General features: G+C 44.2%; 7 protein-coding genes, 2 long non-coding RNA genes and 2 pseudogenes across 24 annotated transcripts; 4 read left to right on the top strand and 7 right to left on the bottom strand.

The window, feature by feature from the left end:
* Window positions 1-38,236: 38,236 nt before the first annotated feature.
* Window positions 38,237-442,304, bottom strand: KSR2 (kinase suppressor of ras 2). The gene is made up of 19 exons (XM_033836923.2): window positions 435,633-442,304; window positions 358,768-358,908; window positions 354,827-354,977; window positions 287,802-288,315; window positions 205,195-205,379; window positions 145,094-145,163; window positions 142,053-142,136; window positions 124,765-124,830; window positions 121,776-121,902; window positions 111,124-111,292; window positions 102,269-102,310; window positions 101,549-101,621; window positions 98,485-98,533; window positions 96,295-96,662; window positions 52,110-52,206; window positions 50,964-51,097; window positions 46,221-46,352; window positions 39,627-39,756; window positions 38,237-38,392 (listed from the first exon to the last, which is right to left on the bottom strand). The coding sequence occupies exons 1-19, from the start codon at window positions 435,810-435,812 to the stop codon at window positions 38,255-38,257; spliced, it is 2,850 nt and encodes a 949-aa protein (XP_033692814.1). The 5' UTR covers window positions 435,813-442,304; the 3' UTR covers window positions 38,237-38,254.
* Window positions 442,305-444,429: 2,125 nt separating this feature from the next.
* LOC141276247 (uncharacterized) lies at window positions 444,430-468,094 on the bottom strand. Its single transcript, XR_012325512.1, has 4 exons — window positions 467,938-468,094; window positions 466,254-466,327; window positions 447,343-447,441; window positions 444,430-446,733 (listed from the first exon to the last, which is right to left on the bottom strand). It is a non-coding gene; the product is annotated as an uncharacterized lncRNA (long non-coding RNA).
* A 128-nt stretch (window positions 468,095-468,222) lies between these two features.
* Window positions 468,223-480,506, top strand: RFC5 (replication factor C subunit 5). Of its 2 annotated transcripts, XR_002179429.3 has the most exons (12): window positions 468,223-468,407; window positions 470,008-470,072; window positions 470,345-470,481; window positions 471,650-471,729; window positions 472,333-472,406; window positions 473,618-473,777; window positions 474,492-474,573; window positions 474,966-475,095; window positions 475,666-475,743; window positions 477,557-477,611; window positions 478,683-478,948; window positions 480,028-480,506. XR_002179429.3 is itself a non-coding variant. In XM_004310889.4 (11 exons), the coding sequence occupies exons 1-11, from the start codon at window positions 468,340-468,342 to the stop codon at window positions 478,777-478,779; spliced, it is 1,026 nt and encodes a 341-aa protein (XP_004310937.2). In that variant the 5' UTR covers window positions 468,223-468,339; the 3' UTR covers window positions 478,780-479,557. The 2 variants fall into 2 exon arrangements, 1 of the variants encoding a protein (XP_004310937.2); XM_004310889.4 differs by lacking the exon at window positions 480,028-480,506 and having other exon boundaries at window positions 478,683-479,557.
* On the bottom strand, window positions 480,391-499,343 carry WSB2 (WD repeat and SOCS box containing 2). 3 transcript variants are annotated; one of them, XM_019950229.3, is made up of 9 exons: window positions 499,227-499,343; window positions 493,085-493,253; window positions 487,625-487,869; window positions 487,337-487,468; window positions 484,283-484,383; window positions 482,961-483,133; window positions 482,147-482,257; window positions 481,927-482,034; window positions 480,391-481,314 (listed from the first exon to the last, which is right to left on the bottom strand). In XM_019950229.3, exons 1-9 carry the CDS (start codon window positions 499,237-499,239, stop codon window positions 481,152-481,154), a joined length of 1,215 nt encoding a protein of 404 aa, XP_019805788.1. In that variant the 5' UTR covers window positions 499,240-499,343; the 3' UTR covers window positions 480,391-481,151. The 3 variants fall into 3 exon arrangements, with proteins under 3 accessions (XP_019805788.1, XP_004310936.1, XP_019805789.1); XM_004310888.4 differs by lacking the exon at window positions 499,227-499,343 and having other exon boundaries at window positions 493,085-498,067; XM_019950230.3 differs by lacking the exons at window positions 487,625-487,869; window positions 493,085-493,253; window positions 499,227-499,343 and adding an exon at window positions 484,972-485,052 and having other exon boundaries at window positions 487,337-487,450.
* A 2,893-nt stretch (window positions 499,344-502,236) lies between these two features.
* On the bottom strand, window positions 502,237-539,704 carry VSIG10 (V-set and immunoglobulin domain containing 10). Of its 5 annotated transcripts, XR_012325176.1 has the most exons (10): window positions 538,776-539,694; window positions 531,452-531,733; window positions 519,905-520,207; window positions 517,963-518,223; window positions 511,087-511,380; window positions 508,178-508,288; window positions 507,848-507,863; window positions 506,123-506,334; window positions 505,032-505,199; window positions 502,237-502,798 (listed from the first exon to the last, which is right to left on the bottom strand). XR_012325176.1 is itself a non-coding variant. In XM_019950451.3 (9 exons), the coding sequence occupies exons 1-9, from the start codon at window positions 538,852-538,854 to the stop codon at window positions 505,144-505,146; spliced, it is 1,614 nt and encodes a 537-aa protein (XP_019806010.1). In that variant the 5' UTR covers window positions 538,855-539,694; the 3' UTR covers window positions 502,237-505,143. The 5 variants fall into 5 exon arrangements, 3 of the variants coding, with proteins under 3 accessions (XP_019806010.1, XP_019806012.1, XP_073646205.1); XM_019950451.3 differs by having other exon boundaries at window positions 502,237-505,199; XR_012325177.1 differs by lacking the exon at window positions 507,848-507,863 and having other exon boundaries at window positions 502,237-505,199; window positions 538,776-539,704.
* Window positions 534,043-534,425, top strand: LOC101324763 (small ribosomal subunit protein eS27-like; annotated as a pseudogene).
* A 7,365-nt stretch (window positions 539,705-547,069) lies between the features above and the next one.
* Window positions 547,070-554,169, bottom strand: LOC141276141 (uncharacterized). The gene is made up of 3 exons (XR_012325175.1): window positions 554,060-554,169; window positions 547,671-547,765; window positions 547,070-547,270 (listed from the first exon to the last, which is right to left on the bottom strand). It is a non-coding gene; the product is annotated as an uncharacterized lncRNA (long non-coding RNA).
* LOC101324474 (large ribosomal subunit protein eL38 pseudogene) lies at window positions 549,472-549,684 on the bottom strand (annotated as a pseudogene).
* A 13,383-nt stretch (window positions 554,170-567,552) lies between the features above and the next one.
* PEBP1 (phosphatidylethanolamine binding protein 1) lies at window positions 567,553-572,829 on the top strand. Its single transcript, XM_019950247.2, has 4 exons — window positions 567,553-567,798; window positions 568,958-569,067; window positions 569,785-569,885; window positions 571,815-572,829. The coding sequence occupies exons 1-4, from the start codon at window positions 567,664-567,666 to the stop codon at window positions 572,030-572,032; spliced, it is 564 nt and encodes a 187-aa protein (XP_019805806.1). The 5' UTR covers window positions 567,553-567,663; the 3' UTR covers window positions 572,033-572,829.
* An 11,365-nt stretch (window positions 572,830-584,194) lies between these two features.
* Window positions 584,195-773,127, bottom strand: TAOK3 (TAO kinase 3). Of its 6 annotated transcripts, none has more exons than XM_033836922.2 (23): window positions 772,855-773,127; window positions 770,876-770,950; window positions 679,465-679,568; window positions 674,854-674,917; window positions 668,538-668,757; window positions 659,599-659,670; window positions 659,104-659,205; window positions 655,298-655,343; window positions 654,294-654,390; window positions 651,777-651,890; window positions 650,501-650,592; window positions 639,409-639,502; window positions 638,305-638,386; window positions 631,399-631,566; window positions 628,671-628,877; window positions 617,116-617,250; window positions 608,112-608,348; window positions 606,288-606,416; window positions 602,445-602,648; window positions 594,961-595,200; window positions 592,968-593,180; window positions 586,591-586,773; window positions 584,195-585,575 (listed from the first exon to the last, which is right to left on the bottom strand). In XM_033836922.2, exons 5-23 carry the CDS (start codon window positions 668,655-668,657, stop codon window positions 585,414-585,416), a joined length of 2,697 nt encoding a protein of 898 aa, XP_033692813.1. In that variant the 5' UTR covers window positions 668,658-668,757; window positions 674,854-674,917; window positions 679,465-679,568; window positions 770,876-770,950; window positions 772,855-773,127; the 3' UTR covers window positions 584,195-585,413. The 6 variants fall into 6 exon arrangements, with proteins under 6 accessions (XP_033692813.1, XP_073646201.1, XP_019805801.1 ...); XM_073790100.1 differs by lacking the exon at window positions 770,876-770,950 and adding an exon at window positions 678,991-679,113; XM_019950242.3 differs by lacking the exon at window positions 770,876-770,950.
* Window positions 773,128-776,713: 3,586 nt separating this feature from the next.
* Window positions 776,714-929,591, top strand: SUDS3 (SDS3 homolog, SIN3A corepressor complex component). 4 transcript variants are annotated; one of them, XR_012325174.1, is made up of 16 exons: window positions 776,714-777,009; window positions 779,493-779,562; window positions 782,145-782,200; window positions 784,017-784,088; window positions 786,177-786,196; window positions 787,434-787,590; window positions 795,997-796,092; window positions 797,034-797,095; window positions 797,257-797,278; window positions 798,444-798,549; window positions 812,470-812,554; window positions 816,249-816,334; window positions 819,785-819,898; window positions 820,570-822,137; window positions 862,488-862,555; window positions 863,957-864,329. XR_012325174.1 is itself a non-coding variant. In XM_019950227.3 (14 exons), the coding sequence occupies exons 1-13, from the start codon at window positions 776,868-776,870 to the stop codon at window positions 862,531-862,533; spliced, it is 1,020 nt and encodes a 339-aa protein (XP_019805786.1). In that variant the 5' UTR covers window positions 776,714-776,867; the 3' UTR covers window positions 862,534-862,555; window positions 929,520-929,591. The 4 variants fall into 4 exon arrangements, 3 of the variants coding, with proteins under 3 accessions (XP_019805786.1, XP_019805785.1, XP_019805787.1); XM_019950227.3 differs by lacking the exons at window positions 819,785-819,898; window positions 820,570-822,137; window positions 863,957-864,329 and adding an exon at window positions 929,520-929,591; XM_019950226.3 differs by lacking the exons at window positions 819,785-819,898; window positions 820,570-822,137.
* Window positions 929,592-930,356: the final 765 nt, after the last annotated feature.

Below are 930,356 nucleotides of genomic sequence, written 5' to 3'. Positions count from 1 at the left end.
TGAGCGTACAAGCTTCCAGTCCTTGCGTCCGACCTTGACAACAAACGTAGGAGGGTACTAATGCAACTTCCCTTTTATAGCAAGGAAACCCAGTTGCAGACGTGCTCAGGGGCTAGTCTGAGGTTCCACAGCTGGTAAATCATAGAGCTAGAATTCAGACTCCAATCAGCTTGTCCCCTGACTCACTTGTCTATACTGCCATGTATGGTGGAAGGTCTTGTTTAACCGACCAAGAAGTCGAGGATGGGACAACAAGTGAAGCCAAGTCCAGGATCCCAGTGTGCTTGGGAAAAGCCAGCTGAGGCTTTTTCCTTGCCCAGCTTACTGCTAATTCCTTCCTCCTGGCACCCCACACATCTGGGAAGCTCCAGGAACCCTGTGCCAGTTCTCTGGGTATCACCATCAAAACGCAAATCCTACCTAACCTTCCTTTAGCCCATCACTCAGACCTTCCTTCCCATTTTGGCCTTTGGAGCCCTCCCGGCATTAAATCTTAATGCCCCCATAACCTCCTAGTTGGACCCCCTAACTTGAACGTACATTCCCCGCCACTGCTAGATGCCTCTGAACTTGAGTTCCTGAACTTGAGGTCTCCTTGGGGGTTCATAAGACACTCTGGTCGTGTTAGAAGTGTTATCGTTGTGTTTTTATTTGGAGGACATTACCATCAGCCTTTCCTGGATTTGCTGATAACTGTCTTATCACTAAGAATTGCCACGTGGTCCAGGGACTGTTCTGTGAGGACGGAAATGGGCTGAGCTATCCTGTTTTAATTACTGCACAATAGCAAGAAAAGGCCATGGGTGTGATACAGAAATGATCCTTTCCGTGTCTGGTGAAGGCCAAAGGCTGGAACGCCACGCTACACAGACAGGATTCAAAGCAGTGTGAGGAGAGAGTGAGGGAAAACCAAGTCCTCACGGGGCCCGTTGGGGCAGAGGCCGGGGGATCCCAGGGGACCCTCTGGGCCCTGCGTCATCTACTCACATTGCGAACAGAACTTCACTCCAGCCATCACGTACATGTTTGAATTTGAATTTGATTTGTTTTGAAAATCGGACGGTGTTCAACGTGTGGATTTGTTTTGGTTTTACAGGGATATAAGCATGAAGAAGTCATGTCCGCTTTTCTGCTGGTACACAGTTAAGCAGCATCATAATAGAAGTATTTTATGACAACACTGAGAGGGCGCATTTGTGAGAACATGTGCCCTTTAAAAGTGTTCCACGTTTGAGAGACACTGATCTATATGCCATCTTTTATTTTCAGTTTTCCCTTTCCATTTATTATTTTTACATTTTAATTTTATTTATTTTTTTATACAGCAGGTTCTTATTAGTCATCCATTTTATACACATCATTGTATACATGTCCATCCCAATCTCCCAGTTCATCCCATCACCACCATCCCCCCCCGCCGCTTTCCCCCCTTGGTGTCCATACGTTTGTTCTCTACTTCTGTGTATTTATTTATTTTTACTGAAGTATAGTTGACTTACAGTGATGTGCTAGTTTCAGGTGTGCAGCGAAGTGGTTCAGCCACATATATATATGAGACAGGCTGGGACCTGGGCCCCTCTGCTGCAGTGCTTGCACCTGGACACATCTCTCCTCCAGCAACAAACAGACAAGGAAACTATACGGGACTAAAAATAACTGTGTGCATGCGCAGTTGGGACAAATTCTGGACAAAAGATACAAAGAGACCAAAAAACCCAACTGCCACTTTTGAAGAGCCTGGAGCAAAAGCAGGGGGTCGGGAGCAAAAGCAGGGGGTCAGGAGCAAAAGCAGGGGCTGAGCATGCCCCCTGCACACAGCACCACCTAAGGGGTGGGCAAAACACCTAAGCCAGCCCTCCGTCCCGACCCCTGGACACACCTCTACCCTCACCCCATATAAGGAACAAGCTTGCCCCACCTCAGGGAGCTGACCAGGCAAGGGAACCTGTCGTTTGTTCTCGCTGCCCTCTGCTGCAGCAGGGGCCCCATAAAGCCTTGCCTGAATTTCTTGCCTGGCCTCTGATCAATTTCTACTGACTAAGGAGGCCAAGAACCCTGGTTGGTTATATTTATACACACACACAGATTCTTTTTCAGATTCTTTTCCATTGTAAGTTATTATGAGATACTGAACATAGTTCCCCGTACTATACAGCAGGTCCTTGTTGTTTATCTCTTCCATATATAGTCATGTGTATCTGTTAATTCCAAACTCCTGATTTATTCCTCCCCCTCACTTTCTACTTTGAGAACCATAAGCTTGTTTTCTATGTCTGTGAGTCTGTTTCTCTTTAGTTAATAAGTTCATTTGTATCCATTTTTTAGATTCCACATATAAGTGAAATCAGAGGATATTTGTCTTTCTCTGTGTGACTTAACTTCACTTAGTATAATAATCTCTAGGTCCATCCATGTCGCTGTAAATGACATTATTTCATTCTTTTTTATTATGTGCCATCATTTCACAGGCTACACCCACTGCTCAAAAATTGTTGCTCACTTGGAATTAATATCCCAAATACCTAGTGTGGCCCTGTACCGTGCCAGTCCTCATGGACAGGCCTTTCACTCCAGCCAAATAGGTCGATTTAATATTCTTCCACTAGTCTGCGCCAGTTTCCAGCCATGGCAGGTAGGGGTGGGGTGTGCCAATGGCTGAAACCAGCATGTAAAACACTGATCTGTACCTGATAGATGGTAACCGCTACGAATACCAGCATCATTGCTACCTCATGGGGCTGATGGAAGAGACATCCAGTGGTATAAAAACATCCTCTCCCGACATTCCTGTCTGTATCTTACAACCTGGTCAAGAGAATACAGGGAAATCGAGGTAAAGGTGTCAACCAGAGTGGAGAAACACCTGGGAAGGAGACATGGGAGCCTCCGTGATGCCGTGGGAAAGAACATTCTGGACGGGAGAACACAGTCTTGGGAGGAAGGTCCAGCTCTGCATGACCTTGGACAAGCTACCTAACCTCTCTGAGCGTCTGGCTCTCAACATACGAACAAGGACAAAGGATCATTCCAGGCTTGCTCACCGCACAGAGCAGGTGGGAGGTTGGCGAGGGCAGGGATGTGGAAGATGGCAGTGACAGTGAAAGGCTACCGTTATGATCGCTAGGGTGGCGGTGACATGGCAGAGCCAGAGGGATGCGCAGAAAGCCGGTGAGGGAGGGAGAGACAGAGAGAGACGGAGAAGGAGAGTACCTTCACTGCCTTGACCGTCTGTCCCCTCCCCAAGGCTAATGCAGGCACCGTCCGGAGGGATTTCACTCCCAGCTCCCGCCCTCAGCTGGGTTCAGCTCACACAGGCTCCCTGGGGCTGCCTCGCTGGCAGCTGAGGTCCCAGTCAGGAGGCTGGAGGGTCAGGTCACAGGCCCCTTGGAAGAGGAACCTGGTGGGGACGGAGCGTTGGCTGCCCGGAGGAGCGGGGATGCCCAAGGCTGGGCTGCGCTAAGCTCAGACCACACTGCGGTGTGGGGGTCTGGAGCTTAGCGCTGACCCTCAGTTCCTCAGAATATAATAGCGTCGCCTCTTCTTCTATCTTCCTGTGTGCATCTGGAGGGCCCCGAGTCCCCGATGCTGAGTAGGAAGGTCCTTTGGGGTCATTAGCTAATATGCAGGATCCAGTGGGCAGAAGAATGCACTTTGTTTCCTGAATCTGTGGGAATTGCTGGCCAATTGCACGATCGGCTTCCTAAAGACTGAATTTGTTTTCTCTGCTTTGGGGTTTGAGTCTTTCAAAATATTTGGTCTTTATTTGAGATCGTTTGTTTTTCTTTCCAAGCAGCGAATGTCTCTATATAAGGCATTGTTCCGGGGGAATCCTGGTGAGCATTTGCAAACGCATCTTTTTCCCTAGCGGAATTTTCTTGAATAATGAGCTCCACTTTGATTTAAACATTTTTTTTTAATAAGAAGTTTCCTCTTAATTGCAGAGTGATTTTGTAAAAGGTATTTGGCAGAGGGGGTGAGGGATGTGTTAACGTTACAGGCTCATTCATTGCTAATGAAGTGGAAGGGAAGTGGAACCAGGGGAGAAATAGGATAAAAAAAGAAAGTAATAGAATCAAAGGAGAAAAGAAATAGTCTAATGGATGTGTGTGGGCTTTGAATAAGCATCTTGTTACGAGGGTAAGCGCTTGAGCTGGAAGAGATACAGGGCGGAGGAGTCCGAGCTGGGATCTGGCCAGACACCAAGTCCTAGGACTTAAAGGCACTGCCCCCATCTCCCTCTGGGCCCAGGGCCTCAGTTGCCACATCTGTCAAATGGGATGGAGCCATCTTCCCAGGGCTGCTGCTGGAGGGGGGCATCCCAGGGAACAATGGATGAATGGGAAAGTGTGAGCTCTAGAGTACTGTGCACATGTAATGTGGGCTTGTTATCGGGGTCGGGGGTGGGTGTGGACTGAAGGGGCTTCCAGACTCTCTCTAGCTCTCCGAATCCAGAATTTGATGAAAATACACAGATACATACTCGTAGGTACAGACCCAGACACACCTGTGCACAGGGACAGATGCACACACACTCACAGATACACACGCACACCTCCACACCCCCGTATCCTCTCACACATTGGTTCTCACACGGCCACATATACTTCATTACACACCCTCACACGCCCATATACACACCATTCAGTACACACACCCTCACACGTGTATCTCCCCTCAACTCCTCACACACACACCCTCACACACACACATGCTCATGCACACGCCTTCATGTACACACACTTCCAAAACACATCCTCTCACACACTCACAAACCCTCATACATACCCTCACACACACGCCCTCACAGTCATGCCCCCCATTCTTGCACGTAGCTTCTCACAACCCCTCACACACACACAGACCCACACAACCCTCTCATGTATATACACCCCACACCCTCACAAATGGCCCCCCAACACCCCGATACACACCCTCACATCCACGTGTCCACCCACCACTTCCCGCGATCCTCCATACACAGCCACGCACGCACGTCCGCACGCACGTGCTCTTCAGTCAGACAGTCATTCCTGGCCTCCACGCCACCGCCCCTTCCCCGCCGAGGTCTGGTTGAAAGTGAGGCAGGAGCTCGATGGGCCCCAGGCGGAGCTCGTCCCCTGCGGACAGATACTCCCAGATGAACAGGGGGAGGAGCTGAGACCCGCCCAGATAAGAGAACACATGTTTCTCCTCGAGGCCAAGGAGACCTTGCCGACTACACGTGAGCAGAAAGGCTCCTCAGAGGTCAAAAGGGAGGGGCCGTCACCTCATAGTAAGTCATGTCAACCTACCCATAGGCCTCTTCGCCAGAATCCATCTTGGCTAAGAGATGTGCACGCATACAGAGATATACCTGAGATATACCAAATACGGACTCAGAACCAGGCAAAGCAAGATGATTGGCCAAAGGAAACCCGGAAGAAATGCCCCATAAAAGTGATTCAAACTACCATGAGGGTGCGACTCTCTCTGAGTCTGCCCGTGTGTCTATCCCCACATATTCTTTTTCCTCCTAATAAACACTTTGTTTCACTACTTTCTGTCTCTGTGGGAATTCTTTTCTGCAAAGCCAAAGGGCCAGGGCCTTGTCACTGGCCACTGGTCCAGTGGCCAGGAATCAGTGCTCTCATTGCAACTGCCCGACCTCAGTCTCTGGCCGGGAACCGAAACCCCGCTTCAAGCCCTGCAGACCGAGCCCACTCAGATCAAAAGTGGAGCAGATCCTCCATCCTCTCCCCTGCTGAGCTCACGCCTCACAGCCCCGCCACCAGGCCTCTGGCCCACGACACCCAGAAACTGCTCAAAACTTTCATCTTCTCAACTCCTCGGCCACGTCCCTCTTTTTGTCCTCTGTCCTTGGCATTTGATGACCCCCGACCATGAACTAGGGATCCTTTCTTACTCACAAACGCATCTTCAGACCCTGGCATGTAGTTGGAGTTCAAGAAATATTTGTTAACTATATGGATGGATGGATGGGTGGACGGATGGATGAAGGTATGGTACTTGGGGAAAGAGAGGGTCTGCTCAGACCCGGGCCTTGGGAGTGAGGCGTGGGGAGAGTATGGGGGGCCTGGCCCCTCTCGGTCCATTCCAGGGCCCTGCTCCCTCCTGAGCTGACTCTGCTTTGCCCAGTCCACACACACCCCATCTTTGCCTCCGCCTGACGGACCCAAAGTACTGATGACACCCAGGACCTGCCACTGGCAGCCATTTCGGGCTCACCCCCCGGGGCTCCCTGGTCCCTCTGGAGCCCTCAGGAAAGGCCCCAGATTCCGCAGGCACACGGCGCTCTATAAGCCGACCCTGCTTCCATCTACCAACTCTGCCATGTGCAGTTCCCAGCACTTGCCGTGTGCCAGGGACGGGGCTACTCGAATCACGTAGAAATCCTACCAACCATTCCAGAAGGGGGCCCCAAGGAGCACCTACAGCCTAGAGCTGACCAAGCAGAGGCTCTAGGAGGGAAGGAACTGGCCCAAGGCCAACACCTGGCAAGTGGCAGGGCTAGGATTTGAACCCAGGCCTCAAGATCGACGGCACCTTCCCCTGACTTCCCGCACTGGGTCTGGCGCCCCCTCCTGGGCTCCCCAACCCCTCTGCGCTTCTCCACTGGGGCAAGGCACCCTCCCGACTGCCCTCGTCTGTCCACTGCCTGCCTCGCCCCCCCGGACCAGGAGCTACTCAGGGGCAGCGTCGGGGGCAATTCTGGGGCCTTGTCCGGGTGTCCTTTGTCCGGCATCGCACGCACTCCCCAGCTGCTGACCTTTATTCCCGGAGAACTGCCTTCCGTAGGGAAGCTGGCTTGTTGGGGAAATGACGACACCCCTCGCCCCAGCTGGGGACCAGTGACTGGCTGACACGGGGGCCCCAAAGGCTCACCCCCTTACCTCAAGGTGGGATCCACTTCACGGTGCAACTCACGATAAAGAGCCTCCCACGGGATCAGCGGAGCCCCCAGGCTCGTTAAGCCCCTTCTGCTGCCCTCTCCTGCGTCCCTCCCTCTCCCTTTCTAGAAAGCACTCCCTCCACCTGTTAATCGTTGTAACCCCAGTGCCAAGACCAAGGCCAGGTGGACAGTGGGAGCTTCCCGTGCTACTGAAGGAACGAGCCATTTCTCCTGCCCTCCATGCCAAGGCTCTGTGCTGATCCCGTGGGCCTCCTCGGTCAGGCCGTGCAGAGAATCAGCTCTCGGCCAAGGGAAGAAGCGTGATCTATCATCATCCCCACTCGAATCCTTGTACCTTGACCAGTGCCTGGCCCAGAGTAGGAGCTTAATATTTGCTGAGTGAGTGAATCAATGAATGAATCAATGAATGACTGCCTCATCTTCTCTCTGCCCAGACGTCTGGTTTTGCCACCTTCAAGGTCACCTCAGCCCTCACCTGCCAGGTATCCTCACGGGCCATGGTCACACTGGCTGGCTTTTACCTCATACCAAAGTGCTTTGCCAGTTACCCGCACACCTCAGGGTTTCACTGAGGGACCACGGGCCCCCCCTCAAGGGCAAGGGAGCAGAGGGGAGCCTGCGCTGTGCTGGGTCAGACCCCCACCCTTGATTCACCCAGGACAGCTCTGCTCTGCGCTACTTCCATGAGGTTTTGTTTGGACAAAAGCGCTCTGTGGTTACAAAGACGAGGAAGCCCTTTGCTGTCTGGCATTTTCTAACTGCCCCGCCCCCTTGAGTGGGGCACATCCTCTCTCACGCGGACCCACTCAAGTTTTGTTTGTAGACGTTCTACTCACGTCCCCATCTAGACGGGAACTCCTTAAGGGCTCTAGCCGAGAGGTTGAAAGCTCAGGCTTTGGTGTCGGAAAGGCCTTGTGCAGGGAATTCCCTGGCGGTCCAGGAGTTAGGACCCGGCGCTTTCACTGGTGGGCCTGGGTTCAATCCCCGGTCGGGGAACTAAGATCCTGGAAGCTGCATGGCGCAGCCAGAAAAAAAGAAAAGAAAAGAAAAGAAAGGCCTTGGGCAGGTTATGAAGCCCCTCGTACCCTCAGTTTCTGTGGCTGTAAAATGGGGATGTGACAGGGCTACCATCAGACTGGGGCAAGAATTCCAAAAGATGAATCATGTCTATGCTAAGCCCTGTGCCTGGCTCACGGCAAATAAGTGGCACCTTCTAGTATTTATTAATGACCGGAGCAAGTGCCTTAGGCACACTTGGTAATTAATCGTCAGCATTATCACCATTTCCTTTGGAAAAGGAAGCTAAACCATGGATGTGTGTAAGGCTCATCCTGTCCTGGTGTGGCTATTTCCCAGAGACCTAAGAGGGCACGTCATTGTCGCGACTGGGCTCCAGTGAAAGTCACTAATTCCAGGTAGACACTGGGGACGTTCCAAGCGGCAGCTGCGTGGCTAAATGGGGCCCTTACGCCTTGCTGCAAAGGGACCAGAGGAGGACCCCAGTGTTCTTCTGCTTCCTAGGCATCTGGCTTTCTGCCACATCCAGGCTCACTGTGTACAGACAGCAAGGAAAGTTGGAAGAGACGATGATTTCTCATTTCCCAGATTTGCCGCTGTAACTGCAGCCGCTAACACGGCGCTGGGTACATAGTGGATGCTGCATAAATAGTGCGGGATGCGTGAAGGAATAAAGGAAGGAATGGATTTGAAACCTACCATGAAATTTCAGCACCTAGTATAGGTGTCTATCATCAATATATCTGAGTGAATGAATGAATTCTAGGGCCACTCTCACAGTCCCGGTGCTGAGCTCAGGTTCTACCTGGAGGAGGCCCGTGATAAATATTTATGGAGGAAATGAACTAGATCCAGTATTTCCCAGAAAGCAACTGAGCTTCAGCTGTGGTTGCCCCACCCCCTTCCCCACTCACCCCGGACCCACAGACAATGTTCCAGCCTGGCTTGGCCTCAGCTTGGTGGGAATGGGGTCTGAGAAACAGCAAGTTCAGCTCCCCGGGGTGCACAATAGGGGAGACCATGTAGCTGGCTCGCCAGGGAGCTCGTGGGTGCTGCCCTTAGGAAACATCCCCTACCTCCCCCAAGACGGACTGAGCTGGCAAAACAGCCTGCAACGACCCAGGGACACTGCCAAGGAGCCCCCGTCTACACAGCCGCGACATCAATACGACCACGCACGCAGACACAGATGGGGACATGTGACTGTGCCCCGCTGACCACAGGGCTCTCTGCCCACAACTCATCCTTCCTCCCAAGCCTACGTGCTGGAGCCCGTGTCCAGAACAGGCTCAGTGATTCACACAGGTGATCCTGCCCATCTCCTAAATGCACCCCACGTGGCACGAGCATGTGGACACGCACGCAGCATCGCTCTATCCCTCCAGGGCCCGCCATCCTGTCTCAAACACACGTTGCCTCCGCCCCAAGCCGCGGTTGCCACAGACCACTCAGTGGTCCCACCCAGAGATAACGCCATCTGTCACAAGGGACCCCTTTCATGGATAACAGAACACCTCTTAGCCAGGAACTGGGGCCCACAGTTCATAGCGTGGGCTCAGAGACAAGTCACACGTCACCACATTGCTTGCAGGTACTAGAGCTGTGCCTCTCTCTGACCTCCAGTCTGTGCCATGGGTAGGCAGCTGCCCCCTCCTTTGCCGCTACTGGGACTGACTCCCCACTGGGAACCAGGGGGTGGCTCAGACCCTGCAGAGCAGCGCGGCCTGCATGCTGGACGGGCATCCGTGGGTCCTAGACCAGGGCCCTGCTTGCCGCCAGCCGTGTTCCAGGCCATGTGGCACTCTGAAGCCAGAGGCTCCCCCCGAGCTCCGGCACTGGCTGCAGCAGGCTCCCCATGCTGGCTTCCTGCAGGGGTCTCGTGCCCGCCAACCAAACGGGGCCTCCCGGGAGCACGAGCGGGCAGTTTGGAGGAAGGTGGCCTTAGGTGCCCAGACGGGCCGGCACAGAGACCCAGTTTTTCCGGGGTGACGAGCAGAGCGCTGGGACCCTAAAGTCTCCGTCTGGGCCACCTGGCCCTTCGTTCACCTGTCAGGTCCCCTTCAGCCTTAGCCCGGGGGTGGCCCCTGCAGCTGCATGACCCGGGAGGAAGGACACCAGGCCGGCATTTGGTCCCCTGGGCTACCCGGCAGGTCAGACCGAGGCGAGAGAGCAAAGCCCGCGGCGAGCCCCCGCCCCACCACGGCCACGCCGGGCTCCCCAGGCCCGCCCGCCCGGGGAGCAGAGCCCCCGCCTGGGTACTCACCAGCTCTGGCGAGGCCTCCCCCTGGCGTGGTGGCAGGCGCCCCTCTCAGGCCGGGCTCCCCATCTGGAGAGGCCAGCGGCACTAATCAGCCGCCTGGCGTGGTGCGAGCCGCGTGGCTGGGCCTTAATTGACACCAGGTGGCCCCTCCCCAGGGGCAGGCTGGGAGGCTGAAGCCAGGGCAGGGGGGCTGCACCCAGGCCCGGCCGGTTCAGGCCTCCCCTGGAGAGACCGGGGCGGTCAGGCAGCCGCCGGCCACCCCTCCCCTCCTCTCGGGCCGGCCGCCTCCATTGCACACCCAGCCCCGCTCCCCTAGGCTCTGACCTCTCTTTCATTTCAGAGGCGGCAGCAGCAGTGACAGCGTCTGTCCAGGAGGAGGGTGGCTCAGGTTTCCCCCCAGCTGGCCGGGGGCAGCCGGGAGTGTGTGTGCTGGGTCTGCAGTGGCCAGGCTGGGTCCGCAGGATCCTGAGGAGGGTCACCCACTGTGCTCCCAAAGGACCCCCACCCCCCGAAACATTTTTATTGAACACTTAGTACGTGCCAGGCCCTGCACAGTGCCCTCGCGGTACCCTGTGAACTCTCTTGGGCCCTGAGAGATGGATATTTATTAACTCCACCTAGTAGGTGAGAAAACCGAGGCTCAGAGAAGCTAAGTTTCTTTCCTAAGATCACACAGCAGGAGAGACACCACGTCAGGGATTTTAACCACTCCCTGCAAAGTAAGGCATCATTTCTTAGACAGGGAAATTGAGGCTCAGGGACAGGCAGCCAGATCTCAAGGTCATACAGCAAAGTGTGCAATTCGGATTTGCCACCAGTCATATTGGGCCAGGCTGCCTGGAAAAACAAAGTCTGTGTTTATGCTGAAACATAAGCTTTCTCTCCTATACCGCATGCGTCCCTGCTTATATTAGGGCTCTGAGTTTGAGCCATAACTGGGGTTTAGGGGAAAGAACATTGGACATAGACTCAGAAGACCTGTGCTGAACTTGCTGTGTGACCTTGAGCAAGTTACTCTTCCTCTCCGGGCTTTGCTAAAGCTGCAGTGAACACCGAATGAGACGCCATGTTGAAAGGGCTTTGTGACTGGGACACACAAGGCAGGATTGGGGAGTGCTGAAGTGGTCCTTATTCTGCCTCAGTACCCCTTCTCACAGGCCCCCACCCCTGCCCTCTCCCCACACTGCCAGGGGCAGCAGGACCCAGCAGTTAAGAGCACACACAGTCTCTGCCAACTCACAGATGTGGGTTCAAACCCTGGCTCTTCCTCACCAACTGGGTGACCTTCAGAGGTCACTTCCCTGCTCCAGGGCTCAATTTCTCATCTCGAAGACGTGCTAAAGAGCACCGCCTCCCTGCCTGGGCTGAGTGACATTAAATGAGAAAACGCCCAGCACCTGCCTCTTTACTCAATAACATTCATTGAGCACCTACTATGTGTGTGTCATCGTGCTGGGCACATAATGGTGGACAAAATAGAGTCAGTCTGTGTCCTGGTGATGGACACAGACAGTAAATTAAAAAACAAATATATATGTAATTCCTTGTAGAACGTCCTCCAAAAATAGAAGTAGCTATTATCGTCCACGCACTTATTTAACAAAAGAAATTGAGCACCTACTATGTGCCACGTACTGTTACAGGCACTGAGCATATAGCAGTGAACAGTGCACACGGGTCCCTGTCCACATGGACCTGACAATTTCTAATAATTAACGATGACAATCTGTAGCAATAATAATTATTATAATACCATCCTCAGGCAGGACAGGTTCACTGCCCCCGACCACTGTGTGCCTCGGTTTCTTCACTGGTAGAATAACATGCCTGTCTTCTGGGTCTGCCCCTCAGGGAGCTCCAAGGTGGAGCATGCCATTCCAGAATGTTAGGTCTAATCCTCAGTGAGGCTCATGGGCTCATTTTGGTCTGACTTACGGGCACTCTGGCAGGGAGCTGATCCCCTTGGCCCAGGCCCAGATCCCACATGGGTTGGGAGAAGCTGAGCCCGTGACTCAGCCGGCCTGGCTTGTCAGGCTGGGAAGGAAGCAGGCAGCTGGCTAGGCTGTCAGCCATGGGGCCCTCCTGAGCCAGACATGGGACAGGTGCCTGGGGTACAGACTGGGGCCTCAAGATGACAAAGGAAGGGCTCTGAGGTCAGGTGACTGCACCCTAGCCCCTGGTGGTGAGAATATTCTAGTAAGAAGCAGTGAGGAATCACAGAGTGGGCTGCCTTGTGAGGGAATGAGCTCCCCGTCAGTCAAAGGATTCCAGCAGGATGCTGTAAAGGGGACTCCAGAAATGGGGAGAGTGTTCTTAAAAAGCTAGTTGATTTTTCCTCCTCCTCCAGGCCTAATGTTGGACATCACCTTCTCTTGGAAGCTTTTTCTGAGTCCCTCTTCCACCCTAGGCAGGTGCTTCCCCTGAGCTCCCCAGCCCTGGGGCTCACCCCTGCCCCAGCACTTACCACTCGGTGCCAGAATGACCTGTTCATTTGTCCAACTTGCCCATAAGACTGAGCTCCACCTCCTCTGTTCCATCCATACCATTAACCCCCCAGTACCCAAGCACAGAGCATGGCACACAGTAGGTGCTCAGCAAACGTTTCTTATATTAATAAAAGTACAGATCGCAATGATCATCTACAATGCCCTTTCTTACTTTGAGCATTTGAGCCTTTGACGATGAGGAGCCCTGCCATTTCATTCATTCTTCATCCAACAAATATTTCCTGAGCACCTACTATGTGCCAGGCACTGCTCTAGGTACTGGAGATAAAACGATGACCAAAATATCCCTGCCTTCATGGAGTCTACCATCTCGTGACTGTACCTTTAATTAGGTAATTTTCACAGGTGTTTCTATTAATAGCAATGACAGCCATTGCCATATACCAGGGTTTCTCAACCTCACCGCTATTGGATAATTCTTTGGGGTGGGGGTGACGGCTCTCCTGTGCACGGTTGGAGGTTTAGCAACATGTCTGGACTCCACCCATTAAACACCAATAGCAACCTCCCCACTCTAGATGTGATACCCCAAATGTTTCCAGACATCGCCAGATGCCCTGGGCGAGCAACATCACCCCGAGTTGCTAACCGCAGTCATATATTAAGCAGCTGCTATGGGACATGCACTTTGCATTCATTAATTTACTTCATCTCTAAAATAACTCCAGGAGGCAGGGGTAATTATTTTCATTTTACAGATGAGGAAACAGAAAAGGTTAGTTGCTTGCTTACGGCCCCAGGTCTGCGCACGCAGCCCTGGGTGTGCAGCTTTTCAGCGTCCCTGTGCAGAAGGCAGGGCTGGCGGACACTCAGAGCTTGGGTACTGGCTGCGGAGACCAGTCTCAGAGCAGCATGTTCCTCGTCTGGGCTCCCACAGGCATCTGCTGTCAGCCTGGAGCTGAATTCTCTTCTGGTTCCACCCTGCGGCCATTGGCAGAGCGCAGGGACTGACACCCAGGAGGCCTTCGAGAGCAGCAACAGCTGGGAGAAATACGCTGAGAGCCACAGAACTAATTATAAGTTTTCTAATAGCCACGTTAAAAAGGTGAAAAGAAACAGGTGAAATTAATTATAGTAATTATTTTGTTTAACTCAGTCTAGTCGAAAAGGATCATGTCAAGATGTAATCATGATACAAAATTATTAAGCAGATAGTTTACACTCTTTCTGGGTGTTTTTTGGAACATCTTAGAAATCCAGTGTGTATTTTACACATACATCTCCATTCAGACTCATCACATTTCAAGGGCTCAAATAACTAAACGTAGCCTGTGGCTTCTGTATTGGGCAACGCCATTCTGGGAAGTTTTGTTGATGGAGGGAATGAAGACAGGAGATGGATATTCTCAGCTCAGTGGGTAAGGCATCCCTGGGCCCACAGATCCTGTGGGCTGCCACATGGTACTGTTTTTCATTACTCATCTCTCTGTCCTCCAAGTTCATCCGTCTTTTGTCCTTGGAGCCCAGCCCCAGTGCCAGGCACTGGTAGGAGAAGTGGTGCGGTCTGGTGGCTTGGAGTCAGAGGCCTGGCGTAAATCCTGGCTTAACTACACAGCTGCATGACTCTGAGCCTCAGTTTCGTCATCTGTCTGGAAAGTGGGGGTGATGACAGTTTCACCTGGTGCAGCACTGCTCAGTGGAACTTTCTGCCATGATGGCCATGTGGGCACTAAGGTGGTAACCTCCACCCACACGTGGCTATCAAGCACGTGAAATGTGGCAGGTCCGATGTCGGAATTGATTTTCAAATTTTAATTTTAACTCAATTTAAATTTAAATAACCACACGTGGCTGGCGGCTAGGGTATCAGATAGCACAGCTTCCCAGCGTTATTGCGGGCATGAAGTCTAAGCTCCTGGCCTGGGGCAAGGCCTACACCGCCTGGTGCCTAGTTCACCAGGCTGGAGGGGCTGTAAAGATAGTGTGTGGAGGTCACTCTAGAGTATTCAGGGTACTGATGTGGGTGTGAGGAAACTGCCCCAAGGCTCAGGAAAGAAGCCTCTGAGGGGATTAGGGTGGGGCCATTTGAAGTGCAAATATCTTGATACAATTTACTGGGATGAGGAGGGCCCTTGAAAGCCTCAACCCTCAGAAGGAGCCTGCTCTTTCAGAGGTGCTGGAAGGCTGCAAACTCATTCCAGCAAAAGCCTTTCATCTTGAAAGTCAACCTTTGATGGGAAGATGAAAAGGAAAGTGAAGGGTAGATAGAACCAGGCAGACCACAGACTTGAGTTGGGGGCAGGGGGAGGTGGAGCCCACAGGATTGTCTAAACTGTGAGAAATGGGGATGAAGGGTGCCTGCTACTTTGAAATAGCATTGACCTTTCTCTGGGTGATCTATCATAAAACTGGTAATAGTAGCTATCAGTTATTGAGGGCTAACTATGTGCCTGGCCCAGTGTTAAATGGCTTAACCTGTATTATATCATTTAATCCTCACAATAACTCTATGGCACAGAGACTAGTATTGTCTCCATTATATGAATGGTGAAACCGAGGCTCAGAGAGGTTGAGCAACCTGCCCAAGGTCACACAGCAACAGAGCTAGGATTCCAACGCAAGTCTGGCTGACTGTGAAGCCCTTGCTCTTTTCTCCACTGTTCCCTCGATACTGTTCCCTTGTGCAACTCCCTTTATGTTTCCATAGCTTCTCAGTAATCTTACATCAATCTTGACATTAGTTTCATAAGGTCATGTCATACTGCCATTTGGTGATGATGAAAAAACTTGGCCACCAATAGGTTCAACAACGTATCTAATAAAATTTTAGTGTTAAGAACATTGTTGATGAAATTGATTCTGAAATTGGTTTATACAATGTTTTTACATTTAAAAATAAAGCCTATCATCTTTTCTCACTCAGATCTTTCTAATTTACTTAGAGGGTCACTGTCTTCATCCTCATGTCTCTGGATGTTTTGTAATGCCCCTCTGCAAGAAGAAATAACATTAAGACCTGACATCGTATCACGTAAATGATGAGCAGAGATCTGGGCTAGAGACCAGGTCTTCAGGTTTGTTTGGTTCGCAAGTAACAACAACAAAAAAAATTCTAACTGAGCTTTGGGGAGAAGAGGAGGAAGGGGGAAGAACTGATTAGAATACAGAGCACCTGGAGAAACCAAGGAGTCTGAGGAAATGCAAAAACCAAGTCTGCTCTGGGGATGTCAGCAGTAGAAATTCTTGAACCTTCTTTGAGTCACATAAGTAGTAGTATTAGCTCCTAATACTATTCAATTCCTCCCTGCAAGCCCCAGTTCAGAATTCTAAATTCCCAGGGAAGGACATCTGATTGGCCAAGTCTAGGTCAGGTGTCTATCCCTAAACCAATCAGCTATGCGTGTGCAGGGCCAAATCATACAGTCATGGAGCAGAAAGGACTGCTGGGATATATACATCCACATGGAGAAGAGAGGGTGGGCAGCCAGAAAAGAGAGGGACCCTTACCTTTGGCAAAGAACCTTCTTCCCAAACCCAATCCAATGTGGCTGGATGTCCTCTCACTGTCCCACTCCAAACAGACCTGTCTCCTCCTTCCCTAGAGAGTGCTGACAATTCTGTAATGCAGAAGTCAGCAAACAATTTCTGTAAAGGACCAGATAGTAAATATTTTTAGCCTCACAGACCATACAGTGTGTGTGTCTGTGTTCCAATAAAACATTATTTATGGACACTGAAATTTGAATTCCATATAATTTTCATGTCACAGAATCTTCTGATTTTTTCAGCCATTTAAAAATATAAGAATCATTCTTGTGGGCTGTGCAAAACTAGGTGGCTGGTCAGATGGGGTTTGGGGGCTGGAGGTTGCAGATCCCCTGCTGTAATGAAAGTAACATTAAGTCCTTTGATCTGAATTTTTACTTCAAGATAGAGAAAGCAGCAATGTTGCAAGTGAAAACTAAATCAGCCTTAAGAGGACTGAATTTAATATGTAATAAAACAATTGCAAATCTGGCCTCAGTGAGTGATGCTGGCCAATTCACCTCTTCCCCCAGTTCAATGTCTAGGGGACATCACTTAGCTATGTTTCACATCTGCCTCCGTGTCAAGGTGGTATGAGCAATTTCTTGTTTCTTGAAGAACTTCTAGCCATTATTCTTTAAGTGGGATCTGATTTTCCTTTAAAAAAAAAAATCTCATTGAGATTGGAAAATGTCACATAGAACACGGAATCCAGACTGCGCTGAACAAGAAAATCACAGACCTGCTCCCTACCCTCTCCCCCGAAGCCTTGCCCCATAGTCATGACGGCTGCTGGTGTGGAGTCGGATATATAAAAAAAAGACGAAGCAATCAAAAAATTGAAATCCTCAGAGGTCTGGTTAGAGGCATTGAAGCTTCGTTCTTTCTGGATGAAAAGTCTGAGGGGAAGGAGCCCAGTGCTAGAGGGGACCTCATGCCAGAGCTTCACTCTCCAGCCCGTGTTCTGGGAGTACCTCCTGACAGGGGGTGGGGTGGGGGGAGGTGCTGGGTCTGCAGCTTCCAGGTGAGGACATCACAGGTGGGCCACTGCTCAGCAGCCAGTCTTTCTTGTAGAGAATGAGCTCTTGGGTTCGTGGGCTAGAGAGAGCTGCTGCAAACCCCGAAGACACAGAGGTTCCAGTAATAACCTAACAACAATGGCAAGTATCAGCCTTTCTTGAATTACGAGCTAGCCTCCGTGCCAAATCATTCCACATATCATCTCCCTGGATGCGATTATCATCCCTATATGATGCCTGAGGAAACTGAGGCTCAGACAATGGCACAGGTGACTCTCTTAGTTTGGGTTCTCCCAGAAGCAGACCCGAAGGAGCCACACGCAACTCACTTATTAAAGATGTGATGGGTAAGGGGGTGGGTTGGGGAAAAGGCAGGCAAGGAGCCATTTCAGGCTAGGTTCCAGCCTCAGCCTGATCCTGCGGGGGACTCTGGAGTGTAAGGTACACCTTGGAGGTCATCTTCCTTCAAGGCAAGGGCTGCTTGGTTTGGTACTTCTGCACCAGTCAGTCAAGGCTAACAGCTGAAGTTGGAGAGATCTTATTTGGATTTTGCTTTGTTTTTGCACAAAACAAAATAAAAAGCCAAGACGATATATCAGTTTCCCTAATTTTTTTTTTCCTTTTCATCTGATGGTCTGGGAGACATGGATTCTGAAACTACATGGTCTGGAAGGGGTCCAAGAATATATTGCAAATTTTTCCCATGGCTGAGAGCAATGTCTCTCAAAGCATCCCATGGACTATGAATCCTCTAAGAAACAGTGAACAAAGGGTTCTGGGGCCAAATAAGTTGGGAAACCTACACACTCTAGCCCACTCTGGGAGAGTTTATGAGGTACATGAGCATATTAAAGGCTATGACAAGTCCTGCAGCAAAGAAACAACACCTAACTTAGTTTCATGCAGTGCTCCTTTGCTTTTTGACCACACTCAATAGCCTGCCATGAGCACATTTCAGGAAAACTCTGGGCACTGGCTGAAGCCACTGTTACGTGTCTAAGAATGCATTTACCCTCGTTTAGCTTGTTAGAGGCACTGTGCCTAGGAACAGGCTGATGGGAGATGGGAGATAAGGGTCTCAGTTTGGGCGAAGGTGAGGAGGACCCCAGGGGTCAGAAGGGATTGAGAGACCTTGTCCCTGCCGCTGGGGCAGCCGGGTGACCTCCTCTGTGGTTGTTTCTCACTCCCAGCCACTTTCCCTGCAGCCTGTGCACGGAGGTTAATGAGCTGTTCAGTTCCGTTGACTTGCAAGGCCTCCCTTACTCAGCTCAACACCTGCTCTGCCTGATTGATGGTGGCCCTGCGGCCACAGAGTACCACAAGCCAGAACCGGGGCAGTCAGTTAGTTCCAGGCCCCAGGGAAAACTCTGTCCCCTTCTCTTCTGCTTGAAATAGAAGAGGTGGGGATGGAAGTTTCTGGTCTGTCTCACACTTTCTTCCCACGTCAACACTATCCCAGGGCTAAATGGCAGATCTGGGCTTGAAATATCTAACGTTTATTGGTTGTTTATGTCAGGAAATGTGTTAAGTATTTTACTTGCTTTTAATCCTGATCACAGCTCTCGGAAGTGAGAGCAATTAGTATCCCAGTTTCACAGTTAAAGAATTTGAGGCTCTGACAGTTGACATCACTGTCTAGCCAGGTCACATAGCTGGTCTAAGTAACACAGCCCAGGACTGAAATTCAGACGCTATGGGAGACTTTCGCTTCTCAGAACCTCAGTTTCCCCCTCTGTAAAATGGGGCAGCTTGGACCACCCACCACATTGGATCGTGATGAGAGGGAAGAAATCATGCTCGTGAAGGTAGGTCAGCAAATTTAGAGCATTATATCCAGGTGATATTCTCTGAGACAGACGATGGCGGTGGGCTGGGGCCTGAGTCGCCTCCCAGCAGAGATGGGGCAACTCTGGGGCGCAGAAACTCAGAGTGCAGCTTGTTCTTTACTCACTAAGGCTGGCCCCACACCACAGCTGTACTAGTAACAAATACTAACACTAGCAACTAACATCCATAGCGCATTTACTAGAGGCGGGCACTGCTCCAAGTTAATCCACGTAAGCCTCATGACACTGGGAGCTCGGTGCTAGAGGGGCAATAATTACGCCTATTCTACAGATACGGAAATGAAGGCTCAGGGAAGCTAGGCGACTTGCCCAAGGCCACACAGCTTGCGTGTGGTAGAGTTAGAATTTGACTCCAGGTCCATCAACGTGCCCTTGCTCCTGGAGTGTGTGCTAGGAAGAACTTACTGGGACAGAGAGGGCCAGCTCTTCTATCTTCCTGCAGAACGGTCTCCAGGGAGGGAGCTGGGAATCTGAGTCAGAGTTACCCTGTAGTTTGTTTCCCCAGCTCTCAGTCCCTCCTGCTTTGAATGAGTTGAAGCGTCCCTGCCTCACTGGCTCGTTTTCCTGACGAGACGTGATCTTATTTCATAAGAGCACTTTGTAAAGTGGGCGTTGGTAATCCACGTGACTGAGGAGCCCCTCACGCTGTGTATGCGCCCAAGAGAGTGTGGGCTTTGGCTTTTCACCTTGGGTTGGGCCGGTTACTCCATCCCTCTGCAGCAGCTTCATCTGTCACATGGAATTGGGTGGTTGTGGGGATTAATGACAATGCTTAATACTTTCTGGGCCAGACACAGAGCAGGTGCTCAACGTGTAGAGTCATATTTGTGTGTGTGTGTATACAGTGTGTGCATACCTGTGTATGCACTTGTGCATGCCCACCATCTTCATCCCTAGGGAGAAAACACCGATGTCTGGCAAGATGGAAGAATACTCGACCAGGTTATGACAGTTTGCACTCCTGTTCAGCAAACATTCACTTTCCTCCCCCCTCCCACTCTGGGTGGAGTTTACAGCCTCTTCCTACTGAAAGGCTGGGTCACGTGACTTGCTTTGGCCACTGGAATGTTAGTGGATGTGGTTTGAGAAGATGCCTTGAAAGTGTTCAAGCAGCTTGTCTTAGCTCTTCTGTTCTGGTGACCTGCCATAGGAAGAGCATGCCCCAGGGAGCTTCTTCTTCAGCCTGCGCCCTGAAACAGGGAGACAGGTGGAGCAGACTTGATCTTGACCTGAAGCCTAAAAAGGACCCTTATTTAAGCCAGCGTAGGCCTGCAGACCCAGGAGCATGAGAATAAATGCTAGTTGTTGTCAGCCATGGAGTTTGGGGGAAAATTTGTTATGCAGCATTACTGTGTCAATAGCTGACTGAGACACTGGCTGATGTCGCATCTCAAGATTCCTTCTATACAACAGACAACAACAGAATTCAGACCTGTTTTGGCGGCAGTGTGATGCAGTGATTCTCAAATTCTTTATTGGCATAAATAATTCAGACATTGGATTCTCACTAAACATTGCACTAAACACAGGAAACAATAGGCTTGCCGGCTCAGAGGCTCACAACCTGTCCAAAAGCGCAAGTTAGAAATACCTTTTTGAGAAGTGTAGAAAACTTTATAAATGATTCTGTACAAATATACACAGTGGACCCGCCATCCAGCTGGCCTTCCTTTCTTGGATGGCATCTGAATCGACTGTTCTTTCCCAGCAATGAGACATTGGCAATGAGAGACAGACAGACAGAGACTAAGACAGACAAAGACAGAGAGATCAAGGAAAGGAAAGAAGCGGCCCCAAAAGGAAAACATGAAGCCAACTTCGTACATGAACTCATTCTGCGACAGTCAGAACAAACATGAAGAAATATGGGCCATCGGTCCATGTCAGTCTGTACAAGAGTTAGACTTTATATATATATATAATATATATATATATATATATGTATAATATTTATAGGTATATATACTTTGGGTATAGAAAAAGTAACAGCATAATTTACATAGAGAAAGCTTTTTTTTACAATTGAGAATTTTCCTAAGGTCAGTAACTTTGAGAGTAGTCAACCAGATGAATCATGCGGTAAGTGCGTGGAGTGGACCCCAGTGCAAGATCAAAGCCCAGGGAGATGGACATGAAAGGCTGAGGGTGGGACTTGACCGCCCAAGTGGGATGTTCTCAGCCTGGCCCAGCCATGGGCAAGGGCACTCACCTGGTGTGACCAGACTCATCTGGCCCCAGTGCACACCCTTGGCTTCTGTCTTGGGGCCTTGGAGGGTGCTGGTGTTGCCGGAGGCTCTCCAGCTCCCTAAGGCTGAGCCTCTGCCCTATGGATGCTAACCCCCACAGCAGCGGTGGGGGGGGGGTGCCCTTATGAGATGTGGGCATCCCTCCCCATGTCCACCAGGGCACCAACATCTAAGAAAATGGGTAACACCTACCATCTCTCTATTCCAGTCCTTCATCTTTTCAGGAACAACCCCCTGGAGGTGGAATTCCTGGGAAAGCTACAGTTGGGTCATGGAGAAGAGAAACCACATTTACTGAGCACCTACAGTGTGCCAGGTATTGTGGGATGCTACTGACATCCCTTACTTCATGTACACTCTCCAATACCCTTGACGGTTACGGATATACTAAGCGCTCGTGGGCTGCACGAAGCTAAGAAAATCCAAGGAATGCTTGGGGGAACCGCTGGCACTGAGAAATTGATGTTGAGGTCATTATTCACGATCGAGTGTGGCTTATGAAATACACGTTGAGTCACAATGAAGCAGGTGAACAAGCCCTGCTAATGTACAGCAACACACACACACACACACACACACACACACACACACACACACACCTGGGAGTCCTATGGTCGGCAAAGATACTAAGTTTCCCATCCTTCAAGCCCTGACACATATTTATAGCGACAATGGCACACACCATCCCACCAAGAGGGTTGATACATTTTCTCCACACTTTAGGCTGCATTGCAGACTTGGCCCATGGCCCACTATGACCTCTACATCTTCTTAAGCCACTTGGTAACAAACCAGTATTTTGCCCATCACACCTGTCATGTTTAGTTGGAGACCCTTAGAGCAGGGTCTTTCCATCAATAAATTTCCATGTTCATGCATATCCTTGACCTCAACAGTCCAGTGGCCTATGAACAGGGGGACATAAACTCTCCAGAAAAGAGGCCATGGTGAGACAGCCGAGGGAGGTTTTCTGGTGTGGCAAGACAGACATGTGGGCCTCAGAGAGCAGAGACACAGGTCGCAAGAGGAGGTAGAGGGAGAGTGAAGCAGAAGCAAAGACAGGGAGGAAAATGCCTTAAAGAGAAGGGCTGATGGCCAACCCATCTACAGAAGAGATATCCATGAGTCCTACCCAATGCAAGGGCACTAAGAAACAGAGACAGTGTGTGGAGGCAGGCAGCAACAGAGCCCGAGAGAGAGAGAGAGAGATGCAGACAGAGTCCGAGGCAGCCTAAGTACTGGCCTGATCCAGCAAGCACAAACCCACCTGAGACATCTTCTTTCCCAGGATAAGGCCAATAAGCTGGACCAGGCATGATGTTGGGGGAGAAGTCAAGGTCTCCACATCTGAGCCAGGGCACCTTCTGTTTGGGGGTGGAATTTCCCAGGGTCTTGCATCAGGGTTGGGGGAAATCAAGGGAGGGCAGAGCTAGTGCCCAGGGGCAGGCTTTCAATATATCATCACCTTGCCTCTGAGCCTGCACATGGGCTATTCCTTCCACTTGGCACACTGTTCCCTACCACTCACTCCCATTTGACTCAAATCTCAAGACAAGGTTCTGGAGTCCCCTCCTCTGAGAAACTTCTCCTGAGGGCACTTGTCGGGGATGGGTGGTCCTCTGGGGCTTCAGGACACCTGTCAGAACTTCTCTATCTCATCCACTGGACCCAGGCCCCCTGAAGGTAGGGGGCACTTTTCTTCCTCATTTTTTCCCAGAAGCACAGGAAGAACTGACTAAATATTTATTGGATGAGTATATGAGCTGAAGTCTTGGGGAATGAAGGGATACATGTTGCCTGAGCTCTGCTGGGGGTGTAGCAGGTGTGGTTGGGGACATGAGCTTTTTTTTTTTTTTAATAGATCTTTATTGGAGTGTAATTGCTTCACAATGCTGTGTTAGTTTCTGTTGCACAACAAAGCGAATCAGCCATACACGTGTCCCCATATCCCTTCCCTCTTGCGTCTCCCTCCCACCCTCCCTACCCCACCCCTCTAGGTGGACACAAAGCACCGAGCTCGAATGGATAAAGAAGATGTGGCACATATATACAATGGAATATTACTCAGCCATAAAAAGAAACGAAATTGAGCTATTTGTAATGAGGTGGATAGACCTAGAGTCTGTCATACAGAGTGAAGTAAGTCAGAAAGAGAAAGACAAATACCGTATGCTAACACATATTTATGGAATTTAAGAAAAAAAAATGTCATGAAGAACCTAGGGGTAAGATGGGAATAAAGACACAGACCTACTGGAGAATGGACTTGAGGACACGGGAAGGGGGAAGGGTGAGCTTTGACAAAGCGAGAGAGAGGCATGGACATATATACACTACCAAACGTAAGGTAGACAGCTAGTGGGAAGCAGCCGCATAGCACAGGGAGATCAGCTCGGTGCTTTGTGACCACCTAGAGGGGTGGGATAGGGAGGGTGGGAGGGAGATGTAAGAGGGAAGAGATATGGGGATATATGTATATGTATAACTGACTCACTTTGTTATAAAGCAGAAACTAACACACCATTGTAAAGCAATTATACCCCAATAAAGATGTTAAAAAAAACAACAAAAAACAAAGCACGGAGCTCACCTCCCTCTGCTCTGTGGCTGCTTCCCACCAGCTATCTGGTTTACATTCTGTAGTGTATATATGTCGATGCTGCCCTCACTTGCCCCAGCTTCCCCCTCCCCACTCACTCGTGTCCTCAAGTCCATTCTCTACGGCTACCTCTTTATTCCTGTCCTGCCCCTAGGTTCATTAGAACCTTTTTTTTTTTTATTAGATTCCATATATATGCGTTAGCATACGGTATTTGTTTCTCTCTTTCTGACTTCCTTCACTCTGTATGACAGACTCTAGGGGGGACGTGAGCTTTTAAAATATGGGGGAGACTTTCTTCGACTACTTCAGCTGCCCAGTGGGAGGCATTTTAGATCCACCAAAGGGCCACAAGGTAGGAGCTACAGTGGTTCTAGGGGACCATGATGTGGAAGCGATGCCCATGGAATATGGGAGCCCACGGGGATTTGGGGAGCCCATGGTGGGATAAAGCCTACCAACTGGATGACAGCTAGGGAAGGGGAGTCAGAGAAGCTTGGGTGACACTATGCCTGACACCATTCAGGCATCCAACCTCTGTGCTCCAAGGCCTGGGGCTTTATACCCTGGACGGCAAGGCCAGGATGTGTGCATGGAGGAAGGGAAACAACAATCTACGGCATTCCCTGGGGTGGGGGGGGGGCACCAGGGCCTCGGTGGAGGAAAGTCTGATGAGAAAGAGTAGGGAGGAACCGAGAAAAGCATTCAGGCATCTCACAGCTGTGCTCAGGCCTGGCCAAGGGCTCCCATGCTAGCCACACCCCCTCCCTTAATGGCCCAGCCGGGCCAGCACCCAGCTGGCTGCTGGGATTTGCAGGGGCGCTGAGGCGGCACTCCGTGGCAGGTGGGCGGGGGTGGGAGGTCCTTGGTGTGGCAGGACAAGTACATTAGGGCAGCCTGATGTCTACACCATAGCTACACAGCAGTTACGTGAACTTACACGAGTTTACATTCACCCATTTTATTAGTAGTAGTAGTAGCAACACAGATAGAAAATAAACAGAGAAAATGGCTACAATCTTGGAGGACCAATGCATTGCATTCATTGTCCGGGACGCACTTAAGCTGCCACTGCCCCAACCCGGGCAGGGCTCGGGGTGGGGGGAGAGGTTGACCCACCAGGGAACGGCGCCCCAGTCGACTCAGCATCCTTCTTGGAAGGTGCTGGACTGAGTGTCCCCAATTCCCAAAACAACTTTCCCAGCCCCAGTCCTTTGCGATGCCGGACTTCCTCATTCCCCCCATCCTGGGACTGCCGGAACCCCCAAGATCTGATTGTAGGGGTGAAGCAGCGGGACCTACAGAGCTCGTCCACACCCACTGCCTGCCTCCATCCCCAAATCAGCCACGCGGGATGGGACTGAACAGCCACCTCTTGTCCACACCGTCCGTTTTATTGCTTCGTCCCCACAAGAGACAGCTCTCATAACTCTCTTCTCCACACTTAACTAGGGATTGGAAGGAGGGTGGAGAGGCCCCCGGATATCTGGAGACTCTCCTTCCTGGGGAAGACAGAGGGGACTTCCCTGAGTAGCCCCTGAGAGCAGCTCTGGGGTTGCCTGATGCAAGTGGTAAGATTTCTGTTCAATAAGAGGCTTTACTTCAGTAAGAGGATGGAGCGGGCGACCGCAGAAGGAATGGGGGAGGATGTGGCAGGGAGAGCCAGGCACCGGGTGGGTGACCTGTGGCTCACTTCCTAGCCCATGAGCTGGGATTGTAGACCTTGCCTTGTCCATGCAGATGGTGACAGGCAAGTCAACTTCCTCCTCGCCTAGGCAGCCTTCCAACCATTGAAGATGCTAAATATTGCTTTAAAACCCACTTCCGTGCCACAGTTACTGAAGGAGGCCCCACCTTGAGTTTTCCTGTTTACCTCTGTCTGATTTCCTTTTTTCTTTCATGAAAGGTTGCAGATGGCAGGAGGCTGGATGTGGGTCCTAGTGATGTGGCTGGTGACAGTGTACTCAAGACCTCATGCCTTGGCTCAAACGAGCGAGAATCAGACGGTGACACTGTACCCCTTAAAAGCTCCCAGTGCTTTCCCGCTGCCCTTAGGAGACCTTTGAGATGCTCCTATTACCCGGCCCCAAGCCCAGTTCATCCACTGTCCACCCTGTCCATCCCCTCTGGCCTCCTGCCGTGCCTTAGCCTAGAATGGTGTTTTCACATGGGGGGGGGGGGCGGAGGGTGATTCTACCCCCCAGGGGACATTTGCAATGTCCGAGACATCTTTGGTTGTCACAACTCAGGGGTGGCAGGAAAGGGGGGTGCTACCAGCATCTAGTGGAGGGAGGCCAGGGGTGCTGCTCAACATGCAACAGTGCACAGGAAGCCCTGCCCTCAGCACAAATGATCTGGTCCCAAATATCAACAGTGCTGAGGCCGGGAGACCCTGACCTAGAACTGTCATCTCTTCCTCCTTCCCGTCCTTGAGATCTCATCTGAAATCTCACCTCCTAGGAAAGACCTTTGCCAACTGCTCCCTCCACGGTAGTCTCCCCTCCCCACATCTCATGTTACTGGTCCCCCATTCGGGGGCTCTGTGAGTGGTAATTTATAGATCGTTGTTGGCCAGATTCTTGTCTATCTGCTCCACTGGACTCTAAGCTTCAGAACGGGGAGACTTTGTTTCCCTCATCACTGAATGCCCAGGGTCTACAAATGTAGTAGATGCTCAATAAATAACCCACCGAATACATGGCGGATGAAGAAATAACCCCACAGAATTCTGAACTGACCCAGCCGTCGGCATCCGTCAAAAGCTCATCTCCCGGGCTTCCCTGGTGGCACAGTGGTTGAGAATCTGCCTGCTAATGCGGGGGACACGGGTTCGAGCCCTGGTCTGGGAGGATCCCACATGCCACGGAGCAACTGTGCCCGTGAGCCACAACTACTGAGCCTGCGTCTGGAGCCTGTGCTCCGCAACAAGAGAGGCCGCGATAGTGAGAGGCCCGCGCACCGCGATGAAGAGTGGCCCCCGCTTGCCACAACTAGAGAAAGCCCTCGCACAGAAACGAAGACTCAACACAGCCAGAAAAATAAATAAATAAACAAATGTGGGGTTTAAAAAAAAAGAAAAGAATTTAAAATTAATCAATACAATCATAAATAGCATGTAGGTCAAATAATAAAGCATAATTAAAATTAGAAAAATATTAAAAAAAAAAAAAGCTCATCTCCCACCTTGACCAGCCCATTGCTCACCACTTCAGAACAGGCTTCTCTGCCTCCTCCTGTCTGCCTGTGTTTTTTTTCCCTGCTATCCAGGCACCAGTCTTTCCAAAATTCTCACTCTAAGTGCTGGAGGTCAGGGTAATTTTAAACTAGAAGAACTAGCCAAGCTGGTCTTTTTTTCTTAAGTGGTGGAAAAGAAAAACTAAGATTTGTTTTTAATCATTAGACTTTCAAATCTAAAAAGGCAGGATGCAAATAGCATGTTGGCATAAACAATGGCCGCCCAGTCAGTGGAGGGAGGGAGCCGTTCTTCTGAGCTAATTTAAGCTAAATACATGGCGGTTATTTTTCATCTCTACTATTGTGTAACTTTCTCCTCTGTTCACGGTCCAGGGGAGATGTTATCTGGTAGGAGTCGGTGGTGGTGGAAGATAAAGGGAGGAAGGAAAGGAAGAGGTAGCAGATGGAAAGGACTCTCAGCCACCAAGCTGGTTATTAAAAGCCTTTCAAGAGCTCAGGAGTAGAGCTGGTGGTCCACTAGGACCCCAGGGAATCTTATCTGGGTGAAAACTCAATTTTGAGCCTTCCACACAGGGAAGAAACCAAAAAACAACTGGAATCAGGTTTCCTTTCCGCCCCTCTATAGGCAACATCCCGTATCTTCAGAGATGTCCAGATTGAACCACAGAAACTTTTACAAACTGCCTCAAGTGAAGAAACATCCCTCCCACTCACGTACACACTGTATTTCCTTAAGGTCCCCGGGCCTTCCAACCCCTGGTATGAGGCTGGGGGTGGCAGTCAGGCCTTGAGGGGAAGCTGTTCCCTGGAAGATAAATGATTTCTCTCCACGCAAACACATTACCACACAGGATCATACGCAAGGTGTTACAGACAGAATCTTTCTTTCGGAATTTTCCAAGTTGCCTGACTGATAATAAAGCTCTGTGGGGCCCTTCGACACCATCTACCAGTTACAGGTAAGACGTCAAATGATTAGGCTTCTGGAAGTTTCTGAGGCCTTAGTTCTAAATCTACCTCTGCCTCTAAGAAGGGACCTAGCTTGAAAGAGTTTACCTTCTTTTCTCTGGGCCTGAGTTCTTTCTCCTGTGAAAGGAGAGGCATGAGATCAGGCTGGCTACTCGCATCCACGTGAAGTGGCAAGGCATGCTGTGATTGATTAGCAATGTCTGCCAAGAGTAGAGGAGGGGCAGTGGTAGCAGAAATGTCACATATTTGTACTCCTTGGACTAGGTCATCCTTCTAGATCTTCTAAATATAGATCATTCTAGATCTTCACTGCAATGACCTGGCTGAAGATAAAAATTCAGGTCAAGACCTAGCTGGCCCCTATGAGGGTATGATGTCCTCTGTTAGTCTCTGAACCATGGTATGTTGGGGAAGTCACCGACACACAGCACGTTTGACCCCTCCATTGGAAGACACGATCAGCCCGAATTTTCCTTTGTGGTGTCCTTGTGCATGGAACCACACCGTCCTCCTGCACAGAACGGGGTCTTCCTTCAGCAGGCCTGGGTAGGGAATGTGAGGAGGCAGGGGCAAGGTTCAAGTTTTCTGGGGCTCAGGAGCAGCCTGTGGTCACCCCCCAGCCACATCTCTCTGCCTAATGCATCTTGTTCTGCTTCTAGGTTCATTACTCACAGTGCCAGCCTCCAGGGGAGGTGGGGCTGGACGGGGTCGATCTACCTGTCCTGGCTCCTAGCAGGTGGTGGGTAAATGCTGGGGGTCAGCTGTTCTCTTCTGTGGGCTGGCACCTGCTCTCAGAATACCGTGTAAGATGTTGAGTTGAATTCACAGAGGTTCATCTTGTTGGGGATTCAGAAACCAGCCTGGGGAAGCTTAGGAAGAGAGCAGCCTGCTGGTGGCCTTTTACAGGTTTAACTACACGGTAGTGTCTTCAAAGCTCTGGTAAGTCCTGCAATCGAGAATTAAGTTCAACCTTGTTCTGCCTAAGCATTTCCGATGCTTATTTGTCCCAGAACCCTTCCAATAATGCAACGTCCATCTAGTCTGCTATGGAATTAACGGTCTATGCAACACAATTGGTAAACTGTGTTGATCCGGGGTCAACCTGGATCAGGCAAGCTCCAGGCAAAGCCCATTTCCTCCAGTTTGGCCCTCAATAGAGGGACAGCAGCCATCTCACCCCATGACAAGAAATCCTTCATATTCTTGGTGTTAGGAAAAGGGGCAGTAGGATCCCAGCGGTCAGCGTTGGGACCGCTGAGAGGGAGGAGGACCCACTGGTGAGCCTCCTGGGACAGAGGCCCACAGTTAAATGTTAAGTACAGGAGAGGGAGAGGGCTCAGCTGACGGTACAGGCTGCTCGGTGCAGGGGTGCTGGAGGAACCCAGGAGTGGCTTTACCAACCCAGATGCCCATTTCCTGGAAACGGGCAGCTCCTGGCAGCCTGTCAGTCTGGGACCGTAAGTGGGAGCTTCCGTGCAAACTCCCACGAGGGTCCCCACCCTCCCCTGCATCTTCCCTCTCTCCTGGTTATGAGCTACAGATAACAGCACAGGTGTGGACTGTAACATCCCGATGGGCAGCTGGGCATATACCGCTCAAGATGGATGTGGGTTCCTGGGAACGAACAAGCCCAAAGAATCACATTTAAAATGTTGGCCCTACCACTTCACAGGCTGGTTTACGGCTCCTTCCCACAGTTTCTTCACCTGTGAAATGCGGATAATGGTACCTACTTCCCAGGACCGTCCAGTCATGGGGATTCAGTTGGCCTGGCACATAGTAAGTGCTCATTGAAGAGTGGCTGTTAGAGATGCATCATTGCTCCGCCTCCCAGGGCCTAGGTACCCTGGGCCACCTGTCCCAATGGGCCTCTTTGTGAGTCATGACCGTTGAATCTGGCAAATTCCTTTGGAGTGACATGGGAGCCACAACACAGGACCCGGTTGTGGGAATCCCATTACTGCCCAGCCCTGCCAGTGGAGCCCCTGGCTGCAGGGAAGGAAGTCTGACCCCCGTGCCAGGGCCTCGCTCTGACCCAGCAACCCTCCACCCCGGCATTCTGCAAACATTTATTGAGTACCTACTACGTGCCAGGCGCTACGCTCGGTGCTGGCGCGTAGGTAAACTGAGGAAGTCGGGGAGACTGAAGGTCTCCCACCAACCTTCTGCCCCAGCTGGTTAACAGGATGGGCATGGACAGTATGCTCTTGAGAGGGTGGTCAGTGACTGGAGAGAAATGAGGCCGCCGAGGCATGCCCTCGGGAGAGTCAGGAAGAACCTTCCAGACACGGGGTTCCCACATTCCCGGGCCCAGGCTGACATAGGCTGCATCTCAGCCCTCTCCGAGGTCAGGACTATTACCTACGGGTGGGGGCTGGGCTGGGGGGCGTAAGGTGGGGCTGGGGGCCAGGGAGAGCATCGCCCTGAGCCTGCTCAAAACCTTCCTCACTGCACAGGCAAAGCCGAAAGAGGACACAGGAAAAGCACGACTCACCGAGGTCTGTTCCTTTGCCGCTGAGTGAGAATATAAATAAAGGCAAGCATCGTGTCACCAGCCCTTTCAGACTCTGGGCTGAAGCGCATTCATTCATTCATTCAATGGACCGCCCACCCTCATCCATGGAGATGAAATCTGGGACTACTGGACCCCAGGGACGGAGGCGTGGGTCAGGGCGCATGTTTGACAAGAGCGGCAGCAATGGGCTGACCCTCAGAGCCCAGGGGTCTGGGGAATCTATCTCCCGGGGATCTGCCACGGAGGAACCAAGGTGACCAGCCAAGGCACAAGAGAAAGCTCCTTAGAGGATGTCAAGGGTTGAACTGAGCTCCCCGCTCCCACCAAAACAAAGGTACATTCAAATCCTAACCCACAGTACCTCAGAATGCCACCTTATCTGGAAATAGGGTCACTACAGGTGCACTGGTTAAGATAAAGTTGAACTTGAGTAGGATCGGCCCCTAACCCAATGTGACTGGGTGTCCTAATGAGAAGATGGCCGTGAGAAGACAGACAACGGAAGGAGAAGGCTGTGTGACGACAGAGGCAGAGACTGGAGAGATGCGTCCGCAAGCCAAGGAATGCCTGAGATTGCCAGAAACTTCCGGAAGTAAAGCAGCGGGCGGCCAGAAAAGACTCCCTTACCGGTGCCAGGGGGAACTTGGTCCTGCCAACACCCCGATTCTAGACTTCTAGGCTTCAGAAGCGTGAGAGCGTCCATTCCTCTTGCTTGTGGTACTTTGCTACAGCAGCCCTAGCTGACTAGTGCAGAGGGGGAGGGGGGCTTGAGGGCATGGGTGGCATATCTGAAGCCAGACCAGCCCTCAGGGGATTGCTGGGTCAAAAGAAGGCTGGCAAGGGGTGACGACAGGGAGGGCAAGCTTAGGGACTCAAGGCTGAGAACTAGCCAGCCAGGGATGGGAGTTTTGCCTCAAAAGCCCCTAAAATAAGTCTCTGAAATCCCAAGGGTCCTTGTTATGGACTGAACTGTGCACCTCCCCAGACCCCAGACCCACGCCATGCATACGTTGAAGCCCTAACCTCCGGTGTGGCTGTATTTGGAGATGGGCCCTTAAAGAGGTAATTAAGGTCAAATAAGGTCATAAGGGCAGGACCCTAATTCGATATCACTGGTGTCCTTATAAGAGACACACCGGGCATGTGTGCACCCAGAGGAAAGGCCACGTGAAGACACAGTGAGAGGCTGACTGTCTGCAAGCCAAGGAGAGAGGCCTCAGAAGGAACCAACCCTGACACCTTGATCTTGGACTCCCAGTCTCTAGAACTGGGAGTCAATTCATTTCTGTTGTTGAAGCCCCCCTGCGCCCCACCACCCGGCGCCCCGAGACTGTGGTGTTTCCTTACGGCAGCCTGAGCAGATTAGACTCTTTCAACCTCTGAGGCCCGAATTCCCTCCAGGTCCTGCACACCAAGGGGTCTCAACGTCAGCTCACGCCTCTCCCAGGACGGGGAGCTTTCTACCTTCCAAGGCAAGCCCTTAGAAAGTTCTTCCCCTTGGCCCCTGTAACTCCCTCCCCCTGGGTTCCTGTTCCTCCTCTGGGAACCATGTGCAAACTGGTTTTTTCTTCCTTCTGACAGTCGCCTAGATCAGAGGTTGGCAAAAGTCTTCGGTAGAGGGCAAGACTGTAAATATTCTCAGCTTGAAGGGCCACCCTGTCTCCGTTACAAGTAGCCAACTCTGTTGCAGCACAAATGAAACCAAGGCCCGTATGTAAATGAGTGGGTGTGGCTGTGAACCAACATTTGTTTATTGACATTGATATTTGAATTTCGTAGAGTTTTCACGTATCATGAGCTCTTCTGTTTTTTTCCCCAATTAAACACTGTAAAAACCACTTGGTGGGCTGGATGTAGCCCACGGGGCATAACGTGCCAACCCTAAGTTGAGATTTTTAAACATAGTGATCGGGCCTCAGTGTGTATCACTTGCTTCCTGTTCCTTAGACGATCAGTCACAGGCGAGGACAAGAACTGTGGGCGGTGACGAGTGGGACGGGGTGTGTGCACATGGGTTGGAAGGTGGAAAGGTGGCAGACCAGGGTTTCCCAGATACAGGAGTCTAGTCTCCAGAGATCAATCCAGGGCTTCTAATGACGCAGAATCCAAGGTAGAAATAAAGGAGGACTCCATGGCAAGACAAGGTTTTTCTTTTTGACCAGCAAAGGGAAAACGATGCTGAAACAATTAAGTGGAGACTTCGATTTCCAGTTCACTCTGGGGATGGTGACGTGTGGAGATGTCCCCACATAAGGTCCCCCTGCAAGGGGACGCCCCATTTTAAGAAAGACCTGTGACCAGGAAGAGCTGGTGGGAATTCAGTGTGCAAATCCACATGCCTTTGAAAGAAGGCAAGGTCAAGGCTCCCTAGTGAATCTCTACCCTGTGGACTGGTCCATCTGGGAAGCCTGTGTACCTAAGGGTTTGCTGAAAGCAGGGCGGAGACAGAGGCAACTCGCTGCTGGGTGCCGGGCACCTGCACACAGCTGTGATTTTGGACGTGTGCACACAATCTGTGCTGTGGATTCTACAGAATGAGCCAATGGTGGGCTGGCAACTATGGTGTAAATATACACACCACCTTTTTTTTCCCCTTGCAAAAGATGAATGAACATGACCTCCTCTCAGTGCTTCAGTGAATAAGGACTGAGGTCAGCAGGGAAAGCGGTGGCTTGGTTCCTTCTGGATCAAAATGTCTGCAAATAAAAGCTGGCTTCTTAACAATTCAGGGTGGTGCAGCTGGAGGGCGGTGCGGGGTGGGCTGGACTGGCTACAGCGGAGACTGAGGAAGGAGGGAACAAAGTAAAGACCTGGGAAAAGAGGGAGGCGGCAAGGCGAGAGCAGGTGACGTGGGACCCTGTTCTGCAGGCAGAGAAGCTCCAAAGGCGCAGGGGAAGCTGGGGTTTCTCCCTGGGTCCCTCAGGCTCCGCCCCTAACCTCAAGCTGGTGCTTGTGAACAAATGGAAAAATCAGCCTGTGGAGATGCTGCTGGGCCCTGCCAAAGGCTCTGGGTGGCCCTGTTAGTTGATTCTGGAAACAACGGAGGCAAGAGGGAGTGGGCTGCAGCTTCCGGGAGCTGACCTTGTCTGCTCATCCCCTTGCTTATTTGCCCCCCCCCCAACCCCGCACACACAGAGGTCCATGATAAAGACTGGGGTCCACGGACCCAAGAAGTCTGATAGGGCTAAAGAGATGTGAGACCCTCAGGAGGCCCCGGCTCAGGCCTGGGGCGGGTCCGCTGGGTGACCTGCCTTAACAGCGCAGCGGCCGCTGACAAGAGCTGCCCGCAGCGATAGCAAAGCAGCTGGGCCTTGTGCAAACACGTGTCAACGCCTCCAGACACGCAAATGATGGGCTGAGGGCCACAGTGACAGATGCCCCAGAAGAGGAATGTTTAGGAATGGCCCACATGGGGGCCTGGAGCCTCTGGTCCCAGGCAGGTGGGAGCATTGGGAAAATAACCAGGAAGGCCTTCTGGGGTTTCCCTCAGCCAGGGTCTCGGGAAGCATGACCGGTCTCATCATTTTTCCCAGTTTGGAAGCAGGCTTGGCCCCCCAGAGCGTGAACCAAAGTGGGGAAGATCCCCATATCCCTGGTTGGACGTTGAGCCTGAGCCCAGGCGGGTTTTTGAAGTCGGAGGTCCCCTCTCTTTGAGGGAGACGTCTAGATAAGGTGGCGACCAGAAGCAAGGCTGGGCAGTGCCCAAGAAGTACGGCGGGACTGTGGGCAGAGCCTGGGCCTCCTGCCTAACGCCCAGCTGTCCTGCTAGCGCCCTGCTGGGGGGCAGATTCCCTCGGATGCCTGGTCAGGTGAATGGGGTCCAGGGTTTGGGGAACGTAAGACATTCCCTTGTCAGGTAAGGAACGTAAGACGGAGGCCCTCCCCGTCATTCTGCACCTGACCTGCTCCCAGCGACCTCCGCGCAGAACACTGGACCCTGGTGTGGTTACAGCAAGAGCAGCTGGGCCAGGTGGGGAGTGAAGGTGAGGGATGGAAGGCAGGGGCGCTGAGCGTGCAGAGGCGTCGAACGGGGAGCCGCTCTGCGGTTCAGCACCAGCTGGAGCGGAAAATGCAGAACCCCGACAAAGAGCTGCCCTCCTCGCCTCCCCAGCTGGACTTTTTAAGGGTGAAGCAGCAGGAGCGCGGGAGGGGTCATTTGCAAACAAGATGCCGTGCACACGCCCTGTAACCCAACACACACACCGAACCCAACGACCCATCTCCATCATGGTGGTGGATAAACTTGCTGGTGTAAGTGCCAGGGCAGAGGGAGGGAAAAAGAATGTCCTAGAACCTCCCCCTCCCAGAACCCCAGTTCCCAAGGCTCAGACTTCAGGGGGCCGTCATGGATGAAGGTGAGCTGGAAGGAGCCCCCTGAAGTCATCTTGGCCAGGGAGCCACTGTGCTTTCCAAATGGAAGTGGGGGGCAGCGAGCAAGAAAGGGGACGAGGCTGTCACAGAACGGAGAGGGCAGCGGAAACGGGGAAGCGTAGCCCAGAGAGACCCAGAGCGCAGAAGACATGCACTTCGGAGCGATACGCAGAGGTGCCCAAACCTTGACAGGCTTGGGGTGGGGGGGCCTCCGAGAACAGATGTTTGCACGGGAACAGCTGAGCTTCCCGCCCAGATCTCGGCCCCGTAGCCTCCACTAAGCGCGCGCTCAGCTCTGCATTCCCATCCCGTCTTTCCAGAGAGCACAGCTGGAACCCACCACACAGACACCGAAACAGCTGATGGGCGCTCAGCCCCGGACCTGGGGCAGCCTGACTCCCGTCACGAAGGGCAATCGAGAGCGGACGGTGTCGCGCACGTAGACACACACGCACACACAGACCGGTCCTGTGAGCCTGCCCGCGTGGGACCCCTGCCCTAGCCTCCACGGCCCAGGGGCTCCACATGCAGCCCAAAGTTCTCTCGTCTACACTGTTCCCTGGGCCTCACTGACCAACTCCGCATCTCCCTGGCTGGTCCCATGAAGTCCTGGCTCGGGGTCCCTACCCCTGCCCGAGCGAAGGCGTGGGTCTGGGGTGCGGGGAAGCTGCCGGGCTCAGTCGTGCAGCGCTCCCAGGCCGGCCGGGGTCGGTACCCTCTGATGGTGAGCCTCTGGCCTCCTGAGCTGGCAGAGGGCAGAGCAGGGGAGGAGAGGTGGCTTGGGAGCTGAGGCAGCTGAGTGCTGTCCCTTTGTCCAGTGGTCACAGCCTGGAGCACGGAGAGAAGGGAGAGAGTGGCAAGAGGTCACATGGGTACGACAACGCCATCTTTTGTGAATTAGCGCCCTCTCGGAGGTCAGGTGGTCTGAGATGAGCTGTTCCCGCCCTCCACAAGAAAAGGCTACTATGCGCTGGGCTCCGTGCCAAGCAGCTCACATACCTGATCTCGTTTAAACCTGAGGATAGCCTGCAAGAAAGGCACATTGCACTGTTTTTACAGATGAGGCTCAGAGAGGTTAGGTGTTTTGCCCAAGGGTGCACAGCCAGGAGGCAGCAGGCTCTTCTCACTGGAGCATGTAGCTTCTGGACTAGGATGGTCACCCGGCTGTGAGCTGGGTTGAGGCCACGTGGAACCAGAACACCAGCCCGTGTGCCATGTGGAGTTGCCGAGAATGCTCAGTAAGGGATGGAGGTAAAGGAAGCGGAGGTGAGAAAAGACCCACACCATAGACTCCAGCTGTGGGTGGAGGCTTTGCTGACTACCGTTGAGCCAGGGTCTGGGCTGTCAGGGGCAGAACTTATGCCCACTCTCCCAGGATGGTTCTAGAAAGACAGGCAGTCTTTGCCTAGAAGGCAGCAGAATGGAGGGGTCAAGATCATGGATTTAGGGTCCAGACCCATCTGGGTTCCAATATTTGCTCTGCTCCTTACTAGCTGTGTGACCTGTGAATAGGCACTTAACCTCTCTGTGCCTCCTCTGGGGGTACCAGACTACCTCTTAGGGAGGCCCTGAGGGTTCAGTGAGATAATGCAGACAGAATGCCTGACACAGCACCTATCACACACGTGTCTAATGAGTGGTGCCCAGATGATGGAGGTCGTGCTGGTGGTCGTGGCGAGGAAAAAAACTGGAAGCGGGGACTTGAACAGACACTTATACACCAATGTTCACAGCAACACTATTCACAATAGCCAAAAGGTGCAAACAAACCAAGCCTCCGTCAACAGATTAATGAACAAACAAAACGTGGTATAGACTTACAACGGAATATCACTCAGCCGTAAAAAGGAACGATGGTCTAATAACATATGCTACACCGTGGATGAAGCTTGAAAACATGCTGAGTAAAAGAAGCCAAACACAAAAGGATAAATGTTGTACGCAGCCACTTATAGAGAGCAGGTAGAACAGGTAAATTCACACAGACAGAACGCAGATGAAAGCTTAGGGGTTAGGGAGAGGAGGGATTAACCATTATTTCCTTTCTCCTGAGTCTCTGAAATTCAGTGTAGATTTTATACTCAAAGCACATCTCAATCCAGACTCGCCCCCTTCAAGTGTTCAATAGCCCCATGTGGTATGTGGCTGTTTGGGGACAACACAGGCCCAAAGGGTGGTCCATGGACCAGCAGTGTCGGCATCACCTTGGAAATGCAAGATCTTGGGCCCCACCCCAGATGTACAGAATGAGAATCCGCATTTTAACAAAGTCCCTAGGTGATATGAATGCATATTAAATTTTGAGATGCACCGCTCTGGAACACAGGCTTGCCCCAGCCTTGCCTCCAGCTCACCACGTGTTAAGCCACACTGGGATTCTAGAAATGCCAGGTCCTCTGATGGAGCCATGGAGGGGCAAACCCAAGATCCCAGAGGCGAGTTTCGAGTTAGCGGCTCTCCTCCTGGGAACGTGCCAGCTGCAGCTGAGACCTCTTGGTTGGTCCCCTGGGCAAATTACAAAGCCCTAGACAGGACCCAGATCCTGGGCCTACCGTAGCCAAGCCCTCCCCCAATCCACTGCCGACCCAGGTGGTTTCTGAAAGGACCACAGCAGCAGAGTGACCATCTCAAAGCCGATGAGTGTGAGTGAGGAGTCTAGAGGGGCTGATGTTGTGGGGAGAGCAAACTCTAGACTAGGGAGCTGGGACCTGACCTGTGTCCCCAGCTTTGTCACCAACACCCCATGCAGATGTGGGTGAGTTGCTGAATGTCTCTGGGCCACGGTTTCTCCATGTGTAAAAGAAGGAGGCTGGATAAATCTGGAATGGCCAGGAAAGGCATCCATGCACTGATTCTAAATAACTGCTGATGAGTACCACTGAGTGATGGCAGATGCACTGTGATAGATTAGTCATGTCTGCCGTGGGTACAGGAATAGGACACAGACACCTTGCCCGTCTATAGTCCGTGAAATAGGTACACCCCAGGACTTTTCTACTTTGATGAATAGCTGACAGGTAGGGCTTGGTGGGTTCAGGGTACCACCTCATTGTGTGATGCTCAGACTTACTGGGGCATCAACCTTCATCAGGAGGAAACAGGCAATGAGGCAGCCATGGTAACCGCGGGGATCCAGGCCCTGTACGGCAGCCTCTAGGACCCAAATTGCAGAGGAGATTCCCCTGAACAGAAACACGGTGGGGAAGGGTAGTACGCTGGGGAGGGAGGTGGGTACATGGAAAGGAGACGGTTGGCAGAGGAGCTGGGGAGGGGAGCAAAAAGGTGACAAAGGCCAGAGGACAGGGCAGTGGGGAGAGATACTAAGGGGGAACACTTACTCTGCAGACTTCCAGAAATGTCCAGGGTGAGACAGGCGGCGGTTTCGCTTTGGCAGTCTCTCCAGCATGTCCATAAGCTTGGTAAAGGTAGGTCTCTCTTCTTGTTCAAAGGCCCAGCAGAAGAGAAGAATGTCCTAAAAGAAACCAAGATGGTGATTTAACATAACTAGTACCTTCTTGATTACTCCTTGACATCTCATTGGATTTGTCTGTTTGTCTACCCATTTGTTCCACCGCCAGATTCCTCCATCAACCATCCAACCATCCACCCACCCATCCATCTATCCACCCACCCATCCATCTATCTATTCATCTCAGTTCATGTATTTATCCTTCATCTATCATCCAGCCATGCACCACTCATCCGTTGCAACATCCGTCCTTTTACTCATCCACTTTCTGAGCCTATATAGCAAACTAGGTAAATCCTCTTAGAGAAGGGCTGGGATACATTGAAATCAATAATGCTCCCCAAGGAGTTTCTTGGCATTTTTCTCAAAAAGGAGGGAGAAAAGGGAATCCTGAAGCTTCTATCCACATCCTAATATTATAAGCGCCCTTAAAGTCACAGACAGGAAAATTACTCTTAGTAATTGTCTCACTTGAGAAAGGAAATCTAGAGACAGGTAATTCTTAAAAACATACCGGATAATTATGCCTTCCCTGACACATCTAACTTCTGATCAAAACAGGATTCTTCCTGATGTGTTTTAGAGGATGATTACTAATTTATACTCAGGCTGCTCTGTTTCCACATGTCTTGTTCTGAGTTGGATAATGCCTTAAAAATTTTATGGAGATCCAAATAAAATTAGAATCATTAATACCAGTGATATCTTTTTTTTTTTTTTTTTCGGTACGCGGGCCTCTCACTGTTGTGGCCTCTCCCGTTGCGGAGCACAGGCTCCGGACACGCAGGCTCAGCGGCCATGGCTCACAGGCCCAGCTGCTCTGCGGCATGTGGGATCCTCCCGGACTGGGGCACGAACCTGTGTCCCCTACATCGGCAGGTGGACTCTCAACCACTGCGCCACCAGGGAAGCCCCTACCAGTGGTATCTTAATGTATGTCTTTAAAAAATAACAGAAAAAGAGGGATTCACTGGTTCTACTAGGCTCAGCAATCCCTTGCTGGGAAAAACCTGGCCGAGTGTTACTGTGCCCTGATAGTAGGGACCTGAATTGCAGGCACAGTTCAAAAGCTTTGCCTTCTAAGCTCCACATGATCACCTGACGAGTCTGTGCGCAGGCTTTCTGTCACCCTCCAGGAAAGCGTTTGCAACCTTATTAACATGCAGGAAAAAGAAGGCCCAGAATTGTGTCTGCTTCTCCCCTCATCCCCCAGACCTGGCACTATCCCGGGACTTACCGAGATTTCTTTTCCCATGCCAATCTGGCTGAGGTTGGGTTTCATGCCTGTGCCCATTTGCCAGATTATTGCCTCTGCTGGTTGGGTCTTGAAAGGCCACTCTCTGGCATGGAGTTCATACCAGATTGTCCTGTTGGCAGACATTGTTAAAGGGTGTGATACGTCCCTCGCAACTCCGTGTCCCCTTACCAACACGCGCCCACCCAGTCAGCCTGCTGGCTGACCACTCTGGCCCCCTAGTTTCTGCCTCACAGGGCTGGTGTTCTGCTACCTAAGATGTACATAAAGCTTGGTCAATGTCTTAGAAGTCATGCTTATCCCAGGATATCTTCTCTGGTGCCTGAATTAAAATGAATCAAAAGCTAGAACCTGAACAGTCTAATATAATGCGGCTAGGATCTCTGACCCCATGCCTGTAATTTTAGGAAACTATTGTAAGGGGAATATAAGGGATACAGACAAAAACTCAATGACAAGGATCTTCTGTACACCATTATATAGAACACTGAAAAAAGTAGCAATAACACAATTGTTCAATAACAAGAATTGACACTCCCTAACACCATACACAAAAAAAACTCAAAATGGATTAAAGACCTAAATGTAAGGCCAGACACTATAAAACTCTTAGAGGAAAACATAGGCAGAACACTCTGACATAAATCACAGCAAGATCCTTTTTGACCCACCTGCTAGAGAAATGGAAATAAAAACAAAAATTAACAAATGGGACCTAAGGAAACTTAAAAGCTTTTGTACAACAAAGGAAACCATAAACAAGACAAAAAGGCAACCCTCAGAAGGGGAGAAAATATTTGCAAATGAAGCAACTGACAAAGGATTAATCTCCAAAATATACAAGCAGCTCACGCAGCTCAATAACTAAAAAACAAACAACCCAATCCTAAAATGGGCAGAAGACCTAAACAGACATTTCTCCAAAGAAGACATACAGACTGCCAACAAACACATGAAAGAATGCTCAACATCACTAATCATTAGAGAAATGCAAATCAAAACTACAATGAGGTATCATCTCACACCAGTCAGAATGGCCATCATCAAAAAATCTACAAACAATAACTGCTGGAGAAGAGTGTGGAGAAAAGGGAATCCTCCTGCACTGTTGGTGGGAATGCAAATTGATACAGCCACTATGGAGAACAGTATGGAGGTTCCTTAAAAAACTAAAAATAGAACTACCATACGACCCAGCAATCCTCCTACTGGGCATATACCCTGAGAAAACCGTAATTCAAAAAGATACATGTACCACAATGTTCACTGCAGCACTATTTACAATAGCCAGGACATGGAAGCAACCTAAGTGTCCATCGACAGATGAATGGATAAAGAAGATGTGGCACATCTACACAATGAAATATTACTCAGCCATAAAAAGGAATGAAAGTGAGTTACTTGTAGTGAGGTGGATGGACCTAGAGTCTGTCATACAGAGTGAAGTAAGTCAGAAAGAGAAAAACAAATACCGTATGCTAACACATATATATGGAATCTAGAAAAATTGTACTGATGAACCTAGTGGAGGGCAGGAATAAAGACGCTGATGAAGAGAATGGACTTGAGGTCATGGGGGGAGGGGCAGGCTGGGACGCAGTGAGAGAGCAGCATCGACATATACACACTACCAAATGTAAAACAGCAATGGGAAGCTGCTGCACAGCACAGGGAGATCAGCTCGGTGCTTTGTGACCACCTAGGGGGGTGGGATAGGGAGAGTGGGAGGAAGGCTCAAGCGGGAGGGGATATGGGGATATATGTACACATAAAGCTGATTCACTTTGTTGTACGGCAGAAACTAACATCACATTGTAAAGCAATTAGACTCCAATAAAGATTAAAAAAATAACTGGTTACATGTATTATGGTAAATCCATAAACTAAGATATTTATTATTATAACATTTCAAAGAAATTTTGCTGACATAAAAAATGCTCAAAATATAATTTTAAGTGAAAAAAGCAGGACACAAAACTGTATATAAGGTATGTTATGCTTTTTAAATACCACTATATATGTATGGACAGAAGAATAAGAGCAACACAGGAAAACGTTAACAAGGGCTCCCTCTCAGTGATAGAAAGGACAGAATTTTTTTCTATTATATTTGTGTGTTCTAAGAAGGAAACTTCCTTTGAAATAGTGGAAAGAAAAAAAAAACAATCTGAGGGTCAGACTGCCTTGGGTTCAAGTCCTGATTCTATTCTATGCTAGTAATATGTCACTGGGTAGGTTGCTTCCCTTCTGAATCCAGGTTTCCCTACTTGCCAAATGAGAATGATGATAAAACTGCAGTGGAAGAATGTTTATCTGGGAGGCTGAATGCCAGAACAACTCGATGCCGGAATTATTCTAGAGAGATCGACTATGTTATCGTCTGTTTCATAAATCACGACGTTGTAATGATGGAAGAAACGACTGCCTGCTGCAGTAAGCGGCACGTGGGGACAGATGGGCAGATGGGCTGGGCAGTGCCTAAGTGATGCTGGGAGGTGTGGGCGGCAGTGAAGACTATGGTGCATGTGTTGGGGTGTTCAGAGGATGCTGGGGTGTCACTGAGCTGTACAGTGGGGATAGGTCTCAACTCACTGAGAAGATTCCCCAACTCAGGGACTAACTGAAACCATCCTAAGAAATGATCTTTCTTCTAACCTAAGATAATTTATGTAAATTTGCTTTAAAGAACACAAAGCACTCAGTTACCCTTTTTACGGATAGAGGACTGTATCAAACCAGCTATTTCTAGGGTTCCGCCTCTCAGCATCTTCTCATCCCTCTGGGGTGAGGAGGGGTGGTGATGCTCAGGTGTTGGGATATTGAGTTAGGTGGTCAGGAAGTTCTCAAGTTACATGCGGGATGATTCTAGTTCTTTTCATCATAAACAATAACACTTATTGAGTTTTCACTCTGCGCTAGACACTAATCTTAGCCTTTTGTATTTACTATGATTATGGGGGAGGTGTATTAGCATGGCTTTTACTCTGATGTTCTGCTATCTGGGGCCTTGCTGACCCTGGCGGGACTGCCCCTCCCAGGGCTAGCCAATTCCTAGAGATAGTAAAGGACTGACCTGTAAGTGTGCTTTTCATATGCAAACTAAACAATCCAAAGTCCTCCACCATCCCTCCATCTCCTCTATCAGGCTCAGGGCCAATATTCCCCTTCCCTACTCAGGACAGCCCCCATACCCCAGAGCCCACTGAAATTAGTTAAGCTAGCCAATGCTAAGCCTGCTTACCCTGCCTCGCCCCTTCCTTCCCGAGAAAACCACAATAACGGCTCTTGCCCACATTTTCTTCCTGCTCCCTCTGCCTCCTGATTGACCCTGGTGTTTCCCCGTGTGGCCCTGCGTCGTATGATGTGCCCTCTCCTTCTGGGGACTGTGAATAACAAACTATCCAGTGGTAGTTGTTTCCTGATCTATTGGCCTCATCAAACCCGAATAATAATTAAACCCACATTTTAAACAAGAAGTGCTATTATCAGCTCCATTTTACAGCTGGGGAAACTGAGGCTCACAAAGGTTACATACCTTACCCAGGGTCATACAGCAAAATAAGAGGTATAGCCAGAGTTGAAGCCATCTGACTACAGAATTACACCACTGGCCATTATGCTATACTGAGAAACCTACACTCCATCCCATTTGAGGGTCCTTTGTAATTGGGGCAGTGAACTATTTGGGAGGGCAACCCTCTAGTTGATGGCTGGGGCCTAGTGAAGGAGGCACACACAGAGTGTAGGCACCACTCATGTGAAGGGGGGAAGGGAGCCTATCAGGAGCTTGGCCTTGTGCTGTGTGCCTTACAGGTGTTTTCTCATTCAATCCTTAGAACATCTCAATGGGCTTTATTATCTTTGATTTATGGCTGAGGGAAGTAGGGCTTTGAGTAGTGAAATGACTCTCAAGCCTGGGGGCTCTGCGGTTTAAAGCTCCAACCCTGGGGTCAGGATGTCCCAAGTTTGACTCCCAGCTCCACTGCTAATTACCATAAGGCAAGTCACTAAGCCACTCGGAACCTCAGTTTCCTCATCTGTCAATTGGGAACAATGGTACCTGCTTCAAAGTGTGCTTCTGAAGATGCCATGAGGCAGCACCCATCACAGACTTAACACGGTGCTCAATACACTTTTAAGGCCCATTTTTGTTCAAAGTTGTGCCCCAGCATGATGTTCCCAGGCAACAAGATGCAGCTAATTGGCAGGAAACCGGGAGCACCAGGCCCCTCGGAACTCAGCAGTGTCAGGAATAAAAGCCTCATTAAAACTTCCTTTCAAACCTAACTTTCAAGAGAAACGCGCTTGAAGGGGAAAAAAATTGCTAAAGATTAAAACTCCAGTGGAAAACCAATTACTTACTTTGGTACATTTTGTTAATTACATTCTTTTTTTCTTTTGCTAAACTGATAGTAAAATATACCAACTTAATTATTGCAATTTGGTTTCAGATAACAATATCTAACTAGATAAAGATTTGGGCATAAACTAATCAGGGCAAGTGACAGCCTCTTAAGGGGCCCAAGTGACAGATGGCGAGGATCCTGATGTGGCCGCAAACACTGCCCCCACCCCGATTTATAGAGAGCACGCAGCAGGGGTGCTTTTCCGGGGAAGATATTCTCTGTAACATCTCTTGGTGGCGCTAAATCTAACTGCACACATCTGCAAGCCTCCAGCTTTCCCAAACAGCTTTCCCAGCTTATCTCTGCCAGTCCATGTAACCGCCCCCGCGGTCGGTCGAGGTAAGGTGAGGATTAGCATGGCCATCTGAGGGACAGGTGCGCGGAAGCCTTCCTGCTGCACCTTCTCAGAGCGTCCGGATCTGCATCTCAGGGCTGTGCCCTGGACCCTCTCTTCCTCTGTACTTTCAAAGACACCTCATCCCCTCCCACGGCTGCAGTCACTCTCTTGGCCGCCAAGTCCTGAACTCTTCTTTCCCAAACTTAAAATGTGTGGCTTCAGCCGCCTTCTGGTTGCTCCCCTCGCTGTCTCCAAGGCAGCTCACACTCACTGTGTCCAAATCTGCTCTCTCTGCCTTTCTGGCGTGGCCCAACCCTGCCCCACCTCCAGGGTCTCTACTTTGGTGAATGACACTACTCTCTGCTTCAGGCAGATATCTGGCATCACCCACATTTAAACCAACAATCAAGCCCTATCACTTCCACCCGCAAAATGCTGCTTCTTATGTCCAATCCCAGCTTTCACACCCACTGGCACTGATTCAGCAGAGAATCTCAGCATCTCCCCCCTGGGTTGGTCAACTGGCCCCGATCTTGTCCTTCTCCTTTCCGTTTTCAACACAGTAGTGATTGTTCTAAAGCTCAGAGTGTGAGTGATTTAGTGATTTAGTGATTGTTCTAAAGCTCACTTTTAAAAGTCACTCTCCTGCTCAAGAACCATCAGTGGCTCCCTACTGCCCTGAAGATGAAAACTCCTTAACTCAGCCTCTAGGTCCCTGCAGAATGCCTTCTTTCCTCTCTAGTCCCTCATCTCACCACCCCAGGCTCATTTTTTCCTGATTCTCCATCCATCAGCTTCATCTTCTTCCCTCCACTCCTGCTCCCCACATATTCCTCCATTGTGGGCAATTTGTTCTTTTTCACCCTTGTTGCTTTTCATATGCTCCTTCTATCTGGAACACTTCACCTTACCCTCACCTGGACTACTTACACTCAATCTTTAACACAGGCTCAGGAGTCACCTCCTCCAGGAAGCTCTCTCTGATCTCCCAGGTTGGATTTAGTTCCTCCTTTCTTCCCACAGTCCTGTGTTTATCCCCAGCATAGCACTTATCACAGAATTTTGTAAAAAAAACCTGTTTCCTTGTCTGTCTTCCACCAGACAAGAGAGAATAGGGACCTATGGTGGTTTTAAAATGTCCACAAATTGTTTGATATTCCTTCCTGTAAAAAGTAGAGCTTAATTCCCCTCCCTGTGATTTGCTGACTTGCTTCTAACAAACAGAATACGGTAGAAGTGACGATGTACAATTCCTGCGACTAGGTCATAAAGGCAATGCAGCTTCTTGCCGCCGTGTTGTGAGGTCCCTCAAGCAGCCTTTGGAAAGGTCTGTGTGGTGAGGAACTGAGGCCTCCTGCCAACAGCCATGTGAGCAGGCCACCTTGGAAATGGATCCTCAGCCTGTCAAACCTTCAGATGAGACCGCAGCCCTGGCCAACATCTTGACTGCAGCCTAATGCAAGATCCTGAGCCAGTTCAGAACCAAGCCCAAATTCCTGGCCACAGAAACTTGAGATAATAAAGGTCGTTTTAAGCCACTAAGTTTTTGACAATTTGTTAAGGACAGGCACCCAGTAAATAGCTATTGCACGAATGAATGAATGAATCAGGTAACTTGCCATGGTCACACAACCAGTTAGAAACCAGGCACGAAGGTTTGCTAGGGTCTCTCTACTACAGCCCACTCAGATCCCCCCTAACTCACCCAGAAATCCAGCCACCTCTTCCTCCGCAGACAGATGCCCTGTCCCTTCCAGAAGCACTAAGGGAATGTTTTGGGAAGTGCCCCTCTGCCCAGGCTGGGGCTCTCAAAAGCCAGAGTGGGCCACCTACCCAAGCGCAAAGACGTCCGAGTGTTTGGAGAAGGGGAGCTTGTCTTCCTCTGTGTCGGGAGACAGCTGGCGGATGATCTCCGGGGCCAAGTGGCACAGCCAGCCGCTCTGGATACGCAGCTTGTCATCACGCCTGGAGAAGCAAAGCACAGAGTGAGCCCTGTTTCACAGCCCAGGGAGGACCAGTCCTCCATCACAGACCCCAAGTCCCTGGACCATCTCTGCTGGCTTTCTTGTGTTCCTCCCCCATCCCTAGCCCCCCATCAAGCACTGCCTGACCTTGTACTTGAGGCCAAGACTCAGTGGGAGGTGCAGGAAAGGCTGATCTGGAGAGAGACACCCAACACCCAAACAGTCATCGTGTCCCTTCGCCTCTGAGGCGCCCCCTTCTCCATCTTCATTTAACAAATACAGCCGATTCTTGTTATTCATGGCGCTTACGTTCTATAAAGTCTCAGCAAACACTGAATTAGTGAAAACTGAGTTTTTGCTCCTGGAGGAAATGTATATACACACACGCATGCACACATCTCAAAAAGATTATAATCTTAAATCCTAAAAACAATTCATCCTAGTCTATTTTATTTTACACAAGAGAAAACGAGGCTCAGAAGTATTACGTGATTTGCCCTGAGGCTGCCCCACTACCAGGGGGCAGAATTGCAAAACCCATCCAACTGGCCCCAGAGCTGGAGCTCCTTGCCCCGCACTGCACCATCCCTTCTCCATCCTCTGGTCATCGCTGATGAGAGCTGAAACAAAACTGCACAGCGTCCTCTCCTTGGACCTCAGCTGGGAACATGTGCATCAGTTGACTCAAGTTTTTCACCACCCTGTACATGGCCACGAATGACTGTGAATGTGCCGTGAGTATTGATTTGGGGGTTACAAATAAATTTTAGCGAGTAGGTGAATTTGCAGATATGGAATCCGCGAATAATGAGGACCGACTGTATTTATGAGCACCCGCTCTGCCTAGGCTCTGTTCTCTGCACTGGGACCACAGCAGTGAACAAGACTGACAAAGTCCCTGCCCTCCTGGAGCTTGTACTTTGGTAGGGGAAAGTGATGACAAATGAATTATCTAAATAGGAAAGATTAAAATAGGAGAATGTGTCAAAGATAAGAGGGAGCTGACTTTAGGTAAAATGTGAGCTAAGATTTTCAGATTTTCATGACATAAAGGATCCAGCCACGCGAGCAAGGAGAAGCGTATTCCAGGCAGGAGATCATGACCTAAAGGATCCAGCCATGCAAACAAGGAGAAGCGTATGCCAGGCAGAAGATCATGACATAAAGGATCCAGCCATGCGAACAAGGAGAAGCGTATTCCAGGCAGGAGATCATGACATAAAGGATCCAGCCATGCCAACAAAGAGAAGCGTATGCCAGGCAGAAGGTCATGACATAAAGGATCCAGCCATGCGAGCAAGGAGAAGAGTATTCCTAAGATTTTCATGACATAAAGGATCCAGCCATACAAACAAGGAGAAGAGTATTCCAGGCAGGAGAGAAGTTAGGACAAAGGCCCAAGGCAGGCCCTCTTTGGGGTGTTCTAGAAACCCCAAGAACATCAGTGTAGTGGGGACATATCATGCTACCCCACTGGCATGACCAGGCCCTGAGGGGTGGGGTGGAGTGGAACGCTGTTGCCAAAAGGGCAAACGTCCCTGTTCCCATCTCATCCAACAGCCCCTTCCGCCTCCTCCTGACTCACTGGGGCAGTGGAGGTTTGGAATTGTAGGGCTGGGCCAGGAAGGAGGGTGCTGGCCACTCGCTAACCATCATCCTGGGGCGGACGTGAGCATGTGCCTAGAGGGGGCTGGAAGCCAGGCCTGGCACAGACACCCTGGGGTGTCCTGTTCCCATGGTGATGGACCCATCGGTGACCAACCCAAATCATCTTCATTATGGTTATTATTATGATCAATAACAGCCTGTGGGCAACTGTCATGATACCACTGGCATCTCAAATGACACCTTTTCTGGACGATGGTAGAACAGCTGTAGGCAAGGCAATGCCGGGGACGGGCTCAGGGGAAGCTCTGGCATCTGTATGGATGTTCAGGACGTGCTCACTTTACTGCTACCCCCACCCCTGCCCCAGGCTCGGCTGAGCTCCCCTTTCTGGGCACCCAGCACTGTCAATGCCCCAAGGTCTAACTGAGGGAAGGGTAGGAAGGCAAGTAACTCCTGCTGAGTACCTCCTGTATGTCAGGCTGTCCACCCAACTTAATTCTTATGTGCCCACAATCAGGTGGATATCACCCCTGTTCTATGGGTCAGGAAATAGCCTCAAAGAGCTTAAGTGACCCTCCCAAAGCCATGAAGGTAACAAGGGAAAGAACTAACATCCGTTTGATTGCAAGTCTTTAAAACTCCAGCGACTAAACTCCTAACCACAATTCCACACGAATTCTATAGCACACCATTTGGGAGCAAAGTTCTGAACTAAGCCCTATTTTCCCTCCAACAGGGAAAAAAGCACAGGAAGCCACCAATGGCTACTCCTGGGTAGCCAGACGCTGTGGATCTCTGGTTGGGAGAGATTGCTGAGGGCTCCCTGGCCTCTTGCAACACCAACTGGGTTTGCGTTGACAGCCAGGCTGGGGCACGGTGGGGGCGGGGGCAGTGTGCTGTCTGGGCGACAAGGCCAGAAGCCACCTTGCCCTTGACTTGCACTCCCTTCCTGGTTGACACTGGGCCTTCATGAATGAGCTGAAGGTCATTCCTTTTCCCTTTGCTTTCTCGTCTCCCTGTGGCTTCAGAAAACCATGAATCTAAAGGGAAAAAATCAGGAATTTCCCTGGTGGCGCAGTGGTTAAGAATCCGCCTGCCAATGCAGGGGACACGGGTTCAAGCCCTGGTCCGGGAAGATCCCACATGCCGCGGAGCAGCTAAGCCCGCAAGCCACAACTACTGAACCCGCATGCCACAACTACTGAGCCCGCGTGCCACAACTACTGAAGCCCACACTCCTAGAGCCCGTGCTCCACAACAAGAGAAGCCACCACAATGAGAAGCCTGTGCACTGCAACAGAGTAAACCCCACTCGCCACAACTAGAGAAAGCCTGCATGCAGCAACAAAGACCCAACGCAGCCAAAAATAAATAAATAAATAAATTTTAATAAATAAATAAAGGGAAAAGATCAGAGGCCCTCTGGTTTTTGGGGGAGAAGCCACTGACAAGGAGAAAGCGTGTGGACCTGCCACCAGGAGGGAGGAATCTGATTTTTTTTTTTCTTAAGAGCCTTGAGCTAGGTTAAAGACAACGCCTGCTAAACCTCTTGTCTTGACACAAGTACTTGGGCTCATAGTGATGTCAACAACTGCTTCCTCTGTCGTTGGCCTGGGGCAATGGAAACAGGGAGGGAGCGATTCCCCAACCAGTAAACTGGAACCTAAGTGGGTTCTTGGCTTCTTGGGTTCTGACTTGATGACTCTCTCCATCTATCCACTGATCCGTTTGTTAATTTCCTGTCTACTTACTTTCTTATCTTAGGGACTAGATGTAGTTTTGGAGATGAATCTCTTTGGGTGGAGTAAACTCTAAAAAAAACCCTTAAGCTTCTGTTTGTTACTACAACACACAGGAACAGCTAGATCAGGCTCCACCGCATTTCAGAGGGTCTGACTGAGATTCAAGGTATTACAGAGCATGAACAAAATTCACTTTGTTGGGGGGCTCCTGGGTGTACCTCAAAGGGATCAGGGATTCTCCAAAGCAGCTGAAATGGAAGTACAATGAGAGAAACCAGGGCTTGGGGGGTGCTGCCTTTCTGGAGAGACGTACCATTTGTTGAAAGAGGCACGATTAGAGAGAACATGCTGGGTTTAAAGTGTGTGTGTGTGTGTGTGTGTGTGTGTGTGTGTGTGTGTGTGTGTCACACACTCCAAGTTAAAAGTCACAAAGGGCAGACCTTCTGAATTGGGATCAGGCTGCTTTTCACATGGTCAACTCAAGGTAGCTTGCTCCAGGGTGAGTGGTGGCTGAGAGTTTATTACTTAACAATAGTTAATGACCCTCCTGGGTGATACTGAGGAGGTATATGCAAATTAATGCTAATTACAACAACTCCACAGAAGCCACTGGCTTGGCCAGAAAGTTCGTTCGGGTTTGCCCATAAGATGGTACAGAAAAGCCCGAACGAACTTTTTGGCCAACCCAGTATTCTTTGTAGTGCTTGATGTGCTCCAGGCCTTGTGCTGGATGCTTGCTGTGTGTTGTCTTATTCTACCCTCGTAATGACCCTCTGAGGCAGGAATCATCACACCCACCATTTTTCTTGCAGGAAAGTGAAGGCACAGTTCGTAAGTGGCAGAGTCAAGTTGTGCCCCGGGTGGGTCTGACTTTCAATCCCTTGCTCTTAACTACACTCCTGCTGTGCTAAACCAACAGGATTCATAAGAACACTTTGAGCAACGGTGCTTGGGGGAGCCCAGCTTCCATGTGCGTGCTTGGAGTAAGGAGAGTGTCTTCCAGTGAAACTCAAGGGCAAGGGCGTTGCAGGATTGAAGCATGCTTTGTGCCCATTCAAAGGCGCCATTTCCAAGACAGGCCCCATGGGACTCAGAGTGTGACCCGGGCATCGCACTGCATCATGGGCTCAGCAGCCTAGCCGCGCAGCTAAGCGACCTCAGGTCCAGCATCACGTCTAGGTCACTGAAGCCATCTGGGCGACTTCTCATCCCCTGACCGTCATCTGTCAAGAACCCCTCTGGGACCTCCTACCACCTCTCACCTGCCAGCCTGCAGCACCCCGGAAATGCTGAAGAGCCCAAAGTCTGTGATCACCACTTTGCCGTTGTCGTAGAAGACGTTCTTGGACTTGAGGTCCTTGTGCAGGATTCCCTTGGCGTGGAGGTAGCCCATGCCCTGCAAGAAACAAGGGTACAGGGAGCTGCCAGAGGACACCCACGCGCTCACGGCCAGCCTGGCTCGGGGTCACGATTCACATGCCCTGCCCTTCCACTGAAACCGCACTGAACAGCTGCAGATCTGGGACCCAAATGCCAAGGTTTGCAGGTGGGGTGGAGAAGGCATGGTGAGTGGGAACAGGCAGGGTCCCCAAGACAGAAATCTGCCACCCCCCTCACATCATAGCAAAACCATCTCCATCTAAGCTCTTCTGCTTCCTGAAGAAGAAACGAAGGAAGGTCTCCCCAGAGGGAGAGGGGCGGGGACAAACCTGAAAAGAGGCCCCCAGAGTAAGGAATCCCATCGGCCATGTTCTCCACTTCCATTCTGCAAAATAACTTATCTGCAGGAGACTTGCTCCTTAGATCTACTTAACCCACACAACTGCAGAATTTCACTGTGCGCCTCAAGAGACATATCACAAGGCGATAATCAAGAACATGGAGAAGGGGCTGTGGGAGGTCAAGCTTAAGGGTGAAACGTCTAGATTTCTCTTTTTGCCTTAATGAGCAGTCACATTTTTATTTCTTTTTGCAGCTCAGTCCTGACACTTCCGATGGGAAATAAAAACCTGAAGACCATGGACTAATGAGGCACCCGCCAGAAAACACAGGATGTTCCTATTTGTTTTAATCCCAAACAACACCAATTTGATGCCTCCCCAGCAGCTGTGGAGAGAGATGGCTTACATTCATGGGAATTCAAGGCTTCAAGGGGTAAGGGAGTTTATCAATGAGAAGAGTCCCTCCCCCCCGCCCCGGGTCTCTGCACACACCCAATTATCATGATGATGGGGCACCAGATGGAAACCAAACATTAGTAGACCATCCCTCATGCTTGTATCTGGCCTGGTATCGTGCAAGTCAAGTTTAATCACTTTTAAGCCCAGACTGTTGATCTGAAGCCAGACCATGAGTCTCAGGAGGGGTCTTTCTGAGGTTCAGGGAGGAGGCCCCAGACCCTACGGTACCTTCACAATTTCTTGGGCAATCTGCCTCGTTTTGTTGACATCCAAGACGATCTTGGCATCCCTGACCACAGAATAGAGTGTCCGGCCCTTACAGAGGCTGGAAAGCAGAAGGACACAATTAATTGTGGGCAGTTGTTGCGATAAGCGCCACACACAACGGTTATTAAAAGTGACACATAGAGGGAATTCCCTAGCGGTCCAGTGCTTAGGACTCAGTGCTTTCACTGCCGGGACCCGCGTTCGATCCCTGGTTGGGGGAAAAGGATTCCGCAAGCCACGCGGCACACACACACAAAAGTGACACATAGAGAGTGGATGTGTGTGGACGTGCCACTATTATGCCTGTGAGATACTAAGCCACCACGGCCTTGCACTGGACCTCAGTTCTGGTTCTGGGAGCAACTCCTTTGGTGTTCTTTAGCATCTTTATCAGCTATCCCCAGCATCCAAGGACACGTGCAGAGTCTAGCCTAGCCCAGAAGCAGGCTTTGCCACGTACCGTCTAACACAGGCTCTCACAGGTAAAAATCTGCTTGTAAACTGATAACTTCTGGGGTCCTCAGACAGCACTCAGACGGCACTCTGCCGGCCCCTCGGCCCAGCTGCTCTCACTTGCCAGGATCCACTGGTGTGTGGGGAAAGTGATGAAAGACCAGCGAAGCGGTCGCTGATGTGTGCTAAGTACCATCAGTGAATAATGTATTCAAGCCTTTAGACAGGGGTGTGTAAACACCAGTAACACTCCCCCAAAGCAGATGCCTGTCTGGATAGAGGGTTTTCAAACTATTTTCAGCCTCACTGAGCTCATTTCGAGCACCAGTGGTTCAAGATGAATGACAAGATGAAAAAGGATGTTATACAGTGACAGTAACACCTCATTTAATTGCCAGTGTGTTTACCCATCCTTTTCCTCTGCAATGAGCCTGAATCCTGGCGCACACAGACCAGGAACTCGATAAACAGCCCGCAAATGAATGAGTGAATGAATCAACGAGTGAATGAATGAGTTCTAGATTCACCATAGCATTCCCCAGCCCCTAGCATCACGTCTGGTTCATCACATCCAATATTGGCTGAAAGAAGAAGGAATGACATTAGGAAAGTTCATTTTCCATCTATGTCTAAATGATGGCATGAATTTTTCTTTTAATCTGTGACTTGATTGCTAAAATATTCTTGGCTTTGTATTCATTCGTTTAGTAGTTACCGAGCTCTGCTGTGGGCTTGAATTAGCTGAAATTGTGTGGTTATAGCCAGAACTCAGGTAGCAGAGGGATCTGTTTGAATCCCAGCTCTGCTCTTTACTTACCATGTGTCGTTGTGTCTCTGGATGGGTTACTTAACCTCTCTGGGCCTCCGATTCCTCATCTATCAAAGGGAACTAATGATACCCACCCACAGAGTTAGTATGAGGACTGAATGAGAGAAGGAGCAGGTGGGGAGTGGAGCACACTGGTTAGAACAGGGGCCCAGAGTCAGACTGTCTTAGAACCGTGGTTTGTCAGTCAGTGGCTGTGTGACCCTGGGCAGGAGAGCTAACCTCTCTGAGCCTCAGTTTCATTATCTGTAAAACGAGGCCGACAGTTTTTGCTTTACAAGGTTTCTTAGGAGAATCACACGGAATCAGGCGTGTCAAGGTGTAGGCAACTCTCCATGCCCAACACAGCAAGTATTCGTGAAACTCTGGCTATTGTGAGAGGTGGTGACTGATCAATACAATGGTGAACATACACACACTTGTGTGCAAGTTATTAATTAGTTACGTACTTATACACACATCACATCCTTCTGTCCGTCTATCACCTATCCACGTATCCACTTACCCACCATGCTACCTATAATCATCCATGATCTTCAACTGAGATTCGTTTCTTCACCTGCTTGAGGTGAGATTCCCAGGGTAGCTGACTCACAGGGAGTCTGATTCGCCCGCCCGTCCAGGGTTGCCCAGTACGTCGGCGAGGGGCAGCCATGGTGACTCAGGGCCGTCCCCGCCTTGTTGTCTCAGGCACTGGGTTTGCTACTGCTGGAGGTGAGGTGGAGGGGGGCAGTGGGCTGCACGGCCAATTAGACCACAGTGATATTTAAGTATTAGGATGGCGGAGACGGTGGGTGGATTCCCTCCCCTGGAGACTCTGTTCTGAATAGCCACCTACACTCATGACAGGCCAGAGCCCAGAAGAAATATGTCCCCATTGCAGACGGCCAAGCCAACAGGCTCCAAGCCTCCCAGACTCTCAGTGTAACTGCATAGAAATTGCAGCCTCCAAACGTCCATCCCTGTCTCCTTTCCCTGCTCACATCCTCCTTTCCAGCCGCAGCTGCAAAGTCTTTGCTTCTCTCACTACCTTATGGCATCTGGAGCCCCTGCGCGCACACACACACACACACACACGCACGCACGCACGCACGCACACTGGCTGGTAAGATATCAACTGGTGCGACCACAGCTTGGCACTTTTACTTAAGTGAACTATACAAATAAGCCATAAGCAGCAATTCCTCTCCTAAGTATGTATCCAGAAGGCATGCACGCTCATGTTCACCTATAGACATGTACCAGAATGTACTAGAATATTCTAGAATGTTAATAGCAACCCATTCATAATAGCCCCAAACTGGAACCTACCCAAATGTTCACAGACAGAAAAATGGATAAATTATGATATATCCGTATAACAAAATATATTCATACTGGACTGTTAATAAGCAAATTACTGCTAACCGCAAAAGACATGAAGTTCTAAACCTAACGTTGAGCAAAAGCAGCCACACACACACTCAATGACTCCATTTATATAAAGTGCAAAAGCAGACAAAACTGGTCCACGTGTTAGAAGTCAGCACAGCAGTGACCCTGGTGGGTGGGGAGGATGGAGAGGGGGTGGGGGAGCTGGGGGCAGGTGATGCTCTGCGTTTTGATTTGGGCGTTGGTTATATGGATGTGCATTTAGTGGAAATTAATCAGGCTGTGCTCTTAGGATCTGAACACTTTGGCAGGTACGTTATCCTTCCAAGAACAATTTACTTAAAAAAAAAATCAGCGAGGAAAGGATGAACAATTAATCTAACAGCGTTAAGCTTTAAAATCGAAGCCAATATTGACAGCCCAGGTAACTATTTCTAAACGCTTCACACAGCCCCGAGGGGCAGCGTCTACAGGGGAATGAGGGGCTCCAGGCCTGGCTGTGCTGGCTCAGGTGTTTCTCAGAGGCTGAGCTGAAGGTGAGGGCTGAGCTCTAAGCAGGAGCAGGCATTAGGCAGGTGTCCGGGGTGCCCAAGGCTCCAATTGTCCAGGCAAGTCAGTCCAACTATCCACGGCAACTGCTCCGAGTTCGGGATTTCTGTGGCTAACACCAGTGCCCTAAAAGCTGCTTGTGCCTGGGTGGTGGGGGAGGGAAGCAAGGAGAGGATGAAGGATTACTGAGCACATGTGGGACCTTTCTCACATCCAGGCATCCTTCCCAGCATCCCTGCAGGGTCCACGTTATCACCCACCTCCTACAGGTGAGAATGTGGAGACCCAGAGGGGTGGAGGACCTGCTCACGGGCACACGGCCATGGTGCCAGCCTGTTCCTGATCTCTCATCTCATCCATGGTGTGGGTACCCTGTTATTGGACATGATTTGGGGGCCATGAAAGAGACACACAGCCAAGGGAACCCAAATCCCAACTCTACCATTTACTGCTTGTCGGGTGACCTCGGGAAGTGACTTCAACCTCAGCTTCCTCATCTGTAAAATGGGGACAACAGAAACAATACCAGCTAATGTGGACTGAGCCCTTTCTATGTGCCTGACACCAGCCTAAGCACAAGAGCCGCAAGAGGTGGGTGCTCTCGAGGTATTTCATTGATTCCAATGTGCATTTCCTCACATTGTAACTAACATCTCTGAAATCAGAATGTGTTTTGCATCCGATGACAGGTCACAGTTTCACGGGCACTACCCTTCTTTCTTCATAGTACATAAAAGAAACAGCGCATATTCTAATGGACGGCATCTTTGATTTAATCAAGCTCGGGATCAGTCCCATTCCTACAGATGAGGGAACTGAGGCTCAGAGAGGTTAACTAGAGCTGATGTGAACCCAGGCAGGCTGGCTCTAGAGTTCAGGCTCTTAACCCCCATCTTTTGTTTCTTAACAATTTTCTCAGACTCCAGCACATCACAGGCCCCCAGTGAATGGTAGCTACAACATCACTATTAACATCACCTATGGCAATGAAGATTAATGAGGTCCGCAGGCCTCAGTAGCAGAGTCAGTCTGGACGTCAAGAGAAGGTGTTTCAGGGGTTTAAGGATACATTTAGCACCTCTCTAGCTTCTGGGGCAGTAGGCCCAGGCACTAGTGTACACACAGTATCGCCCTCTGCAACAAAGATCATGTTTTTCCAAGAAGAGGAGCAAAACTGGGGATTTTCCACCTTATCTGCAGGTCAACATCTCTTCTGACCGTGGCCCCAGGCACCTCAAATGATGCTGTTTTTGACCCCATATCTCCGGTGACACAGTAAACCTATGGCCCAGATGGCAAGGCAAATGAAAGACGTTTGATGTAAACCAGCCTAAAAGAGGCTTGTCAGAAACAATGAGATAAAACCATCTAGAGGTTTCTCTCCAGGGGCCTCTGTCCAAACTGGCTCATTCTCCCAAAACAGCGGCTGGGAAAGAAACCTCGATGCCGTGGCGGCCGCTTCCTTTCTCTCCCGCAAACTCCTCAGCATCAAGGCCGGGGACCCAGGCCAGCGTGAATGGAACGGGAGCTGGGGGCCACGCCCTCTGAAGACCGACAGACCGGCTCTCAGCCCAGCTCTGCCCCCTGAGAGCCCACACGGCCCTGGGGACTAACTGTGCCTCTTCTGTGTCCATATCTGTAACTGTGGGTGTGGTCAACTCCATAACGGTCCCCCAAAGATATCCACACCCCAATCCACAGAAACAGTAAACATTTACATGGCAAAAGGGACTCTGCAGCTGTGATTAGATTAAGGTTCTAGAGGTGGAGGGATTACCCTGGATGACCAGGGTGGGCCCAACACGGCGTCACAAGGAGCCTTATAAAAGGGAGGCGAGAGCCACAGGAAGGTGGCGAGTGAATCGAGAGGCAGAAGAGAGGCAGAGGGAGATCTGGGTACGGAAGAGGCAGCTGAGGGATGTTATGTGAGAAAGAACCACCCGGTCTTTGCTGGCTGTGCAGACAGAGGAAGGGGCTGCGGGCCAAGGAAGGCAGGCAGCCTGTGGAAGCTGGAAGAGGCAAGGGGCGGATTCTCCCCTAGAGCCCCAAGAATGGAAGGCAGCTCTTCGAGGCCTTGATTTTAACCCTGTGAGACCCATTTTGGACTTCGGACCTCCAGAGCTGATAGATTTTTGTTGCTCCAAGCCACTGAGTGTGGTAGTCTGTCACCGCGGCAGTCAGGAGCTAAAGCGGGGCACTAAGTACTGCCGCAGAGTGGGGCATGAGGGTGAAATGGGGCCACAGAAGTACAGTGCTTGGCCCAGCACCTGGCCAGAACAGGTGCTCCTTGAACATGGATCATATCATGGTTAATAATATTCTAATATTATTATTTCTAGTAATATTCTAATACCATTTCTGATAATAATGTTCTCCTGCCTGGATGACCACACTGCCCCTCATGGCTGCTCTGGCTTCCCCAATCCATTCTCCAGCCAGCACTCCGAGCGGTGGCTTCAAAACGCAAAGGTGACCAAGTCACGCCCCAGTGCCCTCTGGATAGAGGCCCAACTCCTCCAGCGCCCAAAGGCCCTGCACAGTCTGGGCCCTGCAGACAGCTCCACCCCTTCACTCACAGAGCTCCAGCCACACCAGCCTACCTCAGGGCCTTTGCTCGGGTTGTCTCCTCAGCCAGCAACGCTCTCCCCATCTGTCCTCACAGGCCTCCCCAGCTAGGTCCCTATTCCCGTCAGACCCCGTGGCACCGTGCACTCCATCCTTGCAGCCCTTGTCATGGCTGTCATTGTACACGTGTCAGCTGGAGTCTTTGCTTAGAGGCTGTCTCTCCCTCCAGACGGTACACACCGCGAAGGCAGGGCCTAACCTATCTGGTTGCTGCTGTACTCCCAACACACACAAGCTTCTGAAGGAACGAATGGATGCAATGCTACAGCTGCTTCCCACGGCCAGGCCTCCTCTTCCAGGATTCCAGGGAGTGACAGTCCCATCAGACCATCGTGTATCACATCCAACCAAAGAAAAACAATTTCTCAGGGGCCTGTGTTTCCACCATTCTTGGCTTATTTGTTCGTGTGCTTTTTGGGGAGTTCTAAGGGTAACAATTGGCCTATTTGAGAAGGACGGGGTGTTGGGCTTTCGGGCAGGCTTGGTCTTACATTTCAATGTCCCTAGACAGGGCATGTAGGGTCTCCTCTGCCACACCTGCTCTACTTCCTGCATTGACACCATCTGCCTGGACCTCCTAGGCATTTAAGCACTGGAGCAATGGTTGACAAACTTGAGTGTGCATCAGAATCCCCTGGAAGGGCTCGTTAAAACAAAGATGGCTGTTCCCACCCCAGGAGATTCCGATTCTGGGAGTCTGGGGTGAGCCCTGAGAAAGTGCTTTTCTAGTAAGTTCCCAGGCAATGCTGATGTGGGTAGTCTGGGGACTCCACTTGGAGAACTGTCGTTCAAGCCAATCTTATTTTACTGAGACCCAGAGATCATGAAGTTCACAATCACTGTCCCTTTAGTGAGTGCCACGCAGGCCTGGTGGTGTTCCAGGTGTAGGAGATACAGAATGCAAGACAGGCCCATCTTCATGTGGGGCTGATCGGCCAGAGGAGAAGTCAGGTGATAAGCAAGCAGGTAAGCAAATCGATGAGATGCTCAGAGAGGCACAAGTGCTATGAAGACAATAAACAGATTTATCGGACAAAGTGTGGTGGGGCTGGGGGCCTCTTCAGTTAGGAGGCTCGGGGAAAGTTGCTCCAGAGAGGTAGCCGTGCTGCGAGAAAAGGAAGAAGGAAGCCAGCTGTGTGAAAACCTGGGGAAAAAGCGTTCCAGGCTAAGGGATCAGCCAGTGCAAAGGCCCTGGGGCAGAACCAATGCAGCATGCTTGATTGCACAGCCAAGGCCATATGGCTGGGCTCTAGAGAGCATCTCCCAGTGGCTGCCCTCCCCGAGTGCTGATCCGCCGAATCAAAGAAACAGGTGGGTGGCAACAGTCTCAGCTCTGCCTGATTTTAGGTCCCGAGGCAGCTGGCTTCAAAGTCAGCTGTTATTTTAAAAATACTCGGTTCTGTCAGAAGGGATTTACAACCCCTTGGCGGCTTCTCCTCCTCACTCACTTCTCAGCATCCCCAACCCCACAAAACTCGAAACCCACTTAATTCCCTTCCACTCTTTGCCCCTCCCTGGAGCAAATAAATCACATGCCAAGTGACAAGTTGCTGCTCCGTCCAGTTCCAGACGCAGGCAATCTCTAACTTCCAAGCCCTTTGTGGATCTAACACCGAGGATATGAAACCTTGGGACTCTGGGGCTTTATAATAAAAAAAAATGCCAGGTTAGCTTCCTATAAAAATGGGAACTGCCAGAAAGCAAGTGAGAAATGCCAGCTGTTTGCCACCTGCTTAACCTGCCGTATGTCCAGGAAATGAAGAGTTATAGAGTTCCATTAAATAAGGCGTTGGCCAGGGAAGGCTCGTTTCCCAGCCAGACAAGAAAGGTGGCCCTCCAGGCATCAGAATATGCAAAGCAGGAGCTAGCAGCACTTGACAGAAGGGCTTCAGGTTTTTTTGTTTTTTGTTTTTTCCAAATGCATCCCTGCAACGCTTGGAGAAGCGGGAGGGAAAAGGAAGCTTACAGTCTCGATCTCACTGGATTCTTCTGATTTTGCTAAATCCAGAGAGGCCAAGCGTTGAATGCTCTGGGACCTTCAAGGACTGAGATGGGGGTTCTGCCCATTTTAGGGGGTACCCCTGGCCCTGACTGGGACATTCTGCCCTCCCTGGTCTGTGCTTTATAAGAGAAGGAGCGTTTCAAGGGCACAGGCAGCCCGCCAGGGAGGTGTGGGCCTCCAGCTCACTGCAAGAACTGGCTGCTTCCTCTGCCTCTCATCACGCTCTGTGGTCCAGCCACCATCCAAGACCCGCTCTTCTTGACCTTGTCCTTGACCTTGTCCAGAGGCATTCCAGGACATGCTCCTCCCAAACTCCACAGCATCTCTTCTCAGCGTCTCCTAAGGGTCAGACTGTGCGTCTCGCTCAGAATCCCTCACACTGCAACCATTCCAAAACTACCTTAAGAGTTTTGCCAGATCCGCCAACTCATCATTTACCACTTGCTAACAGTTTTCTTTAGATGCACTGCCTCTGAAAAAGAAGTGTATTTTAGAAAGAAACTTTTATTGTTACCTTCTATCATTACCAGAAGGAAATCCAGAATTTCTAGCCCCATATAAATGTTAAAATACATACAACGAAAACAAACCCACTAAAAAACAATACTAAATCCTTGCTTGGCATCATGGTCTGACAAATGGTCAGAGCTTAAGGCCTCCTCTTTTTGTTTAAAAAAAAAAAAAAGTTTAGCAAGTAAGGGTGAGGAAGGTGTTAATACTAGCACTGAATGAAGAGTTTCTCATCTCACCAGAAGGATGGAGAGAGAATTGAAGAGGAAAATCATGCCCCCCACTCTGTGATTTGATGTTATTTGGGGCCAGTGGTACCTGTCCCACCTTCTGGGAAATCCAGACTCATTAATCTCCAGGCCTGCAAAGCTCCCCTCCTGCCAATTATGTATTAACAGGGACTACAGGTCAGATATGTGCAGGGACAAGACAAAAGGGTCATTTCCTTGGCGATGGAGCTGACATTCTCGTGGGGGAGACAGACTGTAAGCAAACAGAATAACTGCAGTTTATAACGAGGGCCATGGAGAAATGCACATGGGATTGGGCACACAGTGAGAGGATGGAGGTGGGTCCTCCATGAACAGGTAGTCAGGGTTGGCATCTCAGGAGGGGACAGGAGGGACTCCCTTCCCAACACTTCCTGTTGTTTCACGGCAAAGACTCTGGACTGATTTCTGGCAACATCTAACCAAACGCCCCTTATCTAATCTCTCCAAGAAGGGCAGGCATCGCCTTGTTTAAGGTGATGCCCATCTCCCAGAGGCCTCCCAGGGGACCAAGACAGAGCCAAGAGGTTCCCAAGCATCATCACATTGAATAAGTGGGTCTGGTTATTCCCATTGTACAGATGAGGAAACCAAGGCAATGAGTCAGCCTGGACAGGAGCATACACTTCAGAATCAGAATCACCGGAGCTAAAATGCTATCCCTTCCTGGCTGTGCGGTCTCGGGCAAGTTACCTGAAACCTTTGGAACTCATAGTGCTTTGTGAACTGTGAGGTGGGGTGATTCGGGCAGAGGGGTTGTTTATACGTGTGAGTATGTGTGTGATCTCTACGTGCAGGTTTCATACCTGCTACTTAGCACTGCCTGGAGTTGATGGCGCTCTCTCCACAAGACGCTGAACTGAGACCTTTTCACACCAGCCTTCCCAGGAGGGGAGGCTCTATGCTACAAATGAAAAAATGCACATGCAGGAAGGTTAAGTAACCTACCCAGGTCCCCACAGCCAGTAGATGACAGGGTCAGGACTTGAGTCCAGGTCTCGAATCACCTTTCCAGGATTTCATAAGATCCCTTGGGAAAGGATGGTTTAGCAAAGCAGGAACTGGCCAGACCCAGTTCAGAGGGCCTGACCTTGGAAACCCTTGTTTATCCACTGAGCTCACCCGCCTCCCTCCCTTCCCAACTCTAGGCCTCTCCTTCCACCCTTTCAATTCAGGGCCAGCTCTCGTTTGGCCTCATTGCCCCTTTGCTGCTTCTGTTTGGGAACCCCCAGCTGCTACCCACAGACAGGCAAGGCAGGCTGCAGAGGGCTAGACCATCGGAGGGGGTCTGGAGAACTCGTGGATGCACCTGTGCAAGCCCAGCGGGCAGTACACATGGGCCAGGCCCAGGGGAGGTGCTCAGGGAATGCTTCTAGAACGGGTGAATGGATGAACAAAGGACTGAGTGACTGCCACCACCTTCCTTCTTCCCATCGTCCGCAGGAGCTGGAAGGGCTGCGCTCAGTGCCGAGGCAGGTCTTTCCCTACTGGCTCAGCACATGAAACAGACCATACGCCAAACCAGGTCCAGTTAGCAATGATGCTTCCAGCCTTTCCCTGCACAAGGTTTCCTGTACAAGGTTCCCTGTGGCACAGAAAGACCAGACCGACCCGGGTCCTTCCCTCTGGGTCTGGATATCAAAACACATCAGTTCTTGTTGCCCCCTGACCAGAACACATTTTTTTTTTAAGCTAAACAGTCAACTGAATTACTGTTTTTGAAGCATATACATACACCACCTAATTTATATGCATTAAAATCCACGGAGAGGATAGACTCCAGGGTGTTAGCAGGGCCAGTCCCGGGTCATGGGATTAGAAGCTTTACAAAAAACTTTTTTCTCACTGCTTATCTCTCTTTCCTAATTTTTCTCCAACAAACACGTATTACTTTTGTAAAATGAGAAAGAAGGAAAAAAGCACCTTTGAGTCAGACGGAAATGAAACCAGACACATGTTCACTCTATAGACAGTTTGGAAAATATTGAAAGGGTGACTAACTAAAATGAGAAAGCAGAGTCGGAACCGAATTCCTCCTCCCAGTAGCCCCGTCTCGCTTGGAAGACCCTCTGGCTGTCACTCTCAGGGAGGGAAGCAGTTTTTTCCTCCTCTGTCTTCTGCACAGGGTTTAGAGCCTGGTCAGGGCACAAAGCCAGGGACTGGCCCTTACCCGAAAGTCCCAATGGAACTCTCTCACCTTGAAAAAATTCAATCCTGAACGAAGAAGATGGATTTGACTATTTGATATTTTAAAATGACTGTGGGGCTGGCAAAGGAGAAAGGACAGAGAGTAGAATGGTGGGTGTAACCCCACAAAACAGCTGTGTCCTTTCCACCTATTACAGAAGGGGGAGGGGAAGAGGGGAAGGAGGAGGAAGGGGGGAGAGGGAGGGGAGAAGTGTACCTTCCTAGGGGATACTGGGAATGTACCTGAGCCTGGAACCTACCAGGCCATGGTGTAAGAAAACATGTACAGAAGTTTCTAGAATTCAAGTTGTGGACTAGTGTTAGAAATCATTGGGTCCTCTTCCTTCATGGAAGAGATGGGGAAACCAAAACGCACAAAGGGGGATGGAATTTCCCAAGGTCACACTTCAACTGGCACAGCCTGGCTCAAACCCAGACCTGTCTGAGACTAAACCGTGGGTTCGCAGCCACAGAGCCACACTGCCTCCTAAGAATACGAAATACCATTCACTGAACCTTCCCACGAGCATTCTGCTAAAGGTTTTACACAAATGATCTTATTTAGTCGTACTCTTGACCTCAACCTTTTTCGGGAGGTACTGGTCCTATTTCGCAGATGGGAAAACTGAGACTCAGGCAGGTGAGGTCGTTTGCTAAGCTCATGCAGCTCAGCTCCATGAAGCAGAACGGGCATTCTACCCTCAGTCTATTGGACACCTGCATCTTGTTCTCAACCCCTAAGCTACTTGGCCCCTTTGGGAAATGGAAAGAACAGAGGCTGAAGGACGAGGAAACCAGCGTTTTCAAGCTCCCGAGACAAGCCTGCAGTTCATCTCATCCTCACGAGAGTCCCAGGGGCTGGGGCTGGCTTTTCATCTTCCCATTTTTCCAACAAGGAAGCAAAAGCCCAAGGGAATGAATGTCTGGCCCAGGGTCCTTCTGGCCAGAACGTGGAGGCAGAATCTGGGTCCCGTTTGCCCAAAGCTCCTGGCCTTTCCAGTGCCTCCCCCTTCTTCGAGAAGGCCTCTGGCGCTGGGCCACCGCAGGGCACACCCAACTAGCCCGCTGTCTGCACTGCTGTAGGTCAGGGTTGCAGGGAATTTCACAGAGTGTAGACATGCAGGCCTACTAGAGCCAAGCTCCTAAAACAGGGGCTGCAAACTACGGCCCGAGGGCCAAATCCAGGCCATTGCCTATTTCTGTAGAGCCCATGAGCTAAAAAAGTTAGAAGAAATCAAAGATCAGAGCAGAAAACTCAGAGACGAAGAAAGCAACAGAAAAGACAATGAAACTAAAAGCTGGTTCTTTGAAAAGATAAACAAAACTGATAAAGCTTTAGTCAGACTCATCAAGAAAGGGAGAGGGCCCAAATCCATAAAATTAGAAATGAAAAAGAAGTTACAATGGACAGCACAGAAATACAAAGGATCATAAGAGACTACTACAAGCAACTATATGCCAATAACATGGACAACCTAGAAGAAACGGACAAGTTCTTAGAAAGGTACAGTCTCTCAAGACTGAACCAGGAAGAAATAGAAAATACGAATAGACCAATTCCAAGTACTGAAATTGAATCTCTGATTAAAAAACTCCCAACAAACAAAAGCCCAGGACAAGATGGCTTCACAGGTGAATTTTACCAAACATTTAAAGAGTTAACACCTATCCTTCTGAAACTATTCCAAAAAACTGCATAGAAAGGAACACTTCCGAACTCAGTATATGAGGTCACCGACATCCTGATACCAAAACCAGACAAAGATACCACAAAAAAAGAAAATTACAGGCCAATATCACCAATGAACACAGACGCAAAAATCCTCAACAAAATACTAGCAAACCAAATGCAACAAAACATTGAAAGGATCACACGCCACGATCAAGTGGGGTTTATCCCCAGGGATGCAAGGATTCTTCAATATCCACAAATCAATCAATGTGATACACATTAACGGACTGAAGAATAAAAACCACATGATCATCTCAATAAAAGCGTTTGATAAAATCCAGCATCCATTTATGATAAAAACTCTTCAGAACGTGGGCATAGAGGGAACCTACCTCAACATAATAAAGGCCATATATGACAAACCCACAGCCAGTCTGAAACACCTTTAAATAAAAGTTTAAAAAGTTCATAAGAAGAATGATACCTTTGTGACCTTGGGAAAATTATAAGAAATTCAAATTTCTGTGAACTAGTGTTTCGTAGGCACACTGCCACACCCTGTTTCCATACTGTCTGTGGACGCTTTCGTGCCACGACGGAAGAGCTGAGTATGCGTGACAGAGACCAAAGAACATGGCTGAACATATTTCCTGTCTGGCCCACTGTGGAAAATGTTTGTTGGCCTTTGTTCTAAGAAACTGGGGTGGCTCAACACAAATTGGGCTGCTAGAACTAGGAGTTTGACCAATTTGAGCCATTCTCCTCTGCACTGAGAACTGGGCGTGGTCAAGGTCAAGTGGGTTTTCCATTCATTCACTCCCTTATTCGTTCATTCATTCATTCAACCATTCATCCATCCATACGGGCATGGAGCCGACACTCCCGGCCAGGCGTGGGGACGCGGAGCCTGGTGGGTGAGGCAGTGCCACAGATGCAGGGGCACAGCTCTCTGCTGCGAATTCGGTTGGGGTGATGTGGGAGAAGGCCAGAGATGTGGGACCAGCGCAAACGCAGGCCAGGAGCTTGTCTGCAAGCCTGAGTTCCACAACGGTGGAGACAGGATGCACCGCCAGCCGCCACCCCCGACGGGAAGGACGCTCCATCGTGGGCGGCCCCAAGCCCGACACGTCATCACCCCAACCCGGAAGCACTTGCCAAGTTCATGTCATACAATTTACACGTTTCTAAGTCTCCTGCCTCTTCCTCTCTGCCATTCCCTGCCTGAATCCCCACACCGCACCCTACCAGAGGCCTTCCCAGGCAGCCCCTGGGCATGAAATTAGCTGGACGGATGCTCACCCCAGTGAGGTAAATCCCAAATTGCTTTAGAATGCCTTCCTTGCAGACCACTGGCTTGGACCAGGCCACGAGGCGGATATTACCCCATCTGCTGCCACCAGAGGATCAGTGTAGCAAAGGACACATCTGTGCACACTGATATGTATGTGTGCATTGTTTCTACGGCAAGGACCTCTGCCTGTACGCATGTTTACATGCACATGAACACGGGTGTACACACGTGGGTGAATTCATGTGTGTACGTGTGCAAGAATGTAGTATTATGTGCGTATATTTATGTACGTGCATCCGTGTGTGTGTGCGCGTGGCTGTCTTTGCATTTATAGGCACACCTGTGTCTACCTATGGGTATGTTTTCTGTGGAAAGTAATGCAGGTAGTGTCATGCCAACTCCAGAACTGGCCACAGCCTCCCTCACCCCTTAAAAAGCACTCTGTGTTTTCATTTCTCCCAGTCTCTGAAATGGTCCAGTGAAAACGCTGTTTGTCTGAAAACTGGAGGCTCAGCTTGCCAGGGGCTGCGGGTAGATGGGGCTGGGAGTAGGCAGTGACTGTTAATGGGTACAGGGTTTCTTTCTGAGGTGATAAGATGTTCTCAAAACATATAATAACTTTGAATGGAATATAATCTATAAAACATTGAATCACTATGTTGTACACCTGAAACTAATAAAATACTGTAAATCAACTTCAATAAAAAATTAGATCTGCTGATAGTTGCACAATTTTGTAAATATACTAAAAACCATCGAACTGTGTGGATGAGTGAATTTTGTGATTTATATATAAAGTTGTTTAAAAAAGCAAAAGCTGGAAGTTCACAAAAATTCCCACTCACTTCATCCCACTGCATTTATAGAGGAACCTTGGTCTGGTAAACAGGAAAAAAATCTGATTTCTCAGCCTGGGAAGAAATTTCACAAGGGAAGGAATTTCTCCAACTTTATAGAATCCATGCCTCTGCCAGGCTGACAGCAAGGAACACTGTGTCTTTTGCACTTGAAGCTTTGTATCAACAGATAAATCTAGAACACCAGGGGGGTTAAGGCAGGCTGGATGGGCAGGATTCCTGGGATGAACGCTGGGAGGGAAATGAACTTGAACTACCATTTCATTACCCCAAGAGGAACAGAGAAGAATCCAGAGACAGGGGAGTGTGCTGGGAGGAATCATTCCGTTTAGAAGTAGAAACAGATACAGAGAGTGGAAAGGAGAGAACTCATCGGGCAAGTAGTAGTGCCCAGCAGTTAGGAGCTGAGAATTTGGAGTTGGGCAGAACTGGGCTCCAGACCCAGGCCTGGAACTCTTACATTATGAGCCTCTGGGCCAGCTGCTGAAGATAAATGCCGGCGGACGAGGCAAAATCTACCTTACAGGTCTAGGGGGATTAAATTAGAAAACTCTTGCATGGAAGAGACAATGTCCTGTGTTCACCAAATTCTGTTTCCTATTGCTCCCTCCCAGATGCTCCCCTGGAGACCACACTTCCCGGTCTCTTTGTGGTTATGCAGTACCATGGGACTGGTTCTGACCAATGGAAAGTGACCCCTAGCACTTCCTGGTTGGGGTAGTGAGAAGCCCATCGCCGAATCTGCAGCCTTGTGCCACGGTGACTGTGGAGGCCCTATGATGATAGGGTAGAGCCACAAGACTGGAGTTTCCTGGATCCCTGAGTAACTTCACGGAAGACAGCTCCCCTGGAGCACTGCGCCCAAACTATAGTAAACTCAATGAGCGAGAAACCTTGAGTAAGCCAAAGAGATCTCAGGGTTGTTTGTCACTGCAGCACAAGCCTATCCTATCCTGACTATAGTACCTGGTTAATAGGTAATTGGCAGAAGGGGAAGGTCTGCAGGTGTGGGGGTGTCCCAGCAGGTAGGATGGGTACCACCAGCCCCAAACAGCATTGAATCACATAGTAATGAAGTGAGTGAGGGTCTAAGAAAATGGAAATAGACAAACTAGTAAAATAAAAATAAGATACTCTGGCTGGGGCCACGCTTCTACAGCAACCATCACCAGGGAAACCAGTCTCTGCGATGGGAGCTGCATTTTCCTCTGTGCTGAAGAATTGTGGTTCTTTTCCAAATGGCCCACAGACACCTCCATTTGTATGTAACTGGGAAGCACGGTGGTTTTAAAGAGGTAATAAACAAGATGAAAACACAACCCTCAGAATGGGAGAAAATATTTGCAAATGAAGCAACTGACAAAGGATTAATCTCCAAAATTTACAAGCAGCTCATGCAGCTCAATATCAAACAAACAAACAACCCAACCCAAAGATGGGCAGAAGACCTAAACAGACATTTCTCCAAAGAAGTTATACAGATTGCCAACAAACACATGAAAGGATTCTCAACATCACTAATCATTAGAGAAATGCAAATCCAAACTATAATGAGGTATCACCTCACACCAGTCAGAATGGCCATCATCAAAAAATCTAGAAACAATAAATGCTGGAGAGGGTGTGGAGAAAAGGGAACCCTCTTGCACTGTTGGTGGGAATGTAAATTGATACAGCCACTATGGAGGACAGTATAGAGGTTCCTTCAAAAACTAAAAATAGAACTACCATATGACCCAGCAATCCCATTACTGGGCATCTACCCTGAGAAAACCATAATTCAAAAAGAGTCATGTACCAAAATGTTCATTGCAGCACTATTTACAATAGCCAGGACATGGAAGCAACCTAAGTGTCCATCGACAGATGGATAAAGAAGATGTGGCACATATATATACAATGGAATATTACTCAGCCATAAAAAGAAACGAAATTGAGTTATTTGTAGTGAGGTGGATGGACCTAAGAGTGTCATACAGAGTGAAGTAAATCAGAAAGAGAAAAACAAATACCATATGCTAACACACATATATGGAATCTAAAAAAAAAAAAAAAGTTCTTAAGAACCTACGAGCAGGACAGGAATAAAGACGCAGACGTAGAGAATGGACTTGAGGACACGGGGAGGGGGGAAGGGTAAACTGGGACAAAGTGAGAGAGTGGCATGGACATATATACACTACCAAATGTAAAATAGATAGCTAGTGGGAAGCAGCCGCATAGCACAGGGAGATCAGCTCAATGCTTTGTGACCATCTAGAGGGGTGGGATAGGGAGGGTGGGAGGGAGGGTGATGCAAGAGGGAAGGATATGGGGATATATGTATATGTATATGTATAGCTGATTCACTTTGTTATAAAGCAGAAGCTAACACGCCATGGTAAAGCAATTATACTCCAATAAAGATGTTAAAAAAAAAAGAAGCAAAGGCAAGTGGGAACCTAAGTTCAGTGAGATTCAATTTCACGTTTTTGTTAATGGCTTTCTCCTGCTTCCCACAGACAGAAAGCAAGTCAGCCAAGGGATGTGACCTAACCTCTCAATCATTTAAAAACAGAAAATGCCCCAAAAGCTTGTCACGTGACACTGTCGCATCTTCATGGGAAAGATGAAAACGCCATGTAATCCTATTACGAATATTTCCATTAGTCCCCAAGCCTTACCCTGGTAAGCTGTTTCAATTGAAAGTCCTGTCATTCCCCCAAATCAATTTAGAAGGTACAGGAACAAAATGTAAGTATGTGCCAATTTCTTGGAGATGGGCGAGAATCATCACTCAAGTTCATCTGGGTTCTTTTCCCCCCTTAAGCTCTTAACCCCAGGGCACCAAGAGAACCCTTCCCAATGTTCACCCAGGCAATCGTGCCCTCCAAGGCCTCCTTAAATCCCAGAGGCGCTCTAGTTTCTATCTACAAAGCTTTGAGGGCAAAGATGCAGAGATCTTGACAAGCGCAGGCCCAGCAACCTCGAACTCCAAGGTTCATGTGCTTTGGTTTGCTCTGGGGAGGTTTGCGGGAGGTGGTGCCCAGGCCTGAGGCCAGGACATATATAAGAGAAGTTAGGACCAGCCAGACCATTCACTCTACCTAGCTTAGGACCAGAATCTTGACTGCACGTCAGTCCCTATACTGTCCTCTGTGCTACGTCATTTCATGCACACTGCCTGAATGGGTATAGTTGGCCCCATTTTATACCGAGGAAACGGAGGTTCAGGGTTTAGCCCAAACCCTGGAGCCAGCATGTGGGGATGCTACTCCCTCCACCCAAGACCAGAACCCAGACCATTGTTTTCATGTCTTTGTCTTTTCCCATCAGATCACCCCAGCCTCCTGCTCAAACTGAGGTGTGCTTCTGTGGTTTACACCCAGGGAACCCCGGACAAGTAACAAAACTTCTTGGACAGAATAATGGACAAAGTTTGTGTCCCTGCTCCCCAATGTGTTAGGTTTCATATGTTGAAACCTAACCCCCAATGTGATAGTATTTGGAAGTGGGGCCTTTGGAAAGTGATTAGGTCATGAGGGTGGAGCCCTCATGAAAAGGATCAGTGCCCTTAATAAAAAGAGAACCACAACTCCCTCGCCTCCTCCATCATGTGAAGTTACAGTGATAAGATAGCCATCTATGAACCCAGAAGTGGGCACTCATCAGACACTGAATCTGCCAGAGCCTTGGTCTTGGACTTTTCAGCCTTCAGAACTGGGAAAAGTTAATGTCTGATGTTTATAAGCCACCTAGTCTGTGGTATTTTGCTACAGCAGCCTGAACAGACCAAGACAGAGCCTACTCTGTGAAATGGAGATGAATAATCATTCACTTCTCAGGGTGGCCTGAGCAGTCAATAATGAAGTAACACACTTGGCACAGTGCCTGGCACTCAGTAGAACTCAATCACTATCCGCTCCCATTATTATGATTACTCGTCCTTGAAGGTCAAGAGACGTCACACTTTGGTGCCCACTGTACACCCCCAGTACCAACCCAACTGAACTACTGGTACTTTTCCAAATGTGGCATCTTGTTTCTCCTACCTTCTTGTCTTTGCCTCTACTGTTCCCTCCGTCGAGAACATCCTTCCCCTATTTCTTCCAAATGTCTTATTCTTCAGGAAGCACCTCACCTCCCCTCTCCTTGAGTTCTCATCACACCCTTTGCACATCTGTTTCAACCCTTCCTACCTGGTATAACGATCGCTGAGTTTCTCATGTGTTGGATGGCTGGATGAATGGATGGACGAGTGGGTGAACGGATACATGAATTATTAAAGCCATTTTTGAACATTTTGATTGGGAACACAGGTTTTGAGCATCTACTACTGGGAAGGAACCTTCAGCGTTGACAACGCACGCCATCACATTGGGCCAACAGAACGTCATCTCTATCAAGATTAGGAGCTACATGCAAGGCTCTCAGATGAAATTTCACATATTATTTCAACCAGGGGGCTCAGAAGAACTAGACCATAGATTTTATTGGCTTTCCATGTTATATGTTAACACTCTTTTTGGCAGCCTGAAAATGACATTTCTTTCCCTAGCCAATATTGCCTCTTTTCCCACTTAGCAAACATTGATATACTTTTTTTTCATGAGTTGTCAGTTTCAGTTTGTGATTTTATTCTTTTTTGCTGTGTGCACATGAGGGTCTGTTCACTTCAGAGATGCAGAAATACCATCCTCTTGGTATCAGAACAGCCCTGTGTTGCCCACAAGCCTGACTGTCACTTCCTAGTGCAGCTTCAAAAACCACACACAGGAGGTGGGAGGAGGGAATCCAATCTGGGGGCTTTTCCAGGAGAGAAGCAGACCCTGGATCTTCTACTCCGAGGGTGGAGGCTGACAGAGACCCAAGAGAGAGCTCATGGGCTTCAGAGTAACACACAGTCTCAGGTGCTTCCTAGTTGAGTAACCCAGACATATTATTTAACCTTCCTGGGCCTCAGTTTCCTTACCTGCAAGATAAGGGTGATAAAACCGTCCTCCGGAGAGTCAAGGAAATGCTCAGGCGTGAATCCTGGCTCCACCACTGCTCGTTGCTTTATTTTTCTGAGCCTCAGTTTTTTCATCTGTAAGCTGGACTTAGCGAGCCTACAACCCTTTTCTGAAAATTCATTTCTTCTAATACTTCATAATACTTCTAAAGGGCTTACTGCTGTGCCTGGCTCACGGTGCGTGCTGAAATAATCACTACTGTTCCCCAGCAGTCCTCATGGGCGCTGTTCTAAGCCTGCAACAGGCTTCACCACCTTCACCCCTCCACATAACCCTGTGAGCTTGGTACTCTCATCACCCCCATTTTACAGCAGAGGAAACTGAGTCTCAGGGAGGGGAAGTGACTTCCTGATCTTGCTGGGGCACTAAGTGAGGGAGCCCGGACTGGAATGCAGGTCTAGATTCTCTGGAGAAGAAAAGGTGTGAGGATCCTCTTTTTGCTTTAACAGAACCTAAAAGGTTCCAGGGACATGCCTCATCAAACAAAAGGACCAGATCTTCAAGACATCTAAAGAAAGCCATGGCCGTTCATCTCACAAAAGATAAGGGGTTTGGACACTTGACCTCGTTTGGACACTTGACTCCAAATGTATTCTTACTAGGGTTGACCGAAGGGTTTTACTGTGATACTAGAATGGCAACATAGAGCTGACTGTCCAATTTGGACTGGATGGGGCAGGAGAGGGGGTGAGATGTGTTCCTTAGAGAGAGACCATTCTGAGAGCAAGTGAAGATTTCTGAGGTTGCGAGGCAGGAACCATGAAGGCCAGTGGATGTCCATCTGTCACCAGCACCTCCATCTGCCTTCAGACAATGAATGTGCTCTGGTTGGATTTCTTGAGTGGGTTAAACCTACCTCCCTGTGATCTTGTCTGAACTGCTGATTTGCTTAGCAAACACTTTCTCAATAAATAATGAATAAGTAAACTCCAGCCTGCCACTGATAAATTATCATGAGTTGGGAGTTAATGGGGTGTAACACAGGCAGCAATCAGCCCCGCAGGCCCCTCCCTACCACCAACCTTCGGAAAACGTGCTAAGCTACCTCAGAGTCTCCTAAATGGACGCCTTCCTCCCCCTCTCCCACCACCCAAGATCACCCTCTGACCATCTCTCCTCCTCCATTTATCACCAGGGTCTCAGCTTCCACGCTTCTCAGCATAGAGTTCCACAAAATCTGAACCGAAGGGAAGGAAACATGGAGGCAAAGGTGATTCTCCGTCTTTTAGCCTTGCTGCCTGGTTTTTCATTTGGGTGTCTGTTCTCTTTTCATATCTGGGAATACAGCCTACAGTTCCTTTCCACAGATGTGCAGCTACTGAAATTCCCGTCCGTGGATGCTTCTGTAGGCTCATTTGTTGTTGGCCCCGGCCCAGTGACACCAGAATGATGCTGACCACAGCCTCCCCGCTAGACCCTGCCGTCTTGAGCTGCTTCGAGGATTGGCTTTAATTACGACACACTGACCCCATCACATCCCTGAAGAATTTACTCATTCCCAGTAAATGGCAGTGCCTAAGAGAACAGCTCTCCACAACTATCTGCTGAATGGCTCAATGGCTAGATCATTAGAAGAGTAGGTAGCTGAGTGCCTGAATGGATAGGTGGGAGGATGGATGGATGGATGGATGGATGGATGGATGGATGGATGGATGGATGGATGGGTGGATGGATGGATGGATGGGTGGGTAGTTCAGAAGGCAGATGTTGTATGGATGAATGTATGGGAAAGGCAGGTGGGTAGATGTGGGATGGGTGGAAGGGTGGGTGGATAGGTCTATGAAGGGGGAGAGGGTATAAGGTGAATGGATAAATTGATGAGAAGATGGATACACAGATGAGGGTCATTCACTTCTAAGTGTTCAGCTTAGGCCAACCAGGTCCAGACAAGGTTGTAAATGACCCAACTGAGGATGAAATAGGTAATGTTATAATCATTTCACCAACAAGGAAACTGAAAGGTTAAAGGCCTGTCTAAGGTGACAGCAGAAGGACTTCCTGAATTCTTGGCCCCTTCCTCCTTCTGAGCTCTTCCCTTGCCACAGTCGGCACCTGACGGGAGGCCCATTGTCCTGGGCCCCAGTTTTTCATCTCTATACTCCATATCTGGGTGGTAAGATCAGCCCCAGGGGTGTGCCGGCATCAAGGCTGAAAGCAGGAGAGGAAGAAGGAGAGCAGGGAGGCCAGAGGGGCCAGAGGTCCTGCAGAAGGAAGGGCCGCAAGGCCAGCTGAGCCAGAGAAACAGTGGTTTATTAACAAGACAGAATAATAATCCACTGGGCTGCAGTGTGGCACCTCCAATTTTGAGAAACTGTCACAGGCAGCTCTTGTTGCTCAGAGAGAGATCAGATTCCAGTGACTGAGATGCTATGACAGTTCTCAATGGTCTACAAACGCTTCCAAACAAGTCCGCTGAGAATCCTTGATATGTCCCTCAAATCCCAACGGGCTGTGCTAATAACTGCGTTGGAGGGACTGGCCTCAGCTGGGAAAATGCTCAAGACTGTTGCGACTCCTTCCCTGCCTTTGAAAGTACTTGATCTGTTCCCTGCTTGGTGCTCCTCTGGGTCTTTTGAACACCTGGAAGAAACAGAATCCTCTTTTGAAGAGGACTCAGAGACAAACCTTTTGATTAAAGGCAAGAGCAGCTTCTCAGCCACAACACTCTGTTTTCATCAAAGAGAGAAGGTGACAAGGGGGCTCAGGAGAGGGGAGCTCTGCCTCTCGTTCGTCAGTCACAGCCTGAGGACGGTCACTTCCCCAGAGACCAGAGGGCATAAGCCCCAAGAAGGGGGTACTGATTGCAGGTCCCTTCAGTTGCCATCCCAACTTTAAACTCGGGTCACTGCTGCCTGCTAATTCAACTAGAAAGTCCTCTTTGCCAAGAAAGTACTTGTGTGTGCTTGCTTTGACAGTAGCAGACCTAAGTTCAAGTCCCAGCTCCACACTTACAAAAGTATCAACCTTATGTGGTAGTTGGGAAAAGTCGAAGTGCTTAGAACACTGCCAGACATACAGTCAGTGCTTCATAAACTATTACTATTGTTCTTATTATGTGATTTTAAATTATCCCACAATTCTCTAGTCCTGGTCACTTTATGAAGAGTTTTCAGTTCCGGCATTTCATATGCTCCTCCTAGCCACCCAGGGAAATATGTTATCCCCGATTTACAGATGAGAACACTGAGGCTCAGAGAGGTGACATGATTTGTCCAAGGTCACACAGTCAGCAAGTAATCAGGTTAGAACATTCACCCAGAACTCCTAACTTCAGATCTGAGGTTCTTTGTATTGCAGCATGGGACATGGGTTGTATTTCTGTTCACCTCCATTGGGTACCCATGGTGTAGGGCTAGTAGTAATAAAAACTGCAACAATAACAACAAATGCTAACACTTACATAGCACTCAGTGTGTGCCAGGTTCTGTTCTCAGTGTCTTACATGTATGAGCTCACTTAGTCCTCACAACAAACCCATGAGGTGGAGACTATTATTATCTCCATCGTACAGATGCAGAAACTTGAGGCTCAGAAAGGCTAAATCATGACAAATACAAAAGAAAAACCTGTGCTGGTAGATCTGCACCAAAATCTAATCACTCAGATCCGGACAACTGGTAAACTAAACATTTCTCCACAGGCTCCTTTGGTGACCATCAACTTGGTATTTTCTGATGATCTAGAAGGCCAGGCACTCGAAGATCCACAGAAGCTTGACTCTGACATGCAAGAACTTTCCTTTTCAGTTTAAAATTTCTACACGGGGAGAAATTCCCATAAATTTGACTCTGTTCCCAAGGGTGAGAGAAGTGGCTAGACTATGACACTGAGCTGGAGGGCCTTGGAGGACGGCCAGAAAGAACACTGCTGTAGGTTACATATGAAAGTTGTTAAGAGAGAAAATCCTAAGAGTTCTCATCACAAGGAAAAACATTTTTTTTTCTATTTCCTTAATTTTGTATCTATATGAGATGATGTTCACTAAACTTGCAGTACTCATCTCATGATGTAAGTCAAATCATCATGCAGTACACTTTAAATTTATACAGTGCTGCATGTCAATTATATCTCAATAAAACTGGAAGAAAAATAAGTAAGTAAAAAAATATTCAAACAAAGAATTAATTCAGTCTAAGATGACACAGGACAGGACAGCCTGGTGGAGTTAAGGCTAAGACTCTGGGCTCAGAAAGGTCAAGTTAGATCCTGACTCAGCCTCACACAAGTCACTTCATCCAAGTCCCAGTCCCACTTCATCCAAGTCCCTCATCTGTAAAACGGGGACAACAATTACATGAAGCAATGTCTGTAAAGTTCTTAGCACAGTACCCAGCGTGTAGTAGATGTTCAATAAATGTTCCCCTTAATAAATATTCACAGTGCCTTTTCACAACAATGATTCAACCAAGCAACCAATTTCCCTTATTTTTAAAAGGATGGTGGTGGCTGAGCATCACTGATACGTTTTGAAAACAATACAGTGCAGCGCCCAGAGAGAGTCTCCCCCGAGTAGATTCATTTCCGGCCTCAGCGACTCCACACAGCCATTCTGATGAATTTCAGCTCTTTCCTGCTGGGCTGTTCCTGGGAATGGATCTTCCAGCTGTGCCTCAGACCCCTCCAATCTCTGTCACCAGCATCACTGAAACAGTCCCATCATCCTTCTGGTTTGGAAGGTGAAGAGCTCCATTCCAACCTGAATCCTAGTCCTAACCTGGAAGGCACATGACAGGCACCTAGGATCACAGCTGGGGGTGTCACAGGTCACTGAGCAGGTGAATAGGGAAGTCTGCAAGCAGGTATAAATCCACAAGCCAACAAACTCTTCAGGCTGCAAGAATTCTGAGGGCCACGTCTCCAGCTGCATCTTGTGTGTCCTTTCAACACCTGCTGAAAGGACCTCTTGTTAAAACACCATCTGCCCCAGGTTTCCATGATAACACACTCTCCTGGTTTTTCTCTCTCTGGCCCTTACTTAGCAGTCTTTGCAGGAACCCTCTGTTCTCACTTTGGTTTTTTTCCCCCAGGGCCGCTGGTTCTCAAAGTGAGGTTCCCACACCTGCAGCATTGGCGTCACCTGGGAACATGTTAAAAATGCAATTTCTTAGGCCCCCATCCAAGAGCTATTGGATCCGAAGCTGAGGGTAGAGCCCAACAATCTGTGTCTGCATGAGCCCTCCAGGGGATTCTAATATGCAGTCAACTTTGATGAGCACTGCCTCGGGCCAGCTCCCCAGGCCCACGGCTCTTACTGTCTCACAGCACAGATGGCTCCCAGTTTTATATCTCTAGGCTAGAACTCATCTCTGAACAACGATTTATCTAAAAGTCTACTTAACATCGCCTCTTGAAAGATTCAGTGGCCCCTCAAACTCAACCCAACTCTTGATTTTGCTCTGCGAACCTGATGTGGTTCTGCAATCTCTTTCTCAGTGTATGTTGTCAGCAACTATGCAGCCTGGTATCCCCTCTCCTGCCCTCCCCACCCCACCACCATTTCCAGTCCTTCCCTCCTCTTTCCTTCCATTTGACACTGGAAGGCCAAACACGAACAGAACAACACAGCCCCTGGGCAGAGGGGATCTCTTGGTGCTTTGACATCCAGAGACTAGAAATAGTAAACACTAAATATAGTTTCTCTTTAAGGCAAATCTCTCCTTGGATTTCTGCAGTTCACCAAAAAAATCAGCGAGTGCCTGGTACCCTGCTTGGGTCTAGGGATATGGTCAGTCTCTGTCTGCCTCTCCTGTTCTTCCCTTCTGCCAAAACAAACTCTTATTTCACATTTGAAGATATATGCTCCCAGTGCATATATTAATATACCTATCCATCTTCCTCTTGCCAGTCATTATCAAGATTTATTTATCCCCCCAGCTCCCCATCGATTGAGGAAAGCAGTACTCCCAGTGGTCAATCAATTCTGATATACTCCATGACAAAGAGTCAATATCTATTTATTATTTGATGTATGGGCTTAATTATCTTAAACACGATCAGGCAGGGACAAAGCAGAAGTTGAGCAGTGCCCAAGCAACTCTAGCCAGGTAACCATCAAACCCTACCCCAGGGCCGGCGAGTTCCCAAAGTGGTGAAAACCCACTGATCTGACATCTCTCACTCTCTGCCCGTTCTGGCCACCTTGGAGTCTGCCACACAGGGAGGGAGGGAAAGGGACAAATACCAGGGCCAACTCAACAAGTCACAAGGCCAGCAAGTTTGGTGGCTTGGACAATGAATCTGACTAGGACGTGGGGCAACTGTTGCCCTCCGCGGGGGAGAGGACGCAGCAGTGGAGGGTTCTAAGAGGCCCACGAGGCATGGAGAAGGGAGACAGACTTAGGTATGTCTAAGGGAAAGAGGACAAGAAGACGGTTTAATCCGGACTTTGGTCTGAAACACACAGTCTTGGGTTTAAACCCTGCCTCTTCCTAGCTTTATAACCTTAGGCACTGTGCTTCCTCTCCCTGTTTCCTTGTCTATAAATGGCAGAGTTGCGTGGTGCCTACTTCAGAGGGTTGTTTAAATGATCTAGAAGACAGAAAAACCAGAATGCGCACGCAGGTCGATCAGATTGCAGGGAACCAGCTTTTAATTACAATTTCAGCTCCCTCCGTGAAGTTGCCCCTGTGCTCCTGAATCTTTGTTTAACCACCGCCTGCCAGAAGTGCAGAAGAAACCATCCCTCTGGTTTCGGGAGCTGCTGTTGCCCACATTTGCCTTCAAAACATGGGACTGCAGCTATTTTTAACTGGGGTAAATAAAGCTGTTGAAGATGCCTTCATCTCCAGAGGGCTGCCAGCGCACAGTTGCTTTCCCCTTAGGGAGTCGAGCCGAGGATCTTTTAGGACCTAGGGCATTAAAACCTGCGCTGGTTCCCACTGACGTCAGATTAGGATCAACACCGACTGTCCACACCCTTCTTAAATCGGGGAAGCACGTCAACAATCCTGAGACAAGCTCTCCTAAGAAAAGGGATCGCCCCAAAGCGGTCTTTCTAAATTGCAAACCGGACATTGTCACTCCTCTGGTTACAACTCTGGGTGGCTTCCTCCTGCCTTTAGGAGAAGAGTTCCGAGTCCTTAGCTTGGCTCTCGAGGTCCTTTAAGACCATCTCCAGCTTCCTGTCTCTTGTTATTCCCCCATATGGGTCCTACATGCCAGTTCCTGCCTCTTGCGTCCCATCGCGCCCCCATCCCCCTGGCCTTGCTGGCCCCTAACCTCCAGCCCTTTGCATGTGCTGGCCCCTCTACTGGGAATGCCAATACCTTCTTGTCCATCTGGCCAATTGGTTGGATAAGGGGGCCACTCTGGGGCCCCACAGCCAGCCCCCTGTGATCCTACGGCAGCCATTAGGACCCTTTGAGAATCACCCAGTTACTTGTCTGCCTGTAAGTGGCACGGCTGCAGAGGCCATGCCCACCTCTTTTCATTCCCAACATAAGGGCCAGGACGTTATACGTGATGAGCGTTGGAAGCAAATATCCCCAAACCATTCAGCCTCTTTATTGTATTTTTATCATCTACATCACCTTATTGGCATCTTTTTTCTTGTCATCACCACTAACTCTCCCACACCCTACAGCCACCCCATGACTGGTTTGTACTATATTTTACTTAAGTCCCACTCATTCCTCAGTGATTCTAAGTAAATGGTACCATCCATTGTTTGCTACCATACTTGCCTAGAGAAGCAGGCTGTGATAACACGTGCGAATGTAGTTTTGGAATCTGTTATTCATTCATTCAAAACGTATTTAAGGAGGACCTAATATTTTAGGGGCTGGGGACACAGAGGTGTGTCAAACAGCTGAGGTCCTGCGTTCCTGGGGCTTCTGTTCTAAGGTGTGGGGGAGGGGATGTAGGGAAAGGAGGCAAGCAGTAAAGAAACTGAGGAACAAAATATTATCTTGTGGTGAGAAGTGCCCTATGGAAAATAAAACACAGTGATGTCGTTAGGAGGGACCGGGGGCAGGGAAGCTGGGCGGCGGGAGCCTCTTTGGATTGGCTTCCTGACTCCAGGTGCTTCTGGTTGCTTCTACTGCCCTGCCTGCTTCTTCTCAGTCTCTTGTGCAGGGTGGCCCTTCCTGACCAGGCCACCCAGTGCTGGAGATGCTCCAGGCTCTGCCTTTGGATGACCCTCCAGGGTCACCTAGGGGAGAGAGGAGGATGACCTCAGCATCCACTGAAGCCCAGAGCTTCAATCACCACTTCTACACAGATGACTCACACGCGTTTATTTCCAGCCCCGACCTTTCATCTGAGCTTTAGACCAGTATATTCAGTCCCAACTTGATATCTCCTGGGCAGCTCAAAGCTTACAGAGGTTAAGCCACGTGGCCAAGGCACAAGCCTGGAGCAGAGCTAGGTCACAAACCAAAGAGGTCAAACCACAGCAATCAATTCATATCATCTGATATTATAATAAACATAAAACATCTCCTCTTTGTAGCACCAAGGCTTTGGCACCTGAAAATATACTACTTCTCCTAATTGCTGCTATCATTTTCATTATTGCTGGCATCATCACTGTTAGAATGTCATCATTATTACCACAGTGACCGGAAGATACAAGGTATCAAGCACCTCCAGTTACAGGAGGCATTAAGCTACAGCCTTTTCATACAAGATCTCCAATTCTTATCCCTACCTTGCAAAAGAGATCATTGTTATCCCCATTTTACAGATGAGAAAACTGAGGCAAACAGGAGTAACGACATTGGCAATAACAGACTCAAACCCAAACAGGTATTATCCATGCAGAAGTTATATAGTGAAAATAGCCGGCCACGAACAGGGTTGGAGGAGGAGTCTACCTTCAATGGGAGAAGGAGATCTACCCATAAATGTGTGCTTGTCACAGAACTGCTGGCTCTTCATCAAAAGCCACGTCGTTTTCTTCCCAGGGATACAGTGAGTCATTTCTCAGCCTCCCTTGCAGTCAGGTGTGGCCAAGGGACTGGGACAGCCTATGGCACATGAGTGGAATGATGTGCACCACTTCTCAGCTTGGCTCATGGAAACCTCCCATATGACCCTTCATGTTCTTCCTCTTCGCCCAACTAGAAGCAGAGGATTCTGAGCCCTGGGGACAACTCCAAAAGATGGGATTGGGTGTGAATCCCTCTACACACGGAGAACAGCCACATGCCATCCAGAAACACCCACCTTGAACTATTACATGAGCAAGAAATACACTTCTCTTGTGTTAAGCCACTTAATGTTTCAAGGCTTATTTGTTACAGCAGCTACTATTACCCTGACAAATACAGACTGTGAGTTGGCATATATACTCAGAAAACTGCCTGGAAGGATACAGAGCAAAATGTTAATGTGATTCTCTCTGGCTGGAGACATTCTGGGTGAATTTCACCTTCTTCTTTTTGCTGATCTGTATTTTCAACAACAAACGAGTTATCACTTGTGTAATAAGATGCAAAAGTCAAGGGATGACAGATGTCACACATGCGAGTGTAGAATCTTTGAGATTCGAGGAAAGTGGTGGCCAGTGGCATAATCTTCACCCATGCAAGTCCTCTGCTGGTCACATGATCATTTACCAACAGGCATGTACAATATACATGAAATGATGCTAATAACAATAATAATGATTTAGTACATTTATAGGCTTCCTTCACAAAAGTGCCGGGGCATTTTAAATTCCAGCACAATTGAAGACAGCCACAGACAAAAAAAACCTTTTCAGCTGTGCTTTATAAAAAGGGAAAGCAATTCAGCTTTTTGAACATAAAAGGAAGCCAATTCCACTAGATGACGGGGGCGGGGGGAGGAATCTTCATGTGCTCAGGCCTCCCAACTCTTGTATGATATATTTAGGACAGTCAAACTGGCCTGAAGAAAAAAAAAATCAGAAAGCCCACAAGTACAGAGTTACAGAAAACGTAAGTCGAGATCTCATTCAGGCACTGAGTTACCATCTTAGCAGAAGGCAGCGTCCTCCATTTGTCAAACATAGCAGCTTGGCACTATTATATTTGAAAACATGAAAAACAGGAACTGATTTGGAGTTGGAAATAAATAACCTATTACATAGCTCTTGATACTTACTGGATTTAAAATGCTGTGCAAATGAGGCCCTGTGGGATTTCAGTACTACCTCACCCCTGGGAGATGGGGACGTGTGCATGTGGGCAATACAGTCAAGATGACATGACTGCAGAATTGCGCGTGGACTCTGGGCACCCAGCAAGGGGGCTGATGACACGCACTAAGTGAGAAATAAAATCTTCCCGTCAGCAGTGGGGAAACGCTGTCCTTCCTTCTCTTTCCTGGGGTGCACAGCCCGAACCCCTCCATCGAGACCAGACGTTTATGTAACACTTCCTCCTAGTCCTGTCCCTGCAAAAGCATCTTGATGAAGTTCACCGTGTCCCCAAATGCAGAGGAATCATTCAGTATCTTTCCTGAAGCTCCACGCGGTAGAAACATCACGCTGACGGCCGGGACACCTCGGCCTGTGTCCTTCAAAGCTGGGCTTGGTCGATGGCCTCATGGCTCTCGACATGGGTTTCAACACATTTGATACAAGCAGCTGAGTGTCAAAGGAGGCAGCAGCCAGGCCACCAGGAAACGTCCAGAGCGGTGGGAGCAGCTCCTGTTCAAAATCTTTCACTAGCTTCCCCGGCATTAGGATAAACGGCAAGGCTTTAGCTGCACTTCTGAGGCCCCGCAGCTCCTTCCCTCCCCCAACCCTGCCATTACTCGCACTTGTTTCCTTGTGGTCAGACGTGCCCATCTCATTCCCACCATGAAACCCAGTCCACCTAAAACCGGGTTCCGCTGCCGAGTTTATGAGTCACCTCTGTACCCAAAACTTTATTCCTTTTCTCGTCCCGCCCCTGTTCCCCCTCAAGATTGAGGAGTATCGAAGAAAAGGGGGGATTGTAACCGAGCAGAACCCTATGGGGCCTTCCCGGGATAGACACCCCCTGCCATGTCCTCCCCTTGCCTCTAGTTTATAGAAAAATTTTAGCCTCCCAGGCCTTCCCTGGGTTTCAAAGAACAAATTTAATTAGAGAAGTGAGAAAATGCAGAAACAAAGGAAAACAGTCAAGCAAGACAAAACAATAATAGTTTAGCCATTAAGCAAAGTCAAGGACCTTTAGTTCCTCTTCAAGGGTTGTAGATAATATTCTGAGCCACATCCTCTGAGCTGTTTTGCAGATACTGAATCCCCCACCAGGTGGAAGAAGTTAACTACGTGCTGCCCACAAGCACGTAGACCCCAGACCACACCGGCTGGAGCCAGAAGATTGATGATGTTGACTCCCGATTACTCCACCACCAGCCAATCAGAAGAATGTCCACGAGCTGATCACATACCCCACACCCTCCTCCCTCACTCTGTCTTTAAAAACACTTCCCTGAGGGCCATTGGAGAGTTCAGGCTGTACTCCTTGCTGGACACCCTGCAGTGAATGCTGCACCTTCCTTCACCACAACCTGGTGTCAGTAGGTTGGCCTTACTGTGCGTAGGTGAGCAAACCCAAATTTGGTTCTGTAACAACCTCAGGGGCTTTGCGCCTGCTGTACTGCTGCTCAGACTGCTTTCTCTGCCTCTCTGCACAGCCATCTCCTCCTCGTCCTTAGGTCTCAGCTCAAATGTCACCCCCCCACCCTGGACAGCTCTTCCGAGCGCCTCTTCAAAGTCGCAAACCTGTGGCTCTGACCCCAGCCCTCCCACTGTTTCTGGCCTTCACAGCACTTAACAAAATGCTTTAATTATCTTAATGATCTGTTTAACTTGTTATTATCTGTCTCTTCTACTGGCACATGAAGTCCTTGTGTAAAATGTAGGAACTCTGTTCTGAGCATCCAGCCCCCAGCCTGGCTCTCAGGTCCAGTAAATGACCGTGGAAGGTACATTCGTGAACTGAAGCTAAGAGACGGCTCTAAGGCCCCTGCTGGTTCTCACACTGGGACATTCTAGGCCCTCTCTCACCTTGGACTCAGCTGCTCACCTCTCAGTGCCTCCTGGCAGAATCGCTGGGTGAGGGGGCAAGGAGGTTTTGAAGTATGCAGGAAACTCTAGGCAGTAGAAAAGTCCGCTCGCCCAGCACAGGAAGCAGGAACAGGTTTCTTTAAAGCAGGGGTCTGAGCTCCAGCATGCATCAGAGTCTCCTGGAGGGGCTTGGGCCCACCCCCAAGCCTCTGATTGGCAGGGAGGGGATAAGAATTTGCATTTCTAACAAGTTGCCAGGTGATGCTGGTTGGGGGTGGGGGTGGGGCACACTATGAAGCACAGATTTAAACAATTTGGGGAATTCTAGAAAATTATTTGGGGGGTGGGGACTTCTGGGCTATCCGACCTTTGTGAGTTGCTAATATTAATGAAATGAGTCTTACAGGGAAAGAGAATAACACAGCATGTGTTTGTACGAATGAGAGAAGGGGTGTGGGAGAGAGGACAAGAATGGGAGAGAGAAAGGAGAGAGCTGGGGTGTCATTTAGGGTGTACACGGAAGAGGTGGGTGTGTTGGCCCCATGGGAAATTACAGGGCATTTCAGAAGTACACAGAAAATCAAAGCTCCAAAAAAATGAAACTCAGTTTAATAAGAAAGTGGTTCTCAAACTGTGGTGTACCCAATCCTCTGGAACTTAATATGCTTCTGGACTTAAAAGTCAGAGGCCTTGGCTCGTTGGAGTGAGACGGGGCATGGCCTTGTATTGTTACCAAGTTCACCAGCTGATTTGGATATGATCAAAGGTGGCAAACTCCCCCGACCGGTTATTGCTTATGAGCTGAGCCCATCCCCCTCAACCCGGTGGCAAAGAAGGAACATGCTAGACTAATATTCAGATGTACATTTGCTCAACTCCAAGTTCTGCCAATTATTTGTTCTATGACCTGGGCAAGGGCTCCCTTGACCTCGCCAACCTCAGATCTCAGTCTTCCCACCTGTAAAATGGGCACAGTGATAACCGGGAGACCATCACTGTGCCGTGCTGAAGGCTGGTGGAATCTGTTGCTTTTGGGGGTTCTGCATTTATTAACATTAAATAAATGCCCCTCAATCAGTGAAACGGTTTCAACAATGAAGATCAGTTGTGCCTCCTTCAGTTGCAAGAAAAGGAAGCAGGTGACAGAACCACAGTCTCTGCCTGGCCCACAGCTCTCCGTGTCCTCCTGTCCTGAGGGAGGGCTGGTGCAGAAGCTGAGGAGGACAACGAGACATTGTGATAAACCTTTCTGGGCAGAATGAGGCAGTTTCTCCCTCCCTCGGCTTCCTCTACACTGGTGCAGACCCTCGTCCGCTGTTAAAATAACAACCACGATAGGGCGGTATCCATAACACAGCCTTTCCTGGGCTGGCCAAGGGCAGTGGGATGGGCTGGAGGAGAGGATGCTGGCGGCAGGTGAAGCCATCAGCTCTCTGATCACGTTGGGAAGTTAGGGTAGATAAATTGACATTTCGTTGAACTTTTGTTGCCTCTGCAGCTGACAAAATACTTCCCTTGGGCTGTCACCCTTCATTTTGGAAGTTTCCCAGTTTTTGCCCTCAAAGACACCAGATGTTGTCCCTGCTTGCTGCGTGGAGCATAAAATCCAGACCAAGCTTTTAGGTCCTACGACAGAGGGTCTCAGAGCGTCTCCTGACTGCCGATAGAGTCCCTGGGGAGGTTTTGTACTGAGGTCCCAGCCCCATCCAGGCTAATTAAATTAGAGATCCCAGGGCAATAGTTCTCACTGGGGCGACTTTGCCCCAGAGGACGTTGGCAATGTTTGAATACATCTGGGTTATCATAACTAGGGACTTGGTACTACCGGCATTTAGTGGGAAGGAGGCAGGGACGCTGCTAAACATCCCAGAGCACACGGGACAGACCCCATAAATGAATCATCCAGCCCCAAATGTCAGTGTCGAGGCTGAGAGACTGGGGTAGCTGTCGGTTGTTTTAAAACCCCCCCGCTCCCCAACCAGGCTGGAGAGCCCCCTCCCCTCCACAGTCTGGCTCCTGCCAGCTTCTTTACCCTCATTTTCTACCCTTTTGCCCTCAGCCACCGTGCTTTGCCACCACAGTCTTCCTTCTGGTTCTCAAACACTCCCTGCTTATTCCTACCCCAGGACCTTTGCATCTGCTGTTCCCTCTGCTGGGTATGCCCTGCCCCTGAGTCTGCACAGCTGGCTCCTAGCATCCAGGTCCCTGCCCAAATACCACTTCTTCAGAGAGGCTTCCTGGACCCCCCACACACCCCCGCAAAATAACCCCGACACCCAAGTCCCTCTGTAGCACATCTCTCCAGTTTGTTTCCCTCAACAGACTGGGACCTGCTTGAATTATCTCATTACCACTTTAGTACTAGTCTGTCTCTCCTACTAAAAATGGCAGCACTCTGTGAACCGGGTCCACGTCTGTCTTGCTCACCATCGTCCCCTAACGTTCAGCAAAATGCCTGGTGCTAAATATCTGTGGGATGGATGGATGGATGAACAAGCATTGGAGAAGGATGGGGTTTTCAAGTCAGAGAATGAGGTGTATTGACGATGGAGACCTGTGCTCCTGTCCTGGCTCCACTTTTCCTCTCCTGGTCTCAGTGTCCACATCTGTAACACAGCAGGGATGGGTTCAGTGGGATCAGTATCCCCCAGTGAAGCCCTCTCGGAGACGTCAATTTCAGGGATTTGCTTTGTCTTTGTCTCCATGGCCCCAAGCTAAGGTAGGTTGACCCCTACCCCTGTCACCAGATAAATAACGAATTACCTCCCACCGAGATCCCAATACTACGTAATTCTGTCTGGTCTGTTTTCCTTGGAAATTTTCCCCGCTTCCATTTCCCTTTGCACGAGCTGGACACATCTGACACCAATGCTGGGCACATAACAGTACTTCCTGGCAACACTCTCTAAGGCAGGGTTCCCAAATATTCGTCAAATTAGAATGGGCCGGGGAGCTTGGTTGAAAAGGCTTCACTTACAAATAGACTGGATGCACCAGACTGAGGGTATGTGGCAGACTGAAAAATGACTGCCAACGCTATCCAGCTACTAATTGCTAGAAACGGTGACAGTTACTTTATACGGCAAAAGGGACTTGGCATGTGTGATTAAGTCAAGCATCTTGAAATGGGAGATTGTCTTGGATTATCTGGGTGGATCCTACACGTAATCACAAGAGTCCTTATAAGAGGGAGATGTGATCCGTGATGCCAGAAGACACCATGCTGCTGGCTTTGAAGATGGAGGAAGGGGCCACAAGCCAAGAAATGCAAGGAAGGCAGCTCCAAAGGCTGGGAAAGGCAAGGACACAGATTCTCCTCTGTAGCCTCCAGAAAAAAAAGCAGGCTTGCCTTGATATTAGCCTAGTGAGACCCACTCCAGGCTTCGGACCTGCAGACCCGTAAGAGAATGAATGTGTGGCGTTTTAAGCCATCAAGTTTGTGGCAATTTGTCATGACAGCCCTAGGAAACTAATAGAGGTAGCACCCAGGAGCCTGCATTTTAGCGACCCACCTCCCTTTGCTGGCTCTGATGCAGCAAGTCCTGGTGGACCGTATTTTGGGAAGTGCAGCTCCAGAGCAGTTCCAGTCTGCTTCTGAAGCAGCCCAGTCTCAGAGAACCAAAGAAGGACCCTGCAACAAACATCTGCTTTTACCTGCTCATTTTACAGATGGGGAAACCGTGGTCTAAGAAACGCTGCAGCGGCGTCACCACACAGCCCCGCCTCGCACGGGGACGCGGCCTGAGGAGCAGGGGCGGGAACTCCGAGACTAGGGTGGCGCGAAAGCTCGAGAGAGGCTATACTCATCTGTGTTAGTCACTGCTGTGTTTCCTGAACATGCCTATAAAACATACTGAAGAAGGGTGCCTGAAATTTGCCGTGTGGAAGAAAGGCTCTTGGTGCTGCAGCCAGGAGTTAGTGCTGTGCCTCTGAGGTGGGAGAGCCAACTTCAGGACACTGGTCTACAAGAGACCTCCCAGCTCCACGTAATATCAAACGGCGAAAATCTCCCAGAGATCTCCATCTCAACACCAGCACCCAGCTTCACTCAACGACCAGCAAGCTACAGTGCTGGACATCCTATGCCAAACAACTAGCAAGACAGGAACACAACCCCACCCATTAGCAGAGAGGCTGCCCAAAATCATAATAAGTCCACAGACACCCCAAAACACACCACCAGACGTGGACCTGCCCACCAGAAAGACAAGATCCAGCCTCATCCACCAGAACACAGGCACTAGTCCCCTCCACCAGGAAGCCTACACAACCCACTGAACCAACCTTAGCCACTGGGGACAGACACCAAAAACAATGGGAACTACGAACCTGCAGCCTGCAAAAAGGAGACCCCAAACACAGTAAAATAAGCAAAATGAAAAGACAGAAAAACACACAGCAGATGAAGGAGCAAGGTAAAAACCCACCAGACCTAACAAATAAAGAGGAAATAGGCAGTCTACCTGAAAAAGAATTCAGAATAATGATAGTAAAGATAATCCAAAATCTTGGAAATAGAATAGAGAAAATGCAAGAAACATTTAACAAGGACCTAGAAGAACTAAAGAGGAAACAGCAACAATGAGCAACACAATAAATGACATTAAAAATACTCTAGAAGGGATCAATAGCAGAATAACTGAGGCAGAAGAATGCATAAGTGATCTGGAAGATAAAATAGTGGAAATAACTACTGCAGAGCAGAATAAAGAAGAAAGAATGAAAAGAACTGAGGACAGTCTCAGAGACCTCTGGGACAACATTAAACGCACCAACATTCGAATTATAGGGGTCCCAGAAGAAGAAGAGAAAAAGAAAGGGACTGAGAAAATATTTGAAGAGATTATAGTTGAAAACTTCCCTAATATGGGAAAGAAAATAGTTAATCAAGTCCAGGAAGCACAGAGTCCCATACAGGATAAATCCAAGGAGAAACATGCCAAGACACATATTAATCAAACTATCAAAAATTAAATACAAAGAAAACATACAAAAAGTAGCAAGGGAAAAACAACAAATAACACACAAGGGACTCCCCATAAGGTTAACAGCTGATCTTTCAGCAGAAACTCTGCAAGCCAGAAGGGAGTGGCAGGACATATTTAAAGTGATGACCGAGAAAAACCTACAACCAAGATTACTCTACCCAGCAAGGATCTCATTCAGATTTGATGGAGAAATTAAAACATTTACAGACAAGCAAAAGCTGAGAGAGTGCAGCACCACCAAACCAGCTTTACAACAAATGCTAAAGGAACTTCTCTAGGCAAGAAACACAAGAGAAGGAAAAGACCTACAATAACAAACCCAAAACAATTAAGAAAATGGTAATAGGAACATACATATTGATAACTACCTTAAATGTAAATGGATTAAATGCTCCCACCAAAAGACACAGACTGGCTGAATGGATACAAAAACAAGACCCGTATATATGCTGTCTACAAGAGACCCACTTCAGACCTAGGGACACATACAGACTGAAAGTGAGGGGATGGAAAAAGATATTCCATGCAAATGGAAATCGGCTTGGAGTAGCAATTTTCATATCAGACAAAATAGACTTTAGAATAAAGACTATTAGAAGAGACAAAGAAGGACACTACATAATGATCAAGGGATAAATTCAAGAAGAAGATATAACAATTGTAAATATTTATGCACCCAACATAGGAGCACCTCAGTACATAAGGCAAATACTAACAGCCATAAAAGGGGAAATCGACAGTAACACAATCATAGTAGGGGACTTTAACACCCACTTTCACCAATGGACAGATCATCCAAAATGAAAATAAATACGGAAACACAAGCTTTAAATGACACATTAAACAAGATGGACTTAATTGATATTTATAGGACATTCCATCCAAAAACAACAGAATACACATTTTTCTCAAGTGCTCATGGAACATTCTCCAGGATAGATCATATCTTGGGTCACAAATCAAGCCTTGGTAAATTTAAGAAAATTGAAATCGTATCAAGTATCTTTTCCAACCACAATGCTATGAGACAAGATATCAATTACACGAAAAGAGCTGTAAAAAATACAAACACATGGAGGCTAAACAATACACTACTTAATAACGAAGTGATCACTGAAGAAATCAAAGAAAAAATCAAAAAATACCTAGAAACAAATGACAATGGAGACACGACGACCCAAAACCTATGGGATGCAGCAAAAGCAGTTCTAAGAGGGAAGTTTATAGCAATATAATCCTACCTTAAGAAACAGGAAACATTTCAAATAAACAACCTAACCTTGCACCTAAAGCAGTTAGAGAAAGAAGAACAAAAAAAACCCAAATTTAGCAGAAGGAAAGAAATCATAAAGATCAGACCAGAAATAAATGAAAAAGAAATGAAGGAAACGATAGCAAAGAGCAATAAAACTAAAAGCTGGTTCTTTGAGAAAATAAACAAAATTGATAAACCATCAGCCAGACTCATCAAGAAAAAAAAGGTAGAAGACTCAAATCAATAGAATTAGAAATGAAAAAGGAGAAGTAACAACTGACACTGCAGAAATACAAAAGATCATGAGAGATTACTACAAGCAACTGTATGCCAATAAAATGGACAACCTGGAAGAAATGGACAAATTCTTAGAAATGCACAACCTGCCGAGACTGAACCAGGAAGAAATAGAAAATATGAACAGACCAATCACAAGCACTGAAATTGAAAATGTGATTAAAAATCTTCCAACAAACAAAAGCCCAGGACAAGATGGCTTCACAGGCGAATTCTATCAAACATTTAGAGAAGAGCTAACACCTATCCTTCTCAAACTCTTCCAAAATATAGCAGAGGGAGGAACATTCCCAAACTCGTTCTATGAGGCCACCATCACCCTGATACCAAAACCAGACAAAGATGTCACAAAGAAAGAAAACTACAGGCCAATATCACTGATGAACACAGATGCAAAAATCCTCAACAAAATACTAGCAAACAGAATCCAACAGCACATGAAAAGGATCATACACCATGATCAAGTGGGGTTTATTCCAGGAATGCAAGGATTCTTCAACATACGCAAATCAATCAACGTGATACACCATATTAACAAATTGAAGGAGAAAAACCATATGATCATCTCAATAGATGCAGAGAAAGCTTTCGACAAAATTCAACACCCATTTATGATAAAAACCCTGCAGAAGGTAGGCATAGAGGGAACTTTCCTGAACATAATAAAGACCATATATGACAAACCCACAGCCAACATCATCCTCAATGGTGAAAAACTGAAAGCATTTCCACTAAGATCAGGAAAAAGACAAGGTTGCCCACTCTCACCACTATTATTCAACATAGTTTTGCAAGTTCTAGCTACAGCAATCAGAGAAGAAAAAGAAATAAAAGGAATCCAAATCGCAAAAGAAGAAGTAAAGCTGTCACTGTTTGCAGATGACATGATACTATACATAGAGAATCCTAAAGATGCTACCAGAAAACTACTAGAGCTAATCAATGAATTTGGTAAAGTAGCAGGATACAAAATTAATGCACAGAAATCTCTGGCATTCTTATACACTAATGATGAAAAATCTGAAAGTGAAATCAAGAAAACACTCCCATTTACCACTGCAACAAAAAGAATAAAATACCTAGGAATAAACCTACCTAAGGAGACAAAAGACCTGTATGCAGAAAATTATAAGACACTGATGAAAGAAATTAAAGATGATACAAATAGATGGAGAGATATACCATGTTCTTGGATTGGAAGAATCAACATTGTGAAAATGACTCTACTACCCAAAGCAATCTATAGATTCAATGCAATCCCTATCAAACTACCACTGGCATTTTTTACATAACTAGAACAAAAATTTTCACAATTTGTATGGAAACACAAAAGACCCTGAATAGCCAAAGCAATCTTGAGAACAAAAAATGGAGCTGGAGGAATCAGGCTCCCTGACTTCAGACTATACTACAAAGCTACAGTAATCAAGACAGTACGGTACTGGCACAAAAACAGAAAGATAGATCAATGGAACAGGATAGAAAGCCCAGAGATAAACCCACGCACATATGGTCACCTTATCTTTGACTAAGGAGGCAAGAACATACACTGGAGAAAAGACAGCCTCTTCAATAAGTGGTGCTGGGAAAACTGGACAGGTATATATAAAAGTATGAAATTAGAATACTCCCTACCACCATACACAAAAATAAGCTGAAAATGGATTAAAGACCTAAATGTAAGGCCAGACACTATAAAACTCTTAGAGGAAAACATAGACAAAACACTCTGTGACATAAATCACAGGAAGATCCTTTTTGCCCCATCTCCTAGTGAAATGGAAATAAAAACAAAAATAAACAAATGGGACCTAATGAAACTTCAAAGCTTATGCACAGCAAAGGAAACCATAAACAAGATGAAAAGACAACCCTCAGAATGGGAGAAAATATTTGCAAATGAAGCAACTGACAAAGGATTAATCTCCAAAATTTACAAGCAGCTCATGCAGCTCAATAACAAAAAAACAAACAACCCAATCCAAAAATGGGCAGAAGACCTAAATAGACATTTCTCCAAAGAAGATATACAGATTGCCAACAAACACATGAAAGAATGCTCAACATCATTAATCATTAGAGAAATGCAAATCAAAACTGCAATGAGATATCATCTCACACTGGTCAGAATGGCCATCATCAAAAAATCTACAAACAATAAATGCTGGAGAGGGTTTGGAGAAAAGGGAACACTCTTGCACTGTTGGTGGGAATGTAAATTGATACAGCCACTGTGGAGAACAGTGTGGAGGTTTCTTAAATACTACAAATAGAACTACCATACAACCCAGCAATCCCACTACTGGGCATATACCCTGAGAAAACCATAATTCAAAAAGAGTCATGTACCAAAATGTTCATTGCAGCTCTATTTACAATAGCCAGGACATGGAAGCAACCTAAGTGTCCATCAACAGATGAATGGATAAAGAAGATGTGGCACATATATACAATGGAATATTACTCAGCCATAAAAAGAAACGAAATTGCGTTATTTGTAGTGAGGTGGATGGACCTGGAGTCTGTCATACAGAGTGAAGTAAGTCAGAAGGAGAAAAACAAATACCGTATGCTAACACATATATATGGAATCTAAGAAAAAGAAAATGTCATGAAGAGCCTAGGGGTAGGACGGGAATAAAGACACAGATGTACTAGAGCATGGACTTGAGGATATGGGGAGGGGGAAGGGTAAGCTGTGACGAAGTGAGAGAGTGGCATGGACATATATACACTACCAAACGTAGAGTGGATAGCTAGTGGGAAGCAGCCGCATGGCACAGGGAGATCAGCTAGGTGGTTTGTGACCACGTAAAGGGGTGGGACAGGGAGGGTGGGGCGGAGGGAGACGCAAGAGGGAAGAGATATGGGAACATATGTATATGTATAACCGATTCACTTTGTTGTAAAGCAGAAACTAACACACCATTGTAAAGCAATTATACTCCAATAAATATGTTAAAAAGAAAAAAAAAAAAAGAAACGCTGCAGCAAGGTAGAAGGATAAGAGATGCTTTCATTCAACTCTATCTTTATTGGCATTCAAATTCCATCTGGAGTTTTAAAAAATGAGCAATTGTGCCGACTGTCGATAGCTTTGCAATCATCTCATAATGACCCAATCGTGAAACGATTTAGCAATACTGCTGCTAATTGCATTTGTGGATCTAGCAATTGGGTAACTAGTTGGTTATTACTCATTCCCCAAGAGCCATACACATCGCATTACAAGGAAGCTAATCTTAGAAATACTTGTTAACTTCAACGATAATTACTAGGTAATTGGCTAGAACATGCCATTGTGAATTTATCCAGAATATGCCAGGTAATTATCTGGTCTTATGTTCCCTGTAAAATAAATCCAGGGTCCAGAAACTGTTCCAGTTGGTTGGCTATCATCCAACCATCAACCTCTGCCAACCAACTGCACGAATGCGAGTGATTAATCAAATTACTCAAATATTTGGTTTCAAACTGAATGTTCAGATAAGAAACCTGGGTGGCCAACAAGTGGACGTTGCTGAACGGGAGAGAGGAGGGCACTCAGCCGCTCTCTAAGATAAATATATAACGACACAATAATATGCAATAAATGTCACTTCTTTGGGGCTCATCTGGCTTCTTCAAACAAAATACCAAAACACTCCAGAGACCAATTATATGTCCCAAAGCTGCAGAGTCTTTATCATGGTGCCAGGAAAAGGCTGCGCTCTTTGTGAAATCTGCAGGCAGTTATGGTGCTTGGGGAGGGGGACTCAGAATTTTGTATGTAATAGAAGCGGGGCTGCCAACGCAGCTGGCTTGCAGGGGGAGCAACACATTTTCATAATGACCACTCTTTTTTCAAGGATGGCTGCTGACTGAATCCATCCATTTCCAATTAGCCAGCCCTTGGGAAAGAGGGGAGGGAGGCTTGGGTAACTGGGTTCCACTGATACCCCTGAAAAAGTCAGAGGCCGGGAGGTCCTTAGAGGGTCTAGGCAAAGGAGAAGAGATGATGGATTTCAAATTTCTAATTTGGGGATTTGAAAAAGAGGGGTCAGCAGGTCAGAAGGTGAGGGGCTGACCAGAGAGAAAGCTGGGTTAACAGACTGGTGGGAACAGTGGGCAGAAGGCCAGTGGTGGGGGAAAGACCACCTTCCAACCAGACTTGTGCACCTCCAGTAAAGGACCGTTGACAGCCTGCTAATATAGATGATACATACTAGAAAGGGGAAAGAAGAGGGAGCTAAGGGTCTTACATGCAGTGGTAGGTGGTAAGAATGGCTGCAGACTGTCTCTCTCCCTGCATCCACGTTCTTGCAACATGGCATTGCAAATGCTCCCATCCAAAGGCAGACTCTGTTCTCCATGCCTTGGATGGAGGTTGGCCACGTGACTTGGCCAATGCAACGCAGACAGAGATGTGAAAGGCACTTGTCCAACAGGGCTTGACCTCTTGTTGTCTTGCTGCATTTGGAACCCTGAGACTACCCATGGGAATGAGCCCAGGCTGGCCTGTTGCGGGGATGAGAGGCTGTGTGGAGAAGAGCCGAGGCACCCCAGCTGACAGTCTGCCAACAGCAGACACATGAGTGAATGTGTCTGAGACTGACCATCCCTCAGTCTGAACAGCCAGCGGACCACAGATACATCTAAGAGCCCAGCTACTGAGCCTGGCTCAGCCCAGAACTGTTTGCAGACTAGAAAGAAACTGTGACTTTGGGGTATTTGTTACTCAGCAAAAGCTTACTGATACACTCACCTAATCAGGACAGCTCAGCCCTTGAATATGATCTGGGCTGATTATTTGAGAGCCACTTCTGGTCCTGTGTAGAGTTGAGAACCGTCAATTTCTACCCTGGTTCAAGGAGGGTCGAAGGGCCATCCTTAGATCTCTAGTCCTTTGCAAGCACTTACCATTTGACACGTGAGTTCCAGTCAACCCACCAGCTGCATAATCAATGGTGACGGACAATAACACACCTTCTACCAATCACCCAGGTCTTACAAATGGACTCAAAAAGGCTTTGTATGGATCACAAGGGAGCAGATCAAAGACACAGCAGCTCTTCCCTGAGCCCACAGCTCCCACTATGGCACCTGCCCAAGTGTGAGGCTTGTGTATTTGGGATCTTATTGCTTGGGTTGAGAATAAGAATGAGAAGCCTCCTAATGGACACCTGGCATCACAGGACACACCAAGAACACTGCTGCTGTGGCCAGTCCTAATGCAACAGAGGAGCAAAGGCCAGAGTTTAAAAACACACCAAAGGATTGTTCCACAACTGTTCAACTGAAACCAAAGCTATTTTTTTTCAATGCCTACAGGTTAGAGAGAGCAAGTCCAAGAAAGTTCCTATCATGTGACATTTTCTTAATGTCAGTTCTCTGTTAACTACCCCTTTTGTGCAGCTATAGACCATGGATCCTGGATATTTAAAACAACCATGGTAGAGTTCGACAAAAGTGCTCTGCTATTTTAATGAAAGCCAGAGCAAGTCATCAGAATGTCAGTCCAGGGGTCAACAAACTAGGGTCTGCAGGCCAAACCCAGCCCATCGCCTGGTTGTGTTAATAATGTTTGATTGGCACACAGCCACGTACATCCATTAACATCTTGTCTGAGGCTGCTTTCACACTACAGTAGCAGAGCTGCGCAGTCACTAGAGAAACTGTATGGCCCGCAAAGCCAAAAATACTGTTGGGTCCTTTAGAGAGAAAGTTTGCTGACCCCTGATTTAGCCTAATCCGTTCAATTTACATTTGGAGAAAGTGAGTCTCAGAGACGCTGTTTCACAAATATGGAGCACAGGCGGGTTTAGAATCCGCCTTTCTGACTCCCCATGTGTTGCCCGCTCCAGGGCACCACTCTGCCAGAGTTCTAGCATTAATCGTATTTTCTGGACTCTCAAATCTTCAAACCATGTAAGTTGTGATTTGGTAAAGCCAGAGACTCTCTATTTACCAGAATGTTGAATTCACCAGAACCCGCATTTCTCAACGCTGCCGGAAGCAGGGCTTTGGGAACGAGCGTACGGGCGGGGAGCCCGGGTGGGACTGACCTGGTGATGATGGCCAGGCGGGGCGGGCTCATGCAGGCGCCCATGAAGAGCACCACGTTCTCGTGCCGTGTCTGCCTGTAGGCCATCACCTCCCGCTTGAAGGCCTTGAGCTGGTCTTCATTATCCCTCTCAGTGTCGATCAGCCGGATGGCCACCTCCCCGTGCCAGCGGCCATGGTACACCTGCCCGAAGCGGCCCTTCCCGATGAGCTCGCCGATCTCCAGCTGCTCAAAGGGGATGTCCCACTCCTGAAGGAAGATGCTGGTCTGGCTGGCCTTGCGCGGGAAGCTCCGGGCCGAGAGCAGGGACAGGTTCATCTCCTCAAAGTCATCCTCCGACTCCTCGGCCTCGTCGTGACCCTCCTCGTTCTGCGGCCAGAGGGGGACAGGGGTCAGTTCCCGCCACTGCCCCACCTGCCCGCCAGGTCCCATTGTGCCCCACTGTGTGTTTTCGGCTGGTGCACACGTGTCTCTCTATTTGCCCAGGTACCTCCTGCCTATCACTGTACTGCAATGAAGGAGCTGAAAGGGAGATCCTGGCAATCCATCCCTCTTGTGCTACAGGGAAACTGAGGCTCAGAGAGGGGAAATGCTAGGAGGACCACGTATTCCGGTTTCCCATGACATTACCCGTTTGGGCACTGAAAGTCTCACACTTGGAAAACTGGCAAACGGGGATGGTTGGTCCCTGTGGGAAGTGCCTAGCTCTGGTCAGGCAGCCAGGCTGAGCTAGGATTAAGATTCAGGCCTCTCAGATCCTAATATCTGACGCCCTCCTAGGCGACCATGATGTTTTGACTTGCCTGATTATTTATGTGGGAGTAAGGAAAATGACAGGCTGAAATATGGGTACACCATACACCTACATATAACATGACAACCCTCGACACGGAGGGCCTTCGCTTCCCCAGGGAATTTGGAATTGAGGAGGCAGAAACTGAGAGATGTCAGAGCTACTCAGCACAGGCCAGAGGCCGGGGGTTCCTGTGCAGCTGAGATACAAGAGGGAGAGGTTGACAGAATGAGCCTAACACTCAGACCAAATGAGCTGGAATCTGGCCGCTGTGTGACCTTGGGCAAGTCACTTCACTTCCCTGGGCCTTCTTTTCCTCATCATAAAGTGGGGCTAATGACATCTGCCCCTGGGGGTGGTATGAGGTTTTCAATAAGGTGAATATCTGTTGAGTTCTTTGCACAGACCTGACCGCCTGTAGGAAACATCCACTGGGATGGCTTATAAAATGCAGATTCCTAGGCCCCGCCCAGATTTTCTGAACCAGAATGTCATAAGGCCAGGGCCAGGACTCTTCATTTTTACCCTGCACACCCACATGACTCAGGCACACTTAGACATGACCACTGCAACAGTTAGACACTCAAGGCCCAGGGACCTACCTTCGCAGCCTGGTGTCTGGGGGCACCTGGGGCTGCAGGGTCCTGCCCCTTGGGTTCTTTGGCTGGAATGGGGGAGCAGCAGGTGCCTGAGCCGGGGGGATTTTCAGGGGCTTGGAGTCTGACAAGACAGCCGGAGAAGGTGGCCCCTTGGTTGGGTACAGGTCTCTCTGACCCCGAATCTGAGCAAGCTGTCTCCAACGGCACACTCAGGAGAAATTATCCAGGAAATACACCTTCCTTCACGGTCATTTTCCAACTACCACAATGGTTCCAGAAAAGGACATGATTTTCTCTGGAAACCCTGACTCCACTCCCTTCAGTTCAGGACAGACCAGCAGAGTCGAGGAGTCAGGGCTCTGGTTCTCACCCCGAAGACTTCATTTATTCCTCCAGGGGCTCTGGCAGGTGGGAAGAAGCCCCAGAACATTCTCAACACCCCGCCAAGCCAGTGTCCCTGAGGCTCCCGTCTCCTCCTACCACATGTTCTTCAGAAAGCAGCGGGGCACATCCCCCTTGGTACTCACCCAGCCCTGAGCTGAATTTTCAACTAAGAACGCAAGTCACTTGCCAACTTCTGCACAACTAGCTTTTCCGTGATGCACACCATATAATGGCCCATTAGGCTCAGTGTCGGGAGGGGCCCGCTCGTTAGTCGTCCCGGAGTTAGAACAGCCATCAAACAGGGCCACTGTACCCCCAGCCCGCCCCAAGCCCTCTGCGTCATCAAAGACATCAGTCGGCTTTGCCAAGTGGGTAGCCCCCGGAAAAAGTTGCTTCATTGCTCTCCGGTTCTCACCTCTGAGGTTGGCTCCACTTCAATTTGAAGTAATGGATTTCCTTCCAAGCTTTAGAGAAAGAAAAATAAACGTGACCCTCAGGTGAAAAGATGGGTCCATGCATTGACCTGATCCATGTAAGAAATGTCTTAAAGTGAGAAGTCCTCACCACCAAGCCTTTTTCTGCAAGTTCACTTCAATGCTTGTGTCTAGAATAATCCAAAACCTTGCCACCAAGGAGTGGTGTGCAAGGACATTGTCTTAAATAGATTTTCTGACCTGCTCAGGGCTCATTTTTCTTTGTTGGTTTCCACTAATCTAGCAGTTTCCTTATAAACTGGCCTAAATGCCATGGATGGCAGGATCCTTAGAGCTCTAGGTGTTCCCTAGGAGAGAATGAATCAGATCTCTACAGTTCTGAATCTTTTGGAAGGATCCTAGTGTTCATTTGGTTTTTTGCTCATTTATTCATTCATTCATTTGGTTAGAATTATGTGCCAGGAACAGTGCCAGACCTTTAGAGGGATACAGAGTTGAAACTGACACGGCTTCCTGACTTTAAGGAATATTTATATTACTACTGTTGTGCAGAAAGGCTACAGGTAACAAGGGTTGAAAGTTAGGTATGTATTGAATAAATGGAGGGTGTGGACATTCCCAGGAGAGAGGATTACTGGATATATTTGAGGGTTAGCAGTGTTTTGAGTTGCACCTTGCCAATCACGTTCAGAAGACACGTGCAGGGTGAGAATGGGGAGGAGGAAGCCAGACCGTACTGGCGTGGAAGACACAGGCGTGTGTGTGTGTGTGTGTGTGTGTGTGTGTGTGTGTGTGTGTGTGAGATTCATGCATATTCATGAGCTTGTGAGCTGCAGTTGTGTTCTGAGTACGGGAACAAGCTGGATACGGGTGCTGGGGGCACAATGTGAGTGTTAAGTGTCCACCGAGGACTGCGTGGGTATTATGGAATGTGCTCTGTGCAGGGGTTGTTCTGTGTGCGTGTGAGTTGGGTGTACATACTGGGTATGCTGGGGGAGGGGGTGTGCCATTCTTGACGGTGTAACTGGTGATGTATTGGGGATGTGTGGGCGTGTTGGAGCACATGGTATGTGATGGAGATGTGGGGCACCATATGTGTTAAAGGATTTTGGGGGAGTGGGTTTTTAGAGCAGAGGATGTGTTTACGGAGTGAGCTGGAACTGGTGGGAGGAAGGGATCACAATGGCCACCACACCCCCTTCCTACTTCCGCAGTGGAAGCTTAGCAGGTTCCCCCGACCCACCTCCTCATTTGAGGGGGACCTCCCCTATCTTGACCCTCAGACCTCACCCAGAAAGCTGCTGACCCTGCAGACAGAGTCAGTCCGCTTGCTGGAGGAGAAGTGGTGAGGGGGAGTCTGGAAGACTGTAAGAACTCAAAGAAGGAGAAAGAAGTAGCGTTTGCCATCCTATTAGCCAATAATTTACAGTACAGCTTGGGAAGGCGGAAACCACATCACAACAGCTGACATGCTGGAAACCTGATGCACTGGGGGGGATTTGGGTGGAACAAGGCAGCTGGAGTCCTTCCTCATGCCCAACAAAATGGACTGCTCGCCTCTGCTTGCATCAAGGCGTGATTACAGCAGCCGGGGCTACTTAATGATTTCCCTTCTGCAAAGCGTCAGTTCCCATCACTCCACGCACATTTAAGCAGATAGCAGGCACTTATGGACTCCGTTTTTCACCGGCACTCCCTGACTCTCAGTTAATAGCCTGGAGTTCATCTTGCACGAATTGTGGAATCGGTTCATGTGCAGCAGAGAAATGATCTGGAGCTAGATGTCAGCACAATATCCCTAGGCAAGTCGCTCCTGCTTTGATTTCAGACATGTACCATTTGGGTCTTTAACAAAGGCTATAACATGGGTCAGAAAGGATGGAGCAGCTAGGATAGTCAGAAGGAAAACCGAGTAGGCAAAAATGTGAGTTGGGAAAGAAGTCAAATCAGAATTAGGTCCCCAGCATGCCCCAGACTTGGGTCACAACCAAAGAAGTTAAGGAAGGTGATTTCACTAGACCACCTGGAAAGAGGGTCTGTATCTTAAGGATGCTAAAGACACCACACACAAAGATGTTTGTTGCAGAGTTGTTTACAACAGTGAGGTATAGGAAGATGTAAGATCCAGCGGTAGGGAAATGGTTAAGGAAATTATTCCGCATCGATATGATATCTTACATTCATTAAAATCAATGTGTATGAAGAGCCCAGAATAATATGAAAAAATGTGATGTTATAGCATTAAGGGATAAACAGAGCAGGATGGAAATTGCATATACTGTGGATCACAAGTATGTAAAATATGAATAGAGCACACTTCTAAGAGTGGTGCAATTATAAGTGATTATTTTTCCTTTCTTTTTTTATAGAATAGTCCAAATTTCGCAAAATTAGCTTATTTTATTTTTATAATGTTATAAACCAGGGATCAGCAAACTTGTTCTGCAAAGGGCCAGGTAGTAGATATTTTACACTTTGCAGGCCATATGGTCTCGGTTGCGACTACTCATCTCTGCTGTTGTAGTCTGAAAGCCTCCATAGACAGCACATTGTGAACAAATGGGCATGGCTGTGTTCCAATAAAACTTTATTTATAAAAATATGCTGAAAGCTGGATTTGTCCCATAGGCTGCAAGTTGCTGATCCCTGGTATAAACCTAAATTATCCTTTTTAAAAGGGGGATAATGATGTAGAATAATTGCCTTTTCATTAAGCTCCAGCTATTGCCTGGGGGAAGTGGTCTTTCTGATCATAGGAGGGTCTGGGGGTCTGAAGGAAGTGGTCTGGCCCCTGGAAATCACACTTGATCGGCAGGGCCAGGGACACAAGGCAGAAGTGACTCAAGGGGATGGGTACTGTCCCTCTCTTGGCCTGGGCTGTCACACTCTCTCTCTCTTAGCTTGAGTTATTCCCTTGTCTCTATGGCCCTCTCATACTTCTCCCCCACCTCCCACCCCATCATTTCCAGGAGAAGGAGGAAAGAAGACATGACCCTGAGCAAACTGAAGGGCCAGGGCAGGGGAAAACGTCTCTGTTCCACTTACATTGGATTCGAGGTCACTGGATGCAGGATGACCTGGGGCGCCCGGGTCGGCGTCTCTGGCACCGGCACCACATCTGAGAGTCAAAGATTAGACAGTAAGAAACCAAACTCGGGGTCCACAACCACCCCCAAAAGCCTGATTCCCAGGAGATGCCGGCAGCTGAGAACTCACCAGACCATGAGTCCCTGGGGCTGCACAATCCCCTCTCTCCCTTCCCCGGCCACTTGGATTTACCTGCCTAGGTGCACGAGTGGTCTAGATGACATCCTGAACAAAGTTCCCCACTGTCACCTGGGGGCTGCCGGAGGCCCTAAGCCTCTGGCCTGAAACACCCACTGGAACCTCCTCACTCCTGAGTCCCCTTTGGGATGATGAGGCTACTTGGTTTCATGTCTCCCAGTGCCCAATTCAAGCCCCTTTGACCATCTCTCCCCTGCCACGTGGTTCTAGACCCCTCCTCACCCTTGCCCATCCTTGCACTGCAGACCACCCACTCAGGCCTTCCTACTGTGCTCTGGGACCTCGTTGGTGCCACTGTGCCCTTGGACCCCGCACCCTTCCTCCTCCACCTCCATAGCCAGCCGCCAGCCTGTGGTCTGGGGATTCCACCCCATCCTCTCGGGGCTCCTTCACCCCGGCAACCTTCGCCTCCATCCCCTCCAGCAGCTGCCACGCCTCAGAGAGCTTGCTCGGGAGGAACTGAGCTCACATGAAACTCACCTGGGAAAATGAACTGCTGCCTGTATTTGTAGTAGTGGGACGCTTGCGAAAGAAAGAAAACATCACAGTGAGCGCTGCCCTGGGTGGGCCCTTCAGGTAACAAATGGGGCTCCTGCGGCCACCTGTGGTTCTCTGCCCGCCCCTGAGGTTTCCAGACTTCTGCAGACACCCCGAATTCCAAGGGACTGAGAACATGTGTAAAGAAGCCAGAAACATCCAAGCCAACCCTCCCACTGACACTCCCTGAAAACAGAGCACCCCAACTCAGACAGCCATCCTGAGCATCTCTGTTAAATGCGTAAATGTGTGAGGACACACAAATACAGAGAGAAAAGTCTCTAAAGCCATAATCTAACACAGTAATCTTCCCCTTCTGGCAGAGCGATGACAGTGGCTTAAAAAAAATCTTTTATGACCACAATAAGGTATCACCTCACAACTGTTAGGGTGTCTGTTATCAAAAAGACAAGAAATAACAAGTGTTGGTAAAGATGTAAAGGAAGGGAAACCCTTGTGCATTGTTGATGGGAATGTAAATTGGCAGAGCCGCTATAGAAAACAGTATGGGGGCTCCTAAAAGTATTAAGATTAGAACTACCATATGATCCAGTGATTCCACTTCTGGGTATATATCCGAAGGAAAAGACATCACTATCCCAAAGACATGGAAACAACCTAAGTCCCCATCAACAGACAAATGGATAAAGAATACACACACACACACACACACACACACACACACACACACACACACACATATATACACACAATTGAAAACTATTCAGCCATAATAAAGAATGAAATCTTGTCATTTGTGACAACATGGGTGGACCTAGAGGGTATTATGCTAAGTGAAATAAGTCAGAGAGAAAAAGACAAACAGTATGATCTCACTTACATGTAGAATCTATAAAAAAACAAACTCATGGAAACAGAGATCAGATCTGTGATTGCCAGAAGTGGGGAATGGGGATAGAATTGGGTGAAGGTGGTCAAAAGGTACAAATGTCTAGTTATAAGACAAATAAGTCCTGGGGATGTGATGTACAGCATGGCGACTGTAATTAACAATACTGTATCGTCTATTTGAAAGATGCTAAGAGAGTAGATCTTAAAAGTTCTCATCACAAGGAAAAACAATTGATAACTATGTGAGGTGATGGATGTTATTTTGCAACAGATACATATATCAAATCATTATATCCTTAAACTTATACAATGTTATATGTCAACTGTATCTCAATAAAACTGAAAAAGTCCTTTATGTGTTTCTTGTGTTTTTCCAATTTGCTGCATTGAGCATTGTATTAGTTTTCTTATGGCTGCTGTAATAACTTACCATAAACGGGATGGCTTAAAACAGTACAACCTTATCCTCTTCGAGTTCTGGAGGTCAGAATCTAAAAACAGTTGTAAGGGGCTAAATGAAGGTGTTGGCAGGACTGATTCTTTCTGGAGGCTCCAAAGGAGAATCACTCCTTGCCTTTTCCAGCTGTAGAGCCTGCCTGTATTTCTTGGATCACAGTCCCATCACCCCCATCTCTGCTTCCGTCCCGACATCGCCTTCTACTGGCTTTGACCTTCTCATCTCGCTCTCATAAGGATCCTCGTGATTGCATTTCGAGTCCACCCAGATAATCCAGGGTAATCTTTCCACCTCAAGATCCTTAATTTAGTAACAGCTGCAAAGGTCTTTTTATCCGTATAAAGTAACATATTCACAGAACCCAGGATTAGAGCGTGGTCCTCTCTGGGGGACCATTATTCTGCCTACGACAGGCATTAATTAATTTCCATATTTAGGGAAAAGTCATATAAAAGACACTTCCTCAAATTCTCTGCTCGTTCTCTTACAATTCAGTTTACTTCCAGTCTGTTCACTGGAGGCCGGTTGTTCTGGACATCCCCAAGGTTTCCAATGTTAGCACTATTCCAGTAGGGTGGAGGGCCTGGACCAGGGAGTACAAGCGGTGTCAGGGGTGGGGGACAGGTCACACAGAGTTTTATATCCTCAAGTAAAGGCAGTGAGCAGGGATGGGATCAGATATGAGTCTGAGTTGGTGAATATACTTCCGGAAACAGTTCTACTCATTCAGCGACAAGCTGGCTCACCAAGAATTAGTAGTGGTTCCAAGCCTGGAGTCTGGAAGCTGATCCTGTAGGGCTGAATTCTTGTTCTTCCTTCATTGCTTATAAAAGCTTCAGCAACTCTCTCCAAGTCTCAGCTTCCAGATGTGTAAAATGGGGATAATAAAAATCTCTCCTTCATAGGGCTGAGCTCATCATGACATGAAATAAGAGGGCATAGAACGTGCAGAATCAGGATCAGCTGCGATGCATAAGCCCATCTCCTTCTAAGCTCTCCTAACTAACAGACGAGAATGCTTTATAATTCATAGACAGTCAGATGGTTTCAAAGGGCGAAGTCATTAGCTGCCCCTGAGGGTGCAGTTGATTTATAAATTCCCCCTGGGATGGACAGCAAGTCCTGGCATCTCAGGATGCCAAGCACCTGGTTTGGTGCCGTGCACCCCGTGGGTAAGCTGCTCACGTTTGTTCAATTACTCAACTCTCTTTTAGCACAGCAATTCCCAAATACCTCAGCTAGCTGGAATTGAAATGGATGCTTTTTTTTTTTTTTTCGGTGCGCAGGCCTCTCACTGCTGTGGCCTCTCCCGTTGCGGAGCACAGGCTCCGGATGTGCAGGCTCAGCGGCCACGGCTCACGGGCCCAGCCGCTCCGCGGCATGTGGGATCCTCCCGGACCGGGACACGAACCCGTGTCCCCTGCATCGGCAGGTGGACTCTCAACCACTGAGCCACCAGGGAAGCCCATGGATGCATTTTTGATTCTGGAAGATGAAGTGCCTGGGCTGGGAAGCAACTCATTCAAGGTTACATGACAAAGCTTTAAAAGAAATCCAACCTCCATGATGTCAGGGACCTTTCTTCCATTAGATTACTTAGGTTTTTTCATTGCAGGCAGACACTTTGTTAGTCAACAAGGGGCTAAAATTAAAAGAAGAAAAACTACCTGGGATTGTCAAGAGACTTAGTTGATCTCTTCCCTCCCCAACTGGGACCGAGGATTCAGTGTCTGCAGAAGAGGTTAGCTGGCAGTTAAGTGTTCTTTTAAGGAGGCGGGGCTGGTGATGGAGAGAAGGCACCACTCTGAGACGGGACAGGTGTCAGGCAATGCGACACCTGGCAAAGGCCTCCACGCTCAGAGCCAACCCCCGCCTGGACCCCTTCAAGTGCCTGATAACAGCTCGGTCCTGACGGCCGAAAGGGAGAGAGTCTTGGCCAGAGGAGGAGGGAAAGGGCGCTGTGAGTCCTGCCTGTTCTTCTTGCTGATAACGGACACCAGCGAGAAGCAGGTCCTAGGGGCAGTAGATGAACCCGAGTGGCTCCTGGCTCTCTGGCGTCAAAGAGGACCCAGGAACTGGGAGGCTGCAGATGACCAGAGGTCAGAGAGACAAGCAGGCCACTTTGAAGGCTCTTCCACCCTGAAGCCCCCATTCCCTCCCTATGGGCTCCCCAGAGAGCAGCCTGAGTGGTCATCTGAAAGGAAGGATCTAGAAGGAAAGAAGAACGATCAAAATATCCCCTGCCTAAACCTTGCAACGGCCTCTCATTGTGTCTTAAATAAAATCTACATTCCTGCCAAGCCCTACAAGGCCCTGCCAGGCTCAGCCCTGCAGCTCTGAGTCTTGCTTGGTGCCTTGTTTATGGCACTCCAGCCACTGGGACATTTTTTCCCAGCTCTTTCCCGTGGCAGGGGCTTTGCATGTGTTCCCCTCTCTTTGCCTGGACAACTCCCCACCAGCCCTCTCTGGCCAGTCTTCAGAACTCAGCTGCCTCTGACCTTTCAACCTAAACTTGTTCTCTTCTTGAATTTGCTCATAGCACTGTTCTTTCCCTTCACAGCACTTATCACAACTTATAATCCTATTTTCATGTGGATGTTTGCTCGGCTAACACCTGTCTCTCCCACTAAGCTATAAACTCCATGAGAACAGAGACTGTGACAGGCAGAATGATGCCCTCTCCCCCACCCCCATCCCTAAGATGGCCATATCCTAGCCACTGGAACCCGTGAATATGTTACCTTACATGGCAAAAGGGACTTTGAAGATGTGAAGAAGTTAAGGATCTTGAGATGAGGAGATTATCCTGGATTCTCTGGGTGAACCCTAAACATAATCACAAGGGTCCTTACGAGAGGGAGGCAGGAGGATCCAAGTCAGAGAGAATCACAGGAGATGTGATACAGAGGCAGAGGCTGCAGTGATGAGAGGCCATGAGCAAAGGAATGCAGGCAGCCTCTAGAAGCCGGGAAAAGGCAAGGAAATGGATTCCTTCCTAGAACCTCCAGAAGAAACCAGCTCCTTGATTTTGAGTCCAGTGAAACTGATTTTGGACTTCTGACCTCCATAACCATAAGATACTAAATTTCTGCTGCTTTAAGCCTCTAAGCTCGTGGTGATTTGCTACAGCAGCAACGGCAAACTTTTACAGGGCATTTCTGGTTTGTGCCTTGCCCCCATACGTGGTGTCTTGTACAGTACCTGGTATGTAGTAGATGCTTAATAAATACCCGTTAAGGATATCGGAATGGATGAATGCAGTCTGAGGGCCAGAAGACAGTTTAAAGGAAAAAAAAAAAAAACAACTTGCAGCTCTGGGCAGTGCCTCAAGTCACTCATTCACTCACTCATTCAGCAAACACCTCATCAGTGCCTTGAGCAGTGGGCACTGTGATGGGCTTTGGGCGCAGAGGGGTGGATGAAGCAGATTAGTTTCCTAGTCTCATGGAGCTGATGTTCTGAGGCAGGAGACAGACACTAAACATGGCACTAGATTACGCCCAAGAAGGAAGGCATTTGAACACTCCAGCCTCTAAAACCCACACGATAGTCCCTTACAAAGCCCCTTCATGTACCTTCCCACATCAAATGTCACACAAGCCTGCAAGTTAGACCCACTTTACAGATGAGAAACTGAGATCTAAACGGGGCCAGTGCCATACTCAAGGCCACAGAGGTGGGAAGGGGCAAATCTGGGATCCAAATGTAGCCCTCTTGACTCCGTCCTACACTGTGCCATGCCCAACATAGCACCAGGCTTCTTAAGGGAGTGGCGGAAAACAAGGAGGTCCAGCCGACCAGCAGAGCACAATCGCAAATCCCACCAAGCCCGTGGGTGCCCTGAGGTTAGCAAATGAGCCAAATGACCATTAACCGCACAGCCTGTTTTAGAGAAAGAATATTCTAGATCAATCAATGCCAGGGACATTTTTATGCCTAGGCATTAGCTTGAATAGTCTTCAGAAAACTCAACATCTGGCAGGCAACCAGGGCCAAAGCTCCTTTTCCCATCAACAGAGGCTCACAGTCTAGAGTATAACAGGTGACCAGGGCCTCGTATGAACAGAACAGATGCCTGTCACCCTGGGGGAATTTTGCAAAAACTGCCTAAGACAGAGGGAAGGTCTGGCGGCCCTTCTGGAGGGGCCTATTTTGTTTTCCCTGTCGACATTGCATTTTATTGTTATTATTCAATTATAAAACGGGTGCATATTCCTTGCTCTTATATACATTACAGAAGTGCATAAAAGAAAATTCCTTTTCTTAGAACACCTGCCATGAAGTCTTGCAGACATCTGTGTACATATACAAACATATATATACACACACACATTTAAACATACATATACAAACATATAAAACCATGTTACAATAAATAGGATGTTATTGTACCCGTTGCTTTGCACATCACTTATTTTCCACTTAAAAGATATTGTGGGTATCTTTCCATGTCAGGATATTTACAAAGAGCTACTCCATTCTTTTTAAGGGTGGCTGAGTATTTGGTTATATAGATATATTAGCGTATTCAAACACTCCCCTCCTGATGGGCATTTGGGTTGAGTCCAAATTTTTTACTGTTGCTATGAAATCCTTACATACAGATCCCCATTGCCCTTTGCAAACATTTCTGTATATAAATTCTTAAAAGTGATTTTGCTGGTCCAAGGAATGTACATTTGAAACTTCGACAGTCAATGCTAAATTACCTAACCCCAAAGTTTAATTTGATTCTTACTCCCAATACCATGGTACATGGGGATTTCATCTTTATTTCCACAATTCTAGTTAGGCCCGGATTACTTACCACTGGTAGCCACAGTAATTTGCTATTCCCGTGTTTATCTAATAATAATGAAAATAGCTCACCTTTGTTGAGCTCTTTGACAAGACAGGTGCTCTGCTAAGCTCTGTACATATATGGTAACGCTTAGCCCTTCGAGGATTCTACAGAGTAGGTACTATTATTATCCCCGTTGTACAGACGAGGGAACAGAGGCACAGAGAGGCAAGCAGTTTGTTCAGCATCACACAGTTGTTAAGTGACGGAGCTGGGATTTGAACCCAAGCAGCCTGGCTCCAGAACCCACACTCTTAACTGCTGTTCTAAAGCGCCTTCCCCCAAAGGACCCCTTAGCCCACTCCCTAAAGAGGGTCAGGACAGTGTTGGGACCTGCCATGGAGTGGATGCAGATCCACTGGCAGGCGAGCACTGCAACTTGGCCAAGGCCCCTCCCTGGGGCTCTGACGGAAGGGACAAAGGAGCAGATGGAACAGTGACCACCCCTGGTGAGTCAGGTCTCTTGTTTAAAGATGCCGGCAGTCTTCTGGAGATGAAAAGAGCTGTGGTGCTTTGAGGCGTGGTTCTCCCTTAAGAGGTTCTTTCCCGCCCCTGCTACCCTCACCCATAAACAAGTAGCAAACAGTTACTGGGAAAATAGCCCTAAGTGTGTGTCTTGGGTGGCAGGTGGTACAGCTCTAGGAAAGGACCCAGCCCCTCCCTCCAGAAATTGGGGGGTCATGGGGTGTCAAAGGGCCTTTTTTCCATTCCCCTCCTTCCAGAGAAGTGGCAATGGCTCGGGGTGCTGGTGGGAACCCTCAGTCTACGGAAATGCTGGGCAATTGTTGCCTTGTTGACTCGGGGGCACTTACTGACTCCCGTTATGGTCCTTGCTGGCTGCCAGGTGAGTGGCCCTCACACCACAGGTATGAGGCTGCCTCGGGCTTGGACTTAACCAAAAAATTTCCATGATGCAAGTTTTAAAACACACTCTATCCCTTTGGACACAGCCCAGATCAAAGCAGTGTGGGCAGGTGACTTGATCAGCTTGTCCTCAGTGGGTGGTTGTATCTGGGCGTTGTCCAGATGTGGGGTTGGGTCTTCGTTCGTTTCCCAGATATTCTCTCACGGCTGGTTAGGCTTGCAGGTGTGACTTGTGGCTACAGACCTGGGATATTTTCCCCCTGCGTGAAGCTCGCTGGCTCAGGAGGAAATCAGCCCCTAGCCCAGCACTGTCTGGTGGAACTTTCTGCAATGGTGGGAAATGCTCTATACCTGTGCTGTCCAGTATGGCAGCCACTAACCACATGTGGCTTGCAAGCATTGAAATGTGGCTAGTGTGACTGAGGAATTAAAATTTTAATTATATTTAATTTTAATTCATTTAATTTTTTTTTAATTTACTTATTTTATTTATTTATTTTTGGCTGCAGTGGGTCTTCGTTGCTGCGTGCGGTCTTTCTCTAGTTGTGGTGAGCGGGGGCTACTCTTCGTTGCAGTGCGCGGCCTTCTCGTTGCAGTGGTTTCTCTTGTTGCGGAGCACAGGCTCTAGGCGCACAGGCTTCAGTAGTTGTGGCACGCAGGCTCAGTAGTTGTGGCTCACGGGCTCTAGAGCACAGGCTCAGTAGTTGTGGCTCGCAGGCTCTAGAGCACAGGCTCAGTAGTTGTGGCTCGCAGGCTCTAGAGCGCAGGCTCCATAGTTGTGGTGCACGGGCTTAGCTGCTCTGTGGCATGTGGGATCTTCCCGGACCAGGGCTCGAACCCGTGTCCCCTGCATTGGCAGGCGGATTCTTAACCACTGCGCCACCAGGGAAGCCCTAATTAGTTTAAATTTAAACAGCCATGCATGACTAGTGGGTACCATGTTGAACAACACAGACCTAGACTTTGCTCCCAACTGGCCAAGCCAGACCTCAGCCCGCCAGCCTCTGTCTTGACGTCAGCTATGATGCTGCCAATATGGCTGAACTGGAAATGTCCTTGGGGCCCTAGAACGGCAAGTGGGCTGGGCCGGGCCCCGGAAGGGGTAGGAAGACTCTTAGGTCTGGCCTGCCTAGGAGCAGAGAGAGAGCCCTTTCTTAAGTCCGAGAAGCCAAATCATCACATGACGGCCTCTCCACCATCTCACAGCCCAGCACATAGTCTCAGGTCAGCAGCCGAGTGCCCTGGAGTTTGTGAGCTGGAAGACCCTCTGGGTCCTCTCGTCCACCTATATCCTTTCAGAGATGAGAAAACTGAAGTCAGAGGTCACAGGTCAGGGACATGAGAGAGCTGGATACGGAATATCGGACGCCAGCCCGCTCATTCAGAGCCCTGTCCTGATGTCTGGGGTAGGACTCAGAATGCAGCCCTGTTGCCAGTTTCAACTGATTTAGCTCATAAGACAACGGCCAGCTCCAGAGCCAATGGCTCCCCCTGTGACTCAGACTTAGGTGGAGACTCTGGGTTGCTGTTTCCCAAAAGACTGAGTCTCTAAGAGTCCCTTTACCTCTCTGAGCCTCTGTTTCCTCATCTGTAAAATGGAGCTGATCGTACTTACGTTATGGCTACTCTAAAGATCAAATAAGGTAATATGTAGCAACTGCCCTGCATATGGTAAGGCTCAATCCATATGCTCCCACCTCATTGCCTTTACGCATGGACTAGTCCGGAAATGGCTCTGGCACGAACCCAGAGCGCCCCCCTGTAGCTTCCCAAGCATGGAGGTACCTGGCAGGTTGAGGTTCTTCTGCTGCCTTGTGCACTGCGGAGAAGGGTGTAGGGGAGAAGGCGGCGTGGCACTGGGAGGGAGCGGGGGCGCTGGCGAGGAGGGCGTGGAGGACGTTGTGGACGAGGGATTGCTGCTAGAGTCTGGCTGGTAAGGAACAGGGATGTGGTCCTGCAGGAAGAAAGTAGGGCAGGGGGCAGGGGCCGACAGAGAGGCAGAGACACAGCAGTGAGGGTGGGTTGCACAGGAAGAGACCCCACCCTAGCATCCACAGCATCTCTTCCGTTTTCCTCAACCACCAGATCCTTCCAAAGTCCCCCCACCTGCTTCATCATCCCCACCAGGTTGCATCCAGCTGCGGATGGGACAGCTTCTGGGGTCAAATTCCTGTCCACTGCTTGGAGCCCGGACTGAAAGGTTACCACATAATGAAAGCTATGTAGGCGACAGTCACGCTCCCTGCGCCTCTTTGATTTTGGAAAGTCCCACGCAGAGGTGCCCAGAGTGTTCTTCCCATCCTAACGCCTCGCATCCTGAGTGTTTATTAAAGAATCAACAGCCTGACAGCTCAAGAGAGAGTGTGAGAGCAAGCCTGCAGCAACTTCCCTCGCATCTCAGTTGGAACCAGCAATGCCTCTTCCGGCCCTTGAAACTGCTCTAAAGTCAAGAGGAAGATACAATCTGTGTGTGCACCCTCAGAACGGCGCTGGTCAGGGATTTTGAAATGAGATCATCCTGGATTTGGGCGTGGGGGGCATTAAATCCAATGTCAAGTGTCCTTATAAGAAACAGAAAAGGAAAGACACACAGAGGAAAAGGCGATTTGAAGACAGGGGTAGACAGGAGACTGATGCTTCTAGAAGCCAAGAAATGCCAAGGATTGCTGGAGCCACCGAAAGTAAGGAGAGAGGCATGGAATGGATTCTCCCTCAGAGTCTCCAGAAAGAACCAACCCTGCCGACACCTCCATCTCAGACTTCTGCACTCCAGACTGTGAGAGAACGTCTTTTGTCTTGGCTACTCAGTTTGTGGTAATTTGTCTTAGCTACCCAGCATCCCCAGCAAACTCTTACAAGCAGAAACCAGAGTGAGGCAAAGGCAGATTCAAAATCCCATGGCCACCTCTTCCCCCCGCATCCTGAACAAAATGCTTAACCTCGCCATTCCTCAGTTTTGCCCTCTGTAAAATGCGAATAACACTAGCAAACCTCAGCATCCCAGAAAAGGGGTTCCTGCCTCTCAGAGCCTGCAGAGCTAAGAGCTCTCAGGGGAACCTTAATCTGTTCACTCACAGGACATGGATCACTTGGTCCCTGCATTACTCAGAGGCCCACCGTTCAGCTTGGCTCCAGGTGCCCGAGGATGGTTTTGTGTGATCTGGTTATTAGTCAACAGGTGTGTTCACCTGCCAAACTCCAGAGCTGGTGTAGCAAACACCAACCAGCATATGAGGGTGGGGAGTGTGGGGTGGGGAACAGACATTCCCCATCTGGATGCCCAGTGGCATTCCGTGCTCAACCGGTGCTGTGCACGTCCCCCTCCCAGAGTCCACCCCACTCCCACGCGGTCACACTGCCTCCACAGCAGTGACTTCCCCTCTGGGAGCTTCAGTCTCTCCCTGTCCTTCATGTGGGCGAAGAACACCCACTGTGTGTGGATCTGTTGCGAAGTTTAACTAAGGTTATGTATGTACCTACGCCCTGAGCACTGCGCTAAGGCACTTTGCTATCAACAAACGGTAGCGATTATATTGATGACGGCGTTTACTCTTGCAATTAAGCTTATTATTTGAGATAACTGCAGATTTGCATGTAGTTGCAGGAAATAATAGAGGGATCCCATGCATTCTTACTTAGTTTTTTCCAAGGATAACATCTTGCAAAACTATGGTACAATATCATGACCCGGACACTGAATCGATACAGTCAAGATACAGAACAGTTCCATCCCCAGAAGGGGCCCTCGTGTTGCCCTTTTCTAACCACACCCACTGCCCCCTCTCTCCTCACCACCCCTCCCTCCCATCTTTTATCCCTGCCACCGCTACCCTATTCTCCATTGCTATAATTTTGTCATTTCAAGAATGTTCTATAAATTGAATCCTATAGTATGTAACCTTTTGGGATTGGCTTTTTCCACTCAGAACAGTTCTCTGGAGAGTCTTCCAAGTTATTGCATGCATCGATGGACTGTTCCTTTTTATTGCTGAGTGGTATTTCATGGTGTGGATGTACCACAGTTTATTTGATCAACCTTCCATTGAAGGACAGCTAGGTTGTTATCCTCTGTGGCTCTTGTGGATCAAACTCCTACAAACATTCCTTGGACAAAGTACTCCTGATTCCAGGCAAGGTCATGCTTTGGTTCATTCCAGCCACCTTCCACGCAAGACCCCCTTGGAGGTAATTCTGATCTGATTTTAGTAGAAAGGCATCAGGAAGCCAGCCTTCTCATTCTATCCTAATTTATCTAATGGTAACTAAATTTTAATGGCAATGGACATGTTAGTATAAGGAATAATATGACAGTGACATGTAGGCTAAGATTTATGTGGTTGGGCTGTGAAGGCCCCATACAGCCCAATGGGGCACAGGAGGTTTTTAAAGGAAGTTAGGGACTGTTCGTGTCAGTAGAGGGACAAGGGGAAATGAAGGTCAGGCATCTATCCATCCTATCAACACTCTTCTTTGAACTTCTACTCACAGATTGGCAAATTTCAAGATGTTTCCATAGATGCTCTGCAAAAAAGTCATTATATCAGTTAAAAAAAGTATAAAGGTTTGTACTAAAAACAGCATCCCATTAGGAGGAACTGGCATATAGACTGTGCTCCAACGACACAGCATGTTTAATGAAAACGTTGGTCCACGATGTACACATTCAGGCTTGACCTGGGCTTACGTCACTTGCTCTACTCTCATCCCTACAATGACTGCCTTAGTCGCATCAAATGGTCGGTCCACAGTTCCCAACGCAAACCAGGCTATTTCACATCTCCGAGGCTTGGGACATGTTGTTATTTCTACTTGGAATATCTGCCCCGCCTTGTCCAGTCTGCCTGCAAGATGCCTATTCTTTCTTCAAAGCCCAGCTCAGACCGGCCCTCCTCTGAGAAGTTCCCCTGACCTCCCACTCCACTAGGTCAGCACATTGCTCGCTCCTGGTTCCAGCCCTCCTGGTACTAGCGCTGCCTGGTACTAGCTCGCTCCTGGTACTAGCCCTGCCTGGTACTAGCTCGCTCCTGGTACTAGCATTGCCTGGTACTAGCTCGCTCCTGGTACTAGCGCTGCCTGGTACTAGCTTGCTCCTGGTACTAGCCCTGCCTGGTACTAGCTCGCTCCTGGTACTAGCGCTGCCTGGTACTAGCTCGCTCCTGGTACTAGCCCTGCCTGGTACTAGCTCGCTCCTGGTACTAGCATTGCCTGGTACTAGCTCGCTCCTGGTACTAGCGCTGCCTGGTACTAGCTCACTCCTGGTACTAGCCCTGCCTGGTACTAGCTCACTTCTGGTACTAGCCCTGCCTGGTACTAGCTCGCTCCTGGTACTAGCCCTGCCTGGTACTAGCTCGCTCCTGGTACTAGCCCTGCCTGGTACTAGCTCACTTCTGGTACTAGCCCTGCCTGGTACTAGCTCGCTCCTGGTACTAGCACTGCCTGGTACTAGCTCGCTCCTGGTACTAGCGCTGCCTGGTACTAGCTCGCTCCTGGTACTAGCATTGCCTGGTACTAGCTCGCTCCTGGTACTAGCGCTGCCTGGTACTAGCTCGCTCCTGGTACTAGCGCTGCCTGGTACTAGCTCGCTCCTGGTACTAGCGCTGCCTGGTACTAGCTCGCTCCTGGTACTAGCGCTGCCTGGTACTAGCTCGCTCCTGGTACTAGCCCTGCCTGGTACTAGCTCGCTCCTGGTACTAGCGCTGCCTGGTACTAGCTCGCTCCTGGTACTAGCCCTGCCTGGTACTAGCTCGCTCCTGGTACTAGCGCTGCCTGGTACTAGCTCGCTCCTGGTACTAGCGCTGCCTGGTACTAGCTCACTTCTGGTACTAGCCCTGCCTGGTACTAGCTCGCTCCTGGTACTAGCCCTGCCTGGTACTAGCTCGCTCCTGGTACTAGCCCTGCCTGGTACTAGCTCACTTCTGGTACTAGCCCTGCCTGGTACTAGCTCGCTCCTGGTACTAGCACTGCCTGGTACTAGCTCGCTCCTGGTACTAGCGCTGCCTGGTACTAGCTCGCTCCTGGTACTAGCACTGCCTGGTACTAGCTCGCTCCTGGTACTAGCGCTGCCTGGTACTAGCTCGCTCCTGGTACTAGCGCTGCCTGGTACTAGCTCGCTCCTGGTACTAGCGCTGCCTGGTACTAGCTCGCTCCTGGTACTAGCGCTGCCTGGTACTAGCTCGCTCCTGGTACTAGCCCTGCCTGGTACTAGCTCGCTCCTGGTACTAGCGCTGCCTGGTACTAGCTCGCTCCTGGTACTAGCCCTGCCTGGTACTAGCTCGCTCCTGGTACTAGCGCTGCCTGGTACTAGCTCGCTCCTGGTACTAGCGCTGCCTGGTACTAGCTCGCTTCTGGTACTAGCCCTGCCTGGTACTAGCTCGCTCCTGGTACTAGCCCTGCCTGGTACTAGCTCGCTCCTGGTACTAGCCCTGCCTGGTACTAGCTCGCTTCTGGTACTAGCCCTGCCTGGTACTAGCTCGCTCCTGGTACTAGCGCTGCCTGGTACTAGCTCGCTCCTGGTACTAGCGCTGCCTGGTACTAGCTCGCTCCTGGTACTAGCGTTGCCTGGTACTAGCTCGCTCCTGGTACTGACCCCAGCTTCCGTTGATAATTCAACACAGTCACTTCTCGGCTTACTTATCTGTCTCATCCTCGAGGCTAGAAGCTCCCTATTCTCAGAACTTACCAATATGCCAGGAACAGTGTGGTCCCTCGAAAAATGTGTGATAGAGGAAGGAACAAAGAAAGAAATGAAGAGAGGGAGGGAGAAGGAGAAGGAGAGAGGGAAGGAGGAAAAGGTTTATCTCCTCGTACGAGACAGTGTCTTATTCATCTTGGCATCTGCAGAACTTAGCACAGAAACAAAAACATAGGAGGTGGCTAATAAATGTGATATGAATCAATGAATGGAAAGGAAGGAGGGATGGAAGGAGAGATGAAGGGAGGGAGTGAAGCAGGAGCTGCTCTTACGAAGGAAACAGTTATGGCAGGAATTCAGTCTTTCTCACGTTTGAGGCTCAGGGCTGATGTGAATCAACAGCATCGGCAAAGAGAAAGCTGCATGTGGTGCCCACGTTGCCCAGCAGAACTGCTAAACAGGATGGGAAATTCCTTCCTCGGGCCAGACCCAGACCTGTGTCCCAATGGGAGCAGCGGCTGGAGGTTGTCTTCCAGCAGAGGGAAACTCAAACTCTACCAGATCATGAAGGGCAGGACTAATGGCATAATTCCTCTTTCTGAGTGCAGTTTAGATGTGGAAACATCCTTCAGAGACCATCCAGTCCCACCCCTTTGTGTTACAGATGGGGACGCCGAGACTCAGAGATGGGATGTGACTTGCTGGAGTCATACAGAGGGTTAGTGGCCCAGGTCCCCATCTCCAGCCCAGAAGCAGAAACAGAAGGTCGAACCAAGTAATAAGAAACTCGCATCTGACTCTGAGAATCAAACAGAAGCATGTTCACCTCCCAGGTTCCCCCTTCACCCAGCTGTGCACTGATTTGAACATGCCAATGATAGTAACTCTCTCTCCCGTGGTCCCCATCCTCCAACCCAACAGACTCTCCTAAACAGCCATCCTTGTCTTGTGACTGCCATAGCCCACTCCCAACCCAAGACCATAGGTCAGGGCATCGTGACAGCTGGTCAGTGACCTATGATGTGGAATAAACAGAGCAGGGCCAAGAGGAAGAACAGTGGAAAGCAGAGCAAAGGTGGAGCAGAGATGAGGTTCCAGGGAACAGAAGAGCCACGACAGGCCAGAAAACAAACGGGCTGAGGTTACAGGGAGTAGGAAGTCTACGGCCACAGAAGCAGTGATGGAGACAAAAGACGAGAGGAGAGGATGGGGAGACCGGTCAACAGTACCAGACCAGAGGGCACCCACAAATAGCAGCTGAGCCACCGTCATGATGGGGGGCCAGAACAGTGACCCATGGTCTTGCTGAGGGTCCAAGCAGCTGGCCTGAGCACAAGCCTGTCCTCCATGTCCAGTTTCAGGAGACCTAGCTCCTCAACTGTGATTCCCCTTTCTCTTCTTGCCCCGTGTCCATCCTTCCCATAGACAACTCCCTGTGCTGAGCTGGCCGAGGTGAGCCTGTTCCTTGCAACCAACTGTAAAGGAGAGCCAGCACACAGCCACTTCATAGCCTGAGAAAACCATCATTCAGAAAGAGTCATGTACCACAATGTTCATTGCAGCTCTATTTACAATAGCCCAGAGATGGAAACAACCTAAGTGTCCATCATCGGATGAATGGATAAAGAAGATGTGGCACATATATACAATGGAATGTTACTCAGCCATAAAGAGAAACGAAATTGAGCTATTTGTAATGAGGTGGATAGACCTGGAGTCTGTCATACAGAGTGAAGTAAGTCAGAAAGAGAAAGACAAATACCGTATGCTAACACATATATATGGAATCTAAGAAAAAGAAAATGTCATGAAGAACCTAGGGGTAAGACAGGAATAAAGACACAGACCTACTGGAGAACGGACTTGAGGATATGGGGAGGGGGAAGGGTAAGCTGTGACAAAGTGAGAGAGTGGCATGGACATATATACACTACCAAATGTAAGGTAGATAGCTAGTGGGAAGCAGCCGCATAGCACAGGGAGATCAGCTCGGTGCTTTGTGACCACCTAGAGGGGTGGGATATGGAGGGTGGGGCGGAGGGAGACGCAAGAGGGAAGAGATATGGGAACATATGTATATGTATAACTGATTCACTTTGTTATAAAGCAGAAACTAACACACCACTGTAAAGCAATTATACTCCAATAAAGATGCAAAAAAAAAAAAAAAAAAGCTTCCCTGCAGCGGGCAGATCTTCGGCTCCGGACACCACTGCAGGTGGGACCTCTGATGCCTTGGTGCGGAAGCACAAACACTGTAGACTGGTCCCCTCAGGAGCGGCAGATGCTGCTGCTGCTTCTCCTCCATCCTCCCCACCCTCCTCCTTCCTCTTCTTTCTTCTTCCTGTTCTTGCTTCTCCTCCCTCTTCCTCTTTCTCCTCTTCCCCCTCCTCCTCGTCTGTCTTCTTCATCACCAAGCTCTGCCATGGCCTGAGGATCCAGTGTTGGGACTAAACTCCTGACATATAACACACAGCATCAACTCCTCTCCACAACTCCAATACCATCTACTATTATAATGCCCACTTTACAGAGGGGAAAGCAAAGGCGGAAGGATCTTGCTCTGGTCACAGAGCATATGAAGAAACTGAGTTTCAAGCCCAGACCTTCTGACTCCAAAATGCACACTCAAATCATTTTGCTGGGTGAACAAGCTGGGCTCTTATGAACCTGGACTGACAGAGCTAGACAAGAGAAGACACAGAGAGCAATGAAAAGGAAATCTGCAGATCAAATTGGCTCAGAAATCTATTGCACTAACCACATCATCGCCTGACAGAAAGAATCTGCGTGAAGCCAGTGAGAAGAGAAAGAGGGGAAACAATAACCCAGCTCTCTGGTAGCTCCTGTCCACCTTCATGTCAAAGCCACTTTCTAAATAGAGGTTAATTTATTTCTCTTATCAAATGCTCCTGCTGGCAGACAAGCAGAACAATGTCACCGTCACCGATCCGTCTGTCCCATCTGACACCAAGAGGCTCGTTGCGTCTGTAAAGCCAGAGAGAAAGGTCTCGAGACGGCTCTGAGCCATTCGCCCCTCGAGAGGTCACAAAGGACGGGATGGTTATAGGTGTGCCCGGTTACTCCCCAGGAGCCTCACCATTCAAGCCCCTTAAGCACCCCAGCCCCAGCGGCAGGGAGACCTACATCTTTCACAAATAACAAAGGAAAAGCAGACTCAGCCGGACATTATTATTGGAAGCCCAAGATTTAAGCTGATAAAAATAACTAGAATCTCCTGTACGCTTACCATGTGCCAGGAACCTCTCTTAAGTGCTTTATGTTGATTATTTCATTTCATCCCCACAATAACTCTCTGGGGTTGGTGCTCTGTTTGCTTACCGGGGACATTTTCAAAAACGGTCACAAATTCCTTGGATTCTTCCCATTGACAAGTGAGATCACGCCTCCTCCCCTTAAATCTGAGTAGGCTTGTGACTGCTTCCATCGGTAGAGTGCAGCAGAACTGACACTGCCAGCCCTTGGCTAGAGACAAGCCAAGACAACGCATGGGCTTTTATATTGCTAGGTTATGAAAAAGCCTTTGCAGCTTCCAGCTTGTTTGCTAGGACAGTTGCTGTTCGAGCCCTGAGGTGCCATGTAAGAAGCCTGACTGCCCTGAAGCAGCCATATTGTGAGGAAGCCCAAGCCACAAGGCAAGACCACATGTAGTTGCTCCCGATGAGTCTCTGTTGAGCTCAGCCTTTGACTCATCCCAGCACCAGATATGTGAGTGGAGGAGCCTCTCGATCAGGGGTTGGCCAACTTTTTCTTGAAATGGCTAAACCATCCTGTGGTTTAGGCTCTGTGAGCCAAGCGGTCTTCGTTGTAACTACTCAATTCTGCCCTTGAAGCATGAAAGCAGCCATAGAAAATATGGGTGTGGCTTGTCCCAGTATAATTTATTTCCCAAAAACAGGCAGCGGGCTAGATTTGGCCTGTAAACCATAGTTTGCCAATCCCTGTTCTGGATGATTCCAGCCCCCAGCTGCGTGAGCTTTTCGCAGCTGGACATCATGAAGCAGAGACAAACCATCCCCACTGTACCCCTTTCCCAATCCCTGACCCTGATCCCCATGAGCATAATTAAAGAGCTGTTGGCGTCCATCACTAAGTTTGAGGTCGTTTGTTTATACAGCAGTGGGTAACTGGAACACGCCCATTTTACACACAGGAAAGCTGAGGCTCAGCGAGAGGTTCAGTTACTTGCCCGGAGTCTCAGAGTGAGTAAGTGGAGGCCCCAAGACTGGCTGCCAGGTCTGCCTGACTTCAGGGGCCAAGCTGCAGCATCAAGTCCTGAGACAATGCCACAAGGAGACAGATGGTGAATGACTGAGATCCAGTAGTAAGAACGGTGGGTGACAGCATGAGAGAGAAAGGACATATGGGCTTTGTTGGGGAGGTCTGGAAAGGGAGGTCGGAGATGGAGGAAGGGACCAAATTGTGCATGGCCTTGCAGGCTGCAGTGAGGAGTATGATTTGTTTCCTCCACGCAACAGAAAGCCACGGGATGGTTTTTAAGCAGGGGGTGGTGTGATTCAAATTACATTCATTAAGAATCACTCTGTCGTGGGGAGGGGGAAGGGGAGGCTGGGACGAAGTGAGAGTGGCATGGGCATATATACACCACCAAATGTAAAATAGATAGCTGGTGGGAAGCAGCTGCATAGCACAGGGAGATCAGCTCGGTGCTTTGGGACCACCTGGGGGGGGATTAGGGAGGATGGGAGGGCGATGCAAGAGGGAGGAGATATGGGGATATATGTATATGTATAGCTGATTCACTTTGTTATAAAGCAGAAACTAACACATCACTGTAAAGCAATTATACTCCAATAAAGATGTTAAAAAAAAAAGTAAGGAAAAAAAAAAGAATCATTCTGGCTGCTGTGTGGAGAGTGGATCGGGGAGGGAGGAAGGCCCTCTCCAGCCTTATGCAGAGAAGGGAGAGTATGCCTTGCCGGCGAGAGGTCACACGGCCACCATGACACTCATCTGGGTCCTGAACACAGGCTGGTGACTTCCCACACGCTTGGATTGACCCGCATTTTATCCACCTTCCAGACAGTGCACGGAGGCACCGTAGGGCTTGAGAAATCACCTGTTGGCTTATGTTACCTTTGCTCCTTCCGTGAGGTTGGAAGTGTCCCTGGGATCGCTTTGGTGCTCCTCCACCAACAGACCAAACAAAGGACATGGAAATCACACTGGAAGTTTCCAGGCCACATTGGCAAGAAAGAGGCACAGAGAAGCCCGCTGCTGACCACCGTCTGAGGACCAGCCTGAAGCCGACCAGGCTAGCTAGGGCTCGGAGCCTGTGGTCCCCACACAGATCCATCCACCCGGTCTCCAGCAGGAGCTCAGAAACAGACTCTTGTCCCTTGGTGGCTGGATTCAACAGATGCGTGAGAAAGCACAGAACCACCTGCGAAACTCATCCTGGCAGAGGATGAAACATCTCAGAGGAAAGAGGGCGGAGTCTGCACCACGAAGGACCCCCCTCTCAGGCTCTCCTCCCATCTCTACTGTGCCCCGTCAACACGCTCCTTCATTCTCATTGCCAGGTGCCCTCTCTCTAAATTAGGGAGATTTCTGGCACACTCACTCTGCACTGATGGCTGGATGCCCCCCAGACTTTTCTAGACACAAACCACACAGAATGAGGAGAGCCTAGGTGGGCTGGGAAGTAAGGGCAATGCTCCCAGGTCAATCTGCCGAGTCCTGTTCAAGAACCTTCCCCCCTCCTGCCCCTTGTCTGGCAGCGGCAGCCCCAGCACGCCCCTTCCCAACAGAACTCCAGTCTCACCTTGTTGATTTTGTTGGTTTTAGGGAGCGTCTGGCTGATGTGCAGGTCCGAATACCGGGGTGGCTTTCGTAGAGGGTTGTTGATGTCACACGGAACGGACTCTGTCCGGACTAACCTTGCTGGATCCGTAGGGGTAAAAACAGTGATGTGGGAATTTAAGTACCACTTTTGCTCTGTACTGTCACGTCAGGAGAGCAGAGCTCTGACCCCACCTCAAAGGCCCACCCCCAAGACTGGAAGGGATTCCCTAAAAATGATAGTCACCGTGTTATGTCATGATACTGGGACACTTTTCCCACTATCTGTATTCTCTGTGGTTTCTAAAATGTTTGTGTTGTCAATATATGGCTTTTGACGATTAAAAATTATTACAATGAAACTGAAGCTATCGGAGTTTTTTTCTCCAATACCACAATTGTTTCACATTGGCGTTCATTTCAGAATTAAACCTCCTTTGAAAGACAAGCGGCTCCTGATTTCTCAGGGGCTGTCATCAGTCAACAGGCTCATTGTGGCCATCTGTCCCTCCCACATCTAAGCTGGGTGTGAGGATCATCTTGGGTCGCCTGTGGGATTTCTCAGGCCCGAGCAGTCTGTAGCAGTCAAAATACATCTGTGCTAAACAAGGTCACCATGGATCCCTGAAGGAAAGTCTCAGCTTCCCAGCTTCCCCTTTGCATCATCCCTAAAGGCACAAAGCTGGGCACACAGGCGATGCTAAATGAATGTGTCCTGATCCAAACCACATCACCTGAGCCCCTCTCCCTGTTACTTACTATTTACAGGGACCGCCGGGAGGGGCAGAGCAAGAAGCTTGCATTCAAATGTGATGCCTGGTAATGTTACTTGTTAGCTGTTTTTTATTGTGGGGCTGGGGGTGTTCGTGGAAAAGTTAAAGCTTTGGACTGACCCAGGGGTTTAATTTCTCTCTTAAGCCTGGGCTGCCATCACCATGGAAACCAACTATATTTTCAACTTCCTACCAAAGGGGGGTGGGTAGAACAAGAAGCTGGTGGACCTCTGGAAAGTTCCGTTTGCTTCGTGTGTACAGGCACCTGCCACCTTTGAGTAAAGGGGGCATCCTGAAGGTGGGTGGGGGGGAGCCCTTCTTCCGATGTCAGTGTCTGAGAGTGGGTCGCTTCCCAGCAGGCTGGTCCTGGTCTCCATGCGGGAGTCGGGCTCCAGCAGAGACCACGGTGGAGGGGAGTCCGGCGGGAGGCGATTTCCTCGACAAAGTTGACCCAAGACAAGGGCTCAGGAGTGGTGAGAATTCAGGTTTAAAATAGCCTCACGGCGTGTATACAGTTGTTCAAGGAACAGATGGTTCTTAATTAAGGATATGAGGTGGGAAGGGGCAAGAGAAAGGAGGTGAAGACTTTTCCTTCTCTTACAATCTTCTCTCCTCGTGGAGGAAAGCGATGCAAAGATCATCGAAAACCGATGGCCCGTTGGCTCTGGAAGACGTGCCAGCACTTTTTGACAGCAATCTACCTCCTTCTTTAAGTTTCCCTTGGGTTCATTCAAGACCAGGGTAGAGTCCCCTGAGCCTACACTGACCCGAGGCCGGAAGGGCTGGGAGGGGTGGCGGAGGACGAGGATTAGCGAGTTGTGTTCCCCAAAGTTGGCACTAGGCCTCCATCCAACCTATAGGTGGGGGGTGGCAGGGAGGACGCCAGCAAGAATTTTAACAATTTTAACAAGTTGTTAACATTTAAAAATAAGTATACGGCACATAAAACTATTGGGGCTTTTCTTTGAAACATGAGAAACGGTACAATGCAGGTCCACACTGCTGGAGTGGCCATCCTCTCTGGACGGCGCCTGGCTCTCTCTCCACTGTGCACGGCCCCGCCTGGCCAGCGGCTCTCACTTAGGGTACCTGGCAGGCATCTGAGTTTGCAGCTTCTCCTCTAGAGCAGTGCTTCTTTAAAGCGTAGAGAAGTTGCCAGTAGAAGCTGTTTAAAATGCACGATCTGGAGTGAGGCCAGAAGTTGTGCATTTCTAATAAGCTCCCGGGCGATTCCCGTGCTGCTGCTGGCCCACGTACCACCGCTGCAAGAGCAAGCGTCTGCACTAATGATGTCCAGTAGAACTTTCTGCAATGATGAATGTGTTCTGTATCTGTACTCTCCAATATGGAGCCCCTGAAATGTGGCTGGTGTGACAGAGTAATTACGTTTTTATTTTTATTTCATTGTAATACATCTAAATTTAAATAGTCAGATATGGCTGGTAGCTACTGTATTGAACAGCACAGGCCTACAGGATCCTCCGGTGGATGAAGTGCAGTGTGGATAATGGAGTCTGGGAATAACTACCCCACAGGCCAAGAACTGGGGGAACTATTTTGAAAGCTGGAATGCGAGGCCTCCAACTGAATCCCTAGCAGACAGGGAAAAGCCTTTCCTTCTCATTAAACTGGTCTTGCTCTTGCCTGGTAGGAGGCTGGTAGTGGCTTCCCAGAGGTAGCAGCTGGCTCCCTGCCTAGACAGGTTGGCCCAGACACTCCCAGGGCCCCAGGAGATGGAACACAGATGGCCCAAACCAACAGGCCCGAGCAAGCCCCCTCCCTATGCCTACTTCTGCAGGGCCAAACGACCGAGTCTGAAGAGCACATAACGGAAAACACTCAGCTAGGACTCTTTTCAAGTGGGAAGGGAAAGGAATGGGATTGGGGGAAAGAGAGGAGAGTAAAAATTAGGAAAGAGGACACGAATGAGAGAAAAAGACTTAGGGAGGGGTCGATGAATCTGGGGGCTAAAGTATCAGAGAGACCAGAATGGGGACAAAGAATAGGGAGAACAGGCATGGGAAGTGGATTAAGGAGACAGATGTCAGGAGGAAGGGTGTCAGAGGGAAAGAAATGAGACAGGCAAGGATCAAGGGTCAAGGGGTATCCAGAGGTGAGCTGGATGGGACAGCTATCTCGGAAGGCCTGCAGGAGCCCCCCACCCCCAACCCCAGGGCAGAAAGTGTTAAATACTTACCTCCTCGCTGGATGATCAGGAGATGACAGGGTGGGGCTTCTTTGGTGCATTTGTTGTGGCACTTTAACCTGAGAGAGAGAAAGAGCGAGAAGGATGGATGGACGGATAGATGGGTGAATGGATGGATGTTTAGATGGACTGGTGGATGGATGGATGGATGGATGGGTAGATGGACTGGTGGATGGATGGATGGGTGGATGGATGGGTAGATGGATGGGTGGGTGGATGTATGGTTGGGTAGATGGATAGGTGGATGGGACACACCAATGGTTCAGAAAGCTCTGGGCGCTGTGGATACCAAGACATGAGACGAGATAGGGCAGCTACTGTAAAGGCATACCCTTGGAACCTAGGAACTTAACTCTGGAGAGAGTTTGCTGCCATCCCACACTCACGGGTCAGTCCTGGGTCGTCCAAGAGTTGGTAGCAACTGTCTCACCAACAGTGCCCACTTGGACTTCATGCTTTGAAAGACATTGTTATCTATCAGTCTATGTTTATCATCATCATCATTCAACCCTAATAATCATCACCAACTTACTTGAAGACTCATTTGCCAGGCATTGCACTAAACATTCTATAGATGCTATGCCATTAGATCTTTATAACACCGTCATGAAATAGGTATTATTATTCTTCCCATTTTACAGATGGAAAAACTGAGATTAACTGACTTGTCCTGGCAGAAACCCTGGGTCAGTGGTGCCAGAGGTGGCATCATTTTTTCTTAAAGGCTCATGCTATAGGAGACAGCCAACCAAGGCTTCCAATGAGGATGAGATCAGTAACAGGTATTAAGTTTTAGAGGTATTAAGTTTAAGAGTTTAGAGTCAAAATGTCTTCCTTTGAGACAAATCCAAGATGTCACCTTGCTCGTCCCCATACCGTTGTCAGACTTCAAAAGGGTACTGTGACCTTGCTCTATCCTTTTCTTTTGGAATTTTACATCTGCAGGGTGGATACACACTGCAGCAGGTGCTGTCAATGCTTCATGCATATCCTTTTGGATTTCCTTACTATTTCTGTGTGCACCAGCTTAACTTCCAATGGCCAACGTCTTTGCCAGAAGGCTCCCCTCAGCCTGCTTAGAGGTTTATTATCAAAGTACTCTACACAGAGAAGTGGGACCTTTAGATGTGTCCTCCACTCTCTTCCCCTCTAGGGATTTGACAGATATCTTTAATGGAATGGTTTGGACGCCCAGACATGGACTTGACATTGACTCAGTTAGTCTAGTTCAGTGGTTCTCAAAGTGGAGTCTCCAGACCAGCAGCAGAAGCACCAGGTGAGAACTTTCCAGAAATGCAACTCCCAGGGCTCCAGCCCAGATGTGATGGATCAGAGACTCTGGAGCTGAGATGCAGTGGCCTGCTGCACCAAGCCCTCCAGATGAGTCTGGCGGTAGGTGCTGAGGCACGAGAACCACTGGTGTAGTTGATGGCTTTGGAATGTCTGTGCACATTTCCCCAGTCTTCCTTGTGTTCAGTCTTTTATGGCCCTCACAGGGCCCTGAATTCCTCTATGATATGGAAAACTTAGATCTGGGGCTCCCAGGGGTGCAGGGGGGAAGCCAGGAGGGATGTGGGCAGCATGAAACAATCGCATAGTGAGAACGTTAGTCCATCTCAATTCTCCTTCACGCTGACTGCATCAGGGGGGTTTCTTGTGCTAAGACGTCTTTACGTCTCTCTGCCACGTGCTAACCCCAGATCTGGACATTTAGCAGTATCACAGGGAATTGAATACATTTATTTTTCCACTTGGATGTCTATTTATTTCTGGTCCCCTTATTTTAATGGCAAGTGATGCTGATTCTCCATTCATGATTATAAGATACATCTTCACCTGTAAATAAATTTGCTTTAAGTGAAAAAGGCTACAAATGGTCCATGAATAAATGTAGGGATGCTACATGAACAGGACAAAATCAAGACAGGGTGGTGAGTGAAGGGCTGAGTTAGGCTGGGAAAAGTTGGCTGAGACAATGTGGAATCTTCAAAAAAGAGGTGACAGCTCTTGGCACCCGAAGTCTAAGAGGGCTGGAAACATTAGGAGGTACCCTTGGTCACAAACGTCATGAAGACCACGTGACTCTGAAAAAAACAAGAGCTAACACTTATGCAGTGCTTCCAATGTACCAGGCAATGCTCTCAGTGCGTTACACGATTTACTTAATCCTTGTAACAGCCCTAAAAAGTAGGAACTTTTGTTATCCCCATTTTACAGAATAAGAAACTGAGGCTCAGCAAATTTGGATAACTTGCCCAAGGTCGACTAGTCAGAAAGAGGTCCCAAGTCCAGCTCTAGCTCTGTTAGATGCCTCCAAAGCCTCCATTCTTCTTGCTTTACATCTTGGGGGTGGAGGTGAGTAAAGGGGAAGGTTCCTGTGGTCTATAAGCAGCTGAGTCAAAATGTCCCTTTTTTTGAGCCTGTCACCTTGCTCTTCCCCCTACAGTTGCCTGACTTCACAAGGCAATAAAAATCCCACGTTACTGCAAACTGGCTTTGTCTTTTTCTTTTCTAAGGCCCCCAGACTCAGACCTATAGAGAAGGGAAGACCTGCTGAGTGTGAAATTAGCCTTTAATTCATTCTACATACACTTAAACTGGGTCTACTGGACCCCAGGTCCTGGGGACACAATGATCACCCAGATGCAGCCGCTATGTTTATGGGGAGGGTTAATAAACACATAAACAAGTATCAGATAATCGCCTGTGTGGTAAGATGGTGAACAAAATAATACAGGGAAATGGGATGGAGAGTGACAGGAGTGGGAGGGGGAAGGGCTCCAGTGGCACAAAGGTTGGGGGGCAAAATCAAGCCTCGTGGGTTCAGGGGTCAGAAGTTAAAGGCTGATGAGGCTGAAGTGAAGAGAACCAGAGTGAAGGGAAGACTTGAGGAAGGGGAGGTGGGCAGGACCCCGGGGCCCCAGCAAGGAGTCTGTATTTGATTCTACAAACACCAGGAAGCCTCTGGAGGAATTGGATGACTGTGACTCGGTCAGATGGACGTTTGGGAAGCCCTGGTTGGGGAGACTGCTGACGCCAAGTGACAGCTGAACCAAGAAGCGTGTGCACTCTTTCCTGTCTGAACTAGCTCAGTTCCGCCAGGAAGCTTCCAGAAAGAGACTGCTCCTTTCTGCCAGCCCCACCTAGGAGTCTCCTTGAACAATCCCAGCTGGAAGCTGACGAGCAGTGTGAAGCAGCCCGTTCCCAATTGTGGGCAGCACCGCAGAGTGAGGGCAAGCAGCTGAACGTCACCTTCGGACCACATCCGTATCAGGACAAGGCAGCCGAGACCACCAGTGACCTCAGCCGTCTCCTGCCTCCCCCTGGCCTTTTCCTCTCTGTCTCTCACAGTAAGGGAGCAGCCCTCCTGCACTCTGGCTGAAGGGTGGGCGATGGAACTCTCATCCTCCCAGCCAGGGCTTCAGAGGGCAGCGCCAGGCTCTGGAGCACAGCCACTGCCCTTGCAGACACCCCAAGAGAGCGCTCTCCGATGCCCGGACACAAACTTGGCACAGAGGTTCACATGTCTAGAACTAGAACTGGAACCCACACATCCAGGACCTGCTGATCCAGCCAGCAGGATTAGCTTAGAGCTGAAGTCACCCAGACCCTGGAGGGGAGGCGGTACAGGGACTGAGGCCAGACTTGTGCGTGTCCCACTTACAAAGAATCATTTTTCCAGCAGGAAACACGCATGATTCCACCCCAGTTAGACTTTTCCTTTTCACTGCCCATGAAAGAAAAGAGCTACTAGCACGCAATTTATCGGTAAACCACCTGCTTCAGAATCAGATTCCCAAGGCATACCCTCTCGGGTTCCGACTCAGGAAGTGCTGGGAATGTGAGTTTTCAGCAAGTGCACGCCACGGCTCAAGGACCACAGTAGAAGAAGGATACATTCTACTTCCCAGATGAGAGGTGTCTGGATGCCTAAACCTTCCAGAAGGCAGGGTCCTCCCCCCTCCACACCCCCACCAAAAAATAAATAAATAAATAAAAGGAAGTGGTATCAGGATAATATACAGAAGAAATCTGAGTTCAAAGCCTGACACCACTTCCTGGCTGTGAAAAGCTGGGGAAGTCACTGACCTGCTCTGAGCCTCAGTTTCCTCATCTGTAAAGTGGGGACAACCTAAATGTCTATCGACAGGCGAATGGATAAAGAAGATGTGGCACATATATACAATGGAATGTCACTCAGACATAAAAAAGTAACGAAATTGAGTTATTTGTAGTGAGGTGGATGGACCTAGAGTCTGTCATACGAGTGAAGTAAGTCAGAAAGAGAAAAAGAAATACCGTACGCTAACACATATAATATATGGAATCTAGAAAAATGGTACTGATGAACCTAGTGGTAGGGCAGGAATAAAGATGCAGACGTTGAGAATGGACTTGAGGTCACGGGGGGGAAGGGGAGGCTGGGACGTAGTGAGAGAGTGGCATGGCCATACATACACTACCAGGTGTAAAATGGATGGCTGGTGGGAAGCTGCTGCATAGCGTGAGAGATCAGCTTGGTGCTTTGTGACGACCTGGAGGGGTGGGATAGGGAGGGTGGGAGGGAGACACAAGAGGGAGGGGATATGGGGATATATGTGTGCATATAGCTGATTCACTTTGTTGTACGGCAGAAAGCAACACAACATTGTGAACCAATAAAGAGGTATAAAAAAAAAAGTGGGGGGCTTCCCTGGTGGCGCAGTGGTTGAGAGTCTGCCTGCCGATGCAGGGGACGTGGGTTCGTGCCCCGGTCCGGGAGGATCCCACATGCCATGGAGCGGCTGGGACTGTGGGCCATGGCCACTGGGCCTGCGCGTCCGGAGCCTGTGCTCCACAGCGGGAGAGGCCACGGCAGTGGGAGGCCCGCGTACCGCAAAAAAAAAAAAAAAAAAAAAAAGTGGGGACGATCATAGCATCTGTCTCATAGGGTGGCAGAGGAGATTAGTGATACGACAGAAGTAAGGTGCCCAGGACAAGCACTTGAAGTTGCAGGTACTCTCGTTTTTATTGTGGGAGTTGTCGCTTTTACTGCTAGTTGATGCAGTGTTCCACAAGCCCCTAAGACCCTCTGCTGGAGGACTTTCTCTGGCTGGGAATGTGGGCTGGCTGGACTGCCTGGAGCCCTGAAAGAACTCCGGGTGGGAACTGGTTGATGGACCGCCCAGTACCCTCTCCCTTGGGGTGTGTCGATGTGGGGCTGGACCCGAGGTGCCCATAGCCGTCACCCGCTCTTCCAGGACCCAGGACAGGCTGCCTTTCTTCCCCTCCCTGTCTCGCTCCCCTACTCCCCTGCTGGTGTGGCCCGGGATCACTTCTCAAAGAAACCATGTGCCCTCAAATCCCTGTCTCAAAGTCTGTAGAAACAGGGGAGCCCAACTAAGACACCACGATTATTAAAGGAGGTTCAGAACAGCGACGTGGTCTGTCCCAAAGTTCTCACACCAAAACCAAGTCCTCTGTTCCCTGTCCCTCGTGTGTCCCTTGAGCCCAGGAGTTTGGTCCTCCTTGCGCTCCGTTCCACATGGAGGAAAAGGGAGGGGTGGGCAGGACACAGCTGACCACCCTGGACAAACCTCCATACCAGACGTGGTCCAGAGGAGCACCATGAGTTGGGATGGTGGCTCTGATCAACTCCAGGCACCAGGGAAAGGTTGTATGTGGTTCCAGAAGTGGTGAAAAGCCTGGGCTTCGGAATTCAGCCAACCTGAGCTTGAATCTACCCTTTCCAGACTAAGGGGGCATCCGTCTGCTTTGTTAGGTTCCGGGTTCCTCACCTGCAAAACTGCCATGAGGATCCAGTGAGAAAATGCCTAAGTGGTGCGCACCTGGGCAGCAAATAAGTCAGCGTCCCTGCGGGCAGGGCTAAGGCACACTTGAGGGCACACGGGGAATGCCATGCGAGCCTCAGACAGCTTGGAAACTTGGAAAGGGTTTATTTAAAACTTTCATGGAAAAGAGCTTAGTTTTTTCAAATTCAAAGGCTAACAGGATAAGCTTCAGTTATCAAGAAAAGTTGCTTACGTGGGATATCTCATTCTCCAAAGGAGCTGCTGGCCGAATGAGACATCCTCTCTGTCTGAAAAGTAAATATGTGAATTTATCTTGGGGGCAGGATCTGGGTCTTCCTCATCTTTGCAGCAACCTTCCCTACCCCACCTTCAGTGCCTGGTCTGGTGGCTGGTGCATGATACATGCTGAACAGATATTGGAGAGGTGGAGGGAGAGAGGAGGAGAGAAAGAAAAAGGAAGGCAAGCCCAGCAGCAGGGAAAGCCCTTCGAATGTCCCTCGTGTGGGGCCCTTAATAGTCTCCATCAATTTTTTAAAACGATTTCTATTTCTTATAAATTGTATCCCTTGCAGAGTGTGAAGTGCAAACACGTCCCCTTCAGCATTCCCTTCCTTCTGCCCTCCTTCCTCCCCGACGGGGAGGTGGGGGACAGGGGTCTGACCACAGGCAAACTGGACTTCCATGGATCTTGCCCGGGAACCATGGGGACAAACGGCCCCTTTTATGAGCAGCTCTGCCATTTTCTTAATGGATTCGTCCTGGCCCCCCAGCAGCCCCATGGAGCAGACGCAAGCCCGGAGACCGGTGTGAGGCTGGAATCAAGAAGGGTGGCCTTCCCGGAGGAGAGGCCCCCAAGACTCTTGCTGGTGAACACAGTCACGTTCATTTCAAATGGTTCATGGGGGATTCTAACCAGTTTATGAAAAGTTTGCTCCAAGCAGCCCAAATCCCTGGTCCTTTCTCTCATCTCACACCAGCTCACGTTGCAACCCACCTGAGAAGGCACCGCCTTTCCTTCCGGAGTGCAAATGGGATGTTTTAAAAACCTGGCCCCCGATATCTAATTGAGGAAACGTTAAGCAAACACCAATTTGGGGCCAGGCGCTCTTACATAACCCTGTACAACTCTGAAGAACAATCCCGTGAGCAACGGATAATGCTGCACCCGTGCCCGTTTTACAGTCAAAAAGACTGAGGCTCAGGAAGCAGCCCAATCATACAGATAGTAAATGGCAGAGTCAGGATAACCATTCATTCACGCATGCAAAAAACATCATCACCTTCCTCCTCATGTCAGGTGCTGTGAGAGGCACTGGGGGTGTATAATAAAATAAGACAAGAATTCTTTCTTTAACAATCTTTCTTAGAATCATCTAGAAAGGAGTTTACTACCTAGATGGGTATATAAAGCTATCTCTTGTCCTTTCAAACATGAACATCTTTCCACTCGTCCCATCACCTCGAAGTTGCCTCCTAATAGGAACATACATATTGATAATTACCTTAAATGTAAATGGATTAAATGCTCCAACCAAAAGACATAGACTGGCTGAATGGATACAAAAACAAGACCCATATACACACTGTCTACAAGAGACAGTAAGGAAGGGTTTTAAACAGGGAGGTGAAGGCTGGATAAGCATCTTGGAAAGACCCCCCCCTCTGGCAGCAGATACAATCACAGGGTAGCAAGTTCCCCTCTCAGGTTATCCTTCCCGCTCCCTGCCTCTGTGCGCCTTTTCCCACAACACTGCACTAAGTGCTCCTTAAGCCTTCTTGCGAAATCACTAAACAAAATCATTACCCCCTTCAGACCTAGGGACACATACAGACTGAAAGTGAGGGGATGGAAAAACATATTCCATACAAATGGAAATCGAAAAACAGCTGGAGTAGCAATTCTCATATCAGACAAAATAGACTTTAAAATAAAGACTATTAGAAGAGACAAAGAAGGACACTACATAATGATCAAGGGATAAATCCAAGAAGAAGATATAACAATTGTAAATATTTATGCACCCAACATAGGAGCACATCAATACATAAGGCAAATACTAACAGCCATAAAAGGGGAAATCGACAGAAACACATTCATAATAGGGGACTTTTAACACCTCACTTTCACCAATGGACAGATCATCCAAAATGAAAATAAATACAGAAACACAAGCTTTAAATGACACATTAAACAAGATGAACTTAATTAATATTTATAGGACATTCCATCCAAAAACAACAGAATACACTTTCTTCTCAAGTGGTCATGGAATGTTCCCCAGGATAGATCATATCTTGGGTCACAAATCAAGCCTTGGTAAATTTAGGAAAATTGAAATCATATCAAGTATCTTTTCCAACCACAATGCTATGAGACTAGATATCAATTACAGGAAAAAAATCTGTAAAAAAATACAAACACATGGAGGCTAAACAATACACTACTTAATAACCAAGAGATTACTGAAGAAATCAAAGAGGAAATCAAAAAATACCTAGAAACAAATGACAATGAAAACATGATGACCCAAAACCTATGGATGCAGCAAAAGCAGTTCTAAGAGGGAAGTTTATAGCAATACAATCCTACCTTAAGAAATAAGAAACATCTCAAATAAACAATCTAACCTTACACCTAAAGCAATTAGAGAAAGAAGAACAAAAAAACCCCAAAGTTAGCAGAAGGAAAGAAATCATAAAGATCAGATCAGAAATAAATGAAAAAGAAATGAAGGAAACAATAGCAAAGAGCAATAAAACTAAAAGCTGGTTCTTTGAGAAGATAAACAAAATTGATAAACGATTAGCCAGACTCATAAAGAAAAAGAGGGAGAAGACTCAGATCAATAGAATTAGAAATGATAAAGGAGAAGTAACAACTGACACTGAAGAAATACAAAGGGTCATGAGAGATTACTACAAGCAACAGTATGCCACTAAAATGGACAACCTGGAAGAAGTGGACAAATTCTTAGAAATGCACAACCTTCCGAGACTGAACCAGGAAGAAATAGAAAATATAAACAGACCAATCACAAGCACTGAAATTGAAACTGTGATTAAAAATCTTCCAACAAACAAAAGCCCAGGACCAGATGGCTTCAGAGGTGAATTCTATCAAACATTTAGAGAAGAGCTAACACCTATCCTTCTCAAACTCTTCCAAAATATAGCAGAGGGAGGAACACTCTCAAACTCATTCTACGAGGCCACCATCACCCTGATACCAAAACCAGACAAAGATGTCACAAAGAAAGAAAACTACAGGCCAATATCACTGATGAACATAGATGCAAAAATCCTCAACAAAATACTAGCAAACAGAATCCAAGAGCACATGAAAAGGATCATACACCATGATCAAGTGGGGTTTATCCCAGGAATGCAAGGATTCTTCAATATATGCAAATCAATCAATGTGATACACCACATTAACAAATTGAAAAATAAAAATCATATAAAAAATTGCCTCCTAGAAATGACCCCATTTGGATTGAAACCAGGTTTCCAGAGTCTTGGGTTCGGAAGAACCACTTTCCCTCCAGAGGCTTCTTTTGAGATGTATTCCACCAGCTAGTATTTCCTGAGCACTTGCTATGTGTCAGGCATGGTGCCCGTCCTGGATGTATAAACAGTGAACAAAGCAGACACAGCCCTACCCTCAAATAGTTTAAAGTCTGGTCGGAGAGACACGCAGGTAAATAGACAAACACAATGTAGTATATTATATGGAATGATCATGAAGGGCGGGGTATGGTACTTGGAACTGAGGGGAGTCAGGGAGGGCTTCCTGGAGAAAGTGATAACTGAGCTGAGCCTGGGGAACTAGCAGAGTTGTGCAAGGAAGATCTAGGCTAAAGCACTAGGGTGCAAAGAATCCTCAGTGGGTGGGCATGTCTCCTGCTGATGGCTCAGAGAAGCTGGAGCTCCAGGCATAAGGAGGGAAGTGGTGAGGAGGGAGGAAGGAGAGGTAAACAAGGATAGTGCAGGGTCTCCTCGGGAGACTGGATTTTATCCTGAGAGCCAGGGGGAAGTAAGGAAGGGTTTTAAACAGGGAGGTGAAGGCTGGATAAGCATCTTGGAAAGACCCCCCTCTGGTAGCAGATACAATCACAGGGCAGCAAGTTCCCCTCTCAGGTTATCCTTCCCGCTCCCTGCCTCTGTGTGCCTTTTCCCACAACACTGCATTAAGTGCTCCTTAAGCCTTCTTGCAAAATCACTACAAAATCATTACCCCCTTCGCAGTGGGCTTGTCTGAATGAGTGCCCCAACCGAGCAGTTTTGACGCCCCTGGGGTCTCTCAGTTGAGCCCGTGCTTCTAGAAATGTCTCCATATGCCCTCAGTGAAGAATCTCAAAAAACACCCCTTCCCTCACTGCCGACAGCTCAGTGGGGTTGAGCTCTTTGGCCTACAACTGGGTTAGAAAGAAAAAGGCAACAGCAGAAATGAGCAAGGGAGATGGGGAGTATTAACATAGACATAAGACTGAACGCTCCAGCAACATAATGAAAAATAATCAGGAAAACCCCGGCACAGGTCTCTCCACAAGAGGATACTGTAAGGAAGCTGTAGATGTATTACCTGTTGGTGATGCCTTCCCCGACCCCCTCAGCTTCCCCGAGAGAGGACAGCATGACCACAGGGTCCGCTGGGTTCCCAGCACCTGGGGGTGTTCATCACAGAGACCCATTTGTCATCTTTCAATTCAAGAAGGGATGATGGGAGAGGGTAGCAGGCGGGGGAGGAAAAGACTGACAGCTCTGGTCCAGGGTCAGGTTGAGACCAGATGCCCATCTTCTGTTCTGCTTGTCTGGTTCAAGGAGAAGCAGAGCGGGGCTGGCAACTGTGTGGCTGGTCCTTTGCCCATGCAAAGTGGTTAAGGCTCTGGGACCTTGAATCAGAGGGATCAGTGGGTTTGAGGAGTGGATCCACCCGCTGTGAGACTCTGGGCCAACTATTTACTCCTGAAGGCCTCTGTTTTCTCATCTGTAAAATGGGGATAATAATAGACCCTACCTTCCCTGGTTGTTGTAAGAATTAAATGAGCTTGTGCATGTAAAGTACTTAGCAAAATGTCTGGCCCTCAGTAAGCCCTCAATACATGGGATCAGCATCGTCATCATCCTCATATCCAATCCCCACCTCAGCCTCAAGAGAATTATAATCCTCCCTCACGTACCCCTGTAACTGGACCCAACTATAATAGGTAAAAACGTATATAAGGGACCATTAATTCCCATGACGATTACTGCAAAAACTGAAGTGTTTCTATTAATGGAAAAATAAGTCTGGGCTTCAAGCTGGTGATCTCTGAGATGCATGCTCATAATTGTAGCCTGCCAATATCCTGCCCGTTGCACAAATTCCTGAAGCCTCCAGGAACTTCGCGGCAGCTGCAACACCAGCTCGTCATTTCCCCCGCTTTTCAAGAGCTGGGAAAATTAGGGCACCCAGTGGCTCAAACCAACCATGGCTTACTTCACGCTTTTACCTCCTTGTCACCTGTGGCTGAAGTCATTTTGCAAACACAGGAAAATTTCAGATAAAACATTGCATTTTGATGTAAGGACACGGGCTAGAAGGACACACAGGGCAAGAAGGCAACCAAAGAGTATGTGAAATCCAAGTGAATGTCAATAGTGCCAAGCTTGAGAAACCCTGATATAAACCCTTTAACATGTCTCCCAAGAAGTTGGCTGGTTCTGAAAATCCCCAAGGAAAAATGGAGAACAAGAACTACAGAAAAGTAGGAAATGGGCTAACTTCTCCAGAACTTTGACCTTGCTTAAACCCATAGAGGTGATTTGGTGAGTCTGTTTCTTTTCATACTTTGTATTAATAGAGAATCCACTTCTGCAATGAAATAAGTGCTGAACAACTTAAAGATTCTGATTTGAAGGAATCCCCAAATCACTAAGGTGACTGGGGCACTCACATGTCTTATCACATCAAATGCACTTACTAGCCTCATTTTACATCAGAGAGGTTTAGAAACTCTCCCAGAGTCACACAGCTAGGAAGTGGCAGAGCCAGGACCTGCTCTCTCTAGCTCCAGCGTCTGGATCTTGCTGTTGCTTTACTGTCCTAAGTTGAGTTCCCTAGAAGCAGATCCTGAGGCGGGTGATTTATGGAAGCAGTTCTCCAGGCTGTTCCTCAGCAGGATAGGAAATGGGGGAGAAGCTAAGCAAGGATGTGGCTGCAGGCGACTACAGTCTCAGCCTGATCCCACAGGGGACTCTGGAGTGTGAACTGTACCATAGAGTCTGTCTGCCTTGAGGCGAGGAAGCTGACCTTTTGCACACTGGCACCAGTTAGGCCCTGGCTCTGAGCCACGCGGGGGAGGAGCTGCAATCCCCCAATGCAAGCCTCCAGAGAAGGTCTCAGGTGTCAGCGTCAGCATCCCTAAGTGAGGTCACTGGCACTGTGAGCAGGACATCGAGACACACGTGGGTGAGCCAGGGCTTCGCTCAGCAGCCACTGATTTTATCACCTTGTCTTCAAAACACTCCTGTGAGTGCTCTGCGGTCCTAGAGGAAAACGAGTCTTAAACACATGCAAGGTATTCTGATACCCAAACCCTTACCGTCTCAGGCCCTGAGAGCAGGTGACTCAGAGAACATCAGACTCCGGGCTTCTGCCCTCCACTCCACCACCCAGAGGAAAGGCCATCCTGACACCACATTCTCCTCCCCGCACCAGGCCTCATCCTGGCTGGTCCAGCGTGACGAGAGCTCCAGAGCCCAAGCCTGCTTCCGCCGGACTGCGGCTGGATGCGTGGTGAGCGGTGCCCCCCTGCAGCCTGGAGCCTCGACAAGCATCAGCAGGAGGCCCAGCAGTAAGGCCAGTGCCACGGCTGCACAGCACAGATAGTCTCCTCTCGACCCCAGGCCCCGCCTGCAAAACATGCTCAAACCCTTCTTAGCCCTGACCCAAACCTTTGCCCGTGCTATTTCCTCAGCCCAGAACACTCATGCGTATGTGCAAATAGGAATTATCTGAGAGTTTGGGTAAAATGCAGATTTCTAAGCCCTATCCGTAGAGTCTGGGCCAGAGTCTGGGCTACTTCTCCATTGGTGGTTTCGGATGTCCCCTCCCTTCTACTCTCCAGCCTGTGCAGGAAAAAAAACAAAACAAAAAACCACCTTGGTTCAAACTCTTATCTTCTAGAACACAAGCCACCCAAATCACCACTGCTGCCAGTTTTCCTGCCAGAGATGCAGATAGAGGTGGAGAGGTTTCCAAGGAGACAGACCTCGGCTCTGCAGAAAGGTCCTTCTGTAGAAGGACTCTGAGAAGGGGGAAGGATGAAGATAAGGCATGACTGAACCGGGGAAATGCATCAGCATCTCACTGCAAAAGCAAACTTCAGCCAGCTGAATCCACCGCTATCAGACAGTAGTAGATTGTGCTGACAGCCGACCACTTAGAACTAAACTCCATTCCGTGCTCATGAACCTATTAGATGAAAATGCCTCATTTTAGATAACTGCAAATTGCTTTCTGAGCATAATTTCCTATTAGTTCATTAATCTCTCTATTCAGAATGCCGACAAGACAGCTGATGATAATTCTGGAGGAAGTGGGCATTGAACCAAAGCAGGAGGCAAAGGGTTAGCTATTTGGAAGTATCCTGGCTTCCGGGGTGGAGGGGTACCCCAAAATTAATTCATAACGCGAATTATAGCATTAGCTTTCATTTATTAAGCTCTTATAATGGGTCAGGTACCAGGCTAAGCATTTCCCCTTATTTATCTCAGTTGTTTTTTTTTTAAACAATCTAGTAAGGTAGATATTATTTTCTTCTTTCTATAGAGGAAGAAATTGAGCCTCAGAAGTGATTACACTGTTAGTGGCAGAGTCAGGATTCAAATATAGGTGTGTGTGTCTGACCTACAGCCTGGGTTCCTAATCATACCTTAGCATTTTGACTCAGCACATAAATATTTACTGGATGAATTTACTGGAGAAACCAGGATGAACAAGACTCATGTCTATAGAGTGAGGCCAAGGGATGTTAACAGCAGAAGAGACTGAAAAATAATCAGCAAAGATGGACCAACCTTCAGAAAAAAGAAATGTCAGGTTGGAAAATAAAACTGGATTTTGTCAAACTCCTGCTTTCATAGAGAGCGGTGGTTCTCAAATTGTGGTCCCAAGACCAGAAGCAACAGCATCACCTGGGAACTTGCTAGAGATGCAAATTCTGGGGACCCACCTCAGACCCGCTGAATTGGAGACTCCAGGGCATAGGTCCAGGAAGCTATGTTTTAATAAACCTTCCAGGGGATTTTGATACACACGCGAGTTTTGAGACCCATAATCTAGAAAAATAAGATCAGCTCCACAAGGGAATTTGGAGCTCACGAGAGTAGTGCTTCTAAACCTAATGTGCACAGGAATCACCAGGACAATCTTAAAATGCAGATTTGGGTGCGGCAGGTCTGGGGTGGGGCCTCAGCTCCCAGCTGATGCTGATGCTGCAGGACCAGGGTCCACACTTGGAGTAGCAATGGGTCTAAGCCAGGGCGTTTCTGGCAATAACACAACCAGAATTGCTCTAGGTTTAAAAAAAGGGGGGGCGGGCGAGAAAGAACCATTGCCTTTGGGATAGGTTCAGACCCAAGCCTCTGGAAATGCTTTAGGAAAACAGGAAATCACCCACATCACATACCACTTTTTTCCCAAAGTTCCCACTCAGGTATAAGACCTTCTCTGAGCACTTTAATGAAAATTGCAGCCCCTTCCCTGACTCTTCCTATCTCCCTTCTCTTCTTTGCTCTTCTCCTCAGCACGTGAGCATCATCGGAACAGATGACCTATTTTACTAATTTACTTTGTTTACTGTCTGGCCTTCCCCATCTCCATCTCTCACCAGCATGTAAGCTCCATGAGGGCAGGGATTTTGTCTGTTTCATTCACTGTTATTTCCTCTGTGCCTAAAACACTGCCCGGTGCATAGTACGTACTCAATAAACATTAGTCAAGTAAATGAACACACATTTCTGCCCATTTTTTCTAAGAAGCTCCCTCCCCACTCTCGGTGCTGCCCTCTGGAATTTCACCTGTTGCTGCTCTCATGCATGTACTTCAGTTTCACCAAAATTCATTTCTCTATAGGTGCGTCTTCCCCTAAACTCCTTGACAATGGGGTCCGTGTGTTACCCTTTTCTGTCCTTCATCCAACCCTTCCACTCAAAATTCTGCCAACCTTTGAAAACACATATAAACAGCCATCCATCCTCACTATAATTAATGCAAAAAACACAGAATTTCATTCATGGAAGAGTAAGGTCAAACTGCAGCTGGTGATATCAGTAATGCATGCTCCTAATTACATACTAGAGGGAGCGCTAAACTCCACTGCCATCATGCAAGTACAACGTCAAAGTTCCTGAAGCAACCCAGAACTCTGCAGCTGTTACAGACTCTGTTTTCACCTTCCGTGCAGTTTTTCTAAGGGCTGAGGCAAATTAGAAAGATCAGTTGTTCCTTCTAACCACGGCTTGGTTTGAATCCTGCCTCTTAGAGTTCCAGGAGCTATATCTGCACAAGGTGGAGTGAGGAGGACTTTTGATAAAACATTGTCATCTTGGGCAAGGACATTTCACCCGTTCCTTCCAACCGCCCTGTGGCAGGGGGTGCTAATATCACGCCCACTTTGCAGGTAAGGAAACTGAGCCCTGGGATGACAGTCCCCTGCTCAAGGTCACACAGAGAGTGGCAATGCAGGTGGGACTCCAGCTCAGTTCTGGCTGCCTTAAAGCCTCTGCTTCTGGGACCCGCCTCTCTCCCCCAGGTCCCCGTCCCTCCCCCAACCCTTGGCAGGGTCTGAGCCTCTGCTCATTACTTCTAGAACAGAGACAGCATGCGTGGACGCTATCTCATACTTCTGCCTCTAGCGCTGAAAATTAAAATGGCTCAGGCAGTATTCAGCCTTGCCGACTCCTGGCTGCACCCCTGTCACCTAATTACCTGACTTCAAAGCCTCCACTCGGCAGGTGTGAAGATGTGAAAGCTGCCGTTTCCCCTGAGAACACGGAGTGACTACACACAGATAAGACAGGCCCCAGAGCAGCTAGGGTACCTGGGAAATCAGACAGAACTTCGAGTTGGACCCGAGGGCTTGGATTAGTGTGTCTCAAAGTCAGAAAGACCAGGGGCCGCCGTCCTGAGTACTCACCTGAGAGCCGGGTCTGTAAAGGACCAAGGTGGGGATGTGGGCCTCCAAACACTAACGCTTGGTAGTTACCGCCCCCATCTCCTTCCCTTGTGCCACGGAGCTTAAGCCTCCTTTAGAGGCTGGAACTCATTCATCCCCCCCACAACTCCAGGAGGGAAGGGCACTCAGCCTCACCTTTTGACTGAGACATCCAGGCTGGGGGAAGAGTAAGAACTCCTTCATGGGGCAGGGATGTGGGGAGGCCTGAAGGAACCCAAATGAGTTCCCAGCCTGGACTGGACAAGGAAGAGGAAGTCTAGAGGAGAGAGAAGGGTTCCTACTTTTCAACTTAGTGGCTCCTGTAAGGCGATCAGAGGCACACTCATTTGTAACCCTTAGATACAGCTGAATGTTATTGACTATTTTACAGTAATTGGACCAAAGCAGGTATTTAATACAAGTTTACAGAAGGAAAGAGGAAGGCCAGACAGAAAGGCATTTGTGACCTTTGACAGAGGACAAAACCCTAAGCCTGGCACTGGGCTATGTCCTTTGGTGCTGATTTATTCAATGCTCACTGTCACATTGGGCAGGTGTGATGATTATTCCTTTCATGCAGATGAAAATGCAGAAATGTGGGGCAACTTGCCCAATGTCATTGAGCTAGACAGCCACTTCTTAGCTGTGTGACCTCAGGTTTATCCTTGCTGGGAGTCAGCTTTCACATCTGTAAAATGGGAAGACTCAGAACCACCGCCCCCCACCCCGAGAGGCACCACAAGAAGAAAAAATAAAGGGCAAAAGGCCTTTGCAAACTCTAACTCAGGGATCAGCAAACCGTGGCTGAGTGGCCAAAGCCAGCCACGGCATATTTTTGTACAAAAGCCTTTACTGGAATAAATAAATTTGTCACACTTATTTGTTTATATATTGTCTCTGGCTGCTCTTGAGCAACACAGCAGAGCTGAGTGGTCGTAACAGGGACCCACTGGCCCACAAAGCCTAAAATACTTACTATCTGGTCGACTAGAGAAAAAGTTTGCCAACCTCTGATATCAGATGCTATGAAAATGCAAGTTCCCACTGTGCCTCTGCAGACAGCACTATGCGTTTCCAGCATCGCCCTCAGCTCTGCTTCTTATTCATAAGCTCTCTCCTTGACCCTTTACCCATGTGCAGAGGTTGATTTAAGACCTATTTCTGAAAAAACAGAGAAGCAGCTCTCCTGAGAGCCAAGAAACCAAAATCCCATAAGCTATTTCAGAGCCCAGGATGGCTCCTGCCGACATCAGGCACCATGAAAAGGTGCTTCCAGGAACAGCCACTTACTTGCAGTTTTTACACTTGAGGCCAAAAAGCATCCCCTTCCCACAGACTGTGCATGTCTGAGACATCCAGTACTTCGTGGAAAACCTGTGGGAAAGAGACAGAAAGTGTTCAAGGCCAAGGTGATGGTGACTGACGGATCTCTAGAAGGATGACCACTGACAGGATAAGAACATGGGCCCTGGATTCCAGCCCCTCTTCTTCAGAGATAGGTGACTTAATCGAGTTGCTTAAACTTCAGTCTCTTTATCTGTAAAGTGGGAATAATAACAGTATTGACCTCATAGGTTGTTCAGAGGATTAAACAAGGTCATGCACAGTGCAAGGGCTTTACATAGTGCCTTGTAAACAGAAAGTGCTCACTGAATTGGGCTGTGACTGTATTGTTACCCAAACATTCAGTCATTCAGTCGTTCAACAAACATTGCCTGCCTGGAGGTCTACTATGTGCCAAGTTCAGACTGGAGACAGATGGATAGGGCTAGAACTGTCCTCAGAGAACCACAAAGCAAGGTGGGGCCCCCCGGCGGTCTATTCCCCATCACAGCTAGTTACATCGCCTGGGAAGCTTCAAGAAGGGGTGATCTCCCCAAAAGTGGAGACTGCAAACGTTAGTAGCAGAGAAGAGGGCCCTAAAGGGAAAGCCATTTTGGACATCAGCCCACCTTGCTCCCCAGCCACCACCACTTGCTGCAAACATAAGGCAGTGCAGAGGTTTCCGATATACAGCTAGGAACCAGTGGGAACAGAGATGCATTTGATTAACTTCTGGGGCCCCCTGCTGCCGCCAGGGTGCTTTCCTCTTCATGAGATACCAGGCAGCAGCAGGGCTGGCCCCAAGAAAAGTATTGAAGGTTGCCAGGTCAGAGTTAATTTTCGTTTTCAATTTTTGTCACCTTCCGCAGGAGTTGTAGCTAATCTCCACTGCCTCACAGTGTCAAAATGAAAATCAGAAGCGATTATGTAACTTGGTGCTTAAGAATTCTGAGGGCCAGCCTGCATCCCTCTGCTGTACCATCTTGCCTGATTTAGGTCAGTCACTCTTCCAACAGAATGATCTGCAGCCCAAAGCCTCCATAACTAAGCAAATAGTAATATTCTGAAGAGACACTCTTGTGGCCAGGAAAACTCCCTTTCCAGTTTTGGACTGGGGGTTGGTTAAGTCCCTTTCTGCCCCTTTAGCAGGATGAGCAAGTGTGGCAGGATCTACTTTGCAGGATTTGTCAGCTCTGGGGAATGGCAAACGGACTCGTGTTTCATCCACCAGCCAGCAGCACGGGAATCAAGAGTATGAGTGGCAGGTGGGAGTTCCTTCTCCTTTCCAGCCCTCTCCCATCCCTGGGATCAGCAATCCCTCTTCCAAGCTGTGGCTGAGGTGACTCTGAGGGCAGCGGATGGTATGGGATTTTAATTTCATTTTTTCACCAAGGCTGGGATGAGTCTAGGTCTTTCCATCTTGGCATGGAGCCCAGAGAGAAACACAGGGTGAGACTGGAGAGTAACAAGGCATCCCAAGTGCCAGCTCCTCTAAGAAGATGTTCCTGATGCCCAAGATCATCAGATCATTTTCCTCCTCTTGGCACCAGCATTTGAATCTGAGGTACCACCAGGTCTAACATTAGGGTGCTAGAGTCTAGGGTCATGGCTGAGCCATGGGTGTGGCCAATTGGGTGGAGCGAATCCAGGGGTGTGGCCAATCCAGGGATGGAGCTGAGCTAGGGGTGTGGCCAATCCAGAGGTGAAGCTGAGCCAGGGAGCAGCCTGTAAGCAAACAAAACAAGGCCCTTCTTTTTGATGCCTTTCCCTCTGCATCTCACCGCCTGACCACTGACGTGTCTATCGTGTATTTCTCACGACTTCCTCCACCGTTTTCTCATTTGAGTCTTAACAACTACCCTGTCAACATATTTCTTTCAAAAACTGTTGACGAGATGCCATTCCGGGAGAATGTGCTCATTCCTGCCTCACCCCGGGTTACGGTGACGTGTCTGCCCCTGGAATTGCCTCCCCCGCTTATAGCCCTGATCCCCACCACCACCGCACTGTCATCGTCTGTTAACTGTCTATCCCTCCACTAGACCTCAAGTTTCCCAAGGTTGAAAGCCTTACGTCGTGTTCAGTGCTGCAGCCCCGGTACAGATATTCTCTATAAATACTAGTGGAAAGAAACTATGAATGAGTGAACTCTCTGCTGGTCACAGAGGCCTCATGCAAAGAAAGCTCTCAGCAGAGGTGTCAAAAGAACACAAAATGCTGGGGTTAATTAGCTTGTAGATTCATCACTTAATCATTCAGGGACTCAGTTTCCCTATCTGTCAAATGGACATGACCACACTTGTGCTACTTACCCCACTGAGTTTGTGAACAGATTGTGAGGATAATGAGATAAAACGTGGAAAGTTAACTTCGTAGAAGGGATGACTTAGTAGATAGAAATCTTCCTCCTGAAAAGGGCAGGTGTACTCCTGGAGAGGTTGTCCCGGGTACCCAACAGGGCTGGAGCCCTGGACTAACCTATGCTTCAGCAGAAAGTGAGCATCTCTGACTTCAGCCTGCAATCTTGTCTTCTGGGTGGGGAGACCCAAAATTAGGACAAGCATTTGTCTTAATATTGATACCATTTACTGAGTGGTTATTATGTGCCAGGCCCTTTGCTTAGCACTTTAATATATTATCTCATTTAATCCTCATGACCACCCTATGAGTAGTCAGAAATATCTGATGAGAAAATTGAGTCTCAGAGAGGTTAAGTAACTTCCTCAGGGTTGCAAAGCGTTACTAGCTGGGATTGGAATACAGGTCAGTCTGACTCCAAAGCCCTGGCTTTTAACCAGTAGGTGTTAAGTTTACGAGCCAGGTGAATAAGAAGCAGACACCTCAGTCCCTTGCCACATTGAGGTTCAGCCTGGCAGAGGAGAGAAGAGCATGGTGATATCGGAGCTGGGGCAAAACAGCCTGCCAGCCTTTCCCCACGCTGGGGCCAGAGGCCCCAGCCCTCCCTGTGCTGGGAGGTGGGCCCCGGTGCAGCCAGGAATCCAGCCTACCTGTGCTTGATGGAGTTGCCGAGGTCTCTGCGAGGGATCTGTGGGGACCAGCGTGGCACTGACAGTGTGTCTGCAGGGAGAGAAGAGAGGAGGAGAAGGTCCTGTTACACAGAGAATCGGAAGTGGGGGGGGGCTCCCACCAAGCCCCAGAAGGAAGAGGGAGGCTCGCTGGCCTCAGGAAGGACACTGGCCACCATCACTTGCTAAACCAAAGCCAAATGGAAAGCTAGCTTAGCTTGTGTTACCTTAACTCACGCAAGGTCCCCCGGGTGGGGCAGTGCCTGGAAAAAACCAGCTGGGGGAAGAATAAAACTGAGCACGGCTCCCATCTACCAAGTGCTTACTGTGTGCCAGGCACGTGCCATGTGACTCACATGCCTGAGCTCGTTACGTCCTCAAAACAAGCAACCTTCCAGGTGAGGAAGCTGAGGCTTGGAGAGAGGAAGTCGTGTGCTCAAGATCATACACCTTGTAGATCCCACAGAAGCTGTGAATCCAGGCTTAAGGGACCTAGAACACGTGCCTGTGTATGCAAAGTTCTAACTTAGCAGATTCCAAATGCCAGTTGTACAAGTGTCACTCTCCTAATTTTTGTCACGCCCCTGTACAACCCATAAAATTATCTACTTAATATTTTAGGTTGACTTATTTGTTTGTTTAAACACATTTATTCTCAAAGCGACTCTATATGGAAAACCAATATCACTTTCTATATAAGTAACTATTTAAAATATGTCTAACTATGTACCACCTAAACTCATGCTGGAATAAGTGGATGGATTGATGAATGGATGATTGAGTGGGTAGGCGGATGGGTAGGTAGGTGGGTGGATGGGTGGGTGGACGGATGGATGGATGAATGTCTGGATAGGTGCATGGATGGACAGATGAGTCAGTAGATAGACAGATGGCGAGGTGGGTGGATGGATTGGTAGGTGGGTAGATGGATGGATGGATGAATGGTTGGATAGGTGGGCAGATGGACAGATGAGTTGCAAGGTGGACAGATGGGTAGGCGGATGGATGGATTGGTAGGTGGGTGGATGGATGGATGGATGGATGGACGGACAGCTAGATGAATGGATAAATTGATGGATTAATGGGAATGAGGAAGAAACAATAAATCACACAGACTTCAGGCTGGGTGCCTATGCCCATCTGGTCTTTTCTTTCATGCCTCAGGCTACATCCCAGCGACCCACACTATCACTCCACCACTGACTGAGTTCCAGGACTTCTTCCACAGCCTCTGGGCACCAGCCCCCACCTTCACTCCACTGCCTGGTTGCCCGCATCACCCTCCTTGCAGACCTCACAGGCCCCAGAGAGGTGTGAAACAACAGCAGAAATGGACCGGTGCGGCCTGTGAAACCTCCACCAGCTAGGGGAGAGGAGAAGGAAGTGGCTGACCCACACGCCAGCTCTCATTTCTCAGGCCAGATGGATGGAGCCAGATCCCTGTCCTCAGAGCTGCAAATGCACGCCTCATTTTTCACAGCAGTTGTTATGGAGTGGCGCGCTCACTGGGGAGCTGGGCATGCCTGCACCGATCAGGGAGCATTTAACCCTAACCCATTCACTCCTCTCTTCTGTCTAATGACACTGTCAACAGCCATCTGAAAGCTGTTTCCAGAAACCCCAATTCTGCCCTTGTAAAGCTGGGACCATTTCTGGAAGAGCTAATGATTTCCCAAGCCCCAAAGGCCAGAGAAAGAGGAAGACAGCATGATATATCACTCAGAATCAGAGCCAGTGGAATTTCCTCTAGTTTAACTAAAAACTAAATGTCATCAAGTCCAAGCCCATTTTATTACTTGTTTTGGCTTCTGAGTGAAGCAAAAAAGACAAGAAAGAAAGACAATTTTAAAAGAGAGAGAGAGAGAGAGCAGGGGATTGAAGTCAGATTTGTAAGGAAGGATGCTGCTACCTGCTAAGTCCTTAAGATGCTTTCTCCAGTGCCAGGGATGGGTAGAGGTGGAATGGCTATGCTGGAGAGGAAGGGTTAGCTCAGATACACAGCCTCCTCATGGGGAATCTGCAAAGTGAGGAGTGCCAAAGGGGTTTCATCTCATGGGATGTTAGTAGTGGCTGTCTAGGAAAGTGTGTTGAGAAGGATTCTGAGGCTCAAGAGGAAAGAGCATTGAGACTGATTAGTAACATCTGCCATGGGTGAAGAATAAGGCAGTACCAACAAGTCTCCATATTTTTGCCACTCCTACAAGGACAGGGACCACATCTTCATCTTTGCATCACTGTCTTATAGCACAGCAAGCACCTGGGACAAAGTAAGTACGTAACACATGTTTGCTGAATCTGAGATTCTTATAATAGAAACAGTGAATTTACTGAGCACTCAATATGTGGTAGGCATAATTCTGTGCCGTTTATACGCAGAAGCTTTGCCTCTATGCAGTCGGTGTTCTCATTATTCCCACTGCACAAAGGTAGACACAGAAGCTCAAAGAGGTACAGTGACTAGCTAAAGGTCACACAGCCGGGCACTGGTAGATCCTCAAGGAGTAACTCTGCAGTTGTTCCCGAGCCTTCCAAAAGCCCCTATATCAGCATCTTCAATCAGGGGCACTTTTGCCCGGGGGAACATTTGGCATTGTTTGGAGATACTGCCAAATAATTGGGGCGGTGATGTGGGGATGCTACTGGCATCTAATGTGTAGAGACCAGGGATGCTACTCAACATTCCACAAGACACATCCCCACGCCAAAGAACTAACTAGACCCGGGCTTCCCTGGTGGCGCAGTGGTTGAGAGTCCGCCTGCCGATGCAGGGGACGCGGGTTCGTGCCCCGGTCTGGGAAGATCCCACATGCCGCGGAGCGGCTGGGCCCGTGAGCCATGGCCGCTGAGCCTGCGCGTCCGGAGCCTGTGCTCCGCAACGGGAGAGGCCACAGCAGTGAGAGGCCCCCGCACTGCAAAAAAAAAAAAAAAAAGAACTAACTAGACCCAAATGGCAATAGTGCCAAGGCTGAGAAACCCTGATCGAGATGTTTTTCACTTCTCTAGCCATCTCCCCACCCCCTCCCTCTCCCCACAATCTTGAGATGGTACTTCTGAAGCTCAACTCAGTAGAGAACAAATCCTCTTTTATTATAAGCACATCTCACTGTTAGATTCATATCCTAGTTGTTCTCATTCTCAATTACAGCACCCTCTTGAAAAAGTAGATGTAATTAAGTTTGGTAGTTTGGTTTCATTTCCCAATATCTGGTTGAAGGAGCAAATTCCGTCAGTTACATTCATCGGCCGCGACAACATTAGTCTCCAGCAATAATAACCTCCACACGGCTTCGTCCCTGGGTGTGCAGATCTGTACTCTGAGATCTTCTCTTTACTTTCTCCGTTTGGATTTCCTTAAACTTGCCAATGCAAGCCTTAAAGCAAAGGAAAACTGTTTAAAGGGAAAATCTATGAAAATTCAGGCCTTATCACAACAGAGAAGGCAAACAGCACTTATAGCAATTAAACTGATATGGAAACTTCTGTTTAACAATCAAAGTGCCTATTAAGATGTCTCCATAGCTGAACAAAAGCTTCTTTTTACTCTAATTTTCTGATAACGAGACACGCAGACACGGAGTCAGAATTATGACTATCCCTGGTGCCTTTGGTTCCAGGGATAGAATAATAGACATTTCTTCCCAGATATTTTCATTCGCGGTGCATGGCAAGGGAGAGTGCTGGAGAGAAGGAGTGCTTTTCTTCCCTCCTTTAGGTCCCACTGTTGATGCCCTCTCAAAAGTGCCTCTGTATAACAGGAGGGGAGAGACCAGGAGGCTTGGTCTTTGACAGCTTGGTAGCCAGATAATCAAACGAAGCCACGATAGAAGAAACCAATATTAATAAAGCATCGTGGTAGGCTGAGCCATGATGAAATGAAAGATTCAGGCTCTGACCTGGTGAGTTTGAACTCAGGCTAACAGAGTCAGGCATGGGGAAAACTCTTGAAAACATTTAACACAGAGAATCACGTAAAAATGGGTGATGATAAAGCAAAGGAAAAGGAGGGAAACAAAGAGGAAGAAAGAAATAAGAATAATGGTATGAATTTTAAAAATGAGAAATGAGAAAAATAATAAATATGCTTCGTGTTGAGTGTTACCATGTGCCAAGCACTATTGCCAAATAAGCCCTTTACATATATTATCTCATTTTATCCATACACTGCATGTGTGTGCACATGTGATGTATCAACTGTTATCATCGGTGCCACAACACCAACAAGGAAATCGAGAAGTTATACCATTTGCCCAAGGTCACACAGCAAGTAAAGGCCAGGACTGGGTTTTTTAAATTCAGGTCACATAGCTGGGGCTCAATAAACGACAGCCAATTTCATCCCCATTTCACAGATGGGAAGACTGAGGCTTAGAAGCAATAAGCAACTGTCTATAGCTAAAAAGGGACTGAGTGGTGATCTGAACCTCAGAGAGGAACAAACTGGATGCTTCTAGTCCAGACTGCTCTCCGGATACACGGAGTTCAACCCATCCTGTATTGTCTGTGCCTCCCACCTCTGTCTGGGGAAAGCAAAGGAAACAATGAGAACCAGCCCTTTTAAACTCAGAAAAGGGCCTCAGAGGCTCAGAAAGCAATGTCACAGTATGTTGTTTATTCCTACTATCATTCATAGAGTTACTCAGTAAACATTTTGTTGAATATGCCTACCCGCCACCCCCAAAGATGTCCATCCTAATCCCTGGGCCCCATAAAATATATGACTTAACAGGCAAAAAGAGATTTTGCAGATGTGATTGAGTTAAGGATCTTGAAACGAGAGATTAGTCCGAATTAGCCAGGTAGGGCTGATGTAATCGTAACTGAAAGAGGGAGGCAGGAGGGTCAGAGTCAGAGAAGGAGATGTGATGTTCGCTGGCTCTGAGGATGGAAAGGGGCCAAGTGCCAAGGGATGCAGCAGCCTCTGGAAGCTAGAAAAGGCAAGAGAACAGAGTTTCCCCTGGAGCCTCCAGAAGGAAACAGCCCTGCAGACACCTGAACTTTAGCCCTGAGACTGTTTTTGGACTCCTGACCTCCAGAACTGTAAGATAATACATGTATTTTCTTGTAAGCCATTGAGTTTTGCTAATTTGTTACAGCAGCCGTAGGAAGCTGAGACGGCACTACTGTGTGCCAGGTACGGAACTGGGGGTGGGTATATGGCAAACAAGATAGTCAAGTTTTCTGAGCTTAGAGTCTACAGGGGGAGACATAACGTGACACATTCCATGAAGGAAATAAAACAGGACTTTGGGGTTTGTATTAAGGCAACGGGAACCATCTAGTGCATTGGAACAGAGGCAGGAGGCTGTGCGGGGTCTTACGCATTGAAGAGTTCCCTTTGGCAGCTGAGGGGAGAGCAGCCTGCCAGGCTATTACAGAAAGAGGACGGCCCCACCCCCACCCCCTCCTCTAACTCCCCACCTCCGCTGGGGTCCAAAACATCAGCCCTGACCCTTACAAGGCCATTCAGCTCCCAGGCCAGGTCTTTCTCACTTGAGCTGTCATGTCATGATCCCACCTGCAGCCCCCCATAAAAAAGCCATATCCCAGAGTACTCAGTCCACTGGCTGGTACAGGAGCAATGCACAGTCTGACTTCTTGTACGTATCCCAAGGGGGGATTCGCCTCTTGGAGCTGTTTCTTCCTTTAATCCAAACAACCCTACAAGGTTGTATCCCTAGTTTAGAGATAAGGAAAATGAGGATAATTAATTGTTCCGAGTCCTATTGCTAGTATTTGATGGACTTGAGAGTTGACCCCAGCTTCCTATAAAACTAAAGCCTTGCTTTTCACCCCCGCACCCTACGGCCTTCCTATGCTATGTCTCCCTCTGAGACAAGCGTAAAAATTATTGTTCAAATCACGCGGTCCTTGAGTTGGAAAGGACCACAAGAAACCGTCTATCGCAGTCTCTGAGTCTCTAAACTCTATTGGCTAGAAGAGGAGCTATCCCATCCTTAAATGTTTCCATGGAGATAAAGACCTCTGAGCACATAGTACTATTAATAATAACAGCTAACATTTACCGAGTACTTACTATTTGGCAGGACTCAGATTAAATGCTTTAGATGTATTATTTCATCTAATCTCCTAACTCCATTTTGGGCGGGAGAGCTGGGGTTTGAGTTAGGACAGTCCACCCCCAGAGCTCATCCTCAGAAATGCCGCAAATGAAATGGAAGGTCCAGCTGCCCTTCAACTTCTAGCCCAGGGACAGGAGAGACTGAGAACTTAACAGTGGTGCTGCCTTCAAATAAAGCAGCAAATTCTTTAGGCTCCAAGGTCCTGAAATTAATAAAACTTAGAGCATATTCAACTTTTCTTCTGCGGCCACAGGCCAGTCACCAGCTAAAATCCCACTGATTCATCCAAGGTGGCCACCAGTCCTTGACTAAAGCGGTTCACAGTATTATTCACATAGCGGGGAACAACTCTATTTGCTTTAATATCCAATTCAAATACATCAGATCTAAAAGTCTTTTAATCATGTGCTATCTCTAAAGGTTACAGCACCATGGTGCTTTGGGGCCAAATTGAGTTTCTTTGTGTAGATGGACATAATTTTCTCCCTGAGACAACTGCAACCCACTTCTCAAGATGCAAATTTCATCACCTGCGGGCTTGTGATCACTGTGAAGGTGTCTAGGGAACAACTCAGCACTGGTGAGTAGTAGATAAGAGTGAGCCTGGGTCGCAGGTCTTGGGGGAAGAAATAGGCAGAAGAGATGCTGGGGGTGAGCAAAGCCTGTGCTGCTCACTCTTGGTGGAAGAGACCCTTCAGAGGAGATGCTTAGGGATTCCCCATGGCACTTAGGCAAAGCAAAGGGCAATGGTGAAGTTACCTGCCTAGAAATAGGAAGACTGCAGGAATGGAGGTATCGGGGGTCAAACCAATTGGCATGTATGTGGGGTTCAAACCAGCTACAAGGCCTTGAGCACAGGCCTATTTTAAAGACAGAGCAGCAGACTTCATTTCTGAATGGGAAGGTTATCAAATTGCTCCATGGAGTGTGGGACTTTGAAGTGAGTAGACCTGTGTTCAAGCATCAGCTCAGCCACTTATTAGCTATGAGACCTTGGGCATTTTCACCTCTGTGAGTCTCAGTTTTTGTCTCCTGTAAAAAAGGGGCCATAATATCTCCCTCACAGAATTGTTAGCAGGATGAAGTGGGGTAATATAATTGGAACAGGGCTTAGCTGAGTGCCTGACATATTATTGTTATTCTTGCTTTTGTCATTGTCATCATCACTCTACCTCTAGGATTAACACACCAGTTAGAACCTGACAAAGCTCTCCACGGACTATGACTTAGAACAGAGGTTGGCAAACTATGACCCTCAGGCCAAATCTGGCCCATCACCTGCTTTCGTAAATAAAGTCTGATTGGCACACAGACACACCCACTTATTTACACACTGTCTGTGACTGCTTCTGCACTATAATAGCAGAGTTTGAGTAACTGACAGAAACATGTGGTCCACAAAGCCAGGTATAATTATTACCTGGTCCTTTATAGAAAAAGTGTGTCAACTCCTGATTAAGAGCTGTGTAACTCATTTCCTTGGTTGATTAGTGGAGAAATTTTTCCCTTTTTCTTTTTCCAGTTTTATTGAGGTGTAATTGACAAATAAAATTGTAAGATATTTAAAGTATACAATGTGATGGTTTGATATATGTATACATTATGAAAGGCTTTTTTCTTTGAAGCCAGAAGACTTGGGTTATAGACCCACTTTGGCCACTTACATGGTGGGAATTCTTGGACAAATGGCAGCTTCCAAGCCAAAGTGTGCATGACCACGTGGTGTCACCCCTCTGCTCGCCTAATCCTAGGTGTGTTGTTTCAATGTCCATTTTACAGAAGAGAAGAGCCAGGCAGAGTAGAACCATCAAGCGGTCCAGCCAAGGTTCTAACCTATCCCAGTCTCACCCCAAGTCTGTTTTCTTTCTAGCTCTCACCGTCTCCTGGTAGAATAATCTGTGATGAGGCAATGTCTCTGATTACATGCCACTGCTGAAATCCATGTCAGCTCATGAAGACAGAAGGAAAGGAAAATTAACTCTCTCCTCTCACTGCTTCTGCCTGGGCTAATTAATACGATTATCCAGTTGTCACTTTATCAAAGCAGAGAGAAGACCTGGAGGACACATAAGTTACCATAGGGGAGGTGGTGGTGCTGGTCATGGTCAAGGAGAACAGATGAAGTGCTCTCCTGGGAGTGGCTCCAGGTACAAGCCTACCTTGGTAGGACAGGTGAGCAGTGAGAGCACTGAGCAAATGGGAGCACAGAGAGGCTGGCATGTGAGGCAAGAGGCAGAAAAGTGCAGAGGATGTGAGGGGAAGACCTCACAGTGAGTCAGAATCAAAGTTCTCTTCCATCACCTGTTCCTCCTGGCCCAAGGCTCGGTTAAAATTTTTTTAAATGGTGAAACCAAACTGGAATTACCTTCAGGATCTAGTGAGAAAACTAGGGTGTATTGATTCTAACACGCTCCTTCAAAACCATGCTCCCCTTTTTAAAAAACCATCACCACCTCACGTCTGAATCCCGGCAGGTGACTGCTTAGCTGGGATTCCCTGAATTGCCCATAAATCACACATGTGAACAGTGATAACATCACGCCCTCTCCCAGTGAGACGTGTGAAGGGTGGAGTCATCAGCTGTGATTTACTTCAGCCCCCTCATAGGGCCTCAATTAAATTTCATTGCCAGTAAAGAAAGGGAAGATGGCTGCGGCATTTAATTACATTTTATAACGTGCCCACTGTTGAATTTATTGAAGTGTATCAGGGATTTTTAACCTCCTAACCAAACAATGGGACACCTGGGCGCCACATGAGCAATTATCTTCCTTGTGGGAATGATAGACGAAGAATCTAAAACGTTAACAGTAGTCTGGGTATATGTGCAGGCAGTGTGGCAGCAGCGGCGGGTGATGGGAGTGGATATGACAAGAGAAGTGAGGCAATGGGCCGCTAATTCCATGACACCACCCCATGGACTGGAGGTGGGGACTGGTACTAATTATGCATCTTCCCTAGATTCTAAAAACTAGACCTATTAGGAAATTCATCTCCCTTCCCTGTCCCTGTATCCCCTCAAATTTCCCCTTGATATAATTTTACTGCTACGGTCTAGAAAGAGGAGAGGGATCATCTTGAAATGTCAAAATCAGTTTATGTAATAAGATAATAGAATACAAAACAAATCTAGAAATCCAGAAGAATCTCATTAGGAAAATGGATCCACGTTGGTTTATTTGGGAAGCACGCAGGAAATAAATGATCAAGAAGGAAGTATGTGTGATGCTTCTGGAGTTAGAGTGGAGGCTGGCAGGTCCCTTCAATATAATCTTGAGGGCAAACTTGGTATATCCAAAATCATTATCTCCAGGACCTCTGTTATAGCATCACGTCTACTCAAGTGACCACGAAAAGTCAGATGAAGAGGAAGAATATGCTGATCCCAGGCCAAAGAGGAAGAAATGCCTGGTGCCTCTAAGAAAGCAGAAGGACAGCACTGAGGGCCAGTCCTGGGCTGAAAATTGCCATTGGCTGCACTGCTGTCCCCAGCCTTCCCCTGGTCACATTCACACTATGGATCTACTCACTTGCACCTCCCACCTTCAAAGATACTGTTCTCTCTTTCTAGAACAGTCTCCCGCACCCTTTCCCTACTTCTCTTAGCCTGACTCATGCCCACTCTTCCTCCAAGATCTAGCTCAGGCATGGCTCCTCCAGGAAGCCCTCTCTGAATGTACAGGGCAGACACCCCTGCCATGCTCCTCCCAGAGCATCCTGCGCTTACCTCTTTGGGTCACTTGCCTTGTTGCACAAGAGCCTCTGCGTACACATCTGATCTTTCCACCACCCAGTTGACCGTGAGCTCCTGCACAGTAGGAGATGCCGATTACTCATCTTTATGTGTTCAGTGTCTCATGCAGAGTTTGGCTTCCAGATGAGAGGTGAAGGGTTTTTCTTGCTAACTCCAGCAAAAAATAAGCCAGTAGCCTAACCCTCCAAATGGAGGCTTCACTTCTCCACAACCCTGCATGGCCTGGACCACTGAGGGGTCCCAGGAAGCCAGGCGCCCCACTCTGCCCTGGCCACACACCCATACCTCCAGCCCTGGCTCTCAGGCTCTGAGCAGGAGCTGGGACCTCAGCTGGGGCGGCTGACCAAACTAAGCCCATCTGCTCAAAAATGGAGCCCACCACTTCCTCGCCCAAACCTCTCCCCACGTGCCTGTCTGTTCAGGGCCCCACGGCTTCCTGAGCCACCGGGGTCAGGACCCCTGGAACATTCTCAGCTCCTCCTGACTCTTCCCATTGACAGAGTCCCTCTCGAGGGCAGATTTGCACTGTATGTCAACGTTCACATTCAGGCCCCTTAGCTACTGTGTCAGGGAGGTCTAGTATCAATCCCATTTTACAGATGAAGAAACTGAGGCTCTGAGAGCTTAAAACAGAGAAGCAAAATGATCAAAAGAATGGGGTTTGGAGTTAGAAAGACCAGGGTTATTGTCCTGGTTCTGCCCCCAAACTGGGCAAGGTACTTAACTTCTCTCAGCTGCAGCACAGTAATCGCGATAACAGCTAACACGTACCAGGCGTTGCCTAAGTCAGTGGTTCCCCAATTGTCAGCATACTGGAATCAACAGATGCCTGGGCCTCTCCCTTGCACTGTGATTTAACTCAGGGGTCAGCAAACTACACCCCCATGGGCCAAATCTGTTTTATAAATAAAGTTTTATTGACACAGCAACATCTGCATTGTCTACAGCTGCTTTTGTGCTATAAGGGCAGGGTTGAGGAGCCATGATGAAGACCTGATGGCCCATGAAGCCTAAAATGTTTACTATCTGGCTCTTTCATTAAAAGTTTGCTGATCCTCTATTTAATTATACTGGGGTATGGCCTGGCTTTGAACATTTCAAAAGGTTTTCAGGTCATACTCATGCGCAGACAAGTTTGGGCACCACTGGCCTAAGTGTTTCACCTGCATTAGCTCATTGATTCTCTGTAACATATCTGTTTCATTCCCTCCTGTATCCTCAGCAGCTAGCACAGGGATGGCACAAAGGGGCATCTCCACAAATGTTCACTGATGAACAAATGAGCGCACGAACGAATGAGTGAACAATCCACCCTGTGAGGTAGGTACTAATGATCCCATTTTGCAGATGGGAAAACTGAGGCTCAGAGGTCACCTAAGGAATGTGTCCTTCTGGGATTTTAACCTAAATCTCCTGGACTGCAGAGCCCCATTTGTGAGTACCGTGGTCTCTCTTCAGACATTCAGAAAGGAGAGACCACCAGCAGAGTTGGTGAGGGGGTCTTCCTGTGCACCCTCCCTGGGAGAGACGCCCTGAGCAAGAGGAGAGGCGGCCTGGAAACCCGAAGACGCTCGGGGGGGCCGCCCGCTAGCAATGCAGAGCCATCTCAGACCACACAGATACAGGACCTGTCTCCTTGGCCTGAAGGAAAATGCTAACTGGAAGAGGCTGGCTTACTGCCCCCAGCTCAGGCTTAAATGAGGACGAAACAAGAGTTGACAGAGGCCTCGCGCTGCCATCACCGCAAATGTTCCTGTGAAGGGAGGAAAACAGCCAGCCCTGTGCTCCATCAATTTCAACTGTAAATGCTCTCATGTTGAAATAGAACAACAGGAACGGCAGTATCAGGGACAGGCATGGGGCGGGGGAGGCAGGGGACATGCAGACCACAGGCTGGGATCTGCAAGTCGGGCTTGACACCTGGACCCCGAAATGGGCAATGTTTGTGGATGGCACGTTCCACAATCCAGGCAACCCAGGGGCCAGACCCCCTCTTTTGCTTAAGAGGCAGAGAGACAAGATGGAATTAATTACAGGCACAGATCTGAATCCCAGTCCTGATTTTGCCTTTGTGATGCCTGTGTCCTCTGCTCTTTGGACCCCTTCCTCTGTAAAAGGGGAGCGAGAGCACCCATCTTGCGGAGTTTCCCTAAGGAATCGGGCACTGGAACATGAAGCAAACGCCTGGTGCGCAGTAGCTGCGCCATAAAGGTGGCTTTCACCTCAAGCAACCCGGGCGCTTGTCTGCGCTTTCCTTAGTGGCCCTCCTCTCTGGCCTGAGAAGACAAAACCGGGGAGGAGGCTCTTTTGGGAACGAGGCCACGACCCCATGCAGAAGCAGTGGTGAGTTATGGGGAGAGCAGAACTGTCTAGGCCCCTCTGGTCATTTATTCCCCTCCTGTCACCCTGTTCTCTGAGCGTGTCCACAGCCCTTACTTGCCTGGATGTGATGGATGGGTCTTAAGTTGCTTGCACACTACATCATCAATTACTTACATATTTACTGCCTTGAACTAGGTTTATGGATCTTAAATCAGAGCTGTTCAGAGTCGCCTGAGCTGAAACTCTTCCCCAGTGGAAACGTGGCATTTTAAAAATTATGCTGCCACCCTGCAGTCAGTGTTCAGCAGAAGTTAACTGTCCTTAGAACAAAGGGCTGCTGAGAAGTTCCCCACGCAGCGTCATTCCATGGAATTTACTGCCTGAGCAGGCTCAGTGGGGACAGACCAGGTGAGCCTGCTGCGAGAGACCCCAGTCCGACTTTAAGAAATGCAAGACACCAGGCATTCTTGGGTCTGAACTTCGGGCAATAGATTTCCTCCCCCCTCTGTTCCCTGAGGCTCAAGTGATGTCCAAAGCTGTGTCACACTGTCTGTAGTTTGCAGACATGGTGGAGACAGCCTTGTGATGGAGCATATCCCAAGGTCAAGATGGGGCATCCATAGTCCAAAGCATCTCCAAGTGGGGCTGAGGGGGTGGAGGTGTGACTGGTCCTGGTCCTGATGTGGCAGCCCTGAAGGTGAGGCCGTGGAGACAGGGGACCTCTGCTACAACAGGGTCACAGTTTATCAGTGAGAAGTGTTGTCAGTATTGGGGGGTACAGAGAACCCCCATCCCAAGAACTTGGAGATAAGGAAGTTGACCCTCCAAGTGTGAAACTAGCCCAACCCCTACTGGATCAGAGGACAGAAGAACAACATTAACTTAAAACAGTGGTTCTCAAATCTCTGGAGACACTTTGGGAGGTCACAGCTCGGGGGATGGTGCTACTGGCATCTGCTGGGTGAAAACCAGGAATGCTGTTAAACGTCCTCCAAAGCACAGGTCAGCCCCCAGCACAAAGAATTAGACATCTCCAAATCTATAGTTTTATAGTTGACAATCCCTGTGCAAAGAGTCGGGAAGGGACCTAAATCCAGAGCCTGATGCAATCAGATTAAATATCAGATCGAAAGAGGAGCTTAGTCAACCATAAAAGGAGAGGCAAAGAGAGTCACGGGGCAGATGTTGGCTCGCCTCTCCCGGCCCATCCAGGGGACAGGGGTCTTTGGCACTGGAACCTATTCCTTCTTCTAGTAACAGCAGCCTGGTTTTCCATTGGGAAACAACCGTTCTGGCGTCTCAGTGCTAGAGGTTCAGGGCAGGCTGGACCTCCCGGTCCTGGGGCAGGGCGTTTGACTCAGGCATGGAGAGTCCAGAGTATTCCAACTCCTCGACCACTGTGACTGGTTCAGAGGCAGGCATGTGACCCAAGATGAGCCAATCAGAGTCCACGAAACACCCTGGAACCTTTTTTTCAAAGATACCCTCTGTTCCCTGGAGCAGCTAGGCTGGTGGGCTACACATCTGAGTGCCCAGGGGTGACCTGAGCATACCTGTGGGAAGGGCCTGCCTGAGAAGGAGGCCAACACACTAGAAAAGCAGAGTGGAGAGATGCAGAACAACCAAGGGCTGATATATTACTTGAGCCCCTGGAGCTTCTCTATTAAATCCTCATTTTTAAACATTTAAAGCAGTTTAAGTTGTTTCACTTACAAGCAGAAGAATGTTGCCCTTATACAAGGTCACAGAGACAGACCTTATAGCCGACTTCTGTTATCTCCAGTCGCTATAGCAACCCCTCTCCCAAACATGAGATGGTTAATCATCGTGAAGGTGGTGGGTGGTAACCCACCATTCACGGACCACATACTAGGCACTAGTACTGAACACTTTACAGGTGTTATCTCATTTAATCTGCCCAATGGTCCTATGACATCTTCATTATTATTATCTCAAAACCACAGAGAAGGAAAGTATAGTTCAGAGAGGTTGAATAACTTGTTTGAGGTCACACAGCTCGCCAGTGATGGGGCCAGGATCTATCCTTGGGCAGTTTGCCTGTACTTTCAGTTACCTTGCCCAGGGAGAGCAGGTTGTCCCAGCCCAAAGCCTTCAAACATTCCATATAGCAAACTCTCCTACTCTGTATTCCACATTCACCAGGAAAAGTCCTGATGAAACTGGCTTTCAGGAAGGGTGTACTGCAGAGAGGAAATGGGCAGATCGCATGGCCCTTGAGAAACGCAGTACCTGTGACAGTGAGTTCTCATTGTACATTATTAAACAGACATTTCAACTTTATACATCAGTCTCAAAAGTCTGGTTAATGTGAATCTGACTCTAAGATAATCCGTATTCTGTACTAGCAAAGCAAGACCCAGACCTCTGGATTCTGATGAATTCTCTTTTGCAGTGGTTCTCCAACTTGGGCATTCACAGCAGCATTATTTATAATATCCAAAAAGTGAAGACAACCCAAATGTTCATCAAGTGATGTATAGATAAACAAAATGTAGTCTATCCAAATAATGGAATATTTGGCCATGAAAAAGAATGAAGTATTATTCCTGCTACAACATGGATGAGTCTTGAAAGTATTATGCTAAGTAAAGGAAGCCGGATGCAAATGGCTACATATTGTATGATTTTATTTACATGAAATGTCCAGAGTAGGTAAATCCACAGAGACAGAAAGTGGATTAATGGTTGCCAGGGGCTGGGGGAGGAGTAACAGGGAGTGACAGCTAATAGGTGTGGGGTTTGGGGTGATGGAAATGTTCCGGAATTAGATAGTGGGGATGGTTGCACAACTCTATGAATATAGTACTAAAAACCACTGAATTGTTTTAAAAGAGTAAACTTGGAAGTATGTGAACTGTATCTCAATAAAGCTGCTCTTTATTTAAAAAGCTTGATGATTCTATATCAGAGTCATCTGATTCTATATCAGATTCTATATCAGAATCATCAGGAAAGCTTGTGAAACTGCATATTACTGGCCTCTGCTGCCGGGGAATCTAACTCAGTTAAATCTGGAACAGGACCTGAGAATCTGCACTTTTAACAAGTGCCCAGGTGATGTAATGCTGCTGGTCCAAGCGCCTTGCCCTGAGAACCACTGGGTGGTGTATGGCGCCCCCCACCTGCCATAAACTTAGGAGCAGCTCTGAAGAACAGCAGTACCCAGACATCACCCTGGGACCAAACCTCGTGCTAGGGCGCTTCCACTATTGGGTCTTCTACAAAGGACTTTACTTATAGAATTGCCAAGGGCCTTAGTCACTGTGTGTAATGGACCGAATGTTTGTGTCCCCCCCAAATTCACATGTTGAAATCCTCATCCTCAATGTGACGGTATTAGGAGGTGGGACCTTTGGGAGGTGATTAGATCATGAGGGTGAAGCCCCATGAATGGCATTAGGGTCCTTATAAAAGAGACCCTAGAAAGTTCCCTCGTCTTTCCTACAACGTGAGGATACAGCAAGAAGACGGGCATCTGTGAATCGGGAAGCCAGCCTCGCCAGAGGCCAAGTCTGCCAGCACTTTCATCTTGGGCTTCCCAGCCTCCAGAACTGTGAGGGTTAAATATGTGCTTGCTTAAGCCGCCCAACCTGTAGCATTTTTGTTAGAGCAGCCCAAATGGGCTAAGATGCTGTGGTAGGCCGAACAATGCCCCCTGCTCCAAAGATATCCACGTCCTAATGCCTGGAACCTGTGAATGTGACTTCATATGGCAAAAGGGACTTTGCAGATGGGATTAAATTAAGGATCCTGAGATGGGGAAGTTATCCTGGATTATCCAGGTGGGCCCTACATAGAATCACAAGGATCTTCATAAAAGGGAATCAAGAAAGTCACAGGAAGAAGGTGATGTGACCATGACAGGGGGAGCTGTGGGAGAAACTGTGATGTGAGGCAGACCACGAGCCAAGGAATGAGGACAACCTCTAGAAGGTAGAAGGGCAAGGAGACAGGTCTCCTTGGGGCCTCTAGAAGGAACCAGCCCTGCAGACACCTTTGTTTTAGCCCCGTAAGACTCATTTTGGGCTCTGACCTCCAGAACTGCAGGAGAATGTTTATGTGGCTTTGAGCCGCTGAACGTATAATTTGTTACAGCAGCAACAGGAAACTGATACAGCCATGTGCCTCCCAACCCTTCTTTCAAAAAAGAAGTGTAAATGGGCATTTATTAAGCTTCCATCCTGTGCTTGTCATTTTAGGTACAGGGTCCTAACAACAACCGGAAAGATCAGGACTGGAACGCATTTTACAGAAGAGAAAATTGCAGATCGGAGAAGTTCAGCAAATTACCAACACAGTTAATAAGGGAGGAGGGAGGAATTTCTTGCTACTTTCTTTATCAGAAATTTCCCATAGAGGAAAAATATCTGTTTATCCACCTAGCAGCCCGAAGTGATGAGGCTGGCATGGGAGCATCCGTGAATAAGATTCAACGTTCTATGAAAATCACAATCAAGGGAAATCCTGCCCCGGCTCTTTTTGGAATCAAGCAATCTGCCAAAGGCACAATTGCAGGCACCATCCAGAGAGACCCAAGGTGTGCCCTCACCTCCGATAGCCATTTAGCAGTGTTTTAGTTCATCTCACAAATTCTCTGGCCTCTCAGACTGACCCTAGGCCCTGAGGTCAGAGAGGCATCTCTGCCATGTAGTGACCTGGGCCTGCAGCTGCTTCGCTCGGCCTCTTATAAAATGAATTGCCGTCAGTCAGTGGTTCTCAAACTTCATGTGTCTGGCTCACCTGAACAGCCTGGTAAAATACTGGTTTCTGGGCCCCAGTTGCTGGGTCACTGAGTCTGGGGTAGAGGCCAAGAATGTGAGTTGCTAACAGGTTCCAGGTGATGCGGATGCTGCTGTTAAGTTCGGGGAATGCACATGGAGAAAGGCGCTCTGGATCAGGGTTTCCCGACCTCGGCATGATTGTTACTTGGGGCTGGATAATTCTTTGTGTTGGAGGTTGTCTGTGCATTATAGGACATAGAGCAGCATCCCTGGTTTTAACCTACTACATGCCAGCAGCACCCGGTTCCCCCAGCTGTGACACATAAAAACAACCCCAAACACTGTCAAGCGTCCCTGGGGAGTGGGTGGGGAAGGGACAGCACTGCCCCTGGTTGAGAATCGCTGCTCTAGGTCAAAGATACCAAAAACGTACAAGAAGAAGGGAACCACTGAGTGGGACTCCCAAACTTCTTGGGGCTCTTGACCATGGTCCCAACTATTTATCAATGGTGTGGGTTGAATGGTGAGCGTAGGGGTTGGGACAGGTTGCCCGAACCTGTGACTCCCGCGGACATCGCAAGGTCAGTCATGCAGCCACAGGTTCTTCCAGCCACATGGCTCACTGCCTTCTCAGAGTTTCCCCAAGTTCTCAGAGAAGCCACCTGTCAGGTACAGTGACTCAGCCCTGTCACTAAGGACAGAATGGCCACCGGACTAATCATTGAGCAGTGAGTCTGAGCCAGTGAAGGCACTCAGGGCCAATGTTCAAAGACGGTGTGATTGCAGATATCAAAGAGGAAAATAAATTCACAAATGGGCCCCAGGTTCCCAATTCTCCAACTCAGCAAGCCAAACCCTAAGGTGCAATTTTCTCAGATTTGCAAAAGCCACGTGGTTGACAGCCGGTGGGGAAAGGAAGAGGGGCTGAACCCGTGGCTGATGGATGGGTGTGGATGCAATCAGACGCGTTTTCAGAGCCTCTTTGCTCTGACACCTGCCCCCATTCTCCGTGGAGGTGGGCCCTGAATGCGTTCCTGGACCACACCCTCCGTCTCCTCTCCCCAGTGCCCCTATTCTTGTAGAAAGGAACACAAACTAATGATGGATTCCTTCAACGTGATCATCCTCACTTATGCACAAGACAAAGGCAGGATTGATGAACTCCGAGGAAGCACATTCATCGGCCTGATCTATTATGCCTTTCACCCTGGAGCAGGCAGCCAGCCTCCAAGCGCGTGTCAATATCTTAGCATTTGTCAATAGGACCTTGATTCTCTAAAGGCTGAAAGGGTTTTCATGGGTGAATGCTTAGAGCCAGCTCAGGGTTTTTGGAGCCTCATTAAAGCCTCCAGGTGACTCTTTTTGCATCTGCTAGCTTCTTTCATCCCTAGATATCACCCTTGAGTGAAGGCAGGCAAAAGACTTTCTCCATGCATGTAAGGAAGAAATGGAGATTAAAGGCAGGGGGGTTGCGGGGAGGGGACTCCTGTGTGCTGGAAAGACCAAGGTCCTGCTCCCTGAGTTTACATCTCAGCTTTGCCACTGGCCAAGTCCTCTAACCTCTCTGAGACTGTTTACCTACTTAACCTGCAAGATGAAAATTTAAAGAGGAACCCTGTGAGGTGGCCATCGGATTCAATAAGACTCTGGAGTCATGCTGCCTGGGTTGGCATCCTGGCGCTGCTACATGTTAGCTGTAAAACTTCGAGAAAGTTCTTGCTTAATCTCTTTGTGCGTCGTCGGTTCCTCAGAGGATTAATCAAGTGCTTAGAACCGTTCCCAGCACTTAGAAGGTGCTTAATTCATATTTAATTTAATATTTAATTAATATCCCTCCGCTTACTTCCACTCAGGGTGCTTCCAACAAGGCATGAGTAGTCTGTGGTCACTCATTCAGAATCAAAGATCTTGGGGGTGCCTGATGAACTAGCTTAAACAAGGTCCCCCCCAAATTCATGTCTACCTAGAACTTCAGAATGTGACCTGATTTGTTTTTCTCTTTTCCATTATGGTTTACCACAGGATACTGAACATGGTTCCCTGTGCTATACAGTAGGACCCTGTTGTTTATTCATTCTATATACACTAGTTTGCATCTGCTAACCCCTAACTCCCAATCCATCCCTCCTCCCCCGCCACCCCTCCACCTCCCCCAGGTCTGTTCTCTATATCTGTGGGTCTGTTTCTGTTTCCTAGATAACTTCATTTGTGAGAATGTGACCTTATTTGGAAATAGGGTCTCTGCAGATGTAATCAAGCGAAGATGAGGTCATAATGGGTTAGCGTGGGTCCTAATCTGACGGTTTATAAGAAGAGGGGGAAATGGACATAGAGACACACAGAGGAAGGAGGATGTGATGTCACACGCAGGGAGAAGGCCATGTGAAGACAGAGGCAGAGATTGGAGGGATGTGTCCACAAGCCAAGAATTGCTGGCAACCACCAAAAGCCAGGAAGAGGCAAGGAAGGATCCTCCCCTAAAGCCTTCAGAGAGAGCACGGCCCTGCAGATGAGCTGATTTCAGACTTCTAGCTCCAGAACTAGGAGAGAATAAATGTCTGTTGTTTAAGCCACCCAGTTTGTGGAACTTGGTTGAAGCATCCCTAGGAAACTAACACACTGAACATCAAGGGAAGCCTGTTTGTCCCTCCCTCTGCCTCCTGGCTCAAGACCAGTGACCACTGCAGTCCCCTCTCAGGAAGTGAGATACTAATTTCCACCTGACTTCCATCACCTGGTCGAGAAAGATCTAGAGCAGAGGTCAGCAAACTTTTTCAGTAAAGTATCAGATAGGAAATATTTGAGACTTTCAGCCCATACAGTTTCTGTCACAGCTACTCAGCTCTGCACTGTAACTCCGAAGCAGCCACAGGCAATGCATAAACAAATAGGCATGGCTCTTTTCCAATAATACTGTATTATGGACACTGAAATTAATTTCATATAGTGTTCACGAGTCCTTAAATATTATTATTCTTTTGCTTTGTTCACTTATTTAAAAATGTATAAGCACGTTCTTAGCTTGCGGGCAGCACAGAAACAGGCACCGGGTCAGTTTTTTTTTTTAACGAAGTGAAATTCACATAACATAAAATTAACCATTTTAACGTGTAAGATTCCGTGGAATTTAACATATTCACAGTGCTGTACAAACATCACCTCTGTCTAGTTCCAAACCATGTTCGTAACCTCCCCAAAGGAGGCTTATGAAGCAGCCACTCCCTGTCTTCTGCCCCCCCGCAGTCCCTGGCAACTACCTATCTGCTTTCTGTCTCTAAGGATTTGCCTAATTCTGGACATTTCATGTCAATGGACTCATACAATACGTGGCCTTTTGTGACTGCCCTCTCTCACTTAGCGTCATGTTTTCAAGTTCATCCACGCTGTTGCACGCATCAGCGCTTCATTCCTTTTTATGGCTGAACAATATTCCACTGTGTGGATAGACCACATCTGGTGTATCCATCCACCCACTGATGGGCATATGGGTGGTTTCCACCTTTTGATTATTGTGAATCCTGCTTCTGTGAACATCTGTGTACAAGTACTTGTTTGAAAACCTGTTTTCAGTTCTTCTGGGTATACATCTAGGAGTAGAATTACTGGGTTTTATGGTAATTCTGTGTTTAACTTTTTTGAGTAACTGCCAAGCTGCTTTCCACCGCGGCTGCACCATTTTGCTTTCAGTGGGCCAGATGAGACCGGTAGGTCATAGTTTGCCAACTCTATGAGTTAGACAAATGAAATATAGGGCCCTCTCAGTCTATTCAGAGCTTTCCTAATTTTTATAGAAACATGGATGCAGGAAATTGTTCATGAGAATTAATCCAATTAAATAAAGATTAAAACAACAAGAGCACATAGTCTAGGCAGCGGCTGGCATTCTGCCTTGTTATTGGAGAGACAACAGGAGGGTGGGCACTGTGGTGAGCTGGAGACCACGTACTGATTTCAAGCAGCGACCACCACTCAGCTCTAGTCTTTTGTGGCCAAACGGGAACGAAGGTCCAGTGCTGCTAGATTTTCTGGGTTTTCCATGAGAAACCAGAATTCAGATTTTTATGTGAAATTCCCCAATTTTTAAATGCTGACAATTAATTCAGGGGAAAGATGAATTCATTTGCATGAGCCAAGCAATCCATATTCAAGATGTCTAATCTCTTGTGTCTGCTTCTAAGATTGTTGGTGGCCTCTTCTAAAGAGGGGGACAAACGGGGTCCCTGGGATCTCAGTGGACTTTGGCCTCTGAGAGGAACTGCGTGTTCTGAGGTTCTCCCAAGAGTCTGCTGACAGACAGATATGTACGCCCTGAGTTTGGGTGAGTGCTAGTGTGACAAACGTGTTGACTGGGGTTGAAGAGCCTCTCTCCAAGCCAGCAGAGCTCCAACATCCATTAAAGTCCCTCTAGTGTTTCTGACAAGGACCCCAAACTTCATAAACTGTCACTCCATGGTGGGGGGCAGGGAGGGCGTTGCGGGGGCAGTGGTCCACTGGACTACATTACAGTGGACTTATTTCATGCCTCAGATGGAATCCAGAAATAAGCAAAAGGAACCAAAGAAAGAAAAAATGAGGCCAAAGTGAGGAAGGTTCATCCAAAAAAGGAAGACAGGCGCTTCCAAAATGTTATGGCAGTAAGTTGGGAGATTTGCAACAAAACTTTGCCCACTGGTGAGAGCGAAGGGCTGGGCGTCAGGCTGGGTTTTAAGGGATGCTCTGCTAACTAGGGTCAGTCACTTCACCTCTCTGTGTCTCAGTTTCTTCATCTGTTAGATGGAGATCCTGGTAAGCATTCTTCCTGCTTCTCTGACTTGCAAGTTCAAAGTGTTTGGGGTTCTAAGATATAATTCGGCTAGTCCCAATACTTATGACATGTACCACACTAACCCTAATAAATGCTCCATGAAAAAAAGCCAAGGATTCCATGCTCATTAAGGTTTGAAGAGTCACCATTACCAGTATCACAAGTTTCGAAAAGTGTTGTAGTAAGAGACCTTGTTTAACTTGTTATAACCTACATTTTCCAAACTTGCTTGACCTTGGTTCTTACCCTCCCTCCCCACATCATACCTATTAACATGCCACATAACTAGTCCTCAAGAAACACACAACGAACACCCAGGGGCGATGGAGTGACCCCCAGAGGCTAAGAGCCGGGGGTTAGCCTACAGCCCCTTGAAGCTTTTAAACAGCTTCCCACCTGCCCCATCCTGGCTTTGGTCTTCCACCCCCAGCTCCTGGCTCCCCTCTCCAGCTGTGACCCCCCACTCCAAAAGGAGAGGAAGGGTCACAGAGGCTCCCTTAAAGAAGGGTTGGACAGGAAAAGTCCTCCAACTCTACCCATTAATGAGAGTGACAGCAAGAGCTCTAATCTCAGCTGTCGCTTCCTAGTCGGGCACTTTGGGCAAGTTACTCCTCTCTGTTCCTGTTTCTTTGTTGCAAATCAGTAACATCCATACCTCATGGTGGTGGTCATAGCTCATGTAAGATGCTGGAATCCATGGGCAGCTCTGTAGGTGATGGGACCCCGTGCAGCCAGGCCCGTCCCTGAGCGGCACCTGCAGGCTGATTTGCGTTGTTTCTCTGTGCTTGATGGCAATGATCTTCAAGAACAAGGGACGGTCTGGTTCATCTCAGCCTCCCGGGTGCTGGCCCAGGACCCGTGTGGCTCACAGGGATTGCTACTGAAGACCTAGGTGCAGTAGATTAAGGTAGGGCTAGGCTAGTCTGCACACAGAGGAAACCCCTCTAATAGTAATTAACTGAAATGTATTCACTGTCCTAAGAGCTTGGTATACATGACTGCATTTGGTCTTTCCAAGGCCTATGGGAGAGGGGCAAGTATATGCCCCTTTTGCAGATAAGGAAACTGATGTCAGAGAGATGCACAGCTGATCGGCGGCAAAGCCAGCACTGAGCTCAGGGTGAGCAGCCTGAGAAAACTGCAAAGGGCCAGGTCTGCACCACCCTGGAGGGACCACTGCTCCCTCCTGGCATGGGGAGCTAGGAATCCTGGGATCTGCTTGCCTCGCCAAGTCCCCTAACCTCTCCCCCAGTAGGGAGATCTCCAAATAGGGATCAGGCAAAGCTCAGAGCTGCCTTGGGCTCATGCTCTATCACCCAAGTTGCATCAACAGAGCTCCTTGGAAAGGAAACTTCAAAGGAACAATGAGCTGGCTTGATGGGCAAGGGGTGATGATGTCAGGCACTCAGCTGACAGGAGATTAACCCGGGGGTTCTGTGGATCTGAGGCCAACAGACAGGTATGACAGGAGGGTGCAAGGTTTCTGACACCACTGGGGACCTTCTGGAGAGAGCAGGGCAGAGTCTAGGCGCAGTTGCTGCCACATGAGACTGGGTTGTCCCCAAGGTCACTGAGCATTAGTGATGGCTCCTGAGCAGGGACACCCAAGACACAGGAACCACTGCCACGCGGGGCCAGCTCGACTGTGCAAGCAGAGTGCCCCGCCCCCCAGGGAATGTTGTTTAAACTCTTTCAGCCTCAGTTTCTTCATCTGTGCAGTGGAGCTGAAAATAGTGCCAGCCTTCTGGGCTTGTTAAATGACAAATTGCCCATCAAGTGCCTAATGATGTCTAAGGCTCACCAGTATATTATTATAAGTTCAGCTGGACCACAAGCTCCTCAAAGCATAGCTGTGTCTTATGCAGCAGGTAGAAAAGTATCGGGCGTGTAGTAGCTGCTCAATTAAGAAAAACAATATCTGCCGGATGAAGGAATGAACAAACGAGGGACACCTCAGATCATTTCATCATGGCCTCCTGATTCAGATTTGTAAGGCATCATTATTACTTTTAAAACAAGGAGATCTCAGCTCAGAGAATAAAGAAACTCACTCAAGAATTCAGAGGCTTGCATTTGTGGTCTGATCCCAGAACTCTGCGGAAACAGCATCAGAGCAGCTACTCCGCTTGGTACAGAAAGGTCAGTGCTGGGGGCCCGTGAAAATGTTTTCATTTTCATTTCTTTATAAATTAGAAAAAAAAACGAATGTACGAATAATGAGTATATAATACTCAATCCAGCATGGGCTATAGTTGTCTTAGTGATGATGTAGTCACAAAACATGACTTTTAATTTTATTTTAATGGAGAAAGGGGCTCACGAAGGCAAAAGTGCCTCGGGGCACCCTGGACAGTATGGACCCCCGTGGGGACACACCCACGGGAAGCAGTGTGGAGCCATGAGCAGAGGCTACTTGGTGGAGCTAAGTGCTGTGAGGCCTGAGAATGGGCATGGGCTGTAGGGGGAGTAATAGCTCACGCTGGGGTTGCACGGGGAATTCTGGGAGGCCACCCTCAGCCAGGGAGCCTCCTTCCTAACTTCTGTCAACAGGAAGCAGGGCTTTCTCTCAACCTTCTTCCTTTACACGCTCCCCATGCCTCCCTACGGCCCTGTCTATCCCCCGGCTTATCTCACCTTGGTCCCAACCTCAGGCTGACACCTCTAGGCTTGGGGAAGAGGCATGTCATTTTGGAGCCAGGTGGCTTGTTGATTTCATGCACTGGGTCCAGAAGCAGCCACCCCTGGGTTCACATCCCAGCTCTGCCACTTTGTAAGTGAGAGATCTCAGACAGGTGACCTCATCTCTCTTGGTCTCAAGTTCCTCATCTTTAAAATGGGCATAAGAACCTTCCACAGGGTTGGCGTGAGAATAAGCAAGGTAGCAATCCATGTACAGTGCCTGGCATAGAATAAATGCTCAAGAAGTAATCTCTGCCCCCTCCACCTGACAGAATCTCTAAGCAGCAGAGTTCAACTAACTCAGAGGTCAGCAGACCGGCTAGATGGCCAAATCCAGCCCACTATTTATGGCTTCAATCTAAGAATGGTCTTTACATTTTTAAGTGATTAAAACAAATTTTTTTAAAGAACATTTTGTGACATGGGAAAATTATATGAAATCCAAACTTCAGGGTCCATAAACAAAATTTCATTGGAACGCAGCGGTACCCATTCCCATCTGTATGTCTCTGGCTGCTTCTGGACTACAGGGACAGAGTTGACTAGTTGTGACAGAGACCATACGGCAGCGTTTCTCTACTTCGGCACCGCTGACATTTGGGGCTGGATAAATCTTTGTGGTAAGGGCTGTCCTGTGCATTGTAGATACCCACGGCACTCCTTCCCCAGTAGATACCCACGGCACTCCTTCCCCAGTAGATACCCAGGACACTGCTTCCCCGGTAGATGCCCACGGCACTCCTTCCCCAACTGTGACCACCACAGTGTCTCCAGACACTGGGAATGCAAAATCAACCCCCAGTTGAAAACTACTGCCATATGGCCCACAAAATCTAAAATATTTACTATCGGGCCCTTTACGGGAAAAGTTTGCCAGAGCCTGAGCTAACCCAACTTCCCTGTTACATAAATGAAGAAACAGTCACGGGGCGGGGAATAGAGCTGCCTAGATCCACCCAGCTGGATAGTTTTCTTATTTTTATATTTTTCCGGAGTGTTCTTTCTACTGTATTATTAACCAGCCTCCTGGGTAGGAAAATTTTTAGCTTTTAGGGCGTATAAATCAGTACAAATTTCATAGCGTAATCTGGCAACATAATTCAATAGCTTTATAAATACGCACGCACTGTGACACAGAAATTATTCTTCTAAAAAATGCCACCTAAGGAAATAATCATGGTTGCACACAAAGCTCTGTAGCTATGTGATTGTTCTGAAATCGTAGAATTATTTAGAATGCCCCCAAATTAGAGAACAACCCAAATGTCATACAATAAGAGAATGCGTGAATAAAACACAGGACATAAGACACTATGCAGCCATTAAGGTTGATCCCAATTAGAAAAAACAGACACAGATATCCTAAATTTTCATATATCAATAAAAATATATGTGGGGGGGGAGAAAAACACTGAAGACATCTACATTTCACAGAATAAATAAGAACGCTAAGAAATAAGATTACTTCTGTAATAGACCATTATTGGTACTGTTTAAAAATCAAGTTCACGTTGTTAATTTTAATCTTTAAACGAACCTGAAATCATCGTTCGTTCCTCCCTCCCCTCCTCTTACCCTCAGCCCACGATGTAGGCTTGGAGTTGTGAAATGAAGCCCGTAGAAAGTATGAATCCTCGGGTGGGGAGGGGTGGCGGTCAAAGGAAGCTTGAGCAATTCTAACTTGATGCTGATTTACAAAAGAAAGCTCAGAAGGTCCCACAGGGTATGGCAAGACCAGGGTTAACATACGGTCTCTTTTAAAGTTTCCAAACTAGTCAAATCAAGGTGTGTCCCTGAGCATGATAGAAATTTGACAATAGTTGAAAAGACACATACGTGTATTCACTGCAGACTACCTGCTATCAGGAAGCAGGGTGACAAGTGGATGGGTCATGGCATGGCAGGCGCCAATAAAGCTTATGTTCATGGGAAGGAGATAGGGAAGGTGAGGGGACACCTGGGGGGCCCAGGAGCCATGATGTGGCCAAGAAAAAAGATGTGTGGAGCAGAAGTGATGGCAGAACCCAGTGCTCAAGCAGCAACTTGGAGCCTCTTCTAATGACTGCTTCAGAAACCCATGGTCTCCTGGAGAACCACAGATAATCCTAACCAGTGATCATTCAAAATCACATTTGTATTCAGCCTCAAAGAGGAAGGAAATTCAGACACATGCTACAACCTGGATGAGCCTTGAAGACCTTATGCTCAATGACATAAACGAGTCACAAAAGATCAAATCTTGTAGGATCCCACTGATACGAGGTACTTAGAGTAGTCAACATTATAGAGACAGAAAGTAGAATGGTGGTTGTCAGGCACTGGGCAGAGAGGAAATGGGAAGTTAGCATTTAATGGGTACAGAGTTTCTGTTTGGGAAGATGAACAAGTTCTGGAGATGGGTGACAGTAATGGTTGCCCAACAACGCAAATGTATTTAATGCCACAGAACTGTATGCTTAAAAACCATTAAAATGATAAATTTTATGTTACGTATATTTTACCACAATAAAAAAATGAAAAAAGAATTCCCTGGTGCTCCAGTGCTTAGGATTCTGTGCTTTCATTGCCGAGGGCAAGGGTTCAATCCCTGGTCTAAGATCGGGGAACTAAGATGCAGCAAGCCGTGCGGCGAGGCCAAAAATTAAAAAAAAAAAAAGAAAGAAAGAAAGAAAGGAAAAAAATCACACTTGAGTTTGACCTTGGAAGGAATGATGCAGCTCTTTTTGGCAGAAGGTTTCCTTTCTCTAGGGTCACTCAGGACAATATTTAAATGCCTTTGTACTCCCTGGAGAAAGCATCCAGTAACCTGCTAGAACAACTTATATTTTCTATTTTCTAAGACATATGAATGGGCAAGTCACAGAAGAAAAACCAATGCCCAACACATCTATCAAAAAATGTTTAACTTTACTAATAATTAAATAATCACATGTTAAAACAAAACCATTTTCACCTATCAAGCTGGACACCTTGATGAAGACCGATAGTATCCAGGGTTGGTGAAAGTATAGGAAATGACTCTCTCATGCTCTCTTATGAGACTGTAAATCAGTAGGAACTTATTGGAAAGAAATGTGTTGGAACCCATCAAAATTTGATATGCACACAACCTTTGACCAAACAATTCTACTTCTAGTAATATATCTTATAAAAATATGAGTTTATGAGACACACCTCACTGGCCTCCCCAGATTCTCCCAGCCTCACTGCTTCCTGGACGCTCACTCTGCCCCAGCTGCCACCCTGCAGATCCATCCCGTGGGGCCTGAGTGGTTTAGCCACCTGAGGCTGATCAAGAGCACCTCCAGAAGTCTCTGGAGCCCCCTCACTGGACTCGGAAGAAACACCATCCGATAAACAAGGTCCTACTGCATAGCACAGGGAACTATATTCAATACCCTGTGATAAACCATCATGGAAAAGAATATGAAAAAGAATGTGTGTATATACCAAATGTAAAATAAATAGCTAGTGGGAAGCAGCTGCATAGCACAGGGAGATCAGCTCAGTGCTTTGTGTCTTCCTAGAGGGGTGGGATAGGGAGGGTGGGAGGGAGACACAAGAGGGAGGAGATATGGGGATGTATGTATATGTATAGCTGATTCACTTTGTTATACAGCAGAAACTAACACACCACTGTAAAGCAATTATACTCCAATAAAGACGTTAAAAAAAAAAGAATGTGTGTGTGTGTATATATATATATATATTATATATATATATATATATATATATAAAACTGAATCACTTTGCTGTACAGTAAAAATTAACACAACATTGTAAATCAACTATACTTCAATAAAATAAATTAAAAGAAACACCATCCTGTGAGGCATGGGCTCTGGCCTCTGAGCAGCTGTCAAATGGGCTGAATGACACAATCTATAAGTGTGGGAGGGTTAACACACCATGGGGGGAACCACGACCGCGGGAAGACACACTGTGAGAAGCAGGCAGGCAGATCCATTTCCTCTCCTTTCCTCTCCTGAGTGGTCTGTTCTTAAGATGCAGTTTCTCTGCCCAGCCTGTCCTGGGACATCCCATGTGGAAGAGCAGATGCACCTGCTGAGTGATGTTGTGCCTCTTTGTGGCTCACAGTGGACCAGTGGCCAGGATGGCATTGCTTCTCCTTCTTCCCTTATTTCTCACTTTTGATGCCCTGGGATTGCACCTCCCAAATAAAGCAATAGCACTTAATCCTTGCCTCAGACTCTGTGCTGTGAGGCAGGTTAATACAACTAACAGTATGCTCAGAGAGCTGCATGCAAGTTGTTGTGGTAACAACAGTTCAATAAAATAACGGAGCAAATATAATAAAACAAAAACAGACTCATATAGAACAAACTAGTGATTATCAATGGGGAGAAGGATGGGGGAGGGGCAAGATAGGGGAAGGAGACGAAGAGGTACAAACTGCTAGGTATAAAATAAATACGGTACAAGGATGTAATGTACAGCACAGGGAATATAGCTAATATTTTTTAATAACTTTAAATAGGGTATAATCTATAAAAATATTGAATTCACTATGTTGTATACCCGAAACCAATATAACATTGTAAATCAACTGTACTTCAGTTTAAAAAATATGGGCACAAATAAATTAATTATACTGCATTCAAAGTATGAAATATTATATGTCTTTAATACCACAGACATATATGTAATGATATGAAAAGATGTCCTTGATATATTAAGTGAAAATACACAAGGTGTAGAATAACATAGTTAATAAATTTTTTAAATAAACACTACTATATGTATAGAAAAAAAATTCAGGAAGGATACACTCAGACTGGTTTAAGTGGACATATTCTGATGGTGGGATTTGACCTTTTTACGTGACGTACTTGTTTACTGTTTGAATTTGTTGCAATAGCATAAATTACTTTTTGTAATTAAAATAAAAAACTGTAAAAGTCTAGAGAAAACTTGTTCTAAGCATAAGACACCCAGAAGAAAGGACATGAATGGATAATTAAGAATTGACTGTAGTTGTTCAGTCTGTATAAAAAAAAATGCCCTGAAACTCTCTGGAATACATGTCCCTCGGTGGGCTGCTCAGAACTCTAGTTCATCATCTGATAAAATGTGAATTTATTATCACTATTAGGAGTAAATGATAGATCCCGTTGAAAAGGAACCTCACAGAAGATAAAAGGGAAGGCAATTGACATCTCCACGTGGAGAAAGGTCTCTCAATACCTTCCTGTCGTACTGTTGCACATTCGACTGTGGGAACTTGAGGAGAGGAAAATGAATCAATGTTACAGGACTGGCTTTTAATTTACACCCGTAAAATAATTTTGACAGTTGTTCATAAGTGTTTGACTAATGTTTATTCTGGAAATGTCACCACAGCCTCTGAAATTCACTTTGATATTCTCTGAGCATTATCTCTCTATTTATATGTGAGTGTGGAAACACTTGCTCTCTGTTTCCTGTCCTAATATCTTTTCTGACGTGCTAAGACTTGGCCTGAATTTGTTAGTAGTGGTTGCAGTTGAGATAAAATTTATCTTAAAAGAAAATCTATTTCATTTTTTTATCCTCTCACCCCAATATACAAACCGGGAACACACCCAACATACATATCAGGAACACCCAATATACACACCAGGAACACTCAGTATACACACCAGGAACATGCAATATACACACTGGGAACACCCTTGGCCTCTGGGGTGTTCCCCACTCCAGTGTACCTGCTACAGGAGCAAGAATCTTGGGGTAAAAGCAGAGGTGACCACCCACTCTGTCTTCCCCTGGTGAGACACACCTAGAGTGCTGAGAAAGCATGTTCCCTTCCCTCCAGTTACATGACCTGCTCAGGCATCATATTCCATTTTAGTCTAAAAGAACTCATTGTGCCTTAAAGACCTTAGAGAAGCTCAGGCACAGGGGTTAAATCCTGCACAATGACTCAAGGCTTTGAGAAGAGTAATATCTGCTAAGCAACATTAAATACTTTGCTGTTCTTTGCTACTTCCCTTTCCCTGCCCCATTATCTGCCCATCCCCAAGTCTTCAGTCTCCAGTAAAACATCAATTTACGACTATGTCCACCTTGGAACAAAGCAGACTGGAGAGACCAATGTGATGTGGAGAGGTGGTGACAAGCTCCTGTGAAACTTGGGGTGCTGTGTCATGAGGTCTCTCAAGGAGCCCTATAGAAAGATTCACATGGAGAGAAACTGAGACTGCCTGCCAAAAACCAGCACCAACTTGCCAGCTGTGTTAAATGCACCATCTTGGAAGTGGATCCTTCAGCCTCTGCTATGGTCTGAATCTGTCCCCCACCGAATTCATACGTTGAGATCCTAACTGCCAAAGGATGGTGGTTTAGTAGGTGGGGCCTTTGGGAGGTGCTTAAGCATGAGCCCTCATGAATGAGATAAGTGCCTTATAAAAGGAGGCTCCAGAGAGATTCCTAGCCCCTTCCACCATGTGAGGACACAGCAAGAAGGTGCCAACTATGAACCAGGAAGAGAGCCCTCACATGACTGCTGGCACCATGATCCTCACTTCCAGGCTATGAAACTGTGAGACTTAAATGTCTGTTGTTTATAAGCCATCCGGTCTGTGGCATTTTATTACAGCAGCTCCAGTGGACTTAGACTGTCTCGGTCAAGTCTTCAGATGAGACTGCAGCCCCAACATCGTGCTTGCACTCTCATGAAAGACCCTTATCCAAAACCACCCAGCTAAGCTGCTCCAAAATTCCTTACAGAACTGTGAGATAATAAAGGTATGTTGTTGTAACCCACTAAGTTTTGAGATAATTTGTCATGCAGCATATACATTTTTAAAGAGAAAGAACTTCAGTGCATAGTACAGTGCCTCAGAAATATTTAAATAAATATTTTAACAATGGTGAATCATTAAATGGGTGAATTTTGAAAAAAGAAAGGCATCAGAAAAAAATCAGAATAGGTAAATAACCCTCCAGTCACCATGCCCCATAAGGTAAATACATTTTCTTCATTCACACTGTATGAGGGCTTAATTTATTTCATGAGTGTTAAAGAACTGGGTAATTCCAGAAGGCTATAGAACTTGGGATGCTGGGATCCCATGCCATTTCTTTTTTATGAGGAAAAGGAATGGAAGGAAGTATCGTAGAGCTAATGGACACTGTTAGGCACCCCCCAGATACCCTCTCCACCCAGCAACTGCCCTTGGCTGAAGAAAGCAGCCTTGCCCAAAGCACGCCCCCTCCCTGAGGACAGCCCACTACTAAAGACTCGTCAGTGAAGGCATATAAAGACCTGAGCACTCTGTCCCTATTGAGAACATCTCTGCACCACCAGCCCAACTTGAGTGCCCTGTGAGGTTCGATGAGGTCTTTATTGAGACTGTATCACAGCCCAACTTCTCCTTCTGTCCAATTTTGCATCCTTTACACCCCCACAGCTGTAGATGCCAAGAGTGCTCCCCAAGAAACTTCCTACATGCTAATTTCCATCTCAGATTCTGCTTCCCAGGAAACCACCTGCAGCACATGGCAAATCAGGGAAATAAAGCTGGGCTCCGTGACTCACCTTCCTTCTATTTTTTTCTTCTTTCCCTCCTTCCTTTCCTTCATTATTCATTCATTCATTTATTCACACATGCATGCATGTAATAAGCATTGACTGAGAAACCTCCATGAAACAGGAACTGAGCTTATCAGGAAGCCCACTGATCTTATCAGTTTTACTAAGAGGTGTTTGCATATATTTTTCTTTGTATTCATTCTGTTTGGGGTTCAAGGCACTTCTTAAAGCTGTAGCTTGATGCCTTTTGTCATTTTTGGAAATTTCTCTATCATTATCACTTCAAATGTTGCTTTTATCTCTTTATCTCCTCGCCCTCTGAAATCCCAATTACAAGTATATTAGACCAGCTCAGCATATCCCATATGTCTCACATACATTCTTCTCAGTATTTTCTCTATCTTTATTTTCCCTTTGTGCTTAGGTCTTGGTATTTTCTTCTGACCCACCTTCCAGTTCACCAATTCTCTCTTCAATATGTCTAATTTGCAAACGTTTAAACCCATGTATTGAATTATTAATTTCAGTTATTATGTTTTTCAGTTCTGGAATGCCCATTTGATTTTTTATAGTTTCCAGATCTCTGCTAAAATTCTCCATCTTGTCATCGAATTTTTTATATATCTTTTTTTTTTTTTTTTTTTTTTTTTTTTTGCGGTACACGGGCCTCTCACTGTTGTGGCCTCTCCCGTTGTGGAGCACAGGCTCCGGACGCGCAGGCTCAGTGGCCATGGCTCACGGGCCTAGATGCTCCACGGCATGTGGGATCTTCCCGGACCAGGGCACAAACCCGTGTCCCCTGCATCGGCAGGTGGACTCTCAACTACTGTGCCACCAGGGAAGTCCTCTTATATATCTTAATCATAGTTACTTAAAGTTCATGTCTTACAATGAAATATAAGCAATAAAAAATAACAAACCACTACTAACTGCAACAATAGAAATGAATTTCAAAAACATTATGCTGAGTGTAAAAAGCCAAACACAAAAGAATACATACTATATGAATCTATTTACATGAAACTCTAGAAAATGTAAAATAATGTATAGTGACAGAGGGAATATAAGTGGTTGATGGGACTGGGAAGATGGAGGGATTAACTGCAAAGGCATACGAGAATTTTGGGGGGTGATGAAAATGTTCTGTCTCTTCACTGTGGTGGTGGTTACCCAGGTGTATACACTTGTCAAAATCCATCCAATACCAAATTTAGATGGGTGCAACTTATTATATACCTTGATAGTGTTGGTTTTAAAAAAACCTAAATTAGACCTACACTACTTGAGGAGACAGCTTCTAATTCTGGCAAATCCTGAATCACATGAATTAAGAAATTGAATCATGATAAAAATAAAAGATAAAGTCCATGTTTGACAACTCAAATAACTCCTCTGGGTCTGTCTTCTCCTTCTGGTTTTAAGTCATGTGGTTTTGCCTCCTAATATGCTTGGTAATTTTTTTTTTTTTACTGAATTCCTAAAACTGTGTCTGAAAATTGAGGTAATTTGAGATTCTGGATGATGTTATTTTTCTCCAAAAAAGACTGAAATTTTGCTTTTTGCAGGCAGTTAAGAGAGGGGCAAATCACATTAATCCAGCCAGGGACTCAGCAGATTTGAAGCTCAGCTTTATTTTTATAAGCACTGGTGTGTTTCTAGTTTCCCTTTCCTCCTAGAGTATAGCCCCTCAGGTCCCTACCGGACACATTGCTATTTACCAGGGTCCCCTCCTGTTTGTCTTGAGCTCCACTTTTTCTTCCTCAGCCCCAGGAGGTGAAGGAAGTTCTTAGCTTCTCAGTCTCTCGGCTGCCGTTTTGGAATTAACCAATACCATGAGTGGAAAAGTAGCGCTGAACTATGGCTCATTTCCCTGTGCCTCCCTTCTTTCTAGGAGCCCCACAGTGACCTGAGTACCTTACTGATGCCTTTAAACAGATTGTTAAAAATATCTTATCAAGCATTTCTAGTTATTCTTGCTGGAGGGTTGGTCCACAAAAGTACAGCTCACCATTGCTGGAAGCAGGAATTTCTTCAGAGCCCTGGGGAGTCCCAGATCCAAGGCCAGTTCCCTACCTTCCAGAAACTGACAACTTTCAATTTTCATTAATTACTACAAGGATGTCTGCTAGACGTCCAGGCTACCAAGCTGGTGCAGCTGCTGTCCCCAGCAACATCTTCTGTGTGCAACTGGCCGCATAGAACAGTTAACTTCCAGTTTTGAAAATGCTAATGCTAATGCGCATATGTACAGCATGTCAGAATGTCTTAAGCGAGTCCATTCCATCATCTTACTTGAGCCTCACACTTGATACTTTTTTTTTTTTTTTTTTTGCGGTACGGGGGCCTCTCACTGCTGTGGCCTCTCCCGTTGTGGAGCACAGGCTCCAGACGCGCAGGCTCAGCGGCCATGGCTCACGGGCCCAGCCGCTCCGCGCATGTGGGGTCTTCCCGGACCGGGGCACGAACCCGTGTCCCCTGCATTGGCAGGGACTCTCAACCACTGCGCCACCAGGGAAGCCCACTTGATACTTTTTTTAAACAGCTTGAGGTATAATTTACACATTGTAAAATTCACTCAATTTAAGTGTACAGTTCAGTGAGTTTTAGTAAATTTACAGAGTTGTGATCATCCTCACAACTCAATTTTAGAACATTTCCATCACCCCAGGAGACACCTTGTGCCCATTTGCAGTTACTTCCTGTTCCCATTCCCAGCCCCGGGCAACCACTAATGTACTCTCTGTCTCTATATATTTGCCTTTTCTGGATGTTTCATACAAATAAAACTGTATAGTATGTGGTCTTTTACGTCTGTCTTCTTTCATTTATCACAGTTGATCTTTAATGAAGGTATTGCTACTTTCACTTTACAAATGAGAAAGCTGAGGGTCAGAGAGCTTAAGAGACTTGCCCAGAGTTGATCAGCTGGTTAATGACAAGGGCACTGGGATTTGAACCCATATCTGAGAGCTCTTTCCCTCTACCAAACTGCCACCATCACACGCAAGCTGCCTTAAAGCCAGAGCTGGTCCTAACGGCCCCTAGATCCTGAGTGACGACCAGAGTGTCTGGCCCATCACGGGTGCTCAGTCATTATTTGTTGAACTGAAGTTACCTGATCCTTTTTAGTTCCTGCCCCTGTCCTTATTCTCTATCCCCAGGTACCATTTTGAGTGACCTCACACTGACTGTCATTAGTTGATATTTACCTTGGGATCACACATTTGTGTCATGGTGGACCAAAGGCAAACAAAGGGAAGAAAAACGGAGAAATTAAGGAAGTACACCCAGCACAACAGTTTGTGGATTCATGATTATTGAAGCTCATGCACTCCAGAGGCTCCCAGTGAACAGATATCTGTGCCCTGATAGAAATAAGTTAGGTTTGCCCCTAGCTCCATGATGGGATAGACAGAAAGATGGGCCCATTCTCTGGCTACATGGCTTAGGATGCCGGTGTCAGGTCAAGGAACCTCTCCGTGGTCCATCACCGATAACCAATGTGCGGGTATTTCCCATTCTTCTTTTTTTCCAGGCTGTTTCATTCCTAGTTCTCATAACTTAGACTTAGCAAGTTCTGGGAAAGTAGGGGGAGAACAAGATGCAGTCAGGTCGTACCTCACAGTCCCTATCCATGTATTCAAAACAGAACCTAAATATGTAGTGAGCCCCTACCAGCTGTAAATCTCTGCAGTAAGATTAGGAGGATATATAATCTAAGGCCCTACTTCCAAAGAATTTTATTACTGAGTTGGAAGGCAGTAGAGAAAAGAGTTAAGAGCACAGGATCTGGAATCAGATTCCAGGTTTGCGTCACAACTGCACACCTAACTAGCTGCACGCACTTAGGCAGGTTTTTCCTCTGTGTCTCACTGTCCTCATCTGTTAAGTGGGGATAATGATAGTATCTACCTCAAAAAGTTCTTAACAAGAATTTAAATTATATCAGCATGCAAAGGGGTTGGTACAGAGCAAAAATTCAGTTATTGCATCCACATATACTTGTATGTAAATAACACAGACATTCTCTTGTTAATAGTATCATACCAATGTCATTTTCCTGGTTTTGGTAATATAGTATAGCTATGCAAGGTAATGTCACTGGGAGAAGCTGAGGGAAGGGTACACAGGAACCCTATACTATTTCTGCATCTTCTCATGAGTCCAATGTTATTTCACAGTTAAAAAAAAAACTTAAAAAAATTCCAAAGCCAAATATAAAAATGATAATCATAACACAGACCTTCTGCCCAACAACCATCCTCTACCACCAGCCACACCTCCACGCTTTAGTGTCCATGATACTAATTTGCAAAGGGAGACAGATGAAGGGGCCAGAGACATTCCATGGATATCCTGGGGATGCATCTGCACACTCTATTCTATCAATTTAGGGAGCTAAGGGATAATCTCATTCAGCACTTGAAAATTACATAACTGTGTTGGCCTCAAAAGCAAGACGGCACCCGTTGCAAAACTCAAGCCCACCTTGATGGAAGCGTCTCAGACCATTTCCACCAATGACTCCCAATGCAACCATAGGCATGTCACCATAACTCTCAGCACTTCTGATTTTTAAAACAGAGGAGAGGATGGAAAAAAGCACCCGATCCTCTAAGAATCCAGGATTTGAGATATGAGTCGCTCAGGATTGAATCATCATTTCCTGCATCTTATTTTACATGCGTAATTCAAGAGCTCAGAGAGTCAACACTATCGAGATTCACAATTAGCCTTCACAGACTGCACCCAAAACAGCTGCAAAGCAAAAGAAAGATTCTCTTGCAGAGAGTCTCTTTGATAAGACAACGAAAATTATTTTACTCAACTGGCATCTCCTTCTCAATGAGCCTATTTGTGCAATTTGAGTGTTGTGCAATTTAGTTATCAACACTTCTTTTTTCCCTGTCCCCAGAAGACAAGGTCAAACAGGATTATACACATGTTCATACCTTCCACTGCCTTGAAGAAAGGCAGCATCGTGACTAACTCACACTGGTTGAAAAACGTTTGCTTGCATCTGCAGAAAACTTCCAGGTCCACTATACACCAAAAAACTAATTAAGTAGAATTTTCAGAACCATGAATTATTTATAAATGTTCTTTACTCCCCTTTTAGGAATAAGAGGAAATTGTCCCCCAAACCCAGTTTAAGTTGATATCCACTCAAGAAATATTTATTGAGCTTCTTCTATACTCTAAACATGGTGTTAAATGCCAGGACTACGACACAAGCTTTGAATATCGTCCTCCTGGAACACACAGTCAGGTCTGGGAGAAAGACAAGGAGCCAAACAATTACGAAGTACTGAGGTGGGCTAGAGCTCCAGTGGAGGAAGTGTAAGCTAGTGGGTCAAAGCACAGTTTTTAAGAAAAAGAGCTGACCTTAAAACCGGACTCGGCCAAGTGCTGGTCTGCGACTCTGGGCAGGCTACCCAACCTCTTTGAGCCTCATTTTCCTTTTCTTTAAACTTCATAATGCAAATCGGATAACGTGACCCGGTGTCTGGCATATGACAGACTCCCCATGGGCCCTCGGGGGTGAGTAAGCATATATACAATGATACCTAACATTTGCACATTTTTTAAATGCCTTTCTTTATTCCAGAAAGGATCTAATCATACATTATAGAAGGAAAAAAAGTATTTTGGATGAGCTAATAAAAAAAGCTCAGCAAGGGCTTCCCTGGTGGCGCAGTGGTTGAGAGTCCGCCTGCCGATGCAGGGGACGCGGGTTTGTGCCCCGGTCCGGGAAGACCCCACATGCTGCAGAGCGGCTGGGCCCGTGAGCCATGGCCGCTGAGCCTGCGCGTCCGGAGCCTGTGCTCCGCAACGGGAGAGGCCACAACAGTGAGAGGCCCGCGTACCGCAAAAAAAAAAAAAAAAAAGCTCAGCAAGAAGAAAATGAGAGTAGGAAACAAATGTAAAGCCTAGAAGGAGAATAGACATAACACTTAAGCTGACAATTGTGGGCAGCTGGCCAAGGATTTGATTTTAAGCTTCCTGGTAGCCAGCACAAAGAGGAAAACACAGTCACCTGACCATGTCACTGGTTCCAGAATATAAAAAACGAAACAAGAGAGCATGAGAATCACAACTCTTCCTGTAGAAATAGGTCCTCCACAGGATACTGGTTACCATAGCAACCAACATCCTCAACAAACCCCTCTTGGGACTATCCTAAAATGTTTCAATTAATGATGAGGAAATGTAAGAACCAAAATGTAGGTCAGTGAAAGGAAACCTGTGGGAAGTCAAAACGGTGCAGTCCTGGTACCATCCCAGAGACTTACTTGGCGTATCAAGAACTGCACATACAAAAAAAAAAAGAACTGCACATACTCTCCATAAGCTCTGCTTTTTGCAAAATAAGAAATAGCAGCCAGTCCTCTACGAGGGGGACTGTCTTCAGCCTCACTGAGTGTGCTACCATCTGCTTAATTGTTCAGCCCACTGGGCTCGCACAGAAGTGGGTGACAGGAGTGCTCATGGACAGGCCAGGGAGATAGTTTTGGGTTCCTCCCAGCACACCGAGGAAAAGCAAGGAAAACCCTTAAGTTCTAAGGAAGTGGTGCTACACATGCCTAATGTACTCCCATGAATAATGCCTTTCAGTATCTCCTTATGGAAATGCGAATCTACTGCAGAGTGAGGGTTGACGCATATTCTGGGTGCTCGGTTGTGTTCCAGGCTGGGAGAACAGCATGTGCAAAAGTCCTGGGGTTGGAGAGAATAGGGTGTTATGAGGGGCTGAAAGAAACCAGTATATCTGGAAGAGGAAGAGTGGAGAGATGAGGCAAAGAGAAAAAGAGAGGGCAGGAGAGGAGGGGTGGGGGAGGAAAAGAGAGGGAGTGTGTGTCTGTGTGTGTGTGTGTGTGTGTGTGTGTGTGTGTATGTGCGTGTGTAAATGGTGCAAAATGAAGCCAGAGAGGAAGGGGCCGGAGCACACAGCCTGGTGGCCACACTGAGGAGTCCTGCCTCTGACCTAAGAGCAATGGGGGTCGTGGAAGAATGAGGAGGAACTGACCAGACTTGCCTTCTGCACAGATCTCATGGGCTGCAGCAGGGTCATGGATTGGAAGAAGGGGAAGGGAGAGGAGGAGTTAGGAGGCTGTGGCTGTGGTAGTAATGGCTTCGACCCAGCAGCGAAACATGAATGGAAAGATGCAATCTGAGAACTAACTAGGAAGTGACAATAGGGAGGGACTGGGGACACAGATTTTGTGGGAGTTGTGGTCGCTAAATGGGTGAGGGAGAGAGGCCCTCATGGGCGGAACGGAGGGGTGTTAATGACAGCTGGACAAACCAGAGGTCGGGACTGTGCCTTCTGCAAAGAGCAGGGACCCTGCAGATAAAGGACGACGGTACTTTTTCCTGTTGGTACTGATTCACCAAAGACCTGAGAATTCGCAACCCAGGCCAATGGGCTCCAAGAAAATTAAAAACGCTCCCCAGGCTTACAAGAGACAGACGGTAGAACAAGGCTCTGAACAGTTTATTGAAAGAATGAATGAACGGCTGAATCTGGAGCTGCCATTTTAAAACTACAAGCCTGGATCATGGCCTGACCTATAACTATTTCTGTGTTTAAAAACATTTAGACTCTTTTGGTCAAAAAACAACTTCATGATTCTTCTGTGTGATTATTATTAATCTAGGTATTTTCTTCTCCATCAGAAAAAAAAAATCTTGACTTTTATCTATTTTTTTCATACCCTAATTATTCTTCTTCATCTATATTCCAATATGCTAAATAATATGATGATAAATCTAGCTAATCTTTTGTCAGTTCCTTTTCTAAGTGTTGATTAACACCCGGAATGCAAATGAAACCTCAGTGTTCTCTACATGCTCACAAACAAGATGAATCAAGTTCCTTGGGGGTAGAATGGGGGTAATTATCATTATTTATCAAATGAGATAATACACGAGAAAGCACTTTTAAGCCAAAAAGCGTTATACAGAATGCGAGCTGTTACCATGCGTTAAACAACAGTCCAAAGTTAAAAAAAAAATCACAAAAGCCCTCATAAAAAATGTATTTATTCCGATGGAAGGAGAAAGTTAGGTGTATAAGATGGAGCTTTGAAAGGCCCTCACAAAGCTGAGATTCCCTATAGAGTTTGGAAGCCCCTGAGTCTGCCAGGCGTTCAGTAGCCGCCCAACTCTCACTGGCCAACCAGGAAGCAGACAGTTGCCAGGCCAAGGCGAAAAGGAGGAGAAATTTCACTCCAAGCAGAAAGGGGCTAGAGGGAGATGCCCCCGGGATGGGATACGGTCCTACAGGAATTATCTCTCCCCCAGGCTGCTACTGAAATACACCAACTGAGTAGGACTTTCCATTTCAAGTCATACTTCCATTGTCACGTGAACTGGCCACAAGGAAGGTAGGACTTCGGGGCCGGCTTCCCTTAGAAGAGCCGCACCCAGCACTCAGAGCCCCAGAAATGATCCGCCTGCCCTGAGAACTCTGGAATCAGCTAGGCTTACCTCCAAGCTGATGGCATTTTTCTTGGCAAGGGGAACGTCAGTATTGAGATAAATCATATCCATCTTCCTGGAGAACTTGAGTCAGGCCCAGAAGCAGACCCCCTCTCTGGCCATCCTGAAGTTGGGGATGTGAGAGCAGTGAGACCAAGTTCCTTCGACAGAGGTGAGGGAGGCCCAGATACACTGACACTGGGCCGTGGATTTTCAAGGAGGCGATGCCACATAGTTGCGACGGATGCTGCCCGAAGCGTTATGGAAGCTGCCGTCCCAGCAAATGAAACACGCCATCGGCACTCAGAGAACAGCTGCCTGTGGAGGGTTAACCCATGGCCAGTCTCCCGGCGGGGTGGCCCTCTGGAAAAGCTAGAATCTGCTGCTAAAACTCTGGGGAGGACGGAAGCAGGTCTCCTGTTGCTTTCTCCTTACTGTCTCCCCATGGCCAGGGTTTTCTGCTGTTACAAACATGACCAAAAATAAGAGAATGTATTCAGAAAGAAGCAGATATATATATATATTTATATATATTTATATATTTTAAGTATAATGTATATTTATATAATATATATTATATATAAATATATAATAATATAATATGTATTTAAAATATATAATATTTTAAAGGGAGGATAGGGACTTCCCTGGTGGTCCAGTGGTAAAGAATCTGCCTTCCAATGCAGGGGACGCGGGTTTGATCCCTGGTCAGGGAACTAAGATCCCACATGCCTCGGGGCAACTAAGCCCACACGCCACAACTACTGAGCTCGCGCGCCTCTACTAGAGAGCACAAGTGCCACAAACTACAGAGCCCACGCGCCCTGGAGCCTGTGTGCCACAACTAGAGAGAGAAAACCTGCACGCCACAACTAGAGAGAAGCCCGTGAGCCTCAACAAAGACCCCGCGTGCCACAACTAAGACTTGACGCAGCCAAGCGGGGGGGGGGAGAAGGGAGGATAGGTGATTATGAAGAGATTAAAGGTGAGAGCAAACTAAAAGAGATGAATAACCTGCAAGTTCAAATGAGTTAGGATACCAATAAGCAGAAGACAGTAAAAGTTTTTGCCTTACGTGGTGAGAGAAAAGGAAGAAGACTGAAAGTAAAAAATGACTGTCAGTGAAGGAAGCAGAAATTTAAAAGATGGAGGGCAAGAGAGATCAAAGCTTAAGATAAATGGTTTAAATCCAAGAGATGATAAATTAAAAAATGTAAAAGTAAGTGATGGGTTTAAGGATTAGAGAAGGCATTAGTAACAGAAAAGGCCAAAAAATTATTGTTAAGAAATCTCTTTTAATCAACTTATTACTTTGGAATACTTTTTGATTTACAGAAGAGCTGCAAAGATAGTACGGAGAATTCCCATATACCTTTCATGCAGCTTCTTCCATACACACAGTACATCTGTCAAAACTAAGAAACTGATGTTGGTACGTTGCTCTTCAGTAAACACCAGACTTTATTTGGATTTCACTACGTTTTCCTCCAATGTCCTTTTTCTACTCTGGGATACCACAGCGCATTTAAGAGAGACTGTTTGTAAAAAGAAAATTAAAGCAAATTAAAAAAAAATTATCCAGATGTACATGAAAAAGGAAAAAGGAGGGATAGGAAGAAGTGAGAACCAGCGGAACAGAATAAAAAGTACAGGATGGTCCTGAGTGAATTTAGACGCCTGACCAATGACAAGGTGGCATGGCAGATCAGTGGGGCAAAAGAAAGCCTATTTGACAAATGGTGCTGGGAAGCTGGCTATCTACTTGGGGGAAAAAAAAAGAAATAGAAAAAGAAAGAAAGCTGCCCTTATACATCAATATCAATTCCAGGTGGGTAGGACAATGTGTTTATGACCTCAGGGCAGAAAGAATTTATTAAATAAGATTTTTTAAAAGCAAAAGCCATAAAGGAAAGAAATGATACATTTGACTACATTTATGTTAAAGACTTCTATTCATCAAAAGAGAAAATAAAGGCAGTGAGAAGGCACACCACAAATCAGAAGATATATGCCACACACACAACAGAGAATTAGAACCCAGAATATTTTTAGTCCCTAAAAATCAATAAGGAAAAAAAAAAAAGAAACAACTCAACAGAAGAAAGTGGGCAAAAGACACAGACATTTCACAGAGGAGGAGACGTGAGAGGCCAAAACACCTTTGAAAAGATCCTCAGCCACACCAGCAACTGGGGAAATATGACCGGAAATGAAGCCGAGACGCCATTTTATTCTCACCAGATGGGCAAAGTAGTTCAACAGTCTGGCCAAGTGAAAGCTGGCAAAAATAGGGAGAACCGGGAACCCCATGTGTTGCTGGTGAACATATAAATTGATGCAACCATTGTGGCCGCCAATCGTACATCTTCCAGCCCCGTGGTTCTCTCTCAGCCATGGGGTGATTTCGGCCCCCAGAGGATGTCTGGCAATGTCTGGAACGCTTTTGGTTTCTTAAATGTGTTTTTGGGGGAAGGGTACTATTGGCATCTCGGGGCGGGGGGAAGGTCAGGGATGCCGCTAAACATCCCACAATGCACAAGACAGTCCCCACCTTGAAGAATTACTCATCCCCAAGTGTCAGCAGTGCTGAAGTCGAGAAACTCGGATCTCATTAAGTTGAATGCTTCAAAGTAAAACAGAGGGAAAAAAAATCCCAGTGTCCGTCAACAGAGGAATGCATGCATTCATTGTGATCTAGTCATACAATGGAATATTACCGTATTTCACTGACCTTTAAGATGCCATTGAGTGTTAAGGTCATTAATTTATGAACCACTAAGATAGAAAGAGGCTGCCAATTATCTAGGACACAGTGCTTTCTTACACTTAAAATTCTTAAATTTAGTGTTATTTCAAAATCTCTTTTCGATTTATGTAGACATATCTTACCATATATCGTGCTGCCTGTCCTTAAGCCTTTCTGCATAGACAATATGTATAGACATTTTTTGCTTCAAAGCCAAGTCATGGTGTGATATTTTTGAAGACTTTTTCAACTCCAATGAAACTCAACTCATGTTAAGATCAACAAAGCAGAGGACCTCAGAAGTGACGACACTATGAAGAGCCACGTCTGTGTGCACTGGATGGGTGACGAATGACAACGACAGCCTGACCCTGCCAGGAGGACAGAGACCATGAGGTACCATAGATTGCAAATTACAGTCCACCTTCAGAGGTGCTGAACTGCAGAGAGACACGTGCATCTTAGAGTTGGTGAAACACAGGATGTGACAGCATGAAAATGAATGCAATTATTCACATAGATCTGAATGAATCTCAAAACCAGAATATTCAAGAAAAAAAAAGCTGCAGAGTATGTGAAGTTCAAAAACATGCAAAACTAAACTACGTATTGTTTAGGAACACGTACATGTGAGGTTTCCCACAAAGAAAAGCAAGACATGGTAAAACAAATCCAGGATGGCGTCATCCCTCGGGGGAACGGAAGGGGAATGCACGTAAAGGGCTTCCAGGAGCTTGAGATGCTCGAGTTCTTAAGTTCAAGTTCGGATTGCTGAGTAATTTTATCAGGGCTGGGACTTGGGTGAAGCAAGTAAGGCACTAGCCTGCAGGAAAAAATTTAAGGGTGTGGCCAAAACACTCAGGTATCAAGATAAATATATTTTGATGCAACATTTTTAAATGAGTTCAAAAAATCATGAGAAACAAAATATCAAACTTTTATATAAGTACTTATATGACCTTGCCTCACTTGCCACTCACTAATCCCAGCTCTGGTTTGAATAAAACTTTATTAACAAAAACAGGCAGCCAGCCCACAGGTCATAGTTTGCCCACCTGTTATTTTAAAATGTTGCATTAACATTTTATTATTATTCTTTAGAGTGTATATAGATTATAAACATACACATATCAGCACACACACATACCTATTATGTATAAATGCAAATACACCATTTTTCATTTGGGATATATATTTTTTAAATATTTCAGAGAAAGGAAAAAACAGTGAGAAGAACACCCAAAACAGCATTGGGTTGGGAGATCTCCCTGCAGCCACCATTTATCAGTCATTTTCAGTAAGATCAAGGGATGTTTCCTACCACGAACCCCAAACAGAGGGGTGGGGGGCTTCACTCCAGCCTGTCAGGATGAGTGGATAAAGAAGATGTGATATATATATATATATATATATATATATATAAAATACACACACACACACACACACACACACACACACTGGAGTATTACTCAGCTGCACAAAAGAATGAAATAATGCCATTTGCAGCAACATGGATGGACCTACAGATTGCCATACTAAGTGAAGTGAGTCAGAAAGAGAAAGACAAATATCATATGATATCACTTCTATGTGAAATCTAAAAAAAAAATGATACAAATGAACTTACTTACAAAACAGAAATAGACTCACAGACATAGAAAACAAACTTATGGTTACCAAAGGGGAAAGGGGAGGAGATAAATTAGGAATTTGGGATTAACTGATACTACTGTATATAAAATAGATAACCAAGGTCCTACTGTATAGCGCAGAGAACTATACTCAATATCTTTTAATAACATATAATGTAAAAGAATCTGAAAAAGAACAGATATATAATATGCATAAGTGAATCACTGCTGTACACCTGAAACTAACACAACATTGTAAATCAACTCTACTTCAATAAAAATTTTTTTAAAAAACGCCTCTGTCAGCCTGCCTGGCAGTCCTCTCGATCAGCCTTCCCCAATGGAGCAGAATTCTTCAGTACAGAAGGCACTTTGCCATCCATTCTTGAATTTAATCTTTATCATGCTGCTGTGGGGGAAGTAGCAGAATCTTCACTTTCCAATGGGGAAACTGAGTCTCAGAGAGGTTGACTAACCCAGCCAACACTGCACAGTGAGGAATGGCAGACCCCGACTCACACTGTGGGTTTCTAATCCATTCAACACCCATTCCATAGGCGCCAGCATCTGACTGGCGGGTGTCCTTTGTGATTTAAGAGGTGCCTTACCCAGTTTACCATTAAATCAGAAAGTGGGGCGACGACAGGATGCAAATGGGCTTCCGCTGAAGCTTTTTTGGCTGGGAAAATGGCTTAATCCAAAGAGCTTATTCCCATAGTGTTGCAGGCAGTATAGACCCTCGTGCCTGAGGTGGGCGGCAACAGCTGTGTCTAATTGGTTTCCACCCCCTCCTCCGCCAGGAGTCCCTGAGGGATGCACGTCCAGATTCTCTTGCGTGGCAAACAGCCGTCCAGGGAGCCAGCGGGGCAGCTTGCGAAGCAGCACTAACTCTTTATGGTCACTAGGAGGCCGTCTGCGAGGTGATCACTCGAACGCACTGACTGATGAGCAATTTCACAGCTGAGAAGAGCTCGTGTCATTTTCCCAAAAAGCACCCAGTTTACTCCCAGACTGATTATACAGTCACCGGGAGACTGACTCATGAGCATCGCGCTCGCAAACGTCAGGGCTGAAGATGTACCCCTTACGGACGCATGTTAGTGTCCTGGGGCTGCCGTAACGAAGTACCCCAAATTGGGTGGCTTAAAACAGCAGAGATATATTCTCTCACGGTTTTAAAGGCCGGAAACCTGAAATCAAGGTGTCGGCAGGGTCATGCGCCCTCTGTGGCTAAATGCAGCCCTTCCTTACCTCCTCCAGCTTCTGGTGGTGGTGGCCATCGATCTTGGGAGCTCCTTGGTTTGCAGCTGCATCCCTCCAATCTCTGCCTCCATGGTCACATGGCATTCTCCTTGTATGTTTCTGCCTTGGTGTCCAAACTTCCCTCTTCTTAGAAGGACACCGGTCATATTGGATGAAGGGCCCATCCTGCTCCAGTGTGACCTCATCTTAACTGATTATGTCTGCAATGACCCCCTTTCCAAATAAGAGCATATTCTGTACTGGGGTCTAGAACTGCAACATACCTTTGGGGGGGATCTCATTTCAACCCATAACAGATCCACCTGTCAGAGAGCGGAAGATGCCACTGAAGGGACGGGTAGAAACTGCACAGGTGAGTCAGTGCCTGAGGCTTAGAAGCTTCCCTCAGCACTGAAATTAAACCCCAGATACTAAACTAAAATCCCGGATCTGGCTCCAGCTCGCCTTGCCAGTCTCACCTCTTTTTCTCTGCCCTGCCTCGTCCACAGGCTCCTGGGTTCCTGAAACCTGTCCAACGCTTTCAGCCTGGGCTGTTCCTTCTGCCTTAAATGCATGTCCATCCCATTCGTCATCTGGCTAACCCTACTTAGCCTTCGAGTCTCAGCATAAACAGCCCTTGCTCACGAAAGTCTTCCTTGGTTCCCTGGCTTGACTAGGCATCCCTGCTCTGCCCCACCCCCATCATCATGCCTCTGGTTTAATTTGCATAGCATCCTGGACATCCACTCTACGGCTCTCATTACCACCGAAATTGGCTCATCTCTGTCTCCCCCGGCAGTCTGGATGTTCCGTGAAGATGGAGATCTTGAATGTCTATACATCTCCATATCTCTGGTACCCACACAGAGAGGAGGCACTCTGAAATATTTTTGGTTGGGTGGACAGATGGAGGAATGGCTCTTGAAGAGATCAACTCGAAAGTTATACTGTTGGAAAAGCCACAGCTCCTGAATATTTTCAAAGTTCCTTCCGACACGCCAGAGCTGGCTTTGTAGCATAAGGGAAAGCAGAAAAGCGCTCTGGACCTCAAGGTAAACCAAGTCCTGACCCCAAGTCCTTCCTCCCTCTTGGTAACCCTGAGAAAGTGCGTCACTTCCCTAGACCATGCTCTTCTTGTTTTTCAAAGTGAGAACATCAGGGTTGTTACAATGAATACCACACCCCCTGGCACCTTAGTGCTAAGTGCATTCTGGGGTTGGTGGGGGATGGGAGGGTCTTTTTAATTCATCACTGACATGTTGGCCTTGGGATGAGTGGACCCAATTAGGAATCAGGAGTTTGGGAAAACACTGTCTGTCCTAGAGCCTTGGGTTCCCACTCAAATCATCCTTTAAAGAAATTTCCAGGATAGCAGCTCCAAACTGAGTTTCAAAGATGTGTCTCAGAGGCCACCACTGAGGGCACTCGGGGATGGTACACAAAGCCCCTGATGGACATAACCCAGAACAACTGCCCTTTCAACCTGCTGATTCATATACGGGGGGTTTATAGAAGCTTCTTTTTGAAGAAGGGGTTTTATTGTTCAATAATATTAATAATCAACCTTTAAAACTCCAGTCTAGAGAAAGGATTCCTGACTTGAATTTTATAGACTGAAAACTTAATAAATGGGAGACTGCCTAGAGTTAGCCGTGTCTGTTTCTAAGTAAGGACACTGTGTAAAAAACAATCACCATCTATAATTACCCACCATTTCACTTTAAAAAGGACATTTAACACCAAAAAGTTTTGATGGATGTTATCTCAAACTAAAGGGCTGTTTATTAAGTTCACTAACATACTTCATGGAAACACAGTTTGTTTCTTGTCCTTTTTTTTTAATCTGGCTGGAAGCCAGTTGAAAACAGCCCCAGGTCCTAACCCTCCTCTGGGGGCTGGTCTCTGTGATATAATTCCAAGGGAGCTTGTTCAATACCCAGACTCTGGGCCCAGCCTCAGAGAATGGGATGGGAAAGAGGCTCAGAGGCAGCTGACCCACTAGCGCCAGCATTTAGGAACTGCAGGGTTTCCTCCTGCTTAAACCTTAGGTATGGGGTCAACAATTTGATTCTGAGACTTCTGCACAGCTCCTGACTTTGTAAGCCCTTCACAAGCACTGAATGAATGAATGACCCAGGAGGGGAAAAGCAGATATTTGAGGCCCTCTGGACAGCTGTCCAAGTCTCCTCATTGGCGCTGTCCCCATAGCCTGATCTGTCTGTCATCCGCCCCAGGACCCACAGTCCTGTCTGTATTTCACACCTGTCTGCCCACCCGCTTCCTCCACCTCTGCAAATGTGCATTCAGAGGCCTGTGCTGACGCCTCGGTGCCCACCTGGCGGAGATGCAGCAAGGGGATCAGATAATCTGGCAGTAATCAGTGTGTTAGCAAGCAGGAATGGCAGCGGTGAATCACGGCCCTGGCAGGACCCCAACACCTGTAAATCACGTGGGATGACACTGCAGACCAAAACTTGTCTTCTATTTATATCCAGAGCTTGAGATGAGAAGAGAAAGTTTGCAGCACCTACACTGCTGACATAGGTGTTCAGAAAATCCTACAAGAGCTTACCTGCACCTGTCTAGGATAGCTTCTGAACACGCTGGCCACTCCGGCTGGATCGGTGATTCTCGGCCTTGGCCGCACATTGCAATCACCCAGGGAGCATTAAAAAGCACTGATGCCTGGGCCTCACCCTCCAGCGGCTCTGATGTCACTGGACAGGGTTGCAGCCTGGGAATCAGAATTTTGAAAAGCCCCCTTCACCCAGGTGATTGGGATATACAGCCAAGGTTGGAACCACCGGGCTAGAAGTAGTTCCTTCTTATTTCACAGCCAGCTGGAAGTCGACGGTGAAGGGGAAAAGAAAGATTTCTGACACCCTCTGAAAGTAGGTATCTCAAGTCGACAGAAAAGGAAATAATACTCATCAAATAGGTTCATTCCCTTTTTCTGAATTAGTAATCGTTCATCCCCCTGGCTACTCAATGAGGAGAGAAACAAGTGAGAGCATGAATCACAGGTACCCAACCCATCGGTCAGTGGCTTTTTATAGGGGCAGTTGTTGCTCTTGCCTGCTCAGCATCTCTGTTCTGGGAGTTACATCATCCAGGTGTTCCTTGGAGATCTATTCCCCTTCATCGCAATCCAATTGGTTCAGTGGGGTTGATGCACTTAGATCTATAAAGATGGAAGCCCGAAGCAGCCAAGGGTCACCATGAAGGGAGAGCCTAACTGACAATGACACCCATAAGGAGGAAAGCAGGACTGTGAGATGGGAGAGAAAAAGAACATGGCTTGATGACACTGAGTTCCTGGATCCAGCCATTCCTGAAGCCCTTGTTTATGTCTAGATTTTTTTCAGTACCTAAACCAGAAAGTTCCCTTTTATTTGCTGAAGCTGGTATGTGGTGGGTCTCTGCACCAGAAAAAGCCCTGACAAATGCAGTCTTGGAGGTCTCTAAGCCAGGTACCCCTCTTTCGCCAATAACCCCCACTCCTTTGTCCAGGTTCTGTGGGATTTCCAAAAGGACGAGAAACTGGGTACCAAAGGGCTGCTGCCTCTGTCCAGATGCCTGGATCCCCCACACCATACATCTGAATTAAGTTTACATGTGAGCAGAGGCTGTATGGTCCTTGGTGCAAACCTCGATTTCATAGTCTGCCTCCCCATCCAATGCCCATGGAAACAGAATCCCAGACTGCTCAGAAAGGGTTGTGAAGGGGCAGTCACCTCAGTGTGGATGAGCTGGGCTGTGGGCATGGCAGCCCCTGACAGGAAATGGGGCCTTGGAGAAAAACATTGGTTTCTCATGGGGACCAAGTGGCCTCATTAAATAAGGTGAGTGGAGAAGCCTCACCAAAAACCACACTGCTTCAGCTCTGTGTGTGTGTGTGTGTGTGTGTGTGTGTGTGTAACATATATAACGTATATGTGTTATATATAGCGATACACACATTAGTAACATTGTATAAATAGTAATTGCTGATACTTATTGCCTGCTCACCATGTGCCTGGCCCTGTGCTTGCAGTTTACAGGCGTTCTCTCATTTAATCTCACAACTGTCCTATGAGGGAGACCCGACCGTTCTCCTAACTTTGCAGATGAGAAACAGCAGCTCAGAGACCTCACTCACCCGAGGCCTCCCAGCCAGTAGGAGGCAAAGCTGGGCTCTGAAACGCGGTCTTGTTTAGCTCTGAAGTCTGAGCCCAAGTCAGCCCACTGCCTGTTTTGTAAATAAAGCTTTATTGGGACACAGCCCTCCCTGCCCCTTCGGTTACCTAAGGCTGTGTTCACGACACTATTGAAGAGTTAGTCGTTGAGACTGTCGACTTGCAAAGCTGGAAGGAAATATTTGCTCTCTGGACCTTTACAGAAAAAGTAGCTGAGCCCTGGCCTAAGTATTCGCAGCGGCTGCTGTGGTTTCCAGGAAGTGCTGAGGCTAAAGGCGGCACGGAAATGCCGGGATTTCCCCAGGCCAGCAGGGATGGGGGGCTGTGACAGGTCCCCTGAGGCCTAGGAAGCAGCCTGTTCTTTGGAGAAGGAGGACGCTTCCCACTCAAAAGGAGTAACAGATAGGTAAAATGCCTGGGATGAAAATGAGAGTTATCAGAGCTACACCCTAGAGCAGGACAGCCTGTGTGGCACTTGAGTGACAGGAAAGGTCAGGAGGGGAGCCCGGGAGCACGGTCCTGATATGAGAAGAAGAGCAGACCCTACGTCTGTGAAAAGAAAAGAAGTAGCAAAGGACATGTCGTTTATGGCAGGTATGGGCACAAGGACCCTAACAGCCCACAAGGACTAATACACTCAGTATCACACTTTACATATCAGGAATTCAATCAGTAGTGATGGTTCCATTTAGGTATGGTGGGGGGTGGACTGATGTCCAGCAGAAACCAGGGAGGACCAAAGTTGACCGAAACCCCAACGCTGTATAATAGTATCGATGACCACAGCAACACAGCTGAGGCTTCCTAGGCAGCAGGCACGGTGCTCAGCATCCTCTTATTTCATCCTGATAACCGCTCCGCAAGAAAGGCCTATTAGGCCCATTTTGAGGATGGGGAAACTGAGGCTCAGAGGTGTGAGCTAATAAATGGCAGAAATGAGATTCAAACCCAGGTTTGTGTAACTCTCAATTCCGTGCCTGGCTAATGCCAGGATGCTACGGCTTCACCTTGAGAGTGGAGCTGAGTCTCCTCCTGGAACCGGGGGTTAGCCTTCCCTGGCAGGTTGTGTGCTTCCTGGAGACCCCCCAGGAGTGTCAGAGGGATAGAAAAGAAATTCCTTGCCAGGGATCACTGAGAAACACAGCCCAAGGGAGACACAAAAAGGAAAGTGCTGTCTGTACAACAGGGGAGACGTGGCCCCACTATCTTGGATCATGGACTAATCTAGCCAGGAAGATGCTCCTCAAAGCCCCTGAGGACAGGGACCCTCGTTAATCATTTTTACTCTAATGGACACTGATTGTCAGCTTCCCCAGCATTCATGTTCCATTTTTAGGCAAAATCCTCCATTTCTAAGCCCAAAAGTAAAGATCACAGGCCAGGGTTAAGCCAGTAAATTTCCATCCCATTTCCCTGGCCCTACCAGTTGGTTCAGAGGTGGCATGTGGCCACGCTGGTTGACTCAGTGAATCTCAGACTTAAACAATCTCATTCCTTTACTGTGGACCAGAAGAAGGAAGGGGCTGAGACTCCTAAGGCCATATCGCCACCACATGGAAAGCCTAAGGGTGAAGCCATACCTGGAGAAGAGCAGAGCTGAGAGATACGGAGTCCTGACATGAACTGAGCCCCTAGATCCAGCCAAGCCTGAAGCTCATGCAACCCCTGGACTTTTCAGCTCCATGTGCCAGTAAATGACCTTGACACTAAAAAAAAAGCTCAAGTTTGTTTACTGTCACTTGAAACCAAGACACATGTCCGTGCTACCACCATCGTACAGCGATAACGACCTGCTTATCTTCTGATTAACAAAATAGTTTTTGGCAGTTTTGCTTGGGAGCCTGCTTCTCTGGTCAGTTAAAGCAGGAAAGCCATCCGTAAAATCCCAAAGACTACATCGAAGTCTAGCCACTTCAGCTCCTGCCTCAGTGATGCCCAAACCAGCCAGCTCTACAGCTCTGGAGGGCAACACGCAGAATCCTCTCTCCTTTGCTCTCTAGATCCTGAGTAGCTGAAGGCCCACGATACTGGCCACAAAGTGAATGCTCAAAAATGGTACTGTCCGTTCAAAAACACTTATTTGTGCAGGAGGGGTTGTTACTAGGACAAAGGCACAATCAGACACAGGTCCTGATGACAGGGAACGGGATGCCCGTGCTGCCAGTGTGTACCTGACTGAGAATCAGGGCTCACTCCAAGAAGCACAGATGCCCCCCCCGGCTCCTAGCACCAACCACTTGCCAACCGATTTTTGCTGCCACAATTCCTGGTGGGAAAATCATAACAAAAGGTCTAAGGTTGCCCATTGCATGCTGAGCCCAAACTCTTTGTGCTAAGACAGGAATTCCAAAATATACGGGCCGATCGGAGAAGAGGGAGTTGATAAAAATCCAGCAGTAGGGGCTTCCCTGGTGGTGCAGTGGTTGAGAGTCTGCCTGCCAATGCAGGGGACATGGGTTCGAGCCCTGGTCTGGGAGGATCCCACATGCCATGGAGCAACTGGGCCCGTGAGCCACAATTAATGAGCCCGCGCGTCTGGAGCCTGTGCTCCACAACAAGAGAGGCCGCGACAGTGAGAGGCTCGCGCACCGCGATGAAGAGTGGCCCCTGCTTGGCACAACTAGAGAAAGCCCTTGCACAGAAATGAAGACCCAACACAGCCATAAATAAATAAATAAATTAATTAATTAATTAATCCAGCAGTAGCCTCACATAAAACATACATACCTACCTGCATGCACGCCCCCGACACACACACACACAGCACCAGTGCCCCCGTACACACAAAACACGTCATCTTTTAAATGAAGGCACTGTTTCCCTCCTCTCGGGCACTTTCAGTAGCACTTTCAGAAGCTTCAGTTTTGCAACCATCTTGATGTAACGGAGAGAACCATTAGTTAGGCCCCAGGAGACCTAGGTTCAAACCCCAGCTCTGTAATCCTGGGCAAGGCCCTTCCACTCTCTGGCCTCAGTTTCTCCATCTGTAAAATGAGAGCTTGCACTCAGTGATTTTTGAGGCACCTACCAGTTCCGACCTCCATGATTCTAGAGCAGAGGTCAAAAACTGGGAACCCCAAGACCAAATAAGGACCCACAAGCCCATGGGGTTATTTAAACTGGTTCACGCATCGTTGAAAGATTTTTCACTGGGTGCTTACATTTTAAAACTGGGAGCCTTCTCATAAACGTCACGGTCTCTGACTTCTTTTGAAAAAGTCAAAGATCTGGCAGCCCTGGGCCCACAAAGAGGGTCTGCACAAGGTAAAACACAGCACCACTTACACAGAAGTCCCGCCGAGACTGCACGGCCTGCGTCTAACCGTGAGAAGAGATCAGACAAACCCACAACGAGGGACATTCTGTAAAGTAGCTGGTCCCTGCTCTTCAGAAATATCAAAGTCACAAATGACAAGGGCTAAGGAACTGTTCCTTGACACAAGCCCTTGACACAACCGCTAAATGCAGTAGGTGACCCCATACTGAATCCTGCGCCAGAAAAAAAAAATGCTCTAAAGGATGCTATTGAGACAAATTGCTGAAATTGGAAGATGGTTAGATGACAGTCTTGATCAGATAAGTTTACTACATCTGGTAACTCTGTGTGGCTATATAAGAGAGTATACAACCTAGCCTCAAATGGTCCACCAAAAGGAGGGAGGGGGAGAGAGAGAGAGAGAGAGAGAGAGAGAGAGAGGGAGGGAGAAAGCAGGGTTGGGGGCGGGGGAACTGGAGAGAGGAAGCAAATGTAAACAAATGTTAAAAACTAGTGATTCTGAGTTTAAGGGGTACAGGAATCCTCTGTATTGTTTTTGCAACTTTTCTGTAAGTTTGAAACTATTTCCAAAAGAAGCTTTAAAAAAATGACATATAACCGAGTGATGCTCAAATGTTCACATGCAAAATCCCCTGGAGGACTGGTGAAAATAGAGAATCCTAGACACTCCCCAGGGCTTCTGATGCAGTGGGTCTAGAAGGAGGAAAGTAAGAATTTGCATTTCTCACGAGCTTTCAGGTGGTGCTGCTCTGGGACACACTTTGAGCACAACAACCTGGTACAACCTAGTTTAAATTGTGGAAGTGTCCACCAGAAGAAGCAGACACAGAAAGGGTTTTTAAAAAGCAGGATTGGGGGCTTCTCTGGTGGCGCAGTGGTGGAGAGTCCACCTGCCGATGCAGGGGACACGGGTTCGTGCCCCGGTCCGGGAAGATCCCACATGCCATGGAGCGGCTGGGCCTGTGAGCCATGGCCGCTGAGCCTGCGCGTCCGGAGCCTGTGCTCTGCAATGGGAGAGGCCACAACAGTGAGAGGCCCGCATACCGCAAAAAAAAAAAAAAAAAAAAAGCAGGATTGGGAGAGGGATGGTGCAAGGAACGAATGTTTCATTATGAAACTTTCTGTATCATTTCACTTGTTCCCAGGTGTATATATCTGAACGCCTGTAAAGCACCTACACCAGCACCTGCCTGGCAAGGGCAGAAGGTCAGTACGTGTTAGCAACCTGCTGGTTTCTAAATATAGCAAAGATGCCAGGTGACATGGGACACGGGTGCTTCTTGTGTCTCCTGGGTGAGGGCAGTAGGAGCAGGCCTTCTGCTGGCTCATTCTTGGGGAGAAAAGTCCTTCAGGTCACTCCAACAGGATATATGTTTTCCCCTTGGAATTGCCACCACTGAATCAGGTCAGACACAAATTTCTCAAAATCTCTCCTGATTCGGAGATGAGAATATGGTCCAGGCAGCCAATTTTTGTCAAGACACACACTCCTCCTACCCCTCTTCCGGGCGGAGGGAGGGTAATGAACCTTGGTCTCAAGGATCATTAAACCGCAATATATAATCACCCCCATCCTGAGTCTCTGTCCAACCCTCCCAGTGCCTGGTTCCTTGGGAGGCCACAGCTCGGCTTCATCAGTCTTTATTGCTACCTGCTGCTGCCACCCTAACAAATCAGGCTTCTGACTCAGCCTCAGGGCACAGGAGGCCGGGCCCTCAACTGAGGGTCAGCTACCTGTCGCTGTGTCTCCAGGACAAAGAACAGGAGTTGCTTGGAGAAGAGATGAGAAGAGGGCATGGTGAGCTGGGACGAGGCGAGGGCATGCTGTCTTTCAAACACCTGGTAAAGGACAGTATTTCATAAGATCGGGGCCTCGTATCAAACTCCAGCTGGTGCCACTGGGGCCAAGGTGGGGATGTCCGGGTGTCATCAGTCACTTGCTGGCTTTTGTAGCTGCTGCCCTGAAGTGCTCAACCTCCCACCCCCAGGCAGCTAATAAACTCCAGAACACTGCAGATGGCAAAAGTCCCCCATCATTCCTCATCTTCTACCAAAGATGTTCAGGATGACATCCTTTGGCCACGTTCTGCAGCTGCCTGGCGCCCACAGGAATGGCTACCACCTGGCACGGTGGGTCCCCGAAACATCAGCACCAGAGTCCGGCGGGGTCGCAGTTTGCCAGCCAACACGGGTGCTGATCGCTGAGCAGGCACAACGCTCTGGTGAACAAGAGGCATCCTTGGAGCAAGGCTGGCCCCCACCATACAATCCCCCAACTAAGCAAGGGTGCCAGAGAGAAACCTTGAACAAGTGAAGCTCCCTACTCTTGAGCAAGCAAGTTCCAGTGGAGACAGCGTGGCCATTTCACACCCCAGCACTGCAGACGGGCGGATTCAGAATGACTGCAAACTCCACCTCCTTCCTGGCCTGTGACCTCGGGCCAGTTACTTAAATCTCTCAGCCCCAGTTTCTTCATCTGTAAAATGGGGATCATAATAGTACCTACCTGATGGAGGACTGTGAAGCTTAAACAAAATAATAGAAGTAAATTGCCTCTCCTGAACTGATGATGCTTGGGGCATTGGCAACGCACAATAAGAGCCATGGCTATTATTACCATTATTTTCATCACTGTTACAAGCTATCCCATCACATAATGTACAGCAATAGCTCCCCGAGCTACCCTTTATTGAGATTCAGTGCTCTACGCTCTGGCCCCTGTGCTAGGAAATTTACATGATTTCCTCATTTTGTCCTCACTACATCCTTGCCGGGTAGAAACAGGCCCACAGGGTTCAGTGATGTGCCCAAAGATATGTCAGCCACCACTTAGTTGCTATAAACCCCAAATCACTTCTGCCAGCCAGTAATGAATGATGCTGTAGGTGGCATTTTTTTCATTCTGAAGAAGTCTCTTTATAGGGATCATAGAGGCTACCTAAGTCAGCTGGGATCAGAGATGCCCTCCAACGAGCCAAAGACACACAGCTTATTGGACCAAAAATGGTCCATGGGTGGAGGGCATCCAATCAGATACCACAGGGGTAACATGGCATGCATGAAGGCAGCATGGAATAAATAACTACAGCGAGGATGGAGAGGTAAGTCCGTGGTTCTCTACTTCTCTGGGAAACAGGTTCACTCCTGAGTCAGCATCTTCCACACTGAGCAGCAGAGTCTAATACCTTATGTTTCGTCCATAGCTAACCTTAGAGACAGATTCCTCAGAAGCCAGGGCTCCTTCTACCTCCCTCCCTCCCCCTGTTTGTCACCCCCAGACCAAGGAAGGAGGGTGAAGCCCCAAGGAGGTAAGTGCTTCTTGCAGCCCATCCGAGGTGGCTAGGCACCCCAAGGGTCCAAGACTCGGCCACTCTGCAGCTGGAATCTTCCCAGTGCTGACTCCAGGCATTACCATCAGGGGTAACGAGATGCAGGATCACCACCCTTCACAGCACAGCCAGAGCCAGAGCTGACTGTGACAAACGGGAGGACAGACCCAGACTGGCAGGGACACAGCCTCAGAGGCTCCCTTGGCTGGGTCATGGGAGGAAGGCTGGCACTGGGGCCCAGAGGCAGGAAGTTCTCCTCTGCAACTCAGAGCGACATGAGATCGGGACTGTAGGAAGCATGGGGGAGCCGGTGCCAGCAGCTGTGTTCTCCCAACAGCCCTGGCCTGGAGACTCCAAAATCAGCATTCTAAGTGAGTCAAAAGATCTGCCTAGGAAAAGCCACTTTGCATACTCACTGGGTAAGCCTTAGGGTTTCTAAGCTCTGGAATGGACCTGCGTGGAGTCTCTTATTGTACAGCTGGGGAAACTGAAACCCAGATAGAGACAGGAAGACGGGATGCATTTGGATTCAAAATCTACAACACGGGCAAGATCACTGACCTTTCGGAGCCTCAGTTTCCTGATCTGTAACACGGGAATGACGATGTCTGCCTCAGAGTGCAGTGAATCTTAACTGTCACAATGCAGCTGATGTGCTCAGCAGGGACAAAGGTCATACAGACAATCGGTGACAACACTGAGACTTCAGCAGAGAGAGTCTCATTTCCTGACCTGGAGCCTATTCCAACAGGCTGCCTCTGTTTCTATCATTTGTTAGGATCGAAGAAAAGGGGACTGGTCCATAGGGGTCCAGCTAATATTTGGGTTACACACTTGTTCCCCCACTGAGACTAAAGTGCTATCTTTCTCCTTCCTGGGAGAGCAGAGCATCCTCTCTGCATACAAGGACCAGGACTGTCCAAAGAGACAATGGTGCTTCTAGGGCATCTTAGTATCAGGAGCTGATTTTAATTCAGAACTTTGCTCCTGCTCACAGGCAAGCAGACAAGCCTCTCCTCTCAGATGCAGATGGGGCAGGCATGAAAAGTGGGGAGCTATGGCGAATCCTTACAAAACCCTGGCAGAAGCAGAGGTCTGAGAGTGCAAGTCTGTGGGTTGTGGTTTTGTTTTTTTTTCTTTTTTCCAGCAAGCTGGAAATGTTTCTACTCTGGCCAGAATTAAAGTGCAGGGCTATGGTCAAGCCCTCTGAGGTGGCCATGCTGACATTCACTCATGGGATGGCGATGCACGAAGACAGATGGCTGCTGGAAGCAGCCACCCAGCATCACGCCAAGGTAAATTCCAAGCACTCTTAGGGCCGTAAGGAAGTGGGGAGTGTGAACTGAAAGGCACTTAGCCACTGCCTCAAAATTAACCATAGAGCCAGAGGATGGAAACGCTACTAGGCTAAGGAGCCAATAAACATCAGAACAACAGCTATCATTTATCAGGCACTTACTCTGTGCCAACTACTGTGCAGACAACATGACAAATGTGAGCTGATCTAATCTTCACAACCATCTATGGCATGAAGCTATTGTTATCCCCATTTTACAGATGAAGGAAACTGAGGCTCAGAGAGGCTCTTGACTTGCTCGAGGTCCGCACAGTGCTCCAAAGTAACAGAACAGGGACTGGAACCCAGGCAGCTCCCTCCAGGGCCGTGACACCCTGCCCCACCCTGCTGTCATTACACATCGGATATGTCATCCCCTTTTTTCTCCTCCAGGCTCACCCCGCAGCCCTCTGACTGCCACGCAGGCCCACCCACCGTCATGGAGTGTTTCTCGTCTCTCTGACGGTGATTTCTCTTGACAAATTGATAAATTGGCCCCTTCTGGCGTCGACGTGTGTCATGAGTACTATTTTAGTTTGCTTGATTCAGGGCCTCTACCCTCTGGGCACTGAGATAAGCCAGGCTCTGGAACTCATCCTAACTGATGTCCACACAAGTCTCTTCTGGTACCAGACCCTCCACTGATGCCTGCAGTGGACTCATGAGACACGTCTGTGGCTTGTGAACTGAGTTCACGGTTCTGCCCCGGGCCAACCATCCAGCTGGGCTAAGGCAGAGGTTCTGAACCCAACAGTCTTGACACTGGACATTTGTGTTGGATGTCACGTGTGCAGTTTTCCAGGGAGAAAATTAATAGATTGCATCCAATTCTTAAAGGGCCCATGGCCTCCCTAAAAACAGTTTTAAAACCCTTACGTAAAGGTAAAGAATAGAACCCCACATTTAGAGAAAGGTATCCCACTGGATATTTGAGGAACTTGGTTATCAAATCAGGCATGATAGATAAGCTTGTATACTCTGGAGTGAGAAAGAATCAGATTCAAATCCTGACTCAACTACTCCATAGCTGTGCGACTTTAGGCAATTCTTTGATGTCCCGGGGCCTCAGTTTCCTCATCTATACAATGGGAATAATCCATCTGTACCACTGATTATTGCAAGAACTAAATGATATCACACATGTGGGTGAGTAGCACATACTGGTGCTCAGGAAACAACACGTATCATTTATCAGAGCATCAACATGCGGACACAGTCTGGCTGTATTAAGGGCAAGGGGTTATTTCCTACAAATTCTAGCACCCCTCCTCTTCCTGAGTTCCCAGGCAATAAAGTTTTTGTCTTGGCTGGCGGACTGGTTGGGCGTTTTTCAGGGGCTCCCCTCTGACCACATCTGTGCCTGTTCAGCAAAAGGGGCCTCTAGGCAGAGAAGATTAAACACCTTCTGAAACCTCAGCTCTAGATCACCAGAAAGTTCCATTTCCTCTCCCAGGAATAACCACTTTGCTGCAAAATTCATGGGAGCAGAATGTAAGCCACTCCAGGCCACGCTCAGCCCAGTTTGAACCCAAATCCGTCTTTGAGATGTAAAGGTTATGCGCATTGACCCGCGGTGGGGGAGAAAATTACAACATTGAATCAGAGATGCCTTATCCACAGTGGCCAGGAAAAAATCCTGTGACCGGACTGCTGAGAAGCAGAGGAGAGAAAAGGCTGATGTTTCCTTTAATGCCCTGCAGGCTTGCTTCCCGCTGTCATCCCTACACACCTGCAGGCCTAAAAAGACGAGGCACATGGAACCAATGACAACAGCCTCCCCTTCTCTCCGAAACCATCCCCAGGGGCATGAGTGGCGCAGGTGGAGGTGGCAGGCGGACCGTGGATGAGGCGTGTTCCGCGCGCATTTCCCAAGTATTCTCGCGGAAGAAAAAGAAGAGGGCGCGCCCCGGGTGGGTGCGGAGGGCAGCAGGTGCAGCTGCTGGGGACTTACTTGAGGAGAAGTTGGCCTCGGAGTGGACGGGAGGGGTGGAGGGCAGGAAGGGCGCGTGTCCCACGAAGAAGGAGCGGAGCGAGCGCTCGGACAGCAGGGGGGAGCGCTGCTGGGAGGGGATGTTCTCACAGCTGCCCACGCTGCTGTGGATCTTGAGGTTCAACGGCTTGCTTTTCTTCTTGGCTCTGAAAGGGAGACAGAAAAAGGAAGAGAGGGAAATGTATCCCTAGCACACACAGTGAGAGCGGAGGACCCAATCTCCTTAGCGTGGCACCCAGTAACCACGCCCCACCTCCATCTGGCCCTGCCACCCTCTCCGGCTCCCTCCCACTGGGCTCCAGCCACCTATTTTGTGCGGCTCCTCACCTCCAACCCTTGGCTTATGCTCTTCCCACGGCCTGGGAAACCCTCCCCTTCTTTGTCGGGTCAAGGCCCCATATGTTTTTTTACAACTCTGGTGTCCTCTCCTCCAGGAAGCCTTCCTTGACACCCCAGTCCATCCCAACCAGGGTTGAGCGTTCTTCCTACAGGAAGCCTTCCCTGATACTCCCCCTTTCCTCCTGGCTTGGGTTGGTGCTCCTCCTCCATCCTCCTAAAATATTCTCTATATATCTCTGTGGCTGCACTTTCCTATATTTTCCAAATTTGTTCTTTTAGGCTCTGTCTCCCAAGTGGACTGAGGGTCTTTGAGGCCAGTGACTCTGTATTGTTCGTTTCTCCGTCTTTGGCAACCAGCGCAGAGCCTGGCACACAGTAGGTGCTCACGAAATGTTAATTAAATGATCGATCTGGATGAAGACGGCCACTCATAACGCTGCATTTTAATTCTCCATCTTCCAGGCCTGTGAGCTCCTTGAGGGTCGGAACCCGTGGTTTTTGTTGCTGGAGCTCTCAGCCCCTAGCTCGGCCCCAGCTGAATAGAATGTACCTCTTGGGCTGGTTCTGAAACATTTCTCCCCTTCCCCAGGAGTTTAGGTGATCAGTTGAAGAGCGTCTGCTCCAAAATTAACCTCACCGCCTTCTCCCCAACCCCCAACTCCCCCAGTGCCCTGTTCAGGTGTGGCCAGGAGTTGGGCGCCCTCTTGTGGCCAAAGCAAACCTGCCTCGCAAATGTTCACAGATCCGGATGGAGGGCCCAGGAAGGGGTGTTCATTTAAGACTAGAGGCCTCCCACACAGGCAGCCTAAAAGTCACCCTCTCCAGGAGGTCTGCTGCCCCTCAGCTTTAAGGAGTTCAAGTGTGCCTGCAGAGTTGCCCCCCGCGGGGGTCTGCAGCAAGGCCCAGGAAGGCGCCTCCTGCTAGAGCAGCACGCGTGGCCGGCTCACCCCGAACCGTGGCTGCAGAAGAGCAGGCAGCGGGGGCGGCATTTCATTCCACACGAGCGTCCAGTGGTGGAGAGTCACAGAGGCGTCTACACAGAGGGAGTGCAGTGTAGGAGTTACGCTCGCAGGCTTTGGGGTCAGGGAGTCTGGAGCCTGGGTCCTGACTGTGACCTCAGGAAAGTGATCTCAGTGTGCCTCAGTGTTCTCACCTGGACGATGGGGGAAACCACAGCACCTACCCAAGAAGGATGGATGACGATTCTACGGGATCATGTGCTTGGCACGCGGCCCAGCAGAGAATGAGGGTTCAGGTGACCTGATGTTAACGTCACTATGACCAGGTTCAACTGGCTGTCTGTATAGCAGGGGCTTAACCTTGAAGAAGCCAAGCCATGTTTTTCACCTGAAACATCCAGCAGTTCCCTCAACCCACCACGACCCTTGGCAGATGAAGAGGATGCAGTCAACCCCTGCAGCAATAGGTACCATGATGATCTCCCAAACACAGATGGCAGCCTTGAGGCACGGGGCCACTAAGTGATGAGGCCAGATCCCTTATGCAAGAAGAACCAAGTCTATATGTAAAATAGATAACTAATAAGGACCTACTGTACAGCACAGGGAACTCTTCTCAATACTCCGTGATGACCTATATGGGAAAGGAATCTAAAAAAGAGTGGATGTATGTATATGTGTAACTGATTCACTTTGCTGTACAGCAGAAAATAACACAACATTGTAAATCAACTATACTCCAATAAAAATTTTTTAAATAAAATAAAATAAATAAAAAGAAGAAGGAAGTCTAACCCAGCACAGGTGTAATCGTAGCTCAATGCTGCTGCACTCATGGCCACAGATGGAGCAGAGAAGGGGTGTGTATAAATAAATGTTAGTTGGACAGATGGATGGATGGATGGATGGATGGATGGGTGGATAGAGGGGAAAGGGTGAAAAGTGGAAGGATGGAATGAATGAAGGACAGAGAGGATGAGAAGATGAAAGAATGGGAGGGCAAATGGATAGAATGAAAGAGAGAATGAGAAGATGGAAGGATGGGGAAGGGGAGGATGGATGGAAGGAAGAATGGATGGATGGATGGATGGAAGGGTGAAAAGGTCAAAGGATGAAAGGGTGATGGATGGATGGATGTAATGAAGGAGGAGGGGATGGTAGGATGGAAAGATGGATAGAAAGAAAGGAGGAAGAGAGGATAGGAAGAAGAGAAAGTGGGAGGATGAATGGCTATTTAATCAGAGAAAGCGGAAGGAAATTCTATATCACTTCCCACCCACCAAGGAAGTCTTTGCAGACAGGACGTAGGAATAACCTTTACCATCTGTGCTCATTACCCAGACATGCTTGGAGGGGAAAGCAGACACAACCGACTGTGTCTGATGACTGTGGCCGTGACTAAAATTTAGTGGCTATTTTTCAGTATATCCTGCAGATGCCGTTAAAAGGAACATCCTCTCCATGATCTTCACAGATATTAGATGTCTATTACATAAATGTATTTTTCTGGAAATGGGGCCAATTCTGGGGAAAGCAGCAACATGAAACGCTGGCACGGGCAGCTCCATCCTCTGGGGCTGTATCAGCACTGGGTGGACATGCCGCTTTCTGGACGGGCTCTCTGGCATGGCAGGCTGGACCACAAACTGTGCCTAGGAAAATGTGCTTGTTTTACCAGGGACAGCAAAGGCCTAGTCCAACGTTGGCATCTAGCAAAGTTCTTCCAACCTTCCTGATTTGCGTAGCATATTTGAACGAAAAGGATCCTGAGAATTGTCACCTCTTCACATTGGTTCATTACTTTCCATCTCCAGCCCACAGTTCTGGACCAAGCCACCTTCCTCCCTCACCTAAGCTACTGCTGCTGCTGCCTCTTAAAATCCTAATCCCACTTTTGTTTCCCTTTGCTCTGTTTTTTTTGTATTGAGGTAAAATTCACATAAGGTTAACCGTTTTAAAGTGAACAACTCAATAGCATTAAGTATTCACAATGCTCTGCAAACACTGCCTCCATTTAGCCCCCCGAGTATTTTCCTCATCCCAAAAGAAAACCCTCTACCCATGAAACCATTACTCTCCATCCCCCTTTGCTACAGCCCCTGGCAATCACTAATGTTTTCTGTCTCTAAGGATTTGCCTATTCCAGGTATTTCATATAAAAGGGATGAATCATCCGATACGTGACCTTTTGTGTCTGGCTTCTTTCACTTAGTGTCATGTTTTTGGGGTTCATCCCTGTTGTAGCGTGTATCAAAACATCATTCATTTTAATGGCTGAATAACACCATCTGACTTTTAATTCTTTACAATGTATTTTCTACCCAGCAGTTAAAGTGATGTTTAAAAATGGTACATTGTATCATGTCACCCTCAGCTTAAAAACTTCCAAAGGTTTTCCATTGTTCTCCCTTCCCATGGCTTACAAAAGCTTCATAGCGCCCTCAACACCCTCTCTCCAGCTTCTTTACCGTCACCTTGTCACCCTCTGACTCTGGTCATCTCCCTGGTCCTTGACCACACCAAGTTGTCATCCACCTCAGGGCCTTTGCACGTGCTGTCCCTCTGCCTGGGGCGCTATTCCCCATCCTGTTAGTGGAGACCTACTCACCTTTAGGTGAGACACTGTCCCCAATCCTCAGAACTAGTCAGATCTCTAGGCTACATGTGCTCCCAGCACTATGTGAATTCTGCATTTACTTATGTGGTTACTGAATGTCTGTCTCCCCCATGGCCTGTGCCCCCCACACACAAGGGAAGAATCTGTATCCCCAGCACCTAACACAAAGCAGGCATGCCACAGTGGCAAAGCCAAGATCAGATGCCGGGTCCACAGACTCCCAACCACGTCTATGTGCCCCAGCTCAGGCTAGGACCTGACATCCTCCATCTGGCAGGGGGGGCGGAGGGCGGGGAATTCTAAAGGACTGTGTCCCAGTTTCGATCTGTGAGTCAGGAGGACTGTTTATCAGCATCTTCCCAGTTAATTCTCAAATATGGGCTCCTTGAGGGCGGAGATGCATCTTATTTCTTTCGCCAGCCTCTGGCCACCTCTGTCTGGATCTGGCGGACAGCTCTGCACTCATAAGGCTCCTGGTCGATGCCCATTGGCCAGCTAGCCTCTCAGAGCCTTTATCACAAAGGTTGCCAAGGGAAGCCCCAGACTGATGCTTAGGCTTTGCACCGTTTCCTCTCCCCAAAGTCTGCTGGATTTTGAGCTAAGCCGAGCCGCTGGCTCACACGGCCCCTCAGCTTCCTCGAGTGTGGGGTTGCGTCCCCTTGCACTTGAAAGCCTTCACCAGCCAAACCCCTCAGCATATCATTAACAGGGTCTGGGGCATCTGGCCCTGCCGACTGGCAGGAAATGACAGGGCTGGGAACAGGCAGGCTCCTCGCAGGCACGGCAGGAGGACAGGCACAAACACACATTCTCACACACCACCCCGGGCAGCAAAGTGCTAATCCAGTAGCCATTTCCCCAAACAGGAAAAAAATGCCCGCTGGTCTAACCCGCAGCTGCGTGAGCGGCCCCTCCCCCTAACCCGCAGCTGCGTGAGCTGCCCCTCCCCCTCAAACTGGGCCATTTAAATCCTGTGCAGTTGGCCTGATCTGATTACCCAAGAGGAGACCTCCAGGAAAGACCCTTTTCAAAACCAAAGAATAACACCAGTTCTTGGGTGAGAGGGGGTAGAGGTGGGGGGAGTACTTAAGGACCCTCGGCTCAGGTGCTCGAGCCTGGGGAAGGAGGAGGTTTGGAAAAGCCTAACACTGGGAGGATGTTTATCGAGAATCCATTGTGGTCCTTGGCCACAGGCAACAACCCTCATTTCTGGCTCAAGCATGCCCAGAGCATGGCAAGAATCAACAGGGGCCCTGGCAAAGAAAGGAGCACTGATGAGTCAGTCAGACAACAGAGGCTGCATTTCCCCAGGTGTGGAGGAACAGGCAATGCTTTTAGATGAGACGCGGATGCCGTTTTTGTATTTTAGAAGTTGAAATTTGAAATATTGATTTTGTACACCAAGTCCATCATTTCATGCAGTTATTTCACAGTATACGGCCTTATGTAAAATACACTAAGAAGAATTAAAAGAAGAGGAAGAAAAGGTAAAGAAAGAAGGAGAAGAAAAAGAGGAAGAACAAAGGAGATGGAGGAAGAGACACTGGCTGAAAAAAAAATGTCAAGTAAATTCTAGTATAGGTCCCACCAGAGTGGCTAAAATAGAGTTGACAGCACCAGATGTTGGCAAAGGATACAGAGTAACCAGAATTCTCATAAAATTCTGGTGAGACTGTGAATGGGTACAACCATTTGGAAAAACAATTTGACAGTATCTACTGAAACTGAACATAGGCTCTGACCCAACAATTTCACCCCAGGGTATTATGTCCTTAATCAAAATGACCGCCCACGTCCACAGAATGACCTGTGTCAGAATATCCATGCCAATGTCATTCATATGGGCAAACACTGGGGGAAATCTCAATGTCCCTCAATAGTAGTATGGATAAATACATCACAGTATACGTGTTTACTTGACTACTGCACGACCATGAAAAAGAGGAAACTACTGCTATACTGCAATATGGCTGAGCCTCAAAGATACAGCGTTGGGCCAAAGGAGCCAGCCACAAAACAGTTCTCTGTTGTACGAGCCCATTATGATTCCATTTACATTGAGTTCAAGAACAGGCAAAACTAATCTATGGTGAGAGACCCCAGAAGAGTGATTTTCTTTGGGGAGGTTACTGACTGGAAGGGGAACCAAGAATCCTTCTGGGGGCTGGACATGTCCTCTGTTTTGACTGGGTGACGGTCACCTGGGTGGATTGATAAATAAAAATGCATCAAACTGTACACAAAAATTGTGCACTTTACTTCTGAATTAAACTTATGCCTTACAAAAAGTTTTTTAAAACAACAGTAAAAAAAACAAACAACCCGATTAAAAAATGAGATTAAAATTAAAAGATTTGGGCTTCCCTGGTGGCGCAGTGGTTGAGAGTCCGCCTGCCGATGCAGGGGACGCGGGTTCGTGCCCCGGTCCGGGAGGATCCCACATGCCACGGAGCGGCTGCGCCCGTGAGCCATGGCCGCTGAGCCTGCGCGTCTGGAGCCTGTGCTCCGCAACGGGAGAGGCCACAACAGTGAGAGGCCCGCGTACCGCAAAGAAAAAAAAAAAATTAAAAGATTTGAATTGACATTTCTCCAAAGAAGATATACAAATGACCAAAAAGCCCATAAAAAGACGTTCAGCATTACTAGTCATTAGGGAAATGCAAATCAAAACCACAATGAGATGCCACTTCACACCCACTAAGATGGCCATAACCAAGAAGTCAAAAAATAATAAGTGGTGGTGAGGATATGGAGAAACTGGAACTCTTTTCCATTGCTGGCGGGAACTGTGGAAAACAGTCTGATGGTTCATTCCTCAACAAGTTAAACATGGAATTACTATCTGACCCAGCAATTGTACTCCTAGACATATACCTAAAAGAACTGAGAACAGGTGTTCAAACAAAAACTGTACACAATGTTCACAGCAGCATTATTCACAATAATCAAAAGGTGGAAACAACTCCCATGCCCATCAAAAAGCGAATGGATACACCAATTGTGGTCTCTCCAGACAATGGAATATTATTCACTATTATGAAGTACTGATTCATGCTACAATGTAGATGAACCTCAAAAACATGAGCTAAGTGAAAAAAGCCACATGCAAAGGCCACATATGATGATTCCATTTATATGAAATACCCAGAATAGGCAAATCTATGGAGACAAAAAGCAGATTCGTGGTTGCCCAGGGCTGGGGGCAGAAGGGTGGATGGGAAATGACTGTTTAATGGGTCTGGGGTTTCCATCTGAGGTGATGGAAAAGTTTTAGAACTGGATAGTGGTGATAGTTGCACAAGATTATAAATGTACTTAATGCCATTGAATTGTACACTTTAAAATGGTAAATTTTATAGGATGGATAAACAACAAGGTCCTACTGTATAGTACAGGGAACTACATTCAATATCCTGTGATAAACCATAATGGAAAAGTATATGAAGAAGAATATATGTGTATAACTGAGTCATTTTGCTGTACAGCAAAAATTAAACACAACATTGTAAATCAACTATACTTCAATAAAATTTAAAATAAAAATAGTAAATTTTATGCTATGTGTATTTTATATAATTAGAAAAAATAATAGCAGTAAAAAATAATAGCGATACAGGAAGCATAATTCTCCCCCTTCCTAGCTGTGTGACCTTCATCAAGTCACTTAACCTCTCTGAGCATCAATGTCCTCACCTGTAAAAATGCCTAATAATGCCTCTACCTCACAGAGTTGTATGAAGATCCAATGAAATAATGGACTTCAATGCCTCACAGAGTCCCTGGCACCTGAGCTAGGGAGCTCTTCTCACATTTGTCCCTTGCCAAGAAATTTCTTTTCCTCTAGACACAGACTGAGGCTCCTTATAGGCAAAGTCTGTCCCATGTGGAAGTAGGTCAGGACTCAACATCAAGAGAAGATGGATAAGTATCCACAAAGAGGACCAAAGAATTCCTCTTTACCCTGGACTTCTTGCCTCGGGAGAAGCACATGAAGGTCTGAGGACCACACTGAACCATCTCTGGGGTGATTGACACCAGACGGGGGAGGCAGGAACCCTCCTGGAAGAAGGGCAGTTACAAAAGGATTTTCAAAGGCATCCAGAGAAAAGGCTCAGCGAGGAATGCTTGCTCAGGGCAGCCCTTTCCCTCCACTGTGTTCTTCCTAGGACCCCTCTAGGCTCTCACCATCAGTGCCTATTATATGCTAAGGGAATCCCTTGGCACCACTCATTAATTTTATCACTAAAAGAAGAGAAACACCCACTGCCTCTGACAGAGTAGTCACTAGGGAATGGACTTGAGACTGGTTACTTTATGAAATTCTTATTCTAGTGGTGTACTAATTTCCTCATTTGCTCTCTAGAATATTCTAGAACTAGAATAGAAGCCCCATCTCAATCTTGTTCACCAGTGTGAATGCCTGACACATGGTGCCCCCGAAATTATATTCTGGATGAATGCACAAGTGAATATTGTCACCAAGCCTCATGGGCAGTTCCGTTTTACAGATGAAGTAACTGAGTCCAGAGAGCACCAGGATTCAAACTCAATTTGCCCAAAGCCAGAGCCCAGATCCCCACAACTACATGTGACACCCTTCCAGTCCAGCACCAGGGAGGGGGTTTTCCCCAAAGCTCAGGATCCTGGACCCAGACATCTTCATCACGTACTAGAAGTCAGGGTTCAAGGGTTCTGGAAAGGAGACACATGTGGGCTCCTTCCTACCTCGGTCACACAGAGATCTGGACTGGGGAACAGATTCTTGCAAAAACCAAAGCAGAGTTTCCCCAAAGTATAAAACAGCACTGCTAAGGTGCCAGAGAAGAGATGCCGCCTGCCTCTGTCCCACCAAGCCCAGCTCCCAAGACACAGGATCTGGCTTGGGAGGAAGATGGTTCCCAGGTCATGGAATCTGGTTTGGGGGTAAATGTGGCTCTTAGGAGTGATCCAAGTAACCTCCAAGGGACCTCTGAAGTGTGCAGGCTGGTTTTCTGTGGATGAGGACAGCAGACGATACAATAATGTGCTCATCAAGGCCTGGCAGTCAAACAGTCCTGGATGGAGGTCCCACTCCCCCTGCGCTAGCTGTGTGGTCTTGGGCAAGTTGCTTCCCCATTCTGAGCCTTTCTCCTTGCTTTTCAAAGAGGGCTATCACCGAGGTGTGGAAAGGATCACACAAGATAAAAGGGATCTGTGAGGCGTGAGGCCCGGCACCATCCTCTTGGTATGAATCTGTATTGTTTCCAGTCAATTTCCTACTTCATGAAGGCACGTGACGTCAACTCTGTTTTCCTTGTCCCTTCTTACCTCGAATGAGCTCTACCTCAGCTCCTCCATGCCTTCACTCTCCTAGAACCCTATCATATCTTCTCTCTGGCACATCCTTAAAGGCTCGGCTCGAGGATGACCAGCTCTGAGCCCTCCAGAACCATCTGCCTCTATGTTGCCATCAACAGCTCAGCACGTGCATCTGTGTCATGCCCTGAGCACTCGCTGCAGTCCAGACACCAGCCTTGCACACACAGTAACTCACGTGATCCTCCCCACAGCCCTGTGGAGAAGGTTCTACGGTCATACCCATTTTACAGATGGGAAAACTGAAGCTCACAGAGATGATATGGCACTTGGTTGCAAATTCAGCACAGGCCACCCAAGCACACTCTAAGTGTAATGCACTGTGTTAGACACCACGGGGCATAAAAAGGAGCCCAACCTCTGTTCTCAGCAGCCCCACCTTGTGTATCATCACTTCTGCACCAGTACAGACCTGGCCAGGAGTGTGCTCCACACCTGCTTTATGGCTGGTCACCAAAGCACAGCAGGAATCTCAAATTCAGGTGTGACCCACCAGAAATTGTCTTTCACTGGAAGTAGGTCATCCAGGCGGCCTTGTACCCTGGCTGGGTGTGCAAAATGTAAGAAACCCTGAGTTATGCCTGGGGCATTGTTCTCCCTCTGTACTCTGGGAAGCTGCCTGCTGGTCTGAACTGGGCAGATCCAGCCAGATTCTTCTAGTCCAGAGGTTGACAAACTACGGGCCAACGGTGGGCCAAATCCAGCCCTCAGCCTGTTCTTGTAAATAAAGTTTTATTGGAACGCAGCCATGCCCATTCATTACACATTGTCTGTTAATTCTTTAGCTTGACAACTGCAGAGTTAGTTGCAGCACAGACTGTATGGCCCACAAAGGGGCCCTTTACCGAAAAAGTTTGCCAATCCCTGTTCTAGACTCCCTGCCCACAGATGTTAATCACACAAAAAAATAAAATTAAAAAATCCTGACAAGAACCAGAGTCTGCTTGGGATTTATTTTCCCTCAAGTGACAGCGTCTGTCTTGACCTTTGCATCTAAATAATGAACACTCTGCCTTCCTACTCCCTTCTCTCCCTGTGGCCCAGTCATGGTGGCCTGAATCATCCAGGGTCAGGCAGTGGCCACATCCCTGAGTGGTAAGACTAAAGCCCTTTGTCTAAATCTGTGTTGTTCTATACAGTAGCCATAGCCACACGTGGCTACAAATTTAAATTCAGTAAGATAAAATTCTAAATTCTGTTCATCAGTCTCAAATTGCCACAATTTAAATGCCCAGAAGTCACATGTGGCTGCTGGCTACCATGTTGGACACAGCAGATACAAGACATTTCCGTCATCACTGAAACTTCTTTTGGACTCTGCTGTTCTAAACAACCCTGTTCCCAGCGTTACAGGGTGAGGTGATCACTGTTCTGCTATCAGAGCATCTGCTCCATCTCATCTCTCTCTCCTCTCTGATATTCACCCTTCCTCTCCCAACAGTAAAATTAAGTGCTTCGCTGGAAGTAGCTGGAATAGACTGGAAATAGCTAAAACATGCATCACAGGGGGCTGGTCCATTAAATGGTATTAAACGGTAACTCCATTTGATGGAGCTGTGTAGGGATTTAAAAGAATTGGGATAGCGAGAACACCAACATTTATTATTAAGTGAAGGAAAAGGCAAAACAATGTAGACAATTAGGTGCAGATAATTACTGTTTGATTCCACTTATACGACATACCTAGAATAGCCAAATTCATAGAGTCAGAGAGTACAGTGGTCGATGCCAGGGGCCGGGAGGTGCGGGTGGGGTGGGGAGGGGGAATGGGGAGTTAGTGTTTAATGGGGACAGAGTTTCAGTTTTGGAAGGTGAAAAATTCGGGAGATGGATGTTGGTGAGAGCTGCACAGCAATGTGGACGTCCTTAGTGCCACTGAACTGTACAGTTAAATAGGGCTAGGACAGTATGTTTTATATTATGTGACTTTTACCACAATAAAGAAACATTAAAAAATAATAAATAAATAAACAATGTATACAGTATGACTTCATTTGTGTTTTTAAAAGATATATATGAGGGCTTCCCTGGTGGCATAGTAGTTAAGAATCCGTCTGCCAATGCAGGGGGCACAGGTTCAAGCCCTGGTCCGGGAAGATCCCACATGCCGCGGAGCAACTAAGCCTGTGCGCCACAACTACTGAGCCTGCGCTCTAGAGCCTGTGAGCCACAACTACTGAAGCCCGCGCACCTAGAGCCCGTGCTGCTCAACAAGAGAAGCAACCGCAATGAGAAGTCCGCGCACCGCAACGAAGAGTAGCCCCCGCTCGCCGCAACTAGAGAAAGCCCGCACGCAGCAACGAAGACCCAATGCAACCAAAAATAAATAAATAATTTTAATTTAAAAAAAGATATATATTAATGAAAAACATGAATCCAATAAATACTCCTAGAACAATGAGGTGCTGGACTCTAGCAATGAAGGAGGCAGACAAGAGCCACGCTTTCCCTGGGCTGGTACCCTGGTGAGGGTACAGACAAACAGATGAAACAATAAGGGAATACTGGTTAATAATAAGAGCTACATGGAGAATTAAAGTCAGAGGGTGTAGTGACTGGGTGGTCACGCCTCTCTGGGGACATGGCATCTAGGCTGAGACCTTCATGTCGAGGAGAAGCCAGACTTACAAAGATCTAGAGGGAGAGGGGCCCAGGCAGTGAGGGAAGGTCAAGGCCAGGGCAGGTCACCTCACAGTGAGGGAGGAGAAGACAGACAGTGGGGCCACTGTGAGGAGGGGGGTTTGATTGTGAGAGCGATGGGAACCTGCTGGAGAGGTTTAAGAAGGAAGGTGATGAACTCTGGTTCTGTTCTTAAGAGATCGCTCTGCCCAGTGAGTAGAGAATTGACCTGTGGTGGAAGCAAGAATGGGATGAGGGGATCCGGACAGGAGGCTGTTGGAGGCCCCCAGGCAAAAGACGGTGGCACCTTGGACCAAGGTCTCAGTCATGGAGGTGGAGGGAGAGGAGGTATTTGGGACTCAGCTCTCCCAGGACTTGCTGGCCAATTCAACGTGAGGAAGGCGAGAGGAAGAGATGGGAGATGCTTCCTAAGTCGGTGTGTCATACGGACCCCCAGTCTTAGATGGATACACTCACGTCTAAGGTTATAGGAGAGGCAGTTGGCAGCCTGGAATTTCCAGAGTAGGTACTTTGTTACTTTTAGACTTTCCTTTGCCTCTTGAACTTAGTAACAGGAGTATTCTTTTATAATAATAAAAGATAATCTTTAAATGACATACTGTATTTTTTGCTTGAATTTCTCTTCTTTGTTTTATTGAAATGAAAAAAAAATACTCTAGAAAACAGAGGTATGGTCATGGAATACTGTGCTCAATTGTTACTTAATATTTCAATGATGTTTCATTATTTTTTCAAATTTTAAATTGAAGATCAAATTTGAGATGGGTTTTTGTTTCCCAAATGGCTGGTACCAGTCAACTGGTAACTGGTATCTCAGATTTAGTTGACAGATATTAAAATGTGGTAGTTTATAGATTCCTAGAAATTAAACATAGATATGTTTAATTATACAATATTATGTTTTTATATAATATTAATTATATATAATATTATATAAATTGTTTGGATGGTATGTATTTGTATATTAAACATATATGTTTATACTCTTTATATTTTATATATGATATATAATTAAACATATATGTATACTTTTATATCTTTATATATTACATGATATATAACTAAACATATATGTATACTTTTGTATTTTTACATATTATATATAATTAAATGAATACATTATATATAAATATATATGTTATATACGAACATATGTATATATATAAATATGCACTTGAAAAACATAAAATGTCTTAAGCACAGATACATAGTATTTTTTTTTTAAGGTTAAACTTTGCTCAGTAACAGATCAGCTCTCAATATCCAACAGACTTTCTACTAAGACTTGATTTCAGGAAAGAGCAAACTGTCCTCATACACACATTCCCCTCCCATCAACTAAGACACGCTTCAGATCCAGGATGAGTACAGGAGACAAAAAAATGATCAGGAGAGGAAAGGAAAGATGTTCCGGTTGCAGAGGTCAGCAAACTTCCGGTGAACAGCCAGAGAGTACATATCTTTGGTTTCACAAGCCCTATGCTCTCTGTTGCAACTACTCAACTCTGCCCTTGTAGCGCAAGCTCAGTCACAGACAACAGGTGGATGAATGGGCAGGGCATGTTCCAATAAAGCTATCCATATAAATAGGCCCTGGGCCAAATGCGGGCCGCAGCTTGCCCACCCCTGTCCTAGTAGGGTCTGGACTTACCTGAAGGTAGGAAAATTGAAACAAACCAGCCCTTTGGTTTGTTTCACCCTTGAATCCCACTTTCCATCGCCTGGCTCACCCCAAGAGCTTGCCACCCTGCCACCTGGACTTTATTTGGTGTTTTTCCTTTCTTCATCCTGACCCCACCCCTCCTGGGTTTAGCTGGGTCTTGTCATAGATCCTAGACATTTCTTCAGGCTCCAGCCACAGCTTTGGAATACACATCTGTTTTTCTAATTATTTGATGAACGTGGACCTGTCCTATCCATTTGGAAGCACCAGAAGGACAGGGAGACAGGGATCGTGTCTGACTTGCTCTTTGTGGATCCCCAGGGCCCAGTACGGGGCCTGGCATATAGTAAGGGCTCAATTAATGAAATGAATGCCTGAAAGTCCAAGTGAGCCCACTGTCTCATCACCTGAATGTTCGGGGGCTCCTCCTGAAAGTGAGTCGGGGGCAGGGGTAGCCTTCCAGTGCACCCACTTTACCTTGATGCCAGGGGTGGGGGGGCACCAGACTGGCACCCACCCTATATATTTATTTCTAATCGGAGGCATTTGCTGCATGGGGTGGCTGTGGGAGTAGTTAGCCTGCAGGAAAGGTAAGAGCCCGAATCAGCCACCGGGTGGGGGGGGGCAGGGTTTGAGTTCCAGTACTTATGGGACTGCTGATGTCAGCACTAAGATTGGTCTCGCTGAGATGCTGCGGGTCAGACGCTGTGTTCCATACACATTATCTCATTGGACTTGGAACGATTATTACCCGCATTTTCCAATGAAGGTAACTGGGGTTCTCCACAGCTAATGTACCCAAGACACAACTCAATAAAGGCTCAGAGTGTGATCACAGATTTAACTGACTTCAAAGCCAATTCCTAATTGCTTTGTCAATTCCACTGTGGCTGATGGTGTATATTCCCGTTTTACAGTGGTGCCTGTGCAGACCTGGAGCTGTCCAAGTTGTTGATTTCAGGGCTGGCCAGGGACAACCAGTTTTACACTTGCAAACTGGGCATCTTGCTGGTCTCGGCCAGTTTCTGACCTGGACACGGACAACACTGCTTCTGCCCCACGGAATAATCCAGAAGCCCACGGCTCCCTCTCCGGCCTCCCCCACCCCATCTGAGCTCACCCAGACAGCCATCCTCAGTTCTGTCTTCCAGGCCTGATCTGCGCCAGCATCCAGGCCCACTGATTTTCCTGCATCCCTGTGATTAGGAACTAATCTTATATTTTTGTTCCCCAACCCATAAATCAGTTACAGACCAAATATTTACACAGGCCATCATTTCCGACCAAACCAAGGCTCATGACAGCGCTCATTATTAAAAAGGATGACTGATTTTAGGCAGAGATTTCACAGGCATGTGGCTGGATGTTTTCTTTCAGGTTTCCTTCCCCCTCCCCTGGCCTGAAGAAAAGACAATTTCCAAGATAAATTGGTACACAGGTCTGCTCTTGCTGTCTCCTTGGGGCCAGTAGGATGTGGGCAGGCTTCCATAAGCCCAAAAAGTAATGGCTGCTCTTGGCCTCTTCTCCCTTCTCTTGGTCTCCCCCTGGGCAGGGAATCATTTAACTAAACAGCCCCTAAAATCAGAAACCCTAAAGGAGACAGAGAGGGAAAGGGTCGGGAAGGGGAAACTCGGCAGCATCACTACCCCCAGTGGTGACACCCACCCTACTGGGGGTAGTGTGGCCTGTCCAGGGTGACCCCGAGGCGGGCCATGTGCTAAGTTGTTAATATTGCTGGGTGGGGAAGCAGGAGGCCAAGTTCCTGACCTGGCTCTGTCATTACTTTGCAAGTCACTATGGCCTTTGAGGCTGGTTCCCTTTCCTTTCAAAGCAGGGATTTGCTAAGTGGACTCTGTCCGTTTCCGGTCCAGGTATCTTGGCTCTCATCGTGAGAGCTGCCATTCATTAAGCCCTTACTATGAGCCTAGCCTAGTGCTAAGCACTTTATAGGTATTAGCTCATTTTAGTCTTTAAGATGGGCATCATCCACTCCAGATGAAGAAACAGAGGGTCAGAGAGGCTAAGCCACTCACCTGAGGTCACACAGCATGTAAGGGGCAGAGGCCAGTACTTGAAATTTGTTCTGTCTGACCTCAGTGCTCTTGTTCCTAAAATACACTGCAGCCTCCCTAAGACCTGAATTTGCTTGGGGCACGGAGGCATGTCGTCACATTGATTCTTAACACCCTGATATCTCCCAATGAAAGCACCTGGGGTCAGCGTCCTAAGCAAAGGCAGAATTGACAATTGTCTGCCCAGTGGTGAGCCAGCAAAGAGCTTTCTCTCTTCAAAGCGAGAGGGCAGCTGGAAATGTTTCTTCAGGGAAACCGTGAGTATTTTGCCTCATATGGAAGTCTTCAAAGAAGCTTCCTTTACCCCGGGAAAATTAATTGGGAGTGAATCTTTACAGATCTGCCTAAAAAGCACATATTTCAGTCTGGTGGTTCTATGAGATCCCCAGTGAAAGGCGTCCATCAGAGTCTGTGAGACAGACAGCAGCAGTGCCAGCTCTGAGGGCTTGGGAAGGATTCAGACGGTACAGGGGCCGGCTGGGTACTCGGGGCCAGCCGCTTAACCTCAGCAGGCTCTCAGCCTCTCCACTCGTAAAATGAGGGCTTAGAGCAGATCATCCTTAAAAGCTCATCCATCCTCACTGTGATGGTCTGTGATGCTGCCCTCTTTCCTCCAGACTTACGGCGTGACCTTGGGCGGGTCAGCATCTGTGAGTCTTCGAGCCTTCTTATTTATACTGTGGGATAACCTCTCCAGACCCCCTGTCTGCCCCTTGCTTCTGTGCGGGGCAAATGAGTCAGCGTGAGCACTGTGAAACCTCAGCGCTACGATCCCAGCGGTGCGGAATTTCCAAGAAGTCATGACTTTCCTATGGTGACTCTAAGAAGAAAGTCTGAAACATTTTCCGTGTGAGTTTGAACACTGTTGTCTGAAATCAACGTTTTGTTTTGCTTTTCATACCAAGGCCTTCCACCCGATTTCAACTTTTGCATCCAACAGTGACTTGTTATGATACAAAATGTGTCCATTGGGGATCAAATAATACAGAGGGCGGGCCCGCCAGGGATTGTAACTTAACGTGCTTGCCCACGGATTTCTTCCTGCTCAGCACAACTCAGGTATTTAATCTCAGTCAATGGCCTGTCTGGCTGCTTTGCAGTGGACATTTGATTGTGACCACCAAGCACTCACCATCCCCCCCCAACTTTTGGGGGCAATTCTCTCTCCTCCGTGCACAATCTCGTTGCGGGTGTCAGCTAGGGGATAGACGTTGCCCATCCCAAGTCACCAGGTGCCAAATCAGGTCCGTTGGAATCTCTCTAGGGAACGGGAATCTTGAACGGCATGACACATAATGGAAAAAATTTTTGAAGCTCGGTTGATCTACTGGTTCACCCCCAAAACAACCTTTCAAGTCATTCCTGCTATTCAGAGCCTCCAAGACACCCTGGATCCTGCTCCTTTCTGAGCCTTCCAGTGGATCCTGAGAACGACCCCAGAATCTTCCGTGTGGGTAGGTCCATTCTCTGCGTAAGTCAGCCAGGGTTGGCTTCCATTGTTTGCAATCCAAGACCCCTAGTGCATCCTTGAGAGAGACCACGAAAGCTGAGTTTCCATTTTTCACTATGTCAGACTCTGACTCCAGAGTTTCTCAAATCCTTTGGGCTGGGGCCCAGACATCTGTGTGTTAACAAGACTTCCAAAGCCACCTCCACACTCCTGAGAACCACTGCCTTGCCTGGTAATTCCACATCAAAGACAGTGGTCTGTACTGTTACTGGCAGGTGTGGCACAGGCTAACTCTCTGAAATAAAGGACCATTCACTTTGCTAGCATCTGCTCAGGCTCTCCAAGAACCAGACTTCAAGGCCTGAGAGTTTAGGCCAGGCCAGGGCTGGAGGAAAGCTATCACCAAAAGACACTCTCCAGGACAGCCATGGGGACACAACTGCAAAAAGCACACAGCCCATCTCTGCTGCAAGCGTTGAAGGCTAAGGCTTCACCAACTTCCCCATCAGAAAAGTCCAGTATTTATGTCAAACCTGAGGCAGAGCAGGGTCAGCCTTATTTAGTGGGTCCCCACTGGAGTAGGTACAGAGAGCAAAGCAGGAAATGTCTTAATAAGGGAGTGATTTAATAAAATACGATGCATCCACACTTCAGAATACTATGCAGTCATTAAAAAGAATGAGGTAGGACTTCCCTGGTGGCACAGTGGTTAAGAATCAGCCTGCCAATGCAGGGGACATGGGTTCGAGCCCTGGTCTGGGAAGAGCCCACATGCCACGGAGCAACTAAGCCTGTGCACCACAACTACTGACTGAGCCTGCGCTCTAGAGCCTGTGAGCCACAACTACTGAGCCCACGTGCCACAACTACTGAAACTCGTGAGCCTGGAGCCCGTGCTCCACAACAAGAGAAGCCACCGCAACTAGAGAAAGCCCGCGTGCAGCAATGAAGACCCAACACAGCCATAAATAAATAAATAAATAAAATGTATTAAAAAAAAAAAAAAAAGAATGAGGTAGCTCTATAGCCAGGATCAACAAACTTTTTCTACAAGGGCCAGATAGTAAATACTACAGACTTTGCACGCCAGGGTGACTCCATTGCAACTGCTCAACTCTGCCAATGAAGCACAAAAGCCGTTCTGGGCAACACATAAACACATGGGCAAGGCTGTGTCCCAATAAAACTTTATTTACAAAAACAAGCAGTGGGCCAGATTTGGCCCAGAGCCCTGGTTTGCCAACTCCTGTTCTCCACGAGCAGATGTGGAAAACTCCAAGACACACCTATTTATGAAGAAAACTAACTGCCCAGCAACATGTCTAGTGTGAGCTCATCCCTACAAATATAAATATATATAAACATAAATATGTATAGATACATTTGCATAATGTTTGAATATATTTACTATCTATTCCTGTGATGTATTTAAGGTCATAGAATAAGAACCGGAAGAAAGGAGTGGGAGTAACAGAGTTGGAGAAACTCCCACATTTGACTATGTATGTGAAGCTTTTCCCGTGAAAATGCTTACTGTGAATGTAATGTGTAATTTGGAAGGAGGGAGGGAAGAGAAGAAGGAAGTTCGGAGAGAGAAGGAGAGGGAGGGAAGAATGAAGGGGGAGAAGAAGAAAGGAAAAGAAATAAAGTAAAGGAGGAAGAAGGGAGACAGGGAAGGACAGAAAGAAAGCTGTGTTCCAATAAAACTTTCTTTACAAAACCAGGCAGTGGGCCAGATTCGGTCCACAGGTCATAGTTTTGTGACCTCTGGTCTAGGAGGGCAGAGTCATGACAGTTTTGTTCATCGCTACATCTACAGTGTCTAGAGAAAACCTTGGCACACAGTAGGAGCTCAAGAAATAGTATTTGGAAGAATGAATGAAACCCAGCCTCTCCCTATTAACCTAGAAAACTAACAAGTCAACTATTACCCTAAGCCCTTGACATGAGCAGATATAAAGGGAATTTGGCTGTGTGTTACTCATGTAAATGTCTTGAACTAACTGCTACCAGCATACAGGTTAATTAAATGGCAGAGATCTTAAAAAAAAAAAATTCAGTTCTTATTCTCACATTACCACATCAAAGGGGTCTCACTCTGTGGCACTGGGCTGGCTTAGAAAAAGAGAAACAGGACTATGGCTTCTGCTCCACATCTAGAGACCTGTTCTCCAGTTCCCGCCAGGCACAAAAGCTTGTCTGCAGTCACGCAGGTCCCCAGATCTTCAGGCAGATGTTTCCATCTCCAAGGAAACTGCATCTCTAAATGCCAGGCAGTGTTTTCCAACCACAGGCAAACAGATTCTGATTCGAAGGAAAATCTGCAAACCTTCTCTCAAAAATAGGAACAGGGCTTCAAGCAGGGGGCCGACATGGGATGACAATGCCACAAGGTGACTTTCAGAAGAATCAGGGCTGCATTTTTGAGGGGATGGGAGGAGAGATGGGAAGCTGTGCAAGTGGATTTTTAAAGTAGCAAGACAATTGCTGCACTTTCGGACACTCGGTTCTGCAGTGCCCTGGAATCAAGGGCGATTGGCGTCTCAACTGGCAGATTAGGGGAGCAATGTCAAGTACAGTCTTTAAGTCTTCGGGAAATGACTCAACCTGGTGTCTCACGGCTACAAAGAAAGATTGCAGCACTAGACACTGAGTCACTGGCCCTCACCTTAAGCCAAAGGCACCTGGGAAACTAAATAGGAGGCTCCCCTCTTCCTCCTGAATATGCAAACTCACCAGCCCATTGGGTTCTGCTGCCTTCAGTGTGACTGCAGCATCAAGATGAATTATGTATCGGAGAGGTTTGGCAGATTGACAGAGATAGACAGCTGCCCACCAAAGGCCGTGCTGGGTGCAAAGAGAGCCATCACATCAAGATGTTGCAAAAGGCCCCCTCCTGCCCCGTTTGCTTCGGTACAGAATCCCTAAGCTATATGGCTGTCTCCATCACTATCTACACAGTGTCCATCCCAGATCGCTTGTGGATGCAAAAGCAACCAGGAAGATAGCACATGTCATGAGCTAAGCCATGAGCTGCAAATTAAATTGAGGAGCAGGGCTAAAATTCAAGCTAATAAAAAGGGTTACCATCTCTTTGGGGGCCTCCCCATGCTCGGCACTGGGATAAACATTTCCCTTACATTACCTCCAATCTTCAGAGTCCATGTAGGAGACAGAGGACCGTGTCCCCATTTTATAGATGAGGAAACTGAGGCTCAGAGAATGGAAGCTGCTTGCCCAAGGGCCCACAGAGGTGGCACTCCACCCAGACCCTGCTGGCTGCAAGTCTGTGCTCCTTCACCTCTGCAAGGTGCTATTGCTACAACCAGGCTGGTCGGGGGCTCAAGAGAAGGAGAGATGATGAGTGTGGATCAAAAGAGAGTATGGAACAAAAAGACAAACAATCCAATTATAAAATGGACAAAAGACTTGATACCTGTTTCTCCAAAGAAGATCTACAAATGGCGGCAAACAAAAACATAAAAGGATGCTCAAACTGGTCATTAGCCAAATGCAAATTAAAACCACAATGAGATACCACTTCATACTCGCTAGGGTGGCTAAACATTTTTAAAAAGGAAAATAACAAGTGTTGGCAAGGATGCGGATGTGGAACCCTTGCACATTGCTGGTGGGAGTATAAAATGGCTCAGCTGCCATGGACGTTTGATGGTTCCTCAAAAAGTTAAACATAACATTACCACATGACCCAGCAACCCTACTCCTCGACATGTATCTAAAAGAATTAAAAATAGGTACTCAGGACCTCAGGAGACCCAGAAGACCTGGAGGTCTCTGTCACCAACTGGCCCCGTGATGGGTCACATCTGTTGTTCTCTCTGGGCCTCAGTTTCCTTGCCTGTTGTATAACACAGTGACACAAAAGGCTCTTGGAGATCCCGTCACTCAACAAGCTGAGGGTCTACGATGTGCAGGCACTGGGAATCTAATAGTAAGCTGCAGATCTGCTTGCCAAAACCTCTAAATCCAGCAGGAAATAACATAAACATCTAACTGCTGCAGAAGTGGGTGAGGGATGGGAGTGGGAGGGGCTCATTCCAACTCCAGAAATCAAGGAAAGTTTTATGGAAGATGGGGGATTTGGGCTGCATCCAACATGAACAATATTAGTAACTCACATTTATAGAGCAGGTACAATGGGCCAAGTGCTGTACCCTTTTACATGCATCTTTCAAAACTGAATCTTCATAACAAATCCATGAAGCTGAGACTGCCATGTACGCTGTGTGCTAGGTGCTGTGAGGTACCACCCAGATCTGCCTTCAGGAAGGACCTGCTGCCCCAGCTGCCCTTCAGGGATTGCCTCACCCAAGGTCACACCTCCCGGGGGCAGCCCTCATCCAATGACCCATCAAGGCCAAGTTGTAATGGTCTGGCCACGTGGGCCCACTGCAAGCCAACTCTAGTTGGACATTTCAGCCCCCAAGCTCCCGTGGGGTCATTGGGCTGAGGCTGTCACTTGGCCTCCATCATGACTCGGCTTCCCCCTCTGTCTGATCCTACATCTTCCCCCTCCCTCCCATAGGGATGGATACCCACAGCATTCCATAATAAACATTCACCATGCTAAACTCCATCTCAGAGCCTGCTTCCTGAGGAACCCAGCCCTCTACCCCATTTCAGAACAGAAGAGGCAACTGAGGCTCAGAGAGGTTATTTCACTTCCCTTAAGTCACACAGTTGGGAAATGGGAAAGTAGGGACTTGAACCTGGGTTGGCATAGCTCCTGAGCTCCTGTTTAGTTATCTACCCTTTGTGATCACCTCCCAGGGCAAACAGCAGCCGGGCAGGCAGAGGGGAGAAGGGTTGCTCTTGACAGGTTCCAAATTCCACAGCTCTGGCAAAGGAAAAGGGGCTTAGAGGCATGTGATGAGGGCAGAGATGGTCAAGTTGATTCTGATTAAGCCAAGAGTGGGGCTTGGTGGTGCCTGTGACACGCAAAGGACCTTTCCCCTGAGAAAGGGCCACAGGCAAGCAAGCACGAACGCCATGTGGCTTCTGACGAACTGCACTCAGTCCTGAATAATTCAGGGAAGAGGGATACCATTTACTATTTCTCAGCCTGCACTCAGGGGCTCTTTCAGCAAAGGAGACCAGCTGCGTCATAAAGTCCTGAGAACAACCACGGGTCCTGGCCTCAGGCAGGAGGGAAAGAACTCGACATCACCCACCTATTTCTTGTTTCGCTTCAAGGGAAAGTGTCTGTTGCGCAAATGAGATACTCAGCATAGTGGGATATGAAACAGTAGGGAGAAGAAGAATTAGACTGAGAAACGAAAGGGGAAAATGAACATGTTTCCTGGTGCTGGAGGCAGCCAGACGCCGGCTCTGCCATGTCCCAGCTGTCACTCCAAGGGCCCCACGTCTCCACGTCATCTCTACGGTGGGGACGGACGCGGCGCCTCTCCCAGGGCTGTCGTGACGATTAAATGAGGTGACGTGTGTAAAGAGCTTGGTATGTACCTGACACTTAAGGGATGCTTGGTAACTGTTTCACGTTTTCCCTAGCTATCATATTAACCATGGCCACTCCCTGGAGCCCTGTAGTATATTGCAAACAGACTGTTATCTCTATGAAATAACATTTAGTAAGGGCTTTCTACGTGCCAGGCACTGTCCCAAGAACTCAATGTGTATTCTTAATACATTTAATTCTTCCAAACACCCCTTGGTCGGTACTAGTACTATTGTCCCCATTTTACAGATAAGGAAGCAGAGGCCATATCCAGTCATAACGTCCATTCACTAGCTGAGCAAATACTTACTGAATGATAGGGCGGAATATATGAAGAGGCACCTGCCCTCAAGCTGCTGTTAATCTAGTTGAGGAGCCAAGATGGACTCCCACAAGAAGTTATACAGAAAAAAATGAAGAAAAATAAAGGGGAACACACAGTGTGCTCTAAACGCCAAGTCCCTGCTGTGGCCTTGCTTAAAGAAAAATATAGGAGATGCTGCAGAGTAAGAACCAACATAAAATGGGCCACCAATGGGCAATGAATGAGTCCCAATCCACGCTCTATGGAAGCCCAGAGGATGGGGCCAACTTTCTAGAACATTCCTGAACTGGAGGAAGAAGCTCATTTTCCAAAAGCCTAGACTTCCTCTTCCCCTCTCGACCTAGAGATTGCTTAGGTCACTGAAGATGAGTGGCTGCTTCTAAGGACCCCTGCCTCTCAAAGCCCAGGCCTTGAGAAGCAACCAACATGATAAGATAGTAGGTGTCTCTGCGAATTCCCAGGCCAAGCATAAATAGGTGGTTGATAAATCCTGGGTGGGTAAATGCCTTCCATCCACACTAGGGATACTCCTAGAATGCTTATCTCCCGTCAGACTCTATGCTAGATGCTTTCTATGTACAGTCTCATGGAACCCTCCTGACCCTAGAAAGCAGGTCCTGCAATTACCCCACTGATTAGTTGGGACACCTGAGACTTACAGGGGAGCGTCCTTTATTCAAGTCATCTATCCTGTGAGCAGTAAACTCAGGCTTCAAGAAGACCCTCTCTGAGTCCTATGCCCTTGAGCTAAACCACTCTGCTCTTGCCTCTTTAATAAATTACTTTCCTCCAATTTCATATTCCTTGGTCTACACTGGCTGGAGGGTCATCACTCAGCCCTTGAACTTTGTCTAAGGGAAGAAGGAGTGAAAGGGTTAACCAGGGGATCTACAAATGCATTGAGGACATGCAGAAATTGGAACTCTAGTGCACTGCTGGTGAGAACGGAAAATGGTAGCTGTTGTGGAAAACAATATGGCAGTTCCTCAAAAAAGTAAACAGAATTACCATATGGCTTCTAGGTATATATCCCAAATTCTACTTCTAGGTATACATCTCCCCCCCCCAAAATGGAAAGCAAGGTCTCAAATAGATCTTTGTTTACCCGTGTTCATACCAGCATTGTTCACAATAGCCAAAAGGTAGAAGCAACCCAAGTGACCATCAACAGACGAAAGGATAGACAAAATGTGGTCTATCCATACAACGGAATATTATTCGACCTTTAAAAGGAAGGAACTTTTGACCCACGCTACAACATGGATGAACCTTGAAGCCATTTAGTGAAGTAAGCCAGTCACAAAAGGACAAATACTGTATGATTCCATCTATATGAGGTACTTAGACAGAAAGTAGAATGGGAGTTTCCAGGGGCCAGAGGGAGGGGAGAATGGGGAGTTTAATGGAGACAGAGCTTCAGTTTGGGAAGATGGGAAAAGCTCTGGAGATGGACGGTAATGATGGCTGCAGAATAATGTTCAATTCATGCAACTGAATCGTATGCCTAAAAATGGTTAAAGTGACAAATTTGATGTTATATGTATTTTATCACAGTTTTTAAAAATTAGCAAGTGGATAACCCACCCAATGACGACAGCTGGGGAGGAGGGTCCTGTGGGGGAAGAGAGAGAAAGAGAGATGCTTGGAGAGGAAACTGCTTTTCTTCAAGAAGACCAAAGGGAGGACTGCCAAGGTTCGCCGCAGAGCCACGGTGCCATTTTCTGGGCAAAGGAAGCTGAGCTGTGGGAGTGAAAGTTCACAGCCAGCACCGCGAGAGAAGCCATCAGCCAGCTCAGCCCAGGCCCCTCTGCCTTCTCCACACTGTTACATACCTTCTCTAGCTGTGTGCTCTCCAGCTGCTCAGACCCAACTTCACTGGAGATTCAGGGCTCCCCAGGTACCAAAAGCAAATGCCAAGTTTATGACCACTGGCAAAGGAGCCATAAAACCCAGACCTGCTCAAGTATATCACAGCGCCACCTGCCGCCTGCCGCCTGCCACCTGCCACCTGCCGCCTTCCACCTGCCACCTGCCGCCTGGGGAGGCTGCTGGGCCCCAGGTTGGGTTTTGTGGGGATCCCACTCCACCCATGATCAACGCATTATCTGGATCATAAGAAAAGCAGTGGACAGTGAACCCTAAAGGAGAGTGGACTTCTTAGGAGCACAGCTTGTACAAACTCTCAGAAGTGATCACAGCAATAATCGTCCCGTTATTACCTGAGCTGCCCTGACAGCTAAGTTTCGCACCAGATGCCAAGAAAAAGGCAGATTTGGAGTCAGACAAGCTTGGAATTTGCTTCGCTGCACCTTGGGTTTCTCTTCTGTAGGAAGGGATGACCTGTATCCTAGCACTGTTGGAAGCAGTATCATGAAGGTTTTCGGGTTGTGGGCTCAGGACGCAGGATGGGATTCAGAGCCCAGCTCTGCAGCTGAGCAGCTGTGCTGTTTCAGCGAGCTTGCCTACTCACTCTTATCAAGGGACTGGACTGGGTTAGAGAGTGCCATTCCCGAAAGGATCCTTCTAGCTCCAATCCTCCCTAGTGAGTAGCTAGTATGGAACTAATGAGCCATTCCAGACATCCAAGGACATCCAGGACCTCCCTTTGCACATGCTGTTCCCTTAGCCCGAAATACTCTTTCTACAGAAATCCATACAGCTTGTTCCATCATTTCATTCAGTTCTGTGCTCAAGCGTGCCCTTGTTAGTAAGGCCGTCCCGTCCGCCTCATCTAAAACGGCAGACCCCCTCCCCACGCTCTCCCTCCCCTTATCTTGGCTTTCAGCTTCTTCACGACAGGGAACATCACCTGACGTTGTGCGTATTTACTGGTTTATGCACCTATTGTCTATCTTCCCCACCAAGCCACAGGGCCTTTGGACGTTCTGTTCTGCTCGTAACCGAGTACCTAAGATAGTGCCTGGCATGTGCTAGGCGTCCAACACGTGCCTGTGAACAAATCCATGTTATAGCTTTTATGTAAAATGTCAGTGATGATTACCCTTTTGCTGAGTATTTTCGGTGTATTATCTCATTTAATTCTCACAACAGCCCAATAAAGTAGGTATTATGATTCTCCCATTTTACAGATGGAGACAGAGTAGCTAAGTGACTCACCCAAGGCCATAGAGCTACAGGGTGGTGGAGGCAGGATCTGACGGCGGGACATCAGATCCCAGAGCCCACGAGCTGGACCATCTTCCTCGCTCCCTCCACTCACCTCCCAAGCTCCCCACCTACCACTTTGCCTCCCCAGCCATGGTCTGAACTAGCATCACGGCAGAGTGAGATCTTTCATGAAATGCAAATGATATGCAACCAACAGTAAGCACTAAATTGCCTTTCTTATTTATTTTTCCTGCACAGGACTGGCCTGGTTGTTATTAAAAAAATAAAATAAAATAAGTCACTGGAAAATAATGCTGCTGCTCTGATGCCTTGGAGCTATATGGAGATATATGAAGCCTGCCCGTGCTTTAATTGGCTTCCTGCCACTGGGTGCACTTAACTAGTTGAGGCCGCTATTAACTGCGCTGAAGAAAACATTTATTCACAAGAGAGCCACATAATGAGGGGAACTGTCAGTGAGGGGGCAAATGTCGGCATCTCTCAGATGAGGGAGAATGGCTCATTCGAACTGCTGAAATGTCCTCTTAACTCTCAACATCGGTGTCATCATGCAGGGCAACGCTGAATAAATGACTCTGGATGATAAAAAGGAACTTCTAGTTTATTTCCATTCACTTCTTCACATCGCTCCTTCCACCACTCCAGGACAAGCCCCCAGCATCTCTCTCCTGGTGATGGAGGAAAAAAACCCCTTAGTTGCACCCGATGTCCCCAATCCTCTCTTTGCATTATAGAAGAGAAAACTTATTAAAAGTTTAAATCTGGACATGCCACACCTTTGCTTAAAACTTCTTAGTGGCTTCCCAAAGTCATAAAATAAATATGAAATTCTTTACCATCACCTCTGTAGTGGGTTGAACGGTGCCCCCGCCCCCCAAAGATATATCCACTGGGACTTGTGAATGGTGCCTTCTTTGGGGAAAAAAGATCCTTGTACAAGTACATTTGGGATCCAAAGCTCAGATGAGGGGCAAGGGAGAGGGTGGGTGTCATGCCACTTTTCTCCTCCTCATTTGTACACAAACCTCACCTATACACTCATGATAAAGAGATGACTATGTATTTTGGTCCCCAAACTCAGAATAAAACCTATTTGTTAAAAGAAAAAAAGAAAGTCCTTGTAGGTACAATTAAGTTAGGGATCTTGAGATGAAATAATCTTGGATTATCCAGCTGGGCCCTAAATCCAACGACAGTATAAGAGAAAGGGAGAGGGAGATTTCACTAGAGGAGAAGACAGAAGAGAAGGCCATGTGAAGATGGAGGCGGGGCTGGAGTGATGCTACCACAAGCCAAGGAAAGCCAGAGCCACCAGGAGCCGGAGGAGGCGAGGAAGGGTCCTCCCCTAGAAGCCTTTGGAGAGCGCCTGGCCCTGCTGACTCCTTGCTCCGACTTCTGGCCTCCAGAACTGTGAGAGAATAGATTTCTATTGTTTGAAACCACCCAGCTTGCGGTAAATTGTTATGGCAGCCCCAGGAAGCTTACACAGCCCCCAAAGTCTCCATGGGATTCACCCCCACACTCTCTCTCTTCCCCCGCACTGCCCTTCTTCAGTCACTCAAATGAAACCTGCTATCATGCCCGCCCCAGGGCCTTTGCACATTGCTGTTGCCTCTGTCTGCCCCCCGTTAACTTCTTCTACACCTTCAGATAGCAATTCAATCATAACTCCCCTCAGGGAGGTTTTCCTGATGTCACTGGCCAAGAATGAGATCCCCGTTACAGACCCTCCCATCACCAAGCACCTCTCCTTAGTAGCCCCTGTTGGTTACCATTGCCAAGGTGTGGGATTGAATCACCTCCCTCATCAGAACTGAGAGCGAGTATCATGTCTGTCTTCTACTCCAATCCCCAGAGCTGTGCACACGGTGCCTGGTATACAATAGATCCCCAAATACTTGATTGAATGTTGAAGGGAGGAGTAACTCAGAGAACCTCAGAAACAGGTTCTACAGCCAGACATCAAATAGATGCATCAAATTAAAAAGAGAGGAAAAAAAAAGGTCTCTGGAGCGAGCCCGCAATTTAGCCTGGCTTGTTTTCCCAAAGCCACATCAAAGTTTTCAGAAACAACTTCCAGAGCCTTCGGATGGTGTCAAATCAGGACGTCTTGTCTTCCAGACTCCCCAGTGTGGGCAGAACTTTCCTCATTAAGCATCATTTTTGTCCATGCCTCAACCAAACTGGAATATTCCCAGAGACCAAGGCAAAGATCACTTGCAAAAGGAGAGAAATTCAGTGAAACTGCTGGAGCTGGTGACCAGCATACCACGGCGCTTTTAAAGCTCCTCTCTGGCTAATGGGTTGTTTAGCTTGGAGTGGGATCTCCCAGAGCTACATTATTACACATTCGGGGCCATTTTTCTCTATTCACAGCTGGATAATTGACTGGATGGAGGGAAGGCCAGTCAGTTCCCCCAAGGGGGATAAGGAGGAGCAAAAGTGAGAAAAGACAGTTTTCCAGCGACGGACTCGGTTCCTTATTCTCTCCGAACTCAAACTCATCAACCCAGAAACTAAAAGCCAACCCAGAAACGATGGGGGGAGGAAAGCCGGGATGGAGCAGGGGGCGGGGAGGGATAGGTAGATGGCCCAGGAGTGAAGCCTAGATTCCAATCACAAACTCAGGACCTGCCATGTGCCGAATCTTGGGCAAATTATTTAACCTCTTTTAGTCTCATTTCAGCTGTAGAGCAGGATTTAACTTGTTCATTCAATGAATACTTACGGGGTGCCAACAACGTGTTAGGCAGGGCTGGGACTAGGGCAAGTTGGCTGAGGTACCAGCGCCTGGGATTCAGGCACCGGCCCAGCCCCCAGAGTGAGCATCTCTGTAAACGTTGCTCCCTCGGCCCCACCTCACTCCACCCTGGCTCTGGTGCTAGGGGTCGGGGTCCACGGATGAACAACACCAGATCAGTGTGCTGTCATGAAGTCTAGGAGTTGGAGGGGAGAAAGCTTGTCTGCACTTCACGACACTCATCCTTTTGGCCACAACAAAAAACAGCAAAGAAATCGCATGCTGAAGTTCTTAAAAGGCAATTCCACCTCCCGCTGAAAAACCATTCGTGTGTCCCAGGCTAGGCTGGATTTATCAAACACACACAGCTACCCAGCAATCTTCCCAGAGCGCAGGATTAGAGGCCAAAGGAAATTAACACAAACAGACCCCATAAATATCAGTCTCTTCCAGACCTGCTCCGCTGGGGTGTCCGTCCTTCCAATCCCAACGGCGTGCACTCCAGCCGCATCGGGGTCTGGACTGGGAGCCCTGAAATTATCCCCGCTCCATGCGGTGTACATAAAACGGGGTGGAATCAGCTAGTCTCTTTACTTTGCAAAGAAACTGTAGAGAAAAAGGGCAAACAGTACTTGTCCACAACCGGGATGCATTAACATAAACAGAAGGCGTTTGGGCAACTTCTGGGTAAAAACTGAGTCTCATTTAGGGGTATTATTCGATCCGTGCACTGCTTCCTATGAGGTCCCGATAGAAGACCTGTAATCTTCGGGATTATCTGAACTCGGGAAGGACATTTTGTATTCACGGGTGAAGACGTTCATATTTATGCCTTTGTGGTGAATGGTTCCTGAGCTGCAGGTGCCCCTGAAAGATCTCTCACATCAATCGTTTTCATTGAGGGAAACGCGGCTTTCCCTCTAAGGTCCGTATCCCACCCACTGCCATCTCCAGCCAAGTGGACGAGTGGAAAAGCACGTTTCCTGTGTGGGAGGGGAAACTGGTACTGGGTGGAGCTGGAAGAATCCAGCTGCCACTGACCTCGGAGCTAACTTCTGCATCTCTTCAATAACCGAGCAGCAAAGCCAACCCTTGTAACCCAGACAGCTGGGGAGAGAAGGAATCGCTGAAGACCACTGAATCAGGCCCCTGGAAGGCCAAGAGGCAAGAGTGTCAAAGAACGTGGGCTCCCGTATCAGATGCCTGGGTCGAAATCCCCACTCTTTTTATCTGAAGGATGGGAATGATTCTGGCGTCTCTCTCATGGGGCCATTGTAAAGAGCACATGAGATAACGCATGGAAAGCCTCGGTGCCTCTAAATCCCTACCCGTGTTAGCTACTATCTGCGCAAGGCAGGTATTCTGACCACCTGTATTCATTTCCTTGGGCTGCTGTAACCAACTACCGCAAATTAGGTGGCTTCAAATGACAGGAATTTATTTTCTGGAGGCTGGAAGTCTAAAATCAAGGCGTTGGCAGGGCCACGCTCCCTCTGAAGGCTCTAGGGAAGAACCCTTCCTCACGTCTTCTGATGGCTCTTAGCACACCTTGGCATTCCCTGGCATGAAACTGCTCGCTCCAGTTTCTGTCTCTGTCTTCCCATGGTCTTCTCCTCTGTGTGACCCTGTGTCGCTGAGTGTTCTGCCCCCCTCTGATAAGGACACCAGCCACTGGATTTAGGGCCCACCCTAATCCAGAATGACCTCATCTTAACTTGATTCATCTGCAAAGACTCTTCTTCCCAATGAGGTCACATTCTGTGTTCCGGATGGACGTGATTTGGGGGAAAACACTATTCAACCCACTCACCGCTCATACTTTTCCTAATCCTGAAAATCACCAGGAAGAAGACCCTAGCACTTCCTTTTAGCAGACATCTTTCAGGATACCCACATCTCCCTCTGTGAAGACTCCTACCACCTTCAGCCATGATTGCAACACATGTCTCCGCCCCCTTGGCAACAGGTGATTTGATGAGAGAGGGCTCCTGATCTAGGATGGGCCAATCAGATTCTCTCTCCTGGGATTTTGGAGTTGGACCTAGTGCATCTGGTTGGTTAGCTGTAGATGCTGCACTACGAGGACATGTGAACTTGGGGTTGAGGCTGCCACTCTGAGTGCACAGAGAGCTGGGGAGGCTGACCTGCAAAGAGACAGGAGTTATACAGAGGGGCAGAGAGGCAGCAGCCACCTGGGGTCCCGACCCTAGCCCTCAGCCTCCTTGAGGCACCCTTATCATTCCAACAGATCTCACTGTGTGTGTGTGTGTGTGTGTGTGTGTGTGTGTGTGTGTGTGTGTGTGTGTGTGTGTGTGTGTATGTTCTTGAGATGGAGGGACTTCTGCTCCTTGCATCCTTTAGAGCTTTGATTGAGACAAAGTCTCTAAGCCATGACTCCCTTAGGGTCAAGAACTCTTCATCTCCAACCAAAGCCTTTCTTACTTGGGTCCAATTCTCTTGTTCTGGCCTCTCCAGTGGAAGTCATTGCATAGAATCTGCTGTGTTGAAAACACACACACACACCCCAAAAACAACCTCTTTCCAAATCCACAGACATGATCTGGACCACCTTCCTCTTCTGGGCCCAGGCTTCACAATGCCAGATCTTCCAATTTTTTGTCTACAGCTCTCCACAGCCGAAGTCAGCAAACTGTGGCCCTCTGGCCAAATCTGGCCCACCACCTGTTTTTGTAAATAAAGTTCTATTGGAGCACAGCCAAGTCCACTTACTGACGTATCATCTCTGACTGCTTTCGCGTGGTAAGTGCGGAGTTAACTGCAACAGAGGCTGTGTGGCCCACAAAGCCTAAAATATTTCCTATCTGGCCCTTTACAGAACAGGTTTGCTGACCTCTGTAATATAGCACCCTCAAGACACAATGGAAAAGGATCCTAAGCTGAGATGATTTTAATTAGAAGCTACTAACTCTACGTTTAAAGAGTAGGGCAAGGTCAGAGGAGCTCCTGTGTCTGGGCTTTTATTTAGTCACTTGTCCCACAAATATTCCTCGAGGGCCTCGTCTATGCTGGACGCTGGGCTAGATGCTGGGGCGTGACTGTGAAAGAGGACTGCCCAGCGCTGCCTTCAAGGGGCTTAGAGCTCATTCCGTAAAGGACGACTTCACTGCTGCTACGGAAAGTGCTACAGAAGGGTGGTCCTGGGTCCTCTCAGAGTGGATTAGAGGCACGTAGCCTAGGGAAGGGGACTGGGGAAGGTTCCCTGAGGGAGCTAAGACCAGACGGGGGAGCAGGAACTGGTCAGGCAAAGGACGTTCCCGGAGTGGGAGACGCATATGCGGTTCTCAATCTGCACTGAGAAATGTCGGCCGTGTCCACACTCTCCTGATTATACAATAGAGTCACCTGTGTACTGAGACACAATTAGGAGTCTGGAATCGAGGACACAGGACATAGAGCAATGTGGTTCAGGGACACCCTCTCCAGCTCTTCCATGTACAATGGCAGGTCCCCTGACAGGGCCCCAGGGGACACCGAGCAGAGGTCCCTAACCCAGTCCTATCCTGATACCTTCAGATCCCACAGCCCCAGCCTCAAGGTCGGCCTTGGCTTGATGGCGAGCAGCTGCGTGGGTCTTTTGCTGCCCGGTGACAGTTTCCATCTGCCTCATTCCCATCATTACCCGGAAAACACATTTGCAGCTAACTGCTCTTAGCCCTAATTGGTTCCTGATATATGGAGCCATAACAAAGCACTCAGAACCCTCCAGGCAAGGTTTGGGGCGGGAGGTGGGGCGGGCGGGGCGTTGCCCTCCTCTTTGGGAATTCTTGCTACAAAGTCTGAGAAGCCAGCGAAGTGAGAGGGCCCAGACTCTGGAAGCCACTGAGCTTGGAACTCATTCCCAACACCTCCTCCACTGCTCTGAGCCTCAGTGTATTCATCTGTAAAATAGGGCTGATGACGCCCACCCCACAGAGCCGTTAGGAGAGGGTGAGGAGGTAGGTGATTAGGATGTCCAAAATTCACCAAGTGCCTGCCATACTAAGACCATGAAGCTGAGTGTTTCGAACATATTCACTGGTTACAACTTCCAATCCTGTAAGCCACCTACGGTGATCAACCCCATTTCACAGATAGGGGAACTGAGGCCAGAAGAGGTGAAATCACTTGCCTAAGCCACCTGTCCCCTATCCATATACCCATCATGGACAGACATTCAGAAAGCATAATCTCTTCTAAGTAGCAGCCATTCCTCTTACAAAACAGATTTTAACATGGCCGAGTCACATGTGTGGAGACACAGAAAGCAGACTGACAGTTGCCTGGAACTAGGGTAGAAGCAGGAATTAACTGCAAGCAAATACAAGAAATCTTTGTGGTCTGATGGACGCAATCTAAAACTAGGGTATGGTGAAGTTTGCACAATTCTGTAAATTTACTAAAATGCATTCATTTTATTTAAAATGGATGAATTTTATGGTATGTAAATTAAACAAATGAACAAATATCATTATGTTTCCAAAAAAATGGCCTGATCAATGTGGCTATAAATGGCTATAAATATGGCTATAAATATAAAACATAAACTATCATAAATAGGAGGGTTAAAATAGAAATGGAAACATACATCCACACAAAAACTTGTACATAAATGTTCAGAGCAGCACTATTCATAATAGCCAAAAAGTAAAAACAACCCAAATGTCCATCAACTGAAGAAGGGATAAACAAAATGTGATCCATCCATACAACAGAATATTATTCAACCATAAAAAGGAATGAAGTATTGACACAGGCTACAACATGGACGAACCATGAAAACATTATGCTACGTGAAAGAAGCCAGACACAAAAGGCCACATAGTGTATGATTCCATCTATATGAAATTCCCAGAATAGGCAAATCTAGACACAGAAATAGATCAGTAGCTCTCAAGGGCTGGGGTGGGAAGGAGTGAGAAGTGACTGCTAATGGGCACAGACTTTCTTTTTAGGGTGACAAAAATGTCCTAAAATTAGATGATAATCATGGTTGTACAACTCTGTGATTACACTAAAAACCACGGAACTGTATCGTTTATATGGGTGAATTCTATGGTATGAGAATAAAGCTGTTAAAAAATTAAATTACACCCAATAAAGATGTTAAAAAAAAATTAAATTACATTAAATCAGTGGGTGAGTTATAGCCTTGGACAGCCAGGGTTCCAAGCTGAGCTGTGCGACGCTGGGCTGGTGTCTTGGCCTCTCTGAGCCTTGGTTTCATCATATATTAAAAATGGAGGTATGAATAACAACTGTACAGTTGCAGAGGGCGTGGGCAGGAAAAATATGAGGTTACTGCATGGAGAGCACTAAGCATCATGAGTCTGGTACAGACTCTGCCCGAGAGAAATACAGGAGCATGTAGGAAGGTGAGGACAGCAGAGAGCCACTCATCTATTCCAACTGAACCAGCATCAAGGAGTGGCCAACTGGGGAGGACGGGTAATAGGTTACAAATATTCCTTAATCCCCTTCCTAAGTCCTCCTGGATCAATAATCTCTGGCGGTATTTCCCCCAGGATGTTCCTCAGAACATTAATTCCAATAGATGTTAACAGGTATTATACGAAAAATGGGTCCCCAAAGCAAATTTGCTTGAGAACTTTGAAGTTTAAATAAAGTAAGATGGGCATCTTTACTGCAGGCCTTGTCAGGGCCTTTAATTCACATATTCGTGCACTGAGATATACAAGAATACAACACCTAGAATTTTCAAAACTAACCTGGCCACACACCATTTTCAAGAGCTTCTGGTGGTACTACAGTTTGGGGAAAGAAAAATAAAACTTTAGGAAACAGTCATCTATGACCTGAATTAGACCATTGTGAATCTACTGTTAGATGTTAAATCAGATGATGATCACTGAAAATTCAACCCAGGACTCCACATTCCATTCTTCCATTGACTCCAATGCCAGGCTCTCTGCCTTATTTCATGGGATCCTCTTGAGAAGAGGGAGTAAGGGGCTGGGATTTCCCCTGCTCTCTAGAAGAGAAGAGACTTGCCTCAGCTAACAAGCAGTCACACTAGACCTTGAATCCAGGCCAGACTGGCTGCAAGGCCACTGAGTTTAATCACCGTGCCTCGTCACTTACTAAACCATAGCGGCTAATACCTAGTGCAGTGGATGCTGTAATGTGCCACCCTGACCTCCCTTGAGGATTGAAGGACCCACGTCCCCAGCTAGCGAGTGTTGCCAATGGACAGCTCTCCACTATCACTCTCTCCAAGAATTGACCAAGGCTGAAGAAGACTGCCCAAGGTCAACCTCCTTCTTGGAGCAGACCACATCTAATGACCAATTACTCCAATGTGTAATCGTGCTGAAAGTCATTCCAGCATCCAACCTCCCTGCAGGGCCACCTCAGGCCTCTGCTGAGACTACATCACAGCCCAACTTCTCCCTCTTCCCAACTGTATGAGTCTCCTGTTGCTGCTGTAACAAATGACCATGATCTCAATGGCTTAAACCAACACAAATTTGTTAACCTACAGTTCTGACAGTCAGAAGTCTACAATAGGTCTTTCAGGGCTAATATCAAGGTGTCATTCTTTCTGGAGGTTCTAGGGCAAATCCATCCTTTGCCTTTTCCAGCCTCTAGAGGCTGCCTGCATTCCTTGACTTATGGCCCCTTCCTCCACTTTCAAGGTATGTCATTCCAACCTCCGCTTCTATTCTCACACCTCTGATTCTGATCCTCCTACCTCCCTCTAATAAGACCCCTGTCCTTATAATCTCCCCATCACAAGATGCTTAATTTAATCACATCTGAAAATCCTTTTTACCCTGTAGAGTAACATATTCACAAGTTCCAGGGATATGGACGTCTTTGAGGGGCCAGTACTCTGCCTCCCACACCCACCTCTCTTCCATCCATCTCTCCCCCAGATGTTGATCCCAAGAGCACTTCCTGATCAATGCCCTGCACCTTATTCTCCATCTCAGAGGCTGCTTCTCAGGAACTTGGCCTGTATATCAAACATGCTCTTTATGTTTTATCTACCCCAGTGACCCAGTGGGGAGAACACCATTTTCCCTTAAACTGCAAGAGGTCAAGTATCTTGCCTAAGGTCGTCAGGCTAATTGGTAGCAAGTCAACTTGACCTCAAGCATCTGTAGTGGGCTGAACTGCATCCCCTCAAAAGGTATGTCCAGGGCTTCCCTGGTGGCGCAGTGGTTGAGAGTCTGCCTGCCGACGCAGGGGACACGGGTTCGTGCCCCGGTCCGGGAAGATCCCACATGCCGCGGAGCGGCTGGGCCCGTGAGCCATGGCCGCTGAGCCTGTGCGTCCGGAGCCTGTGCTCCGCAACGGGAGAGGCCACAGCAGTGAGAGGCCCACGTACCACAAAAAAAAAAAAAAAAAAAAAGATATGTCCAGGTCCTAATGCTCAGTACCTGTGAACGTGACCTTATTTGGAAATAAGATTTTTGCAGATGTAATTACATTAAGGATTTCAAGATGAGATCATCATGGATTTAGGCTAGGCCCGAAATCCAATGACTAGTGTCTTTATAAGAGAAAGGAAAGGGAGATTTGAGACTCAGACACACAGAGTTGGGAAAGTCCTGTGAAGACGAGGTAGAGATTTGAATGATGTGTTTATAAACGAAGGAACATCAAGGATTGCCAGGAACCACCAAAAGCTAGGAGAGAGGCATGAACTGGATTCTCCTTCAGAGCCTCCAGAAGGAATCAACCCTGAAGTCATCTTGATTTCAGATCTCCAGTCTCCAAATCTGTGAGAGAATAAACTTCTGTTATTTAAGCCATGTATTTTGTGGTCATTTGGTACAGCAGCCCTGGGAGACTTACACACCTTGCAAATCCAGAAACGTTAGCTCTTAATCGCTATATGAGTTTTTCCCCTGAGAGAGAATCAGGTGATGGTGGTGGGCAGGAATGGAAGTGTGGGGAAGCAGGTGGTAAGTTAGAATATAGAAGGGACACTTGGGAGGGAAGGGGCCACACTTATTCACAATTTGATGGACTTCACATAGTGATGAGCATTGTGATTGCGTGACTGAAGAGTGTGATGGGGCTCAGAGGAGGGACACCAGCACAGCCTGGGGGAGTCAAAGAAGGCTTCCTGGAGGAGGTGACACCTGAGCTGAGCGTTAAAGAGTAAATGAGAGTTAGGCAGGGGAGGAAGGCAAGGAAGGGCATGAAGAAAGGAATAAGTGAAGAAACTACACAGAGTTGGGCGTTCCTGGAGTAGAGCACGGAAGGATGGGAGATGCAGATGGGCTATCCCCAAACTCCCAGCTAAGAGCAGCCAAATGAGATCATTCATTCAACCAACACTTACTGAGGCTCTACTGAGTGCCAGACACTAGGCTGGGGACATGGTGGTGAACACGACAGCTTCCCTTGGGAGTCCCAGTCTGACTCAGGATCTCTCAGCCTCAGCACTGTTGACATTTGGGGCTAGATAATTCTTTGTTGCGAGGGACTGCCCTGTGCTTTGTAGGATATCAAGCAGTATCACTAGCTGTACTTATCAGATGCCAATAGTGCCAAAATTGACTCCAGGCATTGCCCAAAGTCCCCTGAGAAGCAGAACCATCCGGACTGAGAACCACTGGCCTATGGGAGAGACAGATACCAGATGCACTTGATCATAAAGAGTCTAGTTCCACACCCAGTTCTTATCCTAAGAAAGAAGGTCACAGAATGAGATTGCTCTCAGCTCTCAAGAGGCTGGATCTGGATTGGACCTTTGGCATTTGAGATGTATTTGAAAAACTGTCTGCAAGGCAGTTGGAATACTGAATTGGAGCCTCGAATCCAAGGAGAGAAATGAGTGAATGAAACATAGCGAGGCCCGACAGGTAATGATGCCATTTGAATATGGCCTCTTGCTCCAAACCATCAAGCCATCGCTTCTGTTTTGTTTAAAGAAAAAAAAAGAAAGAGCAACAGAAAAACTGGCAGGTGGCATCTGAAGGCCCTGAGGGCATCTGGATTTCATTATCCACCTCTCATCTTTTATTTAACAAGCAGATGGGAAAGTTTCCGAGCATTTGCAGGAATAGAAATAATGGAACATTCAAGTGCCCTATGGAAAAATGTACATATTAGGGCTGGGCAGAAATCTGGGTCCTGGGGTGGATTATGGGGGAGCCAGGGGTGTTCACACCTCCCTGTACCCCAGGTGGCCTTGGATGCTGGGGCAGAAGGAACCTGATGTAGATGGAAGCAAGTGTTTTGTGGGATTTAAAAGCTCTGGAGTCCTGGGTTCAAATTTGGGTCTGACCCTGCAGGCTGTGGGAGCGGGGCTTTGGGGGTGTCAATCTTTGGGGGTCTCCGTTTCTTTATCTACACTCTGAGAATAATCATACCTGTGGTTGTAAGAATTAAAGGAGCTACATAAAGCTTTTTACTCAGGGCCTAATACATATCAGGGCTGAATAAATGGTGAGTACCATTATGCTGGCAAGTTTTTGTTTGTTTCGTTTTGTTTTGGCCTCGCCGCGTGGCTTGTGGGATCTTAGTTCCCCAACCAGAACTGAACCCAGGCCCTCAGCAGTGAAAGCGAGGAGTCCTAGTGAGCAGCAGGGAATTCCCTCTGCTTCGCGATTTTTAGCAAATGCAAGCTCTGTTCTCTGCCTACCTCCTGAGCACCAGGTCACGTCTCCTCACTCACCATGAGGCATTATCCATGCCAGACTTCTTTCCAGGAGCACACTGTTACTGTTCCTGCCTCAAGACCTTTGCACACGCTGTTCCCTCTGTGTAGAACAGAGGTCTAATGCCTACATTTCCACTTGGCTAATGTCTACATTTCCTTTAGAGCTTGTCTTGAATGTCACTTAATCAGAGATGCTTTCTCCATCCATGCCGTCAAAGTCAGATCCTCCTGGCCTCATCCCTCATCGTGCCGTTTATTTTCCTTCCTATCCCTTAACGTAATTTTATAATGTGTATAACTCTTTGGGCAATCATCTGCCTCTAAGTTCCAAGACTACTGCTGCCTCTAAGGTCCAAGAGTGCAGGGACATGAGGTGGCTGACAAGCTTACCATCAAATACATAAAATCATTTCAAAGTGTCCCAAGGGCTATGAAAAAAACACAGCGGGTGCTGAGACTGAGGTGAGTAGCGTGGTCAGGAAGGTCTCTCTGAGCAGCTGGAGCTGAGATCAGAAGGATTAGAAAGAGTCGGCCATGCAAAGAGTAGAGGTGGAAATGGGGACGGTGTTCCAGGGAGAGAGAAGACACGTGCAAAGGCCCTGAGGCAGGAAGTGCTTGCTGCTCCAGAAACTCAGGAAGAACAGTGTGGCTGGAACTCTGGAGAATGGCTTGGAGGAGGGCAGTCACGGCTGGGAAGCAGTGACAGTCAGCCAATGGAGATGGAGACTGGAATGGCCACACCAAGGGCGGATGGAGTCGAGATAGATTTTGGAGGTGGGATTGACAGGCCTTGCCAATGACCACTGGGTTGTTATTCTTCTTGTGAAGAGAGAAGTCTGGGATGTAGAGATCTGTGGACCATACAGATCAGAAACTTGGGACTTCAGCTTGGCCTCTTGATTCTTCCTGGCGGGATCTTCCTGAAAGTCTCCATGGTTCCCTCTATTTGTCATCGCCTTAAACTCCTGCAGAGATGCCCTTTTGCTGTCTCCCATAACACACAAATCAGTGGGCGATCCTGGGCTTAGGAGGAAGGTCTGAGGATGCCCTTGTGGCCAGGTGTATGCCACGAGGAGTTGGCCCAGTGGCATGGGGCCCGGGGAGACACCTTGACCCACACCCTCTCTCCGCCCCTCCCATGACCTTCCCTGCACGGATGAGGCAGAGCTGAGCTCAGGTCCCGCGTCCACTTGCATGCCAGCTGCCCACGTGTGAGGCCAGCCAGGGTCTGAGGCACCCAAGATCCAGGTGTGAATCACCCACATCAACCCTCCCAGGCCCAGGAAGGCTGCAGTGGGCCCGTGGCAGAGCCCCCAGTCACCTCCCGCACATTGCAGTGACCAGGCCTCTCCATTCTCAGCCTCTTCAGCAGGAGGTGGCAGGTGAGGTGGAAGCACAGGGTGCACCACACTCCCTTATTTTCCCAGCAGCGAAAGAGCTCATCTCCACTTACAACAAGATGCTCTCATGCTTCCTCTCAAGGAGACAGGCCCTCTGATGCCTCCGCCTTGGCGGGGTGATGGCAACTCTTCCCAAGAAGGGGTGAAGTCTGGGGACAGAGTCTCAGACACACCCAGGAACAGGCCAGGGGATCCACAGTGGGGACCCTCAGAAACATCACTGGCCGGAGGGGCTCTCTTCCCTGCCCAGCCACATGAACGTTCTTGCGGGCTCCCGCCTGGCCATCACTCCTTCCACCTGTAAAATGGGGCGGTGAGCTTCATCTCCACCTCCTAGAGAACTTACAGGAGCAAACAAGATGTGAGTAAGGGGCTTAACACAGCCCCTGGCGTGTGGGAAAGAATTCTGCCTCCGTGCTGCCTCTGGACTCAAGATTGCAATGTCAACTCCGGAACTTCCAGCCTGCTGGCCTGCTTTGTGGAATTTGGACTTTCCATCCCCCACAAGCCCATGAATCAATTCCTTCAATTCTAGATATAGATATGGGTAATATAGAGATATAGATATATACGATATTGATATAGATACAGGTATTGATATAGATATAGATGATACAGAGATGGCATTGATATAGATATATTGATACACAGAGGATATAGCTATAGATGATACTGATAGAAACAGAGACGATATAGAGATAGAGATATATACACACGTCCTATTGGTTCTGTTCTCTGGGAACCCTCACATACAGATTTTGTCACGTTGGCTATTATTCCTCCAAAAGACGGATAGCAAAGGAGTTGGGGACTAAAATTGGGGCAGGAGGAAAGGGGGACTGTCACTGTTTTACTCTATGCACTTGTGTGTAATTTGTTTGTTACACCAGCGCGGCTTACCTTTACCATTTCAAATAGGGGAAGGGGAGGGACGGGAAGGGACAGTAAGAGGAAAAGATGAGAGGACAGGGCAGGACGAGGAAAGGAAAACCGATCCAGCCTCCACAGCCACATCCTTGCCCTCTCTTCCCTCCTACTTTCTATCAGCCCTGATGAGCAAGTACCAGCGAAAGGGTTTCTACAGTGAGAGGTGAAATGGGGCTGCTCCTCAGGGGATGAGGCAAAAACACAAATTACTCCGAGAGGCTGACTCAATTTCAACTCCTTGGGCTCCCTGGAGGCCAGCAACCCACTGCTTCCAAGTCAGAATCAAATGAGTTCGGCACAGCATTCCTTGTGATGTTTGGGGGCTGGGGAGCGCAACTTATTCCCCAATATTTTACTCTATCCTTTTCTCATTCATCTAAGAGGCTAGAATGAAGAAGAGGAATTTTCTTTTCTGATTTGGGGGCAGGATCAGGGGAAGCAGTAGCTTTTGGTTATCAAAGCCGGGCTCGTTAAATATTCACCCAGATGCCTGTCACCATTCCAGGAGGATCATCGGATTTAAGGTTCAAATCTCATTGATCTATTATTCTTTTTGGAGCCGCAGGTGGAACTCTTTCATGCAGTTGCAAATTAGAAAACCGCGCCGTTCTTCGAAGGGAACTTTATGTAATCAGATGCAACTTTTTCTTCACCCGGACAGGTGCCCTCCTTTGCTGCATCTCACGAAGAAAGGCGAGAGGAGGAGCAGGGGAAAACCTGGAGCGCAGCCTGCACCCATTGGATCAGCTCAGAGGGGGAAAGACTCTGAGAGTCTTTCTGGGGAGAAGGAAGGCCAAGGAGGCGGGAAGAGTGTGGTGTGCAGCAAGGACAGAAAGAAATCAACACCCACAGAGATTCCCCCTCGTGCCTGGCATTTCAACCACACCGTCCCCTGTCATCATCTCTACAACAACCTTTGAAGCAGGAATTATGCTCCGAAAGGTTAAGTGACATGCCCAGGGTCACAAAGCTAGTAGAACTCACCCCAGGGATCTGAAGCCAGTTCGTCTGACCTCTAAGCCCCGTTCCCTGTAGCAGCGGCCTCCTAACTCACGTATGCATCAATATCTGATGGGTCCCTCTAGAGCAGTACTTCTCAACCAGGGACAGTGTTGCCCTCCAGCACAATTAGGCAATGTCAGGAGACATCTTTGGTTGTCACAACTTGGGGAGGGGGGTCCAACTGGCATCTAGTGGGTAATGGCCAGGGAAGCTATTAAACCCCCTCCAGTGTACAGGAAGGCCCCTTAACACAAAGAATTATCTAGCCCCGGATGTCCACAGTGTCAAGGCTGAGAGAGTCTGCACTATGTGGTGGGCATGTGCAATCACCCCCCAGCTCCTAGCTTTCGCCCTGGGAATCTAGAAATTCTACCCAGTGCTCTTATATTTTTGCCCAATGCCCGGGACAAAACTCATCTGGCAGTGAGCAGGTATGTGGGGAATTCTTACCTCTCTGCGTTGCCCCTGGATACATAAATTCTCATCTAAATTCATACCCATGCTCACAATTTCACAGTGGCAAGACAGGCATAACTTTCTCATCGGAGGGTACAGTCGAAGTTTCTCTCCACCGAGAGCAGGGAGAATCTGGGCTCTCTTGAAGTGAAGCACAGCCATAATCCACGTTAATGAAACCGCTAAGTCAGCCCACATGCTCGCACGACAGGGTGACGGCAGCTATCCCCCCTCGCGCAAACCAAATGCCACATTCAGGAGGAACTGAGGGATCCAGAGAGAGAAGTCAATTCCCCATTTCAGATGCCTGGGAACATGAGGGGTCCACAGGAGGATGGACAGGGAGTGCACAGAAGAATTTGGGAGGGAATACAGAAGAGAAAATTCACCTCTGTTGAGTGTGAACTAAGCCTAGTCACTGGGGCAGGCAAGGGACAGCCTCCTCTCATTTAATCTCCACAACAATTATTTGTAGAAGTCAATATTATTGCTGTCCCCGTTTTATAAATCAGAGATCATCAAACTTTTTCTGCAAAGGGCAAGATAGTAAACATTTTAGGCTTTGTAGACTGTAGGAACTACTGCAACTATTCAACTCTGCCATTTTGGCACAAAAGCAGCCACAGACAACACATAAGGAATGCACCCTTCTGTCCATCCATCCATCCATTCATTTATCCATCTACCCATCCAACCATCCTTCCATCCATCCAACCATCCACCCATCATCCATCCATCCATTAGTCTATCTATCCATCCATCTATCCATCCATGCAACAAGGATTCATTGACAACATACCATATATCAGACACTTTGGATATCAAGACAAATGAGTTTCTTCCAAGTCCTTCGCCAGGTAGCTCCAGCCACACTGGTCTTCAGAAAGTTCCTGGAACATGCAAGTGCTTTCCTTTCACAGGGCCTCTGAATATTGTCCAGGGCCTTTGTTCTCTCCCCCTACAATCCCCTCCACCATCCCCACCACCAGCTCTTTGCACGGCCACTCCTGTGATTCTTCTGATCTCAGCTTCTGCTACACAGGGAAGCCTTCCTACCCAACCTTTCATTCTCAATCTCAGCACGCTGTGTGTTTCTTTCACAGCACTTGGGATGCTTTGAAATGATTTTATTTACTTCACTGTAAATCAGGTTTCTGTCAGCCTCTCCTAGCATATAAATTCCACGGAGGTAGGGATCAAGTCTTTCTCGTTTGCCATTATATTCTCAGCATCTGGCACATAACAGATGCTCAACAAATAGTTATTGAACTGAATCAATAAGTATAAACCCAGGAAAGTTGACTCCAAAGTATGGCCTCCACCCATTACAGCAAGTACAGCCTAGACTGTGCCATCCAATATGGCAGCCACTGGCCACATGGGGCTAGTGAGCAACTAAAATGTAGGTAGTCTGAGTTGAGATGAGCTATAAGTATACAATACACACCAGATTTAGGAGACTTCATATGGAAAAAATAATGTAAACGACCTCAAGTTTTCAAACTGACTCTATGGTGAAATGGTGTTTGGGATTTACAGGGCAAAATGAAATAAATTATTTAAATCAATTTCATCCATTCATTTTTTTTTACCTTTTTTAAAAAAATATGCCTACTAAAGTTTTTAAAATTACATATGTGGTTTGCACTATATGTCTATTAAGTAACACTGGTTTAGAACCTCCCCAATTCTATTTCCAGACTTCTTACTAATTAGCTCTTTGATGTTGGTCCAGTCAACTAACCTCAACAGGTCTTGGTTTCTTTACACAACAATGAATATAAGAATTTCTGACCTACCAACCACATGGGTTGTGGTGTAGCTCAAATGAGATAATGGATATGAAAGTGCCTGGGAAAAATCTATACAAATGCAAGCTCTTCTGTAATGAGATTTTCTGACTCTGTTTCTAAATCCCCAAGTGTTTTTCTCCCTCTCTCCCTCCCTGGCTCCTGACTATGACTTAACTTCCTCCATCTTTTCCAAATTTGATCCTCATGGTCTGACTTCTGAAGTCAATATTGGTTCTTTCTCCCAAGTGACACAGCCCTTCCTGTCCAGCCCCAGGGACAGACTTTCAGAAGCTAAAGAGTTTGGCAAGACAAGCCCATCGTCAGACTCCTCAAATTCACCAAAGTTAATGTGTGGTCCACTTTCCCACGCTACTTTGGGTGATCTTTCAAGAATGACAGCGCCAAGGAAATCTAAAAAAGAGTGGATATGTGTATATGTATAACTGATTGAATTTGCTGCACAGCAGAAACTAACACAACATTGTAAAGCAACTGTAGTCCAATAAAAATTAACTTAAAAAAAAAGAATGATAGCACCAAGGAAAACTTGATTATTCAGACAACCTCCTCTTGTACTATAACAGGAAGCTGACAACTGTACTTTTGACAGAGCTCTATATAATTTAGGCTGACCAGGGCTGAGGTTTTAATTATTTTTTTAACATCTTTATTGGGATATAATTGCTTTGCAATGGTGTGTTAGTTTCTGCCTTATAACAAAGTGAATCAGTTATACATATACATATGTTCCCATATCTCTTCCCTCTTGCGTCTCCCTCCCTCCCACCCTCCCTATCCCATCCCTCTAGGTGGTCACAAAGCACCGAGCTGACATCCCTGTGCTATGCGGCTGCTTCCCACTAGCTATCTATGTTACGTTTGGTAGTGTATATATGTCCATGCCTCTTTCTCGCTTTGTCACAGCTCACCCTTCCCCCTCCCCATATCCTCAAGTCCGTTCTCCAGTAGGTCTGTGTCTTTATTCCTGTCTTACTCCTAGGTTCTTCATGACATTTTTTTTTCTTAAATTCCATATATATGTGTTAGCATACGGTATTTGTCTTTCTCTTTCTGACTTACTTCACTCTGTATGACAGACTCTAGGTCCATCCACCTCATTACAAATAGCTCAATTTCGTTTCTTTTTATGGCTGAGTAATATTCCATTGTATATATGTGCCACATCTTTATCCGTTCATCCGATGATGGGCACTTAGGTTGTTTCTATCTCCAGGCTATTGTAAATAGAGCTGCAATGAATATTTTGGTACATGACTCTTTTTGAATTATGGTTTTCTCAGGGTATATGCCCAGTAGTGGGATTGCTGGATCATATGGTAGTTCTATTTGTAGTTTTTAAAGGAACCTCCATACTGTTCTCCATAGTGGCTGTACCAATTCACATTCCCACCAGCAGTGCAGGAGTGTTCCCTTTTCTCCACACCCTCTCCAGCATTTATTGTTTGCAGATTTTTTGATGATGGCCATTCTGACTGGTGTGAGATGATATCTCATTGTAGTTTCGATTTGCATTTCTCTAATGATTAATGATGTTGAGCATTCTTTCATGTGTTTGTTGGCAGTCTGTATATCTTCTTTGGAGAAATGTCTATTTAGGTCTTCCGCCCATTTTTGGATTGGGTTGTTTGTTTTTTTGTTATTGAGCTGCATGAGCTGCTTGTAAATTTTGGAAATTAATCCTTTGTCAGTTGCTTCATTTGCAAATATTTTCTCCCATTCTGAGGGTTGTCTTTTCGTCTTGTTTATGGTTTCCTTTGCTGTGCAAAAGCTTTTAAGTTTCATTAGGTCCCATTTGTTTATTTTTGTTTTTATTTCCATTTCTCTAAGAGGTGTGTCAAAAAGGATCTTGCTGTGATTTATGTCATAGAGTGTTCTGCCTTTGTTTTCCTCTAAGAGTTTGATAATTTCTGGCCTTACATTTAGGTCTTTAATCCATTTTGAGTTTATTTTTGTGTATGGTGTTAGGGAGTGATCTAATCTCATACTTTTACATGTACGTGTCCAGTTTTCCCAGCACCACTTATTGAAGAGGCTGTCCTTTCTCCACTGTACATTCCTGCCTCCTTTATCAAAGATAAGGTGACCATATGTGCGTGGGTTTATCTCTGGGCTTTCTATCCTGTTCCATTGATCTATCTTTCTGTTTTTGTGCCAGTACCATAGTGTCTTGATTACTGTAGCTTTGTAGTATAGTCTGAAGTCAGGGAGCCTGATTCCTCCAGCTCCATTTTTCGTTCTCAAGATTGTTTTGGCTATTTGGGGTCTTTTGTGTTTCCATACAAATTGTGAAATTTTTTGTTCTAGTTCTGTGAAAAATGCCAGTGGTAGTTTGATAGGGATTACACTGAATCTGTAGATTGCTTTGGGTAGTAGAGTCATTTTCACAATGTTGATTCTTCCAATCCAAGAACATGGTATCTCTCCAACTATTTGTATCATCTTTCATTTCTTTCATCAGTGTCTTATAATTTTCTGCGTACAGGTCTTTTGTCTCCTTAGGTAGGTTTATTCCTAGATATTTTATTCTTTTTGTTGCAATGGTAAATGGGAGTGTTTTCTTGATTTCACTTTCAGATTTTTCATCATTAGTGTATAGGAATACAAGAGATTTCTGTGCATTAATTTTGTATCCTGCAACTTTACCAAATTCATTGATTAGCTCTAGTAGTTTTCTGGTAGCATCTTTAGGATTCTCTATGTATAGTATCATGCCATCTGCAAACAGTAACAGCTTTACTTCTTCTTTTCCTATTTGGATTCCTTTTATTTCCTTTTCTTCTCTGATTGCTGTGGCTAAAACTTCCAAAACTATATTGAATAAGAGTGGTGAGAGTGGGCAACCTTGTCTTTTTCCTGATCTTAGTGGAAATCCTTTCAGTTTTTCACCATTGAGGATGATGTTGGCTGTGGGCTTGTCATATATGGCCTTTATTATGTTGAGGAAAGTTCCCCCTATGCCTACTTTCTGCAGGATTTTTATCATAAATGGGTGTTGAATTTTGTCAAAAGCTTTCTCTGCATCTATTGAGATGATCATATGGTTTTTCTCCTTCAATTTGTTAGTATGGTTTGCGTATTGATTGATTTGCGTATATTGAAGAATCCTTGCATTCCTGGAATAAACCCCACTTGATCATGGTGTATGATCCTTTTAATGTGCTGTTGGATTCTGTTTTTTAATTATTTTTAAAATGTAGAAGACCTTGTAGGTTTAGTCTGCCTATCATCCATTTCCTCTGGTTCCCATAAATGTACAATCATTTCCCTATTGAGGGCCCATTCTTTCCCTGGTCTTCACCCACATGGTCTGTGCAGGGTAGACAGTGTGTGTGTACCTGTCTCAATCAGCTTATTCCATCCCACTGGACATAGCAATGGTTTCAAGGATGAGCACAAGACCCAGGTTGATCTATTAGGGGTCAATCCCAGGACTTTTGTGGGAACCTTTAAGAAAGAAGAGTTGATCTTTCCACTGGGGTTGTAAGTCTGCAACTACTTGAGACATGGAGTTGGGGGAAGCAAGCCTCCATGAGAAAGCAAAACTATCACGGAGAAAGGATCAAGACAAACAAAGTCCCTTCAACATTGTTTAGTCACCTAGATCCAACTATACCTGAAGCCAGAATCCCTCTGAACTTTGCAGTCACAAAAGCCAACGAGTGCATTTTGTAGGAGAAGCCAGTCTAAATTGAGATTTAATCATTTACAACCAAAAGAACCCGTCTAATGCAAAAAGAGGTCAAATATAGTGCATTTTTTTTTAATTTGCTTTTATGACTTTCAATTAATGTAGTAATTCCATGTGGGTTAACAGAGCGTTGTCTAGAGGTGCCACTAAGAATCTTTTACAACTAGATTATGAGTTAACCGCAAACAACTTCATCTAAAGCCACTGAGAATGCACAGATGAGAAGGGCACTTTCACTGGGACTGTTTCACTAAAACCCAATTGTTCACTGTCCATGGAAGGAAAGATACTGCTCAGCAAAAGTAAACTTTAGACAAGTCACTCCACTTGGAATAACTCAGAACTGGATTAATGGGGCTTTAAATTAATATGGCCTTCAGGGTTTATTTTTGTTACTTGAGAGAAATCTTCTGTTGCCACTGGGAAACCTTCACCTTTACCCTGAAATCACGGCCCCCCAAGGTCACCTTCTTGGCCAGCTCACAAGGTTGGTGAGTGGATGGCTCATGGGCAGATGGGGAAACTGACGGTCACACATACCTAGTCAGAAATAAATGTATGGACTTTGGAAGTCCAGCTCTGCCCTCCAAGCCAGGCTCTCTGCCATGAAGATTAATGAAGTGACAATTGCCAAAGGCCTGGAGGTGGAAAACAAGAAGAATCACCCAAACACCTAGGACTATTTTTAGCCTCTTCTGCAAGGGCTTGAGTACATATGCCAACAGCAGCCTGGCAAAGCATGGCCTTTCAGCTGTGTGGTCGTCTTTCCTGTGTCCCCTCCACCATATATAACTCTAACATGGAGACACTGACAAGGTCCAAGGTGATGTCATAGAGTCACCATCTCCCTAAAAAAGAGGACTTCCAACCTTTCGACCAACCACCCTGCAATGGACCCAGCAGGCTTTCTATTTTGGTGGACTTCAAAGAAAACATTTATTAAATGAGCTTGTAAGATTTTAAAATTAGTATGCAAAGTGGTGACCTGTAGTGTAACATCTGGACAGCAGACAAATTTTATCTGGCTCATATGAGGCTTAAGTTTGGAGGTGCTGGCAATGGGTTTTTTTTCAGATAGAGAAATTTCACATGAAAAATTCCATACTTCTGGCTTCTCTTGATAAACTGAAACAATGCAGGGCCTGCATTCTATGTGGCAACAATCAACTGGAGGCGAGGAATATAGATGGGGGCATGAGCTCTCCGGTTTGCCCCACTCCCCACCCTGCCCTACTGTGCTCCTTGAGCCTGAAGCAGAATGTCAGTTGCCATTTGTCATCTTACATCAGGCCCTTTTTGTCCGTTTGACTTTCCTGCCTGGCCCTATTATGTCCTGGAGTGTGCAAGCTCTGCAAAATGCCCATGAATTAACTGCATAGTAAATTGTTTTGGTAAAACCCAAGCAAGCGAGGAGGTGAAAGAAGACAAGGCTCCTAGGGTCCCTTGGAACTCAGAGAATACCAGGACTGTACGAGCTTTCTGAGGCCACGTTGGGGCGATGTGAGGGGAGGGGCGGGTGCTTCTCAAACCTTCAGTGTATCTTTCCACGTGTAAGAAGCTCCACCCGCATCCCACTTGGGGCCCCTCTCCAACCACCATCACTCCTTCCACAGAGAGAGGGTAACTCAGTAACTTGAAGTTTGGGGGAGGAACTGGGCTCATGTAGCCCCTCTCCTTCCTCATCCTCCTCCAGACTGGGAGTAGTCAGGACTGTACTTTAGATACACTATAGATGGGACTGTCCCCATCTGCATCTTTCTTCACGCTTATTTCTCAACTGACTCAGAGCTCAGGCAGGGAGTGGGGGAAGGAGCGCTAGCTACTGAGTGTTCCAGAGACCTTGACCATCATCTAGGCTGACAGTTCTTATCATTTTGAGGGTTCGTTACCCCTTTTGAGAATCTGTTGAAAGCTACACACCTGTTCACACCATAGCTGTACACATAACAACCTGGTGCTCACAGACCCCTGAAGCCCATTCATAGACTTCAGGTTGTTTTTAATCCCTGATTGGTTTCCGTCCCCAAAGAGGAGTTATTCAAAGTGAGATGAGGCAGAGATAAGACTGATAAAAGCCCCGACATCCTGATTGGCAGCCTCCTCGCTTGGCATTGAGATGCACCTATTCATTCAATGCAGCCCAATGCCAGGCGCTCCCCAGGCACGCGGTGATGAGCTCCACCGTGTGTCCAAACAAAGGACTCGAACACCAGTCCACTTATTACACAAATAAACATCCAAGCACATGGCATGCTAAACACTATGATGGAAAAAACGGGCACCATTTTTGACGAGGGAGTCTAACATATTTGAAGGTGGTGGAGCGAAGAAAGATTTCTCAGAGAAAATGACATTGGAGCCTAGACCTGAAATCTAAAGGATCAAGATAAATTAATTAAAGGTGGGGGAAGGAACACAGAATAGAGGCATCCAGACAGAGAGAAGAGCATGGGCAAAGTCCCTGGGGCAGGAGGGAAGGGAGAAGGGAATGAGATGGAACTGGAAAGAAAAGACATGTGTGTGTGTGTGTAGTACAGGTGACACGTAGGCGTGTCAAGTAGATAACCTCTTAAGACCCCATTCAGCCATCAGACACGCAATAAGTGTGGGGTGGGGGGTTACCTTAAGCTCTGACAGAGAGTTAAGAGGTTCATAACCTCAATCCCACATCCCAATTCTGAGAAAATTTCTCCAAAGGAAAGAAGTCATCCAAATCAAGGAGTTATATACACCAAGATGCTCGCAGCAGTTCTATATATAACATCAAAGCTCTGGAAATAATGGAAATCTCCAACTAAAAGAAGAATCGCTAAAGAACCATGGGCAGCAACATGATGTGATGTTATCTAAAAATGGAAATTCTAGTTGAAGTAGAAATTTGGGGACATGCTTATGAGAAATGAACAGCTATGTAAGAGTGTAGGGAAGAAACAGAGGGTAGGATATTTCCATACTTGTAAGGCACGTCTAGAAGGTTATACAGTCAGAATACTATTCATAGTAACAGTGTAATAGGATATCAAGGGGGATTTCTCCTATTATCCCGGAATCATGGTTAAGGCCCAAAGCTTAAAAGACATAAATAACTCCACTTTCTAAAGAGAACTGCTCACAAGCCGAAGTTGGGACCAGACTCCTTCCCACAAGGGTAAAAAAGAGGGGGCAGAGTCAGCCCCACACCCCAGCTATCACTGCCACCTCCTCCCCAGCGTACAGAAGAAGAGGGGTATGGGATGGGTTTGGGTCTTCGACCTTGTGAGGGTATAGGATTCACAGAGTGTGTGCATTCCTGTTCCCTAGAGGCGCTGGCACGAAAGGGAAACAGGCATCTCATTTCCTGGGTAGATATCTGCTGAAATATTGATGCCATACTCTAATGCCACCGTCCAAGCAGAGAAGGCTGGGACAGTTCTTGGAAGAGATGGACATGGGTACCTGGAGGTGGAGGATGTCTAGACCAGCAATGTCCAAAAGAACTTTCTGTGATAATGGAAATGTTCTATATATGTACTGTCCACTATGGCAGCCACCAGCCAAATATGGTTACTGAGCACTTGACATGTGACTGGTGTAACTGAGAAACTGAAAGTTTAATTTAACCTAATTTTAATTAAAATAATTACCACCTGTGGCTAGTGACTACCATATACAGGTCCAGATATTGCCATAGATGGGAGATCACTAGATATCTGAAACACCTTAAGGGGAAACCACAGTGGTGAGCCTGGGGAGGAAACTGGGATACTTCCTACTCCATCCCAGATCTCTGCCCCCTCAGAGAAGGTGAGAAGGGACCTCAGTGCTCCCGTGGCTCCAGGGGAATGAGCATGCAGGTTAGTGGATGAGTGGCATCTATCCACGTCCAGGTAGCCACCAGAGAAGGGGCCAAGGGTGGCGCCATTGATGGCGCCCATGGGATCCTCTGAGGAAGGTGGTTCTCAGTGACGGAAGAGGCTGTCAGGATGAACATGAGGACGGGTCGGGGGAAACCATGCTCCCATCTGTATGGGAACCACTCATAGCAGAAGACTCAGACCAAACCAGAGCATCACCAAGGAAGCCAACCCTGGTTTAAATTTTCCAACCAAAAGTGAATGAACCTGCCCAAGCTGTCATTAAGGATGAGAAAGGAGACATCAATCTACCTCAGTTACAGGAAAAATAAACTGCTTCCTTCATGTTTACACTTTGATGAGTTCAGATTTTTCAACAAACCCATTACAAAAGTGTCCAAGCGTTATATGCTCACGTAAGTTGTTTAAGCCTCACAATAACCCTATTAGGCAGCTCTCATCATCCCCGTTTTATGGAGGAAGAAACTGAGGCTTGGAAAGTTTAAGCGAATCACCCGTGATCCCACAGATAAGTGGCGGAGCTGGAATTTGCCCCCAGGTTGTCTTGTTCCAAAATTTTCTTTAATTTTGTTAAGTCATCTTTTGGACAATAAAATGATTATTTTTTAAAGATCAAAAAAAAATGCATGTAAAACTGATGAAATCCAAATAAGATCTGTGCTTGTGTCAGCAGTACTGTACCTATGTCAATGTCCTGGTTTTGACAATGTACTAAGGTTACGTAAGATACTATCAATGGGGGAAGCTGGGTGAAGGGTACACAGAAACTTCTGCACTACAACTTCTTGGGAGTCCTAAACCTTTTTATAATAAAAATTTATTTTTTAAAAAAGTTAAGATGGGGTTTTTTGGAAGTTATGCAAAAGGATGTTTATTGTATATTTTTGACATAGAAGTACTAGTCTATGCTTTAAGAAAGGAAATCATTTAAAGATAATGAAAATCCTAAATTTTTATTAGCTAAGTATTTTATTTTATAAATTTTTTAAAATATTTATTTATTTTGCTGAGCCGGGTCCCCGTTGCGGCACACGGGATACTCGCCACCACGCGTAGGATCTTCGTTGAGGCATGCGACCAGACCCCATGCACTGCAAGCCCAGAGTCCTAACCACTGGACCACCAGGGAAGTCCCTAGGTAAGTATTTTAGATTCAAGCTGTCTTTAAAGCCTGCTCTTACTGTTTATTTCAATGTACTCTTTAAAACATAATATGTTTGGGGGATAGGATTGAATGATATCTTTTAAACTATACCTGGAAATAAGCAGCAATGCCCCTCAGATATGGAGGAATCAGTACAGGTTCTGACTGATCATTTGCATATATAAAAATAGAACTTTTCCTAAATTGAGCTGCAATGGGCATTATAACCTTTCCATTTAGTCTGGAAGAATCATGAGTGGCTTTGCTGCTGGTACCTACACAACAAGCATCATCTCTCTGGATCATTAGCAAAAAATAGTCTTGCCCTTCCTCCTCCCTCTTCCTTGCATTTCTGGGCTGCTGGATACTCCATGAGCCATGTCAAACAGGAAGGGGGTCTGCAATGCCAGGACATAACCAGCACCATCAGCCCAGATACACAAGAACATGACAAGAATAAATAGGAGAATCAACAGAGATAAGAAACATTTTCGATCCTTTGTAGAGACAGCTGTTTGTGAGTGTTCAGCCCTGGCTTGATGAGTCATTCATTAGGAAAGAAACATGACCTTTTTCTATTGATTCCAGGAAAACTGGTAGGGGGAGGGCATGGATTTCAAGGAGTCAACAGAATCAAAGACAAGGGGAGGAATAAGTTGTAGCCACTCTGTTTAGATAGGATGTTTTTGGGGCAAGTGAGAACTAAGGGGTTGAGTGAAAAATAAGGAAACTGGTTAACAGGAATAAGGATGCTGGGTGCAGTCATGTAATGCTTTTTACTCCTGGCTAAGTCAATTTTCACACACACACACACACACACACACACACACACACACACAGAGGGAGAGAGAGAGAGAGGGAAGATGAAAAGAGAAAGAGACTGCAAAGAGGCACGAAAAAAGAAGAAAAACTTAACCTTTTTTTTTACCTCCCAACTGCCCTCACCCCAAGCCCAGTGAAAGAGGAGAAGTTAAGAGAACAAAAAACAGAAGAGATGGATGAGCAGAGAAAGGCCAAGGAGACTACAGTAATCAAGACAATGTGAGACTGGCATAAGAATAAAGCAGAATAAAGACCCTTGAAATAGACCCACATATACATGGCCCATTTATATGCAACAAAGGTGCCAGGTAATTCATGGGGAATGGGTGGTGTTTACAACAAATGGTGCTGGAACAACTAGATACACCATATGCAAAAATTAATGTGAGATGGATAATAAACCTGGACCATAAAAGCTAAAGCTGTAAACTTCTAAAAGAAAACAGGAGAATATGTCGGTGACTTTGGGATTTGCAAAGAGGTCGTAGGATATAAAAAGCACTGGGCATAAAACAAAAACTGTGATACCTGACTCTGTTAAAACTGAAAACTTTAGCTCTTTGAAAGACAAGTGTATGAAAGTGATAAGGGAGATCACAGATTGAGAGAAAATATCCATAATACATAATCTGATAAAGGGCCTACAATACAGTAATAAGAAGAGAAACAACTCAATTAAAAATAGGCAAAAGACTTGAACAGATAATTCACATGAAGAAAGAGTGAGAAATGACCAGGAAACGTCCAACATCTTGAGTCGTGAGGGAAATGCAAATCACTTAATTAATTACTGCAAAGTAAAACACAATAAGATCCCACTGCATACCTATTAGAAAGGATAAAATTAGAAGCCTGACAATATCAAGTGGTGACAAGGATGTAGAACAAGGTTTCTCAACCTCGGCATCATTAATACTTTGGGCTGGATAATTCTTTCCTGGGGAGGGGAGGGGTGAAGGGAGGGGCTGCTCCATGCATTACATGATGTTTATCAGCACCCCTGGTCTCTACCCAGGAGCTAGATGCTAGCAGCACCCTCCCCCCAAGTTGTGGCAACCCAAAATGTCTCCAGACATTGCCAAATGTCCACTGGGGGACAAAACTGCCCCACATTGAGAACCACTGATGCAGAGCCACTGACTTCGCATGCATTGTTGGTGGGCTGTGAAACGTACAGCCGCTCTGGAACACAGTTTGGCAGATCCTTATAAAGTGACATATATACATACACCACGACCTAGGAATTCTACTCATAGGTACTTACCCCAGAGAAATGAAAGCATACGTTGACAAAAAAACAAAACAAAACAAAACAAAAAAAACTCATACAGACCGTTCATAGCAGACTTATTCTCAACAGTCGCAAACTGGAAACACTCCAATGTCTATCAATGTGAGTATAGGGGGCTGAATTGTGTCCCCAAAAGGATATGCTGAAGTCCTAACCTCCAGGACCTATGAATGGGACCTTGTCTAGAAATAGGGTCTTGGCACATGTAATCAAGTTAAGGTAAGAGTGGGCCCTAACTCTAATGACCGCTGTCCTTATAAGAAGAGGAGAGGGTACACGGAGGGAACAAGGCCACGTATAGACAGAGGTAGAGATTGGAATGATGCAGCTACCAGCCCAGAAACGTCAGGGATTGCTAGGAGTCATCAGATGCTAGAAGAGACAAGGAAGGATTCTCTTCTAGATCCTTCAGAGGAAGTAAGGCTCAGTCGTCACCTTGACTTGGCCTTCTGACCTCCAGAACTGTGAGACAACAAATTTCCGTTGTTTTAAGCCACCCAGTTTATGTTACTTTGTTACGACAGGAAACAAATACAGTGAGAAGGGATAACCTGTGGTGTGGCCACACAATGAAACATTATTAACAGATGATAATGAAGTGATACAAAAGAATAAACTACTGACACACAGAACAACATAGGTTAATCTCGAAAGCATCACACTGGTGAAAAAAGCCAGACACGAAAGAGTGTATGTACAATGCATGATTCCATTTATGTGAAGTTTTGTGAGAGGTCTCAGCCATGTGATAAAAAGCAGAATGGTGGCTGCCTTGAAGGGAGGGAAAAATAATTGGAGAGCAGGACACAGGGGAACTTTTCAGAGTGGATGAGAAACATTCTAAATCTTGATTAGGGTGGTGGGTATCTGGGGATATACACTTATCAAAACTCACTGAACTTAAAATCTGTGTTTTTATTGTATGTAAATTAATGCTCTATTTTTAAAACTGGAAATAAAGAGGCTCATGAGAAGAGAAAAGAAAATTGGGACGCACGTGACTCTTTCACAATGATAAGGGGCAGAGAAGGAAAAGAGGGGGGAAAGCAAGGGGCTGTATCAGAAAAAGACCAACTGCAAACGCGCCAGCAACTCTGTCCCCACCTCCAACAAGTTTTGTCACTCTGTTACACCTGCGCTCGCCATGGATAAGTAAACTCACAAATTCTCCACTGGAGGCCAAGTGTGCAGAGCCGTTCACAGCAAATTGGCCCAGGCAGACATCCCAGCTGCTGTCCATTATAACCTGGAATGGAACATTAACTTCTGAGAGGCCCCTCTGGCTCCTAGAGAGACCCTAACCTCCCCACACTTTGGGAATATTCTTGAAAACCTAAATGGATAACTGAGAAAAACTCGGAACTCAGCGCTTGGTGGGCAACCTGTGAGGTCCCCCTGTGGCATGAAACACTCCAAGTGAGGCTAACGGCCCTGCAGCCCTCACCGCCCAGACAGCAGCGGGCTCTCCACGCGGCCATGCTGGGGACTTGGCCTGAGTGAGTCGCAGACACTTAAGGGCTCAGGCAGGAAGCAGTGCCTGAGGCCAAAGCCTTCCATGCTGCCCAACCCACAGCCAAGCCATGCCGGCGAGAGGCTAAAATCATTAACTTTGGCACCAGACAGCCCAGAGTCCAAGTGCCGAGATTGCTTCTTCCCTGGGCTCTTTACATCATTTCCTCACCTGAGAAATGGGGGAAATGTTAAGGTGCACGCAGTGGGGAAATAGCACTCAGGAAATGCTGGGTTCCCCTTGTGAAAGGCGGTTAGCAGCGCCCTAACGTTAGATTGTGAACTCTACGCGAATTGCATTCCTTGCTTATAAAAAAGTTCCCTGCTGGAGACTTCATTTGCCATGGCCTTGGCATTGGCCAGAACACCTCTGGGCCCACCGTTGGGTTTGGCCTCGTAGCTGCCCTTTGAGGAAGGTGACGCTGCTTTTGTCCCTCCCTAGAGTTCCCGGCTGCCTGAGTGACAGAGCTCCCCTCTCACGCAGGCCTATTGCAGAAGCTCTAGGAAAGGGTCCCCACGAATTCACACTTGGGACTGTGCTCGCCATGTGTGCGGGTTGACACACATTGCTTGAATGGAATAGGGTATTGGGAACATTCAGAATCTGAATTTCAGGCAAGGACAACTCTAAGAGGACCAGTAAAAGATGTAGAAAACAAACTAATGGTTACCAGAGGGTAAGGGGGGGAGGGTAAATTGGGAGGTTGGGACTGACATATACACACTGCTATATATAAAATAGATAACTAATAAGGACCTACTGCTTAGCACAGGGAACTCTACTCAATACTCTGTAATGGCCTATATGGGAAAAGAATCTAAAAAAGAGTGGATATATGTATACGTATAACTGATTCACTTTGCTGTACGCCTGAAACTAACATAATGTTGTAAATCAACTATACCCCAATAAAAATTAAACTAAAAAAGGAACAGTAAAGATTGTTTCCTCTGGCACTGCCAGCTGCTTCCACATTACCCTGCTGGCAGGAGCACAGCTGGAAACAATGGAACAGGTAACTTCGGCAGGGACAACGTCACTCACCTCCATCCCTGCCTTAAAGGAGCAAACTGGACAAGGGTCCTCCTTATGTAGCTTCTCTCGCATTCACTCTGTAATGGGAAGAGTAGGGAGGGGTGGCTTCCGATGTTGGGAAGCTGGGAAAATCACCCACCCACCCATCCATCCATCCATCCATCCATCCAACCATTCAGTCATTCCGCAAACACTTATTGAGCCTTTAACTCTGTACGCAGTGCTGTGTTAAGCAAAGAAGTGAAAGAGATGAATGAGACAGGGTCCCTCCTCTGAAAGAACTCACAGTCCAGGGTCTGGAAAAGGACAGAAACTTAAAACCTGCCGGAGAAAGAGTGACAGGCATGGACGTGGCAACTACAGAGGCAGCCTAGCATACATAAGGTCATGAATTCAGCCTCTGGGCCAGATGTGTATTATACTTGCCACTTCAGCTAAGGACAGGAGCCTTTATGCATTCTCTGAAAGGGCCAGAGAGCAAATATTTCAGGCTCTAGATACAACTACTCAACTATGCCATCGTAGTGTGAAAGGATGTGACACGTTCCAATAAAACTTTATTTACATAAACAGGTGGTGGGCCAGATCTGGCCCTCAGGTGGTAGTCTGGCAATACCTGATGGAGAAGATGCCATCCTAGGTAAATTGTATAATCTCCTATACTTCAGTTTCTTCAGTACAAAAGAGAGATGATAATAATATCTACTTCATGGGTGACAGAAGCTGATACATTGTGTAAAGCACTTAGCACAGTGCCCACGATACGGTATGGATGCAGTAAATGTTAGCTGTTTCTAGTATTATTATTATTATTATTATTATTACTATTATTATTATTCATTGCACTATAGTATGAATACAGAAGTACACAGGCAGAGACAGGAAGGAGTGGAGGGTCAGTTTGGTGTGCGGGAAACCATAGCCAATATTACCTGTTTGAGCCTCTCTAAATCTACCTGTCAGAACAAGAACAAACCCACCTAACTCCCCCACAGGGCTGAGTTGCTGTCCAAAAAGCTCTCTGAAAAAAAAAAAAAAAAGGCTCTCTGAAGACTGGAAATTTCTCTCGGGTCCTCACACACAGACTTTTGATGAAACGAGGGATTAAGAAAAGGAATCGGTGCCTTCCCTGAGGCAAGAACACGTTTCTTAGATTCTCCTCATCTTCACTGAAAACAAAACGCTTTCAGTCTCAGCATCTTGGAAGGTGACATCAAAGCCGGTGCCAAGAGATGACATCCCGACAGCTGGGTGTCCCTCCCCGGACACATTCCACGCCAACTTGGTGTTTAAAACCTGGGCTGGCGGGACGATATCCGCACACCTATGCCTGATTCAGCAGACAGACACCAAAAGGCATCTCTCTAACGTAGGAATCATGATCCCGAAACATGACCAGGGCTGAAAGGAAGGCCTCCGTGATGGCTTCCTGACAGGCGTTAAGCACCACTCCAGAAAATGAACCTCGCCTGCGCTTGGCTTCCAGAAGCCCAGCCATGGTGGAAGCGGGCCCCAGCTGGAGGCCTCGAGAGTTGTGAGTACTTTTATTCTTCCTCCATTAATTTGAGTTAATAAACACCTCCGGCCTGAGGAGAGCAAGGGGAGGCGGCTGGAGGGCTCACTTTTAGCAACCAGAGACCCCCGGCCATGTTCATTTTAAATTACAGAGTCCCCAGAGGGCAGAGGCCACCGGAGGAAGTGGGCGGCTCTAGCAGTGGGTCAGGGGCTCCCTTCCCAGCCATCAGCCACCAGGAGCAGATGGCAGGTCTCCCGTTGACTTCTGCTCAGCAGTGTCACCAGAGCCGCGCTCTCCTGCGTCCTGGAAGGGACGCCGCATACCTGAAAGAATTAATTAATGGAAAACAGGAAGAAAAGTGCTCACAGCAATTGGACTGAGGCCTCGAGGCCAAAACTCCTCTCAGCTAAAATGATTCAAGGCAGGTCATGCTCCTCTGCACTAAGAGGCCTTCCCGAGGCTCCCCACCGACTGCCTTGGGGAGGAACTTCAAACTCCCCAGCAGCTCCTGCCTCATCCTCCCTTCTCACCCCACACCACACACACGCAAGCACACTTACACGCACACACTTGCACACACACGCACGCACGCACTTACACACGCAGACCCACGTGCGCGCACACTTACATGCACACACATACGCGCGCGCGCACACACACACACATGCTAAAGTCTTGCTACACAACCATTTTCAGCTCCCCAGCCAGCCCTCGCTTCCAGGCCTTTCCACCTGCCATTCTGCCTACACATCTTTCCCCCTCTCTCTTCACCTGGCCAACTCCCACTCACTCTGCAGGTCTCATCTTAGGTCAGGAGCTGGCAAACTACAGCCCAAACGCCAAATCTGGCCCGCCACTTGTTTTTGTGAATAAAGTTTTAACGGAACACAGCCACCCCACTCGTTTGCATATCGTCTATGGCAGCTTTCACTTACAGCTGCAGAGCTGAGTGGATGCCAGAGAGACCACTGGCCTCAGAGGCTGATGTATTTACTACCTGACCCCTTATAGGAAAGTTTGCTGCCTCCTGCCTTGGATGATGGTTCCTCCAGGAAGCTGTCCCTGGTTCCCTCGAATGCTTTAGATGATCCTCACCTGGGCTCCCTCAGTCCCAGTATTACCTCCTTTGCTCCAGACCTTTCGCCACTGAGTTATGAGGTAGGTTTCTAGTCTGTCTCCTCTAAATCTTGAGCTCCTTGAAAGGAAGGCTGGGGTTTTTTTTGTTTATTTGTTTGTTTTCAACTCTGTTTCCCTAGCTTCTCACTCAGTCCCTGCACATCCTAAGCACTGAAAAATAAGTTTTTCTGAATGAAAGAATGAGCAAATGAGTGAGTGTTTGATGCAGGGCTGGAGAGCCCAATAATACCACTAAACAGCGTACAATTCAGGCTCTTGGCGACTAGGTCAGGACACTGCGCAGCAGCATTGTTTTCCTGCGATGAACAGAGAACAGAGGGAAAGCCCAAACATGAGCCCATCCAATGAACAAAGAGGCCCTAAAATATCTCCTGGGGAATAGCTCCCAGGGCAAACACAAGGGGAGAAGAGAGGAAAGTGTCATTAACAGTTGGGGATGGACTATTGCAAGTTGGGACCCGTACTCCAAATCCTACTGTCACTTCCAAGGTAGCCCCCAAGGCCCCCTTTATCCCACTCAGCACACACTGCCTTTTCAGTCTGCTAACTTATCATTCTTTTCTGCTCAGTTGTAAGTTCCTGGAAAGTAGGGATCATTTGCTCACCAGGGAATCCCTGTAGGACTTGGCACCATGTAGGCAAAAATGGATGACACATGAATAAATGAATGAATGAATCTCAAAACATCAAATCCTTCCATCCGGCATAAAGTAGTACAGAGTGGCAGATGGGGCCAGATTTTACTCTGGGGCGGACCCAGGACTGGCCCCTGAACACAGGGCACACAGAAGGGAACACAGATGTACCTTCTATAAGGACAGTCATGACTGTTTCGTGGCTACCTGACATCCGCATGCTGAGGCCACACACTTGGCTTTAAACAGCTTCTCCATCACGGCTTCCAGTTTGTAGATGCATTTCTGGGGTCTCAGCTGTGCCCAGCCTTGTTCCTGACCTCTGCCTTGGCTTTCAAAGTCCTCACTTACAAGCCTGCCTCAATGTGACCGTTCCAGCCCACGCTGATATCACTCCTGCATCCTGGCCCCTATTATCTTAAATCAAAGTGCTGGGCAGCTGCCCCCTATGACTCATGTTGCCATCTAGGAGCTAAACACAGTGGTGAAGTTGGCCCTGGAAGGAACGTTTCTGTCTCCCCATTTATCACAATAAAAGGTTCGTTTTCAAATTCTATCAAACAGGTCAGATAGCAAGATAGAGAATAGTGCCTCCTGTTTGTTTTTTCCAGAAATGACACCACCCTCTCGAGTGAATAGATCTGGGGCATTTAATTTGGCAACCAAGTGACATTCCCTCCCAGAAGGCTGGTGCCTGCCAGTGGCAGAGCAAAGAGAGGGAGTGGAGAAGCAAAAACGCAACATCATTACCACAAAGCAAGTTAAAAAGGACACGTAAGTTCTACTCAACAAATGAGGTCCGGCAGGCAACCTTGCAGTTTCCTGTATCTAAGATGGACTTTTATTCCTAGGCACCTCAATCCTGAGTCTAATTCTAATGCTTTTCCTGTTATCACGGTAATTATAATAACTATCATTATACATTCAAGAGGATGCATGAATGAATGAATGAAACTCAATCATCAGATCCGTGTGGCATACAGAGGTACAGAGTGTCGGGTGGGGCGTGATTTCACTCTGTGAACACACAGCACCCATACCAGTACCGCGCAAAATGTATCACTCCACCTGTGGCCAAGCAGCCCTCGGTCTGCATAAACAGTGGGCCTACGGGATGTCACTCCCAGATGATTTGGGGAAAGTGCATCTATGAGATAATCACAGCACCGCAAAACCACGGGGTGCCCTATAATAGTTGCTAAGAAATACATTTAACAGGTTAAGGGTAGCACTCTTCCTCTAGCTTTTTCTTACCTGTGTTTGTTTCATATTTGAAGTCACATCCCCCTCAAGAGTAGACGCATTTGCTCTAATAAATAAAATGAACAGCTTTGGGGAGGGATGGAAATGCATGAACATTAATTAATCGAACATTTCAGTTTCAATTGACTGACAGTGACTTTCCCAAGCTGTCGTGTTGAGAAGGATTCTGAAGTCATACCAGGGTCCATGAAAAACGCCTGCCTCTGGAACTGGAGGGGGAATGGCCAGCCTTACACATACACCAGATACGCCAACCCTACCTTTGGTCATTTGACCATAGTTGGATCAGGTCAAGTGGGTATTAAAATTTCTCCCCATTCTCTGTGTGCAGCCAACTCAATCAATCCCACAACGTGCCACTAAAATGTCACCTAATATGACTTATTTACTTGAGGTTTCCTTGGCACTGCTCCCTTCTGCGTGGGGAAAATGAATGTTCCTTTGTTCGAAAATGTAAAGTGATCGACTCTGTAAACTCTACTCTTTCTTTAGCACTTTTGACACTGACTAGGGGAACTTGTCTCCACGTTTATCTCTGTCCACCATGCTCGTCCCCGTGCCTGGTCCATGGAAGGGACCCAGTAAATATTTGTTGAATTCATCTTGCATTTGAACAAATTCTGTCCCATCCTTATCTCATCCCAAGAACTTTTAAAACTAATAAGGAGTACGGACAGATTTCTGGGGGAAATTCCAATGAGTTTATTCCACAGTAGGAGAGTCTCCTCCCTACCAAGAACCAAGCTCCGTGGCTTAGAGGGAAGCATGGAGATTAACCACCTGAGAGCCACAGGGAAGACTGTACCCCTCCTCAGCCTGTTATCCAAAATCTATATTCAACTCGCAGCACAACTTTCTACCTCCATGAACTTGTGAGTGTGCTTCACCCACACTGGGAAATTAAATCTAATCTTTTGTGGTGAGAATACAACTTCAAGATGGTCCCTTCCAATCCTTAGGCATCCTCGGAATCACCTACTCAAGCTCTGCCGTATCTGAGCACCACCTTATTTACTCACAGTTTCTTTACACTGACTTAGCCTCATCCTAAGCAACAACATCAAACGAGTCCTGGATCTGATGTGTCAGCCACACTTTTTTTCTAATAACATTAAAATATTAACAGAATTTAAAATGTTTCAAGTTGCCTCAGGTATCTCATTAAGTCATCTTGCCCAGATGAGTCCCAGAGCAGCCGAATCACGGCCCTGAAGTCTCGTTCCACAAGCACACAGACACAACAAGGTGGCGACCTTTCCCCTCTCCAGGACTCCAAGCACCAGGGATTCTAACTCGAGTCCTTCCTGGGCAGAAGTCAATGCTACCTGGGAAGCAGTATAGGGCACAGCAGTAAAGGGACAGGGATTTGGAGTCAGTGCTGTGTTTAAACTCTGGCTCCCACTTACAAGCTGTGGCCGTGAGCAATCTGTCTACCCTTTCTGAGCCTCAGTTTCTTTACCTGTAAAATGGGGATAATAAGAGTAGCCACTTCATAGGGGATGCTGTGGGAATTAAATAAGAAAATGCATTTTCTGGCACAGTGCCTGGGACACCACCGGCACCCAATAAATCACTGATGCTGTTATTATTACCAACATCCAGTCATTCAACAAGTGCACACAGTGTCTGCCATATTCTCACTAAGCACCCAGTCGTGAGCAAGACCAGCGGGGGCCACACAGCGCTAGGAGTGGGGCAAAGAGCATGTAGGGAAGAAGACAGATTAGAAAGAATTCTAAAGGGTGGTTGAAGCCCGGGTTAGGTAAGCCATGGGGAGCCATCTTGGGAGTGCTGGAAGCTTCTATGAGGGTGTAAGGAGCTGACAAAAGCCCTCCAACCCTGCCCAGAGCACAAGATCAGGGAAGGGTTCAGGAGGAAGCTGAGATACATAGTTAGATGGACATATTTTAGGTATGACAATTTTTTTTTTTTTTTTTTGCGGTACGCGGGCCTCTCACTGTTGTGGCCTCTCCCGTTGCGGAGCACAGGCTCCGGACGCACAGGCTCAGCGGCCATGGCTCACAGGCCCAGCCGCTCCGTGGCATGTGGGATCTTCCCAGACCGGGGCACAAACCCGTGTCCCCTGCATCGGCAGGCGGACTCTCAGCCACCGCGCCACTAGGGAAGCCCTAGGTATGACTATTTTTAATTGATAGAACCTGGCCTATTCCAGCCAGATAAGGATAATGACAAGGATAAAGAAAGACCAGGAAGGCAATAATACCAGCTCAACATAAGCACTGTCCCGGCAAGCTTGACTTCAGCTGCTGTTTCTGGGGGGCCTCTTGGGCAGTCCCTCTCCGAGAATCCCCAGTCTTGTCATCCATCTAAGACGAAGAAGTAGAGCAAGAGGACAGTGCTGCCTTACCACGTGCCCCCGCTGGCTCTGGAAACTTACCTGATGGTCAAGGGAAAAAGGCAAACAGGTGGCAGCACCAGCCTGATACGAAATTTGACTTGATGGACTCCAGAAAGACACTCCCCCCCAGGACCAAAATGTCTCCATCACCAATCTCAGTGCCTGAGTCTTCCCTTTATCCTTGAAAAGACTGCAATCTCAAGGAGATCCTACCTCCCCCGTTAAAATACAAATACTCTTGGCCCAGCAATTCTATTTCAAAGGATGTTTTGGAAAGAAATGCTTGCATGTAGGCACAAGGAAACAAGTATGAGAATTTTCATTGCAACACTGGTTGCAATACTAAAGGCTTAAAAGCAACCTAGATGTCCATCAACAGGGGAATCAGTAAATATGTAACTATGGTATATCTGTACAATGGAATATTATACAGCAGTTGAAAGCAAATAACACGGAGTTGTGTGTATATCAACATGGAGATCTCACAAACATGTTGAGTGAAGAAAAGCAAGAAACAATGATATAGACATATTTACATATTTACAGCTATGTAAAAAGTTTCAGTACACAGAATAATACGTACATACACACAGGAAGGACACACTCCGAAATGAATTTGTGGCTGCCTCTGAGAAGAGGTGGCAGGAATGAGGTTGAGTTTTCAGAGGGATCTTCAAGTTAATCTGTCAATATTCATTGTTATTGTTGGGGGGAAATGGCAATGCAAATAGAACAAAATGTTAATGTATGTTCATTCTGAGTAGTGGAAAGCTAAGTGTCCATTACATTAGTCACTGCATTTTTCTATATACTTTTTAATTTCTCAAAAAAATGACACCCCTAAGGGGATAACCCCTGAAGACTGTATTATATTGAGTTAAGAGTCTAGGCGCCAGGAAAGAAACAGCCTCTGTGCCTCTGTGACAGCCAACTGTGTCTGGCAGAGCCTGCCTGCCCACTGCTGCTAGAAAAAGATCAGGAGGTCTGAGGGTCAAGAGTTAGCATATCATAATAACACAGCGATGCCATTCATGATAGGAGCTAACACTTAACTTTGCACGAGGCATGGTGCTCAGCTCTTTACACACAGTATCTTATATGTGAAAAAAAGAACCTGCGTTCAGATAGAGATTCCACATCTTCCTATGCCAGAAAATAAGGCAACACTCAAAGAAAGATGAGAACACGTCTAAAGGATGCAGGAGTCAGTCTGACGGGGCTTCCACTGGTAGAGTCTGAGACAACTTGAGCAGCAAGATAAATAATGATATTACGTAAAGGATTATAACCTATTGAATGAGATAAGAATCCGTGAGAGTCCACTGATATAAATCAAGAAGGAGAAGGGAAAGCTCTTCCTTTCAAATGAGAAGAAATGATGGAATTAGAAAATGACCATTTGGAAACCATCCTATTAATAACTGATTCAGGCAAGAATCAGCAATGGATGCTAAAACAGTGGTGAAATTCTGAGGAGTAACAAACTATTTACATATTTTCAAAGTATCTCCCCACAAGACACTTATTCATTTTAATGGGCAAAATAATAACTCTGGCAGACACCACCTTCACCAAATGATCATAATTAGCAACACCAGGAATGGGTCATATCAACACGCATTTCCTGATGTGATGCACTGAGAACTCCATATGGCTTCTGTGGCATCCCTGCTAAACTGTATAACCTGAATCTAATCATAAGGAAACATCAGATAAACCCAAACTGAGAGATGGTCTACAAGATAAAGCAAAGAATTCTTTGTACTATTCTTGCAACCCTTCTGCAAGCCTGAAATAATTTCAAAAACATTGTTCTAAACAGACTTTAAAGGACCTTTAAAAGAGACTTTGCCCTCCCAAATATTTGAAGGCACAACCAACCCTGTCAATCTTTAAAATCTGGACAGGAGTAGAATAAGACTCACCAATGAGTCCCACTCCTCTGAACAAAAGCCATCCCTCTGCAAGAATAGTTATGTCGTGAAGAAATCCACATATCAGATAACTGAGCCAAAAGCTGTGATCAGAACGTGGTTGCTAAATATCCTACTTCACGCCTACAAAGTGTGGTTAGTCTGGTGAGTGCTTTCCTGGGGCCATAACGTTTATTCAGTCACCTGTGTGAGCTATTGAAGGGCACTGATCACCAAGCTAGACCCTTCCCCGCCAGGAATATCTGAACCTCCAGCTTCTCCGGGTCACAGTCAAGGACTTGTCTCTCCCACATAACGCAAGTAGCCAATCACCACATGTCCCAAAAAATTAAACACACAGAAATCCTAATAACAACGTCTTTAGTACACTGGTCAGGCTCCCGTCGGAGGTCCCCATCACCACTAGCCTCTGGCAAGGAATCAAGTACACCCCATCTTCACTAATGAGGTTTTGGATCACCCTCCAGCTCTGTAAGTGGCAATGGCAGGATGTGTCTTCGGATCCCAGCCCACTGCCGCCTTGATGTGCTCCCAGAGGGGAAGAGGGAAGACCAGAGGTGAGAAGAACCAGATGACAAATGGCGAGAAGCAGCAAAGGGCTCCTTTCCCGCCTCCAGGTTGACTACGATGCTAGTATACACACACAGTGATGTGTGTGGGTATATTCTGCAAATACACACACGACAGTGTACACTCATTGCACTAAACCATCGCCAATAGCTCTATAACTACTATAACCGTCTCCATTTTGAAGAAGAGGAAACTAATGCTCAGACAAGTTCCATCATTTTTCCAGGGAAATTTGGCCAGGAGGTAGCATGGCTGGGATGTGAACCCAGGTCTGTTTGGCGCTATTGCCTGCACACTTAACCTTTAGGTTATACTGCTTTTCTGTCACTGGGCTCTAAAGTGGCAAGGATCTCAGATGCACGGTACAGTCCTTTTAATTAGGGGGGTGGGGGGGGGGGGTGGAGCAGAAGATCCTCTGCTGCTTGGCTGCTTTCAACCCAGCTGCTAGGTTACAAACCGAGATGGTGACCTGGGCAGTGCCAAGAGCATCGATTGAATTCTCTGCCCCCTTCACTTTGTTCCCCCCATCCCCATCTGTAGGTTCTAACTGTCCCAAGCCAGCAAGCAAGCCCTCGTGCTCTCCTATTACACCTGATATCTATAATCTTTGGTCTCTGCACCATCTGCTTGGTGCAAGCTGCATCCACCATGGCACAGTAACAAGAGCTCTGGTGTCAGGCTAGGTTCCCATCCTGTCTCTGCTGCATACAAAGCTGCATGACACTGGGCAACCTCCCTGAACCTCAGTTTTCTCGTCTGTAAAATGGGGATAAAGATGACTACCTCTCCTCCGATTTACTTTGAGAAGCAATTACCCTAACACATGTGGAGTGCCAGGTCCTCCATACATGTATTCAATAATTATCAATTCTCTACCTCCTTGAACTTACAGTGATACTTTTCCCATGTATCCATGTGTTCTGGGTCCCAAGACCCATACCAACTGTAACTGGGTTACAGACTGTGGGCTGGTTGACTTATAAGACCTTATCAGTCACATGACATGTCCCACCCCATGGGAGGAAAAGAAAGCAATGCCCCGCTTAAAGCATGACATGAACTTCTCCTTTGTTCCAACCTAGAGCTTGGCTTATGGAAGGTCTGAGATCTAGCCGAAAGGTTTTCTAGTTCAGCTCACGGGAAGGGAAGAAACAGAGGAAAGCCATGGCAATGTGACCCCTCACAGCTGCCCTGTGCAGAAGCACTCAGACAGAGCCTGGGGCCGGAGGCAACAAATTTGTAAGTTTCTTCTCTATTTCCAAATCTATTTTTATGTTTGAGCTGACTTACATTATTAAGATTATGCCTTAACAATATGCCTGTCTTCTCAAACTAGAACTGAAGCTCCTTAAAAGCAGTGGGGGCTCCTGTCAGACCCTCTTTTCTATGCCTCACAGCGTTATTAATGGATTATTTCCCTGCAGGAAACCTACAAACAACCAAGGTTATTATCATGGATTCTGATATTTTTAAAATAGAGACAATGAGTAGCACTTATTTAGCCCCTGCTATGGGTCAGGCACTGTTTTAAGCACCTGACATACATTAACTCTTCCAACAACACTATGAACTAGGTACCATATGAGCCCCATTATACAGATGAGAAAACCAAAGCTCAGCGAGGGTAATCATCTTGCCTGGGGTCACACAGCCAGGAAGTGGTGAAGTCAGGATGCAAACCAGGCCCCTTGGCTCCAGAGCCCATGGTCCCTACTCACCCCATCCCCCAACACCACCGTGAACTTTGGGTTGGAAGGAACCCCAACTCTGGTACTTAACTAGTCTGAATGAGTTTGGAAGCGGCACATTCTTCCTTAAAGCCAATTTCCTTGACTGTAAAACGGAATGTTTGAGGATTAAATAAAACACACCACGTAAAGTGTCAGCATACAATAAGCAAAACAAACAAACAAAAAAACAAAAATAAGCAATACAATATGTGACAGCTATGATTTCCATTATTGTAATAATCATTCAATCGGCGAATCTTTTAACGGAGTAAAAATGTGTCCACACAGCCGTGTGTAGAAGTTAATGCGACTCTATCAATGACTGATTACCTCTATTCCTGTCTTAGTTCGGCTTCCCCCAAAATCAAGCCCTGAGAGAGATTCTAAGGTGGAAGCAGGATACTTGGGAGGTGGTCCCAGGAAGCATGATGAAGTGGAAAGGTGAGGCAGGGAAGGAAGGAAAGCCCACAGAAGGTGTGTTATTGGGGGGTGGGTCTGAACCACTGTGGGCAACTGGAGTGTGGCCCGTGAGGCCCCTCTAAGAGTACACATGTCAGAGTGGCCCCACTGAGGACATATTTACGCACGAACTCTTGTCCATATTGGGGGCATGGGCTGCCCTGCACTCAAGCAAAACATGCCCCACTGGCCCAAAGAAGCCCCCAGGCAGAGGCACAGGGGCCAGAGGCAGGACTTGGTGTGCACAGGGTCTGTCCACCAAAGCTGCACGTAACATCCAGCCCAGGGGGGATGCGCTAGGCCTCTCCTGCCCCAAGAAGTGGGCAGACACAGCCTCCTCTCATTGGAAGCAACAGTTCCTATGCAACTTGTTTCTAGTCACAAGGCTAGTCGGCAGTAAAGCTGGGACTCACCTGGGCTCCTTCTAAAACTGAGAGCTACCCAAAAGGAGTTGTTACAAGGGCTCCTAGGAAACTCTCAACTCCTTAAAAAGAAATAACAAGAGACAGAGGCAGGCACTGGGGAAGCAAAATGACTCTACATAGATCAGAACAAATCTCACCTATAATAAATTCAGTTATTCCTTGTAAATAACAAGAAACTCAAACAAAATACCTGTTCCCCAAACCACAACACACCTCACCATAATAAGTCGTAATAAAATCGGCACATTGTCCAGCTACATTTTCACTGTGGAACTTCAGATCTGCTCTGTCAGTAGGAGTGTAGCAATGGATGATTCACAGGTGGTGTTTTTATAAGCCTCTGGGGCAAAAACAGAGAGATGGTCCCACTGATACTTGGGAAGCCAAACTTATTCTAAATGAGTCTCCCTGGAGTCATCACAGGACTGCAGCTTGAGGGAAAGGGAGAGGTCTCCATGAGGGTAACAGCCTACTCTTGCTCCAGCCCTGGGGGAGAGGGCCTGTAATCTAGGCCAGAGGGCACAGGTCAAGGGTGAATGGGAAGATGCGGCTGTCAACAGAACTTTCTTATGCAAAGTAATGACAAGACTTAACCAAAAAACTGATACGCATAAATTTTACAGCAGATAATTATAAATTATGTTATATATAATAAACATGCTATATATTATTATATGAATTATAAAAGCCTTTGTTAAAGACCTCACTAATTCAAAATAAGAAATTCAATGGGAATTGCAGGTGTTTAAAAATGACAGGAATTGGGGGACATCCCTGGTGGTCCAGTGGTAAAGAATCTACTTTACAATGCATGGGACAGGTTTGATCCCTGGTCAGGGAACTAGGATCCCACATGCCTCGGGGCAACTAAGCCCACGTGCCACAACCTCTGAGCTCGCACACCTCAACTAGAGAGCCTGCGTGCCACAAACTACAGAGCCCGCACGCTCTGGAACCCACGCACCACAATTACAGGACCCATGCACCCTGGAGCCCAAGCACCACAACTAGAGAAGAGAAAACCCGCGTGCCACAACTAGAGAGAAGGTCACATGCTGCAACGAAAGATCCCGCATGCCTCAACGAAGATCCCACGTGCCACAACTAAGACCCAACGTGGCCAAAAGTAAATTAAATAAATAAATAGTAAATAAATCTTTTTTAAAATAAATAATTTTTTTAAATGACAGGATTTGGGACTTCTCTGGTGGTCAAGCGGTTGGGACTCCACGCCCCGGGTTCTATCCCTGTGCAGGGAACTGGATCCTGCATGCTGCAACTAAAACCTGCATGCCTAACACCTATCCTTCTCAAATTCCTCCAAAATATAGCAGAGGGAGGAACACTCCCAAACTCATTCTACGAGGCCACCATCACCCTGATACCAAAACCAGACAAAGATGTCACAGAAAAAGAAAACTACAGGCCAATATCCCTGATGAACATAGATGCAAAAATCCTCAACAAAATACTAGCAAACAGAATCCAACAGCACATGAAAAGGATCATACACCATGATCAAGTGGGGTTTATCCCAGGAATGCAAGGATTCTTCAATATACGCAAAACAATCAATGTGATAAACCATATTAACAAATTGAAGGAGAAAAACCATATGATCATCTCAATAGATGCAGAGAAAGCTTTTGACAAAATTCAACACCCATTTATGATAAAAACCCTCCAGAAAGTAGGGATAGAGGGAACTTACCTCAACATAATAAAGGCCATATAGGACAAGCCAACATCATCCTCAATGGTGAAAAACTGAAACCATTTCCACTAAGATCTGGAACAAGACCAGGTTGCCCACTCTCACCACTCTTATTCAACATAGTTTTGGAAGTTGTAGCCACAGCAATCAGAGAAGAAAAAGAAATAAAAGGAATCCAAATCAGAAAAGAAGAAGTGAAGTTGTCACTGTTTGCAGATGACATGATACTATACATAGAGAATCCTAAAGATGCTACCAGAAAACTACTAGAGCTAATCAACGAATCTGGTAAAGTAGCAGGATACAAAATTAATGCACAGAAATCTCTTGCATTCCTATACACTAACGATGAAACATCTGAAAGTGAAATTAAGAAAACACTCCCTGGTGGCGCAGTGGTTGAGAGTCCGCCTGCCGATGCAGGGGACACGAGTTCGTGCCCCGGTCTGGGAAGATCCCACATGCCGCGGAGCAGCTGGGCCCGTGAGCCATGGCTGCTGAGCCTGCACGTCCGGAGCCTGTGCTCCGCAACGGGAGAAGCCACAACAGCGAGAGGCCTGTGTACCGCAAAAAAAAAAAAAAAGAAAGAAAAAGAAAACACTCCCATTTACCACTGCAACAAAAAGAATAAAATATCTAGGAATAAACCTACCTAAGAAGACAAAAGACCTGTACGCAGAAAATTATAAGACACTGATGAAAGAAATTAAAGATGATACAAATAGTTGGAGATATACCATGTTCTTGAATTGGAAGAATCAACATTGTAAAAATGACTCTACTACACAAAGCAATCTACAGATTCAATGCAATCCCTATCAAACTATCAATGGCATTTCTCACAGAACTAGAACAAAAAAGCTCACAATTTGTATGGGAACACAAAAGACCCTGAATAGCCAAAGCAAGCTTGAGAAAGAAAAACGGAGCTGGAGGAATCAGGCTCCCTGACTTCAGACTATACTACAAAGCTACAGTAATCAAGACACTATGGTACTGCAACAAAAACAGAAATATAGGTCAATGGAACAGGATAGAAAGCCCAGAGATAAACCCACGCACATATGGTCACCTTATCTTTGATAAAGGAGGCAAAAATATAGATTGGAGAAAAGACAGCCTCTTCAGTAAGTGGTGCTGGGAAAACTGGACAGCTACATGTAAAAGAATGAAATTAGAACACTCCCTAACACCATACACAAAAATAAACTCAAAATGGATTAAAGCCCTAAATGTAAGGCCAGACATTATTAAACTCTTAGAGGAAAACACAGGCAGAACACTCCATGACATAAATCACAGCTAGATCCTTTTTGACCCACCTCCTAGAGAAATGGAAATAAAAACAAAAATAAACAAATGGGACCTAATGAAACTTAAAAGCTTTTGCACAGCAAAGGAAACCATAAACAAGGTGAAAAGACAACCCTCAGAATGGGAGCAAATATTTGCAAACGAAGAAACGGACAAAGGATTAATCTCCAAAATTTACAAGCAGCTCATGCAGCTCAATATCAAAAAAAACAAACAACCCAATCCAAAAATGGGCAGAAGACCTAAATAGACATTTCTCCAAAGAAGTTATACAGATTGCCAACAAACACATGAAAGGATTCTCAACATCACTAACCATTAGAGAAATGCAAATCAAAACCACAATGAGGCATCACCTCACGCAGGTCAGAATGGCCATCATCAAAAAATCTACAAACAATAAATGCTGGAGAGGGTGTGGAGAAAAGGGAACACTCTTGCACTGTTGGTGGGAATGTAAATTGATACACCCACAATGGAGAACAGTATGGAGGTTCCTTAAAAAACTAAAAATAGAACTACCATATGACCCAGCCATCCCACTGCTGGGCATATACCCTGAGAAAACCATAATTCGAAAAGAGTCATGTACCACAATGTTCACTGCAGCTCTATTTACAATAGCCAGGACATGGAAGCAACCTAAGTGTCCATCAACAGATGAATGGATAAAGAAGATGTGGCACATATATACAATGGAATATTAGTCAGCCATAAAAAGGAATGAAACTGAGATATTTGTAGTGAGGTGGATGGACCTAGAGTCTGTCATACAGAGTGAAGTCAGTCAGAAAGAGAAAAACAAATACTGTATGCTAACACATATATATGGAAACTAAAAAAAAAAAAATGGTCATGAAGAACCTAGGGGCAAGACAGGAAAAAAGACGCAGACCTAATAGAGAATGGACTTGAGGACACGGGGAGGGGGAAGGGTAAGCTGGGAGGAAGTGAGAGAGTGGCATGGACATATATACACTACCAAACGTAAAACAGATAGCTAGTGGGAAGTGGCCGCATAGCACAGGGAGATCAGCTCGGTGCTTTGTGACCACCTAGAGGGGTGGGATAGGGAGGGTGGGAGGGAGGGAGACACAAGAGGCAAGAGACATAGGGATATATGTATAACTGATTCACTTTGTTATAAAGCAGAAACTAACACACCATTGTAAAGCAATTATACTCCAGTAAAGATGTTAAAAAAAAAAAAAAAGAACCTGCATGCCTCAACTAAAAGTGCTGCAGCTAAGACCTAGAGCAGCCAAATAAATAAATTACAATTTTTTAATATAAAATAAAATAAATAAAAATGAAAGGATTTTTCAAGAGAAGCTGTGGGTGAAGGGTGAAGGGTGAACTCAACTTTTTCATCTTCCGAAAGTGCAACTGACCTTGGGTGGACTTTCTAGCTCTAATCCTTCGAATCTAAAGGGGCAATGTCAACTCTGTTAATAGACCACACTGCTCGTGGTAGAATTGCCTCTGATGGGTGAATTGTACATCGAATGGGAGTTCTTGGTATGAACTTGAAACTCCTGATAAGGAATCCACAGCCTTGGGGATCCTTGAGTAGCATGACATGACCCCTGCAGGGACCCTAGGAGCTATACTGATGGAGGTTTTACGAGAGCTCTTGTCCCCTAAGCCAGGATGGTTCCCACACCTGCTTAATGTGGACCTCACCACCTTGCACCTGAATGGCCACTTGAAGGTGAGGGCGAGGAAGAGCAGCCCCCGAGGACCCACAGAAGAGACGCCTGTTGCTGCCGTGCGTCAGTTAGATGCCAAGTGTGGTCAGTATTAATCTCATGTGTCTAAATGCTTAATTAGACCTAAAAGAACCCTGTGTACGAGCCCAGTAGAAGCCTTCCTATTTTAACAAATATGCTGTGATATAAAACCGATCACTCCTCTCTTGCCCTTATAAATATAGTAGAGTTTGTCGTAATAATTAGCACAATGATCTGTAGGTGTGTGTCAGTGTGTCTGAGTGTTTGCCCATAATTAGTTTTCTAAAGTAAATGAAAAGAGCCCCCTTGAATTCTTATTTACATAAGGAATCTGTGGGGGAAAGCCTATTCTCATACAAGCTACAAATGGCACCGATATCTCAGATACAGAAATGTGCATCCACTGCAATGAAGAGTCAAGAGTGAGGATCGAGTATGGGTTCCATCCAGCCCGTTCTCTTTGCTCCCAGGTCAGCTGAGGCTTTCACACTCTGCCCCAGAAAGCAGAGATATGAACCCAGGAATGTTCTAGATGAGCTTTGAGGAGACAGAAGAATTTGTAAAAGAGATAAGGTATGAAGGTCATAAAGGGAAGATTTATATTTATGCAGAACTAATAACGGCAAGTCACACTGGGAAAGCCATACAGTGTGGTTCCAATAACGAAGGAAGGGAAGTAGACATATTATAGATACACATACAAACACAACACATGTACACAAGGGCTTTTATCAATGTATTAAGAGCAGCTCTAGATGTTCTCTATGGCAAGGGGAAGGGGACTTTGAGCCTGGATGGCTTACATTTTATACTGCTTTTATTTTCAGAACAAAGCTTATCTGGGAGTCACTTCTGTAGTTAAAATTATAATTGGAAATTGTGTTTTAAAAGAATTTGCAAAAAAAGGGGGATTTACAGTAGGATTCCTTTTTAATACTGAGCTACTCTTATGCATTTAAAATGTGATTCAGTTCACAGAAATCCAGTGTACCCTTTCAGATGCTCTGACAAAAGACAGCAAGTCATTTGTGTGCTGGGTGGACAAATGGGGGAATCAAAAGACAGACAACTCATCACATACTTAAGAATTGTTAGGTTTTTCCTTTTTCCAACACAGTAACCGTGGAATCCCTGGACTGAAGGCCAAGAGGACCAGAATCCCTGAGATTGCTCCCTCAACTTTTCACATGGCTGAAATCAGCGCCAGCTTACCTATGTAAGTGTGTCCACAAAGCCAGAGGGAGAAGAGAGACGGGTAAGAACACTGGGGAGACTTAGTAACCCCTAATGCTTAGGCCTAAGTCTATCTATAGGATTATATCCACAGATCTATGTCAGTGTTTCCCAGCCTTTTTTCAATGACCCCTTAAAGAAGCTTTTTAGATATTTTTTTCCAATCGTGACCCCCAACTCCCAATGAAATTTTAATACCACAGATAAACTGGGTATCTATTTATGTATATGACTCTACGGAGATCTGCAAACTATTATATCAAGGTTTTTTTCCCCACCTCTCTCCCCTAAAAACCCATTTGTGCCCCGTTAGGGGTGATTTCACCCCTGTGAGAATGCATGTTATGTGTGTGTGTATAAAACAAAAGGTCCAGCATATACTTTCTACTTTCTTCATCATGTGTCCTGTGTCCTCAATTTCCACAACAGTCAGGTATTACTTTTACCAGGGGAAAAAATAGGATTTTTTCCCTCTGTGTGTGTATGCATGCACGTGTATATGTGTGCGTGTTTTGGTAGTGCCACAGGAGTAAGATCACACTCATAAATTCAAATGCAAAACAAAAGAAAAGAACAAAAAGAAAAGAAGAAAGTAAAAAGGACTTTGAGAATGCATACACAGCAGGAGAGACGGTTTTGGCCAATACCAATCACAACAGTTCTGATCCAGCTCAACGTACCTGGACTGCAAGGCTACCAGTGATGAGAGACATACTATAGCTCATACAGTCTCGTTTTCTTGCCCTGCTTTTTCTACAAATGCCCATGAGGTACTACTGGGGACAGGACTGAAAGCCGAGCAGACCATCTGTTGAAAAGCACTGTGGGTACACCTGAGAGTGCCAAGAATTACTGGTCTCAAACACAGTCTTCCTCCCACCCAGCACCCACCAGGGTACTGGTGCTGGAAAGCTCACAGGAACCAATGGTTTTGAAAGATTCAGTTCTGTTCAGAAAGACCTGTGACGTCGGAAACCCCACTTCATCCCATGGAGAGGAAATAAAAGTAGGCTTAAAATTGCCAAGTTGGCAACAAAGAACCATCCCCAGCAGGGCTACCAGGGAGAAGGAGAGAAGAAACCAGACACTAAGCATACAACCGAAACCAGAAATGAGCCGAGTAATTCTGCAAGTGCCTTTGGCTACATTCCACAGCGTAAAAGGCTGACTTCTCAAGCCTCCTCACCCACGCCCCAGTGGGGTTTATTCCCAAATCAAAGCTGTCCCGAGTGGGAAGAACCCCCAGAATGGAAAAAAGCACTATATACAGTTTGACCCTTGAACAACGTGGGTTCGAACTGCGTGGGTCCACTTATACATGGATTTTTTTTTCCAATAAGTCATACATGATCTGTGGTTGGAACTGCGGATATGGAAGGCCAACGATGGGACTTGAGATATGTGGATTTTGGTTTCCTTGGTGGGTCCTGGAACCAATCCCCTGTGGATACCGAGGGATGACTGTATATCTGACACAAGTTTCACAAAACAATATTAATACTTAGCCTCACTACATGCAATGCATTCCAATATAATCTAGTCTAGGATAGTCTATTTCATATTTTTTAATGCTGGTCACAGCCCACTAAAATAAGCTCCTTGAGAAAAGGGAACCCTTGTACACTGTTGGTGGGAATGTAAATTCATGCAGCCACTGTGGAAGTAATATGCAGGTTTCTCAAAAACCTAAAAATAAAACTATCATATCACCCAGCAATTCTACTCCTGGGTATATATCCAAAAAAACCAAAACCACTAATTCAAAAAGATACATGCACCCCAATGTTCACAGCAGCATTATCTACAACTGGCAGGATATGGAAGCAACCTAAGTGTCCATCAACAGGTGACTGGCTGAAGAAGATGTGGTACATATATCCAATGGAATGCTACTCAACCATAAAAAAGAACAAAATGTTGCCACGTGCAGCAAAATGGATGGACTTGGAGGGCATTATGCTAAGTGAAATAAGTCAGAGGAAAAACAAATACTGTATGATATCACTTACATGTGGAATGGAATGTAAAAAATACAACAAACTAGTGGATATAACAAAAAAGAAGCAGACTCACAGATATAGAAAACAAACTAGTGGTCACCAGTGGGGAGAGGGAAGGGGGAGGGGCAACATAGGGGTGGGGCAGTAAGAGGTACAAACTATTAGGTATAAAATAAACTACAAGGATATATTGTACAATATATGGGGCATATAGCCAATATCTTCTAATAACTATAAATGGAGTATAACCGTTAAGAATTGTGAATCATTATATTGCACACCTGTAACTTATATAATATTATACAACAACTATATTTCAATTTAAAAAAGAGACCAAAAAAATAAGCTCCTTGACACTGGTCTTGGCAATGATTTTTTTGGGTATGACACCAAAAGCACAAGGAAAAATAAATAAGTGGGACTATATCAAACTAAAAAGCTTCTGCATAGCAAAAGAAACAGTCAAAAGATGAAAAGGCAATCTACAGAATGGGAGAAAATACTTGCAAACCATATGTCTGATAAGGGGTTAATAACCAAAATACGTAAGGAACTCCTACAACTAACTCAATAGGAAAAAAAAAAAACGGATCCAATTAAAACATGGGCAAAAGGCCTGAATAAACATTTTTCCAAAGAAGATTTACAAATTTACAAAAGGCCAACATGTATATGAAAAGGTGTTCAGTATCACTAATTATCAGGGAAATACAAATCAAAACCACAATGAGATATCACCTCACACCTGTTGGAAAGGCTACCATGTAAAAGACAAGAGATAACAAGTGTAGGTGAGGATGTGGAGAAAAGGGAACCCTTGGTCACTGTTGCTAAGAATGTAAATTGGTGCAGCCACTGTAGAAAACAGTATGGAGTTTCCTCAGAAATTTAAAAATGGAACTACCATATGATCCAGCAATCCCACTTCTGGGTATATATCCAAAGAGGATGAAGTTATCATCTCAAAGGGATATCTGCACCCCCATGTTCATTGCAGCATTGTTCACAATAGCCAAGATAGGGGAGCAACCTAAATGCACATTGATGGATGAATGGATAAAGAAAACATGGCATACACACACACACACACACACACACACAATGGAACATTATTCAACCACAGAAAAGAAAACATCCTGCCATTTGCAACAACATGGATTGAACTTGAGAGCGTTATGCTAAGGGAAATAAGTCAGACAGAGAAAGACGAATACTGCATGGTCTCACTTATATGTGGAATCGAAAAACATTGAATTCATATAAACAGAGAGTAGAATGGTGGTTGCCAGGGACTAGGGGTGGGAAAAATGGGGAGATGCTGTTCAGAGGGTACAAACTCCCAGTTACAAGGATAGGTTCTGGGGAATCTAACGTACCATATGTTGACTGTTTAACAATATTATATTGTTAGCATTTGAAAGTTGCTAAGAGAGCAAATCTTAACTGTTCTCACCACAGAAAAAAGGTAATTATGCGAGGTAATGGATGTGCTAACTAACCTTACTGTGGTAATCATTTCGTAATACGTGTGTGTACTAAGTCATCACGCTGTACACCTTGAACTTACACAGTGTTATTTGTCAATTACATCTCAATAATGCTGGGGCAAAAAACAAACAGGCAAAGGGCAGCCTGTCTCACTTCGCCCCCAGCTTGTAGATTAAAAGATCGTGTGTCTGTCAAGCCAGGTTCTGCCTTCTGGTCAAATTCCACTTCACTCTGTGATCAACACAGCGATGAGTGAGGGAGATGCACAGTCTGGGGAAACCATGGCCAGCAGACCCCAAATGTCCCTCCCACCTTCCACAGCAGCAACCTGCGTTCCTAGCTTTCCTGCAACCCTCCCCACATCCTGAGGTCTCAGCAGCCAGTCTCTCTGGCTCTCACAAAATCATAAAAATAAGGACTCCCCTGGTGGCGCAGTGGTTAAGAATCCTCCTGCTAATGCAGGGGACATGGGTTCGAGCTCTGATCCAGGAAGATCCCACATGTCGCGGAGCAACTAAGCCTGTGTGCCACAACTACTGAGCCTGTGCTCTAGAGCCCACCAGCCACAGCTACTGAGCCCACGCACCACAACTACTGAAGCCTGAGTGCCTAGAGCCCGTGCTCCGCAGCTAGAGAAGCCACCGCAATGAGAAGCCCACGCACCACAACGAAGAGTAGCCCCCACTCACCGCAACTAGAGAAAACCTGTGCACAGCAACGAAGACCCAACGCAGCCAAAATAAGTAAGTAAAATATAAATAAATTTATATAAAAAACCCATAAAAATCAAGCCCAACTCCAATCAGAAAAGCATCAACCCTCTGTTAAGTCTCTGATACCCCAAATATGTCTGGTGAAGGGGTATGTTTCCAATACAGATTTCACACAGAAGCTTGAGTAACCTTCGTAAAATCAGCTCTGATCGTGTCTTCCACTTAAATCACTTTAAGGCCTTAGAAGGGAGAATCACTGCCTACAACAAGGCTTCTGCCAGGGCATACTACAGCCAGTGAGCCAAATGTAGCCAGGCACCTGTTTTTAAATAAAGTTTTATTGGAATATCGCCACGGCCGCTTATTCAGCTATTGTCTGTGGCTGCGTTTGCTACGATGGCAGAGATGACACAGACCACTTGATCTGCGGAGCCTAAAACATTAACTATCTGGCCCTTTACAGAAAAAGTGTGCCCATGCCTGGCTTTCCTGTCTCTTTTGTCATCATTGTTGTAAAATATATATAACATAAAATTACCATTTTAAACATTTTTAAGGGTACAATTCAGTGGCATTAAGTACATTCACATTGTTGTGCCACCATGGCCACCATCCATCTCCAGAACTTTTCCACTTCCCAAACTGAAACGCTACCCAGTAAACACTAACTCCTCGTTCCCCTCCTCCAGCCCCCGGCAACCTCTATTCTACTTTCTCTCTCTGTGAATTTGCCTATTCTAGGCACCGCACATCAGTTCAATCATACCATAGTTGTCCTTTCGTGTCTGGCTTAGTTCACTTAGCATAACGTTTTCAAGGTTCATCCATGTTGTAGCAGGTGTCAGGATTTCATTCCTTTTTATGGCTGAATAATATCTCATTGTACGGATGGACCACACTGTGTTCATCCCTTCATCTGCTGATGGACACTCGGGTTGTTTCACCTTTTGGCTGTTGTGAACAGTGCTGCCACCTGCCTAACCCAGGAGTCTCTTCTTGCATCACCTGCCTGCTCCCTTAGCCACAGAGGGCTTCCATCAGTTCCTCCAATGGGTCATGCTCCCTTCCTGAAACACCTCCCACCCCTTCCACCATCTTAATCCCTAATTAACCTTCAGTCCAAACAGTTCTTCTGGAAGCCACGCCAACCAAACCCTCCCCAGTCCCCCCACTCAGCTCCCTGCCAGTGCAAACTCAATCAGCTCCACAAGCTCTGACAGCATCCTGCACTTTCTCCTGATAGCCTGTAACACTGTTCATAAATACTGGACATAAGATTATAACACCTGGGGCTTCCCTGGTGGCGCAGCGGTTGAGAGTCCGCCTGCCGATGCAGGGGACACGGGTTCGTGCCCCAGTCCGGGAAGATCCCACATGCCGTGGAGTGGCTGGGCCTGTGGGTCTGGAGCCTGTGCGTCTGGAGCCTGTGCTCCGCAACGGGAGAGGCCACAACAGTGAGAGGCGCGCGTACCGCAAAAAAAAAAAAAAAAAAAAAGATTATAACACCTATGTGTGGTTACTGGATTAGTGTCAGTCTTCACGAGGCCAAGGACTATGTCTTTTTCCTTTCCATTGTACCCTGCCGACTAGCCCAGAGTCTAGAACACAACACATTTCATCAATTCTAAGATGCACACAGGATGTATCTTACGATCAACGTCTTAGATTCACCCGCATATGGTAGTGAGAGCTCATGAAACACCGGCTAAATCGTTGAAATGGAAATGCAGTGAACCGTTCCCCAGTGGTTGCCCCACCTCAGAGCTCCCAGAACCGGGGTCCACGCCTTTCACACACGACAGTTCCCAAATTTAGACTCTTCCCCGCATCTCCTCATAGGATTATCCATAACCATTTTATCTTCTATGCCTCAGATGCAATTTTGTTAAAGGTAAATATTTAAAACGTGCTACTCACTTCTGTGACCCTGTTTAGCATTTCTTCCATTTTTAATACACTGAGACCTCAAAAACCTGCAAGGGACCCCGGTCACACTCAGCCTCTGAGGGGCCCTGGAGGGAGCTGCCCCATTTCTCTCATTAGCCAGCATACAGCCACATATGCCGTGTCGCCCTCTGCTGGCAGCAAGTCCCACCTACGCCCCCCCCCCACCCCCACCCCCGCAAGTCAGAGCCAGGCACAACCCATGTCAACTTTCAGGATTTTTCTCCCCTGGGTGCCTGTGGCCCCACCTGCAGCTTCTGTGGGACGACCTTTGCTCTGACAGTCCACTCATCCGCTCCCTGAGCCCCCTCCCACCCCCAGCAGACCTGGGCATGTATCTCAGGTATAAACACAGAGCAAGTCCCAGGCACAGGGTCGGTCAGGGCAGCACCATCCAGCACCGCAGCCACGTGACACAGGCAGCCAGTCCACACTTGGAAGGTGGCCGGTACGAACTGAGCTGAGCTGCTGGTGTGAGATACCCTCCAGATTTCAAAGACTCAGTGTGGAGAAAAGAATGCAAAGTATTTCCGTAATAATACTTTACACTGATTCTACTGTGAAATGATCACGTTTTACTATATTGGGTTAAATGACATATCATGAAAGTTAATATCACTCGTTTCTTTTGACTCTTTTAAGGCAGCTACTAGAAACCGTAAGGTCGCATATGCAGCTGGCGTCCTATTTCTAGGGGCAGCACTAGGATAGACTCTGCAGGGACTGGCAAGTTTTCCTGTGAATGGCCAGACGGTAAAGATTGCGGCTTTTCGGGCCACCCTCAACTCGGCCGTTGTAGCAGGAAAGCATCCACAGACAAAGCAGAACGGAACGAATCCGGATGCGTTGCAATAAATTCAGATTTGGCTCCTGGGCTATAGTTTTCCGACCCCTACTTTACAGCATTAATAGTATTAAAAGGGGTCATTTCTGGGAAATTCTGGACCAGCCATTAGGGAAAATCCACCTTTCATTCAACTGGAGGAGGGAAATACAAATTGATTTGAAGCTTCCCAGACTGGGAGGCTCAGCTGCCCCCGGGAACCCACCAAATGCACTCACTTGGGCGTGTGGGCCTCGTCTACGCGGTGACCCAGCTGGAACTCGTGGGACTTGCTCCGATGCAGGGCCGTGAAACCCGGGATCAGGTGGATCAGCTTCCGGGAGGAGGGCGGCGGGGTCCCCGGGGGCTTCAGCTTGTTCTTCCTCCTCATGGGTGGCGTGCCGGGCGGGGTCACGGTGGTGACGATGTTGGGGGTGCGCGGCGGGGTGCGGACCGTGTGCCGCTGCCGGGGCGACGGAGGCAGGGACCGGTGGCCAGACTCCAGCGGCAGGGGCGGGCACAGGCCCGGGTAGGCGTCCACAGTGAGCCTGTCCACGTGGGTGTACACGGGGGGCCCCGGGCTGGGGCTGGCGTGACAGTAGTGCTGGACGCACTTGGACTGGACCCTGGGGCTCTGGGAGAGGTGGGTGCGGATCCACGGGGTCGGCTCCGGGGGGCACACGGGGTTGTTCTCCTTCCCCGTCTCCGTGGTGGGCCACTGGATGGTCCAGTCTTGTTTGGAAAGGTTGCCTCCTGAGTTGGGACAAAGGAGCAGAGACGACAGATGAGCCATGAGAAAGTGGGTGAATTACACTGTAGGCACATTACCGTAGACGCGCGTTACACCGTATACACCGTGCACCGTGCGTGTGCTGATTACAGCGTGCTCTGTACGCATATTTACATAAATTATGCACGGTATGGCTGTGTGCACATTTACATAAATTATGCACGATACGTTGTACGCATATTTACATAAATTCAACCACACCCACTTGGCCCCTCCAAAAAGAATGAAATCCTTTAGTTGACCGTCTCACCATAATCCCCATTCAACAGCCTTGCCCTCCACTGTCCAGGGTTGGGGAGCCCACAGCTCAAATGTCCAAGGAAAGAGCATGGCAGGTGTGGGGAGAGGCGAGGAGGCTGGTAGGGACAAAAGCATAGAGGTAGAAAGGAGATTTTCTTGTCTCACAACAGTTTATTAGAAAAAATGGAGCACTAAAAAAAAATCCTACTGCCTGAATGCAGCTGGAGGTGTTTTTCAGCCCTGATATAAGCTAAGTCAGAAAATAAAACTAAATCCTACAGTTCACTAACATTTTTCACTCATTTGCTGTATTAAGAGTGCAAATACGTATTTGGTCTACACATACAGACTCTCAGGCTACAACGTGCAGTCCTACATCCTCTACACTAAGAGACGTAAAAGCGTAAGGGTCGAATACTGAGACCAAACGTTCAGGCTCCAAAACCGTCTAAGTCAGGGCAGGCACTGTCCCGGGTCCCTTTTCCGGTGTCTTCTCGAAGGCAATATATGGTGACAATGGGAAAACTGGCTCAGGAGGCTGAAGGGACAGGTGAGGGCAGACCTCCAGGCCCATGTGGATTTTATACCAAGTTCAACAGGAAGCCATTGAGGGTTTTGATTTAAAGTTCCTTTCTCTAGTTAGCATCTATCACCATACAAAGATATCACGTTATTATTGACTATATTCCCCACGCTGTAACTAGACTTATCGTGGTGATCGTTTTGTAATATATAGAAATTTCAAATCACTATGCTGTATACCAGGAAGTAACAGAGTGGTGTAGGTCAATTATACTTCAAAAGACAAACAAACTTATAGAAAAAGAGATCAAATTTGTCATTACCAGAGATAGGGGTGTGGAGGAGGGGAACTGGATGAAGGCTGACGAGAGGTACAAACTTCCAATTATAACATAAATAAGTACTAGGGATGTGCTGTACCACATGATTAATATAACTAACACTGCCATTTGTTACACAGGGACGTGGTTAGGAGAGTAGATCCTAAGAGTTCTCATCACAAGGAAAAAACTAGTTCTTTTTCTTTTCTTTTGTATCTATATGAGATGATGGAGGTTCACTAAACCTACTGTGGTCATCACTTCATCATGTATGTAAGTCAAACCGTTATGCTGGACACCTTAAACATACACAGTGCTGTATGCCAATTATTTCTCAACAAAACGGGAAGATAGAGAGAGAGAGAGAGAGAGGTAATAGAGGATAGATAGACAAATAGATAATAGATGATAGATAGATAGAGGCTGCTGCTTGGACAAGGAGAACCCAGTTAAAGGGTATCACAGGGCTCCCGCTGAGAGAGGATGCTGGCTTCCACTTGGGTGGTGGCAACACAGATGGAGACAAGTCAGTAGGTATCAAGAGAGGACCACGGGGCTTCCCTGGTGGCACAGTGGTTAAGAATCCACCTGCCAATGCAGGGGACACGGGTTCGAGCCCTGGTCCGGGAAGATCCCACATGCCGCAGAGCAACGAAGCCCATGTGCCACACCTACTGATCCTGCGCGCTAGAGCCCACGAGCCATAACTGCTGAGACCGCGAGCCACAACTACTGAGCCTCTGCTCTAGAGCCCGTGCTCCACAACAAGAGAAGCCACCGCAATGAGAAGCCCGCGCACCACAAAGAAGAGTAACCCCCGCTCGCCGCAACTAGAGAAAGCCTGCACGCAGCAACAAAGACCCAACGCAGCCAAAAATAAATAAATAAATTTATTTATTTTTTAAAAGAGAGAGAGGACCACGTGGCAGGACCTGGCAGAAGGTGATCGAGTGGGCCCTCCCATCAGAGGCCAAGCTGAAATAAATCCCAACTCGTGGCCGACTGGCAATAACAATAATAATTACTATAAGGACCATGACAAGAGCTAATTTATAGAGCATTTGACAGTTTACAAAGTGCTTTCATGAACACTGACTCACTGCCCCTTTTTTAATTAAAAACAACTCATTTTGTTGTTACATATTCATTACAGAAAAATTAGGAAATTCGGATAAGGAAAAAGGCAATGTTGTTCTACAGCCGAGCCATCCTGCCTATTAACGCTCCGCTGTGGCGCCTGCCAGCTGGTTTGCTGTGCTTTTTTTTTTTTTTTTAAGAAACACCATAAGATCTTATTTAATGGTTTGTCATCTGTTTTCTTCATTTGTTATATTGGGACTGTTCCACATCTTACTTAATTTTCATAAATCTGTGTGCAAAGGGCCATTTTGATCTCTACTTTGTAGATGAGGAAATGTATGTGCAGAGATGAAGATGTTTCCAAGGTTGCAGCAGAGATGGGAGCTGGCCTCTGGGATTCAAACCCAGGATCTTGGCCAACTCAACAACGAGGGCACAGGGCCTCTAGGACAGTGGGACCTGCATTCACCGAAGACCCTGGACCGTCATAATCCGCACAATGGAAGCAGGAGCTGGAGCAAGGGCTACTTCTGGCAAGAGTCTCCCTTTTCCTTCCTCCCAGACTTTGCCAGAACATTCTACCCAAATCACCATCACTATGGTGTGTCGATTCTCAAATATTTGCACATACACATTAGCCCAGGGTCTAAGAGAGCCAGCTCTGGAGTCAGATGACTTGGCCCTAATTCTGGCTCTCCTACTTCCTGGCTGTGTGACCTTGGACACTCATCAAACTTCTCTGAGTCTTAGCTTTATCAGCAGTGAAACAGGAAAATAGTAGGCCTGCTACGGGGGAATATTATGAGGATCAAATGCAATAACACAAGCAGGGTGCTGAGCCCAGCACCTGGCACACAGCAGGCCTTCCATAAACGTTAGCTGATTGTACTGTAATTCTCAACACCATGGTGATGCGTTGCTACCTCCCGTTTAAAGCATATGCACCTGTGCTGAGAGCTGAACACGGCACCAGGTGACGTCACCTCCCTGTGTACCTCTCGGAAGGTGATGTTCAGAGAGGCTGAATAGCTCTGAGAGCTGGGGGCAGACAGAGAATCAAGCCCAGATCAGCTTGATTCACCCAGCAAGCTCTGGATTGATGTATTTGCTCAGGAAATACAAACACATTGGCAAATGAGCCTAAGTAAAACATGTGTAAGAAAGTAAATCTATTTTTTTAAGTTATCTTAATCACATACCACACTCCAAGGCCACAGGGAAGTACTTTGGGCATTATCGCTAGAGCTCATGCTCCCTTGAGTGAAGTGAAAAGAATATGGGACTGCGACTCAGAGAGATCCAGCTTAGAACTCTGGTTCCACTGCTGATCAGCTCTGTGATCTTGGGCCAGTTACTTGACCTCTCTGAGACTCTGGGGGTTTGTAAAATGAGAATGAATAATCATGGCTCCCTTGGAGGGTGCAGTGAGGATTAAACACATACATTCATTCATTCACCCAAGTATATTTCACAAATATTTGAACTCTTCTTGTATACCAGGCACTGTTCTAGGCACCGGGATACAGCAATGAACAAAAGAGACAAAAGTTCCTGTCCTCACAGAGCTCATGTTCTTGGTAAGGAAACAGAGAAGAAAAGGGGATGAACAAAAAAAGTAACATTATATTACTTATAAGATGTCATATATAATATAATGCCTATAATATGTCAGTGATAATAAATGCTAGGGAGGAAAAGAAAGCTGGACGTGGGCACCAAAAAGGAGTATTGGGGCTACTTCAATCAGAAAAGGATGCAGACGTGACAGTGGGCATTTGAGCAAATACCAGAGTGAAGCAAGCAGCGAGTTAATGAGACACAATGAGTCGAGCTGTCAGCACAGAGCCTGGACCACATGATGATGCAGACAAATGGGCGGGTGCTTGAGGATGAGTGAGACGTCTGTTCTGGATGCCTGGGACTCATCCAGCCTGCTCCCCAGGCAGTCGCTATACCAGCGCCTGGCGTCGGGCGTCTGTCTCCCCTGTCCTCGAGATGCTCACAGGCCAGTGGGAAGATCAACGATGAAATAAGCACTCACTGCAATTGCATTCCCAGGTATAGACCCAAAGGAATTGAAAGCAGCACTCAAATGTCTGTATGTGAATGTTCACAGCAATGCTAGTCACAACAGCCAAAAGGCAGAAACAACCCAAATGCCCATCGACTGACAAATGGATAAAGTAAAGGTGGTGCGTCCATACAACGGAATATGATTCCACCATCGAAAAGAATGAACTACTGATACAGGCTACAATTTGGATGAACCTCGAAACCACGATGTCAAGTGGAATCAGCCGAACATGAAACGTCCCATAATGTATGACTCCATTTATACGAAATGTCCAGAATAGGCAAATCGATAAAGACAGAAATCAGACTAGTGGGTGCCAGGGGCTGGGGTGGGGGAAGAAGGAACGGGGGCAACGGCTTAATGAGTACAGAGTTTCCTTTTCGGGTGATAGAAGTGTTTTGGAACTTGATAGAGGTGATGGTTGCACAACGTTGTGAACGCACTAAATGCTGTGGGATCGTTCACTTTTAAATGGTTAATTGTATGTTCTGTGAGTTTCTCCTTGCTTAAATAAATGTAAGTACTCACAGTATGGAACCAGGAATCCAATGTTAGAGAAAGTGCAGGTGAGTGAGAGCAGAGGGGAGGAGGCCAGCTTTCTGGGGAGGGATGGGGAAAGGCATCCCGGAGGAGCAGACACCTAAGCTCAGATCTTGAGGATGAAGGAGAACATCCTAGGAAAGGAGCAGAGTGGAGGGTGTAGGAGGAAGGATGAGGACAGAGGGAACAGCAGGGCCAAGGGCCAGGAGACGGCAGAACGTGGTGAGTCTGGACTGCAAGCAGTTCAGTGTGGCTGGAGATATTCCGAAGGAGGAAGAAATCCAAGCTGAGGCTGGAAAGAAGGGCAAAGGTGGACCGTCCAGGGATTTGCTCTGCTAAGTGGAAGGGGATGGTGACTGATCCCCTGCAGTGGCCTCCTGCAGAGCTCCTGGAAACCTGACACAGCCCAGGGCGCAAGGCCACCAAACCCAGTAATAAGCAAGGGGGAAGCTCTGGTCTACCATCATGCAGCTGTAAGCTCCAGGCCTGGACCCCAGCCCCACAATCATGCCCAAGGAGAGGCTGGCACTCCCACAACCATAAATGATGATAGCATGGAGGCCAAGTTCCTGCTTGGCCATACTGTTATATCCACAAGGCTTGGGCCCCAAACCCCTGCTTATGCCGAGGGAAGGGCTGGCTCTCCCAGTGGGAAAATGCTGAGAAGTGGGTTAGGGCTGGAGGCCAAGGTTCTTTCCATCACATCACTATTACACCCCAGCCCCTGCTCATACCAGTGGACATGCTGGCGCATCCCTGATCCTGTGGCTTACAAACCAGAGCCCAAGGGATGGAGTCCATTTGCCACGGGCTCCTGCAGGACGCAGGGTGCTGGCCCGGAATGCACGCACTGACTGCTCTCTCTGTCCCCTTGTGATTAAAGCTGTCCCAGAGGCCCTGGTGCAGGGCTGTGTGAGCATCCATTCTCGCTCAGTAGGACCCACTGTGCATAGGGGGCATGACCAGATGAGTGCTGTGGAAAGACGTGTCTGAAGCCAGCCCTCCAACTGCGCGAGTGCGAGGGGCACGGGCTGGGCGTGGGGCTGGGGGTGAAAGGAGAAAGGATCGTACAGGTCAACGGCAGCCGCAGGAGCCCAGCCTGAGGCTGCTGAAGGCACCTGCGTGGGAGATGACGGGGACCAGGAGTGGAGCTGTGGCAGCAGAGATGGAGACGAGTTGGGTGACTAGTATAAGAGGAGGAGGAACGAATAGCTGCCGTGTGCTGAGCACTTACTATGTTCCTGACGCTGCTGTTCCAAGTCATTTACTTGTATCAAGTTAATAGCCACACAGCAATCCTACAGAGCAGACAAAAATCACTCTATTTTATAGATGAGGAAACAACTCTCTGGCAAGAAAGAGAACTTTTAGGACTTCCCTGGTGGCGCAGTGGTTGAGCGTCCACCTGCCGATGCAGGGGACGTGGGTTCGTGCCCCGGTCCAGGAGGATCCCACATGCCACGGAGCGGTTGGGCCCGTGAGCCATGGCCTCTGAGCCTGCGCATCTGGAGCCTGTGCTCCGCAACGGGAGAGGCCACAGCAGTGAGACGTCCGCGTACCGCAAAAAAAAAAAAAAAAACAGAACTTTTAGATGCTGGCTGAAAATACCTCACTGGAGTCATTGGTAAAGCAAAAAAATAGTAACAATAATAATTATTATTAACACTAACAAGAGTTACTGTTTATTGAACACTTACTATGCACCAAAGAGTATTCTAAGTATTTTACATGCATCACTTCACATTATCCTCACAAGACCCTTTGGAGAAAATTCTGCTACTGTCTTCATGTTACAGTGGAGGAAACGGAGGATCATCTGAGAGACTGAGTGGCCCAAGGTCACACAGCTGATAAGTGGTACAATGGGGTTTCCAATACAGGTCTGTACCCCTCACCATCCCGATTTTTCTAGGAGCCTCCCAATGCTCTCAGGAAGTGGAGACACAGCCAGAAGGCCCTTGAAAGGCTGAACCATTTTACACAGACCTTTCGGATCAGCATTTAGGGCAATGCCATCTGACCCTTCAAAAAAAAGTCAAATATGATACTCACTATAGACACAATCCCTGAAAGAGTGAAACCTGAAATCCAGGATGAATTTTCAAGTTTCTGGTTTGTAGTACTTGCAAAAAGAAGCAAATAAGGACAAATGAAAAACACACCATTGCCAAAGCAATTCAACAGTGGCAAGAATCTTAATCTAAGACCGCATTAATGAGCTTGGCATCCGGCCAAACTGTGGGTCCCGCTGGGCACCGTCTCCAACCCTGGATGTCCCCAAGCTGGACCAAACAAATGCACTGACCCCAGTCTGTGCAGGTCATCTGGGAGATGGGCCAGGGCAGGGAGCTTGGGCTCTGACCCAGTAATGCTTCCTAGGTCCTGCCCTACGAGGCTTTTGCGATTTTATTATCCACCAGGAGATCTAGCCAGATTAACGTTTGGTCACGAACTTTAGGGTAGTTTTTCTGTTCTAACAAAGCTCCTTTTTATAAATAAAAAAAAATTGTATTGAGGTGAAATTCACATCAACCATTTTTAAGTGCAGAATTCAGTGACATTTAGTACATTAACAATGTTGTCTCTATCAATTCTAAAAAGTTTCCATCACTACCCCCCAAAAATCCCATACCTACTAAACAGTCACTCCCCACCTCACCCCCTTCTCTCAGCCTCTGGTAACCACTAATCTGTTCTCTGTCTCTGTGGATTTACCTACTCTGGATGTTTTGTACAAATGGAATCATACAATAAGTGATCTTTTGTAACTGGCTTCTCTCGCTTTGTATCATGTTTCCAAGGCTCATTCATGTTGTAGCCTGTATCAGAATCTCATTCCTCTTTATGGTTGAATAATATTCCATGATATGGGTAGAACACATTTTGTTTATCTATTCATGAGTTGATGGACATAAGGGTTGTTTCCACTTTTTGGCTATTGTGAGCAGCTCTGCTATGATAATTTGTATACGAGTATTTCTTTGAACAACTGTTTTCAATTCTTTGGGGTAGATACCTAGGAGTGGAATTGCTGGGTCACCTGGTAATTCTGTCTAACCTTCTGAGAAACCACCAAACTGTTTTCCACAGTGGCTGCACCATTTTATAGTCCCACCAACAATAAACTAGGGTCTGATTTCTCCCAATCTTAACCAACTCTTGTTATTTCTATTTATTTATTTATTATTAATATTATTATTGTCATCCTAATGAGTGTTTAACAAAGCACTTTTTTAATAGTACTATTTTTTAATTAATTTATTTGTATTCTGGGGGGGCACGCCCTGCAGCTTGCGGGATCTTAGTTCCCCAACCAGGGATCAAACTCGCAGCCTCAGCAGTGACAGCACGGAGTCTTAACCACTGGACTGCCAGGGAAGTCCCAGCAAAGCACCTTCAATCACGGCCATAGCTAACGTTCACTGAGTGCTTACTGTACACCCCACTGCTGCCCCGCCATCTCTCACCCTGATGCCTTATTTCGTTTATTTCTCACGACAACTCTGTGGGGTTGGTGAGGAAATTAAGGCTTTGGAAAATTAAAACACTAGCCCGAGGCCAAGCTCCAAACCCTGGTGTTCTGACCACAGATCACATTCTCTTGGCAGCTATACACAGCACATCTGAATTAATCCTCATAGCCATGCAGGGTGACATGTATCACCAGCCCCATTTTTCAGATGGAGAGACTGAGCCCCACAGAGCAGCAGGGACCTTCCCTAGGTCCACCCACGTAGAAGGTGCCAGGTCCATCCAACTCCAAACCCCATGTTCTTTTCCCTCCGCTGTATATTCTTTTACAATATTTAGTGTTTTAATTGTTAAGTACAATTAAAATTGTGACTGGGATGCAGCCAATCTCCAGAATAAAGAGAGCAACCACCACCATCTGTTGGACAGTTTAAACTGAAAGAAAGCCCTTCCTGGTTAGTAACACAGTTAGAATTGCATGGAGGAAACTGCAATAAAACACCCCCCAGAGTATCTGGCGGTGAGAATGTTTGATAGGGCAGCAAGCCCTGGAGGTATTGATGGGTTCTGACACTGTACACTGCAGTCTCCTTGGAACCGTGGCTCTGAACCCCGGTGACCGTCAGCATCACACGGCAGCTCTGAACAGCCTAATACGAACGGTGAGCAGAGTGGATGGCACAGTGCACTGGACTCCAGGATTCCTGGGTTCCAAGCTTCCCACAGAGCTGAGTGCCCGTCACCGTTCTCTGTTCATCACCTCCACCCTGCTACCCACTCTCTCTCCTCCCCTGCCTATTTCATTTTCCTCACATCCCTTACCACTCAGTGGAATTATTCTTTTATATCATCTGTTCTCATTATTCACCACCGTTATATTCTATAATATAAAGTCACTGCAAACACTGAATTAGCCAATATTGAACCATGGCTCCTAGTGGAAACACAAGGTTAGGTTCCTATGACCCTCTGGTGACATTTTCATCAACTGATCCCCACATAATCTTGTTTTATGAATATTTCTGTTTAAAGTCAGAATCTAATAAGTTATTTAATATCTATGTTGCTGATTCATTAACATTCAACTCATGGCCAACAGCACTGTCACTCCTGCCTGAAGGAATCTTACATAACACACGTATTTTCTGGAAAGGCACATCGCAGTCTGCTTGTGCCCAGAAGCACTGGATAGCACTTCAGCACTATGCTCAGGGGTCATTTTAAACAGAGAAATCACCCCCCAAAAACACAAAAAATGTGAAAAACTTGAAAAAAAAAAAAAAACACCTCCCTGACAGTATGAGAGCTGAAACAAGAAGACAGAGCATGAACCTCAGCTGAGAACATGAACACCAGGCGACTCAGACTTCTCCCCACTCCACAAATCCAAGTATTGATTTTAGGATTACGAATAAATTTTAGGGAGTAGGCAAATTCACGGAGATGAATACAGAATCCATGAAGGATTAAGACTGACTTATTTATCTGTTTGTTTATCGTCTGTCTTCCCCACTGGAATACAAGCTCTTAAGAAGACAGATGCCTGGGCTAGATTTCTCATCACTGCATCACCCAGCACCTCGCACAGTGCTTGGCAACAAATAAATGCAGATGTTTTTCCCCAGCACATATGTGTATCAAATCATCATATGGTATCATATGGTACATCTAAAACTGATACCATGTTATTTGTCAATTATATCTCGATAAAGCTGGGGGAAATTTTTTAAATAAATATAGACTGTTTTGTCTCAATGCATAAATTATACACTGCTTCAATAAATATTTGTGGACTGAATCAATTCTTCATAAATTCTAACTGCCATGACTGATAACCTTGTTTGTATCACCCATCCTGAATTCACCAAGCAGGGAGATGGGGAATACCTTAACACAGCTAAGATCCTATTCATGCCAAGGGCTGCCCCGCAAAGATAAAGTCTTGAGACATAAAGGCCTGGTGACCAAAGAAAAAGAGTAGGAAGATGGCCTTATCTTGATCCTGCCTCCTTCTGGCTCTGTGTCCTCTGAGTAATAGCTGTGTCTCTGCCCCGCCCCAGCGCCCTGCAGAAGGATGGACTGTCCCCTGGGCCTCTGAGGGACAAGGTGGAGGTGAGAAGGCAGGGGACCCATCGGGCTCAGACCAGTTCCCAGGGATGCAGCAGGAGAGAATCCACACAGGGACAAGCCACACTGGAGAAGGATGCTTTCTGAGATGCTTCTAATTCCAGAACTCTCTGTCACTCCATCACTCTGCCTCCCTTTGAGTGACAGGTGTTATATTAGTTCTATAACTTCTTGTGTTGGAAAATTCAAGAAAGCGGAAGGTGGCATTAGATGACCTTAGGTGCGGCAAGGCACCCTATTTTTATCTCCAGACAACTGACTGGTACAGCAGGTTTTCTTAATCCTCCTGCCTTTTCCCTCGCCGTGTGGAATTCAGTGGGACCCGCACCTGCCCTCATTTCTCTCCCAATTTCCCTCTGCGGGGAAATTGCTTGTGAAAGCTTTAGAGCCTGGTGTGGCAGGCAGTCAATCTGTTCAGGTTACCCACATAGACAGAAATGTGGATGCTTCCAGGAAAAAGATGTTGGGAAAACTTTTATTAACCCCTGTCGCCCCTCTTAACCGAGGCAGACACCTCCTTGGGCACCAGAGGGCTTTTCGGAGACCTCTGGCTTTAGCACCTCCTGTGATAACTCCTTGTCACAGAATGGCAGAACCCAACTGAGTTTGAATCCCGGCTCTACTAATTACAAGTTGTGTGACCTGGAGTCACGTGCTTAACCTCTCTGAACTGCGCTTTGTGTATCTCCAAAGGGAATGGTAAAAGCACCCACTCCGTAGGGTTGTTTTGAGAATTCATGAAAATAAAGCACTTTGCAAACAGTCTACCTGCCCTCGTTGTCATGACTGTTGCTCTCGTTGGTTAGCTGTAATTCTCTTTCATTCCCCAGGCAGCTATGTACGTTCATCTTTTAGATTAGACACCCACTATGTACAAGGCACTTGGATCCACAAAACCAGCGGCTTCTCCATCCACATAGAATTTATACCCTACAAACCAGATTGTGAAGACTTAGCATGAAAAAGAAGTTTAAAAAAACCTCATTAATAATTTTTATATTAACTACATGTTGAAAAGGTTACGTTTTTTGGACATACTGGGCTACATAAAATATATTGTTAAATTTAGTGTCATTCCTTAAACGTTAAACATAGAGTTACCATACGATCCAGGAATTCTACTCCTAGGTATATACCCGAAATAACTGAAAGCAGGGACTCAAACAGATACTTGCACACTGATGCTCATGGCAGCATTATTCACTATAACCAAAAGGTAGAAACAACTCAAGGGCCCATCAACAGACGAATGAATAAACAAAATGTGGTCCCTCCACCTAGAGTCTGTCATACAGAGTGAAGTGTGTCAGAAAAGAGAAAAACAAATACTGTATGCTAACACACATATATGGAATCTAAGGGAAAAAAAAAAAAAAGGTCATGAAGAACCTAGGGGTAGGACGGGAATAAAGACACAGACCTACTAGAGAATGGACTTGAGGATACGGGGAGGGGGAAGAGTAAGCTGTGACAAAGTGAGAGAGTGGCATGGACATATATATACTACCAGACGTAAAATAGATAGCTAGTGGGAAACAGCCGCATAGCACAGGGAGATCAGCTCGGTGCTTTGTGACCACCTAGAGGGGTGGGATAGGGAGGGTGGGAGGGAGGGAGACGCAAGAGAGAAGAGATATGGGAACATATGTATATGTATAACTGATTCACTTTGTTATAAAGCAGAAACTAACACACCATTGTAAAGCAATTATACTCCAATAAAGATGTTAAAAAAAAAAAGACAAATAAAATAACAAGCATTAGTGAGGATATGGAAAAAAAAAATGTGGTCCATCCACACAACTGAATATTATTCAACCATAAAAACAGATGAAATTGTAATACATGCTACAACATGGATGAACCTTGAAAACGAGCTAAGTGAAATAATCCATTCACAAAAGGACAAATATCATTGTGTTTCCACTTGTATGAGGTCCCTAGTCAACTTTATACAGACGGAAAGTAGAATGGTGGTTGCCAGGGGCTGGAGTTGTTTAATGGTTACAGAGCTTCAGTTTGGGATGATGAGAAAAAGTTCTAGGGAGGGATAGTGGTGATGATTATACAACATTGTGAAAGTACTTACTGCCCCTGAAACGTACACTTCAAACGGTTAACATGAGCAATTTGATGTTATGTATACTTTAACAGAATAAAAAATTAATGTCACCTGTTTCTTTTTTATTGTGACAACTAGAAGATTTTAAATTACATACATGGCTCGTATTATCTTCTCCTTATACATATCACGCCCATCACAGATCTAGAAGAGGAAGCAAGCATTAAATATGGACTCACACTTCAATTATTTAGTTAGAATAGAGAGAGCTGAGAGGGAGCTGGGAAGAGGCTCCCCTGAGCTGGGGGCTGGAGGATGAGCAGTGGTTAATTAGGCAAAGAAAGAGAGGCAGGTGCCTCAACCAGGACACGCATGTCCAAGGATGGGGTCCACTGGAGGAAATGAGAGGGGCCAGTGGGGCCAGAGTATAGAGGGTCCGGGGGGGAACTGAGGCGGGTGGTGGCAGGCTGGGACCTGCGGGCCAAGGTGGGAAGCTGAGGCTTTACCCAAAGGACGGTGCCCTCTGTGCTCTGACGGTACTGAGGACCACCCCTTAGGAGGACGCGAGCCCACTGCATTTGAGCTGAGGACCTGCCCGTATCTGCAGTTAGACCACCAACTCCTGGAGGACAGAGGCCACGTTCTGACACTTTCCATCTCCTCATACCATCTCAGGCCCTAGCACAACACTGGCACCAATAAATATTTGCTGGCTTGACCTGAAAGAAGCCAACCCAAATGGGTCCAGCCCCACAGCAGCTAACCTTTCCTGGCACCCAGGCTGCCACTGGAGCCCAAACACCACGTTGACGATGCTTCCAAAGAACATTTCCAAAAGGAGATGCTGCCGAGCCCAGAGGTAAAAAAAAAAATGAAAAATTAAAGAATATCCCTCCTGGGCTTCCCTGGTGGCGCAGTGGTTGAGAGTCCACCTGCCGATGCAGGGGACACGGGTTCGTGCCCTGGTCCGGGAGGATCCCACATGCCGCAGAGCGGCTGGTCCCGTGAGCCGTGGCCGCTGAGCCTGCGCGTCCGGAGCCTGTGCTCCGCAACGGGAGAGGCCACAACAGTGAGAGGCCCGCGTACAGAAAAAAAAAAAGAAAAAAGAAATATCCCTCCAGGTCTAAACAATAATTAAACCTTTTAAACTGATTTAAAAAATCAGAGACTGAGATGGAACTAAGAGTGTCTAGATATTAGCAATGCAGACACTCACGGCTACTCACCCCGAAGGGCAGTCTGATGCTGACAGACGAGGCACCGAGCTTGCGTCGTGCAGTGGCTTACTCATCCCACAAATATTTATTGAGCACTTATTATCCAGCAAGCACTTATGAGGTGTTAGAAGCCTTGGGCAGCTTCTTGCCAACTGTATCTGGACCATAACTCCTCTCACATCTGGAATAACTCCTTGTACGCTGCAGTCAGAACTTCTGTATATTGTACTATCAGGGGTTAATAAGGAAACTAGCATTTTTAAAGGACTTACTCTGTGCCCTGCAGCACGCTAAACATTTTGTCTGTATTTTTAATTTTCACAGATAGAAGCAATTATTCACAAGGTACAGATGAGATTTGCAGGGGGCAGGGAGGGTCTAAGTTTTACTTGTTCTAAAGCTATACTGTTATTAAGTGAAAAATGGCAAAATTTGAACTGAGAACTCCTCTTTCTTCCTCTCGTGGTGGAGGACGATAAGGAAGAAGTGGGAGAAGTTCATCTGAGCAAAAAAAAAAAGAAGCAGAAGAAGAATACTGAAAAAGGGTGGAGAATGGGAAGAGGACACTCAGTCCCCTGGGAGCATCCTCTGGGCAGTGTCAGCAATTAGGGAAGTAAAAGGAATAATGGCCCGAAATGCTAATGTATTTCTGAAAGAGAAACGACAAAGTAACACGCACTGTGGTTAAGGATAAAATGGTTTCACAAGTGACTGAACTCAATAAATATTTACTGAGCCCTACAGTATGCCAGTCATTGTGCTGAGAAATGTCCAATATACAAGGAAAAAATAATAGCAGTGGCAATGACCCCAGTCACACTTCACTGAGGGTCTACTGTGTGCCAGGCCCTGTTCTAAACACTTATATTACCGAATCTAATCTAATACAATGGTGCTACAAGGTAGATACCAGTATTTCCCCATTTTATAGATGAAGGACAAGGAGGATGTGGGCCCTGACCCCAAGGGTGCCCCAGTGGAGTAGGGGAGATAAGGAGCCCAGGTAAGCAGCTTTGACATCATGAAGCGGCTTTAGGCAAGACACCAGGTAGCATGAGAATGGCCGTCAGCTGAGAGTTTAGAACCTGGCTTCACCTCTCTGAACCTCTGTTTCCTCACCTGTAAAATGGGGACAGTATCGGGCTTCCCTGGTGGCACAGTGGTTGAGAGTCCGCCTGCCGATGCAGGGGACACGGGTTCGTACCCCGGTCCGGGAAGATCCCACATGCCGCGGAGGGGCTGGGCCCGTGAGCCATGGCCGCTGAGCCTGCGCGTCCGGAGCCTGTGCTCCGCAACGGGAGAGGCCACAACGGTGAGAGGCCCGCGTACCGCAAAAAAAAAAAAAAAAAAAAATGGGGACAGTATCACCTACCTCATAGGATTGTTTTGAGGGTCTAGTGAGTTGACATTTCTAAAATAACCGTGCCAGTTCTGGGTCTGGCCATGATGGAGAAAGCCCATCTTAGGAGCACTGATTACAGCCCCAAACTCTGGGAAAAATGCAAAAGACAAATAATTATCTCAGGATTAAAACAAATAAATAACAGCAGGTGAAAAGGGGAGGAAGGTAAAAATTTGAAGAATGACTAATAGGATGAGTTTCCTTCATCTCCTAGTTTTGCCTTGAAAGTGGGCAGAATCTAGCAACCATGCAGTGGGCATGGAGAATAAACATCCCAGAGGAGCCCATCTTTCTAGCCAAAGCATGGAGACATGGGGCCCTGTGAGCAGAAGAATGTGGGGAGAATCCTCTTTTTTTCTCTTTTTCCTCTCCCAGCCTTGCCCCCAGGTCACCCCAGCCATAAAACTGCTTCCATACGACACAGAAACAACACAGGTACCTAGGACCCCAAGAGAAAACCCATCCCTTTGGATAGAGGAACTGGGAATAGGGGCCAGTGTGATGTGGATAACGTGAGGGAGAATCCGTGGGGTGTTTTCTCTCTCTTTCCTCACCACTTCATCCCAAGGTCAGGATCAGTCATTCAGAACAATGCACCAGGGCAGCAGTCTAAACTCTGACAGAACGCCATCTTTTTGGCCAGAAGAACTGAAGAAAGAAGCCCCTGGGAGCCAGAGACCGGGGAAGATATCCCCAAAAGGAAAGAGCGGGAGAAGGGGCTTCCTAATTCAGTGTGTAATACACTGCACATGCTCAGGCCAACCCAAAGAAGCATCAGAAAAACTTAGAGAAATGATCTGGCATTGGACCCACAGAAAGCAAGACAAAACTGACAGCCTGAATCTAACCAGATGGATTGCTTAAGAATATTAAAACAAAACAAACAAACAATAATCAATATTCTCCAAAGGAGATTTAGAACGTCACAATATTCTAAATGTCCAGGAGATACTCCAAAACTACTTTAATGTTTATAGGCGTGATACATACAACAGCTATAATGTAAAGGACAGTGGAAACCCAGACAAGAGTAGACGCTTAATAAATGGTAACATTATACTTGCTCTAGTATACTCTGATATTTAAGAAAGGTAATAGCTTGTGGATAGCTTTTCTACAGGGAGAGACTTGTTGCAATCATACATGAGATTTCCAGATCTTCCTCAACATCAACCATGATGCCTACGTCTTTATACTAAGCACAACATGAAAACCTAGTCCCCGCCCTCTGAGTCCTTATAACCTAAGGCTGATTATAATGATATAATCAGAATTACGAAATCCAAAAAAAAATGAGTTGTAATTATATACATCAGCTCTCAGCTCAAACATCAAGCATCCTTCCCTGACCACCTTCTCTGGGTTGGTTCCCACCCTTGTTATTCTCCATCACTGCCTTGCCACTTAGCACATGTTTAAAATATGTGTTTATGTGTTCTTTTCATCATCGCTCTTCTCCCTATAGCCTGTGCAGATCAAACTGGTCTTGTTCAGCTCTGTAGCACCTCATAGATGCCTGGCACAGAGTGGACACCAAAACATTTGGGGATGAATGAATAAATGGACAAATGAGAGAAGTCAGTCAATTGGTCAATTGGTTGTTTAGTCAAAATGAAGCGCAAATATGGTTTAGGAACAGATAGGTAAGGAAACCATGCTGTTAGGCATAAGACGGAGATTTCGGATGAGCAAAACTACTGGACTTCACCAGAACAGACAAATGAGAGAGACTGTGATCTCCCCTGATCTTTATTAATAGACTAGACCACTATGTACTTGGGATCGATGGAATGATGATAAACTACTATAGAAGATTCTTGAAATACCTGTCTGCCCAATGATAAATGTTTGTTGTTCGTAATCACGTCTATGAAAGAAGCCATTTTAAAGAAGCAACATCCCAGTACTTCCCTAACGACAGATGTCAGACCATATCTATGGGATGGGAACTGGAAAGGAGAAATCTTGGGAAGAGATTGTGGATGGATGGCTATCTTTCTGCTGCCATGAGGCAGAAGAGGAATTAGATTTGTCCTAGATGGTTGCAGGGGTCGTTGCTAAAACCAATAGGAAGAAATGAAAGGAAAGCAGATTTGGCTTATTACAAGTCAAACACTAATAGTTACCAACAGCCTCCCTAAAAAAGGAAACGGTGACCTCATAAGGTCAACAACAACCTGTATCTAGAAGCTTTGAAGAAAATGCTGAATAACCAGAAATTTACAGATCGGGTTGTCCATGTGATGGGAGATTGGACTAGATCTGTGTTTCCCAGACTATGTGCCATAGAATATGAGTCCTAAAAGTAAACTTGAGAAAGACTGCATGCTATAGCCCTCCATTGGAGATTCACAAAGCACACTAGCATATTAAAGGTTCTGACAAGTCCTGCAGAGTAGAAACTCAGCATTTCTCAGACTCATTGATATGATACTATATGATCATGGAATCCAAATTACTTGTACCACACATGGGTGAAACTCATGGTCTATAAAACATGTTTCAAATAACCCGGACTAGACAATAACTCTATTCTTCTCAATAACTCTAGCCAATCTAGACAAGATTAGATGATAACTCTAATCTTGAACATTCTGATTCTCTTTCCATTAAAGGGAAAGAAGCATTGGAGGCTGGAAGCTCTAGGCCAGTGGATCTCAACTTGAACATGCCTGTGAATTCCCCATAGGCCTTGTTAAAACACTGAATATGGGGACTTCCCTGGTGGTGCAGTGGTTAAGAATTCGCCTGCCAATGCCGGGGACACATGTTTGATCCCTGGTCTGGGAAGATCCCACGTGCCATGGAGCAACTAAGCCCATGCACCACAAATACTGAGACTGCGCTCTAGAGACTGCGAGCCACAACTACTGAGCCCACGTGCTGCAACTACTGAAGCCCGTGCGCCGGGAGCCCATGCCCCACAACAAGAGAAGCCACAGCAATGAGAAGCCTGCGCACCGCAATGAAGAGTAGCCCCCACTCGCTGCAACTGGAGAGAGCCCACGTGCAGCAACGAAGACCCAACGCAGCCAAACATCAATCAATCAATAAAAAAATCAATTAAAAAAAAAAAACCACTGAATGTGGGGCCCACCCCCAAGGTTCTGATGCCTTGGACCTGGGACAGAGTCTGATATTTTGCATCTCCGACAAGCTCCCAGGTGGTGCTGATGCCACTGGTGCAGGACCACAGTTTGAAAACCACTTGTCTAGACTTCGAGATTAAGGCCTTTCTGTGTTCTGACCAACCTGGAGTCAGAGCGCTCCATACATCTCATTGTGAGTTAAGCTCCAACCCTTTGTAATTCTGACTTTTCCTTCTCATTCCATAAATGAGAGGTGGAAAGGGGAGAGAAAGAGGAATCTGATCGTTAATGATGCAAAACCCTCCCCTGCCAGTCGTGGGACCAGAGAAAACTCAGGTGGCATTATTAGAGGAGATATTACACCCAGCCCTGCTCAGACTTTTCAGGTTCTAATTCAATCACATACTTACTTTTTCCCCAGACCTCGTCTAGATGCTTCCACTCACACTGTCTCATTTATCCACTATGGCCACCTTGCCAGGCAACTGCCATGACTCTCTTTTTTACTGATGGTAAAACTGAAGTTCAGAGAGGTAAAGTGGGTTGGTCAAGGTCACACAGCAGAAAGAGGCAGAGCTGGTGTTTGGAGTTCTTTCTACATGATTCTCTTATTGCCACCTGGCAGGCCCTCCTCCTTCCTTTCCTCCAACCCCTACCTTTATATCAGGAATAGATTCTTGAGGGAAGCCCCCAGCCCAACTGATTCCTCCTGTAAGCAATTCCACCCAGTTCTACAAAGAGCTACTGTCAGGTACCTGGAGACACAGCAGTGAATGAGCCAGGTGAGGCGCCCATCCCCGCTGGGGTCAAGAGCAAAGTCACGCAGACAGACTATTGTCATAAAGTGTGCACCGCCTGTCCATACGCTGACACGGGGCCTGTCTGGCAGCTCAGACAGGGTTTCTGGGAGGAGGATTCCAAGCTGACTCTCAGAGGGGAGGTCGAGTTAGCTGGAGGAAGCCATGCTGTTCAAAGCAGAGCCCTAGGTCAACCCCTCGGCTGTCACCCCTGGACCTGCATCACTCCCACAACTCCCCAGCTCCATACACAGCACCGCCATCTGCTCAGGCATCTCTCCCTCCCTGCCCGCGGCAAGGCCATCCATGCTACCTCCGGGCACATCCTGAATCTGCCTGTTCTCTCCATCACCATGGCCACGGCCCAGCCTGAGGCACCGTCATCTCATGCCTGCATAGCTGCAGCAGCCTCCTGGTTGGTCTCCTTGCCTCCCCTCCAGCTCCTCTACAACCCACTCTCTGATGACAACTGATCTTTGCAATCATATAACCGAGCCTCGCTTCCCTACTGGAAACCTCAGTGGCTCCCTGTTACTCTTAGGATCTAAATCCCTTCCTGCGGCCTGCAAGCCTGCCCTCCCCATCCCCTCCCCCACCCCCCCGAAGCCCTCACACCTCCTGCCACTCGGTCTTCGCTCCAAACACACCAACTCACCTCAGGGCCTTTGCACTTGCTCTTCCCTATTTGGAAAGCTCTTCCCCCAGACCCTTCAAGGGCTGGCTCCTTGTCACGCAGGCCATCAGCTCACACGCCCCCCTCTTGGGGAGGCCCCTCCCCTCTCCTGCCAGTCGCTCCCTGATACGTCATAGTGGTATTTTCTTCACAGAGCTGAGTCATTCTCTGTTTGCCCGTTTGTTCATTTACTGTCTGTCTCCCCCAACTCCAACTGGAATGTAAGTTCTACAAAAGCAGGGACTTTTGTTTACCTTGTTTACTGTTCTCCCACCTTGAACTGAGCCTGGCACGTAATAGACCCCCAAATATTTACTGCATGAGTCAGTGAGTGAGTGAATGGCCAAGAAACCCCAAACCACTCAGTGTGACCAGAGCATTGAATCTGTGGAAATGAGGCTGAATGGTTTCATTCAAGGAATGACATGATCAGAGGTACCTTCTAGAAAGATCCCTCTGGCTGTTGGTGGAAAGGGGCAGGAGGTGAGATCATGTTGGAGACTGACATGGAAGTCCAAAAGAGACTAGGATGGCCGGGCTAGCGGTGGTTGTGGTGTGTGTGATACACGTGACACATACCAACTCCAGGGACATTTGGACAGAGTGAATGACTGACAAGACGTGGAAGAGGCTGAGGAGAGGAGGCCTCAAAGATCAAATCCCCAATCACAGTCCGTCTACCACACACCCAGATACGTGAATTGTGTAGCAACAGAAATCAGCATCTTGTTTGCCTAACTCAACTGTTCCGTTTATTTCAGAACCGGAAACGGCCCTTCCGTCTCTCTCTCTCTCTCTCTCTCTCTCTCTCTCTCTCTCCATACTTCTTTCCACTCCCAAAAGATAACTTGCACAGCTCAGTGCCCACAATTAAGCAACTGCTTTATAAACACAGGGAGCTTATAAAAGGGGAAGGACCAGCATTCTCTCAATAAGACACAAGGAGACTAGGATGTTCTGCACGGAGCTGGTTACACTCCATGCAACATCCCAGCAGCTCGCTTAACTTCTGGGTCCCAGTATCTGCAACTGCAGAACAGGGATCCTTGCATGGAGTAAACAGGACCCTACACGCAGAGGGTTCAGCACTGTGCCTAGCACAGAGCAAGCCCTCAACCAAGGGAGCTATTATGAGGAATCGCAGCCACTTAAACTGATTCAGCAGCCGCTCCCGGCCCCTCAGCCCCTGGCCCTCTGGCTCTGTCCCCGTGTCTGACTCACACTGCTCCCTTTCCACGTCTTGCCTGCTGGTTAGCTGCTGTTTCTCCAGAGCTGGAATATGTCATAATGTGATTGATGCACCCAATCGCAAAAATAACCAGTTATTTTGATGTCGGGTGCGTCATCCCTAAAAATAACCGGGTGTCTTGGAAGTGAAGGCGCCACGACGAACATTGGGTTGCATCAGGCACACGCGCGCTCACATCAGCGCGCACTCACATCAGTGCGCACACTCTCTCTCTCTCTCTCTCTCTCTCTCTCTCACACACACACACACACACACACACACACACACGAAAGTCACTTTAAATGGGATGGGAAAACACACCAACTTTAACCAAGGGGGAAAAGTCCTGTCCTCCTTTATCACTCTCCCGGTGAGTTGATGATGGTGACATTTTATTAGAGGACTCTTGTCAGGAGGCAACGCGGGTGGGGAACAGGGCGAGGCAGGCTGACTACAGTATCAGAGAATACTGCCAGGTAACAGTTTCCCCGGAGCTACAGCAAAGCCACTGACTTTGGCTCTCGCAACCTCCCTGGACTTCATTTGCCATGAGAGCATCCCTCATTCTAAGCCCGTGTCATGCTTCCCTCCTTTAGCAGAGAAATGGCCCCCAGGCATATCATCCCAACTTGCAACACAAAGAGACACCAACTCATCTTTCTTCAGCTACTGGAAATGCATCCCTTTCCACTGAAAGTGCCCGGGAAGCTAGGATGGGGAAGAAATTCACTCTTGACAGCCGTAACCCTTTGCTTCTTCCCTGTACATTTCAAGGGCTATAAGCACAAGGTTTTTTAAACCTCTAGACTTTCTTAGAAAAGAGATGAAGTCCAACTTGTCACTGGTGTCATTGTTCCAGGGACGTCACCCTCATCTCCTTGTGATACTCACTCTGGAAAACGATGCCAGCCTATCACAGCTCATTATACCAGGTGGAACGGGCTAGAACACCAGGGAAGCACAACGAGCTTTGGGTTATCAGTGCATGGAGATGTTCTGGGGGTGATCCAGAATCTTCACAGATGTCCCTGGCGCCCCAAGAACAACATCTGTCAACAAGGTGAAGGAAGGAGGTTACGCCAGCTCGCTGGGGCAAGCATGAGTGGGGGCCGGGGTCAGAAGCCTGCATTTGAATCCAAGCTCTGCCTCTTACTAGTTAGGCATTTGTGAGCAAGGGAGGTGTGAGCCTCAGTTTACCTGTCTGTAAACTGGGGAGAATAAGAGCTTCCAAGAAAGGTGGCAGATGAGGACTAAATGAGATAATGCAAGGAAATCACTCAGCACTACCCTGGGCATACAGTAAGCACTGCGTTATTGTCCTTGTCACCATCACCATCACTGTAATATTCATCACTTTTGATGAAGTGTGGAAGGGACGTAAACTGTCCTGTAAATTCATAGACCCACGCTACATTCCTGAGAGTGCCCAGTGAAGCTTGAGACCTGAAACAACACTGTTGCTCTAGGCAAAGAGCATGGCCCTCAGACTCAAACAGACCCAGGTTCAAATCCCAGCCCTGCCACCTACCAGGCACGTGTCCTTAATTCTCCCAAGCCTCAGTTTCCTTAGTCGTAAAATGGAGCCGATCACGCCTACTTCCCAGAGTAGGTGTGAGAATAAACAGGGTTTCTCATCACAGAACCAGGAACGTGGTAAGGTCCCACGAGAGGAGAGCTCCCTCTGCTTCCCTTTCACAAAGTGGCTTAAGGAAGATGAGAAACATCGTGACTCAACTGGACACCGCCCACGATCCCGCAGCGGCTGGGCATACAATGAGCCGAACCACGGCGGCCCCTGCTGTCCCAGAGCAGACCGCGGACAGTGAGGTCCCCGCACAAAATCATCCTACAAAGGCTGGACTATGCATAGACTCACCACATGACTCAGCAATCTCGCTCCTAAGCACATACCCCCAAAATGGAAAACAGGTGCCCAAACAACCCTTTGTACACAAACGTTCACAGCAGCGCCATTCACAGTAGCCAGAAGGTCAAAACAACCCAGGTGGATGGATAAACAAAATGGCCCTAGTCGTACAATAGAATATTATTCAGCCATGCTACAACGTGGATGAACCTCGAAAACATGATGCTGAGTGAAAGGAGCCAGATGCAAAAGGAAAATATGGAATGATGCCATTTGTATGAAATACCTAGAATCAGTAAACCCACAGAGACAGAAAGCAGATTGGTAGTTGCCAGGGGCTTTGGGAAGGAAGAAGTAAGAAGTGACTGCCTGATGGGTACGGGGCTTTAGTCGGGGTGATGAAAATGTTTTGGAACTGGATAGAGGTGATGGTTGCACAACATTGTGAATGTAACTAAATGCCACTGAATTGTTTGCTTTAAAATGGTTAATTTGATGTTATGTAAATTTCACCTCGATGGAAAAAAAAAAAAAAAGACTGAATCATGTATAATAGGCGTAAGTGTTTGAAGCACCAGGTGCTACAGGCAGCACTAGGGCAGTACACTATTGTTCACTGTGGCATGATTCAGGACAGCCCCAAAGTGGAAACAACCCACATGTCCATCAATGGTTGAGTGGATCAACAAAATGTGGTGTCCACACAATAGAATAACTATTCAGCCGTAAAAAGGAATGAAGTACTACAACTTGGATGAACCTGGAACACATTATGCAAAGTGAAAAAAGCCAGACACAAAAGGACAAGTGTTATGATTCCACTTATATGAAATACCTAGAACAGGCAAATTCATAGAGACAGAAAGCAGAATAGTAGATTAGCCAGGGGTCCGGAAAGAAAGGGGGATGGGGAGGGACAGCTTAACAGGTACAGAGTTGCTGTGTGGGTTGATGAAAAAGTTTTGGAAAGAGATGGTGATAGTTGTACAACATTGTGAATGTCATCAATGCCACTGAACTGTACACTTACAAATAGTTAAAGTGGTAATTTTACATTATGTCTATTTTGCCACAAGAAACAAATGCAAAAAAAGATCATAGATGATGAGCAGTCATTGGCTTTATTCTTCCTTAAAGCAAAATTCAGAGGATTAGCGTCAGGACTCAGGCAGATCGGTGTTTGCAGCTCCGCTGCAGCCACCTCCGAGCTGTGGGACCTTGGTCAAGACACTTGACATCTCTAACCCTTTCCTAATCTATAATAGGTAATCAGAGCTACCCTGATTTTCCATATATGATAGGTCCTCTTCTTCATCCTCCATGTACGTTCCCCCTGGAACATCAGAAGCCATCAATAAACGTTATTGAAATTGAATTTGAAAGAGCAAAGCTTCCTTCAAATTCTAGGTAAATCAAAAGGACCCATTCTTTTCATGCATTAAATATATATATATATATTTTAATCATGGCTTTTCTCTCTAGACAAATTAGACAAAGCTAGGTGCTATAATAAATAAATTAAAAGACGTTTAAAAAGAAAAAAACAGGACCCACAGCTGAGGGTTGTCGTGAACAGGGATGTAAACCACAGTGCCTGGCCTGAGTGCTGAATAAATAGTGATGAATGTTAAGAACTGGGGTGCCTAAGTGGCACCAAAACTCTTCTCCACCTCCCAGAACTGTACCTTGTTGAGAATAAAGACAGGTACCCAGAGTAGGGACAAGAGATCTGCCTCTGGGGTTAACTCCTGGGTTCTGTGAGACGTGGCCGGCTGGGTGCCTGCAAGATGACAGTGGAGATGATAATTCAATGACAATGGCTATACCAGAGACCTAGGAGAAACATCCAAAGGACACCTTCCATGTGGTATATATATACACACAATGGAATACTACTCAGCCATAAGAAAGAATGAAATAATGTCATTTGCAGCAACACGGATGGACCTAGAGATTATCATGCTAAATGAAGTAAGTCAGAAAGAGAAAGACACATATCATATGATATCCCTTACATGTGGAATCTAAAATATGACACAAATGAACTTATCTACAAAACAGAAACAGATTTACAGGCATAGAGAACAGACTTGTAGTAGCCAAGGGGGAGGGGAGTGGGGGAGGGATGGATTGGGAGTTTGGGATTAGCAGATGCAAACTATTATATATAGGATGGATAAACAACAAGGTCCTACTATATAGCATAGGGAACTATATTCAATATCCTGTGATAAACCATAACGAAAAAGAATATGAAAAATAATGTATATATATGTATAACTGAATCACTTTGCTATACAGCAGAAATTAACACAACATTATAAATCAACTATACTCGAAAAAATAAATTTTAAAAACAAAACAGGGCTTCCCTGGTGGCGCAGTGGTTGAGAGTCCGCCTGCCGATGCAGGGGACACGGGTTCCTGCCCCGGTCTGGGAGGATCCCACATGCCGCGGAGCGGCTGGGCCCATGAGCCATGGCCGCTGAGCCTGCGCGTCCGGAGCCTGTGCTCCGCAACGGGAGACACCACAACAGTGAGAGGCCCGCGTACCGCCAAAAAAAAAAAAAAAGGACATCTACCAAGCCTGGGTACCTGTGGGCATCAGCCGCTCTGAAGAGCCTCAGGCACTCCTGCGCCCGCAAGCACCACGGGTGATTAGACTGCTCTGGGGGTACCTGCACCTCCGGGCAGAGTTAGGAATGAAAAGGGGCGGCAGGAGCCGCAGTGGCCCTCTGGACATCTCAGATGGTCACAGGAACCAAGGACGAAAGTTGCTGTTATGGTGGCACTTCCTGGGGAGCAGGGAGCTCTGAGGATGGAGCGCCTATGAGTACTTCCTCACCTGCTCGCCCTGACTGCCAAAGCAGAAAAACCCAAGAGTCACAAAGGCCTGGGTGCTTGTCCTCCAGGGATCTGGGGAGGCCAAGCCCCGTTGGCCACTCAGTTGGAGAAAAGCAGATTCCAACGGGATAGAGAAGGGGGTGGGAAGGGCCAAGGGATGAGGCATGTCCATGGCAGCTGGTCTGGGATTCCTGAGTGGCCCCCAGGCTAAAGAATTTTACATGATCTGAGTTTCTCACCATGGAAACTTGTCTCCAAGAGAAGGATGACTGAGAAGGTAACAGAAGGGGTGTGTGATACGCTTGCAAAAGGGATGCTGAGCTGAGCTGCTTACTAGCCACTAATCTCAGGCAAGTTTCCAGCTGCCGCTGTAACAAATCACCACAAACCTAGCGGCTCGACGCAACACACATTTGCTATCTTAGAGTTCTGGACGTCGGAAGTCCAAAATGGGTCTTAGTGGACTATAATCAAGGTGTCGCTAGAGGGCATGCTGTTTCCTCACCTCTTCCACCTTCTCCACGCCGCCCGCTTTCCTTGGCTCCTGGCCCCTTCCTGCATCTTCAAAGCCAGCTGTGTAGCGTCTTCAAATCCCTCTCTCTGACTCTGACCCTCCTGCCTTCCTTTTTCTCTTATAAGGACCCCTGTGATTACATTGGGCCCACTGAATATTCCAGAATAATCTCCCCATCTCAAGATCCTTAATCACATCTGCAAAGTCCCTTTTGCTACGTAAGATGACATATTCACAGGTTCCGGAGATTAGGGCAAGAACACCTTTGGGGATCCACGGCAAACAAGTCCCTCCTCCTCTCTGAGCCTCAGTTTTCTCACCTGTGAAGTGGAACTGATGATGATGGTCATGATGATAATAATAGCACCAATGTCCCGGGTTTGTGTGAGGACGACAATAGGAATGCAATGATCTCTTAGCACAGCATCTGGGACAGAGCAGGTTGGGGGGTGGGGGTCAGTTGGGGACCATCCCCTTCCCTTTCCTACTCCCACTCTTTACCAGAAACTCCCAGGAGGCTTGTTGCGTCTTTGGAATCAGGGTTTGCCAAACTCTTTGTCCAAGGCTGAGGCTCAGGAGAAACTTACTCTGACAAGAGGGTATCGTTCTTCATATAAAAGTGAAAAATGAATCTTCACACCCCCTGATCTGGGAGTAATGGGATTTTTCAGGCAGGCTTCATTACAGTGTCTCAGTGCCACTGGACTGATAATTGCATTCTGAACTGGAATTGATAAAATGCCCATGCATTGTCATTACTGGAGGTTTACTTGATCTATTTGATGAATATTAATTCACAAAAAATATATTTCCATTCCTGAAGCAATTCTGGGCAAAATGATGCCTTTCTCCCCCCGCTTCTCCTACCAGCAACTGCCGAAGCAATGTACAGAGACAAATAAAAACAAGCCCTTGTCAGGGTGATTTATTGGGCATGAAAACAAAGAGAGAGAAGGATTTCAGCTTCTCCTCCATCAAACAACACCTGCGGGAAGGAACACAGTGTTCCTTTCCAGAGCCGGGAGCACATGGCGGACAGGTGGAGTCTGCAGGCCATGCAGGAGCGAGTTCGGACAACATACATCACCCTCCTGCCAAGGTATCTGCAAGAGGGACCAGGGCACCCACCGTCTACCCCCGCCCCACGCTGAGAAGCTTACATAAAAGAGTTAACATTTACTGAGCACTTACTACCCTGAGGGCTCTCTGGACATGTATTCATCCTTACTACCAATCTGTGAGATTGGGCCCATCAACTGTTCCCATTTTACAGATGAGCACACTGGGGCTCAGAGAGGACAAGGTTACACGTGTCCAAGGTCACCTGCTAGAAACTGGCAGAGGTGGGTCTGGAACCTAAGTCTGACTCCCAAAGACAATGCTCTTTCCACTCCACCAGGGAGTAGCAAACTGTAGCCCGAGGGCCGGCTACCTATTTTTGTAAATCTGATTTTATTGGAACACGGCCACATTTGTTGACAGATCGTTTAGGGCTGATTTCACCCTACAACGGCAGAGTTGTGTAGTGGCGACTGTGATCATACGGCCTTCAAAAGTCTAAAATATTTACTCTCTGGTCCTTTAAGAAGAAGTTTGCTGACTCCTGGTACTATACCCTTTGCCAGCAAGTTCACGGTCCATTTGGAGACCCTATACTGTGCGTTCAGTAAAGAGCAGCCAAAATAATCAGTATCATTATTGTTGTTTTCTTGTTACTGTTATTATCATTATGCTGCTTTTACCATCTTTACCTCCTTGAGAAAGACAAATCTTGCTATAACCACCCATCAAGGAACCAGACTTCAAGATAATAAATGCTGTGTTTCCCACAGTAAATCATGAGATTCTTCAACGTATTTAATAATAGCTTAAGTTTTTCAATGTTCCTGGGATCTTAATGAGAATTTAAATTGCAACTGCATCCTTCAACAGGCTCTTTTGAAAATGTAAGCTGCTCTTCTCCACAGCCCAGAACAATCCCGGGGATGTCCGAAGACACACAGTCGAAAAAGGTCAGTTATTTACTAAGACAGGCCATATGTGGGGATAGTCAAAGTAGGGGCATCTTCAGACATCTTGCCCCGCCAGCCACGGCCAACATAGCAGCATCCTTGGAAGCTGTAAAGAACTCCTGAACTCTAAGTAGGGGACCAATCATCCCGGTTTGCAAAGGACTGGGGTGATTTCCAGGGACAGGGGACTTTCCATGGTAAAATCAGGAAAGTCCTCGGCAAACCAGGATGACTTGATGATCCCTGCCCCCCAGATATTGGATAGTCACCCCATCGACAGCAGATGGGAGGCCCTGTCAAAGTCAACTACAGACCTCTTAATTCGAGGGACCTACTTGTTGAATTCAAACACCCCCACACACACCTTTTCATGCACCAGCCTGGCTGTGCTGAATTTGGACTCTGAATACTACCCTGGCCATCTTTGCACCATCTTGAGCCAAGACACACAGGTCTGGCCCTCCTCTGTCCCTTCCCTAGAGGCGGGGAAGAGGACAGGTGGAGAGTACAGTCGTTCAAGTGTGGACAAGTTACTCCCCGCCTCTCAGCCTCAGTGTCCTCCTCTGTACAACAAGGACAATCGAAACCCTTGCTTCATAGAACCAGTGTCAGGGCTACAATGACCAGAGGGTACAAGACAGAGCTCAACAAGCAATAACTCTCTTGAGCTATATACTTTTTTAAAAAGTCTCTGAACCTGAATTTTCACATGTTGATTCATTTGCATTTTAGACCCTGGCCGAGTGTGGTCCCTGGACCAGCGGCAGCAGCGTCGCTCAGGCGCTGGTTAGAAAATGCAGATTCTCACACGCATCCCAGACCTGCTGAAGCCTGATCTTCACTGTACTACACGCGCAGATGATTTATGTGCTTGTTACAGTGTGAGGAGCCGTGCTTTAAACGTCTGGCATTTCCTGACAGCTGAGACTCAGGAGGGATGAGGGTATAAACAGCACGGGGTGGGAGCGTGGGATTTGGGAGACGCTTGCTCTGGCCCTGGCTTTGCTGTTCACCTGCTATATATTCCAATCCCTGCTTCTAGCTGCCCAGACCCCACCCCAGACCTATTATATCAGCTCTGGGGGTGAGGCCCAGGCAGCCAGACTTTTAAAAGCTCCCCAGGATATGATTCTAACTGCAGCCTGGGGTGAGGCTCCCTGTTCCAGTCCAGACCAGATCCCAAAACTCCTCTAGGGCTCCGTTTCCCTCTCTCTCAGTTGACAGAGTCGCACTAAGGAATTTTTTTTTTAATTGAGGTGAAATTTACATAACATAAAATTAACCATTTTAATGTGTACATTTCAGTGGTATTTACAGTCACAATCCTGTGCAATGACCACGTGTATCTAAGTCCAAACATTTCTATCACTCTCAAAGGAGACCCTGTACCCCTTAAGCAGTCACTCCCCATTTCTCCCTGCCCTAGCCCCTGGCCACCACCAGTCTGCTTTCTGCCTCTATGTGTTTATCCTGGACACTTCACAGAAACGGAATCATACAACATGGGGCCTTTAGTGGCTGGCTTTTTTCAAGGTTCACCCATGCTGGAGCATGAATCAGAACCCCCTTCCTTTTAAAGCGCAATAACGCTCTAGTGCTCCATGAATTGAAAATCAAATTAATCCCTGCAGGAGCCAAAGACATCGGCTGGGTCTCCGGAACAGGCCTCTGACCTCCCAGGGTGGCCTGTCCCCGACCCGACATCTGTCACCCACCTTCCCCTGGCAGCCACTCCCCTGTCAGGATCCCTTACAGAGAGACCCAGGCAAAGAGGGCACATCACACAAACCTGTTCCACTCAGGCCCCTCAGACTCAGCCCAGCAGCCGTGACACTTCCTTGGTGCCACAGGGAAACTTCTAGGCCCTGATGAAACTTGACAGGGAGGGGGGCTATCAGTGACACGGCGTCATTCTCACCTGACACCCTGCTCCAGAAACAATGCGAGGAGGAAGTGAAGCAGCCGCACCCTGGGCCTCTCGGGAAATCCACGGCTGCATGGTATTTTAGAAACCCACCTCCAAATTCCACCTGACCGCCAGGGTGATCCCGCCACTCCCTGCACCACCTGAAAACCACGGAGGGCTTGAGGGTGGCATATGAGGAGGGAGAGAGGGAGAGAATATACAGAAGAAAACCCCCATCACTTTAGCACACCTCCCAGACTGTGCTTCAGCAAATAAAGCTGCTCCACAGTGGGTTACTGGGAGCCGTGGGAAAGAGAGACCAGATGCTCTAAGTTCAGCTCTCACTGAATATCACCTCCCCCTTTCGGAGATTCTCCAAGCAAGTCTGCAGATCCAAGGCCCTGAGAAGTCCTGCAAGAAAGGAAACTATGGTCATTTCATTTAATGCATCCGATCAAGGAAATATTCCTCTGTATACGCGGACCCTCACCTATAAATGCCTCTTAGAAGCCCCTACACATACAGAATCCTTTGTTCAACAAATGTTTATTGAGAACCTACTATGTGCCGGGCACCATTTGGGGACTGAGGATGTGGAAGTAGAAGAGTTATGATCCCTGCACCCAAAGAGCTTCCACTCTAGTAGGTGGAGACATAATCCATATGTAAATAAGTAAACAAAAATAACAACACCTGAAATCTACTCTCCCAGTGCCTGCCTTAAAGGTCTCCTCATTCAAACCTTTCCAGGCCCCTCCAGTCAGGGGTGACATCTTCCCCTCTGAGCTCCTATAATATTTACGGTCTGCACTATTCAGGAGGTAATTAGTTGTGCTCTGCCTGCACCAGCTCCCACATAATTATGTTGGAACTTTCGTAATCTCTCGGGTTGTCAACATTCCCTGTCTTATGTCTTGGTTTCTCAGCTGCACTGTAAACTCCACTGGGAAAGGAAAGGAATCGCTATGTTTTCCCCCTGCCCACGTTGATCCCCATTGTGTGAAGCCCTAACAAGTTACCTGGAGAACCCTGGATGGATTACAGTGAGTCCATATTACATATATGGTGCTCTCCTAGGACCACACATCTATCCAAGCAGAAGCAGGAAGGTGGAGCCCAGCAAGCCTTCCGGACGACTCTGATGGCACACGCAAGTTTGAGAACCACTAGCCCAGGGTCTCCACCATGGCTTCTTAGAGCCTGCGATTAAATCCCGGCTCCAACCTTTATTAGCTATGTGACCATGGGCAAGTTATTTAATCTCTCTAAACCTCAGTTTTCTCATCTCTCAAAGGGGAATAATAAGAGTAACGATCTCAGAGAGTTGCTGTGAGGATTAAGTGAGATTTTCATTGAAAGAGGCTTAACCCAGGGCCCACTCCCTGCTACATCTCACTGGCCAGCGTTCCGAAGAAAACAGAGTGTGTTTGTCTAATTGCATCTCATACTGGGGCTGTGCTCATCCCTCCAACCTCAAGCCCTACATGCTCTCCTCTCCCACCCACTCCAGTCCTGGTGAGCTCCTTACGGGATCTCCAAAATACCCAGTTCATCCCCATGCTGGCTGGCTGCACACGGAAAGCCCCCCCCCCCTCCTCCTGGGCCCACATCTGCATGTTTCCCAGCCTCCTTCACAGTTAGAGTTCTGGCCGATGAAACATGGATGGAAGCAAGGCAGACCACAAGACAGAGGAGGTCCATGAAAAACTACCTGCTCAATCCTCCCCCCACCAGCCCCCTGCCATCCACCTTCTGGGTGTCAATATCCAGGACAACTCCAGTAGCTCCACGTTGAAGATGGCGGAGCCCGGCTCCTGGGTTCCTGAGTGAACAGAGCCCCGGCCCCACCTCCCATCAAAAACAGCCATTTTGGACAATAACTGAGTTAGAAATAAACTTCTACTGCTGAGACTTTGAGGTTTACCTTCTATAATAACCAGCATTACCTTAACTAATACATCACCTTAGGGGTTTATACTTGCTGTTTCTTCTCCCTAGAAATTTCACCGAGGCCACTACTCCTTAAGGACAGACCACCAATGAGCTGCTGACCAACGGAACCTAACAAACCGATATGCTTTTGTACATCAAATAACAAAGGGCCCACAAAATTCACGAGCTATCACTCCATGAATCCTTACTGTACAGCATCTCTATCAAACCCCAGTTTAATATTAACTGAATCCTTTCTCAATTTTAAAGGTGATACCTGACTGGCAATTAAACCATCACACCTTAGCCCTCATCTTAACACTGCCAGCTAACGTGCAGAAGAAATGACAGACAGCTACTGCAATACGGAGATGGTTAAACCATGTTCAACCATCCTAGACCTTCACCTAGTCTTTGTTTTTTCTTTGTTTTGTTTTGTTTAAGGGGTATTATTTGGGGTTGCTTTTAGAAATGAAAAAAAAAACAGCCAAAGTTAATGAGCTTATCAGAACAAAGCTAAAAATAAATGAATCAATAACAATGATGTTGTGAAACAAAATAAAATTAAATCCTAATTAAAATGTGCTACGATGTTTTTAAAAAGAGTAGCAAACTCGAGAAACTGATATCTTCATAAAATCCACCAAAGAAAGGATTTTTTTCCTGCTCTCCGACCAGTGTGAGGTCTCAGCTCAAACCCTCTTATGGGAGGACATGTCCGGCTAATAGAAAGTTCTTTCTTTTACGGAGCCCAGATCTGGTCAAGGTGACTTCTGCCTTCCTGGCCCCTGCTCTGCCCTCTACACCCACACAGCACAGCCCCCTCTGCCCCGCGACAGCCCTGCTCATATGTGAGAACCAGGTGTGATGGTGTCCCTCCCAGCTTCTGCTTTCAGGATAAATAACTTTTCAGTGCCTTCAACCCTTCTGCAGGGGAAGCGACTTGGGGGGAGTGTTAACTTCAGCACGGTGCTACGCAAACTGTGGCCCCCAGACCGGCAGCTTCAGGATCACCTGGGAACTTGTTTTAAAATGCACGTTCCCGGGCCCTGCCCCAGACCCACAGGGTCAGAAATTCTGAGGGTGGAGCCCAGCAATCTGTGTTGTTATAAGCCTCCAGGGGATTCTGATGCATACTCAAGTTTGAAACGTACTGCTTCACATTAAGACCTTGGCAAGTTACTTTAACTTCTCTCTGCCTGAGTTTCCCCTCTCTCAAATGGGCATATTAGAAGTATCCACGTCACAGGGTGGTTGTGAGATATGGTATGTGATGGGGCTAACATGGTAAGCCTGGTAAGGACGTTGGTGAAAGGTGGTTCTAGTTACTGGTGCCGTCACTACTTATTTGCTGAGGTTTGGTAGCTACAGAGAGGACGAGTCCTAAATTGGGTTGAGGTCTTCATAGATTTGCCTGCTTAGAAAGGGAGCTGTTTGGAGATGCTGCAGGGAGCTGGAGCATCTCCTGGGCAGCATTTGCAAATTCACAGCCCTGCCTGGAGCTTAGGAAAGGGCACAGTTATGTGGCCCTCTTCTTCAATAAACCAGCTGACCGTGCTTAGTGAAAGTCCCTGCTGAGAGTCAGCCCCCTGAGCTTGGGATCTGGGAGCAGCAGAATTCTATTTGGAATACATTGGGTTAAAGTCTCCCATGCGGGACTTCCCTGGTGGGGAAGAATCTTCCCAGTGGTTAAGAATCCACCTTCTAATGCAGGGGACGAGGGTTCGATCCCTGGTTGGGGAACTAAGATCCCACATGCCACGGGGCAACTAAGCCCGCATGCTGAAACTACTGAGCCCATGCACCACAACTAGAGAGCCTGCATGCCGCAAACTACAGAGCCCACGTGCTCTGGAACCCGCACGCCACAACTAGAGAGAAGCCTGCATGCCGCAATGAAGAGCCCTCATGCCACAAGGAAAGATCCCACATGCTGCCATTGAGACCTGACGCAGCCAAAAATGAATAAATACATAAATAAATACATACATAAATAAATAAATATTTTAAAAATAATAATAATAATAAAGTCTCCAATGCAAGATGTTTCTTGTTCACGTTCACACACTACCCACCTCGGAGAGCTCCAGAGCTGCCTGGTCCAATAGGGTAGGCACCAGCCACATGTGGTTATTAAACCCTTGAAGTGTGGCTAGTTGAATTGAGATGGGCTCTAAGTGCAAAATATACACCAGCTCTCAAAGACTTAGCATAAAATAAAATTATGTAAAATGTCTCAATAATTTTTTTATTTTGATGACATATTGCAATAATTATATCTTGGATATGCAGGGTTAAATAAAACACATTAAAATTAGTTACCTGTCTACAGATTCAATGCAATCCTTATCAAAATTCCAATGTCATTTTTCACAGAAATAGAAAAAAATAATTCTAAAATTTGTATGGAACCACAAAAGACCCCAAAGAGCCAAAGCAATCTTGAGAAAGAACAAAGCTGGAAGTATCATGCTTACTGATTTCAAACCATATTACAAAGTTACAGTAATCAAAACAGTTTGGTACCACCATAAAAACAGACACATAGACCAATGGAACAGAACTGAGAACCCAGAAATAGACCCACACGTTGTCAATTAATATTTGACAACAGAGTCAAGAACAGTCAATGGGGAAAGCATAGTCCCTTCAATAAATGGTATTGGGAAAAATGATTAGTCACATGCAAAAGAATGAAATTGGCCCTGTATCTTACACTCACGAAAATTAACTCTAAATGTATTAGACTTAAATGTAAGACCTGACACCATAAAACTCCTAGAAGAAAACATAGGGAAAAAGCTCCTTGACATTGGTCTTGGCAATGATTTTTTGGATATGACACCAAAAGCACAAGAAACAAAAGCAAAAATAAACAAATGGGACTACATCAAACTAAAAAGCTTCTACACAGCAAAACAAGCAATCCACAAAATGAAAAAGTAATATACAGCTGGGGAGAAAATATCTGCAAACTATAAATCTGATAAGGAGTTAATATCCAAAATATATAAGGAACTCATACAATTCAATATGTGTATACACACCCACCCACCCACCCACACCCACACCCACACCCACACACACACACACACACACAGGATATTCAGCCATAGAAAGGAAGGAAATCCTGCCATTTGTGACAACACTGATGGACCTTAAGGCCATTTTGCTCAGTGAAGTAAGACAGAGAAAAACAAATACTGTATGATCTCATTTAATCTAAAAACACTGAATTCATAGAAAGAGAGAATAGAAGAGTGGTTGCCAGGGGCTGGAGGTGGGGGAAATGGGGAGACGTTGGTCAAAGGGTACAAACTTTCAGTTATAAGATGAATAAGTTTCAGGGATCTAATGTACAGTGTGGTGACCGTAGTTTACAATACTGTATTGTGTCCTTAAAAGCTGGTATGAGAGTAGAGCCATACTATTTCCCCATCACAACAACAATAACAAAAAGGTAATTACAGAGACTTCCCTGGTGGCACAGTGGTTAAGAATCCACCTGCCAATGCAGGGGACACAGGTTCAAGCCCTGGTCTGGGAAGATCCCACATGCCACAGAGCAACTAAGCCCATGCGCCACAACTACTGAGCCTGCGCTCGAGAGCCTGTGACCCACAACTACTGAGCCCGTGTGCCACAACTACTGAAGCCCACACACCTAGAGTCCGTGCTCTGGAACATGAGAAGTCACCGCAACAAGAAGTCCGTGCACTGAAACGAAGAATAGCCCCCGCTCGCCACAACTAGAGAAAGCCTACACACAGCAACGAAGACCCAATGCAGCCATAAATAAATAAATAAGCAAGTAAGTTTATTTTTTTTAAAAGTAATTAAAAAAAGGATGTGTTAACTAACCTGATGGTGGTAATCGCTGATTACCATACATGGTACCCAATCATCACATCATATACCTTAAACAAAGTTATATTTCAATTATATGTCAGTAAAGCTGGAAAAAATTAATGTTACCTGTTTCTTTTTTCTTTTCCAATGTGGCTACTAGAAAATTTAAGACTGCATTTGTGGCATGTTGTGAGGGTAGCCAAGCAGCCACAGGGCAAGGCCATGTGTAGGAGTTTCACTGAGGACCCCAGCTGAGGTTTTGGCCAATAGCTAGCATCAACTTCCAGACATGCGAGTGTGGGTCAGCTTTTAGATGATTCCAGCCACCAGCCATCATGGAGCACACACAAGTCATCTCCACTGTACCCTGTCCCAGTCCCTGACCCTAGGAATCCATTAACATAATAAAATGGTTGCTATTTAACATCATTAAGTTTGGGATGGTTTGTTACACAGCAGTGGTAACTATGACAACATTTTACAAGTATCTGTGAAGTGGCTTTGTCTTTTCTTGGTCATCATGGAACCACTGGAAGGTCATGATGGTTGAAGGGGAGAGTCCTGGACCATAGCTGGTGTAAGTCTTTGTTCTATTTATTAGTTTACACCTCTAGCAACCTGGGTGTTCCGTAAAGGTTAAGGTCTGTATCATGGTCATCCTTGTGTCCTCAATGCCCAGCACAGAAACTGGCCCAATGGAACAGCTGCCCTCACCAGGTGTTCACCAGGGGCTAGGCACGGAGCTGAGGGCTCTAGATGTGCAATTTTAGTTAATTCACACAGCAACCCTGTCGTGTAGGAATGGCCACCCACTTTGCAGATAAGGCAACAAGGTTAGGGAAGTAAAGTGAGTTTGCTTGAGGTTCATCAGCTCGTGAGGGCAGAGCAGAAATTCCACCCCAGGGCTGTGCAGGTGGGTCCCATAGCTTACACCCTGAACCATCACGCGCACAGCACAAGGAAGCCACCAGACAGATGGGCACGCTTATGTTTGGAATGGCTGGGCCACGGGGGAGAATGCCCTTTTGACAAATGTCACCAGCAGTCCCGGAACTCAGCTTTTAACCAACTGCTACTCATGAAAGTTTTGATAAGCCATTTCAAGACTGTTAGAGCCTCCCCGTGACAGTCTCTCTTCCTCTGGAAGAGAAAGTTTGCTGACAAAGAGAAATCCCTTAAGACCTACTGTCTGTTCACATCTGAATTTCTATGCTGTTCTAGCAAAACTTCATTAGGCTCTGAGTGTGGCAGAAGAGATAATGATCTGGTCTCTCCCTCCCTCCACGACCCTCTCCACATTCCCAACTGGAAACAGCAGAGGAAATTAGACGGCTCTAATCAATGACTCAATAATTAGAGAAAAGGGGGAAAGGTTGACACCACACTCATTCCAGATCATGGATACACGTTTCAGCCTGTGACGAGTTTGCTTCCCACAGCAGGCTCACCGCTCTTTAAAGAAAGGGCACCCCTTCCAGGATCTGAGCGATGGCCCTCATTATGAAGGACCCTCTCCCGATGCCTCACATTCGTGTGCCAACACTGGTGCTCCCCACGAGACCTGCGTTAGACCCCGGGGGCTAGGACAGTGGAGAAAGACTCCTCCCTGCAGAACCTGGGACTCACACGCCCAACCTCCTCTCCTCAAGATGCTCTTCCAAAGAGAAGGCGGAACAGAGTGGGGTTTAAGGATAACCTCTAGGGTCACATTGCTGGGGCCAAATTCCAATATCACCATTTGGCCTTGGGAAGATTCCCCATTGCCGCCCCCCCCAAACCTTTAATATCCCCACCTGGAAAACTGGAACCATAACAGAGGCCGTAGAATGCTTGGTGGCTCCAACCACTGACTCTGAGGGCTTGATCCTGGCTGTGTGGCCTGCGGCAAATTGCTTAACCTCTCTCTGCCTCAATGTCCTCATCTGTAAAGTGGGCAGAGTAAAAATACCTACCTCATCAGGTTGCTATGAGGATGAAGTGAGTTATGATACATAAACCACTCACAACAGAGGCTTCACACCCCACGTGCCGTAAAGGGTTGGCTCTTATTAGTGAGTTTATATTGTCATGGGGAGAATAAGGTGAACGAGTTCCCGGGAAAGGCTTAGCACAGGGAAGAGAAGCATTTGATAGATGTTCATGGGTGTCGTCGTATTATTGTGGTTATTGTTGCTTCTCAGTCAGCCTTTGATCCTACTGAAAATTTCCTGTGGCTGAAGGAAGGAAATGAATGCAGTCATTGACTGTGTGATTAGGCAAGTAATGTCCTCAGAGGTGGAGCTTGCAGTGCTCTTCTGGCACAGGATGCAAGGATGACAAAAAGCAGAGGGGGATGGAGAGGTCTGAAAGTCCTGCCCAAGGAGAAACGGCCGAAGGAACTGAAAATGTTTGGTCCAGAGAAGAGAAAACTGAAAAGAAGCATAAGATGTTATCTCCCAACAAGCAAAAGCTCATGAAATGTCACTTTCTATAGAGGTCTTCCCTGACCTCACCCCCAAAAAAGATCATCTCCACATTATAAGCTCTCATGGCTCCTTACGCCCCTCTCCTTCAGAGTGAGGCTCACCCCGGAGTTAAATCATTATTTACATACTTAGTTGTTGAATGTCTATCTTCCCCACCTAATCATGAACACTGTGAGATCAAGGACTGGGTAAGTCGCACTCACCACCACCATGGTCAAAATATTTTGCGGCAGGCCCCAGGGGAAATGAATGAAATGGGGAAAGAAGCAGCGGTCAGGAGGGAGAGAAGGAACGCGCCCTGAGAAGACTGGAGGGCAGAATTAAAACCAGAGAGTATAAGCTGTGCCAGGAGGCCAGTCTGAGATTGGTCAAGGGAGAAACAGGCAGAACAGCCAGCCGTGAAAGGAGGCCGACTTTTTTGGGGGCATGAGCTCCCTGTCACTAAAGGCATTCAAGGCAGGCAGGTGTTAAGTTGCATTCTTCCATTTGGTGAACTGTGGCATCTTCTACATGCAGGGCAGGTCCTAAGTTGTGTCCTAGGACCACAAGGGGATCAGAAGTTGCTAAGAGCGTCCTAGACATGTGAGGTCACCTCAGAGTGCAAGGAAAACGAAGCCATTCAAAGACAGTTTGGTAGTGATAGATATGTTCACTGTCTTAATTCGTGACATTGGTTTCCCGTGTGTATACATATGTCAAAACTCATCAAATTGTATACTTGAATCTGTGCAGTTTATTATATGTTGATTATACTCAGTGAAGTTCTTAAAATATACCATCTTTAAAAGAAATGGAATGAGAGTAGATGATACAAAGACCAGATGATACAAAGATGTTCAGGACACTAGTGTTAATAATAACAAAAACGGAAAGTACAACATAACCAAAAACCAGTGGTTATGCAAATTCACCATATCCACAGGAAGAAACTGGGTGTAGCTATTAGATGTGATATTTTCAAAAGTTAATTAATGACATGGCCAAAAAAGAAAATTGAGTGAAGGAAAAAGGGTATAAGACAATCTATACAATTTGATATTGTTTCTATTTTGTTTAAAATGCATAGAAAAAAAGGCCTGGGGATTATCATAATTAAAAGGTAATCCTGTGTTACTTGGGCAATTTTTAAGGCATTTTTAGGTGTTGAAAGGACCCACCATAAAATGTGACTATGAACAAGATTACGGATGATTTGGGTTTGCTTTTTTTATTCTCTTCTTTATTTTACAGAATTTTTGCAAATAAATATGATTTGGGTGTCAAAAAGAGAAATAAATATTACTTTAGAACAATAAATAAAGTGTACATAAGGTGTTCTCCCCACACCACTTCTGTGGGGAGGGAGAATCCAGAGACATGTTAATGTCCAGGTGACCTTGGCCCCCTTGGAAGACAGAGCCTCCTTTTAACCTTTGTGGGCAGGGGTTGGGGGATGTGCTCTCTAACGCACATGCCGATTGGATTAGGACCTGGTTCTGTTTTCCTCTAAGTAGATTATGATTTCTTGAACTTGCTCCAGTGGGTCCCGGAAATTCATCCCAGGACAGTCCTGCGGTTCATTTTCAGAGCTCACTGGAATATGTTTAAGCATGTAATAAATACATTTAAGCCTAATCGGATAAATCACTAAATCAGATCGTTATCTTGCAATTTGAAAACCAGACTCTGGCTCCAGATCCCAGGGGGAAGGAGGAATATGAAGAAATAGAAAGGCTTCTCCGCATCAGTAAGGTCACGTTCTTACCCGGGACCATCCAACACCAAAGGCAAAGACATGCACCACCACCCCGAACCCAGACATTCATCGGCCGCAGACTGGCCTCAAATTTGCAACAAAACTTGTCAGCAGACTGAAAAAGAAATATCTAGGTGGCCCTGCCATTTAAGGCCTTTCAAGGAACACGAGTGCTAGAGTTCCAAATGTGGTTCATCTGGTCTACCTCCCTCCTCAAAGCGAAAGGACTTTCAAGTGCTTAACCAAAACCACCAGAAGAGCCGACATCACCCTTTTCCAAGTCTGTAGATATATTATGGAGCTTTCGTTATGTCAAAGCCCTGTAAAGCTGAGGTTAAAAGGCAAGAACTTGAGAATCCCACAGGTCTAGGTCCAAATCCCAGCTCTTCCTCTGATCTGTAAGATCTTACAAAAGTGACTTCACCTCTCTGTTTCTCAAGTCTCTTCATCTATAAAATGGGGACAGTAAGAGCACCTACCTCATCACGCTGTTGGGAGGATTAAATGAGATAATGCGTATAAAGCACTTAGCACAATGCCTGGCACAGAGTAATTAATCCATGTTAAATACAGTTATCGTCTGAATTACTTTTATAGAACTTCCTACCTAATATGTTTTTTTATGTGGACATACAATTTTAAGCAGGGGAGCCACATGTTCTGATTTGGGATGATAAGAGATTAATCTGACTCCAAGTAGAGAAGACACTGGAGGGGAGCAAGTGTGAAAGCACGGAAACCAGATAGGAGGCTGCTGCGGTCACCCAGGCAAAAGACGAGGGCTGTAGTGGTGAGAAGTGGGAATATTTGAGATACATTCTGGGGACAGAATTAACATGACCTGGGGATGTACAGGCTGTGAGGAGTGAGGGTAGGGCTGAAATCAGGATGACTCCCAGGTTGCCAGCTTGAACAACTAGAGAGATGGTACTGCCACTTACAGGAAGGGCAATTTGAGAGGAAGATGAGCAAATTCAGTTTTAGGCACGTAGGAGCCAGAAACGTAGGAGTAAACCAGGAGAGTGTGCCCGCTTGGAAGCCAAGAGAAGAGAATGTTTCCAAAAGGAAGATGTGGCCAATGGTTGTATCTGCTACTGAGAGATTAAGTAAGAGGAGAGATGTGTCTGATATGTAATAGGTGGTCAGTTAACGCTTGTTAGATGGTTGAATGGATGGGTACACAGATGAGTACCTGGGCGCATGGATGGATGTGCATGTGGATAATTGATGGATGCATAGATGGAGAAATGAGTTCACGGATGGGTGCATGGATGAATGGCTACATAGATAAGTGACTGGGTACACGGATGGATGCATGGGTGCATGAATATGTGCCGGGTGCAGGACTGATGTGAACATGGACGATGGATGGGTACACAGAGAGATACATGGATGTATGCAAGGACGCATGGATGTACATGGATGAATGAACAGGTGCATGGGCAGATGGGTACCTTCATGGGAGCATGGATGTAGTGGCCCCAGCCACAGAGAACTCTGGTTACTTCCTTAAGTCGGAACTACTTTCCTTCAACATACAACCATTCCCTGTGCCTGAAGAACTCTTTTTTTAAAAAAATTTATTTAACTTTGGCTGCATTGTGTCTTTGTTGTTGCGTGCGGGCTTTCTCTAGTTGCGGTGCACAGGCTTCTCATTGCAGTGGCTTCTCTTGTCGCAGAGCACGGGCTCCAGGCGCACAGGCTTCAGTAGTTGTGACTCGCGGGCTCTAGAGCGCAGGCTCAGTAGTTGTGGCAAACGGGCTTAGTTGCTCCGTGGCATGTGGGATCTTCCCGGACCAGGGCTCGAACCCGTGCACCCTGCATTGGCAGGTGGATTCTTAACCACTGCGCCACCAGGGAAGCCCTGGAGAACTCTTTCTGCCACTTCCTCTCCCCGTTACATTCTTCAGATCTCAGTTCAAATGTTCCTCAGAGAAACCTTCACTGTCTCTTCTAACTAACATGGTTCTCTCACTACTTTCTTCACAGTGTTTGTCAGATTCTCAAATCGCCTCATTCCTTTGTTTACTGGTCTATTGTCTGTCTCCTTCATTAGGTGGTTCTGTCCGCCACAAGGGCAGGGGCCTTGTTCATCATTTCTCAATCTCCAGCACTGACCAAAGTGTCTGGTGCATAGAAGGGACTTGGTACCTATAAAATAGATGGATGGGTAGATGAATAAATAGATGGATGGGTGGGTAAATGTGATAGATGAGTAGATGGACAGATGAGTGGATGGATGGAAGATAGGTGAGTGGACGGAAGATGGACAGGGGGATGAACAGATGGGTGGATGAGTGGCTGGACAGATGGGTGGATAGGTGGGTGGCAGTGTGACTGGGTGGCTGTATGAGTTAGTGGGTAGGTAAGTGAGTGAATGAATGAGTAGATAGATGGATGGATGGATAGATGAATTGATATGGATGGATGGGTGGATATATGGATGGATGGATGGATGGAGCAAAGGGTAGAAAGATAGAAAGGAAAGAGGGTAAAAGAGAAGGAAGGAGGAAAAATTGGATGAATGAGTGAATGAATGCACCCACTCCCTTTTGACCCACACCTAGGACAACTGCCCCCTTAAGCAAGTCTCGCTCTGCCTCTGCTCAGTCACCAGCTGACAAAGCCTAGTGTGGTCGCAGAGAAGACACCCAACCCTCCCAGGTGCTAAGGGACTTAAATTCTCTCTTTGCAAAGACCATGGCAATCCTGCTCTGCAGCCTCTGCCAGAGCTGCGGCAACAACCTGTCCGCGGGGTTGACGTTAGCTTGTTCCTGTTTTATTGTCTTAGATAAGCAAGGCAGGGTCAGGCTACGGGGCACTGGGAAGGAGAAAAAGGAAGATTTCAAAAGATGAGGAGAAAAAAACCACTGGAATAGGCAAACAAACAACAAAAAGGCACTCTTAAAATACACTGCTCCTTAGGGAGGGGGTCAAGCCCCTTACTCTCAAAGTACTCAGAAGATGACAAGCAAGAGACACACGAAGTCTGAAAGGTGACCTCTATGAAGCACTGCCTGACATTAGCAGAGGCAGGTGTTAGCATTTGGCAAGATCTTTTTTAAAAATACACACACAGACACATACACACACATACACACACACACACACAGAGAACTGGTTCAAGTATTAGGGCTCCCATGTTTAAACACTTGTGGAAAGTAGTTCTCTCTTTTATAGATCTGTTCTTAGGAGCCCTGAACTGTACTTCTGACTTCAAAAGGCCATTACAAAGGATAGAGAGAGGAGGAGGAAAGAGAATCAAGTCTGCCTTTGAAAGGGAAAAAAAGGAGACGGCATACAGGTTCCTGAAGGTCTGAGGAAGAAAGACTGGACCTGAATGATCTTCGGTTAAAAAAAAAAAAAGGAAATGCTAAACCGAATGCCGTCTGCCCCTTAGCTCTGCTGGGCTCTCCTCTCTACATGTGTCCACAAGCTGGACCCCTGCCTGGTAGACACACTCTGCTCCACAATAATCTCATCTACGTAGGGATGGGGCAGTGGTTACAACCTCAAGCACTGGAGTCTGTCACTTACAAATTGTGTCCTCTTGACAGGGGCTTAACTCTAAGCCTCAGTTTTCTCATCTGTTAAATGGAGATAATAACTGTAGTTACCAGGTAAGGTTGCTGTGAGGAATAAATTAAACAAATCCATGCAAAGTGCCTGGAACAGAGCAAACAATCCACCAATGTTGGCTGTTATTATTACTATTGTTATTGATTCTTCTTTTACAAATATAAAGCACTTCATACATGTCAGTGCTGTAGAACTCATTAAATTCTCATAACAACCCTATGAGGTAATGGTAGTACTCTCCTCATTTTGTAGAAGAGGCAACAGAGGTCCAGAGACATTAAGTAACTTGCACAAGGTCACACAGTTAGAGACCACAGTTAGGCAGAACTGGTTCTCCAACCTCAGCTGACTGATTCCAAGGTCTGTGCTCTGAGCTCCTACATTATGCTTTAAGCGTGACTCTTCCCCAGTTCAGTTTTACTAACTCTTGCCCAAGTCAGTATTTCTCATTACCCTTCCAAACTCTTGGCAAGATAAAATGCAGCAGAGATTCATATTGTTCCCATTTTACAGAGTGTAACAGTGAGGCGCAGAGCAGCTCGGGGCTCTCGTGTGAACTCTAGGAATTACCGTCAGGGTCTGTGAGGCCAGGACTGTGTGCTTCTTGTTCACTCTTATATCCCCAGAGCCTAGCACAGTGCCTGACACAGCGGAAGCCCTCGGTAGGTGTCACCCTTCCCTTAAACAGTATTCCCCAAAGCCTGCTTCATGAGACACTGTATCAACATATCCTCAGTGAAAACAGGAGCCATAACCAAGTTTGGGTCGAATCCTGATGCTGTAAGTAAAATCACAGTACATAGCAACTTAGTACCTGCACCAAGGAGCCCCACAGGAAAGAAACCTGTTTGATTTTTGTTTTAAGTAAACGCCCCTCAACATCCTTTAGAAAATGCTGTCCCAGACGGTAATTTCATTACTGAACCATTTCATTGAGAGCTTACCGTTCGAGGCACTTGCTTTTTATTGTAGCTCATTAAATGATCACAATAATCCTAAGAAGTAAGTATTATAATTACCCTATTTCACAGATGAGGAAGCAAAGATCTCTAAGCCCCTTTATCAAAGCAAATGTACAAGCTCTGGACCTCCCCTTGTGGCCAACCTGTCCCAAGTTACAAGGGCAGCCAGTGTCCAAGGTCAACTCGGCCCAATCTTGCCAACCCTAGGACTTCTCAGCCCTGATCTCAGGCCTTCAAAGGGAATCCAGTATCCAGACCACATGGCTGTCCCTCTGGGACTTGCCCAGACACTCTATGGAATACACCAGACTGAAGATTCTTCTCCCCTGGCCAGCCTCCTAATTGCCATCTGTACTCTACTGTAAAACAGGAACTATTCCTTGGAGAATTCTACTGCTAACATTCTCACTGGCCGTGAAAAGAGAGGAGTAAATTCCAAAAGGATAAAGTATTTCTAAAGGGAGACATTTGAGATGGGTATAAAAATGGAAAGCCAACCTAGATCCAGATCAGCCACCTCCAAAGCTAACTGCAGATGTGGTGACCTTGAGATACCCTTCAGAGTTATGAACCCCATCAATGACACACCACTCCTAAGCTGCGGCCTGGAGGTAGTCATAACAGAATAAAGACACAAAAGTCACCATTCCTGTCCTTAGAGTGCTGCCACATAGCCTCTCACCTATCTTACTAGTCTCATCTTTTCCCTTCATCACCCAAACCATCCTCCAAGTTTACTTCCAACTCTCTGAGCTGTTCATGCTTTATCACAATCACATACCTCACTATAGGCTGTTCCCATGACTGGGAGGTCATGGTCCCCCGGCCACTTGGGAAACTTTCTATTTTTATACCCATCTCAAATGTCTCCTTGCTATGAAGGTTTCTCTAGCTTTCTCCTGCACTCAGCCTCCAAAACACTGCCTGTTTCCTCTTTCCTGTCACCACTGCAGCAGACACAGCCCTCTGTTTGTATCTTATTGCATTGCAATAATTCCTTAAAGACAAGAAACACCCCTTGTACCTAACAGGAGGCTTGGCACCAAAAAAGTGCTCCTAAATGCTTGGTGAATCAATAAATGAACAAGCTTACTCGTTCACAGGCACACACAGCAGAAAAAAATGAAAAACCATAAAGGCCCACAGTCAAGGACTAGAACAGAGATTGACAAATTTTTTCTGTAAAGGACAAGATAGTAAAATACTTTGACTTGTGAGCCATACAGTCTCTTGCAACTACTCAACTCTGCCATTGTAATGCAAAAGCAGCCACAGACAGTACATAAATGAATAGGTATAGTTGTGATCTAATAAAATTTTATTTTAAAAAGCAGGCAGCTGGCCAGATTTGGCCTACGGGCCATAGTTTGCCAGTCCCTGCACTAGGTTATTTAATACATCTCAAAATGGCATAAAGGAGATAGGCTCATTCTTAGCAAGTCTTCCTCTATTTTCCCCAAAGACAGCTGGCCAGGCTAGAATAGAGAAGGAAAGGACGGAAGGAGGGAGGAAGGAAGGAAGAAAGGGAGGCAGGGGGTGGATACGCCACCTCCTAAAGCCTGAATGGTTTCTGGATGATTAAAAAGATTTTCTCAGAACACTCTCAGACCTCAAGCTTCAAACCCTTGAGGCAGACACGGGAGGAACAAAATCTACGTAAGCTACAAGATAACGACAGATTCCTCTAAAGAGACAGATATGACTTCAGCTACACACTTCAGAGACCAGACGATGTGGTGCTGTTTGGATTTTATTACAATCTTTATTGTTATTGTTACTAATACTGTCGTTTCTATTGATAAATTCTGCCCTAACCGACATCTTGGGAAACAAAGAAAACATTAGAGAAAATTAGCTCAAGGGAAAAACCAAACTCAAAGGAAATTTAATTAAATAAATAGATTTTCTTGACTGTAAAAGAAAAGAGATGTGACATGTCCCAAAAATCTAACTTCCTCCCAGGTCCGTCTCCCACGGGACTGGCAGAGCATGAAAAATCCAAGTACTTCCCCCAGAGCAGGAAACGCCCTCATATTATTATCAATACGCCCTGGCCACATTAAATCATGCCCGTTCAGGCAGAACTTGTTCATTTTGCTCTTTCCCCTTCCCCAAAAAACGCATTTGAAAAGAAAGTTGGGGTTATTGCTCAGCTCTTTCTTCTTCCGTCCTGCTCTCTGCCTGATGCTCTCTCTCCACCAGCATCGGCATTTCTTTCCTTAGATGAGGAGTTTCATGCAAGCATCACACTGGCAGAAACCATCCAATTTGGCCCATCTCGATAGAGGCAGAGGAGGGGCAACCCCAGGACCCCTCTTCTCTGCCTCTCTGAGACCTGGACCAATAGGCTTTGGCAGCTGTACCTCTTTCTTTGTCCATAAATTGGGGCCATGAACCCCAGGCGCTTAATTCGCACGGAAGACAGGGTGGGGAAATGGAGTGGCACTGAGAGAGAAGTAAAATAATCCTTGCAGGACTCCCGGGAGCATTTAACGGGATCAGAGAGGTGGAGAAACCTAACAGTAACAATAATTATTGGCCAATAATATAATAGTAATAGCAAGGGACCAGTTATCAGCCCCCATGGGAACGCCATGCCAGGCACTGGGCTTTGCATATTGTATCTCACTTAACCCTCACAGCAAGCCAAGGAGGGACAACTATTATCTGAATTTTCAGGTCAGGAAATGATGGCTCACAGATGAAATGACTTACCCAAGGCCACAAAGCTGGGACCTCTCCCCCAGTACTGGGCACAGGGAGGTTTCTGATAAACGCCGGTTAAAGCTGAATGCAGGAGTGAACTATATACTAAGACATCATCCAACCTCTCCAACCAGGCTCTACTTTCCAGGATGGGCCATCAAAGACATCTGAGTATTTTTTTGTAACATTTGTATTGTGTCTGCCTGCATATGTTTGGGGGCAACCAACCAGAGCTCTGGGGAATTTATTTCAAGGGAGATTCCACCTCTTCTTTGCTAATGGCCCCAGATAAAGCCAGCACGTCAGACCCAGCCATCCTCAGTAAAAGTGACCACCCCTCCAACTGTAGGTATTAGACAGCTTGCAAAGCCCTTCCTGGATGTCACCTGGTTTGACCCTCATCGACACCTGGGCAGGTGAGGAGAATGAGAATTCCGATTCTCTTTTTTAAAGAGAGAAAGTGAGGCTTGAGTGATGTGACCCAGGAAGTAGGCCGGGGATTCAAGGAATGCCTCGGGTCTCAATCCGGGGTGCTCTGTTCTGAGCTGTTTTTCTGCTGCGGGGGGACTTTGGCCCCAGCCCATGTCTGCGAGGAGTCTGGTGTGTCAGAGAGAGAGAAGCAGCCAGTGGCTGTAGGATCCAGGGATGTTCTCTGGCCTGAGAGGCATCACTCCGGCAATGCAGGTGCAAGATGCAGAGCAGACGAGCAGTGGTATCAACGCTGACCTGTGCCCCCGCTCGCCTTGCTCTCTGGCACCCAAGCTGGCCCCCCAGCCCGAGTCCCTGCCTGCTCCTCTGGGCCTTCTCCATCTCCATGGCTAGCCGTCGATTGCTCCAGGCTCCCGTAGTCCTTTCAAGTCCACGGCCTCAACCCCTCTGTGCAGACGGAGACACTGATGCTCGGAGAAGCAGACCAACTTCCCAAGGTCACAAGAAGGTAAGGTGCAGGAGCCCAGCATTTGAAAGCAGGACCACGTGACAGCAGAGCCGATGCTTAGTGGGATGACACCTGTTTTGTGGAAAAGTCTCCCCCACTTCCTTCCTTTTCCCCTCCCCCTGAGCGGAGCCCACACGGAATGCCCAGCATGTTCCTGGGATCACCCGGGCTGCTGGCACTGAGGAACAGTGCCCTTCAGACTTCGAAACTGGTCCCCGTCGGTTGAAATTGGAGCTCAGCGCACCAGGAAGCAGACAACTGTGATCTCCCCCTCACTGCACCAAGCCCCAGGTCTCCCCTTTACCTGATGTTTCATTCAAAGAAACTTTCCCAGGCAGCGGCCATGCTTGCCTACCCCCGAGAAGCCTCTGTTTGAGCCAGGTCACTAGCAACAATAGCGCAAGTAACAACTCCCATGTATTTACTGAGCACATACTGTACGCCAGGGCTGGGCCACAAGCCTTTAGGTGCATCCCCTCACTGCCTCCTCAAACCTGCCTTTTAGAGAAAACACAGGTACTATTACTCTATTCCTATTAAAGAGAACCAGAGAAGTCAGGGCAGCAGCTGCCTGAGCTCAAAGAGCAGGACTCGCCTTCAGGCTGCAGGCCTCATCCCCCACCCCCACCCCCCCAGGTCACCTCACCGCTCCCTCCCTCTCACGTACCACTTCCTCCAGGACCAGCCACGCGCAACCTGGTCACGGGCTCTGCTCCAATCGACTCCCAGGGCATCAAACCACCCACCGGCGATACCTGGGCCAACAGGTCACTGTCACCCAACGAGTTCATGTTCCTCAAAACTCACGTCTAAGCAGACCTGACCGAGTCCAGGTGGCCTTGGCCGAGCGACTTCTGTAGAGCACCTGGGTTCTCAATCAACGCCCCTCCCTTCCTGTCTCTCCTCAGGGCCTGGGGTGTGGCATAAAGCAGTGGTTACATGCCAAACTCCCAAGTGCAAGCCCAGCTTCGTGACTTGCCAATGCTGTGCAGCCTTGGCTAAATTCATCCACCTCTCTGAACTCCATCTCCTCCCTTTTCACAGGGCAGCCCTGACCTTACACAGTTCTTACAAGGATAACACATCATGGAAAATCCTTTCACATGGTGTGTCTAGCACATCGTAAGTATGGAGCAACGCCTTGGACACAATAGGGAAGAGCAAACATCTATGCAGAGAGAGACACCCGAGGCATGGGGGCATTTTAAATCCTCCCTTTCCACATTCATTGGCAGCATGAATATTTGGAAAACTTCACTGGACACCAAACCCTTCCTTCATAACGAAACCTCTAATCTCTTCTGTCCCAACCTTTTCTGGCCCAAACCTGATGTCATAGTTCCCCTTTGCCAAAAGCCCAGTGTCTCCTCATAAAACTGGCATCACCCAGGAAACTGAAAGGCCTTGCCAAATAAAGCCCATGGTCAGGGCTTAGGAGGAATTTAACTCAAAATCCTCTTTCACCTTCTGGTCATGGGTACAAGGATCAAAGGAAAGTGGATGGAGCTGGGTCAGGTCCTGGCATTTTCTGTACGTACAACATCCTTCTTTCCAAAAACAGAACATGCACATGACTGACTTTGGCACTGAAAGTCTTCAGGCAGCTTTCACGACACAAAATGGTCCAGAAAGATACTGTCCCCAAAATGGTCCAAAAAGATATTGGAAAAAAAAAAAAAATTTTTTTTTTGAGCTAGGATGATTTGACAGAAAAACAAAACAAAAACACCCTGAGCAGATTTATGAGTTGGCATTTGGTGGGCAATAAAACAAAATAATCAACACAGGAAGCCAGCGAAGAAGCCCAAACACAGCCTGTCATCCTCGGAACTCAGTGTCGCTGTTCCTTCCTCTAGAAAGTTCCCGGAACTCGCTGGGGCTGCGTTCAGCCCCTCCCCCCGGGTTCTCCCAGCCCCCGAGCTTCCCTGAGTGATGACAGAGAAGATAATCAGACTAATACCCGGTAGCGAGCACATCCAGAGCTGAGAGCAAATAATGGGAAGAAGCCAGTCCCAGAAAGAGTGTCACAGGCAGAAGGGACGAGTACAAAGACGGGAACTACTTCTTATGTTCAAAGAATCCCCAGAAGGTGTCTCTGAGCTGATACGGGCATCAATGCAAGAATAACAATCACAGCCGGAAGCCACGGTGTGAACTGTACAGCTGTAGGTGGGGGTGGGGACGTGGTTACTGCCGTCAGCTCACTGGCCCAGCATGAAGGTCAAACCTGAGACACAGAAGCACGGGGGAAGGGTTTATTGCCCGTCCGTCCTGTCCCCAGGCTCAGGGAGGCCACGTGGCTGGTCCAGGCTCTCCCGGCTGAAGAGGTCAGGGCATGGAGAGCTGTTTACCTGCAAAAGTGATGGAAGTTTTAACTAGGTCCCTGGGGAGAGAGGGAAGAATTATGCATGTGAGAGTGAGCGCACGCCTGCGTGCGTGCGTGTGCGTGCGCGTGCGTGTGTGTGTGTCTGTGTGTGTCTGTGCTGGAGGGAGGATGGTACATCAAGGCTCCTAGCTTTCATCTGGTTCCTTGAGAATTTGACTAAAGACCCCTGGGAAAACGACACTCTGGGCATGATAAGCCCAAGTCCAACTCAGTTACGGGTTTCTGTGCTTTTATAGACCCTCGGTCTTCACAAACCTTCCTGGCTTCCGTCTGGCCTCGGAATACTTCACTTGTCATCATCGTTGTCATGCTCATCATCACCGTCCGAGCAGGCGCATCATCAGCTGGGCGAAGCCTGCAGCGCCTTGGAGAAGTCCAGACAGTGGTTCTCCACCGGGCACACCTGAGGATGCCTGGAGGCAGTTTTGATTTCACGGTGGAGGCGGGGGTGGGGGACGGATGCTGCTGGCATCAAGGCTACTGGTATAGCAGGATGCTGCTAAACAGCCTACAATGCACAGGACAGCCCGATCACAAAGAATCATCCAGCCGGAGGCGTCAACAGTGCCAAGGCGGAGAAATCCTGAGCTGCCCTTTACATGCTATCATTGAGGAGCCCAAGAAGACCTCCTGCCTGGGGCCTGAGATGTGGTGACCCTGACATCCGATGGGATTAACGATGATCATTGTTTTTAAGCACATCACCCCCACCCCGTACCCGGAGACAGTCCACAGTGAGGAAGGACCCCGTGGAAACTGACGGACACCCTGCCGAAAAGCCCTTTAGTCCAGAATCTTGCTCCCTTTGGGGAAATAAATATAGTCCTACGGTTCTATAAAAGATGATGGAAACTTTTCCAACCTGTCAAATGTATTAAAGGAAGGCTGTGATGAGTTGTTCAAAATCATAAGAGGGCTGCACTGCCCGTCCCCCATCCATGGGGCAGTAGCTCTGGCAAACTTGGGGGCTTCACCGAAGTCCTGGCATGACCCTCGGCTGCCCACGCCCATTGGGGAGTGGGCTTTACCAGCTCTGGGGCCCTCGGACCATTCCACTCTGGAGGAGTCTGCCTTCGAGAAGCAGGCTGGAGGCAGAACTGGGGAGCAGAGAGAGAGGCCTTTGGCTTGGCCCATTCACTTGGTTCATCTGATTCTCAGTTCACTCCAGCCAAAAGGACCAAAGCGCGGCTCTGCTCAGGTAGCAGAGGTAGCCCGACGCGGCGGACATACATCATCTCATCTGCTCCGTGCCTCAACCATGAGACGGCCAGGCACTTTCATGCCTGTTTCAAAGGCAGAGGCTCTGATGGGGAAGGGGCTGAACCAGCTTCCCTACCGTCCAGTGGCCCAGCCAGGATGCACATGCCGGTCTCAGAACTCACACCCCCTCCCAACTGTGCCACAAACTGGCCGGGCCGGCTGCAAGAAGAACCCAGGAGCTCAGCCCCTTGCCAACTGTAGCCTATGTCTTTTTTATCTCTGTGCCCCAATGCTGGGCACGTGGCAAAGGCCAAGACAGTGATTTCAATCAAAGCACGTCCTGCTGCTTCTCACAGCCATCCTGTTGACAGCCTCCAGGAGGCCCCCATGCGGCTGGAGTTACCCCATGTCTGGCCCCATGCTCTTCCAGACGTCTCCCAAGGGAATGAAGCCACTGTCCCTTCCGAGCTCCTTTTGCGTCTCCACTAGTCATTATTTGAAGGCTACGTTTCAAGCTTCCTCCTTTACAGATCATCATCTTCTCTTAACTGGTTTCTCGGTGTAGCAGGCAGACGGAGGTAAGAGCTTCAGTGACATGAGTGCTGTGACAGCTAGACCCCCATCTGAGCAGACTGGAGGCAGGCAGGAACCAGGAGCTGCTCCGAGGCTGTGCAGCTCATGTAAGGCCAGCCAGGAAAAGAGACAAGTTCCCCCTGGTTCTCAGCCTGCCCAGATGCTCTCTCTATAACAGGGAATTCAGCCTACATTGTAGATGGGTCAAGCCCTTCTCCTCTCAGGAACTCCTTTTTCCCTATTTGAAAGTTGAGGTGATTAGACCGAGCTTCCTTCCAGTTTGCACCTTAATGTAGATCATTTTTTCTGTGGCACTTCAGCAAATTCTTTGGCGTCTCAGCTAAAGGAAGATTATCAGGCAGCGCCCCCTGGTGGTCGTCAAGAATCATCACATAGAGGCCCCGGTCAGATGGCGTCCAAGGCAATAAATACTGGGAGTAAAAAGCATCCAAGTGTTTGCAGCCAACCAGCTATTTGACCCCAACTTTTACCAGCAAGGAGCCTAGGGTTTAGAGCAAAAATACAGCCTGCCACTCAGTCCCTCCGCCTTCCATGACAATGAAGGCAGAAGGTCTTTAGAAGTTAGAGCTTGAAAAACAATCTGTCACCATCACCCAGGGTGTCCTGGTATCCGATTACAAAGCTTGTCCACCTCACTTGTCCTCCACAAAGTACCAGACGGAGAAGGGAAAAACAAAAGCGCTAAAGTAAGAAGATGATCAGATGATGGGGCTAAACCGACCTCTGTTCCCAAGGACAGGGCTGAGGTGGGGGGTGGGACACATCAACAGGTCTGTGTCACTGGCGGAAGGGAGGCATTTCGGGTTTCCTTTTCCAAGTAGGAGTGGAGGCAGCAGGGAGACCTGAAGTGCAGGCACCCCCGAATTCAGGATCCTATTGGGATGGTGTGACACGTTCCCCAAAGAGAACCACAGATCCCCTTAAATGAGAGTGACCCTCCGGGGGCACCATCCAGGCAGCACTCAAGAGATAATGAGATGTGATCCCCATCCCCCAAAAAACTCACAGTCTGGTGGGAAACGGACAAGAAAAGTCGGTACATGGGACACTGCAAGAAACACTAGAAAGCGCGCATTTCTAGTGAGTCCGGCATGGGTTTGAGGGCAGGCTCTACCCTGTAGCAGCTGTGTGACCCCGAGCAAGTTACTTAATCTCTCTGGGGCCTGTCCATCCTCCCTGCCTTTACTTTCTTCCCCTGAGGATTTAGTGTAGTAGGTGCTCAATAAAGGGCAGCTCCAGGTAATGCTGTACCACTGTGCAAATAGTAATTCACCCTCATCGAAGAGCTCTCCACTGTCAATGTCCCCCAGTCTCATCGTGTACTTATTTCCCTCCTCCCAGAGGAAGTTCTTCTTAACATCAGACTGAGATCTCTCCTGCCTTAGAGCATCTGTGTATTTGTTTTAGCCAACACTCAGTATTTCTTGCTTGGTCTTTTACAACAAGGGTCAGCCAAACTTTTTCTGTATAAAGCCAGGTAGTAAATATTTTAGGCTTTCTGGGCCATACGGTCTCCGTTCTGCCGTTGCCATGTGAAAACAGCCATAGACAATATAATACGTTGTCAACAAAAAATTAATCCATCGATCTAAGAAAGAAATGGAAAATTTTATTTGAGCCAAATTGAGGATTATAACACAGGAATGGCATCTTGGAAAGCTCCAAGAACTGTTATCCCCATTAGAAGTCAAGGTACAGTTATATAAGGGTTTGAGGCAGAGGGCTGTACGTTAAATGACATACTGTTGACAGTGAACACAATCCACATCTAAGCGTCATCGTGGCCTCTTAACAAGATCAAAAAGGAATGTTATCTTTAATTTTTTATACTTAAATTTTTCTTGTCTTGCCATTAAATGTGAATTTTATTTCACAATGTCAACAAATGGGTATGGCGGTGTTCCAATAAAACTTTATTTTCAAAAGCAGGCAGAGGGCCGAATTTGGCCAGTGGGCTATACTTCACTGACTCCTGATTTAGAGAGAATTCTCTCTCATTACCTGTTTGTTATCTCCACCACACAAGCCAACCAGTGATATAGACAGAAACTACTCTCTATTTCTCACTTCTCGCTCCTGGGGCAAATCTAGAAATGCTTCAACCTCCCCCTCAATGATACTTCTGCTACTGTGCTAAGTACTCTATAGAAAACAAAAGAAGCAAAAAAAAAAAAAAACAAGAGTGTGTGGTCAGCCCGAGCTCTAATCCTGGCACCCTACAATTCACTGCACGTGACCTTGGGTCACTAGGCTCACCTCCCTGCACCTTAGTTCTCTTATCTGAAAACTGGGGACTACAACAGTTCCTATCTCATGGGCAAGTTCTGAAGACTGAAGTTACCCTTAAAATCAGCTTAGAACAGTACCTGATACAGAGCATACTTTTAATAATTAATTGTTATTTTTGTGATGGCTCCTGCTATCCAGGAATTTCTTATCTGATATGGGAGATTTATATATCAGAACAACTACAAGAGAACTGCAGGATGAATAACACAAGAGTGGAGCAGGGGCAATCTAGGCAGCCTTCCCAGCAGTGGTGGCATTTAAGTTGCATTTTAGAGCATCGTCAAGAATTGTCTGAGCCACAGGGAATTTAACTTCAGGAAGATGCAGCAGGAAGTGTGCCCTTTTGAACAGGTGCAAAGAAGGGGGTTAATCAATGAGGAAATCATAGAAATAACAAAAGGGGTGGGTACAGAAAAAGGTAAACAAATTGGGCTCATGGAAGATTTTTTTCCTTCTGATTTTTTGTTTGTTTGTTTAAATTACATCATTGCTTGTTCCTTGCCCAGAAAGATAGAAAGTGCAGATAAGCAAAACAGAAATAACGTCACCTTACTCCAAAAACAACTATGGTAAATATCCAAGTGTATTTCCTTCCAGACTTTTCCTTCCTATGGATCCATCTTTAAAATACTAACTAGCATGCAAATTATGGTCAAAACAAAGCCTTTTTTTTTCCTTCCCCAAACAATAGACTGGATACTTCTCATATAAGATTGTAAGTCAGTAATCAGGAAAATAAGTAAACGATGCAAAAAAAAAAAAAAAACTGAGTGAAAAGTGTGACTATTATGAACTGGACCACTCTCGTAGTTTCCAGCAATGCAGTGTCACAATGTTGGGACATTTTAGGGGGAGGGGAAAATAACTTGGTTCAAGTAACAATACAAGGTAATAACATTTTTCTCCATCCTCCCTGCCCTTCCTGCTTCCCTCCTGCACATTTACTGAACTTTTCAAACACATCATATGGCCAAGGACGCCTCCCATTCTCTCTTAGGACCACAGCTGAGAAGGGCAGAAACAGTCACCAAGAAAGACTCAACCCTGCCAGGAGAAGGAAGAGCCTCCCTGGACTCAGAAGCAGATCAAGGGGCTTCTGAGATTTCCCAGCCACACCCAGCTTGGGGCAGCTCCCGCCTCTCTAGTTCGAGGATCCCATGTGGAGGGGAAACATGGCCACCACCATCATCCCCCAACAGCATACAGCAGAAAGGGATCTGCGCTGAGAATCAGGAATGGGACATTGCAGTTCCAATTCCAACTCTGTGGGACTGTGGGAGGGTCAAAGTGACCTTCTTTTGGCCTCAGTTTTCTCACCTGTGAAATGTGTACTCATCTGCCCACCACTTGCAGGGTTGTGAGGATCAAATGGGGTCATGTGTATGCAGGTACTTCCTACAACAGAAGGGGCTCTGTCAACAGGTGATATTGCTGTTGCTTGGTAGTTACATCCAGGCTTTAATTTCTTTTTATCTCAAGCTCTCTTTTAAGCTGCTACATCCCTGCAACACCCCCATAGGGCAACCACTTCAGCGGAGACAGATGGACCTCCCAGAGTTAAGGGGAAAGCTGTCCCCACCTCTCTCTCTCTCTCTCTCTCTCTCTGGTTTTTTATTTTTATTTATTTATTTATTTAGGCCGTGCCACACAGCTTGTGGGATCTTAGTTCCCTGACCAGGGATTGAACCCGGGTCCTCGGCAGTGAGAGTGCGGAGTCCTAACCACCGGACCGCCAGGGAACTCCCCCCACCTCTCTCTAATGAGGGAGCCTCGGCTCGACAGGAGTCAGATGGACCCAGGTTCAAACCCTGCCTCTGGTACTTAGTTGCTTTGTGACTCTGAGCTTCAGTTTTCTAACCAGAAAATAGAAATAATAATCACATGGACCTCGTGAGGTTGTTGAAAGGATTAAATAAGCCAGCGCTGCATGTCAGTTACCCAGGCCAGCCCTTGGCCCGGTAAGAACTCAGTATGTGCTCTTACCATTATCATGGACCACCACTCATTCAATCATTCAATAACTACTCTTTACACTCTAGTTCTGAGCCAGGCCCTGGGACAATTCCGGCACAGTGGCTCTCAAAATGTAGTCCCCATGCCAGGAGCAGAAGCATCACCTGGGAACGTGTTAAAAATGCAATTCCTAGGTGCTGACCTGGACCGGTTGAAATGGGAACTCTGGGAGTGGAGCCCTCTGGAGGATTCTGATGCACATCCAGGTCTGAGAACCACTGTTCTAGTGAGAAGGGGTAGAGAAACAAATATTTAAAACGAAATCATTGTATTTGTGACAGGGACCATGAAGAAATGAGTGAGTGACTGAGATGAAGGTGGGATCAGGAGAAGGTCTCATTTGAGCTGAGATCAAAATGATAAGGAACCAGCCAGAGGAAGATCGGAGCAGCACATTCCAGGCAGAAAGAAGGACCCGTGCAAAGGCCCTGAGGCAGGCCTTTCAAGGAAAAGCAGGAAGGTCAGGGTAGCTGGGTGTGGAGACATCAGGAGCCTGGGAGAAGGAGCTGGGATCTGATTCTAAGCTGTAACAGTCCGCCTGGGTCTGACTTGGCTCATCGGGTGTAGTGCACATGGAACCCACAATCCTCAAACAGTTCAGTCCCTGCAGACCATATAGTACGAGTTCAGTGTCAGTTTTGTGCCCAATTCTGCTCAGCACCTGCTGGGTGCAACCACGGTGCTGATCAGAGATGACAGCGGGGAGCCACGTTCTCTTTGTTCTCATTGGGGCGGGACGGGGGGCGGGGTGTGTGTGTGTGGCAGTTCCACAAAAGCCAGAGCTGGCTGTGTGAAGCGGCAGGTGGGCTCGACAGAGGGGCCAGAATGTGGCCTGCAAGAAAGCAGAAATAGAGGCTGTATCGGGAAGGGCAGCTTAAGCCCTGGACTGGGTGCTGACCTGGGGCTCTGCTTCCGGGGCTGTAAGATAAAGGCTGGTGTGCGGGGTGGGCGGTGGCGGGGGGGATGTCCTGTGTCCCAGGGAGCAGCCAGAGGCTTGTGGGGAAAATACACTGTTGCAGATTCAGCTTGGGAGGGAAGGGCTGGGGTGAGGTGGGGGGCAGTGTGCAGGAGGAAGCTGACTTAAAAGAATAATAAGGATGGGGCTTCCCTTTTGGCGCAGTGGGTAGGAATCCGCCTGCAGGGGACACGGGTTCGAGCCCTGGTCTGGGAAGATCCCACATGCTGTGGAGCAACTAAGCCTGTGCGCCACAACTACTGAGCCTGCGCTCTAGAGCCCGCGAGCCACAACTCTGGGCATGCGTGCCACAACTACTGTAGCCCACGTGCCTAGAGCCCGTGCTCCACGACAAAAGAAGCCACCGCAATGAGAAGCCCGCGCACCGCAATGAAGAGTAGCCCCCGCTCGCTGCAACTAGAGAAAGCCCGCGCGCAGCAACGAAGCCCCAACACAGCCATAAATAAATAAATAAATAAATAAATAAGGATAATCATAGCTATCATATATTAAGCACTTGATTTGCCAGACATCAGGCTAAGTGTTTATATTAACTCTTTTTTTGCAACCATGCCATGAGGAAAATATTATCAGCATGCCCATTTTGCAGATGAGGAAAGTGAGGCAGAGTTAACTAGATAGGGAGGGTTGAGGCTGACCCCAAGGGAAGCAGAACTAAGATGAAGGAGGAGGGAGAGAGACTCACTGATGGATTGACCTTTGCCTAAAGCCAGCTCCATCCATCTCTCCCTTATGAGTGAAGTGAAATCAAATCAAGACGATTCCCTTCTTAAACCCCCTCCAACAGCCTCCCATTCTGCTTTTCCTGCCATGGCTCCGAGGCTCCCCAGGAGCTGGTCCCTGCCCGCATCTCCACCTGCACCTTCTCCCTGCCACCCCCGCTCCCTGCACTGTACTAGCCTATTGTCGACTTGGCTAGGCTGGTACCATGTTTCCGGAATCCTGTTCTCTGTGGTTTCAGGTCAGAGTTGGCCAAAAGTGAACATGTACCAGATCAGGGCAGAGAAAGTGAAGCAGCAGCCATCTTGCTCTGAAGGGTGGCAAGGGCAGCAGGCGGCAGGTGCGGACGATGGAGCTCATCCTCCATCTTCCCTGCTCCACGGCCAACTTTCCTTCCTGACGGGGACCCTGGTGACCAACAGTGACCTCAGGTCCACCACCAGACACTTCCTACAAACTCACAGAGGCGATAGCTCCAAAGAACCAATAACCTTCCACTGGCATCTACACCAGCCCCTCTTCATGGTCCTCCTGCAACAACTGGACATGCTGCTTCCAGAAGTTCCCAACAACCCAGGCTGGCTTCCCTTATCAGGGCAGGTTAGAGACTTTGCTCTGAACCTCCAGTTGGTCCTTTCAAACTGTTACTTCCCCAGCTCCTCCTAGCGTTGTATAAGGTCTGCGCTCCGATGATAAGTTCTTTTTCCATTACCCTCAAGTTGTTCTGCTCCCTGACTGATCCCTCACTGATAGAGTCACCAGCAAAAGCAATACTGTACCTGTTCCAGGACCAGCTTCTAAGGCAACTGGTGGCTTCCAATTCCTGCCTCTTGGAATGCTCACTCCAACATAAGAAGCCCAAGCCACGCACAACATGTGGGTGCCCCATAAACAGCCCAGGTTGAACTCCCATCCAACAAGCAGTGTCAACTGCCATCCACGCACGTGTACCATCTTGAATGTTCCAGCCCAGTCAAGCCCGTAGCACACGCAACCAAAGAACCGCCCAGCCGAGCCCAGCCAACCAGGGAATCATGAAAGATACCAATGTAGGCGCTGTTTTGAGCCATTAAATTGTGGAGTAGATTGTTACATAGGAACGGGTTATCCGAACACGCCCCGCGGTTCAGCCACGTGGGTCTTCCTTCCGCTTCTTAACAGTGCTTTCGAGATTTGATGACCTGTTTCTTCTGCTCAAAATGTTCTTCCCCCCGTCTTCTCATATCTGTATCTTCTTGTCATTCAAGGCTTAGTTTAAATGTCACCTCCCCAGAGAGGCCCACTGTCATGGTCAGTTCAATATGTCAACGTGGCTAAGGCACAGTCCCCAGTAATTCAAGCAATTATTAATTTATATTCCTGCTGTGAAGGTATTTTGTAGATGTGATTAAAGTCCACAGTCAGTTGGCTGTAAGTAAGGGAGATTACCCTCGATAATCTGGAAGGGCTGACTGAAAGGCGCTAAGAGCAAAACTAAGGCTTCCCTGAAGAAAAGGAAACTCTGCCCATGGACAGCAACTTCAGCTCATGCCCAATCGTTCCAGCCCACCCTTCCTGACCGCCTACCTCACGGATTTCAGACCTACCCAGCCAGTCACCACAATCACATTAACCACATCCTTGCAATGAATCTCTTAATATATTCATTCTACCCGTTCTGCTTCTCTGGTAGAGCTCTGACTGACCCTCCCTCTGTGGCCACCCCATCAAAGCTGGCCACCTAGCCACCATCGTTATCACCCTATTTTAATTCTACACATAAAACTGATCACCGTTTGTTATTTCTCTTGTGGATTGTTTCTCTCGACATATTCTAGAAAAGTGCTGTCCAACAGAACTTTCTGTGCTGATGGAAACGACCTAGAACCGTGCTGTGCCAACAGGGTAGCCACTAGACACAGGTGGCTGTAGATCACTTGAAGTGGGGCTCGTGCCATGGAAGAAGTGAAATCTTAATTTTATTTCACTTCAATGAACATAAGTTTAATTCACCACAGGAGTCTAGTGGCCGCCATATTGGACAGCTCGGGTCTGGAACACAAGGTCCACAGGAGCTGGCTGGCCTTGCCCGCCACTGTGTCCCTAGTCCCCCACCGAGACCGAAACAAAGGCTGTTCAATCGAAATTTATAGTGAATGAATGAGCTGTGTCTGCAGAAGGGTTTCTGTCGCTTGCAATCAGGAGTCCTAACGCGGAGTCTCGCTGTGTAAGGGATTCCTGAGAACCCACAGAACAGGACGCTGGAGAACGGGGGAGGACGTGGTGCTGGAACACACCAGACACGGCGGCTCTTCCGCCGCCACCCAGCCCAGCCCTCCCGAAGTTAGAAGCAACTGGAACAATAGGGCAATCAAGACGGTTCCTACTCTTTGTTCCTGTGGAAGGAAGGCTAGAGTGGAAGGCGGGGTTCTGGTGGGCTTCATTCAATACCCAAACTGAGGAGATACCAGAGAGCATCTGAGGCTGTCCTATTTCGGGGCCACCCTGCAACCTATTTTCCTCCTGGCTGCCAGTTCCCTGCCCCTCCACCCACCCCCGAAACTCAAAAGGAGGAGCTGGAGGGGGGCTCAACAAAGCAAGCTCCCGGGACACCTGTCTGCCAGTGGCACCCTGGGCTCCTCTTACGCTTCCTGGCATCTCACTCCAAGCCACCCACCCACTCTGCAGCCAGGGTGTTTGTTTGAAAACTGGACAAGTAATCCAGGCATCTTCTACTCAAAACCCTGCCATGCAAGCTCTGGGCCATGGCCCACCGTGGCGGCTGGCCCTGCCCCCTGTCTGACGCCAGCTCCCACCTCTCTGCCCAGCATTCCCAGTGGGGCAGCCACACTGGTCTCTCCACGCCTGGGATGCTCCGAGCTCCCTTGCGGAAGCAATGCACTTTGATGTGCTCCCACCACCCCCCCGGTCATTAGGAGACCTCCCCCTTCCTCCTCTTGGTCTCAGCTCTACCCTGAAGCCCCAAGAAAGTCATCAGGCCCTGGAACCCAGTACAGTACCAGATGTGCAGTGAGTGCTTGATACATGTGTACAGGAGGGAGGGGTGGGAGAGAGGGAGGGAGAAAAGCAGGGTCTTCCATTACGTTGAACCTGGGTTTTTCCTTCGGAAAGTGAAGATACAAATGACCACACATTAGTAGGCTAAAAATAATCAAAAAGCCAAGAAACAGCATAGAGAGAAAGAGCAAACATCAGAAAAGAGACAGTCCCGGCAACAGCGCTCTGATACCTGAGCCACGCCCCCACCAGGCTCTCCTCTGACAGGGCAGCTGTGACCCAGCAAAGGAAGGGTCAGGAAGGGAGCCCGTGGTCTTCCTACCTGAGGTCTCCAGCCTTGAAGTGCTCCACAGCGCTTATTCTAACACACTTTCTAATGTACATGCTTATTATGATATAATTTATTGCCTGTCTCCCCCACTAGAATGTAAACTCCATAAGGACAGACATCTAAGCACACATTTTCAGAGATTAGAACAGTGTCTGGCATACTGTAGGCATTCGATAAACTTTGTTAAATGAGTGGATGAATGTTTGTGGTTTCAGGCCATAGCTGATGTGATAAGGAATGGTTGGGATATCCTGGCTTCGGGGTCCCTGGAGCTTGTTGAAGGAATGATCGCACATTCTTTGGTGTCCGGCTAAGGCTGACCTAACAAGATGTGAGAAGAGATGAAAGGGTTAAGCTTTCCTATCTTTGGGGTTCCTTGGGCACTGGGAAATAAGGATAGCCCCAAAACCCAAGGAGGAAAACTAAGATTAGAGTTAACAACTCTAAAATCAAGCTGCCCCTATGCTCTAAGAAAGAGAGAGACTGAGATTACATGCATTCCTGGCCAGACATAAAGCTTCCTTGTCTCCATATGTTTGGTTTCCATACGAGTTTCTCATCACAACTTGTATTCTTTCAGTCCCTCAACAAACGTGCATTGAGTCCCCACTACACACCAGAATTTTAAATATCTGATTTTATCACTGTAGGAGACTCCAGCTTTCTGGCTGAGAGCTGGGAATACCAAGCTGAATATGGTAAGACTCTCAAGAAACGAGAGTCTAGTGCGAAAGACACTTATTTTTTTCTCTAGTTTAGGATAACATTTTTGGTTAAGGTGAAGGGCAGGAAATGACAGGAACCAGCCAGCTCCCAAGATAGTTCGAAGCTTCAAGAAACCAATGATAATTTTTTTTTTTTTTTTTTTGCAGTACACAGGCCTCTCACTCTTGTGGCCTCTCCCGTTGCGGAGCACAGGCTCCGGACGCGCAGGCTCAGCGGCCATGGCTCACGGGCCCAGCCGCTCCGCGGCATGTGGGATCTTCCCGGACCGGGGCACGAACCCATGTGCCCTGCATCGGCAGGCGGACTCTCAACCACTGCGCCACCAGGGAAGCCCACCAATGATAATTTTTGAACGAAGAGAATTTAAAGCAAGAATCCTTTGAGGGTGGCTCACTGCTTCCCCCTGGTGGAGATCAGTAGCAAGCATGTCAGGCGGCTTTCCCACAAAACTTTTCATTCAACAAAGTGCAGAGGCTTCGAGGCAGGAGTTGGGCCTGAGAATAAACAGGGATTCACCAGGAGGACAAAGGGGAAGGGAATTCTAGGCAGAGGGGTGAGTACCAAGAGGCAAAATCCATGTCTGATCTAGGAAACCCTAAGTAACTAATAGATTAATTGGATATTTAGGGCTTGCGGGGGAAATGTGAACAGTGGGCTTCCAAATGGGAACCAGATCCTGAGGTGCTTTGCAATCCATAAGAAAGACTGTTCTAAGGCACTGGGGAGTTTTCCTGGGCTACATGAGCGGGAAGGTGTATTGATTCAGAGATATTTATTGAGTCCCTCCTATGGGCTAGATATGTAGCTGGGAACAAAATGGTGTATAAAAACAGGTATGATCCCTGCCCTCTTGCAGCTTTAAGGCTACTAAGGAAGAGAGGTATCCATTAAAAAAAAAAAACACTCCTTAAAAAAGTTTAAATTAAACTTAAAATGTGAAGAGTGGCACCATAACATTGAGGAAAGACAGAAGTAGAGTACGATGTTAAGGAGACTCAGAGCTGAGTGGATAGTGCTTTACTGAGTTGAGGTTCTCTCCAGGCTGACCCTGGCGCTGGAGGAATCTGGGCATGAGCACAGCCCTTGGTCACTGCTTTCAAGGTCCCAGTGGCTCAAAGGGTGGCATCAGAGGTAGGACATCGTCAAAGGAATCTCAGCTGCCTAGGAAGGGTTGGTGGTGGCGGGAGGATTGATTATGTCAGTGTTTTTTGCAAACCATGGCTCACAGTTCAAAAGTGGGCTGTGAAATCAACGTGGTGGGTCATCACCAGCATTCGGCAAATGACATGGAATAAAATAGAAAAAAGTGTATAAAATATCATGTATAGTAAGAATGAGTATTGTTTCATGAAACTCCTTTTAGTTGTATATGTGAATGTGTACATGCATGTGTATTTGTGTATGTGTGTGTGTGTACAGGGTTGCAATATAAATCATATTTGTTACTGTGTATCTTGATTAAAAAATTTTTGAAAAATACCCGATTAGAGGCCCTCTCAAGGTCTCACCAAGCCCAGAATGTTACAAAGGATGATGGCCCAGCCCACGGAGAGGTGACATAAACCCCTCTCTCAGGAAGAACTGAGGTCCAGCTCATTTATAAGAACTTTTCCAAACTCAGTAGCGCAACTCTGAAGAGAAGATATTAACTCTGAAAAGCAATTAAGAACCTAATCTCACGGATGGACCTAGAGTCTGTCATACAGAGTGAAGTGAGCCTGAAAGAGAGAAACAAATACCGTATGCTAACACATATATATGGAATCTAAAAAAAAAAAAAAAAAGGTTCTGAAGAACCTGGGGCAGGACGGGAATAAAGGACACAGACCTAGAGAATGGACTTGAGGACACGGGGAGGGGGAAGGGTAAGCTGGGATGAAGTGAGAGAGTGGCATGGACATATATACACTACCAAATGTAAAATAGATAGCTAGTGGGAAGCAGCCACATAGCACAGGGAGATCAACTCGGTGCTTTGTGACCACCTAGAGGGGTGGGATAGGGAGGGAGGGAGGGAGATGCAAGAGGGAGGGGATATGGGGATATATGTATATGTATAGCTGATTCACTTTGTTATAAAGCAGAAACTAACACAGCATTGTAAAGCAATCATACTCCAATAAAGATGTTTAAAAAAACAAACATACAAACAAAAAAAAGAACCTAACCTCAAATGCTCACTCTCATGCATTGTGGGGGGCGGTGGGAGGGAGAGGCATAAATTGGTACGAATTTTTGGAAAGCCATATGGCGACATTCACCAGAAGTCTTAAAATATGTAAACACTTTGCTGCAGGAACTCCACTCCTATGAATTCACACTACAGGGATCGCCAAGGATGTACCCAAAGTTAACACTCAAAGTTGTTCACTGCAGCAATGCTTATAACAGGAAAAAAAATGGATACAACCTACATTTCTAGAAATAGGAGGCCGGTGGAATAAATGGTGGCAGATTTCAGGCGTTAAAAATGAGCAGGAAATACACTTATTGACAAAGGAAGGTGTTTATGATATAACATTGTAGTTCAGTGCAATTTTTTAAAGGCGAGAAAATTCCCAGCTGCTTCTCACAGTAGGTAGAGAGAAGAAGTCCCCCTGAAGCAGGTTTTGCCTGCACTGAGTGACTGAGCGGCCTTTTTTAACTATGTGAATATTAGGTGAGTCAATAGCATTGTACTAGAGTGAAGAATAACATGACCTTTATAGCTAGTCAACCAGGGGTAATTCTGCACCCTCCCTGGAACATTTAGAAACATCTGGAGACATTTCTGTTTGTCATGACAGGGATGAGGCAGGGGCGCTACTGGTATCTAGCGTTACCTCTACTGGTAGAGGCCAGGAATGCTACCAAACATGCTTCAATGACAGAAGAGCCCTCAATTCAGGGCTATTTGATGATGATCGTAGCCATCATTAGAGTCTGCTAGCAAGAAAGAATCCAAAAGGGCGTGCATGGGGGAGCTGGGCCAATGACCTGTTTCAAACATGTTCTTTTTTGTCCACTTCCGTATGCCCAGCCCTGATGGCACACATAATCACTCCACAAATACTCGTTGAACGTTGCATGTTGAATCCAGCTAGGGCACCTATAGATGAACAGCCACCTGACTTTATCAGTGCCAGACCAGTGCTCAACAGTGACTCCTTGTGGTGGGAACTGAAACAACCATGCAGGTGGACCAGTAAGCTTTTCTTTGGCTGTTTGCAGAGCTGATCGCTTAGGATTGAAAAGGCCCCAGAGATAGTGGAAAAATCATGAGGCTAGAGGAAAGCAGGAAACCTCAATCAGAATGATGTTTGGTGTCCTGCTAACCAGGGAAAACAGGTATTTGAGAAATTAATGAAAAATAGCAAAGAAAGATTACAATGTTGGACCTCAAACTGATAAAAACAAATCAGAGGTTATTTTGTTAGGTGAAAAAAGCAGGTTTCAAAATAATATGTATGGATAATCCTAGCTTCATGGTTTTATCATTTATTGTTTAGAGAAACTATACACATACCCATTTGTCAGGAAGAATTATACCAAAAATTATACCAAAATGATAACAGTAGAGGGTGGGGACTTGGGTTGGTTTTTTTTTTTAATCTATTTTCTAATTTATTTTACAATGAATGTATATTATTTATGGAAAAAGAAAAATAAGAAGTTAGATGCTGAGCCAAAATACAAAGGCACTTCCCAATGTATAAGGTAAAAAGACCCTAGGGACTTCCCTGGTGGTGCAGTGGTTGGGAGTCCACCTGACGATGCAGGGGACACAAAGCCCTGGTCCGGGAGGATCCCACATGCTGCGGAGCAAAAAAAAGACCCTAGTCTTTCACTCACGCCCAATATTTCCATATATGGACCCTAATTATCCAGAAGCCCATGCCCTACCACCTCAGAAGGTCTCCCTTGGGCAAGAGTAGCTGCCCTGACCACTTCTTCTGGCTCCAAATTCCAGGCCCCTCTTTCCTCTGCTCATGAGAGGTACGCACCATCCAGAGCCGGCTCTGCCTCATCCCGGCCTGCAGGTGCGGGCACAGGAACCCGGAGGAATGGCGGCACACGTCGCGGACGCGTTTCCATCCCCCTGGGGCTGCTCACCTGACATGTGGACGTTCCGTAGGCAGGAGAGGGAGGCATTGAGGCGGGCACACTCCTCCCGGTTGGCCCCGTATTTCTCCACGGTCTCACACACCTGCTCGTCCGTCATCTCCAAGAGGTCCTCCAGACTCAGCTGGCCCGGGGTGATCTCCTAGCGGAGGGAAGAGAGAAGGAGGGTAAACAGACCGGAAGCGCCCCGAGGGGAGGCCTCCATGTCGCCCTCTAGTGGTACCTAGAGGAAGGCCAGGCTCTCCGTGGATGTCGGCTTAGCATAACGGTTGGGTCTCCTCACTCCGGTCAGACAGGCCTGCGTTTGAATCTCAGCTTTGCCACTCATTAGCTAGATGATCCCGGGCAAATCACTTAACCTCTCTGAGCCTCACTTTACTCACCTGAAAAGTGGGAATCTTAAGCTCATGTGCTCTGTAAGGTCGCAGGTATGCTTAGCACATAGTCGGAGCTCTGTAAATGGTGGCTGTTAATTACCTGTCTCCCCATGCAGTTTTTGAACTCCTTATAGGCAGGGCTCCAATTTACTCATCTTGGAAGGCCTTCCATGCCTCCTGCCCGGCTTGGACTGCAATGATTTGTCCCAAATCCAGGGTGAACTAATAAGAGCAGAGAAAACTGGACAGCCCAAGTCTCCTGATGGCTGGTCTCCTTTCCCTTTTCTTCTCTCTTTCCCAGCCACACATTCTAGGGCTCAGATTGGGGGTTCAGGAACCCTAAGGGGAAAGGGGGGCTGGAACCCTGTAGGTGGTTCAGTGCTGTCAATCAAACGGGATTTGGGTCTGAGCCCGATAGGGCAAGACTTTGCAATCTAAGACGAAGTGGAGTACAGCATAGAGTGGGGAAAGGGACACCGCTGAAGAGATGGGCTGGAGGAAAGGTAGGATTGCCGGCTATAACTGTGTTGGTCAGGTGTCCCTTCACCACCGCCAGCAACCATCCCTCCCTTCCCCGAAGCAGTGTGTCCCTATACACCACAATATGGACACACCTGGAAATTGGTCAAACTTCTATATTTACGCATCTAAAAAAAAACAGCCTTCACATTATAGCACTTATTGGTAACCAACATTTTACATTTATTATTATTATTACTATTATTAAAATAAGAGTTTTAGATAGCAAAGAATGGCGATTCTAAGGCAATATTATGGAGTACTTCCGCCCTCTTGTGGCCATACCTGTGTATTACAAACAAATGAGACACCATCCTGCCCCACCCCGCCCCCGCCTTAATCTGGCAGTCAGAAAGATGAAAACTGCATCGACACAAAAATTCTATGAAAAAAAAAAAAAAGCTGCCGGGCAAAAGCTGAAACCCAATCAGTGCCTCTCCAACTCACTAGGTCAGGGGCAGAGAAAGAACAGTAATGAGTCACATAGCAGCTTCCTCAAATAGGGACTGTTACAGGGAAGTCCACATTAAGCAAGGTGGTGCACCAGGATCTGAAAGTGTGAATTGAATTACATTTAGAAGGGATGATTCACAACATAAAAGAATTCTCCTCTTTGCTGCAAGATCCACTTGTGCATTTTAATCCTATAATTTACCCTCCAAATACTCAATTTACACTGAAGTTTACGGTTCACACACACACACTAATCACAGCAGGAAGAACGACAGAAAAAAATGGAGAAGGCTTTAACTAGCTTGGCCCAAAAGAGGAGAGGCACTTCTGTTCGATTTATTCATAATAATAATAATAATTGAAATAGAACACTGTTTTAAGTGCTTTTCATGGATTTTCTCTAAAGGTCACAAAGACCGCATAAAGCAGGTACTTTTACCATAATCATCAGTCTGTAACTAGGACATTGGCATTCAGAGAAGTCAGACCACCATCACCCAGGGTCACACTGTGAGTAAGTGTGAACCCAGGCAGTCTCACTTAGGAGATTTCTCCATACTGCTGGTTCTTCCACAGAAGGGGGCCGCCTGGGGGACACACGCGTGAGCTGCAGACAGAGAGCTGGAAACCCAGCTCCGTCCACACCACCTGGTTGGTGGCCTTGGACTCGATTCTCATAGACTAAGACAAGAGCCAGAGCCCAGGCACCTGCAGGCCAGGTAAATGTAAATGAGCAAAGCTGAGGACTAGCCTGCGGGATCCTAAGGGGCAGCAGAATTCGGTTCACTGACACCAGACAGGAATTCGGTTCTGTGCGGTCAGCAATTCCGATTTTTCGAGAGAAGCCGAAGATCTGAGTTTTTTATGCAGACTCTTCCAACTCTTAAATACTGGCTCAAGAATAATTTTGAAGACAAACAAAAAATATCTGTGCCTCAGATACAAGATACAGCAGAGGGCCACTAGTTTTCAACCCCTGAAGGTTTGTCTCGGTCTTATTCGCCTCAATTGATAAATAAATGGTCCCGAAAGCCTCTGAAACATGTATGGAGCCATGCAAATAAAATGTACTGTCTGTACTTTTATGGGACCTTTCATTTTAAGGATATTCACACGAAACCGCCATCCTGGGAATGATATTAAGAAACAGAGACTCCTTCACCATCTGGTGCGTATGCACAAGATGCAGGCGGAGGGGGGAGAGGGGAATGTGAGGCTTCTGTACCCCCAGCTCAGGACTGTTATATGTAGCAGGTTCGGGCAAGATCACATTGGGAACAAGGTCTAAAAAGACAAAAGGATCTTCCAGGCCTCTTTGAGCAGGAAGCAGGGGGTGCCTTGAGAAATGGCACTTGGTCCTGCAGGTGAGGAGGGCGCCCAGAACGCCCTCTCCCCAGCTCAGGGAGGCCCCCCAACAGGAAAACGAGGAGAAAGCACCGTGCTTCCCACTTCACACTCTGGAGTCCATCTGAGCTGGGGTTTCCTGCTAGCCCCGCCCACTCACGAGCAGGGCAACTCCCTCCATCTTCTAGCCTCGGTTTCCTGCTCTGTACAATGGGGTAAAAGTCATACCTACCTCAAAAGGTCGTTGTGAGGGTCTGAACAGTCTCAAGAGTTGAGATCCTGCATGTAAAACCCTCAATACTATGCCTGGCACTGAAGATTCAATGAATGAGAGCTGATTTTATTAGGAAAGTTTCCACCCACTCACTGAAAACAAGGGGGGACCCAAGATCCCAGAGGGTAAGGAAATCTCACCATCCTTGAAACCTTAAGGAGGTGATCCACTCCTGGAGCGTGGACACAAGACAACAGGTGTTCTGATTTTGTCACTAGAAAACCTATTACTTCCAAAGTTTTCAGTAACAGCAACAACAATAATAAGTTGACATTTCCTGGGTACTATTAGGTTGCAGACTATGGGCTGAACATTTTACACAGATCATCTTATTTTATCATGCCAACTACTTAAGAAGAGGAGACAACCATTACCCCATTGAACAGATGAGAAAACCAATGTCCTAAGATATGCTGCCCAGTATGGTGGCCACTGGCCACATTAATGAACATTAAATACAATTAAAACTTGAGTTCCTCAGTCACAGGCACTAACCACAATTCAAGTGCTCAGTAGCTACATGTGGCTGGTGGCTACCACATCAGGCAGCACAGATATGAAATATTTCCACCATAGTAGAACATTCTGCTGGACAGCACTGGTCTAAGAGGTAAAGTGATTTGGCCCAGGAGGCTGAGTCCTTAAGAGGCAGAGCTGAAAGCGGGTCTATCTGACTCTAGGTCCACACTCTTTTTTTTTTTTGGCCACACCTCACAGCATGTGGGATCTTAGTTCCCTGACCAGGGATCGAACCTAAGCCTGGATTCTTAACCACTGCACCGCCAGGGAAGTCCCTAGAACCACACTCTTAATGACCCCATTCAGACAGCATCAGAGGTGCTCCGTGCCCGCATCCAACGCGTACTTAAGTCCTACTATGAGCCAGACACAGCCAAACACCCACTGCCTGAGGGGGCTGGCTGCCGGCCAGTAAGGGGCAGAGGGCAGGGGTCGCCTCCAGTCACCTCCAGGACTTCCTTCCGCACGTCGACGATCCGGAACCAGTGCCGGAGCTGGGGGAAGCCGTCCAGCTCGGCATTGCGTTCCTGCAGGGCTACCTTCTTTTTGCAGGACAGCTGCCGGCTGAAGTACTTCACCAGCTTGCTCTGCGGAGACACAGAGAACAGAGGACATGTCTCAGAGGCACTGCCACAAGGAGGAGAGGCAAGCATCTCCCCAATGTCCCCTCCGCACCCCAACTCCGTGTTTTAAAGACCGGTTCAACTGCAGTGAGACCCAGTTTCCATTCATGTCCCAACTGTGTTGGTGAAGATGGGCAAACAGGCAGGTTCCAAGATTCTGCTGGGGAGCACGGCGTGCGTTGTACCCGTGTAGTGGGGGCGGGGTTTGGACTGTATCCATCCACATCTCCACTGCACCAATCCTTTGACCTTCACAGTTGCACTTGTAGGAACTCCTCCCACAGACACCCCATCCTGTGCCAAATGACTGTGGAGAAGGATATTTCCTACAGTTCTGTTTGCAATGGCAAAAGATTGCAAACACCCTGAGGGGCCATCGGTAGGAGACTCATCATAAATGAGGATACACGCACACAGCGGAACTCTATGCAGCTGTAAAACAAAAAGAGGAAGTGTGCTGTGTACTAAGACAAGATATGCTGATAAATAAAAATAAATACTCTCTCATTCATGTGGGAAATGTTTACATTTGTGTATCTTTGTAAATGCAGACGCTCTCTGGAAAGATCCCTAATCTTCTAGGGAAGGAAAGAGGAAGGGAGGGGGACAGAGGTGAGAGGAACATTTTGTTTAACCCCTTTTTTACTATTTCAGTCTTAAGTCACATGCAAGTATTCATAAATTAACAAATACTTTTAAAGTGAGGTGGACCCCGGGACTTCCCTGGAGGTCCAGTGGTTAAGACTCCATGCTTCCACCGCAGGGGGGCACAGATTCGATCCCTCATCCAGGAACTAAGATCCGCATGCTGCCTGGTGTGGGCAAAAAATAAATTTAAAAAATAAAATAAAATGAGATGGACCTGAACCCATGCTTCTAGAGGGATGCCATGCCATGAAAAAGGAAAGGTTTTTTTTTTTATTGCCTATTATGTAAAAACTAACAACATTAACAAAAGAAAGGCAATAGGTGTGCATGAGCAGAGAAAAAAGTGTGCAAGACACACCCAGCCTGCCAAGTTGGGATGGGGAAGCTCTATAGATGGGGTGAGAAAAAAACGGTTGTATTTCTTTATATATTTTTGCTTTGTTTCAATAGTTACTCAAAGCATGTTTCATTTTTGTGATTTAAAAGCTATTTAATAAAGATAATTCAATGAAACAAAAATAAAAATCCTTAGTTATACAAATGCTTTTGACATTTTAAAGCACCTGTCAGCCAATATTTATCAAGAAGGGGGTCCCAGAATTCTAGGATCACATCATTTGGAGCAGGGCATGACAGCAGTGGGCACCTGTTTCTGTCTAGCTGGTCTCCATACAAAGACTATTTCAGCTTTCTTTTGGGGAGCCTCCTTCTTCGGCTCCCAGTTCATATGGCTGAGGTGAGGCTGGCTTCACCCACCCACCCCACCACCACCGGGCTGCAGGGTGGGCATGTGACCCAGGTCTGGCTGCAGCCTTTGGAGCAGAAGTAACAAGTAAGCCAGGCTGGGCCGCCGAGAAACCTCCCCATCAACCCTTCCCAAGCACTCAGAGGACAGCTCCCACTTCCCACTGGAATTGTCAGGAGGGCGCCAACGAAGCCAGGAGCTGGCGGGGCATCCCTGTTGCCATCGAGGAGAGCTCACCTGACACTGAAGCCCACTGGAAGAAATCAGAAAACTGGTGCTTAAGTTAACGTTAATTTTATTCACCTCACTAGTAAAGAGAAAGTTGCCATTCTTTTTTTTTTTTAACGGAGATTTTTTAAATTAATTTATATTTTTGGCCGTGCCGCGCAGCATGTGGGATCTTAGTTCCCCAACCAGGGATCAAACCCGTGCCCCCTGCAGTGGAAGCACGGAGTCTTAACCACTGGACCACCAGGGAAGTCCCAAAGTTGCCATTCTTGATCAGCCCACATTCTATTGCAATAACGGCACAAAAATCACCTTATGCTAATGTACCTAGAATGCTTTTCATTTAGAATCTCAATTCCGAGTGTTAGAATAGAAAATTTCAAAAAGAATATGTTTTTTCTCTAGCTTATTTCTGAATGAATAGGGTCTGACCTACTGAGACTTCAAAGCTGGGCTCTCAACTAAGACATCCATAGAACTTTCATGTCTCTCGTTTTATTTTACGACTTGTTTTAACTATTCTCTTTACACAGGTATGGAAAACCACACAAAAGAAAGAAGTACACTTTGACACGTTCCCCATCATTCTTTGAGCACTTCCTTACTCTCTGACACCACAAAATTTTCTAGGGTCATCTTATTCTTTTCCTGACCCAACCCTGGAATCCATCGTTTCTCCAAGGAGTGTTGGTTCCTCTGAGCGGAATATGGTATTCAGAAGCCAAGATCTGGGTACTTGGTGAGATTATTGATACCGGGGTGTCATCATTTCCAGTCCCCTTAGTAGACAGCCTAGGCAACATATGTATGAGCAATGCATATGTGAATACGTAGATACACAAATCTGCACCTATATTTATTTTGCTATTTATATGTATTGATAACTGATACCTCTAATCCCAATCCAACACCATGGGGTTTATTCTAGCATTTTCCCTCCCCACATTTGTATCACTCTTCTCAGGCAGTGAGAAAAACAATCCTCAATATACTTATTTATTGGCTCCGTCTGCTGAATTTAGCGAATTCCCTAACTCCACCAGGCCACTGCCCTGCCTGGGTGCTGCCCTCATGAACCCTGACCCCTGCTGGGCTGCCCTCTCACCCTAGTTCTGCTGCCTGCCTTGTTTTTGTTTTTGTTTTTTGCGGTACGCGGGCCTCTCACTGATGCAGCCTCTCCCGTTGCGGAGCACAGGCTCCGGACGCGCAGGCTCAGCGGCCATGGCTCACGGGCCCAGCTGCTCCGCAGCATGTGGGGTCTTCCCAGACCGGGGCACGAACCCGTGTCCCCTGCATCGGCAGGCGGACTCTCAACCACTGTGCCACCAGGGAAGATCTTGTTTTTGTTTTTGTTTTAATTGAAGTATAACTGATTTACAGTGTTGTGTTAGTTTCTGGTGTACAGCAAAGTGATTCAGATATAGATATAGATATGTATATATCTATCTATATATATTCTTTTTCATATTCTTTTCCATTATGGTTTATCACAGGATATTGAATATAGTTCCCTGTGCTCTACAGTAGGACCTTGCTGTTTATCCATCCTATACACAATAGTTTGCAACTCTTAGTCTCAAACTCCCAGTCCATCCCTCCTCTACCCCGCCCTTGGCAACCATAAGGCTGTTCTCTATGTCTGTGAGTCTGTTTCTGTTTTGTAGATAAGTTCATTTGTGTCATATTTTAGATTTCACATATAAGTGATATCACATGGTATTTTTCTTTCTCTTTCTGACTTCGCTTAGCATGATAATCTCTAGTTGCATACATATAGCTTCAAATGACATTATTTCATTCTTTTTTATGGCTCAGTAGTAGTCCACTGTATATACGTACCACATCTTCTTTACCCATTCACCTGTCGATGGACATTTAAGTTGTTTCCATATCTTCGCTATTGTAAACTCTTCTGCTTATGAACACTGGGGTGCATGTATCTTTTCAAATTACGGTTTTCTCTAGATACGTGCCTAGGAGTGGGATTGCTGGGTCATATGGCCATGCCTTGTTGTTGTTGCTGTTGTTTCAGATATTGATGTTTGCCGATGGATTCTCAAATCCAATATCCAGGCACCACCCCCAACTCTGCTCTGGTTTCACACGCTGAGAAGCGGACACGAGTGAAACTGATTTAATCTCGGTGTCAAATGTCCAAAATGGTCATTTCACCAGCTACATGTGGCTAACTGAACATTTAGGGTATTGCTATAGGGTGATTAAGGAATGGAATTTTAAATTTTATTTAATTTAAATTTGAAAATGGAAGCCACGTGCAGCATTTTTCTGTTAAACATAAACTTATCATTTTGATAGAGCTACATTTTACTTTAACTTTGACATTTTAGGGTCTGAATTGAGATGTGCTGTAAGTGTAAAATACACATTGGATTTCAAAGACTTGATAGGAAAAAAGTAACATAAAATATCTCATTAATATTTTTACATGGATTACATGTTTCAATGATAATCTTTTGGATACATTGGGTTAGATAAAATATATTACTAAAATGAATTTCAGCTGTTTATTAATGTGGCTACTAGAAAATTTTAAATTATACATTTGGTTCACATCTGTCACCCTCATTATATTTCTAAGGGACAGTGTTGCTCTAGGGCTTTATCCTAAAGAAATAATTAAGGATATTCATGAAGTCTTGCTCCAAGTGGATAATAGCCATGAAAGATTAGAAACAATCCAACTCTTCAGTGATAAGAGCTGATGTAAATAAATTACAATGTATTCATATAGTTGCATACCATTTAAAGATGTACAAAATATGTATAATATTTGTAATGTATAAATAATGTATTAAAAGTTTTATAAAGCTATACGAGTATAGATGCAAAAAGCCTTGGGAGGGTATATAACAAAATTAAGATTACGGGTGACCCATTTTTTTCCTGTTTGCACATCTGTAGCAATCTTAGAAAATACGATGTATATGCATTAGCTGCTTATCAATGGAAAAAAATGTTTGGATAAGGTTGGCAATATTTTTTAACGCTGATGCTATCCAATGTCAATGAGAATGTGAGAAACCATTGAGAATGCCACCAGAAAGCAATTTGATTTGGAAGTATCAACATTTTTTTTTCAATTGAAGTATAGTTGACTTACAATGTTGTGTTAATTTCTGCTGTATAGCAAAGTGATTCAGTTATACATATACATATATATATATATATATATATATATATATATATACACATTCTTGTAAAAATTATTTTCCATTATGGTTCACCACAGGATACTGAATATAGTTCCCTGTGCTGTACAGTAGGACCTTGTTGTTATCCTTTCTACCTATAATGGTTTGCATCTGCTAACCCCAAACTCCCAATCCATCCCTAACTCCCTCCGCCCTGGCAACCACAAGTCTGTTCTCTATGTCTGAGAGTCTGTTTCTATTTCATAGATATATTCATTTGTGTCGTATTTTAGATTCCACATATAAGTGATATCATATGGTATTTGTCTTTCTCTGACTTACATCACTTAGTCTGATCATCTCTAAGTTCATCCGTGTAGCTGCAAATGGCATGATTTCATTCTTTTTTATGGCTGTAAGTAGTATTCCATTGTAAACATGTACCACATCTTCTTTATCCATTCATCTGTCAATGGACATTTAGCAGGATTGATGGAACCATGTCACTGCTCAAACACCCATGCTTGAAGAGCAGCATTTCCCAAGTGTCGGTACCACTGATAACTTGGGGTGGTACCCAGGCATGGCAACATTGGGTCCCATAATGAGCACATTCTTTCCTGTCCTAATCTCCCTGCAGCCATCTAATTATATATCAAAGAGACAGTCTCAGTTCAGTGATATTATGTCTTTAACACCTAACACTGGCTAATCTCTCTTTATAACAGACAGCAGGACACAGACTCACAGCCCTGGGCAGGTAACAGTATTTAACAACTTAATGATACATGTTCATCGTATTTATTTTCTTGATTGTCTTCCATTTATGGCAAGTGATACTAGTTTTCTATTACAATAGTTGTACAAAGCTTTAATTTTAGATACATGTATGTTTTTAGAAAATTGGGTTTGGTTGATAGCAAAATACACAGATATGACAAAAAGTACGATGGTGACACAAACTGATGAGTTTGGGCAACACTGTCCTATAGAGTAATGTTCAAACTCTTTTGACTATTATTTGGGGTTCATCTCAACTCCATTATTCTCCTTGCCTCTCATTTCCATGCAATTCCCTAAACACGTCACCTCTCTATGCATTTGCTCAGGCTCCTCCTACCTAAAAGTCCTTTCCATATCCCCCTGTGGTAGATGTAAAGAGGACCTGAATCCTTTACCCCTCCTATCTCCACATCCTTTGCGATATGACTTTGCAGTGAACTCACTAAACAGGCAGAATCGGTACCAGCACCCAACCAGTGTGACTTGCCTCCGCCAAGAGAAAGAGGCCTCGTGCGTTTCTGCTTGCTCTCTTGAATCTCCATGAGAATGTGCCCAGGCTGGTCAGCTAGTCGCTGAAGGATGAGAAACTACACAGAGCAAAGTCAAGTTTTCACAGACATCCAAGCCAAAGCCATCCTAGCTCAGCCAAAAGCAAATTGTTGCCTGGGGCTGGCTATGAGCGAGCCCAGTCAACATCAGAAGAGCCACTAATCTTCAGGGAACCAATTAAAGTTTATATTGTCCACAACTAAGGGTTTGTGATTGTTATGCAGCATTAATGGAACCCATAGCTAATTGATATACCACCCCATCAACTCATGAAAATCTGACTTTCTCTCCAAAGCCCATCTCAGATGTCACCTTCTCCAGCAAGTCTTTATCGATTCTTCTCTGGCATTTTATTTGTGCATACGCTATAATAAAATTTATTACTGTTTTCCTTGCATTATAATTGGTGAGTAATGAAGACACAGGAGTCTTAAAGGATTAAGGAGCCCTTTTCAGATTTGGAAGAGTAAATGAAATAAGCATAACGATAAAAATAAAAGTACCGGGGCTTCCCTGGTGGCGCAGTGGTTGAGAGTCCTCCTGCCGATGCAGGGGACATGGGTTCGTGCCCCGGTCCGGGAAGATCCCACATGCCGCGGAGCGGCTGGGCCCGTGAGCCATGGCCGCTGAGCCTGCGCGTCCAGAGCCTGTGCTCCGCAACGGGAGAGGCCACAACAATGAGAGGCCCGCGTACCGCAAAAATAAATAAATAAAAATAAAAGTACCATTATTGAGCACTTCCGTGTGCTCTTACATGTATCATGTTAATATATCCTCACATCCCCCAGAGCTAGGTGCTGTCAAGATCTACATTTTACAGATGAAGAAATGATGCCCAGAGAAATTAAGTCATTTGCTCACCATCACACAACTTAAGTAGAGAGCTAGGATTCAAACCCAAGTCTGATTCCAAAGCGCCAATATTGCAGAAAAGATAACTTTATTTTAGTTTACTTTACTTATTTAATAAACACATCGATATATTTTCTTTGTAAAGAAGAAGCTAGAACGCTTCAGATAAAGCCAAAGCTCCCTGTGACCACTACTCCCACTGATGCTGGCCTCCTTCTCCCTGAAGATAATGGGGGTAACTATTGAGATCTGGTTGGTGTCCTTCTTTCCATACCTTTTCCTATGTACTTTCACATATATGTACATACATGTAGAAACTCTGCAGTGTTGTTTGATGGGTAGGTTTGTGGGTCTTTTCACATAAATTGTATCATACTTTTTTCCCTTGGTAGCAAGCCTCCAGGATCTCTCCCTGTTTTTTCATACTTTTTCATACTACCTCTTTCCTTTTAATCTTCCGCATGAGGCATTCTTTTGATACCAGGGTCAAAAGTCCATGATGAGAGCATCTCTGGGATGTCTGCTGGGGGCATCTTTGTCAGTTACCATAAAGCATTCTGGGGAATAATGGCCATGATCGCGCAGCCACCGTGCACTGAATACTCACAGTGTGCCGGCGCTGTGAGATAAATGCTTTGAATGTGTTTGTTTGTTTTTAAATCCACACAGCAATGCTAGCTGTGAGGCCGGTGTTCTGAGCCCATTCTGTGAATGAAAAACCTGAGGCAACAAAAACATTAAACCGCTTGCCTGGATCCACAAAGCTAGGGTATGATCCCAAAGTTCCCTTCTTTACCAGGATGCTGCACTCTGAGTTGCTCATAGGTCCTTCCCACCAAATGGGAAATCCAAAAGTTGGCTATCAACCCCTCAAGGGCAGGGAGACAGTCTCACTCGTTTTGGGAAGCCTACTAGGTGTTGTGGGAGAAGTGCGTTTCTGAATTCCAGTTCTGAGGCTTGGGCAAGTCATATCAGCTCCCTGGGCCTCCACTTTCTCATCTGTGAAATGGGCATATATCACCTTTGCTCACATGCCTGCTGAGGCATCACATGAGATAATGTCTGTGCAGAAGACAGGCTGAGCCCCACCGCACCCCACCCCTCACAAAACGACGCGTCCTAGCTATTTGCTGAAGGAATGTTTGGATTCTGGGGAGGAGTTTCCAGGGTCACACAGAGACTGGACCTACACCTGCCCAGAAGCCAGAATCAAGGGGCATCCCCACTATGATGCATTAGAATGGAGGAGACAGATGGGTGTAGGAAGCAGATGGAGTGTGAGGCGGCAGCCACAGGTCCAGGGCTTCCCCTTGAGCCAAAGAGGAATACAGATCACCTTTCCGGACAAGAGCATGGCTAGTCCAAGAAGGGAAAACCCCAGAAAACTGCCCAGAACGTGAAGTTGGACTGGCCAGAGATGGCGCAGAACTTCCCAAATGGGGATCCTGGGGATCAGCAGCTCTTTCCACCAGGTCCCCAGGGCTGGTGCTGCAGGATAGTCACAGCTGTCAGCTAACAGGGGCTCTCTCTGAGCCAGGTGCCATGATAAGCACTTTTTATGAATTATCGATTTAATTCTCACAGTGACATTGCAGCATAGGTCCAATCACTGCCCCACTCCACAACTGAGAAAATCAAGGCTCAGAAAGGTTAAATAACTTGCCCAACGTCACTGAGCTACTGAGTGCATGAATCAAGATATGAACCCAAGTCTAACAAACCCTTAGTTATTGACGCACAAAGAATGTTATGGTCCACTGCCAAGTGCAACAACACAACAGGAACAGTATAAGCCCATTTTCTGAATATGAACTGCATGTACGTACAGGCACACGCACACACACGAGACTAGAAGGCAGTGTTCCAAAATGTTAGCAGCTGCATCTCTGGGTTATTATCTCTGCATCTCTGTGCATGTGTATCTTGGAATTTTTCTATAAGCTTGAATTATCTATATAACAATTAGTCACAAATGTCATGAAAATCAGACCCTTGCCAACAGTAAAGATGTGGGTCATTCACAATGTTAGCCATTTCATTAAATAAATTTTAAATATATCTATATAATATATATAAATATTTATATATAAATACACACACATACATATCCCCATTTTACAGATGAGGAAACTGAGGGCCATGGAGCTTTAAGTAGCTCTCCTAAGGCACTAGAACATTTTACAAGGTAGTTCCCTCTTTCCCTAATTTCCTGACCATAAAAACCACCTGGAAGTGTTTGCTAAAAAATCAAACTTCCAGACCCACGCCCTAGAAATTCCGATCCAGGGAATCTGGAGAAAGCCCAGGAATCCATAGAAACGCAAGCACCCCAATGGTTCTGAGCATCAGGCAAGCAGGAGAAACATCCATCTACTGTCTGAATTATGTAATGAAGGCAGTTTGTTTCTCAGACAAGCTTAAGCGTCCAGACCCTTGGGCAACAAAATCAGGGCAGAAAACCAGTTCTGGAAGCTGGGGTGCAGCACCCTGCCAGCAGCACCCTTCAAGGGCTGGGGGCTCAGCTGCACAGCAGGCCTTTACCAAGCAGCTCTGAGGGAGGAGTCCTCATCAAGGCCCAGGGTATCCAAAGAGCAGGCCGCACCAGCCCAGGCCTGAAGGGGCTCCCAGTGGGGCAGATGAGACAGCCGTGCAAACACAATCAAGAGGCGGCGGACAGGAGTCAGAGCAGAAGGGCAGCCAGGGTTCAGCACAGGCACCAAGGATGCAAAATTACGAGAACAGCCTCTTACAAAGCAATGTTCCAAGATCACAGGATGACAGAGATGGGAGAGTTCTACGTTTATCCTAAGAGAAGTAAGACTTCTCATTCGTTCATTTAAGCTTGTGTAGGTACTTTCTAAATACAAAGAGCTGGCGGGTGGGGGGAATACGAGATCAATTACACACACACACCCCCACCCCTGCACCTGCCCTAAGACAGGACTATTCAAGTGCCAGGAAGGCCCCGAAGGTCAGCCCCCTTCAGTGAAGGACAGAAATTGAGAGCAGTTAGACACTTTAATGGCTACTTGACAGGGTAATTTTATGTCTGTTGAATCTGATAGTTTTAAAGTGAGGCTTCTATTTTGTTTGGGGTTTGGGGTCCATTTCATTTTTCTAGCAAGTCATTTTTATCATATTTTATGAGTATTGGCTCCAAAGTACCAGGAAAGAAAAAAACTGACCCTTCCCCACACGAGGTGTGAGAGGCACTGACCTCCACTTGAGGAATTTTCAGGGATTGATCTTAATCTCCCTACATCACTAACCAAATTATTTTCCAAAATGGTTCTAAAGATACTGCTTTATAAGAGCATCATGACAATGCTGAAGTGGGTGTTGGATTGTTATTAACAAAATTCTGCAGGTGGGGAAACTGATGCTCAGAGGCTTGGGAACTGTGTCCAAGCTCATAACTAAAGAAGCAGGAGGGTCGGGATTTGAACTCGGGCTCTGATTTCCAGTTCCGTGCCCTCTTCACCATAACACTCTGCTGAAGTGGAGAGTCTAAACCATCTAGAGGTCAAGGTTGTGAAACACAATTAGTAAAGGGCTTTGGTATGTCCTCACCCTGCCAGGTGTCCTAATTTATTTTTAGGTCACCCTCAATTCAAGACCATGCAGAGCTGAACTGAAAAAAGTCCAAAGAAATGACATCTTCAAGTGAATAAACACTGGACTCCTGGAAATAACACATCCAAGCTGAGCCCACCATGGGCCCCTGCACTGTCCCGTACAAAGTAAGGACTCCTGGGCTTGGGGTCAGAAGGATCACAGGACTTTGAGAGTAGGAACCCAGAGATGCAGTTCCCCATCTTCCCACCAGGGGGCAGCCTGGCACTTTCCAGCAGATGGAAAATTTTTTGCGACCTCACTGGATCTGAGCATCTTCAGTGCCTTATTACTGTACTTGGTATTAGCATGATGGTAAATTTAGCAGCATAAACAAAAAAAATGTTTAAAGTCAAGACATGTGACAGAGCTATAAATAATCATGTCTGAAATTTCTAATGTGAAAACGGGTAACTTTTCACTCAGAATCTAAACCTAGATAAACCCAGAGACCCATGGGCAAGCCCTGGGGTTTGGTTTGCTGGAGTCCAAAACCTTCACCACTTAGATGTTTAAAAAAAAAAACCAGAAAAGACTAAAGCAGAGTCCGTGGAAACTGGAAAGGAGTGCAATACAGCTTGAGGGTCTGTCATCTTCCACGAATCATCTCGTGTAAACCTCATGGCAACGGCCATTTTACACATTAGGAAACTGAGGCTCAGGGATGAGCTGGCCTTAAAATCACACAGATGAAGAGCCCTCTGTAACCCTCAGGGCTGCCTGTCAGCAAGCACCCACACTGCTGCCTTCTCTTTAGCAGGAATCCACTGCTAACGGAGAGCTCAAAGCCCTGAATCTGAACCGTCCACGTCTCCCCACTGCTCAGAGTTCTTGCCCTCCGGCCTTGAGACATAAACGGCATTTTCCTGTCTTCCGGGTGTCATCCCTTCCCAACTGTCCCCCAATGTCACCGTCACAACACCCTGTTTTTTCCTCGGGAGCACTCATCGCTATCCCATAAATTATCCTGTTTATTGGTTTCCATGGTTACCCCCATCTCACACACCCATCAGAATGTCAGCTCCAAAGAGCACGGGCTTTGCCTGTCTCTCCCCGCAGCGTTCAGATCAGTGCCTGGCATACAAGACATTTTTCTTGGTTGGTCTATGAACCAACATCATTGGGGGTCGGGGGGGTCAGGCCTCTACCCAGAAATCCCAACTCCTTTTCCAGCCGGCGCTGCACGTTCAGAACGGAGCCCTGGCTCTGCGGCCCAGGCTCTTTGAGGGTAAAGAAATCGCCAGCGGCCCGACGCCTTCCCGCGGTTGCCAGGGCGACCATTGTCATAACATCTCCGGCGCTGGGAGGACCAGCTGACAGCGGAGAGAATTGACTCTCTAACGTCTCAAGTAACCGGCGATTTGTAACTGCAGGCAAATTCGCTGCTGACGGCTGGAGGCCTGGGAGACGCGCCCTTCTTCTTCTTCCCACCCCATCCCAGTAAGGACAGGATCCCTCAGGCGGAAGCCAGCCCGACCCACCAGTCCAGCGCTGGCCTCCCGGAATGCCGCACCGCGGCCGGCTCCCTCTGCCCGAAACTGCCCTGCCTTTTAAAGCCCTCAATGCACCTGATGGCTTTTCCTTTTCTTTACATTATTACTGCTTATGAATACTACAAACAGCAGGGAAAAAAGAGTTGACATATTTAATGAGCAATTACTTAGATGCCAGCCCCACTGGTAACTTCCTCACATAATGATAACTACAACTTTAATATTTTTGCTATAACAATACATTTTGCTATAACATATTTATAGTACATCTATATACTATATAACATATACAATTTATTATATATTAATATATGTATTATTATATATTATTGTATATTATATATAGTATATCTGTATAATATATATCCATAGATAAGAGTTCATAGATATATAATACATAAGATAATTTTAAACATATTATATTATACAGCATATATTATATATTTATAATAATAAAATTGACATTTGTTGACACTTTTTATATGCCAGCCCTGTGCCTACTGCTTTAGTTACGTTGAGAACAATGTTATTATCAATAAACTATTATACAATAATATATTCATAATCATAGCTAAATTTAATTGAGCACTTACCATGTGCCAGGCATTGCAGTAAGTGCTTTGTTAATGTTATTTGATTGTCATATGAACCGTAAGAGCCAAGAACTTTATCATCCCCATTTTTATTTTTTTAATTTTTTAATTTTTTTTTGGCCGCGCTGCACCACTTGCAGGATCTTAGTTCCCCAACCCGGGATCGAACCCATGCTCCCTGAAGTGGAAGCGCGCAGCCCTAACCACTGGACCACCAAGGAAGTCCCTATTCCCATTTTTGAGATGAGAAAATGGAGGCACAGAGTGACGATGTAACTTACCTAAGGTCACGAGGGTAACAAGTAGGTGCTGAGTTTGCCCCTGAGCCTGTCACGTTCCTTATTTTCATTCCATTAAGTGACAATACTTTACAGTTGTCAACCTTTAGCTCCCTTAGGGGAGCTTGTTAAGAACACACAGGCTGAGCCCTGCTCCCCCCGACCCAAACATGCGGAACCAAATACTCCTGGGGACAGGGGGCTTCTCATCTCATTTCTTTTAAACAAGGTCCCCAGGTAGTTCTGACAGACACAAGAAGTCCAGAACCACTGCCGAGGGGTTCTTTATCAGTCATTGCCACTGCAGTGCCAATTAGGTGATCTGATTAAACGAGGGAGTCTGGAGGGGTTGAAATTCCAGAGAGGGCAGAGTGATGTATGTAGGACCAATCATCCTGAAAATGAGAAGAAGCAGCGGGAAAAATAAGATTGCAGGGTTCCCTCAGGCAAACTTAGTTTGTGCCCCAGCTGTAACCTCTCCCAGCCTTTCTGGAACAAGGACAGCCTGCATGAAGAGTAATAAATAATAGCACACATTTCTGTCCAGGGCCAGGTTTAGGGGGGGAAAGCCAGACAGTTGAAAAGACCTCCCCCGACCATCCCCCTTCTTCCCCCTTAATCATTCACCAAGGACCAAGCTGTACAGAGAAATATAAGCTTGCAGAGTGGGGACCCACACTTTGTACCTACACTTTGAGCATGAAACTTCCTGGCAAGTGACAAAGATAGATGAAGTTGCCAAAAATTGAAAAAAAAAGCCAATGGGTGGGCACTGCACAAGAGGTGGTGTGGCTGGGAGGAATCCCACAGAAGTTCTGGGAGGTGATGGCTGTGGTTCCTGGGCAGCTGGGGGGACAGAGCCAGACTTAAAAAAGTAGCAGCCAGACCTGTGGAAGGTCTGCCCTAGGCCAGATGTTGCCTTACTCTTCACTGCCCGAACGAGAGGGAAAGTAGAACTAAGACCCCAGGCATAAAGCAAGAACAGACGACACAAGGGAAAAACACAAAACCTGCGTACACTGAAAGCACGTCTCATTTGGGCAACCACTTCACCTTGACCGTGGAAACCTATTCCATCTAGAGCTGTGCTTTCCAATACACCAGCCACTGAGCACACGTGGCCCTGTAAAGGTAAATTTAAATTAACTAAAATTACATAATTAATCAACATAGTGACTAAACAAGGTTAGGGCAGCTTATGGGCACCACTGACAAAAATCCAGAAAGCAGCCTTACTGGACATTAAGTGACCTCAGGCAATCAGAGAATTCACCTCCCAAAAATGTCATTAGACTTGAAGCTGAGAATTGTGTGAGATAAACTAGTTTCCTGAATGGGTTGGCATCTTTAAGTTCTGGGAAAATCTAGTATGAATTATAGACGTATTTAAGTAATTAAACCCATAATAGTAATATTTGAATTAAAAAGTCTGTGCCTTTGGAGTATTTATTGTACATCCTCTTAATGCTTTATATAATTTGGCCAACTAGAGGAAGACTTCACCTTTCTAAGTCTAATTTGAAATGTGTAATTGAATAACTGGTTCAGACGTACATTTTAAGTTAAAATTGTATTCCATTTATGTACTATGATAGAAAGTGGCTTAAGGCCCAGCATATTTATAAGTTTATTTTTTTAGATTTCTATGTGCTGTGTAAGTAGTGGGACGGCTTGTCTGTCAACTGAGTCTTAAAAAATTTTTCTGCATATCAAATTTATAAATATAGTTAAATTATTTGAAGGTGTTGAATTCACTAAGGTTGTCAATGGAAGCAAAAATTATGCAAACTCCCCTTACGTGTGATTGCTAAAATTTCCTGGACTTACACGAATAGAATAATACTGCCTGTAAGCTGAATTTAAAGCGTAAGGAGAATAAGGGTATTGAATTTCTTTTTTGCTTTAATAAACTGTTAACTTCTAAAACCAACAGATAATTATATAAAAGTGAAAATTCAGTTCTTCAGTTGCACTAACCACGTTTCAAGTGGTCAACAGGCACATGTGGCCAGCAGCTGTGGTGCTGGACAATACAGAAGTAGACTATGTCCATCATTCATAGGGTATTTCCTCTCTAACACACATCCAGTTTTTAGCAGATCTCTTAGGAAGCAAACACCCCAAAGCCTTTTCCCCCAGATAGACTACATAACTCCTTCAAAGATGTTCAGGATTGGAAAATGCAAGCTCCTGAAGGAAAATGCAAGCTCCAGAGCGGACCTGGGATGGGAGAGGCGGAGAAGGGAACAGGGAAATTCACCTCAGAATGAATAGAATCCATCATAATCCGCAGGAGGAAGCGTAGAAGCGATAAACGCATCCTCTAACCCCTCTCTGTTTTATTTGATGATGGATTTTTGCCAATTTCTTGATAGTACTGTCACCTGATCCCTGTTCAATACTGGGCAGTTCTGAGTGGGGAATCAGGGAGGGGCTTAATCGATTTTGATTTTTTCCCCCCATTTCGTAAATTTCACACACAAGCTAAAGGATCCTGACCCAAAAATAAACTTGGAAATTTTCAAGTGAGCCAGAAAATGGTCTGGCTAAGATGAACCGTATGACATCACCATTCCCTTTGAATGCCAGGGTGAAAAAGACTAAAATTAAAGCCAGGGGCTCGCATTCATTCAACTCTCTGCTTTGCAGCTAAGAAGCTATGAGGCTCCAGGGAAGCCCATAACCCCTCACAGACTCGTTTATCTATCCATTCGATGAAAGATTAAAAACTACTCTCCAGAGTGACCCCAAGTTCAAAGATTTCAGGATTATTCTTAGAAGTGACACTGATGAAGGAAAAGCAAAAGCTTCCTACTAAGTTTCACACACTAGTCTCGGCTTTGCTTGGCGAGGGAAACCATTCTTGTGTCTCCTTGTGCTGCACCTGGGGTCTTGGCAACAGGGTCAGTGTTCAGAAGAGAACGCTGGCCAGGCAGGTGGGGCTCGGGTTTGGGCCGCCAAGCCTCCTGGTCTTGCGCGCAAGCAAGCAAAGCCAAGAGCGGGGAGACTTCAGCACACGTGGCGGCACACGTGGCCACCATGGAAGTGAAATCACGGATCAAAAATAGTTCCAGGCTGGGAGCTCTTCTGGAGACCAGGTTCCCATCTAACTGTCTCCTAAACAAGCTGATAAAACCTCACTTAAGGCAGCACTGTCCAATAGAGCTTTCTGCGATGACGGCAATGTCCTATACCTGCCGCATCCAAGATGGTAGCCGTAGTCACCTGTGGCTGTTGAGTACTTGAAAGGTGGCTACTCCGTGTGACTCTGGGGCTGAATTCAACGTTTTACTTAATACTGATTAATTTAGTTTTCAATAGCCACATGCAGCCAGTGGCTACCATCTTGGACAGCACAGATGTAACACCTTCTCCACGGTTTTTCTTCTCCCCATCTTCCTCCCCCTCAGCAAAAAGGCATACCTGCTCCTCCCTCCCTTCCAGGTATGTTTAGAGATTGAACAAAGGGATTACTATGGAGGGTTGAGGGTTTGCTAATAGAAGGTCCCTTCGGAGGTGTGAGCTGGTGCCGTCCAGCCGAGCTCAGGGCAGAGCCTCCCACTCAGATCTTGCTGTGGCCACGGATGAAGGTCCAAGGTCCTGAGACTGTCATCTAAGACCTTCCTGTCCTGTGGCCTAAACGCTCTCCACTTCTCTCCCAAACGTGCATTTGCTGGATACCCAGTGCACTTTGAGTACCATCCAAATGCCTTGCCCTGGCCGGCAGGGCTCTGCCCACTTCTCCGCCATCATGAACCCCACAACTCTTTATTCCAAGTCCACGAGAAGGTTCTCCCACTCCTCAGATGAGCCAAGCTCGTTACTGCCCCAGAGCCTCTTCATATGCCAGCCCCTTCACCAGGAACCCTCGCCACACACATCTCACCAGATCCTTCTCATTCTGCACAGCCCCCCTCACACGTCATGTCCATTCCAGCAAGACAGATGAGACCCCACTCTGTTATTCTCTCCTATATTCCTATCCATGTTCTTTTCCTTCATAGCACCTATCACAGCTTCCAATCATATTCCCCTGGTATCTCTCTGCCTAACATCCTTCTTCCCCTGTCCTGGCAGCAGTCTCTTTTATCCTCTTCTGTATCCCTATCACCTAGCACAGGGCCTGATGCGTAGTAAGTGCTTAATATTTGTTCAATGGGGAAGTGAGTGAATGAATGATCTCCTATACTTTCTTCCTCTGTCGCTTTGCCTCCACCAGGGGTTCTCAAAGTGGGGTCCCCAGACCAGGGCCATCAACATGAGCTGGGAACTTGTCAGTGATGCAAATTCTCAGGCCCCACCCCAGACCCACTGAATGAAACGCTGGGTGTGACGGAGCAACGTGTTTTTCACAAGGTGATTCTGATGCACGTTCAAGTTTGGGAGCTCCTGCTCCGGGTACTTCTGTGCTTCTGAAATGACCTCCCTGCCCTTTGACCTCCTGTTCATCCTTCAGGTTCTAATTCCAATGCTCACTCTCCCTGGAAGCCTTCTTTTTCCCCAATCAGAGTACAATGCACCAGCCTCAACTCCAAGACCACGATGTTTATGCTTGACAGCTAAAACGTATTCCCTGGTATTAGGACTGTTTCTAGTCATGTCTTAATTCTCCCACCAGATTTCAAGTATCTTAAGGGCAGCGAGCCTTGTTTTTGTCACCTTTGCATTCTCCCACCAGTGAACACAGTGATGTCCCCCTAGGAAGTAATTAAAATGGTAGAACGTGGGGGAAGGGACAAATCGGGAGATTGGGATCAACATATACACACGACTATATATAAAATAGATCACTAACAAGGACCTACTGTACAGCACAGGGAACCCTACTCAGTATTCTGTAATGACCTATGTGGGAAAAGAATCTGAAGAAGAATAGATATATGTATGCGTATAAGTGATTCACTTTGCTGTACACCTGAAACGAACACAACATTGTAAATCAACTATACTCCAATAAAAATTTTAAAAAATAAACGACACCTACAAAAAAATAATAAATCAAATAAAACAGTAGAATGGATTCATGAATGAATGAGAGATGCACAAAAATGACCAAAGGAAGGGCATTCTCTGTTCACAAAGCCCACAGCTGCCTCATAGGTCCTGGGTTCAGATTACCAGCCTCGACTCCGGTTTACATTTTTTGTTTTGTTTGTTTTGGTGTGATTTGGGGTGTGGAGGGGGTTTAGTATACAAACCCAACAGATTGGCAACTCCAACCATCTGCTACTAACCTAGAGATGAGGTTGTTGTCAGCAGAGAGAAGTGGAAAGCTATTCTTTCCCAAAAGAAAGAGAGAGGAGAGATTCTTTTGATCATGTGGCCCTCTTTAGTACGGTGACTGTCCTACAGCCCCTGCTGTGTCATTTCTCCCAATCAGCTCGGCAGCCAATAAATGGCAACAGCAGCCTCCATTTCTCAGGCTCTTTATGTATAGTCTCTCAAATCCTTACTGCAAACCTGCAAGGTTGGCCTCCTTGTCTCCATTTTACAAATGAGGAAAATAGGGAGTCAGTGGACTTGCCTGGAGCAAGTCTAGCTGGGCAGCGGCAGAGCTGACCCCAGGGCTGTCTGCTTCGAAGTTGCAGGCCTTCCACAGCTGTGGGGCCAGCTGAGCTGGTAAGAGGTAGCACCAGAGGCCAAGGCTGTGGTTAAGTCCAGTAGGGTTGGTAACTCTATGCATCTTAGCCCAATTCATATCTCTCAAGGTCGTGAGAACAGAGAGATAACAGGACACCGAATGGCTTAGGGCTCCACCCCCAGGACCACAATCCTATCCAGAGCCCCTCAAAGGGAATGTTGGGGTGTCCTGGGCACATTTACAGAGGACATACATTTCCCTGAAAGCCCAGAGGCAGCTATAGGCCTCAGCAAGGAAAAACCATGGCAGCTAGAAAAGGTCAGACAACCTCAAGAGGAAAGCACCTTGCAGCTCCCAACCAGGCCCTGCTTTCAAGGAGCTCAGAGAGTAGTGAAGTGGCCAGGTACATGCACAGCTCCTTCAAATGACTGCAAGGGGAAATGGGCACTAGAGTGGAGGTAGCAGCCTAGTGCTCCAAGGACAGAGAGATGACTTCTGGAGGGACAATCTGAGAAAATTCCCCAGAGGAGGTGGCATCCAAGGCAGGCCTTGACAGACATTCACAATTTCCTGTGTTCCAAGTCGCTATTCACCTGTCCCCTACACACAAAAATACATCCACACCAGCTTCCATTTGAGCGGAGGGGGACCATTGTGGATGGGGGACTCAACTGGATGAATCTTGAGGTTCCTATCAACCCTGGAATCCTCTGATTGCAGATATCTGGAACCTAACCATTCTTCTATCCATCCATCTATCCACCCACCATCCATCCACCCAACCATCCATCCACCATCTACCTATTCACCCACCCACCCCTTTATCCATCCATTCATCCACCCACTCATCCAGGCAACCGTCCATTCATTCATCCACCTAACCATCCATTCATCATATAAGCATTTCACTCATGGTACCTGCCTAGCACCATATAATGAAAACACAGGGAAGCTGGGATTGACTCCCATCTTGAAAGCCAATGACATCACATTGGGCATATCAGGTTTTGTGTAGTTGTTATATCCAAGTGATATAAATTTCTCTTACTAGTCTTGACAATAAAGTTAGTTTACAACCAACCACAGAGTAGAATAAGATGTTGTTTTAAAAGTGTTCCTCATAGTGCTTGGCACATAGTAGACAATGAATAAATAGTTGATTTCCTTTAAGTGCCAACCACTGTGCTAAGCCTTGGGATAAAATGGTGAACAAGGCAGACTTGATCCCTGCCCTCTTGGAACTTCTATTTTTGTGGGAAAGAGAGACAACATGTAAGCAATAAATAAGATAAACACAGACTGTGATAAATGCTATGGTTGCAACAAAGAGCTTAGAGCACATAACACGGAAGGATGATTACCTGCACCAGCTAAAGGAAATCTCCCTACATCAGGGGCAATGCAGCCAAGTACAGCGTGTGCAAAGGCCCTGAGGTGGGAAAGCACTTGGCATGTTTCAGGATCTGAGGGCTGGATTATCATGGGCAAAGGGAAGATAAGGAGGAAATGAGGTCAAAGATGTAGGCAGGGGCTAGATCATGTGGGTCCTACTAGTCATGGCAAGGAGCAAGGTTTTATTACTATGCAGTAGGGAGCTGCAGACATTTTTTGGGTTTTGTTCGTTTGTTTGTTTGTTTTTTTTTCCTTGAAGTACAGTTGATTTACAACATTGTGTTAGTTTCGGGCGTACAGCAAAGTGATTCATTTATATATATTTCTATATTTTTCAGATTCTTTTCCATTATAGGTTGTTAAAAAATATTGAATAGGACTTCCCTGGTGGCACAGTCATTAAGAATCCACCTGCCAATGCAGGGGACACAGGTTCAAGCCCTTGTCCAGGAAGATCCCACATGCCGCTGAGCAACTAAGCCCCGTGCGCCACAACTACTGAGCCTGTGCTCTGGAGCCCGAGTGCCGCAACTACTGAGCCTACGTGCCTAGAGCCCGCGCTCCGCAACAAGAGAAGCCACCGCAATGAGAAGCCCGCACAGCAAGAGAGTAGCCCATGCTTGCCACAGCTAGGGAAAGCCTGCGTGCAGCAACAAAGACCCAATGCAGCCAAAAATAAAAATAAAATTTTTTAAAAAGATATTAACATTAAAATATATATATATATTGAATATAGTTCCCTGTGCTATACAGTAAATCCTCATTGTTCATCTATTTTATATATAGTGGTGTGTATCTGTTAGTCCCATACTCCTAATTTATCCCTCGCCCTCTTCCCCCTTTGGTAACCATAGAAAACCCTTTGTTTTCTATGTCTGTGAGTCTGTTTCTGTTTTGTAAATAAATTCATTTGTATTATTTTTTAGATTCCACATGTAACTGACATATAATAATTTGTCTTTCTCTGTCTGATTTACTTCTCTTAGTATGATCATCTCTAGGTTCATCCACGTTGCAGAAGTTTTTTAAGCAAGGAGTGACATTACCCGATAAAAGAAACAATCTCATTTGTCCCATAAAGCAACCTTGTGAGAGATGGGTACGGCCAACGTTATTATGCCCTTTTAACAAATGGGGAAACAGAGGCACCAGGGGATTAAGGGCCTCCTCTGTCTCTTCTGGATCTGTAACTCTGTAACCCCCCCAGCTGGCCATTGAGCCTCGTCCCGCCTTCCAACTGTGAAGACCCTTCTATAGATTACACCCTGGCAAAGTCCCCAATCCCAGAACAAAGGATACAAGCAAAAGAGAGAAAGAAAGACGACGTGAAACCCAGGATGAGGGGGGATCCTGTCTCTGGCGAGGCCTTAGCCCAGCAATCGTTAACGAGCATGTACTTGAACTGAGATGGACATTTTCGGCTCCACATTGCACAGGCAACATCCTCAACTCTGCCAGCTATTACGAGAACTAAAAATGGTCTTCTCAAAGGGAAATTTCTGAAAACCTATTACTTGTAGTGGTGGGGAAAAAACTAAGGGCCTTCCCAAAATCCTGATGACCAGCCAGCCTCATATATTCAGTTTCCACCAAAAGATGATACTCAGAAGAGATGTTGCCAAAAATCCTGCCTTGGGGCTTCCCTGGTGCCACAGTGGTTAAGAATCCGCCTGCCAATGCAGGGGACACGTGTTCGAGCCCTGGTCTGGGACGATCCCACATGCCGCGGAGCAACTAAGCCTGTGCGCCACAACTACACAGCCCACGTGCCAAGAGCCCGTGCTCCACAACAAGAGAAGCCACTGCGACAAGAAGCCCGCGCACCGCAGCAAAGAGTAGCCCCCACTTGTCGCAACTAGAGAAAGTCCGCGCGCAGCAACGAAGACCCAATGCAGCCAAAAATAAATGATAATAAATACCAAAAAAATCCCGCCTTAAAACTGAGGAAACAGTTTCTGGTTTCTTTTATTTCTGGTGGATGTGCAAGAAGTTATATATTTATGAAAAGCAATCTGGCAGGAGTTATTAAAAATTCAAATTATACATCCTTTGACCTCTGCGGCTGTTGTGTAGCTAGTGAGTGGAAAGGAGAAAGGCAGACACAAAATACTGCACTGAATAGATCTCTGCAAAACCCAGTGCGGGGAATGAGGCACTAGATTTCGCCAGCCCTGTCTGTCTCCATCATCTCTACCACCCACTCTGGTCCTTCTCTTTACTTTAAGCCTCACCGGCAACAAATGCGGGTAGAGGCAGCCATAGCATCTGCCATGTAGAAAAACTGCATGTGGGCTTCCCTGGTGGCGCAGTGGTTGAGAGTCCGCCTGCCGATGCAGGGGACGCGGGTTCGTGCCCCGGTCCGGGAAGATCCCACATGCCGCGGAGCGGCTGGGCCCGTGAGCCATGGCCGCTGAGCCTGCGCGTCCAGAGCCTGTGCTCCGCAACGGGAGAGGCCATAACAGTAAGAGGCTCGCAGACCGCAAAAAAACAAACAAACAAAAAAAAAACTGCATGTAACTAACGCCTTTCTGTCTTCCCTCCCGATGTCCAATAGGTAATGCCAAAGGATGCCCAGGCCCAGAGGAGGGAGGACAGAGTCTAGTTGGGTGTCCTTGTACATGTCACTTCGCCTACCTGGGCCTCGGATACCACTGCAATGGGCACAATCATAACAACCTGTTGGATGCAGATGGCCAAGGCCAGGTTCAGAGAGACAAAAGGACTCCTTTGGGGTTACACAGCTACGAGGTGGCACAGCTGAAGCCAGAATCCAGGTCTTTCCAATGAAGGTTATAGGAGTCATTACTATCCTTAATCATTGAGCGCTAACTAGACACTGGGCATCGTGCTAAGCACTTTGCGTGCATATCTCGTTTGATCTGTACCACAAACCTATGAAGTAGGTATTAATATTATTAATCACTTTTTACAGATAAAGAAAGTGACACAGAGAGAGGTTAGTCAGTTTGCCCAAGATCACACAGCCAGAAAAGGTGGAGCCCGAAAATGAATGCAGGAGGTCTAGCTCAGTGGCCAGGCACGCAACCCACTATAGTACCCTGCCAGAGTTATCTCTGGGGGAAAAGTTGTGTGTGTGTGTGTGTGTGTGTGTGTGTGTGTGTGTGTGTGTGTGTGTATGTGTATGCATGTGCACAATATGTAAATTATCTATATAATATACATGTGATCATACAGGTATATATACACATATATAATATACATACATAATTACATACACACATACAGATGTGTGTGTATATGTAATTGTTAAGTATATCCTTTTTTGGTTTTGTTATGTATATTTTATGTCATAAGCATCTATGACCTGGATTATTAAAAACATAGGGTGGGGACTTCCCTGGTGGTCCAGTGGGTAAGACTCCACGCTCCCAATGCAGGTGGCCCAGGGTTCGATCCCTGGTCGGGGAACTACATCCTGAATGCATGCCACAACGAAAGATCCCACATGCTGCAACAAAGATCCCGTGTGCGTCAACTAAGACCCGGTGCAGCCAAAATAATAAAATAAATAATAAATGTTTTAACAAAATAGGGTCATCCCCTGGGAAAGAGAAAAAATACCTTGTCTTCTTTTTTGTCAAGGTCCTAAGAAGAGGTGTGGGGGGAGGGTAGAGGTGCCTATGATATTTACATGCAGATCCATCTTGGTCAAAATCCAGTATACACAGGCCTCAATGCAACCACCGGAGTAAGAGGGCCCATAACCAATTCCTGAGAATCTAGCCTATCCATGGGATGCCCTGTCTTAGGGAACTAAAAACCCTATTAAAATTGGCTTCAACAGAGCCATCTTTTAGTTACAGAGCAAGAAATCCAGAGGGCAGTGGCTTCCAGGGTTGGTTCATTCAGTGGCTCATTGACACTAGCAAGCACCCGTGTATAATGATTTCTCTCCTAGTGGGCACCAAATGGCTGCAGCAGTTCCCTGTAGGTGACAACAAAGGGGCAGCATTTTCTCCAAGGGGTCTCTTTCCATCAGCGAGACAACTTTTTCCATGAGCCCGCCTCCTTTAGACCTCCCCTGCATCCCATTGGCGAGAAGGGGAGGTCACATGGTTAGGACAAGCCAATCATTGCAAAGAGAATGTCATTGGTTTGGACCAGTTCTGAGTGACCCACTGAAGGGCAGTGTCACTCAAATGAACACAAAATCATATTAGAATTCAGGAAGCAGGGAGGAAGATGGATGACTTTGGATAGGCAAACAGGAGTGTCTGCCACACCCAGTGCTTGCCTCAAAAAAGGGCTGAATGCTTGGGACAGTATTTCCAACAAGTGCAGCCTCTTTTCCAGCCCCAAATAACTTCTGGATTAAACCCCTATGGAGGATAATTGGAAAACCACCAGCATTTTTTAGTTTTTATTCAGCTGTTTGACCTTTGGTTTTTCCCCAGGGCACTTCCAAACTTTCCACCAGAGTTCAGATTCAGCCCTGAATAAGGCTTCTCAGAAAACTTCAGAGGGTCAGTGCTTCCACCGTATCAAAAGTATGTTCTCTAAAAGGACAAATATTGGATGATTCCACTTATATGAGGTACAGCATAGTCAAATTCACAGAGACAGAAAGTAGAGGTTTGCAGGGGAGGGATGGGGAGTGGTATGGACTGAATGTGTCTCCCCAAAATTCATACGTTGAAGCTCTAATCCCCGATGTGATGGTATCTGGAGATGGGAAATTTGGGAGGCAATAAGGTTTAGATGAGGTCATGAGGGGGCCGTCTGCAAGACAGGAAGAGAGCCCTCACCAGAACCTGACCATGCTGGCACCATGATCTTGCAAGCAAGGCTAGGAGGTCCCTGGAGACAGAGAACCAGGCATGGCTTTCTTGACATAAAAGAACCCATTTTGGCCTAAACCACTTTGTGATCTAAGCCTGGCCACAATGCTTGCCCTTGAACAGGTCTCAGTAATTAACGATCTGAAGGGAGGGAATGCAGAAACAAGGGAGGAGTGGTCAAGAAACAACAGTGTAGCCTTGGGGGAGAGGCCTGGTTCCTCAAGGGATATACATAATAATATACCTTTGAGTTCTGCAGAAACTCAGGCTCCCACCCAGGTGGAGGATGGAATGATATGCTGACCCTCCTGACTTCAATCAACCAAAGCTTGGAATCTGTCGACCTTGCTCCAATTCTATGCTGAGTTCTCCTCTGCTCAAGCCCCTTCATGAATATGCATGTACCCTTAGCTTAAAACGTTCCCAATTTTGCTGTTGGGAGAGACACTGCTTTGGGGAAGATCCCTGGTGCTCTTCTTACTTGCTGCAAGTCATAATAAGTCCTCCCTTCTCCTGATCTTAGGCTTGGCTGTGTCTACTGGCTCAACACCCACCAAGAGGAAAACTCAGTTTTCCAGTAACAATCTTGGACATCCAGTCTCCAGAACTGTGAGAAAATAAACGACCGTTGTTTAAGCTGCCCATTCTGTGATATTTTGTATGGCAGCCCTGGCTGACAGGGAGTTATTGTTAATGGATACAGAGTTTGAGTCTGGGAGGATGAAAAAGTTCTGGGGACGGATCACGGCGAGGGTTACACAACATGCCAATACACTTAATACTAAATTGTACACTTAAAATGTGGTAAGTTTTATGACATATATATATATATTTTTTTACAACAATAAAAGAAAGATTATGTTCCCACAGAAGCCCCAGGTATTATAGTGTCCATTTTACAGATGCAGAAACCGAATGACTTGCCCAGCATCTCGCGTGCAAGTCAGTAGCAGAGGCAGAATTAGAACCAGGGTCACCCACTTCCATGACACCACACTGGGACGATGCCCCTTCCCCAGGCTCAGATGCGTCTTCAAACTAGGGTCACATGTCGAAGGAAAATCCAGGCACAAGAGACAGTTAACCAGCAAAGGGAAACAGATCTCCTCTGGTTATTATTAGCAGGGGGAGGCAGCCAGGTGTCCAGGGCACCAGCTGTGCGGCTCTCTCGGGAGAGGAACCCAAGGTGAAGTGGAGGGACATCGTGCCCGCGCATCTGGGCAGCAAGCCCTGAACTCACAACGACCTAAAACTTTCCACCAAAATCCCCACGTGCAGCCACTTAGCTTTGGGGGAGAATTAATGCGGGTCCCCGGCGCTGAGATTTTCCATGTTTAGCTTCAACCCAAAGGAAAATTTTGTTAGAAAGTTTAAAGGGTATGACTATTTTTAAATGAGACATCAGGCCACGATGTCAGCACACCCACAAAAGTTAAAAAAAAAAAAAAAGAAAAGGCTTGCATCTTGCCTCTTTTCTTCTTTTTTCCTGCTACGATGCAAATGGCTAAACCGCAGAAGAAAGGGAAGCAAGTTAATGCTTAATTAACAGCCTACCATAGTTCCAGGAACTCGCTTTCTACTAAACTAGTGGTTCCCAACTAGGGGCGATTTTGGCTCCCAGGCGACATTTGGCAAAATCTGGAGATGTTTTTGATTGTCACAACGTACAGGAGAGGGTTTGCTATTGGCATCAGGTGGGTAGAGGCCAGGGCTACCCAACATCCTACAGCGCACAGGACAGTCCCCGCTTCCCTCCCATCACCCCCGCCCCTACAAAGAATTTTGCAGCCCTAAATATCATCAGTGCAGAGGCTGAGAACCCCTCTCCTGTGCCAGTGGTTCTCCAACTTGAGCTGCATCGGAATCCCCTGGAGGGCTTGTCCAAACGTGGATTGCTGGACCCCAACCTCAGAGTTGTGATTCAGTAGGTCTGGGGAGGTGACCAACTTCGCATCCAACCAGCCGATGCTGATGCTGCTGGTCCAGGGACTACAGTGTGAGAAGCACCGTCCTGGGTCATTCTCACCACAGTCTTGAGGCATCAACACTGTTCTTCCTATCTTATAGCCGTGAGAACAGAGGCTCTAAAGGGGACAAGCGTTGCCCAAAGGCACTCAAGCTATTAAGTGATAGGATCAGTATTCAAACCCAGATGCATACAATCTCCAGCCTCCATGGGCACCCAAAGGCTTTAGCGCTCAGCCAAGTGTCCTAGGAGCCCAGGACGGTACCTTTTGCACGTGTTTCCTCCAACCACAATCATCCTCTATCAATGGAGCTTGTACATTTCAGACTAAGGGTACCAAGCTCAGAATTCCGTAATTGTGTTTTCCTGGAAACGCTGCTTATAAACCTAGTATGTTTAAATAAGATCACTACTTAAAGGTCTTCTCTGTGTTAAAGCCTTTGCAGGTTGTAGAAACTTTATAGAAGAAATATTTTACCCATGATTTCATGCCCGATTTACTTTATGTAGGGACCCCTCTCCTATGCTTCATTCAGATCCATTTTATGGCATTTAAAGTTGTTTATATATCCATAAACCATAGGGTTTTTTCTTCCCGCTGGGATCCACCATGGGACATTTTTCTGCCAAATCTTGCATCACACTTGAATGGTGTAATGGAAATAGCATTGGACTGGGAGCCAGGAGACTTGGGTTCCAGCAGATGGAAAAGGAAGTCTCAAAGTGCAATTATGCAACAGCCCATCTTCCCCCTCCAAGGGCTCCTGGATTCCCTTGCTGACGACCCACTGGGTCACCTTACTATGTGGTTAAGCACTGTCACCCCTTTAAATCATTCAAAGGTCACAGGAGAAGTGTGCATGGGGAGGGAAAAAAAAAGTATAGGGTTGGCCAAAAAGTTCGTTCGGGGTTTTCTATAACATCTTGCGGCAAAACCCAAACGAACTTTTTGGCCAACCCAATTAAGTGAGGTTCTCGATTCTTAGGCCTCTAGTTCCAATCACTAGAGCTCACCTCTTTTATTAGAAATGTCTTATTACATCTAAAGTGATTTATTTCAAAACTGGTTGGGGGGAGAAACGGGGAACTGCTAACCAATAAATATAAAATTCCAGTTACACAAGATGAGAAAGTTCTAGAGATCTGACATGCAACATCATGACCAAAGAAATCTAACAGTGCTGTACTACACAATTCAAACTCTATTAAGAGGGCGTGTCTCATGTTAAACGTTCTTACCACAATAAAATTTTTGAATAATTTTTTAAGGCAGTTGAGAGTCAAGTGAAAAAAAAAGCAGTTTATATGTCCTTTTTAACATCTCTGTTCTAACTTACATTCTCATTTTCCCCCATTTAAAATTCAAGATTAAATTAAAAGCTAACTCCTCCTGCCCCCCGCAAAATTGGCATATTTTTTTTTTCTTTCTCATTCCCCATTATGCCTCCAAGGCTGAGGACTCTCACAACACAATATTTCCACCTCTTCTATTTCTGCCTTTCAGAATTCATTTCGTTTCCAGCCTTTCAAGATTCTATCTTCAACAGGCCAATTTCAGACATTTCCAAGCATTTTTTTTTTTCCCATACTGGCCTCTGGTGAAAGATACACCTTCCTTTACACCTGGGGTCAGCAAACTATTGCCCACAGGCCAAATCCGGCCCTCAGCTTGTTTTTGTAAATAAAGTTTTATTGAAACACAGACACACCCATTCATTTACTGCTTTTGTGCTACAACTGCAGAGTTGAGTAGTTGCAACAGAGACTGCAGGACCTGGAAAGCTTAAAATATTTACCCTCTGGCTCTTTACAGAAAAAAGGGAACCCCTGCCCTACATACAAAAAAAAAAAAAAATCAATTTCAGGAGAAGCTGCTTATAAAGTGAATTCTTACGAACACTACTACATCTCTACTCCAGATGCAGAACTTTGGCTGTCTTGTCCCCTACTCCACAACCAATATGACAGAGCACACATAGCTGGATTCAGTAATTATTTGCTGGGCCAAATAAATAAACTGCCAATGAAATTTAAAGGGAAAATGGAATGAGATTCTACGTAAACTAAAAAAACTTTTCAGAAAAAGTGACCAAATCTCCAATGAATTAGTAGTGGCCAAGGCTCAGTTTTTTCATCTGTACATGGGGATCCGCACTTTCCATCCTTTGTACTTTGCAGGGTTGGTTTAGGCTTATGAATTTGAGCATGTCAGAAACCCCAGCACAGAGCTGTGCAAAAAGCAGCATCTCAGGCACAAAGATCTGGGTCCAAATCCAGCCTTGTCACCCACACTACCTGTGTGATTTGGGTCACAGTCACTATCTCTCTGAACCTTGTATCTTCATCCATAAACTGAGGATTCTATCACCTACTTTAAAGGGCTTGCCGCGAGAATTAGGTGTGATAAAATGAGATCACACAGAGCATCTAAGAGTAACCGGAACATAGTAGGTGCTTAATTTTCACTGTATCTGGAGGCAGGTAAAGGCAGGGCTGGGAGAAAGTGGAGAAGAGTGAGGCATTCACCTTAGGAGCAAAATTCCAGGAGGCACCAAACACCCAAGATGGATTCCGTTTTAATGCAATATTCTTTAAAAATCAAAAGTAATACCAAAACAAATCTACAAAGAACAAAAGCTCACAATTTTAAATAAAGACAGGATCTAATAGTGCCAGGATTAGGGTGAGGGGAGTGAGGTAAGTCATGCCAATGAGGGGTCAGAGGCTCTTTTGTTTATCAAGAATTTGTTGCATTAATTTTGATTTTTAAATACTGCATTAAAATATTAAATATCTTGATTACTGACTTTTTTTTTTTTTACCCCTGGCCCTTAAACTTTGTGCCCGAGGGGAATGCCTTGCTTACCTCACCTACCCCCAGCCCTGGGTAGAGCCTGCTAAATATCTACTAATGTGCTCAAACGTGCTCCCAGCCTCACGGTTTTCAAACCTGGCTGTACAAGACACTCAGCTGGGGGAATTAAAAAATACAGTAATAAGAAAACCAATGCCTATGCCCAATCCCCAGACCAGTTCATCGGAATGGAGAGAAGTGGGGGTGGTATAGGCATTTGGTATTTTTAAAAAGGTCTCCTGACCACTTCACACCCACTAAGATGTCTATCATCAAAAAGACAGACAAGTGTCAGTGATGATGTGGTGCAACTGGAACTCTCATACACTGCTGGTGGGAATGTCAAATGGTGCAGCACTGTAGAACACAGTTTGCGGGTTCCTCAAAAGCTAAACACAGAGTTACCACATGACCCAGAAATTCTGCTAGTAGGTACAGACCAAGGAAATTGAAAACATATGTTCATACGAAAATCACACATGAATGTACACAGAAGCACTCTTCACAACAGCCCAAATGCAGAAACAGTGTCCATCAACTAAGGAACGGATAAACAAAATGTGGTCTAGCCATACGGTGGAATATTATTTGGCCATAAAAAAGAATGAGGTACTGACACAGGCTACAACATGGATGAACCCTGAAAATATGATGCTGAGTGAAAGAAGCCAGACACAAAAGGCCACATACTGTATGATTCCATTTGTATGAAATGTCCAGAATAGGCATATCTATAGAGACAGAAAGTAGATTAGTGGTTGCTAGGGGCTGGGGAGAGGAGGGGATGGGGCATAACTGGGCATGGGTTTTTTTCTGGGGTGATGAAAATGCTCTGGAATTGGATAGTGGTGATGTAAATATGCTAAAAGCAACTGAACTGTACACTTGAAACCTTGTAAATATGCTAAAAGTAACTGGACTGTACACTTGAAAAGGGGGGATTTTATATTATGTGAATTATATCTCAATTTTAGAAAAAAATGGTCCCTGCGTGATTCTAACATGCAGCTAAGTCTCCATCTTTATAAAATGGGTGTGCTGGTGGTTGCCCGTCTCAGCAAGGTCAAGGCTCCGATAGTGATCAGACTAGGAGAGCTTGACAGGGCAGGGCTGTGCCACTTCCTCTGCTAACCAGGAGGTGTTAGAGAGAAACAGTTTCTTCCCCTTCATCCTGTTCCTCCTTGCCCAAGTCAACAGGGACTGGTCTTCAGCTTGGGGAGGGGGAGGGCAGGAAGCATCCACCCTTTCGTTACCAGGAGTTATTGCCTCATTAGCATCCATCTCCCAAGCTGTGGCAGATGCCAGTTTCAAGCCACATTATGTACAGCAGAAATGATCTGGAGGGGAAAAAAAAGTACAAAGGCACAAGTGCCAAGGAAATACACTCAAACTAAGAATAGCTTTGGCACTCAGCACGCTGTGCAGAAAGGTGAGAAGGTTGCTTTCCCTGACCCAGCAAGTCTGAGATCTCCACTTCTTTTAAGAGAAAAAGCAAGCACTCCAGTCTGCCCACTAGCCTCCATTATCAGGAGGCATAAAAGGTTGACTAGGAAAGCACATCGGCTTTGCAGTGTCCAAAAATACAATCAAAGCTTAGCTGGTGTCTCCTGTGATTCCCATGCAAGGGGCTTCTGTCTTCATGCTTGTCCCCATTACCTGGCTCAACAGACATGCCTTTGAGGTACCAACGGCCTTCGGAAGGGAGGAAAATTCTCCCCCTGTGGAAATCCCCTTTGGTACAAAAATAAGCACTGGGTTGGTAATTTTCCTTTTTTTTTTTTAATGTGAGCTAGGTGACTTGGGTGCTAGCTTTTTGCAGGGCAAAGAAACCTGGTGATGCCAGACCATTAACGCAGCAGAAACCACCAAGCAGATACCCCACAAATATAATGGGCTCAAGTCCCCAGATTGTTGGGAATATTGTCTTATTTTGAAGGCTTCTATGAAAACGCCCCCGCAGAAGTTTCACTTGGCTTGAGAATATGTCCACCCACACAAAAGTGTTGGCAATTTATTGTGCACAACGTGAGAGTGTGTGTGTGCGTACACGCACATTTGCGCGCGTCTATGCACACAGTCATATGTTACCCTCGGCTCAGCGACTTAGCACCTCTCCCAGGTGGCTTCCTGAGGGCTCCTGTCTTTTGCACATCGACCTCCTGCAAACTAGTTGCCCATGTTGAGGGTTAAGACACTCAAATGCACTTCAAAAGGGTGATGGGATAGTGAACAGAGACAGTGATGGTCAATCTCCCCCCTCTCAACAACTGTCTTCTTAGTACACAGCCAAATGCAATCCTACTTCAAAAGTCCTCCAGCTGCAGAAGAGGTCAGTGAAGGTTTGCTTTTTCCACTCTCTTTTAAGAAAACAGCAGGAGGTGTTTGTGGGGCTGTTTTGTCTCCTGGATTGTTTTTGTTTGGGAGGCCTAAGGACTGACTAAATTCCTGCTTGGAGGCAGGAAGCAAGATCAGATGACCTCGGGCTCTTCCTTCTGTGTAAACTGCTGTTGAAAGTCCCGCCTTTCATAAAAGCTTGAATACTATGGATCCCAACGTAAGCACAGATTTTCTCAATAGCTATATAAATGTGACTGGTATATCATGGATTCTTAGCGTGTGATAAAAACATAAAAATCTCTACTTATTCCCAGACCACACTTCCAGCAACTTCCCCCCCTTTTGGGACACAACCATAAAGTAAACTGTAGATGAGGTCTTATGAGAAGTTAAAACAGTTTTCACAAAGCCCATGCTCTAACATCTAAGTGTTTCTCCAAGGAGGCTGTGGTAGGAAGAATTCTAAGACGGCCCCATGATCTGTTATGTCCTTGTACAACCCTTGCTCTTGAGTGTGGGGAGAATATGTGACTTGCTTCTAACCAACAGAATACGGCAAAGGTGATGGGATGTCATTCCAGTAATTAGGACTCATTATATAAAACTCCCATCTTAGCAGAGTGGGGAACAGCACTTCCCTGCTGGCCTTGAAGAAACAAACAGCTATGTTGTGAACTGCCTACAGAGATGGCCATATGGTCAGGGAACCATGGGCAACTTCTAGGACACGAGGGTAGACTCCAAGCAACAGTCAGCAAGAAGCTGGGGTCCTCAGTCATAAAGCTGCGACGAAATAAACTCTGCCAGCAACATGAATGAATTTCGAAGCAGATTATTCTCCACTCAAGCCTTCAGATGAGAATGCAGCCCAGCCAACACCCTGACTGCAGCTCTGTGAGACTCTGAGCACAGAACCCAGCTAAGCCACTTCTGGACGTACGGCCCATGGAAACTGTGAGATAACAGATGTGTATGTTTCAAGCCACTAAAATTGTGATAACTTGTATGCAGCAATATAAAACTAACATAGAGGTCCTCAATTCCCTACTCAGAGGTTTATGGGACTCTCACCCAATATCCAATACAGAGGCTTATTAACTCTAACTCAGTACCTAAATTCAGGTGTATATTTTTCTAGAACACAGCTAGTAAGAAACATAATACTGGAAAGACATAGTCAGCAGGAACAGATCCTATATGAAAGAAACTCTGACAGCAGCCAAAGGTGCTGTGGTCAGTCTTTAGCACACGGTGTGTAATCAAAGAACATTTCACAGATGCATCAAGGGAAAGGAAAGAAAAACAGGAAGCTGGACATAAAATTCAAAATAATAATGACCATCATTTATTGAAAATCTAGTGTGTGCCAGGCACCGTGATAGGGACTTCATATGTTTCATCTTCACAGTAGATATGACAAGTTGGTTATTATTCATTGGGCTTTTGAGATGTGACAGACATGCAAACCCAACTTACAACCCACTGCTTTTTTTCTTCCTATTATAAGAACATCAGCATCATAGCCAAAACCTGTATTTAAGAATGCATCCAACATTGATAAACTATTGAATAAACTGGCATTCGACCATACTATCCACTGTGACAAGCAAATGTGATGGGCCAACGCGTAAGGTGGACCAGCTCTGGGTTGAATGGATGCTTGATCGGATACAATAAATTCACATGCCTCCCAACTAATCATGATATTGGCAAAGGCATCCTTTCTCTTCAAAATGCTTAGAACAGCATGGCAAGACATCAAATCATTAAGACCAAAGATGGTTTCATCTTTCCCAGGAGAGAACCTGTTGGCAAAATAAATTCAGAAGCATCACGGACTCTTCCCAAAAAGGCAGCTTAAAATCAGTGAAGAGAATACCACTGCAACAGATGTTCAAGATGAAACAGTGCAACGGGGTCACTGAAGTTGAGGGACCAGGGCTAGGGTGAGGCAGGTGAGGCATTTGCCTTGGATACAAGTTTAAGGGGTGCCACAGACACAGAGGACGGTCTTGTGGTTGCCAAGGGGGACAGGGGATGGTAGAAGGATGGGTTGGGAGTTTGGGATTAACAGATGCAAACTATTATATAATATAATAGCATGGATAAACAACAAGGTCCTACTGTATAGCACAGGGAACTATATTCAGTATGCTGTATTAAACCATAATGGAAAAGAATACGAAAAAGAATGTATACATAGGTATACCTAAATCACTTTATTGTACAGCAGAAATTAACACAACTTTGTAAATCAACTATACTTCAATAAAATAAATTTTTAAAAAATTGTTTGCCACTCAAAACCAAGAGTTAAAGGGGTGCCAAAACACCCTGGAAATCATAAGTATATAATAGAATGTAAATAAAACATAAAATAAACATACAATAATAAGTATATACAAAAATATGAATAAAATACCTAATATTTTAAGGCAATACTTTAAAAAAATGGAAAAAATGATTCATGATGAACAAAATATTCAAATATTTTTAAAAGACCGGCCATGGTTGATGGCTCATTTTAAGACCCAGAGTTACTGTGCAATAGGAGTTGTCATTTCCAATGAGCCTTAGACCTGTGAGGTCATCATGTCCCCTACTGGGCAGGTTTATGAGGGTCGACAATGACATTCAGGCATTGGACAATGCAGGCTTTACATGTAGTCATGTTTTGTTTTGGCCGCAACTCGAGGCTTATGGGATCTTAGTTCCCCGACCAGGGATCGACCGAACCCGGCCCCCCTGCAGTGGAAGTGTGGAGTCCTAACCATTGGACAATCAGGGAAGTCCTGATGTAGTCATGTTCTTTTACTGTAGAGCTTTTGTTGGGGAAACACTGACTGAAACCACCCGGCCCGGGCAGGCCCAACAGTAACCACTGGTATGAGTTATCTTACAACAGGAGACCCTGGTAAGGAACGTGGAACCAAAAAGCTACCATCAACCAGAAGAATTTGGGAAAGGTCAAAAGGAGAGAGGAGACGCCAGCCCATATGTCCTGCCAACCTCCCAGAATCCTTCTCGCTAGAATCCATCTTGGCTGAGTGATGCGCGCGCCACCAGGAAGGACCCTGAGTCAGAATGATTGGTCAGAGACAACCCGGAAACTAACCCCATCACCGTAAAACCCGAGACTGCAAGCCACGTGGCAGAGCAGTTCTCCTGGGTTCCCTTACCCTGCTGCTCTCCACCCAGGCGCCCCTTCCCAATAAAGTCTCCTGCTTTGTCAGCACGTGTGTCTCCTCAGACAATCCATTTCCGAGTGTTAGAAAAAGGCCACTCTGGGGCCCTGGAAGGGGTCCCCCTTCCTGTAACACTTTTACTAACTTTCCCACTCAGCTCAGAATATGGGCAGATCTTTTGAGAAGGACATAGAGGGGCGCCCATTCTTCCTGCCCCTCATGCCCCAATGTGGCTCTGCTCACTACTGTCAAAACTACCTTTCCCCGGCCAGCAGTTAGCAGTCAAAGCCTTTCATTTTTATATACCCTGAATGGCCAAACATAATGAACGTAATTTCGAACTTGGTTTGAAAATTTGAAGATTTGAAAATTCTGGATACAACAAAGTTTGTTTACGCTTGCTAAAGGTGAATTGCCAGGAAAGGAAAATGAAATCTTTAGTACAAATGTCAATAGACTCCTATTTTAAGGAGTCTCTGCTAAACCAACCCGATGGAAAAATTTCTCCGAAGGTTCCAAAAGTTTTATTTATGGATTCATCTCAAACATATACCAAACGATGCAGAGAGGTCAACAATAGTCTCTGGAGCCAGACTGCTTGGATTCAAATCCTGACTCGACTGCCTATGAGCTGTGTGACCTTGGGCAAGTTCCTTAACCTCTCTGAGCTGAAAAATAGCGGACAATCATATCATTCATATTAACATTTTCTACATCAACACTTTGCTTAATTCAGACCATCTTTAAGAAACTAGAAAACAGATTCCCATGGCATTATAACCCCCTTCCTCTCCTAAAGATATTAATTAGGCTTCTGTATATTGGGCCTTTACTAGGTGCCAGCACTCTGCTAAGCATTTTGCATACGCTTCTCATTTAATCCTCCCCACCACCCTGTGAGGGAGGAAATACTCCCTTTTTATGGATGAGAAAACAGTTGCTTAAGGATGTTTAATGGTTTGTCCAAGGTTACGGAGCTCGTAATTGGCAGATCCTGAGCTCAAACCCAGCTATGTTTAACCCCAAAGATGATGCTCTCGGCCCCTGGGCTAGTTTCCCAAACTTGTCACCTGTATACCGCCTTGCTGCCCTTTGCCACAGTCACTGCTGTTTCTTTAAAATCAGCAACTGGAGACTTCCCTGGTGGTCCAGTGGCTAAGACTCCGTGCTCCCAATGCAGGGGTCCCAGGTTCGAACCCTGGTTAGGGAATTAGATCCCATATGCATGCCACAACTAAGAGTCTGCATGCCGCAACTAAAGACCCCACGTGCTGCAACTAAGACCTGGCGCAGCCAAAATAAATAAATAAAATAAGAAATATTAAAAAAAAAAAAAAAGTCTGCTTTGCCCCAAGAGGGCCATGGAGGTGATCACTGAATAAACTGCAAAGATGAAAGTGTTCCACAAAAAAATAAAATAAAATAAAATCAGCAATTGTTATTTCTTTAAAATTTGTCTTCAAGTTAATGCAAACCTAATAACACTTCTCATTTTGGCCTTGTCCTACATCATAATATCTGGGAGGCCATAATTTTGATATGCTAGTATGTGTATTTAATACAAATAAAATTAAACATGTAACTATTAAAATGCAAAATGTTTTGCCAACATGCCACACCCCAGCCCCAAATCACCATGTGCATCTACCATTGGTGGTCAGATTGTCACAGTCTGGGATGCCTGAAACACTAGAAGCAGCAAAAACAATCAGGGGAGACAGGATTCCAGAAGAGGAAAGAGAAGAAGCTAATGTAATATGTAGGCTACGCACAGCAGCTGTGGAATATCGGCAATGAAAAATTCTGCGGAACTAAGAATGTATTCTCTTCCCCATAAGGATAGCACCTTGCAGCAGAAAAACATTACCCTGAGAAGCGGGTGACAAGGGTTGGAATCACAGCTCTGCCTTATGCCTGCGGACTAGACACTGAGCCATAATAAGAGGAAAATATAAATAAAATAACCACAAAATGGGAATTGTATACCCTTATCTTTCTGAAGAGATCTGGACTAAATTATACCACCTTCCCCTTTTTTCTTATCTGATTCCATGACTTTAAAAGTAGGAAGATAGCATGTAATAATTAGTAATAAAAATGATAATTGAGTGATGATAACAGTTAACATCCATTCATTCATTTCACAAATGTTTGTTGAGTACCTACTATGTGTTAGGCCTGGTTCTAGGTGCTGGGGACACATGGATGAAATATATTAAAAAATCATTGATCTTCAAGAAGCTTCTGCTCTTCGGAGGTATAAGCTTATGATGTGCTGACGATTCTCTCCTTGACTCCTCAAGGCAGTGGTTCGCAAAGTGTGCGTCGAATTCCCTGGAGGGCTTGTTAAAACACAGATCCCTGGGCTCCACTCTCAAAGTTGCTGATTCAATAGGTCCTGGGGTGGGATCTGAGAATCTGTACTTCTAATAGGTATCAAGGTGATGTTAATTCACACTGTTGGTCAGGGGGCCCACTCTGGGAACCAATGCCTTTCAACAATTCTATGAGACAGGTACTTTTATTTTCCTTGTTGGACAGACGGGGAAACTGAGGCTCAGGGAGGTTAAATGACTTGCTCAAATTAACACAGTAAGTAAGTGACAACACCAAGATTCACACCTGGTTCTTTCTGACTACAGCATCTATGAGATTTGTCACTGGGACGAACTGTCTTGGTTGAGGATGGGGAATCCTGCCGTGCTGATTCAGCAAAGATTGAACCCGTGCACTTTCTTTCAGCCAGAATGTATAAAACTCAAAGAAACGAGTCCTCCAGCCTGTAAACATGTGCCAGGTCTGGGAGCTCAAGATGACACTCGCCAGGCATTTCAGGTGAGATCTGGTCTCCAGGTGAAGGTACAACAGCTGCACCTCTCTCGCAACGCCCTCTGCTAACTAATCTGCAGGGCTGGATTGACGTCAGCCACAATGGAAACTGCTCTCCTGCCCTGACCTGTTTAGAGATTAAGAGAGCACAGAACAGAGAAAGGAAGTGGGGGGGTGGGGAGAGAGAGAGGGGGAGAGGGACAGAGTGAGAGAGGGAGAATATCAGAAAAAGTGAATGGAAAAATCTGCAAGCAAACCAGGCACCTGTAAGAGTTACAAGGTCAAAGTAAGCTGACTTCACGCTGTTTAGTCATGAAATGCAAATGAAGAGAAATTCATGTCCAAGGTTCCAGAAATATCTGGAAGGGGGACTGTAGCCACATCTTTTTTTATTATTATTTTTCCTTTTTTCTTCCTATAAAGCTATATAATACTGGCTTCATAATAATCCTTTCACTGCCCCTCTTTGGGAGCTGCCAACTTACTGAAAAGGTATTCAATATAATCACACTGCTTGTCTTTTAGAAAGAAAAGAATCAAGTGAAAGCATCTGGTGAGAGCTGGAAGATACTGGAAGATTCAGGTTGGGTAAAAGTAAAGTGAGAATTAGTTATAAAGAAGAATGTAATGAGAAAAAGAAGCATTTGGGGTGGGTATTTGCAGGACAGAGTGGTTGACAGCAATCGGTTTACAGTGTGGCATCAATATCTTCCATTTCTATCTCGTGTTGAAATGAAAGCAATCCATATATGGAAAAGCAAAGCATGGACTATATTTAAATGAACCTGTCATATATCCATTTACAGACATTTCCAAATAAATATCCGGAAAAAAATAATCAGAAAACTCATTCACTTTGGCTTTGTTTATGCTTTCTTGCAAGGCTACTTCTTTACTGAGTTTGGCTTTCTTCTGGATTACATTTTAGAATCCACTGGCATGTTTACTTAGTGAGGCTGCCTTGAGAGAAAAACAAGGCTTCTGAAATCTGAACAAATGTGGAAATGCACACCTACCTTCACCTTTAAGGGACTTAATCAAGGCACAATATTCCTAAGCAACCAGCCTTAGGAATAGAACAGTAAACAGAGGCACAATTCATGAAAGCTGCTCTTTCTACTACCTGAAGGATGTCTATAGTTTAGTATCTTTAAGTATCTCTAGGAAACAAAAATCATAAAGATAATCCTCAGTGTTTGGGATCTCTATCCACAGAGGTCAAGGGTCAAAGAGATGTCGGTGTTACACAGCATCTCTGAGGTCAAAGGAACTTTAATGTGCTGTGACTCTTACGAGACTGTGAAGTTATGTGCTATATACTTACTGCAAGTAAACCACCGTTTTAACACAATACAGGGAAAAGTTACATACTTTGCATAAGTCCCACTTGAGTTTCCAAAGCAAGTTACAGAATTTCTTTTGGGCTATAAGGCAACGAAGTAGTTGGGCAATGAAATATCCTTTTCAATTCCAGTATTTAATTCACTTCAACCTATAACTATAGAGAATATTGAAACCAAAAGTGAGCCTCTGAGGGCCTCTCATGCAATCCAACTTTGTAGGTGAGGAAAGACATAGAGCGGTGGCGTAAACATGCAAAGCCAAGAAGCAAGTTAATCCCAGCACCAAGACTCAAACTTGGTTCGGCCTCCCAAGACCAAGATGCATGTCCTCATACCAGTGGTTTTCAAAGCGCGTTCCATGGAACCCTCAGGGTTCTAATAACCCCAACTGCTTCAACCTAGTAGCTTGGCTTTCACCTTCTTTTTATATTAGAGTCTTCAGGAAGATTTCACTTGGAAAAAGGGTCTCCACAGCCTGAATAAAATCTAGGCACTACTTCACTACCCCCGTTGTTGTCTCTTATAAAACAAATTCACTAGTTCCCTCCCTACCAGGTCTAAGTCACCTGACATTGTTTACCAAAAGGATGGTGATAAAGTGGGAGACAATACTTCTCTATGCCTCCAGTTCTCCTTCCAATGCCCCCCACCCCAGCTCCTATGTCTTCTGACTGGCTTTACCCTCCAGAACAATTACCTAAGATACAATTGACCAAAGTGTGGTACGTGTACACCTGTTAATATCAGGGAATATTTAGCTGGTGCCTGCACATGGTATTACATAACCCTGAATCACGTGGTTGAAACTTACTCACTTTCTCCAATTCTTCAACTATATCAAGATTATACCAAGAGAGTCTCAGCTTAGTGCTATTCTATCCTTAACAACTACCCAGTGCCTGCTAATCTCCTTCCTCTAACTAAGAGAGAGCCTCTATTTCCTCATTTGTAATAAGAATACTTGCCTCATAGGATGGCGTAAGGTTCAAGAGATACTGCGTGAAAAGCGACCAGCTCGGTGCCTGGCGTAGAAAATAGCCAACGTTGGCTGATGGGCTCTTGCTTTTGCCTGTTTCTGTATACGGCTCGTGAAGTCAGGGTTCACTAGTCCCCCTGCCCTCAAAGGGCACGACCCTGGCCACTGCATTGTTTTTCAGTCAGCTAACATGCTGCATCCAGACTGCCCTCCTCTGGTATGGTGGTACTTGAACACGTCTATCTAAGGACTTCTTATCATACTTTAAGTGCTTTTCTTTACAATTCCATGTCCACATGAGACAGCTCCTTGAGGGCAGGAATGACATCCCTTCCAGTTTCTTATACGGCAGGCATTCAGTACACTTGCTCAATAAATTACAGTGTTGACTGGACAGATACCGCAATTCACGATGACTACAGGTGTAAGTTAGCAAACGTGAGTTGGATTTTTAAACACGGCAACATACTGCTTGGCATGAAGTCTTCTTAGGTCAAGAGGGCCATCTGTCCTGAGCTTTGAATCCAGAAAGGACCTCGAATCCAGACATGCAACACCATCTCAAAAAGCCATGAATCTCACTATATTATGAGGGTAAAGCATGTTGATTTCCTAAATGAAAACATTTAAACCAGCTTGCATAATTCTCTTTGGGCCTTTTGTTATTTTTCTTCATTTCCAATATACCAGGAAACTAAAAAGAAGGAAAGTGACCTAGCTCTCTCTCAATCTTTAGGATGTGCTGTAATAAACAAGAGTCTTGGATGTGCAATGCCATTAAATATTAAATATGAAAATTAAGTTCTCCCAAGACCAAATTAAGCAGCCGAGTTGACGGGGAAGAAGCTATTTTGCTGGTACTTAGCTATTTGGATCTGTAACCTTGCTTAATGCTTTATCTTAATATCCTTGTTAAAATAAAAGTAGAGGTTAACGTTATTGAAATGATAGTAGGTTATATTCTTCTGGGAAACACAAAAAAATGTATCTGTGACCTTAAGACCATTTGGAACCTTGGAAACTCATAGCAAAATCTTGCCAGTACAGGAGACTTCTGTATTAATGGAAACAGAAACTTAGGGAAAACTGCTGATCTGTTTGCCCACAGGGATCTAAAGTTGTCTGAGAGTTTTGAAATGACAGAGAAACAGTCAAGCAAGAATATACGGTTAAGCAAGAAAAGCAAGATACAAAGCATTAGATGCAGATGACCTCTATATCACAGAGGAGAAAAAATATTTAAACTGTCTCAGTGAATTTGAGTGCTTTTGGGTGGTACGGGTATTGGACTGTTTTGTCCTCGTTAACACTTTTGCATACTGTCCAAATGTTCAGCAAGGAGCCTGATTTAAAAATATAAAATACAGGGAAAACACACATTAAAAGAAAGAGTGATTTGAGCTCAACACTCCAGAGGATAGAGTTTTCTCTGATCTTGGCTCCCTGGATGTTGTATTTCAGGAAGACGGCAAGTGGGGACCTGTAAAGATAGTGAAATGCCAGCTAGGGAGGCTTACCTAGTTAAAAAAATTCATTGGCAGTCAGTCCCCTCAGGGCAGACACTGTTTCCAGCAGTTCTGAAAACAGTTTGTTCCAAATTAACCTTTTGATGAGAATCTCCAGCAAGCCCAGAGGTGAGAGGCCCTACCCGGGGCAGGGGAGCCAGGAACGGAGGTAGGGGGGACATCTTCGACCAGGAAATGAACGGCATATCTCGTCCCTGCCCCCAGATGGCTTCAGAAGCAGAGTGCTCAATCCCCACGTGGCCCAAAAAGAGAAACATCCTGGGATTTGGACAGTGAGTTTCTAGAACAGGACGCGGGGACCTGGTTTCTTTTGGCTGTGAGATGGTCACATGTCAGTGGGCTGGGGGAGCTTTGAAAGTCACCCCCAGGGAAGCAGTTACCACTGCCAAGTGCAATGGGCCAGTGATGACACCTGGCCTTTCTGCTCTCTGCCCCATTCCAGGCCTCTCTTTCTCTAAACCTGCCCATCCTACCATAGTAGTGAAGAGTGTCTCCTCCAAAATTCCTGTCCCCCTGGAACCTTAGGATGTGACCTTATTTGGAAATAGAGTCCTTGAAGATGTAATTAAGGTAAAAATTAAGAGGAGATCATACTAAATTAGGGTGGGCCCTGAATCCAATGGCAGTGTCCTTATTAGAAACAGAAATAGGACACACAGAGAGACACAGGAAAGAAGGCCACGTGAAGACGGCGGAAGAGACTGGAGTGATGTAGCCACAAGCCAAGGGACACCTGGAGCCACAGAAGCTGGAAGAGGCAAGAAGGATCCTCCCTTCAAGCCTTCAGAGGGAGCACGGCCCTGCTGATGCCCTGATGTGGACTTCTGATCTCTGGAACTTTGAGAGAATAAACTTCTATAGTATTAAGCCACTTGGTTTGTGGAATTTTGTTGCAGCAACCCCAGGAAACTAATACAGCTACCACCCCCAAGTTCTCCACTCTGGCCCCGTGAATCCAGTTCCTATGCAGCACCCTCTTCCTGTGGCTTTTCTTCTCTGCTCCTCTCTTCACTCCAAATGGGGCAAATGACCCCAAAATGGTTCTAAGGGGGTCCTGCCATTTACTGGCTGTGTGACCTGGATATAAATTACATCAAATGCCTGGTGCATCAGATTTCCCATCTCAAAACTGGGAGAATAATGTGCTGGGTGTATCCTGTTATTAGGAGGATCAAAGAAGTAATCCATGTCAAGCACCTCACACTGATTTCATCTGTCATAAGTCGGTAATGCGTTTACTCAGCTGCTTATGCCCCTTTTGTTGGCACTTTCTCTAAGTTGATCTGAACAGCCTTGGATGAAAGTGCAGCTAAGAGAATAATGAAGGATTCTGAGGTTCCTGGACCTAGGCAGAAAAATTAGCAGTTGCCGGATAACAAATTCCAAAAATGGTGCCACTTTACAGTTTGCAAACTACTCCCACTTTGTGATTTGTTTGAGCCTCAGGATACCTTCGCCAAGTAGAAGTTATTATACTCATTATATAGATGAAAAAACAAGGCTCACAGAGTTGAATTCCAATTATTGGGCACTGAGCCTTTATAGGACCCCCGATTTGTCCCTTTCTATGCCTGTGTCTGTCGCAGGGCCTGGTGGTAGTAAGTGCTGGACGACTCTGATGAAAACGACAAGAGATAAATTCTCATATGCGTAAGCTAGATACACTGTGAATACAGGGATCTGAAAGTATGGGGGCCGTGGGCTGGCAGAGCATCTCAGAGAGATGAGGCCAAGAAAGGACACATTCAGGTACCTGAGATTTCGGTCACACAGTGAAGGTCTGCGACCCCAAATGTCAGTGGGGGTACAAGGTCACCCGAAGCCATGACTGTATCGGTAGCAGTCTGTATCTGCAGTGGCTTTTTTCTTACCCCAAAATCAAGATTTGAGATCTGACAAGCCCCAGTGCACTTAGGAGGATGCCGGGACAGAGGACTTTCAGCCGAGATGGCCACACACTCACCGTTTTAACAGATATTCAACTGCATACTTGTACATACCAGACAGTGGGGAAACAGTGGAGAGGAACACACATGTGGCTTCTGCCATCAGGCTGACCACAGACTAAACGTATCCTGGCAAACACAGGGGAAACTGTCATATCTGTGTATTTTCCATGGATTCTGACAAGTTTAGAAGCTCTGGCTTGAGATATACCCTAAAAAAGGGGTCCTCTTTTTTCAAGACCTGATGCAAATAGCTCCTTCACCTGGAAACCTCTTTCAGCCTTGAGGAAGATTTAAAATCTATCACCTGCACACCCAGGACACCCTCTCACCATCTCCCCCACACCCAGAATTACCAAAACCTTCTCTACCATTAAGCAGACTTTGAGGAAGTGGCCAATTTATCATTTTGCCAACTTCAAGATTAGCAAAATAATTCCACTTCCGTTTCTCGCTTTTTTCCCCAATCCAACGCATTCTGATATCATCCACATTAGTGGTCCTCAAACTAGGATACATAAAACCTTGAGGGTCCTCAGATGAATTCTTCAGGGTCTATAAATTCCACCTGAGAATTTTTTAATTTTGAGTTTTCACTTCAAAGCTACTATTTTAAAATGGCACACGAGGGGCTTCCCTGGTGGCGCAGTGGTTGAGAGTCCGCCTGCCAATGCAGGGAACACGGGTTCGTGCCCCGGTCTGGGAAGATCCCACATGCCGCGGAGCGGCTTGGCCCGTGAGCCATGGCTGCTGAGCCTGCGCGTCCGGAGCCTGTGCTCCGCAACGGGAGAGGCCACAGCAGTGAGAGGCCCGCGTACCGCAAAAAAAAAAAAAAAAAAGGCACACGATACACATACCTACTGGATCACCTGGATGCCCACCTTGGAAACCAGTCCTGCCTGGCAATTTCAGGGCTTGTCATTTATGAGCCTTTCGGCACCATGCTGTTCCGCTTTAATTATCTAATGAGAATCGGACTGAGGCAGTTTTAACACAGAGATAACGGGTTCCCCCTGAAGGCCAAATCCTGCCATTCTTCCCTCCTCATAGGACAGGAGAACTCAGGCACCAAGGCGCACACCTGAGGCTCACTGAAGACAAAATAACTACACAGGAGTACGATGGAGCCACGTCAGGCTTCCAACGGACAACTGACTTTCAGTAAAGTACTCTTTGCCCCACTGGCCTGATCCATTGGAATACACTGGGTTTGCAGAACAGTTTGCATTTAACTTTTGCAAATCTGTGTGGTCTTCATCATTGTTTCATGTCTATAAGCAGAAGACATTTACACCTAGGTTTGTGCAAGGGGGTCTCCATATGGGCACTACTGATATTCGGGGCCACACAATCCCCTGTTGGGGGGGTCGTCCTGCACATTACACGGTGTTGATCAGCATCCTCTCTGCACTGGAAGCTAGTGGCACCTCATCCTCCCTGAAGTCATGACAACCAAAAATGCCTCCAGATTTTGCCAAATGACCTCTGGGAGAGGGCAAAACCACCCCTGCTTAAGAACTAGTCTTGTGTTGGTAGAGATTTAATTAAATAATTATTTACTTAAAATAATTAAGTCTATATAACATATCTAAATGTCTTTTTCCTTTATAAGGAATATTCCTTGAGTTTTTGAAATCCCAACTGACAGAGCACCTGCACCCATGGATGGATATACCTGTAGACATACTGGAATGTAATCAATACTCGGAATCCTTACTGTATCTGGCCTCTCTTTGCTCCGTTCTCTCCTCAGCACCAGAGGATGAAAACACGCAACTCACAGGTCAGATCCAGCCCATAAAAGTATCCTTTCAATTGTGCATTAGCTGCCAAACTCTAAAAGTTAGGAGAAATCAAGAAAAATCTGAATGTCTGACTTCACTCAAAACAAACAGAAGATTCAGCAACTCTGAGCCCACATTCGTGCATGGAAACCCCAGCAGCAACACAGTAATGGTGTCTCCACTTTCCAGTCCACCCCGTCTCCTTCCCACCCCCCATCCCCCACTCCTTAGGTCTCACATCCAGTCAGTGGCAACTCCATCAGGGATGGCTTTCTGATTGAAAGAGGAGGCTGACAAGTGACCTGAAACGCCCTGAACTAGCAGGCAAGCTGTTGTTACTTGGACTGTGTGTTTACTTCAGGGGACACTGCCCCATTCCTTATGATAGCCTCTTTGGCACCTCTAAGCATTTGAATTTGCAAACCTAAGCCCTATGTGGTGACTTGCGCACCATCCTAAAACACGCCCCTGATCATGCCACTTTCCTGCTCATGAACTTTCACTGGTTCCCACTGCCCACCAAACTACGTATTCAAAGGTCTTGATGATGCGGCCCCAGTCTCAAGGGCCAACTTCTGCACACTCCACTACAAACCCCAAACTTCCTTGCCCTGTCACCTACTAACTCACCCTATTACTTCTGCCCTATCATCTCCTAACCACCTTTCAATACCCATTTCAGACATTGTCTCTTATAAACCTTATCTGGTCCTTCAGACCAGGCATGATCTTGTCCCTGCTTTGAACAACTCCCGAGTTTGATCTATAGCTTGTTGATGAATAAGTCCCAGAGCCCCAGGGAATAAGTAGGAGCATCAACAGCTTTAAACACAATGTGGCAGAAGGTAAATCCTCCGGTAGGCATACACTGGGCTCTTTGTTGCAGTAATTATTGTAAAAACAAAATAGTCAAAAGTATCCTAGGGCTTCCCTGGTGGTGCAGCGGTTGAGAGTCCGCCTGCCAATGCAGGTGACACGGGTTCGTGCCCCGGTCCGGGAAGACCCCACATGCCGTGGAGCGGCCGGGCCCGTGAGCCATGGCCACTGAGCCTGCATGTCCGGAGCCTGTGCTCCGCAACGGGAGAGGCCACAACAGTGAGAGGCCCGCGTACAGCAAAAAAAAAAAAAATCCTAGATGACTTTTTTTTTTTGGCCAGTGCTGTGCCGCATGTGGGATCTTAGTTCCCCAACGAGGGATCAAACCCATGCCCCCAGCAGTGGAAGCACGGAGTCCTAACCACTGGACCGCCAGGGAATTCCTCCTAGATGACTTTTGATAGTAAAGTGGTTAAACTATGGAACATCCATTTTATGGCTGTCAGTGCTACTCACTAGTTCCACGTTCACTTGTCACAAAAGACTATACCTGTTCATATCCTTTAAAGTAAGGCATGGCCATGTGACCTGCTCTGACCAGTGAAACACAAGCAGAAGTGACATGTGTCACATCCAAATGGAAGCCTTCAAGGGCCGGTGTGGCCATCTCTACATCCCCCTTTTCTGCCTCAGTGATTGTGAAGCCTCAGTCAGCCTATGCCCATGAGTGACTCTGATTAACAGAGATCCCTGCTGGCCTGCACTGAACATGTAGCGTGAAATAAAGATAAACTTTTGTTGTGTTAAGCTACTGAATTTCGAGGGTTATTTGTCATTGCAGCATTTCCTAGCCCGTGCTGACTTATACACATTCTATAGAACACAATGCAGCACTCTAAAAGATGAGATTAACAACTATACAAAATACACACCCCTAACAACAGAGCTCCAAAATACATGAACTAAAAACTCACAGAATTGAAGGGAGAAAAAAAAACAATTTAATAATAATAGTTGGAGGGACCTCCCTGGTGGTCCAGTGGTTAAGGCACTCCCAAGGAAGGGGAACAGGTTGAATCCCTGGTCAGGGAACTAAGATCCCACATGCCTCATGGCAGGGCCAAAGAATAAATAAATAAATAAACAAATGAATAAATAAATAAATAAAAATAGCTGGAGACTTTAATATCCACCCTCAACAAATGATAGAAGAATTAGACAAAATCAGCAAAAACAGAGAAGACTTGAAAAAATAGGAACTAATTCATATTAAGTGAAAAAAAATTACGGAATAATGTATACAGTAAAGGTATATACTTATATACAAATAAAACAATGATATGTATTTCCTACAAGTGCATACATGTATATGTAAATACACAGAAAACAGTCTAGAAGGATACACAGCAAACCGATCATACCAACTAGCTCTGGGGAGCAGGGAACAGGCCCCGGAATTGGAGGGGTGCTTAAAGGCATTTTAATGCTATCTGTAATACTCTAATTTTTTACCAAGAGAATGAGTCATGCATTCTATGAATAATTTTTTAACAACATAAATGAAAGAAACAAAAAGTAGGTCCTATGATGGTGGTTTTGACCTGGAATAAAGGAAGAATAAGAAACAACTGCCTACCCATGCTTTTTCTTATAACTTCACTAAGATACATTATTAAATTAGTAGAGACCAAAACTTCTAGGATTTTAAAGAGTAATTGATATTTTCATTAAATTTTAGCACTTAAAAAAAAAGAAACAACTGCCTAGATTAAAATAAGACAGAGGAATAATAGTAATATATTGATGCCATTTATTGAGCACTTACTATATGCCAGGGATTAAATCAGCTACTTTGGATGCATTAACTTGAAACCTCACAAGAGTCCCATGGGAGAGGTACAGTTATGATTTCTCATTTTTCAATAAAGACATGGTGACCCGCAAAGGTAAAAGGCCTTTCCTAAGATTATACTCTGCAATGCAGTCTCTTAACTTCTGTAAGTAAACACAGGGCTCAGGGTGGAGATGGCAGAATGGCTACCCACACCACAGAACAGGATGGAGAGAAGGGAGAATTCGAGCACAAAGCAGCAGGGTTTCTGAACTGGGGGCCCACCTGGCTTCAAAATGGGTTTGCAGCCCACAGACGGCAAACTCCTGGGGAACAAACACAAACCTGGGGTAAAACTGTGGACTCACGGCAGGTGGAAGCACAAAACCCTCCTCATTCTAAATTATAGCTTTTTAGGTACTGTTCTTACTCCCATACTGGTGTTTGATTTATCTTTGAGAGGCAGTGAGAGTGTAGTGGTCCAGCTCAGGGACCCTGGTGCCTGGGTATGAGTCTCGGCTGCTAGTTACTTACTGTGGGACGCTGACTTCTTATTTAACTGCTCTAGGCCTCGGTTCCCTGATCTGTAAAATGAGGGTAATAATAAAACCTACCTGAGATGGTTATTCTAATGCTTACATGAGCCAATACATGTAAAATCCTCAGGATAGCATGGGCACATTACATACTACGTAAGTACTGCCTGCCACTGTTATTCTTAACTCCACAAACGCCAAGTGGGGTGTCTAGCGTATGATACGTGTTCAGTAAATATTAAGCAAGTTGAATAAGACTGTCTCTGAGGCCACACAGTGAGACCTTATCACAAAGAGACTTTTAGAGACACTTCTAACTGAGGTAGTTAACACACAGGCTTTGGAGTCAGGCTGACTTAGACTCTGCCACTAACAGGTTGTGTGACTCTGGGTAGCTGGCTTCACCTCTCTGAGCCTCAACTTCCTTATCTGTAAAATGGATGTTGATACTATGCCCTCAGAACTACCGGGAGAATTAAATGCCGTCAATATAAAGCTCTCAGCACCATGCCTGGCACGTAATAAATAATAATGCCCATTAAAATAACAGTAATCACTATCAGCAACTAAGTCACTGCACTGGGCTCACTTAATCCCACTCCTTTTCCATCACAAATAATGTTATAGTGTCACCCACAAGAGGATGCATAGCTAGTAAAGTGGTTTGAACCTTACGAAACAACAGGAAGTGATCGGTAAAATAGTAGATGCTCTTCTTAACATATATACATGCAAATCCCTAAAGAACTTAGCAAACGTATGTTCGTGTGACAGCTATTTATGGAGGTTGCATGCTTTTATTTGCCTAGAATTTGATGCACTACATATAAACAAATTATGATGAAGACTCTGATAGAAGCAGTCCCCAGACAGAAGCCAGGACTCCTTCCCAAGCTCTCTGGAAGCTTAGCTCCTCTGCAGGCAGGATGATACAGTATATTTAGGCTGCTAATCACACCCAGAAATGTTCCCACCTATCTGAAGACAGGGCAAACCCAGCGAGTCTCAAATTAGCAACATCCAACAAAATCTCATCAGCCAATCTAATGCAAATGCTTTAACTTCTTCTCAGAGAAATTCTCCCTAACAGGCTAAAATTCATGGCTTAAGATCCCCTACCAGGACAATGCCTGTGTGGCTGAAAGAGTACATATCAATCAACTTGGGGTAAATGAAAGCATGGTTTGCACATATTAGTAGAGTTCTCTAGTTAAAGAAAATCTGGGTAAATCGTATGGTAGGGTGACCAACAGTGACAAATGAAGCACTTGGGAAATTTTACATGAATCTGACTTCACGGAAGATATTTCTGAAGACCCAGAACCAACAGAGTTGATAGACTTGATGACTAATGTGCCAGGCCAGTGCCTTATTGACAAAAAACTACTATTTCAGAAGAATGGAAACACTAAATTAAACACAAATATTTAGAGCTATATGACCCAAAGTAGAAAATACCCATTCTCACTTGGGGATCCATTCATCCATCATTATTAAGCTTCTACCATGTCCAAGACACACATAAGCAGGGTCTCTCCCATAATAGAGCTTACAACAGTGGAGAATGAAGGAGAAAGAAAATAGAGATAGGCAAATAAAATACAATCCACCCTCATTATTTGCTGATTTCCTGTTGCAGATTTGCCTACTTGCTAAAATGCATTTGTAATCCCCAAATCAATACTCAAGCACTTTCACAGTCATTTGGGAACATACACAGAGCAGTGAAAGGTTTGCACTGCTCACTGTACGTTGCCAGTTGAGGTTGAACCAAGTGACACTCTGGCTTCTTGTTTCAACTCTGGTTCTATAAACTAGTGTCCTTTTCATGGTCTATTTAGAGCCACGTTTTTGTGCCTTTCCTGTTTTTTTTTTTTTTTTCTTTTTAGATTTCACTTTTTTAAATGGCCCCCAAGCATAGTGCTAAAAAAGCTGTTTAGAGTTCCTAAGGAAGAAAGCTGGGATATGTGACTTATGGAGACAATACGTGTGTTAGATAAGGTTCATTCAGGGTGAGTTATAGTAGTGTTGGTTGCGATACTAAATAAGGTATCTTTAAACAGAAACGCACATAAAACAAGGTTATGTGCTGATCAGTTGGCAAAAACATGACCAGAGGCTTGCAGGAACCTGACCCTGTATCTCCCCTGGGGTAATGGTTCAGTATTTGTGAACTCAGTGATGACTTTATAGAACATAACTACCGTGAATAATGAGAATCAACTCATTCAAATCTATTAACGCAATGAAGCAAACAACTTAGCTGAAAGAGAACTAAACAGGGGAGCTCTACTTTAGATTATTAGGGTATATAGTGTATATAACATTCTACCTTTTGTGTAAGAAAGGGGGTAATATTAACGAATATATTTGTCATATATGCACATATGTATACATGTACATATTTGCTTTTTTGATGGAGGTTAAAACTAAAATAAAAATTTAAAAACAAATGACTCTATCTGTATATCAAGTTGATGACATAACTACACAGAGAAAAAAAGTTATGTGACTTTAAAACACAGTGTTTCAATTGTAAATATTGAGTAGGACATATCCTAATGACAAAAGAACTGAAAAAAATCTTAATTATATTCAGTATTCTTAGTCAATAGTAGCAGTATAAATATCATTATTTTGAAACATATAATTAGTATTAAGGTCAATAAAGTTAGAAACCAAAATTCTTAGCTTAAGAGAAATGAGATACAAATATAAAATCAAAAGCTAAGTAAAATCACATAATCTTAGATTTAAATTATGAATTCATTTTTCTCTCTCTAAAAAATATGTGTCTTCTATCTACTGAAATGATAACCCAGTAGCAATGAGCACCCTCAGTGCCCACCTGTGGTTTCTAAATATCATTTTCTCTCAAAGGAATCAGGGCTTCTTTGAGAAATGACTGATTTCAGGTCTGGGGAACAAAACAAGAATTCTGGCACAACTTGTTGTGACAGAAGGCATGGAAGCCATTCAAGACAACTGAGACCATGTCTGAAGAACTTGGGAGACAACTTAAAGTGGCTTTGAATGGTCAAAGGTGGGGCATTTTGAGCTTCAAAAACAGTAATGGCTACAATGGATGGTAACACATCAAGTAAATTTTTTAAATCCATGATTTCAAAATAATATTCTTTAAAACAATCACTGGCCATTTTTACCAACTCTACATTTGAAAAACTGGTAAGTAAAGGGAAAGAATCAACATTTATCCTGCCTCTTCATATAAACTGGATTTCAGAGTAACCATATAGGAGATATGCAAAAGTTATTTATAAAATAATTCTAGCTTAAAATGCAGAAGGAATGACAGAATTAGAAAAGCATGATATTGCAACCCCCTAATGGAATAAAGGATCTAGATATGGTCATCAATGGATGCCAGTCACTAGGTGAAAGACTGTTGGGACACATAATGCATACATCGGGCTGACAGCACATGATCCTGCTGGTTGGATGTTCGCATCACTAAAAGTGTAATCTCCAGATGTTGCGTGCTTTCTGGTGTGATCATTACAAAATACTCAGCATCACCTAGGAAGTATTCTTGCAAAAGATAAATAAATAAGCCTGAACTTAAACACCTCTAGATTTAGCTATCATTTGACAGGAAACATGGGGATATAGGGACAAGTTAAACCATACCCTGAGGCAGCATGCAAACTCTACAAGACAAATGACTCAGCTTCATCAACAAATAAGTAACATGGAAAAAAAGGAGCAGGAACGATGATGATTAAGAACTTAAGAGACACATAAACCAAATGCAATATAAGATCCTCATATGGATCCTGATTCAAACAAATCAACTGCACAAACACACTTTCAAAACACCTGGAGAAATCTGAACATGGACTGTGTATTAAATTATATTAAGAAATTAGTTTTTATTTTGTAAGCTGTGGTTAACAGCTTTGTAGTTATAGTATTGTAAAAGGCTTAACCTGTTTGAGATGCACACTGAAGTATTTACAGATAAAAGTCTACAACCTTTGGGATTTGCTTTAAAATACTCCAAAACACACACACACACAGACACACACACACACACACACACACACACACACACACAGACAAATGAAACAAGATTAGCAAAATGTTGATTACTGTTTTATCTGTTAAATTTTTCCATTAAAAAATGATTAAATAAATTGTCTCCTATTTACCTTACTCCTTAAAGGAAAAGATAGTTAATGCTGACAATTTTTAACACATAGTAGTATTTTACATAATAATAACTATATAATAATGATAACAGCAGTAGCTATTAATATTATTACTTCCTGCATGCCTGACATAAGGCATTTTACACGTATTATCTCATTAAATCCTAACCCTGAGAGGAAGGTCCTGTTATTATCTGTATTTTACAGATGATAAAACTGACAGAGTTGTTCAAAGACACACAGCTAATTAACAGCAAACCTGAGATTTGAACCCAGGGCTGATTCTGAAGTGTGTGCTTATCTGTGTTGGGACACTGCCCAATGTAGCCTTTTCAGAAACAAAGTACTGGCTGCCCATCTATCTCTCTCATATAGATCTGGAAGTAAACAACAGAGAAAATAGAAGAAAAATCAGCTGTCTCCCCATCCTTGCCTTGGTTTCCTTCTTAGGGAACCAGGCAAAGCTTCACTAGCCTATCTTGTTTTCTGCTACAGACAGAAGTCCTGATAACTTGTTGACAAGGATGCTGTGAGCACCAAACATCATGTGCAAAGCACCCCAAGGATGACGAACGCTCCATAATTCCTAATTAGCATCTCTCAGTTAGGAATCTGGAAGCTGCTGCTTTGGAGGTGAATTATAAGTTTGATTTACATATGTCAGGGCTGCTTTAAACAGAGGAAACTGGTTGATCTCTCCTGGGAGGGACTCTACTGGTGCTGTTCCCAAGAGCTCTTTCTGGCACCAAGGAAGTTTCCCTGAACATTCTTTTTCTCCTGTCATGCATTCATTCCCACCCAGAGGAGAAATATCCCTCAGCAGCCACTGGTAGTGAAAGCCACAGACGGCCCTGCTCCTGGCAGAGATGGCCCAATGAACTCCACCACCTACCTTCTTCCTGCAACATAGGGGCACAGTTACGATCTAAGGGTGCCCTTTGTAGATTACCTTTGGGATGCAGCACAGCTTGGCCTGTGGGTCAGCAGGTCCCGAGGCTCTCAAATGCTGCCTCCACCAGTGACTAGCTGTGTGTCCTCGGGAAAGTTATTTGATCTCAGTTTTTTCATGTGTCAAATGCGACGGCACCTACCTCCCGGGGTTGTTGTGCAGATGAAAATAGAATAACATATGGAAAGGGTTTTGCCTAGTCTCTGGCACACTGTCAGCACCCAATAACAACCCTGATCACTTTTGGGTAATGTTTTTATCATCATTATATCATAAAGAAAAAAAAGGATCCAGCCTTTCCTGGACACCAATCAAATACTGGTATGTGAAAGCAAGGTAACTGGGCACACCAGAAAAAAATTAGTACCTGGAAAAGTACTTCTCTTCCTTTTCTTAATTTTTTAATACTGTAGTAAAATATATATAACAAAGTATATCATTTTAGCCATCTTTAAGTGTACAGTTTAGCACATCCATATCGTTGTGCAACCATCACCACCATCCGTCTCCAGAACCTTTTCATCTTCCCAAACTGAAACTCTGTACCCATTAAACAGTAACTCCCCATTTCCCTCTCCCCCAGCTCCAGAGATTCTACTTTCTGCCTCTATGAATTTGACAATGCCAGGTATCTCATAAAAGTGGAAAAGGGGGGCTTCCCTGGTGGCGCAGTGGTTGAGAGTCCGCCTGCCGATGCAGGGGACACGGGTTCGTGCCCTGGTCCAGGAAGATCCCACATGCCGCGGAGCGGCTGGGCCCGTGAGCCATGGCCGCTGAGCCTGCGTGTCCAGAGCCTGTGCTCTGCAACCGGAGAGGCCACAGCAGTGAGAGGCCCGCGTACCACAAAAAAAAAAAAAAAAAAAAAAAAGTGGAAAAGGACAGTATTACTCATTTTGTGTCTGGTTTATTTCACTTAACATAATGCTTTCAAGGGTCATCCATGTTGTAGCATTTATCAGTACTTCCTTTTCATGGCAAAATAATATTCCGTTGTATGGATATACCACATTTTGTTTATTTATTCATTCGTTGATGGACACAGGTTGTTTCTGCCTCTTGGCTACTGTGAACAATGCTTCTATGAATATTCATGTAAAAGTATCTGTTTGAGTCCGTGCTTTCAATCTTGTTGGGTATACACCCAGAAGTGAAATTGCTGGATCATATGGTATATCTATGTTTAATGTTGTAAGGAACCCCCTTTTTTTTTTTGGCTACGTCACACAGCTTATGAGATCTTAGTTCCCCGACCAGGGATTTCACTCGGCAGTGAAAGTGTGGCGTCCTAACCACTGGACTGCCAGAGAATTCCCAGGAATCTCCTTATTTTTAATGGTAAATAATATCTGTTGAATATTTACAACCAGGCACTTGAATTACTTTTTCCCATTAATTCTCACAGCAATTTCCATTGTAGGCATTTTGATTTTACGGATTAAAAAAATAGAGCTTAAGGCTGGATAGGTAATGCGTCCAAGACACTAAACTTAGCAAGAGCAAATGGTGGGATTTGAACTCAGATCTGGAAGACCCCAAAGCCCAATATTTACCACCAGGCCATGTTGTCATCCCTTAGAAAGGAAGAAAAACACTTGTCTTTCTCTTTAAGGATGCATGTGGCCTCTGGGTTCAAGGTAAGGGACCAAATAAATGCAGAAACCCAGCACCACCACCCAGCAGCTGTGTGACTTGAGACGAGTCCCTTCACACCTCTGCATCTCAATTTCTTCATGTGTAAATGGAGTTAATACTCCTAGGAATACATCCTAAAGGACTGAAAGCAGGGAAAGTACAAACAGATATTTGTACATGAATATTCATAGGAGCATTATTCACCATAGTCAAGAGGCAGGAACAGGGGACTTCCCTGGTGATCCAGTGGGTAAGACTCCACACTCCCAATGCAGGGGGCCAGGGATCTATCCCTGGTCAGGGAACTAGATCCTGCATGCATGCTGCAACTAAGAGTCCTCATGCCACAACTAGGAAACCCGTATGCCACAACTAAGAAGCCCGCATGCCACAACTAAAAGATCCTGCATGCCGTAACTAACGATCCCGCATGCCGCAACTAAGGAGCCTGCATGCTGCAACTAAAAGATCCTGCATGCCACAACTAATGATCCCGCATGCCGCAACTAAGGAGACCGCATGCCACAACTAAAAGATCCTGCATGCAGCAACAAAGACCTTGCATGCCGCAACTAAGACCCAGCATAGCATAAATAAATAAACAAACAAATTAATATTTTTTAAAAAGAGGCAGGAACAACTCGTCAGTGTCCATCAACAGATGAATGGATAAATAAAATGTGGTCTATCCATACAATGGAATATTATGCAGACCTGAAAAGGAATGAGGTGATGATACACATAACAACATGGATGAACCTGAAAGGCATTATGCTAAGTGAAATAAGTCAGACACAAAAGAACAAATATTGTATGACTCTACTTATATGAGATACCTAGAATGTGCAAATTCATAGAGACCGAAAGTAGAATAGAGGTTACTAGGGACTGGAAGAGGCAGGGAAGGGGGAGTTATTGTTTAATAGTTACAGAGTTTTTCTTGGTAATGATGAAAAAGTTTTGGGTATTAGATAGTGGCGATGATTACACCATACTGTAAATGTATTTAACATCACTGAATTGTACACTTACCAATGGTTAAAATAATAAATATTATGTATATTTTACCACAAGAAAAAAATTTTAATGAAATCAATAATACTGAGGTTGTTCTAAGGATTAGACTGGTGCTTCACAAACTTTTATTTGCACACAGATCACCTGATTGTATTAAAATGCAATTCAATTAGTCTGAGCCAGAGCCTGAAACTCTGCGTTTTTCTAACCAGCTCCCAAGTGGCACCGATGCCACCTGTCTGTGGGCCACACTGTGGGGAGCCATGTACCTGAAGCTCAGGTGAGTGTTAGGATTCAGTATGCACCAGCACATTTTTTTTTCCCATATATATATATATTTTTTACATCTTTATTGGAGTATAATTGCTTTACAATGGTGTGTTGGTTTCTGCTTTATAACAAAGTGAATCAGCTACACATATACATACGGCACCAGCACATTTTGATCTGCCTCTGAAATTTCATAGCCCCCAAGCAGGCTCTTTTTAAGAAGCTACAAGAGTCTTGCAGAGCAGAGACTTCAGCCGCTGTGTCTCCCACAGTCATCTAAAAACTTTTCTCTCACAACGGCATTTGGATAAAAACACCAAGCTTGAAAACATTTCCATGTTAAATAATCCTGAGGAGAAAGAAGCATGCATAACACACAGCATGAACCTTGGGCGGGCCCTGTCCAGACCCTGATCTTGGGCAGCCCTCAAACGCTTCTGATGACCAGGAGCTCATCTGTACTCAACCCCAGCATTTGCCCAGGGTTTGCAGGTGAGGAATGGACAGAAATAGTTAGAAACAGGAGCTGCAGAAAATGACTCAAAAAGGAGCACATCTCCATGGCCTGGATCCAAGTCATGCTCCTACACCCAACCGCCCTGCTAAACAGGGCATGCCTGCTTGAATTTGGGGCAAAACCTTGAGCTAAGACTGCCAAAATCATGCCCACCAAGCCTAGGAACAACAGTCCAAATCACTGTTAGTTCTCCCTCCTCATTTCTCCCCCTTCCCCCAGTTTGGAGCTCATAGCTGCCCGTATATGTCAAGTTCAAAACTGCACCTTGTTATTCTGCTTCAAGGGTTTGATCTGGTAAGCATGAAGCCCGAGCCATAAGGACAATTCAACCCCAAATTTTCCACATGGAGCTGAGAAGTTAATTTGGAAAACCAAACACAAATTATTCTGGACCAGCCAGATTAATTTCTAGAGATTTGCCATAACTGCAGCAGCTAACACTTAGTGAGCTCTTGTTATGTGCTAGACACTGAGCTAAACGTTTTGCATATATTAGCCAATCCTCATAACAACATTATGAGGTAAGTACTGTCATCTTCCTATTTGTACAGATGGGAAAACTGAGACACAGAGAAGATTAAGCCCACGGTTATGGCTCATAACTGGAAGAGCCAACACAGTTACCCAAAACTTAAACTTATCTTAAAATGAGAATTTCAAAATGTGGTATTATAGGATGGACATACATGAATTTGACATATTCAAATTCAAGAATTCAAACTTAGCAATAAACCCATAGTCCAAAAAGAGAACAAAAAGTGCATTCATGTCCAATCTGAAAACACTAGTGATATCTACAGTTTAGAGAATGCTCCTGGTCCTCACATGATTGCTTGTCAGGAGATAGTCATGAGCAATCAGTAAGAATAACACGTTTCCCTTGTCATGATCACCCAGCACTGTCAGGTTTAGCAAATAAAAGAATATTCAGCTAAATCTGAATGTCAGATAAACAATGATAAGTTTTGTAAGTATGTCCTATACAATATTTGGGCATACTTATACCAGAAAAGTATTCATTATCTATATAAAATGCAAGTTTAACTGAGCATCCTATATGTTATCTGGCAACCCCATGATCAGCAAACACAAAACAATACAGCCAAGGCCCTGATTTGTGGGTCCAGTTTCCCAAGCGCTTTATTTTATTTATTTATTTATTTATGCCATGCTGCATGGCATGCAGGATCTTAGTTCCCTGACCAGGGACTGAACTCGCGCCCCCTGCAGTGGAAGCTCAGCGTCCTAACCACTGGACCACTAAGGAATTTCCCCCAAGTGCTTTAAAAAGTGTCTGTCCTTTGATCCTGCCAATATCCTCTGTGGCTCAGTAAAGTTATGTAATTTGCCCAAACCAGCAGCAAGAGGGTGGCGGAGCTGGGACCCATACCTTGTGTTCTAGCTCTCCATCTACTCGCTGTCCCATGAGAGATATATGGCCCACCTTGAAAGGGAGGCCAGTCATGAGAACACACTGGAAGCAAAGTGTCTTGGTCCCAGAGTAGACTCACAGAGTAAGGCTCTCAGGTAAATCCACTGATTCTGTGAACACTGAGTTAAAAAATCTCTGAAACACCCCACTATGAGCATCTCGACATTCCCAGGGTATGTTTTACCCTTTTGCTCCTTATATCCTCCTCAGAATGTCCTACATCTGCTGGAATTCTGGATTAAGGATTGGGACAACAGAATCTAGTGTTCCCTCCATCCAAGCTTTTGGTTAGAACAACCCTGCTTGGTCCATGAAGCTTGGGAAGAACTGACCTTCCGCCCTGGTTCCAGGATCGATCTCTGAGAATGCTGTGCCCTCCTGTAGAGAGGAGGAGTACAGAAATGAATCAAGCCTGACCAGTGAAAAGGATACCCCAGACATTTGTTGCAGCTCCTGGGAAATAAGGAGGCTCTTCCTCCATAGTAGCTAAAAGTGATAGAAAGACTGGATGAAAGCAACAGAGAAAGAAAGCAGAGCTGAGAGGTGGAGATAGAGGCCCTTGCCTATATTCTTTAAGTATCTGGATCCAGCCATGCTGAAGCTAATAATGACCCATAGACTTCTCAGTTACATAAGCCAAAGAGCTCCCAATTTTTGCATAAGCAATTTGAGGTACGTTTCTGTCACTTGCGACCAAAAGAGTTCGGGTTAACGCAACCAGTAAACGTCATCATTTTTTACATCAATCAACAGGAAGGGTCAAAAATATCTGGAAATCCTATTTGCTGTAATTTCTAAATATATCCAAAATCCAACCACGGCTCACCAGCCTGGGGTGAGCCACCATCGTCTCTCTCCATGATAGTCTTCTAACTCATCTACCTGCTTCTACTCTTGCCCCCTACAGTCTATTAGTTAGAAGGATGCTATTAAAACTCAAGTCAGGGCTTCCCTGGTGGCGCAGTGGTTGGGAGTCCGCCTGCCGATGCAGGGGACACGGGTTCGTGCCCTGGTCCGGGAGGATCCCACGTGCCGCGGAGCGGCTGGGCCCGTGAGCCGTGGCCGCTGAGCCTGCGCGTCCGGAGTCTGTGCTCCGCAACGGGAGAGGCCGCGGCAGTGAGAGGCCCGCGTACCACAAGGAAAAAAAAAAAAAAAAAAAAAAACTCAAGTCAGATCATGTTACTCCTCTGCTCAAAATCCTCCAGTGCACCTCACTGCACTTAGTAAAAAATCTTTACACTGGTCTAAAAGACCCTACTGATCTGGTCCCACTCTGCTGCTCTGACCTTACCCTCAACACTCCACTCCAGTCACACAAGCTTCCTCCAAGGCTTCAGGGCCTTTGCATGAGCTGTTGCCTCACTCTAAGTGCTCTTCCCCTGCCCCAGACAGATTCATGGATGGCTCCCTTGTTTCCTTTAAGTCTTTGGTCAAATGTCACCTTTTCCATGTAGGAAAGTCTTTGGTCAAATGTCACCTTTTCCATGACCTTTTCCAAATGTCACCTTTTCCTTTCCTTCATGTTTATTTATTGTATGTCTCCACCAACTAGAATGTGAGCTACCCAACATCAGGGCTCTTTGCCTGTTTTACACCCAGATGTATCCCCAGCACCTAGAACGTCGCATGGCATGTTGTATGGGCTCAACACTAGGAAATCATGAGTTGGGATAACACAGGCCCAGGAGGAAGGAAACAGGTCTGAAAAATAGAAGGGCAGCCTCTGGGAGATTAGACAAAAGCTGGAGCACAGGGGAGGGTCCAGAGACTCTTCCTCCATCAGACCCAAGGTTCAAGGTGGCATCTGGGTTCAGCCTACCCTCTGCCGTCCTGGTTCTACCTTTGCAAAGACCCTAGTTCCCATCTTAGCAGAAAACTAAGGGCGACTGGCTGTGAGGAAATGTGATTATACATGTATGACTGAATAGTAGGGGGAAGAGTCCTCCTCTTAATCTGAGTTAATGTAAGACTGCTCTCATTATCGTTAATCTGATCAATGACCAGCTTCTCGGACCTGTAGCATGCTACTAATGAACTTTTTATAATTCTGTGGAGACATTTTCTGCACTGCTGTTAATAATAAACCACAAAGCATGGGATTGAAAACATATTTCCATTTCACCACCTCTTTCTCTCCTGGCTTTATTTTCCCTCCCTCCAGCCCACCCTTCTCAAAACCTTGCCCATCTGTTATTATTATGGGATGGCTTGTGTTTGTTATGGAGTTAAAGAACCTGCCTCCACCTTAGGGGACGAAAAAACTCATGTTATGCTTTCAAATTGTACTTGAGAAATGGTGATCATAGAGAGTTTTATTCAATTTGGCAAATGAGACTGCCTCATTTTTCTATAATGAGGAGGAGATGAGGCAGGAAGAAGATGCAAAGGAGCCCAGTTTAGAGAAAGGAAAAAGTGCTGCCCCATCCCCTTGCCTTCAAATGGGCCTGAAGCACTCGGTACTCCAGCCATGTTGGGCTCCATCTGGTCCCTCAGAAGACCCAGGCTGTCTTCTACCTCTAGGCCTTTGCACATACTGTCCCTCTGCCTGGAACAGCCTTTCCTCAACTCAGGATAACTCCATTGTCCTTCAGGTCTTAGCTTTAATATCATGTCACTAGATCCATGAGGCAGTATATTCCAGGTCCCAGGACCTAGAACAGTACCTTATGTGCTGTACATATTTATACATCTTAAGCCCCATATGGGCAAGACGTTGTTCCAGTCTCCTTTGTATGTCTAATGCATTTAACACAAAGTGGAATGAATGAATGAGTGAATGAATGTGGAAGCTAATCAACCAGGTCCCCTTTCAGGGTAGACATTGGAAATGGCTGAAGGCTTATCCTAACATCAAAGCTATGACTCTTCTTGAGTTTCCTCCCAGACATGGTGCCCAGAATGCTGTCAGGAGAATCTTCAATGGCAACACGGCTTGTTCTTTGAGTGCCTATTTATTTGCTTTAAAGGGACAAAAGTCATCAGGAGTGGGTCAAGCCAAGTCAAGATGGTAGCCTTCCATCTTGAGAGCCACCATTTAGAGTCAAGAAAAAAATAAAGGGTCTTGTAAGGTGACTCTGAAGATGGTTTTCAAGAATGTCTTAAGTAACGCCAGCAGAGCTGGGACAGACAGATGCATTCTACCATGGCTGCTTTGAGAAAGTACAGCTCTCTTTTGTGTATAAATACTTTGATTTGTTGTTTAGAGAAATATCTAAGGAATTATTGGTGTGATATTAGGAGTCTGGTTATGCTTAAAACAGAGTACTTTGTATTTAACAGAAATATACATTTGAAATATTTGAGGATGAAATGTTACAATGTCTTAGGAATTGCTTCAAAATAATCCAGGGAGGATGGGGTAGGAGGAGAAGATTGGCCATAATTTGATACTTGTTGAATTTTTATGATGGGTACATAAGGGTCCATTATGCTATTCTCCCTACCTTTGTATAGGTTTGAAGTGTGTGTGTGTGTGTGTGTGTGTGTGTGTGTGTGTGTGTGTGTGTGTGTGTGTGATTGGCTGGTCCCAGTCATATCTCTAACTTTGCCCTCACTGGTGATTGAGAACAGCCTCCCAATAAGCAAAGATCATAAAATCAACAAGTAGTTGGTTACCCCATCTCCTCCAGACTAAACAATACAACCTCAATTTTTTCAACTTATGGATGGGTAGGATTAGAAAAAACAATCTGAAACAGCAGTGAGACATTACTTCAATAGCATTGATTATCTGTACCTTCCTTTTCCTTATCCAACATTGTTTAAACATATTAAGGGAAAGAATGGTGAGGTTCTTAATCAGATAATAATGAGTCAATGTCTGCTTTTTACTTATAGTTTTGATTTCTGAGTTCTGCTAGAAAATGGAAATTCCGTGATAAAATGAGGCTTACATACGACCCATTGGCAACATTGACATCTGTAGACGTGACATATGCTCTCCAGTTCCCCATGACCCTTATGTCTCCTCCCAAGTATCCTGCCCCTGGCCTATTTTTCTTCTGTGGGTTCCCTGCCTGGTCCCAGAAAACAACTGACTGTGTGATCCCTGGAAATCACACAGCCTCATCTGTAAAACTCACATCACTTTCTGATGTCACTTCACAAAAATTTCATCTTAAATTAGGCTTCCTTGTCATTGACACGATTCTAACTCTGTATTTATTTCAACTGAAAGTATGTATTTTTAAAAACCAAGCCTGCCCCAAGTTTCTTAGCTCATCACAAGTGGATTCGCTAGTAAAGTGACTTTACATATTTTTTATTAAGTCACAGATTTGCTGGAAACATTTACCTCTCACAGTTGTCATTCCTGAAGATGCAAAGCCACAAACTCTGCTCTCGTAAAGTCTGAGAGGGTTATAAACGGGTACACTCTTCCTAAAGGACCATTTGGCCATATGTGAGAAAAAGCTTTACAAGCACGCAGTAATTCTACTTCTAGGTATATTTCTTAAGGAAACAAATAAGAATGCTTTACAAAGACTTCATTTCAAAAGTAGTCACTAAGGCTGTGTTTATGAGAGCAAAAAACCAGAAATAATCTAACTCACTAAAGGGGGTTGTTTAACTCAATTATGCTACATCTTTATGCTGGAGTGTTACCAGCCATTTGAAATGCTATTTAAAAAATGGTTTTGGCAGGGAAAGACATTCATGTCTTAAGTCAAATTTTAAGAGGAAAAAGAAACAAATAAGAGGAGACTATGAAATAAATAAAATATAGTTGTTCTTAAAAGTCATATGAAAGTACATGTTTGCATGCAGAAAAACCTATAAGACTATAACAAGATGTTAACAATGTTGATCTGTGGGTGGTGGGATTATAAGTGTGTTCATTTTTCTTTTTGATTAAATGCATATTCTATTTTTTTCTAGAGTGAATATGCTTCGCTTTAATGGCTATAAATGTCTTTTAAATGACTATTTTATTTAATGAGTTCCATTTCTGAAGTCAGTGTGAACGATTCATCACCTGGCATGTGTAACATGAAGAGCCAACCAAGTACCTGCAAGAGCTCCAGGGAAATGTCACAGAGACCATCACATACAACCGCAAAGGGTGTGGAAGGAACTTCCAGCTCTAGAGTTCCTAACTGCATGGCAGCCTGAACCTGGGGACACGTTTCTTTAGTTTTTACCAGAAGCGAAACAGTTTCCTCCCCAAATGCCCCCATCCTCTTAACCAAACAAATGATCATGGCAGCACTATTCACAAATAGCCACAAGGTGGAAACAACCCAAATGTCCACTGACGGACGGATAAACAAAATGGGTTTATCCATATGATGGAATATTATTCAGCCATAAAAAGGAATGAATTATTGATACATGTTACACCATGGATGGACCTTGAAGACCTTATGTTAAGTGAGAGAGGCCACATACTGTATGATTTCATTTATATGAAATACCCAGACTAGGAAAAACCATAGCAACAGAAAATAGATTAATGGTTGCCAGGGGATGGAGGACAGGAACACTGAAATTGACTGCTAATAGGTACAAGGTTTAGTTTTGGTTTTTTGGTTGTTGGGGGGTTTTTGTTTTGTTTTGTTTTGTTTTTGCATGTGTGGTAATGGAAATGTTCTAAAATTAGATAGGGGAAATGGTTGCACAACATTGCACATATATTAAAAAGCATTCAGTTGTATACTTCAAAAGAGTTTAAATGGTGAATTTTATGTTATATGAATTTTACCTCAACTTTTAAAAACCTAAAAAAAGAAACGCTGGGGTGGCTATATTAATATCAAAGAAAATAGTTTTCAGAGCAAGGAAAATTACCAGGGATAAATAGTAACTTTACATAATGATGAAGGGTGAAGTCGCCAAGAAAACAACCATCCCAAATGCATATACACTTAACAAAACAGCTCAAGATACATGAAAGCAAAAAGTGATGGAACTACAAGGAGAAATGGACAACGCTCCCCTCTGTGTAATCAATAAAACTTGAGAGCAAATCAGCAAGGATATAGAGGACTTAACACTATCGATCAACTGGATCTAATTGACATTTATACAACACTGCACCCATCAAGTGCAGAATTCACATTCTTTTCAAGTATACCTGCTACATTCACCAAGAGAGAATATGGTCTAAGTGATAAAGTAAACCTTAAACATTTTAAAAGAAGTAAAATAATATAAAATATGTTCACTGACATTATTGAATTAAACTGTTAGTCAAAGATAACAGGAAATATCCCCAATACTTGGAAACTAAATGACATCAAATATCATTTAATTTGATGAATATATGCAAGGGAAATAAAAATATAATATAACAAAATTTGTGGGATGCAGTTAAAGTAATCCTTCAAGGGAAATTTACAGCAACAAATATTTGTATTAGAAAAGGAGAAAGGTCTCAAATCAACAGTCTAAGCATCCACCTCAAGAAAATAGAAAAAAGAAGAGCAAAATCAACCCAGAGCCAACAGGAGAAAGGAAATAATAAGAAGAACAAAAATTAGTAAAAGTTAAAACAGAAAAATAGAGAAAATAAATGAAGCTAAAAATTAGTTCTCTGAAAATATGGCTAAAATTGATAAACCTCTAACCAGATTAACACAGAATAAAGGAGAAAGAATATACATTACCAGCATCAGGAATGAAAGAGGTGACACTACTACACACCCCACAGACACAAAAGGATAATAAGGCAATACTATGAGCAACTCTCCGTATGTAAATTGAACAATTTAGATAAAATGTACCAATTCCTTGAAAGCCACAAAGTCCTAAAATTCACCCAAGAATAAATTAAAGAAATTGAAGTTGTAATTTAAAACCTTCTGCAAAAAAATTAAATTAAATTAAAATAAATCTCTAGTCCAGATAATTTCACTGGGGAATTCTATCAGCATTTAAAGATGAAGTAACACCAATTCTACACAGTCTCTTCCAGAAAGCAGAAGTAGAGGAAACAATTCCAAACTCGTTTTATAAGGCCAGTATTACCCTGATACTTAAACTAAACAAAGATGGCATGAAAAAGGAAACCACAGACAATATCCCTCATGAACAGATACAAAAATCCTCAACAAAATTCTAACAAATCAAATCCAGCAACATATTAAAATAATAGTATAGCAACATATTAAAAGGATAATATTGTTTTTTGGGTTTATCACAAAGCACTGTTTCTCCAAGTCAGATAAGCATAAAACTACAAAAAGTGGCATCTAACCTTGCTCTACCTCCAACCTAATAAAAATGAAGCCCCTGGATGCCCCACTTGATGGGTTCTTTTTTATACCTGTCTATTCACCTCATTGCTCAAGTGCATGCCACCCAACCCTGCCCAAGGCACCATCGCAGGGCCTTTGTGGATGGGCACAAAGAGACACATTCATGACTATTTCTGATGGGCATGATACTCTGGGTAGGATTGGTGCACAGACAAAGGGGAATTTATCATCGCCAGAGACCCCAGAATCCAAAATTCTATAAGCATGGAACTCAGACAGGACAAAGCAGGGGGACAGCGGCTGCAAAATTTGGGTTGGAGACTTGTCAGGAATCTGTGGACATGGCTATCTCTCGTCTCTACTTGGTAGGTTCCAGATCTAAATGCAAACTCTACTTGAGACTTTTGTCAGCCAAAGGAAGGACTGGCCTTATTCGCTCTCCTCCAAAGAGTAGAACCAAAGGATAAAAGACATCAGAGAGCAGATCCAAGCCAACACAAGGAGGATAATTCTAACCTTTATAACTCACCCACATCAAAAGGCTGACTTATGAAAGGACTTGAATAGATATTTCTCTAAAGGGGATATACAAATGGCCAATCAGCACATGAAAAGATGCCTACCATCATTAGTCATTAGGGAAATGTGAATCAAAACCACAATGAGATACCACTTCATACCCACTAGGATGGCTATAGTCAAAAAACCAGAAAAGAGTAGGTATTGCCAAGGATGTAGAGAAATTGGAAACCTTGTGCATTGCTGGTGGAAATATAAAATGGTGCAGCCACTGTGGAAAACAGTATGAAGGTTTCTCAAAAAATTAAGTATAGAATTACCATATGACCCAGCAATTCCACTCCTAGATACATAACCCCAAAGAATTCAAAGCAGGAAATCAAACAGATACTTGTACAATAATGTTCATAGCAGCATTATTCGCAGTAGTCAAAAGAAAGCAACTCAAGTGTCTATCAACACAGGATGGATAAACAAAACATGGTCTGTCAATACAATGGAATATTATTCAGCCATAAAAAGGAATGAAACACTGATACCTGCTACAACATGGATGAACCTCAGAAACACTGTGCTACGTGAAAGGAGGCAGACACCAAAGACACACAGTGTACGATTCAGCTTACATGAGGCAGTGCCTAGAATAGTCAGATTCACAGAGACAGAACACAGAATAGAGGTCACCATGTGGCTGGGGGCAGGGGGAGATACTGTTTAATGGGTACAGGATTTCTATTTGGGGTGACGAAAAAGTTCTGCAGTTGGATAGTGATGATGGTTGCACAACACCGTGAAAGTCCTTAACGCCACTGAATTGCTCATTTAAAAATAGTTAAAATGGTAAATTTCATGTTATATATATTTTACCACAATAAACAAAAATGCAGTTTTTAAAAGGCTGCTTCGTGAAGTAGCGCTCGCCCCAAATCGCAAAGCCGACTCTGGACCCGGGGCAGGAGGGGGCCTACACAACCTCTCAGGGTCCTCTGAAGCACTTGGATATCACAGCTTCTGACTCTTCTCTTTACCGCACAAGCTTGAGACAAGTTCAGGAGTTGTAAGGCCCAACCCCATAACTGGCATTTTATTATCCAACTTGGAGTTTATGACGAGCAAATGGTTTAAAGACTAAAGCCTGCCAGGCACTGATGGGAAGTGAGTCATCTGTGAGCAGTTCGAAGATGCACACCTGGTATGAGAATCTTGTTCGCTTATGTCACCTGCGGCCCAGCAGGTGTGCCATTATCCCATAGAAGGCCTCCATGGGCTTCGCCTTCTCACGTCTTGCTGTCTTCTCCCTGCTTCTCACACGCTGGGGGCTCAGTTAACAATGACCGAATAAATGAACTGGTACCTCCCTGGATGGCTGAAACACCCCACCCACCACCTCAGGGCTGAAGCACCCTAACCTCCCTATGACAAGCTACAGAGAGTATGATCATCAAAACCGCCAAAGCTAACTATTATTAAGCATTTGCTATGTGCCAGGGACTTTGCTCGGCTTTTTAATGCATGATTCCATTGAATCACCGTAACAACCCCATGTAAAACACTGTCCCAAGTTTATAAGCAAGGAAACTGAGGCTCAGGAAGGAGAGCTCATTTGCCCAGGGTTACGTAGCTAGTAGATCCTGAATTCAGACTGGGATCCAAGCAGTCTTACTGTGTAGCCCACACCCTCCCAACTACTTGGCTCTACTGCTTCGAGCGCCCACCCAAATTTCCAGGGACTCAATTATGTTATTATTTCTGAGTCTTCATCTCATTTTTTTCCTGGTCCAGGGAAATCGAAGACATCCATCTTTGGAACGCATCCACAGCTTTAATCGATGGCTGCCTGGAAACTCCAGGGGGCCCGTGCTCTCAGTCTTTATCAAGAACAAGATTTCCATTACGGCAAAACACAGAAATCACCTCGACGCTCAAGAGCAGCGCTGACCAAGTGAAATATACAGTGAGCTGCCTGTGTCATTTAAAATGTTCTAATAACCTCGGGGACAAAATAAGATACAGGTGAAATCAGTTTTAACCTAGTTTATTTAACCCAATATATCTAAAATAGCATCATTTCAACAAGTTGTCAATGTAAAAGAATACCAATGAGATATTTCGCATTCTATTCTTTCTAAGAGCTTGGGATCTGGCGGGTATCTTATAATAATAGCACAGTTCAATTAGAGCTTGCCACATTTCAACTGATTAATAGTCAATGTGGCAAGTGGCTGGCATACTGGACCTCTCAGGTCTAAAATCCCTCCCTCTGGGGACTTCCCTGGCTGGTGGTCCAGTGGGTAAGACTCCGTGCTCCCAATGCAAGGGGCCCGGGTTTGATCCCTGGTCGGGGAACTAGATCCCACGTGCATGCTGCAACTAAGACCCAGCACAGCCAAAATTAAATAAATAAGACTTTTTAAAAAATAATAATAAAAAAAATAAAATGTCTCCCTCTCTTTTTCTCATCTTTCCTTGTCTCTGTAGATGCCCTACTGTGTCTCCATCAGTTCTGCATTTCTCTTCAATCATCATCTGCATAGTCACCAATGAGAGCACATGAGTGACAGAGTATTCCGTCATTAGGATTCTCATTAATCCCACAGCTCTCACCTCTGATCACACTGCCCTTATCACCTATGCTTCCTCCTTCGCCTCTATTTGCTCTCATCTTTGCTTTCTTTTCTTCCAGGCCAGGCCACCTCTGGGGACTCCAGGGAGGAGCAGTCAGCCTCTTCCTGGAACCGTGGCTGCCTGAATTTGCAGTTTGGGTCAGATCAGTGACTCTAAACCTCGGTCCACTGGCTTGTAAAACAGGAACAACTACAGTTACGGTCACTCCCCACTGGAGAGACATTCCAAGGGTCATAGAAACCCTGCCCAAGAAAATCACGCTACGCTCTGGCTTTTCTCCCACTGTTGTCCCTTTTCCCTCCCCACCCTTCAGCTTCTCCACCCTCCCTCCCAGTTGCCATGTGCCCCTCGGCTTCCTCAGCTTCGGAACACCTTCCATTCCCCAGCTCCAGAGCAGCAAGGGGGAAGGGAGGTCCCAAAAGGTAGAGCCTGGTGAGGGGGGTGGAGAGGGGAGCCCAGAAAATGACCCGTCCTCAGGGAGACAAGGAAGAGTCCTCAGTTTCCTGCCCATTGGAAGAAGGATAAGAGCTCCCTAGTAGAACCCACCCTAAAACCCCAGAGGGGGTAGAGAACCCTTCAGAAGTAACTCTTGCCACTGACTCAGAAGTTTGAGACCACGTCCCACCCATGTCTCTATGAGAACAAGGCAGAGGCTGGGTCGCCGCAGGCTGGGTGCTGTGCATGGAAAACCATGTGCTGCTCTCACCAACGCAGGTTCCCAGGTCCTTCCCAAGTGCAAACAGGAAAGACGAGATTTGGGCCTAAGACAACTGCCTCCTTAACCCAGAGCTCTTGGTCATCAAAGCACAGGCAACCAAAAAATAAAACAAAACATAAATCCAGACTGAGGATAGGGAAAAACGGGCCCTTTCCCACACTGTGGGTGAAAGGTAATTTGGCAAAACCTATCAAAAGTCTGGAAACTTTGCATATCCTTGGATCCAGCAATATTTCACTTCTAGGAATCGAAGGCAAGGATGACTACAAGCCACAAGGATGTCTACTACAGTATTATTTATAATAATGGAACATGATAAACATACACATCTGACAGAATTAAATAAGTTAGATAAATTACACAACAGCCACGTAACACTATGCAGCCATTAAAAATACTATTTAATAAGATGAAAAGATGTTCCTGACATATCTCTAGCCTTCCTCAAATCTCCAGGCTCACATACCCAACTGTCTACTTCACAAACGTAAATGTCTGAACAGGACTACATTGTCAAGCCCAACCTAATCCACCCCCGGTCTTCACACTTCAGATAATGACACCGCCATTCACTTAGTTCTTCTGCCAAACACGTAGGAATAATCCTCGGTTCTTTATTTTCCTTCACCCCCGACATCCGATTCACGCGCACCTCCCACGCACGTGACCGTCTGCGACCGGCCACTTGCTCCATCTCCCCACCATCACTCGCGTCAAAAGCAGTCATTCCGGGCTTCCCTGGTGGCGCAGTGGTTGAGAGTCCGCCTGCCGATGCAGAGGACACGGGTTCGTGCCCCGGTCCGGGAAGATCCCACATGCCGCAGAGCGGCTGGGCCCATGAGCCATGGCCGCTGAGCCTGCGCGTCCGGAGCCTGTGCTCCGCAACGGGAGAGGCCGCAGCAGTGAGAGGCCCGCGTATCGCAAAAAAAAAAAAATAAAAGCAGTCATTCCCGGCTTTGACTCCCATACTAACCTCCCAATTTGTCTCCGTGCTCCCATTCTTCTCCCCTATAGTCTACTTTCCCTGCAGCAATCAAAAGGAGCTTTTAAATAAGTCAGTCCCCCACCCTTTGCATAGTTAGAACAAAGTGCGACTATCTCAGCCAAGCCGTCTATGACTGGGGCCCTGCATCTGCCTCCCACTTGCGCCCCTCACCCCTTCCCCGCTCACCCTGCGCCAAACACAGTGGTCTCCTTGCTGTTCTCAAAACATGTAGAACGCAGTCCCACCCAAGAACTTTGCACCTGCTGTTCCCTCTGACTTGCGCATTCCCCAGATAGTTCATGGCTTGCTTCCTCAGGTCAGTAAAACCTCCCCAAGGGGGCCTTTGCTGATCATCCCACGCCCCTTCCTCTCTTTCCCATGCTCTTTTGGCTTTATTTTGGATTTTTTCCGTAGCTGTGATTCAGTTATATTAGATTGTTCACTGGCCCCCAATGAACCACACCTGCTGGAATCCATACCCTTGGATACTAAGTCCCACATTGACGATGGGCTCAGCCACATAATTTGCTTTGGCCAGTGGGACATTAGCAAAAGTTACAGAAGCAGAGGCTTAAGACAGGCTATGAATTGGAGCTTGCCTTCTTGGAACACTGCTGCTGCCACCATGTAAGAAATCTGGACACTGTAAATAAACTGTAGTTCAGTGAAAGAAAGAAAGAGACAGGAGAGAGAGAGAGAAAGAAAGAGGGAGAGAGAGAGAGTGAAAGAAAGAAAGAAAGAAAGAAAAAGAGAAAGAAAAGATGGGAGGGAGGGAGGAAGAAAGAGAGAGAGAGAAAGGAAGGAAGGAAGGAAGGGAGGGAGGGAGGGAGGGAGAGAGGAAGGAAGGAAGGGAGAAAAGAGAGAAAGAAAGAAAGAAAGAAAGAAAAGAAAGAAAGAAAAAGAAAGAAAGAAAAGAGGGGAGGGAGGGAGGGAGGAAGAAAGAGAGAGAGAGAAAGGAAGGAAGGAAGGGAGGGAGGGAGAAAGAGAGGAAGGAAGGAAGAAAGAAAGAAAGAAATCTGGGCTGTCCTGCTGGAGAGGCTATGTGGAAGAGAACTGAGGTGCCTGAGCCAATCACTAGCCGACCACCAGCCACATGAATAGGGCCATCTTGGACCATTCAGCCTCAGCGGAGCTGCCGGATGACCAGAACTACTGGTCTGCAAGACGAGCCAAAGAACTGCCCAGCCAATCCCAACCCACAGCATCACTGAAAATAATGCGTTATTGTCTGAGGTCCAGTTTCCCAAACTTAATTAAGTCTAGGTATGGTCTCTCAAACCATAATCAGTCATTGCGATGGAACAGATAAAGAACAAATAATAGATATGTGACGGCTAGAACACCCTTGCTGTATAGGAGATTCTGTTACTTAGCCATCCCCCAACCCAATCCCTGATATTTACCTCCACTTGTAACTTAACCGAAGTAGAACCCAACTCAGTACCAGCTGCACGTGGCCAGTGCCCACCAGCCCTAGTGCCACTCACTCACCTTTCAGATGGCCTCTGTGCCTCCAGGTTCATTTCTCACCCTATAAATCAGGGATCAGCAAACTACAGCCCACGGGCCAAGTCTGACCCACCACCTGTTTTTTTAAGGCCCGAAACCAAAGAATAGTTTTTACATTTTTAAATGTAAAAAACAAATTAGAAGGAAAATACTATTCCGTGACATGTGAAAATTATATCAAATTCAGATTTCAGGGACCCTAAATGAAGTTTTATTAGAAAACACTTATTTCTGGGTTGTCCGTGGCTGCTTCAGGCTACAACAGCAGAGCTGAGTGGTTGTGATGGAAACCACACGGCCTACAAAGCCTCAACGATTTACTATCTGTCCCGTTACAGAAAAGGTTTGCTGGTCCCTGCTGCAGGCTGCCATCAGACTAACCTTGAAACAACTTTTTAATTGTACTCACTCCAAAGCCTTTGAAGATTTCTATCTCCCCTCTCAAAGGGATGAAACTTTGTTTGTCTGACTTCCTGATCCTAAGTTACACCCCAGGAGTTTGTAACCTGAATTCGTTTCCTATGACACTCTACCAGGTGCTCTCCATTCTGGGCCAGCCGGTCTGTAAGCTGCCCCTTGAAGGCAGGAGAATGCCTCCATCCGGTTTGTTGCTCTGGCCCAGAGAGCTCCCCCAACACGCTGCAATTTAAACCCTCCCCATACCTCAGTCCACTCAGGGTCCCCAGCTCCCCAATCAAGGATGCTTCCCCAACCACTTCATCACATGTTTCCCTGGGTGCATTCTATGGAACATCAAGTCCAAGAGACATCTCTGGAAAAAGGAAACACCGCAGACGCTACCCTCTCTTGGAGTCACAATGTACAAATACAGCACATTAAAGGCTCTGAGAAGTCCTGCAGTCAAGATACCTATCTCTTTTGCTTACCTCAACCTTTCCCAAATGTGTTAACCATGGGATTTATTTTGCCTTCAGAATACTTGCTGACCACCAGCATCTAGTACAGTGCCAGGATTTCAGTATTTGTTGAAAGAGTGATAATGCTAGGGTTCCACAGAACATACTTTGGAAATGCTGCTTAAGCTCCTTCTTCTCTCCCTCCAGTCTGAGCTGTTCCCTTCCGTGTCATCTACTCTACACCATGTAATGCTAATCATCACCATCAAAGAAGCTATCATTTATTTAGCACCTGCAGGCACTGGGCTACAGATAGCATTAGACCCTTGAAAATCTCACCTCTTTTCATCCTCACCACCACCTCTGAGGTAAGTAACGTTATTCCTTCACTGCCATTTTGCCAAAAATGAAACCATGGGTCAGAAAATTTAAATCACTAGGCCAAGATAAAGTAAGTAGGAAAGCTAGAATGCCAAACTACATCGGTCTAACTCCAAAACTCATGACCTTTCTTCTCTGCCAAAGTACCTCCTGGTAACATACTGTGGCCAGCGTTGCTGGCTGTCCACCCAATGTCCCTTCATGCCTTCTTCCATGCTAGCACAACCCTGATTTTGTAAGGAGTAGCAACAGGTCAAACCAGGAAACGGACTGCAACTATCTAAACCAGTCACGGTGGTATCCCCACTGCCTTGCAGCTCGGACAAGTGATCTGACCCAGTTCTGGCAAAGAAGACATAATGAAACATCACCTTAGGGGTAGGAAGGCAGAGGTGTCCTGCGGAAACCAAACAGAGATATGAAGCCTTTATTCCTCCCTATTCACATGGTCCCCCTCTTCCATACCTTGAACCTGGGTGTGATGGTTAAAGCTTCAGGGGCCATCTTGTGGCCATAAGGAAGAGGCCATGAGAATTCGCAGACATCAGCCCCAATGTTATTAACTCACTGAGCCAACTCAAGCAGCTACAGACCTCCAGACTTCTTGCTACATGAGAAAAATAAACCATTAATTGCTTAACCACGCTGGGTGGATTTTCCATTTCACGCAGCTGAACACATTCCTAACGGACCCACATGCTGTCTCCCATATTACCGTTTGGACTTTATCATTATCTCACATACACATTATTAGCCTTATCTCCCTCATCATGAAAGTACGCTTCTTGGAGACTAAGTCCATGTCAGATGTTGTTTGTTTCCACAGGGGTTATAGGCAAGGTTTCCAGGGATGGTCTGTTCAATTTACTACTTTCTTTAGGGTTTGTGAGCAGGGAGATGTCATCATCAAATAGCTGAAATATGGCCTCTATCTCCTATTAGATTAGTCTTTCTCAAAGTGTCAATATGAAAACATGCATCAGAAACACCTGGACTGTTTGCTAAGTGCAGATCCCTAGGCCCCCTCCAATCCCAACGGAATTAGAATCTCTGGGATTAGAGGCTGAGAATCTGCATTTTTAATAAGCTCCCTCAGGTGGTTCTGATATATGAAGTTTGACAACTGCTGGGGTTTAAAAACAACAACAACTGTGGATCCAAAACCTATGAGAGCTTTGGCAGCACTCATCTGGACCCTAAGGCATGAGCCCCTCCCCAGAGGCCCCACCCTAGCCCTAGAGGCCTAGGAAGCCTCAACTGGCATAACTGCTCAAGATCCTTTCTTGGGCAATATGGATAAAGTCGTGGGCACACTCTGTGGCATACTGGGATTAGGAAACTAACAACAGATGCATTCCCAGTAACTGTCACTTCCCACCATACCAATGCCCACATCCCCCAGTTTAAAAAGAAAACCACTATGCAGAAAAGAAGCAATGGAATCCGTGGCCCACTACAACGATCACCATGATCCAGGGAGCTCTCAGAGGATGGAGCATGCTGGAAAGAGGAAAAGAAAACTGGAGAAACTTACATAGTAATACACAAACTAGCATTTGGGACTCCTGACTCAGAGGAACAGAAGAGACCTCCGGTGGCCCTTTTGGGTTATTTATTTACAACATGCAATTCTGAACAGAATCTTCTCTTGGGCACTGCTCAGACAGAGACAGAAGGCTGGGCCAGGGCATCCCACACTTTTTCTTCCATCAGCGGAGTCCTAGCCTACACGGCTCTCCAAAGCTCCGAGAAAGAAAATACCTGTGTGCCTCCCCACAGAATTCCCACGCCTCTGCTACCCCTTGATACTTACGTTATTTCATTTCTGACGATCATTTTCCCAGATGACAGGTGCACACAGAGATGCATTCTAGGGGAGCAAATAGCATACTCAACAAACACACACACACACACACACACACACACACACACACACACACACACACTAACTCCACTTTCAAACTGGTGACCTTCCTGCCTGCTGACATGCGGCCAAATTTAAAACCACGGAGGAAAAAGGAAGACTTGAAAGTGAACCAGAGATAGATGCTCATTCAGGCTAGAATGGGGGCACAAGGGCTAAAAGATTCAGTAGGGATTAAAGAGTTCAGGCCTTGGAAACACACGGGCTGGAAACTAGTGGCCATCCCAGCTCTGCACACGCCCGCGCCACCACAGGGAGAACCACCTTCCTTTCCTCCCAGCCCCATGGCCACCACCCTCAGCAGGTGCCAGCTAATGGGAGTTCCCAAATTTAATCAAGCCGTGCGTAGCACGGGGCCGGTTGGAGGGAGGGATGTGAGTCGAACCCTAGAGATGTTTCGAACAACGTGGATGCTCAATGATTACGTGGACGCCAGGCATTTTCTAAAGCTCTTGAAACCTTCTTCCTTTGACCAGAAAATAATTTCTGCCATCTTCTTTCTGAGTAACTTTGCATCCACCCCCCCATCCCCCCCACGAAATTGCTTCAAACTCCCCCTCAAGTTCTGTTGGAGAGAATGTTACAACACGCCAAAGATAAAACTGCTGACCCCTTTTTGCACCGTCCTACCGAGATTCAGAGTATTTTCCCACACCACCTGTGTGTGCTGATCCAGGGTTGTTTTTGTTTTTTGTTTGTTTGTGTTTTAACACGTTACAGGCCTGCAACAGCTCCCTGCATCAAAATGATTTGACTGGAAATGGGTAGCTCAATGGGGAATTCTTTTTCATGCATCTTGCCTCCTGACATGTACATTACTGAAAACAAACAAGCAAACAAACAAACCAAATCCAAGGAGCAAAAGGGGGCTGGGAAGGAGGCCGAAAAAGAAGAGGTCTATCTTTACAGGCAGCCCCATTCTGCGAGCAAAAAGCACCTTTTGACCACCTGCAGAATGCGCAAGGTCACGTGGGTTCTCTGCAGCGCCTTAATGTCTTACCCAGCACACAAGCAAGCCCCCGTGGCATATAAACAAATTCACAAGCGGAAAAAAGGGAGAACTCACTCCTCAAAGAGGAAGCGAATGATAACCACAGCCGCAAGAATAATAATAAAGAATAACAGTTACTACTACTCCTCCCACCACCCAGCCAAGCGCCGACGACAGCAGTACAGTAAAGGGACACCCAGTGCAGGCTTTGCAAGATAAATCACAGGAGACCAAATCGTGCCCACCTTGCCACCCTCCCGCCCGCCCACCCCACCCCCAACAAACAGAATCAAGGGAAAGGGGATGGTGGGGGAGAAGGGGGAGGGAAGGAAGGATGGCTTTCTTTCCATAGGCAACACCTACCTCCAGGGTCCGGATTTCTTTTTGTGTGAGGTCGTTGGAAGTAGCACATTTGGTCCTAAGCCCTTCCAGGTTGGAGATGCTCAGGTCTATCATGTTTTGGACCAACTCGCACTGCTGTAAGGCTTTTTGCAAACTCAGAGGCTGCTGCTCCTCGCTTTTCGTCATGTTTTCCTCATCCATCGCTTGCTCTGCAAGCCCCCTTCCCCTCCTCCTCCTCCCGGAGAGAAAAAAGGGGGGTGTGGGGGGAGCAGAGGTAGTCTGCCCCCTACGCCTCTCCAACCACTGCGACTTCTCAACAATGTCTCATGAAGAAGAAACCCAACATCTCACACAGGGTTGAGGGGGTGGGGGTGGGAGGAGGGGACAAGAGCCACAATTTATTATTTTATTTTGGGGTATCAAGCAGACTTCATTAGAACGTCTCCTCTCTCTGAGTCTCTGGTCCCTGAAAAGGAGAGATGCTGTTTCTCAGAAGCAAACCAGGTGATGTGATGCTGTCTGTACACTTAGGGAGGAGGAGGAGGAAAAAGAGGAGGAGGGGGAGGGAGAGGAGGAGGGAGAGAAGGAAAACAGCGCTCACTCTTTACACACCGGCTCCGTGAAGGACAAAATTATATATTTTTGGCTGGCTGGCTTTTATGTCAAAAAAAATCTGGTTTGCCCCCCTCCCAGTTGCAGTGACACGGCATTGTCCACCGTTTGTGGTGCTTTAGCGCGTTCTCAAGATGCTGTCTGCATTGCTCCCGCGGCTGCGGCGGCGACTGCGGCTGGTTGCTGGCTCGTCGTCGCGCTGCTGCTGCTGCCGCCGCCGGGCTCCGGGGGTGACGGCTGCTGCATTCGCTCCTGCCTCGCTCCACTCCGACATCTTGCCTGTCAATCAAGGGGGGTGGGGGGGCAAGGGAGCGCCGGCGAGGGATGGAGAGCAAGGGACCTGCAGCGGAGCGGGTTGGTGGAGAGGCGCGGTGCGCGCATCCGCCCCCGCCGGGCCCCGGCCCCGGCTCCGGCTCGCCAGGGACCCGCCGAAGGAGGCGGAGGAGGAGCGCGCAGGCTCGCGCACCTGGCCGGGAAAAGGGACGACTCCCGGCGGCTGCAGGGGGAGCGGGGGGCGGGATTTCTAGGCGATGCGGAGCTCGCGTGGCAAAGTGAAATTACTACCGGGCGGGCGTGCGAGCGAGCAGTCGGCGGGCGGGGGCGCGGGGGAAGCGCGCACGGCAGGCCGAGGCTGCTCCCGGGGGCGGTGGAGATGGCAGGGACTGTGCTACAGCGCGGAGGCTGGGCCGAGGGGGCGGGGAGAGGGATTTGGTGGCCGGGTGGGGGTGGGGGCCACTACTACGGCACCGCTCTCGCGAGACGAGGACGGAGCGCGGCTCAGCAGGTGCACTCCCGCAGGGAGCAGGTGTGCGTCCAACTTTAAACCCCGTAGTGCATGCTGGAGAAACGTCAGCGTGAACCTGGGCACGTCCTCTCTGGCTTTCTAGCTCTGTGTGTGTATGTGTGTGTATCTGTGTGTGTGTGTGTGTGTGTGTGTGTGTGCGCGCGCGCGCGCCTGTGCGCGCGCTTCTGCCTTTTTGCTTGTCGTCTCTTGATACTGGGGGAAAATGAAACAAACCTGGTGATCTCCCATGAGCTGTAGGAAGCTGCCTCCCAGAACTGTCACCCCGGCCTGCAATTGCCCTGAGGGGTGGCTTTACATTTGGAGAGTGAAAGGGGCTTTTCTTCAATCTTATTGTTACCATGTCCTACATGTCCTGCATGGTCTGATCCCCGTCTACCTAACCCCCCTTATATCAGCAAATTACGGTCTCAGAGTTAAGAATGGATTTTACGCTACAAACAACTGCTGGAGAAGGTGTGGGGAAAGGGAGCCTCCTGCACTGTTGGTGGGCATGTAAACTGGTGCAGCCGCTGTGGAGAACAGCATGGAGGTTGCGGAAAGATCTAAAAATAGAGCTACCATATGATCCAGCAATCCCACTCCTGGGCATATATCCGGAGAAAACCATAATTCGAAAAGACACATGCACCCCAATGTTCACTGCAGCACTGTTTACAATAGCCAGACATGGAAGCAACCTAAATGCCCATCGACAGAGGAATGGATAAAGAAGATGTGGTACATGTATACAATGGAATATTACTCAGCCATGAAAAAGGAAATAGTGTCATTTGCAGCAACATGGATGGCCCTAGAGATTGTCATACTGAGTGCAGGAAGTCAGACAAAGACAAAGATCATATGATATCACTTACATGTGGAATCTAAAAAATGGTACAAATGAACTTATTTACAAAACAGAAATAGAGTCACAGATGTAGAAAACAAACTTATGGTTACCAAAGGGGAAAGGGAGGGGAGAGAAAAATTGGAAGATTTTAGTTGACATATACACACTACTATATGTAAAACAGATAACTAATAAAGACCTACTGTATAGCACGGGGAACTCTACTCAATATTCTGAAATGACCTATATGGGAAAAGAATCTAAAAAAGTGCATATATGTATATGTATAACTGATTCACTTTGCCGTACAGTAGAAACTAACACAACATTGTAAATCAACTATACTCCAATAAAAATTAAAAAAAAGAAAAGAATGGATTTTACGTTTTTAAATGGTTGGGGGGGAAATCAAAAGGATATTTTGTGACGTGAAAATTAACAAGGAATTCTAATTTCAGTGTTCATAAATAAAGTTTTATTGGGACACTACCACCCATTTATTTAGTATGTGTCTGTACCTTTGCATTACAGCAGCAGAATTTAGTTGCAGCAGACACTGTATGACTTGGAACAGCTAAAATATTTACTATCTAGCCCTTTAGAGAAAAGTTTGTTATCCCCAGGTTAAGTCGCCAAACACAGTCTTGCCTCAGAGGTCTATGTACCCTATGTCCCCTCTGCCCAGGTCAAATTTCCCCCTAATCCTCTCCTGTTTGGCTCCTGTCACTTACTGTCAACTCAAATAGGCTTCATCTCCCTGACCATCTTAACTAATAGTACTTGCATCACACATTGCCCAAAGGATGTATTTAGGATAATTAGCAAAAGGCACCTCTTTAACAGAGCTCCATTCCAGGGATTGGGCTTATGGGGCAGAGTAGACTCAGGAGTTCAGGGTACAATATGTATTCCTTAAAGGAAGCCACTTAAGAAGCAGAGAGAATGACAACCCATGGTGGCGAACTTTTTCTCAGACTGTGGGTTGTAGGGTTTTATGGCTTGTATAGAGCTGAACCAGCATTTTCAAAATCCCCCTGTTGATGAGGAGCCCAAGTGTCTTCTCTATGCTCTCAATCTTTTGGACTATGAAGTTTATAGATTCCAATTCTCTGGTAAAATTCTCTTTTCATCCATTTTCTCCATCTTCTGCTTTGTTTTTCTTGAACACATTAATTATGGTTATTTTAAAGCCCCTGTCTAATTCCAATGCCTTGGTCACCTGTGGGGTTTATTTCTACTGACTACTTTTCTCTTTGTTTTCAGTGATTTGGTCCTGTCTCTTGGCAGGCCTTGTAATTTTTGTGGAATGCCATACAATGTCTGTGCATGAAAAAAATATCTAGAGTCTCCAGGTGATGTTATCTAACTCTGGAGAGGGTTCACCCTTTCTCTGCAAGACAGATGGCATGAGGACTGACCATCTTAATCCAATCAGAGGCTGAGCTGGATGGAGGCTGGGTTGCAGTTTTGATAAGACACCATTTAACTCTGGCCTTCACTTCTAAGGCCTTGCCTTTCAGGATTTCCAACTGAGAAGTTTAGGTGTTCACCGAGGCCCCTCCCGCCAGTCCTGAGTTCTAATGGCAAGACTGCTGGAAACTCTGCTCTGTTTTTGTTTGTTTGTTTGTTTGGCCGCACTGTGCAGCAGGCAGAACTTTCCCAACCAGGGATCGAATCCCTGCCCCCTGCATTGGAAGCACGGAGTCTTAACCACTGGACAGCCAGGGAAGTTCCCCCGCTCTGTTTTTCAGGAACCTTTTGCTTGGTTTCTTAGCTTCTTGGCCTGCACTGTTTCAGAATCTGCCGACTGTCTTAAGGGGGATGTTGCCATCTATCAAGCTCACTTTTCTGTCCCCCCACTCCTTCTCTCTGGGATATTAGCCTATCAAGTCCCTGGTTTTGTCTCTCCAGCCCTAGAAGACTGCCGAGAGTTCTGTGGTTTCTCTGTCCCCCAGAAGCAGCTCCCTGCCTGGGAGTGAACTGATGAGAATTGTATTTCATCTCAGAAACTGCATTCTAGGGCTTCCCTGGTGGTGCAGTGGTTAAGAATCCGCCTGCCAATGCAGGGGACACAGGTTCAAGCCCTTGTCCGGGAAGATCCCACATGCCGCGGAGCAACTAAGCCCATGCGCCACAACTACTGAACCTGCGTGCCACAACTACTGAAGCTTGTGAGACCAGAGCCTGTGCTCCACAACAAGAGAAGCTCGTGTATCACAACAAAGAGTAGCCCCTGCTCGCCACAACTAGAGAAAGCCCACATGCAGCAACAAAGACCCAACGCAGCCAACAGTAAATAAATAAATAAATAAATCAAAAGAAACTGCATTCTAGCTCTGAATGACGAATGTCTCAGAGCAGCTTCCTCAACAGTGGAAATAAATTATCGTTACTGGGCTACTGAATGAGCTGAAGTTGGCAAGACTTCATTAGATCCCATAGCTTTTAGTTTCAACTATAAGAACAGTCTCAAATTTAAATATTAGAAGGCCATTCTAGTCCAACCAAAACTTCATTCTCACATCCAGTGTGGTACCTCTTCCTCGCCCCTCTGGTCTGACCACAGATGGCTCAGGAATCTGCAGTGTGGAGACTAGGCAGGCGTGTCCTTTCCTGCCTCCTCTCCAGTTCCCCTTGCTGGTGTACAGGAGCAAAGGAATGAGTGGACAAGGGGCCTCAGATGGAACAGGCGAGAACAGGTGTAGTTCTCGCTTGAGTGTCAGATCCCGCCCCCGCCACATCCTGATGAGCCCTCACATGCTGGCTCTTTCACATGGGGGTGAACTGGGGTATCTTCAGAGGCCTCCGTGGGGACCACGTGGGGACTCAAAGCACACGCTGTGACCTCTCGCACACCACTTTTCCACTCATACCCCAGGAAGTACCCTACATTCTCTGAGGGCCCCTTGCCTGGCAGGCTGGGTGAGTTTTTCAGGATGACTCAAGTCTAATATATGCTCTAGCTCATGAGAAACAGGATGCACCTTTGCCCTGCTGCCCTCTCTCCTCACCCCAGGCAGCCTTCAGCGGGCAGTGAGATGCCAGCCACTCCCCCTCAGTGTGCCCAGTCTCATGAGTCTCATGGGTGATTCTTCTTTGAACTCTCCTCTCTTGGCTTGGGGGTTGGCAGGGGAGAAGAAAACCCCCTACAAAGACCTGTCAGCAAAACCTCCTCTGGATAAAATCTTGAACTTGTCTTACATCGGCTGGAGGCTGATGGTTACTGATGGTCAGAGGACCAGTCTGGCTGCCTCTTAATGGAAGGATGGAGTATCGTTACCCACTGCCCTCCCTTCGAAGCCTTAGCTGTAGTCCTGGGTTGACAGGAAGAGTCTCATTCCACATCCTGTTGTATTAGGAATGACCTGCCCCCAATATTTTCTAAGTTGCATTATGAATGGGGACGCAAGTTGGGAAACAGCAGATTCAAAGGTAGAGGGGTGGTCGATGACCCTGGAACTGAAAAAAACTACCATTGACTTGTCCTTAAAGAGGCTCAATGTACTGTTTTCCCAGGGCATTGCTTTCTTTTCTTTTTTCCTACTGACTTCTTCAAGGAGGGGAAAAAGCTCAGAACACTAACCCCCAGGACACAACCAAATCTTCATAGCTGCAAGAGGATTATTATTGCTCTGTTCTAACTCATTGATCCCCAAAACATAAATGGCTTTTTAAAAAATACCTTTGATGAGTGCAGGCAGAAAGTTCCTATCTTTAACCTTGTGGATTTGTCCTAACATCAGAAAACTGACTTGTTCTAGAGTTCTTCTCTCGGCCTTTTGCCTCTTTGTCTCTTCATTTTCCAATGTGAGCAAAACAACCAGATCACTCTCTTGATGGTGAGACAATTTGAGCTCATCGTAATGGACGGATGATTAGGCCAGTGATTTATGCTGGCTTTACAAATTAAGCACTGAACGACGCACTGTGGATTTTCAGACACAGCACCCTCAGGATGGAGAAGGATGCGGACTGTGGCACTCTCCGGATACTGGGAGATACACAGCCGAGGAATACTGAAAATTGCAGTAAAGTGATGCCATCAACCGAGCTTGCTTACTTCTCATGCCATCTTGTCTATGAAGTTCTGCATTAGCCCAAATGGTGTCTTTGTGTGAATCAGAAAAAGGCATCTGCTCTGCAAGGGGACCAGGGGTCACAGCTCGTGGGGCAGAGCACGGTCTGGATTTCAGACTTACTCCGATCTGGGCACCTTATGAAGGAAACAACCTGCATGGCATCCATCTGCAGCAGCCCTGACGAAGTTCCCAATTCTTTTGTTTTTACTGTTGAAAAATATGCATAACGTGAAATTCACCGCTAGTGACATGTAGTCCCTTCACAACGTTGTGCAACCATCACCACCATCTAGTTTCAGAACGTTTTCCTCACCCCAGAAGGAAATCCCGTACAGGTTTAGCAGTCGCTCCACATTCCCCCCCCGCCCCCCGCCTTGGGCAACCACAAATCTGCTTTCTGTTCCTATGGATTTACGTATTCTGGGCATTCCATGTAAGCGGAACCATACAGTATGTGGCCCTTTGTGTCTGGCTTCTTTCCCTCTGCATAATGTTTTCAAGGTTCATTCATGCTGTTGCATGTGGCAGTCCTTCATTCCTCTTTGTGGTTGCATAATATTCCACTGTGTGCATAGACTGCATTTGATCGATCCACTTATCTTTTGGTGGATTTTTTTCCCCCACCTTTTGGCTATTGTGAATAGTGCTGCTGTGGACATTTGTGTGCAGGTTTTTGTTTGAACACCGGTTTTCGATTCTTTGGCTATCTATCCAGGAGCGGAATTAGCATAGACGGTCATTCTACATTTAACTTTTGGGGACACTGTCACTGCTTTCCATAGCGGTTGCATCATTTTACATTCCCACTAGCTCCAACTTTTCTACATCCTCCCCTCCTGACTCTCCTTGCATCGATGTTATTTCATTATTGGAAAAAAAAAAACTATCGTAATGGTGTACTTAGGAAAGTATTGACACATTCATTTCTTGAGTGCCTGCAATGTGCTGGGAGAATGCTACCTGCACAGGATTTAAAGATTAATAAGGGACGGTGCATTCTTCAGTTTTCTCTTAGTTACAAGGGACAAAAACCCAACACAAACCAGTTTAGACAAAAAAAGTGACTCAGGTCACCAGGAGGTGAAGGGGAAGAATCTTGCTCTAGCCTGGCACCATCCTTTTCTCTCCCCATTGCTCAGCTCTGCTTTCTTCTGTGTTGGCTTCGTTTTTAGGTGGCTTTTCCCCAGGATGCGACAAAGATGGTAACAGAGAGCTTAGCAACTCCATGAGAAAAAGAGTCCCTTTCTCCTTAGTTCCAACGAAGTTCTAATTCATTGCAACTTAGTTCCAGCTGGTTTCAACATAATTTGCAGGACTGAATGTGCACTAACCTGGTTTAGGCCACCTACTCCCAAGCCAGTCACCTTGGCCAAGGGGGTGAATGTGAGGATGGGCCAGGCCTGGGTTGTAGGAAGTGGCATCAACTCTACCCAAACCACGTGGTATGAGATGAGGGGAGGGCTAGTCCCCCAAGGGAAAGAGGAATGCTATTATCAGAAGAAGAGAGGGTATATTTGGCCAGACAAAAGGATCAGCAACATTCCACCCTCCTTGAGAAAGTCACAGACTAGTGCAGAGACCCGTGCAAACAAATCCTGTAATTATAATATGCTCTGGAAAAAAAGGGAGGAGAGTCCTTTAGACCCCTGCGAGGGAAAGGGGAGGGACTCTGGTAAGGCTCTGTTGAGGTTGAGATTCTGAGGCTGAGACTAAAGAAGAAATGGGCCATTTGCGGCTATGTGGATGGGCCTAGAGATTATCATACTAAGAGAAGTAAGTCAGAATGAGAAAGACAAATACCATATGACATCACTTATATGTAGAATCTAAACCATGATACAAATGAACTTATCTACGAAACAGAAACGGACACACAGACATAGAGAACAGACTTGTGGCTGCCAGCGGGGAGAGGGGACGGGGGAAGGATGGATTGGGAGATGGGGATCAGCAGATGCAAACTTATATATACAATGGATAAAAAACAAGGTCTTACTGTATAGCATATTCAGTATCTTGTAATAAACCTTAATGGAAAAGAATATGAAAAACAATACATATATAATATATATATATGTATAACTGAATCACTTTGCTGACCACCAGAAACTAAGACAACATTGTAAATCAACTATACTCCAATACAAAAAAAAAATTTTAATAAATAAATGAAGGAATGGGAATCCTCCAGGTGCACACAGAGGTACCGGCTTGTGCCAAAGCACAGAGGTCTGAAATCAATGGTGATTATAGACAACTGCAAGAAACATGTACTTGTCATGATAATTTTTTTTTTTTTTTTTTTTTTTGCGGTACACGGGCCTCTCACTGTTGTGCCCTCTCCCATTGTGGAGCACAGGCTCCAGACGCGCAGGCTCAGCGGCCATGGCTCACAGGCCCAGCCGCTCCGCGGCATGTGGGATCTTCCCAGACCGGGACACGAACCCGTGTCCCCTGCATCGGCAGGCGGACTCTCAACCACTGCGCCACCAGGGAAGCCCTGTCATGATGGTTTTTAAAGTCACAATGAAAATACTAAGCCATGTGGCCTGGCCTTGAGAAGGCTCATGCTGGTGAGTGAGAGAGGTCCTATCAGTCCCTCCTCTACTGCTTGGCTTCAGCAGCCTCTATAGGAAGACCAACCACCCTCATTTACTGGGGACTGAGTGGTTTCCTGGGATGTGGGGCCTTCAGTGCCTAAATCGTGACTGTCTAAGGCAAACTGGGACAACCTGGTCACCCTAGAGTGAAGTTCCCAATTCATGAGCACCTACAGTGTGCTCAGAGTTGGGATCAGCGCTATGCGAGCATATGTTGCTATGGAAGACTGAGCCCTGTGTTGAAACACAACTTGCACACAGATGTTCAGAGCAGCACTATTCACGAGAGCCAAAAGGTGGAAACAACCTAACTATCCATCATCTAAAGAGCAGATAAACAAACGTGGTCTATCCATACAATGGAATCTTATTCATCCATGAAAAGGAGTGGGGCACTGACGCAGGCTCCAACACGGATGAACTTGAAAACGCGATGCTGAGGGAAGGAAGCCAGCCACAAAAGGTCACATCTGTATGATTCCACTTACACGGAATACCCAGAAAAGGCAAATCCAGAGAGACACACAGCAGATTAGTGGTTGCCAGCGGCTGGGGGAGGGGAGAATGGGGAACGAGTGTTTAAAAGTATGGGGTTCCTGTTTGGGGTAATGAAAAGGTTCTAGAACTAGATAGGGCTGATGGTTGTACGACACCATGAACGCACTTAATGCCACTGAATTGTACACTTTAAAATGACTGAAATGGTAAACTTTATGTTAAGTATATTTTACTGCAATTAAAAAAAGAAGAATCCCCAAAAGGTATATAAACTAGGTGAACTAAAAGCCAGCCCACTGGGCCAAATTTGGCCTGCAGTGAGTTTCATTTGGCTTCAGGGAGTTTTAAAATTTGAATTTGTGGCAAACAGATCTAAAAGGGGAGCAATTTATTTGGAAAAATTCGAAAGCCTGGCCCCACTGAGACCGCATCTGCCCCTGGCAATGTCAGGAGGAGGGCGGAGGGGCCGCTTTACTCTGAGGCTGAGGCCTTCCAGTCCCCTCCAGTCCCCTTGCCCCCAGCCTTCACCTGGGCTCCTTCCCTCCTGTGCAGTACCTGCCTGGCCCACGGAGGCCCTAAGCACAGGCTTTCCAATACTTGCACAAAACAATTAGAAAAGAGGCAGATGATAAAGTCTGGAAATCAGGCACGCTACATGGTGACTTCCATTTTCATCCCCTTGTAAATGAGATATCAGTGGACTATCATTTCCCCCAAAATGCTATATGACTTTTGAAAAGGTCAAGCAGTGATTCAGAACCTTTGCTGCACATGGGAATCACCCAGGAAACTTTTTAAAGTATTGATGCCTGGGTCCTACCCGCCCCCAAGAGATTCTCACTTCTTTGGTCTGGGGCACAACTTGGGCATTGGGATTTTTTAAAGCTCTCCAGCTAATTCTAACATGCAGCCAAAGTTGAGAATTACCGCTTTACAGCTGCCTTTTAGAGAATCGCCCCCTTTTGGCCTCAGATGTCATAGAGCAAACTGCACACAAGTTGAAAATCTCTGTAGTTGTTACTAACATGTCTTTTGTTGTTCTCAATATCTACCCCTACAGACACAAGCTCTCCTCAGCTGGAAACACATGAGCAAATCATCTATTTTGTTTTGGAGGGGAGTCCACTGCTTCATTATCAAAAGCACATGTAAAGCGCCTCATAAAATCGAGACATTAACCGCACGTTTGTTTAATGGGTGTGAAGGGCTCCAGTCCACAGTGTGCTTCGGCCTAAGGAAGCCATCTGATAACGAACACATGCTGTTTCCCCCGCCGGAGTCTTAATGGTTTGTCATGTGAATGTGTGTGCATTGTTCAAAGTGATCACCCCTTTGCAAAGTGCAACTGTGACGCAATTGCTAACATCCTGGCCATGCATTTTCCATGTGCTCCTGCTTGTAAAGCTCTCTTCCACCAGAGCAATTCAACGGTGCAAAAAAGCATCTGCTGGCAGGAAAAACAAAACCTGTTCCATAGTCTGTGCATATTCAAGGCACGCTACCTACCTTGGTACCAGACCTTTGCTGAGGTCAGTTGTGCCCGGGTCAGAGATGAAGCCCACCACCGCCTCCAGTTCACACGTGGGCTGTCTGTCTGGCCGATAAAAGCAGAACATGCCTCCTCTTCACACCCCACCACAGCTGTCTGCAACTTGCCTGGTGGCCCAGTGTTGGCTCAGCTTCCAGCACCCATCTGTGACTTGGGGGAAAAAAAAGAAAAAGAAAAAAGAAATGCATGTGGTGAGGGAACAAAATTGCCCACGTCATCCTGGATGAGCCTCAAGTCATCCAGTATTTGATTGCCTTCTGCAAGGTAGAGACCTGGAGTTTATTGAGCCTCGCTTTGTACCCAAGTCAGAAAAATGGAACTGAAGGTCCTTTACAAGTCTCGTCTGCGATTTTTGGACTTTCCTTTTCTCTGAAGAAATGGAGGAGAAAATTAGAAATGTTGAGTGGGACAGATCACAGGTTTTCCCCTGTCTTGTGCTTTTTGTGCACAGAATCAGATGAATCGGTACCAGTTTAGTTTTCTTGGTAAATTGAGAACACTTTTTTTTTTCCATCAAAAGAAGTACAAATGTTGGCTTTTAGTTTTTAAAGACAGACCCGGTCCCCGGTTTCAAATGAGCTAGAAGGGGAATCGTCCTCAATCCTGGGACATTCACCTAGTCATTAATTTGTTTATTTATTCAATCCAAATATCAATATATTTCTGATTTTAAATAAAAAGTCTGATTTCCTGATAGGATGACACAGTAGAGCTGGGGTCCAGGAGAGGTAAGAGGCTCCTACAGGGAAAAATACTGACCTGGAGCCGGATGGCCAGGTTCAAATCCCAGCCCTGCCACCTCCTGGCCCTGTGACCTTATTCAAGGGATTTCAGCTCTCTGGATCTGGGTTTCCTCACCTGTAAAATAAGAGTAATAATAGTCTGCCTCCTGGGGTGGCACTGAGGATTCAGTGACTCAACTTGTGTAAAGTGCTTAGAACGCTGCCTGAACATTAGTTATAACTGCTTCTGCCCCTGGAAACACAATAGCAGCACAAAGGCAAAAGCATTTTTGTAGCATGGCAGGTTTACACACATGTAGCACTGTCACAAACCCATTTTTTTTTTTTTAAATCTGTATTGGGCTAAAATTGGAAGATCCAGTTCAGAATTTCTGCAAGTGCCCCAGGCTGACCAGTTACATCAGAACTGCAAAATCCCAGAGAGTTCCCTGGTGGCCTAGTGGTTAGGATTCCGGGCTTTCACTGCCGTGGCCAGTGTTCATTCCCTGGTTGGGGAACTGAGATCCTGCAAGCCGTGCGGCACGGCCAAAAAAAAATTGCAAAATCTCAGATCCCACCTGGGACTTACTGAGGCTCTCTGGGGTTAAGGTCCTGGGGATCTGCATTTTAACAAGCATCCCATGGGGCCGTGATGTACCCTAAAGCTAGAAAAGTATGAACAGACTTAACAAATAACAATACCCGTGAAGCCCAAATACTGCTGTTACGGATCCACTAAAGTAGTGCCTCCAAAACTTCATTTGAATATTATCTTTATGCACAATTTTTGCCCAATTATTTTACAATCTGACACAGCATACGCTTATAGTTTTCTATAAAGTGACTCACGGTTTTTACAAAAGTGAATTTATTTTATTATTTTTTTAATTGATTTTAAAAAATCAGTTTAATCGGAAGCCTGTGAATTTACTTTAAAAGGGAAATTTATTTCATTCGAGTGAATGAAAAAAATAGGTATCTTGCATAATTAGATGATAACTATAAAAGTAAATATAATTTTTAAAATAATGTTATTAAATTCTACCTAGACACTGTTACCAGCTGAAGCTCTGAATTTGCAGCAGCATCTTTAAAAAAGAAAAAAAAATCGGCAAGGGTTGGAGAGGTGTTACAGTCTTTCTAGCATCACGTGGAGACCTTCTCCTTCATGAAATGATTGCAAGGGAATGAGAGGGGAATAACTTCCTCATTGGGGGATTCAGTGCCATTTAATATTGTATCTAGGACTTCCCTGGTGGCGCAGTGGTTAAGAATCTGCCTGCCAATGCAGGGGACACGGGTTTGAGCCCTGGTCAGGGAAGATCCCACATGCTGCGGAACAACTAAGCCCGTGCGCCACAACTACTAAGCCTGCGCTCTAGAGCCCGTGAGTCACAACTACTGAAGCCCCCGCACCTAGAGCCTGTGCTCTGCAACAAGAGAAGCCACCGCAATGAGAAGCCTGCTCGCCGCAACTAGAGAAGGCCCGCTCGCAGCAACGAAGACCCAACGCAGCCAAAAATAAATAAATTTATTTAAAAAAAAAGTGATCTCCATTACACTTTTAAAATATATACATATATTGTATCTAAGCAGCCCCTTAAGTCCCTCCTAGTGAAGTCACGGAGCACACTTTGCGCAGAACTGCAATCAGGTCTTTGTCTGAAAGTTTACTGACTCTGGATTTGCACACACACTCACAAAAGAACAAAACAAAATCAAAAGCCCCAGGATATTCAAGACACTGGGAGTCATGGTCCGGGCAGTCCATACTTCTATCTCCACGAGGCTCCAGGACCCACTTCAGATGTCACTGTCAAGGGCGACAAATAGATTTGGGTTGGTATCCACTACCCACTCACCTACTATGCTTTGTGACCTTGGGCACACCCCCAGAATCTATCTCCACAACTGTAAAATGAGATGATGCCTGTCCGAGCCAAGATGACATAATGATGTATGAAAAGCCCCTAACACAGAGGGTGACACGTGGTTGATGTTCAGTAAATGGTAGCTTTTAAAAATTACCAAGCCTTCATATTTTAAACCACTTCTGATAGAACTCTTTGTCAAACACTTTTCTACTTCCTAAATCCCGTGTAACTACTTGATGACTCAGGGTTATCATTTTGAGTATCTCTGTAGTCATTTTATTGTCTTTGGACGCATTTCTAATAGCTTCCCAAATTCACCCTCCTCTTTGGTCATTTCATATACGCAGTGGGCTGGTAACAAAGCTAAGTGTCCACCAATAGAAAGCTGATTGAACCATAGTGAAATTACATGGGTAGCCAATAACAATGCAAAAAGATACTCCCATAGCAATAAGAAAAATACAAATTGAAGCACTCAGCTATTTTTTGTCCATCTGCATAGCAAATGTTAAGTACAATATTATCTAAGGTGGGTGAGGAAATGGCAAATAAGAACTTCTATACACTAATGGTGGGAGTGTAAATTGGTACAACCTTCTGGAAGGCATATGCATTTGACCTAGCAATTCTATTTCTAAAAATCTATACAACAGAATCTCTTCCGTACAGGCACAAGAATGTATGTGCAGAACAAGTATTGGTGAACATGTGGAGAAGTTGGAGCCCTGGTGCACTGCTGGTGGGAATGTAAAGTGATACAGCTACTGGGAAAAACAGTATGACGGGTCCTCATAAAATCAAACATAGAATTACCGTATGATCCAGGAATGGCACTTTGAGCACATAACTCAAAAGAATTGAAAGTAGGGACTCAAACAGATATTTGCACATGAATGTTCATAGCAGCATCATTCACTGTGGCCAAAAGGTAGAAACAACCCAAATGTCCATCAGTGGATGAATGGATAAACAAAATGTGGTCTATTCACACAGTGGAACATTGTTCAGCCTAAAAAAAAAGAATGAAATTCTGATACATACTACAACATGGGTGAACCTTGGAGACATTATACTCAGTGAAATAAGCCAGACATGAAAGGACAACTATCGTATGATTGCACTTATGTTGATTACCTAGAATAGTCAAATTCCTAGAGACAGAAGTAGAATAATGGTTACCAGGGGCTGCGAGAAGGGGCAATGGGGAGTTATTGTTTAATGGGTACAGAGGTTCAGTTTGGGAAGGTGAAAAGTTCTGGAGACGGACGGTGGTGATGGTTGCACGACAATGCGAATGTACTTATGTCACTGGACTGTGCACTGACAGTTAAAATGGTAAACTTTATGTTAAGTATGTTTCACCACAATTTAAAAAAAGAATGCAGTGCTAAACCAAAAAGGTATACTTTTGAACAGAACTTTGATGCCCTGGGGACATTTTTCTTTTTATTTCATGTTCAAGACTATGGGTAATGGGAGGACAGAGGACAGTGCAAATCTGGTCTCAAAATAAGCAGAATGCTACTGAATTTATCTTTTTTTCATTTTGTATCTCCTATTCATCTTCATTCCCATTGAAATACTAACAGAAAACTGCTAACATTTAACAATTAATAATTACACAATTTGGGCTTCCCTAGTGGCACAGTGGTTAAGAATCTGCCTGCCAATGCAGGGGACACAGGTTTGAGCCCTGGTTCGGGAAGATCCCACATGCCAAGGAGCAGCTAAGCCCATGTGCCACAACTACCGAGCCTGTGCTCTAGAGCCTGCCTGCCACAACTACTGAGCCTGTGCGCCACAACTACTGAAGCCTGCGCGCCCAGAGCCCATGCTCTGCAACAAGAGGAACCACCACAATGAGAAGTCCGCGCACTGCAATGAAGAGTAGCCCCTGCTCGCCGCAACTAGAGAAAGCCCACGTGCAGCAATGAAGGCCCAACGCAGCCAAAAAAATTAAAATAAAAATTAATTAATTAAAAAAAATAATTATACAATTAGACGTTGTGATATGATGCCCTTCACAAATTTTGCAAGTCATAAAGATTCAATGAGATAACATGTATAAAGTGGTTAGCACAGTTCCTTAGTTATTATTGTTCTTATTTTTGTCTCATTTAATTCTCAAATCATTCCTGTGACTTGGATATTATTGATATCCCCATTCTGTAGCCAAGAAAAACCAAGGCTCAGGGAAGTTAAGTGATTTGTCCAAGGTCACACAGCACATGGCAGAGCTGAGGCTAAAAAGTGACTGTCAGACTCCAAAGTCTATGTACTTCAGAGGTAGAAAACAAATTTATGGTTACCAGGGGGAAAGAGAGGGGGGAGGAATAAACTGGGAGACTGGGATGACATATACACACTATTATATATAAAATAGATAACTAGGGCTTCCCTGGTGGCGCAGTGGTTGAGAGTCCACCTGCCAATGCAGGGGACACGGGTTCGTGTCCCGGTCCGGGAGGATCCCACATGCTGCCGGAGTGGCTGGGCCTGTGAGACATGGCCACTGAGCCTGCGCGTCCGGAGCCTGTGCTCCGCAACAGGAGAGGCCACAACAGTGAGAGGCCCGCGTACCGCAAAAACAAAAACAAAAACAAAAAAAATAAAATAGATAACTAATAAAGACCTACTGTACAGCACAGGGAACTCTATTCAGTACTCCGTAATAACCTATATGGTAAAAGAATCTAAAAAAGAGTGGACATATTTATATGTATAACTGATTCACTTTGCTGTACAGTAGAAACTAACACAACATGGTAAATCAACTATACTCCCATAAAAATTTAAAAAGAACAAAAAACCAAAGTCTATGTGCTTGACCCCTATGCTGAGAATACTTTGCCAAGCCTTCAGTTTCATGAGACAATTCTAATTGTTCCTAAGAGTGCACCAAAGCAAGTTTTAATTAATTTTTTACATTTCAAAATATCATTCACGGGCTTCCCTGGTGGCGCAGTGGTTGAGAGTCCGCCTGCCGATGCAGGGGACGCGGGTTCATGCCCTGGTCCGGGAAGATCCCACATGCCGCGGAGCGGCTGGGCCCGTGAGCCATGGCCGCTGAGACTGCGCGTCCGGAGCCTGTGCTCCGCAACGGGAGAGGCCACAACAGTGAGAGGCCAGCATACCGCAAAAAATATATATATATCATTCACTTACTTATTATTGTAGTCAAATATATGATAGTACATATCACTTCTTCAAAGTATTATATGATTTATTCAAAATAATATAGTTGAGGGTCTTCCCTGGTGGTCCAGTGGTTAAGAATCGGCGCTTCCACTACAGGGGGCGTGGGTTTGATCCCTGGTCGGGGAACTAAGATCCCACTGGCCACGCGGTGCAGCCAAAAAAAACCAAAAAAAGAAAAAAACGAAATAATACACTTGAAAGGCACTTAATTTAAAAGACCCCTCTATCCTACCTTTCCCCATCTCACCTTTCAGGTCCTGTTCGTTAAAGGCAACCACCTTCAACCCTTATATCTTTTCCCCTGGTACTTACTACCACCCTTCTCAATGAGAAACTTATACTGACATTTCTTGATTTATCAAGTTTAGAATGTTTATTGGCTCATTTCTCCCACACGAACATCACTCCCCATTACCCTCCTCCTATCTCTCCGACATCATTACATAGCACTTTGAGAGTGGAAAATGTTTGCGTTAGGTTTTTCTTACAACCACACAAATATTGTTTACTGCCAAACCAAGTACATGCACTCTGACTATGCCTCCTTTCCTATACGACTCTTTGCTTTTCCTAGAATTAATAACTAACTTGGTTTTTTTATGTCTCTGGTTTTCTTACTTTTGTTTCTAAGTAATTCTCCAAGTGCTCTGACATCTCTGCCATAGGCCTATCAACAAAATGTTCTCTACATTCAAAGAATCAGTTTCATCTATTTCCCAGAGACCTCCTCCCAGAGTCTGTTTTCTTGCTCCAATCTGGACAAGTTGCTCTTTGGGGACTGCTACACAGCTGTCATTTTGAATCATCTCTTGGCCATTGTCCTTGGAATTCCCTTTATTTTCGCCCATTTAAAATCTCCCCTTCCCTGGAGTCTTGTCCTTCTCGTTCTCACTTTACTCTATCATTTTGTTGGAACACATTTCCAAAAGCTTACGAAAAGAGGGTAAATGGGAGGCAATTTTTTTCAAGTCTCTGCATGCCCAAAAATACTGTTCTAACCTCACTCCTCAAGGATAGTTTCTCTCATCCCTGCCTTCTTCAATTACTACGTGTGAGCTCCCCCAGAAAGGACATGAAGTTGGAGGAGGCGGCTCTCTGTAGCTGAGGCTGATCCCAAAGAAGCTGACAAGCAGAGTCTGTCTCCAGGTCATGCTCCCAGCAGCTGGACAGCAAGTCCTTCCTTGAAGAGGGTCTGGACCATCTCCAGGGCCCATCCTTACCGTATGAGTCTGCTATGGCTGCTATAACAAATTAGCACGAACATAGTGGCTAAAAACAACACAAATTTATTATCTTACAGTTCAGAAGACTGCAAGTTCAAAAATATCTTGCTGAGCTAGTGAAGGTGTTGGCAGGGTTTTGCTCCTTCTGGAGATTCTAGAGGAGAATACATTTCCTTGACTTTTCTGCCTGCTAAAGACTGCCCACAATTCTTGGCTTGTGGCCCCCGGCCAGCAATCACATCACTCTGCCCTCTGCTTCCATTGTCACATCCTTCTCTAACTCCTCTGCCTCCCTCTCTCACTTATAAGGACTCTTGTGATTACACTGGGCCCACTGGGATAATCTAGTATAATCTCCGCATCACAAGATCCTTAATTTAATCATATCTGTGAAGTCCCGCTTGCCATGTCAGGTAACATAGTCACAGGTTCCGGGGATTAGGAAGTGGACATCTTTGGGAGGCCATTATCCTGCCTACCAAAGTCACCAAAGAGACGGATATTCTAGAGTAGCTGGTGAGATTAACACCAAACAGATACAATGAACTTGATGCCTACATTTGTGTACAGTAACACCTCGCGTGGACGGAGAGCTTACTCTATCCCAAGCACTGTGGTAAGTGCCTGACATGATTATCTCATTTATTTCTCTCAACGGTTCTCTGAGGCAGGCACTATTTTTACAATCCTTATTTTGCAGAGGAGCGAGAGGCCCAAAAAGATTGAGCTATTCGCCTCTGGTCAAACAGCCGGTGAGTGGAAGACTCCTTATTCAAATCCGGGTCTGCCTGACTCCAAAGCTTGTGCCCTTGACCATGTCTCTCTAATCCTTCTTTGCTTGTTGCTAATTTAGGTCTTTAGGTTGCTAAACACAACTGCCTCTCTTCACCCTATGTGCCAGCTCAGGGTGGCACACGACAAGGGCTCAATAAATATTTGTTGAATTTAATTCCCAAAAAAGTCATCTCTTGCTGGTTTCCTCATAACTTTTAGGGCATTCCCAATTCCCATATTCTCCTTCTTGCATCCAATACACTTTTGGGGGGGCGGGGTTTGTGTGTTTTGGCCACACCTCGCGGCATGTGGGGTTTTAGTTCCACAACCAGGGACCGAACCTGCACCCCCTGCAGTGGAAGCACACAGTCTTCACCACTGGACCACCAGGGAAGTCCCCAATACACTTTTTTTTAAAAAATAATTTATTTATTTTATTTATTTACTTTTGGCTGCTTTGGTTCTTTGTTGCTGCGCGCGGGCTTTCTCTAGTTGCGGCGAGCGGGGGCTACTCTTCGCTGCAGTGCACGGGCTTCTCATTGCGGTGGCTTCTCTTGTTGCAGAGCACAGGCTCTAGGCACATGGGCTTCAGTAGTTGTGGCACGCGGGCTCAGTAGTTGTAGCTCACGGGCTCTAGAGCACAGGCTCAGTAGTTGCGGGGCACAGGCTTAGTTGCTGCACAGCATGTGGGATCTTCCCGGACCAGGGCTCAAACCCGTGTCCCCTGCATTGGCAGGCGGATTCTTAACCACTGTGCCACCAGGGAAACCCTCCGATACACTTTTATTGGGCATTTATGTGCTGCCCACTGCAGAAATTCAAAGATAAATAGAACACGTTGTTTACTTCCGGGGAGCTCACTTTCCAGTGAGGGGATCATGATAGTGACCTAGGAGTAATTTTAAGTTTTTCTCTCTTTTCATCAATTTAGACAATTAGCGGTGAATGTGAAAAAAGGAGATATCATTGTTATTGTTTTCCCCCACCTATCGAGGATAGAAACCAGAAACACCAGAAGAGGAGGCTGGTAGCTCTTTCAGACTATTTTTCACATTAATATATATTTTTACTATGCACACAAGTACAGGGGCAGTTTTAGGTTTTGTTTCCCTTTTTGAAAAAATGGGAGCATGGTCTGCAGATTATTCTTATGCTTGCTTTTCCATTTAGGAAGGCACAATAGATATATTGCCAAGCTCACTTCCTCTTAACTGTTTCATTTCCCTATTGATGCTCGTTAAAATTGTTTCAAGTGTTCCCCCCTCCCCAAACTTGCAGGATAGGAACTTCCTTTTGCAGCTCAAGTCCTGGTTACAACCTTGAGGAATGACAGCTCTACCTTTTACTAAACCATTGGGCACCTCGTCCCCAGAGTGATCTTTCCAAAGCAAGAGTTTGATGATCTCTCCTCTCCCAAATTTCCCCGAGGCCCTGCAGGATAAATCCAAATCCCAACTGCCTGGCCTAGCGTGAAGATTTTCAGAAGCTGGCCCCTCGTCCAGAATCAGCCTTGAGTGGTGACGGTCTACACACACATTCCACACCCCCATGGGCTTTCTTCATTCCGCCTTAGTGGTCTTCTTGCAGACTCTCCACTGCACAAGCCTGTCTGGATCTGGGTAAATTTTACTCATTCTTCAGTTTCTGCTGAAACATCACTTCCTCAGGGTCCTTCCTGGCTCCTCCCAGCCTGGGGTCTCCCTTTACTCTCTTTCACCCTGGGGACGTGCATCACACTGGTAATTAACTTACTCAGCGTCTGTGTTGCCTGCCCTTCTCTCTCATCCACTTGAGGGTCTTTCTCCTTTACCTGCTGTACCTCCAAGGCATAGCACAGTTGGTGGCCCACTGCAGTTGTCAATAAATGTTTGCTGAAAGGGTGATGAAGAATGACTCACGGGGAAATTTTACTGCTTCTAGTTAATACACAAATGCGTAGGTACAGTCTCATGTTGAATATTTGGTTCCACTGACAGTGATAAAAAAAGAGAAAGATCGCTTACCAAAATACAGGCACCCTACTTTCTTTTTTAAAAGTACCTTATCTATTTTAAGAGTCGTTCTTTTCTCGTGGTTTTTATTCATTTATTTACGGCTTTAATCACTGTGATCCAATTTATTTTTTTAAATTTTATTTTAAAATTAGTCAGTTTTATTTTACTAATTAATTTTTATTGAAATATAATTGATTTACAATATTATATTAGTTTCAGCTGTACAACACAGTGATTCAATATTTTTGCAGATTATACTCCAGTTAAACTTACTACCAAATAATGGCTATATTTCCCTGTGCTGTATAAATAGATGTGATCCAATTTATTTTAACATCTTTAAAAATATAATTATCTGAAGCAATTGGCAACCTATCTTGCTGTTTATTGTTTCTTTTGTCTCTTGCTCATGGTGAATTGGTTCCTTGTGTGTTTTGTAATTTCAAACGAGTTGATCTTTATTTGTGGGAATTCTGTATGTCAAGGCTGAAGGTTTGTCCTTCCAGAGCTTGTGTTTAGCTACTTTCTTCGCTTGGCGGTTCCCCACAGTATAAATTAAAACCCAAACCTATGTGAATACAGTCATATTGTGACAAATTCAGAGGGGACATTTCTTGCCCACCCAGGCCCACCTAAGGAGAGATAAACATCCGAGTTATTGCCCTATGCTGGCTGGGCAGATTTTTCTAGAACCCCACTCCCTTCCATAATAGTGGAGCTCTTTGAGGGTCCTTGTTTGTGTGGAGGCCATAGTTCTAATTCCCCCCAAACTTTGTCCCCTCTGTCCTTTGGTTTGTTTGTTTGGCTGGTTGGTTTTGGGGTGGTTTTTTTTTCTTTTTCCTTTTTTTTTTGGCCGTGCTCCACGTCTTGTGGGACCTTAGTTCCCCAACCAGGGATTGAACCTGGGTCCTCTGCAATGAGAGTGCGGAGTCCTAACCACTGGACTGCCAGGGAACTCCCCCCTCTTTCCTTTGGCAGCTTTAAAAATCAAAGACCTCCTCCCACTACTGTGGATTTCATACCCTCTTTTTCTGACTACAGAAGATTATCTCTATTTTCTCCAGTATTTCTAGTTGACTATCAAATGTGGGAAAGTTTTTAGATTATCTAGTCCAGAATATTGCCCAAAATGGAAACCCAGTGGACTAGTTTTCAGATCTTTCCCTCATTCTGTATGCATGAGTCTATTTTTTTAAGTCACTTTGTTCTCCTCTTATTTTCTGTATATTTACCACCTCTCTCCTGTTCTCTTACATTTACAAGTTACATTACAGAGCAAGATGCCTTATGCTAATAATTTCTCAGTATAAAACATTCTTTTTTTCCCTTAGTATTTGGCTCTTATTATTGGCTCTTTTTCAGCTCCTATCCTAACTATCTTTTTTTTGTAATTTCCTAGTGAACAGGCACCAAATATAGTTAGTATTTGATCTATATGTCACCTGCTAATTTAAATGCTCTTCTTTAAAAAAAAAAAAATCTAACCCAGTCTTGCAGATAAAAAAAAATCTTGAGGTTGACAAAACTGCTAGCAATGTTTCCATAAAAACTGTTGTCAAAAGACTGGCAAACTTGGTAACACTAGGTAGCTAAGTTTTTAAAAATTCAGTACTAGTAATGCAAGTCACATCTACAATTTGAACGAAAATTCTAACTTGCTTCAAACTTATTTTAGGCCTAGATAAATTACTTTTGGTCTTAGATCTAGGAATATATGCATATAAACATTCTATTGCTACACAAGTACACTGTGTACTTTATACAGATAATACTTGCAGCCTAGGATGCGGCAGCAGTATTTGTAATACTGTTCATCCTCACTCATAGCTTACTTGGAACTTCTCCTTAACGTAATACCAAGTAAGAATTAGATAAGTATTAAAGTGACTACTTTTGTCATTGCTCTAGTCAAGGTTACACGTTAGCTAACTTATAAATAAGTCACTCTCCGTGACAGAAACATCAGCCACTGAAATAGTGTATGAGCACAGTCACAAAGCTTTTTCAAAAGGACTTTTAAAATTTCTCTTAGGGAATTCCCTGGCAGTCCAGTGGTTAAGACCCCACCCTTCCAATGCAGGGGGTGCAGGTTTGATCCCCGGTCAGGGAACTAAGATCCTGCAAGCTGGGTTGCGGTCAAAAAAAAAAAAGAAAGAAAGAAAAAAAAATTCTCTTAGTTATGTCAGCTTTGGTTAATGGATATTCTACCTGGCTTTTCTTCTCAGCCTCCAAGGAAGTTTAAAGAGTTGGTAAATCCCAATTTTAAGGATTTGGAGAATTGTCACTGTAGCACTTATCTACTGCTGCATGACAGACCACACCTAAACGCAATGGCTTAAAATAACAATTGTTTAATTTGTTCCTGAGTCTGTGGGTCAGGAACTCTGTCAGGGCTCAGAGGGGCAGTTCATCTGTGTTCCTTGCAGTGCCGGCTGGGGTGCATTCATGTGGGGCTGGAGGACCCACGCTGGTCTCACTCACAGGGCTGGTGCTTCAGCTGGAATGGCTTGAACGACTGGGGACTGCATGGCTGGGCCTCCTTCCTTGTGGGGCTGGCTGGACTCCCTAGTGTGCATGGGGCCTCCTAGCTGTCAGCTGAGTTCCCGGAGTCCCCTGCCTTGGCCTCTTTCTCCAGCAGGACAGCCTGGACTTCTAGACATGGCAGATGGTGTCCCACTCTGGTTAAAGTGGAAACTTCCAGGCCTCAGCTTGGAAGTCCCAGAATAGTATTTCCACCAGATTCTGCCACATTCCATTGGTCAAAGCAAGTCAAAGGCCAGCCTCCAAGGAGTAAAGAAATAGATTCCATCTCTTGAGAGGGGAAGAGGCCCCATCCACAGGGACAGGAGGAATTGTTGGCAGCCATCTTTGCAGGCCATCTACTGCAGTTGCTTTACCCAACTAAATACATAGCACCCATTCTGTTTATAAAGTTGCTACAAATCAAAGGGGGAGTTTATTAATGACAGTTTAGGATAACTTAATAACTAGTATTAGGATAGTTTATAATACTTAGACTAAAGATGTCAAGGTATTTTCCTAATATAAATACGCTTAGGGCTGCGTTTAAATGTCACTGTCATTATTCAGCACCTAACAGTTTCAAGTGAGAAGGCACAATTTCACCTGATTAACATTAAAGCTTAAGTTAAATTCAACTCCCCTTAGGATCTGGGGGATTACCTTTATTTATTTATTTGCTTGTTTATTTTCTAAACAGCAATTTATTTATTTTTTATTTTTGCAGTATGCAGCCTCTCACTGTTGTGGCCTCTCCCATTGCGGAGCACAGGCTCCGGATGCGCAGGCTCAGTGGCCATGGCTCACGGGCCCAGTCACTCCGTGTCATGTGGGATCCTCCCGGACCGGGGCACGAACCCGCGTCTCCTGCATCGGCAGGCGGACTCTCAACCACTGCGCCACCAGGGAAGCCCCAGTCTTCAGTTCTTTACATAGTCTGTTGGAATAGATGCTCTTTGTACAGACTGGAATGATCCCTTTGAAGATGGACCGTTCTGTTGATAATAGTGTCCTTTCCCTCAGCGTACAACTCAGCCACCCAGAACTTTTGTCGTTCCTCCCAGCACCACAGAGTATGAAGTTTAGACTTTCCTGTGCCCCCTCCTTCCAAGTCCTCCCACCTCCTCCTCCTTACCCACTACCGCTCCACGTGAGGCCCAGGACCCATAGTATGGGCATTAGCAGGGAGCCTGTTAGAAAAGCAGAGTCTCTGGACCCACTCCAGACCTCCTGAATCAGACTTCCATTGTAACAAGTTCTCCAGGCAGTTTGTGTGCACATTTCAGTTGATAAGCTGGCTTGCATAGTATATCTCTCTCCCGCCATCTTGCTCCCCACCACCGCTCTGCATCCCGAGTGTGGACCTTCAGGGAGCCTGGCCACTCCTCTCTCACACGCACTCGCACCCCTTCCCCTCTAAGGGCGTGGAATCTTGATCATTCACTCAAGTCCCTAAGGTCCTAGGCATCCTAGCTCCCTTGAGCAAGGCAAGCTCAGCACCCCAGGACTCTAAGATGTAACTGCTTTGCAGGAAAAACATCCCCCTTGGTCCTTTGTGATGAGTCTAGAGTAGAAAATAAGTCCAGTTTATTCTCAATGTCACATTAATAATAGGCCCTCCAGGCTGGTAAAATTTTAAAGATATTTCTTCTTCTGGAATCCTTCCTAATTCTCCCTACTTGGAGTCTAGCGTCATTGCCTTGGGCTAGAATCTCCGGGGTCATTGGGATTTAAAAAGAGAGAAGGGTGTTAATAAAGAGGTGACGGAAGTGTAGTTACACTGGCCTGGCTCTGTTCGGCATTGGTCCAGCCGTGAACCATACTGCCTTTGGGTTTGTGAGACTGAAAAGGCAGAGGCAAAAACGCAGCTGGGTGTGTACCTGTCGTTAAGATCTGTGTGCTGAACAAAGGGACTGTCGACTACCCACTCCCATCATAGTAGGGACCCTGGGAGATGTAAGGAAGTGAGAAATAGACCTTAATACTGGCAAAAGACCACAGATTCAATTCGAGGACGAAGAGTAATAAGAAAATGCAAGTCACTGTCATTATTTACGTGGCATGGCAGAGTTACACACACTTTATTATACAGTGCATGCTACACAGAGAACTGCTATTTATAGACATTTCATCCCATTCCTCCAATGCCCCTAAACTCACTCTTTCACAGTATTTGGCCCAAGTTCAATGGCAATGTGATTTAAAAAAAAAAAAGTGTATTTAAAATCAATGTAATGTTGAAAAGTACAGCAAGAGAGTAGTACTGAAGAGCCAAGGCTGCCCCAAGTCAGTCTGGAGGAGGATTTTTAAATCTGAAAATATCTTAAGTGTTTCAAAGATATAGATGGTTAATATATATATATTAACAATGTATCTTTTTATTATGAATTTTTTTAACATTTTCAACCAGTGGCTTTTGTACTATTTTAGACAATGCCTTAGAGTCTTTTTTTTTTTTTTTTTGGCTGTGCTGGGTCTTAGTTGCAGCCTATGGGTTTCTTCAAAATATATTTTAAAAAATTCTTTTGACTTAGGAGAAAGTGTGTTTTTTAAAAAGGGAGGCACCTTAGAATTAAATCTTGTTCTAAACTGAAGAGACTTGGCAGATGTGCAGGAAATTAAAATATCTGGCATGTTCATGAATATGAGGACTGGACAACTGTATCTTGAAAAAGTCTTGAAATTTAAAGGTCATTTAAAGTACAGATTTAAAAAACATTTTACAGAACTAAATTTCTTAGTTAAAGGGGTATCTAATTAAATTTTCCTGAGTCTCATGGAAGTAAATTATTTTATACCCTTTGCTTTAATTTTTTTTCACAATTTAATTTAAGGGGTATTGAATAAAGAGAACATATTCAATATGTCATATTTTGGCAAATGTCAACCAGAACTGGCTTGTTAAATACGGGTTATCTTCAACTTGTGCCAATTAATTAATTAAAAATGTTTTCTTAATGCTAAATTCAAATAAGTTCTTGGTTTTGATACAACTTCTGATTTTCTTCTGTTGCTCAGGTGATTTGAAATTATAATTGAGAATAAATTTTGCAAAATTAACACATAAAAGGGCATCATTGGAAATGTTTTCCACTGCATAATTCCAAATGCCGTGGAAGTGGTTGGCGTATTTGGATAGTCACAAAACTTAATTCCATACGTACATATTTCAAAATTATCCATCTGCTTAACACCAGGAAGGGTTGCAGTGGTAAGATCTTGGTGTACCCGATTGTGGAGAACTCGGTGTGGTAAAATTTGCAAAATCAAAATCGTTGTTTCTTAAAAACAATTAGCGAGATTACAAAGTTCTTCCAAGCCTATAATATGGTACATCAGAACAAGAAAACAAGATAATTTATTCATGTCTCCCCAGACTCCTAAGTGACCACCAGGGAGAAGACACACACAGAGGTAAGGAACTAAAGGTAATCACCCATGGGAATTTCCCCCGTCCAGCAGCTAGGACCCTGCGCTTCCATTGCAGGGAGCATGGGTTCCATCTGGAGCGCGGCACTTATTCTGAGATGGGAAAATGTAGTAAGTCAAGCCATATAAAATTGCAGTGGCGCAGTGGTTGAGAGTCCGCCTGCCGATGCAGGAGACACGGGTTCGTGACCCGGTCCGGGAGGATCCCACATGCCGCGGAGCGGCTAGCCATGGCCACTGAGACTGCGCGTCCGGAGCCTGTGCTCCGCAACGGGAGAGGCCACAACAGTGAGAGGCCCGCGTACCGCAAAAAAAAAAAAAAAAAAATTAAAAATAACTGAAGACCAAGAGCCCTTCCCCAAATTTTCTGGCCTGTTTCCCCACAACCTCTTAGACTTCTTGAATGACCCTACAGAAGGGAAGAAACCCAACTCCCAACCCCCAATAGACTGAATTTCCAAACTGCCTTGGCCTGTGGAAGGAGCAGTAGAGGACCTTGAGCCAGATATATTTAATGTAGAAAAACTGAAAATTTTGAGCACAAGTGGCATGGAGCAAATTCATGTGAGTTATCCTTTCAATCTCAACTTAAAGAGAATCAAATTCAGGAATCTGTAAATAGCCATTTCATTAGTTATTCAATCAACAAATGTTTAGTGGATGCTGAATGAGTTTCCCTAAGTTCCGATGTAGGGCATTTTTGGACGTCTGACAAGAGAAACTAGTTGTAGGGGACAAGCACCCCCAAAAGACCTGAGGACTTAAATTCCTTGTCAGTCAATGATCTTGCCATGGTCACCAAAGAAGATGGCCCTTCCCCTTGTACACACTCTTCAAATTGCCCTTTGAGATTTTTCCCTCCTTCAAGTCCTAGCTCTTCATTTAAACATGATTTCACCAGTATAAACATGTTCAGGAGAAAGACCCAGTTTGAGTTTCTTCTGCCAGCCTCTTCCAAAGATAGCCTGAATCCCATTCTCTCATAAGAACAAGTCTTAAAAATAAACTAAGGCAGTAAGTGCTGTGTCCAAGGCCAAGTTTGTTCCAAAGCTGAGAATAATAAAATTCAGGGTTCCCTTTCCCTAATCCAATTTTAAGAGAAAATGCCTTTTGTTGTTAATTTTGTTTGCAAACTCTGATCCTGCCATCTCCATGACCTGATATTTTATTAAAGCATTTCCAAATCTGGTTCTGATTATATAAGAAAAGTTTGTGCCTGTGCTCATCAATGTCACAATTCACATGGAGAGAGCAGCTTGATTTGCCTTAATCCTCCAGAAGGTCTAACATCTAGGCAGAGCGTAAGAAGGAATCGCTATATCTTTTGCCTGATCCTGTGTCCTTGAGAAATCAAAAGTCACAAGGGCTCTGACGGTGTTTTTGCTTGGCCAGCAGACTTTTTTTAATTAGTTGTCAATGTTTACCATACAAGAATTTCACATACAAATCCCAGTTTCTGGTTTCTCTTGAAAAATCAGAAGAGCTGGCACCATTTGGTTGCTGTCCCTCACGGCTGAGTACTGGTGTAGTGGACAGTTGTGATCCTTATGGCTGCAATCCCTCTCCTATATTCAGGGATGTCACCAGTTCACAAGTCTTGGTGGCAGGCAGATGTCACTTCCCACTACTCAAGCTATATACCTGGTACTTACTAGCATGTGACCCAGGCCTGGCCAATTAGGCATGTCTCCCCAGGTTTTTATTTTTATTATTTTTTATTATTAATATTATTATTTTAATTTTTGGCTGTACCACGCGGCATGCAGGATCTTAGTTCCCAGACCAGGGATCGGACCCGCGCCCCCTGCAGTGGAAGCGTGGAGTCTTAACCGCTGGATCCCCAGGAAAGTCCCTCCCCAGGTTTCTAATGTGGCACTAGCTTTAGGAAGACTCTAGTACAGGAGAGAACTGAATTCTTTCTGACAGCAGACATGGTTAAAGCAATATCCAGTTTGTAGGGTCAGCGTGGGGTGGGCGGGCAGTAGCCTCTGAAAGTCGGCAGCAAAAACAGTTTTCTTACTAGTGTCGTTCCATGGAGTAATTTTGACCATGGTTTCAGTTCCACGGCCTGTCTCTGTTCCATTTTCCAAGCCGGGGTCTCCAGAATTCTAACTGACTGTGAGCTAGCCAATATTTCATTGCTACAATCCTTTTCTGCTTAAATCTTTCATGTATAAGCTCTGCCCCCTTGAGGCAGGGCATAGTGTCCAACCAACCCTCTTCCTTTATATATTAACTTCAGGCTACTTGTAAGACATGTGAGCTTGGAACTCAGGTCTTCTCTCCCTCTTTCTCTTTAAAGTGATAGAGTTTTGTCACTGGGAGAAAAGCTAAAGATCATCTAGTGCAAAGATCGGCAAAGTAATGAGAAAAGTTTCCCACATGCCCCTTCCCTCCACCACCACTCTCTCTTACATCTCATTGGGCAGAACTGGATCACAGGCTCACACTTTAAGCCAATCAGGGGACTAGGTTTGCTGTGATTGGCTTAGCCTAGGGCAGTAGTTCAACTTTGGCTGAATATCAGAATCAACTGAGAACCTTTTATAATGCCAACTGCCGGGTCACACCCCCAGGCCACATTTAATTGGTCTGGCTGGACTTCTGGCACTGGAATTTTAAAAAATCCTCTGGTGCTTTTAACATTAACCCTCTCTCTAGTTCAGCCCCACCCATTTTACGAATGCCAATACTGAGGTCCAAAGAGATATTAAGTTGCCTAAAGAACTATACCTTCAGTTAATAGCAAAACAGACAGAAGCAAAACCACACACAAATAACATTTACTAGGACACCTTTGTTTTTCCAGAAAACTCATTTTAGTACCCATTCTTTTTCTTAGAAAGTGAAGTCCTGAGGAGCTCGAAGACTAAGAAGCAGTAGAATATAAGGCGGTGGTTTTCAAGCTTGAGCGCATCAGAATCCCCTAGAGGGCTTGTTACAACACGGAGAGCTGGGCCCACCCCTAGAGTTTCAGATTCAGTGGTTTTGGGGTGGGGGGGAAGAATAATGAGCATTTCTAACAAGTTTCCAGGAGATGCTGCCGCTGCTGGTCCAGCGACCACACCAGCCACCACCAGAGTGGCTAAGAGCTTGGGCTATAGAATCACACCATCTTGGTGAGATCCAGTTCTGCCTCTTACACCAAGTCAGAACACGGGCAAGTTACTTAGCACACCTAGGAAATGGGGCCGATAATGATAGTGGCCTGGGTTCACGGCAACAACTGAATATGCATACAGAATGTAAAAGCACTTAGAACACTGTCTGGCCCATAGTAACTGCCTAATGAACATTAGCTATTAGCATTCATTCATTCCTTCATCAAACAATTATAAATTGAGTGCTTCCTTTGAGACGGGCACTGTTCCAGGCACCAGGAGTACAGTGGTGAGGAACTCAAATGAGCTTACAATCCACTGGGGAGGCCCACAATAGATAACCTCATGAATATAAGATAGAATGTCACACAGAAGAAATTTGCACTCCAGGCAAACTGGACAGCAAGTGCACACAGTTTTATGAGAACTTGGTCAAGTTTTGTTTGCATCTTCCATCTCAAGGAGGTGGTGACATCATGTTTCTAATGCAAAAGCCCCTTAGCAGCATGGCTCTCACCATGGCAGTTGAATAAAGCCCAGTTTATGGTTTTTATAGTAAGGTTCTCCAGAGAAACAGAACCAATAGTATTTACATATATATATTATATTTATACTTATGTTATAATACAAGTATATTTAAATATAATTTATATTTATACTATGTATTATATTTATGTAGATTTTAAAATAGTTTTATATTATACACCATACAATAAATATTAATATATCACTATACATTATATATACTATATTTTTTATTTAAAATATATTTTAGATATATTCATATTTGTATATAGATATTTATATAACATAGATATCAAAGGAATTGACTCACATGATTATGGAGGCCAAGAAGTCCCATGATTTGCTGTCTGCAAGCTGAAGACCCAGGAGAGCTGGTCCAAAGGCCTGAGGATCAAAAGCGCCAATGTCCAGGGGGCAGGAAAGGATGGATGTCCCAGCTCGAAACGAGAGCAAATTCACCTTCCCTCTGCCTTTTTTGTTCTATTCAGGACCCTAGTGGATCGGATCATGCCCACCTGCCTTGATGGGAGTTATCTGCTCTACTCATTCTCCCACTTCAGATGCCAATCTCTTCCAGAAACACCCTCAGAGACGCTCCCCGAAAATAATGTTTACAAGCTCTCCCAGCATCACTTGGCCCAGTCAGGTTGACACATAAAATTAACCCTCCCCGGCATAGTCACACCAGCCAATTCTTTAGGTTTTGTTTGAGAGGAAACATTTGTGCCAAGTACAGGATGGGTGAAGAGATTTCTAGAAGAGAGAGAGAGGCGGGTGGAATATACCAGATGCTTTACCTATGTTATTTCATCTAATCCTCACAGCCATCTTGGAGTAGATATGGTTGGACGAGGAGAGAAGTAACCTGCCCAAAGCTGAGCGGGAACAGTGGTACCCTAGCGACCTGCACAACCAGTGTCAGGAGGAAGCAGAGAGCAGGGGCACTGTCATATCACAAGCCCCATCTGACCCCCTTCTTCTGACTCCCCAGGCAGGGGCGAGGGTGAAGCCATAACTGCCATCGTGCATTTGTCCTCTGTCCCTCTACTCTGCTCCTAAAACAGGCGACGGTGATGTAATAAGATGCAAGGAGCAGCTACTTCTGAATCAGGACACTTCTGATCCCGGTCCAGCCTCATCTTCTCCCAGGGTTGTTGCCTTTCTCAGCATGTTAAAAAACAAAAAACAGGGCTTCCCTGGTGGCGCAGTGGTTGAGAGTCTGCCTACCAATGCAGGGGACACGGGTTCGTGCCCCGGTCCGGGAAGATCCCACATGCCGCGGAGCGGCTGGACCCTTGAGCCATGGCCGCTGAGCCTGCGCGTCTGGAGCCTGTGCTCCGCAACCGGAGAGGCCACAGCAGTGAGAGGCCCGCGTACCGCAAAAAAAAAAACCAAAACAAAACAAAAAAAAAAACAGGGCTTCCCTGGTGGCGCAGTGGTTGAGAGTCTGCCTGACAATGCAGGGGACACAGGTTCGTGCCCCGGTCCGGGAAGATCCCACATGCCGCGGAGCGGCTGGGCCCGTGAGCCATGGCCGCTGAGCCTGCGCGTCCGGAGCCTGTGCTCCGCAGCGGGAGAGGCCACAACAGTGAGAGGCCCGCGTACCGCAAAAGAACAAAAAACGAAACCAAAAAAAACTTTATTATGGATGTAATACATACTCATTGCTGGGAATACAGACCAGCAAAATAGAAGAAAACAAAAGTGGTCCATAATCCCCTCACCTCAGAAAAAAATGCTAACATTTTGATAACGATTCTCCTCAGTAGCTTGAGATCAGAGGCAGCCTGTCCTCTATGCTTACTGACTAGCCTTTTCCAGTTACACATATTAACCTAAATGGAAGTTACTTACTTATTTATTTGTTTTCGCTCTGGAGTTGTTTCTAGAGGTCGGTCGGTTCTGTAAATTTTGTTGGGTGAAGGAAATGGATTTGGGAGACGGATTGGAGTTGGAGTTGTGCTTGGAATTGTTTTTCAATTTGAAGTACTCACCTGCCAGCTTTGGGGCCAACAAAGTATTTGGAGCCTTTTTTCATACGGCAACTGTATTCAAGAACTGTAAGGGGTGGCCTTGCCTCTCCTGCTCCCGCGCTCGCTGGGCTCGGAACGCCCAAGCCGCACCAGAGAGAGGGCAGCCCCGGCTAGAACGGCGGAGTTGGAACAAGGCTGACGGCCTGGGCCTCCCGGTAACCAGGCAACAGAGGCCTTAGCAACGGGGAGGGGGCGGGACCGGAGGGGAGGAAGTCGGAAGCCAGCAGCTAAACATCGCGAGAGTTGCGTTTGCGCGCGAACTGTAAGTACGTGGGTTTCGGGGTCACGTCTTGACTGGTCGCGGAGCAGGCAGCTGGGGGAGGCGACAAACCCACCGGACCCAGCGACCTCCGTCACCCTGTCATGGAGACCTCAGCGCACAAGCAGCAGCAGCAGCAGCCTGAAGGGGGCAAGATCAGGAACCTGCCCTGGTAGGAGGAGGCCCAGCAGCCGCGGGGAAGGGGGTCGGCCGCGCGGGGAGGTGGTGGCCGGAGTGGGCAAGTGGCAGGTCCCCACCCCGTCCTCGCCCCGCCGCCCCAGGGTTCGATCGGCACAGGGGTTCGATCTCGTGTCTTCTGACACTACCTTGACCTCCGTGGCAAAATATTCTTCTCTCTTGCCAAAATATTCTCTTCTCTCGGTACGATTATTGGTCAGATTCTAAACTAGAATAATATGATGATGATGATGACAACGCTCCCTAGTTAACTTTTATTTAAGTGACTTTCTATTAGATTAGCAGGCACCCTATTAGATGTTGGAAATTTACAGACACTAGGAAGAAGGTACTGTTATTCCAGTTTTACCAAAAGGTTAAATGACTTGCCAGAGGTCCAGAGTTGGAAAATAAGTTTGTATTTGAACCCAGCTGGTCCAGATTCAGAGCTTGCACTCTTAACCATCCTACTCACACAACTGTGTCTTAGTGATGGTTTAAAGAGTGAATGGATTTGACTTGATTTCGGAAAACTCCAAGTTGTTTCTTTTCAGTTTATTGTTATCGTAATAAAAATACATAACATACAATTCACAGTTGTAACCATTTTAAAATGTACAATTCAGTGGCATTAAGTACATTCAGAATGTTATGTAACCATCCCACTATCTAGTTCCAAAATTTTTCATCATCCCAAATGGAAACCCCGTACCCATTGGCAACTCCCCATTCCCCCCTTCCTCAGCCCGTGGCAACCACTAATCTACTTTCTGTTTCTTATGAATTTGCTTATTCTGGATATGTCATATAAATGGAGTCATATGATACGTGGCCTTTTGTGACTGGCTGCTTCTTTTTTTAAAAGAAATTTTTATTTATTTATTTTGGCTGCACCGGGTCTTAGTTGTGGCACACAGGATCTTCGTTGCGGCATGTGGGATCTTTCATTGCGGCATTCGAACTCTTAGTTACAGCAGGCACGCGGGATCTAATCCCCCAGCCAGGGATCGAACCTGGGCCCCCTGCATTGGGAGTGCAGAGTCTTACCCACTGGACCACCAGGGATGTCCCGTTACTGGCTTCTTATATCAGTAACTGATTTCCTTTTATTGCCAAATAACGTTCCCTTGTGTGGCTATACCACCATTTATTTATCCATTCATCTGTTAATTTATATTTGGATATGAGTTCAATTTTGGATTAACTTAGGTGCCCATCCAGGTTGAGATTATAGGCAGACAGCTGGAAAGATGAAATGAGAGCAGTTTTTTAGCACTATTGATATTTGGGGCCAGATATGTGGGGTGTCGCGGGAGGGCATGGGGGTTGTCCTGTGCATGGCCGCATGTTTAACAGCATCCCTGGTGCCTATCCTCTAGATGCCAGTAGTACCCCCCACTCAGCTTTGACAGTGGAACATGTCTCCAGATATTATCAAGAGTTCACTGGAGGACAAAATGGCCCCGGTTGAGAACCACTGTTAAAGGGTTTTGTATCTCTTTCTGTTTTAGTTAGGATATGAAAGGATTCTTTTGCACATAACAAAATGTTCTTGCCTTTATATATGTTGTAATCAATGCTAAATTGTATTTCAGGGTTGAAAAATACCGGCCACAGACACTGGATGATCTCATTTCTCATCAGGACATCTTGAGTACCAGTATGTATCCATGTGTCAGCGGCTGGTATCCTAGTCGAAGGACCTGAATACACTTCTTAGGAATGTTGTCTCTACTGAGTAATAATTTTGAAGGATCTGATTGAGCTTTATGGGATGTGGCTTTAAGAGCTGAGTCCTTCAGATTTTTCATTCCTGCATCTGACCCAGATTTGAACATATGGTTGAAGTACCTTCAGCCCAACTCGGGCCTGCAGTGAATGAGGCAACTCTCAGAGACTGATGGCCTCTCTCTTTCTCCCCCTGACCTTCAGTTCAGAAGTTTATCAGTGAGGACCGCCTGCCGCACCTCCTTCTCTATGGTCCGCCAGGGACGGGAAAGACATCCACCATCCTGGCCTGTGCTAAACAGCTGTACAAAGATAAGGAATTTGGCTCCATGGTCTTGGAGGTAAATGGGAGGTTTATTGTTACTCTCGAACGACTCCAGCCTCTTACTTTTAGGTCTGCTAGTTTTGTTTTACTTTACAAGTTAGTTGCCCTGCTGGTGGTTGGGAAAGAAGGAGACATAAGATGTTTTAATTCACTTTTTTTCTATAATTGACATTTTTGCCTGGACTGGTACAAGCTAAAGGGCAGTGGTAGGACTAGGTGTCTTTCTTTGCTGTTGCCAACTTTTACCCAAATCCTCAGCGGTTGCTCGGTTGATGGCTGTCTCCCATGTGCCCCCAGATCCCTTCTGCATGTTGCTCCATGCTCTTCTTGCCCCGCCCCGGAAGGCTGCGAGCTCTCTTGCCCTCTGGCTCCTGGTTGGGTTTGGCCAGCAGGGGCCTGGAAGGGGTTGGGGAAGGGAGAAGGATGCCTGGTCCTGCCCTGGGGGTCACGACAGGCCAACAGCTTCCCCACCCGCAGGGCACAGCACGCAGCCTTTCCCCCACACACACACCCCACCAGTGCCACTCCCCCACCAACCCCTTAAGACTTGGGGGTGATAATGGGCCCCAGTAGGCCTTGAGGTATTTGCATAGCCCTTGTGGTTTCCCCACACCTTACCGGCACCTTTTAAAGTATCTCTTCATTTAATTCTCTTCAAATTACTGAATTTGAGTATGCCATCTGTTTACTACTAGGACTCGAGCGATAAACTTAGCTTACGAAATTGTAAATATTGTCTATTGTAAGAAAAAAACTGTTTAACTTGCTTTTGTATTATAGAACCTTGCTGCCACCAGTGTTCTTACTTCATTGTATTAAAGACTTGGTAACTTCTGGGTTGCTCTGGGTTGTGGTAGCTAAAATTAGCATCATTCTGCTCGTGCCAGAGGCGCTGTTCACCGTGAGCAGACCAGTTAATTATCCCCCGGAGCACGTCAGTGATTTTGTCCTCAGAAGGGGGAGGAAACACACACGTTGATTGGCCTTTCAGAGTATAATGGAATGATCTAGTGAGTTGTAAGTTTTAAATATAATTGTCATCTTATTTTTAATGATTATCTCTTATCTGTCCTTAGAACTAGAGACCTAGCTTGCTGAGCAGGATTGATGAAAAGGCACATTAATTCACAGCTAGCACACCAACATGTTTTCTATTTATTTTGGCTTCTCTCTTTCACATTTAGCTGAATGCTTCAGATGACCGAGGAATAGATATCGTTCGGGGACCAATCCTGAGCTTTGCTAGCACAAGGACAATATTTAAGTAAGAATTCTTTGCATAATTTCTCTCCCTAAAGATTTTGATCAGTGAGGTGATAGAGTTTAATTTCTTAAATCCTCTCCTTTGCTAGTTTGTAAAAGTAAGGGGAAAAGAAAAAGGCTTTGTCAAAAGCAGTCATGAAAGAGAGATAAAGTACAGGAATGGTGGTAAGACATATTAAAATGCAAATATTAAAACAAAATATTATCTAAATCTATATTAGCAAGTTCTCTGGGGAAGCATTAATTTCATTACATCATAAGACTGGAGGAGCTAGTTTGAATTTAAACAAAAATGAATTGAGATCAGGGTGGATAACTAGGATGGTGGTAAAAAAAGAAAAAGAGGAAAAAGCAGCACTAGAATAGAATAAGAGGCTACTGGGTGGAAGAAAGATGAAGGTGCCAGAGGACATAATCTAACACAAATACAGAAATCAGACCTCCATGCGCTTTGCCCACAGATGCCTGCTTTGGTCAGAGTTCTAGGAGAAACGAACTTCATGAGCCAGGGCCTGATGGCACAAATGTGAAGGTGTAGGTTTGGGCCTGGAAGTCAAAGGGAGATTGAAGAAGGCTTTTTAGGTGGTACCAATTGTTTTCCTAGGAAAGGCTTTAAACTAGTGATCTTGGATGAAGCTGATGCCATGACTCAGGACGCCCAGAACGCCTTGCGGAGAGGTAAGGAGCACAGCCGTGTACGGTGTGTATGGCTGAGGAATGCTTTGGAAGGAGAGTTAGCAACTTTGGACATGAGATAGGACGTGGCTTCTTTTCAATTTTCATTCATCTTCTGGCCCAGCGAAATCTCTATATACCTTTCACTGTGTATCCCACCTGATGACCTAGACAAAAATCTCTGTACCGGTGGTTACCCCTTTTAATAGCGTAAAGACATTAGCCTTTTGGGGACTTTTAGGTATGACCAGACACTGGTGTTTCATCCTACTTTTCCGCTGGGTTCAATTTCAGGGTTGGGAATTTGTACTGTTTGATGGGAGGGAATGGGAAGTCTTTCATTTCTAAACTGCTAGATAGGTCTTTCTGCTGTTGGTACCGTTAGATACAATATAGCCAGGAAAATAACACTGGAAATTTAGTTGCACTCAGAAAGCCGACATGACTTCCCTACTTGCCAGGAGAATGATTGGGCCAGGAAAGGAGAGTATACTGTGATTTGTTGGTCTTAAAGGTGCAGTTAATTTCTTTGCAAGGACATTCTTAATCTGTCTCATTAAGATTCTACGGTAGACAGCTAGGAGAGAAGATGATCTTTAGGAATTCTGGGGAGGGGTGGATTGCAGCCCATGTTTAAGAAGTGGAGGAGGAGGACAGAATATCTTCTGGTCCTAGAGGCTTTGGCCACCTTTCTTCAGCATCTTATTCTGTAGAGTCAGTCTGGGCAGATCCCAGCGTGAGAACGTTGGTACCTACAGGTTGAAACTGGTGTCATAGGCATCTCTGAATTCGGGTTAATGCTTTCTCGAATGCTCTAAGGGTTCAAGACAAGGTCCACTGGAAAGTCTGCAAAAAGCCACCCCCCTCCCCCGCCCAGTAGAAGGTGGCACGTCATCCGTTTGCCAAATAGGATTTTATGCAAAAGGGCAGGCGTACTGGATTTCATATCTTAGTGGAATGGAACGGCAAGAGTGCCGGGATCACAGCCAGTCATGAAAAAGGAAGCATTTTGTCCAGTCCCGTGGACGTGACGTGTGCATCAGCTCTGGGGAGAGAGTGGATGGTCTCCAGGCTCACCCTCTCTCGCTGCAGTAGCTTTCCCACTTGTTTGCATTCTTGATTCCCCGCTTCACGTGACCGTAGGAAAGTTCAGGGTTTCTGGGTCCCTTGAAGAATCAGGATGGACGTGAGGTGGTTCTCTTTTCCCTTGCCAGTGATTGAGAAATTTACTGAAAATACCAGATTTTGCCTCATCTGTAACTATCTGTCAAAGATCATCCCCGCCTTGCAGTCCCGGTGTACAAGGTTCCGATTTGGTCCCCTGACCCCTGAACTCATGGTTCCCCGCCTGGAACATGTCGCAGAAGAAGAGCAGTAAGTATGTTGAAAAGCAGGGAAAGCGGGGCCTTGGGGACTGGGTATCATGTAAGGCAGCTACTGGTACGTCTGAAGGCGATAACGTTTGTAAACAACTCGGGAGAGCCTGGCACAGGGTAAACCTCATTGTCGGCCGCCCTGGTAGCTCACAGACATTCTTCATAAAGGTCATTTGGTTCCTTACTGGAGTCCATCATCCTCCCCTAGAAGCGGTCCCACTTTCCTCCTACTCTTTGTCTTTGGAAACTGCACACTGCCAGGTCCCTCCTGTTAAGAAGCCTGTAGCCTTTCTCAACTAGCAGGGAAGGTCCTGAGACATCACATTCTGCGTGATCAGATGCCAATCAAGTAGCCAGCCCGAGCTGCTGCTGATTCGACAGGTGCTTGGGCTCTGCGAGCGCAGATCTCGCCAGCACCCTCTCCTCTCCAGAGAACAGAATTCAAAGCTACCTGCTCAACACAGCAATGCTTGGCCCCAAATGATGGTCTTGCTAGACTTGGACTGGGCTGTGACTACTCACGTGAGGCCCACGTCCCCAGCAGCCAGAGCAAGTTCTGGAGCCTGTAAATCAGGAGAGTATTGTTGACTCCGTCCTTCCCTTTTTTCTCTTTCATTGTTTCAAAGCCTTGATCTTCACAGTCCATCTTGTCCCCTCGGGGAGCATTTGTGCTCTCAGGGCCTCTATATCCCTCCTGCCTGTTTCCTTGCAGAGTTGACATAAGTGAAGACGGGATGAAAGCGCTCGTAACTCTTTCCAGTGGAGACATGCGAAGGGCTCTGAACATCTTGCAGGTAGGGCACCGTTCCTAGCACATCTCGAGTTGGCGCTTCAGAATACTTTTTCAAGAAAGGCATAAGCAAGAGCATGACCGATGTGTTAATTCAGAAATCTGGAACTGGTAAGACATCTCCTAGTATATCATAGATGTACGCCCACCTTTGTGTTTTGATTAATTGAAAGAATAATTTGTTGCAAATAAGGGAAAGATAGGGAAGGACTCTGCAAAGTAACATAGCCGACAGGCAGTGGCCTCCTCTGATGCGGCCAGCTCTTAGCAGTGTAAAAAGTACAGGGCTCGAGCTCTCCCGTGCCCACCCGCATTGCTGCCTCCGCAGTTTCCTCCTGACCCTCCTGCAGCTCAGTGGCTGCAGCAGCCGTGGTGACTCTCCCCCTGTCTGCCCAGAGCACCAACATGGCCTTTGGGAAGGTGACAGAGGAGACCGTCTACACCTGCACAGGGCACCCACTCAAGTCAGACATCGCCAACATTCTGGACTGGATGTTGAATCAAGACTTCACCACGGCCTACAGGAGTATCCTTTCTCTTGTCCTTCAGTCAGTGCATTAGGTGCCCAAGGCCTGAACGTGGCCTCACAAGCTCAGGCTGCAGGCAGCACCTACACCCTACTGGCAAGACAAGCGGCTACACGGGACACCTTTCAGCTTGTCATGGGAGCAAGATGTCTGTGGGGGGGATGGGTACTTGTCTTTCATGCCCCAAGTTGTTCCTGAAGGGCCCTGAGCTGGGTATGGCTTGAAGCAGCTTAACTCTCAGATGGGAGGGAAGCACTTAGACCTTGGGTGGAAGGTGCAGTCATTTTCAAGCAGTTAGTGTTACTTTTGTTTTGCTATGAAATTAAAATCTAGCTGTAGTGATGGAAAGCCTTTTGGGCAATGCATTTGGTTTTGTTCTCTACTAGACAGAGATATCTTTCATCTCCCTTAATGGAGGTGAAAACAGAAAAATAAGAACTGGGGTCCAACACGTGCAACTTCAGAGTGAAGGAAACAGCTGTGTTGGCGTGAAAAGCCCTACTTTCAAGTCATTCTCTGCAGTGTTTGTTCAGGAATTTGTTCCCTTTGCCTTAACTGCTCCTCTCTAGATATCATGGAGTTGAAAACTCTAAAGGGGTTGGCATTACATGACATCCTGACAGAGATACACCTGTTCGTGCACAGAGGTAACCTAGGTTCTTCCCCAGTTCAGAAGCTATGCAGAAGGTGGCATGCATTGGGGTTGAGGGTGGCTGGAGAGGGAACGTGACGCTTCGTTTTGGAAACAGAAACAGGAATGAAGAGGTGTAAACCTGACCCCTCATTTTCAGTTTTGTTTTGCTATTTATTTTTTTTATTGGGTTGGCCAAAAAGTTCATTCGGGTTTAAATAAAACTAAAAGACACATTTTTAATTTTCGCAAAGAACTTTATTGAACGTATTCACTAACCGAATAAACTTTTTGGCCAACCCAATATCTGTGTGTCCGTGTCTTGCTTTTAAAACCTTGTTCCAAAAATACTTTTTTTTTCGTAAATTCACTTTATTTATTTTATTCTTGGCTGCATTGGGTCTTCATTGCTGTGCGCGGGCTTTCTCTAGTTGTGGCCAGTGGGGGCTACTCTTCGTTGCGGTGCACGGGCTTCTCATTGCGGTGGCTTCTCTTGTTGCAGAGCATGGGCTCTAGGTGCATGTAGTTGTAGCACACGGGCCCAGTAGTTGTGGCGCACGGGCTTAGTTGCTTCACAGCATGTGGGATCTTCCCGGACCAGGGCTCGAACCTGTGTCCCCTACATTGGCAGGTGGATTCTTAATCACTGCACTACCAAGGAAGCCCCCCAAATACTCTTTTGACTTCTAGAATGCTGGGGAAAAACAGGAAAGAAACTCCTAAAGGCTAACTTATTTCCTCCAAGGGTCTGTATTTTACAGCAGTATGTTGGAGTTTGTATTTCTAAAAGGCTATTTTCCCCAAAAAGAAAGGAGGAGGAAGATCTAGCTTCACAAAACCAAAGCAGCCTCAACTAAACCATCTTTAGGTCCACACTTGGTCGTATGTCCTGCACAGAGAATTGCTCCTCTACCTTGAGAGCACATGTGAATCACCCCAGACCAATCCAGTTGGCCCTTTTGGGGGAGAACCAGACACGAGTGTGTCTTTGAGCTCTAAGTGACGTGCTCTTCAGCCTTGTGGAGAAGCTCTGCCTGTCCAGCAGCCACCTGCAGACACTTAGGTCCACGAACACTGTTCTGCCAGTGCCTTTCCAGGCCTCTCCCTGGCTGGCTGGCATGTGAAATTCTGCCCGAGAACATGGTTGGCTCAGGCCCAGCTCTGCACTTTGAGGATGCTGAGCATGAATCGACTTTGAAAAATCAATTATTTATGTTTTTTGTTTTTTAACATCTTTATTGGAGTATAATTGCTTTACAGTGGTTATGTTTGTTTTTAAAATTGGGACAGCAGGGCTTCCCTGGTGGCGCAGTGGTTGAGAGTCCGCCTGCCGATACAGGGGACACGGGTTCGTGCCCCAGTCTGGGAAGATCCCACGTGCCACGGAGCAGCTGGGCCCGTGAGCCATGGCCGCTGAGCCTGCGCGTCCGGAGACTGTGCTCCGCAACGGGAGAGGCCACAACAGTGAGAGGCCCGTGTACCGCCAAAAAAAAAAAAAAAAAAATTGGGACAGCAAGTGAGAACTTCGCTTTCACAGTAACTTACAGAGCGGCCCAGTGCTGACAGGGCAGTGTGGATGGCTCTTCCATCTTATGATCACTCTGGAACCTGCTCATTTTTCTTTTCGGCTACTCTCCGAAGACTAAAATGAATAAAAACTATGAAAACCTATGCAATTTTTACCTCCTAGAGGTGTGGTATCTTGAGATCTGTGGCCTCAAGAGGTTAGTCTTATGTATCTGATGTGGAAACTCATACTTCTGTGATTTTTTTTATATATATAGTAGGTAATGACAGACCCCACTCATTTGATTTTGTTTTTCCCCCAGTTGACTTTCCATCTTCAGTTCGAATACATTTATTGACCAAAATGGCAGACATTGAGTGAGTATTTATTTCCCAGTTTTAATTCTTTTCCTCCTTTTTCCCCATTGTGAGTTGTTTCTCCTTGCTTGGTTTCAACTGTTTTGTCTAAATCATTCATATACAGTAGAGTTTAGTTTTTGCTGGAATTGAATTATTGAACGAAGCACAGGGAAGGGTGTGAGCTGCTTATGTGAAGAACGTGGATAAACACAAAGACAGGTACAACTCGGTTACGCATTTGAGATAAAGGCCTCTCCTTCGACCTCAGAGGCCTGGTCCACCTTGGTTCCAGACATGCTCTTGTTATGTGGGAAGCCTGCTTCAGTTCAGACATCTAGGTCGTTTGGGGACGGCCAGCTATCCAGCTGTTATTAAGGCCTTCTGGCATACGAAAGCATATTACAGGGAAAGTAAACATAAACTCAATTTTCCACTTTGCCTGCTTCAGTAAACACAGTTATTAGCCCCCAGTGAAGCTGGCAGCTATCATTTAAGTAGACAAAAGCACTAGGTTCAAAGTAGATGTCCACGTAAGCCAACTAATTTGCCGTCGTTGGCTTTCACACGTACCAATTAGGTCACTTCTTATCACTACACGGTGAGTAGCATGATTTTGCTTTCAATGGCTGGGCACTTGAAAGGTGGCAAGATGAAATACCAGTGTCTTGCTTTATTGACCACAGAACCACAGATACGGCAGCCAAGCTTCCCAGTGAATTACGAGGAAGGGATTCTTAATTATAATTCCTCTCGATGCATTTTGCAGGTGAAGAAATAATGCCTAATCACATAAATTTTGCATATCTGTATAGAGCTTGAACAAAGTTAAGTTCAGAACACTGCTACTGGGAACAATTTTTTTTTTAATTTAATATTCCCCCCTGCCCCCAGTTTGAATAAAATTTATAAAGGAGTGTTTGAGGCAACAAAAACATTAGGGGACATGCACGAGATTGCTGCCCAGAATGAATTTCTCTCACCTCTTTCCAATCCTTCTCTGGCCAACTTTCAGTCTGACTGCTGTTGTTCTCTTCAAAAGGCAGCTGTTGTGATATTCTCTCTTCTTACCTTTTGTTTGATTTCTTTTAGGTACAGACTTTCTGTTGGCACCAATGAGAAGATACAGCTGAGTTCCCTCATTGCCGCCTTTCAAGTCACCAGAGACCTGATTGTCACAGAAGCCTAGATGCTGAGGACCACTTGCTGCCTATTCTCAGGCCCAGCAGTGACTGGAGAGCAGGGGACACAGTCACCCCCACTTTCAGAAAATTGTTCCAGGCATGGGTGGGCAGACATGTACCCAAAGTACCGTGTTTGTGGCTGGTTGGAGCAGGGATGTACAAAGCAGTTTTAAGGTACAGCTCTCTCACTGCACTGCCCATTTGTGTTTTATAAGGGGGGGGAAAAGTAAAACCTTTGTAGCCTTAAGGCTTTTACCCTTCAGTTGCCTGGGTGATAGGAAATGGGCTACCCCATTTGGAATATCAGGCTTTCAAATCTAATACAGTCCAAGTGTCTTCCAACTCAAGGTAAAAAGAACATCTTCAGAGTTAAGTTTGTAAATCTAATCTGTGGCGCTACTTTAAATAGGTGTTAATGGATTTCTGGCCCAAACTATTATACTCTTATAAAGTGGATTCAATTTTCTTTCTTACTTTAAAACTGGCCTTTTTATTTCTCCTTTTGAAGTAGAGGAGTTGCTAGCAGGTTCCCAATTGTGGTGTGGACAGTAGCGAAAACATTCATTTTAAATGATGCTATTGGGGCCAGAGGTCATTCAACACTGGCTTGTTTAACCCAGGGCACATAAGACTAAGCCTGACTCTAAACCTGCAAGTGCTGAAAGGATTGAGACTCTTCATCTTTAATCTAAATGTAATGCAGTTTACCTGCGAGCATTTGTGCTGCATGTGTGATAGTGTTCTGCACAATAAAAATAAAGCAGCTTGCTTGTTGTGTTACAAGTGACTCCTCTTTCCTTAGCCAATTACACAGACGCTGACTTGTTCCACTTGCATTTATATGAAAAAGCCTCCTCCGTCCCTGATATCAGAGAATCAACTTTCTTTGGAGGCTGTTCTTTATAAAGGTGTCCAATTCTTATATTATCAAAAGGGAGAAGGTTATGTGCATCACACACATAGGCCTCGCTGCCAAAGGACAAAAGCAAAGTCTGAAGCTAATGGCTGGGGGTGTGGGGTGAGGGGCTCAAGGAGGTGGCCCAGAGCCTCTCAGGCTACACTGTACACGATATTTCAAGATAACCACAAAACTTAATTTTGCCCAGTCCATTCCCAGCTGTCTTGTTGTACTCACTAGTTTTAAAAGGTGGGTTTTTTTTTTCCTTAATGGAAAAAATGAAACGGCAAGCCAAAAGCTTTTAACTTTCTTTCCTTCGATGAAAGCCTCTCATCTTGAAATGTTTTTCTTTCAGCAACAAAGGCAGCAGAGGAGAGACTCCTCTGCTTTTTCAACACGTTTTATCATGGTACACAGGCCTCCACAAAGCACCTAGTAAGAAAGCCAAGGATAAGATGTTGCATTTCTTTTAAAATAATTTAAAATATATTAAATTTTCCAAAGGCAGATTTTGTTTGAATGAGGTGTCTTCATTAGATAACTATACGCCACGAAGAACAGTACTTTGAAAGAGCTAGTTGTGTTTAGGGGCAGAGTTGAGACTGGCTGATGAGTCCAATGAGGTGAAGCAGTCAAGTCAGATCTTGTACAGAAGAAAATCAGCTGAAATGATGACGACACCAATTCTTCACACAATTAAGAGACATCTTCACAACTGTTGGAATTGAGTACTATGGTTTTTAGATACCATTGAGAAAAACACAGTTGTACCTTAACATCTGTTGAGAAAATACAAATAAATATGCTAACTGGTGAACAACTGACAGATAATTCAGTAGCCACTGATACAGTCATGCAGTTGAGGAATACGTCCCATGTAACATGACACACAAATCTGGCCTCCAGCACATGCACGCCATTGTTTCTTAAAAAAAAAAAAAAAAAGCCAAGTCTAGTGTCTGTATCAGGAGCATGGCCTCTGAGTCACCTGGACTTTAGTTAAGCTAAGTAATATCTCACCCTAGACGGCTCTGTGAAAACTGTCCCGTGGGTCAGAGGAAGGAAAGCCCTTGTCCACATCAAAGCGGCTCTGACCAGCAGGAGAGAACTTTCACCAACACCTCCTCTGCATCTGCATCAACGACGGACACTCCCATTCGAGGGAGTGGAAACTTCTTGGAATCAAAATGACCAGAGAGGGTCCAGCACTGCTGTCCATTAAGTGGACTGAAGGTTAAGGTCAGGCTCCGTCACTGCAGAAGTGGAATCCCTCTTCTACGACTGACCCTCACACCTCATGGGGAAGAGACCCCTGGCCCTGGCGAGGCCACTGGAATCTGGTTTTGCTACATTCTGTTCACAATCCCAAAGAGAGATTCTATTTCAATCCAAGACCAGATGTTTGGCCCACTGCTCCAGCTACTTGTCAGGAAGATTTATCCTGCTACAGAGGAAACAAGTAAGACTACGGAGACTGGCTTAAAAAGTTCTGTATGTGAGGAACTCTTTCATTTTCTTAGGGATTGGCAGCGCTAGCACTTGGTACGTTGTTAGGAAACTTCGCAGGGCTTTCCGGCATAAGTGCTTCAGTGATGACAGGACCCGAGGAGCCGTCCAGAACTGGACGTGGCCATCCCTTGTCCTGAAATGAGACGGAAACCAGTGCGTTACGGCAGACCTTGGAAATGTCTGTTTTCATTGGGACAGATATCAACGTTTCTACTCTCACTTGCACTGGCAGGAGACTAGAGAGTGAAACGCAACCTGGACCTTGGAAATAGATATGAAGGCTGTGGTGCTGAGTAATTAAGGCTGCTGAGGGCAGCAGGAGAACTCAAGGCACCTCTGGTTCCAAAGTGCTGTCTCTGTCAGTACAGCCCTTTATAGATCATACTATGGGTTCAAATGTAACAGGGAAGAGTGCCACCTGTTGAATTACAGATGTTCCCTGTAAGGTGGTCTCTGCCCTAAATGGTTTCCTATATAAATGCTGCATCATCTTGCTTTCCGCTTCCTTGCAGACTTGGCCTGTTAATAGCATGAATTGTAGATCTTTCACGTTGACATTTAGGCTAAATATTAAGAGTAAATGATAAACTCTATTAGAAGAGAATATCAGAATTTTATGTAATCTCAGATTTCCTTAAAGCCTTCCTCACAGGCAAGAAAATTCTAGATGCTTTCTTTCCTTAAAAAGCTACATGGAATACTCAGCAGAAATCACTACCCATCTGTTCGGCTAACAGATACGTACCCCGTGGCAATAACTCCACCATGTGGAAAAAATGTGCAGCAGAGACCATTGGTCATAGGAGCAAACGCAATTGGAGTTTTCAGTTCCAGGGCCCAGATCCTGAGGAGCCTGGAGGAGAAAGGGACGTGTCAGCAGACCTGGGGCCAGACCCCAAGGGTGATGCTACAAGCCCTTTCCAACACTTGCTCTGAGGCCACAGAAAGAGGTTTCTCTTCGTTACCTGTCATCCGCTACCGTGGCGAGGTACAAGCCTTCGGGGGAGAAGCACACAGATCTCAGGGAGCTGATGTGGACATCGCTGTCATCCATGGGGGGGTTGAGCTGGGTGTGGCTGAGGAGGACACAGGACAGTAGGTGGGCCTGGAGTGATGGCTGCCCTCCGCCCTCCGCCTTTCATCCCCAGGCAGGAGGCCAAAGTGCCATGGCCACAAAAAGGTTCCAGAGATGTCTCGTACCCCATGTGGAAAACCTGGGGATTTGCAGACTGGAAAAGACAACTGGAAACAAGTGCATTTCATACAGCTCCAGTGTCTCGTGGAGGGGGCTGAAGGATTACTAATATTCCCTGTGCTAATTTCCTTACGCAAAGTAGGTCAGCCCTCGCTTTAATGCCACAGTACAAACTGAAAGTCTTTTTTAGGCTAAGATACATGATAATTATAGGACTACCTATTATTTGCTTCAGAAAACAACAGAGACAAAGGGGAAAAGTAGACCAAGTTGGTGAGAACATGAAAATTCACTTTGGAAATAACAGTTTCAATAAGAGGATCATTCTGAACCTTTTACTACAGTTATTAGTAAGTGGAAAGAAAGAGTCACTGTGAGGTTTCATAACGCTGAATCCAAAGCAGTACAGAGAGCCTCCTATAGCCGGAGACCTGAAGGCACTCGGGGCTAATTTGAGAACTGACAATGAAACACTGCTGCACACCAGTGCCTCAGAATAAGCACGAACACACTGTGTCCTGGACCAAGACAGGTTTCCCATCGAACACCCCACCGGGAAGCGGAAGCGGGGAGGCAGTCCTTACTGGAGTGACCGCAGCCGCTCGCCAGTGTACGGGTCCCACATGATCACATTGGTATCGTAAGAAGCCGTGACGAGCAAGGCAGAGTCGGGGGAGAAGTCGCAAGAGACCACGCTGCTCTGGTGGCCCTCCAGCTTCCGGATTAATGTGTAGGACCGCATGCTCCACAGGAAGACCTGTGGGAAGAACAGGTGCCTGGTCAGGACGGAAACAGTGCTCAAGACGTGAACAGTGAGGAGAAGGCACAGCCTTGCCTCTCCAGGCCGCACAGCCAGGGGAAGCTAAGTGCTCCAGCCCCTTTTCTATGTTTCTTCTAGAACATGTCATACTGGCCTAAATAAAGTGACAGGTCTGAATTCTTGAGGCACAGAACCAACAGACATGCTCAAGGAGCTTACTTTAGGGGAGAATCAACCAACTGACCTCAGGAAGACAGCAGCCAGCATGGCTCAGGGGAAGCTTCTGGGTCCTGCTTCTGAGCGCTCTTAGCAAATAGGGCAATGCATGCTGAAGACCTAAGCCAAGGGCTACCTTGTCCTTTCACTTGAAACCAAAAATAGGGGTCAGAGGTGAATTCCTGGTCAGCCAACAGAGCCATCTGACACCCGCCTCTGGTTTACAGGACCACAGAAATCTGCCCCACGGCTGTAGGTCTGACCTAGCTCCTTACTTGAAACCTTTCTGAGAATCATTAAAAGAAGTATTTTCTTTTTTTCCTTTAAGAAAACTCACTTTCACATAGTTCCAAGCCTCAAATCAATGATTAACCACCTGAGCTGTACCAAATAGTGAACTCTTAACTTTCCCAAGTCGGTCACAGCCAACAACAGCTCAATGCAGATGTAAAAAACAATCGGTTCCCAAACTGTTCCTGGGTTTCTAGTACTTTTGTTACAATAGACAGGATTTCAGGACAAAGTTCAACGAGTTACTGTACATTTTATGATTTGAATGGAAATCCTAATTAGGTGGATTCAAATTAGATGGTTCAAAGGAAATCTGGATACACATGTGGGTTGCAACTTTTAAAATCGTAGACTCCAACAGGGAAAGAAATTTAAAAAACATGGCTTTCCCATCTTGTGAAGGCAAACAGCCCTCCCATGACATGACGGGAGCGATCTGCTTCCAAACACCTCCTCTCCTTTGGTTTGTGTCAAAGTGCAAATCAGAAAAGGAGGGGCCTCAGCCTGGCAGCGTGCCTCCCGCTGGGGCTGATTTGCAGGCGGCTTTCAAGGACACTGGCTCACTTACCCTCTCACGCATGAGGCCGCTTCCCTGAACCGAAGCAACAGAGCAAAGGGCACCCCAAGTTTGAGACTCACCGACTTCTCCCCAGCTGCAGAACACAGCATGCTGCAGTCTGGCGAGATGGAGCAGCAGTAAACCCACTGCAGGTGGCCCGATAACACCTGAATCTGTTTACCTGTCAGAGAAATGGAGCACACGGTGAGCCGACTCCCAAAACCACAGAGCAGGAAGCCTGAAGAACCAGCAGTGGTGCCTCCCCCCAGCCCCACCCGCCATATCCAGCGGTTCTCTAGCAGCTGAGCCCACGGGCCCCTTTTTTAATGCAGAGAAAGAAATATGACAGGATTTGTCATTTAAATACCTGAAATCTATTAACATGACGTTATAATGCCCAAGGGAAATCATTACCTACTGTTTCACCAAAATCCACAAGGTCAGTGGGACAAAGGCTGTCCACAGATCAGGTTTGATACATTCCTTTGATAACAGAGAACATTCTTTTTAGGTCCCCCAACCACCTCAGTTACTCTGAAGCATCCTTCCAAATTTGAAAGTGTTTACCTTCAATTCTCTGTCATTTATGCTCTGTAATGGTTTCCCCCTGGCCACAAGGATCCCACTCTCACCCTCCTCCCACCCTCGCCAGGATGTCCGGATGAGCAGTGGTGCAGCATAATTAGGGCCACATGCTCTGGAGGCAGGTAAACTCAGCCTTGAATCCTGGCTCCACTGTTTACTCAGCGCATAACCCTAGGTCACTCACGTCATCTCTTCAGATCTCCATCTGGGAAAAAGCTAAATGCCCATCAACAGAGGAATGGATGAATAAAGGGTAGTATTCCACCTGTTAAGTCAGATGAAATTAAGGAACTAGATTTTCCATGGAGTACTGTCTAATAAAAAAGAAAAATGCAGAAAAAATGTGAAGAATATGATTCCATTTTTGTGAAACAATGACCCCCAAATCCATAAATGTAAATAAAAGTGAGTGTCTGGGACTTCCCTGGTGGCACAGTGGTTAAGTGTCCCCCCATGCAGGGGACATGGCTTCGAGCCCTGGTCCGGGAAGATCCCACACGCCACGGAGCAACTAAGTCCGTGCGCCACAACTACCGAGCCTGCGCTCTAGAGCCTGTGAGCCACATCTACTGAGCCCATGTGCCAGCGCGCCTAGAGCCCATGCTCCGCAACAAGAGACGCCACTGCGATAAGAAGGCTGCGCACAGCAACGAAGAGTAGCGAGTAGGCCCCGCTCACCGCAACCAGAGAAAGCCCACGTGCAGCAATGAAGACCCAACACAGCCAGAAATAAACTAATAATTTAAAAAAAAGTGAGTGTCTGAATAGGATTATGCAAGTATAGAGAAAAATACGGAAGGCAATATGGAAGGGTCTTATTTAGCATGGGTGACAGGACTGCAGGGGGATTATTGAGGAATGCAAAGGAGGGGAGGATGAGAAAGTTTGGGGGGAGAAGCCCCCAAAAAGGGGGGAAGAATGTATATGGTCATACATATGCATTTAAGAATTCACGTGTATGTGTGGGTATACAGAAATAAATTTTATGAAAGTCAGTCATGGTTTCTTCAGCTCTCAAGTAAGAAGCGTACCTGCTCCCCCGGGGTAGGTGTGAGTGAATAAATCAAGGCAGGGTGGGAGGGCAGGGCCCCGTGCCTGGGACACTACTTGAGTCCCCTCCTCTCCTTGAAAAGCCCTAGTAACTGGCCTAGTCCATTCTGCCCACTCTCAGCCCCTTCAGCGAGTCCTCCCTCCCTGCCTCAGATGGTGGCAAGGTGCCTGCGACACTCATTAAAAAAGGCGCTGCGGGGCTTCCCTGGTGGCGCAGTGGTTGGGAGTCCGCCTGCCGATGCAGGGGACATGGGTTCGTGCCCCAGTCCGAGAAGATCCCACATGCCGCGGAGCAGCTGGGCCCGTGAGCCATGGCCGCTGAGCCTGCGCGTCCGGAGCCTGTGCTCCGCAATGGGAGAGGCCACAGCAGTGAGAGGCCCGCGTACCGCAAAAAAAAAAAAAGGCACTGCGTCTGAGCACCCTCCCAGTCAGCAGGCCCACCTCAGACCACACAGCCACAAGCTCCACAGCAACGGGCAGACAGGACCCAGGGCGCGCCGTGTGACTCGATGCCTTCAGATGAGGACACCACAAGCACCTCCTTAGTTGCCTGACAAGTTATCAGGCTCGTTTCTGAGAGGGCAGGGACGGGGCCCCTCTCGTGGTGTGGAGAGCTGCACAGTCACCGCTCGGACTCTGCATCATCAGGGACGAGGGTGCTCTTCATGAACCGCCCACGTCCCCATTTCCTCCTTCCACCTCCCTCCACGCCTGCGAGGGAGAAATGGCCTGGCAACCAATTCCCCTTCCCTGTGTCACCCTCCCAGCTGAGGAGAAACACCAGAGATGTATGGAATTCTCCGTCGGGCTGCTCCGGGATACAGTCCTGCTTAGAGCAGAACTGCACTAGGGCTGACCGCCCCCCTCCCCACCCCAGCCTGAGAGGATTCTTGTAGACCTAGATTCCACGGTACAAAGAAACTTTACTTCTAACAGGAAGTACCCAACATGGATGACTTCTTCCAGATCAGTGGTTCTCAACCCGGGGAGGCTGTGGCCTTTATGCTGACACTGGGCTCTGTCTGGAGACATTTTTGGTTGTCACAACTAGAGAAGGTGCTACTGGCATCTCACGGGTTAAGAGGGCAAGGATGCTGCTCCACGCCAGAATGCACAGGAAGGTCCCTAACAAAGAATCATCCAGCCCAGCATGGCAAGAGTGCCACAGCTGAGAAAACCTATTCTACACCATGTATCATCGAGAGGGGTGAAAACTGGTTCTTGATGGCCAGAAAAATCTGACCTTTTTAATGTACAAAGCACAGATACACATCCAGTACCTGAAGAGATAGTCGATGTATTTTTGGCATGAAAATCTCCCAGGTGGTGAGGGGACTGGGTGGGTGACTAGGAAAAACATGTCTAAAAAGTCTCCTCAGGAGGCAATACCAGAAAAAAAGGTTGAGAAACACTGTTCTGGATAAAATGACACTGGTCAAGTAGAGAGAGGAGCAAATACAGTATTTTGGGGTTGCCAAGTCATTCCATCACCTCCATACCATGTTTATTCAGGTCCCAGATGCGAAGAGTCTTATCTCGGGATGCAGAAACCAAAATCAAACTGCCACTGGGTGTGAAGCTCAGATCTCTCACGACGTCTTGGTGGCCAGACAGATTCAAAAGCAGGAGCCCTAGCGTGAGAGAGAGGGGCACTCGATCAGGGGGAGAGGCAGCTCTGGTCTACAGGTCACAGCCACACCCCTCAGCCAACTGGCGGCCCCTCTGGTCCCTGATCGGAATGTGCACGAGAGCCCCCTGGGGCCTGATCCCAGCCAGAAATGACCTACCTGTCTGTACCTCCCAAATCTTGATCTGCCCATCGTTGAGCCCTGTAGCAAGGATCAGGCAAGAGACATCTGGCACCTGGGGATGGTGGCGTGCCCAGAGCTTCCTGCTGGGTGGAGAAGGCCACGGGCTGAAGGCCAAGCCCCAGACAATCTGCCCACAGTCCAGCGTCTTCTCCTTTGGGCTGCCTCGCCCTTTTGTATCATTTTTGCTGCTTCGGCTTTTGGCTTCGAACCCTTTAGGGATGCTGGGAAAAGCAGAGAGTTCTTAATGAGTCTGAAATTGCCACCAAGTCAATCGACTTTTCATTCTGGGGTACCTAAGCCTTTGAAATCCTAGAAACAAATAGGCCTTCAGTGAATTCTAGTACGACCTTTCTTCTTGTTTTTTTTTTTTTAGAATTTGTGTAACAGAGACTTCACTGGCCGTGGCTCATCCCATCTGTGACAGTCCTGCAGTGGGGCGACCTGCCTTGTGGGAAAACTAGATCACAGATGCTCCAGGGAGCCACTTGCTTCTTCAGAAAGTTCTCCTGGGTTCTGGTGCGTGGAAGGAAAGATGCACTCCATGTTTCTCATGAGAAAGAAAGCATGCTGTAGGTTTGGAACTAGGACAGAACTTAGAGCCTGAATAACCATGTGCCACTCTTCTGCCTCATACCCCCCTTATCTCTAGCTTAGAAAGTCCCCAAGGAGCAGGAAAATAAACCCAATTTTCGGGCCAACAGTTTGCTTGGTACATGCCGATTTCCACCTTCACTCGCTTTGCTCCAATCAATGAATGAGGCTCTTTCATTTACTTCTCTGATGGCACATCCAGTCCAGGAACCAACCAGCAGGGCAATGAAGGGAAGAACTCACAGAGCTGTTCAGGGGCACGCTGACCTCAAAGTGGCCCAAGCCTTTCCTTTTACCTTCAACTTATGCTGAAACACAGGCCCAGACAAGCTAAATAAGACTCCGTCCCTAAGAAACAGGGCCCTGCCCACCACTCTGCCTCGCAGACAATGTCTCAAAGGCATGAGCAATTAAACAGTCCTGGGGTTCGGCCCGCAAACGCAGAACACTTATCTGCAGTACACTTTATCACTGTAAGTATTCAGTCCTGCTTTGCTACATGGCCACACTCCGTGGTTTATCGAACTGGGGGAAAGAGTGATGATAAAGCTGGGACTCATTTCCATGAAAAATCCTATAGCCAACATACATGCAGCTGAACCTCTTTCTGTATTACATCTATTCCCGAAAAGTTAAGTAAGTCATATTTTTGCCAATCGCATCATCGAAATATATTAAAGAATTTTAAGCAAGCTCACCTACAGAACTAGAAGGGAGAGACTGCGACAAACGTGGGCTCCTTCGACTCTGAAAGTCTGTCATTCTAAAGCAGAGGCTGCGGGAGTGTGCCCGGGATGGCAGTCTGTTCTGTACGTGAAGCCGTCTCCCACCTCCACCAGGCTCGTCTGCCCACCTCTCGCCTAGGGACGTGTTCACACTCGAGCAGCAGAGCTGACTTGTCTTGACAGAGACATACGGCCCCCAAAGCCAGAAATATTTACTATCTGGGCCTTTATAGAAAAAGTGTGCCGACCCCTGGTCTAAATGGCCAAACGTGGTCTGAAAATGTGTCGTTCTGACAGACCATCTGAAATGTGACACTGAATGTCTTTTCAATGAAGCCCACCCAATCCACATCCGGCCCCAGCCAGGCGGACACATACACTTCGAAGACCTGCCTAGCCCTGACTCGGGGGCCTTAGTTGGCCATCCAGGGGAGAAGCACAGAAAAGGCAAGCTATGGGGAGAGCTCTGTAGGCCAGCTCAGAACCTCCAAAGTTACCTTTTTTTTTTTTTATAAAATCCTGATTTCTGTATTTGAATTAAGGGATACATCTGTAGCTACTTTATTCCAAAGGAATTAAGGCACATTGGCATAGTAATTCATTTTACTATCATAAATTTAACATGTTAGGGGTAGAGATAACTTTCCTGGGGTCACAAAATTGGGGGCAGAACGGGAACTAGTAGTCAAGTCTTGGGTGTCCTAGCCTAGTGTTCAGCACATGCCCTGGACTTCAGAGTCTGCAATGAATTCAAGGGATGAGCTACACGGGAGGTGGCAGACACGACTGTGGGAGGGGGCCGCTCGGGGCCGGGGACAGTCATTAGGAGAATTTAACTTCACCAAAACTGAATTTTCAGAAAATTTTATTAAAAGTAGTAGTACATTTATCTAGTTATTATCAATTATTTGCTCAATATCAAAAGCGCTACATTATATGATTTTTTTAAATGTATAACAACCCTAACAAGAATATAAAGGCCCCAGATTTCCCCTTTTAAAGGATTTTTAAAATAACAATTATTTTAAATTATAAAATTAATAGTGAAACATGGGGAAATTTTGGAAATGAGAAAATTATAAAAATTACCCAGATCCTAATACCACTCTAACCACAGTAAACACTGTATGATGAATTTTTAATTTATGTGTACATTCACATGTTATTCAAAAACAAATTTGGGATCATACTGCAAATACAGTTTCATAGCTTGCTTTTTTCAGTAAGCCTTGTACTGTAAGCATTTCCTCAAGTTATTATTCTTCAAAATGTGTGATTTTTCCCTAAAACAAGTAACTGCTCATTTAACATATTAAACAATATTTCCCTCATTATATTAAACAAAAGATACACATAAAGGGTTAATGCTCAAATTTACATTTTCCCTAATATTGGAAAGATATATTTATGTATAGTAATATATATATTTGAATACAAGAGTGATTTTCAAGGAAGTAACAGATTTCCCACTTTATGCTTTTTAAAAAATACTTTTTCAGACTATAAATCTATATCAGATTTAAGTCTGGATATGAAGTTGAGTCCCTTGTATTTAGACTGGGGGAACCAATAAATAATGATCTTGGCATTACCATTAAACTGAGTATAGAAGGAACTGAAAATTGTGATTAAAAAAAACAAAAACAAAAAACACACACAACAATCTTTGATGGCTACAGAAATATACAGCAATGCCAAAATTTCCTTAAGCGTTCTCTCATCACCAGATTTTAAGCTATTTCTGATTTTTAACTACCATATGATTAATTTCATGTTGAAAATCAGTGTATGTAAATGGATGACCTCCCATTTGCAGCAACATGGATGGACCTAGAGATTGTCATACTAGGTGAAGTAAGTCAGACAGTGAAAGACAAATATCATGTGATATCACTTATATGTGGACTATAAAAAAATGGTACAAATGAACTTATCTACAAAACAGAAATAGAGTCACAGATGTAGAACACAATCTTATGGTTACCGGGGGCAAGTGGCGGGAGGAATAAATTGGGAGATTGGGATCGACATATACACACTACTATATATAAAATAGATAACTAATAAGGACCTACTGTATAGCACAGGGAACTCTACTCAATATTCTGTAATGACCTATGTGGGAAAAGAATCTAAAAGAGAGTGGATATATGTATATGTATAATTGATTCATTTTGCTGTACAGCAGAAAATAACAACATTGTAAATCAACTGTACTCCAATAAAAGTTTTTAAATAAATAAATAAATAGATGACCCCATTTCTGAGATTCCTAATCGCAGGAAGAGCAGTTTTAAGGTCCTCGAAATGGCCTTCCTTCCAGCAAGTGCACAAATTTATACTCCTCAACCCCAGCAGCGTGCAGAGTACCCATCTCAGCAAATTTTCATCAGCGTTACCTATTATCAAGGCAACAAGTTTCAGGATGAACTTATAAAAAACTTAAATCTAACGTGCTACTTGTAAGAAATGCTTAAAGCAAAACAAATGAGACCCTCATGGGCAGGGGCCATGTTTGATTTATTTCAGGATTCTCAGCCCCTGGCTCTGGGTCAGGCAAGGAAGACTACAACAACTGTTGGCTGAGTAAATAAATACAGACATAGAGTTGCCCTGTGACAAATGAAAAAAATACTGATGCTGGGCCATCTGACTGGGAGCTCACAGCATTCAGATACTGGGACTTGTCCAGCCCAGAGACAGAAAAGCTAGTTAATATCAGGAACTGAACTTGGTTGATAATAAAAAAGGCAACTAGCCAATTTTAAAATGGACCAAGGATCTGAATAGACATTTCTCCAAAGAAGACATGCAAAGGGCCAATAATCACATGAAAAGGTGGGCAAGGAAATGCAAATCAAAACCACAATGAGATGCCACTTTGCTCCCACTAGGATGGTTATACTATAATCAAAAAGACAGTCGAGGGCTTCCCTGGTGGCACAGTGGTTGAGAGTCCGCCTGCTGATGCAGGGGACACGGGTTCGTGCCCCAGTCCGGGAAGATCCCACATGCCGTGGGGCGGCTAGGCCCGTGAGCCATGGCCGCTGAGCCTGCGCGTCCAGAGCCTGTGCTCCGCAGTGGGAGAGGCCACAACAGTGAGAGGCCCGCGCCCACAAAAAAAAAAAAAAAAAAAAAAAGACAGTCGATAACAAGTGTTGGTCAGGATGTGGAAAATCTGGAAATCTCCAACATTGCTGGTGGGATTGTAAAATGCTGGAACCACTTTGAAAAACAGTCTGACAGTTCCTCAACCAGTTAAACATATACAAAAACATATATCCACACAAAAACTTCACATAAGTGTTCACAGAAGCATTATCTAATAGCCAAAAAGTGAAAACAACCTGAATGTTCACCAGTGGATAAACTTATAAACAAAATGTGGTGTCTCCATAAGATGGAGCATTATTTGGCAGTAAAGGGGAATGAAGTCATGAAGCATGCTACAACACGGGTAACCATGAAAACAGTACCCTAAGTGAAAGAAGCCAGTCAACTGACTACATAGTGTATGATTCGATTTGTACGAAATGTCTAGAATAGGCAAATCTATAAAGACAGAAAGTAGATGAGAGGCTGCTCAGGGCTGGAGAGCAGAGGGGGATTAGAGGGTTTCTTTTTGGGCGACAAAAATGTTGTAAGATTGATCATGGCGATGGATGCACAACTCTGTGAATATTCTCAAGTCACTTAGCTGTATACTTTATTTATTTTTTTTGTGAAAGACAAGTTTATTTGCCTCCAAAGGACTCAGGTAATTTAGAGAAATTTAAAATACAGCTAGTTGGTAAGGGGGAGTCATCCCTCATCAGCAGCTGCCGGATAATCAAGCCTAACTACCCAGCTGGGCCTCTGGCTGCACACTTTAAATGGGCAAACTGTACGGCGTGTAAATTATATCTCAGGAAAGCTGTTAAAAAAAAGAAACTCAGGGCTAACATAATCTCGATGGAGTTCATTTTCACAGGTACAGAATTTGGGACCCTGGAAACCTCACCGATCCAATTGCTGAACTGTTTTGGCCACCTTCCCTCTCCTGCTCTCGGGCAGGGAGCCATCTGGGAGAGCGCTCAGTTCCCCAGGACTCCCTCACTCCCTTGGGTGTGAAAGAACTTACAACTGCTCTTCCAGCGGCCAGGGGATCAGCTTGACAATGCAGTGTCCTTGAGACCAGGCGAACCAGGAACCGTCCGGAGAGAAGGCAACGCTCCACGTTTCACAGCTTGACTTCCAATCAAACTGATGGGGGCGCCCGGGCTTGAGTTCGGCCAGCAGCAGTGGCTCCTCTGGGGCAGGAGACAGCATGCTTCAAACAGGCACCCTCACCTCGAGGGTAAGGGCAGAACCAGGCCCCTGACCACCTTGCTGACTCAGAAACTGGAAAGCCACCAAGATCTCCCCATGGCAAAAAGTGACAGTCCGGATTCTGGGAGGGAGTTGTCATTTAAATGACCTGGGGCACTAACAGTAGCCACAGGCCGAATTCCAGTGGGGTTACTCAGTGCTGGCACTCCTGACTTCTGGTTAACCGTGACTCAGAGTAACCTTTGTAAGAGTGAATCCAGTGAAGGGAGGCCTCGTTTTCCTATGAAAGCCCGAAGAGGAAGAAAGGAGACAGGCCAGGCAAGGATCAGACGATGCTGATCAGGAAGCCTTCAGATGCACTTAAGGTCTCTCCAAAAGAACCTGCTACTGGGAAACAGGTGAAAGAAGGAATATCTGAAACTCACAGGCTCCCTCTCACTCCCCGTCATCCTCCCCATCATCCTCTCCATCATCAAGGCTAAAATGTTCAGCACTGGCCCTGCTTCCTGTCACTCAGACTTCTTGATCTGGCCTCCCACTTCCATCTCCTCTCTGTTCTGGCCTAAACCTTCATCCCATCTTGCTCCGATCTTTTACAAGACTCTCCTGATGCATTTTCTCCTGCCCCCAGGGACCCTGCTGAAGCTGAAACGCACATCACATCTTGACAGTTCTTTCAAATACATTCCAAAGCTCCCACCAGCCTACCAGATAAAGGCAGCTGAGACCCGGCCTCCCAGCCCACCCCACCGGCCCCAGCCTTCCCTTTCCGGTCGTCTCCCTGCACGCCACACGCCGGCCACACACACCTCCCTGTCGTGCCCCAAGTAGCTCATCTGAGTTCACACCTAGACTCATTTTCTGCTTATGAGAATCCCACTGAGATTAGCAACCCAGAAGCATACCCAGATCTCACACTATCAAAGCGGAAGGAAGTCCCACTCTCCTTATTTCTTTCTCTCCTGTAGTGACAAGTTTCCCTCTGCCCCGACGCCACCCCCAGCTGGGAATTTACGCAGCTGCCTTCAAACACCAAGCCGATTCAATCCTTGTTTCTTTTTTTGGGGGGGGGGGGGGGCGGAGGGGGGAGGCTAGCACAGCATCCTGTGAAGGGCGGGGGCTGGACTGGTGCTTCTTCATCGACCTGAAGGGCAGTCCCCAGTTCAAGTCTCCCCTACAGCGGAAGATTCTCAATGGCTGACAAAGCTTGTAAGTTCAAGGCCTTCAGAACTGATTTTTTGATCGCTACAATTGTGTTACATAGGAATATAAAAACTGGCTTCCATCCTGAATGAGGTCACTGTCTGATGTGTATGTTCCACTTTAGCAGTTTTGAGACTTTGACCTTTTTATAGCTGTTACCAGATAGATACTAATTTAAACAGCCCCTATTTCGTATATTTTAGGACACATCTTTATAAGTCTTCTCAGTTTGACCTTGTTAAAATCAGGATGTGTCAAGCGATGACTTTTCATAGTTAAATAGGCAGTATTTTTTTCAGTGACACATATTGGCAATACAATCCATGATATCCTGGATTCAATGAAACAGACAGTAAACATGCATATATGTAAATAATATTTATACGTATATATATATATATTTTTCTGACATGCATTATAGGAAAATACATGGGTATATCTTGTTTCATGAAATAAATGTATTGCTGAAAATTCTGTCTTTAAATAGAATTTTAATAAATCATATTAAGCCTTTATGGCTTTGTTATTTAAAGAAAATTTAAGGAAGTTTCCTTTGTAAAGAGAATATTAATTCCCTGAGGTTCTATGCTTAAATCTAGGTTTTAATATATCAGATCTGTCTAAATTGGCATTTGTATACGCCCAGGTAATTCCTCCTAGAAATCTGTGTTTGCACAGGCGATCCTTTCACTTACACAATTACTTGTGTATCTGAGCACAGTCCTCTGGATGTGAATATCTGCATGGTAAGAACTTACTTTATACTGTAAATCCAAAACAAGACTCAGTGTTACGCAGCAACCCCGTGGCGTTTATTCCCATTATTTCTAGATATCTTCTTAAGGTAAAAGAGCCCTATTCTGTTAATGCCTCCTCATGGGGTCCAGTGGTTCTCAGCCAGGGGCACTTTTGCCCCCCAGGGACATGTGGCAATGTCTGGACACATTTTGGTTGTCGTAACCAGAGGGGGTGCTACTGGCATCTAATGGGTGGAGGCCAGGGATGCTGCTCAACATCCTACAGGGCAGCCCCTACAACGAAGAATTATTTTGCTCAAAATGTCAGTGGTGCTGAGGTTGAGAAGCCAGATGGAGTCAAATATTAAATGACATTGACTGATCTGGAGGTACATTTTCATCACCTGACTTCATTCCACCCTGGTAATATTCACACTTGGTTCGCTTCCTCCACAATACGCACGTTATCCATCCTTTCGACACCATGGAGGCTCCACACAATATGAAAAGGGGTCACCCCTGACTTCTCTCTTTTCTTTACCTCCCAAACCAAATCCATTAACTAGTTCTACTGCATCTGCTTCCAAAAGACTTGCCAAACCTAACTTTCCTCCATCTCCCGGCTGCTATTCTAACCTATGCAACATCGTCTCATCAACATTGGCTCATATATGCAACATCATCTCTCACTAAGCAGACTCCTAGCTCCCTCTGCTAGGAGACTGCTCTCCTGGCTCCCCCTCTGGCCCCCAACACCCATTCTCCTCACCTTTCAGAGTGATCAGTTTCGATCACTCTTAGAATAAAATCCTCACCCTGCCCTAGAAGTCCTGCACACTGGCCTTCTCTCACTCCTCGACTATGCTCAATTAGTTCCGACCTCAGGGCCTTTGCACCAGCTATTCTCTGGAATAGCTGACTATTCCAGACTGGAATGCCTGCATGCCTGGCACCTTCTCTTCATCCAGGTCTTGGCTCAAATGACAACTCCTTAAAGAGCCCTGCTCTGATCCCAAGTCAATGTCCTTCATAACTCCTCACTTTATTTTCTTTACATCACAATCACCATTATGATTATTATCCGTCTCCCTCCAGTTAGGACATCAATGCCACCGACAGAGCAGGGACCTTGTATGTTTATCCCCAGTGCCTAGCAGAGTTCCTGGCAGAGAGCAGGCACTCAGTAAATATTTGTGGAATAAATATACATGGTATCTCTCTATAATATAAATGAAATGAAGCCCCTTAGACTATTATGATGCCTTTGCCAAACATTTTACATGAAATGCTTCTTAAACATAAGCCATACCCAGATTTCACACTCTATTTCTGTGATTTGGGGATTTAATCTCTTGCTATTTCAGGCTCAAGAATCCAAGAACTAAAATAAGAAAAAAACCGAAGGAACTACGGAGATTCTGAAGAGGAGGCTGGGCCCAAACTAAACTTGGCTGCTGGAAAAGAAAGCCATAATTAGTGCAGAACTTTAAAAAAAAAAAAAAAAAAACCAGAGGCAAGATGATCCAGCTTCATCTGGGATTGTACCTGCCCTGGCCCTTCTTGCTGAAAAGGCCTATGGATCTGAGTTTTCTAATTAAACACTGGGATGTGTTTGGATAATCAGGCAGAGTGGAAAGACATTTACCATGGGCCTCTTCTGTGAAAGGAGATTTGCCTGAACACAGAGAGAGAGAAGCTATGAATGACTCTAGCCGGCAGGAAGCTTGTTGATTTGTCCTGCCTTGAGATCTCTACATGAGATGTTCCATCCGTTCAGAAAACTCTGCCTGGCTGGCCCCAGATCCTCGCCCAGCTGCTCTGCCTACCCTTCAGGCCTCAGTGCTGGTGTCACCTTCTCAGAGACCTTCCTGGCCTCACTATCCAAAGTGGCCCAATCACTTTCTTTTCACTCCACTGAATTTTCTTTATAACTATCACTCGCACAACTTCTCTTGATTGCTTGCTTCTCTTTATGTAACTGTTGTTTCTCTCTTCCCCACCCTCATTCCGAACTGTTCACTGCTATTGGGCTGTGCTGTCCAATACAGTAACTGCTAGCCACACGTGGCTACTGACCTTCTGAAACGTGGCAAGTCCCAATTACGATGGGCCATTAGGTACATGGTACATACTTTACTTCAAAGACAGTACAAAAGCAAAAATCTAAAAATTTTCAATAATTATTCATGATTACGTTATAATGATAATATTTTAGATATGCGGGATTGACAAAGATATAATTTTAAAATTACTTTCACCTGTTTCACTTTTTTTTTTTTTAACGCAACTACTAGAACATTTCAAATTGCATATCTGGCTCACGTTATATTTCTATTGGCCGGTGCTGGCCTAGAGAGTGCCTGGCCCATAGTAGACACTCAATAAATATTTGAATGAATAAATACGTTCTAACCACTACTCTGAAGATATCTACTGCTGTCCATTACAATTAGTCCCATTACAATGGTCTTTATTCAGTTTCAAAAGAATAAAACTCTGGCCTTTTTTTTTTTACCGGTAGCTTGGCAGCTCTCAACAGCTCAGCCCACACCCCAAAACACAGTCGTCAATCATTAGGAAAAACCCAGAACTGGAAACAGATTCCTGCTAAAAAGGGAGGCTAGCTCCAGATCGCTTCCAGATATAAACTAAAAGGAGTCAATGGAATAGACAGCGGAAGCTATAAAAAGATTCACATAAGATTTCAGACAAACAGTAGGGGCCATTTAACAACGGTTCTATGGGTAACAAACTCGCCGAAGAGAAAGCCCTTATCTAGATGGGAAGGCAGAGAGAGCTACCTCTACACCTGGTACTGAATGCCTTACTCCAGCAAACAAAGAAATGTCATTTCCCAAATTAAAAAGTTACACCACCCCAGGGAAAACCCTGATTTCAACCCACCCACCCACAATCCCTGCTCCATCAAAGAAGCCAGGGAAACACAAAAACATCCACGATCAGAATCCTCCTGACCAGAATGAAGCTTGAACTTCACTGGAAGAATACAAAGAGGTTCTGGAACAAATCCTGAGCCTAGGCCTTGACCCCCCCCTTCTGAGAAATTTCCCCTCAGGAAACCGCCTTTAAGCATGGGAGTATATTCAAGAGTTGGGACTCCCAGAATAAATCACAAGCCCACCCCAAACTTCTATTAGTGGGGTTTAGGGGCAAAGTGGTTGGAAAGAAGAAGCCTTAAGTACGCGTCTTGAGGTTTGGCCTTTGCATAACAAGCACACCATTCCCACTGAGGCTGCATGGTCATTTGGGCTGACCCTCCAAGTGCTTCCAATATTCTCCGACTTCCACACCGTTTTCTGATGACAGCTGTTAACAAGGAGAGAGGCAAGTACCTCACTCATCGGTGTATCCTAAACTTGTCCCCTCATCCATGTCACCAGGATCGGCAGCTCGGCTCTACAAATCAGTCTCTATTGGGAGAGGCTTGGAATATGTTTTTTCAATAGGGATTCCAGACCCCATTTTCACGCACAGACAAGTTTGGGAAGCTCCCAACCACCCGCTGAGGCAAATACTATTATTAAGCCATTGTGCAACTACAAAACAGACTTGGGTTAAGCGGTTCGTCCACGATCACACAGCCTGTAAGGAGCACAGCGGACTCCCACCCAGACCTCGAGTGCAGCACCTGGGCACCCACCCTCTCGGGTATCACCCGCCCCCGCCCGAGGGCCTGGCGCCCGTCGTGTCCCACCCGGGCGGAGGCGTCGGGCCCCGGGCGCCCCTGACTGTCCCGGGGATGGGGATCCCCGCCGCGCAGAGGCCCGTCCTCCCCGGGTCCAGTCGGCGGCGGGAGACGGGGTGGCGGCCGCTGACAGCGAAAGCGAAACAAAGCTGGTCGCCCGGGGCGCACCCTGCCGCCGGCCGACGCGGACGGCCCAGCTCCGGCGCCCCCGCCGTCCCCATCCCCCGCCCCGGCCGAGGCCGCGCCCCACCCCCCCGGGAACGGGCCCGGCCCCGCCGGCGGGGAACGCGCGCCACGGCCCCACTCACCTCCGGCCTCCATGGAGGACGCGCGCGGCCCCGCGGCTGGCGGCGGGCGCCTCAGCCCCCCGGGCCGCCGGCCCTCATGCCGCCCCCGCGCCGCCCGCCCCCGCCCCGGCCCCGGCCCCGGCCCCGGCCCCGCCGCCGCCGCCGCCGCCGCCGCCGCCGCGCCCGCCGCCGCCGCCCGGAGAGGCCATCAGCTGCTTCCCGTCACATGGCGGCGGGCGCGGGCGGGGACGCGCGGGGGGCGGGGCCGGGGCGGGCTGGAGAGAACCCGGGAGCCGGGCTGCGGGACGGCGGGGGGCGGGCAGGTGGACGCCGGGCGGGAAAGGGTCAGCCCTGGGGGTGCGGGTGGGGGTGGGGGGGAACGGGGCCGAAGGGAAAGAGGGGGCGGGGCAGGTGGACGCGGGCAGGAGAAAAACCTGGGGTTTGGGGGAGCGGGGCCCGGGGAAAGTGGGGGGCAGGTGAAAACCCGGCGGTGGGAAGCGGAGCTCAGAGGAGAACGGGGGGTTATGAGGACAGACTATAACCTGGGGCGGGGGGTGCTGAGGGAAAAACCGGGGTGGGAGGCAGGCAGGTGAACGCGGGGAGGGGGTCGGGGAGCGGGGCCGAGGGGAAACGGGGGCCGGAGGGGGAAATGGGGGTGGGAGAACCAGGGGACAGATGGAGCGCCTCTGGTAGACCTGGGAGGAGCGGGGCTTAGGGGGAAAGGCGGGAATGGGGAGGATGGGAGGAACGGAGTGGGGGGCCAGGCGATGATCGGGGATGGAGGGAGGAGGTGTGGGTTTAAAACGGGGTGAGGTGAAGCTGAGGGGAAAACGAGGAAGGGGGTACGGAAAGGCACCGGGGAGCTGAGGAGAAAACGGGGGGAGATGGGACAGGGGGAAAATCGGGGGTGGGGGCGGACCAGGGCGGAAGGGGGACCTGAAGACGCCGGCGGTCAGGAGAATGGGGGAGACGAAAAGCGAAGACTGAGGAGAGAACTGGGGGGATGGGGTCCCGGAACCCCGGCGGGAGAGAAGAAATGAGGCAGAGGAGTAAAATTGGCAACCTGAGGCGGCGGGGAGCTCACAGGTTAAATGGGAGCCGCGGTAGAGGAATGAAGGGGCTGAGTAGGAGTAAAAGTGTAGGATGAGAGGAAGGCGTCAGCCGCCGTGCTTAAAAAATGGGAACCAGGGCTTCCCTGGTGGCGCAGTGGTTGAGAGTCCGCCTGCCGATGCAGGGGACACGGGTTCGTGCCCCGGTCCGGGAAGATCCCACATGCCGCGGAGCGGCTGGGCCCGTGAGCCACGGCCGCTGAGCCTGCGCGTCCGGACCCTGTGCTCCACAACGGGAGAGGCCACAACAATGAGAGGCCCGCATACCGCAAAAAAAAAAAAAAAAAAAAAAAAAAGGGAACCAGAAAAAAAAAGCCCACCAGAAAAAAAAAAAGCCCACCGGAAAATGGAGGGTGAAAACATGAAGGTGCAGCGATTAAAAGGGGCGGAGAGCAAGGGGCAGCCAGCCAGAGAAAAAGAGGGTCAAAAGTGGTGGGAGGGTCCAGAAATGGACAAGCTGGGTGAACGTGGGTGCTACCGGGGAAGCCTGAGGGACAGCACGGAACAGAAGTGAAAACAGGCGAAGGTAAAATGAGGGGCTGGGAAAACAGAGACTTGGATTAAACACACACGGGACATGAAAATGGAGGGACTGGGTTAAAAAGAACATGGGGGACTTCCCTGGTGGCACAGTGGTTAAGAATATGCCTGCCAGTGCAGGGAACATGGGTTTGAGCCCTGGTCCGGGAAGATCCCACATGCCGCGGAGCAGCTAAGCCTGTGCGCCACAACTACTGAGCCCGCGTGCTGCAACTACCGAAGCCCACGCACCTAGAGCCCATGCTCTGCAACAAGAGAAGCCACTGCAATGAGAAGCCGGTGCGCAGCAACGAAGACCAAACGCAGCCTAAATAAATAAATTTATTTTAAATAAACAAACGTGAAACTGAGGTGAAGGTAGGAATCATGGGTTTGGTTAAAAAGGAAGGAAGTTGAAAATGGGACAGCTTTGATTAGAGCTTAGGAAGCTTGGAATGAAGTAAAGAAATGGGAGAGATGAATGACCCAAGAGAAAGGCCTAGAACAGGAACAGGGAGTGGAGTTGGGCCACCTCAAGTGGGAGGTGAGGTGACACATTCTGGTGACTACAATTAGCTGAACCCTGTGAGAAACTCCAAAACCACCAACTGCTACAAGGACCCGACAGCTGATATAAATTGTCTTTTCAGACAGCCCATCAGTCTACTGCTCCATGACAACTCCTACCCTAGCCCTTTAATATTAGAAAGCATGCAATCTGACCAAAGAATTCCCTGGTGGTCCAGGGGTTAGGACCTCGCGCTTTCACTGCCAAGGGCACGGGTTCAATCCCTGGTCAGGGAACTAATATCCTGCAAGCCGCAGGGCATGGCAAACAGAACAAAAAACAATCTGACCAGGGACTTCCCTGGCGGCGCAGTGGTTAAGAATCTGCCTGCCAGTGCAGGGGACATGGGTTTGAGCCCTGGTCCAGAAAGATCCCACATGCCGTGGAGCAACTAAGCCCATGAACCACAACTACTGAAGCCCGCACACCTAGAGCCCGTGCTCTGCAACAAAAAGAAGCCACGGCAGTGAGAAGCCCGCGCACTGCAACAAAGAGTAGCCCCTGCTCACCACAACTAGAGGAAGCCCACGCACAGCAACGAAGACCCAACGCCACCAAAAATAAATAAATAAATAAAACAATCTGACCAAAAAGAGGTGTGTGTTTGAGGGTATGTAGCAAGAAAACAATGGAGAACAAATTTCTTGAGGAGTTTAGGAGAGATGAGAGGGTGGGTAGGATCTACAAGTCGTGGAAAAGAATAACACGGCAAGGAAGACAATATTGTTACCAATATTGGGAAAGCTAATTAAAAAAACAAAAATTGGGGGCAGCAAATCCACTTCCCCAAATCTTTCAGTTTATTAATCAGGTCTAAATGAAGATGACTAAAGCATTTATTTAAAAATAACTTTATTCCATTATCTTAAAAAAATCCATATTATAACCTCAGAATGAATTTCTCCCAACCTCGCCTCCACACCAATTATTAAAATGTAAATAATGCAGAGAGATCTGTTTCGTTCTTTTTGCAGCAGTTCCTGGCCAGGACCATGGTGAGAAATGCCGGTTGGCACATGTTGCATCATAATAAACTTTACCCAGCAAGGATGATTTTCCAGGTCTCAGTGCCTGGGTTAGGGAAATTTTCCATCATGGGCTTTCCTGCTGCAGTAATAGGGTTGGTGTGTGCTTGTGAGAATGGGAGCTGCTATCAAAGCCACAGGATTATGACAGCCCCTTTCCCAATGTCCACCAGGTTTTGAGGAAAAGGAATGTCAGTTGCGATGGCCTGGAAGTATTTATCTTCCTGGTTCTGGTAAGTATATCTCTTCATCTCCAGTTCACAATACATTCAGATAAGATTTTATTTCCAAGCACAATGTAACAAGTTGGACTTTGCCACAGAAAGTCTGTAACCTGCTGTCAACGTACTGGTGGAGTTGGGGATGGGTCATCTTAAAGAAAAGAAAAAAAGCCCTAATTCTTTAAAATCCTTAAAGCTTGAAGACCCCCCCAGTACCTCAGCTCTTAACTGACCCAGCAATGTTATCTGTGCACACAGGGCTCAGATATAAGTGACAACAATCACAGCTCAGCTGGACAAGGGTTAATAATGTTTGGCACCAAGACCCTGAAGCTCCCATTTACTAGTGGAAAAATCCTGCCTCGAAGATTTCCCTATCATTAGGTGTGCACGCAGGAGAAGAGGAAGTCGCAGGAAGCATCTCAGTGATCTTGCAAATCATTCTCTGCATTCCCAGCTAGGGATTTTTTTTTTCCCCCTAATAGTTTCTTTGCTTTTTCCCTTTTTAAGTATGGTCGCCTCTGCAGGGTGGACTGTCGGATCCAGAGACCAGCTCAGTGTGCAGTGAGTTTAAACACAACCTGTCAAGTATCCGTTCTGAAATGACACTAACTTAGACTGGTTAGAGTGGTTAAGAATGTGAGGTTCCGGGCTTCCCTGGTGGCGCAGTGGTTGAGAGTCTGCCTGCTGATGCAGGGGACACGGGTTCGTGCCCCGGTCCGGGAAGATCCCACATGCCGCGGAGCGGCTGGGCCTGTGAGCCATGGCCTCTGAGCCTGCGCGTCCAGAGCCTGTGCTCTGCAGCGGGAGAGGCCACAACAGTGAGAGGCCCCAGTAACGCAAAAAAAAAAAAAAAAAAGAATGTGAGGTTCCACGCAGCGAAAGACCCAGCCCAACAAGAGAACTGCAGGTCACAGCTATCCCTGACGGGTAGACATTGGAGCCAGCCTCTGACCTCCCCAGTGTTCTGAGCTGGGGACAGGGTTCACTTCTAGTGACTCCCTCAGTTTAGTTCCTTCATCCAAGAAAGTGGACCTGCTCCAACCACACCTGCAAGGTAACCCTGCAGGCAACACACTTCTCATCTTAGGAGTCCCAAGTCCTGTTATTGGAGAGGGAAGTTCTCCTTTAAGTCGTGCCCATCAGAGCAGGATATGCAACATTGAAGAGTGCAAATTCAAGTCAGATTTTCAAGTTTAGCACACATATTTTACACCCTTAGAAGGTCCCTGACATTTAAGAGATTAGGATGAAATTAGAAAGAAAAAAAAATCTCTAAACTGTACAGGGAACAGCAGCAGCTTAAACTCATCATATGTTATTTTCATTCAAAACTTAGCATTATTGAGCAGCGTATCTTCCTTAAGAAGTAGGAAGGAAACAAGCTTTCCCATTCCCATTTCCAAGATCAAGAAACCGAGGCCAGACGAACTGATCTACTCTGTTACAAAACATTTCTCCTTGCCTTTTTCAAAGCCACAGGAGAAAGGAAGGATGGGAAAGTCTGAAAGCTAATAGTGCATCACCTAAGAGGCTTTTCTAAACACGAAGCTCTGGAAAATGCGAGATTCTAATGAAAGGCACTTCCTCTTATCAGCCCCTACCTCTTTTGAAAAGAATTCTATCTCCAGGGAGGCAAAAATCCCCAGGAGAGCTCTGATGATGCCCTGGTCTGGAATATTCTACAGAGAATGGAAGGCCCAGGCAGCAGTTTGTAACTGAACAGTTGACATTTTTCTTCTTCCGCTAAGGAAGGCAAAGGAGAAGATAACTAACATCTACGGAGCACCTCCGAGGCACGCTCACACCCTGAAGTACCTTGGTCCCCACCATAGCCCTGTAAGATAGGTGTGATTTCACCCATTTCACAGATGAAGAAATTGAGGCTCAGGACCTGCCCAAGCCCATGAAACAGGTAAGGAGCAGAGTCCAGATTCAAGACCAGGTGTTTCCGACTCAAAACCTGAACCAAAGTGCCTCCCTCGGATTAGGATCAGTAGCTGACCCCCCTCACCTTTTCCAGAGAGCTGACGTGTGCCTGGTTCCTCAGCTCACCTGGGCAGTGAAAAAGGAAGTGTCCTTATCACCCCACAGTATTCCCTTGTGTGCTGGGGCGAGCTGGTTACAGACTTTAACAGTGACAAAGGGCACCGAGGCCAAGTGCCTCCCCCATCTCATCATCAGTCAACCTGGAGAAAGCCAGGGGCACAGCGACAGGGGCACCTCAGATACCAAATGCAGCTTTCCCCCCAACACTGCCCGTTCCAAAGCTTTTCAGCATTGTTGAGAAAACTTACAGTAAATCAAACCAATTTAGAAAAAAGAAGAAAAAGGGAAGGAAAGATGTGTGTGTGTTTTCCATTTTTTTGCTGAGAGCCACAAACCGTTTTCAGCCCTCAGGCAGGGACGCAAGTCAACTGAAGCACAATATAAAACTCATCTTCGACTTAGCTTTCCAAGCTTTTGAGACAGGATAACAAAGGACAGTTGTCTTCCTCAAACTGGCCTGTCTTCTTCTTGAATGATGTCACTCTGCTGCTCACTGCTGTCATCTGTACAGGAGGGAAAAGTAGACCCAACTCTGAGTAATCTCAATAGGGGCGACTCTGTTTCTGTATTAGTTTTCTTTTCTTTTTTTTTTTTTTTTTTTCTTTCTTCTTTTGGCCACTCCATGTGGCATGTGGGATCTTAGTTCCCTGACCAGGGATTGAACCCATGCCCCCCTGCAGTGGTAGCGCAGAGCCCTAACCACTGGACTGCCAGGGAATTCCTCCCCCCTGCAATCAGTTTTCAATCACCTCTATTTCTAGACCTTTACTGATGACTTGGTGGAGGAGCAGGTGGGGCAGGGTGTGTATCCTCGCTTTTACCTGTTCTTTCCACTCAAAATCCTCTGACATGCTTGACACTGCCCACCCTTCACACTCTTGGTTTCTGCCATTCCCCTCGCCTGGACCACCCCTCCTTTCTGCTTATTCAAACTTAGCTGTCCTGAAAGACGTGCCTCATAGTCCACATCTTCCATGAAACATCTCCCAACCAGTGCACCCCTCAGGGCTCTCATCTTTCTCCTGAGGTTCTGTGATTTGTAAACGTACCATTCATCAGGCAAGGAATCAGATTCCTTCTTGCCAAAGCTCCTCTACTGCTCTCGCAGAGGGTTGGTTAAACCTTCCTTCTGTTTTCATTTCCCCCTCGTGTTTTAGTCTGTTCACCCTAACTGGTCTCGTAAAGCCCTTTACCATCCGTCTTTCTTTTCTAGTGCCTGACAGTACCAATCTGTGCCTTTCCCAGAGCAGGCCCTTGATAAATATTTGTCCATTTAATTAGCGTGTAGGTAGTTGATAGGAGATTCTCAGATTCTAGATTAAACTTTAACTGTCTTTCCCAACCTTTAAAAGACAGACCCTTGGAGATTTCTTCCGGGGAAGCCCCCCACAACTTCGCAGAGAGCTTCTAAGGACAAAGAGCTTACCCTGCAGAGCCTGGAGTCCATTGGCCATCCGGTCCACATTCCCATTCACCAGTGCGGTCACTCTGTGGATGTGGCCGTACTTGGTTACTTCTTTTGGAGACTCGTCCCTCTCACTTGCTTCCTCCTCTTCCTCTTCTGCAGCATCTTCCTCCTCCTCCACCTCTTCCTCTTCTGAATCCACCAAAACCATGACATCACCCATGTCTTGCCTCCTAATTTCCAGAAGGGGAGAAATAATCAAGAAGATACCCTGTTTTCTCCAACTTCAGCCCTCGCTGAATAGGAAACACTTGGTTCTTTGCAGCCCCTTTGGTAACATGGAAAATTCTTCACGTATTCAACTTGGTTGAGTCGTGAGATGACAGTGCGACTGTAACCTCGCAGAGAGATGCTGCCGAAGATTTGTCTAGATAATTGTATCTTGTGCTGGGTGAGTTTTAGCGCTCCACCTCTCCCCACCCTGCTGCTTCTCAGGCAGATGACCTCATTGTCCCAAGCACCCACCATTTCAGCTCCCCTCACAGCACGTACACAGACGCTCTGTTCCTTTCCTGAAATGCCCTTATTTCTCCTGCACTTACTGAAATTTCTCCACCTTGTCATTATTCAAGGCCCAAGTAAAATCCTCTGCCTCCCCCTGAAGCCTTGAACTATGACTGAATTTGGCGTCCACGGCCAGCGGTTTGGCACTGAATTGTTCTCTAGTTTGTTGCTAGTTCTGCCTGCCCAGCCAGACTGTACATTTCACGGGCCAGTCACAGTCCTAAGAGCATCGCATTCTCATTTAATCCTTACAGCCCGCCTCTGAGAAACAGATGAGGAGACAAAGGCTCAGAGAGGGTCAGGGATTTTCCAGGAGCCACGGGCTTGAAGGGCAGAGCTGCCATGTGAACCCAGGTCCATTCATTCCAAAGCCTTTTCCCATTATGCCAAGCTGCTCCCTTCTGTGAAAAATAAGCCTGGGGAATGACAGATTCATTCCAGAATGACCCTCAAAAACAGGGCTGTAAAGATAACACTTTCCGTTGAAAGATCGTCCCAGAACAATAAAATCCCCTCATTATGAACGATGGTCCCAGAACAATAATACCCCATAGTTATAAATGGATAAGAGGAGCAAAGAGAAGAGTTCTTTGCTCCCACCCAGAATCTCCTTAGGAGGCTAATACATAAGTTCCATTTAGTTGCTTTGCCCCTCCTGAGGTTTCCTTTGGGGAGGGGCTTCTGGGCATGCTCAGACTAGTCTTCCAAAACATGCTGTGAGACTATGACTTCTTCTTCCTTTTAGAAAAGGAAAACTAAATAAAACAAATGCATGAATGACTGGGCTCAACATGTACATGCTGTCTTTATGCCTCAGTGACAGTCCAGCAATGTGCCTGGCCCTGAGGTCTGGCGTTGTACAAAGAGCACAGACTTTGGAATCGGGTCAGGCCCAGGTCTGACTGCAGGCACGGCAGCTCACTCCCTGGATGAGCTTGCAGAAGCGGCTTTTTGCTTCCCTGAGCCTCCCTCGACTTGTCTGGGACACGGAGACAAGAGCAGCACCCTGAAGAATTTATGACGGGGTTGTAATAATGCGTGAGGAAGCACCAGCCCCGTGTCTGGCCTGTGGTAGGTCCCCAGTGGCGGTGGTCATTATTGTTCTTATGAAACGTTATAAACAAAACCTCAGTGAAGACATCATGGAAATAGATTTTTGATTTGAGTCTAGGGAACACTCACCTGAAAGTGCTTCCTACTGAAAGGAGAAAGGAAAAAACATTAATATCCAATAATATCCACTTCGGCCTCACAGAAATTTCTAATCAATCTAACATTTACAAAAGAATGGACAATGAGAAAACTGACCCAACACGAGAGATGACAGGGTATTCAGGCATGGTTCTTAGGTGCTTCATTATTGCACATCTGCACCCAATTTGGAAACCTCTCGAATGGAGCTTCAGGTGGGAGCATAACAGGGGCCACCTTCCCCCACCCACACCCTCTCAAGAAGCCTGAGAGAGAAGCAAAGGGACCCAGGAAGCCCTTACCGTTCCGGGAAGCCCTTACCTTTCCAGCAGAACACAGGGCTGTAGTACAACAGAAGCCCAGAGATAATGGCCAGTCCCAGCAGAAGGAGGCTCACGATGGTGCCCACAATTCCCCCGATGTTTACAGGTTCTGCAAAGACAAATCATACCCTTGACTCGGCCACGTGATACAAACAGCTAGGAGGGCAATACCTCCCCTCCTCTGCCTGGATCCTACTCTTATCTCGGTTTCATGACCTTGGGCAAGGCATATGACCTCTCTGCAGAGCAAGATAAAGATCTCATTTTTCTACTTCAGTTTGTGGGAATCAAACAAAGCCTGTGATGCAAAAGAATACTGGAGGGAGGCGTGGTGGTGGGATGAACTGGGAGATTGGGATTGACATATATACACTCATATGTATAAAATAGATAACTAATAAGAATGAGTTATATAAAACTAATTTTATATAAAAATATAAAATTCAAAAAAAAAGTAAAAACAGAAAAAAAAAAAGAAGAACATTGAAAAGTTAAAATCTCTGTGTCTCCACCCATCAAGACTGCTGTTAAGGTCATAGTAATTAAGAGTGTGAGTTATTGGTGCCACAACGAAGTGATCAATAGAACACAATAGGGAGGGTCTTCCCTGGCAGTCCAGCGGCTAAGACTCAGTGCTTCAGGACTTCCCTGGTGGCGCAGTGGTTAAGAATCCGCCTGCCAATGCAGGGGACATGGGTTCGATCCCTGGTCGGGGAAGAGCCCATATGCCACAACTAAGCCCGTGAGCCACAACTACTGACCCTGCGCTCTAGAGCCTGCAAGTCACAACTACTGAAGCCTGCGCGCCTAGAGCCCGTGCTCCACAACAAGAGAAGCCACCGCAGTGAGAAGCCTGCTTGCCATGACTAGAGAAAAGCCCGTGCGCAGCAACGAAGACCCAATGCAGCCAAAAATAAAAAATAAATAAATAAATGAATTTATTAAAAAAAAAAAAGAAAGACTCAGCGCTTCCACTGCTAGGAGCACGGGTTTGATCCCTGGTCGGGGAAACTAAGATCCCGCATGCTGCTTGGGACGGCCAAAAATATATATATATATTTAAAAAAAGAGAACAGAATAGGGAATCCAAGAACAGGTCCACACACAGAAGGAAACTTGATATAAGACAGACTAGTGAGTAGAAGAGGAACTCTTCAGGATGTGGTGCTAGACCAAATAGTTATCCAAATTGGGGGGTGGAGGAAACTTGATGTCTACCTCACATCATTCACAAAAATCAATTCTAGATGGACTAAAGAGTTAACTATGAAAGGCAAGTGTTAAAACTTTAAGAAAATATGGAAGAATACTTTCATGACCATAGGATAGATAAGGATTTCTTAAGACACAAAAATTGCTAATGATATAAGAACAGATTCATAAAGTCAACAACATTAAAGTAAGAATGCCTGCAAATCGAAGGATACCATAAAGAAAACAAGAAAGACAACTGAAAGGAGATATTTGTAGCATGTAAAACTAACAATTAGCATATGGAATTTCTAAAGAACTCCTATATATCTATAGGAAAGGGGAAAACGTCAAAAGACACAATTATGTATTTCACAGATGAAACATAAAGAGCAAATAAACATATGAAATAATGCTCAGCCTTCTTAGCAATCAGAGACATTCAAATTAGAACCACAGTGAGATTTCATTTTACACCTACTTGATGGGCAAAAATCACAAAGTCTGTGGGTGAAAATGTGGAATGACTGCTGTTGCAAATGGAAATTGGTATAACCACTCTGGAAAATAATTTGATGTTATCTCACAGATAAAAATGCACATAACCTAAAAAAAAAAAAAAAAAAATGCACATAACCTAACCTTCATTTCTACTCCTTGTACAAATATTCTAGAGAAATATTTGCCTGGGGACCTGGGTATATGTACACAAGGGGATGGTAAAAAGGTTTCCATAGCAACATGGTTTGTTCATCGCAACAAAAAAATCAGAAGCAGCACAGACATCCATCAGCAGGAAAATCAATAACTTAGTTGTGGAGTAGTGATACAATGGAAAATTATACAGCAGTACAGAGGTACAAAGTATAATTATACACATCAGCAGGAATAAATTCTGGAAACAAAATGTGGGATAAAAAAGGCAAATTACAAAAGACTACACTTGTATGGTAACACCCATTTTTCAAAACTCTAAAACAAACAATATATTATGTAGAAATGTGTACGTATGCAGCATATTTTTTCTTAAATAAAACATGAAACTCAGGATAGTGGTCACCTTTTTCAGAAGGCCCAGGATAAGCCTGGAAACGGGCCTACAGGTAGGGTTGCCAGATAAAATACTGTGTGCTCACTTAAATTTGGATTTCAGATAAACAATGAATATTTTTTTTAGAATAAGTATGTCCCAAGCAATACTGGGGACGTACATTAAAAAAAAATTATTATTTGTTTTTCTGAAATACAAATTTAAGTGAGCATCCTGTTTTCTTAGCTGGCCACACTAGCCACACTCTCTGCAGGTAATTCCAGCAGTGTTGGCACTGTTCTATATCTTAAGTGGGATGTTAGTTTCCTGGGTGTTCATTTTGCTATTATGTTTCTCAGCTTACATTTTATATATATATATATATATATATATATAAAAATTATATCTATTTTATACATGTATGTATTTTATTTTAATATATATATACTTTTTTTCCTTTAGGGTGTAACAGATATTAAATAACTTTTTTATCCCTATGCAAATGTTAGAGATTTAGGACTGGACAATAATTCTCCCATCCACCTTGTCAAGCCACAGGGAAGCAGACAGGCCTTCTCCCAGATGGCAGTGACCCACATGTAGGGAGGCACCAAGCTGTCCCCATGATGATGCCAGGTCCTCTGAAGCTCTCGGCCCTCCTCCTCTGCCAGGGCCACTTCACTCACCTTTCACGCTCAACCAGATGTCCACCTCCCTCACCCCCACGGGGTTCTCAGCCCGGCAGACATAGTAGCCCTCGTCCAGGTCCTGGGAGCAGTTGCGGATGGTGAGGGTGGAGCTCTGGCCACTCTGGGTGATGAGGTGGTGGCTGCTGGGCTGGATGATGACCTCCGGCTGGGTGAGGTTGCTCAGCCACAGGATCTTGGCAGGGGGGTAGGCTCCAGACACTTCGCAGGTGAGCGTCACATTGCCTCCCACGAAACAAGTCTTCATGGGCTCAGAGAGAAGGGAGGGGCTCCCTGACCATCAGAAGAAGGTAAAGAAAGACAAACGTTGAAGGAGATTCAATCGGTGGTCTGAGAATTTCAAGAATATTACTTCTTCCAAACAAAGCAACTCCAGGAACTTCTGTACTGCACCTGGTCTCATATAATAATAAAAGCTAATATCTGCTGAACATTCAATGGGCTAGGCACCATTCTACTTATTAACCCAATTAATAATTCTCACAACAATCTTGTTATCCCCATTTTGCAGATGGGGAAACTGTGGCACAGAGAAAGTTAAGTAACTTGCTCAAAGTCACATGACTAAATAAGTGAGCAGCTAGGATTCAGGGGGAACAAATGTCCTGGTTTGCATAAGGCTGAGGGGGTTCCCAGGACCTGGGGGCTTTCAGTGCTAAAACTGGTGAAGTCCCGGGCAAACCAAGATGAGTTGGTCACTCTATGTAAGAATGGAACCCAAGGAGTCACGCTTTTGTGGTCCATATCTCCTTACTTCTTATGCTGTAAGCTTCTATGTATAATAACCATACTGATGAGATGAGATATGGGCACACAGCCTGACAAGGGTGTTCCAGGGGACAGAAGGCAGCTGTATTAGTTTCCTGTTGCTGCTGTAACAAATTGCACAAACTTAGCAGTTAAAACAACACAAATTTATCCTTTTATAGTTCTGGAGGTCAGAAGTCCGAAATAATCTTGCAGAACTAAAATCAAGGTGTTGGCCAGAGCTGGTCTCTTCTGGAGGCTCTAGGTGAGCATCCATTTCCTTGTTTTCTCAGCTTCTAGAAAGGAGCCACCTGCATTCCTTGGCTTGCAGTCCTTTCCTTGAATTACTCCTACCTCTTGCATCTGTCATCACTTCTCACTACTGCATGTGACCCTCCTGCCTCCCTCTTATAAGGACCCTTGGGATCACACTGGGCCCACCCAGATAACCCAGGACACTCTCCCCATCTCAAAATTCTTAATCACAGATGCAAAGCCCCTCTACCATGTAAGGTAACATTATCACAGGTTCTGGGGATTAGGATGTGGACATCTTTTGGGGGCCATTCTTCTGTCTAGCACAGGTCTGTCCTAGAAAACTCAGAATGTGGCGTCCCTGTGGCCTTGGGGTCTGATTTAAGTGGGACACAGGGAGCTATGAGGTCTACTATGGCTATCTACTTGTACACTTTGCAAGAGAAGCCTTTTCCCAAAATGCACACCCTCTTGGGAAGGGTAGCAAATTCATCTTGGGAGGATTTATGAAATCCATATTTTCAGCAGCTGAGGGATACAGAGCAGCATGTTGGGTTCCTGCCCTGGAGAGTGAAACTACATGCTTCCCCTTGGCCGTTGTTCCAAGAGAGAAACTAGGGTTTCACTGCTGGCATCTGCGGAAGGGGCAAGGGGCAAGGGGATGGGGGTGGAACAACCCAGAAGCCTCTCTCTCTAGGTCAGGTTAACAGAAGAGAATACCCCAAACCTGGTTTTGCTCAGAAAACTCACCTGCGGACACTCCTTCTTGGATCAACTGTCAGATTCCCCCCATGTTGCTAAATCACTCCTTCCCCGCTTTATGGTTAACCAGAATTTCCTTTAGGGTCACAAAGCCAGCAGCAGTGACAAGCCTCATCAGTATGGCTGTATTTGGGGGTCCCAAACCAAAGTGTGGTAAATGGCCCCCTCCTCCTTTATTAAAAGCAAAACAAACAATTCCCCCAGTGCACCTCCCCTGAACCCCAAACAAACATCATGTACTTTTGCCAGACACAGCACTCACCCCTCAGACAGCTGTGTCACCATCCAGCTAGTGTGGCACCTATAAATTCAACGAGTTTCACTTAAAGGGATACTGCGTCAGGGGTGGGGCAGGTGCAGCTGGGCCCTCACAGATCTGCAAGAGGCGGACCACATGCTGGGGCGGGGCTCCATAACAGTAACACCGCAGCTTATCATAGGCTGAGTTGGCGTCTTCAGTTTAGAGGCTACACACCATATAAAGAGAGATCTGGGGAGTTCCCTGGTCATCCAGTGGTTAGGACTTGGTGCTCTCACTGCCAGGTGGCCCAGGTTCAATCCCTGGTCGGGAAACTAAGATCCCACAAACTGCGTGGCACAGCTGAAGGAAAGAAAGAAAGAGAGAGAGGGAAGGAGGGAGGGAGGAAGAGAGAGAGAAAGAAGGAAGGAAGGGGAGGGAGGGAGGGAGGAAGAAAGAGAGAGAGAGGGAGGGAGGGAGTGAGGAAGAAAGAGAGAAAGAGAGAGAGAGGGAGGGAGGGAGGGAGAGAGAGAGAGGGAAGGAGGGAGGGAGAGAGAGAGAGAAAGAGAGAAATAAGGAAGGAAGGAAGGAAGGGGAGGGAGGGAGGGAGGAAGAAAGAGAAAGAAAGGAAGGAAGGAAGGAAAAGAAATGAAAGAAAGAAAAAAAGGTAGATAGATAGATCGATCGATCGATCGATCTGGGCAGCAGGATTCCCCAAAAGCATCACTTTTCATCAGCTTGGGGGCTACACTGCCCTGGATCCCTGAGGTGGACGTTAGCATTACACTTCAGGGTCGTACTAGTCCTTTCAAGTGGAATGATCCAGACACCCCTCGCCTGCAAGGGCCTTGCTACTCAAGGTGTGGTCTTCGGACCAGCAGCATCAGCACTTCCTGAACGCAATTAGAAATGCAGATATTGTGTCCACCCAGACCGAGAGAGTCAGAACCTGCATTTTAACCAGACCCCCCAGGTGACTTGTATGCACATCCAGGCTCGAGTGCCCAAGAGGGAGGCGGGGAGAACTGGACGGCGTCAGAGTCCGAGAAGGGCCCAGGCTCTGTGCTTGCTTCCTGTGCTCCTGGAATTGGGAAAACTTCTGGTCAGCTCCCTTCTGCAGACACATTTCTTAACCCTGAGCACATATTTAGATTCAAATTATTGGTCAAGTCTCAGGGGTCACAGGAATAAAGACTTAGGCAAGATCTGCAAATAAAATGGAAGGGTAAGGGCGAAATAACACAACCCCACCAGCTGCCTCTGCTAATTTCACCCTCTCTCAGCATCGGTCCATCATTTATTCACTTCCTGGGACTTACTGTCCATAACACACTTCAGACATCCTCATTATGTACCACTCTGAGTGTGTATACTGCTTTCTATTTGCAGTCTGGGCAAGTCGGCTGCCTCTGTTTCACCATCAGTAAAATGGAGCGTCCTCCCCAAACTCATGTCCACCTAGAACCCCAGAATGTGATCTTATTCAGAAATGGAGTCTTTGCAGATGTAACTAGTTAAGGTAAGGATCTCAAGATGAAATCATCCTGGATTGAGGGTGGGCCCTAGCTCCAAGGACTGGTATCTTATAAGAAGAGGAGAGGCCACAGGGAGACATACACACAGAGGGGAAGGTCACATGAAAACAGATGCAGAGACCAAAGTGATGCAGCCACAAGCCAAGGAACACATAGAGCCGTGAGGAGCTGGAAGAGGCCAGGAAGGATTCTCCCATGAAGACGCTGATGGGAGCACGGCCCTGCCGACACCTTGATTTCAAACTTCTAGCCTCCAGAACTGAGACAGAATAAACGGCTGTTGTTTTAAGCCACCAAGTTCGTGATACTTTGTTACAGCAGCTCCAGGAAACTAATTCTGAGGGATAATACGAGCTCTCAGCTCACAGGGTGATTGAGGACTGAACGAGATACTGTGTGCAAAACACTTGGCACCTGCACTCTATCTGCACTCAGTAAATGTTAATGTCACCATCGCAGTTGACCCTTGAACAACATGGGGGTTGGGGGACCAACCTGGGAGAAATCTAAAAATCCACGTCCTGCTCTCTCTGCCTCAGAAGCAAAGGAATTGATAAATGACTCGCCCAAGGACAGGAAGCTGAAACAGTTTGGATAGAATCAGGACTCAAACCCTAGTTCTTTTGATTCTATATCCTGTGATCTCTAATCAGACACAAACTTTTCCCCACAGTGAGTTAATTTAAAGATCTGTTAAGTGAAAATACAGATACAACATTTATTGAAAAAAATTCACATGTACGCGGAACCGCGCAATTCAAACCTGTGGTGTTCAAGGGTCAGTTGTATTTGTGATATTGTCATTTCCTGCTCCACATTGGCCAGACTTCTCTCTCCAAGTAAAGTTTAAGTCCTTTAAAGGCAAAGACTTTGTATTCCTCCACAGTACCTGGAACCATGCTGAGCACCTAAATCCTACCCAAAAAGATTTGCTAGATCATGTGTGGAAGGTCACCAGGAAAGCAGTCAGCACTACCTGGATAAAAGCAAGGGCGCTGGGGTCAGACCAGCCTGGCTATGTGTTGGCTCCGTCACTTACGAGCCAACTGATCTTGGGTAAATTAGTTCCCACATGTTATCATCTGCAACTTACCAATCATTCTAATTTGCAGGCTACTGTGAGGATTACAAAGAGTAAGTTAATAAGAAAGAGTCAAAGACCATCTGAGCGCAGCAACCTCAAAGAACAGGACTGAGAGGGGAATTCCCTGATGGTCCAGTGCTTAAGACTCCGTGCTCCCAATGTAGGGGGCCCGGGTTCGATCCCTGGTCAAGCAACTATCAATAGATCCTGCACGCTACAACTAAGACCCTGTGCAGCCAAATAAATAAATAAATGAATATTTATTAAAAACAAAAAAAAACGGTCTTCCCTGGTGGCGCAGTGGTTGAGAGTTCTCCTGCCAACGCAGGGGACACGGGGGTTCGTGCCCCGGTCCGGGAAGCTCCCACATGCCGCGGAGCGGCTGGGCCCGTGAGCCATGGCCGCTGAGCATGCGCGTCCGGAGCCTGTGCTCCGCAACGGAAGAGGCCACAACAGTGAGAGGCCCGCGTATCGCAAAAAAAAAAAAAAAAAAAGAACAGGACTGACAGAGGTGAACATTTCAAAATCAGAAACTGCTCATCACTAGCAGAAATGTGGTTTAGGAGCCAAATATGCCAGAAAAATATCTATAACGTGCATGACAGTTCTATGAAATTAACTGACTCTTATGGAATAATAAGAAAAGATGAACAAGCCAATAGAAAAATGGACAAAATATGAACAGATAATTCACAGACAATATATAGGAAGTCAGTACGCATATGAAAACTATCAACTCCACCAGCGATCAAAGAAAACCAAATGAAAACAATATGCCATATCCCAACTAGCAACCAGGAAAAAACTAAAAATTTAATAACACTCGATGTCGGTGGAGATACTGGGAAATGAGAGAGAGTGACTGCTAGGGTTTCTTTTGGGGGTGATGGAAATATTCTGGATTAGAATGGTGATGGTAGTATAACATTGTGAACATACTAAAAAAAAAAAACAATGAATTATAAACTCTAAAATAGTGAATTTTAGGGAATTCCCTGGCAGTCCAGTGGTTAGGACTCTAAGTTTTCACTGCCAAGGGCGCAGGTTTGATCCCTGGTCGGGGAACTAAGATCCCACAAGCTGCACGGTGCGACCAAAAACTAAAAATAAAAAAAATAGTGACGTTTATATTATGTGACTTAAATCTCATTTTTAAAAAATGGTCCCCAAACCAATTGGGTCGGATTTGGCCCATGAGGCATAGTTTACCAAGCCCTGTCCTAGGGCAGAAAGCGAGTCTTGGTCCCTTCTGTTGCCCAAGGCCAGGTATGGTACCTGACACAGAGGGGACACCCAGGAGCAGTGTGCTGAATGAGTTAGTGGGAAGGGTGAACCATCTGAATGCCACTTGCCTGGGAAAACAAGCACCTGCTGACACAGCAGGGCTCACTTCTCAGCATGTCAGCTCTCCACAGCTGCACCTCTGAGGATTATCCTCGTAAACTGTGAGGACAACCTCACCAGGGCCAACACAACCCAACACACTCTGGCCCTGGCTTACTCATTGTATTGGTTTCCTGAGGCTGCTGTAACAAAGTACCACAAACGGGGTGGCTTAAAACAACAGATATTTATTCTCACAGTTCGGAAAGTCTGAAGTTCTAAATCAAGATGTCAGCACCTTGCCCTCTATGAATTCCTGGCCCACAGAAATCGTGAGATAATGACTGTTGTTTGAAGCCATTAAGTTCTGGGGTAATTTGTTCCATAACAGGAGATAACTAGTAAATGAACCTTGTCTGTCTTGTTCACTGCTCCATCTTCGGTACTTAGAAACTGCAAGGGAAAACCAGCTTGGACTACAACCAAGAAGTTTCATTAAGCATCTTTAAAGTTTGAAAGGAACGGATGAAGAGGGCATTTGGGGTTAGCAGATGCAAACTAGTATATATAGAATGGATAAACAACAAGGTCCTACTGTATAGCACAGGGAACTATACTCAATATCCTGTGATAAACCAGAATGAAAAAGAATGTGTGTATACATATATTTGTGTGTGTGTGTGTGTGTGTGTGTGTGTAACTGAATCACTCTGCTGCAGAAATTAACACAATATTGTAAATCCAATATACTTCAATTAAAAAAAAAAGCAAAAGGAAGGAAGAAATGGAAGGAATTCAGTTCACTCCAACACCCTGGGATTTCTCTCCCAGACCTTCTTTCAAAGGGTTGTCCCAGAAAAGAGGAAGGTGAGTGGACCCCAGAACCCCAGGACAAGGCAAAGCAGACTTACTGATCTGTACCACACAGCTGGCTCCCAACTCCGGCCCCACTATGTGGCTCCCGACACACTTGAACTTCTTGCCATCCAACAGCTGGGGCTGGTTCAGCATCTCAACCCCCAGCTTTGATGTCCCCATAACCACACCTCCTGGCTCTTCTGTCCACAGGAGGTCTGGGTCTGGGTATCCTCCGGCCCAGCGACAGCTGAGCTGCAGCGTGAACAGTCCTGGCGACAGCTCTGCCCAGCACTGAGGGGCTGACGGAGGGGGCGCTGCAAAACACCAGAGGACGTGGCCTTAATCACAGACTAAGATGAGCCACTGGGCTGACCCTATGGGTTACAGAACCAGGGTATCAGAGAAACATCAACCCCAGTTAGTGTACTTTGAGATAGCTCCTAGCACAAATTAGTGCCCTACACAAGTTGGGTTTCCTCGGCTGGGTGTTAAATCTTGGAAGAGATTTGCATTTCTCACTAGCCACGTGTGGCTATTTAAATTTTCATTAATTACAAATTTATTTCCTCCATCAGACTACTCACATTTCCTAGTCATCACACATGGTAGCTATTAGACCATACAGAAGAGAACATTTCCATCATCACAGAAAGTTCTACTGGGCGCTACTGGTCCCTAGAGGGAGTTGCAGGAAGGAGAGTTATTCATCCCCAAACCTCAACACACACTTTTTTTTTGCTATGTGCAAGTACCACTTAAAAGAATATATAAAAATTTAACAAATTACAAACCTGTTGTAACCTATGTGTTCATAATTATATATAAAATGATATATATTATATATGTATGTAGATAGTATATATATTATGTATGTCATATACCTTTATATATTTTATATCATATAAATAGAAATTTGGATCTTAACTTGTAGATATGTGGCATCTAAAAGAAAAATTATTGGAAATATACCAAAATGATGGTTAGAGTACAAGTGATTATTTTCTTCTTTCTTCTCATCTGTTTCCTACAACAAGCACATATGACTTTATATACGATAAATGTCATTTATGATAGACAGCATCGAGACTTACAAAGGCTCTGAATAACGTATAAAGTAAGTGTGTCATTGCCCTGCCTGCTAATTGTCATTCTCATCTCCCTTTGGTTAGCATGGATTAGGAGTGCAACCTGTGTTTATTTCTACAGTGGTTTTCCTCCACTAAATGTGTGCATAGGTGCATTGGGTTGTTGTTTCTTCACCTGAAAAATAAAGATTCATGAACTATTGGTTCTTAACAGCGCTAGAGGGCCTGTGTTCATGGAGAGCGTGACAGCAGATGAATGGATAAACAAATTGTGGTAGAACCATACAATAGATACTCTTAGGCCAAGAAATGAAAGCAAGTACTGACACAAGCTACAACAAGATGAACCTTGAAAACATGATGCTAAGGGAAAGATGCCAGTCCCCAAAGGTCATATAGGGTCTGATTCCATTTATATGACATGTCCAGAAGAGGCAAATGCATAGAGATAGAACATAGACTGGTGGTTGTCAGGGGCTGGGGGAAGAGGGCATGGGAGTGACTGCTTCACGGATATGGGGTTTCCAATTTGGGGTGATGGAAATGTTTTGGAACTAGATAAACGTGATGGTTGCACAACACTGTGGATAGACTCAATGCCACTGAACTGTACATCTTAAAATGGTTAATGTTATGCTATATACTTTCACCTCAATTAAAAAAAAACTTTAGACTTGGCATTAATTCCCCTCTATGACTCACAGGGACTCTCCCGTACTCCTAGTTAGCAGTGAGCTTCCAGAAGAGGCAACACTCTCTTTGACACGCGTACGTGTGTGTCGAGGGAGCTGCAGAAGCATGTTGGAACCTGTGCATCAGGTAAGTCTTTGTATTCAAAGGGGAGGCACAAACACGCAGTTCACAAAGGGTCAAGGTGAAGGAGTGGGGGAGGGGAGCACTTCTTACGCACAGTAGACCAGGAGCTCGGTGGTCACCTTTCGATGTCTCCCGCCAAGCATGTTTGTGGCCAAACAGCTGTAGTTCCCTTGGAGGTTCTGTGACATCAGAAACAGCTTGAAGCAGCTGGCCGTCAGGTTGTTTCCGAAGGGCTCGGTGCTAGAATCCGGGGCCCGGAACCACCACTCAACCATGGGCGGAGGCCAGGAGCTGCTGCTGCAGCAGAAATCCACCTGGGAGCCCTTGGCCGCATACAGCGTGCCGTTGGGGAGCCTGCCAGTGCTGGAGATGTTGACCTCAACCTGATAGGGGCCTCCTGGGAACGACAGAGGGGGTGGGGAAGGCGTAAGAGTTAACTGGAGCCCCTTACCAGCTCTAAGAGACACAGAGATGATCAGGAAGCAGCCAGTGAGGATGACAATATCAACCACTTATTGTGTGACAAACACTGCCGAGTGCCCTTAGCCATGCTTTAATTTACTCCTGAGCAATTCCGTGAGATTTACTGAGGGGATCAATCCTTACAGAAGACGGAAAATGCAAATCGCCCCTTTTCAAAAACACAGGTGAGTGGAAAGGATATCTGTGCCTTAAAGAGTTAATATAGCAGGACTTCCCTGGTGGTCCAGTGGTTAGGATTCTGCACTCTCACTGCCAAGGGTCTGGGTTCAATCCCTGGTTGGGGAACTAAGATCCCACAAAAGAAAAAAGAAGAGTTAACGTAGCAGGCCTGAGTGCTTTCCTTAGAAAGGCCTGCCTGCAAGGTTGGCCTGGGCTGGCAACTAGGAGCTTGGATTTCAGGGGGGTTCCCACCGTTCCCAGAACTGGTAAGAGTGGGGTTCACCAGGCCTTAACTGTTTGTACAAACAGTGTGGCTTATGCTGAACACCTGCTTTCCTTCTGAGAGTCTGGAATTTTGGTATGTGCTAGGCAGAGGATGCCTATGTGACAAGCCCCAGTGAAAACCTAGGGCGCTGGAGTCTCTATCGAGCGTCCCTGGTAGGTATTCCACACGTGTTGCTACAACTTGTTGCTGGAGGAATTAAGCGTGTCCCACGTGACTGCACTGGGAGAGGACTCTTGGGAGCGTGGTCCTCATTGTCCTGTGAGTTCTCCTAGAGAATCAGTGAAGCTGGGGGTGGTCTTGGGGACCCCTGGCACAATTTCACACTGAAAGACAAGAAACATTGGTTCCAGTCCCAAGTTTTAACTCCACTTACTAGCTGTGTGACTTTGGGCAAAGTATTTAACTTCTCTTAAGCCTCCATTTCCTCATCTGTAAAATGGGGGTGATGCTAGAACCACTTTATGGAGTTGTCATGACAATTAATTGAATTAGTATCATACAGCACTCAGAACAGTGTCAGAAAGGCCGTCCCATGATTGGTACCCAGTGCATCTAAGATCCTCTGTGTTGCCTCCACCAGAGACTTCCTCTTAAGAAGAGTCCAGAAAGGGCAATGCTTGGCCAAAGGGATAAATCTATGACTGAAGAATTTTGGACAAAAATATGCCCAGGGGATAAATTATTAGGGGGAGGAAAGGCTTTGCCAGATCCCCTCAAAGTACAGAAGCTACTTCCACCTATTCTGGGGCCATTGTATAACGATAGAAATTGTGGGTTTCTGAGGAAAATATTCTTGACAATATGCTTGTCTATCAGGGCTGGCTCCTAAGAGTTGCAATGATTTGCTGGAATCATGTCACCTCCCACAGAGGGTCTGGGGAAAAAATTATACTGTAGTTTAGGAGGTGCTCAAATATCCCATTGCCCGTTGCTGACTAGTTGGGTAGGTATGTAGACCAGCAGGTCCTAGGGAGTGCCCACAGCTGGCGAGCACCCAGCCAAGCACAGGGTACCTCTGTGGTATTGGTAGCCACACCTGGGCCAACAAAGGCACTGTGTTAGATTGGACCACGTGGGTCTTCCAAATTGTGGTCTGGAGGGCCACAGAGGCCTGTCATGAACAGTGAGACCCCCAGAAACTGGCTGGGATGGGGCTTTTTTTTTTTTTTTTTGGACTGCGCCACGTGACTTGCGGGATTTTAGTTCCCCAACCAGGTATCAAACCCTCGTCCTTGGCAGTGAAAGCACCGAGTCCTGACCACTGGACCGCCAAGGACTTCCCTGGGAGGGGCTTTTGACCAACACAATGCTGAGCAAAACATGGGTTTGGGTAAAGGGAATGGATGAGAACGCTGTAGGCGGAAGGGTTAAAAAAAAAAAGTCAAATGAGAGAACCTGAAGTGCCTTCTGAATTAAGTGTTCAAAGGTTACAGCTTTTTTATAAACCTTTGGGTTGAGTCTGCTTTCTTAATTAAAGCTGACACCATCTTCTTAAATCCCTGGGGTTCTTCCCTTACTCTGACTAAAAAGAAGGCGGTACTCATTTCCATCCCTCCCACCTCTCTCTCCACCCCGCTGATATTCCTAAACAGAAACCACCAGCCCTTTTTGCTTGCAGGGTGATGGAAGCAATCACTCGGAGAGACAGACAGGTAGGAGAGGAAACAAAAATAAAACAGCAAATAAATAAAAATACAGCGTGTTTACAAAGGTTCAGCATCTTATGGAGGCCTTGGTCATGTCAGTTTCTTGGATGGATGCCTTAGCCTAGTGGTTATGAACTTGGACTCTGCATTCAGACAGACCTGGGTGTAAATTCTACTGCCACTTCTAGACAGACAACCTTGAGCAAGTGTCCATCCCTCCTATTCTCACCCTCCTGTCCTTCCTATGAAATGAAAAGAACAGGAGTAACTTCTATCACCAGGTTATTGAAGGATCCAATGAGAGAATATAAGCAGAACACTTAGCCTGGTGTTTGACATGTGGTCAATGTTCTATGAATGTTATCTGACATTATTAACAGTAGTATACTTGTAGATTGATTCTAGAACATGCATCGGCAAACGGCCCACTGTCTGTTTTTGTACAGCCTACAAGCTAAGACGGTATGTACAGATGAACATCCACAATCGATTTGATGAGAGAGAACACTAACTTTGAACCCCAACTAAGTGAAATGTTATCCCTCCCCCGCCCAAAGAATCCCATTCTTCTCATTAGTAGGCCTGCACTACCAAAAATTGTACTAGGTTATGGGAATTCCCTGGCAGTCCACTGGTTAGGACTCGGCGCTTTCACTGCAATGGCCTGGGTTCAAACCCTAGTTGGGGAACTAAGATCCTGCATGGCTCACGGTGCGTCCAAAAAAAAAAAAAAATGTACTCAGTTATTATTATATTTTGAATTTTGTCAACAAAAAAAATGTGGAAATTTGTTTTCTCTCTTGTTATATAAGTACTTATATGATATCCTCGTTTTTACCTGTTGACTCAGAAAGACTAGAATATTTACCGTCTGGCCGCTACAGAAAAAGTTTGATTCCTGTTCTACAACAATCCACTGCTGCTGCTGCCTTCCTGTTCTCTGTAGTCATTCTTGACATCAGAACTCACTTCTTTCCTTCCCCACCATAACTATAGGTTAGCCAGTCAAGTGTCTCAAAGAGTTAATTTACATCTCAGGGACCCACAAAATAGGAGATTCCCATCTTTGTATCTTGGGTTCTTTGACAAGACGAAAAGTTATTTTCCTACATTTATTCTTCACACCAGCATTTTTATTTGAAAATGACCTAAGAATGTACTGACTAGCCTCTGCTAACCAGTGGGTGTACCTGTTGTTCCACAGTGGGACAAGATCCTTGGGGAAACTTACAGAGTGTTTTGATATCACTTAGAGATGGAACATAAGGAATTCCCTGGTGGTCCAGTGGTTAGGACTCTGCGCTTTCACTGCCGAGGGCGCAGGTTCAATCCCTGGTCAGGGAACTAAGATCCTGCAAGCCGTGTGGCGCAGCCAAATTAAAAAAAAAAAAAAAGAAGAAGAAGGAGATGGAACATAGAGGTGAATATAACAACCCCATTGCCTCCCCACCTCCCTAGTGACCACTGATTCTGTCCAGAAGACCAAAACCCAGAGGTCCTCAGCCTCTTACAAGCATACATCTCTGCTTCAGATGAGCTTGGCAAGACTCAGGTTAATCAATCTTTGGGCAAAGTTCATCCCATCTTCTGACGGGGCCAGCAATCTTTCTTCAGTATGCCCAACATCCCCTTTCCCTAGGACCTTATGTTGTGATAGGGCACAGTGACACCATCACCATCACAGAACGAGTACAAATCAGATGGGCCCAGTTAGTCGGGGAACATGGGGCTTTCCTGAGACTCCCTTTCCTGGAAGTTGGGACTGGCAGCCACATTACTAGCTAAACAGGAGCACTCCCATCCTCCAAACCCCAAATCCAAAGGGGCTCTTGGAGGTTGATACAAACCAGCTTCCTCATTGCCCATGAGCCAACCAACTCAAATGCTCCCTCAACACTTGCTGGGCCTGAGAAAAATAGACACAGGGAGAGTCTGGCATTGTGTGCCACTCAGCTCCCCAGTGGCTAAGGGATCATCTCTTGAAAGAAGCACAAATTCTACCGGAATATGTTAAGGGCTGTGCTACCCACTCCACCCACTCCAGGCTTTCTGCAGGTAAACACACAGTGGTTCTAACCTCGTATCCACCTGACTTGGAGGCAGAAGCGGATGGGTAGGTAAGTCAGTGAAATAAACAGCTGTGGCAATCCTGAACTGCTCTGGACTAAGGGATTTCTGTACCCTCAGAAGCAGCAGTCCCAATCTCAATGGCAAGACTCTTCAACTGCATCATTAACTTAACAAGGAACAGTGCAGAGTTCTTACTCCTGAGATGAATAACAAAGTCACATTGCAGTGCCCATTCCAGACAGGTTGTATCACCCCAGGCCTATAGAAAACCTCACTCCCTAGAAGGCAGAGGCACCAAATGCCCACTGATGGATAAGCAGAGATCCAGGTGGTAAGGAGGGAGAAAGCTCCCAGCCCTCATACAGCCAGCTTCATGTTTCTGCAGCATCTCTGTCCATTCACACATTCAAGGTCACTTACAGTTCTTTGTATATCTTGGATATTAACCCCTTATCAGATATATCATATGCAGCTATCTTCTCCCATTCAGTAATTGGCCTTTTTGTTTTGTTGACAGTTTCTTTCACTGTGCAAAAAGCTTTTTAGTTTGATGTAGTCTCATTTGTTTATTTTTGCTCTTGTTTCCCTTGCCTAAGAAGACATATCCAAAAAAAAAAAGTACTAAGGCCGATATCAAAGAGCATATTGCCTATGTTTTCTTCTAGAAGTTTTATGGTTTCAGGTCTCACATTTAAGTCTTTAATGCATACACCTCCATATCAAAATAATAAAAAAGATTAAACAATGGGCAGAGAAACTGAATAGACATTTTTCCAAAGAAGACATACAGATGGCCAACAGACACATGAAAAGATGTTCACCATCACTGATCATCAGGGAAATGCAAAACAAAACCACAGTGGATACCACCTCACACCTGTCAGAATGGCTATTACTAAGAAGACAACGAATGACAAAGTGTTGGAGAGGGTGTGGAGAAAAGGGAACCCTTGTGCACTGTTGGTGTTGGAACGTAAACTGGTGCAGCCACTATGGAAAACAGTATGGTGATTCCTCAAAAAATTAAAAACAGAACTATCACACAATCCAGCAATTCCACTCGTGGGTATTTATCCAAAGAAAATGAAAACACTAATTAGAAAAGATATGAGACTTCCCTGGTGGTCCAGTGGTTAAGACCCCATGCTTCCACTGCAGGGGTCGTGGGTTCCATCCCTGGTCAGGGAACTAAGATCCCACATGCCATGTGGCATGGCCAAAAAAGAAAAAAGAAAAGATATGTGCACCCTTATGCTCACTGCAGCATTATTTACAATAGCCAAGATATGGAAGCAACTTAAGTGTCCATCAACGGATGAATGCATAAAGAAGATGTGGTACATATATACAATGGAATACTATTCAGCCATAAAAGAATGAAATCTTGCCATTTGTGACAATATGGAGGACCTAGAGGATATTATGCTAAGTGAAATAAGTCAGATGGAGAAAGTCGTAAGTGTATGATTTCACTTATATGTGGGATCTAAAAAATAAAACAAATGAAAAAACATAAAACAGAAACAGAGTCATAGATACAGAGAACAAACAGCTGGTTGCCAGAGGGGAGGAAGGTGAGGGAAATTAAGAGGTACAAACTTTCAGTTACAAAATAAATGAGTCATGGGTATGAAACGTCCAGTGCAGGGAATATAGTCAATAATTATGTAATATCTCTGTATGGAGCCAGGTCATAACTAGAGTTATTGTGGTGATCATTTTGAAATGTACAGAAATATCAAATCACTGTGCTGTGTAACAGGAACTAACAATGCTATAGGTCACTTATACTTCAGAAACAAACAAACAAAAAGACTCATAAAAAGAGATCCGATTTGTGGTTATCAGAGGTGAAGAGTAGGAGGGGAACTTGGATGAAGGTAGAAACTTCCAGTTATAAGATAAATAAGTACTAGGGATGTAATGTACAACATGATAAATATAATTAACACTGCTGTATGTCATATATAGAAGTTAAGAGAGTAAATCTTAAGAGTTCTCATCACAGGAAATAATTGTTTGCTGTTTAATTTTGTATCTATATGAGGCAATGGATGTTCACTAAACCTATTGCGGTCAACATTTCATGATGTATGTAAGTCAAGTCATTATGCTGGACACCTTAAACTTATACAGTGCTGCATGTCAATCGTACCTCAATAAAGCTGGAAGAAAAAAAATTTTTCTAACAAAACAAGAAAACAAAGTCACGTACAGATAACAACTTGCCACATCTCAGATTTTTTTCCCCTAGCTTCCAAGGCCATGTTAGAATATTTCCAAATTTTTCTCCTTAAGAGACTAAGTTATCAACCATGTCAGTAGAAAGACGGGAAAAGCAAGAGGCACGAAGGTCTTCTTCGAAAAGCCCAGACGTACTCACGGATGGGAACTTGAGATGCATTTTTCCCACAAGAATCCCGTCACCTCCTTAACCAGTTGATGGAGGTAACATGGACCAAGTGCATATACACCGTGTGCCCAACTCTGTGCTGAAGTCTGTGCGTGTTTATCTCATGAATGTGTGCAGGGAATCTGTGCCTAGCTTCCACCATTACCCCTGAATTCACAGATGATAAAACTAAGGTTGGAGGAGTTCAAGCGACTTCCCCAAGGTCACAAAGACAACAGCCAGCAGGACCTGCGTTTGAACCCGGGCAGCTGGGCCTCAGAGTGTATGCCCTCAGCCACTCAGCAACATCACCACCCTCCCGGAAGTAGTGGTTGGGTCAAGCCTAATCCATTTTCCTAAATCTTCCATGCAGAAATGAGGGCTGAATTCCAATCTGAGATGCCAAGGCCTCCCCTTCTGCCACTGTCTGAGGAGCAAGAAGGGGCTCCCTGGTGCCCAGAAGGGTCTGGTGTTGGCCCGGGGTCTCTCGTGGAATGGGGACGAGGCCTGACGTTCCAGAGGGCCCTGGTGTCTGTGAAACCGGAGGACACCTGTGCTATGGACCGAACGTTTGTATCCCCCAAAATTCACATGCTGAAGCCTGTCCCCAGTGTGATGGCATCTGGAGGTGGGGCCTTCGGGAGGGGATTAGGTCATGAGAGCAGAGCCCTCATGAATGGGATGAGTGCCCTTATAAGGAGAGACCCCACAGAGCTTGCTTCCTCCCTCTCTGTTCTCCACCAAGGAGAGAAGACACACATCTGCCAACCAGAAAGCAGGCCCTCACCAGATACTGCATCTGCCGGCACCTTGATCTTGGACTTCCCTGCCTCCAGAACTGTGAGGAATAAATGTTTGTTGTTAAACCACCCAGACCATGCTACTTTTGTTATAGCAGCCCAAACTGACTAAGACAGCCTGTGTCCTGTTTTCACGAACAAGCCCTACACCAGTCAGGGACCCCCTATGTTTCCAAATGAAGAAGTTTCCTTAACACAAATCATACCACAGTAACTCAGGGAGCTCAAAACACCATTTGAGTTTAGTGATTTTTTTTATGTAAATTCACTTTCATCATAAGAAGACCTTGCATTTATCTCCCTACAGGGCAATAATGAAACTAATCCAACCTCCAATAAACTTAGCCAATGATTAATAAGTCAGTGTCAGATAAAATCATCATAAACCGCAGAGAGTGATAATAAAAAAAAAAAGCCCCCAAAGTTGTAATGCCACCTTACTCCTCTGAGGTCAAAAGCAAAGACACTTATTGACAAGACTGACATGAAGGAATTATTATTATTTTTGGCCGCACCGTGCAGCACGCGGGATCTTAGTTCCCTGACCAAGGATCGAACCCGTGCCCCATGCGTTGGGAGCACAGTCTTAACCACTGGACCTCCAGGGAAGTCCCGAAGGAATTTTTTGTGTGTGTGTGGGGGGAAAGGGGGTTCATTATTGAAAAAAACCTCTGCCACCACTGACGCTCAGAACTGGATGCCAGAAATTCCATCGCTACCCCCTCCAAGGAGTGCAGTAATGGTGGAGAGGGGTATGAAGGTGAGGATGCAGTGAGGAAAGAGGCAGGATCCTGCTGAGGAAGGTAGGTTTGAGAAGGAAGTAGAGGAGGAGGCTCAAATCTTTCAGAAGCAGCAGCAGCCCAGCCCTCGGGCCTCCTAAGACTGCCATCTCAGGGGAGCACAGTTGCCCGGCTCTCCTGAGCCCTGTTGCGGCCACCACAGGTGCTGATGCAGTCCTCCTTATCCAGGAAGTTGTTCTGCTTCCTTCTGCCCCTGCCGTAAGCAAAGGTCTCGCAGAGCCTGGACTTCGCATTGTAGAAGTACCCAATGAACAGGGCCCTGCAGGGACCCACGTAGGGAGGCTCCAGGCAGAAGGCAGGGTGCAGGGCCTGGGCCTGGTTGCTGTTTTCACCCCCTGGGGTGCTGGCCACCAGGGTGCCCAGGAAGACTAGAAGGGCTGCAGAGAGGCAGAGCTGGCTCATCTTCGTGGCCTTGCAGGAGGGCTTCTCCCGAAGGAATTATTAATTACCGTTTGACAGCTGGAGTGAGGGAGGCCTGTTGGCACCCGCCCATGGGCTCACAGTGAGAACCAATCAGAACTGGGCCAAATTGGGTGACATTTTTTGATACACCCACATTCATTCCTGGCCATTCAGCAATTCATCCATGGCGTCTCCAGACCCAAAAACACTGCATTCGCAAATTCCATAAGCCTTAAGAGCTGGTGGAAAACGTACAAACCATCCAAAAATCTAGACGTGTCCTTGAAGCCTCTCTTTCCTTCATCCTCCACTTCTAATCCACCAGCAAATCTTGCAGGTGTACCTCCAAAATATTTTCTGAACCTGTACATTTTCACCAAGGTCAGTGCTGCTACCCTGACTCTGGCCACTAATATCTTACACCGCCGATTGGCTTCCTTGTGTGGTTTTTTGTTTGTTTCTTTGTTTTTAGTTTCTTTAAGTTCTTTTAAAAGAACTTAATGGAGTATAGTTGCTTTTGGTTTCCTTGTTTCTTATTTTACCAGTCTTTCTTGAGACCGCACACATCCATTCTCCACGTGTAATTCAACTGATACCACATCCCTGCTTGCTTACAGCTCCAGGAGTTCCTCCTGCACCCAGAATAAAATCCCAATTTTTGACCAGGTGTATTAGTGTCCTGGGGCTGCCTTAACAAAGTAAGTCAAACCAGATGGCTTAAAACAACAGAAATTGATTCTACCACTGTTCTGGAGGCCAGAAGTATGAAATCAGGTGCTAGGAGGGCTGTACTCCTCCGAAGGCTCTAGGAGAGAACCCTTCCTTGTCTCTTCCCTGGCTGCTGGTTATGGCCGTCCATCTTTGGCATTCCTTTGCTTGCAGCTACATTACTCCAATCTCTGCTTCTGCCACAGTACGACATTCTCCCTGTGTCTCTGTCTTTGCGTGCATTTTCCTCTTCTTATAAGGATACCAGTCAATTTTAATTAGTGCCCACCCTAATGACCTCATCTTAAGTTGATTATATCTGCAAAGACCCTATTTCCAAATAAGGTCACGTTCACAGGTATCGAGGGTTAGGATTTCAACCTATCTGTCTGGGGGACACAATTCAACCCATAACACCAGTCCTACCCGGCCCCACATGGTCTGGCCCTGCCTTCCATGTCTCACACGTCCTGCCCTCTCACACCCAGGGTTCCCACCACACCAGCCTTCTCCTCATCCACAAACGCACCATGTTCAACCCATCTTGCACTAGTTCAATTTCTGCCTGGATCCCTCTCTCTTATCTTCATGTGACTGGCTCCTACGTATCATTCAGCTTCAATGTCACTCTTTCCAAAAGCTCCTCTCTGACCCACCAATGTAAAGTGTTTCAGAGGATCTGATCGCATCACCCCATCTCAATTCTCTGCACAGCACCTGTCACTCTGAAACTGCCTGATGCATTTGTTTACCTGCTTATTGCCTGTCTTCTCCTACTAGGATGTCAGCTCCACACGGGTAGAGACCTTCTCTGACCTGTCCATTCTTGTGGCCCAGTGCCTAGAATAGTGCCTGGCATTGGGCTCTCAATAAATACATATTGACTAAAGGAATGAGTAAATAATTTATAGATGAGAGAATCAGGGAGCAATAGTGATCACATGGGTATTTCTACTCAATGACACACCCTGGGTATAGAATGTGGATATCCCTCTAAACCAGTGACCAACAAATTTTTCTGTAGGGGCCAGAGAGTAAATATTTTAGGCCCTGCAGGACATACAATCAGTGCCACAGCCACTCAGCTCTGAGGTTGTAGCACTAAAGGCAGTCAGAGATAACATGGGAATGAATGAGTGTTGCTGTGTTCAAATAAGACCTTATTTATGGACACCGAAATGTGAATTTCATATAATTTTCACATGTCACAAATATCATTCTTCTTTTGATTTTTTCCAACCCTTAAAAATGTAAAAAAAAAATTTGTCACTTGCAGGCCATACAAAAATAGCAACAGGCTAGAAATGGTCCACAGGTTATGATTTGCCAACCCTTGCTCTAAATTCATGCATATATATTGACAGACTGATTTAGGAAAGACAGTAGTAACAGTAGCTCATACCAAGCCCTGCATTTAGCGCTACAGCATAAGAGCATATACCTGATAAGGTATGCAATGCATTGTCCCCAATTAACAAATAAGAAAAACCAAAGCTACTGAAAAACAGAGTTATTAAGCTACTTACTTACTCAAGGTGACCTAGCCTTAGGATTGGAACTCAGTCAGTCTGACTTGATTATGTTATACTCTGACTTTGTTGCATAATAAAATGAGATTGATAGCGAGGATGATATTAACAAGCTAACTAATATGCCAGGAGCATTTACAGCACTGTATATAGATAAACTGGGATCTATTCCTCACAGCAATTCTATGAGGCAAGAATCCCTTTTATCTCCACTATACTGATGAGGAAATAACAGGTATGAGAGGTCATTTAGCTTGCAGGTAGCAGAGCCCAGAATGAAACCCAGGCCATTGACTCCAAAGGCCTCCTCGGGTCCCAGGCTCTGAGCGCCACGCCAGCCAGTCTCAGTCCCCACCCACCACTTACTGGCCACCTGCAGCCACACCTGGAACCACCGAGTCTCGTTCAGGACCTCCCAGCAGGTGTAGTTCCCTTCATCCTGCAGGCTCAGCGCCTCCATGTGCAGGGAGCTGGCATTCACCAGAGAGAAGCGTGGCTGGGCTGGCGGGAGGCTGGAATTGGAGGACAGGAGGAAGACAGGCTCCGAGTCATTGCGGTACCAGGTTATGAGGCCCCTCGGTCCCAAGATGTTGCCACAGCGCAGCGTGATATTCTCGTGAACTTCTCCAATGACGACAGCCTCCAGTCCTGAGTGAGGAAAGGTCAGGCAGTTACCACCTTTTTTTTTTTTTTTGCGGTACGCGGGCCTCTCACTGTTGTGGCCTCTGCCGTTGCGGAGCACAGGCTCCGGACACGCAGGCTCAGCGGCCATGGCTCATGGGCCCAGCCGCTCCGCAGCATGTGGGATCTTTCTGGACCAGGGCACGAACCCGTGTCCCCTGCAATGGCAGGCGGACTCTCAACCACTGCACCACCAGGGAAGCCCCACCTTTCTTGATCTCCCTTTTTGCACAGTCCCTCTTCATTAAGATTTTTTAAAAATCAGGCATGTGTTTTTGAGATGCAATAACACACAGAGCCCCACCCTGTCGGGATAATTGGCCAGTACCTGACAGTAATGAACTTGTGGTGAATCACAATTGCAAACAGCCCTAATAACCCCCTCTCCCCACTATCCATGCCCTTCACAATGTCACTCTGTGGCGCCCTCCCACTCTGACTCTGGCAGGGCCATGTGACTTGCTCTGGTCAAAGGGGTGTTAGTAAATGCGGTTCAAGCAGAGGCTTAAAAAGCACTGGTGTAATTGGGCTTTGCTCACTCTCACCTTCTGCCACCACCCTGAGAAGGACATGCCTAGCTTATGTGCCGGGGGAGGATGACAACTATATGGTGCAGTCCCCAGTTGTCTCAATCCTCCCAGCTGTGGCCATTCTAGATCAGTCTTCAGCCACTCAGTGGACGCCCAGACATGTGAGTGAGCCCAGGCAAGATCAGCAGAGCCAACTGACCAACCATGCCAGACCCTTGAGCAATAAGCCCTTATTGCCATTTTGTCATTGTTTGTTATGCAGCATTGCTGTGGTAATAAATAACTGATACAGGACCCCAGTGGTTTTATTTGCCTAGCAATCCAGAAGAGGGGAAGGAAGAGGGCTTTGGCTTTGTTCCCTCTTTCCTGCTGCTCTCTCTGTCTCTCTCCATCTCGAGTCCAGTGCAAGACCTCTTAGCAGCTCCAGGCAAGAACAAGCTCACGGTGAGGACTTTGGGGCATGCTCTGTGCCAGGCACTGGGGAGCTAATGGTGGGCAAAACAGAGACCACCAGGATCTCACAGTCTAGTGGAGAAAACAGACAATAAACTGGCAATTACAATGCAGTGTGATAAATAACACAACAGTGGCTCAGAGAAGGGGCTCCTAAGTCCAGCTGTGGTTTTTGTCAGGGAAGCTTCCTCCAGGAAGCCATACTGAGATCTGATGGACAGGAAAGAATTAGCCAGGTGAAGGTGAAGCTGGGGTTCCCAGGCAGAAGGAAAAGCCCAGATCAGCAGCAGCACTGTTAGAAATGCAGATTATCAGGTCCCACCCAGAACATCTAAATCAGAAACAAGCCAGGAGTGGGTGGTGGAAGGTAGAACTTTGCACTTTAACAAGCCCTCCAGGTGATTCTGATGCTCATTCAAGACTGACAAATGCTGGGACTTCCCTGGTGGTCCAGCAGTTAAGACTCCCGCTCCCAGTGCAGGGAGCCTGGGTTTGATCCCTGATCAGGGAACTAGATCCTACATTCCACAACTAAAAGATCCCGTGTGCTGCAACTAAGACCTGGCACAGCTGAATAAACGTTTTTTAAAAATTAAACAAAAAAGACTGACAAATGCTAAGGCAATTGATTTGGCATAAGACTGCCACCAGGTAAACAGAAGCGAATGCAGCCAGTTTTGCTGAGAAGTGTCACAATTTTCCAGCCCCCTCCACAATCAGTGCCCAAATACAAGGTCTCTTACTCAGGCTGTCACATTCAATAGATGAGAGAAGTGTGATGCAAAGAAGGGAAGTGGGCTGGCCCAAAGTCCTACAATGAGAAGGGAGCAGCATGCAACTAGAGTCTAGATTTCTCCATTCAGTTCTTTTCCCACCACATCAGAAGTTTTCAAAGTACGTGAATATATTGGGGTTTTGTGAAAGATGATATTTCATTACAAAATAAACTGCCTTCAACAGTGGTATTGGGACAATCAGATTTCCATATGCAAAAGAATGAAGTTGGATCCCTTACCTCACATCATATACAAAAATTAACTCAAAATCAGGAGTCCCCTGGCGGTCCAGTGGTTAGGACTCAGCACTTTCACTGCCATGGCCCAGGTTCAGTCACTGGTCAGGGAACTAAGATCCCGCAAGCCGAGTGGCAAGGTCAAAAAAACAAAAAAAAATTAACTCAAAATAGACCATAGATCTATATGTAAGAGCTAAAACTATAAAATTCTTAGAAAAAAAAACAAAAGAATAAATCTTTGTGATTTGGGGTTAAGCGATGTTTTCTTAGATATGATACCAAAAGTAAAGTGACAAAAGAAAAATAGATCAACTGGACTTCATCAAAATTAAAACTTTTGTGCTGCAAAGGACACCATCAAGAAAGTGAAAAGACCTTTCCAGCGGTGACGATCTACCCATGAGAACATGCTTCTCGCAAAGGATCTCCTTCATCCCTCTCTGGAAGAGGAGAAGAAACACAAGAAGAAGCGCCTGGTGCAGAGCCCCAGTTCCTATTTCACGGACGTGAAATGTCGAGGATGCTATAAAATCACCACCATCTTTAGCCATATGCACAGACAGTAGTTTTGTGTGTTGGCTGCTCCACTGTCCTCTGCCAGCCTACAGGAGGAAAAGCAAGGCTTACAGAAGGATGCTCCTTTAGACGGAAGCAGTATTAAAAGCGCCCTGAGGGAGGAGATATAGGGATATATGTATATGTATAGCTGATTCACTTTGTTATAAAGCAGAAACTAACACACCATTGTAAAGCAATTATACTCCAATAAAGATGTTAAAAATAAATAATTAAAAAAAAAATTTCCCTGAATCAAGATGAATGGGAAACCATCCCAATAAACACAGTTTGGATACCAAAAAAAAAAAAGTGAAAAGATAACCCACAGACTGGGAGAAAATATTTGCAAATCACATCTGAGAAGGGATTTGTATCCAGAATATATAAAGAACTCTCACAACTCAACAATAAGAAGACAACTAATACATTTTAAAAATGGGCAAAGGATTTGAATAGACATTTCTCTAAAAGATAGACAAAAGGTCAATACACACATGAAAAGATGCTCATCATTAGTCACTAGAGAAAGGCAAATCAAAACCACGTTAAAGGGCTTCCCTGGTGGCGCAGTGGTTGAGAGTCCCCCTGCAGATGCAGGGGACACGGGTTCGTGCCCTGGTCTGGGAAGATCCCACATGCCACGGAGCGGCTGGGCCCATGAGCCATGGCCGCTGGGCCTGTGCGTCCGGAGCCTGTGCTCCACAGCGGGAGAGGCCACAGCGGTGAGGGGCCCACGTAGAGCAAAATACAAACAAACAAAAAAAAAAACCTAACACTTCACACCCACTAGAATGGCTAAAATCAATGACAATAACAAGTGTTGGCAAAGATGTGGAGAAACTGGAACCATTATACATTGTTAATAGGATTTTTAAATGGTGCAGCTACACTGGTAAAGAGTTTGGCATTTCCTCACAAGGTTAAAATTATCATATGACTCAGCAATTCCACTCCTAGGTGTATATCCAAGAGAAATGAAAACATATCTACACAAAAACTTGTACATGCATGCTCACAGTTATTCATAACAGCCAAAAGGTGGAAACAACCCAAATGCCCATCAACTGATGAATGGATAAATAAAATGTGGTATATCCATACAACGGGAATATTATTAGGCTATAAAAAGGCCGAATGCTACAGCATGGATGAATCTTGAAAACACTATGCTAAGTGAAAGAAGGCAGTCATAAAAGACAACATATTGTGTGATTCCACTTATATGAAATGTCCAAATAGGCAAATCTATGGAGATAGAAAGTAGATTAGCTATTGTCTAGAGCTGGGGAAGTGGCTTGTCTGGGGATGGGGGCGGGTAGTGACGAGTGACTGTTAATACTTAAGTAGTGGCCTTCTCTTTGCAGTGATGAATTAGTGTTCTGGAATTAGTGGTAATGGTTGCATAATCTTGTGAATATACTAAACACCACTGAATTGTACAGTTTAAAAGGGTGAAGTGTATGCTATGTAAATTATATCTCAATTAGGTTGTTATAAAAAAATTAACTGCTCCCTGCCTTTGGAATACCTTCCCTTTCATAAAAGAAAGAGTAACAGTTATCTGTATTTGGCCTTTTGTCTGGTTAGAAGGGGATCCCTCTGAAAGATCAGTCAGCCTGGAGCCACAGGACGTTCTGACTTTTTCCCCATTTTGGCCACACCATTCCCCAAAGCCAGGGCAAGATGGAAAAAAAAAAATTCTAAGCCACTTGCTGGAAGGCAGAAAATGTCACCTAATGCTAGAGATTCTGAAACAAGCAAGAAACGCTTCTGAACAATCACTTTAAAAAGCAAGTGAGAATTATTTTTAAACAATTAGGCCTGGGGACCCAAGTTCTCAGTGGCAATCCCCACTGAGGAGAGAAGTACGGGAGAATTACAGATGCAACGTGTGTTCACGAGATCTGCAGACCTGCCCCCTTCCCCGGCTCCTTGGCAAAAGCCCTGGCGAAACTTTAGTCTTGGAACTTGAGCTAACATCGTCTTCTCCTCCAAGGAGTAGAATGAAATAACCACAAAATACACCATTTTAAGGCATTTCACTTCTCCTGGCTTTGCTCACTCCATTCTTTTTAACCACTGAAAGTGACCTTAGAGATCCTTCAGTCCTGAGGTTAAAGGTGAGGGCAGGCTGAGTCAGGGCTCAGTGGAGAAGAATTACAGTCACCAATTAGTGATGTCTGACATGGACAAGGAATGAGTGGTCCCTGAGGGTGCACTAGTTCCATGATTGATCATCCTAAACCCCCTCATTTTACAGTTGAGAAAATTGAGGTTCAGAAAGATTAAGTGATTTACTTAAGGTCCCACACAAGCCATTGTGAGAGCTGGGACTGCTATTCAGGTCTTCAATGCTCCAGGTCACAGGAATTTACTCTGGTCTCCCAACCAGAAGGGTGAGACAATAAGACACAGTAACAATTTGTGTTACTAGAAGTTGTCCACCAGGTGCCCAGAGGGTCCCCGAAGGTCCCCCAACCTTAAATGCAGAATACGGACCAAAGGAAGGGGCAATAGAAGCAACCATTTCCCAGCGCTGCCTTCATATTATCATTTACAGAGTTGACATTGTACTCAAACATTTATTTTTTTCCCTACCAACCTTTCCCCCGGAATGACCCCAGGTTTACAACCTGAGGTGACAGTGGGGGGCATGAACATTGTCCAGAGTTAAGTGACAGGAGAAAGACAATATTTTCCCCCCAGACAACTTCCGACTTGAAAAACAAAGAACAAAAATACAAAGGTGTAGTACAGGGGTCTCTACTCAATGATCTGTGGTGACCTAAATGGGAAGGAAATCTAAAAAAGAGTGGATACGTGTATACTTACAGCTGATTCACTTTGCTGTACAGCAGAAACTAACACAACGTTGTAAAGCAACTATACTCCAATAAAAATTAATAAAAAATAATAAAAGTTTAAAAGATAAAATAAATAAAAAAACAAAAATACATCAAGCGAGGCAAGCCCCCTGGCACTGTACACAAAGGTGAACTTGGCCTGGGCATCAAAATAACTGGGCATGGCAGTGGAGGAAGCCTCCCTGTGAGGTGAGCTGTAGCCAGTTCATTCCAGTACAGATTTCAGCTCAGGGTTCTGATGTCCCGAGGCCCTTGATATTCACAGTGCGGTACACGCTGCACACAGCTGGGGAAAAGGGAATACACAATCACCTTTAACTTTCAGGGTCGGCCAGTTGGAGGCCGTGTGTCCCCTTCTCCTCCTCACAGCACAGTGACCACTAAGTATATGCCTGGAGGGGCCAGCAGGTCATGTCCATGGCTGTAGCGGGCCAGGGGTAAGTACTGCAGCAGGGAGAGGGGGAACCAATTTGCAGTCACCTGCCCGAGATGAAAATGGGTAACCACTGCTCAGTTCCACGTGGGAAATCAGGCCATGTGCTGCCAGATCCTCAGAGTTTTCCATTTAAACGAGAAATCTAGCTCATGAGAAATTTTACTATTTTTAAATAATTGCTAAAAACAAAGCAAAATAAAAACATGGGAGAGCCTCACAATTAGGAAGTTTGGGCACTTGCTGCTAGGAAGCTCGGGGTAGGGCAGGCAATTCCTCTAGGAACCTACAAGAGATCAGCTGGGTGTGCTGGACTGGGTAACCCTGAAAATAGGACTCTGCAAGTATTCTGGGAAACTGCATCTCCTTTCCCTCAACCCGAGTCCTCTCACATGCATTCGCTGGTGAATTAAATTCAAAAGTAATTTTTCAATCTTTTTAAAATTCTATATGTTTTTGTAAGCAACCCTCTATTCTTTATTGTTACAAGGCAGAGCAGAGATGAACCGTTTAAGACCTTTCGCCAATCATGTCAAGTGTAAGAGGTGATGTCAAGTGTAGGGGAAGTTTTCTGTAAGTCTGAAATTATTTCAAAGTAAAAGTTTTGTTTTGTTTTGTTATTTAAGTGAAGGAGAAAAGCACAACTTTGCGACAGTCCACACAGGTCGGCTTGCAGGAGTGTGTAGGGAAATTCACAGGTTACAGGTGCAAGTTCAACCTTGGGCAGAGGGAGGAGAGGAAAATAAAGGAGCCTCGAATTTGAGAACCATCGCAGCACGTAAAACCAGAACGCGAATTTACATCCGACGCTTAAAAAAAATAAAAATAAATATTTTACGCCTCTTCAATTTTCCCATCTTCAAAACTCCCATCTTCGATTTCCCCAATTTTCCCATCACCTCTCCGCAGGCCCCTCGAGCCTCGCCGGCTGCCCACTCCAAGGGTGGGGATGTCTCGCCTTCTATCAAGCGTCCGGGAAAATTCCTTCCTGCAAAAAGCCAAGCTGCAAGCAGGAAACTCAAGATCCTCCCGGGGCGACTTCGGGGCCGCGGCACAACTGGATCCGGCAGAGTCGGAGGGAACTCGGTCCCCGGCTCTCCCTCCCCACCGTTGACTGGCAAAACTCAACTTTTCCCTCCAGATCGCAGCCCCTTACCTGCGGCGACCCAGCGGGCCAGTAGCGCCCCGAGGCAGACGAGGACCCGGGGCTCGGACGCCCGGACGCCTGCGGCCATCTCGCCCCAGATGCGGGCAGGGGCCCCTCGGGAAACGCAGGCTCCGGTTTGGCTGGGTGTGCGCCCCCAAGGACTCCTGCTCCTGCGGTAGTACTGAGTGCTCCTCCCAAGTCCTCGGAACGACAGAGTAACTCCACTTTCCGCAACCCCCAGGAAGGATGCTTGGGGTGAGCCCGATGTCAGGGTCTGGGAGCTGCGCTGGGCTCCGAGCGCGATTCTCTCTCCCGAGCGCCCGGCCCGGGGTGGGAGGGCGCACCCCGCCCCCTGCGCCCGCCACCCACTCCCGCTGGCGGAAAACAACAGGAGCTGGGCTCCCTCCCGCCCATCCAGGCGGGAGCCCAACTTCCTCTACCTTGGCCCGGGAGGAGGGCTTTACGCAAAGGGCGCACGCCGGGGCGCGCCGAGCCGGGTCGGGGCAGGCCTGGGGAGGAGCACAGACGCTGGTCCCTCCCCGAGCCCACTCAGCCGGGCTGGGCCGGGCAAAGGCCTGCGGCTGCTGCAGGACGGCACCCTCGCCCCGGCCCGCCGGCTGCTACCTCCCGGGCGCTCCGGATGCGGCGCCCGGAGGAGCGTCGCGAGCCGGAGGGGTCGCCTGCCAAGGGGCAGAATTCAGGGTCCCCTCGGCTTAGCTGTTCTAGGGATTCTTAGTTGTTTTCCTGTGCCCCGGGCGGACGCCAGGGCCGCCATCGCTGCCTTTCTCTACCCTTTGCAGAAGGAAGGCAAGTCTAGAGCAGGAGAAAGATGATCCCTTAGACCTTCCAGCCAAGAGCAGCCACGAGACTCTGGTCCTCCGGTTAACTGGCTGAGACCACACAGTAAGAGCCAGGGCAGCGGAACTGGGTTCCGGGAGCTTTTTTGTTTTTCCTTTTTAGTTCCCCCACCCCCATCCAGTCTGGTTCCCAGAGAACTTCATTCCCAGCCTAAAATCCCCCTCTTCCTGCCACACCCCCATCCCAGCCTTCTGTCCTAGGGAAAACACGGTTATGATACACTCAGGAAGAGCTGATCCTTGAAACAGCCCTACCAGAAACTTCCTCTTGAAAGAAACAAAACTGCAACTAATAGAGTGAAATATTAACTGTAGACTCTAGGAAGTGGATATGGGAGTGTTCCCCTTCTTTGGATTTTTCTATGTTTGAACATTTCCCCCTCATCTCATCATAAAATGTTGGGGAAAAAACAAACAATGCTATTAAGAAAATCATTCGATCTGTTGCCCAAAGGCCCCTTACTGAAATACGTTTTCCATGAGGAAATCCTCTTGAAACCACTAAAAGTGTATGTTTCACCCATGAACTGAGCCATGATGCTGCACAGTTCCTTTTTTTCCTCTTCTGCTCAATGATTTTACCTCTTCAGCCAGCTCCTCAAAGTTTTCCTCCTTCCTCTCCCCCTTTTGTTTCTGTTTTTCATCTTTTACTTGGTGATGGAAAGTAAAGTATGTCCAGGACACACGGTCCTGTCTTCCCCGTGCCCGGCACCTCGGTTACCACCCAATATATATTTGTTAAATAGACCGATGAAAGTTGATTGGTTTTGATATTGAAGCTGCTCAAGCTTTCCTGACAAACACCTCACATCCTCACCTGAAGTTAACAAGATATAAGTACAATTAATAAGTGGCAAGTTTTCAGCTGAGGGTCTGGAATTTTCTGTGACCCTACTGGTGCCTCACAGGGGGACTTGCTCAGAGCACACCCTCCTGGTATATTTGCTGAATCAAATGGACAGTCTCTTGACCAGTTCTCCACTCCTACAAGGATCAACCTCCCACAGGATATTTTACAACAGTGATTAGAGCACCTCACATTTGCATAGCTGGGGCCTTTTTCTAAAGCAGTTTTAGAAACTTAACCTCACTGGGCCCTCCCTCCAACCCTTGGACCTAAAGAATCATTCAATCCCATTTTACAAGTGAGAAACCCACAGCTAGGAAGTTAAGCTCCAGGTCACAAAGCCGGTTGGTGGTAAAGCCAGGTCTGGAACCCATGTCTGTCTGACTCCAATTCCTGCCAAACCAAGTTCCAATCTTGTCACTTACACAAAGGCTGCCATGGTCTTGTCTACTTGAAAGAAAAATGTGCAATGTAAAAGTTGTGAGTTAAGTTGAATTTCAAGACCTTACTGTGGACCACAGCCCCAGAGACAGTCTCTCAGTTAGCTCTGAGGAACCACTCGAAGAGGTAAGGTACAATCCAGGATGTATATGATCTTTTTCGCTGGGAAAAACATGTAGTCAAGCATCAAAAGATTACTGATAACAACGAAGAACAGACATCTTAAGTTAATGATTTTAGCATTTTTCTATGTACGGAAAGATGCAAGAATTGGGGGTCATTTGAAAGTTTTCCTTAGATATGCATCTTAACCATTTAGGGGCCTGTATATCCAAAGCACAGAATGTTTCCTGTTTTCTCCATCCTGAATTCCCCAGAGGTTGCACTGTTGTGGGCCACTGCAGTGGCTAGCGGCTTAATCCTTGTAGAACTGGAATGGCAGGCAGTATTTTTTTCTTTATAGCCTGGATGTTTTGGATGTCACCAGACCAGCAGACATGGGCATTTCCCTGAGCAGGGCTCAAAGGAAGCCTCCAGACGACTCAGTGTGGGACAGAGCTGGCCCAGGAAGCACCCACTCTCTCTGGTTTGGGGAAGGCTGCTGCTGACTCTGAGACAGGACTTGTTAGGAAGTGCCCTGCCGTAACATCCAGTTGTGTTTCAGGCCACTCTGGACAGTGGAAAATGCCCTACCTAGAACAGTGACATTGGGGGTGAGTTGGGGGTTCACTGTGGGGTCTCTAGCAAGGTAGGGGTCTTTCAAAGCCCTAGTTTCACCTATCTGCACCTTATAGTCAATGTTTACCTCATGGGATGGCCGTGAAGATAAAGTAAGGGACTCAAAAGTCTTTAAAGCATCGCTTTGGGGTCTGTCATTTGAGATGCGCCCCAACAGAAGCTGTCAGGACTCCTAAATCCTGCAACCAGATATTAAACATGAGGCTCAAACACCTCTCAGCTCAGCCTGCTACACATGGCTGTTTTTGTTTTGTTTCATTTTCGCCTCCCAAGAATTGAAAAAACTTACTCTATTTTAGGTGCTTTGTGTCCATTCATTCATTACCCTTCCCAATTGACATATGGCTCAGAGCGGCCAATTTACATCTCAAGTAGATGGGGGAGTCTGGATTTGAACCCAGGTCTGAGGGAGTGTCATCTTTTTTTTTTTTTCTTTTGGCCACGCCTGTGCTGCATGCAGGACCTTAGTTCCCCCGACCAGGGATCGAACCCATGCTCCCTGCATTGGGAGCACAGAGTCTTAACCACTGGACCGCCAGGAAAGTCCCATGAGGCAGTGTCATCTTGATCAGTCTTGGTGGGAGGAATGGGGTGGGGCTCCTGCCTGACTCCAGAGCCAGCGCTCCTGCAGCCTGGGTCTTTGAAGCCATCCAGCCACCTATTATTTCCGCCCCACTACTCCTCTTGCCAAGTCCCCTCCCTAGAGGTAATGCTGAAAGGTTTCTTAGCAACAACATGCTTCTCCGGTCAACCTCTCCTGGGGGCTCAGAAAGGACGGGCCAGTTGGGAACAGCTCAGATAGCAGCCTGGCCCCTCAGGTCCAGCTCTGGACCCCTCACTTCAAGAATTACTGAGAGGTCTGTCTAGTGGGATGCCTACCGTGTGCTATAAAACTATAGAACTAGAACTATGGAGGGGGAATAAAAAGGGAGATTGGGATTGACATATACACACTACTATATATAAAAGATAATGGAAACCTACTGTATAGCACAGAGAACTCTATTCAGTGCTCTGTAATGACCTATATGAGAATGGAGTCTAGAAGAGAGTGGATATATGTATATGTATGTATACCTGATTCACTTTGCTGTACAGGCAGAAACTAACACAACATTGTAAATCAACTATACTGCAATAAAAAATTAATTTTAAAAAAAAGCATTACTAGGAGGTGGATGTCAAAATCCTACTCATGCCTTCTTGGATGGGTCGGGGACCCACAGGCTGGTGCCTCAGAAACCAGGGGCAACAAAATCAACCTGGCTTCTTCTCTGGAGAAGACAGCCTGCTAACCCTTCCCCAAACACCACATTCTCTCACCTCTCCTCTGCCTTCTGCCCAGAAGAAAAGAATTGAGGTGCAGGTGATGTAGCAAGAAAGTTCCAAATCAGGCGAAGTTCCAAAAAGAAGCTGGCTGGGGGACTTCCCTGGTGGTCCAGTGGTTAGGACTCCACACTTTCACTGCTGGGGCCCTGCGTTCCATCCCCCGTCTGAGAACTAAGATCCCGCAAGGTGCGGCCAAAAACAAAGCTGGCAGGATGAGACGGGAAAACAAAAAATACAGAGTTGCAAAATGAATCTATTTTTGACCAAAGCCCAGCGTCTCCTCTCTGGACTCAAGACCAAGAGCTTGAAGTTCAGTGTCTCCAAGTGACAAAGAACCACGGGACTTGGAAGCAGATCCACCCTCAGAAGATAAAATGCTGCTTACTGAGGCATGAGGAAAGTGATCATCCAGTGCCCTGAGAAATGGGCAACCAGCAGCTGAAAAGAGATGCATGGCTCACTCATCCTAAAGGATGAAAGGAGCCCAGCCTGTGCTGGTGAATGCGGAACCACAGATGCTCGGCTGGTGGCAGTGAGGATGATTGTAGTGTCCACTAATTTCCATGGTGTAAATACGTCCACGACAACCAATTACAAGTTATCACTGTGAAGTTACTGAACTATAGGCAGCTCTCCAGAGCCAGTACCTCTGGAACAGACCACTTTCCCCCCATAAGACGACTCCAAGGTGGGAAACAACAGGATTATCCAGGAGGAGACCTGCTGGGAGCCAGTTGTACCACATGACTCAGGTGAATACATTCTCCCATCAAACTCCTGTTCTCAGGAATTCCCTGGCAGTCCAGTGGTTAGGACTCTGCGCTCTCACTGCCAGGGGCCCAGGTTCAATCCTTGGTCAGGGGACTAAGATCCTGCAAGCTGCGTGGCCAAAGGAAAAAACAAAACAACTCCTGCTCTCACTCTCACTTATTGAGTGCATTTGTCGGCCAACATAAATGTTACCTTCCTAACTCCAAATCGGGACATGTGGATTGGCAGTCACAAAGGTATTGAATTCATGGGGACAGAAGAACTTAATAATCTCAGAGTATCCTGAGAAAGCTGGGATGAAGCATTTTCCTGAAGTTGTCTATTTTTTAGATAGCATTTGCTGTGTTCCTGATTATAAACATGAGCATGTTATGCTTAGTCTAGAATAATGAAAAAACAAAGAGAGAAAAGAAAATGTAACCAGAAGTCATCCAGAAGTAATCACTATCATCACCAGGAACTTTTCTGCTGCGTTCCAATGTGTGATTTTCTTTTTTTTTATGAAGTTGTGATGACATTTTACAGTTTTCATTCCTACTTTTTTCCCCTAACTTTATATTAAAAATAGACATTGTGTGTTTTTGACAACTAACTAGTTTTTTTAACCGGAAAACTAATAAAATGCTAATGGTTTAAAAAAAAGTCCAGATGAACCTTGCAGACATTGTGCTAAGTGAAGTAAGGTAGTCACAAAAGAACAAATACTGTATGACACCGCTTATTTGAGAGGTACCTGGTGCAATCCAGTTCCTGGAGACAGAAAGTAGAGCGGGTGAGGAGTGGGTAGAGAAATGGGGAGATGTTTCATTTATCTGTCATTTCCATTTTGCAAGAGGAGAAGTTCTGGAGATGGATGGTGGTGATGGTGGCACAACAATGTGAATGTACCTAATGTCACTGAACCATACACTTAAAAAGGTTAAAAAAAAAAAAAAAGGTCGGGGCTTCGCCGGTGGCGCAGTGGTTAAGAATCCGCCTGCCAACTCAGGGGACACGGGTTCGAGCCCTGGTCTAGGAAGATCCCACATGCCGTGGAGCAACCAAGTCCATGTGCTGCTACTAGTGAGCCTGTGCTCTGGAACCCGCGAGCCACGACCACTGAAGCCTGCGCACCTAGAGCCTGTGCTCCTCAACAAGAGAAGCCACCACAATGAGAAGCCTGCACACCGCAATGAAGACTGAACCCAGCCTAAAATAAATAAACAAATAATTAAAAAAAAAAAAAAAAAAAAAGGTCAAGGCGGTAAATTTTATTTTTATTTTGGCCACGCCCACACGGCTTGCAGTTCCCCGACCAGGGATTGAACCTGGGCCATGGCAGTGAAAACACGGAATCCTAACCACTAGGCCACCACGGGACTCCCAAGACGTAAATTTTATGTTATGTGTATTTTACCACAAATTTTTTTAAAGTAGAAAAAAATGGGAAAGTGACAAAACAATGAGGGGAAAAATGATATATAGATGGGACAGAGAACATAGATACTTCATTGGTGTTTGTGAATAAAGTTAAATCAAACAAACAAAATCCAAGCACTTTTGTAATGCAATTATATCTTGAAAGTGAGCCATCTGTCCACCTCCCCCAGGCCTCAGTCCTCTTCCCCAGGGACAACCAGTCTCACCAACTTCTGGAGACTACAGTCTTTGCTGGTTACCTAATATGCACCCGTTGGAATATTACATACCCGTTAACACTTGTTTTCAAAGTTTATGTAATGATAGAGGATCCATCTATTGTGATTACCCAGATGTGTGACGTTCAATGAGAGTTTTTTTCAACATCACTGTTGAAGTATGTTTCACATAACACACTTTCATTCTCCCATTTAAAGTCTACAACTCAATGGTGTTTAGTATAGTCACAGGGTTGTCAGCCATCACCACAATCAATTTTAGACTTGTTTTACCCCCAAAAGAAATCCCTTACCCTTTAGCTATTACTCTCAATTCCTTCCACCCGCCACACCCAACCCCTGGCAAACACTAATCTGCTTTCTGTCTCTACGGATTTGCCTATTCTGGACATTTCATATAAATGAAACCAAACACTGTGTGTTGTGGCCGGCTGCTTTCACTTAGCATAAAGTTTTCCATTAGCATAATGTGTTCATCCGTGTTGTAACAGGTATCAGTATTTCCTTTCTTTCTATGGCAGAATTATATTCCAGTGTATGGAGATAACACATAGTGTTTATCCATTCATCACTTGATGGACATTCAATAGGTATTTAAGCAACTAAGGGACTCAGAGAACTTGGGGCACTTCTTTTCTAGTTTCCTCTCTGCCTTAACCATCATTCCACTCACGTCTTCTGGAGAAAAGATTGTCCTTGCTTCCTTTGATGCTCTACTATGAGCAGATGCTGGCATTTTACAAAAGCCTGCCTCTCTTTACTTTGATTGGGCTCTCAGTATGCCAAGGCACTGGCCTGGAACGTGGTCAGGTAGCGTTTTATGCCATTATTTTTTCCTTTTCCAAAGATTTCAGTCAAACTCCTTCGGCTGTGTAGCCAGGAATTCCCAACCTCTTAGGGTCCCAGAATCTGATCTTTGTTCGCTTCAATTCTTTCTCCCACCTTGCAAAAGTTCCACCCCATTTCTCAAAGACAAGTGCATTAAACTTAATTCCACTCTAAGATTTTTTTCATTCCCTGTCTAGAATTCCCTGTCTCTGCTAAACTGGCAGAGACACAGTACCTACTTGCATCCTGGCTTTTCCAGCCAATGGCTGACTTCTTGCAAGATTTTGAGAAAATTTCCTCATAATATATAATAATGCTCTTGCCAGGCACACTTTCTATGGAAGTTCTCCTCCTATTCTTTGAGCAGACTTCAGAAGGAGGTACAAATCTTATCGACATTTTACAAATGAGGAAGTTGAGGCTCAGAGAGGTAAAATAACTTTCCAAACAAAGTCACAGCCTCCAGCCCATGTTTATAGAATGAATCACTTCTGCTCTGGGCCTCACATTTACTGACAGAAGTAAAAACTTGGACTGGGGAAAGGGAGGATTAAGAAACTTGTGATGAAAATCTATGTACCCTCTAACCAGGAAAATACACATATTCACAACATTTTAAAAGCAATTTCAAGGAGTTAGGGGAAAAAAACCATCCTGCAGGTCTAAACTGGAATTGTCGACTGGGTTGGCTGGGCACAGGAGGAAGTGAAAAATCTCACTTACAAGGTTGAATCACCAGGTGGCGCTCTCAGTCCTGAATGGACCCTGGGTTCCACAGCCAAGGTCTTCCAAGAGATAGGAGTTGGTCCAAGCTGCCTGGAACTCAAAGAATTTCAGAGATTGTTGGTTCAAACAATAACCCTCACCATCAGAGGAGGAAAAGCGGCAGTGTGCTCAAGGTCACAGCTCATGGACAAAGCCAGAACTCACCCACTTATCTGATATTTCTGAAATGTAGCACATAGTTCCCTTACTCTGAACAGAGCGCAGTGGACAAAATGCAATCTTTTCTCATGACGATTCCAGGAATGACCCTTTGTGTCTGAACGTTGCTATCTGTGGGAACCAGAAGGGCTTATCTCACACACAAAATGGCCCCAGACTGCTGTTTCTTTAATTCCTCCTGCAGGTTAGGCACTGAGCACGGGTTTGGTTCCTCCTATCTGCCAGGTTTGCTTACGTTTCCATGTGTCCTTAGGTAAGTTATTTACCCCTCTTGGAGCCTCCGTTTCTGGGGGTTATTGAGTGGACTTGATGAGGCATGCGCCAGTAAAGTACCCTGCAGGCAGTAGATGTCCAGCAATCGGTAACTACGAACGTAACTGTGCTTCTTGCTCCTGTCAATTTGCTGTTTAATTTGTTGCTTTATACATTCTCTACCTTGGAACCCAGACGACTAAACTTATTAGAACTCTGGGTAAAATAAGAATACAGAGACACTAAATGAGAAAATTACCTGCTCCGCTGTGGACTCTATGACCTTTGTTATTGTGGCTTGGCAGTCTTGATTCTCGGCTGGGTTCTGGAGAGGCAGGGGTTCCAGGTGGGCGCCTTCAGAAGATATAGGGCATTTGTGGAAATAGAAAGGAGATGGAAGGTTAGATTCCTGGATAAGTAAGTTACTTTTAGGTTTAACTACCCTAGACCTCCTTTTTCTTCTCAGCATGTATTTCTGACCATTCTGTCGATGGAAATAAGAAAACGCACAACATGAATTGTGTGTTTCAGTTTTATTCAGGGACCTTATTGAGGACAATAGCCTGGGAAAGAGTCTCTAAGTAACTCTGAGGAACTGCTTCAAAGACATAGAGGGAGAGGCCAGTATACATATGATTTTGGTGAGGGAATACGTGCAGTCAAGCATACATCTCGGTAAACGGTTACTGCTAGTCACAAGTAACAGGTATCTCAGTTCAAGATTTTAGTGCTTTACTATGTGTGGGAAGATGCAAGAATCTGGGTTCATTAAAATTCCTCCTGAATATACACCCTAACTATGTAAGGGGCCTGTTTTCTAAAGTACAGAGTGCCCCATCCTGGTTTTCATCCTGAATTCCTGTCAGGGTGCACTGTCGGTCAATCACTGCAGTGGCTAATGACTTAATCCTTGTAGAAACGGGTGGTGAGCAACATTCTTTGTTGTACAATTCCAATGTCAAATAGCAATGAATCTGTATTTTTACAAATAGGAAACTCCCAAAAGGCAAAACCCCAAGGAATGTGAAATTTCACTTTTCAGCGCATTTGTTCATTGCCAAAGTCCTTTCAGACATATACACTCTTCAGTCACTCACACACTCCAGCCCTGGAGTCCATCTCCTCCCCTCTGTTCCCACACTCCTTACTGGAGTTCTGACCTTTACTGTGTGCCAGGCACCATGCTGGATACTGCAGTAACAATGGGGAACAGAACAAAGAGAGGGCTTTGCCTTCATGGAGCCCACACTCATCCCTGTAGCTCCAGCAATGTCTGACAATGACTGCTTCAATCAAGCCATGGTGTTTCTACACCCCCATGTCCCCCACCCATGTTCTTGCTCTTTCCACTACCAGGGATGCCCTTTACTCCCTCCTTCACCTGGCTAATTCCCACAAATTCTTTGGGCTCAAGTGGTCACCTCTTCCAAGAAGTCTTCCTTGGTGTACACAGCAGGGACAGGTACCCTTCTCCTGTATTCCTGTAGCACCCTGTGGAAATTTATATCAGAACCCTTGCCACTCTGAATTGTAAGAATCACTTTACATGTCTGTCTTCCTGCTCCAGCCTGGAATCTCTCTGAAGGTATGGACAATGTTTCATCCGGGTCTCTGTCTTCAGAGTCTAGCACAGGGCTTGGTAGACATTCAGTAAATGGTAAGTGAACAAATAGAGTGTTGGCCCCAACAGAAACGAACGGCGACACTGAATGTAGCACTCACGAGAGGATTTATTTTGGCATCTCTTGCTCACAAAACTCTAGAATCTTGAAGATGGTTCTTGTTTGCCCAAAACTATCTTCTTGACAATCAGTTCAGCTTCTCCCCTTCCAGGGGATATCTGGCCTCCCCAGGAGTTGTTTATCTTCCCTGCTTCAGGGTACAGCCTGTCTTTTGGGGACCATCTTTAAATGGGCATCTTCATCTAAGTTTATATAAAGTCACAGGTAAGTTTCACTGCTCTTGTCCTCAATATTTATCTCCTTAGTGACTTTTTCACTTTCTTTCTTCTCTTTTTTAATTTTTAAAATTTCAGTACAGTTCAAATCAGCATGCGTGGTTCATTTCAGCTTCTTCACTGCCAAAGCTGGGGGCAGGAACTGCTTCAGCTTCTCTGCCTTCTCTTTTTCTGTGATGACCAAGGTGTAAAGGTATCTGCTGCATCAAACTTTAAACTTCACATTATCCTTATTTTTCTTGATCTTGACAGACTTGGCATCCTTTCACCTGGCTGTAAGCAGAAAGTCCTTGATTTCCTCAATTTTGTGAGCCATGGCAATGAGGCATGGAGAGCCTGGCTGGCACCTTCCATCCAGGCCCGGGGTCCCCAGATGTCACCCAGCCTGGATTACCACGGATTACCCCCCATTCCCCACGTACAGCCTGCGAGACACTCACTGCCACTTCTTCACTTTCTTATGCTCTCTGTTTCCCAGCCTGCATTCCAATCTTTTCTAACCAGCTGCAGGATAAGACCCTGGGTTCTGGTATCAAACACACTCAGATTTATATCTCAGGAATTCCCTGGTGGTCCAGTGGTTAAGACTCCGTGCTTTCACTGCAAAGGGCACGGGTTCAATCCCTGGTCAGGGTACTAAGATCCCACAAGCCGTGCAGCCAAAAAAAAAAAAAAATTATATCTATAGCCCACTGCTACTAAGCTTCCCTATGAGATCTCTCTGAGCCTGTTTCCTCTGTTGTAAATGGCAATGATGGGAATGATAACTATAGCCCTTATCTTAGGATATACTGAGAAGATTATATGAGAGAAAGCCATTATGAGAGGCTTAGCGTGGAACCTGACAAAGAAGAAAGCTGAATACATATCATTATGTCATTTGGGACATGCAGAATATGTATATTATTATTTTATAATTTATTATAATATTATAATTATATAAAGATAATATCAATAAAATAGAATAATAAAATATAACATTATAATTATTGGATTGGCCAAAAAGTTCGTTCGGGTTCTTCCATAACATCTCACAGGAAAACCCAAATGAACTTTTTGGCCAATCCAATATATAAATTATAATATAATTCATAATATTTTACAATTACAATTATAAAAATTATAATTTTTATCTACATTTTTTATATCAAATAATCAACAGGACCATACTAATTATTTGGCTTACTCTAGTTTCCCGTTTTTTAAAACTCTTCCTGCTTGTCAATTAAGCAGAAATATTTTAATTGTCTTAAAAGGAAAATTTGTAAACATATAATTTAAAATAATTCAGTCCACCTGTGGGAAGCAAAAGTCCCTGTAACAAATCTTCTTAAGTTCTTTATTTCTCCCTAAAAAAACCCAGTTAACTGTTGTTTATCCTTCCAGTTGTGTGTTTACATACACATGAATTATATACAACATGTAAACATACAGATTTTTTTAAAAGCATAGATGAGATCACACACTATATATTTGTAAGCAACTTGCTTTTTTTTGTTTTTTTACCCTTTTAAATAAAGTGTACAGTTCAGTGGTTGTTTGTACATTCACAAGTTTGTGCAGCCATCACCACTAATTCCAGATCATTCTCATCACCTCAGAAAGAAACCCCATACCCACTGGCAGTCACTTCCCATTTCCCTTCCTCACACCTCCCAGCTCCTGGCAACCACTGATCTACTTTTTGTCTCCATGGAATTGCCTATTGTGGATATTTCGTATAAGTGGAATCATATAATATATGGCCTTCTGTGTCTGGCTTCCTGTCACTACGTTTAAGTTCAGCTAATGCTTTTTAAAGATTACCCAGTATTCCATAGTTATGATGATTCCATAGTGTGGATTCATCATAATCCAGTTAATCCTCCACTCAATGGGCATTTAAGTTGTTTCCTTTCTTTCATTATCACAAACTACAAAACAATGAACACCCCATGCTTCATAGCAATGTTCAGGCTTTGTGAACCTTGTGAAATTTCCTGCAGGAAAAATTCTCAGGAGAGGTATTATTATTGGAGAAAAAATCACGCATAGTGAAATTTTGATAGATCCTGCCAAATTGCCCTCGAGAAAAGTTATATTACTTTCTAGTCCTTCCAACAGTGTGAGTTGAGCATTGCCCCCAGTCTTTGTTAATGTTGTATATTCTAGGTTTAAAAGAGAAGTGATTTCTAAGCTCACTTTCCCTGCAATCACACCAGCTTGTATGGTAGAAATAGCGATATTTTGGGGTACATTGAGTTAAATGAAATATATTATTAAAATTAATTTCACCTGCTTTTAATTTTTATTAAATTCACCTGCTTTAAGAAAAAATTTTTAATGTGACTACTTCAAAAATTTTAAATTACATATGTGGCTCAACTTTTATTTCCTTTTTTTTCTTAGTGATCAAATCGAAAACTTTTTTTTTTTGCTGCGTTGGGTCTTCATTGCTTTGCGTGGGCTTTCTCTAGTTGCGGCTATCAGGGGTTACTCTTCATTGTGGTGCGCGGGCTTCTCATTGCGGTGGATTCTCTTGTTGTGGAGCACTGGCTCTAGGTGTGGGGTCTTCAGTAGTCATGGCACTCGGGCTCAGTAGTTGGGGCTTGTGGGCTCCAGAACGCAGGCTCAGTAGTTGTGGCACATGGGCTTAGTTGCTCCTCAGCATGTGGGATCTTCCTGGGCCAGGGCTTGAACCTGTGTCCCCTGCACTGGCAGGCGGATTCTTAACCACTGTACCACCAGGGAAGCCCTCAACTTTTATTTCTATTGGATGCTGCTGCTCGAGAGTTAACCGTGACCTCTATCCTCCTCCTGAACATCCTGTTATTGCTTTTTACAATCAATGCACATTTATATTTACCCATATGTTTACCAGTTTCTTTGTTCTCCATGACTTCTTGCATGTCCTTCCTTCAGGTACATATATCCTCCCAAAAGAACTTTTTTGGGGGTATGTTTTTCAGCACAAATATGAGAATGGGAACCACTGTATCTTAGTCTAAAAGGGTATTGGATGATAGGTGTGTATATATATATATATATATATATATATATATATATATACACACATATATTTTTGTATATGGGGGGGTTATTTGGACTCTTAATCGTGGGAGGAGGGGTTGAGTTAGAGAGATGGAAGATACTTCAGTGAACTACACATCTTATTTCCCATGACAGCAAATTGAAATGTACAATCATAGTAAGGTGTCTCACGGGAAACTGAGAAGAACAATACACCATATGTTATGTAGAAGTCCAATGTCAGTGTGTAAAGCCAAACACGTAGCCCCTCAAACTACTTACACTGTAGTAAATTTGAATTTTAAAAGTAAATTTCTTTTTGGGATTTCTGTGGCGGTCCAGTGGTTAAGACTCTGTGCTTCCACTGCAGGGGACACAGGTTTGATCCTTGGTCAGGGGAACTAGGATCCCGCGTGTCATGCGATGCAGCCAAAAGATTAAAAAAATTTAATTTTCTTTTTAAGTAAACTTAAATTTCTCTCTCTCTTTCCAAAGTGGAATTCACAAAAGTAATATATGTAGATAATGTATTTATTTTTTAATATACATGTATATTTCTGTATTTCTGACATTGCCCTTCTAGGAGTATGACTCAACTACAGTGAAATGACCGGGCACCCTTTTGTTCACTTGCCTTGAACTTCTGGACAAATGTTAATTACAGCAAAACCTTACTAATTCAAACAAGTTGGGGAAATCAAAATAAGTGGTAGGTTAATGTTTTTTCATAAATATACAGTTGACTCTTGAACAACATGGGGGTTAGGGGCAACCCCTCCATGCAGTCAAAAATCCATGTATAAATGTTGACTCCTCTAAAACTTAATAGCCTACTGTTGACCAGAAGCCTTACTGATAACATAAACAGTCAACATATATTTTGTATGTTATATGTATATTTATATATATTTTATGCATTCATGACTTACCTTTTTCTTAATTTTTTTCCATGTTTCTAGGCTATGTGGTTCATCTGAGTTTTTTCAAATTGTCACAAATCTCCAAAAGATTTTCCAATATATGTATTGAAAAAAATCCATGTGCAAGTGGACCTGCACAGTTCAAAACCGTGTTGTTCAAGGGTCAACTGCAGTTTCTTAATTTCTGGAGCATGCAGAAAGTTCTAGTAAGCTAATAAAATTTTGTTAAGTAGAGATGGAGTCTAATAAAGTGGCTGGTATCGGAGGTAATTTGTACTACCTGTGTAGTCAGGCAAGGCACTTACTGACACGGTGCTTGCAAGTTGCTCTCTTGAGCTGGTTAACAGTATCTCTGTGAAGGTGTGGGCTTTACTTCCTTGCTACTTGTAGAAAATAGGTCTTGCTTTTGCTTTCCTGCCTCTGTTTCTCTTCTTTCTGGTATCGGCGCAATTATTTTCCTTTGGAAAGCTGCCTCTCCCCAACTCTAAGCAAACAGGGTTGGGATGGAGCTATGGGAGTGGATGAGGCCCCAGGCTGGTCAGAATGATCAGGAGCAGGTTAGGGCTAGGCACACAGCTGGTCTGGATTAGTGAGAGGCAGTCCCTATTTTCTGCTGGAGGTGTGGAGCAATGGAGTCCCTCCTTCTGCTGGGGTTGCTAACTTGAATGAACGCAGGCCTGAAGCCGTTGGTGGCTATCATTGGTCAGCTATTGCTGCATAATAAATCACCACAAGCTCTGCAGCTTAAAACAATATACATACATCATCTCACAATTTCTGTGGATCAGGGGCTCTGCCTCAGGGTCTCTCAAGAGACTGCAGTCAAGGTGTCGGCCTATGCTGGGGTCTCCTTGTCAGGATCGCAGTCTAGCTGGGAGAGAGCGCTGAAGTGTCAGGTGTGCAAGTAGCCGAATAAAGCAACAAGCTGAAAATGAAAGAGTTAAGCCGTTGATCACTTACTGTGATGGTTTAGGGAAGAGGCTGAAACTGGAGAAAGTACCTACTCTCCCTGTTGCATTTTCCCCTATATGTGTCTCACTGTGGAAGGGACCCCAGACAAAAGGCTCTAGCAGTTTATAGCCCCTGGGACTTGGGGGAGGGTGGTGGTGAGGATGTAGAGGGAGGAGGGATTGGAGTGGAAAAGTACCTGGTATGAAGTCAGAGTGAGCAAGTGTCTGCAACGTCATGTCCCCTCACCCCCAATAAGGAGGTCAGGGCAGAGGTGCCTGGAGAGGACCTCTGCCCAGGACCTCAGATAAAGGGACCCAAGAAGGAAGGAGCATAATATGCATAAGAGCATGACTGGTCAGAGGGGCTGAGTCCTGGACTGCAACTCCCTTAGAGACTGCAATGTGCTGTCTGTGCACCAGGTCTGGCATGGGGGGAAGGGGGCAGCTTTCCCCTGGGAGGCCTGCCAGGTAAACCCTCTGAATTGCCTACCGTCAGGCCTGAGAAATCACACATAGGATTTTTTGCTTTTTGCTGTTGTTGTTTTTTAACTTTTTCTTTTTTGGCTGCGCCACACAGCATAAAGAATCCTAGTTCCCCAACCAGGGATCTAACCCGCGCCCCTGCAGTGGAAGCGTGGAGGCTTAACCACAGGACCAGCGAGGAAGCCCACACATTAGTTTTTAACCAGGAACCGGACACCTCATTCATCTGGAGTCTTGACTGGGGAACCATCTGCTTCGAACCTCACTTGGTGGCTGTTGGCAGGATTCAGTTCCTTGTGGGACATTGGACCGAGGGCCTCAGATCCTCACTGACTGTTGGCCAGGGGCCACCCCCAGTTCCTTGTCATGTGAGTCTTTCTATACTTGGCAGGTGATTTCACGAAAGCCGGCAAGCCAAGAAGGCAATAGAGAGTACGTGCTAGCAAGTTGTAAGTCCCAATCTTATGTAACCTAATCACGGAAGTGACATCTCATTAACATTGCCATATTTTATTGGTTAGAAGTGGCTTACTCAAGGGGAGGGGATTACACAAGACCATGAATACCAGGAGGTGGGGATTGCTGGGGCCATCTTAGAAGCTGCTGACCGTAATGGCCATAGGGCAACATAAAGGGAGAATCTACTTGGGATTGAAACCAGCCCAGAGGCAAACAAAGTTGAGAAACAGGAGGGAGACAGATACTTAGGGCACCACTTAAGCCTGTGGATCTGGATACTTCTGAAGCCAACTACCCATTGGCATCCCAGTACTGGAACTAATTACTTTTCTTCTTTAAAGATTCCATTTGCACTGGGTTTTAGTCACTTGCAACTGAAAGAGTCCTGATTAACATAAAAATAATGTGGGCATGTTCTTTGGGTTTCTTGGCACTGAGATGTGCTGAGGTCACCTCAAGAACAAGGAGTTTCTGTTGGTGTGAATGTAAATTGGTGCAGCCACTATGGAAAACAGTATGGAGGTTCCTCAAAAACTAAAAATAGAGTTGCCATATGATGCAGCAATCCTACTCCTGGGCATATATCTGGACAAAACTATAATTTAAAAAGATGCATGCACCTCAATGATCATAGCAGCACTATTCACAATAGCCAAGACATGCAAACAACCTAAATGTCCATCGACAGATGAATGGGTAAAGAAGATGTGGTACGTATATACGATGGAATAGTACTCAGCCATAAAAAAGAATGAAATAATGCCATTTGCAGCAATGTGGATGGACCTAGAGATTATCATACTAAGTGAAGTAAGGCAGAAAGAGAAAGACAAATACCATATGATATCAATTATATATGGAATCTAAAATATGACACAAATATCTACAAAACAGAAACAAACTCACAGATATAGAGAACAGATTTGTGGTTGCCAAGGGGGATAGTGGGGGAGGGATGGATTGGGAATTTGGGATTAGCAGATTCAAACTGTTATATAGAGAATGGATAAACAACAAGGTCCTACTGTATAGCACAGGGAACTAGATTCAGTATCCTATGATAAACCATAATGGAAGAGAATATGAAAAAGAATATATATATATCTGAATCACTTTGCTGTACAGCAGAAATTAACACAATGTTGTAAATCAACTATACTTCAAAAAAGCAAATTTTCAAAAACGAACAAGGTGTTTGCTCAAACAGTGCTGGTGGTCTGGCACCCACCTGGAGCCCTTCCGTGGAGCGGGTCAGTTCTGGAGATGGAAGGCTGTCTGTTTCTCCAGGTGCTCGTTTTTCTCTGTGAATCTGCTGTTTTCCCACTGCCGATCGGCCATTTCTCCTCCATACTATAAATCCTTTACCCACACTCTCTGCTGCCTCCGATTTCCAGCCTGCCCAAGGCTCTTAACGGCCCCTCTGCACTCTCTGTGCATCTTCTCCTTTCTGCATTAGTTCCTACCACTTACACCTGCCTGCTTCTCCATATATACTAGTGCAGATTCAAGAGGTTGAATCTGATTGGTGTAGGTCATCCTTTTGAACCAGGCCAGTTCACAGGTGGTTTGACAGGCCTGTGCATTGCCTGTCAGGTGGGTCAGGGGGTGGACTCATGAGGGCTTCAGAGCGGCTGTGGCCAGGCCAGGCATTCTATAGTTTCTCTTGTTTAAGACACAGGCATAGGGCTTCCCTGGTGGCACAGTGGTTGAGAGTCTGCCTGCCGATGCAGGGGACACGGGTTCGTGCCCCGGTCCGCGAAGATCCCACATGCCGCGGAGGGGCTGGGCCCATGAGCCATGGCCGCTGAGCCTGCACGTTCGGAGCCTGTGCTCCGCAACGGGAGAAGCCACAACAGTGAGAGGCCCGCGGTGAGAGGCCGGCGTACCGCAAGAAAAAAAAAAAAAAAAAAAAAAAAAAAAGACACACGCAAGCCATTTTTCATGAAGATGGTAAAGATTCCAGTTTGAATAATCATTAATTTGATAGCTTAAGGTCTGAATGAATGAGGCTTCACTGACTTGTAGCATGATTTGGGAGGCCTAGTTTCTATTTCTAGCTCCTTTTTATTTTATTATTTTTGCGGTACGCGGGCCTCTCACTGCTGTGGCCTCTCCCGTTAGGGAGCACAGGCTCCGGATGCGCAGGCTGAGCGGCCATGGCTCACGGGCCCAGCTGCTCCGCGGCATGTGGGATCTTCCCGGACCGGGGCACGAACCCGTGTCCCCTGCATCGGCAGGCGGGACTCTCAACCACTGCGCCACCAGGGAAGCCCTCTAGCTCCTTTTTAATGAGCAGATCATCTGCATTGATCCAGGATTCATTTTATTGCAAGTGAAGAACATCCAACTTAAATTGGCACAGGTCCAAAATGGAATTAGCTGGCTCACGTATCTGAAAAGTCCAAGGGGTAGATCTTGCTTCATGCTTGGCTCCATCCAGGTGTCAAACAGTGTCAATGTCACCATGTCACAATGACTCTCTCTGTCTCAGAGCTACTTTGCTCTGTGTTGGCTCCTTTCCCAGGCAGCCTCTTTGGTCCCAGTGGTCAGATTACCACCAACAGCTCCAGGCTGACATTCTCTCTCCTCAGCAGCACTGCTGGAAGAGAGATTCCCTCTTCCCAGTGGTTCCACCCAAGGTCCTGGAACTGAGTCTCATTGGCTTGGCTTCGTTCACCTGTGCATCCCTGAACCAATGGCTAGACCAGAGGGATGCAATGCTTTGATTGGCCAGCCTTAGGTCACATGACTATCCCTTCAGCCCTTCCTAAACCACATGAACTGAGAGTGACAGAGGGGTGGTTCCCCAAAGGAAGAGTGGGGTGCTATTAATCGAAAGAGAGATGGATGCTGGCAAACCAACACCAGTGTTTATACCAGTTAATCTGTCCATTTCTGTTTCCCAGTCTCTGAAAGCATGTGCTATTTGCAGAGTAATACTGCAAGCAACCTCTGAGCCTACAAATATTTGCAGGTGACTTCTATAATTTACTTATTTTTTAAGTGAAGTGAGATTCATGTAACATAAAATAAACCATTTTAAAGTGAATGATGCAGGGTCTTCCCTGGTGGCGCAGTGGTTAAGAATCTGCCTGCCAGTGCAGGGGACACAGATTTGAGCCCTGGTTCAGGAAGATCCCACATGCCACGGAGCAACTAAGCCTGTGTGCCACAACTACTGAGCCTGTGCTCTAGAGTCCACAAGCCACAACTACTGAGTCCACGTGCCACAACTACTGAAGCCTGTGCGCCTAGAGCCTGTGCTCCGCAACAAGAGAAGCCACCGCAATGAGAAGCCCATGCACTGCTACAAAGAATAGCCGCCACTGGCTGCAACTAGAGAAAGCCCACGCACAGCAATGAAGACCCAATGCAGCCAAAAATAAATAAATAAATAAAGTGAATGATGCAGTGGCGTTTGATACATCACGATGTTGTACTACCACCACCTCTATCTAGTTCCAGAACATTTTCATCACCTCAAAATAAGACCCATGCCCAGGGACTTCCCTGGTGGCACAGTGGTTAAGAATCCGCCTGCCAGTGCAGGGGACATGGGTTCAAACCCTGGTCCAGGAAGATCCCACATGCCACGGAGCAACTAAGCCTGTGCGCCACAACAACTGAGTCTACGCTCTAGAGCCTGCGAGCCACAACTACTGAAGCCCGTGCACCTGGAGCCCTTGCTCTGCAGCAAGAGAAGCCACTGCAACGAGAAGCCCGCACACCACAATGAAGAGTAGCCCCCACTCGCTGCAATTAGAGAAAGCCCGCGCACAGCAACGAAGATCCAACGCAGCCAAAAAAACAAACAAAAAAACCATGCCCAGTAAGCAGAAGTTCCCCTTCCCTACTCCTCCCAGCCATGGTGACCACCAGTCTGCCTTCTGTGTCTATGGATTTACCTATCCTGGATATTTCATAAGTGGAGTCACAAAATACTTGCTGTTTTGTGTCTCGCTTCTTTCACTTATCCCAATGTTTTCAAGGTGCATCTACATTATAGCGTGTATCAGCACTTCATTCCTTTTTGGGGCTGAATAATATTCTATTGTGTGTTTATACTAGGCTGCTGTGCAACCAATCTCCAGAACTTTTTCATCTTCCAAAACTGAAACTCTATACTCATTAAACAACAACTCCTCATTCCCTCCTTCCCACCCAGTTCCTGGCAACACTATTTTCTGTGTCTGTGAATTTGACCACTTTAGATATCTCATATAAGTGGAATCATACAGTATTTGTCCTTTTGTTTCTGGTTTATTCCACTTAGTGTAATGTCCTCAAGATACATTCATGTTGTAGCTTGCGTCAGCATTTCCTTTATAAAGCTAAATAATATTCCATTGTATGTATACACCACATTTTGTCTATTCATTCATCTGTCAACAGACACTGGGTTGCTTCCACCTCTTGGCTATTGTGAATAATGCTGCTGTAGACATGACTTGCAAATATCCCTTTGAGACTCTGCTTTCAATTCCTTTGGATCTACACGCCAAAAGTGAGATTGCTAAGTCATGTGGTAATTCTATTTTTAATTTTTTGAAGAACTAGAATTTGCTTGTTTTAAAAATTAATTTTCTGCCTAACTCTTTCCTAAAAATATTTTATGCAGAAGATACCAGTGGGAATTTAAAGGGTGTTTTTAAATGCTTTGAAATTCTCGTAGAGTAAAAAAATCTAACAAGCGGAATCCTGGAAACCAGTTGAAGATCAATTTCCAGAAAAATGTCTCAGTTCATCTGCTTGGCCAAGAGCCAGAGCCTGGGCCCCTGGAGTCACACTTCCAGGTGACTGGCATGGTCTTGACAACAGTTTCTGAACTTAAGCTGTGGCCACACGTGGGAGATTTATCTTTGTCCAGGCCTCCCTCACGAAACACTTTCTCTAGCAGAAGCACAAGAGTAAAACTGGAATGAAGCCATTCCACTGAATAACCACATCAATGAATTTCCTGCCCTCACTCAACAAACAAAACAGCCTGTGGTTTCACAGGCTCATTCATTTGAGTCTATCCACAGCAGCCCTACAAAAGCTCCTCACCGAGACAAACACACACAGACAATTTACAGTCCAGAAAGGCAAGTGTACACAGTAGATGTGTGTCAATGAATACAACATTGCTTTTCTTTGTTTTTAAAAATTGCTTTTCCCACCTCCTTTAAGACATCGACAGCGCTCTGAGTAAGCAGTGAATAGGGAGCATCTACTAAATGCCAGGAGCCCCTAAAGGCCTCCACGGCTGAGTCTTTACCTGGATCTTTTTGGCACTTCTTGGTTTCTGGGTAAAAACAAGGCTTTCTGGAGGCATTTGCAGGTGTGCCTGGCTCCTCCGCTCTGGCTGGCAGAAGCTCTCCTGGGTGCCCAGCCCTGCCCGACTCTGCCGAGACATCTCCCCACAGACCAGACAGATTCTCCTTTCAGCTGGATGTCAGCCTTTGGTAAGTCCCTGAGCCTTTCTGAACTTCGGTTTCCTCAACTGTCCAGTGAAGGGGTAAATGAGAATCAGTCTCAACATCTAACAGCAAATGCACGATCAAATAATTCACGCCGTCATCGTAACTGGCAGTTGTTTTAAAAAAACCATTTTTTGAAACATATAACATCAGAAAATATTCAACATAGACTACTAAGTGAGATCTGTGTTCTTACGTGGATCAGATAGTCTACATATATTGTTGAAATCATGAATATAAAACTGTGGAGATAGAAAGGAACATTGAAAAACAAATGAGAGTGTAAACACCGCCGCCCCACCCCCATTGGCCGAAACAAAACGAAAACCATGAGAGAGTAAACCTGTTGATCACTAGGTGTCCTTTTGCTTTAAAAATCGGTCAGTCACAGAGACTCTGCCCGATTTGGAATATGGTATCCCAAACTCAAAATGTAAATGATGTTTGGCCCACTTCTATGATTTTATTCTCAGGAGAAAACAAACAACAAGCAAACAAGTGCATGAAGGTACATGTAAAAGAATATATATTGCAGAGGTGTTTCTAGAGCATAATAGTGAGGTCATCTGAAATGTTCCCATATGGAGGATTTCGTTTGCAAACAAGCAACAATCCATACAATAGAATCCTGTACAACCGTTAAGAATGTTGCTGTAGTAATTTATTTATAGACATAAGTGAAGAAAGGCAAATTATACAACAGCATGTATGTATAATTTGACCCAGTTCATACTGAATCCGAACTATCATATATGCATATTCACATTTATATACATAGAAGGTAGTCTGAAAGGAAATACTGCAGGATGTTCATTGCTTTTAGGTGGTTGGATTGCTAATTAATTAATTAATTAATTTTATGTTTGCGTGTTTGTATTTATGAATAAAGTTTTATATAATGAACATGTAAAAATAGTAATAGCTTCCCATTAGGAGGTGCCAGGCTGTGTATGAAGCACATCACCTGTGTTTCATTTAATCCTCACCACGATCATTTCAGGGGTATTGATAAACCCAGTTTAGAGAGGGGGAAACTGAGGCTTAGCAAACATAAGTCATATTCTGTATAACTTTCTTATTGTTGTTATAAAAAATTACCAGAAACGTAGTGGCTTACGATAACACGAATTTGTTATCTTACGGTTCTGGAGATCAGAAGTCTGAAGTGGGTCTCACTGGGCTAAAATCAAGGTGTCAGCAGGGTCACATTCATTCAGGAACCTCTAGGGGAGAATCTGGTTCCTGGCCTTTTCCAGCTTCTGGAGGTTGCCTGCACTCCTTGGCTCCTGGCCGCTTCCTCCACCTGCAGACCCAGCCATGGCTGGGTAAGTCTTTCCCACATGGCATCCTTCTTGTTCTGACAATCCTGCCTTCTTCCCCATTTAAGGACCTTTGTGATTACACTGGGTCCACCCAGATAATTGAGGGTAATCTCCCAGTATTCAGGTCGGCTGATTAACAACCTTAATTCCATCTGGTATCATAATTCCCGTTAGTCACGTAACAGAATATATTCACAGACTCTGGGAATTAGGATGTGGACATCTTTGAGACGCCATTCTTCTGCCTGCCCTCCTTGCCCAAGGTTTCATAAGGTACCAGGTGATGGATTAGGAAGTGAATGTATTCTGACTTCCATTCCTGTGCCCTTAGATTATGCTATGTGTCTGATTACTCGTATATTGAAGACATTTTAAAACTTTTTATAGGTTAAAAAAAAAAGGACATTCCCTTCCTTGTCCCTTATGCTTATTCAGCCTTTTTGCTATGTCATCCATCTGCCCCTACCTAAATCTCCCATTCTAGCAAAACCATTCTGTCCACTGGTCCAAGCCCAGCACCCACACACTCCAAGCTTCCTTCCACTTCAGGTGGTCCTCATACTGTCTCTTAAACTTGGGAGCGTCACTCTTGGTCATCTGAGAAGCTGATGACAAGATGGGATTCAATGTGCAAGGTATTTACTAGGAGAGATGGCTGTGAGAGAAAATGGGGAGAGAATCTGAGCCTGAGTGTGGAAGACAGGGAAGGAAGCAACCTAGCCTGAGGTGTAGTTGCAAAGAAACAGGCAAGCCAGTCCTGACCACGTAGGAGCCCTGAGCCTCCCAGCTCTGTGTTAATAACCCTGCCAAGCTCGGTCATGGGCTGGGGGCAGCCTGCCAAAGCGTGGTCTTGGCCTCAAAGCAGATAACAGCACCTGGGGCCCTGACCAACTTCTCTCCCTGCAGTTAGAGATGTGTGGGCTGCATTTTCACGGCTGCCATGAGGGGTTTTCATGGTGATTTCCTGCATAAACCTTCACCAGGGGAAAGCTTTCTGGAGTCAAAGACCATGATTGCCTCACCTATTCCCAGCACTCCCAGCTAGAGCATGCTTAAGGACTTTGTGTCCGGCCTAGGGGGGAAGGTGGGCTTTCATCTGCTTTGTCACTCTACCTCTCCAAGCCTCAGTTTATTTAACTATGAAATGGGTTAATAGCAGTCCCTCCCACATTGGGTTGGTGTGAGGATGAAATGAAACGCTGAGCATCAAGGCCTTCAGTCAGGGCCTGGCATGTGGGAGTGATAATGGTCAGGAAATGGAAGTTGTCTTCACTGGAGCACTCTGACCTGCACACAGTAGGTGCTTAGTAAATGTTAATTGTTGTCATTGGGGCATACATACAGTGGGTGCTTGGTAAATGTTACAGTTGTCCTTGGAATGCGTGGACCTATGGGGGCATGCATTTGGTAATGTGAGCAGTCCTTATGGGAGCAGGCTGACCTGAACACAGTAGGCGCCCAGTAAATACGGTTTGGCTGGTTCCAACCATAGTTTTAATGGAAGTGGTTCCAGTTCCCTCTCCTCAGTGGAGAGAGCAGCCCAGGCTAATAGAGACAGAGGAAGGCATGGCAAGATCCAGGGGGTCTCTCCCCGTCACTCCAGGAGCCTCCAGAACCTTATCCATAAGCACAGTTAAGCACTTTGCAGCTAGCAGGCACTCCATAAAGTCATTCCCACCTCTTAAATAGCCAGTGAGCATCTGTGTTTAGTCCCAGAGCTAGCTCAAAGCAAATTTCTTTTTTTATGTTTTAAATTTTATTTATTTATTTATTTTTGGCTGTGTGGGGTCTTCGTTGCTGCACACAGGCTTTCTCTAGTTGCAGCGAGTGGGGGCTACTCTTCGTTGCAGTACGCAGGCTTCTCGTTGCGGAGCAGGGGCTCTAGGTGCCCGGGCTTCAGTAGTTGCGGCACGCGGGCTTAGTTGCTCTGCGGCATGTGGTATCTTCCCGGACCAGGGATCAAACCCATGTTCTCTGCACTGGCAGGTGGATTCTTTACCACCGTGCCACCAGGGAAGTCCTCAAAGCAAAATTATTTATTTATTTATTTATTTACTCGCGGCTTGTGGGATCTTAGTTCCCCAAACAGGGATTGAACTTGGGCCCTTGGCAGTCAAAGTGCGGAGTCCTAACCACTGGACCAGCAGGGAATTCCTTCAAAGCAAATTTTAAAAAGTCTCCTTCTGAGACTTTTCTATGAAGGTGCAACCATCTCATCAGACCAAAGAGTTGTTTTCTTTTTTAACACATGGCTGTGGGATGGCATCTATCATCTCATGAGCATTTGATGAGAGCTGTTTAAACAGTGAGAGGAAAGGTGCTCTGATTTTTCCAGCTGCCGCTAATTAAGGAGGTGCTGTTGATACTGGATTTGCAGGTGCAAAGGTCTATCTTTTCTGAATGTGATATTTTATTAGAAAGCAAAGCTTTAGTGATCTGAACCTGAAACCAACCAGATGGTCTTTTTAAAAAATTCACTTATTTTCATATAATAATAATGATGATGATAATATCATGTACTAAGTGTGTCAGGCACTATTTTAAGTGTTGGGGATAAGACCAGTGACTAAGAGAGATAACCCTCATGGAGTGTATATTCCAGTGGGCAGTAGTGTGTTTCAGATGATAAACTCATAATCCCAAATGCTCTGAATGTTAAGAAAGAGAAAAGACAAATTGAATGTGGATGCAGAGATGAGGGCATTTCCCAGTCTTGATGAGTGGGAGAAGGTGGAAGTGATGTTTAAGATGAGTAAAGGTGAACTGGGACAAGAATACAGTGAGGGGTGGGGAGAAGGGGAATGAGGGAAAAGTGTTCCAAGAAGAGGGAACAGCATGTTCAAAGGCCCAGAGGTAGGTAGAAAGACAAGTTGGAAATGAAACAAATTCAGTGTTTGGAGAGAAGAATGCAAGGAGGTAGACACAGGGAAGTAGAAGAAGTCTACAGGACACTTTTAAGAGTCTGGACTTCATCCTGAGGCAATTGGGGGAGGGGCACAGAGGGTTTTAGGGAAGGCAGGGTGAGGTGTGGACCTACCTGATTTGTATCTGAGAAAGATCACATTTTGTAATTTTTTACTTGTTGAATGTCATTTGATGAATGCCTCTCTCCACTGCTAGACTATATACTCCACGAGGGCAGGGACTATTTCTCTTTTGGTTACAAGTTTCTCAAAATGCATTTATAGAACAATTGATGGAAAGAACCAACAATCATATTAGTGTTTCATGTTGAAGGCATTACTTCTGGTCTGGACTTAAGTAGACAGTTAACTAGCTATGATTCATCCCTTTAAAGTACATATTCTTTGACCTACCTAATCCCTAATAAAATTCTCTTGAAACTATCCATCAAGTGTACACACACACACACACACACACACACACACACACACACACACATATTCATTTCAGTGATATCTGTAAAATGAAAAAACAACAAAATAGCATAAATGTCCAAAATCAGGACGTTTGTTGAACAAATTGTGGTGCATCTAGAGTAGACTAGGCCATTAAAATAATGAAGATCCATTTTCATATGGATATTCTACAATGGTAGAGTAAATGCAATTTTTTGGGTGAATAAACAGAACAAAATATTTATAATCATAATTTTTTTTAATTTATTTTACTTATTTATTTATTTTTGGCTGCATTGGGTCTTCATTGCTGTGCACGGGCTTTCTCTAGTTGTGGCAAGTGGGGGTTACTCTTTGTTGTGGTGTGCAGGCTTCTTATTGCAGTGGCTTCTCTTGTTGTGGAGCACAGGCTGTAGGCTCACAGGCTTCAGTAGTTGTGACACGTGGGCTCAGTAGTTGTGGCACGTGGGCTCAGTAGTTGTGGCTCACAGGCTGTAGAGTGCAGGCTCAGTAGTTGTGGCGCATGGGCTTAGTTGCTCCACGGCATGTAGGATCTTCCCGGACCAGGGACTGAACCTGTGTCCCCTGCACTGGCAGGCGGATTCTTAACCACTGCACCACCAGGGAAGTCCCCTATAGTCATAGTTTTTTTTGTTTTTTTGTTTGTTTGTTTGTTTGTTTGTTTGTTTTGCGGTATGCGGGCCTCTCACTGTTGTGGCCTCTCCCGTTGCGGAGCACAGGCTCCGGACGCGCAGGCTCAGTGGCCATGGCTCACGGGCCCAGCCGCTCCGTGGCATGTGGGATCTTCCCAGACCGGGGCACAAACCCGTGTCCCCTGCATCGGCAGGCGGACTCTCAACCACTGTGCCACCAGGGAAGCCCTATAGTCATAGTTTTAAAATTAGAAAGATATACCCCAAATTGTTGCCAATGTTTATGTTCAAATAGTGGAATAGAAGCTATTCGTATTTACTTCTTTGGATTTTTTAATATGAATTTTCTACAATGAATTGTATTATTTCCTAATAGGAAATAAAAACAACAGACAACTTTTTATTCCCTGGGGGGTAGCTATCAATGTCAAAAGCTCTCCTAAGGTCAAATTAGATAAGGAGTATTAAATAGTGCCCATCATATTTAGAAAAAGAAAGCATTTGGTGGCTACAATGAGAGCAGTTTTGAGACAGAGTCACTTGTCAACGAAGTAGGAATAGTAACTATGGTTTGTCGACCGAAAAAAAAAAAAAAGCACAAGAGTTGGAAGTTGAGTTTTATTCTGTGTCTTACTGAGGACTACAGCCTGGGAGACAGCCTCTCAAATAGCTCCGAGGAACTGCTTCGAAGAGGAAGAGGGAGAGGCCAGTATATATATGATTTTGGCTAAGGGGTACATGCAATCAAGCATACATGTTGGTAGAAGATTGATGCTAGTCATTAGGAGCAGATATCTCAGTTCATGATTTTAGTGCTTTTTAAGTATGGAAAGATGCAAGAATCTGGATTCATTTAAAAATTCTCCTAGAATATATCTAAGATCTAAGGATTTTGCCTTTTTTTTCTCAAGGCACACAGTGCATCATCCTGTTCTTGTCCTGAATGCCTTTCAGGGTGTGTTGTAGGTCAGGGACTGCAGTGGCTGACTTCATCCTTTTAAAACTGGATGGTCAGCAACATTCCTTGTTTTGCAAGTTTAAAAAAAAAAAATTCTCAAAAAAAAAATTTCCCAAGAACCTTGTCTAGAGCAAGTGGGGATAGGGAGATCAAATATATTTACCCGTTGAGAACAACGCTCAAAAGTTCCCCCAGGCCCTCTCCTGGCCGTTACGGAAACCAGTGAGCATGCGCGAAAATACCAGGAGGCGGGGCAATGAGGTTGTTTTAAGAAGTGCAAGAGAAAAGCAAGACCATACCATTTCTGCATTTAGAAAGTAGAGCAAAGAATCATGCAAAAAGGTTAAAAAAATTAAAGGTAGCTCAATTGCAGTTCTTGAAACAACAGTCTTGCAAGCCCAGCCACAGTTCTTGGGAACTCCGCCAGCGGCAGGCGGCACATTCCCCCTCCGCAAAAAGAAAGACGAAACCTGCTGCATTCACCCGGGAGCGCTACAGGACCCGCGCTACTGGGTTCGGCCAATCAGAGAGCAGAGTGGGGCCCGTCCTCGCCGGTGACTGGAGAAGCAGGGCAGGGCGGGGCGGTGGCTCTGGCGCATGCGCTCCCTGGCCGTAGTGCCTGAGTTGCCTCGGTACAGCTTGTAGGCTGCTGGGAGGCTGGGCAGTTACCCTGCGTGAGTCCTCCTGCAGCTTTCCTTGCTGTCCGACCCTCTCGGTTTCGCGATGCCGGTGGACCTCAGCAAGTGGTCCGGGCCTTTGAGCCTGCAGGAAGTGGACGAGAGGCCGCAGCATCCGCTGCAGGTCAAATACGGCGGTGCGGAGGTTGACGAGCTGGGCAAAGTGCTGACACCCACCCAGGTACCCAAGGGCGACGGGGGTGCAGCTACTGGAGGCTCAGAGTCTCTCAGGTCGGAGGGGCGGGGACCCAGTGGAGGTGGGGAGGGACGTTCCGGCCTCCGTGCGCCGGATCAACCGAGGGAAGGGGGTCGCGGTGCCCAAGCCGCAGGCCTTCTGACCGCCCCCTCCCCCCACCCAGCCCTGGGAACCCGGCACGTGGCAGGCGAGGCTCGGCTTCGGAAGAAATTGATCCGTTTTCCCGGGACTTCGAGGCGCAGGCAGTGGCATAGGCCTCGAAACGGCCCAGATCGCTGCGCAGGGGAGGGGAGGGCGCCGTTCCCTGGAGGGAGTGGGGAGTGGCCGCCCACACGTCCCCAGAGCCTCCCCTCGGTGCTCAGGAATTTAGGCCTCAATTTGGGAAGTAAAAGCCCCACCCGAGGGCATATGACGCATTATGTAAGCAGTGAGCAGCGGTGAGCAGTAGTGCCCAGAGATTCTTCCCAGTAGCGTGAAGCCGCCCCAAAGGTAAATGCGTTCTGCAGCTGGAAGGCTCGAGGGTAAACGGCCTTGTTTTACTGTTTGGCTTCTGAGCGCCCACGGCTGAGGCCTAACCAGGTCCTGGCTGCTGCAAGTGGGGAAACTAGGTGCCCGACGCCGTGGCGAGTTTTTGGTTCCGAACCTCTGGAGCAACAGTGCGAATAAACAGTTCCCAGATGGTTTATTGGTTTAGACGTTTACAGAGTTTATTGTTTTGGGTGTTTAAAGTGCCCATCTCGCAGCCTCTCTTTCCAGACTCACTGTCCACGTCTGCCCACCTTGGTTTTCTCATTTTCTCTGCTCTTTTAAATATCTCGTTAATTCAGATTTCACTTTAGCAGGCCCCAGGTAACGTGGTCACCAATCTAGAGATCCTGTCATTCCAGGTAATGTAAGGTTGCAGTCAGCACGAGCGTTGAAATCCTGACCCATCGTCTTTCTAAGTCTACTAGCCCCATATTGTTGTTGGGACTAAAATAAATAATGTATATTAAATGTCACATCCTCGCTCTTAATAGAGTCGATATACTTGAGCTTTAATTAATAATTTACTGTGCTTGACCTTTAAGGAATCTGAGGTCAAAGAAAGTATTGGTTTCTTCAACATTTCTGACTTAAACTCCAAATCTGTTCCTTCCTACAGGTTAAGAACCGGCCCACCAGCATTGCGTGGGATGGCCTCGATCCAGGTAAACTGTATACCTTGGTCTTGACAGACCCGGATGCTCCCAGCAGGAAGGACCCCAAATACAGGCAAGTTGGGGAAAGATGGGAAACAGCAAGTCATCCACATGTGACCCAGTGCTTCTTGCACTGTGTAAGTCCCTTACTGGACATGCTGTGGTGGCAGAAATAGACCCGATTTGGGGTGTTCACGTCCATGCTTAAGCCTGAGTGTGCATTTTCCTCCCTTTCACTCCCTAGAACAAAAGTCTAGAATCTATAGCCGAGAGCTAGATCTGCCCGAGACCTTTTTTTGTACAGCCCCATGAGCTGAGAATGACTTTAACATTTTTAAATGAATGGGGGAAAAAAATTGAAGAACAATAATACTTTGTGACATGTGGAGATTACATGAAATTCAGATTTTGGTGTCCCTAAACAAAGTTTTGTTGGAACCCAGCCACGATAATTTATTGATGTCCTGTCTGTGGCTGCTTTCAGGCTACAGCTGCAGAGTTGAGTAGTTGTGATAGAGACAGTGTGTTGCACAAAGCCTAAAACATTTACTGTCTGGCCCTTCACAGAAGTGTGCTGACCCCTGCCCTAGAGAGTCGGAAGGAGGGAGGGAGTGGCTGGGTCCTCTCTGCTGGCATGTAAGGTTTGCTCTGGCCGAGAAGGTGGGGCCATCTGTCTTGTCTGTCACCGCATCCTGGTGTGGAGCACGTGCGTGCTGCACATTTGCTGGCTGCGCCCATGCGTGCATAATAACTTCCTGCGGTGCTGATGGTCCTCTGTTCCTCCATGTAGGGAATGGCACCATTTCCTGGTGGTCAACATGAAGGGCAACGACATCAGCAGTGGCACGGTCCTCTCTGATTATGTGGGCTCTGGGCCTCCCAAGGGCACAGGTCAGTAAAGGCTGCTTTTGGAGGGAGATGGGCGGGGACATCAGGATTGGCCTAAAGTGCTACAAAATTTTAGTCTGGTTCTTAGAGTTTTATTTTTATTTATGAGAGCCCTTACCCTAGTGGAGACTTTAGGCAACTCGGTTCCCCTCTAAGGCAACTGCCTGTCAGGGACGCTCAGACCTGCTGTAGTGTCAGGTGGCTAGAGCCTTGGGTACCAGTTAGATGGATGTTCTTTTAGCGCTGCCTCTCAGCTGTCAGGCCTTTAGCAAGCAGGGAAGTTGGTGAAGAGATACCAAGGAAGCAATGTTGCAGAATGCTCAGAACAACTTCCCAGGGGAGCTACACGTGGATTAAACAGTTAAATCAGCTAAATTCCATATTCAGCCTTTGCCCTGTGGGTTGAGTTTCTAGTTCCCATGAAAGGTCTCAGAAATGGTCATAGTTTCCAAATTAATTATAAAAAATTGGCTTTTTTGTCATTTCGTCTTTCTATCGAAAATCTAGTGTGGTATCTTGAAAAGATTTGGTTACTAAGAACTGTATTGAAGATACACACACATAATGTATTGCCTTAGGTTATGTATTATATATGTAAAGAGAGAGAGAGAGAATACTGTATTGAACCTCTCCAAGTTCGGTAAGTGCTGCCTAGGCTAACAGTGGGAGATGCACTGTTATTGCCTATCATGCATTACAGGTGTTTCCATTTCCTGAAGCAAGGGAAGTGGAGCACGGCAGAACACTTGCTCTTGTACACGTTGTCCAGCCATGAGTTACTCTGAAGAGGTATAAGGCCCCCGAAAAGGGACCTTGTGTTTTATCTTTAGGCCCAGAAACTTCAGATGGCTCCAGGCCCTCTCATGCATTCATAAGAGGATGGGAGAGGGACAGCTTTCCCAGGTATCTCCTAAGTTTTCTGGGGCAGTTATAAAATTGCATTAGTCAGTTTAATTATGGAAGATACACCCATGAGAATAAAGCAGTTCTCTCAAGCAGGAGCTGTGTTCTCATTAACAAAAAGAGCTTCTGTAACTCACATTTTCTCTTTCGTATTTGTTTAGTCAGGTATAACTTACGTATAATAAAACACACAGATCAGAAGGGTTTAGTCAGTGAACATTGACCAATGCACACATCCGTGTAAGCACCATGGAAAACAGGATGTAGGATAGTTTTGTCACCCCAGAAAGTTCTTAAGGCATCTTTTAAGTTAAATTACCCCAGAGCTAATTATTTTCTGACTCCTTTCTATGGATTACTCTTGCTGTTGTTGTATTCTTATAAATGGTGTCATGCAGTATGCATTTGTTTTCGGTGACTGGTCTCTTGGACTCAAGGTAGTAGCTTTTTCCTTTTCATTGCCAAGTGGTATTCCATTGTGCGAATATACCACAGTTTGTGTAGCCATTCCCTGGACATTTGGGTTGTGTTTCCAGTGTTTGGATATTACGAATAAAGCTGCTGTTTACACTCTTGTCCTTTTATGGGCATGTTTCCATTTCCCTTGGGTAAATACTTAGGAGTAGAATTGTTGGGTCATAGAAATCCAAAATGGTTGAAAATTTCTACACTCTAATCAGCAGTATAGGAAAGTTTCAGTAGCTCCATATAAGTTCCATGCCACATGCAGATCCATACCAAGACTCATCCACGTGGTAGCATGGGGCAGGATTTCCTTCTTTTTTCAAGGCTGAATAATATTCTATCATATGTATATACTATATTTTGTTTATCCATTCGTTCATCAATGGACATTTGGGGTGCTTTCTTTTCTGGGCTATTGTAAATAAAGCTGCAGTGAACTTAGGTCCCTCTCATAAATAGGGTGGTCTGGGTCCCTCCAAGTTGGTGCATTCCCCGAAAATGGGTGATGTCTCCCTCTCACATGCCTAGCTGTGTGTACATCTTCCCTCCCGCCTCTCCCTCCAGGCCTTCACCGCTACGTCTGGCTGGTTTACGAGCAGGACAGGCCACTGAAGTGTGATGAGCCCATTCTCAGCAACCGATCTGGAGACCACCGTGGCAAATTCAAGGTGGCGAATTTCCGCAAAAAGTATGAGCTCGGGGCTCCGGTGGCCGGCACGTGTTACCAGGCCGAATGGGATGACTATGTGCCCAAACTGTACGAGCAGCTGTCTGGGAAGTAGAGGAAAGCCAGGAGATGGACACGGTCCCAGAGTTCCCAAGCAGTGTTTCAGTTTAGTGATGCATGTAGATTTCTCCCCTTCCCCCTGCCTGGGCCCTGAGCGGTCAGATTTAGGTTTAGGGTGACTTTTCCTTCTGCCTGTCCTCTGTAATTCTAGGGGGTTTACGTTTTGATCAAGTTTGAACTCCGTTTTGGTGGGGGATATTTTGGTACTAGGATGGGGTCATCAAAATGTTACTATAAGAATAACAACCCAGACTTAGAAGAAAAAAATTCTGGTAAAAAGACCAGGTCTGCAGTATTAGAACAGAGCATCAAAGAATCTTTAAGGGAGGCTGAAAAAAAGAAAAGGTTGATTGCCTCTGCCTTTGTGAGCCCGAGCCCAGGATTGTCTGTGACGGCATCTTCTGGCATGTGTTTTCACAGCCCTGTCTCTCACGAAGACAACCAGGGGCCCAGGGGCCGGCACGTCCGCTAGCCCCCCACGTGATACATTTCAGGCTGGTTATTGGCTGTCAGTGTCCTGCTCTGGCTCCTTTAAAGAGCAATACTGAAAAAAGCAGTAGGGAGAGAGTTGCTGTTAAAGCTTGGCCGCAATAGGGAGAGAGTTGCTGTTAAAGCTTGGCCATCTAGATGAGCTGCAGGGCTGAGTGAGAGGTCATCAGAAATCCGAAAGTCTGTGCCTGTTAAATTGATCACTCTTCGCTGTAAGAAAAGCCGGTCTGGAGTTGCTGAATGTTGTGTTAATTCTGCTATTTGCTTATAGTTGAATAAAAATAAAAACATTGCGTAGTTGAATCCGGCCTCCAGATATTTTGCCCTTTTGGGTGTGGGATTTCATAAATGTGGGACGTCAAGAGACAACCTCTAAGGGTGAGTAGCCCCTTTCCCTGATCAGCATTGACAATTGGGACATGATTCAGGAACCATACAGAGGGCTCGTCCTTGTACATGTGCCATTAAACTACAGCAGAAGCAACCATTAAAACTGGAGCTTAAAAAAAAAAATCACAAAACTTTAGGCTAAGACTTCTTGCCTGAAAATCACCTTTGCTTTTTGTAAGTGATCTTTTCCACCTGAGAGTGAAGCTGGTTGGAAACCTTCCCCCTTGGTAGTTCTGTATAGAAACCATAACAATGACTAAGAAATAGCCCACACCTCTCATTGTTCTGATTGTGATCCATATAGAATCAGTACCAAAAAAGGGAGGGGAAGGGGAGCCAGGGGGAGATTACTTTGATACCATTTGATGTACCAAAAGAAGGGAAAGGCATTTGAAGGTCTGTTTCACTGACCTGGTCTGTGATGGAGAGGCATCCTGGTCAGGCCTGGCAGGTGTAAGCAGGGCTGGGCTTTTCCCCACCTTTTGCTGCAGTTACTTTCTTCTCTGAAAAAACTGTTGGAAACGTTGCCTCGTATAATCTCTGGGGGCAAGTAAGGTAGAGAATAATTTTTTTTAACTTTGGGGTTTTAAAATTCAACTTTAAAATAATATTTTGTAAAACAAAAGTTATAAAGAGAACAACTACCCTGTCGACCTTAAAAATAAATGTGAGAATTAAGACATGCACATGGTTAAGACAAGGCAAACGGTACAGGAAGAAAATGCCTTCCACCCTCCAGCCTCCTCCATTGCAGTTGGTGGCTTCTTGTGTTTTCTTTCAGAAGCAAATATAAAGATTCGTATCAGCATATGTCTGCACATTTATCCTTTAAAAATTATACTCTTGCTATGCATACTGGTACACGTTGTTCTGCACTGTTTCCCCCCAACTAATGTACCTTCATGTCATACATATTCAGATTACAGGTCACCACAGTTCATGTTATTTTGAACAAATAATCTATTTTATAGATGTTCCATAATTAACTAGTCTAGTCCCCTGCTGTGGTTAGATTATTTCTGGTTATTTGCTATTATAAAGAGTGCTTCAGCAAACATTTTTCTATGTGTATAAAACTCTTTTGCGAGTAATTTAGTGGGGTAGATTCCTAGCATTGAAATCGGGTCAAAGGGTATATACATTTTCAGTTTTGATACTGACAAATCACCCTCCAAAAAGATCACACTGATTTTATTCATGTCAGTGGTATATGTAAGCACCTGCTTTTCCATCCTCTAACCAGTCTTCTCAAACTTTAAACATTTGGACAATTTGATATTTATATATATTTAAAATAGTTTATTCTTTTTCTCTAAACTCCTGTTTTCCTTGAGACTTTTTAATCTGCTAACCACAGTATTTTTTTAGTCACAGAGTCTAAAGATTAATGAGGAATTTTAGTAATCTATTAGTTTCCTTGTTTAAAACAGGTACAGAAGTTCAGCCACCCAACCAAAAAGGTGAAGTGTATACACAGGAAGTTCACATAAAAAGATATATTAATAACCTTAGAAGCAAGGGGATACCCTGTTTCACCTAGTAAATTGGAAGGAGACCAGAACTTGCCCAAGGACTCCCAGCTAGGAAGTGGATGATTCTGGTTCTGAATGTAGCTCTGGCCTCAGAGCCCAGCTCATAACCACCACACCCACTTGCACACAAATTCCCTTTGATGCTCAGCCTCCTCATGTGAAAAAATGGGTGAGGGGGAATCATTAATCTGCCTTATTTAGCTCGCAGGGTTGTTGGAGAACCACAAAATGATCTTTTGTTGAGATTAAGTGAATTAATACACATAAATGATTAACTTGACCTGATTGACATACAGGAACCATGTCTACAAATGGCCCTGCTTTCCTCAAGGCTATACGTTTACCAAAAGTGTAGGGTTTAGAATGATGAGACACAGGAGGCTGTTCTGTATCACGGTGTAACTTTAGCAGCCCTGCCAGAGCCCAGCATTTCTAACAAGTCTGGACCCTTGGGAACTGCTCATCATTCTGACTTCATGGCAGAAAATATATCAAACATGGCAATTACTCAGGAGGCCCTGAATTAATCCCTGATTAACACAGACGCTAAGACCAGATCTCAGAAACACAGGATTGGTATCTCTTTAATATTTAAATGTGATGGTACTGTCCTAAATCCTCATCTGGGTCAGGGAGCAAAGGGCCTCTGTTCTTAAACTGGTGCAAAGTCAAACAGCCTCAGTGTCCACTTAAAACCTTTCAGCACTTTGCAGCTGCTCTGGGAGGGAGATCAGATCCTTAAATGGCCTATAAGGCTCCATATGACCTGACCCCCATTTTCCTCTCTAGCTTCCTGCGGTTGTCTTCTCGTTAAACTCCAAACTTGCTGGCTGCCTCTCAGTCCCTTGACAAGGCGGACTGCTTCCAGATTTGGTCCTTTACAAGTGGTGCCTGGAACCTTATTCCACTTTCTTTGACAATATCCCATTCGCCCTTTAGGTATCCCTTAACTGACCTTCAGGGAATCCTTCCCTGACTAGGTAAGATTCTCCTACACCATTCTGTTGAAACATTAAAACTAATTTTAAAATATGTATATGTGTATAATTTTTAATTTGATGTTTATCTCCTCTATTAGCCTGGACCCTTTATAAAGGCAAGGACAACCAGTGTCCTGCTCAATATCTCCAGCACCGGACGTATGTCCAGCATATAACGAAGTCTCAGTGACCATCAGTTGAATGAATAATCGTAAGGGGCTGTCAAGTTTAGGGAGCATGGACTTCTTTATATCCATTTACCATGCCGTAAAAGTTCCTTCTCCCCTTTCCCAAATGTATACTTCTACAAAAATTCACAAACAACTGAGTTTTTTGTTTTGTTTTCTATTTTTTGGCTGAAGCCCACAGCATGCGGGATCCTAGTTCCATGACCAGGGATCGAACCCACACCCCCTACATTGGGAGCATGGAGTCCTAACCACTGTACCGCCAGGGAAGTTCCCACATACAACTGAGTTTTTACAGAGCTCCCTAAAGCTCATTCATCAGTTCCCTAATTCTGATGACCATAAATATCAGAAAGCTAACCTCCTTCTTAGTCTGGTGTCCCTTCCACTCAGGAATTTATATCTTAGATTTTTAATTTCTTACCCTACTCTTATCTCCGATCCCTGGCCTAATTGTACCTTTTCCTTGAAGAAACTCAAATGGACTAAAAAATTTACAATCGTCTTAAGATCACATTTCTGAAAGTACTGTTAGGGCCATCTCTGGGATTCTACCTTGATAAGCTCCCTGCTTAACCTGTGAACAAGTAGAATATTTATTTTTTCAACTTTATTGGAATATAATCGAAGTACATTATGTTGCACATATTTAAGCATATAATTTGATGTTTTACATATGTATATACCAAGAAACCATCACCCAAATCAAGATTAAACAATTCCATACCTCCAAAAGCTTCCTTACATCTCTGTATTTCATCCCTCCTTCTAACCCTATCACAAGTTAACTACTGATCTTCCTGTCACTATAGTTTGCATTTTCTAGAATTTTACAGAAGTGGAATCATATAGTACATACTCCTTTTTTCTTGCTTGGCTTTTGAGATTCATCCACGTTGTTGCATGTAGCAACAGTTCATTTTTATTGCTGAGTATTATCCATTGTATACAATTTTTCCATTCAACTGGTGATGGACATTTGAGGGTTTTCTAGTTATTTTTGCTATGAGAAAGCTGCTATGAATACATGTATAGGTTTCTATGTCAACCTAGAAATTTTCATTTCTTGTGTAGAAACCTAGAAGTGGGATTGCTGGATTGTATGTTAAGTGTGTTTAACTTTCTAAGAAACTGCTGAACTGTCTTCAGAAGTAGGTGTGCCATTTTACTTTGAGTTTCATTTGCTCCACATACTCAACAAAACTTGTATTTTTTTTTAACATTTTAATGGATGTATAGTGTTATCTCATTGTGGTTTTAGTTTGCATTTCCCTGATGACTTTTGATGTTGAGCATCTTTCCATTGTGCTTATTGGTCATTTGTATGTCATCTTTTGGAAAGTGTTCACATCTTTTGCTCACTTTCTTACTGCGTTTATCTTCATACGAATGAGTTGTTAAGAGTCTTATATATACCCTGATACAAATCTTTGTCTGATAAATGTGTTGTGGATATACTCCTGGTCAGCTTGTGGCTTGCCTTTTTGACTTAATGGTGTCTTTTGAAGAGCAAACAATTTTCATTTTGATAAAAGTAAAAAAAAAATCTTTTATGGTTCCTACTTTTTCTAAGAAACTTTTGCCTAGTCCAAGCTCACAAAGATTTTCTCATTTTCTTCTAGAAGTTTTATAATTTTAGATTCTTTACTTGAGTCTACCATCCATTTTGAATTAATTTTTGTGGACAGTGAGATAAGGGTCAGTGTTCAATGTTCCCCACATGGATGTCCAGTTGATCCAGTACCATTTGTTGAAAAGATTTTCCTCTCTTCATTGAATTGTCTTAGCTCATTTATTAAAAAAAACCCAAAAAAACAAAAGCACTTGACCAAATGTATTCATCTATTTCTGAACTGTCTGTATTGTCCCGTTGTTCTATGTCTATCTTTTTGCCAATACCAAAGTGCCCTGATTACTGTAGCTTTATAGCAGGTCTTGAAATCAAGCAGACTAAGTCCTTAAATTTTGTTCACCTTTTTAAAATTTGCTGTGGTTATTCTATGTTGTTTGTATTAACATAAACATTTTAGGATCAGTTTGTCCATCTCTACAAGAAGTCTTGCTGGAATTTTTATTGGGATTGCATTGAATCTATAGATTAATTTGGGGAGAATAGACATCTTAACAATATTAAGTCTTCCTACCCATGTGCATAGTATATATTTTTAAAATGTATTTAGGTTCTTTTAAATTTCTTTCAGCAACTTCTTGTGGTTTTTGTTTTTTCCTGGTGTAGAGATCTTAGAACTCTTTTAGATTTCTTTCTAGGTACTTTCTGGCATGTAAATGTAACAACTGTGAATGCAGTTTTTTAAACTTCATTTTCCCACTGAGTGCTTCTAGTATAAAATAATAGTTGATTTTGTATATTAACCTTGGATCCTGTGAACTTGCTAAAATCATTTATTAGCTCTAGTAGTTTTGTAGATTCTTTGTAAACAGATATATCATCTGCAAACAGGGACAATTTTACTTCTTTTCTAATCTTTTATTTCCTTTTCTTGCCTTATTTAATGGGTAGGCCCTCCAGAATAATGATAAATACAAGTGGTGAAAGTGGGTATTTTTGCTTTGATTTTGATCTCAGGTGGAAACATTTCAGTCTTTCACTATTAAGTATAAAATTAGCTATAGGTGTTTGTAGATGCCCTTTTCAGTTTGAGGATATCTCCTACTATTCCTAGTTTGCTGGGAGGTATGTTTGTTTGTATGTTTTAAATATGAGTGGATGTTGAATTTTTGTCAAATGCTTTTTCTGCATCTATTGAAATGATTATACGGGCTTCCCACTTATTCTTTTAATATGTTGACTACATTTTCAAACGTCAAACCAACTTTGTATTTTTGAGATAAACCTTACTTGTTCATTGTGTACTACTGATCTTCTAAAATATTGCTAGATTTGATTTACTAAATTGTGTTAAGCAATTTGTGTCCATACTCATGAGGGTTAGTCATCTATAATTTTCTTTTTTTGTAAAGTCTTCATCAGGTTTTGATATTACACATATACATAAAACAAGTTGGGTAGTGATCCTCCCTTCTTTATGTTTTGCAAAGGTTTGTGTTATTTCTTCCTTGAATGTTGGTAGACTTTAACAGTGAAACTGTCTGGAATTGGAGTTTTTTGTTTGGGAAATTTTTTATATGACAAATTCAAAATTTTTAAATAGATATAGGACTATGCAGTTTCTCTCCTTGTGTCAATTTTGGTTAAATTGTATTTTTCAAGAAGTAAATCTATTTCATCTAGGTTGTCAAATTTGTTGCCATAAAGCTACTCATAATTTTTTCTCATTATCCTTTTATTGTCTGTAGGATCTGTGGTGATAATCCCCCTTTCAGTCTTTTTTTATTTTTTATTTTTTGGTACGTGGGCCTCTCACTGTTGTGGCCTCTCCCGTTGCGGAGCACAGGCTCCGGACGCGCAGGCTCAGCGGCCATGGCTCACGGGCCTAGCCGCTCCGCGGCACGTGGGATCTTCCCGGAGCGAGGCACGAACCCGTGTCCCCTGCATCGGCAGGCGGGACTCTCAACCACTGCGCCACCAGGGAAGCCCATAGAAATTTGTCAATTTTGTTGCTCTTTTCAAAGAATAAGCTTTTGGCTTGGGTAGTTTATCTTCTATTTAGTTGATTTATGCTCTTTAGTATTTCTTTCTTCTTTCTTTTTTTTTTTATAAGGGTGGAGTGAAGTGGTAGTAGAGAGGAAGGGATGGTGTTTTCTTATTTTTAAAATTTTTATTTATTTTTATTTTTGGCTGTGTTGGGTCTTCGTTTCTGTGCCAGGGTTTTCTCTAGTTGCGGCAAGCGGGGGCCCCTCTTCATCGCGGTGCGTGGGCCTCTCACTATCGCGGCCTCTCTTGTTGTGGAGCACAGGCTCCAGACGCGCAGGCTCAGTAGTTGTGGCTCACGGGCCTAGTTGCTCCATGGCATGTGGGATCTTCCCAGACCAGGGCTCGAACCCGTGTCCCCTGCATTGGCAGGCAGATTCTCAACCATTGCGCCACGAGGGAAGCCCAGTACTTCTTTCTTTATACATACTTTGGGTTTGCTATGCTCAACTTTTTCTAGTTTCTTAAAGTGGAACTTTAGTTCGTTGATTTCTAATATAAGCATTTAAAGCTTAAGTTTCCAAGGACTGCTTTATCTGCATCTCACAATTTGATGTATTTGTCATTCAGTTCAAAATATTTTCTATTTTCATATGTGATTTCATTTTGGCCTATGGCTTATTTTGAAGTGTGTTAATTTCTAGATATTTTTTTCTTAGATATTTTGTTGTAATTAATTTTTAAAGAATTCTTTTCGGTCAGAGAGTATTTTATATGGCCCAGCATATGGTCTAACTTGGTGAACATAATGTATATTTGAAAAGAATGTGTATTCTGGCTTGTGGATGTTTTATAAATGTCAGTTAAATCAAGGTGGTTGATAGTGTTGTTCAGATCTGTGTCTTTTCTTATTTTTGTGTCTGTAGTATCAATTGCTGAGAGAGGGGAGTTAACATTCTCCTACTGTAATTTTGTTGTCTATTTCTCTTTAATATTATGTTTTCTTGATAAATGATTCCTTTTCTCATTATTAGTGTCTTTTATCTTAGATAATACTCTTTGTCTTGAAGTCCATTTTAGTTGATATTCAAATAGCACTTCACGGACTTCCCTGGTGGTCCAGTGGTAAAGAATTCACCTTCCAATGCAGGGGACCTGGGTTCAATCCCTGGTTGGGGAACTAAGATCCCACATGCCGATGGGCAACAAAGCCTGCATGCCACAACTACTTGCACGCCTCAGTGAGAGAGCCCATGTGCCACAAAACAGAGCCCATGTGCTCTGGAGCCTGCGCACCACAACTACAGAGCCCATGTGCCCTGGAGCCCATGCGCCACAACTAGAGAGAAGCCCGCACGCAATGAAGACCTGACATAGCCAAATAAATAAATAAATAGAATAGCACTCCAGCGTTCTTATACTTTACTATTTGCATGGTACTTTTTCCATCCATTTACAGTCAGCCCTCCATTTCTGTGGGTTCTGCATATGCAGATTCAACCAACTGCAGGTTGAAAATACTTTAAAGAAAATTCCATAAAGTTCCAAGAAGCAAAACTCGAATTTGCCATGTGCTGATAACTTGAATTTGCCATGTGCTGATATCAGCATTTACATTGTATTAGGTATTAGAAGTGATCTAGAAATGATTCAAAGTATATGGATAGGGACAAAGTGAGAGAGCAGCACTGACATATATACACTACCAAATGTAAAACAGATAACTAGTGGGAAGCAGCCGCATAGCACAGGGAGATCAACTCGGTGCTTTGTGACCACCTAGAGGGGTGGGATAGGGAGGGTGGGAGGGAGATGCAAGAGGGAGGAGATATGGGGATATATGTATATATGTGGCCAATTCACTTTGTTGTGCAGCGGAGACTGGCACGGCATTGTGGGGCAATTATACTCCAATAAAGATGTTAAAAAGTATATGGGTAGATGTGTGGTTGTATGCCAATACTACACTATTTTATGTAAGGGACTTGAGCATTCATGGGTTTCGGTATCTACAGGGGTCCTGGAACCAACGCCTTGTAGATACCGAGGGATGACTGTACTTTCAACTTATGTGTCTTTATATTTAGTCTGTCTCTCATAGGCAGTGTATAGTCCTTTTTTTATCCACTCTGTAAATATTTAATGTAATTATTGATATGGTGGGATTTAGGTCTACCATTTTGTTTTCTGTTTGTCCCTCTTTTTCTTTGTATCTCTGTTCTCCCTTTACTGCCTTCTTTTGGATTATTTGAATATTTTAATTCATGACCTAGATTTTTGGCTATTACTTCTTTGCATTTTCTGTTTGGCAAGTTGTTCTAGGAGTTAAAAATATACATAACTAATTTTTCATGGTCTGCTTAAAATAAGAATTATATCATTTCATGTAAAATGCAGAAGCATGGCAACCATATGGGTCCTTTAATTCCCAACCTTTAAGTTATAATTGTCATATGGATTGTATTTACATACAGTGAAACCTTCCCCAGACAATATTTATTGCTTTCAACAAAGTATATATATATATATATATATATGTATATATTTCAATGTATTTTAAAGACTATAAGAGGGAAAACTCTTTTATATTTATCTAGATATTTACCATTTGTTGCTCTTCCTTCATTCCCAGAGATCCAAGTTTCCTTCAAGTATCATTTCCCTTCAGTATGAGGAACTTCCTTTAGCATTTCTTGTACATTAGGTCTGGTGGCAATGAATTCTCTTAATTTTTCTTCACCTGAGAATGGTTTTATTTTGCCTTCATTCCTCTGTCTAGGTTGCTTCTCCACAATCCACCTGCTTTTATTTCTCAGTATCCTCAGATAGTCGCTTTTGCATTTTTGTCTACTTTTTAGTTGTAATCAGCAGGAAAAGCACACAGCTATGCCAAACTAGAACAACAAAACATTTTTTTTATGTTTTATCATTTCTATGGCAAAATTTATTGCTAAATTAAAATCAGAGAGGTATACCGAATTCTTACATGGGCACGTTTCCAGTTGCCCAGGAATACTTTTTTCAATATTTAATCAAATATTTACAGTCAGTGGTAAATTCAGTAAGTAAATTTTTGCTGTTAATTAGACATCACTGGTAAGTATTCTCTGATATTCCCTATGACTGTAATTGTTGCAGTTCCTTTAAACTCCTGGTCGCACCCAGCATTTGCATTGTAATGGCTTGTCTTTGCCCACTGTTGATTAAATTAGTCCACTGCTTATTTACTTCTTTCAGTGGAGATTTAAACCATAAGTTTCAGCAGAGTAGTGACCCTATCCATCTTACTTACTACTACATCCCCAGACACAGTAGATGCTCAATAAATATTTCCTGAATGAATTAGCTGAATGTATGCCGCTCCTCACACTTCTGACCCCCCTTACTCTTTCCTTTTTCCTTTATCTATAGCACTTATTACCATGTAAGATCATTTAAAATTATAATTATTATGTGTTACCATTTTCCTCCTACCTCTAATGTAAGCTCCATTAGGGTGAGGATCTTTACCTGTTTGAGATACACTGACAGAGCTTAAGCATCTGGCATTGTACCTGACATATAAAGTACGCAGTAAATATTCATTGAATGAATAGTTGCAAATCAAAGGTAAGCAGCCATTATAATATTTATGACAAACCTATAACAATTCTTTTAACTCAGGGGAGTTTTGTATATGCTGGAATAATACCAGACAATGGCTCTCTGCTCCCGTCCCAGTACTTCTTTTATACCTGTTCTCTTGCTACTATTCTGGTTCCTGTCTATTCTCCCTGCCTCAGGTACTAGAAGGAGTTGGAAGACTTAGTCTGTACCAGGTGTCAGGAGCACAAACCCACATTCCTTCTGATAACTCTACCTTGGACACATCACTGACAAACTTGTGGAGAGGGAACTTTTATAAAGAGCAGCACCTATAATCTCACAAACATAAGGCCTTTACACAAGCTAGCTAGACAGTTTTCACTACAGACAGAAGTGGATGAAATAAACTACAAGAAGTTTTTCTTACTGATGATTTAATGTCCTTTTGAGTGGCAGTGTGACTATTCTTAGGTGTGTGGGTTCAGAAATTGGACAGGTCTCGATTCAGACTCCACTCCATTTACCCTGGTCTGAGCTTATTTCCTCATCTACAAAATGCTTAGTGTAGAGTTCTATCACATGGTAAGCATAATGCAATAAAGGTTATCTATTTTTCATGGATAATTATGAGTCTTTTCCAGCCCTTTCCAATATTACTTCTGATGTACCTAATATGGAAACTTTAACGACCTAAGCTGCTCAGAAAACTGGGTGTTCACTATTAAAGCCTTTACGGTTGGGGTTAGCCCATGTTAATAATCATTTTGTGAGTTCTGGAGTTCACCTCTCTGGGTTAGTCTATCACAGTGAACATGACTCCTCACATTTGTCTGTGATGACTGAATATCCTGTAGAATTCAACTGTGATCTTCAAGTCATCATGCTAGAGATCAATTTTCAATGACTAGGACTCAGAACCCTAAGAGAATGAGATCTTACTGAGATTGTCTTGACCCCAAAACCGTTTCCTAGAAGTTACAGATTTTACTACCTCATTGTCATGTACATAAAGTTATTCTAATAAAACCTGACTATGAGGGGTGGGGGAATCTACTATTACAGTAGGATCATTTCAAATATTTGGTTATAATGCCTTCTTCATAGCCTGCTTTTTTTAAGGTGCCTCACTTCTCTCAGCAATACATGGTCCTAGGACTGGCACATTGTGGGTGCACGTGCGTGCACGTGTGTGTGTGCACGTGCACACATGTGCCACCTTCTATTCTTAAGTGTAAAAAGGTGCAGTTGACCACTTCAGACAGTGCAACCCCATCTTCAGCCCTGCAGAAGAACTTGGAAGATGCAGCTTTACCTGAAAATCTTGAATGGTTCTTCTTGAGGGGCCATGGAGAACAGCTTCTGGAGGGCAGCTCTCCCTCTGCATTAGGAGCTGATGAACCTAGAAGGGAAACTTCCTGCTACAATAACACAGCAAGGCAATGTGATGAACACTTTTATTTACAAATATAATTAAAAGCTCTGACAGTTATCATGCTCTTCCTTGGAACCTGAAAAATGTTTTGTTTTTTAAAGTGCATGCAAAAGAAGTAAAGCCTTTTTTTTTTCATCATTTTTTATTGTAAGAAAATACACAGTTTGAAAGTGTGAATAATGCAATATTTATGACCAAGATATGGGACTTAGGGAGGGGCAGGGAAATAAAGAAAAAAGATCAAGATGATCTGATTGACAGACAGTGTTGAACTCCAAATACTGAATTGGAAAAGGAGGGAGGTGGGGAGGACTGGGAGGAGGGAGTAAAAAAATTTGATCAGAGAAACAGTTAAAATACAATATGAAAATAAGTAATACCTCTCCTTAAATTCCTTCTATACACAAAATACACGATTTGCCAAAGCCCAATTTGTGCTACTGGGATTCTGTGAGCTCCTTAAGTGTATTCACATCCTCTGCAACAGCAGAAAATGATTATGATACAATCAGAATATGCTCAAGACAAGTTAAACTCTTGCCAGCAGGTTCTTAAAAATCACAAGATCTCTTCACCCCACCCACCCCCCATTCCCCAAAAAAGTATTAATATGTCACCACTGATATGTACATCACAATTAGTTTCTGTAAAATGTATCAAATTTTCAATCTTTAATAAAACTTTGTTTTTTTTTTAATTCCTGATGAATAAATACCAAAAAAATAAAATAAAATAAAATAATGCAGCAGCTAGTTAAGGTGTAAGGCTGCGGATATTGTGTCTCTCTCCCCCTTGGCATTTATTATTATTATTATTATTTTTGCTTTACTTTCACAGATTGGTGGTAATGAGTGATTGCTTAAAGCAATATACATCCACTTTTTTGTTGTTGTTGGTTTATTGGTTTTGTTAAAACTGTCTCCAAAGTTTTCACTGAAACATTTTGAATCACATCGATACTGTGACGTGTACTATGAATAGAAGAGATGGCCAGGTTTCAGCCAGCACTGAAAATTGACACGGGAGGGGGGAGGAAGGGGGCCCCTGATGGAGTAAGAATAAACAGGCACTAGTCCGACACGATGTCAGTAAGAGTAAGAGAGAGAGAGAGAGTGAGAGCAACGCCCGTTAAAATGGGGAATGTGGTTTTGCAGGGTCTGAATTTTTTTGTTTTCTTTCTTTCTTTCTTTCTTTTTTTTTTTTTGTAAATGGCAAAAAAATTTAATCTCATCTATAGTCCTCCTTAGGAAAATCTAATGTAACCAAATTCCCAAATCCCATTCTGAGGCTCTCCATGTCAAAAGTTTCAATCTCTCGCTCTTGCCTTTCCAATAGGTACTTTATTCTCTCGCTGCGTTCCTTCTGAAGGGCAGCCAGCTCTTCTTCAATCTGAAATAAGCACAATGAACAGTTCTTAATGGAAAGGAGTTCCCAACAGGCATATATATACACATAACATGCACACAGATGACACACGCAGGAACTAAGAGTAAACTAGTCTGGGGCAGGCTGGGAGAGTCCTGTGATAAATGTTGTGTGTCTAATCCATCACATTTAAAACTTTCTCACAAGAATAAAAATGTTTGGGGCCACCTGGGGCCAGCATTGCCATTCTAGCAAGCCAAGCAGCTGGGCCGATCTAGGTCACTGTCCTGTCTCAGCAGGAGATGGCTCGGGAGAAGCTAAAAGACACTCAAGCACAATTAAGTTGTGCTGCTTTCCCAGAGAGAGCCCAAAGCCCCCTGGGTCATTAGCAATTTAGTTCTAGAGCAGGAAAATAGTCTCTCACGTTGATCTCTGGGAACTACCAGAAGAAAGCACGAATAACTGGTTAAGCAAATACATGCTTAACAGCTCTGAGATGCTTTATGACATCTTTTCTACTTCATATTCCTCAGCAATATCTAAAGCAATGAATATTTCAATTCTGATAACATTTATTATGCATGGCAATATCAGCCTCTCTTCATTTTAATTTTTTTTAAAGAGCCCTGCTGGTGATTTCTTTTGGTTTAGAAATAGCTGAGAATAAAAACTAAATCTGTATTTGGCCTCACGACATTCAGGGGCCACGCTATCAACTCACAGTACCTTTCATACGTCAAATCAACTACCCAGTAACCCGTGTCAGTCCTCAGGCTGTGAAGGTGGAAGGTTTCCGAACAGAGTAATATAATAGAGAGAACTTAGGCTGTGGGATCAGATTTATGCAAGTAACTTAATTAAGCCTTTTGAGCCTCAGTGTCCTGTCTGTGGAATGGGGACTATGCCTACCTCTCAGGGCACTAGGAGTATCAAAGCAGGTATGAGGGGAACAGCGCCTTTGTTAAATCGCCCGGTACACAGGCAGAGCCACGCCCATCCTCTACCCAGCGGTACAGGACCCTTGACAACACGCTCATACCTTCTGCTCAAGATGTGCTCTGCGCAGAGACACCCTCTGCTCTAGCTTCTGGAGCTCACGTTCATGCTGTGCCTCTGTCTGCATCTTGATTTTGCTCTGGTAGGCATTGAGCAGCTCCATTTCTTGCTGGAGCTGTAGCCTCAAGGCCTGGCATTCTGCTTCTTGAGCCTCATCTAGCCGTAACTGCGGGTACAGAAGACATACACTGTGATTCGCTCCTAGCTTACAGAACTTGGTGACTACTGGAAGATGCTTCCTTGTTTGGGCTGAAACAGGTCTCTCAGAAAAACAGATGCCCGGTGGGGGGTACTTTCAGAGTTAGGAATCAAAAATAGTACATTCTGCCCAATGGGCTACAAAGTTCTAAAAACACTTCCTTTTCTTAAAACATTCTTTCTTAAGAAAACAAAAACATTCTTAAGGAAACCTGGTTTTCTTAAAACCACACTTGCAGGAGTCAGGAAGGCTCCACACTCCAGCAATTAAGCCTGTGGGCTTTGGAGGCAGACTCCTGAGCTGGAATTCCAGCCCCACCATTCACTTAGGTGTGTTACCTCGGCAAGTTAATTAACATCTCCAAGTCTCATTTTCTTCATCTCAAGAAAATAACAATAATAGTTCCTATTGTCTAAGACTGGTATGAGAATTAAATGAAAGAATTCATATAAAATCCCAGGCATAGTTCTTGATGTATACCAAAGGGTCAGTAAATAGCCGGTGTTATCACTATTTTGACTAACCATTTCCATATTTACGTATCTTTAACCCCCAAACCATTATACATTTAGATATCCTTAGCACTAAAAAAAATGAGTCCAATCTCCATAACATTTGAGGAATACCACAGTACCATTACGCTCCTAGCAAGTAAAGTTGGTCCCTATAACATTGGCTTTACTTTATCCTTATGGCCAGCCATCTAAAACTCAAGTGGTTCAAAATTTCCTCCCCACAGAAGGTAGCCTTGATAATCTTACGGGGTGTATTCTGGTTTGAAGCAGTGAAATCCAGATAAAGTTTCTCCCTTGCTCCCTGTAGCACCTGTACTTTGTATTACACACCAGGATACTGATCCTGTGTGGGGAATGGACCAAGCCAGCCAACAGAAATGCCAGCCTTTCAATGAGCACAGTTGAAGATTTAGGGCCATTAGCAGGACTGTATTCAGGGATGAAGACCCTCCTGTCCCACCAGACTTGGTCTGGTCTAGATTTAGCAGGCCCTCAGTTCAGCTGGGAACTATGAGATTAGAACCCTTGAATTAGTCTGTCTACCCTGAGTATATCTGCATGTTTCCATTGAGACCACTTTGCCAAGATACCTATTCTCCACCTTAGGCTGCCTTCCCTCTTCTGTACAATTTGTGACAATAACATTTCTTAATATCTTGATAGTTATGACTTTTTGAAATGTTATTAGAATAGTTTTAGAAAGTTATTTGCATAGTGTCTTCTTTAGTGCTTTGGAGAAATATACTATGTCAAATGAACACAAAATAAATAATGGAATCATATTTCCAAGGTACTTTCTAATAATTAACCCTAACCAGCTTTCACTAAAATCCACTAGACAGGATGCTGCTCTTCTCATTTCCCAATGAGAGATGAAGGGAGAAGAGACACTAGACACAATGAACAGCCAGTCTGCAGCAGCAGCAGCTTCACAGATAAATGCCAAAGGGATTACTGGCTCCCAAGGAGATTGCTATCGATTCCCTCTTGATATGGGAGGTTTCTTACCAATAAAGGGAATGAAAGTCTATTCTTTTCTACTTGGCTTGGTTAATTGTTATGAGCCCTGGCCAAGTGGGTGAGAGGCTCATTCTACAGGCAATTTAGACCACTGAAAACACCCCCATCTTCTCTTATTTCTGGCATTCTATTATTAATGTCAGTAACTGTGTTATTCTGTACCAGCTCTGACTCTAAAGAAGTGCCAGTCTAGAAATCAGGGGATATTCCAGTATTTGGTATTCATCACCCCCCAAAGTTGCACATACCAAATCCATTAAAAAGTTTTATAAAAGTATAGGTAAATATCATGTCTGTTCCCTCTATTGGATTAAACTCAAGAAAAGGATGTGACAGAAGCAGCATAGTGGCCAGTGTAGTAGTGGCCAGGCATATACGCTAACAGGGTCTCCCCAAACAGGGTTCAAATCGTAGGTCCACCACTAGCTACGTACCACTAAGTGACCCTCTAAGTCAAGAGTTGGTACACCATGGACCAAGAGTCAAATCCGGCTTGCTGCCTATTTTTGTAAATGAAGTTTTCCTGAATGGAACACAGACACGCTTATTCATTTATATATTATCTATGACTGCTTTTGTACTACAATAGCTGAGTTGAGTAGTTGTGACAGAGACTCTGTTGGTCCACAAAGCCTAAAATATTTGCCACCTGCCCCTTTACAGAAAAAGTTTGCCAACCCTTGCCCTAAGCAAGTGACTTGACTTCAATAAACCTCAGTTTCCTCACATGTAAATTAGGGTTAAAAAAGTAACTACTTCAGGGCTTCCCTGGTGGCGCAGTGGTTGAGAGTCCACCTGCCGATGCAGGGGACACGGGTTCATGCCCCGGTCCGGGAAGATCCCACATGCCACGGAGTGGCTGGGCCTGTGAGCCATGGCCGCTGAGCCTGTGCGTCCGGAGCCTGTGCGTCCGGAGCCTGTGCTCCGCAATGGGAGAGTCCACAACAGTGAGAGGCCCACATACCGCAAAAAAAAAAAAAAAAAAAAAAAAAAGTAACTACTTCAAAGGTCAAAGGGGTTTCACAAAAATGAAATAACACTTATAAAATTCAACAGTGCCTGGCACGTGGTAAGCGGGCAGTAAAGGACTGCCGTAATTATCATCTGTACTTTTATCTCCTCCCTGCCTCAGAAGGAAGGGTTATTTCTTTCCTTTTCTTCAAGAGCAATCATGAACCTATACTCCTGATCCTGTTCTCTCGCATCTTATATAACAAACATTCATTGAGCACCTGTTGTATGCCGGGCATTGTAGCAGATGCTGAGAATACAAACATGAACAAAACCAAAATCCCATCAACCTTTATGTCCCTACCAACTCTCTCCCCTTCTCCTTACCTTTAACCCCTGTCTGCACTCTTCATTCTGTTCCTACACCTCCCCTTCTATTGCTCACAGGAGGGTCACTGATGACCACCCTGGAGGGGTCCTTATCTTGCCTGTCCTCCCAGCGACATCGATATTGTGGACTGCCCCTTCCTTCCAGAACTCTCTAGTTTTCTGAGACACCACACCCTTTCGGTTTTTCCCTCCCTCCCCTCCTTTCCAGCTACTCCCTACCTTATTGGGCCATTACATGTGGGTGTTCCTCAGGACTTTGTCTTGGGCGCTCTTCTCCCTCTAACTGCCCTTCCTAAGGAATCTCATCTATTCCAAAGGCTTCAATTACCATCTTTATGCAAATGACTCCCACATCTACATCTCTATTTCAGACTTCTCTTCTGAGGTCCAGGCTAGCTTATCCACTCTACACGAGGTATCTGCATCTGGATATTTCCCAGCCTCAAGCTCAACATGATTAATATTAACTAATCATATTTCCCTTCCCACTTTCCCAATCTCCAATTCCTTTTTTACCATATAGATAAATGGCACCATCTACCATTTTGCTCAAACTAGAGACTGGGAGTCATCCTCACCATCTCATTCTCCCATTCAGTCTGTTACTAAATGCTCCTAGTTCCACCTCCTGCCTAGCTCTCAAACTGAGTCACTTTCTGCTTCATCCTGACTGTCCCCTCTCGAGTCTGGCCACCACTCCCTCACACCCAGGTAAAGGCAGCAACCTTATAAATGATCGCCTTACACCCACGCTTGTCATCTCCCAGGCCATTCTCCACGTGTCTCCAGAGTGATCATTCAAGAATGCAAATTTGATGTCAGTCTCCTCCTTAATACTCTTCAATGGCTTCTCACTGTCTTTAGGATAAAGATCAAAATTCTTAAGAAGGCTTACAAGCCCCTGTATGATCTTGTCCCCGTTTACCCCTCTCATCTTATTCTCATGTTAGTTTCCTCCTCATTCTCTATATTCCAAACACAATGGACTTGAGTTCTTTAAAAGTGCAATGGTTTTTCCCATCTTTACAAATGTAGTTCCTTTTGCCTAGAATGTGCTCCCTACACTGCAGCTTAAACAATCATTGTGTCTGAGAGGCCTTTCCTGACTCTCCAGACCAGCCTAGCTCTCTTGGTTTACACTCAGTGGGCACACTGCCCTTGCTCTGCTGTTACACATAGACTTCTCCAACGTCTGTTTCCTCCACTCTTCTATAGATTCCATGAAGACATGATCGATGACTGTCTTATTCACCACAGTATTCCTGGGTGCCTGGGGCACAGTAGAGGCACTCAATAAATACTTATTGGATAAATGAATGAATGAATGAAATACGCTGGCTCTGATCCTCAGCTAAGGGCATGTTTAAGCCTTTCCCAATTAATCGAAGACCTCTTTTAACTGTCTCTTCCTCTAGCTATAGCTCTCTTTCTCCTTTTTTTCACTGACAAGAATCTGGGGAAAGCAGTCTCACTTACAGTTTCTATCTCATTTTATAATCACGTTTTCAATCTACTTAGAATGTCTTCCATTTCCACCACTCCACGGTCTGTGACAATGGACAAAGCCACTGCTGGGCCCAAATGGTTTCTCTGCAACATGTGAAATCATCAACTAGAAAGTTTTGTTCTGGCTTCTGTGACATACTCTCTTTTGAGGCTCTGACCCCTGGCTATTCATCTTCTTTGGTCCACCTTCTACTCAGTCCTCAAATGTTGATGCCCACAACTCTGTCCTGAGTCCTCTTCCTCTTTAATACTATCTCCTATCCGTAGGAGATCTCAGATATTCCGAATAGCTACAACTGCCCCCATATAACAATGACTAACTTTTTGATGTTAATCCTGACACCTTGCTGAGCTACAGATTTTCATCTCTGTACCTCTCTACCTAGATACCCACAGAGCTCAGATAATGAGTCAAGTATCTTCTAGACATCCATCCAAACTCACCCCTCCTTCCATTTTTCTATCTTGGTAAAAATCATGACCTGTTCCACTGTTATCAAACCTACCTCTCAAATTGGTCCCTAAGTTCTATCTATTCTACTCCTAAATATTTATCAAATCCTTCTCACCACTTCCATTAGCATGTTCTCTTAGTTCATGCCTTCATTTTTTTTTTCCTGGACTATTATAATAGCTTCCTAACAGGTCTCCTTACCTATATTTGCCACATTACTGCCAGTATCTTTCTATAGCACACATCTGATCCTGTCACTTTCCTTCTTAAAATAGGCTTTAGCAGCTCTGTATTGCTGACACAATAATGTCCACACTCCCAGCTTTGAGGCTCTGACCCCTGACTATCCACCAGCTGCCCGTTATACTCCTGCCATATCAACTACTCGTTGTTTCTCAAACGTGCCATCCTCTTTTAGGCCTTTGAGTCTTCATATATACTGTATCGTCTGCCAGGAATAACTTTTCCATTTCTGCTTGTCTGATCAACTATTACCCTTTAAGATTCATCTCCTTGTGAAATCTTCACTGAATAAACAGGCAAGCTCCCATCCCTGGCTGCCAAGACCTTTATGACGTCTCCATTTTGGGCTCCCACAATCCTCCTCCTTGAACTTTGGGCTCATATCAAAGTTCTTTCAGTCCCCAAATGTACACTATCCATCTTTTGGAAAAGTGTGTAGGCCCTTTTCCATGGAACCTGTTTGCTTCAATAAATTCCTTCATGCTTCTTGGCTCTTGCAGGGAAGCATTCCCTAGACCAGACTAGTTGTTCCTACTCATCCTCCCATAGCCTCTGTCACCTACCACTTCAAAGCACTTTTATGTTTTATTTTTATTGCTTAATTATCTGACCTCCTTACTTGACTGACAGAAGTGTGAGGAAAGGGACCACTGCCGTCTCTCTAGCTCATCACTCTATCTCTGAGCCCAGCAGAGGGCTGAGCACAGATGTTCAGTAAAGGTTTACCTAATGAATGTGTCTGTGTGTCTATTCATTTGCGCCTGACATTACTTGTGCAATCTTTGATGAATGAGAGTATGATATTACATGCGATATCTATCACATCTTGCCCTCAAAGTCCCTATGTGCCACAGGTCTGATTTAGCATGTATTCCTCAAGTTCCATCTTATAAGACACACTCCAGCAAGTATCCGCTCTGGCTTGGCTTTATTCAGCGTCGTCATTTCCTTCAGTTCTTTGGGCAGAAAAACACCAATATCCTAAATGTGCGCAAGAATCATCTTGGGACCAAAAGGCTGGATCTTGAATTTTCTTGATTCCCAAAGCTCTTGAAGCCGTGGCACCGAACCTAACCACTTACCGCTTGAGAGGCCATCATTTCATTTATACTCTGTTCATACTGCTCTGCCAAAATGGCAAGTTTTCTCGTCTGCTCATCTTTCAGTGTCTTTAAGATTGTTTTGTGCTCATTCTTTGGAGTAACTTCCAACTGGTGATTCTTGAGTGCTTTATACTGTTTGGTCTGTACTTTGCAAGTGTCCTGAAACTGTTTTTTAATTTGCATTTCCATGGCCTGTATAGAAAAAGTGACAAAAGGAAAATAAAGACACATTAGTAAATATAGAAAGCCTTCCATTCTCATGATACAATATAGGTGCTGAGACCAACTGTCTTTTGGTGCAGTGACCCACGTTACTAGTCAGTAATAATGAAAATAATACATGTGTCACAGACAGGTGTTAACTCTACCAATACTTTGGGTTTTGTTTGTTTGTTTGTTTATTTTAACATCTTTATTGGAGTATAATTGCTTTACAATGGTGTGTTACTTTCTGCTTTGTAACAAAGTGAATCAGTTATACATATACATGTATTCCCATATCTCTTCCCTCTTGCGTCTCCCTCCCTCCCACCCTCCCTAAAATACTTTGGTTTTATATCAAATGAACAGAAGTAGTTTTGAATTTACAAATAGATTTTTAAAAATGAATTGTTACAAGATCACAACTCTAAGAAGACTCTGGAATACTATGAAGCTTAGTTTGTTAAAAGATTGCTCATTATTTCAGTGGTTTCCTAGACAAAATCTTCAGTGTCTTCTATTGTTTGTTGCCCCTCCCCCTCCCCCTTTAACTGTTTTCCTCCACTTCCAAGTAAGAAAGGGGATGGCAATGTATGAGCCACCTCTCACTGCTCTGTGTTTCCTTGAAAAATCAATAAAGGGCAACATTGGATTATACTTTATATCATAACCCATTTCCACTACTTGCATGTAGCAATATCAAATATGCATTTTTTTTTTTTTTTTGCGTCACACGGGCCTCTCACTGTTTTAGCCTCTCCCGTTGCAGAGCACAGGCTCCGGACGCGCAGGCTCAGCGGCCATGGCTCACGGGTCCAGCTGCTCCGCGGCATGTGGGATCCTCCCGGACCGGGGCACGAACCCGTGTCCCCTGCATCGGCAGGCGGACTCTCAACCACTGCGCCACCAGGGAAGCCCTCAAATATGCATTTTGGCAAGGATGAGGTGGGGTTTACTATTATAAGCCCAGAAGGCATTCCATCAGGTTGCCTGATAGTCACATGTACATTTCATGAACACATGGAGGGTGTTTTTTTTTTTTTTTTTTCATGGAGGGGTTTTGATGACAAGGATCACTAATTAGACAGGTTAGAATCTGGCTAGAGAGGAAGAAGGCCAGTGCGGTTGAAGTTGGCCTTATATCTTTGTCAACATTGACAGTGACTCCCTTGACAAATAGCAATGGCTTAGTCCATATAGTTTGTTAACTAGCAGTCAGCTAAAATTCTCTGGAGGTAGTGCAGGCCAAAGGAGTTCCGTATTTCTAGTGCAGGGATAATAAATGTCTGGCATATCACTCCCAATTCCCACGCCCAGGACAGATGTCACTAATAAATCATACCTTCCCTTACTAAGTGTGGATGTGGCTTCAGAGTCTTTCTCAATAGAATAGCACTCAAGGTAGCTACAACCAATTCTGACTGGCATGACTGATACAATTTATCTGCTACATTCCTGTCAGGTAACTTCCTCATTTCCTGGGATTAGAACCATGGACTGCTATTAATAATTTTAGAGAGGGAAGGTCATGAAGGGGTCAGAGAAATTGCATAGATACAAAGAAGAAATGGAGAGATCATATTGCCCTGCAACATCTCTTTAGGAGTCTGTTATACCCAGACTCTGGAGATTCTGATTCAGTAGCTGTGGGGTCCTGAAATTTGTAATTTTACGAAGTTTCCCAGGTGACTCTTGACAGTCATCCAGGTGTAGGAACCATTGATCCAACCTGGCTGTGTCCTGGAGCATAAATCGGGAAATTTCCTCTCACCTTTAAGTTTTTTGGCTGTTGCCGAAGTTCCATGACATGCTTTCTGTGCAGTTCCCTTTCTCGCCTCTTATTGTACTCCAGCTGGTTTTCCAGTTCAGTCTGGTGCTGTAGCCGGATCAGATCCATGCGGAGTTTCTGTAACGTGTGCAGCTGCCTGTACTCGAGCTCTCGGGTGGACTCGTCGTGCCGGATCAGCATGGCATGCTCCATCTCCTTCTGTGTCCTCTTTTTATTTAGTTCCTGCATTCAGGAAGAAAAGATACACGGAGAGAGATGAATGGAGACAAACTGGAGGGAAGGCACCACTCGGTGAGGGAAGGCAAGGAATGGCACTATTAACTGTCTCTTAATTAAGCCCGTTAGTGTTTGGCAGCATGACTTAATGAGACTAGATGCACAATCCCTGGAGACAGAGGTTCTGTATGTGGATCCATCACTTTCAAGTTGGGCAACTTCACATCCACCACAATTACTCTACCCGTAAAATGGGATTACTGTTATCCTACCTGACCCCTTCTTACCTCACAGGGCTGCTGTGAATCTTAATCAGGTGATGTGTTATGCATGGGTCTAAATAAGTGTTTCCTTAGTTAGGCCAGCGGTTCTCAATCCTGGCTGGCTGCCCATTAAAATCATGTAAGGAAGCTTTTAAAACGTAAGATGCCTAAGTCCTATAACCTGAAATTCTGATAACTGCCTGGAATGGGACCCTGATGTCAATAGTTTTAAGAGTTCTCTAGCTGGATCTAAATATGCAGTCAGAGTTGAGAATCGCTGGATTAAACTGATAATGTCTGCAGTGTTCCTAGTTTTCTGGGAAACACCCTGTTTTTGCATGTATCAGAAGTAGGCCAACTATCTATTTTTCAGAATCTCAGAGGTCAGGGCTCACTGGGAAAAAGCAGATGAGATCTCTCCCCTTTCATCTTTTCCATTACCGTCTGTTTGGTCATTTCTAGATCTAATCATTCTGTTCCTCCCAGTTTTACTCATGTCTTTCTCTCTCTTTTGTCGAAGGGGGAAAGAAAGGAAACCAGGAAAAAAAAAAAAGAGGGAGGAAGTTGGGTGAAATTTTTTCATTCCCCAGTTCAAGAATATTTCCTAAATGGCACTATATCAAAGATCTGAACCATGCGCGCTCTGGGTACATAAAAATATTTACTAAGCCATCACTCGGTGCTCAACTTGCTAACACTCTGTTTAACAGGGAACTGTAATAGACATTTATTGAAGTATATCCTCAGCTCACAGCAAACTGAATCAATCTATCTTCTCTCCTGGGAATTTGGATTCCGGGACAGTTAATCTCCATGTGGCTAGAATTGAGGGGCACATAAAAACAACATATGTGGTAGCCACCCGTTGCTATGAGGGCTGAGGATTAGAGAAAGCTGGGCTTCAGAGCAAGAAGAACGAAAAAGAAGTGCAGGGAATATACTGATGCCCAAGTTCCTGACTGGTTCTAAGCTCTCCTTGTAGGTCCAGCTGTATGACTGCTACTGGGTTTTATGAAACGTTCCTATAGCTCTGTAGCAAACCCCCTGGTTTTGGTTTAAGCCAGCTCAAATAAATTTTAGTAACACGCAAACAAAAGAAGCTTGATTAATACAGGGAAATAAGTTTTATGTGTAAAATTTTTTTTAAAAAGTGCAAGGTTGGAAGTGATATTAAAAGAGGTGAAGATTTTATGCTGTAAGATTTCCGAAAAGGGTGTTATTACTACTAGTTAAGAAGGGCAAGGAAAGTAGAAAGCCCTTGAGCTGAACTTTAAATCAGAACAATAGGGTGCCTCTCTTTTCCAATGGCATCTGCTATGGGAGAAAATGCAAGATCATTTTCATAGAGATATCAGTAACATTTGTGTACTGGCATGGTTGAGAATATCTTGCATATTTGAGCCTTCCGGCCATTTGAAGAGAAGTCCTTTAAACAGCACAGCATCTGTTACTGGAGCAAAGTTGTTAATCATTCATTTATTTATTCATTCAACAAACATTTGTTGAATACTTCCTATGTGTCAGGCACTGTTTTAAGCACTAAGAATGGGGCAGTGAACAAGTACATCCCCACCAAGGGCTTATTTTCTAGTGGGGAAATATCTGAAGTATAAATGCCATTTCATTTGTTATAAGGAGTAAAAGATAACCTCCAGAGGATCTCCCCCAATCCTCTCTCGCGTTTTTCTTTTCCTTCCTTACCTGGTCCATCAAATATCTTCTTTTAAAAATCACTAATCGGCCCCTAGGTGGCACCAAAGGATGGTGAGCTCTTCTCAGAGACTAAAACCAAGGAAAGCCCTTTCAAAGGCTGAAGATTCTGTTCCTAGATCACTCTATCATTTTCAATCTCTGAGGACCAGGAGTCCCAATATTGGGCATTTATACATTCCACACATTTTCCTAAATGGAGAATTTCACACTGAGTCTGAGCTGTCCAAAGCCCAGAAACTCACAAGGGGTTAAAAACATAAAGCAAACAACACTTTCAGAAGAAAATGAATGCTTCTCTTTGTGTTTAATGGAATGCTTAAGGATGTTGACCAAAGAATACCTGCATCAGAATTACCTGGAAGAAACCAGAGTTCATAACATGCCATCCAGGTAATTATGATATATACTAAAGTTTGAGAATCAATGGAAAAATAATTCAAGGTGTTGAGTCAGTTTCAGCTTTTCCGCTGACTCATTATGCATGGCATTGGGCAAGACTTTAAATCTACATTTTAGTTTCCTCAGGTGTAAAGTGAGGATAATATCAGTAGTACCCATTGTGAACTACCATTCTTGTGAAGATGAAAGAAAAGACCATAAGAAAATGCTTCGGGATATATAAATGTCATTATTGTTTTTCTGTATTCAGAAGTGAATATCTGGCATATAATAACAAATCTAGATTTTATAAACTATTTAAAAAGTGACAGAAACATGATACTGAAATGGTTTTTCTATTACAACTGCAATAGAAATTACCTTTAATTAATTACCTTTAATTCATACATCTGAGTTGCTGAGATGTAAGTTGGTAAGCTGCCTATAATATTTTACACCATGGGATAAAAACATTATTCAGCTTATTAAGAGCCCATTGCTGTACCTACATAATAATGTGTAATGTGCTTTCAATTTTTAAAGTGATTTCATATATTTTGTTCAATTCTAGTTGCAACCCTATGCAGTGGTTAAGAATTGTTAGGATTTACCCCTTTTATATATGATAGTAAGGCATTTGGGAATTGAGAGGCCAACAAAAGATCATATAATTTCTATAAAGTAGAACTGAGGCTGAAACTCAGGTTTTTGGATTTTCAATGTTTTCCACTAAAAATGTTCAGATGAATGGCTTATGTTTTCCTGTTTTATGCTTTTTCAGTCTGGAATACTATATTCTGAAGAAAATTCTTCTGCTCTATCTGCACACCATGCAATGGTTGCTTCATCTGTACAAATGACACAATATACAGTAGAGCCACATCATATGCACTTCTAGCTTATATACATTCAATAAAATGAGTTGAGCAAAAACACAAAAACAAATTTCATGGTACAGGTGATTCTGCCCACCAGTGCATTCCATGTATATACGCCTTGGAGGGAGCGTGAGATGAGAGGCACGTGGCTCACATTCCCCTGCCCACATCACATACAGTGAGCATCTCGCCAGGCTGGGTGTGAGCTTAGGGTTGAAACATACATACAACATACGGCCATGGTCATACACCATGGCCAAGAAACACATTTCCATACACATCATTTGAACCTACCTCCTGCATAAGATGTGGAACCAGGGTGTATTCCCTAATAAACCCTTCCCAACCACGATCCAAGCATCCTATTTAAGTTTCAATGGAAGTACTATTGACTTCTTTAAAAGCAAGTGATCTGACTCAAATAAAAATGTTTGTGTTCATGCCCACCGACACTGAGTAAGAACTAGAATTCAAAATTTAAGTGGAGATGTTGTTAGCGTATGACATTTAATACTTTCTTAGCTTCAGTTCTTAGTTGTGTAACTGGTTAGAAAATAGTGAGCATCTGTGTGTAGTGATGATAGAAGAGGCTCAACTCAGCCTACGGTGATCCTTTTAAATGTTTTCATTAACAAAAAGGACTGGTAATACTCAGTTTTGGCAAAGGTAGAGGAAAATAGGTAGTCTTTGCTGGTGGGAGTTATAAACCCTTAGAGGGCAATTTGGCAATATCTATTAAAAATTTAGGTATATACACTCTGACCCAGAAATTCTACTCCTGAGAATACTATATCCTACAAAGTACTTGCATACATGTAAAAAGATGTATACAAAGATTTTCTCTGTAGCATTGTTAGTAATATTGCATAACTTCAACAAAATATCCAACAAGAAGTACCTCATTAAATAAATTATTCTATAGCCATACCCCCCCCACCCAAATACTATTGATGGTTAAAAAGAAGGAGGCAGAGTTATATGTCCTAGATAGTAAATGAAAAAAATACAAAAGAAGAGAGTTATGAAACAGTATAGTGGACATTTTTGTAGGTTCAGTATCCATTTCCCCTTCTGTTGTTAACACGCTCCTCTTTTTGCTTGAGAAGCTACTCCACCCTATCTGGAATCAGAGACACTATTGAGTAAGGGAATAAGCACATTACCTAATCACGTTCTATCTCTCCTAGGAATTTGAGTCTTAAGCAGAAATGATACAAAGATGAAACACGGCTGGAGGAGGTACATCCAAATGGCAAGGTCTTGAGGAATGTCCATTAGCCCTTGCCCTCTAGGTCACGGAATTTGCTTTCCCCGCTTGATTCTTCATCTTTTCCAGCTATGGGTCTTCAGCCCATACCCTTCCAATAAATTCCTTTGCATGCTACGTCAGCAGAGTTTGTTTCTATTGCTTGCAAATCAAATAAACCCACTGGTACTAATGTAATCTTATTTTTGTAAAGTTAAAGTTATATATAATATATAAGCTGTACGTGTGTATACATGCATACCTGAAAAAATCTGGAAATATATCTGCCAAATTAATGGTGACTGTCTCAGGGTAGAAAGTGGGTGGGATGGGATTATCAAGCACTTTTCACTACTCAGTATTTTTCTATATTTGTCTTTTTTCAATGTTCTTTTATTACTTTTGTAAATAGAAGAAAAATACCTTTGAACATTTTCACTGAGGCAGCTCTGGAATAAGACTAAACAAAGAAAAAAATCTAGACTCTTAAGAAATAAACCTTGGTATAGTTAGTTATTCTTCACTCCATTGGTTAGAACCTGATACTTACGAAGTTATGAATGTGGTTTCTATCATTTTTGGGAATAATTATCTTCTATAGCTTTTATTGGCACTAATTGCCCCCTTAGCTTCGGACTTCTTCCAAATACATGACACTAGAATAAAAATAATAATTGCCAGACGAAAAAGAATCCCAAATACCTTGTTTCCAACTTGCTATTGGACTTTTTGATTTGGACTTTTTAGCCTTCTAACAAACTCAACTTGTGTTGTACTGAATTAATCAGTTTCTTATCAATACCTCTCTCTAAGCTTCTCCATTTCTGCCCAAATCTACATTTCCCTAAGTCTTAAACCCTAGAAATAACTTTAATTCTACCCTCATCTTTTCTCTCATATCCTATTGTATGCCAAGTCCTGTTTATTTTATACTTCAAATGTTTAAAACCCATCTCTCTTTTGCCAGCTACCACCATTATCTTTGTCTATACCCTATTCCTACCACCTGATCTCTTTGCTTCTAGTTTCTTCCCTCTAACTGATGTTTCTCAACCTGTTTTTCCCCTATTACTGTCCCCATCAGGAGCCTTTTTAGACTTCCCCCTTTCCAGATCATCCTCACCTCTGAAATGTTAACACCACAGATACACTGTATAGCTTTTCATGTACTATGGCCCTTCAGAGGGGCACAAGACATTGTAACGTAATACCTAAGACTCCCTCCCCCACAAGAACCCATTTTTAACGGACCCCCTGGGGGGGCAATATTGCCCCCATTGACAATGCACGCTCTAAAAATCAATCTGTGCATCACCACCAAACTGGGCTGATCTCTGTAAAGTAGAATTTTAGCCATATCACTCACTGCCTGGCTTGAAAATGTTTAGTTTCTTTCTCTTCCAATAAGATGAGATAACACAGATAGAGCCTGAGCCTGGCCCATGATTACATGTGTTCAATAAATTTTAGTTTGCTCCACCCTTTTTTCCTCCCATTTGAATACTGCTCTCCAAAAAGCTTACACCAATTCACATTCCCATTAAATGTGCCTGAAGGGCTTGTTTCCCTCATGCAGGCTAACCCTTGATATTTATCCAACTTTGATGTTTCTACCAATGTGCTAGCTCATTTGAGGGCTTCTCGGATTACTCCAGGTCACAATGATTTCCTACTGAACTTTGCATCTGCAACCGATTCACATTCTGTATTCCTCATCTCAGTGAATAACATCATATTCGTCCAATTTCCCAAATTAGAAACTCTGAATTCATTTTTGACTCCTCCTTCTTCTGAAATTCTCACAGCATTTGGTTTGAATTACTGTCAGTTCTGCTTCAGAAATGTCACTCAGATCTAATCTCTATCCTCACTGCTTCTTCCAGGTGGAACTAGAGAAAGAGCATCCCTAACTGACCTCAGTGTACTTTACTTCTCACCACTCTAGGCTACCCTCACACTGAGGCAATAATTCTTCAAAATAAAGAACTCTCATTGTCATTCCTCTGCTTAAAACCCTCTCACGCCCATGCAACTGCCTTCAGGCAGAAATCTAAAAGTCTTGCCTTAAGAATCAAGGCCCTCCATCCTGCTTCCCACTACTCCTGTTCTGACACTCCACTCCACACTCCCAGAACACTCAACTCCCCATCAATCACGGAGTCCTCCAAGCCCTTTCATGACTATATGCCTGTGAGAGTTTATTTATATCTATTACTAAACCTAACACATTGCATTGTAATTAGTCTGTTACATGTCTGTTTCCCCTCTTAGACTTCGGGCTACTTGAAGGCAGGGAGGATGGCTTCTCAATAGCCCTGGCATCTCTAGCACAGTGCCTGGCACAAAGAGGGCACTCGTAAGTGCTGGATGACGGAATGAATTAACATAACTGTAGAGCACCATTATGTTATTTAAGTGTTTCATGGAGAGTCACAAAAACGCAAGTCTTTGACGAACAGGCTAAAAGCAAAAATTCTCTATTCTACTTCTTTTGATTCTCCACTGCATGCTATGGCTTATAATAGGTGTTCGAGGAAATTCTATTACATTTACTCGGAAAGGTTGATTCCTTGTTCTATAAATGGGCTTTCTCTTATCAGTGGTAAATTCATTCCCTGGCACTTTTGTGTACCTACTTTGAGTCTGGCACAGACTGCACTGATGCCTGTACAGGTTAAGGATATAGGAACGGACAAGACAGACATGGTCATGGTCCTCACAAAGCTTACTGCTTTTTAAGTCAGTGACAGTGGTTATGAACAAGATAAATACCTCCCGAATGTTCTGCTGCTCCACCTCATGCCGCTTGATCATTATTTTCCTCTTGAAGAAACGACAGTTTTTATCGTAGTACAGTCTCTGCTGAGTGAGAAGGTGGGCTTCCTCTTCAGCCTGTGTGTGCTGCAAGTTCTCTTTATGCTTGGATATCCGCTCCTGCTTTTCTTTCTTGGGTGTGCTATGGTCCTCATTCATCTCCTTTACAAAAGCAGACAAAAACAAAACCCCAAAAAACATGCCAGTCTCATCAGGCAAAAAGAAATATAATAGCTCATTGCAATGCAGATTAAATTATTTTGAAAGCAATTGAGAATGTAAGGTCAGAAAGGCTTGGTGTTGCACACACACTCCCCCCCACCTCCCTTTTTTCTTATCAATTGAGAAGGAGACTTGTTAGTTTTCATGTCTTTGGCTTCTCATGCTCAGAAATTATGAGTTCACTCATTAAATCAACACACACTTATTGAGTTCCTATTGTGCAACAGGCACTGTGCAAGGCACAAGGATACAATGGTGAGCAAAAGAATATGGTATCTGCCACCATGGGGCTTTACAGTCTAGAATCAAAAATCAATCAAAGAACCACAGAAACGAACTGAAGATTACCGTGATAACTACCGTGCAGCTGAAGTACTTGGTTCAAAGGATGCTGAATAAAAAATATTTGATCTTGGTAACAGCTAAGCTGAAATTTGAAAAATCTGTAGGAATTAACCAGCGAGAAAGGAGAGGAAAGAATACCCCGGGCAGAGGAAACAGCCTGAGCAAAACCCTTCGGGTGGGTCAATGGAAACATGGTACGATCAAGGAACCGACAGGAGGCCAGGGTGGGTGGTGCAGCATGACATGAGATGAGGCTGGACAGACAGGCAGGACCGTTACCGGACCTTACAGGCCAGGTCAAGGGCGCTGAGTTTTGGCACAGGGGAAACGCATTTTATATACGTGTGGGGGTGTCATAACGAGGCGTATTCGAAAAGGACGATTCTGGCTGCCACATGGAGAACAGGATGAAGGAGGCAAGAGCACGTCCACGGAGACAGCTAGGAAGCTATTGCAAAGGTCCAGGCGAGAGACGATCGGGGCTTAGACAGAGGAGGTGGTGACAAGATGGAGAGAAGTAGGCAGATGTCACAGACAGGAGGTAATGCTGCAAATGTCACTAGTTTGAATTTCAGGAATGAGCATTCTTTATTTGATATTAGAGGGTAAATACACCACCTATATTTTCAAAAGGAGAAAGTTCATAATTGTTTCAGACCATATGGGTAAAGGGAAGAAAGCAATAAATCAGAACAGTTAAGAAGATGTTAGTCTATGGGGAAAGTAAGAAGACCACTTTTAGAGAAAGTACAGGGCACCCTTCTTTGTTCATACTGTTCACACCCACAAGCTGGACCTATAATACTTGGTTAACTACTCAGTTGAAATCTCCTTTAATTACTAATAGCTATTTTACTTGATGTTTTGTGATGTGGCCATCACACACTACTTAGATTGTTTTTGCACTTAGCGAAGAAGTCTTTGTAAATCAGCATTCAACTTTGCTGTTCCAGTGAAATCTCAAGTGAAATATTAGAATCAATGAGAGCAAGAGCTGTCTGCAGCACGGAGTAAGCTGGGATCAGCACAGGAAGGCTGGCGGACTCATCTCTTGATGCTGTGACTTTAATCCTAGGTCTGGCATTAACCACTGTGTTGCACACCCAAATTCAAATACGATCATAAAAATTCACTCCAAAATCAAGGATAAATTTCTGGACCATTCATCATTCTGTATTGCCCACGCCCCTGTCATCTATCAACAGTAGGGGTAACGGATATTGTTTTGTCATCCCAAGGACGATATCTTTTATATCAATATCTAAACATACATGCCATTTTCAATAGTCTGAACTAAGCTTTACTTCATAAGGAGTAATACTAGCTTTGCATAGAAAGGCTTATAAAGGCGATCTTAAATTGGCTGTAGGCTTGTTTTTCTCCATGAGCATGTTGACGGTCTTATACATTTAGGCCTGTGGTCTCTAAAACTCATAAAACTGAGTATGGTGAACCAAAAATAGCCCTATTCCTGAGGACAGAGTGGGGACTTTTGAATGCTGTTCTGTGGGAAAACCTTCTAAAGATGGAGTTCATGCAAATCTCCAAATACCTTAGTGGTACAAATGCTCAAAATAGTGGCTGCAGCCATAAAGTATGGCCTCCAGAGCATGAGTGAACACATAGAGTTAGAAATAAGAAAATCTTCAGTTGAGAAAATTCCAAAATTTCTTATTGAAAAATCAAGGTTATCTCTGTGATCCAGCAACATCTTTCTATTATGATATAATCATCAAGATCAAACAATAACTAAAAGAAAATGGAGAGCATGTGAATCTTCTTGGTTTGGCTATTTTTCTCTACAACCTGGTTTTCTAGACCTTACAGTGTCAGAGATTCTTTCCATTCTGGCAGTGCGGAGCAGATACAAATTTCTGTTTGTTCCAACAATTACCAGTGATTCATCTGGGCAGGGCAAAAGATCCTGAGGCTCACCCCAACCCGCTTGCTTTCACTTCCTAATTAAAAAAGAATTGGAGAGGAATCTTGCTAAGTCCCATATTGTTAACTTAGAATATGAGCTCAAATGAATGATTTCATACATTAAATCAATGTCCCATCTGAATGCTATTAAACCTTAATACACTACTAGTCCACAAATAAGAAGTCCTAAGTCTCATGAGGAGGAAAGTCTATGGAACTGCAGGCAATTCACCTGTAAGTACTGGTAAAAGGAGAAGTGAAGAAATTTGAGCTTTAAGATCAAACTGCAATTCTTCAAGGGGACTCTCTAAGTCCACTAGAGGTCGTCAACCAAACATTCAAGAATTAGTCACTCATTTATCAAATATTCACATGTACCAGACACAGGGATACAGTCATGAGCCAAGAAAAAAAAAAAAGACATGGTCTTTTCTCTGACTGCTTACTGTCTAGTAGGGTAAAATAGCTCAAATAATAACTAAAAAAAAAAAAAAATATATATATATATATATATATATATTTTTCCAATCATATATATATGATTGAAAATTAGTGTTGTAAAACCAGAAGCACCTGTCTTGGTCAAGGCAGTCAAGCAAAGGCTTCCCTGGGGAAGTGAAATTTAAGTTATGGTACTAATAAGCAATCCTTAGTCTTACAAGGAGGTTGGGAAGGGACTGGAAGTGGGGGTGGGGAGAGCACCCTGGTGGAAGGAAGAGTGAGAGCAAAGACGGTGGAGAAGGTCAGAGCTTGATGCGTTTGAGGAGCCAAAAGCGACCACAGTGGCAGAAGCAGCACTAAGTCAGGGGCGGGGTAAGCAGGTGGGGGGAATGTTGGTGTGAGACGAGAGTGGAGGGGAGGCAGGTAGCTGACCACATATGAACTTCTAGTATTTTGATCTATCCTAAGAGCAATGGGAAGCCAATGAATATTAAAATCATGAAGTGATATGATAAGACTCATGGTTTGAAAAGGCCACTGGCTGAAGTGTGGAGGACAAACCAGAAGTAGGCAAGAATACTTTAGAGTTAGGCCAATCAATGGTTTCTGAAGTGTGGTGCGTGGACCAGCGCCATCAGCATCACGTGGGAATTTGTTAGAAATGCACATTTCAAACTTCACCCCAGATCCACTGAATCAGAAAATTTAGTGGTAGGTTAGCAATCTGTTTTAATAACCACTTCAGGTGATTCTACTGGAAAGTTTGAGAATCAATGGGTTACACTATTGATCACAATGTAAGACGAAGCAATTTTAAGTTCCAGCTGTTCTAATGGCAACTTGATGACTACAAACTATCAGTATTCTTACCTCTTTTATTTTTTCCTTACAAATCTTATATTGCTTCTTCTGACTTTCTAAGAAAGTTGTCAAGTCTTTCTTCTGCTGGGCCAAGATCTGTTGCTGGAACTTCTTCTCATCTGCTGCAGCTACCTTTGCCTGATAAAATAACAAATGTAATATAGGATGAATTGTTCTTCATACAGAATTCAGCTGTCTATATTCTCGAATGCATTAAAAGAGTGCAAAAGTATTTTTGAACAAACAGTGAAAACACAGATAAGTAAATGCCTGTTTTGATTCTCCTGTATCTTAAACAGACAAGAAAAAAAAAATTGAAATTTTTACCAGTGAAAAATATATTCCCAATTATGGGAAAAACATGAAGGTAAACCATAAACATGTTTTATTGAACACATACAAAATACATGGTATGAAAGGTGAACTAAGGATTATAATAAAAGATTTTTATCATATTGTTGGTGGCCTAAGGGTTAAATTATAAAAATGGATAAATAACGATGACTGGCCAGTTTTTTTCCAAGAATTTAACTCTCTAATTGGTTATTTCAACTATCAGATTTTTGAATGGGGTCATCTTTAGTATAATAGGCAAAGTTAATGACATTTTGCTTCCCGAGGCATCTGCTATAATCCACAATAGTTGGATATCAGGACATTTTGGGGGCTCCTAAATGGATAGAAAACAGACCAAACAAAAGATGACCCAATCAAAAGAAAGCAACCAAATCTAAGTTTCAGGGAACCATCTAGACGAAGCACATATGTACGATGAGCTACTTCGGGAACAGAGAGAGAAGTCTGCTTTATGGTTCTTTCTATGGATCTTTTCACCTTTAGCTTCTATTATCAACAACTTTTCCATTATGAACAATTCTTTCCACATATTTACCAAATCAACTTCCCAGGAAAGACTCTGACTGGTTTATTTAATCAACATCGCCCCTGTTTGGGCAGAGGTTTACATGCCAGACTGCCTCATAGGTTGATGGCTGTTTGGGGGAATGCTTCTACAATTCTGATGTTTCCTTCCACGTAGAGAGAGAGAGAGTAATTACTGAAACACTCCTGGCACCCTGTCCCCAGCCACTCCATCCCCAGGGAGCACAAATTCACCCCTGCTTTTCCATACTATGTAAGTCTCATCGGGGGTGGGGATGGGGAAGGCGACTGGTTTAGCACTGCCAGTGCCTAGGTGGGCAAGTCTGTTTAATTTTGTTCGGTATTATTAGACCTGTTTCCATTCAGATATAAATCACTTCTCCTATCTAATATTTATCAGTAATAAAGTGATATTTTGACTCAATCTCCATTACCTTCTTGTCTGTTTTTAAAATTAGTAGAACCTGGATGGGAAAGAGAGATGGTCCCTAGAAGACCCAAGCAGTAGCCAGATCAATTACTTGCTGCCATTGGTCAGGTGCCCATCCCTAGTCCAATCAGCTGTAGGCAGGGATTATCGCCACTAAAAGGGACTATTTGTAGAGCAGTTTTCTTTTGAAGAGGACTGTGGGTGAGGCAGGCACAGTAACAGACCTGAGTGGTGCAAGTTTCCATAGGATAGAAGCATGTTGGTTCTTTTTATGTGTATCACACCCCCATCAGGGGACTGATGCTCAGAATATATCTGAATGGACAAGAATGCAATATATACTTTCAGTTACTCTCTTAACTTTTAATGACAATTTTAAGTAGCCCCATAAAACCTGGACCCCCTTCCCCAAAGCAGTACTGTCTCTCCATCCCCAAAAAGCACACCACTCCCGCAGGATGCTACGGACTGGAACAGGCTTGGCTTGGCTGTGGCAGGAGGGCATGTGTGCGCATACTGACCTCCTTTTCTATGATAGCCACTTGCTTCTTGGCCAGCTTCTCCAGCTCGATGGACGAGTTGTTGGCATGTGTCTCCACCTCCTTCTGTAGCTTGAGGCGGTGCTCGTCCATCTCAGCCTTCAGCTTATTCTCCAGGGCGATCAGCTGCTTCTGGTGCTGGCGCCGCATCCGCTTATAACCTGACATCTGTTCCCGCAACTCGTTCTCCTGCTCATGCTCATGGATCTGTCGTGTAACCTGATTTGGGTTGGGGAACAGAACTCAGGTAACCAGATTCGTGGAAGAGAAACTTTCAGGCAAAGCAGAAGGACCCTCTGGCATAATTTTATTTCTCACTGTCACCATCAATTTAATTACCATTTCCTGAACACTCACATGTACCAGGCACTGAGTTGGGTACTCTTTATATTACCTCTAATCTTACAAACCATCTCATTCACTTATTCAGTCTATTCACTCATAAGGTAGGTGTTAACGCCACCGTTTTATAGATGAAGAAATTGAGACTTAAGGGAATTAATATATTCATTCAGCCAAAATATATTTACACATTTTTTTTTTTTTTGGTGGTACGCGGGCCTCTCACTGTTGTGGCCTCTCCCATTGTGGAGCACAGGCTCCGGACGCGCAGGCTCAGTGGCCATGGCTCACGGGCCCAGCCGCTCCGCAGCATGTGGGATCTTCCCGGACCAGGGCACGAACCCGTGTCCCCTGCATCGGCAGGCGGACTCTCAACCACTGTGCCACCAGGAAAGCCCCCTTACACATTTTTGATATATCATAATGTATACCCTGAAGGTCACATAGCTAATAAGGATTAGAGCTAGATGCAGACCCATTTCTGTCAGATTCCAGAGCCATGCTATTTCCACTACACCCAGGATTTGTCAACCCTGGCACTACTGACAATAGCCAGATAATTCTTGGTTTTGAGAGGCTATCTTGTGCATTGTACGATGTTTAGCAGCATCCCTGGCCTACCCACCAGATGCCAGTAGCACATCCCAAGTCAAGACAATATTAAAAATGTCGGGCTTCCCTGGTGGCGCAGTGGTTGAGAATCTGCCTGCCAATGCAGGGGACACGGGTTCGAGCCCTGGTCTGGGAAGATCCCACATGCCGCGGAGCAACTAGGCCCATGAGCCACGACTACTGAGCCTGTGCGTCTGGAGCCTGTGCTCCGCAACAAGAGAGGTCGCAACAGTGAGAGGCCTGCGCACCGCGATGTAGAGTGGCCCCCACTCACTGCAACTAGAGAAAGCCCTCGCACAGAAACGAAGACCCAACACAGCCAAAAATAAATAAATAAATAAATTAAAAGTCTAAAAAAAAAAATGTCTGTAGACATTGCCAAATGTCCCCTGGCGGGCAAAATCCCTCTGGTTGGGAAGTGCTGCACTATAGCATATTGCTTATTTGTTTCTTTTTAAAGATCATGTCTCTAACAGTCGTAGGAATCTTGAATATCCTTTAAAATAGTTTGAACAAGATTTATTTCCAATTCTTAACATGAACGGAGCGAGAGTGAGAGCGAGCTCTCTCCTTTTAAATCATCTGTCTCCTTCCTCCCCTTCCCCACAAAAGTGATATTAACAAATTATATACACTCCCATGGTCTCCTAAAGAGGAGAAAAGATTTCTATGATTTTTGGATGGTTACTTTTTTTTTTTTTTTTTTTTTTTGCGGTACGCGGGCCTCTCACTGTTGTGGCCTCTCCCGTTGCAGAGCACAGACTCCGGACACGCAGGCTCAGCGGCCATGGCTCACAGGCCCAGCTGCTCCGCGGCATGTGGGATCTTCCTGGACTGGGGCACGAACCCGTACCCATGTCCCCTGCATCGGCAGGCGGACTCTCAACCACTTCGCCACCAGGGAAGCCCCAGATGGTTTCTTTTCTTAGTAATTTTTCCTTAATCCATTCTCAAGTGAATATCCAACAAACTGAAGATTGCAAATGTAAATTTCGGCATCTCCTGTTTCTTTCTATTAAAACTTTTCCGATTTTCCAGTCCTTCCTTTAATTTACAACCCCTCATTATTGTCCTGTTCACTTCCTTCTAATCATCCCTATTTTAGTAGAAAACCTTAATTACACAATTATCACTTTAGTTTTGTTTTACACTAAGTAATTCAGTCACTCTGATCTACTACTATAAGACACTTCTCCCCAACCTAACCCTCAAACAAGTTTTACTGGAAATTTTCATGCTCCTATTAATTCTTTCTACTATTTTCAGTTTGTGGGTCAAAGTGCATTTTGTACAAAGAACAGTTTGTTTCTTTGCTCTTTTTAGAGGGTATCCCTGCATACTAGACTGAGTCCTTACTATCAAGAGAGTACTATTCTGTAACTGGATAGTATTATCAAAGTATACCATTAAACATAAGCCGAACTTTGAAACCTTTCCAGCTGAACCTAACACTAGGTTTCTTATATTCATTTCTCTTTTCTAAAGGACAATCTTCTTTAAGGATGAGGAGTAAGAACAGAAGATATTTCAAGACAAAGAAAAAAAAAAAAGGGATAGTATCACCAAAGAGGCACCTAAAACTCTACAGAAAATAATAATGTTTTGTCATCATTAGAACGTTTTTTTTAAAGTACTTATTTCATGATTTAAGGAGGAAGTAGTTTGAAACAATGCATGTGTTTCACTTTCTTATACTTGTGTCTTTCTGAAGTTTAATTACAGGGAAAAAACATTCCAATCACAGAAAGGATACCATTTAGTCCTTTTTGCATTCACTTCTTTTTCAGACAAATATGGCAGTAAAGTGTCTGTTCTTGGGTAATGGGTTTGAGACGTGTTTTACCCATAAATTTATTTTTTCTTATTTGAGCATCCCTTCTTTAATCAGATTCCCAAAGCTGAGGCACGGCACACTCTACAGCCATCATGACACATTTAAAACTTGCTGGCAGAATGTTTGACTGGCTTGTGGTCCATAAAATATCCTCAGGATGGCCATTTCCTTAAACCAGGCAGCCCCAAGATAAAATGGAAATGACTTGTGTCAAGAACATTTTCTATCCTAATTGGTGGGTGAGTCCCTGTGAAGAGGGTGGTCCTACCGCATACCAGATCATACAAGCATGTGGCAGAGACAAAATACAAGCTCACCATGCTATCATTGTACAGCACTGAATGCCAGGAGAGACATTTTGCTTGTAAATGAGAATGCTTCCCATAATTTGGATAATCACTTTCTTAAACTCGTAATATATCACCTCTCATTTGTTACAACTATAGTTTCAAAGTAATTGTCTTTTTAGGTACATTTAGAGATACTGAGTTTTAGAATTCCACGCTCAAGCTAGATAGATGAATTTAAATAAAAGTATAACAACAGTTTGCTCATGAAGTCTAACATGAAATATATAAAAATATATTATTATACAGTTATGTATACCATGTGTGTTTTTTTCTCCATGTGTGTTTTAAGTTTATACTTCATGGCTTATGAATATGCTATTTGGTCAACAGAATTAAAAATAGCTCATGATTTTAATCATGCTTTATGGTTTATACAATGTGCTTTCACATGTAATTTACCTCTTTAATTTTTATAAAGCCTGGGATTTGAACTAAGGCCCTAGGCTCTTGAATTGCCTGAGGAAATTCACATCACCAAGGCAGAAAAGAAATGAAGCTTTCTGTTAAAAAGTAATAGAGGAAATCAAACACCCAAAAAAGTGAGTGCTGGAGCGAGTTAAGTCTAAATTACAAACTGAATAACTCTAAAAATTTGAGGAACTTATAGAAATGTAGTGACTGGCTTTTACAATGGTAGTCTCAAAAATGTGATCAATGAAAAATGGGCAGCATCATCTTGCCACACTTAGTAGGTTGCTAGGAGACAAATCTCATTCCATCCCTCACTATATAACTGATCTTGGGCAAATTACATATAACTTCTTGAAGTCTCTCAAAATCTTGAAGAGGAGCTATTGCTATGATGAGATAACACTTGTGCCTAGCAAGGTGTTCTATATGGGTTGGTTTCCTTCTTCTGCCAAGCTAAGAGTAATAGGTTCCTGTTCCCCCTCAACTAAGCATTTCTGGTGATGGGGACATAGACCAGAAGTGGATCCAAGAGAAAGGCCAGTTTAACAATAAAACTGTACTTATATCCAGGTTGTGGATTACAAGTATATATAATTTCAGACTCTGAATTAACTATTTCATATACCTGGAATAATAAATAAAAATAAAGAACCATAAAGGAAGGCTGAACTTTTTTCAGAAAGTTTCTACATCCATTGCATTCTACCCTACTTAATTCCAGCAAAATTTGGCCCTAAAACAAACCACTTCATCCAAAGTGTACTGTATGCCTACCAAGTACAGAACACTGCACTAGAAGGCTAATAAGCAACTTACTGAAGATAAAAGAGGAGGAGGGTGGCTGATAATGTTACCCTCTTAAGAGATCAAAGTCAACTTATAAGATTAGTTATGTGTAAGGAACAAAATAATGCATATGATAAAACTGGCTACCTCAGCACTTAGAACAAATAAAATTTATAGCAAGTTCTTAAAAAGAATAATGAGTCACATTTTGGCATCAGAAATCTGACATTCCACTCTTTAGAACACCTAGGGAAAAAATGTTTTAAATTCATAATAAAAGCAATGACTGATCCAGGCAATTCTGCCTTACACAGAAAAACTGACATGAGCAACTTTGAAATGCACACTTATAAATCCAAATTCTCCTGTGATAACAGGACTGGAAGAGACTTCATTCATTCATTCATTCATTTATTCATTCAACACGTTTATTGAGAGACTTTGGTCATGTGGGTTGGGCAGTAGCACAAGTGAAAAATAATATCAGCAATGATCTTAGTGAGATTAAAAAGCCAAGAATAAGGAAAGAGGAGATATGCAATATTCTGATAAGCAGCCTCTGGTACACTATTCAGGGAGAGAACACATTTTCAAGCATTTAGAAACAGAACAGCAGGGCACGTGAGAGGTGAAACAGTAGCATTTACTGCTGAGGCTCTAATATTTTTATGCTTGTCTATCAGACTCATTTAGGTATACAATTTCACAATTAGCTCAATGATTATGTTACATTTTTACAAAGCAAGTGAAGATTCCATTTTTACATGAGCTTTTCTATTGAATCTGGTAAAGCCAAAGAACCTATATTTGAATGGATAGAACAATAATAATTTTCTCTTACATGCTTTATTGGTATTAGAAATTAAGAGTTTCATGCCCCTCTCCCTAATGTGCATTCTAACATAAATTCACATGTGTAGTAAGACCACTGCATTCTAGTGAGAATTCCTTTAAAACGCCAGAAGCTGAACTGTCTTATAGATATGGCCTTGGTGCTCTCTATAGTAACATCTACTATGGGAAGTGCTGGTGACCCAGGACACTATGAAATTTTAGGAAATGACATCAGATATAACAATAGCTGAAAACACTCCCATGGGTCACTAATCTAATTAAAATGTTAGGATCTCCATTCACCACCAACAAAAACTCAAGGAAGGCACATCTCAAAAGCCCAAGAAGTCAGATGAGTAGTAATTCCAAAGAACTATATAAACAACTCCTTTCCTCATATAACATATCAGCCCAATGTGAACTTTCAAACAGAAGAAGAAAAAGGATAAAGTAAAAGAGGTTCCATGAAATGCCCTTCCTTTCCCTAATTTTTCAAAATAAGGTCAATAATCTCTACCCTTAAATTATTATAATATACATGTATACACACACACACACACACACACACACACACACACACACACAATTCTAAAATTTCCTCAGGGTTTCCTCTGGTATGAAGGTCCTTTGTTACAAATGTAATTGTGCAACAGTGCATAATAACATAAAAAATCTCAGTTTTAAGGTGCCAAACTAATAAAAACACCAGCAGTAAATGCCTGTAGCCCATTGGCTTAATATATTTGTCAATAGCTCCATTCAAAAGCACAATGTAGGGCTTCTCTGGTGGCGCAGTGGTTGAGAGTCTGCCTGCCAATGCAGGGGACACGGGTTCGTGGCCTGGTCCGGGAAGATCCCACATGCCGTGGAGCAACTAGGCCCGTGAGCCATGGCCGCTGAGCCTGTGCTCCGCAACGGGAGACGTTATGACAGGGAGAGGCCCGCGTACCGCAAAAAAAAAAAGCACAATGTAGAAAGAAATGATAAGTGGAAAAACCACAGAGCTAGGCTTCTTTTAGGTTTATGTAGAAGAGGTAGGTTGATATAAAAAATTTGAGGAATTGCAATTTTTTTGTCAGTTTGCAAGTCTCTTTAAAATATACACGTATCACTTATTATCTAGTAATTGAAAAACTAATTTCTAAATTCTTTTTCTTTTTGCTGTTCACTTTTGTATCACTCTATGGTTTGTTAGCACTTCTGCTAGTAGGTTATAAAGAAAGAGTAAAACCAAAATAAATAAATCAATATTGTATTGCTACTAACTGTAAGAAGTGAGGTTTCAACAATGACTTGATTATTCAGTGCCCTGGACTTTCATTTTTCCATGATCTTGTTCTTACTTTTATGTCATTTTAAGTAATTGTAGACTTTAACATTTGAGCAGGGGTCCACGAAAAACAATAAGGGTTGAGATAAGTTTTTAAAAATTAGATACTTCTTTTTGATGTTCCAGTGCCCTGATTTATATATTCCTATTGGAATAAGCCTTTAAAACAAATAATATGATGGGTAGTAGAACTGTAGTACTCAGTAATACATATTAAAATATCCACAACTGTTAATCTTAACCAACAGTTAGACTGTCCAAAATGGGACATGGAACAACTCAAAACCATTCCACTTTTCCGTTTCATTAATTTTTTTCTCCCTAAAAACTGTTCAATACAAATACCAATGAATGCTGATAAACTTGCATCAATCCCACTGTGACTCCCAAAGCATCACATTTGGAGAAGATTTTACACATAAAACACCTTATTTTGTGGCTACAGCAACAGCCTATCAGCCACTCTGTTTTTAACTTAATATAGGTGCAGGGGCCTTTTAGCAAATCAAAAGTCCCTCAGAGAGACTGATCCCAGCTGTTCTCTGGATGGGCACTACGAAGCCTGTAGGATTCAGAGGGGTACCTGAGGACTTTGCCTGTGGCCCTGCGATAGCCTAGTAGGGAAGCAGCTTTCATCACTCACAGAGAGGGAGACTATGATGGCTGATATACACACAGAGGAGCCTGGGTGAGTTCACAAATGTGAGCGTGAGACCATTCTGGCGTGGCAGTAGTGATCTTCCTGGGCGGCAGGAGAGGTCATGAATATATGATGTGGGAATGCGGGTGTGGCAAGTGAGAAAAGAAGAGAACCTGTCCCAGAGGGGGAAAACCCACATACAATGTCTGCTTCACATTCAAAACCTGCTTATGGTGCTCTGAATCTCAGTGGCTGTTCATTTCTCCTCTCATTTCAACATGCACAGGTCTGGATAAAGGTACAAGTTTCACAAGAGTCAGTGGTAAGTAGTCATATTCTAAACACACCATATTTCTTATTTTGTCAGATATCATGGTATGAAGGTATTTATTATTCAATAATTTCATGATGTTTTATTTAGACTCAAAAGCATGCTTTGTAGGTGCTTAATAATCATTAGCAAATACATAGTGGACATTTTAAGATCTCCATTACACAGTATGGCATGCATTTAAAATGAAAAATTGTCCATTGAAGAGAATACAGGAAACTTCTATACAAAGGGACTTAAAGCCAGGTTTATTTGTAAGCAGTCTAAATTAAATTGCTTGCTTTTAGACAGCAGCAGGCATAGCAATATGTAGGTGCTTTAACTTCCATTTTCCTTATATTTGGGTTTTTTAAAATTATAAACCATTATCAATCCCAAAGATAAATGAAGGCTTTAAAACAGTTGAGAAATAAAAGTGGAAACCAGATTTTAAAAATAGGACAAGAAAAATAATCATTTCTGGGTCGGCCTTGGATGATGTCATCATAGGTTCTAAATGTAATAGCCAGGCAGTGTACACTAACTCTTCCTGCCCATGTGACCTCTAACATCAATTTGAGCAAAACAACTAATATTTCAATAATTTTTTGGCTGAGAAGTGATATTCAGAAGCAAATCATTAAAGAGAGTTTAGAGTGCCAAGGATGAAACGATGTGTGTGTGTGTGTGTGTGTGTGTGTGTGTGTGTGAGTGCGCACGCGCACGCGTGGGGGGCCAAGGGGCGGAGGCATGAAAACTAACTCTTCCAGCACACACCCCTTTTGCTACTACAAGGGCATCCAGCAATCACATTTGCAATAGTAAAAATGCTGAAGGATCCTACAGTATCTTTTCTTCCACAACCATCCCTACCATCTCCTACAAAGCCCTTCTTGCTTTATCGGTGCCAGGAAATTCTTCAGGGGTTAAACGGGGAAGTGCAGCCACTACCATTGTTGCAATAAATAAATGAATGAACCAGACGAAACAGCAATCCATCCCTGGGAAGCAAGTACCTTATTTCCTACAATTATATACATTAGCCAGCAACCATATATTTTTAAAAAATTGTGTTTTATCTTTTGATGTGTGTGTACACAATACACACAGGTATCTATACAAAAAGAATCATAGTGCTCTGCACACACACACACACACCAAATACCTTTAAAATATTTTTTAGCATTATTATTTCAATGAAAAGACAAATAGCTTCTACAAAATTGGACAGACTAGCAACTTCATCTCAAAGGCCTTTTATTTTGCACATACAGCATATATAAATACACACACACACACACACACACACACAAAGGGTTTTTTTTTCCCATGCCGTAGACAATGCTAAAATATCTCAGATCAGGTTGCTATGCCAACAGATTTTTTTCTAAAATGAATAAAATTATTAGGAGGGAGAAAACATTCTTGACTCCTTTCCTCCCATCCATGAAGCCCAGAGAGGCTCAGGGAGGGCGAGAGGCTGCCAGATGGGGAGGAGGGGAAGGAAGGGAAGGTGGGTAGAGGGGTGTTTGCTTACCAAAGATGCTGATTTGATCGTGGCAAAGCGCTCTCTGTTCCGGTAGTGGAGGGCCTGGCTCTGAACTGACTGGGTAGGCCGCGGCTCAGGCCTGGGATCGCCGTGGCCCGCCTCATCCCTTATGAATACATGATCCTGCAGAAATGGATAAAAACAAGGAGAAAGTCCAGCTGTGCTCTTTCCTCGCCGGCTGCCTCTCTCTCACCCCTCTTTCTGCACAAGCACTGCTGTTTGAAATGCATAGTTTAGCTCTCTGCTAGTCCCCGCAGCTCCCACGGTACAAAATGAATAAGCAACACATTGCAGCCTTCAGTTAGGAATGTCAGCTGATCGCTAGTGGGATGCCTTCTGAATCCCTGGCAGGCTTTTTCTTTACCTCCAGAATTACATATATGCAAAAGAAAAAAAGAATAGAAAAAACAAGGCAATGTACAGACTCCTTAGAACAGTTTGCTTAAAACGCTGTAACCAAATAATTCCTTTAAAAATGTCATGTCCATGTCTAGCAAGGAGGATGCTGGTGGCTTTTAACATAAAAGCGAGCCTCCGCCTCATTCCCTTGAAAGATCTGCTTTCTCAATTTAATTTTATTTGAGATCTGTTCGGTAGGATCATCGTTCTGCCTAGAACCAGTGTAGGCTTGTGCTGGACTGCCTCTCTATCTTGTGCTGGGAAGATTCGGCAGTCACTGAGGGATCCTGCTTTCCAGTCATGATCGTACACAGTTCTAGCACCTTCTCTCTACAGCTTCTGAAAGGATTTTTTTTTTTTTTAGATTTAAAGAGACAGGCATACAATTTTAACAAAATGATACTTTCACAAATTCTTCTTCAACTCAGTGTCGGTATGGTCACCAGAGTGAGTAAAGCTGGAATTTAATGTCCTTGACTGATTTAATCAGGTCTGGGCTTCTTGACAGGCAAAGATGATTAATTGTATTGCAACGCCCAGTGAAAAATAACATTCCTTGGAAAGATAATAATGGATGTTTCTTAAATGCAATTGAAATGACTTTTAAAGGGGTAAATGCTTTCAAAGCGCAATGCTTTGCTCGATAAAAGATGGAGAGGCCAGTCAGTAAGTAGCACTAACCTTTCAGAAAAAAAGATACTGTAGTAATTAATAGCTCAGAAACATGTACAACCATGGGGGATTTTCAAATAGTACATGTTCAGCATGGGGAAGGAGAAATTAATTCTCTTACTACCCTAGGGTTTTAGGAGAAACCATTGTGAGAAGTCAAATTTGCATTTTGTCCATGACTATTTGAAATTTTTTATAATTGCTCTTTTCTTCATCAGTAAACAAAATTAAAGAGTTTTAAAAAATACAAAATTTTATTATACAGTGTAAAATGCTGAAAAGTCAAAACACATAAACTCCTTGAGGAAAATTAAATTTTACATCCAGGTTTCTATGTAAAAGAGAAGACCCATGACTAAATTCATCATTGGGTTGATTTTCTTTTCCCTTTTATAAAATTAGAATGCTTCAGAATGTTGGGAAGGTATTTACCATTACGTCTATATTTAGAGATTTTTTTAAAAATTTACTGTATTGTGGTCTATTTTGCTTTCAAATAATGAAGGGACCTTTAACGCCACTGAAGGCATATATATCAAATTCAAGGGATATTCTACCGCTGTGCTGTCCAATAAGATACCCTTTAGCCACATGGATATTTTAATTAAGTAAAATGTAAAATTCAGTTTCTAAGTCACACCAGCTGTGTTTCAAGCTAGCCACTAACTATGGGTACCACAGTGAAATAGTGCAGATACAGATAATTTCTATCACTGCAGAAAGTTCTATTAGATAGTGCTATAGATTAAAAATGCATCTCAACCCATATTTTTGAAATTTATAAATACTTGAGAGGTCAATTTAAAATTTTCTACATTATTTCCTGGGAAATCTAAATTCTTATTTCAGCAGGCAAAGAGAGATTAGGTGTGGGATTTATGCATCTAGGTTTAAGGTTCTAGAGAGGAAGGCACTGGGATCTACTACCATTCATATTGCTGGATATTTATTAATAAATTACATTAACTCCAAAATTGCTCTTACTTAATATTATAATCCCAGAAAAGCAAGATGCTTCTAAATGCTAGCAATCAGAAGAGATAGGCTAGGTAGAGGCCTGTGGTTTTATAGGTCAGAGTTTTGGTGAGTATTAGTTAGCTAACATTAAGTGTACTTACTGAGAGGGAGCTCTTCAATGCTGTGGCAGCAGCTAAACTTCAAATTTGGTAACTTGATTTACAAAGCTAACCTGTGGAATCCACACTATTCACATAACAGAATAAAACAAAACACATTCATATGCAAATATGTATAACTTTAATATTAGTTTTCTCTCAGATAAAAATTAACACTTGTAGGTTAGAACACTGCTTATCAAATTAAAAGTCACATCATATTTGCTAAGTTTTTAAACTCAAGGGTATTAGAATACACTGGAAAAATTAAAACTTGAGACCATAGTGATTTTAGTTGACATGTAGCTTAATTAAATAACCCACTAAGGTATATTTAAAAAATAATGCTATTTTAGAAGTTAGTCTGAGAGAAGAGGTCAAAAATTTTTAATCTACTTTAAATATAATAAATAATGCTAATGCTAAAAGTATAATCCCTTGCATCTCCTTAAAATTAAAAAAAAATTTTATTAAAAAATTTCTTAGTTTTTGTACTAGCTTCATAACAGATCACCAACACTAAGTCTCCAAATATTATACAAGAGACTACAGGATGAGGCAATATTTTAGTCTAACAGTGGATATTCAGGTGCATAGGGAAATAAATTTTAAAATATTCAACACCATTGCTTAAAACAAGTTCAAAACTCTGCAGACGACTTAAATAATGAAGCAATTTAAAAATGAGGGCAATGTGAATTGAGAAGCAAGTAAGAACAAATTAAACTATCAGCTTTACTGGGTATGTGGTCTGTTGGTTACATCACCCCTTCGAGTAGAAGCCCCTTTGAAAATGACTATACTTGCCTCCCAGAGTTTCCGACCTGAACACATTTTACGATCAATACTGGAAAAGGTGAATTTGCTATTTTACGCAGTTAAGCACCGCTGCATATGATTTACAAATGTTGATGAGAGGACCAACATCTTCTTTGATGTTGAAGAATGATTTCAGAAGTTTAAGAACAAATATCATGTTCTACCTTACCAAGACAAAATATATGACTTGTTTATAATTTATCCTTAAAACATTCTCATCCAGGAACGAACAAAATAGCTCTTTGAAATACCAATATGAATTGGGGACCAGTTTTAAGTAAGTCTGTGTTAACCTGGTAAATTTATAATGTCCTTTCTTTATAAAAAGTAAAACTTCTTCAGATTAAAAACTTTACTATTATTTCCTGGACAAAGGGCTTTACTTTTATTTAGAAGTTTTTCCCTAAATGTCTGACTATTTATGCTTCCGAAATGAGGATTCATATTGTGGTCACTTGTTCAGAGTTTCTAGGTTAACTTGAAATTAACCTTGGAAACCACTCTACTGGACTCTGTTATGCTGTTCGTATACCTTTATCACACTCCTCATCATACTTATACTCGCCTTTGTATGAGACTATGAGCTTTTTTTTTTTTTTTTTGTGGTATGCGGGCCTCTCACTGTTGTGGCCTCTCCCGTTGTGAAGCACAGGCTCCGGACGCGCAGGCTCAGCGGCCATGGCTCACGGGCCCAGCTGCTCCGCGGCATGTGGGATCTTCCCGGACCAGGGCACGAACCCGTGTCCCCTGCATCGGCAGGCGGACTCTCAACCACTGCGCCACCGGGGAAGCCCCTGAGACTGTGAGCTTTTTGAAGGCAGAGTAAATGTGGTTTGAAAAATCTGTCTTCCCAGCACCTAGCATAGTGCTTGATACTTTGTGGGCATTCAAAAAAAAAGTTTGCTGAATAAATAAGCTCAAGAATATAGGTCTGAGGAGATTCTGGAGAAATGACATTTTCTTTGTTATTATTTAACAGAATTCAAATTTGTATTTCATAAAAACCTGCCACCCTGTACTCTAAGGAAGTCGCAAAACAGTGACACACACACAAGCACACCTTTACATGGCGGGGCGGGGCCGGTGGCGGGGGAGTGGGTCTAAAAATGGCTTTTTTTCTGGTGACGAGACGTCTTTTTATAGATTCCCATACTTTTCACGCTGTGGAGAAGGGATCAGCAAACCCACCATCTCTTTCATTTTGTTCAAAATGATTAAATGATTGCCTAAGCAGGTACAGCTATCAAAAGCTGGGGCCAGAGGAAGACGAGAAGATGGAAAAGGATATCTTCACCTGGAAGGACAGCTATTGGGGAGAGAAAATGACTAGCAGAACGCTGAGGATAAAGATGTTACTATAGAGAGGTGTTTTGTATGACTGCTCTGTTTAAGAAACATTGCCTTCATATGTTAATTTACTTTTACTCTGCCAAATGTGAGTTGAGTCAAAGAACCTGCCCCTCTCTTCAGCAAAAATAACAGGAAAGGCCACTGAAGCAAGTGAAAATTAAACTAGAACATCCTATCCCCTCAAGGACATTTCTCTTTTTTTCCTCCCACGAAAATGGTGAAAGCTGTTCTATTTTTAAAGAAGGGGGAAAAGAAAACCCCACTAACATTGACTAATAGGAAGGGTCAAGTAAAGCTTCAGGAGTTAGAAGAGAATGATTTTTTAAAAATAATCTCTAAAAGAGGGCCATGATGACTAGAGTTCATTAGGCATACTAGAAACAACAAATTGATTAATAAACAAAGAGTTTTAATATATTAAAGTCTCGTGATCTATATTAACAGAAGGCAGCAGCAAGTAACAGTAATTGATTTTAGACTTAAACAAAATAAAAGTATAACTTTTAATTGACAAATTAAAAAAATAGACTTTGTTGCTTAGGACGATATTAAAATCTGTTTGCTACTGCTGTACACCCAATGGTTTTAAGGTGTATGGTGGAGGCTCAGAGGCAGCCTAGGCTACAGCAAAAAAAACTAATCTGGATTAAGAGTTTGCCCTGGACTCATTTGTGAATAATCAAGAACTGAGGTGTAGAGTTGTGTCTTATAAAAGTTCATCTTCATTTTAGTTCACAAAACATCTTATTGAGTGCTTACTATGTGACAGACACCCATCTAGGTGGTACGTGAAGAGAGATGTCCTCGAGGAGCTAACAGTCTAGAGATGAGGTGATATTCTTGCTATTGGAAAAAGCAGTGTGGCAACACTAGCAAGAGGAAAAGAAATAAGTGCTTAAAGTTTATTTTGTCAGAATATACCTTTAGACTTATCAAATCATTCTTGCTCAAAGGGAAGATTAGATTAGGATCCCTTCAGGGCCTGGGAAAGACCAGAGTAGAGGCAAAGATTGTAGAGAAGCAACCTGAAATCCTGATATTAAAGGAAAATTTTCAGTGTCCCACTTTATATTTTTTGGACTTGATCTGTGATAGAACTGTCCTCTTAAAATCAGGGCATCTTTATTCTGGATGCAGAACAGTTAATTGCAAACCATGCCCTTACCAGTTACACATGGCCTTTAAAAGTAAGTTTACTTCCTATATAAAATGGTCATCTGGTCATATATATGATTTAACTAATTTAGGATATGTCTGCAGTCTTTATTGTAACAGTCAAGGGTGGGGAAAAAAATCCTCCACTCTTATTCTTATATTTTGATATTTATTAAGCATGTTCTTATTGTCTAGAGTACTATTATTGGAGAAAATCTATTTAATCTTTCAAACCATAAAGATATTTAATATTATTTAACCATTTTAATCCATTATGTTCAGTGAACCAAAACAGGATGGTGTTTAGTATCTGGTATTTAGTTCATTCACTGTGTACTTTTTGTCTGTTCCTCATTCATTCCATAGTTATTTACTTATTCATTTTATAGCCTATGCTGTGCCAGGCACTGTTCTAGGTGTTGAGATACAGTGCAGGACAAGGTAAGTATAGTTTTAGCCATGATGAAATTTACACTCTACTCATGAAATAACAGATAAATTAGTACATAATATAATTTTAGATAGTGACAAGTATTAAAAAGAAAATAAAATAGGATAATGAGATAATGGGTAGAACATTGTTTATAAAATGATAATTTGGGCTTCCCTGGTGGCGCAGTGGTTGAGAGTCCGCCTGCCGATGCAGGGGACACGGGTTCGTGCCCCGGTCCGGGAAAATCCCACATGCCACGGAGCAGCTGGGCCCGTGAGCCATGGCCGCTGAGCCTGCGCGTCCGGAGCCTGTGCTCCGCAACGGGAGAGGCCACAACAGTGAGAGGCCCGTGTGCCACAAAAAGAAGAAGAAAAAAAAAAAAGATAATTTAGTGATGTATAGGCTTTTCTAAGATTCTAGAAACACAAAACTGGAAAATGTTTCATAAAACAGTAATGATTGCTTTTTTTTTTTCTTTGTGGTCACAAATTACAACAGACCCAGAAATGCACCGCCCAGATCCCCCTTTAAAGGAAGGAGTTGTCGGCAATCGTCTTTGGCTGTCAGTTCTCCTACAGGCTGCAGAGAGAGCAGCCTTGTCCAAGTCTGCACCCTTCCCAGGTTCCACATATGCAATGACTGATCTAGCCCTGGCCACTCTGGCCCAGTTTAGCTCCAGAGTTCCCTGGAGGGGTTGGCTGAGGCTGCCATTGGAATGCATCTCGGTTCAACTCTGCCCTCTGCCCAGTGCTGCTTCTTTCTCTTCCCTCCCACAGGTGTTGACCCCAAAGGGACTTCCTAATTAAAACAAAACAAAACAAAACAAGATCCTGCTGTGCTAAACCATCTCAGCTCTGCTTCCTGGAGAATCCCACAGGCAACACGTTACCCATACCTACACGTAATACAGTGTAGCTACCATCGCATCTACATGGAGAAGGGACTGATCCAGGCACTGGCTTTTAGGGAAAAAAAGCCTTTTCAAGTGAAATCTTAAGTGGAATCCAAATACATAATGTAGGAGATAAAAGTACACCTTGTCCTGAGTGAGGCATGGATGAAGCTTGCTCCTGAGCACAAAATTTCAGAGCTGGAAGCGACCTTGGAAATCATACAGAACAACTCCTTATTTTACAGATGGAGAAAATTAGGCCCAGAGAGGTTTGTGACTTGTCCAAAGTAAAATAAAACTAACAGTGGCAGACAGAACTTTAAACTAGTTTCCTCATTCCTATAGTCTACTATATAAAACTTCCTACTGAGAGTTTAAGATCCTACTTTATTTATGTTCCTAAGTGGAAAACTTTTAGGAATTCAAGTGAACCAACAAATAATGAAACTTCTGAATAATTGACTTCTATTGTGTTTAAAGATAATATAATTCTTTTTCATTAAAACAGAAAATTTCTTTTTGTGTGTGTGTATGTATGTGTTAGTTTCTGCTTTATAACAAAGTGAATGAGTTATACATATACATATATCCCTATGTCTCTTCCCTCTTGTGTCTCCTTCCTTCCCACCCTCCCTATCCCACCCCTCTAGGTGGTCACAAAGCACCGAGCTGATCTCCCTGTGCTATGCGGCTGCTTCCCACTAGCTATCTATTTTACGTTTGGTAGTGTATATATGTCCATGCCTCTCTCTCGCTTTGTCACAGCTTACCCTTCCCCCTTCCCATATCCTCAAGTCCATTCTCTAGTAGGTCTGTGTCTTTATTCCTGTCTTACCCCTAGGTTCTTCATGACATTTTTTTTCCCTTAAATTCCATATATATGTGTTAGCATATGGTATTTGTCTTTCTCTTTCTGACTTACTTCACTCTGTATGACAGACTCCAGGTCTATCCACCTCATTACAAATAGCTCAATTTCGTTTCTTTCTATGGCTGAGTAATATTCCATTGTATATATGTGCCACATCTTCTTTATCCATTCATCTGTTGATGGACACTTAGGTTGTTTCCATCTCCAGGCTATTGTAAATAGAGCCGCAATGAACATTTTGGTACATGACTCTTTTTTTTTTTTTTTTTTTTTTTTTTTAATTTTTTATTTATTTATTTATTTATTTTTGGCTGCGTTGGGTCTTCAGGCCTTCTCTAGTTGCGGTGAGCGGGAGCCACCCTTCATTGCGGTGCGTGGGCCTCTCACTGCAGTGGCCTCCCCTGCTGCGGAGCACGGGCTCCAGGCGTGCGGGCCTCAGTAGTTGTGGCTCGTGGGCTCCAGAGCACAGGCCCAGCAGTTATGGCACACAGGCTTAGGTGTTTGTGGCATGTGGGATCTTCCCAGACCAGGGCTCGAACCCGTGTGCCCTGCATTGGCAGGCGGACTCTTAACCACTGTGCCACCAGGGAAGTCCCACATGACTCTTTTTGAATTATGGTTTTCTCAGGGTATATGCCCAGTAGTGGGATTGCTGGGTCATATGGTAGTTCTATTTATAGTTTTTTAAGGAACCTCCATACTGTTCTCCATAGTGGCTGTACCAATTCACATTCCCACCAGCAGTGCAAGAGTGTTCCCTTTTCTCCACACCCTCTCCAGCATTTATTGTTTCTAGATTTTCTGATGATGGCCATTCTGACTGGTGTGAGAAATAAAGATAATATAATTTTAAGCTCAGGTATAGGACTAAAATGGGTTTCATGAAGAGATACCATTATTTAATATTGTTTTTATATATAATATATTCTATTCTTGTAGCCTGCTTATAGTTTTTTCCTTTTTTCATTGTGGTAAAATACACATAGTTACCATCTTAATTATTTTTAAGTGTACAGTTCAGTGCTAATACACTTATAATGGTGTATAACTGTCACCATCATCCATTCCCATAACTCTTTTCTCCTTGTAAAACTGAAGCTCTGTACCCATTAAATAACAATTCCCCATTTATCCCCTCCCCCAATCCCTAGTAACCATCATTATACTTTCTGTCTATGATTCTGACTACCAATGGTAGTCATATACTTTCTGTCTATGATTCTGTACCCTAAGAGCCATAGAGTATTTGTCTCTTTGTGACTGGCACATTTATTTCACTTAGCATAATGTCTTCTCAGTTCATCCATATTGTAGCATATGGCAGAATTTCCTTCCTTTTAAAGGTTGAATAATACTCCATTGTACATATATACCACATTTTGTTTATTCATTCATCTGTCAATGGACATTTACATTGCTTCCACCTCTTTGCTGTTGTGAATAATGTTGCTATAAACATGAGTCTACAAAAATCTCTTTGAGACCCTGCTTTCAATGCTTTAGGATATATACTGAGAAACGGAATTGCTGGATCATATGGTAATTCTATTTTTAATTTTTTGAGGAACCACCATACCATTTTCCACAGTGGCTGCACCCTTTTCCATTCTCACCAATAGTGCACCAGGGTTCCAATCTCTCCACAACCTCACCAACACTTGTTATATGATGTTTTTTTTTAATAGTAGCCATCCCCTAATGTGTGTGAGGTGGTATTTCACTGTAGTTTTGATTAGAATTCCTTAATAATTAATGATGTTGAGCATCTTTTCATGTGCTTACTGGCCATTTTTATATCTTCTTTGGAGAAATGTTGATTCAAGTCCTTTGCTCATTTTTTTTTTTTTTTTTTTTTGCGGTAAGCGGGCCTCTCACTGTTGTGGCCTCTCCCATTGCAGAGCACAGGCTCCGGACGCACAGGCTCAGCGGCCATGGCTCACGGGCCCAGCCGCTCCGTGGCATGTGGGATCTTCCCGGACGGGGGCACGAACCTGTGTCCCCTGCATCTGCAGGCAGACTCTTAACCACTGCGCCACCAGGGAAGCCCCTTTGCTCATTTTTGATTCAGGTTGTTTTTTCGCTGTTGTTGAGTTTTAGGAGTTCTCTATATATGCTGGATATTAATCCTTTATAAGATAGATGATTTGCAAATATTTTCTCCCATTCTGTGGGTTGCCCTTTTACTCAGTTGATATTTCAGACTATAAATTAACATCTGGTTTTCTTAGCTGATTACACCAAGGAGAAAAAAGTATTGAAAGGCCCATATTATTACAAGAAAGCTCTATACTGGCATGTAAAAATTAAAATTAAAACCCCCAATGAGTTCAAGACCAGCGTCTTTTTTCTTGTTGATTATGCCAGTAGAGTCTCTCTTCTAATTTTGGGTGCTCATTTGAGAGGTCCTGGAGTAAAAAGATCCAGCAGAATTCCTCTTCTTTTGCTCTCTATCCCCACGGAGCCCCAGAGGTAACGGAAAGGAAAAAGTCGATCTCTATCAGCATCCATGATAGCTCCTTCCAAAAAGAGAGCCCAGCAAAACCTTCTTTTCAACCTTTCAAATACATGACCACTTGCCCAAGTTCAAAGAAGGACAGCTGACAATGCTGAACTCTTAGCAGATTTCCGCATCTGCATGCTATCACTCCTTTCCTCAAAATGCTTTTATGGTTTTCTAATAATCTGGGTCCTTGCTGTCTCTCTGGTCTTAATTCACTTTCTATGTAGTTCACCAAACTCTAATCTCTCAGATCCTTCCCTTCTTCCTTGAACATACAAAGTTCCTTTTGTCACAGGGCCTTTGTACATGCTGCTTCCTGACTCACCCCAATCTTTCACCCCAAGGTAGCTAACTTCTATTTGTTTCTGAAGTTTCAGCTTGAATGTCACTTTACTGGGGAGACTTTCCCCTACTCCCTGCTAGATTAAGTCCTCCTTTTACCCAGAACAAGTTTTATAATTACATGATAAAGTTACTTGTGTGATTATTTGCTTACTCTCCCCCACAGATAATAAGCTCCATGAAGGCATCATGTCTGTTTTGTCTGTATCCACAGGGCCTACCATAGTTCCTACCAGATAATAAAGGTCCCCACCAATGTTTGTTGAATAAATGAATAAGTTAATCAGTTCAGAAAATAAATGTGATCCCTCCACTATTCATGACTAGGCACCAATATGTTTTCTCATGCCTTCCATCCTTACCTGTTCAATTTCCTTTTTTCCCAAGAAAAATGCACACTTAATAGTGAAAAAAATTCTTAAACTTGCTCACCTACTGGAATTAGACTGTGATCACTGATACTTATTAAAATAAGTACATAGGGACTTCCCTTGTGGTGCAGTGGTTAAAACTCCACCTGCCAGTGCAGGGGACAAGGGTTCGAGCCCTGGTTGGGGAAGATTCCACATGCCATGGAGCAACTAAGCCCATGTGCCACAACTACTGAGCCTGTGCTCTAGAGCTCGTTGGCCACAACTACTGAGCCCGTGTGAGTAGAGCCCATGCTGTGCGACAAAGAGAAGCTACCACAATGAGGAGCCCGTGCACTGCAACAAAGAGTAGCCCCACTCGCCACAACTAGAGAAAGCCCATGCACAGCAATGAAGACCCAACGCAGCCAATAAATAAATAAATAATAATAAAAGAAATAGGCACAGATACAACTTGCCTAGTCCTACATTATCTTTTTACCATAAAAGAACTATCGTGTGCTAGGTTGAGTCCCACATTTCAGTTGTGAAAGGGGAACTAAAATATCTGGATGCTAAGTGACCTGAGCTGGCTTCATTATGATTGGCAAAGCCTAGTGCTGTGAAGGGGACCATGAAACTTACCTTCCTGTGCACAACAGAGGAACTGGAATTTACTGGGCTTTCATCATCATGCATCATGACAAGCTCCGAGCTGCTATCATCCATGACCTCCTGCATGCTGTTCACACTGCTGCTCTGGCTGCCTGTGCTCACAGACATGCTTGGGATGGAATGGTTGCTGCCCAGGCTGTCCAATTCCCTGCTCAGGCTGGTTCCATGTTCGCTGTCCTATAAAAATGGGGCACTTGGGTTAAAAAAAAATGACTGGAGATAAAGTACCAATCCATTGACTAAGCTATTAAGTACACTCAATTTTGCAGTGCCAAGTTGCTTTTCTGCCAAATCTGCAAGGATAAACTTTTAATGTAGTGGCTCCACTACTCCCCTACCATTTTCTGACACCTTCAATTCACTTCTATGCCTTCCACAGGGGCTATTCTGGGCATGGGTCATAAGGCTCCAAATGCTGCTATGCCAGGGCTTTCCTCTGTCATATGCGACTTTTCCTCTGATATGTGACTATCATATTATTGTATTGCTATTCGGTAATCAGAACCAGGCCAGGTTTCTGAGAGACCTTCAGGAACATCAGGGTGCTAGGGAAAGACCGCAGGCTACTGAACAGGGGACCTCTAGGATATCTACAAACACGGCAGTCGTCACTTGAAACTCAAAGCGAGTGAAGAGAGCTTTCAGAGATTTGACAAACAATATGGTCCTTTGCAAGTCATTACTGAGTAACTTCATATCTAAGCAGGGATATTAATTCTACTGTCCTGGACAGGTAATTAAATTCTGCCTCCCTCAGGCAATTCTATCATGCTTACCTCTGTAATCTTATTAAATATATCTGTCAAGTAATACTGGTATTCATCACTACTCGTCCAAAGACTACTATTTGAGAAGTGATAAAATAATCAGAACATATAATTTATCCATCACAGTGGGATATCTTTCGATACAAGATTAAATAATATAATTAAAGAAACTTAGCTCCAAAAAACCCCTATTTTCAAAGAACCATGCTGTACATACATAACTTTAATGAATTGTTACTTAGCCATGGTAATATAAGGAATCACTGACAAAGGTAATTTGGGTAATTTAAAATGATAGATAATACATTATATTTTTAATAGATTTATTTTCCCAATTAAAAGGGCTCATTTGTATATATGCAATCAAGAGACTTTATATTCCAATTCAGCTTTCTTAATTCCATTTTTATAATTATTGATAAAATAATTTTATTTTCTTTTATATTAAAAAGCTAAACTAAAATTCATTCTTCATTCTTTTCCTATTTTTTAATCTATTTTTAGAGGAAGAGGAGTTCTTTCTTTTGTTCAAGGCTAATCCCTGCACTAATGCTCTTACTGTTATGAACTTCCTGAGATCCTACTTCTTTAACTGCATCTCCTTCCTCTATCTCCAATGCCTCTGTCCTGGCTCCTTTCCTTCTGCATATAAATATGAAGAGGGCTGCCCTATATGTATATACCTTTCTACCTACTGCCCTTTGTCACTTTTCCTTCTTGGCCAAATTTACGAATCTTAAAATAACCAACTTTTGCTATCTCTGCCTTGTCACTTCCCATTTATTCTACAACCCATGGTAATCTACTATTTATACTAACTATTCCTGTAAAACTATTTTTACTAAGGTCATCAAGAAGGCCCTACTTGTAAAACCCAGTTAACACTGTTTTTGGTCCTTATGTAACTCGACTGCTCTGTGGCATCTGATGGTATTGGCTGCTCCCTCCTTGAAGCTGTGTACGCTCAGTAACATCTGTGACGCCTTTATCAACCAGGTCTCCCTCTTCTTGTGTGGCATGGACCCTCGTCTCATTCTACATTCAGCTCCTTGATTCATCATCATTTTAATGTCCTTGACCCCCATCCAACTATCCTTTACCCAGACCTCTTTCTTATGTTCTGGATCTGTATTTCCCAACCAAATGCTAGATATCTCCGTTCAGGTGTCCCAATTGTCATTACCCTTCCCTTCGACCAATCCTTCTTAAGTTATTTGAATGAGAAACCAGAGAGTCATCTTCCTTTAAAACCTCCATCTGTACACTGTGTCAGTAGCATATGATGCCAGGAACTTAAGACTCAGTAGGCATCAAACTGAAATCATGCTTAACCTCCTCTTTCTCCTCGGTTCTTTTTCTCTGTTCTTGGTATTGACATACTCTAGTCACCTAGGCTCAAATGCTCAGAGTCACCGTAAATTCCTCCTCATCTGTCACTGTCAATGAGAAGCACTGTATTATCAAATCTACCTCTACAGTGTTTCTTAAGTGTTCCTTTTCCCCTGATTCCCATAGACACTACCTTTACTGCCTCTTGCATGGATTATTATCCAGAATGTTACCTATTCAAATCCATCTTACACTCTGATGCCAGGATAATCTTCCTAAAGCACCGCACTTCCCTGAGTCTAAAATGCCCTAGGCCTGCCTGTCAGAAACGGCCCACCTCTTCACTAATCCCCACCAGCTGATGACTTTTTCTCTCCCCACTATGGCCCCTGCCGTGTGCTCTCCCTCTACAGCATTTTTCATATTTCGCCTTCTATAAGAGTTATTTTATGAATGTCTCTTCTGCAACTCTGCATGTCTCTTAAGGCAGAGAACATCAATTACACTGTTATTCCCCAAAGTGTTTTTCATAGCGCGCTGGTCCAGAACATTTTCACATAGTAGGCATTCTATAAGTGCCTGCTAAAATAAACTCAACCTACTTCTTCATCTTCCTGTGACTCATTCAAGGGTCCATTTCGTGTCTCTTGGAAAAGGATTTTTTTCATTTTCCGGTACTGTAGGTTATCTAGCTCACGAACAGCATCTTTTGTCCTCTGTATGAGGTCAATTAGGACACGTAGTGGCCGGTCTCGTCGAACAAAGTCATGCTAATTGAGGGAGGAGAAAAAACAGAAACTGATAATGAGGAGACATATTTTTAGGTGCTAGATTTAGATACAAAAGTAAATAGACATAAAACAGCTCTGTGGATTTTGAAGAAATAACAAGATATGATTTTCATTTCATGTAGCCTGTCATCTTTATAAATCTCATAGAGCAATAACTATGCTTTTCTCTTCTTCCTCAAGCCCCATTTTGTGGACTTGTCCTAGAATTTACTCGAGAATTCTTGAGGTTTACTTTACCATACAAGTAGTGACAATGACTAGAACTTTAAATAGTAGCTGAGAGCTTGTGACTTTCAAATCTGAAACTACATAATAAGCAAAAGAATGCAGAGTATAGAATATTCTTCTTATAATCTGCCTCAATCCTCTTCCCCACCCTATGCTACCCTTTTAAAAACAGACTTGTGGGGCTTCCCTGGTGGCGCAGTGGTTGAGAGTCCGCCTGCTGATGCAGGGGACACGGGTTCGTGTCCCGGTCCGGGAAGATCCCACATGCCGTGGAGCGGCTGGGCCCGTGAGCCATGGCCGCTGAGCCTGCACGTCCAGAGCCTGTGCTCTGCAACGGGAGAGGCCGCAACAGTGAGAGGCCCGCGTACCGCCAAAAAAAAAAAAAAAAACCAGACTTGTGTATATTTTGTTTTCTATTTCTGTGGTCATATATAGTGTATGCTTGAAAATATGGCAGCTATTCCATATATCCAGAAGTCAGAATTCTGGCAACTTTATCTTCTCTTTACAGAGCTGTATAACCAGAAATAAGTGAAAAGGGTCTCTGAGAAGTAAAAATATCCGCCCCAAAGTCCTTCAGTTTTTCTTGGTATAAACGGGCTTCACTTTCAATATTATCAACGATCTCTAAGATATTCTGGCTTCCTGGTTTCTCAGTCTACAGCATTCAGAAAGAGGGAACAAAAGTGGGAGAATAAAGGACTGAGAACTGTTAGAGGGTTACTTGTTGCCGAAAGAAGAGACCTTTGAAAGTTCTCTGACTGCCTGACAGTAGAGAGAGGGGAAGTCCATGATTAATACACCAACCAACCAACCAAATAAGAAAGAACCAAGGTTTGTGGGCTAGTTTGCAAAGGGGCAAATGCTCTTCATACAGTCCTTTTATACTACAAGACTTCGTGAAATGCTATTGTTTCTGAACCATCAAGAAGAGAAATTATATTCATTATACTTTCTTCAAGAAGGCAGAGAAGCACATCATATATTTTGACAAGATTACCACAGAAAATGATCAAAAGTAGGAGGGAATTTTGTTTTTTAAAGGAAAAGTTTCAGTTATGTGGAAAATTCACTTATGTGAAATTATAATTTGAAGATATTGGGAAAATGAGACGTAATGTGGTAGCCTTAGATGATGGAATAGATTTAATATCTTTGTAAGTTAAACAGATATAAAAGAGGAGCAGGACCACTGTGAGAAAAAAATCTATATGTCTTGTGGTTCTTCACCCTGACTTTGCTGTCCGGGGAATTGTGGCTTTTGCTCCCGTTTTTATAAAATATCTCTTCCTATGCAGAGTCCTTTCTGAAAATGAAACACCATTCCCAGAAGGAAGCGTAGCCTGCATATTTCAAGAGGAGAACGAAAGGGAGAAAGTAAATTATTTTGCTACTCCAGTGCCTGCAATTAGATAAGAGCAAATCAGTTTTTAGTAAACTTCAAGCTGTAACCTAGGATACTGAATTTTAGAGCAGGAATAACTCTTAGAAATTCTTTTATTTCCAAGGTGAGGAAATTTAGGCCCAGAGAAGGTTAAGTGATTTACACAGCTAAACAGTGGAAGAACTAGAGCTGCAACCCAGGTTTCTTTATCTGGGGGTTTGTTTTCTGGTGTTCTACCACTTATTTGACCATATCATTTGTTGTGACAGACACTGTGGCCCATTTATCCTCCATTCCAACCTCTTTTCCTCACCTTCCTTTCTTGTAAGCAGTAGAAAGTAAAAGAAGTTGGACTCCACCCTTCTTTGCAGTTAATAGCGTGACCAATAGTTCTGGCCAATGAGATATAGGCAGAAGCCCCAGAGGAAGGCTTTGTTTTCCAGAATAAAAAGCAAGACACAAGAAAAGAAGGCGCTTGTTTTGCTCTGTGCCCTGCCTTTCTCTTGCCAGGAATAAAACTGAGTCCTGGAGATGGGGAGCCATTTTGTGACCAAGAAGACAAAAGCCACATACTAAGGAGGGTAAATTAGGGAGATAGGAGGAGCTGTTGAGCTGCTTACATTACTGGACTGCTTTCCCAATGTCCTGGACTTCTTATTGCGTGAGGTAATTAAACCCTTACTTGTTTAAGTTTTTTAAAGCTGATATACTCAACATCTTAAAAACATCTCACTGCCTCCATCGTAAAGTCTGACCCTTTACAGGGGGTTCCTGCTTGAATGTCTAGGTTCCAATCTAGTCACTCATTCTCCTCCTTCCCACGCAATGCATCCTACGTCTAAATCATTCTTGCCTCGTGCCGTGCATTTCACACCTGCATGTCTTAGCTCTCGTTCTCTCTGCCTGCAATCCCATCCCCTCACTGTTCTCTAAACCCATACAGTTAAAAGGTTCTCAGATCATTTTCAAAGAATGCTTTCTTTGTTCTTGGAAATATGTTTACTTTAACATTTAAGTAATAGAGAAATGCATAAAAGAAAGTCAATCACTCAAAATTCCACCATCCAAAAATAAATATTAAGTCATGAAATAACATTTTAGACACTCTCCCTCCCTCTCTCTCTCACTCTCTCAGAATGATGGATACCCAGAAATAATTTTACATGAGAAACTTATTACACATGGTAATTTAAAGAATAATCTATTAAATTAAGGTGTATTTGAGTTTAATAGAATTAGAAGCGTCTGAAGTAAAATAATTGCTTAACATTAGCTATAATTTCTTCACCAAGAGTTACCAGTTCCTAAAGGGTCCTCTAAAGTTAAGGGAAGAAAAAAAAAAATTATGAAAAGCTTTAAGACATAAGAGTTACTTAAAAAAGACTTTCAATTTAAGAATTTATTGACCATCTACCCTGAAAAGCAGGAAAATTAGTACATTTACATTTCTTTCTTACCCCTACTTTTTTCTAGTTACGTTATTATTTTTACATTTTCAATTTTTACACTGTCAATGTTTATAAGTTTTACATTCTGCTTTTTGACCACAGCAATGATTTTACTGTAGTTCTCTATTTAAATTAATCCTATGTGAAGGTGACATTTTAACATCACGAAGAAAATGTGACGAAAAGATGGATTATTTAAAAGTATTTGGGAACAGCAAGATAGCCAACTGGAGAAAAAAAAAAAGTTGAATTCCTTATAACAAATTTCTGCATGACCTCTCCAAAAAAGCCCAGAATAAAGAATATCAAAAGAGAAATACGAAGAAAATATTTGCAAGATCTACTACAAATTAATAAGGGAAAAAACCCAACAACCCAACAGACAAATGGGCAAAGACTGTAGAGCATTCATAGAAAAGGAAATAGAAATGGCTTGTCAACATATGAAAGATAGTCTAATTCACAATGAGAAACACAAACTAAAATGACAGTGAGAAAAGTTTTTCACTGATCTGACTAGAAGCTCAAAAAGTTTTGGTACTCATACTTTGTTAATGGACCATAAATTGGGGCATCTTCTTTGGTGGAAAATCGGCAATATTTATTTAAATTTAAAATCCACATTCCCTTTGATTAGCAATTCCACTTCTAAGAACCTATTCTTTGGGTATCTGTATATATAGGTACAAAATGACACCTGTGTAAGGATATTCATTCCAGCACAGTTTGTCATAGCAAAAGACTGCAACCACCATAAATGAGTTGGTTATAAAAACTACACTCCATTTGAGTATATAATGGAGCCATTAGAGAGGATGAGATAGTTCTTCATGTAGTAATATGGAACAATACTCAAAACACACTATAAAGTTAAAAAAAACCCCAGCGTTTATAGTTTGCTACCACTGGTGCAAAAATAAAAAAGAATATTTACTTCCATATACGTAGAATATCTCTAGAAGGACATGTACAAAATTAGTGACACCGGTTGCTAACTCTAGAGAAGGGGCTGGAAGGGGAAGATTTACTTTTCATTCTCTCCCTTCCACTATTTTTTTATCTTCTAAAATGTGTACTGTCTAGCCAAAATGAAGAATGTAGTCTCTTTACAATGCTAAATAAATAAATAGTAAATAAATAATAAATATCAGACAGCAAACTTAAATTTAATGTTCACCACCAGTCCTTTTACAAGTTTCCCCAGTTCCTAATTCACTCTTTCTTCCTTCTTCCCTCTGTCCCTTTCTCTTTCTCTCTTGCTCTTTCTTTCATCAATAGATTGGCTGGATTTTGCTACTGAGTAATTAAGAAGAAGCTTTTAAGAGAAGAAAAGGCTTGAAAATGTCAGCTGCCTTTATAAATTGAAGAGCACCTTAGCTGGGTCACAAATCCTTGGTTTACATTTTCTTTTCCTTAGAACTTTGTAAAGTTCTACTCTTTATCCCAGTCCTTGCTTTATTTTTCTGATATTATATCAAATCATTTGTTTGTTTTCTTACTCCTTCATTAGAATATAAGTTCCAGGAGGGCAGGAACTATCTTTTTCTTTGTATCACTGTATGATTTTCAGTGCTTAGAACAGTGCTTGGCACACAGTAGACAATCAGTAAACATTGTTGACTAAATGGTAGGCTCACTTGATTTGGCCCACCAAACAAAGAGTAAATCAAATCAAATAATGATCCAAACATTTATTTCCAAAAAAGTTTTCTTCAGGTATATCTTTAAATATCTTCTGTTTCATGTGTTTTGCTTTCTTCTTTAGGAATAATAGGTTGGAATATATATCTCCTCTGTCTTCCACATGTGTCATGTTCTCTATAATCATCTTTTGAAAATTTTCTTTTGCATTTAATTTTATTTCCCTAAGACTATCTACCATTGGAAACACCTAAATGGGTTGGTTTATTATATTAGTTCGTTGCTTATGGTATGATTTTAATCTATATTTATTTATTTAAAAATATACTTATTTGGCAGCACTGGGTCTTTGTGGTGGCATGCGGGATCTCACGTGGGATCTTCATTGCCGTGTGTAGGATCTTTTAGTGTGGTATGCAGGCTCTTAGTTGCGGCATGCAGGCTCTAGTTCCCTGACCAAGGATCAAACCTGGACACCCTGCATTGGGAATGCAAAGTCTTAGCCACTGGACCACCAGGGAAGTCCCTTAATCTATATTTAAATTTTTCTCTTTCGTTTCTTTCTTTACCTCTGCCCATTTGTTTTTTATATCCTTTTGTTGTCTGTTGCCCTAAAATATCATCTTTGAATGCTTGTAGTATCTCTTTGAGGATTTTTTTTTCTCCTTAATTTATAGCCCAAATTTATAATTTTTTTCTCTTTATGGCAGTGCTGTTTGTGTCCTGCTTTTTAAATCTTTGTCTACTTCAAAGTAATAAACATATTATCTGTGTTTCTGGTGTTCTGCTGTCTGTAGTCCATGTCTAGAACATGTGATAGCTCTACACCAAAAGAGAATAAGGTAGAGTCCATTGCCTTGTTGCTTCTGTCACCATATTGTTGTGGCCTGTTACTCACAAGAAGAAAAAACTTACTTCTGGGTAAAAAACTAGTCAGCTTCAGACCTACTTCTTCAGGAACACTCAAAGCCAGAAAATAACAGAATAAGAGTTCTGAGAAAAAAGAAAATCTAAACCAAGAATCTGTGACTTAGCCAAGGTGCAATTATAAAGGCAGCTGACATTTTTAACCTTCACAAATTTAGGCAATAGAATCCTGAGTTTTTCTTAAAACAAACAAAGAAACAAACAAAAAAGTGCTGAAAAACACATACGCAGAAAAGATTAAAGCAACCTGGACTATTCTGTGGCCAATAAAAGATACTTAGATTGTAAAAGACTCCCACATACTTCACTGATATTAATGGAACACATTGCCTATGTATATAAAGCCTACAATAAAATGTTACATGAAAAGAGATGCTCAAAAATGCTATGTGTGTTTTTTTTTTTTTGTGGTACGCGGGCCTCTCACTGTTGTGGCCTCTTTCGTTGCGGAGCACAGGCTCCGGACACGCAGACTCAGCGGCCATGGCTCACAGGCCCAGCTGCTCCATGGCATGTGGGATCTTCCCGGACCGGGGCACGAACCCGTGTTCCCTGCATCGGCAGGCGGACTCTCAACCACTGTGCCACCAGGGAAGCCCAAAAATGCTATGTTTAAGTCAGATGAATGCACTTAACATGTGTGATGCAATGCTATGAAAATGTCTGTTTTATATGTTTATCACATATCTTCATTGCCTGATGATTTGACAACAACCTAACTGAAATCCCAGAGTTGGTATTCGAACCACTGGCAGTCTCTGTCCTGAAAACACTGCATTAAAGTTTATGCAGATATCAGTCACAGGAACATCACAACGATGACCAAAGCAAGGAGAAATATTCTTTGTCACAAGGCAAAAAGAAGGGGGAGAAAAAAGAAAAGGGGAAAAGATGGGGGAAAAACTTTCTGCGGGGAACATATAGCACATATCTTGCTACTTCTATGCCTAGCTACTATCTCTGGATAAATGACAAGGCAGTATATTCTAATCCAGTTTGTCATGATGAGCTGCCATGGGAATGATTTACTATATTCCACTACAACATGACTTTAAATCCCCCTCCTCAAATATAAACTTGAAAAATTACCCGTAATAGTTCCACTGATGTTGGCCTTTCCTGAGGCATTTTCTGCAAGCAGTAATCAACAAATCTCCTAAAGGAGTCTGTCCTGTGTGTGCAAATACATTGAAAGAAAATAAAATCAGGGTCTGTAGAACATACTGATCACTTTAAATAATTTTCATCCAAGGGAAATTTTTATATTTTAGGAGATTTTTATTAAAATACTTTGGAATGTCAGGAGAACTGAACCATTTTCAAGTTTAAGGTATCTAAAATTAATTCTTTTGGATAATGAATGTGGACAGTTTCAAGTTAGTCAACATATAAGCAAGGTCAAATCGTTATATCATAGAATGAAAAATACTATATTTATATACAACGGTTTTATGTACATTTTTCTCTCCAAAGATAACAACTCTCATAAGTCTTAAGCCTATATTCTTCATGACCAATTGGTAACTCTTCCATTACCCACAACCTATAACCAGGTAGTAAAACTTGAAGCATAAGGGACAGAGAACCTAGGAATATGCTTTCTGGATGAAAACACTTTCTCTCTTGAAAATTCCATTTTGTCTACTCTTCTTTGACATCGCCCTTTTTCTATAACTCTGTGGCCCCAATAGTTAGCAAAATGTCATAATTTTCAGCAAGGAACAATATATCTTCTGAAAAGATAGTATATGTTCTGTCTCAACACATTTAAATACACATATAGTAAAGAAAAAAAATGACAACTAGAAAAATAATGACATCAGAGTGGATACTTTATCCTTGCTAGGAAGTGATAAGACTGAGGTGATCAATACAAAACCATCATGACTTAAGAGACTAGACTGGTTAGGAAGGTAGCAGGGCATGTACCTAGTAGAATTTCAATTCCTACACACATTAAGAACACAGTAGAAGCCATAGTGAGGGTAGAAATATAGTGTGTGTGTGTGTGTGTGTGTGTGTGTGTGTGTGTGTAGAAAGTTCAGGCTTATAAAGCATCAGTGTCAGTTATCACAACATACAATGAAGGAATGAAATGCTTTCTAGGTCAGATATTTAAAGTGTAACTTAATGAAAGTGCCAAATACATATGGTGATTTCTCTTAGAAATTTAAAGCAACAGCTCAGTCTTACCATTCCTTAGACTGTAATGTGGGGGAGTCGTTCTGGGCAATGTGATATAAGGCACTCATTGCATTCATGTTGAAAAGAGGGGGCTTCCGTTCCGCTGAAAGAAAAGAAACACGATAAAGCAGTTCTTGCAAGGCATCAGGCAGATGGAGAAATAAGGAACTATGAGCGAAGCTGTGCCACTAAATCAATAGCTCGTTACTATCCTCATGCCACATAATCCACTTATTTTAATCTCTAAGGTCGCTCAGGATAGCCATTTAGAAGAAGCTACTGGTCATCTTAAAGTACACTGGAAAAGCTCCTAACAGAACCCACTTCAAGAGAGTAAAAAAAAGTTTTCTTATTTTTCACATGTATCTTCAAAAGGCTGGACTTTGTTTTCCCACAATAGGTATGAACATCTTCGTGTGTGTGTGTTTTAGTTAAAATAAAAAATATGTATTCATTGAAAAAAATTCAGAAAGCAGAGAAGTAGAATGAAAAAAAGGGATAATGATGGAATGGAACATCTTAAACATCACTAACACAGTATGGGAGGTAAAGTAATTCAATTCAATAAACACCATTTGAAGGCACACCCAGGCCAATGAACTGGTACAAGTCAGGGTAGAGGGTAAAAAGGAGGTAGGAAAAGGAGGATAAATGTAAGCAAGGTCTTGTCCATCCCCTTCTAAGAAGAAACTCAGTGAATCAGATACTTCTTAGTAGAAGATTTACTCCATCCCAGCCCACCATGATCTCATGTTTGTAATTTCTATTGCTGTCTTTTAGTAGACTGCTCACTTGGCATGTGCTCTCCTATTGCATTTATATAAACATACAAATCTTTTCTCTCAAAAGAAATCATAAGCTCTAAGAGCAAGATCTTATAACCCTAATACTCTTATTCTTTTATTTATTCTCTGGCATATATAATAAGATATTATTCAAATATTAGGTGCTCCATTTGTTGACCAAAGAAATAAGGTTCTAGTTCTGAGTACAGTTAATTTTATGCTATTTATTAGTTATTATGTCACAGAAGATAAATCACTATCTCATTCTACTGTGTTTATCCTAATGGATTCTTTATATAGTACCACTTTAAAATTCATAATGTGATCTCAGGTTTCATCAGAGCACCTTGGTTTTTAAGTAAAGATTCTCCTCTTAACCACTTTTAAAACGGTGAATTCAGGGCTTCCCTGGTGGCGCAGTGGTTGGGAGTCCACCTGCCGATGCAGGGGACGCGGGTTCGTGCCCCACCCCCTTCTGGGAGGATCCCGCATGCCGCGGAGCAGCTGGCCCCGTGGGCCATGGCCGCTGGGCCTTCGCGTCCAGAGCCTGCGCTCCGCGACCGGAGGGGCCGCAGCGGTGGGGCGGGCCCGCATACCGCAAAAAAAAAAAAAAAAAAAAAAAAAAAAAAAGGTGAATTCAGCTTATTCTATGCAATTCTAAGAAACATAACAAGAACTAACGGCAGGGAACAAAAAGTAACAGGGAAGACATTTTTACTCATAGAAGGAAGAACTTGTGAAAAGCCAGAGTGCTAAAGCAAAGAAAAACCAACCCCCCCCAAAACCCACAATGAATAATGTTGATAGCAGTGAACTTTAAGCTATTAGCAGAGTTCCAGCAGAAGGCAACTATACTTATTTATCAGTGATACTCTGGAGGGGCCCCTCATAGTCTTGACTAAATGATCTCTGATACTTTTGAAATGTGACAGTCTCTGATTCCACAAATATTGTTTATTAACTTCTCAACAGGATACTTTACACTCACCAAATGGATACCACTATTATAGGGAAATGAACTGTTAACAAGTGGAAATTTGAAAGCTGCAGTGCGGACAAAGGGATTTTATACCTGTTTCAAATGTATAAGATGAAAAAAAAGGCTCAGGTTTATTTTATTTATCAGGAGGTAGATTCTAGAAAGTTTCTAGAGCATGGCCTTCTGACAACTTCAAATATTGGAACCATGTGGAAGTAGGAACTCATCATGTTACCATCAATGGATTCCCATGATTTTTAGGACAAAGTCTAGAGCTTTAAACATAGTCTCCTGGTCTTTCCTAACATGACCCTGGCTACCTCCAGCACTTCATTTTGAGAATCAATGTTTCCCCTCTCTTCTCATGCATCTGTTGCTTCACTGAAAGAACCAAGCTCAGGTTGGTTCACATGTTGCTTTCTCTGTCTGGACTCCCCTCTCACTTTTGTTGCCTAAACTTTACCTGGTTAATTCTTCCCAATCCTTCAGGTTTCACCTTAAATATAGTTGCATTTCTGCATTAATTTAATAAATATTTATTCAAGGCTTATTATATGCTTACAATCATTTCCTCAGGGAAGCCTTCTCTGACCTCTCAAGAATAGGTGTCCCATTAGATTCTGTCATTGCAAATTATATTTTAACTTTCTACCACCTATCACAACCATAACTAATTATTTACGTAATTCTTTACTTAATGTATGCTCTGTTTACTAAACTTCATGAGGAACAATGTCTATTATGCTCATCTTTGCATTCCCACTGCTGAGCACAACACCTGGTATATATTTTGGGTGGCCCCAAAATACCTATTAGATAAGTAAATGAAAGTAAGGCAAATTAAGGCAAAGAAGAAAATCTGTCAACAAACAAAGAATCTTTGTGCAGCAAGAAGTCACAAAAATGACTGAGGAGTGACTAAGTCTTGGGGCTTACATCAAGATACTATGTGATGGCTTCACTCACTATTAGAAGGATAGGAACCCTCCCACTCATTGGCAAAAGGTATACAATTCGAGCTGCTTAGAAGAACACGAAATTGCACAGGAGAAAGAGCAGGGAAGGGGAGCTAAAGAAAGAAGAAAACAGAAATTTAGAAAGGGGAGGATGAAGGAACAAAAACAACAAAACCCAATTCAACAGTAATAAGAAAGGCAGTAGCGGATTTGGAGCAGGAATGTGAGGTCTGTGAGTGGCAGATACCCTGTTGTGAACAAGACAGGAAGACAGCCAGCCACACTATGGGTGGAATAGCTCTAGTAGAGAATCACATGAAAAAAGGCATTCCAAATATAGTACACAGCTCTACGGTCTGAGAAGCATTAGCTAAGTATCAGTTTCAGGTGGCCTCACCTATGTTCAAGTCCTTTGCTAGATGTACTACATAAATCTTCTGAGCCATAGTGACAGGGTTCATTGCTAAGTCAGCATACTATGGAGCAAGGGCTGGGAAACTATGGCCTGTGGGTCAGATTCACCTAGAAGCCTGTTTTTGTAAAGTTTTATTGGAACACAGCCATGTCCATTCATTAATGTGTTGTCTATGGCTGCTTTCATGCTACAACAGCAGGGCTGAGTAGTCATGACAGATTATATGACTTAAAAGGACTAAAGCACTTATTATCTGGTCCTTAGCTGAAAGCTTGTCAGCCTTTACTGTAGAATATAATAGTCTGCATAGAAGCTTCTAGATAAGCAACAGAACAGGAACCGGAAGTGCTTTGAAGCTACCTTGTGATATGTAAGCCATTTCACCTCCAAAGAAAGGAAAAAGGTGAAAGCATAAAAAAGCTGAATTAATTAAATTAAAAGAAAAAAAACAGTGATTTATTTAATTTAAAGATAATGATCAAGTTTTTTCTGAATGCTCCATGTATGTTTTATGAGATCAAGGTTCAGAGAACCCTTTGGACACTGCTCTGCTTGGCAAAGCTCATGCTAAATTAGAGCACCTAGACTGAGCTTTATTTTAATAAAGAAGATCAGAGAGTACCCCATCTTTGGATAAACACTTCATGAAAAGGCAGATTTCTTATGAACAAATATGGTTGACAACTGTAATAATTAATGATAATAATAATTGCTACCACTTACTGAGTTCCTATTACATGTCAGGCATTCACTTTAGGTATGTTACATATGGTATGTTATTCGTAATTCTCAAAACAGCTTGTCAAGATAAGCACTATTACTTCAATTTCCCAACAGAAGGAACTGGGGTAAGCTAGTCTAAATAACGAAACCAAGCCACACAGTAAGTGGCTAAATTGGGATTTCATCCCAGTCCTGTAAGACTCCAAGACTTGTCTTTTCACTAGACCTCAGTGCCTCTTCAATTATTCTGTGCATTTTATAATAGATAGTACTGGTATTTCAATATGAAAAAAAAAAAAGGAAGAAGCAGCTTTATAAGACTAAATATACCCCTGTCGCCTCAACAGCCATCACTACATTCATTTATTAACACAAACAGTGAGTGGCAATAATAATGTGGAAGAAGAAAATTCCAGGCAGAGGAGCTATGAAACAACATTTATGTTTTTTTCTTTTTTTCCCTTGGAGAATGCATTTCTGAACACAGTCAATTCCCTGTCATGCTGATGAACCATTTGCCAGCTTCTACCATGGTCTGTGCTGGTGAACTAAGGGTCTATAGCTTAAACAGAAGAGTGTCAAATTAACTCCTCTTGAAATAATCTCAAAAAATAAAATATCTGGTGACTGGACAATTTCAATGTCCAAGAAGCTTCCAAGGATGCATGAATTTACCTAGGTTTTTCAGCGGAAGATCAATTTATCAAAAGATAATTTGTAAAGCAGGTTTAACCGCTTAGGGACCTTGGAGTTTGATCCAGGAAAGAGAGAGAGTGCCAGCAGCATTATCATCTTCCTGCTTTCTAATGACACCTCAGTGATTCAATGTACAGATTAGGGGCTTTTAAAAAACATACACTGTTATAACATATATATGGAATCTAAAAAAAAAAAAAAAAGGTTCTGAAGAACCTAGGGGCAGGACTGGAATAGAGATGCAGACGGAGAGAATGGACTTGAGGACACGGGGAGGGGGAAGGGTAAGCTGGGATGAAGTGAGAGAGTGGCATGGACATATATACACTACCAAATGTAAAATAGATAGCTAGTGGGAAGCAGCCGCAGAGCACAGGGAGATCAGCTCGGTGCTTTGTGACACCTAGAGGGGTGGGATAGGGAGGGTGGGAGGGAGGGAGACGCAAGAGGGAAGAGATATGGGAACATATGTATATGTATAACTGAGTCACTTTATTATAAAGCAGAAACTACCACACCATTGTAAAGCAATTATACTCCAATAAAGATGTTTAAAATATATATATACACTGTCATAGAAGAGATATCATAAGGAAAGGGGACAACACATTATTCAGGCACTATCCACAACTTTCACTGTAATTTCAACATTAAAAGTAAAATTTAAAGTATACTGTCTGTACCTGGAATTTCATTAAACCTGAAACATACAGAAAACTTAGAAAAATCATTGCTTAGGTTTATATATGCAGCAGTTTAATCATCTTTCATGTAAAAAAAAATACCCTTCTTTTATGTGTTCATTAACAAGATTAATGCCAAGGAAATAGAGATGTATAGTAAAGCTGTCAAAGAGGTACTTGTATGGTTTATTACATTTCCAGTATAATAAAGTTTGAATAATTGCCGAGAATTTAAATGTCCTTGGTAACAACTTTATTTTATGAATATTAACTGAGCATGTACTACCATCTTTCTCTGAATCTAAGATGTCATTGACAACAAGATGCATCGCAATTTAAGACGTACCACTATTTTATGTATAACTCAGAACAAAATGCTGCCAATTATGATCATAAAATGCTGTTGCCTGTAAAATACCTCCCAGTTTAAAGAGATGTTAAAATGTAAATTAAAAATTTGATAAGATATGATATATACTAGGATTGTGCTGATGATGCCTAACATTTACTGAACACATACTATACACCAGATGTAATAATAAGCACTTTATGTCCACATTTTCATTTAATCCAGACAATCCCCATACGGTAGGGGATCTTACTATGCAAATTTCATAGACAGTTAAAATAACTTGACCAAAGTCATACAACTAAAAAATGGCAGAGCTGGAATTAGTACTCAAGTTTATCTGACTATAGTCTGTGCTCTTAGGCATAACTTAATACTATCATCTATTAATTTGAAGGACTAGCTGTTGTGGAGGATAAGACAATTTGGGAGAAGGCTACTCTGTTTTTTGATTCAGTAAATCATTTTATAAAAGGCAATCAAAGTTAGGCTGATATAGAGAGCATGTTGTTATATATATTTCAATTCCTTTTTATAAAATGATAAAATCAGAAATTAAGCACATTTCCTCTCCTGTCTCAAGAGAGGAAATACTAAGGTACCTCCTGGGATCTGCACCTATTTTACCAATGTCGACTGCTGTTTGAAACTCCAGTCATTACTACATCTACATAGTACAAAAACTGATGTGATGACAATGCTGAATCATCATAAAAGGGCGTGTGTTGTTTGCTCTATTTAATTAGGTTGGGAAGGGCAGAATCCATGTTATATTTTAGAAAAATTTCGGTAAGAAAAAATCTTGCTGAGACAATGGGTGGGCACTAATTAGTTGTAAGGTTCAACTCCAGGGACATCCCTTTAAAGTGTTGTAACTGAGGAGTTGCTATTACAGTTGCAGTGTTACAAGTAAAATTTTGGTTCACTTTAGAATATAAATGACAAAAATAGGAATAATCCTACATATGAATGCAGTCAGCTGTTTTGAGCATTGATATATGCCAAGCACTATGTTAAACACATTACATATGTTATCTCATTGAAGTCTGACAATACCTATGCTATATGTATTGTTATTTTCATTTAGATGAGAAAACTGAGGCTTAGGGAAGTTTAGAAAATTGTCCAAGGTCTCATCGTCAGAATCAACACGTTACACAACCCCAGAAGGTGTCATTCACATCCTAGACTATGAGAATGCCTGCTGGTGTTATATGCAGCCACACATAACTGTCCTGCCAGCTAAGTGCTGGTAAAGCCAAGATTCAAATCCAGGGTGTCTAATTGCTAACTCCATGCTACACAGAGAATAGTTTGTTTTTTTTTCAAACCAAAGGAATGTACATTTATTTCTAATTTTAAAAAAGTTAATTTGATATTTGAAATACATAAAAATTTGCACAGTATTATAACAGACACCTACTGCTTAGATTTAACATTATTTTGTCATATTTGTTTCAGATATTTTCTTCTAAAACAAAATGAGATATAACTATTCCTCTTCTGCCCTCCAGAGTTTACTATTCTGAGATGGTATCTCTTACATCTATGTTATGTTTTATTAGTATATATATGCTCATAAATAATATATAAAATTGTTTATAAAGCTTTCACAATTGGCATCGTACTATACCTAAACTTCAGTGACTTTGTTCATTAACTATTCAATGTTATGATTTGAGATTTATCCATGATGATACATGTAGATCCAGCTCATCATAAGAATTTGGTTGTTTCCACCATTTCTTGCTTCTACAAACAAGGTTGCAGCCTCACACATGTTCCAGTGTACGTGCATAAAATTTCTAAAGTGTATACTTAGAAGTGAAATGTTGAGTCACTGACACTCCTCCTCATCATCCTTACCAGATGCTGCCAACTTGCCCTTCAAAGTGGTTATACCAACTGACATTCCTACTACCAGATGCTGCCAACTTGCCCTTCAAAGTGGTTATACCAATTGACATCCCTATTACCAGATGCTGCCAACCTGCCCTCCAAAATGTTTATACCAATTTACATTCTTATCAATAGTGTATGAGAGTTCCTGTTTCTTTAGCAGCTTCTCCAAATTTATTAACTTTCGACTTAAAAAAAAATTTACCAGTCTGATGTGAAATAGTTTTAACTTGCATTTCCCTGATTACTAATGATGCAGAGTATCTTCTGATGCTTGTTGTCCATTTAGGTCTTCTTTTCAATGTTAATCGCTTGATCATATTCATGCCCATTTTTCTACTGGCTATTTATCTTTTTCTTTTTGGTAAAGAAATTGTGAGAGTTCTTTATAAATTCTGGGCCAATACTCTGTTGGGTAGATATGTTTCAACTACTTTCTATCAGTCTATGCTTACCTTTTAATTTTTGTGTTTTATATAGCTTTATATTTTAAAGTACTAATAGTTATTATATTTGTCATTATTTTTTAAATATTGTTTAGAAAAATTCTTCCCTATACCCATAAAGGTATACTCCTAGAATAATATAATATTAATTATACTTACATAGTGCTTATTACATGCCAGGCCAGGTTTTAAGTACTTTATATTCATTAATTCTTTAATCTTCATTATAATAGCACTTACTTCATGGGATTGTTATCTCTATATTATAGGTAAGGAAACTGAGGCATAAAGGATCTTTTCCTAAAAGTTTTAAAATTTTACTTTTGAGTATTTAACTAAAATCTGGAATTTATTTTTGTGTATGGCATTTGCTAGAAATTTAATTTTGGCTTTTATTATATAATTAACAAATTGTCTCATATTATTAATCAAAGAGGCCATCCTTTCACCACTGATCTTTAATGTCTTTTTTGTCTTATACCAAAATCTGACTTATAGATGAGTCTGTTTCTAGGCATTCTAGTCTGTTCTATTGACCATACTGATTTAATTATTATGGTTTGGACTGTGGTATAGTGACTCTTCTGTCCAAATTCTGTTTCTTCAGAATTGTCTTGACTGGTTTTGGCTCTATGAATTTTAGGGCTACCTTGTCAAATTCTACAAAATATTTCTGGAAGTTTGTCATGAATCCTTTTAAAAGTATGCGAATATTTCTGCGGAGTGCCCCCCGAAATCAGTGTTAATAAGATGAATCTGTTCCGTATGAAACAGAGAATAACACAATATCAGAAACTAAAAAAGAAATCTACCACCTCAATATCCATTAATAGAGGACCAGTCAAATAAACCATGGTATATCCATATAATGGAATAACATAATGCCAGTAAAAAATGAAAAAGTGTCTAAGTTACTAATATAAAACAGTGATCCAAGATGGTATTAAGTGAAAAATCAAAGTATAGAACCAATTGTATATGTTAATTTAGGAGTAAAAGGGAATATAGTAAGCATATATACATATTTCTAGAGTCGTCCCTCAGTAACTGTTGGGGACTGGTTCCAGGACTGCCCCAGCCTGCCCCAGAATACAATATTTGTGGATGCTTAAGTCCCTTATATAAAATGCCATAGTTTTTGCATATAACCTAATCATATCCTCCCATATAATCACCTCTAGATTACTTATAATACCTGATACAATGTAAATATCATGTAAATAGTTGTAAATACAATGTAAATAGCTGCCCAAAGAATGGCAAATGCAAGTTTTGCTTTGCGGAACTTTCCAGAATTTTTTTTTTCCCAAATATTTTTGATGTGCAGTTGGTTGAATCCATGGATATGGAAGGCACGGATATGGAAGGTTATATATTATAAATACACACACACACACACACACACACAATAAATAAATACATATATACATACATACACATATATAACATATATAAAAATATACATATTTGTAAAGAAACTCTGGAAGGATATACAAGAAATTAATAACAGAGGTTCCCTGTGTGTGTTCACAGGGGTGGGGAAGGAATTGTATGAATAGGGCCAGGGGTAGAAGAAGTCCTTTCACTGCCTATCTTTTTATATTTTTTGATTTACAAAACACATGAATGTTACTTATTTTAAAAAATTAAGTAAATATTCTGTTTCCTCCTTGAATTTTTTTTTTCTTCACTAACATCTCTTTAGTATTAAAAAAAAAAGACAAATTGTGTATCTTTATCATATGTTTCTTTGTTGGAAGAGGTCAATGAAGCAACTGGAAATGCAATACAAACATATCCCAAGTCATCTCTGTAGGCCAAACATTTTAGGGAAAGAGAAAACTACACTCTGAGAATCAAACGGAACTTAGAAATCCTTAGGACAAATTTGGATAACAATATAGAAGAAATTAAACAAAAAAACCCTATATTAAACAACATAGAAGAAATTAAACAAATTTTAAAGCTCGACAAAGAAATTTTTAAAATGGATTGTTAAAAAACTAGACATATTTATATAAATTTTAAATAAAAAATCTAAATAAAGGCACTGTTGTGCTGGAGCCAGCTCACACTGGCTTTCGAAGGTTAGCTGTGCATACCTTTCTCCAACTCCACACTTAGTGATTCAAACTGATAACGTGAAATTGGCTATGGTGGGGATACTTACACCACAGAATTTGGCAAATGCTACAAAATGCTTCCCCTCGCCCACCAGGGGGGTCATTGGTTAAAATTACCAGTATACCAATGGATAATGGTAACTTTAAGTTATACTAAAGTTCAAAATATGCAACCAGAGGATTGAGATTCTGTGGTATGTTAGACAATTTTAGATAATTGCAACAATATTTGGAGGACAACTTTAAAGCTGGGGGTATCCCCTAATATGAAGTTTTCTCTGGGGTTTCTCTCTATATAGGTTAGTTTTTATTCATTTTATTTTTGGCTCTGTTGGGTCTTCGTTGCTGCGCGAGCTTAGAGCCGCGAGCAGGGCTACTCTTCGTTGCGGTGCGTGGGCTTCTCACTGCGGTGGCGTCTCTTTGTTGCGGAGCACGGGCTTCAGTAGCTGTGGCTCGCGGGCTCTAACACCACAGGCTCAGTAGTTGTGGTGCATGGGCTTAGTTGCTCTGTGGCATGTGGGATCTTCCCAGACCAGGGCTCGAACCCATGTCCCCTGAATTGGCAGGTGGATTCTTAACCACTGAGCCATCAGGGAAGTCCCATGTCAGTTTTTAGAGTCCAATCTTTAATAAGCCTACTATTACTTTTGCTATTACTTTTTAGAGTCCAATCTTTGATAAGCCTGCTATTACTTTTCCAGATTTCCCTTATACAAATAGGAATGTAAATTAAGTAATGAATATTACTATGAAGGACATATATCATCACTCATGCTATGGAGAATGGATATTTTTCAAATATTAATTCTAACTATTGTATATTCTTACATTTGTTAGCTGCCATATCTGCTCAAAACTCTTTTTCTTAATATAGCAGAGAAAAGCAATCTTATGATGTTATACCAAAGCATAGAAAAAAATATAGTAAATTCACATTGCCTAGCACATATATAGCAGTAACTCATTAAATAATCACTGGATAAGTGAATTAACAATCATAATACGGAGTGATTCTCAAAAGTACAATGAAAACAACTCTTTACTCACCCATTTCAATACAAGTGATCCCAAGTGACCAAATATCAACTTTCCCATCATACTGTCCTTCATCCATAGCTAAGATCACCTCTGGAGCCATCCTGCCAAACATAATGTACAAAACTCAAGTTGCAAATTAAAAAAATTCACCTGATAAAGTGATTCAATAAAATAGCTGTTTGGGGCATATTCTAAGTTTTATCTGATAAAGTTATAATTTTCTTACACAAATAATTTGAAAAAACACTATTCAAAATATAAACAATACACTCAGTGATTTACATGAAACAATATATTTCACCAGATCATGGTTCCACCATTTACTATCCTTTGGTCTTGGCTAAGTTACTTAACCTTTCTGTATATCAGTTTCCTCATCCATAATATGGAGAGAATTTTATTAGCTACCTCAGAGAGATTGGTAAAGGATTAATATGTATGAAACATTTAAATAAACTACTTTAAACAACATGAAGAATACTTTATGCAATTACATAAAGCAATACAATCAGATATTTCAAAGATGTTACAAGTTAAAAAACAAATAAACTGGCTATAATAATGGATATTATTTTGTTTGTCCGTAATGGATTTTCATTAGGAGGGTAAGGGCCATATAGTTTAATATGCTTTGTTCTCTATTAGTGTATGTAAGTAGTTGCTTAATAGATACTATTTGATGATAGTGGAAAAATATTCAAATAGTAGCTGATTTTTTTTAGTAGGCAAGTAATTTTCCAGAGGTATAATTCATTCTCCAAGGTACAGTGAAATTCCAATGTATCTATGAAAGGAAGGAAAGGAGTCTTGAATAGAATGGGGTGAAACTTTAAGTCAGAATGACAAGTGAGGTAAAGTATCAGAGAATTCAACAGAAACAAGAATCTGGATTTCTTTCATTGAAAGGTAAAATTTATGCTCATTGGCTACAGAAGGTTAAAGAAACTACCTTGTTCTCACCTAGAGACTCTGCCTGAAGAGAAAAGTTCAAAAGAAACTTCAAATGAAGTCTAAAACCTGAGCTTGGTCAGTGAGTTGATAATCCTACTCAGTTTACACACAGTGACATCAACCTTATTTGAACAATTTAAAGTCACTGGAAATTTTATACTAAGTCTGAGGGTTTCTTTTTTGCTAGTGAGTTTTCTATCCTTCCTAATGAAATCTCATTTGAGACACATGGTGAGACACTGTCAAAAACAAACAAACAAAACCAGTGCTATGAGTCCATCTTGTTTATATACACATATTTTAAAACTATGTCATGTTTTTTAATTCCACATACCAGTAAGGTGTGCCCACGAAGGAGTTGGCAGGAGAAGCCATTGAGGCAGATCCAAAATCAGCTAGTTTCACCTGACCTGGCTCTGTTAGAAGAATATTTCCTGCTTTAATATCCCTATAGGAAAAAATAAGAGGGTTAGAAAATTACTTTTCAATTTTGATTATGGAATAGGTCAGAGCATGCAATTAATAAGACAAAAAGTTTATTAAAAAAAAAACCTTGCTCAGATAGCCAGAAGGGGATTTAGTGATTACTGCATGTTGTAAGGGGGCCCAGGTGTACTTACTGGTAGGTCATAGTAATTACTAAAAGGTAGAGCTTTCTTTAGAGGGAGGGAATGTAATGAGAAAAAAGGCAGACATGGCCGACAAGGAAACCTACTCAGTTGCTACACTTACAAAATCATATTAGTTGCTGAATCCAGTCACCAACAGTATTGCTTGTGCTGGGGAAAATTGGCACCATCTGTAACTGCCTTTTTTTTTTCTCTTCCAAATTTCATGACATTTTTGGAGTCAGTCTAAACAAACCTTCAGTGACTCTGTATCGACTACCTACCAATAAACCTCAACTACACACATACCTTTTCTTTCTTGCCTGTGACCCTTTCTCTCTGCCTTTAATTGTAACTGCAACTCTAAGGCATTTGAGAGTACATGTTATAGAGAAGGTGTTATTTTAAAAATAACACTGTACAGTAAAAAGAAGACCCTGAAAGATCAAAACAAACAAGGATTAGGGGTTAGGAAATTGCATTTCTATTGTATTATTACAAAGAATCTCAAGTGGTTACTACTAAAACTACTAGATATTTTATGCAGCAAAAAGTTTAAAAAACATGATTTAAAAAAATTTAATCTGCAGTATGAAAATTTGGAATGAGAAGATGTGGACGTACTCCTTATTCTCTTTAAAAAAGTCATGAGGTGTAATGAGTACTAGGAACTAAGAATTGTACGTTGATGGGCAATGGAAAGATAAAGCAGAGGGAATGAGGAAAACATGTTAAGTTGAAAATGAAAGGTTCAAATGCTCCCAAAATAACTTTTCCAAAAATCTTCCCTTGAAAATTCAGTTTCTTTCCTCATGAAGACATTAGGCATTGGAAGAGAGAACTAAAAAAAGCATTATTTATTTCTCGTACAACAGAAAATATCTTTTCACTAACCCTGGCTTGCCTTTTAAATCAAAACAATAAGAATCTGAATTTATTTTTAAATAAAGAGCATTCTTTAAAAGCTTTTTGGCTTTTCAACTCTTTTTACCTATTAAAAAAGATAAAGTGTAGTATAGAATAAAACATTAAATTAATGTGAAAATTGAGGTAATAAAGGCACAGAAACCTGAACTGACCTTTAAAACAGGAGCAGGCAAAACTGTCATAAACAAGTTGGTATTCAGTAATGACATCTTAATACCAAAGATAGATAGATATACACTTTAAAGTTTATACATATCTATACTTTAAAATTGTCAAATCCGTAAATTACAGTTAAATTAATTTTATCAATATTTATTAGACATGGTTACGTTCATTCTTCATCCTTATGAATAAGCCAAATTCATGGCAGGAATTTTGGTCTGCCTATCTTGAGGGAGTTCTGCTTTGTGGTATGTACCAGTAACTGTGATGGCTACTCTAGGACGATTAAAACAGAAGCAAAAGGGGAACCTATGACTTAATAGTTTCATTTCTTCCTAGTAAATGTAAAATTTTTTTTCTTCTGTTTTTGAGCCATCTCAGGTCCTTTATGCCTACCTCATATTCCATTACCTGGTCACCATTCATTAAAGTAACAGTACTAGAAGTTCTTTACTGAGAGAAGGAAAAATTGGTAACAACATCTTTGTTAAGAAGTTAGTGATGGGAAGTAGGTTGGAAAGAGGAGAGTGGGGCTGTGATAAAGAAAATGTAATTTAGAGGGAAGCCTTGGATTAGGAGTTAGAAAATCTGAGTTTCAATCTTTATTACATAAATGCTAGGAAACTATGGGCAAGTTATTTAAATCTTTTTAAGTCTCAGTTTCTTCATCTACCAAAATGAAGACAATAATACCTTCCTAAATATCTATATGGACTAAAGAAATGCAAAAAATGTAAAATTGATAAAACAGCATACATTTACATGAGATTGATTTGTTATTTGCAACAGGAAAGGGAGAAGAACTCAGCTAGGAAATAAATATATGCAAGGAAGGCTAATTTTCTTTCCTTTTTTTCTTGACAGTATCAAAAGGTTGCTGGGCTCTTCTTCAAATTTCCCTGCAACACTATGCCTGGAGAATAGTTACCTACAGAACAGAGATGATATAAGTCTTTGTGGTTATATGCGAGAGACCAAGAGATAGGAACTAAATCCGGGCAACTTTACTCTTTACATCCAGAAGCAGCAGCAATCTATTTGCTTCCCATAAATTCTTAGGCACCCTAAAAATTGGAGCATGCACTAATTTTCAAGGTTCCTTGAACAGACTGTCCTGTAACTGAAATGAAAATGTAACTGGCCTCTAATCTTACCTATGAATCAATGCATGAGAATGTAGGTAGGCTAGCCCCTGCAAGGCACCGTGAGTAATGGCAGCGATCTCCACTTCCTGAAGTGGTTTTTTATGAACTGAGGAAAAAAAAAAAAAAGCCAGGAATAGATGATCAGTTTCATTCCTATTTTTATTATATTATACAGCTATAGCAGGCTGAATTATATACTTTTTCTTAAATGACAATTTGGGAACACGTTCACCTAAATACATAGGATATATATTTTCTATAGAATAACAATAAATAACCAGATAACAGGAAACTGAAGCATAAAAACAAACAAACCCCTTCAAAATAAAATAAAACAAAGCCTGATAATCACTGCAACAATTGTTAATTTACTTGTCAGTTGCAAGTCAAAGCCACACTGATTCCAACTGATCAGGCCCAAATTTACAAGGCCCTCTGACATTTTAAGTGCCTAGAGTGTTTTAGGTTGCATTATTCTCCTCTGCCGCAAGCCATGTATAAGTACCCCTTCTAACTACAGGTTTTCATTATTTGTGAAAGCAGCTAATAAGCAATTTCTATTCAGAGATCATGGATAATATAAGAAAGTTTTTTTTTTAATGTAAATTTTAACTCAGTCTCTGATTATAACAGCGTCTGCAGAGGAGAACTGGGTCAGTCAAGAGATGTGAAAGGGTTAAATATCAATATAATTTGGATACCGATACCATCTACCTCTGTTTCATACATACACATGAATTTGATGTTTTTGGCTACACATACTACATCACACAACCCAAACATTTTAATAGTACCTGCCCTGGATGGGCCATGAATTAAAACAGCGGGAGGGCTGCTAATCATTACTCAGATATTTTCAGCGACACGGCAGAGACAGAGTCTGCATGGCTTATCCACATAACCCTTAAGTCTAAGTCATTAACCATTTAGTTTGCCCAAGGTGTGCTTTAATACAGGAGTAGACAACATTCTGGTCAAGGTAAAAAAGAAGGGGATAGTGCTTTTATCCTTACCTTCTAACAAATCAGAGGCTGAGCCTAAGCAATATTCCATCACCAACTGTAACAGATTGAAATAATAACCAGAATAATGTAGGTTAATAAGAAACTGCTAAAACCAACCAACTAACCAAGGAACTAAGAATACTAGGAGAATAAATATTCTGATTCATCTGAACCTGTTATTGTTATTTCCTATTTGAAATCGGAATTTCTGTTTTTGTTATTTCCTATTTGAAACTGGAATTGGTCTAAGACAATATGGGGATTATATTTAAGGATTTAAGGTGCCTAGGTTGGAGTATAAATTAAATTTTGTAACTTGGAAAGTGGCAACCAAATAAATGAGCCAGTAAAATCTATACTGGAAATTATTAGTTAAATAATACAAACAAGTAAGCAGTAAATTCCCTACTTTCACATTTTAAAAAGTTCTGGGACTTCCCTGGTGGTCCAGGGGTGAAGAATCCACCTACCAATGCAGGGAACATGGGTTTGATCCCTGGTCGGGGAACTAAGATCCCACATGCTGCAGGGCAACTAAGCTCTTGCGCACCCCAACTAGAGCCCTTGAGCCCTGGAGCCCACGTGCCACAACTACAGAGAGAAAACCTGCACGCCACAACTAGAGAGAAGCCCGCGCGCTGCAATGAAAGATCCTGCATGCCTCAGTGAAGATCCCGTGTGCCACAACTAAGACCCAATGCAGCCAAAATATAAAATAAAATAAAATAAAATTGAAAAGTTCTAAACAAGAAAACACTGGTTAGAACTCAATCTAAAGATGTATCCTGGGGCTTCCCTGGTGGTGCAGTGGTTGAGAGTCCGCCTGCCCATGCAGGGGACACAGGTTCGTGCCCCGGTCCGGGAAGATCCCACATGCCGCAGAGCGGCTGGGCCCATGAGTCATGGCCGCTGAGCCTGCGCGTCCAGAGCCTGTGCTCCACAGCGGCAGAGGCAGCAACGGTGAGAGGCCCGCGTACCGCGCAAAAAAAAAAAAAAAAAGTATCCTGCTATGTATTATTACATTAGCTTGAATTCCTGAGAGATGGAATATTTCAATTTATATCTTAAAATATTTCTAGAACAATACTATTACATTAATATTGATATCTGTTGGCTTTGCAATGTTGGGAGGCTTGTGAAAAGCAAAAATGAGAAAACTCTTTCTTTACTCTCATCTTAGCTATTTTAGGCATTCCAGATTACTACTGATTTATAGCCAAGGTCAGAAGTGGAGTGCTCAGTGACCAATCTCCACACATATACACACAAGCACACACACACCTACAAATTATTATTTTGTTATTCTAAAAAAACACAACATGCTTATTATGAAATACAAATTTCCTATAATCACATAGACACAACTACTATTAACATATTGGTTCCTTCATTAAAAAAAATTAATGTGAAAACATTTATGTATTATGTACCCTGCATTACTGGAATATTTTAGAAGGATATGAGCTATAATATTATATATTATTATATGTCATATATTATTATAATATATAATTGTACATAACATAACATACACATATTCTTCTGAATTTATTCCAGTAGCAAGGTACACAATATATCATATATCGTACATATATATTATTATATATAATAAAGACATACATCTACTTTATTAAATTTATTATATATTTATAGATGTAATTAAATATACATAATGTATAAAAATTATTCCATTTCTGGAATAATCTAAAACAATATGAGAAACTTTAAAGTTTAGAAACTTTATTATAGTTTTCTGCTTTATATTAAAAGTAAGCAGATTCAGGGCTTCCCTGGTGGCGCAGTGGTTAAGAATCCGCCTGCCAATGCAGGAGACCTGGTCTGGGAAGATCCCACATGCCACACAGCAACTAAGCCTGTGCGCCACAACTACTGAGCCTGCTCTCTAGAGCCCGCGTGCCACAACTACTGAAGTCCGCGCGCCTAGAGTCCATGCTCTGCAACAAGAGAAGCCCCGGCAATGAGAAGCCTGTGCACCGCAACAAAGAGTAGCCCCCGCTCGCCTCAACTAGAGAACAGCCCATGCACAGCAACGAAGACCCAATGCAGCCAAAAATAAATAAATTTATTATTTAAAAAAAAGTAAGATTCAGAAACATTAATTTTACTTCTTATTGTGAAATGAAAGCGTCCACATAAGTGAATATTATAATGAACATTAGCCTTTTAGGTGCACTATTTTTCTTTTTTCTTCAGCTTTATTAAGGTATAATTGACAAACTATTTTTAATCAGTTTTGATGGAAACATTTCTCAACTGTATTACTCAGTTTTCTAATTTCTTTTATTTTAATTTTTATAATTAAAAAATTTTTTTGTTTATTTATTCTTTCGACTGTGCTGTACAGCTTGCAAGATCTTAGTTCCCTGACCAGGGATGGAACCTGGGCCCTCAGCAGTGAAAGCACGGAGTACTAACCACTGGACCGGCCGGGAATTCCCTCTGATTTCTTAAATTATGTAAATTAATACAAACATATAATTTCCTTAAATTGAGTATAAGGAAAATGAACATAGAACTTTAGAACCGACTAGAGTATGTTTATAGTTATGGGTCTATATTTAAAATTACATGTTAACTCTGTATTTCTGTCCCAAACATTCTTTTCCCAATTATTCCATAACACAAGGGCACCTGAGCTGTGGCTGGCCGTTTGCCCTTGACAATTATCAGCTCTAGTTGCTCTGCTTTTAAATTGTTAGGTCTGCTTTCTAACTTCCCCAACTTCTTCCTTCAGGTCAAATTAGTTATGGCTATTTGTATGCATGTCTCCAGCAGCTTTAGTTCTGTGAGTTCCTTCTAATTAGCCTATCAAATCCTTATAGACAAACACTAGGTAACCAAACTTATTAGCATTCTATGTAATCTAAGAGTAAACAGGCTTCAAATAAGAGCTCGGAGGATTTTCTGAAGTTTTGAAACACATGATATCTAGCACTTGATTTTGTAACATTTATTCTGCCTGCTCAAAATCCCTTTCTTGACTCCTTCAAGACAGCTGAGATTGCCAGAGAACTGATTTCCATAGAATGAGATACTCCTCTTATTAATTTCTTCTGCTCAGTACAGAAGCAATGGCTCTAGATATCTTAAGAATTCCTTGAGCAGAAAGGTTTATGTTTAACCTTTGATATTCTATCTGGGAACAAAAATTCCATTCCCTAATTGGAGATCATGTACAGGAAAGGACTTGTATATTGGTAAGTATTCAATAAATGACAGTGATATTGAATACTTTAAATTGGAATGTGCAATCCCATAAAGTACAAGGTATAGCATTTACTTGTTCTAGACAATGTCTAATGTGCTAACCTAAAATCAGAAACAAAATCATGTAAAATAAAAATATAGTAAGAAGATAGACTAATCATAATCCAGGCTCTGTTTGGTAAAAAACTTAGACAGTGATGGTAATATCAAGCATAATTCCAAATTTGGGGGGAATTGGAGTAGGGGATGAGAAATGACAAAGATAAAAATTCTAGGATGAGAATAAAAGGCACTGCTTTTTACTTTTGCAAATAAATCATTATAAAATGATGTTAGCTTTTCACTCTCTCCTTGTTGAGTGTTTAAGAATAAAATTTCCTGTAGACTAGATGTCATGCTTAAACTTACAGAATGTATACCATAATGGCACACTCTGAAGTAACAAATGGTAAATACTGACAAACAAAAATCACATGGGACAGAAATGGGCTGATAATTTTACAGACCAAAGAGATAATAGAAAAAAAGGAAAAGAAAAAAATTTTAATAGGAAAAAATAAAAAGACAATAGAGGTCCTCTTACTTACCCAAGCGGTGTGCTCTTTCAAGTAACAACCTTTGTATTCAATAGTATTAGGATGCTTCAATTGTCGTAAAAATTTGACCTCCTTAAGAATATCTTGCCATTTCTATTTAAGTCAGAAAGAAAATATCATAATTTTTGAACAGAAAACAGTATTTTATTTTCAAGTATACATATAAAATAGTCTTTTCATTATTTTAAATGGACAAAGAGAATGTTTAATACATAAAGAAGCAATTTAAACTTGCGTTATTTCTTGTTTTATTACCTATAAATTAAATCAATCACCAAATATATTATAATAAATCCATTACACTAATCCATGTTCTATTCCACAAAATAGTCGACTGAGGTAGAATATTAGGAACGTTTATTATATGCTCCACAAGAAGGGAAAAAAAGAACTGTGATAAAGAAATGCTTAAAGAACTTTGTTTCTACTGTGAATTTCATATTAACCTGCTTATGTCAGTTTAGGTACACAATGTCTTTAACATACCTCATGTGCCTGCTTCCCACTGTAGGACATTTTCTTAACTGCCACAACCTCATTGGTGTGAGCATTTGTGGCCTGTGTTAAGAGAGTAGGGAAAAAAGGTTAAAAAGAATGAACGATGTTTCAGCCAGTTTAACTTAAATATTTGACTAGACTTTTATAACATTTCACCCTTCATTCTCACAGTCTAAAGATGCTGCAACTTTTGATAGGCTAGACAGACATTTCCACCCCACTTCAAGGTACTTCTCTTTATCCCTTTCCATATACATTCAAAGGCTATAATGTAAAAAGGGATTAAGGTTTAACAAAACATATCCAATCAAAGAAGTCATATTTCCAAAATATCCATACTGGCTTCACCATGTAGAATGTCTACCAATGGAGAACCAGTTAAATAAATATGACACAGTCATGTAATGAAATAAACATTAAGAGAATGAGGTAATCAATATGTATATATGGTAATAGTAAAAAATATCATGACAAAAAAAACCTGTACAATATGATCTTCTTTTTCCAAAACAGTAATAATGATTATATGTGTAGAAAAAATTACGAAAGAATTTATACCAGAAAATATATCAGTGGTAATCCCTGGATTATCAGATATATTATTATGTCTGAAAGAACTTTCCATGATGATGGAAATGTTCTATATCTACATCGTATATAGTAGCATGTCAAATGTGGCTAGTGTGACGAAGGAAGTGGATTTTAAATTTAATTAACTTAAAATTTAAATAGTGGCTACTGTATTAAACAGTGCAGCAAAGGATAACATTAATCTTAAGAGGGACTTCCACTTTCAAAGGTACTTATATTTTACGGTAAGAATGTATCACATAAATACATACACACATTTATGTGTATATATTCATCTATAAAGGTTGCCTTGTCTCATAATTATCTCTATATATCTTCTCCATACTCAAAATATAACAGTTCATTGAAAGCACGCCTGAATACATAAATACCTCAGATGTAATAATCTTTTCCTCCAAATTTACTTAAGAAATTTAAAAATATTTCTAAAAATTTTCAGAAAAATAAATATAAGACATTAAACATTATCTAATCTTAGCCTTCTTTAATAACAGGGCTCTGTACCAGTGTCATACCCCTGATGTAAGTAAGCTACTTCGGTTCTATGATATTACTATTGTGGAATAATAAAGCAATAGCAGTGTTTCTGAAGTAAAACTGGAATTAACTCTCTGGTAAAATAAGGTCACCAATTTTAATAGAAAAATGTCTAATCAGTTTCTAAAATACAATTAAAGAAGCTCCTCAGATAGAGCAATGTCTTCTTTCTAATTAAAAAAAATTTAATTCCAACAATAAACAATAATGTTGATGTAAAAAGAATTCAACCCCAGAGTCTTAATTAATGCCAAAATGCAGAGAAAATGGACACATACTAAAAAAAATTTTTTGTACAAGCACTAAGGTAAAACTACATACTACAAAAGCAAGGTATCCACTAAGTTACAGTTTTCAAGTCGGCAGGACTCTGTAAAGGCATTTTTTAGGTATTTTATTCATTTAGAAGGTACAGACTGACTTTTTTTTAAAAACAAAGATCTCTCACATTTTGCTGGCTTTTAAAATGTAACACTAAGGGACTTCCCGGGTGGTGCAGTGGTTAAGAATCCGCCTGCCAATGTAGGGGACAAAGGTTCGGTCCCTGGTCCAGGAAGATCTCACATGCCTCGGGGCAACTAAGCCCGTGAGCCACAACTACTGAGCTCACATGGCACAACTATGGAAGACCGCGTGCCCAGAGCCCGTGCTCCGCAACTAGAGAAGCCACTGCAATGAGGAGTGTGCGCACTGCCACGAAGAGTAGCCCCTGCTCGCCACAACTAGAGAAAGCCTGAGCACAGCAACAAAGACCCAATGAGACAAAAAATAAATAAATAAAATAAAAATGTAACACTAAGACTGTACTTAGATGACAACAAGAAAGAAAAGTTGATGTAAATTCAGTAATACAGTGAAGGTTAGAGTGACTGTGTCTGTAAAGAGGATATTTTGGGTATGAATCTATGTACTGTATAGCTTAAGGAGCCTGGGAAAGGTTTAGAAAATGCTCAAACAATGATGAATTTTAACTTTTAATGGGGTTTTTAAAAAACAAATCTGTACGCTTTATAGAAAGAAAAAAGAAAGGCCCACACAAATGGAATCTGATAGTATTATCTAACTGCTTATTAAGGTTATTTATAATCAAGGCTTATTTGGAACAAGAGACATGAAAAAAGAATCACCCTAAAATAAAAATGTATTTCTTTACATTTATAGAGTTAGAACTTGATAAGTATATTTGCTTATACAACCTATCTACTGGGCAGAGACTTGAAATTTGAAAACATTTCCATTTATATATAGATGTGAAATTTTTAATCCATTTTATACTAGTTAAAATTCAGAACTGAAACAGAAACTTAAAAACAAATCAATATTTTAGTATAGAGAAAGGAAACTATCAATGGGGTTTCAGCTTTTCAATGCATCATACTGTATTATGAATGATTACAACTTCTAAACATTTCAAGTTTTATTCTTGAAACTTACATTCATACTTAACACTTCCAATAGTCTCAGAGGTCTCAGTAACCTTAAGCAAGATCACTGATTCACCATGTTCTTGGATTGGAAGAATCAACATTGTGAAAATGACTATACTACCCAAAGCATTCTACAGATTCAATGCAATCCCTATCAAACTACCAATGGCATTTTTCACAGAACTAGAACAAAAAATTTCATAATTTGTATGGAAACACAAAAGACCCCCAATAGCCAAAGCAATCTTGAGAAAGAAAAACGGAACTGGAGGAATCAGGCTCCCTGACTTCAGACTATACTACAAAGCTACAGTCATCAAGACAGTATGGTACTGGCACAAAAACAGAAATATAGATCAATGGAACAGGATAGAAAGCCCAGAGATAAACCCACACACATATGGTCACCTTATTTTTAATTTTTTTTGTGGTATGCGGGCCTCTCATTGTTGTGGCCTCTCTCATTGTGGAGCACAGGCTCCGGACGCGCAGGCTCAGCAGCCATGGCTCACGGGCCTAGCCGCTCTGCGGCATGTGGGATCTTCCCAGTCCGGGGCACGAACCCGTGTCCCCTGCATCGGCAGGCAGACTCAACCACTGCGCCAAGTGAAGCCCTGGTCACCTTATTTTTGATAAAGGAGGCAAGAATATACAATGGAGAGAAGACAGCCTCTTCAATAAGTGGTGCTGGGAAAACTGGACAGCTACATGTAAAAGAATGAAATTAGAACACTCCCTAACACCATACACAAAAATAAACTCAAAATGGATTAAAGACCTAAATGTGGCCAGACATTATCAAACTCTTAGAGGAAAACATAGGCAGAAAACTCCATGACATAAATCACAGCAGGATACTTTCTGACCCACCTCCTAGAGAAATGGAAATAAAAACAAAAATAAACAAATGGGACCTAATGAAACTTAAAAGCTTTTGCACAGCAAAGGAAACCATAAACAAGATGAAAAGATGGGAGAAAATATTTGCAAATGAAGCAACTGACAAAGGATTAATCTCCAAAATTTACAAGCAGCTCATGTACCTCAATATCAAAAAAGCAAACAACCCAATCCAAAAATGGGCAGAAGACCTAAATAGACGTTTCTCCAAAGAAGATATACAGATTGCCAATAAACACATGAAAGAATGCTCAACATCTTTGATCATTAGAGAAATGCAAATCAAAAGTACAATGAAATATCATCTCACACTGGTCAGAATGGCCATCATCAAAAAATCTACAAACAATAAATGCTGGAGAGGGTGTGGAGAAAAGGGAACCCTCTTGCACTGTTGGTGGGAATGTAAATTGATACAGCCACTATGGAGAACAGTATGGAGTTTCCTCAAAAAACTAAAAATAGAACTACCATACGACCCAGCAATCCCACTACTGGGCATAAACCTTGAGAAAACCATAATTCGAAAAGAGTCATGTACCACAATGTTCATTGCAGCTCTATTTACAGTAGCCAGGACATGGAAGCAACCTAAGTGTCCATCGAAAGATGAATCAATAAAGACGATGTGGCACATATACACAATGGAATATCACTCAGCCATAAAAAGAAACGAAACTGAGTTATTTGTAGTGAGGTGGATGGACCTAGAGTCTGTCATACAGAATGAAGTAAGTCAGAAAGAGAAAAACAAATACCGTACGCTAACACATATATATGGAATATAAAAAAAAAATGTCATGAAGAACCTAGGGGCAGGACAGGAATAAAGATGCAGACCTACTAGAGAATGGACTTGAGGACATGGGGAGGGGGAAGGGTAAGCTGGGACGAAGTGAGAGAGTGGCATGGACATATATACACTACCAAATGTAAAAAAACTAATAGCTAGTGGGAAGCAGCCGCATAGCACAGGGAGATCAGCTCACTGCTTTGTGACCACCTAGAGGGGTGGGATAGGGAGGGTGGGAGGGAGGGAGATGCAAGAGGGAAGAGATATGGGGATATATGTATATGTATAGCTGATTCACTTTGTTATAAAGTCAAAACTAACAAACCATTGTAAAGCAATTATACTCCAATAAAGACGTTAAAAAATACATAAATAAATAAATGGGAAAAAAAAGTAAAATAAAGCACAGGGAGCCCAGCTCTGTGCTCTGTGACGACCTAGATGGGTGGGATTGGGGGGGGAGTGGAGGTGGGAGGGAGGTCCAAGAGGGAGGGCATATAGGTATACATACAGCTGATTCACTTCATTGTACAGCAGAAACTAACACAACATTATAAAGCAATTATACTCCAATAAAAAAAAAATCACTGATTCAAAATATATTTATTGAGAACTTACTACATATGTGTTTCTGATATTTTTATAACCATTTCCAGCTACATTTAGATTATTGTCAACTCTTTACTAGTTTATGGAGAAATACAAAAATTAAACATAAGCTTTTCCTTTTGCCCTATTTATTAAGCCTCAACTAAAACTAAAAGGTATTTATACCCAGAAGAACAAAACTAAATTATTTGCTTTAGGTGGATTATGGATGATATGCTGAGTTTAACAAGGCAACACTAGAACCCTAGAAACTTTATAGTTGTCTTTTAAGTGAATACAAAAATGAACATGCTCAGTCCTTTTTATCTTCCTTGAATAGAGTTTCTTACTATTTCAGTTTTACTCATGCTATTTTTTTTTTTTTTTACGGTATGCGGGCCTCTCACTGTTGTGGCCTCTCCCGTTGCGGAGCACAGGCTCTGGACGCGCAGGCTCAGCAGCCATGGCTCACGGGCCCAGCCACTCCGCGGCATGTGGGATCTTCCCAGACCGGGACACGAACCCGTGTCCCCTGCATCGGCAGGTGGACTCTCAACCACTGCGCCACCAGGGAAGCCCATACTCATGCTAATTTCTGAATTACTTATGTAAATCCATATACACAGAGATATTTCATCAATAGTTTCAATTTTCTCTGAATATAATATATATTCTCAACTGATTGATTCTACAAGAGCCGTGCCAGCGTACAATTCACTTATAATATATTTCCTGGCATCGTTCTGTGTAAAAGCTGTAAACTACAAAAAGTCTAACAGAATTATAGTGTTGAGGTATAAAAATGTTGGTTGCTAGACTCTGGTCTTGACAGCTTGCTAATATGATTCTGACTCATGAAAAGTACAAATTAGCAGTTCCAAATTCTCAGAGTTCTTCATAATTCAAATACTTACCAGGTGCTCAAAATTTGTCAGGTACTGGGCTAAATGCTAGGGATAGAATTGTAAGTATGCCTAGTGCCTATCTCTCTTCTAGTAGTATAGACAGCAAAAATGAAATCATAATTAATATAAAATTGCAACTGTGATATGTGTTACAAAGAAGGGTATGTGTTACTTTGGGAACCAAAAAATGGGGCATGTGATTAGGCAGGTCAGGCAAGGCTTCCCTGAATAAATGAGCCCTCAGCTGAGAGATAAAGGCTAAAGTGGAGTTAAGAAGATGAAGATGGCAGGGGAAAACATTCCAGAGAGAACAGTTTATGCAAAGATCCTATGATGGATGATTAAAAGAAAACTTTTATATAATAACTAGAGCAATGAGAATAAGAGGGAATACAGTTCAGGTATAGAGGGATCACCTCATGAAGGACCTTATAGGCTGCCTACAGTAGGGAAGTTGAACTTAGCCTAAGAACAGAGGAGGAGACCCCCTGAAGGCTTTACAAAGAAAAGGTGATGTGATCATATTTAAGTGTTTCCACTCTCCACCAACCCTCAAGCTCACTGTGGGGTGGACAAAACACTGGAGACAGACCAGAATGGATGCACAGAGATCGGTTTGGAGGTTATTGCAGTTGTCCAAGTAAGACATGGTAGTCTTCTTGGTTATAATGGTATGAGTGAGAAGAGGAAGAATCTGTCAACAGGGAGGAGCAACATGGGTCATATTACTGTGGCCTGTGAGAAAATCCATTTTTAAGGTGCTACCTATGTGACCACTGTAGATAAAAGGTTAAGGCTTTTTAAAGTTTTATAGTAAAGTATCAGTTAACTCCCCTTTAAGCTGTTTTTTAAGTGCCTTATGGGTTTATAAGGGCCTGTACTCTACACTTTTGTATACAGGCAATATATAGTTAATGATTACATTTCAGTATCAAAGCCACCCAGGTATCTTTGTGATTTCTCTAGTCTATCAATATCAACAAATAACACATATTCACATGATGCTAGTCAGAATAGCTCGCAATTTAAAACTTAAGAGTTGTTTATTTCTGGATTTTTCCATTTAATATTTTTGGACTGAGGTTGACCGCAGATAACTAAAACCATGGAAAGCGAAACTGTGGATAAGGGGGAACTACCATACTCTAGCTAAACAGACAGGACTTAGTCCCAAAAGCACTGGGTCTTCTACAGCAATGTAGGTCTCACTTTATCCCTAGCACAAAAGGCATGTTAGTAAGTTTCGAAGCATATTTGGTTTATTGTATTTATTCTAAAAGAGAACCGTGAGAGTGGTCTGGCTGATTTTTAAAATAGAAGAGTCAAACAGAGATTGCAACTACTCTCTGACTCTGGCCAAGAGAGATTCTGAGATGATGAATTAGTTATACAGTAATAGAATGAAAGTAATAAAAGATGATTGACTGAAGAAAGTATCTCTAAGCAAAACAAACAGGTCACAACCAAATATATACAGAACGTTTCTATTGTTAAAAAGTTCAAAACCGGCAAAACCAAATTATATTATTAGGGGTAGAGAAGTAAGTGGGTACATATAAAGAAATATAAGAAAGTCATCATCATAAAATTCAGCATAGTGGATTCTTCTAACAAAAAAGGGGCTCTGGGGTGCTGGCAATATTCTATTTCTTGGCCTGGCTGGTGGTTATAAAGGGATTTATGTTTTAATTGTTCTTTAAATTATATATTAAAATATATGTGTGAATGTATTATACACACTTCTGTATATATGATATATTTGTAATTAAAAAAATCCTTTTAAAAAAATGTGTGTCAGTGAATGAGAAAGATAGGACTTTGGGCCGTAAATGCTACTCTAAGCCCAAAGACTAATATGAGGGTATTAACTAGAAAATTAGCATCCACTTCAGCAATGGAAGGTCACTTAATGATAAAATGTACTTGAGTGGGAGCCAAGTATTAGATGGGGGTGAGGGAGGAGAAGTGGTGGTAGTGCTAAGTATAGACATGAAGGGACGAAAGAGCATTCTGAGAAAACTCAGGCTGAAGATTTGGCTAGAAACAAAAGGATGAGTTCAAGATGCAATTAATAAAATCTCATTTGGAAGGACAACTAAAGATAAGCCCTATCCAGATGGAAGCACATAAAGGACTACTTAAAAAGAAAAGTCAAATACTGTTTGATTAAGAAAGAAATTATTTGCTAACAGGTTTGGAGGAGAAATAGGTAATATTACTTAAATATTACTTGCTTTAATGAACTAGTACTCTTAAGGAAGTATGTGTTAATTTGAGGTTGCAAACTTCTAAGGTTATTGAAATAAAGAACTATATTTTATGCAATGAATTTCAGGTAAATGATTTATGTTAACATTTCAGTCATTTCTCACTTTTGTCATCAGAAGATAATCACAGTCTTGGAATTCAAACTGACTCAATGGGGTTAAGCCTTGTATCCCTTAACCTGAGATACTGACTTAACAGGATTGTTACTAAAAATCTGTCAGTCTATCTGTCTGCGTAGATGTCCACTTGTCCATCCACCCATCCATCCATCATTTACTGAGTTCCTACTATTCAGACATTATACTAGCTATTGGGGATATAGCAATGAACAAGTAGATATAATTCCTGTCTTTATGGAGCTTATTATTTAGTGAGAGAGACATACATGAATCAAAAAATCTCACACATAATTATTCAATTATAACTGTGACAAATACAACAAAGTACAAGCATAGGATGTTATGAGACCATAAAGAAAGTCTTAATTTAGTGCTGGAGGGTTGAACTGGAATGGTTATCACATGGATTTAACACTTAAACTGATACCTGTAGGGTAAACAAAAGTTAGACAGGAATGGGGAAAACATGTACAGTTTTCTAGGCAGGAGGAATAGCATATATAAAGGCCCTGAGGCAGAAAAGAGTTTGGCATGTAAGGGAAATGAACAGGGTTCAAACTCAAGCTTATAACTTTTTTGCACTACTTTGACAGCAGAGTCATTTGATATGGATACCATTGACTTGAATGATGCCTAGAATTCTAAGACTGGCTCTTCAGCAATGACTATTTGCCTCTACTGTAGACATCATTTAATTTGTAGAATAAACATTAAAACCAAGTGCATTTTACAAGTAATAGTTAGAATGTACAGAATTTAAACTTTTATAATTTGATCTAAACAATTTTTAATTACTTACAAAATAAACTGCTCCAAAACTTCCATGTCCAATTTCATGTAAACCAATAAAAAGTTCTTCAGGATCATCTTTGTAGAAGAGATCAGCAATCTCTGGGTCCCTTGGCACCCCTTTCCGCATGATGACCAGTATGTGCAAGCACTTTGCTTTTGATATCCCAGTCAGCTTTCTCTCTCATTGACAAATATTTGGGGTGCGTGTGTGTGTAAAATTTCAGTACCTGTAGAAAAATAAGGTTTAACATTAACTTATTATACATTTTGTTTGGTAGCAATTACAGATTCATATTATCCATAAAAAACATCTTGGTCTTAGAAATTCAAAATAAAAAGACAAGTAATCCAAAAGAAAAATGGGCAAAGGATCTGAATAGATATTACTCCAAAGATATAGAAATGTCCACTAACACATGAAAAGATGCTCCACACCATTAGTCTTTAGACAAATAAAATTAAAAACACATGAGATACCATTTTCATACCCACTAGGATGGCTATTATCAAAAAGTCAAATAATAAGTATTGGTAAGGATGTGGGGAAATTCAGACCCTCCAACGCTGCTGGTGGAAATGTAAAATGGTACAGCCATTTTGGGAAACAGATTGGGAGTTCATCAAAAACTTAAACACAGAGTTACAAGTTGACCCAGAAATTCCCACTCGTCGGTATATACCCAAGAGAAATAAAAGCACACGTCCACACAAAAACTTGGATATTGGTAGCTGCATTATTCAGCAACAACCCAAGTGTCCATTTGGTGAATGAATAAACAAAATATGGTATATCCATACCATGGAATATTATTCAGGGTTAAAAAGGAATGAACTACTGGTACACACCACAACACAGGCGAAACATTAAGCTAAGTGAAGGAAGCCAGTCACAAAAGACTACATACTGTATGATTCCATTTATATAATACATCCAGCATAAGTAAATTTATAGAGACTAGTGGCTGAAGGAGAGTTGGGGGTGATAGCTGAAGGGTATGGGCTTTCGTTTTAGTGTGGTGAAATGTCCTAGAATTCATTGTGGTGATGGTTGTACAATTGTTCATATACTAAAAACTCTTTAGTTGTACTCTTTAAATGGGTGAATTGTATGGTATGAAAATTATATCTGAAACACAAATCAAAACTACAATGAGATATCACCTCAAGCCAGTCAAAATGGCTATCATCAAAAAATCCACAAACAATAAATGCTGGAGAAGGTGTGGAGAGAAGGGAACCCTCCTACACCATTGGTGGGAATGTAAATTGGTACAGCCACTACAGAGAACAGTATGGAGGTTCCTTAAAAAACTAAAAATAGAGCTACCATATGATCCTGTAATCCCACTCCTGGGCATATATCCAGAGAAAAACATGGTCCAAAAGGATACATGCACCCCAATGTTCACTGTAGCACTGTTTACAACAGCCAAGGCATGGAAGCAACTTAAATGTCCATTGACAGAGGAATGCATAAAGAAGATGTGGCACATATATACAATGGAATATTACTCAGCCATTAAAAAGAATGAAATAATGCCATTTGCAGCAACATGGATGGACCTAGAGATTGTCATGCTGAGTGAAGTAAGTCAGAGAAAGAGCAAGTGGAATCTAAAAATAAATGATACAAATAAACTAACTTAAAAAACACAAACAGACTCACGAGAGACTTAGAGAATGAACTTATGGTTACCAGGGGGGAATGGTTGGGGGAAGGGACAGTTAGGGAGTTTGGGATTGACATGTACACACTGCTATACTTAAAACGGATAACCAGCAAGGACCTACTGTATAGCACAGGGAACTCTGCTCAATATTATGTAACAACCTAAAAGGGAAAAGAATTTGAAAAAGAATAGAAACAAGTATATGTATAACTGAATCACTCTGCTGTACATCTGAAACTATCACAGCATCGTTAATCAACTATACTCCAATATAAAATGAAAAGTTAAAAAATAAAACGGAGAGGGGTAATAACCATGACTTTTGTCCTAGCTAATTGAAAACAAACGGGAATTAAAGATAAGAAAATTAAAATATCAACAACAGATTTCTGAGGAGAAGAAAAGAAAAAGAACAGGTAAATTATCAGTTACACAGGGGGAAAAAGCCTCAAAAGAAGAAATTTCCAAAAGGGGACTAAAGAAACATAAAGGTGATTATTCTGACTTGATCCACCCATTAATGGATTAATCAAACAGTCTACAAGGCTGCAAGATGCAGTATATATTCTTCCTGACCAATAGTTACATACACACTTTCTCTAGTTAATGACAACTGCAACAGGCAACTGGAAAATGTCACTTAGCCAGCATGCTGGATCTTCCTTTACTTTCACGGTGAAAGCTTTGTCTATGTACAGAATATTTTATCCCAGATACCTGACTGACAATAGAGGTAAGACATGCAATGTGCTTTGGAGTATGTAGCTTCCTAACTAATTTTTCTTTTTCTTTTTTTTTTTTTTTTGGTTGGTACTATGTAGATTTGGAGAGGACAGTTTGGTGAGAAAAACATTGGTGTTAAAATATATTACGATTCAGCTACTATCTTTTTTATGAAAACATAATTCTGCTTTTGAAGTATATTCCTTTAGGTGTGATCTGTTGTACCTATAGCATCATTAGTGGTATTTAAAAGTTTCTACACAGTTTACTGACAGTTTACTTAGACAAATGCAAAGAACAATGAACACTGATTTCTAAGGAGCTAATAAATAGTCATTTAGTCATTAGCTTAATTTTAGTTTACAGTAATCTAAATTTTGGAAAAATTTATTTATTTGTATATTACAATGACATTTCTTAGCATAAATATGCTTATTTTCAGAAGCTTATAAGGATGCAATAGACATAATTCTGTTTAATATACCTAACTGTGGATAGACTGAACATTGATTAAGCGCTATCTTTTAGAATTTGGATTTTTGTTTTCACTCTCCCTCTCAAGATAACTTTGAGATAGATATGTGTGAGAAATACACAGTGGATGGCAAAACAGAATGCTAGGATGTGAAGGGAAAGTTGACAAAAGTATAACTGATTCAGATATTTCTGTTGAACAAGTAAAACCAAAGATTTTCCCCCCCCCAATATCACAAATTAATTGTATTTCTTTTTGATTTCCTTGGAGACACATGTAGAATAAAATGTAATTTAAAAAAAACAAGAAAATTATATCTCAATAAATCTGTTTCAAAAGCAGTTTGGTCTGATTAATACTGAAATAGTAACAGCTAACATTTATTAAGCACTACTATGTGTCAGGCAAGACTAAATTCCTTTATAAGCCAAGGAAAATCACAATAATTCTTTTATACCATACTAAGAAATTTGGAGTGTATCTTGAGGGTAATGGGTAGCCATTGAAGGTTTTAAACAGGAAAAAGGATTCCCCCACAACACTGCATCTGTAATCATGAGTAGTCATCCTGCCAAGCCATGAATGCCAATAATCAAGCATAAAGTCAGTATATCAATACTATTGAAAAAATAACTTAAATTTAGTTACTTGTTAGGCAACAAAGTAGATAAAGTTGAAAAGTACTATTGCCTTCACTGCTTAGAGAATAGAAAAGAGAAACAACGGATTAAATCAAAGACATGCCTTTTGAGACCATGCCAAAAAAAAAAAAAAGCAAATTACAAAATTTCCGTTAGGAAAAACAAAAAGATCTATGAACCAAATTTATGAGAACTAAAATATTTTCAATCACCAAGATGTATTTTAAACTTGAATATTTTGGCCTCAAGGTGATTAAAGCTAAGTACTATGGATAACCATTTGGGGACACACACAGACTACTAAGTCATACTATAGACTAAAGTGATTTTTCGAAAGAAATAAATATTAAAATGATATTTAAAATAAAATTATATTAAAATAATAAAAAAATGAGATCATAAAAACTTCTAAAATAATTTGCAGATGAGTATTTAGTTATTGAGCAAGATATCAGAGGCAAAAACCATAAACTAAAATCAGTAAGCTTGATAAAACACAACATATTTATCTTAAAAAATATAATGAATGGATTTCTGCTTCCAGCCAAGATGGAGTAACAGGACTCGATTTATTATCCACCAGAAACAAATAAAACACTGGAAAAACATGAAATTATGGTATTTTAACACAATGGGTATCAGGCAGAGAAGGATAGTGATCCCAGACAGAGGAACAGCAAACAAGGAGAGCTAAAACTGTCCCAATTTAATGTCCTGGGAGAGTTTCCAGGCCATGGCACAGAAAGTAGGGGGTGGGGAAACCCAATTAGAGCCTGGGGCACTCCAGAGATGAGGGTCCAGGGTGACCAAAATGGCTAGAGTTCTCAGGGCACAGTACTAAATAGAAGAGAACAGCACAGAAAGAAGATATGGAGATCAGCAGAGAGTTCCCATCAAGTCTTCAGCTGACTACTGATCTATGCATGCCAAGTGAGAAAACTACGCCAGACCAGGCAGGGTGGAAGAAAACCCTATATGAAAGAATTAAAGAAAACAGGACCTAGGGCTCATGAAGAGCTGTAAATAGTGCCTGTTACCATTAGCCTGAATAGGAAATCTCATAATTCATGGGGAATTGTTTAGAGTACTTACAAGAGTCTAATCTTAGTAGCAGGAAATTACCATAGACTAAGTGCTGTTCTGGATGCCTAACGAAATTTAAAAGCAGGATCTTTATGGATTAAATTATTCCACGTAGCTTAACTGTGTCCCAGAACAAAGCTCACAAATATTCAAAGGAATTAAAAAAAAAATCTAATATCCAAAAAGGTAAAATTCACAATGTCTAAAAAAAAAAAAAATCACCAAGCATCCCAAGAAACAGGAAAATATGACACATAATGATGAAAAAAATCAATTGAAACCAATTCAGGACTGATATAGATGATAGTTGCTAGATTAGCAGACAAGAGCATTAAAACATTTATTACAACTGTATTCCATATATTTAAAAAGTTAGGAAATATCAAACACATAGAGATAGTCAAGAGATAAAGAGACACAAACTGAACCTCTAGAGGTGAAAGCTACAATGTCCGAGATGAAAAATACACTGCATGGGATGAATAGCAGATGAGATTTCTGAAAAAAAGGTTTATGAACTTGAAGATATGACAGTAGAAACTATCCAAAATGAAACATACAGAGAAAAAAAATAACAAAATAATAAACAACCAAAAAAAAGAGCATCAGTGAGTTGTGGAACAATTTCAAATGGACTAGTATATATCTAATTGGAGTCCCTGAAGAGAAGAGAGAGATGTTGAGGCAGAGAAAATATTTGGAGAAATAATAGTGAAAAAAACTTACAATTCTGATGAAAATTGTAAACCACAGATCCAAGAAGGTCAATGGGGCTCAAGAACAAGAATGAGAATAAGAAAAATGGGGAAAATTACACCAAACATATCATAATAAATTGCTCAAAACGTGCTAAAGCAAAAATCATGAAAGCAGCCAGAGACAGAAAACACATTATGTATAGACATTATGTAAGGACAACAATGACAGCAGATTCTTCACTGGAGATAACACCAGTGAGAAGACAATTGAGCAACATTTTAAAGTGCTAAGTTCAAACTAAAATTCTGTGTCCTGTAAAAAGATCTTTGAAAAATGAAGGCAGAATAGAGGGTTTTAGACATAAAAAGCTGAAAGAATTCATGACCTGACCACCAGCACTATAGGAAATGCTAAAGGAAATCCTTTAGACATAAGCAAAAATCATACCAGATGGAAATAGAGCTTTACAAAACATTGAAAAAGCACTGAAAATGGTTAACTATTTGGTTAAATATGTAAGATTTCCCCCCATTATTTAAACTTCTTTAAAGTATAATTCACTGTTTAAACAAAAATAACAATATAGTGTGAGTTTATAACATGTAGAAGTAAAACGTATGAGAATACGAAGTTGGGAAGGATAGAAATTGAAGCACAGTGCTGTAAAAAGTTATCATACTATACACAAAAAGGTATACTATCACTTGAGTATGGACAGTGGATTAATACATAAATGTGTATCCAAATATAAATACATATATGCATGCATGTGTACACATGTGTCTATATACACACTTTAAATAAAAAGACACAAGTAGGCTAAAAGCATGGAAAAAGACACAATACTAATCAAAAGAAAGCTGGGCTAGCTATATTAATATCAGATAATGTGGATTTCAATGCAAAGATATTACAAAGATTATTTCATAATGATAAAAAGATTGGATCATTTATCAAGATAATATAACAATCCTAAATGTTTATACACCTAATAAAAAAAGTTTCAAAATACATGATTAAAAACTGATTTACCTGCAAGGAGAAATAGACAAATCCACAATTGTAGTTGGAGATTTCAATATCCTTTCCTCAATAACTGATAGAACAAATAGACAGAAAATCAGTAAGGATATAGAAAACTTGAACAACACTATCAACCAATTTGATTACTGACATTGAAATATGATTATTAACATCGATGTTTCAACCCAGAAACATCATAATACATATTCTTTTCAAGTGCACACAGAACATTTACCAAGATAGACCATATTCTGGGCCATAAAACAAGACTCAATAAATTAAAAGGACTTAAGTTATAGTAGGTATATTTTCTGAACACAATGGAGTTAAATTAGAAAATCAACAGCAGACAGATAATATGAAAAAAATCCCCAAATACTGGAAACTAAATAACACAATAAAAAAGTAATCCATGGGTCAAAAAATAAACCAAAAGAGAAACTAGAAAATACTTTTATCTTAATTAAAATGAAAGCAGAAGGCGTCAAAATTCGTGGGATACCACTAAAGCAGTACTCATGTGGAAATCTATAGCAATAAACTCCTGTTTTGGAAAAGAAGGTCTCAAATCAATGACCTCAGCTTCCACTATTTTTTTAAAAACCAGGAAAAAAAGAGCAAATTAAACCCAAAGTAAGGAGAGAAAGGAAATAATAAAGATTAAAGCAGAAATCAATGAAATAGAAAAACAAAAACAAAAATCAATGAAAGCAAAGCTGGTTCTTTGATAAAAGTAATCAAATTTATAAACCTTGCCAGACTGATCAGGAAAAAAAAATCAGAAGACATAATTACCAGTATCACAAATGAGAGGGATAATGTCACTACAGATTCTATAGATATCAGAAGGATAATCAGGGAGTATTATATTATGCAAATTGTACAACATTGTGCAATTATTATTCAACAACTTAGATGAAGTGGATAAATTCTCTGAAAGACACAAATCAACAAAGTTTACACCAGAAGAAACAGATAACCTCAATACCTCTGCATCTATTAAATTAATTGAATTTGTAATTTAAAATCTTCCCACAAAGAAAACTCCAGAATCAAATGGCTTAATTGGTGAATTCAACCAAACATCTAAGAAAGATACAATATTAATTTTACACATCTCTTTCAGAAAATGGAAAAGGAGACATACTTTCTAGGATTAATTCTATGAGGCTTGTATTACCCTGACACCAAAGCCAGACAAAAACATTACAAGAAAGAAAGCAACAGAGTAAAATTCTTGAAGACTATAGATACAAATATTCACAACAAAATTATAGCAAATATAGTTCAGTAATATATAAAATAGATAATACACCATGACTAGGTGGAATTTATTACAGGAATGCAAGGTTGGTTTAACACTCAAAAATCAGTTAAAAAAAAAAGAATCAATGTAATTCACCATATCAACAAACTGATAAAAAGTCAAATGATCATCTCTAAAGATGCAGAAAAAGCATATGACAAAATCCAAAATTCATTCCTGATAAAAACTCTTGAGCCAACTAGGAATATCAGGTAACATCCCCAACCTAATAAAGGAAATCTACGAAACATTTACAGCCAATGTCAAATATAATGGTGAAAGACCAACTGCTTTCCTCCTATGATCAGGAACAAGGCAAGGATGTCTGCTCTCAACACTTCTATTCAGCATTGTGCTGGATGTTCTATAAGTGCAACAAGGGAAGAAAAAAGAAGTAAAAAGTAGTAAGACTGGAAAGAAAGAAGTTGGACTTTTACTGACAAACAACATAATCACCTGTGTAGAAAATTCAATGGAACTAATACGTGAGTTTATCAAAGGTGCAGAATACAAGATCAATATATAAAGCTCAATTATATTTCTATATGTGAACAAATGGATATCTAAAGTTTTAAATATCACTTATAATAGCATCAAAAAATGAAATACTTAGGGATAAATCTGACAAAGGATCTGTAAGACTTGTACACTGAAAACTACAAAATAATAATGAAAGGAAGTAAAGACATAATGAAAAGTTATACTGTGGTTATAGGTCAGAAGACTCAATATTGAGTATTTTTTAGAAAGAGAAATTGAGAAGCTGATTCTCAAATTCATATGAAAATGCAATGGACCTAAAACAACTAAAACGACTTTGAAAAAGGAAGACAAAATTGGAGGGCTAACATAACCTGATTGCAAGATTTATCATTAAGATTACAGTTATCAAGACACTGTGATACTGGTGTGTATGTGTGTGTATGTGTATATATATATTTGTGTGTATATACATACACACAAATAAATCAATGCAACAAAACAGGAAGTACAGAAACAGACCCACACATTTATGGACAACTGAATTTCGTCCATAGAAGATGGACCCACACATTTATGGACAACTGAATTTCGTCCATAGAAGATGGAGAGTATCTTCCACTAATGGTGCCGTAACAATTGCATATGTCTATCTTTGATTCATAGTGACACCATATACAAAAATTAACTCCAAATGGATTATAGAACTAAATGTAAAACATACAACTAAAAAAATTGTGAAGAAAACACAAGAGAAAATCTTTGTGACCTTGGGTTAGGCAAGAATTTCTTAGATATAAAAACAAAAGCACACTCCACAAAGGAAAAAAAGGTTAAATTAGAATAAAAACATACTCTTTTTGAAAGACCCTGTTAAGAAAATGAAAAGATAAGCCACAGTAGAAGATCTCTGCAAAACATATATCTCACCATGGATTTGCATTCATAAAATATAAAGAATCCTCAAAACTCAATTAAAAGAACATGAACAACCAAATTTTAAAAATGAGAAAAACATTAGAACACACACTTCACCAAGAAAGATAAATGGATGGCAACTAAGCCAAAAAAAAAGATGCTTAACATCACTATTCATTAGGGAGATACAAATTAAAATCCCAGTGAGATACTACTACAAACTTATTAGAATGGCTGACATTAAAAAGACAGACCATACCAGGTGTTGGCAAGGATTTGAAGTAACTGGATCTCTCAGACACTGCTGGCTGGATGTAAAAATGGTACAAACACTTTGGAAAACTATTTGTCAGTTTCCTAAAAAGTGAAACATACATCTACCATATGACATAGCCATTCCACTCCTAGGTATTCACCCAAGAAAAATGAAAGCAAATGTCCATACAAAGCACTGTACACGAAAGTTAATGGCAGCTTTATTTTTAATAGTCAAAACTGGAAATAATCCAAACATCCATCAACAGATGAATGGATAAACAGTCTGTAGTACTTGCAGACAATGGAATGCAACTCAGAAATAACATGAACTACTGATACATGCTACAACATGGATGAATCTCAAAATAATTATGCTGAGTGAAATAAGCCAGAACAAAAATAGAGAACACATCAATACTTTATGATTTCATTTATATAAAGTTCTGGAAAATGCAAACTAACCTAGAGTGATGGCACATCAGTGGTTGCCTAGGGAAAGGGCTGGGGTGAGAAGAGGTTAGGGAGGTATTGAAAAAGGATATGAAGAAGCTTTTGGGAGTGACGGATACGTTTACTAACTTCATCATGTGACGGATACACACACACACACACGTTAAAATGTTATGTTACTTAATATGTTCAGATTACTGTATGTCAATTAATAATTGTTGCTTTAAAAAGTTGCAATAAACAAAACTGAAAGGCAAGTAAGTTGGGGATGGTTCTTGCAAAATATGTGCCAGTGAAGTTATTCTTAATATCAGATAGGTGAACATATACATATACATACACCAACACACACACTCAAAGGACACAAATAGGAAATTAAAAAAAGAAAAAAACAGTGTCTATTAATGATATGGAACATATATAATTTCACTAATAATCAGAGAAATAAAAAGTAAAATAGCAAGACACCTCATTTCACCCACCAAATTGATAAAGTAATAGAGAAAAGATACATTTTTTTGGTGAGGGCATAAGGAAACAGTCATCTTTATACACTCCTGGAAGAATAGAATGGGAACATTCTCTGACCAAGTATCATCCTTCTACAGGGAGTTTCTACATGGCAGTTTCCACTTGTTTTGTTTTGATTTATTTTAGTAAAAGAGGCAGGGTGTAAGGTAGAGCATAGGAGGGATGCAACAGTGAAGATGGGAAACAAGGTTTCTTTCACCTACTAATTTGGATTTCTTTGCAGACTTGTGTTTTATCTGAAGTAGGTGTTGGGATTTCAGGTTATCTTTTATTTCCTTCTTTTTGTTTATTTCTATTTTCTAAATGTTCTGCAAAGCCTATTACTTCTGTAATTAGAGGAAAAGTGATATGAAAAAATTTTATCTCAAAGTCTAAGTATAAATCACTACAACAGAAAATGGTAATATATATTTCCAGAAAATAATTTGACAATAGGGATAAAATAACTTTAGCCAGGTAATTCTCCGTATTTTAAGCTATAACTGAAAATGAAGAAAATCTATAAGGAAATAATTTGAAACTAAAAAATTTTTATAAAAGAATATGTTATCTTAATTTTATTAATTCCTTTTAATTTTTCTCACAAATATAATAAAAATTCCTCATAGAAAATCCAGAAAACACAATTTGTTCCCATTTTACGGGAGAAAGCTAAGTCATGGATTTATGGACAATACCTTTTCGTGTATGGCACAAAATATACTGTATTGCTCAGACTCATTTTAGCAGCAATCTTTTTTTTTCTCTTTTATAACTTCAGTCTTTTGTATTTATGGTGTACCTATGAAAAAAGAAGAATAAAATATGTAATTATAGGGGCAAAATTCAAGAAGCAATAATCGATAACATGATAGTTTTAAATATTTACAAATGTAACATTACAAAGTTAAAATGTTATCTTCATCAGTTTGTGGATGACAAATGTAAAAGGTAGGATTTTCACAACAAAGACACAAGCTACTGTCTCACAAACAATATCAGGTAAACAAATGTGTCGTTAGATTTTCAGAATCTATACTGAGGCTTCCACCGGTCTGTCTGAGTCCAAGGAAACTCAATAGAGGCTACGAGTAGACAGGACTAATCTGACAGCATGTGGTGATGCTACTGATTCTCTGTCAGTACGGCTTATATTTTGAATTGCTTTTCCAATAGGCATGATGATTTATATTGACTCATCTATCTTCCCTTTCCTGGTCTCTCTATAACCAATCTTTCAGATTTGGGGGTAGTGATAATTATTATCTATCAAAGAAGTACATGCTCAGTGTAGAAAATATAAAAAATATACACCATTATGAAAAAAAATCCTTAATCCTACCTAGGACAAACTTCATTAGCAATTGGGATAATTTTCTCCATGAACATATTTACTTCTTCAAGCACATATTTATTTTGTTATACAGCTGAAATCACATTGTACATATAATTCCACAGTCAGCCTGTTTATCTAACTCTAGATTATACATATTTTGCCATGTTATCAAACATTATTCACAAAGATAATTTAAGGGCTGCTCAATGTGTATCGTATGGAAGAGCGACAACTCATTCACAACAGTTTCTCCACAATTTGAAACCAAGGCTGTTATTCAACCCTCTGTTTGTTGAACTACTAAAAATTATTGTTTTGAAGACCTTTGTGCTTATTATCTATGCACTTAACATTTAGGGCTTTTTTGGAATGGATTTCTAGAAGTAGAACCACTGGGTCAAAGAATCTAACAATTTAAAACATGTATATTGAAATAATCTTTGGATGCTTGACTAGCTTTGGAGATGAAATCCTTACAGGAGGAAAAAACTATACATAAAAAAGGAAGGCACTGACCTCCATTTTCACATTTTTCCTGTAGAGGATATCCCAATCTCTTCTCACGTCTATACTTACAAACTAATCTTTTTCATTATTTTGTTATTCCCTCTGATTCTATGGCTGTGGAATGCTTTAGATTAACTGGTAGCTAAAACTTGCCTGAATTCAGCATCACATTTTACCTAACCATCAACCAATCAATAACTACAATGTCTGCATGTATGTCCTGCTAATCTAGTCTGACTATAGCTTCAAGGAAGTAAAACACTCCTTATTATATGAACACTAGTTGCGAAATTTCTGAGAAAGTAGTTTTAAATAAGGCATTTACTAACATCCTCATGTCCTGAATAGCTCGAAATGCAGGAGGTGCTCACTCCTAGAAAATATTTTTCTAATGCTATGGACACACATGCCTAGTATTTTTCTTCTCTCTAAATACTTATTCATTTTTACATAATTTTTCTTAAAATGGGTACTCTCTCCATCTGCAGTTGCATGGCTCTATAAATGTTTTAAAATAAACTCTCTAAGACACCTAGGAATTAAACTTTCTCGATTTTATCATTTTTCCCCCCTGCTAGAATACTGCACATGGTATTGAAGCTGAAAACCATATTCCTAAAGTTCATCTATTACACCTAAAAGATGTTCACAGTTTTGTCCCATTTAACCACCTTCCTTCTTTCTTTATAAATGCCTCTTGGGTTCCATGAAACTGTCTTCCCCTGTTTTTCCACATTATTCCTCCTATAGCTCCTCTCCTCTCGGAGCTCTAAATCAGTGTGCTCCTCCAGGTATTTCCCAAAGCCCTCTGTGTGATGCAAGCTGCTATCCTAATTTCTGTTCACTTGAATGGTTTCAAGTAACACTTTGTCACTAGACAGTTCTGGCCTCCAGGCTAAATCCCAGTCCCATTCTTTCAACTATCTGTTTGGCTTCTCCCCTAAATGTCTCACATGTACCTCACAATAACTTTCACTCTCCCCTTCTCCTTGTCCTTAACATTCAACTAAATCACAAGTGTGCTTCAAATATTTCTTTTTATCTGTTCTTCACTATTCTGTTCTGTTAGCATTTGTTATCTCTTTCCTCTGTTTCTGCTCTTTCAGCCTCTCGTCTAAATTTTCTGGAATTCATCTTTAAAACACTATTATCACAATCACCTTCCTGAAGCACAGTTGAGATAATATCACAGCTCTGCTCAAAATCCTTCCATGTTCCCACACTGCCTACAGGATTAAGGTTAACTTTACCTAACTAACATTCAAAGCTGGCCTCAAACCACTACCCCAACCTAAATTCTTAGACTCTATAATCAGGAAAAAATGAATTACTACAGTTGCATTTTCATACCTTTGCCTTTGCTTATGCTACTGCCTCTACCCAGAATATCCATATCCCAATTACTCTCACAGTCCAGCAAAATGTCACCTCCCTTATAAGACCAACCATTTTCTCCCTTTGCATCAGTTTTAAATACTCATATATATTAGTACTCTAACTGGATGACAAGTGCTTCTTCAGAGGAGGATACATGTCAGATCTAAGTTTTGATTAATCAGTATATTTCCATGGCATCTTTAAAAAATTATTTTTGAGATACAATTCACGTACGATTCACCCATTTAAAGTGTACAATGGTTTTTAGTATACTCACAAGTATGTGCAAGCATCACCACAGTCAATTTTAGAACATTTTCATCACCACAAAAAGAAGTCCCATTTCCTTTAGCTATCAAGTCCTCCCACCCCGATCACTCCATTCCTTAGCAACCACTAATCTGTCTCTATAGATTTCCCTGTTCTGAACATTTCATTTGAATGGAATCATATGATATGAGGTTTTCTGTGACTGGCTTCTTTCCCTAGCATAATGTCTTTAAGGTTCACCCATGTTGTAGCATGAATCAATATTTCTTTCTATTGACAAATAGAAATCCACTGTATAGATATACCACACTTTGTTTATCCACTTATAAGCTGATGTATATTTGGGTTGTTTCCACTTTTTGGCTATTATGAATAATGCTGTTATAATCACTTGTGTACACATACATTTAGTTTCTCTTTTTTTTTTTTTTTTTTTGTGCGGTACGTGGGCCTCTCACTGTTGTGGCCCCTCCCATTGCAGAGCACAGGCTCCGGACGCGCAGGCTCAGCGGCCATGGCTCACGGGCCCAGCCGCTCCGTGGCACGTGGGATCCTCCCGGACCGGGGCACAAACCCACATCCCCTGCATCGGCAGGCGGACTCTCAACCACTGTGCCACCAGGGAAACCCCTGTGGCATCTTTATATAACAGATAGTCCATAAAAATCTGCTGAAATCTCCTTCCCTTTTCCACTCAAATCTTAGCACTAAAAATGTTCTTTAAATTCATCCTTCCCTCAAAAGCTGAACAAGGACGTTTTTCCTTCCAAGAGGACAGCATTTTAAGAATTAACTGAAGATGAAGTGATATGCATGAAATTATTTTTTTCCTCTTCCTTGACCTCCTGCAACCTCAGGTATTACCATTTATAGTGAGAACTCAGAACTGTGCCAAGAATGTAGAATTTCAGGTCTTAGGCTATTGGGCCAACTGAACAATCCAGCTAGCTTAAAGGCAAAGATTGCATCAGAGATGTGAAACTGAAATAATTTTCTTCATGCTTTATTCTAAGGAATGGAAATCCTCCAAGAATGATAGTCAAGTAAATTATTTTTCACAGACATTCTAACTTAATATACACTTGATAGAGAGTAGAAATATAAATATTTTTTCATATTTTTCCTTTTCTCAGAAACTTTCAAGAAAGATGATTCAGTGAAGATCTTAGTTGCCTTTCAATGTTGTAGTCACACTTCTGCAACAATAAACTTGGAGCCAACTAGATTGAAAATCCACAATATTTTAGCATTAAGAAAGAGAGTAAGATTAAGAATGTTTCATATAGGTTATTACTTATATGTGGAATCTAAAATATGACACAAATGAACTTATCTACGAAACAGAAACAGATTCACAAACAGAGAGAACAGACTTGTCGTTGCCAAGTGGGATGGGGAGTGCGGAAGGGATGGATTGGGAGTTTGGGATTAGCAGATGCAAACTATTATATTTAGAATGGATAAACAACAACATCCTACTGTATAGCACAGGGAACTACATTCAATAACCTGTGATAAGCCATAATGGAAAAGAATATGAAAAAGAATGTATATATATGTATAACTGAATCACTTTTCTGTACAGCAGAAATTAATACAACATTGTAAATTAACTATACTTCAATTAAAAAAAAATGTTTCACATTGGAAAGAATTATAAAGATCAGACATATCAATTTTTTTTTTAATTCAATCTCAGAAAAGTTAAGTGTCAAATCATACTTATGCAGTACTGTTATCCCAAATTAAAATTCCTTCTAATTTCTCACTTCAGAAAACTTTTTTCTGAATCAAGCTGCTTAAGTCAGACTTCAGAACACCAAACAGTTTCCTATTTTGCTATATTTTGGAGGTTAATAAGAAAAGTGTAATTTAATAAGATTGAACTTCTCTGTCTTTATTTCTCCAAATAATACTTGAATACATAGTGGTGGGCTCAGTTCTTATGGAGACTGAAGCATCGACAAATTTGGGGATCTCTTTAGGAAAAAAAATTTTACAAAATTTCCACACAAGAATAGGTATAGGGCCTTAGAAGGGGCTGGTGTAAATAGGGGCTCTGAAATGTAAGATTCACAGTAAATTTGCCCATGTAAATTCCTATTATTGCATTCATTATCTTGCCCCAAGAAGGTATACAGAGGCAGGCAAAATCTTCATTTTACAGCAGTGAAAAATAGAGTAGAAATAGGTGATTGGACTTTTTCAAAGCCAGGACCAGTCTGGTGTTTTCCCTCCCCTGTTCATATAATACAACCTCCCAATACAGACTTAAAGAAAACTATCTTTAAAGAAATAAACAGAAAACTTATTTTGGACAGTTGTTACCACTGACTGCCACTAATACCTAACTATTATTCTGAGGTAAGAAACCATTTTTATGGTACTTTCACTGTGAAAGTAAAACTAGATGACAGGTGTTTTTTTATGCCAAATGATCACATAGCCCATCATGACAGAATCTGAGAACTGGAAAGGGACCTTTGTGATCATCTAATTTCTACTTAAGCAAATAATGCAGAAGTATCTGGGGCACTGATTATCATAATAATGATAACTTGTAGACTACTTTGGGGTCACCATTTAAGACTATGTGTGCTTAAAAAGTAAAAATATCAATTCTTTTGGTTTCTTAAAGAGTATTAGTTTCTCCCTCCCTTAAAAAAAGATGTTTAGGTTAGAGAGACAAATGGGAAAGGAAGAGATCCTTTGGATTTCTTAAATTTAACACTGAAAGTTTTTGTTCTCTCTGATAGTTTTGTATGTGGTTAGCAACTTGAAATCAATTATGCATTCATTTTGGGGAAACCGGTACTTTACATGGGTCTTAAAATCAAGACCAGTACAAAAATGGTGTCTATGTCTACATAAATTCTGAACTACTCTAATCGATTTAACCGGTCTTTTGAAGTTTTCATTTTGCACAACTTAATCATATGTGTGGTATGAAAATTGTAATATTTGTAATATACAATAATAATTTACTCTTTAATACAGGGTTCCTCAAACTTGATTAATATTCAGATCCCTTAGAGAAAAATTCTCACAGATCCCTAACATTTTCTGAAATTATTTTTAGTCATTCATTTATTCATGTGTTCATTCATTCAGCAAATATTTATTAAGTGCTTAATATGTGTCCAGTACTGAACAAGGCTTTTAGTTCTTTCCTACTCTCATAGAACTTACATTCTAGTGGAGAGAGACACATAAATATTGATATATCAGGTACTAATAAATATCATAAAGAAAAATAAGATAAAGTAGAGTCAGTGGTTGGGATAAGCCACAGAACTCTTTGGTCATAAGGCAATCATCCAGATGATCCACCATAGCTTATTATTTAGGAGACAATCATCAAAATGAAAATATAACATTTAAAAATCTCATGGAGGGCTTCCCTGGTGGCGCAGTGGTTGAGAGTCTACCTGCCAATGCAGGGGACACGGGTTCGAGCCCTGGTCTGGGAAGATCGCACGTGCCACGGAGCAACTGGGCCCGTGAGCCACAAATACTGAGCTCTGTGCGTCTGGAGCCTGTGCTCCACAGCAAGAGAGGCCGCGACAGTGAGAGGCCCGCGCACCGCGATGAAGAGTAGCCCCCGCTTGCCACAACTAGAGAAAGCCCTCGCACAGAAACGAAGACCCAACACAGCCAAAAATAAATAAATGAATAAAAATCTCATGGAGAATTTCTGACCTATTTTCATGTCTTCAAATTCCTAGGAGTCTGTGAATTTACTTGAAAACACTCTAGAATGGAATCATATCTTACCTAAGGTGGTTGGGTACAAACACTTAAGGCCAAAACTGCATACAGTTCAAATTATCCTTGAAAATCCCAGTATGCATGGTTTTGTTTATACAAACCTTTAAAGTAATTCTCACGCACCACTGCGTTAGTCTAAAGGAAGAAAGTCTACCTACAAAAGGAATTCTTAACCTTTTTTGTGACATTGATCACAGGCAGTCCACAGCCTATGACACCTTCTCAGAATAATGTTTTATTTATTTGTTTATTTTTGGCTGCACCACACGGCATGCGGGATCTTAGTTCCCTGACCACGGATCGAACCCCTGCCCTCTGCAGTAGAAGTGTGGACTCTTAACTACTGGACCACCAGGGAAGTCCCTCAGAGTAATGATTTAAATGAAAAATATTAACCACTTAGAATTACAAAGGCAAGGAAACCAATCATACTGAAATAGTTACCAAAATATTAAAAAACAGATTTGTGATAATATATGTGCCTTTTTCTTTGCCGTGCTGCGTGTCTTGCGGGATCCTAGTTCCCTGACAAGGGATCCAACCCAGACGCTGGGCAGTGAAAGCGCTAAGCCCTAACCACTGGGCCTCCAGGGAATTCCCTATGGCTTCTTTATTAATTCATTTCGTAATGAGAGTTAGTAGGAAGTATAATAACCACAATAATTTCAAAGAGTGGTGAACTTAATATTTTGAGATTTCTGTTAACTGTAATGTGTTATAAACTATCTGGGATTTCTTTTGGTGATTGGTGACAAAAATCTCAGATATTGCTAATACTTGTGTGGTTTGTTGCCAACATTTGTAAATTACAAGAAATGCTAAATTTCAGTTAGAGGTTAGTAAAAACAAAAACTTCACGTTTTCTGATAGATTCCTTGATCTGCAGAAATCTGGATGTTCAAATCATTCTCTCTTCAAGATACCAGTATAAATGAGGAATTCTGAAGAATTCTAAAGAAAGCCTTCTTATCTGCAGAGTTTACTCCATTCTGTTTTCTATCAAGCCTCTATAATTTCTCTTAATAGAAAGTAATAGAATGCTGTGAGCATTAAATGAGATAACATATACCAGGTATGTAGTAGGTACGGAAAAAAGGTTTGCTAGATATGAACATAATTCTTACTTGGAAAAAAATCCATATAACATGCAGTTATTTGAAAAGTTGCAGAGATTAACTTGGCATTTCCCACAGTGATTCCACTGAACAGCTCCCATTTCTTTGCCTTTTGGCATTGGCAGCCCCATTACTATAGCATTGCATCTAGCCTTGTGGGAGTTAGTTGAAATGCATGTATGCTGCTGTTCTACTGTAAGTACTAAAGATAACAGCCTCTGTCAGGGTTTTTTGTTTTGTTTTGTTTTTTGCTGTACGCGGGCCTCTCACTGTTGTGGCCTCTCCCGCCGCGGAGCACAGGCTCCGGACGCTTAGGCCCAGCGGCCATGGCCCACGAACCCAGCTGCTCCGCGGCATATGGGATCCCCCTGGACCGGGGCATGAACCCACGTCCCCTGCATCAGCAGGCGGACTCTCAACCACTGTGCCACCAGGGAAGCCCTCTGTCAGGGTTTTTCGTTGCAAATAACAGAAACCAACTCTGGCTAACTTAGAAAAGAAATTTAATTATAGGTGTGATACTGTGACTTATAGTACGAAATATATATTTGGTCTTCATCTGGTACAGACTCCTAAACCCCTTAGAATTTTCTAAGAGCAATAAAGGTGAAAGGAGTGTCTTTTGTTATTCATGACAACTCCCTACCAACCACACCTGAGTTTATGCTAATATGGTGACTTTTAGAAAGCCCCTGAGGATAGACAGGTGTTGGTAACCAAAGGAACCAAACCAGATTAAAGAGTTGGAATTTTCAGCCCCAACCCCTGACCTCAGGACGTAGAGTTCAATCACCAGGGACCAAAGATTTAATCAGTCATGCCTACATAATGAAGCTTCCATAAAACCCTAAAAGGATGGTGTCTGGAGAGCTTGTGGGTTGGTGAACCATCCACATGTCCTGAGGGTGGCACACCCTAGTTCTGTCTTCATGGGGACAGAAGCTCCTGTGCTTGGGACCCTTCCAGACCTCACCCTATGTACCTCTTCATCTGGCTGTTTATCTGTATCCTTTATAATATCCTTTATAATAAATAGGTAAATGTAAGTAAATGTGTCTCTGAGCTCTGTGAGCCACTCTAGCAAAACCCCCTCCACAAATTCGAGGAAGGCTTGTAGGAACCTCTGATCTACAGCTGGTTGGTCAGAAGCACAGGTAACAACTCGGACTTGCAACAAGCATCTGAAGTTTGGGGTGTGGGAGTGGCTGTGGGCAGCCTTGTGAGACTGTGCCCTTGCCCTGTGGGATCTGATGCTATCTCCAGGCAGATAGGGTCAGAATTGAGTTAAAACCTTGATGCTGTTAGAAAACACCCATCAGAATAGGCTGTCTCACAGAACAAACCAGAAAGCTCAGAAAATAGACAGGATCCTAGAAGGGCAAAGCCATAATCAAGATCATGCCACAGTAATTGTCTGCTGATGCCACTGCCACTTGTTTCTGTTCTCCTAGACTGCCACAAATTGTCTCTGTTGTGCCCTAAGCTCTCAAGATTCAAAGTCCTGGGTGGGAGCAACTGATTGACCAAAATCACATGTCCATAGGCCAGCTGCCAGGCAACCAAGAAATGAATATCTACTTGTGCTTCTTCCATATCCATAGAAGAAGGAGGACCATTGCCTCCCTCCTGTATCCAAAACAGGATAATGTTCAAGTGATGGGCAACCCATACTATATAGTATATATATTTACTCATTAATGATTAAGAGCCATATCATAGCTCAGAGGATAAGAGACAAACTGCAGCATTCCAGTTTCTAATTCTGTCTCCTTACTCAATTCCCTCTAACCTAAGTTCTATTTGTTTAAGCTTTTTCTACATCTACAAAATCTTACTCTTCTCCTGTGTTTAATAAAAGGTATAATGACCCTGAAGCAGTGTTCAACTATTCATTCACTCATTTATTCATTCAACACTTACTGGATACCCGCTGTGCTTAAGACATCATACTAGGTGTTGAAAAATATATAATACTGATATGTGTTCACCAGAAACTAATTATCTAGAACCGGTGCATGTTGCAAGTACTACAGAAGTTCAAAAGAGGGAGAGAGAACTTCTAACTCTCTAAGGAGCTGGGGGGTGGGAATGGGCAGGTGATTGATGGCTTCATGGTAGAAACAGCATTTGGATTGCTCTGTAAAGAACAGGGAGAGATTTTATAGGAAACGGTGTGAGCAAATGATTGGAGTTTGCAGCATGTAATGGCAAGTAACTTAAGTGATTGTTCTGCAGATCTGGGATGGGATCCTTTGGAAACAAAGCTGGAAGAGTCTAATGGGTCTAGATTATCCAGGAGTTTGAATACCATGCAAAGGATTTTAAGCTTTTAAACTGTAAATGATGAAATCATTTAATATTAGAATCAGGCTTCAAATAATACTCTAGTTGTTTGGCAGTAATATACAGGTTAGAATGGAAACATTTTATTTAAAAACATTATGCACAGGGCTTCCCTGGTGGCGCAGTGGTTGAGAGTCCGCCTGTCGATGCAGGGGATGCGGGTTCGTGCCCCGGTCCGGGAAGATCCCACGTGCCGAGGAGCGGCTGGGCCCATGAGCCATGGCCGCTGAGCCTGCGCGTCCGGAGCCTGTGCTCCGCAACGGGAGAGGCCACAACAGTGAGAGGCCCGCTATCGCAAAAAAAAAAAAAAAAAAAAAAAAAAAAAAAAATTATGCACACATCATAGAAAAAAAGAATTGGAAGAATATAGACCAAAATGTTAATAGTGATTATCTTTGGGTATTGGGAATATAGGCATTTTGTTCTCTTTTTACCTTTCTGTATTTTATATATTTTCTCCATTGAATACATATTACTTTGTAACAGAAAAAGAAAGCTAAAAACATTTTTAAAAGAATGAATCGGAATGGGAGACTAGAGCAGGAAGGTCAAGTTAGGGCTACCAAACAAGAAAGCATGATAATCTTATTCTAGAATGTTGGCAATAAAATTGAAAGCAGAAGGCAGGTACCATGCCTCTGGATGCGAGAATAACACAGTAATAACATGGCGCAGAACCAGCAACTGATGGGCTATATAGCCTGAAAAAGACATGGGAGTCAAAGTTAGCTCTGAGGCTCTAAGATCAAGTGACAGAGACGGTAACTGTTCTATAAACAAAAATAGGGAATTCAGCAGAAGGAACAAGTTTAATAGTAAAAAGATGGTGACTGTATTCCAGCCAAAATGACTTTTAAGTGCTAGATGGGCATCTAGGTACAAATACATGGCATGTAGAAAGAAATAGAGGTTGAAGTTCAGGAGCAACAACGGAGCCAAAGATTCAGATCTGGAATTATTTGTATAAGGTAGATAAGAACTCAAGAAGGAACTATGGTAACTTAGGCAAAATATGCACAGGGAAAAGGCTGAGAATAAAATTTTGGGGAAATATTTTAAAGTTGAATTCTTAGTAAATGCTAGATAAGTACTAAGTACAGTATTATATTTCTATAATTAGGTATTCACTCCATTTTATATATAATCAAAAGGTTAAAATGACTTCCCAGAGTCTAACAAATTGTGATGAACAGTGAAAAGAATACTATCAGAGATAAAATTCAGGGAATTCCCTGGCGGTCCAGTGGGCAGGACTCTGTGCTTTCACTGCTGAGGGCCTGGGTTCAATCCTTGGTCAGGGAACTAAGATACCACAAGATGTGCAGTGTAGTAAAAAAACAAACAAACAAAAAACCAAATTTTTATATAAACTGGCTTTTGCTTCATGTCAATTATATATATATATATTCCCTTGTCTTTCTGTCCTTGGAAATGTATTTTGAGAAAAGAAAATATGTGTACTACAACAATAAAATGAACCAACTGACTTTTAATTACTAAGTTAATCTATATATTTTATATATTTTTTACGTTCTCTTTATAATCAGAATTTTAGATTTGGAATGGATCTAAGATGGGCTCAAATAGTTTCTAAGTAGTTTAGTAGTAATGACTTGGTATCATTACAGTCTAGATTGAATTCCTGATCAAAGAAACTTGCCAGTTGGGTAGCAAGCATCATGATACATATAGTGGAAAGAACTCTAAATGGAAGACAGAAGCCTTAGGTCCTAATCCCATATTGGTCCCTAAATAGCTTTTCAGCTTTAATCAAGATATATATATATACACATACACACACACACATATGTATATTTCGGCTGTGCCACAGGGCACGGGTTCGATCCTGACCAGGGAAGGAACTCGTGCCCCCTGCAGTGGAAGCCCAGAATCTTAACCACTGGACTGCCAGGGAAGTCCCTAATCAAGTTATTTAATTTCTCAAAGGCTCAGTTTCCTGGTTTTGGGGCTAGTTGAGACAATCTCTAAGTTCCATTCAACTCTGAAAGTCTATGATTATGTATGATATCACTTATATTTGGAATCTAAAATATGACACAAATGAACTTATCTACGAAACAGAACACACACACACACACACACACACACACACACACACACACACACTGCTCTGAGTTCAATATAACCGAAATTCCCAGTAATCTTCACTTTAATTGTTCCAAATTCAAATAAAATAAAAACCCAAGATATAAACACCTTTAGTCTCTGCAAATTTTACCTGCCACTTATGAAGGCATTGTGAGAGTCCTGTATTTATAACTTTTGACTCCCTACTACAGGATTACAATGCCAGGCACTGGAGATAAAAGAACATGCAGAAATAAGAGCTCTGAAAATAAACCTTCTTACAGCTAATGAAGGATTATCTGGCATGCAATTTTTCTAAAATGCCAGAGCTATAAGCAAGTTCTTTGTTTGTCTGGGACTATTTCTCTCCTGTCTCCACTTTGTTGCCCTGAAAATAAAAGTTTTCCTTAAGCTTTAGGGACCCTAAAACGTCAAAATTAAATTGTGTATTCTTTTTTTTTTTTTTTTGTGGTACGCGGGTCTCTCACTATTGTGGCCTCTCCCATTGCGGAGCACACGCTCTGGAGGCGCCGGCTCAGCTGCCATGGCTCACGGGCCCAGCCGCTCCACGGCATGTGGGGTCTTCCGGGACCGGGGCACGAACCCGTGTCCCCTGCATCGGCAGGTGGGCTCTCAACAACTGTGCCACCAGGGAAGCCCTTAAATTGTGTATTCTTAAATTTAAATTTACTTCTTCGGAAAAAGGCCTACTTGGCCTCTTCTATAAACTGAATTGTGTCCCCCCCAAAATTCATATTTTGAAACTCTAATGTCTCCTGTGACTATATTTGAAGATAGGGCCTTTGGGAGGTAATTAAGGCTAAATGAAGTCATAAGGATGGGGAACATTATCTAGGACTGATGGTCTTATAAGAAGAGGAGGAGAAAAAGATCTCTCTCCCCAACATACACCTCACACCACGTAAGGAGGAAAGGCCATGTGAGCACAACTCCAGAAGGTGTACAGGAAGAGAGACCTCACCAGAAAATTTAAGTGGTTGGCACCTTGATCTTGGACTTCTCAGACTCTAGAACTGTGAGAAAATAAATTTCTATTGTTTAGGCACCCAGTCTGCGGTACTTTGTTATAGCAGCCTGAGCAGACTAAGATAACCCCCTTACTTAATTTTTGGACTAAGATTTGGACAATTTTCAAATGGTTTTCAGGTAGCTAGAGAAACTAATCCTTTAATAATCCTTTTCCTTTCAAAAATATATCTTGATAAGTCAAAGAATTGGGTAGAAATATTATTTTCTGAACTACAAGAAAAAGTTTACAATTACTTCATTAGTTTCTACCCAATAACTTAAAAAAATAAATAAATATGGTAGAGTACATATACTCAAGTGTAAAATCTTGACTTAAAATCTGTTTCCAAAAGCTCTCTGCATTTATTTGATCTTTCAACAATACTGCTCTGAATATGAACCTCAAATATATAAATTCCACAAGATATAAGTAATTACAAGCACTTTCTTGTTCAGGTATTTAAAGCAATTTCTTCATACTTGAGTGATGTACTTGAAATTTAGAAACTGAATGAACCCTATCAGTTCTCTATATACCACTAGATTTAAAAAACTCTTTAAAGCTGTTTATGAATGGAATCCATTCCCGACCCTACTGCCTGCATCATCAACCTGAAAGTAAAATCTGACCATGCCACTCTCCAGCTTAAAACCCTTTAATCCCATCACGTATAGGATATAAAATCCAAGCTCCTTGTAGATAGAGGGCAAATAAAATCCTCTGTGATCTGTTCCCTGTCTGCTCTTTTTTTTTTTTAATTAATTAATTAATTAATTTTTGGCTGCGTTGGGTCTTCACTGCTGTGCACGGGCTTTCTCTAGTTATGGCGAGCAGGGGCTACTCTTCTGTGCAGTGCGTGGGCTTCTCATTGTGGTGGCTTCTCTTGTTGCAGATCACGGGCTCTAGGCACGTGGGCTTCAGTAGTTGTGGCACACAGGTTCAGTAGTTGTGGTGCACGGGCTTAGTTGCTCTGCAGCATGTAGGATCTTCCCGGACCAGGGCTTGAGCCCATGTCCCCTGCGTTGGCAGGCAGATTCTTAACCACTGTGCCACCAGGAAGTCCTCCTTGTCTGCTCTTGAACCCTGTCCTTAGTAAATCCAGGACCTCACAGCATCTGTTGGAAACCTCTTTCTTCTCCTTCTTCCTAGATAACTAAAATTTGTTCAAGAATCTGCTTAGACAGTACGTCTTCAGGGAAACTGTCCTGACTCTCCCCCAAGCTGGGGTGGGTTTTTTCCTTTATGTTCCCACAGAAGGGCACTGTAAACATTTCTCATATACTGGGTATAAACACGGATTTAGGTTGTCTTAGGTAAATGTTTCTCCATTAGGACCATACAATGCTAGGGGAACAGGATCATATTTCTACCACCAGGGCCTAACAAACTGGTTGGTACACTGCATATGGCTGGTATATGTTGCTGAATTATACTAATTCACATACCAAATACACTAAGGCATTTATAATTTTAAGGAATATTATGGCAAATATTTTTGTTAAACAAATGGTAACCATCACTCCTTCATGTTTTTTGAATTACTATTTCTACAGGTTGCTTTATTTAAAAATGAACTTGACCTTTATTTTGAAAATTTACTATGTATTTTTTTAAAGTGATATCATTTTTTTTTAAGTCTTTACTGAATTTGTTACAATATTGCTTCTGTTTTATGTCTTGGTTTTTTGGCTGCAAGGCATGTGGGATCTTAGCTCCCTGACCAGGGATCAAACTGGTACCCTGGCATTGGAAGGTGAAGTCTTAAACCCTCGACAGCCAGGGAAGTCCCTGAAAATTTAGTATGTATTTTATTGAACTACCTGGTACCCAAATGTCAATAATTTCAGAATTATCAGCACTCTCAACTTATTTGTCCAAGAACCTATTTTTAATGGGTGTCTTAAAGAACTGGCATTTGATATCACACTATTTAAACATCAAGAAACCCCCTGGGAGCTGGTCTACATGTATTATTTTTTTTAAGTGAAATAAAATCTATATTACATATTAAACAACAATTTAATCCTGTTATACAATATTTCTTCCACATGGACAATCATAGTACATGGCATCTCTGCATTAAGTAGTTTAGAACCAGTTACTTAGGCCTGCCTTCAGTCAACAGACTAAAATTTCACTTATATTGGTTTATAGGACTTCATTCAGTCTTTGAGTTTTTTTAGAATATTCATTCATTATTGCTTTTGATAAATGAACTAATCTTAGCACAAATATAATAGAAAAGAGAAAATCAACAAGAATTTATTTTAGATTATTATAAGACAGAAAGAAGTAAGAGTTACTTTCATTAGCAGGGCCTAGTTTAATGTAATCAACATTGTCCTGACCATACAACATTTATTCAATGCTCACTATGTGCCGGGCACTGTACATCACCTCATTTAAACCTTAACACACTACTATGACAGACTTACTACTATAAATCTCATTTTACAGATTAAAAATCTGAGACCCAACTTCACAGAGCTAGTGCATGGTAGAGCTGGGATTCAAATCTAGACTGTCCAACCTCAAGCCCATCCTCTTAACCACTATGGTACACTTTTCAGTTAAATCACTGTATGAAAAGATTTCAGAAATTAATGACTTGATAAATTATAAAGGATTCCATCTAGCCTACAATATTCCTGAATACTAATGCTTAATCATTTTGATTTGCTCCACCCAAGGCCAAACCAGAAGATTAAGTCCTTCTGTCTAAAACTCTTTTTACTTTGTGCTTTAAAAAAAAAAAAGGCGGGCTTTCTTGGTGGCGCAGTGCTTGAGAGTCTGCCTGCCCATGCAGGGGACACGGGTTTGTGCCCCGGTCCGGGAAGATCCCACATGCCGCGGAGTGGCTAGGCCTGTGAGCCATGGCCGCTGAGCCTGCGCGTCCGGAGCCTACGCTCCGCAGTGGGAGAGACCACAGCAGTGACAGGCCCGCGTACCGCAAAAAAAACAAAAACAAACAAACAAACAAAAACGTCATTATTGAAAATTTCTGTTCACTGAAAAGGAGCGTGCCAATTCAACACAAGGGAAGCCTAAGTATTCCAAAATCTTCTGTGCAGGAGGTAATCCTGTCCTGGGACTTTCAGAGATGCCTTAATAACCTAGAAAATTAGTATTTAAACCTTGAAACTTTTGCCTAATTTCTAATGTTGAAAGAATAACTCAGCATTCTTAGTCACTTTTAATTTTGCTTTGCCACTGGCAGAAGGGCAAGCATGCATAAATGCTGACAGAATACATGTTAGAGCAGTATACTCCTGCGGAAAGTTGCCTTACACTGTTTCAGGAATTCTCTCTCACAGTAACTGCTGTTTTCAAAAGTATATGAACCTACATCTATTCTAGATAATATATAAGTAAACACATAATATCAATATTAAAATGCTTTCAAAAAGTAAACAGTCTTAATAACAACTGACCTGGGATATCTCTAAGTTCTTAAATTAACTTTGAGGGGTAGAAAAAGAATAAAAGGGGGCTTCCCTGGTGGCGCAATAGTTGAGAGTCTGCCTGCCGATGCAGGGGACACAAGTTCGTGCCCCGGTCCGGGAAAATCCCACGTGCCGCGGAGCGGCTGGGCCCGTGAGCCATGGCCGCTGAGCCTGTGCGTCTGGAGCCTGTGCTCCGCAACAGGAGAGGCCACAACAGTGAGAGGCCCACGTACCGCTAAAAAAAAAAAAAAGAATAAAAGGAACTGAACTTAATATCCATAAGAATGTCAGCAATACATAGCAAAGTTTTATCCTTTAGGTGTTCAAAATGTAGAGGGAGAGAAGAGCCACATAGGCAAATAATGATACCTATAGTAAATTCAATCACCTCCTAAATAAATCTTCTTGCTTCTAACCTCTCCCATACATGGCCCGAAATGTCATTTTCCTAACATAGAGAGCTATAATAATATCACTTTACTATTCAAATATCTTTGATAGAGTCATCCAAACTCCACAGAAAGGTACTCAAGGCTGCTAAGACATGGGCCCAATCCAGGTTTAGTAGATTCCTAGTTATTCTTTAAATGTTCAGAATACTTTCACAGTCTCAACACTGCTTGCGTCTTTTACTTAGCTGGGAAAATCTTTTCACTTCTTTAGAAGTCAAAATCCTACTGCTCCTTTAAGACCCAGTTGAATTTCACCTCTTTTCTTTACTCTGACAATTAAAGTTCAAAGTTACTATGGCACTTTATTTGTAGTCTTAGTATAACATATATCATCTATATCTGATATTAACAGTTTATTGTGAACATATTTGTTTCTTCGAGTGGAAAGTAAGTTGTTCCTTGATCTTTTCATCCATACAGAAGTGATCTTTCTCTTCTTCTGCTCTTTAGCAGCATGGTGTGATTTTTAAATATGTGAATTTAGACAGGGTGACGAGTTGCAGTTTCAACTTAATTCCTAATTCATTTAACAAATATTCATTTAGTGCCTACTATGTGTCAGTCTAAGCACCTGGGGAAACACAACAAAGCTTCCTATTCCGTGGAGCTTAAATTTTAGTGGCGAGAAACAGACATTTAACAATAAACATGATTAAGTAAATTAGTATATTAAAAGAATGATGAGAACTTTGGAACAAGAAAATAGAGCAGGATGGGGATCAAGAATGCCAGAGGTATGGGGTCAAAGCCGCAGTTTTAAACAGGGTGATGAGGATATACCTCATTGAGAAGGTGAAGATAGTTGACCCTTCTCAAATTTGGAAGGAGGTAAGGGAGGTGCCAATACCTGGGGAAAGAGTTTTCTAGTCAGAGGGAACAGCTAGTGCAAAGGCCCTAAGGGAGAAGTGTGAGGGAGGACTATGTGGCTGGAACAGAGTGAGCAAAGGGTGAGTTATAATCCAGGTAAGATATGTTGGTGGCTTGAACCAGAGAGACAACAATGGAGGTGGTAAGAATTGATTTTATGTGTGTGTGTGTGCGTGCACATTTCGTTGAGGTATAATTTACATAATAAACTGCAGCCACAGAAAATGTACAATCTGATAAGTTTTGTCAGATGTATATGCTTGTGAAACTATTACCACAATCAAGGAAACATTTCCAATCTTCAAGAATTTCCTTTTGCTCCTTTGCAGTTAAGGTCTCTCCCTCCAACTCTAGCCACCCAAGCAAACAATGGATCTGCTCTCCGGCACTACAGATTAGTTTACATTTTCTAGGATTTCATATAAATTTAATTATACAGTGTATACTGTATATATTCTCTTGTATCTGGCTTTTTGTCACTCAGTCGTATTATGACTTGGAGATCCATGTTGTTGTATGACAGATAAAGGATTTGCTGATGGATTGGATTGAGAGTGTAAGAAAAAAAGAGTAATTTAGGATAAATCCAAGGTATTTGGTCAGAGCAAACTGGAAAAATGGAGCTGCTATCAACTAAGAATGGTCAGGAGGAAAAGGCTAGGGGAAGATGATCAGGAATTAGACTTTTGATATCTTGATCATGCAAATGGAGATACTGAGTCATATGCTTAGGCTGGATATAAATCTGGAGCTCAGAAGTGAGGTATGGACTAGAGATTTAAATTTGGGAATTGTCAGCATATTGTAAGTGGTATTAAACCCATGGTACTGGATGAGATCCCCAAAGACATAAGATGGATACAGAAAAGAAGCTGACCAAGGTCCAAGTTCTGGGACACTCCAACTTTAGGAGACTGGGGAGAAGAGGACACCAACAAAGGAGACTGAGAAGGAACACCCAGTGAGATAAAAGGAAGAGTGTGGTATCCTGAAAGTCAAGTGTAAAGTTTCAAAAAGGCAGGAGTCAAAACTGTGTCAAGGGACTTCCTGGTGGTGCAGTGGTTAAGAATTCGCCTGCCAATGCAGGAGACACAGGTTCGAGCACTGGTCCGGGAAGATCCTACATGCCACGGAGGAACTAAGCCCGTGCACCACAACTACTGAGCCTGCATTCTAGAGCCTGTGAGCCACAACTACTGAGCCCTCGTGCCACAACTAATGAAGCCTACGTGCCTAGAGCCCGTGCTCCACAACGAGAAGCCACCGCAATGAGAAGTCCGCGCACCACAACGAAGAGTAGCCCCTGCTCGCTGCAACTAGAGAAAGCCCACGTGCAGCAATGAAGACCCAATGCAGCGAAAATAAATACAATGGACCTTTACCTACAGCAAAATGGAGCTCACTGGTGACCCTGACAAGAGCAAATTTGGTGGACTGGTAGGGACACAAGATTTACCGGATAGGTTTAGGAGCAACTGGGAGGAAAGGAATTGTATGCAGGAAGTACAGACAACTCTTGACAAATGTACACAAGAAGGAGAGTAAAGAAATGAAGAGGTAGCTGGGAGGGAAAGTGGGGTTAAAAGAAGTTCTGTTTTTTTTTTTAAAAAAGATGGAAGAGATAAGAATAGATACACAGGCTCATGGGAATGATCCAGGAGGAGGAATAATTGATGTTGTAGGAGAGAAGGGAGAGTTGCTGAAGTGATGTCCCTGGGTAGACCAGAGAAGAAGGGATCTAGTGAACCAGTAAAGAAAGTAGCTTTAGATTAGGAGCAAGGAGAGTAATCTATTGTAATATGCTTGCTTTGTAACTTTCAACAAGTTGCTTAATCCTTTTAAACCTCAGTTTCCTTATCTGACAATAAAGATTAAAAAATCTGCTTTAGAGAGCTGTCCTGAAGATTAAACCAGAAAACCCATGTGTCTGACCATTTGTAGATATACTCATTATATGTTAGTCTTCTTTTTTCCTCTCATTTACAACTTTAAAAATAAAACTAACCACACTTTCTCTGTGTAAGTTTTAAAAATACGTGTTTTCTTCCTTTCTCAATTATAAACTTCTTGAAGGCAGGAATGGTCTTTTGGCTTTCTTCCCCCTAGCACAAGGGTCTTGACTGAAATAGGTTTTCAATAAACATTCTTTGAATTTATTTCAACAATGTAGGAAGAAAACTCTTTCTAGGATATAAACGAATTGCTGACAATGTGGATAAATCTGTCCAGTCTTATAGTTTTTAGTCCGGTTTGTCAATTGTTGAGAAAATCTTTGCCAACTTTTGACAAACATAAAAATTTCATGTCCTCTTTTTTTTTTTTTTTTTTTTTTGCGTTACGTGGCCTCTCACTGTTGTGGCCTCTCCCGTTGCGGAGCACAGGCTCAGCGGCCATGGCTCACGGGCCCAGCCGCTCCACGGCATGTGGGATCTTCCCGGACCAGGGCACGAACCCATGTCCCCTGCATCGGCAGGTGGACTCCCAACAACTGCGCCACCAGGGAAGCCCACCTGCACCCATTCTGAGTAACACATTGCACCTCCAGCATTAGGAATCAATGTTCTAGTATTAAAAAATGGGAGAAATGGACATTATATGCTTAAAGTAGGCAGCAGCTAATACATAATCTTCATGTCCCAATTGATTCACATCTCCTAGAATGTCCTGGTATGACATACTGGCAAATGACCAGATCATATACGTGTGCTTGAGAGAATGTGTGTGTGTTAGATGCTGCAGGGGAACAGGGAAGAGAAAACAACAAAAAGAAAACACGGCAAAAGCTTAAAATCTGGTGAATCTAGGTGAAAGGTATATGGGTCTTTTCTGAATTATAACTTCTGTGCATTTGAAAAAGAAAAAGAAAAAAAGGAATGGGATTGGGAGACTGGCAATCACCTCTCTTTAATTAAATAGCATTTTAATTTTGACTCTGACAATATAACATCTTAGGCCAGCCATTTAACCTCTGTACCTCAGTTTATTTTTCCATAGAATGGGTGACATTTTTACTGCCTTCATGTTTAAGGTATGTGACATTTAATTATTATATATACATTCTAAAACTTTAAAAAACGCCCAAGTATTTACACCTAAAATTTTTAAAAATAATGAATATTTCAAACCAAATTTAGTTTACTACATCTAGCTATTGAGCACCTATAATGAATTTAATATAGATAGGCAAAATTGTGTCATTATATATGAATATGGATTTTTAAACAACTGTGATATCGGAAGCAAAACTGAGTAATGAATAAAGCCATTGATCTGTTTAGCTAGTACTACACTGTTTTAGAAAACAGACAACTACCTATTTAATAGACTGCCTTTGGGTAGGATAGGCACTGTTTCCTATGCCACAGTATCTATTACTTCTATGGTCTTACACTCCAAAGATTTACACATTTCCTTATCTCTCCAGTCCTGAGTTTGCTACCCCTGAAAAGATTTCTTCTTCCCCGTGATTAATAAGAATTATTTAAATGATCGATATTGGCCTCAGTCATAGCAGAACTGAAATGGGTAAAAAGTTGCCCTAAGAACTAGAATGGAAGGTGAAGGGCTTAAAGCATAAGTTTTAAAAACCTCAGATACCAGTCATTGGTTAAATAAAGAGATGTCACACTACGACAACTATTAGTCAAAATGTCATAATGTTAAACTTTATGTGATCTGCCCTTCCTTAATTTCCCTACTGCATTCCGCATCATTCTCTGCTCCTTTTTGCCACATTTCAGCCCCACTGGCTTTTTTTCATACCTCACAGCTTGACAGAGCTGGTTCCTTCTTGACTTGAAGATCTCTGCTCAAACGTTACCACTTCAGAGAGGCCCTGAAGTACGTTTACTTATCTAAAGTACGTTTATCTAAACGTACTTAGACCCCCCTTATCTAAAGTACATTTACTCCTTCTCAGTGACTATCATCACTGTTTTCTTTACATCATAGCACTTGAATATATCTGAAATTATTTTATATATATGTTTATATTTTTATTGTTACTCTCCTGTCTGTCCTATTCACTGCTGTTATTCTCTTATGCGACAGGCATTTGACAAGTATTTGTTAAAAGAATAAAGGAGGTACCCAAATTATATTCTTATACTGGGATCAATTACATGGTAAAAAGTTATCTGCAAAATCCTACTAAGAACCCAAAAAAACTACTGTCTATTCAGATAAAGCATACTGTTTAAAGTATAATAAAAAATGTAATAATATTCAGGAACGTGGATAACACAGTTGGTAATGCCAGGTTATATGCCCCAATATAAAGTGCTTTTAATTTTAATCCAAACTACTGTATTTCTCACAAACAGGAAGTCATTCCATATTTCAACCCTTCCTTACAAAGTCTCTCAAATTCCAAGGCATTCTCACAATTTTTTTTGAACAATAAATTACAATTTTTTTCCTTCAATTTTTAAAAAATTGAAGTGTAGTTGATTTACAATGCTATGCCAATCTCTGCTGTACAGCAAAGTGACTCACTTATACACATAGAGATATTCTTTTTTTCATATTCTTTCCCATTATGGCTTATCATAGGATATTGAATGTATCAGGATCACAGGATATTGAATGTATTTTTTTTTAATATCTTTACTGGAGTATAATTGCTTTACAGTGGTGTGTTAGTTTCTGCTTTATAACAAAGTGAATCAGTTATACATATACATATGTTCCCATATCTCTTCCCTCTTGCGTCTCCCTCCCTCCCACCCTCCCTATCCCACCCCTCTAGGTGGTCACAAAGCACCGAGCTGATCTCCCTGTGCTATGCGGCTGCTTCCCACTAGCTATCTATTTTACATTTGGTAGTGTATATATGTCCATGCCACTCTCTCACTTTGTCACAGCTTACCCTTCCCTCTCCCCATATCCTCAAGTCCATTCTCTAGTAGGTCTGTGCCTTTATTCCCGTCTTACCCCTAGGTTCTTCATGACATTTTTTTTTCTAATAGTTTTTTGTTTGTTTGTTTGTTTGTTTGTTTGCGATACGCGGGCCTCTCACTGCTGTGGCCTCTCCCGTTGCGGAGCACAGGCTCCGGACGCGCAGGCCCAGTGGCCATGGCTCACAGGCCCAGCCGCTCCGCGGCATGCGGGATCCTCCGGACCGGGGCATGAACCCGCGTCCCCTGCATCGGCAGGCGGACTCCCAACCACTGCGCCACCAGGGAAGCCCTAAATAGGTATTTTAAAATTAAAAGTGAATATGAAAGTTTTATTTTTATTTATTTATTTTATTCAAACAGAAAGTCACAAAATTTATAATCATCCTCATCAGTTCACTCAGTCCCATTTAATTAATTTTTTTTCATCTTGATCTTTTGTTAGCACTTCTATGAATTCATCAGTTTTCCATTAGAGTTCTGAAAATGCTTATTTATTCAGTTCAGCAGTATAGTCAGTTACCAGAAACCTGTGCTTGTCAGAGTCTTTTCCATGAATTCCTTGAAGATGAAACCGTTTTATAGGAACATTTTTGTAAAAGCATCAGAGTACACGCAGAACTGTCTGTAAATGACAAAAGACTTAAAAATGACCACGGTTAAAGATTTGATGCAAGTTCATAATAATGCAATTGACAAGGAAATTTAGTTATTTCTGAGATATACATTTTAAAATAATAACTAGAATTATGACTTATAACATTATACCAGAACATATAAGATTTTTAGGAATTTCATGTAATGTCTGAAACATTTATATTAACATATTGCCATACAAATAACCCAAAGAAAGTTTAGTATTAGTTGTTTTTATTTATTTATTTATTTATTTATTTATTGTGGTATGCGGGCCTCTCACTGTTGTGGCCTCTCCCCGTTGTGGAGCACAGGCTCCGGACGCGCAGGCTCAGCGGCCATGGCTCACGGGCCTAGCCGCTCCGCGGCATGTGGTATCTTCCCGGACCGGGGCACGAACCCGTGTCCCCTACATAGGCAGGCGGACTCCCAACCACTGCACCACCAGGGAAGCCCTTTTTTAAATTTAATTTTTATTTATTTTTTTATACAGCAGGTTATTAGTATTTTGTTCTTTTTTTATGAACAATAAATTACTAACTGGGGAGGACATATTAGTTTGAAACAACCCAATTAATGCTACTTTTGGATGCTTACAGAGGTCACTGAAAATAAAAGGGAAGTTTAGCAACTATTCTTGAGGGTGTCACCTTCTAATTGTAAGCACTAGATCAGTAATTCTCAAACTCTGATGTGTACCCATTACCTTGGTATCTTGTTAAAATGCAGATTCTGAATGTCAGTAGGTCTGGGGCCAGGGATTCTGTATTTATAACAAACTCCCAGGCACTGCTGCTGGTTTATGGACTACACTTTGAATTGCAAGGCACAAGATGAAACTGTAAACAAGGCTCTTCTTTCACCATATTTTTATAATTTAAAAATGTGTATTGAGGGAATTCCCTGGCAGTCCAGTGGTTAGGACTCAGTGCTTTCACTGCTGGGGGCCGGGGTTCAATCCCTGGTTGGGGAACTAAGATCCAGCAAGCTGCATGGCAGGGCAAAAAAAAAAAAAAAAAGCGTATTGACGTTCATTGGAAAGGAAAAGAACAGGCTAGACAGCTGAAAGGGGATGGGAGCTTTTCATAAAGTTTTTACTACTAATTTACCCTTGTCCCCTCCATAAATTCAAGTTCATGTTTATAAACCAGATTTTTTTTCAAGGCAATGCCTTTAACCAGAATTAACTATTTAAACTTAATTAAATAAAAAAGGAAAACCACATTTATTTAAAACTCTATTGTTCTCTACTTTCCAATGCGCCAAACAATTTCATTTTAATTGGTATACGTGGAAGTGTTAAAGTTAGAAAGGGAGTCCTAATTTGGTAGTAAAATCTGGACGATTTTACTAGTCAAAAAAAATTTCCCCCCTTCTAAATTCTTGCCATCTCTCAGGAGGTCATTAACCAATACTATAATTTTTAAATACATAACTTATGTCCTAGATTTTTTAAAAGACCAAGTAGCTAAAGATTATATAAGATTCAACTGAAAGGATAACTATACCAAAAAAGTTAAACCAAAAATAGAATCTTTCAAATATATAAACATGAAAATGAAACTGAGCAGGACCCTGTGGGACCTTCCTGGATACAAAAGCCCCTCCAAGTCCCCTGTTTCTTTTTTATTAAAAAAAGTCTTTAGTCTTGGAGACCTTCCCTGAGTTCCAAATAACAGACTCAAGCAGTTAATGATTAGAACATTAGAGTCACAGGACTCCTAGTTCCTCCTGAAGGGATACAGATAACAATCTGCTGTGTATCTTTGAGTTGTTCTGCAGAAACTAAGACACCCACCCAGTGGAGGATGGTGACTACAGACTGACCCCAGACTGGTTTGAACTAGAAGGTTGATGATTGAGATTCCTGAAACATTACCCTGTTACTTCACCACCAACCAATCAGAAGAATGACTGGTTGAGCATGAGCTGCTCAGGCACCCTGCAACCCTCACCTCTAAGGTCTTAAAAAACCCTTCCCTGAAATCCATCAGGGAGTTTGGGTCTTTTGAGTGTGAGCTGCTCCTTCTCCTTGCTTGACACCCTGCAATAAACGCTGTACTTTCCTTCACCACAACCCGTTGTGAGTAGATTGGCTTTGCTGCATGATGGGCAAGTGAAACCAAGTTTGGCAACAATGATCTTCCAAAACCTTTGAAGAATATTCACTTGTCTCAGCACTGTTTTTCCTCCCTTCATATAGGTAAACTTCTTTTAATTTAACACGCTTAACACTTAACAGACTCATATAACCCTCAATAGCTATCTTGGGTTCAGAACACAGTACCCATTAAAAAAAAAAAAAGATAACAGCTCATAATGGCAAATCATAAAACGCACAAAATGTGTTTTAAGATGCTTTTTATAGGTCTATGGTACCTAAGGTTTCCCACAATTTTGTGAACTATTATTAACAGAGTTCTATTTGAGTTCAGTTTAAATTACTAACGGTTGTTTCTTGTTTTTTTAATTGTTCTATTCTTTGTGGCTGACAACTAGGGGGGAAAACAGTTGCAATATAAATGTATTCCTGCCAGTCTCTGTTGAGGGAGTCAAGCTGATTTGATAGAGCTCAATTTGGGGGCAGTGGGTATTTTTTGCTTTCTTCTCCATCCATCCCCTTAACCCTGTAATTAAAGCCTAATATGTACAAATCAAGCAGGATTACTGGGCAAGAGCTATTTCACGAAGGTATGAATTGCTTCTGTGCTAGTTCTAGAATATCAGCTGGGAAGCATCATCAAAAGGAAATCAAGGCGATTCCTTTGCTGATAAGGAAATTGTAATGAATCTCTTTAGGACTAGAAACAGTCAGCTCAGTAATGCGAATACCCTTGTGTTCATCTGAACAATAACAATCTCCCCATTTACTATTTAGCAAGGATTTGAAAGAGCAGGACTAAAAGCTCAAAAGATGGAAGGTGTAAAAGAAGTCTCTTTTCTGTTCAGCACTTTGGCAGGCATAATACTGCATTTGCATCTGTCTGAGTGGTAACTTCCAAAAGTCTGAGAAAGTAAATGTGAGCTGAATATCAAGCGATAAAAGAGATAATTCTGAGCAACTGAGTGTTTGTGTGTGGACGGTGGGGGCTGAGTACCAAAGAGGTGAGCAATTAAGCATAGTGAAGAAAGATCACAAAGCTAAAACTCACCCTGAGTAAAGATGAACTCAGAGCAAGTTTTCTAAATCATCTTACCACATTAAATACACACACACTGAAAAAGCTTCAGCACATTTAAGGATATTTTGCACAGTGCTCTTTTCTTCCTGAATTCTGCTATTGTTTCTGTTCATAAACAATTATATGTGTCCGTGGTCTAATTATTTCCTCATTCTCTGCTCATCTCTCTCCTTTCTTAGGAACCTCTTTTTTACCTCCCTCATACAGCCAGAAATGACCAAATCCAGTTCTCGTTCAGTATTTGTGTTTTAGTCAGTTTTATATTTTTGTGCCCCCTCCACTACTACTCATTCATATCTGCCTGGGTTTCCTTGGTGCTTGATAAATGTTAGACAGTATGATGCCACAAGTAGCTGCAATGTCACCATCAGGAAGCCTTGATTACAGTGACTAAGAGGTGAAAACATCAAAGCAAAATAGCTAATGGAAGCTTAAAAAAAAAATCCTAGCACTTAGCTGAATGCCTAAGAGGTACACGGAGGGAACTCAATAATAAAAGAAGTTTGCTTCAGTGTTTCTGTGGAAATTTTAAGGACCTTTCTCACCACAGGCAACTTTGTACTTTGAAGCTAGACTCTTCCCCAAAGCTAGAAGAATTCATGAATGGTGATTCAGCAAAGATTTTTTTTTTTCAGTTAAATTTGCAGTTATTAAAGCCTGAAGTTGTGGTAAGGATAAGTCAGAGTTCAAAGCATGACAAGAAAGAGTGCATTAAAAATAAGAAAGGTTGGAGATGATCATATTATGATATATATTTTTTCTTCTCAGACTATCCCCCTTTAACGTTCACAGAATTACATTACTTATGAACAAAATTTAAATTCAAAATTTCTCTTTTAGGATATTTGTATGCTTTCAGATATTTTTCTAGTAGATGTCTTTTGTCATTCTCTGTCCCTATTCACTCATCTTTAAGGGGGGAAAACAAAACAAAACAAAGCATGACTTTCTGCACAGATCAAGGAAGGAAATTAGAGTGACCTGTGCTATCCTGTCAGGAGGCAGAGCAAAAAGGTTAGTAAGAGGAAAAACTAGGTCAAGCCCTAGGTTTCAGAATGAGTGATAGGGCAGGTTTTGGCTCAGTCTCATCGCTACTGCCAGTTACTGAAGGCAGTTTAAATGCTAGTTGAGAATATTAACTCAGATGCCAGATTACCTGTGTTTGAATCGTGCTTCCGCCTCTGACTTACAGTATGGTCAAGTAACTGAACTTCTCTAAGCCTCATTTCTCGTGGGTTAATAGGGGTAATAAAAATATCCGAAACTTATAGGATGTTATAAGGATTACATGAGATATTTCAGGTAGAAGGCTGACTGTCACACATCAAATCCCATGTAATAAATTTATTAGCTATTATTGCTAATAAAAATAAATGGCAGGGGCTTCCCTGGTGGCCCAGTGGTTAAGAATCTGCCTGCCAATGCAGGGGACACGCGTTCGAGCCCTGGTCCGGGAAGATCCCACATGCCGCGGAGCAACTAAGCCCGTGCACCACAACTACTGAGCCTGCGCTCTAGAGCTTGCTGCAAGCCATAACTACTGAAGCCCACGTGCCACAACTACTGAAGCCCACGCGCCTAGAGCCCGTGCTCCGCAACAAGGGAAGCCATCAATAAGAAGCCCACGCACTGCAACAGAGTAGCAGCCGCTTGCCGCAACTAGAGAAAGCCCCTGCACAGCAACGAAGACCCAAAGTAGCCAAAAATAAATAAATAAAATAAATAAACGTATTAATAAATAAATGGCACTTCTCTATGTATACTGATAGTCCTATAAACAGTATGTTCTTAAAGAAACAGGGGACACCTTTCTAACTCCTCAAAGTATCTCTTACATTAAATATTCTGTATGTTGTAGTCCATTCTTTTTTTTTTTTTTTTGTGGTACATGGGCCTCTCACTGTTGTGGCCTCTCCCGTTGTGGAGCACAGGCTCCGCATGCGCAGGCTCAGTGGCCACGGCTCACGGGCCCAGCAGCTCCGCGGCATGTGGGATCCTCCCGGACCAGGGCACGAACCCATGTCCCCTGCATCGGCAGGCGGACTCTCAACCACTGCGCCACCAGGGAAGCCCCAGTAGTCCATTCTTAAAGAAGATAATCACATTATTTATTTCCAGAGACATGGTGTGCTTAAGATGCGGTGCTTTGTACTGGATAAATCCAAAATGAAGAAAGAATGCTGTTGGTTACCTGCCTAACAGCCATTTCTTCCCATTATTCTGCTGACAGAACATTTTCTGCCCTGTGACGATACAGGATAAGCCTTAATAGGTATAAGCTAGTTGTAGTAATTTTTTAATTGTCATTGCCAGTGACTGATCTAGGGGTAAACATGTGCTCCAGTTTTGCCCAGTGCAACCTGAGGGCATGTCTGCTGGAGGCTCTGAATACTAGTACCTAATAAAAACGAAATCTCCCCCATCTGCAGGAAGAATTAGTAAGTTAGCAGTATTTTTCATGTATCCAGTATGTATAATTCTGGAAAAATAGTTTCAAATAAATATAAAATTTCCAACAGCTCTCATTAATTTTTTCACAGTATGTTTCTAAAATGACAGGGGACAGTAAGTAAGTTATTAACTAAAGGGAAGTAATAAAGACACAACTCAGATTGACTTTTCTACCTGTGGTAGACTTGTGTAGGATTAGGCATGTATTTGTGTATCCCTTGGGGATAATACTGTATCAGCTGATGTGAGTTAAGACAAGGAAATGGAGAAGTAAAAAGTTAAAGATGGTTTCAAGTCTGAGTGATTAGGATGATGAAACTGTCACAACTAAATCACTAATAGGGAGTACATCCTGAGGTAATACTGATGAGGTTTGTTTAAAATAGGTTGAGTTCAACATGAGAGCAAGATAGCTCAGAGGAGGCAGTTGGAGAAATAGGATACAATGTCAATTTTTTTTTAATTGAAGTATAGTTGATTTACAATGTTTCAGGTATACAACAAAGCGATTGTTTTATATATATAAAACACACACACACACATATATATATTCTTTTCCAGATTCTTTTCCATTATAGGTTATTCTAAGACATTGAACATAATTCCCTGTGCTATACAGTAGGTCCTTGTTGTTTATTTTATATATAGTAGTGTGCATCTGTTAATCCCAAACTCCTAATTTATCGCTCCCCACAATGTCAATTCTTAAAGTGTTGATTTTGGTGTCACTAGCATAGAACTGCCAACTGAAATCATGAATGGACTCTACAAGGGAAAGAAGAGTGTAAAGAATGCGCACAGAACCAATATCTGAGTCCTCTAGAACAAGCTCAATTACTTTAACTGGTGGTTCTACCGTGTACTGGCTAAATATGTGAACCTGCTAAGTCACTGAAGAGTTCTAAGTCTCATTTTCCTCACCTGTAAAAGAAAAATAAGAATAACTACCATATCAAGTGTCTGTGAGAAATAAATAGCAAAATGAATTAGCACGATGACTAATATATACGTTCTTAAGCATATGTTTGAGGTCAGAAAGAGGAAGAACCATGAAAGGAGGCAGAGAAGAAGTGACAGGTTCATGCATTCATTCGTACATAAAACAAACCAAAGTGTATCAAGTATCTACAATATTTAAGGCATTGAGCTGGAATAGAACCCAGAGAGGATAAAGTCATATTTAGTTCAAATTCAACCAACATTTGTTGAGTACTTTCTTGTGTCGGACATTATGATATGCTTTCATTTATCTCACTTAAGGGATATAATACAATGTGGGAGATTTTCCGAAGAGATCAGGTGGACAAGTTAAATAAAGACTTAGAAAAGATGATTAACATTGGCAAAATGGAAATTATTGGTGATCTTTGAGAAAATCGTTTCGGTTTGCCAGAATGGGGTTGGGATGGGAGGAAAAAAAGGGAAGGAAATGTAGGCTGGGGTGGGGCGTGGGGGGCAGGGGTGGGGTTAGGCGGTTTATAGGCACACTAGGGTAAAACAAGAGAGTAGTACTGGTTTTTGTGGATGAATAGAGACTTGTGCTTGCTTGAAAAAAAGAGAGAAGAGGTCAGTGGAAAGGAAGAGACAAGGACAGCTAATACTTAGGCTTTTTTTTTTAACATCTTTATTGGAGTATAATTGCTTTACAATGGTGTGTTAGTTTCTGCTTTATAACAAAGTGAATCAGTTATACATATACATATGTTCCCATGTCTCTTAGGCATTTTTTAAATTGTGACAAGGAAATACTCAGATACACTTGAAAAAGAAAACATTTTCTGCACAAATTAGTCACTCAATGAATGAACAACTATTCAATACTTTGGTAGACTTGGTTTGATAAAGAGACATGGAAGAGACAGAGACTTTTCTTAACTATGATGACTTCTTGAGATTTTAAGAGGATAGAGAAAAAAATTTTTCTACAAGTGAAAATCTCATTATCCCAAATACTATTCAGTAAAAGTATTCTTTGTAACCACATACAGTGTGTGCCGAGATCTCAGGGGAAGGTGAGTGGAACTGTGCTCTACTATCAGTGAGAATATCTTCAGCACCGCACACCTCACCCCATTTTATCTCAAGGGCCAGTGGACCCTACCAAAACACCAAATGTACTTCTAAACACTTACCCAAACAGAAGGACAGATCCAGGAACAGAAAAGGGATAAGTGAAGTACCTGATGCCATTTCCATTCTTTCATTTACTTCCTTCCACTTATTCCTTCACTAGAGAGAAAAGCTTGGCCCTGTTTCAACTTTGGCTCCTACAGACTAATATGATTTTAATAAAAGATATATTATAAACCCTAACCACTCTTCTTAAAATTGTAACCTCCCCCATTGTCCATCTTCTCTGCTTTTATACTCCATAGCATTCATCACCTTCTAATACACTATGTGCTTAATTTTTATGTGTTCTGTTCCCCCTTCTAGAATGTAAACTTCTTAAGGTAGGTTTTTTAGTCTGTTTTGTTCACTACTGCATCTTCAATGTCTGAAACAATGTTGGACAGACAGTACGCAAAATATAGTTGATGAAAAACTGAATAAATCAATCAATTCCATCATAACAAAAACAATGTTGTAAAAAGTTTCTTTTGCATGGACTATGTTCCATTTTTCCTGTGTTAATGTTACTTTGCAAATCTCATATTATTCCATACGAATTGGTTTTTCTCAATTAGACTGTAACTTTCTGGAAGATGGCTCCACATATTATTTTTAATTATTTCCTTATTGCTCTCATATTTTAAATGCTAGCTAGTAAATAAAGTCTAGTTAACTCTTCTTTACATTCCTGGTCCCTTCCCTTTCCTTTTGCTGCCTCACGCCAATGCCACTTTGCTGGAAAGAGTCTGGCACCGTTTCAGCGAAGTCATTCTCCACACTACTTTGTTATCAAGTGATTGAATAGACTATGGTTTTAAGTTGTTGAAATGGCAAGCAGTGTTTTTCAAACAGAATTATTTTATGAGTTCCAATGCAATAAAATAGTTCAGTGATTCAACAGGCTGAATTACATTTCATTCACTTAGAGGGAAATTCCACTATAGACAACTGAAGAGAACTTCTCTCTTATTTTTATTCTCCATATACTTCACATTTGGTGAGATTTCTCAGATTGAGTACTTGAACCCTCAAAGGTCTCAGAATAGACAGGGACTGTTTGGACTAGGCTAACTACAGAGTATTTTAACCAAAAAGAGGTTTTCACCACTTGGTCTTCAATTACTGATTGCCTGTTCCTAGACTTCTTGGGATGATATTTGATTATTTCTTCATAACCTGGTTTAGAAAAATTACCATAATTTATGATTACAAATAAGGAACTCCCTAAGTATTCTTTAACAAGTTTGTAAGGTTGCAATGTTCTCTAAAAACAATGAATGTAACTGGAAATTAAGACAATGTGAAAATTAGCCTCTGATAAATATCATTTCTATTGCTTTAAGGCTTTTGATTTTTGAAAGTCACATGAGTACAACCTGTATTTCAGTTTGTTTTAATCTGTGGCATTTTTAGTAATTTGTTCAGACAGCATTCTCAAATCTTGATGTGTAACAAATTTAGGAAAACTGATTGGGCCTAAGGACTTCGAGAATTTCCATTCGATATAAAATTACGGCCATTTCTTCCTCATTTACAGTTGATATAAGAGGCATATGGCAAACTAGAAAGAACATGACACCTAGAGTTAGAAAGGGATATATTTAAATCCTACTCTGCTATTTATTAATATGGTCTTCAGCCTGCTACTTGGAAAGGCAACCACAATTAAGGGCATGGGGTTTTGATTAAAACAGAACTGCAGGGCTTCCCTGGTGGCGCAGTGGTTGAGAATCTGCCTGCCAATGCAGGGGACACGGGTTTGAGCCCTGGTCTGGGAAGATCCCACATGCCGCGGAGCAACTAGGCCCGTGAGCCACAATTACCGAGCCTGCGTGTCTGGAGCCTGTGCTCCGCAACAAGAGAAGCCGCGATAGTGAGAGGCCCACGCACCGTGATGATAAGTGGCCCCCACTTGCCGCAACTAGAGAAAGCCCTCGCACAGAAACGAAGACCCAACACAGCCATAAATAAATAAATAAATAAATAAATAAAAACACAAAACCAGAACTGCATTCAAGTCCCAGATCTATCCCTAACTAGCCATATGATCATGGGCAAGTTTCAAAACTCTCCAAGGTTCAGTTTCCTCATCTGTAAAATGGACATAATAAACATATCTAACCCATAGGACTGTATATTGTGAAGATTAAATAAGACAGTGCATGTAAAGTGTTCAACAAGGTGGCTGGCACAGAATAAGCATTCAATAAATTCCATCCATTACTACTAATAAATGAAATAATTCAATGTGATAGTCTGTGTGGAGCATATATATAAAGTATGAAGTACTTAAGTGTTAAATTTTTACTATCCTATATGTCAAAAAATGGGCTCAATTGCCCATAATTCAATTATTCCCCCCTGCTGCTCTGGATATATTAATAACATTCAATATTATATTAGAACTAAGGATTTGATCAGTCTTCTTTGATATTTAAATTCTGACATAGAAATCACTTTTAAGTGATTTTATGTCCTCTATAAAGAGAACATCATATTTTCATAAAATAAAAAAGAATGTGTAAAGGATCCTATGTCATTGTTTGAATCAGATTTTTCATGTTCTATCCTTTATTTACCAATAACTTTCATTATATCAATACTGTGCCTAAAATTTTCATCTTGACTTATTTTAAGTATTGTGAATGGAATGAAATTTTTTTTATTCTCCTTTTTTAAATCCACACGTTTCCCTAAAGTCCTTGAGTCTAAAATTAACATGGATCTGTCCTTTTATTTAGTGGACACTAATGTTCATTTTAGAAATATTATGTATGCCTAGAATAATTAAGCCACAATGGTAGGTTCCATCTTTAAAAGGCAATTATTTTACATACTATACTTTGGGCCTCAATCATTTGATTGTAAACTATATATATTTAACATTAAACTTTTGCTCTGAGAGTTTGTTCTAGATCAGCACTTTCAATTAGAATGTTTCATGATAATGGAAACAGTCTACATTTGCACTGTCCAATATAGCAGCCACTAACCACATGTGGCTATTGAGCACTCGAAATGCGGCTAGTGTGACCGGGGAACTGAATCTGCAATTCTGTTAAATTTTAATTAAATTGTAATTTAAATAGCTACCTGCCTAGCAGCAACCAGTTGGACAGCACAGTTCTAGAGAGTTCAAAAAACACTGGTAATTATGTTGAAAATGAATAATACTGATTCTCATAACTAAACTATAAAGGTTGTATCACTGCTGCCTCAGGCACTGTTGACACCTCTTGACTAATTGTGCAAGAAGTACTGAGGTTTCAGCACTGTTCTACCACTTTATAAATCAACCTTCCACTAGCCCCTCCCTCCCCACCATCATTGGTGGCCTCATACTCTCTCTTTGAAATCACTTGAGAAACAAAAAGTTAAGATCTAAAAATCTAACCAGTAGTCTAACTCTGACCCTAGGCTCCTATGGTAATTCAACTGTTTTTATTGGCTTAACCTCTGAGAGATGGAGGTATTGCCACCAATGCCATCTCTGTCATATACCTTCTCCTCAGACTAGTCACATTTAGTTAGCTCTTGACCATGCTGTCTTTGCTCTAAACAGGAATGAAACAGAACCACAATAGGAAACAGGAACTGTTACATTTAGTTATCACGTAGCAGTGAGAGTGTATATGTATATGTGTGTTTTCACAGGGTCTAGGAGAGCAATTCTACCTACCCCTTCCTTCCTCCTCCTGTTAGACAAATTTCCAAGCACTTGATAGAAGAGTCCCACAACTAGCTAGAAGTAATGGTTTCCTCCCTGAATTCTTAGTGAAGTTCAGGGAGTCTTTCCTAAAAGATTTCTAAATGCTTAACTCCACTCAAGGAAATGGTATTTTATTACTCAGACACTATAAGTGTTAGGCTGCATACTGCTCCAATGAGTAGTTTTAAGACTTGTTACCATCTTCACTGGTCAGAGTAAAAAAGGGTTTGGCACTACAAGGTAGATGCTGGTACTTGTCCTCAATAGCTGCTTGAAAAAGGCTGCTAGAATTAAGTTTGGTCTCTTTTTACATTTAATAAGAACATTAAAGCTTACATATGGATAAAGTGCTTTCTTTCACATACCTAATCACATTCAATTATTTTAACATCCTGGTAAGATGGGAAGATGTAATGATTATTCTGACTTTTTTATGAGTGGCATTTGATTCCCAGTTTCTCACATTTTCTGGTACATCAATATTTCTACACGGCAAGAGGGCTACCCAACAATGGCTCTGGGAAAAAGTGGACACTGTAGAAAAAGTCTATGATCCACTTCTTTATGATATTTGGGTGTAATTAATTGAGCTCACAAATTTAGTCCCTGAAACTTTTTCATTCCCTTCTTTGTATATTACATGGTTTTAAAATGTTTTAAAAGAGAAATATAAAAATTATCCATATTTTGCTTGGGAAGATTTCTATTATTTGTCTGTTTAATATATAATATCTATTTGATATAATCTGTTAAATGTTTATAATCATCCTTCTATTATATTGTTACTAGTCATATAAATAGGTTTACCACATATGCTTGGTGATGTTGGTAGCTCTTTTCTCCTAGTTTAGGAGAGAGCATGGAGGAAGGATTTAAAGTATAGGACAGAAAGAAGTCAAAAATATGTAAGCCATTTAGTGAAGATAACCTTAATATGTTCTGAATTTTAGAGTTTTAGGGCAGTTGGAAAACTAATCACATTCATAAGACATTTTACAACTACATTATTTCCTCAGTAAATCTGTAAATAATAGCTACTGGCTATATCTACAGAATTTGTGTAGATATTCACAGATTGCCTATAGGGCTACTTTTTCTTATAAATGTTTCGTGGATATTCATGCAGGTTTTTAAAATTTTTTATTTTTTTTATTTCGTGGCCACACCACGCAGCTTGTGGGATCTTAGTTCCCCAACCAGGTATCGAACCCGGGCCCTCGGCAGTAAAAGTGCAGAGACCTAACCACTGGACTGCCAGGGAATTCCCCAGGTTTTTTTTTTTTCAATGTACAATTAATGAACTCTGTCCAGAAAAGGTCTGTATTGGCCTTTCCTTCAAAATTAAAGCAATAAAATTGCAAATCAGTTGTCTCAGTAAAAGTAGGAACTAAAAGAACTCACAAATAAGTTTGTTATAATGATATTTGTCTCAGTAAAAGTGAAGGCTAAAATAATTCATAAATAAGTTTGTTAAAAGGATCTTCATCATTAAGTAGGGAAAACTCTTACTAGCGCTAGATTAAAAACATGGTCTTGCACCATCCCCTGTAGGAATGTCACAAGACTAAGGAGAATTCATCTCATTTAGAGATGAATAATAAGAAGGAAACAGCATCAAATCTCTGTAAAAATATTATAAAAACAAAACATAAAGAAATAGGGATAAGAAGTGTCAGGTGAAGAACTCTCTTCAGAAAGTGTCATAGATAAGATGGAAGCTGTATCAGAACGTACTGCCAATGAATTAAAAAAAAAAAAAAGGAACTCAATGAAATAACTGCTGTATAAAACAGGAGCTCATAGCAGGGATATAAGAGTTAAGCCAAAAAGGGAATGAAAAATGAATTGGCAGAAGTCAAGAGAGATGTGGGAATAAAATAAAACCACTACCGAAATGCAGCCTGCACTGGAAGCAGGACTAAGAACTTGTAATGCTGAAGAAAGCATGGTATAGAACTGAGAAAATTAACCAAAGGGCCCTGAACAAAGTTTTAAAAATAAGAGAAAATTAGAGATTTTAAAGATAAACATATTCATAATCAGTATCCTGGAAGAGAATGGAAATATAATAAAAATTTTAAACTGAGATAATTAAAAAGAAACTTTCTAGGAATAAGACTTAAAGCTACATACAGATTGAAAGCGTCCACAGTATCCCAGAGAAAATGAACATAGAATAAACACTGAAACATGTCTTAATTAAGCTACTAAATTCCAAAGATTAAAAGAAAAAAATTCTTCAGGCATTCAGGCAAAAAGGCCCAAGAATAAGTCTAAGAATATTTGCAACCTAAAGACTACCATAAATCCAATATTCTTCCACTTGAATTACTGGTTTAAGAATTAACATTCATCATCAAAATAGTTTTTCATGTGTGTATTACTTATTTCATAAAAGAAATCTTAGACAAAAATTATAGCTATAGAAAATTAAGTTAAATAAGTAATACTTATTTACTTAAGAGTTGAATAAAACTGTAAAACCTAAGTGATTCCTTAGCATTAAGGATTAAAATTTTTAAGAAAATCTACTACCTTAATTTATAATTTTTTTTTTTCTTTTTGCGGTACGCGGGCCTCTCACTGCTGTGGCCTCTCCTGTTGCGGAACACAGGCTGCGGACGCGCAGGCTCTGCGGCATGTGGGATCTTCCCGGACCGGGGCACAAACCTGTGTCCCCTGCATCGGCAGGCAGACTCTCAACCACTGCGCCACCAGGGAAGCCCCTTAATTTATAATTTAACATTTATTAAGACTAGTTAAAAGTTCATAGAAGAAATACGGTTAAATTATATAAGCAATTGTGATTTTTAAAATAAGCAACAATGCCACAATTTTCAATTATATTAGTTACCCATGTTTCTATAATCTATAACCAGTCATGTATATTTTTTTCTTTTTCTTTTTAAAATTTATACTAGGGAAGCAGCCGCATAGCACAGAGAGATCCGCTCAGTGCTTTGTGACCACCTGGAGGGGTGGGATAGGGAAGGTGGGAGGGAGACGCAAGAGGGAAGAGATATGGGGATATATGTATACGTATAGCTGATTCACTTTGTTATAAAGCAGAATCTAACACACCACTGTAAAGCAATTATACTCCAATAAAGATGTTAAAAAATAATAATAATGAAATAAATAAATGAATACATTTATACTGCAGTATAGTTGATTTACAATGTTGTGTTAAGTTTCTGCTGTTAACCAGTCATGTCTTGAACAATTGCAATAAAGTGAGATATTTTTCTTGGGGTAGGGAAGTGGATAGTTGTCAGAGAATAGCTTCTTAAAATTATTTATTTATTATAGGCTTATTACTAACATCCAATTCAACAGACATCACAACTTACAAATGTTTTATAATTGAATTATTTACAATATCCGTAAGACAGCTTCTGTTAGCTTCATTTTACAAATGAAGAAATGAAAACAAAGCTAAAGGAAACTAATTGTCCAAAGTTGCATATTCAATCAACAGAAACAGAAGAGTATCACTTCTACTATGAATTTTTTGTTTGTCTCTTTAGTCAGCCTTGCACTCTTACATTATTTTTGGCTACTGAATAACACCGATCTGAAACAGAGGCCTGTAGTATCATGATCTAGCACAACAAAATCACGATAAGAGTGCTGAAAGATTGGGGGGAAAATACATTTGGGAAACACAGCAGATGTGAATTCCATCAATCAAAAGCACTTATCGGGCTTCCCTGGTGGCGCAGTGGTTGAGAATCTGCCTGCCAATGCAGGGGACACGGGTTCGAGCCCTGGTCTGGGAAGATCCCATATTCTGCGGAGCGACTGGGCCTGTGAGCCACAATTACTGAGCCTGCGCGTCTGGAGCCTGTGCTCCACAACAAGAGAGGCCGCGATAGCGAGAGGCCCGCGCACCGCGATGAAGAGTGACCCTTGCTTGCCACAATTAGAGAAAGCCCTCGCACAGAAACGAAGACCCAACACAGGCAAAAAATAAATAAATAAATAAATTTAAAAAAAAAAAAAAAAAGCACTTATCTGCTGAGGCTCTATTCTGCTGAGTCTTGTATTAAAAACCAGAGTGAAAATGAAACTGACCAAAAAAAAAAAAATCCTTATCATTAAAGAGGGGGAAAATGAAGAAAGGGTGCTAAACAGCTATTAATTAAAGAGTTAAAAGCAAACAAAATGACATCTTTTAAAAGTGACAGTTTAAAACGCATATATAATAGATAGCCAACCACCTACGGGAAATGCTGGATCCCAGTAGAAAGGTCAGGCAGTATGTTCTGACACAGCTTCCATCTTATCTATGACACTTTTTGAAGCAGAAGGTGTTTTCAGCTGTATTACAAAGAAAGTAAGGCCATTTCATAACTGGGACATCTAAGATCATTGTCAATAGCAACCCCTTTACAAGGTTGTATTAGATACTTTTTTTTTTTTTTTTTTTGCAGTACGCGGGCCTTTCACTGTTGTGGCCTCTCTCGTTGCACAGCACAGGCTCCGGATGCGCAGGCTCAGCGGCCATGGCTCACGGGCCCAGCCGCTCCGCGGTATGTGGGATCTTCCCGGACCGGGGCACGAACCCGTGTCCCCTGCATCGGCAGGCGAACTCTCAACCACTGCACCACCAGGGAAGTCCGTATTAGATACTTTAATGGTAATTTTTTACACAAGATAAATGACTAAACTGTCATTTGTCAGTAATCTGAGGCCAAATATTTAGAGAAATGAAAACCCACCATTTTACATTAAAGGAAAACAAAGACCACTTCTTATGAAGAATTCAAACTGGAATAGATAATTACGGCTCATCTAATTTGGTGACTCAGTCCAAGAAGTTATTTACCATCATTGCCCTTGAAGTTCTCTTTGCCCTTTCGCAAAGTTATTTGTTAAAGTTTTCTCCACTCCATGACTTTAATCTTGTCTGCCTTTCTCCAGAAGTAGTAAAATGAATGGTACTGCTAGTGGAGAAAACGAAGCCTAAGACAGAAGTTCTAGGCTCTTCCAAGACCACAAAATGCAAATCTTTTAGCAGTGACATTTTAATTTCCATAACAGAACACACCATCCATATATCTTCTAGAGTTATAACTGTATATTTGCCTAGGATTTCCTGAAATTAACATTACAGGAAGTCTCCAGCTTGCAAAAGTGTTGGGTTCCAAATGTTCACTTCCAAGTTAAGTATCTGTTTTTATCCAGAAATCAATGTTTCATAAGAAATTTAGGTTAGTTCACAGAGTTTATTAACCACAATGCAAATCTAATACCTTATTTTGCATTTCAAAATATCTTTAAAAGTACTGTTGAAATACAACTAATTATGCAAATCAGAAAACATTCAATTGAGTAATACTTTTAAAACTATATCTTGAACTAAGAGTGCATAAAAATGATATAGTAAATGGAGACGAGACTATCTTAAACTGAACTTTTGGATTACTTAAAGACTTTAGGGACTACTGACATTAGTCCTGTATTAGATCTAATTTCATTAAAAAGTGTATAGCTCTTTTATCTCTCAACACACAATTTATCATTAGCACTAAAATCACAGAACACCAAGGTTAGAAAAGACTTCAGGGATCACATTCAGTTTGACCTTACTTTGGAGGTGGAGAAACAGACCCAGATGGAATAACTTAATATAAGTTACCCAACCAATTAGTTCTGGAGCTGAAATTCCATCCTAATTTTCATCCAGTATCTTTACCATTATAACAATGCTTAGCAGTCAATGCCAATTTTTGCTCAGAAATAAAGTAAAAAGGAAATATTACTATAACCATTTTATCAGCATAATTTAGAATTATCTAGTGAAGTTGAGGATGTGCATACCGCATGACTCCCACATGGCCACATGAATATTCATTAAGGCATTGTTTGTTATGGTAAAAAATGAGAAACAACTTAAATATCCATCAACAGGGAAAAAAATAACTATGGTATAATCATCTGATGTAAATGTCATACCATAGTTTATTTTTTTATTTCATTATTTTATTTTATTTTTTATATTTTGACTGTGCTGCACGGCACATAGGATCTTAGTTCCCCAACCAGCGATCGAACCTGTGCCCCCTGCACTAGAAGCACAGTCTGAAACACTGGACCGTCAGGGAAGTCCCTGCCACACCATAGTTTAAATCAAATGCCATGCCATTTGATTTAAATTTTCCATGTAGAAGTCTCAAAAACATAATGAAAGAAAAACCAAGTTGAAGAATTGTATGTATGGTATATTGAAATTTATGCAAATGTCAACACAAGATCTATATATATTAGTTGTAGAAGAACACATATAATAAGAGTACAAATTGGAAGGGAAAGGATACACACCAACTTCAGAAGAGTAGATGGATCTTAGAAAGGAATGGGACTGGGAAGGGGTATAAAGAAGACTTCAATTATATAATGTTGTATTTCTTTAAAAAATTAATTCTGAGAGATAGGTTCATAGATGTTAGTTATAGTCTACATGTTTGAAATACTTTAACATTAAAAAAAAAAATCCTCCTCCCCCAAAAGAGGAGGATCTAAAAATGGACGAGACTAGATTGAACAGTTACTTGAGGTGTTTATGAGAGTCTTGGGAAAGAGTGAATTATGTATACATACATAAAAGAGAGAAGTTTTGGGGGTAAAATTAACTAAATTGTGAGTGTAAATGACAAACAAAATTGATGGAAAAATAGTAAATAAAGGAGACTGTGAATTTTGGATTGGATAATTCTCCAAGTTCACCATGAGCTGGTTGGTATTGATGTAGGACAGTTTGGTTGCTCCTGGGATATTTTTAGGATGGCAAGAAAAGGAAGGTTATTATGAGGTATTAATGCCAATAAGGGCACTGGCAAAGATCACAAGGTGGATGGGATGGGACATCACATATATGTGACCTAAAGGCTGTTTCTAATTATTTAATTTCTTAGATCTCCCCTCAATTTATTCCTAATGCTAGTGTCTAAAATATAGAAAGAACTCCTACAACTCAACAACATAAAAAACAACCCAATTTAAAAATGGCCAAAGGATTTGAATAGATATTTGCCCAGAGAAGACATACAAATGGCCAAAAAGCACTTGAAAAAATGCTCAACACTATTAGTCATTAGGTAAATGTAAACCAAAACCAGAATGGCTATAATTTTTTTAAAATGGAAAATAAGTGCTGGCAAAGATGTGAAGACATTTGAACCCCCTTACATTGGCGGTAGAAATATAAAATAGTGCAGCTGCTATCGAGGACACTTTGCTGGGTCCTCAAAAAGTTAAACATAGGGACTTCCCTGGAGGTCCAGTGGTTAAGACTCCACACTTCCACTGCAGGGGGCAAGGGTTCAATCTTCAGTCCGGGAATTAAGATTCCACATGCCACATGGTGTGGCCAAAAAAAAAAAAAAAAAAAAAAAAAAAGTTAAACATATTATTATCATATGCATACATCCAAAAGAACTGAAAACAAGGACTCAGATACTTGTGCACCAATGTTCACAGCAGTATTATTCATAGCCAAAACGTGGAAACAGCCTGTGTCCATCAACAGATGAAGAGATGAACAAAATATGGTTTATACATAAAAAGGAATATTATTCAGCCATAAAAAGAAACGAAGTTTTGGTACATGACATCCCATGGATTAGCCTTGAAAATATTATGCTAACTGAAATAAGACAGACACAAAAGGATGGATATTATATGATTCTACTTGCATGAAATATCTTGAACAGGCAAATTCATGGACACAGAAGTAGATGAGAGGTTACCAGGGGCTGGGCAAAGGGTGGGGAATAGAGAGTTAGTGCTTAATGGGTACAGAGTTTCTGTTTGGGATGAAAAAGTTCAAGAAACAGTGGTGATGTACCCAAAATTATTTGATTGGGATAAATTTCTACAAGTGGAATTGATGTGTCAAAAGGTATTTGTAATAACTACAATACTTAGCCTTACTATAATTTACATTTTTAGATTATTAATAAAGCTTAACATTTTCGCACTTAATGATGAACTATATGTAATCTCTTTTAATCACATGTCTAGTCAAATATAGGAGAACAGGTCTAGTGAAATTTAGTGATCTTGTAAAGGCTTATCACCTCTTCATGTTTTGAAAGTTAGGCTTACAGAAGTTTTTTAAATCATCACTTCTTCAAGCTGATGCTGCCAGCACATGAATAATGAAACAAGACAGCATACTGAGAATGCCAGGATACCCAATAGGATATTACATCCTTTTTTTTTTCTTTCTGTTCCCCTTGTTAAAATATGTATTTTTGCCTAGGGGATGAGATATTTGTTTTGGCACAAGCCCACCAATAAATAGCTTCTTGCTACCATTTTATATACACTTTGTTTCACATTCTTGATTATCAACCCATCTCCCTGCAATCTGTTAGAAGCCCAGAGCAAATAAGTTTATCAGCTCATAGTAATGACTAGCATTTTACAAATAACGTAATTTGTAATAATTATGATTGATTAGTTACATGCTGGCCAACCACAACGGACTGTAAGCTCATTGATACAAGGGCTGCTTTACTGTGAAGGAAACAAAAAAGAAAAAGCAAAACGGACTTTCCATTAGCACACTGCTTTGAAGTAAAGGGGCCCTTTCGCTGATGGGAGTTGATGAAAAAATAGGGTCCCCGAGCTGTAATATTTCGAAGTCAGAGTAGATGAATTTAAAATGAATCACACTGCTATTTCTAATGATAATTACAGCATGGTTTACAGCAGAAAACATTTGGAAACAATCCAAATGTCCATCAAAAAGAAATTGGTACAATTATACTTGACTACTGTGTAGCTAACAGAACCAGAGACAGATCTATAGCAAAGATGTCCTACAATGTATTGTTAAGTAAATAGTAATAGGCATGATATGATTACATTTTAAAATAACATTAATTGGGACTTCCCTGGTGGCGCAGTGGTTGGGGATCTGCCTGCCAATGCAGGGGACACGCGTTCGAGCCCTGGTCCGGGAAGATCCCACATGCCGCGGAGCAACTAAGCCTGTGTGCCACAGCTACTGAGCCGGCGCTCTAGAGCCCGTGAGCCACAGCTACTGAGCCCACGTGCCACTACTGAAGCCCACGTGCCTAGAGCCCGTGCTCTGCAACAAGAGAAGCCACCACAATAAGAAACCCGCGCACCGCAACAAAGAGTAGACCCTGCTCGCCACAACCAGAGAAAGCCCGCACGCAGCAACGAAGACCCAACGCAGCCAACAATAAATAAAATAATGATAATAAAATAACATTAATAATATGAACAATGTTAAAGATAAAATCAAATTTAGAAGAATATGCTTCAAATTGTTTAGTGACTATACCTGGTGGAGGAAAGGTTGGTATAACTGGTAACTTTTATTTGATTGGGAACATCTACTTTCTATACTGTGTATTGCTGTATCATTTCAAATACAAGCAAGTATCTTTAATTAAAAGTAATTTTAAACAACAAAATTAGTAATTCTGCCTTTGGCTCATAATTAAAATGTGTGCTACAGCAATAAGTTAGATTACAAAATATTTCAAGAAAGAAATCATAATGTAAAATTCCAGGAAAATAATTTCCTACCATCACTTATATTTTTACTAAGTAAATAATTTCTTTCTTTCTTTATTTAGCTAGTTTATTTATTTTTTGGCTGCGTTGGGTCTTTGTTGCTGCACGCGGGCTTTCTGTAGTTGCAGTGAGCAGGGGCTACTCTTTGTTGCAGTGCGCGGGCTTCTCATTGTGGGGGCTTCTCTTTGTTTCAGAGCATGGGCTCTAGGTGCGCAGGCTCAGTAGCTGTGGCACGCGGGCTTTAGAGCGCAGGCTCAGTAGTTGTGGCACATGGGCTTAGCTGCTCCGCGGCATGTGGGATCTTCCCGGACCAGGGCTTGAACTCTTGTCACCTACACTGGCAGGCGGATTCTTAACCACTGCGCCACCAGGGAAGCCCTAAGTAAATAATTTCTACATTCTTTGTTGCTTCACTTATCTGCTTGAGACAGAAATCTTGTTTTTAATCAGTGAGGTCCTTATGATATGTCCTCACTATTTTTACAATGAGTATATATATTTTTAATTTTTTTAGAAAGAAAGTGTATACACACACAGACACAGATAAGGAAAAAAGAAAACAGGGTGTACGAAAAGATCCCATTAACAACTGTACTTATAGCAACCACCCCCCAAAATCCAGGGATAAATGTAATAGAAGTAGTGTACAGGAACTAGATGGGAAAATATTATAAAATGCTCCCAAGAGATATACTAGAAAATCTAAATAAATGACAGATCTTTTGTCGTTTGATAAGGTTCAATATTGAAAAGATATTATTTCTCCTTAGTCTATATATTACATGAAATTCCAATAGATTTCCCTTTTTTACTATTAAAAATTTGATCTAGAACAGGGGTCAATGAACTTTTTCTGTAAAGTATCTGTAATATTTTCGGTTTTGTGGGTCCTATGGTCTACAATGTAACAAATCAATTCTATCTTGTGGTATGAAAGCAGCCATAGATAATACTTAATAAATGAGTGTGGGGCTTCCCTGGTGGCGCAGTGGTTGAGAGTCCGCCTGCCGGTGCAGGGGACACGGGTTCGTGCCCCGGTCCGGGAAGATCCCACATGCGGCAGAGCGGCTGGGCCCGTGAGCCCTGGCCACTGAGCCTGCGCTCCGCAACGGGAGAGGTCACAACAGTGAGAAGCCCGCATACCGCAAAAAAAATAAATAAATAAATAAATAAATGAGTGTGTATTCTAATAAAAATTTATGGACACTGAGATTTGAATTTCATATAATTTATACGTGTCAAGAAATATTATTCTTCTTTTGATTTTTTTCCCCCAATCATTAAAAAATTTAAAAACTATTCTTAGTTTGCAGGTTATACAAAAACTGGCCACAGGACGGATTCGGTTTGTGGGCTATAGTTTGCCAACTTCTAATCTAGAAGAATAAACACCTAATAAATAGCCAGGGAAATTCAGGAGGAAATAAAAGTAACAAAGAAGGACTTGTTCCATCAGATACTAAAACAAATTGTAAAACTATAGCATATCAAATATTGGGATCTAGAGCTAGAATATGACAAAAGGATCAATGAAGCAGAATGGTGGTCTCAAAAACAGAACCAAACGTATGGATGTTTAATATATGATATAGATGGCACTTCCAATCAGTGTGAGAAGATGAATTATTTATTCAATAAAATTATATAAGGATAAGTGCCTAGTCATTCAAAGTAAAAAACAAAAAGTAAACTTCTACCTCATTATTTACAGCAAAATAGATATTTACATAGAAAAATTAACATTAAACCACTACGAACATGGATAAATTTTTTTTTATAATCTCAGATTTTAAGTATGATACAAAAATAGAAACTTAAAGACATTAATTTTGCTAAATAAAAATATAAGCCTCCAGGATGATGGTGAAGGGAAATCTCAGGATGGTAACTGTGCAGTAGTGTTATAGAGAAAACCAGTCCAGATTGGAGCAGAAGGACATAGGGATCCGATAGGGAAGTCTTCAAGAAGAAGATGAAACTGATAGATTATCTGATATATCTGAATATACTGAATGGCTACATCAAGAGGATATTTATAATTCTGGTGTAGGATATGGCAATTAACAAACATTAATAAAAGAAAAATGAAGCAATGCTTTACTCTAAGGAAAATGAACTGTTACACAGAGAAAGCAAATTTAATCATTGTACACTAAAAATCACAGCTGTGAATAATACACAGAATCAGGATAATAGAAGCATTTCTACTGAGCTAACCAAAAATTATGATATAACTGTATATGGAAGATGGAGGTCAAACGTGTGTGTGTGTTAAAAAGCTAAATTCTCATCTTTTACCTAAAACTGAAGTACTGAGATGGCAGTATAAATATGTTGTTTAGAAAGAGAGAAAAAAAAATCAGAGAAAACCTCTATAAAACTTTAAAGTAGTTGCTTCTGGGAAGCAGGATTTGGGAGTGGGAATAGAAATGCGAGGCAGGAGACAACTGTTGATTATTATAAGCTTTGAAGAAAATTTTGACTTTTTAAACTACATAAATGCACAATCTTGATAAAAATTACATCAAAAAAATCAATGCTTCTTTGGCATAAAACACTATTAAAAGACAGAAAGACAACAGATGGGGAAAATATTTGTCTCATATCCTATAAAGATAGTCATTATCCTAAATATATAAAGAGCACTAACAACTGAAGATGAGAAAGTGAAAAAAGGTATCAGAATGGGCAAAAGGAGGTGAATAGCCAACTTATAGAACTATAAATGGCTAACGAACATGTGAAGAGATTTTCAATCATAGTAACAATCAAAGAAATGTAAATTAAATGATATTGATTTCTTTATACCAGAGCACCAAAAAATAACTTATTTTTAGATTTTTACCAGCACATTAGGCAGTTTATTCTATTTACAATCTTCGCCCTACCAATTGCTGCCAAAACATTCAAGTGTTGGAACGAGTAATATCAGCACTGTGGGTGGGTGGGTGGGTGTGCAAGTCATATAATAATAGAATGTCATTGGTGGGCAATCTGGCACTGTCTATCAAATTTTAAAATAGAGATACCTTGTCATCCAGCAATTCTACTTCTGGGCATTTGTTCTATTGAAATGCACAATGGGATAGGAGTGTTCAACATAGCAAGGCGATGCAAACAGCTATAACTTTCACCAATAACACTGATTAGATAAATTATGCTACAACAGGCTAGAGGTTAAAAAGAAAGAGATAAGTATATATGTACTGATCTTATATAAATACATTAAGTGAAAAAAGCATGTTGTAGAATACATATAATAAAATCTCATTTTTATTAAGAAATATATGTATATAATTGTATGTGGGTTTATGTATGCCCATAGGAAAAATTCCAGAAAAACATACATCAAATACCTAATACTAAATAAACTTCAGTGATAGTGTTACTGTAGAGGAATTTCACTTTCAACTTTACTCTGAATTAAAAACTATCACAGGGAATTCCCTGGCAGTCCAGTGGTTAGGACACTGTGCTTTCACCACCAAGGGTCCGGGTTCAATCCCTGGTTGGGGAACTAGGATCCCACAAACCGCGAGGCGCGGCAGCTTTAAGGTGCCCCGCATCATGTCAAGTATTTGGGATTAATTCACTGTAATTTTAACAGCAACGTCTCTGTATCATGCATTTCTATATTTTCATTTTTATAATCATGGGTTTAATTCTACTGACGTTATTGGTTATGATAAAAGATAACTTACTTTTAGATTTCACCAGCACATTCGGCAGTTTATTCTCATTTACAATCTACACTCTACCAGTTGCTGGTAAAACATTCTTTTTTTTTTTTTTTTAAATAAAAGTAATACATGTTCAACAACATTCTAACTGTATAAAAGGGTGCAGAGAAAAGGTTTCCCTCTCCCCTTGGTATTTCCATTCTCACTCCTTGAAGGTAATTCCTAAGAAACTATTGTGTATTCTTCAAAACCTTTTCTATGAATATGTATAATGATTAACCCCTTTTTATTACACTAATGAAGTCATACTATAATACTAAGCTGCCACTTGCTGACAAACATCTTCACATGCCAGCCTAAAGAGATCACTACATGATTACTGCAAAGTATTCCTTAATAGTATTTCTTATTTAAAAGACACATTTGGGCTAATTTGGGACCACATGATCAAAAACAAACAAGCAAGCAAAATACCTAACTCAATTCCTGCATATGGTTTTAATAATAAAAATGACTATTGACTCCACTCTATCACTATCTATGAAACGTTTATTTTGTGCTGGAGATTTAATGTACGTCAATTAATTCCCACAAAAATCCTAAGAGGTAGGCACTATTATACCAATTGTACAGAGGAAGAAGCTGAGGTTCTGAAAAGGTTAAGAACCAGGACTAGTGAAAGTTCATTTTGTTAACTTTCTAATCATAGCGTGAAAGCTAAAGTCTAAGCAAGTTTGAACCACTTGTTTGTATAATGTAAACATATATCACTTTGAAAGAAACGTACTTACATATGTTGAAAAATAATAATAGTGAAGGAAAATTCTCAAAACATTCATATAAATGCCATGTCTAAGCTATTTTGATCTTGGATCAAAATTAATGAAACCAACCAATGTTAGACAAAGAGTTAAGTTCATTCAATATCAAGTCCTTGGAGGCTGGTTCTCAAACTCAAGTTTCCTTTCTGGCAGAAGACAAACTTTTATAAAAATCCTAAAATATTATGTTCACAGTAAGCCTCAGGATTATTGGCATTTAGAGTTTCCATTTTATGTCTTCCTGAATAAAGATCTACTTAGAGGCCACAAACACTATCCTTCTCAACTTTTACTGGTAGATAAAATTTGAAAAGTCCATTTGCTCTTTATGGACTTAATTTTAGACCCACTTGGCCTGAAAGAGTGACGATATTGTATAAAACCAATCCCAAAGTTACGTTTTTCCTAATCCCAATAGGACCTTTTTTCTTATTTTCAGAAGGCATATTATACTTAGTAAATTCTACTTTTGAAACTGGCCATATATGCATTCTACCACACAGAGTTCACATGAAGAACTAAGATTTCCACTGTAATGTTCCCTTTCTTTCATTAATTTATTCACCAAATTCTAATTGAGTTCCTAAAATGACCAGTTTGTGCTAGGTGCTAGACAGAAATGTGGTAGCCCCAAACCATACTTCCAGGAAGCTTTTAGTCTATAGAAGAAACAATTAATTTAATGCTCTACCCCCCACTTACATGGGGATGGAGAACCAGACTCTACTCTCCACTCAAGCTCAAAGCTCTATACTAGGGTAGAGCAGACTCTGTAGCTTACTATTAAAAAATACCAAACAACCCAGCTATTTCAGAAATTCACATTAATGGGTAACATGTTACACTAATTATTTCCTCTGGGTAGATGAGCTACAAATTTTTTTCTTCAAGGGAAACTGGAGGTCTCTTACTAAAGAATCCATTTTGCCAGTCCCAGATTTAAAATGCAACTGAATTACTGAAACTTTCCAGTTGTATGAAGAAGTGTAGTGTTAATCAAGATAACAAATTTCTTGGTATAAAGGATTTATAATGGCATTTAAATTTGAAAGAAATATGAAATTAAGCAAAATTATTTTTCCTGTAAATTGTATTCATATATTCAGCAAATCCTTATTTAATAACTATTGTGCCAGGCTTCATGCCAAATAAAGACACAGTTGTGAATATGTTAAGATTTCTGTCCTCAAGGAGTTTATATTTAGTGAGAAAGCAAGCCGGAAGTACAGGCAGTAACAGGAGAGTATAGCACACATAAAGGTTATCTAACCTAGTCTCTTGAGGAAGGTAAGGCAGTCCCAGAGAAACCAAAAAGTATTAAAGGCAGGGGGTAGTTAACACAAAGGCCTGGAGGCAAGAGAGCATGACAGAGTTCACTACTAATAAACACAGTCAACAGACTGGATAACAGAATATAGATGTTTGGACCTTGGACCTTACTTAAAAACACTATGTTTGTGATGTTTCCTGAAGGAAATGGTGTGCTAGCCCTTTCTACTAGGAATGGTGATTTAGTTCTTGAAATTAGGATCATTTTCTCCAGAATTAACATGGGAACACACTAGGATTGTGTCCTGAAAGACTTAATTCCAAAGCAATTCAAATTGATTCTTAACCTTTTAAAACAAAGTATCATAAATATTATATCATTTATTTCAGAGTACATTTAGGGAAAGTAAAATGGGGAAAAGGAAGATAACGTACTAAGATTAATGTTAAATATTTGCCAGAACCACAAAGAGCAAAGGCTATATTCTATAACACGAGTCATTTTCTATATGTCTCATAGCTTTGGAAGAGCACGATTTTTCTATCAAGATACAAAGCTAAGCTATATTCTATGACTTTGGCTTACACTAGGCAGGTCATTTTCTCTGCCCTTTTTATTTATTTTTTAAAATTTAATTTAATGTAATTTTTGACTGCACCGCACGTCATGTGGGTTCTTAGTTCCCCAATCAGGGATCAAACCTGTGCCCCCTGCAGTGGAAGCTTGGAGTCTTAACCACTGGACTGCCAGGGAAGTCCCCTGCGTTTTTAAAATGGGAGTAGCAGAGCTAAATAAAAACCAAAGACATGGAAAACAAATATCCCCTCTATTCTGATATTTTGTATATGGATACCAGCTGACTTCTCTGACAATACTGGTAAAAACTTAATCAGCATTTGCATTAAATGGTTATGTAAAGCCACTTCTGCAATGACTTAAACATGGAACTCTGGTATGTGACTGACCAGAAACATAAAGCAAAGCATAGGTTATTTGCCTTTTAATTCTCATAAAATAATGACTGAAGAATGACAATACACTAATAATCTTTGCCATTAAATTAGAACTCTGTTAACAAGACACTGAAAAATCTTTGGCTATCTTCAATATTTAGGGGGAAAATATACTAGGGGTTCAATGATGTGTACTTTCTATAAAATGACAAAAGTCTTAAAATTTGAAGTCTCATTTCCTGTCTCTTTGTTCCACAGAAAAATTATTTATATCTAGAGAAGTTAGAATGAGAAACAAGACAAAACAAAAACCCTCACTATAAAAAGTCAAAATGACAGTTGAGAAAATAAATGTAAAGATATATTCAAGCCTAAAAATGAAATTGTTTCAAGTTATATTAGCATAGTGAAGTCTGATAAGTCTTTATCCACTTCTCTTGTCTGCAAAGAATAGCTAGATGTAGATTTATACATGCCAGTATAAATCTATCTATTGGTGGCCGAAAGAGCAATCCCACTTCTAAATGAATTTTTAAAAAATGGCAAAGCAGCTTTGTGCATTTTTAAGTAGTGTCCAAATTCTTGACCGAAACTCCATTATCATAACTCAGGCCCTAGGCATTCTCCAGATAGTTAAGATACCATGTCTGTGTATATCTGGCTCCAGCTGATAGTAGGGCAAAGAGGAAACTCTCACAAAGAGGAAGTATATTGCACAGAAGCCCCTTTGGATTACAGAAGAAGGCAGTTGCCAATTAAACTTGAAGTGTGTTGGCTGATGATAAAAAGACATGAAAAAGAAACCAAGAGAGAAAAGAGGCCAAAAAGGAAAAGAGGGAAAGAGGGAAAAAAAGAAGAAAAAGGAAAAAGGAAAAGAAGGTAAAAAGGGAGGAAGAAAGCCAGAAATGGGCAAAAAGGTGCAGAGGGCAATCTCGGTGAACAACGATCCTTCAGTTTGGCAGTTCTCATTTATCTTTAGGAGGTTCATAAGTCTGAAACTGCCCTAGACCTTGTGAAAATGTTGGACATCTGTTTCCTTTGGTGTGAAGAACAATACTATGGAGTTTCTCACATCTACGCCTAACTGCCACCTACTAAAAACAATCAACAGACAAAGAAGCAATACAAAACTCTAGATATGGCACACACAAGTCTATGGTCTCATTTTATGTTGGGGGGAATTTCTTCAAACATACGTATATATGATTAGAATTTTTTAAGAGGGAGTAATTACTAGAGAATAGAAATGTTAACTTGGAATTCAAGTCCATTTCTTTTAGAAGTCTATACTGTTTAACCGTTGATTATTGAATTGATGTAGAGAGGGGATTGATGTAAGAGGTAGAGAGGATGGGGTCCCAGAAAATGATTCTACCATTCTAAATTAGGAACCTGAAAGATAGGTTCTGTCCCTGGTGCACCATTTGCTAGCCCTGTGATTTTGGGCCAGTTGTCTAACTAAAATGAGGATAATAATATGTGACCTTATGATGGTCTTATGGATCAAATAAAATAATGTATGTAAAGGTACCTTAGAAACTGCTATAAAACATAATCTACGATTAGTAAGTAAAAGCATTTTGAAACCTATAAAGTATGATTATTATCACATTACAAATAAATTTATTTTTAACACCTATGATACCTATGAATAGGATAGAAATGAGGAATTTCTAGTGTTTATACTAGTTGTTTGTTTTTTTAAAACTAAAGATAATCTTTCCTTATGGATTTTCTTGTTACCCAGCTGTTCCCCCACTCCCCTACTATCCAGCCTTCAGTTTCTATTATATGACTTTATTTTCTCATACTTTGGTTATAAACAAAGCTATCTTTCTAAGATACTCTTCTCTGGTCCACTTTTTTTTCTTTTATCATTAATATACCTGTCTTTTAGAATTCTCTCTTTTCCTTCCTTTTTTTTTTTTTTAATAAATTAATCACCTCTTAAAAGTACCAATACAGAAAATTTTCTCCTCTTTTTGTAGGCCAACTGACATCTCAGTAGCACCTATATATTTTATACTTCTCTTATAGTATAACGCTACAGTTAGATAAGAATAACTGTGTAATAATAATAATGAACTGTCTTGATTAAATAATTTTTTTGCTGCATTTCTTCCTTAGGATACACAGAATGAAACCATGCTCTTGTCCTGTCATTAAGTCAGTTAGTCATTCCCCACTGCCTGATGATATAATTTTCCATAAAGAGAACTGCATGCATAGTCTATTACACAATGGTGTGGGTAGGTGGTAGAATTAGATCATGTAATCAGTTTCTTTATTTAAATTGAACTTTTGAAATCTTTTCAAAGTAATCTAAATTCTCATTTGTCCTAATCCACGACTAGAAAACCCAAAACCAAATTTAAAAAAAATTAATTCTACTTTTATAGAATGGAGGCAAATACTAAGTAACCATATTATAGACTTACAGATTTATGTCACTTAACCATCACAAATTCAACCAAAGCTCCTACTCTATACTATGTATTAAAAATGATGTTCAGGGGGTCCATGCCTGTGAAGGACCTGGGAGCTTCTCAGATTTCCTTCACATTCACAATGCTGGTCAGCCTGCTCCAGCTCAGCTTAAAGAGAAAGAATTTAGAGGCTTGAAGAACCTCAGGTTTGTTATAACAAAAACTGGGAAATCATGATTATCTTAGGATAAGAAAAAATGGGTTTGCTAAACATACCATTTTCTACACTCTTTGGAAAAAATAAAAATAAATATCTATGCTTTAAATTTTCCATTGGATTGGTTTATTTTAATAAAGTTCTTTTGGTTAACACATTTTCATAATGGTGACCCAGAAGCACACAAAATCCTGAAGTAACATATACATTATCAGAAATTCAGCATGGGGACTTCCCTGGTGGTCCAGTGGCTAACACTCTGCGCTCCCAATGCAGGGGGCCTGGGTTTGACCCGTGGTCAGGCAACTAAATCCCACATGCCACAACTAAGAGTTCACACGCCACAACTAAAGATACCGCATGGCATAATGAAGATCTCGCGTGCCACACTCAGACCGGGCACAACCAAATAAATAAATAAATAAATAAATAAATGTTTTTAAAAAAGAAAAAGAAAAAGAAATTCAGTACGTTCAGTATTGCTTTAGTGTTAGTTGTATAACATTTCTCTTTAAAAATCCACGTAGGGGGACTTCCCTGGTGGCGCAGCGGTTAAGAGCTCTCCTGTCAATGCAGGGGACACGGGTTCGAGCCCTAGCCTGGGAAGATCCCACATGCTGCAGAGCAACTAAGCCTGGGCGCCACAACAACTGAACCTGTGATCTAGAGCCTGCGAGCCACAAATACTGAAGCCCGCGTACCTAGAGCCCGTGCTCTGCAAAAAGAGAAGCCACTGCAATGAGAAGCCCATGCACCGCAACAGAGTAGCCCCCACTCGCCATAACTAGAGAAAGCCCGTGTGCAGCAACAAAGATCCAACACAGACATAAATAAATTTAAAAAAACCCAAAAAACAAAAAACACAAAAAAACCCTCAGAATTTCAAAAAAAAAAAAAAATCCATGTAGGTTCCTGGTTTGGGACGAGATGGCTCAGTTCTCCCTGTTCCTCCCCACTCAGTACAACTACACAACCTGTCAATAATTCAATAGATAACCCTAAAGGGCTCAGAAGGGTAGAAAGAAGGAGGCAGTGACCTCATAATCTGAAGAACATGTTGATGAGTTCCCTGGGGTTTTGTTTTACTCTCTTTTTTTTTTTTTTTTTTTTTTCGGTACGCAGGCCTCTCACTGTTGTGGCCTCTCCAGTTGCGGAGCATAGGCTCCGGACGCGCAGGCTCAGCGGTCATGGCTCACGGGCCCAGCCGCTCTGTGGCATGTGGGATCTTCCCGGACCAGGGCACGAACAGGCAGACTCAACCACTGCGCCACCAGGGAAGCCCTGTTTTACTCTCTTATATCCCAGACTGTGCATGGGAGAGGTCTACATCCCTCCAGCAACAGCAGAACCCAAGCATGCTTGTCCCACAACAGGAACCAGGCCCAAGTCTCCTGCTTTCCACCCAGTGGCAGAGGCCACCCAGAACCCTTGGCTCTTGGCCCTCCATCAGCAGCAGAAAGTGACCCCGTTAGGTACTCTATTCTCCCAGGAGTACCATCAGAGACAGAGTGGAAATACTAGGGGAAATGCTCTCCATCCTGGAATTCAGCATCTCACACCCCTACCTAATAACAATGATAAGCCAGGGAGGCCCAGGGAAGTGCCATTCATGCTCATAGGTGGCACCAGCAGGGATCCGTGGGGAGCTCAAGCTAAGCCAGAAGAAGGAAGTAGACCAAAGTTGCATTGAAAAGAAGACTCAACAATTGTCATTGAAACTACCAACCACAAAAGTAGGGCAGAACCTACATGCTAAACCTAAACAGGGCAAATGCCTGGTAAAACAGAAGATTTATTAAATAGGATCAGTAGTAATAAAAATTAAAATAAATAAATAAATTGGATCAGTAGTTGAAAAAATAATATCTGTGGTAAAGAGTCAAGAACTTTTGTGTTGTTTTGTCATACCAAGAACCAGGAAAACCACAACTTGAATGAGAAAAGACAATCAACTGATGTCAGTACTAAGATGAATCAGAAATTGGAACTAACAAGATTTTAAAGCAGACATCATAAAAGACAGAGACTAACAGAATGGATAAAAATACATAAACAAACAATATGATGATTGTAAGAAACTGAGTTCAAACATAATATCATAGGTAGGATGAAAGTAGAAGCATGGAAAAAGATATATTGTGCTAACTTGCATCAAAAAGTGGGGAGTAGCTATATTACTATCAGATAAAGTAGACTTCAGAGAAAAGAAAATTATTAAGGACAAAGAGGAACATTACATAGTGATAAAAGGATCAATCTACCAAGAAGACATAGCAATCCAAACTGTGCATACACCTAACAACAGCTTTAAAAAAATATATATATTAAAACAACAACAACAACAAAAAAAACCCCGATAGAGGGACTTCCCGGGTGGCACAGTGGTTAAGAATTTGAGCTCCCAATGCACGGGGCCCGGGTTCGATCTCTGGTCAGGGAACTAGATCCCACATGCATGCTGCAACTAAGAGTTCTCATGCCACAACTAAGGAGCCAGCGAGCTGCAACTAAGGAGGCTGCCTCCTGCAATTAAGGAGCCCATGTGCCGCAACTAAGATGTGGTGTGACCAAATAAATAAATAAAAATTAAAAACAATCAAAAAAAACCCTGATAGAGCTAAAAGGAGACATAAACAGGCCTACAGTTATAGTTCGTGGGTTTTTTTGTGTTTTTTTTTTTTGCTGTACGCGGGCCTCTCACTGTTGTGGCCTCTCCCATTGCGGAGCACAGGCTCCGGACGCACAGGCTCAGCGGCCATGGCTCACGGGCCCAGCCGCTCCATGGCATGTGGGATCTTCCCAGATCGGGGCACGAACCCACACCCCCTGCATCGGCAGGCGGACTCTCAACCACTGCGCCACCAGGGAAGCCCTAGTTCGTGGTTTTAACACACCACTCTCAGTAACTGACAGAACTACTAAACAGAAAATTAGTAAAGATATAAAAGAGTTGAAGAATACCATCAACCAATATGATCTAATTGATAATTTATAGAATACTCAACCCAACAATAGCAGAATACACATTCTTCTCAAGTGCCCATGGAACATTCGCCATATCCTGGGACAAAAAACAAACTTCAACAAATCTAAAAAGACTAAAAACCATGCAGACTATGTTTTCTTTCCACCATGGAATCAAACTAGAAATCAATAATAGAACAAGGAAATCCTTAAATTAGAAATTAAACAATACATTTCTGAACACTGTGTGGGTTAAAAACCCAGTCTCAAAGGAAATAAAAAATACACAGACCTGAATGAAAATGAAAATACAGCATATGAAATTGTGGGATGCAACTAAAGCAGTGCTGAGAGGGAAATTTATGGTACTAAGTGCTTATATTAGGAAAAAGGAAAGGTCTCGAATTAATAATCCAAGTTTCTGAAGAATTTAAGAACCTAGAAAAAGATCAGCAACATAAACCCAAAGTAAGTAGAAGGGAGGAAATAATACAGTAAGAGCAGCAATCTAAGAAATTGAAAAGAAGGAAAAAAATAAGCAAAATCAATGAAATTTAAAGCTGATTCTTTGAAAAATAATCAGTAAAATTAAAAATTAGACAGAAAAATCCTCAACAAAATATTATCAAATTGAGTCTAACAATGTATAAAAAATAATTATACACCATAACCAAGAAAGATTTATTTAAGGTATGAAAGGTTGGTTCAACATTTGAATGTAATCTACCTCATCAACAGGCTAAAGAAAAAAATCAAATAATCATATCAATTGATGCAGAAAAAGCTGATATAATCCAACACTCATTTATGATAAAAATTCTTAGCAAGTTAGGAACATAGAACTACTTCAACTTGATAAAGAGCATCCACCAAAAAACAAACAAACAAAAGAAAATATCATACTTAATGGTGAAAGATGATGGCTTCTCTATAAGATCAGAAACAAGACAAGGATGTCCTTTCTTGCCACTTCTATTCAACACTGTATGGAAATTCTAGCCAGGACAATTAGGCAAAAAAAAGAAAAAGACATACAGAGTGGAAAGAAATAAAATGGTCACTACTTGCAGAAATCTGATTGTCTACATAGAAAATACCAAGGAATCTACAAAAACACTAGAACTAATAAGTGAGTTGAGCAAGGTCACAAAGATTTGAGAGCAGTCCAAAAAAAAAAATCAATGTCATTTCTATATACTAACAATAAACATGCATGCAGATACTGACATTAAAAACAGTATCAGAGCTTCCCTGGTGGCGCAGTGGTTGAGAGTCCGCCTGCCAATGCAGGGGACACAGGTTCGTGCCCAGGTCTGGGAAGATCCCACATGTCGCGGAGCAGCTAGGCCCGTGAGCCATGGCCGCTGAGCCTGCGCATCCGGAGCCTGTGCTCCACAACGGGAGAAGGCCCCAACAGTGAGAGGCCCATGTACCGCAAAACAAACAAACAAAAAAAACAGTATCATTTACAATCACTCCATAGAAAATTAAATACTTATGTATAAACTTAAAAAACATGTACATAATCCACATGCTGATAATTACAAACTGCTGATGAAAAAAAATCAAAGATTTAAGTAAATGAAGAGACATATATACCATGTTCAAGGGTCAGAAGACTCAATATAGAAAAGTGTCAATTCTCTCCATACTGATTAATAGTTTTAATGCAAAATCCCAGCAAGGTTTTTTATAGACATAGCAAAACTTCTAAATTTATATGGAAAGCCAAAAGAGCTAGAATAGCTAAACAATCTTGAAAAAGAACAAATCACTTTACCTGATACTGAGGCTCAGAAAACAGCTACAATAATCAAGACAGTTTGGTGCTGATGGAGAGAGAGACACACACAAAGATCAACTGAGCAGACTAGAACACCCAGAAATAGGCACACACAAATAGGCCCAACTGATTTTTTGTTTTGTTTATTTATTTATTTATTTATTTTTGGCTGCATTGGGTCTTCGTTGCTGTGCACAGGCGTTCTCCAGTTTCAGAGAGCATGGTCTACTCTTCGTTTCGGTGCACTGGCTTCTCACTGCAGTGGCTTCTCTTGTTGCAGAGCACCAGCTCCAGGGGCACGGGCTTCCGCAGTCCTGGTGCGCAGCCTTCAGTAATTGCGGCTTGCCAGCTCTAGAGAGCAGGCCCAGTAGCTGTGGTGCAGGGGCTTAGTTGCTCCGTGGCATGTGGGATCCTCCTGGACCAGGGATTGAACCCGTGTCCCCTGCACTGGCAGGCGGACTCTCAACCACTGCGCCACCAGGGAAGCCCCCCAACTGATTTTTGACAAAATGCAAGAGTAATTCAATGGAGGAAGGATACCCTTTCAACAAATGCTGCTGGAGTGATTGGAGATCCACAGGCTAAAAACAAACCTTGACCTAAACTTCATACCTTATACAAAAATTAAAATGGATTACGGACTTAAATGTAAACATAAAACCATAAAACGTTTAGGAAAAAAGCACAGGAGAAAATCTTTGGGATCTAGTCATAAGCAAAGCGTTCTTAGACTTGACAACAAAAGCATGATCCATAAAAGGAAAAATTGATAAACTGTACTTAAACAAGATTTAAATCCTCTGCTCTGCAAAAGACTCAATTAAAAGGATGAAAAGACAAGATACAGACAAAGTATTTGCAAACCACATATCTGACTAGTAGGTAGAATATAACAAGAACTCTCAAACCTCAACAGTAAAAAAAAAAAAGGAAAAAGAGCAAAACAATCTCATTAGAAAATGGGCAAAGACAAACAGTAATTTCACTAAAGAAGATATACAAATGGCAAATAAGTACATGAAAAGATGTTCAACTTCATTAGCCATTAGGGAAGTGCAAATTAAAACCACAATGAGATAAACTACATATCTATCAGGATGGCTAAAATAAAAAATAGTGATTAAAGATATGGAGAAACTGGATCTCTCCTACATTGTTTTCCTATATATAAAATGGTACAGCTCTCTGGAAAACAGTGTAGCATTTTCTTATAACACTCAACATGCAATTATCACATGACCCAGCAATTGCATTTCTGGGCATTTATCCCAGAGAAATGGAAAAATATGTTCACATAAAAACCTATACACAAATGTTCACAGCAGCCATTATTTGTAATAGCCAAAAACTGGAAACTCAGATGTCATTCAATGGATAAATGATTAAACAAGCTGTAGTACATCCACACCATGGAATACTACTTAGCAATAAAGAGGAATGAACTACTGATACATGCAACAACTTGAAAGAATCCCTAGAGAACTATATTGAGGTTTTTTTTTTTTAAAAAAAGCCAATCTCCAAAGGTTACACACTGTATGATTCCATTTGTATAACTTTCTTGAAGTGACAAAATTATAGAAATGCAGAACAGATTGGTGGTTGCCAGGGATTAAGGATAGAGGGTGGGGAGAAGGGGATGGGAGCAGGTGTGGTGATGGAACTGTTTTTTATCTCAATTGTGGTGGTAGATACACAGACCTACACATGTGAGTAACTGCATAGATCTAAATACACACACACACACACACACACACACGCACACACACAGAGGAGTTGCAATAAAACTGGGGGAAATCTGAACAATATCAATGTCCTAGTTGTGATATTATACTATAGTTTTTTAAGACATTATCATTGGGGAAAACTAAGTACAGGGTATGTGAGATATCTATACTATTTCTTACAACTGTGTATGAATCTACAGAATCTCAAAATAAAGTTCAATTTAAAAGTTCCATGTAGTTCATGTACAGTTGTATATTCATCACTCACTTTTTAAGGCATTTATTGAGTTGCTCACATGTGTGAGGCATTAGCTTAAGTGCCGATGGAGTGGAAGTGGGGAGAAAGAGGGTGGGCAATCTATGAAGAGGTACTGAGACCCCACCTTCATTGACGTCACAATTGTAATTATATAAATGTTTTTGTGATTATTTTTACGTATGTGTCCTCTACTAGCAGAGGGCAGAGACTGTTAATTACCACTCCATCTCCAGTGCCAAAACAGTGTCTGGAATATAATAACTATTCAACTGATACCTGTTAAATGAACGAATGACTGAACAAATGAAACAATCAATAGAAAAGGTGGTAAACACCACCAAATAGTTAAAATACAGTACAAAAAATAGTGACGTGATGAAAAGTGCTTATGAAAGCAGAGGAGGGAATAACTAGCATTGTCTAGGCGCCTGGGGGAAGGCTTCAAAGATGTGATCTTTCAGGCCAATCTTACAAGATGAGATGGGGGAAGAGGAGAAAAACCATTCCAAGCAGAGGGAACGGAGCATTCAAAAGCACAGTGGTGTAAGAAAAGCATGGGATTCCCTGGGACCAGCAAAGAGTTTGTTGTGCTTGAGTTTATAGTTCTCTACTGAGGGAGGAAGAGGGTGAAGCTAGAAGTCTGACTGTGGATTCGACACTAAGGCAAGTTGGGCTTTTGTACGAGTAGTGTGGTGACACTAGAGTTTTTGAAGCCAACAAATGATGATCAGATTTGCCTTTTAGAAAGTTAACTCTGATGGCAGTGAGGAGGATGCACAGCAGGAAGGACAGACAGAAGGTGAGAAACCAAGATAAGGGCTTAAAGTGAATGAAAATTCTCAATTCTTCATAACCAATTTTCCAGAAAACTCCAACCTCCAAAGTTCTGCATTCGTGGAAGGTGAGTGTTCATAACTACTGGCCTGAATGGTTTATAACATTGTTATCTTTAAATCTGTGTAATGAATCATATCACGGGGCTGCAAAGTAGAGACATTTAAGTTGCTCTTTTCTGCAGATTCTTCCAATAGAAGCATGCTGTTTTAGTTTTTAATTTGAAATTTCCCTTTTAAAAATTTTTAAAAATTTGAAATAATAAACTATTTTTTATACTTCACAAACTTTCACATGTTGGTGGTCCATTTATTAATATTTTGACCTCAAAAATGACCATTTCCACATGCTGTATTCATGCTATTAAGGAACTACACTTCTCTTAAACACAAAATGACTATTTTAGCAACAAGTTACAGCTTCAGTAAATAAAATATTGATCTTTAGAGAGAATTAATTACAAATGGAGAATAACTATAAGTACTTTCCACACATTTCTGTGCACATATACATGTATTTGTTCATGATAAAATGTAAATACAATTGAATGGCATCTCTCTAATGTAATAATAACGTGGCTGAACCACCCCTGTCCCCCCCTCAAAACCTCTGCCAGGTTGGAGAGGGAAGAGCAAAGGGGTTAAATATACTTCCTTCAGGGCACAATAACGTGACTTTATCCCCCTTGCTTTCTTTTTCTATTAAGTGACAATTTTAACAGCTCTTTTCTAACAGCAAAGAGAGGAACATGGATTATAAGAGAATGGCAAGCTGTGGAATTTACAGGCAGGTAACGCTTTTCTTTCTTCTACAAGGAATAAAGACATTTAAATAGTTTTGTATGTAAAACCTCACAGACGGGTATTAAATACTATTTTTTTTTTTATTCTAGAAAAAGTAACACACAAAGAAAAGTTGACAAAACAGTATAATGAACCACCTCAGGCCCAGTTTTAAATTATCAACCCACTGTCCACCCTCCATTATTTTGAAACATGTCCTAGATAGACCATTTCACCCATGAACAGTTCAGACTATATCTCTAAAAGAACTACTTTCAAAAACATAGCAACTATACCATTAGTATACCTAAAATTTAACAATCAATTTTAATGTCGTCAAGGATAAGTTCAAATTTTCAAAGTTCCCAGATTGCCTCATAATTTTTTTGTTGCTCTATTATCTTATATATGAATCAAAGTTTAGGTCCAAATATTGTGGTTAAGTGATCTGTCAAAATTTTATTTTAATGGCAATAATTCAATATGTTTTAAAAATTAAACTTAAAAAAATTAAACTTAGAAGTTTTAATGAATTTAAATAACTAAATCTATTATAAAATGAGTGAATAACCAGATTAAGTCACCCAGGCAGGACAATGTTGATATGTGTGCTACAAATACATGGGCACTTGGTCACACTAAGCAAACTTGAAAAAAAAAGCTGGGGTGGGGGGAGGGCTGATTTCATTTTTGCCTGTTTTAAAAACGCTTCATTTTTCGGTCACTTTTAAGTACAAAACTGCCCGTAATAATGATTTTAATAAGGAAGTCCATTAAACCATGCTAACAAAACTCTTTTGTAATCTTTCACTTGTGTGTTTTAATATTTGCCCTGTTTTACTTTGGCCAAATACTTCCTCCTTCATTTGAAATTAGCTTGAAATCACAGGGCTTCAGAGTTTGGAGGGATCATGTGGCTTCCTCAACTCAGAGAGTAGGCAGCTTTGATATTATTATAATACTGTTTCCCAGTGAGAAAGCTAGGATGAGAAATCAATCTGCTGACAATTACAGACTATGTTCTAATTTGTTAACAGACAGTGCTATGTAAATATAATCAGTAAAAGTTTTATTAGCACAACATGAAATGACTTTGGAGTTTATCCTTTTATAAAGCTTGGTAAAGTTAATATTTTCTCCATATTGAAGAGATCTTGTTATACGAGTAAGAAAGAAACACATTTAGTTCAAGATTTGAAATAATAAAGGTTAGCAGCTTATCATGAGCAGAAGTCTACGGAAGTCAACATGGTGAATGCCAGACTCTTTACTCAGATACTAATATAACAAAGAGTCATAAACTTGTATATGTCAATCAATAATTGACATATACAAGTTTATGTCAATCAATAAAAAATGTAATATAAAATATTTGATGGTTGTGAGATACTGTAATTAGAAATTACTAGGTCTTCTGAAGTTTGCATATCAACTTCTAATGGTAATTCTTAGGTTCAAAAAAAAGTATACGGTGGTCCCTTCCATATTCATTGGTAAATTCTAGACAGCAGTTCACTATGGAGTAAATTTATTAATCAAAAGCAAAATTTGTTACTGAAATTTAGGAGTCTCAGTGCACTCCATGTATGTGACACTTTGCATTAAGCCTAGGGCTTAGAATGCCCAGTAAAATAATTAACAATACTTAGTGAGTGCTTGATATGTGCAGGGAACTGCATTAGGAGCATTAGCAAACTGTAAAATAAAGTGTCAGAATGATACCAAATTCAACCATTAATACATCTGGTTTAAAAGAAGTGCTTAAAGAGAGCAATTTAGAGATGGGAACATTTGAGATTTAATGTTTTAAACTCAGAGCATCTTGTAAAAATTCCCAAGAACTTAACTGTTCCAAGTTCTACAACATAAAAAAACCTTGTATGGACTTTGAAAATTTAGAACGTTGACAATGAACTGACTTCTAAGCCTGTTTATTTTTATTGTTTACACTGACGTCACTCATTTTCCCCCAGAGTCCCTCATGTACTAATTGCACTTTATCCTCTGTATGTTCCAAAAATTTTTTCTGACTCAACAAAATGCAAAATTCAAGCTCTTGATTCTTTTAAAACAAAGTAAATGCAGGTGTCATAGCAAATATAATCCACTACATTTAGGTAAGGCAATTATAGAGTTGATTTGTTCAGTTATTATATAAAAGTGCAGGTGTAAATCTCTGTTAATGTACAGGAGAGATGAATATCACATTCTAACCCAACCATCCATCTTACCTGCCTCACAAGGGAGAAGCAGTGTTCAGATCAACAACACCTATTCACAGGGCTTCCCTGGTGGCGCAGTGGTTAAGGATCCGCCTGCCAATGCAGGGGACACGGGTTCGAGCCCTGGTCCGGGAAGATCCCACATGCCACGGAGCAACTAAGTCAGTGCGCCACGACTACTGAGGCTGTGCTCTAGAGCCTGCGAGCCACAGCTACTGAGCCCGTGTGTCACAACTAATGAAGCCTAAGCACCTAGAGCCCATGCTCCACAACAAGAGAAGCCACCGTAATGAGAAGCCCACACACTGCAACGAAGAGTAGCCCTGGCTCACCTCCACTAGAGAAAGCCTGTGTGCAGCAATGAAGACCCAACACAGCCAAAAGTAAATAAATAAAATAAATTTAAGTAAATAAATAAAAATTTTTTTAAAATTCCTCTTCACATTTTGACAGGATGGAAATCTCATCTAAGAAATGTGTTATCAGCACTATTACTTTACAATATGTTCAATAACATGAAAGATATATGGCAATTACAACTTTCTGATCCCACAGTCCTGTTTTATTTTGTTTTTTTTTGTTTTTTGCGGTACGCGGGCCTCTCACTCTTGTGGCCTCTCCCGTTGCAGAGCACAGGCTCCGGATGCGCAGGCTCAGCGGCCATGGCTCACGGGCCCAGCCGCTCTGCGGCATGTGGGATCTTCCCGGACCAGGGCACGAACCCGCACCCCCTGCATTGGCAGGCGGACTCTCAACCACTGTGCCACCAGGGAAGCCCAGTCCTGTTTTTTTTAACACTTGAGTGCATCTCTCCCTCCCACCCCCTTCTCTACCCGCCCTCTCCCCCTCTCTCCGTCTCTCTTCTCTTTTCCTGCTCTGTTAATGCGCATTAGAAGCTACAAAAAAAAAAAAAAAAGGAAACTACAGAAAGTTTAGTCAAAAATAAATTAATTGATAAGGCTCTTTCTTAACTGAAAAATGATCAGTTAGTAATACTATTAATAACATTATTAATAGTATTATGGTTCTTAAAATGATAACAACAGTTTACTTTCCCATACTTAACACTATTTAGTTCTCTTTCTGTCATGATTTTTCAGAGTCTGGAGCCCCATGCTGTATTTATACTTCATTTTTTTATTACTTCAATGAATCACTCAGTATATGTCCTCTACTTAACGTCCTCTTGTTAATACCCATGCACCCCCTTCACCTTGTCAGGGATAACTAGAATTCAATTTGTTTTTCTAAGATGCTAGCCAGTTAAGGATCACTTAAATTTTGTAAGCTTAGTCTACTTAATCATCTAGTCATTAAACACAATGTTAAAAAGCAAGCCTACTGGATCATACCTACTTTTTGAAAGCAGCTTCTAAACTGGTATTCAGGTTTACTATAGTGATATAAATTTGAAGTAAAATTTTTAGTAAGATGAGAATAAAGACATCTATTTTTTAGGGCCAGATCAGGAAAAACTTTTAAAATAATACAAAATAGAATGGATTAAATTAAGGAGGCTGAAATATAGCCTTTACAATAATGGACAAGAAATATTCATTAATCAAATGATTGCAGTAATTGGTTACTTTGGACAAATCCAAATTCTCTCCCCTCTTAATGGTGATCTTAAAGGACTCATAACCAAGAGGTTTAAATGTAAAACTTGAAAAAAAATCCATAATCGGCAGGAATATAAGAGGAAGGAAGGCTGGTGATAGTCTAAGGGAAAAAGGGGAGCTAAAGTTCCTCTGGAACAGATGAAGGCCAAGGAAAGAGCCATGTGTTTAGGGAGATAAGTATGCATCCCTTTAAGCCCTTGTTGGTTGATAGAACTGTCAGAACACTACTAGCTAATATTTCTGGTGGATGGAGAAAATGGGAACATATTCTTAAACAATGGGAGGCTTGGTTGAGGCATACAATGTAATAATGCTATTCACTCTTATCTGAAAAAAAAAATTAAACCATGTTTTGGAAAGCAAGTTCTTATCATCTATCAGCCGTAGAATCTCCTATGATTGGAAAGAAACCTAAAGTTTTACTGAAGATAGAATAACTAAGGAACTATTCAGAACAATCTGTAAGAATAAAAACTAAAAAAAAAAAAAAAAACCTTAAAAAAAAGTCAAAATCCACCTTGAATATCCACGTGATAAGGCTGGCTTGTAAATGATGTGGAAGAAGTATATTCAGACATAGAAAGATGAATATTTGTTGATATGGTATAGTGATATACTGTTAAAGTTTTTAAAAAGCAGCTTATAAAATAATACATACAATATAACCTTCCTACTTTTTTTTTTTTTTTTTTTTTTGCGGTACGCGGACCTCTCACTGCTGTAGCCTCTCCCGTTGCGGAGCACAAGCTCTGGACGCACAGGCTCAGCGGCCATGGTTCACGGGCCCAGCCACTCCATGGCATGTGGGATCTTCCCGGACTGGGGCACGAACCCATGTCCCCTGGATCGGCAGGCGGACTCTCAACCACTGTGCCACCAGGGAAGCCCCCTAATTACTATTTTTAAATAACTGAAAAAAAGTCTGGGAGGTTATATGTCAAAAAATATTTGGGTATAGGAGGTAAGTTTTATTTTCTTCTAAATTACTCATCTGTATTTTCTATTTATTAACATAAAAAGCATGTATAACTTATATAGTTGTTAAAATTTATAAAAGAGTTATATTGGGTCAAGGACTTCCCACCATTTTGTGTGGAAAAGGAGAAAAAGTTAAAGGGAATAAAGGAGATCTTAGATTCCGTATCTATTCATTTAACAAGTCTTCTTGCTGGGAACTCTGAACTTCAGGATTAATAAGGAACTGATTCTACAACATCTTGTAACAGGGAACTTATAATTTTAGAGTGATATAAATTCATCATTACTACTTTTAACTAAATAAATAACCGTGCAGATTAAAATGTCTCCACAGTGCCTGCTACACTATAGAATGTAACTAACAAGTTTCTAGCCTATGGAACATACAATAATATTAGTTTTAGGCATCTTTCAGAGAGAATAAAACATTTATATAAAAAGAATCCAAACTGAGGATTGTGAACCTTTTTTTTTTTTTTTTTTGCAGTACGCGGGCCTCTAACTGTTGTGGCCTCTCCCGTTGCGGAGCACAGGCTCCGGACGCACAGGCTTAGCGGCCATGGCTCACAGGCCCAGCCGCTCCACTGCATGTGGGATCCTCCCAGACCCGGGCACGAACCCGTGTCCCCTGCATCGGCAGGCAGACTCTCAACCACTGCGCCACTAGGGAAGCCCTATGAACTAACTTTTAAACAAAACACCTTACTTGAGTTCCAACTATCATTAGCACTTAAAATATACAGCTTGAATAACTATCGGGATAATGGGCTCAGCAGGCTTAACTGATAGTCTATATATTCTATTACATCACGTAGCTATGCTTTGGGGAGAAGAATCTATTTAAAAGCATAGACAAAGCTATGTTCAATACACAGTTGAAAGAATAAAACATTTATACAGGAATGAAAGACAGAATTCAATCTTTCTACATATGCCTGAGGTAATTCAAGGTATTTTCTAATTCTAACTAGTCAGTCTAGTACTACTAATAAGCATTAATACTATAAATACTACATTGAGGCCATTCAATGTAAGCTTCTTCAATTTTCCTCCATCCCACTTTAAAATTTCTCTTCACCCCTTCAGTCTTCCTTTTTCAGGTTAACCACCTTTCCCCAACACCACCCAAAAAGGCCTCTTAATTTTGTATCCTACTACCTTCTCATTTCATTAAGTCACTTTTCTTCTTTTCCTTAAATCTTTCATTGCTCTTCACAGACTTTTTGGCCTACCATACGCTCAAGGTATCATTTATTGAGGGGAGGAGAGGGAACTTGCCCTGACAGGAAGACACCCTGGGGAAACAAACTCACTAGCTCCCAATCTCCTCATCTCCAAACCCAATAGGATTCTTCTCAGGTTGTATCCTTCCATGACCTTCATGTAGCGTCTCCCTACAAGGCTCTTGTTTCTTGGTTTGCGTGGCTCTTTGCTCTAGGAGTTCCTTTCCAACCATCTTTGCTGGTTTGTCCTTCTCTTACCTCTTAACAAAGCATCTGTGCTGGGCCTCTTCTCTCCTCTCTACACTTTCTCTTATTTATCTGATATGCTTTCAGCTCTCTCTCCCAAGCTTTGGATGCCCTCAATGAATCTCTTACAGGCTGATTTTCTTTTTTCCATTGAGGCTGTCCTAGTTCTAGAACCTCATTACCAGTCCAAGTTCTCATTCTCAATCTCTTTCTTCCATTAAGGCATTCTACAAACTACCGGTAGCAGTAATCTTTGAATGGCTCTTATTGTATCAGTCTCTAATCAAACACCTTAAATGGCTCCCCAACACCTACTATTTAAAGTTCAAACCGCTTGTTATGCGATTCGCAGGCCTTTGATTTGCCACTATCCCTAAGTATTCTATACTTTATTCACAATGTCTGAACTGGGCTAAAAAATACATTGATTATGTCCTACCATACCTGCTGAAGAAGCTACTGAATATTTAAGACTCAGCTCAAATTCTATCTCCAAGTTACACCATCTCCCTTCACTCTTAATGTGTAGAAAGCACTTAACTTCTTTGCGGCATTAATGTCATTCTGTCTCACTTTTAAAGAACATGGACATTTCTTAATTTCATTAATATGAAATTCACTAATATGCATATGAATAGCAGTAGGAATCTTTTTTTTTTTTTGCAGTACGCGGCCCTCTCACTGTTGTGGCCTCTCCCATTGCGGAGCACAGGCTCCGGACGCGCAGGCTCAGCAGCCATAGCTCACAGGCCCAGCTGTTCCGTGGCATGCGGGATCTTCCCAGACTGGGGCATGAACCCACGTCCCCTGCATCAGCAGGCGGACTCTCAACCACTGTGCCACCAGGGAAACCCGCAGTAGGAATCTTATTTACTTATTTGTCCTCTATGGCGTAGAGCCTTTTTTTTTTTTTTAATGAAAATTTGGAGATCTTTTATTTCGAACATCTTTCCTTGCCCAAAGATACATAAAGTTCATGAGAAGCATCAGCAATCACATTTTAATTTATATACTCTTATCACCATCACTCAAGAAATGAAAAAAAAAAAAAGCCCCAAATCAGTTCCAGAACACATTAGTAAAATGTATTCCAAAAAAAATACTCCATAGCATCTTGAATATAGGAGACAATGCAGATTATATTCATTTGAAATTAGAGATTAAAATAGAGATTACTTCTCCAGGATCTGAGATAAAGTTTGCCTCTGCCTTATTTCTGAAGAAAAGATCTGGGAAACAAATTAGCTAAATAAACAGTACTCTGTGTGTGTGTGTTGGGGGGTGTTTAATAAATGACTTAAAAGAAATCATTTCAAAACACTTTCATTTGAATTATTTTACAAAAATAAGCAATTCTACTCCTAGGCCTATACCCAAGAGAATTGAAAACATATGTTCACACAAAAATTTGTACATGAATGTTCACAGCAGCATTATTCATAGTAGTGGAAACAACTCAAATGTCCATGAACTGAAGAATGGATAAACAAAATGTGGAATACCCACACAATGGAGTAGAATTAAGCCATAAAAAGGAATAAGTACTGATATACACTACAACATGCATGACCCTTGAAAACATTACACTAAGTGGAGAAGCCAGACACAAATGGCCATATATTGTATGATTCCATTTATATGAAATATCCAGAATTGGCAAACCCACAGAGACAGAAAGTAAGTTAGTGGTTGCCAAGGGATGGAGGTAATTGAGAGTAACTGCTAACAGGTACAGGGTTTCTTTTTTGGGGTGATGAAAATGTTCTGGAATTAGACAGTAGTGATGGTTGCACAACATTGTGAATACACTGAAAACCTGAATTGTACACTTTAAAATGATGGATTTTATGTTATGTAAATTTTAGCTTAACTAGAAAAAAAAAACAAATAGTTGTGAGTTTGGTCTCCTGAATAACTTGATTTGGATTTGTGGTATAATGGAAAAGAAGTCTCACCTTTGAATCAGGAAATCTAGGTTTAAGTTATTTCTGCGCTAACCAGCTGTGTGATCTTAAGGGCATTACTTAACTTTTCTGAGCCTCAACAGTCTCATCTATAAAGTGAGAACAGTTAATGCCTCACAAAGTTGTGAGACTCATGAAATAAGGTGAAATCATTAATAAACTCTAAAGTCCTTCACAAATGAAAAACCTTATTGTTATTTTGTATACTTAAAATAATTTTTAAAAATCCTAAACTGTATTGACTAGTCCATGATTTCAACTTTTGATCACTGGCACATTATCAAACCAGCTTTTATTGTCGCAGATGAAAAGCATCCTGAATTTGTAGCAATTATCCTGTGGGCACCAGTAGTACAGTATGTCACAGATGTATTTAATTCTAATCTTCACAGTGAAAAGTAGCATGAAATGACAGTTATAAACAAAGGCACAGAACTGAGTTTCACTCTAGGTTCTTCCACTGACCTTGAGCAAAAACATAACTTCTCTGTCAGTGTACTGTAAAGTGTGCGTGTGCATGTGCGTACGTGTGTGTGAGAGAGAGAGACCTACCCAATAATAGGATTTATAAGATTCATTGAGATACTTGTTATATAAGGCACATATGCAATATCTGGTACCTAGCAAGCATTCAATAATCAGCAGTTGTTATTATTTCCATTTTGTGGAGTAACAGGTTTAAATGATGGGTCTAAGTTTATGAGACAAATCTGAAGCATAACCAGGAATAAAGAATAGATATTTTGGACACTAGATCAGGTAATCAGGATAGGCGATGATTCAGTGCCCTTCCTATTGTTTTTCTAGCATCACATGGATCTTTACAGAATTGCGTTAGCCAAATAGTTTAATTTTTTGCTTATTAGTTAAAGAAAAGACATAGTCCTATTCAGCACTAGTATAAGGTCTAACACAAATAGATACTCAGTAAATATTTATTGAATAAACAAATGAATAAAGAGTATGTTATTACTGGCTGTATCTACAACCAAGCATCAACGCAAAATCCAAAGCATTAACTAGACATTTCCAAATATCCATACTTTTACATATATAAAACATTTTGTATTTTAAAAGTTCTCATTTGGGTGTCCTATCTGCTCTTTGGCATCAATACAAAGGAAGGCACATATTTTTTTTAAAAGTAGGGGGACTACCCTGGTGGCGCAGTGGTTAAGAATCCACCTGCCAATGCAAGGGACACAGTTCGATCCCTGGTCTGGGAAGATCCCACATGCCACGGAGCAACTAAGCCCGTGGGCCACCTCGCGACTAAGAGTAGCCCCCGCTCGCCGCAACTAGAGAAAGCCCGTGCACAGCAACGAAGACCTAACGCAGCCAAAAAAATCAATCAATCAATTAGTTAATTTTAAAAAAAGTAGGAATGTAAATTGATGCAGCCACTATGGAAAATGGTATGGAAGTTCCTCAAAAATTTAAAGACAGAACTACCAAATGATCCAGCAATTCTATTTCTGGGTATATATCCAAAGGAAATGAAATCATGATCTCAAAAAGATATTTGCATCCCGTGTTCACTGCAGCGTTATTTACTATAGCCAAGACATGGCAACAGTCTAAGTGTCTATCAAAAGATGAATGGATAAAGAAAATGTGGTTATGTGTTTGTGTGTGTGTGTGTGTGTGTGTGTGTGTGTGTGTGTATAAAATACAGTTTTATTCAGCTGTGAAAAAGAAGGAAATCTTGCCATTTGCAACATGGATGGAGCTTGAGGGCATTACTAAGGGAAATAAGTCAGACAGACAAAATAAATACAGTATGATCTCACTTATATGTGGAGTCTAAAAAAAAAAAATTCACAGATACAGAGAAGAGATTGGTGGTTGCCAGAGGCGGAGGGTAGCAGGTGGAGAAAATGGGTGAAGGTGGTCAAAAGGTAAAAACTTACAGTTATAAGGCAGGTAAGCTCTGGAGAGGTAATGTACAGCATGGTGATTATAGTTAAAAATCCTGTATTGTATATTTGAAAGTTGCTACAAGAGTAAATCTTAAAATCTTAAAATCTCTCTCACAAGGAAAAAGAAGTATAACTATGTAAAGGGATAGATTGTGTGCGTGTGATGAGAACTCTCAGGATTTACTCTCTTAGCAACTTTCATATATAACACACAGCAGTGTTAATTTTATTTATCATATTGTACATTATATCCCTTGATTGATGTTAACTAAATTTACTGTGGTAGTCATTTCACAATATATACATATATCAAATCATTACACTGTATACCTTGGAATAATACACTGTTATATGTCAATTATACCTCAATAAAACTGGAAAAAAATAAAGGGGAAAACACAACAAGAAGTTTTCATTTGGGCATCCTATATGCTCTTTGGCATCAATACAAAGGAAGGCACGTACTATTTCAAAAGACAGGAGAGTGACTGAGAATTAAAGCAACAGACATTTAATTGAAGTAACAAGTATTCTTATATTTAAGCTTCTGAGTATATGGTTTGTCTTCCCTAATAGAATTGCCTAATAGTTTCGCGAGGGCAGGAATCAATAAGTAATTAATGTCAGTATCCCTTCGCAGAGCCTAAGTTATACACAGTAGGCACTTAATTATACTTAGTTTACTTAAAGAACTGGGTAAGAATACTTCTTGTCTATACAAAATGTATTGCTCACATTTAATCTATTGTTATTGTGCAAAGGATGGAAGGTTGTTAATATCAGAACTAAATCTCTTCATGTGACGCTGGCTGTATCATTTTAAGAAAACAAAATCATATAGATAGATACACACACACACAAATACATATATACATATACATACATAGTTTCTCATAAAGAAATGCAAACATGTCAAACTATAACCAGTTACAAAACTATCTTCATTTGCCTTGCATATTTCTATAAATGAGGTGACAGACCTGACCCAAACTGGAAAAATATTCAGGTCCCTTCAATATCACTAGGAATGCTGACTTTACTTTTAGGCAAGTATGATGAAATAGATTTACTACTTTGTTTTCTTCTCCTTCAAATCATAGTCAGGTATCTCAGCATTATGCTAGGAACAGTGAAAGATTTAACTGTAAAATACAGTCCTTGTACTCAAAATGTTTACATCATTAGTGAAGAAAAGACAATGGATGATATAAAATGCTATGCACATTTTCATTCACTGGATTGCTAATTTAAAAATCACCTGGGAGGGCTTCTCTGGTGGCACAATGGTTAAGAATCCGCCTGCCAATGCAGGGGACATGGGTTCGAGCCCTGGTCTGGGAAGATCCCACATGCCGCGGAGCAACTAAGCCCGTGCACTGCAACTACTGAGCCTGTGCTCTAAAGCCCGCGAGCCACAACTACTGAGCCCAAATGCCACAACTATTGAAGCCGTGCTCCGCAACAAGAGAAGCCACCGCAATGAGAAGCGCACGCACCTCAAAGAAGGGCAGCCCCCGCTCACCGCAACCAGAAGAAAGCCCACGTGCAGCAACGAAGACCCAACGCAGCCAAAAAAAAAAATCACCTGGGAAAGACAAATATTATATGATACCACTTATATGTGGAACCTAAAAAAAAAAAAAAAGATACAAATGAACTTATATACAAAGCAGAAATAGACCCACAGAGGTAGAAAACAAATTTATTGTTACCAAAGGGGAAAGGGGGCAGAGAGGGATAAATTAGGAGTTTGGGATTAACATATACACACTACTATATATAAAATAGATAACCAACAAGGACCTACTATATAGCACAGGAAACTATACTCAATATTGTGTAATAACCTATGAGGAAAAAAATCTAAACAAAATAGATATATATGTATGTATAACTGAATCACTTTGCTGTACACCTGAAATTAACACAACATTGTAAATCACCTATACTTCAATTAAAAATAAAATCACCTGGGAGTTTGCAGCAAAACAGTATGAGCTGAAATAGGAAAAGTTAGGAAAAGCAAATAGGAAGTAAACTTTACACAGGGTTTTGAAGAAAAGGTAAAATCTAAATAGACAGAGAGAAGGGAGGAGGGCTTTTTGAGTGAAGTAAATAGTACCAGAGGCACAGACTTGAATCAGTACAGTGTTTGAGAGACAGACTGACTTCAACAGAGCAGAAAGAATGGGCCAAGGAACATAGGAAATGAAGTTGGATAAGCAGTGTGGGACAGATTAGAAAGGGCGTCAAAAGTCCGGCAGAAGAGGTTAGATTTAATGTGGTGGAAAACAGAGGACCAATGAATCTTTCGGATAAGGGGAGAGACGTGCTGAAAGTAGTAGCATTTAAAGAGGGTTAATCAGGAAGAGTTGGAAAAAACAGATGGAAGTGATGGAAGGCAATCCAGGAATGAGGGGATAGGGGTCTGAGTGGGATAGGTGCACACAGGTAGATCTTAATGTATCTTAATGGCAATGTGATGGGCCTTGAGACTGTAAAATTAGGGGGTACCAGAAACAAGGAAGAGGCATAGACTAATCCAGGGACTGGCTACCAGGTAAAAGGGTCATACCACAGATTAAGACCTGGACATTTCAAACGCTAGAAATACATTCACAAGGCCTAAATGTTTTTCAAGTACCCTATTAAGTAGTTTCATTGTTTTGTTTAGTAAATTTACTGCAGGTGCCCCCCAAATTTCACAACTGCTTTGCTAACACAGCCCCATGAAAATCCGCTTAGGTAAAAATTAGTTGTTTTTTCAATACTTTTTTCAATACAAAGTTAATTAACCCATTACAGGATATGAGCCCCCAGAGACTAACATGGTGAAAAGAGAAAAACATTCTTCTTTATACTCAAGTGTGTATTCTTACGGTCTGGTCCTAGTCCCCCTCTGACAAAAAAAAAAAAAAGACAAAAAAAACCCAACCCACCCCCAAAAAACCCAACTTGTTTTTTTTAGCTGATCTAAAATCTTGAAACACAATCCTGACTTCATCTGGTAGTGATCCAGTCAGAAGAAAACCAACTCTTGAGAAAATGAATTAAGAAATCAACACTTTGCCATGCTGCTTTCCTGAGTTGTGCTATCAAATTGGGAAGAAACCCTCTGAAGTGAAAAACAAGGAGAAAAACGTTACTAATGCTAAATTTAGCAGACTCATTTTTTTGACTAAATATTTAAGTCTACAGTCATCTCCTCCCCGCTTCCACTCTCCCCTTAGAATGAGTAGTAAGCACAGAAATGGCATAAAGAAGATTTATAGATTTCATTCACATGCTCCCACAGTCCTTTCAAATTCTATTATTGCAACGCTGACCCTACTATCTGTACATGATTGCATGCATTGTTTTATATCTCTTGTCATGATCATTTGCTAGTAGAACTGTGAACAAGACTTGAAATGTCCCCAAATAGCAAAAATAACCCTATTTACAATCACTCACTGAGCTCTTCCTTTACCATGTGTGGCCAATTGGACTTGTGCTTTTCGTACACAATCTCATTTAACCCTCACAGCAATCTTGTGAGGTAGGTACTATGATTATGCCCATTTTACAGTTGAAGAAACTGAGGCTTTGGGAGTTAAGGGATTTGTACAAGGTCACAAAGCTAGTGAGCTAGTAAGTGGCAGATGTGTGCATCTGACACGCTCTTGTGAATCGTTAGATTATACTGCCAAGACCAAATATATGTGAGTGAAACCAAAAGTGAGAGATAAGGAACCAGGGCATGCTGTTCACTGTGTAAAAGGGTTTGGGAAGAAGCATCAGTGACACAAATGGACAGATTCCCTGACTCGTTTCTCACCTTTCCTTATACTGAAAACACTGCACTCTATTTCTGAAGGAGAGTGGGACACTGCTATGAAATGGGAGGGAACTGTCTCCTCTTGTAGTAGGACACATATTACATGACTGTTTCATGGTATTGACAGGACCTCAATATCTTAATTTGATTCACATTAAAAAAAAAAGTTACTTAGATCAGCCAGGCCAAGACGAATTAGGCTGATTAGTGACATCAGAATGCTTTAAAAAAGTGTTTTCTGGTTATTCCCTGGTGGTCCAGTGGTTAGGACTCCACACTTTCCCTGCCAAGGCCATGGGTTCAATCCCTAGTCAGTGAACTAAGATCCCCCAAGCTGTGTGGTGTGGCCAAAAAAAAAAAGTATTTTCTTGATAGAATTCCAGTGACCTGAGCAACCTACATAACTCCTACCAATGACCCTGAAATAGAAACTAGCTTTTTAAAATACTTCTCTTCTCTTATGAATAACATATATTCATAAGAAAACACTCTTAAAAATAACTTTCCTCCTTATGCATCTGGGCAGAGATGTTATATTTCCTCCACAAAGCTTCCTTTTATGTTGCAACAGTAAGAATCTCAATTTCAAGCTGAACTAGAACAATTGAGAACTGCGAACTCCTTCACAAGAGATGATTACTTTTTTATAGTTTTTATAGAAATTGTCTAAATATGACTGGACACTTTACATTTTAACTCCGCAACACTCTTCACTAGAGAGTAAAGCAGTTATAGTTTCAAGTTCTGTTTCCCCTCACCCCCGCTTTTTTTCTGCTAACACATGGTCTTTCACAAAAGAGTCAGTGGGATCTCTGCAGACTGAAGATAACGGATATGACCATGGTAAACTTAAGAAGATTTAGCACATGTCAAGTAATTCAGAAGCTTAAAACTTGTCACGTGTGTATGAAACCAGCAAACAGTTATAACTGGTTAAATAAACATGTACAAATTAACAGGATGCAATTAGTAACTACCACTTTTCCCTCCAACTAGTGGTGTTTTGGCAGGCAGCCATACAATCTGCAATAACCTGTCACTACTGTGAAGCCGCAGCAACTTCCTCTGCCCCACCCCCATGCAAACTCTGACTGGGATACTTCTGGAGTGCTAATATAATGCTCAGACAACCATAAAAGTCCTCCTTATCTATGAGTACTGAAATTTACCTAATTCGTACTTTTAGGTCTTTAACATTCATAAATCTTAAGGAAAAAAATCATGCTATATGATCATATTTCAAAGATTCTTTGAAGGTTTTAATTTCCTTTTCTATATGTAAGATAGAATTGTGTCCCCAAATCAGTAATATCCACTGCAATGCTTCTTGAATGAAAATGTATCCTATGTACAACTGTAAGACTTTAATTTACACATCTAACATATAAAATACTAGGAGTTTAGAAGTCAGGGTTATACACATTTCATTTAAACCTTGTTCCAAGAGCCTAGTAAATTTGGGAAAAAAACTATTAAGGTAGCTTTCCTGGTTTATAAAATATTTTGTGTGAATTTTCTGACATACAAACTATGATATTAAAAATTTTATCTACTTGCCTACTTCATCTGATTTCACTTCACGGACTAGAGTCCCACAAATTATTACCTCATGCCTAAGATATTTTAAGATATTTTATTTTTGTACTTTAATAAGTAACTATCCTTACATACTAAACAAAGAAAAAAATTACAAAACAAAGTAAATGTGATCAAATCTTCTGACTTTTCTGCCTCTAAATGTGGTATTACATTAAAAACAAACAAAAAACCAAAAAAAAAAAAAAAACTGTTCTGCTTTCCTTTTATCCCTTTCTGTAAAAGAAGAAAAATAGGAAGTGGCCTTGTTATTTTTTAAGATCTCCAGGATGAATAGTGTGCCATTTTGAGTAGCTTAATTCTGAAATACTGTCTTACAGTAATAATATAATTCATTACCATAAACTGCATCCATTTAATAAAGATGTCCTTAAATATATTTAAAATTTTTGTTTAAAAGACTCTTCTGGCAAGATTTTGATGTTTTATTTGTGGCTCAGTATTTACCTTACTTACCTAGGAGTAAGGAAAAATCAAACACTTTGAAAAAAATTCCCACTAATATTTATTTGTAGAATATCAAACTACAAATTAAAATAAATAGAGCATATGAATCCAGTGACTTTTGAGGTTGATTACTCTCAGCTGGACTTTGAGCTAAGGCCATAAATATTCACATGAAACTCAACAGAGTTTATTAGCTATGTTTAGACAGAAACCATATCTACAATAAAACATTAAATGTAAAACAAAACACCAAGCTTACTCTCAGTAGATCTTCTCAAATGCCTGTCCTACATTCCCAATCCAACATACTAAAGACTTTAAAAATTCTTTATTTAGCTACAGCAATCAGTTAAAATTGCCCCGGAGATGGCTTTCTTTAAAAGGCTGCCTCTTATTCACTTAGGAAAGATAAAACTGAACTACACTTAAGTCATAAGAACAAGACCATGCTATCAGCACCTTCATCCTGAGAAAGGAAGTTATTATAGACACAGTTTTATAAATGAGGCTTACAGAGAATACTTCCTCGTCACACAGTTAACGCCAACAGCATTTTATACAGTTTTACATTTCGACATTTTGTAAAGAACTTTTCCTGATTCTTTTCCTCCAGTCCCTACAACAGAGGAAAACTGGCTCAAGCTAAACAAATCTTACAGTTAAATTTATGAAATTCTATCAATGCCTACCGTTATGGTATCATGTAAATATCAGAACTGGCTGTTATTATGGATAGTATCAGCTTAAGTTTTAGTTATTGCACATTTACGTACGCTGCATCTCCCCCTTTCCTGTGTGCCAGAGTGAGGTTTCAGGGGACACAACAATAGAAGGTAAAGAAAGAACTTACTTAAAGGAGGACACCTTACCAATTCCTTGATAATGAAGAAAATGCCAGTAACCTTTCACATTTTAATTTTCACATTTAAAGTTAATTCTCTTCTAAACTTACATTAAAAAAAACTCAAAGAAAACCTTGTACAATCCTAAAAAAAGGAACTGCAGATAAAAACAGCGGGACCTGGGCGCTGTTCATTACTATCGGTATTGCAAGTTGAAGTATTTCCTGTTATGACGCCCATCGGTTCCCACAGGTGCAACTGCCTATGGGTGTTGCCGATTCACCCTTCCTTTGGTAACTGAACCACTGAAGGAGATTTCAGGTTGGCACAATCAATGCTGAGAACTATTAGGGCAGAACTACCTTGGGCTAACACCAAGAGCCTCCCAAATTAGGTTGATTGTGAATTGGTAATTACCTAATTCAAAAGGGCTGGAGAAAATTTATGTCAATACTTTCATGATTTTTCTAAGATGCACTGTTATTAGGAAGGTATGTGACTTCACTCAACAAATACGTATTAATTGCTTTCTCTGTGCAGAGCTCTGTTCTAAGCTCTTAGGAACACAGTGATGAACAAAACAAAGTCCCTGTGGTCATTCATACACCATGTAGTAGACTTTTGACTATTTCATATGTAATGAGAAAACTTCCATAAAGGCAGAGACTAAAGAAATTTGTATGGAAATTTGGAAGGTCGATTGTAGTGCTTATTACTAAAAAGCACTGTAATTAAGGCCACGCTACCTTAAAGTTAAAAGAATTTTTCCAGAACCTAGTACATAAAATCAGAATTCTTTATGTTTTCAATGTTTGCAAAATGCCAGGTTGGAGGCAGCGGCATATGTTCCAGCAGGGAAAAGGAAAAACTTCTCACCATGAGTCACCAATGACTATAAGTTCTTTTAATTCAAGCTTAAAACACATTTCAAACCCAATTACTTGTACATGCAGAAAACTGATAACCTCAAATTAACATCAGGAGCTTGATTTGACCAATTTTCAGGGTTAATATCAGGATATAAGAAAAACAAGTGAAGTGCTTTTAATGGGATAATGCCCCTGTACTGAATTTTGTTATAATTTTGGTCTTACAAGCCTTTACCGCCTAAGGGCCATTTTAGCAGCTTCCATTAGATTTTATTACAATGAACATAGCTTTCTTTGACTGTAGCCAGACTGGGACACAGTCATATTGGATGTATGATGTCGTGGTAGGAATGGCTTTTATTTGTATTCAATATAACAAAAATACACTAAATTCAAGCCTGCTCCAAAAAAAAAAAAGTAAAGCCCAGAGAATAAAATACACAGATAAACTCTACTCTTCCCAGACATGCTTTATTTCCTTAGGATTTTACTTCCTATGTTTCAAATAACGAAACCTTCTTTTTAGCCAACATATTGGAGGAATTCCCAGAGCCAAATTCATCTATTTAGTCAGTCAATAAATCTCTATTGAGCAACTACTACATGCTAGGTAGGCACTGTTTTATGAGTTGGGGAGACAGCAATGAATAAAAAAAATCTCTGCTCTCATGGAGTCCAAATTCTAGTGTAGGGATATAAGACAAACGAAGACATAAATAAAATACCTGGTGTGTCAGAATGGTGTCCTCTCCCCAATATGGAGAAGAATACAATATGAAAGATAAGGATAATAAGCTTATTTGTTCACAGTTGCAAGTTGCTTGTATCACAAAGTAAGGAACTGCCCTTTGGAAGACCAGGGTAATAGAGCTCTCCCAGCCTCCATCTCTGACTCAACTGAACACCACGTTCTGTTGCAAATGACCGAAAATCTTATTTCACTTGTTCCTAATACCTGGAGGAAGGTAAACAGACGTCCAAAGACCTGAAGTTGGAACCCATTCCTTACAGATAAAAACATCACTTAAGGAAACAAAACAACAAATCCCCAACACTCAAAGGCCACTTCAGGGAATATTATCATGCTGAATGTGGACATACAAGTTTCCAAATACTTGCTACCAGTGGCATCAATTTACCAACTGTCAGGGTCAGAAGTAAGTTCTTCACTTAAGAACTATCCGTTATCTTCACTGGTAGCAATAATTATATTTAAACATTATTTTTGAACCTAAAACAAGTGTTTAAATTTAACGCGATTCGACAAATATTTATTGAACAGATACTAGTTACAAGACGCTTGGTTAGATGTGTAAGACACCGTCCTTTTAAAATCAAGAAGATGGACATTTAGGAAGAATCAGACAAATACAAACCCTATAATGTATGATCACAGAGAATATTAGTGTAATAAGAAAATACACAAAGAAAGTACTTAGGGAATTTAAAGGAGAGAGTAGCAAAAAAGATGATCAGAGAAGGGCCCAAGAAAGATGGCATTAAAAGTAGGTCTGGGGAATCCCTGGCAGTCCAGTGGTTAGGACTTGGCACTCTCACTGCCAGGGCCTGGGTTCCACCCCTGGTTAGGGAACTAAGATCATGCGAGCCACGCAGCACAGCCAAAAAAAAATGAGGTCTGAAGTATGAGGAACAGGAAAGGCATTCTAGAGAAAAGAAATGGCAGGAATAAACGCCTGAAGGTGGCAAATCAGTAAGTGGTTAACTGTAAGCAGGCTGTTCTGGCCGGGGCACAGGAGACAGACATAGATATATAGATACAGGTATAGATAGATTATGGGGCTCTAGGAATCCCAAAGCCCCCAAACAGGTTGATAAATCTGTACTGAATTTAGTAGGCCAAGGGGTATTAAAGGTTTTGAACACAGGAGTGACAAAATCACAGCTGTACCCTAGGGGGAAATAAGAGAGCAACAGTGTATATAGGAAGGACGAAAAAGAAGGAGGCTGGAAAATTGTCACAGTCCTTCCCTAGCCCATTATTAGGGCTCTCATTAGCTCTTTCTTGGACCTTTAAGAGGTATAAAGTAAAAAGTGTCTTCAGTTGAAAAAACAGATCTAGGCCACAGTGGTCAAGTTTATCTCTGTCTGTATGGCCTTGGGAAGTCACTCACCCTGAGGCTCAGTTTCCCTATGTATGAATCTCTTAATTATTCTTTTTGGAGCCAGGAGCTGTAGGATTCAGCAAGTGATTAGATACTGAGAGTAAAGCAAAAAACAGCACTAAAAAATTGTTTCAAGTGATTAAAATAATAAGCAGCTACCACTTATTAAACGCTTCCTATGCATTTATCACTGCATTTGGTGCTTTACATAAATTGCTTCATTTATTCCTTATAAGAATCTTGTGAGTTCTGTATTCTTATTTTATAGATGAGAGAATTGACAGCTTTAAAGACTTAAGTAACTTAACAAGGGTAAGCCAGCTGGCATAGTGACAAAGCGAAAATAGGTGCCTAGGTCTCTCTGAGTCTGAGGCCCTTTCTCTTTCCAATTCACACTATCATGCTGTTTCTTACATGGCAGATAAATAATGCTAACATTTGTTCTTGTGTTCCAACAGAATCACTATTTTAACACCCTTCTGATGTACTAAAAGCCCTCAGTGAAGATAAGAAACTAAGCGTGGGGAGCCTGAACCAAGATGGCAGAGTAGAAGGACGTGCTCTCACTCCCTCTTGCAAGAACACCAGAATCACAACTAACTGCTGAACAATCATCGACAGGAAGACACTTGAACTCACCAAAAAAGATACCCCACATCCAAAGACAAAGGAGAAGCCACAATGAGACGGTAGGAGGGGCACAATCACAATAAAATCAAATCCCATAACTGCTGGGTGGGTGACTCACAAACTGGAGAACATTTATACCACAGAAGCCGACCCACTGGAGTGAAGGTTCTGAGCCCCATGTCAGGCTTCCCAACCTGGGGGTCTGGCAACGGGAGGAGGAATTCCTAGAGAATCAGACTTTGAAGGCTAGAGGGATTTGATTGCAGTACTCTGACAGGACTGGGGGAAACAGACTCTGCTCTTGGAGGGCACATACAAAGTAGTGTGCACATCGGGACCCAGGGGAAGGAGCAGTGACCCCAGGGGAGACTGAACCAGACCTACCTGCTAGGGTTGGAGGGTCTCCTGCAGAGGCGGTGGGTGGCTGTGGCTCACCCTGAGGACAAGGACACTGGCAGCAGCAGTTCTCAGAAGTACTCCTTGGCGTGAGCCCTCCAAGAATCCGCCATTAGCACCACCAAAGACCGCAGGTAGGCAGCAGTGTTGGGTTGCCTCAGGCCAAACAACCAACAGGGAGGGAACCCAGCCCACCCCATCATCAGTCAAGTGGATTAAAGTTTTACTGAGCTCTGCCCACCAGAGCAACACCCAGCCCTACCCAACACCAGTGCCTCCCATCAGGAAACTTGCACAAACCTCTTAGATAGCCTCATCCACCAGAGGGCAGACAGCAGAAGCAAGAAGAACTACAATCCTGCAGCCTGTGGAACAAAAACCACATTCACAGAAAGATACACAAGATGAAAAGGCAGAAGGCTATGTACCAGATGAAGGAACAAGCTAAAACCCCAGAAAAACAACTAAATGAAGTGGAGATAGGCAACCTTCCAGAAGAAGAATTCAGAATAATGATAGTGAAGACGATCCAGGACCTCGGAAAAAGAATGGAGGCAAAGATCGAGAAGATACAAGAGATGTTTAACAAAGACCTAGAAGAATTAAAGAACAAAGAAACAGAGATGAACAATACAATAACTGGAATGAAAAATACACTAGAAGGAATCAACAGCAGAATAACTGAGGCAGAAGAATGGATAAGTGACCTGAAAGACACAATGGTGGAATTCACTGCTGAAGAACAGAATAAAAAGAATGAAATGAAATGAAGACAGCCTAAGAGACCTCTGGGACAACATTAAATGCAACAACATTCGCATTATAGGGGTCCCAGGAGGAGAAGAGAGTGAGAAAGGACCTGAGAAAATATTTGAAGAGATTATAGTCAAAAACTTCCCTAACATGGGAAAGGAAATAGCCACCCAAGTCCAGGAAGCTCAGAGAGTCCCATAAAGGATAAACCCAAGGAGAAACACGTCAAGACACATAATAATAAAACTGGCAAAAGTTAAAGAAAAATTATTGAAAGCAGCAAGGGAAAACGACAAATAACATGCAAGGGAATTCCCATAAGGTTAACAGCTGATTTCTCAGCAGAAACTCTACAGGCCAGAAGGGAGTGGCATGATATACTTAAAGTGATGAAAGGGAAGAACCCACAACCAAGATTACTCTGCTGGGCAAGGATCTCATTCAGATTCGATGGAGAAATCAAAAGCTTTACAGAGAAGCAAAAGCTAAGAGAATTCAGCACCACCAAACCAGCTCTACAACAAATGCTAAAGGAACTTCTCTAAGTAGGAAACACAAGAGAAGAAAAGGACCTACAAAAACAAACCCAAAACAATTAAGAAAATGGTAATAGGAACATACACATCGACAATTACCTTAAACGTGAATGGATTAAATACTCCAACCAAAAGACACAGGCTTGCTGAATGGATACAAAAACAAGACCCATATATATGCTGTCTATAAGAGACCCACTTCAGACCTAGGGACACATACAGACTGAAAGTGAGGAGATGGAAAAAGATATTCCATGCAAATGGAAATCAAAAGAAAGCTGGAGTAGCAATACTCATATCAGATAAAATAGACTTTAAAATAAAGAATATTGTAAGAGTCAAGGGAGGACACTACATAATGATTAAGGGATCAATCCAAGAAAAGATATAACAATTATAAATATATAAGCACCCAACATAGGAGCACCTCAATACAGAAGGCAACTACTAACAGCTATAAAAGAGGAAATTCAGAATAAAACAATGATAGTGGGGGACTTTAACACTTCACTTACACCAGTGGACAGATCATCCAACATGAAAATAAATAAGGAAACAGAATCTTTAAATGACACAATAGACCAGATAGATTTAATTGATATTTATAGGACATTCCATCCAAAAACAGCAGATTACACTTTCTTCTCAAGTGCGCACGGAACATTCTCCAGGATAGATAACATCTTGGGTCACAAATCAAGACTCAGTAAATTTAAGAAAATTAAAATCATATCAGGCATTTATTCTGACCACAATGATGAGATTGGAAATCAATTATAGGGAAAAAAATGTGAAAAACACAAACACATGGAGGCTAAACAATACGTTACTAAATAACCAACAGATTACTGAAGAAATCAAAAAATACCTAGAGAAAAATGACAATGAAAACACGAAAATCCAAAACCTATGGGATGCAGCAAAAGCAGTTCTAAGAAGGAAGTTTATAGCTATACAAGCCTACCTCAAGAAACAAGAAAAATCTCAAATAAACAATCTAACCTTACACCTAAAGGAACTAGAGAAAGAAGAACAAACAAAACCCAAAGTTAGCAGAAGGAAAGAAACAACAAAGATCAGAGCAGAAATAAATGAAATACAAACAAAGAAAACAATAGCAAAGATCAATAAAACTAAAAGCTGGTTCTTTGAGAAGGTAAACAAAATTGATAAACCATTAGCCAGACTCATCAAGAAAAAGAGGGAGAGGACTCAAATCAATAAAATTGGAAATGAAAAAGGAGAAGTTACAACAGACACTGCAGAAATACAAAGCATCCTAAGAGACTACTACAAGCAACAGAATGCCAATAAAATGGACAACCTGGAAGAAATGGACAAATTCTTAGAAAAGTATAACCTTCCAAGACGGAACCAGGAAGTAATAGAAAATATGAACAGACCAATCACAAGTAATGAAATTGAAACTGTGATTAAAAATCTTCCAACAAACAAAAGTCCAGGACCAGATGGCTTCACAGGACAATTCTGTCAAACATTTAGAGAAGAGCTAACACCCATCCTTCTCAAACTCTTCCAAAAAACTGCAGAGGAAGGAACACTCCCAAACTCATTCTATGAGGCCACCATCACCCTGATACCAAAACCAGACAAAGATACTACAAAAAATGAATATTACAGACCAATATCACTGATGAATATAGATGCAAAAATCCTCAACAAAATACTATCAAACAGAATCCAACAACACATTAAAAGGATCATACACCATGACCAAGTGGGATTTATCCCAGGGATGCAAGGATTCTTCAATATACACAAATCAAACAATGTGATACACCATACTAACAAATTGAAGAATAAAAACCATATGATCATCTCAATAGATGCAGAAAAAGCTTTTGACAAAATTCAACACCCATTTATGATGAAAGCTCTCCAGAAAGTGGGCATAGAGGGAACCTACCTCAACATAATAAAGGCCATATACGAGAAACCCACAGCAAACATCATTCTCAGTGGTGAAAAACTGAAAGCATTTCCTCTAAGATCAGGAACAAGACAAGGATGTCCACTCTCACCACTATTATTCAAGGTAGTTTTGGAACTCCTAGCCATGGCAATCAGAGGAGAAAAAGAAATAAAAGGAATACAAATTGGAAAAGAAGAAGTAAAACTGTCACTGTTTGCAAATGACATGATACTATACATAGAGAATCCTAAAGATGCCACCAGAAAACTACTAGAGTTAATCAATGAACTTGGTAAAGTTGTAGGATACAAAATTAATGCACAGAAATCTCTTGCATTCCTATATACTAATGACGAAAAATCTGAAAGAGAAATTAAGGAAACACACCCATTTACCACTGCAACAAAAAGAATAAAATACCTACGAATAAACCTACCTAGGGAGTCAAAAAACCTGTATGCAGAAAACTATAAGACACTGATGAAAGAAATTAAAGATGATATCAACAGATGGAGAGATATACCATGTTCTTGTTCTTGGATTGGAAGAATCAACATTGTGAAAACAATTATACTACTCAAAGCAATCTACAGATTCAATGCAATCCCTATCAAATTACCAATGGCATTTTTTTTTTTTTTTTTTGTGGTACACGGGCCTTTCACTGTTGTGGCCTCTCCTGTTGTGGAGCACAGGCTCCGGACACGCAGGCTCAGTGGCCATGGTTCACGGGCCCAGACGCTCCATGGCATGTGGGATCTTCCCAGACTGGGGCACGAACCTGTGTCCCCTGCATTGGCAGGCGGACTCTCAACCACTGCACCACCAGGGAAGCCCACCAATGGCATTTTTTACAGAACTAGAACCAAAAAAACCCCAAAAACTTAAAATATTTATGGAGATACAAAAGACCCCGAAGAGCCAAAGCAGTCTTGAGGGAAAAAAGCAGAGCTGGAGGAATCAGATCCCCTGACTTCAGACTATACTACAAAGCTACAGTAATGAAGACAATACGGTACTGGCACAAAAAACAGAAATATAGATCAATGGAACAAGATAGAAAGCCCAGAGATAAACCCACACACCTATGGTCAGCTAATCTATGACAAAGCGGACAAGGATACATAATGGAGAAAAGACAGTCTCTTCAATAAGTGGTGCTGGGAAAACAGGACAGCTACATGTAAAAGAATGAAATTAGAACACTCCCTAACACCATACACAAAAATAAACCTAAAATGGATTAGAGACCTAAATGTAAGACCGGACAGTATAAAACTCTCAGAGGAAAACATAGGCAGAACACTCTTTGACATAAATTACAGTAAGATCTTTTTTGATCTACCTCCTAGAGTAATGGAAATAGAAACAAAAATAAACAAATGGGACCTAATGAAACTTCAAAGCTTTTGCACAGCAAAGGAAACCATAAACAAGACAAAAAGACAACCCTCAGAATGGGAGAAAATATTTGCAAACAAATCAATGGACAAAGGATTAATCTCCAAAATATATAAACAGCTCATGCAGCTCAATATTAAAAAAACAAACAACCCAATACAAAAATGGGCAGAAGACCTAAATAGACATTTCTCCAAAGAAGACATATAGATGGCCAAGAAGCACATGAAAAGCTGCTCAGTATCACTAATTATTAGAGAAATGCAAATCAAAACTACAATGAGGTATCACCTCACACCAGTCCGAATGGGCATCATCAGAAAATCTACAAACAACAAATACTGGAGAGGGTGTGGAGAAATGGGAACCCTCTTACACTGTTGGTGGGAATGTAAATTGATACAGCCACTATGGAGAACAGTATGGAGGTTCCTTAAAAAACTAAAAATAGAATTACCATATGATCCAGCAAGCCCACTATTGGGCGTATACCCAGAGAAAACCATAATTCAAAAAGACACATGCACCGTAATGTTCACTGCAGCACTATTTACAACAGCTAGGTCATGGAAGCAACCTAAGTGCCCATCAACAGACGAATGGATAAAGAAGTTGTGGTACTTATATACAATGGAATATTACTCAGCCATAAAAGGGAACGAAATTGGGTTATTTGTTGAGACGTGGATGGATCTAGAGACTGTCATACAGAGTGAAGTCAGAAAGAGAAAAACCAATATCGTATGTTAACGCATATATTTGGAACCTAGAAAAATGGTACAGATGAACCGGTTTGCAGGGCAGAAATCGAGACACAGATGTAGAGGACAAACATATGGACACCAAGAGGGGAAAGCTGTGTGGGGGTGGGGGTGGTGGTGTGATGAACTGGGCGATTGGGATTGACATGTATACACTGATGTGTATAAAATTGATGACTAATAAGAACCTGCTGTATAAAAATTAAATAAAATTCTAAAAAAAAAGAAACTAAATGTGAACATAAATATAATCTACTAATTTACTGATTATTAATTCATTCACTCATTCAGTTGACATCTAGTGAGCATCCTTCATACTCTGTGCCTGGTACTATACTTGGCGTGGGGATGCAAAGATGATCAAGACCATCTCTAACCTCAACGTGCTCACAAATTGGTGAAAGAAAAACACATGTAAACAAGGAACTGGTATACAGTGACAGAAGAGAAATTTTCACAAGAGACACGGGACGCATAAAGGTACGTGAAGCATAATGTAATTTTGTATCTCTGCTATTAAGTCTTGACCCAGATCAGCTAAAAACTATATTTATGTGGTTTGGGGAAATATTTGTGTATTTACACACAAAGTCTTCAAAAAGTAAAGGCTAATGTTCAGAATAGAATGGAAAATTGGCCATGAACTCCAATTCTGTTTTGTGTGCCTACTCCCAAGACTAATGAGGTTATTACTTTATTTAAGAGCATTCTTCCTTGATTAGTGCCATCTATTGTAATGGGTAAATAAAATGTATTTGAATTGTCATAAGCCTTGATTGCTATGGACCAAAGCCAGTGTTACTAGACAGAAAGTGACACATATAAAAATAAATACTGCAGAGTCCTAGTTTGATTTGGAAATAAAAGGTTATCCCGTTGTCCATCAAAAATAGTGGAAAGAAGTAAAATTGAAGTCTTCCAATGAGTACTTTGATAATTGACTAAAATAATAAGCATAACAAATATGGGGTTGATTTTGGTATCCATCATTTTCACTGAGGCCAGGGGTGAGGTGAAAGGGCCCCAAACATTAGACACCAGTATGTCAATTCCTAGGGTTAGGAGCTAAAGCCACATGGGCCACATGGGAGTAGGTTTTGCTAGGTGTAAAATGTTTATTCCAAGGCATCTTCCTTTTCTCACTCACTCTGGGGGTGATAAACGTGTATTTGTGAGACAGACCATGGTTAGGAGCAGATCTGTGTTAAATCAAAAAACTGACTCCTATGTCATTCTGTTGTAAAATAGAAATAATTTACACAGACTTTAAATATACTCCAATGTCTCTAACAAATCTCAGGTCAGGCAGAAAAAAATGCATTAGGTTGATTTATAAAGTATTTAGGTAGGGCTTCCCTGGTGGCGCAGTGGTTGGGGGTCTGTCTGCCGATGCAGGGGACAGGGGTTCATGCCCCGGTCCGGGAGGATCCCGCATGCTGCGGAGCGGCTGGGCCCGTGAGCCATGGCCGCTGAGCCTGCAAGTCCAGAGCCTGTGCTCCGCAACGGGAGAGGCCACAATAGTGAGAGGCCCGCGTACCGCAAAAAAAAAAGAAAGTATTTAGGTAACTTTAATAACATGTACCTGGAATGATAAAATTTATCAATTTAATTCCTACTATCATAAAAATTCTGAATACTTGTTTTTAACTTTGTTGCCCATAGCTTGTAAATGACTTACATCACGTTTTGGCCCATATATTCAACACATCTAATCCATAATTAGTTAGACATTAAATTTTTTTTACTAAGGTCACTCTGAGTTTAAGAATAGTAACAAACTTTTAATGTATCCTTACAAATGACAAAGTAACCAATTAAATGGATGTTATAATTAAATAATCACAAAACTAAACTGTACATTATCCCATAACTCAAAGTTACTAATTCAAAACTATCCTGATTGAGGGGACTCTCTCACTAAAGATTGAAAAGAAGTTTTCTCTTAGGACAGTCACAAAGCACTTTTCGATGGAAGCTTTCCCTCTGTCTGTCAGTGTGCTTTCTTTTTAGGGGGAGGGAAGAAACAAAGAGTGGAAGAAAAGACTATAAAGGAAAGATGCTTTTAATGGCTCTAAAATAAACTCTAAATAAACAGACTCTAAAGTACCAATAGTTAGTTTTCATTCATTCTCTCATACCACTGAAGCCAACAAGTATGAACACTGACAAGCAATGAGAACTTTTATTCAGGTTGGCTTAAACATTAAACCAAATTAGATATCAAGGTAGACTCTGAGATTACAATGGTTTGACTGTATATGACTCAAGTGGTAAAGAAAGTATAAAGTGGGTTATTGTATTTACTGGGCACTACTTGCATCCTGCTAAACTAAGACTAAGGATAGTTTAAGAACTCTACACCAAAAAGAACCTGCATTCTCCGGTGGCTATAACCGCTCATATGGAAGTGTAAGGCTCCTTCTTAACTCTTCTTTTGATTATATCTTTCAATTGAAAAGAAAAGAGTTAAAATGAGCATAGGTGTAACTAACTTACATATTAATAGCTTCTCAAAGTGTAGTTTTATTTTGTGAAACAAATGAAAATAAATTCCCACAAAATTCCTACCTTCCTAACCTACCCGCCACCCCCACCCCCTGTCCCTGGGAATAGTTACTATAGACCCTTCCTATCACTAAAAACTCTATTACAATGACACTTTTCATTTGCACCAGACAGAAATGAGCTAACAAGCACGATGCAAGAGCTTATATGCTCAAACATTTAAACATTTCTATTACTTTGCAGAATTACTGTTACTGAGATTCCCAATCCTTCCAAATACCAACTCCTAGGTTACATGCCCTACATAAGGAATACATGCCCCTTGTAAATAACCCTCTTGAGTTAGCTGACCTTACTTTTACTTGAATTCCACCTAGGGTTCTGGAAAAATAAATTTAATGTAAAAGAAGTTACACTTAATACATCTTAAATATAGTGTCTCATATTTTAAATTTGTATTTGTGTTGTTCCCCTCACCTCCATAACTTCTGTTTCTTAGGGGAGGACGTCTAGTTGGTGGAATTTTCATAACCACAGCAAGCTCCATGCTCTCTGAAACCATATAAAAACTGTTCTGCATCAGGTAATATCAAATAAGAATCCTCAAATGACACATTCCCTCTACTTATTATCACCCTGATGTAAGATGTCTTCAGTAATTTTTGTCTTGGATTTAAATAGGCAGTTCTCTGTAAGCCTTCTACATTATGTCTTTGGAAAACAGTACAGCATTCCTTTCTTCCTCTTAGTTGCCCATTACTGAACATGGGCAAAGGCTTCCAATAAGACATTATTCTAAACCTGAAACAAAGAAGATATCTAAATAACTGCAAAATGATAGAATAATTACATTCCCTAGTACTTCCCCCAAACCATCATTTTCTAAGTCTGCTTCTATGAAAAAGAAGCTCGTCGCAAGGATACGGGGTGAGGAGAAGCAACAGAGAAAAAGAGGTTAAAACATTCAAATGCAAAACTGCTGTGTGCAACCGTAACAAAGCGTGTGCATTCAAGAGAACATTCGAGAAGTAGTCGGGGCGGTATTAACAATCCTAAGTATTCCAAACAACTAGCCTGGTCATTAGTTTAATTTTCATATCCATCAAAGTAGGAGGCTGCCCCCCAATTCCCACCCCCTATCGCTTTCCACTATTCGTTTCAGCATTTTAATAGACACACACTTGCCTCCCACCAGCGCGTACGGTGTCCGGTTTAAATAGGCTTATCTCTATCCTTAGCCTGTCCTGGAATTATGTCTAAAACTCAGTCCTGGTAGCTTTTAGAATTAGAAATCCAATTGGAAAGTGCTGTTAGTTTGGCGACTCCAAAACCTCTTTTCAAAATTTAGTTCGATCTTCCAACTATCTTTCCAACACATCAAAGATAAACAGTCCACCTTAGTATATAGTTCCTTTGAGTCTGCATTGTAAACACTGATACGGACGTGCTGCCGAACCTGAAAAACTTTCTAAGCTCTCTGCTGAGCCGAAGTGAAAAAGGCAGGGTCTATCAAAATCAACAGCCTAATTAACCCAAAACCTGCATCTCCAAAAGGGTCCCTTTCCCTTTCCACTCGGTTTGCGGTGAGTTAAAGAAGTCCTCTCCAACTTTTTCATCCTGATGAAGCTATCGAGTTCAGGAAGCCCCTCACTTTCAAGGCATCCAAGCCCAACTCGGAGAAACAAACGGGAAGCCAGGGGGCCAGTGAGAAGAGGTCCCCAGCCCCTCGCTCCTGCCCTTTCCAAGATCCCCGCGCTTCGGCCAGACCCTCCAGCCTGCGCGTTCTCCTAGAAGATGTCTCATTACATAATCCCCTTTCCTTAGAGTCACCCACAGAGTCACGGGGGCTCAGGCGATCCCCCGTCTCCCACTCCGCCCTTAGGAAGCTCGTCTGAGTGCACCCGGGGAGCGGAGGCCGGCTGTCCCGACTCACCCGGCGCCGCGACCCGGACCCAGGCCCCCTCTTCTCACCCAAGCGGGGCGGGGCCGCGCCTCCACCGCACGCCCCCCGGGTCCCCGCTCAGACCCGGGTCCCCAGCCCCCGCGGGGTCCCCCGTCACAGTCGCTGTTCCAGCCCCTCTCGGGGTCCTCCAACACACCTGCTGTCCCAAGCCCTCTCGGGGTCCCCTTGCCGCTGAGAGCCGCTGTCCTTGCCCATTTCAGGGTACCCTCCCTTGAGAACCACTGTCCTGGCTCCTCTGGGGGTGCCCCTTCAGACCCACTTTTCCAGTCCTTCTGGGGGTCCCCTCCCTTCACACCCGCTCTGTCCCAAGTCCTCTCGGGGTCTCCCTCTCAGACCCGCGGGGCCGGCCCCTCTGGGGATCTCCTCTCCACAGTCCAGACTGTCAAACCCACTCCCGGAACTCCCCTCACTCGGGTCCTCGCCGACCCCACTCCGCCCTGGGTCCCCTCGCCCCGACTCATTCTGTCACCTCTCCGCGCCCCGGTGCTCTCACCTCAGACCTGCTGTCACCACCCCGGGCCCGGCGTCGCCGCCGCCGCTTCCTCTCCCACACTTGTTACCGAGTCGCTCTTCTGCCGCTTGTTCCCCGGTGGATCCCCGGGTCCAGTCGTTGAGTGTCGGGTCCGGCCGCGCGGAACCTCCGCCCGCGGTCTCCGCGTCGGGTCCCACTCTCTCACGCAGGTCCCCACAGCCGCCGCCGCCACCACCGGGAGCCACACGGACCCTCCCGCGGCCGCCGCTGCTGCTGTCCGAGGTGCGGCTCCTGCCAGGGGTGGCCAATCGCACCCGATTGCGCCGAGCGCGCTCCGCCCCGCCGTCCCAGCCCGCCCGCCCCCTGCCCCCGACCACGCCCCCAGACAGGCTCCGATAGGCTCTCTACTGACCTTCCCTGATCGTGGGGCGCAGACCTGGGGCCGGATATAGGTACTTGATTGGAGGTGCCTGGGACACCGAGCTGTCGATGGCGCCCAAGGATTGGCGAAGTTGAAGGTGGGCGGTGCGAGACGGGGCGGGGTTTCCTCAGATGCGGAAGAGCTTGCAACTTCAGTTACCCACTGGCCCGCCTCGGGTGCGGTCTGCCTTGTTTGTGCTGAGTTGGGGTCAAAGTTCATGGCACTCCCCACTGAGCCTTTACTTTTCTTGGGAGACTCCCAGAGGCCGAGGCCCTCTGGGACTCCCTGGGACCACCATGTTAGAGCCTTTCAGGCCCCCATTCCCCCGTTAGACCTGGCACAGCTTTCTAAGTAATTCTACCACAAATTAATAATGGCATTTATTTACTCAGGACTTGTAAATTTCCTGGATTTAAAGTCTTTTATATCTTTGGCAAGGGAGTTGCCCTTACTTGCACTGCGTTCTAGAGACGTTAGTTTGATGCTGTTGGGGGAAAAAAGTCTATGTACTAGATGCATACTCAGCACACAGGCACTCAACACTGACGGGGCACATTTTGATAGGTACAAGGACAAAACTTAAGAAATACTCACTTTGTGGGTTATGATAATCATTTTGACAAGTAGGAACAGGAACTGTGTGGTAGGGGAACCCTTGTTAGCTTTAGCAAGGCTTCAGTAAGCCTGTTCAACATATTCTTTTTCAGGGCCACAGGAAATGATTTTAATGATTTTGTGGGAACTAGTGGCCAAAGTATAATGAACTTTGACCCAAGTGCAACTCGTGATAACCAGAGACCCATCTTGATCCAAGCTGCAAGATGGAGCTTGCCAGGGGAGAAAGTGCATGGTGTTAACTCGGAGCCATTCTTTATATATTTTTTGTGAAACTGGATATGTTGATTAAATCAATACTGGAAACTGAAAACTGCTACCTTCACCCCTAAATCCTAAAGTTTATGAAATTTGTGAAGACATTGTTTCACTTCAGGAACACAGTTTGTTCCTAAGCATTGTCAGATGTATGCAGGACTTAGCTCTTAGAAAACTTTCCATCATTAACTCTTTTTTAACTCCTGCTAACAAAATTTGTGTTCTAAACACTATTCATGTTTTTCCTAGTGTTTTAAAATCATACCCATTCCAATTAAGATGCTCCCCTTTAAGATTTGAGTGTTAGGGTATGTAGACAGGGCCTGTAGAAGAGTGCTGGCAGTACTTCCTCTAAAATGAATTTGGATGTAGATGTCTCCTGAGCGATGTGACTGAGTGCCATTTTGGGAAGGGATGTAGAGTGATTTTAAGGTGGTAAAAAGGGTACTTGGTTTTAAGGGAACTTGATTTTTACAGACTGTCCAAAATCATATTAGACAACTATAAAAGTTGGGTAAGACTAAAGTCATGAGAGAATTTTTTTGACTAGGTCCTCATCCTTTACTGAGTGTTGATGCTACCAGTTGCAATATGGACAGAAGAAATGGGGTAGATTTTCACAATGCAAGTATTCAGTTCTGTCTAGTCATATAAAAAAATGCATGATCATTAACAGATGTTATTTGCAGCCAAGAAGACAAGATGTGGGACTTCCCTGGTGGCGCAGTGGATAAGACTCCATGCTCACAAGGAGGGGGCCCAGGTTCGATCCCTGGTCAGGGAACTAGATCCCTGGTCAGGGAACTAGATCCCACGTGCATGCTGCAACTAAGAGTTCACATGCCACAACTAAGGAGCCCATGTGCCGCAACTAAGACCCTGTGCAACCAAATAAATAAATGAATATTTTTTAAAAAGAAGACAAAATGTTAGCAAGATAAAAATGCCAGTGTCTTGAAAGGAAACCAATTAGCAATGATATCAACTCTTTTTTAAAAAAATCGATATATCATTGTATTGATGAACTCTCATTTTTAAAATGTTGGTGCTTGGTTTGGTCTATGATTATTGCTATTGATGGAAACGCAAGTTGGTCAAGATAGTCAATTACAAATAATTTAGACGTGACCTAACAGCATAAAGAAAATAACTTCATCCTTTGGACAAGAGACAGCTTTGAAATTCTAGTTTAAATGTTGACGGTGGACCCACAGGGAGCCATGAGAATGCCTCTTATTTAGCATTGCAGCATTCCATTCTGAAAATTCTTGAGTTTTGTTGGGAGGAAGAATCCCTCACAAGTACAGGCAAGATTTTAATTACAACAAGGTAGAAAATAACAAATGTTAAAATAAACGGGATGAGAATATATTTTTTCACTTTGAGGAGACTCTGTGGGGGCCAATTCAGAGATAAATTTGGTCACAAAGGATCTGAGAATGAGAATACTGGGTTCCAGTCTGGCTTTTACATCTGTGTTCAAGTTTACTGCTTGTACGTTACTTTTTTTTTTCTATGGAGACTTGGGTGCAACGTAAAGAGTAGGGTTACTTTGGACAAACCATTAACCATCCCTTTTCTTGCTACACACACTAAGACAAAGGACATCCTCAATTTGTTCATTAAGCAAAGCTTATAACACCGTGTCCCCTTCTACTCAGAGATAATCACACAAATTAATTCATGCAGATATTCAACTCTCTTGTTTTCCAAGTTACCAGCTAGCACCTTCCTTTCCTGAGCCTAATTAACTTTCTGCAGGCAAATGTTCCACTTGCTCAGTTGAGAGTTGGTTAGCAAGTTATTGGATTGGGGAAAACCACCTTTTAAAAAATTTATATTCTGAGAAATATGAGGCAGCTGTACTGTAGAGGACCTGGGTCTGAGAGTCTAAACAAGGCAGCCTGGACGCTTTTTTTTTTTTTAAAGGCAATTGACAGCTCTTTTCTTATCTGTAAAGTCGGGATAATACCGTATTGAACAAACCTACACAAAAAGAAAGGACTCCCACCGACTGGGAAAATACAGTTTTACTGACCCCAGGATGGAATATTAGCATCCTCGTTTTTATTTTAGTTCTTAATAAAGCTCTAATCAGTCAGGGGAGGAGCCACGCTCCTTTTCTTCGGGATGATTACACGAACTCTAAATGTCTAGGTTTCCCGACCTATAAATGGGACGGTTCATGTCGTTCACCTGTTTAAATTAAAGAGACCACCTCCACCTGCCAAGAGCCCTTCAAATCTTCTGCCTCACAAGTCCCTTAAAAAAAAAAAAAAAACCTCTTTAGTTTTGGCTCCAGGCGACGCCTAGCGGCTGTTTTCGAAAGTGGCCTCTGAGCTTCGGGGTCCTTGCCGCGGTTGGGCCTACCCAAGGATTTGCCTAACTCCAGAGAGCCTGTCTCCGCCTTTCTCCACTACCCGTTGAGGATTTTAAAGACGGCGATGAAGGAGATGGGGTTAAGGCGAAGGGGGCGTCAGGCGGCCTCTCTACTCCCTCTAGGATAGCAGAGTCAGGCGGTCCTCGGGCAGCTCCCGACCCGGAAGTCGCCACCGGCGCGAGGTCCCCGTTGCCGAGAGCGAGCGCGCGGGGCGGAGCTTGGCGAAGACAGGGAAGGGGTAGCCGCGGCTCCGGCTCTTCGAGTTGGCGGCTCCCTCGGGCGCTGCTACGCGGACGTGGAGTCCGCAGGGCGCGCGGCCGCGGATCCCGGGTGGCACGCTCAGCTGCGGGCAGAAGCGACATGAGTGCTGCGGGGCTGTTAGCTCCAGCTCCGGCCCCGGCTGGAGCGCCGCCGGCTCCGGAGTACTACCCCGAGGAGGACGAAGAGCTGGAGAGCGCCGAGGATGACGAGCGCAGCTGCCGGGGCCGCGAGTCGGACGAAGGTACGTTTTCCCGCGGGCCGGACAACCCCGGGCGGGGATGGGACAGCAGTGGGAGGGGGTGGGGCTGCCTGGGAGAGGGGCGGGGCGACCTCTGGGGTTTGGGGGCGGCTGGAGGGGCCGCCGGGAGGAGCGCGGCTCCCGGAAGTTATCCCGACAGGTGCTGTGGAAGGCGAAGCCCTGAGGACGTTTTATCCCTACAGTTATGCGGAGAAGGGCCTTAAGAAGCTGTTGTCAGAGCTGTAGTTCCCTTTAAGATTCTGCCCCTCTTCCCCCAGCTGTCTCTGAACCTCACGTCTTCACTGGTTGGAATGAGAAAGCCATTCATTGGGTCCACGGAGTACTCTTCTCTATTTAGTTCCTAAGAGGCTCAGAGCAAAGCCCGGTTTAGCTTTCTAGTTACCAAGGTGCCTCTCTCCCCCTACCCCGGGGAAATGCTTAAGTCAGCCCTACTTTGGGCAGTGCGGGACAGGTTGGTTAAAAGTACGAGGGCTGGAACCAGGCAAATCGAATTAGGTGTAAATTTGGCTCACTGAACCCAGCTTAATATTAGACAATTTATAATACTTAGCTTTCCGAGCCCCAGTTTCGCCAACTGCAGTGAGGCTGTCAGTAGTACCTACTTACTAGCGTAGGTGCGATAATAAAATGAGATACAGGTGTAAAGCACGTGGCTTGGTCCTTGGTCTAATATTCAGTTTTCACCATTGGGGAAACAGGCACGGGGTTGGGGGGCGGGAGATAGGGATTTGCTTAATGGTCCTCAGGTGTTGTGTTTTCAGTTCCACACTCTTTACATTATGATTACTGCCTCTGAGAGCCTGGCTTTTCAAACTGGGCTTTATAAGCTTGGTAAGTTTGAGGAACACTGGAATGGAGGAAGGAGCTGGCTGCAGGAGGAGAAAGATGAGGAAACACGAAAGGGCAAGAGAGAAGAAAAGAGGAGATAAAAAGAGACGAACATATGGGTGAACAAAATAGGGCCGTGGAATAAAAGCTAGACCAGCTGTTTGGAATCAGGAGTATGTTTTATTCATCTCAGTTCCCCAAGTGCCAAGTACTGTGGCTGGCTGGCACGTGACTGCTCTGGGTAGGCTTCTTCACTGAAGGAGGGGGAAAGGTAGGTGGAGGATTGAGTCTGCAACAACCTTTAAAAAGTCAGCTGTGGGCTTCCCTGGTGGCGCAGTGGTTGGGAGTCCGCCTGCCTATGCAGGGGACACGGGTTCGTGCCCCGGTCCGGGAAGATCCCACATGCCATGGAGCGGCTGGGCCCGTGAGCCATGGCTGCTGAGCCTGCAAGTCCGGAGCCTGTGCTCCACAACGGGAGAGGCCACAACAGTGAGAGGCCCGCGTACCGCAAAAAAAAAAAAAAAAAAAAAGTCATATGTATGTGAAGATACGAAATTGAAGAAATGAATTACAATCTGGTTAAACTACATTTGAAGACAAGGCTTAACCAGAGAATTTGAATGTGAATCACTTGTACTGTTTTTTAATGCCCACAAGGGGGAGTAGTGAAGCAAAAATTGATTTTTGTTCCCCCACCTCAAGTAGGGCTGTTGAAGTTAGGTAGACACTCCAGCCGTTTGCTTATTCTAAAAACAATGTTTACGTAGAGAATGGACTTGAGGACACGGGGAGGGGGAAGGGTAAGCTGGGACGAAGTGAGAGAGTGGCATGGATATATATACACTACCAAATGTAAAATAGATAGCTAGTGGGAAGCAGCCGCATAGCACAGGGAGATCAGCTCGGTGCTTTGTGACCACCTAGAGGGGTGGGATAGGGAGGGTGGGAGGGAGACGCAAGAGGGAGGGGATATGGGGATATATGTATATATATAGCTGATTCACTTTGTTATACAGCAGAAAGTAACACAACATTTTAAAGCAATTATACTCCAATAAAGATGTTAAAAAAATTAAAACCAATGTTTAAAGTGTTCTGAAACAGTTTCTGTTTGATCTTCTTGTCTTCTTCCCTCTCCCTTTGAAAATATTTCGGTTATTAGAGTTCCTTTAATTGTTTTGGATTCTCCTTTGTATATATGATGTAAAATCCTTTAGGGGTTCTAACTGGCATTTACCAGAAGAGAATGTACATACTAGGTTGTTTAGGAGTAGTGAGCAGGGCTTGCTGCCTGTAGTTTTCCAGTCTTAACACCCACATATCCTTTAACTGAACTGCCAGTGTTGTTTCTTCTGAAGTCGCAGCCTTGACTGTGACCACCTGTGTCTGATGCACTCTGTTCTCTGGCTGCACTTCAGATAAAGGCAGGCTCTTTGGATGAATCTGGCTGTGTACAAGTTGGAAATGGCGTTTTCTTTTCTGAAGTAATTAGATGTAATATTTTTCATTGATGGCTTCACGCAGGCCTGCATTGAGTATAAATTCATTTTATAGAAGTTTGTGAAGTGTCACTGTGTCAGGTGATACCAACTCTACGAATTAAGATTTTAACAAATCTTCCCTAATTTTTTACACAGACACTGAGGATGCTAGCGAAACCGACCTGGCAAAGCATGATGAAGAAGACTATGTAGAAATGAAGGAACAGTGAGTATGGTTTTTACATTTCTTCTTTGGAATACAGAATTGACAAGGGCATCTTTAATAGTGATTTCGTATGTATGGTTTTCACGTAGTGCTTCCAAAGACAATGCATATGTGTGCAATTTCCCCCCTTTAAATTTGTCACATTTAATCAGTCTTCCTGTGATAAGAATCTTTTGAGGGAAGGCTAGAAAGAATCTGGAGGGAAATGTTCCTGGGAAATAAGGCCATGTAACAGGAGAGAACCCTTGCCTTTTTTTTTTTTTTTTTTTAATGTGAAGACCACTGCCCAGAGGGGGGAAATGGTGTTTCACAGCTCCTTGGTTCTTAGATGGGCGTGACCCCACCTGAGCACTGACTACTAGCTGGACGGCGATGCCTGGAGAGCTCAGGGAGACCAGGATTGGAGAGCAGGGCTCCAGACTCCTCCAGTGCCCTTTCCCCTTACCCGCATCCGCACCCAGGCCTCCAGCAGAGCCACGCCTCAGAGAAACTAAAACCACTCCCTCTAATCGGAAACTTCTGGGCAAAACAGTATAACAGATCTGATAAGTATGTGTGGAATGTATTTTGAGGATCTTGATTCTGTTTTTTAAATTCTTTACCATCAAACTGGATGATCCACATTCCTTTCCTTATAGAATGTTTTCTGTATACACGAATGTTTTGTGACCATCATCTGGATTCTGTCATCCTTTTCACGCTTTGGAATCCAAAGGGGAAGCTCAGCTAGATCTGACCAGTGCCAAATAAAGGATTGCTTTAATAACTGATGTGATTTTTCTCACAGCTTCAGCCCTGAAACTGTGCTGGCTTTTTATTTTACTTGTACTCTCTCCAGGCTTCTTACTGACTTACCTGGACCCATTTGAGATGTATTTTTACATACCTATTCTTTTTCCAAATCTGAATTTTGTTGTTGTTGTTTACTTCTTGAATCTGTTAATACTCTCTTTCAAAGACCTACTAAGAATTCAAAGACGTAGTCTGGCACACTCACTGTGGTGGAAAATTATATATGGAAAATTAAACACCATTTCCCCCCTCTGGCCAGTGGTCTTCACATTAAAAAAAAAAAAATTAAATATTGGGTTCCAAATATTGACTTCCTGTGTGCAGCTTACTCATCCTTTCTCTCTCCTATACTTGGTGTGTTTAAGTGAACGTACCCCTTAATATTTGATGGTGTAGAAAATAATTTTGATTAAAATTGAATGCTCTTTGTGATTCAAGATGAGCATTGAAAGCATCAGCATTCTCCCTAAAAGAATCAGGCCTTGAGACTTCCCTGGTGGTCCAGTGGTTAAGACTCCACTCTTCCAATGTGGGGGACCGCGGGTTCCATCCCTTGTCAGGGAAATAAGATCCCACATGCTGGGCAGCGCAGCCAAAACAAAAAACAAAAAAGGCCTTCCGTGTAATTCTGAGATTCTGCCTACTCTTCCTCAGCCTGTAGACAGACAGGTTGTGTTTGCAGCCCTTACTGGAGTGATCGAGAGGCTGCTGTGCCTGTTACCTGTTGGACTGGTTGCAAGTCCTGTTTCTGTCACTGTGAAATTGGGGTTTTTGGGGTTTTTTTTTTTTGCGGTACGCGGGCCTCTCACTGTTGTGGCCTCTCCCGTTGTGGAGCACAGGCTCCGGACGCGCAGGCTCAGCGGCCATGGCTTACGGGCCCAGCCGCTCCGCGGCATGTGGGATCTTCTCAGACCAGGGCACGAACCCGTGTTCCCTGCATAGGCAGGCGGACTCTCAACCACTGCGCCACCAGGGAAGCCCGGGGGGTGTTTTTCTGGTAGAAGCAAAAATATTGCTGAAACGTGACTGACGTGTGAAATCCACCATTCAAACAGACTTACCAGGGTATATAATTGCCTATAATCCATTCACCGTGAGGGGGGTGAAAACATGCCAGGTTCTTTTGCTTTGTGTGTACTGTGTGTTCTTATCCCACTGGGGCTGCAAATAAATCCTGCATTTTAACTTTTGTTACTGAATTGCTGTCATTTCTCTGATCATAAAAGAGAAGTGTTTTTAAAAATGATGTGAAGGTTTATTAACGCAGTGCTTACACAGCAGTGCTGTCTATATAGAAAAATGTGCTGGAGGCATAGTCTTATTCCTTTGGAACTTATGATCTGATTGTAGAGTTGATATGAGACCTGCATTTAACGCTTTTTACGTTTTCGTGTGTATGTCACGCTTCTGAATCCCCAAGAAAATGGCTTCACACTTCCAGTCTTTCTGTGTGTGTTCTTGCCTAACTGTGTTTATCATTTATTTATTGAAACTTGCATGTCTTCGTATTTGTAGATTTTAGACTGATTCTCTAAGGGTGAGAGAACACCGGAGAATCTGCAAAGCTGGGATACCATTCAAACCACAGAATCCTTGTCCCTTTCTGATCCCTTTAGCTGTGGGCACATTTTAAACCACCAGCAGACTTTAGTTTTCTCTCTCCCTAAGGGACATTAATGACATTTCCATAAAAGCCCAGGTAATTTCTGCATGTAGATTATTATTGAATTGGGTATTGGATACTTTTGTCTCTGAGTGTGGCTTTCCTTTTTTTTTTTTTTTTTTTACAGGATGTATCAGGATAAATTGGCTTCTCTCAAGAGACAGTTGCAACAACTGCAAGAAGGTTGGTGTGTGATTTAATCCTTCTTTTCTAAACATACTTCCTAATATCACACACCTTTGAAATCTGTGTATTTCACTTCTCAGTGAAGTGGGAGTGATTTAAAATTTGGTCTGGCTGATTCTAGCAGTCAGCAAAGTGGCAGTTTTCAGACTTTTGAAATCTCAGTTAAGGCCTTCTGCAGAGCAAGAACTGGAAACCGCCATGCCTAAAGCTGGCTGTTTTTAGGACAGATGCTGTTACTAAGGATAAATATAATTGTACTGTTCTTTCTAAACGGAATGCTAACGAGCTGTGGGTCGTTCTCACCGTGTTTTCTCTTTTTACTTTGTATACTGCAAGTGGGTCGTGTCTTGTCCAAGGCTGTTTGCTGTCAGAGGCAGTTCAGCACTGGGTGAAGAGCACAGGCTCTCCATTCCTGTCGCGGGCTTGAATCCCACCTGCACTGCTTTCTAGAAATTTGACCTTGGGCATTTCACTGTCTCTTGCTTAATTTGTCTTCTAATCTGTGAAATGAAGAAAGTAGAGGCAGGTGAGATTTTGTGTGAGGGGCGACCAGCACCGCTGGGCACCCGGTGACAGCCCAGCGTCGGTGGCTGCTGTCAGTAACTCTTCAGCTTGCTTCTGTGGGGTCCCCGGCACTGAAACTGCTTCTCCATGAGGTACTTCCATTGCTTGGAGCAGCCCATCTTATATTGATTTCTCCTTCATAGTGAAACATGTTCCTGTGACTTGCAATCACACACCTTTGTTTTAGTTTTTCTTCCGATGGTAATGGAAGTATTGCCAGAGAAAGAAATACGTCCCACTCTAGCAGGTCTGTAAAGTGTGCCTGGCAGGGTTGAGTGGGGAATTTTGAAAAAGATACCATTAATATAGCCCACTGGGGACTTCCTTGGTGGCGCAGTGGTTAAGAATCCGCCTGCCAATGCAGGGGACACGGGTTTGAGCCCTGGTCCGGAAAGATCCCACATGCTGCGGAGCAGCTAAGCCGGTGCGCCACAACTACTGAGCCTGCACTCTAGATTCTACGAGCCACAACTACTGAGCCCATGCTCCACAACAAGAGAAGCCACCGCAATGCGAAACCTGTGCACCGCAACAAAGAGTAGTCCCTGCTCACCGCAACTAGAGAAAGCCCGCGCATGGCAACGAAGACCCAACGCAGCCCAAAATAAATTAATTAATTAATAATAAAAATCCGTATATATAGCCCACTGAAGCATTGTCATCCGAAAACACTTCCCATGCTAATTGGGACCCTCATTAGTTGCTCAGGGAAGAGCCATTTGGTCAGATGCTGTACTGAGCTGTCCAGTAATGTCACTAGCCACACGCGGCTATTTAAATTTAATTAAATAAAATTAACAGTTCACTTCCTGGCTTGCACTAGCCCCATTTCACGTGCTCATAGCCACATGTGACTCGGGGCTGTCATACTGGACAGGGAAAAATAGACCATTTCCACCATTGCACAGCAAGTTCTACTGGATGGCGTTGATCTAGACCTTACTGGGGGAGAGTGAGCTTTTTCCAGGAAAGGGAGGCCCACAGACCGAAACTGGCAGCGAGTGATGAGAGTCACTGGTGGATGGCTGCAGCTTGCTTCTACTCCTCACTTGCTAGAGAGTCTTAAGACCACTGGTTGGGGTTTCTGCTCTGCATCTTGCTTGGGAACCAAGTTACCTCTACTCACGGGTGCCTTTCCATGGTGTGTGTTTTACTCTAATGTTATTTAAAACATTCAGTGTCGGTGCTAGAAAACCGAAATGTAGAGCAGTTTGATCTTCATAGTAACTATTTTGTAAATCTCAATCAGGTACATTACAGGAATATCAGAAGAGGATGAAAAAACTAGATCAGCAGTACAAAGAGAGGATACGAAATGCAGGTGAGGCCCTGTCTTAACTGGAAATAAATCCTCGTCAAATTTTCCTCCTTTGGCTGATCATCGATTGGGATGTAATGTGGCCAGAAGAGCCATTCTCCAAAACGTGTTTCAGCTATCCCATTGTGGGGCGAGTTTGGGCGAAGAGAGACTCCAAAGCTGCACTTATGTAGGACTGTTCATCTTCTTCCCCAGTGAGTGGCCTTAGGCTGCTGTCCTTTCACTTTCTGATCCATTGACTTTCCAGCTTTCTATGGACGGAACCCTTCTTTGTTTCCTTCAGTGAGTAGATGCCCATGTCCGTCAAGGCACAGAAAAGGAGCTGCAGGGAAGGTGGGCGATAGAGCTGCTGTGGCGACCCAGCACCCCTCTCCCTGCCCCACTCTAAGTTCCTGAAGCATCTCCTCAGGCATCTTTAAAATCCTCAGCCTTCTTCCTGGAGCCCCTTTTCAGCAGGAAAAGGGGGTGGTGCTGTGGAGGCTGAGGTCCCAGGTTGAGGGCTTCCTCCCATCCCTTAAGGGCTTAAGCCTTTTAGCACGCTTCTGCTCTTGGAGCCTCAGTTTCCCCATTTGGAGAGAGCGCTGCTAATATCTCGTGGAACTGGTTTGAGATGTAAGGAGGGAAAGAAAATTGATGTGAGCCATTTCTCTTAAGCGAGCACTGCAGGGTGAGTGTTGATTTGTCTTTCTGAATTCTGCTCTCAATCCTGTGCTCGGTGTCTTTCATAAACATCCCCCCCACCCCTGCCCCCAGGTGAAAATGCAGAGGGGCTCCTGAATCAGTCACACCTTGAGCTTGAAAAAGCACAGTCTGTGTGGAGCTGATCCACCTGCTCTTGTTGTGTCTGGCGTCTGGCTGCTTTGAAACAACCATCACCAGCTCCGAGAGTGCTACGTGTCGCTTGACTTGCTGGTGCAGAGGTGAAGTCTCCGAATGGTGCAGACTTCAGATATCTGGCCCGTTCACATGGGTACGGGTCTGCAGCAGTCAGGAGTGAGTGTGTTGGGCTGGGTGCACTTGGGCTCATGTGCCTCACGCTTCCCGGTGCCAAGGTGATGAGGATTTCTGGGGGTTAGAAAATAGTGAGTGGCTGGTCCGTTTTCCTCAATTTTCTCATTGAACAGTTGATGGATGTCTAGATTCTTCATCTCGAGTTCTTGAAACTCTCAAGGTTTTATGTGTGACTGTGCATATGTGCTCTTTTATGGGGTGATGGATCCACAGGATCCTTCGGGTCTGCAAAGGAGACCATGGTTAGATGGGAACAGCACCCCCTGGAGTTACCGCTCCACCAACAGTCTTTGTGGACCGTTTGCAGCAGCTCAGATGTCACCCAGAAAAGAAGCCGTGGACCTGTTTGGTTTCACATGCTCAGTGTGCACAGGACCTTAGAGTCGAGAGGTCGGGGAGCTGCTGAGTAAACAGGCGCTGATCTGGCGCGCAGTGGGTGCTCAGTAAGCTGCTGATACCGGGCAGTGGATACTCTGAGGTGTCTGAGAGGGGCTTGGTGAGCGAAGGGGCCTCAGAAAAGGCCTCAAGGAGGAGGCTGCAGTAGTCTGAAACTCTGAGTTGCGGTCAGAGACCAGAGGACATTGCAGGTGGAGGCCTGGGTGTGAGCAGAGCCGCAGGAGGGCTCGGGACCTCTGCCCTCTGAAAGCTTGGGGAATGCCCTTCCTCACCACGCAGAGCCCTGTGCGAGGGGCTTTAAAAATATCCATGTTGCCTCTGCTTCTGGAGTAACTGCATTGCTCCTTCTCCCTGCCCTGCAGGACTGCTGAGGGTGTGTACTGAGTGGAAGAAGGGCTAGCTTCTAGCTCTTACTGATTTCGCCAGGGCAGTTTGGTTCCTGCTCGCTTTCACCCTTGGGCAGAGCTGCCAGAGCGCATTCTGTTCAGGGTCAGATTTTAACTAGACACGCATGCTTCTCGCATCCTACCCCTTCACATATATCAGCAGCTTACTGACGGAAACATTTTCTCCTTGCAACCGTGTTTTCAGAAAGCAATTACTGCTTCTAAATGAATCCTAACGTCACTGTCTAGAAAGGTGGCATAGCCTGGTGAATCTAATTGCATGTTTTATCTCTTTCAGAACTCTTCCTCCAGCTGGAAGTAAGTACCACGGGTCTTCTGGGCTTGCAGGCTCATTCTGAGACTGGAATCTTGCTCTCCCAACCGATCCAATGGCCTTTCCTTCCATTACCACGTAGACAGCTGGGAAGCCCCCCGGATGCCTCCATCAGTGTTCTGTTTGACTAAAGGACATTTGGTCTCAGTTCAGAAATTCCATCTATTCGTTTGTTGGTTGGGCAGCTTCTGCTTATCACAGAGGGGCTAGGGGATACTCACACTTGACCGCTTTCTTGTCGACGCTTATCTCACATTAAAGCCATTTGGGAGTATGTCTGAATTATAATGGCCTAATAGTTTGTTATATTGGTCCTCAAAGCAGCCTGGTCTCTGAATTGGCTCCGTTTTACAGCTGAAACCCTGGTTGGGTCGGAAAGATGGATTAAGATCTTTCACTTAGCAGACGTCTGAGTGCTGGTTGCATGTGAGGTGCGGCGCTACAGGCAGAGATGAGGGCTGGAATCTTGGGTAATGTGCTTGCTCCCGGGAGGCTGGTGTGTGTGTGGGGTGCGGCGGGGTCATAGTTTATCAAAGCCGCGTTATGAGAGACGGTGTTGGGACTGAAGTCAGTGCAACACACACGGCCACAGCCCAGGGGGTCACAGGGTCCACAGCCGTAGCCCACCAGGAGCCCCCTTGTTCTTCACTTAATGCAACAGTGAGATTTGGAAAATGGATGCGTACGCATTTATTTTACTCAGTATAATTTCAGGGTTTGGGTACCTCGGGGTTCAGGCACCTAAGAAGTGATCCTGTCCTCTCGTTGGCCTTTATCTTACTGTAAGCATCAAAAAACAATAGAGTAACTCAGGCCGTCTTGACTTGGTATCCTGTAACTATTTTAAATATAGATATTTCATCTGGAATGTACTATTTTCTTTGAAATTGTGTCTTCAAGAGGGTTTATTTACTGTTTCTGAGAAACTTACATTCTGTTTTCACATACAATCCATAAAATACAAGATGTGGAAGAGAGGAAATAGATCTGAGTCACGAGTGAGGTATGCACATAAAACCAGAAGTGTGGTTCAGTTTCACACATTCGTTGGAAAACTTGCTCCCAGACACCCTGTTTCTGAAAGTTGTGTGTTGACTGCAGCTGTTTCTCTTCTTTCTAGTAAACGTATTTCCTCTGTGCTTGTGCACAGAGCCAGGCTTTGTGTTGGAGCCCTGGCTGCCAGGGTCATGTAGCCCCAGCCTGTGTTTCTCTTTTGCTCAGACTGAACAAGTGGAAAGAAATTACATCAAAGAAAAGAAGGCGGCAGTGAAGGAATTTGAAGACAAGAAGGTTGAGCTGAAAGAGAACCTGATTGCCGAGCTAGAAGAAAAGAAGAAAATGATTGAAAATGAAAAGCTAACGATGGAACTGACTGGAGGTATGAAAGCACCACAGAGCAGGGTCCTGGGAGACCCAAGGGGGACCCTGGGGGGAGGGCAGTGCTCCGGTGCTGACTCCTGTTGGTTCCTCAGCAGAACAGAGTGAGCTGAAAGGAGGGTGGGCTTTCATACGGTGGGTCAGAGTTCTAGCTCTGTCTTGTATTGGCTGTGTGACTTCAGTCAAGCCACTTAACCCCTCTGAGCCAATTTCCCCCTCTGTAAAATGGGGCTGATCATATCTTATCTCACAGAACTGTGGTTAGAAATACGAGTGCCTAGTACAGGGCCCTGTACATAACAGCCGCTGGGTAAATTAAAGGGTAGATCTTTAATAGTGACTGCAACTTCAGGCTTATACTTTATTTAATGTAATTCCTGGGTCGACTGCCATTCCTATCTTGGTTATATTCACAAATTACCCTGGTCCCTCTGTGGTGGTAGGAATCCCTCTGCTTGTTTTTTTTCGTTCTACCTTCATTATGGAAAAAGCATTGTCTTCCTTTGACCCGGGTGGGAGAACAGAGGCTTTGGCTGTGTCATCTGTGCTGTTAGATCCCTTCGCCCCAGGTGTTACTGTGAACATTTCAGAAAGAGTTGTTACCATTTCAGCTGGGATAGCTAAACTGAACTGTTCTCTTGTAAAGGCAGGAAAGTTACGTTAGACTCGGAGCCAGTCCCTCCCTGGCCTTCTAGGATTCAGTCATCCGCATATGGGAACTCAGCAGGTTGTAGGCAAGTTTAAGGGAGAGGCAATATGGGCTGCCTCTTCTGTTGCCATATGTAGACCAACAATGCTGAGAAGGGTACACGATGGGAATTGCCTTGAACTAGCTATTTTGGAACTTGGCAAAATTTCTTTCCATCAGCAAATATCGCAAGGCACGTCAGTGGTGAGTTTGTCACTTGGGTATGTAAGTGACATGCCTTCGGCACACCCCAAAATTTCACTCTTATAATCATGTTCAGAAGGTCCTGGGGTTGTGGCATGTCTGATTTTTGTCGGGGTCCTTAAGAAATACATTGTTGTTATGTAAGTCCTTGGGGCTGACTTTGAAACTAAAAGTAACAGTTAAGAGCTGTATTTCCCCTTTGGTATTTCTGGTGCTGTTAGCTAACATGGACCTCCCATTGACACAAACTTCTAGCTCCAGTCCCCACGATGCACCGATGATCATGTGGTTGCGTCTAAAGTAGGGGTCTGACTCTTGAAAAATCTCTCTTCTGATACACCGTCCTCATTGAAAGACTTGGCAAGAGGAATGAATTCCTTGCAGACCACTGACAGTGGCTCAGAAATGTGTTTTGGTGAGAATGGATGCTGAAACAGCATCTTCAGAACAGCACCGTCTTATTCTTGTTGAAATGTTTTTTTAATTAAACTGCAAGCACATTGGTACCTTGTCCGGTCCCAGTCGGTGTGCCTGTTTTCTGACCTGCACACCATCTTCTCCGACGGTGGCTCCGGCTGGCATTGACGCCTCATCGCTTTCCGTTAGAGCCACCAGATGCTCAGAGCCTTCATTAGGCTGGTGGGAAATATTGTCAGTTTATAGCTGCTCCCTTTCCATCTGCGGGGAAGGCTGTCATCACCTCACCTGTGATTTGGCAGCCTAATTATTGACAAGCGATAGATGTTGTTTGGCCAGGCAATTTTACAGCTGGAATCTTAACAGGGACAGTAGGCATCCTCAGTGGCTTGAGCGGCCAAACCTGCCAGGGTAGAAAAGACAAATAAATTCAGGGAAGTCATTTGTGATGCGGTAAAATAGATTACAGAAGTGCTTAAAGCTATAGCCATGGGCATTAAAGGTACCGATGTCCTTCCTCAAGCCGTTTGGTACCCTCGGTATGGAAAGCACTGCCAAGGTAATGATGGAGCGTCTAAAGAGAAGGCACTGGAGCTAGAAGGATAATGAGCGCTTCCACAGATGGTGCTGTTACGGTGTCGACTTAAAGGTCTGGTTTCCTTCCTCTCACCGAGTGACTGATTTCACTTCTGTGGATTGATGCCCAGTATCAGTGTTGCCTAGCTCTGCCCAGAAAACATACTTCCTAAAATCTCCTTCTCCAATTCAACATGAAGATCTCTTGAAAAACAAAGTGGAGTATGAGGCCAATGAGAAGCTTAAACCAGATAACACATTGGAAACAGGCGTACCCAGTGACCTGCTCTGTCCAAACAGGATTTCCGCCTTTCCAGCCATCTGTGGGAATTGGTGGGACGTTCTCTTCACTGCCTGAACCACTGGTGGAGAACCTGGGACAGCTGGCTTGTGCAGGCAGAAAGGTGTACTGTCGGCAGAGGAACTGGGATGGATTATAGGTCGGTGATTCCCCCACCTTGAATGCGTGTGTGAGTCAGCCGGGGGTCTTGATAAAATGCAGATTCTGGTTCAGGGGGTCTGGGGTGGAGCCAGTGATCCTGCAATTCTAACCACCTCTCCAGGACTGGTGATGCTGTTGGTCAGACCACACTTGGAGCAGTGAGATTATAGGTAGAATTACCTGAGGGTGACTTTTCTCTGCAGCTGAGGCCACGGTTCTCAGTAACCCCAGGAATCAACGAGAGCTTCATGAGCTTGAAAACGTGGGGCACTCTATCATTTTTAATTCATGTGTCCTCTTACCTTACGCCAGCCACCTTTTCTCCTTTCTGCCAACCGCCCGACTAACTGCCACTTTATCTTTAAGTTCTTGCCTCACCAGGGGCATCTTTCAACCTTCAGGCCCCTGTGGAAGTCATTCATGACCTCAGTAAAGCCTGTGAGGTTCCTTTAGAAGATACTGGATTCAGGGGACTTCCCTGGTGGCGCAGTGGTTAAGAATCTGCCTGCCAGTGCAGGGGACACGGGTTCGAGCCCTGGTGCAGGAAGATCCCACATGCCGCGGAGCAACGAATCCCATGCGCTCCGTGGGAGCGCTACTGAGCCTGCGCTCTAAAGCCCACGAGCCACAACTACTGAAGCCCGCGTGCTTGGGGCCTGTACTCCGCAACAAGAGAAGCCACCGCAATGCGAAACCTGCACACCGCAACGGAGGGTAGCCCCCGCTCGCTGCAACTAGAGAAAGCCCGCGCACAGCAACGAAGACCCAATGCAGCCATAAATAAGTAAATAAATAGTTAAAAAAAAAAAAAGATGTTACTGGATTCATAGCGGGAGGCATGAGTAATGATAATATCAAATAGAAGCTCTGAGTGTTTACATCGAGCCAGGTATAATATAAAAATAGTACAGCTGCCGCTGAAGGCTGACAGATGTGGTTGAATCCTAGCCCAGACATGAACTTGGTTCTGTGGTGGAGTTTTGCCCTTTGACAAGGACACGATAGATCCCGCTGTGGAGGTTTGGTGTAGAGGTGAGAGGAGATGGTGCCCCGAGTGGCTGGCACGCAGAGTGCACGCTAAGGGCTGGGGAAGCTGTGACCTCATTGAGCTCCTGAGACTCCTGTGATGACTTGGCGGGGCAGGAGTGCAGGAATGGAGCCATTTGCTCCAGTGCCCCAGTGAGGTGGTGCTTAAGCCAGACTTGGGCCCCAAGCGTGTTCTCTTAACCACCGCATTATACTGACTCTAAATCCTGTGGACTCATGTGGTCCAAGTGCTTCACAGAATGAGGTTGATAGGGAAGTCTCTGTCCTCGAGGAGCTCATGTCCTCATTGGTACAAGACTGAGACGGTTTCCATGCTTTCCCCAGTGTGAGGTAGTTTTGAGAGAGGGGGATCCTAAATAAATGAAGGTAAAGGTGTGTCGAGCTGGTTTTCACTGATTGTAAAACATCAAGAGGCACATGTGGTTATACAGGAGCAGAGTCACTGGAACAGGTGCCCGCGAGCAGGAGGTCAAGGCGAGGAGAAGAGGCCCCGCACAAATGTCAGGGGAGGGGGGATGGAAGAGGGGACCTGGATTTGGGGTGGGATGGGCTTGTCCCCAAGACGTTCCTTCTTGATGATGCTGTTGTGGAATCCAGGCCATTGAATGGGGTTGAGGATGCAGAGCGGTGGGCCTTGATCAGTTCACTCTTGAAATGCACCCCTGTGTTACGGGCAGCTGTGGCCTAATGGAAATTGGTCCCTTCGTTCCTACCCTGGTTTGGTCCCCGATGACCTAACCCTGATTTTTATCCACCCCCCCCCACCCCCCACTTCAGGCCCCTGTTTGTGGTCACCATGCAGCCTGGATTTGTGATGTTGCCATTAGAGTGGGGTGTCCTGGGGTTTGGTCCGGGCCTTCAGTCCAGCCCCGTGGCTCGCTGCCCCTGGTTTGGGGGTAATTGCCCATCGGCTGCAGTGTCGGCTCTGCTGAGGCTTTTCTGTCACATTCTTACTTAAAAGGATGTTCCTTTGAATCCCTGCAACTAATTTTTTTTTTTCAGTAGCTAAACAAGTGTGAGTTTGTTTTCATGGTGCAAGTATGTTAAAGTGAAGTTAAAGTGAAGCTTTTACTGCATCTGTGCCCTGTAGGCGGGTGGGCTATTGGAGTGAATGACTCTGCCTTGAGAAGCGCAGAGCCAAAAGCCAGCCAGTACCCCATAGTTGTGTGTTACAAGGTAATTAGCGTTATCAGGACTATGTCTCCATAGGGCTGTGGCTTAGTACTGCCTCATCCTGTACTCCCATTTCTTAGCCAGCAGGCCCATCTGGAGAGCAGACCAGTAGGATTTACACGATTCAAGGCCACATATATACAGTGGTGTGGAGGGGAGTTGTGCACCTGGTCTCATCGCTCGCTTGGTGTTTTCTGTCACGAATGCTCCCCTGCCTCTGGTTTAATTGTTGGACGTTCAGTTAGATTCTGCACATTTTATCCTCACTTATTCACAGGAAGCAGACCTACAATAGGCCTCTGGATTAGGGAGGCTTTCTGGTTGAAGCCAGTTGGAGATGCTTTGTGTTTGGTGCATGATGTCCGAGAGGAAGCTACTTCCTGCTGGAGTGCCTTCTCCAGGGTGGCCACACTCCAAGGTCTGAGTTTCAGTTCCAGAAGTTTGGGTTTTGTCAGTGCACCTAGATTGAGCCCTTGGGGCTCCTGACCAAACTCCCAGGAGACAGATGTTAATAAACCCAGCCTGACATATATACAATGGAATATTACTTAGCCATAAAAAATGAAATTGAGTTATTTGTAGTGAGGTGGATGGACCTAGAGTCTGTCGTACAGAATGAAGTAAGTCAGAAAAACAAATACCTTATGTTAAGACATATATATGGATTCTAAACAAAAAAAAAGGTTCTAAAGAACCTAGGGGGCAGGACAGGAATAAAGACACATGTAGAGAATGGACTTGAGGACACGGGGAGGGGGAAGGGTAAGCTGGGACGAAGTGAGAGAGTGGCATGGACATATATACACTACCAAATGTAAAATAGATAGCTAGTGGGAAGCAGCCGCATAGCATAGGGAGATCAGCTTGGTGCTTTGTGACCGCCTAGAGGGGTGGGATAGGGAGGGTGGGAGGGAGACACAAGAGGGAGGAGATATGGGGATATATGTATATGTATAGCTGATTCACTTTGTTATAAAGCAGAAACTACCACACCATTGTAAAGCAATTATACTCCAGTAAAGATGTTAAAAATAAATAAAAAATAAACCCAGCCTGCCAGCCTGTTTCTTCTGGTGAGAAATAGGATTTCCAGGCGCACTCAAACCCAGGTGGTCAGTACATCCCATCTTTCTATGAAAAAATCGTCCGTAGAAGCCGACCATGCATACGTGGCTGGGATTGGAACAAAGTGAGTTAAGTAGGTAATCTTACTGTGTAGTTCCGGGCTGTGATACTTACATGTTGCTCTTCCCCTCGAATCACATCCTCCACCTGGACCCCTGGCCAGGACTGCTCCCTCCTCACTCACTCTCCTGGCTGGTGATGGGGACATGCTGATTAATTTTAGCGGCTTCTTCAGAGCACCTTCCTTGTGCTGAAGTAGTCTTTTGGGTAAACTGATTAGGTTATTACGGTGACTAGATCAATAATGTGGATTGATTTTCACCGTCTCATACGGAGAATTCGATTATGCTTTCTGCTTTGTGAGTGATGGAGTTATTTTTTTCTGAGTTTTTTGGCCATGGTCAGACCGGCTTTTTCCCAAATCCTTTTATCTCTTCCTTTGCTTGCTTCCGTCATGCATCTCCCACCCCGGAGGGTAGGGCACACTTGGTGCCTTTTCTCTGGTGCTCTTTGGTCTTCCAAATTAGCTCTGAATGTTGCAAGCCTCACTGTTGACATCACTTTCCTTCAGGTGTATCACTTCTGTTCCAGCTGTTTGTGCCTTGACTTTTCAAAAAGATCTTTGTATGATTTTTTTCCTGGCTAAGAACATGATAATAAAAACTAGCATTGATTGAACTCTTATTATGCCAGGCACTATGTTGAGGGCTCACATGTATCATCTCATGTAATCTTCACAGCACCCTGCGAGGGTGGGTTATTGATATTTCCAGTTTATGGATGAGGAAACTTGAGACGTAAGAGTATTTACGCAGCCTGCCTTATGTCACACAGCGGCCGCAGGGATAGCCACCCACCCGGCCAGTAAGAAACTGGAGAAGGGTGGCATCTCAGCATAGGGTAAGAGATGTCTTTTAGGGAGAAGGCTCCCCTTTCCCAGGGGTGGGTGCGTGTTTGTCCTCCTTCCGTCCCCACTTCTGAATACACCTTTATGAATGTTCATTAGGTCACTGGTTCTGGTCACTTTACCTCCATTCCTAGGGGAGAAAAGTCAGTATTGCCCATTTCTCTTCTGCAGAAATGCCTTTTGACTTTGTTCGCACAAACCAAGGCCTCTCGGGTCTCGAGAGTTGCCATGGTGGACGGGCTATGTTGAATTCCCTAAGGCTGTCCTGTCTGCTCTGTACACAGGATGCGTAGTCATGAATTAACTGCATCTCATCATCAGACTTGACCTCATCTAGTTGTTCTGCAGGAAACCCCGTGCAGCCAGCCCCTCCCATGCGCCAGAACGATCGCTCTGCGTTGGGGTGGAATCCATGCATCCGCTGGGGGGAGTGTCCCAGATGCTGGCGGTTGGTGGTAGGGGTTTGTACAGATGCTCTGCTTGCTGGGAAGGTGGCGTGACTCCGGGGAAGCCATCACAGCAGGGGCAGTGTTGAGCTGCTCTCCGAGGATGTTGTGTAGGAGTTTCTGGGCAGAAAAGAGGAGGGTAGGCGGAGGGCAGCACACACAGGCTTGAAGGCATAGAAAGTAAGGTGCCCTTGGGTAACAGAATAGTTGAAAGCTTGCTCCCGGGCTCTCTGTGAAGGAAGGAGAAGGGAGGGAGACCGGAAGGGAGACACGGCCTTTATTCTGTAGCCAATGGCGAGCCATTGAAACATTTCATAGAAAGAGTGATGTGCTAAATGATCCGGTTCATGTCTTCCGAAGATCCCTTTGAGGGAGACAGGGTGTGATGAGGGGATGGAGTTGAGAGGCCGTTCACAGGCAGAAGTGTCATTATCTGGTGGGTCTGATGTGTGGGTGAAGAAAGACAAGTCACAGATGACAGTTGGCTCCGGCTGGGAAGGGTGGGTCGTTGGGGAGATGGCCTTGGGGCCTGAGACATGGGGAAGAAGTGGGTTCATGTGGAACCTGGAGAAGAGTGTGTGACATCATGGGGTGTGGGATGCCATGCAGCGGGGTGGGTGGGGCTGGAACTGGTGACGGGAAATTCGCCGGGATCCAGGCCGAGAACTGACTGGACCCCGCAGAGCACCAGTGTCTAAGGAGCAGGCCAGCAAGAAGAACTCCAAGGAGGCAGAGCAGGAGAGGAGAGATCTGTGTGGCCGCTGCGGGCGGCAGGGGAAAAGTGTGTGGTGAGGGGTGAGTCGAGGAGGAAGAAAGGAGGCCTTTCTCAGGAGCCCTCAGGGTATCAGTCTGGATAGTCAAGCAGTCACAAAAGGTTATAAAGTAAAATGAAAAGAGCCCAGGTTTGTAAATCTCATGTAAAAATGTTGGGCCTGAGGCCAGAGGCCTCTCAAAGGGCCTTTCATGCCGGTGGGCTCTGGTTTACCCACTCTCTGTGGGAACGGCGGGAATTAGAGAAGACCCAAAGGTTCCTTCTGATCCCAAGAGCCTACTGCTCTGTGGCCTCTTGATTTGAGGGAGGGAGAGGAAAATTTCTAGTTTCCAGGGAGCCAGAGAGAGGCCAGCCGTGGCTGCAGTGGGATGCTGCAGGGCGGGGCTGTGTCTCAGAGAGGGGTGTGCTCCTAGGTCAGCAGGTCTGAGTCTCCTGAGCACAGACCTCTCGAAAGTCTGATACGGTGTCTGACTCGGGCCATGTGTGGACCAGACGTCCCCGATAAAACACTTCTGATTGGGTGGCTCTGGGGCCGATATTCTTACACTGCAAATTCTTGCTGACTTCAGGTTGGAGTTGGATAGATTCACCCATTCCATTCTTGCCACAGATTCTATGGAAGTGAAACCCATCATGACCAGAAAGTTGCGGAGGCGACCAAATGATCCTGTCCCCATCCCAGACAAGAGACGAAAACCTGCTCCTGATATCCGTTGCATCAAGCCTTAATCACTTTTCTTCCTTTAGACTGTTGAATCCTTTGCTTTTCCATTCGATAGAATACACATGGCCGTGGTCCTTCAGAAATTGTCATGTTTGGCTGGAAAGCACATGTTTTTATCCGGGAGGTAGGGGATGGCCATTTTATGATTGGAGTCCTCAATTGTTACTGCTTTGAGTGGGAGGAATTTATAGACAGCAGTTATTTGGAAAGGGACTCTGTGCTGGTTTTGACACTCACTGGGAGATTCATGTGCCTTAGATTTTCCCATCTGTGAAATGAGGACCGTAATACTTGCCTTTCGTACTTCAGTCAGCTATGTCCCCCAAACAGTGGATTGCAAACTGTTGTTTAATTAAAGCAAAAGATCTCAGTCGGACATCAAGAAGCCCCTTTAATCATAACAGTGGGAATGGGAAGGGGACACATGGGGGAGTGTTGTTTCCATCGTCTCGAGGAGATAATAAATAGCCATTTGTACAGAATGGTTTTGTTATTTGTCTGCCACGAGGAAGGGGCATAAGTTCACGTTCCCTTCATCTTATCAACTGAGAATTGAAGCTGTTAGGCAAGATTAATCCTGTACCTGTGTGGAAGTCTCAGATCTTTGGAACAAAAGCACTTCACAGATTGAGGATGAAGTTCTTTACTGTGGCCTGGGCTCTCACTGTTGTTGTAGTTACCTATGGAGTCTCATTTCACCTTCTTACCATAGAAGTTTGTAAGATGGGGGGGGATGTGAATTCTTTTAGATACCTGGCTCCATGACATTTAGTAGGAAGATCAAAAAGTTCCAAGAGGCAAACTATAGAAACATGGTGGAACATACTCTCACTTTGTAGATTCTCAAACGCTGGCACCATTTTGTTTCTTTCTATTTGCTTGGCAGCCATCCTTTTCAGACACGTTCCTTTAACTCTGAACACCCCAGCTAAACTATTTGTTAACAGATGAACAGATCATGGAGGATCTGAGAACGTTAAATAAGGTACAGTTCGATTTTTTTGATTCATTTGAAAGTGTAGGCTTGATGTGGGTTTTCTGCTTTATTTTGTTCTTATTGCTACTTGTTAAATCACTTTTATACCTTTGACACCTTACGTTGTATCTGAAATGATTTTCTCTAAGATTTTTTTGTTCTTCTTACAGCTGAAGTCACCCAAGAGACCAGGTAAGTGCACGATGTTGCTGGCATTCGTGCAATCTTTTTATCATATTGTTGGAAAAGCATGCGAATACCTGACAGGAAGTTGTTGCAGTTTTCAAAAGCAAAATGTTCATCATTTGCCTAAGAGCAGTCATCATGAAAACTGGAGTGGACCTCATGTGTACCCTCCCCTGATTTATTTTTTTTTAATCCTGCTATGTTAAAGTTACTTTGTCTTTTCCTTAGGATTTATTTTAAGAGAGACATTTCCTTCTTTGTAGGCATCAGGCATAAGATTTAAGTGCACATGCATTTCTGAAAATGAAACCAGAAGGGTTTTGCAGTGTGAGTTGCTTTGTGGAATTCAGTACGAGGCACGCTTACCCAGTGGCTTTTCGCAGCTGCTTCTGGTAACGGCCTCTCGGGCTGCTCCCAGTCCCAGCTTACAGAGGAGACCCACCCAGTGTTCGGGGTGCTTCTGTTTAGAGCAGCACTTAAGGGTCGTTGCTAGGCTGCAGAATAGAATTCTGAACTGACAAGGCTTTTTTTTTTTTTTTTTGGTTTTAAGCGCTGCGATTACTTACACATCCCTCTACCAGGCAAGTCTTGTGAAAGAAAACAAGATTCTTCTCGCTCTAGATAATTACCTTCTGAGAGCTGCCATGGTCCACAGAGACGTCCTGAGTTTCTGAAGGCCTGGTGGGGAGGGGGTTTTGTGAGTGTGTGAATTTAGATGATTTGAACCCACTGCAGTTATCAGATGATTTGAACCCACTGCCCAGTAACCTGCCCTGCTTTGTAATAAATATTTCTAGAAATGATTCCATTTTTATAAATTTAAAGAGATTTTTCTAGTTCTTGCCATTGGAGCTTCTGATGGTCAGTGTTGCCACAGTCCTACTCTGAGTCACCTTGGGCAAACCCCTTAGGCTGTCCGAGCCTTAGGTTTCAGTTTCCCTTCTGTGTGGTGAGGTTTCTCTTTGCCTTGCCTTCCTCACAGAGTTGCTTTAAGGATTCAGTTAGATGTGATGTACAAGAATTTTGTTGAATTCCCATTTATTACAACTGTAAGGACTTGATCATGATTGTTTCCCCCGTTTTAATAGTATTTCAATGAAAGCATGTTAGCTGGTGGACTCGCATGCTCATGCCACACTTAGTCATTGAAATATCTCTTTGGTTCCTCCAGCATCCCCATCCTCTCCCGAACACTTGCCCGCCACACCTGCAGAGTCTCCAGCCCAGAGGTTTGAAGCTCGGATAGAAGATGGCAAACTGTACTATGATAAAAGATGGTATGTTCTTGGTAAACACAGATTACTCGTTAGAATCTCAAAAGAACCATTTGGAAATAGGGCTGGGGCTGTCTATAGTTGTTATTTCAGAGCGTGGCTGCTGCTTAACTAAAGGTAGAGGAGCATTTAGAAGTTGTCAGGAGTCTTGGATCCATACGGCTTTTTAGCTCTCTGAAGGCAGTGCTTCCCCAAAACGTGCTCTTCTAGTAGTGGCCCCCCTTCTCTCTCCATGCTGCTCTCACCATACTAGAACTTGTGGTGCCCCTGTAGACTGGCATCAGGGCTTATGTCCCCCTCTGCCCCCTCTTAACTGCACCCCTGTGTGCTAAAATTAATAGGAGTTCTGTGGAAGAAAGGATTTTGTGGTCAGATGAGTTTGGGGGAATGGCCATGTTAGCTAAGACCAACGGGTTTCATCATTGTAGCACTCTGGGTCCTCTGATATGCTAATGTACACTGTGAATTTCTGAGATGTTATTAGGTGTTGTTTATTTGACTGAGGTACCCTTTTGCATGCAACATCCTGCAGCACGAGTGTTCCAGGAAAAATAATCAGGGGAGGTGTATCCTAAAACGTTACTAGTTTAGATTGAAGACGGTTTGAAACCTTCAGACCACCAGCGTTTTCATTGGGAAGAAAATGGCAAAACAATGTGAAAAACAAATACTCATGCATTTACTCTTCCAACAAATATTTACTGTTTGCTCTGTGACTAGGCGTTCTCCTAGGTGTTAAGTCACCGGGACACTGCCACCTTTTCTTTAAATTCGAATTTCTTCCTTTTATTCATTGCCCACATGCAGGCATAGTCTCACTCAGGTTAAGTCATGGCAGACACATAATTGCGTACTGCCTTTCCACTTGTTTATATGTTTTTCTGGGTTATTGTATGATCTCTGTAATTGTCATTTATAATGGTTATATGATTTTTTTGAGTTTCAATATATTTATTTAACCCAAAATTCCAAAATTAAAGTTGTGGTTATTTTGAATGTTTTGAACTTTCTTAAAAAACCCCAACACTGTGTTAGTTGATAACCTTATAATATTGTATTTCTGAAGTTGGGAAAAAAGCTTAGAGACCTCGTGATGCCTAAAATAAATCAGTTCCACCTCTGAGGCTGCAGTGAGTTAATAACACATTGGAAGATGAAGGCTGGCTCTGTCTGTAAACCGGATCTTTTTTCTTTAACATTTTTATTGGAGTATAATTGCTTTACAGTGTTGTGTCAGTTTCTGCTGTATAACAAAGTGAATCAGCTATATGCATACATATATCCCGATATCGCGTCCCTGTTGTGTCTCCCTCCCACCCTCCTTATGCCACTACTCTAGGTGGTTGCAAAGCACCGAGCTGATCTCCCTGTGCTATGCATCTGCTTCCCACTAGCTATTTATTTTACATTTGGTAGTGTATATATGTCAGTGCTACTTTCTCACTTCATCCCAGCTTACCCTTCCCCCTCCCCATGTCCTCAAGTTCATTCTCTATGTGTGTGCCTTTATTCCTGTCCTGCTCCTAGGTTCATCCGAACCTTTTTTTTTTTTTAGGTTCCATATATATGTGTTAGCATACGGTATTTGTTTTTCTCTTTCTGACTTACTTCATTCTGTATGACAGACTCTAGGTCCATCCACCTCACTACCAATAACTCAATTTCGTTTCTTTTTATGGCTGAGTGATATTCCATTGTATATGTGTGCCAAATCTTCTTTATTGTTTGATCTTTCGATGGACACTTAGGTTGCTTCCATGTCCTGGCTACTGTAAATAGAGCTGCAGTGAACATTGTGGTACATGACTCTTTTTGAATTATGGTTTTCTCAAGGTATATGCCCAGTAGTGGGATTGCTGGGTCGTATGGTAGTTCTATTTGTAGTTTTTTAAGGAGCCTCCATACTGTTCTCCATAGTGGCTGTATCAATTTACATTCCCACCAACAGTGCAAGAGGGTTCCCTTTTCTCCACACCCTCTCCAGCATTTATTGTTTGTAGATTTTTTGATGATGGCCATTCTGACTAGTGTGAGGTGATACCTCATTGTAGTTTGGATTTGCATTTTTCTAATGGTTAGTGATGTTGAGCATCTTTTCATGTGTTTGTTGGCAATCTGTATATCTTCTTTGGAGAAATGTCTATTTAGGTCTTCTGCCCATTTTTGGATTGGGTTGTTTGTTTTTTTAATATTGAGCTTCATGAGCTGCTTGTGTATTTTGGAGATTAATCCTTTGTCAGTTGCTTTGTTTGTAAATATTTTCTTCCATTCTGAGGGTTATCTTTTCGTCTTGTTTATGGTTTCCTTTGCTGTGCAAAAGCTTTTGAGTTATATTAGGTCCCATTTGTTTGTTTTTATTTCCATTTCTCTAGGAGGTGGATTAAAAAGGATTTTGCTGTGATTTATGTCATAGAGTGTTCTGCCTATGTTTTCCTCTAAGAGTTTGATAGTGTCTGGCCTTACATTTAGGTCTTTAATCCATTTTGAGTTTATTTTTGTGTATGGTGTTAGGGAGTGCTCTAATTTCATTCTTTTACATGTAGCTGTCCAGTTTTCCCGGCACCACTTATTGAAGAGGCTGTCTTTCCTCCATTGTATACTCTTGCCTCCTTTATCAAAGATGAGGTGATCATATGTGCATGGGTTTATCTCTGGGCTTTCTATCCTGTTCCATTGATCTATATTTCTGTTTTTGTGCCGGTACCATACTGTCTTGATGACTGTAGCTTTGTAGTATAGTCTGAAGTCAGGGAGTCTGATTCCTCCAGCTCCGTTTTTCGTTCTCAAGATTGCTTTGGCTATTCAGGGTCTTTTGTGTTTCCATACAAATGGTGAAATGTTTTGTTCTAGTTCTGTGAAAAATGCCATTGGTAGTTTGATAGGGATTGCATTGAAACTGTAGATTGCTCTGGGTAGTAGAGTCATTTTCACAATGTTGATTTTTCCAATCCAAGAACATGGTATATCTCTCCAGCTGTTTGTATCATCTTTAATTTCTTTCATCAGTGTCTTATAGTTTTCTGCATACAGGTCTTTTGTCTCCTTGGGTAGGTTTATTCCTAGGTATTTTATTCTTTTTGTTGCAGTAGTAAATGGGAGTGTTTCCTTAATTTCTCTTTCAGATTCTTCATCATTAGTGTTTAGGAATGCAAGAAATTTCTGTGTATCTTTAGGATTCTCTATGTGTAGTATCATGTCATCTGCAAACAGTGACAGTTTTACTTCTACTTTTCCAATTTGGATTCCTTTTATTTCTTTTTCGTCTCTGCTGTGGCTAAAACTTCCAAAACTATGTTGAATGATAGTGGTGAAAGTGGACAACCTTGTCTTGTTCCTGATCTTAGAGGAAATGGTTTCAGTTTTTCACCATTGAGAATGATGTTGGCTGTGGGTTTGTCATATATGGACTTTATTATGTTGAGGTAGGTTCCCTCTTTGCCTACTTTCTGGAGAGTTTTTATCATAAATGGGTGTTGAATTTTGTCAACAGATTTTTCTGCATCTATTGAGATGATTATGTGGTTTTTATCCTTCAGTTTGTTAATATGGTGTATCACATTGATTGATTTGCGTATATTTAAGAATCCTTGCATTCCTGGGATAAACCCCACTTGATCATGGCGTATGATCCTTTTAATGTGCTGTTGGATTCTGTTTGCTAGTACTTTGTTGAGGGTTTTTTTTTTTTTTTTTTTTTGCGTCACATGGACCTCTCACTGTTGTGGCCTCTCCCGTTGCGGAGCATAGCCTCCAGACGCGCAGGCCCAGTGGCCATGGCTCATGGGCCTAGCCGCTCTGCGGCATGTGGGATCTTCCTGGACTGGGGCATGAACCCGTGTCCCCTGCATCGGCAGGCGGACTCTCAACCACTGCGCCACCAGGGAAGCCCTTGTTGAGGATTTTTGCATCGATGTTCATCAGTGATATTGGCCTGTAGCTTTCTTTCTTTGTGACATCTTTGTCTCGTTTTGGTTCCAGGGTGATGATGGCCTCATAGAATGAGTTTGGGAGTGTTCCTCCCTCTGCTGTATTTTGGAAGAGTTTGAGAAGGATAGGTGTTAGCTCTTCTCTAAATGTTTAATAGAACTCTCCTGTGAAGCCATCTGGTCCTGACCTTTTGTTTGTTGGAAGATTTTTAATCATAGTTTCAATTTCAGTGCTTGTGATTGGTCTGTTCATATTTTCTGTTTCTTCCTGGTTCAGTCTCGGAAACTTATGCTTTTCTAAGAATTTGTCCTATTTTTTCTAGCAGGTTGTCCATTTTATTGGCATGGAGTTGCTTGTAGTAATCTCTCATGATCCTTTGTATTTCTGCAGTGTCACTTGTTCCTTCTCCTTTTTCGTTTCTAATTCTGTTGATTTGAGTCTTCTTGTTTTTCTTGATGAGTCTGGCTAATGGTTTATCAATTTTGTTGGTCTTCTCAAAGAACCAGCTTTTAGTTTTATTGATCTTTGCTATTGTCCTTCATTTCTTTTTCACTTACTTATGATCTGATCTTTATGATTTCTTTCCTTCTGCTAACTTTGGGTTTTTTGTTCTTCTTTCTCTAATTGCTTTAAGTGTAAGGTTAAGTTGTTTGAGATTTTGCGTGTTTCTTGACGTAGGATTGTATTGCTATAAACTTACGTCTTACAATTGCTTTTGCTGCATCCCATAGGTTTTGGGTTGTGTTGTTTTCATTGTCATTTGTTTCTAGGTAAGTTTTGATTTCCTCTTTGATTTCTTCAGTGATTTCTTGGTTATTTAGTAGCGTATTGTTTAGCCTCCATGTGTTTGTATTTTTTACAGCTTTTTCCTGTAATTGATGTCTAGTCTCATAGCATAGTGGTCAGAAAAGATACTTGACACGATTTCAATTTTCTTAAATTTACCAAGGCTTGATTTGTGACCCAAGATATGGCCTATCCTGGAGAATGTTCCATGAGTGCTGGAGAAGAAAGTGTATTCTATTTATTTGGATGGAATGTCCTATAAATATCAATTCAATTCATCTTGTTTAATATATCATTTAAAGGTTGTAGTTCCTTATTTATTTTCATTTTGGATGATCTGTCTGTTTGTGAAAGTGAGGTGTTAAAGTCCCCTACTATGATTGTGTTACTGTCCATTTCCTCTTTTATGGCTGTTAGCATTTGCCTTATGTATTGAGGTGCTCCTATTTTGGGTGCATAAATATTTACAATTGTTATATCTTCTTGGATTAATCCCTTGATCATTATGGAGTGTCCTTCTTTGTCTCTTGTAATAGTCTTTATTTTAAAGTCTATTTTGTCTGATATGAGAATTGCTACTCCAGCTTTCTTTTGATTTCCTTTTGCATGGAATATCTTTTTCCATTCCCTCACTTTCAGTCTGTATGTGTCCCTAGGTCTGAAGTGGGTCTCTTGTAGATAGCATATTTAGGGGTCTTGTTTCTGTATCCATTCAGCAAGCCTGTGTCTTTTGGTTGGAGCATTTAATCCATTTACATTTAAGGTAATTATCGATATGTATGTTCCTATTCCCATTTTCTTAATTGTTTTGGGTTTGTTATTGCAGGTCTTTTCCTTCTCTTGTGTTTCCTGCCTAGAGAGTTCCTTTAGCATTTGTTGTAAAGCTGGTTTGGTGGTGCTGAATTCTCTTATCTCTTAAAATAAAGATTTTAATTTCTCCATCAAATTTGAATGAGATCCTTGCTGGGTAGCGTAATCTTGGTTGCAGGTTTTTCTCCTTCATCACTTTAAATATGTCCTGCCACTCCCTTCTGGCTTGCAGAGTTTCTGCTGAAAGATCAGCTGTTAACCTTATGGGGATTCCTTTGTATGTTATTTGTTGCTTTTCCCTTGCTGCTTTTTTTTTTGGGGGGGGGGGGTGGGTTCGCGGGCCTTTCACTGTTGTGGCCTCTCCCATTGCGGAGCACAGGCTCCGGACGCGCAGGCTCAGCAGCCATGGCTCATGGGCCCAGCCGCTCCGCGGCATGTGGGATCTTCCTGGACCGGGGCACGAACCCGTGTCCCCTGCATCGGCAGGCAGACTCTCAACCACTGCGCCACCAGGGAAGCCCTCCCTTGCTGCTTTTAATACTTTTTTATTTGTATTTAACTTTTGATAGTTTCATTAATATGTGTCTTGGCATGTTTCTCTTTGGTTTTATCCTGTATGGTACTCTCTGTGCTTCCTGGACTTGATTGACTGTATCCCTTCCCATGTTAGGGAAGTTTTCAACTATAATCTCTTCAATTATTTTCTCAGTTCCTTTCTTTTTCTCTTCTTCTTCTGGGACTCCTATAATTCGATTGTTGGTGCATTTAATGTTGCCCCAGAGGTCTCTGAGACTGTCCTCAATTCCTTTCATTCTTTTTTCTTTATTCTGCTCCCTGGCAGTTATTTCCACCATTTTATCTTCCAGGTCACTTATCCGTTCTTCTGCCTCAGTTATTCTGCTATTGATTCCTTCTAGAGTATTTTTAATTTCAGTTAATGCGTTGTTCATCACTGTTTGTTTGCTGTTTAGTTCTTCTAGATCCTTGTTAAATGTTTCTTGTATTTTCTCCATTCTGTTTCCGAAATTTTGGATCATCTTTACTATCATTACTCTGAATTCTTTTTCAGGCAGGCTGCCTATTTTGTCTTCATTTTTTTTAGTATTGTAGGTTTTTACTTTGCTACTTCATCTGTAACATATTTTTCTGTCATTTCATTTTTTTTTTTCCTCTTTTTGATGGTGGTTCTGTATTCCTATCTTACTGGTTGTCTGGCCTGAGACGTCCAGCACTAGAGTTTACAGGCAGTTGGATAGAGCTGGTTCTTGGCGCTGAGATGAGCACCTCTGGGAGGCCTCACTCCAGTTAATATTCTCAGGGGTCTGAGGTTGTCTTTTAGTCTAGCGGTTTGGACTTGGAGCCCCCACCACAGGAGCCTGGGCCTGACCTCCAGCCTGGGAACCAAGATCTCACAAACTTTGTGGCGTTGTTTAAAAAAGAAAGAAAGAAAAAAAAGGAGCAGTACAATATCAAAGAATAAGAAACAGGGCTTTCCTGGTGGCTCAGTGGTTGAGAATCTGCCTGTCGATGCAGGGGACAGGGGTTCATGCCCCGGTCCGGGAAGATCCCACATGCCGCGGAGCGACTAGGCCCTTGAGCCATGGCCTCTGAGCTTGCGCGTCTGGAGGCTGTGCTCCGCAACGGGAGAGGCCACAACAGTGAGAGGCCCGCGTACTGCAAAAAATAAAAATAAAAAAGAATAAAAAACAAAATAAAATTAGATAAAAAAATATAGTAGGAAAAATAAAACTTTAATTGGGGCTTCCCTGGTGGCGCAGTGTTGAGAGTCTGCCTGCCAATGCAGGGGACACGGGTTTGTGCCCCGGTCCGGGAAGATCCCACATGCCGCGGAGCGGCTGGGCCCGTGAGCCATGGCTGCTGAGCCTGCGCGTCCGGAGCCTGTGCTCCGCAACGGGAGAGGCCACAACAGTGAGAGGCCCGCGTACCACAAAAAAAGCCACAAAACTTTAATTGAAGCAACTGCAACAAGGTAAAATAAAACCACAGCAGGGAAAAGAAACAAAAAGGTTGGGGGGGGGGACAAGCCAAAAGGAGAGAACAATAACAAAGTATAAAAAATAAAATAAAATTCGAAAAATAAAAACTTTATTAAGAAAAATAAAAATATAAAAGAATCAGCAACAGTGAATTAACAAGATAAAAGAGAACCCCAATCTAAAAGACGAAAACAGAAAAAAAAAAAGTCTTGCCTAGGGGGGTGGAGTTTGGGCAGGGGTGGAACTTGGGCAGGGGTGGGCTTTAGGGTGGGGCGGGACCTAGGCCGGTGGGTGGGTGACTGTGGTCGTGGGGCGGGGCCTAGGCGGGGCAATGGTCAAGCGTGGGGGGACTCTGCTTAGGACCTGCGCAAGGGGAGAGGCTGCTCCTGGAAAGGAGGACCTCTGCAGAGTGGAGTTCTGAGTTTAGAGGTAGTGCCCTGCGGGAGGCTGTGTGGGTGGGGTTTAGGCCCAGGGCGTTGGAGGGGGTCCCCCAGTGTAGGGGTGGGGCCCTGGGTGGGGGTGTGGGGAGGGGCTTGGGCTCTGTGAGGCAAGAGGGAGGCCCCGAGGGCAGGGGATTAGGACCCTGCCTGCTGGGCTCCCTTGTGCCTAAGCAGACAGGGAAAGCGCTGGCCTCCCCCACCCCCTTCCCCAGGGTCTCCCTCGTCACTGGACCCCTAACCGTGGATGGGTCCCACTGGGTGTAGGAACTCCTCCCCTCCCCCAGCCGCCCCTCAGGGGTGCTGGTCCCAGAGGTCTGGCCTTTACTTTTGTTCCCCCTTCCCTCCCTCCCACTCCTTCAGGACCCGCGTGGCTGGAGGCCGCCTCAGTGGGCAGAGGATCAGGCCCGGGATCTCAGCAGGTTCCTGGGGGCCCAAGTGGGCAAGGGGAACCTGGCCACACTCCCTTTTTTTGTGTGTGTGTGTGTTATGCGGGCCTCTCACTGTTGTCGCCTCTCCCATTGCGGCGCACAGGCTCCAGACGTGCAGGCTCAGCGGCCATGGCTCACGGGCCCAGCCGCTCCACAGCATGTGGGATCTTCCCAGACTGGGGCACGAACCCATGTCCCCTGCATCGACAGGTAGACTCTCAATCACTGCGCCACCAGGGAAGCCCCCACACTCCCTTTTGATCCTCTGCCCTCCCAGTGTTCCCCCAATTTCCCCCTTGGGGCGAGGGATCCCTTCCCCTCCCCAGCCACCCTTCAGGGGCACCAGTCCTGTCCTGCCTCCACTTCTCCTCCCCCTTCACTCCCCCCATGCCCCACGTCCTACCCGGCCCCTGGGGGTTCTTCCTGTCCGCTTAGGTGTCTATGGTTCCCCACCGGTGCCTGGTAGGTGCTCTAGTTGTGAGGAGATGCGAATTCTGCATCCTCCTAGTCCGCCATCTTGACTCCGCCCCCTGTAACCCTGATCTTAGTGACTTCTGCCCCTGTCATTTGACGACTGTTTTTCTAAGAGGCCAGTTATGTTGTGTCCTAACATAGTTTATCAGAACACAGCACCACTAGGTGGCAGGCCCTGACAGCTCAACACCCTGAGGGGCAAAATAAAATGAAAAATGTTTCTAATAATGAAAACCAAATAACCTTTAAAGATCAAGCCCACACATAAGAACCATCTTCAAAAATGATAAGATTTATCGCTAGCATTTTTACGGATCTGTGAGTCTTAAAGCCATGTGATATTTCAAATGATGTTCGTTTTGTCATTGCGTTGCTTCTGATCTTCCTCCTTCTAAGGCTTAATCCTTAGACTTTGTGAGACATGTCTTGAGGATGAAAATGCAGTAAAATAAAATTCTTGTTTTTCTAAAGAAAGGACCCACGGTGACTGGTGTTTCATAATGTAGGCAGTGGTCAGGTGGGGTGTGGTAGATCACCTAAGCATTTTGAAGGAATGTCACAATCACTGTCTTTCTCCCAGTGGCGGCAGAAATCTGTCAAGTGTCTCGGAGCATTTTACTATTTTAGTGACTTTCAAGTTGCTTACTCTCTTGTTAAATATTGAGACTGTTGTTTTCTGTGTTCTGTGTGTTTGCCATCTTTGGCCTTGGAGGTCAGGTTCATGACTCATCTGCTGAAAGGCAGGTTCCCCCCCCCCCCCGCCCCCTGCATCTGGAAGGTGTTTGCCAGGAGTCCTCTACAGGACCGGCCTCTCGCGGCTCACCAGGCTCCTGATGTTTGGCTTTTGTGTCCTTGCCAGTTTGGAGGCTTTCATTCTTCCTTCTTTTCCAGCAGTTGTGGCGTGTGGCTGAGAGGTTGGCTGAATCACTTTCTGCTCTTTCCAGTGATGTGGAGTATTTTGGTGAAACAGTATTTCTGGTAAAACATGTTTCATTCAGTTTTAATGACTTCAGCAAAATGAGCCTGGTTCAGGCTTCCCATCTTGGCCTGAAAGCTTATCAAGCTACATTTCTTTTGGAAAGATAAGCATCTTCCCTTTTCCTGGGTCTTATACTGCTTTTAAGACATTTTATATCCTGTAAGTTTTCCTCACATTTTGATTTGAACCTTATAACCCTTCTTAGAAAGTACTGCGAAAGTAGCTGAGATTTTAAAGTAACTCACTGATGGTGCCGGTGGACTGTTTTTTCTTTCCTCACTTTAAATCCAGCACTGCTGAAGTGAATTCAGTGAAGTCACCCACTTGCATGGGTGGATTTAACCCTCCGGCCTTTGCCTGACACGAGAGATTATTAACTCAAAACAGTGACTCTTTACAGCTAGAATCAGGATTCCTTTAAGTCCTGTAGTTATAACATGGTATTCATGGGTTTTTTTGGGGAAATGACACATTAATATCAGTACAGTAGGATACAAAATTAAATTAATTCTACCCCTTCCCTGCCCCACTTTTTGACCCACCTTCTAAAGCAATTGCTTTTTTCCACAATAGTAGCAGTGGTTCTATTTTGTCAGGTTTAACAGTAGAGGCAGAGCTTTAAGAACTTAACTGTAGGGATTCCCGGGTCAGGATTTCCATTAGTAATAAAGTCAATTTGACATTTGGGGCTTGTTCTCTGAGGCTATTTAAAGTATTTTTTTCAGCAGAGATGAGTTGTAGCTTGTAAAACAGGTTAATTGGCAAAAAAAAAGTGATAATGTACATTTTTACTAATTTAACTTTATTTTTGTATTTTTAACATTTTTTTGTGTCTAAACATATTCTGAATCCCCCCCTCCTTTTAATTAGTATTTAGAAATCGGCAAGTAAATTTGTATGTTACGGTTGTCATATACTTTTTGGTTTCATCTTGAAACCACCGCCCCAGCATGAGCACTTTAATTTCTGAGGACTTATTTTTTTTTCCCCAGGGAATTTGGGTAATTTACTAGATTTGATATCCAGGGATAATGGTTCCCCAAGACCATTGTGTGGTGCCTGACAACCGCTGGAGGTCCCAGGGCCTCTGCTTCACGAGGACCTGGGAATCAGCTGGTTTGGGAAACACGCTGGCGAGCTCTCCTGTGGAGCCCAGGGAGCACATGGAGCACTGCTGGCCATTCAGGCCACCACCATCCGGCGGTTCCAGAGCAGGCGGATTTGGGAGGTGGCCAGCTGTGCAGGTCCCAGACCGCTTCCCAGGGGTAGTAGGTTACATTGCGTGGTTTACTCCTGAGGTTTACTTTAAAGCCAGTCGGATGGGTTGGGGTTTGGGTGCTGAGCGCATCTGAGGGAAAATGCAGCACGTCTCAGGAGAGTTGTCTGGCTTGTCTCCCAGAGTTGTCTTTAACAGACACTAAGACATTAATTTGTGACATTAAGTTTTCTTCCTGCCCTTTGGCTACTTCGGTGTTTTTCAGTACCATGACTTATAAGAAAGTACTGTTTACTTTTTGATTACAAGTAATACCTGTTTATTCTGGAAAGAAGAAGGCTATGCAATAAAAAGAATATCATTATTTTATATTTTTATAAAACTTTATATTTTTATGAAATTTTAATATACACTTAATAGAGATTTTAATATAAATTTACTAATTTTTACATGTGTGTGTATATGATACACATGTAACACGTATTATGTTGTATTACGCACACAGGGACATAATGGACGTAGTTTTTTTCTTGACTGAGCAGTATATTGACCACATTTCCACACTAGTAATATACTCCTACACCACACCCATGACCTTTCTTTATTTAGAAAGTAGTATCAGGATGACTTGAGGCTAGTTGCATGTTGTTTTGTGTTTTTAATCTCTCTAATAACTCACAACCCCCATAGAATAACTGTGAATGTTCTCCCCTTCTGGTTTTTTTTTTTTTTAAATGTTGAGCCTTCTTTTAATGTATTTATTTTAATTTTTGGCTGTGTTGGGTCTTCGTTTCTGTGCAAGGGCTCTCTCTAGTTGTGGCAAGCGGGGGCCGCTCTTCATCGTGGTGCGCGGGCCTCTCACTGTCGTGGCCTCTCTTGTTGCGGAGCACAGGCTCCAGACACGCAGGCTCAGTAGTTGCGGCTCACGGGCCTAGTTGCTCCACGGCATGTGGGATCTTCCCAGACCAGGACTCCAACCCATGTCCCCTGCATTGGCAGGCAGATTCTCAACCACTGCGCCACCAGGGAAGCCCTCCCCTTCTGTTTTTATTCTAACCATTACTCAAGACGTTACCATTTACATAGGATGGTTGGCTTAGATGTGGGAGGGAAACTCAAGTTTGAGTTTTCTGTGAACTAATTGAACCTTTCTTCATGCACTTTGTTAATTCAGACCTTGTAATATTACATATTTAGCATAATGGAGGTCCTCTGACCCAGTTTACCAACTAATCCCTGGCCAAAAGCAGCTTTCAAGCTGGGTCTAAACCAGTCTCGCTGTTCTAATTGAATTTATGATTTGATTTCTTTTAACAGTGTTCTCAGGAAGTAAATTGACTTGGAAACTTGAGTTTTCCGCTCCTAAGTAGCAGATTAAAGAATGCTTAGAACCTTGACTGGAAAAAGCCCATTGTGGGAGTGAAGTACATCCTTTACTGTGATATCTTAGCAGTGGATTATTTCACTGTACCAGCAAAACAGAGTCTGTCTTCTTCCCCCACAGAAATAATGGTTAGATGCAGTGCTTTGCTGGGAGATGTGTTTTGGTGGAAGTTATATGAGTTAGTGGGTCTGTTAAGCCAACTCTTTGCAGCCAGAATGAACCAAAGGTTATCTTGACTGAACTGGGCTGGCCTAGGCCAGGGCTGCCAGCAGCAGCTCAGCTGATGTTTCCAACTCCTGTCACCCAGTAGCTGCTCCTTCCTCCTGTGGCACCTGTAACTGACTCATTTGGGCTTTGGCCCTGGCTTCCTCATTTTTCATCCTCTGCCTTGTCCCTGAACTTGTAGAAGAAGGTGAGGGTGGTCCTACACTACAGAATAGATGCAGGGACTGAAAGGGGGGAGTCTGTCTTATCTACTTCATTCAGAGCTGCTCTCCCGACTGACCAGGCCAAATTAGATACCCTTTGGTGCAAGTCTAACAGTCAGAACTTCACCTAGTTAGTACTTGCCAGGTGTGATTATTTCTTATTTGCCACTGCCACTGTATTTGAAGTTCCTGACGGCAGGGACCTTGTGGCCTTCTTCACTGTCCACTCCACCCTCCAGGGTGGTCAGTGGTACACAACAAGTGGTGAATGAGTATTTGCTGAATGAGTGATCAAAGTAAGGACTGAATTTGGCTTGCCTTCTTGTTGATGACTTACTTGGACAAATAGAAAATATATAACGGGACAGTCTGTTCAAGCCCACCTGTTCATTTTGTCCACCCAACCCTCCTCAGTGTTTTGGGGTGGAGGCAGAAAGTGGGGACAGAGGTTTTACTTAAAAAATTATAATTTACTTTTTGAACTGGGTCATATAGTTCAAATAAAAAACTAAAATACAGAGTTTTCCAGCCTTTTCCTTGGCCCCCTTTTCCACTCTGCAGGGGAACCAAGAATGTAATTTTTAGACTTAGAAGGAGATTAGGAGGTCATCTGATCTAATCCAAGGGTGGAAGCCTGTAAATTAAACCTGAAATCCAGGCTGTTCCTCAACTATAAATTAAGATTCCTTTAATTATATTTTTTGTTGTGTTTTTTTTTCTTCCCTCCTTTGTGGCCATTTCTTTATTCCTTTTCTAAATTTGGGCCCTTAACAATACTGTACACTTAAAATTTGTTAAGAGGGTAAACCTTATGGTAAATATTCTTACCACAAAAGGAAAAAAAAGCCAGAAAACAGTAGTTATAATAGAGGGTGGGAGAAAACTTTGAGAGGAGGTGGATTATGTTTATGGCCTTGATGGTGATGGTTTCACAGGTATGTACTTATCCCGAAACTCATTGAGTTGTATGCATTAAATACGTACTACGTCTCACAGGTCAGTCATACCTCAATAAAGTGGTTAAAAAAATAAATGTGTGTCTTTTTTCCCGCAGGTACCACAAGAGCCAGGCCATCTATCTGGAGTCAAAGGACAACCAGAAATTGAGTTGTGTGATCAGCTCTGTCGGAGCCAATGAGGTAAGACTGAACCTCTGTCACCCTTTAGGAAAGCAAAATGGGACAGACCTGCAATGTGAGTGCCACCGAGAAAGTACGGTGGAATCACAGTGTTGTATGTGGGTTAGATTCTAAAATCAGCACGTTCAGGCTGAAATTGCACATAGGCAAAATCACCCTTAAAAATTCCTTACTTTGGGCTTCCCTGGTGGCACAGTGGTTGGGAGTCCGCCTGCCGATGCAGGGGACACGGGTTCGTGCCCCGGTCCGGGAGGATCCCACATGCCGCGGAGCGGCTGGGCCCGTGAGCCATGGCCGCTGGGCCTGCGCGTCCGGAGCTTGTGCTCCGCAGAGGGAGAGGCCACAATAGTGAGAGGCCCGCGTACCGCAAAAAAAAAAAAAAAAAAAATTCCTTACTTTGCATGACTACAGTTTATGCGGGTTTGTGTAAGCCTTGTGGTTTTGTGAACTCCCTGCAGAGTAATTGAGTTGGGCACCACTGAGATAGACTGCAGGAAAGAACACAAGGCAAGTTGGTGTGATGTCTGTGTATTCAAATCCTGCTGCTTTTTGAGGCAGCCATCTGCTGAGGATGGGACTTGCCGTTGGAGCGTACTCTGTCTTTGCTGTTATTTCTCTCGAGCTTTCATGTGCACTCAGATTTGTTTCATGTTCTGAGGATCTAATAAGGCACCTGACACAGGGTCTGGCACACAGTAAGTGTTCAGTAAATGGGTGCTGGCCTGATCTGACCCACACACTACTCTTCACCTGCTGTCTCTCTAATCCGGCGTGTCCTGTTGTGCTTCTGAGCAATGAGCTACCAGGCTCTTACCCTGAGGGACTGATCTCCTCCAGTCTCTCTTATAGGATGGGGTCTGGTTGAAAGTCAGCTCTGAGGGTCATGCTGAAGGATGATGTGACTAGCCTGTGAGTTCTCCGGCTGACCCTTCTTTAGGAGGGTGTCAGCAGTGTGTAACTGGTATTGTTAGTAGTCAAAAAACAGTTTAAAACGTTAATAGCCTGTTTGGCTTGATCTTTTATCAGTCCACAAATGTCTGCAAAGAAATTGATTTTTATGTGTCTTCCCTCTGTAACTTATTCATGCCAGAGCATAGTAAGTCTAATGAAGCTGGATTATGAAATAACGTAAGCCTATTCTATTCTCCCAGCTTCCTGAATTGAAAATGCCCTCAAATGTGACAACTAGTTAGCAAAATGATTGTTAACTTAGAAGTTAGGGAGAGCCTTCCAGATAAATGAATGTCATTTTCCTCTGGGCTCGCAATCTGTGTGTCACCCTAAGCCAGGTCGGAACAGGGCATCTCAGAGAGCCGCTGCCCTGGCAGGAGGCTTTGCAGTTTCACAGTGGAACACGTGTGCCTGGCCATGTGGGCTGCTGCACAGAGGGTGTGTGGCCTCCTCGTCCCTGAACCTAATTTCAGAACCCATGCATTATTCTCTGTGACACCTCAGGACTTCTCAGGAAAACAAATGCAAGTTAGATTTTTTTCTCTCTCTCTGTTGAAGATTGTCACCCTTTGACATAATAGTTAGCGAAGTCTGACAAGGAAACGGTGACACTGAGACATGTCTCCTGGAGGGGAGAAGGCTCAGTGCGTCGGAGGCTTGCAGCGGGGAAAACATTTCTCACTTCTTGGAAGTATTCCAGCTCATTTTTTCAGGTGAAATCCTAAGTAACACTGAAGCTACTTGGCTTCTGCATAACTTGACTCTGAGCATATTTGGTGCGTGGGTCTGAGCATGTTGGTGACTAGCTCTTCAGCCCTCCTTGGGGTCAGTTTTCAGTTTAAAATGGTTCTGCAAGGTCCTTTAGAGGCTCAGCTTCAGGTGAGGTCTTTATTTTTAAACAAGTGTATTTGACTTTAAAGTCTCTTTGTTGTTAAATAATCACAGTAAGGAAATAGAAACTGAGAATAGCTTTCTCTTTTTCTGAATAAGCTTTTTTTTTTTTTAATAAATTTATTTATTTATTTTTGGCTGCGTTTGGTCTTCGTTGTTGCGCGTGGGCTTTCTCTAGTTGTGGTGAGCGGGGCTACTCTTCATTGTGCACAGGCTTCGCATTGCAGTGGCTTCTCGTTGCGGAGCGTGGGCTCTAGGTGTGCAGGCTTCAGTAGTTGTGGTGTAAGGGCTTCGTTGCTCCGAGGCATGTGGGATCTTCCCGGACAAGGAAGCGAACCTGTGTCCCCTGTATTGGCAGGCAGATTCTTAAGCACTGCGCCACCAGGGAAGCCCTGAATAAGCTTTTTTTTTTTTTTTTTTTTTTCCCCCGGTACGCGGGCTTCTCATTGTTGTGGCCTCTCCCGTTGCGGAGCACAGGCTCCAGACGCGCAGGCTTAGCGACCATGGCTCACGGGCCCAGCCACTCTGGGCATGTGGGATCTTCTCGGACCAGGGCACGAACCCGTTTCTCCTGCATCGGCAGGCGGACTCTCAACCACTGCGCCACCAGGGAAGCCCTGAATAAGCTTTTTATAAACCTGATAACTGAATGGGCAAAGGTGGAGCTGTATCTGTAAACTTGTACTTGCATATATAGGTGAGATGCAGATCTTTAAAAAATTTATGCTTTTGTCTCCATCTGGTCGCGTGTTAATAACATGGATGAGAGAAGGGGTGAGAAAGTGGGGAACCAGGTAAGAAGAGCAAGGGGCTTTGATGTCAGGCGCCAGGATTCCCATTGGACAAGTGGACTCAGCCTTGCTCTTCTGTAAAATGGAGGTGATAACAGTACTTACTCCATAGGATTGTTCTGAGGATGAGGGAGCTTGCTCAGTTTGGTCAGCACAGTGTCTGGCCTCCAGCAATCTCCCCCACAAGTGGGTCAGGTGACCGAGGTGGCAGCTCTCCTTGCCCTCCCTGGCTGCAGGGATGCCACATACTGGGTGCACTTGGCAGTTCTGGCAGGCCCCATGCTGGAAGAGCTCATTTTCAGTTCTAGGGAAGAATACATCTGCCCTGTACAGTGCCAGACATCTGATCCCATCTGTGGGAGAGTGATGCGGTCAGGAGGGAAGGACTGTCTTAAGCTAATTTGGCCTTCTCAGCATCCTCATTGGGCCTTCGCTCACCCGTGGGCATTTCTTTTGTTGTTAATTTTTCTATCTTTTGCTGTTATGACCATTAGCCTTAATTGCCAGGAAACCAGAGAATTGAAAGGCTATACTATGGAAGTCCCTAGGGGCAAGGAAAGTATTTTCTAATTTGATTGTAAGTTTATGAATACATGTGTCTTGAATGTTGATAATGCTGTAGTCATACCATATCAAAAAGAGTCCTTAAGGGGACTTCCCTGGTGGTCCAGTGGTTAAGACTCCACACTCCCAGTGCAGGGGACACAGGTTTGATACCTGGTCGGGGAACTAAGAGAAGAGCCCACCTGCTACACGGTGCAGTCTTAAAAAAAAAAGTCTTTAAGATGAAGGCAAAAATGGAACTCAAGAACACCGTGCTTTCCATTTTCTTACTCAAAGGTGTAAGAGAGATGGCTGGGAGAAATGAATTCAAGGGTGATGCCTGCTCTCTGCAGTGGAGATGTGCCTTTAGGAGGCCAGAGGTCAAGGCCTGTGAATGCCTCACGGGTTGACAGGAAGAGGTTGCCAGCTGTCTGGCTACACCTAATTCATGCAAACATTCTGATTTGCCCCTCAGGATTAGCCTCTCTCATCCTGTTCCTTTTCCATCTCCCCTGCAGATCTGGGTGAGGAAGACAAGCGACAGCACCAAGATGAGGATTTACTTGGGTCAGCTTCAGCGCGGGCTCTTCGTGATCCGCCGGAGGTCAGCGGCCTGACTTTCTCCAGTGTTGTTCTTCCCTTGACCCCTTTTCTGGAATGGTTTTTGGTTTTGTTTTGCTCTTAATAGAAAGTTTTTAACTTGGGACTTGCTACTTGCTTGGCCTTGGAAAATGGAGAACACTGTGGTGGATTCTGCAAGGCGCCCTTGTGGCCAGGCACTTCCCGCCTTTGTGTCATTCTTTCCCTGCCTTGACTTCTTCCAGTCATCCGTCACCATGAGACTATTTTACTTTCAGGAGAATTGGGAGTTTGCTTTACTGATTTCTTTGTTTTTTGCTTATACTTTGTCTTTTTTTTTTTTTTAAAGCCTCCTTTGAGTTTGAAGGGACGTCTCTCTTAATTATCTGTAGGTCTTGCTGTCATGAGGAGCGGGAAGGGGTACCCTCCTCAGTGCATTTTCATGTTTTGAATCTGATTAGTGGATCATGTAGCTACCTTCCTTGTCAAGCCCAATTCACCATTTCCCCAGAAGCTTGGGGCAGAGATCCTAGCAGAAGGAGATTAATTCTCCTGGCTCTAAGCCTTCTCGGAGAAATGAATGCCTTGTGTAACATCTGACGTATGCCATCCATTCCACCGGCTGAAAGACAGAAAAATTCGCCCGGGAGACGACGTGCACTGCAGTAAATGGGGTTGAGGGAAGGGGGCGTTTCATATCATAAAGTGCTGAAGGTTCCATATTTTAAATGTTGTTTAAAGCAAGTGGTTCATTCAAACGCATTTGTTCTAGCTCAGACTGGAACAAGAAGCGGTCATTTTCAGAAGCTTTCGTTTGTAATTCCCTCCTCTCTCCTGCTCCCAAGTAGATGAGGTGGCACCTGCCGCCGGCTGGTGATCCAGGTTGTCTGTGGTCGGTGGGGAGGTGAGATGGTTGGTGGAGTCATCAGTGATCTGTAGACTCTCACTGGTAACTCACATTGCACTCTTCTCACTGCTGATGCCAGTGTTGTGCCTGGCCATTCCGAACCCATGGAACCTTGTTGGCACTTCCGGGCTCCCAGGAGATCTGGCCCAGGTTGCAGACGAGGAAGGCCGTTGGCTGCCACTAAACCTGCACTCCCCCTAATGAATCCTGGTGAAACAGCCTGCCCTGCTCCCTTTCCCTCATTCCCATAATGGGAGAAATAACTCACTGGTTGATGATTTTCTTGTTTTGTTTCTAGTATTCTAGTTGCCACCGTAAGATGTTTAAAGTATTTGGGGTTAGAGCAAGTATTAGCATCTCTATGGGCAATCAGTACACCTTATACATCCTAGGAAATCTTTGTAAGTAATTCCCTTGGTCTCAAGTGATTGTCTTCGTGTTGTCTCTTGATGTACACACCCCACAGCTAGTTGTAGAGCTGTGATGACAAGTAAATCACCTTCTCCAGAGTCCTGGCTTCAACAGAGGCCAAACTCTACTGACTCAGAGTAAAGACTTGTACAGATACATTTTAGTTTTCATTTATAATCCAATTTTCCTCTCATTTTTTTCTGGTGTTGGAGTCTCATTTAGAGAACAGGACAAATGATGCTGTTTATCAAAATTGCCTGGGCGTTCTGAGTTTCTTCTCTGCCTCCCAGCCCCCCATGATTATGATATTTGCAATAGTGAACCGGATCGACAGTAAACAGGGGCTTCACCTTTTGTTTCTTCTTGGCGGCCTTTGCTGTAAGGGAGGCTCTCTCTTGATCGAATTGTCACTGTGGTGTGTGTTACCTCCCATAATATCAGGGAGCTCTTTGTTATCCCCTTGTGCCCTGTGATGGAAATTTATTTAGATATATTTAGTGTGTGTTGCCATCGAAGGTGGTTTATTTTAATTTTTAATTTTTTTTTTTTTAATGATTATCTTGTCTTCCTAACACTGCACCAAAGTTTGTTTTTTGGGGGAAGGATTGTATCGATAACTGCTTTTCTGCATGGATGCAGCAGCAAGTTGCCTTGTTTTCTTGCCTTGTCTGGGGGGTCCTTTGTGCTTTCATGAAGTAACTGGTGATTTGAAGACCGGGCACTTTACCCTTTTCAGTAAATTTGAGGATGTTTGAGGCCACACTTTGGCATGGTCGCAGCCCCACCACTGACTTCTCAATATCCTCACAACCTTTAACAATCATGATCTAGTGAAAATGAGGGAAACCGTAAAGTACACTTGAGACACAGCACCGTAAATTATATTCCTGATCCCGGAAGACTTGCTTTTTATTGAATCACTCCAGGGATGAAAAATCAGCAGTTCTTCCCCTCAGACAGGGGCCTGTGGTGACCTGGGGTGGAAGAGCCCCCTTGTTGGGAGATGGAGGTGCTTTTGTGATGGGCAAAATCGAACAAGAGAAGGAAAAAACAGACTTTGAGCTTCCTAGAATAAGAGGGGCCTGGCTTTTAGCCCGGGTGGCTGTTCTTCTTCCAAAACGTCTTTGTCTCTTCTTGGACTCCAGGGTACTGGATAAATTACCAAATTCAAACTGTTTCCTGCAAGTGGTAACTTGGATAAAGTTTGGTCCAGACAGTTCCAATCAAGAACCTATACATGTGTTAATCTGATCAAGAACCTGTATGTGTGTTACTCTGTTCAAGAAGCTGTATGTGTGTGATTCTGATCAAGAACCTTTGCGTGTGTTTCGTTCAAGGCATCAGCCTCAGGTATTACACACAGTGTTTGCTTTGGGTGTGGCCTAATGTTTATTTTACCTCCACTTGGGGGTTGTTGTGTGCTTCCCTCAACTCCCTCTCTAAGCCAGTGTCCTCTTGAACAGTTTCCAGATTTCTGTAGCCATACCAAAGTCAGGATGTTTTCATTCATTCGGATACCAGTATTTATGGAAGTCTAACTACCTAACTTACCTTAAGTTTTGAAAAAAACCCTTCAGACTGGGGCCAGTGTAAGATCCCAGCGGCTGGTCTGCAAATCAGGCTACTTGTATTGGTGTGTGAGACCCTGCGTTTAGGACTGGGTGACTTTTCTAAGAGAAATATGGGGGGGTGGGTGGGATTGGTTCCATTTTTTTTTTTTTAACCTAACTTGGGGCTGGGTGGGGGGAATCCTATTTTTTACAGTATTTTTGTTTTTCTATTAACATTTCCTTTTATCATTGGATTTTTTACTAAAATTCCTCCTGATATAAAAATTGTTTCTAATCTGGGAATTTGAAATCTTGCTACTTAATGTTGCACCATTTTTTTCCAAAGAGTTTAAACCACTATAATACCAGAACATGGCAAAAAATAATAATGATAACTTAGAGCCATTGCAAGCAGTTGGTGGGCTTTTTTTACAATAACATCATTAACTGGTACATTAAATGTTCTGAGAGGTGAATGTAACAAGTAGAGGGTTTTATTTTTTTTTTTAATGACAATAAACTTTGAAAGAGAAAACCAGCACGTAGTCTGTATATTTTTACTGAAATTATATCCATTGACTTGACACATGATTGAAATTTATTTTAGGTTTTCCCTCCAGCAATTGGGAAGGAAGGAAGTTGGGGAAGAGGGAGGGACCTACTAGACATCTGCTCGTTATGAAGCGTGAGATATGGAGTGATGTCCAAGACTGACTCTCAGGTTTGTAAAGATCGGTCTAGGGGTGTCGACCCTTAAATGTAGCCAGCTGTCTCCTGTTTGGAGAGGATAAAAGAATCTGATTAAAAATGGAGTAAATAGGGACTTCCCTGGTGGCACAGTGGTTAAGAATCTGCCTGCCAATGCGGGAGACACGGGTTGGAGCCCTGGTCCGGGAAGATCCCACATGCCGCCGAGCAGCTAAGCCCACGAGCCACAACTACTGAAGCCCGTGCATCTTGAGCCCGTGCTCCACAACAAGAGCAGCCACTGCAGTGAGAAGCCCGCGCATAGCAATGAAGACCCAATGCAGCCAAAAAATTAAAAAAATAAAGTGAATAAAATTGACCTTAGATAGGAAAAACCTTAAGGTAAACTGGTCTGATGAGGAGGATGCTATTCATTGGGTACTCGACAGTAGGACTTGCCAGTCTCACCAAACATCGTGGTATTTCCACAGCTCCCAGCGAGTAAAATGATAAGACCGCTTGCTGCCACTGGGGACTGACGTCTTGTGCTTGCAACCCAGTTGTACTTGTAATACCCATTGGGAAGGGCTGCTTCATGCTTTGCATAATGGAGAGGGGCAGTCACGATCTGAATAATTTTTTATTGTAACATAACATTCATACAGAAAAGTGCACAAGTCTTAATTGTAGAAGTTGTTTTCTCAGTGTGAACACATGCACGTAACCAGCATCTAGACCAAGAGACAGTGTCACCAGCGTCCATGTAACCAGCATCTAAACCAAGAGACAGAGTCACCAGCCTCCATGTAACCAGCATCTAGACCAAGAGACAGAGTCACCAGCCTCCATGTAACCAGCATCTAGACCAAGAGACAGCGTCAACAGCATCCATGTAACCAGCATCAAGGCCGAGAGACAGCGTTACCAGCGTCCATGAACTCCGTAGGCTTTCTTCCAGTTACCACTCCTTGCTAGGGTAACTACTAGCCCGACAACTTTTCTCTGTTTTAATCATCTTAGCCTTCAAGCTCTTCAGGTCTATGGGTCCTTCCATATTTGTTCTAGAAGAGCCAAGTCCTTGATGTAGGCTAGGGACTGCTGACCAGGGATGCAAGAGCTGGCAGCAAAGGGTGTGGCTAAGTGGGAGAGGCCAAAAAGCAGACTCAGGTCAACCATTTTGCCTTCCTGTTTGTTAACCGGGGCTTGCCCTCGACGTTAGTATCTGCCTTTAACTGAGTACTCTTTATACGTCAAATATAATCAAGCCAAGACTTAATTCTCCTTTGAAACCCAGAGGTCAGCACTGTGCCTGGTCATAGTAAGTGCTCCATGAATGTTAGCTGTCAGACAGTGTTAGTGTCAAATGATGGGCCAAGAGAGGCAGACTGGTTAGTAAGAATGGCTCCAGTTCTTGGCACTCTGCCCTTCACCTGCATCATCTCATTGAAGCCTCATGACAACCCTGGAGAGAATACACTGTTATCACCAGTTTTCGGAGGAGGAAAGAGATTCTGTTAGTCACAGAAGATGGTTCAGTAACTTTTCCAAGGTCACACACTGAGTGGCCAAGTCCACATCTTTTGGAATCTGAGCCAGCTTTCCTGCCTACTACCCTTTGCTCTCCTTTCCCAACCTCATCTGTTAAAATCACATTCAGCATTCTCACCTTTCTCTTCCAGTGCTTCCCTGGGAGTTTGCTTTTATCTGTTCTCACCTCTTGGACACACATCCAGAGCAAATTTTAGAGGTAAAAACACTCTTATTTTGTGGGACCCTTCCCCTTGCCGGATAACTCTGGGGTTCTCCCTTGGCATTAGAGTTGAGAGAGTCAAGTCCCTGGCCAAGAGATTGTTTCCTTTGAAAAGGCACAAGTATGACAGTTTCACAAAGGAAGGAACCGTTTAGAACGTGGAGAGTAATGGGTCTGGATGGAGCTGACTTTATCTCATAAGCGACGAGAGAGACTTTGGAGGGAAGCACATATCTGTATTTTTCCAACTCACTTTCTTCCTGCCTTTCCTATCGTCTGTAAAGTGAGGAGGAGAGGTAGGAGCCGCTGAGAGCTGGACGTCGTGTACCATTACTGCGCTCTGGAGGTCAGTGGACCTTCCCATGTCACATCCTGTGGAGTCACCGGCTGGAAGAGCACACGGTTCTATGTCACCTGCAAGCTGCCTGCTCAGCTCCTGCCAGCAACCTGGGCAGAAGCAAGAATGGAACCAATTTCTGGTCTCTCTCACAAGTGTTAGAGACTCTCCAAGCCCCATCTTTGGGTAAGCACTTTCCTAGCTTTTAAAAAGGAGGCATATTGGGACTTCCTTGGCGGTCCAGTGGTTTAGACACCGCACTTCCATTGCAGGGGGCACAGGTTCGATCCCTGGTCCGGGAACTAAGGTTGCGCATGACACGTGGTGCTGCCAAAAAAAAAAAGGCACTAGATGGAATGAACTAGAAACGTGGGCACCAGCTCACTCTTTCTGGACGTAATGGCATGGCAAGAAATATATTAGCTGTAGCAACTTTAGTGTTAACCAGAATATTTTTGTGAATAGCTATGATTTTTAAGACAAAGAGATACATATGTTTAGGAGGACCCCTAGGGGAGTGAGGTAGATAAGATACAGCATAGGTACCTAAGGTACTTAATCCCTTTACACATTTTCTCTAATCTGCATTTGCTCAATTCCCTGAAAGATAGAAATCTATAAAATAGCAGAATTCGCTTTACAGATAGGGGAAGACCAATAATCAGAATTGTAAAGATTCTCTCCCCTGTTTCCCAGGAGCTGGAGACTTAGCAGTCTGTGTTCTGGTTTTCTGGTATCTGCTCTCTCTGTGCCGAAGGTGTGGATGGTCCAGGAGTTGAAGCAGGCAGTATTCAAGAGCCAGCTAGGAGAGCCGTGTCAGGAGGTCAAGCAGGTGCTGAGGGTGGAAGTACAGCAGCCTCAGGAGTACAGGCAAGGCCCTGCAGCTAATCAGGAATCCCTTATTTCACCATTGAGTGTTTACGGAAATGCAGTGTGGCGAGCAAAGGCTTAGAAATTAGTGTTTGAATCTGGCTTTGCTGTTTAACTAGTTGTGTGATCTTGGGCAGCGTAATCCCTCTGAATCTCAGTTCCCTCATCTGTTAAGTAATATCCACCTCACAGGGTGATTTTGAGAATTCTGGTATTAACACATCTACTGTGTACTACGTGCCAGGCATTTTACACGTATTAACTAATTGAATCCTTATAATCCTGTGAGGTAGGTAGTACTATAATCCTCCTTGTGTAGTTGAGGAAATCAAGAAACATTAGGTAATTTGCCCAAGGTCACACAGCTGGTAAATGGTGAGCCAGGATACTGAGCCCAGTGGTCTCTCTTGAGTCCCTGCTCTCGTTCACTGTGCTGTACTGTGAGGTATACATGGCATAGGACTGGACACGGAGTGCCCAGTCTATGGAGACTGGCCCTTCCATTGTCATCCTGCTGCCATCCAACTGCTCCCTATCCTTGGGTGTTAGTCTGAGTGCCAAATCCTAAGAGACCAGAGCAATTCCTGGGAAGCTAGTTGAGTGCCAACAGACTGTGAAGATAAAGCTGGTGGCTTTAGAGATCATGCTAAGCATCAGCTATAAATGGGTTGTGAATACCCAGTGTGTTGGGTTGAGAAGGATTCTGAGGCCCATGTCTGGGTGGAGTGGGAAGTAGTAGCCTAATCATTTACTTTTGCCTGCCATGGCAAGGGAGCTGATTTATTTGCCATCCTGATTTAGTGTGACCCCTTCATTTTGAAGAGGAAAACATCTGAGGCCCAGAGATGATAATGATTTGCCTAAGGTCATATGGGTAGCTCTGGGCAGTGCACGGTTAGAACACGGTTGGGACAATTATTTGAGTACTTACTTGCGTCAGACTCTGTGCTCGGAAGCCTGGTGGACAGCCCACTTGATGACCTGGCTAATTTGTCTCAGTGGGTTCATTTTTGCCTTTGTCTGTGCCTGCAGTAGAGGTGATGGGGCTCCTGGGTTTGTCATCCTGATTTGACCACTCATTGACCTTGGGACATTTACTTAATATCTGTATGCTTCAGTGTTAGGGCACACTCGTCCCAGCGTGCTTGGGACTTTTCTGGGTTTAGCTCTGAAAGTCTGAGGAACCCCCTCAGATACTGGCAAACTGGGGCAGCTGGTCACTCAGTTTCCTCTGTAAAGTGGGGGTGAGAATTGCCCCTGGAGTTCCTTTGAGGATTAACTGATTTATTTTGGGTAAACCTTAGAGGTAGTGTTTGGGACATAGTAAGTCCTCAATACATGTTAGTTGTTAATTGTTCTTGTTTTCATTATTATGGGAGCCCAAGGGTCCCTGCCACAGAATGGTTTCCTGGAGAGGTTCATTCTTATCCCAGACAAGATTGGGAACCCTGCCATGATCATTTGGTCACCTGTAGCCAATTACTTGGGATGTTTTTTCTTTTACTTGAAACAGTCAATAATCATGAGCTTGAGAATGTGATAGTCATTGCATTCAATTCAGATATTTATTATGCAGCATCTGTTGCATGTTACCTAGCGTACTAGGCTTTTTTTGGGGATTCAGAGACAGAAGCACGGTTCCATGGTTGTCAGTAATTCTAGTTCAATGTAATAGGTGTGGGGAATGGACAGGAGTGTGGGTGATGGAGAAAATAACAGCAGCTGACATTTATTGAGCATATGGTTAAGGCTTCATGTACACCATCATTTATTATTCATTGTAATCCTGTGAGGTTGTTACTATGTATCTACATTTTACAGATTGGGAAGCTGAGGTTTTGAGAGGTGAAGGAACTCTCCTCAAGTTCAACCAACTCAATTCCAAAGCAGGTCTCACTGACCCAGAGTCTGTATTCTTATTAACCATGAACGCTTTGTAATTTCTTCTGAAAGAAAAGAAAATTGGAGCTTGGCCTGAAAGCTAGGCTGGCCTTGAGCAGTGTCCGTGGCTGGGAATAGGAAATAATATAGAGGAAATGGTTTGAGGGAAATCACAGAGGTGGGACAGTGGGGACATGTTTAAAAACTCAAAGAAGTATGTGTTAAACAGTCAATCTGGATGAATGTGCTTTGAACTTTAAAGCCAGTTTGCTCCCCAGCCCTGTGTCTTTTTGTCCTTCCACACCTGGGGCTCACCTTCCTATCCTTTCTGTCTCTCTAGTTTTCTCCCTCTCCCTGGCCCAGCGTATTCCCCTCGCCTCCCCTTTTATATCGCCAGTGCAGTGGCTTGTGGCAGTCCTGCGGTGACGCTTTCCAATTTCACACTTACATGCTCCTGAAAGTATTGGTAAACTAACTCGTATGCAAAACCAATCAAGGGCAACAGCACACGTTCCTGTCAGACAGTAATTTTGTTTGACTCCCTTTTCTTGTGATTTGATCCCCCCTTCTTCCCACAAACATGGTACTTTGACCTTACCAGAAGTGGAAACTTTCAGGAATCCAAGTGTGGTGGAGCCCTGTAAGCATATGAGTAGTAGGAATGAATAAGGGCTCGTGTTGGTTGAGCCCTTACTCTGTGCCCAGGCAAGTGCTAAGTACTTTCCATACGCTGTCTTATTTAATACACTCAACAACCATGAGAGGTGTGTCTTAATGATTCTCTAATTTTACAGATGAGGCAGTTGAGGCTCAGAGGAGAAAAGTGTGTTCACCTCTGCACCCCATTCATGTGTTTCGTTTTCCCATTGGCTTTCCCTATTGCTAACACAGACTGCCAAAGTATAGAGGATGCTTAGATGTCATCTGAGTCAACCCCCTCGTTTTTCACACCTGGAAACAGACATTGAGAAGGGAAGGGACTTGCCTAAGATCACACAGCCGATTATTGGTAGAGCAGGAGCTAGAATTCAGGTCTTGCAGCTCTTAATCCAATGACTGAGAAAAATCCCAGTCTTAAGGCGGAAGGGCATAGACTCAAGACTTGGGTTTGAGGTTTAGCACTGCTGCTTATGAGCTGTGTGACCTTAGGCAGGTCACATAACCTCTCTGGGCTCCAATTTCCTTATCTAGAAGGTGGAGATATTAATAGTAGCCACCTCAGAAGTTTAGTGTGAGGATTAAATTAGGTCATGCAAACAAAGCAGCCAGCCAATGACCCTCATGCTTGAAACAAACCTTCGGTTGCCCTAATGCTTTAGAAAATGTATCCCACATTGCCGACTGCCCATGTTAGGGATCATTATTACTTCAGTTGTCATCTGCCCCACCTGCTTGGGTCCCATCATGACTTGAGGCTAAGCCCACAGCAACCTTGCCCAAGGCAAGCCAACAGAAACCGCTAGCCACAGACCTTGAAATTCAAAACAAGCAGGTGTCCACGCCTCTTTCCTTCACCATATTAACGCCTCACTACAGGAGAGTTTGAATTGTTGCCCCTCTGGCTGTGCTGAGAAACCCAATGGACTGTGAGCCAGGGAGGAAAGGGCCTAGATCATTTTTTGTTTTTCCTCCAAATTCCCAGGGACTGGTATACTGTAGGCACACATTAAATGCTTATTGAATGAATGAATGGTTGCCTATTGCCTGATTTCTCATTGCAGCATATTAATCTCTTTCAAAGATCAAAGTAATGCACGTGCAGTTTAGAAAGTCAAAGGATTCTACAAAGTTGGCCACAAAACACAGTAGTTCCCTGTTTTCTCCTTCATTTCCCCTCCCAGAATCAACCAGCTGATTATTTTTGTATTTAACTTCTATCTGTGTCTCCTTGTTACCAATGCTAGATATTTCTGTTCTAGGCATTCTCTATTAAATTCCCACTGTGGAAGCCATCCCCTACTCCCCCAGAATATAGTTCTTTCATAATCTTGATTAGGTCAGTATTCAGTGTTTATAATAATATGACTATATAAATGCTAGTCAGAGCTGAGTCATGTTGTAAACTATGACTGCTTTTTCTTTCCTGGACAGTGTTCTCCCCAGGAGTCAATAATTATCTTGCTCTTTAAAACAGTTTTGTGTTTGCTTGCTTTTCTGTGCACTATTGTAAATTCGACCTCAAAGCCTTGACTGAGTGTCTCAGTTCCTCCCAATACATTGAGATGCGCCAGGTATTCCATCCATTTCATCACTCTCAAAAAGCATCCTCCCTGGGGACCTCTGACCTCCACTCTGGACTGGTTGCCCTGCAGCCTGGCACACAGTGGTCCCTCGGGTCCCGCTTCACCACCATCCTGGAGCTCCCCATTACCTCTCTTTGGGTTTGGATCTCCCATTTCTTGTTTCTCTTGTCTTCCTATTTCTCTGCTTCCTCCCCGATTTGGGTAAAACGCATCTTGCAGTAACTTACCAAGCGTGATTCAGAACACTTTTATTCTGTTCTCTTCATTGATGCTTTGGCTGGTATAACTACGTTTTTCATGCCCAGAATTTAGGCCTATATATTTCGAGAACTGAAAAGGCCTGCTAAGTACTTAGCACTTAACCATATTTCAAACAGCCCCTCCCTCCCTTAACCTCCATTTCTAGAGGTTCCCTGTGCTGCTAATTCATTATTTTCAAGTTCTTCAGTGTCAAGTTTTAAAATTCAGGATTTTTTTTTTTAATTTACTTTTCAGCTTCTGAAATTTGGTTGTTTCTTTTCCGATGTTTTCCATTCTGGAGGGTTTAATTCTGGCTTGGAAATCATTTTCCTTCAAGAATTTGAAGGCACTGTTGATTGCTTTCTAGCTTCCAATGTTGCCCTTGAGAAGTCTGAAGCCATTGTGATTACTGATTATTTGACTTTTTTCCCCAGCTTTATCATGATATAATTGATATATGACATTGTGTACAAGTTTAAGGTGTCCAACATGATTTGATATATTTGTGTATTGTGATGTGATTACCAATAAGGCTAGTTAACATATCCATCATCTTATTAGTTACCATTCTATGTGTGTGTGTGTGTGTGTGCGTGGTGAGAACTTTTAAGATTTATGATCTTAGCACCTTCTAAGCGTACAGTGCAGTATTGTTAACTATAGTTACCCTGCTGTCCATTACATCCCCAGGCTTTACAAAATAAACTGGAGGTTTGTACCTCTGACCACCTTCGCCCATTTCCCCCACCTCCTAGGCCCTGCCTCTGGCAACCACCTGTCTACTCTATGAGTTCATCTTTTTTAGATTCCACATGTAAGTGATATCATACAGCATTTTTCTTTGTCTGACTTATTTCACTTACATAATGCCCTCAAGTTTCATTCATATTGTTGCAAATGGTAGGATTTTCTTTTTTATGGCTGAATAATATTCCATTTTGTATATATACCACATTTTCTTTCTTGTTTTACTTTACTTTTTTTTTTTTTTTTTTTTATGGCTGTGCTATGTGGCTTACGGGATCTTGGTTCCCTGACTAGGGATCAAGCCCAGGCCCATGGCAGTGAAAGCGTGGAGTCCTAACCACTGGACTGCCAGGGACTTCCCTGTACCACATTTTCTTTATCCATTCATCTGTCAATGAACACAGGTTTTTCTCATGTCTTGGCTCTTGTAATTCTTCAGTGAACAAGGTGGGGTGCAGATATCTCTTTGAGATAATGATTTCATCTTCTTTGGATATATACCCAGGAGTGAGATCACTGGATCATATGGTAGTTCTATTTTTAATTTTTTTGAGGAACCTCCATACTGTTTTCCATAGTGGCTGCACAAATTTACATTCCCATCAACACTGCACAAGGGTTCCCTTTTCTCCATATCCTGGCCAGCACTTGTTAACTCTTGTCTTTGTGCTAATAACCATTTTATAGGTGTGAGGTAATATTTCGTGGTTTTGATTTTTATTTCCTGATGATAAGTGTTGTTGAGCAGATTTTCATGTGCCTGTTGGCCATTTGTGTATCTTCTTCTTTTATTTATTTATTTATTTTTGGCTGTGTTGGGTCTTTGTTGCTGTGTGCGGGCTTTCTCTTGTTGCAGCGAGCGGGGGCTACTCTTTGTTGCGGTGCTCTGGCTTCTCATTGTGATGGCTTTTTGTTGCAGAGCACAGGCTCTAGGGCACATGGGCTTCAGTAGTTGTGGCGTGTGGGCTCATTAGTTGTGGCTCACCAGCTCTAGAGCGCAGGCTCAGTAGTTGTGGCACACGGGCTTAGTTGCTCCACGGTGTGTGGGATCTTCCCAGACCAGGGCTTGAGCCTGTGTCCCCTGCATTGGCAGGCAGATTCTTAATAACTGCACCACTAGGGAAGTCCCTCCTTGGTGTTTTGAAAGTTCCTGACAGTAGGCTGTGGTGTGGGCCCATTGTGCTAAGTTAGTTGGCTTTTTCAATTCTGGAAACTTAGGTCCTCATATTCTGAGAATTGAAATACACATATACATAAATATACACATACTACATACCTATTTCATGGATGTGATAGGCAGCCTCCAAGATGGCCCCAATGGTCCTCGCCTCCTGATAGTCATACCTTGTACAGTTCACTCTCATTATTGGACCAGGATTGGTCTCTGTGACCAATAGCACACAGTGGAAATAATAATAATTCACTTCTGAAATTGGGCTATAAAAGGCACCATGACTTCCATTTGGCCATGCTCTCTCTTTCTCTTGGATCACTTGCTTTGGGGGAAGCCAGCTACCATGTGAAGAAGCCTTATGGGGAGTTCCGTGTGGTAAAGAACTGAGGCCTCCTGCCAATAGCCAGCTAGCAACTGAGGCTTCTGCCAACAGCCATGTGAGTGAGTCACTTTGGAAAGAATCCTCTAGCCCCAGTCCAGCCATCAGATGAGACAGCAGCCCTCGCTGACAGCTTGACTGCAACCTCTGAGGAGACCCTGAGCCAGAACTACCGCACTAAGCTGCTCCTAGATTCCTGACCTTCAGAAACTAGCTAAGAGAATAAATGTTTGTTATAAGTTTCTGTGTGGTTGGGGTAATTTTTTTTATGCAGCAATAGGTAAATAATATAATGCATGATTTCCTCCCCTCCATTTTTTCTGTTCTTGCATTCAGTGATTCCTGTTACTTGGATAGTAGACTTCCTATAACAGTCTTTAAATTTACATTTCTTTCCTATTTTTCTTTATCTTTTTACCTTCTATTCTGGGTGATTTCCTTAACTTTATTTTCCAACCTTTCTATTGAGTTTAACTTCTGCTCTTTCATTAAAACAAAAAATATTTTTACTAAGAGCTATTTTTGTTTTCTAATTTTTTATTCCCTCTTTTTTTTTTTTTTTTTTTTTAATGTAGGACGTGGTTCTGGAGTCCTTTCGTCCAGAGACCTTTAGTTTTATCTTCTCTAGAGGAGAAATCTCTGGTCTCTTGCCAGGTTGGGATCTTGGCAATCTTGCTGTATGAAGTAGGGAGACAGATCTCGGGAACTCAGAGCTTCTTAAACTGAATTTCAACCGTTCCCACTGCCTTCACCTTCATTTCTAGGGGTATCTTCCTTTCTGATTAGGTGCTGCTAATCCATGTTCCTCTGCTTTATCAACTGCTGGCTTAAGATTTTGTTCTGTTTTTTTCATCTGCATTCAGCTTCTGCAATTTGTTTTTTTCCTTGCCTGTTCTCTCAGTTCTGGTGGGTGTAAACCCTAAAACAACAACAACAAAACACCTCTGTAGTTGTCTTCATGGGATTTCATGGAAAAGAGAAAAAAAGATATGTGTATTTAACCAACCCTCTTTACCTCAGCCCTTCAGGCCTTACCTGCTCCCACCTCTCTCTGGGACCTTCTGTGACTCATTGAGACTCTTACCCATCAAGACAATGAAAGGGACATTGGCTTTCTCACTGTCACTGTGGTTCTGAAGTCACAGTCAATGAATAACTGCAGTGGGAACATTAGCAGGTCATTTCCAAGTAATCAGTCTGTCCATACTTAACTGCATACCTGCTGGTTTGCCTGAAGACAGTCAGTGGCCTTTAACTGCAGACTTTAACTTCAGAGCTGAGTGTCAAGATTTAAGAGGAGGGGCCTTCCCTGGTGGCGCAGTGGTTAAGAATCCATCTGCCAATGCAGGGGACATGGGTTCGATCCCTGGTCTGGGAAGAGCCCACATGCTGCGGAGCAGCTAAGACCGTGCGCCACAACTACTGAGTCTGCGCTCTAGAGCCCGCGAGCTGCAACTACTGAAACCTACACGCCTAGAGCCCATACACTGCAACGAAGAGTAGTCCCCGCTCTCCACAACTAGAGAAAGCCTGCGCGCAGCAACGAAGACCCAATGCAGCCAAAAATAAATAAATGTATTAAAAAAAAAAGGTATAAGAGGAGGAATTTACATACATGTACCTTGGAGGTCCGAGTATGTGTATATAACACAGTGCCAGTGGGTGTATACGCATATATGTGCACATACACACATCTCAAAAATGAGCCTTCTTGCCAAACGAAACCCAGCTTTGGACTGTGGATGAAATGAGAAGCGTGAAAAATGTTTAGCCTGAAGTTTGTTTAAATATTCATGACGTCTTCAAAGCAAAGCTTCTGGGAAGACTAAGCCACCTGGAATACAGCTGGGATAGTACAATGAGGCATCTTGAAAAAAATCAGAGTCCTATGCAGGGCTGAGAAGAATATTCAGAGGTGATCTAGCCCGGCCTCCTACTGCCTGCTGTAATAAACTATTTTGGGTAAGTCATGCTCATCATTAGCAAGATCAGATTAATATTTAGAAAGTGTAGTAGTGTTTTTTCCGTTTGAAGATAATTATATTTTGGGTTATGCAACTTACTTGGGGCAACAAAGTCCATTTATCGACTCCCTATCCTTCCTCATGAGATACGGTTTTACAGACGGCAGTTATGTGGCACACGCATCATTGTTCTCCCCTTTTGTACCCATGACAGACATTACTAATCAGTATGGCCCTCGTTCTCTCTAGGTCCACATGTGAAGTCTCATGATCCTTTTCCATGCAGTGGCCACCAGCAATGGATTGGGGGTGGGGTGAGGGTGAGGTGGCAGGCACACCAGATGAAACACAAAAGCCGTTTCTGGTTGGGTCTTTTATCACCAATCTCAGTTGAACGTGCTCCTGTTCACATTACTTTATCCAGAACTGATCTAGGCATGATCCATAAAGAACACACTAGAGTAGAATTTTGGCTTTGTGGCCTAAAATCACTTTAGCAGTTTTACTTGTCCTTTTGGTATCTCACCTCCCATGTTTGTCCTGGGTTTTGATTTAAATACCAGGAGTTTGTGTTTATGCAGTCAGTTTCTTGAACTGAGTAGATTACTTTTTCCTGTTACACATCATCATCTTTTTATTCTAAACCACGGGTCAGCAAACCATGAGCCACGGACCAAATCCAGCCCGCCCCCTGTTTTGTGAATAAAGTTTTATTGGAACATAGCCACACCCATAAATTTACACAACTCCAAGACTGCTTTCGCATTAAAAGGGCAGAGCTGATTAGTTGTGACAGAGAATGTCTGGCCCACAGAGCCAAAAATATTTGGCAGAAAGACTCGGTGGGCTTCCCTGGTGGTGCAGTGGATGGGAATCCGCCTGTCAACGCAGGGGAATCCGCCTGCCAATGCAGGGGACACAGGTTCGAGCTCTGGTCCGGGAAGATCCGGCATGCCACGGACCAACTAAGCCTGTGCTCCACAACTACTGAGCCTGCACTCTAGAGCCCGCAAGCCACAACTCCTGAGCCTGTGTGCCACAACTACTGAAGCCTGTGCACCTAGAACCTGTGTTCCGCAACAAGAGAAGCCATTGCAGTGAGAAACCTGCGTACCGCAACAAAGAGTAGCCCCTGCTCACCGCAACTAGAGAAAAGCCCGCGCGCAGCAACAAAGACCCAACGCAGCCAAAAATAAATAAATTTTAAAAAATAATAAAGTGCTTAGGTGGAGAAGAGTATTTAAAAAAAAAAGACTCATTGGTACCCTCTGCGGTTGCAAACTAAAATTAGCAGTGGGCGTGGAGCTGACTCCCTCAGGGTAATTGGTGGGCCGTGGAGGTGCTGGCTCCTGTCTATTACTCCAAGATGTTTTTTACCTCAATCTCCATCTTTGGAATAGGGAAGAAAAATACCTGTTTTTACATCTTCCAATTTTCTGAGTATATGAGATTTCAAGCAAGAGAACTTGCCTTGAATGGAGATTGCAAAGCAGAAGCCTGTGGGTAAGCTCCAACCCACAGGTGCTCTCTTTGGCTTACACAGTGAATTGTAAGAAATTGAATTAAACATTCTTTTTTTTGATTGAGAGATTTTTATTTTATTTTATTTTACGATACGTGGGCCTCTTACTGCCGTGGCCTCTCCCGTTGCGGAGCACAGGCTCCGGACGCGCAGGCCCAGCGGCCATGGCTCACGGGCCCAGCAGCTCCGCGACATGTGGGATCTTCCCGGACCGGGGCACGATCCCGCGTCCCCTGCATCGGCAGGCAGACTCCCAACCACTGTGCCACCAGGGAAGCCCTAATTGAGAGATTTTTGAGCGCCTCCTGAGTAGTTAGCTAACTTTGTGACTGAGTTTGTTGTCCTACGTGGACACAATGGCTGGAGTTGAGTAGAAGCTTCTCCCATTAGACAGCACACACTCTCTTGGTAACCAGTCCCCACCATGCCTATTATCTCCCCAACACTGAAGCTGTGTCAGTTACTATTTAAAACGTTCCATTTCAGTCATTTACTCTGCCCTCTGATCCTTGTAGACAGTTGAATTTGTAACTTCCACATCTAAGCAGGAGAGATTTTCAGCTGGGTGTAAGGAAGAACATCATCTACGAGATGAAGCACACTTTACAACCATTTGAACTGAATTGATAGAAAACCTTAACTCCCTAATTTTATGCATTTTAAAGGAACTTATCTTTAAATCAAGACATTTAAAATAAGAATATGTGAAAGAAAAGCTGTCTTTAGTACACACGTACATATATAATTGTGGACTGTGATGCCCACTTACTGAGGGCAAAATGTTGCCTCCGTAGAGTTATGGGGGAATTCATAATTATGTTCAAATCCTAGCTAGGCTCGCTGAGAGGTCAGCTGGTACCTTGGACAGCACCCTCCCAAGTCTTTGGGGTGAGTTTGTTCTGCAGGGGAAATACTGTATCTAGCACCCACTCTTAAAATTTCCATCTAACTCTGGACTCTTATTTTTTAAATACTTGTAACTCCTATAAAGGGGAACAGCAAATAAGAGAATGGGTAACTATCAAAACTAGAGTCTTCAGGACATTTTAATTATTTATGTACCTTTTTAAGGTTTATTTACTGCTTATTTTAAAGGCCTGAATGCTGGCAGGGGGTTATTTCTTCTTCCTGAAGGCTACATAGCATTTGCTCTTTGCTTTCTGCACTTTTCTTTCAACAATGTCTGGCACATAGTGAATGGTCAGTAATGAAAGCTTGCCCCTCCTATGGTGACATTTACAATTGCTCATCTCAGTCACAAAAAAGCAAGGTGCTAATGGGAAAGGTGTGGAGCATTTGATCCTTTTGTGGAAAGTGTGTTTTGTTTGGGCTTTCTGAAATAGGCTGCATTACTTCCCCTTGCCAACTTTGTTCACAAGCGGAATGAGTGAAATAAGGGAATCAGATCTAGCATCCTCCCCGACTCCCACTGTACACATGCACACACACTCACGCATACACAATGCATTTCAAAGTGAACTCCCCACAAAATACACAGCACATTGCCCTCAACACCAGAGTCATTCCTTGAGTCTAGGTCCTTGCTCATACTTCATATTTCACGACCCATTCTTGGCAGCAAACTTCACAGCACTTAGATCTTGTGTGGCCAAGAAGAACTCTCCTTCCCCACCACGCTACATATTAATATCATTTCTCCTTCAGGCTCTTAGCACTTACTCTCTGTACTCCTCACTTGGCAGGTAATCATGCACATCTCTTGTTCTGTTATTTAAATCTGGTATTTAACCTTTCCTGTGTTGGTTTCTATATCTCTCTGCCTGGTTATATGCAAACTGCATATAAGGAAAGGTAGATATTAGCCTGGTTCCCTGTGCATAGTAAGTTTTTTATTAGTCTACCCCAGAAGCATGCCTTGAGACAAGATTCAGGTCTAGTTAGTTTATTTGGGAGGTGATCCAGTGTAAATGAGGGAGTAGGAAAGTGAGATAAGCAAAGGAAGGAAAGAGGAGGGTGTGATAGGTATTGGTTCACCACTGTGGGCAACTGTGCACGATCCTGCTGAGGACCTTCTAAGATAGGCTGGTCCAATAGAAATATATATACCGCAAGCCGCAAATACAAGCCACGTGTGTGATTTAAAGTTTTCTAGTAGCCACATAAAGAGAAACAGATGAAATTAACGTTAGTAACATATTTCATTTAACTCAATATATCTTTTTGGGTTTTTTTGGCCATGCCCCAGGGCATGCAGGAACTTAGTTCTCCGACAAGGGATCAAACCCTTGCCCCCTGCAGTGGAAACGTGAAGTCCTAACCACTGGACAGCCAGAGAATTCCCAAACCCAATGTATCATACATATCACTTCAGTATATAGTCAATATAAAAATTATGTGTTGGTTGATTGAAAATCTCTGGATTCCTGCCATGGCAGCCTTTTCTCCTTCATTTTGGTGTCAGCGTTAAGGACTGACTTGTGTGGTTACACAGGTTGAGCACTGCATCACTCTTGGGGGCAACACTCACCTAGGCTTCCATAGACTGCAGTGTACCTGGTGCCCCTAACGTGTAGTGCCCAACCTGCACAACTCCTCATGCGAGGGCTGTCAGCCTCTTACCTCTTATTACCATGCTCATCACTTTGGAGAAAGAATAAAGGATTGTTAGAGCAGACGTAATTCACTTGGGCTCAGCTACGGTATTCTTTTAAGGGTCACTAAACATTTCAAGCACCTGACACCATTTCCTTGCAAGCCAGCATCATGAGTAATCAACAGAAGCCAGCACCTCCAGGGCCCTGTAATCGCTCTGAAGGAGTCAGCTTTAACCCCACTGGGAATTTTAGCTTGCCGTCTGCAGAGGGTACCAATGAGTCTTTTTACCAGGCACCCTTAACAGACATGGCTTGGAAGTGGCTCACCCAGGTTGGGGCTGGAAGCTGGGAGCTCAGAGCTTCCTCTCCAGGGCTAGGCTTCCTCACTTCCTCTTTCTCTACTGGGCTTCCTCACCTCGGTCACCCGCAAGGTGTCTGGCTGCAAGAGTCAGTGAACTCTGGATGCCTGAGGTCAACCTTTCAGTCACAGGGGGGCTCTGAGTTGATTTCGCTCCTCTTTCATTTGTTCCTCTGTGGTGGCAACAAACCATGCAAGTGAAATCAAATTGGCCTTATTGGTAGCATCTAGAAAGAAATATTCAAAGGCGTTTGCAGGGAGGTAATGGTGGAATTAATAGAACACAGAATTGGAAATCAACTCAGAAATCAAGCACTCCAGCCATTTCTTGTTACATATGTTGTGTAGGAGAATGGGAGAGGTTTCGGACTCATTCAGGGTTACACAGTGGGTTAGTGGCAGAGGGTTAGATTCCTTGTGGAAGAGACTGTCTTATTTACCTCCCCAGTGCATTGTGTCTGGTACACAGTACTCAGTAGATGTTTGTGGAATAAACTGATGCATTTTTATAATATCTGGATTACCTAGAGGTAAAAAATACATTTCCTCCCTATATATCTATGGAATGCATGTGTATTGATTTTGCAAACCCAGCATTCATTACCCTTCCTACTTATGGTACATCCCTCCCCACCACTGCGGGGAACCATATGATCCGAGTATGGCCAATCTGAGCATTCCGTTTCCCTAGCCACAGTGATTTGTTCAACGATCAACATGTGGTCCAAGCCTGAATAGTCACAGCGTATGCAAATTCAATTCTGGGGATTTGTTTTTTGGTCCTGCTCTCACCAGCAGGGGAGAGGCAGCCTGAGAATGAAGCCAATACAGAAGAAAGCAGAACTGAGAGCTGGAGAAAGCATTGCCAAGTTTTGGTGGTGGCATTTGACCACCAATATCTATGTGTACCCAAAGTCTGTCCCTGGATTTTTCAGTTCTATGAGCTGGATATTCCCTTCTTTTTAAACAAAACAAAACAAAAAAACCCAGGTTTTTGTTATTTGCATCTGAAACCAAATGACAAGTAAACTAGCTTAAAGCACCAATGAAACAACCTACAGATTAGTTAGTACCTCCAACATCTCCTGTTGTTTGGATTTTCACCCTCCCATGAGCTGAGGGAAGGTGGTCCCTCCCCAGCCTTAGGGGGTAAACTTTGACGAGCCTAGACTTGAGATAGTGATTTTATTCTCCTGGTGGATGATTGCTTTAGGCATGAGTAGGTGACGCAAACCTGGTGAAGGGAGGGAAGTTTCCTGCCTGAATTCTGGGATAGATTTTCCTCTTGGGTACAAAGAAGTAAACTGTCCTTTCCTGCCTTTGTACATGGCTCTGCAAGGATGTGATGACTGGATCTGAAGCTGTCAGCTTGAGGCCATGAAGAGACAAGTCTGAGGATAGGAACCAGAGTATTAAGGGTGATAACGCAAGGAGATGGAAGAAGCCTGTGTCCTTGGTGGTATCATTGAACTACTAAACCTCATTATTACCAGACTTAAAAATTTGAGATGTCATTATTTTTTCATTTGGCATTCTCTTACTAGCAGCCAAAAGCAAGTTGATTGGAATAACTGTGTTTTTAAAATTTGTTTTTAATTTTTATTTATTTTTGGCCGAGCCATGAGGCTTGCAGGCTCTTAGTTCCCTGACCAGGGATTGAACCCTGGGCCATGGCAGTGAGAGCACCAAGTCCTAACCACCGGCCCACCAGGGAAGTCCCTGAATAACTGTTTTGTAAGTAGAAAAGAGAAGTGAGAACTTTGGAATCTTACAGGGAAGACCCGTATGTAAAATAATTGTATGAGGAGTTGCCCTTGAAATGGGGGTGGAGTGCTGAAACCTTGCCCACTTGGACTCCAGTATTTCCCCTTATGACAGGACCCAAGTTTCCTCTGGAATCCTGTGCCTCTGCAGAACCTAGTTTGAAGACTGGCTTGAAGGCTAACTTTTAAACTAGAACAAGATGTCTCAGCCTCGGTGCTATAGATATTTTGGGCCATAATTCTTTGTTGTGGGGGCTGCTGTGTGCATCTAGGACGCTTAGCAGCACCCCAGGGCTCTACCCACGAGATGCCAGTAGCACTCTGTGCCTGGTCGTGACAACTGAAAATGTTTCCAGACGTTGTCCAATGTTCCTTGGGTGGAAAAAATGTCCCTAGATGAGAACTTCTAAACCAGAATTACTCACGTCTCAATTATTTTAGGACAGTAAGTTTGCTGTATTGTGAGACAGTCTTGAGGTATGATTAAAATCAAATGAGGGGCCTCCTTGGTGGCGCAGTGGTTAAGAATCCACCTGCCAATGCAGGGGACGCGGGTTAGAGCCCCGGTCCAGGAAGATCCCACATGCTGCGGAGCAACTAAGCCCGTGTGCCACAGCTACTAAGCCTGTGCGCTAGAGCCCGCGAGCCACAACTGCTGAGCCCGCGAGCCACAACTACTGAGCCCGCGAGCCACAACTACTGAAGCCTGCGCACGTAGAGCCCGTGCTCCACAACAAGAGAAGCCACCGCAATGAGAAGCCTGCGCACTACAACCAAGAGCAGATCCTGCTTGCTGCAACTAGAGAAAACCCACGCGCAGCAACAGACCCAACACAGCCAAAAATAAATAAATAAAAAAGTAAATTTATAAGAAAAAACAAAAACAAATGAATTACAGAAAATGACAGGAGATGAGGAGGATGTGGAGAAACTGGACCCCTTGTGCATTGCTGCTAGGAACGTAAAATGGTGCAGCCTCTGTGGAAGACAGTTCTGTGTCTCTTTAAAAAGTTAAGTATAGAATTACCGTATGATCCAGCAATCCTAAACTCAATTCCTAAATGTATACCCCAAAGAATTGAAAGCAGGAACTCAAACAGATATTTGTACACTAATGTTCATAGCAGCATTTTTCACAATAACTAAAAAATGGAAGCAACCCAAGTGTCCACTGGCAGACGAATGGATAAGTAAAATGTGGTCTTTGCATACAACGGGAATGTCATTCAGCTGTAAAAAGAATGAAGTTCTGCTACATGCTACAGTATGGGTGAACCTTTACAACACTATGCTAGGTGAAGTAAGCCAGACACAGAAGGACAAGTGTGATTCCACTTACATGAAATATCTAGAATAGGAAAATTCACAGAGACAGAAAACAGTAGAGGTGACCAGGGACTGGGGAGAAGGTGGGCCTAGGGAGTTACTGCTTAATGTGTACAGAGTTTCAATTTGGGGTGATGAAAAAGTTTGGGACTAGATAGTGGTGATGGTTGTACAACATTGAGAATGTAATTAATGCCATTGAATTGTACGCTTAAACCTGGTCACTAACCTGGTCATAAAATAGCAAACTTTACGTTACAAATACATTTTTTTTTCCGCAATAAGAAAGTAAACAAAAAAACTTCAAATAAGTTAAAGTCATAAGTTTTTGCCAGTTTCTGTACTGTTTGGTGCAATGCGTGACCAAGATGCTGTGGCCTGTGATGGAACATTTGAGGGGAAGGAGTAGGTAGGATGTGGGGACTCTGACCATTAGGGTTAGCGTCTGTGGAGTTCTAAGACATCCGTTCTAGAAGTATAGGTTCTGTTGAGTACTCGCCGTGTACTAAGCTAAGGTCTTCACACAGATCACCTCCTTTAACTCTCAAAAGAGCCCCGCAAAACAGTCCAGGTGCTCCTATTGCTCCCCTGTATTTGTGATTAAACTGAGGCTCAGAGAAAGGGATAGAGACCGTATTCAATCAAACTGAGGTAGTCGGGTTCCATATGGTCCCCTGCTTTTAACCATTGCACCCTCTTTTGCTGAGATTTGGAGCCAAAATCCTTACCATTGGATTAAAAAAACCTATTTTGAGTATTTACTTAGTCAAACAGTAGTAAAGGAGAAGTGAAATCATTAGTGGCTCCCAAGCGGCCCTGCTCATTCTGACTATACAGTTTTTTGTGTTCTTTTTTTTAAATCTCATTACACGGAAAATGTGTTTTCCTGTGAACAATGTCAGTTAGATCAGAGAAGCACTTTTCCCAGGAGGGAGGCTGAAGTGTACGGGCATTTCCATGGGTCAGGGCGCACCTGAGATGTGAATTTCCAGGTTCCTGCCGGGGCTTAGGTGGCTATATCCACATTTTCTTGTCAGTCTTTCTGCCTTATTGGGGAGTGGATTATGGCACTTAATGATTTAATCTGCGTGACCTCTAGACAAAACATGTCTCCACTTTGCTGTCAGGAAAATGTTAATTTATTCTGCTTTTGGATCTAAAGAGGTGAATGATGTGACTGACGAAGCAGTGTGTGTGTGTGCGCGCGCGCACGCATGCTTGCACGTGTGTGTGTGCTGATACACAAGGATCTGCGCAAAGAGAAGCAACTGTGGCTTAAATCTAGGGGTTTTAAGTGGAAAGTTCTTGAGTCTCCTTTCAAGGACTACAGCCTTCCCTTCCCCAAAATTGTATGCAGAACTTTGTGTGTAGGGCCTGATTATCTTTTTGGAGGTCGCACAACACAGTGTTCATCAGAATCTCAAAGGGGTTTTAGAGAAGGTCCGTCTGTGGTTTTATGTTGCCTGTTAGCTGGCACGTCTTTCACTTTGAAGAGCCACAATCATCTTAGGTACAAGAGGTCCTTGATATTTGAGAAGCATCTTTATCTAGGTAAGGCGCTGAGCTATGGGAATTGTTATTATTTCGAGCTTGTTAAGTTTGAAGCTTGAAAAACCCCAGCCAGATTGATATAAACTTCGGCAGGATGAATCTGGCATGGCCATCTGCGCCTCCAGCCGGCTGTCTACTTCTCCTTCTGTTCCGCTGCTCGAGCCCCTGCCCACTTTATGTGCTCCAGGCCTGGAACCACCATGGGGAATGGAAAGACCAGACAGTTTCACTTTATTTAACTCGTGTCTGGCACATAATAGGAATTTTTAAAAAAATGGTAGTTAAAAAAAGCACACCCATCCAGATCTCTGGGAAAATTGTTACTTGTTCCGGATGTAGAACAAGGAGATTCCCATTCTTCTCTTAGGCAGAACCCAGAGACAAGCTCAGGTTTTACACATTTATGGCAAATGGAAAGCTGTCAGAATGTGAGTTTCTTTACTTAAAAAACAAACAAGGGGCTTCCCTGGTGGCGCAGTGGTTGAGAGCCCGCCTGCCGATGCAGGGGACATGGGTTCGTACCCCGGTCCGGGAAGATCCCACATGCCACGAAGCGGCTGGGCCCGTGAGCCATGGCTGCTGAGCCTGCGCGTCCGGAGCCTGTGCTCCGCAACGGGAGAGGCCACAGCAGTGAGAGGCCCCGTGTACCGCAAAAAAAAAAAAAAAAAAAAGTACGATTAGCTGAGTATTCAGCACATGCCATGCTCTGTCTGTGATCTTGTGCAATATCTCCATCAGTCATCACAGCAGTCAGGGAGGTTGGTCCTCTCAAAACCATGTTAGAGACCAGGAAATTGAGGTTTACAGAGGTGAAGCAATTTGCCCACGGTCAGATCGACAGCAGGCACCAAGAGGCAGGCTCTGAAAGCCCACTGTTTCCATGATGCTGAGCCAGTTCACCTCACATTTTCTCATTTGATCAGGAAAGATTTCCTGTGTGAGAAGGACCACAACCTGGAGGTTAACAAATGGTGTATATTCCATGGACGCCTCTGTCTGTAATTCGCTTGGGATTAAGAATTCCTTCTCAAATTTTACTGTGTATACAAATCACCTGGGAATCTCATTAATATGCAAATTCTGAATCAGCAGGTGGGTGAAGCCTGGAGTGGAGCCCAGGATGCTTATTTCTAACCAGCTTCCAAGTGCTGCTGCTGCTGCTGCTGCTGATTCATGAACATTTTGAGTAGCCAGGAGATAAACGGTGTTTACAAAGGACTCGCTCATATATGACCTTATTTGATCCTCACCCAAGCCCTGTGAGGCATCCATTATTATTTCTGCCTTTGAGATGAGGACACTGAGAGTCTGATGAGAGATAGCTACCATTTTCAAGTGTCAGGCATTTCTAGAGACCCAGTTGCAAATAGGACAGATACGGTTCTTATTTAAAGACACTGACAGTCCAGCAAGGAAGACTCTGAATCATCAAATTGGAAAAGTTCTGAGTGCCTTTTTGAATGTTGGGTTCTGGGTGTTTCCATTCATCATAGGAGGGAGCGGAGCAGGCTCGGAGCAGGGGAAGATGATGTATTCGGTCTTGAACATTGTGCTGACATCCTGGTGTAGCTGTCTAGTAGGCAGGTCTGGGTCTGGAGTTTAAGAGAGAGACCCAGGGTAAGGGGAGTTGAGAGTTTGAGAGCCATCAATGCAGAGGTGTTAGTTGAAGTTACGAAGATTAGATTCAGGTTACAGAAGAACGGGAAGCTGCCTAGAAGAGTTTAAATCGTGAAGGGCTTAGAATAGGCTCCTACGATAGGAACCTGCCTAGCCAGTGATTATGGATTGGCAGAGGAAGAGGAACCCACGAAAAAGACCAAGAAGCATCCACCAGGGAGGCAGGAGGAAAGCCACAGAAGCTAAGGGAAGAGAGAACTTCAAGGAAGGAGTGGTTCATCACTGATGATGGGATAAACCAGTATCACATGTCTCGTGATACCATGCCCCAAGAAGGGTACCACGTCTCTTCTGTAATAATATCCCTGCATATCCGGAATCTAATCATGAGAAAGCATCAGACAAACCCAAATTGAGGGACGTTCTGCAAAACAACTGGGCTGTATTCTTCAAAAATATTTATATCTTGAAAGACTAAGGAACTGTTCTAGATAAAAGGAGACTGAGGAGACATGACAACCAAATGCAATGTATGATTCTTGATTTGATCTTAGATCAGAATAAAATCACTATAAAAGACATCATAGGGGCTTCCCTGGTGGCACAGTGCTTGAGAGTCCGCCTGCCAATGCAGGGGACACGGGTTCGAGCCCTGGTCCAGGAAGATCCCACATGCCGAGGAGCAACTAAACCCACGTGCTACAACTACTGAGCCTGCACTCTAGAGCCTGTGAGCCACAACTACGGAGCCCGCGTGCCTAGAGCCTGTGCTCCACAAGGAGAAGCCTCCGCAATGAGAAGCCTGAGCACCGCAGTGAAGAGTGGCCCCCGCTCGCTGCTACTAGAGAAAGCCTGTGTGCAGCAGCGAAGACCCAACACAGCCGAAAATAAAAATAAATAAATAAATAAAAAGGACATTATAGGAACACCTTACAAAATTTTAAAATAAGCTGTTAGATAAGAGTTGGCTATAAACAATGTGCCCCCCCAAAATTCACATTTTAGATCCTAACCCCTGGTGTGATGATATTTGGAGGTGGGGCCTTCATGAATGGGATTAGTGTCATTATAAAAGAGACCCCAGAGAGCTCCCTTGCCCCTTCTATCATGTGAGGACACAGAGAGAAGATGACTGTCTATGAACCAGGAAGTGGGTCCTCACCAGACACTGAATCTGCCGGCACCTTGACCTTGGACTTCCGAGCTCCAGAGCTGCTAGAAATAAATACTGTTGTTTATAAGCCACTGAGTCTGTTGTATTCTGTTATATATACATACATATATATATATATATAGAAGGCCAGATGGGCTAAGGCAGAAAATGTTTGTTCTTAGGAAACGTGCTGAGGTATTTGAGAGTGAAGGGTTGTAATGCCTGCAACTTACTCTTCCATAGTTCAGAAAAACAAAGGATAAACATATAAGGTGAAAAAATATTAATTGGTGAATCTGGATGAAGGAGATGTGGGTATTTACTGTACGATTCTTACAATTTCTGTATAGTTTTTTTGTTTTTTTTTTTGCGGTACACTGGCCTCTCACTGTTGTGGCCTCTCCCGTTGCGGAGCACAGGCTCTGGACGCGCAGGTTCAGCGGCCATGGCTCACGGACCCAGCCGCTCTGCTGCATGTGGGATCTTCCCGGACTGGGGCACGAACTCGTGTCCCCTGCATCGGCAGGCGGACTCTCAACCACTGTACCACCAGGGAAGCGCTCTGTATAGTTTTCTATAGAAAAATTTCAAAGTAAAATGGTAAAAAAGAAAGGAGTGGTATACACAGTATCAAATTCTGTGGAGAAGTCAGGTCAAGATAAAGGTCAAAAGTGTCCATTGGATTTAGCAACATGGATTTAGCTTTGAATTCATGGCACTTCAATTCTAGAAGCAAAACCATGAATGAATATATAATTTCAAATGGGAATAGGGGTTGGAAGAAAAAGAACAGAGTGTTATGTGAGAGGATGACATGGATGTAATTAGTGCTTTGGTCAAACCAGTTCTAGTGGAGTGGAGGATGGAGAAGCTAGCCTCCAATGGCGTGATCAGGGAGGAAGGGTTGAGGAAACAATGACGATAGATGCCTTCTTCAAGAAGCTTGGGTGAAGAGCAGGGACCTACAAAGAACAGCCGCCAGAGGGAGAGGTGGGGTCAAGGTGGAAACACAGGAGAGTCAAGGAAGGTTTGGGAGAAGTGGTTACATTTTCACAGGGTATGGAATGGTGGGCAGGGGTTTTCAGGGAGGAGTATGTGTCAGCTTCTCTACACAGGGAGCGAGGATGGGCACTGAGAAATTGATGTGTCTAGAGCACGGAATGTGTCAGGGGTGGGCGGTGGATGGAAGGGAGACAGCAGGTAGGGGTTACATTTAGAAGAACCTTGTTTTCCAGGCTGAGCACCTTAGCCTTTGCCTGAAGAGGTTAAACCTCTTGTCTGATGTCTCGGCCAGAAGGTGGAGGGATTGGAAGGCCAACCCTCTTCCCAGGCTCCTCTGTACAGAAGAAAATTTGTTTTATTAAGTGCTGCCACGTGCTCAAGCCAGAAGCCAACGTACCATACTTGCCACTCCCTCTGCTCCAGCTCCCACCCAGGGAAGCCTGTCTATTCTACCTTCTAAGTGGACATCTGTTTACAGTTCTCCACCTGCACCGCTCCCGCCCTGGTTCAAACACCATCATCTCTCTGCTGGTTGATCCCCCTGCTGTGGCCCTTTCTCCACTCACCAGACAACAAGCTGTTTAACAGTGTAAATCGAACCTTGTCACCCACATCTTTCCCCTCCTCAAAAACTATCCAGTGACTTTTATTTATAATTCCGGGGAAAATGTCAAGCTCTTCAGGATAACCTGTCAGGTCCTAGCTTCTGCCTCCCTCTCCAGTCTTATTTTGTCCGTCCTGCCTTTTTTTTTTTTTTGTGGCCGCGGGTCTTGTGGTATCTTAGTTCCCCGACCAGGGATTGAACCTGTGCCCCCTGCAGTGGAAGCGTGGAGTCTTAACCACTGGACCGCCACGGAAGTCCCCCTCCTGACTCTTCTTTACTTAGCTCCAACCACATAAGTTTAATGGGTTTTCAATTCTTTGATGGGACAAAGCTCTTTTCTGACTCTGGGTCATTGTCTTTCCTGCTCTTCCCTCTGCCTCTCTTTTCCCCACCCTGATCTTTTGCCTGATTAACCCTTGTATTATTTTGCTAGGGCTGCTGTAACGAAGTACCAGGGACTGAGTGGCTTAAACAACAGAAATATATTTTCTCATAGTTCTAGAGGCTAGAAGTCTGAGATGGAGCTGTCAGCATTTTGGTTTCTACCGAGGCCTCTCTCCTCAGCTTGTAGATGGCCGTTTTCTCCCTGTGTCTTCACGTGGTCTTCCCTCTGTGTGTGTCTCTGTGTCTAAATTTCCTCTTCTTGTAAGGACACCAGTCATATTGGATTAAGACCCACCCTAATGACCTCATTTTTTGTGTGTGTGTGGTACATGGGCCTCTCACTGTTGTGGCCTCTCCCGTTGGCGGAGCACAGGCTCTGGACACGCAGGCTCAGCGGCCATGGCTCACGGGCCCAGCCGCTCCGCGGCATGTGGGATCTACCCGGACTGGGGGACGAACCCATGTCCCCTGCATCGGCAGGCGGACTCTCAACCACTGCACCACCAGGGAAGATAATGACGTCATTTTAACCTAATTGTCTCTTTAAATACCCTATCTCCAAATATAGTCACATTCTGAGGTCCTGGGAGTTAGGGCTTCAGCCTGTAAGTTTTGAGTGGACACAACTCGGCCCATAACAAGTCTTCTCATTATTTAGATTGTGGCCTACATGTCACTTCCTCAGGAAGGCATTCCCTTATTCCACTCCATCTAATCCAAATTAGATTTCCTGTTATTCTTCCATTCTTATATATAGCACTTTTCCACCTCCAATACCTATTACATCTTGTAATTACATATTCATCTATGGGCCTCCAACTGGAATTTAAGTGACATGAATTCAAGGACCATATCTTCTCCAGTCACTGTCATATCCCCAGCATCTAGCATAGTTCTTGACCCATAGTAAGCAGTCAGTGCAAATTGTTGAGTGAGTGGATTAATGAAAAGTTCAGATGCTGCACAGAATCTAGCAACTTTGCATTTTGTTAAACTGAGACAAAACCGTTGAAAGGAGAGATGATTCTTACCAGTGTTTAAAGATCTGCAGAACAGGTGGTTTCACACTAACAGTCAGTAGCCCCACTGCAGCCTTCTGGCATGAAATGTGCAAACTGTGGCTGGAAATTGATTCAAGCTCAGAGGTAGGCAGCTGGGGAGAACACATTTATAAAATTAATGCTGATGTGTGCTGTGACTTAGCCCAGCGTGGCACCACAGGCCAGTGTATGACCAGAACTAATGACATTGGGCTTTTTGCTTAAAAGATAAGAAAATTCAGCCGTAAGTAGGGACTCAGAGCAAATTTCATTCATTTGTTTTAGATGTTTGGATTTTGACTTGATTTGAACTGGTTTTCTAGGTGGATCCATTTACAAAACTTAATATTTGGCTTTTGTTAAGGTTTAGTGCATCAGTGCAGTTTTAGTCTAGCTTCTGGTTCATAGACAGTCTGTCGAAGAAAACTGTGAGTCTCAGGCAAGATCATCAAGTCCAAGAATCCTCTTGCTAGAAGTTCCTGGAGTATTATTTTGTCCAGTCCCCTGCCTGCAAAGGGTCGTTTGATTTGTCTGGGGCAGATTGTTCATTTGTTTTTATTTATTTAGCAAACATTTACTGAGTGTTTACTCTCTGTCAAACACTACAGTTAACAAAGGAGAATAAGGGACTTCCCTGGTGGTGCAGTAGTTAAGAATCCACCTGCCAATGCAGGGGACACAGGTTCGAGCCCTGGTCTGAGAAGATCCCACATGCCGCGGAGCAGCTAAGCCCATGCGCCACAACTACTGAGCCTGCGCTCTAGAGCCCGTGAGCCACAACTACTGAGCCTGCGTACCACAACTACTGAAGCCCACATGCCTAGAGCCGGAGCTCCGCAACAAGAGAAGCCACTGCAATGAGAAGCCTGTGCACTGCAACGAAGAGTAGCCCCCGCTCGCCGCAACTAAAGAAAGCCCACGTGCAGCAACAAAGACCCAACACAGCCAAAAATAAATAAATAAATAAATTTATTAAAAACAAACAAAAAACGAAGAAGAATAAGATATAATATCCACTATCAAAGTCGCTCCTTGAGGACAAAGGCCTAATCTTAGTCTTGTTTTCTCTTACTTAGTGCCCGGTCCAGTTGTAGCAGGAACAACTGTGTGGTGACATTTGTCACTTTTTGGTGCCCAATATTAGAATCTCTGTCTGATCTTTGGAAATTGTCCCATTGCATGTCTTAGCCCCCTAAGACTAGGGCCTTCCTGGTGCTGTAGGAGCTCCAAAGATGAGGTAATTGCCTTCCCAGGGTCTTCCCAGCTCAGGTGTGAGCATGTGACCTAGACTTGACCAATTAGATGTAACGTGTGTGATAGGTTGAACTGGGAGCTGTGTTACGCAGAAATGGGCCCTAGAGGATGTGTTTTGGAGAAGGCAGGAGCAGCAGCAGGCTTCTGCAGGCCAGTGGTGGGGCCAGAGGCAGCATTCAGTGCCCAGGACCAGCAGGGACCGACGTCTGAGCTGTGGCACCCTCTGTTCAGTGGCTGCTGCAGTCTTGTCCTCTCTGAGCTGTTCTTGTCACCTGAATTTGTCAGTGGCTGCTGGTCAGCCTGCCTTTATGCCTGCCCACTTGCCAGGCCTGGCTTTCCAGCCTTCCAGGTGATTCTGTAAGCTCTCCACCATCCCTAGAACTCTGAAAGGAGCCAGAGTTGGTTTCTGTTGTGTGCAGCTAGCACACCTGACCTGTGTAAATTCTTGGTTCACTAACCCAGGAATAACAGTACCTTTCTTACTTTCCCATAATTCAATTTAATTTATATTCTGAACTCTCATTATGTTGGGTGGTAGATACTTAATTGCAGTCAATTCAGGATCTCTTCTCTTCACCCATCTTTTTTTAAGCTAACATCTAAAATTAATTTTTAATATTATAAAAGCACAGAAGGGTGAGAAATAGAGGGAAAGGCCACAGATAATCCCACCATTCTAATTTTTTTTTTCCCCAAAAGCTGGTGCTGTTTGTTTTTAATTTATTTATTTAACTTATTTATTTTTGGCTGCATTGGGTCTTCGTTGCTGCACGTGGGCTTTCTCTAGCTGCAGCAAGCAGGGGCTCCTCTTTGTTGTGGTGCATGGGCTTCCCATTGCAGTGGCTTCTCTTGTTGCGGAGCACGGGCTCTAGGCATGCGGGCTTCAGTAGCTGTGGCTTGCAGGCTCTAGAGCGCAGGCTCAGGAGTTGTGGCACACGGGCTTAGTTGCTCCGTGGCATGTGGGATCTTCCCGGACCAGGGCTCGAACCCGTGTCTCCTGCATTGGCAGGCGGATTCTTAACCACTGTGCCACCAAGGAAGCCCCCACCATTCTAATTTAACAACTAGTATTTGCACCTTCTTTATCTTTTTCATGTGTATAAGTTTTTACAAATTTATGAATATACTTAATACAAACGATTCTTTGTGCTTCTTAACACATTTTAAACTAGTATTATTGAGGACTTTCCTGGTGGCGCAGTGGTTAAGAATCCACCTGCCAATGCAGGGGACACTGGTTTGAGCCCTGGTCTGGGAAGATCCCACAGGCCGCAGAGCAACTAAACCCATGCACCGCAACTACTGAGCCTGTGCTCTAGAGCCTGTGAGTCACAACTGCTGAGACCGCGTGCCGCAACTACTGAAGGCTGTGCACTTTAGGGCCCGTGCTCTGCAACAAGAGAAACACTGCAATGAGAAGCCCGCGCACTGCAAAGAAGAGTAGCCCCCAGTCGCCGCAACTAGAGAGAGACCGCACGCAGCAACGAAGACCCAACGCAGCCAATAAATAAATAAATACATAAAACTGGTATTATTGGATCAACATTTTCCTTGTGACTTCTGGCATTCAGCAATTATGAATTTTACTATAAAATTTTATTTTAGAAGTTTATTATTGGAAAATGAAAACCTATGAGAATTGAAACACTAGCACAGTGAATACCCATATGCCCCCCTTTCTATGCTAGTTCTTAATATTTTTCTGGATTTGCTTTCTCTCTCTCCCCCCATGTACTTGTGTATTTTCCCCACTGAATTATTTGAAAATAAGTTGCAGAAGTTATGGTATTTTACCTCTTAACAGTTCAGCCTGATTTTCCTAAGTAAAAGGACTTTCTCCTACATAATTGCAATACCATTGCCACAGTTAAGGAAATTCACAGTAATTTCATAATATCATCTAAAATCCAGTCCATATTCAGAACTCCCCAATTGTTCCAAGAACATCTCTTATAGCTGGGTTCTGAGAGCCTGACTCTTTCAAGTTCCAGGAGGCTTAAATAACATCGGTGTCAGGGTCGTGGGGAGAGGGTGAGGCGTGGAGTCCTCTGTGGGAGGAAGGACTGTTTCACGTGCCTGGATCCTATTTCCCCTCTTGGGTTCTTGCTGGATCCTTGCTGGCTTCTTGCGTGAACTGCTCAGAGCACAGGTTTCCAGCATTCGGATTCCAGACTGGGGTTTCTGTTGACAGCACCCCTTGGGGGACAGGTACTCCCCAGTGCCCACACTCTCTCCAGTTCCTTTCCTCTTTTATCTCATTTTGAAGGCAAGAGCTCCCTGGGCTGCTTTTTTGGGTTTATTTTCCTCTGGCCTGAGCCCCTTCAAGGTTGGGTCTTTTGAAACTTAAAAGCCGTTTTTCTGCTTTCATGGTCTGACCCCATAAATAGAGAACGGCCATGGGATAATAGGACATACTGGCGGTGGGGGGAAAGAGCATCAGTTAATCTTCCTGAATATCATCCTGGCTAATTTGTTCTGTGTAGACATTAGCACATGTATTTAGCTGTTATGCCTCAGGATGGCCATGCTGGCTGTTTAAAAATTAAAATACTTAAGAACTAGACCACTAATCCTGTTATCCTAAAAGGTAACTTTTGCTGGTGTATATTTTCTTCATCTTCCTCATATGTGTATTTTTAGATATTTATGAGTATAATTAATGAAGTGGTAAATTAACACTATACAGTGGTAAAAAGCCACTGTCCTGAGTCTCCTGTCCTCCAGGCAGCCCAGCCTCTCCCCCGGGACACTTCAGACCTTCAGCGGCCAATGGGTAGATGCCTATAAGAGCAGGGTGCCTACAGGACCCTGTCTGAATCCACTCTGATGGGCCAGTGCCAAGACTTCCAGCCCGTTGTGAAAATCCGCGTGGAGCAAATGTAAATTGGATCACACACCACACCTTGAAAGCCTTCATTGCCTTGGCTCCCTGTTTCACTCAGAATTAAATTCCATCTGCTTCACGGAGCACTGAAGGCCTTATAAGGTCTGGCGCTTGCATCCCTCGTTAGCTTCTTCTGTGTTTCCCCACCTGCTTCCATCATGTCTCCTGCCACTCATGTCCCGGCCGCGCTGAACTCATTTGTTTCTTACAGATCCAGTGCTCTCTTTGGATTCTGGGTCTTCTCACAGTTGTTCCCTCTTCCTGGAGTTGCCTCACTAATTACTACCAACTTTTAGGTGTTAGATTGAATGTCATTTCTTCTGGGAAGTGGTCCATGAACCTTCTGGCTCTGGGCTCAGGCTTCCTGTAGCTCTTTGAACTTCTTTTATGGTAGAACTTATCATAACCATTTCCTGTGATTGCTGCTGTCTTTCCTTTAGGACTTTTGAGATCCAGAAGGCTAGTGTCCTTGCTTATCTTGCTCGTCGTTTTACCCCAGGTGTCTAACATTGTATTAAATGTTCATTGGAAGAAATAATGAAATTTACATAGACGTTCATAAATGCACGTGTGTGTATGTTTACTCACATGCACACACACATGAGAGAGTCGTCAACAGATGGGAATCAGAAAAGGGGGACGATCTGGAACCTGGCTAAAAATGGAATGATGTCCCCTCAAGTGTCCACATGGGAGCACTGGTGTTTGTGTGTAGGAAGAGATAACCTGAAATCTAGTAGCCTGGTGAAAGGAAATTAGCAGAAGTGTTGCAGATTGGACAAGAGATTGTTTTGCAGATAATTACAGATGCCTCATCACAGCATCTTAGGACCTCTTAGAGATAATAGAGAAAAACTTGGGTTGCTTATACCTTTACAGTGTGAAGAAAGCAAGCGCGAAAGAAGTAGGAAATCCATATCCTCCGTATCCCTGAGTCCCTCAGCAGAGCAGAGAGTCTCTTGTCACCGTGGGAGGCAAGGCCCTCCCTGCAGCGGGATTATGTATCTCCATGCTGTTGACTGGCTTTGGCCAATGAAATGTGGTGGAAGAGGTGTGTGTCACTTCTCGGTGAGAGCGATAAGCATGGTTTGCTAGGTCTGCTTTTCCTTCAGCCACAATGACTGTCAATGTTCCAGATGGAACTCACACGTCAGACTTGTGGTGTGAGTGACAATCCAGTCCTCTGGGGTTGTTGCTGTTGCATTGCTTGCCTATCCTGACTCATATATGCAGTACTGCTGGGTCTTTGGATTTTTTTTTTTCTCCAAGAGAAGTCATAAATTCAGAATTTTTGGTGAAATACATATTTTTTAAATTTTGTAATGAATTCATATCATATATCTATAACATTTGGAGGGTAGGCCAAAAAACATGTGTGGGCCAGTGGTTTCCTGTCTCTGGGCTAGACACTGGTACGTTGTGATAAACAAAACAGACATGCTCCTTACTTCATGGGGTGTTTCAGGAAATAAACACTAGATAAAAGAAACATAAACATAATTATTGAGTTATCCTTGCAATAAGCACTACAAAGCCAAAGTACAGGGTACAATGAGATCTCTCTGAGGGGAATTGGCCAGGTGGAGGGGGTAGCAGTGGGGTTGGGTGCAGGTGACAATGGCCAGGTGAAAGGCCCTGAGAGGGGAAGTAGAAGCTCTGGCCCTCAACCTAAGTCCGAATTTGAGGAGCTGAAAGAAGTTTGAAGAGCTTGTGGCTGGAGCTCCAAGAGATAATGAATGGCTCAAGTGGTGAGGGAGTCCTCGTGGGCCATGAAGAATAGCTTGGGCCTTAGCCTAAGGGTAATAGGGAGTCACTGAACGATTCTTAGCAAGGGAATGCCATATTCTGAAGTTGTGGGACTATGATATTCATTTAATCATTTATTTTTTAAATTTGTTTGACATATCTCTGAGTGTCCACTCTGTGGCAGGTATTATGCTAACAAGCACAGGAAATGCAAAACTAAATCCTGCCCTCAAGGAACTCATAATAAGGTTGTTAGCACATGGACACAACTATAAGTTAAGGTAGAAAGTGGTGTGTGCCACCATTTATTCATTCACTTATTTATTCAACAGACATTTATCAAGCATTTCCATGTATGTATCAGGCACTTGTTGTATACATTGGGTATGTGGTGAACAAGACATCATGGATCTTACAATTCAGGTCACCTCATAAGGCAAACTTTCCTCATTTATGAAGTGGGAGAAGTATTCACAACACAACAAAATTATTGTGATGTTTACATGAGAGAAAATGTGTAATATAGTGTCTGAAGATAAGTACTCTATAAAAGACAGCTTATTATTATTACTATTACTAACCCGAAGGAAGGGAAGAATTCTTAGATTAATATGATGTAGAGGTATTGGATGTAGAAGAAGTCAAGCTCGGGGAAAACGAGTGGCTCCATAGAGGCTAGAACTAATCAGGAGTGACAGGGAGTGGCAGGTGTGTGTGTGTGTGTGTGTGTGTGTGTGTGTGTGTGTGTGTGTGTTGCGGGGGTCATTCTAGCACACCTTTGACAAGTAGAAAGATCAAGATTATGATTGACAGATAACAAGACCTTGAGCTAGGAGAGGGAAGGAGAATATGAGGAATGGTAAAGCTGATGTGTGGAGAGATTTACAGAGAACACAGGAAGTAGATAAGCAGTCATTTCCTGCCTGATCCAGGATGTGTGGTCATTTGGAGTGCATACCCATTGGCAGGATGGTTATAATCCTTTCTGAACTAATAAGGTTAAGAGGAAAAAAAAACCATTTGTCATCTCTGCCAAGGTGCTGCAACATCAGACTAAGGTCAGTCAGGCAGATGAGTCAGACTGAGTCAACAGGTCTTCTCTGCTTTGGAAGAGGATGCTTCAGATGATGGGGGCAGCCCTTTCAGCTGACATTGAAAGGCTGGCACTCATCTTGACACTGAACAGTTCTCTCTAAGTGTTTGGTAATAAGAAGGTGATAGATGCTGTGGAAAGATGATACAAGCCAGATTATAGATATATCTTGTGCACACACATGTATGTACATATAACACTTGGCCAAAACACATAGAGCAGTGCTGTCCAACAGGCATACAATGACAACCACATGTATAATTAAAATTTTTCTAGTAGCCACATTATAACAGTAAAAAAAAAATGTGAAATTAATTTTGTCACCTGTAAACTGGGTTTGCCTCTTGGTGGGTGTCCAGCCAAAAGACACAAACAAGCCAAAGATGGGGGGGGGAAATAAAACTGATGGCAAACTTAGCTGCTGATCAAAAAAAAAAAAAAGAAAAGGAAACAAACAAAGATGGGGGGAAGGAAGGATTTATTTTTTTATTTTATTTCATTTTTGGGGCTGCACCACACAGCATGTAGGATCTTAGTTCCCCGGCCAGGGATTGGACCTGTGCCCTCTGCAGTGGAAGCGTGGAGTCCTAACCACGGGACCACCAGGGAAACCCAGGAAGGATTTATTATCCTTGCAGCAAGTAAGGAGGACAGCAGGGATCTTTCCCCAAACACTGTCTCCCTGTACAGCAGTATTGGGCAAGTTTTAAGCTAAGCGTACCTGCATATTCACGAAGGGACCTGGGTCGTCCACAGAGTACAAGCTTTAGTTGATTGAAGTCACTAAAAGGGTCAGAAGAGGTCAACATCATCATCCCTTAGATTCCAGTTATCTGGTGGTTGAGCGCTTCATGCTAATCTTTACCATTGAAACAGAACTGGGAGTCTTTACAACTGATATATTATCTTTGCTGTTGTTACTTCTCTTGCCTGATAAGTTGCCTGTTTCTGCATTCTTCTGTTCCCTTAAGGTCATTAATTACTGAGACCTGTTCAAGGGCAAGGATTGAGGCCAGCCGTAGATCACAACTTGCTTAGGCCAAAAATGGCTTCTCTTATATCAAGAGAGACATGCCTGGTTTTCTTTCTCCAGGGACCCCCTACCTTATCTGCTTACAATTTTAATATTTTGTTCAACATCATACATCCAAAGTGAAATGTTATATTTTAACATGTAATCACTATAAAATTATTAGTTTTATCGTGATTCTCTTTTTTGGGTTTAGTCTTTGAAATTCCATATGTATTTTACACTTACAGCACATGTCTATTCTGGCCAACCTCATTTCAGGTGCTTAATAGCCACGTGTACCTACTGGCTACCAATATTGGACAGCACAGACTATAGAACAGTGACTTTCAGACATTTTTGACCAGAGTAAGAAACACACACACACACACACTATAAAAATTAAGCAAAGCTTTAATGAAATAATTATCATATTGTGAATCTTGCCCTCTGATATTTTCTATTTAATTTTTAAAAAAATAGTGGTCATGACCCATTAAATTGCTTTTATGACCACCTATGGGTACGGCTGACATGGAAACCATTGATATGGAAAACCTGTACAGTAAGTCCCCTACATACGAACGAGTTCCATTCTGAGAGCACGTTCTTAAGTCCAGTTTGTTCACAGGTCCAACAAAGTTAGCCTAGGTACCCAACTAACACAATCGGCTATATAGTACTGTACTGTAATAATACTGTACTGTACTGTAATAAGTACTGTACTGTAATAGGTTTATATTACTTTTCACACAAATAATACATAAAAAACAAACAAAAAATAAAAGATTTTTAATCTTACAGTACAGTACCTTGAAAAGTACAGTAGTACAGTACAACAGCTGGCATACAGGGGCACATTCGTGTCTTTGAAATCTTGCAACTTGAAGGTTTGTATGTAGGGGAGTTACTGTAGAGTTATGTCTTGAATGAGAGGTTAAAGGGATAGGCTCTAGTGTTAATGCTTAGGGCAAAAATTACCTTAAATTGCCCTGGGTCTTTACAAGGGCAAAAGGCAAGAGATAAGTTATCTTGTTTCTGTTTCTCTTTGTGACCTTCCTTTTTATGAGGCACTGAGGACAAATTCTAGTGTGATTGGTTTTAAGAGCTGCAGGATAAATTTTTCTCTCTTTCTCATAATTGAATTCATATAAGGTAAATGTGTGTGCATTCAAATACACTGGATACAATATATGTTCAACTGATTTATATATATATTATATTTCTATACATATATAAAATCTTACAGGATTCAAGAAGTGGCTTGAGGGCCATCAACCACTCTGAAGTTGTATGTAACTTAAAAATGTTGTGTATTATCTTCCAAAAGATCTTTGTTTCAACAAAGCTAAGAAATCACATTGGTCTAGTGTGTTTATAATACTGTAGGGAAGGAAAAAAAATCCTTTCCTCTACTTCTTAGGTTCTGTTCATGGGGCCTGCAAATTAGACTGACAAAAAACAGATTAACAGGAGAAGAGGTGAACAGATTTTACTTGATGTTAATATTTTAATTCTTTTTAAAACATGCACAGAGGCCTTCTTAGAAAAGAAATGAAGACTGAAGAAGGTGGTTACATCTGGGCAGTTTATATACCATTTTAACAAAAGGCAATACATTTGTGGAGAAGTAACAAGGCAAAGGAAAAGGGGTTTGGACTTTTAGGGGTAGTAAATTGTGGGAAGGTAAATATGTGGGGGAACTAATGGAAGATAAGTGTTATTTTAGTAAAGTTTTTTTGTAGTAAAAACCCATTTTCATGCTGAAGTTCTATCTCCAGTGATAATGGTTGTTTCACCTTCTTCTGGTATAGAAGACAGGAGGGGAAGACTTTCACAAAGGGAAATTTATGTTCTACTTCTATGTAAATGGGGGGGAGACCTAGGAGCTCTTTCTTTGTTTGCTGCTTCTTAATTGCTTACAACTCCAAACAATCCTTATGCCAAAGTGGCATATTTTGTGTGCCATGTTCTGATTCTCTTTAAGACACACAGGGATATCTCACTAGTCTTGCAATCTTAATTACTTGAATCAATTCTGAAAAGCCAAAAAGAGTTAAGAAAGGTCTCGTAGGAAGCCAAATAAATGTCTTGACTACTGTCTGGAACCCATATTTGAAGCCTGTTCATTCTTTGAAAACAGTGCTAAAAAGCCCATGACTGACCAGAAGCAAAAACTTGATAGAAGTTTTTGGGTGGTGGCAGGCTCCTTGGCAGCGGGGGTCATATTTGAAAACCATCTGAGGAAAAGGGACAAGACAGATGCTATGGGAACAGGTTTGGGGATTCCTGACCTGGCCACAACCCCTTCCTTGGAAGCACCCCAGGATCCCTGCTGAAAGTGTGGAACCCAGGGCTCCCATGCTGATTCCAGGTGCCTTTTTTCTCCTGGTCACAGCCGATTGGACTAGAGGTTGACACCTGACTATAGTTTAGCCAAATAGAGTCTTTGTTTCTTGAGACTCTGCATAAAGGGAAATGGAAGGCAGCCATGTTGGAGCTGTTAACGGCATGGGAATGCATGGGCCAACGTTGGTATCACGGTGAAACTGCACAACGCAGATTGGGACTTAAACCCACTGTCGAGATCACATACCTTGTCTCAGGACTTAAAGAAGCTCGAGTTCTTTATGTCTCATTGCAGAAAGAATTCAGTGAAAGACAAAGTGATAGGTAAGAAGTGGATTTATTTAGAGAGAGAACACCTTTTGTGGACAGAATGTGGTCTGTCTCAAAAGGTGAAAATGGCCTTGGGAGAAACACACTCCACCAAGAGTGTGGGCTATCTCAGAAGGCAAGGGGCCCTGAAATATGGGGTGGTTAGTTTTTATGGGCTGGGTAACAAGTGGGAGGATTATTCCAACTATTTTGGGGAAGGGGCGGAGATTTCCAGGAATTGGGCCACCGGCACTTTGTTTTTTTTTTTGGCTGCATCGGGTCTTTAGTTGCGGCACGTGGGATCTTCATTGTGGCATGTGGGATCTTTTGTTGCGGCATGCAGGCTCTTCGCTGTGGCACGCGGGCTTCTCTCTAGTTGTAGCATGTGGGTTTTCTCTCTCGTAGTGCATGGGTTCCAGAGCAGGTGAGCTCTGTAGTTGTGGTGCGCAGGCTTAGTTTCCCCGCAGCATGTGGGATCTTAGTTTCCCGACCAGGGATTGAACCCATATCCCCGCATTTCAGGATGGATTCTTTACCACTGGACCACCAGGGAAGTCCCTCCACCGCCCACTTTTTGATCTTTGATGGTCAGCCTCAGAACTGTCATGGCACTGGTGTCATTTAGCATGCTAATGTATTACAATGAGTGTATAATGAGGCTCGAGGTCCACTGGAAGTCCAGTCTTCCGCCATCTTGGACCTAACGGTTCTAACCAGTCTTTGTCATATCCTCAACGACTCTGTCAACCTTTTAAAGGATGTGCCCTGGGCTTCCCTGGTAGTGCAGTGGTTAAGAATCCACCTGCCAAGGCAGGGGACATGGGTTCGAGCCCTGGTCCGGGAAGATCCCACATGCTGCAGAGCAACTAAGCCCGTGCGCCACAACTACTGAGCCTGCGCTCTAGAGCCCGTGCTCCGCAACAAGAGAAGCCACCACAATGAGACTCCCACACTCTGCAACACCCGCACACCACAACAGAGTTGCGTCTGCTCACCACAAGTAGAGAAAGACCGCGCACAGCAACTAGAGAAAGCCCGCGCACAGCAACGAAGACCCAACACAGCCAAAAAAAAAAAAACGGTTGTGCTCTGCTCCTTCCCTCCTGTTTCAATGGCAAACTAAAGCCCAGATGGGCTTAAGTTATGGGGGAGCAGAAGAGCAAAACTTGCAGAGGAAGCTGATTTGCAGAGCAATTTAAATTTATTTATTTATTTATGGCTGCGTTGGGTCTTCGTTGCTGCACGTGATCTTTCTTTAGTTGCGTCGAGCAGGGGCTACTCTTTGTTGCGGTGCTCAGACTTCTCATTGCGGTGGCTTCTTTTGTTGCGGAGCACGGGCTTTAGAGCGCAGGTTCACTAGTTATGGCACGAGGGCTCTAGAGCGCAGGCTCAGTAGTTGTGGCGCACGGGCATAGTTGCTCTACGGCCTGTGGGATCTTACCGGACCAGGGCTCGAAACTGTGTCCCCTGTATTGGCAGGCGGATTCTTAACCACTGCGCCATGAGGGAAGTCCCTGCAGAGCAATTTAAAGGGTAGAAAGAAGCCAAGAGGACAGAGCCGTATGGGCCAACAACTTTCTGGGTCCTGTGAAGGTAGCCCAGTGGTTCTTAACGGAAAATGATTTTGTCCCTCCCCTCCCCAAGGGGATATTTGGCAATGTTTGGAATCATTTTTGATTATTACAACTGGACTGGGCAAAGGGGCTGCTACTGGCAACTAGTGGGGATCTTGCAGGAGAAGCGGGGAGTGAGAGAATGGTCATGTCCAAGGTCTCTGGGGAGTTCTCGAGATGGGCCACCAAGTGAGGGTCCTTGGCTTCACACAGAAAAGAATTCAAGAGCAGCGAGCCAAAGTAAAATGAAAGCAAGTTTATTTGAAGAGAGACACACACCATAGGCGGAACTGGGACCCTCTCAGAAGGTGAGACTGCCCCGGGGGTGTGGGAGTGGTTAGTTTTTAATGGGCTTGGTAATTTCATATGCTAACAGGTAGGAGGAATATTCTGTTTGGGGGAAGGGGCTGGGATTTCCAGTTATTGGGCCACTGCCTGCTTTTTGGCCTTTTATGGTCAGCCTTGGAACTGTCATGGCGCCTGTCAGCACACTGGTGGGTGTGTCATTAGTATGCTAATATATTACAATAAGCGTATAATGAGGCTCAAGGTCAACTGGAAGTCAGATCTTTCGCCATCTTGGGTGTAGCTGGTTCTAAGCGTTTTTTTTTTTTTTTTTTGTCGCATCCAGTTTTTCTCAACGGCTGTCTCCGACTCCTCATTCTTTTAGCAGTTGTGCCCTGCCCGCTTCCTTCTTGTCTCAGGGAGAAGCCAGGGATGCTGTTTAAATGTTCTATCCTTTATTTTGGGGATGCAGAACAGCTTCCACAACAAAGAACAGTCCAGCCCAAAGTGTCGGTAGTGCTTAGCTGAGAATCCCTGAGGCAGCGTTATTTTTCTGTCTGGGTCCTTAAAATATATTCCACCTTTTTAATAATTTTTAAAATTTTTATTTTATTTTTTGGCCTCATCACAGGGTATGCAGGATCTAGTTTCCCGACCAGAGTTCTAACCTGTGCCCCCTGCAGTGGGAGCGCAGAGTCTTAACCACTGGACCACCAGAGGAGTCTCTAAATTCCACCTTTTTAAACCTATCCTGAGTATATTCTCCTTCTCCCTCTCTCTCTCATAATAATACTAGCTAACATTTATTGAGTGCTTACTATGTGCTAGCACCACGTTAAGCACTTTACAGAGATGATCACATTTAATTTTCAAAACAAACGTTATGAGGCAGGAATATTATTCACTCACTTTATAGATGGAGAAAGTGAGGCACATAGACTTGGTTATTCTGCCCAAGCTTGCCTTGAATCCAGTCGAGATCATGAATCCAGAAAGTTTGACTTCAGAGCTTAAGCTCTTAACTATTATGTATGGAGACTAAGGCCAAAAAAGTTATACATAAAAAGCAGTCATAAGAACTCAAAAGGCTAGTAGCTTTGGGAGGGGAGCATTTAATTTAGAAGTTTCAGCTTCTCAAGAGCAACGGAAAATAATGTCACCTTAGAATCCAATAATCAAAATAATTACCGTTTTTCCAGTGTTTACTGTGTTCAGTACTTCTATGCTTTGTGAAAGTGAGCTTAGGAAACTGGTTTTATTATTATCCCTATTTTACAGATGAGGAAACCAAGGTACAGAATAGTGAAGTAAATGTCACAGAGTAAGTGGCAGCTGAGATTTCGTCCCAGGTGGTCGACTCAAAATCTGTGCATTTTTCCAATCATGTTAGGCTACCTTGTAGTACAAGCAAGAAAAAACATTTACAGTGTCGAATGTAAGTCAACACTCTTTTATTTTATTTCATTTATTTTTTAATAAATTTATTTATTTTATTTATTTATTTTTGGCTACATTGCATCTTCATTGCTGCGCATGGGCTTGCTCTAGTTGCGGCGAGCGGCGGCTCCTCTTCGTTGCAGTGCACGGGCTTCTCACTGCAGTGGCTTCTCTTGTTGTGGAGCACGGGCTCTAGGCGCACAGGCTCAGTAGTTGTGACACATGGGCTTAGTTGCTCCGCGGCATGTGGGATCTTCCCAGACCAGGGCTCGAACCCATGTCCCCTGCATTGGCAGGCAGATTCCTAACCACTGTGCCACCAGGGAAGCCCAAGACTCTTGTATTTTAAAAGACGTAATTTAAAAGAAGGGGCATGGGGAAGGAGAGAACAACGTGAGCAAAGATTTGAAGGTATGTTAATGCAGGTTCAAATTCAGGGTATCCATTAATGCTGCTGTGTCTGGGATGTGAGTGAAGGATGCCTTGGATGCTTGACTTAAGCCTGAAATGGTAAAGTGGAGCTAAAATGGAATCTTGGAGTCCACAGTGAAAGTTTGAAGCTTATTCTGTTGGTCCAGGAGAGCCAAAGGTTTTGGGGCAGAGGAATGAAGATTATGGTTATGTATGCTAGAAAGAGTCCCCTGTGGCAGTACAGAGTATACAGTGAGGAGGTAGAGTCCGGGAGAACTGACAGGTCAGCCTGACCTAGAGCAGAAGGAAGGGTATGGTGAAGCTTTGAGAAGTGTTTCAGAGATAGAAATGTTTGGCTCAGCATTTGGCTGGGTTTCGTGACAAGAAAAGAAGATAAGATCCTAGATGGGGACTGTGTGGTTGGTGAATCTGGTAAACGAATACAGCAAATGGGACAAAGAAAAAATGCATTTTTTTAAAGTAAAAGCAATACAACATGACTTTTGAACATGTAGATGGAATAAAAGTCTTCAATCCCAATCCCCAGAAGTAACCCACTTTTACCTATGGTATAAAAATATGTTTTAAGAAAAATGTGTGTGTGTGTATGTGTGTGTGTGTGTGAGTGAGTGTATTAATCTTGGATTATATTATTCTACAACTTTTTTCCCCACAGTATATTATCTGCATCTTTCCAAACCAATTAATGTATATTTACAACATTATTGTTAATGACTATGTAGTATTCCACTGTAGAGGTGTGTGTATTAAGGTTCATTTAGCCAGCTGAGTATTGATGGAAATTTGGGTTGTTTCCAGTTTTTGGGGGGGAGGGGGTTATTGTTATTGCCAGCGAAGCGATAGATGTCTCTGTGTATGTCTTTGGATTTTTGTGCCAGTGAATTTATAGGATAAATTCTTCTAAATTTCCAGTCAGCCGGGTTTTTAGAAGCAATTAATGAGTTCTGCCTTGGTCAAGTTAAGGTCAAGGTGCCAAAGGCCAAAGCTCACTATGGATTCTCCCAGATCATTAGTAACACAGGTTAGGACTTGAAGAAAAGCGACAACTACAGATTGCCGAAAGCAGAGCTATGAGAACTCTAAGCCTTCATTATGATTTAAGATAATAAACTATGCTTCGAATCTAAATAAAGATATACTAGACACATTAATTATAAAAGGTTCTCAGTGTACTGTGAATGTGTGTATACAGCACATAAAAACAATTCCATCTTAAATTTATTGTAAAACTAATACATTATCTATGATAAATATTAATTAAACATCCAGATTTACCAAGCGTCAATGCCCTTCAGCTAAAGACCACCAGGAACACACTCGCAGTTGAACAAATTGGGATTAGTATTCATTGCAGTGAGGGGGGAAAGGCACTATGGGAGCTGTGGGGTATCTCAGTAAGAAGGTTTTAAAAAGGACTTAGTATGGGATTTGGACTTAGGTTGGGTGATTTGGGGAGGGTTTAAAGAACTGGGACTTTGCTCTGGACTGGATACTGGCAGGAAGTGGGAGTAATTCTATGACTGGGCATCTTAATAAATCTTATCCAAAGGGAGAAAAGGCTGATTCAGCTCATGTGGGAAATTGGTCAAGAAGCAGCAGCCCCTCATATTAGACAGGGAAGGGGAATTTTGGTCATTTTTGTGGTTTGGACGGTGTTCATGTTTGGTCTGTGTTCCATTGTCTTGCTCCCCTGTGGACTCAGAGTGGCCTTGTCTGATATTGATGTTCTGTGCAATTGTTTATCTTCAACAGGAGAACGCCAAGCCCTAGCCGTGAGTGCCAGCAGAACGGCTCATAGCAACACCAAGGCCAAGCTGACAGTAAGTACCAGCCCAGCTCCTGGGTGTCTGGGCAGCTGCTTTTCTCCTTCTCGGGAGGAAGTTTCCACTATCTTTGTTTGGCTAATCCCTACTCAGCTCAGCTCAAGGGAATTCCCTGCCAGTCCAGTGGTTAGGACTCTGTGCTTTCGCTGCTCAGCATGGCAAAAAAAAAAAAAAAGATCTCAGCTCAAACCTCATTTCCTAATGATAGTCTTTCCTCATCCATCCCTCCACCCTCCCTCCCCTCCCCCCAAAATAAATAGATCAGGTCTTCCTGTCACACAGTCATTAACAACTTCAGCTTCTCCTTTGCAGCGCTCATCACAATTGTCATTGCTTAATTATGCCATCAGTTATCCAATACCTGTTTCACCAGCTCACCTGTAGACCCCACGAGAGCAGGGACCATGTGTGTCTTGTTCATCTCAGTAGATGCTCATAATTAGAATTTGATGAGTGAACAGTGAATGAGGTAGTGAAGCTTCTTGTGTGTGTGGATTGTACCTCACTCATGTCTGTATTCTAAGAGCTGTAACAGTGCATAGCGCGTAGTAGGTATTCAGTAAATATTAGTTTTACGTGTCAACTTGATCGGGCCATGGGATGTCCAAATTGCTGGCTAAATATTTTATCTGGTTATGTCTGTCGGGGTGCTTCTGGAAGAGATTAGCTTTCGAATTGGTGAACTAGGTAAAGCAGGTGGCCCTCCCCAGCATGGTGGGCCTCATCCAATCCACGGAGGGCTTGAATAGAATAAACCGGTGGAGGAAGGTTGAATTAACCCTATCTGACTATTGGAGCTGGGACATTGATCTTCTCCTGCCCTTGGCACTCCTAGATCTCAGGCCTGTGCACCTGGACTAGAATCTATACATCAGCTCTCTGGCTCTGGGGCCTTTGAACTACACCACTGGCTTTCCTGGGTCTTCAGCTTGCAGATGGCAGACTTCTCTGCCCCCATAATCATATGAGCCAATAACTATAATAAATTTTTCTCTCTTTCTTTTTCTTTCTCCCTTCCTTCCTTCCTCCCTCCCTCCCTCCCTCCCTCCCTCCCTCTCTCTCTCTCTCTCTCTCTCTCTCCCTCTCCCTCTCCCTCTCTCCCCCCTTCCTTCCTTTCTTTTTCTTTCTTTCTCTCTTTCTCTCTCTCCTATTGGTTCTTTTTGTCTCAAGAACGCTGACTGATAATGTGAATTAATGACCCAATTCTTTTCCTTTCATTTTATTCTGTCCAAAGAAATCATTCCAGTGGCTTCAAAGTTATCCCAAATAATTGAGTATGTTCGATGCAGATGTAGTTGGTGGCTCAAATGTTTAGAGTGATTAGCCAAAAAATATTTTGAAAAATATTTGACCAGAATTTTCTCCTCTTTGCCTCACACGCCTTTTTGTATCTATCAGAAGCTCTCTAGAGTCTCAGGTCAAATAAAGGCCCTCAAGAAACCAGTGATGGCTATCAGAGCTCTGCACACTTCATTGGAAAGCCATAAAAACAATTACTACATCATTAAAACAGAAGCTTTGAAGCAACATGCACAGCCTTGCCTAGTTGGGCATGAACAGTGTCCTGCATGTGCCGGTGCCTCCCTGTTGGACGCCACCTAGGAAAAGACAAAGTATTGGGAACTGAAATGTTTCCATGGCAGGTGCAAGGATGTCTGGCAAAGAAGACCTGGGTTCTACTCACACCTCCGATGCCTCTTGGGTGGCATTAACCAGACTCTCTGAGCCTCAGTGTCCCCACTGAAAAATAAAGTATTGAGGATTGATTGCATTAATGCCGTCATTCTTGTTTTTTAAATTAACTAATTTTTTATCTCTGGCTGCGTTGGGTCTTTGTTGCTGCACACGGGCTTTCTCTAGTTGTGGCGAGCCGGGGCTACTCTTTGTTATGGTGTGTGGGCTTCTCATTGCAGTGGCTTCTCTTGTTACGGAACACAGGCTCTAGGCACACGGGCTTAAGTAGTTGTGGCACATGGGCTTAAGTAGTTGTGGCACATGGGCTCAGTAGTTGTGGCTCGCGGGCTCTAGAGCACAGGCTTAGTAGTTGTGGTGCACGGGCTTAGTTGCTCCGCGGCACGTGAGATCTTCCCGGACCAGGGCTCGAACCTGTGTCCCCTGCATTGGCAGGCGGATTCTTAACCACTTTGCCACCACGGAAGTCCCTGCCTTCATTCTTTACCCCTTGTATTAGTTTGCTAGGACTGCCTTAACAAAGTACCACAGGTTGGGTGGCTTAAACAACAGAAATTTATAGTCTTACAGTTCTAGAGGCCAGAAATCTGAGATCAAGGTGTTGGCAGAGTTGGTTCCTTCTGAGGGCTGTGAGGAAGAATCTGTCCCAGGCCTCTCTCCTTGGCTTATAGGTGGCATTTTCCACATTTCCTTCCCTGTGTCCTAGTCTGTGTTTAAATTGCTGCCTCTTATAGGGATACTAGTCACATTGGAGTAGGGCCTACCATAAAGACCTCATTTTAACTTGATTATCTCTGTAAAGACTCTATTTGCAAATAGTGTCACATTCTGAGATAGGACTGAATGTCACATTCTGAAGTTAGGACTTCAACATATGAATTTTAAGGAGACACAGTTCAACCAATAACAGCCTTTGCAATTCCTCCTATAAAAGAGGTGGAGTGTATTTCCCATCTTTTGTTTATTTATTTGGTTTTGTTTATTTTTTAATTTATTTTGGCTGCACCGGCTCTTAGTTGTGGCACGTGAGATCTTCCTTGTGGCACGTGGGATCTTTTAGTTGTGGCATGTGGACCTCTTAGTTGTGGCATGTGACCTCTTAGTTGTGGCATGCATGCGGGGTCTAGTTCCCCGACCAGGGATCAAACCCGGGCCTCCTGCATTGGGAGTGCTGAGTCTTATCCACTGGACCACCGAGGAAGTCCCTCCCATCTTTTAAATAATCTGTGTGGGTCTTGTGACTTGCTCTAGCCAAAGCAATGTTAGAGGCTATGCAAGCAGAGGTCTGCAAAAGTGTTTGTGCAATTGCCATGGGAAAATTTCCAGGCAATCCTGCTAGAGGAGGAGAGACCCATGTTGTGGAGCCTGAGTTGTCCCAGGCATCTCAGCAGAGGCCATCCTAAATCAGCCAACATCAAGCCAACCCCCAGATGTGTCAGTGAGTCCAGCCAAAATCAGCAAAGCTGTGTAGATAACTTGCAGTTTCCCACAGGCTCGTGAGCAAGGCAGCAAAATCAGATGAGCCTCACCTTGGTTGGCTGAACCCCACATAAATGTTTATTGCTAAATGTTCTGGGGTTTTTGTGCTTGCTTGTTACTCAGCATCACTGGGGGGAATATATGACTGATACAGGATTGGAAGTACCTACTCACTGAGTTGTGAGGACCTGTGAGAGAGCACATAAGCATTAAATAAGTGGTAGCTATGACATCACAGTGTTTTATAAACGCTTGAGTACTGTGTAGAAGTAAAGAGTCATCAATATACAATAACAGGCTGCGGAATAATAATGATAAGAGAGTTGGCATGAACAAAACTAATGAACTGGGCCCTGGTTATAATGTATAAATATGAGCCTACACTCATGCACATAAACCATTCATGATATTATATGATGTCTGCACTGTGTGGATTCTTAGAGACCACTTATGAGAAAAATGATGCTCAGAGAGTCATATCGACTCACTGCAGGTCACATAACTAGTAAGTGGCAGAGCTTCACTACAATTTGAGATATTTATGATTTGTCCAACACTGGAAAACATGGTATTTTCATCATCTCTTCCTAAGGAAGCTGTTGGCTTTAAAAAACAGAGATGATCATTCATCTCTGGAAATCTTTTGTCTTTGTTTGAAGGTTGAAATGGGGGCAGAAAGGGAGATTAGGCATCCATCCATCCATCCTTCCCTCCATCCCTCCATCCAGTTATCCTCTCATTCAACAAGTAATGATCGAGACCCTACTATGCATCAGGACTGTACTAGGCACCCTGCTTCTCTCTGCTTTCCTTCCTCCTGTTGTCCCATTCTTTTTCTCACCAATGCGTCCTCCTTCATTCTCCTTTGTGAATGTTGACAAGTAGAGGTTAAAAAAAAACCTCCTTACTTGTTAAGACAAGTCTGTATAAATTGATGCTGATGGCTTTAGTTCATTTAGAATGTTAACTGCTGTGAGCACAACTTGACACACCTCAGTTTTGTTCTGCATTTTTGAAAGACCATCCAGTCTAGTGGTTGAGAGCATAGCAAGTGTAAATACTCCACTGTAGCTTTCCAGATGCCCAAATCAGACACTGAACATTACATGTTTCCAAAGTTCACAGTTATTTCCTACCCTTCTCCATCCACTCGTCTCTTTTCACCACTTTTTATCACCCACCATGGGTCAGGCTCTATATGACTGCACTGAACCTGTGGGTGGACACCAGTTGTGCAATGATGCACAATTATATAGAGATTATCATATGCCAACACTGTTCTACATGCTCTACGTGTATTAACTCATTTAACCTTCACAACAACCCCGTGAGGTATGTACTAGTGTTCTACAGATGAAGAAATTGAGGCACAGGGGAGTTTTTACCCAAGGTCGAATGGATGCATGAATGGTAAGTGGTAGAGCTGGGATTTGCACCCTGGCATCTGGTTCCAGAGCCTGTCTTGGATTCTGCCTCTCTAACCTTTCCTGACGTTACCACTGAAGACCATGTCCTCCTCTGGACCACTGTTGGACGATTCTGTGCTGCCAGCATTCTTAAGTGTGCCAAGTGGTAACACTGCTGCAGATGTGAAAGGAAGTGCTTTTTTTAATTCCATACATATGTATTTAAAAAAAATTTTTTTTTTTCTTTTCGACACACTGCATGGCTTGCAGGATCTCAGTTCCCCGACCAGGGATTGAACCCAGGCCCACGGCAGTGAAAGCACAGAGTCCTAACCACTGGACAGCCAGGGAACTCCTGGGAAATGCTGTTTTTCAGAGTAAAACCACTACATATCCTAGCCTAGAATTTGAATCCAGGTCCCCTCCACTCACGGACTCACCTGTCAATCCCACAACCTTTCCAGTCTCACCTTTCTTCTGAAAGTGATCCTCAGGAGAACATCAGCAATTACCCACCTTTAGACTAGAAGACATCAGGGAGAGGAGGAGGAACGATGTCCAAAGACATCTCATTCAAGCCCCAGCTTCCTCATCTGTGAAATGGGAATAAGTTAACTGAATGGTATAACATTAGGCTCTGACATTTGTTGAGTGCTTCGTGTGTGTAAGCTTTGTGCCAAATGCTTTGCCATTTGCATGCTCCCATTTAATCCTTAAAGCAACATTATGAGTAAGGCAGACTCAGAGTAATTCAGTAACCTGTCCAAAGTTACACAGCTAGTAAGTACGAGGCAGAGCTTGGATTCAGAATCAGGCTGTAGAACTTCAAAGATTTCACTCTAATGCAACACCAGTGGTTCTCACTGGGTCAATACTGCCCCCTAGGGCTCTTTTCAGAAATTTGTGGGGACGATTTTGGTAGTTATGGTGATGGGGAGTTACAAAATCATGACTTTGGTATGATTTGCTTTAGAGGACCAGGCGAGCTAGACATTTACCGATGTGTGGGGAAGATCTTTCCTGTGTCCTGCTTGACCTGCCAGTACCCTGCGAGGCCTTCGTGTAGGTGGAAAACTCATTTATTGTCATCTGAGCTTGTTTTACATATAGAGTATATTTTGCATAGTTTTAGCATGTTCTGATTTTTCTACAGTATGCATCAAGGGATGGTTGCAGTTTATTTTGCTCAAAATGTTATCCATAGTTGTATACCATTTCCAAAAAAAATCACATCACCCATGGAAACGTCGTTCAAGGTATTCGAGGAGCCAGCACCACACCCCTGAATCAGCTTGTATTTCATCTGTTATGCCCACAGCGGCTCTTTATTTATATGCCATCATCAGACTACCTCACTATGTCTTCTAGCATTTACATATGTAATTGATTTTTGAAAATGATACATTTATGTAGGTTATACTATCTCTGAATTTCATTCTGTGATAGTATAAAGGGCACATTACAATATATTTGTTATAAAAGGGTGGGTAGAATGGATCATTGCTCCCAGTTGTTCCTTCTCTCCCATAATGGAATTACACATCAACACATTTTGCCATGTGACTTTGTAGTACTTCTCAGTAGAGTGGGTGGAGAGTATTTATGTGCTTCATTGATTTGGGTCTTAGCCATGAAATTTGCTTTGGCCAATGATACCGCGACAGAAATGGAAGTATGCCAGTCTTGAGCCCCGTGCTCAAAAGGCATCATGTGTTTTCACTCATCCTCTTGTTCTTTTGACATTTGCTGTGAGAAAATGTGTGTCCACTGCTCTGTGGAGAATGGAGAGACCCTTGGAACAGATCTGAGCCTAACCTGGAGCCAAGCTCATGGGGTCCCAGATGAGCTCAGCAGAACCACAGCCAACCACAGACTCATGAGTAAAAAACATACAGTAAGCCTCCTACCTATGAACCTTCAAGTTGTGAACTTTCAAAGACGTGAACGTGTGTTCACATGTCCAGTCGCATAAGTTAGTTGACGTGTCTGGCGTACATTGTCACGAGTGCATCCTCTACAAGTGGTTGTGCTTTTGTATACTTTACAGTACTGTGTAGAGTACAGTAGTACAGTATCTTTATTTCAAGCCCAGGATTTGTGAGTGAAATTGCAGCTTGCCTTCCATCTCCTATTGCTGACGATCCTTCAGCTCTACCATCTCCTACCGCCTCTCCCTCCTCCAGTCAGTAACTTCTTCTTGCCTGTTCACTTGATGCCTGCCCCTGTATGCCAGCTGTTGTACTGCACTACTGTACTTTTCAAGGTACTGTACTATAAGATTTAAAATGTCCTATTTTTTGTGTTTGTTTTTTATGTATTATTTGTGTGAAAACTATTATAACCTATTACAGTACAGTACTATATAGCTGACTGTGTTAGTTGGGTAGCTAGGCTAACTTTGTTGGACTTATGAACAAATTGGACTTATGAACGCACTCTCAGAACGGAACTCGTTTGTGTGCAGGGGACTTACTGTAAGTTTTTTTTCCTTGTAAGTCATTGAGATTTTGAGATTGTTATGCACCAGAAACTGACTGATACAAAGAGATGTTGGGTCTGATAAGATTGATAAACATTTTATTCTACTATTCCTTCTGTACGCAAAGTGGTTAGCTCAGGTCTTGGAATACACAGAGTGAATGCTTTCCAATAGGAGTTCTATTAACGTTGACGAATGGCCAGATGATATTCTGATACCATGTTAAAGGGGATTATGGACACACAGCTTTTTAAATCCTTAGGTTTAGGGACTCTGTAATTACTTTTTTTTTTTTTTTTTTTTTTGGTACGCGGGCCTCTCACTGTTGTGGCTTCTCCTGTTGCGGAGCACAGGTTCCGGATGTGCAGGCTCAGTGGCCATGGCTCACGGGCCCAGCCGCTCCGCGGCATGTGGGATCTTCCCAGACCGGGGCATGAACCCGTGTCCCCTGCATCAGCAGGTGGACTCTCAACCACTGCGCCGCCAGGGAAACCCTGCAATTACTATTGAACTCTCCGACTACCATGGTAAGTGCTGGTGCTCTGGGAGGGTGTAAATTCACCAAGTGAGCAGGTCGGAGATAATTGATGAGTTCTCTTCTTTAAAGGGTGATCTGGCACCATGGAAGCAGCAAGCATATTCAGCTTTGTGACTGTGGATTATAATTACCAAGTTATTAACCGGAGCATTATGTGAAAGATTGATGGTTCTTGCTCAGTGTAATGTGTCCTTTAAATGCTACATAATAAGTTAAATGCAAGGAATAAATAAGTTCTGTGGCTTATTTATGGGGTAATTATGGGATATTTTCAGCTCATAAACTAGGGCATCTGTAGAAACCCAATGCTGTGGAGGAGAAAGAGCCCTGAATTAGAAATAAGGAGACCTGGATTCTCTGTCACCTGCCAGCTAGTGACCTTGAACAGGTTATGTCTTTGCTGTGAGCCCCAGTTTCTTCCGTTTGGAAAATTGAGGGGTGTATGTGCATAAAAATACCCATCTCATAGAGAGGTTGTGAGGAATCATTGTCAATGACATGATTATATAAGGTGCTGAGCTCCATGCCTCACATGTATTAAGTGGTTACAAATGTTAACTATCATTATACCATCATATTTGAAATATCAGATTTGGCTCTTCTAGTAAGAGTTTTCCTATTTTATGTTTTTAGTCAATAAGAAATTGGTACAGTTTACAATAGACCATCAATGAATTCATATTAAAAAAAATCCTTTAATTATCCTTCTCTGCTTAAAAAATTATCAGAGACTTGAGTAAATTCTGACACGAATAAAGGAGAAAATGTATATCATCCGTCTAACCCACCATCTAAATATAACTGTTAACATTTTAATGTGGGCTCCTAGTCTTTTTTTTTAAACCCATGTATAGAATTTCTTTTTAAAATCTGAAATTGGAATCATGCTGTACATGCTGATTTGCCACCTGCTTTTGAGATGTTTCCAATGTCGTTAAATATTCTCCTAAAACACACTTTTTAATGACTGCAGAGTAGGGTGTTCTTGAGGAACATTGTCTAAGTGGAAGAGTTATTCGCAGAAGCCTACTTAGCCCATTCACTTAAATTATACTTTCAGACGTTCTGAAATCTTCATTTCAAATTGATCTTAAACGGGCCAGGGCTCGGCTTTAAGATTTCTCTCTACCCCCTCCTTCCTCCCCAGCTGCCCCCAGGTTTTCTGCCAAGTAGTTAATGATTGTACTAGGCACTAATTCAGTAGGGGAGCTCTCAGTCTAAAATGTCGCTGGAAGGAATTGTCGTTCAAATAATCGTCCTTCCATTTCTCTGCTCAGCTCAGTCTTTTTTTTTTTTTTTTAATTGGGTTCACTCTTAAAGTAAGGTCCATCTACAGGTAAGACTTCTCTACTAGCCTTCTTAAATTACCTTACTTGCTGCTAACTAGCACTTTTTCTCTGAATAACCAGAAGAAATAGTTCTTTCTGTCCCCTGTACCTCCCACAATCCTTTTGGGTGGTTTATTGTCTCCTAATGGTAGTATTTGAGTTGATTTTCGGTGATGTGTACATAAACATTAAAAAAAATTAATAGTTATGTACTTATCTTAATGTAGATTAGAAATATTACGACATGTAATATGTATATAATATATAATATATATGGTATGTAGTTTCTCATATATATGACATGTAATTTATCATATACATGTTGCAGGAAGGGGGACCCCTTCCAGGTCCCGAGAGTGGGCTCTTTCTAACACTCGGAAATGAATTATCCGAGGAGACACACGTGCTGACAAAGCAGGAGACTTTATTGGGAAGGGGCGCCCGGCTGGAGAGCAGCAGGGTAAGGGAACCCAGGAGAACTGCTCTGCCATGTGGCTTGCAGTCTCGGGTTTTACGGTAATGGGGTTAGTTTCCGGGTTGTCTCTGGCCAATCATTCTGACTCAGGGTCCTTCCTGGTGGCGCGCGCATCACTCAGCCAAGATGGATTCTAGCAAGAAGGATTCTGGGTCTAGCAAGAAGGTTGGCAGGACATATGGGCTGGCGTCTCCTCTCTCCTTTCGCGAATTCTCCCGTTTGGTGGTAGCTTGTTGGTTCCGCATTCCTTACCAGGACCTCCTGTTGTAAGATAACTCATGCCAGTGGTTACTATTGGGTCTGGCCAGGGCAGGCAGTTTTGATCAGTGTTTCCCCAACATATATGTTATGTAATATAGTGTGTCTATATCTCTTGTAAATCAACCTCGAGATGTCATATTATTGCTTAAGGTGTGGCAGAATTTACTGAAGCACAAAATTCACTTATGTGAAGATAACATGGCAAAAGGTCAGAGATGGTATGGGAATTTTGGTAAACTTGGTGATTGCCATTTTGACAACTGTCATGTGGTATTATAGTTGACAGTGGGTAAATGTTGTCCTGGTTCAAACCACCATCATCTGCCTGGACTTCTAAAGCCCCTTCCTAACAGATCTCTCTGCTTTCACTCTTGCCCTCCTCCCATCTGTTCTCTATACAACAAAGTGATTTTTTTCAAGACAGATTGAAGAACTCTCCTCATTAATGTCTGTGAAAGACTTCCATTGTTCTTAAAAATCAAAATCCTTAACATTTGATTCTCACAACAAGGCTGTGAATTAGGTGTTACTATTCTTTTACAGATGAGGAAGGAGAAAGAGTAAGTGACCGGCTCAAGGTCACATAGCTAATAAGTAGTAGAGGAAGGATTCAAACCCAAGTCTGGTTTTCTGTTTAAGACATCTTCCAGTGCAGGTGACTGCAAGACGCCCTTTGCCCAGTCAGTCAGAGGAAGGCAGGTATGTCAGCTGGTGGTGTTTGTTTAGGAGTCATTGAAGCAACACGACTCTGACTGGCTTAAGCAAAGGAGGGACTTTATTGGCTGAAGTAACTAAAAGGTCATCGTATGGCTGGATCCAGGTGCATCGTTCTCTCTCTCTCCATCTCTGTGTTCTGCTTTCTTTGAGTCGATCCCATTCACAGACTAGTATTCCCTTTATGGTCTTACAGTGACTGCCAGCAGTTCCCAGGAGTATGTACTTTTGTTTCATGTCTACACACAACAGGAAAAGTAGGACAGTCTTCATCCCAGCATACCCAGCAAAAGCCTCACTGAATCTCATGGGCTCACATGATTATCCTGAGCCAGTCATTTTGACCAGAGGGATTTAATGTTTAATATGCCCATTGAATTGGACCTGGGTGGTATGTTCTGACCCTGGGCTAGGGGTGGAGCCCCACCTGTAACACATTGGATGAGAACACAAAGATGGTATTCCTCAGAGATAATTCAGGATCCTTTGCTAGGAGAAGAGTGAATGGATGCAGGTTGGCAAAAACTACAGATGTCCAACCTAGGGACATGACTGCGAGTATTAGTGTGGGCAATTCAAAGATGTGTAGAAAAGAGGAGCACTAGGTAGGAAAGGAGAGAAGTGAGTGGGTTTTGTACCTTTGGAAGGTGGCCACATGGGATGATGGTGAGTGGTTGCATGGGTGATGGTTTTGTCCCTGAGCAGAAGCAAAGCTTAGTTCCCCACTTGGTCCCCATTCCTTTAAGGCTCCTGTAGTGGTCAGGTTTCACATGCTCAGGTTAAGTGCAAACAACAGTTCAGATTTAGGGGAGTGAGAGCAAGGTGGTAATCTGTTTTGTTTCCAGAGATGTTTTTTATCCCTTTAAAATGAACATTTATTGTTCTTTTCTAGTTACAGAAATAAAACATATTCATAAAAAGGGAAATACAGGAAACACTTGGTAGGTACACAATAATTATGAAGTGATTGAAGGAATAAGAATAAAAATTACCCATAATTTTGTAGCTCAGAGGTGACCTCTTTAACATTGTTTTCTGACCTTTTTCTGTGCGTGTGGATATACTGGTTGTATATAATGCATATGCATACACACAGGTATTTTAAACACAATTTGGGGCCTCACATACAGCACTCTTTAGAATTAGTCGTGTTCTTCCCCCCCCCCCACTTCAGCAGTGCATCACAGACAGTTTCTGTGCATTAAATGGTTTTGAAAAACAGGAGTTTTAATGACTCCATAGTGTTCCTGTATATGTACATAGTGTAATTAATTTAACCAGTGCCCTGTTATTGGACATTGGTAGTTTGAAAGTTTCCCATATTATAAATAATAAGGCGAGCATCCACATGCACAAACATCTCTGTGAATTTGTCTCAAGCACAGTTTTAAAAGTTGTAATACCCGTCACCAATTTGCTGGAGGGCTTTTGTTTAAAAATGTACTTAAAATATTCTAAAGTTAGAAAAGGGTATCAGGGTAAACAGTGAAGAAATCCTAGCTGCTTCCCGTTCCGCTCCCTAAAGGTACTTGCTGCTGGTAATCTCAACATATCCTTGAAGACCTTTTTCCATGTGCACCCACTTCAAGCATACACCCAGGTTTGTTTTAATGTCTTTTCCAACCTTCCTAATCCACTTTCTGTCTCTGTGGAGTTGCCTATTCTGGACATTTCATATAAATGGAATCATACACTATGTGGTCTTTTTTTTTTTTTTTTTTGCGGTATGCGAGCCTCTCACTGCTGTGGCCTCTCCCACCGCGGAGCACAGGCCCCAGACGTGCAGTCTCAGTGGCCACAGCCCATGGGCCCAGCCGCTCCGCGGCATGCAGGATCCTCCCAGAACGGGGCACGAACCCGCATCCCCTGCATTGGCAGGCGGACTCTCAACCACTGCGCCACCAGGGAAGCCCCCTATGTGGTCTTTTGTCTGGTTTCTTTCCCTTGGGATAATGTTTTGAGGTTCATCTATGTTGTAGCCTGTATCAGTACTGTATTCATTTTTAGGGCTGAATCATATTCCATTGCATGCTTCTACTACATTTGTTTATTCATTCATTAATGGACACTTGGGTTGTTCCCACATTTTGGCTTTTATACATAATGCTGCTATGAACATTCATGTACAAGTGGATATACTTAAGAACTGTCCCATTGGAGACGAGACTTCTTTGATGTGGGTATTGGAAAAGATGCTTTCCTGGACCACTCAGTGTTCCAGGGTGTTATGGGCTGACTTGTGTCTCCTCCCAAATCCACACGTTGAAGTCCTAACCCCAGTAACTCAGAATGTGGCTGTACTTGAGATAGCATCTTTTGGAGGTAATTGAGGTTAAATGAGGTCATTAAGGTGGGCCCTCATCCAATGTGACTGTTGTTTCTCTATTTTTAAGAAGAGATTAGTACACAGACAGGTATAGAGAGAAGACCTTGAATTTGGACTTCCAGCCTCCAGAACTGTGAGAAAAATTTCTTTTGGTTAAGCCACCCAGTCTGTGGTACTTTGTAATAGCAGCCGTAGCAAACTAAATTGACAGGCTAGGTAGGGGAAGTTCCCATAGGGACCTATTGACTCCTGCTGGTCTAGCCTGTGGAATACTTGAGTATCATTTAAAACGAGATCATCAGGTCACAAGAGGGTAATGCTGATTACAAAAGAATGTATTGCTCATGGGGGAATTTCAAGGAAATTGGGAAGATACTGTTTTGAGGTGGGGCTTTCCTTTAAATTGTCTTAATGTATTTCACGTACTGTAGCCCTGAATTTGGCAGTGAGTGTGTGTGTGTGTATGTGTTTTCAAGACACAGGGAAAGGGTGGGAAGAAGGGGCTGAAGAAAAAGAACAGATCAGACTCCTTTCTACGTGTTGCCTTTAATAAGGGAGAATGACACAACTGGGGGTTTTTATGGCTGGATGTCTATTCGAACTTGACTGGACACAACTCATCTTTGAAAGCCATTCTGAGTTGGCTTCAACACTCTCCCTGGAGTAGCAAGAGCATCAGCAGGAGCTTTTGCAGGTCAGGCCGACTCTGTCTCCCTGACAATAAGATCATCCTAGCTGGACCCAGGTACTGCTTAACCAAGTTATATACACAATAATTTGAAGCCTCAGCACTCTGGATTTGGGAATCAGCTGAAAGAATGACAGCTGAAGGGCTGATTTATGCCTTATTTGTCTTGGGGGAGTAATGGGAAGAGTAATTGAGCACATGAGTCTTGGACAAAATTGGTATGAAGACATATAGGAGAGGATTGTTATATTCCCTGAATATGATGATGTTAAAGACTTGTCTTCATCATCTGGACAATATTTTGATATCCATTCTGGTAAAAAATTTTATTCTATGTATAAAATGCTTCATGCAAGGGCATTTAGGGCCGTCTGAAGATCTATTTATCCACTCATCAGTAATCAACCCACCCATGTATCCATCTACCCATCCATCAGTTCACCCACCTATCCATTCACTCACCCATCTATTCACCCACATATCCCACATATTCACCCATCCACACATTTACTCATCCATCTACCCACCCATCCATCCATTCACCCACCTTCTTAATATCTCTTCAATCTAGTAACTTTTCTCCATCCCAGTTTTCTTCCCTGCATGTCTGAAATAGCCCCCTCACTGGTCTCCTTGCCTCCAGCCTTTCTCATCTTGCATCTTTTGTCCACATTGCAGCCTGAATGATCTTTCTAAACTTCAGTTTCCTCATCTGTAAAAGCAAGGAAATAATATTTATTTCTCTGGATTATTGTAAATGAGATCATCACTTATTCATCCAACCATGATTTATTGAGCTCCTGCTTCATGTGTCAGTCTCCATCGTAGGCACTGGAGATGCAGCAGCAAACAAGACAAGCAGGTCCTGCCCTTGGGAAGCTTTCTTCTAGTGGGAGAAGCAGGCAGTAATTGCACAATCCAACAATTATGTGATGCAATTTCAGATAATGACAAATGTTTAGAAGAAAAATGGTGATGTCTGCTAAGTGCTTAGCACCATGTCTAGCACATATAGATGTTTATTTTTTAATTTTCTTTTAATTAATTTTTATGGGAGTATAGTTGCTTTACAATGTTGTGTTAGTTTCTGCTGTACAGCAGAGTGAATCAGCTATACGTATACATATATCCCCTCTTTTTTGGATTTCCTTCCCATTTAGGTCACCACAGAGCATTGAGTAGAGATCCCTGTGCTATACAGTAGGTTCTCATTAGTTATCTATTTTGTACACAGTAGTGTATATATGTCAATCCCAATCTCTCAATTCATCTCACCCCCCTTCTCCCCCCACCCCCATATCCATACGTCTGTTCTCTATGTCTGTGCTTCTATTTCTGCTTTGCAAATAAGTTCATCTGTATCATTTTTCTAGATACCACATATAAGCGATATTATACTATATTTGTTTTTCTCTTTCTGATTTACTTCACTCTGTATGACAGCCTCTAGATCTGTCCACGTCTCTGCAAACTGTACAATTTTGTTCCTTTTTACGGCTGAGTAATATCGCTTTGTATATATGTACTACATCTTCTGTATCCATTCTTCTTTTGATGGACATTTAGGTTGCTTCCATATCCTGGCTATTGTAAATAGTGCTGCAATGAGCATTGGGGTGCATGTATCTTTTTGAATTATGGTTTTCTCCGGGTATATGCCCAGGAGTGGGATTGGTGGGTCATATGGTAGTTCTGCTATTAGTGTTTTAAGGAATAGTTCTACTTTTAGTGGTTTAAGGAATAGATGTTTAATTAATGGTAGTTGTCATATTAACAGTAATTAGCATTATTATATTATCAGTCTCTCTAAAAACTTTCAACGATAATTGTGGTTTAGTCTCACAAAAACCCTATGAGGTGGTTGGGATTATTTCCCTCATTTTAGATGTGGAAACTGAGGCACAATCCCTCATTGTGTTCAAGGAAATGTCCAAACTCCTTACTTGGGTACTCAAGGCCTTTCATGATCTGACCCTGCCTATCTCTCCATCCTCATTTCTTCCTGGCCTTGTGTCTCCTACTTTTTCACTCTCATTCTTCAAGACTCAGTTCAGTCATTACCTCCTCCAGGGAGTTTTCCGTGACCACTACTTCCCCATCCCCTGGTACCCCCCTGGCAGGGTTAAGTGCTTTGCCCCGGGGTTCCCACAGTTTTCCTTTCGTGGTTCTCATCACATGGTATTGCAGTGGACTTGTCCACTCTGTCTGCTGCCTCTGAGACAATGTGAGTTCTCTGAGAGTGGGCATCTTGTCATTTTTCTCTTTAACCCCAGCACCTAGCCCAGTGCAGCCCAGTGCTGGGCATATAATAGGTGCACACTAAATGAATGCCTGAGATGTTCTATTTTAATCCTTTGTGTCTCTGGGGAAAGGCTGTTTCTCTGGGAGGTTGTTTAGATCCAAGAGGAGTTTCCTTGGGACCCAGTGTGGATTAGGAACCCATAGAAGGGGTTCTAATTCTGACCTGTCATGCGCTGTGTGACCGACCCATAGCTAGTTAGCCTCCCTGTGCCTGTGCTAGATGGCAGCAACAGATACAAGGTAGGAAGGAAAATATTTTGCAGATAAACAAGGGCCAAACAAACTGAGAGCCAGTTTGCAGCATTGACAAAGCATATTTGGTTAGGTCTGAGTTTAATGTCTTGGCTTGACATGTTTGCCACAGAAAAAATCCTAGATTTTTCAGAATCTAAATTTATAAGCCAGAAGTAGATTAAAGGATGAAAGAAAACAGCCTTCTTGTTTTGGAAGGGACCCACCTACTTGAGCTTTCTAAATAGCAGCTTCTCTACAATAATCAAGAATGCCAAGAGCATAGACTTTGCATCTAAATTGTCTGCTTTAATTCCCCTACTGCCGCTCAGTGTCAGATCCTGAGCAGTTTCACCCTCTCTGGTCCTCAGTGTTACCATCTCCAAAATGAGGGAATAAAAGGTCTTGGTTCATATGCTTGTTGTGAGGATTAAATTAGAAAATAATGTATGTGAAGTGCCTGGAAGTACCTGTTTATTTGTACTTTTTTTAAAAAAATTTTAATTTATTTTTGGCTGCGTTGGGTCTTCATTGCAGCGTGCAGGCTTTCTCTAGTTGCACCGAGCGGGGGCTACTCTTCGTTGCGGGGTGCGCGGGCCCTAGAGCACACGGGCTTCAGTAGTTGTGGTGCGTGGGCTCAGTAGTTGTGGCACACGGGCTTAGCCGCTCTGCGGCATGTGGGATCTTCCCGGACCAGGGATCGAACCCGCGTCCCTGCAGGCGGATTCTTAACCACTGCACCACCAGGGAGGTCCCTCTTTGTACTTATTTTAATGTGGTTACTAGAAACTCCCAGATTACAAATGTGCCTTTTGTGCCTACTTTTCTACTGGACAGTGTTATTCAAGACTGGCTTCTTGGGGGCTTTGGATTCTATTTTCCTCATCTCTGTCTGTAGAATTCAGCACTTAGTCGGGGTGTGTGTGCTGAATATGTTTACATGAGGTGTTTGTCTTCACGGTGATGTTGCTGGGAAGAAGTCAGTTTGTATAACTCAGAATCGTCATTTGTTTGATCTTGCCTTGGCTGTGGTTCCAGGGGAGGGACCCCTTTCCCAAAGCCTCAGGCTGAGGAGGGTGGGCTGGAGCCAATGGTGGCAACACGCTTGCTGAAGCGAGAGGGCAGCCGGGAAACCCAGATGGTGGCCCCCGGGGGACTCCTCCAGGAGAGATTTGCTTCCAGGAGGCAAAGGATTCTGGCTTCAGGAAAGAGAATCTCTTCCAGAGGAAGTCAGAGAGAGGAGATTTTGTTCCAGGAAGGAGTGTTGCCCCAGGCGCTCCTAGAAAAAAACCGGAGAAGCAACAGATGGGTAATGAATATTGGCCAGGATATGAGGGTTCTCATTCAATTAAAATATGAAATAGGGAAGAAATAGGAACAGGGTGTTTAGTGGGGGGTTTCTGATAACTTAAAGACCGGCCTGAACGAGTGGGAAGATCGGAGTCACATTATTATCCCAGGTCGAAAAGAAATGGCCATGGATTTTTTTTTTTCCCACTTAAAAAGGTGTTTTTTTTTTTTCCTTCTTAGTCCTTTTTAGGAGGTGATATTGACTCAAGTCTGACAAGTCCAGTAACCATTTATACTTGCCATTAAAAGAAATCTTTAAAATAACTCTGAAAAGTCAGGTACCAGTCTCCCTCCTGGGTTTCTTAGTTTTTAAGTCTTGAAGGTTCTGTCAGGCCTCTGGGCCTGCCTAATTTCCTGCCAAATGGGTCAGAAATCTCCCTGGATGACCGGGATGGAAGGAGAGAGGAGGAGTCAGTCTACCCAGGGAGTGAACATTTACCCCGCCCCTGAGGCAATGAGGGGAGGGTCCTGGAAAGGGTGTTCAGTGACTCAGGAGGCCTTGTCCTCCTCAGGGATCCTTTGGTCCAAGGGAGAAAACCCCACTTAAACTAGTAGAGGGAAGAGGACTTACTGATAGGCCCTGGGGCATTATGGGACAAGACTGCTGTTGGGCAGCCATGTTTCTGGAGTGCTTCTCTCGTCTGTCCCATGGGCCTCTCTGCTGGGTAACTCCCTCCCCCAGGAGTGTTCTAAAGCGTCGCTGTGTGCCCCTCCCTTGATTTCGGGGTGACTGTGGCCTGCCCCAGAGCTCACACCAGGCCTGACTCTGAGATCTTTGTTGGCTTGGAACTCACCGATCTCTGATGATCACTTCTGTCTCTGTGGTAGGAGTTGAATGGGGAAAATCTGGATTTTTTTGGGGGGGCGGGTGCAAGTTGGAGGGTTCACACCTCCCACCAACTTAAAATGTGCGTAAGGTCTAAGGCCCTAGTTTTTGTAAGAAGTCCTTTATATGGAAATAAATTTTCGTTGGGAAAATTCCTGCTGAGAGCTGTGCCCTACGGTGTGACCTCCATAAACAGACTTCTATCTTGATAGTCATTACTGTTTATTACTTCCCAATATCAGTTCTTCTTCCTAACAGAACCCTAATTTTGTTTACATATTCTCCCATCCGCAGCTCCAGATCAAGGATCAGCAAGCTTTTTCAGAAAAAGGCCAGAGAGAAAATACTTTAAGCTTTGGAGGGTTGGGGGGCATGTGACCTCTGTCACCACTAGCCGTGTGACAACTCTCTGTTGTAGACAATATGGAACTCAATGAGTATGTCTGTGTCCCAATGAAACTTTACAAAATTAGGCAGTGGGTCAAACGTGGCACATGGGTTATAGTTGGCTAACCCTGATCTAGATTAATCTAAGCCAGGGTTTCCCAGTCTCAGCACCGTTGACATTTTGGACCAGGCAATTCCTTGTTGTGGGGACTGTCCTGTGCACTATAGGATGTTTATTAATATGCCTGGCCTCTACCCACTAGATGCCAGTAGCATCCCATACCCAGTGAGATGACTATTAATGTTTCCAGACTAATAGTGTGATGACTATTAATTGCCAAATGTCCCTGGAGGCATTTCCCTGGTGACTGTTACTGGTCCAGGGGTAGTCATGTGACTCAGGTTGGTCCAAATAAACCATTAACAGGAAGAAATTATAGTCCATGATTTGGGGAGAGGTTCTGTCTCTCTCCTCTTAGACTGAAACAAGAAAGCCTTAGCACCGTAGATGGCGGAGGAGAGGGACAAGAACCTGGGTGCTTGTGGAGCAGCTGAATCAACAAGTCCTAAGACCTCCGTACCTATGGACTTCCATTGCGTGAGATGACACATTTCCTTATTGTTTTAGATGGAATTTCTCAGGGGCATTCAGGGAGGTAATTTACCAGTGTGTACAGAAGGAGTTTACTATTTTAACCTCCAGTGTGCATGTATTTATGTGCAATGGCTGGATATCAGTCATGAGGGAAAGAGGAACCAGGGGCTGTGACTGGGGGCAGATTCTCTTAGCAAGGATGTGGGTGAGGGAGGCACTGAGTGGTGTCTGAGTACCTTCATGTTTCCTTTTGGTTCCACACAGGCTTTTGTGAATGTGTCTTACCACCTGGCCCCGCAGATGTCATGGTGCGTGCGGCTTTTTTTCTGCCTGATTAGGGTTGGAGTCCTCTGTGAGCTTGTTCAGCGATATGGGTCTTGTAGAGGAGCTTAGATTGCCTGAGTGGTTACAGAGAATTTTTAAGTGGTATCTTCCTGGGAAGGAGATTTGATCAGAAAACTGTGGCAGTGTTTGGCCCAGTACATGGGCATCGGGTCCTGAATTGCAAATGCAGTGGCTCCAAAGATAGCAGAGAACCCATTTGTACTCAGTTCAAATCACAGCTCCGGTTAGGGTCACGTCCTTGTAGTCCAGCTACCCCCATCCCCCTGCTGCCCTCCCCCCACCCCTCCAATTCTTGGCTGATGCTGAAGTGGGAAAATGCATGTAGAGCAAAAATCACTAAAGAGCAAACCTCTAAGAAGGTTTCACAGTAAGCCAGTGAGTGGTGTTGGAAAGGCTACTGGACTTGAGAGGCCCTGGCTTCAGAACTTGGCTCTGAGCTTGCTGAACCTCACTTTACTCATCTTGTAGGAACGGGTAGAATGATCTGTACCCGTAGATTGAATGAGATAATGTATGTGAAAGAATTAAATGAGGCAGGAGATCAGAGGAGAGCTGCCTGAACAGACCAGGGGTGTGACGAGTGGGTATTTCAGGCCTGCATTCTTCTCCCTCTCTCTTGGTGGTACCGAAGGGAACCACCCAAAAAATCCTAATTCCTTTTGTACTCTCGGTATTCTTCTATTGTGATTGGGGTTTCCTTAGTCTGGGCTGAGACTAGTGGGTTGTGCAGAACTTGGGTGTTTGCTGGATATCAGTGAGGATGGATGCCTCTGGGCAGTGGTCTCAGACTCAGTCATCAGGGGCCCCTTTGGTCAGTTTCCCTGGTCTCACAGGCAACCACTGGCAGTCCCAGGATACTCAGGGCCCACAGCAAGAAGACATTATCACCAGCTGGTCCTTCAAAGACAAATCTGTCCAAATGGGGAGCAAAGGGGTGGGATATGGCTGTGTAAGCTACCAGCCCCAAGTCTGAAGCGCCCCCTGTCATTGATCAATTGTGTGAGCCTTGGGCAAAAGTTAACCTCTCTAAGCTTCACCGGTAAAATGGTGATAGTAATAGGCCTTTTATCATAGAATATTTGAGAGAATTGCATGCAATATATGCCTGGCACATAACGAGCATGCAGAAACTGCTAGCTTTGAGGCTTGCTCCTTCCATCTTTCCTAAAATGCTCCGACAGCTTGTTCTGGAATGAGGTCATTATGGTGAAGGGAGGGATTGGGAAAGATGGGCCTTGAGGATAGTGGAACCGCCTGGATAAAACTTTGTGAAAGCTGGTCCCCTTGGCCGGGCTTGAGATGTCCCATCACCCGCTCCTGAGTCAACTTGGATGGTCCTCCACCTGCCTCAACCCTTCCACCCAACTCAATGCTAAGTTCTGTTGTGGATTTTCCCCAGAAGTGTCCTAAATGGAGCCTGTTTCCCCATCTGCCCTGCTGGAGAGCCTCATTGGAGCCGCCGTCATCTCTCCCCTTGTCCACTGCAGCAGCCTCCGAGCTGGTCTCGCTGTCCCAGCTCCCCACCACCCACTTCCCCCGCAGATAGAGGGGATGTTTGCAAATGTAAACAGACCACATCTCCGGCTCCTTAAACCCCCCAGCGGCTTCCCCTGCACCTAGAATAACATCCAGCATTTCCTAAGGTCTGGTGGGACATGTTCTCTGCTCACCCCCTTAGGGTGGCTAGATTCTTTTCCCATTTCGGGTCTTCATTTAGGTGTTGTCTCTGACCCATTTCAGTTAGGTGCTTCCTGTGCACTGTTGTCTTTACAGTATTTACAACAACTGGTAATTGCATACCTATTTGTGTGTTTATTCATTCAGTGTCTGTCTTTCCTGCTGGACCGTAAGCCTCAGGAGGGCAGGGACAGTGTCTGTCTTGTTTGCCACTCCACCTTTGTGTCTGGCACAGTGGCTGGCACATAGGAGGTACTTTGTCAATATCTGGTACAGAGAATGAATGTCACCAGGTCAGTGATTCTGTTTTTCTTCACTTTATGCCTTCTGAGGGGGAAAGCTCTGCATGCAGGAGCTGTGAAGCTCTCTACAACCGGCGTCCCCCTCCTGAGCAGTGAGAGGCAGGAGAGCTCAGTGGTTAAATATGTGTACTCTGGTGCCAGGCTCTCCAGGTTCAAACCTCAGCTCTGCCTCTTGTTACCTCTGTGCCATTTAGCAAACTACTTAACCTCTCTTTGACTCAGTTTCTCCCTTTGTCAAATAGGGTTAATATCAGTATCTACTTATGAGGGTGAATTAATGTTTGTGAAACCATTGGCACGGTGCCTGGTGCATCGTATGTGCTGAGTGATGGTGTCTATGACTATCCAATTAGTAAATGGGTGATTTTATACCTTTCTTTTTCTTTCTTTCTTTCTTTCTTTTTTTTTTTTTTAGGTCAAAATACCACTTATTTGACTCCACATTGACCATCTATTTTGTGTTCCACTCTGGGGATACAGAAGTGATCCCATAACAGTCCCTGTTCTCATGGGGCTTACATTTCAGTGGGGAATACAGGTTTCAAAAATAATTACAGGTGGGATGAGTGAAATGAAAGAGAAATAGAGGGCGAGGAGAACAAATTTCAAGGGAATCAAAGCATCTGTGTGTGTGGAGTGGGGTCAGTGAAGTCCTACCTGAGAACATAGATCTAAGCTAGAGTAAAATCCATCCAGGAGATGGATGGGGCAGTAGGCAGTAGGGTTGGGGTGAGGGGAGAGTATGCTAAGCAGAGGGAACAGCTTGTGCAAAGGTCCTGAGGCTGTAGAGAATATGGCACATATCTATGTGTACAAATGGGTACATAGCTGGAAAGCCTGCTTATGGAAAATAGTTGAATTTTCAGGGATCTCTCCAAGGAAGACCCTAAGATAAAGGTTTGAATGCAAGATGTTTGCATCTGGGGGGCTTCCCTGGTTGCACAGTGGTTGAGAATCCGCCTGCCAGTGCAGGGGACAGGGGTTCAATCCCTGGTCTGGGAAGATCCCACATGCCGCGGAGCATCTAAGCCTGTGCGCCACAACTACTGAGCCTGTGCTCTAGAGCCCATGAGCCACAACTACTGAGCCTGCGCACTGCAACAAAGAGTAGCCCCCACGTGCCACAAGTAGAGAAAGCCCGCGTGAAGCAACGAAGACCTAACACAGCCAAAAATAAATAAATAAATAAATAAATAAAAAGATGTTTGCATCTGGGAGGCAATTCTTAATACAAGTTGAGAAATGGGAGGTGAGACAGGGAAGGGAGGTATCCAGGAAAGGATGCATTATCACACTAGTTACCACTGTGGGCAAGTGGGGAACTTTGGGGGCCAGTGTCAAACATTCCACCCAACGAATGATGGTATTTATACACCATCTTCCATCAATGATTGTTTGAGGACTGCTCTTGGGGTGGGGGGACATTAATTCCCTGGCACTTCCATTCTGCCATGCATATGAGCAAAAGTGGGCTCCGATTGCCAGAGAAGCCATCAGGCAAATGAAAGCAGGTGCTGGCCTTTGGAAGTTGGGCCAGTATGGTAAAGGAGAGGGGATCCGGCAGGACACTAATGCATCTGCTACGTACTCCAGCTCCCTTTGGTGCTTGGAGCTGTTGGGGTCAGCCAGGATCAGCCTGTGAAGGCCCTTGTGAGCTGTTGTGAAGGATTTTGGACTCTACCCTTTGGGGAACCACTGTTGGGTTTTAAGCTGATCTTAACTTTGATCACTCTAGTCCTTGGTTGGAGAATGGACTGTTGTGGCCTGAGGAGCAAATACAGGGGGAGAGAGTTTGTGAGGCAGTCCCAGCTCTCCAGGTGAGATGATGGTCACTTAGAGCAGGCGGGGTGGGGTTGGAGAGGAGGCTGGAGAGAGGTGGAGGAGACTGAATAGACTAGATTTAGTGAGCTCTGCATCTGGGGAAGGTGGCAGCCCTTTCCCCTAATCTCTTCCTTATACTAAATTAGACGCAGGTGTCTCTGAGACTTGGCAAGTGGGGCTGTCATTTTCCTGTGCCCCCTACCCACCACCCCTTACCTGATTAAGCTCTGTCATCTGCTGTGGTCTCGCTGCCCACTCTTCACAGTACCCTCCAGGCTGCTTGGGCCAGCATAAAATAAATAGCCCCTGCTTCCCACCTTGCCGGCTTCCCTTCTGCCTTGCCTTCCCTGCTGTGCCTGGTGAGGGCTGGCTCCAGTACCAGCTTCTGAACCAGCATTATTGTCAAGGAATGTAGAAGCAGCCAGGCCAGGGAGCAGGGGCCGGGGAGGAGTGTTCCGTTTGCCATCTGCAGCTTAAGTGAGAGCCGCGCTGATGCAAGCCAGGGCCATCTCTGTGTGATGCGGAGAAATGCATCTCCACTGAGCTGGCAACAGGACTTCATCTCTAGGCCCATGTGGGTGTCCTGTGGGGTCACTCTCTTCTTTGAGAGTGGGGCTGGGAGGCCACATCTTGAGATGAATGGCTGTTGATAGAGGTCTCCTTTGTCCCCAGACCCAACTTTTGTGCCGGGCCCTGCTGGGTACAAAATGCTGCCGTGCTGCACTTGCAGCTCAAGAACAGTGCCAGCCCTCACCAAACATACCGCTATTGTTAAAAATCACTCTTTTAGCCATTTTAACCAGAAACACTTTGTCTGGAGTTCCAGATCTTAAGATTTCCAGAATGTAAAGGGATCTTAAGGACCGTTCATTTACCGAATATTTATTTCTGGAAAATTCCTATTTTCTTCTGGGTAAAGCCCACCTGTACCCCTATTCAGTACTCTAATCACAAGGGCACCAAGAGAGCTGTTGTTACTATAATGAGACTCGGCCTTTGGCCTTAGGTAATTGCTCCAAGGCTCTTCTCCAGACCCAAGCCGAGCCCATTAGAATACTTCCCTGGGTTTCTGGACTGAGAATAAAGAAAAGGCAGCCTGTAGTGGCTGAAATCATAACATATAGAAGATGGTGGATACCTGTTTTTCTCCCTTGAAGAAAGGGAGAGAAAGAGAAAACTGGTCAGCAGAGGGCAGAGAGAGAGAGCGGGAGGGAGGGAGGGAAGGGGCGGGAGGTATGAGTCATGAGTAGGAGGGCAAAGGTGTGTTTTGCATCTTTCTCCAGAGTTTCCTCCTGGCGTTAAGCTCCTCTTCCCCTTGTAATAGCTCACTTGGTGGCACACCCATTATTTGCTATATCTTCCTTGCTACTATACCGTGTTTCCTCCACTTCTTAAATATACCACTTTCACTCAATTCCTTGTCCAATCCAGTGGAATGGTCAAAATGCCAGCACCCCAGTTGAAGGCCCCAGCGTGCATGGGTTCCTTTTTCCCTTCAAGACCATGATGACACCAGCCAACCAAACTTATAAATGCCAATTAGTTATATTGATAAGCAATGTTTATGGGTTCCCGCAGATCAATTCATAAATATTATAAATTACAACAGTTTCTAAATGCCGTGACTAACAGCTTTGGTTGTAGTGGATTTTATCACTTTGTTGAGTACCTAATCGTCCTCGGCCTCGCTGAGTGTTTCTGTGACCTGCAACAACACGACAGTGACTCAGAGCCCAGCCGTTTCAAGGTCAGAGAGCCCGTGTTCTAGCTTCTGTCCTGGGTGACAGGGATCCTGGTATTTCACTTTTTAGTGGTTCATTCTTTTATTTTTGGTGGTGGTGAGCTGTCCTTCTCTACTAACTTAGAAAGTATCTTGTATTCTGACTTTTACCTGTTGTTTCAGAGACTCATTCATTCATCAGGTATTTATGGAGCACTTTCTACATGCCCAGCACTATGTGAATGCTGGGAATATAGTGCTGCATTGGTCAGGATAGGCTAGATTGTGCTGATGTAACAAGTTACCTTTGAAACCTCAGAAGCTTAAAGCAACGAAGGTTTGGTTTTTTTTCCCCACTAAGCTACACATCCAGTGTGGATCAACAGAGGGTGCTCCTCCATGTAGTCACTCAGGGGCTTAGGCTGACGCAACATTACATCTCTGCAGTAGGAGAATTGATAACTGGAGAATTACTGTGCCAGCTTTTCTGTGCTTCAGCCCAGAGGGGACATGTATCACTTCTGTACTCAGCCCATGGGCCACATATTAGTCACATGGCCCCAGTTAATTTCAAAGGAGGCTGAGAAATGTGGAGAGAGCACATGGAATATTTGGTATACCTAACTGTCCTTAGAGAGCTTGCATTGTAGCCTGTGTTGTAGGAGAAGGCAGGGATCAAAGAAATTATTGCATAAATAATTGTTGAGCAATAATTGGGATGAAGCCTACAAGAGAGGATTCGGGATGCTACAAGAGTGTAAACCAGGAGACCTGATGCCTTCTGGGTGGTCTGGATGGCTTCCTAGGGAAGGGTTGTTTCAGCGGAGACCTGAGAGGCAAACAGGTTGGTTAGGTGGCGAGAGGGAGTGAGGCACCCAGCTGTTTCACAAAGACAGATCACCCCAGGTTCTACTCTCAAAGAACTTAAGAGTGTAGCTTGAGAGATAAATATATGGACTTTGTTATAAAGCAGAAACTAACACACCATTGTAAAGCAATTATACTTTAATAAACGTGTTAAAAAAAAGAAATACATGGAAATAATGACCAGTTAGCCAACAATGACAGATGGCATGGTTAGTGCTTTCGGTGCATTATCTCCCTTAATTCACCTTCCCAATAGGTTTAGAAACACACTGCCCAGCAAATATCTGGGCAGGACTTGAACTCATGAGTGTTCCTGAAAGTTCATGCTCTTTACCACTATGTGCTTCTCCCTCCACAGTGATTGCTCAGTGACTGACCGGCTTAGCTCAGAGCTCAGTGACTGAGCTGATCTTCCTCTGCCTCTCTGATAAGTCGCTGAATCTCCCCAGGCCTCAGTTCATCATTAAAACAAGAGCATTTGGCTAGATCAGAGCTTTTAAAAAATGTTTTAATGTAGTAGAATACTTTAAAAATGCAATCCAATATATAAGGCAGGTGGGAGTCGTTAGTAGCCTAAGGAGGATCCCCAAACCTCAGCCCCACATCTTCCCATAACCTGGGGCTCCCCTGGGGGGGGGTGCCTGGCCGCAAGGTTACTTTCAGCCCACAAGTCAGCTGAGTGTTCCCAGTATTATGATTAGCTGTGGTTATTTGATTAAAAGGATGGACTCCTTTCTTGTCCTTTGTGGTAGGTAGGATAAAGACCCCCCAAAGACATCCATGTCATAATCCCTGAAACCTGTGAATATGTCACCTTACATGGCAAAAGGGACTTTGCAGATAAGGTAAAGTTAAGAATCTTGAGATTGGAGGATTATATTGGAGGATCTGGGTAGGCCCAGTGTAGTCTCAAGGGTTCTTATAAGAGGGGACAGGTGAGTCAGAGAAGTAGATGTGAGGACAGAAGCAGAGGAGAGAGAGAGAGAGAGAAGTTTGAAGATGCCATGCTGCTGTTTTTGAAGACGGAGGAAAGCCTATGAGCCAAGGAATGCGGGCAGCCCCTAGAAGCCCTAGAGAAAACGGATTCTTCCCTAGTACTTGCAGAAGGAATGCGGCTCTGCCGGCACCTTGAATTTAGCACTAAAAGACTCATTTCAGACTTCAGACCTCTAGAACTGTCAGATAATAAATTTGAGTTGTTTTAAGTCACTAAGTTTGTGGTAGTTTGTTACAGCAGCAACAGGAAACTCATACATCCCTCTGAAACAGGAATCTACCCCACACCACAAATTGCTGGTTTCCGTGCTTAATGGCCAGACTGTTAATTGTAGCTACCATGTGCCAGCCACTGTGCTTAGTGCTTTATTTGTCTTATTTAATTCTCCAAACAGCCCCATGAGGAGAGACTGTCATGTCCAGTTAGTAAAGATGAGGAAACTGGTGCTCTGAGAGATTATATCACCAGCTCAAGGTCACACAGGCGAGCATCTTTGTGACCATTACTTTGAACTGTTTATCAGGTCAATTACTTATCTCCATTTCATTAAGGATTTTTCCTGAGGTTTTATATTGTCCTTTCCTTTGGAACATATTCCTCTGTTTCTTCACTTTCCTTGACTCTCTGTGTTGGGGTCTATGCATTAGATGAAACAGCCACCACTCACAGTCTTTTTGTTTGTTTGTTTAAGATTTTTTGATGTGGACCAATTTTTAAAATCTTTATTGAATTTGTTACAATATTGCTTCTGTTTTTACGTTTTGGTTTTTTGGCCCTAAGGCATGTGGCATCTCAGCTCCCTGACCAGGGATCAAACCTGCACCCCCTGCAGTGGAAGGTGAAGTCTTAACCACTGGACCGCCAGGGAAGTCCCCACGCAAAGTCTTGAAGGAGTGGCCTAGTGTAGGAGGTGGACCTATTCATTCAGCCCTGCCCCAGCTCCTGATGGTCTTTCCAACCTTTGTGATGGTCCAAGCACCTGTTTTATTTTTAATGGCTCCCAGTAGTTGAGATTGTGCCAAGATCTGTCGGTGTCCCAAAGGGCAGGATCTCAGTCAGTGCCTAGACTCAGGGTGACTGCAAGCCAGACCATCAGCAGCAGCTTTATTTTTTTTAATGATGGGATTAGTGCCTTTATTTATTTACTTTAGTTTTGGCTGCGTTGGGTCTTCATTGCTGCACGTGGGCTTTCGTAGTTGCAGCGAGCGGGGACTACTCTTCGTTGCGGTGCGCAGGCTTCTCATCGCAGTGGCTTCTCTTGTTGCAGAGCACGGGCTCTAGGCGCGCAGGCTTCAGTAGTTGTGGCATGCGGGCTCCGCAGTTGTGGCTCGCGGGCTCTAGCGCGCAGGCTCAGTAATTGTGGCACACGGGCTTAGTTGCTTCGCGGCATGTGGGATCTTCCGGATCAGGGATCGAACCCGTGTCCCCTGCATTGGCAGGCGGATTCTTAACCACTGTGCCACCAGGGAAGCCCCAGCAGCAGCTTTTAAAGTATGCGAGTACATACAGTCCTGTGGGACCCATGTGTGTAAGCCCCATTGGTCACCAGAGCCAAGTGATGTGGAAGTGCCCCCTGGCAGCAGCTGTAAAACTTGTGGTGCCAGACAAGGGCATAGGCTCCTTTCTGGGAGACACCAGTGAGCTGGAGCGAGGCAGAGGGCGAGTGCAAAGATTATGTCCACTGCTCCCTGAGAGCCCCTCTCTAGGCTCCTAGTTTTGTGCCACACCAGAGGCCTGCCACTCAGGCAGATGCTCCTGGATAAGCAAATACGCCTCCTTCTCAGAAAGTCTGGGGGCGTATTTCAGTCTGCTATCCATGCAGTGCCCTGGGGGTGGTAGCCTGCCAGCAACAGTCTATGGATCGCAAGCCCCTCTGTCCTGCAGAGCCCAGTGATCAAAGGGCATCCCTTGGGTAGTGGCGTCAAAAACCAGGGCGCCAGATGCATGTAAAATCTCCCATCTGGGAGATGCTGGCTAGAGCGAGGCGGAGGGCGTGTGATGATGGTACCCACCAGCCTGCAGGCCCCTGGACGCGTGCCCCTCAGGTTGACACTTTAAGATTAGCAAATGAGTCTCGTTCACCTAAAGTCTGGGCACCTCTCGACCAGCTGCCTCTGTGCTGGGCCCTGGGGCAAGTGAGTCCTCGCAGGAGCCCATTAAGCACTGTTTCCCAGTTCGTTTTAGCCTTGTGGGTCTCGTGGACGTGAGCCCCATTGGTTTTCAAAGCTAGATGTTTTGGGGGTTTGTCTCTCAAGTGCAAGTCTTAAAAGTTGGGGCTCCCGATGTAGGATTCAAACCTTCCCTCCTTAGGGAGAAACTCCGGGTTTTGAGTTCCCTCCCGATTCTGGGTTGTCGCGCTGAGGGTGGGGTTCATGGTGATGCTGTACTGCAGCCTCTCCTACCTGCTTTGATGTGGGCCTTCTTTCCTTCACTGGTGCACAGGAGTTGCTCTGCCAGTTTTTAGGGTTTTTTTTCTTCCCAGAGGAAGTTGTTCATATATAACTGCAGATTTGGTGTCTGTGGGAGGAGGCGAATTCAGGTCCTCCTATGTCACCACCTTGAACTGGAATCCAAGGTCACACAGGTAGAATGTGTGTGTGTGTGTGTGTGTGTGCGTGTGCATGAGCTCTGATGCAAATCCAAATGTGTATGACTCTAAAACCATCGCTTTGTTCTTCTTCCTTTAAAAGGTACCATTTCCCAAATAAATAAGTAAATTGAAAAAAAAGGTACCATTTCCATTGGGTGCTGGGAAGGCATCCAGACCCCAAGCTTGCACATAACACCTCATGCAAAGTCAGACCACAAACCCACACTAGCTGATGTAGGACGTTGGTGTCCTTATGGGTGTGTCGGTGTGTGTGGAAGGAGAATGGAGTTTTGAATGATGTTTAATTTCATCTGGGCGGCATATTCCCTGGGAAGCATGATTCTTTTCCCTGAAAATGGAGAGGAACAAATTTCCCCATTGCTCCTTAATTTCTTTCTGGGAAAATGACTGAATTCTTGTCTGTTCAGTGTTCAGAGTCCTGTATTTGAAAGGAGGAGGTGGGGAGAACTGAATGATTGCTCTTCGTCTGAACACAGACCAGGCTTATTAGGAAATGCAGCAAACCAGTCTGGCTCTTGTTGAGTGTGGGGTGCCACTGTGTGACTGTTCATGGGGCTTGGCCACATATAAATAAAGTGCAGTAGATGCAAAAGTCACCAAGCCCTTTTCATACGTGCTTTGCTAATTCCTTTTGATAAGTGGGATTTAATATAATTTTTAATATTTATTAATTGTTTCTAATTATGAAAGTCATAAGTGCCCATTTTGGAATTCTGGGAAAATACAGAAAAGTATCAGTAAGGGCAGTCGACCCATATCCCACCAAATTGCGGTTAACATTTTGCAGTATTTTTTTTCTATGATTTTATCTAAATGAGATCATGTAATTTGGGGTCCAGATTTTTTCACTTAATTTTAGGTCATAGATATTTCCCATATCTTTAAAAAATCATTTCAAATCAGAAGCAGTCAGTGTAGTGGTAAAGAGCTTTGTCTCCAGCATATACAGTCTGGATTGGAATTCCAGCTCACTCCTTGCTAGCTGTGCGAGTGCAGGAGGTCACTTAACCAGTGGTTCTCAATCAGGGGTGATTCTTACCCCAGTGGGCATTTGGAGATATCTTTGGTTGTTACAAATGGGGGAAGGTGAAGCTGTTACCAAATTAAGTCATATAGACCCTGCTTGGGCCCTAGCCTGGCTGAGGCTCTCTACCTTAGTGGGCGAGGGGTCTTTTTCCATTCGGGTTTGAGCAGCCAGTAATGAAACCAAAGCTGAGATCAACACAGCGCTAGCTTTACTCAGTGGCCAAAGAATGGAGAAGCGGGAACTAAGTTCACAGATCGACGTCTTGCCCACCTGGCGAGAGGGATTTAATTTTACCGAGTAAAGACGCAGGGAGGGGTGAGGCTAATGATGAGGTGGCATACGCGTTAGTCTACAGGGAAGGGTCAGTGCTTTTTCAAGGGAGTGGGGTCTCGACCCCTTTTTATCCTTTTTGGTCCTGATGTCTGGTCAGGGCTGCTGGCAGTTGTGTCATTTACTATGCTAATGTAGTAAAATCAGTGTATAATGAGACTCAGGGTCTGTTGGAGGTCAGGTTTGTCACCATCTTGGTCCCAGCTGGTTCCATCTGTCTTTTCGTTTGTTTGTTTATAGTTTCCTTTCTTATCGCTGGACCCTTGAAGTTAAACGTTTCTGTTAACTCCTGCTGAAGGTGAGGGTTGAGCGAAGACTTGGGGCAGCTCTGGCAACAAAGCTACTACTGGCATCTAGTGGGTGGAGGCCAGGGATGCTGCTAAATATCCTGCAATGCACAGGTCGGCCCTCACAGCAAAGAAGGATCTGGTCCCAAATGTCGATAAAGCCGGGGTTGAGAAACCTGGACTCAATTTCTTTGAGCTTCATTTACTCCCTTTGTTAGATGGGGATGACTTGTAACCATCATAGGTTTAGTGTGAGGCTTAAATGACAATCCATTTAATGTGTTTGGCGAGTATTAGGCATGTACTAAGTGCTCAATAAATGTTACCTGTTATTATTAATTATTAATATGTTACCGACATTTGAAATATATACCAGACCCTTAGCTAAGTGCAAGAGATGTAGAACAAGGTATGACGTACACACAGTCATTGATTTTTACCTAGAGGCTGTTCATTATAAGAAACAGAAACTATTTTGGCGAGCTCAGGGAAGGGATGTACTTGAGAATCTCAGGGACACATGAAACGAAATACAGCCGGCCTTGTGCAGACCAGAACTTGGAAACCACTAGGAACAGAGCAGCCCTCTGGTTTCCCAGGGTGAACACGTTCTCTCTTCTGTTTCTAGATCCTCTTTCTCTTGCTTGGCCTTCTCTGCCTATCCATGACTCAACATGACTGCCAGCCATGACTGCTCTATATGAATTGGTAACTTCATTGTCCATCACAGACATGACAGAGAGTGAGAAACAGAGAGAGAAAAGAAAGAAGAGAAGGGAGGGGAAAGAAAGAAAGAATGAGGATCTAATTGGTCATTGGCCAGAAAAAAAGGGACTGGCTTTTTTGGGGTCATGTGTCCAGCTCTCGCCCAATCAGCTGTGACTATGGAAGGCAGGGACACTTGAAACAAATATGTCCTTGTAGACCTGTGCTACCAAATTATGGGTTCCTTCTCAGTTGAGGTGTGTGGGGCAAGAGAGAAGCCATAAAGCGTGTCTGCTCCTCCCTGCTCTTAAGAGAGTTCAGCATAGTTAGGGAATATCAGTAGAGGCAACCAGGACCTGAGAAGAGGCAAAGAGAGATTTAGGATCAACTGGAGAGAGTCTTAGAATCATTCTTTTTTTTTTTTTTTTTTTATAAATTTATTTATTTACTTATTTATTTTGGGCTGCTTTGGGTCTTTGTTGCTGTGCGCAGGCTTTCTCTAGTTGCGGCCAGCTGGGGCCACTGTTCGTTGCAGTGCACGGGCTTCTCATTGCAGCTTCTCCTGTTGCGGAGCACGGGCTCTAGGTGCATGGGCTTCAGTAGTTGTGGTGCCAGGGCTCAGTAGTTGTGGCGCACGGGCCTAGTTGCTCCGTGGCATGTGGGATCCTCCCGGACCGGGGCTCGAACCCATGTCCCCTGCGCTGGCAGGCGGATTCTTAACCACTGCGCCACCAGGGAAGTCCTAGAATCATTCTTTAGTCAGAAGTGTCAAACTTGGAAGGAACCTTTGCAATCACTCAGGCTCACCCCACCCCCTGTTGGGGAAACAGGCCCAGGTCAGGAAGCTGTTTGGTGGCAGATCTCAGAGTAGAAAGCAGGGGCCGCTGGTTGTTGATTCGCTACATCATTCTTTCTTCCTTTGTTCCTGCTGTCCTTCCTGACTTAAAAAAAAGTGGGCCCTTAAAGAAATGGCTTTGAGATCACTTTCTGCGTCTTGGGACTCCAGGAGGACTCTGGCCACTTTCCATGGGACAATTTAAGATACCAGATTTGAACCACATCACTTTTTTCCTGTCATCTTCCTCTTCCACCTCCTCTTCCTTCCCTTCCTCCTCCCTCCCTTCCTTCCAGTGGAAGCATACTGCACACACTGACTTTAAAAGAATTTTTTTTATTGAAGTATAGTTGATTTACAATGTTGTGTTAGTTTCTGGTGTACTGCAAAGTGATTCAGTTGTATATATATATATATATATATCCTTTTTCAGATTCTTTTCCATTATAGTTTATTACAAGATATTGAATGTATTTCCCTGTGCTATACAGTAAGACTTCGTTGTTTCTCTATTTTATATTTAGTAGTTTGTATCTGCTAATCCCAAACTCCCAATTTATCCCGTCCCTCCCCTTTGGTAACCCGTAAGTTTGTTTTTTATGTCTGATGCACTGACTTTTTATTTAACAATACATTAGGCATGTCATCACATGCCAACAAATATAATTGTATACCATAACATTATTTTTAATTACTATATTCCCTGGTATGTTGGACCATAATTTATAAAACAAATCCCCTTCAGATGGACACACTTAGGTTGTGTCTAGCCCTTCACCGTTATTTTAGAAAGTGCTCTGATGAACATCCGGGTAGGTAATTCATCATCAGGGTACATTTTTAGAAAAGGAATTGCTGGTCAGAGGCTTGATGCTTACGTACAGGCATACTTTCTAGAAGAAGACAACACCATGACTTCATTACCCAGAGCCAGGAAGTTCTTCAGCATTTGGACAGAGCTGTTGGCTGCTGCTGCCTCTGTGGCCAGCGTGCTGTGGCCTTATCCCAAGCAGGTGCTGCCGCAAAGGTCAGGCTTCTGAATCCTATCATCAGCCTCCCAGATCCCTGCTGCTGGGCTGAGGGGCCGGTTGAGCCAAATCCTTTTCAATAGGCAGGAACCAGAATACAGTCAGTTCCCAACCTTGGACAGTTCGTCATATATGGAGAGATCTAGGATCAACTGGAGAGAGTCTTAGAATCATTCTTTTTGGACAGTTCATCATATATGGAGAGACCTAGGTCCGGGGAAATGGTTTATTGCAGCCAGGGAAGTGGTTTATTTACAGCTGTACACTTCTTCTGGCCCCAGGTGCATTTTGCAGTTGCATTTCATCTTCTGGACCCACACCTGGACTCTCTTCTAAATACTCTCTGAACCAAGAGCAAGAGGTCAAGTGCAACAGAGATTTTATTTCTCCTGGTTTGAGATGTTCATGGACTAGGTTGGCTTTTGCAGCCTTGAGTTTGTGGCTGGGAGAAGGTGAAAGGTTCATGAGAGGTCAACTGTGAAATGCTTCCCCCACATTCAGGCCACTGGGAGAAATTACTTAGCAGTGATGTGGCCAGACCTCAAAATGGCAGGAGATGCTGACAGCAGGTGGAAGGTGGGCTTCTCTTGGTAGTTTCCATAGAGAGCTCCCCCACCTTCTAGTCAATCAATCAATCAGTTCTGTAAGTGTATACTGAGTGTTTACAAGCCCGGCATCGTATAAGCACTGAGAATGCAGCACTCTAAAAGTGTCTCAGAGAAATTTCTCTGGACATGGACTCTGAGGGAGAGCATGAACATGCAGCAGGTTAAGTAGGGAGCGCTCTGGGATCAACATCTGATGAGGGAAGGGACGAAGCAGGATTGGGTAGAGGGGGCAGTTGGGCTGTGGTACAGTCTGAATGGAAGACTCAGCCAACTTGCTGGGGGCTTCTGAAAATGGGTGTCCCTTTAGGGCTGTCCCAGGTCAGGGATGAGAGGACCGTCAGTCATTGGATGTGGGCAGCAGTGACCTTGGGCGAAACAGCTCTTTCCAGCTGAGGCAATCCTTGTAGGAACTCAGCAGTTGGGGGAGTAATCCTTCAGTCCTGAAGGAGCACCTGGGTGGTGCAGCAGAGTCCAACAAAGTCCTCATGGGGCTCCACGGTGTAGTGAAACATGAGTGTTCTGGTTGGCATTCATTCAAAAGCAGGGCCTGAGACAAGGACTTGGGTGTAGGTGTAGGTAGTGTATTCAGGAAACAACTCAGGAAGCAAGATGAGGGAATGGGGAGGTGAGACAGGGGAGGACAAAAGGGTGCATTACTGAGCAGGCCAACATTGTAGGCAACCTTCGGAGGAACCATGGAGAATGCACTTCAAAACTGTCCCCCCAAAGGACAGGAGATATATGCCTGCTGCCGTCTGTCTCGCATTGGTTGAGGGTTGCCCCTGGGGGCGTGCACCACTCTGTACTTCTAGAAGGCACCTGTGAAGGCTGTTCCTGTGGCTTTGAGGCAGAAAACCAGAGTCAAGGGGGCATTTGATGTGTGATGTTGTCAGTGGACATGGCCTTATCCCCCATAGATGCGGCTGAAATCTGAGGTGGGTCAAGGAGGTGTGGCATGGGCCCTCATTTCCTGAGAAAAGATAGAATCTGCAACAGAACTGATGAGGAAATTAACCTTGTATGTGATAAGAGCTCTTAAAAGGGTATCTTCCCCATCCCTCTGTAATCCTTTTGTGAAGATATCCACTTTAGAAAACCACATCATCTCCTCTTAAAAGTAACTAACTAGCTAACTAAGTATTAAGCACTTAACTTGTGCCAGGCATTGTACTAAGGTCTATCGAAGTCCTTCCAAGAGTTCTTCCTTTCTTTTTCCCAACTTTCCTCAAGTCCCAAAGTCCCCTCTTCTGTCTTCTGAAGTCCCAGTAGGTGACCTTGGCTTCTACTTTACTTCAGCGATTGGTGCCTTCACACCTGAAGTCCTTCAGGTGACCTTTTTACGTTTACACATGTCCTCACCACCATTTATTTTCTTTGCCTGCAAATTTGTATGTATGTGTATATGTATATGTGTGTGTGTGTGTGTATATATATATACAGACACACATATATACACACATAGATAGCTAGATTAGATAGATAGATAGTATATATACACTCTTAAAAAAAGACCCCTTCCTTGGACTTGCTCTCCTATTTGGCTGCCTTATTCCCATTCTTCTTAAAAAATATTTGCAGCCTCCATTTCACCACTCACTCAATGCCAACGCCCTGCAAGTTTGCTTCCACACCCTACCTGACCCACATAGTCTGTTGAATCTGAACTTTCAGAGGCCACCAAAGATCTTGCAAAAACATTATCTATTCTCCTTCTCCACGTTTCTCAGTTTTCTTCACTCCTGCAGGATGTTCCATCTTCTCCTTTAAAAAATCCATCCTTTCTCTACTTTTCATGACACTGTTCTGTTATCTCAATAACCTTTCTTTATTCATCTTTTTTTTTCCCCACGCTGCGTGACTTGTGGGGTCTTAGTTCCCTGACCAGGGATTGAACCCGGGCCCCAGCAGCGGAAGTGCTGAGTCCTAACCATTGGACTGCCAGGGAATTCCCCTCATCTTTCTCTTTCAAAACTCACTTCTTGGGGCTTCCCTGGTGGCGCAGTGATTGAGAGTCTGCCTGCCGATGCAACGGACACGGGTTCGAGCCCTAGTCCGGGAGGATCCCACATGCCGCGCAGCAACTGGGCCCATGAGCCACAACTACTGAGCCTGCGCGTCTGGAGCCTGTGCTCCACAGCAAGAGAGGCCGCGACAGTGAGAGGCCTGCGCACCGCGATGAAGAGTGGCCCCCACTTGCCACAACTAGAGAAAGCCCTCGCACAGAAATGAAGACCCAACACAGCCAAAAATAAATAAATAATAAAAAAAACCTCACTTCTTCCACTCTTCCAAGAGCAAGTTCTCTTCAAGATTTAAATGCTTATTAACTTGCTTCTTGCTACCTACAGCAGTGGTTCTCAAGCCTGGCTGTACCTTAGACTCACCTGGGGAGTTTCTAAAAAATGCTGGTGTCCACAGAGAATTTTTTTAAATTGATTAATTAATTTTTGGCTGCGTTGGATCTTTGTTGCTGCACGTGGGCTTTCTCTAATTGTGGCGAGCGGCGGCTACTCTTGTTGCGGTGCACAGGCTTCTCTTTGCGGTGGCTCCTCTTGTTGTGGAGCACGGGTTCTAGGCATGCGGGCTTCAGTAGCTGTGGCACGCGGGCTCAGTAGTTGTGGCTCTTGGGCTGTAGAGCGCAGGCTCAGTAGTTGTGGTGCATGGGCTTAGTTGCTCTGCGGCATGTGAGATCTTCCCGGACCAGGGGTCAAACCCCTGTCCCCTCCATTGGCAGGTGGATTCTTTTTTTTTTTTTTAAATGTGATATTGTCTTTTTTTTCTTTACTGGAGTATAATTGCTTTACAATGGTGTGTTAGTTTGTTGCTTTATAACAAAGTGAATCAGCTATACATATACGTATATCCCCATATCTCTTCCCTCTTGCATCTCCCTCACTCCCACCCGGCATGTGGATTCTTAACCACTATGCCACCAGGGAAGTCCCCACAGAGGATTTTTAGGGCAGAGAAACTATCCTAATTGATACTACAGTGGTGGATACCTGTCATTGTACATTTGTCAAAACTAGAATGTACAACACCAGAGTGAACCCTGATGTAAACTGTGGGCTTTGGGTGATAACGATGTGTCACTGTAGGTTCATCACTGTAACCAGTGAGCCACTCCTGTAGGGGGTGGTGGTGGTGAGGTGATTCTGCGCATGGTGGGGAAGGTGGCACATGGCACTCTCTGTACTTTTTGCTTGATTTTGCTGTGAACTTACAACTGCTCTCAAGAATGAAGTCTACTGGGCTTCCCTGGTGTCTCAGTGGTTAAGAATCCACCTGCCAATTCAGAGGACACGGGTTTGAGCCTTGGTCCGGGAAGATCCCACATGTCACGGAGCAACTAAGCCTGTGCGCCACAACTGCTGAGCCGGTGCTCTAGAGCCTGTGAGCCACAACTACTGAGCCCACGTGCCACAACTACTGAAACCTGCGCTCCTAGAGCCCGTGCTCCGCAGCAAGAGAAGCCACCACAATGAGAAGCCCGCGCACAGCAACAAAGAGTAGCCCCCACTCGCCGCAACTAGAGAAAGCCCGCGTGCAGCAACGAAGACCCAACACAGCCAAAAATAAATAAATAATAAATTAATTTAAAAAATGAAGTTTATTAATTAAAAATGCTGATGCCCAGGCCCCATGACCAGCGATTCTGATTTATTTGGCTCAGGTGATTCTAAGGTGCAACAAGGCTGAGAAATCCTGGGTAAGACTGTTTTCCTGAGGATCTTTCTCTCTGTCAGGATTCACTGATCCTTTGAAGCATGAAATTCCCACATTTAACTTTCCAACTCTGACCTTTTCCATGATTCCCAGGTTTATAACCTCCACTTGTATGAATGTGTCTGAGATCATATCAAACTCGACATCTTTTTCATTTTCTAGATTCCTCTTGTCGTCCCAGTTTTTGATCAGTGCACCGACCATTAGCTTGGCTGTTCAGGTTTTACAAACCTTAGAATCCCAGCATCAAGGATTCTTTGAGCTCAAATCTCTGACCTTTACCCCAAGCTGAAACGCCCTGGCCCCCTGTTCCCTGGCTCTGCTTGAAACTTTCTAACCATGGAAGCTCAGTCCTGGGCAAGGATCATCTCCTTTTCAAAAACACCTTTATTTTTTCTTATCATACAGCTGATACATGTGAATTGTAGAAAACAATATAAATTACTATTGGAAAGCATAAAGGAGAAATAAAAACCACCCGTAATACTATCACGCACCACTTACTGTTAATGTTTAGGTACCTAAAAATAAACAGAGAGAAAAAAGGTTACATTGTGAAATTTTTTTGTTATTTTTCACTTAGCATGACATCACGAATATTCCCCCATCATAAATACTCTTTCAGACCATTTAAAATAATTTTAATATTATTTTGTCTGCAAAAGTGGTCTCAAAGTCAAATACTGGAGAAGTCTGTGGAATGGAAAATAAAACTCTCCCCATTCTCTCCTGATAGATTATCCAGAGAGCGGTCTAAGGGGGTTCTCCCCACCCATTTATCTTTTTGGGACAAAGAATTTGATATTTCAAGGAGAGGATTTGTTGGCATTCCTTACGCTTATTTTCTGGATTTAAAACATTGGATCATATAATCTTCCCAGAGCCCAGGGCATCTAGAAGTTTTAACTGGCTCTTTGGGGTTACTCCACCCCTCTCTGTCACGAGCTCCCTGGGGCTAACCATGCTAATAATTCCAACATGCTTTTTAATGGCTGTGGCAATCTTTCTTTTTAAGGGAGTTCTGATGGTTGGAAAGCTCTTCTTTATGTTGTGTTGAAAACTGCTTCTTGTTCCTTTTCCTCTTGGCCCCAGGCTTTCTTTATGGAGCTAGAAAAACAAAGCAAAACAAAAATAACATAAACAAAACAGCAAACAAAAATCCAAATACTAGGACAAGCCCTAGTGTATTTTTGACCTGCATTCTTGCCTCCCACTCCACCGAGGACTGATCTTCGGCTGCCTGTGGAGGCAGGACATGTTTAAGAGCACAGCTGTGTAGCCAGACCCCCTGGGTTCCTTGAGCAAGGTTCTTAGTTCTCCGTGAGCCTCAGTTTCCTCATCTGTGAAATGGAGATCATAACAGTACCTACTTCATCGGTTGCTGTGAGTATTAAGTAAGTCATGGGCCATTTAATAGACCTTTAGACCAGGCCTGGCATGTGCTGTCATCAAGTATCCACAGCGTCTGGATTCTTGACAGAAGAGAGGAAAGTGGCAGGATTGTCAGGCTCTGAGATTCTCACCTGGAAAACTCACCTGGATGCAGGGACCCTGTTTAGGTTTGTTTCTTTGACTCAGAACTCATTTTGGTGATTAGTATTGCATGTCTGCCTGTGGCTGCAGGGCCTAGAAACTGAAATTGTGAGAATGGTGAGAAATACACAGGGGGAGACATGGGGCCAGGCAAGGGAAGGCACATAGCCAGGGTGGTGAACTCTGTGGAAGGGTGACAGAAGCAGGTGATCTGATCTGGCAGCTGCTGGCCCCAATGCTTAGTAGCTGTGAACTTGGACAAACTGTTTAAGCCTCAATTTTATTTTCATCTGCAAAGTGGGTTCGTTAATGTGTGCTGAGGAATAATAATATGCCTTACCTCGATTACTCAGCTCTTATTTGATGCTTCCAGCTTCACTCCTTTAATTCTCATAACAACCCCATGAGACAAAAATCCACATCCTTATTCTACAGATGAGGACACTGGGGTACTGAGAGGCAGGTCACTTTCTCATATCTGCATACTCAGAAAGTGGCAGGGCTGGGATTGGAATCTAGGCAGGCTCTAGAGTCTGGGCTCTTAACCACCTCATTATGCTGATTAAATGAATAATAATAAGCCTACCGGGCTTCCCTGGTGGTACAGTGGTTAAGAATCCGCCCGCCAATGCAGAAGACACGGGTTCGAGCCCTGGTCCGGGAAGATCCCACATGCCACGGAGCAACTAAGCCTGTGCTCCACAACTACTGAGCCCGTGCTCTGCAACAAGAGAAGCCAGCTCAATGAGAAGCCCGTGTACCGCAACAAAGAGTAGCCCCCGCTCGCCGCAACTAGAGAAAGCCTGCGTGCAGCAACGAAGACCCAATGCAGCCATGAATAAATAAACAAACTAATTAATTAAAATAATAATAAGCCTATCACTTACTGAGCTTCTTCTCAGGTTGCTTTCTCTTCTTTAATCCTCATAACAACCTTGATTAAATGACTGGCCCCCGAAAGTCACCCAGTATGTGTGCAAGGATGCACTTCCCTTGGGTGGGAGCCTGCTTTGCTTTAGAGCAGGGGTCCTCATTGCTGCCTGCTCATTAGATTCATGCAGGAACTCGTCAAAAATAACAGTGCCAGTGTTTGTGCACTGTTTCTGTTTTGTTGCATTCATTTGTTTAATTTTTTAGATTCCACATATTAATGAAAACATACAGTATTTGTCTCTCTCCCTCTCACTCACTTCACTAAGCACAGTACCCTCCAGGTCCATCCATGTTGTTGCAGATGATGAAATTTCATTCTTTCTTTTATAGCTGAGTAATATTCCTCTGTGTGTGTGTGTTGTGTGTGTGTGTGTATCACATCTTCTTTATCCATTCATCTGTTGATGGGCACTTAGGTTGCTTCCATATCTTGGCTATTGTGAATGATGCTGCTGTGAACATTGGGGTGCATGTATCCTTTTGAATCAGAGAACAAACTAGTGGTTACCAGTGGGGAAAGGGGTGGGTGGCAAGATAGAGGAAAGGGATTAAGAGGTACAAACCACTAGGCATAAAATAAATAAGATACAAGGATGTAATATACAGCACAGGGAATAGAGCCAATATTTTATAATAACTTTAAATGGAGTATAACCTATAAAAATATCGAATCACTATGTTGTACACCTGAAACTAATATAATACTGTAAATCAACTGTACTTCAAGTAAAAAAAAAATAACGGTGGCAAGCCGCACACCAGAGCTTCTGATTCCGTTACCTTGGGGCATGGGGGCCCTGCATGGAGAGTTTCCAAAAGCACTCAGAGTGACTCCCGTCTGTAGGCAGGATTGAGAATGTGGTGGAGAGGGGTTTTTACCCCCCTCCGGGCACTGGCTGCTCATTAAAACCATCTGGGACCTTCTAGCTTCTGAGCTCATTGGTTTGAGCATCAGCCTTACTCACTGAGCTAATTAATGCCAATTGGACCTTACTAGGTGCCAGACACTGCATTAAGTCATTGACTCCTGCAGTGACCAGCTCGTCCTGGTTTGCTGGAATCATTGACTCCTGCAGTGACCAGCTCGTCCTGATTTGCTGGGGATTTTCCATCCCAAGAACCAACCGCTCAGGTCAGATGTGGGCAAACCAGGATGGTTGGTCACCCTCCTTAATCCTTCCCTAAACTTTTGTTTCTGATTGACCTCATTCACTTATTTTGCAGCAAAACTCTGAGGAATGTTCTCCTGGTAAACCCATGTTGCAGGTGATGAAACTGAGGCACAGGGAGTATTGGTCACATACTTAGTAGAAAATGATCACAAAACACTACCACAACCATTATTTCATTTCCTCTCAGGGAAACCTGTAAGATTAAGGGGGATTTTTTTGGTCCCCACTTTATAGACAGGTAGAGCAAGGTTCAGGAAGGCTAATGACTTTCCCATGGTTAGTGGCCACTGTGTTACATGGGAGATTGGATCGTCTGACTCCCAGTTCATTGCATGGCTTCTGTTATGCTGGGTGGGAGGATGGAGAATGTCCCCTTGAGGAGGCTTGAGGGTCACTGGCTCTGACACTGTCTGCAGCTGTCAGCAGATCTGGGGCCTCCCAGCCTTCCCTCCTGCAGGGCTGAGAGTCTCGCTGTGGACTCCTTCCCCCCAGGTATTACAGGGTCTGTGGGTTAGAAAAGACCAAGATGACTGCCAGCAGTTGGGTGCTGTTCATTTAGAGCATCTGCCCTCAGGTCCCCGAGGCCAGTTCCGTCTGAGGACACACACGCATGCCAGGCACTGCCAGACTCTGAAAGCAGCCTCTTGCTCTCTGGGGAGATCTGGACATGGCTGATCAGACTGCTGACATGTCATCCGAGGTATGGTGTAACAGGGGACATGCCGGCAGAGAGGCACATTTTTTTTTTTTTTTGCGGTACGCGGGCCTCTCACTGCTGTGGCCTCTCCCGTTGCGGAGCACAGGCTCCGGACGCTCAGGCTCAGTGGTCACGGCTCACGGGCCTAGCCGCTCCGCGGCATGTGGGATCTTCCCGGACCGGGGCACGAACCCGTGTCCCCTGCATCGGCAGGCGGACTCTCAACCACTGCGCCACCAGAGAGGCACATTTGTACAAAGGATTATTTTAGCATAATCCAGTGTTATTTAGGATAAATGGGGAGAGAAATGTGAGGTATGGGTGCCTGGTTTCTCGACTCAAGGCAGCCAGCCGTTTTTTTTTTCTTTCCACCAGAAAAGTGACCAGCTGAGTGTTCCCTGGAGAGGAATGGGGCCCACCCCGCCCTGCAGCAGTTCAGCAGCCTGTTTCACAGGAAGATTTGTGTATCTGAAGCACCAGTGCAGGGATTCTCATAGTACATGAACTGATTCTAAAATGTTCAGGGACACTTAAAAATGTTCATTGTTATGTAGTTATGGTAATATAATTGGAACAACCATAATACAGCTAAATAGGCAGTAAAATGGAGGTTCACCAGGGCAGGGACTTCTGCTGTTTTGTTCATGGCTGTAGACTCAGCACCTAGGACAGCTGCCGGCACACAGTGGTGCCCCACGAATGAGTGAATGAATGAATGAGTCTCCCAGCACATGTGTAGCTTTACCAGAAAATGGAATTTGAACTTAGGCTTGTAGGATGGATAGGATTTAGTTAGGAAGAAATAAGTGAGGTTGTGGGGAGGGGATGATTCAGGTGGGGAACACGGCATAAGTGAAGACTAAGAGGTAGGACAAACAAGGCCCACAGAATATAAGCTAATGGTTATTGAAGGTTACTATGCACCAGTCACTCTGCGAAGCTCTTTCACATATTAACTAATTAAATCCTCATAACAGCCCTCGTGATATCTCTACTTTGCAGATGGGGAAACTGAGGCCCAGAGTGGTGAAGTGTCTTGCCCAAGGACAGGCTGTAGCTCTGATTTGTCTATTTCCAGGAGTCCTGCAAGGTCATGGCCCATTTGGAGGTCCATGGCAGGTGGAGCGCGTGTCCCAGCCAGCATGGGCCTGCTGCTGCTGCAGCTTAGGCGGTGAAGGCCCGGCGTCCTTTCTGCTCTCTGGCCTGTGGGAGCCCGCTCAGTGCACTCTGGGCCTGCTCCCTTTTTAACCCAGCTGCTGTTTTCACAGATTTCCATTTTTAGCTCCCGGGACTGGAACGCAGTGTTCAATGCACTGTAAACCTCAATGTCAGTTTGATTATACGAGAGGCGTGTGTGGGTTCCTGCTCTCCCGTTTCCATGTCTAATAATAACCCTCTGGATTCTCTTGTCCCTTTTCTTCCAAGGCCTGCAAAGCATTTCATATGTCCCATTTAAGCCTCCAGTTCCCCGGGGAGGCAGCTCGTGACTATTATGTGAAAGGGCTTTGGCAACTAATCAATTCTCTTCAAACGGTAGGGCCTACAGTCATCTCTGTCTTAAATGTGGGAGAACAGAGTTATGGGAGAATAAAGAGAAATGCTAAAGGAGCTGGTATTTAATGAATTTCTACTCTGTGCATCTTATCAACCCTTGGAGGGGCATCTGTGAATTGTCCTCTTTTATGGATGAGAAAAATGGCTCAGAGAGGCTAAGTGACTGGCTCAAGGTCACACAGCTAATAATTGGTAGACTATGGATTTGACCCTGGATTTATCTCCAAGGCCTTTGGTTTCTCCATTGCATCACTAAATGGGATGTTGTGGAAATAAAGGCACAGTCAGATCCTAATTCTCTTGGCTCCCATACCAAGCCAGTCCCCTGTCCCTTTCCTTAGAGTTTCATGTAAAGAAACTATAGATCGGAAGGATTATTTCTCGTCAAGACCATTTCTCACCTTCTAAAAAATATTGAAAGTAGGAAACTAGTTGTTTGCTTTTCCTTCCATCCCATCGTTCATTCATTCATTCATTCATTCATGCATTCAGCAAGCATTTACTGTTTCCTTTTCTGTGAGCTTGAATGGGATGAAGACACAGTCCCACTGAGTCTGTTTTCTCCAGGGTCTTGATTTCTACTAAAGTCCCTGTGTGACTTGGAACAAGTGACTTCACCTCCCTGAGCCCCAGTGTCCTCATCTGAAGAATGGGGATAAAAATGGCTCCTATTTCATCGGGGTTGTGTGGAGAGCAAAAAGCATTTGAGAGTCAAGGAAAGGATCAACCTCAAGGGCAGACATGTGGGCCCTGTGAGGAATGTTCGGGGAGATGTTTTTAGAGCAGAAATTGCTAGCAGAGTTCTGTGAAGACGATGACCTCCACTGTTAGGTAGTCCAAACTTACTCTATCCATGTCCCACATAATTGTTTTGGAGAGGTTGAAAAGTTAAGTTGATTTAAATCAAATAGCTTTGATTGAACACTGACTTGGTAGAGAGGCTGTGCACACCTGGATTCAAGTCCAGCTCTGCCACATGACAGCTGTGTGACTTTGGGACAGATGTACTTTTCTGGACCTCAATTTCTGCTTCTGTAGATGGGAGATGATAATGTCTGCAGCAGTCTTGTGAGGATTAGAAATGATGTGTAGGGCTTCCCTGGTGGCACGGTGGTTGAGAGTCCGCCTGCCGATGCAAGGGACACGGGTTCGTGCCCTGGTCCGGGAAGATCCCACATGCTGCGGAGCGGGCTTGCTGAGCCTGTGCGTCCGGAGCCTGTGCTCTGCAATGGGAGAGGCCACAACAGTGAGAGGCCTGTGTACCGCAGAAAAAAAAAAAAAAAAAAAAAAGAAATGATGTGTAGAAAGTACTTAGCACAGTGCCTAGTAAATGAATGTTATTACTAATGCAGTATGGGGTACAGATTGAGACTCTGACGCCTCAAAAACTTAAAATCCATCAGTTAGGTCTTCAGGTACAGCTGGATCCAGGTGCTCACATGAGATCTTGACCTGGTCCCATTCCAAACTCCTCTCAGCTCTGCTTTCATTTGTGTTGGCTTCACTCCCAGGAGGGCCCTCTCCTCCTGGTGGTAAGATAGTGCCCAGTAGCTCAAGACTTACACACAAACCTAGTGGAACAAGACCTTCTTTTTCCCTATAGTTAACAGCAAAATCTATGGTCTTGAGTCCCACTGGACCAACTTGAATTATGTGCCCATCCTTGAAGCAATCACTGAGGTCATGGGTGAACAAAATCAGTAGATTGTCCGAGTCTGGGGCATGTCTCTCCCTCAAGCTGGGATGTGAGGTCATCAGTTTTAAACAAACCACAGGGTCTAAGACTGGGAGAGGGCAGTTCATCCAAAGGAAAATCTACATTCTTTTACTAGAAGAAGGGGAATGGGTAGCAGACAGGTATGTTCTCCCAGAAGCAGACTAGAGATGAGGATTTGTGTGTAATTTATTAAGAAATGCTTATAGGAGGTACTGGTAAGGGAGTGAGGAAAGGGGAAGAAGTCAAGTAAGGGTGGGATTTGAGGTGAAGCCCCAGCCTTAACCTGATCCTATGGGGAGCTTTGGAATATAAATTAAACTTTGGAGAATGACTAACCTTGGTCATAGGAACTGGGTGTTGGTACCCATGGACTAGCCACTGGCCATGGGCTTCCCTGGGTGTGAATTCCCAGGGACTTCTGGAGCTCTAAATGGGGGACACAGCAACAGCAGCTCAAGGACAGTGCTCTGAAGGTCACAGGTGTGGGGCTTCGGGAGCACACCGCACAGAAGCTCTGGGGTGTACAGGAGCGGTAGAAGGGATGCAAGGGGATCTAGGGCCCACTGTAGTGGGGCACAGTCACAGCTGTCTGGAGCAGAAGGGGGTGAAGGAGGCATGAAGGAGAGGAGGCAAGGGCAAGGGAAAGAATGGGTACCTGTGAGAAGATGGACAGATGAAATCGTTTTTCCTCCTGGTCAGGATCGAGGAGGAGAAACCAAGCAGTCCCCAGCACCTCTGTTGTTTTTCTGCCACTGACCATAGCCATCATCACAGCGCCCCTAACAGTCCTCAGCAACGTGCTGAGACCTCACTGTGCAGAAACAAGTGAGGAGGTGATTCAGCATGGAGTACAGGCAGCAGGGAAGCCAGAGGGGTGACCTTAGGCCCCTGCTAGATGGATGAGGTTGGCATGAGGTTGCTGGGTCCAGAGAGCCTTGGGTACCTGCCAATGCCAAGGCTGACTTGCCAGCAGCTGGAGGTCTGGAGGTCCAGAAGTGCCTCAGGCTCATGTAGTCTCTAATTGCCTCCTCTCTGCCCATCTCTCACGCTTCCAATGGCCCCTCTTTCCATCAGGAGCTGCTGCCACCTTTGCTGCACCAGCTTTCATCCGTCACCATCTTCCCAAGCCATCTGGCGTCGGGGCTTTCTGCACAGGGAGCTGAGAGGCAGTGAGGGAGAAGTAAGTGGATGCACAGGTCAAGTCAGTAGCTCCCTCCTCAGGGTCATGGCCACCGCTCTGCTAATTATTTTGAGGGTGATGAGTTGGTTCAGTCCAGGGATGATAAAATAGCAGGAGTCATTTATTGAGCACCTGCTATGTGCGAGGCTCTGTGCTGAGTGCCCCACGAGCATTATCTCGTGTCATCACATCCAGCAGTCATAGAAACCCAAGGCAACCTGACTTGAGGGGAAAATAACTTTTTGGCTCACGAAATGGCAAAGTCAAGGGGGAATTATGCACAGCCTGGATCCAGGAGTTTAAATAATGTCACTGGTTTCTGTCCATCTTTCTGCTGTGCTTTCTTCTGTGTTGGCTTCACTCTCATCAGCTTCTCTGTTCCTTTCCCTTCAATGATGGCAGGTTGGCTGTCTAGCAGTTACAGGGGTGCCAGTGGCCAGTTCAGCAAACCCATTGGGAAGAGAGATTCTTTTTTCAAGTGGTTCATACCATAATGGTGTCTCATTGGACCAACTTGGGTCCTATGTTAATTTGTGAACCAATCACTGTGGCCTGGGGTGGAATACTCTGAGTGGCCAGGCTTTGGTCATGTGCTCAGGGATGGAATACTCTGATCGGCTAGGCCTTGGTCATGTGCCCACATCTGGAGCTGGGGATGTGGTTAACTTAATCTGAAACATATGGACTGAGAATGAGGGAGTGGTGATTCTCCAAAAGAAAAATGTGCATATTCTTACCAGAAGAGGGGGACTGAGTCCTGGAAAGGAGAGATAAAAGATGAGAGGTCTACTAAGGGTTTGTGTTATTACACTCTTTTACCAGAGTGTATTTAAAACTGAGGTTCAGACAGATGAAATAATGATCTCGAGATCATACATCTAGTAAGTGGCAGTCTGACTCCAGAGTCCGAGCTCTTGACCCCTATCCTAGGGTGCTGCTTTGATGAGAGAGAAGGTGGCTCCATTCTTGGGATCTCTGAAGGGCTGCAGCATTGCCTGTAGCAATAAATATTAATTCATTTATTGGGAACAAGCCTTGGATTAGAAGTCAGGAAGCATGAGTCCCACTTCTGGGTTACCACTTGTTGGATATGTGACCTTGAACAAGAAATGTAACTCTGAACCCCAGTTTCCTCATCTGTGTACTGGACAGAATGACATGCCCTCTGCCTACTTCATAGGGTAGATAATTGGATGTGAAAATGCCTCTGCATTTGTTGTTACTTCCGTTTGGTGTGACTTCTTCTTCAGGCCAAGTTAGGTGCCCCCTCCTCTGTGCTACTGCGATGATATATTTATGAGTCCGTATTCTCCTGAGGACATGGGCAGACTTCCTCCCTCCCTCCCTCCCTCCCTCCCTCCCTTCCTTCCTTCCTCCCTCTCTCTTTCCTTCCCTCCTCCCCTCCTTCCCTTCCTTATTTCAGTGAGGGTTTTTGAATACCTATTGTGTGCTAGACATCGTGCTATGTACTGGTTTCTTCATCTGATGCCTGGCCCATAGTAGGTACTGGGCAAAATTTTGTTAAACTGAACCTTCCTGTCATCCTCTCACTCCAGCAGAGAATGATCCCTCGATGACCTCATGTCTTCTGCTTCTTGCTACTGTTAACCAACCACTAGGGCTGTGTCCCAACCTTCATAACACAACTAAAAAAAAGTCACAATGTAGATTTTAGGGAAAATGTACTAAAAACCTCGGGAATGAGAAAGAAGAGAATCAAAGTCATCATTAAAGACTGTGCCTGGCAATTTAACTCCTAAAATGCTGTAGCAAAGCATAATACCTCTGGAGGGCTACTCCACATGTAGGCTGGCTGTTTGCATTGTGCCCTGTCTTATAACGTGTTGGTTTATGGTAAAGCTGGGTTGAGATCCTAGTGTTCTCCCTCTTGATTATCCCCCTGACATACTTCCAGTTAGGTAACTTAGCAACTCTCAGGGATTTCTGGAGGTGATTTCGCTTCCATCTTTTAGGTTCCATTAACCTAAATTTTTTTTTTTTTGTCTGAGGCAGCTGTAATGATATAGATTACTTTGAGGTTGCATCCAGAATTTTTAAAAATGCACAGGCAGGGCTTCCCTGGTGGCGCAGTGGTTGAGAGTCCGCCTGCTGATGCAGGGGACACGGGTTCGTGCCCTGGTCCGGGAAGATCCCACATGCCACGGAGCGGCTGGGCCCGTGAGCCATGGCCGCTGAGCCTGTGCGTCCGGAGCCTGTGCTCCGCAATGAGAGAGGCCACAACAGTGAGAGGCCCGCGTACCACAAAAAAAAAAAAAAAAAAAAAAAGGAGGAGGTACAACCAATTCAGGATGGAAGTTCTCTCTTGTGGTGGGGAGGAGGATGTAAACATATGCAACATTTATATATTGGGTAAACATTTCAGAATCAAATATGACAAAGTTTTAAGATTTATAAAAGCTGAATGATGAATATGCTGATATTGATTATGCCATTTCTATACTCTTTTGTAAGCTTGAAATGCTTCAAGGAAATAAAATTCTCTGATTTGTTTCTAAATGTAAAAAAAAAAAAAGACTGTGCTTGGGCAGGAAGGTGATCTCATTGATAGGATTCCTGTGGAACTCGCTGGCTTGGGCAGTTTGAGGGGGCAGAGTATCTGGGAGCCCCAGTAAAACCCGTGATCCTGGCTGGGTACATCCCAGGCAGTTGGACTGAGCCCTAATCAAGGCACTGACAACACATGCCCTCTTGGGTCCCAGAATTGATATGGACCACTGAGTGCCTCCCACTTCCCTGCGTTTTAGTGAGAATGTCTGTAGCAGTCCATCTGGCTCACCATGGTAGGTTGGGTGTGTCGAGGGGAGATACTCCGTCTTTTTAGTCCACAGGTCTTCAGATCAAGAGAAACGGTACTTGAAGAACTGTACTTGCTGAATTTCACGCAAGAAGCCTGACCCACACTTATATGTGATTTAGACGACTGGATCCTGAGCTGAGCTTAATGCTTCTAGGAGAGATTTTTGGGGGTCCTTGGGAATGGGTGGGTTTGTGTTGTATGTGTATGGTTTGTGCCACAAGGGCAGACTGTAGTGGTTTTAAAACATGTCCACACATGATTTGACACTCCTCCATTCAAGAGGTGCAGTCTGTTTCCTGTCCTTTCATCTGGGAGGGCCATTGTGGCCACTGGATGAACAGAATGCAGTGGAGGTGACACTGTGTGACTTCCAAGGTTAGGTTAGAACAGAAGGGCATGCAGCCTCTGCTGCTTTCTCTTGGGATACTCAGTTTGGGAGCCTTCCTCCCCAAGTGTGGCCACCCTGCAGGTACCATGTGTAGACACCACATCAAGAAGAAGAGGTGTTTGGGCTTCCCTGGTGGCGCAGTGGTTGAGAGTCTGCCTGCCGATGCAGGGGACACGGGTTCGTGCCCCCGTCTGGGAAGATCCCACATGCCGCGGAGTGGCTGGGCCCGTGAGCCATGGCCGCTGAGCCTGCATGTCCGGAGCCTGTGCTCCGCAATGAGAGAGGCCACGACAGTGAGAGACCCGCGTACCGCAAAAAAAAAAAAAAAAAAAAAAGAAGAAGAGGTGTTCAAAGAGCCCCCCAGCCGTTCCCGCCCTCAGTTATCTGAGTCTTCCCAGCCCAGGTGCCGGACATATGACTGAAGAAACCTCTGAGGTGACCCAGGACTCAGCTACAGTGATTGCAAGGGCATGAGAGATTCCCAAGCGAAAGCTGCCTGGCTGAGCCCAGCCTACCCACAGATCCAGGAGCAAAATAAAGGATTGCTATTGTTTTAGGCATTGTTTTGGGGGCTTTGTTATGCTCAATAAATAACCAGGTCCTGCTGTCAAGAGCAGTCCACTCTGGACTCCAGGGTTTTCATTCAAGCTCCTGAAACCCATTCTGCAAGTTTTAATGCTGGTGGTTTCTTGGTCTTAACCTGAAAGTATCAAAGGAAGATTCTCAGACAACAGCCAGGACTCATGGTCGTTGCTCACATGCATTTTATCCTGATATGACGTGCTGACTGCAGTATTGTGAAGGGGCAGTTGTCTACTCAGACCATGAGGAAAACCAACCAAGTTCTCCAGTCCACAGGGGATGTCCATTACATCACTGCCATCTGGTCACATGGCAGTGAGATGCCTTGATTCCAGGACCCACTTCAACTTCATCAGTGTGACAATGTGCATCTTGGAATGATGATGTCAGCTGTAAAGTGGGGATAATTGTGTCTATCTGTGGGGTGGAGGAGGTCCCCATTACAGCTCCAGGCTTATGGTGAACCTCAGTGAGCATGGCTGTCAGCACAGAGGTATATGACTACATCGACTCTGCATAAGGAAGTGGATGCAGGGTTGTGAGTCAGGCATTGAAACCCCAGGAAAAGGAAGTGTGAACCAGAGCGGAAAGGAGAAGCCTGAGGAAGTGTCTCAGCTGATGCACTGCCAGCACCTCATGAAAAGCAATGCATCAGAAATGCTTTGGTTACTCGAGTGAAAAAATCATATTAAACTTTGCATCTGGGTGTGGGGCTGCTCTAGCCGCGAATCAATGTCAGCTGCACTGACAAAGGGTGCAGCCTTCCCTTAGCCCCAGAAAGCCAAGAGCTGCCAGAGTGAGTGGGGCCTGTTGTATTCTCCTGGGGCTGGTGTTTCTCCAGGACGTGGTGTTTACACATCTCAGGTGGTTCTGTGTGACAGCAGCTGTCCCTTGCTCTATCTCTGAGTGAAGCCCTCTGCTCCCAGAAGGGGGCCTTGTTTATCCAGGCTTCCTTCACTCCTCATAGACAGCCAGGAGGGATGGAGAATAAGGAAGTTGCAGGAAAGCAGCAATGGACCGTGAATTAAAAAAGAAAAAGAAAAAATTTGTAGCTGCAGAATGCTTTGGTCAAATGGAGACTTACTAGGAACCTTGCCATGGAAAGCAGATCGTTAAAGGAGCTTCTTTTTTTAATAAATTTATTTATTTTATTTATTTTTGGCTGCGTTGGGTCTTCATTGCTGTGCATGGGCTTTCTGTAGTTGTGGCGAGCAGGGGCTACTCTTCATTGCGGTGCACAGGCTTCTCGTTGCGGTGGCTTCTCTTGTTGTGGAGCATGGGCTCTAGGTGTGCAGGTTTAATTAGTTGTGGCTCACGGGCTCAGTAGTTGTGGCTCGTGGGCTCTAGAGTGCAGCCTCAGTAGTCGTGGCGCACTGGCTTAGTTGCTGTGTGGCACGTGAGATCTTCCTGGACCAGGGATCGAACCCATGTCCCCTGAATTGGCAGGCAGATTCTTAACCACTGTGCCACCAGGGAAGTCCCAGGAGCTTCTGGATATTAACACTTTGGATAGCCTTTTTGCAATATCTCGTAATGCTAAATAAACATGGCACATTCTGTGACCCAGCAATTCCTCCTTCCTGGTATATCTGTAGAGAATTGCTCCTCACACTTCAGTGGGAAGCTGAAGAACCTGGGGATCTTATGAAAATGCAGATCCTGATTCAGTAGATCCCAAATGGGGCCTGAGAGTCCAGATTTCTGGCTGCCTCCCAGGTGATGCTGATGCTCGGACCACACTCTGAGTAGCAAGGCCCAAGGGAACTGCTTTCTAAACTTTCTTTTGGCTTTGCTAGTAAAAAACACATTTCAGATGGCAATCCAGTATACACTTATCTATAATTGAAACAGAAGTTTTATGAAGCAATAGTTATCCTTGCCATGTGATGCACTCTAATATTTTGTCTTCTGCCAAAAAAAAGAATAAAAAAAGCAGTGTTGACCACAAAGCCACTGAAATGATTTCATTATTCACCAGCGGGTCTCAAGCCACACTTTAAGAAACAGAGCTCTGGAGAAATTCTTACACACCAGGAAACAGGAAGGCCTACTGATGCATTGTTTGTAATAACAAAAAGAAATTTGGAAAAAGCAAAACAAAGCAAAAGAAAAAAAAACAACCCGAAAGACCTATCCACAGGAGAATGTATCAGTGCATTTGTGATGTATGCACACAGTGGAACGGTGGATATAAATGGATTTGAACCACATGAATCAGCATGTTTCTCAGAAACAATGCTGAGTTAAAATTCAAGTTGAAGGATACATGTTCTAGGACACCATTTATATATACTGTTTAGAAACAGGCAAAATAATTCGATTTGTTATTTAGGAATTCATACCTATGTAGTAAAGGTATAAAAGCTCATAAGGGAATGATTAACACAAATTCAGGAGAGTGATTTCCCGTTAGGGGAGAGAGTAGACTCAGGTGGAGGTACCTTTGGGGTTTCACCAGTATTGGCACAGCTTCTTTTCCCAAGGTGGGTGATGAATCTGTGGTGCTCATTATATTGGTGTCTATCTTTTATTTTTTTAATAGGCTAGAGGCATTTTGTAATAATTTAAATTTTAAAAAGAAAGAAAAAGAAAGGAGGAGGTGCTTGAGTTGAAATTTGTAGGGGCTTTTGTTAGTTTCCCGGGGCTGCTATAACAAATTACTAAACACTTGTTGGCTAAGGACAACTGAAATTTATTCTTGCACAATTCTTTAGGCCAGAAGTCTGAAATCGAGGTGTATTTAGGGTTTGTTCTCTCTGGAGGCTCTGAGGGAGGATGTGTCCCCTGCCTCTCTCCTAGCTTCTGATGACTGCTGGCCATCCTTGCCGTTCCTTTGGTGCGGGGCTTCACCATTCCAGTCTCTGATCCCACCTTCACGTGGCCTCCTCTCTGTGTCTCCAGTCTCCCTCTCTGGTCTCTTACAAGGACACCGGTCACTGCCTAACTCCAGGCTGATCTCATTTGGAGATCCTTAACTTAATTCCTTCTGCAAAGACTCTATTTCCAAATAAGTTCACATTCACGGGTATTGGGGGTTAGGATTTGGGGCAGAGCTGGGACTCCCACCAGAGACTGCTGAACTCCAGAGCCCACGTTTTGAAATCACGGTTCTCTGCTGTCTTCCATCAATACCTCTTTAGGTCTCAATTCCCTCCTCTCTCCAATGGGAATAACAGTCCTAGCCTCATAGGGTTGTTCTTAGGGTTCAGTGAGCTGGTTTGTCTAAAGCACTTAGCATGGTGCCAGGTACAGAGTAACTAGCAGTTGTTATTATTAAGATACGGGGAGTAAGGCCTGAATCAGGGTTCCCTCCCTCCCTCCCTCAGACTGTGTGTGTTTAGCAGGGATTGTGTCTCACTCATTTTTGTTCATTTCTTTTTTTTTTTTTTGCGGTACACGGGCCTCTCACTGCTGTGGCCTCTCCCGTTGCGGAGCACAGGCTCCGGACGCGCAGGCTCAGCGGCCATGGCTCACGGGCCCAGCCGCTCCGCGGCATGTGGGATCTTCCCGGACCGGGGCACGAACCCGTGTCCCCTGCATCGGCAGGCGGACTTTCAACCACTGCACCAGCAGGGAAGCCCTGTTCATTTCATTTTTAAACCCATGTGCAGTGAGCACTTACTATGTGCCAGGCACTTTTCTAGCTCCTAAGCATGCAGCTAAGACTAAGACACAATCCCTGTCCTCAGAGTCTAGCATTTCCCCACCAAGCCCAGAACCCATAGTAGGCCCTCAAGGAAAGCCTGTGGATGAATGACTGTGTGAATAAATGAATGCAGAGAGCAAGTGAGTCCTCCGCCTCCCCGCCCCTCCCCCCCCACCGCCTCTCTCCCCCCCACAGCCTCCCCAAAGGTATCTATTCAGCTGTGAGAATTGCCAAGGCTGGTCCTGGGATAATGAATTAGCACTGTCTTCCAATAAGGGTGGTTTCATCCATCTGAAGGATGAGGATAATAATATATTCTTTGCAAAACTGTTGGGTGGCTTAATCAACTAATATTTGTAAAGTGTTTCCAAAGCCACAGATGAAAAGCAAGGTAAAAACACCTGTGTTATTGGTATTGCTCACTTACTGCCCCCCTGCAGCCTACCTTTTAGATGTATTTCTTGAAGCAGGAAGAGGTAGTGTCTAGTTTTAAGATAATTAAACCCAAATAAAGATAATCTACTCCTTGATTAGAGCCAAAACCCGCCCTTTCTCCTCTTTGCTGGGTCTCTCCATTTTCTTCATACTCAGGTGAGTTGCCTTGTTTTGCGAACACCTACTCTTGAGACAGTAACTTTCTGTCTTTGTATCTGTCGTTTAAGGCATGTATTTCCACCAGAGTCTTTCTGGGGCTTCTCTGGGCCTATAAAATAGTTAGAAGGGCCACAAGAGCATTTGCATAACTGTTGATTTGAATATAATTTGCATAACCTATCTTGGTCTGTGCAGTTATATCTTATTTGATTTCCAAAAGCTTTGTCATTTCTGTTTATATAATCATAAAAGTGGCAAAGATCTCAGATCTTATGAGGAACTCATTCTTCCAGAGTCGTTGGAGGGGTGGAAGAAAGGGACATTTGTTTAACATCTACCATGTGCTTACAAATGTGATGTCAGTAATTTAGTCCATGCTTCTCAAATTTGGCTGCACATTGGAATCACTAGGGAGCTAAAAAAATACTGACACCTGATCCGCACCCTCAGCGATTACAATGTAATTGCGAGTAACTGGGGTCGGGGTGGCAGCCTAGTGTCAGGAGCTTTAAAACCTCCCCAGGTGATTCTAAGATGCAGCAAAGATTGAGAACTACTTCTTTAATCATTAAAAACCCATGAACGCCCCACACACAAAATGGTGAAGGTGTGGAAACAGACTTTGAACATCCATAATATTATTAATGTTAATAGTGGATCATTTTGATACTTGGTGTGCCAGATTCTGCTAAGCACATTGATGTTTGTGTGTATTAAATTCTTGCAATGACTTTTTGAGGCAAAGATGAATATCTCCCTTTTACAGATAAACAAATTGAGGCTCAAAATGTATATAATCTGTCCAAAGCCCTCAAACTAGCAAGAGATCATTCACAGGAGGGAGATGACTGTGCTTGGGTTACGATTAGACTGTGTTGGGATTTGAATTTTGCTTCTAACCTCTGGTTGACGCAGAATCCAACTTGAGGCTCTTTGTCTTCTGTGTTCTTTTGGGCTTATCATAGTGCTGGGATCTTTAAAGGCACCTGGAAAATACAGAGGGTTGGCATGAAGCAATTGGGGCCAAGGAGTGGACTTTCCAGGCAGTGAGAAGCAAGACCTTTTGAGCTGATACATCAGTTCCTCCTCCCTTCCTGTCCCTTCCCTCCAGTATTTATAGAGCTCTGTGCCAGAGACACAAGACCGACAGGGGCTGTTATGTAGCATCCATCATATGTCAGCTAATACTGGAGCTTTGAATTAACCTGAAGAAGTTGGGCTGTGCATTTTTCTCCCTGTAAAATGAACTGAAGCTGTTGTGAAGAAATAGTTTCAGCACACCAAAGGGAAGAATGGTGGCTTGTTTTTATTTATTTGGGTTTTTGGTTTTTTTTTCTTCTCACCTGGGAAGAGGCAAGAGGACAGATATTTTACCACATTCATCCAGCCAGATGTGCTCTAGAATAGTGAGTTGTTGGGTGCCATGCCATTCAAATACGAAGTTATTCATTCAGGACTTGTTGAGCTCCTGCCATGTGCCTAGCACTATTCTGGATGATGGGGACATGTAACAAATGAGGCCAAGCCCCTCTGTCTGTGGCGACCTGAATGATGAGAAGAAACAATTCCTTAGGGGTGGGCAGGTGCAGAGCCCTGAGATGGGAATGTGCATGGTGGGTTCATGGAACAGCAGGAAGGAATGTGGCTCACAGGGGCTGAAGTGGGGAGAGGGTCAGCGAGGTGTGCAGGGCCGGATCTCACAATGCCCGGGAGCCACGAGGAGGCCTCTGAATGTTCATCTGAATGAGATGGGAAGCTGTTGGACGGTTTTAAGCAGGAAAATGACGTGATCCAACTTACATTTTGGAAGGATCACTCTGGCTGCTGTGCGGAGGATAGGCCGTAGGGGGCAGGACTGGGAGCCTGGAGCTGATTTCGGAAGCGTTGATCCAGGTGAAAGATGGTGGTTTGAACCAGAGGGCAGCAGTGCACGCGGTAACAAGTGGTTGCACTTGGCATCTGTTTTGAAAGTCGAGCCTACAGGACTTGCTGTGCTGTGTGAGGAAAAAAGAGGAGTTTGGGTCTCAATGGATAAAAGGTACTATCTCCTGAGATGGGAAAGACCGAAGGAGAAGCAGTTCATATTTAACTACACGTGAAAAACATCACATATTGTATCTTCTTTTTCGCAAATTCACAGTTGCATATCAAAGGTTTTCTGATGGCCTGCAGTAAAGACATCTGCTTCACTTTGGTTAACCCAGTATTTCCCAATATGATCATGTAATTCTGTCTGTCTTTGCCCCTTGGAACATGTGGTAAGGTTCTTCAGACTTTCCCTGAATAACACCAGCGTTAGATTGTAGACGCATGTGTGTCAGTGTGTCTACCCAGGTTGGGGAAGTGACTTGCAGGTGTGCAGTGTTCTAAATTCTGGTGAAAGTGCTGTGTGCTTCTGTTCTTTCCACCTTCAAATATTTCACCACCATCCTCTTCCACCTAACTAGTATTCCTGCCTCCAGGCTAACCGAAACGTGTCTCCACACCAAGTTAGAGAGAGCTAATAGGAAAATCGGTGCCACTCTCCCACCTAGAACTTTAAATAGCCCCCCATTGCCTTCAGGATGAATACCAAATGCTTTACTATGGCTTCACCATATGCTTTGCAATGTGACTTTCTGCTACCTTCTCAGCCACCTTTGCACTCTGTGTTTTATCTAAACCGAACTTTTTAAAGCTTCTTATGTTCTATCTCACCTCTGTGCTTTTACACACTTTCTTCCCTCTACCTGGAATACTCTCCAAGCTCCTTTCTGCAGCCTTTAGTTATTATCTTGTATAACATAGCTCTGGGAGCAATCTGTTGACTTCTCATGCTTGGGCTAGGCAACTCTTCTTTGCGCTCATGGTCATGTACATTGTGAAATAATCACTATAATCAAGCTAATGTCTAGGCAATGGTATTTTGAATGTGATACCGGAAGCACAGGCAACAAAAGCCAAAACAGACAAGTGAGATTGCATCAAACTAGAAAGCTCCTGCACAGCAAAGGAAACACTCAGCAGAGTGAAAAGACAACCTACAGAACGGGAGAAACTATTTGCAAACCATGTATTGGGTAAGGTGTTAGTATTTCAAAATATGTAAGGAACTCACACAGACCAGTAGCAAAACCCCAAATCGCCCGATTAAATATGGCCAAGGGACCCGAGTAGACATTTCTCAAAACAAGACATGCAAATAACCAGCAGGTGTATGAAATGGTGTTCAACATCACTAATCATCAGGGAAATGCAAATCAAAACGACAGTGAGATACCACCTCACGCCTGTTAGGATGGCTGTTATCGGGAAGACAAAAGATAACAAGTGTGGGGGAGGATGTGGTTGGACAGGAGCCTTTCTCTGTGCGCTGTTGGCTGGAGTGTAAATTGGTGCAGCCAATATGGAAAAACAGTATAGAGGTTCCTCATAAATTAAGAATAGAACTACTTTATGGTCCAGCAATCCCACTTCTGGGTACATGCCCCTAGCTTTTAATAGCATTTATCACATGAGTTTTTTTTGGGGGGAGTCTCTGTTTCCCACCAAGGGTTGAGTTTCATGAAGGCTTGGCCAGTTGTCTTGTTTCCCATGATAACCCTAGTGCTTAGCACAGTGCCTGGCACAGAGAAGTAAATGCACAGCAAATCTTTATTGAGATAAAGGAATAAGTAGATCCTTAGCAAACATAATCTTCAGATAGTTTTCTATTATTCTGCTTCCTATGATCTGGGAGTCTTAAAATTGTCACAGAGCTAGAAAGAGGCTCAAAGGGTCCTAGAATCCCTCTTTCTGTCTTTAGACTGAATCCTACTCAGGATTCTTTAACAGGTGGGGAGGCTGGAGGTCACGGACAACAACCAAGACATTGATTGAATTCTGTAAACCTCTGCTGGGGATTCAGATTTCCAGGAATCTAGGGACTAGGAACTAGGACACAGTTTGTGTATGTGTAGCATACAGCTGGGGAGATAGACTCACGAAGGTCTGGGAAGAAAGTGCTAAAAATGGAGGTTTGGGGAGCAATTTATGGGAACACGGAAGAGGAGAAGTTCATTTGGCCTGGAGTTGGAGATTGAAGAAGCTATAGGAGAAAAAGTGATAATTAACCTGGACTTTTAGGGATGACTAAGAATCTGCCAGCCAGGAATCTAAAGATGGGGGATGGGGGAGGATGCTTAAAGCAGAATACGGACAGAAGATGAGGATCTTGGTGGCATGTCTGGGGAGAGATGAGTTGTATGCCCAGAGATCCAAGATCCAAGCAGGGTTGAGACTAAGTTTATATCAGTTAGGATGCTTTGGTTTATGAGTAAAAGAAAGCCATACCGGGAGAGGTTCACATGTCAGGAAAAAATTATGTTGTATCATGAGAACTCTGGAGGGAGGTAGTTCCAGAGTGGCTAATTCAGCAGCAGGAAAAAAAGTCAACTTTTTTCCACATTGCCATTCCAGTGAATGAATTTGAGTCTGTGTCTTCCTCTGTTGATTTATATATATATATATATATAGAGAGAGAGAGAGAGAGAGAGAGAGAGAGAGAGAGAGAGAGAGAGAGGGAGTTTTGTTTTGTTTTCTTTTTTGTAATCGGTAAGGGAAATATTTCCCAGAAGCCCCACCCCAGGCCCTTTGGCCAGGATTATGTCACATGGCTAAGCCTAAGCAGGTCCCTGGCGAGGGACATGTGCCCACCGCAATTGACTTAGGCCAATCAGGATTTACACCTGCACCCAGGAGCGGGGAGGGTCACCTGAGGCATGTGGCTGCTCAGCAGATGAGATGAATAACATCAGGGTTCTGTTAACAAGAGATGGGAAGGCAATGGGTCAGGCAGCAAATTTTGGCCACTGTGGCGACCTGTGCTCCATCCGGGGTATCAGCCACCACTCAGCTCCAGCCCAGCGTTGCCACATGGGAGGGAGCCTAGTGTTACCAGAACTTGTAATTAAAAAGAAATCCAGGACTGGAGATTTTTATGTGAAGTCTTGTAATTTTTAAGTGTTGGCAACGATTAAAAAATAAACCAACCTGTTTAGTCCAAATAAAATGTTTGTGGATCAGTCATTTGGGAAAGGGAAAGATCCCCTTCACCACCATCCCAATTTTCTCCCCCTCTCCAGAAAGGAACACCGTAAGCCACGCATGTATCATTCTGGACCTTTCATTTTCTGTGAACTTACATACACTAAGTACACGTACACAGTTTTGTTTTTTGGTGTGTGTGTGTGTGTGTGTGTGTGTGTGTGTGTGTGTGTGTGTGTGTGTGTGTGTGTGTGTGTGTGTGTGTGTGTGTGTGTGTGTGTGTATGTTTAACCTCAGGGGGGATTTTCTTAGGCATATTGCTTTATGACAAGTTCTTTTCACTTAACAAGAGGTCTCAGAGATCTTTCCATGTCAGTGCATAGAGATTCATGAATGATACATGACAGAGAAAGAGAGGGAGAGAAAGATTCATGTCAGTTATGTCCCAAAACACTGTTCCATAGTGGTGCAAGTAACATTCCTTGGCACTCCCCTGTGAAAACTCCTTCTAGTGTGAAAATTCCTTCGCGGGAATTCTTTTGTTTTGGGGTGGTGCGGTGGCTTTGTAATGCATCTATCAACGTGACTAGTATGAACTGCAATCCCCACAGTCCTTTTCTTGTGTGTTTCCAATTAGGGGGAGCCACCAGGGAGATTCTTGGGAGATCTGGAGGGCACAGGAGAGCAGCAGCCAGTTTGTAGCTCACGCGTGTTCTTGCTGATCTGCTTGATCATCTTAGGGGCAACATGAGCAGCGGCGGGGCCTGCAACGGCTCCCCCGTCAGTGCCTCTGACTCCTGGGCTGGGTGTGTGTGTTCAGCTCTGTGACTAAGGGCCCAGCTTCCTCAGGACACTCATAGCACTTCCACCAGGCGCAACAGGAATGGTCACGGGTTTCGTGGTGTTTCAGCACGTTCTTGCTCTCCCCACCTTACATCCCTCTTCCCTTTCCAACTGCCCATTCCAAGGACATCAAGCTGCAGCATTAGATGTGAAGACAACAGCCTTTCAGAGACTGTTTAATCAGCTCCCACAAGTGCATAAAGCCAATTTCCTATCACAAATCCCTTTTGTTTTACATATATTTATATATAACTATGCAGAGATATATATTTTATATGTTCTACGTAAAAATAATTTTTAAATATATGAAAATATATGTGTATATGTATGTATGTATATATGTACGTTACTATCTATCTATATATCTATCTATCTCCAAGCGGTTTTGCTTCTCTGGTTGATACAAAAGGATTCCATCTGAATAACAGCAGCAGTTGCAACAACAGCAACAAGAAACACTTTGGAATGTTTTTTAACTGTCAGGACTGTGCCAGGTACTTTAGGCATACCATCTTATTTAATCCTCACAATAATTCTGTAAGCAAGGGCTATTATTCCCATTTTACATACGAGGCGCACAGACTTAACGAAGTTAAGTCACTTGACTGCCATCATAGAGATGCAGAGACTGATGCCAATCTGGGTTTGTCTGACTCCAAAGCCTGGGCTTTAAACCAGAACAACGTATCGCTTCCCTTAAAAACAAGCTGTAGCCAGACTTCACACTAGGAATATAGTTTATGGCTATTCTGCACTGTGAACATTGGTGTATCCTCCAACTGCAGAGGAAGAGAGGAGAGTGTGCTTGCTTTGGAAACAGGATGTTCCTCAAAGGTAATGACGTCTTAGAGGGTCTGGTTTATAGGCAAGTGTGGCATGTTCACTGAATCTTAAAACAGGCCGCCTGCCTGGTCTCCTTCTGGAAGCCGTTCATGTTCTTGGAACAGAATGTGGTATGTGTACCACTGGTTACGCACAGGATGACTTTAGGCAGCACTGAACGTTGCATACAGTTGAATCACATAGCTATTCTTTTTTCAAATGCCTTACCTACTGATTATGGCAGGGAGACGGTATTCGTTAGGTACTAATATGTTTCTAACACCTCTCTAGTGTTGGCTAATCTACTTTTGAACAAGGAGGGAAACCAGGCCGTTGCCTGAGAGTCTCCAATGGGCAACAGTACCTTTAGAGAATTTAATAGCACTGGATATGTTGTTTTTATTTTTTTGTAGTTGTTGTTAATAATGGCAAAGGATAGTGGTTTTACATTTATGTTATATGCTTGAATTTATATGTTAGAATTTTCCTAAGTCAAAAGATGTGAGTCAATTTAAGGAGATACACAATAGCGCCCATGGTTTTTGGTGAAAATTGTTAAGGTCCTTGAAAAAGGACTGAAGTCTCTGAAGCAATGGTTGGGTCAACATGGTGAACCAACCAGTCAGGATTACTTACATTGTTCTAGTCCTGTTGGTGCATCTAGACCCAGTTCAAACCCATCATAGTGGTTGGTCAAAAAATATTTGTTGAATGAATGAATAAATCCTTTAAGAAGTCTTCTCAGCCCCTTCCAGCCATAGGGATTCCTCCCACTTGGAAACTCACAGGACTTGTACTCATTCAATAAGCATTTTTTGACACCTGTTGTGTGCCTGGCACCAACAATGCAGCAGCCAACAAGATGCCAAATATAGGTGTAATTAAATGAGTACCTCATGTGACAATACTGCGATTTGTATTATAAAGTTTTTATGGTAATAGGTACTTTTCCATACGCAGGCCCTATTTTCCATATTAATTCTAACCTCAAAGCCAGGGTCCGAACGACATACTGAGAACATTAGGGAAAATAGAATGAAAGAGAAAAAAAACAAAAATGAGATAGTAATACAGCTAGAACTGCACTGTCCAACATGGTAGCCACTAGTCACATCCTGTGTGTTGCTGAGCATGTGAAATGAGGCCAGTCTGACTTGAGATTGTGCCTTAAGTGTGAATTACACACTGGGTTTCAAAGACTTAGCGCATGAAGAAAAGAATGTGAAATATATCATTTGTAATTCTTTATATTGTAACATGTTGAAATTATATTTGAGATATAGTGCGGCAAATTATATTTGGGATATAGTGGGGTAAATTAAATAAATTATTAAAATGATTCCAACTATTTCTTCTTAATTCTTTAATGTGGCCAGTGGAAAATTAAAATTACAGATGTGGCTGATATTGTTTCTACTGGGCAGTGCCAGTGGCTAGACTGTGTGGTCCAGGAGGGTAGACACCTGTCTCCTTGCTTCACACTGTGCTTTCAGCATCCAGCACAATGCCTAGTGCATAGCAAGTGCCCAGTAAGTTCTTATTAAACAACATTGGGCAAGTGAGTAATGCAAAAGTTTCTAGGCTTCTTCAACAATTGGTTCAGTATCCAACTCTCATTGCTATTTCTTGGACTTAACTAATTTTTTTCCTGCAAATCTTTAGGAGTTCTACTTTTTTAAAAAAGAGCTTCAGATAATGATTTAATTTGGATTTAACAAGCCAGTTATTGCAGGTCAATTAAGTGCCACTTTATGATTTAAAACCTGTTTTTGTCAGATTAACCACCACTAAATGTTTTCATCACACCCCTTGTTTGGTTAATATTATTTAAAAACTATTTTCAATTATTTAAGACATCATTTTACATCCACGGACACTTCAAAGAATTCTCTTAAAAGCAAGACCTATGTTTTTATAAAAAAGTATCTTTGGTCATTTGCAAACTGATTTATTATAGAAGAATAAGCACATGTAATTTACTAAGGAGCAAAATAACCAAAATATATTTAAGGGTTCGACAGACAGTGAATATCAGGTGAGAGCAAGCAGACAAAGTCAACTGAGCAGTGAGCTCATATCTAGGTACTTTTAAAAATAGCAGCTTTATTGAGATATAATTCACATATTATAAAGTTCACCCTTTAAAGTATACAATTCAGTGGTTTTTAGTATATTTACAGAGTTGCGCAACATCACCATTATTCATTCGAGAACATTTCTATCACTCCAAAAAGAAATCCTATACCTCTTAGCAGCCAGTCCCAGTTCCCGTCTCTCCCTATCCTCTGGTAAGCACCAGTTGACTTTTGGTCTCTATAGATTTGCCGATTTTGGACATTTCTTATAAGGAGAGTCGTATAATATGTGGACTTTTGTGCCTGGCTTCTTTCACTTAGCTCACTGTTTTCAAGGTTTGTCTAAGTTGTAGTATATGTTAGTACTTTATTCCTTTTTATGAGTCATTAGAGAAATGCAAATCAAAACCATGAGAGATACCACTTCATATCCATTAGGATGGCCATAATTTAAAAAAAGAAAGAAAAATAACAAGTGTTGGAGAGAATGCAGAGAAATTGGAACACATACATTGCTGGCAGGGATATAAAATGGTGCAAATATTGTGGAAAACAGTTTGGCAGTTCCTCAGTATCTTATTGTTGAGTTTAATGAACAGAAGTTCTTAATTTTAATGAAGTCTAATTTATCAGTCATTTAAATTAGTGTTTTGTAGGTCCTGTTGAAAAAAATCTTTGCTTATTCTAGGTTTATCTTTCAGAAGCTTTATTTTTGTATCCTTACATTTAAGGTCTACCATCCCCCTGGAATTGATTTTATATATAGTGTGAAGCAAGATACTTTCTTTTTTCCATGTGGATTTCCACTGACTGAGCCCCAGTTTTGAAAAATAGTATCTTTCCCTACCACACTGCAATGGTCTCTTTGTCATAAATCAAGTAACCATATATTATAAGTCTGTTTCTGGACTGTATTCTCTTCTACTGATCTATTCATCTACCTTGCACCATTACCCCACTGTCTTAATTACTGTAGCTTCATTATAGTTTTTAATATCTGAAAGTATAAATCTTCCAACTTAGTTCATCATCAAGATTATCTTGGATATTCTTGGCCCTTTTTATTTCCATATACATTGTGGAATTAACTTATCAATGCAAACAAAAAGAAACCTGTTGGGATTTTGACTGAGGTTTTGTTAAAATCTATAGCTCAACTTAGAATGACTTCTTTAGAATGTTGAGTCTTCCAATCCATGAATATTATTTATTCTTGCATTTATTTAGGTCTTGTATCAGTCAGGGTCCAATGAAGAGACGGAAGCTGGACCAGTAATTTGAATAGGGAAAATTTAATATAAAAATGTGTTGACTAGTAAAAAGACGGATCATTATTTAAAAGGGTAGAAGATGACTAAGGGGTACACAGGAGCAACTACAGAAAGTTGTTACTACCCCTGGGGCCAAGAGATAGTGAATAAATAAAGATGCTTGGAAACTTAAGAGGGCCCCCATCCCCACTGCCTAGGCTGAAATTCAGAGCTATTTGGAGAAGGTGTGGGCCCCATAGAAATACGCAGTCCACCAATGATGGAGAAACAGGAAGATGTGGGCCACACCTGACCTATAGGAGTGGCCTACCTCTGGGTGGCAAAGGAAGTTGCCAGAGAGCATGGGCTGAACAGCTGGTCTGCAGAACTTCTGATATGGTGGGTCAGAAGTGGTGTAATGGGTATCCCTAACTCATTCCCAACCTCATAGAGAAATTCTTCAATATTTCACCATTACATGTGGTGTTGGTGCTAGTTTTTTGTAGCTACCCTTTATCAAAAGTATCTTAGTATGCTAAGATTAAACCATAAATGGGTATTTGACTTTTTCACGTGCTTTTCTTTATCTGTTGAGATGATTCTGTATTCCCTTTTGACATTTGTTCCATAAATGTGGACAATTATAGTGATTTCTTTTCAAATGTGAAATCAACTTTGTAGTCCTGAGATAAACCAAACTTGGTCATGATCTAGCATCCTTTTTATGTGTAACTGCATTTGATTTGATAATATTTTGTTTGGGAGTTTTGCATCTGGGTCTGAGAGAGAGTTTGGACTGTACTTTTTTTTCTTATAGTTTCCTTGTCAGGTTTTGGTATCCAGGTGTTCGTATCAAGGTTATGTTGACCTTAAAAAATGAATTGAGAAATGTTTCATTTTTTTATATTTCCTAGTAGTTGTTGTGTAAGGTCAGTATTATGTCTTGTTTAAATGCTTGGAAGGATTCGATATCTGGATCTAGATATTTCTTTGTGGGAATGTTAATTACAGATTCAATTTCTTTAATAGATATAGAAGTATTCAGATGTTTTATTTCTTCTTATGTCAGTTTTGGTAAGGTGTGTTTTTCTCATTTGCATACTTCATCTACATTGTCAAGTTCTAATGGTATAAAGTTGTTTATAATCATATTGTTATCTCTTCAATGCCCATAGGATCTTGATTGGCATTTATCAATTTTATTAGCCTTTTTGAAGAACCAATTTTGGGCTTTGTTGATTTTCTCTATTGTAAGTTTGTTTTCTGTTTCATTGATTTTTTGCTTTTATCTTTGTTATTTTCTTCCTTCTACTTTGAGTTTGATTTGTTGTTCTTTTTCTAACTTCTTGAGATGGATATTTATATCATTGATTCCATCCTATCTTGTTTTCTAATATATCCACTTAAAGCTGTGGGACTTCCCTGGCGGTCCAGTGGTTAAGACTCCGTGCTTACACTGCAGGGGGCACAGGTTCGATCCCTGGTTGGGGAACTAAGATCCCACATGCTGTGAGGCATGGCCAAAAAATTAAAAAAGAAAAAAAAGAAAAAAGCTGTAAGTTTTTGCCTAACTAGAGCTTTAGCTACTTACCATACTTTGTGATACGTCTTTTTTTTTTTTTTTTTTTTTTTTGCGGTATGCGGGCCTCTCACAGCTCTGGCCTCTCCCGTTGCGGAGCACAGGCTCCAGACGCGCAGGCCCAGCAGCCATGGCCACGGGCCCAGCCGACCCGTGGCATGTGGGATCCTCCCGGACCGGGGCATGAACCCATGTCCCCTGCATCGGCAGGTGGACTCGCAACCACTGCGCCACAAGGGAAGCCCAGCAGTAACTATTAAATGAGCACTAACTATGTGCCACACACTACGCTGGTCACTTTATACACCTTCTCTTCAATGATCAAAACACTTTTGGAAAATAGGTATTATTATTTCTATTGTGCAGACTTGAAAATTGAGACTCGAAGAAGTGAAGAAAACTGCCTTAGGAAGCTTCAGATCTGGAATTTGAACTCCTTCCAGACTTCCATAAAGACCACTTACTTCTATGTACACTGCTCAAGGCATCAAGCTTGGAGCACAGAAGGAGCTTAGTAATGTTGTTTTCTTTTTTCAGTTTAGTGATAATATGGTGAGCTTCCCAGGAAAGAGTTGCAAAGTCTTATGATGGGGCTTCTTTGTGTCTTGCCAGGGAATGTGAACAGTATCTCCAAATTGACCCCAAAGGCTCTGAGTCACGACAGCTTGAAAGTGTCAGGTAAGGATCACATCGGTCTCAACTGCAGGCTGTACCCCACTGTTTGCTCCAAACATTTTCTGGTTGCAAATGTTATTGATCTGACAGTTGATTTCCCGAGACGCATTAGTTCCAAGCTGGTGCAATATGAAAGTCTCCTCCTAAGGAAATTGGCCTTGTGAACAGTTATCCCCTGGGAAGATCATGCTGCACTTATTGCTTTACTAATATGGTGAAGAGGCCACAAATACAATTAGCGGGCCTGGTTGGTGATTTTCCAATAATGATGTTTGGGGCTTCTTACTGGTTTAGCCGTAATTGAGCTTAGGATGATCTGAAAATGTCTAAACTGGTGTGAAAGTCATCCTCGGCTTTTGCTCCAGTGTGGATGCTCATGACTGAGGTGGGCTGATTACACTTGGATATGCTGTCTGGGGGGATGTGGTCCTGGACGGCTGTGGCTTGTCTCTCAAATTCTGTTTCCTTTCACACTGTCACTAGTAAGGTGACAACTGCTTCATAATCTTCTACCCTCTCCCAAATCCCACCCCATCCTTGTCATTTGGAGTTTACTGTATATTTTCTAGCTCTCTTATTTCCCATACACGTTTAATTTGCTCAATGTATGTTAAAGTCATCTTTGTTAGGATTATTAATGCTAGCTGCCACAGTAGATGAGACCTGAAATCTCAGTGGTCGAACATCTCAGAAGTTTATATTTTGCTCAGATAAAGCCTCATGTGAGTTGGCAAAGGCTCTCCTCCATCTGGTGATTCAGGGATCCAGGTTCCT

Source organism: Tursiops truncatus, chromosome 13 (assembly GCF_011762595.2).
Source record: "Tursiops truncatus isolate mTurTru1 chromosome 13, mTurTru1.mat.Y, whole genome shotgun sequence".
In the NCBI taxonomy this organism is placed as follows: domain Eukaryota; kingdom Metazoa; phylum Chordata; class Mammalia; order Artiodactyla; family Delphinidae; genus Tursiops; species Tursiops truncatus.
The sequence above is the reverse complement of the archived record's forward strand: the minus strand, read 5'-3'. Positions and strand labels throughout refer to the sequence as shown.

Coding starts and splice junctions, on each gene's coding strand:
- SUDS3 (XM_019950227.3), top strand. CDS start 776,868: ATGAGTGCTGCGGGGCTGTTAGCTCCAGCTCCGGCCCCGGCTGGAGCG. Junction 779,563..782,144: donor TATGTAGAAATGAAGGAACA/GTGAGTATGGTT, acceptor TTTTTTTTACAG/GATGTATCAGGATAAATTGG. Junction 812,555..816,248: donor GCTCTGTCGGAGCCAATGAG/GTAAGACTGAAC, acceptor TCTCCCCTGCAG/ATCTGGGTGAGGAAGACAAG.
- KSR2 (XM_033836923.2), bottom strand. CDS start 435,812: ATGGATGAGGAAAACATGACGAAAAGCGAGGAGCAGCAGCCTCTGAGT. Junction 288,316..354,826: donor ACGGAACGTCCACATGTCAG/GTGAGCAGCCCC, acceptor GTCCCAACTCAG/GAGGCAACCTTTCCAAACAA. Junction 145,164..205,194: donor CGAGGCCAACTTCTCCTCAA/GTAAGTCCCCAG, acceptor CTCTCCCTGCAG/ACACACTGTCAGTGCCACGC.
- PEBP1 (XM_019950247.2), top strand. CDS start 567,664: ATGCCGGTGGACCTCAGCAAGTGGTCCGGGCCTTTGAGCCTGCAGGAA. Junction 567,799..568,957: donor AAGTGCTGACACCCACCCAG/GTACCCAAGGGC, acceptor TCCTTCCTACAG/GTTAAGAACCGGCCCACCAG. Junction 569,068..569,784: donor AGGAAGGACCCCAAATACAG/GCAAGTTGGGGA, acceptor TCCTCCATGTAG/GGAATGGCACCATTTCCTGG.
- TAOK3 (XM_033836922.2), bottom strand. CDS start 668,657: ATGCGGAAAGGGGTGCCAAGGGACCCAGAGATTGCTGATCTCTTCTAC. Junction 655,344..659,103: donor TGAAAGAGCACACCGCTTGG/GTAAGTAAGAGG, acceptor AATCTGTTACAG/TTGGTGATGGAATATTGCTT. Junction 617,251..628,670: donor CCTCTGTTGTGCACAGGAAG/GTAAGTTTCATG, acceptor CCATTTCTGCAG/GATCATGTATTCATAAGGGA.
- RFC5 (XM_004310889.4), top strand. CDS start 468,340: ATGGAGACCTCAGCGCACAAGCAGCAGCAGCAGCAGCCTGAAGGGGGC. Junction 470,482..471,649: donor TTGGCTCCATGGTCTTGGAG/GTAAATGGGAGG, acceptor TTTCACATTTAG/CTGAATGCTTCAGATGACCG. Junction 471,730..472,332: donor AGCACAAGGACAATATTTAA/GTAAGAATTCTT, acceptor TTGTTTTCCTAG/GAAAGGCTTTAAACTAGTGA.
- VSIG10 (XM_019950451.3), bottom strand. CDS start 538,854: ATGGCCGCAGGCGTCCGGGCGTCCGAGCCCCGGGTCCTCGTCTGCCTC. Junction 518,224..519,904: donor CACCGAGCTCCTGGTCTACT/GTGCGTAAGAAG, acceptor GGTGTTTTGCAG/CGCCCCCTCCGTCAGCCCCT. Junction 508,289..511,086: donor CATCTGGTTGAGCGTGAAAG/GTGAGTGAAGTG, acceptor TTGTCTTTGCAG/AACCTGTAAACATCGGGGGA.
- WSB2 (XM_004310888.4), bottom strand. CDS start 493,272: ATGCTGTCTCCTGCCCCAGAGGAGCCACTGCTGCTGGCCGAACTCAAG. Junction 484,384..487,336: donor CTGGGACCTGAATAAACATG/GTATGGAGGTGA, acceptor TTTCTCTGACAG/GTAAACAGATTCAGGTGTTA. Junction 481,315..481,926: donor GGTGGAGTTATTGCCACGGG/GTACGTATCTGT, acceptor GTCTCATTTCAG/GACAAGGGATGGCCACGTCC.